This window comes from Ranitomeya variabilis, chromosome 1, assembly GCF_051348905.1.
Source record: "Ranitomeya variabilis isolate aRanVar5 chromosome 1, aRanVar5.hap1, whole genome shotgun sequence".
NCBI lineage: Eukaryota > Metazoa > Chordata > Amphibia > Anura > Dendrobatidae > Ranitomeya > Ranitomeya variabilis.
Window position 1 is genome coordinate 995,444,170 of NC_135232.1, and position 1,153,433 is coordinate 996,597,602.

At 44.2% G+C, this 1,153,433-nt stretch overlaps 3 protein-coding genes, 1 long non-coding RNA gene and 1 other non-coding gene across 12 annotated transcripts; 2 read left to right on the plus strand and 3 right to left on the minus strand.

Annotated features, from left to right (window-relative positions):
- Positions 1–41,750: 41,750 nt before the first annotated feature.
- On the plus strand, positions 41,751–590,959 carry PALLD (palladin, cytoskeletal associated protein). Of its 3 annotated transcripts, XM_077279477.1 has the most exons (23): positions 41,751–41,838; positions 42,966–43,270; positions 43,851–44,847; positions 379,151–379,329; positions 388,078–388,144; positions 391,436–391,541; positions 391,910–391,987; positions 396,823–396,964; positions 399,288–399,311; positions 411,233–411,352; positions 413,278–413,617; positions 549,274–549,960; positions 554,137–554,272; positions 555,069–555,170; positions 556,640–556,699; positions 558,876–559,097; positions 569,449–569,598; positions 572,263–572,357; positions 573,226–573,358; positions 581,606–581,813; positions 584,174–584,339; positions 587,883–588,016; positions 588,485–590,959. In XM_077279477.1, the coding sequence occupies exons 3-23, from the start codon at positions 43,865–43,867 to the stop codon at positions 588,646–588,648; spliced, it is 4,296 nt and encodes a 1,431-aa protein (XP_077135592.1). In that variant the 5' UTR covers positions 41,751–41,838; positions 42,966–43,270; positions 43,851–43,864; the 3' UTR covers positions 588,649–590,959. The 3 variants fall into 3 exon arrangements, with proteins under 3 accessions (XP_077135592.1, XP_077135590.1, XP_077135591.1); XM_077279475.1 differs by lacking the exons at positions 41,751–41,838; positions 42,966–43,270; positions 43,851–44,847; positions 556,640–556,699 and adding an exon at positions 305,158–305,332; XM_077279476.1 differs by lacking the exons at positions 41,751–41,838; positions 42,966–43,270; positions 43,851–44,847; ... (7 more) ...; positions 413,278–413,617; positions 556,640–556,699 and adding an exon at positions 504,972–505,465.
- Positions 590,960–601,109: 10,150 nt separating this feature from the next.
- CBR4 (carbonyl reductase 4) lies at positions 601,110–667,942 on the minus strand. Of its 3 annotated transcripts, XR_013220009.1 has the most exons (7): positions 667,788–667,942; positions 646,486–646,627; positions 614,914–615,031; positions 610,493–610,629; positions 609,924–610,058; positions 605,750–605,914; positions 602,526–602,624 (listed from the first exon to the last, which is right to left on the minus strand). XR_013220009.1 is itself a non-coding variant. In XM_077279478.1 (6 exons), exons 2-6 carry the CDS (start codon positions 646,625–646,627, stop codon positions 602,446–602,448), a joined length of 711 nt encoding a protein of 236 aa, XP_077135593.1. In that variant the 5' UTR covers positions 667,788–667,942; the 3' UTR covers positions 601,110–602,445. The 3 variants fall into 3 exon arrangements, 2 of the variants coding, with proteins under 2 accessions (XP_077135593.1, XP_077135594.1); XM_077279478.1 differs by lacking the exon at positions 605,750–605,914 and having other exon boundaries at positions 601,110–602,624; XM_077279479.1 differs by lacking the exons at positions 605,750–605,914; positions 667,788–667,942 and adding an exon at positions 667,610–667,726 and having other exon boundaries at positions 601,110–602,624.
- Positions 667,943–673,657: 5,715 nt separating this feature from the next.
- LOC143797442 (U6 spliceosomal RNA) lies at positions 673,658–673,760 on the plus strand. Its single transcript, XR_013220472.1, has one exon. It is a non-coding gene; the product is annotated as a U6 spliceosomal RNA (small nuclear RNA).
- A 183,870-nt stretch (positions 673,761–857,630) lies between these two features.
- Positions 857,631–1,068,696, minus strand: SH3RF1 (SH3 domain containing ring finger 1). Of its 4 annotated transcripts, XM_077279480.1 has the most exons (12): positions 1,068,388–1,068,651; positions 1,042,134–1,042,620; positions 954,892–955,167; positions 929,993–930,088; positions 901,008–901,304; positions 897,740–897,850; positions 888,189–888,343; positions 872,474–872,644; positions 869,653–869,921; positions 863,060–863,394; positions 859,872–860,203; positions 857,631–858,093 (listed from the first exon to the last, which is right to left on the minus strand). In XM_077279480.1, the coding sequence occupies exons 2-12, from the start codon at positions 1,042,548–1,042,550 to the stop codon at positions 857,925–857,927; spliced, it is 2,628 nt and encodes an 875-aa protein (XP_077135595.1). In that variant the 5' UTR covers positions 1,042,551–1,042,620; positions 1,068,388–1,068,651; the 3' UTR covers positions 857,631–857,924. The 4 variants fall into 4 exon arrangements, with proteins under 4 accessions (XP_077135595.1, XP_077135597.1, XP_077135596.1 ...); XM_077279482.1 differs by lacking the exon at positions 1,042,134–1,042,620 and having other exon boundaries at positions 1,068,388–1,068,696; XM_077279481.1 differs by lacking the exon at positions 897,740–897,850 and having other exon boundaries at positions 1,068,388–1,068,571.
- Positions 1,068,697–1,088,057: 19,361 nt separating this feature from the next.
- Positions 1,088,058–1,090,377, minus strand: LOC143792963 (uncharacterized). Its single transcript, XR_013220010.1, has 2 exons — positions 1,089,068–1,090,377; positions 1,088,058–1,088,729 (listed from the first exon to the last, which is right to left on the minus strand). It is a non-coding gene; the product is annotated as an uncharacterized LOC143792963 (long non-coding RNA).
- Positions 1,090,378–1,153,433: the final 63,056 nt, after the last annotated feature.

Consider the following 1,153,433-nt stretch of genomic DNA (forward strand, 5'->3'; position numbering starts at 1 on the left):
ATCCATACTGATAAGCTGGACAAATGAGCAAAACATAGAAAATGCCGAACAACAAAGTCCACAACAAGTGAACTGCAAAAAGACAAGCAAGGACTTAGCTTTGCTGAAATGGTCAGAGTGGCAGGGAAATCCTCAGAGAGCCATGACTCCAAGCTCAACAATTGACAACTGGCATTGAATTAGGGATAAGGCCAGACTAATATAGCCGAGCCAGAAAGACGATCAGTGAGAACAGCTGCTGATGCTAAATCCAGGAAGCAGCCATACCACTCAAAACCACAGGAGGGAGCCCAAGAGCAGAATTCACAAAAATGCTACTAATAACCACCGGAGGGAGCCCAAGAGCGGAATTCACAACAGAACCCCCCCATGAGGAGGGGTCACCGAACCCTCACCAGAGCCCCCAGGCCGATCAGGACGAGCCAAATGGAAAGCACGAACCAAATCGGCGGCATGGACATCGGAGGCAACCACCCAAGAATTATCCTCCTGGCCATAACCCTTCCACTTGACAAGATACTGAAGCCTCTGCTTCGAAAAACGAGAATCCAAAATTTTCTCAACCACATATTCCAACTCCCCCTCAACCAACATCGGGGCAGGAGGATCAACAGATGGAACAACGGGTACCACATATCTCCGCAACAAAGATCTATGGAAAACATTGTGGATGGCAAAAGAGGCTGGAAGGGCCAAACGAAAAGACACTGGATTGATAATCTCAGAAATCTTATAAGGACCAATAAACCGAGGCTTGAACTTAGGGGAAGAAACCTTCATAGGAACATGACGAGAGGATAACCAGACCAAATCCCCCACACGAAGCCGAGGACCAACACACCGATGGTGGTTAGCAAAACGCTGAGCCTTTTCCTGGGACAATGTCAAATTGTCTACCACATGAGTCCAAATCTGCTGCAACTTGTCCATCACAGAATCCACACCAGGACAATCAGAAGGATCAACCTGCCCTGAAGAAAAACGAGGATGGAAACCAAAATTACAAAAGAAAGGCGACACCAAAGTAGCCGAACTGGCCCGATTATTAAGGGCAAACTCGGCCAACGGCAAGAAAGCCACCCAATCATCCTGATCAGCAGACACAAAGCATCGCAAATAGGTTTCCAAGGTTTGATTAGTTCGCTCAGTTTGGCCATTTGTCTGAGGATGGAATGCCGAAGAAAAAGACAAATTAATGCCCATCTTAGCACAAAAGGCCCGCCAAAACCTGGAAACAAACTGAGAACCTCTGTCAGACACAATATTCTCTGGAATGCCATGCAAACGAACCACATGCTGAAAAAATAATGGAACCAAATCAGAGGAGGAAGGCAATTTAGGCAAAGGTACCAAATGGACCATTTTAGAGAACCGGTCACAAACCACCCAGATAACAGACATCCTCTGGGACACAGGAAGATCTGAAATAAAATCCGTGGAAATATGCGTCCAAGGCCTCTCCGGGACAGGCAAAGGCAAAAGCAACCCACTAGCGCGGGAACAGCAAGGCTTAGCCCGGGCACAAGTCCCACAGGACTGCACAAAGGAACGCACATCCCGCGACAAGGAAGGCCACCAAAGGGACATAGCAACCAAATCTCTGGTACCAAAAATCCCAGGATGACCGACCAACACAGAACAATGGACCTCAGAAATTACCTTACTTGTCCATCTATCAGGAACAAACAGCTTCCCCACAGGACAGCGGTCAGGTTTATCAGCCTGAGATTCCTGAAGCGCCTGCCGCAAATCAGGGGAGATGGCAGACAGAATCACCCCTTCCCTAAGAATGCCAACCGGCTCAAGGACTCCAGGAGAATCAGGCAAAAAACTCCTAGAGAGGGCATCCGCCTTAACATTCTTAGATCCTGGAAGATATGAGACCACAAAATCAAAACGGGAGAAAAACAGGGACCACCGAGCCTGTCTAGGGTTCAGCCGCTTGGCCGACTCGAGATAAATCAGATTCTTATGATCGGTCAAGACCACAATGCGGTGCTTGGCTCCCTCAAGCCAATGTTGCCATTCCTCAAATGCCCACTTCATAGCCAACAACTCTCGATTGCCGACATCATAATTGCGTTCCGCAGGCAAAAACTTTCGGGAAAAGAAGGCACATGGCTTCATAAAGGAACCATCAGAATTCCTCTGTGACAAAACGGCCCCTGCCCCAATCTCAGAAGCGTCAACCTCAACCTGAAAAGGAAGAGAAACATCCGGCTGACGCAAGACAGGGGCAGAAGTAAATCGGCGTTTAAGCTCCTGAAAGGCCTCAACAGCCTCAGAGGACCAATTAGTCACATCAGCGCCTTTCTTCGTCAAATCGGTCAGGGGTTTAACCACACTAGAGAAGTTGGCAATGAAACGGCGATAAAAATAAGCAAAGCCCAAAAATTCACAGATGTGGGTTGAATCCAGTCATGAATGGCTTGGACCTTAACAGGATCCATTTCTATAGACGAAGGAGAAAAAATAAACCCCAAAAAAGAGACCTTCTGAACTCCAAATAGGCACTTGGACCCCTTCACAAATAGAGCATTATCACAAAGGATCTGGAATACCATCCTGACCTGCTTCACATGAGACTCCCAATCATTGGAAAAAATCAAAATATCATCCAAATACACAATCAAGAATTTGTCAAGATAATTGCGGAAAATATCATGCACAAAGGACTGAAATACAGAAGGAGCATTAGAAAGCCCGAAAGGCATCACCAGGTATTCAAAATAGCCTTCGGGCGTATTAAATGCAGTTTTCCATTCGTCACCCTGTTTAATACGAACAAGATTATATGCCCCTCGAAGGTCAATCTTGGTAAACCAACTAGCCCCCTTAATCCGAGCAAACAAATCAGAGCGCAAAGGTAAAGGGTATTGGAATTTGACCGTGATCTTATTAAGAAGACGATAATCAATACAGGGTCTCAAGGAGCCATCCTTCTTGGCAACAAAAAAGAATCCCGCTCCCAATGGTGACGAAGACGGCCGAATATGCCCCTTCTCTAAAGACTCCTTTACATAGCTCCGCATGGCTGCATGCTCTGGCACAGACAGATTGAAAAGTCGGCCCTTAGGGAACTTACAGCCAGGAATCAAGTCAATAGCACAATCACAGTCCCTATGTGGAGGAAGGGAACTGGACTTGGGCTCATCAAATACATCCTGGAAATCTGGCAAAAATTCAGGAACATCAGAAGAGGGGGAAGAGGAAATTGACATTAAAGGAACGTCACTATGTACCCCTTGACAACCCCAACTAGTCACAGACATTGATTTCCAATCCAGCACTGGATTGTGTACTTGTAACCATGGAAAACCCAGTACAACAACATCATGTAAATTATGCAACACCATAAAACGACAATCTTCCTGATGTGCTGGAGCCATGCACATAGTCAGCTGAGTCCAATACTGAGGTTTATTCTTGGCCAACGGTGTAGCATCAATACCCCTTAAGGGTATGGGACTCTGCAAAGGCTGCAAAGAAAAACCACAGCGCCTAGCGAATTCTAAGTCCATTAAGTTCAGAGCAGCGCCCGAATCCACAAATGCCATGACAGAAAAAGATGACAATGAGCAAATCAGGGTCACAGACAAGAGAAACTTAGGCTGCACAGTACTAATGGTAACAGATCTAGCGACCCTCTTAATACGCTTAGGGCAATCAGAAATAGCATGAGCAGAATCCCCACAGTAAAAACACAGCACATTCTGACGTCTGTATCCCCTCTGTTCCACTCTAGTCAAAATCCTATCACATTGCATAGGCTCAAGACTCTGCTCAGAGGTCGCTGCCATATGGTGCACCACTTTGCGTTCGCGCAGGCGCCGATCAATCTGAATGGCCAGAGACATAGACTCGCTCAAACCAACAGGCGTGGGGAACCCCACCATAACATCCTTAAGGGCTTCAGAAAGACCCTTTCTGAAAATTGCTGCCAGAGCATCCTCATTCCATTTAGTGAGCACAGACCATTTTCTAAATTTCTGGCAGTATAATTCTGCCGCTTCCTGACCCTGACACAGGGCCAACAGTGTTTTCTCAGCATGCTCTACAGAGTTAGGTTCGTCATACAATAATCCGAGCGATTGAAAAAATGCATCTACATTAAGCAATGCCGGATCCCCTGACTCAAGGGAGAATGCCCAGTCCTGAGGGTCACCACGCAGCAGAGAAATAACTATTTTTACTTGCTGAATGAGGTCACCAGAGGAACGGGGTTTCAGAGCAAAAAACAATTTGCAGTTATTTTTAACGTTCAAAAACTTAGTTCTATCCCCGTAAAACAAATCCGGAGTAGGAATTCTAGGCTCTAAGGCCGGAGTCTGAACAACATAATCTTGAATACTCTGTACTCTTGCAGCAAGCTGATCCACATGAGAAAACAACCCCTGAACATCCATGCCCGCATCCAAATCCTGAATCACCCAGAGATTAAGAGGAAGGAAAAAGACAAAACAGACTAAAGAAAAAAAAAATGGCTCAGAACTTTTACTTTTTCTTCTTTTGAGATGCATTCAGCTCATTTTTGGACAGTTGTACTGTTATGGTCTGGTGATTAAGGAGCGACATGCGACTAGCTCTGAGCAGGTGGTAACTATACCGACCGCAGTTCCTAATCTTAACACAGACACTAGCAGTAGCCGTGGGATGTTCCTGTCACTCCCTGGACACCTCGTCACAGCCGGAGAACTAGCTACCCCTAAAGGTAGAAACAGGAAAGCTATCTTGCCTCAGAGAAAATCCCCAAAGGATAGGACAGCCCCCCACAAATAATGACTGTGAGAGGAGAAGGAAATGACATACGTAATATGAAACAAGATTTAGCAAAGGAGGCCACTACTAGCTAGACAGAATTAGTACAGAACAGAAAACTGTGCAGTCAGTAATAAAAACTAGAAAAAGTCCACCGCAGAGAAATGCAAAAATCTCCACACCTGACTAAAGGTGTGGAGGGCAAACTCTGCTGCCCAGAGCTTCCAGCTTAGCTAAATAGATCCATACTGATAAGCTGGACAAATGAGCAAAACATAGAAAATGCCAAACAACAAAGTCCACAACAAGTGAACTGCAAAAAGACAAGCAAGGACTTAGCTTTGCTGAAATGGTCAGAGTGGCAGGGAAATCCTCAGAGAGCCATGACTCCAAGCTCAACAATTGACAACTGGCATTGAATTAGGGATAAAGCCATACTAATATAGCCGAGCCAGAAAGACGATCAGTGAGAACAGCTGCTGATGCTAAATCCAAGAAGCAGCCATACCACTCAAAACCACAGGAGGGAGCCCAAGAGCAGAATTCACAAAAATGCTACTTAGAACCACCGGAGGGAGCCCAAGAGCGGAATTCACAACAGTAATCGACCTGTTAAAAACCTTGCCTTTGGAAGAGAGAAACTTATGGCCAGAGAAGTTGGCATATCTGGTAGATCTGTACAATCATATCCCGGTGAATTCCACCAACTGCACTCTAGCCTACTTAATGAGAGGAAGACATAGCAAATTACCTGTTGACCTTGATATCGGAGTTCAAACACCAGAAATAACCTCACCAGATGCAGATTGGGATACTGAGCGACAACAGAAATACCGTCAAGTACAAGAATGTGTGGAAACAAGCTTGTCCCAGGCAAGACAAAGACAAGATAGAAACTATAATCAACTTGCCCCTGCAATTCCCTTGTCACCAGGTGAACAAGTTCTAAAGCGGAAAAGGAGAATGCACAAACTTGATGACGAGTGGGAAGCAGAACCATATACCATCTTACCATCAAACTTTGATAACGCTAAAGTGTGTCTTATAAGCAAAGACGGAAGTGAAACCTCGACTGCGGTATCAAGGGATCACCTTAAAGTGTGTCCTGACCAACTGAGAAACAAGAAGAAAGACCCAGGTACTCCACAAAACATGGAGGAAAAAGAAAAGAGAATCCATACCATTCTTGGAGACTTTCCCCAGTCATGGACCCAAGTAAATCATGCCATAGTGGTGCCTGTTTTGACTTTTCTCCAGTTGGAAATACCAGAGAAAAATGTGACTCAAAATCATCCTGAACCAGAAGAGACTTCAACCCATCCCGCTCAAGCAATAGACGTCACACCAGCAGTGTAACCAGAGAATTCACCCCCTGCTATTGGTGAATCTGTCATGCCCACAGTGAGCAACAGTATTCCTGGAAGATCAGGAAAACCTGTGCTGCCTAGAATTCCCAGTAGTGTAGCCATAAGACAGCGCATAACACCAATGATAGCAAGCCTAGTGAATCTGGTCAGATCACCCTCAGTGCCTGTGCTGCGTAGATCTACCAGTAAGTACCAGAGGTCAGATCCCAGCCAATTACAGGGACTAGTAAACTGTCAATAATTGTTGTTATCTGTTTTAATGTTTGCTTATGCTTTTGGAAAAAAACTTTAGATGGACAATAGAGTAATGGACGGTGAATTACCCAAAAACTGTCACTGTAAATGGTTGGCACCTCCTAGGTGCACCTTTGGTTCTACCCACATTGCCAGCGTGGGTAGGGCCTTGTTTGTTCACAGACCTGAAGCAAAAACCATCTGGCGTGGCTGAACACCTTGATGTACGCATTGTAGCCTGCCCAGACCTCAGTTGGGGGTTTATGATGGGTCCTCCGCAGTGGTACTGTTGTTAAGGAACAAGGACACCCTGGCATAAGACCAGGTGTACTTATATAAATTCTGTTTTTGCAATGTTTAAGCCAAAAGTGCCTCCCGTAAGGGAAGAAAAGGTTTGTACCTGTTTAACCTCTTGGAATGTTTTTCAAAATGTTTACATCTTTCCTAACCTGTTTGTTTATGTTTACTTTTCCCAGTCCTGGAGTACTGGATTTAACGGGGGGGAATGTGGCACCCCAGGAGTTCGGGTACCACAGTGGTGCTGCCTTCCTCTCGAGGAGGGTAATGCCATGCCTGGAGACAGTAAGGATCCCTTTGACAGGTATTCAGCACATACAACACTGTTCTGACTCCAGGCCAGAAGGGGAAGCTCTAAACCCGACTTCAGGGGAACTGCTCTCTCTGGTCGGGACCTTAAATAATGCAAACAAAACAAGTTCATAATCATTTAGAAAGAATACTAATGCTTTAACTCAAGAAGAGTTCAGAAATCAATATTTTGTGGAATAACAATGATTTTTAATCACAGCTTTCATGCCTCTTGGCATGCTTTCCACCAGTCTTTCACACTGCTTCTTGCACAAAAATGTAAGCAGTTCTTTGTTTGATGGCTTGTGACTATCCATCATCCTCTTGATTAAGGGTACCGTCACACAGTGCCATTTTGATCGCTACGACGGTACGATTCGTGACGTTCTAGCGATATCGTTACGATATCGCAGTGTCTGACACGCAGCAGCGATCAGGGACCCTGCTGAGAATCGTACGTCGTAGCAGATCGTTTGGAACTTTCTTTCGTCGCTTGATCACCCGCTGACATCGCTGGATCGTTGTGTGTGACAGCGATCCAGCGATGTGTTCGCTTGTAACCAGGGTAAACATCGGGTAACTAAGCGCAGGGCCGCGCTTAGTAACCCGATGTTTACCGTGGTTACCAGCGTAAACGTAAAAAGAACAAACAGTACATACTCACATTCCGGTGTCTGTCCTCCGGCGTCTCAGCTTCTCTGCACTGTGAGCGCCGGCCAGCCAGAAAGCGAGCACAGCGGTGACGTCTGACGTCACCGCTCTGCTTTCCGGCCGCTGTGCTTACACAGTGCAGAGAAGCTGAGACGCCGGGGGACAGACACCGGAATGTAAGTATGTACTGTTTGGTTTTTTTACGTTTACGCTGGTAACCAGGGTAAACATCGGGTTACTAAGCGCGGCCCTGCGCTTAGTAACCCAATGTTTACCCTGGTTACCCGGGGACTTCGGCATCGCTCCAGCGCCGTGATTGCAACGTGTGACCGCAGTCTACGACGCTGGAGCGATAATCATACGATCGCTGCGACGTCACGGATCGTGCAGTCGTAGCGATCAAAATGGCACTGTGTGACAGTACCCTTAGTTCCAGAGGTCTTCATTGGGGTTCAGGTCTGGAGATTGGGCTGCCAATGACAGGGTTTTGATGTGGTGGTCTCTTAATTTTTGCAAGAGCTGCATATGGCATTGGGATAATAAGATATAATAATAAGAGGTGTTATATATCTATATATCAACCACATGGATTAAAAATAACATGGCTTGCGAAAGCCAGAAAGCCAAGGTGAAACGTACATCGGAGTCCTAGGGTTTCTCTCTCTTTTATCATGGTATGTTCGTAATCTTATATTTGCATAGTATTCTCACTATATGACAGAATGGCAGCAAAGCTACACAGGAACTCCAATCACCTTCTCTGTGACTGAGCCAGAACAATGGTGTAATCACACTAGTAAGTACGCGACAGCCACAAGAAGAAATTGAGTCATATGGAGAGGTACAGTAGTTTTAAAAACTTTTTTAAAATGAAATGGTGGTGCGAGAGAGGCAATTATAATGAATTGAAGATGGGGTGGTAAGAGTCATGTCACGCTTGGAAGCAAGGAAGGATCTTCTTTTTATCAGGTAAACACAAGTATGCAACATGTTCACACTCCAGGCAGAAGGGGGAGCTCTTATCCAGCTTGTGGGTGGTTCCCCTATAAATATTCTGGTCTGGAGGGAAAGTGAGAGCAGACAGTCTGTCAGAGGGACAGAGAAGAGAGCATTCATTGCCCAAAAGGGCTATCGGGAAATGATATAGCCAAAATGGCTCAATTAGTTGTCATGCTACTGGAGCGGCCCCCAGACGCAGGACGGCGGGGTACTCGGTACCGGGTCTATCGGTTCTGAGGATGTCACGGTGGCCCGACCCGGTCCGTGGTCCTGCTAAGGGGCGCCCAATAAAAGGTGTAGGTGGTGGTGTAGGTTGCAGTAAATAACGATGACACAGGGTGGCAGTCTCTTTACCTCTTTACTGAAGGCTTCAGCGTCCGCAATCCAGAGCACTGCTAACAGGGCTGGCTGAGACCGGCCGGTCCGAAGGCACATCCAGAGTTCCCTTTGCAGGTGGAAATCAGTGCCTACCTACTAGCGCCTGGGTGTTGTAGTACTTCCCTGCTGAGCACCACGGGATAGTCCTCACAACTGTCGTGTATGTTTCTGTTCTTTCTCTCCGTCCCCCAGATGATATAGATAGGACGCACCCATATGACGGGGTAGGCCTGGAGTTATTTTATAGGGACCCTAGAGACGCCCCTCTCCCACAATTTGCCTCCGTTGTCTTCATTAGGTGATTAAGGTGAGGCAGCCCACCTAAAGTTGACTGCCCTGCCATCGGTTTGAAGTAATGTGTTGAGCCCAATACTTCCTCGGCGTTCCGGCCACCTTCTACGCGCCTCAGAAGAATGTTGCCGATCTCGGGGCACGACTCCTTCTGGTTATATCGCCTTTGTGCTGTGATCTCGTTTCTCACTTCTCCACAATAAACCTCGCTTCGTATCCTTTCTTAGGATGCCGCCGCAATGAAGTGCAGGCACGGCTCCATAACGATCTGTCCTGTTCGCTAGGCCTCTGTCAGGATCCCACCCCTGACAGGGACCCCCCTGAATCTTCCCAAGCAACCTCTTCTCTCACTAGGTGTTGCCTGGGCAAAACTCAGTCAGCTTCTCTCTAACTTCCTATCCAGCCCCCAGTTTTACCAAAGCGTGAGGAGTGGCCTAATACATAGAACCCTTTGCTCCCCCTGGTGGCCAGAGTGTGAAGTGTAATGTGTGACTGTGATACCTGGTCAGGTGAACTCCTTAAGTGCCATCAGACGTACCATCACTCCCCTTAGTGGCGAAGCAACAGTACTGCAACGACCAGGACTCTGGGGCGCTGCACTCCCCCCCGGTTAAATCCAGTACTCCCGGACTGGGAAAGAAGAACAACAATACATGTTAGCAAAAGACATGCAAAATTTTGAAATGCAATAAACAAGTAAATTTAACATTCATTCCCTTTATGGGAGGTGAGGACACTTGAACATTACAAACAGAAACATATTTACATAGTGCTTAAGATTCTAAATAACATTTATTTAAATAACTGACTATAAATAACTATCAGTACCCAGCCGGGCATTCTATCTACTAAGTGCAAATTTTGAACGATAATTTAACTTTTCCTTTAAGGGCGTATAAGCTGAACCCACTAAAGGCTTACTATAAAACTCTATAATATAAATTAACTTTGTCTTTATCTCTCTTTTCTAAATGCAACACTTTTCTTTATTCTCTGATTTTAAACATGCAGGACCGCCTGGCTACTCGTCCGGGCCTACTGCCTCTTTTCTTCTATAAGCTCAATTTTTATTCACAGTATAAGATCAATCAACCATTGGTTTCCAGGAGGACTCACTAACCCCTACGGGTTCACTTCACTGAAACTCGGCTTTCAACTCTTTCCTGTCCTCAATCTCTAGCAACATTATAATTTCCTATTTCCTATTTCCTATTATTTCTTAAATAACTACACACTACTCACTACTATTCAACATTCTTAAAGTAACATTATACTTAAGTGCAACACATGAACATTCCCTTTAAGAGGGGACCAAGTCTCTTTGAGGTAGTGCAGACTCTCTATCTGCAAGTCCGTTTAAGGCAAGAACTTCTGCGCTGTATCCAGGAACAGTCTCTTCAAAAAGTTCCTTCTTTTGTAAAACCAGTAGGGGGCAGCTTTAAGAAGGTGCAAACTATTTACAACACAGTTTGTGAACCATTCATCGTCCATGATTCGGCAGTCCTTGTAAACAATGATGAGCAAAAGCAAGAAAAACAAAAAGCAAAGACAATAGGGATCCCGGTGTAACAGGCCAAAGTAACCCCGTCCCAGATTAACCCCGGGTATAATTTGGCCTAGGCCAGAGTATACCCCGGGGTATAAACTGGCCTAGGCCAAACTATACCCAGGCATAAAATGGCCTAGGCCAAACTATACCCCGGGGTGTAAAATAGCCTAGGCCAAACTATACCCCTCCAGGCCACATTATACCCCCCAGGGTTAAAGTGGCCTAGGCTACATTTAACCCTGGGTATATTTTGGCCTAGGCCAAACTATACCTAAGGATGTAAAACAGCCTAGGCCAAACTATAACAGGCCACACTATACCCTCAGGCCAGACTATAGCCTTTTACTGGTTGCTATGGGATTTTACATGGCCACTTTATCCTAGCAACGCCCTGGATACGGTTGGAAAAGGGGTTTATCTACCTTGGGGGCACCCTCACAGCACTGCGGGGAAGCCGGGGAACCCTTTTACTGGTTGCTATGGGATTTTACATGACCAATTTATCCTAGCAACGCCTTGTATACGCTTGGAAAAGGGGTTAATCTACCTTGGGGGCACCCTCACAGCACTGCGGGGTGGGTGGGGATCCCTTTTACTGGTTGCTATGGGATTTTACATGGCCACTTTATCCTAGCAACGCCCTGGATACGGTTGGAAAAGGGGTTTATCTACCTTGGGGGCACCCTCACAGCACTGCGGGGAAGCCGGGGAACCCTTTTACAGGATAAAGTGGTCATGTAAAATCCCATAGCAACCACCTAAGGGGTTAACCACCTATCCTTAAGTGCTGCGAGAGTGCCCCCAAGGTAGATAAACCCCTTTTTCAAGCGTATTCAAGGCGTTGCTAGGATAGAGTGATCATGTAAAATCCCATAGCAACCAGTAAAAGGTTTCCCCACCCACCCGCAGTGCTGCAATGGTGCCCCCAAGATAGATAAACCCCTTTTCCAAGCGTATCCAAGGTGTTGCTAGGATAGAGTGATCATGCTATATCCCATAGCAACCAGTAAAGGGGTTCCCCACCCACCCCTCAGTGCTCGTCAGTGCCCCCTAGGTATACAAAGCCCTTTTCCAAGCATATCCAAGGCGCCAAGACAACGAGCTGGCACGAGCAGGGCTGAAGATTTCATGTCACATATGACTATAGGGAGGGGGTGGGGCTTAGAAAGGGAGATCCCTGGCGTCACCAGAGGTGGAGGAGCTTGAAAAGGAGCAGTGCCCGATGGGAGGGGGAGCTGTGACCTAGAAGAATGAGCAGCTTTCCCTCAGCTTACCCTGGGGGGTATAATCTGGCCTGGAGGGGTATACTTTGGCCTAGGCTATTTTATACCCCGGGGTATAGTTTGGCCTAGGCCAAAGTATACCCGGGGTATAATCTAGCCTAGGCCACTTTAACCCCGGGTATAGTCTGGCCTGGGGGTATAATCTGGCCTGTTACACCGGGTCAACTAAAGGCTGAGTCACACGTAACGATATCGTTAACGATATCGTTGCAACGTCACGCTTTTGGTGACGTAGCAACGATCCCGCTAACGATCTCGTTATATGTGACAGCGACCAACGTTCAGGCCCCTGCTGGGAGATCGTTGGTCGTTGGGGAATGATCAGGACCATTTTTTGGTCGCTGATCACCTGCTGTCATCGCTGGATCGGCGTGTGTGACGCCGATCCAGCGATGTGTTCACTGTGTCAAGCGCCGGCCGTAAAGCAGAGCACAGCGGTGACATCACCGCTGTTACTGCCGGCGCTGACACATTCAGTGCAGGGAAGCACTCGGCAGCAGCGCGTAACCCTGTGGACGCCAAAGGATGTGACAGACATCAGAATGTGATTATGTACTGTTTTTTTTTTTACTTTTACAATTGTAACCAGGGTAAATATCGGGTTACTAAGCGCGGCCCTGCACTTAGTAACCCGATGTTTACCCTGGTTACCCGGGTGCTGGAGGGGGACTTCGGCATTGTTGAAGACAGTTTCAACGATGCCGAAGTCGTTCCCCTGATCGTTGGTCGCTGGAGAGAGCTGTCTGTGTGACAGCTCCCCAGCGACCACACAACGACTTACCAACTATCACGGCCAGGTCGTATCGCTGGTCGTGATTTTTGGTAAGTCGTTTAGTGTAACTCCAGCTTAAGGGATCCCTTTAAGGACAACCCTGGTCGGGTATCAGCAGCAACACAGCAGGAAGACAAACAAATAACTATTTACAGTTCCACGACTTTGAGGCTTACTCTGGGTCTGACGACAGCGGCTTCACCTCACCTCACCGACCACCCTTCTCAGCCGAGAAGGGGTGGGACCCAAAGTCACACGATGGGCCTGGGTAGCCTGGGGGTCCGTAGCGGAGGCTTCCATCATCTTTCCCGCAACGGGTACGGTCCCCTGAGTCTCAGTAGCGGCCTGAAGAGTTGTGGCCATCCAACTGGTCCCTCTTTGCCACCGGGTGTAGGTCACGGCATCCCCGGGTTCCAGGTCGCGATCCGCATCGATCTCTCCATAGCAAGGCTCCACCTCGCTCCGGGTGACGTGGACATTTAGTGGCTCCCCAATCTCCTGGATGACTCCCCTTCCTTCCTGGGAGTTAAAGATTACCACTACACCCCACTTCGATGGTGGGACCTCCACATCCTCCGTTAGGTCGATCGGGGCCACAGGTCGGGGTTGTTTCCTCCACGCCGCCACCAGGCGTCGTCGGTGTTCCGTCTCTGGCAGGGTCCTCAGGTCCGGCTCCCGCGGCTCACGTTCCACCGGCAGGGTTCATGGGTCTGCCGCGGTTGGAGCGGGTAGAGTGGGGGACACGGGGGACAGGCGGATCTCCGTAGGATGGCCCAACCGGGAACTCATACGAGCGTGGGCCTCTCGGCAGCGCGCCAGCTGCCGGGCCTCAGCTGCGGCTACCCAGTCATCAGGCGTCTGTCTGCTGGGCCTCCCCATCGGCAGCTCCGCGATGGCCAGTCCCTGCATCAGCGGTGAATCCGGGACTGCTGCGGGTGATGCAGCTCTGCGCCGGGCCGGGTTGTCCCCATGCGGTGTCCTGGAAGTCGCCATCTTTGTCCCCTCTTCTGGGTCTTCTTCCCGTGCTCTCTCCCGAGGGCAGCCCCGCCTCCATGGTCTCCACCCTCTAAAGAGGATGAGGAGGCGGACCTCGGCTGCTGACGGACACGTCCTCAGGATACAGAAATACTTAGACTGGGCGGCCATTGTTCTTCGCGCTCTTCAATTTGTTTACGCCAACTTCCACGCCCTTCTTCTTCTCCTGTGCTGTAATGGCGGCGGTTTTAGCGGGAATTCTTGGTGGTTAATAGCAATACACAGTCCTTGCAATAAATCACGGTTCAGCACAATTCAGTCACAGTTCCAAGGCACACATGACCTGATTCTTCAGGCTTAAGCAGATCCTGTTCGTGACGCCAAGTTGGAGCGGCCCCCAGACGCTGGACGGCGGGGTACTCGGTACCTGGTCTATCTGTTCTGAGGATGTCACGGTGGCCTGACCCGGTCCGTGGTCCTGCTAAGGGGCACCCAATAAAAGGTGTAGGTGGTGGTGTAGGTTGCAGTAAATAACGAGGACACAGGGTGGCAGTCTCTTTACCTCTTTACTGAAGGCTTCAGCATCCGCAATCCAGAGCACTGCTAACAGGGCTGGCTGAGACCGGCCGGTCCGAAGGCACATCCAGAGTTCCCTTTGCAGGTGGAAATCAGTGCCTACCTACTAGCGCCTGGGTGTTGTAGTACTTCCCTGCTGAGCATCACAGGATAGTCCTCACAACTGTCGTGTATGTTTCTGTTCTTTCTCTCCGTCCCCCAGATGATATGGATAGGATGCACCCGTATGACGGGGTAGGCCTGGAGTTATTTTATAGGGACCCTAGAGACGCCCCTCTCCCACAATTTGCCTCTGTTGTCTTCATTAGGTGATTAAGGTGAGGCAGCCCACCTAAAGTTGACTGCCCTGCCGTTGGTTTGAAGTAATGTGTAGAGCCCAATACTTCCTCGGCGTTCCGGCCACCGGCTACGCGCCTCAGAAGAATGTTGCCGATCTCGGGGCACGACTCCTTCTGGTTATATCGCCTTTGTACTGTGATCTCGTTTCTCACTTCTCCACAGTAAACCTTGCTTCATATCCTTTCTTAGGATGCCGCCGCAATGAAGTGCAGGCGTGGCTCCGTAACGATCTGTCCTGTTCGCTAGGCCTCTGTCAGGATCCCACCCCTGACAGGGACCCCGCTGAATCTTCCCAAGCAACCTCTTCTCTCACTAGGTGTTGCCTGGGCAAAACCCAGTCAGCTTCTCTCTAACTTCCTATCCAGCCCCCAGTTTTACCAAAGCGTGAGGAGTGGCCTAATACATAGAACCCTTTGCTCCCCCTGGTGGCCGGAGTGTGAAGTGTAATGTGTGACTGTGATACCTGGTCAGGTGAACTCCTTAAGTGCCATCAGACGTACCATCACTCCCCTTAGTGGCGGAGCGACAGTACTGCAATGACCAGGACTCTGGGGCGCTGCACTACATATAGAGAAATACATCAATTACCTGGGGCCATATTTGTAACAGGGTAACAGTCCGTGGCTACACCTCAACGCGCGTTTCACCGCCTCGGCAGTTTTGTCAGGAGGTAAGTAGCATTGTGTCTGGTGTCTATTTATATCATACCTTAATTTGATATGTCTGCAGCTGTAGAGGCGCATACCCGGAATGTTACCGCTCCGTGACGAGAGCGGTGCTCAGAGCTCGCCTCTTCCGGTCACATGATCCGGTCAGCTGACCAGGCCCTTCACCATGACAACGCGACGCCCATGTAGAGCGCCGACTCTTACACTGAGAGGCAGCGAATGCACGGCTCGCGCTCAAGCCTGCATATGTGGAACTAGCCCTTTAAGGTACAGATATCCTAAAAATGTTAATGGATATAGGTTCAATTACAATGCAAAAAAACAGCCTATATTGGTACATCAACAGACTTCCTATTTAAATCTCCATGTAAACATAACCATGATTTCTCATTTGTGCTATCCCTGCTATTAAGTGTATGTATCAACACATAACTATTTAAGTGATTCATTACAGTATAAATATTATATAATCAAATAAAAATAAGTGCTAGATCTTATTAAAGACTATACATATATTAATATTGTATGCATAACTGTTATTTATATAAACACTAGCTGTACTACCCGGCTTCGCCCGGGTTAATGACTGCTGTTAGCAAAATAGAATGTGTTAACAAAAATTTATTCTGCACACAAAAACCACAAAACAAATAGATAGAAATGTAATTATTAAAAGGCAAAAACTAAGCAAATAGAAGCATTTCACAACATATATTAGCTTTCTTATACTGAGAATGTCTTTGTTGCCTATATTAACCAATCAGAGCTCAGGTTAATTAACTGTAGCAAAATAGAAGCTGAGCTGTGATTGGTTGCTATTGGCAGCCTGATAAATCCCCAGCCAACAGGAAGCCCTCCCCCCTGGCAGTATATATTAGCTCACACATACACATAATAGACAGGTCATGTGACTGACAGCTGCCGTATTTCCTATATGGTACATTTGTTGCTCTTGTAGTTTGCTTATTAATCAGATTTTTATTTTTGAAGGACAATACCAGACTTGTGTGTGTTTTAGGGCGAGTTTTATGTGTCAAGTTGTGTGTGTTGAGTTGCGTGTGGCGACATGCATGTAGCGACTTTTGTGAGATGAGTTTTGTGTGGCGACATGCGTGTAGCAACATTTTGTGTGTTGAGTTGCATGTGACAGGTTAGTGTAGCAAGTTGTGTGCAGCAAGATTTGTGCATGGCGAGTTTTGCGCGTGGCGAGTTTTATGTGTGGTGCATTTTGAGTATGTGCAAGTTTTGTGTGAGGCAACTTTTGCATGTGGTGCAACTTTTGTACATGTGGCAATTTTTCTGTGTGTGCAAGTTTTGCATGAGGTGAGTTTTCCATGAGGTGAGTTTTGCACGTGTGGCGAGTTTTGCGTGAGCCTAGTTTTGCATATGGCGAGTTTTGCATGTAGCGAGTTTTGAGTGGTGACTTTTGTGTTTCGACTTTTATGTGGCGAGGTTGGTGTGTGTGTGTGGTGAAATGTGTGCTGAGGGTGGTATATGTGTTCAAGCACGTGGTAGTGTGTGGCGCATTTTGTGTTTGTGTTCATATCCCCGTGTGTGGTGAGTATCCCATGTCGGGGCCCCACCTTAGCAACTGTACGGTATATACTCTTTGTCGCCATCGCTCTCATTCTTTAAGTCCTCATTGTTCACATCTGGCAGCTGTCAATTTTCCTCCAACACTTTTCCCTTCACTTTTTCCCCATTATGTAGATAGGAGCAAAATTGTTTGGTGAATTGGAACGCGCGGGGTTAAAATTTCACCTCACAACATAGCCTATGACGCTCTCGGGGTCCAGACGTGTGACTGTGCAAAATTTTGTGGCTGTAGCTGCGACGGTACAGATGCCAATCCCGGACATACACACATACATACATACACACATTCAGCTTTATATATTAGATATACCTGTATGTAATCTCCTGTATATAGTATATACCTGTGTGTCATCTCACCTATATATAGTATATATCTGTGTGTCATCTCCTGTATATAGTATATACCTGTATGTCATCTCCTCCTATACATAGCATATACCTGTGTCATCTCCTCCTGTATATACTATATACCTGTAGGTAATCTGCTCCTGTATATAGTATATACCTGTGTGTCATCTCCTCCTGTATATAGTATATACCTGTATGTCATCTCCTCCTGTATGTAGTATGTACCTGTATGTCATCTCCTCCTCTATATAGTATATACCTGTGTGTCATCTCTCCTGTATATAGTATATATCTGTGTGTCATCTCCTCCTGTATATAGTATATACCTGTGTGTCATCTCCCCTGTAAATAGTATATACCTGTGTGTCATCTCCTGTATATAGTATATAGCTGTATGCCATCTCCTCCTGTATTAGCCCTCGTTCACACGTTATTTGGTCAGTATTTTTACCTCAGTATTTGTAAGCTAAAATGGCAGCCTGATAAATCCCCAGCCAACAGTAAGCCCACCCCCTGGCAGTATATATTAGCTCACACATACACATAATAGACTGGTCATGTGACTGACAGCTGCCGGATTCCTATATGGTACATTTGTTGCTCTTGTAGTTTGTCTGCTTATTAATCAGATTTTTATTTTTGAAGGATACCAGACTTGTGTGTGTTTTAGGGCGAGTTTCGTGTGTCAAGTTGTGTGTGTTGAGTTGCGTGTGGCGACATGCATGTAGGGACTTTTGTGAGATGAGTTTTGTGTGGCGACATGCGTGTAGCAACTTTTTGTGTGTCGAGTTGCATGTGACAGGTTAGTGTAGCAAGTTGTGTGCAGCAAGTTTTGCGCATGGCGAGTTTTGCGCGTGGCGAGTTTTATGTGTGGTGCCTTTTGAGTATGTGCAAGTTTTGTGTGAGGCAACTTTTGCATGTGTTGCAACTTTTGTGCATGTGGCAATTTTTCTGCGTGTGGCAATTTTTCTGCGTGTGCAAGTTTTGCGTGTGGCGAGTTTTGCACGTGTGGCGAGTTTTGCATGTGGAGAGTTTTGCGCGTGGCGAGTTTTGAGCGGCGACTTTTGTGTTTCTACTTTTATGTGGCGAGGTTGGTGTATGTGTGGTGAAATGTGCACTGAGGGTGGTATATGTGTTCGAGCACGTGGTAGTGTGTGGCGCATTTTGTGTGTGTGTTCATATCCCCGTGGTGGTGTGATTATCCCATGTTGGGGCCCCACCTTAGCAACTGTACAGTATATACTCTTTGGTGCCATCGCTGTCATTCTTTAAGTCCCCCTTGTTCACATCTGGCAGCTGTTAATTTGCCTCCAACACTTTTCCTTTCATTTTTTCCCCATTATGTAGATAGGGGCAAAATTGTTTGGTGACTTGGAAAGCGCGGGGTTAAAATTTCACCTCACAATATAGCTTTGACGCTCTCAGGGTCCAGACGTGTGACTGTGCAAAATTTTGTGCCTGTAGCTGCGACGCCTCCAACACTTTTCCTTTCACTTTTTCCCCATTATGTAGATAGGGGCAAAATTGTTTGGTGAATTGGAAAGCGCGGGGTTAAAATTTCACCTCACAACATAGCCTATGACGCTCTCGGGGTCCAGACGTGTGACTGTGCAAAATTTTGTGGCTGTAGCTGCTACGGTTCAGATGCCAATCCCGGACATACATACATACATACATACATACACACACACACACATTCAGCTTTATATATTAGATTAACAAAGCTACATATAGCAGAATTTTATAATCAATAGTGATATATAGTGTACCCGCTTAGTGAAAAAATATCTTGCACAATAATAAAAAACACAAATAAAAAAGTACTAATTATACTAAAAATAATATATCAATAAACATTATCAGATAAAGTGCATACATGTGAATAAATAACAAGGTGCAGTAATAAAAACATCTTATGCCTGTCACTTGCGAATCATAATAAATAACATCTTGTTATTATATCCTTGTTGTAGACATTCAATTCGGACATTAGAGCGATACTATTCATCAATTTCTTATCTGTAGATGACCCACGTACAGTATATCAGGCCATTACATCATAATCTGTGACCTACTCCATCAACCATTTAGCAGCTCTAAAAGATAAGACTAGAATAAATATACAGTAGATACTATAAATAATATTCAGACAAAACATAACATAAATTATTAAATAAAACAATACACAAGACGAAATACACACAATACTAAAATCAGTGCACTAATTAAATAAAGGATTTGAAGCTCAATAAAGACACAATCCATTTTGTCTCTGTTTTCAAAAGTTCTCTTTTGTAATTCCCCCCTCTAATTCCTAACTGCACTCTATCAATTCCCCTGACCTTGAGTCCTTTGGGGTTGCTGTTGTGGTGAATCTTGAAGTAGTCATCCCTATAAAGATATGATTACAGGGACAAGACGCAAAATAGATAACCATATCAGTTTTACTCGTAATATTGTGAGTAATTGTGTATGTACGAGAATGGTCACTATTATCAAATGTAAATGCTCGCTCTATATAACTACAGGCCGAGCAATCACCACATTTGAAACAGCCCCACTTTGGACCGACCCTATCTGAAAAAAATGATTTCTGTGGAGCCACATAGTGGTTACGAGTTAATAGGCCTTTGAGGTTTTTAGAGCGTCTCCAGGTAAGAGAAGTAGTTTCCGGCAAATACTTTACTAAGTCATTATCAACTCTGAGAACCGGCCAATGTTTTTTCAAGATTCCCAGTATATCTGTCCATTTAGAGTTGAAATCAGTTATCAATCTCACTGGTTGTTCCTGTTGTTGTGGGACTTTTCTCGTTTTTATCACTAACTGATTTCTGGGAGTAAATCTAGCTTTCCCATAGCCTGTACGGATATCTCTATGATTATGTCCTCAATGTTGCAAATTAGGCCTCAAAATTTGTGCCTGGTTCTCAAATTTGTTATCATCACAGCAGATACACCTCATTCGTAAAAATAGTCCCGCCGGGACAGCTCTAATCGTCTGGGGGTGGTGTGATGAACCTGCGTGAAGAAGTGCATTGGTAGCCATGTTTTTCCGATATACATCAGCTGTCAAGAAATTATCCTTGTCAACTTCAGTGAGGACATCTTGAAACTCTACCTGCTTCTTACTGTACTTCCAGGTAAGATTAATGTTTACCGTATTGTCGTTTAATCTGTTTAGAAAGGACACCAGACGTTCTTCAGAGCCTTGCCAAATAAACAGAATATCGCCAATATATCTGGACCATGAGATCACATCAGCAAAGTCCTCCAAATTATAGACCATTTCCCTTTCCCATAGCTCCAGGAACAAATTGGCATACGAGGGCGCACATGTCACCCCCATAGCCATGTCCTGGAGCTGTAGGAAGAAGCTGTCCTTAAAAGTAAAAAAATTATGTCAAAGAAAATTGCAGAAGATGAATAACAAAATTAATCAAATCACAATCAAGATTAATCATATTCAAGAAGGACCTCGATGCCGTGATCCCATGGTCATGACGCATAGAGGTGTACAGTGATTTACAGTGAATTAATTGCACCTTTGAATGCACTACCTCAGAGAGAGAGAGAATGTTAAAATTAATGCACTTTATTAAAGCGATAATGTTTAATATTCATAGTGAAGCTAGCCATCCTATAGTGTAGATGTGAGATAGTTAAGTATGCAGATAATATTGAATATTACAGTGAGAGTTTTATATATTAGAAGTAAAGCTAATGTTTTTGTACTTCAGAGTAGGGAGTATTGCTAAAAATAGTATACCCGTAAAGGGTAATCACCATTTTATAATTAGCACTTGATATTTAATGTTATAAGAAAGTTCTATTTTTTAAACCTTTTTATACCCTGTAATAAAGTTTGGTAACGTTTAAAGTATTAATTACCTCCCATAAAGGGAAGCCAAAGTTTATATGTGTTTAACCTGTTTACACGCATATCAAAATTGTGTATGTCTTTTCCTAACCTGTTATTGTTGTTTTCTTTACCCAGTTCGGGAGTACTGGATTTAACGGGGGGGAGTGTGACACCCCAGGTTCCTGGTTGTCACAGTGGCATTGCTTTCCTCACAGGGAGAGTGATGTCACTCTTGGAAGTGAAGAAGGATCTTCTTTATCAGGTAAACACAAGCATGCAATATGTTCACACTCCAAGCCAGAAGGGGGAGCTCTGATCCAGCTTGTGGGTGGCTCCCCTATATATATTCTGGTCTGGAGGGAAAGTGAGAGCAGACAGTCTGTCAGAGGGACAGAGAAGAGAGCAATTAGACAGTGAAAGTCAGGAAGACTGAAATGGCCGTGCAGCCACGAGAAGTGCTCCAGCTCCTGGCAAGAGATAGAGGAGAAAGAATAACAGATTGTAGTGAGCATGTAGGGGAAGTGGAGCACAGGAGAGTGAAGAACTGGGGAGTTAGCTGCGACCGGGCTGCCTCCCTACTGAGCGCAGACACCAGTAGCCGGACGACCAAGGTTGTGAGGGACTCCACGTCTCACAACAGAAACTGGCAGGACAGCTGGAATACAAGTCACCTGTCTGCCCTTACACATGAGGATACAGTAGTGCATAGACCCCGGGTCATGATGGAGACCCTGTAAAAAGGCTCGAGCTACCTGTCGTACGGGTAGTGTCCTACCAACGTGGAGGACAGAGAGAACACCTGAGGACCTTGTGAGAGGCTTAAGGCAGCAAGGGACTTCACCACAGTGCTAGAAGGAAGGCTTCTAACCCCACCTGGTAAGGGCGACTCCCAACTCGCTTCCAAATGAGCCGGACCATTGACACCTTTGATCCGGTACCCTGGACTGTGGCTGCCTGAATTCATCAGTAAACCAGGTAAAGAGACTGCAAACCTGTGTCCTCCATGTCTTGCTATACCACCTCCCATCTTCATCTATGCACCGGAAGCCCTGGGGACCCAGCTTCACCTGTGGGAAGCCATACCATCTTAGCTGCCATAACATCACCCCAGTGGACCCCTTTAAGCAGCGTCGGTAATCCCTGACCAAGAACCACAGGTGGCGTCATGAACAAACTTTATTCACAAAACCCCTTTAAGGACATTCCCTTTTACTTGGGCACCCAGGGCCATGGACCGGGTCACCGCAATGTGACATCCCCTTTAAGTACTGTACTGAGTACTCCACGGCCCTGGCGGGTGTTCCAATGTGTTTTCACTTACCTGTAAATCAGCACTGAAGAAAAAGTACAGTACTGGGTTGATAGCATATGTTTATCCCACCACCTTACAGTATTTGTCATAGAAACAATGTTCACAATAGCATACTGTATGCTTCACTCTTCTTTAACCTCGGGATCTCCAGCTATTATGAAACTACTACTCTATTACTCTACTATTATATCCTAAACTATCTGTTAGCTTCTGATGATGAGCAAATGCTGATGAACAGGAGTAGGTAGATTACATATTGTATTCCTCTAAGTTGATGCATAATAGACTACTGTAAACTGAATGTAAACAAATCCTTAAAACTTGCTTTTGGTGCATATCATATTGCTTTTGGTGCATATAATATATACAGAGGCTTGTAAAAGTTTGGGCACCTCTGTTCAAAATTACTGTTATTGTGAACAGTTAAGCAAGTGGAAGATGAAATGATCTCTAAAAAGGCTAAAGTTAAAGATGACAAATTTCCATTGTATTTTAGGCAAAAAAATATACAACTAGTTTTGTTTTGTTTTTTAATTTAAAAATTACAAAAAGGAAAATGGGCAGATGCAAAAGTTAGGGCACCCTTGGAGATTTGTGTGCTCAGATAACCAAGGTTTCAGACCTTAATTAGCCTGTTAGGGTTATGACTTGTTCGCTATCATCGTTAGGCAAGGCCAGGTGATGCAAATTTCCCAGCTTCATAAACCCAGTCTCAAAATCCTCTAACCTTGTGCCAAAAAACAGCAGCCATGGATTATTCTAAGCAGCTGCCTAACACTCTGAAAATGAAAATGGTGGAGCACCTCAAAGCAAGAGAAGACTATAAGAAGATAGCAAAGCGTTTTCAAGTTTTTCATTTTGAAATGTAATTAAGAAATGACAGTTAACAGGAACAGTGGAGGCCAAGATAAGATCTGGAAGACCAAGCAAAGTTTCAGTGAGATCAGCTCGTAGAATTGCTGGAGAGGCAAATCGGAACCCCCGCTTGACTGCAGAAGACTTTAAAAAAGATTTAACAGACTCTGAAGTTGTGGTACATATTTCTACTGTTCAGAGACACCTACAAAAATATGGCCTTCATGGAGGAGTTATCAGAAGAAAACCACTCCTGTGTCCTCACCATAAAATTCATCTAATTAAGCCTGATACATTTTGGAAACAAGTCCTGTGGAGACTGTGGACCAATGAGGTTAAAATAGAACTCTTTGGCCACAATGATCAAAGGCATGTGTGAAGAAAAAGGGGCACAGAATTTCAGGAAAAGAATATCTCACCAACCATTAAGCATGGAGGTGGATAAATAATTCTTTGGGCTTGTGTTGCAGCCAATGGCTGTTAGAAAGCTGAAGTTGAAAAGAGAATTAATTCTACAGATGGATAATGATCATAAACACATGTCAAAATTCACAATAGACTACCTCAAAAGGTGCAAGCTGAAGGTTTTATAATGGCCCTCACAGTCCGCTGATCAGAAAATCATTGAAAATTTATGGATAGACGTCAAAATAGCAGTGCATTCAAGATGACCCAGGAATCTCACAGAACTGAATGAATTTTCCAAGGAAGAATGGAGGAAAATCCCTCACCCAAGAATTGAAAGAATCTTAGCTACCTACATAAAGCATTTAAAAGCTGTGATACAGGGGTGCAAGAGGCTCCTCACACTGCTGTTCAGCCTGTCTATCTGATCTAATACTGGAGATACCTGAGATGCTGAGGTAAGACTATGACTTGCCAAAAATGTTAATCTGATCTAATACTGAAGATACCTGGAGTGCATATATAGGAGGTGGCTGCTCACACTGCTTTCCACCCTATCTGCAATAAATCTGGAGATATCAAGGGTGCTGACTGCTGAGGTTAGAAGATGGCTCCTCACGCTGCTGCCCATAATTTTTTTCTGACCTAATTCAGGTGCTGGGGTAAGAAGGAGCTGCTCACATTGCTGTCCAGCCAGTGTTTCCGATCTATCAAATATTGTAGATATCAGGTGTGCTGAGGTAAGAGGATGCTGTCCATCATATCTTTCTAAATGCTGTACAGCTGTTGTAAGCTGGGGATATCTTACTACACATAGCTTATCTCCATGTCACAGCAGGTGAGCATCCTACTGTACATGTAAAAAAATACCTGTCCAATTAACATTTAATGTTAGGCTTCTGCCAAGCGTAAAGGTACCGTCACATTTAGCGACGCTGCAGCGATCTAGACAACGATGCCGATCGCTGCAGCGTCGCTGTTTCGTCGTTGTGTGGTCGCTGGAGAGCTGTCACACAGACAGCTCTCCAGCGACCAACGATGCCGGTCCCCGGGTAACCAGGGTAAACATCAGGTTACTAAGCGCAGGGCCGCGCTTAGTAACCCGATGTTTACCCTGGTTACCAGTGCTAATGTAAAAAAAAAAAAACACTACATACTTACATTCCGGTGTCTGTCCCCCGGCGCTGTGATTTCCTGCACTGACTGTGAGCGCCGGCCGGAAAGCAGAGCGGTGACGTCACCGCTGTAATCTGCTTTACGGCTGGCCGGCGCTGACAGTGCAGGAAAGCACAGCGCCGGGGGTGCGCTTAGTAACCCGATGTTTACCCTGGTTACCAGTGAAGACATCGCTGAATCGGCGTCACACACACCGATTCAGCGATGTCTGCGGGAGTCCAGCGACTAAATAAAGTTCTGGACTTTCTGCTCCGACCAACGATGGCACAGCAGGATCCTGATCGCTGCTGCGTGTCAAACTCAACGATATCGCTAGCCAAGACGCTGCAACGTCACAGATCGCTAGCGATATCGTTCAGTGTGAAGGTACCTTAAGGCTACAGTAACACATCCGTATCAGTGTTGCCATCCAAGATTAAAAAAACCTTGTTGCATCAGTTTTGTTTTCATGCCTTTCTTTGCACTGAGGCACATATACTATCTTTCCGTTTTTTATCTATTGACTGTTAACAATGTATCAGTTAAAAACAGATTAAACTAGTTTGGAACTCTGAAGTACAAAGTATGTATTCCTAATTTCATACATGTCTCACAAATCCTCATTGACTTTATTGGCCAAGCCTGATCGCCAAATCTGATGAGAGTAGGACATGTTCTGAGTCTCCTGGACCTGGACTTATATAAACTGCTATGTGTAAAGTTCAATATAGCACTACGGGTCAGTGTGCTGTCCAAGTAAAAACAAACAGAACTAGGACGTGTCAAATGGATGCAGTGAATGTAGATGGTGGCCATTTTAATTGTATAGTGATTGTTTCCCTAGAAAAAATGAATGTATTTGTTAAGTAAACGTATTCATGAATTTATTTATAATTACATTTCCTTTAGTTATTTTCTATTCCGATTCCACATGAGGACAACTTAGAGAGGAGTGTTTATATTTTATTTTTATTCTTTATGACATCTGTCCTACGTCACTCTCCTCTGAATTGGGAGGTGAGATGAGCTGATTATGTCGCATCTTCACAAACCCGCTGGAACATGAGCATGATCACCAGGTATGTTTCATTCTTTAGAAAAGAAAAATATATGCTTTGATTAGGCCGTAAATGTTTTGTATGTAAATGAGCGTAATAGCAGAGTAGTACACTAATCTAGGAAGTATCAAGAAGAAAGTTTTAACTATTTCCCACGGCATACACATGCTGAACAATAAAATACTCACTAATGAAAAACTCAAGGTGTCAGGATGAAAGGGCTCCAAATTCATTTACATAGACTGAATTGGACTGGAATTGACTGGAAGGTAACAGAACACCAAACCACTACAATGTTTCGGTTTCTTTTCTCATTCACCCCCATACTACTTTCCTTCTTACAATCTCCTGCAATCCCTCCACCTTGTAAGGAACTAGTTATTTCTTCCTCCATCCTCCCCAGCCATCTCACCTTATCCTCAGAACTGTTCCTCCACATACAATCCTTTTTCTCCAGACACACACGGCCACATCATGTCCTATCCAGCTCCCACCTTCTAACACTCTGTCTGCTACTCCTCATTGCCGGTGATGTATCCCCAAATCTCGGCCCACCTCAACACATCCCCACGCTCATTTCTAACCCCCTACCTCGATCCTCCACACTTTTTCCCAACCATGACAACCTCATACCCATTCATCCAGCCCCCACTCCCCCGGTCCCCTTACCTGGAGCACTATGGAACGCACGCTCCGTCTGCAACAAACTGCCATTTATCCATGACCTCTTCATCACCAACAAACTCTCCTTCCTTGGCATCACGGAAACCTGGCTCACCCCCTCTGACTCAGCCTCTCCAGCTGCGCTTTCCTACGGCGGTCTCCACCTCTCTCACACCTCTCGCTCCACCAACAAACGTGGTGGAGGGGTTGGCTTGCTCCTGTCTGACACCTGCTCCTTCACTCCAATCCCGCTACCACCCTCCGCTACTCTTCCCTCATTTGAGGTGCACTCCATCCGCATCTATTCCCCCTCCAACCTCCAGCTGGCTGTCATCTACCGCCCCCCAGAACTAGCCATCTCCACCTTTCTTGACCACTTCACCACATGGCTACTTCATTTCCTCTCTGTTGACATCCCCACTATCATCATGGGTGATTTCAACATCCCGATTGACACTTCCACCTCAGCTGCCTCTAAACTTCTATCACTGACTGCCTCCTTTGGCCTCACTCAATGGTCCTCTGAGGCCACTCACAAAGATGGCCACACGCTGGACCTCATCTTCACCCGCCTCTGCTCCCTTACTAATCTCACTAACTCACCCCTCCCCCTGTCTGACCACAACCTACTGACATTCTCTTCCCTCTCCTCTCCTAGTGTGCAACCCCCACTCCACGAACTCCCTCGCAGAAATCTCAAACATCTCAACTTACAATCACTCTCTGAGTCCCTTCTCCCTCTTACCGACATAGCCTCCCTTCATGACACAAATGCTGCTGCTGCTTTTTATAACGCCACAATAACAGCAACACTCAATTCGGCCGCCCCGCTCATGCATAGCAAAACTCGTACAGTCAACAGGCAGCCCTGGCTGACCAGCCTGACTAAAGAACTGAGACGGGCTTCCAGGATCGCTGAGCGAAGATGGAAGCGATCCCGCTCTGCTGACCACTTCACCGCATACAAGCAGTCCCTCGCCAGCTTCAAGTCCGCGCTCACTGCCGCAAAACAAACTTACTTCTCATCTCTCATATCCTCCCTGTCTCACAACCCTAAACAGCTTTTCAACACTTTCAATTCTCTACTCCGTCCCCCTGCACCCCCTCTCTCCCCTCTCATTTCTGCTGAAGACTTTGCCTCTTTCTTTAAACAGAAGATCGATACGATCAGAGAAAGCTTTGGCCCACAGCACCCACTGCCCCTCTTAGCTGCTCACCCCTGCTCCTCCAAAACCAGCTTCTCCACCATGACAGAAGATCAGCTCTCCACCCTCCTGTCGAGATCACACCTCACCACCTGCACGCTCGACCCGCTCCCATCTCACCTCATCCCTAACCTTTCCACGGTCTTCATCCCAACCCTAACGCACCTCTTCAACCTCTCACTCACAACAGGTGTCTTCCCCTCATCCTTCAAACATGCCAAGATCACACCCATCCTCAAAAAGCCCTCCCTCGACCCATCCTCTGTGTCTAGCTATCGCCTGATATCTCTTCTTCCTTATGCCTCCAAATTGCTGGAGCAACACATCCATCTTGAACTGTCCTCTCACCTCTCCTCCTGCTCCCTCTTTGACCGATTACAATCTGGCTTCCGTTCCCATCACTCAACTGAAACTGCCCTAACTAAAGTCACCAATGACCTACTAACTGCCAGGAACAAGCGACACTACTCTGTCCTCCTTCTCCTCGACCTGTCTTCTGCCTTTGACACTGTGGACCACTCCCTTCTGCTACAAATCCTCTCATCTCTTGGCATCACAGACTTGGCCCTTTCCTGGATCTCATCATATCTGACAGATCGGACATTCAGTGTCTCCCTCCGCCACACCACCTCCTCACCTCGCCCCTTGTCAGTCGGTGTTCCTCAAGGCTCTGTTCTAGGACCCCTACTCTTCTCCATCTACACCTTCGGTCTGGGACAGCTCATAGAATCCCACGGTATGCAGTACCATCTCTATGCTGATGACACGCAGATCTACCTATCCGGACCTGACCTCACCTCCTTACTTACCAAAATCCCGCACTGTCTGTCTGCTATTTCAGCCTTCTTTTCTGCTCGCTTTCTACAACTGAACATGGACAAAACAGAATTCATCATCTTTCCCCCATCTCACTCTACTCCTCCACCAGACCTATCCATCAATGTCAATGGCTGCTCACTTTCCCCAGTCCCACACGCCCGGTGCCTCGGGGTGATCCTCGACTCTGCCCTCTCTTTCAAGCCACATATCCAAGCCCTTGCCTCCTCCTGCCGCCTCAAACTCAAAAACATTTCCCGGATCCGCGCATTCCTTGACCGTGACACCACAAAAACACTAGTGCATGCCCTTATCATCTCCCGCCTCGACTACTGCAACCTCCTACTCTCTGGACTCCCCTCTAGCACTCTGGCACCACTCCAATCCATCCTACACTCTGCTGCTCGACTAATCTACCTGTCTCTCCGCTATTCCCCAGCCTCTCCCCTATGCCAAGCCCTTCACTGGCTTCCTATTGCCCAGAGACTCCAGTTCAAAACCCTCACAATGACCTACAAAGCCATCCACAACCTATCTCCTCCATACATCTGTGACATGATCTCCCGGTACCTACCAACACGCAACCTCCGATCCTCTCAAGACCTCCTTCTCTACTCCCCTCTCATCTCTTCTTCCCACAACCGCATCCAAGACTTCTCCCGTGCTTCCCCCATACTCTGGAACTCTCTACCCCAGCACATCAGACTCTCGCCTACCATAGAAACTTTCAAAAAGAACCTGAAGACTCACCTCTTCCGACAAGCCTACAGCCTGCAGTGATCCTGAACCTACTGAACCGCCGCACAACCAGCTCTGCCCTCTCCTAGTGTATCATCACCCATCCCCTGCAGATTGTGAGCCCTCGCGGGCAGGGTCCTCCCTCCTTATGTACCAGTGTGCCTTGTTTTTTGCTCATGTTTAATGTATTTGTCTATATTTGACCCGTATTTCACATGTAAAGCGCCATGGAATAAATGGCGCTATAAAAATGAATAATAATAATAATAATAATAATAATAATAGACGTTTGCTTATTTTATATTGCTTACATACACTCCTCAACATTAAAATTGTAGGAAACGTCAAAGAATTATAGAAATCTCAACAGACATGTTTGATTTGCAAAAGATTACATGTTCAAAATATTTCTGTTTATTCAGTATCAATATGGTTGTCATGCAAAGAAGTACACGCTTTTACACAACTTGGCATGTAATGAATAAAGTTATTAAAGGTTGTGTAAAGAATGATCTATCACGCTGAATACACTTGGGCACACAATTCATCAAGATCCACTTATCATAGAATTGTAGAATGATAGAATGTTAGAGTTGGAAGGCACCTCAAGGGTCATCATGTCCAACCCCCTGCTCAATGCAGGAGTCACTAAACCATCTCAGGCAGATGTCTGTTCACCTCTCGTGGCAGCCTGTACCACTCATTTATCACCCTCATTGTGAAAAAGTTTTTTCTAATATCTATTCTGTATCTTCTCCCTTTCAGTTTCATTCCAATCCGTTTCATGTTTCCATGTGCAAACTCTACACTGTGACGTCCCTTCAGATATTTGTAAACAGCAATTAAGTCTCATCTTAGCCTTCTTTTTTGCAAGCTAAACATTCCCAGATCCTTTAACCGTTCCTCGTAGGACATACTTTACAGTCGGTTTACCATCCTGGTAGCTCTTCTCTGAACTTGCTCTAGTTTTTTAATGTCTTTTTAAAAATGTGGTGCCCAGAACTGGACAAAGTAATCCAGATGAAACCTGACCAAGGAGGAATAGAAGGGGATAATTACTTAACTTGCTCTAGACTCTATTCTTTTCTTAATACATTCTAGAAATGTGTTTGCCTTTTTTGCTGCTGCATCACACTGTTGACTCATGTGCAGTCTGTGATCTATTAGTATACCAAAGTCTTTTTCACACATGCTGTTGCTTAGTTCTTCTCCTCCCATTCTATAGATGTAATTTTCATTTTCCTTGCCCAGATGTAGAATCTTGCATTTGTCCCTGTTAAATACCATTCTATTAGTCATTGCTCTTTGTTCAAGCTTATATAGATCCTTCTGAATCCTTTCTCTGTCTTCTCTAGTGTTAGTTACCTTTTCTAAATTTACATCATCTGGAAATTTGATTATTTTACCTTCAGTTCCCTTACCTACATCATTTATAAAAATGTTTAACAACATTGAGGCTAGGACAGAACCTTGTGGTACCCCACTTGAAACACTTTTCCAATTGGATATGCAACCATTTATTACTACTCTTTGAGTACGGTCACTGAGCAAGTTATGAATCCACCTAACCGTAGCCTTGTTAATTCCATACTTGCTATTTTTTTCAATAAGGATAGTATGAGATACTTTATCAAACACTTTGCTGAAGTCGAGATATACTATATCAACTGCATTTCTCTGATCCACCCAGTTAGTGATTCCATCATAGAAGGAAATTGCCGACCTGAGTATAAGCCGACTCCCCTAATTTTGCCACAAAAAACTGGGAAAACTTATTGACTCGAGTATAAGCCTAGGGTGGAAAATGCAGCAGCTACCGGTGAATTTCAAAAATAAAAATAGATGCTCCATACCGTTCATTATGGCCCGATAGATGCTCCACATAAAGCTGTGCCACATTTAATGCTCTGCACCGTTCATTATGGCCCGATAGATGCTCCACATAAAGCTGTGCCATATATAATGCTCTGCACCGTTCATTATGGCCCGATAGATGCTCCACATAAAGCTGTGCCACATATAATGCTCTGCACCATTCATTATGGCCCGATAGATGCTCCATATAAAGCTGTGCCATATACAATGCTCTGCACCATTCATTATGGCCCGATAGATGCTCCATATAAAGCTGTGCCATATATCATGCTCTGCACCGTTCATTATGGTCCCATAGATGCTCCACATAAAGCTGTGCCATATATAATGCTCTGCACCATTCATTATGGCCCGATAGATGCTCCACATAAAGCTGTGCCATATATAATGCTCTGCACCGTTCAGTATGGCCCAATAGATGCTCCATATAAAGCTGTGCCATATATAATGCTCTGCACCGTTCAGTATGGCCCCATAGATGCTCCATAGAAAGCTGTGCCATATATAATGCTCTGCACCGTTCTGTATGGCCCCATAGATGCTCCATAGAAAGCTGTGCCATATATAATGCTCTGCACCATTCATTATGGCCCCATAGATGCTCCATATAAAGCTGTGCCATATATAATGCTCTGCACCGTTCATTATGGTCCCATAGATGCTCCATAGAAAGCTGTGCCATATATAATGCTCTGCACCGTTCATTATGGCCCCATAGATGCTCCATATAAAGCTGTACCATATATAATGCTCTGCACCGTTCATTATGGTCCCATAGATGCTCCACATAAAGCTGTGCCATATATAATGCTCTGCACCATTCATTATTGCCCCATAGATGCTCCATAGAAAGCTGTGCCATATATAATGCTCTGCACCGGTCAGTATGGCCCCATAGATGATCCATATATAGCTGTGCCATATATAATACTCTGCACCGTTCAGTATGGCCCCATAAATGCTCCACATAAAGCTGTGCCATATAGAATGCTCTGCACCGTTCCTTATTGCCCCATAGATGCTCCTTATAAAGCTGTGCAATATATAATGCTCTGCACCGGTCATTATGGCCCGATAGATGCTCCACATAAAGCTGTGCCATATATAATGCTCTGCATCGTTCATTTTGGCCCGATAGATGCTCCACATAAAGCTGTGCCACATATAATGCTCTGCACCATTCATTATGGCCCGATAGATGCTCCATATAAAGCTGTGCCATATACAATGCTCTGCACCGTTCATTATGGCCCGATAGATGCTCCATATAAAGCTGTGCCATATATCATGCTCTGCACCGTTCATTATGGTCCCATAGATGCTCCACATAAAGCTGTGCCATATATAATGCTCTGCACCATTCATTATGGCCCGATAGATGCTCCACATAAAGCTGTGCCATATATAATGCTCTGCACCGTTCAGTATGGCCCAATAGATGCTCCATAGAAAGCTGTGCCATATATAATGCTCTGCACCGTTCAGTATGGCCCCATAGATGCTCCATAGAAAGCTGTGCCATATATAATGATATAATGCTCTGCACCGTTCTGTATGGCCCCATAGATGCTCCATAGAAAGCTGTGCCATATATAATGCTCTGCACCATTCATTATGGCCCCATAGATGCTCCATATAAAGCTGTGCCATATATAATGCTCTGCACCGTTCATTATGGTCCCATAGATGCTCCATATAAAGCTGTGCCATATATAATGCTCTGCACCGTTCATTATGGCCCCATAGATGCTCCATATAAAGCTGTACCATATATAATGCTCTGCACCGTTCAGTATGGCCCCATAGATGCTCCATAGAAAGCTGTGCCATATATAATGCTCTGCACCGTTCAGTATGGCCCAATAGATGCTCCATAGAAAGCTGTGCCATATATAATGCTCTGCACCGTTCAGTATGGCCCCATAGATGCTCCATAGAAAGCTGTGCCATATATAATGCTCTGCACCGTTCTGTATGGCCCCATAGATGCTCCATAGAAAGCTGTGCCATATAAAATGCTCTGCACCATTCATTATGGCCCCATAGATGCTCCATATAAAGCTGTGCCATATATAATGCTCTGCAGCGTTCATTATGGTCCCATAGATGCTCCATAGAAAGCTGTGCCATATATAATGCTCTGCACCGTTCATTATGGCCCCATAGATGCTCCATATAAAGCTGTACCATATATAATGCTCTGCACCGTTCATTATGGTCCCATAGATGCTCCACATAAAGCTGTGCCATATATAATGCTCTGAACCATTCATTATTGCCCCATAGATGCTCCATAGAAAGCTGTGCCATATATAATGCTCTTCACCGGTCAGTATGGCCCCATAGATGATCCATATATAGCTGTGCCATATATAATACTCTGCACCGTTCAGTATGGCCCCATAGATGCTCCACATAAAGCTGTGCCACATAGAATGCTCTGCACCGTTCCTTATTGCCCCATAGATGCTCCACATAAAGCTGTGCAATATATAATGCTCTGCACCGGTCATTATGGCCCGATAGATGCTCCACATAAAGCTGTGCCATATATAATGCTCTGCATCGTTCATTTTGGCCCGATAGATGCTCCACATAAAGCTGTGCCACATATAATGCTCTGCACCATTCATTATGGCCCGATAGATGCTCCATATAAAGCTGTGCCATATACAATGCTCTGCACCGTTCATTATGGCCCGATAGATGCTCCATATAAAGCTGTGCCATATATCATGCTCTGCACCGTTCATTATGGTCCCATAGATGCTCCACATAAAGCTGTGCCATATATAATGCTCTGCACCATTCATTATGGCCCGATAGATGCTCCACATAAAGCTGTGCCATATATAATGCTCTGCACCGTTCAGTATGGCCCAATAGATGCTCCATAGAAAGCTGTGCCATATATAATGCTCTGCACCGTTCAGTATGGCCCCATAGATGCTCCATAGAAATCTGTGCCATATATAATGCTCTGCACCGTTCTGTATGGCCCCATAGATGCTCCATAGAAAGCTGTGCCATATATAATGCTCTGCACCATTCATTATGGCCCCATAGATGCTCCATATAAAGCTGTGCCATATATAATGCTCTGCACCGTTCATTATGGTCCCATAGATGCTCCATAGAAAGCTGTGCCATATATAATGCTCTGCACCGTTCATTATGGTCCCATAGATGCTCCACATAAAGCTGTGCCATATATAATGCTCTGCACCATTCATTATTGCCCCATAGATGCTCCATAGAAAGCTGTGCCATATATAATGCTCTGCACCGGTCAGTATGGCCCCATAGATGATCCATATATAGCTGTGCCATATATAATGCTCTGCACCGTTCAGTATGGCCCCTGTCATGATCTCCATGGCCAGAGAACTAGCATAAGCCTCTATAGGAACAAGCTCTTGGAAGATGTAACTATACTGACCATGAACTAAACCTACCGCATCATCTAGAAGTAGCCAGGTAGCATGTCCTACTTTTTATCCCTATATGCCCAGCGCCGGCCGGAGAACTAAATAATGCTAGCAGAGGGAAATATAAGACCTGACTCACCTCTAGAGAAATGCCCAAAAAAAAGGAGACAGAAGCCCCCCACATATATTGGCGGTGATATGAGATGAAACAACAAACGCAGCAGGAAAATAGTTTTAGCAAATTTGAGGTCCGCTTTCTAGATAGCAGAAGACAGAAAGCATACTTTCATGGTCAGTAGAAAACCCTAACAAAACACATCCAGAAATTACTTTAGGACTCTGGCATTAACTCATAATACCAGAGTGGCAATTCCTGATCAACAAGAGCTTTCCAGACACAGTAACGAAACTGCAGCTGTGAACTGGAACCAAAATACAAAAACAAAACATGGACGAATGTCCAACTTATCTAGTAGATGTCTGGGAGCAGGAACAAGCACAGAGAGGCTTCTGATAACATTGTTGACCGGCAAGCATCTAACAGAGAAGCCAGGTTATATAGCGACACCCAGATCTAATCAGAACAGGTGAACAGGGAAGATGATGTCACAAGTTCAATTCCACCAGTAGCCACCGGGGGAGCCCAGAATCCAAATTCACAACAGTACCCCCCCCTCAAGGAGGGGGCACCGAACCCTCACCAGAACCACCAGGGCGATCAGGATGGGCCCTATGAAAGGCACGAACCAGATCAGAGGCATGAACATCAGATGCAGTGACCCAAGAATTATCCTCCTGGCCATATCCCTTCCACTTGACCAGATACTGGAGTCTCCGTCTGGAAACACGGGAGTCTAGGATTTTTTCCACAACGTACTCCAACTCACCCTCAACCAACACCGGAGCAGGAGGCTCAACGGAAGGCACAACCGGTGCCTCATACCTGCGCAATAACGACCGATGAAAAACGTTATGAATAGAAAAGGATGCAGGGAGGTCCAAACGGAAGGAAACAGGGTTAAGAATCTCCAATATTTTATACGGACCGATGAACCGAGGCTTAAACTTAGGAGATGAGACCCTCATAGGGACAAAACGAGAAGACAACCACACCAAATCTCCAACACAAAGCCGAGGACCAACACGACGGTGACGGTTGGCAAAAAGCTGAGTCTTCTCCTGGGACAACTTCAAATTGTCCATCACCTGCCCCCAGATATGATGCAATCTCTCCACCACCGCATCCACTCCAGGACAATCCGAGGATTCCATCTGACCGGAGGAAAATCGAGGATGGAACCCCGAATTACAGAAAAACGGGGAAACCAAGGTGGCAGAGCTGGCCCGATTATTGAGGGCGAACTCCGCCAATGGCAAAAAAGCAACCCAATCATCCTGGTCAGCAGACACAAAACACCTCAGATATGTCTCCAGGGTCTGATTAGTCCGCTCGGTCTGGCCATTAGTCTGAGGGTGAAAAGCAGACGAAAAAGACAAATCTATGCCCATCCTAGCACAAAATGCCCGCCAAAATCTAGACACAAATTGGGTTCCTCTGTCAGAAACGATATTCTCAGGAATACCATGCAAACGAACAACATTTTGAAAAAACAGGGGCACCAACTCGGAAGAAGAAGGCAATTTGGGCAGGGGAACCAAATGAACCATCTTAGAAAAACGGTCACACACCACCCAGATGACAGACATCTTCTGAGAAACAGGCAGATCTGAAATAAAATCCATCGAGATGTGTGTCCAAGGCCTCTTAGGAATAGGCAAGGGCAACAACAATCCACTAGCCCGAGAACAACAAGGCTTGGCCCGAGCACAAACGTCACAAGACTGCACAAAGCCTCGCACATCTCGTGACAGGGAAGGCCACCAGAAGGATCTTGCCACCAAATCCCTGGTACCAAAAATTCCAGGATGACCTGCCAACGCAGAAGAATGCACCTCAGAGATGACTTTACTGGTCCAATCATCAGGAACAAACAGCCTATCAGGCGGACAACGATCCGGTCTATCCGCCTGAAACTCCTGCAAGGCCCGCCGCAGGTCTGGAGAAACGGCTGACAAGATAACTCCCTCCTTAAGAATACCTGTGGGGTCAGAGTTGCCAGGTGAATCAGGCTCAAAACTCCTAGAAAGGGCATCCGCCTTAACATTCTTAGAACCTGGAAGGTACGATACCACAAAATTAAACCGAGAAAAAAATAATGACCAGCGCGCCTGTCTAGGATTCAGGCGCCTGGCGGTCTCAAGATAAATCAAATTTTTGTGGTCAGTCAATACCACCACCTGATGTCTGGCCCCCTCGAGCCAATGGCGCCACTCCTCAAACGCCCACTTCATGGCCAAAAGCTCCCGATTCCCAACATCATAATTCCGCTCAGCGGGCGAAAATTTACGGGAAAAGAAGGCACAAGGCCTCATCACGGCGCAGTCAGAACTTTTCTGCGACAACACTGCCCCAGCTCCGATCTCAGAAGCGTCGACCTCAACCTGAAAAGGAAGAGTCACATCAGGCTGACGCAACACAGGGGCAGAAGAAAAACAGCGCTTAAGCTCCTGAAAGGCCTCCACAGCATCAGGGGACCAATTAGCAACATCAGCACCCTGTCTAGTCAAATCGGTCAATGGCTTAACGACATCCGAAAAACCAGAAATAAATCGACGATAAAAGTTGGCAAAGCCCAAAAATTTCTGAAGACTTTTAAGAGAAGAGGGCTGCGTCCAATCACAAATAGCTTGAACCTTGACAGGATCCATCTCAATGGAAGAGGGAGAAAAAATATATCCCAAAAAGGAAATTCTCTGAACCCCAAAAACGCACTTAGAACCCTTGACACACAGAGAATTAGACCGCAAAACCTGAAAAACCCTCTTAACTTGCCGGACATGAGAGTCCCAGTCATCCGAAAAAATCAGAATATCATCCAGATACACTATCATAAATTTATCCAAAAAATCGCGGAAAATATCATGCATAAAGGACTGGAAGACTGAAGGGGCATTAGAAAGACCAAAAGGCATCACCAAATACTCAAAGTGGCCCTCGGGCGTATTAAATGCGGTTTTCCACTCATCCCCCTGCCTGATCCGCACCAAATTATACGCCCCACGGAGATCAATCTTAGAGAACCACTTGGCCCCCTTTATGCGAGCAAACAAATCAGTCAGCAACGGCAATGGGTATTGATATTTAACCGTGATTTTATTCAAAAGCCGATAATCAATACATGGTCTCAAAGAGCCGTCTTTTTTTGACACAAAGAAAAAACCGGCTCCTAAGGGAGATGACGATGGACGAATATGTCCCTTTTCCAAGGACTCCTTTATATATTCTCGCATAGCAGTATGTTCAGGCACAGACAGATTAAATAAACGACCCTTTGGGTATTTACTACCCGGAATTATATCTATAGCACAATCGCACTCACGGTGCGGAGGTAGTGAACCAAGCTTGGGTTCTTCAAAGACGTCACGATAGTCAGACAGGAACTCAGGGATTTCAGAGGGGATAGATGATGAAATGGACACCAAAGGTACGTCCCCATGAGTCCCCTTACATCCCCAGCTCAACACAGACATAGCTCTCCAGTCAAGGACTGGGTTGTGAGACTGCAGCCATGGCAATCCCAGCACCAAATCCTCATGTAGATTATACAGCACTAGAAAACGAATAGTCTCCTGGTGATCCGGATTAATACACATAGTCACTTGTGTCCAGTATTGTGGTTTATTATTAGCCAATGGGGTGGAGTCAATCCCCTTCAGAGGAATAAGAGTTTCCAAAGGCTCTAAATCATACCCACAACGATTGGCAAAGGACCAATCCATAAGACTCAAAGCGGCGCCAGAGTCGATATAGGCGTCAGTAGTAATAGATGACAAAGAGCAAATCAGGGTCACAGACAAAATAAATTTAGACTGTAAAGTGCCAATGGAAACAGATTTATCAAGCTTTTTAGTACGTTTAGAGCATGCTGATATAACATGAGTAGAATCCCCACAATAGAAACACAACCCATTTTTCCGTCTAAAATTCTGCCGCTCGCTTCTGGACAGAATTCTATCACACTGCATGCTTTCTGGCGTCTTCTCAGTGGACACCGCCAGATGGTGCACTGGTTTGCGCTCCCGCAGACGCCTATCGATCTGAATGGCCATTGTCATGGACTCATTCAGACCCGCAGGCACAGGGAACCCCACCATAACATCCTTAATGGCATCAGAGAGACCCTCTCTGAAAGTAGCCGCCAAGGCACACTCATTCCACTGAGTAAGCACAGACCATTTACGGAATCTTTGGCAGTAAATTTCAGCTTCATCTTGCCCCTGCGATAGGGACATCAAAGTTTTTTCTGCCTGAAGTTCCAAATGAGGTTCCTCATACAGCAAGCCCAAGGCCAAAAAAAACGCATCCACATTGCGCAACGCAGGATCCCCTGGTGCCAATGCAAAAGCCCAGTCTTGAGGGTCGCCGCGGAGCAAGGAAATCACAATCCCAACCTGCTGTGCAGGGTCTCCAGCAGAACGAGATTTCAGGGACAAAAATAGCTTACAATTATTTCTAAAATTCTGAAAGCTAGATCTATTCCCTGAGAAGAATTCCGGCAAAGGAATTCTCGGCTCAGATACCGGAGCATGAATAATAAAATCTTGCAAATTTTGTACTTTCGTGGTGAGATTATTCAAACCTGCAGTTACACTCTGAAGATCCATTATTAACAGGTGAACACAAAGCCATTCAAAGATTATAAGGAGAGAGAAAAAAAAGAAAGACTGCAGCATAGACAGACTGGCAAGTGATCCAATTAAGAGCACAGAAAGAAAAAAAAAAAAAAAAAAAACTCTCAGCAGACTTCTTATTTCTCTCCTTTCTCAGCCAAGGATTTTAACCCTTTAGTGGGCCGGTCAAACTGTCATGATCTCCATGGCCAGAGAACTAGCATAAGCCTCTATAGGAACAAGCTCTTGGAAGATGTAACTATACTGACCATGAACTAAACCTACCGCATCATCTAGAAGTAGCCAGGTAGCATGTCCTACTTTTTATCCCTATATGCCCAGCGCCGGCCGGAGAACTAAATAATGCTAGCAGAGGGAAATATAAGACCTGACTCACCTCTAGAGAAATGCCCAAAAAAAAGGAGACAGAAGCCCCCCACATATATTGGCGGTGATATGAGATGAAACAACAAACGCAGCAGGAAAATAGTTTTAGCAAATTTGAGGTCCGCTTTCTAGATAGCAGAAGACAGAAAGCATACTTTCATGGTCAGTAGAAAACCCTAACAAAACACATCCAGAAATTACTTTAGGACTCTGGCATTAACTCATAATACCAGAGTGGCAATTCCTGATCAACAAGAGCTTTCCAGACACAGTAACGAAACTGCAGCTGTGAACTGGAACCAAAATACAAAAACAAAACATGGACGAATGTCCAACTTATCTAGTAGATGTCTGGGAGCAGGAACAAGCACAGAGAGGCTTCTGATAACATTGTTGACCGGCAAGCATCTAACAGAGAAGCCAGGTTATATAGCGACACCCAGATCTAATCAGAACAGGTGAACAGGGAAGATGATGTCACAAGTTCAATTCCACCAGTAGCCACCGGGGGAGCCCAGAATCCAAATTCACAACAGGTCCCATAGATGCTCCACATAAAGCTGTGCCATATAGAATGCTCTGCACCGTTCATTATTGCCACATAGATGCTCCTTATAAAGCTGTGCAATATATAATGCTCTGCACCGGTCATTATTTCCCCATAGATGCTCCATAGAAAGCTGTGCCATATATAATGCTCTGCACCGTTCAGTATGGCCCCATAGATGCTCCACAGAAAGCTGTGCCATAAAAAATGCTCTGCACCGTTCAGTATGGCCCCATAGATGATCCATATATAGCTGTGCCACATATAATGCTCTGCACCATTCAGTATAGCCCCATAGATGCTCCATATAAATCTGTGCAATATATAATGCTGCTGCTGCTGCAATAAAAAAAAATTACATACTCACCTCTCTTGCTGCCCGCAGCTCCTCAGCGTCCCGTCTCGGCGTCTCTCCGCACTGACTGTTCAGGCAGAGGGCGGCGCGCACACTAGTACATCATCGCGCCCTCTGACCTGAACAGTCACTGCAAGAGGATGGGAAGACGGAGCGGCGTGTGGAACGTGGACAGGTAACTATGACATACTTACCTGCTCCCGGCATCCCTGGCTCCTTATCTCGGACAGCTGGTCTCCGGGTGCCGCAGCCTCTTCCTCTGTCAGCGGTCACCGTTACCGTCATTAGAGGAATGAATATGCGGCTCCACCCCTATGGGAGTGGAGTCCATATTCATAACTTTAATGAGCGGTCCCATGTGACCGCTGAACAGGGGACGAGCTGCGGCACTGAAGACCGTGGGATGGGCAGGGGGAGCGCCAGGAGCGCCGGGACTAGGTGAGTATGTGACAGTCCTCTCTCCCCCTCACCCGCCGACCCCACCGCCGATCATGACTCGAGTATAAGCCGAGAGGGGCACTTTCAGCCCAAAAATTTGGGCTGAAAATCTTGGCTTATACTCGAGTATATACGGTAGATTTGTCGGGCATGACTTGTTTACTTCAAACCCATGCTGGCTCTGGTTAATTACTGTATTCTTATACAAGAACTTACATACATGCTGTTTAATAATATGTTCAAACAACTTTCCTGGAATAGAAGTAAGGCTCACTCAATGTCCGCAGCATTTCTGCAACTCCCTGCTGTGGGTAAAACGCATGCGGCATTCGCATGCATTTTCCTGCAAAACACAGAATGCTTACGCTTTACAAGCGATTTGAAGCATCGCTTGGAAAAGTGATTGACAGGTTGGTCACACTTGTCATGCATAGTGCTTGATAAGTGTGACCAACTTTTTACTATTGATGCTGCCTATGCACGTTCCGTTCCCAGGAATGCTTTGCGCAAAGGACCTTTGTGACATCACGGTCACGTGACGGCGACATCATCTAAGGTGATTCACACACTGCATCCCTGGGAACAGGAGCTGCTGTGTGCACTGCTGAGAGGCCGGAGGACTCCGAGGGCCATCAGAAGGTAAGTATATCCTTATTTTTTATTTGAATTCTTTTTTTTACAGGAATATTGTACCCAGGGCCTGAAGGAGAGTCTCCTCTCCTCCAGACTCTGGATACCATCCGCACATGAAGCGCTCACTTTACGCATGGTGTTCATGGCCACATACTGTAAAGTGAGCGTTTCAATGCAATCCTATGGCGGTGGAATCGCCGCGATTCCACAAAAATAATGAACATGCTGCGGATTTTACCACTATGCGATCCCTTAGGATTGCATGGAAATGCATTTTTAAGGATTTTTTAAGCATTTCCACTGTGGCAAAAAACGCGGCGGAAACGCAACGTGGGCACACAGCCTAAGTTGTTTTGTATTTTTTCCTTTCCTCCCCTTTCTTTTTTCCATGATTGTGCTGCTATAAATTGATTTAAAGGGGGTTGTCTAGGAGGCATACATATCGCTGCTGTTCATACATTATTGGCCGGATGCTTTTGTATTTATGCATCATTTTTTTCTTGCCACTACTGGCTTATTCGCATGGGAGTTGTATTTATTGAATCAAGGATTTAATATTAATATATTTTTGTTAGCCCATTTATTTATACTCTATTGGGAGTTTGTGCATGTATATATATGCTTTTTATGTATGTTTTTAAATATTTTATGTTTTTGTACTTTGTGTTCTCAATAAAGCCTTTTTTCACTTGCTATGTGGGGTATGTGCACTTTTATTTGCGCTGTCTTTCTCTTTTTTGTCCATTACATGTTTTCATGAGCAATACTTTCACCCCTTTTTATTATTTTGTAACTATTATGAGCGGTGCCTGCTAATTTCTCTTTTTCAACCTTTTTGATAGTATGATAAAGCATGTAAGTGCAGGTATTTCTGCATATGTTGCTCATACTTAATAAATCGACGTTTTATAAATTTTGTCATAATTTGCATATCATTACCATGTCTATCCATCCTTTGCTTTCCTTAACACCATTGCAATCTCAGTGTTGAGGAGTGTAGAGCCGACATATTCCACAGTGCTGTACACATACTTGTAGAATTTATACCATAGATTATGTGATGGTGATTAAAATTTTGTGAAAAATCTCATAAGAACTTAATGTGACTGTTAATGTTGAAAATCTTTGTCTAGATAATACCACGAAACCCACAGTCCTCTGATATCTGAGAGGGAAGTGTCAGTGAGGAGTGAAGGTATTTCGGCAGGGCCCAACAGCCTCTCTCTTGGAATTTCAGATAGCAGTTCACTGAAACATGAGATCAGTTACCAAATATAGTTGACTAGAGAAAGAATGACATGGTCCTGTGGGAACAGATGCAAGGTTCAGGCCATATTCACCTCATGAGTGCTGTGGGGACAAAGCAATACTTAATGTATAGCAAAACATCTCTTTTCCATAACTAAGCTCTTCTAGAGACCTCTTCCAGGACTTTACGGTAAGTCTTACTATCTTATATCCATCAGTTATGTTCAAAAATTAGAAAATTACTGCAAGGGAAGATGTATCACATTGATTATATCTTGTGATGTGCTGCAACAACATTACTGATATAAAGCTGGACATCAGATTTCATCTTCCCAAATGTATTACTGCAATAATTTACATAAATAATATTTTTTACTTTTTTTCCTACTAATAATGACAATGTTATACATCTTCCTTAGTACCACATCATCTATAAAATGTTCTGCTTCTAAGTACATTTATTCGAGATTTAGGTTAGATCATGTAAGCACTAAATTGTCAGATAATGCCTGCAATGACTATGATAATACCTTGTAATTTGCAAGCAGTGAGGTTCCATTCATAATTATTTCATATGTTTATGCCAAATGCTTCATGAATGGTCATCACGAACATGAAGCTGGACAGATAACTGCATTTTACATTTGTTAATTTGCTTATTCCACATTTGTATTATTGTCATTCTGGTAATAGGAAGAGCAATCTCTAGAAGAGTCATCATGCAGTTATGTTGGACGTGTACTCTGACACCATTTTCTTGTTTATGCTAGAATCATTCTTCAGGATGGCACAAAAGGTCCTGGATCAAGCCCTGCCGGTTTTAATTACAGATGTCTATCCTAAAGCAGAATGCTTGTCTGAGAGCATGTCCGAAGCTTCTTCCCATGACTCTTTCTATGATTCTTTATCCGACTTGCAAGGAGAAACCATTGATGGAAACTTCCCAGAGCTTTCTGCCTTCCTTAGTCAAGAGGAAATGAACAAGAGTCTTGACATTGCACGTGAGGCCTTTTCAAGCCCTCCTGCTATGGATTCACCCCAAAGACATGTTTTGTCTCCTCACATTAAGCAACCTGATAGGTCTTTTAAGGAACTAAAATTAAGTAATTCAGAAGGCATCAGAAGACGGGACAATGCACTTAATAAATCGGGAAGAGCCAGCAAACCAGAGCACTCAAATGTTCGTGGAATGATATCACCATTTCTAACCACTAGTCCAAGCATAATTCGAGCTTTGCAAGCCCAAAAATCATCAAAACATCACATTAAAGGAGGTTTTAACACACTCCCAATTCCAAAAGCAAGAGCAAAAACATTTACCGGTAACAAAGATGTTAATCCTCAAAGTGACATGTGTCAAAAAGCTGCTAATTTTATTGAAGAACTCTCTGCGATATTTAGAGAGACAAACAAAGCAAGAGATAAACGACCAAATGGAGATTCTTCTTCCCCTGATAGTGGCTACCTCTCACCAAAAAAGGATAACTCAATTACCATTAACCCCAAAGTTAATGAAAGTTTAAGAGAAAAGCAAGAAGAAAAATCAATAGATGTGACCACTGCAAGATATACTCAGGATAAAACAGAGAAAGTAGAGGAGGATCCTAAGCAGATTAAAGAAGAGAGCAGGCATGGTCCGGCTGATAAATCTTACTCTACTTCTTCAGCTGCTCGATTTGTTCAGAAACTGAAAAGTCAAGAAGTGGCAGAGGGGAGCAAAGTAAGGCTAGAATGTAAAGTGATTGGAAACCCCAGCCCAGAAGTCAGGTAAGCACCCAATCAATACTTTTCTTGTCCTTGGCATTCAGCATTACATATAAAAGAAAAGTTCTGATCCGAGTGCTCGCTGAGGCTAGGTTCACACTTGTGTACCAGGGTTTTGCTTGCATGGATACCTATGTACAACAAAACATGTCATTTAGTTTTAATGTACATAGCGCAAATAGTTGTTGTAAGCATTGCTTCTTATTAAAGTTGATCTACTAAATTGATTAGCTGCTTTGCGTCTTTAAAGTATGTTTACAAACTTCATATTTACTGTGAAATGTTGGTGCAAATCTTACCAAAAGTCTGAATACTCATATTGTACAATGTAAGTTCATGGGGTTTTTTGTGGATTCTAGCCATATGGTGTGTATTTGTAGACTTGCTGCATTCCTGAGTCAAAATTATTTCTATGTAACACATGTAGATTTTGGGTAATGATTATATTTAGCTTAAAAGGTCCATCATTTTGGGTCCAAATGTTACTGTTCTGTACTAATTTCCTGCATTATTGATTCATGCTGACGAGCAATGATGGGGACAGACTCATTGCTAAAAAGATCATTCTGTCTGCATATACAGTACATGTTATCAGACGTTACGCATAATGAACGTTTTGCTCATTCATTGGGTGACCTTCTGCATATTTGCAATGACCGAAACAACCATTCCTACCAGGGGCGGACACAGACTGCAGAGGGCCCCTGTGCAAGAAATCTTCCTGGGCCCCCCCCCATACCGCAACAAAGTTATCCAAACATATAGGTTGTAATATTTATTATCAGTTTAGAACACAACTATCAACTCTAAATAATGAATTTAAGTTCCATATTTAACAACTGAATATAACACAAAGCAGTCATGCAATTGATGTCATATCTGGCAAATCTGGATGAACCCAGCAATGGAGGAGATGGAGAAATTAGTTTCTCTGCCTCCTCCGCAGTTGTGCTGCTTATGGTCTAAGTGAAAGATATCGCAGCTGGACAAAGACCAGGCTGGTGCATGTCACTAGCAGGCCACTGTGCACAGAATTTGAGGATATGTCACTCTCAATTTCCTTAGGTCACAGGGCATTAGTGATGAGCTAACATGCTCATATAAGGCATTATCTGAGCATGCTTGTGTGCTGAGTGTCTTCGGCGAACTCGAATAATAATTTCGTCTCCCCACCGCTTCATGTCTCGCGACTGTTTGACAGCTGCAACACATGCAGTGGATGCCTAATAAACAGGCTATCCCCACGTGTTGTGGCTGTCAAATTGCCATGAATCATGGAGCACCAGGGACTCAAACATATTATTGGAGAACGCTGAAGATGCTCTATTAGCACTTGAGCATGCTTAGATAATGCCTTATCCAAACATGCTCGCTCATGACCAGTATTGTAACCACTACTCCCAACATGGTGGTTCTTATATAAATTGTTGTTTCTTTATTTTTCAAAACAATACTGTATTGTATGCTTACAAAATGTCCACAAGGCAGCAAAGATCCTGTCAGGCTGGTCCACACTCGTCCTCTGCAGCAGCTTCCCGCTCCAAGCTGCGACTCCAGTGCACAGAAGACACTTGCAGATCATCCTGTCAGCCAATCACTGATATGTTTGTAAGGCAAAGTCTGTGATTGGCTGAGAGGTAACCATGCACAAATGTCACTGTGCACTCCATATTACCTTACATGTATGTACCAGGGGGCGCTCTGTAGATTTATATCCCAGGGCGGCATCCCTCTATATAGTACATGCTCAATCATTTTAATACATTTATTCCAGGTGGTCCAGCCCTTCCCCTACCTAGACCAGTGATTCATTTCATTCATACCTCCCCTCACCCCCCCCCCTATTTTCATGTGTAATGTAAGGACCCAGTCCCGCGGATCACTGAGGCTCTAGGAAGAGTGCGCATGCGCACAGCAAAGCAGTGAGTCACAAGCAGAGCCTGCTTCAGCGACTCACTGAGAGGCCCTCCCCCTCCCTCACTCCGTCCTCTATTTCTGTTTCAGCATCTGCCACCCGTCACCCAGAGGTGTATCTAGCCTTTCCTGCACCCGGGGCAAAGGATCAGCTTGGCGCCCCCCCCCCCCCCCCCAAACCTCGCCCATTTGAACCTTAACTCTATTGAAACTGTATGACCGAGCCAAGGTACATTCCTTATTCCCCATAATGTTAAAATAGATACCAATAAAAGTAAAATTAATTGAGACATCAGTAGGTTAAGTGTTTTCGAATATCCATATTGAATCAGGAGCCCCATATAATCCTGCATAAAGGTTAATAATGGCCCCATAAGATGCTCCATAGAGACATTTGCCCAATATAGTGCTGCAGAAACATTGATTATGGCCCCATAAGATGCTACATAAAGATATTTGCCCCATATAGTGCTGCACAAATGTTAATTATGGCCCCATAAGATACTCCATACAGTCACTTGCCCCATATAGTGCTGCACAAACGTTGATTATGGCCCCATACAGACACTTGCCCCATATAGTGCTGCACAAACGTTATGGCCCCATAAGATGCTCCATACAGACATTTGCCCCATATAATGCTGCACAAATGTTATGGCCCCATAAGATGCTCCATACAGACACTTGCCCCATTATGGTGCTGCACAAACGTTATGGCCCCATAAGATGCTCCATACAGACACTTGCCCCATATAGTGCTGCACAAACGTTATGGCCCCATACAGACACTTTCCCCATATAGTGCTGCACAAACGTTATGGCCCCATAAGATGCCCCATACAGACACTTCCCCCATATAGTGCTGCACAAACGTTAATTATGGCCCCATAATAATAATTAATAATTATTATTTATATAGCGCCAACATATTCCGCAGCGCTTTACAGTTTAACAGTTTCAAACAACAATCATAGGTAACAATGTTAACAATACAATAATAAAGCAAAATAAGACGACCCTGCTCGTGAGAGCTTACAATCTACAATGAGGTGGGGGAGATACAAAGTTCAGGTGTGTATTTACAATGGCCCCATAAGATGCTCTATACAGACATTTGCCCCATATAGTGCTGCACAAACGTTATGGCCCCATAAGATGCTCCATACATACACTTGCCCCATTTGCTGTTGCTGCGATAAAAAAAAAATCACATACTCACCTCTCCATCGCTCAGGCCCCCGGCACTTTCAATATTCACCTGCTCCTCGTTCCAGCCACCGCTCCATCTTCAGCACTGACGTTCAGGCAGAGGGTGCACACTAACTCTGTCACCGCGCCCTCTGACCTCAGCGTCACTGCTGAAGATGAAGCGGCGCCGGAACGAGGATCAGGTGAATATCGCGCTGCGCTCCCCTCCCCGTTATACTCACCTGCTCCTGGCGAGGTGCAGTCCTTGCTTCCCCAGCGCTGGCAGCTTCTTCCTGTACTGAGCGGTCACTGTTACAGCTCATTACAGTAATGAATATGCGGCTCCACCCCTATCGGAGGTGGAGCTGCATATTCATTACTGTAATGAGCGGTACCATGTGACCTTTCAGTACAGGACGAGGAGCCTCCTTGGACCGCCGCATCATCAGGCGGCCCGCTGGCGCCCCCCTGTTGGCTGCGCCTGGGGCACATGCCCCGGCTGCCCCCCTGGATACGCCACTGACCTCACCGCAGACCGCACAAGTGACAGCCAGCCGGACAGCAGCATAATGAATGCTAACAGGTGAGGAAGGGGGGCCCGTTTGACTGTCATATCACATGCATGCAGCAGAGCGGCCCCCCTGCTTCTCCTGTTAGCAGTAATACTGCCGCCGGCTGTCATTTACAACAATGCCTTGTATGTCTGTTGGGGGCCCCCTCCCGCTCTGGGCCCCGATGCGGTTGCACCGGTTGAACCGGCGGTATGTCCGCCCATGGTGCCTAAAAATACACACTCGACGATTATTGGCTCATGTAAAAGGACCTTAAGTGGGTATACTCAAGTGTAGAAATGATTCCCTTTTCCTTAGATTGCCATGGGTCCAAAAGCTCTTCAAAGTCCCATGTGAATAAAACGGTAGTCATTCGTCATGTGCACTGCCGCTCTTCAGAGCCTCAATTCTTGGGATCAGTGTGGGTCCCAGTGGTTGGACCCTAGTGACCAGGATTCCAGACTTGAGAATATCTATTTAAGACTTTTTTCACAGTTGGGTGTTTTAATCAGTGTTTTGCATCAATGCAATCAAAGCCAGAAATGGGTTCAAAACAAGGAGGAGGCGCCCATCTTTCTATTATCCTTGACCTCATTCAGACAGCTGTAAATGCAGGCATATTTTAGCATTTAAATTACAGCTGGAAGACATGGCCTTATTGCAAAGCTACGGACTTGAACTATCAACAGTGATGACTATGATGTCGATAGTTCAGATCTTCAAACCTGAATTAAAGTCTTAAGTCTAACAGGAACTAAGAATGGTTGCCAACCATCCAGAAATTCCAGGACAGTCCGTAAAAATTTTGCCCCATCCGTCAAAAAAAACTTAAGGCATGTGTGATTTTTTTTTTTAAGATTAAGAAATTTATACTGATTGTTTGACTGTAATTATCATCATTTGACAGTTCACAGTGAATGCAGCTAATGTCTTGATATCAGAATTTGGGGCGGTAGACACAGATCACATTGATCATAATTATAGTCCTTCAATCTGGTTTTCCAATGTATCCATAAAAATATTGTCTGTTCCTGATTTTTTTGATAAGCTGTCCAGAAAAAAAATAAGAAATCAAGTTGGATTAGTAAAAAGATGTTACTTAAATATTCTCATTAAACTCATAAGCTTAGATGAGGTAGAGAGAGAAAAATAACACGGCATATACGCAATAAACTGGCTCTGTGATCATAGGACAAACAAGATATACGGTAGGTTCAGATCACTTCTAAGTAAGATTATAGAATTAGGCTGTGTTCACACCTACAATTGTGGTACAGCATGACATAACCAAAAAGTAAAAGCTAAAGACAAAAACCTGGAAGCAACATATCTGTCCATGTCGTTTTCCAGTCAACACATGTACAAAACACATTTCAGCAAAAAGCAGCTTTTCGAATTGTTCCTTAGGGTAAGTTCACACTGGGCGTTTTTGCTGCATTTTTATGCTAATTTTCAGCAGCATTTTACAGTACCAGCAAAGCATATGAGATTTCAGAAATCTCATGCACACACATTGGGTTTTTTGTCATCAGGATTTTGTGCTTTGCTGTTTTTTTTTGGACATAGAGCATGTCACTTCTTTCAGCGTTTTTGCAGCATTTCTCACCTATTGGCTTGAATGGGTGTTGAAAAAATGCAGCAAAAAGCAGCTATCTTTATTTGCAGCCTTTTCTCTGCAGAAAAGTCATGGACATTGTAAGGAGATAAAACACAAGAGTCTGGGGGCAGTTACCTTCTCGGCTCTGTGCCTGGAACCATTGAGCTGTGCTGCAGGTTCCCCAAGGGGCAGACTTAGAGACTGGGACAGGAAGGAAGCGGGCAGAGAGCGGGAAAGGCACGCGCACAAGGGACAGAGCAGCGTGAGCAGCGGTCAGAGCAGGGTGCAGCTGCGCTCCGGAAGAGAGAGAGCTCCCGGTCTGAGGACAAATAGAGGGAGACTGCCCAGAAAGACTGCATCTTGTGAGTACATGAAAGCAGACTCTGCTGTGACTGGAGAGGGGCGCTTTGAGACCCATGTAGAGACATTAGCCCGTGCAGAGACTTCGACCCCCTGGTCCCCGCGGTATGAGTACAGAGACTGTGGTTCCTGGTACAGTGACTTAACAGTGCAGAGCCCCTGATTCTTGGTACAGAGACTTAACAGTGCAGAGCCCCTGATTCCTGGCTGTGCTGTAAAAGCTAAAGACTCAGAGCCTGTGCATACCAGATTAACTCCCGAAACCCCAGGCAGCAGGCTCCTAAAGACTACTCAGCCCACGGACAACAGAGGGACGACAAGTGCCGCTGTTTCTCGGCACCTACGTTGGAGAAGACGACCCTTCAAGCAAGTCCTCATCAGACTGATAAGTGTTATTTTCTCAAGAAATCCTGCTTAATTCTGTTATATTGTTTGACTCCCATATTTTTGCACTGTTTTATTGCTAGTTATTTTCCATTGCTTCCTCCCTGCGAGGAGAACCTGATTCCTGTTATTAAACCCCTCAACTGTTGGTCTGTCTGTTCCATGGTGACATACTGAGTACCTGCATACTATTACAACATTAGCATGGACAAAGAGACACAGGTTAGCCCAAAAAATGCACCAAAACTGCAACAAAAGCACACCAAAAAACGCACCAAAAACGCACCTAAACCTGAACATACCCTAAAACTTTTTAAAGAAAAACTGCATCTTTGTTTTTTACATTTGATATGAATATGAAAAAAATCACAACAAAGAGGGTATATGGTTTGGTTTGGTTTATTTTACAGCAAGTCATAAAAATCTACTCATTTTTGTAAATCTCTTTGGTATTAGATATCTCACATTGTAAACAGTATAAAATCTGGATGCCGCAGTATTTAGGCTGAGTAGAAAATGCAAGTTCTGAATCCAGACCAGTATAATATGGTCTACAGGTCAGACCATGTTTAGCTCTTGTGTCGGTGTCAGATCACTTTTGGTAACACTTTTATTATATAAAATGGGTGTATTACAGACATAGGTTTCACTTAACGTATTAAAAATCGGTCCGATTCTCTGGTCTGAGAGTCGCACGTGTGTTCTCCGTATGGTCATCCGTGTGTAATCCATTTGCAATGCGATGATTCGATTTCCTCGCATCTATGTATCCGTATGACATCCGTATGCAATATGTATGCAATGCAATTTTAACATGAGCTTTCACATACAGCAGTTCGCTGTCATTTAAACATCATTTTAAAATGAAATATTCTTCAAAACACACGCGCACATATATACAGTATATAAACTGCTCAAAAAAAATAAAGGGAACACTAAAATCCCACATCCTAGATATCACTGAATGAAAGATTTCAGTTGCAAATCTTTATTCATTACATAGTGGAATGTGTTGAGAACAATAAAACATAAAAATGATCAATGTAAATCAAAATGAATATGCCATGGAGGTCTGGATTTTGAATGATACTCAAAATCAAAGTGGAAAATAAAATTACAGGCTGGTCCAACTTCAGTGAAAATGCCTCAAGACAAGGAAATGATGCTCAGTAGTGTGTGTGGCCTCCATGTGCCTGTATGACCTCCCTACAATGCCTGGGCATGCTCCTGATGAGGAGGCGGATGGTCTCCTGAGGGATCTCCTCCCAGATCTGGACTAAAGCATCCACCAACTCCTGGACAGTCTGTGGTGCAACATGACATTGGTGGATGGTGCGAGACATGATGTCCCAGATGTGTTCAATCGGATTCAGGTCTGGGGAATGGACGGGCCAGTCCATAGCTTCAATGCTTTCATCTTGCAGGAACTGCTGACACACTCCAGCCACATGAGGTCTGGCATTGTCCTGCATTAGGAGGAACCCACAGCCAATCACACAAGCATATGGTCTCACAAGGGGTCTGAGGATCTCATCTCGGTACCCAATGGTGGTTAGGCTACCTCTGGTAAGCACATGGAGGGCTGTGCAGTCCTCCAAATAAATGCCACCCCACAGCATTACTGACTCACTGCCAAACCAGTCATGCTGAAGGATGCTGCAGGCAGCAGATCGCTCTCCACGGCGTCTCCAGACTCTGTCACGTCTGTCACATGTGCTCAGTGTGAACGTGCTTTCACCTATGAACAGCACACGGTGACAGTGGCGAATTTGCCAATTCTGGTGTTCTGTGGCAAATGCCAAGCGTCCTGCAAGGTGTTGGGCTGTGAGCACAACCCCCATCAGTGGACGTCGGACACTCAGACCATTCTCATGGAGTCAGTTTCTAAGCGTTTGTGCAGACACATGCACATTTGTGGCCTGCTGGAGGTCATTTTGCAGGGCTCTGGTAGTGTTCCTCCTGTTCCTCCTTGCACACAGGCTGAGGTAGCGGTCCTGCTGCTGGGTTGCTGCCCTCCTACAGCCCCCTCCACATCTCCTGGTGTACTGGCCTGTCTCCTGGTAGCGCCTCCAGCCTCTGGAAACTATGCTGACAGACACAGCAAACCTTCTTGCCACAGCTCGCATTGATGTGCCATCCTGGATGAGCTGCACTACCTGAGACACTTGTGTGGGTTGTAGAGTCCGTCTCATGCTATCACGAGTGTGAAAGCACAACCAACATTCAAAAGTGACCAAAACATCAGCCAGAAAGCATTGGTGTTGAGATGTGATCTGCGGTCTCCACCTGCAGAAGCACCCCTTGAGTGGGTCTTGATAATTGCCAATAATTTCCATCTGTTGTCTATTGCATTTGAACAAAAGCATGTGAAATTGATTATCAAACAGTGTTGCATCCTAAGTGGACAGTTTGATTTCACAGAAGTTTGATTTGCTGGGAGTTATATTCTGTTGTTTAAGTGTTCCTTTTATTTTTTTGAGCAGTGTATATATATATATATATATATATATATATATATATATATATACACACAGTACAGACCAAAAGTTTGGGCACACCTTCTCATTTAAAGATTTTTCAGTATTTTCATGACTATGAAAACTGTACATTCACACTGAAGGCATCGAAACTATGAATTAACACATGCGGAATTATATACTTAACAAAAAAGTGTGAAGCAACTGAAATTATGTCTTATATTCTAGGTTCACCATTTGCTTTGATGACTGCTTTGCACACTCTTGGCATTCTCTTGATGAGCTTCAATAGGTAGTCACCGGGAATGGTCTTCCAACAATCTTGAAGGAGTTCCCAGAGATGCTTAGCACGTGTTGGCCCTTTTGCCTTCACTCTGCGGTCCAGCTTACCCCAAATCATCTCGATTGGGTTCAGGTCTGGTGACTGTGGATGTCAATTCATCTACGTAGCACCCCATTACTCTCCTTCTTGATTTTACTGTACGCCACACATGAATTATCGGCTTTCCAACGGACACCAGTGCGTAAAAAATGAACAGCACTCGCCTGCTGGGAGTGCTGTGCAGTTTTTTCTCTCACCCATAGACTTGCATTGGCGAGACTCGGCCGATATAAGCGTAAAATCGCAGCATGCTGCGATTTCACTCGCACGTAGAATACACCCGAGAAAAAAAACGATGATGTGAGCTTCCCCATAGTTTAAAATAGTTTAACATTGGTCCGAGTGCTATGCAATGTTTTCTCACATTGCACTCGTCCTTATTCAACACTGGTGTGACTCCAGCCATAGAGGGATTTTTTCACTTCTGCAGCAGGAAGTAAGTGTGATCGGTGATATCACGTCTACAAACAGGTTGAATAGAATAGCACAGTTGCTTGATACCTGTACTCACTGGCGACCTGTCAGATATCTGTAGATGAAATACGCCTTTAATGGAGATGTCCCATGTCAAATATATATACTGTCCTCACATAATAGGTGACAAGAATGTAATCACTGCGGTTCCTGATACTGGGACCCCACTGATCAGGAAAATTGAGATCTTAAAGTCCTCAATGAGAATGGAGTAATTGCAATAAGCTCTATTTACTGTCTCAGGAGTGTTGGTTGCACATTCTACCAATCCATTCACATAGGGACTTTGGGACCCTTATTACAGTGATCTGTGGGGGATCTCAGCAACTGGACATATAACAAACTTAAAATGATCACCTACAGTTAGGTCCATATATATTTGGACAGAGACAACATTTTTCTAGTTTTGGTTATAGACAATACCACAATGAATTTTAAACAAAACAATTCAGATGCAGTTGAAGTTCAGACTTTCAGCTTTCATTTGAGGGTATCCACATTAAAATCGGATGAAGGGTTTAAGAGTTTCAGCTCCTTAACATGTGCCACCCTGTTTTTAAAAGGACCAAAAGTAATTGGACAGATTCAATAATTTTAAATAAAATGTTCATTTTTAGTACTTGGTTGAAAACCCTTGGCTGGCAATGACTGCCTGAAGTCTTGAACTCATGGACATCACCAGACGCTGTGTTTCCTCCTTTTTGATGCTCTGTCAGGCCTTCACTGCGGTGGTTTTCAGTTGCTGTTTGTTTGTGGGCCTTTCTGTCTGAAGTTTAGTCTTTAACAAGTGAAATGCATGCTCAATTTGGTTGAGATCAGGTGACTGACTTGGCCATTCAAGAATATTCCACTTCTTTGATTTAATTAACTCCTGGGTTGCTTTGGCTTCATGTTTTGGGTCATTGTCTATCTGTAGGATGAAACGACGACCAATCAGTTTGGCTGCATTTGGCTGGATCTGAGCACACAGTGTGGCTATGAATACCTCAGAATTCATTCGGCTGCTTCTGTCCTGTGTCACATCATCAATAAACACTAGTGACCCAGTGCCACTGGCAGCCATGCATGCCCAAGCCATCACACTGCCTCCGCCGTGTTTTACAGATGATGTGGTATGCTTTGGATCATGAGCTGTACCACGCCTTCGCCATACATTTCTCTTTCCATCATTCTGGTAGAGGTTGATCATGGTTTCATCTGTCCAAAGAATGTTCTTCCAGAACTGTGCTGGCTTTTTTAGATGTTTTATAGCAAAGTCCAGTCTAGCCTTTTTATTCTTGATTCTTATGAGTGGCTTGCACCGTGCAGTGAACCCTCTGTATTTACTTTCATGCAGTCTTCTCTTTATGGTAGATTTGGATATTGATACGCCTACCTCCTGGAGAGTGTTGTTCACTTGGTTGGCTGTTGTGAAGGGGTTTCTCTTCACCATGGAGATTATTCTTCTATCCTCCACCACTGTTGTCCTCCGTGGACGCCCAGGTCTTTTTGCATTGATGAGTTCACCAGTGCTTTCTTTCTTTCTCAGGATGTACCAAACTGTAGATTTTGCCACTCCTAATATTGTAGCAATTTCTCGGCTTGTTTTTTTCTGTTTTCGCAGCTTAAGGATGGCTTGTTTCACCTGCATGGAGAGCTCCTTTGACCGCATGTTTACTTCACAGCAAAACCTTCCAAATGCAAGCACCACACCTCAAATCAACTCCAGGCCTTTTATCTGCTTAATTCAGAATGACATAATGAAGGGATTGCCCACACCTGTCCATGAAATAGCCTTGGAGTCAATTGTCCAATTACTTTTGGTCATTTTAAAAACAGGGTCGCACATGTTAAGGAGCTGAAACTCCTAAACCCTTCATCCAATTTTATTGTGGATACCCTCAAATGAAAGCTGAAAGTCTGAACTTCAACTGCATCTGAATTGTTTTGTTTAAAATTCATTGTGGTAATGTCTATAACCAAAATTAGAAAAATGTTGTCTCTGTCCAAATATATATGGACCTAACTGTATGTAGTTGATAACTGATAAAGGTTGTTTATGGAACAATGCATCTACAACTATACCATGCATGCTACTGATGCATACTTTATGGTGACCTAAGTTAAGTACCGTATTTTGCGGCATATAAGACGCACCGGACCATAAGACGCACCTAAGTTTTAAAGGTTGAAAATAGGAAAAAAAATATTTTGAAGCAAATAACGGGGTAAAATATTTAATAACATAAATAACATAATATTTCACTAATGCAAATGTAAACAGTACTCAGCAGCAACATTAACAACCATTACTGATTTAAGTACAGAAACTCCTCAGTCATCAGGGAACCCCAAGAACTCCTCATCACTACTGTCCGAATTTAAGAAGCTCGGTTCCTCAGAATCACTAGTATCACTGTCTTCACTCTGTTCATAAAGGATGTCATCTTCAGAGCCATCTAAGGCATTGCTGATGCCACATTTTTTGAAGGACTTCACAATGGTTTCATCCTTAACGGACTGCCATGAGGTTTTCACCCACTCACAAACTTGGGTGATTGTGGGCCTTTTCATTCATCCAGTTGGTGTCAAATCATGGTTTCCAGCAGCCATCCATTTATTCCACTCTTCTCTCATGAAGACTTTAAATGGCTTGTTGATGGAAACATCCAAAGGTTGCAACTGACTGGTAAGCCCCCCAGGAATTACGGCAATATGGGTTTTCTCTTCTTTAAATCTCCTTTTTGTGGCTTCAGTGATATGTGCCCTAAACTGGTCCAGCACTAATAGAGCAGTTTTTTTCAGAAGCCCTCCAGGACGTTTGGACCACACTTTTTCTATCCATATCTTCATGCTATTTTCATCCATCCATCCCTTGTCGTGAACATGGACAATGACTCCTTTTGGGATTGCCTCTTTTGGCATGGTTTTTCTCTTGAAAATCAGCAGTGGAGGCAATTTGGTGCCATCTGCACAGCAGGACAACACAGCTGTATAATGGGTTTTCTCATGCCCTGACGTCTTCACGGCTATAGTTTTGGCACCTTTCACATCAACCGTTTTGTTTGGCGGAACATCGAAGGTCAACGGGACTTCATCCATGTTGCCAATCTGAGTCATTTCATATCCATTTTTCTTTCTTGCTTCCAGTACAAATTTGTGAAAAGACACAATCTTGGTTTCGTACTCTTTAGGCATTTTTTGTGCAATCCTAGTTTTTGTGCGCATAGCAAGACCACATCGCTTCATAAATCTATAACACCAAGATGGTGTTCCTGTGAAGTCCTGAATGCCTTTCTCTGCAGCAAGACGTTTAGCTTCATAAATGATCATTTTTGTCGATACAGAATATCCATTGTTCCTGTGACGTATGATCCACTCTTTCACATCCACTTCTAAATGTGGCCACTTTGGAGCTTGCCAATGTAAACATTTTTTATCTTTGTCCGTTTTCTGCAGCTGATCCTCCTGTTTCCTCCATTCCCGTATCATTTTTTCAGTTGGAGGTGTCCCGAAGTGTCTCTCCGCTGCCCTGTTCCCATGTTCTTTGGCGTACTTCACTACCTCCAGTTTAAAAGGGATTTTATATGAAATCCTTCTCTGCTTTGACATCTTTCCAGGAGAGTACGGTAACGTACGGTATCTTTCTGCAAGAAAATACAAAATTATGGTATCAGTACGGTACTTTGTCCTGCTGCTGACACTGTTATGGTGGGGGATCTGCTGCTGGAGGGCCACAGGTAGTGCTACACTCTTTTACCGAACAACACTCTTTTACCGAACAACACCCCACCAAGGAGAACATCTGCAAGGAGTTTGTATGTTGTCCCCAGGTTTGTGTGGGTTTCCTCCGCATTCTCAGCTTTCCTCCCACACTTCCAACATACGGTATACAGATAGAGATATTGTGAGCCCCAATGGGGACAGTGATGATAATGTCTGTAAAGCGCTGTGGAATAGGATAGTCCAATATACGGTACTGTACTGTAGGCAATGCATAATAAAAAATACGGTAATACCGATACCGTAATTGACCACCACCGTAACTCTGTGGTACGGTAATTTTTCAGTTCACCGTATGTGTGGTTTTTTTTAGAAAGCTGGAGTTTATATTGGTACCAATTTTTGGTATGGTACCGTACTTACGGTATGATTTTCAATCACTTTTTTATGCGGCGGGATGAAAAAAAAAGTGTGTGTACAGATTGGTGACATTTTTTGATGGATTAAAAGGGTTTTTCAGGCACCGTTTGCTTCTGGATTGGGAAGTGAGTAGTGCTAACATCCTACCATCAAAGTGAACCAAGGCACCGGCATGACACTGTAGTTACGGTACCAATCATGCATCTGTCCACATGTGAATGCAGCTCACCTCCCAATGCGGAAGAACCGTAAACACTACGGTATAAAGGGAACCTGACAGCTGATACATGCTACCGTAATCCACGGACAGCATGTATCAGACACTGGCAGTATGATCTACCGTACCGAAAGCCAGGTATGGTATGCTTCACTTTGAAATGCTACAGCGTTTCAGAGAAAAACACACTGTACCGTACCTTTGGCTTTTCCCCTCCTGCTGCCAATCACTGACAGGTCTCTTCCTGTATGCGCACGCAGTAAAAAAATTGTCACTCATTGGGAGCGGATGGGGAGAAGCGGCTGGGGACCTGTCAGACTAGTCTTTCGGTGGCTTTTAAAGTACGGGCTGTTCAATGCATAGCCAGCATGTACGGTATTAGCGTAACAGTGGACTGTATGACTTTAGCCACTTTTTTTCCTCTGAAATGCTGTGGCATTTCAGAGAAAAAAGTGGCTACGGTCATACAGCTTGTTGCTACACTAATGCATGCTGCCTACGCATTGGACAGCCTATATTTAGAAAACATCACCTTTAATACTGTATGTCATAGGTGCCATTTATTGTACCATATGTTTCCACGTTCATTCAGGAAACGCAGTGCTTTGGACGCAGCGGATGCCCCGCTCCACCCAAAGCATCACCCCCTGTTGTAAGCGTGGTGATTCCGAATGTGTTCATTGAGCACATGCGGAAGCACCGCATCGTCTCCGCAAGATAGACATGTTGCAGTCTATAAAGACGAGCCGCATGTCCGGATACACAGGGCCGCCGTATGCGGCCCTGCACGCATAGTGGAGATGGGATTTCATAAAATCCCCTCCATTATGCTGTAACATCTGGACGCTGCGGATTGGACGCTATGGATGTACCCAGCTTCCAATCCGCAGCAAATCCGGATGTATTATGCCTCATGGAAACAGGCCCTAACTCCCAACATGCAGCTCCTGTAACATGCTGGGAGTAAGGCTAGGTTCACATTGCGTTAATGGGTTAACGCTAACGGACTGCGTTGCACGGCAAAATTAATGCCATGCAATGGGTCCGTTAGCGCACCCATTGACAGCAATGTGATTTTTCTCTGTAGCTCATCGCTAGCGCATGCCATTTTCGGCACGCGCTAGCGATGTGCCGTTCTTTTGTGACGGACCTCGGACGCTGCGCTAGCGGGGACACTGAACGCGGACTCTAAACAAACATTGCGTTAGCGCAATCCGCTAGCGCTATGCGCTTAACGGATTGCCCTAACGCAATGTGAACCTAGCCTTACAGTTCAGGAGTGTGAGTGTTTTAGTGTACGGTAACTTTTTTTTTTTAACTTTTAACGCAAATTACCGTGAAGGGAAGACGTTCTCCTATCCAGATCACGAGCCGCAGTGATAACAGTAGCTGGTGAGACAGGGCCAGTATGTCACTGCAGCACGTGACCGAACGTGAGAGACTTCCTACTTCCTGATTAGCGTCGCCGCGCAGTACAGCGGCTGCTCTAGACACCTCCAGGAGCTGCTCCACCAACAGACCCACCGGCGGCTCCCACAATGCCGCTCCACCGCCGGCGGCTCCGCCAGGGCCGCTGCACTGCTGGCGGCGCCCGCAGTGGCCGCTGCACCGCTGACAGACAGCGACTCCGCCGGAGGCTCCCCCACTGCCGGCGGCTCCGGCTGGGCCGCTGCATTGCAGGCGGCAGTAGTGGCCACTCCAGCAGGCCCCCATACTACCGCTTCACTGACGGCGGCTCCGGCTGGGCCACTGCACTGCAGGCGGCTCCCGTAGTGGCCGCTCCGGGACAGGCATCCGCTGTCGGCGGCTCAGGCAGTTGCTGTAACACCGCCGGCGGCTCCCGCAGTGGCCGCTTCACCGCCGGCGGCTTTGGCAGCGCATACAGACCTCCGTCCCAGCTCCTGCGAACCCCATCTAAAGGTACATTTTATCTATAAGACGCACCCTCATTTCCCCCCAGAATTTGAGGGGGGAAAAGTGCGTCTTATATGCCGCAAAATACGGTATTACTGAGAGGATCAAGGTCAGATATTTGTAACGTAGCAGAAACTGACTTTAAAATATATATATATAGTGCAGGCATTGATCAAAATAATGAAATTGATTTACATTTGTCTTTGGGTAGATTAAAATTTAAAAAAGTATAAAAACAAAAAAAACGTTTATTTACATATGAGAACATATAATATGTGCAAAAATCTGAAGAACATATGTGCCCCTTGCTAACAATTCACAGTAGAGACTGCGCTTGTTTAGTGAAGACTTATGTATGTCGTTCATCAGTCAGAGGGAGCTTAAGGTCCATAAACTTTTACCAATCAGTGGTCCAGTGTCATGTCGGACGCTATTCACACTAGGGCGTCCGACAGACAGCGGTAATTCCACATTCGTCCACTATACGCTCAGTGGCGCCGGCTAGACTTTATCCAGGCTGTCCGGGGTTAATCTAGCTGGTAATCGGATTGGAGGCTGGGTCACGCCCGTGGCCTTTAAATAGTCATTCTGGACTTTGGGCGTCGCCGATTATAGCTTGTGTCTTGTGCCTGGTGATCTCGGTCTGGAGTGGTGGTCTAGGAGAAGAAATATCGTATCTGGTGGTGTATTATCCTTTGTCATATTTCTCCTTCCTATATTTGTATTTGTTTTGCCCTGTGCACATTATAGTATTTTCCTGTGTGTCTGCGGCGTGGTGCGTTTTTAGTTTTCCCTGTCTGTGCTTTCTGTAGGGGTTGGTGTGTGGTCTAATCACTGGGTGGCGGGTGGAGGTTTCAGCATAGGACTGAAACAGGAGTCAGGGTCAGGCCTGGCGGCCCAGACAAGCACACCATCAGTGTAAATTCTGGGAGAGGGACAGACAGGGTTTTCCCTAGTCTGAGGGATATCGCAGGGGCCCGGGTAATCAGCTGTAGTCTACCCAGTACCCGCATGACATCCAGTTAATGCTGTTTACACAAGCAGAGCAACATAATAGATGTGCACCATGTGATCTGCAATAGTTCTGTTTACACAGGACAATGCACTGACGAAAATGATGGCTTGAATAACTGAAATCCCTAGCCTCACTTTCTCCTCCCAGAGCTTTCAATCCCATGGCTGATTTTAAATATCGTGACTTTGGGCATGCACAGTAAATACCTACATGCCAGAGACTTGAGGTCATACTGCACATTTCCAAAGATGCTGTGTTTACAAACAGCTGCACTATTCAAAGTTCCAAAAGGAGAATGTAAGGACGTCTCAGAGATCTCAGTCAAGCCTCAGCGGGTATGCTGTCAGTACACGGGGAAGGACTTGGCAGTGTGTAGTGCACGCTTTTCCAACTTATCTGGTCACTTGAATATGTGACAAAAGAAGTGTAATAAGGTAAGTGTCAGTACATGCTATAAACATGTCCAATATAATGGGGTTGTCTGTAATCAATGTTAAAGACAAATGCAGCAATGAAATTCATTCATAGATGTTGATCATGATGTCAGTGCATGTAGAAAAGCCGTGGAGACACCATCACGTGTTTCTCAACGCAAGCAATGAAGAGCCAGGTCTTTCACCGGGAAGGAACAACCACAGGAAGGGCAGCATCCAATAAAGGAAAACCACCTATGCCAAAACATGGTATCCATCCACAGACAGCTTTTTCGGGGTATTTGCCCCTCATCAGTGTGGAGTAGAAAACTGGCTATTAGGAGCAGTGCCTGGTGAAAAGACTGTAAACATAAGGTTGAATGACCTCGGCTAGATCAAAACATCCAACACCGCGGAGACACCATCACGTGTTTCTCAATGCAGTGATCCAGAACACTGCCCCCATCCCTAAAGGGAAATATGCAAATGCTTGTAGAAAAGCCGCGGAGACACCATCACGTGTTTCTCAACACAAGCAATGAATAGCCAGGTCTTTCACCGGGAAGGAACAACCACGGGAAGGGCAGCATCCAATAAAGGAAAACCACCTATGCCAAAACATGGTATCCATCCACAGACAGCTGTTTTGGGGTATTTGCCCCTCATCAGTGTGGACTAGGAAACTGGCTATTAGGAGCAGTGCCTGGTGAAAAGACTATAAACATAAGGGTGAATGACCTCGGGGAGATCAAAACATCCAACACCGCGGAGACACCATCACGTGTTTCTCAATGCAGTGATCCAGAACACTGCCCCCATCCCTAAAGGGAAATATGCAAATGTATGTAGAAAAGCCGCGGAGACAACATCACGTGTTTCTCAACACAAGCAATGAATAGCCAGGTCTTTCACCGGGAAGGAACAACCACGGGAAGGGCAGCATCCAATAAAGGAAAACCACCTATGCCAAAACATGGTATCCATCCACAGACAGCTGTTTTGGGGTATTTGCCCCTCATCAGTGTGGAGTAGGAAACTGGCTATTAGGAGCAGTGCCTGGTGAAAAGACTATAAACATAAGGGTGAATGACCTCGGGGAGATCAAAACATCCAACACCGCGGAGACACCATCACGTGTTTCTCAATGCAGTGATCCAGAACACTGCCCCCATCCCTAAAGGGAAATATGCAAATGTATGTAGAAAAGCCGCGGAGACAACATCACGTGTTTCTCAACACAAGCAATGAATAGCCAGGTCTTTCACCGGGAAGGAACAACCACGGGAAGGGCAGCATCCAATAAAGGAAAACCACCTATGCCAAAACATGGTATCCATCCACAGACAGCTGTTTCGAGAAACACGTGATGGTGTCTCCGCGGTGTTGGATGTTTTGGTCTCCCCGAGGTCATTCACCCTTATGTTTATAGTCTTTTCACCAGGCACTGCTCCTAATAGCCAGTTTCCTACTCCACACTGATGAGGGGCAAATACCCCGAAACAGCTGTCTGTGGATGGATACCATGTTTTGGCATAGGTGGTTTTCCTTTATTGGATGCTGCCCTTCCCGTGGTTGTTCCTTCCCAGTGAAAGACCTGGCTATTCATTGCTTGCGTTGAGAAACACGTGATGGTGTCTCCGTGGCTTTTCTACATGCACTTGCATATTTCCCTTTAGGGATGGGGGCAGTGTTCTGGATCACTGCATTGAGAAACACATGATGGTGTCTCCGCAGTGTTGGATGTTCTGATCTCCCCGAGGTCATTCACCCTTATGATCATGATGTCAGATTCACTTTAAACAAAATCGCCAAGCCACAAATTTGAAAGCAAATTTCACGGAAAATCCAAACGAGAGCAGAGGGAAGACCAATCTTATACTGAACATCATCTTACATTGGAGAGTCCTTCTGCCTTATCCTGGATTTTATATGACATTTGACATGGTTAAAGAAATTTTAGGGACAAGCCGCATTTATTTGGGGGTACTAGGGACATGCACCATTTACAGTGATGAGCAAAATGTAACAATGTTTTCAACTTTTGACTTTCAGGCTCTTTAACTCTCTATCCAGTAGCAGTAGAGCTTCGAACGTTTGGCTACCATCATTTTATAGACTATCATCTTGGCTATTTCATACATAAATTTGCCTTGCTTGCAACTATTTAGAATATGATTAGTTATGCAGATTTTTGTCATGTCACTGCATTGTTACTGCTTTGCTCCTAAAAATCTAAATTAAAATTTTTATTTTTTTGTTAGTATTTTGTAAATCTGCTTTTGGCTTTCAGCACTGCCTGAATCCTTCTGAGCATGCTATCGATGAGATTCAAGCATGTGTCCACCGAAATCTGATCCCAGATCTCTTCTACACGTTGCCAAAGTTGGTACATACTGGTCAACTCACATGGGTATATATACAGATTTTTCTTCCACTCTACCCATAAGTGTTCGATTGGGTTGAGGTCTGGAGACTGTGGGTGTCAATCCAGCACCTCTACTTCATTGTTGTTAAACCATTTCTTCGTCAATCTTGACAAATGCTTGGAGTCATTGTCCTGCTGGAACACTAAGTCGTCCTTTTCATAGCCATGGTACACAAGTAACTGTAGGATACTCACATATAGCTCAGCATTGAGACCACCACCATCGATCCTGGTCAAGTATCCAACGCTATTGGCTGTGAATCAACTCTATATCATCAGGCTTCCTAAACTGAACTTGACAGTTCCTTCAATTTCTCGATCCGTTAGCCCCTTTTTCCCTTCTTTCTTTAAGAACATTTGCACCCATCAGAGCCTGGTCTATTGACTTTTGTCTCATTGCTCAAAATTACCCGTTTCCAATCTTCTACTGTCCACTTTTTGTACTTTTTTGAAAACTCAAGCTGACTTTTCTCATGACGATATTGAAGTCGAGGCTTCACCTTTTTTGAGCCACCATTCCAGACTTCTGTAATATGTATCACACAGTGCTTGCATGAACTTCTGTGATCTCACTATTACAAAGCATACAAGCCAACTCCCCTGCCATGTTTTTCACGTCAGAAAGTCCTTGTGATGATTTAGAGATGATCTGCAAAGAGGAGTGGACCAAAATTCCTCCTGGCATGTGCACAGACCTCATCATTGGCTGCAAAAAAAAAGTCTGACTGCTGTGCTTGCCAACAAGGGTTTTGCTACCACGTATTAAGTCTTGTTTGCCAGAGGGATCAAATACTTATTTCTCACTGCAAAATGCAAATACCGTATATATTCGAGTATAAGTCGACCCGAGTATAAGCTGAAGCACATAATTTTGCCACGAAAAACTGGGAAAACGTATTGACTCAAGTATTATTATTATTATTTATTTATGTAGCGCCATTAATTCCATGGTGCTGTACATGAGGAAAGGGGTTACGTACAGAGTTATAGATATCGTTTACAGTAAACAAATTTACAATGACAGACTGGTACAGAGGGGAGAGGACCCTGTCCTTGCGGACTTACATTCTATGGTGTATGTAGTGTAGCCCCATCCCTATCCTGGTATTCATGGCTCCCCATCTCTGTCCTTGTGTGTATGGCTCCCCATCCCTGTCCTTGTATGCATGGCTCCCCATCCTTGTATGCATGGCTCCACATCCCTGTATGCATGGCTTCTTATCCCCATTCTTGCATGCATGGCTCCTTATCCCCTATCCTTGAAATGCATGGATCCTATAAAAAAAAGACATCCTTCTTACCTTCCCGGTGCGCCCTCGCTGCATCTTGTTCTGACGCCAGCAGCTCTTCCAGCTGAGCGATCACGTGTCCCCGCTCAGTAAAGTATGAATATACACTCCACGCCTATGGGAGTGGAGAGGGGTAAATATACATTACCTTAATGAGTGGGGGACTCATGATCGCTAGGCCAGAAGAGCTGCTGGCGCCAGAACGAGATGCAGCGAGAGCACGCAGGGAAGGTAAGTAGGATGTGTGTTGGAAGCTGGCTGCTGCAGCTGTAACTGTGCACGCTATAAGAGAAATTAATGAATCATATGTGATGTACTGTATATAGTCCCAGTGTATCCTATATGATATACTGTATATAAAGCAGTCTTAGTGTATCCTATGTGATGTATGCAGAAGTCTCAGTGTTTCCTATGTAAAGTATTCAGCAGTTTCAGTGTATTCTATGAGATGTACAGTATATACAGTATTGTCAGTGTATCTTATGTGATGAAAATACAGCAGGATCAGTGTATTCTATCTGATGTATATACAGCAGTGTTTTAGCATATCCTTTTGTGATGTACACAGCAGAGTCATAGAGTATTATGTGTGATGTATATACAGCTGTCTCAGTATTTGATATGTGATATATATAGCAGTCTCAGAGTATTATATTTGATGTATACTGCCATGTCTCAGTGTATTATATCTGATGTATATAAAGCAGTTTCATTGTATCCTATGTGATGTGTATAGCAGTCTCAGTGTCTCCTATGTGATGTAAATACGGCAGTCACAGTGTCTTTTATGTCATGTACACTGTATGCCAATTATTAGGAAATTTGTATTTTTGATCATTTTATTATTGAAAATGACAGTGTTGTCGGTCAATCCAAAGGTTAATAAACCTGAATATTTAAAAAAGTAAAAGTGAGGTTTTGTTTTTTTAGAAGAATATTTATGTGTGTATCTATTGGGCAACTATTAGTGTGCGTATTTATTAGGCAACTAAATTAAAAAAATGAATTTCCCATCTCAATTGTTTACTTTTATCTGTTAAAGTGAACATAATAACCAAGACGCTCAAAATGTACAAAAATACATTTCAGACATTTCATTTAGTGTTGAGCGATACCGTCCGATACTTGAAAGTATCGGTATCGGAAAGTATCGGCCGATACCGGCAAAGTATCGGATCTAATCCGATACCGATACCCGATACCAATACAAGTCAATGGGACTCAAGTATCAGACGGTATCCCTGATGGTTCCCAGGGTCTGAAGGAGAGGAAACTCTCCTTCAGGCCCTGGGATCCATATTATTGTGTAAAAGAAAGAATTAAAATAAAAAAAATTGCTATACTCACCTCTCCGACGCAGCCTGGACCTGACCGAGGGAACCGGCAGCGTTCTTTGCTTAAAATGCGCGCGTTTACTTCCTTCCGTGACGTCACGGCTTGTGATTGGTCGCGTGCCGCCCATGTGGCCGCGACGCGACCAATCACAGCAAGCCGTGACGTAATTTTCAGGTCCTCAATGCCTAATTCTAGGCATTCAGGATTTTAAAATTACGATCCGGCTTGTGATTGGTCGCGTCGCGGTCACATGGGCGACGCGACCAATCACAAGCCGTGACGTCACGGGAGGCAGGAAACGCGCGCATTTTAAAATTATGTCACGGCTTGTAATTGGTTGCGTGCCGCCCATGTGACCGCGATGCGACCAATCACAGCCAGCCGTGACGTAATTTCAGGTCCTGTATGCCTAATTCTGCATTCAGGACCTGAAATTACGTCACGGCTTGCTGTGATTGGTCGCGTCGCGGTCACATGGGCGGCACGCAACCAATCACAAGCCGTGACGTAATTTTAAAATGCGCGCGTTTCCTGCCTCCCGTGACGTCACGGCTTGTGATTGGTCGCGTCGCCCATGTGACCGTGACGCGACCAATCACAAGCCGGATCGTAATTTTAAAATCCTGAATGCCTAGAATTAGGCATTGAGGACCTGAAAATTACGTCACGGCTTGCTGTGATTGGTCGCGTCGCGGCCACATGGGCGGCACGCGACCAATCACAAGCCGTGACGTCACGGAATGAAGTAAACGTGCGCATTTTAAGCAAAGAACGCTGCCGGTTCCCTCGGTGAGGTCCAGGCTGCGTCGGAGAGGTGAGTATAGCAATTTTTTTTATTTTAATTCTTTATTTTACACATTAATGTTGTTTCGATACCGATACCCGATACCACAAAAGTATCGGATCTCGGTATCGGAATTCCGATACCCGCAAGTATCGGCCGATACCCGATACTTGCGGTATCGGAATGCTCAACACTATTAGTGACCAAAACAACCCCCCTTCCTTTCAGTAACAGCCATAAGCCTTCAATCCATGGAGCTTGTTAATTTCTTAATCTGTTGACTATGAACTTTTTGGGCAGCTCCAACAACAGCCTGGCACAAAATTGTTCAGAGAGGTGAGTGTTTTCCTTCATTGCAAATCTATCTTTTAAGAAGGTCACACAAGTTCTCAATAAAGTTTAGGTCAGCTGAGGAAGGGGCCATGTCATTATTCTGGCATCTTTAAGGCCTTTATCAGCTGGCCAAGCAGTGGAGACTTTGATGCTGTGGTGGAGCATTGTCCTGCATAAAATCATGTTTTTTTCAAATATGCAGACTATATCCTGTACAACTGTTGAAAGTGTCTTCTAAAATATGAAAATTGCCTCTTCAGAGAGGAAGAGGAGTCGAACTCTATAGCACCACCTGTTGGAAGCAGCAATTCTACAAGTCACTATCAACCTTTTAACGGGTCTTGAAATATGACTTAGGATAAAAGCCAAATCAGAATCACAAGGTATTGCCCCTCGTCAGTGCAAAGTATGAGAACTGATTTGGCTAGGTAAGAGGCTCTGGACTGAGGTCTAAGGGGTAACTTTTCCCCTTGCGGAGAGTGACATACTGTCTCTGGCATGCAAAGGTAAGGAGGCTTATTCGCCTTGCAATGTTCCTCTGGGAAATATAATATGCAAATTGCTTCTTCACAGAGGAAGAGGACTTAAACTCTATAGCGCCGCCAGTTGAAAGCAGCAATCCTACAAGTCACTATCAACACTTTAGCGGGCCTTGAAATGTGACAGGATAAAAGCCAAATCAGAATCTCAATTTGCAGACACGGTGTTTCAGGGTATTGCCCCTCTTCAGTGCAAAGTATGAGAACTGATTTGGCTAAGTGACTATGGACTAAGGTCTAAGGGGTAACATTTCTCCTTGCAGAGGGTGACATAGCAGCTCTGGCATGCCAAGTTAAGGTGGCTTCAGAATTTCAATTTGCAGGTATTCTAAGATCTGGGCAGCATGGAGACACTGGCTGTATGAACTCAGCCAGATATGGTGGACTCTGAAAAGCTGGAGTCTTTCAGAGAAAAACATACTTTAAAAGCTGTCTCCTGTTTGGCTTGGTCCCCGGGAGTTTCTCCCAGCTTGCTGCCACAGCATGACAAGTCTTAGCTTGCATGCACGTATAGGCAGAGGCCTGTCAATCCAGGGCACCAGGTGAGAAAAAGCAAAAAGTATGATTTCTCTGAAACACCGCAGTGTTTCAGAGCTATTCATAACTGGCAGAGTTCATACAGCCAGTGCCTCATACATGCTTTCCATAGATTGGTGTGACCATGGTATGGGCAGTATGTATCAGCTGTCAGGTTCTCTTTAAGGATCCACAGCAGGTTTTGGCCAGTAGCTCAGAATCTGTTCAACATGAATCTGACAAGTACATGTACAAGATGGAGGGATCATGCAGGCCCATATTATGGATCTGTACAACCTTCAAATTGTATGAAACCATAATATGGCACTTACAGCAATTTATAGCTATACTGCACCACTGTAGGTGTCCAGTTTTATACAGAGACACACATAGATTTCATGCTATATTCCATATGTATACAACAAAAAAATTAGAGTCGTATTCCTTCGGATGCCAAATAATTGAGCAATTCTTCATGTTCACCATTATTTGGCGTAGAGTAAAGGCATCAAACACTGCTATCCACACTATTCACATCCCATTATTCTTACCTTGGTCTTTGTTTACCTGCTGCAGCGATGACTTTCGTAAGGTTACAGTCTTGATCTATTCTCCCTCCAGGACCTAAAGGATGTTGCATAGTTTGGTTGCAGAAGAAACTTGCGAGAGTAGATTATATGAGGTAATTCAACTTTTATCTACACAGCACATGAGGTACATGCATCAGCTTCTTAATACAGCCTTTGTGAAAATTTCTGCTGTCATATCTTCAGTTGGGCAGTATTCTAAATTTAGGATTCCTTTTTCCTGGTGATCTCTCAAGAAGTGAAACTTTACATCAGGATATGTAGTTCTTGGATTAACTCTTTCCATCTGAGCAAGAACTAGACATCCTTGATTGTCCCTCTACATCTTTGTTGGTCCTAATTGTTGTTGTCCTAAGTCTGTTAGCAGTTGTCTTAACATAGAACGTCTTGACTGGCATGAGCTACGGCAACATATTCTGCTTCTGTCGATGACAGTGTTACTATAGGTTGTTTCTTACTAGTCCAACTAATTGGTCTGCCTGAGAGCAAGAAAAGATAACGTATCCAGTTAAAATGCATTTCTCGCTTGCAGGTAGTTTCAGTTTAACACTGCTAGTCTCTTTCAAATAATGGGTTACTCTCTTCACTTCATTCCAATCCATTTTGTTTGGCTTTGACACCTTCCTGCTCAAAATTCCTACTGCTGCTGCAATGTCTGACCTTGTAACAGTCGCAAGATATAATCATTTTCCCATTGCCTTTCTGTATTGTTCATTATTCGGAAACAGATTCTGTTCCCTATTTATTTCCTTCAGATAGCTGGTTTCCATTGGAGACTTTACTGGTTTTGAATCTTTCAATCCAAATGTTTCAATTATGTCTTGAATCATGTGATTTTGATTAAGAAGAAAACTCTCATCTTCTTCTATTTCTATCTGTATTTCAAGTACTGTTTCACATTTCCCAGATCTTTGATCTCGAAGTGTTGATACAAAGTTTTCATTATCTCCACCTCATCCCTTTCTTTTTCAAAACAAACTAAACTATCATCCACATATATCAGCACATAGATCCATCTGTCTGTCTATTTGTATATAGACAAGGATCCGCTTTGCTTCTTTGAAAATGTTCATTTATGAGTACTTTTGTGATTTTATCATTCCATGCTTTAGCATACCTTTCTGTAGCTTACAAACCATGTTTGGTTTCTTTTTATCCTTGAATCCTGGGGGTTGTTCCATGTAAATGTCTTCTGTTAAGTCTCATTCAGAAATGCTGCTTTTACATCCAGATGTTTCAACTGCATTTGTTTCGTTGCTGCAGCTGCAAACAAAGTTCTGATTGTGGTGTGTTTGATAACTGGAGCAAATGTCTCATCATAGACTTCTCCATATTTCTGAGAATAGTCTTTAGCTACGAGTCTTGCTCAGTATCGATTAGCTGTGCCATCTGCTTGGTATTTTACTTTAAAAGCCATTAAGATCCTATAGCCTTTTTTTTATTTTGGTAGTTCTGTCAGTGTCCACATCTTTGAATCATGCATGGATTTTATTTCTGTTTCTGCAGCCTTTATCCATTTGTAAGCCTCTTCTTCTGAAAGTTGAGATATGTCCTCCCAAGATGTAGGTTCATAAATTTTATTTGTACTTGTCTTGTATGAAAGACGTTGAGGTGGTCTTCCCTTATTTTCTCTTGAGTGTCTTGGTTCTGTGTCTGTATGGAGCTCTTGACTTTCATATTTTTATTTTCATTGATTTCCACTTCTTTCTCATCAGATGTTCCTGCAGTTATATCACTGTTGTTTCTCTCATTTTTCGTCTCCAGTGATGTCATTATGTCATCATTTAGATCTTCAATGAATGTTACACTGTTGCTCACTGTGATTCTGTCTGTCTAGGGATCTAGGATTCTGTGTCCTTTGCAATTGTCACTATATCCGACAAATATTCCTTCAATGGCTCTGTTTTAAAGTTTGGAGCGTTTTTTTTCTGGAATAAACACAAAAACTTTGCAACCAAAAACTCTTAAATGATTCACACTTGGATTCTTACATTGCCACAGTTCATATGAGGGTTTTTTTCAGTTTTCTTGAAAAAAATCTGATTTGCAAATAAGTAGATGTCATTGCTGCTTCACCCAGTATTTCTCTGGTAGTTGGGAATCTGTAAGCATACACCTCATCTTTTCAGTCAGAGTTCTGTTTTTCCTTTCTGCTATCCCGTTCTGTTCAGGTGTGTATGGAACAGTCTTTTGATGCTCTATTCCATTCTGTCTTAAGTAGTTTTCTATTGTCCTGTAAATTCGCCTCCATTATCACTTCTGATGATGATTGGCTTCCTCTGAAACTTGATATTTGACTTTGTCACATAGTCTTCTATTTTTTCAAAAACGCCACTTTTGTTCTTTATCAAGTACCTGGCTGTGTATCTTGAGTAGTCATCTATGAAGGTCACCATATATCTATTACCTCCTGATGTGGTCACTTTCATGGGTCCACATACATCAGTGTGTACCAAGTCAAGTGGTCTTGTGCTTTTTGTCTCACTCTCTTTAGGTATAGATACTCTTGTAGCTTTAGATTTTATACAACATTCACATTTTACGGTAATTGATCAATCAGATATCAATAGGTCTTTTGTCAAATTCTTCTTTTGTAATGCCATTATACGTCACATGTGAATACAATTCTTGTGATCATGTGTACATAACTTCATCTGTTCCTTTAATGTGTCTAGATTATATAGTTGTTCACCTGCTTTGACATTATTACCTTATTTCCTGCTAGGATTGTACAATTATCATCTTTGAATTTTACAGTAAGTCCTTTGGTTGTCAGTCGCTTTACGGATAGCAATCCTCCTTCTAGTCCTGGAACATATAACACATCCTTTACTAGTAATTTTGAATTATGCCCAAATCAATCGGGACAGATTAGCATTCCTTGTCCAATACCTTCTTTGGTTATTTTACTCCCATCTGCAAGATAAATTGCTTCCTTCTTATTTTCATCAAGTTCAGTAAAGAAGCTTTTATCACTAGTCATGTGACTTATTGCTCCTGAGTCAATAAACCAGCCTGAAGATGACTCTTTATCAGTTACTTTAAATGTACCATTCCAGTGATCTGCATGTGGGTTAGAAATTGTGCTTTTTACTTTCTGTTTATTCTCCTTTTGGTGTAATTTATGTTGTTCTGCTTTCCATATAGTACAGTCTTTCTTTAAATGTCCCTTTTTTGTACATCTGAAACATTCTCTTGTCTCTATATTATGGGACTTCTTGTCTGTCACTTTAAGAGCATTTTTACAATCCCTTTCAGTTGAATCGTTTATTTGCTCTTCCCTTCTATGATATTTATCTATAAGTCTGGTCTTTACAAACTCTAGTGTAATGTCTGCTTCGGGTCTTGTCTCTAGTGCATTTATCAGAGCAGTGTATGAATCTGGTAAACTGCACAATAATATTGCTGCTATATGGCTTTCATTAATGTCTTCACTGACTGATCTCAGCTGTGTTACCACCTCCATCATGGAGTTTATATGCTCCTGCATGTCTTTCCTTGCATTTAATCTTATCTTGTAAAGTTTTCTTAGCAGGAATAGTTTGTGATTTAAGCTGGATCATTCATGTAGATTTCTCAATGCTTCCCAAATTCCCTTTACTGTATTCTCATTCCTTATGTGGATTAACTGATCATCCTTCACTAATGAGCTGATAGTGGCTCTTGCTTGTCTGTTTTTCTTATCCCATGTCTGATTATTATCATTGGGTCTGTCTGCAGTGATTACCTCCCATAAATCATATTTAGACAATAACATCTCCACTTTGTACTTCCATAACTAATAGTTCTCATAGTTCAGCTTAGCTACTGTGAGTCTCAGTTCTGAACTGCTGCTCATCTTTAACTTATTTATCTTACTTGTTTGGAGAGAATTGCTCTGAAGTATTCTATTACATTCACCAAGTCCTTTTGGTCTTCTATGCTGGGCCTATAACCTGTTTTGGTCGCAAAAGAAACTTGTGAGAGTAGATTATATGGGGTTATTCAACTTTTATCTACAGTACACAGAACATGAGGTACATGCATCAGCTTCTTAATACAGAATACCAGAAAGTCTAAATGAGCTTTTAGCAGAGAGAAAGTGAAACCAAAGTACAACAACTATATGCATTACATTCAACTAAGCATATGACAGTAACAAAATCGTCATCTACTGTCAGAAAAGTGTAAACTCCTCCTGTACACAAAGTCTGTATCTGTTGCATATCTGCCAACAAAGGGGTGGTCCAAAGTCAAACTAAATTTCATTCTAAATTCCTATTATTTCCATAATCTAAGCTATTTTCTAATATACATGTATTAAAAATTCCCTACCATTCCCTAACTATACTATGTAAGTGCTATTCTATTTTTATTTCACTTCCTGTGTACTGACTTTCATTTGAGTATCCGTGTGAATGTCGGGATATTCCAGGATGCTCATACCAAGTGTCATCAGAGCAAGGTGGCTGAGGTTGCAGTCACTGCCACAGACCCTGCCCCCTCCCCAAAAGGAAGTGTCATCAGTGACACTTGTTTCAGGGGCTTTGTCCCTGCTGTGTCCCTCCCTGCAAGCTGCGCAGTGAAAGTGTCCATTCTGTTGTCAGCACAGATCAGTAATAATCAGACCGCCCAACCATCCCGGATCCAGCGGGGCAGTCACGATTTTGAGAGTCTGCCCCGTGGTCACGGCTGGGATCTTACTTTTTCCGCACTGCACTGACTGTGATCCATTATTCATTCATTGACTAGTTGCTAAGAGACGTCGGGAAACTTCCTCTGCAGCTTTTTTTTGTACAACAGATGCGGATGGCTGTTCTGTGCACACAGGACCTGTGATGAGGTCACAGGAGGGGAGGAGTCAGAGGTCTCATGATCAGGGGCTCCATGTATGCAGGACTCTACTGTGCTGTCATGATGCTGGATAAGGGTAAATTTATGTGTGGAGTCAGGAGGGGTTTGCAGTGTGGATGTGGCAGAGCCGTGTGTGTACGAGTTGTATGGAGAGGAGACATGTGTGTACAAGGTGTACGGAGCAGAGCAGAGTGTGTACGAGGTGTATGGATAAGAGCCGTGTGTGTACAAGGTGTATGGATTGGAGCCACGTGTTTATAAGGTGTATGGAGCAGAGCCACCTGTATACGAGGTGTACGGAGCGGAGCCGTGTGTGTACGACGGGTACGGAGCAGAACCACGTGTGTACGAGGTGTACCGAGCGGAGCTGCATGTGTACGAGGTGTTGTAATAATTATAGGGGATAACTCAGGAGACTCTTTGCGTGGAACAAGACTACAGGACACAGTTTTATAAGTGGTAAAGTCTATATTATCACACGGTGATTCAAACAGGTGCAGAGAGAAACTCAAGTCCACAACACTTGGTGTAAATAATAAACGCAGCTTAACAGTCTATAGGGAACTTCAGAGGAAAATGCAATCACGCAGAAAGTCTATGAAGCACATTTATTCTTGAGGATACTTGACACGAATAAGTCCTTGTCTAGTCCAAACAAAGATAGATATGCTTATAAGGCAGTTCAAGCAATGTCTTATCTCAACCAGGAAGGCCTGGGTGATAATCTCATGTTTAAGCATAGCAGCAACAGCTTACATGTCCAGCAAATGCAGATGGAAGTAAACATGAGCAGCAGATGAAGGAGGATTACTGAAAATTGGTGTATGCAGCAGGAACTCAGAGCAGAATAGCAGGATAACCACACAGGTTCACAGGAGCAGGTATATAGCCAGGGAGCCACCAGGGTCAGGAGCTGGATGCAAGGCAGAATACTCTAGCACAGACTGAAGGCTGGGGTGGAGTTTTATAGCAGGAAGACACAGTGCACATCAGACCAAAGATGCCATCTTGGAAAAGGGCAGTAATGCACAAAAGATAATAAAGTCCTGACAGGTGTATGGAGTAGAGCTGTGTGTGTACGAGGTGTACGGAGCAGAGTCGCATGTGCATAACTCCCAACCATCCCAGATCCAGTGGGACAGTCCCAATTTTGAGACTCTGTCCCGCTGATCCTCCTTTTCATGCATGGCCTCAGACTAAATGTACCACCACTTTAAACTGCTTGTGCGAGCGCTGTGAGAGGTTGTGTGTGTGTGTGTGTGTGTGTGTGTGTAGGTGTGTGTGGTGATGGAGAAAGCAATGATGGGGGTTGGGGAGAAGGCAATGATGGGGGTGTGAGGAAATGATGCGGGTGGGGTAACTGTGTTGCCATTATACTGTACACAGTATCATCTGGGGCCATTATAGTGTATCCAGCATCATGTGGAGCCATTATACAGTATGGAGCATCATGTGGGGCCATTATACTGTATAGAGCATCATGTGTGGCCATTATACACTTTTGAGCATCATGTGTGGCCATTATACAGTATGGTGCATCATGTGGGGCATTATACAGTATGGAGCACTATGTGGCCATTATACAGTATGGAGCATCATGTGTGGACATTATACAGTATGAAGCCTCATATGTGGCCATTATACAGTATGGAGCATCATGTGGGGCCATTATACAGTATGGAGCATCATGTGTGGCCATTATACAGTATGGAGCATTATGTGGGGCCATTATACATTTTGGAGCATCATGTGTGGCTATTATACACTATTTAGCATCAAGTGTGGCCACTATACAGTATGGAGCACTGTGTGGCCATTATACAGTATTGAGCATTATGTGTAGCAATTATACAGTTTGTGGAGCACTGTGTGGCCATTATACAGTATGGAGCATCATGTGGGGCCATTATACAGTATTGAGCACTGTGTGGCCATTGTACAGTATGGCGCACTGTGTGGCCATTATACAGTATGGAGCACTGTGTGGCCATTATACAGTATGGAGCATCATGTGTGGCCATTATACAGTATGGAGCATCATGTGTGGACATTATACAGTATGAAGCCTCATATGTGGCCATTATACAGTATGGAGCATCATGTGGGGCCATTATACAGTATGGAGCATCATGTGTGGCCATTATACAGTATGGAGCATTATGTGGGGCCATTATACATTATGGAGCATCATGTGTGGCCATTATACACTATTTAGCATCAAGTGTGGCCACTATACAGTATGGAGCACTGTGTGGCCATTATAAAGTATTGAGCATCATGTGTAGCAATTATACAGTTTGTGGAGCACTGTGTGGCCATTATACAGTATGGAGCATCATGTGGGGCCATTATACAGTATTGAGTACTGTGTGGCCATTGTACAGTATGGCGCACTGTGTGGCCATTATACAGTATGGAGCACTGTGTGGCCATTATACAGTATGGAGCATCATGTGTGGCCATTATACAGTATGGAGCATCATGTGTGGCCATTATACAGTATGGAGCAATGTGGGGCCATTATACAGTATGAAGCACTGTGGGGCCATTATACAGTATGGAGCACTGTGTGGCCATATTTTTTTTAATAATTATTGTTTGTGAAACAGTGTGATCAGCAGTGCTAAATGGGTGTGGTTGGGGCATGGATATGGGTGTGACTAGTTGTGAAATGGGTGTGGTCAGAGGCGTGGCCTAAATTTGCCTTTGTCCCTCTTTGCCTTCTTCAAAAGTTGGGAGGTATGGTAATAATCAGCTGGCAACAGAGCGGTATCAGAACACCCGGTATACAGGAGACTAGCGCCGCCCCCGCTTGTGACATCACTCATCTCCTGTATGTTGGGTATTCTGATACCGCTCTGTTGCCAGCTGATTATTACTGATCTGCGCTGACAACAGAGCGGACACACTAAGGCTACTTTCACACTAGCGTCGTACTCGGCCCGTTGCAGTGCGTCGGGCCGACGTACCGACGCTAGCAGTGAATGCGCCGCACAACGGGGGCAGCGGAAGCTGTTTTTCCACGCATCCGCTGCCCCATTGTGAGGTGCGGGGAGGTGCGGGGAGGTGGGGGCGGAGTTCCGGCCACACATGCGCGGTCGGAAATGGCGGTCTGTTGGCAGCAAAAACGTTACATGTAACGTTTTTTGCAGCCGACGGTCCGCCACAACACGGCGCAACCGTCGCACAGTTTTCTACATTGATGTACATTAAGCTTGTGTTTTTAGAGGAAGCTCTGCTAACATGTTACTCCTTCCCAAAAAAGAATCTAATTCTATGCACTCTGCTGCCACCTGCTACATAACTAGATAATGGCTGAAGGCTGCCAAGTTTTCCCACTGTGATCCAGGAATACATGCTGCCTCTAGTTTTATTCACAGAAAGCATGTAAGAGAACAGCTGCCACAGAAATATCACAAAGTCCGGCAGGGACATTAATAAATGTGCATTCCCAGAATACATAGACTATTAATGAATATAAAGGGGTTGTCTGGTTTCAGAGTAAAATGTCAAGCAGGCTGGATCTGCTTTAACCCCTTAATTCCGGGCCATTTTCCATTTTTGTGTGTTTTCATTTTTTGCTCCCCTTCGTCCCAGAGCCATTTTTTTTTCTGTCAATATGGCCATGTGAGGGCTTATTTTTTGTGGGACTAGTTGTACTTTTGACCGACACCATTGGTTTAGCATATGGTGTACTGGAAAAATGGGCAAAATATTCCAAGTGTGGTGATATTGCAAAAAAAGTGCCGTTCCGCATTTTTTTCTTTAACCATGTTCACTAAATGCTAAAACTGACCTGCCATTATGATTCACCAGATCATTAAGAGTTCACACTCACCAAAGATGTATAGGTTCTTTTTTACATAAAGGGAGCTTGTCACCCCCCAGGGTGTTTTTAAGTAAAAGAGCCACCTCCAGCAGCACTAAGGCTGCATTCTGTGAAGGTGGCTCTTATGTTTCTGATCCCTAGTAACACTGAAATATTGACTTTTATAAATTGCGCCCCATACCTGTATTGAGTCCCAGAGGTATGGTGTCTCCCCCTGTTTTAGCCCCCTCCCAGCCGTCCATCATCCAGCTCTTGCATTTGTGCGCCCCCTCCTGTGTTGCTGTTAGGTGCCCTGCGCCTGCCCCCATCTCCCTCTTCCTCTTTCCTCCCTCGGCAGCGTCTGATGAGATGACCTGCCAGGCTACAGAGCGACTGTGTTCACCCCCTATGTTGGGCTATGCGCTGGCGATGCTGAGGACAATGACACTGAACCAAAACATAGAAGAAAAAACTTTCAAATCAATCTCTATATTCAATGCCTTGTAAAAAATATCACCAACAAAAAAAAACACACCACTATGATATAAATATATATGTATGAATTAAAGCTGAACCCTATTGAGATACTAATGCACCTCTAACCTTTAAACTGCCTGACAGCGAAGGATGGCACCCTATATAGATACGAGAAATGGTGCCCCCGCTCCACGGTGGCTGTCCCTAATCAGCCCTAAATAACCCTACACTTCACCTATCGATAACAAAAAAGCACAGTCATTCAATATAAGTGTTTGTAAAATGTAACTAAGCTGTAGGAAAGAAAAAGGTGGGTGAAAGTATATGCACAAAGCTAGGTCCTGATGAAGATCAGAGCGAAAACCATTTTTGACATAATATAATCTGGTTTCAGACAAGAAAAAAGGGGAAAATGAAAGTGACCAGAATTTATCTGATATAGGTCCTGATCTGAGATAGTAAAGATATCATCATACCATAGGCAAAATATATCAGTCTTTGTATAGCTTCTATGATCTCACAATAAATGCAAGTGGAAAATAAGCTGTCCTCCAAACTCCAATACAGACAGCATATCCAAGCATATAAATCACATAAATAATGTTTAGCTGCAGTACCTATACACAACTATGTAAAGTGCTAGTGCTTTGTGCAAACAGATTCATAAATATCACAACAGTTGGCACTTCAGACCCAAACTGCCTGTTCAAATACACACATCACTTTTGAAACAGGTAAATCACAAACCAGGGACCCAGCATTAGTGTATTAATAATCTAAAAAAAAAATATTGATGGGTTTACTTATCCACTAACAGCACACTTCGCCGTGTTTCCCCAAACGTGGTTCGTCAGGAGGCCAGATACATCCTTTCATGGGGTCATAATTCTGATCCACGATGCTGTGTCATGTGTTCTGTTCTTCTGGTTTAAATAACCCACCAATTTGAATCCACATTTATTGTGTTGTGTGATTTATTATATACTATGTTAATTTAATAGCATTTCACATGGGTTTTGTGTTGCCATGGAAGCCCCCCAGAAGCCAGAATAGAATAGGAGTCTCATGATAACACTGACCCTGTATATATTTTGAATAAAGATGGTGTACATCGGTGGTAATAATGGTGTTCTCATAGTCACTGTAAATATACTTACCAGGTCAAAAGGCTATTCAGTCAGCAGTGAGTTTTCATGAGCAGGTGCAAAATGTTAAACATTTTTTCCTGTATAATGACTTGTATATGAGGTAAAATTTAAAGAGGATTTTTTTAAAAATATAATTTAAGAAAACCCCAATTTTTTTTTTTATTAAAGTAAGGTAGGGAGGCGAGTTCACCGGGAGATTTCACTGCGGTGAAATTCAACTACGGTGAACTCGCCTCTGCACCATGGAACTTTCTCACGGTGCTAGCAGAGATCTCACTGAGGTCACCGCAGTTCAGCCCGGCTGAGAATGCAGTCTCAGTGATGTCACAGCTAGTCACTGGGGCTGCGCTCACAGCAGCTCATTCACCAGTGGTTGTCAGCCTGGACGGTCGCATCTTGGCACAGTCCAGGTTGAAAACTAATTATCCCGCAGACATGGATTACAGTGTGGGACAGAACGATGGAGAGGTGAGGGATATGGTTGTTTTTTTATTTTTGGTTTATTACAGGAGAAGGAGGGCTTCAGTGGAATTAGGCGAGGTCGTAAGTGTGGTTTAATTAAGATTTTTAAAGGGGTCTGTGTCATTCTTTCAATTAAAGGACTTTATTCTTGGTGTGTGTTTTTATACAATGTGACTATATGGTTAGTAATGGGGGTGTCTTATTGATGCCTCTCCATTACTAACCATGGGGCCTGATGTCACCTGACAATACAGAGGTGACATCAACCCCTCCAACTATCACCCCGCTTGTCACCACTACAGGGCAAGTGGGAACAGCGAGGCTAAGCACCAGAATTGGCATATCTTATAGATGCGCCTTTTCTGGGGTGGCTTAGAGCTGATGTTTTAAGCCTGGGGGGCCAGTATTCATGGCCCCTTCCTAGGCTATTAATATCAGCCTACAGCTGTCTTCATAGCCTTTGCTGGTTATTAATTACGGGGACCCTACATCATTGTTTTTTAGGATCACCCATTTTAATAGCCAGTAAAGGCTTAGTATACAGCTGTGAGCTGATATTAATAGCCTGGGAAGCTCCAGGCTATAAACATCTGCCCCCAGCCATCAGCTTTCCCTCTGCTGGTTAAGAAAATTATGTGGGAGCCCACACCATTTTTTTAGAGAAATAATCTTTTATTAATTAAATACATGTACAGTAAGCTGCACACACTATATTAATTGCATTTTTCACAGACATCTGTATATCTACCTATTCTATGTGTATTTACTGTATGTAATCCATTTCTTCTATCCTTTTGGTTCCTGCAGTGATTTTACAGTATACAGCACATGAATTGCTGGCTTTGCTTCTATCTATGTAATATAAATACATAAACATATATATATATTTACATATATATATATATATATGTCACTGACATCTCTATATCTATGTTTTCTATGTGTATATATCTATTTTATCTATTCTATTCTAACCTGGCACATGAATTGCCTTTGGCTTTTCAAGGGTCTAGACTGGTATGGTTCTACAAGAAGTATTTTTTTTCTCTGGGGGCACTCAACTTTATTAGGCTAGGTTCACATTGCATTAATGGCAATGCACTGACGGCATCTGTTACATAGCGGCACTAACGCTATGTAACGGATGCGTTAGCACACCCATTAACTGCCATTATGTGGCGCATCGCTAACGCATGTGTTAGCAATGTGCTGTCATTCTGTGACGGACCCTCGGACGCGGTCTGTAGCGTTTTCGGGTCCGTCACCGCTAGCACAGATGGAGCATCTGCGCTAGCACGATCGCATAACGCGATCTTTAAAAGGCACTTGCGTTGCGCAGTCCGTTCAACGCATGCACTTAACGCAATGTGAACCCAGCCTTATTAGCATACACAAAGAGACAGAAGTTATCCCAAAAGCGCATGAACAAAACGCACCAAAACCGCAAACAAAAACGCAACAAAAATGCACAAAAACATGCGTTTTTGCCGCAGATTCTTTCCTGCCAAGAAATCAGGTTTTGCTGTAGAAAAGAAATGCAGCAAAAATGCCCAGTGTGAACTTACCCATAACATTACATTTCAGGTTTCTCATTCACTTTGCTGGCATCAGGTCTTGCTTCAGGTTTTGCCACAAATCTGCGCAGAAAAATCGCCACAAATAGGCACCAAATCTCCAACGTGTACACACAGCCTAAAATTTTTAACCCATTTTTATCAGGCCTATATACCAACGAAATCTAGAAGAATATGTAAAACACTATGATGAGCAATATAATGCCATTATATTTTTTAGCAAGCTTACTCCAGGCCACGGAATAGTCTATGGGTGAGCAATACACCGTATATACTCGAGTATAAGCCGAGATTTTCAGCCCATTTTTTGGGCTGAAAGTCCCCCTCTCTCTGCTTATACTCGAGTCATACCCAGGGGTCGGCAGGGGAGGGGGAGTGGGGGGCTGTCTAATTATACTCATCTGCTCCTGGCGCGGTCCCTGCAGGTCCCTGCTTCCCCGGCGCCCCAGCTTCTTCCTGTACTGAGCGGTCACAGGGTACCGCTCATTACAGTAATGAATATGCTGTTCCACCTCCCATAGGGGTGGAGCCACATATTCATTACTGCAATGAGCGGTAACGGTGACCGCTCAGTACAGGAAGAAGCTGCGGCGCCGGGGAAGAAGGGACTGCACAGCGCCAGGAGCAGGTGAGTATAATGGGGAGGGGAGCGCTGTGCGATATTCACTTGCTCCCCGTTCCGGTGCCGCTCCATCTTCAGCGTCTTCTGCAGTGACGCTGAGGTCAGGGGGCGCGATGACGTGGTTAGTGCGCGCCCTCTGCCTGAACATCAGTGCAGAAGATGCTGAAGATGGAGCGGCGCCGGAACGAAGTCATGTGAATATTGAAAGTGCCGGGGGCCTGAGCGACAGAGAGGTGAGTATGTGATTTTTTTATTTTTTTATCGCAGCGACAGCAAATGGGGCAAGTGTCTGTATGGAGCATCTTATGGGGCCGTAACGTTTGTGCAGCACTATATGGGGCAAGTGTCTGTATGGGGCCATAATCAATGTTTGTGCAGCACTGTATGGGGCAAGTGTCTGTATGGAGCATCTTATGGGGCCATAATCAACGTTTGTGCAGCACTATATGGCTAACAATGAAAATATATAAATAGAGGGATACCAAACAAGTTTACCAATAGAAAACCCCCATAAAACTACAATACTTTATTGAATAACCCAGACACAAAAATAAATAGATAACGCCCTACCTCATAGGTCAGCTAGAGTACAAGGGAAGGGGTAAAAATCCCCAAATAGACCTTTACAAATATAAGATATATAACAAGGTTTGAGGATGTCTTCACACATGTGATGCACACACATAAACTATAAGGGTGTACAGATATAAATGAAGTATCCCTATAGGCTAAGAGTTGGCCCTAGAGATACAACTACCTAGATGCGGGGGTTGGCACCCTTAAAGAAATCGAGAATGGCGCCCCCGCTCGTGCGATGACTTACCCTAGTCTCCTGGCTCATCCCTACAAGGGATAGAGTGAGAAACAGAACGCCAGATGGCTGTAAATAACTTGTAAATATATATACATATGTGTGGTGCCTCTTACATAACGTCTCAGGCCCTCCCCTCCAGTGTGCTGTAAGACCCAAGGATAGAGATCATTGTACATATATATAACACATTTGATGGGGGGGTATATATAAACGGAGAACCTTGTATAGTAGAGGGCACCAAAAAAGTACAAAGCTGAAGACGCCAATCTAAAAAACAAACCTACTCAAGCTGACCAATACCAATGTATATACCACATAGATCATAAAATGACACCACATATAACTGGAACAAATTATTTGCAGAAACTCATAGGATAAAGTCAAATAGATGCATTAATTCAAGATGATGTTATACTCATCTGTTGAAGACTGCAAATCGTCCAGATATCCTGGCTCACATTGATGACTTAGAAGCAAGAAATACCTCACCACTACTCTCGACGCGTTTCCCCCACATGGTTGGGTTCATCAGGAGAGACTAGATGAAAATATGGCAGTATAGATGATTGAAAACCCTATTTGTTTTCAATCATCTATACTGCCATATTTACATCTAGTCTCTCCTGATGAACCCAATTGGTATTGGTCAGCTTGAGTAGGTTTGTTTTTTAGATTGGCGTCTTCAGCTTTGTACTTTTTTGGTGCCCTCTACTATACAAGGTTCTCCGTTTATATATACCCCCCCATCAAATGTGTTATATATATGTACAATGATCTCTATCCTTGGGTCTTACAGCACACTGGAGGGGAGGGCCTGAGACGTTATGTAAGAGGCACCACACATATGTATATATATTTACAAGTTATTTACAGCCATCTGGCGTTCTGTTTCTCACTCTATCCCTTGTAGGGATGAGCCAGGAGACTAGGGTAAGTCATCGCACGAGCGGGGGCGCCATTCTCGATTTCTTTAAGGGTGCCAACCCCCGCATCTAGGTAGTTGTATCTCTAGGGCCAACTCTTAGCCTATAGGGATACTTCATTTATATCTGTACACCCTTATAGTTTATGTGTGTGCATCACATGTGTGAAGACATCCTCAAACCTTGTTATATATCTTATATTTGTAAAGGTCTATTTGGGGATTTTTACCCCTTCCCTTGTACTCTAGCTGACCTATGAGGTAGGGCGTTATCTATTTATTTTTGTGTCTGGGTTATTCAATAAAGTATTGTAGTTTTATGGGGGTTTTCTATTGGTAAACTTGCAGCACTATATGGGGCAAGTGTCTGTATGGAGCATCTTATGGGGCCATAATTAACGTTTGTGGAGCATTATATGGGGCAAGTGTCTGTATGGATCATCTTATGGGGCCATAATCAAGGTTTGTGCAGCACTATATGGGACAAATATCTTTATGGAGCATCTTATGGGGCCATAATCAACATTTGTGCAGCGTTATATTTTGCAAATGTGTCTATGGAGCATCTTATGGGGCCATTATTAACCTTTATGCAGGATTATATGGGGCATATTTTAATATGGAGTATCTTATGGGGCCATCATAAACTTTATGGAGCATTATATGGGGCTCCTGATTAAATATGGATATTCAAAAACACTTAACCTACTGATGTCTCAATTGATTTTACTTTTATTGGTATCTATTTTTACTTTTGACATTTACCGGTAGCTGCTGCATTTCCCACCCTAGGCTTATGCTCGAGTCATTAAGTTTTCGCAGTTTTTTTGTGGCAAAATTAGGGGGGGTCGGCTTATACTCGGGTCGGCTTATACTTGAGTATATATGGTATGTCCACATTTTAAGTAGCATTTGTACAAAATTTCTGCAAGTCTTTCAAAGGAAAAGCACAGGTGCAAATACATGCATTTTTGATGCGTTTTTGTCACCTTTTTCTTTGATTTCAGTGTAGTCAATCGTGGAAAACGCAGGGCACAAACAGAGAATTAACATGCTGCAGATTATTTTCTGCACCAAATCTGCGAGTGAAAAATACTTACCATGTGCATGACACTTTGGGTTTCTTATTCACTTTGCTGGCAGCAGGTCTTATGACAAATTCTGCATCAAAAAAAGTGACAAAAATGCACCAAGTCTGCAATGTGTGCACACAGCCTAAAATTTTGAACAAGTTTAATATAGCAGCAAAATCTACCCAAGAATATGTAAAAGTCTTTGGATGAGCAATTTAATAAAATTACATTTTTAAATGGTTTTGTTGAGGGTTTTATACCAACGAAATGTACTCCAGACCATGAAGTAGTCTACAGGTGAGCAATATAATACAGATAAATTTTTTAGCAGTTTTTGAGGCTTTTATAGCAATGAAATGTACCCAAGAAGATGTAATACCTTATGGGTGAGCAATATAATAACGCTAAAATTATGAACAAGTGTTTTGAGGGTTGTATACCAACAAAATCTACCCAAGAACATGTAATACTGTGTGGCTCAGAAATGTAACCCAGCAAAATAATTAAACACATTTTTTTTAGGGTTATATATATCACAAAAATGCACCTCAGAACGTGGAATAATGTATGGGAAAGGAATGTAGACAAACATGCAAAATTTTCACTCTTTTTTTATACTGTTATATACCACCAAAATGTGACAGAAAGCATGTAATACTCTATGAATGAGTAATCTAATCCTGAAATATTTTTGTACGCTTTTTGTAAGTTTTACATACTAACTTAATTCAACAATAACCATGTTAATTCCAATTATTCAGGGAAGTCTATGGCTGCAAATCAATGTATTCCTGATTATCAAATAGGCCGGCTTTTAGATTATAAATAAGTCATTGAATCCATAAAAAAAAATTTTAACTAAAATATTTTAAAAGTCTAGCTGAAGTACTTACACAGTCATAAAAGCTTTTCGGAAAGTGCATAGCTAGACAGAAATTATGAGGAGGGTCATCCAAACACCCCTGAAAGTCAACTGGCCTGTCTCGTTAAAATATTTTATATTACAAACACTTTATGTGGTGCTGTCATCTGGTGGTGTGGAAAAGTGTGGGCTTATCCAGGCTTTGTTCATTTTTATGAGAGTGAGCCTGTCTGCATTCTCTGTTGACAAGCGAAAGCGCCTCTCTATTATGACCCCCCATGGGCACTAAAAACCCGCTTAGACAAGATGCTAGCAGCATGGCAGCACAACACCTCCAAGGCATAGAGGGACAGCTCATGCTAGGTGTCCAGATTTGAGGCCCAATAGTTGAAAGTCGAAGAGTAATTAGGGAATACACTGCTTTGGGCAGCCAGGTATTGCTTCATCATATTCATATTTTTTGGCCAAGACGAATGTAAGGCGAGGATCACAGGAAAAGCAGCGATACATAAAGTCAGTCTTATGTGCCAAGCTCCATACAGTCAACACCTCCATGTCTCCACCATGACGATGGCTCTCCATCTCCTCATTCCCACCCTCAGCCCATCCATGTAGCAGAGATGGGACGAAGGTTGTTTTGAACAGCTGACATGTGCCTCTAACAGCCGCGGGTGGAATCATGATCCACCCGCGCCTGTTAAACTGTTCAATGCCGCTGTCAATCTCTGATAGCATCATTTAACTTGTGCTTCCGGTAGGCGCACCAGAAATCCTGCTCATTGGTGACCCCAATAGCACAAAAAGAGGATTCAGAGATCCTCCAAAAATACAGAAGAAACAGCAAAAAGGCAGAGATGTTTACCTGCCTAGACCTCCAAACAAATGCACTATCAGGATGCAGTGGACCCATGTTAAGATGGTGGCAACACAGGTGCAGAATTACCGATGAGGCAATCACTCAGAACCTACCAAGCTACTGGAGGGGGTGGCTGCTTGGCATATTACTGCACATAAAAGACTTGTATGTGGTGCTGTTCACAGAATGGAGATGCACAGCATCCAGGTTAACAGCCTAGTAGTGACACCCTTCTATTAGATCAGGCGGGCTGCCCAGCGCTTTCCAAATGCACTCCATTCTACATTCTAGAGGTCATTATGATTTCAATGAAACTAAATTTATATAGATTTTTTATAACTATATTTTAATAAAAACAATGTAGACATTTGTAAAAAAATAAAAAAATTGGGGTTCACAATATTCTGAGACCCGATACTCAATGCCTAATATATATTTTTATTTCTTTATTTTTAAAAGCGAAATTATTCAAATTTTGATTTTTACTATATATATAATATATTTTATTTTTGTTTATTATTTTTACTATTATTATTTACTCCTTAAATGTGGTATGTGCTCTAATACCATAGTATTGTACTGTATAGTGAAAATCATAGTCTCCTATGAAGCTTAGTCTAAGGCTGAGCTTAAAAGAAGTACCTAGATGGCAGTGACAGGGGCCTTTAGTAGGCCATGGATGGTAAACCCCAAACATTGTTGTCAGAAATTCACAAAGACATTTAAATATGAAATTCTATTACCTATCTGACGCCAACGTCACATAAGCGAAGTGAGTTCATTGGCAGTGAATTCGCAGGACCTGTCAGATGGCACGATGAGCAGGAGAACTTTTTCACGCTCGCTGTGCCATCAGATAGGCAATAACAGTTCACAGAAAGACACTGCGCATACGGTGCTCAGTGTGTCTACTGGATGACAGGCTGCATGGTCATATCATGCAACCATGCAGCCTGCCGTCTAGATGTAGCAGAACTGAACTCGTCATGGGACAAATGGATTAGCAGCATCTCTGTGGAAAGGTGGGGAATATTGTTGTTTGTTTATTTTAACCCTTTTGCAGATGACGAGGGCATCGGGGGAATGGGCGAGGTCATAAGTATGGTTTAATTAAGATTATTAAAGGATTCTGTGTCATTCTTTTAATTAAATGACTTTTTCAGGTTGTTTCCTTACAATGTGACTATGGCGTTAATAATGGGGGCCTCTTATTGACGCCTCTCCATTATGAACCTCGGGTTTGATGTCACCTGACAATACAAAGGTGACATTAACCCCCCAACTATCACCCCACTTGCCACCACTGCAGGGCAAGTGGGAAGAGCGAGGCTAAGTGCCAGAATTGGTGCATCTTAGAGATGCACCTTTTCTGGGGCAGCAGAGAGCTGATATTTTTAGCCTGGTGGGGCCAGAATCCATGGCCCCTTCCTAGGCTATTAATGTCAGCCCGCAGCTGTCTGCATAGCCTTTGCTGATTATAAATTATTATTATGAAAGGAGACCCAACATCCCCCATTTTAATAGCCTGTAAAGGCTAAGTATACAGTTGTGAGCTGCTATTAATAGTGTCATGATCCAGACCGGGTTTTGAGTTCTATCTACCCCTTTCCCAGTCTGGTTATGTCAGGGATTAACTTTGCTCTGCCTCATTCTGAGTTCAGGTTTGCTATTTAGCTCTGCTGCATCCTGCAGGTGGAGTCAGTTATATTTTCTGCCTACGGCATGAGTATCTGACTCTGGTGTTACCCTGATTTATCCTGCTGCCTTAGCTGACTTTGCTCGTATCTGTTCCTTCCTCTCATCCCATCCCAACTTAGTGTTTCCTTTTGTATTTGTATTTCCAGTTGTTTAACTCAGCTTTGGTTCTGACCTGATTTCGTCTCTGGTACTGCGGCTTCTGACTGGTACTGACCCTCTGGCACCCCGCTGACTCTGTATTTGGTGTTTTCCCTTTGTACTGCGCTACTCTCTAGGTTTTGACCTGGCTTGTTTGACTACTCTGCTGCCACCTGGTGTTAGCCTCGCTGCAATGTGCCAGGTCTGCTTAGGCAGACTTGCTGTCCTCCCTCCACTCAATTGCCATTTAGTGAAGCTTGTATCATCCTGCATAGCTGCAGCATGACAAATAGCCTGGGAAGCTCCATGGGTATTACTCCCTTCCCAGGCTATAAACATCTGCCCCTAGCCGTCGGCTTTCTCTCTGCTGGTTATGAAAATTGTGCAGGAGCCCACGCCACTTTTTTCTGAAAATGTATCTTTCATTAATGAAATACATGTACAGTAATTTGCACACACACTGCAATAATTGTATTTGTCACTGACATCTATATATCTATCTATTCTATATATATTCTATATATATTTACTGTATGTAATCCATCTCTTCTATCCTGCTGTGATTTTACAGTACACAGCTGATGAATTCCCGGCTTATATTCTATCTATCTACAGTAGAAACCAAAAGTTTGGACACACCTTCTCATTTAAAGATTTTTCTGTATTTTCATGACTATGAAAATTGTACATTCACACTGAAGGCATCAAAACTATGAATTAACACATGTGGAATTATATACTTAACAAAAAAGTGTGAAACAACTGAAAATATGTCTTATATTCTAAGTTCTTCAAAGTAGCTTCCTTTTGCTTTGATGACTGCTTTGCACACTCTTGGCATTTTCTTGATGAGCTTCAAGAGGTAGTCACCGAGAATGGTCTTCCAACAATCTTGAAGGAGTTCCCAGAGATGCTTAGCACTTGTTGGCCCTTTTGCCTTCACTCTGTGGTCCAGCTAACCCCAAACATCTCGATGGGGTTCAGGTCTGGTGACTGTGAAGGCCAGGTCATCTGGTGTAGCACCCCATCACTCTCCTTCATTTTCAAATAGCCCTTACACAGCCAGGAGGTGTGTTTGGGGTCATTGTCCTGTTGAAACATAAATGATGGTCCAACTAAACGCAAACCGGATGGAATAGCATGCTGCTGCAAGATGCTGTGGTAGCCATGCTGGTTCAGTATGCCTTCAATTTTGAATAAATCCCCAACAGTGTCACCAGAGATGTGTCTACTGCTAGAACTCTGTATGGCATTGACCTGGTCTCTAATCTGAGCTGCTGTTAACCTGCGATTTCAGAGGCTGGTGACTCGGATAAACTTATCCTCAGAAGCAGAGGTGATTCTTGGTCTTCCTTTCCTGGGGCGGTCCCAGGGCCGGACTGGCCATTTGGCAATTCTGGCAAATGCCAGAAGGGCCTGTCTGGTCATGGGCTGCCTTGTCTGCTGCATTGTTAACAGAATCGGTGTTCTCAAGACACCCATACTGTTAAGAGTTGTGACTGAGTACAAAGTTGCTGACTCTGTCACTTACCCCAGCAGGCCACAGATATCATTAGAAATGTTGGTCTTGTAGAAAATCTTCCTTTCCTCCATCCAGGGTAATATTAGTAATATATCCCATCTGGTTCATGGGGATGGGGACAACATGGGCCTGTGTGATTTTAAATGCCAGGGCTGAATTTCAGCCCCAGTCCGTACCTGGGCGGTCCTCATGTGAGCCAGTTTCTTTGTAGCGCTTGATGGTTTGTGCCACTGCACTTGGGGACACTTTCAAAGTTTTCCCAATTTTTCGGACTGACTGACCTTCATTTCTTAAAGTAATGATGGCCACTTGTTTTCTTTACTTAGCTGCTTTTTTCTTGCCATAATACAAATTAACAGTCTATTCAGTAGGACTATCAGCTGTGTATCCACCAGACTTCTGCACAACACAACTGATGGTCCCAACCCCATTTATAAGGCAAGAAATCCCACTTATTAAACCTGAGGTGACTACCTCTTGAAGCTCATCAAGAGAATGCCAAGAGTGTGCACAGCAGTCATCAAAGCAAAAGGTGGCTACTTTGAAGAACCTAGAATATAAGATATAATTTCAGTTGTTTCACACTTTTTTGTTAAGTATATAATTCCACATGTGTTAATTCATAGTTTTGATGCCTTCAGTGTGAATGTACAATTTTCATAGTCATGAAAATACAGAAAAATCTTTAAATGAGAAGGTGTGTCCAAACTTTTGGTTTGTACTGTACATACTGTATATGTGTGTGTCACTAACATCTACATATACAGTTGTGCTCAAAGGTTTACATATCTGGCAGAGTATCTACTTTCTTGACCTTTTTTCAGAGAATATGAATGATAACACTAAAACTTTTTGCCCACTCATGGTTAGTGGTTGGGTGAAGCCATTTATTTTTAAAGTACTGTGTTTTCTCTTTCTAATTTCATAATGAAACCCCAAAACATCCAAATGTCCCTGATCAAAAGTTCACATACTCTGGCGATTTTGGCCTGATAACATGCACAGATGATGACACAAATGGGATTGAATGGCTTCTAAAGGTAACATTCTCACCTGTGACCTGTTTGCTTGTAATCAGTTTGTGTGCATAAAAGCTGAGTGAGTTTCTGGAATCCAGACAGTCTCTTGCATCTTTCATCCAGCCACTGACCTTTCTGGTTTGTGAGTCATGGGGAAAGCAAAAAAATTGTCAATGGATCTACAGGAAAAGGTAGTTGAACTGTATAAAACAGGAAAGGGATACAAAATGATATCCAAGGAATTGATAATGCCAGTCAGCAGCATTTAAACTGTGATTAAAAATGGAAAATCAGGGGCTCTGTAAAAACAGAACCATGGTCAGGCAGACCAACAAATATGTCGTTCACAACTGCCAGGAAAATTGTTCGGGATGCAAAGAAAAACCCACAAATAACATCAGCTGAAATAGCAGTGTGGCTGTTTCAAGATGCACAATAAGGAGGCACTTGCAGAAAAATGGGCTGCATGTCGAGTCATCAGAAGAAAGCCATTACTGCACAAATGCCACAAAGTATCTCACCTACAATACGCAAAACAGCACAGAGACAAGCCTCCAAACTTCTGGAGCAAGATCATTTGGAGTGATGAGACCAAAATTGAAATTTTTGGCCACAACCATAAACGTTACATTTGGAGAGAGGTCAACAAGGCCTATGATTAAAGGAACACCATTCCTACTGTAAAGCACAGAGGTGGATCACTGATGTTTTGGGGATGTGTGAGCTACAAAGGCACAGGAAACTTGGGCAAAGTTGAAGGAAAGATGAATGCAGCATGTTATTAGCAAATACTGGAGGGAAATTTGCACTCATCAGCCCGGAAGCTGCGCATGGGACATACTTGGATGTTCCAACATGGCAACGATCCAAAACACAAGGCCAAGTCAACCTGTCATTGGCTACAGCAGAACAAAGTGAAGGTTCTGGAGTGACCATCTTAGTCTCCTGACCTCAATATCAGTGAGCCACTCTGGGGAAATCTCAAGCGCGCATTTCATGCTAGACAGCCCAGGAATTTACAGGAACTGAAGACTTTTTGCCAAGAAGAGTGGGCAGCTTTACCATCTCAGAAAATAAAGAACCTCATCCACAACTACCACAAAAGACTTCAAGCTGTCATTGATGTTAGAGGGGGCAATACTAATATATTAAGAAATGGGGTATGTGAACTTTTGATCAGGGTCATTTGGATGTTTTGGGTTGCCATTATTATTTAAAAAAGAGAAAACACAGTAGTTTGACAATAAATGGCTTCACCCAACCACTAACCATGAGTGGAGAAAAAGTTTTGGTGTTATTCATATTCTCTGAAAAAAGGCCAGGAAAGCAGAAATTCTGCCGGGGTATGCAAACTTTTGAGCACAACTGTATATGTATACTGTTCTATGTGTATATATCTATTCTATCTATTCTATTCTAACCTGTCACACTGTGAATATACTGTATTTGGCACATGAATTGCTAGCTTTTTTTCTACCTATATATATACAGTATATATATATGTATATATATATATACATATCTATGTGTTTTGACGAATATTTCCTTTGAATATGATGTGTAAATGACATAGAGAATTTCTCTATGTAAAAGCTCATGCTAAAATCACATTGCAATTGGATAGCCATCGCACTGTATTCGGATGTAAATCGGATGCTAGTTGTGAAAAATCGGATTGTACTAGCATGACACTCGCATTACACTCGTGCGATCTTGGCAGGGAGACTCGGACCGATTTTTCATAAGTTTTGTGTGACTCCGGCCTAATAGAAACATGTCACCGCTTCTGTATTTATCATCCTGGTTTTGGCTTGCAAATACTGAGGTAAAATACTGAACAAATACTGAACTCTACTGTTCAGAACAGATACAAAGACAGACAGGATAAGAGCGCTCAGCCCGGGGATTGGTGGCATCAGTGATGTACAGTTGTTAAGATATCATTGCTGCAGTCTATAAATAAAGACTAGGGGCAGTGTTCAGGCAGCAATGGGTATGACTGATTTTCTTATTTTTTAACCCCTTCCCAACAAAGTAGACTGGAGGCTGTGCATGGGCGATCGCCGCTGAGTGATCAGCTGATATGAAAGCTGACACTGCCAGGAGCATACGGGTCACCAGAGCTAGCAAACTTGTTACACCATGCTCAGAGCATGGTGCATCAACCTTGTGTGTTAGTGCAGCACTGACAATTTCTAAAGTGTATAAAGCCTTGCAAATATCGGAATAGAAAGCGATCAAAAAATATCATGTGACCAAAAATGGTACCAATAAAACTGCCTCGTCTTGCAAAAAAAAACCTTCAAATTACTCTGTAAGACAAAATATGGAAACTTCATAGCTATCTAATTATGGTGATGCAAAAACTTATTTTTGCAATAAAAAGCATCTTTTAGTGTGTGACAGCAGCCAAACAGAAAACCGATATAAATCTGGTATCTTTGTAATAGCACCGCCCCAAAGAACAAAGCAGTCTAATCACGTACCGCACAAGGAACAGCGTAAAAAATAAATGAAACCAAATCATCACCTACTACTGATTTTTTTCATTCTGTTTCCCAAAGATCTCAGTAAGGCGCTCACACCCATCAACGCGAATAAAATCGGTATGATGTTGCTCCTGAAAAGTTGGACGAGTGTCATGCAAGTGGCATGTGATTTTCATGCAAGTACAATGCGATTTTTCTCACCTAGCATCTGTCTGACATCCGAACTACATACGTATGCAATCCATATGGAATACGATTTTAACGTTTTTTCATAGAGTAATTATCTGTCATTTAAAGATAGATTTAAAAAAAAATATTTTCCAATAGATAGATAGATAGAAATATGTGAGTGACATGCAGTATATAATTAGTACAGTGCATTTGTAGCTTGCTGTACATATATTTAACTAATAAATCAATAAATTACAGAAAAAGATGGCATAAGAACCCATGAAATGTTTTTAACCAGCTGAGGAAAAGCAGATAACTGGGGGCTGAAGTTTCTAGCCTGTAAAGGGGGTAATACACATGAAGTTTCCCAGGCTATTTATATCAGCTCACAGCTGTACACTTAGCTTTTACTCCTTATTAAATTTGGCGACCCCCCAAAAAAAAATTATGTGGGTCCTTCGTTTAATTAATAATCACCAAAGGATAGGCAGAAAGCTGTGGGATGATATTAATTGCCTAAGAATGAGCCATGGATATAAAACGCCCCCATTACTAACCGTCTATATTGTAAATAAAAAACACCCAGAATAAAGTCCTTTAGGGTATATGCACACGTTGTGGATTTGCTGCGGATCCACAGCGTATTTTGAGGTGCAGAAACGCTGCAGATCCGCAATTGATTTACAGTACAATGTAAATCAATGAAAAAAAAAATGCTGTGCACACTTTGGGGAAAATCCGCTGCAGAAACGCTGCGGTTTTTAAGAAATAGCATGTCAATTCTTTTTTGTGAATCCGCAGCGTTTTTGTACCCACTCCATTATAGAAAACTGCAGGGGTAAAAACCGCAGCAAATCCGCAAGAAAACCGCAGCAAAAACGCACAAAAAACGCTGCGGAACCGCACAAAAACCGCAGGTGTGTTTTCTGCCAGGAGAGACAGAATCCGCACCAGAAATTCCTAAGCCTAATCCGCAACGTGTGCACATACTCTTAATTGAAATAAAGACACTGACACCTTAATTTGAAATAAAAGTAAAAAACAGAGTTAGGCTGAGTTCACACGTAGCAGAATTGCCGCGGAAATATCCGCGGCAATTCTGCGCCTCCTGCCGCGGGTATATCGCATGCAGAATTTGCATGCATATACCCGCAGAAAACTAGCGTTTTGCAAGCATAATTAGCCTGCAGAATGCTAGCGTTTTCCAAGCGATCTGTAGCATCGCTTGGAAAACTGACTGACAGGTTGGTCACACTTGTCAAACATACTGTTTGACAAGTGTGACCAACTTTTTACTATAGATGCAGCCTATGCAGCATCAATAGTAAAAGATAGAATGTTAAAAATAATTAAAAAAATAAAAAAAAAGGTTATACTCACCTCAGCGGCGTCCGTTCCTAATGCTGTGTGTTCAGGACCTTCCATTGACGTAGCGGTCACGTGACCGCGGGTCATGTGACCGCGACGTCATCGCAGGTCCTTCACACACACCTCGGAAGCCGCTGAGAAGGTCGGGCCGCCAGAAGGTGAGTATATCGCTATTTTTTATTTTAATTCTTTTTTTTTTTACCACTTATATGGTGCCCAGTCCGTGGAGGAGAGTCTCCTCTCCTCCACCCTGGGTACCAACCGCACATAATCTGCTTACTTCCCGCATGGTGTGCACAGCCCCGTGCGGGAAGTAAGCAGATCAATGCACTCCTATGGGTGCAGAATCGCCGCGATTCCGCAATTTTAATGAACATGCTGCGTCTTTTTCTGGATTGCGATTCCGCTCAGGAAAAAAATGCAGCATGTGCCCAAAAAATGCGGATTGCATTCTGTTACATAGGATGCTTAATGTTAGCGTTTTTTTCGCGGTTTTATAGCGTTTTTATAGCGAAAAACCGCAAAAAAAACGCCAAAAATCTGCTACGTGTGCACACAGCCTAATACTCACATTTACACCTAATCCACTGAAGCCCATGTCCCCAGTAAAAGAAAAAATAACAACCATATTCCTTACCTGTCTGACGAGATGATAATCCAACTGTCCCGCGATGAGTCTAGCTCTGCTACATCTAGATGGTGGATTATCATCTCGTCTAACAAGGGAGGAATATGGCAGTTTATTATTTTTCTTCTTTTACAGGGTGTAGAGATGTAGTTTGCATAATTGGGTCACATATGAGGGGTTCTGCTGTTCTGGCACCTCAGGGACTCTGCCAATGTGATATGGCACCAAACCAGTCCAGCAATATTTTAACTCCAGTTTGGAGCTCCTTCCCTTCTGTGCTTTGCACTGTGTCTCAAAAGCAGTTTTCAACAACATATGGGGTATCGGTGTAATCAAGAGAAATTGCACAACAAATTTTGGGGTCCATTTTCTCCTGCTTTCTATGTTAAAATGAAAAATTGTGGTATCAAAACAACATTTTTGTGGGAAAAATATTTTTTTATCATTCTTACAGATCAACACTGTAAATGTCTGTGAAGCCAGTGGCGTAAGAAGGGGGGTGCGGGGGGGGGGGCGGGCCGCCCCGGGCGGCACAATGCGGGGGGGCGGCACAATGCGGGGGTGAGTCAGTGGCGTATCTAGGGGGGAGCAGCCGGCAGGGGGGCGCAGTCGGGCCGCCTAAAGCGGCGGTCCGCAGTGTCTCTCCCGGCGGCTGCATTCTGTCACCCCCCGCACTGGGAGTCAGCTGTTCTCTGTGCCGACTGTCAAGCTGACAGCCGGCACAGAGAAGCTGCGGTGCGCCGGCTCCCAGTGTTCAATTGTACTCGTATCTGTGATGCGAGTACAATTGAAGCTCTGACTGCCGGGTCAGAGCGATGCCAGCAGCGTGATCAGGTCATGTGATCACGCTGCTGACGTCACTCACCTGCGCGGCAGAGCAGGAGATGCAGAGCGGTGGTAAGTGCTCCAGTGGAGCTGAAGACACCGAAGGTGCAGGGGGGGATTTACTGTGAGTGGGGATGTGGGGCATATATTGTGGGGGGGATTTACTGTGAGCGGAGCTGAAGACACCGAAGGTGCAGGGGGGGATTTACGGTGAGTGGGGATGTGGGGCATATATTGTGGGGGGGATTTACTGTGCGTGGAGCTAAGACACCGAAGGTGCAGGGGGGGATTTACTGTGAGTGGGGATGGGGGGCATATATTGTGGGGGGGATTTACTGTGAGTGGGGATGGGGGCATATATTGTGGGGGGGATTTACTGTGAGTGGGGATGGGGGCATATATTGTGGGGGGGATTTAATGTGAATGGGGATGGGGGGCATATATTGTGGGGGGGATTTACTGTGAGTGGGGATGGGGGGATATATTGTGGGGGGGATTTAATGTGAGTGGGGAGATTTAATGTGAGTGGGGATAGTGGGATATATTATTGGATTGGGGATATTTAATATGAGTGGAGATGGGGGGATTTATTGTGGGGGGAGATTTAATGTGAGTGGAGATGGGGTATTTATTGTGTGTGGAGATGGGGGATTGAATGTGTGTGGGGGGAGATTTGTCATGGGGATGGGGGGATTTAATGTGTGGGGGAGATCTGAGGACACAAAATGAAGAACAAAGGGGGAGATGGGGGGGCATATATGAGGAAACAGTATGGGGGATGGGTGCAGACAGCTTGGGGTCAAACGGGGGAATCTATGCGAACACAGTATGAGTAGCGATGTGAAAAACGTATGTGGACAGAGTACGGGGAGTGAGGGTGTTGGGATGTGTGCATGCGTAGCATGGGGGACAGTGTAAGGGCACAGCCAGGAGGGGATAGTATACAAAGGAGGGGGAGTGTGATGAGAGTACAGTATAAATACTGGGCCCTATAGGGGGGACACAGAGTGAGAGGTCAGTGTGAAGAGGGGTCCGGTATAGAAAGGGGAGGTCAGTGTGAAGAGCAAGTACCATAAGACAGACAGTGTGGGGGTCATATTTTATGCAGACAATATAGTGAGGGGAAATTTTTTATTCAGGAGCATTATAATGACACTTGTATCTTTAAGGGCATCATGTGGAGATTTTCTGCAAAAGAATGGAGAAGATGGAAGTCTGCAGAGACGGCTGTGGATGAGAAAACTCATCATGGGGTCTGGACAAGATGAAGAAATGAAGGAGAACAACTCCAGAGGCGACATCATCTATAAGGTACCTGGATGTAAATGTTATTTGTGATACTGACTAACTCTCATGTTTTTATTTATGTTAGGAGCATTAAAGGGGATGTCCAGGTTTGTAATGAGTCTGCAGTCATTCTTTGTGACTGCAGACTTCTGACTTCTCACAGTGCGCCCTGCACACTGTCAGGATTCTCTGGTGCTGGCGATTTACATACATGCGGTCACGTGCTGACTAGACATGTGTGGCCTCACTCTATGAAAATGAACTGAGCGAGGCCAGGCACGTCTAGTCGGAATGTGGTCAGCAGTATACAAATCGCATGCTTGTGCTGACATGACTGTCCACCGGCCAGGGAGAATCCTAAAAGTGTGCAGTGCATTAGTTGTGAGAATTCAGAAGCTGCGATGTCAGGATTCAGCTCTGCAGGTTCCAGTCGTCGACACATGGACACGTCACTCATATGCGATTTTCATAATCATGGTCCTGTAACAACGAGCTTCTCTTCTGCTTCTCTCAGTTTTTCACTGAACATTGGGAGCTTAAGGGAGCGGAGCTCGTCGGTACATGACTAAGTGTGAAAATCGCATACGTTCTGGGGGGGGGGGGGCGCCAAACTCGGGAACAGCCCCGGGCGGCAAAAGCTCTAGCTACGCCCCTGTGTGAAGCACCTATGGGTTCAAGCTGTTCACCATGCATCTAGATAAATTACGTGGTGTCTAGTTTCCAAAATGGGGTTTCCATTGTTTAGGTACATCAGGAGCTCTCCAGACATGAGATAACACTTGCAGACCATTCCATCAAAGTCTGCATTCCAAAGCGTCACTCCTTCAGTTCAGAACCCTGTCATGAGCCCAAACAGTAGTTTTCCTCTACATATTGGATATGTGCATACTCAGGAGAAGTTACACAACAGAGTTTTGTTGGAAAAAGGTGATTTTATTTATTTTTACTGCTTTACGTTACAAGCACCTGGGGAATTTTTGTGAAGCACCTGGGGGTTCAAGGTGCTCACTGCACTTCTAGATACATTCCTTGAGGGCTCTAATTTCCAAAATGGGGTCACTTGTGGGGGGTTTCAACTGTTTAGGCACATCAGGGGCTCTCCAAAGGCGACATGGTGTCTACTAATTATTCCAGCAAATTTTGCATTCAAAAAGTCAAATGGCGCTCCTTCCCTTCAGAGCCCTGCCATGTGCCCAATCAGTAGTTTTCCCTCACATATGGGGTATTGATGTACTCTGGAGAAATGGCACAACAAATTGTATGGTGCAATTTCTCCTGTTACCCTTGTTAAAATACAACATATGGGGCTAAATTAACATTTTTGTGGGAAAAATTTGATGTTTTATTTTCACCACTCAATGTTATAAACTTCTGCGAAGTACCTGGGGGCTAAAGGTGCTCATCACATATCTAGATAAGTTCTGTGAGGGCTCTAGTTTGTAAAATGGGGTTACTTGTGAGGGGTTTCCACTCTTTCGGCACATTAAGGGCTCTCCAAATGCGTGCAACATGGCATCCGCTAATTATTCCAGCAAATTTGCATTAAAAAAGTCAAACAGTGCTCCTTCTCTTCCGAGCCCTGTCGTGCCCTAGAAGAGAGAGTATTTTTACCCCACATGTGGTGTATTGGTGTGCTAAGAAACTGCACAACAAACTTTCCATTTTCTTCTATTACCCTTGTGAAAATAAAAAAAATTGGGGTTGAAAGTAAAATTTTTCTTAAAAAAAAATTAAATGTAGATTTTTTTCCTTTTTTTTTCATTTTTCCTGCTTTAGTTCCTTTGAAACACCTGAAGGGTGAATAAACTGGCACCTGAGCACCTTATGGGTGTAGTTTTTAGAATAGTGTGACTTTTGGATATTTTCTGTCATATAGACCCCTGAAAGTCACTTCAAATGTGATGTGCGCTTCTAATTTCCTAACAAAAAAATAACGTTTAAAAAATTGTGCTGCCGTAAAGTTACTTATTAACTATTTTGTGTGACATAACTGTCAGATTTAAGGGCATAAAAAATCACAAAAGTCCTATTGAACAAATTTTACCATTAACATGAAGTACAATAAGTCACGAAACATCAGTCTCAGGAAGACTTGGATCCGTTGAAGCGTTCCAGAGTTATTAGCTCATAAAGTGACAACGGTCAGAATTGTAAAATTTGGCCTGGTCATGAAGGTGAAAACAGGTGCGAGGTACAGGGGTTAACAGAGCAAGCCTGCTTCCTAAAAACAATTGAAAGTTGACATATGATATACTAGTATGCCCCTGCCTTATAGAAGGGACCCAACATAAGGTGCATATATGGTGCATGTTTTTCACCATATACTGCAATACTGTGGTATCACAGTATAAACAAGAAGATCACAGGTTCAAGTCCGCTAATGGTACTAATAATGTACGTGCAGTTAAGAACTTCAGACTCCAGGTGGCGCACTAAGAATAGGAATAAGCATTAGGCACCTGTAACATTGCAGTTTAATGCATACTGCACATGCTATGCTAACACCGTGCACAACATACTGTAGCTTGCCCATAGCCAACTTTTGTTTAAAGTGATCCTTTTGGCTTTCCCAGGCCCCACAAACCACCTCCATGTCTTCCTAACAAGTCCCTTTCTAAATCTTGTTGTACCACTTGTCACAGAAAATCACTTTCTAATGATAACATATGTACACACACATATACTGTATATAGGTATATATACTGTATGTATATAATGTTTTTGTTTTTCCGCCAGCTTTATAGCTGTATGAGGTATAGTGAGCTGGTGTAGTTATTGATACCATTTTCAGATATGTGCAACTTTTTGATCACTTTTCATTTACCATAAGTTTTCTTGTGAGGCAGAATGAACAAACACGACAATTCTGTCTTTTTTGTATTTTTCTTTGCGCCATTCATCATTACTGACACTGTGATACCAAATGTGCAATATTTATTCTTTCACAGATTAAAGCATTTTTTTAATGGAAAAACTAGGATTTTGGGAAGTGTTTTAACATTTTTTAAAACACTTAAAAACTCTTTTTTTTAACCTTTTTTTCAATATTTATTGGTTCCTTATGGGGACTTGACATGTGATCTTATGATCAGGCTCAAGCTCTGGTGGTATCTGATTGGCGACTTTCACAGAATAGAGAGAGGGGCAAACCATGCGTTTTTGGTGCAGTTTTTTTTACATACCCTTTTTTTAGGTTCCACATAGAAATCCTAGAGAAAAAAAACATCAAAACAGCACAGTTCAGCAGCTTTAGACCACAGGGGGGAGCAGTTTTTCATGAAATCACATCCAGTTTGCTTGGACACTTCAACACAGCAGCAGAAAACATGCAGCATTTACACTACATATGATCACCATGTAAATGTCCAAGAAACAGGGATGTGGTTTCATGAAAACTCCACCCTTGGTGCACTTAAAGGCGCTGTTGTATTGTGCAATTTTGGTGCTTTTTTTCTCTATAGTTTTCTTTGTGGCAAAAAAAAACACATGTAAAAAAAATGCTGTTGCAGAATCAAAGCTTTTCTGTACTGTCAAAACCGCATCAAATAACAGGGAAAAGGCATAAAAAACACAGCAAAAATGCAATAATCAGAGAAGATTGTCATTGTGTTGTGTGGTTCAGAAACCTGCAGAAAACATGCACAAAAAGAGCAGCATTTACGCTATGTGTGAACACGGCCTCAGCGCTAATAATAATAATTTTATTTATATAGCGCCAACATATTCCTCAGCGCTTTACAAATTATAGAGGGGCTTTGTACAGACAATAGACATTACAGCATAACAATAAACACAGATCAAAACAGATAAAGAGGAGTGAGGGCCCTGCTCACAAGCTTACAATCTATAGGAAATTACATTCTTATTACATTTATTATGGGTTTAATAGAGAAAAAAATCAATCACGCCATTTTTTATGTCATTTACTGAACATCATAAATCGATGTGTGATGCATGTCGTCACGATTATAGGGACATAATCTTTAAAGAGTCCAAAGTAACAGGGTCTGTACCACAGGACTGGCGTATAGCAAATGTGTTGCCAATATTCAAAAAGGGGACAAAAACTGAACTCGGAACTTATAGGCCAGTAAGCTTAACCTCTACTGTGGGTAAAATCCTGGAGGGTTTTCTAAGGGATGCTATACTGGAGTATCTGAAGAGGAATAACCTCATGACCCAGTATCAGCACGGGTTTACTAGGGACCGTTCATGTCAGACTAATCTCATCAATTTCTATGAAGAGGTAAGTTCCGGACTGGACCAAGGGAACCCAGTGGACGTAGTGTATATGGACTTTTCAAAAGCTTTTGATACGGTGCCACACAAAAGGTTGATACATAAAATGAGAATAATGGGGATAGGGGAAAATATGTGTAAGTGGGTTGAGAGCTGGCTCAGGGATAGGAAACAAAGGGTGGTTATTAATGGAGCACACTCGGACTGGGTCGCGGTTAGCAGTGGGGTACCACAGGGGTCAGTATTGGGCCCTCTTCTTTTTAACATATTTATTAATGACCTTGTAGGGGGCATTCAGAGTAGAATTTCAATATTTGCAGATGACACTAAACTCTGCAGGGTAATCAATATAGGGGAGGACAATTTTATATTACAGGATGATTTATATAAACTAGAAGCTTGGGCTGATAAATGGCAAAAGAGCTTTAATGGGGATAAATGTAAGGTCATGCACTTGGGTAGAAGTAATAAGATGTATAACTACAGGTCCTTCTCAAAAAATTAGCATATAGTGTTAAATTTCATTATTTACCATAATGTAATGATTACAATTAAACTTTCATATATTATAGATTCATTATCCACCAACTGAAATTTGTCAGGTCTTTTATTGTTTTAATACTGATGATTTTGGCATACAACTCCTGATAACCCAAAAAACCTGTCTCAATAAATTAGCATATTTCACCCGGCCAATCAAATAAAAGTGTTTTTTAATAACAAACAAAAAAACCATCAAATAATAATGTTCAGTTATGCACTCAATACTTGGTCGGGAATCCTTTGGCAGAAATGACTGCTTCAATGCGGCGTGGCATGGAGGCAATCAGCCTGTGACACTGCTGAGATGTTATGGAGGCCCAGGATGCTTCAATAGCGGCCTTAAGCTCATCCAGAGTGTTGGGTCTTGCGTCTCTCAACTTTCTCTTCACAATATCTCACAGATTCTCTATGAAGTTCAGGTCAGGAGAGTTGGCAGGCCAATTGAGCACAGTAATACCATGGTCAGTAAACCATTTACCAGTGGTTTTGGCACTGTGAGCAGGTGCCAGGTCGTGCTGAAAAATGAAATCTTCATCTCCATAAAGCATTTCAGCCGATGGAAGCATGAAGTGCTCCAAAATCTCCTGATAGCTAGCTGCATTGACCCTGCCCTTGATGAAACACAGTGGACCAACACCAGCAGCTGACATGGCACCCCACACCATCACTGATTGTGGGTACTTGACACTGGACTTCAGGCATTTTGGCATTTCCTTCTCCCCAGTCTTCCTCCAGACTCTGGCACCTTGATTTCCGAATGACTTGGGACCACTTAGCAACAGTGCAGTGCTGCTTCTCTGTAGCCCAGGTCAGGCGCTTCTGCCGCTGTTTATGGTTCAAAAGTGGCTTTACCTGGGGAATGCGGCACCTGTAGCCCATTTCCTGCACACGCCTGCGCACGGTGGCTCTGGATGTTTCCACACCAGACTCAGTCCACTGCTTCCTCAGGTTCCCCAAGGTCTGGAATCGGTCCTTCTCCACAATCTTCCTCAGGGTCCGGTCACCTCTTCTCGTTGTACAGCGTTTTCTGCCACATTGTTTCCTTCCAACAGACTTACCATTGAGGTGCCTTGATACAGCACTCTGGGAACAGCCTATTTGTTGAGAAATTTCTTTCTGGGTCTTACCCTCTTGCTTGAGGGTGTGAATGATGGCCTTCTTGACATCTGTCAGGTCGCTAGTCTTACCCATGATGGGGGTTTTGAGTAATGAACCAGGCAGGGAGTTTTTAAAAGCCTCAGGTATCTTTTGCATGTGTTTAGAGTTAATTAGTTGATTCATAAGATTAGGGTAATAGGTCGTTTAGAGAACCTTTTCTTGATATGCTAATTTATTGAGACAGGTTTTTTGGGTTATCAGGAGTTGTATGCCAAAATCATCAGTATTAAAACAATAAAAGACCTGACAAATTTCAGTTGGTGGATAATGAATCTATAATATATGAAAGTTTAATTGTAATCATTACATTATGGTAAATAATGAAATTTAACACTATATGCTAATTTTTTGAGAAGGACCTGTATGTGCTTAATTCTAAAACTCTGCGCAAAACCATCAATGAAAAAGACCTGGGTGTATGGGTGGATGACAAATTCATATTCAGTGGCCAGTGTCAGGCAGCTGCTACAAAGGCAAATAAAATAATGGGATGCATTAAAAGAGGCATAGATGTTCATGAGGAGAACATAATTTTACCTCTATACAAGTCACTAGTTCGACCACACTTAGAATACTGTGCACAGATCTGGTCTCCGGTGTATAAGAAAGACATAGCTGAACTAGAGCGGGTGCAGAGAAGAGCGACCAAGGTTATTAGAGGACTGGGGGGTCTGCAATACCAAGATAGGTTATTACACTTGGGGCTGTTTAGTTTGGAAAAACGAAGACTAAGGGGTGATCTTATTTTAATGTATAAATATATGAGGGAACAGTACAAAGACCTTTCTGATGATCTTTTTAATCATAGACCTGAGACAGGGACAAGGGGGCATCCTCTACGTCTGGAAGAAAGAAGGTTTAAGCATAATAACAGACGCAGATTCTTTACTGTAAGAGCAGTGAGACTATGGAACTCTCTGCAGTATGATGTTGTAATGAGTGATTCATTACTTAAATAAAGAGGGGACTGGATACCTTTCTGGAAAAGTATAATGTTACAGGGTATATACACTAGATTCCTTGATAGGGCGTTGATCCAGGGAACTAGTCTGACTGCCGTATGTGGAGTTGGGAAGGAATTTTTTTCCCCAATGTGGAGCTTACTCTTTGCCACATGGTTTTTTTTGCCTTCCTCTGGATCAACATGTTTGGGCATGTTAGGTTAGGCTATGGGTTGAACTAGATGGACTTAAAGTCTTCCTTCAACCTTAATAACTATGTAACTAAATAAATGTCTGTTATTTGATTTATGTTTTGGGGGGTTTTTAAAGCGCATTAACAATGACATTTTAATTTTTCATTATTTTTTAATAATTTTATAGGAAGAGAAATATCTGACTTTTTATTTACCCCTAAAATACAGGTACATAGATGTTGTGAACTCTATTTTTGGACTCCCTCTAGTGGTCACAAGCGGTACTGTGTAGTGTTGTCTTTCTGCAGGTTGCAGCATCAGCTGGTTCGTTATCCTTGGTTGGTTTCCTATTTAGCTCACCTGGATACTCAGTTCCTTGCCTGCTATCAATGTATTCAGTGCTCTTCAGATTCCTTGTGGCTACCTTGCTCCCAGTCTCTCCAAGACAAGCTAAGTTTTTGTTTGATCATTTTTTGATTATCAGCGTTCATTATGTTTTTAGTCCAGCTCGCTAAAATGTGATTTCCTCGCTTGCTGGTTGCTCTAGGGGACTGAGTTTCTCCCCCCACACCGTTAGTTGGTGTGGGGGTTCTTGAAATCTCAGAGTGGATATTTTGTAAGGGTTTTTTTACTGACCGCATAGATTCCCTTTTCTATTTTCTGCTATCTAGTATTAGTGGGCCTCATTTGCTGAATCTGCTTTCACCCCTGTGTATGTGCCTTCCTCTTACCTCACCGTTATTATTTGTTGGGGGCTTCTATATCTTTGGGGATTATTTCTCTGGAGGCAAGAGAGGTCTTTCTTTCTCTCTAGGGGTAGTTAGTTCCTCAGGCTGGCTCGAGACGTCTAGGATTTTTAGGCACGTTCACCGGCTATTTCTAGTGTGTTTGGATAGGTTCAGATTTGCGGTCAGTCCAGTTTGCCACCTCCCTAGAGCTTGTCCTATGTTTGTTACTTAGCTGGAGTAATTTGTGATCCTCAACCACTAAGGATCATAACACATAGAATTACACTGCGCGGTGTAAGCATTATCAATACTGTCCCCATTGGGGCTCACATTGTAAATCCCCTATCAGTATGTTTTTGCAGTGTGGGAGGAAGCCGGAGCACCTTGAGGAACCTACACAAACAAACAAACAATCTCCATGCAGAAGTTGCATTTGGTGGGAGTTGAACCCGAGACCCCAGTTCTGAGCTGCCATGCTAATAGAGTTATGCATTGGATAGGGGACAGCTTACTGATCATTGGAAATCTGACTACTGGGACCACCAGCAATCCCAAAATTGGGGCTTTAGAACCCAAAGGACAAGGCTCTGCAGCCCCCTTTTGAATAGGGAGGAGGTACACATGCTCAGCCTCCGCTCCATTCATTCACCATTGACTAGTGATTACTTGATTTTGGGGCAAATAGCGTCTGCAACGCCAGTATGAATGGGTTAACAGCAATGCGTTTTTCATAATGAAAGTTTCACCTTACATTACCAGCACCAAGCATCTATCCGACATTATGTGACAAGGAAGGAAAACTAAAAGACAATACTTTCCTTCTCGTTCAGGTTGGATTTCTAAACCCAAAGCCTCATGCAAGTCCAAGTCATAGCATGTCAGCACGCAGCAAACAAGCACAAAAGTGCGGGGACGTCATTGCCACGCTGTTCTCACAACCCTGAAGTTCCCTTATTATCTTGCTTCAAAAACCAGCGTTCCATTCATACAAAAATCATGTTATGACAGAGACAATTACACCCAAATGATAAGGGGAGAAAGCTGCAGAAGAAGCTTTTATAGGGCAAATCCTTTAATGAAATACCTTATCTATGTGTGGGTGTGAACACACCTCTCGTCATCAAGACTATTGACACATCCGCCATACAGTATATTTGTTTGTCAGGAACCCTAACAATAAAATCTTTCATGGATTCTCTTATTTATTCACCCAGGGCTATATTAAGTGATACATGATCTGACAGCCTGTATATTGGCAGAAAAATGAAAGCAATTTCAACAGAATGTTAACCCCTCAGTGCAAGGTAAACCTGCAGTGATTCAAAGCAATTCCTCAATTGTTTTTGAGTTTTGCTGTAACAGTATTTTTTGTAAGGAAAAAATTACTTTCTCACGATGATTACAGCAATACTTTCATAGATTTTAACTTTATGAAAACAAATTTGAGTTTGTATCGCCATTTTTTGGGACTCATAACAGCATAGACATCTTGGTTGCAAATGAATTATAACTGCCGCACTGTCCTTTCTTATGAACTACAATTGCCACACCATTCCTCCTTATGAACTGCAATTGCCACACTGTCCTTCTTTATGAACCATGACCATCACATTGTCCTCCTTATGAATTATCACCACACTGTCCGCATTTATTATTATTATTTATTATAGCGCCATTTATTCCATGGCTCTTTACATGTGAGGAGGGGTATACATAATAAAAACAAGTACAATATTCATCAACAATACAAGTCATAACTGTTACAGGAGGAGAGAGGACCCTGCCCGCAAGGGCTCACAATCTACAAGAATTTAGAACTATCACTGCCACACTCTCCACAATTATGAGCTATAGTGGGTACGGAAAGTATTCAGACCCCTTAACATTTTTCACTCTTTATTTCATTGCTGCCATTTGGTAAATTCAAAAAAGTTCTTTTTTTTTTCTTTCAAATTAATGTACCCCATCTTGACTGAAAAAAAGCAGAAATGTAGTAATTTTTGCAAATTTATTAAAAAAGAAAAACTGAAACTCCTTTCTAATGATCACATTATATCACAATGGCAGTGCAATCTATATAAAAACTATACAGCATGTACCATATTTTTCCAGACTATAAGACGCACTGGACCATAAGATGCACCCCAAGTGGAAAATAGCAAAAAAAAGATTTTTATAACATGGGGGTCCATCTTATCTTCCAAATTTAAGGTATCTTACCTGAGGGTCGGCGGTTGTAGAGCGGGGTCACTGGAGGCATGGTACTTTCCTCAGGAAGTCAGCGGTGGCAGAAGTGGGGCAATGCTGCTGTCCCGGGGTATCCCAGTGGTGTGATGCTGCGGGTCCAGTGTTGGCAGTGAGGCAGAGAAGAGTGCGTTGCATGCAGCAGGGTCCCTTACTCAGGATGACAGTGGCAGAAATGTGTCGATGCTGCGGCCCGGCATCCACGGTGAGCAGAGCCAAGTGCATCATTGGTTTCTCGGTGGGCATTTTGCTGAAGCCGGAGGCCGCACATGCGCAAATTGAGATCTCGGCGGCCCTCGGCTTTGTTCATTGTGGACACCGGGCTGCAGCATCAGGCAAATGGCAACCAAGATCTCAATCTGCACAGCACGGCCTTCGGCGGCCAATTTCCTGAAGCCCACATCCTCAGAAAAATGGAGCGTGAGATGGCCAGCCAAGATCTCAATTGGCTCACGCGCCACCTCCGGCGGCCTATGGCTTCAGGTAGATGGCCGCAAGGAAACTGATGATGCACTCTGCACTGCTCACCGCCGACACCGAACTTCAGCATCGCCACACTTCTGCCGCTGCCGGTTCCCTGAGGAGGGGATGCTGCTACACCACTGCCACAACCCACCGGTAAGATTGCGTTCGGACTATGAAGCGCAGCCCCATTTTCCTCCCAATTTGGGGGGGAAAGTGTGCGTCTTTTAGTCCAAAAAATATGGTATCTACTTTAACACCTCCACAATGGGTGGTCATCTGGATTGTCACATGATGTGCTGCCTACGATGGGCATGAATGGAACCCATAGCTAGAAAACCGCTTATACCCCGTTATTGAGCTCACTCAGTGGTTGCCCATATGAGCCAGATTGGAAGGACTGTTTGGAACAGTGGCTTTAGTTATGACAGCCTGATCCGTCCAGGTATTTTATGGGCACTCATTTATCTAGAAAGCCAGCATGCAGGAAAAATGGTTGCCTGGTAAAATATAAAAATCATCTTGAAACACAAAGAGGTTGTCGTTAATGAGACGACCCCTTTAAATTGCCTTTTCTTTTACCATATGAATGGAATTTTAACGTTATGTTAGTTGTTTTTTTTCAGCTATTTTTGCCATTCTACATCACAAAATATTTGGAAATATTCCCCATCACGGTCATGATATGTATTCCATGGTACAAACACAGACTAGATTGTACACAGGAAACATCTAACCATGAAATATGGTTTATCAGTAGATAAAAAAGCAGATGTTTATTAAAGGGATATAAACTAGGAAACCAGAACTTCATTAACACCACATGTGCTGAGCATATCTCTCAATGACTGAATCATATTATATGTTATTGTACGTCAAACAGTACAGTCCAAAGCTCAAGAGCACCACAGAAAAGCTCTACCAAGACTTCTCAGAAGCTTTATCTTATGGACTTCAAAATGCTTTCTAACCGGACAGCAACATCATATTATACTGGAGGGGTTTGGAGGGGATTTCATATTAATTCTTGTTCTACAATTATGTGAACATTTATCATTAAAGCGTCTTCCCACTAAGTTATTATTATATTCAAAGATATATTGATTAAAATGTTGATTAAAATCAACATTTTAATCAATATATCTTTGAATATAATAATTTCTACAATTGGATGTGTTTAACCCCTTTACCCCCAAGGGTGGTTTGCACATTAATGAACAGGCCAATTTTTACAATTCTGACCACTGTCCCTTTATGAGGTTATAACTCTGGAACGCTTCAATGGATCCTGATGATTCTCACATTGTTTTCTCGAGACATATTGTACTTCATGATAGTGGTAAAATTTCTTTGATATTACCTGCATTTACTTGTGAAAAAAATGGAAATTTGGCGAAAATTTTGAAAATTTCGCAATTTTCCAAATTTGAATTTTTCTGCCCTTAAATCACAGAGATATGTCACACAAAATACTTAATAAGTAACATTTCCCACATGTCTACTTTACATCAGCACAATTTTGGAAACAACATTTTTTTTTGTTAGGGAGTTATAAGGGTTAAAAGTTGACCAGCGATTTCTCATTTTTACAACACCATTTTTTTTTAGGGACCACATCACATTTGAAGTCACTTTGAGGGGTCTGTTATGATCCGGTGGTAGGATCTCAAAACTGACCTGACACATATGACCAGAATATAGGACAAGTTCTGGGGATGTGGAAGCTATACTGACCGCAATCCTGATCCTATCCACAAACACTAAAGGCAGCTGTGGAGCGTTCCTAAAATCCTAGACGCCTCGTTCACAGCCTGAGAAACTGACTACCCCTAGAGAGAAAGCAAAGACCTCACTTGCCTCAGCGAAATAACCCCAAAGTTATAGTCAGCCCCCCACAAATAATAACGGTGAGTTAAGGGGAAAAGACAAACGTAGAAATGAAACAGGTTCAGCAAATGAGGCCCGCTAATACTAGATAGACTGAAAATAGATAGGAGTCTGTGCGGTCAGTACAAAAACTATCAAACATAAACCACGCAGAGAATACAAGAACCCCCACACCGACTCACGATGTGAGGGGCGCACTCTGCACCCCAGAACTAACCAGCAAGCGAAAAATCACATATAAGCAAGCTGGACTGAACTCATCATATACAGAGAAACGTTTTCAAGGAAATAATGAGCAAAATGAACAAACAAACTTAACTTCTCCAGCAGGAGACTGGTCACAAGGAATATTCAGGAGCTCTCAGAAACAGGACTGAATACACCGACAGCAGGCAACAAATGAAGGTCCAGGTGAGTTAAATAGGCCCAGCATAGAAGGAAATGAAGCAGCTGAGCCCAGCCATATCGCTAAAGGCCACCAGAGGGAGCCCAAGAACAAACTCACACAGTACCACTCATGACCACAGGAGGGAGCCCGAGAACGGAATTCACAACAGTACCCCCCCCTTGAGGAGGGGTCACCGAACCCTCACCAGAGCTCCCAGGCCGATCAGGACGAGCCAAATGAAAGGCACGAACCAAATCGGCCGCATGGACATCTGTTGTGATCCGCTTTTTGGGCTCCCCTGGTGGTGGCTGGTGGTACTGGAGGCTTGTGTGTGCTTTTCTCCCTCAGCTCACCTGTTTCCATCAGTTTTGGGAGTTCCCTATTTAGCCTTGCTCTCCAGTCACTTCCTTGCCGGTCATCATTGTAACCTGAGTCATTCAGTTGCATGTTCCTGCTACTAGTCTGCTGATCAGCTAAGTGGACTCTTGTCCTTTTTGTTTTGTATTTTTTGTCCAGTTTACAGTTTTGTCATTCCCTGTTACTGGAAGCTCTTGTGGACTGAAATTGCCACTCCTGTGTCATGAGTTGACACAGGAGTCTTAAAGTAATCTCAGGATGGGTTTTTGAAAGGGTTTTTCAGGTGACCGTGAAGTCCTCTTTTGTATCCTTCCTCTATCTAGTAAGTGGACCTCGCTTTGCTAAATCTACCTTCATACTGTGTATGTCTTTTCCTCTGAACTCACCATTAATATATGTGGGGGCTACTATCATCTTTGGGGAATTTCACTAGAGGTAAGCCAGGTCTGTTCCTTCCTCTTCCAGGCGTAGTTAGTTCTCCGGCTGGCGCGTGGCATTTAGGCAGCCGTAGGAATGCTCCCTGGCTACTGTTAGTTGTGTGGTAGATTTAGGTCACGGTCAGCTTGAGTTTCCATCCCCCGAGAGCTAGTCTGTTATTTTGTGCTTCTGATGTTCCCATGCCATTGGGGAATCATGACAGACATCGGAGGCAACAACCCAGGAATTATCCTCCTGACCATAGCCCTTCCATTTAACCAAGTACTGAAGCTTCCGTCTCGAAATACGAGAATCCAAGATCTTCTCCACCACATACTCCAACTCCCCCTCGACCAAGACAGGAGCAGGAGGATCAACAGAAGGGACCACAGGCACCACATATCTCCGCAACAATGACCTATGGAACACATTATGAATGGCAAACGATGTTGGGAGGTCCAAACGAAATGACACAGGGTTGAGGATTTCCAAAATCTTATAAGGACCGATGAAACGAGGCTTGAACTTAGGAGAGGAAACCTTCATCGGGACATAACGAGAAGACAACCACACCAAATCCCCCACACGAAGTCGGGGACCCACACAGCGACGGCGGTTGGCAAAGCGCTGAGCCTTCTCTTGGGACAACGTCAAATTGTCCACCACATGGTTCCAAATCTGCTGCAACCTATCCACCACAGAATCCACCCCAGGACAGTCAGAGGGTTCAACCTGACCCGAGGAAAAACGAGGATGAAAACCAGAATTGCAAAAGAAAGGTGAAACCAAAGTAGCAGAACTAGCCCGATTATTGAGGGCGAACTCAGCCAATGGCAAAAAAGTCACCCAATCATCCTGATCAGCAGAAACAAAACATCTCAAATAAGTTTCCAAGGTCTGATTAGTTCGTTCGGTTTGGCCATTCGTCTGAGGATGGAAGGCCGACGAAAAAGACAATTCAATGCCCATCTTAGCACAAAAGGACCGCCAAAATCTGGACACAAACTGGGATCCTCTGTCAGACACAATGTTCTCCGAAATACCATGTAAACGAACCACATTCTGAAAAAACAGTGGCACCAAATCGGAGGAGGAAGGCAGCTTAGGCAAAGGTACCAAATGGACCATTTTAGAAAAACGATCACAAACCACCCAGATGACAGACATCCTCTGAGAGACAGGAAGATCCGAAATAAAATCCATGGAAATATGTGTCCAAGGCCTCTTCGGGACAGGCAAAGGCAAAAGCAATCCACTGGCACGAGAACAGCAAGGCTTGGCCCGAGCACAAATCCCACAGGACTGCACAAAGGAACGCACATCCCGCGACAAGGAAGGCCACCAAAATGACCTCGCCACCAAATCCCTGGTACCAAAAATCCCAGGATGACCTGCCAACACCGAAGAATGAACCTCGGAAATAACTCTACTGGTCCATCTGTCCGGGACAAACAGTCTCTCCGGTGGACAACGGTCAGGTCTATTGGCCTGAAACTCCTGCAACACCCGTCGCAGATCAGGAGAGATGGCAGACAAAATCACCCCCTCTTTGAGGACACCAGTCGGTTCACAAACTTCCGGGGAGTCAGGTACAAAACTCCTAGAAAGGGCATCAGCCTTCACGTTTTTCGAACCCGGAAGATATGAAACCACGAAATTGAAACGAGAGAAAAACAGCGACCATCGAGCCTGTCTCAGATTCAACCGTTTGGCAGACTCGAGATAAGTCAAATTCTTGTGATCCGTCAAGACCACCACACGATGCTTGGCTCCCTCAAGCCAATGTCGCCACTCCTCAAATGCCCACTTCATTGCCAACAACTCACGATTACCAACATCATAATTCCGCTCGGCAGGCGAAAACTTTCTTGAAAAGAAAGCACATGGTCTCATCACAGAGCCATCAGAGCTTCTCTGCGACAAGACAGCCCCTGCTCCAATCTCAGAAGCATCAACCTCGACCTGAAAGGGAAGAGAGACATCGGGCTGGCGCAAGACAGGAGCCGAAGAAAATCGACGTTTCAGCTCCTGAAAGGCCTCCACGGCCGCAGGAGACCAATTCGTCACATCAGAACCATTCTTGGTCAAATCCGTCAAAGGCTTAACCACACTAGAAAAATTAGTGATGAAGCGACGGTAAAAATTAGCAAAACCCAAGAACTTCTGAAGACTCTTCACAGATGTAGGTTGAGTCCAGTCATAAATAGCCTGGACCTTGACTGGATCCATCTCAATAGTAGAAGGAGAAAAAATAAAGCCCAAAAAGGAAACCTTCTGGACTCCGAAGAGACATTTAGAGCCCTTCACAAACAAGGCATTGGCACGCAGGACCTGAAATACCATCCTGACCTGCTTCACATGAGACTCCCAATCATCAGAAAAGACCAAAATATCATCCAGGTACACAATCATAAATCTATCCAGATACTCTCGGAAGATGTCATGCATGAAGGACTGAAACACAGAGGGGGCATTAGAAAGCCCAAAAGGCATCACCAAGTACTCAAAATGGCCTTCGGGCATATTAAATGCCGTTCTCCATTCATCGCCCTGCTTTATGCGCACAAGATTATACGCTCCTCGAAGATCTATCTTGGTGAACCAACTGGCCCCCCTAATCCGGGCAAACAGATCGGACAACAGTGGCAAGGGGTACTGAAATTTGACCGTGATGTTATTTAGAAGGCGATAATCTATACAGGGTCTCAGAGAACCATGCTTCTTGGCCACAAAAAAGAACCCCGCACCTAAAGGGGATGAGGACGAGCGAATATGCCCCTTCTCCAAGGACTCCTTTATATAACTCCGCATAGCGGCATGTTCTGGTACAGATAAATTAAAAAGTCGTCCCTTAGGGAACTTACTACCAGGAATCAGATTTATAGCACAATCACAATCCCTATGAGGAGGTAGAGCACTAGATTTGGGCTCATCAAATACATCCTGGTGGTCCGACAAAAATTCAGGGACTTCAGAAGGAGTAGAAGAAGCAATTGACACCAAAGGAGCATCGCCATGAATTCCCTGGCAACCCCAACTTGACACAGACATAGCTTTCCAATCCAGGACTGGATTATGAGCCTGCAGCCATGGCAGACCCAACACGACAACATCATGCAAATTATGTAGCACAAGAAAGCGAATCACCTCCTGATGTGCAGGAGCCATGCACATGGTCACTTGGGTCCAGTACTGAGGTTTATTCTTGGCCAATGGCGTAGCATCAATTCCCTTTAGTGGGATAGGGAACTGTAAAGGCTCCAAGATAAAACCACAGCGCCTGGCAAATGACAAATCCATCAAATTCAGGGCGGCACCTGAATCCACAAAAGCCATAACTGAGTAGGATGACAGAGAGCAAATCAAAGTAACAGACAAAATGAATTTAGGTTGTACAGTACCAATGGTGACAGACTTGGCGAACCTTTTTGTGCGCTTAGAACACTCTGAGATAACATGAGTAAAATCACCAAAGTAAAAGCACAACTGACGCCTGTGGTTTTGCCGTTCAACTCTGGTCAGAATCCTGTCGCATTGCCTAGGCTCAGGTTTCTGCTCAGAAAATACCGCCAGATGGTGCACAGGTTTGCGCTCCCGCAGACGCCGATCTATCTGAATGGCCAAAGACATGGACTCATTCAGACCCACAGGCGTGGGGAACCCCACCATAACATCTTTAAGGGCTTCCGAAAGACCCTTTCTGAAAATCGCCGCCAGGGCGCACTCATTCCATTGAGTGAGCACAGACCACTTCCTAAACTTCTGACAGTAAACCTCTGCTTCATCTTGACCCTGAGAGAGAGCCAGCAAAACCTTCTCTGCTTGGTCTACCAGATTAGGTTCCTCATAAAGCACTCCAAGCGCCAGAAAAAACGCATCCACATTTAGCAATGCAGGATCTCCTGGCGCCAGAGAGAATGCCCAATCTTGAGGGTCACCACGTAACAAAGAAATAACAATTTTAACTTGCTGAACAGAATCACCAGAGGAGCGATGTCTCAGAGAAAGGAATAACTTACAATTATTCTTAAAGTTCAAAAACCTAGATCTATCTCCGGAAAACAGCTCAGGAATTGGTATTTTAGGCTCTGACATAGGACTGCGGACTACATAATCCTGAATGCCCTGTACCCTTGCAGTGAGATGATCCACACTAGAAGACAGACTCTGAAAGTCCATATCTGCAGCTGAGTTCAGAACCACCCAGAGATTAAGGGGAGGAGAGAAACTAAACACAGTGCAGAGGAAAAAAAAAATGACTTCAGGTTTTCTCTTCTCCCTCTTCTGCTGCATTAACACTTTATGGCCTGCTGTACTGTTATGATCCGGTGGTAGTATCTCAAAACTGACCTGACACATATGACCAGAATATAGGACAAGTTCTGGGGATGTGGAAGCTATACTGACCGCAATCCTGATCCTATCCACAAACACTAAAGGCAGCTGTGGAGCGTTCCTAAAATCCTAGACGCCTCGTTCACAGCCTGAGAAACTGACTACCCCTAGAGAGAAAGCAAAGACCTCACTTGCCTCAGAGAAATAACCCCAAAGTTATAGTCAGCCCCCCACAAATAATAACGGTGAGTTAAGGGGAAAAGACAAACGTAGAAATGAAACAGGTTCAGCAAATGAGGCCCGCTAATACTAGATAGACTGAAAATAGATAGGAGTCTGTGCGGTCAGTACAAAAACTATCAAACATAAACCACGCAGAGAATACAAGAACCCCCACACCGACTCACGATGTGAGGGGCGCACTCTGCACCCCAGAACTAACCAGCAAGCGAAAAATCACATATAAGCAAGCTGGACTGAACTCATCATATACAGAGAAACGTTTTCAAGGAAATAATGAGCAAAATGAACAAACAAACTTAACTTCTCCAGCAGGAGACTGGTCACAAGGAATATTCAGGAGCTCTCAGAAACAGGACTGAATACACCGACAGCAGGCAACAAATGAAGGTCCAGGTGAGTTAAATAGGCCCAGCATAGAAGGAAATGAAGCAGCTGAGCCCAGCCATATCGCTAAAGGCCACCAGAGGGAGCCCAAGAACAAACTCACACAGTACCACTCATGACCACAGGAGGGAGCCAGAGAACGGAATTCACAACAGGGGTCTATATGATAGAAAATACCCAAGTGTGACATCATTCTAAAAACTGCACATCTCAAGGTACTCAAAACCACATTCAAGAAGGTTATTAACCCTTCAGGTGTTTCACAAGAATTTTTGGAATGTTTAAAAAAAATTAACATTTCACTTTTTTTCACAAAAAAATTTACTTCAGCTCCAATTTGTTTTATTTCATCAAGGGTAACAGGAGAAAATGGACCCCAAAAGTTGTTGCCCAATTTGTCCTGAGTACCCCAATACCCCATATGTGGGGGGGGGGACCACCGTGTGGGCGCATGGCAGAGCTCAGAAGGGAATGCGCGCCGTTTGGAATGCAGACTTAGATGGATTAGTCTGCAGGCGTCACGTTGCATTTGCAAAGCCCCTGATGTAACTAAACAGTAGAAACCCCCCACAAGTGTCAAAATTTTATTTTGGAAAGTAGACCCCTAAGGAACATGTGGACTCGATATCACTCTTATGTGGTTGTGGTAACTTATTTTGGCACAACGCTTACTTAAACTCCTGTAGACCATCTTTTTTGCGTTCATAGATCGTGGCACAACGTTTATTTGTACCATGTCCTCTATATCACAGGCGCATTAATATTGTTCTGGCATACAGGTACACATTATATATAATTTTGTGCTTTTGGTGTATTCTGTGATTATCCAGTTACCCATATGGTTTTGTGTCCACTCTTGGCATAAACATTTATTGCTCATCTCTCCAACCCTGGGGGGGTTGATTGGCAACTCAAGCATTAATTCACGAGGTCACTTGTTATATTGTTATTTTGTATTATATTCTGTTTATTTTGTTAAATATTTATGAAAGATATGCACTTTCTTTGACCTCTATTATTCTGGCAGGATCACCATGGGGATCATGGGATTTTTTTAGAGATTTTTAGAGATTTTTTTTTAGATGTTTTTATATTTGTTGCCTCAATAAAAGTTTGCCTTTTTTATATATTTATACTGAATAGTGCTGTGCAGTACTTTGGAGTGGTTCTTTTTTCTCTTTAGTTGGATTGGTCTACATGCGTCACGTTGCATTTGCAGAGCCCCTGATGTACCTAAACAGTAGAAACCCCCCACAAGTGACCCCATAATGGATACTAGACCCCCCAAGGAACTTATCTAGATGTGTTGTGAGAACTATGCACCCCCAAGTGTTTCACTGCAGTTTATAATGCAGAGGCGTGAAAATAAAAATTCTTTTTTTTTCCACAAAAATTCTTTTTTAGCCCCCAGTTTTGTATTTTCCCAAGGGTAACAGGAGAAATTGGACCCCAAAAGTTATTGTTCAATTTGTCCTGAGTACGCTGATACCCCATATGTGGGGGGAAACCACCGTTTGGGTGCATGGCGGTGCTCGGAAGGGAAGGTGTGCCGTTTGGAATGTGGACTTAGATGGATTGGTCTGCAGGCGTCACGTTGCATTTGCAGAGCCCCTGATGTACCTAAACAGTAGAAACCCCCACAAGTGACCCCATATTGGAAACTAGACACCCCAAGGAACTTATCTAGATGTGTTGTGAGAACTTTGAACCGCCCAAGTGTTTCACTACAGTTTATAACAGAGCCGTGAAAATAAAAAATCCTTTTTTTCCACAAAAATAATTTTTTAGCCCCCGGTGTTGTATTTTCCCAAGGGTAACAGGAGAAATTGGACCCCAAAAGTTGTTGTCCAATTTGTCCTGAGTACGCGGATACCCCATATGTTAGGGTAAAGCCCTGTTTGGGCGCACGGGAGAGCTCGGAAGGGAAGGAGCACTCTTTTACTTTTTCAACGCAGAATTGGCTGGAATTGAGATTGGACGCCATGTCGCGTTTGGAGAGCCCCTGATGTGCCTAAACAGTGGAAACCCCCCAATTCTAACTGAAACCCTAATCCAAACATACCCCTAACCCTAATCCCAACCATAACCCTAACCACACCCCTAACCCTAATCCCAACCCTAATCCCAACCGTAAATGTAATCCAAACCCTAACTTTAGCCCCAACCCTAACCGTACCTTTAGCCCTAACCCTAACTTTAGCCCCAACCCTAACCCTAACTTTAGCCCCAACCCTAACCCTGGGAAAATGGAAATAAATACATTTTTTAAAATTGCATTATTTTTTCCTAACTAAGGGGGTGATTAAGGGGGGTTTGATTTATTTTAAGCTTTTTTTTGGTGGATTTTTATGATTGGCAGCCGTCACACACTAAAAAAGGCTTTTTATTGCAAAAAATAGTTTTTACATCTCCACATTTTGAGAGCTATTATTTTTCCATATTTTGGTTCACAGAGTTATGTGAGGTTTTGTTTTTTGAGGGACGAGTTGACATTTTTATTGGTACCATTTTTGGGCACGTGACATTTTTTTATCACTTTTTATTCCGAATTTGTGAAGTAGAATGAACAAAAAACAGCTATTCATGAATTTCTTTTGGGGGAGGCGCTTATACCGTTTCACGTTTGGTAAAATTGATAAACCAGTTTTATTCTTCGGGTCAGTACGATTACAGCGATACCTCATTTATTTTTTTTAATGTTTTGGTGCTTTTATACGATAAAACCTATTTTATATATAAAATAATTATTTTTGCAGCGCTTTATTCTGAGGACTATAACTTTTTTATTTTTTCGTTGATGACGCTGCATGGCAGCTCATTTTTTGTGGGACAAGATGACGTTTTCAGTGGTACCATGGTTATTTATATCCGTCTTTTTGATTGCGTGTTATTCCACTTTTTGTTTGGCGGTATGATAATAAAGCGTAGTTTTTTGCCTCGTTTTTTTTTACGGTGATCACTGAAGGGGTTAACTAGGGGGACAGTTTTATAGGTCGGGTCATTACGGACGCGGCGATACTAAATATTTGTACTTTTATTGTTTTTTTTTAATTTAGATAAAGAAATGTATTTATTGGAACAATATATATATTTTTCTTTATTTAGGTGTTTGTTTGTTTTCTACACATGTAAATATTTTTTATTTACTTTTTTACTTTGTCCCAGGGGGTGCATGACTATATAGGGTCAGATCGCTGATCTGACACTTTGCTGTGCACTGTCAGATCAGCGATCTGACAGGCACAGCAGGGAGGCTTCCCGGTGCCTGCTCTGAGCAGGCGCTTGGAAGCCACCTCCCTGCAGGACCCGGAAGGGCCCCCGTGGCCATTTTGGATCTGGGCCTGCAGGGAGGAGGAGGTAAGAGACCCTCGGAGCAACACAATCACATCGTGTTGCTCCGAGGGTCTCAGGGAAGCACGCAGGGAGCCCCCTCCCTGCGTGATGCTTCCCTAGGCTGCCGGAACACTGCGATCATGTTTGATCGCAGTGTGCCGGGGGTTAGTGTGCCAGGAGTGGTCCGTGCTGAGATAATCTTATAAATGTGCCCCTGCTGTGTACTGTGTAATGGCTGTGTCTGTGCAGGAACATGGTTTGATCATACCACAGCTCCTGGGCAGGGAGGAAGGAAAACAGTATACAGACATTACAGCTGGGGATCGCACCTGACTCCTTTGAGACAAAACATTGCATATTATTAGGCAGGGAATGGTGTGGTCCTCTGAGACTCTGTGACATTACATGTGGCACCCCATCATACAGTGCTGGTGTGGTTCTCTGAGACTCTGTGACATTACATGTGGCACCCCATCATACAGTGCTGGTGTGGTCCTCTGGGGCTCTGTGACATTACATGAGGCATCCCATCATACAGTGCTGGTGTGGTCCTCTGAGGTTCTGTGACATCACATGAGGCATCCCATCATACAGTGCTGTGGTGGTCCTCTGAGGTTCTGTGACATCACATGAGGCATCCCATCATACATTGCTGGTGTGGTCCTCTGAGACTCTGTGACATCACATGTGGCATCCCATTGTACAGTGCTGGTGTGGCCCTCTGAGGCTCTGTGACACCACATGTGGCATCCCATCGTACAGTGCTGGTGTGGCCCTCTGAGGTTCTATGACATCACATGTGGCATCCCATCGTACAGTGCTGGTGTGGTCCTCTGAGGTTCTATGACATCACATGTGGCATCCCATCGTTCAGTGCTGGTGTGGTCCTCTGAGGTTCTGTGACATCACATGTGGCATCCCATCGTACAGTGCTGGTGTGGTCCTCTGAGGCTCTGTGACATCACATGTGGCATCCCATCGTACAGTGCTGGTGTGGTCTTATGAGGCTCTGTGACATCACATGTGGCATCCCATCATACATTGCTGGTGTGGTCCTCTGAGGCTCTGTGACATCACATGTGGCATCCCATCGTACAGTGCTGGTGTGGTCCTCTGAGGCTCTGTGACATCACATGTGGCATCCCATCGTACAGTGCTGGTGTGGTCCTCTGAGGCTCTGTGACATCACATGTGGCATCCCATCGTACAGTGCTGGTGTGGTCCTCTGAGGCTCTGTGACATCACATGTGGCATCCCATCATACAGTGCTGGTGTGGTCCTCTGAGACTCTGTGACATCACATGTGGCATCCCATCATACATTGCTGGTGTGGTCTTATGAGGCTCTGTGACATCACATGTGGCATCCCATCGTACAGTGCTGGTGTGGTCCTCTGAGGCTCTGTGACATCACATGTGGCATCCCATCATACATTGCTGGTGTGGTCTTATGAGGCTCTGTGACATTACATGTGGCATCCCATCGTACAGTGCTGGTGTGGTCTTCTGAGGCTCTGTGACATTACATGTGGCATCCCATCATACACTGCTGGTGTGGTCCTCTGAGGCTCTGTGACACCACATGTGGCATCCCATCGTACAGTGCTGGTGTGGTCCTCTGAGGCTCTGTGACATTACATGTGGCATCCCATCATACACTGCTGGTGTGGTCCTCTGAGGCTCTGTGACACCACATGTGGCATCCCATCGTACAGTGCTGGTGTGGTCCTCTGAGGCTCTGTGACATTACATGTGGCATCCCATCATACACTGCTGGTGTGGTCCTCTGAGGCTCTGTGACACCACATGTGGCATCCCATCGTACAGTGCTGGTGTGGTCCTCTGAGGCTCTGTGACATTACATGTGGCATCCCATCGTACAGTGCTGGTGTGGTCCTCTGAGGCTCTGTGACATCACATGTGGCATCCCATCGTACAGTGCTGGTGTGGTCCTCTGAGGCTCTGTGACATCACATGTGGCATCCCATCGTACAGTGCTGGTGTGGTCCTCTGAGGCTCTGTGACATCACATGTGGCATCCCATCGTACAGTGCTGGTGTGGTCCTCTGAGGCTCTGTGACATCACATGTGGCATCCCATCGTACAGTGCTGGTGTGGTCCTCTGAGGCTCTGTGACATCACATGTGGCATCCCATCGTACAGTGCTGGTGTGGTCCTCTGAGGCTCTGTGACATCACATGTGGCATCCCATCGTACAGCGCAAACAAAATGAGTAATCTTGCAATTTTCACACTGGGTGTTGGGTTTTTTCTAGGCTCTAACCTCTTGTTTTTCAGGAAATTCACATGTACATTAGCCACAATGAACAGACTTTCATCCTATATTTGCATTGAAGCATCTAATGAGTGTGTGCAAAGGTCACTGTGAAGTGAAGGGAGCTGTGACATATAGTAGCCAATTGTGATTGGTGGATCCAGTGTTATCCGCTAAGCATAGCAATATTACCTGTCATTGTAGTCCTGCCTCTGATGATAAGGAGCCTTGCTGAAAACTTTCCCTGAAAAGACAAGAAGTAGGAATCTAACAACAAGCCCCAGTGGCCACTGTGAAAATTACAAGATTGCTATTTTTTCTTATTTTTTTAATAAGAATCATGATATGTAAAACATTGTAAAAAATGTGTAAAAATATATCTAACAAAAAACCTGATTTAAAGACAATTTGTCACCATGTTTTTGCTACCCCATATGAGAGTAGACTAAAGTAGGGGCCTGATTCTAGTGATGTCACTTTCTGGGCTGATTGCTGTAATTTTGAAACACCTCCTATTTTATCTACTGTAGATCTACAACTTCCCTGAATGATGAGATTTGTATTACCCCGCCCACACCACTGACTGGCAGCTTTCTGCCCATTTACAGTGTACACAGAAAGCTGCCTAACAGTAGTGGGAGGCGTGGTATACACAGGTCATGAATATGCTTGACTACCTGGCAGCAGGTTTACTAGTCCTGTTGCGATAATCTCCTGCTGATAAAACCATGATTTTATCAAAACTACACTAGGCAGTCCAGTAAGAGACATATCCCTGGAATCAGTGTCTCAGCCCCTACATAATGCTGCTCTCAGATTATATGACAGAAACCTGGTGATCGATTCCCTTTAAATAGTCCATGAGCCAAGAACCAAATTTGACGATATCGGTACCAAGCGGAGTGACTAATTCTCTTTGGTATTTTTAGGTAGATGCATGTCTGTAGTTTATTTTTTGATATGATAGCCCTTACATATACGTAGCTTATTAACCCCTTCAGCCCTAGGCCTATTTGTACCCAAGTGCCTAAGCCAATCTGACCTGTGCCACTTCATGGGCTAATAACTTTGGAACGCTTTCACCTATCCAAGCCATTCTGAGATTGTTTTCTCGTGACATATTGTACTTCACGTCAGTGCTAAATGGGAGTCAATATATTTTACCTTTCTATATAAAAAAATGCTAAATATTCGGAAATTTTGGAAAAATCGGCAATTTTTTAACTTTGAAATTCTCTGCTTTTTACAAAAATACTGATACCCCCCATAATAGTTATTAATTTACACTCCCCACATGTTTACTTCATATTGGCATCATTTTGAAAATGAAACCTTATTGTTTTACGACGTAATAGGGCTTATAGTTTTATGCGCAATTTTTCACATTTACAGCAAAACCCACTTTTCAAAGGACCAAGTCACTTCTGAAGTCACTTTAAGGGGCTTACATAACAGAAACCACCCATAAATTACCCCATTTTGCAAACTACACCCCTCAAGCTGTTCAAAACTCATTTTTAAAAACTGTTAACCCTTTAGGTGTTCCACAGGAATTTTAGCATGAGCCAAGAACCAAATATGACGATATCGGTACCACCCGGAGTGACTAGATGTAGTATTTGTAACAAAATTTAATCCAAGTTATGTAAATACACACTGAACATGTCATGTGCATATATATATATATATATATATATATATATATATATAATATATATAATATATGTTACTCCATAATATCTTCAACATCGGACTCTGAATCTGACTGTTGTTCTACTGGCTCGTCTTCAGTACCCTTGTTCTGGCATGTCTGTAATCTGCACATGTCTGTGCACTTCAGGCCATTGCTGAGGCAAGTACACTGAGGAAGTTCACATGACCGCACACACTTGCAGGACAGTAGCTGTATAATAGCTTCTGGTGCTGGTGCCCCTTGCATCCACTTGACAACAAGCTTTCCGTCGTTATCTATCATCCAACCGCAGTCTGTTGGGTTTGCAACCCATGGCTGGCTCTGCAGACTTCTCCTCCAGATCGCAGCCTGGTAGTTTGCACGCAGTGCATGCATGAAAAGGCAGTCCTGGCAAGGAGGGAGTTGACTTGACTCTACCACTCCACGTCTGGCACAGAACAGCTGATAACGGAGCCTGTTTACCTCAGTTGTTTGGGTAGTTGGCAGGTACATGTGGCAGGTGATTTCCTGTAACTTCTCAAAAAGTTCGGTAGACACTTCCCATGAACGACCAACTTCCTGAAAGGCATCCTGGTATGTCTTGTTCATCTTCAACTGCTTGAGTGTCGTCATCTTCCCACGGCCAGCGAATGCACTGACGGTGTCACAGCCTGTAAATGCATGCATACCAATCAATGAATCACATACGCTGCCTCCCAATGTTCGGCTCAGAGTGGTGATATCCAGGAATCTTGTCCGGTTCTGTGTACCGCATTTCTGGAACAGGTGGGATGGGATTTTGTGGCACATGCCCAGACACAGGACCATGACATCAGTATCCTCCGAAGTGATGATGACCGACTTGTAACCAGATTCTGCTGCATGAAGAGCATGGAGAAGGAGGCGTGTGTCTGCTTCTTCTTGATTTGACTTAAGGTCAGCAGCCTCTTCCCACTGTTCTTTGGTGATCTTAAAGCAGAGCTGCTCACATGTGACATACAGCTCCTTCTCCTCAAGCTTCTCCCTGTGGTGTTTCGCCTTCCATTCTTCTACCAGAAACTTTATGAGACTTGCCTTGTTGGAGGAACTACTTAGAAGCTTTTTCCACTGCTGGATGTTGTGCCCATGTTGAATGTTCTTGAAATGGATCCCTGTGCCTTCATATCTGTTGACTCTTTCTGTATCTTTGATGGATGTCTCCTTGTAGACGTCAAAGACAATATCAATGCGCTTGCTCTTAGCACCCTCATGGATAGCGCGACTCATTGCTGTGCCTGCTAGCTGGCCAAATGTTGCATTGTTTCCCTTCAGTTTCTGAACCAGGCTCATCCCATCAATGATGGTTGCAGAGGGCTCGGGGATCACTTCTGCAGGACGAGCATTCCTCTCCAACTCCCTTGCGAGGGCAGCCTTGTTGGTCTTGCGGATAGACCCATCACCATTGGCAAGTGCCCATGGCAATGGACCCAGGGGATGAGTCAAGACATCACTCATTTGTAGCTTTCTGTTCTCAGCTACAAGTATCATCTGGCCAAATAGGTTTCTGTCAGCCTTCAAAATTACCTCCTTGCCAAGACCTTGTCTGCGTGTCTTCATTTGGATGTTAGAGAACGTTTTAAGTTTGTTCTTCGTCATCTTGTCATGAAACAATGTAGTTGGCTTATCGGTACCCAAACGCTCATCCTTGAATGTTTGATATGCATCCTCTCCTATACTGTATGCCCCTTGAAGGTCTTTGGCTACATCTGGTGGTGCTACAGTCGCTGTTGACAAACTGATAAGTTCACCATTATGCTCTTTGTTGAAGGGGTTCACCCAACCTGTCTCCAGCAGTTGAACGAAAGATTGGACATCGGCTTCATCTCTTCTAATCCTAGACACCTGTAGGTCTGAATGGCTGAAGTCAGTATATTGTTGGCCTACCAGGGCCCTCAGCTGCCTCAAGTACATACTGCGGTACTCTGATGTCAGGTAGAACCTGGAAACAGCTCCAACTTTGAGGCTGAAGCCTTTTGTGCCCCCTGGTGTCTGGGTGTCTTTGTTGATTGTCTCTTCAATGGTCTGGTCCACAGGAATTCGTCCAAAAGGATTCTTGCTACCGATCTGGACCGAAAAGCCACCTTGCATGAAGTATTCATGGACCTCTGGGTGTTCTATGGGCAGCCGAGACATTGTGGCATAGTAATAGGTTAGGTATCGGGCATAGTTGACCTTGTCATAGGCAAAACACCATGGTATCATCTGTCGGATTGCTCCTAGGTGAAGCATCCAGTTGCCTTCTCTTGAAGCTCGAACCAGGGCCAGCATGGTCTCGACCATGTCCAAGTATGACATCCAGAATGCTGAGAGTTGTTCATTTCTGAGGGTCTCAAGATAAACTTGAAAGAGCTTCAGGGTAAGTGTGCAAGATTCATTATCCAAGAGCTTTTCGAAGGATCCCTGCGACACACTGATGCGAAAGTTTGTGATGTTCTTCAGTGTTTCATCCAGATGGTGAAGGTCCCTTGCATGGTTTTCTTCTAGCCATGGAAGGAAGTTTTTCCATGCAAGCCTCATAAGTGCTTCATAGACCAGCTTGTGTAGTCTCACTGCTCTGTTGTACCTCCGGCCGTCCATCACTCCAGACACTGATCCTTCAGCGATTACACCGGATTCAACACACAGATCTCTAAGGCCTGCATCCTGAAATCTGTTCCCTATGATAGAGAGGAGATTACAGATTGTGTGGAAGACACCCATTCTAATTATAATGTTCTTGAACTTCTCCTGTTTCCAGATAACCTCGGCAGCTTTGGCATAGAGTGCTTGATCAAACACACACACAATTCTGTTAAGCTTCAGGGTCTGCATGATGGCATGTGTTTGCTCCAAGACTTCATTCACAGTGGACATGGCTGTTGCAGGAGCATTGATAGTGGGCAGGTAGCTTACAGTGTCCTGGGCCACTACAATGTCGCTGCGGATTTTTATGTTGAACCCAGTCCAACTGCAGAGAAGACCGGAGAGTCCTGTTCAGCACAGAACGTGTATGTGTCAGTGTGTGTGCGTGTGTTGGGGCACCTCAGGGTGTCTTCAAATGTGACATAGCCCCCTAGATTTCTTCCAGTAAAATTTGCACTCCAAAAGTCATTTGGCGCTCCTTCCCTTCCGAGGCCTGCCGTTCCCCAATACTGCAGTGTACGACAACATATCGGGTGTTGTTGTGTTCGGGAGAGATTGGTGAACAAATAGTGGGGTGCATTTTTTGCTGGTACACCTCTTAAAAATAAAAAAATGAGCCTAAAATGACACCTTCATGTAAAAAATGCACTTTTTCCATTTTCTCAACCAAGTGTTTCCAACTACTGTGAAACACTGGTTGGGTCAAAGTGGTCACTATACCCCCTAAAAGATTCCTTGGGGGTGTAGTTTCCAAAATAGGGTCACTTTTTGGGGTTTCCACTGTGGGGGTACCTCAGGCAGCCTTCAAATGTGACATGGCCCCCTAGATTTCTTCCAGTGAATCCGCCACCCAAAAACCACATAGCGCTCCTTCCGTGTTGAGCTGTGCTGTGTGCCCATACTTTAGTTTACGAGTACATGTGGGGTGTTTCTATAAACTGCAGAATTAGGGTAACCAAGTTTGGGTTTGCCGTTAACCCTTGCTAGGTTGCAGGTAAAATTGGATTACAATGTAATATCTGGAAAAAAAATGAAATTTTGAAATTTCGCCTTCATTCTGCTAAAATTCCTGTGGAACACCTGAAGGGTTAACAGTTTTTAAAAATGAGTTTTGAACAGCTTGAGGGGTGTAGTTTGCAAAATGGGGTAATTTATGGGTGGTTTCTGTTATGTAAGCCCCTTAAAGTGACTTCAGAAGTGACTTGGTCCTTTGAAAAGTGGGTTTTGCTGTAAATGTGAAAAATTGCGCATAAAACTATAAGCCCTATTACGTCGTAAAACAATAAGGTTTCATTTTCAAAATGATGCCAATATGAAGTAAACATGTGGGGAGTGTAAATTAATAACTATTATGGGGGGTATCAGTATTTTTGTAAAAAGCAGAGAATTTCAAAGTTAAAAAATTGCCGATTTTTCCAAAATTTCCGAATATTTAGCATTTTTTTATATAGAAAGGTAAAATATATTGACTCCCATTTAGCACTGACGTGAAGTACAATATGTCACGAGAAAACAATCTCAGAATGGCTTGGATAGGTGAAAGCGTTCCAAAGTTATTAGCCCATGAAGTGGCACAGGTCAGATTGGCTTAGGCACTTGGGTACAAATAGGCCTAGGGCTGAAGGGGTTAATAAGCTACGTATATGTAAGGGCTATCATATCAAAAAATAAACTACAGACATGCATCTACCTAAAAATACCAAAGAAAATTAGTCACTCCGGGTGGTACCGATATCTGGCCCGGCTCATGGACTAAAACAATAGGTAATTTTTTTAACATCTAGACTAACTGCATCAGACTGACCATTATCAATATCACAATTTGCTACTCTTGTAGAAGGAGTTTGTTATACAATGATGTTTATGTATTGTATGCTAGATTTACAACATAACCAGAAAAACTAAAGGTGCATTTACACAGCACGAGTATAGGAAACGATAACAATGTTCCTTGACGATAATCGTGCAGGGTAAACAGGCTGTCAATCAACGTAAAATTAGCAAAAAACAAATTCATCAATAGTAATGATTATTCAGTTTGCTTAAAAAAAACATAATTTCAGCAGCACTTCATCCTGTGTAAACAGGACCTTAGACAGAGGCTGGTTATCATTCCCTTGTTACTGTGGCATGGTCCTAAGTGCCAATAAAAGAGGACATCAGTAATCAGGACAAGTAGTCATGACTTCCCGGCAATGAGAATAACAAACTTAAAGGAGATTTATTAGAAATACTTAGGGAAGGCATATCACCCCACGCAGGCGTTCCACTTAAAGCAGTAAAATAAAAGGCCTCCAGAGGGAGAATGAGCTATTTCTATGTTTAACATTTGTTTGTGGTTATTTAATAAATGTATTATGATGAGTATGTCTTTCATAAACTATCATTGCATTCCCAGTGCCTATGGTATGTGGCCAAGGAGTCAAGGGCTGTCAGGGTTGTTATGCCGGGATCTTGGTAATGAAATTTGGATTCACTATAATTGCACATTTTTCTGTTGAACATTTCTTCATGGGAGTATATCAATTATTTTGGACCACTTGTTAACCCTGTCAGTAAGTGAAATAGAAAAATAAGCCTCAAAGCCACTTTTAATGTTCTGGCCATTATGTTTATTCTTATCAACGATGGTCTCCAGGCTCCACAGTGTCTGCGCTCCTACACACTTTTCCTTCACATAAGTTTATTTATATTTTAATTATGCTTCCAACTGTTCTAGAAACTTTGCAAAAAAACACAATTAGAATAATTCAAGTGTACACATAATGTATACCTCTCGGAGTCTGAGTGTTTATAAGAGGTCAGCCATTATAGAACGTAACTGCAGCCAATAAAAAAGACATAGCTGTGCTATAGACTAAATACATGCTATAATTAGCTAGGCTGCAGCTTTCCATCTAATGTTCCAAGGATTCATAAAACATTGTCTAACGAAGCACTTACACGTTTATGACCTGTCTACAGCTTGTTTGGAAGTTTGGCTAGAATGACCAATTCAGAATTAACCCCTTTAAAAAATAGGTCTTCATTTATCCATAAAGTTTATTGCAGAGCGAGTCACAGATTTATACTAGTGATATAGAAATAGAAAATGTGAATGGTTAGAAATACGTAAAATATTATTTATACTAGAGCTGAAAAAGAGTGAATGAAATATAAATTAGCCTGATAGCAAAGGAAAGATGTTATATAAACATGAAAATGAAATAATTATATATGCGCTGAAGACATACTGTAGGTGTAAAGGGAAAATTAAATTAAAGCTGTCACCATGTTTTACTAATATAAAGTACGGCCACCAGCATTAATACCTCTTTTACAGTATTCTAGTAAACTGCACAAAGGACCCCAATCCCATCTTAATAGCACAAAAAATACTTTTTATAATCCCCCCATATGGCATGGTCTAGTTCGCTAGGAGGGGCGTTGCTGTTATTTCTCCTCTCTGGCCACAATCGCGTTCCTCCTACACACTGTCCCCCGATTGCACTCATACACTGGCCTACACTGCTGAAGGCAGAACAAAACACTGTAATGCGCATACGCCAGGTTTACTTTTGGGTTATCGGTGCTTTTTGTCCTCTCCCTTTGCATACGCATTACAGTACCTTGCTGTGCCCTCAGTATCTGAACAGGTCTGAGCCTTGATCTGGGATTTCCATCCAGCCCCACATATATGTTGGTAAAGCCTATATATTTCTACTGGTCACACATAAAAACCTATACCAAATTATTTTCTAGCCTTTAAAGCACCATTCCATGTTGCTTTTAATTTCAATCCCCGAGTGATATTACTTATGTATGTTTCCTGGCTGTAGTAGAATACTTACCGGTCACCATCTTCTGCTATTCTCTGCCCCCTCCAGTACTGTCCTGCTAATTGAGGCAAACAGAATCACTCCAGTGTTTGCTGGGGGGAACAGAAGTCACTTCTCAATGTAAGGGTACCGTCACACAGTGCAATTTTGATCGCTACAACGGCACGATTCGTGACGTTCCAGCGATGCATTTACGATATCGCTGTGTCTGACACGCTACTGCGATCCGGATCCCCGCTGAGAATCGTACGTCGTAGCAGATCGTTTGAAACTTTCTTTCGTCGTCTAGTGTCCCGCTGTGGCGGCATGATTGCATTGTGTGACACAGGTTGTATACGATGTGCGCACAGTAACCAACGGCTTCTACATCGCAAATACGTCATGAAATTATCGCTCCAGCGCCGTGTATTGCAACGTGTGACCGCAGTATACGACGCTGGAGCGATACTTATACGACGCTGCAACGTCACGAATCGTGCCGTCGTAGCGATGAAAATGGCACTGTGTGACGGTACCCTTAGTCTATGAAAGCCAAAACATGGAGAGCTAGTGAGCGTTAGATGTCAGGAGCTTTGGTCACAAGATGACGGAGTGGCACTGAGAAGAGCAAAGAACAGACATTAGTGATACCACTCAGTGGGAGAAATACGGTGATGGGGAAAAGGGTAACAATGTTTTGAACTTTTGAGTTTCAGGCTCCATATCTCACCATCCACTACTGCTTCTAATGTGAGACTGCCATAATTTGTAGATAATCATCTTGGCTATCTCATACATAAATTTGAGTTCCAACTATTTAGCATATGTTTAGTTATGCAGATTCTTGCCATGTCACTGCATTGTTAGGGTATGTGTCCACGTTCAGGATTGCTTCAGGCTTTGGTCAGGATTTTATGCAGGTAAAATCCTGACCAAAACTGCACCTGAGGTCACTGGCAGGTCACCTGCGGTGTACCTGCGTGTTTTGCTCATTGTAGCAACATGCTGCGTTTTGAAAAAACGCACCGCATGTGCGTTTTCGCGGCAAAAACGCATGCGTTTTTTAACGCATAGTGGAGTCGGGATTTCATGAAATCCCCTCCACTATGCTGTAACATCTGGACGCTGCGTTTTTGACGCTGCGGAAAAACGCAGCGTCAAAAACGCAGCGTTTCCTGAACGTGGAAACATACCCTTACTGTTTTGCTCCTGGTGGTGGAAAAATATTTTTCTTCCTGTACACTACAAATTACAACCTGTTCTCACATCCCCTAATAGCTCATTGTGATATTAGGTTGTTTCCCAAGCGAAAGGTCACTGATTTGAATCAAAGACCAGCCATGAAGAAGATTTACAATGAAAAGAGAAACAGCATCATCCAGCTCAGACCTGGGCAAACTGTGGCCCGTGGGCCACATCCGGCCCTCTAGATGTTCCAGGTCACCCGTGGACTGAGATGGCAAAAGGGCTGCAACATTAGCCCATGCCATGCCCTCTTTCGCCCACCGTCCATCCGCTGCTATCTTTATTCTCAGGGTGCAGACTTCATTGAATACATTGGTAGAGGAGGGAGCTGACGGCTCCGTATTCCACCAATCAGCGTGTGAGCCAGCAGATGCCATTACATAATTTCATAATTCTGCTGTTGAGACTCAGTGCACAGGAGACTGGAGCAGAGCACAAGGGGAACAGGAGCGAGGTGAGCTCATGCTGTATATAGGGGTTTGGTGTGGGCTCCTACATATTGTGCGATGTCAGCATATTTAATTCTCAATATTAAGTGCTACAATTAATATTAATATAATTAATATTAATATTGAACAGACTTAATTTCAGCCTATTGATTCAGCCCTCCAACAATCACAGTCTCTCATGTGGCCCCTCGGGAAAATAAATTGTCCAGCCTTCCAGCTCATCGATAGCAGTCTCTCAGCCAAAAAAATTGCCAATCTGCATCATGTGATTACCATGACAGAAAAATATGAAGTGAAGTCCATCCATCCATTCAAAAAAGCCAACGGATGGACATCCAGGCAAAGTATCGGGAGCTAACAAGTCAGCTCATCACAAGGTCTAACAGTTCTGGCGAAACAAACATCGGCATGGAGGTGGCTTGTATGCTTCATAAAGAGCAAAGACATTCATGTAATCACCATGCAATGCTTGTTACACAAGTTTGGAATGGTGGCCAGAAAAAGGTGAAGAAGCTTCAACTTTAACATGGTCATGAAAAGCGTCAGCTCGAGTTTACAAAAAAGTACGAAAAGTGGATAGAAGAAGATTGGAAAAGCGCGATTTGGAGCCATAAGATGAAAGTCAATAGACTAGGCTCTGATGGGTGCAAATGGGTCTGGAAGAAACAGGGGAAAAAGGGGCTAACAGATCGAAAAATGTAAGGAACTGTCAAGTTCAGTGGAGGAAGCCTGATGATATGGGATTGTTTCATCCCTAAAAACGTTGGATACTTAACCAGGATCGATGGTGGTCTCAATGCTGAGCTATGTGCAAGTATCCTACAAGGCAAGTTACTCTGTACACTCAAGTACTATGGGTATGAAAAGGACGACATAGTGTTCCAGTAGGACAGCGACCCGAAGCATTCTGCACTTTCTCATTTTCTCTTACTTACTTGTTCTATCTTTGTATAGACTACCAACATATCAGAGGAAGGAATCTTCGTCTGGAAAGTATGAGAATATTATGTTTTTAATATAAATAATACACTTGATCTCATTTCATTAGATGATTGTTAACAGTAAGTCTGCTCTTTTTTCATTGGGTTCTGGCTCCAGAAACATAGCATTGAATCTTTTGGGCTTTGTTAAAGAACAACATAGAATATTTGGCAATAGCATGCAAAACAATCTCACTGCATGCTTATTAGGTTCTGCGCCTTATATTCTCAAAACTTCACCTTTGTTGGAGCTGACTTTTTTCCGAAATATTCAGGATCAGTGCCAATAAAGTGCTTAACAGTAATGCTGCCAACTGGTCTTGAAATGTGCCAGTAAACATTTGCATTGTAGCATTCTCTCTGCTCTCTTCTTAAGTTATTGAATGGTTTCATATTTAGGAAACATTATGTAAGATTAGTTAGCTGTAACTTTCTATTTGTTTCTTCATATCCTCCTTAAGTTTACAAATACCGTATATACTCGTGTATAAGATGAGATTTTCAGCACTTTTTTTTGTGCTGAAAACGCCCCCCCTCGGCTTATACATGAGTGATTGTCCAGAAAGCCAGAAGGGGAGGGGGAGCGGTGGAGCAGCGGCAGGAGCTGGTGGCTGTGACATCATACTCACCCTTCTCGCACGGTCACTGCACATCCTTGCATCTCTGTTGTCCCGATGCGGCAGCTTTTCCTGTGCTCAGTGGTCACGCGGTACTGCTCATTAAGGTAATGAATATGCACGTGTCTCAACTCTCATAGGTGTGGATCGCATATTCATTACCTTAATGAGTGGTACCACGTGACCGCTGAGCACAGGAAAGAGCTGCCGTGCCAGGACAATGGAGATGCAGGGACGTGCAGCGACCGCACGAGGAGGGTGAGTATGAGGGGGGGGAGCCAAGCCATGCATACAAGGGGGAGGACGGGGGGAGGACGCCGAGCGATGCATTCAACAGGGGGAACCACACATAGCAGGACAGGACGGGGGGAGCCACACATAGCAGAACAGGGATGAGGGGACAGTGCATACCCGGCTTATACTCGAGTCAATAAGCTTGCCCAGTTTTCCGTGGCCAAATTAGATGCCCCGGCTTATACCCGGGTCGGCTTATACTCAAGTATATACGGTAGCTAGAATTTATTATTTTACCCAACCTGTAATGATCCTGAGGCACATTCTCTTACTTATGTTGTAGTGATCTTGAAGAGCAGCCTCTTTTATAGTCCGGAGCTGTAATCAGAACTCTGCAGGTTTCAGAGTTCAAAGCTCATGGCCAATGGCCCATTTAGACAGCAAATACTTGGCGAATGATTGATCGCAGGAAGAATCACCATACAAATAAGCAAAAAATTCCTTAATAAGGTGAAAGTTGTTATCAGCAGCACATTGCATGGTGTGTAGACAGAGGATGTGCTGCCGATAACATAAGACTGTATAGGGATAAAACTATCGCCAATACGATCGTTCTGTACCCATTACTGTTTCATTGTGATGTGTATATAGCATGTCGGTGGCAGTGTAAGAGCCTGGACTAGTCTGTCTACATGGGACCCCGGTCTAAACAAGTAGACCAGAGGTCTCAAACACGCGGCCCGAGGGCCGCATCCGGCCCCTGAAACTCAGTTGTGTGGCCCAAGGGCACCTGAGACAATCGCGTCAGGGGTGTCAGTCTTATTATGCATTCATAAAAGTGAGTTGGCCGCAGTTTTGTGCATTTCTTAAAAGAAGGATGCTGCTGAACTGAGGCCAGATGAAGTCCAGAGTAACTCTGCTGCCTCATTATAGTGAATGGATCCCTTGGGGGTTTCACCTGAATCTCATCATTCCAGAGATTTAGATGGAAATCCCAATGTAAAAACTTCTACTCAATCCAAAAAAAGCAACTCCCCACTCAGTTCCATCATTTCTCAATGGAAATATAGGGGGTTTCCATGTTACTGGTAGGGCAAAAATTCTGGAAAAGCGCTATGGCTCTTCACCCCTAAAAGAAATCCAGAAAATTTTGTGCTCCCAAATCCAAATGTCCCATTACCTTCTGAGCTCCAGTGTTCTTAAACCACATTTAGCGTCCACATGCTTGGCATTTCTGAAGTGATGAGGGACTGCTTGATTTACCAGGTGCATGTCTCCAGAAGCACAAGTTGGCACAATGTATGGGCACTACAATGGATGATGTGCAATTTTCACTCAGCAACATCCACTGCTGCCTGTTTAGGGAACAAACCCATAAAGTCAAAATCGTCACTACATCTGTAGATAAATAACCAGAGAGGTGTAATTTCCAAAATGGGGTCACTTGAGGGGGCATTCTGCCACTCTGGCACTTAGGGGCTCTACAAACTATTGTACAATAATTTGTTCTCCGAGAGTCAAATAGTGCTCCTTCCCACCTGAGTCTCACCGTATGGCTAAAGCTGTACTGTACAGCCACATATGAAGTATTGCCAAGTTCAGCAGAAATGGTGTGACGATTTTTTGTGAAATTTGTACCCATTTCCCTGCATGAAACCATAAAATCTGGGGCTAAAATAGTTTTTTTGTGGTAAAAATGTCATAAGCCTTTCTTCATGTCCCAAAAGGTATAAAATTCTGTGACACACCTGTCTTGTCAATATGTTCACTGCTGGTGGAGCCAGGTTTGAGCTGCAGATAGCTGCCAGGTACCACTCCTAGGCAGTGAAAACCAGGTAGCCGCTTAGCTATGCCCCTCCTAAGCAAGCCTGGCCCTGTGGCACAATGGTTCCACAAAAAACATGCGCCTCCTGTGAACCTGACTGTCACGAGTTTACCGTAACAGGGAGGGACCAAAAGACCACAGAGTCTGATTTCACGTACTCCTGCACTGATTAGATGCACTTCCCTTTCATATTAAATGTGAAAAAGGTTCTCCAGCCTCCTGTGCGCCTGACTGTCATGAGTCTACCGTGACAGGGAAGGACCAAAAAGACCAGAGTGTCTGATTTCACGTACTACTGCACTGATTAGAAGCACTTCCCTTTCACATTAAATGTGAAAAAGGTTCTCCAGCATGGTTAGGAATAAAACTTCACATTTATTGTAGCAACATTAACATGTCCTATTAATGTTTCTACAATAAACGTGAAGTTTTATTCCTGACCACGCTGGAGAACTTCTTTCACATTGTTTGCGTCTGCGCACGACAAGAGCCGGGGTGACTCCCTGCGTGGACTTCATCTGAAGAAGTAATATATGGTGAGCTGACTCTCCTATTCAATGTCCCTTCATATTAAATGGTGCAGATTTTTGTTAGCAGTGCAGGGGTTAAATTGTTCAGCTTAGAGTCTCAGAAGCCTGCTTGGATGATCTCAGCTGTTCAGTATTGGCCACTCCCCTCTCCTATATATACTTGCCTCTGGCAATCAGAATTGCCAGTGTTAGTCTTGTACTGCCTTGTGGGGAGTGGAGGTGTCAGTTGTTGGTAGAGTAATTTGAAGTGTTGATCTGCGATTGTTGCTTGGTGTCTCTGCTGTGTGCAATTCCTCATCCTCTCCAATTTGGTTTACCTCTCTTTTCTCCCAGGTGTTCCTCTCGTTTGTCTATAAGTGCATATTTGTATGTTTGGTATTTTCATTAATGCCTGTATGTCCTCCCTTGTTAGTCTGATTTGTGTATATACTGTACATACAGTACACTATTACTCCCCACGTCCCTGTGTGGCGGTGGGGGACAAATGCAACACCCCAGGTAACCGGTTGTTGCAGTGATGTTGCCTTCCTTTCGGGGAGGGTGATGTCATGCTTGGAGGCAAGGGAGATTTTCAGGTAAGGCACTCACATTCAACACATCTGAATCTAGGCCAGGTGGGGGAGTTCAGGACCCGAATTCAGGGGAGCTTCCTTACACTTGATGTATCCTGGTCTGGAGGAGGAGCTAGTGAGTCTGAGAGAGGAGAGGAGAGCAGATGGACGCCTGGAGCAGACGTAGGGGCCGAGCAGCCACGAGGGAGCTGCTACCCCTGGAAAGAAGGAGAATCTGAAGGAGAGTTGAATAATAATAATAATAATAATAATCTTTATTTTTATATAGCGCTAACATATTCCGCAGCGCTTTACAGGTTGCACACATTATTATCGCTGTCCCCGTTGGGGCTCACAGTCTAAATTGTGAATAGTGGAGGAGCTTAGAGAGAAGAAGCGCAGAGGAGGAAGAGGCTTAGGAGGGGAACAGCGGAAGGGCACCCTAGGAGCCAGAGTGCAGAAGCCGGGTACCGGGAGCCCGAGGTTGTGTTGTTCTCCAGGATGCACGGCTGAACCGGAGGGCATAGGATTGTATATCAATTGGTTGCATCAAGTCTGAGGTGAAGCAGTAACCTTAGAGTTCGGGTCATGATAGAGACCCTATAAACAGGCTCGAACTGCCTATCGTACAGACATCTGTCTTAGGACAGGAGAGAGGGGACTTGCAATAAGCTTCAAGCGGCAGGGACCTAGTCAACTAAATAGCGCAAGTAGGAAAGGCTTACGGACCTCACCTGGGATAGGGATCTCCTATTGCCTCCAAGCCGGCCGGACCACAGCTACCCTGCACTTGGTACCCTGGACTGAGGACTACTACTACTACCATCAGTACACCAGGTAAAGACTGTGTTCTCATTCTTTGCTATCCATCCACCACATCATCGGTGCCCTACACTTGGGAAGCCCTGGGGACCCCGCTTCACCTGTGGGAAGCGTCACCATCTTGCTGCATACCATCACCCCAGAAGACTCCTTTAACCTCTTTCTGACCTCGGACGGGATAGTACGTCCAAGGTCAGATACCGCGTTTTAATGCAGGGCTCCGGGGGTGAGCCCGCATCAAAGCCGGGACTTGTCAGCTGTTTTGAACAGCTCACATGTGCCCGCAAAAGCGGCGGGTGAAATCACGATTCACCCGCCGCTATTAATTAGTTAAATGCCGCTGTCAAACGCTGACAGCAGCATTTAACCGGCGCTTCTGGCCGGGCGGCCGGAAATTAGCGCATCGCTGACCCCATCACATGATCGGGGGTCAGCGATGCGTCAGAATGGTAACCATAGAGGTCCTTGAGACCTCTATGGTTACTGATGCAGGCCTGCTGTGAGCGCCCCCCCTGTGGTCGGCGCTCATAGCACACCTGCATTTCTGCTGCATAGCAGCGAACTGATGATCGCTGCTATGTAGCGGAGCAGATCGAGTGGTGCCAGCTTCTAGCCTCCCATGGAGGCTATTGAAGCATGGCAAAAGAAAAAAAAAAGTTAAAAAAATGTGAAAAAAATAAAAAAATATAAAAGTTTAAATCACCCCCCTTTCGCCCCATTCAAAATAAATCAATTAAAAAAAATCAAACCTACACATATTTGGTATAGCCGCATTCAGAATCGCCCGATCTCTCAATAAAAAAAAGGATTAACCTGATCGCTAAACGGCATAGCGAGAAAAAAATTTTAAACGCCAGAATTACGTTTTTTTGGTCACAGCGACATTGAATTAAAATGCAATAACTGGCGATCAAAAGAACGTATCTGCACCAAAATGCTATAATTAAAAATGCCAGCTCAGCATGCAAAAAATAGGCCCTCACCCGACCCCAGATCATGAAAAATGGAGACGCTACGGGTATCGGAAAATGGCGCAATTTTTATTTTTTTATTTTTTTTTTTTAAGCAAAGTTTGGAATTTTTTTTCACCACTTAGATAAAAGAGAACCTAGGCATGTTTGGTGTCTATGAACTCGTAATGACCTGGAGAATCATAATGGCAGGTCAGTTTTAGCATTTAGTGAACGTAGTAAAAAAGCCAATCAAAAAACAAGTGTGGGATTACACTTTTTTTGCAATTTCACCGCACTTGGAATTTTTTTCCCATTTTCTAGTACACGACATGCTAAAACCAATGATGTCATTCAAAAGTACAACTTGTTTCACAAAAAATAAGCCCTCACATGGCCATATTGACGGAAAAATAAAAAAGTTATGGGTCTGAGAAGGAGGGCAGTGAAAAATGAACACGGAAAAAAGGAAAATCCCAAGCTCATGAAGGGGTTAAGCAGCGTCGGTCCCCACTGACTGAACACCATAGGTGGCATCACAAACAATAGACTTTATTCACAATACCCCTTAAAAGACATTCCCCTTTAATTGGGCACCTAGGGCCACGGACCGGGTCGCAGCCACCGTGACATCCCCTTTAAGCACCGGACCCGGTACCGAGTACCTCACGGCCCAGGTGGGCGACTCACAAATATAGGGCTTATTCAGAAGGTCAGCAAGGTACCTGGCTTCGGCATCTTCACCATCAGAAGTAATCCAGGGAGTAGGGATAGCTTGGGCGCCCCTAGAGTTGGGGACAGGGAAGGAGCCCCTGGCCCCGGTTATTCGGACAACAAAGTTGTAACAGGGCCAATGTGTTTCCAGCAAAATCCTGCTTTTATTGCCACTGCATGTTATGTAAAAGCTATGTCTGCGCATGGATTACCCACACTGAGGATTTGTCTGCAAATTGGAAGCTTGTTCAAGCCCGGACTGTAGCCTGGATGATTTGTTCATGTTAGTGAATACATTATTATTTCTAAATATTTGTAAATATCCTGGATGAAATATTATTGGATAAACTATAAAGGAAAACTGCCTATTGTGCCGTTTTTTTGTAACACGAACTATAGTCAGTTTGTATGAGCAACTGTTATGCGGTTACTACAGGTGTTGGACATTAGTATTAATAAGCTTTTTTTTTTTCAATTCTTGATTATTATATACTAGATGGTGGCCCGATTCTAACGCATCGGGTATTCTAGAATATGTATGGGTAGTGTATAGCACAGCCCACATAGTATATTGCGCAGCCCACGCAGTACATTGCGCAGCCCACGCAGTACATTGCGCAGCCCACGCAGTACATTGCGCAGCCCACGCAGTACATTGCGCAGCCCACGCAGTACATTGCGCAGCCAATGCAGTACATTGGGCAGCCCACGTAGTACATTGCGCAGCCCAAGTAGTACATTGCGCAGCCCACGTAGTACATTGCGCAGCCCACGTAGTACATTGCGCAGCCCACGTTGTATATTGCACAGCCCACGTTGTATATTGCGCAGCCCACGTTGTATATTGTGCAGCCCACGTAATACATTGCGCAGCTCACGTAGTACATTGCGCGGCCCACGTAGTACATTGCGCAGCCCACGTTGTACATTGCGCAGCCCACGTTGTACATTGCGCAGCCCATGTAGTACATTGCGCAGCCCACGTAGTACATTGCGCAGCCCTCGTAGTACATTGCGCAGCCCACGTTGTACATTGCGCAGCCCACGTTGTACATTGCGCAGCCCACGTAGTACATTGCGCAGCCCACATAGTATATTGCGCAGCCCACGTAGTATATTGCGCAGCCCACGTAGTATATTGCGTAGCCCACGTTGTATATTGCGCAGCCCACGTAGTATATTGCGCAACCGTAGTATATTGTGCAGCCCACGTTGTATATTGCGCAGCCCACGTTGTATATTGCGCAGCCCACGTAGTATATTGCACAGCCCACGTTCTATAGTCACGTAGTATATAGCACAGCCCGTGTAGTATATTGCCCAGCCCATGTAGTATATAGCACAGCCCATGTAGTATATTGCCCAGCCGCGTAGTATATAGCACAGCCCATGTAGTATATTGCCCAGCCACGTAGTATATTGCCCAGCCCATGTAGTATATTGCCCAGCCCACGTAGTATATAGCAATGTGGGCATCATATCCCTGTTAAAAAAAGAAATAAAATAAAAAATAGTTATATACTCACCTTCCGGAGCCCCCGGATCCAAGCGAAGCGGTTAACGACGCTGCTCGTGCGCTCCGGTCTCAAGAGTGCATTGTGGTCTCGCGAGATGATGACGTAGCGGTCTCGCAAGACCGCTACATCATCATCTCGCGAGACCGCTACGTCATCATCTCGCGAGATCGCAGCATGGACCGGTTACCGGAGCGTCGCGAGCGGGAAAGGCCTGTTGTCGATCCGGGGGCCAACGGACGGTGAATATATAACGATTTTTTATTATTTTTAACATTAGATTGTTTTACTATTCATGCTGCATAGGCAGCATGAATAGTAAAAAGTTGGTCACACAGGGTTAATAGCAGCGGTAACGGAGTGCATTACACCGTGGCATAACGCGGTCCGTTACCGCTGCCATTAACCCTGTGTGAGTGCAGACTGGAGGGGAGTACGGAGCGGGCACTGACTGCGGGGAGGAAGGAGCAGCCATTTTTCCGCTGGACTGTGCCCGTCGCTGATTGGTCGTGGCTGTTTTGCCACGACCTATCAGCGACTTGGATTCCATGACAGACAGAGGCCGCGACCAATGAATATCCGTAACAGACAGACAGAAGGACAGACAGACAGACAGACAGACAGAAGTGACCCTTAGACAATTATATAGTAGAAAAGCAGCAGGAATAAATAATAAACCTTTAAACACAATAGACACGTCTTAGGGAAATCATTTCTATTGTTACAGATGATATCATTTCCAAGGACATGACCAAGGGCAATCCTTATGTTATAAATATATTTTTTACATTTAGACCTATTATTACAGTTGTAAACATTTGAATGTCACTTCAATGTTTGCATGTCAAAAATGGTTCATTGTATAGCCTGCATTGTTCAACAGTCAATGTAAAACCAGACATCCAAGGAAGGGAAAGCAGAAAATACATGGAGGATGACTCATTCAGGGGATCTGCTTAAAGTTACTTTCAAAATAGTAGGAGCCATGTTGATTTAACTGTGACTACAAGCTTAGGCAACTAATATTTCCCTGATTGGTTACTTGTTGTTTGGGATAGCAAAGCAAGCATGACATCCAAGCACATTTTTGGCAGGTTTATTGACTTAGGTTAATCTCATAGCATTAGAATACTCTTGTATCCTGTACAATACACTGGACAATTGTTTAGCAGTGTTTGGGTTTAGGAGAGTTTTTTTTTCTGATCTGCTGAGTTTACACATTTGTGTGACTTGACAGATAGCTGTTTCCTAAGGAATCTTTACTTTTTGCTTCTTCCAGACCACAGTCTCTCCAAATTTGTCTCTACTGTGGAATTTTACAGATTGTTTGCAATGTTGAAATCCTAACCGTGTGCGCTTCCCGTTACTCAGATACTGTACACCCAAACACACCAGAGCGAATTTTCAATATGATTACTAATAATGTATAATATGTTTACAGCCAAATGTTTACCGTACTAACAGTATTGTCTCTGCTGATTCTCCTGGATCTCTCCGCAGCATTTGACACTGTGGATCACCAGCTCCTCCTCACTGTGCTCTGCTCTATCGGCCTCAGGGACAGTGTTCTTTCATGGTTCTCCTCCTACCTCTCTGACTGTAATCTTTTACTGGCCCCTCCTATTCTGTTCCCTTTACTGTAGGGGTTCCTCAAGGATCAATCCTAGTCACGTAGAAGAACAAAGAGGCACCAACTTTTATATCTGCAACTATTCGTATGTGTAACGATCCATATGCAACTTCTTGTGGGATATAACCAGGTGGTGCAAAGTTCCAAGCATAGCATATACTCAATAAGAAGGAATAGAAATGCAGCACTCACCTGTATCCTTTGAATAGATCCGTAGAAGTGTCAGTTAAGACATGTAACGACCGCAGTCTGTTGTTTCCCTTTTCCCTGCTACAACCTCTGTTTTTACCTGCTCACCACAAAGAGTGATGTCCATGTGTATGAAATAAAGGACATTTATTGAAAGGATATGGGTGAGTGTTGCATTTCTACTCCTTCTTATTTAATCAGTAGATTTGGTTTTCAGTACCATCTCTTTGCTGAGGAAAGCCGATCATACACATCGTCTCCTGACATCATCCCTGCATTATTAAAAAACACCAGTGATTTTCTTACCGCTGTCCATAACATCATGTCCTCCCTCCATCTGAAGCTGAACCTGTCAAAAACTGAACTCCTTGTGTTTCCTCCCTCCACTAACCTACCTATGCTTGACATTCAAAAACTTGTGAAGATCCAGCTCAGTGATTCCATAAAAAATAGGTTCACTTTATTGAGAAAAATTCTTTAAAAACATTGTATACAGCATAATTATCACAACTTCCAAAGTAGGGAATGTTATATGGGCAGACACATTTCGAACCTTACAGTTCCTAATCCAAGGATCCTTGGTAAGGATTAAGAACCGTAAGGTTCAAAACGCGTCTGCCCATATAACATTCCCTATTTTGCAAGTTGTGATAATTATGCTGTATACAATGTTTTTATAGATTTTTTTCTCAAAGTGGACCAATTTTTTAATGGAATCTTTGAGCTGTATTTTCACAAGTTTTCGATTGCTTTTCCTGCTACATTGCAGTTCTCCATGCTCTGAGTCCTGGATGTGGATGGGTGAGCTGACGTACCTTTGCTTCTGTGTATGCTCGACATTACCTTTTCCATGTGTGGTTCTACCATTAGTCCCTAGCTATATGCCTGCTGTCTTGGGGTCATACTTGATTCAGATCTTTCATTCACTCCCTATATTCAATCACTCGCTCGCTCTTGTCATTTACACCTCAAAAACATTTCTAGAATTCGATCTTTTCTTACTTTTGACTCTGCAAAAACTCTTATTGTAGCTCTTATTCATTCTCGTCTGGACTTTTGTAACTGTCTACTAATCGGTATCCCTCTTACTAAACTCTTCCATCTCCAATCTGAATGCAGCAGCCAGGATCATAATCATCACCAACCGTTGCATCGATGCCTCTACCTTGTGCCAGTCATTGCACTGGTTAACTACCCACTCCAGAGTTCAATGTAAACTTAGCACTCTCACCCACAAAGAGTTCCTTGGTTCAGCACCACCCTACATCTCCTCCCTTGTCTCAGTCTACCACACTTCCTGTGCCCTCCATTCTGCTAATAACCTAAGATTAACGTCTTCAGTAATTCAAACCTCCCACTCTTGTCTCCAAAACGTCTCATGTGCTGCATCAATTCTTTGGAATGCACTACCCAGGACAATTTGATTAATCCCCAATACCCACAGTTTTAAGTGTGCCATAAAAACACATTTCTTCAGATTGGCCTACCGCTTCAACATATTTATCCAACTATCCCTGTTTTGCCCATGTAAAATTTTCTTCAAAACCAGGACCCTTGTATCATCTGTTCTCACACCCTTTATGCACTTAATAGCCCTCAGTGTCTGTACTTTTACACATATTGGTTGGATACTGGTTCATGCAGCATTACCGCACAATGCAAGCAATTGTTACCATTCACCTTTCGTGTATCCCCAATTTCCTCATAGATTGTAAGCTTACGAGTAGGGCCTTCATTCCACTTTGTACCTGTTGATTTATGTGATTATTGTTGTGAAGACAAGGGGGTCAGCGGGTGCTCTAGTCCGCCAGTCGAAACCGCATGGACTAGGGCACATCCCACCGAATGTTCACTCTCCTTTTACCATGGGTGCAATACTAATCCTGCAACAAAGGGTGATGGTAAAACAGTGTGGCAATGCCTGTTTTGTGGTTCAATAAGGTAAGTCCCAGCACTATACCCGAGATAGTGCAAAATTACAAAGTCTCACCTTTCCGCTGACTCAGCGAGAAAAGAGCAGCTGTGCCTTCAGAGCTTCCAGGGCCGACTACCTCCACCTGTGGCATGCACAGAGAGGCGATAACGGCAAGATTATGAAACTGGCAGTCCATTGAGGTATAAGGCCGGCTGATCGGAAAGTCACAACCTGGCTTATCCGAACATCTCCATGAAGCCAGGTGACTGGTGGATCACAATCCTGTCTTTCCCAAAAGTATCCATGGGGCTCAGGTGCTCGGTGGGTCCACATCCGGCCCTCCCCAATTGTATCTATTGTTTCAGTGTTGTTCAATGGAGTACATTTGTATTCTTTCAGTCGAGGCTGTGGTCCCCTAAGCTGGCATCCTGTAGAATATCAAATGTGTGTCCCTCGTGATGGATCCGTGGTCTGGCCGTTATCCTGTAGATTATACCAGGCTGTGATTTTGTAAAGAGTCTCTGGTTCTTTGGCTCTCTGGATCTCTTGGCTGATCTGTTGCAGAGTCATATCCCACTTATATAGCTCACAACTGTTATCTTTTAACCCAGCATCCAAAGGTCAAGATGTGATGAGATTAACTGGAAATGTTTGAATATTTAATCAATTTGCATAGCTTTTACTCCTTTGTTTTGCAAGTCAACAAGCCACAGGACCCACACAATGGTCATGCAACATATTAAGCAAACATCCATTGTTCAATGACCCTGCATCACTGTCTTGCAAAAATAGCAGACAATAAGTTGTAGGAGCTGATATAAGAGGCAAACATTAGCCATTCAAAAATATCAAAAATCAACATTTAAGACTCACATGACAACAGTGTATGGTTCTTCACCAACTGAAGAGCAAACACATAAATTAAAAAGTCAACATAAGTCTATTCCTCCTGGCTTACTGAAAATAGACATCTGGATAATTAAGATAAAATGCTGTGTCGTCACAATACTTATTCTGTAATGTTGGCTTCTCCATGGTTGTATGTCTTGCGACTGTAAGACAGCCTGTTTGTCAGGCAATCCCTGCTTGTGTTGTGTCTGTCTAACAGCCATGAGACATGCAGCCGTGGGGACTAAAACATATTTTTCAAGCGCTCCGAAGACACTCGGTTAGCACACAAGCATCCTCTGATAACACCTTATCAGAGCAAATTCGCTCATCACTACTGGCCACCAATGCAATACTTTTATCCCCAATCAAGCTAGAAAGAGTGATAGCACATTTGCTCATCACTTGTGTCCAGTTGTTGGTTGGTGATATGCTTGAGGTCAAAAGAGAAGAGGTCTGCTGTTGTTAAACAGGTCAGAGTTAGTGGTGTAGTTACAAGAAAAAAACTACTACACCCATGGAGAGGAGTAGCAGTTAGAAAAAGAGAAGAAAGCACAGTTGAACTTAATCGTTCTCATCCTAATATGTCATGGCTTGTAAGTGTGTGCGAATAGCTGTGCGGAGTGCATTATCTAAGAAGAGTGGTTCCAAGTAACCGAAGACATGCATGAGTATTTTGTGTTGCTGGCCCCTGAGCTTCTGCCTGTGGTCTGGTGAACTCCCTGCTTCAGCTGCTCACTACTCGGTGGTCTGCCTCGCCCCTTTCAGCTGCATCTCACCTCTGGAACTGCTGTGACGAGCAGCACACCAGTGGAAGGATTTCCCTTGTTTGCTAAGCTTTTCCCAGTGTTGTGCCTCTTTGCACAACCACACCTGGTGAGCAAGATTCTAGTGTTGCTTTTCTCACCAAGAGAGTTTTTACTCATCTACTACGCTTAGATAGCGCTCTCCCTCTTTTTCCCTTCATCCTCTTTCTCAGGACTTCATGTTCTACGCATCACTTGCGTATTATTGAACTTCCACAAACAAGTGCTGTGTGCACGTGTGATCAAGTTTTGCTGGACTTCCTCGTTTAAGTACTGTGGGCAGGGCCGGACTGGCCATCTGGCAATTCTGGCAAATGCCAGAAGGGCCTGTCTACTCATAGGCTGCCTTGTCTGCTACATTGTTAACAGAATCGGTGTTCTCTAGACACCCATAGTGTTAAGAGTTGTGATTGAGCACAAAGTTGCTGACTCCATCACTTACCCCAGCAGGCCATGAGTATCATTAGAAATATTGGTCTTGTAGTAAATCTTGCTTTCCTCCATCCAGGTTAATATTAGTAATATATCCCATCTGGTTCATGGGGACGGGGACAACATGGGCCTGTGTGATTTCAAATGCCAGGACTGAATTTCAGCCCCAGTCCGTACCTGACTGTGTGCATTCCCACTACACTTCTGCTGGATTCCCAAGTTTAAGTACTGTGTGCATTTACAATAATATAGTCTATATGTATATTTGCGCTGCGGGTATCATACAAATCCCCCCTAAAGTTCCAAATAATAACAATAATTCAGGATAGCACAAAGATTTGTACCAAGAGGTACCGTATAATATTCCTCACACACACCTTTACCTTTCTTAGTGTGGTAATTGCAGTTTTCATAGAGCGTTGTCGAAGGTCCTTGTAGCTTTCAAGTGACTGTATTAAAATGTCCAAACTGTAACTCTTAGACCGATCCACAGAACTTCCAGAACATGGGGAATGGGGTGTTATCCTGTCCCGGCCGGTGACAGACACCCCTGTTCTCTTATGGATAATTCACTCGCTCACTTAACAGTGACACACGCTTACAATAGCAACTTGCCGGCGAGGTGCAGTGAAGCTGCAGGACCTCGCGTGACGTCACAAACACGTGAAACCTCACGTGATCGGCTTCAAAGTTAGTACAGGACGCACCATAGACCAAAATTCATCCGAAGCATTTCGGAGTCAGCAGACACCTTCCTCAAATTGCAAATAGAAGTGTTGTGTTCACTGATTAAACGCAAAGAGTTCAACTTCACTGTTCAGGCCATTCGGAATGAGCGTGTTCATCTCGAATATCCATCTGCTTTCCTCTCTTGACATTTGATGTATAAAGTTTCCTTTTCGCCAACTTTTCTTTACTACTTTAATACCCGTAACAATAGTGTCTTTTATTGATCCCCCATGATATTTCAAAAAGTGTTGTGAAAGGGGATGACCTTCAAATTTATTATTAATGTTCCGCAAATGCTCTCCGATGTGCACACTCATTGATCTTATAGTCTGCCCTATATACCATTTCCCACACGGGCACTTAATGCCATATATTACTCCCTGAGTCGAACAACTTATGAAGTCCTTAATTATTATTGTTCCTCCATCTTGATTGATAATATTCAGTTGTTTTTTTATATGCAATTTTCTGCACGGTAAACATTTCCCGCATGGAAAAAAACCAGACAAAGTATTTAGTTTGTACGACAATCTTGGAGAAGAAGGTTTGCGGATTGTGGGAGCTATAATATTCCCCAAGAAAAAATCTAACTTCCACCCTATCCAGGAATATTCTGAGGCTTTTAATGCATTTCAAAAGAATGTTGTCAGTGACATTAGGAAAATTTCCAATAAAAATTGCTCCAAATTTAAGTATAATTTGTCAAATGAAGAAAGGAGGGCAATTAGACAACTTCAAGAGAACAAAGAAATAACAATAAGACCTGCCGATAAAGGGGGTGGAACAGTGATCCTGAATACAAAAGATTATAATGCAGAGTCCTTACGGTTACTAGGAGATACATGCACATATAAAACATTAAAGATGGATCCAACAGAAAGCTATACTGCTAAAATGCAGAAATTGATAAAAGGGGGACTTTTAAAGGGTTTCCTTAGTAAAAATGAATATGATTTTATTAATATAAAATTCCCGAGAGTCCCACATTTTTACTACCTACCTAAGGTGCATAAAGATTTAATACACCCACCAGGGAGACCTATAATTTCAGCGGTAGGAGGCCTTACAACCAATTTGTCGAGATATGTGGACTGCCACTTACAAAAATTATTATTATTATTTAAAGGACAGCTCACATGTTTTACGTAAATTGCAAACTATCCAGTGGCAGGAGCACTATATAATGGGTACCCTTGACATCACTTCCCTGTATACCGTGATTCAACATCAGAAAGGATGTGAAGCAGCAAAACATTTTTTATTCAAAGACGGAATGATACCAGGTGATCAAATCTCTTTTATTACAGATTGTATATATTTTATACTTACCCACAACTATTTTCGTTTTGGCAGGGACTACTACTCCCAGCAGTGGGGCACTGCCATGGGTACCAGGTTCTGCCAACCTTTATGTTGGTAAGTGGGAGGAGGACCATATCTATAAGGATGGACTCCTACGGGCGGGCCTGGTCCTATGGCAGCATTTTATCGATGATATTGTTTTTATATGGTCTGATTTTATTGAGGAATGAAATAAAAATATTTATTTTTTAAAATTCACGGCCAATACAAGTAATAAAGAAGTAAACTTTTTAGATTTAAGAATTTTTATTGAAAATAATAGTATTCAAACGAGCCTATACCATAAACCCACAGATTCCAACAACTATATTGCACTGAATAGTTGTCATTTACATAGCTGGCTTCTAAACGTCCCCAAAAGTCAGTTTATAAGAACTCATAGAAACTGTTCCAAACCAGAGGATTATGATAAAGAAACGGATATCCTAATAGAAAAATTCAGCCAAAAAGGATATGATAAAGAAGTTCTGGCATATACCAAAGAGCAGGTTGGAAAGAAACCAAGGATAAAATTACTCAAACAGAAAAAGAAAAAAGATAAAAGCATGGCAATAGAGGATATTCCTATCATAACCCCATACAATTCCAATAGTCACATTTTGAAAAAAATTGTGAAGAAATATTGGAATATATTGAGGGAGGACAAAATAATTGGAGAATCATTAGTGGAATATCCCAGATTTGTTTACAAAAGAGCAAATAACCTGGGGAATATTATAGCTCCCACAATCCGCAAACCTTCTTCTCCAAGATTGTCGTACAAACTAAATACTTTGTCTGTTTTTTTTCCATGCGGGAAATGTTTACCGTGCAGAAAATTGCATATAAAAAACAACTGAATATTATCAATCAAGATGGAGGAACAATAATAATTAAGGACTTCATAAGTTGTTCGACTCAGGGAGTAATATATGGCATTAAGTGCCCGTGTGGGAAATGGTATATAGGGCGGACTATAAGATCAATGAGTGTGCGCATCGGAGAGCATTTGCGGAACATTAATAATAAATTTGAAGGTCATCCCCTTTCACAACACTTTTTGAAATATCATGGGGGATCAATAAAAGACACTATTGTTACGGGTATTAAAGTAGTAAAGAAAAGTTGGCGGAAAGGAAACTTTATACATCAAATGTCAAGAGAGGAAAGCAGATGGATATTCGAGATGAACACGCTCATTCCGAATGGTCTGAACAGTGAAATTGAACTCTTTGCGTTTAATCAGTGAACACAACACTTCTATTTGCAATACTATATAAACCCTTTCTGCTACGCACCATACCATCCCTGCGGAAGGAGTCTGCTGACTCCGAAACGCGCCGGATGAATTTTGGTCTATGGTGCGTCCTGTACTAACTTTGAAGCCGATCACGTGAGGTTTCACGTGTTTGTGACGTCACGCGAGGTCCTGCAGCTTCACTGCACCTCGCCGGCAAGTTGCTATTGTAAGCGTGTGTCACTGTTAAGTGAGCGAGTGAATTATCCATAAGAGAACAGGGGTGTCTGTCACCGGCCGGGACAGGATAACACCCCATTCCCCATGTTCTGGAAGTTCTGTGGATCGGTCTAAGAGTTACAGTTTGGACATTTTAATACAGTCACTTGAAAGCTACAAGGACCTTCGACAACGCTCTATGAAAACTGCAATTACCACACTAAGAAAGGTAAAGGTGTGTGTGAGGAATATTATACGGTACCTCTTGGTACAAATCTTTGTGCTATCCTGAATTATTGTTATTATTTGGAACTTTAGGGGGGATTTGTATGATACCCGCAGCGCAAATATACATATAGACTATATTCTTCGGCTTTTTTGCCTGTTACTGGACTATTTGGTAGTTGGGTCCTGATATTTGCTGCAGCAGGTTTAGTCAGTATATTGGTTATGCAGCGCCTTTAATTTTTGTTTACTTCTTAGTTTGCATATTTTATATAAAATAGAAATAACTACCTCTATTAAGTGGCTGCAGCATTATCGGATTGGTATTAAATAATGAGTGAACTCTGGCACGATAGAAAAGAGAGGATCCATAAGATTCAGAGATTTTTTCAAAGTGATACACAAGAATCATGTATAGATCCAAATAAAGAAGATCTTAATAAAGCTATCGAATCTCTGAGAACATTAGAACAGCATCTAATTAAAGAAATGAGAGACCTATGGGAGATAGCCACGATAGAGAGGTATCTGGCGTCTAACCACATCCCTAAAGGCCTGGTGGTTCATAAACCCTTATCAGGGGACATCGGTGATCCGAACACCATGGCTGAATGGGATGCTATGTTCCATGATTTTTCCAGGAGTGTGGTGTTATTCATCATTAACAAAAGAAAGAGTGAATTGATTAGGATTAGGAACGAAATCTCCAATCTGTTTGAGGAGATTAAACCATTTGAATCAGTCCATGAAATAATACATCTCTCAAATAGTATAAGGAGAAGGATTAAAATAAAGGAGAAAGAAATTATAGAGAAAAAACAAAGGAAGTTTTATAGGGACTCTATAACTGACAATGTAGATGTCTCTCAAAGAAATATATTAAATCGTACAAATCAAGTGGAGAATTACCCAGAAATCAGGTGGACTGTTTGTAACCACGAGAAGAACCATACTATGGGAGGAAATAGTCAATTAGTTACATTGGATGAAATACAAGAAAATGGAGACCTCTCATTATCCTTGAGTGAGAGATTTTCCATTCATCTCACCTCGGAGGTAGACAGTCCTTTGAGAAATTATTCCAATAATGAAATTATCTGTGGTGATTCTAACATGGAAATAGGGACTGACGTGAACATCCATAATAATATACCAGAAATTTCTACTCCTATACCTTCTATTGTGACCCACAACAGGTTTGTTTCACTCGAAAATATAACGGACTCTCCTGAAATTACTCAAGGGGAGTGTAGTCCTCAACCATCAACAAGTAGTATGGCATTGACCAGGGCTCAAGAACAGAGAAAACAACAGAAAACTAAACAGAGCCACCTTCCTTTTTTTCGGGTGGTTCGAAAAAATCACGGAAAAGGGGATGTAGGGCCGGGAAATTTACCAAAAAAAAGAGTAAACATCAGCGACAACAACAAAAACAACAAAAAAATACAGAAGGTACGCTAGAACAAAAGATTTTTAATCTCAGTGACCATATCTTGAGCACCAATGAGATGACCCTATTAGATAAAGGTTTGAAATATGCCCCAAGTACAAAATTTAATAAATTTGAAGCTAAGCAAAATGCAAAAAAAAGGGGGGGATACACTGGCGCTCGGAGAGTGGACGGTGAGGAGGAGGAGCGGGGAATAAGAGATAGCTGCTAGTGATAAAAACAGGGTCTGTGCGTACCCTGTGAGCTAGGGAAAAAAAGGAAAAACAATAGTATATCACCTGCGCTTTGTGTATAGAAGCTAGATAGTCCCCTTGGAGTAGTGCTAAAGCATGTAGTGGACAAATAAATGGCTTTCAATAGTTGTACATTTGTACTTACTAGGTGCCAATGAGGTGGTGTAGCTGCGGATCTTTCATGTACTGGGAGTCTGTTTCACCGCTGCAAGGTGGTGAGGTCACTGAGAGTCCGGTTCACCGCTGCACGGTAGTAAGATCAGGGGAGCTAGACTCCGGCCGGGGCACGCCAGAAGCTAGCGGCTTCCACCTGACTCCCGCGTCCTCCTACCAGACCGGACTCACGCGGGGTGAGTCTAGCTCCCCTGATCTTACTACCATGCAGCGGTGAACCGGACTCTCAGTGACCTCACCACCTTGCAGCGGTGAAACAGACTCCCAGTACATGAAAGATCCGCAGCTACACCACCTCATTGGCACCTAGTAAGTACAAATGTACAACTATTGAAAGCCATTTATTTGTCCACTACATGCTTTAGCACTACTCCAAGGGGACTATCTAGCTTCTATACACAAAGCGCAGGTGATATACTATTGTTTTTCCTAAATTTGAAGCTTTTGTGGGAATTAAATTATTTATGAGGAAGCTGGCCATTAAAAAATACTATGTAAAGAGGAAAGTGACTAGAAATGATAATGATGGCTCAGTAGTTGTGGTCGATCCATATCAGCACACTTTTTTAAAGAAAAAATCTAACTTCCACCCTATCCAGGAATATTCTGAGGCTTTTAATGCATTTCAAAAGAATGTTGTCAGTGACATTAGGAAAATTTCCAATAAAAATTGCTCCAAATTTAAGTATAATTTGTCAAATGAAGAAAGGAGGGCAATTAGACAACTTCAAGAGAACAAAGAAATAACAATAAGACCTGCCGATAAAGGGGGTGGAATAGTGATCCTGATTGAATACAAAAGATTATAATGCAGAGTCCTTACGGTTACTAGGAGATACATGCACATATAAAACATTAAAGATGGATCCAACAGAAAGCTATACTGCTAAAATGCAGAAATTGATAAAAGGGGGACTTTTAAAGGGTTTCCTTAGTAAAAATGAATATGATTTTATTAATATAAAATTCCCGAGAGTCCCACATTTTTACTACCTACCTAAGGTGCATAAAGATTTAATACACCCAACAGGGAGACCTATAATTTCAGCGGTAGGAGGCCTTACAACCAATTTGTCGAGATATGTGGACTGCCACTTACAAAAATTATGTCCCAAACTCCCGTCTTATTTAAAGGACAGCTCACATGTTTTATGTAAATTGCAAACTATCCAGTGGCAGGAGCACTATATAATGGGTACCCTTGACATCACTTCCCTGTATACCATGATTCAACATCAGAAAGGATGTGAAGCAGCAAAACATTTTTTATTCAAAGACGGAATGATACCAGGTGATCAAATCTCTTTTATTACAGATTGTATATATTTTATACTTACCCACAACTATTTTCGTTTTGGCAGGGACTACTGTTATGACCCCAATGGCGAGGGTCTCAGAGATATCAGCAAGTCTGCGAAGTACAAAAATCCAGCTCATAGGGCAGTGGTAACTGGGTTGACCATATATCTACTCCTAACGCCAACACTAGAAGTAGCCGGGGAACATGCCTACGTTGGTCGCTAGATGTCTCGCGCCAGCCGGAGGACTAACTACCCCTAGAAGAGGAAAACAAAGACCTCTCTTGCCTCCAGAGAATAGACCCCAAAAGTTGGATACAAGCCCCCCACAAATAATAACGGTGAGGTAAGAGGAAATGACAAACACAGAGATGAACTAGGTTTAGCAAAGAGAGGCCCACTCACTAATAGCAGAATGTAGTAAGATAACTTATATGGTCAACAAAAACCCTACAAAAATCCACACTGGAGATTCAAGAACCCCCGAACCGTCTAACGGCCCGGGGGGAGAACTCCAGCCTCCCTAGAGCTTCCAGCAAGGATAGGATACAGATTATGTACAAGCTGGACAAAAATGCAAACAAAAACAATAGCAAAAAGCAAGAAAGCAGACTTAGCTTAATCAAGCAGGAACCAGGATCAGTAGACAAGAGCACTACAGATTAGCTCTGATATCAACGTTGCCAGGCATTGAACTGAAGGTCCAGGGAGCTAATATAGCAACACCCCTGACCTAACAACCCAGGTGAGCATACAAGGGATGATAGACATACCCAGAGTAAAAACACTAGTAGCCACTAGAGGGAGCCAAAAGGTAAATTCACAACAGTACCCCCCCTTAGTGAGGGGTCACCGAACCCTCACCAAGACCACCAGGGTGATCAGGATGAGCGGCGTGAAAGGCGCGAACTAAATCGGCCGCATGCACATCAGAGGCGACCACCCAGGAATTATCGTCCTGACCATAGCCCTTCCACTTGACCAGGTACTGAAGCCTCCGCCTGGAGAGACGAGAATCTAAGATCTTCTCCACCACGTACTCCAACTCGCCCTCAACCAACACCGGAGCAGGAGGCTCAGCAGAAGGAACCACAGGCACAACGTACCGCCGCAACAAGGACCTATGAAATACGTTGTGAATGGCAAACGACACCGGAAGATCCAGGCGAAAGGATACAGGATTAAGGATCTCCAATATCTTGTAAGGACCAATGAATCGAGGCTTAAATTTGGGAGAGGAGACCTTCATAGGAACAAATCGAGAAGACAGCCATACCAAATCCCCAACACGAAGTCGGGGACCCACACCGCGGCGGCGATTGGCAAAACGCTGAGCCTTCTCCTGTGACAACTTCAAGTTGTTCACCACATGATTCCAGATCCGCTGCAACCTATCCACCACAGAATCCACTCCAGGACAGTCAGAAGGCTCCACATGTCCCGAGGAAAAACGAGGATGGAAACCGGAGTTGCAGAAAAATGGCGAAACCAAGGTGGCAGAACTAGCCCGATTATTAAGGGCAAATTCAGCCAACGGCAAGAAGGTCACCCAATCATCCTGATCAGAAGAGACAAAACACCTCAAATACGCCTCCAGAGTCTGATTAGTTCGTTCCGTTTGTCCGTTAGTCTGTGGATGAAAAGCGGACGAAAACGACAAATCAATGCCCATCCTACCACAAAAGGATCGCCAGAACCTGTAAACAAACTGGGATCCTCTGTCCGACACAATATTCTCAGGAATGCCGTGCAAACGAACCACGTTCTGGAAGAACACAGGAACCAGATCAGCAGAGGAAGGCAGCTTAGGCAAAGGAACCAGATGGACCATCTTGGAGAAACGATCACATATCACCCAGATGACAGACATGCCTTTAGACACCGGGAGATCCGAAATGAAATCCATAGAGATGTGTGTCCAAGGTCTCTTCGGGACAGGCAAGGGCAAGAGCAACCCGCTGGCACGAGAACAGCAAGGCTTAGCTCGAGCACAAGTACCGCAGGACTGCACAAATGACCGCACATCCCTTGACAAGGAAGGCCACCAAAAGGACCTAGCCACCAGATCTCTGGTGCCAAAAATTCCCGGGTGCCCTGCCAACACTGAGGAATGAACCTCGGAAATGACTCTGCTGGTCCATTTAGCAGGCACAAACAATCTGTCAGGTGGACAAGAGTCAGGCCTACCAGCCTGAAATCTCTGCAACACACGTCGCAGATCTGGAGAAATCGCTGACAAGATAACTCCTTCCTTAAGAATACCCTCAGGTTCAGCGACTCCAGGAGCATCAGGCACAAAGCTCCTAGACAGAGCATCGGCCTTCACATTCTTAGAACCTGGTAAATACGAGACCACAAAGTCAAAACGGGAGAAAAACAATGACCAGCGGGCCTGTCTAGGATTCAGGCGTTTAGCAGACTCGAGATACATCAAATTTTTGTGATCAGTCAAGACCACCACCCGATGCTTAGCACCCTCGAGCCAATGACGCCACTCCTCAAATGCCCACTTCATGGCCAATAACTCCCGATTGCCCACATCATAATTTCGCTCTGCCGGCGAAAACTTCCTAGAGAAAAAGGCACAAGGTCTCATAGTAGAGCAACCAGGGCCTCTCTGCGACAAAACGGCCCCTGCCCCAATCTCCGAAGCATCCACCTCAACCTGAAAGGGAAGTGAGACATCAGGCTGGCACAAAACAGGCGCCGAAGTAAACCGGCGTTTCAACTCCTGGAAAGCCTCCACGGCAGCAGGAGCCCAGTTAGCTACATCAGAGCCTTTCTTGGTCATATCCGTCAGCGGTTTAACAACGCTAGAGAAATTTGCGATAAAACGACGGTAGAAGTTAGCAAAACCCAAGAACTTCTGAAGACTCTTAACTGACGAGGGTTGAGTCCAATCATGAATAGCTCGGACCTTGACTGGATCCATCTCCACAGCAGAAGGGGAAAAAATGAACCCCAAAAAGGGAACCTTCTGTACACCAAAGAGACACTTTGAGCCTTTTACAAACAAAGAATTTTCACGCAAAATCTCAAAAACCATCCTGACCTGCTCCACATGCGAGTCCCAATCATCAGAAAAAACCAGAATATCATCCAGATAAACAATCAAAAATTTATCCAGATACTTCCGGAAAATGTCATGCATGAAGGACTGAAAAACTGAAGGTGCATTAGAGAGCCCAAATGGCATCACCAAGTACTCAAAATGACCTTCGGGCGTATTGAATGCGGTTTTCCATTCATCGCCCTGCCTAATGCGCACAAGGTTGTACGCACCACGAAGGTCTATCTTGGTGAACCACTTGGCACCTTTAATCCGGGCAAACAAATCTGACAACAACGGCAAAGGATACTGAAATTTGACAGTGATCTTATTTAAAAGCCGATAGTCAATACAAGGCCTCAAAGATCCGTCCTTTTTGGCCACAAAAAAGAATCCCGCACCAAGAGGGGAAGAAGAAGGACGGATATGCCTTGATATATGAACGCATCGCGGTATGTTCAGGTACCGACAGATTAAACAGTCTCCCCTTAGGAAACTTACTGCCAGGGATCAAATCTATTGCATAGTCACATTCCCTATGAGGAGGCAGTGCACTGGACTTAGACTCGCTGAAGACATCCTGATAATCAGACAAATACGCCGGAACTTCCGAAGGCGTAGAAGAAGCAATAGACAAGGGCAGGGAATCTCCATGAATTCCATGGCAGCCCCAACTTGACACTGACATAGCCTTCCAGTCCAAGACTGGATTATGGGTCTGTAACCATGGCAAACCCAAAACAACCAAATCATGCATTTTATGCAGAACAAGAAAACGTATTACCTCCCGATGTTCGGGAGTCATGCACATGGTAACCTGTGTCCAAAACTGCGGTTTATTTTTTGCCAATGGCGTAGAATCAATACCCCTAAGAGGGATAGGATTTTCCAATGGCTCAAGAACAAATCCGCAGCGTTTGGCAAATGACAGATCCATAAGGCTCAGGGCCGCACCTGAGTCCACAAACGCCATGACAGGATACGATGACAGTGAGCAAATCAAAGTTACAGATAGAATAAATTTAGGTTGCAAATTACCAATGACGACCGGACTAACAACCTTAGTAAGACGTTTAGAGCATGCTGAGATAACATGTGTAGAATCACCACAGTAGTAACACAAGCCATTCTGGCGTCTATGAATTTTCCGCTCATTTCTAGTCAGGATTCTATCACATTGCATTAATTCAGGTGCCTGTTCAGACAACACCATGAGGGAATTTGCGGTTTTGCGCTCCCGCAACCGCCTATCGATTTGAATAGCCAGGGCCATAGAATCATTCAGACCTGTGGGAATGGGAAAACCCACCATCACATTCTTAATGGCTTCAGAAAGACCATTTCTAAAATTTGCAGCCAATGCACACTCGTTCCACTGGGTCAGCACGGACCATTTCCGAAATTTTTGGCAATACACTTCAGCCTCGTCCTGGCCCTGAGACATAGCCAGCAAGGCTTTTTCTGCCTGAATCTCAAGATTGGGTTCCTCATAAAGCAAACCGAGCGCCAGAAAAAATGCATCAATATCAGCCAATGCCGGATCTCCTGGCGCCAGCGAGAAAGCCCAATCCTGAGGGTCGCCCCGTAAAAAAGAAATAACAATTTTCACTTGCTGAGCGGAGTCTCCAGAGGAACAGGGTCTCAGGGACAAAAACAATTTACAATTATTCCTGAAATTTCTAAACTTAAATCGGTCTCCGGAAAACAGTTCAGGAATCGGTATCTTAGGTTCTGACATAGGATTTCTGGTAACATAATCTTGTATGCCCTGCACACGAGCAGCAAGCTGGTCCACACTTGTAATCAAGGTCTGGACATTCATGTCTGCAGCAATCACAAGCCACTCAGAGGTAAAGGGGAAAAGAAAAAAAAATGAGAGAGAAAAAAAAACTCAGAACTTTCTTTCTTATAATCCCGCTTCTGCAATGCATTTAACATTTAATACTGGCCTGGCAAACTGTTATGACCCCAATGGCGAGGGTCTCAGAGATATCAGCAAGTCTGCGAAGTACAAAAATCCAGCTCATAGGGCAGTGGTAACTGGGTTGACCATATATCTACTCCTAACGCCAACACTAGAAGTAGCCGGGGAACATGCCTACGTTGGTCGCTAGATGTCTCGCGCCAGCCGGAGGACTAACTACCCCTAGAAGAGGAAAACAAAGACCTCTCTTGCCTCCAGAGAATAGACCCCAAAAGTTGGATACAAGCCCCCCACAAATAATAACGGTGAGGTATGAGGAAATGACAAACACAGAGATGAACTAGGTTTAGCAAAGAGAGGCCCACTCACTAATAGCAGAATGTAGTAAGATAACTTATATGGTCAACAAAAACCCTACAAAAATCCACACTGGAGATTCAAGAACCCCCGAACCGTCTAACGGCCCGGGGGGAGAACTCCAGCCTCCCTAGAGCTTCCAGCAAGGATAGGATACAGATTATGTACAAGCTGGACAAAAATGCAAACAAAAACAATAGCAAAAAGCAAGAAAGCAGACTTAGCTTAATCAAGCAGGAACCAGGATCAGTAGACAAGAGCACTACAGATTAGCTCTGATATCAACGTTGCCAGGCATTGAACTGAAGGTCCAGGGAGCTAATATAGCAACACCCCTGACCTAACGACCCAGGTGAGCATACAAGGGATGATAGACATACCCAGAGTAAAAACACTAGTAGCCACTAGAGGGAGCCAAAAGGTAAATTCACAACAGACTACTACTCCCAGCAGTGGGGCACTGCCATAGGTACCAGGTTCGCCCCCAGTTATGCCAACCTTTATATTGGTAAGTGGGAGGAGGACCATATCTATAAGGATGGACTCCTACGGGCGGGCCTGGTCCTATGGCAGCGTTTTATCGATGATATTGTTTTTATATGGTCTGGGGGCCCTATTTTATTAATTGATTTTATTGAGGAATTAAATAAAAATATTTATTTTTTAAAATTCACGGCCAACACAAGTAATAAAGAAGTAAACTTTTTAGATTTAAGAATTTTTATTGAAAATAATAGTATTCAAACGAGCCTATACCATAAACCCACAGATTCCAACAACTATATTGCACTGAATAGTTGTCATTTATCTAGCTGGCTTCTAAACGTCCCCAAAAGTCAGTTTATAAGAACTCATAGAAACTGTTCCAAACCAGAGGATTATGATAAAGAAACGGATATCCTAATAGAAAAATTCAGCCAAAAAGGATATGATAAAGAAGTTCTGGCATATACCAAAGAGCAGGTTGGAAAGAAACCAAGGATAAAATTACTCAAACAGAAAAAGAAAAAAGATAAAAGCATGGCAATAGAGGATATTCCTATCATAACCCCATACAATTCCAATAGTCACATTTTGAAAAAAATTGTGAAGAAATATTGGAATATATTGAGGGAGGACAAAATAATTGGAGAATCATTAGCGGAATATCCCAGATTTGTTTACAAAAGAGCAAATAACCTGGGGAATATTATAGCTCCCACAATCCGCAAACCTTCTTCTCCAAGATTGTCGTACAAACTAAATACTTTTTCCATGCGGGAAATGTTTACCGTGCAGAAAATTGCATATAAAAAAACAACTGAATATTATCAATCAAGATGGAGGAACAATAATAATTAAGGACTTCATAAGTTGTTCGACTCAGGGAGTAATATATGGCATTAAGTGCCCGTGTGGGAAATGGTATATAGGGCGGACTATAAGATCAATGAGTGTGCGCATCGGAGAGCATTTGCGGAACATTAATAATAAATTTGAAGGTCATCCCCTTTCACAACACTTTTTGAAATATCATGGGGGATCAATAAAAGACACTATTGTTACGGGTATTAAAGTAGTAAAGAAAAGTTGGCAGAAAGGAAACTTTATACATCAAATGTCAAGAGAGGAAAGCAGATGGATATTCGAGATGAACACGCTCATTCCGAATGGTCTGAACAGTGAAGTTGAACTCTTTGCGTTTAATCAGTGAACACAACACTTCTATTTGCAATACTATATAAACCCTTTCTGCTACGCACCATACCATCCCTGAGGAAGGAGTCTGCTGACTCCGAAACGCGTCGGATGAATTTTGGTCTATGGTGCGTCCTGTACTAACTTTGAAGCCGATCACGTGAGGTTTCACGTGTTTGTGACGTCACGCGAGGTCCTGCAGCTTCACTGCACCTCGCCGGCAAGTTGCTATTGTAAGCGTGTGTCACTGTTAAGTGAGCGAGTGAATTATCCATAAGAGAACAGGGGTGTCTGTCACCGGCCGGGACAGGATAACACCCCATTCCCCATGTTCTGGAAGTTCTGTGGATCGGTCTAAGAGTTACAGTTTGGACATTTTAATACAGTCACTTGAAAGCTACAAGGACCTTCGACAACGCTCTATGAAAACTGCAATTACCACACTAAGAAAGTTAAAGGTGTGTGTGAGGAATATTATACGGTACCTCTTGGTACAAATCTTTGGCCTATCCTGAATTATTGAAGCAAAAAAAGAGAGAAGCCAGCACTGCTGAAGGCCAAAACGCAATATCTAAAGTGCACATGCACATAATAAATTCTGACTGTATTTCAAATATGAGATATTTAGCAAATAATTGATCAATTCTTTGAGCTACCCCGCCACTTCACGGCAATCTCAAAATGGGGCAGTCCTAACTCTACGTTTTATATTTACATTGTGCCATTACGGCCTCCTAAATGTATGGAGAGTGAGAAAAAAAAAAAAAAAGGACAAACCACATTACATAACATTACATGACAAACTGCTCCTGGAGCATTGACAGAATCACTCCCTTAGTGCCAGGAAGGCGAGCGCGGATAGAGGCCGATCAGGTCCTGTGCGGACATATCAGATCTGGCCTCCACACTGCCAAACCAACACCAAAGTTAAAGGATGAAACTGGCTGAGGCACAGCTGCCTAATTAACTAGAGCCTGAGGCAGGGCAGGGCTGCTGTGTGTGTGTGCACAGCAGCCTATCAATCATAGTGAACCCAGACAGAATGGCGCATATGACCCAGCGTGCGCGGCAACAGTGGTGGTCAGCCACATACCAATACAGAAGCAAAAAAAGAGAGAAGCCAGCACTGCTGAAGGCCAAAACGCAATATCTAAAGTGCACATGCACATAATAAATTCTGACTGTATTTCAAATATGAGATATTTAGCAAATAATTGATCAATTCTTTGAGCTACCCCGCCACTTCACGGCAATCTCAAAATGGGGCAGTCCTAACTCTACGTTTTATATTTACATTGTGCCATTACGGCCTCCTAAATGTATGGAGAGTGAGAAAAAAAAAAAAAAGGACAAACCACATTACATAACATTACATGACAAACTGCTCCTGGAGCATTGACAGAATCACTCCCTTAGTGCCAGGAAGGCGAGCACGGATAGAGGCCGATCAGGTCCTGTGCGGACATATCAGATCTGGCCTCCACACTGCCAAACCAACACCAAAGTTAAAGGATGAAACTGGCTGAGGCACAGCTGCCTAATTAACTAGAGCCTGAGGCAGGGCAGGGCTGCTGTGTGTGTGTGCACAGCAGCCTATCAATCATAGTGAACCCAGACAGAATGGCGCATATGACCCAGCGTGCGCGGCAACAGTGGTGGTCAGCCACATACCAATACAGAAGCAAAAAAAGAGAGAAGCCAGCACTGCTGAAGGCCAAAACGCAATATCTAAAGTGCACATGCACATAATAAATTCTGACTGTATTTCAAATATGAGATATTTAGCAAATAATTGATCAATTCTTTGAGCTACCCCGCCACTTCACGGCAATCTCAAAATGGGGCAGTCCTAACTCTACGTTTTATATTTACATTGTGCCATTACGGCCTCCTAAATGTATGGAGAGTGAGAAAAAAAAAAAAAAAGGACAAACCACATTACATAACATTACATGACAAACTGCTCCTGGAGCATTGACAGAATCACTCCCTTAGTGCCAGGAAGGCGAGCGCGGATAGAGGCCGATCAGGTCCTGTGTGGACATATCAGATCTGGCCTCCACACTGCCAAACCAACACCAAAGTTAAAGGATGAAACTGGCTGAGGCACAGCTGCCTAATTGACTAGAAAAATTGATCAATTATTTGCTAAATGTCTCCTATTTGAACTACAGTTAGAATTCAGTAGGTGCATGTGCACCATTTGTATTGCGTTCTGACCATTAGCAGTGCTGGCTTCTCCTTTTTTTTTTCTTTTACATTGGTAAGTGGCTGACCACCACTGTTGCCGCGCACGCTGGGTTACGTACGCCATTCTTTCTGTGTTCTCTGTGATTGATAGGCTGCTGTTCACACACACAGCAGCCCTGCCCTGCCTCAGGCTCTAGTTAATTTTGCAGCTGTGTCTGAACCTGTCTCACTCTTTAACCTTGGTGCTGGCTTGGAGGCGTGGAGGCCAGATCTGACATGTCCGCACTGGACCTGATCGGCCTTCACCTACGCTTGTCCTTCCTGGCACCAAGGGGGTGATTCTGAAAATGTCTCCAGGTACAGCTTGCATGTCATAGTATAGTAATAGTGTCTTTCTTTTTATGCTCTTTTTATACATCTAGGAGGCCGTAATGGCACAACGTTAATAAAAAACGTAGCGTACGACTGCCCCATTATGAGATTGCCGTGAAGTGGCGGGGTAGCTCATAAAATTGATCAATTATTTGCTAAATGTCTCATATTTGAACTACAGTTAGAATTCAGTAGGTGCATGTGCACCATTTGTATTGCGTTCTGACCATTAGCAGTGCTGGCTTCTCCTTTTTTTTTTTTTCTTTTATCCTGAATTATTGTTATTATTTGGAACTTTAGGGGGGATTTGTATGATACCCGCAGCGCAAATATACATATAGACTATATATACTTCGGCTTTTTTGCCTGTTACTGGACTATTTGGTAGTTGGGTCCTGATATTTGCTGCAGCAGGTTTAGTCAGTATATTGGTTATGCAGCGCCCTTAATTTCTGTTTACTTCTTAGTTTGCATTTACAATAATAACCTACTGGACTTGCTTGTCAAGTGTCTTGTTTGCTCCCTCATCATATTCTTGCTGGACTGGTTCATATTAGCGGTCGCATCCCGCTATTCACTGTGCAGTGATTTACTATATTGTGCTGAGCATCTCATTACAATTTCAGGAATATCTTTGTAGTTCTGTTTGCTTTTCTGTTTACCATATTGTGCTGAGCACCTCGTTACAATTGCAGGAATATCTTTGTTAGTTCTGTTAGCATTTCTGTTTTGTTTAAATACATCTTTTACAGCAGCTTTGCTCTCAGACTAGTTTTATCCCCCTCTATCAGATTCCTTAGTACCTACATAAATGTTACAACCTGTCACCAGATAAGGCCTATATGAGATGCGGCCACCACCTTTTAGGGCTTATATACAGCATTCTATATTGCTGTATATAAGCACCAAACCCGGCCTGTAAGAGAAGAAAGATAACTATTTGTCATGGTCTGCCTGGAATTTCTGTTACGGTCCTTCTAGGGTTAATCCTGCGTGGCCTCTCTTTGGTTTGGGGAGGGCTATAAGTAACCGCACTGATGCTATGCTTGTTGTCAGTGATACGTCCCTTCCTGGCTGAGTAGCTGACCCTTGTTTACCTGTGCATATTGCCTGCTTCTGTACGATTGCTCTGTATATGACCCGGTCTATTTCCCGTTTGATATTTGTCTGCTGATTCTGTACTTTCTGTTGTACTCTTGGTTCTACCCTGGCTATGTCCCTGACTTCCTGTTTTCCTGTTCCCCTGGTACTGCATTGCTCTCTCTGGCTTCTGACTCCCGGCTTGCTTATTACCACTCTTTTTGTGTTAAACGCTTGTTACTGTGCTGCCCTCTGGTCTTACCTCGGCTTTTCTGATCTTTCTCCCGGCTCTCCTGGATCCCACTATCCCTGCTAGGAGTTTGGGACCTAGCTCCACCCCCAGTCACTCCCCCACTGGTCAGATGTTTCAGGTCCTGTTTCTCCTGCAGCACACTTTCAGCTGTGTTCACATTGCACCGCAGGAGTCCTCAGGTTTCCCCAGCACGTCTTTGGACATGCGTACAGTCTCTGTTGGTGACTCTGATACGGTGTCCATCACATTTGGGTGTTGCTCTTCTGGGTCCGGCGCCTCCCATCTTCTTACGATTGCTGTCCTCCTTCTTGCTTCGTGTGGATGACGCGTCCCTGCATCATCCACACAGTCTGCTCGGCATCACAATTCTGCGCAAGTGTACTTATCTGCTCTGTCAAGGGCAGAGCAAAATCCTGCAGAGTGCAGGCGCTGAGCCTCTCTGACCTTTCCCGGCGCCTGCGCACTGCAGTACTTTGCTCTGCCCTTAACAGGGCAGATAAGTACGCCTGTGCATTAGCGTGATGCTGAGCAGACTGTGTGGATGATGCAGGGACGCGTCATCCACATGAAGCAAGAAGGAGGACGGCAATCATAAGAAGATGGGAGGCACCGGACCAAGAAGAGCGACACCCCTCAGACCGGACCGCCCCCGCAGGTGAGTATAATAAAAGTTATTTTTCTTCTCTTACAGGTTGGGTTGGCGACAGATATTCAGCATTATAGAATGCAGTATATTAGCACTGAAAGGCAGTGGCCATAACTCGTATTGGCCTATCCTGGAGACAGGTTCCCTTTAATTCTGTTGGATAGTTGAGCAAATAGATCTACGGCACTCTTGTCCTGTGACCTTGTCAGTAGTCCAATGATAAGTAGACCAGTGCGCCATCTTTGTAGCGGCATGATATATGGATGTTGCCACGTTCCAGGACTATTAACCCCTTAACGAATGATGACATATATTTATGTCATCAGCCATGGTCTTACTTTTGATGTGGGCTCCGCATATCTTTCTCCGCACTTGATGGCTGATTTAGTCAGCCATCAAGTGCCTCTAACAGCCTGCGGTGGATCCGAGAACTACCTGCGGCCGGTAACCATTTAAATACCTCTGTCAATCACTGACAGCGGCATTTAACAAGCGCCATCCGGAAGCATGACACAAGTCCCGCCCAAAAGCACCTTTGTCACGTGATCGTGGGGCCCCTGTTATGATCCGGTGGCCTTGGAGCCGCATGAGACCTTCTCTGGAGAAGGTGGTACCTGTACAGACCGCAACCCTAAACTGACACCGCAACTAGAAGTAGCCGTGGGGTGTACCTAACACGTCCTAGACACCTCAACACAGCCGGAGGACTAAATAACCCTATAGATGGAAATGGGAATTCTATCTTGCCTCAGAGCAGAAACCCCAAAGGATAGGCAGCCCCCCACAAATATTGACGGTAAATATAAGAGTAAAGACACACACAGGCTGAAAACAGGATTTAGCAAAAGAGGCACTTCTAGCTAAATAGTAAAGGATAGGACAGAGTACTAAGCGGTCAGTATTAAAACTCTGAAAATATCCACAGCAGAAAATAAAAAAATTCCACATCTAACTAAAGACATAGAATGTATATCTGCATCTCCAGAGAATCCAGCATGACTGAAAAAATCCAAACAAGTCTAAGCTGGACAAGACAAAACAATGAATTGTTCTGAACTGAAAAGCACACTGCATGTGTGCTGCAGGAAAATAAACCAGACACTTATCTTGGCTCAATTGGCAGCAGAGCAGAAGGAACCAGACAGGGATGTAAACCCTCCAAGAACAATGGACAACTGGCACTGACTAATGAATCCAGCACACCTAAATACCTAATAGAGCTGCAATCAGAAGAAACACCTGCCCTGGATTACAACCCATAGACAACTGCACTATCACCAACAACCACTGGAGGGAGCCCAAGAGCAGAATTCACAACAGTACCCCCCCTTGAAGAGGGGTCACCGAACCCTCACCAGAGCCCCCAGGCCGATCAGGACGAGCCAGATGAAAGGCACGGACCAAATCAGCAGCATGGACATCAGAGGCAAAAACCCAAGAATTATCCTCCTGGCCATAACCCTTCCAATTGACAAGATACTGAAGCTTCCGCCTCGAAAAACGAGAATCCAAAATCTTCTCAACCACATACTCCAACTCCCCATCAACCAACACAGGGGCAGGAGGATCAACAGAGGGAACAACGGGCACCACATATTTCCGCAACAAAGATCTATGGAAAACATTATGGATGGCAAAAGAGGCCGGAAGGGCCAAACGAAAAGACACCAGATTGATAATCTCAGAAATCCTATAAGGACCAATAAACCGAGGCTTAAACTTAGGGGAAGAAACCTGACGGGAAGACAACCAGACCAAATCCCCAACCCGAAGCCGGGAACCAACACGCCGACGACGGTTAGCAAAACGCTGAGCCTCCTCCTGAGACAACACCAAATTGTCCACCACATGAGCCCATATCTGCTGCAACCTGTCAACCACAGAATCCACACCAGGACAATCAGAAGGCTCAACCTGCCCTGAAGAAAAACGAGGATGAAAACCAAAATTACAAAAAAAGGGCGAAACCAAGGTAGCCGAACTAGCCCGATTATTAAGGGCAAACTCGGCCAATGGCAAGAAAGCCACCCAATCATCCTGATCAGCAGACACAAAGCATCTCAAATAAGTTTCCAAAGTCTGATTAGTTCGCTCGGTCTGGCCATTTGTCTGAGGATGAAATGCGGAGGAAAAAGACAAATCAATGCCCAGCCTAGCACAAAAGGCTCGCCAAAATCTAGAAACAAACTGTGAGCCTCTGTCGGACACAATATTCTCCGGAATACCATGCAAACGAACCACATGCTGAAAAAACAACAGAACCAAATCAGAAGAGGAAGGCAATTTAGGCAAAGGCACCAAATGGACCATCTTAGAGAACTGGTCATAAACCACCCAGATAACCGACATCCTCTGGGAAACCGGAAGATCTGAAATAAAATCCATAGAAATATGCGTCCAGGGCCTCTCAGGGACCGGCAAAGGCAAAAGCAACCCACTAGCACGGGAACAACAAGGCTTAGCCCGCGCACAAGTCCCACAGGACTGCACAAAAGAACGCACATCCCGCGACAAAGAAGGCCACCAAAAGGACCTACCAACCAAATCTCTGGTACCAAAAATACCAGGTTGGCCAGCCAACACAGAACAATGAACCTCAGAAATCACTCTACTAGTCCATCTGTCAGGAACAAACAGTTTCCCCACTGGACAGCGGTCAGGTTTGTCAGCCTGAAATTCCTGAAGAACCCGTCGTAAATCAGGGGAAATGGCAGAAAGGACCACCCCTTCTTTCAGAATGCCGACCGGTTCAAGGACCTCAGGAGAATCAGGCAAAAAACTCCTAGAGAGGGCATCAGCCTTAATATTCTTGGAACCCGGAAGATACGAGACCACGAAATCAAAGCGGGAAAAGAAAAGGGACCATCGAGCCTATCTAGGATTCAGCCGCTTGGCAGACTCGAGGTAAATCAGATTTTTATGATCGGTCAAGACCACAATACGGTGCTTAGCTCCCTCAAGCCAATGTCGCCACTCCTCAAACGCCCACTTCATAGCCAACAACTCCCGATTGCCGACATCATAATTGCGTTCAGCAGGCGAAAACTTACGGGAAAAGAAGGCACACGGTTTCATCAAGGAACCATCAGAATTCCTTTGAGACAAAACGGCCCCTGCCCCAATCTCAGAAGCGTCAACCTCAACCTGAAACGGAAGAGAAATATCCGGTTGACGCAACATCGGGGCAGAAGTAAATCGGCGTTTAAGCTCCTGAAAGGCAGAGACAGCCGCAGAGGACCAATTCGTCACATCAGCGCCCTTCTTCGTCAAATCGGTCAAGGGTTTAACCACACTGGAGAAGTTAGCAATGAAACAGCGATAAAAATTAGCAAAGCCCAAAAATTTCTGAAGGCTCTTCACGGAGGTGGGCTGAATCCAATCATGAATGGCCTGAACCTTAACCGGATCCATCTCAATAGATGAGGGAGAAAAAATGAAGCCCAAAAAAGAAACCTTCTGCACTCCAAAGAGACACTTAGACCCCTTCACAAACAAAGCATTATCACGAAGGATCTGAAATACCATCCTGACCTGCTCCACATGAGACTTCCAATCATCGGAAAAAATCAAAATGTCATCCAAATATACAATCATGAATATATCAAGATAAGTCCGGAAGATGTCGTGCATGAAGGACTGAAAAACAGATGGAGCATTAGAGAGCCCGAATGGCATCACAAGGTATTCAAAATGGCCTTCGGGCGTATTAAACGCAGTTTTTCCATTCATCCCCCTGCTTAATACGAACAAGATTATATGCCCCCCGAAGGTCAATCTTAGTAAACCAACTAGCCCCCTTAATCCTAGCAAACAAATCAGAAAGCAAAGGTAAAGGGTATTGAAACTTGACCGTGATCTTATTCAAGAGGCGATAATCAATACAGGGTCTTAAGGAGCCATCCTTCTTAGCAACAAAAAAGAATCCCGCTCCCAACGGTGAAGAAGATGGCCGAATATGCCCTTTCTCCAAAGACTCCTTAACATAACTCCGCATGGCGGTATGTTCAGGCACAGACAGGTTGAAAAGTCGGCCCTTAGGAAACTTACAGCCTGGAATCAAGTCAATAGCACAATCACAGTCCCTATGCGGTGGAAGGGAACTGGACTTGGGCTCATCGAATACATCCTGAAAATCAGACAAAAACTCAGGAATTTCAGAAGAGGAGGAAGAGGAGATTGACATCAAAGGAACGTCATTATGAACCCTGTTGTGAAATTGGATTCTGGGCTCCCCCGGTGGCCACTTGTGGAATTGAACTTGTGTGCATCATCCCCTCTGTTCACCTGCTCCTATCAGGATGTGGGAGTCGCTATATAACCTTGCTCCTCTGTCAGTTTCTTGCCGGTCAACAATGTAATCAGAAGCCTTCTGTGCTTGTTCCTGCTACTAGACAACTCCCAGCTAAGTTGGACTTTTGTCCTTGTGTGTTTTTGCATTTTGTTCCTGTTCACAGCTGCTGTTTCGTTACTGTGTCTGGAAAGCTCTTGTGATCGGAAATTGCCACTCTGGTGTTATGAGTTAATGCTAGAGTCTTAAAGGAATTTCTGGATGGTGTTTTGATAGGGTTTTCTGCTGACCATGAAAGTGTCCTTTCTGTCTTCCTGCTATCTAGAAAGCGGACCTCGATTTTGCTAAACCTATTTTCATACTACGTTTGTCATTTCATCTAAAATCACCGCCAATATATGTGGGGGCCTCTGTCTGCCTTTTGGGAAAATTTCTCTAGAGGTGAGCCAGGACTGTCTTTTCCTCTGCTAGGATTAGGTAGTTCTCCGGCTGGCGCTGGGCATCTAGGGTTAAAAACGTAGGCATGCTACCCGGCCACTTCTAGTTGTGCGGCAGGTTTAGTTCATGGTCAGTATAGTTTCCATCTTCCAAGAGCTAGTTCTCATATATGCTGGGCTATGTTCTCTCGCCATTGAGAATCATGACAGTTTGACCGGCCCAAAAAAGGGTTAAATTACTGGCTGAGAAAGGAGAGAAAAAAGAAGTCTGCTACAATTTATTTTTTTTTTTTTCCTCTAGTTCTGAGTGTGCTCTTAATTGAATCACTTGCTAGTCTGCCTATACTGCAGCCTTCCTCTCTTTCTCTCCTTCTAATCCTTGAATGGCTCTGTGTTCACCTGTTTCAAATGGATCTTCAGAGTGTAGCTACAGGTTTGAATAATCTCGCCACAAAGGTACAAAATTTGCAAGATTTTGTTGTTCATGCACCTATGTCTGAGCCTAGAATTCCTTTGCCTGAATTCTTCTCGGGGAATAGATCTCACTTTCAAAATTTTAAAAATAATTGCAAATTGTTTTTGTCCCTGAAGTCTCGCTCTGCCGGAGACCCTGCACAGCAGGTCAGGATTGTAATTTCCTTGCTCCGGGGCGACCCTCAAGACTGGGCTTTTGCATTGGCACCAGGGGATCCTGCGTTGCTCAATGTGGATGCGTTTTTTCTGGCCTTGGGGTTGCTTTATGAGGAACCTCATTTAGAGCTTCAGGCGGAAAAGGCCTTGATGTCCTTGTCTCAGGGGCAAGATGAAGCTGAAATATACTGCCAAAAATTCCGCAAATGGTCTGTGCTTACTCAGTGGAATGAGTGCGCCCTGGCGGCGATTTTCAGAGAAGGTCTCTCCGATGCCATTAAGGATGTTATGGTGGGGTTCCCTGTGCCTGCGAGTCTGAATGAGTCCATGACGATGGCTATTCAGATCGATAGGCGTCTGCGGGAGCGCAAACCTGTGCACCATTTGGCGGTGTCTACTGAGAAAACGCCAGAAAATATGCAATGTGATAGAATTCTGTCCAGAAGCGAGCGGCAGAATTTTAGACGAAAAAATGGGTTGTGCTTCTATTGTGGTGATTCAACTCATGTTATATCAGCATGCTTTAAGCGTACTAAGAAGCCTGACAAGTCTGTTTCAATTAGCACTTTACAGTCTAAGTTTATTCTATCTGTGACCCTGATTTGTTCTTTGTCATCTATTACCGCGGACGCCTATGTCGACTCTGGCGCTGCTTTGAGTCTTATGGATTGGTCCTTTGCCAAACGCTGTGGGTATGATTTGGAGCCACTGGAGGCTCCGATACCTCTGAAAGGGATTGACTCCACCCCATTGGCTAGTAATAAACCACAATACTGGACACAAGTGACTATGCGTGTTAATCCGGATCACCAGGAGGTTATTCGCTTTCTGGTGCTGTATAATCTACATGATGTTTTGGTGCTGGGATTGCCATGGCTGCAATCTCATAACCCAGTCCTCGACTGGAGAGCTATGTCTGTGTTAAGCTGGGGATGTAAAGGAACTCATGGGGACGTACCTTTGGTTTCCATTTCATCATCTATTCCCTCTGAGATTCCTGAATTCTTGTCTGACTTTCGTGACGTTTTTGAAGAACCCAAGGTTGGTTCACTACCTCCGCACCGGGAGTGCGATTGTGCCATAGACTTGATTCCGGGTAGTAAATACCCTAAGGGTCGTTTATTTAATCTGTCTGTGCCTGAACACGCTGCTATGCGAGAATATATAAAGGAGTCCTTGGAAAAGGGACATATTCGTCCTTCGTCATCTCCCTTAGGAGCCGGTTTTTTCTTTGTGTCTAAGAAAGACGGCTCTTTGAGGCCGTGTATTGATTATCGACTTTTGAATAAAATCACGGTTAAATATCAATATCCGTTACCACTGCTTACTGATTTGTTTGCTCGTATAAAGGGGGCCAAGTGGTTCTCTAAGATTGATCTCCGTGGGGCGTATAATTTGGTGCGAATCAAGCAGGGGGATGAGTGGAAAACCGCATTTAATACGCCCGAGGGCCATTTTGAGTATTTGGTGATGCCTTTTGGTCTTTCAAATGCCCCTTCAGTCTTCCAGTCCTTTATGCATGACATTTTCCGCGATTATTTGGATAAATTTATGATTGTGTATCTGGATGATATTCTGATTTTTTCGGATGACTGGGACTCTCATGTCCAGCAGGTCAGGAGGGTTTTTCAGGTTTTGCGGTCTAATTCCTTGTGTGTGAAGGGTTCTAAGTGTGTTTTTGGGGTTCAAAAGATTTCTTTCTTGGGATACATTTTTTCCCCCTCTTCCATCGAGATGGATCCTGTCAAGGTTCAGGCTATTGGTGATTGGACGCAACCCTCTTCTCTTAAGAGTCTTCAGAAATTTTTGGGCTTTGCTAACTTTTATCGTCGATTTATTGCTGGTTTTTCTGATGTTGTGAAACCATTGACTGATTTGACTAAGAAGGGTGCTGATGTTGCTGATTGGTCCCCTGATGCTGTGGAGGCCTTTCGGGAGCTCAAGCGCCGCTTTTCTTCCGCCCCAGTGTTGCGTCAGCCTGATGTTGCTCTTCCTTTTCAGGTTGAGGTCGACGCTTCTGAAATCGGAGCTGGGGCGGTGTTGTCGCAGAGAAGTTCCGACTGCTCCGTGATGAGACCTTGTGCTTTTTTTTCCCGTAAATTTTCGCCCGCCAAGCGGAATTATGATATTGGGAATCGGGAGCTTTTGGCCATGAAGTGGGCTTTTGAGGAGTGGCGTCACTGGCTTGAGGGGGCCAGACATCAGGTGGTGGTATTGACTGACCACAAAAATTTAATTTACCTTGAGTCTGCCAGGCGCCTGAATCCTAGAAGGCGCGCTGGTCGTTGTTTTTCTCTCGGTTTAATTTTGTGGTGTCGTACCTACCGGGTTCTAAGAATGTTAAGGCGGATGCCCTTTCTAGGAGTTTTGAGCCTGACTCCCCTGGTAATTCTGAGCCCACAGGTATCCTTAAAGATGGAGTGATATTGTCTGCCGTTTCTCCAGACCTGCGGCGGGCCTTGCAGGAGTTTCAGGCGGATAGACCTGATCGTTGCCCACCTGGTAGACTGTTTGTTCCTGATGATTGGACCAGTAGAGTCATCTCTGAGGTTCATTCTTCTGCGTTGGCAGGTCATCCTGGAATCTTTGGTACCAGGGATTTGGTGGCAAGGTCCTTCTGGTGGCCTTCCCTGTCACGAGATGTGCGAGGCTTTGTGCAGTCTTGTGACGTTTGTGCTCGGGCCAAGCCTTGTTGTTCTCGGGCTAGTGGATTGTTGTTGCCCTTGCCTATCCCGAAGAGGCCTTGGATGCGCATCTCGATGGATTTTATTTCGGATCTGCCTGTTTCTCAGAAGATGTCTGTCATCTGGGTGGTGTGTGACCGTTTCTCTAAGATGGTCCATCTGGTTCCCTTGCCTAAGTTGCCTTCTTCTTCCGAGTTGGTTCCTCTGTTTTTTCAAAATGTTGTTCGTTTGCATGGTATTCCTGAGAATATCGTTTCTGACAGAGGGACCCAATTCGTGTCTAGATTTTGGCGGGCATTCTGTGCTAGGATGGGCATAGATTTGTCTTTTTCGTCTGCTTTCCATCCTCAGACTAATGGCCAGACCGAGCGGACTAATCAGACCTTGGAGACATATTTGAGGTGTTTTGTGTCTGCGGATCAGGATGATTGGGTTGCTTTTTTGCCTTTGGCGGAGTTCGCCCTCAATAATCGGGCCAGCTCTGCCACCTTGGTGTCCCCGTTTTTCTGTAATTTGGGGTTTCATCCTCGATTTTCCTCCGGTCAAGTGGAATCTTCGGATTGTCCTGGAGTGGATGCTGTGGTGGAGAGGTTGCATCAGATTTGGGGGCAGGTGGTGGACAGTTTGAAGTTGTCCCAGGAGAAGACTCAGCTTTTTGCCAACCGCCGTTGTCGTGTTGGTCCTCGGCTTTGTGTTGGGGACTTGGTGTGGTTGTCTTCTCGTTTTGTCCCTATGAGGGTTTCTTCTCCTAAGTTTAAGCCTCGGTTCATCGGCCCGTACAAGATATTGGAGATTCTTAACCCTGTGTCCTTCCGTTTGGACCTCCCTGCATCCTTTTCGATTCATAATGTTTTTCATCGGTCATTGTTGCGCAGGTATGAGGTACCGGTTGTGCCTTCCGTTGAGCCTCCTGCTCCGGTGTTGGTTGAGGGTGAGTTGGAGTACGTTGTGGAAAAGATCTTAGACTCTCGTGTTTCCAGACGGAGACTCCAGTATCTGGTCAAATGGAAGGGATACGGTCAGGAGGATAATTCTTGGGTCACTGCCTCTGATGTTCATGCCTCCGATCTTGTCCGTGCCTTTCATAGGGCTCATCCTGATCGCCCTGGTGGTTCTGGTGAGGGTTCGGTGCCCCCTCCTTGAGGGGGGGGTACTGTTGTGAAATTGGATTCTGGGCTCCCCCGGTGGCCACTTGTGGAATTGAACTTGTGTGCATCATCCCCTCTGTTCACCTGCTCCTATCAGGATGTGGGAGTCGCTATATAACCTTGCTCCTCTGTCAGTTTCTTGCCGGTCAACAATGTAATCAGAAGCCTTCTGTGCTTGTTCCTGCTACTAGACAACTCCCAGCTAAGTTGGACTTTTGTCCTTGTGTGTTTTTGCATTTTGTTCCTGTTCACAGCTGCTGTTTCGTTACTGTGTCTGGAAAGCTCTTGTGATCGGAAATTGCCACTATGGTGTTATGAGTTAATGCTAGAGTCTTAAAGGAATTTCTGGATGGTGTTTTGATAGGGTTTTCTGCTGACCATGAAAGTGTCCTTTCTGTCTTCCTGCTATCTAGAAAGCGGACCTCGATTTTGCTAAACCTATTTTCATACTACGTTTGTCATTTCATCTAAAATCACCGCCAATATATGTGGGGGCCTCTGTCTGCCTTTTGGGAAAATTTCTCTAGAGGTGAGCCAGGACTGTCTTTTCCTCTGCTAGGATTAGGTAGTTCTCCGGCTGGCGCTGGGCATCTAGGGTTAAAAAACGTAGGCATGCTACCCGGCCACTTCTAGTTGTGCGGCAGGTTTAGTTCATGGTCAGTATAGTTTCCATCTTCCAAGAGCTAGTTCTCATATATGCTGGGCTATGTTCTCTCGCCATTGAGAATCATGACAGAACCCCCTGACAACCCCAACTAGTCACAGACATAGACTTCCAATCCAACACAGGATTATGTACCTGCAACCATGGAAAACCCAGCACAATAGCATCATGCAAATTATGCAACACCAGAAAACGACAATCTTCCTGATGGGCTGGCGCCATACACATGGTCACCTGTGTCCAAAACTGGGGTTTATTTTTAGCCAAAGGTGTAGCATCAATGCCCCTTAAAGGAATAGGATTCTGCAAAGACTGCAAGGGGAAACCACAACGCCTGGCAAATTCTAAGTCCATTAAGTTCAAAGCAGCGCCTGAATCCACAAACGCCATGACAGAAAATGATGACAATGAGCAGATCAGGGACACAGATAACAGAAATTTAGGTTGTACAGTACTGATGGTAACTGAACTGGCGATTCTCTTTGTACGCTTAGGACAGACTGAAATAACATGAGAAGCATCGCCACAATAAAAACACAACCTATTCTGACGTCTGAATCCTTGTTTTTCTGTTCTAGACAGAATGCTATCACACTGCATAGGCTCAGGCATCTGCTCTGAGGACAACGCCACAGCGCGCACAGCTCTGCGCTCACACAAGCGCCGATCAATCTGAATGGCCAGAGACATAGAATCACTTAGACCGACAGGTGTGGGAAACCCCACCATAACATCTTTAATGGATTCAGAAAGACCCTTTCTGAAAATTGCCGCCAAAGCATCATCATTCCATTTAGTCAGCACAGACCATTTTCTAAATTTCTGACAATACAATTCTGCCGCTTCTTGACCCTGAGACAGGGCCAACAAGGTCTTCTCCGCTTGATCCACAGAATTTGGTTCATCATATAATAATCCTAGAGCCTGAAAAAAGGCCTCTACATTAAGCAAGGCCGGATTCCCAGATTCCAGGGAAAATGCCCAATCCTGAGGATCGCCATGCAGCAGGGAGATGACAATTTTAACCGGCTGAATGGGATCACCAGAGGAACGAGGTTTCAGAGCAAAAAACAGTTTACAGTTGTTTTTAAAACTCAAAAATTTGGACCTGTCCCCAAAAAACAAATCAGGAGTAGGAATCCTAGGCTCTAAAACCGGAGTCTGAACAATATAATCTGCAATACCCTGTATTCTAGCAGCCAGCTGGTCTACACGAGAAGCTAATCCCTGAACATCCATACTAGCACAAGACTCCACAGCCACCCAAAGGAAAAGAGGGAAGGAGAGACAAAGCAGACTACAGAAAAAAAAATGGCTCAACACCCTTCTTCCCTTCTTCTGAGATGCATTTAACTCATTGTTGGCCAGTTGTACTGTTATGATCCGGTGGCCTTGGAGCCGCATGAGACCTTCTCTGGAGAAGGTGGTACCTGTACAGACCGCAACCCTAAACTGACACCGCAACTAGAAGTAGCCGTGGGGTGTACCTAACACGTCCTAGACACCTCAACACAGCGGAGGACTAAATAAACCTATAGATGGAAATGGGAATTCTATCTTGCCTCAGAGCAGAAACCCCAAAGGATAGGCAGCCCCCCACAAATATTGATGGTGAATATAAGAGTAAAGACACACACAGGCTGAAAACAGGATTTAGCAAAAGAGGCACTTCTAGCTAAATAGTAAAGGATAGGACAGAGTACTAAGCGGTCAGTATTAAAACTCTGAAAATATCCACAGCAGAAAATACAAAAATTCCACATCTAACTAAAGACATAGAATGTATATCTGCATCTCCAGAGAATCCAGCATGACTGAAAAAATCCAAACAAGTCTAAGCTGGACAAGACAAAACAATGAATTGTTCTGAACTGAAAAGCACACTGCATGTGTGTTGCAGGAAAATAAACCAGACACTTATCTTGGCTGAATTGGCAGCAGAGCAGAAGGAACCAGACAGGGATGTAAACCCTCCAAGAACAATGGACAACTGGCACTGACTAATGAATCCAGCACACCTAAATACCTAATAGAGCTGCAATCAGAAGAAACACCTGCCCTGGATTACAACCCATAGACAACTGCACTATCACCAACAACCACCAGAGGGAGCCCAAGAGCAGAATTCACAACAGGCCCCGATGAGTTGTCATGACAGCCTGCCTGTCATCATGATATTCCTATGCACACCAGCCCATGGCCATCATTTATAGGAGATTGTGATTTTTGCTATACATAGCAGTGCTGGAACTCTGGTATGTATCGCACAGGCGATCGGACGATCACAGCTTCAAGTCTCCTAAAGAGACTATTGAACACAGTAAAAAGTTAACCAAAAAAAGATTTAAAAAAGTTCAAATCACCCCTCTTTTGCTCCATTAAAAATAAAACAATTGAAAAAAAACATATATTTGGTATCACTGCGTTCAGAAATATCTGATTTATGAAAATATAAAGTAAATTCATTGGATCAATAAACGCCGTAACAAGAAAAAAAAATCAAAATGCCAGAATCATGGCTTTTTTGTCGTTGCAACATTGAAATAAAATACAGTAAGAGGAAATCAAAACATTGTATATACCCGAAAATGGTATGAGTAAAAACATAAGATCAAGCCGCAAAAAATATGCCCTCACCCAGCCGCAGAACTAAAAAAATGGAAACGCTATGGGTCTCAGAAAATGGCGACAAACTCAAACACATTTTTTCATAGAAATTTCAGATTTTATTTCACGGTTTAAACAAAAAAGAACCTATACATGTTTGGTATCAGCATGCTCGTACTGACCTGGGGAATCATATTGTCAGTTTCAGTTTTACCATATAGTGAAAACCCAAAAAACAATTATGAAATTGCACTTTTTTTTACAATTTCACCATAGTTGGAATTTTTTTCCCAATTTTCAGTACACTATGTGGTAAAATCAATTATCTCATTCAAAAGTACAACTCATCCAGCAAATAACAAGCCTTCATATGGCTATAAAAATAGAGGTGGAATGGCACTAGGTGTCTTCTCAATACACCGAATAAAAATATATAAAATATGCCAAAGTCTCAGATTTCCAAGTTGTTGGAATATGGATGCATATGATTCAATTTAGAACCTCTATGGCAAGCAAAAGGTAGTAGCGTTGGGGTGGTGCACAACATTAATAGCAATAAACATCCAAGACGTGAGAAAACAGAAGTGGCACTCACCCGAAATGCTGTACAAAAAATGTCCTTTATTCAGAGCATGTACTCGCAGACATAAAATGGAGAGGCGGCTGGTGAGGAGAGGAGTGCGAGGGGAGGCAAGAGGACGACGGCCGTTTCACGCCTGCGCGCTTCCACGGGTCCAGGTGCGTGAGTTAAGAACGTCATGTCCTATATAGGGAACTTAAACGTCTTGTATAAACAGGTGAAGTCATTAAAAACACATTTGGACGTACACACCAAATTATGCCGACAAGCAAAAAAATATATAAACATAATGGTAACATACATGTATATTTACGTATAAGAAATGCAAAATCTGCGACTTTTAGAGAAAAACAGACATGTCCAATTTGTCATTTAATCCGATAGCGCCCTGTGCATTCGATTCAATTATCCACCTCGCTTCACATTGCAATAATATTTTTCCGCGATCACCTCCATTTTGTGGATTTTTTACAATTTCCAAACCCGCAAATCGTAGTACATTTGGATTTGCGTTATGTGCATCACGCATGTGATTTATGAAGCGAGGGCAGCCCTTACCAGAAGAGACCGAATTGTAATGTTCTCTGAATCTATGAAACAATGGGCGGATAGTTTTGCCTATATAAAAGAAATGACATGGGCATGAAATTAAATAAACCACATATCGTGATTTACAAGTTATCAATTGACGGACTGTGTGACAAATGGGACCAATACGAATGGGATTATCAAGAAGTCTATATTGACAATAACTACAACTTCCACATTTGTGGTTTCCTTTAGGTTGTAGCTTATTCAGCCAGTTAGAATTTTCATTAACTAGCAGGCGATTTTTTACAAGAAGATCTCCTAGATTTTTTGTGCGCTTATAGGCAAGTATTGGATGCTTCATTGTTAAAGATGAAAGTTCCCTATCAGATTGTAGAACGTGCCAGTGCTTATGTATAGCCGCATAAACTGCTTTATTCATCGGGCTATGCGTAAATGTGAATACGAACTTATTCTGGGCACTATCATTAGGGAAATGTCTTGTCTTTTTACGACTTTTAAGCAAATCTTCCTGTGCCAGTTTTCTAACCCTATTTTCGGCTGTCGACAATATATTAGGGGGATAATTTCTCTTCAGAAAATTGGTTTTTAGTTCAATCATTTGTCTATCAAACATCTCTTCATTATTGATAATTTTCCTATACCTAACCATCTGGCTATAGGGTATGCTGTTTTTTGTGTGGTAAGGATGAGCACTATTAAAATGCAATAGGCTGTTTGTCGCTGTGGGTTTTTTAAAAACACATGTATTGATTTTACCTTCCGATATTTCAATTTTAACATCTAGAAATTCTAATGACGACCCTCCAAAAGAGGCAGTAAATTGCATATTATCCTCATTGTTATTATTAAGATAAGAAACAAAATTCCTGAAATCCTGTTCAGAACTATCCCACACAATAAAGACATCGTCCACAAATCTGTAATACGCGCGTATGAACCCGCAAAAAAGGATTAGTAATTGAAATTATGTATTTTTCTTCAAATACCGCTAGGAACAGGTTTGCAAATACATCGCGTCGCGTGTGTATTTGCAAACCTGTTCCTAGCGGTATTTGAAGAAAAATACATAATTTCAATTACTAATCCTTTTTTGTTTTTTATGCAATTTACTGCCTCTTTTGGAGGGTCGTCATTAGAATTTCTAGATGTTAAAATTGAAATATCGGAAGGTAAAATCAATACATGTGTTTTTAAAAAACCCACAGCGACAAACAGCCTATTGCATTTTAATAGTGCTCATCCTTACCACACAAAAAACAGCATACCCTATAGCCAGATGGTTAGGTATAGGAAAATTATCAATAATGAAGAGATGTTTGATAGACAAATGATTGAATTAAAAACCAATTTTCTGAAGAGAAATTATCCCCCTAATATATTGTCGACAGCCGAAAATAGGGTTAGAAAACTGGCACAGGAAGATTTGCTTAAAAGTCGTAAAAAGACAAGACATTTCCCTAATGATAGTGCCCAGAATAAGTTCGTATTCACATTTACGCATAGCCCGATGAATAAAGCAGTTTATGCGGCTATACATAAGCACTGGCACGTTCTACAATCTGATAGGGAACTTTCATCTTTAACAATGAAGCATCCAATACTTGCCTATAAGCGCACAAAAAATCTAGGAGATCTTCTTGTAAAAAATCGCCTGCTAGTTAATGAAAATTCTAACTGGCTGAATAAGCTACAACCTAAAGGAAACCACAAATGTGGAAGTTGTAGTTATTGTCAATATAGACTTCTTGATAATCCCATTCGTATTGGTCCCATTTGTCACACAGTCCGTCAATTGATAACTTGTAAATCACGATATGTGGTTTATTTAATTTCATGCCCATGTCATTTCTTTTATATAGGCAAAACTATCCGCCCATTGTTTCATAGATTCAGAGAACATTACAATTCGGTCTCTTCTGGTAAGGGCTGCCCTCGCTTCATAAAACACATGCGTGATGCACATAACGCAAATCCAAATGTACTACGATTTGCGGGTTTGGAAATTGTAAAAAATCCACTAAATGGAGGTGATCGCGGAAAAATATTATTGCAATGTGAAGCGAGGTGGATAATTGAATCGAATGCACAGGGCGCTATCGGATTAAATGACAAATTGGACATGTCTGTTTTTCTCTAAAAGTCGCAGATTTTGCATTTCTTATACGTAAATATACATGTATGTTTCCATTATGTTTATATATTTTTTTGCTTGTCGGCATAATTTGGTGTGTACGTCCAAATGTGTTTTTAATGACTTCACCTGTTTATACAAGACGTTTAAGTTCCCTATATAGGACATGACGTTCTTAACTCACGCACCTGGACCCGTGGAAGCGCGCAGGCGCGAAACGGCCGTCGTCCTCTTGCCTCCCCTCGCACTCCTCTCCTCACCAGCCGCCTCTCCATTTTATGTCTGCGAGTACATGCTCTGAATAAAGGACATTTTTTGTACAGCATTTCGGGTGAGTGCCACTTCTGTTTTCTCACGTCTTCATATGGCTATATTGACGGGAAAATAAAAAAGCAAAGGCTATTTGGAGAAGGGGAGGAAAAAACTAAAACGAAAAATAGAGTCACCCACGGGTGAAGGAGTTAATTATGAGAGGCTCTGATGATGCAAGCAGGTAGGAGAAAATTAGCAGGATATGGTCCACTGACAACGGATTACACATGGCCACCAGACTAAGGTCCTGAGTATTTTTTTTGCTCAACTCTATATAGGGATTGATTTACTTGTCCCACTGTGAGATAGCTTACCCCTTCTGTGATGAATTCTGTTACGTTAATTCATAATTATTAGCATTGTCATTGAAAGTTATATGCACTACCTGTTCTCCGTTATTTTCAATATGTGACTGTGTTGCTGTCAAATATTGAGCGGAGCACTGGGAATAACACTGGGGGAAAAAAGCTCAGATACTGGATTGTCTGGACGAAAGGGATCGAATCACTAACCAGTAAAACTATTCAGTAAAGAAGACACCATAGATGAGATGATTATACTTTATATTTATGTACAGTGGGTTTCTACTTGGTTCTAGAATCAGCACTTTGCTATGTGGGAATCCCTCATAGTATTGCAGCTGTCCCTCTCAGAGATACTTTAAAAATTCCATGAACCCCATCCTCTCACATGACACGGCCATGAAAACGAACACTATAAGAGTCCTTAAAGAAACCTGAATGTAGATGAAGGTACTAAATAATCGCAATGCGAATACAGTGGCCCGCGCTCAGGGGTGTGTGTATAATAGTAAAAGATAGTAGGCGGCTAACACAAGTATACAATGAATGATACTTGGATCGCTACAATGGTATACAATATATGGTGCTTAAATCACTAATTAAATGCTTAGACCTGCTGTAGAAAGCATATGAGTCAATATGTCATAAATGTATTTATGCCCGTATCGGCTATGTAGAAGTTGCTTACTGTGATTGCTGCGCTGTTCCAGTGTCCTGAGTAGACCCCGGCCTGGAGTCCGCTGTGAGATAAGATGCGGCGTCTGTGCAGGGCGGGGGGGGGGGGGTTTGGTGGAGAAGGAATCGGCAGCTGTAGCGGTACCTGGGAGCCCCGGCCGAGGCGTCCCTGGTAACCGCGAGGAGAAAAAATGGCCGCTAGCGCCGGCTCGCTGGTGCCTGCAGAGTGACGTCACTATGGTACGGAGCGGCGCTGGAGCCAAAAAGGTGGCTGGTACATTCTCGCTGAATGTAGATGAATTAAACCATAGCTACAATGCATTACTTTCAAAGCCACCCATTGTTCTTTTTTTTAGCAAGCAGGCTTCTTGTATCATTCGTTAAAGACCTAAAAGAAGGATCTAATAGAGGATTCAATGGTAAGGTTCTGTATGAAAGACTGGGCCTTTCTTTTTCAATGATTGCTAAGTGAAGGTTATGCTGGAAGATAAGTATTCAGCTCCATGGTGTGTTTGCTTTGCCAGTGTCAATTTACTCTTCAACAGCTTAAGGTACCTTCACACTGAGCGACTTTACAACGAGAACGACAGCGATCCGTGACGTTGCAGCGTCCTGGATAGCGATCTCGTTGTGTTTGACACGCAGCAGCGATCTGGATCCTGCTGTGATATCCTTGGTCAGAGCTAGAAGTCCAGAACTTTATTTGGTCATCAGATGGGTGTGTATCGTTGTGTTTGACAGCAAAAGCAACGATGCCAGCAATGTTTTACAATGGTAACCAGGGTAAACATCGGGTTACTAAGCGCAGGGCCGCTTAGTAACCCGATATTTACCCTGGTTACCATTGTAAAAGTAAAAAAAAACAGTACATACTCACCTTCTGATGTCTGTCACGTCCCCCGGTGTCCACAGGGTTAAACTGCTTTCGGCGGGAGCGCTGCTAAATGCACGTGCTGCTGCCGAGAGCTTCCCTGCACTGACTGTCAGTGCCGGCCGTAAAGCAGAGCACAGCGGTGACGTCACCGCTGTTACTGCCGGGTGCCAGCGCTGACACATTCAGTGCAGGGAAGCCGCCGGCGGGGGACGTGACAGACATCAGAAGGTGAGTATGTAGTGTTTTTTTTTTACTTTTACAATGGTAACCAGGGTAAATATCGGGTTACTAAGTGCGGCGCTGCGCTTAGTAACCCGATGTTTACCCTGGTTACCCGTGTGCTGCAGGGGGACTTCGGCATCGTTGAAGACAGTTGGTCGCTGGAGAGAGCTGTCTGTGTGACAGCTCCCCAGCGACCTAAACAGCGACGCTGCAGCGATCGGCTCGTTGTCTATATCGCTGCAGCGTCGCTGAGTGTGACGGTACCTTTACAGTACCTCTTTAAGAGCCAGTGTTTGACATCTCATGTAGGAAATGCTGTGCTATGTGTACATGGTCTGTGGTATATACAGATTATGTACTGTTGCACATGAATGAAGACTTCTTGATTGAGGTATCCGTAGTATATCAATACACTTCCTATCCCCCACACCACCCCACTCTGGAGGTAGAAAATGGAAAGAGTATATGGTCAAAGAGGAAAATTAAAATCCATAATACATTTGTCACACTGTGACAGTACGTGATTAGGGAAAGGAGCCATGTCCTGTGCATATCTGTAATAATTATAGAGGATTACTCAGGAGACTCTTTGCATGGAACAAGACAACTACAGGACACAGTTTTATAAGTGGTAAAGTCTATATTATCACACGGTGATTCAAACAGGTGCAGAGAGAAACTCAAGTCCAGAACACTTGGTGTAAATAATAAACGCAGCTAAACAGTCTATAGGGAACTTCAGAGGAAAATGCAATCACACATAAAGTCTATGAAGCACAATTATTCTTGAGGATACTTGACACGAATAAGTCCTTGTTTTAGTCCAAACACAGATAGATATGCTTATAAGGCAGTTCAAGCAATGTCTTATCTCAACCAGGAAGGCCTGGGTAATAGTCTCAGGTTTAAGCAGAGCAGCAACAGCTTACATGTCCAGCAAATGCAGATGGAAGTAAACACGAGCAGCAGATGAAGGAGGATTACTGGAAACTGGTGTATGCAGCAGGAACTCAGAGCAGAGTAGCAGGATCTCCACACAGGTTCACAGGGGCAGGTATATAGCCAGGGAGTCACCAGAGTCAGGAGCTGGATGCAAGGCAGAATACTCTAGCACAGACTGAAGGCTGGGGTGTAGTTTTATAGCAGAAAGACACAGTGCACATGAGACCAAAGACGCCAAAAGGGCAGTAATGCACAAAAGGTAATAAAAATGTTCAGAGTCCTGACATTACTCCCTCCTTAGAAGCGGCCTCAGGACGATCCTGGACCTGATTTCTCAGGGAATCTCTGATGAAAATGATAAATCTTCTGTTGGGCATTGATGTTTTCCACAGGTTCCCAAGAGTCTTCCTCAGGGGGATATCCCTGCCATCTTATCAGATATTGGAGCCGATTCCTGCGAATCCTGGAATCAATAATTTCCTCCACCACAAATTGTTCTTGCCCATCAATCACCACAGGCTGCGGAGGTGGCACAACACGTCCCTGGAAGGTATTAGGAGATACAGGCTTTAGTAAAGATACATGAAAAACTGGGTGTACTTTCATAGTCCTAGGCAGCTTCAGCCGGCAGGCCACAGAGCTCACAATACCGTTGATCTTGAAAGGGCCAATGAATTTCTGTCCAAGTTTTTGTGAAGGAACGTTTAACTTCAGATTCTTAGTTGCTAACCACACGGAATCTCCTACCTTGAACATGGGTGCAGGTTTACGGAATCTATCAGCCGATCTCTTATAACGTTCTTGAGCTATGGTCAGGGATTCCTTCAGAACCTAAAGATTTTGCCTCATCGCAGTCAGCCTTTCATCCACTGCCGGAACCGGAGAATTAATTGGAGACCTAGGTAAGATACATGGATGATAACCCAGATTGGCAAAGAAAGGTGTAAATTTAGTGGAGGCGCTCTGAGAATTGTTATATGAAAATTCAGCAAATGGCAGCAACTCCAACCAATCATCCTGGAGATGGCTGACATAGCATCTTAGATATTGTTCCAGCGTCTGGTTGGTACGCTCAGTCTGACCATTTGTCTGGGGATGGTAAGCGGAAGAGAGACAGACATTAATATTGAGTGCAGAGCAAAACCCCTTCCAGAATCTTGAAGTGAACTGTACTCCACGGTCAGAGATGATCTCATCCGGAACCCCATGCAACCGAAAGACATTCTGTATAACCAAGTTCACTGTATCTTTAGCTGAGGGGAGGCCGGTGCACGGAACAAAATTAGCAGCTTTAGTCAAGCGATCAACTACCACCATGATTGTATTCATGCCCCCCGCTGTAGGCAGCTCCACAATAAAGTCCATTGATATAGACCCCCAAGGGCGGGACAGAACAGGTAATGGTTGTAGAAGACCCGTAGGTGCCACATGAGGAGTCTTGTAACGAGCACATACCTTGCAAGAGAGAAAATAGTCCTTGGTATCCTTCAGGCAAGTTGGCCACCAGAAGAATCGGCTCAGGAACTCTTGTGTCTTCTGTACCCCCCTGTGACCAGCCAACTTGGAGTCATGTACCAACTTGAGAACCTGGACGGTATGAGATAACAAAGTTAAATTGATTTAAAAACAAGTTCCAATGAGCCTGACGAGGAGAAAGACATCTAGAGGATCTAAGGAACTCTAAATTGCGATGGTCAGTTAGCATTATGATCTGTTGTGCAGCTCCTTGCAGATGATGCCTTCATTCTTTGAAAGCCGCAATAATAGCCAGCAATTCCTTGTCTCCCACGTCGTAATTCTTGTCTGCTGAGGTTAGTCTACGGGAAAAGAAAGCACAAGGATGTAGCAGACCCTTTTCTCCAGTTCTTTGGGAGAGAATAGCCCCCAAAGCATTATCAGAAGCGTCCACCTCCACAATGAAAGAAAGTGTTGGATCTGGGTGTATCAACAGCGGTGCTGAGGTGAAACAGATCTTAAGCCGATCAAAAGCTTCTTGAGCCTGTGATGACCACTTAAAGGGCTTTTCCTTCTTTGTCAAGGAAGTAATGGGATGGACAATATCAGAAAAATTTCGAATGAAGCGTCTGTAGAAATTTGCAAAACCAATAAAACGTTGGACCTCCTTAATGTTCTTGGGTACCGGCAAGTCAAGGATAGCCTGAATCCTACCAGATTCCATGTTCAGCCCCTGGGGAGAGATGATATAACCTAAGAACTGTATCTCAGAACGATGGAACTCGCATTTCTCCGGCTTAATATACAGACGGTTCTCTTTCAGACGTCTTAAAACAGTTTTCTTTCCAATAATTTTTATTGGTTTTGTAAATTTTCATGGGAAAAGGGAAAAGGGGGAAGGAAAGTGTGTAAGGGGGTAAGGGTAAGTAATTCCCTGTGGAACAGGAAATAGGAAAAGAAGACAGGCGTAACAATGCATACATAAGCATTTCAGAATACACCGCAATTTGTAGCTAATCAAGGCTTCGAAACAAACCTAGATAAAACTAAAGCATATTTTAGAGTAGTAGATTAGTATAAAGAATAAACAGAGCTCAACGTTGCTTGAAAATGTAAAATGTCTACAAACATATTAAAGCTTCCAAAATTATGTAGCAAATTGTTGTTAAATAAGTCTTTGTTGCTAATCCAGGCTTTAGATTAAGCTTGATAACCTGTAAGGAAAAAAATGCAAAACAAATACAGTACAATAAAATACATTGTAATCTTCTATGCATGTAGGCCCATCCTGTCTGGAAACGCCTCAAAGACACCCCTAGACTCAGTGGGGGAAAGTTCGGTTTTATAAGGTAATTATAAAAGTGGAGGACTCCTTAAAGTTATGAAGTTCTTTTTTCCCCGGTTAGGCCAGCGTCACACTAGCGAGTTTTACGGACGTAAGAGTGCAGAAAATACGTCCGTAAAACTCGCCAAACAAACGGCACAATTATTCTCAATGGGGCTGCTCCTATCAGCCGTATATTACGGTTCAGTATTATACGGCTTTCAACGGCCGTACAAAATCGCAGCATGCTGCGTTTGTCAGCGTATTGCGCAAATAATACGCCAATGAAAGTCTATGGGGGCGAGAAAAATACGGATTCCACTAGGACCAGCAGTGTGACTTGCGAGAAATACGCAGCGGTGTTAGTGAAAAGTCGGTAATTCAATTGCCGGCTTTTCATTTCTCCTGCCTAAACCCGACATGATATGAGACATGGTTTACATACAGTAAACCATCTCATATCCCCCTTTTTTTTGCATATTCCACACTAATAATGTTAGTGTGTATGTGCAAAATGTGGGCGCTATAGCTGCGCAAATAAAGGGTTAAATGGCGGAAAAAATTGGCGTAGGCTCCCGCGCAATTTTTTCCGCCAGAATGGTAAAGCCAGTGACTGAGGGCAGATATTAATAGCCAGGAGAGGGTCCATAGTTATTGGCCCCCCCCGTGGCTAAAAACATCTGCCCCCAGCCACCCCAGAAAAGGCACATCTGGAAGATGCGCCTATTCTGGCACTTGGCCACTCTCTTCCCACTCCCTGTAGCGGTGGGATATGGGGTAATGAAGGGTTAATGCCACCTTGCTATTGTAAGGTGACATTAAGCCAGATTAATAATGGAGAGGCGTCAATGATGACACCTATCCATTATTAATCCAATTGTCTGAAAGGGTTAAAAAACACACACACACATTATTAAAAATTATTTTAATGAAATAAACACACAGGTTGTTTTAGTATTTTATTGCTCTCTCAATCCATCAGAACACCCTCGCTTGGCAAAATAATAAACGCACAAGATACATACCCTCAGATGAACCGTCACGTCCCACTAAGTAATCCATCTGAAGGGGTTAATTATTTGACAGGCAGGAGCTGTGCTAATTGCACTCGCTCGTGTCTGTAATCCCCGGGGAATGAAGGAAATCTGAGTGATCTGTACTTACATTGAGTTGCGGTGAGGCGCCCTCTGGTGGATGAACTCATATGAACTCGAGCGTGGGAACTTTTCCAAGGCTGCAGTTCATGAGAACATCCACCAGAGGGCGCCTCACCGCAACTCAATGTAAGTACAGATCACTCAGATTTCCTTCATTCCCCGGGGATTACAGACACGAGCGAGTGCATTAGCACAGCTCCTGCCTGTCAAATAATTAACCCCTTCAGATGGATTACTTCGTGGGACGTGACGGTTCATCTGAGGGTATGTATCTTGTGCGTTTATTATTTTGCCAAGCGAGGGTGTTCTGATGGATTGAGAGAGCAATAAAATACTAAAACAACCTGTGTGTTTATTTCATTAAAATAATTTTTAATAATGTGTATGTGTGTTTTTTAACCCTTTCAGACAATTGGATTAATAATGGATAGCTGTCATCATTGACGCCTCTCCATTATTAATCTGGCTTGATATCACCTTACAATAGCAAGGTGGCATTAACCCTTCATTACCCCATATCCCACCGCTACAGGGAGTGGGAAGAGAGTGGCCAAGTGCCAGAATAGGCGCATCTTCCAGATGTGCCTTTTCTGGGGTGGCTGGGGGCAGATGTTTTTAGCCACGGGGGGGCCAATAACCATGGACCCTCTCCTGGCTATTAATATCTGCCCTCAGTCACTGGCTTTACCATTCTGGCGGAGAAAATTGCGCGGGAGCCCACGCCAATTTTTTCCGCCATTTAACCCTTTATTTGCGCAGCTACAGCGCCCACATTTTGCACATACACACTACTAACATTAGTAGTGTGGAACATGCAAAAAAAAAGGGGATATGAGATGGTTTACTGTATGTAAACCATGTCTCATATCCTGTCGGGTTTGGGAAGGAGAAATGAAAAGCCGGCAATTGAATTACCAGCTTTTCACAGATATCGCGCTGAATTAAATATAAATACAGAATATATATATATGTGTCTCAATGACATATATATATATATATATATATATATATATATATACTGTATATATGTTTTACCGAACATTTGAGCACATAAATCCATTAGATGTCGGTTTTGCAAGCCTGCGAGAAAATATCGCAGTACGGATGCCATACGGATTACATACGGAGGATGCCATGCGCAAAATACGCTGACACACCCTGCCTACGTATCACTATTTTGGGAACATTTCTCCGTATTACGGCCGTATTACGGCCGTAAAAAACGGACCGTATTGTCTTACGCTGAGTGTGACGCCGGCCTTAGACAGAGTCCAGCTTCAGCGGAGACCTACTGCATCTAGGAAGGTGTCACCCTCATCCGGAGAAGAAATGTGTATTAATCTTGACGCGTATTTCACCTGGAGCGACGATGATCGAGACCAAACATAGGGAATTCCCTTACGTCGAAGTACACTAGCAACGTGGGAGAAAATTTTTCTCTTTTGCAATGTGGCTCTTGATAAGTCTCTATAGAATAATAAGTGGCTGTATGGTGATGAAACGAATTTTTGTTCCCCCGACATTCCAAGAAGTGTATTTCTTACCCAATTGGGGTAGAACGAAACAATGACGTCCCTTGACAGGTGCTGTGGAAGAGAGAGTGGCCTACGAATTCTAAAAACTTTTTCAATCAAAAATTCTTCATTAATATTTGGAATCAGGTAAGAGATCATTGAGGAAACGTAGCTTTTCAGTTGTGATGATTGAATCGACTCCGGTATTCCTCTGATCTTAACGTTGTTTCTTCTTTTGGAGTCCTCATAGTTAGCCAAATTGGTTTTGAGAAGAGTGATGTCTTTTTGGATCTCGTCTATTAATTTTGAGGGCAGATTTAAGGATTGGGGTATGGTTTCAACCTTTTTATTAGAAGAGTCGGTAGCGACTAAGACTTGAGAAGGGTCACCATGATTGTTGTACTGTGTTGACGCTGAGTCTTTGGCCACTAATATTAGCGTATCTTGAAAGAGTCTCTTAATGAAGTTTTCTGATGCTTTAGTAACATTTACTGTCTCAGAGACAATCAGTAGGTCCTTGCGAACTTGTGATAAGCCACTAGCAGTCTTTACATTAAGCGTTTTTTCCCCAAGATTCAATGCAAATAAAAAGGTTTTAAGCAAATTGGTCATAAAGCCCTCTGTTGGACAGTCCTCAGATGCAGAAATCTCTTCCATCAGTAGTATATGTGAGGATGAGCTTTTAGAGTTAAAATCCTCAGCGGAACAAGAACTCTTATATGAAACTCGACTTGATGAACTGTTGTCAGAGAAATCATCCATACTGTCAGTGGAAGTGTCTAAATTCTCAACAAAGTCCTCTGAGTGTATGCTCATTATGCTATCCAATGATTCAGGAGAGCTGTTTGAACGATCAGTCTGGATTTCAGTGTTGTTTCCCACTCCGAGAGCCTCCAATGAAGCTTCAAATTTTTTAAGAGAAATGGATAGATCTTTATAAAACCCTGAATCCAGTGTAAGGCTGTCAGTCAACTTGTAGGGATACCCTGAGGTGTCAAATGAGAGTGTCCCTTTATATCTCCCAATTGAGTTGTCTGGTCTGTCATATATGGGAAAACAAATATCAGCAGAGTCATATTCATTAGAGTATTCATTAACGCTAGATTTCTCCAGGTTAACCCCGTGTTGGCGTGGCTGCAATAGTGAAACCATCTGCTCCTGCGCTATTTCACAAGATAACCGGGGTCTAACTGGCGCTTGTGATCTTAGATCAGGGACTGGCGCTTTATACCCCAGATTTGCTCTCTGTCCCTGTTTAAATAGAGAGCTCCGATCAGGGGTCCCTTGCGGCAGTAGCGCTGGGATGTTACTGGTTTTCTGCCGCTCATCTGCACTCACACACACCGCGGCATTCAGTACCTTCTCCCCGTTGCTTAGTTCCACCGACTGGGGATCTCCCTTGCTCTCCAGGTTATTCCTCCGGGTCTCTGGTCTTGTTCCACAGCTGGCTCCCGCTTTACTGCTGGCGTGTAGCTGATCTCGCAGTTTCGGCTTGGTGTTCTGCTCTTCCGCCGCTGTGGTGTCCTGCTGCGATGATCTCGCCGTCTCCTGTGTCCCCGGCACGAACTCCGGGGCGTCGATCCTCAGCTGTTGTGGAGCAGGCGCCATCTTACTTCCGCTCCCGGCTGGCTTAGTATCCGTTTTGTCCCTCTGTGTTTTCTGCAGCCCCAGCTTGTGCTGGGTGCGAGGGGATCCGGGCTCAGTCCTCTGCCGCTGTATGGCATCTTTCTCCCTCGTCACTGCTGCTCGCGGCCGCGGCACGTCAGCTGACCGCAGCCCCTGCTTAGGTCCCGGCTCGCTGATCCTCTGACTCAGCGGCGCGGGCGCCATCTTGGATTTCGGAGCGCTCCCGTCCCGCCGCTTCTCCGCTCCTTGACGAGTGCTTTCAGCGGCGCTGCAGGGCAGACGCAGAGCTATATTACCGGCGGATGTCAAACCATTCAGGGGCTTTATTTGCTGCGGTGAACGCTGCGGTGAGCGCTGTGTCTTCAGCTTGCGCCGGATGAGGGGAGGGGACTTCCTTGTCACTACATACCCGGCCTGAGTCGGATCTCCGTCCCTCTTAGCCCTACTCTGGCTCCAAATTGTGGCAGTCTTGCTGGGAATCAATCCCTTCTTTGTTTGGTTAGTTCCTGGCATATTATAAATCTTTCAGGAGTCCAAAATTCCACTTTAGTATGCAGATAGTAGGCTTATTAAGGGGAATTAACAGGAGCTTGTGTGAGACACGACTGCTCCCTTCCCCTGGCAAACCATGCCCCCGTCTTAAAACAGTTTTGACATGTTCTTCATGTTCCTGTAGAGAGTCAGAATAGATTAGTATATCGTCCAAATAGATCACCACAAACTGGTCCAACAAATCTCTGAAAATGTAATTAGCAAGGTGTTGAAACGTTGCAGGGGCGTTACAAAGCCCGAAGGGCATCACAAGATATTCAAAGTGTCCATACCGGCATCTGAATGCTGTCTTCCACTCATCCCCTGGACGAATACGCACCAAATTATAAGCCCACGAAGATCCAGTTTAGAGAACACCTTAGCATGGCGGACTCTTTCCAGTAATTCGGGAATCAGAGGCAAAGGGTAACGGTTTCGTATGGTTACCTTATTAAGTTCCCAATAGTCAACACAGGGTCTCAGGGTCCCATCCTTCTTTTTTACAAAAAATATAGGTGCCCCTGCTGGTGAGGAAGAAGGACGTATGAAGCCTTTGGCCAGATTTTCATCAATATACTCCTTTAAGGCTTGAAGCTTAGGTGCCGCCAAAGGGTATACGTTACCAAAAGGAATGAGCTCAATGGGACAGTCATAATGCCTGTGTGGAGGAAGCTGATCTGCATTCTTCTTGTCACAGATGTCAGAGAACTCTTTATATGCTGAAGGTAAAGTAAATACCTGTACATGTGGTTCCGTAGCCGTGGACTCAGGGACAGCTTCTGTTAACGCGGAGTTGCTTCTTGTTGGAAAGATAATCTCCTTGGTCTCTCAGTTGATAATTGGGTTCTGAGAACGCAACCAAGGAATGCCTAAAATCACAGGAAAATGAGGAGAAGAAATTAGCAAGAAAGAAAGTTGCTCCTGATGATTAGGCTCCAACAAAATTTCAAGGGGTACGGTCTTCTGATCCACAGGCCCAGAGATTAAAGGTGACCCATCCCCTGTTTCCATGGTAATTGAAGAGGCTCTTTGCTGAATTTCAATACCATGTTCCTTGGCAAATGCGATATCCATGAAATTGCCACCTGCACTTGAGTCAATCATAGCTGCACTGGAAATCCACTGTCCTGAACACAGGATCTTAATAGGGAGAGAACAGTGAGAGTTCTTCTCCTTCAGCTCCTTGGGGGGTGAAGTCATAGAAAGTGAATGGAATACAGCGTTTAAAGGCAGGCTACATTCAGAGATGTCAGATTCATCATCACAGTTGTCATATTCTTCTACCGTTGCTTGCACCTTGTTAGGCCGCTTGGGACACTTGGGACAGTTGATTAAAAAGTGGTCAGACTGACCGCAGTAGAAACATAGATTTTCACGAAGGTGATGCTTCCGGCGCTCATTAATCTCGCGCCTCTGAACGGAATCAATTTGCATGGGCACCTCCTCCACCTCCCGAGAGGTTTTACCTGCAGGCTCTTTGGAAGGGAAAAGTTAGAAATACGGTTATATGCAGCAAACTTCTCCTGCCTATGCTCAGTAAGGCGAATGTCTATGTGCACACAATGTGTATAAATGTCTCTAGCTCTTGTGGTGACTCAGAGCGAGCTAGTTCATCGTTTACAATACTAGACAGACCCCTTTTAAAAATAGGCAATTGTGCATAACTGTCCCAATTGGTATCTACTGCTAATCTCCTGAATTCAGTGGCATACTCAATAACAGAACGTTTAGCCTGGCGTAAAGACAATAAAGCAGATTCAGCGGTTGCACGGCGATTAGGATCATCAAACATTAATGCCATAGCGGCCAAGAAATCATCCAAGTTATTTAACCGTGGGTCACGAGACTCAATCATCGGATTCACCCAGGCGAGCGCTCGTGAAGTCAGCAGCATTATTACACACAATACTTTGGATCTATCAGTAGGAAAACGGTCAGCATGCACATCAAAATATAGCATACATTGATTCACAAAGCCACGAAATTTGTTGCGATCACCATTAAATCTGAATGGGGGCAACTTAGGCGGGCTAGCTGGTGGCGGTTGCCCAGAGGGTAAAGTCGCTTGGGCAGCTATTTGCGTGCTTATGTCCTGAAAAGTCCATCCATACTGGGACTCTACGCCAGCAAGTTTGTTTTCCTGGGCTGCCATGAGGGTGCTTAAGTCCTGCAAAGTTTGTCCAAACACTTGTTGATTGTGTTCAATGCTTCCAAACTTCTTTTGCAGACCTTCCACATCTTTCTGCAGTGATCTAATTATGGAAAACACCTGCTCTAATCTGCTTTCTGCAGTCATTGTACCAGCAGTCTCCTCTTTTGAGGCTAGAGTATCCTGTAATAATTATAGGGGATAACTCAGGAGACTCTTTGCGTGGAACAAGACAACTACAGGACACAGTTTTATAAGTGGTAAAGTCTATATTATCACACAGTGATTCAAACAGGTGCAGAGAGAAACTCAAGTCCAGAGCTCCCGGCCTCTGCTTCTCGTGCGCACGCGCATACCAGGTTCAGTGCTGCGCGTGTGCACTTCTGATCTTCTGTCGGCGTCTCCTCTATGGTCCTGGAGGACTAGTACCCAGAAGTCGGTCCTCCTTATTGTCCTCTCTATGGTTCTGGAGGTCTGTTACCTGGAAGTGCTACCCTGCCTTTAGGTATTTAAACTGCTTCCTGCCGTCCCTCTGTGCCTGGTTATCATTTGTTCCTTCAGGTGTTCCTGGCCGCTCTTAGTCTCTGTGAAGTTCGTTTTCCCTCTGACTTTGGGTTTATCCTGTCTTTCCTGTATCCTGCTAGCCTCTGCGTTCCCTCAGTTCCTCCGCCAGTCCCTGCTGCAGTTTACCCACCAGTCCTGTGTCTCTGCAGTACTCACCTATCCTGTGGTCCTACTACCTCCGCCTCTTCTTTGTCTTCTCCCGTCCTGGTCCTCCAGCTTCCGTGGCGATAGTCCCTCACGGAGCTGCCCCTAACTCTCTCTGTATAGGGGCGGTCTATCTGGTCAGCTCGTCCGTGAGGGGTTCCTCGTCGTGGTCTAGAGGGTCCACTTTCCGTTTTCCCTCTTTCAATCGTCACACTCACATTAGGACTGCACTCATTACATCTGAGTGCAGCCTGATTCTTACAGCATAACAGTATAACCAGGCCATGGACCCCGCTGGTGTTTCTGCCACTCAAAAGGAGTTACTTTTTTTGCGGGAGAACCAGACTAGAATCATGTCCTTTCTCAAGAACATGGAGTCTCGTCTCGCGACGTTACAGTCTACCGACCCTGGTAACGCTACTCAGTTGGCGGCTCTTCAGCAAGAGTTAAGTCAACAACGGGACACTCAGTCCCATATTTTGAATTTTATGGCCTCTGTCGATAATCGTCTTCTCTCTCTTCAGACTGTCGCTTCTGCTCCTGTACAGGCGTCCGCTCCACAGCCCTCGCCCCGTCTTGCCAGGCCACCTCGGTATGGTGGGGATCCTAAATTATGTCACGGGTTCCTCAACCAGTGTCAACTACATTTTGAATTATCCCCGCTACTGTACCCAACTGACCGAGCTAAGGTGGCTTTTGTGATGTCCCATTTGGAGGGCGAGGCTTTGGCTTGGGTGAACCCTCTTTGGGAGCGAGATGATCCAGTGGTTTCTCAACTTGCTCTCTTTTTAGACACCTTCCGCAAGGTGTTTGATGAACCTGGTCGTCTGGTATCGACTACTGAGTCCCTTTTCAACCTTAGTCAGGGGACCCTTTCTGTAGCTCAATATGCCATCCGTTTCCGGACGCTGTCCTCTGATTTAGGTTGGAATAATGAGGCTTTGGTGGGAGCATTTTGGCGAGGTTTGTCTTCTCGTATTAAGGATGAGCTGGCAGAGCGGGATACTCCTTCTGCTTTAGATGACCTTATCTCTTTGGCGACTTGCATTGATTTGCGGTTCCAGGAGCGCTCTCGTGAGGTTGTCAGAGAGAGGAGATCTCCTCGTTTATCCTCCATTACACGTGGTACTTCTCTTTCCCAAACCACTGCAGCTTCTTCCTCTTCTTCCCTTGAGCCTATGCAGGTTGATCGCCTCAAGCCTGCTGAACAACACCGAAAGGAGAGGCTCGCACAGGGCTTATGCTTTTATTGTGGCAGCGCTTCTCATCTTCTGCGTTCTTGTCCCCAGAAGCCGGAAAACGCCTCCGCCTAGGTCAGGTAAGAGAGGCCTCCCTAGGTAGCCATGATTCCTCTCCACCTTTGATTTTGCCTGTTATTTTACACATGGGTTCCAGTCGCTTCTCTTTTGAGGCTTATGTAGATTCTGGTGCGGCTGGGAATTTTGTTCAACTTGAGCTGGTCGCGAGGCTTGGGATTCCTGTCAGATCCTTGGAGGTTCCTAGGCAAATAGCTTCTGTCGATGGTCAGCCTTTGCGGGAGGTCGTTTCTTCTGTCACAGAGGAGATTGAGATTCAAATTGGAGCTTTACATCGAGAAAAGTTGGCATTTTATGTTTTACCGTCTTTATCCCATGCATTTCTTTTAGGACTCCCCTGGCTAAGAAACCATGAACCTACTCTGAATTGGCGTACTGGGGACGTCCTATCCTGGGGACAGTTTTGTCAAAACAGATGCCTGCTTCCCGTCAAGCCTGCTAGTTTCTCTCCCTCGGCTCCGGGACTATCGAATCTACCCGCAGCTTATCACTCTTTTTCGGACGTTTTCAACAAAAAGGAAGCAGAGGTCTTACCTCCGCATCGCGCATACGGCTGTCCGATAGATCTTGTATCCGGCTCTACTCCTCCTAGAGGTCGTATTTATCCTCTGTCACCCTCCGAGACTCAAGCCATGTCTGAATACGTTCAAGAGAATCTGGCCAGAGGCTTTATACAGAAGTCCTTCACACATGCAGGCGCTGTTTTTTTCTTCGTCAAGAAGGACGGTTCCCTTCGTCCCTGCATTGATTACCGTGGCCTCAATAACATCACCATTAAAAACAAGTATCCACTTCCTCTCATCCCAGAACTTTTTGATCGTCTGCGTGGAGCACGAATTTTCACTAAACTGGATCTCAGAGGAGCTTACAACTTGATCCGAATTCGTTCGGGAGATGAATGGAAGACTGCGTTTAACACCAGAGACGGTCATTATGAGTATTTGGTGATGCCTTTCGGCTTATGTAATGCTCCTGCAGTTTTTCAAGAGTTGGTGAATGATGTTTTTCGGGACCTACTTTACACCTGTGTAGTGGTGTACTTGGACGACATCCTTGTGTTTTCACCGGATCTGCTTTCTCATAGGAGACATGTGCGGCAAGTTCTTCTCCATCTGAGGGAGAATCGTCTGTATGCTAAACTTGAGAAGTGTGCCTTCGAACAGTCGTCCCTGCCGTTCCTGGGCTTCATCATCTCTGATTCTGGTCTGTGTATAGATCCGGCTAAAGTTTCTGCCGTACTCAACTGGCCACGTCCGCTTGGGGTTAAGACGATTCAGCGTTTTCTAGGATTTGTGAATTACTATCGGCAATTTATTCCTCATTTTTCCTCCTTGTCGGCTTCCATCTCTTCTTTGATAAAGAAGGGTGCCGATCCTCGTCTTTGGCCAGCAGAGGCTGAAAAGGCTTTTCATTCTCTCAAAGAAGCATTCACCTCCGCTCCTTTACTCCATCGCTCTGAAGCTAATAAACCCTTCTTCCTAGAGGTTGACACGTCTGCTGTCGGTGCCGGAGCTGTGCTGTCTCAGAAGTCTTCTACTGGTCATCTTGTGCCCTGTGGTTTCTTCTCCAAGAGTTTCTCTTCTTTTGAAAGAAATTATTCCATTGGCGACAGAGAACTTTTGGCCATTAAGTTGGCCTTAGAGGAGTGGAGATATCTGTTGGAAGGAGCCTTACATCCCTTTGTCATCTTTACGGATCATAAGAATTTGGCATACATCCGTTCAGCGCACCGACTGAATCCACGACAGGCCAGGTGGGCCTTGTTCTTTGCCCGATTTGACTTTGAACTTCGCTTCCTGCCTGGAGAAAAGAACTTCAAAGCTGACGCTCTATCCAGGTCCTTCTTGTCGGTGGACACTGAGGAGGAGTCCTCGCACATCATTGACCCCGCTAGAATCGTCACACTTGCTCCAGTATCTATGACCTCTTTACCTCCAGGTAAGACTTTCTTTCTGAGAGGAACAGGAGATGTGTGTTACTCTGGGGACATGCTTCCAAGCTAGCGGGACATGTCGGTTTCAAGAAAACTCATGATCTAATATCTCGTTACTACTAGTGGCCGACTCTTTTGAAGGATGTCCAAACTTTTGTGGTCTCTTGTCCTTCCTGTGCCAAGAACAAAGTACCCAGGCGGCTTCCTTCCGAGCTTCTTCTTCCTCTTCCAGTGCCTACCGCTCCGTGGCAACATATCGCAATGGATTTCTTAACTGATCTGCCTCGTTCCTGTGGTTGTACCGTCATCCTCGTGGTTGTGGACCGTTTTTCTAAAATGGCACATTTCATTGCTCTTCCTGGTCTACCTTCGGCTCCTGAACTGACGAAGATTTTTGCTCAACATATTTTTCGCATTCATGGTCTTCCACAGCACATTGTTTCTGACCGGGGAGTTCAGTTCACCGCTCGTTTCTGGAGATCTCTCTGTAAGTCATTGAACATTTCGCTTGATTTTCCTTCGGCCTATCATCCACAGTCCAACGGCCAAGTGGAGCGTACCAATCAGATCCTGGTTACTTATCTCTGGCATTTCTCCAACGCTCATCAAAATGATTGGTCTGACTTACTACCATGGTCCGAGTTTTCTTATAATAACCACACCAGCAAAGCTTCTACCAAATCTCCATTTTTTGTCGTCTACGGACAACACCCTGGTCTTCCTCTACCAGTTCCTCCTGTCTCTACTGTGCCGGCGGCAGATCTTCTGTCTAGAGAATTCTCCAGGGTTGGGCAGGAGACCAAGTCTGCTCTCGAACTAGCTCAGCATAGGATGAAGAGGCATGCAGATAAACGGCGTCTCGATTCTCCTGTGTTCCATCCGGGGGATAAGGTCTGGCTTTCTTCTAGATTTATTCGCCTTAAAATCCCTTCACATAAACTGGGTCCCCGTTATATTGGTCCTTTCGAGGTTTTGGCACGTATTAACAACGTTTCTTACAAACTTAAGTTACCTGCCTCTCTTCGTATCCCTAATTTCTTTCATGTATCTCTCCTTAAGCCTGTAGTTTTTAATCGGTTTCATACCTCGACTCTTTCTTCACCTTTGCCTGTTTCCGCAGACAATGTTTTTGAGGTTAAGGACATTTTGGCCATGAAAAAAATTAGAGGTAGAACTTTGTTTTTGGTCGACTGGAAGGGTTTCGGTCCTGAGGAGAGATCCTGGGAGCCTCAGAAGAATATTCAGGCTCCTCGAATTTTAGCTAAGTTTCTTTCTGGCCTAAAGAGGAGGGAGGGATGTAAAGACGGGGGTACTATCATACCGCTGCTGCCGCCTCCTCGCTCGCTCCCGGCCTCTGCTTCTCGTGTGGGCGCGCATACCAGGTTCAGTGCTGCGCGTGTGCACTTCTGATCTTCTGTCGGCGTCTCCTCTATGGTCCTGGAGGACTAGTACCCGGAAGTCGGTCCTCCTTATTGTCCTCTCTATGGTTCTGGAGGTCTGTTAGCCGGAAGTGCTACCCTGCCTTTAGGTATTTAAACTGCTTCCTGCCGTCCCTCTGTGCCTAGTTATCATTTGTTCCTTCAGGTGTTCCTGGGCGCTCTTAGTCTCTGTGAAGTTCGTTTTCCCTCTGACTTTGGGTTTATTCTGTCTTTCCTGTATCGTGCTAGCCTCTGCGTTCCCTCAGTTCCTCCGCCAGTCCCTGCACTGCTGCAGTTTACCCACCAGTCCTGTGTCTCTGCAGTACTCACCTATCCTGTGGTCCTACTACCTCCGCCTCTTCTTTGTCTTCTCCCGTCCTGGTCCTCCAGCTTCCATGGCGATAGTCCCTCACGGGCCTGCCCTTAACTCTCCCTGTATAGGGGGCGGTCTATCTGGTCAGCTCGTCCGTGAGGGGTTCGTCGTCGCGGTCTAGAGGTTCACTTTCTGTTTTCCCTCTTTGAATCGTCACATTAGGACTGCACTCGGATGACATCTGAGTGCAGCCTGATTCTTACAGCATAACATGGTGTAAATAATAAACACAGCTTAACAGTCTATAGGGAACTTAAGAGGAAAATGCAATCACGCAGAAAGTCTATGAAGCACAATTATTCTTGAGGATACTTGACACGAATAAGTCCTTGTTTTAGTCCAAACACAGATAGATATGCTTATAAGGCAGTTCAAGCAATGTCTTATCTCAACCAGGAAGGCCTGGGTAATAGTCTCAGGTTTAAGCAGAGCAGCAACAGCTTACATGTCCAGAAAATGCAGATGGAAGTAAACACGAGCAGCAGATGAAGGAGGATTACTGGAAACTGGTGTATGCAGCAGGAACTCAGAGCAGAGTAGCAGGATCTCCACACAGTTTCACAGGAGCAGGTATATAGCCAGGGAGTCACCAGAGTCAGGAGCTGGATGCAAGGCAGAATACTCTAGCACAGACTGAAGGCTGGGGTGGAGTTTTATAGCAGAAAGACACAGTGCACATGAGACCAAAGACGCCATCTTGGAAAAGGGCAGTAATGCACAAAAGGTAATAAAAATGGTCAGAGTCCTGACAATATCTATCCCTGCTCCCAAAGGTACCTATGAAGGTGAGGAGGTTTGGGACACCAGCCTTACTGTTCTCCAGTTATTCACTAACACTAAGCTGTCCCCAGAAGGCAATAAACACACAAAACACTCACCAAAGGTAGAGAGGTATATAGGGAAGGGTAGGAATGTACAAACCAAATGGGAATAGGACTATGAGAAAAGCATACACTCAAAAACAGTATGTAACAATCTCCAGCAGCAACAACAATCTCCAACTCAGCACAGTGACTCCAAAGAACCAGGAAGTAAACTTTTAGGCTATGTGCACACATTCAGGATTTTTAGCATTTTTTTAGCGTTTTTTAGGCCGTTTTCTGCCCAAAAAAAGCTAAAAAAATGCTTACATAAGCATCCCATCATTTTTAATACATTCCGCATTTTTGTGCACATGCTGCTTTTTTTTCTGCAGCGGAATCGCATTCCGGAAAAAACGCAGCATGTTCATTCTTTGTGTGGAATCGCGGCTATTCCGCACACATAGTAATGCATTGATCCGCTTACTTCCCACATGGGGCTATACCCACCATGCGGGAAGTACGCGGATCATGTGCGGTTGGTACCCAGGGTGGAGGGGAGGAGACTCTCCTTCAGGCTCTGGGAACCATATAATTGTTAAAAAAAAAAAGAATTAAATAAAAAATCGTCATATTCTCACCTTCCGGCGGCCCCGGCAGCCTTCCTGCTCCTCGCGATGCTCCCATTCCTAGTAATGCCTTGCAAAAATGACCTTTGATGATGTAGCGGTCTCGCGAGACCGCTACGTCATCTGGATTAATTGCCGTGAGGCATTACTGGGAACGGGAGCATTGCGAGGAGCAGGAAGACTGTGGGGGACGCCGGAAGGTGAGAATATCACGATTTTTATTATTATTATTATTATTATTATTATTATTTTTAACATTATATCTTTTACTATTGATGCTGCATAGGCAGCATCAATAGTAAAATGTTGGTCACACTTGTCAAACACTATGTTTGACAAGTGTGACCAACCTGCCAATCAGTTTTCCAAGCAATGCTACAGATCGCTTGGAAAACACCATCATTCTGCAAGCTAATTACGCTTGCAAAACGCTAGTGTTTAACGGGAATACGCATGCCAATTCTGCATGCGATATACCCGCTGCAAGGATGCAGAATTGCCGTGGAAATTTCTGTGGCAATTCTCCAACATGTGCACTTTAAATGCCAATTAGACACACAATACACAGGGTAAACCTAGTTACACCCTATGCCCATCGGGAGATATATAACTTATCGGTCCCGTACAATTTACATAATTATGACCTACAAAAGATTGCACAAAAACCTCATCGTACCAAAAACGTATAAATTTTATCTGAAACAATATTCCAACATTATAAAAACAACATTGATGGGGATGGTACCAATATATAGACACCACAGGCCAGAGGTACACTTATCACCCCATGGGGTCGTGGCACCATTAGACCAGAGGTATAGTTAAGGTTTATATTTTGTATAATCATCTGTTTATCGCGCCGCAATGTTGTGATGAATTTTGGGTTAATATATTGTAATATGCCGTGTGGCAAGAGAGATTTCTTGACCCTAATAACTATTACATATACATAGGCGGCGTGATCTAATGTTGTGATAAGTGTACCTCTGGCCTGTGGTGTCTATATATTGGTACCATCCCCATCAATGTTGTTTTTATAATGTTGGAATATTGTTTCAAATAAAATTTATACGTTTTTGGTACGATGAGGTTTTTGTGCAATCTTTTGTAGGTCATAAACATGTGCACTTTATAGAGAGAGGAAATGACCATACCAGGAGCAGCTGTGAGATGAAGCTGCATGTCTTTGGCCAGCATAGAAAGGATTGTTAACCTCTCCAGCACCAAAGAAAACAAAATCCATGGGACACAAACACACAGGCTAAATGGTAGATGTGCGATTCACAATATGTAGTGATTTTCTAACCCCAGATCTCACAGGAGGATGTGACGCACTCGTGACAACATCTCCAGAACAGGGACATGCTGCTCCCACATTGAACATATGGAGACGAAGGAAAACTTCCTATAACTGTAGAAGAGATGACACTCCAATCTTCTTTTGAAGTAAGATTATAGACTCCGTGAAGGCGGGAGCCAACAATCTCTACCCTCTGCACCTTGCTCCTAGATGACCGTGGGCAAAGTCTGAAATAGAGCTTAAAGGCCCCCAGAATGCAACAAATTTATCCTGACACCCAGAAAATAAGGAGAGAGAGAAAGTAATTAAATAAACCTGTGAAGCAGAGACCTTCTGCATTGGTCAGGTAATTAAACAGAAAAGATCTTCTCTGGGATACAGAAACCAAAATGAAATTTGTTTATGTAGAGGTGGAGAAGTGCAGGGGCTCCTTTGTTCCAAGGAAGGAGCATCTTGGCTTGAAATGATTTTGCTGAGAGTGCTTCAGCCTTTTTGTCTCCATTGTGTCATGTCGGACGCTGTTCAGACCAGGTCGTTCGACAGACAGCGGTAATTCCGCTTTTGACCACTATTTGCTCATTGGCGTCGGCTAGATTTTATCTAGCTGTTCCGAGGTTCATTTACCTGATCCTCGGATTGGAAGCTGGGCCATGCCCATTGCCTTTAAATAGTTCTCCTGATCATTGGGCATCGCCGATTATAGCTTCTGTCTTGTGCGTTGTTATCTCGGTCCGGAGTGGAGAGCTGGTTGTTGGAGATTCGTTGCTGGTGGTGTATTTTCCTTTGTCTTATTTACTCCTTCCTATATTTGTATTTATTTTGCCCTGCACATTTATAGTGTATTCCTGAGTGACTGCGGCGTGGTGTATATTTTCCTTTACCCTTGTCTGTGCTAACTGTGGGTACTGGTGTATTACCTCTTCACTGGGTGGTGGGCGATTGGTTTCAGCCTAGGGTTGAAACAGGAGACAGGGCGAGGGTCGAGGCCTGGACATGCACACCATCAGTGTAAACTCCAGGTAGAGGGTCAGTCAGGATTTCCCTAGTCTGAGGGAAATTGCAGGGGCCCGGGTTATTAGCTCTCGCTCATCTAGTCTCCCCGTAACATTATAATCGGCCCAACAAAAAAAAAAAAGGGTTTCTTTTTTTTTTTCTCTTGTCATGGATCCCATGACTTCCATAACCCGCCAGTTGGAGGCGCTGTCCTTACAGGTCACTGAGTTGAGGGGGGCAGTTCAGCAACAGGGACTAGCAGTATCTAATGTGCAAGCTGAAGCGACAGGAAGAGTTGCTGAGCCTAAATTCCCTTTGCCTGAAAAATTTGCTGGGGAACGCAGTAAATTTGTTTCTTTTCGTGAAGCTTGCAAACTATATTTCCGTATGCGCCCGATCTCCTCGGGTAATGAGGCTCAGCGTGTGGGCCTGGTGTTGTCATTGTTAAGCGGGGATCCCCAAGCATGGGCGTTTTCTTTGCCATCTGATTCTGCTGCATTTGACTCTGTGGAGAGTTTTTTTTCTTCTCTTGGGAAAATCTACGATGAACCTGACAGAATGGCTCTAGCAGAATCTAAGATACGCACTATTCGCCAGGGGGAGTGAGTTGCAGAGGATTACTGTTCTGAATTTCGTCGCTGGGCGATCGATACACAATGGAATGATCCAGCATTGCAGAGTCAGTTTATTCATGGGGTATCTGGAAGGGTTAAGAAAGCCCTTCTGATGTACGAGACTCCTGCTTCTCTAGATTCCGCTATGAGTCTGGTTGTCCGCATTGATCGCCGTTTGCGTCAGGGGGAGCATGAGACACCGCCTATGGGAGAGGGTTTAGGTTCACGTGAGGTTGCTGCAGGTGAGCCCACAGAACCTATGCAAATCGCAGGGGTATCACATGTTAAGAATCGAGCCCCTGAGCTCAGGAAGCAGGGAGCCTGTTTTTACTGTGGTAAAACTGGTCATTTTATTAACATCTGTCCTCTGCTGTCTAAGAAAAACGCAACGGCGGAAAACTTCTAAGCTCAGAGGGTGTGGAGGAGACTAATCTGAGCTTATGTATATCCTCCATGGTGGTTTCTCAATGCATGCTCCCTGCTAAGGTTTTTATCGCTGGCAGTGAGCTGCCAATTACTGTTTTTGTGGATAGTGGTTCAGCCACAAATCTCATTGATGAGGAGTTTGCGCGCACAGCAGGTTTTAGGATTGAAAAACTGTCTCATCCTATCCGTGTGGTCACCATCAATGCTGCTCCTCTCTCTCAGGGGGAGATTACTGAATTAGTGGCTGAGGTGAAACTCCACATTGGGGTTCTACATTCCGAGCGGGTTACATGTAAGGTGCTCAGGAATCTTCCTGCTCAGGTGGTTTTGGGTTTTCCTTGGTTGTCCATGCACAACCCGGTAATTGACTGGAAAACTCAGGACATAATTCAGTGGAGCGAGTTCTGCCAGGAGAATTGCCTGGCCACATGTGTGGCTGCAGTGACTTCAAGCGTTCCGGAGTCACTTCTGGATTTTGTGGATGTGTTCTCTGAAAAGGGGTGTTCAGAGTTGCCGCCACATCGTCCCTATGACTGTTCTATCAGGTTTAAACCAGGGGCCAAGTTGCCTAAAGCAAGGATGTTTAACATCTCCGTTCCGGAGAGACAAGCGTTAAAAGATTATATTGCTGAAAACTTGAGCAAAGGGCACATCAGGCCGTCATCTTCGCCGGTGGCAGCAGGGTTCTTCTTCGTGAAGAAGAAAGATGGCGGATTACGCCCGTGTTTGGATTTCCGGGAGTTGAACCAGATTACGGTTCGTGATCCATACCCGATGCCACTGATACCAGATTTGTTCAACCAGGTGGCGGGTGCTAAGTGGTTTACCAAGCTTGACCTCAGGGGGGCGTACAACCTCATAAGAGTCTGTCAAGGTGATGAGGGGAAGACGGCTTTTAAAACCCCTGAGGGTCATTTTGAAAATTTGGTGATGCCTTTTGGGTTGACTAACGCACCTGCAGTGTTCCAACATTTCATCAATGATGTGTTCTCGCATGTTTTGGGGAAATTCGTTATCGTGTATCTAGATGACATCCTCATATATTCTTGCGACCGTGATGCTCATTTTAATCATGTCAGGCAGGTGTTACAGCTTCTCAGAGAGAATAAGCTGTATGCTAAACTTGAGAAATATGTATTTTCTGTTCAAGAGTTGCCTTTCTTGGGTTATATTGTGTCTGCTTCTGGTTTTAAAATGGACGCTGCTAAGGTGCAAGCGGTGCTGCATTGGGAACGTCCTGATAACCTGAAAGCACTTCAGCGGTTCCTTGGGTTTTCTAACTACTATAGGAAATTTATCAAGGATTTTTCCATCATTGCTAAACCGCTAACTGACATGACTAAAAAGGGTACCAGTTTCTCCGTTTGGCCTGAGGCTGCTGTGCGCGCATTTGAATTTCTTAAGAACAGTTTTGTTTCAGCCCCCATTCTTGTGCAGCCAGAAGTATCAAAACCCTTTGTTGTGGAAGTCGATGCGTCTGAGGTTGGTGTGGGGGCAGTGCTATCTCAAGGATCATCTTTGAGTGGTTTGAGTCCGTGCGCCTATTTCTCCAAGAAACTGTCGTCCGCCGAACGTAACTACGATATCGGCAACAGGGAGTTGTTGGCAATCAAGTTGGCCTTTGAGGAATGGCGACACTTCTTGGAGGGGTCGGTACATCAGGTTACTGTTATTACCGATCATAAGAATCTGCTGTATTTGGAGTCAGCCAAGCGTCTGTCCCCCAGGCAGGCTCGCTGGGCAGTGTTTTTCACGCGGTTCAATTTTGTTGTCACTTACAGACCGGGGTCTAAAAACACTAAGGCGGATGCTCTATCCAGGTGTTTTCCGGGGGGTGAACCTCGGGAAGATCCAGTACCCATCCTCCAAAAGGGTGTTGTGGTTTCGGCTCTCACTACCGAGGTTGAGGCTGAGATTGCCGAGGCTCAGGAGGAGGTACCATCTGAGCTTCCCATCAACAAATCTTTTGTACCGCTTCATCTCCGCTTAAAGGTTTTGGCGGAGCATCATGATGCTGTCCTGGCTGGCCACCCAGGGGTTAGAGGTACCTTGGAGTTGGTGTCACGTTGGTTTTGGTGGCCCAAGATCCGACAGGACGTGGTCTCATACGTGTCAGCTTGTACCACGTGCGCTAGGGCTAAGACGCCCCGCTCCCGTCCTGTTGGCACACTACTTCCTCTTGAAGTACCTAGTAAGCCATGGACGGAAATCTCCATGGATTTCATCACTGCTTTGCCCTTATCAGCTGGGAACACGGTCATCTTGGTGATTGTTGATCGGTTTTCTAAAATGTCGCACTTTGTGTCTTTGCCTTCGTTGCCTAACGCTAAGACTCTGTCTCAGGTATTTGTGCAGGAGGTGGTCAGACTTCATGGGGTTCCATCTGACATCGTGTCTGATAGGGGGTCTCAGTTTATGGCAAAATTTTGGAAAGCATTTTGCTCACGGCTGGGGATCAAGTTGTCTCATTCTTCGGCGTTCCATCCTCAGTCAAATGGTCAGACTGAGCGTATGAACCAAAATTTGGAACAATACTTACGCTGCTTTGTCTCTGATAACCAGGAGGAGTGGTCTACCTTTCTTCCTCTGGCTGAGTTTGCCATCAATAATCACCGCCAGGAGTCCTCTGGGGAGTCTCCGTTTTTTTGTGTTTACGGGCTACATCCTCAATTTTGTACCTTGAGTCAGAGGGGCTCTTCCGGCGTTCCGGAGGAGGATCAGTTAGGAGCACAATTGTCATCAGTCTGGAGGAGAGTTAAACAGCGCCTGTTGAGTGTGGGTGCTAGGTACAAACGTGTGGCTGACAGTAGGCGTGTGCCAGGTCCGGACCTGAGTGTGGATGACTGGGTGTGGTTATCCACAAAAACATAAGACTCAAAATACCATCCCTTAAATTGGGTCCACGGTTTATTGGTCCATTTAGGGTCACCGCCGTCATTAACCCAGTAGCGTACCGATTGGAGCTCCCTACGGTGTATAAGATACACAACCTGTTCCACAGGTCTCTTTTAAAGAAGGTGGTGGGTTCTGTGGACGCGGCGCCTATGCCACCTCCAGTCTTGGTGGATGGTAATTTGGAGTTTGAAGTCTCCAAGGTGGTTGACTCTCGTGTAGTGCGTCGCACTTTACAGTACTTGGTACACTGGTGTGGTTATGGGCCTGAGGAGAGGTCCTGGGTACCAGCCTCGGATATTCATGCGGATCGGCTGGTCAGGTTTTTTCATCGTCGCCATCCAGACAAGCCGGGTCCTATAAGCCGTGAGGGCCCTGGGGTCCCTCGTAGAAGGCGGGGTACTGTCATGTCAGATGCTGTTCAGACCAGGTCGTTCGACAGACAGCGGTAATTCCACTTCTGACCACTATTTGCTCATTGGCGTCGGCTAGATTTTATCTAGCTGTTCCGAGGTTAATTTACCTGATCCTTGGATTGGAAGCTGGGCCATGCCCATTGCCTTTAAATAGTTCTCCTGATCATTGGGCATCGCCGATTATAGCTTCTGTCTTGTGCGTTGTTATCTCGGTCCGGAGTGGAGAGCTGGTTGTTGGAGATTCGTTGCTGGTGGTGTATTTTCCTTTGTCTTATTTACTCCTTCCTATATTTGTATTTATTTTGCCCTGCACATTTATAGTGTATTCCTGAGTGACTGCGGCGTGGTGTATATTTTCCTTTACCCTTGTCTGTGCTAACTGTGGGTATTGGTGTATTACCTCTTCACTGGGTGGTGGGCGGTTGGTTTCAGCCTAGGGTTGAAACAGGAGACAGGGCGAGGGTCGAGGCCTGGACATGCACACCATCAGTGTAAACTCCAGGTAGAGGGTCAGTCAGGATTTCCCTAGTCTGAGGGAAATTGCAGGGGCCCGGGTTATTAGCTCTCGCTCATCTAGTCTCCCCGTGACACATTGTCCACATATCAGTGTTGGGGTTTTGTATCAATCCGATATTTATGGGATATAGATTTTTGGTATCATAGTGAAGAGATGGATTTGACGAATTCACTCACATCGCCGTGGGGCCACTAGAACCCCTCCAACTTAATAATGGTCCAATAGATGATACGAACCAGGTCTTGTTTGATCTCAACAGTAAAATCATGATAAGAAATATGATGTCAATATCTACTGCCTGGAACCTACAGAGGTGAAGATATCCTGTAAGTTGGGGATCTCATAAAATTATAACAGACCCAGCGCATCCCACAATCCGCCCCCACATGAGCTCATCAAGGGGAGGTATGTGAGCGTAATTTTGAGCTAATAAAAAGCAGCAGTTGGGTCTGTCATTTGTCAGTTCTTAGAAGATGCAGCTTCCTGAAGGTCCTGTCCGTTTTCCTGGATTACCTCTCTCCAATAAGCTCTGAGCCGTTTTCGTGACATCAGGTTTAGTTATTCTCTTTCGTTATTAATTTTTATTTTATATAATTGTATATATCGTATTATTTGTTCCCCTTTTGTATCTTCTTCTAAATTTTCTTGTAAACACTGCCTATCTTTTTGTATTAACCCCTTAGTGATCGAGCTAATTTTGACCTTAATGACCAGGCCACATTTTTTAACTCTAACCAGTATCACTTTATGTAGTAATAACTCTGGAACACTTCAATGTATCCCAGTGATTCTGAGACTGTTTTTTTGTGACATATTGTACTTCACAATAGTGATAACATTTGTTCGATATGACTTGCGTTTATTTGTGAAAATATTACAATTTTGGTGCAGTTTTTTTTTTTTTTTTTTTAAATCACAATTTTCAAACTTTCAATCTTTATATCTTTAAACCAGTTAGTCATCCTGTACAAAATAATTAATAATTAATTAATAACATTTCCCATATGTCTTCTTTACAACTGCATCATTTTTCAAATGTCATTTTATTTTGTTAGGATGTTAGAGGGGTTAAAAGTTTAGTAGCATTTTCTCATTTTTTCAACAAATTTACAAAACCTGTTTCTTTAGAGACCTATTCAGATTTCAATGGACATTGAGGGGCCTATATAGTGTAAACTCCCAAAAAATGATAACATTTTGAAAGCCACCACACCGTCAAATACTTCAAAACTGTTGTCAGGAAATGATTTAACCCTTCATGTGCTACACAGAAATTAATGCAAAGTGGGGTGAAAAAAAATTTACCTCTAAAATGTTGATTTAGCCCCAATATTTTCACTTTTCCAAGAGGTAAAGCTAAAAAGTGGACCTCACAATTTGTTACCATCTTTCTAGCAAGCACAGCGATATCCCACATGTAATCAAAAAGTTCTGTTTGGAAAAACCACAGGGCTTGGAATGGAAGGAGCACCATTTGAAATTTAGAACACAAATTGGCTGAAAGAGATTGCGGGCACCATGTCACATTTGCAGGGCCCCTAAGGTGCCTAAACAGCAGAAACCCCAAAAAACTGACTCAACTTTGGAAACGACACCCCTCAAGGGTTTTATCCAAGATTTATAGTGAGGATTTTGAACCCAAATGTCCTACACAGAATTTGATAATATTAGGTCATCATATTGAATATCAAGTGCTTGGGCATGCACCGAGTATCGCGGGTGCTCGAATGACATGCTCGAGTCCCTGCTCAATTCATGTATGACAGGCAATCCCCACATGTTTTTGTCATATTTCCATAATTTTTTTTTCTTTTGAAGAAACCATAAGCCCAGTCCTAACCCTAACAGCAAAGAAGGAAAGAAAAATAATAAAATTAAAAAAAAATATCTATTATCTGACTAAGGCAGGGGTGGGGAACCTCAGGCCCCAGGGCCATTTACAGCCCTCGATGACCTTTTATCAGGCCCCCGAGCAGACAGATTCTCAGGGACCAGAATTCTTGGGCAGGGAGGTGTATTTTGATTACAACCAGCTCATTAATTTCTTCTTGCTCCTTTAGCACACACATGCAGTGTTCACTACTGAACACTGAAGGGCATGCAATGAAAGATTATGTCCTGAAACCAGTGCCAGAGTCAGGATGCACTTTGTACGACCCCCGAAGGATGGTATAAATATCTATATGGCCCTTGGCAGAAAAAAGATTCCTCACCCGTGGATTAAGGGAATGACACAGGGGAGGACTATTTACTAATTATTGGCTTTTGATCACTGTGATAGCGTCTATCTCAGTGATGTTGGAATAGGAAAATTCCCTGTTGTTTCTGGGTGCTGGCAGGCAAATCTCGGCTGGTGAATTACACACGCATCTGCCATTTTTTTCAGAAAGAGGAAGCAGTGGGCCAAGGAACGGAGCATTAAAATCCGGGGGATGGCGGAGGTACATTATTTATCTCTCCTCTGACATGTATATGATGTCAAAACAGAGAGAAATTATTTTACTAGTGGGCACACTTTTTTTTAAGTGATCGCCATTAATCATTGAATAATGACCATCATGTGATCAGGCACTGGAAAAAACATCCCTGATCATGTTCTCCAGGGTGTCAGCTACTCCCAGTAGCTGAGACACCAGAGATTTTTGTCTTCTGGGGGGCGCTATTCTCTTATTCCTGATCGCCGTTTTAAAACAGCGATGAGGGAATAAGGCCTATTAGCAGCCATCATTTTAATGAATATCAGCAGTTTTTAAGGTATATCACACATAAAATATAACAGCTCTGTTCCTCTTGCTCTGTAAACCGCACCCCTAAAGGCATATACTACCTGTAAGGGGTGTCGGCCTTCTTTTGTTATTACAGAGCTGGCTCTGACCGTACCGGGGTATAAATATACTATGCATTAGAATCAGAGGTGTATATACCATATGGTCACTGTTAGTTCCCCAATAATTAACCTAGTATTGAAAGGAATGTGGTGGCGTCCATAACTTGTCAGCCAATTGCGTAAATGTCCTGACAATTGGAGGCAGCTGATTTGCATTCCCTAGATGACCAGTGGTGGCAGTGATGGCATCTGTGTGATCTCTCAGGTGTCAACTGTGACAAAATGGTAACAGTTGTGGGATCTGCGTGACCCCCCCTAACTGTGTATCCTTGACATATATAATTTAAAAAATGATACCTCATCCCAAATTCTGCCACTAAACATCTTTTTGTAATAAAGTAATATATGTACCATATATACTCGAGTATAAGCCGACCCGAGTATAAGCCGAGACCCCTAATTTTGCTACAAAAAACTGGGAAACTTAATGACTTGAGTATAAGCCTAGGGTGGAAAATGCAGCAGCTACCGGTAAATGTCAAAAATAAAAATAGATACCAATAAAAGTAAAATTAATTGAGACATCAGTAGGTTAAGTGTTTTTGAATATCCATATTGAATCAGGAGCCCCATATAATGCTCCATACAGTTTATGATGGGCCCCATAAGATGCTCCATATTAAAATATGCCCCATATAATGCTGCACAAATACTGATTATGGCCCCCATAAGATGCTCCATAGTCATAGTTGCCTCATATAATGCTCCACAAATGCTGATTATGGTCCCCATAAGATGCTCCATAGACACATTTGCCCCATATAATGCTGCACAAATGCTGATTATGGCCCCATAAGATGCTCCATAGAGATATTTGCCCCATATAATGCTGCACAAATGCTGATTATGGCCCCATAAGATGCTCCATAGAGATATTTGCCCCATATAACGCTGCACATGGCCCCATAAGAAGCTCCATAGACTATTATGCCCCATATGCTGTTGCTGCGATTAAAAAAAAAAAAAATCACATACTCACCTCTCGTCGCTCAGGCCCCCGGCACTTGCTATAGTCACATGTCTGCGTTCCACCGTCGGCGCCGCTGTGTCTTCCGCGTCCTCTGCACTGACTGCTCAGGCAGAGGGTGGCGCACACACTAATCACGTAATCGCGCCCTCTGACCTGAGCGTCACTGCAGAGGACGCAGAAGACGGAGCAGCGCCAACGGTGGATCAGGGGACAGGTGAATATCGCGCAATGCCCCGTTATACTCACCTGCTCCTGGCGCAGTCCCTGCACATCCCGGGTTCTCCGGGTGCTGACAGCTTCTTCCTGCATTGAGCGGTCACATGGTACCGCTCATTACAGTAATGAATATGCGGCTCCACCCCTATGGAAGAAGCTGTCAGCGCCCGGAGAACCAGGGACAGCTGGGACCGCGCCAGGAGCAGGTGAGTATGATTAGACAGCTGCCGCTCCCTCTCCCCTGCCGGCCCCTGGGAATGACTCGAGTATAAGCCGAGAGGGGCAATTTCAGCCTAAAAAAGGGGCTGAAATTCTCAGCTTATACTCGAGTATATACGGTATTAATAACCTGTCATACCTAAACTGGTTTACCATTTTCTGGGAACGATAGCATTATTGCTACTAGCACCATACCCTTGCATACTTAGTTGTTGTCCTACTCAAGTTTCTTAGAACTTCTTTACTCCCTGTAGAGAAAACAGCATATAATTCTGAACCATCCAAAGAAGACGGTTTTTCAGCTTTGATTTTATACTGTTCATTTGGAATGTGTTTTGCAGTCTATCAATTGCATTCTATGAAAAGCTGAATACACCGCATTATGAACATGACTTAGTTTATTTTCCTTTAAGAAGTGAAGAATGACAGCTTATATCCAAATAGAGTTATATAGTTCAAAAGAGATATCTGCATGTGTTCTTCTTTCCTAAATGTTATTTATGCAGAGGTCAGAACACATAAGGTGACCCTAAAGGATAACATTTTCTTCATGGTGTTTCCAAATACATAGCCAAATCCTACTATATAATTGTCTAAGGGTCACTTCCATCTGTCTGTCTGTCTCGGATATTCATTGGTCGCGGCCTCTGTCTGTCATGGAATCCAAGTCGCTGATTGGTCGTGGCAAAACGCCCACGACCATTGCCATGACCAATCAGCGACGGCCACAGTCCGGCGGCAATATGGCCGCTCTTTCCTCCCCGCAGTCAGTGCCCGCTCCATACTCCCCTCCAGTCATCCAGTCAGCCCTCACACAGGGTTAATGCCAGCGTTACCGGAGTGCGGTGTAACGCACTCCGGTTACGCAGCTATTAACCCTGTGTGACCAAGTTTTTACTATTGATGCTGTGTATGCTGCATCAATAGTAAAACGATCTAATGTTACAAATAATAATAATAAAATTTTAAAAAAACTTATTCTCACCCTCCGATGTCGCGTCCTGTCCGCCGGCAGGTTCCGGTGCTAAGGGAGAAGGACCTGCCATGACGTCACGGTCATGTGACCGCAACGTCATCACATGTCCTGCGCGCCTGCGCGAGAAGGACCTGCCATGACGTCACGGTCATGTGACCGCGACGTCTGTTATGACCTGGTGGTTAAGAGGCCACACTGATATGACCTGGTGGCTAAAACGCAACATGGGACGAGCTCTGAGGAGGTGGTATCTCTACTGACCGCAGTTCCTAATCCTAACAACAACACTAGTAATAGCCGTGGGATGCTCCTGACTCTCCCTAGACACCTCGTCACAGCCTAAGAGCTAACTACCCCTAAGGCCATGTGCACACGTTCAGGATTTTTCACATTTTTTTCGCGTTTTTTCGCTATAAAAACATGATAAAAACGCAGAAAAAACGCTTACATATACCTCCTATTATTTACAGGGTATTCCGCATTTTTTGTGCAAATGTTGCGATTTTTTCCGTGAAAAAATCGCATCGCGGAAAAAAAAGCAACATGTTCATTAAAAATGCGGAATTGCGGGGATTCCGCACACCTTGGAGTGCATTGATCTGCTTACTTCCCGCACGGGGCTGTGCACACCATGCGGGAAGTAAGCAGATTATGTGCGGTTGGTACCCAGGGTGGAGGAGAGGAGACTCTTCTCCACGGACTGGGCACCATATAATTGGTCAAAAAAAAAGAATTAAAATAAAAAATAGTCCTATACTCACCCTTTGATGGACCCCGAAGTGTTCCCGCCTCTCCGGTGCATGCTCTCTCTTCGGTTCCTATAGATGGTGTGGTTCAGGACCTGTGATGACGTCACTGTCTTGTGATTGGTCGCGTGACCGCTCATGTGACTCACGCGACCAATCACAAGCCGCGACGTCATCACAGGTCCTGAACCACACCGGCATCTATAGGAACGGACGCCGCTGAGATCGTCTGGGTGAGTATAACCATTTTTTATTTTTTTTATTATTTTTAAACATTCTATCTTTTACTATAGATGCTGCATAAGCAGCATCTATAGTAACAAGTTGGTCACACTTGTCAAACAGTATGTTTGACAAGTGTGACCAACTTGTCAGTCAGTTTTCCAAGCGATGCTACAGATCGCTTGGAAAACTTTAGCATTCTGCAAGCTAATTACGCTTGCAGAATGCTAAAAAAACGGGAAAAAAACGCAAAAAAAAAAATGCGGATTTCTTGCAGAAAATTTCCGGTTTTCTTCAGGAAATTTCTGCAAGAAATCCAGACGTGTGCACATACCCTAAAGTAGGAAATAGAAAGCTATATTGCCTCAGAGAAAACCCCCAAAGGAAAGACAGCCCCCCACAAATATTGATGGTGAGTGGAGAGGGAAATGACGTACACAGAAATGAAATCAGATTTCAGCAAAGGAGGCCAATACTAAACTTGATAGAGAGAAAAGGATACTGTGCGGTCAGTATTAAAAACTACAAAATCCACGCAGAGTATACAAAAATGAACTCCACACCGACTCACGGTGTGGAGGGGCAAATCTGCTTCCCCAGAGCTTCCAGCTAGCCTGAATATGACATAGTGACAAGCTGGACAAAAAGAGACATATTTGCAAAGCAATAGAGTCCAAACAAATGGACAAACAAAAACTAGCAAAAACTTATCTTTTGCTGACAAGGACAGGCCATATGAGAACTCCAAGGAGAGAACCAAATCAAACCAAGAACATTGACAGCTGGCATGAACTAAAGCCCAGAGCAGGTTTAAATAACAAACCCAGGCAAGGCGATCAGTGGAGGCAGCTGCTACAGCTACCTAAAGGAGCAGCAGTTCCACTCGAAACCACCAGAGGGAGCCTGTTATGACCCCAATGGCAGAGGGTCTCAGGAATCAATACCAAGTCTGCAAACACAAAAAACCAGCTCATAGGGCAGTGGTAACTGGGCTGACCATATATCTAATCCTAGCACCACAAATAGAAGTAGCCGGGGAACGTGCCTACATTGGTTTCGCCATTTTTCTGCAACTCTGGTTTCATCCCACCAGGGCGATCAGGAATGAAATCCATGGAAATGTGATTTCTGACCTTGCTGGAAGCTCTAGGGGGCTGGTGTTCTCCCCCCGGCCGTTAGACGGTTCGGGGGTTCTCGTCTCTCCAGGCGGAGGCTTCAGTATCTGGTCAAGTGGAAGGGCTATGGTCAGGAGGATAATTCCTTCCAGGAGTTGAAGCGCCGGTTTACTTCGGCGCCTGTTTTGTGCCAGCCTGATGTCTCACTTCCCTTTCAGGTTGAAGTCATACTGTTATGACCCCAATGGCAGAGGGTCTCAGGAATCAATCTCGAGTCTGCTTAACTTCCTGGATCCTTAATCAGATGTAATCAGATCCTTCTGTTGCTCCTGTCTGCTGGTCCTGGCTCTTGCAAAATTAAGCTAAGTCTTGCTTCTTTGTTTTTTGAATTACTTGCTTTGCTACTATTTTTGTCCAGCTTGTACTAAATGTGATTTCTGACCTTGCTGGAAGCTCTAGGGGGCTGGTGTTCTCCCCCCGGCCGTTAGACGGTTCGGGGGTTCTTGAATATCCAGCGTGGATATTTTAATAGGGTTTTTGCTGACCATATAAGTCATCTTACTATATTCTGCTATTAGCTAGTGGGCCTCTCTTTGCTAAATACCTAGCTCATTCTTATGTTTGTCTTTTCCTCTTACCTCACCGTTATTATTTGTTGGGGGCTTGTATCCAACTTTTGGGGTCTTTTCTCTGGAGGCAAGAAAGGTCTTTCTTTTCTCTTCTAGGGTTAGTTAGTTCTCCGGCTGGCGCGAGACGTCTAGAACCAACGTAGGCACGTTCCCCGGCTACTTCTATTTGTGGTGCTAGGATTAGATATATGGTCTGCCCAGTTACCACTGCCCTATGAGCTGGTTTTTTGTGTTTGCAGACTTGGTATTGATTCCTGAGACCCTCTGCCATTGGGGTCATAACAGGAGCCCAAGGGCAGAACTCACAAAAATACCATTAGCAACCACAGGAGGGAGCTCCAGAACGGAATTCACAACAGTACCCCCCCCCTTGAGGAGGGGTCACCGAACCCTCACCAGAGCTCCCAGGCCAATCAGGACGAGCCAAATGGAAAGCACAAACCAAATCGGCAGCATGAACATCGGAGGCAACAACCCAAGAATTATCCTCCTGGCCATAACCCTTCCACTTGACCAGATATTGGAGCTTCCGCCTCGAAAAACGAGAATCCAAAATCTTCTCCACCACATACTCCAATTCCCCCTCAACCAACACCGGAGCAGGAGGATCAACGGAGGGAACCATAGGTACCACATATCTCCGCAACAAGGATCTATGGAACACATTATGAATGGAAAAAGAAGCTGGAAGGGCCAAACGAAAAGACACCGGATTGATAATTTCAGAAATCTTATAAGGCCCAATAAAGCGAGGCTTGAACTTAGGGGAAGAAACCTTCATAGGAACATGACGAGAAGACAACCAGACCAAATCCCCAACACGAAGCCGGGGACCAACACACTGACGACGGTTAGCAAAACGTTGAGCCTTTTCCGGAGACAACGTCAAATTGTCCACCACATGAGTCTAAATTTGCTGCAACCTGTCCACCACAGAATCCACACCAGGACAGTCAGAAGGCTCAAGCTGCCCCGCAGAAAAACGAGGATGAAAACCAAAGTTACAAAAAAAAGGCGAAACCAAGGTAGCTGAACTAGCCCGATTATTAAGGGCAAACTCGGCCAACGGCAAAAAGGTCACCCATCATCCTGATCAGCAGACACGAAGCATCTCAAATAGGTTTCCAAGGTCTGATTGGTTCACTCCGTTTGGCCATTTGTCTGAGGATGGAATGCTGAAGAAAAAGACAAATCAATGCCCATTCTAGCACAAAAGGACCGCCAAAACCTAGAAACGAACTGGGAACCTCTGTCAGACACAATATTCTCCGGAATACCATGTAAACGAACCACATGCTGAAAAAATAATGGAACCAAATCAGAGGAGGAAGGCAACTTAGGCAACGGTACCAAATGGACCATCTTAGAAAAACGGTCACAAACCACCCAGATGACAGACATCTTCTGAGAAACAGGAAGATCAGAAATAAAATCCATGGAAATATGCGTCCAGGGCCTCTCAGGAATAGGCAAAGGCAAAAGCAACCCACTGGCACGGGAACAGCAAGGCTTAGCCCGAGCACAGGTCCCACAGGACTGCACAAACGAACGCACATCCCGCAACAAGGAAGGCCACCAAAAGGACCTAGCCACCAAATCTCTGGTACCGAAAATCCCAGGGTGACCAGCCAACACTGAACAATGAACCTCAGAAATTACCCTGCTAGTCCATCTATCAGGAACAAACAGTCTCCCCACTGGACAGCGGTCAGGTTTATCAGCCTGAAACTCCTGAAGTACCCGCCGCAAATCAGGGGAGATGGCAGAAAGAATCACCCCCTCCTTGAGGATCCCAGCCGGCTCAAGAATTCCTGGAGAGTCAGGCAAAAAACTCCTAGAAAGGGCATCAGCCTTCACATTCTTAGATCCTGGAATATATATGAGACCACAAAATCAAAACGGGAGAAAAACAGAGACCACCGAGCTTGTCTAGGATTCAACCGCTTAGCAGACTTGAGGTAAATCAGATTCTTATGATCCGTCAAGACCACCACGCGATGCTTGGCTCCCTCAAGCCAATGACGCCACTCCTCAAATGCCCACTTCATAGCCAACAACTCCCGATTGCCGACATCATAATTACGCTCAGCAGGCGAAAACTTTCTGGAGAAGAAAGCACATGGTTTCATCAAAGAGCCATCAGAATTTCTCTGAGACAAAACGGCCCCTGCCCCAATCTCAGAAGCATCAACCTCAACCTGAAAAGGGAGCGAAACATCTGGCTTGCGCAACACAGGGGCAGAAGTAAAACGACGTTTAAGCTCCTGAAAGGCCTCAACGGACCAATTCATCACATCAGCGCCTTTCTTCGTCAAATCAGTCAGAGGCTTCACCACACTAGAAAAATTAGCAATAAAGCGGCGATAAAAATTAGCAAAGCCCAAAAATTTCTGAAGGCTCTTTACAGATGTGGGTTGAGACCAATCATGAATGGCCTGGACTTTAACAGGGTCCATTTCAATAGCCGAGGGAGAAAAAATGAAACCCAAAAAAGAAACCTTCTGAACTCCAAAGAGGCACTTAGACCCCTTCACAAACAACGCGTTAGCACGAAGGACCTGAAACACCATCCTAACCTGCTTCACATGAGACTCCCAATCATCGGAAAAAACCAAAATATCATCCAAATACACAATCATGAATTTATCCAGATAGTTCCGGAAGATATCATGCATAAAGGACTGAAATACCGATGGAGCATTAGAGAGCCCGAATGGCATCACAAGATATTCAAAATGGCCTTCAGGCGTATTAAATGCTGTTTTCCATTCATCACCTTGTTTAATACGCACGAGATTATACGCCCCTCGAAAGTCGATTTTAGTAAACCAACTGGCACCCTTAATCCGAGCAAACAAATCAGAAAGTAAAGGCAAAGGGTACTGGAATTTGACCGTGATCTTATTGAGAAGGCGATAATCTATACAGGGTCTCAAGGAGCCATCCTTCTTGGCAACAAAGAAGAATCCAGCCCCCAACGGTGACGAAGACGGGCGAATATGCCCCTTCTCCAAGGACTCCTTTACATAACTCCGCATAGCGGCATGTTCTGGCACAGACAGATTGAAAAGTCGGCCCTTAGGGAACTTACAGCCAGGAATCAAATTAATGGCACAATCGCAGTCCCTATGAGGAGGCAGGGAACTGGACTTGGGCTCATCAAATATATCCTGGAAATCCGACAAAAACTCAGGAACTTCAGAAGAAGGGGGCGAGGAAATTGACATCAAAGGAATATCACTATGTATCCCCTGACAACCCCAACCAGTTACAGACATAGATCTCCAATCCAGCACTGGATTATGTACCTGTAACCATGGAAAACCCAGCACAACAACATCATGCAAATTATGCAACACCAAAAAGCGAATATTTTCCTGATGTGCTGGAGCCATGTACATGGTTAACTGTGTCCAGTACTGAGGTTTATTCTTGGCCAATGGCATAGCATCAATCCCCCTTAAGGGAATAGGGCTCTGCAAAGGCTCCAAGGAAAAACCACAGCGCTTGGCAAATTCTAAGTCCATTAAGTTCAGGGCAGCGCCAGAATCCACAAATGCCATAACAGAAAAGGACGACAATGAGCAAATCAGGGTAACAGACAAGAGAAATTTAGGCTGTACAGTACTAATGGTAACAGACCTAGGGACCCTCTTAGTACGCTTAGAGCAATCAGAAATAGCATGAGCAGAATCACCACAGTAAAAACACAGGCCATTCTGACGTCTGAATTTCTGCCTTTCTGCTCTAGTCAAAATCCTATCACATTGCATAGGCTCAGGACTCTGCTCAGAGGACACCGCCATATGGTGCACCACCTTGCGCTCGCGCAGACGCCGATCGATCTGAATGGCCAAAGACATTGACTCATTCAGACCAGCAGGCGTGGGAAACCCCACCATAACATCTATAAGGGCTTCAGAAAGACCCTTTCTGAAAATCGCTGCCAGAGCATACTCATTCCATTTTGTGAGCACAGACCAATTTCTAAATTTCTGGCAGTATACTTCTGCTGTTTCCTGACCCTGACACAGAGCCAGCAAAGTCTTTTCTGCCTGATCCACAGAATTAGGCTCGTCATACAGCAATCCGAGCACTTGAAAAAATGCGTCAATATTGAGCAATGCAGGATTTCCTGGTTCAAGGGAGAATGCCCAGTCCTGCGGGTCGCCACGCAGCAAAGAAATAACAATCTTCACCTGCTGAATGGGGTCACCAGAGGAACGGGGTCTCAGAGCAAAAAACAATCTGCAATTATTTTTGAAGTTCAAAAATTTAGATCTATCCCCAGAAAAATCAGGAATAGGAATTCTACGCTCTAATACTGGAGTCTGAACAACATAATCTTGGATACTCTGTAACCTTGCAGCGGTTGGCAAAACGCTGAACCTTTGACTGTTATGACCCCAATGGCAGAGGGTCTCAGGAATCAATACCAAGTCTGCAAACACAAAAAACCAGCTCATAGGGCAGTGGTAACTGGGCTGACCATATATCTAATCCTAGCACCACAAATAGAAGTAGCCGGGGAACGTGCCTACATTGGTTTCGCCATTTTTCTGCAACTCTGGTTTCATCCCACCAGGGCGATCAGGAATGAAATCCATGGAAATGTGATTTCTGACCTTGCTGGAAGCTCTAGGGGGCTGGTGTTCTCCCCCCGGCCGTTAGACGGTTCGGGGGTTCTCGTCTCTCCAGGCGGAGGCTTCAGTATCTGGTCAAGTGGAAGGGCTATGGTCAGGAGGATAATTCCTTCCAGGAGTTGAAGCGCCGGTTTACTTCGGCGCCTGTTTTGTGCCAGCCTGATGTCTCACTTCCCTTTCAGGTTGAAGTCATACTGTTATGACCCCAATGGCAGAGGGTCTCAGGAATCAATCTCGAGTCTGCTTAACTTCCTGGATCCTTAGTCCAGTGCCTGGCATCGTTGTAATCAGATCCTTCTGTTGCTCCTGTCTGCTGGTCCTGGCTCTTGCAAAATTAAGCTAAGTCTTGCTTCTTTGTTTTTTGAATTACTTGCTTTGCTACTATTTTTGTCCAGCTTGTACTAAATGTGATTTCTGACCTTGCTGGAAGCTCTAGGGGGCTGGTGTTCTCCCCCCGGCCGTTAGACGGTTCGGGGGTTCTTGAATATCCAGCGTGGATATTTTAATAGGGTTTTTGCTGACCATATAAGTCATCTTACTATATTCTGCTATTAGCTAGTGGGCCTCTCTTTGCTAAATACCTAGCTCATTCTTATGTTTGTCTTTTCCTCTTACCTCACCGTTATTATTTGTTGGGGGCTTGTATCCAACTTTTGGGGTCTTTTCTCTGGAGGCAAGAAAGGTCTTTCTTTTCTCTTCTAGGGTTAGTTAGTTCTCCGGCTGGCGCGAGACGTCTAGAACCAACGTAGGCACGTTCCCCGGCTACTTCTATTTGTGGTGCTAGGATTAGATATATGGTCTGCCCAGTTACCACTGCCCTATGAGCTGGTTTTTTGTGTTTGCAGACTTGGTATTGATTCCTGAGACCCACTGCCATTGGGGTCATAACAGGAGCCCAAGGGCAGAACTCACAAAAATACCATTAGCAACCACAGGAGGGAGCTCCAGAACGGAATTCACAACAGTACCCCCCCCCCCTTGAGGAGGGGTCACCGAACCCTCACCAGAGCTCCCAGGCCAATCAGGACGAGCCAAATGGAAAGCACAAACCAAATCGGCAGCATGAACATCGGAGGCAACAACCCAAGAATTATCTTCCTGGCCATAACCCTTCCACTTGACCAGATATTGGAGCTTCCGCCTCGAAAAACGAGAATCCAAAATCTTCTCCACCACATACTCCAATTCCCCCTCAACCAACACCGGAGCAGGAGGATCAACGGAGGGAACCATAGGTACCACATATCTCCGCAACAAGGATCTATGGAACACATTATGAATGGAAAAAGAAGCTGGAAGGGCCAAACGAAAAGACACCGGATTGATAATTTCAGAAATCTTATAAGGCCCAATAAAGCGAGGCTTGAACTTAGGGGAAGAAACCTTCATAGGAACATGACGAGAAGACAACCAGACCAAATCCCCAACACGAAGCCGGGGACCAACACACTGACGACGGTTAGCAAAACGTTGAGCCTTTTCCGGAGACAACGTCAAATTGTCCACCACATGAGTCTAAATTTGCTGCAACCTGTCCACCACAGAATCCACACCAGGACAGTCAGAAGGCTCAAGCTGCCCCGCAGAAAAACGAGGATGAAAACCAAAGTTACAAAAAAAAGGCGAAACCAAGGTAGCCGAACTAGCCCGATTATTAAGGGCAAACTCGGCCAACGGCAAAAAGGTCACCCATCATCCTGATCAGCAGACACGAAGCATCTCAAATAGGTTTCCAAGGTCTGATTGGTTCACTCCGTTTGGCCATTTGTCTGAGGATGGAATACTGAAGAAAAAGACAAATCAATGCCCATTCTAGCACAAAAGGACCGCCAAAACCTAGAAACGAACTGGGAACCTCTGTCAGACACAATATTCTCCGGAATACCATGTAAACGAACCACATGCTGAAAAAATAATGGAACCAAATCAGAGGAGGAAGGCAACTTAGGCAACGGTACCAAATGGACCATCTTAGAAAAACGGTCACAAACCACCCAGATGACAGACATCTTCTGAGAAACAGGAAGATCAGAAATAAAATCCATGGAAATATGCGTCCAGGGCCTCTCAGGAATAGGCAAAGGCAAAAGCAACCCACTGGCACGGGAACAGCAAGGCTTAGCCCGAGCACAGGTCCCACAGGACTGCACAAACGAACGCACATCCCGCAACAAGGAAGGCCACCAAAAGGACCTAGCCACCAAATCTCTGGTACCGAAAATCCCAGGGTGACCAGCCAACACCGAACAATGAACCTCAGAAATTACCCTGCTAGTCCATCTATCAGGAACAAACAGTCTCCCCACTGGACAGCGGTCAGGTTTATCAGCCTGAAACTCCTGAAGTACCCGCCGCAAATCAGGGGAGATGGCAGAAAGAATCACCCCCTCCTTGAGGATCCCAGCCGGCTCAAGAATTCCTGGAGAGTCAGGCAAAAAACTCCTAGAAAGGGCATCAGCCTTCACATTCTTAGATCCTGGAATATATATGAGACCACAAAATCAAAACGGGAGAAAAACAGAGACCACCGAGCTTGTCTAGGATTCAACCGCTTAGCAGACTTGAGGTAAATCAGATTCTTATGATCCGTCAAGACCACCACGCGATGCTTGGCTCCCTCAAGCCAATGACGCCACTCCTCAAATGCCCACTTCATAGCCAACAACTCCCGATTGCCGACATCATAATTACGCTCAGCAGGCGAAAACTTTCTGGAGAAGAAAGCACATGGTTTCATCAAAGAGCCATCAGAATTTCTCTGAGACAAAACGGCCCCTGCCCCAATCTCAGAAGCATCAACCTCAACCTGAAAAGGGAGCGAAACATCTGGCTTGCGCAACACAGGGGCAGAAGTAAAACGACGTTTAAGCTCCTGAAAGGCCTCAACGGACCAATTCATCACATCAGCGCCTTTCTTCGTCAAATCAGTCAGAGGCTTCACCACACTAGAAAAATTAGCAATAAAGCGGCGATAAAAATTAGCAAAGCCCAAAAATTTCTGAAGGCTCTTTACAGATGTGGGTTGAGTCCAATCATGAATGGCCTGGACTTTAACAGGGTCCATTTCAATAGCCGAGGGAGAAAAAATGAAACCCAAAAAAGAAACCTTCTGAACTCCAAAGAGGCACTTAGACCCCTTCACAAACAACGCGTTAGCACGAAGGACCTGAAACACCATCCTAACCTGCTTCACATGAGACTCCCAATCATCGGAAAAAAACAAAATATCATCCAAATACACAATCATGAATTTATCCAGATAGTTCCGGAAGATATCATGCATAAAGGACTGAAATACCGATGGAGCATTAGAGAGCCCGAGTGGCATCACAAGATATTCAAAATGGCCTTCAGGCGTATTAAATGCTGTTTTCCATTCATCACCTTGTTTAATACGCACGAGATTATACGCCCCTCGAAAGTCGATTTTAGTAAACCAACTGGCACCCTTAATCCGAGCAAACAAATCAGAAAGTAAAGGCAAAGGGTACTGGAATTTGACCGTGATCTTATTGAGAAGGCGATAATCTATACAGGGTCTCAAGGAGCCATCCTTCTTGGCAACAAAGAAGAATCCAGCCCCCAACGGTGACGAAGACGGGCGAATATGCCCCTTCTCCAAGGACTCCTTTACATAACTCCGCATAGCGGCATGTTCTGGCACAGACAGATTGAAAAGTCGGCCCTTAGGGAACTTACAGCCAGGAATCAAATTAATGGCACAATCGCAGTCCCTATGAGGAGGCAGGGAACTGGACTTGGGCTCATCAAATATATCCTGGAAATCCGACAAAAACTCAGGAACTTCAGAAGAAGGGGGCGAGGAAATTGACATCAAAGGAATATCACTATGTATCCCCTGACAACCCCAACCAGTTACAGACATAGATCTCCAATCCAGCACTGGATTATGTACCTGTAACCATGGAAAACCCAGCACAACAACATCATGCAAATTATGCAACACCAAAAAGCGAATATTTTCCTGATGTGCTGGAGCCATGTACATGGTTAACTGTGTCCAGTACTGAGGTTTATTCTTGGCCAATGGCATAGCATCAATCCCCCTTAAGGGAATAGGGCTCTGCAAAGGCTCCAAGGAAAAACCACAGCGCTTGGCAAGTTCTAAGTCCATTAAGTTCAGGGCAGCGCCAGAATCCACAAATGCCATAACAGAAAAGGACGACAATGAGCAAATCAGGGTAACAGACAAGAGAAATTTAGGCTGTACAGTACTAATGGTAACAGACCTAGGGACCCTCTTAGTACGCTTAGAGCAATCAGAAATAGCATGAGCAGAATCACCACAGTAAAAACACAGGCCATTCTGACGTCTGAATTTCTGCCTTTCTGCTCTAGTCAAAATCCTATCACATTGCATAGGCTCAGGACTCTGCTCAGAGGACACCGCCATATGGTGCACCACCTTGCGCTCGCGCAGACGCCGATCGATCTGAATGGCCAAAGACATTGACTCATTCAGACCAGCAGGCGTGGGAAACCCCACCATAACATCTATAAGGGCTTCAGAAAGACCCTTTCTGAAAATCGCTGCCAGAGCATACTCATTCCATTTTGTGAGCACAGACCAATTTCTAAATTTCTGGCAGTATACTTCTGCTGTTTCCTGACCCTGACACAGAGCCAGCAAAGTCTTTTCTGCCTGATCCACAGAATTAGGCTCGTCATACAGCAATCCGAGCACTTGAAAAAATGCGTCAATATTGAGCAATGCAGGATTTCCTGGTTCAAGGGAGAATGCCCAGTCCTGCGGGTCGCCACGCAGCAAAGAAATAACAATCTTCACCTGCTGAATGGGGTCACCAGAGGAACGGGGTCTCAGAGCAAAAAACAATCTGCAATTATTTTTGAAGTTCAAAAATTTAGATCTATCCCCAGAAAAATCAGGAATAGGAATTCTACGCTCTAATACTGGAGTCTGGACAACATAATCTTGGATACTCTGTACCCTTGCAGCGAGTTGATCCACACGCAAGGACAGACCCTGAACCTCCATATCAGCACCAAAATCCTGAACCACCCAGAGATTAAGGGGAAAAAAAAGACAAAATAAGCTACAAAGGAAAAAAAATGACTCAGAACTTTCTTTTCCCTCTTTTGAGATGCATTTAACACATTGTGGGCCAGCTGTACTGTTATGACCTGGTGGTTAAGAGGCCACACTGATATGACCTGGTGGCTAAAACGCAACATGGGACGAGCTCTGAGGAGGTGGTATCTCTACTGACCGCAGTTCCTAATCCTAACAACAACACTAGTAATAGCCGTGGGATGTTCCTGACTCTCCCTAGACACCTCGTCACAGCCTAAGAGCTAACTACCCCTAAAGTAGGAAATAGAAAGCTATCTTGCCTCAGAGAAAACCCCCAAAGGAAAGACAGCCCCCCACAAATATTGACGGTGAGTGGAGAGGGAAATGACGTACACAGAAATGAAATCAGATTTCAGCAAAGGAGGCCAATACTAAACTTGATAGACAGAGAGAAAAGGATACTGTGCGGTCAGTATTAAAAACTACAAAATCCACGCAGAGTATACAAAAATGAACTCCACACCGACTCACGGTGTGGAGGGGCAAATCTGCTTCCCCAGAGCTTCCAGCTAGCCTGAATATGACATAGTGACAAGCTGGACAAAAAGAGACATATTTGCAAAGCAATAGAGTCCAAACAAATGGACAAACAAGAACTAGCAAAAACTTATCTTTTGCTGACAAGGACAGGCCATATGAGAAATCCAAGGAGAGAACCAAATCAAACCAAGAACATTGACAGCTGGCATGAACTAAAGCCCAGAGCAGGTTTAAATAACAAACCCAGGCAAGGCGATCGGTGGAGGCAGCTGCTACAGCTACCTAAAGGAGCAGCAGTTCCACTCGAAACCACCAGAGGGAGCCCAAGGGCAGAACTCGCAAAAATACCATTAGCAACCACAGGAGGGAGCTCCAGAACGGAATTCACAACAGACGTCATCACAGGTCCCGCGCTCATAGTCATACCAACCCTGGGACCGGAAGCTGCCGCGTGCACCGTACACAGGAGCCAGGACTAAGGTGAGTATATGTTTATTTTTTATTTTATGTCACTGGCCAATATACTACATTACTGGGCAATATATTACGTGGCTGACCAATATACTACATACTACGTGGCTGTGCAATATACTACGTGGCTGGGCAATATAGTACGTTGCTGAGCAATATACTACGTGGCTGGGCAATATACTACGTAGCTGGGCAATATACTACATGGCTGGCCAATATACTACGTAACTGGGCAATATACTACATAACTGGGCAATATACTACGTGGCTGACCAATATACTACATACTACGTGACTGTGCAATATACTACATGGCTGGGCAATATACTACGTTGCTGGGCAATATACTACGTGGCTGGGCAATATACTACGTTACTGGGCAATATACTACGTAACTGGGCAATATACTATGTGTTTGACTAATATACCACATACTACATGGCTGTGCAATATACTACGTGGCTGGGCAATATACTACGTTGCTGAGCAATATACTACGTGGCTGGGCAATATACTACGTAGCTGGGCAATATACTACGTAGCTGGCCAATATACTACGTAACTGGGCAATATACTACGTGGCTGACCAATATACTACGTAACTGGGCAATATACTACGTGGCTGACCAATATACTACATACTACGTGGCTGTGCAATATACTACGTGGCTGGGCAATATACTATGTTGCTGGCCAATATACTACGTGGCTGGGCAATATACTACGTAACTGGGCAATATACTACGTAACTGGGCAATATACTATGTGGCTGACCAATATACTACATACTACGTGGCTGTGCAATATACTTCGTGGCTGGGCAATATACTACGTTGCTGGGCAATATACTACGTGGCTGGGCAATATACTACGTAACTGGGCAATATACTACGTAACTGGGCAATATACTATGTGGCTGGGCAATATACTACATACTACGTGGCTGGGCAATATACTACGTTGATGGGCAATATACTACGTCACTGGGCAATATACTACGTCGCTGGGCAATATACTACGTGGCTGGGCAATATACTACGTAACTGGGCAATATACTACGTGGCTGGGCAATATACTATGTTACTGGGCAATATACTACGTGGCTGGGCAATATACTACGTGGGCTGTGCAATATACTAAGTGAACATGCATATTCTAGAGTACCCGATGCGTTAGAATCGGGCCACCATCTAGTAGATACATAAATAACAAGGTAGATTGCATAATATTGAAAAAAAAAATTTTCATGTCACATGCATATGGCAGGGATGTCTGCATGGATGTGAGGGCGCACAATTAGTCCATAAGGCTCAGGATATGGAGCTCTAATCACTCATTGTGCCACTGTGTTCTATTGCACATGGTGGCATTTTACAAATTTATTTAAAGGATATTCTCAAGTTGTCTCTTGAGCAACTCACAGTTCTGCAGTTTATTTCCTGGGGTCTGGGAGAGTAGGCACTCCACTTTGCTGTAGGATTCGTAGTGCTTGAGCTGATCTTTATCATTCTACTGTAAGGGTACCGTCTCACAGTGGCACTTTGGTCGCTACGACGGTACGATCTGTGACGTTCCAGCGATATCCATACGATATCGCTGTGTCTGACACGCAGCAGCGATCAGGGACCCCGCTGAGAATCGTATGTCGTAGCAGATCGTTTGGAACTTTATTTCGTCGCTGGATCTCCCGCTGACATCGCTGGATCGGTGTGTGTGACACCGATCCAGCCATGCGTTCGCTTGTAACCAGGGTAAACATTGGGTTACTAAGCGCAGGGCCACGCTTAGTAACCCGATGTTTACCCTGGTTACCATCGTAAATGTTAAAAAAAAACAAACAGTACATACTCACATTCCGGTGTCCGTCAGGTCCCTCGCCGTCTGCTTCCCGCACTGACTGTGAGTGCCGGCCGGAAAGCAGGGCACAGATTGTACAGATTTTTAGCAGCACTATGTCTGGATATTTCTCTTGAATAAGGTCTCATGTATGAAGCCTATATCTATTTAGCAGACATGAACTGAGGTGATGGATTAAGATAGTATGCATATAATAGTTGATTATTAGTGAAGCAGATTTATAATTTATAAGCCTTCACCATTTTAAAGCAATTCACATTATGCTACTAAAGGGGTGCTCCTATCTGGGAAATTGATGGCGTATTAATAGATTCAGGACCCAGCAGTGGCACAGTTTATCTGTAGAATGGGACTCTAGTGCATGCTATCAGAATTAGGAAGGTAGCCATGCAGAGACGGCTCTCTGCATTCAGCACTTGACATGCAATTTTCGGAATTCCCATAGAAATTCATTGAGAGAGCTGTGTATGCTCAGCCACCTCTTTCCAACAGTGCCAGATATATGTCGCTCCCACTGGAGGATAAGGACATTTATGGCAGAACCTATCACTATTTCACAGACGTCCCAGTTGGGAGAACCCCTTTAATGGTCATATTGTGTAAAGGCTCACCTAGAAAATGTTATATATACATAAACAGCGGATACATTTAAGAATCTGTACTTAATCAGGTTTATAACGTTCTTTAGTTCAGACAGCTCCTGCACTAAATATGTAAACTTCGCACAGCCGGGGCAATGTGTTTCTATTCAGTGCAACTAAACGTTAACAAGTGTTGACTTTAGCAATGTGGGAAGTGTTGTGGTGCCGAATTTACACATTATATCAGATTTCTTTCGAATAGCATTTCAATGGTTTATTTTTCTCTGTATTTATATAGATCAGATGACCCATCAAATTCATTTTTCTGAAGCACTTTACATTCATCTTGAAGAAATTAATTATACAGTCACTTTTATATGATGTACTGTAGAGACTTCGTACTTGTGGAAAGGTTAACACTTTGTCAGCGGTGAACACTGGTGAAGGTCACGGCCTGAACACTAAAAAGTTCTAAATCTGGAATGCATATAAACACACCGAGGAATGTTGGAAGTCACCAATGGGCAGTCAGAGTCATTGCCCTGTCTGCTGAGATGTCTCTCATTACTCAGTTTGATGAAAATGTTCTTTCCCCATGAAGTCTAGGCCAATATGCTCAGCCTTCTAAAGCTAATTATATATCATCCCATGTGGGCCAGACATTTTACTATCAGCAAAGTAGTAAAAAGCTTTAAAAATGGGAAGTGGTGATGAAAAACGGCAGAATGATAGTGGTGACCACACCATGAACTTAGACGCTTCTTAGTTTCTATTGACCCCCTGGGGCTTTTACCGTTAAATGTTCCTCTGTCTATCTGCATTGTATATAGGACATGAATGCAGTAGTGTTAGCGATACTTTTGTACCTTACTATGAGACGTATCTTATGATGGAAAAGCATGAAAATAAGTAGTGAAGGGATGAGAATGAAGCTTTTTGGCTGCTGTGTGGGTCATCTCTCTGTGTGTCATGAACTGGTCTTTATTTAAACATAGGCCATAAATAAAAAGAAGGCATATGAGGTTACAACACCCAGTAAGCATAATTAGAAAAAGTAGCATAAGCCATATTTCTAATCTATAGTACCAGGTCACATTTCTGAATTTTGCACAATTCAAAATTTTTACACATTTACACAATAACAAACTTTTGTAATAACTTCACACAGAGCAGTTTCACCTACACAATATGCATCATGAATCGAAATGGTCATCATGAAAATGCAGTCCAATCTGCAGGCACACACTGATCCAAAACACTGATGACACTGGTACCATTTTTTCATGTACGTGTTTATAAAGGGATGTGTGAATGAGGCCTTATAGCTTTCTTTCCTTATCTCTATGGCTGAGCTTTGCATTGTGATGTCTTTTCCTTAATTCAGATTCATAGCAAAATGGCAGCTGCATTTCCTGCATCTGCTTTTGTACAGCTTATGATAATTCCTTCTGGTTGACTCTGCTATACTAAGTGATCTAAAAGTTGTAAGTCATTACAGGGAAGCTTGCCTATCGGTCACTGATACCTATCTCTGTATGTACTGTTATACAAAGAAAACTATCAGTCACTGATAGGACTGCCCACTGGCCCCATAATCCCAGAAAGAGCAGAGGATTAAATGACTAAAAAACAGGTTACACTGAATTTTTTCTCACAAAACGATATATCATTCTATTCAGGTCCCCTGCTATATAACATGATGTCTGCAGATTGAACTATATGTTCACAGTGACAGAGTCTCTTTATATGAGGAGGCTTGTAACCAAAGAAGCACCCAAAGAGCAATATCAGCTACATATGATTAAATCTTTGAATATTATTAGAGCTGAGCAAATTGATTGAAATCAAATTCATGCCAAATTTTTTGTAACCAGCGAATTCAAAGTAATCCAGCTAATTAAATTTGAAATTTACTTTATGCCAATTGCCTATCGTGGCTGCTGCCATCTTATACATTGCAAAAGATTGCATCAGCTAGAGATAGCTCACATTACCTCAGGCAAGCTTCTCTGTAATGACTTACAACTTTCAGATTATGTAGTATAGCAAAGTCAGTCAGGTGGATCTATCATAAACTATACAAAAGCAGAAGCAGGGAATGCAGCAGCCATTTTGTGGTGAATCTGAGTAATGAGAAGACATCATAATTCACAGCTTAGCCATAGAGATAAAGAAAGAGAGCTATAAGGCCTCATTCATACATCCCAGTTTAAACACGTACATAAAAAAAATGGTACCAGTCTCATCAGTGTTTTGGATCAGTGTGTGCCTGCAGATTGGACTGTATTTTGATGATGACTGTTTCCCTTTAAGTTCATACATGATGCATATAGGGTAGGTGAAACTGTTTCAACAATTTTAAATGTGTACATTTAGAATTTTGCAAAAATACACAGAATTCAGAAATGTGACTCATTCCCTCATTCACACATCCCTATTAAGCATGTACATGAAACAATGGTACCAGTATCACCAGCATTTTGGATCAGTGTGTCAACTGTGTGTTTCACATATCTACTATATAATTGTCTAAGGGTCACTTCCGTCTTTCTGTCTGTCCTTCTGTCTGTCTGTCTTTCTTTCTGTCACGGATATTCATTGGTCGCGGCCTCTGTCTGTCATGGAATCCAAGTCGCTGATTGGTCTCGATAGCTGCCTGTCATGGCTGCCGCGACCAATCAGCGACGGCCACAGTCCGATTAGTCCCTCCCTACTCCCCTGCAGTCAGTGCCCGGCGCCCGCTCCATACTCCCTGCAGTCACGGCTCACACAGGGTTAATGCCAGCAGTAATGGACCGCGTTATGCCGCGGGTAACTCACTCTGTTAACCCTGTGTGACCAAGTTTTTATTATTGATGCTGCCTATGCAGCGTCAATAGTAAAAACATCTACTGTTAAAAATAATTAAAAAAATTAAAAATCATTATATACTCGCCTTTCCCGCTCCTCGCGACGCTCCAGTGACCGCTCCATGCAAGCGGCAGGTTCCGGTGCTAAGGATGGTATGCGACAAGGACCTGCCATGACGTCACGGTCATGTGACCGCGACCTCATCACACCCTGGGACCGGAAGCTGCCGCCTGCACCGCACACAGGCGACAGAACTACAAGTGTACCCTCGGAAGGTGAGTATATGTTTATTTTTTATTTTTTAACCTGTGACATAAGTGGCTGAGCAATATACTACGTAGCTGGGCAATATACTACGTGACTGGCCAATATACTACGTGGTGGGCAATATACTACGTGGCTGGGCAATATACTACGTAGCTGAGCAATATACTACGTGACTGGCCAATATACTACGTGGCTGGGCAATATACTACGTAGCTGGGCAATATACTACGTGACTGGCCAATATACTACGTGGCTGGGCAATATACTACGTAGCTGGGCAATATACTACGTGACTGGCCAATATACTACGTGGCTGGGCAATATACTACGTGGCTGGGCAATATACTACGTGGCTCTGTGCTGTATACTACGTCGCTGTGCAATATACTACGTGGTTCTGTGCTGTATACTACGTAACTGGGCAATATACTACGTCACTGGGCAATATACTACGTAACTGGGCAATATACTATGTCACTGGGCAATATACTACATCACTGGGCAATATACTACGTCACTGGGCAATATACTACGTCGCTGGGCAATACACTACGTGGCTGGGCAATATACTACGTGGCTGGGCAATATACTATGTCACTGGGCAATATACTACGTCACTGGGCAATATACTACGTCACTGGGCAATACACTACGTGACTGGGCAATACACTACGTGGCTGGGCAATATACTATGTAACTGGGCAATATACTACGTAACTGGGCCATATACTACGTCACTGGGCAATATACTACGTCACTGGGCAATATACTACGTAACTGAGCAATATACTACGTGGCTGGGCAATATACTACGTGGCTGGGCAATATACTACGTAACTGAGCAATATACTACGTGGCTGGGCAATATACTACGTGGCTGGGCAATATACTACGTCACTGGGCAATATACTACATAACTGAGCAATATACTACGTGGCTGGGCAATATACTACGTGGCTGGGCAATATACTACTTGGACATGCATATTCTAGAATACCCGATGCGTTAGAATTGGGCCACCATCTAGTGGATAAATAAATAACAAAGCTTCTCTTATACTTTGCAATGTTAATTATGTAAAGAACATGGATGACGCACAGATGCCATCTGTGTGCTGCACATGTTTTTCACAGACTCATAGACTTGTATTGGTCCTGTTTATCCTTGTCTCTTTTCATCTGTGATATCCATGAAAAAAACAGAAGTTATAATATCGACATGCAACATGGACATGTGAATGAGCCCTAAAACAGTGAAAAAGGTTAATTCTGGTGCGATCAAATATATACTTTAGGGAATGTCCATAGATGGGGTGATGTAAATAAACAAAAAAGCTTTAGCTATCCTCGTATTCTCATGCTCGTCTCTCCAGTAGCCAGGCAGACCATATCCTCAAGTAGTATGTGGTCAGTGTCATCATCATCTAATGATTATCATACTCTGACAACTACTTCTCCTCTTTTTCCATTGCACGGTCAGATATCCATACCTGAGTGTGTGACTAGGAAACAACAATAGTCATTCACTTAGGCCACAACTCAAATTACTGGTGTTGCAGTCACTGCCATACCATTAAGAGAATTCCACTGCCTTTCAGGTAATAATGACCTGCACTTAGCCCTGTGGTATGCAGGTGACAGATTGCTGCTCCCTGAACTTGAAATTCAGCTAAAAGGTGCAATGCACTGTTGACACATGGAGCATCAGTTATAGAGAAAGACAGTTCACATATGTTGTATTTCATAGTCTACTGGGTCAATGTTTTCAATGGCAGTGTGAGCAGGTAGCGGGATGCAGTAACGGACAGGAGGCAGAGCTAGAGTTAAAGTTAACTTTACTGATACAGGGGTTTACTCCACGCAGGGAGGGGAATGTAGAGGCAGAGGTATGGCAGGTGATAGAGGCACAATAGGTGTGCTGAGGGAGGGTATGAGGGCAAAAATATAACAGCTGTTCATAAAGAGTAAAGTTATCAGTCTGATGGCTTCCTGACTGCAGAGTCTTAGGTTCTAACGGTGGTGCCAACGCGGTCGGCACGTGATGAATCAAGTGTCGTCCTGCAGGTATTGATGATCCGGTTCCTGGCAATGGCGATGGGTCCTTGACGTCTTGCGCGGGGTCCTGGGTCCAGGATGTGGGTTGAGGGTGGAGAGCGGTCTTCAACACTGCCGGGGCTTATCGCAGCTCAGTAGAAATAGGTGGGTGAGTAACAGTACAGTTCTCGGTAAGTCACCCGTGGTTTCTTAGGTGGCACGCGCGCATTCTCTACTGGCCCGTAGTGACGGATACCTGGTGTGCTGGGAGCTGTTGGGCAGAATACATTTCTCTGGTCACAGTCTCTGTAAGTCGCAGCAGGGATAATAAAGCATGGGCCTGCACTGCCATGGTGCTCAGAGGATGGAGCACCAAACTTCCCCTGCTGCGCGTTGCATGTTCCCGCCAAAGCTCTCCTCCTTTTCGCATGCTCTCTCCCTTTTATACTAACTATGCCACCTGCTGTCCAGTGCAAAGGTCAGTCCAGGTCTCTCAGACTTCCCCCAGACAACAAAGGTGACCGTCCCGACAGTTCCGGACCCGGCGCAAGAAAAGTAAGAAAAGTACCCCCGGTCCGGTGCCTCTTCTTACAGCAGCAATGCATCACAGCAACCAGTATAGTTGATTAAACCTCTGCGGTTGGGTAATAGGTCTGGTTCCAACACCAAGTAGTATTTATCACTTCCTCCTACACATCCCCCACAACCTACTCAATGGACATTGGCATACCTCCTACAGCAACAAGGCAGAATGTTGCATCTACTCCCTTCCTGAAGTCTTTTAGTTCTTGTAAGCTTAATCACTACACAACCGTTTTATAGCTTGGGAGCAATGATGACAAAAGTCATACAGCAGATGAGTTACTCCTCTACGTTAAGCAGGAAATTTAATGCTAAATATGACTCACCATCAACTACAAATTATAGTAAGTGACAATGCCACATTTGGACAAAATATCACAAGCTCCCTGCATAGAGCAGGTCCCAATTTTAATTGTGCAACATATTAAACAAATACAATCTCTTCAAGAAAGTGGTAGACATGGCTGGATAGTGTCTGGGCATTTCAAGTGTTCGAACATGGCGAAGCATGCCGCACAGGCTATGCAGAAACAGAAGTGTGTGCCTGAGCACCATCTGATTTGTGACATTACAATGCGATGAAGTTCAATACTGTATATGACAAAACTTCTGAAAATACAGCATAAAGTGGTGACTGATATACAATGCAGCAGGCAAAATAGATCTTGGATTACTTTAAAATCCACAATTGGCAGCTGATGAGTGGTGCTTGTTGCCTACTGAGGCCCTTTGAAGAGGCTACTATAATTGTCAGTAAGGATAGGTGCGGCAACATCAATGACATCCCCATCATATTTATATTATTAAAAAAACACTCACAGGGATGCAATATGGGATGGAATTAGAACAGCAACATCAACATGCTCATCACCGCAATAGGGCTCTTCGGGACCCTCAAGGACAATGTCACATGCACAAAGATGTGGAGGCGGAGAAGGGACAGGAAGAGAAAAGAAGGAGAGCATTTGGATGAGGAGGGGGATGATGAGACAATGAGTCATCCCAGACTCAGTATTGTACAAGGCAGATATGAAAGTGATGAAGATGACTTGGATGCTGGTTATGATAACCAACTGTCTCAGCAGGGGGCAGAAAGGGAACCAAAAAGGACCTCAGTCATGTTCGTGATCGAGCTACAGTATATGCTCAATAGCTGGTGGATAGCAGGCATATTTAGCATCAAGCAAAAGGATGACTATTGAATAGCCATGCTTTACGATCCTCCCTATTTATGAAAATGGGTGATTTTTTCCGGCTTCTGAAAGTCAAAATTGGCATACTACCTGGATAAGCTAATAGTTTTCACAGAGCAGACACCTTGCAAGTTCATATCTGAACAGGAGTCCGTTCTCCACTCCCTGCAGAGTCAATGAATCCCTCATGTGTCAGCACTACCACTACAACAAATAGTTGAAGCAGCAACGATTACAGTAAATACAATATATCATGATGGACCAGTTGTTTGTTCAGCTGTTGCGCCAACCTAAGTCACATCAGCAAACAGAGACTCACCGCCTGAAAAACCAGGTATAGTCGTACCTAGACTGTGTCATTTCTCAGGTAGCAAGAACTGACCCAGTTTGCTATGAGCAAACTAACATGTACAGTCCTCAGTGTATTATCAAAGAGGGTATTCAGCGTGGCAGGTTCTTTATCAAACCCAAGTGGACCACATTGTCCCACGCATACAGTACAGACCAAAAGTTTGGACACACCTTCTCATTTAAAGATTTTTCTGTATTTTCATGACTATGAAAATTGTACATTCACACTGAAGGCATCAAAACTATGAATTAACTCATGTGGCATTATATACTTAACCCCTTTACCCCCAAGGGTGGTTTGCACGTTAGTGACCGGGCCAATTTTTACAATTCTGACCACTGTCCCTTTATGAGGTTACAACTCTGGAACGCTTCAACGGATCTTGGTGATTCTGACATTGTTTTCTCGTGACATATTGTACTTCGTGTTAGTGGTAAAATGTATTCGATATAACTTGCGTTTATTTGTGAAAAAAAAGGAAATTTGGTGAAAATTTCGCAATTTTCCAACTTTGAATTTTTATGCCCTTAAATCACAGAGATATGTCACGCAAAATACTTAATAAGTAACATTTCCCACATGTCTACTTTACATCAGCACAATTTTGGAACCAAAATTTTTTTTTGTTAGGGAGTTATAAGGGTTAAAAGTTGACCAGAAATTTCTCATTTTTACAACACCATTTTTTTTTAGGGACCACATCTCATTTGAAGTCATTTTGAGGGGTCTATATGATAGAAAATAACCAAGTGTGACACCATTCTAAAAACTGCACCCCTCAAGGTGCTCAAAACCACATTCAAAAAGTTTATTAACCCTTCAGGTGTTTCACAGGAATTTTTGGAATGTTTAAATAAAGATGAACATTTAACTTTTTTTCACACAAAATTTATTTCAGCTCCAATTTGTTTTATTTTACCAAGGGTAACAGGAGAAAATGGACCCCAAATGTACAATTTGTCCTGAATACGCTGATACCCCATATGTGGGGGTAAACCACTGTTTATTGACTGGAATTGAGATGGGACGCCATGTTTCGTTTGGAGAGCCCCTGATGTGTGGAAAGTAGACCCCCTAAGGAATTTATCTAGATGTGTGGTGAGCACTTTGACCAACCAAGTGCTCATAAAAATGATCTTTTCGCCCCCAATTTTTTATTTTCCCAAGGGTAAGAGAAGAAATTGGACCCTAAAAGTTGTTGTGCAATTTGTTCTGAATACGCTGATTCTCCATATGTGGGGGTAAACGACTGTTTGGGTGCATGACAGAGCTCGGAAGGGAAGGAGCGCCGTTTGACTTTTCAATGCAAAATTGACTGGAATTGAGATGGGACGCCATGTCGAGCCCCTGATGTGCCTAAACATTAAAACCCCCCACAAGTGACACCATTTTGGAAAGTAGACCCCCTAAGGAACTTATCTAGATGTGTTTTGAGAGCTTTGAACCCCCAAGTGTTTCACTACAGTTTATAACGCAGAGACGTGAAAGTAAAAATTCTTTTTTTTTTCAGAAAAATGATTTTTTAGCCCCCAGTTTTGTATTTTCCCAAGGGTAACAGGAGAAATTGGACCCCAAAAGTTGTTGTCCAGTTTGTCCTGAGTACGCTGATACCCCATATGTGAGGGGGAACCACTGTTTGGGCGCATGGCAGAGCTCGGAAGGGAAGGAGCGCCATTTGGAATGCAGACTTAGATGGATTGGTCTGCAGGCATCACATTGCATTTGCAGAGCCCCTGATGTACCCAAACAGTACAACCCCCCCACAATTGACCCCATATTGAAAACTAGACCTCCCAAGGAACTTATCTAGATGTGTTGTGAGAACTTTGAACCCCCAAGTGTTTCACTACAGTTTATAACGCAGAGCCGTGAAAATAAAAAATCCTTTTTTTCCCACAAAAATGATTTTTAGTCCCCCAAATTTTTATTTTCCCAAGGATAACAAGAGAACTTCGACCCCAAAAGTTGTTGTCCAATTTGTCCCAAGTACGCTGATACCCCATATGTTGGGGTAAACCCCTGTTTGGGCGCACGGGAGAGCGCAGAAGGGAAGGAGCCCCTGATGTGCCTAAACAGTGGAAACTCCCCAATTCTACCTGAAACCCTAATCCAAACACACCCCTAACCCTAATCCCAACGGTAACCCTAACCACACCCATAACCCTGACACACCCCTAACTCTAATCCCAACCCTAATCCCAACCGTAAATGTAATCCAAACCCTAACCCTTACTTTAGCCCCAACCCTAACCCTAACTTTAGCCCCAACCCTAACCCTAACTTTAGCCCCAACCCTAACTTTAGCTCCAACCCTAGCCCCAACAATAGCCCTAACCCTAACCCTAACCTTAGCCCTAACACTAGCCCTAAACCTAACCCTAGCCCTAACCCTAGCCCTAACCCTAGCCCTAACCCTAGCCCTAACCCTAGCCCTAACCCTAGCGCTAACCCTAGCCCTAACCCTAACCCTAGCCCTAATGGGAAAATGGAAATAAATACATTTTTTTTATTTTTTTATTTTTCGCTAACTAAGAGGGTGATGAAGGGGGGTTTGATTTACTTTCATAGCGGGTTTTTTAGCGGATTTTTATGATTGGCAGCCGTCACACACTGAAAGACGCTTTTTATTGCAAAAAATATTTTTTGCGTTACCACATTTTGAGAGCTATCATTTTTCTATATTTTGGTCCACAGAGTCATGTGAGGTCTTGTTTTTTGCGGGACAAGTTGACGTTTTTATTGGTATCATTTTCGGACACGTGACAGTTTTTGATCACTTTTTATTCCGATTTTTGTGAGGCAGAATGACCAAAAACCAGCTATTCATGAATTTCTTTTGGGGGAGGCGTTTATACCATTCCACGTTTGGTAAAATTGATAAAGCTGTTTTATTCTTCGGGTCAGTACGATTACAGCGATACCTCATTTATATCTTTTTTTATGTTTTGGCGCTTTTATACGATAAAAGCTATTTTATAGAAAAAATAATTATTTTGGCATCGCTTTATTCTGAGGACTATAACTTTTTTATTTTTTTGCTTATGATGCTGTATGGTGGCTCGTTTTTGCGGGACAAGATGACGTTTTCAGTGGTACCATGGTTATTTATATCTGTCTTTTTGATCGCGTGTTATTCCACTTTTTGTTTGGTGGTATGATAATAAAGCATTGTTTTTTGGCTCGTTTTTTTTTTTTTTCTTACGGTGTTCACTGAAGGGGTTAACTAGTGGGACAGTTTTATAGGTTGGGTCATTACGGACGCGGCGATACTAAATATGTGTACTTTTATTGTTTTTTTTGTTTTTTTTTATAAAGAAATGTATTTATGGGAATAATATATATTTTTTCTTTATTTAGGACCTTTTTTTTTTTTACACGTGGAAATGTTTTTTTTAACTTTCTTACTTTGTCCCCAGGGGGGGACATCACAGATCGCCGATCTGACAGTTTGCACAGCACTCTGTCAGATCGGCGATCTTACTTTCATCGGAGCAGGCTGCTCTGCAGCCTGCTCCGGACCCGGAAGTACTCCCTGCAGGACCCGGATGCAGCCCCGCGGCCATTTTGGATCCGGGGACTGCAGGGAGGAGATGCTCGGTACAAGGTGAGTACATCGCCTTGTACCGATCGTCTCAGGGAAGCACGAGGGAGCCCCCTCCCTGCGCGATGCTTCCCTGTACCGCCGGTACACTGCGATCATGTTTGATCGCGGTGTGCCGGGGGTTAATGTGCCGGGGGCGGCCCGTGACCGCTCCTGGCACATAGTGCCGGATGTCAGCTGCGATAGTCAGCTGACACCCGGCCGCGATCGGCCGCGCTCCCCCCGTGAGCGCAGCCGATCTCATATGACGTACTATCCCGTCGGTGGTCATACAGGCCCACCCCACCTCGACGGGATAGTACGTCAGATGTCAGAAAGGGGTTAACAAAAAAGCGCGAAACAACTGAAATTATGTCTTATATTCTAGGTTCTTCAAAGTAGCCACCTTTTGCTTTGATGACTGCTTTGCACGCTCTTGGCATTCTCTTCATGAGCTTCAAGAAGTAGTCAACGGGAATGGTTTTCACTTCACAGGTGTGCCCTATCAGGTTTAATAAGTGGGATTTCTTGCCTTATAAATGGGGTTGGGACTATCTGTTGTGTTAAGCAGAAGTCTGGTGGATACACAGCCGATAGTCCTACTGAATAGACTGTTAGAACTTGCATTATGGCAAGAAAAAAGCAGCTAAGTAAAGAAAAACAAGTGGCCATCATTACTTTAAGAAATGAAGGTCAGTCAGTCCGAAAAATTGGAAAAACTTTGAAAGTGTCCCCAGGTGCAGTTGCAAAGACCATCAAGCGCTACAAAGAAACTGGTTCACATGAGGACTACCCAAGGAAAGGAAGACCAAGAGTCACCTCTGCTTCTGAGGATAAGTTTATCTGAGTCACCAGCCTCAGAAATCGCATGTTAACAGCAGCTCAGATTAGAGACCAGGTCAATGCCACACAGAGTTCTAGCAGCAGACACATCACTACAACTGTTAAGAGGAGACTTTGTGCAGCAGGCCTTCATGGTAAAATAGCTGCTAGGAAACCACTGCTAAAGACAGGCAACAAGCAGAAGAGACTTGTTTGGGCTAAAGAACACAAGGAATGGACATTAGACCAGTGGAAATCTCTGCTTTGGTCTGATGAGTCCAAATTTGAGATCTTTAGTTCCATCCACCGTGTCTTTGTGTGACGCAGAAAAGATGAACGGATGGACTCTACATGCCTGGTTCCCACCGTGAAGCATTGAGGAGGAGGTGTGATGGTGTGGGGGTGCTTTGCTGGTGACACTATTGGGGATTTATTAAAAATTGAAGGCATACTGAACCAGCATGGCTACCACAACATCTTGCAGCGACATGCTATTCCATCCGGTTTGCGTTTAGTTGGACCATCATTTATTTTTCAACAGGACAATGACCCCAAACACACCTCCAGGCTGTGTAAGGGCTATTTCACCAAGAAGGAGAGTGATGGGGTGTTACGCCAGATGACCTGGCCTCCACAGTCACCAGACCTGAACCCAATCGGGATGGTTTGGGGTGAGCTGGACCACAGAGTAAAGGCAAAAGGGCCAACAAGTGCTAAGCATCTCTGTGAACTCCTTCAAGATTGATGGAAGACCATTCCCGGTGACTACCTTCTGAAGCTCATCAAGAGAATCCCAAGAGCGTGCAAAACAGTCATCAAAGCAAAAGGGGGCTACTTTGAAGAACCTAGAATATAAGACATAATTTCAGTTGTTTCACACTTTTTTGTTAAGTATATAATTCCACATGTGTTAATTCATAGTTTTGATGCCTTCAGTGTGAATGTACAATTTTCATAGTCATGAAAATACAGAAAAATCTTTCAATGAGAAGGTGTGTCCAAACTTTTGGTCTGTACTGTATGTGGAAAACCTAACATTGGTCAAGATGAATCAGGCAGGGATTAGTGTGGACTTTCATTCACCTATAGTTGATACCAATGAGTAAATGTAGCATCTATTATTATTATTATTTATATAGCACCATTGATTCCATTGTGCTGTACATGAGAAGGGGTTACATACAAAATACAGATATACAGTGAAGAGCTAAAGGGTAACGATGTTTTTGAATTTTTGACTTTCAGGCTCCATATCTCATTATCCACTTCTGCTTTGAACTTGAAACTGCCATCATTTTATAGACAATCATCTTGGATATCTCATACTTAAATTTGACTTACAACTATTTAGCATATGATTAGTCATGCAAATTCTTGTCATGTCACTGCATTGTTACTGTTTTGCTCCTAAAGATCTAAATTTTAATTTTTATTAATTTGTTAGTAGTTTGTAAATCCATTGTTGGCTTTCAACACTGCCTGAATCCTTTTTGGGCATGCTCTTGATCAAATTCAAACATGTGTCTACTGAAATTTGATCTCAGGTCTCTTCTATGATTTCCCAAAGTTGGTGCATACTGGTCGACTCACTTGGGTATGTATACATTTGTTTCTTCAATTCTATCCACAAGTGTTTGATTGGATTGAGGTCTAGGGACTGTGGTGGCAATTCCCTCACCTCTACTTCATTGTCCTTGAACCATTTATTTGCCAATCTCGACATATTCATGTTGTTGTCCTCTTGGAACAATATGTCGTCCTTTTCATACCCATTGTACTCGAGTGTATGAAGTAACATCTCTTGTAGGATACTCACATATAGCTCAACATTGAGACTACCATCGATCCTGGTCAAGTAACCAATGCCTTTGACTGTGAAACAATCCCATATCTTCAGGCTTCCTCCACCAAACTTGATATTTCCTACAATTCATCAATCCATTAGCTCCTTTTATCCTTGTTTCTTTCAGACCCATTTGCACCTATCAGAGACTATTGACTTTCATGTAATCACCCCAAATCACCCGTTTTAAATCTTTAAATGTCCACTTTTTTAACTTGTTTGCAAACTCAAAACAGATGCTTCTTATGACAAAATTGAAGTTGAGGTTTCTTCACCTTTTTTCAGGCCACCATTCCATACTTGGGTAATGTGCATCGCAAGGTGCTTGCATCGTCGTCTGTGATCTCAGTATAATGGAGCATACGAACCACCTCCACTGCCGTGTATATCACACCTGAACTGATAGACCTTGGGATGAGTGGACTTGTTGACTCCGATATTTTGCCTGGATGTCTACCTTTTGGCTTCTGATGGACTGACTTAATTTCATATTCTTCCAACTGTCATCGCACTCACATGATATAGGTTAGCAATTTTCTTGGCCAAGATACCACTATCGATGAGCTGGATGATGCTGTTTCTTTTTAGTTGTGAAATCGTCTTCATGGCTGCTCCTCGATTTAAACCAATGACCTTTCACTTGGGAATCTAACCTAATAATACACTGATCTAATAGGGAACGTGAAAACAGCTTGTATTTTGCAGTATTCATTTTTTCCACCACCAGGAGCAAAACAGTAACAATGCAGTGACATGACAAGAATCTAAATAACTTATCAAATGCTAAATAGTTGCAAGTCAAATTTATGTATGAGATAGCCAAGATGATTGTCTATAAAATGATTGTAGTCTCACGATCAAAGCAGTAGTGGATGGTGAGATATGGATCCTGAAAGTTCAAAACATTGTTACCCTTTTGATATTCACTGTAATTGCCAGTAAACAAACTAACAATAATAGACTAGTACAGAGGGAAGAGGACCGTGCCCTTGCAGGCTTACATTCTACAGGATTATGAGGAAAGAGACAGTAAGTTTGGGGGTTGCAGTAGCTCCGGTGGTGTTAAGGTGGCAGAGTGGTCATTGGAGGCTGTAAGCTTCCTTGAAGAGATGGGTTTTCAGGCTCTGGAGGATCTGGATGTGATGGATAATTGGACATATTTGGGCACAGAATTGCAGAAGATGGGGATATTGAGGAAAAGTTTTGCTGCGATTGACTGAGGAATTAATAAGTATGGAGGAGAGAGGTCTTGGGAGGACCAGAGATTACATGCGGGAAGTTATTGGAGGATTAGTTTGGAGATGTACAGAGGAGACAGGTTTTGGATGACTTTGTAGGTCAGTGTTAGTACTTTGAACTGGATATGCTGGTCAATTGGGAGCCAGTGCAGGGATAGCAAAGGGGAGGTGCAGAGGAGTAGTGAGGTGAGAGATTAACTATTCGGGCAGCAGAGTTAAGGATGGACTGGAGAGGTGCGAGAGTGTTAGCAGGTAGGCCACAGATCAGGATGTTGTACTAGTCGAGACAGGAGATGGTGAGAATATGCACAAGCATTTTAGTGGATTGAAGGTTGAAGAAAGGATGGATTCTGGAAATGTTTTTGAGCTAGAGGCGAGAGAAGGTGGTGAGAGCTTGGATGTGCGGTTTGAAGGACAGTGCAGAGTCAAGGGTTACTCCAAGGAAGCAGATTTACGCTACAGGGGAAATCAAGATGTAATTAATTGTGATAGATACATCAAGTAGGGAAAATATGTGAGATGGAGGAATGATAATGAGTTTAGATTTGTCCACAATGATCTTGAGGAAGCGAGACGAGAAGAAGGATATTGATGAGTTGTCCCAGACCAAGGATATGAGTGTAGAAGAGTAGTGGTCCTTTTACAGAGCCTTGAGGGACTCCAGCAGAGAGAGGGTGGGATGAGGAGGTGGTTTGGGAGTGGAGACGCTAAATGTGCAGTTAGAAAGATATGAGGAGAAGCAAGGATAGGGCAAGGTCTTTGACTCCAAAGGAAGAGAGGATCTGTAGTTGAAGGCAGTGGTCAACTGTGTCGATGGCAGAGGATAGGTCTAGAAGGGGGAGTATAGAGAATTGTCTCCTAGCTTTGGCTGTAAGTCGTATGTTCAGTATGAACTGAACTGTATGAACTGAAGTAGTTTGGAAGTGAATTGGAGCAGCGATATGGGGCAATAGCTGAACATAGCTGTCAGGTCGAGGGATGGCTTTTTGAAGATAGATGTGACTGTAGTAGGTTTGAAAGCAGAAGGGAAGGTACCAGAAGTTAGTGATAGTGATTATATGATGTTTTGCCCCCAGCAGTTCGACCCCAGCAGTTCGTCCCCAGCAGTTCGCCCCCAGCAGTTCGCACCCAGGTACAACACCCTGTTCGTGACGCCAAGTGGGGTACTCGGTACCGGGTCCGGCACTTGAAGTTGATGTCACGGTGGCTGCGACCCAGTCCATGGCCCTGGGCGCCCAAGTAAAGGGAAAGGTTTTTAAAGGGAGTTTAAGAATAAAGTATGTTCGTGACGCCACCTGTTGTACTCAATCAGTAGGGACCGACGCTGCTTAAAGGGGTCCTCTGGGGTGATGGTATGGCAGCTGGATGGTATAACTTCCCACAGGTTAAGTAAATGTACCCGGGGCGAACTGCTGGGGGCGAATTGCTGGGGGCGAAACATCCAAATCCCGTGATAGCTTGGGTTGAGGATGGGATAAGTGTGGTGGTGAGGTTGGGGAGATGGTGGAATGGGATGGGGTCAAGTACACAAGTGGTGAGTTGAGATCTGGGGGAGATGAGTATGCTCTCCTTCAGTGATGTTGGAGAGGGAGGTTATGGGGAAGGGCATTGGTCTGGTATACAAAAGGGTTCTGGTGGTCCAACAATAAAAACGTGCCTTGTTTGGTCGATCTTGTTTTTGAAGTGTGTGTCAAAGTTCTCAGCAGAGATTATGAGTATCCTGAAGCTACTCCTTTGTTATTTTAGCTGTTTGCTTAGGGTCATTGTTGGAAGGTGAACCTTCAGCCAAGTCTGAGGTCCAGAGCACTCTGGAAGAGGTTTTCATCAAGGATATCTCTGCATTTGGCCGCATTCATGTTTCCTTCAATGACAACCAGTCATCCTGTCCATGCAGCTGAAAAACACCCCATAGCATGATGCTGCCACCACCATGTTTCACTGTTGGGATTGTATTGGGCAGGTGATGAGCAGTGCCTGGTTTTCTCCACACATAACACTTATAATTATCACCAAAAAGGTCTATCTTTGTCACATCAGACCAGAGAATTTTATTTCTCATAGTCTGGGAGTCCTTCATGTGTTTTTTAGCAAACTCTATGCGGGCTTTCATATGTCTTGCACTGAGGAGAGGCTTCCGTCGGGCCACTCTGAAATAAAGGCCCAACTGGTGGAGGGCTAAAGTGATAGTTGACTTTGTGGAAGTCTCTCCCATCTCCCTACTGCATCTCTGGAGCTCAACAACATTGATCTTGGGGTTCTTCTTTACCTCTCTCACCAAGGCTCTTCTCCCACGATTGATCAGTTTGGCTGGATGCCCAGGTCTACGAAGACTTTAGGTGGTTCCAAACTTCTTCTATTTAAGTATTATGGATGCCACTGTGCTCTTAGGAACCTTGAGTACTGCAGAAATACTGTTGTAACCTTGGCCACATCTGTGCCTTACCACAATTTTCTATGAGCTCCTTGGCCAGTTCCTTTGACCTCATGATTCTCATTTGGTCTGACATGCACTGTGAGCTGTGAGGACTTATATAGACAGATGTGTGCCTTTCCAAATCAAGTCTTATCAGTTTAATTAAACACAACTAGACTCCAATGAAGGAGTAGAACCATCTCAAGGAGGATCACAAGGAAATGGACAGCATGTGACTTAAATATGAGTGTCTGAGCAAAGGGTCTGAATATTTATGACCATGTGATATTTCAGTTTTTCTTTTTTATTAAATTTGCAAAAATTTCTACATTTCTGTTTTTTCAGTCGAAATGGCGTACAGAGTGTACACTAATGTGAAAAAAATGAACTTTTTTTGAATTTGCCAAATGGCTGCAATGAAACAAAGAGTAAAAAGTTTAAAGGGGTATGAATACTTTCAATACCCACTGTACACAAACTGCACATACGATACATACCAGCATATCTCCTCTTCAGTTCCTCTAGACTCCTGTAGTTAAAGGAACTTTGACTTCATGCTCACGTGACCGTAATGTCGTCAAAGGTCCTTAAACACTCTGAACCTCATTTCAGATGTTGGGGCCTGTAAGAGAGTGTGGGCCCTGAGATATTGCCGTTCAAACCATGTACTGAGGCTTGCTTTGATGCCAGAGTAGTCTCCAAGGGACTGTGGCCATCAAGATGACCTGATTTAACGCCGCTTGATTTTTTTCCTTTGGGGCCATTTGAAAGGTCGGGTGTACAATAACAAGGCACGAACATGACAGGCACTCCTAGAGAACATACAGCAAGAAATTCAGGCTATGACCCCAGACGTCCTGTGGAATATATTCAACAATATGGAATGGCAGAGACAGGCGTGCTTGGATGTAAATGGTGGATATTTTCAACACCTGCTTTGCAACATCAGCTTCTCATGAAACAAAGGTATATATAGTCCAAATCAGCACACTAGAGTACCTCTTTTAGAAGTTACAGCAATTTTTTCCGTGTAAAGTAGCGAGTGCATCACCCTGTAGTATTCCTGGGCAAAGAGAAATTTTCAATAAAGAAAAGAAACAATGTTTATTTCCTATATTTTCTATACTGCATATTGAGCCATAGTAAATGCCTTCTGACAAGCTAAACTATGGTCTACCATGATCCACACAAGCACCAGCTTTAATAAGTCTACAACTCAAGTGTAAGTGATAGCAGTTTTACCTTTTCAGTTTATTGCTTACTTGTCTTGCCACATAACTGATGTATCCGGCTGAGGACTCCCACAGGACCTGTTTATTGATCTTAAAGACAAGCTGATTTGTAAAAGTTGCAAAGAAAAACATGAGGGATGACTTATCTGATTAATGTAGCCTTGATGAATGCTCTCTGAGGATTTATGCATGAAGACCATAAATCCTTTTTATGTTAACGATGCAATTAATTTCACTGGACAACTGCTGTTTGAAATACTCAAGAACAAGAGCTCTTTAAGTGTACTGTTGGTGACTACTAAATAGTATGAAGACAGAATAAATTTTTTCTCCATTTTAAATGGTTTTTAGAATTTAATGACTCTACTTATGGAGATGTAGTTAATATGATGTCTTTAAGGCAATGCCCTGTGAGAAAAGTATGCAAAATAGCTTTCCTCAAAAAAGAAGAGAAATGTCTCATTGGTGTGTCAAACTCAAGCCCACCACGCCATTTTATGAGGCCTACAAGATCAAGATGCAGAAGGACCAGCTCTCCATTTTCCATGTAAAGAGAGCCAGCCCTTGTGTACTGTGAGTTACTTTAAAAAAAAAAGAGCAGTGTGGAGGTGTGTGCCAGAGCACAAGATCCAAGATAGTACCCACCTGTGCTGGCGCCACCTACGAAGTACTGGCCTCATTCTATGTTGACACAACCAGCGAGTAACAGAGCCAGCATAGAGAGCTGGTGATATATTGGAATATGAGCAGTCGCAGCGCCAGAACAAGTTGTTTGTGCCATCTTTGAAACCGAGTGGATGCAGTCAGCCAGCACTTAACAAAGGGGATGGCAACAAACAGGCAATCCCCACATGTATTCAAGCTGTCTAGCAGCCGCAAATCATGCAGCTGCATCGACATAAACTAAATCTCCAAACACGCTAAAATACTCGGAGACCACCTGAGCATGCTCGGAGAAACTTGAGTAACGAGCATACTCGCTCATCACTAGCGCCATGTTATCCAGTTGAAAAAGATTGATTGTTCTTAGTAAGAGAAATAAAATAATCTTGCAGCAATGATAACTTTTAATGACTAACAAATATAAAATAAGTGATGCTACAAAGCAAGCTTTGTAGACTACTTAGGTCTCTTCACCACATATAGTATGTGGTGAAGAGAGTGGGTTGGGGAACACTCGCTTGGCACGGGATTTAAGCACTCAGGCACGATTTCTCCACTTAAACAGTCTATTCCGGTTTATTGAACATCATAAACCACATGACATACAGTCTATTTCATTACATCCATGAACTTATCACGACCGCCAGTCTGTTCATGCAGCAGATAAACTTCTCTGCCATATACTATAATCCCCTTGTCCGGGGTTACGTTTTAGGAGCTCCGGCTTCACACACTGACTCCTGCCAGTGCTAGTTCACAGGGGAAAGCTGCCTCACTGGGATCACCGTCCTTGTGACCAGGGCACCTCGGATAGTCCAGACCCACAGTAGGAACTGTAGCTTCCCCAACACAGAAACCGTCTCAGGCTCTGTAGATGCAGCCTCTCCATGCGCTTCCAGGAAGTCCAATCACAGGCACTTCCAACACACAGTACATCAGTCCATGGTCTCACCAGGTGCTTGCAGGACTCCAGTCTATCCCAGGACAATCCAACACTGACCATTCCAGGACTAACACTCTCACCAGGTGCTTGCAGGACTCCAGTCCATCCCAGGACAATCCAACACCCTGAGCGTTCAGGACTCACACTCTCACCAGGTGCTTGCAGGACTCCAGTCCATCCCAGGACAATCCAACACCATGAGCATTCAGGTCCACAGTCTCTCTAGGTGCTTCCAGGAAGACTCCACTAACAGGAGCTTCCAACACTGACCACCAGGTCCTTGAACATGGACCAAACAGATCCATACACTCTGACCATGTGACCAGACCTCAGTCACATTATATGGTTGTAACCACTCCCCTAGATGGGAGTGTGTGTGGTTAGCCAGTCCCACCCAGCTCACCAGCTAACCCTATAAGCCTGCCCTTATAAGTAAACACAACAAACTCTTGTGGAACTATAAGTCCCAGCATAACCATATCATTTTGGGCTTACAGCGCAGAGCACCTCTGCGACACATACCGGCCATTTACAATCCTGCCGGACTTTGTCTCATCATCACCATAATTATGCCTCCAAGCACATCCTGAAGCACACACACAGCGCCCCCTGGCTGTAACATGGGTTACCGCACCACAATATATATATATATATATATATATATATACACATACATACAGTATATATGCTCTTTTTGATTTGTGTTTCATCAGATACCATCCATGATGAAGAAACCTAAGTGGTCTCCAAAGCTTGCTTTATAACATCACTTATTTTATTTTTGTTAGTCATTAAAAGAAGTTGGATCGCCCCCACGTTAAGGGCAATGGGGTACTCGGCACCGGGTCCTTCAGTGTTCTGCGGGGATGTCACGGTGGCCTGACCCGGTACCGTGGCCCTTAGAGGGGCGTCCAATGAAAGGGAGAGTTTGTATAAAGTTCATGACGCCACCTGTGGTATTCGGTCAGGGTGACCGACGCTGCTTAGGGGTCCGCTGGGGTGATGTGATGGCAGCCAGATGGTATACCTTCCCACAGGTGAAGTGGATCCCCAGGGCTTCCCAGAAGTGTAGGCGGTGATGGTGGATGTTGTAAGGTGCAGTGAATAACGAGGACACAAGGTTGCAGTCTCTTTACCTTTTACTGGAGGCTTCAGCATTCACAGTCCAGGGTACAGACCACAGGGTAGGTAGAGTCTGGCTGGTCTGAAGGCAAATCCAGAGTCCCCTTATCCAGGTGGAAATCAGTAGCCTTCCTACTAGTGCCTGTGTGTTGTAGTACCTCCCTGCTGAGCTTCCCGGTAAGGTCCTCACAACTCTTGTAGATTTTCTAGATGTTATTTCTTCCTCTCTGTCCCCCAGATGGTATGGATAGGACAAACCCGTATGACTGATGGCCTGAGACTTGTTTATAGGGACCCTAGAGACGCCCCGACCCCATGTTGCCACTGTGTCTTCTTAGGTATTAAGGTCGGGCAGCCAACTTGGAATTGACTGTCCTGCCGGTCTCTGAAGTAAAGCATAGAGACAATTACTCCCTCGGTGTTCCGGCCACCGGCTACGCGCCTCAGAAGGAGGCAGCCTATCTCAGGGCAGAACTCCTCACGGTGATTTCTCCTTGTGCTGTGATTTTGTTTCTCACCCTCTACAATACAATTCTCTTCGTGTCCTTTCTTAGGATGCTACCGCACGTGGGGCAGGTGCAGCTCCGTAGCTTTCTATCTTGCTAGGCCTCTGTCAGGATCCCACCCCTGACAGGGACCTTCTGTCTGCAGCTCAGATGTTCCTCCTTTCCCCCTGGCTGCCTGACAGGTCTTGCCTTGGCAAAGCCCAGCCAGCTTCTCTCTAACTTTCTATCCAGCCCACCAGTTTTACCCTTCTGTGAGGAGTGCCCTAGTAGATAGGAGCAAGGCTCCCCCTGGTGGTCTAGAGTGTGAAATGTGGTGTATGGTTTGTGATACCTGGTAGGAAGATCTCCTTTATTGCCATCAGACGTAATATCACTCCCCCTGGTGGAAGAATGACATCACTGCAACGACCAGGACTCTGGGGCGCTGCACTCCCCCCCCCCCCTCCCGTTAAATCCTTTACTCCCGGACTGGGAAAAGAAAACAACAATTACAGGTTAATAAAAGACATGCAAAATTTTTGGAATGCTATTAAACAAATTAATATAACAATGCTTCCCTTTATGGGAAGTGAGAACACTTGAACGTTGCAAAACAAAAACATATTTACATTGTCAGTTTACTTCTGTAGATTGATGCGCTGACTAACTATGAAATACTATTACCCATACAGGTATACTATCTATTAATTACTAAGTGCAATTTCAAAACAATAAATTAACATTTTCTTTATTCAAGCATAAAACAGTTATTTTTCTCTAAGTGCAAAGTCTTTTAACTAGCTTCCTGAGGCTCACTAGAGGACTCACTAACCCCTACAGGTTCACTCTATTGAAATGCAGAACAGGTTCCACCCCCCTACGGGCTCACTGTATCTCTCTTTCAATTTAGTTAGCCTCAATTTTATTTAAAGTACATCATCTAACATCCTATTCTTAACTACATACTATCAGCTATGTATATACATTATCACTGTCTAACTATCTAAAACAACATTATCACTCTTGAGCAAAGTGCAACAAATAAACATTCCCTTTAAGAGGAAACCAACCCAATCAAGTCTTTTCGAGGTAGTGCAAAATAATCACATCATTAGTATTCAAGTTTACTTAAAGGCAACATGACGTGATAAGAAATGAGGGACCCGTTACGAACCCCCAAACGTTGGTCTTGGGTGGGCTACAAGACGTGTAATCCTGACGCGGAATTCTGCCGCACCAACAGGTTTTTCTTCAGGTCTGTAAGGCAAAGCAGTTATTTTTACAGCATAATTAACAGCAGTTTCTGTTAAGAGGCAGTCTCTGTAAAAGCCTCCTATGTAAAACCAGTAGAGAGCACCCTTAAGAAGGTGCAAACTATATACAAGCAGTTTGTAAACCATTCACCGTCCATGATTCAAATGTTCTTTAAAAGCAATGATGAACTTGTGCAAAAACATAGGATCCCTTTAAACAGGGGATCCCTTTAAAAGTTAACCCTGGACGGGTTCAAGCAGCAAAAGATAAACAGTTTAACTATTTACATTCTTTTCAATATTCTTTCACAGCAGGTTGCAAGGCATCAGTTGATAGCGAACGCTTCCTGGCCTGGGAAGATTTGCGTCCGAGTTCTCATCTGATGCGATATCAATGTGGTTGGTTTGTCTTTCAGGTGCGGTCAAGTCATTAGGAATCTGGGTTCGAATGTCAGTTTTGGTGGCAGGTTCAGTAGTAGAAATGATGCACACAGTGGTGGTAGTGTTGTGACTTGTCAGTTCAGAGTTAGTCTTAGTCAGGGCAGCAGGTGGCGCTGCTGTAGGCTCACATCGCTCAACATTCTTAGCGTACCAACCTTGCTCACTCCAGTGGCGAGTGTAGATCACATGATCCCCTCTGCTCAAGTTTCGGTTATGGTGTCTGTCGCGGAACTGGGCTTCCACGTTATAGCTGGTAATGAAGATTTCGGTTTGCAATCCTGGCTCCTGTATAAAGCCCCAACCCCTTTTCGGGTGAAAGGCTAATACTGTTCCTTGCTTCACCGGGGTCTTATTACCGCGTTTGGTCTTATGCTTCTGCTCTTTACGTTGAGCATTCGGTTGTTTCTTTTCAGTTTTTCCAGTGTGAAATTAGACATTGTTTGTATTGTTCCCAGGTGAGCACTGCAATGTAGGAACCCTCCTGTTTGGACCCGTCCAATTTGGTCTTTGGGGCGTCCCATTTGAAGATCACCCCCTCAGAGCTCACATCTAGCAGTTCGCCCAGGGATGTCGTTAACGGGGGCAGTACCCCTTCCATCGTGTCGAGGGCTGCCACTACGAGCTCGGCAGCTAGTGGTTGGTCACAGTTGGGATGGGGAGCAGTTGCTGGAGCAGGATCGGTCGGTGGGGCAGGGGCGTTTCCCGTACCTGCGTCTGATGTTCCACCGATGTCGAACCGCTCTGCTGATGAGGACGCTGGAGTCTGCTGCTGCTGCTCGGACCACGGTTCTTTCAATGCTATCTTCCTGCACAGTTCTGACTTCCATTTCTTCACTGCTGTCGGCTCCGCGTCTGGGAGTGGGGGATTCGGCTCCTCCACCGGCGGATCCAAGGAGTCCAGATCCTCCAGCTACGGCAGGTTCGGGTCCGCCTCCGGTCGGCTGAGACAGTCCCGGGTGACTCCGTCGTCATTCACGTACCCTCTGGTCGCCATCTCTGCTCCGAGGTCTGCGGCCACACATGCACGCTGCTCCTCCATTCTCTGGCTTCTGGGCAAGTTGTCATCTCGCAGCAGTAGTCGGAGGGGGTGGTCGTCACTTCTGGCGCTGCTGTGGTGGCACGCCCTTCTTCGTCTGCGCTCCTCGTGGTGCTGTAATGGCGGCGGTTTCGGCGTGAATTTTAGCGGCAAATGGCAATACACAGTCTTTAAGCAAATCACAGTTCAAATACAGTTCTGGCACAGTTCTTTGGCGCACATGACCCGATTTTCAGGCTTAAGTAGATCCTGTTCGTGACGCCAAAGTTGGATCGCCCCCACATTAAGGGCAATGGAGTTCTCGGCACCGGGTCCTTCAGTGTTCTGCAGGGATGTCACGGTGGCCTGACCCGGTACCGTGGCCCTTAAAGGGGCGTCCAATGAAAGGGAGAGTTTGTATAAAGTTCGTGACGCCACCTGTGGTATTCGGTCAGGGTGACCGATGCTGCTAAGGGGTCCGCTGGGGTGATGTGATGGCAGCCAGATGGTATACCTTCCCACAGGTGAAGTGGATCCCCAGGGCTTCCCAGAAGTGTAGGTGGTGATGGTGGATGTTGTAAGGCGCAGTGAATAACGAGGACACAAGGTTGCAGTCTCTTTACCTTTTACTGGAGGCTTCAGCATCCACAGTCCAGGGTACAGACCACAGGGTAGGTAGAGTCCGGCCGGTCCGAAGGCAAATCCAGAGTCCCCTTATCCAGGTGGAAATCAGTAGCCTTCCTACTAGTGCCTGTGTGTTGTAGTACCTCCCTGCTGAGCTTCCCGGTAAGGTCCTCACAACTCTTGTATATGTTCTAGATGTTATTTCTTCCTCTCTGTCCCCCAGATGGTATGGATGGGACAAACCCGTATGACTGATGGCCTGAGGCTTGTTTATAGGGACCCTAGAGACGCCCTGACCCCCACAAGTTGCCACTGTGTCTTCTTAGGCAGAGGTGTCAAACTGCATTCCTCGAGGGCCGCCAACAGGTCATGTTTTCAGGATTTCCTTAGCATTCCACAAGGTGCTGGAATCATTCTGTGCAGGTGATTAAATTATCACCTGTGCAATACAAGGAAATCCTGAAAACATGACCTGATGGCGGCCCTCGAGGAATGAAGTTTGACACCTCTGTTCTTAGGTATTAAGGTCGGGCAACCAACTTGGAATTGACTGTCCTGCCAGTCTCTGAAGTAAAGCGTAGAGACAATTACTCCCTCGGTGTTCCGGCCACCGGCTACGCGCCTCAGAAGGAGGCAGCCTATTTCAGGGCAGAACTCCTCTCGGTGATTTCTCCTTGTGCTGTGATTATGTTTCTCACCCTCTACAATACAATTCTCTTCGTGTCCTTTCTTAGGATGCTGCCGCACGTGGGGCAGGCGCAGCTCCGTAGCTTTCTATCTTGCTAGGCCTCTGTCAGGATCCCACCCCTGACAGGGACCCTCTGCCTGCAGCTCAGATGTTCCTCCTTTCCCCCTGGCTGCCTGACAGGTCTTGCCTGGGCAAAGCCCAGCCAGCTTATCTCTAACTTTCTATCCAGCCCACCAGTTTTACCCTTCTGTGAGGAGTGCCCTAGAAGATAGAGGCAAGGCTCCCCCTGGTGGTCTGGAGTGTGAAGTGTAGTGTATGGTTTGTGATACCTGGTAGGAAGATCTCCTTTATTGCCATCAGATGTAATATCACTCTCCCTGGTGGAAGAATGACATCACTGCAACGACCAGGACTCTGGGGTGCTGCACTATTATAACTACAAGATAATTTTTTTGCTTCTCTTACAGAAAGCAATCAAATTGTAACAGAGGTACACTGCTGTGCTTATAGGATTGGTCATTTTTATTATTCCCATTGTCATGTACCCGCTTCTCAGCACGTGACTTGGGGTTGCGCCTGCAAGGGTTAATCTATCTCCCCTCTCTCAGTCCAGCATTCATTCTCTGTCCTATGCTGTAATGGGAGCATAAATCACACACCGACCCAGGCCATGCACCCGCTCATACATGCTGCCACCTCTCACCGAACACACGGGCGATGAGTCCCGGAAATATTACTACTACTGTCTGCCAATCATAAGGCTCACATACTTTAAGGCTATGGATTCTTTAGAACATGCAAGGTTCAACTTGTTAAAGTTTTATGCTTTAATACAAAAAGGTACAGTGCTTACAATAAAAAGGGTATAACAATATGGTAATAAAAAGACATAAAAATATGCAAAACAGTTACAAAAATAAACAGGAGAAAACTTACAGAAATATCTAACTTTGTTGTCTGCTTTCTGCTCCCTGAGGGGGGGGGGATGAATATGGACTGGAACACATCAGCTTGGCTGCCCCTCAATCTGTGAACACGATTCTATGTATACAGGCCTAATTTATAGAGTCACCCTGGAGGTCAGATTTCTAGACCAGCCTCTCAGGTTGATATTATAATTGCCCGTTTGTGATTGGACCGTGGCCACTCCACCAATGAATATATTATTTTCTCTGAAATTCTCTGTGTAAGTTCTCACAGATAGATAGTGTCAGGCTGTAATTGACATCTCTCTTCAAAAGAGCTAGAAGGTGTGAAACGTTTCCCCTTCCTTGTTCTTAGCAGGACCACCTGGCTAGATTGGAAACAGTAGACTGCTTTCTCAGGATAACATATGCTGTGACCCCCTGTGAGACCTGCAGTCTCAGGGCAGATGTTAAATTACTGCTAGTCAAACATATATATACCTATACATATTATACATGTTTCGCTATACCCATCCTTTGGGTGTTTGTCAAAATATTCAGTTTAAAGTGATCAATTGGGCAGCATAAGTCACAGTCTCGCAGCATGCTTGCAGCAATGTATAATCTGCATATCAGAGAAAATATAATGAGAAGTTCCACCCTGGGTTCATAGCTGGAGACAAGACTGGTCCAGCATAGCCCCCAGCTTCTCCCACACCACCAATGGTGATCGATTGCTCTCTCCCCTGTGTGCGCCCAGACTGGTTGGCGTGGGCGTGCCGGCCCCACTGGACCACAGACCAGACTACCCTGGAAGGGGCGTAACTAAGTAGCTTCCTTTGTCTTCGCTGGAGCCTCTGATGGTGAGGTCAGACTTGTGCAGCAGGAAGCTACCAGGTACCACTCCAGGGTGGTGTCTGGCTGTGGCCGCTGATCCCTCCGGGGAACGGAACATAGACAGGCAAGCGGGCACGGCTGGCACTCTGGTAAACAGGCGGGCACGGCTGGGACACAGGCAGGCGGACGGGTACAACAGAGACACTGGCAGGCGGGCACGGCTGGCTCTCTAACAGGCAGGTACGGGTACTTCAGAGACACTGGCAAGCAGGCACGGCTGCCTCTCTAGTTGGCAGACAGGTACGGGTGGCTCTCTAGAAGGACAGGCGGACTAGGTTGGTACACTGGAAGAACCGGTAGGGACCGGTCTGCAGGCAGGTATGTAAAACAGGTAAGAACCTGTTCAGACAGGACGACTTAAGAATAGGTAGAGAAAGACCGCAAGAGCGGATGCAGAGCGAAAGCACAGGAGCTAGAGCCAAGAACAGAGACGCAGGAGGCGGAGCCAGGAGGAGGAGCCAAGTGCAGAAACGCAGGAGGTGGAGCCAAGAACAGGAGGCGGAGCCAAGTGCAGAAACGCAGGAGGCGGAGCCAAGTGCAGAAACGCAGGAGGCAGAGCCAAAAGCAAGAGACGTAGAACCGCAAGGAGCGAAGCCAGGTAGAACTGCAAGGAGCGGAGCCGCAGAGCGAGAGCTGAGCGGAGCCGCAGAGCAAAGCCACAGAGTGCAGAGCAAGGTCAGAGTGCAGAGCAAAGCTACAGAGAGCAGAGCTGAGAGCAAAGCCACAGAGTACAGAGCAGAGAGCAGAACAAAGTCAGAGTGCAGAGCTGAATGCAGATCAAGATGCAGAGTGCAGAGCTGAGAGCAAAGTCACAGAGTGCAGAGCTGAGAGCAGAGCAAAGTCAGAGTGCAGAGCAAGACACAGAGTGCAGAGCCCAGAGCAAAACCACAGAGAGTAGAGCAAGGTCACAAAATGCAGAGCAAGGAGCAAAGCAAGGTCGCAGAGAACAGAGCTACAAGCAGAGCAAAGCAAGACACAGAGTACGCACAGCAGGGAAAGGAAACCAAGGCAGGGATATAAACAGACACAGGAACAGAACTAGGCTAAGACAAAGTCAGGAACAGGACAAGGCACAGAGACATGGACACAAGCCAGGGTACGACGCCCCTCTGGGTGGCGGACATAGGCCAGGGTACGAAACCACACTGGATGGCAAACACAGGACACAGACCAGGGTACAACGCCCCCCTGGGTGGCGGGCATAAGAGTAACAGAGACAGGGCCTGGCACCTCAGCAGCTAAGAACTGAGCGAGGGAGTAAGATGCACAGGCCCCCACCAATGGGTGGGGAAGTCTTAAATACAGAAAGCCTTATGGCTATTGGCCGGGGACACCTTAGCAAGGTGCACACAGACTCAATAAGACACAGGAGTTGCTGGCGCCGCCCCCCTATGCACACAGACAGAGCATGCACAGAGCAAGCAGCAGACATGAGGCACACAGCATGGAGCTAGCAGCAGAGAGAAGTCACAACAAGGCCCAGAGAAGTGAGTTTGAGTGTAATGCAGGTGGGGGATGGGAGGCCATGCAGTGATGCCAGCAGGGTTGTTACAGGAGGGATCTGTCAATCAACTGCATTAGCACTGGGAGAAGCCAGCCAGGGACTATAGGTAGAGACTAGGCCCATCTGATCCTGCCCCCCCCCAGTGCTGATGCAGTTGATAGGTCTCTCTCTAAGTATCCACATGAGAGAAACCTGTCAATCACCAGTGGCAGTGTGGGGAGAAGCTGGCCAAATTAGTCCGATCCCTTCCTATGGTCCCCATCTGAATCTTCAAACCTCAAACAAAATGTTCTCAGGTACTGAATGTAGTTTTGGGCTGCATGATGAGACTTGATGGGTTCCCTTTAATTATGTAAATTTTGCTTATGTACGGATATTAGAGTCTGTTATTTGCATGACAACTAATGGGGGAGGTCTACTAAGCTAAATCTTCCAAAATGTAACATTTTATTCACCTCGCTCGAAAAGGGGACGTGGTTGAACAGAAAAGGCTTTTGAGAGCCTTAAAACAGCTTTTTGTCACACAAGGTAATCTACCTAATAGGGAGTGTAAAATAGACTAGAAGGCCTAAAGATGCACCGAAATTAGCAAACACTGTGCACTGTCTAAAAATTAGAGAACTTAAGTAAATCTGCCCCAGTGTGTCAGCTACATGCCGCCTTGTATTCTACACACTACTAAGGATAGCTAATGCAGAAATAATAGTCGAACCCAGCCCTAGATTCCAGGAAAAAACAGTATTATCAACGATAAATGGCCTCCTGTTACAAATTTTGGGTTAAATTGCAGGGACACAAAGTGTGCGGGTTACATGTTTCTACAAAAGAGCTAACTTGGCAATGGCATAAAGACATTTGACAATTAGGTCTTTCCAAGGGGACACAAATTAATGTGTAATATAAAGAGCCTAAGAAGAAATAAAATAAGGATTTTGTACATCTTGACCCTATAGTTTTGAAAGTCCTTTCATCACTGACATCCTATTGGTTTCTGACTGGGGGTACATCAGTGTAAAAGTAAGTGATAACTGGAATTTTTCTCTAAATTTAATTTAAAATAGGAAAACTATGTGACCAGTGTTCCAAGAACATTTCTTCCCAGTGTGTTTAATAATTTATGTTTTTCTGTTTAAGATATTGCAGCAAAATTAGATCCAGCACTTTCACACAATGAGAGTATAAGGTTAGAAACCATACATTCATACATACATCATTAGAAACCATACAAAGAATATGACGAGCTTTAGTTTATTGTTGGAACGACCATACGTTTATTCTTTATATTGTATGTACTATATCAGACAGTAAGGGTAGTACAGATGTGTCCTTTATTAACTTTCGTCTTGGCCCAACATATCCTGAAAGCAGTAGGTGAGATGATCAGCTTTTAAAAAACCATGATTTTGTGAGACTCTGTCACGAGATGTTTATGCTACAGTATATGCCCCCCTAATTCAGTGGCCCTTAGGCAGGCTGCAAAATGTCATGGGTTTTGCTATCATGCCACGAAAGTGTCTTGAATTTGTATCATGAGAGGCAAGGCTGTATTTAGAGTTCCTGCTGCCCTAGGCATTTTAAGTGCTGCCTCCCCCATTGGTGAGTATGACACAATCGGCAGTGACTTTGGCAATAATCGCTGATGTGAAAGTAGCTTTTTGCAGCAGATCCAGCAGTTTTACCACATCTGCCGTGTAACGGATCACTTACGGCAACAGTGCGTTCGGCCTCATTCATTCCCTATGGGATTTGTGGACATGTGCGGCACTTGTGCGGTTTTGCAGCGATCTGGTAAATGCGGTACTTGCAGCAATGGAAAAAAACCCTGCTAGCAGTGTTTTTTTGTCTCACTGCAAGTGCAAAACCGCAAGTGCCGCACATGTCCGCAAGCAGCCATCACTACCTGTCCCTGCACTTTGCTAGCTCATCCCTAACCATCCCTCTCTGACCTAAAACTACACTATAAAGCTTTAGAAAAACAATTTATTAACTGACATATTCCTATGATAATGAGGGCTCCAGGCTATGGTGTAGACTGGGACGGGCAGTCTCCGGGTCTCCATTCTCTCTCTGTGTACACCCTCAGTCCCTGCCTCACTGCCTGTGCTGCACTGTGCACAGACATCCCTCCACCGGACTCGGTAATCATCGCTCGCAGTAGCATACCGGCAGAGGTGTATCTAGGTTTTCTGGCAACCGGGGCAAGAATTCATTTTGCCACCCCCCCCCCCAACAAGGACATACTTTGCACACTTAGTCATGTACCCACGAGCTCCTCTCCCTAATGCTCTCAATGTTCAGTGAAAAACTGAGAAAAGCAGGGAGAGAAGCTCGTTGTCACAGGACCACAAGTATGAAAATCGCATATGAGTGAAGTGTCCATGTGATGACTACTGGAACCTTACTGGAACCTGCAGAGCTGAATCCTGGCAGGCTTCTGAAATCTCACAACGAATGCACTGCACACTTTTAGGATTCTCCCTTGCCGGTGGACAGTCATGTCAGCACAAGCATGTGATTTGTATACTTCTGACCACATTCCTACTAGACGTGCCCGGCCTCGCTCAGTTCATTTTCATTGAGTGCGGCCACACATGTCTAGTCAGGGCATGACTGCATGTATGTAAATCGCCAGCACTGACATCGTGCAGTGCGCACTGTGAGAATTCAGAAGTCTGCAGTCACAAAGAATGACTGCAGACTTATTACAAACCTGGACATTCCCTTTAATGCTCCTAACATAAATAAAAACATGAGAATTAGTCAGTATCACAAATAACATTTGCATCCAGGCACCTTATAAATTACATAATCTCTGGAGCCGTTCTCCTTCTTTTCTTCATCTTGTCCAGACCCCATGATGAGTTAAGTTTTCTCATCCACAGCTCGTCTCTGCAGACTTCCATTTTCTCCGTTCTTTTGCAGAAAATCTCCACATGATGCCCTTAAAGATAGAAGTGTCATTATAATTCTCCTGAATAAAAAATTGCCCCTTACTATATTGTCTGTACAAAATATGACCCCCACACTGTCCCTCTTATGCTACATGCTCTTTACACTGACCTCTACTTTCCATACCGGCCCCCTCTTCACACTGTCCTCTTACACTGTGTCCCCCCTATAGGGCTCAGTATTTACACTGTACTCTCTCATCACACTCCCCCTCCTTGGTATACTGTCCACATACATTCCCCCATTCGCTCCCCATACTGTCTGCACCCTTCCCCTTACTGTTCCATCATACATGCCCCCATTCCCCAGTACTGTTTCCTTATATATGCCCTCATTCCCACATACTGTTTCCTTGTACATGCCCCCCATTCTCCTGTACTGTTTCCTCATACATGCCCCCCATTTCCCTGTACTGTTTCCTTATATATGCCCCTAATCTCCCCATTTGTTCTTCGTTTTGTGTCCTCAAATCTCCCCCACACATTAAATCTCCCCATCCCCACTACAAATCTCCCCACACACAAATAACCCCATCTCTACTTCAAATCTCACCCCACACATTAAAAACCCCCATCCCCACTCCAATTCTCCCCACACATAATAAATCCCCCATCCCCACTCAAATCGTCCCCCCCCCCCATGCACTTAATCTTCGGTGCCTTCAGCTCTGGAAGTGTTCATATCTGGACGTTTGAGACTGGCATTAGGCCGGTCTCACACGTCAGTGGCTCCGGTACGTGTAGTGACAGTTTCCTCACGTACCGGAGACACTGACACACGTAGACACATTAAAATGAATGTGTCTCTGCAGATGTCAGCGTGTTTTCACGGACTGTGTGTCCATGTGCAAAACACAGAGACATGTCAGTGTTCGTGGGAGCGCACGGATCACACGGACCCATACAAGTCAATGTGTGCGTATAAACACTGTCTGTGCACTGTCCGTGTGCTTTTTTAAAGTCATAGGGTTAAAATTGAAACAAATTGTTTCAAAACACAGACACGGACACGTGGACAGCACACAGGAGCACACGGATGAGAAACACGGACAGCATACGGACAGCACACGGACGAAAAACACAGACACATGGATGACACACGGATGGTCTACGTGCACACCCGGACACGGATAGCTCTGGGACCGTTTCTTCACGTACTGGAAAAATCTGGACGTGTGAGACTGGCCTTAGGGTTATGGCTTGTTCATTATGGTTAGGAAAGGCCAGGTGGTGCAAATTTCCCAGCTTTATACCCTAGGGTGCCAATCTCAGCGGCTCAGGTAAGGATCGATACTAGGGTAAAATCCTACCTATAGACTTAACAAAGTGTCATCCTTACCATCACTCTTATTGTATCCCCAGATTGGAGAAATCATGTTTTTTGTGTTTTAAAACTCTTTTTTGTTTTGTGTGCATAAGGGAATTTTTTAAGATATATTCATTAAACAATGTTGCAGTGACCCAAAAAAAAGGAATTCAGACATTTTGATTTTTTTCTTATTATGACGTTTACTAAGGCTACTTTCACATTAGCGTTTCCCTGATGTGTGGCAGGCTGCGGACTTCCTCCGTGAAGCCCCGGCCGCACCTCCGCTGCTAGCTCTGCCTACTTCTGCATGCCGCCCGCATGCGACCTCCGTACCTATCTTTAACATTAGGTACGCAGGTCATGCGGCTGTATGCAGATGCTGCCGCATGCGTCGTTTTGACGATGCGGAGAAAAAAAAAATGCTACAGGCTGCGTCCTACGCTGGTCGCCGCATCGTCAAAACGACGCATGCGGCAGCATCTGCATACAGCCGCACGACCTGCGTACCTAATGTTAAAGATAGGTACGCAGGTCGCATGCGGGCTGCATGCAGAAGTAGGCGGAGCTAGCGGCGGAGGTGTGGCCGGGGGCGGGGCTTCACGGAGGAAGTCCGCAGCCTGCCGCAGATCAGGGAAACGCTGATGTGAAAGTAGCCTACGGCTACTTTCACACTAGAGTCGTGCACTGCACGTCGCTATGCGCCGTTTTGTAGAAAAAACGCATCCTGTAAAAGTGCTTGCAGGATGCGTTTTTTCTCCATTGACTTGCATTAGCGACGCAGTGCGACGCATTGCCACACGTCGCAACCGTCGTGCGATGGTTGCGTCATGTTGCGTCGGACCGTCGCCACCAAAAAACGTTGCTTGTAACGTTTTTTGGTGCGTCATGCCCCCGCCTCCCCGCACCTCACAATGGGGCAGCGGATGCGTTGAAAAACAGCATCCGCTGCCCCCGTTGTGCGGCGCATTCACTGCTAGCGTCGGTACGTCGCAACAACGAAATTCGTCGTGCGTCGTCCGACGCTAGTGTGAAAGTAGCCTAATCAGATTAATTGTTTTTTTATTTTGATAGATCGGGCGTTTCTGAATGCAGTGATACCAAATATGTATATTTTTGGTTTGTTTGTTTTATTTTGAATGGGGCAAACGATGGATGATTGGAACTTTTATGCATTTAGAAAAAAAAATTAAACATTTTTTAAAACAGAGACTTGAAGCTGCAGTCATACGATAGGATGCACTGCACATAGCAGGGCTTCAGCCGACCCCCGGCTGTCTTATCAGGGTCATGTGACAGGGGCGCCGATGGATGGGGTTTGTGACGTGCATCCAGCATGTGCAAGTTAAATGCTGCAGCCAGAGATTGACAGCAGCATTTAACATGTTAACAGCCTCAGGTGGATCACGATTCCACCCACAGCTGTTAGGGGCATATGATGATAGCTGATCAAATCAGCTGCCATGTGCTGGAACAGTTGTGAGCTCATCGCTGAAGCCCACATCAAAAGGAGAGATACGAGCTATGGCGTACCTATATGTATATAAGAAAAGTCAAAACCATGTAATCATTATCTTTATTTAATTAAAGGGCGGATTTCTACTTAAAGGGATATCCTCATCATATAATGATATTTCATAATATTATGGCCACGGGATCTGACCTCTTGGACTCTACCAATTCTCTGAATGAATTGGCTGCAGGCTAACCTAACACATGTTCATCTTTGCACATTATTGCATCATTGGGAACTCTTCAGCACATGTAAAAATCCTTAAAAATAACCGCTTCATAAAGTGTTTAGAGTGGCGGCTCAGCCAGTCGCTGTCCACAGCTTTGACCTGCCTTAGCCAGTGATTAGCTGAGTGAGTATTTTTACTCATTTTCAGTATGTCAAAAGCCAGGATGTATTGTACATATGGGACCTGGTAAGCCCAGATCGGGAGCGGTAGAAAATCTGAGAGGCTGAGTATCGCTTTCAGTTATTTTTACTTAATCTGAGCCCATTTATTTTAACAAATGAATGGACCCCGACGCGCGTTTCGCGTTAGCTATATCCAGTGGAAGTCTCCCCTGGGATAAAGCTAACGCAAAATGTGCGTCAGGGTCCATCTGTGCCGCCTATAGCCTGCTCAACAGGTCAGTTCGCCACATCAGCACTTGCTGCATTATCTTTACAACACAGTCAGGTACAAACCTTAGCTGCTGTACTTGCTGGCAGGTATTTGTACATTTGCACCTTATATAAAAAATATTTTATGGCTGCTACATACACTTATGCACTTTGGTAAAGTATTTTATCTACCATTATTTTTTCTCAGTAATTTTATGCACTCTTGCACTTTTATACCTTGATATATATTCTTTGTACTATATTGACCGGTAACTTTTTAACCCTGTTATGCACATCATAGATTTATTTGTTTTACACTGGTAAACTGGGTAAGGCATATTGCCTATTGTAATTTATGCAAATATTTCTACTACAGTATTTTTTCAAGGGAACATATTTGGTCAACCATTGAGTCAGCACTTAAATTTCATTTGAATGTGGTGGACCACTCATAACGTTGGCCATTATTTGAGCATTGAGTTGTAGGCAGTTTTTTTGCAACTATGTCCCTACCTATTTTAATGTATTTTTCTTGATTTGTTTCAATAAATATTTCTTTATTTTATGGTATATGCTTCCTGCTCTTTGATAGGATATATGAAAGTATGAAGTTGCGGCAGTAAACTAAACATTTGCCTTAGGTGAAAGAAAGCATAGCTACAGCTGTGGATCTGCAGTGAACATTCAACCGCACGTTAATCTGGACTGGAAGCCATTTTGTTATGTGCCCTAGTATTACTAGCAAATAACCGTAGACCAGAGCAAAATAATTATACCCATAGTTACTAGCAGGAGGATGGGAAGGCAATTTAGTGGTTTCTACTACCATAATCGCTAGAATCTTTTTCACTACTTAAGTCCGATACACAATTTACAGCTCTACATCGATAGCTTATCAGACAATGTGTTTGTGAGTGACAAACGGGTGAAGATCTTTCCCTATGGAAACACAGATGTCTTCTTTTCAAAATAATCTATTAACTACAGCTTTAAAAAAACAAAGCCCAGGTAGCAAGTTCATAGTGATTCAGCATCAAATGTCAAATCCTTAACGAGTCTGAATCTGCAGACACAGAAGGTAAAGCAATCAGGTCATTGAGCGACTTTCTCCAATTCAACAGGAGTATAACCGCCTCATCAAAGAAACAGAGCTTCAGAAACGTTAATCAACTCTCTTTTCATCAAATTACACAGTATGCAAAGTTTATCACATTTTGGGGTTATCAAAAGGAAGATCTCTGCTCTATTTTACACACTAGTTCATCAGGCTAAGGCTGTGTTCACATGTCCAGTAGTGTTCCGTTAGAGTGGATCCAGCAGCAATCCATTAGCAAAAAAGTTGTGCAGACACAACTTTTAAATCCATTTTTAAAAAGATCCATTATATAAACATCCGACTGTCTACAATTTGAAACAAATCAGTTTTTTGCTTACTGGATCAGTTTCAAATGGATCATTACTTGGCACCTCAGAAGTCATCTGTTTGAAGCTCATCCAGTAAGCAAAAACTGGAACATCTTCAAATGGATGGCTAATTAATTGATCCATTTTCTATAGACTTCAGTATTTAAAAAATTCATCCAGTTTAAATAATTTTTTTAGCTGCACAAAAATCTTGTGTCTGCACAACTTTTTTGTCAATGGATTGCTGCTGGATCTGTTGTAATAGAGGACTACTGGCATGAGAACATAGGCTTACTGAGATGTGTCCTCAAACTGGACCAAAGTTTGATTCAGACCAATTTCTAGATCCTAGGTTCTTATCTTGAATTATGTGTATCCCAATGGGTAAATGCTGCGTTTATAGTAGTAGAGTTCATACTGTGCTTTTTTCAGGAGGTATCATATATTATCCTATTCTTTTGATACTTTCATTAGTTGGAGGTCATTGGCAGACCAATGGCGAGGAAAACTCATCAAAATCATCTAGCATTGTGAACATGGAATTTATTTTGGATGCCAAAGAACTGTTCCTCTTCAAACTACTACTCTGTTGCTTTCATCATTTCAGATCTTTCTTAAAGAAATAACATAGTTTCACCAGGATTTTAGAGAGTTCAGGTTTTGGTCCTACTTGAATATTGACTTTCTGGCATTGCCACCAATAGAACTCTATCTAAGGTGAAAGATCATCATCTGGAACCTAGGGGATATCATACTTCTTCGCATCTTGGCAGTCACTTGCAATTGTTGTCATCACTGACCAAACAAGATTGTAAGGAATATGTTACAATGCTTTGTGACATTAAACATATGGCAGCTAGGCCATCCATCACCTGCATTCTGACAATCTGTAGTAACACATTTGTAATTACAGTAATGTAAAAATCCTGTGAGAAGCGGATCGTGATCCTGATTCCAATAAATCTTTAGTTACAATATGTATTCCAAGGATTGTGCAACCCAGTAATACATTTGGAGCTAAAAATGTCATGATAATACATAACATGTCCGATAAAATGTTCCTCTGGCATTGTCTAATGGTCGCTGTGTACAATGTATCTCGGAAAAACTACTTTAGCTCAACGCAATTTTGTTTCTGTTTACAATTATAGAAATTAGAATCTGTTCTGAATATGGAGAATCTAATGCTAATCAAAAATAGCTTATCAGATGGTTTCCTATTTATGACCGCCATTTACTGAACCCTGAAAGAACATTAAAAGTAATAGCTCAGAATATTTACATTAAAAGTACTTCTATAAAAGGCACACAGCTGATATCTTGCAGTCCCAGCCAAGAATTAATTTAAAAAATGTTTTCTGACTTTGAAGCTGCTCTAACCGATCTTTGCCCTTGTTGCAGGAAATTAGAATATAGTACGGCAGAAAAAGAGACGTCCCAACGGTAACATATGGATCATATCCTATTACTGCATTCCTGCTCTACCCCATATAGACTGGAATTTTTTTAGATTAGAGTTCTGCTCACTTAAGGGCACATCCCAATATGGCCATTCAAGTCATTCTTCTCCTTTTCCTCAACATTACCCAAATCTAATTTTGAATACATGAAAAAGCGTTTTATACATGATTATTCAGTTATGCCTTATTTTACTGAAAACTTCAAGTGTAACTGCATTGAACTTCCATATCTCATCCTTTTTTATATATATTGTACTCATAGGGCTTGTTCACAAGTTCTGGAATTGATGAGGATTTTGGTGCAAATTCTACTCCAAAACCCTCATCAAATCATGTAACAATTCACCTCCATTGCATGTGAATTGAGATTTTGTAACCCATGCTTGGGATAAAATCCAGGCGCATTTTTGTCCCATGCTGCAGAAAAAGTGTGGTAATCTGCAGAATAAAAGTATGTGCATCCTTCTAGCATGGAAAAGTCTTAGATTAGCCCTAGATACTTTTTAGTTTTTGCACTGTAGTTGAGTGAAGGCTTTGGTTATTTGCCTCTGAGTTGTCCTTCTCTTTTGTGTGTAATATTTTAGTAATTTCTGAATTATTTATGTCTCTTAGATGCAGAATGACAACCATTATTGGCTACTACTAAAGTGCCTACAAAAACTGTTAATTTCAGCTGACCCTGAATGACATGTAAATAGAGATTGCTATGCAGAAATATATGCCTTCCTGCTACAGGGTTTGGCTTTAAGTAACAGCAGATAAATTATATAATTCCTTCTGACGTGGATAATATAATTAAGTGACATTGGTTTTGTAACTGCAGTGCATTATTATGGCATCATAAGTAGAAACATTGCCTCTTAAATATATCCCGATTGCCATCCCCATGTGTAGCAGTGTAGAGTTAACAATACCTACGTTAACACTCTACATTAACATAAACATGCATACATAAATTATCATCAATGTATATATTATAAATGCTGCCCATTCAGCTTCAACAAGAAGAGGACCCCAGTCCTGTTTTGATCTCATTTTGTTCCCAAGTCGCCGGTGGGAACCTAAGCAAAACTCCCTCTCTAAGGGTACCCTGAAACATTAGTGATCAATAAAGAAATGCCGAGACAATCTTGTTGTCTTGGAGTTCCCAGCTAGTCAGTAACCCATGAAGTCTCTCTTGGTAGTCCTTTGAGAATCAGGGTCTATTCTGATTCTTGTTTTCGAGTCTCCTGCTAGTCCCCGGTTGACCAGCGGGAGCCTATTGATTTTTCATGGTCCATTGGGATTAATCCAATTCTAGATTTTTCCTGGTGAGTCTGTGTTGGACCATTTATGATAAACACGGAGGGATGTTCCATTCCTGTAAAATGTTACCGTTATCGCTCTACGAAGTATGAATGTAGAAGCATTTAAGATGGTCCAAAGTTTCATTCCATTTTATGCTCAGATAAGGAGCAGAATCATCCAATGTACCTTCAGCAATGAGTTCTCTGCTGTGCTTCACCAACCCTACGGCATCTAGGCTGCATTATCTGTGAGGTGTGGCTCATACGCAACAAGATACTGAAATGGCTGCTACCCTGGTGAGTTTAGCATCCCAAGGACAATTTCCCTTTACATATAGGCATGATGTAACTTTCAATGGTTGAGAACAATCAGAAAATGTAATTACACAAATGACTACAGTGAGTGACAATAAGACAATGAAACCCATACTTAAAACCTGTTGTGAAATTGCTTTGGGCCTATAACAAATGCTTCATCATAACCTCCTTATAAATACTTAAAGGATGAACATTATACTTTCAATCCCAATCTGACATGATGTGTGCAAACATAATTGCTAAATTGTGGGAACGTACAGTTCAAGCAAATTTGTAGTAGATTTGCCACATAACTGGTCTTTGAACATGTTTCCAAGAATACTCTTCTTTCTTTGTACAAACTGTCTTATTTATTTCAGACTAAAATTCCTATAAATGAAGTAGTAACTTGCAGAACATTATTTATCGATGTTTGGATTGATCGCAGTGGGGTAAATATGATTTTGTCTGTAATTATCAGGTACGAACCAAAAGAAAGATGCAATTCACTACTACAAGTAATGCCCTTATAAGTTATACTGAATAGGCTTGTCCTCTTTTAGAAAACTCTACGTTAGTACTGCTTACCCTCCCGGGCCCAGTGCTGGCTCTCCTCCACTGCTTCAGTCTCTGCTGTTCGGCTGCAGTAGTCACATCACTGCGGCAAATCCCTGAGCTTAGTTGCTCATACCATCTACATAGTTTGAGCCGCTGAGCACAGTGATTATCTGCAGTGCTGTCGACATGATGTGACTGCTAGAGCCAAACAAGAGATTGGGGCAGTGGCAGAGCGGCAGTGCGGGACCAAGCCAAGGGTAAGCTATACTCAGTTTGTTTCTTTTTTACAACTATTTCAAACTATAGCATAACATTTTCTAAACAAGGACAACTCCTAAAGGTTATATCCATCTTAGCACAGATTTTTCATATTATTCATTTGCTTCCTAAATGAAAAGTGAAGCAACTTTCTTAATTGTTTTTATTAAAATAGTCTATAATTTTGATGCTACAAAGTCTCTTTATGAAGTTTATCTAGCTGAGTGCCTTTGCAAAAATCTTACAAATCCATCAGGGCTCCTTTTCTTGGTTCTACCCTCTTCCCTTCTCTTAATGTTTGTGGCACCAGAACCGAGAAAGGGGGGTGTTCACAGATTTATGGTGGAGAGAGGAGAAAGCATATCTGAGGGCAGGGCCGGAATCACCACCCGGGCAAGTACCGGGGACCTGAGCAAGCGGGAGGGCCCACTAGCCATCGGGAACACACTGGGACGCTATGAGGCCCTTGGGTTGGTCGGGGGGCCGGGGCCAGCGAGGGCGCTGTCATCATGCCCCCCCCCTACGCCCTATAAACTGTTTGAAATACTTACCTCTGCTTGTTCTGGCTACAGCTCCAATCTCTTTTTCTCGTTTTCTGACTCGCTGATGCCTCTGGGCAGAGGGCTTGATGATGTCTCTACAGCGCACCCTATGCACTGAACAGGCTCTATGACACATTATATGGGGCCCATTCTGCATGGAACATTATATGGGGCCCATTGTGTATGGAGCATTATATGGGGCCCATTCTGTATAGAGCATTATATGGGGCCCATTATTCTGTATAAAGCATTATATGGGGCCAATTATTCTGTATGGAGCAATATATGGGGTCCTTTATTCTGTATGAAGCAATATATGGGGTCCGTTATTCTGTATGAATCGTAATATGGTGGCCACTGTTCTGTAATTCTGTGTGGAGCATTACATGTGGTCCATTATTCTTTATGGAGCATAATATGGGGGCCACTGTTCTGTATGGAGCATTTTATAGGGACCATTCTGTAAGGAGCATAATATGGGGCCCATTATTCTGTATGGAGCATTATATGGGGTCCATTATTCTGTATGGAGCATTTTATGGGGTCAATTATTCTATATGGAGCATTATATGGGGTCCTTTATTCTGTATGGAGCATAATATGGGGTCACTATTCTGTGTGGAGTATTATATGGGGTTCATTTTTCTTTGTGGAACAATAAGAGGTCAATTATTCTGTATGGAGCAATATATGGGGCCCATTATACTGTATGGAGCATTATATGGGTCCCATTGTTTTGTATGGAGCATTATATGAGGCCCACTATTCTGTACAGAGCATTATATGGGGCCAATTATTCTGTATGGAGCATTATATGGGGTCCATTATTATGTAAGGAGCACTATATTTGGGGCCTATTCTCTGTGATGCCTTATATGGGGCCCATTCTGTATGAAGCATTATATGGGGCCCATTCTGCTTGGAGCATTATTTGGGGACAATTTTGTATGGACCATTATATGGGGCTCATTATTCTGTATGGATCATTATATGAGGTCCATTATTCTATATGGAGCATTATATGGGGCCCATTATTCTGTATGGAGCATATTATGGGGGCCACTATTCTGCATTATATGGGGAACATTCTGTATGGAGCATTATATGGGTCCCATTGTTTTGTATGGAGCATTCGCTGGTTTCCGAGCTATTGTTGAATTTACAATAGATATCACTCATGTAATGTAAGAAGTAAGTGAAATCTTTGGCATTGTACTCTATCTATATTTCTGTGCTGTATCAGTGCATCGTGAATTGTGGTATGGGGGTCTACTGAGACTCTTTTGCCCGCGGCCCATGAAAACCTCACAGATCTCATGGACATAACTGTTTATCACTCATGGTAATTCTGCTTCATGTCACCTATCTTATCCATGTTTTTTTCTTTTTTTTTTTTCTGTGCTATGTTGTGCATAAATATGTGATTCTTCAGAATTTCTTTTAGTCTTTGCCTGATGAAGAGACCTGAGTAGTCTCGAAAGCTTGCAATTTGTTACCATCTTTTCAGTTAGCCATTAAAAGGTATCAACCACTGAGGACTCTCAATTCTAAATATTTTTCAGATCTCATATCCAGCATGTATTACATGGAGGGACACTCCCACAAGAGAAAAATCTGAAACCTACATTAGATCAGGCTTCATATCATGGGATATAAACATGAATGAAGTAATGAAGATTGCAGACTGAAACCATGCAAACCACTAGTATATGTAAAATTGTATATGATTGTCCGCAAAAAACAGCAGGATAGGGACAACATTAAGGGTTGCACTCTGTCTAAGATACATTTACAGCTGCCTACGAAGGGGTTGGTTTTTTGCATTGCTATAATAGGGATTCTTTAAATGTCACTCCTCAAAGTCAAGACTTCGTCAGCATATTACTGCACAAAATGAGGTGTCTTATGTTAGTTGCTTTCCCATAAGGCTTGTGTTGAAAGATTAGATAGCTGATGTGGTTATTGGTGCAAGTGTGTAGGAGGGGAAATTTCTGGTCTGGTCTGCTTAAAGCAAATTTACTTACTCTCCTGGGATGCAACTCTGTTCCTGGAAGGACACAACTGGTGCAATGGTCTCCTTAATTTCTCTGACACTCAGTTGTAAATACTTGCTTCTTGTTTTGGTCCACTTTTCTACAGGGCAAATGTCTTCACAAAATGGGTCTATACATTGCATACTGTGGCATGTAAAAGTTTGGACACTCTTGATCAAAATTACTGTTATTGTGAAAAGTTAAGCGATTTAAAGATGAAATGATCTCTAAAAGGCATAAAGTTAAAGATGACACACTTCCTTTGTATTTTAGGCTTGTTTGTGGGATTTTCATCCATTATTCCTTGGAAAATGTTTCCAGTCATGTGAGATTCCTGGGTCGTCTTGCATACAGTGCTATTTTGAGGTCTAGACACAGATTTTCAGTGATGTTCAGATCAGGGGACTGTGAAGGCCATTGTAAAACCTTCAGCTTGCACCTTTTGAGGTAGTCTATTGTGGATTTTGATGTGTGCTTAGAATCATTATCCATTTGTAGAGGTCATCTTCTTTTCAACTTTAGTTGTTTTACAGATGGTGTTATGTTTGCATCAAGAATTAATTGAAATTTAATTAAATCCATTCTCGCCTCTACCTGTGAAATGTTCCGCTTACCATTGGCTGTAACACAACCCCAAAGCATGATTGATCCACACCCCCATGCTTAATGGTTGGCAAGATGTTCTTTTACTGAAATTCAGTGCCCTTTTTTATCCACACATACCTTTGATCATTCCGTCCAAAGAGTTCTATTTTAACCTCATTGTTCCACATGACTTATTTCCAAAATACATCAGGCAAATTTAGATGTTGTTTAGCATAGGTCCGAAGCTGAATTTTATGGAGAGGTTTTGTTCTGATGACTCCATGAAAGCCATATTTGTGCAGGTGTCTTGGAACAGTAGAACAATGTACTACAACTCCAGGGTCTACTAAATCTCTCTGAACGTCCTTTGCAGTCAAGCAAAGGTTGATTTTCCTCTTTAGCAATCCGATGAGCAGCTCTCACTGAAATTTTGCTTGGTCTTCCAGACTCTATCTTGACCTCCACTGTTCCTGTTAACTGCCATTTCTTAATTAGATTTCAAGCTAAGGAAAGGACAGCTTGAAAACTGTGCTATCTTTGGCAGGCCCTCTACTGCTTTGTGGGCCTCCAACATTTTCATTGTTGGAGTGCCAGGCAGCTGCTTAGAAGAAACCATGGCTGCTGTATTATGGCACAAGGTTAGAGGAGGCTGGGTTTTAATAAAGCTGGGAAATTTGAATCACCTGGCCTTTCCTAAGGATGATAGTGAACAAGCCATAACCCTAGCAGGCTAATTAAGGTCTGAAACATTGGTCAGAGTTATCTGAGCACACAATTCTCCAAGGATGCCCAAACTTTTGCATCGGCCCATTTTCCTTTTTGTAATTTGTAACATGCAAATAATGACAATGTGTTTTTTTGCCTAAAATACAAAGGAAATGTGTCATCTTTAACTTTAGGCCTTTCAGATATCATTTCATCTTCACCTTGCTTAACTGTTCACAATAACAGTAATTTTGATCAGGGATGCACAAACTTTTACATGCCACTGTATGCAATGTTACAGATCTACAATTATATTTGGAACTAGGTGTCTAATTTGTAACTGCTTTTGGCAACCTTTACCCACACAGTCCTTCGGAAAGGCTTAGTACTCATAGCCTAAGGCTAGACTTTTTAAGTCTGATGTTATTATCTTAGTTTAACAGAAATTTACTAACAACATCTATAGGCAATAACATTAGAACCTACTTTATTACTTGCTTAATGATGTGTAAGACACCCTCTAAAGCACCAAAACAACTTTGATTCTTTGAAAAGACCCTGTGGTATCTGCCACTGAGATATAAGTATCAGATCCACCACAGGGGGGTTTCCAGGCTAGGGCATATTTTTGGCAATATTCTGAATCCTAACAGTGTGTAATGTACTCACTGGTAGGATTTGTCTCTGTTTGCCAAGTTGAGAGATTGCCACTAGTGATGAGCAAGTATACTCGGTACTCGAGATTTCCCGAGCACGCTCGGGTATCCTCCGAGTTTTTGTAAGTACTCGGAGATTTAGTTTTCTGCACCGCAGCTGAATGATTTACATCTGTTAGCCAGCATAAGTACATGTGGGGATTCCCTAGCAACCAGGCAACCAGTTCAGAGGGCGCGATGACGCGCTTAATGCGCGCCGCCCTCTGACTGAACAGTCACAGGCAGAGGACACGGAAGACGGAGCGGCATGCAGCAGTGGATCAGGGCCAGGTGACTATAGCAAGTGCCGGGGGCCTGAGCCAGCGGCGACTCCGGCACCTGACCCCATAGCGCGCCGGTGTCCCCGCCTGCTCAGGCCCCCAGCACTCACGATAGGTGAGTATGTTATTTTTTTTTTATTGCAGCAGCATACAGGGCATATAATCCTATGGAGCATCTTATGGGGGCCATCAACTGTTATGATCCCAGTGGTAGAGGATCTCAGATATTCCGGCAAAAAAGCAAAAACATAAATACTGCTCTAGGGAGGTGGAAACTGGGCTAACCGCATACCTGATCCTAACACACACAACTAGAAGCAGCCGGTGAACGTGCCTACGTTGGTTCTAGACGTCTCGAGCCAGCCGGAGAACTGACTACCCCTAGAGAGAAAAAATAAGACCTCACTTGCCTCTAGAGAAATTGAACCCCAAAGATAAAGAAAGCCCCCAACAAATAATAACGGTGAGGCAAGAGGAAAACACAAACGTAGAGATGAACTAGATTCAGCAAAGTGAGGCCCACTAGTCTAGATAGGCAGAAAATAGATAGTGGACTATGCGGTCAGCAGAAAACCCTACAAAAACATCCACGCTGAACATTCAAGAACCCCCACACCGACTGACGGTGCGGAGGGAGAATATCAGCCCCCTAGAGCTTCCAGCGAGCCAGAAAATCAAATACAAAGCAAGCTGGACAAAAACACTGAAAAATGCAAACGATCCAAATTGTTCAAAACGGACTTAGCTTTTCTTGCATGAGACAGACTGAAGGAATCCAGAGGAGACCATATAGGTCTGGATACAACGATGCCAGGCAAGAGACTGAGTCCAGAGGAGACTTAAATAGGGAACACCCGCTGCTTAACGACACAGCTGGAGCTCAGGCCTGCAACAAGACATGCCTAACACAATACCGCTAGTGACCACCAGAGGGAGCCCAGAAAGACAGTTCACAACAGTACCCCCCCCTTGAGGAGGGGTCACCGAACCCTCACCAAGACCCCCAGGGCGATCGGGATGAGCAGCGTGAAAGGCATGAACCAAATCAGCCGCATGAACATCAGAGGCGACAACCCAGGAATTATCCTCCTGACCATAGCCTTTCCACTTAACTAAATACTGGAGTTTCCGTCTAGAGATACGAGAATCCAGAATCTTCTCCACCACATACTCCAACTCGCCCTCAACCAAAACCAGGGCAGGAGGCTCAACAGCAGGAACCATAGGCACCACGTACCGCCGCAACAAGGACCTATGGAACACATTATGAATAGCAAATAACGCTGGAAGGTCCAAACGAAAAGACACCGGGTTAAGGATTTCCAAAATCTTATAAGGCCTGATAAAGCGAGGCTTGAACTTAGGAGAGGAGACTTTCAAAGGAACATGCCGAGAAGACAACCAAACCAAATCCCCAACACGAAGTCGGGGACCCACACCGCGGCGGCTGTTGGCAAAACGCTGGGCCTTTTCTTGTGACAATTTCAAATTGTCCACCACATGGTTCCAAATCCGCTGCAACCTATCCACCATGGAATCAACCCCAGGACAGTCAGAAGGTTCAACCTGGCCCGAGGAGAAACGAGGATGAAAACCAGAGTTGCAGAAAAAGGGTGAAACCAAAGTGGCAGAACTAGCCCGATAATTAAGGGCAAACTCGGCCAGTGGCAAAAAGGTAACCCAGTCGTCCTGATCAGCAGAAACAAAACATCTCAAATAAGTCTCCAACGTCTGATTAGTTCGCTCGGTCTGGCCATTAGTCTGAGGATGAAAAGCCGACGAAAAAGACAAATCAATACCCATCCTAGCACAAAAGGATCGCCAGAATCTGGACACAAACTGGGATCCTCTGTCAGACACAATATTCCCAGGGATGCCGTGCAAACGAACCACATTCTGAAAGAACAAAGGGACCAAATCAGAGGAGGAAGGCAACTTAGGCAAGGGCACCAAATGGACCATTTTAGAAAAACGATCGCACACCACCCAGATGACAGACATCTTCCGAGACACCGGAAGATCCGAAATGAAATCCATGGAAATGTGCGTCCAAGGCCTCTTCGGGATAGGCAAGGGCAAAAGCAACCCGCTGGCATGAGAACAGCAAGGCTTAGCCCGAGCACAAATCCCACAGGACTGCACAAAAGAACGCACATCCCGCAACAAGGAAGGCCACCAAAAGGACCTAGCCACCAAATCTCTGGTACCGAAAATCCCAGGATGTCCCGCCAACACCGAAGAATGAACCTCAGAAATAACTCTGCTGGTTCATCTATCAGGGACAAACAGTCTCTCTGGTGGGCAACGATCAGGCCTATCAGCCTGAAATTTCTGCAGCATTCGTCGCAAATCTGGGGAAATGGCAGACAAAATCACTCCCTCTCTGAGAATACCAGTCGGCTCCGAGACTCCCGGAGAGTCAGGCACAAAACTCCTAGAAAGTGCATCAGCCTTCACGTTCTTCGAACCAGGCAGGTATGAGACCACAAAGTCAAAACTGGGAAAAAACAACGACCAACGAGCCTGTCTAGGATTCAGGCACTTGGCAGACTCGAGGTAAATCAGATTTTTATGATCAGTCAAGACCACCACACGATGTCTAGCTCCCTCGAGCCAATGTCGCCACTCCTCAAATGCCCACTTCATAGCCAACAACTCCCGATTACCAACATCGTAGTTCCGCTCAGCAGGCGAAAATTTTCTTGAAAAGAAGGCGCATGGCTTCATCACGGAGCCATCAAAACTTTTTTGCGACAAAACAGCCCCTGCACCAATCTCAGAAGCATCAACTTCAACCTGGAAGGGAAGAGAGACATCCGGCTGGCACAAGACTGGCGCTGAAGTAAACCGATGCTTCAGCTCCCGAAAGGCCTCCACGGCCGCAGGAGACCAATTAGCAACATCAGAACCCTTCTTGGTCATATCCGTCAAAGGTTTAACCACGCCGGAAAAATTAGCGATAAAACGACGGTAAAAATTAGCAAAGCCCAAGAACTTCTGCAGGCTCTTAACAGACGTGGGCTGAGTCCAGTCATGAATGGCACGGACCTTGACTGGGTCCATCTCCAAAGATACATTTTGAGCCCTTCACAAATAGAGCATTCTCCCGCAGAACCTGAAACACCATCCTGACCTGGTTCACATGGGACTCCCAATCATCAGAAAAAACCAAAATATCATCCAGATAAATAATCATAAATTTATCCAGATATTTCCGGAAGATGTCATGCATGAAGGACTGAAACACAGAAGGGGCATTAGATAATCCGAAAGGCATCACCAGGTACTCAAAATGACCCTCGGGCGTATTAAATGCCGTTTTCCATTCATCTCCCTGCTTTATGCGCACAAGGTTATACGCACCACGAAGATCTATCTTGGTGAACCAATTGGATCCCTTAATCCGAGCAAACAAAGCAGACAACAATGGCAAAGGATACTGAAATTTAACCGTGATCTTATTCAGAAGACGATAATCTATACAAGGTCTCAAAGACCCGTCTTTCTTGCCCACAAAAAAGAATCCTGCACCAAGAGGGGAAGAGGATGGGCGAATATGTCCCTTCTCCAAAGACTCCTTTATATAACTCCGCATCGCGGCATGCTCTGGCACAGATAAATTAAAGAGTCGTCCCTTAGGAAACTTACTACCAGGAATCAAATCTATAGCACAATCACAGTCCCTATGAGGAGGAAGGGCACTGGACCTGGCCTCATTAAATACATCCTGAAAGTCTGACAAAAGCTCAGGGATCTCAGAAGGAGTAGAAGAAGCAATAGACACCAATGGAGAATCGCCATGAATTCCCTGACACCCCCAACTAGACACAGTCATAGCTTTCCAATCTAAAACTGGATTATGGGCCTGTAACCATGGCAGACCCAAAACGACAACATCATGCATTTTATGCAGTACCAGAAAACGAATCACCTCCTGATGTACAGGAGTCATGCACATGGTCACTTGCGTCCAATACTGAGGTTTATTCTCTGCCAATGGCGTAGAATCAATTCCTCTAAGAGGAATAGGATTTTCCAAAGGCTCCAGGACAAAACCGCAGCGCTTGGCAAACGACAAATCCATCAGACTTAAAGCAGCACGAGAATCCACAAAAGCCATAACTGAGTAAGAAGATAATGAACAAATTAAAGTCACAGACAAAATAAACTTAGGCTGAAAAGTACCAATGGCGACAGGATTAACTTTTTTCTTTAAACGTTTAGAGCATGCTGAGATAACATGTGTTGAATCACCACAGTAGAAACACAACCCATTTTGACGTCTATGATTTTGTCGCTCGGCTCTGGTCAGAATTCTGTCACATTGCATAGAATCAGGTGACCGTTCAGACAGCACCGCCAAATATTAACAGATTTGCGCTCCCGCAAACGTCGATCAATTTGAATGGCCAGAGCCATTGAATCATTCAGACCTGTAGGGATAGGAAACCCCACCATCACATCTTTAATGGCTTCAGAAAGACCATTTCTGAAATTTGCGGCCAGTGCACACTCATTCCATTGAGTAAGCACGGACCATTTCCGAAATTTTTGACAATATACCTCAGCTTCGTCCTGACCCTGAGAGATAGCCAGCAGCATCTTTTCAGCCTGATTTTCAAGATTAGGCTCCTCATAAAGCAAACCAAGTGCCAGGAAAAACGCATCAACATTCACCAATGCAGGATCTCCTGGCGCCAGAGAGAAGGCCCAATCTTGAGGTTCGCCGCGCAAGAAGGAAATAACAATCTTAACTTGCTGAGCGGAATCACCAGAGGAACGAGGTTTAAGAGACAGAAACAATTTGCAATTATTCCTAAAATTCAGGAACTTAGATCTATCTCCAAAAAACGGCTCAGGAATAGGTATTTTTGGTTCAGACATAGGGCTATGGATAACAAAATCCTGAATGCTTTGCACCCTAGCAGCAAGCTGATTCACACTAGAAGTCAGAGTCTGGACATTCATATCTGCAGCAGAGTTCCAGCCACTCAGAGAAAAAGGGGATGGAAGAAGCTAGGCAAACTGCAGCAACACAAAAAAAACAAAAAAACTCAGAACTTCTTTTTAATCCCGCTTCTGCGATGCAATACACATTTTCTTTTGGCCTGGCATTCTGTTATGATCCCAGTGGTAGAGGATCTCAGATATTCCGGCAAAAAAGCAAAAACATAAATACTGCTCTAGGGAGGTGGAAACTGGGCTAACCGCATACCTGATCCTAACACACACAACTAGAAGCAGCCGGTGAACGTGCCTACGTTGGTTCTAGACGTCTCGAGCCAGCCGGAGAACTGACTACCCCTAGAGAGAAAAAATAAGACCTCACTTGCCTCTAGAGAAATTGAACCCCAAAGATAAAGAAAGCCCCCAACAAATAATAACGGTGAGGCAAGAGGAAAACACAAACGTAGAGATGAACTAGATTCAGCAAAGTGAGGCCCACTAGTCTAGATAGGCAGAAAATAGATAGTGGACTATGCGGTCAGCAGAAAACCCTACAAAAACATCCACGCTGAACATTCAAGAACCCCCACACCGACTGACGGTGCGGAGGGAGAATATCAGCCCCCTAGAGCTTCCAGCGAGCCAGAAAATCAAATACAAAGCAAGCTGGACAAAAACACTGAAAAATGCAAACGATCCAAATTGTTCAAAACGGACTTAGCTTTTCTTGCATGAGACAGACTGAAGGAATCCAGAGGAGACCATATAGGTCTGTATACAACGATGCCAGGCAAGAGACTGAGTCCAGAGGAGACTTAAATAGGGAACACACGCTGCTTAACGACACAGCTGGAGCTCAGGCCTGCAACAAGACATGCCTAACACAATACCGTTAGTGACCACCAGAGAGAGCCCAGAAACACAGTTCACAACAATCAACCATAATGGAGCAGCATACAGGGCACATAATACTATGGAGCATCTTATGGGGGCCATCAACCATAATGGAGCAGCATATGAGGCATATAATACTATGGAGCATCTTATGGGGGCCATCAACCATAATGGATCAGCATACAGGGAATATAATACTATGGAGCATCTTATGGGGACCATCAACCATAATGGAGCAGCATATGAGGCATATACTATGGAGCATCTTATGGGGGCCATCAACCATAATGGAGCAGCATATGAGGCATATACTATGGAGCATCTTATGGAGGCCATCAACCATAATGGAGCAGCATATGAGGCATATACTATGGAGCATCTTATGGGGGCCAACAACCTTTATGGAGCACCGTATGGGGCATATGGATGGGAGCAGCAAAGTACAGAATGGTGGCGCAGGATGGGAGCAGTACATTACAGAACTGTGGCGCAGGATGGGAGCAGCACATGACAGAATAGAGCAGCACATGACAGAATAGGGCAGCACATGACAGAATGGGGGTGCAGGATGGAAGCAGCACATGACAGAATGGGGGTGCAGGATGGAAGCAGCACATGACAGAACGGGGTGCAGGATGGAAGCAGCACATGACAGAACGGGGGCGCAGGATGGGAGCAGCACATGACAGGATGGGGGCGCAGGATGGGAACAGCAAATGACAGAATGGAGGCGCAGGATGGGTGCAGCACATATCAGAATGGGGGTGCAGGATGGGAGCAGCACATGACAGAATGGGGCCGCAGGATGGTAGCAGCACATGACAGAACTGGGGCGTAGGATGGGAGCAGTACATGACAGAATGGGGGCTCAACATGGGAGCAGTGCATGACAGCATGGGGGCACAGGATGGGAGCAGCACATGACAGAACGGGGGGTAGGATGGGAGCAGCACGTGACAGAATGGGGGCGCAGGATGGCAGCAGCACATGACAGAATCGGGGCTCAGGATGGGATCAGCACATGACAGAACGGGGGAGCAGGATGGCAGCAGCACATGACAGGATGGGAGCAGCACATGACAGGATGGGGGCACAAGATAGGAGCAGCACATGGCAGGATAAGGGCGCAGGATGGGAGCAGCATGTGACAGGATGGGGGCGCAGGATGAGAGCAGCACATGAAAGGATGGGGCGCAGGATGGGAGCAGCACATAACCAAAATGGAGGCGCAGGATGGGAGCAGCACATGACAGCATGTGGGTGCAGGATGCAAGCACTACATGACAGGATGAGGGCGCAGGATGGGAGCAGCACATGACAGCATGGGGGTGCAGGATGGGAGCACCACATGACAGCATGGGGGCGCAGGAAGATAGTAGCACATAACAGGATGGGGGTGCATGATGGTAGCAGCACATGACAGGATTGGGGTGGAGTATGGGAGCACCACATGAAAGGATTGGGGTACAGGATGGGACCACCACATGACAGGATTGGGGTACAGGATGGGAGCATGTGACAGGATGAGTGCTCAGGAAGACAGTAGCACATCACAAGATGGAGGCACACAAAACAGGATGGGGGCTGCACATGACAGGATGGGGGCGCAAGATGGTAGCAGCATATGACAAGATTAGGGCGCAGGAGGGAAGCAACACATACCAGGATGGAGACCATATACCAATATAAATGCTCGCCACCCAGGCGTAGAACGGGTTCAATAGCTAGTACTTTATAACACCAGCTGGAAAAATGATTTTGAAATCCAAAATGTTGGCCTACTGAAATACATAGTAACATAGTTATTAAGGTTGAAGGAAGACTTTAAGTCCATCTAGTTTAACCCATAGCCTAACCTAACATGCTCTAACATGTTGATCCAGAGGAAGGCAAAAAAAAACCATGTGGCAAAGAGTAAGCTCCACACTGGGGAAAAAAATTCCTTCCCGATCCACATACGGCAATCAGACTAGTCCCCTGGATCAACACCCTAACAAGGAATCTGGTATACAGTGGGGCAAAAAAGTATTTAGTCAGTCAGCAATAGTGCAAGTTCCACCACTTAAAAAGATGAGAGGCGTCTGTAATTTACATCATAGGTAGACCTCAACTATGGGAGACAAACTGAGAAAAAAAAATCCAGAAAATCACATTTCCTGTTTTTTTATCATTTTATTTGCATATTATGGTGGAAAATAAGTATTTGGTCAGAAAAAAACAATCAAGATTTCTGGCTCTCACAGACCTGTAACTTCTTCTTTAAGAGTCTCCTCTTTCCTCCACTCATTACCTGTAGTAATGGCACCTGTTTAAACTTGTTATCAGTATAAAAAGACACCTGTGCACACCCTCAAACAGTCTGACTCCAAACTCCACTATGGTGAAGACCAAAGAGCTGTCAAAGGACACCAGAAACAAAATTGTAGCCCTGCACCAGGCTGGGAAGACTGAATCTGCAATAGCCAACCAGCTTGGAGTGAAGAAATCAACAGTGGGAGCAATAATTAGAAAATGGAAGACATTCAAGGCCACTGATAATCTCCCTCGATCTGGGGCTCCACACAAAATCCCACCCCGTGGGGTCAGAATGATCACAAGAACGGTGAGCAAAAATCCCAGAACCACGCAGGGGGACCTAGTGAATGAACTGCAGAGAGCTGGGACCAATGTAACAAGGCCTACCATAAGTAACACACTACGCCACCATGGACCCAGATCCTGCAGTGCCAGACGTGTCCCACTGCTTAAGCCAGTACATGTCCGGGCCCGTCTGAAGTTTGCTAGCGAGCATTTGGATGATCCAGAGGAGTTTTGGGAGAATGTCCTATGGTCTGATGAAACCAAACTGGAACTGTTTGGTAGAAACACAACTTGTCATGTTTGGAGGAAAAAGAATACTGAGTTGCATCCATCCAACACCATACCTACTGTAAAGTATGGTGGTGGAAACATCATGCTTTGGGGCTGTTTCTCTGCAAAGGGGCCAGGACGACTGATCCGGGTACATGAAAGAATGAATGGGGCCATGTATCGTGAGATTTTGAGTGCAAACCTCCTTCCATCAGCAAGGGCATTGAAGATGAAACGTGGCTGGGTCTTTCAACATGACAATGATCCAAAGCACACCGCCAGGGCAACGAAGGAGTGGCTTCGTAAGAAGCATTTCAAGGTCCTGGAGTGGCCTAGCCAGTCTCCAGATCTCAACCCTATAGAAAACCTTTGGAGGGAGTTAAAAGTCCGTGTTGCCAAGCGAAAAGCCAAAAACATCACTGCTCTAGAGGAGATCTGCATGGAGGAATGGGCCAACATACCAACAACAGTGTGTGGCAACCTTGTGAAGACTTACAGAAAACGTTTGACCTCTGTCATTACCAACAAAGGATATATTACAAAGTATTGAGATGAAATTTTGTTTCTGACCAAATACTTATTTTCCACCATAATATGCAAATAAAATGATAAAAAAACAGAAAATGTGATTTTCTGGATTTTTTTTTCTCAGTTTGTCTCCCATAGTTGAGGTCTACCTATGATGTAAATTACAGACGCCTCTCATCTTTTTAAGTGGTGGAACTTGCACTATTGCTGACTGACTAAATACTTTTTTGCCCCACTGTATATACCCTGTAACATTATACTTTTCAAGAAAGGCATCCAGTCCCTTCTTAAATTTTAGTAATGAATCACTCATTACAACATCATACGGCAGAGAGTTCCATAGTCTCACTGCTCATACAGTAAAGAATCCGCGTCTGTTATTATGCTTAAACCTTCTTTCCTCCAGATGTAGAGGATGCCCCCTTGTCCCTGTCTCAGGTCTATGATTAAAAAGATCATCAGAAAGGTCTTTGTACTGTCCCCTCATATAATTATACATTAACATAAGATCACCCCTTAGTCTTCGTTTTTCCAAACTAAATAGCCCCAAGTGTAATAACCTATCTTGGTATTGCAGACCCCCCAGTCCTCTAATAACCTTGGTCGCTCTTCTCTGCACCCGCTCCAGTTCAGCTATGTCTTTCTTATACACCGGAGACCAGAACTGTGCACAGTATTCTAAGTGTGGTCGAACTAGTGACTTGTATAGAGGTAAAATTATGTTCTCCTCATGAGCATCTATGCTTCTTTTAATGCATCCCATTCTTTTATTTGCCTTTGTAGCAGCTGCCTGACACTGGCCACTGAATATGAGTTTGTCATCCACCCATACACCCAGGTCTTTTTCATTGACGGTTTTGCCCAGAGTTTTAGAATTAAGCACATAGTTATACATCTTATTACTTCTACCCAAGTGCATGACCTTACATTTATCCCCATTAAAGCTCATTTGCCATTTATCAGCCCAAGCTTCTAGTTTACATAAATCATCCTGTAATATAAAATTGTCCTCCCCTGTATTGATTACCCTGCAGAGTTTAGTGTCATCTGCAAATATTGAAATTCCACTCTGTATGCCCCCTACAAGATCATTAATAAATGTGTTAATAATGACCCCTGTGGTACCCCACTGCTAACCACAACCCAGTCCGAGTGTGCTCCATTAATAACCACCCTTTGTTTCCTATCCCTGAGCCAGCTCTTAACCCACTTACACATATTTTCCCCTATCCCCATTATTCTCATTTTATGTATCAACCTTTTGTGTGGCACCGTATCAAAAGCTTTTGAAAAGTCCATATACACTACATCTACTGGGTTCCCTTGGTCCAGTCCGGAACTTACCTCTTCATAGAAATTGATGAGATTAGTCTGACAGGAATGGTCCCTAGTAAACCCGTGCTGATACTGGGTTATGAGGTTATTCCTCTTCAGATACTCCAGTATAGCATCCCTTAGAATGCCCTCCAGGATTTTACCCACAGTAGAGGTTAAGCTTACTGGCCTATAATTACCGAGTTCAGTTCTTGTCCCCTTTTTGAATATTGGCACCACATTTGCTATACGCCAGTCCTGTGGTACAGACCCTGTTATTATGGACTCTTTAAAGATTAAAAATAATGGCCTATCAATGACTGTACTTAATTCCTGCAGTACTCGGGGGTGTATCCCATCCGGGCCCGGAGATTTGTCAATTTTAGTGATTTTTAGACGCCGCCGTACTTCCTGCTGGGTTAAGCAGGTGACACTTAATGGGGAATTCTTGTTATCACTGATCATATTGTCTGCCATGGGATTTTCTTGTGTAAACACTGATGAAAAAAAGTCATTTAGCATATTGGCTTTTTCCTCATCCTCATCCACCATTTCACCCAGACTATTTTTAAGGGGGCCAACACTATCATTTTTTAGTTTCTTACTATTTACGTAGTTAAAGAATATTTTGGGATTATTTTTACTCTCTCTGTCTCAATCTTAGCTGCCTTGATTTGCTTTTTACAGAATTTATTTAATTTTCTGTATTTATTTAATGCCTCATCACTATCTACTTCCTTTAATTCTCTAAATGCTTTCTTTTTGTCACTTATTGCGCCTAGGGTTGAGCGAAATGGATCAGACATTTTCAAAAATCACCGACTTTTAGCAAAGTCGGGTTTCATGAAACCTGACCCGATCCCACTGTGGGGTCGGCCATGCGGTCGGCGATCTTCGCGCCAAAGTCGCGTTTCATATGACGCTTTCCCCGCCATTTTTTTCAGCCAATGAAGGAGTGTGGGCAGCGTGATGACATAGGTTCCGGCTTGGGGGAGGGGGAGGAGAAGGATGATTCCCCATTGACTTGCATTGGGTTTCGTGTTTCGGTCGATCCCCGACTTTGGGCGATAACACTGGTCAACAGCATTTTTGGTGCCAAAGATATTTCATCGAATTTAGGGTATTTTTGGGGTGCTGATTCTGAATATGTCATCAGTTTTGCCAGATTGGCTCAAGTTTTTGAGATTTTTGGTATCTTATTTATAGCACTTGTTGGTAAATGCGACGCATCATCTCATTAATTTCTTTGGATTAGTACTTGAACTGAGCAGTTCTCAATATAGTTTTGTGTTAATTAGTGTTCTAAAAGTTTGTTCATAGCTTGATTTTTGCACTAACTTTATGTTGTTGTCTGTTTTCCAGTGAAAAGCATGAACTCATCAAGAAGAAGTTGTCTTAACGATCCAGACTCATTCTGTTACATTTGTGGTGAATACACACTGCCAAAACATAGAAGAAACATAACAGACTTCGTAAAAAAAGTGTATTTTGCCTATTTTGGGGTTATGCTTGGGGACCAAGACAAGTTTTGGGCACCACACATAGTGTGCAAAGCATGTATCGAATTATTACGAAAATGGAGCAAAGGACAAAGAAAAAGCTTCAAATTTGGTGTTCCAATGGTGTGGAGAGAGCCAAAAAATCATCATGATGACTGTTATTTATGGTAAACACAGGTACAGGCACATCTTCACAATGAGGGACAGGCCTTCTTGCAGATTCCATGTTACTCCCATTTTCGTTTCTTATGCTTATTGAATCCTTGCACTTGCACTGCACAGAAATAACAGTCATCATGATGATTTTTTGGCTCTCTCCACACCATTGGAACACCAAATTTGAAGCTTTTTCTTTGTCCTTTGCTCCATTTTCGTAATAATTCGATACATGCTTTGCACACTATGTGTGGTGCCCAAAACTTGTCTTGGTCCCCAAGCATAACCCCAAAATAGGCAAAATACACTTTTTTTACGAAGTCTGTTATGTTTCTTCTATGTTTTGGCAGTGTGTATTCACCACAAATGTAACAGAATGAGTCTGGATCGTTAAGACAACTTCTTCTTGATGAGTTCATGCTTTTCACTGGAAAACAGACAACAACATAAAGTTAGTGCAAAAATCAAGCTATGAACAAACTTTTAGAACACTAATTAACACAAAACTATATTGAGAACTGCTCAGTTCAAGTACTAATCCAAAGAAATTAATGAGATGATGCGTCGCATTTACCAACAAGTGCTATAAATAAGATACCAATAATGTCAAAAACTTGAGCCAATCTGGCAAAACTGATAGCATATTCAGAATCAGCACCCCAAAAATACCCCAAATTCATTAAAATATTTTGGACACCAGAAAAAAAAAAATTTTTTGTTGACCTGTGTAATCGGCCGATTTCACTCGACTCGACTTATGACAAAGTCGGGTTTCGTGAAACCCGACTCGATCCTAAAAAAGTAAAAGTCGCTCAACCCTAATTGCGCCCCTTACAGCTCTATTTAGCCATATTGGTTTCCTCCTATTTCTAGTATGTTTATTCCCATACGGTATATACTGTGCACAGGTCCTATCCAGGATGCTAATAAACGTCTCCCATTTTCTTTGTGTATTTTTATGTCTCAGGATATCGTCCCAGTTAATTGCACCAAGATCCTCTCTCATCCGTTGGAAATTTGCCCTCCTGAAGTTTAGTGTCCTTGTAACCCCTCTACTACACATCTTATTAAAGGATACATGAAAACTTATTATTTTGTGATCACTATTCCCCAAGTGACCCCCAACCCTTATATTTGCTATGCGGTTTGGCCTGTTGGTTAATATTAGGTCTAGCAGTGCCCCCCTTCTTGTTGGGTCCTGAACCAATTGTGAAAGGTAATTGTCTCTCATAGTTGTCAAAAACCGATTACCTTTGCTGGAACTGCAAATTTCCGTTCCCCAATCTATTTCAGGGTAGTTGAAGTCCTCCATAATAATGACTTCTCCTTGAGTCGCAGCTCAAATGTATAATGTATAAATGTATAAATCCTCCAAAGAAAAGCAGATACCACTCACAGGTCTTTTGTAGAAATTCTGTTCTTTATTTGTAGTAAAAAAGCATGTTGGCTGGGGGAGTGAGGACACGAGTGGGCAGAAGCTTGACGACGGCCGTTTCCCGCCTGCTAGCGCTTCCATGGGTCAATTGCTATCTGCTTTTCTTTGGAGGATTTATGACACTGTGTTTTCCTGGACTAGCACCCGGGGTCATAAGGCTTAGCCTGAAGTATGGTATTACATTGACAGCACAGGAATCAGCAGCACTGGGGTGCCGTCCGTCTTTTTGCCTTATAGCTCAGTGGCTACTGAAATGTATGTTCAGTAACTGCACTCAATACTTGGTTGGGCTTCTTTTTGCATCATTTAAGAACTTAATGGATGGTCATAGGGAAATGGTTTTTGCACCATCAGATCCGGCCAGGCTCGTGCTACGCATTGAGCCCAAACACAGCTTTGCTACGTGGCTCATACTAGCCATTTTATGTAACACCCCACCCTGGCTAGAACGGATCGAGACCCAGGAAGGTATTCAACCCGTTTCAGAGATCTTGAAAATGTAACCAGTGTGTGGATAGGATGTTCAATAAATCCACGTTCTCCTTATGAAATTCTAGCTGTTTGAACAAAGCACTTACGCTACATGGACTCCATATCGCAAGCAAGACTTTTATCCTGAACTTAGTTGGCTGAAGCTGTGTGATCTGTCACTCACAGCCTTTTGAGGCTTGACCACCTACTGAGCTAGGTGTCCTGTTACAGCTGCACAAAGGAAGGGGTTTCATAATCCCATGTCAAATAGGATACAAATGATTGACATGAAATGATACCTCCAATATTCTTCACAAGAAGTAGTTGGCATATGTCTACAAGCCTCATATGTGCAGGCATATGATGACCTCTTGAACTGGCAAACAGAAAGGAATCCTAACAGTGTGCATTCCTTGCGATGTTAGGACTTGGCATGCTACAGTGCCTGCCGAAAATTTGTCCTAGTCAGTAAAACCCCTTTAAGTCCTGTAAGTTGTGTGGTGTGACCTCAATTGGTCACACTTGTTTTTCCAGCACATCCCATAGATGTTCATTCGGATTATGATTTGGGGAATTTTGAGACCAAGTCAACATCTTGACCTTGTTGTCATTGTTGCGCACCTGTCAAATGACTCCTTCTGCTATCATGAGCAATGTGTTACCATGGTAACTTGGCACACAATTCTAATATAATTCCCCTAAGCCTTTCTAGATTTGTGCAACATCCACACTGGCAACAATGATCCTGTATGCTTGTGTGCAAATTGACAAACAAGCTCTGCTTCATTACTGGGTTCTGTGTTATATCCTCAAAATTGTGTCTCAATTGTGTATTTGTATACATAGTTAAGCTCTGCAGCAGAGCATGAAAACATTTTCTCCTTGCACTACCGCTCTCCATTCTGTAGACCACAGGCTGCTTTAAGCCTGAACAAGGCAGAGACAATGTGGGCAAGGTCGTCACTGTGCCAGGACTCTGACGTCATGTGCAATGACATCAACTCGTTGGTCTGCCTGCACTTTGCCGGTGGACATGTTAGGATCCTGAATTAGGTGAGTATGTATGCTTTTTTTTATTTTTTATTCATGCCTACTGTATGGTGTGACTGTGGGGGCATCATAATGCCATAAAGTATGGGGGTCCTTCATACAGTTTGGGCGTTACTGTGGTTGGCCCTGATACAGTGTGGGGGCTACTATGGGGGACCCTCATACAGTGTGGAGCTAAGTCTGGGTGATCCTCATACAGTGTGGGCTATTATGAGGACCCTCATACAGTGTGGCATCATCTGTGGGGACCCTCATACAATTTCGGGGCCATCATACAGTGTAGGGGCTACTGTGGGGGCCCTCATACTGTGTGAGAGTAATTGTAAGTGCGGAAAAAAATATGAGTTGCTCTGACATGATCCATGGGCGGCTCCAGAAGCTCCTTACAAACACTCCACCCTAAGGGTGAGCTGACTCCTCTCTTTTTTCCCCATTTATCGCAGTTAATTTTTTCTGTCTTGCTGACTGTTTTTAATTATTTGGGCATTATTTCTCCAGGACATTATGGAGTCACACATTAATAGCTTTAGTGACATCAAGGATTGTTCTGCCAGATTAAAGGAACCTGTCTACAGGATTTTCCTGAGTAACCTACAGACAGTGTCAGGTTGGCACCGTTATACTGATGAAAATGATACCTTGGGTCATGAAATCCATCTTGTGGTTGTTGTTTAATCTTACTTTTCAGGTTTGAGTTAATGATATGCTCGTGCTGTGGGGCGGCCTGTGGGGGTCTTCATGTAGTGCTCTGATTAGGTATTCATGTGTATGGCTTCTGAAAGGTCACTGATCCCGCAGTGACATGCACCCTAGTTTATATAATGAATATTATATAAATTTAAAAAAAATCACCTTCTGCAGGCAGGCAGCAGCGGCGCCTGTGCTGCAGGATGATTGCATCTATAATGTGTATTTGATTTTTTTTATGGTATGCATTAATTCATTTAAAAAAAATCAAGCTGAAAATGGCGGCAGCCGCGCCTCCGCCTCCGCAGTAGCAGTTATTGGCAATCCTATAGCTGCTACTGTGCAGGCGGCGCTATCTTGCTAGAGAAAAAAAAGTTGCCTCTTCCAAGCTGGTGCCACCTGTGCCTGTGCGGCCGGCAACATCTTAGTGGAGATACTTTTTTTTCTCTAGCAAGATGGTGCCACCAGCACCTGTACAGTAGCAGCTATCAGTGATCCGAAAGCTGCTACTGCGCAGGCGTCATTTTCAGACTGATTTTTTTTATATGTAAATTGCCTCTTCAGAGAGAAAGAGGATTTGAACTCTATAGCGCCACCTGTTAGAAGTAGCGATAATACAAGTCACAATCAACCATTTAACGAGTCTTGTAATATGACTTATAGGTGGAGCTAAGTGCTATTTGCAACCATTGGTCCAAGATATTCCTAGCTACATTAAAGACAACAAATATATAACCACTGTATTCAATAACTTTACATGGCAGACTAACTATAAATGGTTATCTTGTGACATGATAGCATTGCATCCATCTATTCCAATCCTCATAATATAGCATTACAAAGTTGGACATAACAGCTTGATACTTTCAGTACATACTGTATAATATAGAAATTAAAGAATTCTTATTATCTTCCGTAAATTTTCTCCTAACCAATAACTTAACTATTTGAGTTGTTATTGTCTCTTCTTTTCGCAGAACAGAGGAGTAAGCCTGGGTGCCAAATTCTCCCCGTCTTTGGCAATATTGTAATGGCCAGACGGGAGGAACTTTTCTTATACAATGCGAATAGTATGTACAGTGATAAAATCATATTATCTGGAAGATTTATAGATGACCTCCTAATTGTATGAGGAAGAAGCCAAAGGGTTTGTGGAATACATCAACAATAATCATTTGAACCTGAAATTTTCCAATTTATTCCATAATAACACCATTGATTTTTTGGACCTACAACTATCAGCAGAAAAAAAAAACCTACATGTTAGTTTAGCTCCTTACAGGAAACCCACCGCCACCAGTAATTCCATTCTGACACCAGATTCCTGTCATCCTCCCCATATTAAAAAGAATATTCTCTTTGGAAAACTTATCAGATTGAAGCGCAATTGTTTTAAAGAAAACACCATATAGAATCCCATAAAGTCTGAGGCAGATTGTGTAAGAGAGGATATCCTATGTGGTGATTGACCAAGGCACAAAATGTGTTTCCCAACAGAGATCGTAAGAAATTATTATATACTAGACGGTGGCCCGATTCTAACGTATCGGGTATTCTAGAATATGTAGGTAGTATATAGCACAGGCCATGTACTATATTGCACAGTTACGTAGTATATAACACAACCAACGTAGTATATAACATAGCTACGTAGTATATAACACAGTGCACGTAGTATATAGCACAGCCACGTAGTATATAACACAGCCACGTAGTATATAACACAGCCACGTAGTGTATTGCACAGCCCACGTAGTATATTGCAGTCACGTTGTATATTGCACAGCCACGTAGTATATTGCACAGCCACGTAGTATATAACACAGAGCACGTAGTATATTGCACAGCCCACATAGTATATTGCACAGTCACGTTGTATATTGCAGTCACGTAGTATATTGCACAGCCACGTAGTATATTGCACAGCTACGTAGTATATTGCACAGCCACGTAGTATATTGCACAGCCCACATAGTATATTGCACAGTCACATTGTATATTGCATAGTCACGTAGTATATTGCACAGCTACGTAGTACTGTATATTGCACAGCCACGTAGTATATAACACAGAGACGTAGTATATAACACCGCGCATGGAGTATATAACACAGGTTACGTAGTATAAAGCACAGCGATTTAGTATATTGCCCAGCTACATAGTGTATAGCACAGAGATGTAGTAAATAACAGAGTCCACGCAGTATGTAACACAGCCCACGTAGTATATAGCAATGTGGGCACTATATGCGTGGTTAAAAAAGACTTAAAATTAAAAATAAACATATACTCACCTTCCGAAGGCCCCTTGAAGTCCTGGCGCCTGTGTGCGGTGCACGCTGCAGCTTCCGGTCCCAGGGTTGGTATGAGCGCAGGACCTGTGATGACGTCGCGGTCACATGACCGTGACGTCATGGCAGGTCCTTCTCGCATAGCATCCTTGGCACCGGAACCTGCCGCTTGCACTGCCGAGGACTGCGCGCGACGGAAGGTGAGAATAACCTTTTTTTATTATTATTATTATTTGTAACATTAGATCTTTTTACTATTGATGCTGCATACGCAGCATCAATAGTAAAAAGTTGGTCACACAGGGTTAATAGCAGCGATAACAGAGTGTGTTACACCGCGGTCTGTAACGCTGGCATTAACCCTGTATGAGGGCTGACTGGAGGGGATTATGGAGCGGGCACTGACTGCGGGGAGGAAGGAGCGGCCATTTTGCCGCCGGACTGTGGTCGTCGCTGATTGGTCGTGGCTGTTTTGCCACGACCAATCAGCGACTTGGATCTCCATGACAGACAGAGGCCGCGACCAATGAATATCCGTGACAGACAGAAAGAAAGACAGAAGGACAGATGGAAGTGACCCTTAGACAATTATATAGTAGATCACCAAAAATAATTCTAAAAAAGACTCATTCTAAAGTGACCTTTTCTGCAACATACAGCCCTCAACATAATAAAATAATCTCTATCATTAGGAAATACCTGCCTATTCTCAATCAAGACACTCTTTTAACCCCTTCCTGACATCTGACGTACTATCCCGTCGAGGTGGGTTGGGCCCGTATGACCACCGACGGGATAGTATGTCATACGCGATCGGCCGCGCTCACGGGGGGAGCGCGGCCGATCGCGGCCGGGTGTCAGCTGCATATCGCAGCTGACATCCGGCACTATGTGCCAGGAGCGGTCACGGACCGCCCCCGGCACATTAACCCCCAGCACACCGCGATCAATCATGATCGCGGTGTACCGGCGGTATAGGGAAGCATCGCGCAGGGAGGGGGCTCCCTGCGGGCTTCCCTGAGACCCCCGGAGCAACGCGATGTGATCGCGTTGCTCCGAGGGTCTCCTACCTCCCTCCTCGCCGCAGGTCCCGGATCCAAGATGGCCGCGGCATCCGGGTCCTGCAGGGAGGGAGGTGGCTTACCGAGTGTCTGCTCAGAGCAGACACTTGGTAAGCCTGCAGCCCTGCACAGCAGATCGCAGATCTGGCAGAGTGCTGTGCACACTGCCAGATCAATGATCTGTGATGTCCCCCCCTGGGACAAAGTAAAAAAGTAAAAAAAAAAATCCCCACATGTGTAAAAAAATAAATAAAAAAAATATCCTAAATAAAGAAAAAAAAAAAAAATATTATTCCCATAAATACATTTCTTTTGCTAAATAAAATAAAAAAACCAATAAAAGTACACATATTTAGTATCGCCGCGTCCGTAACGACCCAACCTATAAAACTGCTCCACTAGTTAACCCCTTCAGTAAACACCGTAAGAAAAAAAAAAAAAAAACGAGGCAAAAAACAACGCTTTATTATCATACCGCCGAACAAAAAGTGGAATAACACGCGATCAAAAAGACTGATATAAATAACCATGGTACCGCTGAAAACGTCATCTTGTCCCGCAAAAAACGAGCCGCCATACAGCATCATCAGCAAAAAAATAAAAAAGTTATAGTCCTGAGAATAAAGCGATACCAAAATAATTATTTTTTCTATAAAATAGTTTTTATCGTATAAAAGCGCCAAAACTTTAAAAAAATGATATAAATGAGATATCGCTGTAACCGTACTGACCCGACGAATAAAACTGCTTTATCAATTTTACCAAACGCGGAACGGTATAAACGCCTCCCCCAAAAGAAATTCATGAATAGCTGGTTTTTGATCACTCTGCCTCACAAAAATCGGAATAAAAAGCGATCAAAAAATGTCACGTGTCCGAAAATGTTACCAATAAAAACGTCAACTCGTCCCACAAAAAACAAGATCTCACATGACTCTGTGGACTCAAATATGGAAAAATTACAGCTCTCAAAATGTGGTAACGCAAAAAATATTTTTTACAATGAAAAGCGTCTTTCAGTGTGTGACGGCTGCCAATCATAAAAATCCGCTAAAAAAACCGCTATAAAAGTAAATCAAACCCCCCTTCATCACCCCCTTAGTTAGGGAAAAAAAAAATTAAAAAATGTATTTATTTCCATTTTCCAATTAGGGTTAGGGTTAGGGCTAGAGTTAGGACTAGAGTTAGGACTAGAGTTAGGGCTAGGGTTAGAGCTAGGGCTAGGGTTAGGGTTAGGGCAAGGGTTAGGGCTAGGGTTAGGGCTAGGGTTGGGGCTAGGGTTAGGGTTAGGGCTAGGGTTGGGCTAGGGTTAGGGCTAGGGTTAGGGCTAGGGTTAGGGCTAGGGTTGGGGCTAGGGTTAGGGCTAGTGTTACGGCTAGTGTTAGGGCTAGTGATAGGGATAGGGTTATTGCTCGGGTTAGGGCTAGGGTTAGGGCTAGGGTTGGGGCTAGGGTTGGGGCTACAGTTAGGGTTGGGGCTAAAGATAGGGTTAGGGTTTGGATTACATTTACGGTTGGGAATAGGGTTGGGTGTGTCTGGGTTAGAGGAGTGGTTAGGGTTACTGTTGGGATTAGGGTAAGGGGTGTGTTTGGATTAGGGTTTCAGTTATAATTGGGGGGTTTCCACTGTTTAGGCACATCAGGGGCTCTCCAAACGGGACATGGCATCCGATCTGAATTCCAGCCAATTCTGCGTTGAAAAAGGAAAACAGTGCTCCTTCCCTTCAGAGCTCTCCCGTGTGCCCAAACAGGGGTTTACCCCAACATATGGGGTATCAGCGTACTCAGGACAAATTGGACATCATCTTTTGGGGTCCAAGTTCTCCTGCTACCCTTGGGAAAATACAAAACTGGGGGCCAAAAAATAAGTTTTGTGGGAAAAAAAGATTTTTTATTTTCACGGCTCTGCGTTGTAAACTGTAGTGAAACACTTGGGGGTTCAAAGTTCTCACAACACATCTAGATAAGTTCCTTGGGGGGTCTAGTTTCCGATATGGGGTCACTTGTGGGGGGTTTGTACTGTTTGGGTACATCAGGGGCTCTGCAAATGCAACGTGACGCCTGCAGACCAATCCATTTAAGTCTGCATTCCAAATGGCGCTCCTTCCCTTCCGAGCTCTGTCATGCGCCCAAACAGTGGTTCCCCCCCACATATGGGGTATCAGCGTACTCAGGACAAACTGGACAACAACTTTTGGGGTCCAATTTATCCTGATACCCTTGTGAAAATACAAAACTGGGGGCTAAAAATCATTTTTGTGAAAAAAAAAAGAATTTTTATTTTCACGGCTCTGCGTTATAAACTGTAGTGAAACACTTGGGGGTTCAAAGCTCTCAAAACACATCTAGATAAGTTCCTTAGGGGGTCTACTTTCCAAAATGGTGTCACTTGTGGGGGTTTTTAATGTTTAGGCACATCAGGGGCTCTCCAAACGCAACATGGCATCCCATCTTAATTCCAGTCAATTTTGCATTGAAAAGTAAAATAGCTCTCCTTCCCTTCCGAGCTCTGCTATGCGCCCAAACAGTGGTTTACCCCCACATATGGGGTATCGTCGTACTCAGGACAAATTGCACAACAACTTTTGTGGTCTAATTTCTTCTCTTACCCTTGGGGAAATAAAAAAATGGGGGCGAAAAGATCATTTTTGTGAAAAAATATGATTTTTTATTTTTACGGCTCTGCATTATAAACTTCTGTGAAGCACTTGTTGGGTCAAAGTGCTCAACACACATCTAGATAAGATCCTTAGGGGGTCTACTTTCCAAAATGGTGTCACTTGTGGGGGGTTTCAATGTTTAGGCACATCAGGGGCTCTCCAAATGCAACATGGCGTCCCATCTCAATTCCAGTCAATTTTGCATTGAAAAGTCAAATGGCGCTCCTTTCCTTCCGAGCTATGCGCCCAAACAGTGGTTTACCCCCACATATGGGGTATCAGCGTACTCAGGACAAATTGTACAACAAATTTTGGGGTCTATTTTCTCCTGTTACCCTTGGTAAAATAAAACAAATTGGAGCTGAAATAAATTTTGTGTGAAAAAAAGTTAAATGTTTATTTTTATTTAAACATTCCAAAAATTCCTGTGAAACACCTGAAGGGTTAATAAACTTTTTGAAAGTGGTTTTGAGTACCTTGAGGAGTGCAGTTTTTAGAATGGTGTCACACTTGGGTATTTTCTATCATATAGACCCCTCAAAATGACTTCAAATGAGATGTGGTCCCTAAAAAAAAATGGTGTTGTAAAAATGAGAAATTGCTGGTCAACTTTTAACCCTTATAACTCCGTCACAAAAAAAAATTTTGGTTCCAAAATTGTGCTGATGTAAAGTAGACATGTGTGAAATGTTACTTATTAAGTATTTTGCGTGACATATGTTTGTGATTTAAGGGCATAAAAATTCAAAGTTGGAAAATTGCGAAATTTTCAAAATTTTCGCCAAATATTTGTTTTTTTCACAAATAAACACAAGTTATATCGAAGAAATTTTACCACTATCATGAAGTACAATATGTCACGAGAAAACAATGTCTGAATCGCTAAGATCCGTTGAAGCGTTCCAGAGTTATAACCTCATAAAGGGACAGTGGTCAGAATTGTAAAAATTGGCCCGGTCATTAACGTGCAAACCACCCTTGGGGGTGAAGGGGTTAAAAAACATACTTACTAATGATGTGCATTTTGTTGCGAAAAAAGCACCGACGTTGGCTACTATATTATCTCCTAGTCTTTTCATCAGCGATTCTAGCAGTGAACACAAACAAAACGCATGGTTAGATTTTAAAGGTTTTTGCAAATGTGGAGCAAATGACTGTAAGACATGTGATTATGGTATGAAAACAGACAAATTTACATTGGTTTCCAATCACGGGGAATATAGAATTCATGATTTCATTTATTTCATTTATAGAATGCAGCGTATGCAACAAACAGTATATTGGTTGTACTATGGGTCCACTAAAAGTGCCTATAAGACGTCACCTTTCTGACACCATTAACCCATTAGCAGCATCAGCAGTATGAAAACATTTTTTTTAAAAACACAATAGTAACTTGAGAGGCTTCAGATTGTTGGGACTAGAGTATACAGGACAATACAAGGTGGAGATCACAAATGTAAATTATTAAATAGTCTTTTTGGATTTTTATGATGGAGACCCGATCACCACATGGTCTGAATCTGAGACAGGATCTCATTTTACAGTATTAATGTTTTAGTTTTCTTCTTTCCTTTGTTTTTTTTTATTTTTGGTTTTAAGTTGTCTTTTGATTTAGTATTGTCTATATATGTCCTACTATTACAAGTTTTCTATTCAATACCAATGACATTTCTTGGCAGCATGCGCTAATTGCTTGGAGGAGACGGCTCTTGAGTATTCATATATATAAGAACTAATACTCTGCCGCTATCCAGACCATGGATAAGGCTAAAGTCGAAACGCATAGGTCCTGCCATACAATATTGACCTGCACTGTTGCCCTTTCATATGGAGTTTTCTATTTTAATAAGCTGAGTAAAAGCTATGTTTTATACTTTTGTGGTGACAAACCTCCACTTCGCTGGATCGCTATTTATTTATTTTTTGCTACCTGCCTTCATTAGTTGCTCCGACTTGATCTGTGCATGGCTCCAGAAGCTCCTGCAAACAGTCCACCCTAAAGGTGAGATGAATCCTTTCTTTTTTAATTGTAAGGGACCCTCGTACAGTATGGGGGCTACTAAGGGGAACCTTCATACACTGTTGAGGCTACTGTGAATGACACTCATAAAATGTGAGGGCTACTGTGGGAAACCCTCATACAGTGTGGGGGGCTACTGTGGGAGCCATCATACAGTGTTGAGGTAACTGTAAGTGGTCCTCATAAAGCATGAAGGCTACTGTGGGGAAACCCTCATACACTGTGGGTGCAACTATGGGAGTACCCTCATATAGTGTGAAGGCTACTGTTAGGGGCCTTCATACAGTATTGACGCTACTGTAGGGGCAATCATACAGTATGGAAGCTACTGTGGGGTGCCCACAAAGTGTAAGGGGCCATTATACAGTGTAGAAGCTAATGTGGGGGCTATTATACAGTTTGGTGGCTACAGTGGGAACCATCATACAGTATGGAGACTATTCTGGGGGCCCTCATACAGTATGGGGCTCTCATAAAGTATTGCAACTAAAGTATTGCAACTACTGTGGAGGCCATTAAAGCTTGTGGTGGCTATTATACAGTGTGGGGGATACTGCAGGGCCATTATACATTGTCAGGGTTCATGTGGGAGCCAATGTACAGTGTGGGAGCCATCATACAGTGTGATGACTATTGTGGAGGCATCATACTGTGTAGAGGAGAGCTGTGGCCCATCACATAATGTACAGGGGATCTGTGTGCCTATCATACTATGTACAGGAATGTTATGCTGACATCATATTGTGTATATGGGAACTGTGGTGACATCATACTGTGTAGAGGGGAGATGTGTCCCACCACACTGTGTATAGAGGAGCTGAGGGCCTATCATTCTGTGCATAAGGCCGGAGCCACACTACCATAGAATACGGCAGAGTGCTATGCGAGAAAACATCGTATAGCACTCGGCCCAGTGTTAATCTATGGGGCAGCTCACATCAGTGTTTACTTTCTCTGCCATATTCAGCGTGCGTGTAAAATTGCAGCATGCTGCAATTATCACAGAAACTCGGCTGAGACTCGCCAATGCAAGCCTATGAGTGCGAGAAAAATATCGCACAGCACTCGGAACATATGAGTGCTGTCCGGTTTTTATGCACCGGAGTCCTTTGAAAAAATGACAATTCATGTGCCGCATACAGTAAAATCACAGCGGGACTTTTTTCTGGGCATCTGTGTTTTCATACAATATGACTATGGGGTTAGTAATGGGGCGTCTTATTGACATCTCTCCATTACTAACCTCGGGGCTTGATGTCACTTGACAATACTGTACAAAGGTGACATCAACCCACCCAAATATCACCCCATGGTGCTCAGTGTCTGCTGCTTGACAGGCTGCATGGTCGCATCATGCATCCATGCAGCCTGCCATCTAGATGTAGCAAAGCTGAACCCGTCGTGGGAAAAATGGATTAGCAGCATCACTGCGGAAAGGTAAGGAAAATTGTGGTTTGTTTTTTTATCTCTTTTGCAGATGACAAGGGCATCAGGTGAATGGGTGAGGTTGTAAGTATGGTTTAATTAAGATTATTAAAGGAGTCTGTGTCATTCTTTGAATTAAAGGACTTTATTCTGAGTGCCTGTGTTTTCATACAATGAAACTATGGGATTAGTAATAGGGCATCTTATTGATGCCTCTCCATTACTAATCTTGGGGCTTGATGTCACCTGATAATAGAAAGGTGACATCAACCCCCCAACTATCACCCCACTTGCCATCGTTACAGGACGCCTTTTCTGGGGCGGCTGAGAGCTGATGTTTTTAGCCTTGGGGGGACAGTATCCATGGCCTCTTCCTAGGTTATTAATATCAGCCCGCAACTGTCTGCAAAGCCTTTGCTGGTTATTAATTATAGGGGGACCCTACATCATTTTTTGGGGGGTCCCACCTCTTAAAAGCAAGTAAAGGCTATGTATACAGTTGTGAGCTCATATTAATAGCCTGGGAAGCTCCATGGGTATTACCCCCTTCCCAGACTATAAACATCTGCCCCCAGCCGTCTGCTTTTCCTCTGCTAGTTCCGAAAATTATGCTGGAGCCCGCGCCATTTTTTTCCGAAAAATAATCTTTTATTAATTAAATACATGTACAGTAATTTGCACACACACTGTACTAATTGTATTTGTCACTGACATCTATATATCTACCTATTCCATTTGTCTTTACTGTATGTAATCCATCTCTTCTATCCTGTTGGCTGCTACTGTGATTATACAGTACACGGCAGATGAATTGCCGGCTTTTCTTCTATCTATCTATGTAATATAAATTCATACAGCTCTGGCAAAAATTAAGAGACCACCACATCAAAACCCTGTCATGGGCAGCCCAATCTCCAGACCTGAACCCCATTGAAAACCTCTGGAATGTAATTAAGAGGATGATGGAGAGTCACAAGCCATCAAACAAATAACTGCTTAAATTTTTGCACCAGAAGCAGTGTGAAAGACTGGTGGAAAGCATGCCAAGACGCATGACAGCTGTGATTAAAAATCATGGGTATTCCACAAAATATTGATTTCTGAACTCTTCCTGAGTTAAAACATTAGCATTGTTGTTTCTAAATGATTATGCACTTGTTTTATTTGCATTATTTGAGGTCTAAAAGCATTGTTTTTTTGTTTTTTTTAATTTTGACCATTTCTCCTTTTGGGAAAAAAAAATACAAAATGTATTGCTTGGGAATTCGGAGACATGGAGACATGTTGTCAGAAGTTTATAGAATAAAGGAACAATTTACATTTTACTAAAAAATATACCAATAAAGAGAAAAATCAGACAAACTGAACATTTTGCAGTGGTCTCTTAATTTTTGCCAGAGCTGTATATATATATATATATATATATATATATGTATATATATATATATATATATATATATATATATATATATATATATGTGTGTGTGTGTCACTGACATCTATATATCTATGTATTCTATGTGTATATATCTATTCTATTCTAACCTGCATTCGCATGTAAATCAGATGCTAGGTGTGAAAAATCGGATTGTACTCGCATGGCACTCGCATCTCGGCAGGGAGACTCGAATGGATTTTTCATACATTTAGTGTGACTCCGGTCTAATGGATCTGTACATGGGATGACTCATAGGACATGATTAAATGTTAAGTGGGCACTTAAGATATCTTATTGTTATACGGGCACTCAATTTATTGTGACCATCAAAGGTCCACATGGGACATTGTTACTTTTTAGTGGGCAAAATGTGGACACTGTTTTCTAGGGTACTTACACAGAGCACTAATATATGTTAGAGGCCAATTTTACTATATAGATGGTACATAAGGGGTTTTTACTTTGTAAGAGGCACAGTGGTGGGCTTATGTGGGGAAGTAAGAGGAACATAGTTTTTGTGCCACAAAGCAGATGCAGTTATAGGGTCACATATGACAGCAGCGGCTCATCATTGGGTTAACAGTAGGATCAGGAGTTTGCACAGGTTGGCAATAGTTGGGGACGATGCTGAAAATGTGAGAAGTCAAATGTGACTTTGTTGTAAACTCTGCACACGACTCCTAGTTGAAAGAAGTTGCCATGTTGGGCAAGATGGAAAAGACGGGAATAGTGAATGACTCTATCAGAAAGAACTTCAACAGTAAGTCACAATCTGTAACTGTATTATAATCTCTAATATGTTCTGAAAGTGTACGTGCCCACGATCAAGAAGTAGCAGTGTATGTTCCCTGTGTCCAAAGCTCTGCATTCTAATCACGCAGGTACAGTGCCTTGCGAAAGTATTCGGCCCCCTTTAACTTTTCAACCTTTCTCACATATCATGCTTCAAACATAAAGATATCAAATGTAAATTTTGGTGAAGAATCAACAACAAGTGGAACACAATTGTGAAATTGAACAAAATGTATTGGTTATTTTAAATTTGTATGGAAATTCAAAAACTGAAAAGTGGGGCGTGCAATATTACTCAGCCCCTTTACTTTCAGTGCAGCAAACTCACTCCAGAAGTTCATTGTGGATCTCTGAATGATCCAATGTTGTCCTAAATGCCTAATGATGATAAATATAATCCACCAGTGTGTAACCAAGTCTCCGTATAAATGCACCTGCTCTTTGATAGTCTCAGGGTTCTGTTTGAAGCACAGAGAGCATCATGAAGACCAAAGAACATAACAGGCAGGTCAGTGATACTGTTGTGGAGAAGTTTAAAGCCGGATTTGGATACAAACTGATTTCCAAAACTTTAAACATCCCAAGGAGTACTGTACAAGCGATCATATTGAAATGGAAGGAGTATCATACCACTGCAAATCTACCAAGAGCCGGCCGTCCCTCTAAACTTTCATCTCAAACAAGGAGAAGACTGATCAGAGATGGAGCCAAGAGGCCCATGATCACTCTGGATGAACTGCAGAGATCTACAACTGAGGTGGGGCAGTCTGTCCATAGGACAACAATCAGTCGTACACTACACAAATCTGGCCTTTATGGAAGAGTGGCAAGAAGAAAGCCATTTCTCAAAGTTATCCATAAAAAGTGTTGTTTAACTTTTGCAACAATCGACCTGGGAGACACAGCAAACATGTGGAAGAAGGTGCTCTGGTCAGATAAAACCAAAATCAAACTTTTTGGCAACAATGCCAAACGATATGTTTGGCATAAAGGCAACACAGCTCATCACCCTGAACACACCATCCCCACTGTCAAACATGGTGGTGGCAGCATCATGGTTTGGGCCTGCTTTTCTTCAGCAGGGACAGGGAAGATGGTTAAAATTGATGGGAAGATGGATGGAGCCAAATACAGGACCATTCTTGAAAAAAAACCTGTTGGAGTCTCCAAAAGACCTGAGACTGGGACGGAGATTTGCCTTCCAACAAGACAATGATCCCAAACATAAAGCAAAACCAACAATGGAATGGTTCACAAATAAAAGTATCCAGGTGTTAGAATGGCCAAGTCAAAGTCCAGACCTCAATCCAATCCAGAATCTGTGGAAAGAGCTGAAAACTGCTGTTCACAAACGATCTCCATCAAACCTCACTGAGCTCGGGCTGTTTGCCAAGGAAGAATGGGCAAGAATTTCAGTCTCTTGATGTACAAAACTGATAGAGACATACCCCAAGCGACTTGCAGCTGTAATCACAGCAAAAGGTGGCGCAACAAAGTATTAAGTTAAAGGGGCCGAATAATATTGCATGCCCCACTTTTCAGTTTTTGAATTTCCACAAAAATGTAAAATAACCAATAAATTTCATTCAACTTCACAGTTTTGTTCCACCTGTTGTTGATTCTTCTCCAAAAATTTACATTTGGTATCTTTATGTTTGAAGCATGATATGTGGGAAAAGGTTGAAAAGTTCCAGGGGGCCGAATACTTTTCAAAGGCACTGTAAATCCACATGTGTTCACTGATTTAGCGCATCCAATACATTCTTTTGTGGGAATTTATGTTGTGGAGGTTAGCGTCTCCGCAGCAGAAATTGACATGCTGTGGCCCATAAACCTGCACCATGAATGAGTTTCCACAGCATGAAGTAGAAGCCCAGTGGGCATGGGAGTTCTATAAATCCAAACCACCATGCCTGTATAGTAGAACGCAGCATTTGGACGCAGCACAGCTGTGTCCAAAACGCTGCTATTCCGGATTGTGGACACATACCGTAAGACTTGTATCTACCACTATGTTGTCACCGTATGGCAGTAATATCAGTGTTGTTCTTTGTATAGAGATTTTTTTTCAGTAACAGACCGGTCATCTGCTAAGGTTTACTTATACTTACGATTAGGGGGCGCCACTGTAATTGTAAACATCTCACATGCCCCCTGAGTTGATCCCCTAGCAACACTTCTGGTACTAATATACAATTAGTTTAATTTTTATGAGGTAACATTTTTGGCATGATCTGAACAATGTAATCACTTGTAACGACAGCCGCCTAACATAAATGGACACAATGATCATACAAATATTTATGGCGGACAAAATTTATCACTAACATGTACTGTACGTGGAAATTCATTGCGCTACCAGAATTATATGTCCTGACAAACAATACTAGCCTAGTTATTGCATTTTCTGGCAATAGCTTTATAGAAGTGGACTTTAGACCACCAAGCTCTGAGACTAGTAACAGGAAGAAGTTTAGATTAAACCAGCTGGCAGAAGATTGGCTTTACCTCACCAGCCTGGCATGGCCTCATTCCATGCCCATTGAAATCCCTAGACAATGGTAAATTCACACAGCAGACACCAGGGAGGAGGAACTGAGAGAAGATGACAGTCAGTGTTATTTTTGGATGTTAGCATTCCTCCCCAAAATACACACCCTGGTTCCAGCACTGCCTGCCTCACATGTAGCCAGGAGGACTAGCACACGACTTCCTCCTCCTTCCCAGGCAGGAGTCTTTGTTGTGTGGGATCTGGAGGAGTTGGGAGAAGGTCTGTGTCCATGTGACTGCCTGGAATGTGACTGCTGGGATTTCTCCTCTGCTCCACACATTGTGAGGCGGCCAGCTCCTTCACACTGTCCACTGCTCCAGCTCTGGTGAGTGACAACCTATGCTACATTTCCCCCCAAGGCTCCTACTTAGTGCATGGAGCTGTAGAAGAGATGACTTTCTTGGGGTGACCTACTGAATCTGCTCTGAGAGCCTGTGCAATGAATGGGACTTGTATGTGTTGTGATCGTCTTGTTTATCCGGTCAGTAATCATTGAATGTATGTGATGTCCCGCGGCTATTTCTGGCTGTAGTTTTGTTTTCTCGGTGTAGGTGACGTTTGTGCTGTCACACGGAGTAGTCGCACAGCGGGGACGTGGCTGTCAATCATTAACACCAGGATTTCATGTGCTGCCAGTGCCCAGCACTTAACACTAGTGATTGTCAGGGAAGCAGGGGCATTCGGTGACAGAGAAGAAGGCAACACCTGGATATACACCTTGTAACAATCAACATTGCCTTCATGGCACCATAAAGTTTGGAAAACCATTGATTTATAGGCGACCTGTAATTTGGGATCATCAGGTCACATAGTTAACGGTTTATATCATTCGGATTAAGGTTAGGGTCACACAACCTTTTTTCTCATCCGAGAGAATTGGTCCGATTATGCTAATCACATTCTGATCAGTTTATTCAGAGTGTGATTCGATTTTCTCTGATGGGGAAAAAAATTCTCCATCTTCTCCATTCTGTCAGTCCATGAACATCAGACCGCACTTGGATGTCATCCGAGTGCAGTCTGATTTTTCTCCACGGACCCACAGACATGAATTGCAAAGTGCGATTCAATAATCGATTGTAACTCAAGAACGCTGCAATTTTTTGTGTACAACCCCATAGAATGGGGACAAGTGCTATCCGTCAAGACAACAGATAGCATTTGTCTGATTTTTACGGTCATGTGCACGAGCCCTTAATATGGTAATTTTTATATTATCCTAAATTATTTTTAGATTATTTTTTGACCCCTGTCTGACAAACCAATATCATTCACTATTGATATTGGTATGTATGACTTTTTGGGGGGGATTTGATGTCATTTTTTGCTAATTGTTTGCCCCTGCATGATTCCAATATTCCTATACAGTCATATTTTCTACCAGAATTGAGTATTTCACTGTGGAACTTTTAAAACTGTAAATTGTGTGACTCATTAGATCTAGTTACATGTGCAGCAATGTATATACTGATATGGCTCGTCTCCTTTCAACAACCCCTTGTTATATGTCTTAATAACCCCCCGTATAGAAAAGTAGCTCTCGATGAGGAAGCCCCTTTATAACTGAGGCTGACAGCCCAGCTAGTGCTCCTCTCAGCTAAAGAGGACTATTAGGCTATGTGCACACGTTGCGGATTAGGCTTAGGAATTTCTGGTGCGGATTCTGTCTCTCCTGGCAGAAAACGCACCTGTGGTTTTTTGTGCGGTTCCGCAGCGTTTTTTTGTGCGTTTTTGCTGCAGTTTTCTTGCGGATTTGCTGCGGTTTTTACCCCTGCGGTTTTCTATAATGGAGTGGGTGCAAAAACGCTGCAGATTCACAAAAAAGAATTGACATGCTATTTCTTTTAAACCGCAGCGTTTCCGCAGCAGATTTTCCGCAAAGTGTGCACAGCATTTTTTTTTTCATTGATTTACATTGTACTGTAAATCAATTGCGGATCTGCAGCGTTTCTGCACCTCAAAAAACGCTGCGGATCCGCAGCAAACCTGCAACGTGCGCACATACCCTAACCATCATGCCCTTCATTTGAGTGTGTTCCCCCTACTGCTTTCAGGGGTGCCAACTTTTTGAACAGCTTATCAAAAAATCATGGACAGCCAACATTTTTTGGCTGAACTGAAAGAGGCTGTCAATTACAGATAGAACAATTTAAGAAATAAGTCTCCATTGTCAATAAAACATTGATCGATCCATTTTTTTTACGGAAAAAAAAGTGTTGGTTCCAGGAATTTCTAGACGGTTGGCATCTCTGTGTGCTTTGCCATCAGCATTGGCATTGACAGTGCCCATCCTCATGAGTCATCATGCTGTGTCTGCAATGGGCAGGCAGGGAACAACAGGTTCACATCTTCAGGAAGCGCCATCATGAGTTTCATCAGAAGAAAAAGCGCAACATGCTCTGTACCTATAATGGAACAGAAAAAAACAGAATTCCCAAGTCCGATGTCAACTAAACTTTAGATGGCATTGTCCAAATAGTCTAATAACATGAAATAACATGTCACAGCCAAGATTAGGACAGTCAATAAGGACCTTTATTCATCATGCTTGGATAGATCCTCGTACTTACCTGAAATTGGCATAATGGACTGTGTGAATAACTGAACTGATCTATATATATATAATTGTCTAACGGGTACTTCCGTCTGTCTGTCCCGGATATTCATTGGTCAAGGTCTCTGTCTGTCATGGAATCCAAGTCGCTGATTGGTCGCGCCAGCTGCCTGTCATGGCTGCCGCGACCAATCAGCGATGGCCACAGTCTGATTAGTCCCTCCCTACTGCCCTGCAGTCACTGCCCGCCGCCCGCATACTCCCCTCCGGTCTCCCCCCGCAGACCCCGGCAGTGCCAGCCTCCTGCCCGCAAACAGCTCAGGTGGTGGGCTCCACACTTCCACCAGCCTGGCACACCGCCTTCAGCCTCCCAGGACCGTCCCCTGCTTACCGTCACCCCGTACTTGAGAGCGATGCCCTGCACGGTGTCCCTGGGGCAGACCGGGTGCTCTATGTACCTCTCGCGGCCCAGGGCACCGTCACGCTGGCCGCGGCTGTAGCACCCGCCACAGTCCCGCCATCTTCTGCGGAGGAATACACGCTCCGGTAACGGTAAGAGCACTACATGTGCTGAACTGGAGCCTCCACTGCCAGCAGCCGCTGGCAGGGGGCGCTCCTCTCATCCAGCATGGGGAAGCGCGGCCGTGTTATCCCGGGACCCCCGGTGTGGAGCACGTGTCCGGGAACGCTCCGCCCCTGGCGGCATCTCCAGGGTGCACGGTGTGCACGGCAGACATGCTGCGACCTCAGGACACAGTAGCATTCATCTTATTTACTCTATCAGTGCTGTTAATATTTTATGGGCAGTATACTACGTGTGTGTGCTGTATACTACGTCACTGGGCAATATACTATGTGGCTGGGCAGTATACTACGTGGCTGGGCAATATACTACGTCACTGGGCAATATACTATGTGGCTGGGCAGTATACTACGTGGCTGGGCAATATACTACGTCACTGGGCAATATACTATGTGACTGGGCAATATACTACGTAGCTGGGCAATATACTACGTTAGTGGGCAATATACAATGTTGCTGGGCAATATACTACGTAGCTGGGCAATATACTACGTGGCTGGGCAATATACTACATCACTGGCCAATATACTACGTAGCTGGGCAATATACTACGTAGCTGGGCAATATACTACGTCACTGGGCAATATACTATGTGACTGGCCAATATACTACGTAGCTGGGCAATATACTACGTAGCTGGGCAATATACTACATCACTGGCCAATATACTATGTGACTGGGCAATATACTACGTAGCTGGGCAATATACTACGTCACTGGGCAATATACTACGTGGCTGGGCAATATAGTACGTTGCTGGCCGCCAATATAGTACGTTGCTGGCCAATATAGTACGTGGCTGCCCAATATACTATGTGGACATGCATATTCTAGAATTCCCGATGCGTTAGAATCGGGCCACCATCTAGTATTAGAATAAATGTATATGCTACGTATGGTGCAGAAGATGGTGCCAAGCCTGACTGGCAGCCGATCGTGGCAGCCACTTGATGACACCACTAACACTATCAGCTGGGCATGTGGTGAATGCTTCCACCTGTCAGAAGTTACAGTGCTAGCCTTGTCACGGGCTAATCGGAGAACAACAGGCAGCGCTACATGTCCGTCTGCTGCTAAGCAGGTGTATGTACGACACCGGAGTTTACGGGCTGGTCTGGACTGGTTTATTTGGTACAAGCCTGCATCTGTTACTGGTGTCGTATTTATTAGGCATGTACACAGCATTTGTCAGGATAACTAGACCGGACGTCCAAATAGCTTTGATCTCCCGAAAGACTGTTGGTATTTGATTGTGACTTTAGAGGAGATGAGCTAAAACTGAGTAGACAAGAGACATTCTCTACTCGTCAGTGATTATCAAACATCTATGGCAGCTAAATGATCTATTCTGCCCAATAGAAGTCTATTTCATCAACTGTTGGAAATTGGAACAAGTCATTAAAGAGGTCCAGTCATTTGCCATAAATTTCATGTGTGACGTTTCTCCTAAATTTGGCAGATTTTTTAATTTTTTCCTTCCCACATCTTTCCATTCTTGAGGTATGGCCTCCTTTTCTCTGTCTAAAAATGTAGTCTTTTTAGCCATCTGGGTATGACCTTTATGAAGACGCCCACAATGAAGAGCTGAGGATCACGCGAACTTGGCTAAAAAGACCAGATTTAAATACATGGACGAGAAGGCCGTATCTCAGGAATGGAGAGGAGCAGGAACAAAAGAAAAGCAGCACCAGATTCAGGAGAGTGGTGACATTCACAGCTGGTAAAAAAATTACATATTTAGAGACATAGCCATTCTTAAACTAACACTCTAAAAAGATATCAAGGCCCAAGCCATTGAAATTGAATTGTTGAGTGTGGAATTAACTCTCTTCTGTGAATGATATCTTTGCTATTTTAAGGGTAGAGGCAGACGGGCAGCGATTCTCACAAATAATCAGGCCAATTACGCAAATGACACTCTGATCACACTCTGATCAGAGTGTCAGCATAGTGTGATCTGATTTTCTCAGATGAGAAGATGGAGAATAAAAGTCTCATGTTTTCCACGCACTCATTGACTTGCATGGTTGAGTGTTATCCGAATATCGGATCCAACTGGGCCATACAGAATTTTTTTTCCTTGTAAAATCTATGTCAGAAGAAAAAAAATCAGGTATTTGCACGACCCCATAACATTGGTCCGAGTGTGACCCAATCTTTTGTCCGACCGCACTCAGACCAAAAATACTTTCATCTGCACCCACCCTAAGAATGGCTGTCTGTTTGGCAAGTCACTGATCCTCTCCAAGGAGCTTCAGTAATATGAATCAGACCCCACCAATGCAGTTATTAGATTGTAGAGACTGTAGGGTCAGTAAGTGCTATTATTGTATACCAAAAAAATCAATTGCCCATGGTGATTTTATGACTTTGGGGAAGACCAATGGTGATTACTATACCAGGATTTCCCCCTGATTTAACCTGGTAATACTATTTTCTATTGAATATTACATATGGATATGGCTCTGTCTTTAGATTCTCTTCCACATTGACGTCAATAGTCAAAACAATCTGAGCCAAAACATAGTTTACAGAATAAACATTCACTATTATTGGTCATCCTGCCGAAGAATACTATCACTGTCACATGTTAGCGTCACCCTAAGACCACAAACTGTAACAATGCGTTTTAGCAGGACTACTCTTTGGGGTTAAAATGAACTGAGCACCTCATATTTTTACATCGCATCCTCTCTCTTTATGGTATTTCTTTTTTTCTCCCCTTCAAAGAATACTGTCCCGAAACAGGCAATCCTTTAAATCTCCTTTAAATGATGTGTTTTATGATGGTTGTGCGGTAGAATGGTAGAAGATCCACCTTATCCTGCGTGCTGGTGGAATGCTGCGATCAATGGATGACCCTTCCCCCTTTTGTATGGTAAAGAAAACACTCACTATGTGAACTCTTATTAGAAACCATTACAGCGCATTTTGTGTTGTTAACTAAAATAGTTTGAAGATTAACATCCCGGAACTAAAGTAAAGGGTAAAATGTGAAATAGCGTGCGGTGTCATCTTATTCTTGTAGGTTTATTCCAGGCTACTTTGTTCCTTCCTTATTTTAGAGTGTTAATATTAGGTCAGGATCAGGGTCCCTAGATAGAATAAGAGCCCCTCCTACAGAGCCCCTTCCTTTCTCATGTGGCGGGCCTGTCAGGTTTCACTGCATATATATCTGGCCAAGGGGCAGCTGCAGTTCCTGCACAAATAATGCTGCCAAACCCCAAATCATGACTTCACTTTAACCATTCTTTAAATAAAAAAATAATAATTGCTATGCATTGTCTATAAGTTTCAAATGTGTTTTTAGTCTCTCTAGTCTAATTCATTGACCTCCTGTGCTAGATTAGTCTTTGATTTTTGCAAAATCTCACTATTATTTTTAGCATTTATTTTCAGCTATTTTATATTTTAGTGGGGTTCATACTCTGAATCAGAAATCAAAGGAAAAATGACAAATTTTAAAACAAAACATTTTAAATTTTATTTTAAATATTTATTTATTTTTTACGGATTAAAAATGCCTCCTCATGCTGTATTTGGGGGGATATAACAAAGAACAAAAGAAAACACAATAAAAGGATATTTAAAAAAAAAGATACAAAAACCACTGAGGCACATTTATTAATATTGTCTAATTTTTTGTGTAAAGTTAAACAAAACAGTCTTTAAATTCAGCTGCTTTATTTGACTTCATTTAACATTTTTTTCCAGAATTTTGGTGCAAGTTTTGCTCATCATGTAGCAGATTCGGCCATATCCCTTTTAGCAAAGTCACACCCCCTCTAAGGAAAGCAAGTGAGCAGTCAAGTCATATTGTTGGCACATTCAGCTTGCACTTGTACTGATTGTAAAGCATTTCATATTTTACTATTGACTCCAAACTCAAATCAGGCTGCAGCATATTTCCCCAAAACGTTAACATTAAAGAGGATTCTTCAGATCGGAAAAAAAGCTAAATATCACCACTGTTGTTAATGGGCTAAGTCTTAGGGTACCGTCACACAGTGCCATTTTCATCGCTACGACGGCACGATTTGTGACGTCGCAGCGTCGTATGATTATCGCTCTAGCATCGTAGACTGCGGTCACACTTTGCAATCACGGCGCTGGCGCGATGCCGAAGTCCCCGGGTAACCAGGGTAAACATCGGGTTACTAAGCGCAGGGCCGCGCTTAGTAACCCGATGTTTACCCTGGTTACCATCGTAAATGTAAAAAAAACAAACACTACATACTTACATTCCGGTGTCTGTCCCCCGGCGTTCTGCTTCTCTGCACTGTGTAAGCACCAGAGCCGGAAAGCAGAGCGGTGACGTCACCGCTGTGCTCGCTTTCCGGCCGGCCGGCGCTCACAGTGCAGAGAAGCTGAGACGCCAGAGGACTGACACCGGAATGTGAGTATGTACTGTTTGTTTTTTTTACATTTACGCTGGTAACCAGGGTAAACATCGGGTTACTAAGCGCGGCCCTGCGCTTAGTTACCCGATGTTTACCCTGATTACAAGCGAACACATCGCTGGATCGGTGTCACACACAACGATCCAGCGATGTCAGCGGGTGATCAAGCGACGAAAGAAAGTTCCAAACGATCTGCTACGACGTACGATTCTCAGCGTGATGTCTGATCGCAGTAGCGTGTCAGACACAACGATATCGTAACGATATCGCTAGAATGTCACGAATCGTGCCGTCGTAGCGATGAAAATGGCACTGTGTGACGGTACCCTTAGTGTCGTATAACAGCAATCTAATGCTAACCAGGGGGCTTAGAGGGGCCTGGCCACATTCCGACTAGACTGTTTATGGCTTTGCACACTACACTTGCATTGAGCGATGCTGGACCCCTCTAGTCGGAATGTGGCCGGGAGTATGCATATCGCATGCTGGCAGTCACATGATTGCCTGATCCCGGCTCCGAAGAATCCTCACAGCATGCATAATGTGAGGATTTACAAGTCTGCAGTCACACCGAGTGAGTAATTTACGTCCAGACAACCCCTTAATGTAAACCGAATAGAGGTGGAGGAAAGGGTGTGAATAATACTGATATCATTACTACTATTAAAACTATGATCCTATTTTAGGCTTTGAACATCCCATCTTGCATTTTTATGGTATGTGTACAGAGTCAAAGGTGGAATAGTTAAAGAGTTTTTCCCCAAATCATAATGGGGTCTTAGTTTTCTGTACTTTCAGAATTAATCATACAGGTGCTTCAAAAAGTTAATTTATTTCCGTTCTTCAATACAAAAAGTGAAACTCATATATAGAGTCATTACAAACAGAGTGATCTATTTCATGTGTTTATTTCTGTTAATGTTGATGATTATGGCTTACAGCCAATGAAAACCCAAAACTCATTATCTCAGTAAATTAGAATATTTTATAACACCAGCTTGAAAAATGATTTTAAAATCCCAAATTGTGGCCTACTGAAATGTATGTTCAGTAAATGCACTCAATACTTGGTCGAGGCTCCTTTTGCATCAATTATTGCATCAATGCGGCGTGGCATGGAGGCGATCAGCCTGTGGCACTGCTAAGGTGTTATGGAAGCCCAGGTTGCTTTGATAGCAGCCTTCTGCTCATCTTATTGTTGTGTCTGATGTCACTCATATTCCTCTTGACAATACCCCATAGATTCTCTATAGGGTCAAGGTCAGGCGAGATTGCTGGCCAATCAAGCGCAGTGATACTGTTGTTTTTAAACCAGGTATTGGTACTTTTGGCAGTGTGGACAGGTGCCAAGTCCTGCTGGAGAATGAAATTTCCATCTCCAAAAAAGCTTGTCGGCAGAGGGAAGCATGAAGTGCTCTAAAATTTCCTGGTAGACGGCTGCGCTGACTTTGGCCTTGATAAAACACAGTGGACCGACACCAGCAGATGACATGGCTCCCCAAACCATCACTGATAGTAGAAACTTCACACTAGACCTCAAGCAGCTTGGATTGTGTGCCTCACCACTATTCCTCCAGAGTCTGGGACCTTGGGTGTGTCAATGACTGCCTTCTGGGCATCTGTCAAGTTAGCAGTCTTCCCCATGATTGTGGAGCCTACTGAAACAGACTAAGGGACTTTTTTAAACGCTTAGAAAACCTTCGCAGGTGTTTTATGTTAATTATTCTAATTTACTGAGATAATGACTTTTGAGTTTTCACTGGCTGTAAACCATAATCATCAACATTAACAGAAATAAACACTTGAAATAGATCACGCTGTTTGTAATGACTCTATATAATATATGAGTTTCACTTTTTGTATTGAAGAACTGAAACAAATTAACTTTTTGATGATATTCTAATTTTCTGAGAAACATCTGTATGTGCTAATTCAACCTATTTTTTATTCTGATTTTTAGCCATCACTCCCCCTAATGATGACATCTCTCCAGGGCTCTCTTTACCCTCCGCTGCCAGTGATTCGCCCTCCGGTAGTTCTAATGCTGTCAATCGAGCATGCTGACATTTACCTGATGACCCTGCCTAATAAAATCTGACACATGGATTGTAACACTGTTCAGTTATGCTTTGCCAAAGATCCCACTAATACCAGCTGTATTTGCACCTAATGACCCTGTCTAGTTCATGAAAATCAGGTGGTGAAAAAAATACAGATCCTCTTATGCCATCTTTATAGATAGCAATGCTATATCTCAATTCATCTATCCTATGCTCAGCTCTGTCATATAAATAAAAATTGTCCATGTTGAACTCTATCTGTCTCTATCAGGAAGCAGACAGAAGAGCAGAGGGAAAAGCCTGTAGCACTAAGGAGAAGCAGTGTGCGGGCAAAAAATGTAGCATTAGTGGACCAGAATCAACTTTGTGAACCTGCATGGAAAGAAGAGCATAAGGAGATAAAAAAAAGACACAAAGGTGCAAGAAAGAAAATTTGTGTTGGGCTTGTACTGTATATTAAGAATAGCCATGCATTTACTGTGCTTTGTAAAAAAAATATACCGGTATATATATTGCCATTGTGGGAATAACTCTGAACAATTTACTTTCACTATATGCATTTCCTAGAAGAATAGAATAGTTCCTCTCTTTGTTTGATTTAGTCATAATTACTACTTAGGGCTGTTCATTAAAAATGTTTCCAGAACTTGTATAACTGGCAACATTTGGACAAAACATTAGTTTTTTTTTAATTATTTGACTCTCATATTGTTATCACGTGAGCAAGTCCTCTTTTATTCTATTTTTGTAAAAATACTCTTTTACATACAGTATGTGTAGTGTTAAAAGCTGGTTTTAGAATATTCTATTTTTTTTTGTTATTCGGTAAGCGTATCCACAAAGGGTCAACCCATTAGGTATCCTGGAGGCCATAGACAATCCTCTGAAGCATTCGGAAGTCCTCTTTATTTGAGCAAAGTGCCACTTTAGAAGAATATATACTCCACAACATTGAAATTGCAACACCAAAAAGGAAATGTTGGTGAATTGTGGAAATTACAGGATTGATAGATATTTTAATGAGGAAAAAAATGTACACAAGATTTTCAAAACATCTTGATTTATTCAGTATCAACAATGAGCAGCAGACACAAAACTTCCTGCTCCTACAACCTTGTCATGCTATCACTGAAGCCACTTATGGTTGTCTGAGGAATGTTCTGCCACATTGAATGCACTTGGGCTCGCAAGTCATCATGATCTACGGTTGACAGCTTCCTTTGCAATTGCTACCTGTGACATTCCAGATGTGCTCTATGGGAGATAAGTCTATAGATGCTGAATCTAATCTCTATAGAGGCCTCCAGGCTATCCTGAACAGGTGATCTGATGGAGAGGAGCGTTTTCAGGAGACAAGCTATTACCAAGTTATATCTGACAATGCCTTCAGGACCATTTACACTGCAAGATTATCGCGAATGAGTGCTCATAGGAAGGCTCATTTCACGATCATCTTGCAGTGTAAACAGGCTTCCGATCACCCAATAAATGTGCAAAACTCTTGTTCGTTGGGTGAAATAATCTTTTGTTTTGCACACTATCATCATTCTTGACAGCCTATGTACAGTGAACAATATATTAATGATCATTGAATGTGCATCGGAAGCTGGGTTGACCAGTATAAATAAGCCAGAATGCAATAGCCGTTCGGCTAACAAAAAGCTGCCTCGCTTAGTGCCCTAGGTCAGCGTGTGTGAATGAACTCTTAATCCGACCCATTAAATGTGTATGTGTGTGCACATGTAAGGTGCCCAAGGTGGTAGCCATAGGCGAGCTGCTGCTTCTCCACACCCTGGCACCTCAGAGTGTCCCAGTCCATTAGTGTTATGCTGTGTACATTGCAATGTACTCACTTGCAAGTTGGAGGCCTCTGCTGCATCCACGTCCTTAGGTCTGGGATCAGCCGCACACACATCAGGGGACATCCAATTCGTTATAACTAGTTAAACTTTACTGGACAATTTACATCAGTCACATCAGTCTTTAACATGCAGTATCGTGGGCACAGTACCCTCCAGAATTAAGTACATTTTGAGCCTCACGTTCAGCTTGGACTATCCCTACTCTTGATCCTCCTGTCAGCCCCAGGGATTTCCTGTGTGGCACCACAGCGATACTCTACATTTCCATCACACGTTTCCCCTTCCGGCTTACTCTGTATGAAAGGGATTAAGGCACACTTCCCAGTTCTTAGTTCGGGCCATAGGCCCCGGATGTTACAGGAATGTCCTCAGGAAATTTCGTACTACCTCATGCTACCAGAACGATCATTACTCCATGTGCCTCCAGACCACTGCAACTTGAACTTTACACAAACCTTAACATTATCTCTAACTCAGACTGACTAAACCAGGAAATGATTCCCCTTTTTTCTTGATCTACCCCTTCCATGTTGGGCTGGTCCCAAACATTTAACTGCATGCTATTGTACACTAATAAGGCCCACCACCTCCTATCTTCCCTAATGTTCCTATCTATAACTAAGCACTAAACTATGTTCTATACTTTCCCTACCCCTGAGTTTACAAGGTTACCTTAGGCATTACCAATACAGTAGCCACACAGCAGCATCAGAACATGCTTTTCCTATTTTCCTCTCCAAAATCTGTGGTGTGTCTTTTAAACCGGTGCATCTTATAATCCGCAAAGTACGATAAGTTGAACTATCTATATTGTACAATTTAAAGGTTCCAAGTCCTGTCCATCTACCCTGGTACATCATATGAATGGTATTGAGGTCTCCAATCAGGTCCCCTACATAAGCAAGTATAGAAAGTTGCTCTGTACAAGTGGCTTTTGTACTGGCAGCCTTCAGCAGACTATGGCTGACTGTTGGTTTCCCGTGAATGGCAACTGTTTGTCAGGAGAGCAGCTGCTGTCTGAAAAGTGGTGGCTTTGATGAGACAACTCTGTAAACTTTGCCCTCTGTTTTAGAACGCAGGGTTATATAGTGTGTGAAATGCTATTAATCATGGACCATACTTTCTGAAAGGTTTACGGCATTTTGTGGCATTTAATACTTGAATCAATTTGATCGATTTCTTGTAGTTTTCAAAAGTATAAACTAGGAACAGTTATGGAAAAATTAGCATATCGGTATGTAGACATCACTGAAAAGTCCTGTCCAAAAAAATAACATGACTCTTACCCCGAGAGATTATTCTTTTTCTTCTTAGTCTGATTGAAAACAGTTCTTTTGAGGTTTTGATGAATATTAAAAACTCAAAAATGCTAATTTACAAATACTGTGCGAAAAAGCTTCTGTAAAAGCAATCACCGTGTCGAGCCAGCCGCATGTGGTATGTGTGTATGTTTTAATAATAATAAAAGGAAAACCTATATGAAGCACTGCATGAAACGTGGTTTGTGGTGCCGAGCTTTGATTTAGAGAACAGGACTTTGGGATTCCAGGAATGACAATAATAATTTATTTTTTTCTGAAAGTAAATTTGTGTTTTTGTCGGTATTGAGATCATGTGTGTGGTCTCTTTTTAGAACTTTATTTCTAGCTCTGTTGATCATGGTAGATGTTATTCCTACTACAGACAAGTCATGGTGCAGTTAATGGATCTATTTTAGCATCCGTGTCATCCAATCTCTAATTTCCCTAAGTGCCACCTTCACCCCAGGTTATTTTTTTTGTTTAGAGTAAAGCTGTATTCACATAGACCAAGCACTTTACATTGATGTGCTTGGAAAGATGATCTTCAGTAGATATTGTCCTAAAAAATTAAACACTTGCAAAAAATTGTATCTACATTGGCTATTGAATTCTAATTCTTAATCTGATTTTGGATATATGCAAATTCCCTTGTGCAATTGTTGTCATCCTCCAGAACTTTAATGTGGACTTTAGTTGGTTTGACAGGAGAAATATCTTGGAAAAATATCAAACCTTATGTTACATAGTTACATAGTTACATAGTTATTAAGGTTGAAGGAAGACTGTAAGTCCATCTAGTTCAACCCATAGCCTAACCTAACATGCCCTAACATGTTGATCCAGAGGAAGGCAAAAAAAAACCATGTGGCAAAGAGTAAGCTCCACATTGGGGAAAAAAATTCCTTCCCGACTCCACATACGGCAATCAGACTAGTTCCCTGGATCAACGCCTTATCAAGGAATCTAATATATATACCCTGTAACATTATACTTTTCCAGAAAGGTATCCAGTCCCCTCTTAAATTTAATTAATGAATCACTCATTACAACATCATACGGCAGAGAGTTCCATAGTCTCACTGCTCTTACAGTAAAGAATCCGCGTCTGTTATTATGCTTAAACCTTCTTTCCTCCAGACGTAGAGGATGCCCCCTTGTCCCTGTCACCGGTCTATGGTGAAAAAGATCATCAGAAAGGTCTTTGTACTGTCCCCTCATATATTTATACATTAAAATAAGATCACCCCTTAGTCTTCGTTTTTCCAAACTAAATAACCCCAAGTGTAATAATCTATCTTGGTATTGCAGACCCCCCAGTCCTCTAATAACCTTGGTCGCTCTTCTCTGCACCCGCTCCAGTTCAGCTATGTCTTATATACCGGAGACCAGAACTGTGCACAGTATTCTAAGTGTGGTCGAACTAGTGACTTGTAAAGAGGTAAAATTATGTTCTCCTTATGAGCATCTATGCCTCTTTTAATACATCCCATTATTTTATTTGCCTTTGTAGCAGCTGCCTGACACTGGCCACTGAATATGAGTTTGTCATCCACCCATATACCCAGGTCTTTTTCATTGACGGTTTTGCCCAGAGTTTTAGAATTAAGCACATAGTTATACATCTTATTACTTCTACCCAAGTGCATGACCTTACATTTATCCCCATTAAAGCTCTTTTGCCATTTATCAGCCCAAGCTTCTAGTTTACATAAATCATCCTGTAATATAAAATTGTCCTCCCCTGTATTGATTACCCTGCAGAGTTTAGTGTCATCTGCAAATATTGAAATTCTACTCTGAATGCCCCCTACAAGGTCATTAATAAATATGTTAAAAAGTATGTATTATATTTGTTCTCCCACTGCACCAGTCCTTCTTTCCCTGAGTAGTACGCATTTTAATGACATTTTCATGTCATCTTGGTCATTTCATCAAAATAAACATGCCTGGAGTATATAACTGTAGTTTGCTTGTGTTGCTGTAAAACGTGTATTCTGTTGTACTCTTCTTCCGGGGACGATGAAGCGAAACGCACGTCGGGGTGAGGGTACGATCTAGTTGGCCATATTTGATTCCTGGGTTATCACCATCATCTCTGCACACAGGCACTCTCTTTTTCTTAAGGGATTTTGATATGAGCATTGACATGGGATGTTCTATACATGGTGGAATCTTGTATCTCTCCGTGCACCCACATGTCCCCATGATTGATTTTAACCCTTAAACTGTTGGTTCTACACTAACCTCAAGCACATGCTGTTACCTTGATGTTCTTTTTACTTGAATATTATGTGTGAATCATAGGACTTCTTTTTGATGTGAGATAGTTGTGGGTTATATATTCCTCCTTTGATGCTAAGCTATACTGCTCATGTACCTATTTGATTCTACTTATCAAGCACTTCGCTCTTGATACAGAATATCCCAGGTTCATAATATAGTTTTTTTTCACAGATGGAGGGTCACATTATTTGAATTATTTTAGTACCACTTCTATATATTTATATATCCTGTATTTTCTGCATTGTAGATACCACCTTTGATTGGCCACACTAGCGTCCTCTGTAGGACATTCTGCTTTTTTTTATTGTTTTTTGTTTCAATAAAAATAATTTGAACACTATAGATCTCTTCGGTACTCAGCCTTTTGTATGCCTAGGCTGAATTGGTGGTTTGAATTCTATTATTAGGAAGTGCCATTTATTATCACTTGTGGATATTTGAGTAATTTTTATGGTGCATAAGTTGTAACATATTAAAGGAGTTTTCTACTTATAGCAAAGAGTTTCCCAAACATATGATGTGATGTAAAGTAACAAAACCAGACAATATACAACCTTCGCAGGTCCAGTGGTGGCTCTCCTCTGCTGCTCTGGTCTTTGTGTTTTGGCTGAAGTGGTAACATCACGCTGACAGATCACATCGCCGCTGCAGCCAATCACTAAACTCATAGCACATCTGTTGTAGACCTCGAACTGAGAGATACTGAGCTCAGTGATTGCCTGCATAGGTATTGTGAATTGTCGAAGTGACATCACCTGCAAAAAAAAAAAAAAACACCCTTAACTATGTCAAATAGCCAAGAAATATAATGTGGCTTTGGAGTGCTGGGATGAAAAAAAAACCCCTTTACATCCTGAAACCGTAAAAATGAACAGGGAATAATTGTATTTTAATGCAGGGTGAACCACGAAATACAGTAAAAGAATGGAGGAGTTCCTGTACACATTTTCAGTAAGGACACCAATAAATGATCAGCAGGTGCACTTTATTTAGGACATCGGAAAGGATACCAGGTCCTGAATTCCATCTGATATGAAATGCATCTGCTTGACATATCATAAAGTCATCTTGCTAAAATATCCCTTTAAGTTGTGGCTGTTTAAGTTGCAGTCACTGCATCTACAAGTTGATGATACATTTAGACGACATTAGCCATTTAATAGTGTACTGTTACCAATTATATTAAGATTGTGGGTGACTTCTTGATTTAATTATTGTCTTGAATGATTTGATGATCATTGGTAGTATTTTATCATAAAGACGTGTGAGGACTATGTGGTGCCCATAATACTGTATGGAGGACTATGTGGTGCCCATAATACTGTATGGAGGGCTGTGTGATGCCCATAGTACTGTATGGAGAGCTATATGGTGCCCATAATACTGTATGGAGGGCTATGTGAGGCCCATAATAGTGTATGGGGGACTATGTGGTGCCCTTAATACTGTATGGAGAGCTATATAGTGCCCATAATACTGTATGGTGGGGCTATGTGAGGCCCATAATACTGTATGGAGGGATAAGTGGGGTCCATAATACTGTATGGAGGGTTATGTGGGGCCTACAATACTGTATGGAGGGCTATGTGGGGCTCATTATACTGTATTTAAGCAATTATGCAGTGTGAAGATTTTTGTGGGGTCCATAATACTGTGTAGAGGGCTGTGTGGGGGGTCAGTATGCTGTTTGGAGGGCTGGGTGGAGGCCATTATACTATTTTGAGGACCAGTGGGGGCCATTATACATTGTGGATGATTGTATTAGGGTCATCATACTGAGTGGAGGGGTGTGTGGACCATTATACTGTATAGAGGCGCATTATACTGTATAGAGGGCTGTGTGGTGATCACAGGTGGGGCATCATACTGTGTTGGAGTTGCCATACTTTGTCGGGGTACTGGGGTTCTGTAGGGTCATCATTCAGTGTGCAATTCGGGGTACTGAAGAAGAATTCTCTGTGTGGGGTATCATATTGTGTTTCGGGGGACACCATAGTTGGCATCATACTTTATGGGGATAATAAAAGGGCAATCTAGGGATTTCAATTGGAGGAAATGACTTTGTAAAAGCTAAAGAGTAAGCCAAAAAGTTGTGAGCTATGCTCTTCCCTGCCATATATTAAGGTTTTCTTCTACAAGGTCCCATGATTTCTATGTACGCCCCTGTGTGTGAGGCCAAATTAAAATCAAGAGGGAATCTTGGAACTTAAATTATAAACTGGTTTTATCAAAGCACTTTATTTGGTTCTTCTTTTGTTTTACCAAAATCTGTTGTGAAATAAAGGAATCCACCTAAAATGAAACAATAATCCTTCACTACAACGAAAAAACAATAAATATGTGACCTATTGATCTACTTAAGTAGTGTAACAAGTATGATGACAAGCATAACAGACTTACTATTATGGAGAACAGTATTACATAGCTATGGCATACAAATACATCTGTAGTTTACACTGCTTTAAGAAAAAAATGTCAAAACAGATTATCTTGGTCTGCTTACAGCATGCCAGGGGCTAGGAACCCATCATTAAAAGTCAGGTCAGGTTCTATGTAAACAGAATGTTTCAACTGTTTGGAGTGGGAAAGTCCACGGAGAGCACTGTGGGATCATAATTGCAGATAACTGGAGTCAAATAACTCAACAGGCTTGACAATCCAAAAGGGAGTCATTGGCTTTTTCCATTCATTGGCTGACCCAGAATGCTTTGTGTGTTGGTCATATGTCATTGTGGCTACATTATAAAATGCCTGAGTATTCATTCTAGTAACAAAAAGATATCTTGGACAAAAGGCGATCCTTAATTTCGCAGAAAGAATGAGTTCTCTTTAATTTATTAGAGCCAATGTGGTGGTGGAGATGAGCAAAAAATAGTGCAAAAGACACAGAAGAATGTAAAAACTGCTAGATTAAGTCTACCTCATATCAGAAAACTAAAACATTCTAGACAAATAATAATTCTGCAGAGGGAAAGAAAGGAAAATCCCAAATCCCAATGGTAAGTCTTTACACTAGTGCCCTAAATATTCTCAGTACAGAAGAAGTAGAATGGTCAAAAGTAAAATATTAGTTCATAATTATTAAAATAGGAAAAAAAATATCCACGCCCTGGTACTTCTTATCAGCTGTTGGAGCAATCCTCACTCATTCCTTGCTTATTGAGCACACAGCTATCTTTATTGTGTTGCAGTTATGGCTTGTTACGCTGAGCCGTGGCGCATGGGAATTTGTGGACCCACTGTGCTACAGGACAGGACCTATCAGGGGCTGGTGTAGGTCCACTGGCTGGTGTAGGTCCACTGGGTTTTATCAAGACCAAAGTCAGCGCGGCCGACCACCAGGAAATTTTAGTGCACTTCATGCTTCCTTCTGCCGACAACCTTTATGGAAATGGAAATTTCATTCTCCAGCAGGACTTGGCACCTGTCCACAGTGCCAAATGTACCAATACCTGGTTTAAAAGCAACAGGGCCACTGTGCTTGTTTGGCCAGCAAATTCGCCTGACCTTAACCCCATAGAGAATCTATGGAGTATTGTCAAGAGGAAGATGAGACACCAGACCCAACAATGCAGATGAGCTGAAGGCTGCTCTTGAAGCAACCTGGGCTTCCATAACACCTCAGCAGTGCCACAGGCTGATCACCTGCACGCCTCATTGATGCAGTAATTGATGCAAAAAGAGCCCCGACCAAGTATTGAGTGCATTTACTGAACATACATTTCTGTAGGCAAACATTTTGGATGTTAAAATAATTTTCCAAGCTGGTGTTATAAAGTATTCTAATTTACTGAGATAACGACTTTTGGGTTTTCATTGGCTGTAAGACATAATCATAAACATTAACAGAAATAAACACTTGAAATAGATCACTCTGTTTGTAATGGCTATGTATAATATAGGAGTTTCACTTTTTATATTGAAGAACTGAAATAAATTAACTTTATAATGATATTCTAATTTTGGGAGATGCACCTGTATGTATAATGTATTATCTGTATGTGTAAATTATTGTAACGTGGTTATCCTTTTTCCCTCAGTGTTACTTAATTGTTAATATGGTGTAGCTTGTATAAAAAATACAGTTTGTTAGCAGCAGCACAACTTGAGAGCTGTGAGCTCAGGAGTCCACTTTATTCATGAGCTGTAGCTCCCACTGCCCTCCCCTTGCTCAATGACAGCTTTTTTCCTATTAAAGTGACCCATACCTGGCTGAGGTCATACAGTCAGTGGCCGATACATGCTGCCCCTCTATCGGGTAGCATGTATCAGCTGTCGGGTTCTTTTCAATTACTGTGGATAGGGAGAAAACTGCCAATCGTAAAGGTGGGTAAAGCTGCAACTTATGGTAACCCAAACCGAGGGCTCCTCAGGTCATGCACATTATTGAGCTGACTGCTAAGCTCATGAGCAATTGGCCCACTTTGCAACCAATCAATTTGCTGTAGAATTCCACTTGAACCTCTACATTTTAATGCATGCTGATTTTGGCCTCATAGAGACGTCAATTTTTTACGTAGGTGTTCTACCCTTTTTTTTTCATGGATAGAACACGCACCCATTATATGTGCGTCTATGTAAAAATCACATGATATGTCCATTCATTTCAGGCAGCATGGATGTAAAGTGACAGCACCAGTCTATAGGTCACAGGCAGCACACAGACTGCATCAGTGTATTGCAAAGTATAGGAGAAATTTTGTAATATATTTATTTATCCATACGCGGAAAAAAAACCCACTGATGACATGCAGATTCAAAACAATTATGACATTGATAACATTTTTTTGAGTAAATGAAAAACTGTGACACCTGAATGAGGCCTTGTTCTGTATTATCATAGGTTCCCATCCTTCAAAATGCAATCTTGTTATAATATATTGCCCTTCCGAGATCTACTTAAGTGACATCTCATGGCGTACTGCTTAGTTTTTATTGATTTGGTTTTTGAAGACTTGGGGCAGGGCGTACATTGTTTTGCAGGTTTGTTTTTCCTTGTGGCCCGGTAGCATTCTGTAGATTGTTATGCTCGGTATACCTAACATATCTAACATAACAGATACAGTTTTATTAGGAAAGCAAACACTGCAGTTTATAGTTGTCGTTATGATACCTTTGGGTGGCTTGGAAAGCAGGCGTGGGGAAGCTGGAGGCCTTAGATTGCTGGAGCTATGAACATGGTCTACTTCGAGATTTAATAAGACGAGCGACTTTATAGACATTGGTCTGCCAAAGTCATCACTGTTTTAATGATCGGCACAACGGACATACAGTACGTTCAGCACTTGTTCTCATCTTAGCAGCTTTTCATTGTTCAGTCCTCCTTATTAGAGATGAGTCGCTTGGAGAATTCCTTTAAATAAAAGAAATATAAATTGGAGTGAGCAACCATTTGGGTCTCATAGTCAGCATAGCCCAACTAGATTTTCTGGAACCATCCAATTCATACATTTATAACTAGGTAGTAATAATTTTGGCAATGATGCTATTTTATAGCTAACTAGATGGTGGTCCGATTCTAATGCATCGGGTATTGTAGAATATGCATGTCCACGTAGTATATTGCCCAGCCACATAGTATATTGGCCAGTCACGTAGTATATTGCCCAGCCACGTAGTATATTGCCCAGTCACGTAGTATATTGCCCAGCCACGTAGTATATTGCCCAGTCACGTAGTATATTGCCCAGCCACGTAGTATATTGCCCAGCGACGGAGTATACAGCACAGAGCCACGTAGTATACAGACTTAAAATAAAAAATAAACATATTCTCACCTTCCGAAGGCCCGTTGAAGTCCTGGCCCTGTGTGCGGTGCACGTGGCAGCTTCCGGTCCCAGGGTTGGTATGAGCGCAGGACCTGTGATGACGTTGCTGTCACATGACCGTGACGTCATGGCAGGTCATTCTCGCAGGACCTGTGATGACGTCGCGGTCATATGACCGTGACATCATAGCAGGTCCGTCTCACATACCATCCTTGGCACCGGAACCTGCCGCTTGCATGGAGCAGTCACCGGAGCGTCGCGAGGAGCGGGAAAGGCGGCGGAAGGTGAGTATATAATGATTTTTTATTTTTTTTATTTTTTTTAACATTAGATCTTTTTACTATTGATGCTGCTGTGGTCACACAGGGTTAATAGCAGCGTTAATGGAGTTCGTTACACCGCAGCATAACGCGGTCCGTTAGCGCTGCCATTAACCCTGTGTGAGCGCTGACTGGAGGGAATTATGGAGCGGGCACTGACTGCGGAGAGGAAGGAGTGGCCATTTTGGCGCCGGACTGTGCCCGTCGCTGATTGGTCGTGGCTGTTTTGCCGCGACCAATCAGCGAGTTGGATTTCCGTGACAGACAGAGGCCGTGACCAATGAATATCCATGACAGACAAACAGACAGAAGGACAGAGGGAAGTGACCCTTAGACAATTATATAGTAGATAATTCAGTTTTACCTAAAATAATTGTATCGACAGTGAAAGAATTGTTATAGGATAACAGTTCACTAATAGAGTGGCAATGAAAGTGTTACTACCGGTTAAATACCACATACTTTATACTACTCACAGAGTCTGCAATAATCTCCATACTAAAATGGTTAACTAATGTTATATTGAGTGGGCTTAAGATAACACCTATGTTTTATAATGATCCCCCACAGAGTCAGAGAGTATTAGGTTATGCATCAAATAAAATAGGTAAAAAGTATATAGGGTCCTACTCAACATTTATGCTTTGTTGAAGTCACTGTTAGGAAGCGTGCCCACGATCAGTAATACTAGTGTCCTGGATGCAGCATATTTTCGCTGCAACACTACATTGTACAGTACAAGCACAGTGGGTGGGATTAGTAGAAATCCCATGCCCACTGTGCTTCTTTTTTATGCTGCGTATAATCACCTGCAGTGCAGGTTTCCGAGCCGCACTATGTCAATTTCTCTTGCAGTAACGCTTAGTCTTCTGTGCAGAATTTCCCCATAGACTTGCATTGGATGCGGTAAATCCACAGTTAAAAAAAAAAGACATACATTGTAAGTGCATTTATGCAGGTATTTTTACCCTGGTTTAACCTAATAAATACATTTAAAAAAAAATGATGTTGGGTCCCCACTATTTTTGATAACCAGCCTAGGTAAAGCAGACAACTGCTGGCTTATATTATCAAGCTGCGAAGGTCCATGGATATTGCACCCCAGCTTAAAAATAGCAGCAAACAGCCACCTCAGAATTGGGGCATCATATGAGATGTGCCAATTTTGGCGTTTTGACCAGCTCTTCCCAATTGACCTGGTGCCCTGGCAATCGGGGTAATGGTAGTTAGCTTTTGGTGACAGCTGTGACTTGTCAAAAATCACAGCTGTCATCAACCCTTGGGGTTAGTAATGGAGAGGTGTCTATTAGACACCCCCATTACTAACCCGGTAATCATAAATAAAAACACATACAAAAAAAACCACTTTATTTGAAAAAAGACTCCCCCACACATCCCTCGTTCACCAATTTATTGACAAGAAAAAAATCCCATGCCGATTCAACGTAATCCAATGTAGTCCAGAAAAGGATCCCTGAAAGACATAAAAATACAGAAATAAAAACAACAGACATGTCCTAATTCACCAATTACTCAAAATGTTCCCATGAAGCTCCGCCGTCGTCCACGTTCCCCAATGTCTCCGGCAACTGTGAATACCATATCTATCTATATTGTTGCACATCTAACCTAACATACATAAGAGAGACAGAAACAAATTTCTGAATTCCTACTTCAAATTTGTATGTGTATGTATGTATAAGAAATGCTAGCACAGGCTTCCAGTATCCGTTGTTTCAGATGCTGCACATCTTGTATTATCACATGCTTCACATCTTCTATGCTGTGAAGATACGAGATATCCAGCATCAGAAACAACTGATACTGGAAGCCTGTGCTAGCATTTATTCTATCAGTGTGTCAAGAGTGGAAGAAGAGGGTTGCATTGACAATCCAACACAATGGGCAGCACTTTGAACACATTTTATAAGTGGTCATAAACTTGTAAATAACTCATGAAAGAATAAAGTTACAGAATCATAGAATGTTATAGTTGGAAGGGACCTCCTGGGTCATCTGCTCCAACCCCCTGCTCAATGCAGGATTCACTAAATCATCCTAGACAGATGTCTGTCCAGGCTCTGTTTGAAGACTTCCATTAAAGGAGAACTCGCCACCTCTCGTGGCAGCTTGTTCCACTCATTGATCACCCTAACTGTAAAAACGTTTTTTCTAATATCTAATCTGTATCTTCTCCCATTCAGTTTCATCCCATTGCTTCTAGTCTTTCCTTGTGCAAATGAGAATAAAGATGATCCTTCTACAATGTGACAGCTGTTGAGATATTTGTAGACAGCTATTAAGTCTCCTCTCAGTCTTCTTTTTTGCAAGCTAAACATTCCCAAATCCTGTAAACGTTCCTCATAGGACATGGTTTGCAGACCAGTCACCGTTCTCGTCGCTCTTCTCTGAACTTGCTCCAGTTTGTTGATGTTTACGTTAAAACCAAGCACACCATTGTTTTTCTTGTGAATTTCTCAATAAGTTTGATGTATCACATTACCATCTTTCCACTGGAAAAAATAAAATTGGATCCAAAATGGCCGAGTTCAAAATGGCCGCCATGGTCACCACCAATCTTGAAAAGTTTTCCCCCTCCCATATACTAATTTGCCACAAACAGGAAGTTGATATCACTAACCATTCCCATTTTATTTAGGTGTATCCATATAAATGGCCCACCCTGTACATACACACACACACACACACACACACACACACACACACACACACATACATGCACTCAAAAGTAAGGGAAGTGTCCTAGCAATTATGTTAATTATATGATGCATGCATAATGATGAGACATACTTTTTTACATGTATTTTTTCATATACATATTTTTTCACCTATTTTCTGAAAATGAGTGAGTGTCCATGTGATGGCATGTATGCAGCAATTTGCCTACTAGAGTTGACTCTCATCCACTTTTCTCAATAGAAGATAGAGAGACGCAGCAGACTCTAGTCGGCACGACTCCATTTATGAAAATCACATACATGCGATGTGACCTCACTACCAGTGACCGTGTACGCACCGCGTAGTATCAAGATTCGGTAGGCTGCAGTCAAATGAAGTCACTTCAGGCTTCAAACCCCTCAAACAGTGACTACAGGAGAGCTGGGCTATTTTCTGCACTGCATATATCATCAGCAGGCAGGTTGCATACTGTAATTTCATGTCTGAATCCAGTGTCCTAGCGTTTAGAGTAGATGTCTCCTAACTGGGGGTCTCCAACTTCTAGGCACAGACAAGGAGTCACAGATTGGAGACCTCTAATTTAGAAGATGTTGTGTGGTCGTGGAAGCATAAAGAGTGAGACACCAAATTATATGTGTAGGCTGCTATGAGGGCTTTAGCACTAATATAGACAAAGTATACCTCAACCCATTCACTTCTATTGTAAAAATATCAAATGTCTGTCCAATGGACCCAAGACGGACCCTCTGTAGATACATTATTTACATCCTGATGACACATTTTTAGCTGAACTCTCCGGTTCCCTCTGCTGCTCCCCGTGATAAAATGACATGTGGGAGATAAAACCATAAAGTAACACTTGCTGCCGAGAGAAGAAACTAGCACCCAAGTGTTAAATCAAGCCATTCATACAAGTGAGCCTGTCTCCTACATTGTAAATAATAATCTTAAAGTCCTCAACATCTTTCTTAGCTTCCGACTAAGTGAGTTAGTGGAGGGGGTGGGGAAGGAGTAAAGGGCATACAAGGTTACTGAGCATAAATGGGATTATTAGTGGGAAAGGAAAATCAGGAGGCAGCCTGCGAAATAAAAGGGACTGAGGCCTCGGGAGGGATGTCTGAAGCTGTGAACACAATGGCTATTGAGGCTTGCATGGTAGCTAAGGATGTAACCGTATATGGCAGATTGTATTGGGTTTGGAATAGATCTTGATATAATTAATAAAAGAAAAGTTCCATTCTCTCATAGTTGAGATTATTGGGACTAGTGATAAATGTATCATCCAATCCAGATCAAAGGGGTTTTCTGAGACTTAACACCTATCCTGTCAATTCTTAAGTAGGATCACCCAATGGTCATTGACTTAGACTGATCACAAATTGTAATCAGTAATTTCAAGTAATCAGGACTTGCAGACATGGAGAATAATCAGGTGAGCGTTGGTTTTGTTACATTGATGGGCTCCATTGCTGCAGTCATTTTTCATCCCATAATGTAAAGGTTTTGTAGTTTCTTTGTAAAATAATATACTAGATTCTTCTTTTTTTCTCATTGCTAAATCGTTCTATTGAAAGAAATTTTACACTGTTTTACAGTCCAAAAATAACAAATTATTGTTGCCATAATGTAAATATTTTCAGGAAATACCTTTCATCCAGTTCTTCAATCCCTTGCAGGTTTTTGTCATTGTTCCAGCAGGGAAACGCTGGTAATTGATTTTGATTGCTTTTACTTATGCACAGAAACAAAAGGCAACATTTTCAGAAGTACAGTACTTGTGATTGAAAAAGAAGAGATACTGCAGGCTGGAATGCTTCTGGGATGACTACAGGATAGCCATGATTTTAGACTCTTGGATTAAAAGCAAATTGGAGGAACATTTTCCAGATTTAGAAAGGTACCGTAGGTCTTACCAGGATACATTGTGTTACCTTCACTAAGGTGACCAAGTGACCATTCTGTGCTTCTCACAGATCCAACCCTCCCCAACCTATGCCAAGGCTAGGGCCACAAGAAGTAGCAACTACATTATTTTTCACATGATAATCCAGATAATTTATCTGCGGCTGCGCTAACGTGATGCTCTTTAGCAAACAGTGACACATCAGCAAATATCTTGAGCCCCATTCTCATGAACTTCTTGCTCATTAGAATGGTCCGGTGTCAAGAACTTTGCTTCAGTGTACTGTCAGAGAGGGTATTCACAAGCATGGAAAACCTTCATTTGTCAAAATGAATTAGGCATGGATTAGTGTCAAATTTCATTTATCTTCTGCTGATTCCAATGATTCGATCGGCCATATCATCTGCCCTTCTGCCTGTCTACGGTCTATTTTCTAGACTGTTCCCACCAGTGTTGATGATCCACGCTCAGCCGGTCATCTACTTGCCCATTATGTCATCTACTACTAGGGGGCAAGCACAGTTGCTCAGTGGTTTGCACTGCAGCCTTGCAGCGCTGGAATCCTGGGTGGAAATCCCACCAAGGACAACATCTGCAAGGAGTTTGTATGTTCTCCCCATGTTTGCATGGGGTTTCCTGCGGGTTCTCCGGTTTCCTCCCACATTCCAAAAACATACTGACAGGGAATTTAGATTGTAAGCCCCATAGGGGACAGTGATGATAATGTGTGCAAACTGTAAAGCGCTGCGGAATATGTTAGCGCTATATAAAAATAAAGATTATTATTATTATTACTACTACTGCTTTATAATACTCTACTGTACTGCTGATGCCGGGGCTGAAGTTGCTGAATAGCTATGCCAGCAACACATCTCCTGACTGCACACTGTGTTTTATAGTGCTATACTGTATTGCTACTGCTGGGTCTGAAGTTGCTGGTCCTACACTGCTAAACATGTCCCTTTCTGACCAATCATATTTTTATACCATGCGGCTTCTGTCGCTTGCCACTGCTCAGCCAAACCAGCCTCACATCTTTTGGCTGCACACTGCTGCTGCCAGGACTGACACTGCTGTCCCTACACTGCCAAATATCTCTTTCCTTGACCCATCATATTTTTGCACTGTGCGGCTTCTGCCAATGTACACCCATACTAGCCATACATCTTGTAGCATGTGCTGGCTTTACTCTGCCTGACATCCCTCTCACACATCTCCTTGGTCAGTGTGTCGTATAGCTGCACTGTACTGCTACTTTATGGTACACAAACATAAGAAAGCTCTCATAATAGGGATAATTTTTGTGGCAGCTTGTTTACGAACCATTGCTTCTTCACTTTGAAAACAGTTAACCTGTTCCTGCTTCCTAAAAAATGCATACTTTTTGGACAGCTTGTCTATTCCAGCTCCCTTTGTAATTGTTTATTCATTTTGAGAATAGGAAATCTGTTGCCAATGACAATAAAGGGTAACATTTTTCACCCCTACTTGATAAGCCATTACTTCTTCACTTTTAAAGCAGCTAACCTTTTAATGCTGTAAAAGTAAAGGGATAATTTTTGGATGGCCTGTGAAAAAACGATTGCTTTTTCATTTAGTAAAAAATAAAAGTTCTTGATACTCCCGAAAGTAATTTTTGCACCAACTGATGTGAAAAAGCCACGGCTTCTCCCATTTGCCCTTCTTATGTATAAGCACAAACAAGGTAGGCATCTGCCCCCATAAAGGGATACTTTTTGGACTGTTCTTACAATTTAAGTAGCCTAAACATCTGTGGTGTAGTGTGCTGTTACATAGGCTATTGATTACCACCAGTTACTATACATTTTCCTCTAGTCAGTTAAGTTCAGGTCACTATGACATTTCTAACTTTGTGTTTCTACTAAATAGCTAGAAAGGGGTTCAAAATACAATCAAAGGAGACCTCAGGGTTACAATTTTTTTCTGGGCAATTATAGGCTTAGCAGCACTTGAGATTCACGTAAATTGATTTGTCGCCAATCAAATTTTTGGAAAATTCACATTTCAAAAGATTCAGTCATCTTTAGTTTTAACCTTCGACTAGACAACCTGCATCAAATGACATTTTTTTTTTTAAATATATCCTAATATATAAACTAAAGAGTCATGTCAGGAGCCAAAGTGTTTATAAGCATATCTCACTGAGAACTCTAGGCTGGCTAAGGAATGCCTCGATGACTTACTCAATGTGACATAGAAATACAAATAGAAGCGGTTATAGTCACACTTGGTTACTGCTGCCGTAGGAGAAAGGTGCTCAACCTTTAATCCCAAGCCTGCAAGTGGGTGTCAGTACTGTTCTGTATAGTCCTTAAAGGGGTTGTCCACTACTGTTGCACCAACAGTTGTCTCCTTCTCACCCAGCATCTTACTTATGGTTTTGTAGCCCATTCCAGTTTTGTGCAGGTCTATGATCTTGGCCCTGACATCCTTATAAAGCTATTTGGTCTTGCCCGTGTTGTAGAGGTTAGAGTCTGACTGATTAATTGAGTCTGTGAACAGGAGTATTCTATAAAGGTGACTACATAAGACAGCTGTCTTTAATGCAGGTATCGAGTTGATCAGGAGCATCTAACTGGTCTGTAGGAGTCAGAACTCTTAATGGTTGGTAGGGGATCAAATACTTATTTCTCACTGCAAAATGCAAATAAATTTATATAATTTATACAATGTGATTTTTGTGGATTTTATTTTTGATATTCTATCTCTCAATGTTAAATTTAACCTACCCTTAAAATTATAGACTGTTCATGTCTTTGTCAGTGGGCAAACTTACTAAATCAGCAAGGGATCAAATACTTGTTTCCTTCACTGTACAGATGACAGTATTCGTTTATGTGGTAACTAGTTTATGCAGCATACCGATTCACCCTGAATATATATAGAAGGAGGATATAATTTACCAAGTGTTATAAAGTGAGAAGGAATATGGATAGCAGCAAGGGTATTACCTGGTGGTGGATATATACAGTATATACCGTATTTTTCGCTTTGTAAGACGCTCCGGATTATAAGACGCACCCCAAATTTTGAGGAGAAAAATAGGAAAAAACTTTTTTTAATAAATTGGTGGGGCGTCTTATAATCCATGCGTCTTATTACTTACCAGGGGTTGTTGCTGCGGTGGATCAGGGTCCCAGGGTCATTGCTGGAGGCAGGAGTGTATCATTGCTGCAGGCTGGGATGAGGAGGTCTGCAGGGGGGCTCCTATGCAGCAGGCTGGGATGAGGGGGTCTGCAGGGGGGCTCCTGTGCAGCAGGCTGGGATGAGGGGGTCTGCAGGGGGGCTCCTGTGCTACAGGCTGAGATGAGGCAGTCTGCAGGGGGGCTCCTGTGCTGCAGGCTGGGATGAGGCGGTCTGCGGGGGGCTCCTGTGCTGCAGGGGGGCTTGGGGGCTTCGGGGCTTCAGGGCTGTTTCCAGTGCTGCGGGGGCTCTGCCGACATATTGTGAAAGGCCAGAGCCCCCTGGCAGTTCGTCCATGTATTCCTGTATGACTGACTCCGGGAAAATGGCCGCCGGAATCTCGAGAGATGAGATCTCAGCCCTGAAATCTCATCTCCCGAGATTTCGGCGGCCATTTTCCCGGAGTCAGTCATACAGGAAGGAACGCATGGACGAACTGCCTGGGGGCTCTGGTCTTTCACGAAATGTCGCCAGAGCCCCCGCAGCACCGGAGTAGCAGCGGACAACCGCGGTGGCGGGCGACAGCGGTGGCGGGCGGCAGCAGCAGCGGGGGCGGCAGCAGCGGGCTGCAGCGGACACCCCCTCATCCCAGCCTGTAACGGTAAGCGGTATATCTGCTTTGTAAGACGCACCCCCATTTCCCCCCCAAATTTGGGGGAAATAAAGTGCGTCTTACAAAGCGGAAAATACGGTATATATATATATATATATATATATATATATATATATATACAGTGGGGCAAAAAAGTATTTAGTCAGTCAGCAATAGTGCAAGTTCCACCACTTAAAAAGATGAGAGGCGTCTGTAATTTACATCATAGGTAGACCTCAACTATGGGAGACAAACTGAGAAAAAAAATACCAGACAATCACATTGTCTGTTTTTTTATCATTTTATTTGCATATTATGGTGGAAAATAAGTATTTGGTCAGAAACAAAATTTCATCTCAATACTTTGTAATATATCCTTTGTTGGCAATGACAGAGGTCAAACGTTTTCTGTAAGTCTTCACAAGGTTGCCACACACTGTTGTTGGTATGTTGGCCCATTCCTCCATGCAGATCTCCTCTAGAGCAGTGATGTTTTTGGCTTTTCGCTTGGCAACACGGACTTTCAACTCCCTCCAAAGGTTTTCTATAGGGTTGAGATCTGGAGACTGGCTAGGCCACTCCAGGACCTTGAAATGCTTCTTACGAAGCCACTCCTTCATTGCCCTGGCGGTGTGCTTTGGATCATTGTCATGTTGAAAGACCCAGCCACGTTTCATCTTCAATGCCCTTGCTGATGGAAGGAGGTTTGCACTCAAAATCTCACGATACATGGCCCCATTAATTCTTTCATGTACCCGGATCAGTCGTCCTGGCCCCTTTGCAGAGAAACAGCCCCAAAGCATGATGTTTCCACCACCATGCTTTACAGTAGGTATGGTGTTTGATGGATGCAACTCAGTATTCTTTTTCCTCCAAACACGACAAGTTGTGTTTCTACCAAACAGTTCCAGTTTGGTTTTATCAGACCATAGGACATTCTCCCAAAACTCCTCTGGATCATCCAAATGCTCTCTAGCAAACTTCAGACGGGCCCGGACATGTACTGGCTTAAGCAGTGGGACACGTCTGGCACTGCAGGATCTGAGTCCATGGTGGCGTAGTGTGTTACTTATGGTAGGCCTTGTTACATTGGTCCCAGCTCTCTGCAGTTCATTCACTAGGTCCCCCCGCGTGGTTCTGGGATTTTTGCTCACCGTTCTTGTGATCATTCTGACCCCACGGGGTGGGATTTTGCGTGGAGCCCCAGATCGAGGGAGTTTATCAGTGGTCTTGAATGTCTTCCATTTTCTAATTATTGCTCCCACTGTTGATTTCTTCACTCCAAGCTGGTTGGCTATTGCAGATTCAGTCTTCCCAGCCTGGTGCAGGGCTACAATTTTATTTCTGGTGTCCTTTGACAGCTCTTTGGTCTTCACCATAGTGGAGTTTGGAGTCAGACTGTTTGAGGGTGTGCACAGGTGTCTTTTTATACTGATAACAAGTTTAAACAGGTGCCATTACTACAGGTAATGAGTGGAGGAAAGAGGAGACTCTTAAAGAAGAAGTTACAGGTCTGTGAGAGCCAGAAATCTTGATTGTTTGTTTCTGACCAAATACTTATTTTCCACCATAATATGCAAATAAAATGATAAAAAAACAGACAATGTGATTTTCTGGGTTTTTTTTTCTCAGTTTGTCTCCCATAGTTGAGGTCTACCTATGATGTAAATTACAGACGCCTCTCATCTTTTTAAGTGGTGGAACTTGCACTATTGCTGACTGACTAAATACTTTTTTGCCCCACTGTATATATATATATATATATATATATATATATATATATATATATATATATATATACTGTATATATCCATGCAGTTTATCCTTTCTTACGTGCATTTTTTAAATTATTTTCCCATTCATTAGTATGGGTGAAATCTGTAGCAAAAAAACGAAGAAAATATTGACCCGTTAAATCAACTGCAAATCTGCAAGGAAAAATAAGTAACACGGTGAGACTTCAGGAATCTTTCACATTGCTGGTAGTAGGAAATCCTTAAGATTTTCTGACAAAACAGCACAGAAAAAAAGGCAACAAAAATGCAAAGTGTGCTTAGACCCTAAAAGTATTTATGCCTCAGTCTCTTTTCTCCAACTTCTTCCCCATTCTTCATAGAATTTTATGAGCAGCAACTCTTATTTTATTCACCAAAGACAGAATTTGTCAGGTAATTTTTATTCTTATTGGTGCATAATATTACAATATTGGCTAACATTGGGACCAAATTTAGCAATTTGCTGCACATCGCTGATCCAAAACTCTACCCGTGTGTGAGGGCCATTGGCCACAGAGTGTGGGCAGAGTATTGGCCGCTTGCAACCCGATGTCCATGTGGTCTCACCCAATGTCCAATGCTAATTTTCCAAAACACCATTACACCAGGCAACTTATTACATTTATTTACAACCAGCTTTTTTTGCCGCTTTGTTTCAATCAAATTGGCTTGCATTGCTATTTGGTCTTTATAACTTATGCTTTCATTTCATCACTGTATTAGGCCGGGGTCACTCTTAACATAGGGAAATACGGTCCTTTTTTACAGGCGTAATATGCAGAAATGATCCCAAAACAGTGATCCGTATGTCATCCGTAGGGCTGAATGCCAAGAGTGTGCAAAGCAGTCATCAAAGCAAAAGGTGGCTACTTTGAAGAACCTAGAATATAAGACATAATTTCAGTTGTTTCACACTTTTTTGTTAAGTATATAATTCCACATGTGTTAATTTATAGTTTTGATGCCTTCAGTGTGAATGTACAATTTTCATAGTCATGAAAATACAGAAAAATCTTTAAATGAGAAGGTGTGTCCAAACTTTTGGTCTGTACTGTATATATTTATATTTAATGCAGCGCTAGATAGCTTAAAAGCCGGTAATTCAATTGCCGGCTTTTGCTATCTCCTTATCAAACCCGACAGGATATGAGACATGGTTTACATACAGTAAACCATTTCATATCCCATATTTTTTACATATTCCTCACTAATGATGTTAGTAGAGTGTGTGTGCCAATGTTGGGGCTTTAGCTGTTGAAATAAAGGGTTAAATCACGGAAAATACTGGCGTGGGCTCCCGCGCAATTTTCTCCGCCAGAGTGGGAAAGCCAGTGACTGAGGGCAGATATTAATAGCCTAGAGAAGGACCATGGTTATTGGCCCCCCTGGCTAAAAACATCTGCCCCCAGCTACCCCAGAAAAGGCCCATCTGGAAGATGCGCCTATTCTGGCACTTGGCCACTCTCGTCCCACTCCCGAGTAGCGGTGGGATATGCGGTAATAAAGGGTAAATGTCACCTTGCTAATGTAAGGTGGCATTAAGCCTGGTTAATAATGGAGAGGCGTCAATTATGACACCTATCCATTATTAATCCAATAGTAGTAAAGGGTTAATAATACACACACACGAAGAATAATGAAATAAATACACACATGGGGTTGTAAAATCTTTATTGAACGCTTAATCCACCTGAAGACCCTCGTTCTGTAAAAGGTAAAAAGCAACAATATCCCATACCTCTTCGGCGCTCAGTCATGTCCCATGCTGTAAATCCATCTGAAGGGGTTAAATAATTTTACAACCAGGAGCCTGCCAATGCAGCTGTTGCTCCTGCTTGTAAAAACTGGGGAGTGAATGGAAAGCAGGGGAACGTAGCATCGTAGACTTGCGGTGCTGCGCCCCCTGGTGGCATAAACTCATATGAACTCTAGCGTGGGAATTTTTATGATTATTTTCTCACGCTCGAGTTCATATGAGTTTATGCCAGCAGGGGGCGCAGCACTGCAAGTCTCCCACCGCTACAGGGGAGTGGTAAGAGAGAGGCTAAGTGCCAGAATAGGCTCATTTTACAGATGTGCCTTTTCTGGGGTGGCTGGGGGCAGATGTTTTTAGCCAGGGGGGCAATAACCATGTTTCCTCTCTAGGCTATTAATATCTGCCCTCAGTCACTGGCTTTACCACTCTGGCGGAGAAAATTGCACTGGAGCTCACGCCATTTTTTTCCGTGATTTAACCCTTTATTTTAACAGCTAGAGCCCCCAAATTTTGCACACACACACTACTAACATTAGTAGTGAGGAATATGTAAATAAGGGATATGAAATGGTTTACTGTATGTAACCATGTCTCATATCATGTCGGGTTTGATAAGGAGATAGCAAAAGCCGGCAATTGAATTACCGGCTTTTATGCTATCTAGCTCTGTATTAAATATAAATATATATATATATGTGTCTCAATGACATATACTGTATATACCTATACTATGTGTAGACATTTATTCTATCTACTCTATTCCAACCTGTCAGTGTGATTTTACTGTACACTGCACTGAATTGCCGGCTTTTCTATAGAACACCGGTGCGTATTTCTCGCAAGTCACACTGATGGTCCGTGTGTAATCCGTATTTTTCTCGCCCCCATAGACTTTCATTGGCTGATTTTTTGCGCAATACACTGACAAACGCAGCATGCTGCGATTTTGTACGCCCGTAAAATACGGCTGCGAAATATACGGCAGATAGGAGCTGCCCCATAGAGAATCATGGGTCTGTGTGAAATGCGTAGTTTTTGCGCCTCTCATACGTCCGTAATACTCTCTAGTGTGACGCCGGCCTTAGGGTTTCTGAGAACTGTGTTTTGCAGATAACTAAATAAGCAGAAATGATACTGCCACAAAAACAGCTCCATGGCTATGAGTGAACCTGTCTTATCGTGACTTTGTTTAATTGAGCATGATGAGATCTGTTTCCCACCCTCCATGATAACATGGATAAATGCTAATCCTGACTGTCTGTACAACCTCTGCCTGGGAAGCCAGGATATACAATTAGAGAGGCACTCCCTGATATTATAGGGCTATATTGTCAGACAAAATAGAACTTTGGCACAGCTTCAAAATCAACAGTGCAGAAAAGTGTGTTTTCTTAATCTCACTAAGTCACTGATGACAGCAACATATCTAGAATCTGCAGGGGTGAGTGATAACAACATAATGATTTTAGCTTGATGATTTCTACCTAAAAGTGGATGACTTTTTACCATTTCAAAATATAACATCTGTAGCACGCTGTATAAAAGAAAAAGAGAGCAGAAGTTGCAATTTCATCTAACGTATACTTTATATTACATATTACATACATTGTCTGTATGCAAGTATCAGAGCTGCTATTGTTTGTATAGGGCTCACATGACACCGAACGGGTAGGAACTCATGTCTTTCCTCATATTCTCTATCCTGCACCTCTTTTAATGCACATTTTATAATTTTACAGTATGAAGCCCAAGGTCAGTAAAGGGTGGAAAATCATCCACTTCCAGAACACTTCCTCCATATTGCCATCCACGCACCATCTGTGTGCCCACATTTTATGTCCTTGTGCCATCTGTATCTATACATCAACATTTTAATATTTAATATAGCACATGATCAAATGCAGTTTCCTAGATTAAGAATATGGAAGATGTGATTGATTTTTTTAATTCAACAGTAGACTTGGATGGGCGAACCTAATCTGAAATACTGAAAGAGAATAGTGCACGCTTTGATTTTTTCACATGGAATCTTAGTACACGTGAAAAAATTGTCATCTGATCAGATCCACTGAATCACATTGATTAATGTGCTGTCCAATTACTTCTTGGACAGCACAAGCCTGTATAATACGTTTGTCTGAACGAACCTCAAAGATTGTTATTCCCTGTTCACACACACACAGTAGTCCACAGATATGAAGTTGTCTCCATTTTTGACTCAGTTGCATAAGCTCTTGGCAGAAGTATCACCTGTGCTGAGATCGAAAGGAAGCCTCCTTAGAAGATTGTGTCATATTTGAAGCTAAGCCTTCTTACCATAAGAATTACCATAACCAACCACTATAGACTGCATAATAGTTCATTGATGTCCATTGGGCTCCATTGGTGGTGTCATATAAAGGATCAGGAACTCGGTCATTTTCATTTTCTCCTCTTATGACTGAGCAGAAATTGAGAAATGACAACGCATATGTACTCAACTTTATATTAGGTTATAGTTGTCAGGACCGGATTTGTAATCTGCCTTGCTGGTGGCCTGTGCTGATGATGCCTTCCCTGCATTATGAGTTCAGTCTCTAGGACTAGACCATTTGAAGCAGGTACGGACTGGGGCTGAAATTCAGTCCTGGCATTTGAAATCACACAGGCCCATGTTGTCCCCATCCCCAAGCACTAGATGGGATATATTACTAATATTACCCTGGATAGAGGAAAGCAAGATTTACTACAAGACCAATATTTATAATGATCCCCGTGGCCTGCTGGTGTAAGTGAGTCAGCGACTTTGTGCTTCATCACAACTCTTAACAGTATGGGTGTCTTGAGAACATTGATTCTGTTAACAATGTTGTAGACAAGGCAGCCCATGACCAGACAGGCCCTTCTAGCATTTGCCAGATGGCCAATCCGACCCTGATTTGAAGGAACAGTGGTGACATAATGGTCCCATGGCCAGAGCTCCTGAACCCAGCTGGAGCAGCTCAGAGGCAGCGGGTACTATGAACACTACCAGTGAACTATAGGACAGGTGAGAGGAGCCAGAAGAGAATGTACAGTTTCCAACTACAGCAAGACTTGCGCTGCTGCCAGAGGGTATTTGTGTCTGTACCACATCTATATTCCAGGAACACAAGAATGGGACATTTTGTATATTTACCTGTATAACCCTGTGCTTTACCCCAAAAAGCAACATCGGAACTTTCTACCACCTGTTTATCCCCCTCCCCACCATAGAAATAACATATATTCTATTGAGGCCAATAGTAATAGAGAATTGACAAAGATTGTCATGGGAAATATTTCTTTGTACATATTTTGTCTATGATTAGCTTTGCGGCTCAAGAACATGATGAAAAAGGTTAGTAGCCGATAGTCCCAATCAGCACGAATGACCGGGAAGAATCATGTTCATCCTGTTCACTCTCTCAAAGCAGGGAATCTGGGGGCTTTATCAGTTCATTTGTCTTTGACAGGTTATGACTAAAGATGAGCAGATCTTTTTAAATTCAAATTCTCTGGCTGCGCAAAATTTTCCAAAATGTTTTGAATAAATTCATTCAAATGTCAATACGGTAAAGCTTGTAATACACATACAGAAGGGAAGAGGAGAAAGAGAGAGAAGAACTCACTGATCGTAAGAGCTTACACTCTATGGTGTGGGGGAGGGGACCCTGCGGACTATAAGAGCTTACACTCTATGGTGTGGGGGAGGGGACCCTGCTGACTATAAGAGCTTACACTCTATGGTGTGGGGGAGGGGACCCTGTGGACTATAAGAGCTTACCACTCTATGGTGTGGGGGAGGGGACCCTGCTGACTATAAGAGCTTACACTCTATGGTGTGGGGGAGGGGACCCTGCTGACTATAAGAGCTTACGCTCTATGGTGAGGGGGAGGGGACCCTGTGGACTATATGAGCTTACACTCAATGGTGGGGGGAGGGGACCCTGCTGACTATGAGCTTACAGTCTATGGTGTTGGGGAGGGGACCCTGCTGACTATAAGAGCTTATTATTATTTATTTTATTATTATTTATTTATATAGCACCATTGATACCATGGTGCTGTACATGAGAAGGGGTTACATACAAATTACAGATATCACTTACAGTAAGCAAACTAACAATTACAGACTGATACAGAGGGGTGACGACCCTGCCCTTGCGGGCTTACATTCTACAGGATGGTAGGGATGGAGACAATAGGTTGAGGGTTGAGGAGCTCCGGTGTTGGTGAGGCTGTAGCTTCAGTAGTGGTGAGGAGGCAGCGGAGTCAGTGCAGGCTGTAGGCTTTCCTGAAGAGGTGGGTTTTCAGGTTCCGTCTGAAGGATCCGAATGTGGTTGATAGTCGGATGTGTTGGGACAAAGAATTCCAGAGGATGGGAGATATTCTGGAGAAGTCTTGGAGGCGGTTGGGTGAGGAGCGGATAAGTTTGGAGGAGAAAAGGAGGTCTTGGGAGGACCGGAGATTATGTGAGGGAAGATATCGGGAGGTTAGTTCAGAGATATATGGAGGAGACAGGTTATGGATGGCTTTGTAGGTTAGTATTAGTAATTTGAACTGGATACGCTGAGGGAATGGGAGCCAGTGAAGAGATTTGCACAGGGGGGAAGCGGAGGAGTAGTGAGGAGAGAGATTAATTAGTGGGGCAGCAGAGTTAAGGATGGACTGGAGAGGTGCAAGGGTGTTAGCAGGGAGGCCACAGAAAAGGATGTTACAGTAGTCAAGGTGGGAGATGGTGAGGGCATGCACAAGCGTTTTAGTAGATTGACGATTGAGGAAAGGATGGATTCTGGAGATATTTTTGAGCTGGAGGTGACAGGAGGTGGAAAGAGCTTGGATGTGTGGTTTGAAAGACAGGGCAGAGTCGAGGGTTACTTTGAGGCAGTGGACTTCCGGTACGGGGAAAGCGTGATGTCGTTAATTGCGATAGGTCAGGTATGGAAGATCTATGAGTGGGAGGAAAGATGATGAGTTCAGATTTGTCCACATTGAGTTTGAGGAAGTGAGAGGAGAAGAAGGAGGATATGGCTGATAGACACTCTGGGATTCTGGACAGCAGAGAGGTGACGTCTGGGCCAGAAAGGTAGATCTGAGTGTCATCAGCATAAAGGTGGTACTGGAATCCATGGGACTTAATGAGTTGTCCCAGGCCAAGTGTGTAGATTGAGAAGAGTAGGGGTCCTAGAACAGAGCCTTGGGGGACTCCAACAGAGAGAGGGTGGGATGAGGAGGTAGTGTGGGAGTGGGAGACGCTGAATGTGCGGTTGGAAAGGTATGAAAAGATCCAGGAGGAGAGGATCTGTAGTAGGAGGCAGAGGTCAACTGTGTCAAAAGCAGAGGACAGGTCTAGAAGGAGGAGTACAGAGTATTGTCTTGTTAGCTTTGGCTGTAAGTAGGTCATTAGTGATTTTGGTCAGAGCTGTCTCAGTTGAGTGATGGGGGCGGAAACCCGATTGTAGATTGTCAAAGAGCAAGTTAGATGAGAGGTGGGAGGAAAGTTCAGTGTGGACGTGCTGCTCCAGAAGTTTGGAAGCGAATGGAAGCAGCGATATTGGGCGATAGCTGACATAGCTGTTGGGTCGAGGGTTGGCTTTTTAAGGATAAGCGTGATTGTGGCATGTTTGAAAGTGGAAGGGAAGGTGCCAGAAGTTAGTGATAGGTTGAAGAGGTGGGTTAGGGATGGGATAAGTGTGGTGGTGAGGTTGGGGAGGAGGTGGGATGGGATGGGGTCAAGCGCACAGGTGGTGAGGTGCGATTTGGAGAGGAGACAATTAAGCCCCCCTTCAGTGATCTTGGAGAGGGAGGTTATGGGTTTTGGGCATTGGTCTGGTATACAAAGGGGTTGTGGTTGTTGAATAATGAAGACTTGCCTTGTTTGGTTGATCTTATTTTTAAAGTGTGTGGCAAAGTCCTCAGCAGAGATGAGGGAGGTTGGAGGGGGCAGTGGGGGGCGGAGGAGGGAGTTAAAGGTTTTGAATAACTGTTTGGGGTTGCAGGATAGGGAGGACACGAGGGTTGTGAAGTAGGCCTGTTTTGCAGAGGTGAGAGCAGATTTAAAAGCGAGTGTTGCCTGTTTGAATGCAGTGAAGTCATCTCGCGAATGTGTTTTCTTCCAATGCCGCTCTGCAACCCTGGAAAGTTGCCGGAGCTTTTTAGTGGTGGTTATTGTGCCAGAGTTGTCTATCGAAACGCTGCACTCTGCCATAAACGAGAGGGGCGACCGTGTCAATAGCTGATGCAAGAGTGGCATTGTAGAAAGCAGCGGCAGTGTCTGTGTCATGGAGTGAGGATATGGATGCCAGTGGTGTGCAAGGTTTCTGCGGGAGTGCACATGTTGCTGGACATGGATGACCGGTGAGGAGGACAGGGATGAGAAAGTGAGCAGATGGTGGTCGGATAGAGGGAGAGGGGAGGTGGTGAAGTTAGATAGAGAGCAGAGACGGGTGAAGACCAGGTCTAGGGTATGTCCACAATATTGGGGATGGAGGGGACCCTGCTGACTATAAGAGCTTGCACTCTATGGTGGGAGGAGGGGACCCTGCTGATTATAAGAGCTTACATGATATTGGGAATGGAGGGGACCCTGCTGACTATAAGAGTTTACACGATATTGGGGATGGAGGGGACCCTGCTGACTATAAGAGCTCACACTGTATGGTGTGGGGGAGGGGACCCTGCTGACTATAAGAGCTTACACTCTTTGGTGTTGGGGAGGGTACCCTGCTGACTATAAGAGCTTATACTCTATTGGGGGGAGGGGACCCTGCTGACTGTAAGAGCTTACACGATATTGGGGATGGAGGGGACCCTGCTGACTATAAGAGGTTACACTCTGTGGTGGGGGAACCCTGCTGACTATAAGAGCTTACACTCTATGGTGTGGGGGAGGGGACCCTGCTGAAAATAAGAGCTTATACTCTATTGGGGGAGGGGACCCTGCTGACTATAAGAGCTTACACTATATTGGGGATGGAGGAGACCCTGCTGACTATAAGAGGTTACACTCTGTGGTGGGGGGACCCTGCAGACTATAAGAGCTTACACTCTATGGGGAAGAGAGAGGGTACTCTGCTGACTATAAGAGCTTATACTCTATTGGGGAGGGAGGAAACCCTTCGGACTATAAGAACTTACACTCTATGGTGGGGGGAGATGGGACCCTGCTGACTATGAGCTTACACTCTATGGTGAGGGGGAGAGGGGACCCTGCCGACTATAAGAGCTTACACTCTATGGTGTGGGGGGAGGGGACCCTGTTTACTATAAGAGCTTACACACTACATAGAGATACTTACCAGTAACTGTAGAACTGGAAAACAACTCCATAGAAACTGCTCCATTGGGAACAGCTGATCTGTGACGATGCAGGTACTGACCACCACTGTACAAAGTATCTGTGAGACGTCATAACGGCTGGGCATTATGGGGAGGCCTGCACAATCTGCGTGACTGTGCAGGCCTCCCCATAATGCCCAGCCGTTATGATAAGACATTTTGGCTGCTTTCACACTAGCGTCGGTACGGGCCTGTCACAGTGCGTCGGGCCGACGTACCGACGCATGCTGTGAAAGAAATGCCCGACGGGGGCAGCGGAAGCAGTCTTACGACGCTTCCGCTGCCCCATTGCAAGGTCCGGGGAAGAGGGGGCGGAGTTTCAGCCGCGCATGCGTGATCAAAAATGGTGGACTCGACGCACAAAACATGTAACTTTTTTTGTGCCAGCGGTCCGCCAAAACACAACGCAACCGTCGCACGATGGTTGCGACGTGTGGCAATACGTCGCAATGCGTTGGTAATGTAAGTCTATGGGGAAAAAACGCATCCTGCGGACAACTTTGCAGGATGCGTTTTTTCTCCTGAACGACGCATTGCAACGTATTGCAAACGACGCTAGTGTGAAAGTAGCCTAACTCACTCTCACTGATGCTTCAGCACTCTAGCAGTATGCAAGAAGATGCTGGGCAAGTTTTTTTTTTTTTTGCAAACGATGAATCCAATGTAAAAAGTGTTTGAATTTGTGTGGAGCCGCGAACTTCAGCCCTCCACATATTAATGCGCACATCGCTAGTTATGGAACAACAAAAACCCACACACCATTGTCATGGACACTGAGATATCAATGAAAAATTGTCATAATACTTGGATCAATAGACCCAAATATTTAAGGTTAAAGGACTTCTCTGCGAAAACATTTATGTAAATTACATGACAACCATTTTGGCTTCAACGTGTAAAAATGCCTATAAATCAGCTTAATCCCAAGCTTAGCAATAAAATGAGCAGAGACTTAAGATAGTGAGAGTGTTGGCAGACAGTAAACTAACACGTTGTCATTGTCGGCTAAACCCATGCTGCTGTGTGTTGTTTGAGTAGATCTGCTTCAGATGACAAAATGTATATCGAGCAATTATTTATTTAAAGGAGAATTTACTTTAAGCTCACAAATTACTTTTTGAGCATTATACATTCATTGCACAATAAACAGGGTCTGAGGGAGACTCCTTACACTATATGTGCTTCTCTTCATGAAACTGCAACTTGGCTTTTCTTTACAGTGAACATGAATTCCCAAAAGCATAATTGCCCTTGTCCATCACATTGCACCTAGGCTAAATGAAAACAGCAAAAACAGTAGGGAGCAAATACAGTTTGGTGCGCTCTCTTTTGGGCACCAATCTAAAAAGTAGATCCACTCAAAAGACATGCATGTGAAACACCAATACCGATGACATCAATGTTTTCCATCAGTGTGTCATCAGTGTATGGTCCGTGTGTCCATTTTTATCATCAGTGTATGGTCCGTGTGTCCGTTTTTACCATCAGTGTATAGTCCGTGTGTCTGTTTTTACCATCAGTGTATGGTCCGTGAATCAGCTTTTACCATCAGTGCTTGGTCCATGTGTCTGTTTTTACCATCAGTGTATGATCCGTGTGTCCGTTTTTACCATCAGTGTATGGTCCGTGTGTTCGTTTTTACCATCAGTGTATGGTGAGTGAATCCGTTTTTACCATCGGTGTACGGTCTGTGTGTCCATTTTTACCATCAGTGTATGGTCCGTGTGTCCATTTTTACCATCAGTGTATGGTCTGTGTGTCCGTTTTTACCATCAGTGTATGGTCCTTGTGTCCATTTTTACTATCAGTGTATGGTTGTTTGTGTCCCTGATTTTACCATCAATGCAATCATGAGAAAAGCTACTTAAAGTGGCCACTTGCAAGTTGTTCTCCCGTTTGAATCTCCTCTGAAGAGTGGCATCATGGGCTCCTCAAAACAACTGTCAGATGATCTGAAAACAAAGATTATTCAACATAGTTGTTCAGGGGAAGGATACAAAAAGCTGTCTAAGAGATTTAACCTGTCAATTTCCACTGTGAGGAACATAGTAAGGAAATGAAAGAACACAGGTACAGTTCTTGTTAAGGCCAGAAGTGGCAGGCCAAGAAAAACATCAGAAAGGCAGAGAAGAATGGTGAGATCAGTCAAGGACAATCCTCAGACCACCTCCAGAGAGCTGCAGCATCAACTTGCTGCAGATGGTGTCACTGTGCATCGGTCAACTATACAACGCACTTTGCACAAGGAGAAGCTGTATGGGAGAGTGATGTGAAAGAAGCCGTTTCTGCAAGCACGCCACAAACAGAGTCGGCTGAGGTATGCAAAAGCACATTTGGAGAAGCCAATTTATTTTTGGAAGAAGGTCCTGTGGACTGATGAAACCAAGATTGAGTTGTTTGGTCATACAAAAAGGCGTTATGCATGGCGGCAAAAAAACACAGCATTCCAAGAAAAACACTTGCTACCCACAGTAAAATTTGGTGGAGGTTCCATCATGCTTTGGGGCTGTGTGGCCAATGCCGGCACCGGGAATCTTGTTAAAGTCGAGGGACGTATGGATTCCTCTCAGTATCAGCAGATTCTTGACAATAATGTTCATGAATCAGTGACAAAGTTGAAGTTACGCAGGGTATGGATCTTTTAGCAAGACAATGATCCAAAACACCGCTCCAAATCTACTCAGGCATTCATGCAGAGGAACAATTACACTGTTCTGGAATGGCCATCCCAGTCCCCAGACCAGAATATCATTGAACATCTGTGGGATCATTTGAAGAGGGCTGTCCATGCTCGGCGACCATCAAACTTAACTGAACTGGAATTGTTTTGTAAAGAGGAATGGTCAAAAATACCTTCATCCAGGATCCAGGAACTCATTAAAAGCTACAGGAAGCGACTAGAGGCTGTTATTTTTGCAAAAGGAGGATCTACTAAATATTAATGTCACTTTTCTGGTGAGGTGCCCATACTTATGCACCTGTCAAATTTTGTTTGAATGCAGATTGCACATTTTCTGTTAGTACAATAAACCTCATTTCAAGGCAGAAACATTACTGTGTCCAACAGTTATTAGATATATGAAACTGAAATAGCTGTTGCAAAAAAAAACAATTTTTATAAAACATTAAGCTTAAGATTAATAGGGGTGCCCAAACTTTTTCATATAACTATATATATATATATTGTGAAGCAGTGACCCCTGTTACAGGTGGGGGCGCTGCATGGTCTCCCCAGAATACGCATGGAGGCGTATTGAGGCCATAGGGATGCATGGCACTTGCAGGCATAACTATGGTGATTAGACAAAGTCTGGCATTATTGTGAATGGCCAGTATGTGTGTCTCAGAGGAAGATACTCTGTGCTGTCAGCCTGAAGTAAGGTTGTTCTGGGACCTGTAGTCCCACAAGTAATTGTATTGTTTTAAAGGGAGGCTGGCAGGGCTAGTTCTGAGAGCTGGGTGGGTTGAACTAGCCACACACACACACTCCCACCTAGGGGAGTGGTTACAAGTATGTAATGTGACCAGGGTGTGGGTCACATGTCTCTTTGTAAGGTCCTGGAAGCCTATGTGTGGGGAGTGCTAACTTCCTGAATAGCACGTGGTGGGGCTTTGGGACCTTGTGGTCTGTGTGTGGGATGGTCCCACGTGGAGACAGACGTCCTGAACAGCACACTGTAGAGGCCTTTGTGTTGGGAGGTCCAGAGTGTGGACTGGAACCCTGAAGAGCACCTGGTAAGGCCGAGGTCCTGGTAGGCCTCTGTGTTTGGAGGTCCTGGGAGTAGGATTGGATCCCTGAAGCGCACACGATAGAGGCCTTGGACCTGGTGGCCTGTGTATTGGACGGTTCCAAGCGGGGACGGACGACCTGAACAGCACACTGTAGAGGTCTTGGTGTTGGGAGGTCCAGAGTGAGGACCGGAATCCCTAAAGAGCCCCTGGTGAGGCCAAGAACCTGCAGAGCCGGTGACTGCTGCTGTGTGGAGAAGCTACAGTCCTTCGGTGGGTCTGGACTGACTGATGTGTGCCTGCCAGGCAAGTTGGTGAACCCCGTAAGGCAGTTTCCTCAGGAGAGAGGACTGACATGGAGTCAGCAGGTGGAGCAGGAGCTCCCGTAAGGTACCTATACAGACTGTTGGTACTTGTTATGAACTAATGAACTGTGTGGTAACCCACGGCAACTGGTCAGAAGAGGACCAGTGTGTTTAGTTGCCGCAAACTAATGATGTGCAATGTAATGTGATGTCCTGACACAGTGTGTAATGGACTGTTCGTGATACGGTTTATGAGTCTTTAATAAACCGCATAGACTGTTTAAATGAAAAACTGTGCCTGTCTGAGTGTATCCCATTGCCAAGCGAGTGTCCCCCAACACATGCGGTGAGCGCTATCTTACAATATATATATATACACTCACTGGCCATTTATTAGGTACACCTGTCCAACTTCTTGTTAACACTTAATTTCTAATCAGCCAATCACATGGCGGCAACTCAGTGCATTTAGGCATGTAGACATGGTCAAGACAATCTCCTGCAGTTCAAACCGAGCATCAGTATGGGGAAGAAAGGTGATTTGAGTGCCTTTGAACGTGGCATGGTTGTTGGTGCCAGAAGGGCTGGTCTGAGTATTTCAGAAACTGCTGATCTACTGGGATTTTCACGCACAACCATCTCTAGGGTTTACAGAGAATGGTCCGAAAAAGAAAAAAAATCCAGTGAGCGGCAGTTCTGTGGGCGGAAATGCCTTGTTGATGCCAGAGGTCAGAGGAGAATGGGCAGACTGGTTCGAGCTGATAGAAAGGCAACAGTGACTCAAATCGCCACCCGTTACAACCAAGGTAGGCCTAAGAGCATCTCTGAACGCACAGTGCGTCGAACTTTGAGGCAGATGGGCTACAGCAGCAGAAGACCACACCGGGTACCACTCCTTTCAGCTAAGAACAGGAAACGGAGGCTACAATTTGTACAAGCTCATCGAAATTGGACAGTAGAAGATTGGAAAAACGTTGCTTGGTCTGATGAGTCTCGATTTCTGCTGCGACATTCGGATGGTAGGGTCAGAATTTGGCGTAAACAACATGAAAGCATGGATCCATCCTGCCTTGTATGGAGCATCTTTGGGATGTGCAGCCGACAAATCTGCGGCAACTGTGTGATGCCATCATGTCAATATGGACCAAAATCTCTGAGGAATGCTTCCAGCACCTTGTTGAATCTATGCCACGAAGAATTGAGGCAGTTCTGAAGGCAAAAGGGGTCCAACCCGTTACTAGCATGGTGTACCTAATAAAGTGGCCGGTGAGTGTATATATATATATATATATATATATATATATATATATATATACTGTATATATATATATATATATACAGATATATATATATATATATATATATATATATATATATATATATATATATATATATATATATATATAATATCCACGACATCACCCATACCTCCTGGTGCAATATTTTTGTCACTTGCTTAGGAAACCTGACTGATGGTTCATGCTGCCCAAATATATATATTAGAATTATGGGAGCAACAGGGAAGTGATTATACTTATTTTTTAAGAAAAAAAAAATTCAATTTATTACAGCTTTTCAATTGTAGATTTCCCTATGACTTCTCTGGATTTTTAGAAGTTTCTGCAACATAGATCTTAATCTATTAAAACAATACGAAAACAGGAGCTTTTGTGACAAAAATCATAATACTTTTATTAAAGAAACAAAGATGTAAGAAAACATATAAGTGAATAAAAAACATGGACAAAGATGATTAAAAAAAGGTACGAAACAGGTATACAAACAAATGTCCTGGTAGGATGCAGTAGGTGGATAAAGAAGTTCTATTTTAATCTACCCAAGGCAGATACAGAATGTCATTAAGCCATCAGACTAATACATATAGCCATCCTGAGCTAAATTGCCCAAATGGCTGCCATGCAAAAGAATCATCAATATACTCCAGACATGCGTCTCAAACATGAGCTAAATTGCCTAAATGGCTGCCATGCAAAAAAAAGTCCACCAATCTACTTCAGAACGAACACTGCCCTGGCCCAGCCTCCGTAAGGAGGTGGACAAGAGAGAAGATAAGTACAGTTGATGCCTAACTGAGTAACTGTAAGCGAACACCACCATTTGCTTGTCAAAGGCAAAAGTGAAAGTAAAGAAGGAATTATAGAAGTGCAAGAGTGGAAGTGCATATTCCCTGAGAAGAAATTGAAGCCAACGCCGGGTCAGGTGACACATGTGTTGCAGCGAGTAATGATAAAAGGGCGAGCTGAGAAGGGAGGAGTTGGCACCTGAACCTGTACCAGGCAGGTCTTGTGGCTGCGATGTGGGCTTACAGCCACCATAACCACAGGAAGGTCCGAGAGCGGTCAGATGCCAGGGAAGACCTGAGGTGTCAGGAAGAACAGTGACCTTCACCAGTAGGAGACTGTAAACAGTGCCAGTAGAAGACTGTGACCAGATCCGAACTAGGATCGAGCAATGATCTGGCTGTAGCAGAGGACTGTTCCTGTGGGCCATTACTTCCAGCGTAGACGTACTGTATAGGGTGTGGTCTGAGGCCGTACTTAATGGAACAGAGATGGCAAGTGCGACAAGCACTGTATTGACCTTGCTACTGTTACCCATAGTATAGTGTGTGTATATATATGTATATATATATATATACTGTATGTGTGTGTGTATATATATATATATATATATATATATGTCATGGGGTTACCGTAACAGAGAGGAGCTAGAAGACCGCAGCGTCTGATTGCTCCTACTTCTGCGGTGAATAGAAGCACTTCACCTTCTTTTTAAATAGTGTTACTTTCCTTAGGCAGAACAGGGGTTAATCAGCTTTGTTGGGAGCTCTGGGAGTCTGAGCTCTCAGCCACTTCCATCCCCTTTATAATCTGGGTCCTGATTGAAATCCATGTCTGAGCTAGCTTATTCTGCATGGCTTGGAGGAGAGATGTTTTGATGCTTATTATGAGAAGGCGTTTGGAGGCGTTATCTATAACTGTTGCGTGGGTTTGTAAGTGTGATATTCCCTTCCCTCCTCTTGTTTTGGATCTTTCCCCAACCTCCACTCCCCGGTGCATTTGTCTGTTATATGTGAGTGAATATTTTGTATGCCTGGTATTTTCAGTTATCCTTGTTCCTGTTGCCTTGTTTGTCGGGTTGGTGTATTACGATGCACAGTAGCGCCCCTCTTCCCTGGGTGGGGGAAGAGAACAGACGAAGGGCTAACTCAGGAGATAAGGCAAGAGTGGGTGCCCCGGCTTCTTCACCTTCAGAAGTATCCAGGGAATAGGGCGAGCTAGGGCGCCCCTTATTATTAGGGACAGGACGGTCAAGCGTCACCCGACAGCTGTGTCATGACATATATATATACACATACACACTGAAAGATTTTCTTTCTCTGTTAGTCCAATATATTGTGTTAGCTACCACTTTCTCCTCATTGCACTGTTGCATCCAAGTAACCTGTTCACACCTCAGTGGAATGAGCTGGACGATGGACCAGGCTAATTTAAATTGTTTCACTCATCTATAGTATTTAGCAACTAATAGACAATCCTTATGTTATTTGTTGTGAATTTGCTTTTTGCTCCCTCTAGTGGTTACTAGTTTTTTGACTCTGGTTTTTCTGTCATTCCTTTTATCCGCACCTGGGTCGTTAGTTAGGGGTGTTGCTATATAAGCTCCCTAGACCTTCAGTTCAATGCCTGGCAACGTAGTTATCAGAGCTAGTCTGCTGTGCTCTTGTCTACTGATCCTGGTTCCAGTTATATCAGCTAAGTCTGCCTTTTGCTTTTTGCTATTTGTTTTGGTTTTGTATTTTTGTCCAGCTTGTTCCAAATCTATATCCTGACCTTTGCTGGAAGCTCTAGGGGGCTGGTGTTCTCCCCCCGGACCGTTAGACGGTTCGGGGGTTCTTGAATTTCCAGTGTGGATTTTGATAGGGTTTTTGTTGACCATATAAGTTACCTTTCTTTATTCTGCTATCAGTAAGCGGGCCTCTCTGTGCTAAACCTGGTTCATTTCTGTGTTTGTCATTTCCTCTTACCTCACTGTTATTATTTGTGGGGGGCTTCTATCCAGCTTTGGGGTCCCCTTCTCTGGAGGCAAGAAAGGTCTTTTGTTTTCCTCTACTAGGGGTAGCTAGATTCTCCGGCTGGAGCGTGTCATCTAGAATCAACGTAGGAATGATCCCCGGCTACTTCTAGTGTTGGCGTTAGGAGTAGATATATGGTCAACCCAGTTACCACTGCCCTATGAGCTGGATTTTTGTATTCTGCAGACTTCCACGTACCTCTGAGACCCTCGCCATTGGGGTCATAACAGTTTGCCAGGCCAGTATTAAATGTTTAATGCGTTGCAGAAGAGGGATTATAAGAAAGAAGATTCTGAGTTTTTTTTTTTTTTTCTTTCTTCTTCCCCTTTACCTCAGAGTGGCTATGCTTGCTGCAGACATGAATGTCCAGACCTTGATTACAAGTGTGGACCAGCTGGCTACTCGTGTGCAGGGCATACAAGACTATGTTATCAGAAATCCTAGGTCAGAACCTAAAATACCGATTCCTGAACTGTTTTCCGGAGACAGGTTTAAGTTTAGGAATTTTGTGAATAATTGTAAATTGTTTTTGTCCCTGAGACCCTGTTCATCTGGAGACTCTGCTCAGCAAGTAAAAATAGTTATTTCGTTCTTACGGGGCGACCCTCAGGATTGGGCTTTTTCGCTGGCGCCAGGAGATCCGGCATTGGCTGATATTGATGCGTTTTTTCTGGCGCTCGGTTTACTTTATGAGGAACCCAATCTTGAGATTCAGGCAGAAAAGGCCTTGCTGGCTATGTCTCAGGGGCAGGACGAGGCTGAAGTGTATTGCCAAAAATTTCGGAAATGGTCCGTGCTGACACATTGGAACGAGTGTGCACTGGCCGCTAATTTTAGAAATGGCCTATCTGAAGCCATTAAGAATGTTATGGTGGGTTTTCCCATTCCCACAGGTCTCAATGATACTATGGCACTGGCTATTCAAATTGACCGGCGGTTGCGGGAGCGCAAAACCGCAAATTCCCTCATGGTGTTGTCTGAACAGACACCTAATTCGGTGCAATGTGATAGAAAAACCGCAAATTCCCTCATGGTGTTGTCTGAACAGACACCTGATTTAATGCAATGTGATAGAATCCTGACTAGAAATGAGCGGAAAATTCATAGACGCCGGAATGGCTTGTGCTACTACTGTGGTGATTCTACACATGTTATCTCAGCATGCTCTAAACGTATAGCTAAGGTTGTTAGTCCTGTCACCGTTGGTAATTTGCAACCTAAATTTATTCTGTCTGTAACTTTGATTTGCTCACTGTCGTCTTATCCTGTCATGGCGTTTGTAGATTCAGGTGCTGCCCTGAGTCTTATGGATCTGTCATTTGCTAAGCACTGTGGTTTTACTCTTGAACCATTAGAAAATCCTATTCCTCTTAGGGGTATTGATGCTACGCCATTGGCAGCAAATAAACCGCAGTATTGGACACAGGTTATCATGTGCATGACTCCTGAACACCGCGAGGTGATACGTTTCCTGGTTTTACATAAAATGCATGATTTGGTTGTTTTAGGGCTGCCATGGTTACAGACCCATAATCCAGTCCTGGACTGGAAGGCTATGTCAGTCTCAAGTTGGGGCTGTAGTGGTATTCATGGGGATTCCCTGCCTGTGTCTATTGCTTCTTCTACGCCTTCGGAAGTTCCGGAGTATTTGTCTGATTATCAGGATGTCTTCAGTGAGTCTGAGTCCAGTGCACTGCCTCCTCATAGGGACTGTTACTGTGCTATAGATTTGATCCCAGGCAGTAAGTTTCCTAAGGGAAGACTGTTTAATCTGTCGGTACCTGAACATACCGCTATGCGTTCATATATCAAGGAGTCTCTGGAGAAAGGACATATTCGTCCGTCTTCTTCCCCCCTTGGTGCGGGATTCTTTTTTGTGGCAAAAAAGGACGGATCTTTGAGACCTTGTATTGATTATCGGCTTTTAAATAAGATCACTGTCAAATTTCAGTATCCTTTACCGCTGTTGTCTGACTTGTTTGCCCGGATTAAAGGTGCCAAGTGGTTCACCAAGATAGACCTTCGTGGTGCGTACAACCTTGTGCGCATTAAGCAAGGTGATGAATGGAAAACCGCATTCAATACGCCCGAAGGTCATTTTGAGTACTTGGTGATGCCTTTTGGGCTCTCCAATGCGCCTTCAGTTTTTCAGTCCTTTATGCATGACATTTTCCGGAAGTATCTGGATAAATTTTTGATTGTTTATCTGGATGATATTTTGTTTTTTTCTGATGATTGGGATTCGCATGTGGAGCAGGTCAGGTTGGTCTTTAAAATTTTGCGTGAAAATTCTTTGTTTGTCAAGGGCTCAAAGTGTCTCTTTGGTGTACAGAAGGTTCCCTTTTTGGGGTTCATTTTTTCCCCTTCTGCTGTGGAGATGGACCCAGTCAAGGTCCGAGCTATTCTTGATTGGACTCAGCCCTCGTCGGTTAAGAGTCTTCAGAAGTTCTTGGGTTTCGCTAACTTCTACCGTCGTTTTATCGCTAATTTTTCTAGCATTGTGAAACCGTTGACGGATATGACCAAGAAGGGCTCCGATGTAGCTAACTGGGCTCCTGCTGCCGTGGAGGCTTTCCAGGAGTTGAAGCGCCGGTTTACTTCGGCGCCTGTTTTGTGTCAGCCCGATGTCTCACTTCCCTTTCAGGTTGAGGTGGATGCTTCAGAGATTGGAGCAGGGGCCGTTTTGTCGCAGAGAGGCCCTGGTTGCTCTGTTATGAAACCTTGTGCCTTTTTCTCCAGGAAGTTTTCGCCTGCCGAGCGAAATTATGATGTGGGCAATCGGGAGTTGTTGGCCATGAAATGGGCATTTGAGGAGTGGCGTCATTGGCTCGAGGGTGCTAAGCATCGTGTGGTGGTCTTGACTGATCACAAAAATCTGATGTATCTCGAGTCTGCTAAACGCCTTAATCCGAGACAGGCCCGCTGGTCATTGTTTTTCTCCCGCTTTGATTTTGTTGTCTCGTATTTACCAGGTTCAAAGAATGTGAAGACCGATGCTCTTTCTAGGAGCTTTGTGCCTGATGCTCCTGGAGTCGCTGATCCTGTTGGTATTCTTAAAGATGGAGTTATCTTGTCAGCTATTTCTCCGGATCTGCGACGTGTGTTGCAGAGATTTCAGGCTGATAGGCCTGAGTCTTGTCCACCTGACAGACTGTTTGTCCCGGATAAATGGACCAGCAGAGTCATTTCCGAGGTTCATTCCTCGGTGTTGGCAGGTCACCCGGGAATTTTTGGCACCAGAGATCTGGTGGCCAGGTCCTTTTGGTGGCCTTCCTTGTCAAGGGATGTGCGGTCATTTGTGCAGTCCTGTGGGACTTGTGCTCGAGCTAAGCCTTGCTGTTCTCGTGCCAGCGGTTTGCTCTTGCCCTTGCCTGTCCCGAAGAGACCTTGGACACATATCTCCATGGATTTCATTTCTGATCTTCCGCTATCTCAGGGCATGTCCGTTATCTGGGTGATATGTGATCGCTTCTCCAAGATGGTCCATTTGGTTCCTTTGCCTAAGCTGCCTTCCTCTTCCGATCTGGTTCCTGTGTTTTTCCAGAACGTGGTTCGTTTGCACGGCATCCCTGAGAATATTGTGTCAGACAGAGGATCCCAGTTCGTTTCTAGGTTCTGGCGATCCTTTTGTAGTAGGATGGGCATTGATTTGTCGTTTTCGTCTGCTTTCCATCCTCAGACTAATGGACAGACGGAGCGAACCAATCAGACTTTGGAGGCTTATTTGAGGTGTTTTGTCTCTGCTGATCAGGACGATTGGGTGACATTCTTGCCGTTGGCTGAGTTTGCCCTTAATAATCGGGCTAGTTCCGCCACCTTGGTTTCGCCTTTTTTCTGCAACTCTGGTTTCCATCCTCGCTTTTCTTCGGGTCATGTGGAGCCTTCTGACTGTCCTGGGGTGGATTCTGTGGTAGATAGGTTGCAGCGGATCTGGAATCATGTGGTGGACAACTTGAAGTTGTCACAGGAGAGGGCTCAGCGCTTTGCCAACCGCCGCCGCGGTGTGGGTCCCCGACTACGCGTTGGGGATTTGGTATGGCTTTCTTCCCGCTTTGTTCCTATGAAGGTCTCCTCTCCCAAATTTAAACCTCGTTTTATTGGGCCTTACAAGATATTGGAAATCCTTAATCCTGTATCTTTTCGTCTGGATCTTCCTGTGTCGTTTGCTATTCACAATGTATTTCATAGGTCCTTGTTGCGGCGGTACATTGTGCCTGTAGTTCCTTCTGCTGAGCCTCCTGCTCCGGTGTTGGTTGAGGGCGAGTTGGAGTACGTGGTGGAGAAGATCTTGGATTCTCGCCTCTCCAGGCGGAGGTTTCAGTACCTGGTCAAGTGGAAGGGCTATGGTCAGGAGGATAATTCCTGGGTGGTCGCCTCTGATGTTCATGCGGCCGATTTAGTTCGTGCCTTTCATGCCGCTCATCCTGATCGCCCTGGTGGTCGTGGTGAGGGTTCGGTGACCCCTCACTAAGGGGGGGGTACTGTTGTGAATTTGCTTTTTGCTCCCTCTAGTGGTTACTAGTTTTTTGACTCTGGTTTTTCTGTCATTCCTTTTATCCGCACCTGGGTCGTTAGTTAGGGGTGTTGCTATATAAGCTCCCTAGACCTTCAGTTCAATGCCTGGCAACGTAGTTATCAGAGCTAGTCTGCTGTGCTCTTGTCTACTGATCCTGGTTCCAGTTATATCAGCTAAGTCTGCCTTTTGCTTTTTGCTATTTGTTTTGGTTTTGTATTTTTGTCCAGCTTGTTCCAAATCTATATCCTGACCTTTGCTGGAAGCTCTAGGGGGCTGGTGTTCTCCCCCCGGACCGTTAGACGGTTCGGGGGTTCTTGAATTTCCAGTGTGGATTTTGATAGGGTTTTTGTTGACCATATAAGTTACCTTTCTTTATTCTGCTATCAGTAAGCGGGCCTCTCTGTGCTAAACCTGGTTCATTTCTGTGTTTGTCATTTCCTCTTACCTCACCGTTATTATTTGTGGGGGGCTTCTATCCAGCTTTGGGGTCCCCTTCTCTGGAGGCAAGAAAGGTCTTTTGTTTTCCTCTACTAGGGGTAGCTAGATTCTCCGGCTGGAGCGTGTCATCTAGAATCAACGTAGGAATGATCCCCGGCTACTTCTAGTGTTGGCGTTAGGAGTAGATATATGGTCAACCCAGTTACCACTGCCCTATGAGCTGGATTTTTGTATTCTGCAGACTTCCACGTACCTCTGAGACCCTCGCCATTGGGGTCATAACAGTTATTATTTGGTTGTGTTTCTGTAATGTATGCTGGCTACATTATGCACTTATACTGTATATCCTTATTTATTACATACAAGTGCTAAATTTGATGGAGTGAGAGCCAGTCGCAAGTCAGCATAAATAATGAATCATTCTCAGCTTATGTCTATTACTGCTTGCGCAGGACAATCCCATCCCAGTGAATCATGATTTTAATAAGAGTCTCCTTTGATCTTTTGTTCTTCAAAGACTTGCCAGTGATTGACAACTTCTTATACAATCTGAGCAGGTCAAACAAAATACAGTCGGGATCTCTTTTATGTTTGGACTGTGACTGTGGTTTGCTGAGAGTATAAAAGCTATTAGTTCACTAATGACACCCATGTAGTAAATGAAGAGAAAATGATTGGAAATGACTACTTAGCACTCATTAGAAGTAGTATAGTCAAAAGTTGTAATAGCATTACAGCAAATAAGATCCTTAGGACATATCTAACGTGAAATACCATCTCAGAGCTGATTATGTGAAGGAAACTTTTAAACAAATACTATTAAATATATCAATATTTTCTACATATTTATCTGTCTATAGAGTACTAACAACTATCAACACTTCTATTTTTTAAACCACCACTCCAACGTTTTTTTATTTAATTGCTGAAGCAGTGCCACTAATGTAAGGTCAAGACCCTGCACTTAATATCATACTCACCTCTCGCTGTCTTCAGCTCTTTCCGGCACCGCTTCGGTCACATGCTGCCATCTTGTGACTGCAACGTCTGACTGACCGGAAGACAGAAATAACAGTCACTGGTCTTGGAGAGCTTCGTTATGGTTCTCATAGACTTACACTGAGTTGTGTGGAGTGGTCCTACTAATGTAAGTTCCCTGCCCCTGCTCTCATACTTATCAGCCGCCATCTTCATCTTTTATCGGCACCGCTTCGGGCGATCTCCAGCAGGTTGTGACCTACAAGAACACTACAGTGTTTCATAGACCGGGACGGAGGTCACTTTTCAATGCAAGCCTAGGAGAGCTTTATTCTGGCTCCCACACACTTGCATTGAGAACTTGTGACTGTGCGGGACCGGAGCAGCATCGAGAGGAGCTGAAGATGGCGAGTGGTGAGCATAATATTCGGTGCATGGTCTTGCATTAGTAGAACCACTAAAACTAAAATAAAAACAAAATGAGCAAATACCCTGCAGTAAATAAATCGCAGTAGTGCATGAAAATAACATGGGGTACTTAGTTAACATAATTTTGATTAAAAAAAAAGGTAAATCCAACCAGGAGTGGGTGAAAAATACAAAAGTGGTGACATGTTTGTATTATACTTTTCACCTGATTGTCCCACTCCTCATTCTGGCTTCCAAATACTGATTTAAAATACTGACCAAATAATAGAAGTGTGAACGAGGCCTTACCCTTCCACAAATGGTGCTAAGGACACTCAATATGTTATTGCAACATACTACCACATGGACACATTTAAAAATATTTCTTATTGTGATTTTTTTAACCCCTTACTGACATCGGACGGGATAGTACATCCGATGTCAGCTCCCCTGCTTTGATGCAGGGCTCCGGCGGTGAGCCCGCATCAAAGCCGGGACATGTCAGCTGTTTTGAACAGCTGACATGTGCCAGCAATAGCGGCGGGTGAAATCGCGATTCACCCGCCGCTATTAACTAGTTAAATGCCGCTGTCAAACGCAGACAGCGGCATTTAACCACCGCATCCGGCCGGGCGGCCGGAAATGACGGCATCGCCGACCCCCGTCACATGATCGGAGGTCGGCGATGCTTCTCCATTGTAACCATAGAGGTCCTTGAGACCGCTATGGTTACTGATCGCCGGTAGCTGTGAGCGCCACCCTGTGGTTGGCGCTCACAGCACACCTGATTTTCTACTACATAGCAGCGAACAGCAGATCGCTGTTATGTAGCAGAGGCGATCGTGCTGTGCCTGCTTCTAGCCTCCCATGGAGGCTATTGAAGCATGGCAAAAGTTTAAAAAAAAAGTTTAAAAAAATGTGAAAAAAATAAAAAAAATATAAAAGTTTAAATCACCCCCTTTCCCCTTTTGTTTTGGGTTCATTACATGATTTTTTGCAATTTAAAAACCCTTTAATCCATTATAAAAGATTCCCCTTTCACCCCAATCAAAATAAATCAATAAAAAAAAATCAAATCTACACATATTTGGTATCGCCACGTTCAGAATCGCCCGATCTATCAATAAAAAAAGCATTAACCTGATCGCTAAACGGCGTAACGAGAAAAAAAATCGAAACGCCAGAATTACGTTTTTTTGGTCGCCACGACATTGCATTAAAATGCAATAACGGGCGATCAAAAGAACGTATCTGCACCGAATTGGAATCATTAAAAACGCCAGCTCGGCACGCAAAAAATAAGCCTTCAACCGACCCCAGATCATGAAAAATGGAGACGCTACGAGTATCGGAAAATGGCGCAATTTTTTATTTTTTTTTAGCAAAGTTTGGAATTTTTTTTCACCAGTTAGGTAAAAAATAACCTAGTCATGTTAGGTGTCTATGAATTCGTAATGACCTGGAAAATCATAATGGCAGGTCAGTTTTAGCATTTAGTGAACCTAGCAAAAAAGCCAAGCAAAAAACAAGTGTGGGATTGCACTTTTTTTGCAATTTCACCGCACTTGGAGTTTTTTTCCCGATTTCTAGTACACGACATGGTAAAACCAATGATGTCGTTCAAAAGTACAACTCGTCCCGCAAAAAATAAGCCCTCACATGGCCAAATTGACGGAAAAATAAAAAAGTTATGGCTCTGGGAAGAAGGGGAGTGAAAAACGAACACGGAAAAACAAAAAATCCCACGGTCATGAAGGGGTTAAGATAGCTCAACTTATCCCAATGGTAATAGATGACTAAGGAAATATGCACACGACATGTTTTTCAGATGAGGGACCTCACCGAATTTTCCAAGAGTAAGCTGCATTGGGACACATCTGTGTTTTTTACCCTGGAGCATCGTTCTGTGTCTTTTGCATAATTTCCAGATCATTTGAGTAGTCATATGTGACAGACAACATTTTTTTAGCGTTTTTCTATCTTTTCCTCTGTTCGTCTTTTATACTGCTATTTTCCAATCTTTTTATCTCCCATTCAACAACAAAGAGACCGCTAGCAGTTTCTGCAGCAAATACACCAGCAAAAAACCCTAAAAAAAGACACCCGGAAGTGTATTGAGCCTTTCCATTGACTTCTATTGTGGAGTATTGAGCATCTTCCAAGTGGAATTGTCAGGTCACAACTTTTAGCTGCTTGGTCTTTTTGAAACCTGTAGTGGTTAAAAAACCGCTGAAAAGACTGAACATCTGAGCAGCAAGTCGTTTTTCATAGAACTGTTCATTCTTTTGAGCCTGGCTTGTGTGCTTTTCAGGTGTATTTCTGTCTGAAAAACATGTCATGCGCCCGATTTTAACCATGAGTCGAAAGGTCCATAAGGTCACATTTGTCAGCCAATCTACCCAAAGACATTAGTGGGCAAACATACCAAGAAGACATACCTTGGTCCTATATTTGACTGGTAAACTGCAGTCTCAACAATATTGAAAGTGAAAGAACTAATCTGATTGGTTGCCATGGTTTAACCTCTCCATTTCTCATTTGCACCAGTTTTGTAAATTAGAGTGTATTAACAGAGAAAGCTCCCTCTTTCATCGGTGTTTGATACTACACAGTAACCTATAAAAAAGTCTGGAAGTAGCAGGTGTGCTTTAAATATGAAGAGAAACAAGCAGGTCAGATTGCTTCCCCCACCAGTAGAGTCACCAGAAAGGTTCTGGGGTGTACAGGCTGGCTTGCCATCCTCCTCTGCTCCGTAGGTGTCAAATTGAAGAATTCGTTATGTGATACGGTAGAGGATCATTCCATATGTTCTGTAGACAAATTCCAAGTTATTTTAAAAAGTCATCATGGCAGACATAAAATCTGCCCGGTATAACGAGCAAGCTTAGGCTTGTACGCCGTCACTAGAAAATATTCTTTTATCCTGTATAGTATCTTTTTACATTAAAAAAGAAGGTTTTTTTTTCTGGTGTAGAAACACGAGACAAACATTACATTTAATGAGCTTTACAGAAGATACGTACAGTGGCTGTTAGCTTTCTACATGTTATTTCTAATGCTGTATAAGGAGTATCCAGCAGGCCACTACCTGTCTTACACTGGCATGTCAAATTGCAAACCCCGTCAGTGATAATCATTACAGTGTGCAGTATAAATCCTTCAACAGTTTCCTTGTCAGCTGCCCTAAAATATACAGTTTCACGAGGACCTATTGACTTCACACCTTATTGTTGCCAAAGAATTATTATGACTGTCCATATCGTGTTGGGACACACCTAGATAGAGTTACCAGAGGTGACACTTAAAAATCCTAGACCCATTGTAAGATCTGTGAGGCTATGTTCACGCAGTTTTTTTCATGCAGAATTTTCCTCAAAAACCACTACTAAATGCTTATTTCTATTCAGCTGTGGATTTGCTGCGGTTTTTGTTCGGATTTGCCGCGGAATTGATGCGGATTTTGTGCGGATTTTCTGCAGTTTTTCCCACTGCGGATTTCTATAATGGAAGGGTGCAGAGACGCTGCAGATCCGCACAAAAGAAGTGACATGCACTTCTTTTAAATCTGCAGCATTTCCGCACTGATTTTTCCGCACCATCTGCACAGTTTTTTTTTTTACAATGATTTACATTGTACTGTAAATCACAGTGCGGATCTGCAGCGTTTCTGAGCGGAAAAATCCGCTGCGGATCCGCACTAAATCCGCATTGTGTGCACACAGCCTAAAAAGTTTTTTGAGGCAAAGAATGTTTTTCAAACAGGAAATCTCACAGAATGGGAAGTTTTGAAGACCATTTTTCTTTCCCAAAAGGAGTCTTGTAAAATTTTTAAATACATTTTTTTCATTAGGGAAATAAAGTTGAATGTATTATCTTACGCGTACAGACCAAAAATTTCACACTTTTGAATGGATCTCAGGTTTTCTTGCATACAACATGTTAAAATTAGACCTAAAGACTAGATACATTTTTTATATCCAGATTAAGAAATAATAGGTATACTATTAGATACTCTGTTCAGGATCTTCAGTTTTTGACTAGAACAGTTACAGCATGTCGAGGTGAACAACTACAACGTACATCTCTTGCTCTGGGGGACCGATCCTGTCCTAGTCCTACATTACACATCCACAGATTGAATTAAATAGGCACAATGCAATGCCTAACCTGACTTCTTTCTGGTCGTTATGCCAGGAGACTGAAGACTTACCATATATACTCGAGTATAAGCCAACCCAAATATAAGCCGAGGCACCTAATTTTGCCACTGAAAACTGGGTAGGCTTATTAACTCGAGTATAAGCCGGGTATGCATTGTCCCCTCATCCCTGTCCTGGTATCTATGGCTCCTCGTAGCTGTCCTGGTATGCGTGGCTCCCCCTTTCCTGTCCTGGTATGCGTGGCTCCCCCCATAGCTGTCCTGGTATGCGTGGCTCCCCCGTAGCTGTCCTGGTATGCATGGCTCCCCCATCCTGTCCTATTATGTGTGGCTTCCACCATCCTGTCCTGGTATGCGTGGCTCCCCCGTCCTGTCCCGGGATGCGTGGCTCCCTCCGTCCTGTCCTGGTATGCATGGCTCCCCCCGTAGCTGTCCTGGTATGCATGGCCCCCCTAGCTGTCCTGGTAGGTGTGCCCTCCCCCGTCCTTGTATGAATATAATAATAATAATAGTTTTATTTGTATAGTGCCGACATTTTCCTCAGCGCTTTACATTTTAGAGGGGACTTGTATTTACCATAGACATTACAGCATAACAATAAGCACATAGATAAAAACAGATACCAAGAGGAATGAGGGCCCTGCTCACAAGCTTACAATCTATGAGGAAAAGGGGAGACACAAAAGGTGGATGGTAACAATTGCTTTAGTTGTTCGGACCAGCCATAGTGTAAAAATAGGGTGTTCATGTAATGCTGCATGAACCAGTTATCAGCCTAAGTATGTAACAATACAGACACAGAGGGCTATTAAATGCATAATCCATGTGAGAACACGATGCGAGGAACCTGGTTATAGTAAAAAAAATTTGAATAGGCAACACAGGGATAATTAGGTTAAAGCATTGAGATGGTAGGCCAGTCTGAACAAATGCATTTTAGGCCACGCTTTAAACTGTGTGGATTGGGGATTAATCGTATTAACCTGGGTAGTGCATTCCAAAGAATTGTCTCAGCACGTGAAAAGTCTTGGAGACAGGAGTGGGAGGTTCTGATTATAGAGGATGCTAACCTCAGGTCAGTAGCAGAACGGAGGGCACGGGTAGGGTGGTAGATTGAGATGAGGGAGGAGATGTAGGGTGGTGCTGAGCCATGGAGTGCTTTGTGGGTGAGGGTAATAAGTTTGTACTGGATTCTGGAGTGGATGGGTAACCAGTGTAATGACTGGCACAAGGTAGAGGCATTGGTGTAACGGTTGGTGAGGAATATGATCCTGGCTGCAGCATTCAAGACAGATTGAAGAGGGGAGAGTTTGGTAAGAGGGAGACCAATTAGTAGAGAGTTACAGTAGTCCAGACGAGAACAAATAAGAGAAACAGTGAGAGTTTTTGCAGAGTCGAAAGTAAGAAAGGGTTGAATTCTAGAAATGTTTTTGAGGTGCAGATAACAAGCAAGCCAGTGATCGGATTTGGGGGTGAATGAAAGCTCTGAATCAAGTATGACCCCAAGATAGCGGGCTTGTTGCTGGGGAGTAATGGAGGAACCACACACGGAACTGGCAATGTCGGGCATAGGCACATTAGTAGAGGGAGGAAACACAAGGGGTTCAATTTTTGACAGGTTCAGTTTCCGATAGAGGGAGGACATGATGTTAGAGACAGCAGTAAGACAATCACTAGTATTTTCTAAAAAGGCAGTCGTGATATCAGGAGTAGAGGTGTATAATTGGAAGTCATCAGCATAGAGATCGCACTGGAAACCAAATCTACTAATTGACCAATAGGGGCAGTATACAAAGAGAAGAGGAGGGGGCCTAGAACCGATCCTTGAGGAACTCCAACAGTAAGGGAAAGATGAGAGGAGGGGAAGCCAGCAAAAGATACAGTGAAGAAGCGGTCAGACAGATAGGAGAACCAGGAGAGAATGGTGTCCTTGAGGCTGATGGAGCGGAGCTTAGTGATGAGGAGCCGATGATCTACAGTGTCGAATGCTGCAGAGGGATCCAAGAGAATTAATAGGGAGCAGTGACCTTTAGCTGTTAGTAGATCATTAAAGACTTTAGTAAGGGCAGTTTCAGTAGAGTGTAAAAGCGGAAACCAGATGGTAAAGGGTCGAGAAAAGAGTTATCTTAGAGATAGCGGGTAAGACGGGAGTGGACCAGGTGTTCCAGGAGTTTAGAGATGAAGGGAAAATTAAAGACAGGTCTATAGTTAGCGGCACAGTTTTGGCCGAGGGATGGTTTTTTAAGTAATGGATGTATGATAGCATGCTTAAATGAGGAGGGAAAGATACCAGAAGAGAGAGAGAGGTTTAATATTTTTGTTAGGTGGGTGGTGACAGCATGGGAAATGGACTGGAGGACATGTGATGGAATGGGGTCACTGGTGCAAGTGGTCGGGCGAGAAGATGCAAGGAGCCTGATTACTTCTTCTGTGACTGGTTCAAAGTCAGAGAGTGAGCTAGATGCAGTGGGGGAGGGAGGAGAGTGCATGGTATGAGGGGATTTGGAGATAATTTCCTGTGAGATATGGTCAATTTTTTTCTTTGAAATAATTGGCCAGATGATCAGCGTGGAGATCCGTGGTTACGGCCTGCACTCTTGGGTTGAGTAGGGAATGAAATGTGTCAAAGTGACGTTTCGGGTTATTGTATAGTGAGGTGATGAGGGTGTTGAAAATAGATTTGTTTGGAGAGGTGAAGGGCAGTGTTGTATGTTTTAAGCATAAACTTATCATGGATGAAATCTTCGGGTAGATTGGATTCTCTCCACAGAAAATCTTACTCACCCTCCAGCGTACCCTCGCAATACCTTATTACGGCGCTAGCAGCTCTTCCTGCCAAGCGATCATGTGGTCCCGCTCATTAAGGTAATGAATATTCCCTCCACGCCTATGGGAGTGGAGACACGTGCATATTCATTACCTTAATGAGCGGTGGCAAGTGATCGCTCAGCACCGGAAGAGCTGCAGGAAGCCGGAACCAACGAGATGCTGCGAGGGCGCCGGGAGCAACGAGATGCTGCGAGGATACACTGGAGGGTGAGTAGGATGTCTTCTGGAAGCCAGCGGCTGTGGCTGCGGGTGTCACTGTGCACGCTATAAGAGAAATGAATATTAATTTCTCTTTAGCAGCGGCACAGGTGTTAGCCACAGCCACCGGCTCCTGCCTCTATGACCGCTGCTTCACCGCTTCCCCTCACCCACTGGCTTTCTGGGACAATTAACTCGTGTATAAGCTGAGGGGGGCGTTTTCAGCACAAAAAAATGTGCTGAAAAACTCGGCTTATACACGACTATATATGGTACATCAGTAAGTATCCATTTACACAGACATAATAACGGCACTAAACGATCTTCGATCAGAAACAATTTACTGAACGGAGGTTGGTTCATAGTTTGTTTACACAGGCAGGCCATGGTAAGCGATACCTACTGATTGCTCTGCAATAGATAAGTGTGCATAGACTTAGTGAAAGATCATTTCACCCCATTATCCAGCATTTTGCTTGTACGTAAGCTGATCGGCAGCCCATTTACAGTCAGTGTAAATGGCGTTATAGTTACCACAAAGATTATACCTGTTGGTGATTTGTACCAGCTGGGGGACACTTAGAAATGAACTTATTGTCAAATGACCCTTCTAACAGGTAGGGATTATCCAAAGTGGTCGACTCTTTTCATAAAGTCTTAACCTGCAAAAATGTGGAAATACAGATCAGAAAACTCCTTGCTCAGTCCCTAACGTAATCTTATAGACAGTAGTCCAACTTTTGTTAACACTTAATTTCTAATCAGCCAATCACATGGCGGCAACTCAGTGCATTTAGGCATGTAGACATGGTCAAGACAATCTCCTGCAGTTCAAACCGAGCATCAGTATGGGGAAGAAAGGTGATTTGAGTGCCTTTGAACATGGCATGGTTGTTGGTGCCAGAAGGGCTGGTCTGAGTATTTCAGAAACTGCTGATCTACTGGGATTTTCACGCACAACCATCTCTAGGGTTTACAGAGAATGGTCCGAAAAAGAAAAAAAATCCAGTGAGCGGCAGTTCTGTGGGCGGAAATGCCTTGTTGATGCCAGAGGTCAGAGGAGAATGGGCAGACTGGTTCGAGCTGATAGAAAGGTAACAGTGACTCAAATCGCCACCCGTTACAACCAAGGTAGGCCTAAGAGCATCTCTGAACGCACAGTGCGTCGAACTTTGAGGCAGATGGGCTACAGCAGCAGAAGACCACACCGGGTACCACTCCTTTCAGCTAAGAACAGGAAACTGAGGCTACAATTTGTACAAGCTCATCGAAATTGGACAGTAGAAGATTGGAAAAACGTTGCTTGGTCTGATGAGTCTCGATTTCTGCTGCGACATTCGGATGGTAGGGTCAGAATTTGGCGTAAACAACATGAAAGCATGGATCCATCCTGCCTTGTATGGAGCATCTTTGGGATGTGCAGCCGACAAATCTGCGGCAACTGTGTGATGCCATCATGTCAATATGGACCAAAATCTCTGAGGAATGCTTCCAGCACCTTGTTGAATCTATGCCACGAAGAATTGAGGCAGTTCTGAAGGCAAAAGGGGGTCCAACCCGTTACTAGCATGGTGTACCTAATAAAGTGGCCGGTGAGTGTATATATACAGTGTATACACACACCACAGTCCTACTGTTGTGGGGGTAATACTTCTGCATGAAACCAGCCAAGAAGCTTCCATTCCAAATGTCCAAATGTAAAAAAAAAATAGATTTGAAGTAGCGCTCCAATGGAAATAGGTGATAAAAGTGGGCTTTATTCACACAGATACATGTGACGTTTTGGCCTCTCACTTGAACCCTTTCTCATGCAGGACACGTTTCATGTATCTGTGTGAATAAAGCCCACCAGAATCTTAGCCAAATGAAGCCCTTCTGGCGCACACAGTAGTAAAGTTAGGCATTGTCCAGGTATATTCTAAATCTCCGGGAGAGCTCTGAACATACTGTGGTCTTTATAATTTATCATTAAGCCAGTATGAAATCCATATCTGTACAATCCGGTAATATAACATTGTCCAAAACCAGTAAATTGTATATCCGCAGGCCGAGAGCTTCCAAGGTCTCACCTGGGACACCATGAACTTCCAGTAGCTGAAAAGCCTTTCTCTACAAGCACTGACTTCACTGTCTGTTTTTCTTGGTCGGTTCTACAGTCTTGCTACTAAGTTCAGATCCCTTGGACATTTCGAAGAAGCCCACAACTAGCACTGTTTTTTCAATTATCCTAAAATAGCTTTATATTGCATTTACTGAACAATTTAGTGGTTAATGATAAATAACATTATTCTCCAGTCACCAGGAGTATAGCTTAGAATTTAGTGTTAGTCGCACCATTTAACTCTTATAATGCAAATGGAATCCATTTTAATTATTAGTATTAACTCACTAAAAGCCATCAGTCCATATATAATAACTGAAAATCATGTTTCCTTTTTAATTCTCTAGAACTTTTAGAATGTATGGTGTATGTAATCAATGTGTGAGCCAATATCTTTCCCAGACTGTGTAAGCAGCAGCTCTCTAATACCCCCTCAATGCATGAAATCCCAGCAAAGGCCCAAACAGTGCTCAGCAGCAGACATTTCAGCTACATACACCAAACATTATCTTTCTGCAGTTCTGAACTTTGAGCAACAACATTCTTAGAAATCTGAAGAGGCATGCGTCATCAGAAAATCACCTATTGTTTAGATCAGGTTTTTTGTTTTTTTTTTTTGTTAAGTGTATTTTTAAAATAAATATTGGCAATTTTTTTTCCATATCAGTCTGAAATAAAAATAAAAATGAGAAATAAAGCAATTTTTACATTGGCCACTGTAGATATATTAGACCAACTTCCTGTTGTTTTGGGGAAATTTACATGTACGTTAGCAGCAATGAAAAGACTTAGACCTTATCTTTTGTATTCGATCATTTAAAGGGAATCTGTCACCCCAAGAACGGCCTATAAACTAAGGCTAGATGCATCGGACCCGAACAGAACCAGGACCGCCCCTGGGTGAGTATAACATAACCTGTTTTTCTTATCTTTCAGGATACATCGGTGGCTTATCTACAGCATTACAGAATGCTGTAGATAAGCCCCTGATGCTGGTGACTGCAGTTTTTAGGCCATTTTGGGGTGACAGATTCCCGTGTAGAAAGGTAATTGAAGTGATGGCATTAAGGTCAGGTGTGACATTGCCAATTGTGATTGATGGATCCTGTTGTGAGCTGTGCACAGAGGTGTTACCTGTCATTGTAATCCTGCCTCCAATAATAATGAGCCAGCTGAAAACTCTTTCTAAAAGGACAAGAAGGATGGACCCAATTAATCAAAACCGATGTTGTTCTTGTCAGTCTTGATGAGGACGTATGCTGGAGTCAGACGCTTCTGATTCAGCCTGCCCATGTTGATGAATCTGGAGCGTCTGATGAGTGGGATGCACCTCCATGTGCCATGCTAAAAACCTTATGCCAGTCAGGTACTGGAGTGAGATTTCTGGTGTAGAGAATACCACAGCTCGTCATGAATTAAACAAGCTGTGGCATCTCGCTGTACCCCCACCCCATCTCTGCCCATTTTCACAGAGCTGGGATTAATGGCTTGAAAATGGCAAAAGTCACACATTTTGGTGCAATTCTGACTTGCGCCAAAATTTTGCTACTTTACTTGGTAGCTCAGTGGTTAGCACTGCAGCCTTGCAGTGCTGGAGTCCTGGGTCCCACCAAGTCCCACCAAGGACAACATCTGCAAGGAGTTTGTATGTTCTCTCCGTGTTTGCGTGGGTTTCCTCCGGGTACTCTTGTTTCCTCTCACACTCCAAAGACATACTGATAGGGAATTTAGATTTTGAGCCTCATCAAGGACAGGAATGATAATGTGTGTAAACTGTAAAGCGCTGCGGAATATGATGTGCTATATAAAAATAAAGATTATTACTTTACAAAGCTTTTATGCCAGAATTCTGGCATAAAAGCTTTGATGAATCGGACCCCACAAGTCTAAAAAAATTCTTCAGTGGCCAGTGAAAAATTTTAAAATGACTACATTTTAGTTATAAAACAGAGCATGACATAAAAAAATGCCAAAACTCATCCTGTGTAAACTGGCCATGTGCTACTGAGAACAATATTATTTTAGGTGCACAAAGCAATCTATTAATGATTGTTTGGTGCACATGGGAAGTGCAGTCAGTCTGTCTAAACAAGCCATTAAACGACCATCCATCAGCATCCATATAGAGGATCAGCAGTCATTTAACGCTAAAAGTCAAAAATGTAAACACTTCCTTACATTTGATTTTAAGATATTTTTCAGATGCTGTAATAATCATTGTGATTGGCAGATGTTTTTTTTCTGTACACATGGTAAGCCCATACTTATTGAAAAAACATCGGCTGAACCTGCTTAAGGATCCAGCATGTCAGATATTTTGATCTTACTATCTTTTTGTTTTCCCTGAGATAAGCCGTTGACAAAGACTGAAAACACAGAAATGCTCCTGTATATGTGAGGCATGGCCGAAATAGCTGCCAGCAGAAATATCAGCTGAATCATTTGGCCAACATCCCTTTAAGGTGTATGGGGGGGGGGGGCTATTGATCGGTTTCTTGCATTACATGTGCCTATTGATATCCATTGATCCAGACAGAAGTTTCTCAAATATATTTATATATATACAGTGGTGTGAAAAAATGTTTGCTCCCTTCCTTATTACCTATTCTTTACATGTTTGTCACACTTAAATGTTTCAGATCACCAAACAAATTTGAATATTAGACAAAGATAATATAACTAAGCACAAAATGAAGTTTTTAAATGAAGGTCTTTTATTATTAGATGGAAAAAGAAATCCAAACCTACAAGGCCCTGTGTGAAAAAGTGATTGCCCCCCCACCTTAAAACATAAATTACCTGTGGTTTATCACATCTTTGGGAAAAAGAGTTCAAATTCCCTAGCCACACCCAGGCCCGATTACTACCACACCTGTTCTCAAATCAAGAAATCATTTAAATAGGATCCGCCTGACAAAGTGAAGTAGGCCAAAAGACCTCAAAAGCTAGACATCATGCCACAATCAAAAGAAATTCTGCAAAAAATTAGAAACAAGGTAATTGAGATCTATAAGTCTAAAATAGGTTATAATACAGTTTCTAAAGCTTTGGGACTCCAGCGAACCACTGCGAGAGCTATTATCCACAAATGGTAAAAACATGGAACAGTAGTGAACTTTCCAGGAACAACGTTGATGATTCATCCAAGAGGTTACAAAAGGCCCCACAACAACATCCAAGGAACTGCAGACCTCACTTGCCTCAGTTAAGGTCAGTGTTCATGACTCCACCCTAAGAAAGAGACTGGGCAAAAATGTCCTGGATGGCAGAGTTCCAGGACGAAAATCACTACTGAGCAATAAAAACATGAAGGCTCGTCTTAGTTTTGCCAGAGAACAACTTTATTATCCCCCAGACTTTTGAGAGAATAATATGTGGACTGAGGAGACAAAAGTTGAACTTTTTGAAAGGTGTATGTCCCATTCCATCTGGCTTAGAAGTAACACATCATTTCAGAAAGGGAATACCATAACAACAGTAAAATATGGTGGTAGTAGTGTGATGGTCTGGGGTTGTTTGCTGCTTCAGGACCTAGAAGACTTCTTGTGGTAAATTGAACCATGAATTCTTCTGTCTACCAAAAAATCCTGAAGGAGAATGTCCAGCCATCTGTTCGTGACCTCAAACAGAAGCGCACTTAGGTTAAATTAAGACTTTGGAGTGGCCTAGTCAAAGTCCTGAATTTAATCCGATTGAAATGCTGTGGCATGACCTTAAAAAGCGCGGATCATGCTCGTAAACCCTCCAATGTAGGTGAATTACAACAATTCTGCAAAGACGAGTGGGCCAAAATACCTCCAGAGCGTTGTAAGAGACTCACTGCCAGATATCGCAAACGCTTGCTTGCACTTGTTGCTGCTAAGGATGGCCCAACTGGTTATTAGGTTTAAGGGGCAATCGCTCTTTCACACAGGACCCTGTAGGTTTGGATTTCTTTTGTCCCTTAATAATAAGACCTTAATTTAAAAACTTAAATTTGTGTTTACTTGTGTTATCTTTGTCAAATATTTAAATTTGTTTGGTGATCTGAAATATTTAAGTTTGACAAACATGCAAAAGAATAGGAAATCAGGAAGGGGGCAAACACTTTCACACAACTGTACTTAATAGCAACCTTATCTTCAATTTCCCTTGCTGTCAGTGAATACAAACTTTTTTTGTACAGACCTTAATACTTTGTACATGTGATAGTTTGCTGAAGTTGTAGACAATCCTCTGTGAGTGCAATACAATATCAATCTTGCGTCATTCAGTTGCAACACACTGTGAGACGTAGGCATCACAGATTTAAGTTGTAAGTGCGTATGGCATTTCTACCATATTTGTATTCCTATACTATATGATGCTGTTATTCTTATGAGGCGGATAATGATTTTTGGGGATTAAAGGATTTAGGAAGCTGTGTTTTGTATTCAAACCCAAGATGCCTCGCTTGTGTGAAAGTCTTATGGTGAGTTTCATGTTATCTTCCACTTAGACTGCTGCAATGTGAACCTTTCTTAATAGGATGCTATTAATGATTTAGTAATGACTCCTGGTGGTAGGAATCCTGGCTCTCCAACTTCTTATGCAGTTCATAGTGCTTGTATCTATCTATAAAGCAGAGGAACCATTGGGTCCCCGCAGACATAGTGATGGCACTGCACAGGAATAATCTCATAAAAGTCACAATACAGGCCTAGTGATCAGAAATGTCTCTGCACATGACTAATAAAGTTGGTTATGTCACAGTACACAAATAATGACAAAAGCAAAGTCAATTGTGTTGGTTGTAGGACACTCCTGGTTTTTCACGGGTGCCTGAGTAGGATTCCACTCTGTGTATAGATTAAGGATGAAGAACTCGTCACGTCGGTATGCTGAAGCTATTGTTCTTAATACAATCCAATATTAGACATATGGGCAACGTTCGGTCCACAGTCTGGACCTTCATCTGACCAAATGGAGAGAATAGAAGATAAATAGTATATTTCCTGTAAGTTGCACTGCGCTAGGAGCAATGCTCTTCAGAGGTACCATCGCTTCTTCTTGCATATGGGCCACAGTGATGCCACGCTGTGTTTCTTATCCCTTTGCTGTGATAAAACACACATTCACAGTATCAATCTTCGGTAGGAACCCTGTTCTCAGGTTCGGTGATGTTGCCTGTGGTCAGACCCCCAGTGATTATATTATTACCTATCCTGTGAATAGGTGATACATGTATTTAGTTGGGAGTTATAAACTCATGATGAAGCAGAAAGAAAATTGACACAGAAGAGAAACCCCCTCAGTAACCCCCTATAGCTTTATCCTGACATTACATAAGAATCAGACATTATCAGCCACATTTGTCATTTAAGAATCGTAATACTTATTTGGGCAAGCATATACGATGGCATAAATAACGTATCACAACTGTACAATGCAAAATACGTGTTAGTGAATTCTGAAATTCAGTGGAACGTTAATCAGCCCCTGCCACTGAACTGCCCCTGAAGGAAATGATACCAAAGAGCCCTCTGTTCACACTAGGGCAAGTTCATGATCCTCTCTGCTCTCGCTCGACCAGTCATTTCGGTCTGAGATGTTCTGGCATGGAGCCTGTGTTTCTTGGAGGTGTCCCAACCAGTGATTGATTAGTGAGAATGATCTATTTGTATTTGCTGTGACTCAAGGATCTTATTAACAAAATCTTCAAAGGAAAATGACAGAGATAAAATGATGACTATACCGCCATGCCAAGCAGAGAAAATATCAAACAATATATGTTACGTTATGAATGCTGAAACCACGTGTATCTGGTCACCTATTAATAGAATATTTGTGTATATTTTGGTCCAGGTGAGTATCCACAGCCTAATAATAGTGAGCATTGAAATTGCAAAACCAAGACGGACGAGCTGTAAGCTGCACATTGAGAACATAGCAGGTAACCCCAAGTTCTGCTAATGCAATCCCCCAAAAAGGACATGAAATTAAAAAAAATCACAGATGAAAGGCAGCTTCACTCACCAACAGCGGGTCACAATACCAAAGCGCTACAGGATAAAGATGGGGGCAGCACAGGAGTAGGACACTGATGAGAAACCGCTCACACACCGACCAAGGGAGTAGTCGCCTAGTATTATTAATGCACACGAGTAATTCTGTGTCTGGCTTACAGCCGATTAGTGCCGCTAATACTATTAGATCAGGCACTACATAAGTGCACCCCACAGGGACAGGCACCCCCTCTCACCCAGCCAACACTAAAGGGCCTGGTTACACCCTGCAGAAAAACGTGAATCATTAGCAAAAAAATGTATAAAATATGCAAAGTATTGGTCAATATTTTGGCCAAAATCCGCAAACTCACAACCCACGTCAGTCACTCCCTCCATGACTGGTAGGTGTGTGAGTGGTTGTCCATCAGTATTCTGCCCCCGCCTTAATTATAGGGGCCTGTAGTGCACTGTATTGTTACCTGGTGCTGGTAAGTAAGGCTGCCTTTTTTACTGTGATGGTTTTTGAATTTTGTGTCCTTTTTCAGTCAATTGTTTTTGATCTTCATGTAGGTCCTCGTAAGACAATGAAGGACCCGTGTTTGTGCATTATGGCCTTAAATACATCTGTTGTCAATACTAGGGACTAGCACATGACTTATTACTTACAAGGACCTTACAATGGACCAGTGATCATTCATTACAAGTGGAGAAAAGGTGATTCCGGCAGCTAAATTGGAAAGGGTTCTTTACAGTTAGAGCAGTCAGACTGTGGAACCACAAGAGGTAGTAATAGCAGGTATTAAGCATTAATGTTTTTTTTTTTTTTATCAACTTGTTTTTTTATTGGTATAATATATACATGAATAATAATAATTAAAAAAAAAGGTTTTAGACTGCAAATATTGTGTTGATCTGCAGGTTAATGGTGTTCTGAAGCTGCCCAGCCCACCTCTATGACTGAAAACTGGAGTCTGCCGGGAGGCATAAAGTTAATTTCCTCTTGGCAGCAGGGCTCTCCGTGCGGGCAACCGGCAGCTTCAGAACACTATTAACCTGTGATTAACTCCACATTTGCAGGTTGTGTTTTTTGTTTTATTTTTTACATGACCGGTTCCCATTTAAAAAGTTTGCATATTTTCAGCCTTTAAACACTAGGGTGAGCAGCAGCTGAAATTTGCCATGAGAACCTAGTATACTAATAGTTTGCATTATGACTGCAGCAAATGAGGGTGGGATCTGCTCGCCTGTGTGTGATGTCACTTCCCATCTGCCCTGCTGGGCGTTTTCAAAATGTCAAACAAATATGGAAATTAGGAGCACAGTGCAGAGATAGTTGGCAGCGCCAATTCTGCTAGTTGGTGCTACTTGCCATGTGCTGGAATAGATCGGCGGTTCTGCGGGCTGTATCACACATGATGGGCTTAGATACACAGCTCTGCTATGTCTGAATGAGAACTACGCTGATGTAGCAGTGCTCAGTGTTCAGAACACAGCAGTGTGATGATTTATCTGCTGTGCTCTGAACTCTGCAGTTTAACAGCGGAGGTGAGCACAGATCGGCAGTCTGGTATAGTACTACTAATCCCAGGTTAACAAACTGTGTTCTCCCCACTGGAAAAAGTCTCCACCATACACAGTGTTCTCACCGCTCAGAGCAGCCCTGCGGCAGTGGCTTCTTCCAGTGGTGAGAACGGCTCAGTAGCCTGAGAGCAGTACAATGTCAGGCTGCTGACCACAACTCGCACTGTGAGCGGTGACTACTCTGGACTGCAACAAAATGGCACCTTACTCCTCCCACAGCTGTGAACTCAACAGCCCTTCCTCAAAGGTTATCAATGAAGGATGTAATGGAGGTCTAGTCTCTTGAGCGATGAGTCCCGCTTTTGTATTGAATGCAGTGATAGTTGGAGATTGGTCTGGAGACCACGTGGACAACATCTTAAAGAGACCTTCACGAGGGAACATCGGACCATCCGACTCCTGGCATTATCATATGGGGTTGCATAATGTACGTTAGCCGGCCCCTTTTAGCCTTATTTGCAGCTATATTAATACTTTACCTTGGCATTACATGGCCGTAGCGCCAGTGGTACTGCTGGAAAGTATCCAAGTAGCCATTATTTATCACAACAAAGCCAGGCTGCATGTTGCTCGTGCTACTGTGAGCAGCTTATATGGGAAAACTGATGCCACTCTTCTCAGAGTCATCAGAATTATCAGAATAACTGGTCCCTTTATCGGATAGAGAGAAAACAGTCGGGTGCACCTAACATTAGGGCGGGTGCAGGCGACTGTATTTTCAATGCGAGTGCAATCCAACAAAACATCAGGTTGCGCTCGGACCAATGGTAAGCTATGGGGTCATTCACTGCAATGTACACTATTTAGGCTGCTTCTTTCATGAATGTAGACAAGCGCTACCCTCCCCCATACACTTTCAGACTGATCTGCATATGGACTCTTTGCTACATCTCTTGGAAGTGTACAAAAAAGGTATTTTTATTTAGAAAGATGCACCTATACCGCCATACTACGACTTCCATACTTGAAGACACATGCTGACAGGTTCCAATAAAGCTAACCATACACATAGGGTCTAGCATTTGAACAATATCCACCTCTATATGGGTAGGTTCACATAACACTATAAAAAAAAAACATTCAGTTCCATCCAAAAAGATTTGTTTTTCTGACTTGTCATTTGTGTGCAGTCCGTATACAATCTGTTTTTTTTTACAGCAGCAGCTATTAGTCATTTACAGAACTGCAATGTATCCGTAAAGAATGGATGCCATACTGTGGCTCTGTATGACATCTGATTTCTTTTTGCGCACCCATAGACATGAATAGGTGAGTCTCCTCCGATTCACAGAAGAAACTAGTTCGTTCCTTAAATTTGTTTATTTTTATTGTTTTCACAAGCACATTTGGTCATTGAATCTGAATGTAAACTGCTCCATTGAATAAATTGATTCCTGTGCTGCCCGTTTTTTTCACACAAAATGCGGTCGTGTGAACGAGCCCTAACCCTAATAAGGTGTTTTTGAATCTTATTACATTGGTAAGGTCCCTAAACACTACTTATTCATGGCACTCTACTATTACCCTTCCTATTTTAAAGAATCTTTGTATAGGAATAGATTAAGCATTTTTATTTTTTTCTCAGTTCTATAAACCAGGTGATTTTTTTTGGACTGTGGGATGGTACTAAGTACTGTAGCAGCTCTTCACTTGTGTTTTAAGAAGCCGAGGCCAGGACCAAGGAACACTACACTTGTACAATGTACGTTCAAAATGCATTTCAGTGGAGCAGGAGAAGATGGCTGCATTATATCCATGTTTGATTCACAACAATATCCTTGTGCCTGATTTCTAATGATATAATATTGTAATCAGAGATTCACTAACACAAATTGTGACCAGGCTTCTGGCAGTTTGTAGTGTTTCCGTACTGAGATTTTAAGATGATTGAGGATGGACTCAATTCCGTCATTACGTTGCCATTATCGTGATATTGGGAGGTCATCCATTCCTGTGGAGACAATTGAAGATTAGGGCATTGCATGTTATTATATTATCAGAGAGCAGTCATGTATATTGAGAGTCTCCAGCTGTTTCATAACTACAAGTCTCAGCATGTGTTTTTAGTATTTCGGCCAAGGCTGCCTATCATCTACAAGGTCATGTAGAAAACGCGGCTGTGTATCTGGAGTCTAGACATGTAAATCATCTCAGAAGATAGTATGTCCTACAGCTCATTAATCTGCCTTTGCTCACTCACTTAGATTTATAAACACTTATCTTGTCTATAAAGATTATTTCTCACTGGCTTCCCAAGTATTACGCATCGAGCTGCTCTATATTCCCATACTTATTGATCAATCTCTTCAGTGACTCATTGGCGATCTGTCATGCACTGCCTATGTCTGATATGACTCTGACTACTGTTTGCCTCTACCCATCCCGTTCCCTCCTCCCATCCCGGCCACTTTAAATATCTGGGATGCTTTTGTGTCTCCAGGTGGTTCTGTGAAGGAAGAGAGCTGCATAACTCGCCTGACATTATCATCTCCTCTGAGGGTGACGGCCTTCACGTGCTTGTCATTGCTGAAGCCTTTGAGGAGGACACGGGGCGCTATTCCTGTGTGGCGTCGAATTCCCTTGGATCTGATACGTCTTCGGCAGAAGTTTTTGTTGAAGGTAAAGTGAAATTTTGTCAAAATTCCTTTTTTTTTTTGTTTCAATTCAATTTATTTTCCCTCTATCACCTCAGTCTCTGATTATGGCCATTTACATCTACCCCAGTTTAAGTTTGCAATCTTGAGAAAGAATACACCATAAGTAATTTATTAGGAAGGCATTGTTATGCTTGCTTATATACAGCCAACATATTCTGCACACATAATCCCCATTGAGGCTCAGTATCTAAATTCCCTATCAGTATGTGCTTGGCGTGTGCAGGTAAGCCGGAGGACCAAGAGGAGACCCACGCCAACATGGGGAGACTGTGCCAACTCCTTGTAGATGTTATCACTGACATAGCTGTGGCGCCACTCCATGACTAGGAGCCAAACGTGGCTGAAGAATAAAGTTAATTTCCTCCCTGCAGAGGGGCTCTCGGTGCCGGTGCTGTGCAGAATCAGAACACTATTAACCTGCAGATTAACCCATATCTGCAGATTAATAACGTTATTTTATATGCCCACTTACAGCTATGTTCAGACTAAGCGTTTTTTCAGCATTTTTTTTACGCAAATTTTCAGCTGCGTTTTACAGTACCAGCAAAATCTTTGAGATTTCAGAAATCTCATGCAGACAGCTTGTTTTTTTTTTGTCATCAGGATTTTGTGCTTTGCATGTTTCTTGCACAAAGGAGCATGTCACTTCCTTCAGCGTTTTTCACCCATTGAAAGCGGTGAAAAAACGCTGAAAATTCGCACCAGAAAACGCAGGTAACAGGTTTTGCAGCGTTTTTTTGTGCCAAAACCTGATTAAACAGAATTACATTTTTCTTTTTTTCACTAAACTTTTATCAGCATGCACAAGAGACGAATCTAGCATGACAAAAATGCACACAAACCACAGCAAAAAGTGCACCAAAAACGTAGCAAAACCTTTGATTTTTCCCGCAGCTTCTTTCCTGCCAAGAGATCAGGTTTTGCTGCAGAAAAAAAACGCCACAAAAATGCCCAGTGTGAACATAGCCTAAAGATGCTTTCGCATAACCTTTTTTCTCATGCATGTGCTGTATGGTTTAAAACTCAGGATTTTTTTATGTTTGTTTTATGGATCCATGTGTTTGTTCCATTTATGTTCTTCCCCCATCTCCAAAACCGGCCATTCAAGTCTATGGGCATCCGTCAAAAAATGGATGAAAAAAACAAGAAATTTGTTCTCCATTAGTTTTTGATCTGTTTTTCAGATGTACGGTTTTAGCTGACCTATTGTTAAGCGTCAATGGAAAAAAAAATATGAGAGCAAAGAGGCCTGTATTTTGATAGACGCAAAAATGGAAAAGGATCTGATAAAGCAGCTTTAGCCCCATATTTAAATGAGAAAAAGAGTCTGCTCACGCTCCATTAAATAGCCGCGTCAGAGCCGTTCCTTTGTCATTACTCCAAGACATTTATGAATACGTTGACAACAAGGCGTTACCAATTTGGGAAGTCCCTGCACAATCTGGACCTGTGCAGTCAGGGCCAGACTGTATATCAAAAATAATCTTTAACAATGGGAAATAGCACCCAGGACGAACAGAACAATGAAGACTTAACGAATGTTTTCACAAGACAAGTATTTACTAAAACTTGTATATTAGGAGAGCTGAGAATTCCAACACTTATGTTTTCCTTGCAATATTGAGAACTCCATCCATTACCACATTGGTTGCCACTTTTGCAGTAGAACGATCTGAATTGATTTAAGAAACCTGCGACTCTCCATTGTCTGCTGCGATTATTCCAACAATGGGAATAAACTAAAGAAAGAGGTGAACTAACTGAACCTGTGGGCTCTTTATAACTTTAGTAATTACCTATGTAAAATACCTACAAATTCCTGGAATTCGGCTTGTTAACAATATGTTTCTCATGGCTGAGTCATCAGAAGGGATCATCATTAGAGGTCTGACAAGTCGCTGATTTGGCGACGTTCGCACAATACAGTGTTATGTCTCTTAAGGTACCGTCACACTAAGCGACGCTGCAGCGATACTGACAACGATGCCGATCGCTGCAGCGTCGCTGTTTGGTCGCTGGAGAGCTGTCACACAGACCGCTCTCCAGTGACCAACGATGCCGAGGTCCCTGAGTAACCAGGGTAAACATGGGGTTGCTAAGCGCAGGGCCGCGCTTAGTAACCCGATGTTTACCCTGGTGTTGTGAATTCTGTTTGTGGGCTCCCTCTGGTGGCTACTGGTGGTACTGGTTGACTTCTGTCTTCTATCTCCAGTGCACCTGTTCCCATCAGGAAATGGGAGTTTCCTATATAGTCTGGCTTCTCACTCATTTACTTGCCGGCTATCAATGTTACCAGAGCTCCTCTGTTACTTGCTACCTGCTCCAAGTCTGCTGAGTCAGATAAGTTTGATCATTTGTATCTTTTGTCCAGCGTGCATTTATATGAATCTTGCTGCTGGAAGCTCTAGTGAACTGAAATGACCACTCCGGTGTCATGAGTTGATACCGGAGTTTAAAGTCATTTCAGGATGGTATTTTGTAGGGTTTTGAGGTGACCGCGAAGTCCACTTTTGTATTTTCTGCTATCTAGTTAGTGGGCCTCTCTTTGCTGAACCTGTATTCATACTGCGTATGTGTTTTCTTCTTAACTAACCGTCATTATATGTTGGGGGCTACTATTACTTTGGGGTTTTCTCTGGAGGCAAGCCAGGTCTGTGTTTCCTATAGTAGGGGTAGCTAGATCTCCGGCTGGTGCGAGACATCTAGGGATAAAACGCAGGTACGTTCCCCGGCCACTGGTAGTTGTGCGTTAGGTTCAGCATCGCGGTCAGCTTAGATTCCATCTTCCTAGAGCTAGTCCTGTTTTTGCCTATGTCCCTGCCATTGGGAATCATGACACCCTGGTTACCAGTGTAAAATGTAAAAAAAACAAACACTACATACTTACATTCGCGTCCCCCGGCGTCCGCTTCCTGCACTGACTGAGCGCCGGCCCTAACAGCAGAGCGGTGACATCACTGCTGTGCTGTGCTTTCACTTACGGCCAGCGCTCAGTCAGTGCAGGAAGCGGACGGCGAGGGACATGTGACAGACATCAGAAGGTGAGTATGTACTGTTTGTTTTTTTACATTTTACACTGGTAACCAGGGTAAACATCAGGTTACTAAGCGCGGCCCTGCGCTTAGTAACCCGATATTTACCCTGGTTACCATTGTAAAACATTGCTGGTATCGTTGCTTTTGCTGTCAAACACAACGATACACGGTGATCTGACGACCAAATAAAGTTCTGAACTTTAATCAACGACCAGCGATATCACAGCGGGATCCTGATCGCTGCTGCGTGTCAAACACAACGAGATCGCTATCCAGGACGCTGCAACGTCACGGATTGCTAGCGATATCGTTTAGTGTGACGGTACCTTTACCCACACTGCATAGTTCACACTACGAGATCTGGAAATAGAAAATGATCAAACTACTTAAAAGCTTTTTCAACTATTTTATGTTGTCCGTTCACCTACATATCTTTTTGTAGTGTTGGTTGCCATTGGAAACAGACAGTGGTTTAGTAGTACTCTCGGGGGCAGACGCACAGGAACCCAAGAGGTGAAGGGCCCACTTCTACCCCCAAAGCAGGTGGCATTGAACATTATGATAAGCTGTACAAAGGGTCCAGATATTGCTCTTGCTCTTCTGTCTGTGTCCTCTCCTGTCCACTCTTCTGTCAATTATGTGTCCTACAAGTTCAGTTGATTGTAGAAATGTCATCTGCGCTCCCACCATGCACTGCTCTGTTGTGTAGGAAGGGCCAGGGGATGCTAGAGTGTTAGCCAGGGCCGACAGCAATCCTTGTATGACTCCCTGGTCCCTTTCCCATAAAAGTTCACAATTCTTCGCTGCGTTACCTCTGCGCTGGCTTTCTGCATCATCTGGACTTGCTCGGTACGGGGATGGTTTCCTCAAAGACGGCTCTGGAATAAAAGAGACACACTCCGGGTTAACTTCAACGATAACTTCTTTACTTAGCACAGCTTGATCACTTACAGGCACTTTGGGTAACTCATAAAGCACAACCATCTCTGTCCCTGCTCTGTCCTTTCCTTTTCTATATTCAGCCCAGGGTCTTGCCTCACATGGGGGAGTCCTATACCGTTTCACACTGGTTCTAAGTACTGCCGCACAGGCAAAGATCTGCCACATCTCATGTGTATTGACCGTGCTGACCTGTCTTCTTGCTCTATAGGGACAGACTTGCTTCAGCTGCATCCGCAGCGCTTCCTTTCTTTTTTTGGGACACTGCGGCTTACGCTGCTGTCCCCTGACTGCTGCGCCTTCCCCCTGTGTTAGAAACAGATCTCCCATCCAGTGAGACCAAAATGGAATATGGGGTTAACTCCCCGTGGAGGGGGCGGAGCTTATCTCCTGCTCTTGGCGCTGGGAAGTGCTGAAGCACATCCGATCCCTGGACCCGGACCTGTTTCCCACCCTCCCTCCCTCTTGTATGGTTTGTTTCAGTCGCAGCTGCGGAAGGGTGGAGTTTTGTTGGTGGTGAAGATACCTGCCCGGGAGTCCGGAAGGCAGTTAATCTCCCTACACCCCAATTTGTTGGCAGATATTGCCTGTTTTTCTAAGCTGCGACCAAAATATTTTACCCAAAGTTAAAAGATGGAAATTTTATGTGTAGATTTCCCAATAAAAGTTTTCAATTTTTATATTTGTTTGTGTCACTTAATGGGAGAAAACGGTAATGGGTCGTAGCAGTCTTCCTCTTGGAGGAATCCTCCCTTGTAGCTGTTCTATGCTGGGCCCCCCCTTCTTCAACGTTACGGGGCACAGCGACTCCTGACTAGGCAGCCCAGTGAACTGCATGGGGCTCAGGCCCTGACTCCAACTAACTAAAAGCAGGAAGCTGCACTATATTTATGCACTGTGCCCCTCCTATTCTAACTATATACTACTAGATGGTGGTTGCCCGATTCTAATGCATTGGGTATTCTAGAATATGTGTACGTAATATATAGCACAGCCCACGTAGTATATTGCACAGCCACGCAGTACATTGTGCAGCCCACGCAGTACATTGCGCAGCCCACGCAGTACATTGCCCAGCCAACGCAGTACATTGCGCAGCCCATGTAGTACATTTCGCAGCCCGCGTAGTACATTGTGCAGCCTACGTAGTATATTGCGCAGCCCACGTTGTATATTGCGCAGCCCACGTAGTACATTGCGCAGCCCACGTTGTACATTGCACAGCCCACATTGTACATTGTGCAGCCCACGTGGTATATTGCGCAGCCCACGTTGTACATTGCGCAGCCCACGTTGTACATTGTGCAGCCCACGTGGTATATTGCGCAGCCCACATGGTATATTGCGCAGCCCACCTAGTATATTGTGCAGCCCACGTTGTATATTGCACAGCCCACGTTGTATATTGCGCAGCCCATGTTGTATATTGCGCAGCCCACGTTGTATATTGCGCAGCCCACGTAGTATATTGCACAGCCCACGTTGTATAATGTGCAGCCCACGTAGTCTATTGCGCAGTCCACGTAGTATATAGCACAGCCCACATTGTATATTGCGCAGCCCACGGTATATATTGCGCAGCCCACGTTGTATATTGCGCAGCCCACGTTGTATATTGCGCAGTCCACGTTGTATATTGGGCAGCCCACGTTGTATATTGCGCAGCCCACGTTGTATATTGCGCAGCCCACGCAGTATATTGCGCAGCCCACGCAGTATATTGCGCAGCCCACGCAGTATATTGGGCAGCCCACGTTGTATATTGCGCAGCCCACGTTGTATATTGCGCAGCCCACGTTGTATATTGCGCAGCCCACGTTGTATATTGCGCAGCCCACGTTGTATATTGCGCAGCCCACGTATATAGCAATGTGGGCATGATATCCCAGTTAAAAAAAAAAAAGAATTAAAATAAAAAATAGTTATATACTCACCTTCCGTTGGCGCCTGGATCCAGGAAGCGGTTACCAACGCTTGGGATCCACCGAAGCTCCGCCGAGCCACTCGCGCCGGCCACCATCTTCTGTTCCCAGGATGCATTGCGAAATTACCTAGACGACTTAGCGGTCTCTCGAGACCGCTAAGTCTTCTGGGTAATTTCGCAATGCATCGCCGGGAACAGAAGATGGCGGCCGGCGAGAGCGGCTCGGCGGACTACGGAGTGTGAGTATAGCAGGTTTTTTGTTTTTTTTATTATTTTTAATATTACATTTTTTTACTATTGATGCCGCATAGGCTGCATCAATAGTAAAAAATTGGGGACACACAGGGTTAATAGCAGCGGTTACGGAGTGCGTTACCCGCGGCATAACGCGGTCCGTTACCGCCGGCATTAACCCTGTGTGAGCGGTGACCGGAGGGGAATATGCAGGCGTCGGGCAGTGAGTGCGGGGAGTAAGGAGCGGCCATTTTCTTCCGGACTGTGCGCGTCGCTGATTGGTCATGGCAATGGTCGTGGGCGTTTTGCCACCCACGACCAATCAGTGACTTGGATTCCATGACAGACAGAGGCCGCGACCAATGAATATCCGTGACAGAAAGACAGACAGACAGAAAGACGGAAGTACCCCTTAGACAATTATATAGTAGATAGTGCCTCCCTCTTGTGGCTAATTATGGACACTACACCCTTAACACTAAAATGGGCCCTGGGACTTACTTTCCCTAACCGACCTGTGTGTGCAATACATGTGAACATTATATAAATATACAGAGTAGTATGTATAAGGTGTAGCAATACTCTTGTACATGGTGACAATACACTTTATGTGTAGCAGTGCCACTGTGTATGTACACATTAATAATAAACACTGTACACATTTAAAGGGGGTTGAGGGGAAGAAAAAGCAACATATATTTGCATCTCCTACACTTGTATCAGGAGGCTAAAAGATTTCTGAATTTAAAGTATGTTCACTTGTTAAACTGGAAGGAAATAGGACCACGTAGGTTACCATAACTATAGACACGTATGATATCTTTGTGATATTACATAATGAGTCTCTGGGGTACAAATAAGGCATGCTCTTTCCATGTTATCTATTAAAGGGAAACTATCACAAGGTGTTTGCTACCCCTTCTGAGAGAGACATGATGTAGGGGCAGAGACCCTGATTCCAGCCATGTATCATTTCCTTTGCTGCTTGCTACAGTTTTTATAAAATCTTTTTTTTATCTGCTGCAGATCTAGCAGTTCTCTGAATGCTGAGCTCTGTATAATCCCGCCCACACCGTTCATTGATAGCTTTCTGTCTATGCACAGTGTACACAGAAAACTGCCAATCAGTGGTAGGTGCGGGGTTATATAAAGCTCATAAACATGGCTGCAGGTTTACTAGTCCTCCTGTGCTAATCTTCTACTGATAAAACAGTGAGGTCTGCAGAGCCCTGACTGAATGGAGTGAAGGTCGGGCATGTGTTCCCCTCTCCATTCCTTGGACATAGGACTACCGATAAAGGACAAGCACTGTCTCCAGCAGTCCTATAGAAAGTGAATGCAGTGGACTGCACACATGCCTGACCTCTGCCTCATCCAGACAGGGCTTTGCTGTACCCCATTTTCAGGATCACTATGTAGCCCATAGTAAGGTTGGACACCCCGCAATCAGGATATCTTAGTATTTTGGGAAACTCCTTTAACCACTGCTAAGAAGATCGTAAAAAAGGCATACACACATTTTGTGGTAAATATGCCTTGTGTATGATCCATGTGTCCGTTTTTCCCATCATTGTGTCACCAGGGCTTTTCACGGATGAACAAAGAAATAACAAAGCTTCTCCTGTCCTTTGCAATGTCAATACAACCAGCACTCGGATTATACACTGATGCCATCCGTGCTCTGTACTTGTTTTTCATGGACCCAGACTTGCATTGGCCCTTATCAGTGAAAACGGAAAAAAACGGACTTGTCTCTGTGAGACACGATCCGTGAAAACATGGAGATATGAATAGTGTCATAGATTATAATGGGTGTATGTTCTATCTGTGAAAAAAATTGATAGAGCACATAAATTCAACATGGACGTGTGAATGAGGCCATAGTGGGTTGGGGGATGGAGGGTTGCCATACTGTATCCATACCACAGCAAAGTGTTCTCTCTGAATTTGCCTTAAAGAGTAAGTAAACCTTTGAAAATGTTTTTAAGCTCATTAATTCCCCATGATCGTTGAGGATTCTGAGACCCTTATCAATCACTTAAATGACTCCTCGGAAGCGCACCGAGCTCCTGCCTGAGTGTGCACGCAAAGAGGAGTACGGATTCGATAGTGGCAATGAGATCTAATACAAAGTCATAGGAGCCGATTCATCAAGACTTGTGACGCGCATGCTCGCACTATGCCAGTCTTGTGGGAGTAGAAGGCACCAAATTCATTGAGAGGCACACGCCACTGACTGAACTGAGTGACCTGTGCCTCTGTGCGCTGCGAGTAACGGCAGTGACTGGAGTAGCATTTCAGGCAAACAAATCCGGCACTCTTGATGAATTTGGCAGGTGGTCGTGGTCACTCCCCAATCCAACCATTTCAGTGGAACTGATTTAAACTGGCCACAGTCAGTGAAGAGCTCATGACCCAGACCCAACTGATCCGCAGGGAATTAAAGCTCCTTACTGTAAATGTAAAACAAATGAATTTCAGTTACGTACATTTTAAACTTCTAATTCTCATATACCATACTTCCATTTGATGTGTTCTACATTTGAATTACTGATAAAGGTTTCTACTCTCATTTTAGGGGCCAGTTCTTCAGACTCAGAAAGTGAAAGTTTTTCTTTCAAGTCAAAACAAGCAACAATGCCGCAGTGAGTACACTATTTGTCTCCAATGAAAAAAAATCAATTTGATAATTTTTGCAGTTTTTGCCAGAATGCCATACAAAACGTTACTGTTTACTACTGAAAGAATACACTGGTAATGAGTCTGGTTTATTTATGATGGGAACGCTCCCCAAGCCCCATGCACAGTGATTGGCAAGCTACCGGGGCGTAACTACAACAGGTGCAGGGGTTGCAGTCGTGCCCGAGCCCTGGAGCCTAGGAGGCCCTAAAGGTCCCTTTGACCTATAGAAAAAGACTATTGCTATTAAAGATTTAAAATATTTTGGGGCCCCGTTAGAGCTTTTGCATCGGGGTCCATGAGTTTCAAGTTACGCCACTGCAGGCTACTATATATTCATGCACACACAGTGGCTTGTAGATCTTTGCTGTGAGCAATGTAGGGGTGAGGGAAAATTGCACCCCTAATACATACACCGAACTATGTGTCCTCTCCTAGTATCCAAACAGCATGAAATATGTTATAGCTGTGATATGCTGCTTTTACTTAGGGCAGGATAGCAAGCTGACAGATCCATTATTTTTAAAATTGGGAGTTGATGGCACAAGTATACAAGCATACATTTGCCATTAATTGGTTTTCTCAAGTCTGGAAAATTGCTCTTATTGGTAGAATAGAAGACAACTTTCCAAAAGTTGGGGTTCCAACTGCTGGAATCCTACCATTCCCAAGAATAGGAGATCCAAAGAACCTTGTGCAAATGGCGCTGAGGTCAATCATGTACAGTGCAGCTCCATTCATTCTTATGGAAGTGCCAAAGACCAACTGAGAGCAGCGATTGGCTTATACTTCGGGGTCCCATTTGGAAGGAATGGACGAGCACTGCACAAGATCGACCATTCACACCATTCACACTGGGCTCTATAGCACCCAGTGCTTGGGACTGGTGGGGGTCCTAACAGTTGGACCCACAGAGATGGGGAGAAGTTATTCTCTGTCCTAAGGAGAGGGGATAAGCTCCAGACCTGAGGATACCCATTTAAGGGCAAAGTTTATCAAACTAATAAACTATAGTTGTTTTTATATGGCCCACCCTAAATCTTTGTCACCTACAGTAGGTCTCTGGCATTAAAATAGTTAAACACCCTGCCACGAGCATATTCTGAATAGACCAGCTTTCAGACTCAGGTGTGACCAGCTTTCTTCCAGCCCGGGGCGGTCTGTCTCTGAATGGAGAGTCTTATGACCTAGTAAATATCAGACGCAGAGCAGTGATGATTCAGGTGTCTACAGTCAGACCTATTCGGAAACTTCAATAGTGGATGCTGAGCAAGAGCGGCCGTGTTCCTGTCAGGAGATTAATCACCAGCCTGTCATTTACGGAGGTCTCTTCTCAGTGTGAGAATGTGGATAGAGAATCCTTTATCAGGAATGTCCATGTGCGGCCCTCGGTGAATGAGGAGGTGATAAAATACATACGGGCTGCACACATTTCACACATTTATTACTTGTGTTGTAATGTGAAGTCACACTAAGGTAGTGAAGCTCCTTCAGGACAGGGTTCACTATTATAAATGCATTTGTGTTGTTGGAAATGACATGTTTCTGCTGACATTGTGGCCCGATTCATCATGACTGGTGCTTTGTACTCCATTCTTGATGAAGGGAGCGCTAGGGTGAGATTCACTAAGCATCTTAATGATAATCTTAATGATTTTGGGGCATCTTTCAGATGCTGTGCCTCCTCAAGAAATGTCTCCAGTCAGACATGTGGCGAAAATTATGATAAACTTGCCGGCTGTGCTCACTTCTCAGTTTCACTTGCTATCTTAGCGATGTCAAGTAATTGTGCAGATGAAGAAGGCCTCCCTGGCCCCCGCCGATATTCCCATGGCGCTTTGGATTACTTAATTTGCGTTTGAACAAGCAGAATATTTTTTTCTACATTATCTAGAGGATATTTTGAGCTCTTAGAGCAAGGTTCCCCTATATGGCCCTGACCTTACTTTCATAGAGATTTCGAAGCTGACACACCACATTGCAGTTGGGTCAATGACTTGGTTGTTCAAGATTCAGGTTTCCCTCATAATTATACATTTCTTTGACTATCATGTTGCTGGACTCCACCCATTCATCTGCAAAACAATACTGCATCATTAAAGAAGTACCCCCTCCAAACTTTTTATTTACTAAACATCCCTCCAATAAAAAGTTAGGAGGGAGTGGGTCTTTTTAAAGGGAATCTGTCAGTATTATTTATCCTCCTAAACCGTCTATATGGACATGTAGGTCATAGGAAACTGAATGAAATGATACCTTGATATCTGTTATCTGATGTTTTATTTCAAAGAAATCCATGTTTTTTAATATGCAAATAAGCTGTTAAGATATTGGGCCGGACACTGATCTGCATGAGAATCTGCCTCCAGAGATTATTTAAATGAGGGGGCAGTGCCCATGAGCAAGATAGCAACGATCACGGTAACAAAGGGTGCAACTGCCTCTGGGCCCGTGCAGGAGGAGGGTCCACTGATGCCACTGCCTACTTCAGCTGGATGTGCGTCCGAGGTCACATTCAGCAGAAATGCATGAGCAGCACATGGAGCGATGTCATGCGCTGCCAACTGTTTGTACGCTGAAGTCAGCTGCTGGCTACAGAAAAAGACACAGTGTTGTGTGGGAACAGCGGAAGATGAACAGCAGCAGAACAGGGGACATGTGTACCAGGATGGAGCCACGGATTTGGGGACATATGTACCAGGATGGGGGACATTACTGCACAATAGGGGAAGGGAGGCAACACATGTCCTTACTGAATTTAGACCGCTACTAGGACCCATATATTTGACCATCATTCAGGGTTGGGGGGTCCCAGGTACAAATTTTGCACTAGGACCCATAGGACTCTAGTTATGCACCTGCCAATGAGAGTTATGTAACTAATACAGAACAGTAGACCTGAACTTTGTCTCCTTACAAACACATTTGCTGCAGCTCTCACAGCTCTGCTGTATTACAGCCCTGTCTGCCTGTGAGATGGAAGCTGAAGCTGAGAGGAGCCTGCAGATGTTTTAGGGTATAATCACACACAGCTCTGCAGTGAGATCAGGAAAACAGAGAGCGGCTATTACACATCAGACTGGTAAAGCCACTTTTCATTTAAAAGAAAGCTCTTGATCCTACTGAAAGATTCCCTCTGCTAGGCTGCTTTAATCTGTATTGTTTTTGTGATATGCGGCTCTTGTAGCTCCTGCCCACGTGATACCAATATATTATAATTCCAGTTTTGCAAACATAAGTCAGCTTCGTTCTTCCAGGGCTCAAAAGAAGACCACCTCTGTTTCACTGACCATAGGACCATCATCACCAAAATGTGGGATAACCACAGCAATTATGCAACCGATATCTATTCCTGTTCAACAGGTAAGTAGCTTACACATAATAATACATAGGGATTGCTTTGGTTCGTTATTAGTGATGAGCAAGCATGCTCGCACAAGGTGTTATCCATGCACACTTGTGTGCTAATAGAGTGTCTACGGTGTGCTCTAATACTATGTTCGAGTCAAACAGGCAATCCCTGCATGTGTTGCTGCTGTCGAACAGTCACGAGACATGCAGCCACGGCATCTCGAACATAGTATTTGAGCACTCCACAGTCACTCGGTTAGCACACGAGCCTACTCTGATAACACCTTATCCAAGCACGCTCGCTCATCACTATTTATAATACATTGTTATGGACTGTCCAATCTATACAGAGCTACTAATCGTGTCACATCCACTCCCAGGTCCAGAGCCCTACTTCTTATCTGTATCGACAGGACGGGTCCGGTTACCAGACATTCTCTCCTCCGTCCTTTACGAAGGTATGGATTTGTACTTTACTATTGGTCTTCTATATTTATTTGCTTTGCCTTTTTGTCGCTTTGCTTTTTGTTGGATGATACATTTGTCGATATGACAATTGCAATTGCACAATTGGCTCCTGGGGTCTGCTGGCTTCTGTAACATTTCCCAATAGTCTCAGTCTATATTTAGTAAACTGGTGAATGTAAGGTTATCTACATAAAATTGTTTGCAGCCTATCCACGCTTCTGTATCATTGGCTGATTATTGTCCATGTGACATATTTATGAAGCGCCATCGAACAACATAGTAAATAAACCAGTGAGACGTCTTCCCATTTGTAGAATGATAACATAAGGCAACTGCTGTACCAGTACTCAAACATCATGTAATGATTTACATCCCGCTTATACAGTGAAATCTTGGTGCAGTGTGTGAGTAACGCCAAATAATGAGCCAGAGACGAGGCCCCGCGTACATCATTGGGTATGGTTAGATTTTCCAACCCCAGTAACACAAGAGCGTTTTTTTTTATAGTTCCTTTTTAATTATATAGCTAAATCTTAATAACTTTCTACAAGAACAAACCTGATATCTTGATGTGAATTAATGTAGAATAACTGGGGCTCAGAGAATATGAGTTCAACCATGACATTATTTCATATAGATAAACTAGAAGGTGGAATTTATCATAAGTGGAAAATGTCAGATTTGCTGGTGGTTACACTGCTGATATTTTTGTCAAATTGACCAAAGTGTCACCAATGTTTCATAAATTTGGCACATCTTTAGCGAAAATTCCTCTGTCTAGAGCTGTTTCTCCAATGTTTACATCACCCCTACCCTCCCCATACCCATTGCCCCCATTGAATTGAGAGTTGCAATTGATGTTTCTGGCTTGGACCTATTTGTCTATCTAGCAATGTCTACTTTTAAACCGAAATTTCAAGTCACAAGAGCAATGCAAAATCACAAAAATTCACAATTTTTTTGTGAAAAATTAAATGCAGCAACGTTTGCCACCATAGTAGAAAATCTTCTGCATCTGGAAGGATCATCATATAGTCTTCCCTATCAGACTCTATCCGTAAACCTTGCCAGAAAAGCTTGCCTCATAGTTTTTGAAACAATGCTATAGATCGTAATAGAGAAAAGGGAAGTGGGGTAGATTGCAAAAAGTAATGCAAAAGAAACACAGGACAAAAACAATCCGGAGCTTTTGATGTGCTGATTTTACTCGCAGCTGCAGCCAGTGTTGGTTGAGAGAAGCATAGTCAAGTTTTGCTATGTAACTTTCCATCCAGTAAAAAACGTTCCATAAAATACATGTTCTTACTGTATTATACTTGCAAGAATATAAGGACAAAACTGTATACAGGAATTGCTGGTTACCCTGCAAATCAACAGGAAAAGCTGTAAAATATAATACAAATGTAATTTAAGACTGTAAATGCCAGTTGATTGCATAGCCTCAAGCCCATCCCTTCTTTCCCACCAATTATAAACTTTATATGACATAGAATCCAAATAGTAAAATGCTTTATGGTAATTGAAATAATCTTGACACCAGTTTTTGAGCAAATTAAGGTCAGGACTCTCAAGGACAAGTATTGTCTTTGTTTTGTGCTGTACATCAGCATTACTCTCGCAGCATGCTTTGACTCATTTGCTTGATGAAAGAAAATTTCCTGTCCTGATTGAGGATTTTGGCAGCGTTTGGCAGGTTCTCGTCCAATTCTCGTCTGTAACGTTCATCATCAGGCCTAAGATGGTCAGATCTAAAACCTAATGCTAGCACCACTTGCCTGGACGACATGCACAGTGTTAGCTGGAGGCCGTCCAGTGCCTCGTTTGTGCAAGACACGCTGCTTGGCATTCAGGTCTTATTAGAACATGAAACTTTTTGCTGGATCATTACAATAACTATTTTTGTTATTGCCGTAAAGGTGATTTATTTGGGGAGGAAGTCTTGTAAATTTTGAACCATCACATCTGTAACTCCTTTATTGGCAGCCGCAACTGAACTCATGCAGCTTTTGTCATAATTCTTACTAGGAGATAAGGTTAAAGGGAACCTGCCAGCATCATTTCTCTCACCAAACGTCTGATATACAGTGGGGCAAAAAAGTATTTAGTCAGTCAGCAATAGTGCAAGTTCCACCACTTAAAAAGATGAGAGGCGTCTGTAATTTACATCATAGGTAGACCACAACTATGGGAGACAAACTGAGAAAAAAAAATCCAGAAAATCACATTGTCTGTTTTTTTATCATTTTATTTGCATATTATGGTGGAAAATAAGTATTTGGTCAGAAACAAAATTTCATCTCAATACTTTGTAATATATCCTTTGTTGGCAATGACAGAGGTCAAACGTTTTCTGTAAGTCTTCACAAGGTTGCCACACACTGTTGTTGGTATGTTGGCCCATTCCTCCATGCAGATCTCCTCTAGAGCAGTGATGTTTTTGGCTTTTCGCTTGGCAACACGGACTTTCAACTCCCTCCAAAGGTTTTCTATAGGGTTGAGATCTGGAGACTGGCTAGGCCACTCCAGGACCTTGAAATGCTTCTTACGAAGCCACTCCTTCGTTGCCCTGGCGGTGTGCTTTGGATCATTGTCATGTTGAAAGACCCAGCCACGTTTCATCTTCAATGCCCTTGCTGATGGATGGAGGTTTGCACTCAAAATCTCACGATACATGGCCCCATTCATTCTTTCATGTACCCGGATCAGTCGTCCTGGCCCCTTTGCAGAGAAACAGCCCCAAAGCATGATGTTTCCACCACCATGCTTTACAGTAGGTATGGTGTTTGATGGATGCAACTCAGTATTCTTTTTCCTCCAAACACGACAAGTTGTGTTTCTACCAAACAGTTCCAGTTTGGTTTCATCAGACCATAGGACATTCTCCCAAAACTCCTCTGGATCATCCAAAAGCTCTCTAGCAAACTTCAGACGGGCCCGGACATGTACTGGCTTAAGCAGTGGGACACGTCTGGCACTGCAGGATCTGAGTCCATGGTGGCGTAGTGTGTTACTTATGGTAGGCCTTGTTACATTGGTCCCAGCTCTCTGCAGTTCATTCACTAGGTCCCCCCGCGTGGTTCTGGGATTTTTGCTCACCGTTCTTGTGATCATTCTGACCCCACGGGGTGGGATTTTGCGTGGAGCCCCAGATTGAGGGAGATTATCAGTGGTCTTGAATGTCTTCCATTTTCTAATTATTGCTCCCACTGTTGATTTCTTCACTCCAAGCTGGTTGGCTATTGCAGATTCAGTCTTCCCAGCCTGGTGCAGGGCTACAATTTTGTTTCTGGTGTCCTTTGACAGCTCTTTGGTCTTCACCATAGTGGAGTTTGGAGTCAGACTGTTTGAGGGTGTGCACAGGTGTCTTTTTATACTGATAACAAGTTTAAACAGGTGCCATTACTACAGGTAATGAGTGGAGGAAAGAGGAGACTCTTAAAGAAGAAGTTACAGGTCTGTGAGAGCCAGAAATCTTGATTGTTTGTTTCTGACCAAATACTTATTTTCCACCATAATATGCAAATAAAATGATAAAAAAACAGACAATGTGATTTTCTGGATTTTTTTTTCTCAGTTTGTCTCCCATAGTTGAGGTCTACCTATGATGTAAATTACAGACGCCTCTCATCTTTTTAAGTGGTGGAACTTGCACTATTGCTGACTGACTAAATACTTTTTTGCCCCACTGTACATATGCATCTCTTTCAAAGGTGACTAGCAATACCTTTACATGGCCAGTCTGTTCCTCCCTTACCGAGAAATCAGTGTTTCAATTAATATGCAAATTAAGCTAAAGAGGTACTGCAGATCTGAAGCCTGTGTCACTCCAGGTCTATTCCCCACCCAGATCCGCCTCTTCCTTCCTGATTGACCGCCTGTATGCTGAATGTTGAAGCAAGCAGGAAGAGGCGGTGTTGAATAAGGAATAGAGCTGAAGTGACAGAGGCTTCAGATCTACCATAGTGCTTTATCCTTATTTGCTTATCAATTCAAACACTGATTTCTCAGTAACAGAGGAACCGACTGACCATGTGAAGGTATTCCTGGACTTGTCTTTGAAAGAGCTACATGCTCCCATAGTTTAGAGACGGGGGTGGGAATAAATCCTGCTCACCGGTTCCCTTTAAGTGTAGTGTAACTTTAAGTTAATGTACTATAAATGGAAAAATATTTAGAATTGAGAGTCCTCAGTGGTTGATTAATCGCTAACTGAAGATGGTATCAAATTGGAAGCTTTTGGGACTACTCCGGTCTCTTCATCAGGCATAGACTAATACAAATTCTGAAGAATCACATATTCAAAAGCTTGCAATTTATTTCCATCTTTTCCGTTTGCTATTAAAAGGTATCAAGCACTGAGACCTCTCACATCTAAATATTATTCTATCTACTGGCTAACACGGTACCAAGATATAGATCTTTCCTATACTGGAGATGAGAACATGTGCTCTTAATTTTCCGGAAAGTTCTTTCACCCTTTCCAGTGGGAAGCGAGTTGCCTCATTAATTGTCTGGCTGTTTGAGATGGCATCCTTGACATGTATAATAACATGTAGATCACGTAACTTTCATACCTTGCTCACTATTTGTTAAACAATATAGTGTTACATAGTCCTTGATTTATTGACACGCTTGAGTTTAGAACCTTCATGTGGTTTTTCTTCCTCTCCCGATCCATACACAAAGACTACAGAGAACAATATACATAATACTGCATTATTGTGAGAAGTTTGACCTCTGACTCCACGGACGGAGCAGACCATGAAGCTGTTCAGGAAAGTGAGGGCACCACATTGCCTTGTTTGACCTATAATCTTTCTCCCAGGAGCTCCAGAGTCTGACAGCATCTGAAGGTCAAGTTGTGGTCCTGGAGTGCAGGGTAAAGGGCTCACCTCCTGCTAATGTCAAATGGTTTAGACAAGGGGCAGAAATCCAGGACTCTCCTGACTTCAGGATACTACAGAAAAGTAAGACTAATGCAATTGTATATAACTAAAGTAATAAAACAACACAAATGTACATAAGATACATATTACCAAAATGTGGAGTACATGCATGATTACCTTTGGTTCCATGGGATTCCGCAGAGTCTATGAACTGATTGGCAGTACACAATTATATACTTTGTGCATTTGGCCCATTTCCCTGATAACTTAACTTGCTGTCCTAGTAATATTGCTATGAAAAGAAATGTCATGCTAGCCAATACTGCGAAACATTGAAAACAACTCAACAGGAGTATCAGATAGTGAGTGTAACTGGAATCTTCACTGTGTGAACATTAATTATGAGCATTCCTACAGGAAGATGTATACCTGTCCGTTCACACAAAACCAGAATAAATGCGCAGTCTTTCTGCTCTCATCCGCTACAAATAAAAATACCAGTCTAACATTTCCTGGGACTGCCCTAACTCTGTAACTTGCTATTGACCTCTTTTTAGTGGGTAGCTGCTATTTATTAACACTCTGACAGCATCATATGTACTGGAACTCCCATCCCCTCCATTTCTAACAAGCATTGCACCTGCCATTGCCCAGTCACTTGCCTGTCCTGAACGGGAAACATGTTTTCTGTTCTGCCTGTATGTAGTTTAACAGATAGTACAGCAGGAGATGAGAATCGGAACTGCTCTCTCTTCTTGGCATTCACTAAGTACATGTAGTTACTGTCACCTTCATTTGTGATTCGTCAGGGGTAAAACAAAATAATTGTTAGAGTGATGTGCAGCTTGCCCATTATTATATAATAAAATTAACTGGTCTGAAAGTAGAGAGACTAACAACAAAGAGCACACGACAGTCACCATAATGCCCATTATTTTGATGGAGAATGATGGCTACTGTGTGCTCCTCGCTGAATGGAGAGCTGGTACCTAAATATGTGCTAATAATTGGATGGATAGTGGTCCCAGGAGCTGAGTCCTGCCCAATCGATATCACATGGAATGTACTTTAGAAAAAAACATTAATGAAACCAGTACATGGTTATCACTGTATCTGTCTTTCATGGCCAAGATGGGAATAAGTGCTTCCAGGAGCCGACTACCAGAGGTAGGGCTACAAAAACGGCCAAGTGCAGTTGCGCCGCACTCTCTAACACCCATAGAAATGAATCGAGGCTATGTTGTTTCTGCAACTTGGGAGTTCAGCCAACAGTTGGCTATGGTTTTTTCATAATTTCCATTAATTTCTATGGGACTTACTCTCACAGCACAGCTCAGCTGTTCTCTTAAGCCAGCCTCAGGTGACCAGGACGTAGAAGCGGTTATTCCCATCTTGGTCTTGAAAAGCAGAGACTGGACTAACCCGTTAGGTAGCTTGTAGTCTTTTCCTTTCACATTTTATTTCTAGATGATTATTTGCTTGTAGACTATGAAGTTTGCCTGTAACCTTTTTAGAATTGTATGTTTGCTGCTGAAACAGGAAAGTGCTCAGCTCTCGTTGTCCCCAGGGACTTCATATATGATTTCCATTCACACATTATTATCCTGTATAAGTATTCTGGAAGAACAAACTCATCAAGTCCTCATTGTTCTCCTCTCTAATCTTTTGGCTCCTGGAGAGGTTGGGAGGTTACACATTGTATTACAGGTCTCTTACAAGCAGACAGGAAAGTAGTTAACCGTTTGTTATTATAGGCACGCTTTATGAGTATATTCTCTGTGTGTGTTAGATATGCCACTGGATGTGTCCTCTTCTACATATGGCCTCCACCTGCTAACTGCAAAGCTTCTCCCCAATAACTATTGGTAGGGAATAATAAAAATGGCACAGATGTATCGTTTCTTACTGTGGCGCACGTTCCACGATGCTGCAAGTTATCCTGATACAGAAAAGTGTACCTTGACATCTAACTTGGCATGTTCATTAAAGAAGCACACCTCCCATCAAACTTTTTATCCTCTTTAATATATTGCAATCATCATATTATAGAGCACTATGTACTTACAATTGCTCATTTTGCCTTTCTACCCAGCTAATTCTTCTCTTTTCCATTAGGTCTATGACAGGACGTGATTAAAGTCCCTGGAAGTCCAACTCAACCTCTTCTTAACTCCTGCAGGGAAAATTAGTCTCCTGTTTCTATGTAGAGCTTAGAAGGAGTCAGCTAGTCAGATTATAATCATGTAATGTCATAGACCCAATGGAAAACAGAACAATTAACTGGGTAGAAAGGCAAAATAAGCAATTGTATCGTAGCAAAGTCACATCATTTCATCACTGTTTAGAATCACAGGTACTTCTGTAACTAATAAAGCATCATTTATTTTTTATTTCCATCCAACAGAACCACGCTGCGCATCTGAACCAGGTATGTGAATATTAGGATCATATCACAATATTTTACATCATTTACTAATCCTGTTAATTACACAGGTCCAACTTAATCGTCTTTGCTGTATTCCAAAGACATACTGATAGGGAATTTAGATTGTGAGCCCCATCAGGGACAGTGATGATAATGTGTGCAAACTGTAAAGCGCTGCAGAATATGTTAGCGCTATATAAAAATATAGCTGGAGCACCTAGCCTAAGCCCCTATAAACAGAGAACTTCCAAACTGCTTAAAGATGAATTCCCACCTCGTACATTTATAGTTTTATATTATTTTATACATAACTGTATCCTACTTTATTAGAACATTTAATTGTCTGCATGCTTATAGTATAAGGGGAATATAACCTAGACATTAGAAGTCTAATCAATTTGTAGTTAATTTTGTTATTATAATCCTACTTATGGCTTCTTTATACTGGCTGGTCAAGGCCTTAGTGGAGTTGTCCGGTCTTCTGCTGAAAGTCTGCAGTCAGTCTATGTGATTGCAGACTTGTGAATCCTTACATAGTGTATATGGTCAGAATTCTCCGGTATCACTGGAGAGAGCAGGCAGTCACGTGAATACAAATGGCATTCTGGTGATCACATGACTGCCTTTCTTGCCGGCAACACCGGAGAATCCTGACATGTAATAATGACTGCAGACTTTCATCAGAAGACCAGACAACTTCTTTAAATGACCACCTACACAAAGCTATCTACAGTCGTTTACTGGCCTGTTTAGGCAGGCTGACAAAAATGTGCTCGTCTGCACAAGAGCGTCTTGCTATTTACATGCACTAGTGTGGTCTATAAATCAGACCAATCATGCCATTTTTTCCAAGTAGACCATTGGTCCTTGTGGAAAATGGGTCATGTCATGTGCAATGACACATTAACTATAATGGGTGACTGTGCTCTCTGTGTGGAGTCCACGGCGCACGTCTGTATAATACACCCGTCTGAACAATCATAGTTTCCTAAAATTATTGAGCCAGACTGATTCAAGCTCTCTTTAAACCAAACGTGATGAAGTGACCACTCAAATGTTTGCTATTTGCTGTCACCTTTTTAGTTAGTCTTTACAAGGAATCAACCATTTTTTTCTATCTACTGGCGAACCCGGTGCAGAGATATTTTGACTGTCCGTAGAAACCCTCACTGTTTATTCTGCCCAGTATACTGTACAATGAGTAGGCTACACATGGGCTGATTCCCAAGTCATTATTTCAATCAGCAGCATGGCTGTTTTTCTAGGATTTTCATGTGGGTGGTGATATTGAAATGACCTGGCATTTTGACCTCTCGGGCCAAGCACCCATATCATATGCTGCTCCACTGAATCCCGGTAATGCAATTGCATGATGTATCGATGATTTACAAGCCATTATGAGAACCTTTAGGTGTTGACAGCAATGTCTGTTTGCTACTGATCCTGAATAACCTACTAGTCAATGAGCCATTGTGTCTATATTAATCAGAGCGGTTTGTGGACACATAAGTTAGTGGTTATTATACATTTCTATTATGTGCTCTTTTTAATAATGGCATAGTCAATGACCAAGACTATTCTTAATTTACTTTCCACACTAAAAGTTTTTTCGCAAGATTTTCTTTGGCCTGTCATTTCACTCTCACATGCGATACTTCAGTCTTTGCTAGAAAGTATCAGTGAAAGCAATCTGTGTAACAATAACATAGCTGATTTAAATCCATGAAAATGTCCAAAATGGCTTCCACTACATATTTCAGGATGCAATCGATCCTAGGCACACATTATGACTTATTTCAGCCTGAAGTAACACTGCTCAATCAAGATGTTCCTGAGTGAGGTAAGAGTAAGTTCCTGTCAGGCTGAGGAGCAGCATCATGAATGACCATGACTGATTTTCTCACTCAGCTGGACAAGTTTGCAACTGGGCAAGGAGCAGGGCTGAAGCATGTAGTCCTGCTCCATGTCCAAGTGTAAACCTGTCAGGCTGAGTGAGCAAATCAGTTACATCAGAACATAATGCTGCTCCTCAGCCTGACATGAACTTCCTCCATCATCGCTTAGAGACATCTGTCTTGAGCAGTGTTTTTTTGGGCTGCAATTTGTCCTAATCATCGAATGTTAGCGATGGAATGGACATCCAGAGTCATCATGTCCAACCCCCTGCTCAATGCAGAATTCACTAAACCATCTCACACAGATGTCTGTCCAGCCTCTGTTCAAAGAATTCATTGAAGAAGAACTCACCGCCTCTCGTGGCAACCTGTTCCACTCATTGATCACTCTCACTGTCAAAAATTTTTTTCTAATATGTCATCTTTATCTTCTACCCTTTCAGTTTCATTCCATTGCTTCTCGTGTTTCCATGTGCAAATGAGAATTAGGATGATCTCTCTACACTGTGACATCCCTACAGATATTTGTATACAGCTATTAAGTCTCCTCTTAGCCTTCTTTTTTGCAAGCTAAACATTTCGAGATCCTTTAACCATTCCTCATAGGACATAGTTTAAGGTCTGCTCACCATCCTGATAGCTCTTCTCTGAACTTGCTCCAGTTTCTCAATGTCTTTTTTAAAATGTGGTGTGCAGCACTGGAAACCGTATTCCTGATGAGGCCTGTCAGGAAGCGTAGTGAGGGACAATTACTTCACTTCGTGATCTAGACTCTGTGTTTTTGCCTTTTTTGCTACTGTATCGCACTGTTGACTCATGTGCAGTCTGTGATCTATTAGTATACCCAAGTCTTTTTCACACGTGCTGCTGCTTAGTTCTATTCCTCCTATTCTGTAGATGTCATTTTCTTTTTTTTGCCCAGATGTAGAATCTTGCCCATTGTTCAAGCATATCTAGATCCTTCTGAATCCTTTCTCTGTCTTCTCTAGTATTAGCTATCCTTCCTAGCTTTGCATCGTCTTCAAATTTGATTAGTTTCCCTTCAGTTCTCTTGTTTAGATAATTTAGAAAAATGTTGAACACCACTGGGGCCAGGACAAAGCCTTGTTGTAGCCCAGTTGAAACACTTTTCCAATTGGATGTGCAACCAATTATTACCACTCTTTGAGTATGATCACTGAGCCTGTTATGAATCCACCTAAGGCTAGTTTCACATTTGCATTTAAAAACGCAGCGTTTAAAACGCAAACGCAGGTGGTGAAAAAAACGCATGTAAACGCTGCGTTTTTTAGATGCATGCGTTTTTCATGCGGTAAAAAAAATGCGGCGTTTTGACGTGTTTACATGCGTTTTTCCTGCGTTTGCATTTTTGAAACGCATGCTGAGAAGTGTGTGACAGCTGCCAATCATCAAAATCATCTAGAAAACCCACTATAAATAGAAATAGCTAGGGTTAGGGTTAGGGGTAGGGTTAGGGTTTGGATCCCTTTATCACCTTGATGGTGGGGGGTGGCTTATCAGGGTTAGGGTTAGGGTTTGGATCCCTTTATCACCTTGATGGTGGGGGGTGGCTTATCAGGGTTAGGGTTAGGGTTAGGATCCCTTTATCACCTTGATGGTGGGGGGTGGCTTATCAGGGTTAGGGTTAGGGTTTGGATCCCTTTATCACCTTGATGGTGGGGGGTGGCTTATCAGGGTTAGGGTTAGGATCCCTTTATCACCTTGATGGTGGGGGGTGGCTTATCAGGGTTAGGGAGAGGGTTAGGGTTTGGATCCTTTTATCACCTTGATGGTGGGGGGTGGCTTATCAGGGTTAGGGTTAGGGTTAGGATCCCTTTATCACCTTGATGGTGGGGGGTGGCTTATCAGGGTTAGGGTAGGGTTAGGGTTAGGGTTTGGATCCCTTTATCACCTTGATGGTGGGGGGTGGCCTATCAGGGTTAGGGTTAGGATCCCTTTATCACCTTGATGGTGGGGAGTGGCTTATCAGGGTTAGGGGTAGGGTTAGGGTTTGGATCCCTTTATCACCTTGATGGTGGGGGGTGGCTTATCAGGGTTAGGGTTAGGGTTTGGATCCTTTTATCACCTTGATGGTTGGGGGTGGCTTATCAGTGTGTATTCTTGTTTTTTTCTATTGAAACGCATGCGTTTAAAACGCAACCAAACGCATGTGCTTAAAAACGCATTTACATAGACAGCAATACGTTTTTTTGCGGCAAAAAAACGCCTCTAGAAATACTACATGTTGCATTTCTGCAACCAAACGCAAGCATAGAAAAGACGCATGCGTCGTCAAACGCGGCAAAACGCATACAAAAAAGCATGCGTTTTTAATGTTAAATATAGGAAAAAAACCGCATGCGTTTTTTTGCGCTAAAACGCAGCGGCAAAAAACGCAAATGTGAAACCAGCCTAACTGTAGCCTTGTCAATCAAACACTTGGACATTTTTTCAATAAGGGTAGTATGAGATGCTTTACCAAATGCCTTGCTGAAATCAAGATATACTATATCTACCACATTTCCCTGATCTACCCAGTCAATGAAAACTGAAAACATTTTCGTGGGGAAAATGTGATTTTTATTTATTTTATTTTATTTTTTTCACAGGTCAACGTTATAAACTTCTGTGAAACACCTGAGGGTTCAATGTGCTAACCACACATCTAAATCAGTTCCCCGAGGCGTCTAGTTTCCAAAATAGTGTCACTTGTGTGGGATTTTCACTGTTTAGGCACATCAGGGGCTCTGAAAACACGGCATGGCGTCCGCTTATTGTTCCAGCAAATTTTGCATTCAAAAAGTCAAATGTTGCTCCTTTCCTTCCGAGATCATTCGTGCACACAAACAGTAATTTTGTCCCACATATGGGGTATCTGCATGCTCAGGAGAAATTGTGCAACAAATATTGGGGCCCATTTTTTCCTGTTAGTCTTGTGAAAATAAAGAAATTGGGGTCTAAAGTAAATTTTGTTGTGACAAAAAAGTTAAATGTTCATTTTTTTTTCCACATTCCAAAAATTCCTGTGAAGCTCCTGAAGGGTTAATACACTTCTTGAATGTGGTTTTGAGCATCTTGAAGGGTGCAGTTTTTAGAATGGTGTCACTTTTGGCTATTTTCTGTCATATAGACCCCTCAAAGTCACTTCAAATGTGAGGTGGTCTCTAAAAAAATGGTTTTGAAAATTTTTGGAAAAAAGAGTAATCACTGGTCAACTTTTAGCCCTTATAACTTCCTAACAAAAAAATGTTGTTTCAAAAATTGTGCTGATGTAAAGTAGACATGTGGGAAATGTTATTTATTAACAATTTTGTGTGACATTACTCTCTGACTAAAGGGCATAAGAATTCAAAGTTTGAAAATTGCCACATTTTCAAAATTTTCGATAAATTTCTGTTTTTTTAAAATAAATGAAACTTATATGGAAGAATTGTTACCACTATCATGAAGTACAATATGTCATGAAAAAAAAAACCTCAGAATCAGCGGGATCCGTTGAAGCATTCCAGAGTTTTTACCTCATAAATTGACAGTGGTTGGAGTTATAAAAATTGGCCTGGTCATTAACGTGCAAAATATCTTTGGGGTAAAGGGGTTAAAGATATAACATTACACGTTAAATAAACTAGATTACTGAACATGAATGTTTGACTGAGGGATAAATTATGATTAATATATATAATTAATATATATAATTTTTATGATATTATGTTATCCTGAAGAAATATGAGGCGATTAGCAACTACTATATGAAGTTTTGTTTTGCTTTCCCCTGGATTAATACTGTGGAATAGGACACTATCATGAGAAAATGACCTATTATTTAAATCAATTTTGTGTAAAATATTTTTTTGTCCCCTCCCCAATCGACATGTGGGGATACTGTTGTTTCAGGAAACAATACATGTACATAGCCACAACAAACAGACTCTGACCCTACCTTTTGTATTACTGCACCTAATGAATGTGTGCTAAGGTCAAAGTGAATGGAAGAGGAACAGCAGTGACATCACCTATTGTGATTGTCAGATCCTGTTATCAGCTGTGTATAGAGATATTACCTGACATTGAAATCCTACCTCTGCTGATAAGGAGCCTTGCTGAAAACTCTTCCTGAAAGGACAAGAAGAAGGAGTCTAAAGGACCCCAATGGCCACTATAAAAATTGCAAGAATACTGATTTTTTTTAATGTTTTTTTTCTTACTATATCTTCCCTTTAAATTTGATAAACTAATATATTTTTGTCAACCTGAGTCATGTTATATGTAATTCATCTGAGTACATCCGAGCATCCTACAATGGAAAGGATATCTACAATGTTTTGGACTATAGACCTGTGCCCCAGAAAAGCGTGACAATTTTTTTTTCTTTTCGTCCGTGTGCATTTATTAATTTACAAGGCCATTTACAGTTTCCTGTTACAGAAATGCAGTGTGTCCGTAAAAATCGGATGCTTAAGGCCCCTTTCACACATCAGGTTTTTGCCGTCAGGCACAATCCGGCGAATGTTAAAAAAAAAAAACCGTCACAGATTGTGAAAAACTGATGCGATGGACCTGTTTTTTCGACGGATCCGACTAGCTTATCCTGCTACTTGGATCCTAAAAACATCTGAGCATGGGCAGTTAAAAAAAAAAACAGAATCCGGCGCCGGAATCCATCATTTGGTGGATCCGGTGCCCATAGGCTTCCATTCTAGCAAATAAACGGCGCTGTGCGGTTTTTCGCCACAGACAAAAAACCTAACTTTGTACGTTTTTTCCAAATGCCGGACAAACACTTTTCATACGAAACGTGAGGCCATCTGGCGCAATCCAGCGATAATACAAGTCTATGAGAAAAAAAAGGATTTTGCGGGATCCGGTTTTTACAAAATGTGCCGGATTGAGCCTGACGGCAAAAACCTGTTGTGTGGAAGGGGCCTTGCTGTGGCACCCGTGGGTTTTTTTCTCACTCTCATAGACTTGAATGGGTCTCACCCGATTTCCAGAATAAAATAAGGCATGCTGGTATTTTTTTTCCCCGCAGTGATTAGGTCTCAGAAAAAATGCATTCATCTGCACTGCCTCATTGAATAACATTGATCCGAGGGCAATCCCCTTTTTATCGGATTGCTCTTGTCCAATTTATAAGGTCAAGTGCACTAACAGTGATTTTATTAAAAAAGCTGGTAATTTATTACTATGGAGGCCACATACGGTATATTCATCTTTTGATTTCTTTAACAGGATTGTCCACTTGAACAGTACTAGTGAATTGGTGATCATTCATAGCAAACTTGTCACAAATTAACAAACAATCAAATCATTGTCCTTATTATCTTCCAGTTATATTATCGAAAAGATCATTTTTCTTTCTATACTCTACCAAATCCACAAATAATTAGTATTCTGAAGTATAGAAGTATAAAGTATGGAAAAGTATAGTATAAAAGCAAGTTAAATAATATAATAAAACAATATTATTAAAGTCTATAACAGAAGATACATATACAGGTATTAATATTTCAGGATGATACCCATATAGATTCCTGACATAAATGGATGTACTTGGAGAAGAATGATTTATACTTAAGATCATACAGTACATTTTTTTTTGCACTACTCATCAAGGACACGTACGTGTCACATGGCAAATGTTTGTAGCTCATTCATAAAGTCTTGTTATTGTTGCCTTAGGGAGCGATTTCCTCATAGACGGTAACTCATCGTTTACTACGCTCTCCCTGGAAGCGTCCCTACACGCCCGCACATACATAGGGCCCGGGGATCCCATGTAACAGCAGCATTTTCTCCTCTGGCTAATGTATTCTCCACTCGTTCTGTCTAGACGGAAATCGCACAGTATCGCTGACTGTTTTGTGACTTAATAAACAGTCCAGTTGTTTAAGGCTGACATCCCGCTTTGTCATATTACCTGATCTGTTCCCCTTTATGCTTCTTTTGACAGAATGCTGATTGAAGTCTTCAAAGCAGAGTTTGTAGGGGAAAAATAAATGAATCATTGGCCGGCAGTGGCTGCTTTTCCCCATTACTCAGCTGTCTAGAAACAGGACCTATCAGGTTTCTGCAGAGTATTGTCTTCGTAGTCACATGCATGAAGAATAGCGGTTTTACTAGATAATCGGGGAAGAACTTTATTATAATGATTAAACCATATCCACTACTGTTAGACAGTTGCAATTGCTTTCCCCTAGTAATACAAAAGTTCAGATTCTAAATTAAAGGCTGCGCTATATTTAATGGCCTCCTTGTATGGCCCCAGGACTCTAGAAATGTGCTTGTCAGGCTTGTTAGACAACTGATATCATCTAAAGTAGATAATTGCACTGTTAGGAGAAGCCTCTTTCGTGGGCACTCTAATCTTCTGTTTATTGGTCAATTACTAACGTGTAATGTATGGCCAGCTACTGTGCATAATTTTGGATTGCAAGAGCTTTTTTTTAATTAAATGATTATTCCCAAGGTAGTTATGTCCTATCTATAACATAGGGGGTAAGTTACTGAACAATGGGGGTCAGACTGCTGGGACCCCTGGTAATCGCGAGAACGGGTCTCTGGAACCCAGAATTGGACTCTGTAGAGCTTGAATGGAACGGCGATGGTCATACTTAGCCTCAACTCCAGTTATTCTCTATAGGACTGTTGGAAATGGCTGTCAAACATATATTGTTCAGTAAGTTATCCTCTATACTATGGGTACAAAAATTGTATTGTGATATAAATAACAAGAAGATGCTTCTTTACATGAGGGAATGTGCTGCCAAAAAATGATACGGTAATTTTTAGATATTTATAAACGATGCAATCAATGAAATAAAAAAAACAAAACAGGATTCCTGATGTTTCGCTCTTTGTACATTTTTACTACAGTTCGGGACTTTGATCAATCTGTAGATCCTTAAAGGTTGAAACAGCCATTTGAGGTGTAGGCAGGGCTCAGCTACAGACACTTAGGCTAGGATTAGAGATATCATATCAACTCTGTTGTAATATGCTACCAAAAGTACTCTGTAGCACTAGGCCTTATGGTCATTATGAGGTCAAAGGGAGGTTATGTAGCAACCCTTTTTAGATTCTGCACCATTAGGTCAAATTCAGATGTCCATGTATCACAGTTTTCTAACCCAAACTTGACAGTCTCATATACTCATATAGTGGCATGTAAACGTTTGGGCTCCCCTGGTTAAAGATACTATTATTGTGAACAGTTAAGCAAGTCTCTCTCTCCTTCTCTTTCTCTTTCCCTCTCTCACTTTCCCTCTCTTTCTCTCGCTTTCTCTTTATCTCTCTTTCTTTCTCTTTCTCTCTCATAAATTCCATATTTAGTGGCATGTAAACATTTGGCCTCCCCTGGATAAAGTTACTATTATTGTGAACAGTTAAGCAAGTCTCTCTCTCTTTCTCTTTCCCTCTCTCTCTTTCTCTCTCTTTCTTTCTTTCTCTTTCACTCTGTCTCTTTCTTTCTCTTTCTCTCTCTTTCTTTCTCTTTCTCTTTCTCTCTCTTGCTCTTTTTCTCTCTTTCTATATAATTTTTTTTATCTTTTACATTTTAAAAATTACAAAAAAAGGGCCAATGCAAAAGTTTCAGTACCCTACATGATTAGTACTGGTACCCTCTTTTGAAAGTATCACAGCTTGTGAACGCTTTTTATAGCCAGCCAAGAGTCTTTCAATTTTTGGTTGAGAGATTTTCATCCATTCTTCTTTGGAAAACTTTTCCAGTTCTGTGAGGTTCCTGGGTCGTCTTGCATGCACTGCTATTTTGAGATCTAGCCACAGATTTTTAATGATGTTCAGATCAGTGGACTGTGAGGGCCATTGTAAAACCTTCAGCTTGCGTCTTTTGAGGTAGTGTATTGTGGATTTTGACATGTGTTTAGGATCATTATCCATTTGTAGAAGCCGTCCTCTTTTCAACTCCAGCTTTTTTACAGATGGTGTTATGTTTGCATCAAGAATTTGTTGAAATTTCATTGAATCGATTGTTCTCTCTACCTGTGAAATGTTCTCTGTGTCTTTGGCTGCAACACAACCCCAAAGCTTGATTGGTCCACCCCCATGCTTACTGGTTGGTGAGATGTTCTTTTCCTTAAATTCTGTACCCTTATTTCTCCACACATACCTTTGATCATTGTGGCCAAAGAGTTCTATTTTAACCTCATCAGTCATCAGGATTTGTTTCGAAACTGCATCAGGCTTGTTTGGATTTTCTTTTGCATACTTCTGACCCTGAATTTTATGGTGAGGATGCAGGGGAGGTTTTCTTCTTATCACTCTTCCATGAAGGCCATATTTGTGCAGATGTCTCTGAACAGTGGAACAATGTTCTACAACTCCAGAGTCTGCTAAATCTTTCTGAAGGGCATTAGCAGTCAAGAAGGGTTTCTAATTTGCCTCTCTAGCAATCCTATGAGCAGCTCTCACTGAAAATTTGCTTGGTCTTCCTTACTTTATCATGACCTCCACTGTTAACTGTCATTTCTTATTTTCATTTTGAACTGGGAAAAGGGCAACTTGAAAATGCTTTGCTATCTTCTTTTAGCCTTCTCCTGCTTTGTGGGCCTCCACCGTTTTCATTTTCAGAGTGCTAGGCAGCTGCTTAGGTTTTTATAAAGCTGGGAAATTTGCATCACCTGGCCTTTCCTAATGATAATAGTGAACAAGCCATAACCCTAACAGGCTAATTAAGGCCTGGAACCTTAGTCAAAGTTATCTGAACACACAAATCTCCAAGGGTGCCCAAACGTTTTTGTCATTTTTAAATTAAAAAAAACCCACTTTTTTGTTTAAAATACAATAAAATACAAAGGAAGCATGTCATCTTCAACTTTAGGACTTTTAGAAATCATTTCATCTTCAACTTGCTTAGCTGTTCACAATAAGAGTAATTTTAACCAGGGGTGCCCAAACTGTTATATGCCACTGTATATTGTAGTGAGATCCTGAATAGTCACTACTGCTCTTCTACTTACCTTGGATTGTGCTCTGCATAGGCCATCACATTGTTTGGATAAGTGACTGGCATGAATCAGTCAGCAGTAAGTGATACCACATCTTGCCCTTAACACTTCTGCAACAGTTTAATGACATATAATTCCGCTATGTGAACGGGAGATGTTATCTGACTTAACTGTAGTTGTGTAGAGAAAATTTGCTATTGGATGTATGGATAGAAACACATGGGCTGGAGACAAATAGATTACATACTACGCATAGACTTCAAGAACTGCAAATGTCTTGTACCTATGTTGTTATTATAGGGCAGAGACATTATTAAATTCTGCCGAGCCAAATACTGCTGGGCATAAAATGGCAATGTATTTAGGCTACGTTCACATTTGCGGTCGGCGCCGCAGCGTCGGGCGCCGCAGCGTCGCCGCATGCGTCATGCGCCCCTATATTTAACATGGGGGCGCATGGACATGCGTCGCACTTGCGTTTTGCGCCGCATGCGTCCCTGCGGCGCATTTTTGCTGCGTCCAAAATCAATGAAAAAAAGGACGCATGCGGCGCAAAACGCAGCGTTGTGCATGCGTTTTGCTGCGTTTTTGTTTGCGTTGTGCGTTGCGGCGCCGACGCTGCTGCGCACAACGCAAATGTGAACGTAGCCTAATAATGTCCTCGGAATTCGATGGTTACAAGGCTGACTCATTCCTAATAACGAACAGTGGAAAAAGAAGATACTGTATATAATGGAGGAAATGAGTATATAATGGAAGTGTAATTATTTATAGGACTGATTAGAATCTGTTTGCCAGAAAAGTAATTCAAAGAAAAAATAAAGCACATTTGTCAGCAAAATCTTTAAAAGAGGGGTGTTATTTATTAATCGGAATCGCAGCTGGCTAACCCTGACATGTATGAATGATTGTGGAAATGGTACAATGTATTTTCCACCTAGTCTGACTGACACGTATTAGAGTGCAAGCTTTGGGTAAAGTGATCGGAGTCCTCACAGCAATCATAAGGTAGTAACTGGTGCAAGAGAATGGATGTACAGTAACATGTGCTTTTTTAATTTTCCAGAGGAGATCTGTACACTGGTGATTGCAGAGACGTTCCCAGAAGACGCTGGTGTGTTCACGTGCACAGCAAGCAATGACTATGGCTCGGTGACCTGCAGCGCACAGCTGACAGTGCTTTCTGGTATGTTGTTATAACAGTCTACACTGATCCACAGGCAGAAACGCAGAATTATGGCCACATTGAAGACTTTGGCGACATTATTCTGATTTGACTATATATTGCATTGTGTGATATCATGTGAATTTTCTAAAATTAGATTTTTTTCTAATGTGCTACTTTTTAAAAGTCATGACACAAAAGAAAACTAAACTTTTTTCCTACCAGTGGCAAAATACTTAGGAAGGTATCTAAAGCCAAAGAAAATACTTGACAGATTTGGTAACGTTAATGTAAATTCTGGGGGAGTCAGAAACATTCTGGGTTTGTTTTACTATCAGTATTACATTCTTTAGCATCCATGGTGATCCATCTTCTGCCCGTCCAAGCCATCTTCTCAAGGCTGACCTATTCCCTAAGATTGATTATTTATTATCTAGTCATTCTAAACTATTTTGCGAAGATTGGAACTGGGAAAAAAAATGTGGAGTGACATTATGAAAAAAATCAATACTGCTATGGGTTATTTGGGTTTTGTTTGTTATGATTACATCAATACCAAATGTACGTACTTTTTTTTCTTTAAGTCTTAAAAAAAATAATTCCGTAATTTGTAGAATAAAATGTTGAATTGTGTCACCATTTTCCGAGAACCATAACGTTTTAATTTTTCCATTGACAGATTTTTTTTTTCTGCGTGATGAGCTGATTATTTTATTGATACCAATCTGAATACACAATATATACCACCTATGATGTACGAAACTGATAGAGACATACCCCAAGCTACTTGCAGCTGTAATCGCAACAAAAGGTGGCGCAACAAAGTATTAAGTTAAAGGGGCCGAATAATATTGCACGCCCCACTTTTCAGTTATGGAATTTCCACAAAAATTTAAAATAACCAATAAATTTCGTTCAACTTCACAATTGCTTTCCACTTGTTGTTGATTCTTCACCAAAAAATTACATTTGGTATCTTTATGTTTGAAGCATGATATGTGGGAAAAGGTTGAAAAGTTTCCGGGGGCCGAATACATTTGCAAGGCACTGTATATTGCCAGATATATATCGGTGCGTCATTTTACGACAAATATGTTTGCTATTTTTGCTAAAGTCAATGTGTGGAATTTTCAAGTGTTTTCCCACAAATTTCTGAAGTAAACACTTTGATGAATCCGGACCTAAATATCATATGAAATTTAGAATAAGGAAGAAATCCAAATTAACAGCACCATTTTTTTAGCTTGGGACAGATCATTGTAGCAAATACAATAGTCCAGAAATTGTTCAATTGGTCCTATTTTTGGGATCTAACCTTTATGATCACTTTTTTACAACAATCATTGCTACAATGGGACATGAATGATTGATAGATACTAAGTATTCGTGAAGTCCACTCTGCAATGTGAGTTCTGTAATCTATTCCAATGTGCCTGTACAGGATGTCCATCTTTTGTGTTGTGTAGGGCTTAATTCATGTAACATTAATTTAGGAAGTTGATGAGTAAATACTGGCTGAATTAGACTTCAGATCAAGTTGTAGTTTGCTATTAGCTTTGGAAAGGCCCTTTAGAGTATTTTATTCTGTGGCTGAGAGAAGACTTGGCTACCACCAAAGAAGATGGGCTACCACGGGAACCATTAGTGTTGGTAATCTTGCTAGTTCCAAATGACAGTGTGATCAATGCCGTAATACCACAAAGTTGCATCTGGAACTATATGATTATATCTTAAAGAATGAAAGGCCTAAAATAACCAGCCTGAAGATTTACCAGCCTTTCCAATGATAAATGGACAGCTTACACCAGAGATTTCCTTTTTCTGAATATACATTTGATATTGTTTTATTACTGGAACACTAGCAGTCGTTCTGGAGTACTTCCATGTTATTTCAAGGTGAATCATTTTTTTTTTTACTTTATAAACTTTTTTTCTCTTGTTCATAGCAAATAATGAGCGGACCAGAAGTGATGTGTCAAGTGGAGAGATTAGTGGTTATGATTTCCAGAAACATCCATTCTCTTCTCCAACAACAGCTAAAAGTAGTGGCCTTGAAATGTCATCAAAGAAAACATTGGAGTGTTTTCAGCCCAGTCATCCAGACTCCAAGCCTAATGTGGAAAGAAGTCATCTGCAACTTAATACCCTGGAGCGGAAAAGTAACGGCGTTCACAGTAATAATGGTGTAAATGGGAATCAAGAGAGCAAGTACTATACAGCCATATCGCCTACTGCATTGACTTCCCCGACCAAAGAACCACCACCTGTGCCTTCCAAGCCTAAACTGTGAGTACTACCATGTATTTCCCGTCATTGATGAACCATGATGCATTAGATTTGTTATCGTGTTGTAGTAGTTAGCAGATTTTTTTTGTATTGCTTAATTAATGGATTCAAGATCTTCCCATTTTTCCTTTTTCAAGAACAGGCAGATTTTCAAGTTTTTCGTACACACACAGGATTTTAAGCGCTCCAAAATGTTTCTTCCATTGGATATTCAAATAATTTCTGCCTCTTTTCTTTGTGAAACATGGGGCCTAATTTTTTGTTATGATATTCTTTTTTTAATGCTGATATTTGGAACTATTTAATGAAAAGAAAGATATACATGCCTGTCTTTCCCATTTTTTGTATTGTATTGTATTCTTTTTTTTATAGCTGAGAGGACCACAAAAATATTTTTTAATAGGATTTCCCTTTCCCTAACAATTATTTTATATATTGGACACATGAGGTGCTTTTTTTTACAGCGACAGTGTTAGAAGCAGTGATTCAAACTTGCTATGGCTTTCTATTTTTTCCTGTTTTTTTTTTATTTCTTCATTTATTTCACACATTATGCTTTCATAATGTCAGAAAATATCTTTTTCGTGTCCATTACAACACTAAAATGACATCTATTTTATACCTTATTTCCTCTGTAACTGGGCCTGTCTCCAGTTACAGGGGAAACTCTGCTTCCTGCCTGAATGATAGAACTGATCCAGGTCTGTTAGGATCCAGCAGCTCGTGTTACATTCCAGCACCCAACAAACATGATTGCTGGTATAGAGGAGGAAGTGCTTCCTGATCTGTAGACAGTGCTTATTTAGCATACAGCAATCGGTAAGGCAGAGATGGCAATCAACCATCTCTGCCTTCTATATGGGGAGTCAAGATTGTGCAGCTTCCTACTATGCAGCAACGTTTTACAACATCATATTAATATGCAGACCACCTTTACTTTTAAACTATATGGGTGTTTGAAAATAGTTATTACAAGCTTTGGTAAGTGGATTTTAATACAGCTCCAGTATGTAATCTTCACATTACCTGAAATATGCTATGGATAAGAAGAAACACCAATCATAAACATGCGTCATTGGGAGTAGACGCTGCTTATGTCCTAAGCTGTTAAAACTGGAGGAACCACCATTGTACTACTATTGGGTGAGGTGGTCACTGTGAGAGACACCAATAATGACTTAGTGTGTAACCAGGTACAATGTTATACTAGTAATGTATTGCTATCGACATTAGCAGAGTTGGATTAGACATGATAGTTTCCAAGTTTATGAACCTTGAGCCCAAATTAGCATTAACAAACCCAACAAATGAATTCTCACAGGAAACAACAAATAATTCCAGCGGATCTGTCCTACTTGGCAATTAAAATCCATTTTATTATTTCATCTTAAAAATAATTCATTTTGCAGAAATCCTTGATGTACACAGAGGGATCAAAGAAAGGGCACACTGCTGCTTTATGCGTGCAGACAACTCGTTTCGACCTTCTTAGATCTTTTAGGTCTCTTCTAGGAGACCTAGAAGAAGACCTAAGGCTACGTTCACATTTGCGTTGTGCGCCGCAGCGTCGGCGCCGCAGCGCACAACGCAAACAAAAACGCAGCAAAACGCATGCACAACGCTGCGTTTTGCGCCGCATGCGTCCTTTTTATAATTGATTTTGGACGCAGCAAAAATGCAACTTGCTGCGTCCTCTGCGCCCGGACGCGGGCGCCGCAGCGACGCATGCGGCGCAAAACGCAAGTGCGACGCATGTCCATGCGCCCCCATGTTAAATATAGGGGCGCACGACGCATGCGGCGCCGCTGCGGCGCCCGCCGCTGCGGCGCCCGCCGCTAATGTGAACGTAGCCTAAGAAGGTCAAAACGCGTTTTCTGCACGCATAAAGCAGCAGTGTGCCCTTTCTTTGATCCCTCTGTGTACATCAAGGATTTCTGCAAAATGAATTATTTTTAAGATGAAATAATAAAATGGATTTAAAATGGCCAAGAAGGACAGATCCGCTGGAATTATTTGTTGTTTCCTGTGGCTATTGCTTCCTGGGTGTGCCTCTCCCATTTCAACTCCGTACGGCTTCCAGGCAGTGAGCGGATCTCCTTAAGACGAAAGACTGGGTAAGCTAGCTACAGTTTTTAATTTTTTGAACAAACAAATTCTAGTTCTCATCAAAATAGAACCCGTAAATTGAATATTAATGACAGAAATTTGAAAAATGTTGGTTAATCCAAATGAATGATTTTATTATTGTAAGCGGCTTTATTTTATAATTGTATATTATTGTGCCTACATGTATTGTATTGAGCCATCAAATCCTAGTTAGTAAAAGGAATCTATCATGGGAATTTGCTCTATTTAACAAATGCCATGATGATATTAGGTGTAAAAAAACGTTTTCAAGCTATTAATTGTGTAAATCGATGTTTTAAGTAGCTCTAAAGTCATCTGAGTGGAGCAGCAGTACTGAGCAGTCATGGCTGTAATCAGCGCCAGTCTGCTGTTTAACGGTCCAGCTCACCTCATTCACACACAGAGGGAGATGTCAATCAAGGAACAGGGAGTGTGATTTCAACTGTGACTGTTCAGCATGGATATAACGTCACTTTCTCTCTGCACCATAAGGTACCCTTACACATCAGCTGAACATCATCCAGCACCTCTGCTATCCGCAGGATTGGCTGACGTCTATTATGTATGATAATATCCTGACAGATTGGATTTCCGATAGACAATCCTTTTGTTCTCCATAGTGGTAGTGGTGTACTCATAGAAAACACGAGAGGTCCGGCTGAGCTGACACATTCCTGTGTATGAAGGGCTTGAGTGAGATAGATGTTGGTCAAACAGTAATTCGGACAACAGCTATCTCCCGTGTATGGAGCGCTTCACCCTTCTCATTTACACAAGGGTAACAGGTTCCCTTAAAACAACTGTGTATAAAGTTGTAGAATAATCACAAAAAATAAATCGGCTATAGACGAATATTGCATCTGATGGTCCATATGGGGTAAATGACAGAATTCTTTTAATCAGGACTGGGGACAAGTATAAATCAAGTGATGTGCCTGAAAAACCTACAAGAACATTTGCGATCTTCAACATTTTTGGGATATAAAAATGTCCAATATTACTAAATGCTAATTTATCTGGCATTATGCTGGTCCCTTTTGTGGATAATTTACCCAAAACCATATACAGCCAACATTTTTTTTTCTGTACACTCTAGAAAACAATAATAAATTCTAAAGATTATCAGTAATACACTTCTACAGCTCTGAGTACTGATATGATGCTCTAAGTAGCATTTGCTATAAAATAATAATAATTTCAGTCACAATAAAATGCACAAGCTTCTTCAGTTTCCTAAAAAATCACAGAAACATCAATTATTGATTTACTCCGAGTGGAAACAGGGGCCCTAATATTCATTGTCCAGGAATGTCCAGACTGTTGACTGCCCTGAAGTTGCCACCTTGTACCTGTAGACAACTTGTACTGCTAGCCTTTCCTGCAGTTACACAATATTGTGTTCTTCAGCGTCCATCTATAGTACAGTTCACTTGCCTTTTATACATTGTTTTTATATGTTTATTACACTTCTCGGGGTGAATATTTGTATTATGTGGAACAATCTTTGTGGTTGCGTTGTTCTGTTTGAAACACAGACATTACTCAGGCTGTGATATAAATCACATTGTACATGAGGAGACCATAGAAGGATCAGTCCAGGTCTTATTTCTAACCACATTGCTAAACCTCAAGCCAAAATAGCTGCCAATAAAACGGACAAACTTGACGGCTCAGGATACATCATCCCAGACTTGGCTAATTATACAAGAATACAAATTCTGATGTTTTTAAAGAAGAATGTGCTTACTCTTAAGGAACTGTTGTCCATGCTCCTCATACCACTGAAGTATTACCTGACCTGATGGGTGTTTATGGATCCGCTGCTGGGCCAGTGCTACTTATTCACTTACTATAAAAAGATTGAGGGCAGAGGTCTTTGTAGGAATACTAACGGAATATGGCATCAGGATTTTAGGTTTGTTTTTTTAGTAAATGCTCACACTTGACATTAGACTCAGTTCCTAGTCCTTTCAGCAGCCACATGGACATACGCACTCAGACCCTATTGACTTACATAGAAGGATTTACTGATTAGTGCAAATGTCAGTGTGAGTGGATGGGGAGAATGGAAGCAGTGATCATCACCTATTGTGCTGGTGCTGCCTGTCATTTTACTCTTGTAAAAGATAAAAAGTAACCTGAAGTAATATCTGAAGGAAGAGAGAAGAGCGCAATAGGGTCTTATCCAGTTAAATTATTATTTTTTTTAAATTAAAGGTTATGCTAACCTTATTGTGTTGTGAATACACAACATTGAGAGTCAGACTGTAACTGCTGTCGTTAAACACAATTCAGACATTTTATTTATTTTACTCATTTATACAGCAGCATTAATCCCATGGTGCTTTACACTAACATCACTGTCCCCATTGGGGCTCACAATCTAAATTCCCTATCAGTACGTCTTTGGAGTGTGGGAGCTAACCGGAGCACACGGAGTATGTGTGTAACATGTTGTATGTTCTCCCCACACAAACACGAGGAGAACATACAAACTCCTTGCAGATTTTGTCCTTGGTGGGATTTGAACCCTGGACTCCAGCACTGCATCTGCCTAGAACAATCTGTACCTTCAGATCAGGGTTTGTTCTTAGTTCGTTTAGCGTAAAAGTAATTTTTAGAGCACAAAGCCAGAGCACAACGGTTTCAAACAACCTTCATTACTAATCAAAAGACTGACTCGTAGCTCATTAAAGGGAATCTGTCAGTAAGATCAATCCTTCTAAATTGTCTATATGAGCATGCAGGTCATAGGAAGCAGAATAAAATGATACCTTGTCTTATTCCAGAGAAATCCACGTTTTTCTTATATGCAGTTGAGCTGTTAAGACCTATGGGTCCGACACTGATCTGCATGAGAATCTGCCTCCAGAGATTATTGTAAATTAAAGAGGCCGTTACCAGTGTGAGATTTGTAATGACTAACGGTCTCCTCTCCGGATCTATATGTCTCACACAGGTAACACCGTTTTTCGTTTATCATAACCCATGGAGGCAAATTCTCCCTCCATCAGGGCTCATGTCTGAGTTCTGGTCGGTAAACAGTTTTTTGGAGATTCCAACACACACTTTATGTAGTGCTTGGCACAGAGCACTATACAAGAAATGATCCTAACCTAAAAGTGTTGGCCAGTAAGATAAATTGTAGATAAGTGGTTGGAAAATTGTACGTTACATTGTTTACCAGTATTCTTCATGTCTGGAGTATGCTGCGTTCATGATCTTCAGCTACAAGGTTCGATCCAGAGTCCCACCAGGTCCTATTCCAGGCTGTTTAAAACACAGGGCAACATTTTTTTATGTCCACCAGCCTGTGTAGAAGGCTTTCTGACCTCTCATTTTAATAGGTAAGCCAGCCCTCTTCTCTGTCTCAGCTGATGTTTAGCCAGAGAAGAAAGATGGCTTTAATGAAGCATCAACGTGCTCAGACGTTGCTTCTCTAATGCAACTGATGCAACAGTTGCTCCTCTGTTACTCTTAAAGGAGCTCCCTTTCAGAAAACTCTCCTTCATAGCTTGCGGTACGTATAAAAAATAACACACTGCACCAGTTCTTCATCGCTGGTATCTGCTGTTTGTTTACAGAACTGAAGTTATGTCGACAGTGCTACAACCAATCAATGAGCTCAGTGTCTTGTGCCATCTACACAGGCTGAGCCACTAATTGGCTGCAGTGCTGTAGATATGATGCCATCGCTACAGACAAGCAATTACAACCAGACAGTGGTGGTGAACTGGACCCATTGCTGGACCCTCAAGGGTTTTTTTATAGCTACTGTAGACTACAAAGGAAAGTTTTCTGATATAACAGTGAGTGGGAGAAAACTGTTGTTCTACTGTATGTAGCAATTCATTTTATACTCCAATAGAAATGAATGGGGAAAAGTTGCACAATTTCCATGAGTATTGTTTTTCCTTAACTCTATTCTATTCCAAAGATTGTAAAGTGACAAATCTTGTGCAGCAGTTTCCTCATCTAATTTTAGTTGTCGCCTGACTGTAGTTTGTGTGTATTGGTGTTAGGCCGCCCGAGCCTAATGTGCGATGATTGACTGGAAGGGTCCTGCTATGGCCACGGTGTACGTGCGTACATGATTTCCTCTAGTTTATATGATTGACATAACTACCAAATAAACAGAAAATAACATTCCGCTTGCTGCAATCTGCAGCTTGTAACAGTTATCATTTGTGTTTCCATGAATTACATTTCTGTTTCTGGAAGAAACTCTGCAGAATGAAGTAATTTGAATCGGAGAAGACTTGTGATAGTAATAATGGACCTGTGTATATTGCAGATTGGAATGAAGTTGTAAAATGAGAAGAATGTGTTTTGTCCTCACTTATATAAATCAATTGACTATAAATATTTAGTTTGTAGATTGATGAGGTTGAAAACATGAAGTTAAAGATTTCTACTGAATATATGGCACCATGGTCATACACCATGCAAATCACAAACTCCGCGGCACCACACATGGCATCCGATACTTGACAAGTTTACACGATGTAGCGATCACTTATTATTTGCAGGAGGCTAGAGATGTATGCTGCCTGTATATGGTCGAACCATTTGTTATTTCAGCCTCCAAACAGGCTTTTTAATCTTCAATACGCTCAACATACATGGTCACAATTCACAAAAATAACCTTTTTTTGAGGCGCAGAAAGAACATTCTCATGTCAATCTCCAACTGGCATGAAGCCGCCAACAGATGTAAAACAGTGCAAGGGTTTGTAGAGGTTCTGCAGCAGTTGGGACAATGTATTGTATGAAATAAACCAAAGCTTATAAAGATCTTTTAACCTTTTATTGACCGCCAATACATCTTTTTACTGACCTAGGATATAAGGCCTCTTTCACACTTCCGTCTTTTGTCTCACGTCGAAATCCGTTAAGTTTTGAAAAAACAGGATCCTGCAAATTTTTCTGCAGGATCCTGTTTTTTCCCATAGACTTGTATTAGCGACGGATTGTGACGGATTGTCATCCGTTTCATCCGTCGCGCACTGGATCCGTCGGAAAATAGCGGTCCGTCATGGCGAGAAAACGTTCAGAGGAACGTTTCTTCTGCACGTCGGAAAATCGGTCAGCGACGAGTCCTGCGCTGTCCGTCACTGGCTACAATGGAAGCCTATGGACGCAGGATCCGTCGCTGACGTCACACACAGGAATCCAGCGACATAACACGTTTTTTCCCTCTGAGCATGCCAGGAAGGATTTTCAAGGCAGGGAAAATATTTTCTCTCTCTCTCTCTCTGTCTCATCCCCGGAATACCAAGTCCCATATCTACACCGGAAAACCTCAGCCGACGCATCCGTCATAACACTGGATGCGTTGCCTCCGTTGTATCACTATTTTATCGTCATCCGTCGGCACGTCGGCACGTCTTCCTGACGCATTAGGACGGGACACTGCCGATGGAAGTCTGAAAGAAGCCTAAGAGACTGGCATCCCTATACAGGTGACAATCCAGCAGCTGTCGGCTGTGCATTATAGCTGACAACTTGCTGCATTAGTCTCGATCAGTGTTTGCACCATCCATATCTGTTTAACCCCTTAGGGTGTAGTCACTATTGAGGCTGTGTGCACACGTAGCAGATTTTTTCGTGTTTGTTCACTATAAAAACGCTATAAAACCGCGAAAAAAATGCTCACATTAAGCATCCTATTTAATAGAATGCAATCCACTTTTTTTGTGCACATGCTGCGTTGTTTTCCTGAGCGGAATCGCATTCCAGAAAAAAACGCATCATGTTCATTAAATTTGCAGAATCGCGGGGATTCTGCACACATAGGAATGCATTGATCTGCTTACTTCCCGCATGGAGCTATACCCACCATGCGGGAAGTAAGCAGATCATGTGTGGTTGGCACCCAGGGTGGAGGACAGGAGACTCTCCTCCACGGACTGGGCACCATATAATTGTTAAAAAAAAGAATTAAAATAAAAAATAGTGATATACTCGCCTTCTGATGGCCCCGGAGTCTTCCAGCCTCTCAGCGGTGCACGTGGCCACTTCCGTTCCCATGCACATAAAGCATCTATAGGAACGGAAGCCGCTGAGGAGATCGGCTGCCTTCGGAAGGTGGGAATAACCATTTTTTTATTTTTTTTTAATTATTTTTAACATTCTATATTTTACTATTGATGCTGCATAAGCAGCATCAATAGTAAAAAGTTGGTCACACTTGTCAAACACTATGTTTGACAAGTGTGACCAACCTGTCAATCAGTTTTTCAAGCGATGCTACAGATCGCTTGGAAAACGCTAGCATTCTGCAAGCTAATTACGCTTGCAAAACACGAGTGTTTAGCAGGAATATGCATGCCAGTTCCGCATGCGAATTACCCGTGGCAGGAGTTGCAGAATTGCCGCGGAAATTTCCACGGCAATTCTGCGACGTGTGCACTTAGCCTGACAGCAGCATCTGAGATCGTGATCGTGTGGTCCTGATGTTTGCCTTGGTAATTCACGATCAAATAGCGGCCTAAGAGTCTGCCGGCTGTAGTAACCTGTTCAGAAGTTAGTGACATTTTGGTGGTAAAAATAAAATTTTTCATTCCTGTCATGTCACTTTGCATTATTTCATGAAAATCACCTGAATGGTTAATAAACTACCTGATAGCAGTTTTCAATATATCAGGGGGTGCGGTTTTTTAAATGGTATCACCTTTGGGGGTTTATCAGTATATAGGACCCCCAAAAGTCACTTCAAACCTGGACAGGTCCCTAAAAAAATAAATGTTGTAAATTTCTGTGAAAAAAAATGCGAACAAAATAACATTTTACAAATGGTGCTGATGTAAAGCAAACAGGAGGGAAATGTTATTTATTAATGCTTTTCTGTGGTATGACTATCTGGATTAAAGGGATAATCATTCAAAGTTTGAAAATTGCAAATTTTTTTTACATTTTTGTCAAATTTTTTATATTTTTTTATAAACACAAAACATATTGACCTAAATTTGCCATTATCATAAAGTATAATGTGAAAAAAACAGTCTCAAAATCAGTGGGATTTGTTGAAGCGTTCCAGAGTTATTACCACATAAAGTGACACTGGTCAGATTTAAAAAATTTGGCTCCGTCACTAAGGGGTTAAAGGATATTCCAACAAATTACATTTATGGCACATCCATATAATATGCCCTAAATGTTTAATATTTGAGTTACCACATATGTATTAAACACCTATTTAGGCCTTTTTCAGACCTCCATCATAGGTAATTAGGTCCGTGATAGTTGGGTTCTGCAGCAGTTGAGGTGCGTATGGCGTGCCATGCCCAGCAGTCATCCCGTGGATGTACGCCGAGATACAAGTGGCATGGATTGCTCAGCTCTATTGTAGCAATGACAACTTTTGGGGGAATGGAGAGGGACACCTTAGCAGGGAAGGTTTGGCCTCCCAACCTTCATTAGGCTTTGTATGCAGCTAAAACAGATAATTGTGCAAAACTTTATGGATAAAAGCTTGTCACAAAATCCTGTACATGTCACAAAGCTCTGCCACATCACAGAGGCAATAAAAAGTGGTACAGATAGATGGTGAATAAATGAGATCTGCTTCCATTTAGCGCTAAACCCCCCATCTGAAACCAATCTTCATTTAGTGGCTTGCTTACTGTAATCTCATTCATGTGTTAATAATCTGTAATGAATTTCAATTTGCACAATGAGCTAAACAAACACAAGCAAATGAATTTCTTACTCTATTTAGTCATTTCTGATGATTTCTATATAATGTATAATTATCTATCTATACTTAAAAAATGGAATCAGCACATCTAAATTAGAAAAATATGCAAAATGTAATGGCCCATAGTGACGGCATCGTTTCGGTCAGGTTGAGGACCTTTTCTCATCTGGACCAAAATTTTCCCGTCACTATAGGCCATTACATTTTGCATATTTTTCTCATTTGAATGTGCTACCTTCATCTTCTACAGTATGTATATTGGAGGATTGGAGTATGGCTGGGAGGCTTTTGCATCCCTACTTGTTTGCTGGTTGTGGCTTGATTTTTTCTAACTAAAAATAATGAAAAACGTAGCACCGTACAGCAGGAGTACAAAGTGCCAACACTCTAAAAAGATTCTGTAAAGTAGAATAATATATTTTTTACACCTGTGTGTAAATATATGTTTTCAGTGCCACTACTCTGTGTCTATCATAAGAAAAAGGAGCTGGCACTTCACAAACTGTTAAAATATGGACTTTCTATTAGCCCATGTGACAACATTTTGCTTCCATTACACAACCTGCCCCAAGAAAGTTTCTGTAATAAAAGCGTAATGTTGGATTGCTATCTCCTTTTCATTACTAAACTGTGCTGGACAGTTTGAGTATATGTCCAAGAGACTTTGCACCCCCATTTGACATTTTATATATATTTTCTGTCTATCATTTCAAATATATAGTAGCACCAATTCAATAAATTGCAATTTCAGTCTTTAATTACTGGACAAGTTTACAATAATATACATCAAATTAAAAGAGACAGTACTTCTATCTATACATTGGCGCAGTGAGAAGGATGTTTAAATTGGACCGAAATCGGGACACAGTGCACGGTCTTTCCATCTGGTCTCCCAACCTGAATATGACAGCTGCATAGAAGTACATAAAAGTGTCACTCTTGGGTTGAGAAAGCCACTGGTCAATCTGTGAACTTCGTTCCAATCTTGATCCGATTTATACAGCCATCTGACTCTACCCTATTTCTTATCAATATGGTGCTCTCAAATCTAGCAAAACTAGATAACCCTTGTAACAGCAGCCATATGGCAGACACATGCCATATAGAGCATTTACAGCAATTTTCCTAAGTTATTTCCCAATATTCTCAACCCAAGGCAGAAAGTGCTCCATTCTGCCATTTAGATATTGTAGTGCAGCGGTATGCACACTGTGTAGTGATGAGGTGTCAAGGGAGGATCTAAAGTGATCCTTCATGGTTAACTCAGTGATTTCCAAATTAATCTACAGGGCGTTGCCGGCAACTGAAAATGACCTCACAGAGACGTGTGTCTCTGTTTGGGGGGGATCAAGCAGATCTCTGGGCCCCCGTTTATTGTGTATGACTCTTCATAGTCATAGAAATTATACTTCAACCAATCAGCATAAGTACACGCTCACAGTTCTTAACCTATAAGAATGCAGGAACAGTCTGTGCGTCAAAGTCTCGTAGAACAATACACCCTCAGTCTCATGTCCTGTCTAAATTGCAACAATCAAGGTCTCATAACAGCTGTAAACTTTAGCCTACTAACAAAATTTATCTTAAAACAGCAAAATGGAGTCGAAAAGCATAAAATGGAGTAAAAAAGCACAAAATGGAGAATCTTTCTTAATTTGTCCCTTCACAGAGGCAGTGACCCATCAAAGTTCAAAGCAAAATGTCTCTTTAATGTTCAACTCACAGCACTACACGATATCCTCCGGATCGCAGCCGGGAACCATATCCTCCAGATTGCAGCCAATAAACACGCCAGTCCACCTCCGAGACTATTTACCGTGGGCGACTGCACCGCCGTGTACACTGTTGGTGCCAGGCCTCTCAGCTCCCTTGGCTATTTGGCTCCACTTGCCTGTGTTGCACCACATAGGTAGAGCTCTGCAGAGCCTTCTGCTCTACACTCTAGCAAACACCAACCTGACACTGACACTGAACCTGACACACCCAAACCCTTTACTGCAGGATTTTTAACTGGAATCTGTGGCCATGGGCCACATGGACAACCCGGGCCAGGAAGGAAACGGACTGCACCAATACCGTCCTGTAGTCTGTTTCAAAAATAAAAGCCCAGCAGGTTTTCTTAAATCTGCCCTGGACAAATATGTTGTCCAAGGCTAACACTTACTTTTATTCTGCATTGCAATCATAGCTACACCTGTGACTGACTACATTGCATTCCTATGGCCTCAATATGCCTCCGTGCGCATCCTGAGGGGAACATACAGTGACCCTCACATTTGACATCGGTCACTGCGTCACAAATATGTTGAAAAATATGTGCAGGTTTAAAAACTTCTGTATGTGCAATTCTCATGTATATTCACGTTGAGCATCACAAGTCCTTAAATGCTGCAGTAGAATATACAGCGGGTGAAGTGTTGAACACGTCACCAGTTTTGAATTGAAGTATTGAACACATTTAATGAAATTTATTTAAAACTTTGTACAAAAGCCTTTTTTTGGCGATGACTGCTTCAAGATACCTCCTGTATGGAGAAACTAGTCACATGCATTGCTCAGATGTGATTTTAGCCCATTCTTCTACTCAAACATTCCTCAAATCCTGAATGTCCTGTGGGCTCCTTCTATGGACTCTGAACTTTAGGTCCTTCCATAAATTTTCTATTGTAATCAGGTCAGGAGATTGGCTGGGACATTCTATAAGCTTTATTTCTTTCTGTGAAACCAATTGAGGGTTTCCTTGGCCTTGTGTTTGGGATAATGGTCTTGCTATAGGCCTTTCTGTAGCTCTCCACAGGTGGTCTTTGGCTCTTGGACAACTTTTCTCATAATTCTTTTCACTCTTCTGTCTGGAATCTTTGTGAGGAGCACCTGGTTTATGGTAAAGCGATGTTCTTTCCACTTCCAGATTAATGCCCTAACAGTGCTCACTGGAAACTTCAGTAGTTTAGAAATTCTTCTGTAACCAATGCCATCAGTATATTTTGCAATAAGGTTGTGAAAGTCTTCAGACACCTCATTGGTTTTGTCCAACATGAGATGGGCACCTTGGTAATCAGCCAACTTTGCTTTCTAATTACTGATTTCATCTGGTGTCATAACTTTCCAGGGCATTTTTCACCTCTTTCTTCATGTGTTCAATACGTTTTCCCTGTGTCATTTCACCTTAATAACTTAACTTAATTTGTGGACATCTATGGTTTGATTTCTTTGCATCTATGGTTTGATTTCTTTTCCTGTGTGGATTGGATGGGTTGTTACCAACATCTGGTGAGAATTTCATGTCAATAGCATCCTTAGAAATATATTTACTTAGAAAATTGGTGTCTTGTTCAAAACTTGTATCTGGATTGATGTATATAATAAGACAGTATTCGACAAATAATGGGGGAGACATAGCTCTACAGTACCTGCCACTCCAATCTGGTTACCATTTTGCACAGCATGTGTTTTCCATCTTGCTTTGTTGTTTAATTAGCATCAATCCTTCAGAATCAATCAAATCTTCTCAGAGTAAAATAATATCTTGAAGCAAATGTCCTTTGTGATACACATGCCAATAGCAGCAACGTGGGTTTGATTATGTATAGTCTCTGCCTGATTTCACGTCAGTTTAGTCTTATAGTTCAGCAGACAATACACAAATTAAAGTAACTCAAATTAAACTCCAGATGTTAAGAGTTTGACATTTTAATTTTATCCAAGACCAGAGCTGGATGAAAACTCTAAAAAATCTAACTGACCAAATTTTCAGATCAACTATGAGGACATACAGTACTTAACATATTTAAAGAAGATATCTGGTCGCCATCATACTAAATACTTCTCTGAACAGGCCCCTTTTTTACATCATCGTATAAGGGCTTGTTAACACTTGGTGTTTTTGCTGCATTTTATGTGTTTTTTTTGCATAGAAATAATTCAGTGTAGAAATCACATTCACACTGTTTTCTTTTTATTGCATTTTTTTGAGCTGAGGTGCATATTTTTTATTTATTTATTTTTAAACTGAAGCATGTTACTTTTTTAACCCCTTAGTGACAGAGCCCATTTTGTACTTAACGACCAGGCCAGCTTTTACAATTCTGACGACGGTCACTTTATCTGGTTATAACTCTGGAATGCTTCAATGGATCCCACTGATTCTGAGATTGATTTTTCATGATTTATTGTACTTCATGTTAGTGATAAAAATTTATTCGATATGACTTGCGTTTATTTATGAAAAAACTGAAATATGGCGAAAATTTAGCAATTTTCAAACTTTGAATTTTTATGCCCTTAAATCAGAGAGGGGTGTCACACAAAATACTTACTAAATAACATATCCCACATGTCTACTTTACATCAGCCCAATTTTGGAAACAACATTTTTTTTAGGAAGTTATAAGGGTTTAAATTTGACCAGCGATTTCTCATTTTTCTAACAAAATTTACAAAACAATTTTTTTAGGGACCACCTCACGTTTGAAGTGAGTTTGGTTGATCAATATAACAGAAAATTCACAAAAGTGACACAATTCTAAAAACTGCACCCTCAAGCTGCGCAAAACCACATTCAATTAGTTTATTAACCCTTCAGGTGCTTCACGAGAACCAAAGCAATGTGGAAGGAAAAAATGAACATTTTACTTTTTTCACAAAAAAATTACTTTGGAACCATTTTTTCTATTTTCACAAGGGCATCTGAAGAAAATGGACCACAAAATTTGTTGTGCAATTTCTCCTGAGTACGCCGATACCCCATATGTGGGGAAAAGCCACTGTTTGGGTGCATGGCAGGGCTCAGAAGGGAGGGAGCACTGTTTGACTTTTTTAACACAAAATTGGCTGGAATCAATGGTGGCGCCATGTCACGTTTGGAGACCTCCTGATGTACCTAAACAGTGGAAACCCCCCAATTCTAACTCCAACCCTAACCCCAAAACACCCGTAACCATGACCCTAACTACAAACCTAACCCCAACACATCCCTAACCATAATCCCAACCCTAACTATATCCCTAACCACAAACCTAACCCTAGCACACCCCTAACCCTAACGCTAGTCATAACCCTAACTTTAGTCCAACTCACTTTAGCCCAACTCACTTTCGTACAACTCTAACCCTAATGGAAAAATAGAAATAAACTTATTTTTTTATTTCATTATTTTTCCCTAACTAAGGGGGTGATAAAATGGGGTTTTATTTACTATTTTTTTATTTTGATCACTGTGATAGGGTCTATCACAGCGATCAAAATGAACCAATAAGAAAAATTTCCTATTGTTGCCGGGTGCAGGCCGCCGATCTCGGCGGGCGCACTGCGCCCTCCATTTTCTCCCAGAAGAAGAAGCCGGCCACCCAGGGGACTTCACGGGTGGGGGATGCTGAAGGATCCAGGGACAACTGAGGTATCAGGGGGTGATCGGGGGACCCTGTTTCTCTCTCCTCTGATGTGCAATCACATCAGAGAAGAGAGAAATGAAATGGAAAAATCTGACTTTTTTTTGGCGGCCACCGTTATAACATTAATAACGGCGATCGCAACACTGAGGTCGGTAGAAACCGACCCAAATATAATACCTATAATCGCTATCGGTTGCAATGGGAAAAAGGCTAATTAAAGGGAATCTGTTAGCAGAATTTCACATCCCAGACTACTTTATATATGCATGTATCGCTTTCACAGACGAGTTCAGCAAGACATTTACTTGGCCAGTCCATTCCTCCGTTGCTGAGAAATAATCATTCAAATTGATAAGCAAATGGCGATGGTAGATCTGAAGCCTCTGTCACTCCAGCTCTGTTCACGCCCAGTGATGCCTCCTCTTGCTTAACTGGAAGCCACTATGCTATAACTTCAAGCAAAGTTCTTCAGCCTCATTTGCATATCAATTCAAATGCTGATTTTTCAGTAAAGATATTTCACCCATGTAATGGCATTGATGGACTTGTCTTTGAATGAACTAAATGTATATATAAATAGTTTGGAGCTTGAAATCATGGTGATAGATTCCCTTTACGTATACCAGGAACATGTGCTAATCAAGTCCATCAAGTTTCTACATGGAGATGTAATAGAGTTGGTATGGCATGGAAATCTTGGTCAGAAGGGTAGTCACGGAAGCAAGGGTCCAGCAATGGTTTGGCGTAAGAGCAGTGAACCAGAAGGATTGTCTGGGACAGATACTAGCCACAAGAATAAAGTTCACGAACAAGGTATAGAAAATCAGAAACCAAATTAACGTTATAACCTGCACTGAGGCAAATTTAAAAAGTCCGTCTAGCATGTTGTTGCTCTACACCAGCATTACCCAAATCTATGCTAGTCCCCTCCCAAGAAACTAACTGCATTGGTGGATGCCACTGAAGAACCACAACAAGGTAAATATACCACCACTGGTGTAAGATGGCCTTTAGGCTCAAGGATACTTTTCAATGTTGGGAGATCATTTATATCATGGTGCTAAGAGTTGACACACCATTGGTACAGTCTGTGCAGCCGCATAGCGGCCCATGCAGTTAGGGGGCCATCTTCTACCTCTAAATCGGCAAGCAACTTCCATCAAAAACATAAAGGAAGTGCAGTATGATGCGTTATTGGGCTGAGACCAAATACTGTTCTTGCTCTTAGGGCCCTGTTCTGTCTGTGTATGCCACAGTGCTGCATTATCCTAAGGACCCCTTTGAAGCTTTATCTGCTATAAGTCACCTATACTGAATGCAAGGACAGAATTCACGTGGCCCCATGTCAGTATGAGTAGGAAATGGTGCTAGGGACTAATTAAAATAATACAGTAGTCTTCAGAGGAAGTAACCCTGAGATCTGTAACCCATCTACCGTTACTTGACACTAGCGCCACAGCAGGTCGGGTCCATCTGGGTACTGGAATTTTTGATAGCAAGAAAAAGTGTTGCAGAAAAATCTAAAAAAGCAGAGTGTCATGGGTTTATAATTTAGGATACCTATGGAGGAGGCACAATATTGGCACAGTGCACGAATCAATTTTAAAAATTAATATTGGTAATTACATTTGTTTTAATAACCCTGTGAGGCCGTGGGGAAATGTCAACGGCTTCCCGAGTGGTTGGAAAATACTACATTACTTGTAGCAACTTGTATTTAATGCCAACACAGGCTGGCACAGCACAGTACCAGCTTGTCTCTGATAGAGGTGTACACCACATATCTGTGCTGCTGCCTGAAGGTGGCAGGACAGACATAGAATTCAGATCAGCAGATCTATGTATTGCGACATTTCTCATTGTACGTTTCCTCATTTACTGTCAGGGCGGTGGTACAGGGATGAAATGATGAAGCCTCACCTTTTATGTTTTTTATTTAGCTCTCCACAACCATAATGGAATATTCATAAGGGAAACCGTCTTGTGTTTTTTTTGCATTAGTACAGTATATAATTCTCTCATTGTGAAGCCTTGAGCACCAGAAATGTATAAGGTACTAACTTAGTGTCTCTACTGTTAGATGGAAATGTTCTGTTACTACAGTAGGTAATCTGCAGAGAACATTATTGTCCTCTATTCTGCTAACATGTGTCTGCTTCATAATCCACACAGGGTTAGTTTATGGCGTGTCTGTCTCATTGCTTCCGATAGTATAAGGTATCATAACTCCTAACAGAAAAATAATATATTTTTTTTACAATTGCATTGCTATCTAATTATGTGTTGTTTTATCCTCCAATACTGAGTTACTAAAGATCTGTGGGAGATCAGATATTAGATGTACAGAGAGTAAGGGTGCATTTATACTGGCCGAAGGCAGCCATGAAACAACCGCCAATAAGCTACATAGAAGCCAATCGGTCGGCGTTCAAAAAACTGTGTCGACAAACTGCACACTCCCTGCACACAGAATGATTATAATTTCATCACTGTAAAAGGAGTCATCGTTCTATGGACAGCATCGCTGGCCCTGGAGAACTCATGTTGATGATCTACAGTAGTTGGATTACATAAAAAAAAACAGTTCTGATTCTAACAAAACAGTATAAGTTGTGCATGAAGACTAACTAAGGTCCCCATAGATGTAGATGGGCTGATAAATAACTGTTCATTGGTTGATCGTACTTTGATGACCTTCAAAAACATCACAAATTACATTGCTCAATATTAGATTTTTCCTGCTGATGATGCATCTATAAAAATCCAACATGTCAGACCAGTGTCCTGAAAAATTCTGAACATTATTTTTTGGTCATCAGTCGAAACGATCGATAGTTGGTTTTATTTGAAGCAGCCAATGAGGGACTTAGGTTCGTGACGGCAGCGGGGGGAAGGACCCGTTTAGTGCATTAGGGGAGTGCAGGGACAGGCTCAGGTTGGAGCTCAGGTGGTGACCACCCCCCATTTCCCTATCCGTAGGGCCTTCCTCTCCCCAATATCATCCCATTGTGTGTATTGCACTGTCCGCTGACCGACTACCCGTTGGGTCGCAATACGTATTGTGATAATAATGTTATGCCATGTTACTCGATCGTGAGCCCCTACTTGCATTTTTTCTTCCAAAGGTAAATTTTATAATGATTCATCTCCCATGTGATGGTTCTGTAGAAGTGGCTCTGAGGATGCTGAGTTCCTGGATGCCTTTGTTGAAAAATATAATATTACAGGTTATGGGTTGTAGATTCTGTAAAGGGACATTGATTCAGTGAACTGGTCTGATTGTCGTATGTGGAGTAAGGGGATTTTCCTCCTAATATAGAGCAATTAGCATCTGCCTCTTGAGTTTTTATCTTCCTCTAGATCAACATGTTATGTTACAGGTTGAACCTGATTAATTGTTTCTTCTTTCAATCTTAAAACTATGAAATTATTTGCTGTTGATTTCCCCCACATATCACATGTCAATATGTTTCTTCATAGGGCCATCCATTATCGGAGTATGAAAATTTTTTAAAGTACACTCTGTGTACAATTCGGCCATTTGTATTATTGATGATTAATTTTATTATTGAACAACATCAGTGTTCTCGATCATTCCAAAAAGTTATTAAACCCGTAACTTGAATATTTAAGAAAGTTAAAAGTGAGGTTTTGTCTTTCTTAAGAGAATATCTATGTGCAGAATTATTATGCAACTAAATGAAAAACATAGATTTTCTCATCTCGAATCATATATTTTTATGGGTTAAAGTGAGAATAATAAACAAGTCAAAATATACAACAATAAAAAATATACACTGCTCAAAAAGATAAAGGGAACACTAAAATCCCACATTCTTGATATCACTGAATGAAATATTCCCGTTGTAAATCTTTATTCATTACATAGTGGAATGTGTTGAGAACAATAAAACCTAAAAATGATCAACGTAAATCACAACTAATATCCCACGGAGGTCTGGAGTTGGAATGATGCTCAAAATCAAAGTGGAAAATGAAGTTACAGGCTGATCCAACTTCAGTGGAAATGCCTCAAGACAGGGAAATTATGCTCAGTAGTGTGTGTGGCCTCCACGTGCCTGTATGACCTACCTACAATGAATGGGCATGCTCCTGATGAGGCAGCAGATGTCTCTTGAGGGATCTCCTCCAAGATCTGGACTAAAGCATCCACCAACTCCTGGACAGTCTGTGATGCAACGTGACGTTGGTGGATGGTGCGAGACATGATGTCCCAGATGTGTTCAATCGGATTAAGGTCAGGGGAACGGGCAGGCCAGTCCATAGCTTCAATGCCTTCATCTTGCAGAAACTGCTGACACACTCCAGCCACATGAGGTCTGACATTGTCCTGCATTTGGAGGAACCCATTGCCAACCACACCAGCATATGGTCTCACAAGGGGTCTGAGGATCTCATCTCAGTACCTAATGGCAGTCAGGCTACCTCTGGTGAGCACACGGCATCTCCAGACTCTCACATCTGTCACATGTGCTCAGTGTGAACCTGCTTTCATCTGTGAAGAGCACAGGGCACCAGTGGTGAATTTGCCAATCCTGGTGTTCTGTGGCAAATGCCAAGCGTCCTGCATGGGCACATTTGTGGCCTGCTGGAGGTCATTTTGCAGGGCTGTGGCGGTGCTCCTCCTGTTCTTCCTTACACAAAGGCTGAGGTAGTGGTCCTGCTGCTGGGTTGTTGCCCTCCATATGGCCCCCTCCACGTCTCCTGGTGTACTGGCCTGTCTCCTAGTAGCGTCTCCAGCCTCTGGACACTACGCTGACAGACACAGCAAATTTTCTTGCCACAGTTTGCATTGATGTGCCATCCTGGATGAGCTGCATTACCTGAGCCACTTGTGTGGGTTGTAGAGTCCGTCTCATGCTATCACGAGTTTGAAAGCACTACCAACATTCAAAGTGACCACAACATCAGCCAGAAAGCATTGGTACTGAGATGTGGTCTGTGGTCCCCACCTGCAGAACCACTCCTTTATTGAGTGTGTCTTGATAATTTCCAATAATTTCCATCTGTTGTCTATTCCAACATGGGTTGGATAATGGGTTAATGGCTGCTTCAAGTTTTATTCCTCTCATATTTTCGGCAGTTAATGTGTCTTTTGTTACTCAGGATCCAAGGGGTAACGTTTCTCCTTGCGGAGCGTGACATGTCAAGCCTGACATGCCAAGGTGAGGAGACTTTTAAGCTGCAATGCTCCTCTGGGAATTATGCAAGTTGTCTCTTCAGAGAAGAAGAGGACTAGAACTCTAGTGCCACCTATAGGAAATAGCAATCCTAAAAGTCAACACTTCTTTTTTTTTTTTTTTTACTTGGGTAAAAGCCAAAACCAAAATCTGCATTTGCGACACTTTGTTTCGGAGTACCGCCCTTTGTCAGTGCAAAGTGTGAGATCTTGTTTGGCTGGGTGAGAGGCATTTGACTAGGATCCAAGGGGTAACGTTTCTCCTTCCGGAAAGTGACTTATCAAGCCTGAAACGTTCAAGTCCTCTTACCCTCTGAACAGACAATTTGCATATTTCACAAAGGAGCATTGTGACTTAAAAGTCTCCTCACATTGGCATGTCAAGCTTAACATGTCACTCTTGGCAAGGAAAAATGTTACCTCTTGGATCGCGTTCAGATGCGTTTCTCACCCAGCCAGACGCGTTTCTCACCCAGCCAAACCAGATCTCACACCAATGAGGGTCAGTACTCCGAAACACAGGCTTTTATACTAAGCCATGTGACAAGACTCGTTAGAGAGTCGATATTGACTTTTAGGATTGCTACTTTCTATAGGTGGCACTGGAGTTCTAGTCCTCCTTCCTCTCTGATGGGACAACTTTCTTTTTTACTCAACACATTTTTGTGACCTTGTTGACTATTTACCAAAAACATTATGATGGTTCTGGGATCATGTCTCAATATCTTAGCAATTTCAAGTGTGCTGTATGCCTCTGTAAGACTTGTAATTTTTTACTGTTCATTGTCGGTTATCATTTTGGCCCTTTTTGCCTCAAGCAAACAAGCTGCCTAATAATACAGCACACCATGATAAAGGGTATTGAAATCCTTAGGCCTCACCCTCCCTCATTACACAAATACACATCAGCTGATCTGCTTCATCCAATAAGGATTCAAGGTTATACAGCTTGGCGTTGGAAAGTCTGCATTAAAAATACTCAGTTGCCTAATAATTCTGCACACAGTGTATCTGACTCGGCTGCTATGTTCCTTCTTTCCCACTTACATCTGAAAAACATAATCTCTAATGTGAATAATAACTAATTTAATCACCTAAAGAAAAAGGCCCTATTGTTTTATTGTGTTAAAACTACACTCAAATCCAAAATAAGTCTGAAATTGCCATAACCAATGCAATAAAGACTAAAAAACACAATTTTCAATGATTCTAATATTATAATGTTTATTAATAATTAAACCATATATTAATTCATAATTTTAACAGTAATAGCCTCCAATGTGAAGAGGAGCGGATACATACACATAACATCACTTTTTTTAACCCCTATGTAAGCAAAATTCCAATATATATATATATAAAACCCACTGCCTTTAACAGAGAAACATAAGTCTCCTCATGGATGGCAGCCTATCATTAGTATGCCCATGAATACTATTAGCTTTTATACGCAAAAAGTGCCTTTGTAACCATAAACCAGAGCTTGTGCTTGTATTACTGCCATCTAGCATGTATCTCCAACAATGCTCTTTATTTCATTAATATGTTACAAATGCAAACTGCAATTAAAGCAAGCGGGCAAAAGGGAGGTTTTTTCACTTACATGGGGTATGATGTCCGGTACAGGAACGGAGACACGGACATCATACCCCATGTAAGTGAAAAAACCTCCCTTTTGCCCGCTTGCTTTAATTGCAGTTTGCATTTGTAACATATTAATGAAATAAAGAGCATTGTTGGAGATACATGCTAGATGGCAGTAATACAAGCACAAGCTCTGGTTTATGGTTACAAAGGCACTTTTTGCGTATAAAAGCTAATAGTATTCATGGGCATACTAATGATAGGCTGCCATCCATGAGGAGACTTATGTTTCTCTGTTAAAGGCAGTGGGTTTTATATATATATATTGGAATTTTGCTTACATAGGGGTTAAAAAAAGTGATGTTATGTGTATGTATCCGCTCCTCTTCACATTGGAGGCTATTACTGTTAAAATTATGAATTAATATATGGTTTAATTATTAATAAACATTATAATATTAGAATCATTGAAAATTGTGTTTTTTAGTCTTTATTGCATTGGTTATGGCAATTTCAGACTTATTTTGGATTTGAGTGTGAATAATAACTAGTCTAAACCTCAAACATACAAAGCCCTAGCTGATAGAAAAAAAAAGACTACTTCTGACATTTGCATGCTGAAAACTAATCTGTGACCTTTAGCTGTGATGTTCAAAAAGTTCCAGTCTTAGTGATCTTTCGACTGACATGTGGCCTATATCTCCCTGTATGTCAGTAAATCCTCATCTAAATACTCACTGAAATGTCATATAAGACTTCGGACACTTGAAAACGTAGTTTGTCGTCAGGGACAGGCACAGTACTTGTCTCAGTACTTACAGGTCTTTAATGGATGTAATATTCTTCAATACTCCCCTTTTATAGGCTTGTACAGGAACAATTTGGCAAGTGCTGTGTTTAGTTGCCTTGGTAATTCTTTGCTTATAGCACATGTTCAGCAGACAAGGACAGGGAAAGGACTGCTCGATATTCTCTTCTCTCAGAAAGTCTGTGTGGCTTTCAGATTCTCTATGATCTATTGTTTGACTGATTTTCCTGATTAAAACTGTTTTTGATAGCATGCTGCCCCTCAAATATTCCAGGGTGTTCCCTCACTATCCTCCTAATGTTGCCTAGCCCACATAGAGATCATTCTTAGACAATGAATGTGCTAGAATTAACCTCCTCACCTGTCACTTGGCTCCAGAAGATATTTAATGTAACCAGTGGAAGTGATTTCCTTTAGAAACAGTAATTAGGAGAACATTCCCGGCAGGAATTCCGCTTAGGGCTGGCCCATTAGCCCGAGTGACGAATCATCCCAGGTCAGAGATTGCACTTGTCGCATGGTGTTTTGAAAGAGTATAAGCCATGTCATTATGGGAAGCTCTCACTGTTCAGTGGTCTTACTACAAAAAGGGGTAGTCACAGCTAGAAGATCCCCCTTTTTTAAAATGGTGACAAATTTGTCCATGGGTTGTACTTGGTTGTAAGGTCCAGACCAATTTGTTCAGAGTGTATACCCCAATACGAACTGTATACATTATTATAATCTGATGAGGCTGATGTATTTACTTTGCAAACCCATTGCTGAATAGCTTTATATTCCTTTTTTTACAGTATAATCCCACTCTCCATCCATCTAGCCTGATTGACCTCTCCTCAGTGTCCCTGCACCCTGCTGAGATGTAACACTGCTCTGTATAGGCTGCAGCTGTTAGTCAGGCTGTGTGGACAGAGACTGAATACACTTGGACTAATGAGCTCTCTCTTCTATCTAGTTAGACTCATAAAATGCTACTTTTAAAATCAATACTATCAATATTATACAACCATTCTGACATTGACCTACGTACTCCAGGTCTAAAAGCTCTATTTAATAATGTATACAGTTTGTACTGTCAAATCTGGAGAGAGATTCTCTTTAAATAGGGCATAGTTTCAATGTGAGGAACAACTTATAAACAAGTGTTTCTAGGAAAAAAGCAGACTTTTTTTTCTTAATCTCAACTATCCCTTTAAAGGGAATCTGTCACAAAATCTCTCCCATCAAAATTATCCTCTTAATATATTGAAGTTATCATATTATGTAGTACTGTGTACTTACAAATTGCACATTTTGCTTTTCTACCCAGCTAATTCTTCTCTTTTCCATTAGGTCTATGACATCACATAATTAAAAACTGACTAGCTGAATCTTCTAAGCTCTATGTAGAAACAGGAGGTCATTTTAGTTTGCACAAGTCATGAGTCACTGCAAAAGTCTATGGCAAGAGGAAGGAGTGCAGCAGCTGGGTCGAAAGTTGAAGAGGGGAATGATAAATGCAGGGACAAGAGACTTCCTGTTTCTACATACAAAGAAAAGAGAATAACTGGGTAGAAAAGCAAAATGAGCAATTGTAAGTACACGGTGCTGTATAATATGATGACTGTAATATATTAAGAGCATAAAAACTTTGATTGGAGGAGGAGTGCTTCTTTTAAAAATGAAAATCAAACTGGCAAAGTAGCTTGTTATAAAGCAACTGAACAGATTGATATATAATTTTGGTGAAAAGAGTCAGAAGAACTTGGAATTTTCTTTTCGCGTTTTTATTTCCTGCTTATTCAGGAAAGTTTCTTGTCTTTTTATTCAAAAAAAGTTGTCAATCACCAAAAGAACCACCCACTGGACTCCGATCCCCATAATGAACAGGCATTAGGCCACATTCACACGTTCAGTATTTGGTTAGTTTTTACATCAGTATTAGTAAGCCAAAATCAGGAGTGGAGCAATCAGAGGAAAAGTATAATAGAAACAAGTCACCACTTCTGCCCACTACGTGGCCTTATAAATAAAAAACAAAAACAAGTTAAACTGAATCTTTACAAAACACATCTATATAGCCACATATTTATCATGCTGCCCAAATGTTAAAATGTAATTTCCTTTCGGCAGACATTTGAACAATAAGAATTTGTTAGTGTCCCAAAATGGTCACCTATAGCACCACAGCTCTCCATTAAGGTCTCACTGGACATATAGGCCCTTAATTGCCAATCAAAAGCTGCATTTATATAAATCCAGTCTAGAAGTTGCCATGACCATTAGACAAATGTAGACTGCATCTACGTACATTTGTGAGACCGGACAACTATCAAATGTGGATGAGGTTTTCTTGACTTTCACACCAACAATAGATGTTTGGAGAAAGAAGGATTAGGTTGCTGGATTTCAACAAATCCAATCCTTTTGTTCTGAGGGGAGATTAGTCAACCCTTGAAGTCTCAGTCAGTGGCATACTCATCTCTATCCGTATGCAGGGGCGTAACTACCACGGTCGCAGCCGTCGCCACTGTGACCGGGCCCGGCGGATCAGAGGCCCGATGGGTCAGATGCACGCCGACACCAGAAAAAGTTAAAATCTGTTGCCATGCAGGAGATTCCTTCCGCCAGGCAACAGACAGACCTGCCCTCCAAGCAGTAGCGTAGCTACCGGGGGCCAGGGGGGCGGTGGCCCAGGGCCCCATGCTCTGAAGGGGCCCACCCGGAGCTACACTACAGTAACTGTATTGGCGTGCACAGCGCGCCGATACAATTACATTCTGTGGCAGAGCAGAGAGACAGCAGTGGGCCCCCCGCCCTTCATCGCAGGGACAGCTTGATAAGAGAGGGAATGTTACGCTCCTTCTCCCATCATCCCCCTGTCAGCGTCTGACGTCACCGACACCAACACTGACAGGAGTTAGCGATGATGTCAGTACCCGGCGCCCGCTGTCAGGAGATGAGAGGGCGCTCAGACCACCGCGGGAACAAGGAGGAAGAAAGGTGAGTATTATTTTTGTTTTTTTATCGGGTGCATTATACTATACAGGCTGCCTAATGGGGGTACATTATACTATACAGACTGCCTAATGGGGCTGCATTATACTTTACAGGCTGCCTAATGGGGGTGCATTATACTATACTTGCTGCCTAATGGGGGTGCATTATACTGTACTGGCTGCCTATGGGGGTGCATTATGCTGTACTGGATGCCTATGGGGAGTGCATTATACTGTACAGGCCTATGGGGAGTGCATTATACTATACAGGCCTATGGGGAATGTATTATACCATACAGGACTATGGGGGTGCATTATACTGTACTGGCTGCCTATGGGGAGTGCATTATACTGTACAGGCCTATGGGGAGTGCATTATACTATACAGGCCTATGGGGGTGCATTATACTGTACTGGCCTATGGGGAGTGCATTATACTATACAGGCCTATGGGGAGTGCATTGTACTATACAGGCCTATGGGGAGTGCATTATACTATACAGGCCTATGGGGAATGTACTACACTATACAGGCCTATGGGGAGTGCATTATACTGTACTGGCCTATGGAGAGTGCATTATACTTCTTATATGGATCCCCATGACTTCTATGTAAGCCCCTGATGAGTATAATGGTTTATTTTATACATTACAGAACAACGGCAGTACGGGAGACAAATATATACCAGGATGGGGTACCGGATAGTTACGCCACTGAGGTCAGAGTATACAACATTGCAACAAAGCTATAGTATGCAAAATTAATAGGGAAAATGTGAATTTGGGTGGAAAATATTTTGGCATAGGGGGGCCCCATTTGAAAGTTCGCATCGGGGCCCATAACTTTGTAGTTACACCATTGTCCATATGTATAAGTTAGTCGGAAGGAATAGAGCAAGGGTTATCTAAAGTGTATGGAGAGATGAATGATTCTTATCTGGTTAATTTGCAATGAAGATGAGTGAGGCCCTTACATTGGATTTTCTTATCTTTATGCATGGTTTTAAAATGGTCAATGATGAAATTCTTTTCTTGATTAAAATTGACGCTACTCGGTAAAAAATATATGTATATTCATTGACCCTGCAGAGCTAAGAGTACACAACATTAATGACCAGCTTTATGTCCACGTTGAGGGCACAAGGTTGGCTAAGGTATGGTGAGAACCACACAAGACAGCTCAAATCTAAGTCTTCTGGACACCCATGAGTGTGAAGATAGAGGAGGTGGTGGAATATTGGATATTGTTACTGCAATTCGCAGTAGATGATCAGGTCTTGAGAAACTGAGTAATTATTCTGTTAACTAACATAACTGTTACTATGTGGCTGATGTAAGGAATAGAGCTATATGTCTCTAAAAGGCTTCACTGACGAGAACAGATATGTCTCCTCAAAGTTGAGTGTTTGTCTGCAAAGTGTGACTTGGCCTTAGCGTGTGCATTGTATGAATACTTTTTATGTTTTGGAACCCATGAAAAAATTGTAAAAATTGTAAGTAGGCATTACTTTGATATAGCTTTTTATTACCTAATTAAGTTCCTTGAGCTTTATGGGCTTATAAGATGAAAATACCTAAAGCCGTAAATATGAATTGTTCCAAGGTGAGGTATCTGGCAGAATGCCTAAGCGTTCAAGGATCCTGCAGTCAATGTGCAAATCAGATTATTTTCCGTTTTAGATGTGGTAAAATAATTATTTGGCTTGTATTGTGTCTAGTTGTCAAAACAATTTGCAGCTTATTTCCTCAATCAGCAGAGAACAAATTTTATTATTCAGAAATATGCAGACTTGGGGTGTTACTTTTCACACATTTCCTGATGTTAAAACCCTTTTAAAAAACTGGATAATATGTTATCCAAGCAATTTGCTTGCCTATATCCTTATTTTCATTGTTTCATCCTTTTAATATCAAGAGTTGTGCCCTGCCCTCATCCTTAAATTGCATACACGTATACCACCCATTCCACATTCTTACATAGCCCCACCTGTAAGGATGAAGCAGGCACGTACAGTGTCTTGGAAATTAGTATTATTATATTGAAAGAGATTAAACTGATTAACTTCTGCCTTTAAAAACATTTCTGATAGAACATGATACCACGTGTTTTATCTTCTGGGTCCATATAATAAAAAAAAGACATTTAGAATAAATTAAACATATATTTTAGACTACAATCTGCCTAGGTCACAGATATGGGCAAGAGCAGCTGACCATCTATTGTGCATGTGGGCCTCTTAACGCTTCCCCAACAGATGATATCAGTTGATTTTCAGCGGCTACCCGTTTTGTTTGACGCTGTCAAAGGAGTCTGGCAGTAGTTCTCTCAAAGAAAAAATGGGAGCATTGAGCTGAGTGTTGCTGTGCATGGAGGAGTAAGAAGACCTAGCTATTGGAAGTTCTGGCTTTCTTTGCTCTGGTGCTGCAAGGGTTAAACTGCTTAGATGGACTCCTGGAGTTCTCGGTCTTGAGTTCTATCAGCTTTTCTAAGTTTGTTGCTCCCAGTGGGAATAATAATCCTCCTCCATGCTTTTGACCTTGCCAGTGATAGCTTACAACTACCTGGTTTGGATTTGGAGGAGAGAGCTGTGTTTGGAGTTGTATCAGGAGAAATCTGTGTAAAGTTGGTTTGGGTGGTTGTCTCCTTATCCTTATTCCAATTTAGTTTTCCTCTCTTTCCTTCGTCCCTATATTCCACTAGTTTGTGAGTATTTCTGTATGATTGCGGTTTTCTTTAATCCCTGTCTGTTTCGCCTCTTTGTCTTTACATTCGAGCAGGACTAGTGATCCTGCTATCCCACTCACCAACCAGACTGATACTCGGGGTAAGGCAGGGATAAGAACGTGATCGCCGAACGTGGTGAAAGAATCGGTCTAGGGACGCCAGGGGACCTAAGGGTGGCACAGGACAAGAATCAGGGGTGTCCCTGGTTTCCTTCCCTAGTGTCAGAGCTGCCTTTCCCATATGTCTTGCCGTGCGCCGTCTTGCTTCCATCAGAAGCGTGACATTGGCTATCAGCTATCTAATATGGGGGGCCTAGAGAAGACATGTCACCAGGTCAAAAGTGGCCAGTTTTTCTCTTATTCTATTCTTGCTCCATTGTGTATGCCTTATATTTTTTTCTTTGTAAGTTCTTCATACGGTTCCAGAGATATGGGACTATTTATTTAGTGCTACACTTTATGGTTTTTAACAAGGGGCCATGGCTTGCAGCATTCTATGTTACATCCCACTGATACAGCGTATTTTTCTGGATATACACCATTCTACAATGTACAGTACTGTCTACAATCATATTAACAGACTGGCATTAAAATCAATGACCACCCACAGATTCAAAACGATGGCTGATGTCCTCTAGAGAGGGGAACTATGTTTAATAACTTCACATGACCTAGTAGTGTTGGTCTCTCATTACAATTTCCTCTGTGGATCATTTTTTCTAAGTCTCATTGGGCTAAATTCTTCATTCTTTCTCAATTCTATGGCGCTTTGTTAACCGCTAGTCTACATTTCCCACTTGAAAAACTAGTACTCTAACCACAAACATAGTTATTCCATAAAACAAATAAAAAGCTTTTAATTGAAGGAGCTTTTGAGGTCTGTAAGTGAATATTTCTTGATAGTAAAAAATCCAGAAACCTACTTTCTGTACTGGACGTACTGTATATCATAAACTCTGTGAATTATGATGTTGCTGGCATTATGCCTATCTATTGTTAGGATGTACATTTATGGACCTGATGTTTATGATCCCTGTGGAGGATATATTCTCTCTTCTGTGGCTCAGATCCAGGGGATTATTGTTCTCCTGTTAAAGTGAGCCAAAGGAAAAAACATTTGTTTTAATGGAAAATAGCTAAGAGGGCACCCTGTAAATTTCCATTATGATTTCCTGTCCACCGTAATAACTAATTGTGTCATGCACCAAGACCTTCATAGAGCACAGTCCTGGATGACCTAAAATGAATGGCAGTGTTATTATTAGCAAGACTTTAATAGCATATTGTGTTATTAAGGTTCGTATGATCCCAGTAATATTACATTCATATTTTAAGAAATCTGGTTTGGAAACAGTATAACTGTATTAAAGAGCAAAATTATAAGAAATCCTCTATAATAATCACTGGAATCACCAGGCCTCATTTATTCTTATACAGGGGTTTTCCCATAAACAAAGTATATTTTAATCAATAGATCTTGGAATAATAATAAGTTCCACAATTGAATGTGTTAAAAAAATATTCCTGTGCTGAGCTAATCTTATAAATGTGTCCCTGCTGTGTACTGTGTAATGGCTGTGTCTGACTGTGCAGGAAGATGGTCTGATAATACCACAGCTCCTGACCAGTGGAGGACACACAATGGAGTATACAGACAAAACAGCATGGAATCTCAGCTGATTCTTTCTGTGAGGTAAAATATTTCACTGGAAATATTTTACCTCAGTGAAAGCAGCAGCTGTGATCACATGCTGTCCTGTCTATTTACTACTAGATGGTGGGCCGATTCTAACGCATCCGGTATTCTAGAATATGCATGTCCACGTAGTATATTGCCCAGCCACGTAGTATATTGTCCAGTGACGTAGTATATTGCCCAGCCCACGTAGTATATTGCCCAGTGACGTAGTGTATTGCCCAGCCACGTAGTATATTGGCCAGACACGTAGTATATTGCCCAGCGACGTAGTATATTGCCCAGCCACGTAGTATATAGCCCAGCCACGTAGTATATAGCCCAGCCACGTAGTATATAGCCCAGCGACGTAGTATATTGCCCAGTGACATAGTATATTGCCCAGTGACGTAGTATACAGCACAGAGCCACGTACTATATTGCCCAGCCACGTAGTATATTGCCCAGCCACGTAGTATATTGCCCAGCCACGTAGTATATTGCCCAGTGACGTAGTATATTGCCCAGTGACGTAGTATACAGCACAGAGCCACGTAGTATATTGCACAGCGACGTAGTATATTGCCCAGCCACGTAGTATATTGCCCAGTGACGTAGTATATTGCACAGCGACGTAGTATACAGCACAGAGCCACATAGTATATTGCCCAGTGATGTAGTATATTGCCCAGTGACGTAGTATACAGCACAGAGCCACGTAGTATATTGAACAGCGACGTAGTATATTGCCCAGCCACGTAGTATATTGCCCAGTGACGTAGTATATTGCACAGCGATGTAGTATACAGCACAGAGCCACGTAGTATATTGCCCAGCCACGTAGTATTATGCCCAGCTACGTAGTATATTGCCAGCCACGTATGTCACAGGTTAAAAAATAAAAAATAAACATACTCACCTTCCGATCCGAGGGCCCCTTGTAGTTCTAACATACTCACCATACTTGTAGTTCTGTCGCCTGTGCGGGGTACAGGCGGCAGCTTCCGGTCCCAGGGTGTGATGACTTCACGGTCACATGACCGTGACGTCATGGCAGGTCCTTCTCCCATACGATCCTTGCTACCGGAACCTGCCGCTTGCACGGAGCGGTTACCGGAGGGTCGCGAGGAGCGGGAAAGGCGGCGGAAGGTGAGTATATAATGATTTTTTATTATTTTTAACATTAGATCCTTTTACTATTGACGCTGCATAGGCAGCATCAATAGTAAAAACGTGGTCACACAGGGTTAATAGCGGCGGTAACAGAGTGAGTTACCCGCGGCATAACGCGGTCCATTACCGCTGGCATTAACCCTGTGTGAGCAGTGACTGCGGGGAGTATGGAGCGGGCACTGACTGCAGGGGAGTTTGGAGGGACTAATCGGACTGTGGCTGTCGCTGATTGGTCGCGGCAGCCATGACAGGCAGCTGGCGAGACCAATCAGCGAATGAATATCTGTGACAGACAGAAGGACAGACAGAAGGACAGACAGAAAGACGGAAGTGACCCTTAGATAATTATATAGTAGATATTTTGCATCCTCCCCATGCCCAGGAGATGTGGTATGATTAGACCATGGCTGGATTGGCTTCCCGAGTTAAATCACTGCTACCTATGGCTGGCTGTGACTGGGGACTATAGAAAATATCGAGGCTCTTGAAGGCCAGACCCCTTGTCAAACATTGATGGCCTAGTCCCACAAGTCACCTTAAGCACTGTTTTTGACTGTACCTTAACCCTTTCATGACCTTTGACATATCCATACGGTTTGGTCAGAAAGGGGTCCCCGACATTTGACGTATAGGTACGCCATGTTGATCGTGCGGGGCACAGCAGCTGTGCCTGCACGGTCACTGCCGAGAGCTCAGCTTAAATGATAGGCGAGCCCTAGCTGTCACAGCCCATACAAAGCTGTCTTATTAACCCCTTAACGACCGCCGATACGCCTTTTAACGGCGGCCGCTAAGGGTACTTAAACCACAGCGCCGTTAATTAACGGCGCTGTGGAAAAAGTGAATAGCGCCCCCCAGAGTCGGATTTTCTCTGGGGTCTCGGTTGCCGAGACCCCAGAGAACATGATTTGGGGTTTTTTTACCGACCCCCGAGTTGCGATCGCCGGTAATTAACCGTTTACCGGCGGTCGCAACAAAAAAAACACGATTTGCCATTTAATTTCTCTGTCCTCCGATGTGATCGCACATCGGAGGACAGAGAAATAGTGTCCCCGATGGCCCCCAATAGCCCCCCAATACTCACCTATCTCCCCCGGTGCTCCTCGTGGCTCCCGATGGGCGCCGCCATCTTTTTTCCAGGAAAAAATGGCGGGCGCATGCGCAGTGCGCCCGCCGCCCGGCACCCGGAAGATCTTTGGGGTCTCGGCTGCCGGGGGTAGCCGAGACCCCAAAGAACATGATCGGGGTCGGTTTTTACCGACCCCTGTTTTGCGATCGCCGGTAATTAACTGTTTACCGGCGACTGCAAAAAAAAAAAAAGCGATCTGTAATTCTCTGTCCTCTGATGTGATCCCACATCAGAGGACAGAGAAATAGGGGGATTCGGGGACCCTATCATACTCACCCGGTGTCCCCGGGTCCTCCTGTGTCTCCTCTTGTTGGCCGGCTTCTTCCTCTGCAAAGAAAATGGCGGGCGCATGCGCAGTGCGCCCGCCATCTGCTGCCATCTGCCGGCCGGCAGGAGAGACGAGTTGGGGCTAAAATTAGGGTTAGGGCTAGGGTTAGGGTTAGGGTTAGGGTTAGGGCTAGGGTTGGGGCTAAATTTAGGGTTAGGGCTAGGGTTAGGGTTAGGCTACTTTCACACTAGCGTTTTTTGGCTTCCGTCGCAATGCGTCGTTGGAGAAAAAACGCATCCTGCAAAAGTGCTTGCAGGATGCAATTTTTTCTCCATTGACTTGCATTAGCGACACATTGCGACGGATTGCCACACGTCGCATCCGTCGTGCGACGGATGCGTCGTGCTTTGGCGGACCGTCGGCACAAAAAACGCTACATGTAACTTTTTTGTGCGACGTGTCCGCCATTTCCTACAGCGCATGCGCGGCCGGAACTCCGCCCCCGCCTCCCTGCACCTTACAATGGGGCAGCGGATGCGTTGAAAAAACAGCATCCTCTGCAACCGGTTGTGCGGCGCTTACAATGCTAGCGTCGGTACGTCGGCCCCACACACTGCAATGGGCCGAGTACGACGCTAGTGTGAAAGTAGCCTTAGGCTTCTTTCACACTTGCGTCGGTACGGGGCGGTCGCTGTTATGACCCCAATGGCAGAGGGTCTCAAAAGTACATACCAAGTCTGCAAACACAAAAAACCAGCTCACAGGGGAGTGGTAACTGGGCTGACCATATATCTAATCCTAGCACCACAAATAGCAGCAGCCGGGGAACGTGCCTACGTTGGTTCTAGACATCTCGCGCCAGCCGGAGAACTAACTAACCCTAGAAGGGAAAAGATAGACCTTTCTTGCCTCCAGAGAAAAGACCCCAAAAGTTGGATACAAGCCCCCAACAAATAATAACGGTGAGGTAAGGAGAAAAGACAAACGTAAGAATGAACTAGATATTTAGCAAAGAGAGGCCCACTGACTAATAGCAGAATATAGTAAGATGACTTATATGGTCAGCAAAAACCCTATCAAAATTTCCACGCTGGATATTCAAGAACCCCCGAACCGTCTAACGGCCCGGGGGAAGAACACCAGCCCCCTAGAGCTTCCAGCAAAATCAGGAATCACATTTAGTACAAGCTGGACAAAAAATAAGAGCAAAGCAGATAACCAAAAAACAAGGAAGCAGGACTTAGCTTAATTTTGCAAGATCCAAGACCAGCAGACAGGAGCAAACAGAAAGGAACTGATTACAACGATGCCAGGCACTGGACTGAGAAACCAGGAAGTTTATATAGCAACACCCCTGGACTAACGACCCAGGTGGGTGCCAAACTGAGGAAAGACAATCCCAGAGTCATATCACTAGTGACCACAAGAGGGAGCCAAAAAAGTCTAATTCACAACAGGTCGCAATGCGTCAGCCCGACGTACCGACGCACATTGTGAAAATTGTGCACAACGTGGGCAGTGGATGCAGTTTTTCAACGCATCCGCTGCCCAATCTATGTCTTGGGGAGGAGGGGGCAGAGTTACGGCCACGCATGCGCGGAAATGGCGGACGCGACGTACAAAAAAAAGGTTACATTGAACTTTTTTTTGTGACGACGGTCCGCCAAAACACAACGGATCCAGTGCACGATGGACGCGACTTGTGGCCATCCGTCGGTAATACAAGTCTATGGGCAAAAAAGGCATCCTGTGGGCACATTTGCAGGATCCGTTTTTTGTCCAAAACGACGGATTGTGACGGATGCCACACGACGCAAGTGTGAAAGTAGCCTTAGGGTTAGGGTTGGGGCTAAAGTTAGGGCTAGGGTTAGGGTTAAATTTAGGGTTAGGATTGGGGCTAAAGTTAGGGATAGAGTTGGGATTAGGGTTAGGGTTTGGATTAGGGTTGGTATTAGGGTTACGGTTGGGATTAGGGTTACGTTTGGTATTAGGGTTGGGATTAGGGTTAGGGTTGGGATTAGGGTTAAGGTTAGGGTTGGGATTAGGGTTAGGGGTGTATTGGGATTAGGGTTAGGTTTGAGGTTAGGGTTGAGATTAGGGTTAGGGGTGTGTTGGATTTAGGGTTTTGATTAGGGTTGTGGTTAGAGTTGAGATTAGGGCTGTTTTGGGGTTAGGGTTGTGATTATCGTTAGGGTTGTGATTAGGATTATGGATCGGGTTGAGATTAGGGTTAGGGGTGTGTTGGAGTTAGGGTTGGAGTTAGAATTGGGGGGTTTCCACTGTTTAGGTACATCAGGGGGTCTCCAAACACGACAGACAATTTTGCGCTAAAAAAGTCAAATGGTGCTCCCTCCCTTCTGAGCTCTGCCGTGCGCCCAAACAGTGGTTTACCCCCACATATGGGGCATCAGCGTACTCGGGATAAATTGGACAACAACTTTTGGGGTCCAATTTCTCCTGTTACCCTTGTGAAAATAAAAACTTGGGGGCTAAATATCTTTTTTGTGGGAAAAAAAATATTGTTTTATTTTCACTACTCTGCATTATAAACTTCTGTGAAGCACTTGAGCATTCAAAGTTCTCACCACATATCTAGATAAGTTCCTTAGGGGGTCTAGTTTCCAAAATTTGGTCACTTGTGGGGGGTTTCTACTGTTTAGGTACATCAGGGGCTCTACAAACGCAACATAACACCCACAGACAATTCTATCAAAGTCTGAATTCCAAAATGGCGCTCCTTCTCTTCCGAGCTCTGCCGTGTGTCCAAACAGTGGTTTACCCCCACATATGGGGTACCAGCATACTCAGGACAAATTGGAGAACAAATATTGGTGTCCAATTTCTCTTGTTACCCTTGTGAAAATAAAAACTTGGGGGCTAAAAAATCTTTTTTGTGGGATAAAAATATATTTTTTATTTTCACTACTCTGCATTATAAACTTCTGTGAAGCACTTGGGCATTCAAAGTTCTCACCACATATCTAGATAAGTTCCTTGGGGGGTCTATTTTCCAAAATCTGGTCACTTGTTGGGGGTTTCTACTGTTCAGGTACATTAGGGGTCTGCAAACGCAACATAACGCCAGCAGACAATTCTATCAAAGTCTGCATTCCAAAATGGCGCTCCTTCCCTTCCGAGCTCAGCCATGCGCCCAAACAGTGGTTTACCCCCACATATGGGGTACCAGCATACTCAGGACAAATTGGACAACAACTTTTGGGGTCCAATTTCTCTTGTTACCCTTGTGAAAATAAAAACTTGGGGGCTAAAAAATCTTTTTTGTTAAAAAAATATTTTTTATTTTCACGACTCTGCATTATAAACTTCTGTGATGCACTTGGGCATTCAAAGTTCTCACTACACATCTAGATAAGTTCCATGGGGGGTCTAGTTTCCAAAATGGGGTCACTTTTGGGGGGTTTCTACTGTTTAGGCACATCAGGGGCTCTCCAAACGCGACATGGCGTCCGATCTCAATTCCAGTCAATTTTGCATTGAAAAGTCAAATGGCGCTCCTTTGCTTCCGAGCTCAGCCATGCGCCCAAACAGTGGTTTACCCCCACATATGGGGTGTCGGCGTACTCAGGACAAATTGTACAACAACTTCTTGGGTCCATTTTCTCCTGTTACCCTTGGTAAAATAAAAATTTGGAGGCAAAAAGATCATTTTTGTAGAAAAAATGCGATTTTTTTATTTTCACGGCTCTACGTTATAAACTTCTGTGAAGCACCTGGGGGTTTAAAGTGCTCACCACACATCTAGATAAGTTCCTTAAGGGGTCTAGTTTCCAAAATGGTGTCATTTGTGGGGAATTTCCACTGTTTAGGCACATCAGGGGCTCTCCAAACGTGACATGGCGTCCGATCTCAATTCCAGCCAATTCTACATTGAAAAAGTAAAACGACACTCCTTCTCTTCCAAGCTCTGCGGTGCGCCCAAACAGTGGTTTACCCCCACATATGGGGTATCAACGTACTCAGGAGTAATTGCACAACAACTTTTGTGGTCTAATTTCTCCTGTTACCCTTGTGAAAATAAAAATTTGGAGGCAAAAAGATCATTTTTGTAGAAAAAATTCGATTTTTTATTTTCACGGCTCTACGTTATAAACTTCTGTGAAGCACTTGGGGGTTCAAAGTGCTCACCACACATCTAGATAAGTTCCTTAAGGGGTCTAGTTTCCAAAATGGTATCACTTGTGGGGGGTTTCCACTGTTTAGGCACATCAGGGGCTCTCCAAACGCGACATGGCATCCGATCTCAATTCCAGCCAATTCTGCATTGAAAAAGTCAAACGGTGCTCCTTCACTTCCAAGCTCTGCGGTGCGCCCAAACAGTGGTTTACCCCCACATATGGGGTATCGACGTACTCAGGAGAAATTGCACAACAACTTTTGTGGTCTAATTTCTTCTGTTACCCTTGTGAAAATAAGAATTTGTGGTCGAAAAAATCATTTTTGTGAAAACAAATGCGATTTTTTATTTTCACGGCTCTACGTTATAAACTTCTGTGATGCACTTGGGGGTTCAAAGTGCTCACCACACATCTATATAAGTTCCTTAAGGGGTCTAGTTTCCAAAATGGTGTCACTTGTGGGGGGTTTCCACTGTTTAGGTACATTAGGGGCTCTCCAAACGCGACATGGCGTCCGATCTCAATTCCAGCCAATTCTGCATTGAAACAGTCAAACGGCGCTCCTTCACTTCCAAGCTCTACGGTGCGCCCAAACAGTGGTTTACCTCCACATATGGGGTATCGGCGTACTCAGGAGAAATTGCACAACAAAATATGTGGTTAAATTTCTGTTTTTACACTTGTGAAAATTAAAAAAAATGGTTCTGAAGTAAAATGTTTGCAAAAAAAAGTTAAATGTTCATTTTTTTCTTCCACATTGTTTCAGTTCCTGTGAAGCACGTAAAGGGTTAATAAACTTCTTGAATGTGGTTTTGAGCACCTTGAGGGGTGCAGTTTTTAGAATGGTGTCACACTTGGTTATTTTCTATCATATAGACCCCTCAAAATGACTTCAAATGTGATGTGGTCCCTAAAAAAAAAAATGGTGTTGTAAAAATGAGAAATTGCTGGTCAACTTTTAACCCTTATAACTCCCTAACAAAAAAAAATTTTGTTTCCAAAATTATGCTGATGTAAAGTAGACATGTGGGAAATGTTATTTATTAACTATTTTTCGTGACATATCTCTGTGATTTAAGGGCATAAAAATAAAAATTTTGAAAATTGCAAAATTTTAAAAATTTTCGCCATATTTCCGTTTTTTTCATAAATAATCGCAAGTAATATCGAAGAAATGTTACCACTAACATGAAGTACAATATGTCATGAAAAACAGCTCAGAATCAGCGGGATCCGTTAAAGCGTTCCAGAGTTATAACCTCATAAAGTGACAGTGGTCAGAATTGTAAAAATTGGCTCTGTCACTAAGGGTGTTGTGAAATTGGATTTTGGGCTCCCCCGGTGGCCACTGGTGGAATTGAACTGGTGTGCATCATCCCCTCTGTTCACCTGTTTCCATCAGGATGTGGGAGTCGCTATTTAACCTTGCTCCTCTGTCACTTCCATGCCGGTCAACATTGTAATCAGAAGCCTTTCTGTGCATGTTCCTGCTGCTAGACAACTCCCAGCTAAGTTGGACTTTAGTCCTCGTTTGTTTTTGCATTTTGTTCCAGTTCACAGCTGTAGTTTCGTTTCTGTGTCTGGAAAGCTCTTGTGATCTGAAATTGCCACTCTGATGTTATGAGTTAATACTAGAGTCTTAAAGTAATTTCAGGATGGTATTTTGATAGGGTTTTCAGCTGACCATGAAAGTGCCCTTTCTGTCTTCCTGCTATCTAGTAAGCGGACCTCAATTTTGCTAAACCTATTTTCATACTACGTTTGTCATTTCATCTAAAATCACCGCCAATATATGTGGGGGCCTCTGTCTGCCTATCGGGGAAATTTCTCTAGAGGTGAGCCAGGACTATATTTTCCTCTACCAGGATTAGTTAGTCCTCCGGCCGGCGCTGGGCGTCTAGGGATAAAAAACGTAGGCAACGCTACCCGGCTACTGTTAGTTGTGCGGCAGGTTTAGTTCATGGTCAGTGTAGTTTCCATCCTTCCAAGAGCTAGTACTTATGTTTGCTGGGCTATGTTCTCTTGCCATTGAGAACCATAACAGTTTGACCGGCCCAAAAGGGTTAAATTAATTGACAGAGAAAGGAGAGAAAAGAGAAGTCTGCTGAAGATTTTTTTTTTTTTTTTTTTTCCCCTTCCCTTCAGTTCTGAGTGTGCTTGTAATTGAATCTCTTGCAAGTCTGCCTATATTGCAGCCTTTCTCTCTCTCTCTCTCCTTCTAATCCTGGAATGGCTCTGTGTTCACCTGTTTAAAATGGATATTCAGAGTTTAGCTGCAGGTTTGAATAATCTCACCACGAAAGTTCAAAATTTACAAGATTTTGTTGTTCATGTTCCTATATCTGAACCAAGAATTCCTTTGCCTGAATTTTTCTCGGGGAATAGATCTTGCTTTCAAAATTTTAAAAATAATTGCAAGTTGTTTTTGTCCCTGAAATCTCGCTCTGCTGGAGATCCTGCTCAGCAGGTCAGGATTGTGATTTCCTTGCTCCGGGGCGACCCTCAGGATTGGGCTTTTGCATTGGCTCCAGGGGATCCTGCGTTGCTCAATGTGGATGCGTTTTTTCTGGCCTTGGGGTTGCTTTATGAGGAACCTCAGTTAGAGCTTCAGGCGGAAAAGGCCTTGATGTCCCTATCTCAGGGGCAAGACGAAGCTGAAATATACTGCCAGAAATTCCGTAAATGGGCTGTGCTTACTCAGTGGAATGAGTGCGCCCTGGCGGCGAATTTCAGAGAGGGTCTCTCTGATGCCATTAAGGATGTTATGGTGGGGTTCCCTGTGCCTGCGGGTCTGAATGAGTCCATGACAATGGCTATCCAGATCGATAGGCGTCTGCGGGAGCGCAAACCTGTGCACCATTTGGCGGTGTCTACTGAGAAGACGCCAGAGAATATGCAATGTGATAGAATTCTGTCCAGAAGTGAACGGCAGAATTTAAGACGAAAAAATGGGTTGTGCTTCTATTGCGGTGATTCAACTCATGTTATATCAGCATGCTCTAAGCGTACTAAGAAGCTTGATAAGTCTGTTTCAATTGGCACTTTACAGTCTAAGTTTATTCTATCTGTGACCCTGATTTGTTCTTTATCATCTATTACCGCGGATGCCTATGTCGACTCTGGCGCCGCTTTGAGTCTTATGGATTGGTCCTTTGCCAAACGCTGTGGGTATGATTTGGAGCCTCTGGAAACTCCTATACCCCTGAAGGGGATTGACTCCACCCCATTGGCTAGTAATAAACCACAATACTGGACACAAGTAACTATGCGGATTAATCCGGATCATCAGGAGATTATTCGCTTTCTTGTGCTGTATAACCTACATGATGTGTTGGTGCTTGGATTGCCATGGCTGCAATCTCATAACCCAGTCCTTGACTGGAAAGCTATGTCTGTGTTAAGCTGGGGATGTAAGGGGACGCATGGGGACGTACCTGTGGTTTCCATTTCATCATCTATTCCCTCTGAGATTCCTGAATTCTTGACTGAATTTCGTGACGTTTTTGAAGAACCTAAGCTTGGTTCATTACCTCCGCACCGGGAGTGCGATTGTGCCATAGATTTGATTCCGGGTAGTAAATACCCTAAGGGTCGTTTATTTAATCTGCCTGTGCCTGAACATGCTGCTATGCGAGAATATATAAAGGAGTCCTTGGAAAAGGGACATATTCGTCCTTCGTCATCTCCCTTAGGAGCCGGTTTTTTCTTTGTGGCTAAGAAAGATGGCTCTTTGAGACCGTGTATTGATTATCGGCTTTTGAATAAAATCACGGTTAAATATCAATATCCGTTGCCACTGCTGACTGATTTGTTTGCTCGCATAAAGGGGGCCAAGTGGTTCTCTAAGATAGATCTCCGTGGGGCGTATAATTTGGTGCGAATTAAGCAGGGGGATGAGTGGAAGACCGCATTTAATACGCCCGAGGGCCACTTTGAGTATTTGGTGATGCCTTTTGGTCTTTCAAATGCCCCTTCAGTCTTTCAGTCCTTTATGCATGACATTTTCCGTGATTATTTGGATAAATTTATGATTGTGTATCTGGATGATATTTTGATTTTTTCGGATGACTGGGACTCTCATGTCCAGCAGGTCAGGAGGGTTTTTCAGGTTTTGCGGTCTAATTCCTTGTGTGTGAAGGGTTCTAAGTGCGTTTTTGGGGTTCAAAAGATTTCCTTTTTGGGATATATTTTTTCCCCCTCTTCCATCGAGATGGATCCTGTCAAGGTTCAGGCTATTTATGATTGGACGCAACCCTCTTCTCTTAAGAGTCTTCAGAAATTTTTGGGCTTTGCTAACTTTTATCGTCGATTTATTGCTGGTTTTTCTGATGTTGTTAAACCATTGACTGATTTGACTAAGAAGGGTGCTGATGTTGCTGATTGGTCCCCTGCTGCTGTGGAGGCCTTTCGGGAGCTTAAGCGCCGCTTTTCTTCCGCCCCTGTGTTGCGTCAGCCTGATGTTGCTCTTCCTTTTCAGGTTGAGGTCGACGCTTCTGAAATCGGAGCTGGGGCAGTTTTGTCGCAGAGAAGTTCCGATTGTTCCGTGATGAGACCTTGTGCCTTTTTCTCGCGTAAATTTTCGCCCGCCGAGCGGAATTATGATGTTGGGAATCGGGAGCTTTTGGCCATGAAGTGGGCTTTTGAGGAGTGGCGTCATTGGCTTGAGGGGGCTAGACATCAGGTGGTGGTATTGACTGACCACAAAAATCTAATTTATCTTGAGTCCGCCAGACGCCTGAATCCTAGACAGGCGCGCTGGTCGTTGTTTTTCTCTCGGTTTAATTTTGTGGTGTCCTACCTGCCGGGTTCTAAGAATGTTAAGGCGGATGCCCTTTCTAGGAGTTTTGAGCCTGACTCCCCTGGTAACTCTGAACCTACAGGTATCCTTAAGGATGGAGTGATATTGTCTGCCGTTTCTCCAGACCTGCGGCGGGCCTTGCAGGAGTTTCAGGCGGATAGACCTGATCGTTGCCCACCTGGTAGACTGTTTGTTCCTGATGATTGGACCAGTAAAGTCATTTCTGAGGTTCATTCTTCTGCGTTGACAGGTCATCCTGGAATCTTTGGTACCAGGGATTTGGTGGCAAGGTCCTTCTGGTGGCCTTCCCTGTCTCGAGATGTGCGAGGCTTTGTGCAGTCTTGTGACGTTTGTGCTCGGGCCAAGCCTTGTTGTTCTCGGGCTAGTGGATTGTTGTTGCCCTTGCCTATCCCGAAGAGGCCCTGGACGCACATCTCGATGGATTTTATTTCGGATCTTCCTGTTTCTCAGAAGATGTCTGTCATCTGGGTGGTGTGTGACCGTTTCTCTAAGATGGTCCATTTGGTTCCCCTGCCTAAGTTGCCTTCTTCTTCCGAGTTGGTTCCTCTGTTTTTTCAAAATGTGGTCCGTTTGCATGGTATTCCGGAGAATATCGTTTCTGACAGAGGAACCCAGTTCGTGTCTAGATTTTGGCGAGCATTCTGTGCTAGGATGGGCATAGATTTGTCTTTCTCGTCTGCTTTCCATCCTCAGACTAATGGCCAGACCGAGCGGACGAATCAGACCTTGGAGACATATTTGAGGTGTTTTGTGTCTGCAGATCAGGATGATTGGGTTGCTTTTTTGCCTTTAGCGGAGTTTGCCCTCAATAATCGGGCCAGCTCTGCCACCTTGGTGTCTCCTTTTTTCTGTAATTTGGGGTTTCATCCTCGATTTTCTTCTGGTCAGGTGGAATCTTCGGATTGTCCTGGAGTGGATGCTGTGGTGGAGAGGTTGCATCAGATTTGGGGGCAGGTAGTGGACAATTTGAAGTTGTCCCAGGAGAAGACTCAGCTTTTTGCCAACCGCCGGCGTCGGGTTGGTCCTCGGCTTTGTGTTGGGGACTTGGTGTGGTTGTCTTCTCGTTTTGTCCCTATGAGGGTTTCTTCTCCTAAGTTTAAGCCTCGGTTCATCGGCCCGTACAAGATATTGGAGATTCTTAACCCTGTGTCCTTCCGTTTGGACCTCCCTGCATCTTTTTCTATTCATAATGTTTTTCATCGGTCATTGTTGCGCAGGTATGAGGTACCGGTTGTGCCTTCCGTTGAGCCTCCTGCTCCGGTGTTGGTTGAGGGCGAGTTGGAGTACGTTGTGGAAAAAATCTTGGACTCCCGTGTTTCCAGACGGAAACTCCAGTATCTGGTCAAATGGAAGGGATACGGTCAGGAGGATAATTCTTGGGTGACTGCCTCTGATGTTCATGCCTCCGATCTGGTCCGTGCCTTTCATAGGGCTCATCCTGATCGCCCTGGTGGTTCTGGTGAGGGTTCGGTGCCCCCTCCTTGAGGGGGGGGTACTGTTGTGAAATTGGATTTTGGGCTCCCCCGGTGGCCACTGGTGGAATTGAACTGGTGTGCATCATCCCCTCTGTTCACCTGTTTCCATCAGGATGTGGGAGTCGCTATTTAACCTTGCTCCTCTGTCACTTCCATGCCGGTCAACATTGTAATCAGAAGCCTTTCTGTGCATGTTCCTGCTGCTAGACAACTCCCAGCTAAGTTGGACTTTAGTCCTCGTTTGTTTTTGCATTTTGTTCCAGTTCACAGCTGTAGTTTCGTTTCTGTGTCTGGAAAGCTCTTGTGATCTGAAATTGCCACTCTGATGTTATGAGTTAATACTAGAGTCTTAAAGTAATTTCAGGATGGTATTTTGATAGGGTTTTCAGCTGACCATGAAAGTGCCCTTTCTGTCTTCCTGCTATCTAGTAAGCAGACCTCAATTTTGCTAAACCTATTTTCATACTACGTTTGTCATTTCATCTAAAATCACCGCCAATATATGTGGGGGCCTCTGTCTGCCTATCGGGGAAATTTCTCTAGAGGTGAGCCAGGACTATATTTTCCTCTGCCAGGATTAGTTAGTCCTCCGGCCGGCGCTGGGCGTCTAGGGATAAAAAACGTAGGCAACGCTACCCGGCTACTGTTAGTTGTGCGGCAGGTTTAGTTCATGGTCAGTTTAGTTTCCATCCTTCCAAGAGCTAGTACTTATGTTTGCTGGGCTATGTTCTCTTGCCATTGAGAACCATAACATAAGGGGTTAACCCACATTAAACAAGCCCCCACTTGGGTACATCACCTGTTAATAGAAATAAAAGGAGTGTCCAAATTACTCTTACAACTGCTCTGGAAAAGCGATATGGCTCCCTCCCAAATAAAGCTAGCAAAATCTGAGCCGCTAAATCTCTTCTGAGCCCCACAATGTGCTCAATCCACAGTTATCCTACACATTTGCCATTTACATAGTGAGGTGAGCCCACTTAATTTACGAGTGCATGGCTCCAGAAGCACAAGCTGGGCACAATATTTTGGGCACTACAATGTACTGGGCAGTATAATGTATTGGGCATTACCTTGGCATATTTGCAATTTTCACTCTTCAACTTCCATTGCGTGTTTGTTTTTGGAAGACTCCCTTGGCATAAAAATCATCACTACATCCATAGCTAAATTCCCAGAGGGGTGTAAATTCCAATAAGGATTCACTTGAGGGGGTTTCCACTGTTTAGGCACATCAGGAGTTCTGCAAATGGAGTCCGCAAACTATTGTAGAAAAATCTGCGCAGCAAAAGTCAAATAGCACTCCTTCCCTCCCGAGCCCTGCCATGTGACCAAACAGTACTATACAGCTTTGTGTAGGGTTCTGCCATGTTCAGGAGAAATTGTGTAACAAATTATGGGCCCTTCTTTTACCCATTGTCCCTAGTGAAAATAAATCTGGTTCTAAAAATTATTTTAGTAATAAAAATGTAATTATTAGTTCTTCATCACAGAAGGGTATAACATTGTGCCACACCTGTAGTGTTAATACCCTCACTGCATCATTAGATGTATTCACTGAGGGGTGCAGTTAGTAAAATGGGACCACTTATAGAGGGTTCTGCTGTTCTAGCTCCTCAAGGGCTCTGCCAATGTGACATGTCACCCACCAACCATTCCAGCAAAATATGCATTGCAATATGTCGCTCCTTCTCTTTTGATGTTTGCTCTATGCCTTAAAAGTAGTGTCTGACTGTCATGATCCAGGTCAGGGTTTGCTTCTTGCTTTTCTTTCCCCAGCCTGGATATGGAGGGGTTAACCTTTCCTGGCTCTCTTTGGTTTGTGGGTGGCTATTTATTGGTGCCATTCCTGATAGCATTTGTCAGTGATATTTCTAGTCTTTGGCTTGAGCATCTGACCCGTATACCCTAATGATCCTTCTGCCTCTGATGACCCATATTTGTGCCTGACCTGTTCCCTATCCCTGACTTAGTTGTGTGTTTGGTGGTTTCCTTACAGTGTATGACTCGGCTTGAATTCTGAACCCTTCCTCCTGCTTTCTGTCTCTGTTACGTTTCCCATCTGGCTTTGACTGTCTGGCTCGTACCCCGACTACGTCTTCTGTCTCATGTTTTGGATCCCGTGCTCTTATCTGGTTCTGATTTCGGGCTTGTCTCTGACCACATGTATTGCTGTGACCTCTGGTACTTCATCTTTCTGTTTATTGCTGACCGGCCTGTCTGACTACTCTGCCGCCACCCTGTGGCGCTCCGTGCTTTCCACTGTGGTGCTACACAGAGAATGCTACCTTTCTCCCCTTACCTGCGCCCCCTGTGGAGGTTGCATGCAACTGCCTTGCAGTTGCATTACACTGACCACTAAAAGGATATTGGCGAACTCAGCAGAAATTGCGTAACAAATCATGTGGTCCATTTCTCCCTAATAGCCCTTTTTAAAAATTAAACTTGGGGATAAAACATTTTAGTGGAAAAAAAATAATTTTTCATTTCCGTTGCCTAATGTTACACATTTCTGTGAATCATCTGTGGGTTTAAAATGCTCATTACACCCCTTGACAAATTCCTCAAGAGGTGTACTTTCCAAAATGAGGTCACATGTGGGTGGTTTCTGATGTTTTGACACCATAGCAGCTCTTCAAATGCGATATGGCGCCTAGAGTCTATTACTGCCAAATCTGCATTCAAAAAGCCAAATGGCGCTCCTTCCCTTCAGAGCCCTGCTTTGTGTCCAAATATTTGTTTTCCCCCATATGTGGGGCATCAGCTTACTCCAGAGAAATTGCACAACTATATGATTTTTTTTCACTGATTTTAATTTAGTAAACCCACAGGTGCTTCACGGAATTTTAAGGTGCTCACCACACTTCTAGAAAAATACCTTGAGGAGGTGTAGTTTCCAAAATGGTGTCACTTGTGTAGTTTCCACTGTTTGGGCTCAAAAGGGACTCTGCAAACATGACATGGCATCCTCTATCTATTTCAGACAATTTTATGCTTCAAAAGTTCAATGGTGTTCCTTCCTATATTTTCACACAAGAAATTGTACAACAAATTTTATGGTCCATTTTTTCTGTTATCCTTGTGAAAATGCAAAATTTGTGCTAAAGCAACATTTTTGTTGGGAAAAAAGTAAACAAAAATGTTTTCCCTCCACCTGAATGGTTAATAAGCTACTTGAATGTGTCTTTGAGAACTTTGCAGGGTTTCAGTTTTTAAAATGATTTCACTTTTGGGTATTTTCTTTCATATAAGCCACTCAAAGTCACATCAAATGTGATGTGGTCCCTAAAAGAATGGATTTGTAAATTGTGTTGGAAAAATGAGAAATTGCTGATAAATGTTTAACCCTTCTAACTTCCAACACAAAAAAAAATTGTTTAAAAAAAATTACACTAATGGAAAGTAGACATGTTTCAAAAATGATGCAACTGTAAAGCAGACATGTGGCAAATGTTATTTATTAACTATTTTGTGTGACATAACCCTCTGGTTTAAGGAAAGAGAAAAATTAAAATTGTAAAAATTAGGACATTTTTGACATTTTTGCCAAAATTCCAATATTTTCACAAATAAATGCAAAAAATATTAACATACATTTACCATTAACATAAAGTACAATGTGTCATGAAAAAACAGGCAGTGATTGTGTGACAAGATGTCACGCGATCCCCGGGAGAGCCATTGCCAGAACTGCTGGAACAGTACCGGCACCAGACATGAGAATAGGTGTTATTTTCATAAGGGGGAAATATACAGATTCAGAAGGATTGTTGAAGTAGTGGACAACCTCTTTAAAAACTAAAGTGTATTAGTTAAAAATGGATGAAACTTGTAAGACACGCTAAAGTACAAAGTGTGTCTTCCTGGTTTAATCCGAGGAGTCAGATCCCCAATTCAATTAAACTCTATAGATCGGTGTGCTATCTGAGGAAAAAAACAGCACTAGGACATGTCACAAGGATGCAATGAATGTAGCCTGTGATGAATCCTAAGATTTATCAATTAAGGAGTGTGATAACATTTCTTTAATTCTATGATTTGAAAAATCTATTAATACTGATCAAAGATGATCTGATCGAAGCCACACGGGCACAAGTTTAATATAATTGCTTAGAATAGTAGCTCCTGCTTATGATTTGTGCACTTGGACTAATAAACAGATAAATTCTCTGCCCACAAGACATTGTTTTATGTAACTCGCCACAACAGATGCAACAATGGTGCAGATTCTGCCGTGATGCATATGGAAACATGTCTGTGGTCTGGGCCAGCCTAATACTTTTCCAGATGGAGATTCAGGGAGAAATGTAATACTACTTGACATATGGAAATGTTCTCTCTCCTAGTGGTTTATCTGTAGATGTAGATGCAATCTCAGTGATACAGTCTCACACAGAATGTGTGTCCGGATTTATCTTGTATGTATAAATTGCAGTTGAAAAGTCTTTAACCCCAGTTTGTGCTGGATGTCATGCTTGTTCCTTGCTGTTCCCAAGCTGTATTGAAAGGATTTATGAACGTGTACAAGCGATATAGCATTTTTCTATATTTGTAGGTCCACATCTGAACATTTTGCTGCTGAGGTTTCTGAATAGATTACAATTAATCCAGGCAAAGGGAAATCGTGTGAATTTTTTGATAGATGATCCCGCCTAATCAAAAAGGATTATTAAAACCAGACAAACCCTTTAAACACCAAGACATTAATGGGAATCTGGCAACCCCAAAACTCAATTTAAAGAAGCACTATCGTCAACATTTTTAACCCAATTAAACTATCACAATCATCAAATTATATAGCACTTTGTACTTACAATTGCTCATTTTGCCTTTCCACCCAGTCAATTCTTCTGTTAAGGCTATGACATCATGTGATTAGAAACTGACTGGCTGAGTCCTTCTAAGCTCTGTGTAGGAACTGCAGACTTGTGAATCCTCACAACACGCGCACTGTGAGGATTCTCCTGTGCTGGTGCAATACTTGTGGCCACGCTTCCAGCGCCCTCACTGGACAATCCTCACAGTGCACAGTTTGCACACTGTGAGGAGTCTCAAGTCTGCAGTCACAAAGAGTGACTGTAGACTTGAACCCTAAGCCTGGACAACCCCTTTTAACAGCTAATTTGCATGGATTTCTTTGGAATAAAACATCAGAATGCAGATATCCAGGTTTCATTTCATTCAAACTTGATATCTGCCAATATAGACGGCTCGGGAGGGTTGATCCTACTGACAGATTCCCTTTTAAGAAACATGTCGTATACCCATACAAATCTTCAGTTTGGCTGAACCAAATGTAGTTTTTTTTTTTAGATCTAACTTAAGGTACCTTCACATTAAGCGACGCTGCAGCGATAGCGACAACGATGCCGATCGCTGCAGCGTCGCTGTTTGATCGCTGGAGAGCTGTCACACAGACAGCTCTCCAGCGACCAACTATGCCGAAGTCCCCGGGTAACCAGGGTAAACATCGGGTTACTAAGCGCAGGGCCGCGCTTAGTAACCCGATGTTTACCCTGGTTACCAGCGTAAAATGTAAAAAAAAAAAACAGTACATACTCACATTCGCGTCCCCCGGCGTCCGCTTCCTGCACTGACTCAGCGCCGGCCCTAACAGCAGAGCGGTGACGTCACCGCTGTGCTGTACTTTCACTTTCACTTTACGGCGCTCAGTCAGTGTGGGAAGCGGACGCCGGGGGACGCGAATGTGAGTATGTAGTTTGTTTTTTTTACATTTTACACTGGTAACCAGGGTAAACATCGGGTTACTAAGCGCGGCCCTGCGCTTAGTAACCCGATATTTACCCTGGTTACCAGTGTAAAACATCGCTGGTATCGTTGCTTTTGGTGTCAAACACGACGATACACGCCGATCTGACAACCAAATAAAGTTCTGAACTTTGTTCAACGACCAGCGATATCACAGAGGATCCTGATCGCTGCTGCGTGTCAAACTAAACGATATCGCTAGCCAGGACGCTGCAACGTCACGGATCGCTAGCGATATCGTTTAGTGTGAAGGTACCTTTACAGTGTAGTAACAGCTATAGATCATCACTGTGGAGTGAGTGATGTTTGTAGTAACTCTACGAAATTACTCATGTGTATGACTCCCAACTGTGCGAAAGCCAAACGTTAGAACCAGGTGTCCTTATTCTTTGTATTTGTTCCTATCTTCTTATCTAGCGTGCAAGAGTTTACAAATCTAGGACATCTGTAAAAATTACTGGAATTTCACTCATACACTCAAATCTGCATACTGCCGCTGTGAAATCATCTTTCACGGGTTAAAATCTGAAATATCCCACACACAATGTGCTCCTGCTTTGGAGTTTTTGGTGCTCCATTCTCACTGTAGCACATGACATATTTCTCATTGTCTGTGGTTTTAATGTTTAGCCAATAAGGACTTATTACCTCAGTGGAATCTTATAACTTTTGAAGCTTGACTTAAAAAGAAAATTGTTTACCAGATCTAAACAGTGATTTAAAGGGGGTTACAGGGTCAAGTCGAAATATCTGAGGTTAGGCCACCCATTCAGCCTAATGCTGCATTGAGTTTCTCTCCATTGTGACTTGTGAGCACCAGCAAGTAAAGTATACAAAATGAAGAATTGCCATCTAAGTTTTTTTTTTAACAACTTTATCAAGCATTAAATCTTTTTTTACTCAATTTTTAATGTGCACTGAGCTGCCCATAATTACTACTCATAGGTTATCTATCGCTGATTTTATAATTATTTTAGTGCATAGGCAATTTTACAAATTTTACAAAATTCACTATATGTTCTGTTTCTCTGAAATATTGTTTGGAATTAAAGTGGTCATCTGCCAGCAAAAAAAAATATTTTCCATAGTGTCTAATATGGAATTTGTTTTTAAGTACTAATATACTTTTTTAGTATTAAATGTGGCCAAATGTCCCACTGTCTGCCCTTGTTCTGGGATCCAGTGCCTCCACTTTCAGCCAGGCTTTGACATGGAAAAGAGCTTCCACTCCCTTCTATGAGTCTATACCATGCTTGAATGGGACTGACTACTCATTTTAGAAGTAAGCCCCCTACTTTATCATAGCTGATGCATAGTCAGAGGTACAAGTGACAGAATCGGGGATGACGTCGGAATATCGAGCACATTAAATCAGACAAGTATATTGAAAACTAGCTGTACTACCCAGCTTCGCCCGGGTTAATGACTGCTGTTAGCAAAATAGAATGTGTTAACAAAAATTTATTCTGCACACAAAAACCACAAAACAAGTAGATAGAAATGTAATTATTAAAAGGCAAAAACTAAGCTAATAGAAGCATTTCTTAACATATATTAGCTTTGTTATACTGAGAATGTCTTTGTTGCCTATATTAACCAATCAGAGCTCAGATTAATTAACTGTAGCAAAATAGAAGCTGAGCTGTGATTGGTTGCTATTGGCAGCCTGATAAATCCCCAGCCAACAGGAAGCCCACCCCCTGGCAGTATATATTAGCTCACACATACACATAATAGACAGGTCATGTGACTGACAGCTGCCGTATTTCCTATATGGTACATTTGTTGCTCTTGTAGTTTGTCAGCTTATTAAATCAGATTTTTATTTTTGAAGGATAATACCAGACTTCTGTGTGTTTTAGGGCGAGTTTCATGTGTCAAGTTGTGTGTGTTGAGTTGCGTGTGGCGACATGCTTGTAGCGACTTTTGTGAGATGAGTTTTGTGTGGCGACATGAGTGTAGCAACATTTTGTGTGTCGAGTTGCATGTGACAGGTTAGTGTAGCAAGTTGTGTGCAGCAAGATTTGTGCATGGCGAGTTTTGCGCGTGGCGAGTTTTATGTGTGGTGCGTTTTGAGTATGTGCAAGTTTTGTGTGAGGCAACTTTAGCATGTGTTGCAACTTTTGTACATGTGGCAATTTTTCTGTGTGTGCAAGTTTTGCATGAGGTGAGTTTTCCATGAGGTGAGTTTTGCACGTGTGGCGAGTTTTGCGTGAGCCTAGTTTTGGATATGGCGAGTTTTGCATGTAGCGAGTTTTGCGCGTGGCGAGTTTTGAGTGGTGACTTTTGTGTTTCGACTTTTATGTGGCGAGGTTGGTGTGTGTGTGGTGAAATGTGTGCTGAGGGTCGTATATGTGTTCAAGCACGTGGTAGTGTGTGGCGCATTTTGTGTGTGTGTTCATAGCCCCGTGTGTGGTGAGTATCCCATGTCGGGGCCCCACCTTAGCAACTGTACGGTATATACTCTTTGGCGCCATCGCTCTCATTCTTTAAGTCCCCATTGTTCACATCTGGCAGCTGTCAATTTTCCTCCAACACTTTTCCCTTCACTTTTTCCCCATTATGTAGATAGGGGCAAAATTGTTTGGTGAATTGGAACGCGCGCGGTTAAAATTTCACCTCACAACATAGCCTATGACGCTCTCGGGGTCCAGACGTGTGACTGTGCAAAATTTTGTGGCTGTAGCTGCGACGGTGCAGATGCCAATCCCGGACATACACAAACACATACATACATACACACATTCAGCTTTATATATTAGATATACCTGTATGTAATCTCCTGTATATAGTATATACCTGTGTGTCATCTCACCTATATATAGTATATATCTGTGTGTCATCTCCTCCTGTATATAGTATATACCTGTATGTCATCTCCTCCTATACATAGCATATACCTGTATGTCATCTCCTCCTGTATATACTATATACCTGTAGGTAATCTGCTCCTGTATATAGTATATACCTGTGTGTCATCTCCTCCTGTATATAGTATATACCTGTATGTCATCTCCTCCTGTATGTAGTATGTACCTGTATGTCATCTCCTCCTCTATATAGTATATACCTGTGTGTCATCTCTCCTGTATATAGTATATATCTGTGTGTCATCTCCTCCTGTATATAGTATATACCTGTGTGTCATCTCCCCTGTAAATAGTATATACCTGTGTGTCATCTCCTCCTGTATATAGTATATATCTGTATGTCATCTCCTCCTGTATTAGCCCTCGTTCACACGTTATTTGGTCAGTATTTTTACCACAGTATTTGTAAGCTAAATTGGCAGCCTGATAAATCCCCAGCCAACAGTAAGCCCACCCCCTGGCAGTATATATTAGCTCACACATACACATAATAGACTGGTCATGTGACTGACAGCTGCCGGATTCCTATATGGTACATTTGTTGTTCTTGTAGTTTGTCTGCTTATTAATCAGATTTTTATTTTTGAAGGATAATACCAGACTTGTGTGTGTTTTAGGGCGAGTTTCGTGTGTCAAGTTGTGTGTGTTGAGTTGCGTGTGGCGACATGCATGTAGCGACTTTTGTGAGATGAGTTTTGTGTGGCGACATGCGTGTAGCAACTTTTTGTGTGTCGAGTTGCATGTGACAGGTTAGTGTAGCAAGTTGTGTGCAGCAAGTTTTGCGCATGGCGAGTTTTGCGCGTGGTAAGTTTTATGTGTGGTGCCTTTTGAGTATGTGCAAGTTTTGTGTGAGGCAACTTTTGCATGTGTTGCAACTTTTGTGCATGTGGCAATTTTTCTGCGTGTGCAAGTTTTGCGTGTGGCGAGTTTTCCATGAGGTGAGTTTTGCACGTGTGGCGAGTTTTGCATGTGGAGAGTTTTGCGCGTGGCGAGTTTTGAGCGGCGACTTTTGTGTTTCGACTTTTATGTGGCGAGGTTGGTGTATGTGTGGTGAAATGTGTGCTGAGGGTGATATATGTGTTCGAGCACGTGGTAGTGTGTGGCGCATTTTGTGTGTGTGTTCATATCCCCGTGGTGGTGTGGTGATTATCCCATGTCGGGGCCCCACCTTAGCAACTGTACAGTATATACTCTTTGGCGCCATCGCTCTCATTCTTTAAGTCCCCCTTGTTCACATCTGGCAGCTGTTAATTTGCCTCCAACACTTTTCCTTTCATTTTTTCCCCATTATGTAGATAGGGGCAAAATTGTTTGGTGAATTGGAACGCGCGGGGTTAAAATTTCGCCTCACAACATAGCCTATGACGCTCTCGGGGTCCAGACATGTGACTGTGCAAAATTTTGTGGCTGTAGCTGCGACGGTTCAGATGCCAATCCTGGACATACACACACACATACATACATACATACACACATACACACATTCAGCTTTATATATTAGATCTCAAAGATACTGCATTTCATACACAGTGGAAAATAAATTTTTATTCTGCAACCTCTTTAAAGGGAAGGTACCGCGTTTGTAGATCATTAATAAATCAATGTAATGTAGCATAACATGGTGTTATAACCAAGATTTAATTGCATTTGAAACATATTTTGTGTGTTATATGAGTTTAAAGAAGGCACTGGGGGCTGACATCTTGTTTTCACAGCAGCAGCACGACACTATCAGTGTCATAATACAGCACCCCATGGTTATAGGAGATAACAGACCGGCGCTGACCCTATCTTTTGTAATGTAGCAGTCACTGCTGTGAACTGGGCACACCTCTATGGGCTGCACAATTCACAGTAGTGGAAGTGTTCTGCTGCCATATTCATGGAGCCCTTGGATCTGCTAACTAAACACACAGAACAGATCCTAGATTGAGGGCTGACAGTATTAAAATGCAGGAGAAAAGCCCAGTGCAATAGCAGAGACATCAAGGAGGAACAGTGTACCATTAGGCTACTTTCACACTAGCGTCGTACGACGCACGACGAATTGCGTCGTTGCGACGTACCGACGCAAGCAGTGAAAGCGCCGCACAACGGGGGCAGCGGATGCTGTTTTTCAACGCATCCGCTGCCCCATTGTGATGTGCGGGGAGGCGGGGGCGGAGTTCCGGCCGCGCATGCGCGGTCGGAAAAGACGGTCTCGACGCACCAAAAAACGTTACATGCAACGTTCTTTGGTGGCAACGGACCGACGCAACACGATGCAACCGTCGCACGACGGTTGCAACGTGTGGCAATGCGTCGTACTGCGTCGCTAATGCAAGTCTATGGAGGAAAAACGCATCCTGCAAGCACTTTTGCAGGATGCGTTTTTTTCTACAAAACGACACATAGCGACGTGCAGTGCAGTGTGAAAGTAGCCTTATAGGAGCAGGAGCTGTCAGCTGCTGGGCAGGAGCTGTGATTAATCCCTTCCTAAGATAAGATAAGGAGCTGCAGTGAATGGCCAGGCATTGTGAAGGGAGGTGAGAGAATCATGTCATCTGGGTGAGAGAGACTGATGGGAGAGAGAAAAACAGTAACTGCTTGTGACAGCAGATCACAGGGCAGTCTCCTGCAAAATGGCTCTGTCCTGTGATGCTACTCTTCATTCTGCCCCAGGGATGCTAGACCACCCAAAAGGGGAGGGAAATGGTGATGTCAGCAGTTACTGACCCAATTTTCCAGCTAACAGTAAAGCTGGTAAGTATTACTATAGCTGCTTGAGGTCTAAAACTGAAAATGCTCCCCCTAGTGGTAAATATATATATATATATATATATATATATATATATATATATATATATATATATACTAGCTGTACTACCCGGCTTCGCCCGGGTTAATGACTGCTGTTAGCAAAATAGAATGTGTTAACAAAAATTTATTCTGCACACAAAAACCACAAAACAAATAGATAGAAATGTAATTATTAAAAGGCAAAAACTAAGCAAATAGAAGCATTTCACAACATATATTAGCTTTGTTATACTGAGAATGTCTTTGTTGCCTATATTAACCAATCAGAGCTCAGGTTAATTAACTGTAGCAAAATAGAAGCTGAGCTGTGATTGGTTGCTATTGGCAGCCTGATAAATCCCCAGCCAACAGGAAGCCCTCCCCCCTGGCAGTATATATTAGCTCACACATACACATAATAGACAGGTCATGTGACTGACAGCTGCCGTATTTCCTATATGGTACATTTGTTGCTCTTGTAGTTTGCTTATTAATCAGATTTTTATTTTTGAAGGACAATACCAGACTTGTGTGTGTTTTAGGGCGAGTTTTATGTGTCAAGTTGTGTGTGTTGAGTTGCGTGTGGCGACATGCATGTAGCGACTTTTGTGAGATGAGTTTTGTGTGGCGACATGCGTGTAGCAACATTTTGTGTGTTGAGTTGCATGTGACAGGTTAGTGTAGCAAGTTGTGTGCAGCAAGATTTGTGCATGGCGAGTTTTGCGCGTGGCGAGTTTTATGTGTGGTGCATTTTGAGTATGTGCAAGTTTTGTGTGAGGCAACTTTTGCATGTGGTGCAACTTTTGTACATGTGGCAATTTTTCTGTGTGTGCAAGTTTTGCATGAGGTGAGTTTTCCATGAGGTGAGTTTTGCACGTGTGGCGAGTTTTGCGTGAGCCTAGTTTTGCATATGGCGAGTTTTGCATGTAGCGAGTTTTGAGTGGTGACTTTTGTGTTTCGACTTTTATGTGGCGAGGTTGGTGTATGTGTGGTGAAATGTGCGCTGAGGGTCGTATATGTGTTCAAGCACGTGGTAGTGTGTGGCGCATTTTGTGTTTGTGTTCATATCCCCGTGTGTGGTGAGTATCCCATGTCGGGGCCCCACCTTAGCAACTGTACGGTATATACTCTTTGTCGCCATCGCTCTCATTCTTTAAGTCCTCATTGTTCACATCTGGCAGCTGTCAATTTTCCTCCAACACTTTTCCCTTCACTTTTTCCCCATTATGTAGATAGGAGCAAAATTGTTTGGTGAATTGGAACGCGCGGGGTTAAAATTTCACCTCACAACATAGCCTATGACGCTCTCGGGGTCCAGACGTGTGACTGTGCAAAATTTTGTGGCTGTAGCTGCGACGGTACAGATGCCAATCCCGGACATACACACATACATACATACACACATTCAGCTTTATATATTAGATATACCTGTATGTAATCTCCTGTATATAGTATATACCTGTGTGTCATCTCACCTATATATAGTATATATCTGTGTGTCATCTCCTGTATATAGTATATACCTGTATGTCATCTCCTCCTATACATAGCATATACCTGTGTCATCTCCTCCTGTATATACTATATACCTGTAGGTAATCTGCTCCTGTATATAGTATATACCTGTGTGTCATCTCCTCCTGTATATAGTATATACCTGTATGTCATCTCCTCCTGTATGTAGTATGTACCTGTATGTCATCTCCTCCTCTATATAGTATATACCTGTGTGTCATCTCTCCTGTATATAGTATATATCTGTGTGTCATCTCCTCCTGTATATAGTATATACCTGTGTGTCATCTCCCCTGTAAATAGTATATACCTGTGTGTCATCTCCTGTATATAGTATATAGCTGTATGCCATCTCCTCCTGTATTAGCCCTCGTTCACACGTTATTTGGTCAGTATTTTTACCTCAGTATTTGTAAGCTAAAATGGCAGCCTGATAAATCCCCAGCCAACAGTAAGCCCACCCCCTGGCAGTATATATTAGCTCACACATACACATAATAGACTGGTCATGTGACTGACAGCTGCCGGATTCCTATATGGTACATTTGTTGCTCTTGTAGTTTGTCTGCTTATTAATCAGATTTTTATTTTTGAAGGATACCAGACTTGTGTGTGTTTTAGGGCGAGTTTCGTGTGTCAAGTTGTGTGTGTTGAGTTGCGTGTGGCGACATGCATGTAGGGACTTTTGTGAGATGAGTTTTGTGTGGCGACATGCGTGTAGCAACTTTTTGTGTGTCGAGTTGCATGTGACAGGTTAGTGTAGCAAGTTGTGTGCAGCAAGTTTTGCGCATGGCGAGTTTTGCGCGTGGCGAGTTTTATGTGTGGTGCCTTTTGAGTATGTGCAAGTTTTGTGTGAGGCAACTTTTGCATGTGTTGCAACTTTTGTGCATGTGGCAATTTTTCTGCGTGTGGCAATTTTTCTGCGTGTGCAAGTTTTGCGTGTGGCGAGTTTTGCACGTGTGGCGAGTTTTGCATGTGGAGAGTTTTGCGCGTGGCGAGTTTTGAGCGGCGACTTTTGTGTTTCTACTTTTATGTGGCGAGGTTGGTGTATGTGTGGTGAAATGTGCACTGAGGGTGGTATATGTGTTCGAGCACGTGGTAGTGTGTGGCGCATTTTGTGTGTGTGTTCATATCCCCGTGGTGGTGTGATTATCCCATGTTGGGGCCCCACCTTAGCAACTGTACAGTATATACTCTTTGGTGCCATCGCTGTCATTCTTTAAGTCCCCCTTGTTCACATCTGGCAGCTGTTAATTTGCCTCCAACACTTTTCCTTTCATTTTTTCCCCATTATGTAGATAGGGGCAAAATTGTTTGGTGACTTGGAAAGCGCGGGGTTAAAATTTCACCTCACAATATAGCTTTGACGCTCTCAGGGTCCAGACGTGTGACTGTGCAAAATTTTGTGCCTGTAGCTGCGACGCCTCCAACACTTTTCCTTTCACTTTTTCCCCATTATGTAGATAGGGGCAAAATTGTTTGGTGAATTGGAAAGCGCGGGGTTAAAATTTCACCTCACAACATAGCCTATGACGCTCTCGGGGTCCAGACGTGTGACTGTGCAAAATTTTGTGGCTGTAGCTGCTACGGTTCAGATGCCAATCCCGGACATACATACATACATACATACATACACACACACACACATTCAGCTTTATATATTAGATATATATATATATATATATATATATATTTGTAAGAAAATATATACCGGTAATTTTTTTCATATAGAAATGTTTGCAAACAGTGCAAACATTGCATTAATACATTTTAATTACTATTTTAAGCTTAATTTCACAAAAAACTACGAGAAAACTGATGGCACCTTCCTTTTAATGAGGATCACAAGGTGTATCAGTGTTTGTGTGTGTATGTGTATATATACATATATATATATATATATATATATATATATATATATATATATATATATATATATATATATATATATATATATAATGTATTGAATAGAGTTAAGTTTTCTAAATTACTCTATATTACCATATGAGCAAAAATAAGGAATCTATATTATTAAGGGTTTTTTTTCGGAATAGAAAAGAAATATATAAATGATGTATCATTATAAATTCTTAAATTCTTTTAATTAGCAAATCACAACTGATTTGTCTAGGGAGGCAATCACTACAGATCAGATAGAAACCCATCCTACAATCTTAATAGGACAGGTGTAGTATAGGCTCTGCCACCTTCATGTGTAAGAAGATATATATGGATGTAATTCTTTAAACCTGACAGTGCTGTCCACCTAAAACTGGAGGCCCTAGGGGTGATGAGATAAGAAGAGGCTGGCCACTCTGTCTATCTGATATAATACTAGAGATACCAGGGTGCTGAGATAAGAAGAGGCTGCTCACACTGCTGTACATCCTGGGTATCTAATATAATACTGGAGATTCCAGGGTGCTGAGATAAGTAGAGGCTGTTTACACTGCTGTCCACCCTGTGTATCTGATATAGAACTGGAGATACCAGGGTATTGAGATAAGGAGAGGCTGCTCACACTGCTGTACACTCTGTGTATCTGATATAATACTAGAGATACCAGGTTGCTGAGATAAGAAGAGGCTGCTCACACTGCTGTGCACCCTGGGTATCTAATATAATACTGGAGATACCAGGGTGCTGAGATAAGAAGAGGCTGTTCACACTGCTGTCCACCCTGTGTATCTGATATAGAACTGGAGATACCGGGAGTGGTGAAATAAGAAGAGACTGCTCATTCTGCTGTACACCCTGTGTATCTGATATAATGTAGATACCAGGGTGCTGCAAATAAGTAGAGGCTGCTCACACTGCTGTCCACCCTGTGTATCTAATATAATACTGGATATACCAGGACTGCTGAGATAAGAAGAGGCTGTTCACACTGCTGTCCACCCTGTGTATCTGATATAGAACTGGAGATACCGGGAGTGGTGAAATAAGAAGAGACTGCTCATTCTGCTATACACCCTGTGTATCTGATATAATACTGTAGATACCAGGGTGCTGCAAATAAGTAGAGGCTGCTCACACTGCTGTCCACCCTGTGTATCTGATATAGAACTGGAGATACCGGGAGTGGTGAAATAAGAAGAGACTGCTCATTCTGCTATACACCCTGTGTATCTGATATAATACTGTAGATACCAGGGTGCTGCAAATAAGTAGAGGCTGCTCACACTGCTGTCCACCCTGTGTATCTGATATAGAACTGGAGATACCGGGAGTGGTGAAATAAGAAGAGACTGCTCATTCTGCTGTACACCCTGTGTATCTGATATAATACTGTAGATACCAGGGTGCTGCAAATAAGTAGAAGCTGCTCACACTGCTGTCCACCCTGTGTATCTAATATAATAATGGAGATACCAGGGTGCTGAGATAAGAAGAGGCTGTTCACACTGCTGTCCACCCTGTGTATCTGATATAGAACTGGAGATACCGGGAGTGGTGAAATAAGAAGAGACTGCTCATTCTGCTGTACACCCTGTGTATCTGATATAATACTAGAGATACCAGGGTGCTGAGATAAGAAGAGGCTGCTCACACTGCTGTGCACCCTGGGTATCTAATATAATACTGGAGATACCAGGGTGCTGAGATAAGAAGAGGCTGTTCACACTGCTGTCCACCCTGTGTATCTGATATAGAACTGGAGATACCGGGAGTGGTGAAATAAGAAGAGACTGCTCATTCTGCTATACACCCTGTGTATCTGATATAATACTGTAGATACCAGGGTGCTGCAAATAAGTAGAGGCTGCTCACACTGCTGTCCACCCTGTGTATCTGATATAGAATTGGAAATACCAGGGAGCTGAGATAAGTAGAGGCTGTTTACACTGCTGTCCACACTGTGTATCTGATACAGAACTGGAGATACCAGGGTGCTGAGATAAGAAGAGGCTGCTCACACTGCTGTGCATCCTGGGTATCTAATATAATACTGGAGATACCAGGGTGCTGAGATAAGAAGAGGCTGTTCACACTGCTGTCCACCCTGTGTATCTGATATAGAACTGGAGATACCAGAGTACTGAGATAAGGAGAGGCTGCTCACACTACTGTCCACCCTGTGTATCTGATATAATATTGAAGATATTCGTCTGCTCACACTTCTGTCCACCATGTCTATCTGATCTAATGCTGAATAAACCAAGATGCTGGTGTACGAAGAGGCTGCTCACATTGCTGTCTATCCTGACTTTATGAATGACAGGATATTGGTATAGGTAGCTCCAGATCACAGCAGTGGAGTTTCCTACTGTGCATGCTCACAGACTTTTGGTGGCCATTATTTTAATTCTATAGTCATTACCCCCAACCCTGGACAAAACATTGTTTATCAATTAAAAGTATTTAGGATGTGTATATAATGACATATCCTTTAGTTACGGTACTTATTCTTTTCCTATTACTGGATAACCTCTGGAACTTGGGTTAAAACAACCAACGTTGCAAAGTTTTTGTGCCAATATAGCAGAATTCTGGGGAAAACCGTTTGACAAATCAGACCAGTGTGTGCACGTCATTGATGGGATACAGCACTGGAATGGAAAAAACATGGCTGCTTTAATTTAAAAACAGTCACATCCGTCCAGGAATTGTGTGTGGTATTGCAGCTCAGCTTCGTTGAAGTAAATGGAGCTGACCTGTAATACTGCACACAAAATGGGTGGACTTGTTATTGGAAGAAAATATCAATAATTTCCGAATTACAGATATCTATTAATGAGTATACAAACTACAATACCACTTACCATAGGACTGTATTCTCCTCTGTCAGGTCTGCAGACTGAGCACAAACATTTTGATAATTTTTGCAGCCAGGAAAGTTGTTGCATAAAAATTCCAGTAGCTAAATGCCGAGAAAATAATTTCTTATATTAGGCAAATGCTATTACTTGCAGTTCCCTCAGAATGAGGTGTAAGGGCAGTAATGGAATTCATACAGAGCGGCGTGCCCGTAGAGCTGACAACAAGCCTTTATCACGTCTGTCAGATCATAGTGATAGATCTCCACATTCTGAGGACGGATGAATATTACCAGATTACATATCACGTGACACCTTCTTCTATACTGAAAGCCCCAGTCATGATCATTGTGTTAGAACATTGATCCTATTGTTGGTCATGCACTGAATAGATTTCTGTAGAAACCATAAAGAAAAGTGCTCGGCATTCAACAAGTGGGGGAGATGTGGAGGCTTAACTTACAGAAATAGGTGTAATGAAATTTGAGGTTCGTGATCACAGACACACGTGACGTTCTTCCTCTCTCGCAGGCATGTGAGACATGCTTGTGTGCTTTGGTAAGCTTTGTCTCATTGGACCCTAGCCTTTAGCCCGGCAACTTAGTAGGTGTGTGCAATGTAGGATTACAATGGAGACTGTCCACACAGTTCCTGGAGAAGCTTCTAGTTTAGGTAAAATGTGGGAAGAAAATTGCCAATTAATCCAAATATAGCAAAATGAACCCTGTTTAGGGTTTTGATGAGGATTATTTGAGGAGTTTCTGCTCGAAACGCTCCACAGTGACAGTGAGTGATATTACTGTAAGTCAAGGTGAAGCGCACATGTAGGAGTGAGGGAGAGACCACATGTCACTATAATGACCAGTCTATGAGATCCCCAAGGGCAGACAAGTGGCTATGCCTGCACAATAATCACATTCAAATGATCAGTACTAGGATCCGACAGCGCAGCTGACACTTGTGGCCAAAACATCACCCACTTGTAGTGGTCAATGAGCACGAGTCAGTGAAGTCTATGGCGACATGTTTTAGCAGCACCAAAACACCCTTCCCTGAGAGGAAATTAGGCACTGCTCATGGCCACACAAGGCCCATTCATACAAAATAAATAAAGACTCCAGACAATGTTTGGAAGTAAATGGCCGTGTCATTTATTTTTGAGTTACTTGAAAAACCAAACTCCAAAAAGTTTAACTTTAAACTTAACTCTTTAAGTTAACCACCAGATTTTAACCACCGTAAAATGACCAATCCACCCAGCAAGGGCGATTTCCCCACAAAATAAATGAGCACGACAGGAATACATAAATTAAGGGAGGGAGGGTGGGATCTTCGGTTTCTTCAGGTAACTGGTGAATGAGGTAAATCCACTCAGACAGGGCTATTTATAGCCCAGAAACAGCCCGGCAACCACAGCCCACCAATAAGAAATGTTAAATAAGGGCGCAAAAACAGCTGGAAAAACCGGTTCAAACTGCTCATGGCCCTTTTGCCATAGCTAACCTCAATTTATTAATTTACCTCATAAACCCTGTCATGAGATAAAAACCACCACTATTCAGTTCCTGTGTGTCCATGAGACCCCCCCTATAATTCTTTATTATGGATGGGGGAGGACTAACATTCACCTGTACAGGTGCAACTACCTGTCTGCACTCGGAGCAGCTTGTTCTTGGCATTGGTGTGGAGGCCAGAAGTCACAAACCCACTGATCATTCTTTTTGTCATCAGTCTTATTATGTATTATGACAATGGTACAAGTCGTGCACATGGGCCTAGCTGGGGTTCTGGTGCCTAAGGGTTTAGCAGTGCTCTGTATTGAAGCCACTTATGAGAAATAAATTCAGTTTACATTTGATTTATTTTCTGGTCCCCATATTCACTTGTCCTGCATTAATGTGGGGCTGACAATGCGCACATGAACGCTGCAGCTAATCAGTAACTCCAGCGATGATGTTGGCATGTACCACATACTGCAAGGGTCCGTATTTTCGTCTGGACTGCCATCCGACAAAACATTGGAACACACTTGGACCAAAGTTATTCTGTGGTGCTGTGCACATGTCCCATTTTTTCCTCTAATAAAATCTGTCTGAGGAAAAAAAATTGCATCGTTTGCATCCGCTATTGCCATATGCAATTCAATGAGTCCATGGAAAACATCAAACCTCACTCGTATATCACAGACTGATGGAATGGAGAAAACGGAGACATTTTTGTTCCATCTTCTCCACATCTGAGAAAATTGGATCACACTGTGATCAAACTCTAATCAGCATAATCGATGATCTAGGACGAGAGAAAATAAGGTGGTTTGACCGCAGCCTAAGTGCAGGTGCACATGACCGTGTATTCTCACATCTGAGAGAAGCTGGTCAATTATGCAAATCACACGGATCAAACTCTGATCAGAATTTGATCTGATTCTCTCAGACGAGGAGAAGATGGAGAAAAATAAATTCTCCATCTTCTCCATTCTGTCAGTCCGTGGAAATCAGACGGCATCAGATGTCATCCAAGTGCAGGCCGATGGTTTCATGGTTGAGTGTGATCTGAATATCAGATCAAACTCTGACATGCAGCAATTTTTTTTTTTCCTCGGACCAACTCTGTTGAATGAAAAAATCTGACGTGTGCACGGTGCAATAGAATAACATTGGTCCAAGAACAATCCAATGCTTTATCGAATTTCACTTGGACTGAAAATACGGCCATGTGCACAAGTCCTAAGGCACATTCATTAAGGTATCCCACCTCTGCCCTTCTCTTATCCTGCAGTCATGCTTTCTGTGCTTTTTTAGATTAGTATGGTCCCCAAATTCCGCTCACACAGTATGGAGCTCGTGCGTTATCCTTAAAGCCGTGCCCCTACATGCAGTGATGGGACCTTGTTATATAAACCATAATTATAGATGCTGAAAGAATACAATAAAAGCCAGAAAGCGAAAGCGGGGCAGTAGGCAGAAGTTGCATAAAAGAAGCCATAGTGACGTGACTGACTGTACTGTGCACTACGCTTGAAAAAGTGTTCCAGCTTGAAAAAAAAGCAAATCCAGAAGGCGTGCAGAAATGTGAATTTCCGCAGACTGGGAAGAAGGCTGCTTGATTCCCATTTGCAGGGCACGGATACTTTCCAAACACGCAGAGATCCCTGTAGGCTGAGGGATTTATGAAAGGAAAGGTGCTCCTTACATGGGCATACGCGCTGGTGTGATGCTGTGGGGAGTCAGGGTGACCCACTGCTTGTGTCTATGAGAGATGGGGGATAGCAGCTGAGAGGGGAGGATCGGCCTACCCACAACCTTCCAGGCACACAAAGAACAGCACCAGCAACCAAATAAGGAATTGTGCGTGCAGGATTTTCAGAATACAAGTTATTTTGGGGGATTTCAAGAAAGCTAGTGCAGGCAGTGCTTGTGTAACTCAGGGATTTCTTTCCAGCCTAGAGAGTAAACAGAAAAAGAAAAACACCCGTCTTCTGATCTCTGCTTGTTTTATCCTCTCCGTCTGCGCAAAACATGTTTGTTCTTTAACCTTAAGCCCTTAAGTCTGATGCCTTGTCTTGTAAAGCTGAGTATTGTGTAATATGGCGAGCCAGGCTGCTGCGGCTATACTGCAGAGGAGGGGGAATGGTCCCATCAGGGCCCTCTGACCTGCAGGCGAGGACCACCTGGTTACCCCCACAGCTTTCCGAGCCCTGCATACATGTAACATGCACGGATATTGATATTCTGTGTCATTCATATGGCTGTATTACAGGCTACATTACTCATTCACCCCTATGGGCCCATAATGTGCGTCTGCCTCTAATATATTACTTTCTATAGAAAATGGGAGCGAGATTATAAAATCAACATACAATGTACCAACACAACGTCTTGTCTGTGTATCACTGGCAGCATACAAAATGGCTAACATGCACAGACACTTATTATTTTCCAAGCACCAATAATCTACCCATTTACATGAAGGGCTAATATTGAAAAAAAAAAATTAAAAACAGGACAAAAGATAATAAAATTTAAAACAGGAAAACCCCTTTAACTCCATGGGCTCAGATGTATAAAATAAAAAACATATGCCTCTCCTCTACTGCTTCGGACTTTGACTGGCTGCTGCAGGGGACATCACATCTACATCACTTGTAACCACTGCAACTAATCACTGGGCTCAGCGGGTTTTCTGATGTAGACTGTATGAGCCTGTAAAGGTGGAGAAGTCGTCCAAACACCCTCTCGGAAGACTTCTTTAATGTTATTGTATGGATATGTGACATAGTGATGCTATCTTACAGTATAAACAGCTCATTAGCCTAGGATAGGGTTAATGTTTAATGGCCGCCCGGGTGGCGAGGAGTGATATGGGCATTTTGCACAGAAGTTAGTTCATGTTGGCTAGTTATATTAGGGTTGAACAATTAATATAATGTTCAATTCTCTAGTTGCCTACTCCTGGCCTAATGGATATTGATCATGTGCACTAAAGAAATACACCAGACACAGTCAGCTGTAACTCTCCTTGATCAATGTGTGGCTCAGCTCCAAGAAGGGATTTTATTAGTCAAACACAATGTTATATATCTCCTGTAAGGGGGCTCGGTTAGCTCTAAGATGGGAGTGATCGGATGTATTCCATTGGTTAGTGGGTTGGGCATGAGCAATTCCATGGGCGGATCCATGAGGTCATCAGGGTGGGTTGGTCCGTGAGGTCATCAGGGTGGGCGTCACTGTGGGTGGATCCATGAGGTCATCAGGGTGGGCGTCATCTTGGATACCAGACCACACGGCATGCAGATACAGGAAATGGTGGCCATCTTCAGTGTCTTCATTGTTCATCTTGGATACCAGAGCACACGGCTCTGGTAGAGGAGATGGCAGCCATCTTAAGTGTCTTACTTTGTCTGAGGAAAACTTATGTAAGGTTAAACAATACATGTTATGGGTTGCTTCCCTCAATTACCTTATGTGTTGAGGTTAATTAAGTATTTGATCTTATGGCTCTCCTCAACAGTCCCCCCTAAATACTTTATTAACCTTTTCTTTTATCTTGATCCCACCGTGGTTCCCTAACCCATCGATGTTAAGTGTTATTATGACATCAGAAGCTTCATGACAATATGGATGCTATAGACACCAGAGAATGTGTGACCAATTACGGGTATACCGGAGCGTGTTACCCATGTCTTCAGGACTTCCCTACCTGCTGGATCTATTACTCTCCAATCTCCCATCTCCATGGTTACTTACAGTAAAATACACATGTGACTAACCCTGATGTACACATCCTAGATCTGACCGTTTTGCCCGGGAGGGGGAATTGGAGTTTTCACCAGTTTGAGACAAGTTTTCCCTTGTGGAAAACCTCCCTTTGTAGCTGGACTTTGACAAGCAGGTCAGATCCTACTCTGTCCCTAACTGTCTAACAAATTTATAATGTGAGAGATGGATCCAGGAGGCGCTCAGCAACCCTGACTGAAGTAGGAGTAGTCAGGAGCACTTGGTAGGGACCCTCAAATCTCGACTCCAGGAATGTCTTTCTGATGAACGTCTTTACCAGCATGTAGTCACCAGGTTAGAAAGTATGGGTACCGTCACTGGAATCTGGACCTGGAATGGATAATAAAACTTGTACATGTGTTATTGACAGTTCTTTAGTAACAACAATTGCATAATTTACAAGAGTATCACTTCCTAAGGCTAGCTGTTGTGGAAAATATTGACCCAATCTTGGAGGCCCCCCAAAAAGAATCTCGAATGGTGTGAGTTTAGTGGAACCCCTTGGAGTGTTTCTGACTGAGTATAAGGCAACGGGCAAAATGTCTGTCCAAGTCTGACCTCCTAACTGGCTTTCAGTATTTTATTTTTGAAGGTGCCATTCAGTCTTCCTACTTTCCCACTGCTCTGGGGTTGATATGGAGTATGTAAACCCAAATAACCAATGTTAATAGTTCCTTAGACAGTGCTGCAATGAATGCGGGTACTTGGTCACTCTCAATTACCTCTGGGACCCCATATCTGCATACCACTTCAGTCACCAGTCTCTTAACAGTCATTCTGGCTGTCATGTTGGTTACTGGATAGGCTTCGGGCCATCCTGAAAACATGTCAGTCACTACCAGTACATACTCGCACTTCCCTACTTTTGGCATTCGAATGTGATCGATCTGAATTCTCTGAAAGGGATAGAGTGGTTTAGCCAAATGTTTCTGAATAACTTTCTGAGGCGGTGCTGGATTGCATGTTGCACACACAAGGCAGGACTTGCAATATTTTTGGGTAACAGTAGAGATTCCAGGTGCCATATAAGTCTTCCAAATTAGGTCATTCATCTGATTCTTGCCTCTGTGGGTGATACCGTGTGCCCATTCTGTCACTGAAGGGTACAGATTACGGGGTAGACAGACCTTTTTGTTCATCCTCCAGACTCCATCTTCATCCTTTTTAGCTCCTCCTTCTTGCCATGACTTCTTTTCATCATCTGATGTCTTGTCTTGATGTAGATGGATGATTCTCATAAGAGAGCCTTTAGTTCCTTCTTCAGTGTCTTGTGACACGTACACCGCTGCTTTTTCTTTCCCAAATGGATGCACAGCATAGGTTTTTGCTGTTTTGTCAGCAAAGAAATTCCCCCTTGCTTCTGGAGAATCCAATCTCCCGTGAGCTTTGATCTTGATTACTGCAACCTCCAAAGGTAGATCTAGAGCGGCCACAAGTTCTTGTATGATAGCAGCATGTTTTACAGGAGTTCCACTGGACGTTAGGTATCCTCTGGCTGCCCAGATACTGCCGAAGTCATGAGCCACTCCAAAAGCGTATCTTGAATCCGTGTAGATGTTGACCACCTTCTCCGTCGCTTCCTGACAAGCCAACGTCAAAGCTTTAAGTTCCGCTTCTTGTGCAGACATGTGCGGTGGTAGCAATCCAGCTGAGATGACCTGGTCATGTGTAACCACGGCATATCCCGTATGGAATCTTCCTGTTTCATCTGCAAATCTGGAACCATCAGTGAAGAACGTCAGGTCAGCATGTGGGAATGGGTCTTCAGACACGTTTTTCTGGGAGGCTACTTCTTCCTGCATTTGTTCAAGACAGTCATGATCCTCTGAGTGTGTAGAGGCATCTTCTCCGAGAGCATCAGTATCATCCACATCCCCCCTGGAAAGAGGAAGCAGCGTGGACAGTTTGAAGATGCTGCAGCGGACAAGAGTGACATTGTCCGGAACCAAGAGGAAACATTGGAGTCTCATATGATGCTGCACCAACAGATGTTTAGGTTCCAACAATAGCAATTATGTCATGTGGAGCCATTAAGAGAACTGGATGTCCTCAGATGATATCAGGATTTGGGATTCAAAGAGCTGGTGCAGACTGTATGGCCTGTTTAAGAGCGTAGAAAGCTTCCACGGATTTAGTACATAGTGGAAACGCTGACGTCTTGAGGTCATCGTACAATGGCTGCATCAACTTGGAGGCATCTGGAATAGATTGGCGACAGTAAGTAATAGGTCAGCCAGCTCATCCGAGGCCCATGTCTTAGGTTCTTGGCAGAACTCAACACCTGAGTCCCATGTCTCGTCATGCTCCTGTAGAAAGGCATCGGCTGTTTTTCTGGATCTAGAACTTGGTTCAACAGAGTAGCAGCTTGCTGGGATGTAAACTTGACATAGATGGTGGGCTCCTCAGACATGAGCATCGGCACTGTTGGTGGTGGCACCTGAGGCGGGAGTAGAGATGGCACCGCGAGTACAGATGTAATCCCTTGTTTATGAGGAGCAGGAGGAGGTAACAGTCCTGGAATGAGGGGCTCTATTTGGGCAGCTCCAGTATCATGGTGTGGGGTCCAGGTGACGCAGGCAGTCTTAAAAGCTTTAACAGTCCTGTCCTCATTACTAATTAACCTGATTTCAGAAAGGCAGCAAATGCTTGGGGGGCTACACTTGTTTATTATAATTTCAACGATTTCCCTTGTACATGCATGAACAGGGAAACCGAAAATGCCAACACCAATGGCGGGAATTGTCAAGGTCTCAATGTGCTCACTAATATTTGCATACTCTAAAATGCGAGTTATTGCTGCACGAAGTTGTTGAGCACTAACGTCTGGATGAATAGGGTCATAAGTAGGGGTCACAGCATGTATGATCATTCTACATGGAAGATTGCCAGCTTTAGTCACCGCTATGTCCCCAACAGCTATCTGACCACGTGACTCAACAATGATTCGACTGTCAGCTTGAATAGTCGCCCCTCCCGCTTCCACTATAGCTCTAGCTACACCTCCATTGTGCTCTAACCGAGAATTGGCAGCATTAACAATAGCGTCTGTCTCCATTGTTGTTATGTCACCCTTTCCCACCACTAACAAGGGTCCCTCAGGAAGTTCTTTTTCAAAAATAGGTTGCCAACATTCCCTCCCCTTTGTGCTTCCTGTGCTATTGGTATCCCCCTCCCACATTGAGCCCCCCCTTGATACAGTCGCCACCGTCCCATACAGGTGTGCGCTTGGCTGCGAGACAGCCTGTGAGGTACTGGGCATAGGGTTATGTAGGCTGCGTGAGAGTGCTGTTGTGGAAGCATTGGGAGGAGAGGCCGTTGCTTGGAGCATCTCATGTGGGTGTGCGGCTAAATTGGCAGTGGAAGTGACAGTAGAAAGGGTAGGTGCTGGGGACGATCCAGGTGGGAGGACTACTGGATTCACAACAGGAGTGATAGAGGAAAGGGTTGGTGCCCCATTGGAAACAACTGAGATAGGAAACATGGGTAAAGCTTGTTCACTTCCCGAAGGAATATAGTATTGGCCGTTAGTGGTCATTACTGGGTAACAAGGATTTGGTGATGTGGCGTGTAAGCCTTAATCTGAGATGTTCACCACCAGGAGCAGCACATTCGCCATCCACAACATGGCTGCCGTCAGAATTATTTTTACCACCAACAAAATGGCCGCCGTCAGAATTATTTTTACCACCAACAAAATGGCCGCCGTCAGAATTATTTTTACCACCAACAAAATGGCCACCGTCAGAATTATTTTTACCACCAACAAAATGGCCGCCGTCAGAATTATTTTTACCACCAACAAAATGGCCGCCGTCAGAATTATTTTTACCACCAACAAAATGGCCGCCATTACATTTAGGACCTGGCTCTGGGCCACCATTTTGGCTGCTATTACATTTAACACATTCGCCATCAACAAAATGGTCACCATTACATTTAGCACCTGGCTCTGGGCCACCATTTTGGCTGCTATTACATTTAACACATTCGCCATCAACAAAATGGCCACCATTACATTTAGCACATGGCTCTGGGCCACCATTATACGGTGGTGGCCGCTCACAGGATATATTTTTGTAATACACATAGGTCAAAACTCTACCTCTTTTTTTCCTTTCCTCCTCTATCCAATTTTCTCTATACAGACTTTCAGAGACTCTTTCCCATGCCCTAGCAGTAGACAACAATCCATTATCTTCTAGGATACCTTTTCTTTCTTTCAAGACAAGCTTCCAGTCCAGGGGCTGCAACCTTCCCCCTTCTGGCATTCCACACAACTTCATAAGCTTTTTACATTGCTTAATATGACTCTTCCCTTCACGAGTCGCTACTAATGTGCACAGGTCTAACTTGCCATCTGAATTTGGCTTAGTGCCTATACGGCAGAACTGCATTAATTTCTCCATCTTTCTATAGATACACAGTATATATCTCTATCTATCAAGATAACAAACACCAAACAAACAATAAGACGGGGGAGATTACTCAAACCTGAGATTCTTTTTGGGAACTGAGTCTGCAGTACTCAGTTCCTATTGCTTCTTGTCACGTGGTCCCTGTCTGACTTCCGTGCTCCGTACTTTACAAACCAATTATTCCCTACTTTGTCAAATTGCTCCCCAACTTACCGGTCCCCGTGCAGAGTCACTCACTCGATGTCACGGGGCAAAAAAAAGGAAAACTATAAATGTAATTGGCTCAAACTGAGTCAATCACTCCAAGCTTTGATGAGCCGCTACACAATTTATTATGCCCGAACTGAGCCAATTCGCTCCAAGATTTACCGGGCCCCCCTAGGCCGAGTCAATCACTCCAGGTCCTAGTCTCTCTTGTACAGAACTGAAAATCTTATCACAGGCGACAACCGTATACCACAGACAAAAATTATTATTATTTTTTTTTTCTACTTGCTTGCTTTCCTTCTCTAAAAACAAACTTGTTTTTCCTGTCCTACCACATGCTTTTCCTTCTGTAAACACTTGCTTATTCTTTCCTAGAAATCTGTCCTGTTCCAAACACAATGCTTTTCCTAACTACCAGTCATCTCCTTCTGTAAAAACCTGTTTTTCCTGTTTTATCACTTGCCTATCCCTCTGTAAGTGAAAAAAAAAAAAAAAAACCTTGCTTCTTTTTAACTACTAGTCATCTCCCCTCTTCACAACATGTAACAGGCAGCAGGCAACTAAAATATGTGACGGTTCTTGCAATTAAATGACCAGCAGTGGAGAGACCCTTCTGCCGTCTTACAGATACCAAGGAAACCGGACACGGTCAGGCAATCTGCACAGGATACCCCGAAGGACACAGGTAAAGACTACAGATTATAAAAATCAGCAGACTTACCGTGTTCTGTTAAGGAGTTGATCAGTCTCCAGGTTCGGGGTACTCAATGCGTCCAGCCGTTCCACTCGCCGGTTTTCAGGGTTCAGGGCTCTCCTCTGCTGGCCCCAGGTTGGGCGGCCAAATATTAGGGTTGAACAATTAATATAATGTTCAATTCTCTAGTTGCCTACTCCTGGCCTAATGGATATTGATCATGTGCACTAAAGAAATACACCAGACACAGTCAGCTGTAACTCTCCTTGATCAATGTGTGGCTCAGCTCCAAGAAGGGACTTTATTAGTCAAACACAATGTTATATATCTCCTGTAAGGGGGCTCGGTTAGCTCTAAGATGGGAGTGATCGGATGTATTCCATTGGTTAGTGGGTTGGGCATGAGCAAGTCCATGGGCGGATCCATGAGGTCATCAGGGTGGGTTGGTCCGTGAGGTCATCAGGGTGGGCGTCACTGTGGGTGGATCCATGAGGTCATCAGGGTGGGCGTCATCTTGGATACCAGACCACACGGCATGCAGATACAGGAAATGGCGGCCATCTTCAGTGTCTTCATTGTTCATCTTGGATACCAGAGCACACGGCTCTGGTAGAGGAGATGGCAGCCATCTTAAGTGTCTTACTTTGTCTGAGGAAAACTTATGTAAGGTTAAACAATACATGTTATGGGTTGCTTCCCTCAATTACCTTATGTGTTGAGGTTAATTAAGTATTTGATCTTATGGCTCTCCTCAACAGTTATGTTCTGAGCTAGTTAAGTAGTAAGAAGTGTTATGTAGCTACAGGCCACAAGTGGAAAGTGTGCAGCGACTGAAAGTCCAGATCAGCATTCACAACAGCGCTAAAGAAAACGACTAACATCTATGTGGCTGGGGTAGAGACACAGCAAAGGGAGTCCCAGCGACACACTGATCCACGTGACTTACTGTACATAGAGGGCATTCATCAGTGACTGAGTACTTGAAGTTATATACCTCTGTTATTTTGCCAACCACATGATGAATACTTTACGTTACCGAGAAAAAAATAAACAAAAAATTAGCCCACCAAGCTGGACATTGAACGTACTGTAATCCTCGCACGGATCAAGTCAGAGCGGGCGCATTGCCATGGAGAAACTAGAAGGGGGTGATCCAGCATGGATGACAGTGTTCTCAGTACGCAAAATGCAACATTTCATTAATATTAAAAGCTCCAGATATGAAATTGTCAAAGGTGCAAGAGGGGTACTTAGTAGCAGGGCCTACGAGTTTCAGCTGAACGCCTTAGACCATGAGTAAGGCATTCAGCCGAAACGCGTAGGTCCTACTATTAGTAACCCTCTTTAACAATTTCATATCTGGTGCTTTTAATTAGGGCTGTGTAAGCCAAACCACCGACTCGGACTCCTCAATTTCCCTGTGTAACATCCCTGCCGGCATCACTGCATGGCTTCTCATCTTCCCTCTTACCACTCCAAGCCATGCTGTGAGTTCTGTCCTCTGCCGGCTCCATGCTCTGGGCCTCATGTCCTTCCTTGCTGCATACTTCCTGGCTGTATGTTTATGGCGGCGGCCCCGGCACTTCCTGCTTCTTATAGTGACTGTGTGCACCTTCCTCAGGTGTCCCCTGCCAATTGCCAAGAGGCATCAGGTACTTAAGGCATTCCCACCCCTAGGGGGAAGCCTGAGCAACTTACTTCCTCAGTGTCTTGCTGCTTAGGTGCCTTGTCCTGTCTTGCTTTTTCTCTGGTGTCAGCCACCCAGAGGGGTTTCATACCCTGGCCTGTACCTGTGTCTTTTGTTTCAGCCACCCAGGGGGTTTTGTACCCTGGTCTGAGTCCTTGTTCCTGTGCCTTGTTCTGTTCATGACCCTGTCTGAACCTAGTCCTAGTGTCTGTTTGTATCCCTGTCTGTAGCCTTTCCTTATCCGCTGTGTGGTTCCTTGTGTTCACTCCTTCTCCTCTTTGCTCCGCCTCCTGCGGTTTTGCTCTTTGCTCCGCCTCCTGCAGTTCTGCTTTTTTCTCCGCCTCCTGCGGTTCTGCTCTTCGCTCCGCCTCCTGCGGTTCTGCTCTTCCTCTGCCTCCTGCGCTTCTGCTTTTGCTCCGCCTCCTACGGTTCTACTCTGCTCCACCTCCTGCAGTTTTGCTTCACTCCCGTCTCACCTCCTGCGGCTTTGTCCTGCTCCCCGCATCGTGCGGCTTTGCTCTGCTCCTGTTCTGCGCCCTGTGTGTCCTTGTCTCTCCTGTCTATTTCTTCCCTGTTCTTTTATGCCTCTAGTCTGAACTGGTCCCTACCTGTTCCCTTATCCGACACGTACCTGCCCATGTGCCCGTCCTACCCGAACCAGTTCCAGTCCTGCTAGCCATGCCTGCCTGCCTGCCTAGAGTGCCCGCCTGCCTTCCAGAGTGCCAGCCGTGCCTGCCTGCGAGAGTGCCAGCCGTGCCCGCCTTCCTGCGAGAGTGCCAGCCATGCCCGCCTTCCTGCCAGAGTGCTAGCCGTGCCCGCCTGAGTACCAGTCATGCTCGTCCATACCTGCTCCCACCTGTTAGTAGTGTTCAGTCCCTCAGTTGGATCAGCTGCCACAGCTATACACCGCCCTGTGCTGGTACCTGGCAGCTATCTGCCGCACAAGTCTGACCTCACCATCAGAGGCTCCAGCAGACACCGACACCAAGGTAGCTACTTAGGCCAGTTTCACATTTGCGGTTGTGTCCGCAGTGTTTCTGTCGCATACATCCGCATGCGTCGTGTTTTCATATCTTTTACATTGTGGACGCAGGTACATGCGTTCGCCTGCATTTGCTTACACATGCGTTGTTTTGCGGTGTGCAGCTGGGTGTGGCGAACGCAACATGTTAAATTTTTGGAAGAGTCAAAAGCGTTGATGCGCTTGCGTACTTTGGACTGCACGTGTCAAGGAACCGATTGAGACACGCCCATTGAGACACGCCCTTCTGGAAATATTGAACGCATGCACATAAAAAAACGCAAACGTCTGCAAAAAACGCATACAAAGGCTTGCACACACTGCTTTTTTTGCCGTTATGCGTAAGCTGATGCGGATAAAAAATGCTGCTTTAGCATGCGTTTTTGCATGCGTTTGCAGTTGCGGATGATGTGCTGCGCACATAGACACAAATGTGAAACTAGCCTTAGTCACGCCCCTTCCAGGGTAGTCTGGTTTGTGGCACAGTGGGGCCACAATCCCCTAGCTCACGCCACCCAGTCAGGGCGTATGCGTATCACCCTGACTTCCAACTCCATGACTCTGACCCCACAGCACTGCCTCACTACTAAGCATGAACATAAAGTGCAGCACAGATTCCTCTCAACTATAACTCCCTCACTACTGAGCATGTACTTAAAGTGCAGCACAGAGTCATATCAACTATAACTCCACAGCACTGGTCACTACTGAGCATGTACATATAGTTCAGCACAGATTCATCTCAGCTCTGACCCCACAGCACTGGTCACTACTAAGCATGTACATGAAGTGCAGCACAGATTCATCTCAACTAAAAGCTCAGGTCCTTAGATCAGAAACAGACATTTATAGGACCTTTCATAACTTTCCCAAATTATTCAGCACAAACTGTATTGTATTACTGTACCCAATTTATTGTATACTTTAGGAGTCGGAGTCAGTCCATTTCATAATGACTCCACCAAAATGGACACTGACTCCATGACTCTGACTCCACAGCCCTGCTTTTAATATTAAGTGTTGAGTTTTACTTTACATCACTGATGGGGGATGAAGCGGACCTTTACACTGTTGTTAAGGTTGTTGCTTTATAATGACGGTCACTCAGGTGACATATGCTAAAGCATGGATGTCAAACTCATGCCTGTGGGTCAAATTTGGCCCATAGTATAATTTTATTTGGGCCATGAGAAAATACCAAATGTCTACTAGAGCTAGTCCGCCAGTAGATAGGGCATGCACCACTACAAATCCCAAGTTTCCGGTCCGGCATGCTCCCTGGATAGAACATGGCTGTTTACTACATACATTACAATAATTTTTTTATAGTGGTCAATTAGGAAACATTTACTTTTATTTCTATAGCATTTATATTTCCAAGTGGCAGCATCATTTATCTTTTAATTATTAACATGGAGTGTAGCTTTTGTTGACTGCACAATTTTTAGCATCTCGCAATATAGCACACACCTATGGGTATGATCAGTCGTAGCTTTTTTGCAGCTTTTTTTTTACATGAAAAATCCAGGCTATGGCCAGAAAACTGAAGTGGAAGTTATGTGCGCTTTCGAGGTCTTTTTTCACCCGTTTTTACTGTGCTAAGCCATTTTGAACGTAAACACCCATACACAAGTATAAAAAAAATCACTCTCTGCCATTACTGTAAAACGCTGCGTGTTTCTCTGCGCACACACACACATACAAAAAAAAATCATCAAAAACCCTACATACAAAAAAACTATATGGGGGAAAACTGTTGTTTCATAATGACTAAAACCTGACACTTGATGACTACAACTTTTCTTATAAAATCTCCTCTTGAAATCTAAACATTCCGACTATAGACATATATACACACTGTACACACAGCGCACATACAGAAGTGCAGGGTAAATAACAATGGGTGTTGGCAATGTTGAAAGAAGGAGGAATATCTGGCAACAAGATAAAGAAATCTTATTTGACATCAGCATAGTTTACAGGCACAAGGGTGGTACCGGTACAGTTAATCTGGGGTATCCCTGTTAACAAAAGCTTACAGTTTAAAGTAATTTATTGAAGATATAGTGCATACTTAGAGGGCAAATAATGAAGGGTTGTCTATTAAGGACTATCATCACCCCCTTATGTCCCATCAGGGCATATGTACAGTATGTCACACAGGGGATCCCCACTCAGGACTGTAAGGTCATATCCACCGCGGAGTGGAAGAGCGTTGCTCCTACTTTGAGGTCACAGCAAAACCATATAATACATAGCTGGCAATGGTTTTAACAAGATAGAACATTGCAATGGAAATGTGTCCTAACCATGAAGATGCAGTGATAGTCCTCACACCCAGTGCCCTTCTGCCGAGAAACCAGTAGTATTAATTGCACTTGGGAGATGGGGCCCTTCTGCACATTTTGCATTAGGGCCAGGAGTTTCAAATTACACTTCTGTGTTCAAGAGGTGCATATACCGTACTTATCAAGCGCTGCATTCATAAGTAAGCTCAGAGCTGTCAATCAAACACTGTTATTGTAAACATTACAAGTAAGCCATCCCTGATCAATGCAAAAGTATGTTTTTTTGTCTGTGTGGGGGGAGGGGGTAAATTAAATTAAGAAGTTGTTCTTTTATTATATCACGCCATAATATAAAGATCTTCTAAAATCTTTTGTAGCTGGTTTGTGATAAAATTAGCTTAAAGTTTAGGAAGAAAATCCATAAAGACTAGTGTTTCAGACAGTCTGTCGGAGTAAGGTGAACTTGCTACATCTTTCGGGGCTGCTGTCTACCACAGTCTGAATTCTGCTATCATTTACACCAGTGTTTCCCAAACTCCAGTCCTCACGGACCCCACGGGTCATGTTCTCAGGATTTCCTTAGTATTGCACAGGTGGTGGAAGTTTCATCAAGCCCTCAGGAATTCTCTCACCTGTGCAACACTATGGAAATCCTGAAAACATGACCTGTGGGGTCCGTGAGGACTGGAGTTTGGGAAACACTGCTTTACACCATTTTCTGCACCACTTTCCAGCACAAATTCTAGCGATTCTGTTCGGCAGCGTGTGTCATGCCTGATCTGCACTGTCAACTTTTTAAGTGTCAGCTATATTTCAGAAATCTGGCATAAAGTACACAATGAATCCTCCCTCCCCTAAATGTTTTCCTGGTAGATAAGGAAACATTTAGCTTAGAATCTACGCAGAGGTGATTTAATATCCCAATTATAAAAGATCCCTGAAAGCTGCCACTCTTGGCCCAAATAACTGAATAGTCACCATTTTTAGTCTGACCTGTGATCACTTGATGTCATGGAAATAAGATCTCCTACCCTTTCCTGTGAGTGACTGTATGGAGCTATAAAAAGCAGGCTCTTTGGCTCCGGATCATCTGTGACTACACCACAGTGAGACCCCTCGCATGTTGGGTCATTGCTGAGTAATGGCCTAAAAGAGGATGATGAACTCTGCACAAAGCATGACATATCAGGTTATCGAAAGCGTGAATCTCCTAACACCTCCCTTCTAACCCTGTACTTTGTAGTACATCTAGGATTTGTATGCAATCTCTTCTGGAGTCAAGTGTCATTTCAGCTGGTTGATCCATACTTTTTGCCACTAGCAGAAGTAAAATGGAGCAGTATATGGACCCATTCACATGTACAATTTTCTGACCTCAATGATCCTAGAATAGTTTTTTTTACTTTGTACAAACAGGGGCATCCCCGCCACCTTTTTATCTATAGCTTCCCATGGACAGGTGTCTGAACTAGTGGAGGAGCACTTGTCCTGCTCTGCCCTTATTCACATTGTGGTTGGTTGACACACGGTAAGGTTTTAATACTAGAGACAGTAGCATCCTGGTTAGTTACACCTTGTCGCGGTGGGATGGCGAAGTTATTTACATGTACTCTTACTATTTACTTACTACAAGGTATATGCTCTTTTTTTTTTTTTCTTCTTTGGTTTTCCTCTTCTGGAGACAAGTAGTTCTGTCATTTCAGTTGGTTGATCCATACTTTTTTGCCACTTGTAGAAGTACAAATGAAGCAGCCTCTGGACCCATTCACATGTACAATTTGTAGACCTTATTGATTCTAGAATCGTGAAATTTGTCTAATCATCAGTGTTTGTTGTTCGTGTGCTTTTAACGTTTTACCGACCACAACATTTTATGATGATATACCCTCTTTTAAGAGTTTGATAATCCTCTCCTTTGTTTCAATTGACATCTCTCGTGTTGGAGCCATGATTCATGTCAGTCCACTTGGTGCAACAGTTCTCCAAGGTGTGATCACTCCTTTTTAGATGCCGACTAACGAGCAGATCTAATTTGATGCAGGTGTTATTTTGGGGTATGAAAATTTACAGGGTGATTCCATAATTTATTTTTGTTCCATGTCTGTGATCTGCTTTTTTTCTACAAAATTAAACAACTGAATAAACATCCTCCAAGACCGGTGATTCCATAATTTTTGCCAGGGGTTGTATAATCATGTGTCCGCTCTGTGCTCTGCATAAAAAATGAGACATGTTCTACTGTGGTCCATTTTGGAGACACGTCTCACCCATTCAATTGAATAGGTCAGTGAAAAAAAAACTGCAAAGAATAGTTACTAGAAGACGCTTGGGAAACATCCAACAAGAAAAATGGATGACATACACATGGTACAAATAGACCAAAAACAGATAAAAATGCACCAGCAAACAAATGGAAAATTGTCTAATTTATATCAATGGCAAAACTGCAGGGAACTTGCATGTCAATTTTCTTCAACTCTTCTCATCAGATAACACTCCTGTTTGGGTATAACAAGAATCTGTCAGTAGGATCAACCCTCCTGAACACTCTATATGGTCATGCAGGTCACAGGAAGCTGAATAAAATGATACCTTGATATCTGCGATCCAATGTCTTATTCCAGAGAAAACCATACATTTCTTTTTGCAGATAAGCTGTTAAGATCTTTGGGCTGGATACTGATCTGCATGAGATCAGAACTACCACAATAAAGCAATGTAGCAGATGTGTACTTTGTCTCATTACAAACACATTTGCAATTGCAGTCCTCTCATAGGGCTGTCAGCTCTGCTGCAGAGCTGTGTTTGATTATAACTAACACAGTACAGTAGAGTTGAACCTTGTCTCATTGCAGACACATTTGCAGTGCTGTCAGCTCTGCTGTTCTACCCCTCCCTCACACTGGCTGCCTGTGAGATGGAAGCTGAACCACTATGAGAGGACACCTGCAGTGCAAACGTGTTTGTAATGAGAATACGTTCTCTTCTGCTGTACAGTGTTAGTTCTGCTGTTCTGTATTAGTTCTGATCTCACTTCAGAGCTGTGTGTGATTATGAGAGCAGACTGTCAGTCGTTACATGTCTCACACTGGTACCTGCCTTTTTCATTTAAAATAATCTCTGGAGACAGATTCTCATGCAGATCAGTGTCCGGCCCATAGATCTTAACAGCTCAATTACATATAAGAAAAACATGGATTGGATCACAGATATCAAGGGATCATTTAATTAAACTTTCTATATATAGACGGCTTAGGAGGATGGATCCTACTGACAGATTCCCTTTAAGATTTGTACTAATTTAAGAACTGTAAGTAAAAGACGGATACCTTTTTTTTCACACATAAAAGGAGAACACTACTATGCCTAAATTACTATTTCAGTAGTTTGAAGTGGCATTTCCATAATGCAAATCAGAGAATTATCACCCAAATTGTAAAACTGGCCATATACAAGTAAATAAGAAAATATTAGCCAAAGTTTGGAAATCTTGCTCTTCTTACTAAGAAGCGAATTGCAAGGAGACAAAAAATATGTCTGTACTTACTGTTTTTGCTTATGCAAAAATGACCATCTTAAAACGAAGCAGAAAATATCAATATCCTTATCAGAAAGCAGCAGTCATTAGTAGAGGCACACCGCAGCCAATCTTGTGGATTTGGTGCCAGGTTGTCTGAAGCTTTGTTTCTGTAGATAAAATATAAAATGGACTATACTCACCTTCCCATGGCTGCCTTGCCTGGTCCTCTGCCAGTCTCTGTGATTGCTGCACCAGTCACACGGGACAAGACTTCATCTCCGGAGGTTAGCGTTTACAAATACGTCTGAAGGAAGCAACATGAAACAACATGAAGTGAATAGAGCCTTGGGCTACTTTCACACTTGCATCGTGCACTGCACGTTGCTATGCGACATTGCGGCGCACCGACGCAAGCAGTGAAAGCGCCGCACAACGGTGGCAGCGGATGCTGTTTTTCCACGCATCCGCTGCCCCATTGTGAGGTGCGGGGAGGCGGGGGCGGAGTACCGGCTGCGCATGCGCGGTCGGAAAAGACGGGAACGCACCAAAAAACGTTACATGCAACGTTTTTTGGTGGCGACGCACCGACGCAACATGACGCAACCGTCGCACGACGGTTGCGACGTGTGGCAATGTGTCGCTAATGCAAGTCAATGGAGAAAAAACGCATCCTGCAAGCACTTTTGCAGGATGCGTTTTTTCTACAAAACGACGCATAGCGACGTGCAGTGCACGACGCTAGTGTGAAAGTAGCCTAACCTTGCAGCTAGTAAATATTGCAAATGGAAAATATTACAATTTTTGATAGCAGCAAAATATACTGATCTGTAACTAAATATATGACACTCGAGACCCGGAGTTTTCCATCTTAGATTTCTGTGCATTTCTAAAGCAAGAAGAGAACAGAATGTTCTCAATTTAACAATTGCTCCCGTATAAAGTGTCCTGTTACCTTCCTTTTTAAAGGGCCTTGTAGGGGTTCAGTATGATTCATGGAAAATAATATTTATTTCCAAAACATATCAAATCATGTATTACAGACTTTTATGATGTGAGTATTTAGCCATTATCTTCATTGTGTTTTATCTCACAGTATTATTATACACTGCTGGCCATACAAATAGAATTGTGGTCAGCGGAGTGATCATTCGGCTGACGGCCATGTTTTTATGAATGTGCGCATTTGGCTGAGCTAGCAGTGCATGTCATTCAGTACGAGGAGAAGGAAAAGCAACTACCACAACTCTACCTTGTAGCCCAAAGTATGACCAATCCTAGCCTTCCTGTATTAGAAGTCTGGACGTTTGGAGATCAGTCGTCTCCACAGACTAAGTATGGCCGTAGTTACCTGATTAATTCAACCCTGTCCATATGCCCTATTACAGGGAAGACCACTGCTTGTAACACTGGGAAGACCACTGCTTGTAACACTGGGAAAACCACTGCTTGTAACACTGGGAAGACCACTGCTTGTAACACTGGGAAGACCACTACTTGTAACACTGGGAAAACCACTGCTTGTAACACTGGGAAGACCACTGCTTGTAACACTGGGAAGACCACTGCTTGTAACACTGGGAAGACCACTGCTTGTAACACTGGGAAAACCACTGCTTGTAACACTGGGAAGACCACTGCTTGTAACACTGGGAAGACCACTACTTGTAAGACTGGGAAAACCACTGCTTGTAACACTGGGAAAACCACTGCTTGTAACACTGGGAAGACCACTGCTTGTAACACTGGGAAGACCAGTACTTGTAACACTGGGAAAACCACTGCTTGTAACACTGGGAAAACCACTGCTTGTAACACTGGGAAGACCACTGCTTGTAACACTGGGAAGACCACTACTTGTAACACTGTTGCAAAAATCACTCGATGCTCAATGCAGCCATGTATTACATAGCCACGAGTCCTCAATTAGCGACCACAATGTTGAGGTCGATTTATAGCATCACAAACAAGTGCACACTCCTTTACCATGTTCTACCCAGTTTTGAAGGTATCTAAAGACTTAGGAGTGAGGGCATAACTAAAGTGGTTGCAGTTTCACCTGACCCTGATACTTAGGAGGCCCAAAAGGTCCATTTAACCATTATAAGAAGACCAATTTCTAGTTAGGGGGGCCTATTGCAGCTTCCGCCACTGCTTAGGAGTATGCACATGTATGGGAAGGTTGGCCGAACAAGATCGCGCTATTGTATAAGTATGGGCAGCTCCGCTTAGATGGGACTATACAGCAAGGCTAAGCTTAACGGCACCAGACAATAATAATTATAATAATAATTTTTATTTATATAGCGCCAACATATTCCGCAGCACTTTACAATTAAGCGGGGACATATACAGACAAATTCAATACAAGTTAAGACAATTTAAACAGTGACATTAGGAGTGAGGTCCCTGCTCGCGAGCTTACAATCTACAAGGAAATGGGGGGGACACAATAGGTGAAAAGTGCTTGTTATTTCAGGTCTGGCAAATATAATACATAGGGATTTTCATACAAAGCTGCATGATCCGGTCATCAGCCCGTGTGGTTAAGTGCAATAGTCAAGTATCAAGTACAGTTATCATGTGCATGGAGCGTGTGGAGACAGATGAATAGTAGGGTGCAGATTTAGAATAATATTTGGAAGGAGGGAACAGGGCAAAGTTAGTTTACTGAGTAGTTGATGTGGTAGGCTTGTTTGAAGAGATGGGTTTTTAGAGCGCGCTTGAATAGGTTGGGGCTAGGTATCAGTCTGGGGAAGTGCATTCCAGAGAGCTGGCGCAGCACGAGATAAGTCTTGGAGACGGAGGTGTGAGGTTCGGATTACGGGGGATGTTAGCCTTAGGTCATTTGTAGAACGGAGGGCACGTGTAGGGGGATGGACAGAGATGAGAGAGGAGATATAAGGCGGTGCAGAACTGTGGAGAGCTTTGTGGGTGAGAGAGATGAGTTTATACTGGACCCTGTAGCGAATGGGTAGCCAGTGTAATGACTGGCACAAGATGGAGGCATCGGTGAAGTGGCTGGACAGAAATATGACCCTGGCTGCCGCATTCAAGATGGATTGGAGAGGAGAAAGTTTGTTAAGAGGGAGACCGATCAGAAGAGAGTTGCAGTAGTCCAGACGAGAATGAATAAGAGCGACAGTAAGAGTCTTAGCAGTTTCAAAGGTGAGAAAAGGTCGGATTCTGGAGATGTTTTTAAGATGCAGGTGACAAGAGCGAGTGAGTGATCGGATATAGGGAGTAAAGGAAAGTTCGGTGTCGAATATGACCCCAAGACAGTGGGCATGCTGCTTGGGAGTTATGGTTGAACCCTCCAGGGTAATTTCGATGTTGGGTAGAGAGAGGTTAGTAGAAGGGAGAAACACAAGAAGTTCCGTTTTGGAGAGATTTAGTTTCAGATAGAGGGAGGACATGATGTTAGAGACAGCAGACAGACAATCCTTGGTATTTTGAATTAGGGTAGGGGTGATGACAGGGGAAGAAGTGTATAATTGGGTGTCATCAGCATAGAGATGATACTGGAACCCAAATCTGCTGATTGTTTGTCCAATAGGGGCCGTGCATAGAGAGAAGAGGAGGGGGCCTAGGACTGAGCCCTGCGGAACCCCGATAGTAAGGGGACGAGGAGAGGAAGTGGAGCCGGCAAAAGATACAGTGAAGGAGCGGTCAGAGAGGTAGGAGGAGAACCAGGAGAGGGCTGTGTCCTTGAAGCCTATGGAGCGGAGCATAGTGAGAAGGAGCTGGTGATCCACAGTGTCAAATGCGGCAGAGAGATCCAGGAGAATCAGCAGAGAGCAATGACCTTTGGATTTAGCTGTTAGTAGGTCATTAGAGACTTTAGTGAGGGCAGTTTCAGTGGAGTGTAAAGAACGGAAACCAGATTGTAAGGGGTCGAGAAGAGAGTTATCCGAGAGATAACGGATTAGACGGGAGTGGACCAAGCGTTCCAGGAGTTTAGAGATGAAGGAAAGGTTAGATACAGGTCTGTAGTTAGCAGTGCAGTTCTGGTCCAGTGATGGCTTTTTAAGTAAAGGGGTTATGATGGCATGTTTAAATGAGGAGGGAAAGATACCTGAAGAAAGAGAGAGGGTTAAATATTTTAGTCAGGTGAGTGGTGACCACTGGTGAGAGAGACTGCAGGAGAGGTGAAGGAATGGGGTCACTGTTGCAGGTTGTAGGCCGAGCAGAAGCAAGGAGCTTGGAAACTTCTTCTTCTGAGACAGGCTCAAAGATGTCTAGTGAGCTTGAGGTGCGGCATGGAAGGGGATCCAGGCACTGAGGAGATTGCGCTGAGATATCCTGATGGATGTGGTTGATTTTTTCTAGGAAGTAAGTGGCCAGATCCTCACCACTGAGATTGGTGATGGGGGCCTGTACTTTAGGTTTCAGACAATCATGCATTACATTTCTGTCCCTCTACTGCTAGCTTGGTCAGTAAAAAAGGTAGGAATAGCGGTAAACAGAAATAATGTCTGTACTAAGGCAAAGCTAAGCGGCACTCACCGTTTCCTATAAGTAAAGTCCTTTGTTCTATTTTACGGGACATTTGCGCAGTGTGCGGGAGAGGACGACGTCCATTTCGCGTTTCCACAATGCTTCTACAGGTCCTGCGTGAATGTCCCGTAAAATGGAATAAAGGACTTTGCCTTTGGGAAACGGTGAGTGCCCTATTTCTTTGCCTGTGTACAGTCAGTTTAGTTGGGATTTTCCAGCATATGAGAATATAAGAAAAAAATAAAGTCTGTATGGGAAACCTATTTACCAACTGAACAAATAATTCCCTGCTTTCATCTGTTAGATTATAAAAATCGAACTTTCATTACTTCCATTTATAATTCCTACTATTCTACACAATCCACAGCTCGTCCTACCTCGCCGGATTTATAGTAATCACCTCTAGAGCTGCCTTATTAATGGTGCAATGATTGTAATCGGCCACCGGCTCTTCCTACGGCAGCGTTTCTGGTTGTTTTTGGTGAATACGGACAAATTGACCAATAGGACATGTGGAATCCATCTCGGGGTTATATTTGTGAGAGATTCTGTGAATAAAAGTTTCATTAAAGCCCCCTCGACACATGCTCTGGCGTTATCGGGGGGCTATGGGTCACAGTCCTGCCCAAGCGCCAGGTCTCTTGTAGTGCATACATAGGCACCATAGGGCAACCTCATGATTGGCTGTGCCTGGTACTGAAGCTTACCCCCTAAACTCACAGCAGTGTGGACCCTTCAGTGAGCTCATGAGACCCTGACAGCTCATCAGAAGGTTGTATTTGTAATGTGCGCTATGACTCTGATACAAATAATACCCACGTGTATGACGCTGACACCCACTCATGTCATTCAGTACTGTGGACCGAACGCCTGAGGCCACCCCCTTAATTCCACCCCCTACCAGAGTGCCGTGCGTTTCTGCAGAAATCACTGGTAACTGAAGCCATGTAAATGTTGTAATGGGACACGGCGTACATTTCTATTTTTATCTATCAGTAGGAGGGTGATTTTACTACTATAGGGAAATGACAGATTCGCTTCTAATAATAATAAATAGCCTTTTACTATAGTTTCCCATGAACCTTTGTGTCATGGGAGCCGGACAATTACTTACTGACCAACATTCTGGGAGTTCTCATAAAGACCGATCCTGAGCCATCCTCTGTCTCACTCCTATGTAACCTGTACAGGAAATTCGGAGCTTTATCGAAAGCGCTGATATAGACCGATCCCCCAACATCAGGAAGTATGGGGTGAGGAAGAGCCCCCAAATATCAGCCTGAAAGGTTGCCTTAAAGTAGTTTTCCTAAAATCAGAGTTTCTATCCTGCACAATTAGCTGAGTGCTGGAGTTTTCCCCATTATATACAAGTGCTCCTGGCTAGATATTGGCGAACTCAAACTTTAATTTTCAGGGTTTGTACTGGACAGTTGGTTTCCGGTGTTGAACACCAAACACTGACTTTGCCCAGAAGTCCATTTTAATGTTCGGAGTTCCGGGGAAGTCCGATAATTTTCCAGCTCCAAAGTTCTTTTCTCCATACATTTCAATGTGGTTCATGTTCGGGTACCAGAACCCGATCTTCCACGGGTCCACTCATCCTTACTCCTGACTCCTTGATATGTATTAGATGTGGTTCCCCCTACTGACAGGCACTTTTCTCCCTATGGGGGGGGGGGGCCTCATGAATACTTGAAGTTATAGAAAATGATTTCAGGACCTGCAGTAATAAGACACTGCTGATCTGGGGGTCTCTGTCGCTGCTGTATGCTGTTCTCAGATAGGACGTTATTAACCTGAACACAGGTTCCCTTTATGGTGACCCGTCCTGACACCGGACATAAGGCCAGACACATGTTAAAAAAATCAACAACGAATATGTTGCAGACATTAAGATCGCCTACAGAACTGCCCCAAATCTGAGTAGGGTCTGGGGGGCAGACCTGTAGATTTTGGTTTTGGGTGGTAGATGAAGTTTGGGGATTGTCCTATCCGGTTCTCGCACCTTTCACTACAGTAATTCTGGAAGAGCATCAAATATCAAACCAATTCCAGCTCTTGAGTCCTTTTAAAACCCAAATCTGTATTTCTTCATTTCTGCACACTGACTGACCATGGCGGCCACCTTTACCACCTGAACTCATCATATTTCCTCCATCTCATAGATCTCGACTAATTCATCTCTCTCCTCGCTACACTTATTCGCTCCTCACCCAACCGCTTCCAAGACTTCTCCTAAATATCCCCCATCCTCTGGAATTCTTTGCCCCAACACGTCCGACTATCAAACACATTCGGATCCTTCAGATGGAACCTGAAAACCCACCTCTTCAGGAAAGCCTACAGCCTGCACTGACCCCGCTGCCTCCTCACCACTACTGGAGCTACCGCCTCACCAACACCGGAGCTCCTGCAACCCTCAACCTATTGTGTCCATCCCCACCATCCTGTAGAATGTAAGCCCGCAAGGGCAGGTTCCTCGCCCCTCTGTATCAGTCTGTAATTGTTAGTTTGCTTACTGTAAACGATATCTGTAATTTGTATGTAACCCCTTCTCATGTACAGCACCATGGAATCAATGGTGCTATATAAACAAATAATAATAATATGTAGTACGGCTCTGTGTCCTATACTCGCTCAGCAGCTCTCTAATGTCACGTTCTCATTAGTGGCGCTTCCTTTAGCTGTGGGTGTCGGATAGTGACAGGCACAGATAGATCACTGTCTGTATCCTGCAGGACCAATGCTTGGAAATTCCCCGGCTTCCCTGCTGTGGGATGATTCAGGTCGTCCTGTTAGTAACAATATAGTAAATAGTTGTATACAGGATACTTCACGCTCCCTCCAGACTGTTATTTATTACTACTGCATCTTCTCCTAAACTCCCCAAACATAGGGCAGGGATGTCCCCATCTGTGGCTGCATACTGGCCGCGAGGTCTTGGGGCGACATCTGTGGCTGCATACTGGCCGTGAGGTCTTGGGGTGACATCTGTGGCTACATACTGGCCGCGAGGTCTTGGGGCGACATCTGTGGCTGCATACTGGCCATGAGGTCTTGGGGCGACATCTGTGGCTGCATACTGGCTGCGAGGTCTTGGGGCGACATCAGTTGCTGCATACTGGCCGCGAGGTCTTGGGGCGACATCTGTGGCTGCATACTGGCCGCGAGGTCTTGGGGCGACATCTGTGGCTGCATACTGGCCGCGAGGTCTTGGGGCGACATCTGTGTCTGTATACTGACAGCGAGGTCCTGGGGCGACATCTGTGGCTGCATACTGGCCGCGAGGTCTTGGGGCGACATCTGTGGCTGCATACTGGCCGCGAGGTCTTGGGGCGACATCTGTGGCTTCATACTGACTGTGAGGTCTTCGGGCAACATCTGTGGCTGCATACTGGCCGTGAGGTCCTGGGGCGACATCTGTGGCTGCATACTGGCCACGAGATCTTGGGGCAACATCTGTGGCTGCATACTGGCCGCGAGGTCTTGGGGCGACATCTGTGGCTGCATACTGGCCGCGAGGTCTTGGGGCGACATCTGTGGCTACATACTGGCTGCGAGGTCTTGGGGCGACATCTGTGGCTGTATACTGACCGCGAGGTCCTGGGGCGACATCTGTGGCTGCATACTGGCCGTGAGGTCTTGGGGCGACATCTGTGGCTGCATACTGGCCGCGAGGTCCTGGGGCGACATCTGTGGCTGCATACTGGCTGCGAGGTCTTGGGGCGACATCTGTGGCTGCATACTAGCCGCGAGGTCTTGGGGCGCGTTTACACTGGTCAATGGCCGCGGCTAAACCGCTGATCCGCTACATAGAAACTGTTCAGCGCTTTTTTAATAGTCTATTAGGGGTGCGATGAGTGGGTGAAAAATCTTATGAGCTTTATGCAGAAAAATGAAACAATTCTTTTCTAATTTTCATTCATGCGTCGTCTGTGTGACATCCGTGTGCGATCCATTTTCATACAACATTAAACCATGCACATGACATACGGTTTTCTAGTTTTCTAGTAGAAATCTATCTGTAAGTATCAGATACCACTTGGATGGTTTGTGCGGAATCCGATTTTTTTTTTTCTTCCTTTTTCTCATACCCAAAGACTTGAATGTGTGAGCCTCATCCGAGACTCTAATGAACGGAGCGCATGCTGCGATTTTTTTTTTCCCTCACGGATACTTATACCGAGAAATAAAAATCAATAATCTGAGCAGCTCTATTGAATTGCAGGGGTCAGTGCACTGTCCGACTACACATCAGATAGCACATGTCTGATTTATACACTGGTCTGCATGAGCCCTAAAGAGGGGCTTACCACTTACCTTGTGCACTGAACACACAGTAATAAATTGTGCTGCACGCATAGACTGTCATCGTGCTCACCACCACATTTTCCGTTTACACAGACCTATGTGCTGTCAGGAATGATGGCCTTTAAGCAATCTTAAATATAATTTTACCTGAGAAAAGTGGAATGAGTGTGTGGCTGCTGCCAGATAAGGTATATATGTATTCTGTATGTTACATGTGGATCCATCCGCACATCCTGTGCTTTCCCAGACTGCTGAGCGGTGACTGTGACTGGTTCTGTAGCTGTGTAGCCTTGCTACATAACTGGCAGAATTTCATTTCCCGTGTTCTGGTCTCCGGTCATAATGTCACATCGCTCAGCCCGATCCGTAGTGTGATAGGTTCACAGATCATACACATAAATTCACTATTTATTGGTACACATTAAAAGTATGCAAAAGTACACAAAAAAAACCTGAAAAAATGTGATCATATCCAAAGTGATGATAAAAAATCAGGTAGTTCGAAAAGAAAGGACCATCACCCTATACTATCCGCTAACATCGTCCCTACCTGTCAGCGAAGGTTGGCACCCTTGCCTGGCGGCTGAAGAAAAATGATGAATGAAAATCTCCACACGCCCACAGCTAGTGCTGCATTATTACTCAGGGATGCTAAATAGCCAAACACCGGCTGTATACAGAGATTCTGTGGCGCGATGGCCGCTGTGCCGAACGGAAGTCTGTTTGGATCATTGTCCAGAATAAGGCTGGTTTCACACTTGCGTTGGGCCGAGCTGCGGAGGGCTGCGTAGTTCCTTCGTTAAGCCCCGCCCACTGCCATACCTCTTCCTTCAGCTCCGCCTACGTCGGCATGCGGCATGCATGTGAATGTATGTGGACACCTCCGCATGCGTCGTTTTGGCTCTGTGCCGATCATATGTTGCATTTTGTTGCAGTCGGCGCAGCGTCAAAACGATGCATGCGGAGGCATCCGCCTGGCCTGCGTACCCAATGTTAAAGATAGGTACACAGGACGCATGCCGACGTAGGCGGAGCTGAAGGAAGAGATGCGGCAGTGGGTGGGGCTTAACGGAGGAATTACGCAGCGCTCCGCAGCTCGGCCCAACGCAAGTGTGAAACCAGCCTAAGGGAGAATGATCCAAACAGACTTCAATTTGGCACAGCGGTCATCGCGCCACAGAGAATCTCTGTATACAGCCGGTGGCAGGAAAGTGTTGGAGCACAGAGGGTATCCAGGGTTGTGTGGTGAACCCCAAAATGTCATATATCTGCTGTGCAGTATCCAATAATATCACAAACTATCCTGAGGTGACCATACTACACGTGGTATACCAAACTACTCTTGCTGCAAAAACTGAAAAATGCTAAATAACACTTCTAGAACTCTATAGCATGCGATGGGCACCGCAGGGTGACACTTCATGCTAACCCTCACCCACTAATGCCCCAGGGGGTACAGAACCCACAAGAAATGTACAAGGTGTGCTATACCCCCCGTATGTCATCTATATAGGGTCTCATAGGGGCCTCCAGGGAGAGCCGCCAGGGAGCGGGGGCGACATTTGCTATAACAAGGGTGCCAACCTCCGCGGACAGGTTAGCGGACAGTATAGGGTGATGGCCCTTTATTTTGAACTACTTGATTTTTTATCATCACATTGGATAAGGTCACAGTTTTGGTATACTATTAGGGTATGTGCACACGTTGCGGATTCTGCTGCGGATTTTTCCACAGCGGATTTTGAAAATCCGCAGTGCAAAACCACTGCGGTTTTCACTGCGGATTTTATCGCGGTTTCTTCTGCGGATTCCACTGCGGTTTTACAACTTCAGTTTCCTATTGGTGCAGGTGTAAAACCGCTGCGGAATCCGCACAAAGAATTGACATGCTGCGGAAAATAATCCACTGCGTTTCCGCTCGGATTTTTCCACAGCATGTGCACAGCGTTTTTTTTTTCCTATAGGTTTACATGGTACTGTAAACTTTGGGAAAACTGCTGCGGATCCGCAGCAAAATCCGCAGCGTGTGCACATACCCTTAGGCTATGTTCACACGATGCGGTTTTCGCTGCGGATCTGCAGCGGATTTGCAGCTGCGGATCCGCAGACGTTTTCCATGCAGGGTACAGTACAATGTTACCCTATGGAAAACAAAATCCGCTGTGCCCACTATCCTTTTTTCGGCTTGAAAATCAGCGCGGATTTTCAGCGGAAAAAAAGAAGTAGCATGTCAATTCTTTCTGCGGATTCCGCAGCGGGTTTCCACCAGCACCAATAGGAAAATGCATCTGGAAACCTGCAGTGGAATCCGCAGTAGAAAAAGGACTGAAAACCGCAGTGAAAACCACCGCAGGTTTTGCACTGCGGGTTTCACAAATCAGGACCTGAAAAATCCGCAGCGAAAAAAGGATCGTGTGAACAAGCCCTTAATGAATACCAATACTGTTGTTATGTGTGTGATCTGTGAACCTATTAGCCATTTATGCACCTGTTATACTAATTGCTGCTCCGATCCGTAGTGGGACCAACCTCGCCTGATGGCTTCTAATGGGATCCACTAGGTCCTGACGTGGCGGCCATCACTGGAAAGGTGCTGATCAACGTGTACCTGGGTGATGATGTCAAAGCATTTCCGAAGTAATGACAACTAATGTCCCCAGCTCTCCCACAGCCCGGAGCACGGCAGGAGGGGAAGCATCAAAAGGAACAGTGGGTATTAGGGCGGGCTGAGGGGACCCTGCGCTGTTCCCTAGGCTGGCACCCACCAGGTACCAGCAGTGCTGACCGCACCCACCAGGTACCAGCAGTGCTGACCGCACCCACCAGGTACCAGCAGTGCTGACCGCACACTCTGCTGCTGCCTGGGAACTGCGCTGCTGGGAGCGGGAGCCGGCGTGCAGTGCAGCTACGCCTCCGTTACAGGCAGGGGGAGGACTCTTATTGTGAAAGTGCAGCTGGACACGGCTTCTTTCTGGGAACCTCCGAGTCATGAAGCTGCTTCTCCTGCTCCTCTGAGCTCAGAGCTGGACGGACCGTACCTGCTGCCGGCAGCCGCTCACGGGGAGGTAAGAGGAACCGCAGGCAGGACCGGCCACTGCCACTGTCCTCACACTCCTCAACCGGCACCGGCCACTGTCCTCACACTCCGCAGCCGGCACCGGCCACTGTCCTCACACTCCGCAGCCGGCACCGGCCACTGTCCTCACACTCCGCAGCCGGCACCGGCCACTGTCCTCACACTCCGCAGCCGGCACCGGCCACTGTCCTCGCACTCCGCAGCCGGCACCGGCCACTGTCCTCGCACTCCGCAGCCGGCTCCGGCCACTGTCCTGGCACTCCGCAGCCGGCACCGGTCACTGTCCTGGCACTCCGCAGCCGGCACCGGTCACTGTCCTGGCACTCCGCAGCCGGCACCGGTCACTGTCCTGGCACTCCGCAGCCGGCACCGGTCACTGTCCTGGCACTCCGCAGCCGGCACCGGTCACTGTCCTGGCACTCCGCAGCCGGCACCGGTCACTGTCATGGCACTCCGCAGCCGGCACCGGTCACTGTCCTGGCACTCCGCAGCCGGCACCGGTCACTGTCCTCACACTCCGCAGCCGGCATCGGCCACTGTCCTCACACTCCGCAGCCGGCTCCGGCCACTGTCCTCACACTCCGCAGCCGGCACCGGTCACTGTCCTCACACTCTATCTGCGCTAGCGATGTGACAAGTTGGCACTTGCGTTAACAGCAGCCCATTACTTTATGTGTTGAACGGGCTGCTGTTAACGCAGTGTGAACCCAGCCTTACTCTTTACATGTCTGTCCGAGCTCCTCTCAGCTGATTTGTGACCATATCAAAGTTGAATGTTCAGGGAAACAAAGAGCCAGAAAACACAAAACTGTGCAAAATTTGTAATGATACTCAATTGCAAAAATGTTCACATGCACTTAAGTTTGAACTCCTCAAAGTATTGCAGGCTGTAAATTCATGCATTGTCTTAGTTATCCCCCGGAGGCGATGTAGCTCCTTGATACTGCACCATAGGTGATAGCTGGGTTCCCTGCACCATAGCCAGCCTGAGTACTTGTGGGGATTGTCTGGTTGCCAGGCAACCCCCACATGTACTTATGCTGGCTAACAGATGTAAATCATTCAGCTGCGGCAAGGAAAGCTAAATCTCCGAGCACTAAAAAATACTCGGAGGTCACCCGAGCATGCTCGGGAAATCTCGAGTAACGAGTATATTTGCTCATCACTAGTTCTAAATAGATACTTTGTAACTGCTGGACAATGTAGGGCACCTGCTCTTGGTCTGTAATTGTGGGATACACACAGACATGTAGAAAGAAACCTGTAATGGTGATACGCTGGCACTGTGCCGTGTGCCTGGCTCTGCCCCTGCGCTGGGCCATAACTGGTTAGAGGCACGCAGACTGCAGATTGGCCTGGGGCAGCGCAGGTTCACGCTGTGGGTAGGAACATTTGTTTAAAATTGGGTTTTGCAGACAAAAATACTGAAAGTTTCCTGGCAGAAGGAATGTATTCTTAAGGAACGCTGGGAAGGAGAATGAAGGAGACGGCCTTCTAATGATGTGTTTACAGAAACTTGGAGAGAAGACTTGAAGGGGTGGATTTTAGGAGACCAGCATATGCTTAGACAGCATGCTACGTCCTAATCTGGGGGCTTATGCCTGAACCGTGACTTTAGGGGGTACAGTATTTAATTGGGCGTGGGGTGTGCTGTCAATGAAGGGCTCTCTGCCTGTATGTTCCTGGCTATGGGGAGATCAGTGCGTCACGTCTGGCAGCTTACTGCTACACTGAAGCATTGGGGAATGGATGTAATACTGGCCAAGTCAGAGCCGCTCACACGTTGGTGAGAAGGGAACTCCGCCAGGTAAGGAGATTCTCAGACCTCCCGATATTACTGACCCGACCGATGGACGCGGAGCCCTACAAATCGTTTCTCCAAACTCTAGTCTTAGGTCAGAACAATGTCTACTCTCATTATCCATGACCTTTAGGGTCACATCACATGACAGGCCGATTTATATTGATCAGAGTTTGATCTAATTCTCTCATTTGTGGAGAAGATGGGGAAAAAATGTCTCCATTCTGAGGAAATCAGGCCACACTCAGATGTCAGACAGGGAAGAATCGGAGACGTGCTCAGCCCCATAGAATAACATTGGTCTGAGTGCGATCCAATGTTTTTGTTGGATCATACTCACATAAAAAAATATGGTCGTCTGCATGAGCCCTAAAACCAGCCCCCTGATTAGACCCCAATTGTGCTGTTGAACAGTTTCCCACCAAGTCATGGACTCTACCAGACATTTTTGGTGTCAGTGGTATTTGGCATTAGCAGATAACTTCAGTCCTTTAATTTAATGATTGGTGTTGATGCACAAGTGCATTACTAAAGGCCCCGTCACACATAGCGATTTACCAACGATCACGACCAGCGATATGACCTGGCCGTGATCGTTGGTAAGTCGCTGTGTGGTCGCTGGGGAGCTGTCACACAGACAGCTCTCTCCAGCGACCAACGATCAGGGGAAAGACTTCGGCATCGTTGAAACTGTCTTCAACGATGCCGAAGTCCCCCTGCAGCACCCGGGTAACCAGGGTAAACATCGGGTTACTAAGCGCAGGGCCGCGCTTAGTAACCCGATGTTTACCCTGGTTACCAAAAAAAAAAAACAGTACATACTCACCATCTGATGTCCGTCAGGTCCCTTGCCGTCTGCTTCCTGCTCTGACTGAGTGCCGCCGTACAGTGAGAGCAGAGCGCAGCGGTGACGTCACCGCTGCGCTCTGCTCTCACTGTACGGCGGCACTCAGTCAGAGCAGGAAGTAGACGGCAAGGGACCTGACAGACATCAGATGGTGAGTATGTACTGTTTGTTTTTTTTACATTTACGCTGGTAACCAGGGTAAACATCGGGTTACTAAGCGCGGCCCTGCGCTTAGTAACCCGATGTTTACCCTGGTTACCAGTGAAGACATCGCTGGATCGGTGTAACACACACCGATCCAGCGATGTCAGCGGGACATCAACGACCAAAAAAAGGTCCAGGCCATTCCGACACGACCAGCGATCTCGCAGCAGGGGCCGGGTCGCTGGTACGTGTCACACATAGCGAGATCGCTACTGAGGTCGCTGTTGCGTCACAAAACTTGTGACTCAGCAGCGATCTCGCTAGCGATCTCGCTATGTGTGACGGGGGCTTTAGCCTGAGTACCCATGACCCTGTCTGTTGTGAAAATTGCTTAGATTCGTACTTTCGTCCATGTATCCTGCTTCCAACCTGTAGAACTGACTATTGATTGCTGCCTATTATATCCCACCCCAGGTACCATTGTAGTGAGATAACCAATGTTATTCACTTACATGGCATTGGCTTTGTACTATGTGCTTCTCTGACATTATATTTTACAACATTATCTGCCTACATTATGCAGTATATTTCTTAGACCTGATGAGGTTGGTGTACTAACTTTGAAAATCTATGTCAGGATGGTTGTTCAAATGAACATTTCTCATTAAGCACTAGTGATGAGTGAGTATACTCGTTGCTCGGGTGATCTCCGAGTATTTGTTAGTGTTCGGAGACTTCGTTTTTGTTGCCTCAGCTGCATGATTTACTGCTAATAGACAGCGTGATTACATGTGGGGATTTCCTAACAACCAGGCAACCCCCACATGTACTCAAGCTGGCTAGCAGCCATAAATCATTCAGCTGCAGTCAGCAAAAACTAAATCTTCGAGCAGTTACAAATACTCGGAGACCCCCCAAGCAACGAGTATACTCGCTCATCACTATTAAGCACTCATTTTGTTTTTATATTAGTCGGGAAAACTTTCACAAAGGAGTATGCAACCATTCAGACATGAATTGTAAAGCATATACCCCAGCCCCATCTGGTGTAAAAGAACTATTTATAATGTGTAAGGTTTGTATTGTAAAATCTGATTACAGATCCTGTGTAATCCCTTCTTGATAGCAGGCAATGAATGCAGAGAGCTGGCGTTCTGGGGGACTCCGATGGCTGCAGTTGGCTTTCCTCTTGTTTTTTAATGCCTTGGACATGAATAAGCGTGTTATTGCGGGAAAATTGTTCTGGCATTCCTAACCCAATGCTTTACTATAGACGCTCGCAATACATTTGTGCAGATTAGTCCAACGGGTCTCAGACTATTCAGCTTTGTGTTGTGGCTCTACATTGTTCCACTTCTTCAGATGTTGTATTCTGGAGGTAGTCACCGCCTGTGACTCACATAGTGTGCAAGCAATGCAGACACAAAACTGATGACATAATGAATGTGTATGCCCTGTGATGACTCACGCACTCTGTCCAGACTATCACATTCTACAGATTAGCCAGGTCACTGCTTGGTTCCTATGCCATCACGACGTGTCACCACGTACCAGACTCCTGTTACAAATAACTTGACTTTTTTCCCCTACAAAGCGGATCAATGCTGTTAGACAAGAAAATAACCTGCTGATATCATGCGCTGTAGTTTATCACTATTCTGGATCGGAGTTGGATGAAGCTATAATGCGACACCTATGGCATTCACTATGGGAACAATATAGAAGTGTTTTCTATTGGATTTATATCGCCCTCCACGCCGCTCTGCCTTGTGCATGAGACTACGTACTGAAAAAGCCCTACGGTATCTAATACTTTAGTGTTTCCCATTGCGCCAATGCCAAGAACCCTCTCATGAAATAGTTTCCTCCAGATTAGGGCTATGCTCATACATTTCTACATTTGCATAAGGACAGAGCGAATACACTAAATTTGCCCATTCCGCATTGGCCAATTTCTCCCAAGTGTTCAGTCGCTCTCTATAAGAACAGAGTGAGCAGCTGCCACTGTCTCATGCAATATGTGAACAAAAGGTTGGAGTTTTTCTAAGGCTAGTTTCACATTTGCGTTTAAATCCGCAGCGTTTAAAACGCATCCGCAAGTGGTGGAAAAAATGCATATAAATGCGGCGTTTTTTAGACGCATGCGGTGTTGCATGCGGGTAAAAAAACGCCGCGTTTGTACGCATTTATATGCGTTTTTTCCTGCGTTTGCGTTTTTGGTACGCATGAAGAGAAATTTCACAAGAGAAAAATCAAGATAACCAGACACCGCCAATGGGACTACAGAGGGAGTGTATTATGACGAAACGCGGAACGGTATAAACGCCTCCCCCAAAAGAAATTCATGAATAGCTGGTTTTTGTTCATTCTGCTTCACAAAAATCGGAATAAAAAGCGATCAAAAATGTCACGTGCCCGAAAATGTTACTAATAAAAATGTCAACTCGTCCCGCAAAAAAACAGACCTCACATGACTCTGTGGACCAAAATATGGAAAAATTGTAGCTCTCAAAATGTGGTAACGTAAAAAATATTTTTTGCAATAAAAAGTGTCTTTAGTGTGTGACAGCTGCCAATCATAAAAATCTACTAGAAAACCCCCTATAAATAGAAATCAAACCCCCTTCATCAACTCCTTAGTTAGGGAAAAATTAAAAAAATGTATTTATTTCCATTTTCCCATTAGGGTTAGGGCTAGGGTTTGGATCCCTTTATCACCTTGATGGTGGGGGGTGGCTTATCAGTGTCTAAACTTGTTTTTCTCTATTGAAACGCATGCGTTCAAAAACGCAACCAAACGCATGTGCTTAAAAACGCATGCGTTTACATAGACAGCAATGCGTTTTTTTGTCGCAATCTTTGCGCAATCGACCACATGCGTTTCCTGGCGGCAAATAGAAATTACTACATGTTGCATTTCCGCGCCAAGCCGTAAACGACGGAAAAACGCATGCGTCGTCAAACGCGGCAAAACACGAGAAAAAAAAGCATGCGTTTTTAATGTTAAATATAGGAAAACAAAACGCATGCGTTTATATGCGGTACAAACGCTGCGGCAACAACTGCAAATGTGAAACCAGCCTAATTTTCTGAGTGTCCCCTCCCCCGGCACTACCTGTCTAGGACAGTGAGGAGACCTCCACATTAGATGGTCGGCCGACACCATTTACTATTATTCTGACAACTTTAATCTAATCTATGAGACCCTGAGAAGAACAAATTGCAAACATGTAACAGATGGAGAACCTTGAAATATAGAGCAAAATGCCAGTTTTTTTCTTATATTTCTTCAGCTAAGCTTGTATGTGCCTTATTACCCGGGACATACATTTCCCAATACTTATCTAGTCACTTTTGTAAATAACATGAGAAAATGTACAACTTGCTGCAACTAAATCGGGATACTACTTATCTATGTTTACTTTGAGCTTGCTGTTCCTTCACGTTATAACTTGTGTATGTCCTGCAGAAATCTGATCTTTTATGGTTGGAAGCTATATTATACAGAATTGTTGAAGGTCGGAATAATTACTTAAAGGGGTTGTGGGACAAACAAAAGGACGTGTTAATCAATTGTTACTTGGAATAATAATAATTTCCACAATGGCATTTGTTTAATTATAATCTTCCTGTGCTGAGATAATCTTATAAACGTGTCTCCATGTACTGTGTAATGGTTGTGTCTGACCGTACAGGTACCGTACTGCTCCTGGGCAGCGGGGGAAGCAAAAGAGTAAGGAATATTTAGTTTTCGAGAACATAAAAGCAAAATAATCTAGGAATTTCCTTCTGACAGAAATGCGGTAAGTCCCTTGTGACTTACAGTAATCACCAGTCAGCATAATGAGAAACGTCCTCACTCTTTTAATTCATCACTTTATTCCGTAGACACAACATAGCCGAGATGTTTACTGCACGTACATGAAGATGCAGGAAAGTGGCCGTGTCCTATTGTCTGGGGTCACTGCTCAGATATGTGTGACATTCCAAGACAATGACTAGACTACTCCTTCTCCTCATCTTAAATTCCTTTTACTTGTGGCAATTATCATGTTCAACATCATTATAATTAGGCTCCAAGTCCTTGTCCAGGTTAGACATGAGCAGGAATAGCTTATTTGGACTTCCCACTTTATATCTTTCTATCACCTCATATACCCACCCATAGTAGAGACAAGAACAGGAAAGACCACTCATGCGAAAGGGACTATGGAGAAACCTAAGCTTATTGTATCATGTAAACTCACGGCTTGAACTTTAAAACTTGCTTTATCGATCAGCGACATCTGTAAAAGGAGGCTTAGCTGGAGCTTCTTGTAGTTACTATTGTACCTATGTAGCATACTTCAGTGTTCTCTGCTTCATATTAGGGGATACGATATAAAAAAGCAGGAGGAGCGGAGATGCAAAGATAACTAACATGATGGAGAATAGTAGTTGGAAGGGTAGGTGCACGCGATGAGTATTAGGCAGCGCTTTGGACGCAGCACATGTCCATTTGCGTCCAAAGTGCTGCTGGCTTTTGAACGCAGGTGATTCCGCATGTGTTCACTGAACCGTACGGATTCACTGCGTCCAATACATTGTACAGATGACATTTATCTTGCGGAGGCTCCGCAAGATGAGTAGACATGAAGAGGTCTGGAGAGACGTTCCGCATGTCCGTCCGTGTGGGTGATCCGCGGGCATCTCTGGACGCATAGTGGGCATTGTATGTCTTAAAATCCCATCCACTATGCTGTAACATCTGGACACTGCGGGTTACGTTTACTGATCGTGTGCACCTACCCTTACAGGTAGGGAAGAGTAATGTAACAGTGTAGTGTATAGTTAGGATGGGGGAGATCAGTAATACAGTTGGGAAAGGTGCTTATTTTTAGGAGTGGTGAAATGTTAGAAAGGTAAGGGCAAGTCTAACACAAATTAGGGCAGCTTGGGAGTGATCTAAATGCCTGGTGTGGAAAGATAATAAAGGAAGATGATAGTAAACAGCCAAAGATATATAGATAAGCTTTGTGGATAAGCTCAGAAAACGTTTGAAGATTTAGGCAGGACACGGCATCTCAAGAATTACTGTACCTGCATTCACACATCGGTGGGCAGTGTTGGTGCCGATTTACCACCCATTGCATGTGTTCTATTCTGATCCTCAGTTTCTGACATGCTTTGAGTTTTACGGATCTCATTCTGTGATTTTAACAGATGTCTGAAGAGGTCCATTCGGCTTAATGTGTCTATGTGCTGTCTGAAAATAATTTGGGCATCACACACTTCCCACACAGATGTGTGAATTCAGCCTTACTGTCACAATAAACAGCATTTCCTCTTGATACTCTGCTCTGGTAGACGCAGGGCCTCTGACACGCTTGTATTTGTCATTTTTAAAGCTTTGTTAAAAAAACATAATTTCTTTGCGTTTTCATGACTTATTTTTCCAAGCATGTTTGGTGACATTTTGAGTATGTAACATTTTAAACATTTATTAGTTGTGGAGTTTTGTATGTCCTACAGAGAAGTCAGTTTGAAAAAAAAGCCATTACTAGCACATGCTGCATGCCACCGAACCAAGAAACTCTGCAAAATGGCAAAAAACGTAAGCACTGTGCATGTTGGCCTTATGATATGGTGATATTTTAGGTTAAAGGGGGATAAAATGAGGAAGGAACTGCACACCAAATGGCACAGAAGAATGCTTCAATCACAAATTTATATTAGTCTCTCATGTCCATGATACACATGCGGGATATACTGGAGTGGTTCCTGGTTTTGCCTTCTGAGGAAGCCCATCCCAGACCCTGGATATCCTAATGTAGGTCCACTGACCAAATTTCATGCACATGACGAAGACTGTCATACATAAAACCCCACTATATATTCCTGTAACCATTGTGGTGTGAGTAATGAACATGAGAAACTAATGATAAAATGTGTTTTTTTTCCTTCCCTTAGCTGTTACATTCTGATGGGGCGAAATGGTCAGCGCCATAGGAAGTAGCACTCACCATAACCTACACAATAATCTATTAATCTATGGGAGGGCAGCCTACTCTGCCCTTTCTCTTCTTAGGATAAGTTACCAGTACAAAATAGGTAGTGTCGGACTGGGGTGCCAAAGGCCTACCAGTAACATTGACTTTGGAGGGGCCACTTTTCACCTACATACAAATGTTACAATGACCCTTGTACAAAAATGTACCTATATCTCTATATATTAATAAATAAACTGGGTAGTTTGGTTAATGAATGAGATGTTGCTTTTTTTTCTGTACAGAGTGAATCAAGTTACGGTAATTATGACAAGTACTGCCCATATAGTGGGATTGAGGACCCAGATCTGCATAGGGGCCCTCCGGGGGATTCCCCTGTTACCCTATGGGCCAGTCTGAGCCTGGTGTCAGACTCCCAGCATGGAACTGCTGATTTCAGCTCTGGAGGTGACCAGATGTGAACAGTGATAGGAGCCTGCACAGGTTTGTTTAATGCGTAGTGGCTGCTACCGAAAACTGCAGCTCAACTCTCATTCAAGTGAAGTGTAAACAGTATTGGACCCACATAGATCTGATATAGATGACCCAGTCTAAAGGCCCCTAAAAGGCCCATTGATGCTTCGGCTAATTGTTTGGCTTGTAGCCGTCTTGACCGAGCACTCCTGTGTTGTCTATGAGAAAGCTCCTGGCTGACATGTCGGCTGACGACATATCTCTTGGAGAACAATGCGATCGACAGTCCTAACTCAAACATTACTGAACGACATCTTCCCAACAGTCACCCCCACCCATACATATGAGATTGTCAGCCAAACCCATTGTTATCTGCGGGTTCAGCTGATATGTTTACCTTGTTTGGGAGCCTTAAGAATCAGCATCATAAGGCTGGAGAACCCCTTTACAAAAGCATCTGAACCCTGCATGTTTGATCTAAAAAAAAAAAAAAAAAAAAAGTCAGCAAAATATCTGGAAAGGCCGCCCCGCCAAGATGTATAGTGGCTGAGTTCCCTTTATAACTACAGTCTGGGGATGAAGGCTTCGGCCTAATGAGGAGCTGCATCTTGGATGGTGGTTGCTGCACAGCAGAATATGGCATTGCCTGTGGTTGGCCACCTTCGTGTAGTGTTTCTATAGATCTTCCTGGAGGGGATGTGTGTGATGGAGACTTTACATATAAACCTATTGCTAGTTCGGCTTCCTGGCCCTTTAACCCTCTCTTATTTTGACAGTTTATAACTGGGATGTTGCTCCATGGACACCAGTGACATTTCTGCGGCACGCACAGCTACCTTTTATGGCTCTCGCATAAAAGATTTGTTCAGCATTGTGCCCTTTTAAAGCTAGTCTGCTTGATGTACTGGATTTCTTGTTTTTATTCAGGGTCAATCATGTTCCAGCACGAGACACTTGACAGTCGCTGGTGTCAATTCCGTCTTTCCAAGTCCGGGGTTTATAGCGCTCTTCCCCCGTACTGCTCTACATAGTGCTGTGAATCAGTAAGAATCTAATATTGTCTGTGGCTGTCAGTCTTTCCGCGGGGTGATCATCCCTGTGAGAGCCGTATCGTCCTCGCTTTTCTAGAATTAGGACTAATAACTGGTTATGTAGAATTATTTTTACAATTTTAACAGGAAGGGGCAATTTAGTATCTTGAGAATGGAGTCCTGTCTCCTATTCCAAAAAAATGAACGGAGAAGAATCTACATTCAGTGGAATAGATGCAGGTCCCACATCTCAGCCCCGTTCCTAAGGGTCGGTGCACACAACAGTTTTCTCTCCATCTGAGAAAATCTGCCCAATTATTCTGATCAGGTTAATCAGAGTGGCATCAGTTTTTGGGGATCATGTTCGCACTTCGAACAACTTAGTTACTTCACCTAAAAAAACCATGGCATGAACAGGTTTTTTTAGAGTGAGAATGTACAAAGATTTGCTGGGGGCTTATACCACATCATCCATATAAATACAGAGTCAAGAACCAGACCATGGTCGTCACTCAGCCTGCCTTTGTGTTCAGGGTAAGAACATTATATGCCCTTTAATTACAGGCATATGTAAGTATAAACCAATACTTTGTCATTATACGCTGCCACATACTTGTGGTTGTTACTTAAAGGGAACCTGTCACCACGTTTTTGGAAGATGGGATAAAAATAGCGTTAAATAGGGGCAGAGGTGGGCGTTACATTAGTGTGTGTGTTATGCGTTTATTACCCACCTAAGTTGCCGAAATAACTTTGCAAAGTCTCCGTTTTCGCCTGTCAATCAGGCTGGTCAGGTCACATGGGCGTGGTGTCTTCACCCAGATTTTGCGTAGTTTTCCGTTGGTGGCGTAGTGGTGTGCGCATGCCCAAGGTCCCGAATCCTCTGCCAGGGGATTTAAAATAGCGCGGTGTTCGTTATTGCATTGGTGATCGGTGGGCGCGGCCATCTTCCTTTGGCCGCGCGTGCGCAGAAGCGGCGCTCTGCTGGCCGCGGCTTCAGGAAAATGGCCGCCGCGATATCCATCTGCGCACGCGCGGCATCCCGCGGCCATTTTCCTGAAGCCGCGGCCAGCAGAGCGCCGCTTCTGCGCACGCGCGGCCAAAGGAAGATGGCCGCGCCCACCGATCACCAATGCAATAACGAACACCGCGCTATTTTAAATCCCCTGGAAGAGGATTCCGGACTTTGGGCATGCGCACACCACTACGCCACCAACGGAAAACTACGCCAAATCTGGGGGAAGACAACGCCCATGCGACCTGACCAGCCTGATTGACAGGCGAAAACGGAGACTTTGCAAAGTTATTTCGGCAACTTAGGTGGGTAATAAACGCATAACACACACACTAATGTAACGCCCACCTCTGCCCCTATTTAACGCTATTTTTATCCCATCTTCCAAAAACGTGGTGACAGGTTCCCTTTAAGCCGTTTTAAAGAGAAAGAAACACTTATTGAAAAGGAATGATCCCTTAATCCTGCCACAACAGTACATCCTGGCTGTTACCTCAGGTGGCCTTGTTCGCTCTGTGCACAGCCTCCTGGTCGCTCTCGGGGCTTCTCAAGGTATTTTGGGCCATTATTACCTTGTCATAAAAGATCAGCGGCCATTTGTTATGTTGACATAAGACAATGCGGCCTGTTGTTCTGTGAAGAAGGTCTGCTACTCGTCCACTAGACTACAAGGCGTCCTACTGCAGATATTACTGGACAGTTGTGGTTATAAAAGGTGTAATGTGGGGAGACTCGATCCCATTGTAACCAGTAACGCTCCCTATTGTCCATATCCATGTCACTGTATAGTGAAGGCTTTTCTCCCCAGAGACTAGATGGACATGGAAAGTACCAACCACTTAGACCGAACAAATAAGGACTGTTCACATGACGTTTTTATCTGTGTACGCTGAGACTGCTCCTGATGTACAAGCAAAACCTGTCCAGAGGCTGAGGCTAAAACAGAGTTAAGTAATAGTACAGGAGACCACGCTATTCCATCCCACTGTATCTAGTAAAATAATATGCATTTTATTGTAATGGGAGGCCATGAATTACAGACCTGTATTGAATGTAAAGCTTGGGAAGCTAATGTGACATCACTGAGCGTGTAGAGAGGATTTGCTCCCTGTGGTACAGAAAGATGCTAAACCGGACCTTCTCAGCACATCACCCGATGAGGACCAGCAGGACAACTGTCTAATTAGCAGGATCACATGCACCCCACCTTCATGCACTTTGCTCTCTATTTTCCTTGAGGCTCTCTGTGAGACCCCTCTCCGACAATTAGTCACTGAACTTTTGTGCTCTTGGGAGAAGCCCACATCACCACAACCTTCCCTCTGATCTGCCCCATTGTCATTCCTTCCCCTGCATCACATATCTTTTCTTCGCTGTTATTGTCATTCATTGCAATGTCTATTATCATTATTGATTGGCTAAAGACGCTCAAAACTTTCATAATTTCCTGTGATTAGCCTTCATGTTGGCAGCCCTGATTTTATGGCTCTCACTTGATTCCCTGGCTAGCAAATCTTAGCGACCCATCTGCCTTCACCCTCCCGATGGTGTTTAGTGGCGAGTTTCAATGCCAGGCACACTGACATCGTGCCGTGATGACACCACCAGTCAATACCAAGGGGGAGATGATGGGGGAGGGTTTAGTGTTCAGAACACTAGCTTGGCTTGGGACCACCCAACTGACAATTGCAACCAAATTTGCTTAGCAATGAAAAGTCGATCAATGCTCATAAAGTTTTTTTTCACACACATTTAAGTCTACTTTACAACATTGTTATTAACTAAATATAATCAAAGTTTGTTTGTTACTGGAAGGGTTGTGACTTGTGAGAATTACTGGTTGACAGATAACAACTAAAATTATTAACGATCTACTTTCTTTGCTTGGAACAAATTAGAAAAACAAGGGTGAGGTAATGATATAATTAAAATTAGCATCGGGGCCAATTGTGTCATCTAACACCTTGAGCGAGTGAGTATTTCTTCATCCCCACACCCTTTGTATTTTTGAATGAGGGAACTCTAACTCAGATGCACTACAGTATAATTGTTAGTTTTGGGAATGTTGATGTCAGATTTTTTAATAGATTTGTTTCAGAAAAATAACGCAGATAGGCTTTTACTTGTCTGACATGCTTGTATTATCACATATTAGAACATATTAGTGTAGCAAGAGAAAAAAAAATTACCAGTTAATCTATTTATTTCTATTTTGACTATGTGCATTATAATTCACCGAATACAAAGGCACGTATTATATTCTGATAGCAGCCTCTGTACTTGGTGCCGGCAGAATGGAAAAGTAGAGAAGTTCATTTTAACAAATGTTGGACATTAGTTGTATGTTGGCAAATAAGAAAAAGGGTGACCAGCCCATGTCTCCTAAAATGGGTGATATAGAAGGGAGAAGAGGCAATTTCCACTGCATAGTAATAAGGAACAAGCCTGTATAAACAAGCCACCAATCACCTTACAAATGGGTGGCTTGTTCGTCTGGTGAAATGATATTTAAGAATGCTTAAAATCATCCTTTTCAGCAGCGTATGATATTCTATGGGTACAGAACAATTGTAATAACCATTGTTCTGTGCTCGTGGAAGGGTTGTCGGGATGTCTAAAGCGAGCTACTAAATGGCTGCCGATCAGATTACATGATGCTTGTTTGTCAGGGAATTGCTGAGTAGACAGGCTGAAAATCTAGAAACAAACGTTGTTAGGAACTCTTGTTCCCAATTATTAACCATTGTAAACGGGCCCTAAAGCCCCCCATACATATTAGGGTACCGTCACACAGTGGCATTTTTATCGCTACGACGGCACGATTCGTGACGTTCTAGCGATATCGTTACGATCTCGCAGTGTCTGACACGCTACTGCGATCAGACACCCTGCTGAGAATCGTACGTCGTAGCACATCGTTTGAAACTTTCTTTCGTCGCTGGATCTCCCGCTGTCATCGCTGGATCGTTGTGTGTGACAGCGATCCAGCGATGCGATCGCTTGTAACCAGGGTAAACATCGGGTTACTAAGCGCAGGGCCGCGCTTAGTAATCCGATGTTTACCATGGTTACCAGCATAAAAGTAAAAAAAAAAAAAAATCGTACATACTCACATTCCGGTGTCCTTCAGGTCCCTTGCCGTCTGCCGGCCGGAAAGTGAGAGCAGATCACAGCGGTGACGTCACTGCTGCGCTCTGCTCTCACTGTACGGCTGCACTCAGTCAGAGCAGGAAGCAGACGGCAAGGGACCTGACGGACATCAGATGGTCAGTATGTACTGTTTGTTTTTTTTTACTTTTACGCTGGTAACCACGGTAAACATCGGGTTACTAAGCGCGGCCCTGCGCTTAGTAACCCGATGTTTACCCTGGTTACCAGCGAACCTCGGCATCGCTCCAGCGCCGTGATTGCAAAGTGTGACCGCAGTCTACGACGCTGGAGCGATACTCATACGACGCTGCGACGTCACGGATCGTGCCGTCGTAGCGACGAAAATTGTACCGTGTGACGGTACCCTAAGGGTTAATGTTTTTTAAATATATCTTCCCTAGAAGATATCTCAAGATAAGAATGGGATAAGGAATTAACTCACTCAGCATTTCTAAGTCATGTAGTAGACAATGCTTCCGATGAATAAGTTAGATCTCTGAAATTGGCCATTACTTTACATTAAAAAGCTATCAAAGTGTCTAATATTTAATCGAGAATGAAACTTGCAGTTGACAAAGAACTTTTCATGAGATGTAACATGATTCTGGCACATGTCTCCAGCTTTTCTTGCAACACATGTTACTTGTAGAGTTCATCCCTTAAAAGGGAATAAAGGAGAGTAAAAATAAACACAGTTTTGCAAAGAAGATATTTAAGTAATGACCCATGATTATCTGTCATTAAAGCTGCATCTTAATACTTCCTGCTCTTCAGCTGTGTGGTTTTACTTGGCCTTTGGTCCAGAGATGATGTTAGAAAAGCCTTGAAGAGTGAAAGGAGGCCATCATCTTCACCCGGAGAGAGGCGTTTGGAGAAAATGTGTGCACTAGGAGATCACTAGTCTTCTGCAGTGCACCCTGATTTTGGGGAAGAGCTGCTAACTAAAACTTTGACATTCCCATCTGTTGATGTCAGGCTTCTCTTGGGCTATCGTCATTTTCCCCCAGAAATGTCTAATTATGGATGCTTTATAAACTGCTTATCTGAGAGAAGTGCTGGGTGAAATATGAAATGGAGCAGATCCTGAAAAGAACTGAATTGGATTAGTGGAGCTGACAGCTTGTAGGTCATATCATCCCTGTTACCTTTAGCATGAGATAAAATATGCATCCAATAAACTTTACAGATAGATGATTTTCTCTGTGGTATGTAGGACAGTGGTTCCCACTAAACATCTGGTGCATCTAAACTCTGTTTCTTTTAAGAGGACCTGTCATTTCTCTGGATATATCTATTTTAGTAAATGCGTGCGTTCCTCATGTAAAAGTAATTCTGGAGTTCTTCTTGTTGTCTGATTTGTGCCATTCATTCGTTATTCCTCCTGAATGTTGATGAATACATTCACAACTAAGTTTTTGCGTTCCTTCCTGTCAAAGGGTGTGTCCCTACATAGTCTGGCCCTGATGGGACGGTATGGCAAAAGCCTAGACGAAAAAAGAAAACCAGCTCACCCAAGCTCTAGCTATGTGGAAGCACGGAATCCAATGGACCAATTGTAGAGCAAATGTAGAAAAAAATCCAGTTTCTTAAAATTGCAAGGTTTTTTTTGAAAAAAAACAGATTAAAATTCAGTGCATGATATTCACACAAACAGCCACGTGTTTCGAACGCACACGGCGTTCTTTGTCAGAGCTGAACACAAAATGAGCGCATGTCAAATAGTCACATGATCACTAGTGATGAGCGAATATACTCGTTACTCGAGATTTCCCTAGCACGCTCGGGGGTCCTCAGAGTATTTTTTAGTGCTCGGAGATTTAGCTTTCATCGCCTCAGCTGAGTGATTTACAGCTTTTAGCCAGCCTGAGTACATGTGGGGGTTGCCTGGTTGCTAGGGAATCCCCACATGTAATCAAGCTGGCTAGTAGCTGTAAATCATCCAGCTGCGGTGAAAAAAACTAAATCTCCGAGCACTAAAAAAATACTCGGAGGACACCCGAGAGTGCTAGGGAAATCTCGAGTAACGAGTATATTCGCTCATCACTAATGATCACCAAAAAAAGTGAAGAAAAAAACACCGATTTTTATTTTATTTTATTTAGTGTCGTGTTACTTAAATGTCTTGCAGTCATTTTGTGTAATGAATTTTTATCTTTTTTTCAATAAACCTTGCAATTTTATTTAACATGATAAAAGCCTGTCAATTTTGGGGAACCTGTCGCATCCAGAAACTCTATTTACCTGCTAATATAGGGTTAATCTGCAGGTAATTGGCGTTTAAATATATAATTTCCATGTCGCTATTCTTTCTCAGTCATCAGGGCGGTGCAGAGAGCTTTTAGTCACTGTACTGTGAGTGCAGAGCAGGCAGTCAGTCTGAGTGGTGGGGAGGGATCACAGCCGCAGCTCGCTGTATAGTAAGTGATGACTAGCACAGCTGCTTGCACCGCCCCAATGACTGGAAGCGAGCGGCTATAGGGAGAATGCAACTTCATTTTTTTTTCCTGTAACTTCAGCTCCAGTAAGTTGGCTAAACAGGAGATACAGGCTATTTACCAGCAGATTTCCCCTATACCTGCATGTAAATAGCGTTTTTGGATGCAACAGGTTCCCTTTAAGTATACAATTCAAGAAAGAACAGAGGATCTGGGGTTTGATTAAAAAAATTAAAAAACCTCCAGTAATATTTCATGAAGAATATGTCATGGAGCAATGTCAGGAGAGTTGGATCATACCAATGTTCAGGGCTAGTTTAAAGTTTTGTGCACCCACATTCTCATTTTTTTTTCTGCCCCCTTTATACTAACTCTGCTTTGTTCAATGCTTATATATAAAGTGTGTATAAGCACATAATAACAAAAGAAACACTCAATGTACAGTACAGACCAAAAGTTTGGACACACCTGCTCATTTAAAGATTTTTCTGCATTTTCATGACTATGAAAATTGTACATTCACACTGAAGGCATCCAGAACTATGAATTACCACATGTGGAATTATATACTTAACAAAAAAGTGTGAAACTGAAAATATGTCTTATATTCTAGGTTCTTCAAAGTAGCCACCTTTTACTTTGATGACTGTTTTGCACACTCTTGGTATTCTCTTGATGAGCTTCAAGAGGCAGTCACCGGGAATGGTCTTCCAACAATCTTGAAGGCGTTCCCAGAGATGTTTAGCACTCTTTGGCCCTTTTGCCTTCACTCTGCGGTTCAGCTCACCCCAAACCATCTCGATTGGGTTCAGGTCTGGTGACTGTGAAGGCCAGGTCATCTGGCGTAGCACCCCATCACTCTCCTTCTTGGTCAAATAGCCCTTACACAGCCTGGAGGTGTGTTTGGGGTCATTGTCCTGTTGAAAAATAAATGATGGTCCAACTAAACGCAAACCGGATGGAATAGCATGCCGCTGCAAGATGCTGTGGTAGCCATGCTGCTTCAGTATGCCTTCAATTTTGAATAAATCCCCAACAGTGTCACCAGCAAAGCACCCCCACACCATCACACCGCCTCCTCCATGCTTCACGGTGGGAACCAGGCATGTAGAGTCCATCCGTTCACCTTTTCTGCGTCGCACAAAGACACGGTGGTTGGAACCAAAGATCTCAAATTTGGACTCATCAGACCAAAGCACAGATTTCCACTGGTCTAATGTCCATTCCTTGTGTTCTTTAGCCCAAACAAGTCTCTTCTGCTTGTTGCCTGTCCTTAGCAGTGGTTTCCTAGCAGCTATTTTACCATGAAGGCCTGCTGCACAAAGTCTCCTCTTAACAGTTGTTGTAGAGATGTGTCTGCTGCTAGAACTCTGTGTGGCATTGACCTGGTCTCTAATCTGAGCTGCTGTTAACCTGCGATTTCTGAGGCTGGTGACTAGGTTAAATTAATCCTCAGAAGCAGAGGTGACTCTTGGTCTTCCTTTCCTGGGGCGGTCCTCATGTGAGCCAGTTTCTTTGTAGCGCTTGATGGTTTTTGCCACTGCACTTGGGGACACTTTCAAAGTTTTCCCAATTTTTTCGGACTGACTGACCTTCATTTCTTAAAGTAATGATGGCCACTCTTTTTTTCTTTACTTAGCTGCTTTTTTCTTGCCGTAATACAAATTCTAACAGTCTATTCAGTAGGGCTATCAGCTATGTATCCACCAGACTTCTGCACAACACAACTGATGGTCCCAACCCCATTTATAAGGCAAGAAATCCCACTTATTAAACCTGACAGGGCACACCTGTGAATTGAAAACCATTCCCGTTGACTACCTCTTGAAGTTCATTAAGAGAATGCCAAGAATGTACAAAGCAGTCATCAAAGCAAAAGGTGGCTACTTTGAAGAACCTAGAATATAAGACATAATTTCAGTTGTTTCACACTTTTTTGTTAAGTATATAATTCCACATGTGTTAATTCATAGTTTTGATGCCTTCAGTGTGAATGTACAATTTTCATAGTCATGAAAATACAGAAAAATCTTTTAATGAGAAGGTGTGTCCAAACTTTTGGTCTGTACTGTACATTTAAAAAAATGATGTGAAATTCAGGAACATAAGATAATACAAAGGCAGTTTCTATAACGGGACCTGCAAAGACAAAAAGGAGTACAGATAACTTTAAGTTGGACCTCCCATTGCAGCGTGAATGTGTTGGACTTTCTTTTTCATAGGCACCACAAAGGAAAAAATGAAGGAAGAACCAGTCTTGTATTTCTCACTGACCAGGAAAATAAGGTTTAAACACGAGCCTTAAAATATATGCATATATAAAGTAAACTTTGGCACTCAAGTTGAGTTTACTTTATATAGCTTCTGGTTTGGGAACCTTCTTTGTGCACCTCTACAGCTGTGCCACGTTACACCATATTAAAATATATGCAAACCCCCTCAACCCACAGACCCCAAAACACATTTACAGAACTGCCCAGTACTTCCCCTCATAACTTGCTTCTAGTTTATTACCAATGCAAGGTCCGCCCTAGTCTCCAAATCCCACCTTATCATTTGTCCACTTGACTGTACTCAATCCCACTCATCCCAAACATTGCTACAGTGACATCTTCCCTTCTTTCTTTTAGTATGCAAACATCACACCCTTGATTAAGAAGCTTTCTGGTCCTCCTTGTTCACATCTTGTTCCTCCCTTTTTCCTGTAAATACATAGACTATGCACACCTTAACCCCTTCATGACCGTGGGATTTTTCGTTTTTCCATGTTCGTTTTTCGCTCCCCTCCTTCCCAGAGCCATAACTTTTTTATTTTTCTGTCAATTTGGCCATGTGAGGGCTTATTTTTTGCGAAACAAGTTATACTTTTGAACAACATCATTGGTTTTACCATGTCGTGTACTAGAAAACGGGAAAAAAATTCCAAGTGCTGTGAAATTGCAAACAAAGTGCAATCCCACACTTGTTTTTTGCTTGGCTTTTTTGCTAGGTTCACTAAATGCTAAAACTGACCTGCCATTATGATTCTCCAGGTCATTACGCGTTCATAGACACCTAATATGACTAGGTTATTTTTTACCTAAGTGGTGAAAAAAACCTCCAAACTTTGCTAAAAAAAAAATTGCGCCATTTTCTGATACTCGTAGCGTCTCCATTTTTCATGATCTGGGGTCGGTTGAGGGCTTATTTTTTGCGTGCCGAGCTGGCGTTTTTAATTATTCCAATTCGGTGCAGATACGTTCTTTTGATCGCCCGTTATTGCATTTTAATGCAATGTCGCGGCGACCAAAAAAACGTAATTCTGGCGTTTCGATTTTTTTTCTCATTACGCCGTTTAGCGATCAGGTTAATGCTTTTTTTTTTTTTATTGATCGGGCGATTCTGAACGTGGCGATACCAAATATGTGTAGATTTGATTTTTTTTTAATTGATTTATTTTGATTGGGGCGAAAGGGGGGTGATTTAAACTTTTAGATTTTTTTTATTTTTTTCACATTTTTTTTAACTTTTTTTTTAAACTTTTGCCATGCTTCAATAGCCTCCATGGGAGGCTAGAAGCAGGCACAGCACGATCGCCTCTGCTATATAGCAGCGATCTGCTGTTCGCTGCTATGTAGTAGAAAATCAGGTGTGCTGTGAGCGCCGACCACAGGGTGGCACTCACAGCTACCGGCGATCAGTAACCATAGAGGTCTCAAGGACCTTTATGGTTACAATGGAGAAGCATCGCCGACCTCCGATCATGTGACGGGGGTCGGCGATGCCTTCATTTCCGGCCGCCCGCCGGATGCGGTAGTTAAATGCTGCTGTCTGCGTTTGACAGCGGCATTTAACTAGTTAATAGCGGCGGGTGAATCGCGATTTCACCCGCCGCTATTGCGGGCACATGTCAGCTGTTCAAAACAGCTGACATGTCCCGGCTTTGATGCGGGCTCACCGCCGGAGCCCTGCATCAAAGCAGGGGAGCTGACATCGGACGTACTATCCCGTCCGATGTCAGTAAGGGGTTAAGTTGTCTTCTCATCTCTCAGTTGTCAGGCTACAATCTTACTTCTGGTCTATACACTCTTCTCAAACCACTAATGATTTACTATCTGGTAAAATCTCAAAGTGTTCTCCAAAAATGTAATATAATGGTCCCCATCATGTAATTCTAATGGCAGCCTTTCATAGTGATATGTCAGGCTACTGTCTGAAGAGACATAACTCCAAAGACCTGTGTCTCAAATGCTAGAGGAGCTGTATCGTAACCAGACATACTGGAGCTGCCGGAGATGTGCATGTGACAGGAGAAGAAAAAATATACTCGGCTAACTGCCCAAGGAGGACTGAAGCTCTAGAAAATAATTTGTTTAGTTAGTCTAGGAGAATGTTTCTTTTTTTTCTCCTTTCACAGCCCTTCTCTGGTAGCTCCCGCATGTATGCTTAGGCTACAGCTCCTCCGTCACTTGAGACACGTCTCAGGAGTTGTTTTATTCAGATTGCAGCCTGTCCTGAGGCATGACTTGTATGCGCTTTGATTTGAATTACATGATGGGTGATATTTTATAAAATTTTTGGAGAACTCTTTAAGGAAAATATGTTTGCTTAATACATTTGGTGCGTCCTACTTCAGGATTTTGACGCTTAAAATGTATGATATGGCAGTCTTAATAAATTCCTCCCATAATCTAATATATAAAGCTGAATGTGTGTGTGTGTGTATGTATGTATGTATGTATGTATGTCCGGGATTGGCATCTGAACCGTAGCAGCTACAGCCACAAAATTTTGCACAGTCACACGTCTGGACCCCGAGAGCGTCATAGGCTATGTTGTGAGGTGAAATTTTAACCCCGCGCTTTCCAATTCACCAAACAATTTTGCCCCTATCTACATAATGGGGAAAAAGTGAAAGGAAAAGTGTTGGAGGCGTCGCAGCTACAGGCACAAAATTTTGCACAGTCACACGTCTGGACCCTGAGAGCGTCAAAGCTATATTGTGAGGTGAAATTTTAACCCCGCGCTTTCCAAGTCACCAAACAATTTTGCCCCTATCTACATAATGGGGAAAAAATGAAAGGAAAAGTGTTGGAGGCAAATTAACAGCTGCCAGATGTGAACAAGGGGGACTTAAAGAATGACAGCGATGGCACCAAAGAGTATATACTGTACAGTTGCTAAGGTGGGGCCCCAACATGGGATAATCACACCACCACGGGGATATGAACACACACACAAAATGCGCCACACACTACCACGTGCTCGAACACATATACCACCCTCAGTGCACATTTCACCACACATACACCAACCTCGCCACATAAAAGTAGAAACACAAAAGTCGCCGCTCAAAACTCGCCATGCGCAAAACTCTCCACATGCAAAACTCGCCACACGTGCAAAACTCGCCACACGCAAAACTTGCACACGCAGAAAAATTGCCACACGCAGAAAAATTGCCACATGCACAAAAGTTGCAACACATGCAAAAGTTGCCTCACACAAAACTTGCACATACTCAAAAGGCACCACACATAAAACTCGCCACGCGCAAAACTCGCCATGCGCAAAACTTGCTGCACACAACTTGCTACACTAACCTGTCACATGCAACTCGACACACAAAAAGTTGCTACACGCATGTCGCCACACAAAACTCATCTCACAAAAGTCCATACATGCATGTCGCCACACGCAACTCAACACACACAACTTGACACACGAAACTCGCCCTAAAACACACACAAGTCTGGTATCCTTCAAAAATAAAAATCTGATTAATAAGCAGACAAACTACAAGAGCAACAAATGTACCATATAGGAATCCGGCAGCTGTCAGTCACATGACCAGTCTATTATGTGTATGTGTGAGCTAATATATACTGCCAGGGGGTGGGCTTACTGTTGGCTGGGGATTTATCAGGCTGCCATTTTAGCTTACAAATACTGAGGTAAAAATACTGACCAAATAACGTGTGAACGAGGGCTAATACAGGAGGAGATGGCATACAGCTATATACTATATACAGGAGATGACACACAGGTATATACTATTTACAGGGGAGATGACACACAGGTATATACTATATACAGGAGGAGATGACACACAGATATATACTATATACAGGAGAGATGACACACAGGTATATACTATATAGAGGAGGAGATGACATACAGGTACATACTACATACAGGAGGAGATGACATACAGGTATATACTATATACAGGAGGAGATGACACACAGGTATATACTATATACAGGAGCAGATTACCTACAGGTATATAGTATATACAGGAGGAGATGACACAGGTATATGCTATGTATAGGAGGAGATGACATACAGGTATATACTATATACAGGAGATGACACACAGATATATACTATATATAGGTGAGATGACACACAGGTATATACTATATACAGGAGATTACATACAGGTATATCTAATATATAAAGCTGAATGTGTGTATGTATGTATGTGTGTATGTCCGGGATTGGCATCTGTACCGTCGCAGCTACAGCCACAAAATTTTGCACAGTCACACGTCTGGACCCCGAGAGCGTCATAGGCTATGTTGTGAGGTGAAATTTTAACCCCGCGCGTTCCAATTCACCAAACAATTTTGCTCCTATCTACATAATGGGGAAAAAGTGAAGGGAAAAGTGTTGGAGGAAAATTGACAGCTGCCAGATGTGAACAATGAGGACTTAAAGAATGAGAGCGATGGCGACAAAGAGTATATACCGTACAGTTGCTAAGGTGGGGCCCCGACATGGGATACTCACCACACACGGGGATATGAACACAAACACAAAATGCGCCACACACTACCACGTGCTTGAACACATATACGACCCTCAGCGCACATTTCACCACACATACACCAACCTCGCCACATAAAAGTCGAAACACAAAAGTCACCACTCAAAACTCGCTACATGCAAAACTCGCCATATGCAAAACTAGGCTCACGCAAAACTCGCCACACGTGCAAAACTCACCTCATGGAAAACTCACCTCATGCAAAACTTGCACACACAGAAAAATTGCCACATGTACAAAAGTTGCACCACATGCAAAAGTTGCCTCACACAAAACTTGCACATACTCAAAATGCACCACACATAAAACTCGCCACGCGCAAAACTCGCCATGCACAAATCTTGCTGCACACAACTTGCTACACTAACCTGTCACATGCAACTCAACACACAAAATGTTGCTACACGCATGTCGCCACACAAAACTCATCTCACAAAAGTCGCTACATGCATGTCGCCACACGCAACTCAACACACACAACTTGACACATAAAACTCGCCCTAAAACACACACAAGTCTGGTATTGTCCTTCAAAAATAAAAATCTGATTAATAAGCAAACTACAAGAGCAACAAATGTACCATATAGGAAATACGGCAGCTGTCAGTCACATGACCTGTCTATTATGTGTATGTGTGAGCTAATATATACTGCCAGGGGGGAGGGCTTCCTGTTGGCTGGGGATTTATCAGGCTGCCAATAGCAACCAATCACAGCTCAGCTTCTATTTTGCTACAGTTAATTAACCTGAGCTCTGATTGGTTAATATAGGCAACAAAGACATTCTCAGTATAACAAAGCTAATATATGTTGTGAAATGCTTCTATTTGCTTAGTTTTTGCCTTTTAATAATTACATTTCTATCTATTTGTTTTGTGGTTTTTGTGTGCAGAATAAATTTTTGTTAACACATTCTATTTTGCTAACAGCAGTCATTAACCCGGGCGAAGCCGGGTAGTACAGCTAGTATGTAATAAATCACATGATACCACTGTCTGATCTGAGTACACAAATTGTAAGAATTGACCATGTATGAACATCCATGTTTTTCCCCATTTATTACGTTGGTTAGGCCTGTCGTGCTCAGTATCTGACAATAATAAAATATTTAATGAACAATTATGTCGTCAAACCTCATCGGACATTATTCCCATGGGGGACACCACCAAAAGATAATAGATAATTGGGAAAAGGTAAAAGGAGGGAAAGAATGTGAATAAAAATTAACTTATTATTAAATAATGTGTTTTATTTTAAACAAATTCACATACATCCTGGTAATATTTATTGTCAATGATATGAAAAGTATAACCTATTTTTCAGGCTTGGTAAGGAAATGTAAGCACCCATCAAACGGCTCATTCAGCATTTCATGCAACAACTGACAGCATGGAAGAGGTGACATACTGAATAGTTTCCATTGTAGCTAATATCAACAGTTGCATTTCCTCCGCTTATAATGACATGATGATGTTGTTATGCCGGAAAGCTCAACACAATGTGTGTGTGGTCCTATATATAAATATTCGGTAGATATGTGAGGACAATGTACGGTATTTTAAATACATAAATAGTTAAAGAAAATGAAACTTTTTATCTTCAGACATCCTATTAATATTATAATTAAAACGGGCCAAATCCCAATAGAAAATGAACTTGCTTCTGTCTTTTGGAATGCTGTATCTATCCCCTAAGATGTAGTCATTTCTCTGTCCTAGGATTGCTAAATGAAATAGGTGAATTTATTAAAGTACAAAGCCGGCTTGCTCTTAAAGGGGTTGTGTTCTAAAGGCAAGCTCTCAACATCAGCTGGTGTGCCAGTGGATACCCATGTTCAACCATGTAATGCTTGGACAGATAACATCCACCATACTGTAAGCCACAATAAATGAGCTGCATTTATGAGGACAGTGTACCCCGAGCAGGATATATATATATTTAGATGGTTTTATCTCCTATTGGTTTTAGAAATGGATCATAGTAAATATTGTCCTGCGTGCTGATCCTCATAGTGCAGCAGTAGCTACATGTACCAAGTAGGCAACTTACTGACATGCTGAAAACTTGTGTGAAAATGATCACTGTGTAGGAAGACATGTACTGGTTGATCATTTTAGTGCTTGCAAAAAAAAACATTTGAGGAACAGTTAAAATAGAATATATAACATTTTTTTACTGTGATAAGTAGATACCTGGAATGGAGAGAACAGAATTTGCACTGTTATTGGGTACTTATAACATAACATGTGGCATATGTTCAAGGGTCTTGGCGCCAGTGACATTTTCTGAACAGATGTGACTTATTTTGCTGGTTTGATTGGAAGGTCATCATTCCTGGAATTCTCCTTCTAATTGTTTGCTTGTGTTTCCAGAGATCTGACCCCTGTCTTGACTCTTGTCATGTGAAATATCTGATAGATGTTTGACTTTTGATGCAAATCTCTAAACTGTGTCACTTGTTATAATGCTAAAAAATAAATGTACTTTGTTATAAATGTCCTTAGATATCCAGTACAGAGGACACACCAGACGATCTCATCTCAGATATACAATAGAGGCAATTATAGAGAAAGCCAATTGACCTAGTTGATGATTTTGGATGGTGGTAGAAAACAAATGCAAGCACAGGGAGAGTATACAGGTACATACACCCCTGACCCTGACCAGGTTTAGACCTATACAGAATAAGCATTGGAAGTGGTGGACAATATAAAAATGGCCACATCTGATGTACTTGAACCTGACGTTTTATAAATATTTCCAGGGTCGAGAATAAGTATAGGAAGCGGACAATTCTATAAACATGATTGGGAATAAGGTACTTGAACTTGACATTTTATACTGGTTACTTGCCTTGCACGAGCTTAGTGAGTGGTATAAAAAGCATTTTATGTTTCTGGAAGTGTAGAACACCGGAACTCCTTTATTGTATAACATCCGCCTTTTGGGTCCAAAAAGCTTTATTGTGGTTACTTGGCAATCAATATGATTTCCAAATACCGTACATCTTAAGTTGTTCATTACTACTTAATAGTGTAAAAATGGGCACATAGTGATCTGTACATTAAAAAAAGCACACTTACCTACTAGATCCCTAATGATATGCCTTATGTAAACTTTGGGGGGGTGTATTATAGAGATACTCTGGATCATAGGGTGCCGTTTCTTCTTTCTACCGGGTTCTCCGGTACATCATTTGTCTGTAATCTGGAATACATTGTATTCCAGGCCTACATTTGACACATCATTCCTGACATTTACTTTTGTTGGAAACAATCAGCGTGAACTGTACTAAATGAATTAAATTGGCACCAAAAGAACAATTCTGTTCCTTCATAAGCACACTATTGTTGAGCTGTCTCGCAGGCAATATAGCTAAGAGAATGGAACTGCGTTTTTGTGGTTCTTCATTTCAGGGCTGAATGGTCAGTTTCAAAAATATGCAATATAAGGGGTTAATACATTTTACAGACATGTCCATGATCATTGTCATTAGCCTGGTTAGAGGTGCTTAAGTGATTGTTACCGGTTTCCTTTTTAATAATGTAATCCTTAACCTTGATTGTTTAGGAGAAGTTGTCAGATTTCAGCAAGTTTCCCTAATAAGGGAGAGTGATGTAAGAGCGGTGGCCGCCTGCCAGAACCTCCGCGCTCCTAGTGTTTATGTAGCCACATACCAGTGGAAAAAGCCTCGCAACAGTTCACTGCTGGATATATATAGGAAGGCGAGCTCAGGTTTATATGGAATGGAAATAATGATTGTTTCATTAGTTTTGTGTCCTTCAAGTAATGGAGGATTTACACCCAATAATGTAGGTTTCAGTTTGTCCAACTGACTAACTTGATCAATATAACCAATCAACCAACTTGACCAATTTGTGTGATTTATTGCATATTAAAAGTTTAAAAAAAAAAACAACAACAACAAACATTTTGTTAACATTCTAGACACTAACCATCATTTCCAATCAGTCATTACATTAAAAACCATAATATTGTCTAATAATCAACTGGATTGAGACCTAGAGTATTTGAAGACCAAGTCAACACCTTGATCTCCTGCTTATGCCCTCATTCTGGGAACACCACACAAGAACTGACGTTTTGGAGATCTTTTGGCACAGTCTTCTAACCATCAAAATCTTACCCTTGTTGAAGTCCCTCAGATACTTACACTTCTCCAATTTTTCTGCTTTCAAAGCATTAACTTCAAGAACGAACTAATCACTTTTTTCTTACTTAATCGATACCATTATCGTGAGCTGTTGTATTCACTTTACATTAGCAGTGGTTTATGTTATGGCTGATTAGTGTAGGTATCTATGATTTCTCACACATTAATGCAACCATTGTAGGGTAGATAACAGTGCTATTTCTCAGCACCACCCTTCACAGGGAGATTCTTAATTGTACACTTTCTAGCTAGCATTCAGAAGCCATTCATGACTCCTGGAGATCACAGCACTGCTTATAAGGTTGTCGCTGCGTGTTTCCCTTTAAATAGATCTTCCCAGAACAAAATGAAACTGCGTTTACACAGAAAGATTATCATGAGCGAGCATTCTTAAGGACGTTCGTCTCGCATAGTGTTCAGCGTAAACAGGCTGGTGGTCACCCAATTATCAAGTAGAATGCTCACTCATCGGTTTTGTAGCGCAAAAGATCATAGTTCTTGGTGCATCGTACTGTATAAACAGGGCTCCCACTGATGAGAGCCATGGCAGCCTATGCGCACCGAACGATCCTTTACAGATCTGCCCGTGTAAACATTCAATTTAACAACCACTGGTCGGTAAATGCTTACCTATCAATGGTCATTTAGTGTAGTCGGTCTGTTCGTGTAAACCAGGGATGTCAAACTCAAATACACAGGAGGGCTAAAATTAAAAACATGGAAAAAAAAGTCTCTGGACTACCTTGATATTTATTTAAAAAAAAAAAAAAAAAAGTCAACAATTGAGGACGTTTTTCTTTATCAAATAGGAAGATGAAAATTTTAATATGGAAACAAAGTTAAAGGGGATGTCCCACAAATAAAGTACATGTTAATTAATACATCTTAGAATAAAACAAACACATAATGACAAATGGAATGGGACTGTAATAATGTTATCTAAGAGCATTAAAAGTCACATAGCCCAATGGATTAATGTAAATATGTAATAACAAAAGGATGAATGATGCACACAAAAGTGACCACCAAGCTCAGTATATTCCTCCACACGAATGGTATGATGGCCCTACTGGACCCCTGGCAAAGTATGGTGACCCCAACACAGTATGATTCCCCAATTGTGATCCCAGCATAGCCCTCCACACAGTATAATGGGCTCCACATAGTCCTCCACACAGTATAAAGGGCCCCACATAGCCCTCCTCACAGTATAATGGGCCCCACATAGCCCTCCACACAGTATAATGGGCCCCACATAGCCCTCCACACAGTATAATGGGCCCCACATAGCCCTCCACACAGTATAATGGGCCCCACATAGCCCTCCACACAGTATAATGGGCCCCACATAGCCCTCCACACAGTATAATGGGCCCCACATAGCCCTCCACACAGTATAATGGGCCCCACATAGCCCTCAACACAGTATAATGGGCCCCACATAGCCCTCCACACAGTATAATGGGCTGCCCTGCTGCTTCGGTCTTGGCAGCAAGTGCTCTGAAGCCCTGCACTGCTCAGCACAACAGACATCCAAGATGCCGATACATTTGACAGTGCAATGCCAGGAGAATTCGGTGCCACAAACCAAATCTAATCACCTTGTGGGCCAGATTTGGCCCATGCACCAGAGTTTGACATATGTGGTGTAAACTGAGCCTTGGTTAAACTGAAGACTAAAGGTACCTTCACACGAAACGACTTTACAACGAGAACGACAACGATCCGTGACGTTGCAGCGTCCTGGATAGCGATATCGTTGTGTTTGACACGCAGCAGCGATCTGGATCCTGCTGTGATATCGCTGGTCGTTGAATAAAGTTCAGAACTTTATTTGGTTGTCAGACCGGCGTGTATCGTCAGGTTTGACACCAAAAGCAACGATACCAGCGATGTTTTACGCTGGTAACCAGGGTAAATATCGGGTTACTAAGCGCAGGGCCGCGCTTAGTAACCCGATGTTTACCCTGGTTACCAGCGTAAAAGTAAAAAAAACAAACAGTACATGCTCACCTGCGCGTCCCCTGCCGTCCGCTTCCTGCTCTGACTGAGCGCCGGCCCTAAAGTGAAAGTGAAAGCACAGCGGTGACGTCACCGCTCTGCTGTTAGGGCCGGCGCTCACACAGTACAGGAAGCGGATGCCGGGGGACGCGCAGGTGAGCATGTACTGTTTGTTATTTTTACTTTTACGCTGGTAACCAGGGTAAACATCGGGTTACTAAGCGCGGCCCTGCGCTTAGCAACCCGATGTTTACCCTGGTTACCCGGGGACCTCGGCATCGTTGGTCGCTGGAGAGCGGTCTGTGTGACAGCTCTCCAGCGACCAAACAGCGACGCTGCAGCGATCGGCATCGTTGTCGCTATCGCTGCAGCGTCGCTTCGTGTGAAGGTACCTTTAACTCTTCTTTTCTTCTTTTGAGTGTTAACACAGTATTCTCAGTTCACACTTTTAGACTCAGAACTTGATGGTTGCAATACACAGTAGGGAGCACAATTGTGCTAGTTTGTTGATTTTACTCCTGATGAGCCAGAATACGCAAATATAATAGAATATAGAATACCATTAAGTTATGTTTTTCCTGACTTAAGGTAACATTTATCTTTGTACCGTGTTAGCCAGGGCATAGTAAAATATTAAAAATTGAGAGTCCTCAGTGGTTGATACCTTGTGTCAGGCATTGTTGACTTCACATAGGCCTCGGTGCAGTGTTGTCTTCATAGCTCTCCGACACTATACAATAATAACACCGCATAACTCACTGGACTCAACTTGAGGCAGTTAACCTGGATGGAGTCACATTTACACCTAATAGTCCTTCCTTAATGAGCCCCTTTATCACTTCCAGTCCTCAACAGGACTAAACGGTCTCGGTCACTTCACAGCCCTCAGGCAAGCAATCTCCCACTGCACACTGGTGACCAGTAGACCTGTATTATTGCACTATGTTCTTCTTTAATACTGATGGTTTGTAATCTATCTTGCCACTAACTGAATAAAGAAGTCAAACAGAGAGCTGCTTTTTATCTTTAAAATGGATGAATAAAATTTTGACATGTCTAAAGTAGTGAAATGTCTTAACGCTGGTACCTCTGAGCCAGAGCAATTGAGGGTATTGAGACTAAACGAAAAATACAGTCAAAGGCCTCTCATACAGCCAAATCCGATGTCATGCTTTGCACCGAGGAGGGGCAACACCCTGAAACATTTGCGCATTGAGATATTGGTTTGGCTTTTATCCGAAGTCATGTGGCAAGGCTCGTTATAGGGTCGATTTTGACTTTTAGGATTGCTACTTCCAGTAACTGGCACAAGAGTTCAAGTCCTCTTACTCAGAAAAGGCAATTTGCATTGAAAAATGTAAAATTCATGCACAAATTTGTACAAAAATGTAAAATGCTATTTAATTCTCAGAATCTTTCTTGAAGGGCAGCAAACTAAAAACATTCCTGTGCTAAAAGCTAAAATAGTCAATGATAAATGATTGTATATATGAAAAGTGGAAAGACAGAGTGGGACATGTGGGGTTATCTCTAGTATTAGGCACATTTCTGCTAGGGGTTAATGTACCCTGGTGCATAGTTAGATCATGTATTAACCTGTGATATAATTATAACCTCTCTAGCATTCTTCCATGATTACCTCTGCAGTAGTCTGTTGAAAGGAGCAGAATCGTCCTCCCACTTGAAGCTTTGAGCATTCACATATTTGGTCTCTTCAGACTTTTTAATTACATTGCGAGGATAATACTTTTCGGTTGGGCGTGCAGTGAGGAACATTGACATTCAGGTATTCTACATTCTAAGAATGTGAGCGTAGCCTTTCATCTCAGTCTTCAGGTTCCCATGAAACTATCCGATTAGATTTCAGACCAGTGACATTTGCTTCTGTGAGCTGTAATTGTGCGGCCCCAGTGTGACAGATGTTCAGCATGTGAAGATTTGTGGGTGGCTCGCTCGGGTAGGATGTAATCACTTGGGCGCAGTGTTTCGTGTGTGTATGTGTTGTTAGGAAGACTAAATGTCATTGTCAAGCTCTGCCCTATTTCTGCTCTCCTTGGATCCATATGGTGAATTGTGGTCACTTTTTGTCCAGTTTTTAGATTTCCTGCATGTTGACTGACAAGTCATGTATACGACGCAGAACTAATGCTATAATTATGAAAGATATTCATAATTTTACTTTTTTTATCAATAGATATGAATTATATATATATTTTTTTAAATAGTTGATATGGCAAGATGAGTATATATTTGGCCCCTGAGGCTGGTGTATAGCTTTACTGTGGTAACTGTACTGATTATAAAGTGCCAACATATGTCATGGTGTCCATCAATCTCTTGAACAGTCATTGACCATTACGGGTTCTCATGTTGTAAATTCTGCATCTCAGACACACATGGGGCTAATTTCATAGGACGCCAGTTATCCTATTGGAGTAAATCCAGTAGAGAAGCTCAGTAGCAGTGTTATCATTATAAAACCACTCCTCACCAGGAAAAACAGCCCATGATTCATTTGTAGACCAGCATTCATGTCAGGTGTAAATGCTACCAGTATTTGGATGTTACAAAGTGGCTTCACTTGTTTAGATCCAAGGCCCTAAATTACAGAGTAGATTAAGTGCTGATCCAACGTTCTAGTGGTTTCTGAGACTCGGGGCATACTTGGGTACGGCGCTGAACTATACAGATAAGCTGCATGGAAATGGACATGTATCACGTTCAGATCTTTGTCTCTTGACCATACATGTAAAGTATCTGTTGGTCAAAGAGCTGCCTTCCCTGATTCTCCCAGAAACATGAACACTCAGCCGATTGCCCGTGTGTTTTCAATGGGGAGAGAGGAGAAATTCACTGGCAGAAACCCCTGTTGTTCACTGGCAGAAACCCCTGTTGGCGGCTTATCTACAGAGAGTACAAACACTGTAGCGCCTTTCGTAGTTGCTTTCTAACTATTCATACATTTCTTCAATCTTTCCGGAATAGCTGTTTGTACAAACTGAAAACAGATGTTTTAATCTGAAGAAAAATATTTATTCCCAGAAAACACAGTAGAGTTGTCCGTGTAGCCATTGAGACTGGGAAAAGCACAACGTTATTTATGTCCATCAGGGAACGATGTTACAATCCTACAATCCTTAAATGATAAATCTGTGGGATGATATATGGACACTCAGAGTCTACCCCATGACACTGACCAGCGTTGGCCCCTTCGGTGAGCCATACATGGTGTATTCAGTTTACTATAGCCGCCATAAAGCACAATGTCATCGGCTAGGAATACCTGCATGTTCCAGGTTATAATAATCTGGGATTAAAGGGTAATTCCCATAGAGGTGAATACATTCACCGCTCTATTCATTCTCTATGGGACCGACGGAAACAGGAGAGCGGTGAACTCTATCTCCTGCATTCCCATTCACAGGAATAGAGCAGTGGCAGACTTGGCATTATGGATCCCCATTATATGGATTGGTCATGGTTCTAGTAGTTGGACTCCAACCAATCCAAAAGTTATCATCTGTGTTTTGGATAATTGATCACTTCTATTAATGTAAATAACCATTTATTGTTTTCCCGTAAGCACTTCATACTATTTTAAGTAGGAAGCTATACTTTATATAATTTAACAGCATTATAAATGCATCAATATGCTGAATAATTCCAGTATCAACCAATAGAATTGTGATTGTAGCTGCAGACTGTAATACGCCCCACACCCCCTGAAGAAGCTGACGCGAAACACTAGTTGGGATTTGTCACCTCCCAGACTCCTGTTACTATTTGAGTCCTCTATATGCACTCAAAGTGGATATCATTACAGGGTGAATATATTATGGACTCTGGGGCTTTTTGACCTTGACACTTTCTGGGAACTTTCGCAGTATGATTAAAATGGTATATTATATGTTCTTTTTCCTCTGTGACTACCAGTATATTTGAGTCCCCCTGGGGTTTTATCCTTGTTCCCATGCACATGGCACTTTCTCTGTGAGTGCTGTTTACCAATAGTTGTACTTTTGATATTCTTGTTATTACTATTATTTCTGTCGTTATATTACCATTTACCCTGGTGCTGTGTGTACTCCTGATACTTCTCCTTGCTTTTAGTGTTTGTTTTTTGTGTATATTTTCTTAATATAGTATATTTATTCTTCATGCCTTCACGCCTTTGTTGCTTCCCTCTTACAGTGCCTTGCGAAAGTATTCAACTCCCTGGAACTTTTCAACCTTTTCCCACATATCATGCTTCAAACATAAAGATACCAAATGTAAATTTTTGGTGAAGAATCAACAATAAGTGGAACACAATTGTGAAGTTGAACGAAATTTATTGGTTATTTTAAATTTTTGTGGAAATTCAAAAACTGAAAAGTGGGGCGTGCAATATTATTCGGCCTCTTTAACTTAATACTTTGTTGCGCCACCTTTTGCTGTGATTACAGCTGCAAGTCGCTTGGGGTATGTCTCTATCAGTGTTGTACATCGAGAGAGTGAAATTCTCGCCCATTCTTCCTTGGCAAACCGCTCGAGCTCAGTGAGGTTTGATGGAGATCGTTTGTGAACAGCAGTTTTCAGCTCTTTCCACAGATTCTCGATTGGATTGAGGTCTGGACTTTGAATTGGCCGTTCTAACACCTGGATACGTTAATTTGTGAACCATTCCATTGTGATTTTGCTTTACGTTTATGATCATTGTCTTGTTGGAAGACAAATCTCCGTCCCAGTCTCAGGTCTTTTGCAGACTCCAACAGGTTTCCTTCAAGAATGGTCTGGTATTTGGCTCCATCCATCTTCCCATCAATTTTAACCATCTTCCCTGTCCCTGCTGAATAAAAGCAGGCCCAAACCATGATGCTGCCACCACCATGTTTGACAGTGGGGATGGTGTGTTCAGGGTGATGAGCTGTGTTGCCTTTACGCCAAACATATAGTTTGGCATTGTTGCCAAAAAGTTCGATTTTTGGTTTCATCTGACCAGAGCATCTTTCTTCCACATGTTTGGTGTGTCTCCTAGGTGGCTTGTTGCAAGCTTTAAATAACACTTTTTATGGATATTTTTGAGAAATGGCTTTCTTCTTGCCACTCTTCCATAAAGGCCAGATTTGTGCAGTGTACGACTGATTGTTGTCCTATGGACAGACTGTCCCACCTCAGCTGTAGATCTCTGCAGTTCATCCAGAGTGATCATGGGCCTCTTGGCTGCATCTCTGATCAGTCTTCTCCTCGTTTGAGATGAATGATTAGAGGGTCGGCCGTGTCTTGGTAGATTTGCAATGGTATGATACTCCTTCCATTTCAATATGATCGCTTGCACAGTGCTCCTTGGGATGTGTAAAGTTTTAGAAATCATTTTGTATCCAACTCCGACTTTAAACTTCTCCACAACAGTATCACGGACCGGCATGTTGTGTTCCTTGGTCTTCATGATGCTCTCTGTGCGTCAAACAGAACCCTGAGACAATCACAGAGCAGGTGCATTTATAAAGAGACTTGATTACACACAGGTGGATTATATTGATCATCATTAGGCATTTAGGACAACATTGGATCATTCAGAGAAACACAATGAACTTCTAGAGTGAGTTTGCTGCACTGAAAGTAAAGGGGCCGAATAATATTGCACTCCCCACTTTTCAGTTTTTGAATTTCCCAAAAAATTTAAAATAACCAATAAATTTCGTTCAATTTCACAATTGTGTTCCACTTGTTGATTCTTCACCAAAAATTTACAGTTGGTATCTTTGTTTGAAGCATGATATGTGGGAAAAGGTTGAAAAGTTCCAGGGGGCCGAATACTTTCGTAAGGCACTGTATATAGAATATTATAATACCGGTTAACTCACAACCAGTAGGAAATAAGTAAATCAATACTATTCTATACAGATTGTAAAATGGTGAACATATGTTTCATTATGGACCTTATTTTAAAATGTTTTGCCTTAGCGCATTGTTCCCTGGCTAGCCACATCATTGTTCCCAGAACGGTACTATGTGATTTTCTATATGGCCTCTGTAGTATTTATTTCATTTTTATTTTTTGCCATTCTGGTTAATGCTGAAGCATAAAAATATATCATACAGAAGCATTTTCCTCATATACAAAACCACAAAAGTATTCAGTCCAACAGCCGGCTGTATACCCATGAGCCTTGTTAGTGAAAACTGGAAGAATGAAAAGTAAGGGGGACCTCACAGTTATAAATCAGCCACAAGCCCCTCTACATCTGGAAAGCTATATCACAAAGATGCTGATACAAATAACACGACCATTTCTGAGTATTGGAATTCATTGTAGTGGTTTCTCACATTCCCGGCAGGTCCCTTCTACCTCTGAGGCCTCATTCTTGTGAGTCCATAGGAAATTTGTAACTTAGTCGCCATATCTCATGCTAACCCTAACTATACCATATACTGATTTATAGGGCGTTTTAGGCCACGTGCACACATTCAGTATTTGGTGAGTTTACCTCAGTATTTGTAAGCTAAGGCCAGGAGTGGGTGATAAATGCAGAAGTGGTGACGTGTTTCTAGTATACTTTCCTCTGATTGTTCCTCTCCAGGTTTTGGCTTACAAATATGGAGATAAAAAACTGACCAAATACTGAACGTGTGAACGTGGGCTTAGAGGTTTTCTATAGCTCTTAAAGTCTAAGTATAATAGTCATTTAATTGTGTGTCTAAATTATAGTATCAGAACTAGGGGGTGAAAATGCATAGAATTATTGGACTATTGAGATGTTATTCAAGAAGCCAAAATCGCCCAGCTTTCCAGAAAAAAGAAGGGTTCGTTTTACGGGTCGTGAAGTGTGTAATTTGACTAGTCACAGTGATGTCCTAATAATGTGACTACTCGGTGATGTCCTAATCTTAACCCTCACATTTGTTTGGTTATTGGGTTACTATCAAACAGGAAACGTAATTGTTAACTACTCATTGCCTAGGTCACTGGCCGCTGCTTCAGTCTGTCCGAGCTGACCGGTGTCCTCGGCAAGGAGCAAGCCGCTTACAGTGGAGCTTACACGGATCACTGGGTCTCTCCAGCTCCGGTGCCTCTGCTCCGCTCCAGTAATGTAGAAGCAAAGCTGTCTCTACTTACAGTTTCGGATAGTTTACAGGGCAGGGGGGCACCATCCTCGGAGAGCAGGAAGCAATGAGACCTCGAAGTGGTGCACTACAGAAGATCAGTGTTGAGAATAACCCTATAACCTTATCAGTTAAAATAGATTGCCTTATGTTTCCTTTGTGAATTACAGAATTGCTTACATCATCCTAACATTTATGGTAGGTTGCTAATTTGGAAATTCAGCTGATTACAATGGAAGCTGCTGACAGTCCTATATGTATGGGGACTATCTTTCTCGCAACATTTGTCATCCAGTGAAAAAAAGTGTCAAGATGGATTTTTATCTCTGCAAATCTTTTTTCCAGTGAACCTATGCATCACCAGAGACGTCTGACTGCCTCTGATTCTTTTCTTTTTTTGTGAAATACGATGTAGGATTAGCTGATCATTGTGTGCTTGTCTATGGGGTAGCTGGAGACCATAGCTCATGGCCAAATGATCCTTCAGCCAACAGCTGTATTTTGTGTTAGTACAACTTCGATATTTGTGCTTCAGACTAAATCTATTTCTGTGCTGATAAAGCATTTGTTATAATCCACTGCAGAGACATAAAGGAAATTATGTCGCCAGCTTGTAAACCTTGTGTCATCATGTCATTCCAGCTTCTAATTGTCGGAGTGCTGCCAGTAATCCAGATTATAGATGACATTATGGTCCTCCACATGGACGCATTGTCGCTATCAGCTGCAGAGTAGCGCTGAATCATTTCTGTCATCCCACAAGTGAACAGCTGATTCCACAGACATTACCCTAATTTCCTGTGGACAGATAAAGTAACTGAAGAGGAAAATGGCATTAGTTCAGTGGCTTGTTCATCTACTGATAAAGCCTTGAACGCCCAAAGCAAACGAGACCAAAAACTGCCATTTTAGGCTGTGCCTGCAACTACTAGATCCTATATTACTAAATAATAATAATAATAATAATAATAAGCAAGCTGCTCTCAAGTTCAGAAGTGAGGGGCCGACTGAGAAAAATATCAACAAGTATGATGTATGTACAAAGCCCATAGCTCCTTGGCACACTGTAAATCACCGGCCATGGCAGGAATGGAAGATGATTTGTAGGCTGTGTAGCAGAACGCATGTCACCCATATTTAACAGCTCCGGAAGGTATGGTTTAAATTATGGTATTGCTTATATGCCTCCACATCCAGCACAGAAGACCTCTTGTCAAAAATTCTTAAGGCCGATTGCATAACTCAAACACTATGATGATAGGATTACTCCGAATTACTGGGAAGTATAGGCAGGATTAGTGCGGATGGATGCAGTCACTCAATGTCCTCCTGCCAGAGGTGTAAGGATCAGAATGGAAGTGGTCGTGTTTGCAGGATTAATCTTGTACAGTATATGGTAAATTCAATCCCAGTATTGCCCACGTACCTCATATTTAGATGTGTTTCCTCACGATACAGCAGTCATCTGTGTACCAATGATTTGTGTGCCCTGTCTGGCTCTATATAACTATAGAAGGTATAGTTTGGCCACCAGTATAATTTTCCCCTGTAGGCTACCAGCTTGGGACAAGAAAACTTGTAGAATCATAGAATGTTAGAGTTGGCAGGGACCTCCTGGGTCATCGTGTCCAACCCCTGCTCAATGCAGGATTCACTAAACCATCCCAGACACCAAAAATGGTGTCTCCCCATCAGGTCCTAATATTTTAGAACTGTTTTCTATCCAAAAATTTACATGTATATAGCAAGGTGGGCATCTGTGGCAGATCTGCTAGAGCACACATGTCAAACTCTCTGGCCCGTGGCCAAATATTTGGCCTGCAACTACGGCACCTCCCGGCATCGCACTTTCAAATGAATCGGCAATTGGATCCAGATACAGTTGCATGCAATGATGAAAGAGAAAGTGGTTCACTCCTTCCTCCATCATTCTCCCTATGCGTCTGATAACTCTGCACAGTTGGCGCAATCACATCACTATTTTGCCCCCACTGTGCTGAGCAATGCAGAGCTTCAGAGCACTCGCTGCCGAGACTAGAGCAGTCTGGGAACGAGAATAGGTGGCTTTTTTTTTTAATGCGGGGTCCATTATCTTTTAAGGAGTACTGTGTAAGGCCATTATACTGTAAGGCAATGCGGCGCCCACTATACTGTATAGAGAACTTTGGCTCATTATACTGAATAGAGGAATATGTGGAGCTCATTATCTTGCATGGAAGACTATGTGGGGACCATTATTCTGTATGGAGAACTACATGGGGCACATTATACTTTGTGGAAGGTTATTTGGGGATCACAGTTGCATCATCATATGTTGAGGTTACCGTGCTTTTCCGGGAAGGTTGAGGGGGGGGGGGTACAGTAGGGCCATCATACCATACATGTGGATGGTACTGTGAAGGAATACACTGTGTCTGGAGTTACTTTTGTTGGCATCATTGTTTATTACCTGTATTATTTATTAATTCAAGATATTTTTTTTTAAATCCTTTTGTTATTGCATATTTAAATTAAGCCATTGCGCCATATGCTTTTTACTGCTCTGGGATGACCTATTATACTAATCCAGTATTCCCCATTTGTAACTGTCTTCATTTTATTCTCAGATTTATTAATTAAATGTACTTTGTTCATGGAATAACCTCTTTGCTTCTATACTAAAGGTTCATTGTTATATTAGATAAAGAGAAACTTCCTCAATTGTAGACATTTTTTTTAATAAATATCTAGGCTGGCCCATGACTTTGTCCAAGTTTTTAATTTTGTGAAAAAAGGAGATGATCCAGCTTCCAAGCTTGCAAAAATTTATTGGATTAAAAAATATGAATCGATTCCATCAAGAGTGTAGACACAGCTATGTGTTTTGAACATCCATTATATCCTATTGAACTGCCAATTTTACTTTGGCTAAGGGTGCAAACCCTTATTGAAAGAAAGTAAGTTTTCTTATAGTAAGCAAAGAACAGTTGGAAAAGCTTTCCGTTGGGGTAACCTTAACAAGTAATGTAAAATTGGGGGAAAAACTGAGATGGTAACTACTTATCATTGCTTTGCTCTCACACACTAGCTATAATGTTTATTCAGTGTTTTAAGGCTTTCTCTCATATCGCTATTGTTATGCTGCGAGCTGTGCCGTTCCTTCACTATTCAGTGTCACTATAACATGGCTGCTCCATTCCCTGCTTCTGCTTTGTGCAAAATGGCCGTGGACATATCTTTTGGAAATTCACGTGACTTGAATAGAAAACTTCTTGACTCCTGAATTGTTGTAGTACAGCAGATTTGCTAAGATTTGACATGAGTTCTACTAGCATCAGAACGATTCACTCCTCTTTAGGTGAGGCTCATCAAGTAGATGTTTCTCCTTGGGCTATACTGAATGCATGCTGTTTCACCATGGTTCCTTATATAATTTATTAACATTCCTCCTCTCATATATAGAGTAGTTTCCTTTAGGAGAGCAGGGGTATGATTAAGACTAACAAATACGCGCTTAGCAATGTTACCGCCCAGTCTGGAGCTGGTTTATATAGTAAGAAACGCACATGTTTATTATCAGGCCTCACAACTTCTGTGAAAGTTTCTCCTTGGGCTTTGCTGAATGCATGCTGCTCCTCCCTGGCTCCTCGGGTATTATTTATTAATGATCATTCCCTCACATCTAGAGAAGTTTTCTTGGAGGGAGCCGATGTTCTGATTGATACCTCTAGATATGAACTCGCCAATGTTCTCACCCGGTCTGGAGCTGGTTTATACTGTACGAAGCGCATGTGTTTGTTATCAGACCTTACGACCACTGTGAGGAATGGTAATGGAAAGTGGACTTTTTTTTTTTCAGCTTGCACAATATTTAGTCAGATGGTGTTTCCAATATGAGATCTTAATGCCATTCATAATGTGACTTTCTGTGCATAGGATGAAGGACTGAACAATAGGCAGAAAAATATTTCTTGTTCATTATTTCAGATTGCTCATAGTACATGCTTAGCAATTAGACTTAGATGGCGCTGGCCCTAACATTACTTTGAGAGTAGACCATTACCATCATTACCACTGACCACCTGAAAGCAAGCAGATGACTATTTCCCATGAGAATGCTCTCAAATGATCACCAGCCATGCTCATCTACAATAAGGGTAACTTCACACTGGGCATTTTTGCTGCATTTTATATTCTTATTTTCAGCTGCTTTTTACATTACCGGCAAAGCCTATGAGATTCCAGAAATCGCATGCACACACATTGGGTTTTTGTGTGATCAGTATTTTGTGCTATGCAGCGTTTTTTTGACATAGGGCATGTCACTTCTTTCAGCGTTTTTTCAGTGTTTTCCACCCATTGACTTGAATGGATGCTGAAAAAACGCTGCAAATACGCAAGGTAGACTTTTCTTGCAGCGCATTTGCAGCAGAAAAGTCAAGGAGAGCCGAATGTGATGTCACACTCAGCTCTGCTACATCTAGATGGCAGGCTGCATGATGCGTTCATACAGCCTGTCATCCAGCAGAGCGGACCCAAAGCCCATTCACTTGAATGGGGGGTCTGACATTACAGTGTTTGACACGCTGTTATATGCATAACACCGCGGCAAACACCACTTCTGATCAGCAGGGAAATCCTCCCCGCCGGTCAGAGAGCCGCGCTACCCACGCTGTCAGAAGACATCGGGGAGCGCTCAGATGTGATCGGAGGTGTAAACTTCACCTCCGATCACTGGTGTCAGCTATTAGGACTACTGCTCCCATCATCTGACACCTACAGCCGCTAATTACAGTGAGAACAGGAACGGCGGATGGGAGTTTTCATCTGCCGCTCCTGCGCTGTAAATAAATAATTAAAAAACAAAAAAAACTGTGGGTACCCCCCTAATTTTGATAAGCTAGACAAAACTCACAGCTGGGGGCTGCAACCCTCAGCTGTCATCTTCAGCAAGGCTAGTTATCAAGAATAGAGGGGTCCGCACTCTTTTTTATTTTTTTTAATTTTTTTAAATTATTTAAATAAATAATGGCGTGGGGTCCCCCCCATTTTTGACAACCAGCCTTGCTAAAGCTGACAGCTGGGGGCTGGTAGTCTCAGGCTGGTAAGGGGCCATATATCGCCACCCCCCCCCCCCCACCCAGCCTAAAAATAGCAGCCCGCAGCTGCCCAGAAAAGGCACATCTATTAGATACCCCAATTCTGGCACCTTGCCCGACTCTTCCCACTTGCCCTGAAGAGGTGGCAAGCAGGTTAATGAGGGGTTAATGTCACCTTGCTATTGTAAGGTGGCATTAAGCCAGCTTAGTAATGGAGAGGTGTCAATAAGACTCCTATCCAGTACTAATCCGATTGCAGTTAAAGGGTTAAATAACCCATTCAGAAAAAAATAACACATTCAGAAAAAAGTATTTTAATGAAATAAAACACCACACAGTTTTGCAATCTTTTTATTATTCTGCCATTCCAAGCGAAGCCCTCGATCTTCTGTAGTAAAAATTAAAATATAAAGGCAAAAGTGTACTCCCTGATCCGTCGTAGTCCGATATAACGAGTGTCCCACGCAGTATCTGGGGGAAATAAAGCTTACAATGGGGAGCGCTGCTAATGAGACCGCTCCTGGCTGTAAGCGACTGGGGAATGAATGAGACGGAGCGGGCGCAGGCTCAGTAACGAGCGGTGACGTCACCGAGCCTGCGCTCCCTCACAGCCTGACCGGAGGTAACCTCTGCACCGTGGGAAAATGCCAGGGAAGAGGATACTGCAGGTGATGTATCTATTCTATTCTATCTATCTATTCTATTCGATTTTTTCTCTGTGTGCACTCAACTTTATTGGCATGCACAAAGAGAAAAAAAAAAAGCATGAAAAAAACGCACCAAAAACGTGGCAAAAACGCACCTAAACCTGCGTTTTTGGCACAGCTTCTTTCCTGCCATGATGATCAGGTTTTGCTGCAGAAAAAAACGCAGCAAAAACACCCTGTGTGAACTTACCCTCATATTTCCTAAAATAAAAAAACAAATTCTCAAAGCTTTGCTGTGAGCCCTATCTTGCTATATCCAAACATCTGTAAGAGATTTTAAGGTCAACATTACGGGAGTTAAAATTCCCCAATTGCCCATCTCCACTTCTCTTAATAACACGTATTGGTTAACTGGTGAGTATGAAATCATCATGTCGTTTGTCCAAAGCTTTCTTTCCATTCAGATCCTTCTTTCAGTAGTAAAGTATGGTGAATACTCTGGACTTCTTCTTGTATTGTTTGGCCTATAAACCTATAATTTGTAATAATAGCATGGCCATTTTATAGTATCATTGGAAAAGCTATTAATCCCCATAATTACTGTTTAGTGGGTTTAAATTTCTGGACTATATACTTCCATAATAATTTGGAGATTTAACATAAAATGGTCTTTGTGAGCCTCCTATTTTTATTTTTTAGCCTTATTGTACCCATATGTTCTTCCCATAATGGTCCATAATAAAGCTAAGCCTCGGTGATGTTACAAAGTACAACAGTGTGATGTGGACAGCTCGGTCAAAGGCGATAATGAAATAATGTTCTCACTTTCAGACATGGCTCTGAATGTCTAGGTGCCTGCACTCACTGCTTGGCTTCTGGGAGGTGTCCATTCTTGGTTCAGGAGAGATGACTCATGTTCACCACATCTATGCCTTATCTGTCCTACCATCACTGGCTTCAGCTCTGAATCTAGCAGGAATTTCTAAATACCTTTTCGTTTCATGCAGGGGAAATTTATGATCAAGGTTAAGTTGAATATGAATAGCGCAGCATTCCTTTTGTTCCTTCAGTTCTACACTGCTCGAATGCCATACATACCATTTCCCTGCTCATATTTTTTTTTTCTTCTCATTTACCCAGGGATTCTCAGACATTACTGCAACTACAGAATCAAATACTTAAAGAAAAAGAATCTGCTGCTGTGAAACAACAATCAAGTCTTCAGCAGAGTACACCACCTTCACCTTCTTTCCCTCCTCCACCTTCCATCCAGGAGCTCGAGGCCAGTCAGTTTATCACTTCACCGACACAAATGAGCGTTCTGAATTCTCACAGTTCTCCAGCGATGCAACCAGCGAGCTCCTTTAACTACGCTCGTCCTAAACAGTTTATTGCTGCTCAGAACATGAGTTCCACCCCAGGCTTTGTGACACCATCTTCTGGGTCTTCTACCTCCAGCCTTCCTTCTCCAACATCAGCACCTCAAAAACCGTTTGGTAGAGCTCCAGTGCCACCATTCTCTCAACCATTTTATCCAGAACCGGAAGCATTTTGGTCTCCAACATCATCATCACCGCCACCTCCTCCACCTCCTGTGATGAGTCCTACTGCAAACTATAGTAGTCAAGATCCATTTCCTCTTCCTCCTCCACCTCCTCCACTTCCAGGTTCTGCCCATTCACCATCCTACAGTCCATCTCTTTCTCCTACTACAAGAGGATCCAACTCTGGCTACAACCCTGCAGCCTTCCTTAGTTCCATGCTGCCATCCCAGCCATCACCTGTTTCATTCAATGAGCTTGGTCTTCCAAAAGGTGTAATGCCACCGTAAGTTTATACTGTACCGTAACTCTTCTTGTCATTTTTGTAGATCGTTTTAAAATGTTATAAGTATTGCATATACTATAGCAGAAATCATTATTATAACACATTTACTTAAATTACATGATAAAAACTGTTAGGTATCCAGATATCCAAATAATTGTACCATGAATGTGCTTTATCTTCATAAAATCTCTGTTGTCTGGGGTTCTACTTCTAAAGAGGTCTATTTTTCTAGGACTATCGCGATAGTCTATTTTTCGAGGACTATCGCGATCACTTTATTTTGCTGAATGATTTGTTAAAGGATTTGCAAACTTCTGGGACATTTTTCCTTTATTGCATTTTTTTAACTAATCATCACTTTTGTAAAAAAGTTTCATTTAAAATTTTTGAACATTTTGCTACAGCCTCTAATTATCACAGTACATAGTAGGTTGAGAAATCATGAAATTCATCATTAAAGTTTGTTTTGACAGTAAGGATTGTTACCTTCATGCCTCTTCTTCTGGATTATACCCTAAACTGATTTATAAATAAACTTTTTACCTTTATTGGTTTCAAATAAGCTTTAGACGATGGTTCAGGAGAAGAGAGATTAGAAACTCTGCTGTCAGAGGAACTCCCGATCTTTATTAGTCTACTATGTACTATGATACACAGAGGCTGTAGAAGAATAAAGGTCTAAAATTTTTGATGAAACCGCATGTCAAAGTAATATTTGGCCAAAAAATACAGGGCTAGAAGTAAAAAATAATGTCCAAAGGTATACATGTTGCGCTTCAAAGCTAGAGTGAGATTTGTGTAAAAGGCACATCACATAAAAGAAAAGCTCTGCAGAATATACTATTGCTACGGAAGTTATTATAGCTTAAATAATTTTAGTAAGAATGCTGCAATGCAAAAAGCCAAGTGCATGTGTTACATTGTATGTAAAACGCTAATTTTGGTGAGAGGCTTGGATGCAAGACCATTTTATCTAGGAGGTAGCTTGCTTCACCATTAACCAGGTAGATTAAAAGTCATTTTCTTAAATCCAGCGATCAAATAGTCTGTTGCGGACTTCTAAAAGATGTGTAACAGCACTCGCCTATCTTCATTAGTACAATATTCCAGAAAAGTGCAGCATATTTGCCCAATCCCACTTTTTGGCTGTTCCTATCCTGCCTGCGAACTGGTACAGCCAAAAAGGTGGGTGCAGTGGCGTGCTATACCGCAAAGCCGCCACTTCCACCTGGCATCTATGGGATACAGACACCGTTAAATACAAAAGTGGAGCCGTCGGTTCTCTCTTCCACCATTCAGCCTGCACATCTGAGTTTCAGTGCAGCAGCCATGATAATGGTACTAGTTCACACTAGAGCCTCAGTTCACACAGTATACAGAGCCGAGCATCATGGCAATGGGGCTAGGTGAGCATTTTTATTTTGTCGGTCAGTATTTGGGAGTAAGGCTGCAGGGCCATCATTCTGTGTGTAAGGAGCTGCTGGGGTATCCTGCTGTGGGGGCATCATACTGTGTGTGTGTGTGTGTGGGGCTGTGGGGGCATCATACTGTGTGGGGCTGTGGGGGCATCATACTGTGTGTGTGTGTGGGGCTGTGGGGGCATCATACTGTGTGTGGGGCTGTGGGGGCATCATACTGTGTGTGCGTGGGGCTGTGGGGGCATCATACTGTGTGTGTGGCTGTGGGGGCATCATACTGTGTGTGGCTGTGGGGGCATCATACTGTGTGTGTGTGTGGCTGTGGGGGCATCATACTGTGTGTGTGTGTGTGTGGCTGTGGGGGCATCATACTGTGTGTGTGGGGCTGTGGGGGCATCATACTGTGTGTGTGTGGGGCTGTGGGGGCATCATACTGTGTGTGTGTGGGGCTGTGGGGGCATCATACTGTGTGTGCTTGGAGCTGTGGGGGCATCATACTGTGTGTGTGTGGCTGTGGGGGCATCATACTGTGTGTGTGTGTGGCTGTGGGGGCACCATACTGTGTGTGGGGCTGTGGGGGCATCATACTGTGTGTGCGTGGGGCTGTGGGGGCATCATACTGTGTGTGTGGGGCTGTGGGGGCATCATACTGTGTGTGTGTGGCTGTGGGGGCATCATACTGTGTGTGTGGGGCTGTGGGGGCATCATACTGTGTGCGTGGGGCTGTGGGGGCATCATGCTTTGGGGGCATCATACTGTGTGTGTGTGTGGGGGGGGGCTGTGGGGGTATCATACTGTGTGTGTGTGGGGCATTATATTTGTGGGGGAATTGGACTGTTAGAGAGACTATGGGGTCATAACACTGTGGGTGCATCATACTGTGTGGGGGCATCATACTGTGTGTGTGTGTGGGGCTGTGGGGGCATCATACTGTGTGTTCGTGGGGCTGTGGGGGCATCATACTGTGTGTGTGTGTGTGTGGCATCATATTTATGGGGGAATTGCACTGTTAGAGAGACTATGGGGGCATCACACTGTGTGGGGGGCATCATACTGTGGGTTAAGCAGTTGATCAAGGTACATCCTAGTTTATACTTAAGGGTAAATAACAGGAGGGTTATGATTTGCAGCTTTGGTACAGTTTTGTATGGTGCGATTAGTTGCTACTGATAAGAATACATGTCCCAGTAAGGCATATTACTAAGTATTAGTAGTAGGAGTGAGGCCGCATTCTTAACTCTGTTAAATATTAAGTGATAGAATAATAATGAGCACAATTAAGCTTGACTTGTCAATTCGACCCCTCACAACAGTAACGGTCTCTCACGTGGTCCCTTGGAAGAATGATTTGCCCACCCCAGGCAGTGAATGGAGATGGGGACCCTATTACAGCATAATCATTTAACATTATGATCGTGTTGACTGACTGAGCACTTATTTACTGATACAAATCCATAAAAGTTCGAAAAAAGTTGAACAGTTTTAGAAAAAAGATTAAACTAAAAGTGGAAAAATCATTATTAGTATGCAACCAGCAAGGAATGTGACGTGTGTATTGAGAGCAATCTGGATGTGGTTATGGTCAGGATCACATGTAATGTCCTATTTCCCAGAAAGCAAGGTGCTGCAGTCCTGCCTGCAATGTGACGGCTGGATATACGGTAATCATTTAATACGCTGTGCTTGGCGCCTACCCGTAATGTTTATCAGTATCTGATATCTCGGAGGCACAATCTATCCGAGCTTGGACATGACTCAATTTTCCATTATTTCCCTTAGGGAAGCTGGATTTGTATCCTCTCCAGTCAGAGCCATGAATATTAGTAATGGAAAAGTATTGCAAATGTTTATTTTTAGAATTTACTATTGTGAAGGTGGCAATTATAGTATCAGTATGGATACATTACTGTGACCAGTACAGGGTTCAGGGACTAGAAATGTCATTTCAACATGTTTAATTCCTTCTTTAAAGGGTCTGTCACCCCCTCCCCCAACTCAATTTACTTAGTACACAGTCATATAGGGGATGTAGCCCCCATAAAAATCCTAGCTTTAGTGTTCTAATTAATTCTTGACTTTAGGCTGCAGAAACCACTTGTTAATATGCAACTTATGGTGCTGGGTGCCTCAAGAAAGACGTGCTAACTTTGGGGGCAGAATGGGGCACTGATTATTGGGCCATGCCAGGGGTACACCAAGCCAGTTGCATATTGATTAAACAGTGTTTTTGGTACTAAAGGCAAAGACTAGTATGCTAAAGGTATGCTTTATGTAGGGGCTAAATCCCCTATATGACGGTGTACTTAGTTTCTTTTGGCTTGGGGGTGTCAGACTCCCCTTAAATTTGTACTAGGTGTTACAAGTTGAGGTTGTTTCCTACAGACTGACGCTGACCAGTCAGTGCTGGCATGTGTCCGACTGTATAGAGACACACCATTTCGAAAGGGGTAATGGCAGCACCCAGCTCTCTATATGTTCCTACATTTTCAGGAGTAAGAACAATGGAACGGCACAATACAGAATTATATAAATGCACAGACCCCGTATTGTCACATTATGTATCTGCTATCCAGAGAGCTCTGCTGCTCTTTATATGGTTCAGCTGACTGCCACCAATTTTTCCCAGACTCTTGTCTAATTTTTATGAAGAATTTGCATCCATATCTCTGCATAAGACTACTAGTAGTGTTCTGTATGTGAAGACTGTGCTGGATGAATAGTGCAAGTGACTACTGTCATGTTCTGTTTCCTCTGTTAGTGGCTTTCCAAAGAAAGCTGGCCGGACTGCCCGTATAGCATCTGACGAGGAGATTCAGGGGACAAAAGATGCCGTCATTCAAGATCTGGAGAGAAAACTCCGCTTCAAAGAGGAACTTCTAAACAACGGACAACCGGTACTATTATGGGTGATGTCCTCCTACTGCCTGACTTTCCAATGAAGTTTTAGGACACTTAAAGGGGTTCTTCTTGCATTTGATATTGATGACCTGTCCTTATGATAGGTCATCAATGTTACAATGGTGGGAATTTGAAACCATCACCGATCAGGTGCTAGCCGTTTTGGTGGTGGCCGGATGAAAACATTGAACAGTTCTGCACTGCATTTCTCCATTCAGTGTGTAACGTCTGCTGCCAAGCACTGCAGAACATCTCCTATTCCAGAGAGAAGGCGCTGATCTGCTGTACCTGACAATGGACACTACACATTGCATAGAGCTGCTTAGTTTGAGTCTTTTCAGTGTTTTTATACAACTTCTGCTGGAGCTTTTAACACCTAATCAGTGTGAGTGCTGGGTGGTGGACCCCCATTGATCTGATAGTGAGGAGCTATGTCAAGGACGAGTCATCAGTATCATGTGCTAGAGAACCCCCCCAAAAGTAGACTGACATCTTGGTGCCTGTAAACCATTGCGATTGATAATTGGCAGTGACCTTGCAGCATGTAATTCAGTGCTGCCCGTTTTGGTTAGAAAATGTCCATCACGACTGTCTCATAAATGGACATGAATGAAGACCACAACACGTCTGTCGAATGCCTTATTAGGGAAAGCGAACATTATAGCGGAAAGTGCCCTACGTGGGACCATTCTATGGGCCACAACAGTTGATTTTTCTGTTTCCCATTAACACTTATCTGAATAGAATTTGTTAGTTTGTTAATCTACTTTTTTTTTTTTTACCTCTCCTAAGAAATTAACATATGAGGAGAAAATGGCGCGACGACTGCTGGGTGCTGACAATGCAGCAACAGTTTTCAACCTCCAGGAGCCAGAAGATGATTATAATTCACAGGTAGAAATTAATCTGTTTCTCCTAAACTGATCAATGACTGCACCTATAGGAGGAACACACGTTTTACTGAAGGGCTACTGGGCATACATGAAGGCAGCCTCCCTGTGTGCCGAGTGCAAACAGGAAATCAATAAATGTCCCAGAAATAACCGTCTCCGAATAAGCAGCCACTTGGCACCTTCACTGCTTCTTAGTTCATAAAGTAACAGAGGTAAAGATGTATTTCGAATTTTCGGAAGCAAGTTATGGCTCCATCATTGAGTACAGAGGTGCTACATGTCAGCGGTTCATCCATAATGTGTGTTTGATAGTTTAGCCTTTACCCTTGTGCATGTGCACGGTCTAATTCTTACAGAAGAAAGCCCCCCTAATTGTACAGGAGTCTCATTGCCTTTAGGTTTTATATAGTGTGCATTTTGTATACCTAAAGGGAACATACACTGGCATTAAAGAGGTTGTTCAGGACTAAGTATTATTTTATACTATTTATCTCAGTGGAATGTATTTTTGTAATATACGATATATCTTCTCATGGATCAGCTCTTCTAGGTACCGGCCACGTGACAGGACATTGCCAGATTATGTACCATCATGAAAATTATTTTCCCTGCTGGGGCTTTGCGCCACAAATTACTTGTCATCCTAAGTAACACTTAGAGCGTCATGTACATTAGCGTGATTTATTTATTTATTTTTTTAGACCTGAACAATCCCTTTTTAAGTGTTTTTTATTTTTTATTTTAACATAGCCTGCATTTAACACAGCTTGAATGCTAGCTCAAATAGATATGTATAATATAAGTGAGTACATATTCAGCTTTAAAGATGCAGTCCACTGCATTTCTATTGCTGGCTTATCCTTGGGGTAGGCGCCTATCTGCTGTTTCTACAGTGGCCAGATGTGATCAGTTGCAGAGCTGCACAGCTCGCTCGCGTGTGCAGAGCTGAATCTGCAATACCTCGCTGCGGCCATTGTACAGGTGACGGAGCTGTGCTGTTCCTCTCAGCAGCTGATCACATCCGGCTAATGCTGGCACCAGGAAGAGCTGATCGGCAGGATTGCCAGGTGTCGCACCCCCACCAGTCTGATATTGATGATTAATCTATCAAAGGATAAGCCATCAATCTAAAAGTAAGGGACAACCTCTTCAAGTGTAATCTTCTGCACCACTATCATTGATTACATGGCAAGAAGAATACAGATCCTGCTGCTTTTCTAGAGGGTCGCTCAACAATCCAATGAGTTTGTGCCAGTTGACCCTGACAGATGATAGGGTTCAGGGAAAAGGGCATAAAACTCCGAACTCATGCCAGATTGGTAGTCTGCATCTAAAACTTTTAAATTTATTGTTTTTTAAGAAAACTCCCACACCACAGTGCAGAAATCTCTGCTCTCAGTAGAAGGGCGTGTGGCGATACAGTAACCATTTCCATTCTGTAAGCTCTCACCTTCTTTTCTACCTTTGCAGGAAGTTTCCTCTGTTTCCTCTCTTGATGCTTCTGTAGAGAGCCCTCTTGACCTGCAGAAGGTTACTATCCCCCTGGCTTTCATCTCTGCACTTACACGGACCCTTATTCTCACTAAACACTCTACATTGTGTTGATTTTGGCTGTTTTAACATATGATGTCATGAGGTGCCAATGACTTTATTATTTTGTGTAACCTTCTGCATTTTGGTAAGAAAATGGTTAATTATGTCACCGGAATTAAAACCCTGTGTGTGAAGACGGCATCAGTCCTCACGATGTGCCCGTCACGCATGCCATAAAACGTTTTATTTGCATGACGCCACTGTTTTGTTTAGTTTCACTAAACGCCTTTGAGTGCGGCACCAGCTAAAATCCACCTGTATTGACTCAACCTTTACTGGTGTCCATACATGAACTGGTTTTGTGTGTCTGCGCTGCGTCATCCCCAGATAACCATGTGGAGTGTGATCATTTTCCCCAAGAAAAGTAATAGAAAGTCTAGGGGAACGCCATATGATAGAAATACTACTGGCAACAATAGCCCAGTAAATACCTGAAATTCCTCACCTAAAAATAGTCATCCCATGTTACCTCCTTATTGTACGGTTATGTACATAGTCTTACCTGCATTTATGCCTTCTGTGCTCCATAAGCAAAATGCCAAAATGTAGATGGACAGTGCTGTTCTTGTCTGGTAAAATGCAGGAAGCTAGTGACTTGTCGTGCTCTGGGTAGAAGAAATGAGGGAATGGATTTGTAGGACCTAGGTCCAGCAACCCCATCAGTATTCCTTGGCTGCCGGATGGGAGCTGTCCTACCGGGGCCTCCCCTGATTAGCGGGCCCAGGACAACATCATAACAGCACACCGATGACATACAAATCATAAGAAGTGCCGGGGATTTCAGGGCGGTCTGCAGGACTCCCGTCTTTTGGGCATGGAACCGACGTGGCCGCTGGATCAGGGTTCTGTGAAATTATTCCCTTTCCTCTATTAGCGTGCCCAGTTCCAAGCATGGAAATTCTGCAGTATGCAGTCTGTCAATTAATATCATAGTTCGGATGATGGACAGGGACTCAAATAGTTTGACGGTAAAGACAAATACATTACAGTTGTTTTCTTACCTTTTCTCTTTGCTCAACACACCCGAAATGAGTGGCATAAAATGATCATCTTTAAAAACAACATAATTCACCATCCTGTGTCACAAGGTGGCTATGCTCCACGCTCCTTGTGTCTATATGTGGCCAACCCCGTGGTTGTGATGTACTCTGCTGCCCGTGGGGGTGTTGGTAGCATAGAGCTCCATAAGTGGTAAGGATGGACACACCTGTAGGTCTGGTCCTTGTGCTAATGTTTAGGACATACAGACCAAGAGATGGTGGTTTTTTTTTTGTTTGTTTGTTTTTTTCCATCATCCTCATGACTTTGTAGAATATTTTTTCAAAGTATCCCCCTAAATAACTACTGTACATTTATCAGCAGGGCATTATAGAAAACTTTGCAGATGGAATGAATCCTCTCCCATTTCTAATTCAGTGGCTAAAAAAAATGAAGTGGCACATATTCTGCTGCAGGAAGGTAGAGCAATATTATTCATGATCCCCCCGCGCCACCTCCTACCCTTCTAGTCATTACGTGACCCTCAGTGTTGGTCCGTTGTACATTCCTTTACTGTGCTGCAAGGAGAACTGACACCAAAAAGAGCCTAAATGTAAAACCCCCATAACCTAGGGGCCTAGAGAGCAGCCATCAGATCCAGGTATCTCTATGACACATTACGGGACGGCGTCTGTCTCCCAGGCTGACATAACACTACCACATTGTTTTTCCCCGGTGACATTTACGGGCCAATAAATACATAGACTGTACTTACAGACTAAGATTTCCCTTCATCCATCCCCCCTGAGATGACACATCATCCATAAGGTGTGAGTGTCAGAAATGTATCTTTGTTGCTTCCTGTGGGCAGACTATAATCTACCACTCTTTATTAGAAGGCGGCAGGACATTTCCCGTATGGATTGCAGTGCTGGATGTAATAAAAAGCCCTGGTGTTCTGCTCTCCGAATGAGGGGCTACCTTGTGGTGAAGCTAGGAGTCCACCAGTGTGATTTGAAGCTCAGTTTTTAGTTTAAACATTCTTTTACTTTAGGCCTTTACCAGGACTATGAAGCAGAGACAACATCTAATACTTGCAGGCTTAATAAGTAATCATTTTCTTCCAATCTGGCAGGAATACAAAGTGTCCAGCTTCGAGCAGAGACTTATCAGCGAGATTGAATATCGTCTCGAGAGGTCCGCTGCTGAGGAATCGGATGATGACGTGGAACATGGAGAAGACGTTGCCGAGGACAGTGTTCCTCCTCAGTTTGAGACTAAACTGAAGCATTACAAAATATTTGAAGGGATGTCCGCTACCTTCACCTGCAAGGTCACCGGCAATCCAAAGCCAAAGGTGAGGAAGTTGGACTCGAATCTCTGGAAGAGGTGGTGGGACTCTGTTTACTTCACTGTTCTTTTCCCGATGTAATGGTTCATGTAGTTACCTCCACTCATATCTAAATATCCTGAAACCTTGTGCTGGTTGCCCTTAGAGAAAGACACAGGGTACATAAATTGTATGGAAATTAAAAAAATAATTTTGGGGGGCAAAAGGATAAGGAAAAAAACAACTTCTGCATTTTAATGTAATATGTCTGTCAGTGTAATGCAGACAGGCATCTTAGTGGGTGTTGTCAAATCCCCACCGGCTGCCAACAAAGCCAACCAGCGCCCTGATGTCATATCGCTAGGGGGGTCAGCTGATGGAGTGACCGCAACCCAGAATCATGTTAATTGGGGTTGTTTGGCTTTGGTGACTAGTCAGACCACTTAGGTGCCGCAGCATTAACTGCAGCATCTAAGGGGTTATACTGATAGCATCAGAGCCATTAGATGGGTTGGTAGCTATTACTAATCAGATGGGACATATGTGTGCTATCCCAATAACATACTTCTACACCAATCTGCGGAAAGTGCTGGAGTGGGTGGCTGCATCAGTAGGTAAGTACTTCTTCTCCTATTTTAAAGTATATCAAGTCTGTGGGTCATTTTTATGAAAGCGAACAATCCGTTTATTCAAATTTTATTGGTTTATATTCCCTGGTTTTTTGTATATGACAAATTTGTTCTGTTCTGGGTTTTTTGTGTGTGTTCAGTTTTCTTTATCTGGAACTTTTTTTTTAGTGATGGGCATTAGAGTGCTTTTTAAGCTTACCTGGCAATAATAATGCATTTATTACCAAGAGGAATGTGTACCAGTCATCTGAACTGCATCGGGGTCCTACCCTGTGGTAACTGGAAACCAGCAGAATTTGGAATTTGGCTTTAGATATGGATAGGTAATATTGGTAAAAAGAGACGATGCCCACAGCAACTGAACAAGCCATTTGGAGAACTATAGCAGTAATGTGATCACTGAGGTGTTATTAGACATCTGTGAATCATGTACATGTTCTATTCGTGCTTTTCATGGATAGAATATGTACTCGCCAATGTCATGTGTCTATAGGGTTAATCTCCAAGTGAATAGCATTTAACCCTGTGTAGCCTGCTAACCGGAGCAGTAGCTACAGGGAGAAAATGAAGTTCTATTCTCCTTTGCAGCCTCTTGCTTTCAGCCATCGGGATAGTGTCGTTTGGTGTGACAGTCGCCCCTCATTATACAGCGAGCGCACTGTAATCACTCCCCGGCACTTAGATTGATGGCCTTCTCTGCAGCGTGCGTGTGCAGCGAGTGTTTGTATAGCTGTCAGTCACGTGCCAGGGAGTGATCACAGCACCCTTAATGTGTAGTTAGCGGTGACTGTAACTTCGCGCTACCTGCACCATTAAGATGACTGAAAGCGAGTGGCTGCTGGGCTAATACAGCTTCATTTTCTCCCTTTAGCCACTTCTCTAGTATACCGGCTATACAGGATTTAGACGCTATTTACCTGCAGATTAACCCTACATCTGTAGGTAGATACCTTTTCTGGAGGGGACAAGTTCCCTTTAACATTGCACATTAGGGTACCGTCACACAGTGCAATTTTGATCGCTACGACGGCACGATTCGTGACGTTCCAGCGATGCATTTACGATATCGCTGTGTCTGACACGCTACTGCGATCCGGATCCCCGCTGAGAATCGTACGTCGTAGCAGATCGTTTGAAACTTTCTTTCGTCGTCTAGTGTCCCGCTGTGGCGGCATGATTGCATTGTGTGACACAGGTTGTATACGATGTGCGCACAGTAACCAACGGCTTCTACATCGCAAATACGTCATGAAATTATCGCTCCAGCGCCGTGTATTGCAACGTGTGACCGTATACGACGCTGGAGCGATACTTATACGACGCTGCAACGTCACGAATCGTGCCGTCGTAGCGATGAAAATGGCACTGTGTGACGGTACCCTAACTTAGAGGTTTCTGTGGTTACTGACAACCGCCTCTCCCCACAGTATATACTGATCATTATAATCAGTTTCATCTGCTTATTACTGTTTATCTCTTGGCTTGTGGTCCTTTGTGTTCTCTTAAATAGCTTTGTCTTTAAGAGTCATGTTTTTCCCCTGATAAGCCTCCCCATCACAGGAGTGTAAACCGCATAGAAGACCTAGTCAGCCACATCTGTGTTCTATCAAGCGGCCGCCGCTCATATATGTTATATATCTATCTACATATATGCTTTTGATTTAAAGGGTGTTAAACCTGAGGAGGTTTAGGGAAGGTGTAGGAAGTTATTTTATAGTGTGTGCTTTTTTATTGCTATGTTATCTGTGTACCAGATGCAGTATGACATTCCATTTTTTTCTTTAAGCGACCGTGCATACAGGTTTGGGCATCAAGTGGTACACCCCCAGTGACCAGAACATGATTTCTAACAATGTGTTTAAATGGCTTGTCCAGTTTTATAGAAAATTGGCCTCCAGGCTGCGATGCTTTAAAATAACAAACCAAGCAGCACTTGCCTACAGAAGCGCCGCCTGTACTCTGCTCCCGGAGTGTTTTGTTGATCGGACTAAAGCGATAACGTCCCAACATATGACCGCTGCATCCAATCACTGGGCTCAGTGGTTATCCAGGTTTGTGATTGGCTACCATGGCCCTTACCGCAAATAACTCTAGGGAGCACTTGTGGTGGTGTCCTCTGTAGGGAAGTGCTGCAAATTAATTCTCGATCTTAAAAATTAAAATTATATCACCTAATTTTGAGCAGAATTAAGCTTGCTGACATCCCTTATATACAGTATGAGCCCTCACATGGCCCCCTCTATACCGTATGAGCCCACACGTACCCTCCCTTTATTACATGCCCCCTCATATACAGTTTGAGCCCACACATATCCTCCCTTTATTCAGTAGGAGCCCTCACATAGCCCCTTATATACAGGCACACATCCCATATATACAGGCACACATCCCACATATACAGGCACACATCCCTTATATACAGGCACACATCCCATATACCGTATACAGGCACACATCCCATATATACAGGCACACATCCCATATATGCAGGCACACATCCCTTACATGCAGGCACACATCCCACATATACAGGCACACATCCCACATATACACTGTGTTCCAAAATTATTATGCAAATAATATTTCCTCATATTTTCTCTAAATTACTGATCTGAATTGCAGTCATTGCTATTTTCCAGTCATCTACTATTCTAGTATAATTGCAATGTTTTGGAACAAACTGCCTATGAAAACAGTATCTTTAAAAAAAATAAAATAAACACTCAAAATGCATGTTCCAAATTATTATGCACAGCAGAGTTTTCAATCTTTTTTTTTTTTTTTTTTTTTTATTTTGAACAAAAAAATGGTCAATTGTGAAGTTATAAGCATTATCCGCTTATTACAAAATAAAATCAAATAGTTTTCAAGTGAAAACTTTATTCTAGGTGATGCTACATTTGCACATAGGACCCCTTGTTCGAAAGAAGCTTCTGAACTCTCTCGTCCATTGAATTTGTCAGTTTTTGGATGGTTTCTGCTTCAATTGTTTTGCATGTGGACAGAATCCCCTCCCAGAGCTGTTGCTTAGATGTGAATTGCCTCCCGCCATCATAGACACTCCTTTTGATGATGCTCCAGAGGTTCTCAATGGGGTTGAGGTCAGGGGAAGATGGTGGCCACACCATAAGTTTGTCCTCTTTTATGCCCATAGCAGCCAGAGATGCAGATGTGTTTTTTGCAGCATGAGACGGTGCATTATCATGCATGAAAATGATCTTGTTGCGGAAAGCACGGTTCTTCCTCTTGAACCATGGCAGGTAGTGTTGTTTTAGAAACTCCACATAGATTATGGAGTTCATCTTTACCCCTTCAGGGATCATAAAGGGGTCGACAATCGCTCTCCCCATGATTCCAGCCCAAAACATTACTCCACCTCCTCCTTGTTGGCGCCTTAGACGTGTTTTCATGGGGTGTCCATCAACCAGCCATCCTCCACTCCATCCATCTGGACCATCGAGCATTGCACGGCACTCATCGGTGAACAAAACAGTTTGGAAGTCAGTCTTCATGTATCGTTTGGCCCACTGGAGCCGTTTCTGTTATGTTCCAGTGACTTTGGAGCCGCATGAACTTTCTCTGGAGTAGGTGGAAACTGTACTGACCGCAAAACCTGAACTAACACCGCAACTAGAAGTAGCCGTGGGGTGTGCCTAACAAACCCTAGACACCTCGACACAGCCGGAGGACTAAATACCCCTATAGATAGAAATAGGAATACTACCTTGCCTCAGAGCAGAACCCCAAAGGATAGGCAGCCCCCCACGAATATTGACTGTGAGTAGGAGAGGAAAGACACACGCAGGCAGAAAACAGGATTCAGCAAAAGAGGCCACTCTAGCTAAATAGGGAAAGATAGGACAGAATACTAAGCGGCCAGTATTAAAACCCTTCCAAAAATATCCACAGCAGATAATACAAAAAGTTCCACAATCTAACTAAAGACATGGAATGTATATCTGCCACTCCAGAGAATCCAACAAGACTGAGAAAATACTGACACAATCTAAGCTGGACAAAAAACACTGAATAGCACAGAATTATTAAGCACACAGCATGTGTGCCACAGAAACAAAACCAGACACTTATCTTTGCTGATTTGGCAGAAGGCAGAAGGAACCAAACCAGGACCAAAACTGTTGTGAATTCTGCTCTTGGGCTCCCTCCGGTGGTTGTAAGTGGTAGTGCTGCTGTCTCTGAATCGCAGCATTTATCAGGTGTGTTCACTTTCTGCAAATCTGACTGGGCTATTTAGTCTTGCTTCACCCTTTAGTCAGTGCCAGTTGTCCATTGTTCCTGGAGGATTCACATCTCTGCCTGGTCTCTCTTGCTTTGCAGTTCCTTTCAACAAAGATAAGTTCTGGCCTTGATTTTTTGCTGTCCACATGCTGTGGCCTTATTGTTCAGTTCTTTTCCATGTTTTTTGTCTTGTCCAGCTTGGTCTGTATAAGGATTTGTTTAGCCAAGCTGGTATCTCTGGAGATGCAGATATACCCTCCATATCTTTAGTTAGCTGTGGAGTTTTTGTATTTTCTGTGGTGGATATTTTCTAGTGTTTTAATACTGACCGCATAGTACTCTGTCCTATCCTTTCTATTTAGCTAGAAGTGGCCTCCTTTGCTAAATTCTGATTTCAGTCTGTGTATGTTTTTTCCCTCTCCTCTCACAGTCAATATTTGTGGGGGGCTGTCTGTCCTTTGGGAATTTTCTCTGAGGCAAGATAGTTTTCCCTTTTCTATCTCTAGGGGTAATTAGTCCTCCGGCTGTGTCAAGATGTCCAGGGAGTGCTAGGTACATTCCACGGCTACTTCTAGTTGCGGTGTTAAGTTCAGGGTCTGCGGTCAGTACAGGTACCACCTTCTCCAGAGTACGTCTCATGCTGCTCTTAGGCCACCAGATCATAACACAAAACCTCCCAACAACCATGGACAACTGGCAAGGACTAATGAATCCTGCAAGCCTAAATACCCCAGTCAGAACTGCAATCAGCAGATACACCTGACCAGGACTGCAACTCAGGGGCAACTACATTACCACCTACAACCACCGGAGGGAGCCCAAAAGCAGAATTCACAACACGTTTCTGCTTGTGTGCAGTGGATAGAGATGGTCGACAGGATGGCTTACGCACAGCTGCAAACCTCTGAAGGACCCTGCATCTTGTTGTTCTGGGGACGTTGGAGGCACCAGCAGCTTCAAAAACTTGTCTGCTGCTATGACAAGGCATTTTTGCAGCTGCTCTTTTAACCTTACGCTATTGCCTGTTGGAAAGAGTCCTCAATTTTTCCTTACCAGCACGCACACGTGTGTGCTGGGAATCGGCTACATACTTCTTGATTGTGCGATGATCACGATGAAGTGTCTTGGCAATGTTGATTGTAGTCATGCCTTGACCTAAATACTCCCACAATTTGTTGCTTCTCAGCAGCCGACACATCCTTTTACTTTCCCATTTTGGCAAAAAATGTAGGCTGCTTAATAATGTGGAACAGCCTTCTTAAGTAGTCTTGCCTTTATTTGGACACACCTGCCAAACTAATTTGCACAGGTATCTGCAATTGCTTTCAGTGATATAAAGAGCCCTGACACACATCACCATCAATGAGTTTAAATGACAAACAAAAAAATTCTAACCTTATCACTCCTAAACTCTATGTGCATAATAATTTCGAACACCGTGTACAGGCACACATCCCACGTGTACAGGCGCACATCCCACGTGTACAGGCGCACATCCCACGTGTACAGGCGCACATCCCACGTGTACAGGCGCACATCCCACGTGTACAGGCGCACATCCCACGTGTACAGGCGCACATCCCACGTGTACAGGCGCACATCCCACGTGTACAGGCACACATCCCATACACACAACACCACATACCTGCCTCGCACCCATTCCCTCTATGCTCTGCTCTGGTCTCTTGTGCACCGGCTCTGTAAAGCCAATGTAGTGATGTCATCGCGTCTGTTGTCTGTCGCACACCCTGATTGGTGGAAGAAGGTGCCGGCGGCTCCATCCTAGACCAATGTATTCACTATCTGCACATCAGGATGGGGAGAGCATGGCGCAGTTTTCAGCACAGTGGCTGTCTCGGTCTGCGGGGCGGACTGCAACAGTTGGAGGGCCAGATGTTGTCCGCTGGCTCCACTTTGCCCAGGTCTGCCATAGTCCATTTTTTTTTTTATAAAACTGTTTAAACACTTTGATATTAGTTGATTATTGGCGTTATGTCTGTGACTATTTTATTCTGTAGCGATATTTTATTAGTGTAGTCCGTTTTCTTTATCTGGAGCTGTCCTTTATAGAGAGGACCTCAGAGCGCATTGCAAGCTTGCTTGGCAATATGAATATATTAATGACGGAGAAGAATGCATATCTAATATGCCCAGGACTTTCCCCAGACAATAAATGCAGTGTACGTTCACATACCACAGGTGAATACCTCAGTGCCTGGAAGTATGTACCACAACAAAAGCGAACCTGTCACATCCACCCAGGAACCAATTCTAAGTATTGCATTATTGGCGAACAGACAGAACTTTATAGAAATGAAGGATTCAATTTGTTTTCCACCTGGAAAAATGTGCACATTTTAATTAGATTTTTGGTAGGATTAGTTTTGGTAATTTGCAGTCCATGTTGTATTTGGAAGACATATTGGCCATACTCCTTAATAAATGTTTAATGTTCCATCCTAGACTAGCAGTAAAGTCCGCCCATTACTGAGTCCTCGCAGACTTTTTTTTATTTGCAGTGAATGGGACCTTTCTTCTCCTCTCTCCACGTTACTCTTCAGAAACTTGAGATCAATGAAAGTCATAAAGGGATATTTCTTATCCTTGGGAAAATTATTCGGGTTGGCGGATTGCAGCGTTCGTACACTTTACAGACACAGCAACAGTATCGTAGCAACCTGTTTATTAGACAATACGCTGCACATTCCAGGAGTAAACTATTAGCATCCACGCAGGGTTCGGACATGTCTGATGTGGTTTAAAGAAGCCTAATGAAAGTTTTTTTAGGCGTATAAAAAGCCAGTATATAATTTGTGATTACATACATCCCCACTTTTACATCAGCTCATGATAAATCTGAGAAACTATGTAAATACCTTGTGCAAACAGCCGTAATTCCTTGGCATCGCCAGTTGTAGCCCATGTGATTCCCCTCCTTAGACTGTGTTCACACAATATGGCCGTAAGGATTTATTTTACAGATTCGTATTGTGGCAAATTCCTTGGCGCGGTTCTATCGCAATTGTGCCTGCAGTATGTGGATAAACCCTTTAAGTTGCCTTCATTAGCTGCAATCTCATCAATTGGCGTTCTGTAACGTTCCAGCTAATCCCCAATAAAGTGATTAGTGACTTGCAGCCACTTCCAGAATCCACTTTTTTTAGGGGAAGCCAATGCCAGCCAGACACTTAAAGAACAAAAAGACTGAGTAGAAACATCCCACAAGTCATAATAGTAGTTAGAAAAAATATTTTATTATATTATTATCACAGATAACACCAAGTTATATAATAAAATGCTATTGTGGCACATACAGAGAGGAAATATGGAGGAGACATGTAGGTGAGCTGGGTTATGCATGGGAAACAAGATACATCCAGAGCAAGCCACGTGGGAAGTAATAGTAATAATAGCCAACTACCTGAAAAAGTCCCATGGTCCAAATAGAACCAGGAAAATACATAGGTGCCAGGCACAATATTTAGGGGGCTGCTGGATGAGCCGGGGGAGCCATCCGTCTGTATATGGGTAAGCACTTGGGACTCACTGCCTGATTAGGATTATGTATGGAGTATTGTGCCTTTGCGCCGATGTATTTTCCTGGTTCTATTTGGACCATGGGACTTTTTCAGGTAGTTGGCTATTATTACTATTACTTCCCACGTGGCTTGCTCTGGATGTATCTTGTTTCCCCTGCATAACCCAGCTCACCTACATGTCTCCTCCATATTTCCTCTCTGTATGTGCCACAATAGCATTTTATTATATAACTTGGTGTTATCAGTGATAATATAATAAAATATTTTTTTGAACTACTATTATGACTTGTGGGATGTTTCTACTCCGTCTTTTTGTTCTTTTTGCATTTTGGAGTTGTCCTGTTGGTCCAGTGCCTCTGGACATTAATGTTTGGGGAGTGACATTGATCCACTCTCGGCCACATTTCTACTGTATGTTTGTTGATTTTTGTTTTGAGACACTTACAGAGTAGTAGAGTTCACATTTCTCTGGCCTGGCATCCAGTTCTCTCCTTGTCCGACTAGGAAATATTAGAGGTGTCCAAGATCTCGGATGCAGAAGTGAAGGCTGCCAAGTTTGGCTGCTTCAGATGACTGGACTGGACACTGGGCCAGGATGGCACATAGTGTCAGACTGAGGTGCCAAAGGCCCACCAGGAACATCAACTCCAGGGCCCCACTTTGCAACTTCATACAAATGTTTTTATCCTCATTCACAAAATTTGTATAGCAATAAATTGGGTAGATTGTTAAATGAATAAGATGCTGCCATTGTGTGTACATAGCGAATCAAGAATATTGTGCAATATTCTGCTCATATAAGAGGGTGGTGGCCCAATCGGGGGATTCTCCTGTTCTCCGGTGGGTGAGTCCAAGCATGATGGGACACATCATTTTCCTCACTGACCACTCTTGGTGGAGTGTAGTATGCTGTGAATAGGCAGAAAGCTGCCAATCGGTGCTGGGGTGGGATTATACTGAAGCTCATGAATATGAAGGACTGCCTCACAGCAGGTTTACTAGTCCTTTAGTGATAATCTGCTGATTAAAACGGTGATTTTACCAAAACTACAGCAAGCAGCCCAGTAAGTGACACATCACTGGAATTGGGGTATCTGTCTCCACATTATACTGCTCTCAGATTAGGTAGCAAAAACCTGGTGCCAGATTCCCTTTAGCAACAAAGGAAGAGAGCTTTATGTTGCCTACAGATTATTACCATTTACCAATGTCCTGATGTTGTAAAACTTGGAACGTCCTGTACAGCAGACACAATGAGTGAGCGCTGTGCTCATACAGCCAAGGGCTTGGAAGGTACAGCTAAGTACGGACGATGCAGGATTTATTGTGCTTTCATCTGTGTCCAATTACATGATTCATCGTCTTTATAAAGCAGCAGTAGTAGGACATGACCGACAGGATGGAAACTTCTGGTACTCCATACCAAAGCTGCTGTCATACCTACTTTTATATAACTTGGAGAATATCTTTGTCGTTATCTACAGACATGACTGGGATCTGCCACCTCACTATGGTGACTCCTTGTAGGCCAGGTTCTGTCACCTCCAATGTCAGGCAATCAAGGATTCCCAATGATCTAGTGTCTCTGTGGTCACGGCTGAATCCCGGGTGACACCGCTTACCCAGGCTGGGTTTATTATGATGCAGCCATGATGGAGCCGTCCTACTGTGTGCAGGGATCCCCTCTATGAAGCAGTACAGATCCCCCACTCTGTCATGTTATTGGGGTAGAATCATGATGAGGTCTTGTAACCTTCAGAGATTTTCATTCTTGGCAGTGCTTAAATCCATTTTTCTTTATGTTTAAAATAGCTTTTGGATCCCTGCGTCATTTGTTTGATATGTTGGACTATAAAGGAGTAAATGGGCAGCTGCCTAGGCCTACAGCTGCCATGTCTGTGTATGTTGGCACTGATACCCGCCTTTTGCCCTCCAGTGACAAGTTCCTGCTTATATTCTCTGTATCCACAGATCTATTGGTTCAAAGATGGTAAACAAATCTCAAAAAGAAGCGAACACTACAGGATCCAGAGAGAACCTGATGGGACCTGCTCCCTTCATACGCCCGCCTCCTCCCTGGATGATGACGGCAACTATACCATCATGGCTGCCAACCCACAGGTATGGTTACCAGAGCCACATCTCACATTCAGACATGAACTCATCGTCCTCAGTTGCCAATGTAACCGCAGCCAGTCATATCTTCCACCTAAGGGTGTGGCTGATAATGTTTATTTCATACACTTTGTGTAACGCCATTCTGGCAGGTGATTGCCCTATACCCAGAATACTAAAGGGCTTGATGATTTGCATTCTTTCACTGGGGATAAACTTTAGCATGAATTAATTAGCTACGCTTTTTTTTTTTTTTTTATCACAAATGAAATTAATGTGGATGTCTAAACAGATTCCATTTCCAGGTCAAAACTAGCCAGATTTTGCTCCTATTTTATTCCCTCTGCTCCCCTGAATATTCCACTTTTTTCAAATCCGCCATATGGCTCTAAAGATATGGATGATTGTATTTACACCTTTGATGTTTTTTTTTAATCCGTGAAACGAGCATTAACGTGGTTATCCGAGACGAGACTTTTATTATTTTTGTCTATTGGGACAAGAATTTACAAGCAGGTACTTGCTAACTACCTGCCTGGCCCTGATCTCTGCCTCCTTAGAGTGGACATGGAAAGCTCCTGCCAGTGATTTTGCGGCTTCCGCTGACGTCATGTCAGCAGAGCAGCTGCTTCTCTTCTGCACTGCTCTTTTGATGGGTGTCATGTTGGTTGACAGCAGATTTCCCACTGCCTAACTGTAGGGAACCGCCTGTCAGTCAGCATGATGTCTGCAGTGACGCCCCTACAACAGAGCTGACTGAAAGACAAGATGCTGCTCTTGAAAGGGGAGTTAGAGCGGGGGTCTCGCGGGGTGAGCTGGCATAAATGGTCCTCATGCAGAACAGGCAGGTAGATTTTAGCCCCCTACATAAAAATAATAAAAGTCTCCTGGCTAACCCCTGTAAAGTTTGAGTATAGAACTACTTCAGGCTTATGCTGGAGAGACTGTGTTCAGCAGACAGCCGATGGTGACCCTTCATGGTGTGATCATGAATATAAAGTTGCCCGAGTGAAACTGTTCATTCTCCTACAATCTCTGAATGCTGAAATCTGCAGCACATTGTTCCTGCCATACCTCAGACTTACGCATGCTCAGTTCACCTGAATGTGCAGGGGTTTTCAATAGAAAGAGCAGAGTCGGCCACTGTCAGACACATCTGGAGGAAGCTTCTCTCCAGAGAGAGCAAAGGAAAGTGTGGTGTTATCCAACATGACCAGATATGAACCATCAGGTGAGAGCCATGACACTCCCGTACATGTTAGATGTTTGGCCAGTCCTGGTGAAAAGTGGTGAAAATTAATGTGTATCAGCCCCATAACAGAAAAAATAATATCCTAATATCCACATAATACCAGAAATGATACTGTCACTTGGTATGTGCCTTTATACAATAAAGGAGTGATTCCCCCAATGCTGGACCCCTGTATTAGTCTCATATGTATCTAATGGGCCTGGCTGCTCTGAATGTCAAGCGCAGGCTGATTATGCTCTTACACGCTCTTCTTCATCTTCCGGGAAAACACTTGAATGTGAATCCCAAATCTTGGACTCACATTTACTTGAGCTCTTAGACACTGACTTCCTTAAGAAAAATCTAACAGAAATAATTCCTGCGTGACATGAGACTGCAGAGAACAGAGATGGGAATATATCCTTACTGATCCGCTGAAATCTGTGCCTGCTTAGTGCGTACGAGACAAGTGCCAAGATAAAAACACAAACAGGATTATACGTGAAGCGAATAAACTCCTGTCACTGCCGCAGAAAAGGCTCCAAACATGAGATCTGTGTTGTGTTTCCCATGCTGCTAGGTTACAGTCCTGGCGGGTCGGGAGGTCTGCTGCTTTTTTGTTCCAGTTTTATTTCAAGGATTTAAGCGAGGTCAACTTGCGTTGACCTATTTCGGGTTCTCCTGCACTAGGGACCGTCTCTGTCTCCCAATAAATGATGTTATTACAGTGCAGAAATATCTATTATATAACCTGCCATGTGTATACAACATTGGTGTATGAGATCCGAGCTCCTTACCTTTCCTACCAATAAATGCCCATTCCTACAGCATGATACTCTATATAGGCATCCATATTCCTTTCTGGAGCGATGCTTCTAGAGATGAAAGACCTGAAGACCTAAAAGACCTAGAGCAGCCTGACAAGGAGACTCTCCAGCTTGTAGGAATAGTCAAGAATGGTGTTCAATACTTGGCGCATTGTCCATGCAGTCCAATCTGTGGACAGCAGGCTATGGCGAAGGTGATGCCGAGCAGAATGATATGTAGGTTTGTGGGAGAAGATTCAGTAAAGCCTAGTGGCAGTCTGACTAGTAATTGGCATTTATCTCACCGCGCACAGTCACAGTCAGTCACAGAATAGGACCGCCCACTGGACTCGTATACATAGGACTCCAATGAATAAAATTCACGTTTTACTGAAAATTTTCACACAAAAATGTATTTCAATCTGATCAGCTCCTCCGGCTCTAGAACATCCCCCACAGATCAGATATCATTTTCATCATGACCGGTTCCCTTTTATCCGTTTTCCAGATTTCTCTACTTGAAGAGATATTGTGTTATCTAGGCCTGCATTCATGTTTTACTTTGTCTTTTTTTTTTTCCCCATAAAATATTATTTTTCCAGCTGATTCTAAATTAGTTTCTCCAATCTACAGGGCAGAGTAAGTTGCACGGGGAGGCTGATGGTGCAGGCTGTGAACCAGAGAGGAAGGAGTGCCCGCACACCCACAGCGCAGCCCCACGTTAGAAGGTATATTTTATGTGAAACCTGTTGCCACAAACCTAAAGATGGACAATACATATAAATATGCTATTTTTTTTCACCGTGTACATTGCACATCCATGCCAGTGATAAAGCCTTAAGCCCCCCCCCCCCATATACATTAGATTAAAGTCAGCAGAAGCCGCCGATATTGGCTGATAATCGAATGTTGGGGGCCTCACGACTCTGCCAACAGATGATTTTGGGGGAAAGAAGGTGCTGGCCTGTTGAATTTCGGTGGCTGATCCATCTGATCTCCCAGACACAGCAGGAACGCTCGGTCAAGTATTCATGTGAATGCCGGAGTCTGGAGAGATCGTGGTCGGCCAAGCGATCATTCGCCAGACTGTGATCTACTGTGAATGGGTGAGAGCTGTGAGCGGCTCCCAAACGTATTGTGCCACTATCAGAAATTATCTATACACACCCGGTAATAGATATGAAACATCAGTTTTCCCTTGCTGCCCTGCATTTCCAAAACCTTTATCTTAACTTGACAGAATTTGTTACAAGATGTAAAATTAATGATATTGGCAGCTTTATTTGCCTTGAGTATTAGAACTTTCTCTTAGTATTTACGACCAGATTTTTCCGCGATGTGAACCAGCATGAGACATTACTCAGGCATGGTGTGTAGACGCTGCACGTGGTATAGATCACCAATTATTTATATGGTGTCTTACCACAAGACTTTGAAACAATATCCTGAAATATTTTTATCCATACTCGGAGACTTTTGGCCACCCGGCATTTCTGGCTGATTGCATCATTGTCTAGTTACTTGCATTGTAAATGCACATTTCTGTGGAAGGAAACAGTTTAAACAATTTTTTTTTTGTTCATTTTTTCATTTTAGACCCCGGTCTCGGTCAAGAGATAGCGGTGATGAAAACGAACCAATCCAAGAGAGATTTTTCCGTCCTCATTTCTTGCAGGCTCCTGGAGATCTCATTGTCCAGGAAGGAAAGCTTTGTAGGATGGATTGTAAGGTATGGAGTCACTCGCATTACCCTAGTACTGCTGAGCATTAGGGTATGTGCACACTATGCAGATTTAGTGCAGAATTGGTGCAGATCTGCAGCAGATTTTTCTGCTGCAGAAACGCTGCAGAACTGCACTGTGATTTACAGTACAATGTAAATCAATGTGAAAAAAAAAAAAAGCTGTGCACATGGTGCAGAAAAATCTGCACAGAAACGCTGCAGATTTCAAAGAAGTGCATGTCACTTCTTTTGTGCGTTTCTGCAGCGTTTCTGCACCCCTCCAGTAATAGAAATCCGCAGTGGTAAAAACTGCACAAAAAACGCATAAAAACCGCACCTGTGCATTCTGCCAGGAGATGCAGATTTAGTGCAGAAAATTCTGCACCACATTTCCTACGTGTGCACATAGCCTTACTATTTCAGTTTTTACTAATATTGTTTCTTATTAATTACATGAGCAGCACAGGTTAAAATGCCAGTCAATAGCTTGGACACACCTGCTCATGCAATGTACACATTCTCGATTCAAAGCAGCAAAACCAGGAAGGGACATCTATGGAAAGAAAGAGTAAAGAAACGTGGAAAACAAACCAGAATATATGTTAAACTTTAGATTTGTCAAATTAGCCTCTGAGAGTTGTATGCTCATTCGGTATTCTCTCTAGCAGCTCCAGTAGGTAGTGACCTGGAATGGTTTTCTATCAGTCTTGAATGAGTCCCCAGAGGTGCTGAGCACTTTTTGGCTGCTTGGCCTTCACTTTATGGTCCAACTCATCCAAACCATCTCAATTGGGTGGAGGTTGGGTGACTGTGCAGGTCATGTCATTTGACACAGCACTCCATCCCTCCTCCTATTTGGACACACCTAGGATAGAGGTGGGTTTTGGTTATAGTCCTTTTGCAACACAAGTGATGGTCCCAAAAAGTGCAAACTAGATGGGTGGCATGTTCTTGCAGAATGCTGTGGTAGCTGTGCTGGGTAAAAGTGCCTTAAATTTGGATCAAATCACCCACAGTCTCTTCAAGGCCTGCCTCTCGCAGTCTCCTCTTATTTGATGTTTAGATGTGTCTGCTACTTGATGTCTGTGCATCATTTATGAGTGGTGTTATCTGAGGTGCTGTCTTTTTTTTTTTTTTTGAGGCTGCCAACTCTAATTCCCTGCAAAAGTGGTAATTCTTGGTCAGGCAATTTTCTGAAATGACTGACTTTCATGTCTTAAAGTAATGATCAGGGGCGTAACTACCGCCGTCGCAGCTGCGACTACTTAGGGGCCCCATGGACAGGAGTGAAGGAGAATGAAATGACCCATGATTGATGATGATCCACCATTTGTGAGTGACCCGCAGCAGAGAGCCGTCACCGCTCTCTAATTATACTTACCTACTCCCGACACGGTCCCTTGACATCCCTGCTTCTTCCAGCGCTGCAGATTCTTCCTGCACTGAGCGGTCACATGGTCCCGCTCATTACAGAAATGAATATGCGACTCCACCTCCCATAGGGGTGGAGCTGCATATTCATTTCTGTATTGAACGGTAACTGTGACCGCTCAATACAGGAACAATCTGCAGCGCTGGAAGAAGCAGGGACGTCCAGGGACCGTGCCGGGAGTAGGTGAGTATACAGCGCTGCGCAGCGCTGCGCGATATTTACCGCTCCTCGTTCCGGTGCGGCTCTGTCATCAGCGTCCTCTGGCAGTGACGCTCAGGTCAGAGGGCGCGGTAACGTAGTCAGTGCGCGCCCTCTGCTGAACGTCAGTGCCGAAGACGGAGCCGCACGAGGAGCAGCCAGGTAAATATTGAAAGTGCCGGGGGTCCTGAGCGAAGAGAGAGAGGTGAGGTGAGTATGTGATTTATTTTTTTTATGGCAGCAAAAGCATAAGGGGCAAGTGACTGTACGGAGCATTTTATGGGGCCATAACGCTTGTGCAGCGCCAGCACTATAAGGGGCAGTGACTGTGCGGAGCATCTTATGGGGCCATAACAATTGTGCAGCATTATAAGGGGCAGTGGCTATACGGAGCATTTTATGGGGCCATAACACTTGTGCAGCGCCAGCACTATAAGGGGCAGTGGCTGTGCGGAGCATCTTATGGGGCCATAACAATTGTGCAGCACTATATGGGGCAAGTGGCTGTGCGGAGCATCTTATGGGGCCATAACACTTGTGCAGCACTATATGGGGCAAGTGGCTGTGCGGAGCATCTTATGGGGCCATAACAATTGTGCAGCACTATATGGGGCAGTGACTGTGCGGAGCATCTTATGGGGCCATAACACTTGTGCAGCACTATAAGGGGCAGTGGCTGTGCGGAGCATCTTATGGGGCCATAACACTTGTGCAGCACTATAAGGGGCAAGTGGCTGTGCGGAGCATCTTATGGGGCTATAATGAACGGTGCAGAGCATTATATATGGCACAGCTTTATATGGAGTATCTATGGGGCCATAATGACCGGTGCAGAGCATAATACATGGCACAGCTTTCTATGGAGCATCTATGGGGCAATAATGAACGGTGCAGAGCATTATATATGGCACAGCTTTCTATGGAGCATCTATGGGGCCATAATGAACGGTGCAGAGCATTATATATGGTACAGCTTTCTATGGAGCATCTATGGGGCCATAATGAACGGTGCAGAGCATTATATATGGGGCAGCTTTATATGGAGCATCTATGGGGCAATAATCAACGGTATGGAGCACTATGAGGGGGGCTGCGTTGTATTCTATGGGGATTACCTTGAGTTGTATGGCAGGGCTGCGGGGGGGGCCCCATTTGGAAGTTCGCACCGGGGCCCATAATTTTGTAGTTACGCCACTGGTAATGATGCACTGTTTTCTTTTAGTTGAGTGGTTTTTGCCATATTCCAGCTTAGGACATTTGTGGAATAAAGCTCATCACTGTCTCTTACTTTTAAAAAGAAAAAAAAAAAAAAAAAACAAAGCCGGAAACATAATGATTAATTTAATATTAATAGGTTTTTATTATTAGAGTTAGGACTAATCCAATTAGGGTCACTGGGAAGTGGCGGGATGGCTTCTGCATTTTTTATCAAAAAAACATGTACGGTAACTAACTGCACTATATTATTGTCATGCACAATGCTATTTATTTACTGCAGGGTGTTCAATCATTGTCTTTGTTTTCTTCTGTTCATTGGCCAGTGTGAATGTGCGCTTACATGTTGCATGCACACCAGTTTATATCCCAGTTCATACATTTGGGTTTTTTACTGTCTCCAACTTTGTATCATCTTTACTTCTGCAAAACACACCTGAAGATCGCAAACATTTTCTGAAGACTGGCGATTCCATAAATGAACTTTTCATGAGAAATGCTTGTTTAGTAGAAGCCATTTCAGGTGACTACTTAATGGAACTGCTTGAAAAATACCAAGGGAGTGTAAAACTGTCATCAGAGTTAAGGGGGACACTTTGAGGAATCTAAGGTTTTATATCACGTGTTCTGGTTTGTTTTAGAAGCGTTTCTTTACTCCTTGGTTGCATATGTGTTCCTTCATGGTGCACATTCCAATAAGAATAAGAAAACCCATTGTCTGAATAGGTGTGTCCAAACTTTTGAATGGTACTGTATATGACCACTGTAACATCTCCAGGACCCTCAAGTATTAATGCACACTTACTGCATTATAGGAGTCGCATAGGTTGTCTTCACGAAAAAAAACCCTATTTATGCTCTGCGTACAGACATCCTAAAGGGGTGTCATACACTCTGGGCCTAGACTATGAGCCCGGAGGACTGGCTCCTATTCTGGTGGTCTCTTTGTAAGGACAGCCATTAATCTAAATGACTGCCCTATAATACTTCATGGCTGTCGGCAACTTTCTTCAACACAACCACCTTTTACCAACCCTATGAACGATGAAGCATCTAGTCCTCATGTGGTGATGTATTCCAGAGTCAGCCATTATTATACCTGTACACCCTTCAGCTTATTATGTACACACTTTCCGTTCTATCTGAGCTGAAGCACTGTGACTTCATGTGTTTCCCAGCTGCAGTGTCCACAGTGACCATTGCTTCCCGGCAAACTAAACCAGTGCCCACTGCACATGTCGCCAGATGGTTCAAAGCAGATCTTACCATGTAGGAGGACGTTAGAAAGCGAAGCTGGGGGAATGCAATTTAGAGATTATTGGCACATGTGTAGTGGAGTAATGCTTCAAAGAAACAATTGTTCACATTTCTTCCTGCCTCTCAGAACCTTCCCATGGGAAAGGAAACTTGAGAAAAGTCTGTGATACTCCTAGCCACCGATCAAGTAATAGATCTGGACTGTGCGGAGGACAAATTAGCCGGCAGTGTCCTTTGTCACTTAAAGCCGCCTAAATCTATCCACTTATTTCTGGGCTATATTTCACCCTCCGCAGGCGGCATGGGATTGTAATAGCTTCTATAGAGAAAGTACAGAAGGGCTGTGCATGGTCGGTGCGGCTCCAGCTCACAGATAATGCGCACTAATCCCATAGAAGCCTTGGGGAGCCGTGAGGATGTCACCGGGACATATGGAATCATGGAAAAGTCTCTTGGTCATTTGTGGGAGTTCACTACAGATTTGGCATTTAAAAAAAATGTCCAATGACCAAAAACAGATAACACAACATAAATCTTATAGAACGGACTACATTGTAATGAGAATCGTTAATTAACATAGTAACATAGTTAGTAAGGCCGTTATATGATTTCAGTGCCTCTCTGTGAGGTCAGACGGTCTTCAGCAGATGAGGACTTTCTGTGAATTAGTCATTATTATCTATTTTTATATTTTTGTATAAACCAATTATGGCTCGCCCCATCCCATTCTCTGACATAGGGCATGCCCACAAACCACTCAGTGCAGTGATGGTGCAGGCACAGAAGCAATGCCATCACTTGCAGGTGCTAGCTGTGTTATACAGCCACCACCCTGCCTTCCTAATTGGAGATGATTGTAATTCTGGCTGTGTAACACCTTCAAATGGAATCTGTCACCAGGTTTTGCAATGTAATCTCAGAGCACCATGATGTAGAGGGCAGAGACCCTGATTCCAGCCATGTGTCACTTACTAGGCTGCGTTTTGTTGTTTCAATACATTCTGTATTTTATCACTACTACAGTACTTGCTGCCTCGTGCGTCCTAATCAACTGCTTTCTGTAACCCCGCTGATTGGCAGCTTTCTATCAATGTACAATGTACACAGAAAGCTGCCAATCCGTGGTGGGGTGAAGTTATACAGGCTTCAACATTCTGAGCTCTGCTAGATCTGCGGCTGAGAAAACTATGATTCTAGAACAACTACTGCACCCAGTAAACTAAGTGACACATCGCTGGAATCAAGCTCTCTGTCCCTACATCATGCTGCCGTAAGATTACATAGCAAAAACCTACTGACAGACTCTCTTTAATTCCAAAGTCAATAACATCTGGAAAACCTTAGTAGTTTTATAGAGGAAGCAGCCTCCCTGTGCGCGGTCAATGCCCTCCTCCTGTTTTATCAGTACCCCATGAAGCAATTGCCTTGTGCAGATGGTTTGCTGTAAGAGTTGGAGGCCTATCCAAGGCCTCAGTACATGATGTGCTGGCAGCAATGTTACACAGACAGGCATCAATGGCAGATTTCCTGTTTTTGGTTCATCTTGCCCCACAGATGAGAATTAAGAATGCTGAAGAAGTTGCCCCACAATGCTGCCAATAAACACTGCCAGGCCTTACGCAGTGAGTAAGCCATCATAAATCTTCAGCAATAAATTACAAAATATTTTTAGAAAAGTATTTTATTGTGAATAGCAAATAAACCTAGCACAAGTGTATAAATGTTATCCCATAATCCTAACAGCCGGCAGAATAAAGCTAACATGTCATTATTACTGCGCCGTCAATGTCATAACATCTTTAAAAACACTGGCAGAATTGCAAGGTTTTTCCAATATGCCTCCCAAAAATAAGTGTTATTGAGGATATGCACCCCAAAATAGTGCCAATAACAACTAAAGCTGAGCTTGCCAAAAATGCCAATCCCCACACATACATCCATGGAAAATACCTTATGGCTATTGGAATGAAGGCCTAAAAAAAAAAATACTGCTTCATCTTTTATGTCTTAACCTTCTTCCTAAATACAAGAAGCCAAGGGTCTGTCCTCTGTATTGGGATATAAGGAGTAGCGAGTCCAATAATAATCCCTCCGTAGGACACAGTCAGAAATGACTCCATTCACATCACATCACTCTGGGGCAGACGCGCGTTGGGGCACTTGATGGACATCTGGTAATCTGACAGCTTGATGAATGACAGATCTGTGGCTAGTTCTCTAACACATGGCAACAATCAGATTTTAACCTCCTGTGCTTCACTGACATCTCATGCCGTATGGGATGTTTATGATACCTGTCTGTCCAAAGAGCTTGAGGGTAACTATAAAAATAAACCATATTTCTGTATATTTATAGTGCATGTACATGAGGCTTCATACACAATGTGGCAGCTGCAGCAATGTAGCCTGGATATCCAGAGCTAATATCACTGTCTGAGCTACTATTATAAATGTAGCGTACGCTCCCGACCTTCATATACGTGAACACTGGGCCAACCCATTCGCCTGTGAGGTAGGGGGGAACAAATACAAGAAGATAAGGACAGAAGGTGTGTACTACTGCTGGCCTAAAGGTGACCAGGCACGCTCAACGGGCTATGCCTCCCAACCTCTCCATACACATGCAAGGACAAGAGTCCATCAATTCTCAGCAATGAAAAAGGAATACAGACCCTCAAACACGTGACATGGCGGTCAGCCAAACGGTGGTTCAGCCAAACAGCTATACCATAAACAGTTGGGCACTCCTATGCTCTGAGAGATCCACTTCCAGACATCTGTCAGCGGTTTATCTCTTAGAAAACAAATAGACTGACAGTCCAAAATAGGACTTACCGGATCATTCTCTCCCCTGAAGTCATATGTCAGAGGCGAGTCGGAGGCCCAAATACACATTGGACTGTTGATCAAACCCATCGGTGGATGGTTTAAGCCACTGGCTGACACCTCTGGTGGTGACTTCCCCCTTGGGAACAAAGGTTTGAGCATTTTCAGTTCCCTTACGCCGACTTTCCTCACAGGTGTGCACATAAGCTGGATGGCTGCTACCCGTGAAGTCGTCGGAGTCGGCTAATGCTCGAGATCCAGTACTATAAAGCCACTTTCTGGACAGCACATCGTGTTTTGTTATTCTTCCTGTTAGGGAGCAGTAGAAACCTGAAAAGTGCTGACACTCGTGAGCAGCAGAAACTGGACTACAAAAGGCTGCTCCGGATGAGTTACCTCAGTTTTCAGCCTTTTCGCATGGCCAGACTGTGATATTTGGCTATTCCCGTTTTTGGGGACAGAGGACACATGGTTAGAGAGAACCTGGCAGTTGATTCATTCTGCCCAAACCACAAACAGCATGAATTGGAGCCTGGTTGCATCATTGCTGTCAGATATTTTTTTTCTCAAAATTCTCAGACATTTCATACAAAATATAGTTTGAATATCTGGCCAGCGACCATAGGGAAAGATGAGACTAGTCCTGCGCTGTCCCCTGCCAGCTTTTTCCAGCACCTCTCCATGTGATTGATGGCTGGAAGAAGCTGGACTAGTCTCCTCTCAAGCTATGGTCTCATGCTTGATCTTCTAACTATATTTTCAGAGAAAAATATTCCTGGCTGCAATGGTGCATCCAGGCTCTGATTCATGTTGCCTGTGGTGTATAAATCAAGCGACAGGTTCCCTTTAATAAAAATAAATAATGGCGGTCAATGCACGGAGGAATCTTCTTGCTAAGCAGCAGAACAGTTTGCAGTTTTCTGGCTGGGAGGGCAGTTGGGAACGACAGACCCAAATTAGTGGCCATGACTTCCTTTTCCTTGTGTCATACTCTAATAAAAGAGAGTGGTAAAGTCAAATGACTTCAGTCGGCGTGTGATCTCTGTTTTGGCTGTGAAGCGATGGGTGCCTATGGGTGAAACAATTTGTGTTCTGGCGTCCAAATTAATATTTCAATAAACCACATTCTTTAAAAAAAAAAAAGTCATTTTTTTTTGTTACCCAATGCTCTCCTCTCACCTTGTGAAGAGCTTTGCCTTTTTGAGTACATACATTGCTTTGATGAGACGATACATTACATATTCTAGCGATACTACTATTCTGATAACTTATTTCCATAAACCATTCCCTGATCTGTAGCATTATGTATGTTCTGTATAAAACAGGTGAGTGGACTACCTACTCCAGACCTGAGTTGGCAATTGAATGGAAGGCCTGTCCGCCCAGACAACTCTCACAAGATGTTGGTGCGTGAGAATGGAGTGCACTCCCTGATCATTGAGCCGGTGACCACAAGGGATGCAGGGATATATACCTGTGTGGCCTCTAATCGTGCCGGCCAGAATTCCTTCAGCTTGGAGCTCATAGTTGCTGGTAAGTACAGAATCTCCAAAAGCTTTAGCCTTTGTCAGTAATTCTGTAGTACAAGGAGTTGTCCTTGATGGCATTATTTTCTAGTAAGGGCACGGTCACACAACAGTTTTCTCCACATCCTAGTAAAACGATCCAATTATTCTAGTCAGCGTTTGATCAGAGTGGCATAAGTTTTTCTTGGACATGGAGAGAAAAATAAAAAAGTTCTCCACCTTCTCCATTTTGTCATTTGGGTACGGTCCAATTTTTTTTTTTTCAAGCATCCATAGACTTCCATTGCCAGTTTTAAGGCGACACTCCGATCAAAATCAGACTTGTTTCCATTTTTTCCGCTGACCACTCGATTTGAAGAAAGAATTGGACATGTGCACAGCCCCAGAGATTATCACAGGTGCGAGTACTATGTGTGAAAACCATGGATCGCACTCATTTGAGAATATCTGTCGTCTGCCCGCGCTCTGTCAGTAAATCTGCTGAAGCTTTGGGGTTACGTTTGGCATCAGATAATTAATTTTTCTAAAGCTGGCATCAGATATAAAACATGCACTTCAGATTTTATAGTTTTCACCAAAGATATTGTCCAGATTTCTGTGTAATTATGTGCCACCAATTAATGGTGTACTGTACCTTTCTTACTATGTCATGGCTAAAAGAGCCCAAAGGTTATTTGCTTCAGGAATAGAAATGTCCTCATTACCCGGGGCCATGCCAGCAATAAATCCAGAGTCATTGTGTGGAGGGCGGGTGTCCATGCCAGTCAGTGTCCGTGTTCACACGGTTGCCATAGTGAGCGTGGCCTGGAGCAGGCCTGGTTTCTATCTTCTAGGCCGAAGTAGAGATTGGGGAGTCCCCGTTAGCTTTTTTGGCATTCTCTATACAATTCACAGCTATTTTAGTGCTTTTGGTGTAAGACTCAGTTACATGAAAAATGCAGCCGGATGTAGGAGGCCGGGCCTCGGCCGGGCGCTCCTCGTGCAGGCCTGCACCTCAGGACCTTGTTTGGCTTCGTAAACTCTATATACAATCTGGAAAGTATTGCACTCCGTCTCGCTGTCATGTGCTTGTAGTAGTCCTTGGCACAGCATCCGGCTGTTTAGAATATTTCTTTGTAAGGTTTAGTATTTTCAATGTGTTGAATCCGCACAAAGAATTAACTGATTTGTCCCTGGATAATTTTGCAGAAGCGTAACCCACCTACGGCTCTGTTCACATTACATCAGTGGCCTTCAATTGGCTTGTAATTCTTAAATTAGGAAATAGGAACGTGTATTTGTTCGTCTAATTTTTTTTACATTTTTGATAAAAACAGATGCCACACGGATGACATACATTTGGCAATACAAATGACAAGCTTTCTCAATTGTCTGTTTTTTTGAATGAGAAACAGACCATGTCATTTATGCCAATGAGTCTATGAAAAATTATCAGATGCTCTGCGGACAGAATACAAGCTTCTGCAATACATAATAATGACCGTTATCCATACCTCTACCCTTATAAAATACCCAATAATTACGCAAACACACGTTTACTTGATGGAATAAAACTTTTTGGCCACGGCCTTTATTACTCTATGTAATAAAGTAATTATAACCAACCGCAGCTTTGCCAAAGCTGAAGCCCATCTACCTTTTCTATTACCTACTGTCTGTTCAGTTCCCTGAGGCAAGGTGGGCAGCACTATCTCCATGATCCTTGGCGCTGCCAGCCCCTTTTATCCCCCCACCTCTTTATCTACAAATACACGTGCCCTATCAGCAAGTGTCGGGGGGGGGAATGCGACACACCGCCGAATGGCTGAATACTCTCGCCAATCCTAGAACCTCCTTCCTATGGAGGAAAAGTTTGGGAAACTTAACCCTTAACTTAACCCTTTAGGAAAGGAGCACATGCTCGATGTAACTGCAGACTACTGAATCACATTGCACACTGTGAGAATTCTCCGCTGCCTGCGCTGGAAATGGCAAGCACATGGCTGCAAGTATACGATATGCATAGTTCCATCCAGACTCTGACTACACCGTTTCTGGCATCACGCATTCCAGCCAATGCATCAAAATGTACTCCACTTTACTGGTGTAAATTCTGTCATAGATGTGCTCCAGTCCCTGACTGATGCACCAAATTCATTTAGAGGGCATTAGAGACATCTTACTCCAGCACTGCCTTCATTAAGATTGGTGTACAAAAACGTCAGTCTTAATGAGCCGGACCTATTCTATAGCAAGAGAACAGTTTTTGCACCTGAAAAAATTGCAACTTGGATCTTCTTTATTTTATCAGATGAACCTGTTTGTGACGCACCTATCAATACAGGTAGATATTTGGATTTATAATTGTGTATCTTTTGTCTCCAACAGCACGTGATGCCCACAAGCCACCGGTGTTCATTGAAAAGCTCCAAAACACAGGTGTGGCTGAAGGATACCCAGTGAGACTAGAGTGCCGAGTGTCTGGAATGCCCCCACCACAAATATTCTGGAAGAAAGAAAATGATTCCCTGACATACAACACAGATAGAGTCAGGTTGTTATAGCTATAATAAATTGCTCTCAAAACTAAAATGTCAAAGGGCTTCCTACTCAGACTGGTCAAGAGTAGTGATGAGCGAGTGTACTCGTTGCTCGGGTGGTCTCCGAGTATTTGTTATTGCTCGGAGATATAGTTTTCATCGCCTCAGTTGCATGATTTACGGCTTCCAGGTACGCTGAATACATGTGAGGAATGCCTGTTTGTATACTTGCTCATCACTAGTCAAGATCCATGATAAGGTCTTGGAACACCTGAAATACAAACAAAATCAGGACAGGGGAACAGTTCATCAGCGGAGCTGCTGTATATTGCACCCACTGATCAGGTATTGATGACCAATCCTGAGGATAGGCCATGAGTGTAAAGTCCCAAACAACCCCTATAAGGACCCTGTGGGTAACTAGAGCTCACAGGCAATATTTATGGTTACAATCACAAGTCGCAAAGTTGTTGCAGAAATGTTTGTGACAGCCCCAGTCACCTAAACTTATTGTGTAGAAATCCATGCACATGCTACAGAAACAATCATACTTGTATGTATGGAATAGATTGTTCATTGTCAGTCATTTTGTGTGTACCTACTATAATCATTACAGGGTAAAGTAATGGAAACCATATTAGTAAAGCATGCTCTGTTACTAAGAGGAGAATCTAATAGTATGTGAATTCTCACAGATGTAATGTCGGCAATTCTGCAACTCATACCGCATGTTCAATGAAGTGTCTGGTGATCAGTTGTCAGAGCCGTATCTAACACTTATGCAATGTATTTTATATTAGCAAAACCTGCTTTGTTGTAAAGAGTCTACCTCATTGTAACATCAGAGAGCTATGAAATTATCCTGGTGGTCCAGTCTTAATGATTCTCCTTAATACTTGTTATATTATCTGTGTATTTAAAGGGAATCTGTCAGTAGGGTCAACCCTCCTAAGTCGTCTACAGTACAGACCAAAAGTTTGGACACACCTTCTCATTTAAAGATTTTTCTGTATTTTCATGACTATGAAAATTGTACATTCACACTGAAGGCATCAAAACTGTGAATTAACACATGTGGAATTATATACTTAACAAAAAAGTGTGAAACAACTGAAATTATGTCTTATATTCTAGGTTCTTCAAAGTAGCCTCCTTTTGCTTTGATGACTGCTTTGCACACTCTTGGCATTCTCTTGACGAGCTTCAAGAGGTAGTCACCGGGAATGGTTTTCAATTCACAGGTGTGCCCTGTCAGGTTTAATAAGTGGGATTTCTTGCCTTATAAATGGGGTTGTGACCATCAGTTGTGTTGAGCAGAAGTCTGGTGGATACACCGTTGATAGTCCTACTGAATAGACTGTTAGCTGCTTTTTTTCTTGCCATAATACAAATTCTAAGTAAAGAAAAACGAGTGGCCATCATTACTTTAAGAAATGAAGGTCAGTCAGTCTGAAAAATTGGGCAAACTTTGAAAGTGTCCCCAAGTGCAGTGGCAAAACCCATCAAGCACTACAAAGAAACTGGCTCACATGAGGACCGCCCCAGGAAAGGAAGACCAAGAGTCACCTCTGCTTCTGAGGATAAGTTTATCCAAGTCACCAGCCTCAGAAATCGCAGGTTAACAGCAGCTCAGATTAGATACCAGGTCAATGCCACACAGAGTTCTAGCAGCAGACACATCTCTACAACAACTGTTAAGAGGAGACTTTGTGCAGCAGGCCTTCATGGTAAAATAGCTGTTAGGAAACCACTGCTAAGGACAGGCAACAAGCAGAAGACTTGTTTGGGCTAAAGAACACAAGGAATGGACATTAGACCAGTGGAAATCTGTGCTTTGGTCTGATGAGTCCAAATTTGAGATCTTTGGTTTCAACCACCATGTCTTTGTGCGACGCAGAAAAGGTGAACGGATGGACTCTATGAATGCCTGGCTTCCACCGTGAAGCATGGAGCAGGAGGTGTGATGGTGTGGGGGTGCTTTGCTGGTGACACTGTTGGGGATTTATTCAAAATTGAAGGCACACTGAACCAGCATGCCTACCACAGCATCTTGCAGCAGCATGCTATTCCATCCGGTTTTCGTTTAGTTGGACCATCATTTATTTTTCAAAAGGACAATGACCCCAAACACACCTCCAGGCTGTGTAAGGGCTATTTGACCAAGAAGGAGAGTGATGGGGTGCTACGCCAGATGACCTGGTCTCCACATTCACCAGACCTGAACCCAATCGAGATGGTTTGGGGTGAGCCGAACCGCAGAGTGAAGGCAAAAGGGCCAACAAGTGCTAAGCATCTCTGGGAACTCCTTCAAGATTGTTGGAAGACCATTTCCGGTGACTACCTCTTGAAGTTCATCAGGAGAATGCCAAGTGTGTGCAAAGCAGTCATCAAAGCAAAAGGTGGCTACTTTGAAGAACCTAGACTATAAGACATAATTTCAGTTGTTTTACACTTTAAGTATATAATTCCACATGTGTTAATTCATAGTTTTGATGCCTTCAGTGTGAATGTACAATTTTCATAGTCATGAAAATACAGAAAAATCTTTAAATGAGAAGGTGAGTCCAAACTTTTGGTCTGTACTGTATATGGAAATGTAGGTCATAAGAAGCTGAATAAAATACATTGATATCTGCAATCCAATGTCATATTCCAGAGACACTTCCTGTAAATGAGCTGTTCAGGACTGTGGGCCGGACGCTGGTCTGCATGAGAATCTGCCTCCAGAGATTATTTTTAATAAAAGGGGAGTTACCAGTGTAATATGTAATGGCCGCTCTGTGCCCTCCTGGCCTCACTGTAGAGCTGTGTGTAGGTATGACACCTCTGCAGGTATCTTGCAATATTGTTGTAATACAGCAGAGCTGTGAGAGCTGCAGCAAATGTGTTTGTGAGGAGACAACGTTCAGTTCCCAGTTCTGCGTTGGTGACATGTTTCACACTGGTAACTCCCCACTTTTATTAAAAATAATCTGAGGCAGATTCTCATGCAGATCAGTATCCGGCCCATAGCCTGGAGCAGCTCAATTACATATTCTAGAAAAATCCACTTTTTTCTTATAAGACATCAGATTACAGATATCAAGGTATCATTTATTCATCGTCCTATGAGCTACATGCCCATATACACAACATAAGAGGGTGGATCCTACTGGCTGATTCCCTTTAAAGGGCTGTAACAGGCAAACTTCACATGTTCAAGATTTCACACCGAAAATCCACAGCAATTTACACTGCAGCAGAAGTGGAGTTTTCAAAAATCGCATGCACACATTGAGAAAAAAATGAAAACATTGTCCGGATTTCATATCTGCATCATACTCATTCTTGTGTGGATTTTCGTTGCAAATTAGGTAAAACTGCTATTCAATGCTTTGTAATGGAGGAGGTAGAATTTGCAGTCTCAGATTTGTCATCAAAGCCACATAGACATTTTCCATGTGTGAGACTGGAAAGAAGTAACCCATTACTGTCATGTACCTGGGTTCCTAAATGCAGGCCGGATCATAGTGACACCATTACTGACGTCAGTAAATAAATGTTTTTTCTTTTCCCAGCATGCATCAGGATAACTACGGGTACCTCTGCCTACTAATTCAAGGAACCACCAAAGAGGATGCTGGATGGTACACTGTGTCAGCGAAGAACGAGGCTGGCATTGTATCTTGTACTGCGAGGCTTGATGTGCACAGTAAGTATCACGTCATACCTTCTGAGCTAATGACGTCTGACATTTTCCAGAATGTAATGCTCTTTAATTGTTTTCTCTACAAATAGTAATCTGAACAGTGCAGCGTCACTAGAATAATGAATTCAGATAGAGGGACCGATATATAGCCTATAAAAGTGCTAAAAATGGTTCAAACAAATTATAAACAATTCACTTGTTTTTTTTAAATTAATTTTAATTGGGCTGCCCATAATAGAGGTATGTTCACATGGGTTGGATATGCGGAGGATTTTCCGTCTGCATTTGTGGGCAGAAAATCAGCAGCATATTAGAGCAGTAATGAAGAGATTGTAACAAATCCCATCACCATGGGAAAAATGCAGAAGAAATTGAACACAGTAAATTGGGCAGGTGGCTGCGCTATCATCATCAGTACTGTACACCTGCGGTCTGTGCCACTTAACTCACCTGCTCCATGTGTCTCCACAGCTCAGTGGCAACAATCACACACTCCCAAAACGAGGAAAGTACGTCCATCCGCTAGTCGATACGCAGCACTTTCTGACCAAGGGCTGGACATCAAAGCTGCTTTCATGCCAGAAGCAAACCCAGTGCACCTGCAGCCAGCATTGGTGGAGAGCGAAGACCTGTAGGTGGGACATGTGGGAACTTTCTGCAGCAGCCATAAGAGGAAGCCATTGGGAGCTACGGCTGTCACGTGGCAGCAGTCTCGCATCATGTAACAAGTCAGACACGCCTGCCTTCAGCTAACCTGATAAAGACGTGTTAAACTGCATATTAACCATATATGTAAGCAGTCTTGAGCATAGGATAGCAGGGATGATAAACCTTATGTATTTATGCACATAAGCATCACTCACTCTTCTGCTCTATGAAAGGATCTCTTGTTATTCTGCTTGTTTGTGCCTTATGTCTGAGAAGACAGTGGTGTAGGACGATAGTGTGCCATGTTTTACGTTGGAGTGCCACGGACACCCACAGTATCTTTGTCAAGGTAATGCTATACTGCTTCAAGAGTGTCAAAATGCTTCTATGTGTACCATTGTAGCTATTACTATTATTAACATTGGACATCGGGAGGTCGTCACGTCCAGAGGATTCACGAAAGCGAGACAAGCGGGGAGGACTGCAGACGTAGCTGGCTATGGACTTGGAGCAGAACATAAAACGTATCACACCCTTTCTGTGCTTCTCTGCTTGCACACCCACAGTGCAATCCACCAATTATAAGCCCCCATTGTAATGTACTTCTTCGTGGCCATTATCATAGTGTTCAGATACATGTTCACACACAAGACATGCGGTAAATGATCTGTGAGACAATGCCCTCTAGAAGAATAACGTTCATGAGTGGTGGGTTGTTCCGGAGAGAGGTGGCCTTCGGATTACGAGGGCAGCAGCGTGGTCAGTGACTTGTACTCCAGTTAGAGAGCACTTTACACTCGGTGTAAGCAAGCAGAGCATTTGAAAGGTATGTAGTCGATAATTAATGAAGGTGAAAATGACAAGTTGGGGAGTTTTATTATCCAGGGAATGCTGGTTAACAAGCACAAGTCTGGTGTGTCCCTCAGGGCAAACCAGCTGCCGATATCTGAAGCATAAAAACCAGGATAGACTGCCATCGTATGGAAAATGAGTCAGTGTGTAGATGGAGGGCTACATTTGAGCCAATGAAGTGGCCCCAACAGGAAAATTAAAATTGTACAGCTATATAAATTCGGCACAGTTCAGAAAGGGGCCATTTCACCGCCAGACCTCTAGATAAAACCCAAGGCATAATATGGCAGCAGGAGTGAGCGGGGAGAAGTCGTTCTGCAAGTTCACAGTGAGTGAGCAGAGATTACAGCCATCTGCTGGTTAGCTACCTCTCAGTATTCGTACCGCACTGCCGTTTATACGATGAACGCCTGCCCTTTACTCTCCGGCATATTGTGCCAAGTTAAGGCCATGCTCCTTGTATCTATCCTGCTGAGATTCAGGCATATTTCCGTAATATCCGACTAATGGGAGATTTCATGGCAGCGTGCCCTCTGCAGTATGTCAGTGACTGCATCGATGGTAATGAAAGGACGGAGCAATCCACGGCCACCAAGGACTATGTTACTATGAAGAAAAGACACCAGTGAGCATGTTCTGACCTGAGTGAAAATGAGGAAATCCATCAGATCCCTGAGAACAGCCGTGACCAGTATTGGGGGAATAAATGTTGTTTGTTTAGCAATATATATTGTAATATCACCTTCATTTCACCAGAAAACAAACTGCCTGTTAATATTAATGGTACGAGAGGGAGAAGGCAAGAACACCGCGTAAGAAGCACATATATCATTATGTATCTCCGCTATACTCCACATGTATCTTTCTCCACACATATGTAACTCACTATTATTACTGTAGGGGCGTTAGTGGCTTTTTATACAGATCTTTAGGGGATTTCTTGTTTCCTTTCTCTCGTGTAGTGTGACGGCACTGTACGGTTTTGGTGCTGTTTTAATAGGCTTTATTTAATATACACCATACATATGCCCATGTCTTCCAAGGCGAGCACTTGCAGAGCCAATGACGCCAATACTGTTATCTCTCAGTTGAGGAAGACCAGGACAAAATGAACCGCCCTCATGCGTGCCACACACTGGTTACGTCAGCACATGCCAATGGCACGGGTTACATTGCTTTCATAAAAAGACTACATTTTGTACCACTTGCCAGACACCTCTGTTAATGTGACTTGTTCTTTAGGAATCACTTGTGTTATTACGCCGCCACCATGTATCTGTATTTATAGAGAATGCCTCCATCGGTGTGTATGGGCCATGTTATGAGCCGAGACAATTTGAAGTTTAGCAACGTCTGTTTAATAACCAGATCAAATGTACTTTTGTGGGGTAAGGTTTTTATGATAATTGCTATGCAAGGATTTCAATAAAGATTGTTTCTTCAGAACATCCTGCCGAGGTTATTTTTGCACCGCGTTCCATGTGATTGAGAATGTCAGGTGCAGATGGCAGCCGCCGGCAGCTCTTCTTACTATTATTACCTTCTCCGAATCTGGTACTGTAGGTGCCAACATCAGCAGCTATTCTTGCAGGGCAGTGAAGTAGTTTTCCATTTACAATAGCTGCTCCCGGAGACTTGGTCGCAGACTGCTGTCCATGGATTGAGATCACACAGGTAATCCAAGTGTAAACGCATTTCTCCCGGATAGAAGACATTGCCTCCAAACTGACTTTTTAACTTTGCTAGCTCTCATCACAAGCACCATACCAATTCCCTCATAAGGCTCCAGTTACACTTATTACCTATAGGCACAGAAATCCAACCACAGAAGCTCTGGACACAAATAGGCCGATTGCATTGCCTATCTTTTACTTGTGTTTTTTTTTTTTTTAAAGTATTTTACATGTCTTTGCATATGGGTTTTCGTTTTCCAAATATTTTCAGCTGATTAAATCATTTGTGACGTTTTAAAAATTTGTTACATATTTGCCCAAATGTATTCCAGTTTCCCTGTGGATTGATTTTCTGTATGCTTGGAATTATTACAATGTACAAATATGAGAAGACAGTACAGAGATCTTTCTAATGATTGTTTTACATCTAGGCCTGCAACTGTAAGAAAGGGACATCCTCTACATCTAGAGGAAAGGTATAATCATACATGGAGATTCTTTACTGTAACAGCACTGAGATGATGGAAACGCGCCTCATGGGGCGATTTCCTTTCTTTCGATAAACAAGTAAGCTTGTAGGTTGAACTTGCTGGACATATGACTACCTTCAACCTTAAAAACCATGACAATTTAGTGGGACAAAGTCCTTCTTGGTCTATGAAAAAGCAAAAAAAGACTGACAGCACTCACTGTTCAATAGAGCGCTCGTTCCACATCCAGGGAACCATCCTGGATTCCAGCAGACCAAGAAATATATAATGAACAGCGCTCAATCCAGGTGTAAAATCTTCAAGATGAACTTTATTTAAGCCATGGTTCAATGCGACGTTTCGACCACAACATGGTCTTTATCAAGCATACAATAAATCACAAAGGGCTGTCTTAAGTAGTGTGGATGCCACACTGTGCACCAATCACCACTCAGTACCGCCCATCTAATACAATTAACAAATATCGTAAAAACAACAAACAACAGTGGTATATACATACACATAATAGCAAAAATTACCAATACAGTGTATAAAACATCATGCCTCATCAAGATCGTAGGTTGATCTTCACTGATCTTCACTAATCCAGACTGGTTTGGTATTGACGTTGATTTGCAGGCTTTTTTTAGGAGATTGAGACTTTCATCATTTTTTTCCGATAAAGAGACTGGAAGCAGTGTGGAGACGGAGGAGTCTACTGGTGGTTTTTCATTACAGAAGGTAGGGCTGTATAATAAAAGTAAATTTCAGCCACCCAATAGGAACCACTTTGTGGAGTCCTACATTGAGCTTGTCCAGAGGGACATTGACAAAATAAGGACTACCTTCAGACCTAGGCCTAGGTATAATATGTCTGTGTTGGAGAAATCAACCATGAACACATTGGCTAAGAACACTGCTTTAACTATCAAACCGGCGGACAAGGGTGGGGCGGTGGTTGTGATGGACACCCTCAAATACAAAGCTGAGATACAACGACAGCTAGGAGATCATTTGGTGTATGAGAAACTGTCTTGTAACCCCACCAGTCGGTTCCAGAGGGAACTACAACTTATGGTCAGTGACTCCCTTTCCCTGGGACTCATTGACCTTAAGTTGTCTGAATATCTAATAGTGGAGTCTCCAGTGATACCTGTGATATATACAATACCGAAGATTCATAAAGACTTATTTAACCCGCCGGGCAGGCCTATTGTGTCCGGTAGAGGTTCATTATTTAATAGGACGGCGATTTTCTTGGACAAGGTGCTTCGCCCATTCGCTGTTAATGCGAGGTCATATATTAAGGACACAAATGACTTTCTTGAGAAAATCAGCGGGTTGGTGGTCTCTAAGTCTACTATTTTAGCCTCATTTGATGTGGTATCACTTTATACCTCAATTGAACACGAGAAGGGACTGGATGCGGTATCCTCTATGCTATCGGGCTCTGACATGGCCCCAGAGTGTGCACAGCTTGTCCTCTCGCTGTTGGAATTCATCCTCAGGAGGAATTATTTCCTCTTTGGGGATGAGTATTTCCTGCAGTTGAGGGGTACCGCCATGGGGTCCAATGTGGCCCCCACATACGCTAACATCTATATGGCGGTACTCGAGGACAGGTTTGTGTACGTTTCCAACCTCTGGCGCCATGTCAGAGCCTGGTGGCGTTATATAGATGATATCTTTGTTATATGGGATGGTGACTTAAAGGGATTGGAGAAGTTCTGGGGTGAAATCAATGGGATATACCCGGAATTGAAGTTTACCCTTACCCATTCAACCTCCCAGGTACAATTCTTAGATACATTGGTATATAAGGATGGGTCTGAGTTGAGGACGGACATTTTCGTCAAAGAGACGGACAGAAATAGTCTTTTGCTATTCAATAGTGATCATCCCAGGAGGATGGTCAGTTCCCTGCCGTGGAGTCAATTATTGCGGGTTAGGCGCATTGTATCAGATGAGGAAAGGGTAGATTTGCGGTTGGAGGAGATGTGCTCCAAGTTTTTGAGGAGGGGGTATCCAAGAGTGGAGGTTGATAGGTATAAAGCTAGGGCTCGTGATTTGTCACGTAGGAGTATTCGGAATATGTCATCTAATAGGCGATCTTGTGAGCGTATTCCTTTTGTGTCCACCTACAATTCTGCTAGTAAACAGATTGGTCAAGTCCTGAGGAAGCACTGGACATTTTTACAACGGGGGCTTCCCACGGTTGTGGGTTTTGGGGCTTTTCCAATGATGTCATTCAGGAGGGGTCGTAATTTGAAAGATAGACTAGTGAGATCTGATGTCGGCCCTGAGAGGACCACTATTCAAACTTTGTTGAGCGCGGCCAGACATGGGAATTTCCCTTGTTTGGGCTGCTCCTGCTGTAATAATATGTTGAAGGGTGAGTTTTTCTATCACCCCCACACGGGTAAAAAAATATTCTTGAAACAGAGGTACACCTGTTTGTCAAGCTATGTGGTGTATATGCTTGTGTGCCCATGTGGCTTGACCTACGTAGGTGAGACCACGATGGAGGTGAAGAACCGTATCAGTAAGCACAAGAGCACCATAAGGACTGGCTTGACAGATTTACCGGTTCCTAGGCACTTTCTGGAGAAGAGACACTCTGTGAACCAGTTGCGATTCAGGGTCATCGATAGTGTCCCTGTGCTAAGGAGAGGTGGTGATAGGACACTAATGTTGAAAACAAAAGAGATGAGGTGGATTTATATGTTGGGGTCCCTGCAACCTAAGGGTTTAAACCTAGATTTTAACCTACACTCTTGTACCTGATGTGCTTTTGATTATGTGGTGCAGTTGTGTTTTATCAGTGTATGTTGCTTTTATACATGTGGGTTTATGTACATTGTATTTATGGTTTTAATTATTTTTATTTTTCAGGTTACTCTGTGACAGTCGGTGGCTGGATGGATGGGGTTAAGTTTGGAGTACTTATATTCCATGGTGACAATAAATGGATTTTTATATTTGATCTTTTTTCTCTCACGCCGGCCGACTGTCTCACGGTACTGTGGAAATATGTGTTTTTCCTAAGATGTTGGGTAGTTATTTCATGCCTGATAGTATGTTTTCTGTATTTTAGCCCCCGGTTTGCCACATTAGATTAGGATAGTTACTCTGGATAGATGGATATAACCCCCATCCTGTGCTGTGTTGTGCCTGCGTGATTTGGCTCCCTTGATTGGCCCGGTTATTCTGGTCTGTCTTGGAGGCTTGGTGCGCGTGCGCTCCAGAGCAGTAGTTCCCTCTGCACCTTTGATGATGGTCTAGGCGCCTGCGCGGGTGGTGGGAGCGGGCCGGCATTGCGGTCATGTGGTGCGGCTCGGGCCGTGCGCTGTGCGCGTGCGCTCTCCTCCGGCGCCCTATTGGTGGGTGTCCGATGGTTCGCGCTTGCGCTCGGTGACATGGTAACGGGCGGCCGCTCCGGTCATGTGATGTGGGCCCGCTGCTTCCTCCTGCGCCGACGCGGCCTGATGATGTGGGTGGTGAGTCCCGGGTGACCCGGTGGTGGAACACAGGGATGGGGGCTCTCAATTGTGTTAGAATCCCTCTGATTGGTGTCTCTGTTTGGGGTGTGTTATATTGGACACATGTATTGGTTGCTGATTGTTTTGGCGCAATGAACCAGGATTGGACGATGTGATACACCATGAGACTATTGAGGGTTGGTCTGTCCCCATGGCAATGGTGTAAATAAATAATGACAGCTGACCGATCGGGTGTAAATACGTGAAGATCAACCTACGATCTTGATGAGGCATGATAAGTTTTATACACTGTATTGGTAATTTTTGCTATTATGTGTATGTATATACCACTGTTGTTTGTTGTTTTTACGATATTTGTTAATTGTATTAGATGGGCGGTACTGAGTGGTGATTGGTGCACAGTGTGGCATCCACACTACTTAAGACAGCCCTTTGTGATTTATTGTATGCTTGATAAAGACCATGTTGTGGTCGAAACGTCGCATTGAACCATGGCTTAAATAAAGTTCATCTTGAAGATTTTACTTCTTGGTCTATGGTCACAAGAAAAGGATAAAGACTTAACATTTTTGTATAAAATTTGTGAAAAATGTGCACTATTTTGTAGAATTTTTAGCACAAACTGTAAACCGTGCAAAACGAAAGTGACAAAAAATCTGCACAAATAATCAGGCCCGATGACTGGAGAGCTGATAACTTTTTAGTGGCTCAATTAATGCCTTCATGGTCACTGTAATATCTGTCACACTACACGACACTAAGGTATCACTAAGAAGACACCGTGTAGCACATTTATTCAATAGGGGATACAGTTTCTCTCCAAGTGGCTACTATGTGATCTTCATGCAGCTGCAGTATTCCTGATTCAAGGCAGTGGGATAACATCACAAGTAAATGGCAAAAAAAAATGTACATGATGGCAAGTTAGTTCTAACCAATGGAATTGAGCAGAAGTTTGTTCTTTGTGTCTTTGAAAGTATTAACCCCTTAATAACCGACGATAAGCCTTTTAACGGCAGTAGTTAAGGGTACTTTAAAAAAAAAAAAAAAGTGTATAGTGCCCCCCAGAGTAGGATTTTCTCCAGGAACATGATTTGAGTCAGTTTTTATCGACCCCCGGTAATTAACCGTTTACCGGCAACCGCAAAAAAAAAAAGCACGATTTGCCATTTAATTTCTTTGTCCTCCGATGTGATCGCACATCAGAGGACAGAGAAATAGGGTCCCAGATCCCCACCAGCCCTCGTGCATCCCCCTCCCCCCATGGGCGATATCATCTTCCGGGAAGAAAATGGTGGGCGCATGGTCAGTGTGCCAGATCAGCCAGCACTCGGCAGATCTTGGCTGCCGGGGGTAGCCGAGACCCCAAAGAACATGATTGGGGTCTTTTTTTCCAGACCGGTTTTGCGATCGCCGTTACGTAAAGTGTAACGGCAGCCACAAAAAAAAAAGTCATATGTGCCATTTAATTTCTCTCTCCTTTGATGTGATCGCACATCAGAGGAGAGAGAGATAGAGTCCCCGATCCCCACCCCCCGTTACCTCCGTTGTCTCTCCATGGCCCCTCTGAAGTCCCCTGTGCCTCCGGCTCCTTCCGGGAGAAAATGGCGGGTGCAGGCACAGTGCGCCCGCCGAGATCTGCCAGTCAGCACCCGGCAACAATAGGAAGATTTTTCCTATTGGTTCATTTTGGTTACCGTGATAGAGTCTATCACAGTGATCAAAGTAAACAAAATAGTAAATAACCCCCCCCTTTTATCACCCCCTTAGTTAGGAAAAAAGAAAAAAAAGAAAATGTATTTATTCCCATTTTCCAATTAGGGTTACAGTTTGGCTAAAGTGAGTTGGGATAAAGTTAGGGTTATGATTAGGGATAGCATTGGGGTTAGGGGTATATTGGAATTAGGGCTGGGATTAGGTTTTTGGTTAGGGTTGGGATTAGGGTTATGGTTAGTGTTGGGATTAGGGGTGTGTTGGGGTTATGGTTAGGGTTGTGATTAGGATTATGGATAGGGGTGTGTTAGGGTTGGAGTTAGAATTGGGGGGTTTCCACTGTTTAGGTACATCAGGGGGTCTCCAAACGCGACATGGCGCCATCATTGATTCCAGCCACTTTTGCGTTCAAAAAGTCAAATGGTGCTCCCTCCATTCTGAGCTCTGCTGTGTGCCCAAACAGTGATTTACCCCCACATATGGGGCATCATCGTACTCAGAACAAATTCATCAACAACTTTTGGGGTCCAATTTCTCCTGTTACCCTTGGGAAAAAAAAATTGGGGGCTAAATATCATTTTTATGGAAAAAAAAATGATTTTTTTATTTTCACGGCTCTGCAGTATAAACTTCTGTGAAGCACTTGGGCGTTCAAAGTGCTCACCACACATCTAGATAAGCTCCCTAGGGGTGTCTAGTTTCCAAAATGCGGTCACTTGTGAGGGGTTCCCTACTGTTTAGGCACATCAGGGGCTCTGCAAACACAACATGATGCCTGCAGACCATTCTATCAAAGTCTGCATTCCAAAACGGCGCTCCTTCCCTTCCGAGCTCTACTCTGCGCCCAAACAGTGCCCCCCCCCCCCCCCCCCACATATGGGGCATCAGCGTACTCAGGACAAATTGCACAATAACCTTTGGGGTCCAATTTCTCCTGTTACCCTTGTGAAAGTAAAAATTTGGGGGTGAACAGATCATTTTTGTGGAAAAAATATGATTTTTTATTTTCACGGCTCTGCGTTATAAACTTCTGTGAAGCACTTCGGGGTTCATAGTGCTCACCACACATCTAGATAAGCTCCTTGGGGGGTCTAGTTTCCAAAATGGGGTCACTTGTGGGGGGTTTCTACTGTTTAGGTACATCAAGGGCTCTGAAAATGACGCCCGCAGACCATTCCATCAAAGTCTGCATTTTAAAACATCACTACTTCCCCCTTCCGAGCCCCGATGTGTGCCCAAATAATGGTGCCCCCCCACAGATGGGGTATCGGCATACTCAGGACAAACTGGACAACAACGTTTGCAGACCAATTTCTCCTGTTACCCGTGTGAAAATAAAATTTGGGGGCGAAAAGATAAAAATTTTTATTTTCACTGCTCTACCTTATAAACTTCTGTGAAGCACTTGGGGGTTCAAAGTGCTCACCACAAATCTACATAAGTTCCTTAAGGGGTCTAGTTTCCAAAATGGGGTCACTTGTGGGGGTTTTCTGCTGTTTAGGCACCTCAGGGGCTCTCCAAACGCAACATGGCGTCCAATCTCAATTCCAGCCAATTCTGCGTTGAAAAAGTCAAACAGCGCTCCTTCCCTTCCAAGCTCTGCCGTGCGCCCAAACTGTGGTTTACCCTCACATATGGGGTATCGTCGTATTCAGGAGAAATTGCACAACAAATTTTTTGGTTCATTTTCTCTTTTTACACTTGTGAAAATAAAAGAAATTGGTTCTGAAGTAAAATGTTAAATGTTAATTTTTTCCTTCCACATTACTTCAGTTCCTGTGAAGCACGTAAAGGGTTAATAAACTTCTTGAATGTGGTTTTGAGCACCTTGAGTTGTGCAGTTTTTAGAATGGTGTCACTTTTGGGTATTTTCTATCATATAGGCCCCTCAATGTGACGATAAATGTGAGGTGGTCCCTAAAAAAAAAATGGTTTTGTACATTTTGTTGTAAAAATGAGATCGCTGGTCAACTTTTAACCCTTATAACTTCCTAACAAAAAAAATGTGTTTCCAAAATCATGCTGATGTAAAGTAGACATGTGGGAAATGTTATTTATTAACTATTTTGTGTGAAATAGCTCTCTGATTTAAGGGCATAAAAATTGAAAGTTTGAAAATTGCTAAATTTTAAAAATTTTCGCCATATTTCCGTTTTTTTCAAAAACGCAAGTAATATCGAAGAAATGTTACCACTAACATGAAGTACAATATGTCACGAAAAAAACAATCTCAGAATCAGCGGGATCCGTTGAAGTGTTCCAGAGTAATAACCTCATAAATTGACAGTGGTCAGAATTGTAAAAATTGGCTTGGTCATTAAGTACCAAATTGGCTCCAACACTAAAGGGGTTAAACTTCAAAATATGTACACAGGCCTTTTTCAGATGTTAGTGTTTGCCATCAAGTTTGTGCTTTCAGGTTTTTTTTTTTTTACATTGGCAAATTATATTTTATGGAATTCCGTAGACTTCTTCTGTGGATCCTCTTGCAAATATGTACACATCAGATGTCAGTCAACTCCTGAACGTGTGAACTTACCCAGAAGGTGCACTCATCTTCCACCTTTTGTAGCTTCAGTGGGAGCAAAATCAAAGAACCTAGGAATAAACATAAACCAAAAACAGAGAACATCCTTCAAATACGTCTTGCAACAACTGCAGAGACATTGACGCTAAAATGTGAATCCCACTCATCATAGTCTCGTCTACGTTTCATAGCTTACATGGTTGATCCAAACCCATCTTGTCCTACATGCTGTACTATTCCTCGTATGGACAAAGTCACAAGGTAGCACAAGTTACAGACCCCCGTGCAGCCTCACATCTCCAATCCCTGGTCTGTTCCTTCATCCAGGTGATAGAACTGCCAGTATTGACTCATTAGTATAAGCCGAGATTTTAAGCCCACTTTTTGGGGCTGAAAGTAACCCTCTCGGCTTATACTCGAGTCATACCCAGGGGTCGGAAGGGAGGGGGAGCGGAGCTGTGTAATAATACTCACCTGCTCCTGGCGCAGTCCCTGCACGTCTGTTCCCCGGCAGCTTCTTCCTGTAGTGAGCGGTCACATGGTACTGCTCATTACAGTAATGAATATGGACCCGACTCCACTCCCATAGGGGTGGAGCCGCATATTCATTACTGTAATGAGCGGTACCATGTGACCGCTCACTACAGGAAGAAGCTGCCGGGGAACATATGTGCAGGGACTGCGCCAGGAGCAGGTGAGTATAACTCAGTGCGCTACATTCACCTGCTCCCCGTTCCACCGTCGGCGCCGCTGCATCTTCCGCGTCCTCTGCAGTGACGCTCAGGTCAGAGGGCGCGATGACGCGATTAGTGCATGCTGCCCTCTGCCTGAAAGTCAGTGCAGAGGACGGGAAGACACAGCGGCGGTGGAATGGGGAGCAGGTGAAAATAGCAAGTGCCGGGGACCTGAGAGGTGAGTATGTGATTTTTTTTAATCGCAGCAACAGCATATGGGGCAAATATCTGTATGGAGCATCTTACGGGGCCATATGCAGCATTATATGGGGCAATTTTCTGTATGGAGCATCTTATGGGGCCATGTGCAGCATTATATGGGGCAAATATCTGTATGGGGCCATGTGCAGCATTATATGGGGCAGTTATCTGTATGGAGCATCTTATGGGGCCATGTGCACCATTATATGGGGCAAATAGCTGTATGGAGCATCTTATGGGGCCATGTGCAGCATTATATGGGACAAATATCTGTATGGGGCCATGTGCAGCATTATATGGGGCAAATATCTCTATGGAGCATCTTATGGGGCCAAAATCAGCATTTGTGCAGCATTAGACGGGGCAAATGTCTGTATGGAGCATCTTATGGGGTCATAATCAACATTTGTGCAGCATTATATGGGGCATATTTTAATATGGAGCATCTTATGGAGACCATCAAACTGTATGGAGCATTATATGGGGCGTATTTTGTATGGAGCATCTTATGGGGCCATCATGAACTGTATGGAACATTATATGGGGCATCTTATGGGGCCATCATGAACTGTATGGAGCATTTTATGGGGCTCCTGATTCAATATGGATATTCAAAAACACTTAAACTACTGATGTCTCAATTAATTTTACTTTTATTGGTATCTATTTTTATTTTTGAAATTTACCAGTAGCTGCTGCATTTTCCACCCTAGGCTTATACTCAAGTCATTAAGTTTTCCCAGTTTTTTGTGGCAAAATTGGGGGGGTCGGCTTATACTCGAGTATATACAGTATGTAACTTTGTACTGCGTGCCCTGAAGTTAAAAGAGGACTGCTTTCTGCATCTGTAACAAAACAGCAGCTGCGCTAGAGAGATAATCCGATGAAGTGACCTTATACCATCGCTCCCAGGATCATGTCACTTGTGTTCTTTTATCCAACAATCATTATATAGGACTGTGACACTATACAGAGGCAATAGTGTCTCATACATGATGCTAAACAAATGACTGTGGCTTTAATCGTAACAAGTGAGATACAACCTCCCCTGGCTACAGTGTAATAATCTGGAATAATTACTAATGGATTATATGCAAACAAGGAATGAGAACAAACATGGGCCGTGCCATCATCACTATAACATGTACTGCACAGCAATCCATCCCAGAATATCGGAGGAACGCACGGCCTTACATTATCTGGTGACGTCTTACAGTCCACCTTCACAGTAGGCTTTTCCCACAATGAAGGTAAAGTGAACAGGAGCAGACGGGTAACACGTATAGGAAAAGCATACAGGGCACTCCTGTAGGTGAGGTGCCCAATCCGTGAATAATAATAATAATAATAATCTTTATTTTTATATAGCGCTAACATATTACGCAGCGCTTTACAGTTTGTACACATTATCATCGCTGTCCCTGATGGGGCTCACAATCTAAATTCCCTATCAGTATGTCTTTGGAATGTGGGAGGAAACCGGAGTGCCCGGAGGAAACCCACGCAAACACGGAGAGAACATACAAACTCTTTGCAGATGTTGTCCAAGGTGGGATTAGAACCCAGGACTCCAGCGCTGCAAGGCTACTGGTATAACTCTGCACTCAGAAGGATGCGTGGCAATAAATGTGAATTTATTTACAATTAGGTCAGTCCGGAGAGGCAGCTAATGACGTTTCGGTCCTACACCGACCATCAGATAATTGCTGTAATGTAATAGGATGGGACTATGTAGTACTCGCACTGCTGAGGTGCCACGGACTGTGTCAGCTGGACGGCTCCAGGATAACAGTGCTGCGGTATTCTGGCTAAGTCACTATTGGGAAGGCGCTGATAGGTCACACATACAGGGCATAGCCTTACTATCACACACAGCAAAGCCTAAAGTCTGTACAAATAGGTGCTACATAGGGCAAAGTCCAGTTCAGCATAGCACCAGAGGCCTCTTCGGTTTAGTCCTAAAACAACGGGATGGGATGATAGGTACAGAAGTCTTATCTAATAATGTCCCAAGGGGCACACACACAAGTCTGATAAGAAATGTACTTTATAAGTAACCATATTTTCTAAATATCTTCTGCCAGAACCGATTCTGGCAAAAATGATCCGACAGCTTAAATCTGTAGTTGTAACCCTCCATCCACCACTAATACGTGACCAGTAATGTATGGAGATCGGAGCAAGAAAGCGACAGCCTGTGCGACATCGTCCGCCTCTCCAAATCTGCCCAGCGGAATATTCTGATCCACAGAGGTGTCTTCTACACTTGACGTCATGTCCGTGTGGATAAATCCTACAGGGAATTGAAGGCACAAGTAATTAAATTCCCACTCCACAATTACAGGATGCACAGTAATTATGTGGTGCTGTTACTCTGTCATCTGCAGTGCTGCCTGAAAGAAGAAAATGAAGAAAAAGGAAGAGCACTCACCGTCCATACAAAAGGTCCTTTCTTTATTGATTATGGCATAACACTAAAATAGCAGAGGATGGCAGGGAAAAACAGTGGAGTAAGGACGACGGCCGTTTCGCACTCCTGTGCTTCTACGGGTCCGATGTGTTTCCCTGCCATGCTCTGCTATTTTAGTGTTATGCCATAATCAATAAAGAACGGACCTTTTGCACAGACGGTGAGTGCTCTTCCTTTTCTTCATTTTTTTCCATGTGCAACTGTTTTTCTTCTGAATGAGCACCCGTAGTCCGATGTGGCTAGAATATGCTTCTTTGCTTGTGGGAGGTGAAACAGAAGTAACAGGCTGAACGTGCGCTCGTCTATTTTTTGCACTGCCTGAAAGAAGCATCGCTCTATGAAACTGCTTCATAGGCCACGGACCCATCTCCTGGCACATGTGAGCTGGAGTTACCTGCAGGCAACTCATTTTATGTTTACAGGCTACAGTGGTCTTGGCTACAAACCTTTTTAGGTATAACTTAATGCTGAAAGCAGATTTAGGTACAAAAGCTGTTAAAGAATAAACTTCTTTATTTAGTTATTGATCAGCCTTTCTAAAATTATGATCCTTTGTGATATATTCCATTACATTATTTTGCTTGCTTCTCTCAAACAAAATGCTGATAGTGCTGTATTAACTGTTTAGTTCATGCTCATTTAGAAGCTGCTTTGAACTGCTGCTCTAGCAAACATCCTGTCACGAGTTTACCACAACAAAGAAGAGCCAGAAGACCGCAGTGTCTGATTTCTCCTACTCCTGCACTGATCAGAAGCACTTCATCTTCTTATTAAATGGTGTAAATTTATTTTAGCAGTGCAGGGGTTAATCTGCTCTGTTGAGTGCTCCTGGAGTGTTAAGGCTTCTCAGCTGTGCAATATTAGCCACTCCTATCTCCTATATAATCTGCGCTCTGGCTAGCAGTCATTGTCAGAGGCTATTTTATGCTACATGGCTGGGGGTTGTTGGTGGTTGTTGTTGGAGAAGGCGATTAGTGGATTTATCTGTGACTGTTGCTAGGTTTTGAGTGTGTGATCATTCCCTTCCTTCTCCTACTTTGGTTTAACCCCATCATCCACTCCCCAATGCATTCCCTCCGTTGTTTGTGTGAGTATATTTGTATGATTGGTATTTTTCGTTATCCCTGTTCATATCACTTTGTTAGTCTGGTTGGTGTATTACAGTACAATACTACTCTCCTCTTCCCTGAGTAAGGGAAGGGTACAGAGGGTGGATTCAGGACCTGAGGCAAGGTATGTGGCCCTGGCATCTTCACCATCATCAGTAATCCGGGAAGCAGGGTGAGCTTGGCCCCCCTAGCATTGGGGACAGGGAAGGAGCCCCTGTACCTGGCAACAGAGTTATGCACATCCCTACTCAATTACTAGTCACAAACAAGCACACCGTTTTAGCATGGGGCAGGGGAGCCAAGAAGCTCACACAGGGACTGTATATGTAATAGTAAAACAACAAAAGGAGAAAAAAGTATTTTATCAATTCACCGCTCCAGTTGCATCATGTAGTTGCTTCAAAAGATTACTAGTTAGTCAAGCACACGGACAGATGGGATTCCTGGATGGTTCCAGGTGAGATAATTACAGGACATAGTTTGCAGTATTCCAGCACAGCATAAAAACATGGTTAAAATAGATATGATTAGGAGCTCTAAGAAGGCTTGAATCATGTAAGAGATGCTATGATATAGGTGCACACTATAATGTCTAATGGATTGGGACAATTTTTTGCATTTTTAGCCTATTTTTCTATGCTGTCAGAAGGTTACAACCTATATGCTTTTTTAAAATAGTTTTTGAGTAGGGATTCTTGCTAGAGCAGCAGTTCAAAGCAGCTTCTAAAAGAACATCTCTTTCTGCATGATGTTTGAGAGAAGATAGAAAAATAAGGTAATGAACTATATAACTGAGATTCACCATTTTGCTAATAAAAAAAATAAAAATTATTTACTTTTTAAATGTTCATCCGGGTGACAGTTGTCTCCCCCTACCTCCTCATAATGATGCAGACTTCTAAGACAAATAGGAACAAGACAATACTAATAGTCAATTATCACCAAGGAACAGACGTGCAATGTAATAATCCTCATTTTCCATATCATTTACTGACAGAGGACAGAAGAGACCATGCTTTACATTATCAGCAAGTCCTACCAGCATTTACCTAGTGAGTACATGCAGCTTTAGATGATAAAGGCATGCATGGTGCCAGCATAGTACCAAAAAGAGAAACCACTCGCTAGGCATGAGATCTCATAGTAATACTGACCCCAAACTGTATTTCTGATTTTCTATGTATCTTTATTTTTAACAAAGCTGATCAATCAGCAGATTTTACATTACAAATGTTGTTATACACTGTACATCTATTAGACCTGATGACACTAGTGTGCTTACATTGAAAATCAATTAAAAGTTTTCTAGCCTGATATTAAAATTAGCTCTAGGCAGTCAAAAATACTCATTTTATTATCAGCCAGGAAAATGTTCATCGGAAAAGAAAAGTTATCCCTTTAAAAATGACAATAAACACCCAAAGCTATACATAAGAGGGGGAACAAGAGGATCCCCTCAAATAACAGTATGGTAGGAAGGAAAAAGGGCACCTACAGTAACCCTGTAAGACCCTAATATTTAGTTGCCCCTACCTAAGCTACACAGGTTGGCACCTCACGGGGGAAACATTGTATTGTAAAGATTTACTCCTTTATGGAAGTATATTCTATCTATGATCATTCACACTATACGCTGTGCTGTTTGTTATTCCCATAGTATCAAGCTGCTGGTATACAGTGGTTTTGGTGACAGCGATCTCTGAACAGTTTTATATTAAGTTTATGCTGCTGATTAAGAACATAACCTTGGGTTTGCCAGATTGGCTAGTTTTTTAGATATTTAATAATTAATTACATTAATTGAAAAAAAACAAACAATTATATGAGATATTTCATTACCTAAGACACTGTTAAAGGGACTCTGTCACCTGAATTTGGCGGGACCGGTTTTGGGTCAGATGGGCGGGGTTTTTGGGTGTTTGATTCACCCTTTCCTTACCCGCTGGCTGCATGCTGGCTGCAATATTGGATTGAAGTTCATTCTCTGTCCTCCATAGTACACGCCTGCGTAAGGCAAGGGAATCTGTCAGCAGGTTTTTGCTACCTCAACTGAAAGCAGCCTGATGTAGACAAAGAGAAGCTGAATCCAACAATGTCTCACTGAGATTACTGGGTGCAGCTGTTCACACACAGAGTGTTTAGACTTAGCATGAGGCAGAGCTCAAAAGCTGCACCCGCCCACACCAGGCTCTCTATATACACTGTCCATAGACAGTGAGCTGCCTATCACAGGAGGGGCGTGTTGGACCAAGGCTCACAATCCAGCTAGTCACAGCAATGATAAGCTACTGGTGCTATAACAATCATTGTAAGCAAACAAAAGCACTGAGCTTGGTAAGAGATGTGTGTTACCCCTACAGCATGCCGTCTTCAGATTACATAGCAAAAAATCTGCTGACAGATTTCCTTTAAGATTTTTTTGTTTTAGTAGTTAAAATAATTTAGAAAAAAAACAATTGGTGTGTGTTTCCATTATCTGTAACATTATTCTTGCATCTATTGAGCTATGAGGGTTTGTTTAATATGTTAAGATGACTTTTGTATTATACCATTTTGAAGTAGATATCACATTTTGAATGCTCTTTACTGCTTTTTTGTTTGGGGAGATGGAGGGCAAAGACGGAAAAAAGCACTTCTCGCATTTCATTTATTTTATTTTGTTTCACTGTTCAATCTTAAAGGGAATCTGTCAGCAGATTTTGCCTTTCAGGACTTATCTACAGCATTATAGAATGCCCCCGGTCCGACCTGCAAGTGAAGAAAAATAAGTTATATTACACTATGTTCCAAATTATTATGCAAATGACAATTTTCTCGGATTTTCCTAAATGGTCGGTGCAAATGACAGTCAGTCTAATAAAAGTCATCACCCCTTAGAGTATACATCGAATTTTATTGAAGAAACCTCCCAATGATAACAGTATAATCTCCAAAATGAATAAAAACTTAAAATGCACTGTTCCAAATTATTATGCACAGTAGAATTTCTAAACATTTGATATGTTTTAAAGAACTGAAAATGCTCATTTGTGGAATTTGAAGCATTAGGAGGTCACATTCACTGAACAAAAAAGCTATTTAACTCCAAAACATCCTAACAGGCCAAGTTACATGTTACCATAGGAACCCTTCATTGATATCACCTTCACAATTCTTGCATCCATTGAACTTGTGAGTTTTTGGAGAGTTTCTGCTTGTATTTCTTTGCATGAAGTCAGAATAGCCTCCCAGAGCTGCTGTTCTGATGTGAACTGCCTCCCACCCTCATAGATCTTTTGCTTGATGATACTCCAAAGGTTCTCTATAGGGTTGAGGTCAGGGGAAGATGGTCGCCACACCATGAGTTTATCTCCTTTTATGCCCATAGCAGCCAATTACTCAGAGGTATTCATTGTCATGCATGAAGATGATTTTGCTCCTGAAGGAACGTTTCTGCTTTTTAGACCATGGAAGAAAGTTGTCAGTCAGAAACTATTTACTTTGCTGAGGTTATTTTCACACCTTCAGGAACCTTAAAGGGCCCTACCAGCTGGTTCCCCATGATTCCAGTCCAAAACATGACTCCTCCACCTCCTTGCTGACGTACCAGCCTTGTTGGGACATGGTGGCCATCCACCAACCATCCACTACTCCATCCATCTGGACCGTCCAGAGTTGCTCGACACTCATCAGTAAACAAGACTGTTTGAAAATTAGCCTTCATGTATGTCTGGGTCCACTGCAACTGTTTCTGCTTGTGAACACTGTTTAGGAGTGGCCGAATAGTAGGTTTATGCACCACAGCAAGCCTTTGAAGGATCCTACACCTTGAGGTTCGAGGGACTCCAGACGCACCAGCAGCTTCAAATAACTGTTTGCTGCTTTGTAATGGTATTTTGGCAGCTGCTCTCTTAATCCAATGAATTTGTCTGGCATAAACCTTCCTCATTATGCCTTTATTTGCATGAACTCTGTCTGTGCTCTGTTTCAGTCACAAATCTCATCAGAGTATGATGATCACTCTTAAGTTTTCGTGAAATATCTAATTTTTTCATACCTTGTCCAAGGCATTGCACTATTTAACGCTTTTCAGCAGCAGAGAGATCTTTTTTATTTCCCATATTGCTTGAAACCTGTGACCTGCATAATAATGTGGAACATCATTTTTGAGTAGTTTTCCTTTAATTAGAATCACCTGGAAAACTAATTATCACATGTCTTTAAGATTGATTTCAGTGATTCATTGAGCCGAGACACAATACCATCCACGAGTTTATTTGAAAAACAATACAATTAAAGCTTTAAGACACTTAAATCCAATTTGCATAATAATTTGGAACACAGTGTATACTCACCTGGGGGAGGAGGTCCTGTGCGGTCCGGTCCGATGGGTGTTGCAGGTCCAGGTCCGGCGCCTCCCATCTTCTTGTGACGCCGCCCTCCTGCTTCTTCCTCGCTCCCCGGCATCGCGCTCCTGCGCAGACAGACTTCTCTCTCCTGTTGAGGGCAGAGTAAAGTACTGCAGTGCGCAGGCACTGGGCCTCTCTGACCTTTCCCGGAGCCTGCGCACTGCAGTACTTTACTCTGCCCTCAACAGGAGAGAGAAGTCTGTCTGCGCAGGAGCGCGATGCCGGGGAGCGAGGAAGAAGCAGGAGGGTGGAGTCGCAAGAAGATGGGAGGTGCCGGACCTGGACCTGCGACACCTATCAGACTGGACCGCCCCCTCGGATGAGTATAATATAACTTATTTTTCTTCACTTGCAGGTCGGACAGGGAGCTTATCTATAACATTACAGAATGCTGTAGATAAGCCCTGAAAGGCAGTGGCCGCATCTTATAGCGGCAAAATCTGCTGACTGGTTCCCTTTAAGCCAATGACACACATGCTTTATGGAAATGTTACCATGCCAGACACGGGGAGCCTTCAGCAGGGCCTCGGCTGGCATGGCAAGCCACTGACACCCTGCAGTCACATCCCATGAGAGGCTGATGTCAATGACAATTGATAACCGACAGGATGAAGCCTTCTAAACGCAGCAGCCGTGAGATGGTGTCCATCACATCAGTTACACTTCGGTGCCGGCTACAGAATACAGCAGGCACCTGCGCTGTATGGAGCAGGCTCAGCCTCTAAGTAGGCTCCATACCGCGCAGTGTGCACATGTGCCGTACATGTACAGAGGATGTTCCTAAATGGTTGTAACGGCTTATACAGCCACCCTGACATGCATATTTATAGCAAATACACCGGTCTAAAGAATATGACTCCAATCGTATTCAACTGGGCGGAGTCTCCACCGCTGATACCATATCAGTGAGCTCAGCAGCTCTGAGCTCCAACAATATTAAAGGGAATCGTATATACGCTTCGGCCACCGCCATTAGGGGCTTATATACAGCATTCTGTAATGCTTTAAATAAGCCCCCAATGTATCCTGAAAAATAAGAAAAACAAGTTAGATTATACTCGCCCAGGGGCGGTCCGGGTCCGATGGGTGTCGCGGTCCGGGGCCTCCCATCTTCATCCTCCTTCCTTCTGTCACGGCTCCTGCGCAGGCATACTGATGTGCCCTGTTGAGGGCAGAGCAAAGTACTGTAGTGCGCAGGCGCTGGGTCTCTGTGACCTTTCCTGGTGCCTGCGCACTGTAGTACTTTGCTATGCCCTTAACAGGGCACATCAGTACGCCTGCGCAGGATCCGCGACAGAAGCAAGGAGGATGACGACATCGTATGAAGATGAGAGGGGCCAGACCCGGACTGCGACACCCACCGCACCGGACCGCCCCTGGGTGAGTGTAATATAACTTGGTTTTCTCATCTTTCAGGTTACATCGGGGGCTTATTTAAAGCATTACAGAATGCTGTAGACAAGCTCCAAATGGCTGTGGCCGCAGCTTATATGCGAAAAATGAGGTGACAGATTCCCTTTAGGATCCAAATATGTCCCTTTCTATACATGGGTGAAGCAAGATCGCTAGGTAAACTACAGCAGCGCCGCAGATATCATTATTGAAAGGTTTTCCCAAAATCTTACCTGGGGCGACCATGTTCACGCGAACGTTCTTCCTTCCAATTTCTTTAGCGAGTGACTTGGAAAACCCCACCAAGCCCTCCTTACTGGCGCTGTAAACGCTCTGGCCAGCATTCCCTTTATGGCCCACGATACTTCCTGCAGTCATAGAGAAGAAGGGTCACATTTACCGTCAGTGCCCAGACACAGCGACGCACGGATATGTCCACACAACCACGTGATGGGATCATGGAGACATCCGTCAGTGAAGATACCCACGAGATGTCCCAGTTTCCTGAATGTCAGGCATACACAGTAATATAAGCTTTTAGGGACATGTCTGACTTCCACAGGGAAATGCTGATTGCATCAAAACTAACAAAATGAGTATTAGCGAGGCCGGACAGATTTATTTGTAGGTGATTGTGGATCTAATATTGGCTGAAGAATGGAGGTAATGAGGAATGCGTATAGTTAGGGTAGACACATCAGCTAAATACTTACATAACTAATTCACAAATGCCCTGAAAAGCTGGATTATCAGCCTTAATACATGCCAGTAAGCAGGGACACACTTGTATCACAGTCATTACCGATGTTGACAATGGCCCCACCGTGCTGCTGCACCATTCCCCTCAGGGCCGCCTTACATGTGTACATCGATCCGATCAGGTTAATGGATATTTGAGATAGGATGTCTTCTGTCTTGGTCCTTAATAATAATGCATCTCTGTAATGGGAAGGACACAGGATACAGCAGAATAAATGTCCATTCCTCAATAATCTACAGTATGTATGGCCAAAATGCAAAAGCCCCCCAAACCCCCCCCACCAGATTAGCATTGGGTCATCAGATGGCAACACAGGCTCACATGCCCAGTTTTTGGTGCCATTTTCCAGAAACGAATCCAAAAGAGATCATTATACCTTTTCTTCAGAAACAACGGCACAAAAGCCGTGAGTCCAACCCAAAAGTCCTTGTTCTGGTACTGGCCAACCCAAGCCATAAAAGAACATAAAAAATATCAGCTTAGATAAAGGCATCACAGCCATGTAAAGAGCGACCCTAGCTCTTCATAGTAGCATGCATTGCAGACACGTGGCCCCTAATGTCAATGCCTTGGGTTCTGGCTCCCCTAAGTGGTGAGGTAGTAGAACTGCAACTTCAATTTCACAGTCACAACTGAAGATTTATGGTAGATGAATACAAATATGGCCTTAGATTGCAGGACTGGATTTGTCATCACTTATTGTGATGTTAGTTATCTAAATAATTGACAGTTAAAAATGAACTTCAAAATCCAAAATGAAAGGGAACTTGTCACCTGATTCATGCTCCAGCATTTCAGAGAATATACTTCAAGGACCCTGCTTTACAAAATAGGGGTAGACCAGACTAGTCCGCCTCTGTGCCCGGCCAGCTTCTCCTCGTGCCGCTACAGGTAATGGACAGGTCTCGCCCTATGTACACGCACACACACACAGGAGTGGACTAGTCCCATCTCCAGCTATAGTCCCAGGGCAGATTTTTAAAACATGTTTTCTTTGAAGCATTGGAGTGTTTCAGGTAATAATATACCTGGCTACAGTCATGCGTCCAGGCTGAGATTCATGCTGCCCGCGGTCAGAGCAGCATCAATCAGCAGACAGGTTGCCTTTAAGGAAGGAAACTATAGACTGCAGGTAACTGACATGCAAGTAGCATGGGATTTCTATCATCCCCTATGAAGGATGATATGCCATGCAATGTGTATGTGGCCTGGCTACAAGTTCACACTGGGCGTTTTTGCTGCATTTTTTATGCTAATTTTCAGCTGCTTTTTACAGTACCAGCAAAGCCTATGAGATTTCAGAAATCTCATGCACACTCATTGGGTTTTTGTGTGATCAGTATTTTGTGCTTTGCAGCGTTTTTTTGACATAGGGCATGTCACTTCTTTCAGCGTTTTTCCACCCTTTGACTTGAATGGATAGTGAAAAAACGCTGCAAATACTCAAGGTTGACTTTTCTTGCAGCAGAGAGCCGGATGTGATGTCACACTTGGCTCTGCTACATCTAGATGGCAGGCTGCATGATGCGTTCATACAGCCTGTCATCCAGCAGAGCGGACCCAAAGCCCATTCACTTGAATGGGGGGCCTGACATTACAGTGTTTGACACGCTGTCATATGCATAACACTGCGGCAAACACCGTTTCTGAACTCACCTCCGATCACTGGTGTCAGCTGATGGGACTACTGCTCCCATCATCTGACACCTACAGCCACTAATTACAGAGAGAGTGGGAGCGGCGGATGGGAGTTTTCATCTGCCGCTCCTGCGCTATAAATAAAAAAAAGAACGGTGTGGGTTCCCCACTAATTTTGATAAGCAGCCAGACAAAACTCACAGCTGGGGGCTGCAACCCCCTGCTGTCAGCTTCAGCAAAGCTAGTTATCAAGGATAGAGGGGTCTTAACGCTTTTTTTAAAATTATTTAAATAATTTTAAAAAACGGCTTGCGGCCGCCCCTCATTTTTGACAACCAGCGTTGCTAAAGCAGACAGCTAGGGGCTGGTATTCTCAGGCTGGTAAGGGGCCATTTATATAGGCCCCCCAGCCTAAAAATAGCAGCCCGCAGCTGCCCAGAAAAGGCACATCTATTAGATGCCCCAATTCTGGCGCTTTGCCTGGCTCTTCCCACTTGCCCTGTAGCGGTGGCAAGCAGGGTAATGAGGGGTTAATGTCACCTTGCTATTGTAAGGTGACATTAAGCCGGCTTAGTAATGGAGAGGCGTCAATAAGACTCCTATCCAGTACTAATCCGATAGTAATTAAAGGGTTAAACACACACAGTAAGAAAAGTCTTTTAATGAAATAAAACACCACACAGTTTTGCCATGTTTTTATTGTTCTGCCATTCCATAGCGAAGCCCTCGATCTTCTGTAATACAAATAAAATAAAAAAGCAAAAGTGTACTCCCTGATCCGTCGTAGTCCGATATAACGTGTGTCCCACGCAGTATCTGGGGGAGATAAAGCTGCTAATGAGACCGCTCCTGGCTGTAAGTACTCGGGAATGAATGAGACAGAGCGGGCGCAGGCTCAGTAACTAGCGGTGACGTCACCGAGCCTGCGCTCCCTCACAGCCTGACCGGAGGTAACCTCTGCACCGTGGGAAAATGCCGGGGAAGAGGATACTGCAGGTGATGTATCTATTCTATTCTATCAGTCTATCTATTATCTACCTATTCTATCTATCTACAGGAAGTTATGTTTTTTTTCTCTGTGTGCACTTAACTTTATTGGCATGCACAAAGAGAAAAAAACGCATGAAAAATCGCACCAAAAACGCAGCAAAAAACACACTAAACCTGCGTTTTTGGTGCAGCTTCTTTCCTGCCAAGATGATCAGGTTTTGCTGCAGAAAAAAAAAGCAGCAAAAACGCCCTGTGTGTACTGTACTTACCCTTAGGCGGGACTGTGGCACATGAGGTCCTGCATCCTGCCCATGTCCTGTGCTATGGCCACAAAGATACTTTACAATCTGTCTATAGTGGGCAAGAAAACAATTAGGCTTCAAATCCTCAGAGGTTAAAATTACAGAACATCTGTAGGAAGGAGATCGAAGCATTTGTCCCCATGATCTCTTCAGGGCTCATGTGGTGCCACAGTCTGAGTCATCACTGGCCCTTTAAATTAATATTCCTTCCACTTATAATCTAGGCTTTATTCTGCTAGCAGGAGTATAAAAGATATGAGTGAAATCCAAAGTCTCCATGATAACGGCACGGCCAGAGCCAACCCAGGAGCCGCTGTCATGTGCGCGTCTGGTGATCTCAAGAGGAAACGTGGAACCTCCCACATACAAAAATAAAGTCATTTTAAACATTTTTAACTTTTTTTTTAATACAAAAAGTTTTATTGTCCAATAATCTAAGGTGCATACAGCTGTGTATAACAGGAACTCACATTACGGCAGGACAGAGAATCACAACTTCTTAATATACCATGATTACCGTCCGGATATAAGGCCATGTCCCCACACGCTTTAACCCTACCTTTCCCCCATGGCTGTTGTCTGCACCAATGCACAATAGTAATCTGCAGTGATTATTGCTATTCTGATTTGTTAGGCTAGGTTCACATTGCGTAGGGCAATCCGTTTAGCGCTAGCGGATTGCGCTAATGCAATGTTTATTTAGGGGCCGCATTAGGGGTCGCGTTAACGTCCCGCTCTCGCAGATCCCCGATCTGCGAGAGCGGGGAACGGACCTCAGGCGCGCCGCGGACGCAGCAAGCAGCGTCCGAGGCGCGCCACAGAAGAACGGCACATCGCTAGCGCGAGCCGAAAAAGGCACGCGCTAGCGATGCGCTGCAGGCAAAATTTACATTGCTGTCAATGGGTGCGCTAACAGACCCGTTGCACGGCGAAAATGTAGAAATTAACGCCGTGCAACGGGTCCGTTAGCGCACCCATTGACAGCAATGTAAATTTTCTGTCCGTTAGCGTGCACACATTAACGCAATGTGAACCTAGCCTTAGCCATTTGCCTTTTCCCCCTTTTTATGCATTTTTAAGCTTTTTTTTTATCAATGTGTTTTTGTAAAGCAGAAACGCTGCGATTCTGCACTTAATGATGCAGCTATGCTTTGTTCATGCCTTTTTTAATCTCTACATAGATGTTTTTAAAGAAAAAATGCACTAAAAACCACTCCATATTATTTACACTATGTGGGAACACGGCATTATATAGTACTTAAAGGAGCTGGCAGGACATAACCTATGCCTAGGATAGCGCACTAATATCAGATGGGTCGGGGAAAGACCCCTGTCCCCCACCGATCCGCAGACATTGGGACTGGATGTGAACAATGAACAGAGCTGAACAGCACATGGGTGCTGGCTGTCGGACCCCATCTGACCTGATACTGATTACCTAAGGATGTGTCATTAAAGCGCCTGGACAACCCCTTCAATCTTTTTGAGCCATTGTTTGGGAGTCATATGCTGCATATGTAAAAGATCACTTACCTATTTATTCCGGCTGCGTTGACCAGGTAGTGAACATTGCCAACATTTTTTAGAATCTCTTGAAATGTGCGCTGAACGTCTTGTTCCTTGGCGACATCACAGCCTAGAGCCAGCTGACCTATGTGACAAATGATACACGCCTGTCCCAGTACCAGATGATGGGGTAGACCCCACATACAGTTACATACAGCCTGCACTGCCACTATACCGCCCGCAGCCATGGGCCCGGCCCTACACAATCTACAACCCCTGGCAAAAATTATGGAATCACCTGCCTTGGAGGATGTTCATTCAGTTGTTTACTTTTGTAGAAAAAAAACAAATCACAGACATGGCACAAAACTAAAGTAATTTCAAATGGCAACATTCTGGCTTTAAGAAACACTAAAAGAAATTAAGAACAAAAAATGTGGTAGTCAGTAATGGTTACTTTTTTTAACCAAGCATAGAGAAAAATTATGGAGTCACTCAATTCTGAGGAAAAAATTATGGAATCACCCTACAAATTTTCATACCCAAAAATAACACCTGCATCAAATTAGATCTGCTCGTTAGTCTACATCTAAAAAAGAGTGATCACACCTTGGAGAACTGTTGCACCAAGTGGACTGACGTGAATCATGGCTCCAACACGAGAGATGTCAACTGAAACAAAGGAGAAAATTATCAAACTCTTAAAAGAGGGTAAATCATCACACAATGTTGCAAAAGATGTTGGTTGTTCAGTCAGCAATGTCTAAAATCTGGACCAAATACAAACAACATGGGAAGGTTGTTAAAGGCAAACATACTGGTAGACCAAGGAAGACATCAAAGCGTTAAGACCGGAAACTTAAAGCAATATGTCTCCAAAACAAGAAATGCACAACAAAACAAATGAGGAACGAATGGGTGGAAACTGGAGTCAACGTCTGTGACCGAACTGTAAGAAACCGCCTAAAGGAAATGGGATTTACATACAGAAAAGCTAAACGAAAGCCATCATTAACACCTAAACAGAAAAAAAACAAGTTTACAATGGGCTAAGGAAAAGCAATCGTGGACTGTGGATGACTGGATGAAAGTCATATTCAATGATGAATCGCGTATCTGCATTGGGCAAGGTGATGATGCTGGAACTTTTGTTTGGTGCCGTTCCTGTTGTGAATCCGCTTTTTGGGCTCCCCTGGTGGTTGCTGGTGGTACTGGTGACTTGTGTGTGCTTTGCTGTCTCAGTTCACCTGCTCCCATCAGTGTTTGGGAGTTTCCTATTTAGCCTTGCTCTCCAGTCATTTCCTTGCCGGTCATCATTGTAACCAGAGCCTTCGGTTGCATGTTCCTGCTACTAGTCTGCTGATCAGCTAAGTGGACTTTGTCCTTTTGTTTTGTATCTTTTGTCCAGTTTGCAGTTTTTGTTATTCTCTGTAGCTGGAAGCTCTTGCGGGCTGAAATTGCCACTCCTGTGTCATGAGTTGACACAGGAGTCTTAAAGTAATTTCAGGATGGTTTTTTGAAAGGGTTTTCAGTTGACCGTGAAGTCCTCTTTTGTATCCTTCTGCTGTCTAGTAAGTGGACCTCTCTTTGCTAAATCTACTTTCATACTGTGTATGTCTTTTCCTCTTAACTCACCGTTATTACATGTGGGGGGCTGCTATCATCTTTTGGGGTATTTCCCTAGAGGTAAGCCAGGTCTGTTCCTTCCTCTACCAGGCGTAGTTAGTCCTCCGGCTGGCGCGTGGCATTTAGGAAGTCGTAGGTATGCTCCCTGGCTACTATTAGTTGTGTGGTAGATTTAGCTCACGGTCAGCTCGAGATTCCATCACCCAGAGCTCGTCCGTTATTTTTGTGTTCTGATGTTTCCCTGCCATTGGGAATCATGACAGTATGACCGGCCAATGTTAAAGTTATTGGCAGAAGAAAGGAGAAAAAAAAGAAGTCTGTAGAATTTTTTTTTTTTTCCCCCCTATGCTTGCTCCATAGTTGGATCAGTTGCATTTCAGCTCTAATTACAGCCTTTGCCTTTCTCTCCTTCTAATCCTTGAATGGCTCCGATCTCACCTGTTTAAAGATGGACCCTCAGAGTTTGGCTGTAGGTTTAAATAATCTTGCTACCAAGGTTCAAAATTTACAAGATTTTGTTATACATACTCCGATGTCTGAACCTAAAATTCCTACACCAGAGGTGTTTTCCGGAGATAGATCTCGGTTCCTGAATTTCAAATATAATTGTAAATTGTTCCTTTCTCTCAGACCTCACTCCTCTGGAGATCCTGTCCAGCAGGTTAAGATTGTAATCTCTTTGCTGCGAGGTGACCCTCAAAATTGGGCATTTTCATTGACACCAGGGGATCCTGCGTTGCTCAATGTGGATGAGTTTTTTCTGGCTTTAGGGTTGCTTAATGAGGAACCTAATTTGGAGATTCAAGCTGAAAAAGCTTTAATAGCCCTATCTCAAGGGCAAGATGAAGCTGAGATATACTGCCAAAAATTTCGTAGATGGTCTGTGCTTACTCAGTGGAATGAGTGCGCCCTAGCGGCAAATTTCAGAGAGGGCCTTTCTGATGCCGTTAAAGATGTTATGGTCGGGTTCCCTGCGCCCACAGGTCTGAATGAGTCCATGACAATGGCTATTCAGATTGATCGGCGTTTGCGGGAGCGCAAACCCGTGCACCATTTGGCGGTATCTTTTGAAGAGACGCCAGAGAAAATGCAATGTGACAGAATTCTGTCCAGAAGCGAGCGGCAGAATTATAGGCGTAAAAATGGGTTATGCTTCTATTGTGGTGATTCTGCTCATGTTATATCAGCATGCTCTAAACGTACTAGGAAGGTTGACAAGTCTATTTCAATTGGCACTTTACAGTCTAAATTTATTCTGTCTGTAACCTTGATTTGTTCATTATCAGTTATTACTGTGGATGCCTATGTGGACTCTGGCGCCGCTCTGAGTCTTATGGATTGGTCCTTTGCCAGGCGCTGTGGTTTTGATTTAGAGCCTCTGGAAGTCCCTATACCTCTGAAGGGTATTGATTCTACGCCTTTGGCTTGTAATAAACCACAATTCTGGACGCAAGTGACTATGCGTATGACTCCAGACCATCAGGAGGTGATTCGCTTCCTTGTGTTGTACAATTTGCATGATGTTTTGGTGCTTGGATTACCATGGTTACAATCTCATAACCCAGTCCTTGACTGGAAAACAATGTCTGTGTTAAGCTGGGGATGTCGGGGGGCTCATGGGGACATACCTTTGGTTTCCATTTCGTCATCTATCCCCTCTGAGATCCTGGCATTTTTGTCTGATTATCGTGATATTTTTGAGGAGCCAAAAATTGGTTCACTCCCTCCCCACAGAGATTGTGATTGCGCCATAGATCTGATTCCTGGCAGTAAATTTCCAAAGGGTCGTTTGTTTAACTTATCTGTACCTGAACATGCTGCTATGCGAGAGTATATTAAGGAGTCCCTGGAAAAGGGACATATTCGTCCTTCTTCATCTCCTTTAGGAGCTGGTTTTTTCTTTGTATCTAAAAAGGATGGCTCTCTGAGGCCTTGTATTGATTATCGACTCCTGAATAAAATTACAGTCAAATATCAGTATCCGTTGCCTTTGCTGACTGATTTGTTTGCTCGCATAAGGGGGGCTAAGTGGTTCTCTAAGATTGATCTTCGTGGGGCGTATAATTTGGTGCGAATTAAGCAGGGGGATGAGTGGAAAACCGCATTTAATACGCCTGAGGGCCATTTTGAGTATTTAGTAATGCCTTTCGGCCTTTCTAATGCACCTTCAGTCTTTCAGTCCTTAATGCATGATATTTTCCGTGAATATTTGGATAAATTTATGATTGTGTATTTGGATGATATTTTGATTTTTTCTGATGACTGGGAGTCTCATGTTCAACAGGTCAGGAGGGTTTTTCAGGTTTTGCGGGAGAATTCTTTGTGTGTAAAGGGTTCAAAGTGTGTTTTTGGGGTTCAAAAGATTTCCTTTTTGGGGTACATTTTTTCCCCTTCTTCTATTGAGATGGACCCTGTCAAGGTTCGGGCTATTTGTGACTGGACGCAGCCTACTTCTCTTAAGAGTCTTCAGAAATTCTTGGGCTTTGCTAATTTTTATCGTCGATTTATAACTGGTTTTTCTGGCGTTGCTAAACCTTTGACGGATTTGACCAAAAAGGGTGCTGATGTTGCCAATTGGTCCCCTGCTGCTGTGGAGGCCTTTCGGGAGCTTAAGCGCCGCTTTTTGTCTGCCCCTGTGTTGCGCCAGCCTGATGTTTCTCTTCCCTTTCAGGTTGAGGTCGATGCTTCCGATATCGGAGCGGGGGCGGTTTTGTCGCAGAAAAGTTCCGACTGCTCAGTGATGAGACCTTGTGCGTTCTTTTCTCGAAAATTTTCGGCCGCCGAGCGAAACTATGATGTTGGTAATCGGGAGCTTTTGGCCATGAAGTGGGCATTTGAGGAGTGGCGTCATTGGCTTGAGGGTGCCAGACATCAGGTGGTAGTTTTGACTGATCACAAGAATCTGATTTATCTAGAGTCTGCCAGGCGCCTGAATCCTAGACAGGCACGATGGTCGTTGTTTTTTTCTCGGTTTAATTTTGTGGTTTCATACTTACCGGGTTCTAAAAATGTTAAGGCAGATGCTCTTTCTAGGAGTTTTGAGCCTGACTCTCCTGGGGATTCGGAACCTGCTGGTGTCCTTAAGGATGGGGTTGTTTTGTCTGCTGTCTCCCCAGATCTGCGACGTGCTTTGCAAGAATTTCAGGCGGATAGACCTGATCGTTGTCCGCCTGGTAGACTGTTTGTTCCTGATGATTGGACCAGTAGAGTCATCTCGGAAGTTCATTCTTCTTCGCTGGCAGGTCATCCTGGAATTTTTGGTACCAGAGATTTGGTGGCTAGATCCTTCTGGTGGCCTTCCCTGTCTCGGGATGTGCGTGTTTTTGTGCAGTCTTGTGATGTGTGTGCTCGGGCCAAGCCTTGTTGTTCTAGGGCTAGTGGGTTATTGTTGCCCTTGCCTGTTCCGAAGAGGCCTTGGACGCACATCTCTATGGACTTTATTTCTGATCTCCCTGTTTCTCAGAAGATGTCTGTCATCTGGGTGGTGTGTGACCGTTTTTCTAAAATGGTTCATTTGGTACCATTGCCTAAGTTGCCTTCCTCATCTGAGTTGGTTCCTCTATTTTTTCAAAATGTGGTTCGCTTGCATGGTGTTCCGGAAAACATCGTTTCTGACAGGGGAACCCAGTTCGTGTCTAGATTTTGGCGGGCATTCTGTGCCAGGTTGGGCATTGATTTGTCTTTTTCGTCTGCATTCCATCCTCAGACTAATGGCCAGACGGAGCGAACTAATCAAACTTTGGAGACTTATTTGAGGTGTTTTGTGTCTGCGGATCAGGATGACTGGGTTGCCTTTTTGCCATTGGCAGAATTTGCTCTTAATAATCGGGCTAGTTCTGCCACTTTGGTTTCTCCTTTCTTTTGCAATTCAGGGTTTCATCCTCGTTTTTCATCTGGTCAGGTGGAATCTTCGGATTGTCCTGGAGTGGATGCGGTGGTGGATCGGTTGCATCAGATTTGGGGACAAGTGGTGGACAATTTGAAGTTGTCCCAGGAGAGGACTCAGCAGTTTGCTAACTGCCGTCGTCGTGTTGGTCCTCGCCTTCGTGTTGGGGACTTGGTGTGGTTGTCTTCCCGTTTTGTCCCTATGAGGGTTTCTTCTCCTAAGTTTAAGCCTCGGTTCATCGGTCCTTATAGGATTTTGGAGATACTTAACCCTGTGGTCCTTTCGTTTGGACCTCCCGGCATCTTTCGCTATCCATAATGTATTCCATCGGTCGTTGTTGCGGAGATATGAGGTACCGGTGGTTCCTTCTACTGAACCTCCTGCTCCTGTGCTGGTGGAGGGTGAATTGGAGTACGTTGTAGAGAAGATCTTGGATTCCCGTATTTCCAGACGGAGACTTCAATATCTGGTTAAATGGAAGGGCTATGGTCAGGAAGATAATTCTTGGGTAACTGCCTCTGATGTTCATGCCTCGGATTTGGTTCATGCCTTTCATAGGGCTCATCCAGATCGCCCTGGCGGTTCTCGTGAGGGTTCGGTGCCCCCTCCTTAAGGGGGGGGTACTGTTGTGAATCCGCTTTTTGGGCTCCCCTGGTGGTTGCTGGTGGTACTGGTGACTTGTGTGTGCTTTGCTGTCTCAGTTCACCTGCTCCCATCAGTGTTTGGGAGTTTCCTATTTAGCCTTGCTCTCCAGTCATTTCCTTGCCGGTCATCATTGTAACCAGAGCCTTCGGTTGCATGTTCCTGCTACTAGTCTGCTGATCAGCTAAGTGGACTTTGTCCTTTTGTTTTGTATCTTTTGTCCAGTTTGCAGTTTTTGTTATTCTCTGTAGCTGGAAGCTCTTGCGGGCTGAAATTGCCACTCCTGTGTCATGAGTTGACACAGGAGTCTTAAAGTAATTTCAGGATGGTTTTTTGAAAGGGTTTTCAGTTGACCGTGAAGTCCTCTTTTGTATCCTTCTGCTATCTAGTAAGTGGACCTCTCTTTGCTAAATCTACTTTCATACTGTGTATGTCTTTTCCTCTTAACTCACCGTTATTACATGTGGGGGGCTGCTATCATCTTTTGGGGTATTTCCCTAGAGGTAAGCCAGGTCTGTTCCTTCCTCTACCAGGCGTAGTTAGTCCTCCGGCTGGCGCGTGGCATTTAGGAAGTCGTAGGTATGCTCCCTGGCTACTATTAGTTGTGTGGTAGATTTAGCTCACGGTCAGCTCGAGATTCCATCACCCAGAGCTCGTCCGTTATTTTTGTGTTCTGATGTTTCCCTGCCATTGGGAATCATGACACGTTCCAATGAGATTTATAAAGATGACTGCCTGAAGAGAACATGCAAATTTCCACAGTCATTGATGATATGGGGCTGCATGTCAGGTAAAGGCACTGGGGAGATGGCTGTCATTAAATCTTCAATAAATGCACAAGTTTATGTTGATATTTTGGACACTTTTCTTATCCGATCAATTGAAAGGATGTTTGGGGAAGAGTAAATCATTTTTCAAGATGATAATGCATCCTGCCATAGAGCAAAATCTGTGACTGTGAAAACATTCCTTGAAAAAAGACACATAAGGTCAATGTCATGGCCTGCAAATAGTCCGGATCTCAATCCAATTGAAAATCTTTGGTGGAATTGAAGAAAATGGTCCATGACAGGGCTCCAACCTGCAAAGCTGACCTGGCAACAGCAATCAGAGAAAGATGGAGCCAGATTGATGAAGAGTACTGTTTGACACTCATTAAGTCCATGCCTCAGACACTGCAAGCTGTTAAAAAAGCCAGAGGTGGTGCAACAAATTACTAGTGATGTGTTGGAGTGTTTTTTTGTTTGTTTGTTTTTCATGATTCCATAATTTTTTCCTCAGAATTGAGTGATTCCATCATTTTTTCTCTTTGCTTGGCTAAAAAAGTAACCATTACTGACTACTAGAGTTGAGCGACTTTTACTTTTTTCGGATTGAGTCGGGTTTCACGAAACCCGACTTTGTCAAAAGTCGGGTCAGGTGAAATCGGCCAATTATTGCGAAAAGTCGGGGGCCGACTGAAACACGAAACCCAATGCAAGTCAATGGGGAATCAAAGTCGGCAGTGAGTGGAGGACAGGAAAACACCTACAGTGCCCATTTTAATGCCAAAAACACCAATTCTTATAACTGAAGCTTGTCAATCTTAATTTACTTTATAATAATAGTTAGGCATTGAAAACTGGGGGTCATTTGGCTAAAGTTGTGGGAGGGTTGGGCTGGCTCAAGATTTTCGTGGGCCCAGGAAACGCGGAATACGTCACGGCGGTGGAGCAGGGAGAGGTAAGTATTTCAACTTTGCAAGTGCTGTGATCCTGAGCAAGCAGGGGGGCCCACTCGTTGGCATTGGCACTTGCACAGGGCCCCTCATAGTATGGCGGTGTGTTTGACGGCGGGTGGCGCCTCCCACCAGCAGAGACACTTTTGCGTACTATGAGGGGCCCTGTGCAAGTGACGTCGCCAACGAGTATGCCCCCCCCACCTGATGAACCTGCACTTTCAGCTGCTCCTTCCTCTTTGTCCCCGTGTAAGGTGGTATAGTATGCGGGAAGGGGAACCTGACTTTCAGCAGGGTCAGATTCTGGCTGTGTAGAGTGCAAGGGGAATGTAGTGGTCTGGGTCAATGTACCAGCAGCCTCATCTAGCAGTGGCTAAGCAATGGGCAGGATGAGGAGGAAACACAGATATAGGCCCAAATAATAAAGTAGGCTAAATGCAGTTGAAAATTGGTAACAGGACTAAACTGGCGGCATTGCTTTGTTCAGCGGAGGACAACTGTAATGAGGGGCAGACACAGTTAGTAGGCCCAAATAATTAAGTAGACTAAATGCAGTTCAAAATTGGTAACAGGACTAACCAGGCGGCATTGCTTTGTTCAGCGGAGGACAACTGTAAGGAGTGGCTGACACAGTGAGTAGGCCCAAATAAGTAAGTAGGCTAAATGCAGTTCAAAATTGGTAACAGGACTAAACTGGCGGCATTACTTTGTTCAGCGGAGGACATCTGTAAGGAGAGGATGACACAGTGAGTAGGCCCAAATAAGTAAGTTGGCTAAATGCAGTTCAAAATTGGTAACAGGACTAAACTGGCGGCATTGCTTTGTTCAGCGGAGGACAACTGTAAGGAGTGGCTGACACAGTGAGTAGGCCCAAATAAGTAAGTAGGCTAAATGCAGTTCAAAATTGGTAACAGGACTAAACTGGCAGCATTGCTTTGTTCAGCGGAGGACAACTGTAAGGAGTGGCCGACACAGTGAGTAGGCCCAAATAAGTAGTCTAAATGCAGTTCAAAATTGGTAACAGGACTAACCAGGCGGCATTGCTTTGTTCAGCGGAGGACAACTTTAAGGAGTGGCTGACACAGTGAGTAGGCCCAAATAAGTAAGTAGGCTAAATGCAGTTCAAAATTGGTAACAGGACTAAACTGGCAGCATTGCTTTGTTCAGCGGAGGACAACTGTAAGGAGTGGCTGACACAGTGAGTAGGCCCAAATAAGTAAGTAGGATAAATGAAGTTCAAAATTGGTAACAGGACTAACCAGGCGGCATTGCTTTGTTCAGCGGAGGACAACTGTAAGGAGTGGCTGACACAGTGAGTAGGCCCAAATAAGAAAGTAGGCTAAATGCAGTTCAAAATTGGTAACAGGACTAACCAGGCGGCATTGCTTTGTTCAGCGGAGGACAACTGTAAGGAGTGGCTGACAGTGAGTAGGCCCAAATAAGTAAGTAGGCTAAATGCAGTTCAAAATTGGTAACAGGACTAACCAGGCGGCATTGCTTTGTTCAGCGGAGGGCAACTGTAAGGAGTGGCTGACACAGTGAGTAGGCCAAAATAAGTAAGTAGATAAAAAGACTCAAGGCAAGGAATACATAAATATTAAATTCACTTAGTAGGATATTTAATAAAGATATATTATATGATGCGCAATCAAAAATTATTATATTTGTATATATATATATATATGTATGTATCCCGTAATGGACATAGTAATGGACAAATCGGAAGAATTTATATAAAGAGAGAGAACACAAAAAGACCGAACTGATGCCCAAACAATGAATTCAAATAATTTTATTTATAAAAAAGTACACCAAATGGTAAGGGGGAAAGAAACCAAAAGAGGGCACAATACCAAGGAGACAAAGTAGTAAGCAGTCCTGCGATAATGCAGTGGTGGTGTAATACAAATAAATAAATATATATGACCCAACACAGGACTGAAAAAATGTATATACACACACACTAAAATAATGAATATACAAGGGGAAGAAAAATTATTATTATATAATAATGCCTAGAATGCTTTGTAGGCTAAGGTGCATGTGATACCTGCAAGTGCAATAGAAAGTGTGTGTATATATTAACATACCAGCGTAAAGTGCAAGAATGTGCGGTCAGAGTATCAAAATAAAGTGCAAATGTGCGGCCAAATATATGCTGGAAAAAAGGTGTACACACGGGTATCTGCTAGATGGAACTAGGCCAGAGTATCAAAATAAGGTGCAAGAGTGCGGCCAAATATACGCTGGTAATAGGAATATACATACGGGTACCTGCTAAATAGATCTAGGCACTATGACCAGTGTCACAGATAATACATCATAAATTTGAAACATAGTATCTTTCAATAGATTGCCTGGAGCAGGTGTTACCTGTAGTACTGCCATCTCCTGGATGTGACACTGGTCACACCTTTTTTCCAGCATATATTTGGCCGCACATTTGCACTTTATTTTGATACTCTGGCCGCACATTCTAGCACTTGTTGCACTTTACGCTGGTATGTTAATATATACACACACTTTCTATTGCACTTGCAGGTATCACATGCACCTTAGCCTACAAAGCATTCTAGGCATTATTATATAATAATAATTTTTCTTCCCCTTGTATATTAATTATTTTAGTGTGTGTGTATATACATTTTTTCAGTCCTGTGTTGGATCATATATATTTATTTATTTGTATTACACCACCACTGCATTATCGCAGGACTGCTTACTACTTTGTCTCCTTGGTATTGTGCCCTCTTTTGGTTTCTTTCCCCCTTACCAAATAAGTAAGTAGGCTAAATGCAGTTCAAAATTGGTAACAGGACTAAACTGGCGACATTGCTTTGTTCAGCGGGGGACAACTATAATGAGAGGCTGACACAGTTAGTAGGCCCAAATAATTAAGTAGGCTAAATGTCTGCCAAAAAATTGTTCATAAATAAACAGGTGGCATAGCTAGGTACAGAGGTGGGCTCCTCTGCTGAGTAGCAGACAGTGGTAGTAGGAGCAAAGTATTAACTGGTCTAAATGGAGGCCAGGGCCCCTGTATATTTTAACTATCATCCACCATTTCAACAAATTTGTATTGGCAGTGCCATTGAAGAATTTAACAGCACAGACTACACAGTGGTGGAGCAGGGAGGGGTAAGTATTGCAAGTGGTAGAGCACTGTTTGAGCTGGGGGGGGAACACTCTCTCGTGGGCGGCGGTACTGGCACAGGGCCCCTCATATTACGACGGTGTGTCTGACGTTGGTTGTGCACCACCACAGTCAGAGACACTTCATTGTACTATGAGGGACCCTGTGCCAGTGCCGTCGCCCAAGAGTGGGCACACCCACCTGTCCAGGCAAAGGGCACTCGCACGGGTGCTTGCGCCAGGTGGTGACCACGGCCCTGTGGGGGGAGTCAGCCCAATTAGGGAGGTATAAAAATGGCCTATGGTGGACATTCAGCAGCTGCAAATGGAGGAATTGGAGCAGTCAGTAAGAGGAGGCCAAAAGCAAGACATTTTTCAGGCAAGCTACGTGTCAGCAGGTGAAGGTGGGGCCAAATAATTTGAAATCCATGATTGGTTCATTTTAATGAAGGTTAGATCATCGACATTTCGGGTAGCCAGACGTGTCCTTTTTTCGGTCAGTATTGAACCAGCAGCACTGAAGACTCTTTCGGATAGCACACTAGCAGCAGGGCAAACAAGCTCCTGTAATGCATATTCTGCCAATTCAGGCCAGGTGTCTATTTTAGATGCCCACTAATGAAAGGGGAATGACCTGTGAGGGAGAACATCGATGAGGGAGGAAAAGTAGTTCGTAACCATACTGGAAAAATGCTGTCTTCTGTCACTTTGAATTGATGCAGCAGTACCTGCCGTGTCTGTGGTCATTGCGAAATCACTCCACAACCTGGTCATAAAACCCCTCTGTCCAATGCCACTTCGGATTTGTGCACCTCTAACACCTCTGCCATGTTGCCCCCTACGGCTCGTTTGAGAACTATCACCGCCGCTGTGTGCTGGGAATGCCTGAACCAAACGGTCTACAAGAGTTGCGTGTTTGGTAGCCAATATTTGCTCAAGGTTCTCATGTGGCATGATATTTTGTAATTTTCCTTTATATCGTGGATCCAGGAGGCAGGCCAACCAGTAATCGTCATCGGTCATCATTTTGATAATGCAGGGGTCCCTTTTTAGGATACGCAAGGCATACTCAGCCATGTGGGCCAATGTTCCAGGTGTCAATTGACAGCTTGTGCTGGGTTGAGGAGCACTTTCTTGCAAGTCAACATCACTTGTGTCCCGCAAAAACCCTGTACCTGACCTTGCAACGCCACGTTTCTATTGCCCCCTGAGAAGCGCCCTCCTCCCATAAATATTCATCCCCATCATCCTCCTCCTCTCCGTCCGCCACCTCATCCAGGAGAGTTCCCTGAGCAGACAATGGCTGACTGTCATCAAGGCTTCCCTCCTCCTCGGCTGCGGACGCCTGCTCCTTAATGTGCATCAAACTTTGCATCAGCAGACGCATTAGTGGGATGCTCATGCTTATGATGGCGTCGTCTGCACTTACCAGCCGTGTGCATTCCTCAAAACACTGAAGGACTTGACAGAGGTCTTGTAGCTTCGACCACTGCACACCAGACAACTCCATGTCTCCCATTCAAGTGTCTGCCCATGTATTTTGTATCCTCCCACAAATAGATTACAGCACGCCTCTGTTCGCACAGCCTCTGAAGCATGTGCAGTGTGGAGTTCCACCTTGTTGCAACATCGATTATTAGGCGGTGCTGGGGAAGATTCAGGGATCGCTGATGGTTCAGCATACGGCTGGAGTGTACGGGCGACCGGCGGATGTGCGAGCAAAGTCTTTGCACCTTCAGGAGCAGGGCTGGTATCCCCGGATAATTTTTCAGGAAGCACTGCACCACCAGGTTCAAGGTGTGAGCCAGGCAAGGTATGTGTTTCAGTTCTGAAAGGGCTATGGCAGCCATAAAATCCCTTCCGCTATCACTGACTACCTTGCCTGCCTCAAGATGTACACTGCCCAGCCATGACTGAGTTTCTTGCTGCAAGTACTCGGCCAGTACTTCCGCGGTGAGTCTGTTGTCGCCCAAACACTTCATTTGTAACAAAGCCTGCTGACGCTTACCACTAGCTGTTCGATAATGGGACACCTCGTGTGCAACACTGGCAGCTGCGGATGGAGTGGTCGTGCGACTGCGCTCTGTGGACGAGCTTTCGCTTCTGGAGGAGGAGGAGGAGGGGTGGTGAACACCTACAGCCAACTGTTTCCTAGACCGTGGGCTAGGCAGAACTGTCCCACTATGGCTGTCCCCTATGGACCCTGCATCCACCACATTAACCCAGTGCGCCGTGATGGACATGTAACGTCCCTGGCCATGCCTACTGGTCCATGCATCTGTTGTGAGGTGCACCTTTCCACTGACTTATTGCCTCAGTGCATGGACAATGCGGTCTTTGACATGCTGGTGGCGGGCTGGGATGGCTTTTCTCGCAAAGAAGTGCCGACTGGGTAGGTCATAGCGTGGTACTGCGTAGGCCATCAGGTCTTTGAAAGCTTCGCTTTCAACCAACCGGTAGGGCATCATCTCTAACGAGATTAGTATAGCAATGTGGGCGTTCAAACCCTGTGTACGCGATGAGAAGATGAGTACTTTCTTTTCCTATCGAGAGTCTCTTGTAGGGTGAGCTGGACTGGAGAGCTGCATATGGTGGAACTAGCGGTGGTGGTAGACATGGCGGATTGAGAGAGGGTTAGTGATGGTATTCTTGACGTTGGCCTACATACAGTGTTTCCTACCAAAAACCTTGTGATTCCCTGACTGCTTTGGCCTTGCGACGATACCTCCACATTTGCTGCTGGTGGTGTCCTAACCGGTGGGCTTACAGTGAGGGAAGCAATGTAGCGTTGCTGACTACCTTCATTCTGAGCAGGTGCACCAACGGTACGGGACGTTTGGTAGTTAGTCCAGGCTTGCAAGTGCATGCTGGTTAAATGTCTATGCATGCACGTTGTATTTAAATTTCCCTCTGCTAAAGGTCTTTGAGCATTTCTTACAGATAACTTTTGACTGATCATTCGGATCTTGGTTAAAAAATTGCCACACTGCACTCTTCCTACTATCGAATACCTTTTCAGGCATTGCACGCTGTGCTACTTTCACCGGATGGCCACGCTGTCCTAAAACTGTTTTTGTTTTTGACACACGTTTTTGGCCTGATACTGGCCTGCCAGATGACAGCTGTTGCGATGTAGATGGCTGCCGCGGATCATCCTCCTCCGCTTCTGAGCTACTGGCAGCAGCACCCTCTTCCCCCAATGGCTGCCAATCTGGGTCAACTATCACCTCCTCTTCAATGTCATGTTCACCTTCCTCTGTGTCACCGGGTAAGGTGCTATAGCGTTCGGGACGGGCACCATAGTCTCATCAGGGTCAGATTCTGGCTCAGTACACTGCGAGGGCAATTTAGTGATCTGAGTCAATGGAACAGCATAATAATCTAGCTGTGGCTGTGCATCAGTGCACTCCATGTCTGATTATCTTGTAATGGACAGTTAACAATTTCCCTTTCTAACCCAGGCACGTTATGTGTAAAGAGCTCCATGGAGTAACCTGTAGTGTCGCCTGACGCATCCTTCACTTTTGGTTTGGGTGAAGGACACAAGGAAACGTCTTGTTCCTGACTGGGAGCATCCACTGACGACTCGCTGCTTTTATATTTGGAACTTTCTGAAGAGGAGGCGAAAGAGCTAGAGGCTGAGTCAGCAAGGAAAGCCAAAACTCTTTCCTGCTGCTCCGGCTTTAAAAGCGGTTTTCCTACTCCAAGATAAGGGAGCCTTCGAGGCCTTGTGTAGCTAGACGATGATGCTGGCTCAACACCTCCAGCCTTAGGTGCTATTTTGCTTTTCCCACTACCACCAGATGCTCCACCACCACCATCAGTACCAGCTGGCAACGACCGCCCACGGCCTCTTCCACCAGACTTCCTCATTTTTGGGAAAATGTTACCAAAATAACAACCGTTATATGGTACTGTAAAACAAGGTAGAAGGTGTATCTAAACTTGTTGAGAATTTCAATCTCCCTTTTTATTTTGGGGAGACTGCACCGCAACTCAGGCCCAGTGTATAACACAACACAATGTAAGTGGCAGAACGTGGCTGGCTGATATACGACAAACTAACAGAACTGATGTATATCCACTTTGTGACAATTTGAAACACCCTTTTTTTGGGGGGGAGACTGCACCACAACTCAGGCCCAGTGTATAACACAACACAATGTAAGTGTCAGAACGTGGCTGGCTGATATACAACAAACTAACAGAACTGACGTATATCCACTTTGTGACAATTTGAATCTCCCTTTTTTTGGGGGGAGACTGCACCACAACTCAGGCCCAGTGTATAACACAACACAATGTAAGTGTCAGAACGTGGCTGGCTGATATACAACAAACTAACAGAACTGACGTATATCCACTTTGTGACAATTTGAATCTCCCTTTTTTGGGGGGAGACAGCACCACAACTCAGGCCCAGTGTGTAACACAACACAATGTAAGTGGCAGAAAGTGGCTGGAAGATATCTGAAAAAATACAAGGACTGTAGTACAATTTCAATCTCCCTACAATGATCTCAGGACAAGTATGGCAGCAACAAAAAGGACTGCTGCACACAAAAGTGTGGACAAATAAACAAGATAACTGCAGAAAGGAGCAACAGGATTTGTGCTTTTAAAAAAGCAGTTGGTTTGCACAGCAGCGTGCAAACAGCAATGCAGCTATCAGGGAGCCTTATAAGGCAGCCTAATAAGCTACAGAGCTGATGCACAAAAATATACCCTCCACTGTCCCTGCAAAAAAGGTGGTGTTGGACAGTGGAAATTGCTACAGCACAAGCGGTTTGGGGGCTAATCTTCCCTCCCTAACTATATCCCTTATTCTGATGAAGCTGCAGAAACCTCTCCCTATGCTCAGATCGGCAGAAGTAGGATGGCGGTCGGCGTGCACGCCCCTTTATACCCCCTGTGATGCCGCAGAAAGCAAGCCAATCACTGTAATGCCCTTCTCTAAGCTGGTGGGGACCGAGACCTATGTCATCATGCTGCCCACACTCTGCGTCCTCCTTCATTGGCTGAGAAATGGCGCTGAACGCGTCATACGAAACGCGATTTTGGCGCGAAGATCGCCGACCGCATGGCCAATCCCACACTAGGATCGGGTCGGGTTTCATGAAACCCGACTTTGCCGAAAGTCGGTGATTTTTGAATTTGTCCGATCCGTTTCGCTCAACCTTACTGACTACCACGTTTTTTGTTCTTGATTTCTTTTAGTGTTTCTTAACCCCTTCACCCCCAAGGGTGGTTTGCACGTTAATGACCAGGCCAATTTTTACAATTCTGACCACTGTCCCTTTATGAGGCTATAACTCTGGAACGCTTCAACGGATCTTGGCGATTCTGACATTGTTTTCTCGTGACATATTGTACTTCATGATAGTGGTAAAATTTCTTCGATATAACTTGCGTTTATTTGTTAAAAAAAACGGATATTTGGCGAAAATTTTGAAAATTTCGCAATTTTCCAACTTTGAATTTTTATGCCCTTAAATCACAGACATATGTCACGCAAAATACTTAATAAGTAACATTTCCCACATGTCTACTTTACATCAGCACAATTTTGGAACCAAATTTTTTTTGTGTTATTGAGTTATAAGGGTTAAAAATTGACCAGCAATTTCTCATTTTTACAACACCATTTTTTTTCAGGGACCACATCTCATTTGAAGTCATTTTGAGGGGTCTATATGACAGAAAATACCCAAGTGTGACACCATTCTAAAAACTGCACCCCTCAAGGTGCTCAAAACCACATTCAAGAAATTTATTAACCCTTCGGGTGTTTCACAGGAATTTTTGGAATGTTTGAAAAAAAGTTAAATGTTCATTTTTATTTACACAAAATTTATTTCAGCTCCAATTTGTTTTATTTTACCAAGGGTAACAGGAGAAAATGGACCCCAAAAGTTGTTGTACAATTTGTCCTGAGTATGCTAATACCCCATATGTGGGGGTAAACCACTGTTTGGGCGCATGGCAGAGCTCGGAAGGAAAGGAGCGCCATTTGACTTTTCAATGCAAAATTGACTGGAATTAAGATGGGACGCCATGTAGCGTTTGGAGAGCCCCTGATGTGCCTAAACATTAAAACCCCCCACAAGTGACACCATTTTGGAAAGTAGACCCCCTAAGGAACTTATCTAGATGTGTTTTGAGAGCTTTGAACCCCCAAGTGTTTCACTACAGTTTATAACGCAGAGCCGTGAAAATAAAAATTCCTCTTTTTTTCACAGAAATGATTTTTTAGCCCCCAGCTTTGTATTTTTACAAGGGTAACATAATAAATTGGACCCCAAAAGTTGTTGTCCAATTTGTTCTTAGTACGCTGATACCCCATATGTGGGGGGGAACCACTGTTTGGGCGCATGACAGAGCTCGGAAGGGAAGGAGCGCCATTTGGAATGCAGACTTAAATGGATTGGTCTGCAGGCGTCACGTTGCATTTGCAGAGCCCCTAATGTATCCAAACAGTAGAAACCCCCCACAAGTGACCCCAAATTGGAACCTAGACCTCCCAAGGAACTTATCTAGATGTGTTGTGAGAACTTTGAACCCCCAAGTGTTTCACTACAGTTTATAACGCAGAGCCGTGAAAATAAAAATTATTATTTTTTTCACAAAAATGATTTTTTAGCCCCCAGTTTTGTATTTTCACAAGGTTAACAGGATAAGTTGGACCCCAAAAGTTGTTGTCCAATTTGTCCTGTGTACGCTGATACCCCATATGTGGGGGTAAACCACTGTTTGGGCGCATGACAGAGCTCGGAAGGGAAGGAGCGCCGTTTGGAATGCAGACTTAGATGGATTGGTCTGCAGGCGTCACGTTGCATTTGCAGAGCCCCTGATGTACCTAAACAGTAGAAACCCCCCACAAGTGACCCCATATTGGAAATTAGACCCCCCCAAGGAACTTATCTAGATGTGTTGTGAAAACTTTGAACCCCCAAGTGTTTCACTACAGTTTACAACGCAGAGCCGTGAAAATAAAAAATCTTTTTTTTTCCACAAAACTTATTTTTTAGCCCCCAGTTTTGTATTTTCCCAAGGGTAACAGGAGAAATTGGACCCCAAAAGATGTTGTCCAATTTGTCCTGAGTACGCCGATACCCCATATGTTGGGGTAAACCCCTGTTTGGGTACACGGGAGAGCTCTGAAGGGAAGGAGCACTGTTTTACTTTTTCAACGCAGAATTGTCTGGAATTGAGATCGGATGCCATGTCCCGTTTGGAGAGCCCCTGATGTGCCTAAACAGTGGAAACCCCCCAATTATAACTGAAACCCTAATCCAAACACACCCCTTACCCTAATCCAAACGGTAACCCTAACCACACCCCTAACCCTGACACACCCCTAACCCTAATCCCAACCCTATTCCCAACCGTAAATGTAATCCAAACCCTAACCCTAACTTTAGCCCCAACCCTAACTGTAGCCTTAACCCTAGCCCTAACCCTAGCCCTAACCCTAGCAATAACCCTAGCCCTAACCCTAACCCTAGCAATAACCCTAGCAATAACCCTAGCCCTAACCCTAGCCCTAACCCTAACCGGAAAATGGAAATAAATACATTTTTTTAATTTTTTTATTTTTCCCTAACTAAGGGGGTTATTTAGCGGATTTTTATGATTGGCAGCCGTCTGTTGTGAATCTGCTTTTGGGCTCCTTCTGGTGGTGGCTAGTGGTACTGGTGACTCGGGTCTGTTTTCTTCCTCAGTTCACCTGTTTTCATCAGTAGTGGGGAGTTCCTATTTAATCCTGCTCTTCAGTCATTGCCTTGCCGGCCATCAATGTAACCAGAGCCTTTCTGTTACATGTTCCTGCTCCTAGACTACTGATCAGCTAAGTTGGACTCTTAGTCCTAAGTTTGTTTGCATTTTTTGTTCCAGTTTACAGTTATATCATTCTCTGTAGCTGGAAGCTCTTGTGGGCTGAAATTGCCACTCCGGTGTCATGAGTTGACACATGAGTCTTAAAGTAATTTCAGGATGGTATTTTAAAAGGGTTTTCAGCTGACCGTGCAGTTCCCTTTTGTATCTTTCTGCTATCTAGTAAGCGGACCTCGCTTTGCTGAACCTACCTTCATACTGCGTATGTTTTTTCCTCTGAACTCACCGTCAATATATGTGGGGGGCTTCTGTCTCCTTTTTGGGGGAATTTCCCTAGAGGTAAGCCAGGTCTGTTTTTTCCTCTACTAGGGTTAGTTAGTTCTCCGGCTGGCGAGAGACGTCTAGGGATAAAACTTAGGCACGCCCCCCGGCCACTATTAGTTGTGTGGTAGGTTTAGCTCACGGTCAGCTCGAGATTCCATCACCCAAGAGCTCGTCCGTTATTTATGTGTCCTGACGTTCCCCTGCCATTGGGAACCATGACAGTATGGCCGGCCAAGTGTTAAAACTGTTGGCAGAAGAAAGGAGAGAAAAAGAAGTCTGCAAATTTTTTTTATTTTTTTTTCCCTTGGTGCTTGCTCTATAGTTGAATCAGTTGCATTTCAGCTCTAATTGCAGTCTTTGTCTCCCTCTCCTTCTAACCCTTGAATGGCTCTGATCTCACCTGCTTAAAATGAATCCTCAGAGTTTGGCTACAGGTTTGAATAATCTTGCCACAAAAGTTCAAAATTTACAGGATTTTGTTATACATGCTCCTATATCTGAACCTAGAATTCCTATACCAGAGTTTTTCTCCGGAGATAGATCTCGTTTTCTGAATTTCAAATATAATTGTAAATTATTTCTTTCTCTGAGACCTCTGTCATGATTCTCAATGGCGAGAGAACATAGCCCAGCATATATGAGAACTAGCTCTTGGAAGATGGAAACTATACTGACCATGAACTAAACCTGCCGCACAACTAGAAGTAGCCGGGTAGCATGCCTACGTTTTTTAACCCTAGATGCCCAGCGCCAGCCGGAGAACTACCTAATCCTAGCAGAGGAAAAGACAGTCCTGGCTCACCTCTAGAGAAATTTTCCCAAAAGGCAGACAGAGGCCCCCACATATATTGGCGGTGATTTTAGATGAAATGACAAACGTAGTATGAAAATAGGTTTAGCAAAATCGAGGTCCGCTTTCTAGATAGCAGGAAGACAGAAAGGACACTTTCATGGTCAGCAGAAAACTCTATCAAAACACCATCCAGAAATTCCTTTAAGACTCTAGCATTAACTCATAACACCAGAGTGGCAATTTCCGATCACTAGAGCTTTCCAGACACAGTAACGAAACAGCAGCTGTGAACAGGAACAAAATGCAAAAACACACAAGGACAAAAGTCCAACTTAGCTGGGAGTTGTCTAGTAGCAGGAACAAGCACAGAAGGCTTCTGATTACATTGTTGACCGGCAAGAAACTGACAGAGGAGCAAGGTTATATAGCGACTCCCACATCCTGATAGGAGCAGGTGAACAGAGGGGATGATGCACACAAGTTCAATTCCACAAGTGGCCACCGGGGGAGCCCAGAATCCAATTTCACAACAGACCTCGCTCCGCTGGAGATCCCGCACAGCAGGTTAAGATTGTAATTTCCTTGCTGCGAGGTGACCCTCAAGATTGGGCATTTGCATTGGCACCAGGGGATCCTGCGTTGCTCAATGTGGATGCATTTTTTCTGGCTTTGGGGTTGCTTTATGAGGAACCTTATTTAGAGATTCAGGCTGAAAAGGCCTTGATGGCCCTATCTCAAGGGCAAGATGAAGCTGAAATATACTGCCAAAAATTTCGTAAATGGTCTGTGCTTACTCAGTGGAATGAGTGTGCTTTGGCGGCGAATTTCAGAGAGGGTCTCTCTGATGCCATTAAGGATGTTATGGTGGGGTTCCCTGCGCCTACAGGTCTGAATGAGTCCATGACAATGGCTATTCAGATTGATCGGCGTTTGCGGGAGCGTAAACCTGTGCACCATTTGGCGGTGTCTTCTGAGAAGGCGCCAGAGAATATGCAATGTGATAGAATTCTGTCCAGAAGCGAACGGCAGAATTTTAGGCGAAAAAATGGGTTGTGCTTCTATTGTGGTGATTCAACTCATGTTATATCAGCATGCTCTAGACGCACAAAGAAGGTTGATAAGTCTGTTTCAATTGGCACCTTACAGTCTAAGTTTATTCTATCTGTGACCTTGATTTGTTCATTATCGTCAATTACCGCGGACGCCTATGTCGACTCTGGCGCCGCTTTGAGTCTTATGGATTGGTCCTTTGCCAGGCGCTGTGGGTTTAATCTAGAGCCTCTGGAAGTCCCTATACCTCTGAAGGGTATTGATTCTACGCCATTGGCTAGTAATAAACCACAATACTGGACACAAGTGACGATGCGTATGACTCCAGACCATCAGGAGGTGATTTGCTTCCTTGTGTTGTACAATCTACATGATGTTTTGGTGCTCGGATTGCCATGGTTACAATCTCATAACCCAGTCCTTGACTGGAAAGCAATGTCTGTGTTAAGCTGGGGATGTCAGGGGGCTCATGGGGACGTACCTTTGGTTTCCATTTCATCATCTATTCCCTCTGAGATTCCGGCATTTTTGTCTGATTATCGTGATGTTTTTGAGGAGCCTAAGCTTGGTTCACTCCCTCCTCACAGAGATTGCGATTGTACCATAGATCTGATTCCAGGCAGTAAATTTCCAAAGGGTCGTTTGTTTAATTTATCCGTACCTGAACATGTTGCTATGCGAGAGTATATTAAGGAGTCTCTGGAAAAGGGACATATTCGTCCTTCTTCATCTCCCTTAGGAGCCGGTTTTTTCTTTGTATCTAAAAAAGATGGCTCTTTGAGGCCGTGTATTGATTATCGACTCTTGAATAAAATTACAGTCAAATATCAGTATCCTTTGCCACTGCTGACTGATTTGTTTGCTCGAATAAAGGGGGCTAAGTGGTTCTCTAAGATTGATCTTCGTGGGGCGTATAATTTGGTGCGAATTAAGCAGGGGGATGAGTGGAAAACCGCATTTAATACGCCCGAAGGCCATTTTGAGTATTTAGTAATGCCTTTTGGTCTTTCAAATGCCCCTTCAGTCTTTCAGTCCTTTATGCATAACATTTTCCGTGAATATTTGGATAAATTTATGATTGTGTATCTGGATGATATTTTGATTTTTTCGGATGACTGGGACTCTCATGTCCAACAAGTCAGGAGGGTTTTTCAGGTTTTGCGGGCTAATTCCTTGTGTGTGAAGGGTTCTAAGTGTATTTTTGGGGTTCAAAAGATTTCTTTTTTGGGGTACATTTTTTCCCCTTCTTCCATTGAGATGGATCCTGTCAAGGTTCGGGCTATTTGTGATTGGACGCAACCTACTTCTCTTAAGAGCCTACAGAAATTCTTGGGCTTTGCTAAATTTTTATCGTCGATTTATAACTGGTTTTTCGGATGTTGCTAAACCTTTGACTGATTTGACTAAAGAGGGTGCTGATGTTGCTGATTGGTCCCCTGGTCCCCTGCTGCTGTGGAGGCCTTTCGGGAGCTTAAGCGCCGCTTTTCTTCTGCCCCTGTGTTGCGTCAGCCTGATGTTGCTCTTCCTTTTCAGGTTGAGGTCGACGCTTCCGAGATCGGAGCTGGGGCGGTTTTGTCGCAGAAAAGTTCCGACTGCTCCGTGATGAGACCTTGTGCGTTCTTTTCTCGAAAATTTTCGCCCGCCGAGCGAAACTATGATATTGGTAATCGGGAGCTTTTGGCTATGAAGTGGGCTTTTGAGGAGTGGCGTCATTGGCTTGAGGGGGCTAGACATCAGGTGGTGGTATTGACCGATCACAAGAATCTGATTTATCTTGAGTCTGCCAAGCGCCTGAATCCTAGACAGGCGCGCTGGTCGTTGTTTTTCTCTCGGTTTAATTTTGTGGTCTCATACCTACCAGGTTCTAAAAATGTGAAGGCAGATGCCCTTTCTAGGAGTTTTGAGCCTGATTCCCCTGGTGATTCTGAACCTACAGGTATCCTTAAGGATGGGGTGATATTATCTGCTGTTTCCCCAGACCTGCGACGGGCTTTGCAGGAGTTTCAGGCGGATAGACCTGATCGTTGCCCGCCTGGTAGACTGTTTGTTCCTGATGATTGGACCAGCAGAGTCATCTCGGAGGTTCATTCTTCTGCATTGGCAGGTCATCCTGGAATCTTTGGTACTAGGGATTTGGTGGCTAGGTCCTTCTGGTGGCCTTCCCTGTCTCGAGACGTACGAGTTTTTGTGCAGTCTTGTGATGTTTGTGCTCGGGCCAAGCCTTGTTGTTCTCGGGCTAGCGGATTGTTGTTATCCTTGCCTATTCCGAAGAGGCCTTGGACTCACATCTCTATGGATTTTATTTCTGATCTCCCTGCTTCTCAGAAGATGTCTGTCATCTGGGTGGTGTGTGACCGTTTTTCAAAGATGGTTCATTTGGTACCCTTGCCTAAGTTGCCTTCCTCATCCGAATTGGTTCCTCTGTTTTTTCAAAATGTGGTTCGCTTGCATGGTATTCCGGAAAATATCGTTTCTGACAGGGGGACCCAGTTCGTGTCTAGATTTTGGCGGGCATTCTGTGCTAGGATGGGCATTGATTTGTCTTTTTCGTCTGCGTTCCATCCTCAGACTAATGGCCAGACTGAGCGAACTAATCAGACCTTGGAGACTTATTTGAGGTGTTTTGTGTCTGCTGATCAGGATGACTGGGTTGCCTTTTTGCCGTTGGCAGAGTTTGCCCTCAATAATCGGGCTAGTTCTGCCACTTTGGTTTCTCCTTTCTTTTGCAATTCGGGGTTTCACCCTCGTTTTTCTTCCGGTCAGGTGGAGTCTTCGGATTGTCCGGGGGTGGATACTATGGTGGATAGGTTGCATCGGATTTGGGGACAGGTGGTGGACAATTTGAAGTTGTCCCAGGAGAAGACTCAGCATTTTGCTAACCGCCGTCGTCGTGTTGGTCCTCGTCTTCGTGTTGGGGACTTGGTGTGGTTGTCTTCCCGTTTTGTCCCTATGAGGGTTTCTTCTCCTAAGTTTAAGCCTCGGTTCATCGGTCCTTATAGGATTTTGGAGATTCTTAACCCTGTATCCTTTCGTTTAGACCTTCCGGCATCTTTCGCTATCCATAATGTCTTCCATCGGTCATTGTTGCGGAGGTATGAGGTGCCGGTTGTTCCTTCTACCGAGCCTCCTGCTCCTGTGCTGGTTGAGGGTGAATTGGAGTATGTTGTAGAGAAAATCTTGGACTCCCGTATTTCCAGACGGAGACTACAATATCTGGTTAAGTGGAAGGGCTATGGTCAAGAAGATAATTCTTGGGTAACTGCTTCTGATGTTCACGCCTCTGATTTGGTTCGTGCCTTTCATAGGGCTCATCCGGATCGCCCTGGTGGTTCTTGTGAGGGTTCGGTGCCCCCTCCTTGAGGGGGGGGTACTGTTGTGAATCTGCTTTTGGGCTCCTTCTGGTGGTGGCTAGTGGTACTGGTGACTCGGGTCTGTTTTCTTCCTCAGTTCACCTGTTTTCATCAGTAGTGGGGAGTTCCTATTTAATCCTGCTCTTCAGTCATTGCCTTGCCGGCCATCAATGTAACCAGAGCCTTTCTGTTACATGTTCCTGCTCCTAGACTACTGATCAGCTAAGTTGGACTCTTAGTCCTAAGTTTGTTTGCATTTTTTGTTCCAGTTTACAGTTATATCATTCTCTGTAGCTGGAAGCTCTTGTGGGCTGAAATTGCCACTCCGGTGTCATGAGTTGACACATGAGTCTTAAAGTAATTTCAGGATGGTATTTTAAAAGGGTTTTCAGCTGACCGTGCAGTTCCCTTTTGTATCTTTCTGCTATCTAGTAAGCGGACCTCGCTTTGCTGAACCTACCTTCATACTGCGTATGTTTTTTCCTCTGAACTCACCGTCAATATATGTGGGGGGCTTCTGTCTCCTTTTTGGGGGAATTTCCCTAGAGGTAAGCCAGGTCTGTTTTTTCCTCTACTAGGGTTAGTTAGTTCTCCGGCTGGCGAGAGACGTCTAGGGATAAAACTTAGGCACGCCCCCCGGCCACTATTAGTTGTGTGGTAGGTTTAGCTCACGGTCAGCTCGAGATTCCATCACCCAAGAGCTCGTCCGTTATTTATGTGTCCTGACGTTCCCCTGCCATTGGGAACCATGACAGCCGTCACACTGAAAGACGCTTTTTATTGCAAAAAATATTTTTTGCGTTACCACATTTTGAAAGCTATAATTTTTCCATATTTGAGTCCACAGAGTCATGTGAGGTCTTGTTTTTTGCGGGACGAGTTGACGTTTTTATTGGTAACATTTTCGGGCACATGACATTTTTTGATCGCTTTTTATTCCGATTTTTGTGAGGCAGAATGATCAAAAACCAGCTATTCATGAATTTCTTTTGGGGGAGGTGTTTATACCGTTCCGCGTTTGGTAAAATTGATAAAGCAGTTTTATTCTTCGGGTCAGTACGATTACAGCGATATCTCATTTATATAATTTTTTTATGTTTTGGCGCTTTTATACGATAAAAGCTATTTTATAGAAAAAATATTTATTTTGGTATCGCTTTATTCTCAGGACTATAACTTTTTTATTTTTTTGCTGATGATGCTGTATGGCGGCTCGTTTTTTGCGGGACAAGATGACGTTTTCAGCGGTACCATGGTTATTTATATCTGTCTTTTTGATCGCGTGTTATTCCACTTTTTGTTCGGCGGTATGGTAATAAAGCGTTGTTCTTTGCCTCGTTTTTTTTTTTTTTCTCACGGTGTTTACTGAAGGGGTTAACTAGTGGGACAGTTTTATAGGTTGGGTCGTTACGGACGCGGCGATACTAAATATGTGTACTTTTATTGTTTTGTTTTTTTTATTTAGATAAAGAAATGTATTTATGGGAATAATATATATTTTTTTTCTTTATTTAGGAATTTATTTTTTATTTATTTTTTTACACATGTGGAAAAAATTTTTTTTTTACTTTTTTACTTTGTCCCAGGGGGGGACATTACAGATCGGTGATCTGACAGTGTGCACAGCACTCTGTCAGATCGGCGATCTGCTGTGCAGGGCTGCAGGCTTACCAGCGCCTGCTCTGAGCAGGCACTCGGTAAGCCACCTCCCTCCCTGCAGGACCCGGATGCCGCGGCCATCTTGGATCCGGGACCTGCGGCGAGGAGGGAGGTAGGAGACCCTCGGAGCAACGCAATCACATCGTGTTGCTGCGGGGGTCTCAGGGAAGCCCGCAGGGAGCCCCCTCCCTGCGCGATGCTTCCCTATACCGCCGGTACACCGCGATCATGTTTGATCGCGGTGTGCCGGGGGTTAATGTGCCGGGGGCGGTCCGTGACCGCTCCTGGCACATAGTGCCGGATGTCAGCTGCGATATGCAGCTGACACCCGGCCGCGATCGGCTGCGCTCCCCCCGTGAGCGCGGCCGATCGCGTATGACGTACTATCCCGTCGGTGGTCATACGGGCCCACCCCACCTCGACGGGATAGTACGTCAGATGTCAGAAAGGGGTTAAGGCCAGAAAGTTGCCATTTGAAATGACTTTAGTTTTGTGCCATAGTTACATAGTTACATAGTTATTAAGGTTGAAGGAAGACTGTAAGTCCATCTAGTTCAACCCATAGCCTAACCTAACATGCCCTAACATGTTGATCCAGGGGAAGGCAAAAAAACCCCATGTGGCAAAGAGTAACTCCACCATGGGGAAAAAAATTCCTTCCCGACTCCACATACGGCAATCAGACTAGTTCCCTGGATCAACGCCTTATCAAGGAATCTAGTGTATATACCCTGTAACATTATACTTTTCCAGAAAGGTATCCAGTCCCCTCTTAAATTTAATTAATGAATCACTCATTACAACATCATACGGCAGAGAGTTCCATAGTCTCACTGCTCTTACAGTAAAGAATCCGCGTCTGTTATTATGCTTAAACCTTCTTTCCTCCAGACGTAGAGGATGCCCCCTTGTCCCTGTCTCAGGTCTATGATTAAAAAGATCATCAGAAAGGTCTTTGTACTGTCCCCTCATATATTTATACATTAACATAAGATCACCCCTTAGTCTTCGTTTTTCCAAACTAAATAGCCCCAAGTGTAATAACCTATCTTGGTATTGCAGACCCCTCAGTCCTCTAATAACCTTGGTCGCTCTTCTCTGCACCCGCTCCAGTTCAGCTATGTCTTTCTTATACACCGGAGACCAGAACTGTGCACAGTATTCTAAGTGTGGTCGAACTAGTGACTTGTATAGAGGTAAAATTATGTTCTCCTCATGAGCATCTATGCCTCTTTTAATACATCCCATTATTTTATTTGCCTTTGTAGCAGCTGCCTGACACTGGCCACTGAATATGAGTTTGTCATCCACCCATACACCCAGGTCTTTTTCATTGACGGTTTTGCCCAGAGTTTTAGAATTAAGCACATAGTTATACATCTTATTACTTCTACCCAAGTGCATGACCTTACATTTATCCCCATTAAAGCTCATTTGCCATTTATCAGCCCAAGCTTCTAGTTTATATAAATCATCCTGTAATATAAAATTGTCCTCCCCTGTATTGATTACCCTGCAGAGTTTAGTGTCATCTGCAAATATTGAAATTTTACTCTGAATGCCCCCTACAAGGTCATTAATAAATATGTTAAAAAGAAGAGGGCCCAATACTGACCCCTGTGGTACCCCACTGCTAACCGTGACCCAGTCCGAGTGTGCTCCATTAATAACCACCCTTTGTTTCCTATCCCTGAGCCAGCTCTCAACCCACTTACACATATTTTCCCCTATCCCCATTACTCTCATTTTATGTAACAACCTTTTGTGTGGCACCGTATCAAAAGCTTTGGAAAAGTCCATATATACTACGTCCACTGGGTTCCCTTGGTCCAGTCCGGAACTTACCTCTTCATAGAAGCTGATCAAATTAGTCTGACATGAACGGTCCCTAGTAAACCCGTGCTGATACTGGGTCATGAGGTTATTCCTCTTCAGATACTCCAGCATAGCATCCCTTAGAATGCCCTCCAGGATTTTACCCACAGTAGAGGTTAAACTTACTGGCCTATAATTACCGAGTTCAGTTTTTGCCCCTTTTTTGAATATTGGCACCACATTTGCTATACGCCAGTCCTGTGGTACAGACCCTGTTATTATGGAGTCTTTAAAGATTAAAAATAATGGTCTATCAATGACTGTACTTAGTTCCTGCAGTACTCGGGGGTGTATCCCATCCGGGCCCCTAGATTTGTCAATTTTAGTTATTTTTAGACGCCGCTGTACTTCCTGCTGGGTTAAGCAGGTGACATTTAATGGGGAATTTTTATCACTAGTCATTTTGTCTGCCATGGGATTTTCTTTTGTAAATACTGATGAAAAAAAGTCATTTAGCATATTGGCTTTTTCCTCATCCTCATCCACCATTTCACCCAGACTATTTTTAAGGGGGCCAACACTGTCATTTTTTAGTTTCTTACTATTTATATAGTTAAAGAATATTTTGGGATTATTTTTACTCTCTCTGGCAATGAGTCTCTCTGTCTCAATCTTTGCTGCCTTGATTTGCTTTTTACAGAATGTATTTAATTTTCTGTATTTATTTAATGCCTCCTCACTACCTACTTCCTTTAATTCTCTAAATGCTTTCTTTTTGTCCCTTATTGCGCCCCTTACAGCTCTATTTAGCCATATTGGTTTCCTCCTATTTCTAGTATGTTTATTCCCATACGGTATATACTGTGCACAGGTCCTATCCAGGATGCTAATAAATGTCTCCCATTTTCTTTGTGTATTTTTGTGTCTCAGGATATCGTCCCAGTTAATTGCACCAAGATCCTCTCTCATCCGTTGGAAATTTGCCCTCCTGAAGTTTAGTGTCCTTGTCACCCCCCTACTACCCATCTTATTAAAGGTTACATGAAAACTTATTATTTTGTGATCACTATTCCCCAATTGACCCCCAACCCTTATATTTGATATTCGGTCTGGCCTGTTGGTTAATATTAGGTCTAGCAGTGCCCCCCTCCTTGTTGGGTCCTGAACCAGTTGTGAAAGGTAATTGTCTCTCATAGTTGTCAAAAACCGATTACCTTTACTGGAACTGCAGGTTTCTGTTCCCCAATCTATTTCAGGGTAGTTGAAGTCCCCCATAATAATGACTTCTCCTTGAGTCGCAGCTTCATCTATTTGCTTTACGAGGATATTCTCCATTGCTTCCATTAGTTTTGGAGATTTATAACAAACCCCTATCAGTAATTTATTATTTTTTCCCCCTCCCCTTATCTCCACCCACAGAGACTCTACATTTTCATTAGATTCACCTATATTATCACGCAGGATGGGTTTTAAGGTCGATTTTACATATAGACACACCCCTCCCCCTCGCCTATCCATTCGGTCATTTCTGAACAGGCTATAGCCCTGCAAGTTAACAGCCCAGTCATGGCTCTCATCCAGCCATGTTTCAGATATCCCCACCATGTCATAATTATGCTCCAACAACATTAGTTCTAATTCATCCATTTTGTTGGCGAGGCTTCTGGCATTAGTATACATGCACTTGATGTTACTCTCTGTACCTCTATTCTTTCTTAAATTACTAACTGTTCTAACCCCACCCCCCATGCCACCGCCACCCCCAACTTCCTTATTTGTGCCCAGGTCTCTATCTGCACTATCTTCCCCTCCTATAAAATGAATACCCTCCCCCCCAATCCCTAGTTTAAACACTCCTCCAACCTTCTAACCATTTTCTCCCCCAGCACAGCTGCACCTTCCCCATTGAGGTGCAGCCCGTCCCTAGCGTAGAGCCTGTAGCCAACTGAGAAGTCGGCCCAGTTCTGCAGGAACCCAAACCCCTCCTTCCTACACCAATTCTTGAGCCACTTATTAACCTCCCTAATCTCCCGTTGCCTCTCTGGCGTGGCACGTGGTACAGGCAGTATTTCGGAAAATACCACGTTGGAGGTCCTTGCTTTCAGCTTGCAGCCTAATTCCCTGAAATCATCTTTAAGGACCTTCCACCTACCTCTAACTTTGTCATTTGTGCCAATGTGCACCATGACCGCTGGGTCCTCACCAGCCCCTCCCAGTAATCTGTCCACCCGATCAGCGATGTGTCGGACTCGAGCGCCAGGTAGGCAGCACACCGTCCGACGATCCCTGTCTTTGTGACAGATTGCCCTATCTGTTCCCCTAATACTTGAGTCCCCCACTACCAGCACCTGTCTGGCCTGTCCTGCTCTCCTTTTTCCCTCCTTACTGGAGCAGTCACTCCTCCGGCTTTCAGAGGACATGCCTGGCTGCAGCAGTGCTACCCCTGTACTGGCACCCCCCTCATCTGCCAACTTAGCAAACTTATTGGGGTGTGCCAGATCAGGACTAGCCTCCCTGGCACTCTTCCCTCTACCCCGCCTTCTATCTGTCACCCAGCTAACTGCCACACTGTCCTGCAGCTCCATCCTACCATCCCCCTCCTCATCTATCCCATTGAGCGTCTGCTCTGTGAGCAGAAGACTCCTCTCCATATTGTCTATGGATCTCAGTGTTGCCAGCTGCACATTTAGATCCAGTATCTGGGTTTCCAAATGCACAACGTGCTCACATCTCGCACAGCAGTATGCACCCTCGACCGGCTGATCAAGGACTGCATACATGTGGCAAGATGTGCACTGGATGGCATTAACAATTGTGGAGCACATTTCCTAATGTCTGTGATCTGCTTTTTTTCTACAAAATTAAACAACTGAAAGAACATCCTCCAAGGCCGGTGATTCCATAATTTCTGCCAGGGGTTGTATATGAGACAACAACTGCATTATTAGCAGGCTAGTCTGTGCAGAAATAGCTATGCTGCCTGATAGATTTCTACTTCTTTATTTTGTGCAGTGATCAGCCAGATACCAGCACCATCAGCCTCTGGAGGGGCTTTTTATTATGATATGGGGGCGGTATAAAGTGATATGATGGACAGCAGATGCATCACTACATTAAAGGGAAGCAGTCATCTTGGAATAAAGACTATTTAACTGCAATAAATAGAGGTTACAGAGTTGACTGGCCACCTAACTGAAAGTTCGGCTACTGAGCAAAAATGCCTTTATTTCCTCCCTGGAGCTGCTAGCTTTCAGTCATGGAGGAGATGCAGGGAGTGGTTACAGTCATCTCACAGCTCCATTATCTACCCAGTGAACAGCAGCTCTCGCACATCCCGGCACTGTGATTGACAGCTGGCTCTACAGTGCATCTGTGTAGAGCAAGCTGTCAATCAGCAGCTCCAGGGAGGAAAGAAATTCATTTTCTCCTGCTATCCGCATGTTCAATAAGGCGGCCAAGCAGCATAGGAACACTTTATCTGCAGAATAACAGTATATATGAAAGTAAGTAGTATTTTCCAAGGTGGCAGGTTCCCTTTAAGCTCTATATTTCCTACTCTTTAGCTATTTCTTATAATATACTGAATATCAGAATTACATCTAAGGTGCTGCATGTGATCACCCCCACTCTGATAATCAACATCATTTATTTCAGTTTGTTTAGCTTAAAAAAAAAATATGGGAGAAATATCCATGGACAAATGAATATAGACAACAATTCCAGGCCGTAACACTGGCCCTGCCATGGATGGACATTATCTACAGATACTGACCTCCAATCTCCTCGGTGGTGGCTTTGGCTACATCCAGATTCCTCGATATAACCACGACCTTATAATCTCTCTGCACCAACAACTTGGCCACGGCTTTTCCAATCCCTCGGGATCCCCCGAATACGGCACAGACGTTACTCATCTACAAATACAAAGAAGGAGAATGACTGTGATGGCAGCACGTACAACGCTGAGTGCACGGCACCGACGTCTGCGCGGATCATTGTGCACCGGTAATGTGTCACAGATGCTTTACTAATATTTCTAATATTTCCATCTACTCCAGGCCATGCACCAATTTACATAAAATAACAAAAAGGATAAAAGAAGCTTTAGCCTCCCACTCCCACAATACAGAGACCACCAGTCTGTCAATGGCGCCAGGGACAGCAGCCATAGGGAATCCAATTCTGTCCGTTCTGTCCCCTATAAGCCAAACCTCATTCATCTGCAAACAACAAAAGCAGTCAGGAATATATATTAGCAGATCGCTAAACTCCATGTGTAAGGAGTTAAAGGGGACATGTCCTTAGATTTGGGGGCACTAAACTAGCAGCCGGCAAATCACAGATAGGGTGTAGCTTTGTAAACATGGCACTTTGGGCTTTATGTAGCAAAAGAAGAAGTGAATTAGTGGAGATGAGCCCAGGGACTCAGTCCGGAGCAGTAAAGCGTGCTGCAATGTCCTCGGCCACATCTGTGCAGGTCACACACCGACATGTCTTTACAATCCTGGACTCAGCTCAGGGAATCAATTCCAAAATGGCTGGTTTTGAGCTAAACCTCAGTTACATAAGTGCATTATAGTTGTTTAGGGGCCTTGAACCAAGTGTGAGGATCCCTTTAAGAAGAACCAACAATAATCCCAATATTATGTTCACAATTCCAAGCTCCTCCATGGGTCTCCGGACCTGAAATAACAGCCTTTTAGGCTGGGTTCACATTGCGTTACTGCAGTCCGTTCAATGCATGCGTTAAACGGACTGCGTTAACGCAAATGCCAAAAAAGATCGCGTTACGCGATAGCGCTAGCGCAGATGCTCTATCTGCGCTAGCGGTGATGGACCCGGAAACGCTGCAGTCCGTGTCCGAGGGTCCGTCACAGAATGACGGCACATCGCTAGCGCATGCCCATTATGGCATGCGTTGGCGATGCGCCCGATAATAGGGGTTAATGGCAGCGTTAACGGACTACGTTACACCGCGTTATGCCGCGGTGTAACGCAGTCCGTCTAACAGACTGCCATAACGCAATGTGAACCTAGTCTTAGTGAAAAAACTCCCGACGTTTGTTTAGGCTTCCCATTGTAAAGTATGGAGCGGCTTCATAGCGGAAAACCTACACAATGGTACTAGCTGCTTTTTACGGTTTGAATGTACAATATGCTTGGATGTGAACGGCAATGTTGTTCTTCAATATAGACAAAAAGGAAGAGCCTTTGAAGCGTTTTGTCAGCACATTTTCAGGCTTTTTTTTAAAACTACCGTATATACTTGAGTATAAGCTGACCCCCCCTAATTTTGCCACAAAAAACTGGGAAAACTTATTGACTCGAGTATAAGCCTAGGGTGGGAAATGCAGCAGCTACCGGTTAATGTCAAAAATAAAAATAGATACCAATAAAAGTAAAATTAATTGAGACATCAGTAAGTTAAGTGTTTTTGAATATCCATATTGAATCAGGAGCCCCATATAATGCTCCATACAGTTCATGATGGGCCCCATAAGATGCTCCATATTAAAATATGCCCCATATAATGCTGCACAAAGGTTAATAATGGCCCCATAAGATGCTCCATAGACACATTTGCCCCATACAATGCTGCATAAAGGTTGATGGCCCCATAAGATGCTCCACACATTATGGCCCCATGAGATGCTCCACACATTGTGGCCCCATGAGATGCTCCACACATTAGGGGCCCCATGAGATGCTCCACACATTATGGCCCCATGAGATGCTCCACACATTATGGGCCCCATAAGATGCTCCACACATTAGGGGCCCCATGAGATGCTCCACACATTAGGGGCCCCATGAGATGCTCCACACATTAGGGGCCCCATGAGATGCTCCACACATTAGGGGCCCCATGAGATGCTCCACACATTAGGGGCCCCATAAGATGCTCCACACATTAGGGGCCCCATAAGATGCTCCACACATTATGGCCCCGTGAGATGCTCCACACATTATGGCCCCATGAGATGCTCCACACATTAGGGGCCCCTTTAGATGCTCCACACATTATGGCCCCATGAGATGCTCCACACATTATGGGCCCCATAAGATGCTCCACACATTAGGGGCCCCATGAGATGCTCCACACATTAGGGGCCCCATGAGATGCTCCACACATTAGGGGCCCCATGAGATGCTCCACACATTAGGGGCCCCATGAGATGCTCCACACATTAGGGGCCCCATAAGATGCTCCACACATTAGGGGCCCCATAAGATGCTCCACACATTATGGCCCCGTGAGATGCTCCACACATTATGGCCCCATGAGATGCTCCACACATTAGGGGCCCCTTTAGATGCTCCACACATTATGGCCCCATTAGATGCTCCACACATTGAGGCCCCATTAGATGCTCCACATATTTGCCCCATTTGCTGTTGCTGCGATTAAAATAAAAAAAAATCACATACTCACCTCTCTTCGCTCAGGCCCCCGGCACCAGCGATAGTCACCTTCCTTGTTCCACGCGAAGCTCTGTCTTCCATCCTCTGCACTGACTGTTCAGGCAGAGGGCGGCGCGCACACTAATCGCGTCATCGCACCCTCTGACCTGAACAGTCACAGCCAGAGGACGGAAGACAGAGCAGCGCGCAGTGGTGGAACGAGGAAGGTGACTATCGTGCAATGCTCCCCCTCCCCTGATATACTCACCTGCTCCCGGCGCGGTCCCTGGCAGCGTCTCACTGTCAGATGGTCTCCGGGAGCCGGCGGCATCTTCCTGTGTTCAGCGGTCACGTGGTACAGCTCATTAAAGTAATGAATATGCGTGCATATTCATTACTTTAATGAGCGGTACCACGTGACCGCTGAACACAGGAAGAGCTGCCGGAGACCATCGGACATGCAGGGACCGCGCCAGGAACAGGTGAGTATATCACAGCCGCCGCTCCCCCTCACCCGCCGACCCCACGCCGACACTGACTCGAGTATAAGCTGAGAGGGTCACTTTCAGCCCAAAAAAGTGGGCTGAAAATCTCGGCGTATACTCGAGTATATACGGTAATCAGCTCAAAATGCCCAAAAGAACAGCTACAGGGAGAAAATTAAAATTTGAAGTTATATTCTCCCTGCAGCCGCTCGCTTCCAGTCCAGTTTTGTGCAGCAGCTCACTACACAGCGACAGTGATGTTACTACACTACACAGCGACTCTGATGTTACTACACTGTGTTCCAAATTATTATGCACAAAGAGTTTAGGAGTGATAAGGTTAGAATTTTTGTCGTTTGTCATTTAAACTCATTGATGGTGATGTGTGTCAGGGCTCTTTATATCACTGAAAGCAATTGCAGATACCTGTGCAAATTAGTTTGGCAGGTGTGTCCAAATAAAGGCAAGACTACTTAAGAAGGCTGTTCCACATTATTAAGCAGCCTCCATTTTTTGCCAAAATAGGAAAGAAAAAGGATGTGTCGGCTGCTGAGAAGCAACAAATTGTGGAGTATTTAGGTCAAGGCATGACTACAATCAACATTGCCAAGACACTTCATCGTGATCATCGCACAATCAAGAAGTATGTAGCTGATTCCCAGCACACACGTGTGCGTGCTGATAAAGAAAAATTGAGGACTCTTTCCAACAGGCAATTGCATAAGGTTAAAAGAGCAGCTTCAAAAATGCCTTGTCATAGCAGCAGACAGGTTTTTGAAGCTGCTGGTGCCTCCAACGTCCCCAGAACAACAAGATGCAGGGTCCTTCAGACGTTTGCAGCTGTGCGTAAGCCATCCTGTCGACCACCTCTATCCACTGCAACAAGTAGAAATGGCTCCAGTGGGCCAAAGGATACATGAAGACTGACTTCCAAACTGTTTTGTTCACCGATGAGTGCCGTGCAACGCTCGATGGTCCAGATGGATGGAGTGGAGGATGGCTGGTTGATGGACACCCCATGAAAACACGGCTAAGGCGCCAACAAGGAGGAGGTGGAGTAATGTTTTGGGCTGGAATCATGGGGAGAGAGATTGTTGTCCCCTTTATGATCCCTGAAGGGGTAAAGATGAACTCCATAATCTATGTGGAGTTTCTAAAACAACACTTCCTGCCATGGTTCAAGAGGAAGAACCGTGCTTTCCGCAGCAAGATCATTTTCATGCATGATAATGCACCGTCTCATGCTGCAAAAAACACATCTGCATCTCTGGCTGCTATGGGCATAAAAGAGGACAAACTTATGGTGTGGCCACCATCTTCCACTGACCTCAACCCCATTGAGAACCTCTGGAGCATCATCAAAAGCAGTGTCTATGATGGCGGGAGGCAGTTCACATCTAAGCAACAGCTCTGGGATGGTATTCTGTCCACATGCAAAACAATTGAAGCAGAAACCATCCAAAAACTGACAAATTCAATGGACGAGAGAGTTCAGAAGCTTCTTTCGAACAAGGGGTCCTATGTGCAAATGTAACATCACCTAGAATAAAGTTTTCACTTGAAAACTGTTTGATTTCATTTTGTAATAAGCTGATAGTGCTTAGAACTTCACAATTGACTATTTTTTTGTTCAAAATAAAAAAAAAGGTTGAAAACTCTGCTGTGCATAACAATTTGGAACATGCATTTTGAGTGTTTATTTTTTTTAAAAAGATACTGTTTTCATAGGCAGTTTGTTCCAAAACATTGCAATTATACTAGAATAGTAGATGACTGGAAAATAACAATGACTGTAATTGAGATAGGTAATTTAGAGAAAATATGAGGAAATATTATTTGCATAATAATTTGGAACACAGTGTACACTACACAGTGACAGTGATGTTACTACACTACACAGCGACAGTGATGTTACTACACTACACAGCGACAGTGATGTTACTACACTACACGGCGACAGTGATGTTACTACACTACACGGCGACAGTGATGTTACTACACTACACGGCGACAGTGATGTTACTACACTACACAGCGACAGTGATGTTACTACACTACACGGCGACAGTGATGTTACTACACTACACAGCGACTCTGATGTTACTACACTACACGGCGACAGTGATGTTACTACACTACACAGAGACAGTGATGTTACTACACTACACAGAGACAGTGATGTTACTACACTACACAGCGACAGTGATGTTACTACACTACACAGCGACAGTGATGTTACTACACTACACGGCGACAGTGATGTTACTACACTACACGGCGACAGTGATGTTACTACACTACACGGCGACAGTGATGTTACTACACTACACAGCGACAGTGATGTTACTACACTACACGGCGACAGTGATGTTACTACACTACACAGCGACTCTGTTACTACACTACACAGCGACAGTGATGTTACTACACTACACAGCGACTGATGTTACTACACTACACAGCGACAGTGATGTTACTACACTACACAGCGACTCTGTTACTACACTACACAGCGACAGTGATGTTACTACACTACACAGCGACTCTGTTACTACACTACACGGCGACAGTGATGTTACTACACTACACGGCGACAGTGATGTTACTACACTACACGGCGACAGTGATGTTACTACACAGCGACAGTGATGTTACTACACTACACAGCGACAGTGATGTTACTACACAGTGACAGTGATGTTACTACACTACACAGCGACAGTGATGTCACTACACTACACAGCGACAGTGATGTTACTACACTACACGGCGACAGTGATGTTACTACACTACACGGCGACAGTGATGTTACTACACTACACAGCGACTGATGTTACTACACTACACAGCGACTGATGTTACTACACTACACAGAGACAGTGATGTTACTACACTACACGGCGACAGTGATGTTACTACACTACACGGCGACAGTGATGTTACTACACAGCGACAGTGATGTTACTACACTACACAGCGACAGTGATGTTACTACACAGTGACAGTGATGTTACTACACTACACAGCGACAGTGATGTCACTACACTACACAGCGACAGTGATGTTACTACACTACACGGCGACAGTGATGTTACTACACTACACGGCGACAGTGATGTTACTACACTACACAGCGACTGATGTTACTACACTACACAGCGACAGTGATGTTACTACACTACACAGCGACTGATGTTACTACACTACACAGCGACAGTGATGTTACTACACTACACAGCGACAGTGATGTTACTACATTACACAGCGACAGTGATGTTACTACACTACACAGCGACTGATGTTACTACACTACACAGCGACAGTGATGTTACTACACTACACAGCGACAGTGATGTTACTACACTACACAGCGACAGTGATGTTACTACACTACACGGCGACAGTGATGTTACTACACTACACGGCGACAGTGATGTTACTACACTACACGGCGACAGTGATGTTACTACACTACACGGCGACAGTGATGTTACTACACTACACAGAGACAGTGATGTTACTACACTACACAGTGACAGTGATGTTACTACACTACACGGCGACAGTGATGTTACTACACTACACGGCGACAGTGATGTTACTACACTACACGGCGACAGTGATGTTACTACACTACACGGCGACAGTGATGTTACTACACTACACAGAGACAGTGATGTTACTACACTACACAGTGACAGTGATGTTACTACACTACACGGCGACAGTGATGTTACTACACTACACGGCGACAGTGATGTTACTACACTACACGGCGACAGTGATGTTACTACACTACACGGCGACAGTGATGTTACTACACTACACGGCGACAGTGATGTTACTACACTACACAGAGACAGTGATGTTACTACACTACACGGCGACAGTGATGTTACTACACTACACGGCGACAGTGATGTTACTACACTACACAGAGACAGTGATGTTACTACACTACACGGCGACAGTGATGTTACTACACTACACAGCGACAGTGATGTTACTACACTACACAGCGACTGATGTTACTACACTACACAGCGACAGTGATGTTACTACACTACACGGCGACAGTGATGTTACTACACTACACAGAGACAGTGATGTTACTACACTACACGGCGACAGTGATGTTACTACACTACACAGCGACAGTGATGTTACTACACTACACAGCGACTGATGTTACTACACTACACAGCGACAGTGATGTTACTACACTACACGGCGACAGTGATGTTACTACACTACACAGAGACAGTGATGTTACTACATTACACGGCGACAGTGATGTTACTACACTACACGGCGACAGTGATGTTACTACACTACACGGCGACAGTGATGTTACTACACTACACAGAGACAGTGATGTTACTACACTACACAGTGACAGTGATGTTACTACACTACACAGCGACAGTGATGTTACTACACTACACAGCGACAGTGATGTTACTACACTACACGGCGACAGTGATGTTACTACACTACACAGCGACAGTGATGTTACTACACTACACGGCGACTGATGTTACTACACTACACGGCGACTCTGATGTTACTACACTACACAGTGACAGTGATGTTACTACACTACACAGTGACAGTGATGTTACTACACTACACAGCGACAGTGATGTTACTACACTACACGGCGACTGATGTTACTACACTACACGGCGACTCTGATGTTACTACACTACACAGCGACAGTGATGTTACTACACTACACGGCGACAGTGATGTTACTACACTACACAGTGACAGTGATGTTACTACACTACACGGCGACAGTGATGTTACTACACTACACGGCGACAGTGATGTTACTACACTACACAGAGACAGTGATGTTACTACATTACACGGCGACAGTGATGTTACTACACTACACGGCGACAGTGATGTTACTACACTACACGGCGACAGTGATGTTACTACACTACACGGCGACAGTGATGTTACTACACTACACAGAGACAGTGATGTTACTACATTACACGGCGACAGTGATGTTACTACACTACACGGCGACAGTGATGTTACTACACTACACAGAGACAGTGATGTTACTACACTACACAGAGACAGTGATGTTACTACACTACACAGTGACAGTGATGTTACTACACTACACAGCGACAGTGATGTTACTACACTACACAGCGACAGTGATGTTACTACACTACACGGCGACAGTGATGTTACTACACTACACAGCGACAGTGATGTTACTACACTACACGGCGACTGATGTTACTACACTACACGGCGACTCTGATGTTACTACACTACACAGTGACAGTGATGTTACTACACTACACAGCGACAGTGATGTTACTACACTACACAGCGACAGTGATGTTACTACACTACACAGCGACTGATGTTACTACACTACACGGCGACTCTGATGTTACTACACTACACAGTGACAGTGATGTTACTACACTACACAGAGACAGTGATGTTACTACATTACACAGCGACAGTGATGTTACTACACTACACGGCGACTCTGATGTTACTACACTACACGGCGACAGTGATGTTACTACACTACACGGCGACAGTGATGTTACTACACTACACGGCGACAGTGATGTTACTACATTACACAGCGACAGTGATGTTACTACACTACACAGCGACAGTGATGTTACTACACTACACAGCGACAGTGATGTTACTACACTACACAGTGACAGTGATGTTACTACACTACACAGCGAGTGATGTTACTACACAGCGACGTTACTACACTACACAGCGACAGTGATGTTACTACACAGCGACAGTGATGTTACTAAACTACACAGCGACAGTGATGTTATCACTCCCCTGCCCTGCACCTTGACCGACAGCCTGCTGCACAGCGTGTGTGCAGTGTGTGTGTGCAGCCTGTGTGTGAGCAGCATGTGTGTGTGTGCAGCGTGTGTGCATGTGCAGAGCTGCAGTAAACCGGCCATATATGATATACACGCCAGTTACCTGCAGATTACACTGGTCAACGCAATTTTTCTGGCAAAAGGTTTTAAAACATATTTTAAGTCAATTTTGGCTGCTGATTATGAATATGAACTCTGTTTTTGGCTATCACATCAGGATTTCGAGATATTTTCAATTTTTGATGAAAATTACTCCTAATGTTTTATGATAAAAACACATGATTTTCGGTACTACATTTTGTATATTTTTAATCAAGGAATAACAAAGATTACAAAGTCTATGTACAGCAAATCAAATATACTTACAGAATTAAACTACAAAATATAAAAACACATACATATGGCACACAGATGAATGACAAATGGCAGTTATTGGAACTTTCTTTTCTTGGCTGATCTGTGATGTACAGCTTCTGGGTTGTCTCTCATCAAGCTCCAGCAATAGTCCGTCATCATATGTGAGTCCAACCGGCCTTGATACCGCTCTTCCATTGTTTTAATGTCCTGATGAAAACGCTCCCCTTGTTCCTCGCTCACATCCCCAAGGTTCTCTGGAAAAAAGTCCAAATGGCTGTGTAAATAGTGAATCTTGATACTCATTCTACATCCAAGATTTCACAGACTCATTAGTAGCTCTTCCACAATCTCTTTGTTACCACTTCCGCCGCTCTGCGTCGTCCCTCTTCTGCTGCGGGGTCCGGGCGCGTCCTCTCTCTTCCCTCTGCTGCAGCACCTGACGCAGGCGCTGCGCGCCCCAGCCGCTCTGTCTCTGGGTCTGGGCGCGCCCGCCCTTCTCTCCCTGCTGCTGCGCGCTCCCGGCTGTCCACTTCCGGGTCCGGAGATCTCAAGCTCTCCCCTTCACTTCCGGTGCCTGGCTCTCTGGGGAGTGTGCAGGGTCTGCGCAGGCGCTCCGGTTTCTCCAAAGGGCGCAGGCGCATCTTCTCCGTTTCTCCTTCCTGAGGTCATCCAGGTCAGTACCTCAGCAGCCAATCCCGTTCCTGTCCCTGCTATAAAAGGCAGGTTCTCCTGTTCCCCTGCGCCTGATTGTCATTAGCCTTTGCTTTTGCGTCTGGTCCCTTCCGCCTCAGTACTGCGTACTTTCTCCGCTAGGTTCTTCGCCAGTGCCTCTTCGTTTGTTCCCTTCTCCCTTCCAGTACCCGCTTCATCTCTTCTCTCGTGTCTAAACTGTTCTTTTGTTTTTTCCATCAGCCTCTCTCCGCTCCGGCTTCCAGTCTTCCAGATCCTCGTCTGCCTTCGTGAGTCCCCCGCCAGTACTTCCTTTCCAGCTTCGGCAGTCTTCCTTCTAGGAGCCGTCCCTCTTGGTACTCCACCGTGGGTAAGTTACCTCTGGGCTTGCTCCTAAACGGTCCCTGTATAGGGGTCGGTTCCACTCTAGGTTCGCTCGCCCAGGGGTAGGTCCCCCATGGTCCAGAGGGTCCACTCTAGTTTTCTGTCCTGCCCGTTACAGTACAATCAGGCCATGGACCCCGCAAGTACCCCTTTTTCGGCCCAGAAGGAATTGGCCCATTTACGGGATAACCAGCAGCGTATAATGGCCTTCATGAAAACTATGGTCGCGCTTAACCTCTCTTCAAGCTGCGGATCCTGTAAATGCCACTCAGCTGGCAAGCCTCCAACAGGAGCTCACCCAGCAGCGAGATACTCAGTCCCGCATGCTGAGTTACATGGCGTCGATTGATGACCGCCTGTTTAATTTACAGTCCACTCCCGCTGCTTCTGTACTAGCATCCCCTCTTAACTCCGCTCCTTCAACCACTCCTCATCCTCCTCCTCGTCTGGGTAAACCTCCTAGGTACGGTGGTGATCCTAAGCTCTGCAGAGGGTTCTTGAACCAATGCCGTCTCCATTTTGAGCTTCTACCTCAGCAGTACCCCTCTGATCGAGCCAGAGTGGCGTTTATTGTGTCTCATTTGGAAGGAGAGGCTCTAGCTTGGATTAATCCTTTGTGGGAGCGTGATGATCCAGTAGTCTCCCACTTAGAGGATTTTCTTGAGACCTTTCGTAAGGTCTTTGATGAGCCCGGACGTTTGGTCTCAACTACTGAGTCCCTCTTCAATCTACGTCAGGGATCCTTATCCGTCGGACAATATGCCATTTGTTTTCGTACTTTGGCATCAGAGCTTGGGTGGAACAATGAGGCACTCGTGGGTGCCTTCTGGCGGGGTTTGTCCAGCCGGATTAAAGACGAGCTTGCAGGACGTGACACTCCAACTACTCTGGAGGATCTTATCTCTCTCGCTACTCGGATTGACCTCCGCTTCCAAGAGCGGTCTCGTGAGTCCGCGAGAGAGAGGAAACCTAATTCTTCTGCTTCCACCTTTCGCCAGCCTAGTAGTCCTCGTGTTCCCGTCACTACTTCTTCTACCTCTCCTGTTTCTGAACCCATGCAAGTGGATCGATTAAGGATGGCAGAGCAGCGCCGTAAGGAGAGACGTACCCAGGGTCTCTGTTTTTATTGTGGTAGTGCCGCCCACTTGCTTCGCAGTTGTCCTGATAGACCGGAAAACTCCTCCGCCTAGGACAGGTAAGAGAGGCCTCCCTAGGTGATCCTGTTTCCTCTCAACCTTTGACTCTTTCAGTTTTACTTGTTTCCAACCAGGATCGTTCCTCCGAGGTCGCGTATGCGGATTCGGGCGAGGCAGGCAATTTTATCAGTCTTGAGGCGGTTCGGAGGCTTCGCATCCCAGTTGTCTCGTTGGACTCTCCTCGTCTGGTTGCATCGGTGGACGGAAGACCTCTGCAGGAAGCTATTTCTTTAGTCACAGAAGAAGTAGAACTACAAATCGGTGCTCTTCATCATGAAAAAATTGCCTTTTATGTTCTCCCGAGTCTTTCCCATGCCTTTTTGCTTGGTCTTCCGTGGCTCAGACTTCATGAGCCCACTCTTAATTGGCGATCCGGAGATGTACTGCGATGGGGCCCTACCTGCCATGATCGATGTCTACGGACTGTGCGTCCTGTGTTCCCTCCTCGATCCACTTGCGTTCCTGTTGGTTTACCTTCTCCCTATTGGTCGTATGTCGATGTCTTCAACAAGAAAGAAGCTGAAAATCTTCCTCCACATCGCTCCTACGATTGTCCTATTGATCTCCTCCCCGGCTGTTCTCCTCCTAGAGGAAGAATTTACCCCCTCTCTGCTGCAGAAACCAAGTCTATGTCAGAGTATATTCAAGAGAATCTGGCTAAAAGATTTATCCGAAAATCTTCCTCCCCTGCAGGAGCAGGGTTTTTCTTTGTAAAGAAACTAAACAACATTACAGTCAAGAATAGGTATCCTCTGCCTCTAATACCCGAGCTCTTCGACCGTCTTCGTGGAGCTCGTATCTTTACTAAGCTTGACTTGCGAGGAGCTTACAATTTAGTCCGAATTTGTTCCGGAGATGAGTGGAAGACCGCCTTTAACACCCGGGATGGACATTACGAATATTTGGTCATGCCCTTCAGCCTCTGCAATGCTCCCGCGGTTTTCCAAGAATTCGTCAACGACATTTTCCGAGATCTTCTCTACATATGTGTAGTGGTTTATTTGGATGACATTCTTATATTTTCTCCAGATCTTCCATCTCATCGAAGGAGTGTTCGCAAAGTTCTGCAACGTCTGCGAGATAACCACCTGTATGCTAAGTACGAGAAATGCGTCTTCGAGCAAACCTCCTTGCCATTTCTTGGATACATCATTTCGGACGCTGGTCTCAAAATGGATCCCGAGAAGGTGAATGCCATTCTCAATTGGCCACAACCCTGCGGAGTAAAAGCCATCCAACGGTTCATAGGTTTCGCCAATTACTACAGGCAATTCATTCCACATTTTTCTTCGGTAATCCATCCTATTTCTGCTCTCACTCGAAAAAGTTCCGGCTCCAAGATGTGGACTTCGGAGGCTGAGAAGTCCTTTCTTTTGCTTAAAGAATCTTTTTCCTCCGCTCCAGTCTTGCATCACCCAGAGGTAAACAAGCCCTTCATTCTGGAAGTAGACGCCTCTTCCTCGGGTGCCGGAGCTGTGCTCTCTCAAAAGTCTTCCGAAGGTCGAATGGTTCCCTGCGGTTTCTACTCTAAAGCCTTCTCGTCTTCAGAACGGAACTATACCATTGGGGATCGAGAGTTGATAGCCATCAAATTGGCTTTGGAGGAATGGAGGTATCTCCTTGAAGGATCTGTGCATCCGTTTGTAATCTATTCTGATCATAAGAATCTTGCGTATCTGCAGACTGCGCAAAGATTAAATCCCCGACAAGCCAGATGGTCCCTGTTCTTTGCCCGTTTCGAGTTTGAGCTGCGCTTTCGGCCTGGCTTTAAGAACATTAAAGCAGATGCTCTGTCAAGGTCTTTTCAGCCATCTGATACTGAGGAAGAGCCTACATACATCATTGATCCTTCTAAAGTCATGACTGTAGCTCCTTTACAGTTGATTCACCCTCCACCGGGTAAGACCCTTGTCACGGATGGCGACACAAGAAGAGTGTTATCTTGGGGTCATTCTTCTAGATTGGCGGGGCATGCTGGTTCCAAAAAGACTTTCCTTCTCATCTCTCGGTACTATTGGTGGCCTACCCTACGTCAAGACGTCAAAGAATTTGTCTCTTCTTGTCCCTCTTGTGCCAGGAACAAGGTACCAAGACAACTACCATTTGGAGGTCTGCTCCCTCTTCCTGTTCCATCTGCACCTTGGTTACATATTGCCATGGATTTCATTACCGACTTACCCAGCTCTTCCGGATGTACAGTCATTCTTGTCGTGGTGGACAGGTTCTCAAAGATGTCTCACTTTATTCCACTGCCCGGTTTACCCTCTGCTCCTGAGTTGGCGGACATTTTCATCCTGAATATCTTCAAACTGCATGGATTACCACAACACATTGTGTCTGACAGAGGCGTACAATTTACTTCTCGCTTTTGGAGGGCTCTGTGCAAACTCCTAGGGGTGTCTCTGGACTTTTCTTCCGCATATCACCCTCAGACCAACGGTCAAGCTGAACGGACCAACCAGTCTCTAGCTGCCTATCTGCGGCACTTCACTAATGCTCATCACAATGACTGGGTTAATCTTCTTCCTTGGGCAAAGTTTGCCTACAATAACCATTCCAGTGAAGCTTCTGCGAGAACTCCTTTCTTCATTGTATTCGGACAACATCCTGGTGTGCCTCTACCAGTCTCCCCTACCTCCGGTGTTCCGGCAGCCGATTCTCTAGTCTGCGAGTTTTCCACAATCTGGAGTGAAGTCAAGAAAACGCTCGACAAGGCATCTTTAAGAATGAAAAGGCAAGCAGACAAGAGGCGTTTAGATCCACCTTCTTTCTTGCCTGGTGACAAGGTCTGGCTTTCCTCGAGATTCATCAGACTCAAGATTCCATCCTACAAACTTGGACCACGATTTATAGGTCCTTTCGAGATTCTGCGTCGAGTCAACGATGTCGCTTACAAGCTGAAATTGACTGCCTCGCTCCGTATTCCCAATACCTTTCATGTCTCTCTTCTCAAACCTACAGTCTTTAACCGCTTTCATCCTTCCTCTTGCACCTCTCCTCAACCAGTTAGCACTGACAACGTCTTTGAGGTTAAGGATATTTTGGCTGTTAAGAAAGTTCGTGGTAAAGATTTCTTTTTGGTTGACTGGAAGGGTTTTGGCCCTGAGGAGAGATCTTGGGAGCCTCGGGAGAATATTAATGCCCCTCGTATTCTATGTAAATTTTTTGCCAGTCTACGTAAAGGAGGTTGTAAGGAGGGGGGTACTGTTACCACTTCCGCCGCTCTGCGTCGTCCCTCTTCTGCTGCGGGGTTCGGGCGCGTCCTCTCTCTTCCCTCTGCTGCAGCACCTGACGCAGGCGCTGCGCGCCCCAGCCGCTCTGTCTCTAGGTCTGGGCGTGCCGGCCCTTCTCTCCCTGCTGCTGCGCGCTCCCGGCTGTCCACTTCCGGGTCCGGAGATCTCAAGCTCTCCCCTTCACTTCCGGTGCCTGGCTCTCTGGGGAGTCTGCGCAGGCGCTCCGGTTTCTCCAAAGGGCGCAGGCGCATCTTCTCCGTTTCTCCTTCCTGAGGTCATCCAGGTCAGTACCTCAGCAGCCAATCCCGTTCCTGTCCCTGCTATACAAAGGCAGGTTCTCCTGTTCCCCTGCGCCTGATTGTCATTAGCCTTTGCTTTTGCGTCTGGTCCCTTCCGCCTCAGTACTGCGTACTTTCTCCGCTAGGTTCTTCGCCAGTGCCTCTTCGTTTGTTCCCTTCTCCCTTCCAGTACCCGCTTCATCTCTTCTCTCGTGTCTAAACTGTTCTTTTGTTTTTTCCATCAGCCTCTCTCCGCTCCGGCTTCCAGTCTTCCAGATCCTCGTCTGCCTTCGTGAGTCCCCCGCCAGTACTTCCTCTCCAGCTTCGGCAGTCTTCCTTCTAGGAGCCGTCCCTCTTGGTACTCCACCGTGGGTAAGTGACCTCTGGGCTTGCTCCAAAACGGTCCCTGTATAGGGGTCGGTTCCACTCTAGGTTCGCTCGCCCAGGGGTAGGTCCCCCACGGTCCAGAGGGTCCACTCTAGTTTTCTGTCCTGCCCGTTACACTCTTCATAGTTGTCTGCTTTCTTATTCCCTAGAAAATTCTGCACCACATTACAAAATGCATTCCAAGCTCTTTCTTCTGTCTCATTCATTGATGTGATGAGTCTCTCATAAGTGTTCTTATTTGAGGTCCATCAAATATTCCAGCCTTTTTCTTCTCTTCACTAAGACCAGGAAAACATATATAGTTAAAGCATTCTCCACTGTGATTGAGAGCTTTGACGAACTGCTTCATCAATCCAAGTTTTATGTGTAAGGGAGGAAAGACAATGTCCTTCCTATCCACTAGAGGATCATGGATGACATTCTTATCGCCAGATGCCAAACTCTGTTGCTGAGGCCATTCAGTTTTCACCCAATGCTCTGATGTAGCTCTACTGTCCCAGTAGCACAGAAAACAAGGGTGTTATCATAACAAATGGGAATTATGCATGTTCAAAGAAAACAAAGATATTCTCACATTTATTGGGAGACTAAATGAAAACTAAATTTACCTTAGTGAACCGTATAAACTGGCACTTTTCATACACTACTTATATTTATCATGGAATTCATGAAAATTGGCTATTTACCTATAGTGCAAAAACGTGATGTGATAGAGAAATTATAAGATCAGATTTGAATTCAGCACCTCAAATTAGTCTAAAACTTTTCTTAAAGTCCATGCCAGAATTTTTTTTTTTTTTTTTTGTAGACCAGTGTTATCATTGTACCTACAGGTAAATAGCATTTTTGAAGGAGACAAGTTCCAATTAAAAAGGGTTGTATTATTTTTTTTAAACTTTTTGTAAACACAACCCTTAGGCTATGTGCACACGTTCAGGATTTCTTGCAGAAATTTCCTGAGCAAAACCAGACATTTTCTGCAAGAAATGCGCATGGTTTTTTTTTCGTGTTTTTTGCGCGTTTGACGCGTTTTTTCCCGGAGCTTCCCAATGCATTAAATAGTGGCAAAAACGCGAAAAATCCACAAAATTAATGAACATGCTGCGGTTTTTACCACAACGCGTTTTTTTCGCGGAAAAAAACGCATCATGTGCACAAAAATTGCGGAATGCATTTTAAATGATGGGATGCATAATGTATGCATTTTTTATGCTTTTTTATAGCGAAAAAACCGCAACGTGTGCGCACAGCCTTAAGCTGCATTCACATTGCGTTCCGGCAGCCATTCGGTGGCCCGTCGGGTTTAAATCCGGGCCCCCACAAAACAGGATTTGGATGTATACGCCCCGTGGCCATAGACTATAATGGTAATGACAGAGCCAACGTGCGCTCCGTAGTCATTGTCCTAGTAGAGGCGGACACCCAGACACAGTCTACTACATCCATTTTGAGTAATCACTTTTGCAATCTTTATGCTCAAGAGCCACAAGAGCAGATATTTTGGTCCTGGTCCCTACACCAACAGCTGCCTGGACGCTCTCCCTCTTCTCCCACCCTCCAGTCACTCTCCTCCTCCGAGGAGCCTGCCTCAGGTCTCACGCCGTCCTTCCCCGGGGCGGTGCACGTGGGATCAATAGTCAAATATGCCATCACATCAGTACTGTGCTGCCCCAGCGAATGACAATGTGTGAGCGAACCCTCCGAGGGTGAGGCAGGGTCCTCGGACAAGAGCAACCTGTCAGTGACTGGAGGAAGAAGGGAGAGGGGCCAGAGAGCTGGAAGTGCAGACCAAGCCCCCTATAGTCGCAGCTCATTCACATAAAAATTGGAAAAGCGATTACTCAGGACTGGAATAAACAATTGAAAAAATAAAAGTACATTATTCATCTGAACTACAGCGACCTAACACAGATGAGATCAGGTGGGGGGGGGGGGGGGCTACCAAAATCTGCTGACAGGTTCCCTTTAAGAGTTTCCCTCCCAGAGCATAATAGTAGGTCCTAGGCCGAGGTCACACTTGTGTGTGTGCAATGCGAGACTCGCGCATCAATTCCCAGCACTGGAACCGGAGCATGCGGCTGCATAGGAATACATGCAGCCGAACGCTCCGGTCCCGAGTATTGATGTGCAAGTGTGACCCCAGCCATAGACCGGGTGTGTTAATTGTTTGGGGCCAGGGTATACAAGGGCAGGGTGTATGGAGTGCAAGGCGTAGGGGGACAGGGTGTACGGTGAAGGTGGGCAGGTCATATGGGGCCTGGATATATAGGGCTAAGGTCTACAGGGGGCCAGTGTGTACAGGGGCCAAGGTGCATAGGACTAGGGTCTACAAGGGAGGCCAGTGAGTATAAAGGCAGTGTGTATGAAGGCCAGATGTACAGAAGCAGAGAATACGGGGGCAGGGTCTACAGGGTGGGCATTGTGTATGGGGGCAGGGTTTACAGAGGCTAGGGTGTACAGGGGGCAAGTATATGGGGGCTAGGGTGTACAGGGGGCCAGTATATGGGGGCAGGGTGTACAGTGGGCCAGTATATGGGGGCAGGGTGTACAGTGGGCCAGTAATATGGGGCAGGGTGTACAGGGGGCCAGTATATGATTGCAGGGTGTACAGGGGGCCAGTACATGGGGGCAGGGTGTACAGGGGGCCAGTATATGGGGGCTAGGGTGTACAGTGGGCCAGTATACGGGGGCTAGGGTGTACAGGGGGCGGGCCAGTATACGGGGGCAGGGTGTACAGGGGGCCAATATATGGGGGCAGGGTGTACAGGGGGCCAGTATATGGGGGCTAGGATGTACAGGGGGCCAGTATATGGGGGCAGGGTGTACAGGCGGCCAGTATCTGGGGGCTAGGATGTACATGGGGACTAGGGTGTACAGGGGGCTAGGGTGTACAGGGGGCCAGTATATGGGGGCAGGGTGTACAGGGGGCCAGTATACGGGGGCAGGGTGTAACAGGGGGCCAGTTTATGGGGGCAGGGTGTACAGGGGGCCAGTATACGGGGACTAGGGTGGACAGGGGGCCAGTATACGGGGGCTAGGGTGTACAGGGGGCCAGTATACGGGGGCAGGGTGTACAGGGGGCCAGTATACGGGAGCTAGGGTGGACAGGGGGCCAGTATATGGGGCAGGGTGTACAGGGGGCAAGTATACGGGGGCTAGGGTGGACAGGGGGCCAGTATATGGGGCAGGGTGTACAGGGGGCCAGTATACAGGGGCTAGGGTGTACAGGGGCTAGGGTGTACAGGGGGCCAGTATATGGGGGCAGGGTGTACAGGGGGCCAGTATATGGGGGCCGGGTGTACAGGGGGCAGGGTGTACAGAGGGCCAGTATATGGGGGCAGGGTGTACAGGGGGCCAAGTATATTAGGGCAGGGTGTACAGGGGGCCAGTATATGGGGGCAGGGTGTACATGGGGCCAGTATATGGGGGCAGGGTGTACAGCGGGCCAGTATATGGGGGCTAGGGTGTACATGGGGCCAGTATACGGGGGCTAGGGTGGACAGGGGGCCAGTATACGGAGGATAGTATATGGGGCAGGGTGTACAGGGGGCCAGTATACGGGGGCTAGGGTGTACAGGGGGCCAGTATATGGGGGCAGGGTGTACAGGGGACCAGTATCTGGGGGCTAGGATGTACATGGGGACTAGAGTGTACAGGGGGCCATTATATGGGGGCAGGGTGTACAGGGGGGCAGTTTACAGGGGCTAGGGTGTACAGGGGGCCAGTATACGGGGGCTAGGGTGTACAGGGGGCCAGTATACGGGGGCTAGGGTGTACAGGGGGCCAGTATACGGGGGCTAGGGTGTACAGGGGGGCAGTATACAGGGGCTAGGGTGTACAGGGGGGGCAGTATATGGGGGCAGGGTGTACAGGGGGCCAGTATATGGGGCAGGGTGTACAGGGGGCCAGTATACAGGGGCTAGGGTGTACAGGGGGCCAGTATATGGGGGCAGGGTGTACAGGGGGCCAGTATATGGGGGCCGGGTGTACAGGGGGCAGGGTGTACAGAGGGCCAGTATATGGGGGCAGGGTGTACAGGGGGCCAAGTATATTAGGGCAGGGTGTACAGGGGGCCAGTATATGGGGGCAGGGTGTACATGGGGCCAGTATATGGGGGCAGGGTGTACAGGGGGCCAGTATATGGGGGCAGGGTGTACAGCAGGCCAGTATATGGGGGCTAGAGTGTACATGGGGCCAGTATACGAGGGCTAGGGTGGACATGGGGCCAGTATACGGGGGCTAGGGTGGACAGGGGGCCAGTATACGGGGGCTAGGGTGGACAGGGGGCCAGTATACGGAGGATAGTGTATGGGGCAGGGTGTACAGGGGGCCAGTATACGGGGGCTAGGGTGTACAGGGGGCCAGTATATGGGGGCAGGGTGTACAGGGGACCAGTATCTGGGGGCTAGGATGTACATGGGGACTAGAGTGTACAGGGGGCCATTATATGGGGGCAGGGTGTACAGGGGGGCAGTTTACAGGGGCTAGGGTGTACAGGGGGCCAGTATACGGGGGCTAGGGTGTACAGGGGGCCAGTATACGGGGGCTAGGGTGTACAGGGGGCCAGTATACGGGGGCTAGGGTGTACAGGGGGGCCAGTATACGGGGGCAGGGTGTCCCCATATACTGGCCCCCTGCCAGTATATGGGGGCAGGGTGTACAGGGGGCCAGTATATGGGGGCAAGGTGTACAGGGGGCCAGTATCTGGGGGCTAGGATGTACATGGGGACTAGGGTGTACAGGGGGCCAGTATATGGGGGCAGGGTGTACATGGGGCCAGTATATGGGGGCAGGGTGTACAGGGGGCCAGTATATGGGGGCAGAGTGTACAGGGGGCCAGTATATGGGGGCTAGGGTGTACATGGGGCCAGTATACGGGGGCTAGTGTGGACATGGGGCCAGTATACGGGGGCTAGGGTGTACAGGGGGCCAGTATACGGGGGCTAGGGTGTACAGGGGGCTAGTATATGGAGGCAGGGTGTACAGGGGGCCAGTATATGGGGGCTAGGGTGTACAGGGGGCTAGTATATGGAGGCAGGGTGTACAGGGGGCCAGTATATGGGGGCTAGGGTGTACAGTGGGCTAGTATATGGGGGCAGGGTGTACAGGGGGCCAGTATACGGGGGCTAGGGTGTACAGGGGGCTAGTATATGGAGGCAGGGTGTACAGGGGGCCAGTATATGGGGGCTAGGGTGTACAGGGGGCTAGTATATGGAGGCAGGGTGTACAGGGGGCCAGTATATGGGGGCTAGGGTGTACAGGGGGCTAGTATATGGAGGCAGGGTGTACAGGGGGCCAGTATATGGGGGCTAGGGTGTACAGTGGGCTAGTATATGGGGGCAGGGTGTACAGGGGGCCAGTATACGGGGGCTAGGGTGTACAGGGGGCCAGTATATGGGGGCAGGGTGTACAGGGGGCCAGTATCTGGGGGCAGGGTGTACAGGGGGCCAGTATCTGGGGGCTAGGGTGTACCAGGGATAGGCACAAGCTGTGTGCACAGACAGCGCCGCTGACCACCCAGGGTCTCCGGCACCTGCCGGTGGAGGGTCCACTCTTTCGACCACCTATATAAGGTTGGTGACCCCGCAGTGAACAGGACTCCTCCACATACACTTCTATGGAGTCTGATCCATAGCGCACTAGTCACACACTATGTGGCTAGTGTCACTTCCTCTACAGGCAGAAACCACATCCAGGGCTGCTGGGAGCCATGTGCACACTCAGAAGCAGGAGGCTGCGGTGCGGTTCTCTCCGGCCCTGGCTCGCTATACACACACTGCGGCACGTACCGTTCTCCCCGCGGGCACTCAGCGCACGCACAGTGTGGGAGGGTCCAGGTACAGCGTGGAGCTCCGCCTACAGGTGCGATGACGTAACAGTCATGTGATCTAGACTCGTCACGTGACCGCTCGCTTTTCTGTTCAGCTTGTGATCCCGTACAGTTTGTTCATTCCGCGTCTCTGTGGTTGGCGGGCACCGCGGGGGGGCACGGGGGCAGCGGGCAGCGCTGGTGGGCGACGGGCTGCGGAGAATTGCCGGTGTGAGGGGGTCAAAGGAGAATCGTCGCTGTGGGGGATGTAACTTCCTCAGATGCTGGAGGAGTGACGACTCTTCCCTGGGGGCACCTGCAGGGACATACATGGAATGTTCAACTAAATAGGGGGGCAGCTATCAGGGTTAAAGTCCTACCATAGCGTCCAATGCTGTTACATAAGGGAAAGACAGGACCAGACCCTGCCGGATTCCTGTAGAGTTGGGTGATGATTGCTCAGACAGGCTGCAGTCTCTGTATTAATAGCTCATATTGGGGGTCTGCAGTGTTCTCTCACAGGCCGCAGTCTCTGTATTAATAGCTCATATTGGGGGTCTGCAGTGTTCTCTCACAGGCCACAGTCTCTGGGTTTCCCTCATAGCTCATATTGGGGGTCTGCAGTGTTCTCTCACAGGCCGCAGTCTCTGGGTTTCCCTCATAGCTCATATTGGGGGTCTGCAGTGTTCTCTCACAGGCCGCAGTCTCTGGGTTTCCCTCATAGCTCAGATTGGGGGTCTGCAGCGTTCTCTCACAGGCCGCAGTCTCTGGGTTTCCCTCATAGCTCATATTGGGGGTCTGCAGTGTTCTCTCACAGGCCGCAGTCTCTGGGTTTCCCTCATAGCTCATATTGGGGGTCTGCAGTGTTCTCTCACAGGCCGCAGTCTCTGGGTTTCCCTCATAGCTCAGATTGGGGGTCTGCAGTGTTCTCTCACAGGCCGCAGTTTCTGGGTTTCCCTCATAGCTCATATTGGGGGTCTGCAGCGTTCTCTCACAGGCCGCAGTCTCTGGGTTTCCCTCAGCTCAGATTGGGGGTCTGCAGCGTTCTCTCACAGGCCGCAGTCTCTGGGTTTCCCTCAGCTCAGATTGGGGGTCTGCAGCGTTCTCTCACAGGCCGCAGTCTCTGGGTTTCCCTCATAGCTCATATTGGGGGTCTGCAGCATTCTCTCACAGGCCGCAGTCTCTGGGTTTCCCTCATAGCTCATATTGGGGGTCTGCAGTGTTCTCTCACAGGCCGCAGTCTCTGGGTTTCCCTCAGCTCAGATTGGGGGTCTGCAGCGTTCTCTCACAGGCCGCAGTCTCTGGGTTTCCCTCATAGCTCATATTGGGGGTCTGCAGCATTCTCTCACAGGCCGCAGTCTCTGGGTTTCCCTCATAGCTCAGATTGGGGGTCTGCAGCGTTCTCTCACAGGCCGCAGTCTCTGGGTTTCCCTCATAGCTCATATTGGGGGTCTGCAGTGTTCTCTCACAGGCCGCAGTCTCTGGGTTTCCCTCATAGCTCATATTGGGGGTCTGCAGCATTCTCTCACAGGCCGCAGTCTTGGGTTTCCCTCATAGCTCAGATTGGGGGTCTGCAGCGTTCTCTCACAGGCCGCAGTCTCTGGGTATCCCTCATAGCTCATATTGGGGGTCTGCAGCGTTCTCTCACAGGCCGCAGTCTCTGGGTTTCCCTCATAGCTCATATTGGGGGTCTGCAGCATTCTCTCACAGGCCGCAGTCTCTGGGTTTCCCTCATAGCTCAGATTGGGAGTCTGCAGCGTTCTCTCACAGGCCGCAGTCTCTGGGTTTCCCTCATAGCTCAGATTGGGGGTCTGCAGCATTCTCTCACAGGCCGCAGTCTCTGGGTTTCCCTCATAGCTCATATTGGGGGTCTGCAGCATTCTCTCACAGGCCGCAGTCTCTGGGTTTCCCTCATAGCTCAGATTGGGGGTCTGCAGTGTTCTCTCACAGGCCGCAGTCTCTGTATTAATAGCTCATATTGGGGGTCTGCAGCATTCTCTCACAGGCCGCAGTCTCTGGGTTTCCCTCATAGCTCATATTGGGGGTCTGCAGTGTTCTCACAGGCCGCAGTCTCTGGGTTTCCCTCATAGCTCATATTGGGGGTCTGCAGCATTCTCTCACAGGCCGCAGTCTCTGGGTTTCCCTCATAGCTCAGATTGGGGGTCTGCAGCGTTCTCTCACAGGCCGCAGTCTCTGGGTTTTCCTCATAGCTCATATTGGGGGTCTGCAGCGTTCTCTCACAGGCCGCAGTCTCTGGGTTTCTCTCATAGCTCATATTGGGGGTCTGCAGTGTTCTCTCACAGGCCGCAGTCTCTGGGTTTCCCTCATAGCTCATATTGGGGGTCTGCAGTGTTCTCTCACAGGCCGCAGTCTCTGGGTTTCCCTCATAGCTCAGATTGGGGGTCTGCAGTGTTCTCTCACAGGCCGCAGTCTCTGGGTTTCCCTCATAGCTCATATTGGGGGTCTGCAGCGTTCTCTCACAGGCCGCAGTCTCTGGGTTTCCCTCATAGCTCATATTGGGGGTCTGCAGCGTTCTCTCACAGGCCGCAGTCTCTGGGTTTCCCTCATAGCTCATATTGGGGGTCTGCAGTGTTCTCACAGGCCACAGTCTCTGGGTTTCCCTCATAGCTCATATTGGGGGTCTGCAGCATTCTCTCACAGGCCGCAGTCTCTGGGTTTCCCTCATAGCTCATATTGGGGGTCTGCAGCGTTCTCTCACAGGCCGCAGTCTCTGGGTTTCCCTCATAGCTCATATTGGGGGTCTGCAGCGTTCTCTCACAGGCCGCAGTCTCTGGGTTTCCCTCATAGCTCATATTGGGGGTCTGCAGTGTTCTCACAGGCCGCAGTCTCTGGGTTTCCCTCATAGCTCATATTGGGGGTCTGCAGCATTCTCTCACAGGCCGCAGTCTCTGGGTTTCCCTCATAGCTCAGATTGGGGGTCTGCAGCGTTCTCTCACAGGCCGCAGTCTCTGGGTTTTCCTCATAGCTCATATTGGGGGTCTGCAGCGTTCTCTCACAGGCCGCAGTCTCTGGGTTTCTCTCATAGCTCATATTGGGGGTCTGCAGTGTTCTCTCACAGGCCGCAGTCTCTGGGTTTCCCTCATAGCTCATATTGGGGGTCTGCAGTGTTCTCTCACAGGCCGCAGTCTCTGGGTTTCCCTCATAGCTCAGATTGGGGGTCTGCAGTGTTCTCTCACAGGCCGCAGTCTCTGGGTTTCCCTCATAGCTCATATTGGGGGTCTGCAGCGTTCTCTCACAGGCCGCAGTCTCTGGGTTTCCCTCATAGCTCATATTGGGGGTCTGCAGCGTTCTCTCACAGGCCGCAGTCTCTGGGTTTCCCTCATAGCTCATATTGGGGGTCTGCAGCGTTCTCTCACAGGCCGCAGTCTCTGGGTTTCCCTCATAGCTCATATTGGGGGTCTGCAGCGTTCTCTCACAGGCCGCAGTCTCTGGGTTTCCCTCATAGCTCATATTGGGGGTCTGCAGTGTTCTCTCACAGGCCGCAGTCTCTGGGTTTCCCTCATAGCTCATATTGGGGGTCTGCAGTGTTCTTATACAGGCCACAGTCTCTGGGTTTCCCTCATAGCTCAGATTGGGGGTCTGCAGTGTTCTCTCACAGGCCGCAGTCTCTGGGTTTCCCCTCATAGCTCATATTGGGGGTCTGCAGCGTTCTCTCAAGGCCGCAGTCTCTGGGTTTTCCTCATAGCTCATATTGGGGGTCTGCAGCGTTCTCTCACAGGCCGCAGTCTCTGGGTTTCTCTCATAGCTCATATTGGGGGTCTGCAGTGTTCTCTCACAGGCTGCAGTCTCTGGGTTTCCCTCATAGCTCATATTGGGGGTCTGCAGTGTTCTCTCACAGGCCGCAGTCTCTGGGTTTCCCTCATAGCTCAGATTGGGGGTCTGCAGTGTTCTCTCACAGGCCGCAGTCTCTGGGTTTCCCTCATAGCTCATATTGGGGGTCTGCAGCGTTCTCTCACAGGCCGCAGTCTCTGGGTTTCCCTCATAGCTCATATTGGGGGTCTGCAGTGTTCTCTCACAGGCCGCAGTCTCTGGGTTTCCCTCATAGCTCATATTGGGGGTCTGCAGCGTTCTCTCACAGGCCGCAGTCTCTGGGTTTCCCTCATAGCTCAGATTGGGGGTCTGCAGCGTTCTCTCACAGGCCGCAGTCTCTGGGTTTCCCTCATAGCTCATATTGGGGGTCTGCAGCGTTCTCTCACAGGCCGCAGTCTCTGGGTTTCCCTCATAGCTCATATTGGGGGTCTGCAGCGTTCTCTCACAGGCCGCAGTCTCTGGGTTTCCCTCATAGCTCAGATTGGGGGTCTGCAGTGTTCTCATACAGGCCACAGTCTCTGGGTTTCCCTCATAGCTCAGATTGGGGGTCTGCAGTGTTCTCTCACAGGCCGCAGTCTCTGGGTTTCCCCTCATAGCTCATATTGGGGGTCTGCAGCGTTCTCTCACAGGCCGCAGTCTCTGGGTTTCCCTCATAGCTCATATTGGGGGTCTGCAGTGTTCTCTCACAGGCCGCAGTCTCTGGGTTTCCCTCATAGCTCAGATTGGGGGTCTGCAGTGTTCTCATACAGGCCACAGTCTCTGGGTTTCCCTCATAGCTCAGATTGGGGGTCTGCAGTGTTCTCTCACAGGCCGCAGTCTCTGGGTTTCACCTCATAGCTCATATTGGGGGTCTGCAGCATTCTCTCACAGGCCGCAGTCTCTGGGTTTCCCCTCATAAATCAGCTTGAGGGTCTGCAGTGTTCTCATACAGGTCACAGTCTCTGGGTTTCCCTCATAGTTCAGATTGGGGGTCCTTTTTTTTTCCTTCTTATATCCATTGACCCTTACCAATTGATCAGTTAAAAACGTGTGAAACCTGGATGGAAAACTGAAGGTTACAGTCTGTCTTCCTAGTTTCATCTGTTTTACACGGATCCCATAGTCTTTGATGACCCGAGTGCTGACTGGTGAGAACACGACCTGCTCTGAGTCTCACGGACCAAAGAAACAGATTTGATTTTAAAACTGATGTGTTTGAATAAATGAAGCAGAATCCGTGTCACATGGATGTAGTGAGCGTAGCTGAAAACATACAGCGCCAAGAATGCAGCCGGGGTCTGGTTCATGCTCCCGAGGATCCCTTTAATGCCTGTACTAAGTGTACTGGAGCTCTTATGGTTGGCTGCTGGGGCTGGGAGGGATATGGTGCAGTTGAAGTTTGATGGAATCAACTGTGTGATTTCCACAGGGAGAGCCAAGATGTTGGCCTCGATTACACCCGAGTATTTTAGTCATTACTTTATGTCCGTATTTAAAAAAAATCTGTCGAGGGGCGCGGCCTGCAAGCAGATGTCAGCAGTCACATTACTCCAGGGCTCCTGAGATTGTGGACCTGACACCAGCACACAGCAGCTTCCAGCCAGACTCCTTACCTCCATAACACAGGCTGTAGGTGTCTGTAGGCTCTGGGCGCATGATGACCAGGGGAAGAACCCAGAAACCTGGATGACCCCACCAAGATTGGAGGACTTCTTTTCCAGAGGGAAGCCTGCTGGGAGTTCAGGTAAACTGGTGCCTGCATCTCCCCCTCTGGATCCTCTCACATGGCATGGGGGGGATGTGCAGTGGACTCAGGGGAGCCGGAGCATAATGTACCTCACAAAAGGAGATATGGAGAGTCTCCTCTCTTCCTTAACCCCTTTACCCCCAAGGGTGGTTTGCACGTTAATGACCGGGCCAATTTTTACAATTCTGACCACTGTCCCTTTATGAGGTTATAACTCTGGAACGCTTCAACGGATCCCGGTGATTCTGACATTGTCTTCTCGTGACATATTGTACTTCATGATAGTGATAAAATTGCTTCGGCAGCACATATACTAAAATTGGAACGATACAGAGAAGATTAGCATGGCCCCTGCGCAAGGATGACATGCAAATTCGTGAAGCGTTCCATATTTAAAAAAAAAAAAAAATTCTTTGATATTACCTGCGTTTATTTGTGAAAAAAACGGAAATTTGGCGAAAATTTTGCAATTTTCCAACTTTGAATTTTTATGCAATAAAATCACAGAGATATGTCACACAAAATACTTAACAAGTAAGGCTACGTTCACATTTGCGGTCAGCGCCGCAGCGTCGGGCGCCGCAGCGGCGCCGCATGCGTCATGCGCCCTATATTTAACATGGGGGCGCATGGACATGCGTTGTGCTGCGTTTTGCGCCGCATGGCCGCAAGCGTTGGACGCAAGAAACGCATCAAGTTGCATTTTTTTTGCGTCCAACTTTCGGCCAAAAACGACGCATGCGGCGCAAAACGCAGCGTTTTAGCGTGCGTTTTGCCGCGTTTTTGTTTGCGTTGTGCGCTGCGGCGCCGACGCTGCGGCGCACAACGCAAATGTGAACGTAGCCTAACATTTCCCACATGTCTACTTTACATCAGCACAATTTTGGAACCAAAATTTTTTTTTGTTAGGGAGTTATAAGGGTTAAAAGTTGACCAGCAATTTCTCATTTTTACAACACCATTTTTTTTTAGGGACCACATCTCATTTGAAGTCATTTTGAGGGGTCTATATGATAGAAAATACCCAAGTGTGACACCATTCTAAAAACTGCACCCCTCAAGGTGCTCAAAACCACATTCAAGAAGTTTATTAACCCTTCAGGTGTTTCACAGGAATTTTTGGAATCTTTAAATAAAAACGAACATTTAACTTTTTTTCTCAAAAAATTTACTTCAGCTCCAATTTGTTTTATTTTACCAAGGATAACAGGAGAAAATGGACCCCAAAAGTTGTTGTACAATTTGTCCTGAGTATGCCGATACCCTATATGTGGGGGTAAACCACTGTTTGGGCGCATGGTAGAGCTCGGAAGCGAAGGCGCGCCATTTGACTTTTCAATGCAAAATTGACTGGAATTGAGATGGGACGCCATGTTGCGTTTGGAGAGCCCCTGATGTGCCTAAACATTGAAACCCCCCACAAGTGACACCATTTTGGAAAGTAGACCCCCTAAGGAACTTATCTAGATGTGTGGTGAGCACTTTGACCCATTAAGTGATTCACAGAAGTTTATAATGCAGAGACGTAAAAATAAAAAATCATATTTTTTCACAAAATCTTTTCGCCCCCAATTTTTTATTTTCCCAAGGGTAAGAGAAGAAATTGGACCCCAAAAGTTGTTGTACAATTTGTCCTGAGTATGCTGATACCCCATATGTGGGGGGGAACCACCGTTTGAGTGCATGGCAGAGCTCGGAAGGGAAGGAGCGTCATTTGGAATGCAGACTTAGATGGATTGGTCTGCAGGCGTCACATTGCGTTTGCAGAGCCCCTAATGTACCTAAACAGTAGAAACCCCCCACAAGTGACCCCATATTGGAAACTAGACCCCCAAGGAACTTATCTAGATGTGTTGTGAGAACTTTGAACCCCCAAGTGTTTCACTACAGTTTATAACGCAGAGCCGTGAAAATAAAAAATCCTTTTTTTTTCCACAAAAGTTATATTTTAGCCCCCAGTTTTGTATTTTCACAAGGGGAACAGGAGAAATTGGACCCCAAAAGTTGTTGTCCAATGTGTCCTGAGTACACTGATACCCCATATGTTGGGGTAAACCCCTGTTTGGGCGCACGGGAGAGCTCGGAAGGGAAGGAGCACTGTTTTACTTTTTCAACGCAGAATTGGCTGGAATTGAGATCGGACGCCATGTCGCGTTTGGAGAGCCCCTGATGTGCCTGAACAGTGGAAACCCCCCCAATTATAACTTAAACCCTAATCCAAACACATCCCTAATCCCAAAGGTAACCCTAACCACACCCCTAACCCTGACACAACCCTATTCCCAACCACAAATGTAATTCAAACTCTAACTTTAGCCCCGACCCTAACCCTAACTTTAGCCCCAACCCTAACTGTAGCCTTAACCCTAACCCTAGCCCTAACCCTAATGGGAAAATGGAAATAAATACATTTTTTTTTATTTTTCGCTAACTAAGGGGGTGATGAAGGGGGGTTTGATTTACTTTTATAGCGGGTTTGTTTTTTAGCGGATTTTTATGATTGGCAGCCGTCACACACTGAAAGACGCTTTTTATTGCAAAAAATATTTTTTGCGTTACCACATTTTGAGATCTATAATTTTTCCATATTTTGGTCCACAGAGTCATGTGAGGTCTTGTTTTTTGCGGGACGAGTTGACGTTTTTATTTGTAACATTTTCGGGCACGTGACATTTTTTTGATCGCTTTTTATTCCGATTTTTGTGAGGGAGAATGACCAAAAACCAGCTATTCATGAATTTCTTTTGGGGGAGGCGTTTATACCGTTCCGCGTTTGGTAAAATGGATAAAGCAGCTTTATTCTTCGGGTCAGTACGATTACAGCGATACCTCATTTATATCTTTTTTTTATGTTTTGGTGCTTTTATACGATAAAAACAGTTTTATAGAAAAAATAATTATTTTTGCATCGCTTTATTCTGAGGACTATAACTTTTTTCTTTTTTCTTTGATGACGCTGTATGGCGGCTCGTTTTTTGCGGGACAAGATGAAGTTTTCAGCGGTACCATGGTTATTTATATCCGTCTTTTTGATCGCGTGTTATTCCACTTTTTTTTCGCGGTATGATAATAAAGCGTTGTTTTTTGCCTAGTTTTTTTTATTTTTTACGGTGTTCACTGAAGGGGTTAACTAGTGGGACAGTTTTATAGGTCGGGTCGCTATGGATGCGTCGATACTAAATATGTGTACTTTTATTGTTTTTTTTTATTTAGATAAAGAAATGTATTTATAGGAACAATATTTTTTTTTTTTGCATTTTTTTTGGATTTTTTTTTTTTTTTTTTTTAAACATGTGAAATTTTTTTTTTTTACACTATAACATTGCCCCAGGGAGGGGGCATGATGTTCTAGTGTAAGATCGCCGATCTGACACTTTGCTGTGCACTGTGTCAGATCGGCGATCTGACGTGCACAGATCCAGGCTTTCCTGCGCCTGCTCTGAGCAGGCGCTGTGAAGCCACCTCCCTGCAGGACCCGGATGCCGTGGCAATCTTGGATCCGGGCCTGCTGCAGGGAGGAGGAGATAAGAGACCCTCGGAGCAACGCGATCACATCGCGTTGCTCCGGGGGTCTCAGGGAAGCCCGCAGGGAGCCCCCTCCCTGCGCGATGCTTTCCTATACCGCCGGAACACTGCAATCATGTTTGATCGCAGTGTGCCGGGGGCGGTCCGTGACCGCTCCTGGCACATAGTGCCGGATGTCAGCTGCGATAGTCAGCTGACACCCGGCCGCGCTCCCCCCGTGAACGCGGCCGATCGCGCTGGACGTACTATCCCGTCGGTGGTCATACGGGCCCACCCCACCTCGACGGGATAGTACGTCCGATGTCAGAAAGGGGTTAGGAGAGAACTTGAAATCCATGGGGAGATGAAGAGAGATCTCCAGCCTGGAAGAACGCACTTCACATGTTAAAATAAGATGGCAGAATACACTACATCATATAATGCCCTGATTGATGACAATGAGGCTCCGAGGGAAGAATTAGCCCAGCTTAGTGACAGAGTATACAGGGTCGGACTGCGGTCCACCCTACAGCTATATGCAAATAGCTGTCATTCGTTATCCCCATTATACCGGAACATCGACTGTAAAACATAGTTGGCTCATGCACATCTACTGTGCGCCCCCATAACTGGGATGTATAATTACGGTATTTGACATTAAAGGTACTTTGGTTAAAACAAGTTATCACCGATCCATGGGCTCCACAGGATAGGTGATCGCTTAGGTCCGACCATTAGAAACTGCACCAGTCGGAAGAATGGAGAAGTTTTATCAATGACAGGACACTTATCCCCATTTTAAAATGCAGCAGCAGTTCAGATGTCTGACTGCAGCTCCATTCATTTTCTTTGGGGCTTCCAGAAAAAAACGAGCAGCGCTCGCAGCCACAGAGTGGATGAATGGATCAGTGGTCAAGTCAGACATACCGCTCCAGTCTAATGGGGATAAACGTTCCACATTCTGCCGACTGGGTCACAGCAGTCCGACCCCCCACCACCACCACCATTACCACCAATCAATGCGTTATCACTAATCTTGTGGAGAAGGGATTACTTTTTTCACAGGAGAACCCCTGTAAGTGCATCTCTGATTCTGTGGTCCAAGTAGCTAATCTCTAATGGAAATAAAGAATCTTCTAATTAATATCTGAGAGAACAAATGACCACCATACACAACACAATCCACTATACCAAGACCAATAATACCCTATTCAGGGAAGAAATACCACCACACCATAAACAGATCACATGGTGACGGAATAATACTATATAATAGCAGCATATAGGCACCAAATAATACCACATACAAGGAGAAATACCGCCACACCATAACTAGACTACATATTCCACCACATAGTGACCCAATAATACCACATACGGGGGATAAATACCGCCATACCATGACCAGACCACAAATTACCACCACATAGTGACCAAATAATACCACAAATAGGGGATAAATACCACCACACTGTGATCAGACCATATTACCATCACATAGTGACTGAATACTACAATACTGATCATGAATACAAACCACAATACTAACAACACTGTTATTACCACTAGTGACATTATACACAAGAGCTCTGTATAAATTGTCAGTGTACATGTAATACAGGGATCACCAGTGACATACACAGGAGCTCTGTATATAGTGTCAGTGTACAGGTAAGGCTGGTTTCACATTTGCGGTTGTGTCTGCAGCGTTTGTACCACATATATCCGCATGCGTTTTGTATTCCTATATTTAACATTAGGGAAGCATGCGTTTTACCGCGTTTGACGACGCGTGCGTCGTTTCGTTGTTTGCGGCTTGGCGCGGAAATGCAACATGTAGTAATTTTTAGAGGCGTCAATTTGCCGCCTGGAAACGGATGCGGTCGATTGTGCAAGGATTGCGACAAAAAAACGCATTGCTATCTATATGAACGCATGCGTTTACAAGCACATGTGTTTGTTTGCGTTCATGAACGCATGCGGTCCACAAGAGAAAAACATGTCTAGACACTGATAAGCCACCCCCCACATACAATGTGATAAAGGGAGGGAGTGGACAGTTGCAGGTCACTTCTCAGCAGACAGCCAAGCAGAGCAGACAGACCACAGCACCTTGGAGCAAACAAGCCTCTGAACAATGTGAGTATATCATAGCCAATGCCTTTATTTTCTATTTTCTTTCTCTACATGTCCTAATTTCTGCCATTTCTTTCTTTCTACAATCTACATGCATCAGAATGTCTTCTTCGGATTCTTCCCATGAGGAGTTTCTTCCTGGGTCGTCTGAAGTTCGAGCATGTCAGTGAGGTGAGTACTTGCCTCGTCAGATTGGTAAGTATTCACTGTCACATCTACACATGTGACAATTTGAATTTTTCTTTTTTTAGAGCTCTTCTACTGCGGCAGAGACAGGGCAGGAGCAGTGGAGTCAAGGTCCGGTGGAAAGACGGCAGCGGGTACGTATACAAGGCTGACTGTTATCTTGAATCTTCCTTTCTTTCCATTCGTATTTCTTAACTTTTTTCTTCTGGAATCCTTTTGTATGTTGACTTTCCTATTCATGCCATTTCTCAGCATGTTTTTTCTTTCTTTTCCTTATGTTAATTGAGCAAACTTTAATGACTTTATTTAATTTTTAGGTTTCACAACGGGAGGATGATCTTATTGAGAATGACCTCCTCATCTCGCTGGTCCAGGAGCGAGTCCCGTTGTGGGACACCCGGAATCCACTGCACTCAAACAACGTCACGATCCGGCGCTTATGGAATGAGGTGGCCAAAGAGATATGGGATGGCTGGGACAACGCCCCGACACGGGGCCGAAATGCATTTGGTAAGTATTGCACTGCAGTGTGAAGCAGCAGAGACCTTGGCCGTGCTCACTCGACTGTGTGTGATGAAAGAAACTCTCAGGAGTTTCTGTCATCACACACAGTTGTGTGAGCACGGCCAAAAGTCCTTTTTCTGACCACAATTTTTTTTTAACAGTGGCCAAAGTCAAAACACGTTGGCGTTCGATGAAGGACCGCTTCAACAAGGACCTGCATCAAGAGAGCCGTGTTCCCAGTGGTTCAGGAGCAAGGATCAGAAGATACAAATACCATCGAGTTCTGACATTTTTAAGACCGGTCCTTGCCCAGAGAGCATAAGTATCACGTGCATTAGGTTGTATTGTATTGCCATAATCTGTATTTTTATATTCCACAGGATTTTGCGTCTGGTTAATATTTGGTATTAATTTTCTTTTTCCTTTTTTCACAGCACATACAGCACTACTGTTGGCCCAGGTTCTGGAGCGGTCCTTCATCCGACAGCCACGGACCCTTCCCAGCCATCCAGCAGCGCAGCAGCAAGTGGGCCTTCCACACTAACTGGAGACCAGGGAGCTGGTCCATCAGGTCTTCCCCTTTCGCAGTCCTCTTCCACTGCCCCTTTTTTTTTTAGGCTCCTCCCGGCAGCGGCAGAGGGCTTCGGACAGGTCACTCATGCCCTAGTTTTTGCACTTGAGCTCGGTTTTACACGAAGCAATCAAGGCTTTGGGTGACCGAATGGATGTTTCACATAGCCTCTTGAATGCACGTATCCAGGAGGTCAGTAAAAGCCTTGACCAAGTGAAAGCCGACCTCCAGAGGCCAGCACATCATTTTTGTAACAAAATTGAGCAGGGCATGTCGGAACACCTTACTCCTGATCTCCAGCTGAGTGTCATGCAGGCCTGCAATGCTGCTTACCTGCAGGCTATGCAGCAGAGTTGGTATTTCCAGCAGACAGTGTCGGCATATCCACCTGTGCCTTCACTGTCACGATTGTCCTCAATGCCGACCTCTGCTGCATACCACTGCACGGCCACCTCAATTCCTTAAACAGCCGGACACCACTACAGCACCACCATCATGCCTAGTGCAGTTGGACATCCCACCGCCACCACCATAACAACCGCTGCTCCTGCTTGGACCTCCTCCTCTGACACCACAATGCAGCAGGACCCTGGCATGGCCTTCCGTACCGCCACCACCACGATGCAGCAGGACCCTGGCATGGCCTTCTGTACCGCCACCACCACGATGCAGCAGGACCCTGGCATGGCCTTCCGTACCGCCAGCACCACGATGCAGCAGGACCCTGGCATAGCCTTCCGTACCGCCACCACCACAATGCAGCAGGACCCTGGCATGGCCTTCCGCTCTAGAAGCGCTATGGACTTTGGCATGGCCTTTCGCTCTACGAGCACTATGGACTCTGGCATGGCTGCACGCTCTACGAGCGCTATGGACTCTGGCATGGCTGCACGCTCTACGAGCACTATGGACTCTGGCATGGCTGCACGCTCTACGAGGGCTATGGACTCTGGCATGGCTGCACACTCTACGAGCAATATGGACTCTGGCATGGCTGCACACTCTACGAGCAGTATGGACTCTGGCATGGCTGCACACTCTACGAGCACTATGGACTCTGGCATGGCTGCACGATCTACGAGCACAATGGACTCTGACACAGTGCAGCCGGACCCTGACAGGTCACCCACCACCACGCCATATGAGCCCACCAAGACCTCCCACAACCAGGCAAACCAAAAAAAAACCACAAAAAAAAAACAGGACTCTTAGCATTCCTCCCCCTTCACCTCCCAATGTATCTGTGACGTTAGGTTTGTCTCACCCTTCCAGTGCGTCTCAAGCCTCTCGTGTCAAGCCCCATCCCCGAACTTCCAGACCCTTCTAGTTTCATTGCCCCTTCTCCTGCCACCTCTGCGTCGTCCACGGTTAGCCAGGCCTCAGTGCTTCACACTCCATGTTTACATCACTCTACCCCTAGCCGGCGCAGTTAAATAAAGATTTTTGGTTGTAAAAAAATAAATACAATTTGATTTGCCCAAATTAGGTTTGGTTTATTGTGTCTATCGCCGCCGGCAACACACACCGTGCGCCAACTAAGAAACTTCGCCACACACTTACTTTTTGGGCCAAATCATATCTCCAGTAGTTATTAAAAAAAAAAGGCTGCAGCTTTGTGTGTCTTTAGTATACAGATATGAGGTGGGCCCAAAAATATTAGATGTATTATCTCCATAATCGCTTCTTTCTGCTTAGTCTGTGACTAGTGTGGCAGTCTGAAGAGAAAATGGTGGAAATACAGTGCAGACCTGTACTGAACAGGTCAGGTGTCAAAAAACTCATTAGTTGGGACACCTGACCTGGTGAGTATATAACTGCCTTGTATAACCAGCATTTTCTTCTTTGTACATAATCTATTACACACAAATTGAAGGGACGATGGTGGTCACACACTGCGTATCTATGCTCACCTGCACAGGTGTCAGAAGTAGTGAATTCATGAAGCTTATATGAGCATCATGAATTCATTATTTCTGACACCTGACTTGATGAGTATAGATAGTGTGACAGTCATTGTCTCTTCAGTCCAATGGATAAAGCAGAACAGAATCGGGACGCAATGACGTCAACAAGCTTACCAATAAAGCAACATGGCTGCCACACTAGCAGTATGTGGCCAGTGTTTTATATCAGTATTTGTAAGCCAAAACAAGGAATGGAACAATTAGACGTAAATTCTGATATTAATATAATAACTATCACCTCTGCCTCTATCACCCACTCCTGGTTTTGGATTACAAATACTGATATTAAATACAGACCAAATACTGCTAGTTTTAGGACAGCCTTGGTTTGTAGAGGAAAAACAGGAGACACGGTCAACACAACCAAAAATAAAGTTTATTAATGAGAAATATTATTATCATTGCAGAAAATTTCTGGTAGAGATCGAATTACAACAGGACATTTACACAACATTGTCCTGCCATGACACACGTCCAATATCTGAATCAAGAAAGGCAGCAAATTGGTCCCGCATGTGACCAACTGCTGCAGTTGACCGCAGCGGGTGATGCTAGAAATCGGGCAGTGGGTGTGCAACTGGTTCATCCAGTTCAATGTTGGGTTGCTCCTTAGCCATTATATAATTGTGTAGAACCACACAGGCTTTGACCACCTCGTCGACTGTTTCCACGTTTAGATTTATGGCTGATGCAAGAATGTGCCATTTAGAGACCAGAATGCAAAAGGTACACTCTACTGTTCTTCGGGCACTGGTCAGTCTGTAGTTAAAGATCCTTCTAGTGTGGTTCAAGTCCCGACTGGAATAGGGCTTCAGTAGGTTTTCACATATCTGAAAGGCCTCATCCCCAACCATAAGAAATGGCATCGGTGGACCTTGAGTGTTGGGGAGAGGTTGTGGCGGTGGAAAATTTAAATTTTTGCCATACACACGGCAGCCCATATCCGAGTTCTTGAAAGTCTTGGAATCGTTGCCACGGCCAAAAGCTCCAATGTCCACGGCGATGAAGCGACAGTTCGCATCGGCTATTGCCATGAGCACAACAGAAAAATATTTTTTGTAGTTGAAATACTCCGATCCTGTTCTGGCAGGTTTGATAATGCGGATGTGCTTTCCATCCACAGCTCCTAAACAGTTGGGGAAATCACACACACTCCAGAATTTTTCCGCAATTTCAAGCCACATGTCCAAGGTGGGTAGGGGTATAAACTCATCCCGGAGTACATTCCACAAAGCCCGGCAGGTGTCCGCAACTATTCCGGACAGAGTGGATATTCCAAGCCGGTATTGGAAGTGGAGGGATGATAAACTCCCTCCGGTTGCCAGAAATCTGTAAGAAAAACAAACCCCCCAAAAATTACAATCTATTCTATTTATGGTGTGATTACGCTAAAGAAATAAAGGAAAATACAAAAAACATACGTCAGAAAACACAAAATTTGGACTGTCATTGGTTTTGATTTGGAACGTACCTTAATGTAACCAGCAGACGTTCCTCCGGTGGAATCGCTCTACGGAGCTTGGTGTCTTGTCTCCGTATGGCTCCTTGGACACGAGCAAGCAAATCCCGGAAAGAGTCTTGCGACGTCCTTGTATATTCATGGAATTTCTCCGGGTTGGCATTAAGCTCGCCATACAGCGTGTGATAGGCTCCACGGCTCTCATGTAGTTCGATAATGGGGTGTCTCCAAAAACGCCTACATTGTCTCCTCCATCTTTCGCGATTTCTGTCTTGCTCCCAAGCAAACGCACAGGCAAGAAACAGCTTGATGCTTAAATCCAGGTTGAAATAAAAGCTCTCCATGCGAAGATCCATTATGACACAGCATACAGGAGCAAAATCTGAACATTTCAGCTGTTCAAGGGTCTATATATAAAGATTCCATAATACACGCCCTCTCCAGTCACCTTGGCGATAACGCATGCGTCTAAAAAACGCCACGTTTGTACGCGTTTATATGCGTTTTTTCCACCACTTGCGGATGCGTTTTAAACGCTGCGGATGTAAACGCAAATGTGAAACTAGCCTAATACAGTGAACACAGGTGACATTATACACAGGAGCTCTGTATATAGTGTACAGGTAATACAGCGATCACCAGTGACATACACATGAGCTCTGTATATAGTGCCAGTGTACAGGTAATACAGGGATTACCAGTGACATACAATATAGTGTCAGTGTACAGGTAATACAGTGATCACAGGTGACATTATACACCGGAGCTCTGTGTACAACAGTGATCACCAGTGACATTATACACAGGAGCTCTGTATATAGTTTCAGTGTACAGGTAATACAGAGATCACCAGTGACATTATACACAGGTGTTCTGTATATAGTGTCAGTGTACCGGTAATACAGTGATCACAAGTGACATACACAGGAGCTCTGTATATACACTGCGTGCAGAATTATTAGGCAAGTTGTATTTTAGAGGATTATTTTTATTATTGATCAACAACTATGTTCTCAATCAACCCAAAAGACTCATAAATATCAAAGCTTAATATATTGAGGCTATGTGCACACGTTCAGGTTTTTTCACGATAAAAACGCTATAAAAACTCATTAAAAACGCATACATTATGCATCCTATCATTTAGAATGCATTCTGCATGTTTTGTGCACATGGTGCGTTTTTTTCCATGAAAAAAACACATTGCGGTAAAAAAGCAGCATGTTCATTAATTTTGCGTATTTTCCGCGTTTTTCCCGCAAATCTATGCATTTGGAAAAAAAGCGTCAAAAACGCATGAAAAAACGCAAAAAAAACGCATGCGGTTTTCTGGCAGAAATGTCCGGTTTTTGTCAGGAAAATTTCTGCATGAAATCCTGACGTGTGCACATACCCTTGGAAGTTGGAGTGGGTTTTTTTTTAGATTTGGCTATCTTAGGAGGATATCTGTTTGTGCAGGTAACTATTACTGTGCAGAATTATAAGGCAACTTAATAAAAACCAAATATACTCCCCTCTCACTTGTTTATTTTCACCAGGTAAACCAATATAACTGCACAAAGTATAGAAATAAACATTTTTTGCATTTGACATGCAAAAAGAAAATCCAGAAAAATTAGTGCCCACCTTTCTTTACGATGACACTCAGCAGCCTTCCATCCATAGAATGGAAAAGTATAGAAAAGTAGAAAAGTTTTATATTTTGAAAAGTTAGTTATACCATATATATATGTTTCTGCAATGTTTAAGAATCAATTACCTCCCATAAAGGGAAGCTGATGTTTATACCTGTTTACAAGCATTTAAAAATTTTTGTATGTCTTTATTAACCTGTAACTGTTGTTTTTCTTTTCCCAGTTTGGGAGTACTAGATTTAAGGGGGACGGAGTGTAAAACCCAGGGTCCTGGTTGTTACAGTGGCATTGCTTTCTTCACGGGGAGAGTGATGTCACGCTTGGAAGCGATGAAGGATTCTTCTTATCAGGTAATCACAAGCATACATGTTCACACCAGGCCAGAAGGGGGAGCTCTGATCCAGCTTATGGGTGGCTTCCCTATATATACACTGTGTGCAGAATTATTAGGCAAGTTGTATTTTCGAGGATTATTTTTATTATTGATCAACAACTATGTTCTCAATCAACCCAAAAGACTCATAAACATCAAAGCTTAATATTTTTGGAAGTTGGAGTGTTTTTTTTTTTAGATTTGGCTACCTTAGGAGGATATCTGTTTGTGCAGATAACTATTACTGTGCAGAATTATTAGGCAACTTAATAAAAACCAAATATATTCCCAACTCACTTGTTTATTTTCACCAGGTAAACCAATATAACTGCACAAAATCTATATATATAATTGTATAAGGCAGAGGTGTCAAACTGCATTCCTCGAGGGCCGCAAACAGGTCATGTTTTCAGGATTTCCTTGTATTGCACAGGTGATAATTTAATCACCTGCACAGAATGATTCCAGCACCTTGTGGAATGCTAAGGAAATCCTGAAAACATGACCTGTTTGCGGCCCTCGAGGAATGCAGTTTGACACCTCTGGTCTAAGGGGTACTTCCGTCTTTCTGTCGGCAACTTCCGTCACGGATATTCATTCGCTGTTTGCTCTCGCCAGCTGCCTGTCATGGCTGCCGCGACCAATCAGCGACGGACACAGTCCGATTAGTCCCTCCCTACTCCCCTGCAGTCACTGCCCGCTCCATACTCCCCGCAGTCATGGCTCACACAGGGTTAATGCCAGCGGTAAAGGACTGCGTTATGCTGCGGGTAACTCACTCCATTATCGCCGCTATTATCCCTGTGTGACCAATTTTTTACTATTGAGGCTGTTTATGCAGCCTCAGTAGTAAAAACATCTAATGTTAAAAATAATAATAAAAAAAAAACCAAATCATTATATACTCACCTTCCGACGCCTTTCCGACACTCCGGTGACCGGTCCATGCAAGCGGCAGGTTCCGGTGCTAAGGTTGGTGTGCGACAAGGACCTGCCATGACGTCACGGTCATGTGACCGCGACGTCATCACAGGCCCTGCGCGCCTGCGCGAGAAGGACCTGCCATGACGTCACAGTCATGTGACCGCAACATCATCGCAGGCCCTGCGCGCCTGCGCAAGAAGGACCTGCCGTGACGTCACAGTCATGTGACCGCGACGTCATCGCAGGCCCTGCGCGAGAAGGACCTGCCGTGACGTCACGGTCATGTGTCCGCGACGTCATCACACCCTCGGACCGGAAGCTGCCGCCTGAACCGAACACAGGCGACAGAACTACAAGGGGCCCCTCGGAAGGTGAGTATATGTTTATTTTTTAACTTGTGACATACGTGGCTGGGCAATATACTACGTGGCTGGGCAATATACTACGTGGCTCTGTGCTGTATACTACGTCACTGGGCAATATACTACGTGGCTCTGCTGTATACTACGTCACTGGGCAATATACTACGTGGCTCTGTGCTGTATACTACGTCGCTGTGCAATATACTACGTGTCTCTGTGCTGTATACTACGTAACTGGCCAATATACTACGTGGCTCTGCTGTATACTACGTAACTGGGCAATATACTACGTGGCTGTGCAATATACTACGTAACTGGGCAATATACTACGTCACTGGGCACTATGCTACGTAACTGGGCAATATACTACGTCACTGGACAAGATACTACGTCACTGGGCAATATACTATGTCACTGGGCAATATACTACGTGGACATGCATATTCTAGAATACCCGATGCGTTATAATCGGGCCACCATCTAGTGTAGAAATAAACATGTCTGACATGCAAAAACAAAACCGCAAAAAATTAGTGACCAATATAGCCACCTTTCTTTATGATGACACTCAACAGCCTTCCATCCATAGATTCTGTCAGTTGCTTGATCTGTGTACAATCAACATTGCGTGCAGCAGCCACCACAGCCTCCCAGACACTGTTCCGAGGGGTGTACTGTTTTCCCTCCCTGTGGATCTCACATTTTATGAGGGACCACAGGTTCTCTATGGGGTTCAAATCAGGTGAACAAGGAGGTCATTTCATTATTTTTTCTTCTATGAGAACTTTACTGGCCAGCCACGCTGTGGCGTAGTTGGAGGAATGTGATGGAGCATTGTCCTGCATAAAAATCATGTTTTTCTTGAATGATACTGACTTTTTCCTGTACCACTGCTTTAAGAAGTTGTTTTCCAGAAACTGGCAGTAGGTCTGGGAGTTGAGCTTCACTCCTTCCTCAACCCGAAACTGTCCCACAAGTTCATCTTTCATGATACCAGCCCATACCAGTACCCCACCTCCACCTTGCTGGCGTCTGAGTTGGAGTGGAGCTCTCTGCCCTTTACTGATCCAGCCTCTGGCCCATCCATCTGGCCCATCAAGAGTCACTCTCATTTCATCAGTCCATAAAACCTTTGAAAAGTCAGTCTTATGATAGTTATTGGCACAGACTTGACGTTTTATCTTATGTTTCTTGTTCAAAGGTGGTCATTTTTCAGCCTTCCTTACCTTGGCCATGTCCCTGAGTATCGCACACCTTGTGCTTTTTGATACTCAAGTAACGTTGCAGCTTCATGCTTGATTTTCCTCAATTCATGGGCAGTTATTTTGCGCCTTCTTTGCCCAACACACTTCTTGCGACCCTGTTGGCTATTTGCCATGAAATGCTTGATTGTTCGGTGATCACGCTTCAAAAGTTTGGCAATTTCAAGACTGCTGCATCCCTCTGCAAGACATCTCACAATTTTGGACTTTTCAGAGCCCGTCAAATCTCTCTTCTGACCCATTTTGCCAAAGGAAAGGAAGTTGTCTAATAAATGAGCACACCTTATATAGGGCTCTGATGTCATTACACAACACCCCTCCTCATTACAGAGATGCATATCATCTGATTTACTTAATTGGTAGTTGGCTTTCAAGCCTGAAGAGCTTGGAGTAGGACAACATGTATGAAAAGTATCATGTGAGCAAAATACAACTTGCCTAATAATTCTGCACGCAGTGTAGTGTACAGGTAATACAGCGATCACCAGTGACATAATACACATGAGCTCTGTATATAGTGTCAGTGTACAGGTAATACAGGGATTACCAGTCACATTATACAATATAGTGTCAGTGTACAGGTAATACAGTGATCACAGGTGACATTATACACAGGAGCTCTGTATATAGTGCCAGTGTACAGGTAATACAGTGATCACCAGTGACATTATACAAAGGAGCTCTGTGTATAGTGTCAGTGTACAGGTAATACAGTGACCACCAGTGACATTATACACAGGAGCTTGTATATAGTGTCAGTGTACAGGTAATAGAGTGATCACCAGTGACATACACAGGAACTCTGCATATAGTGTAAATGTACAGGTAATACAGTGATCACCAGTGACATACACAGGAGCTCTGTATATAGTGTTATATCCATCCTGGTCCTTTTTTCCTGCCCCCCCATATATCCATCCTGCCGGTCCCCTTATATCCATCCTGGTCCTTTTTTCCTGCCCTAATATATCCATTCTGAAGCCCTCCTTATATCCATCCTGATCCTTTTTTTCCTGCCCCCATATATCCATCCTGCAGCCCCCCTCATATCCATCCTGGTCCTTTTTTCCTGCCCCCCATATATCCGTTCTGCTGTCCCCCTTATATCCATCCTGTTTTTTTTCCTGCCCCCCCATATATGCACCCTGCCACCCCCTTATATCCATCCTGGTCCTTATTTCATGCCCCCCATTTATCCATCTTGCCCCCCCCCCCTTATATCCAGAATAAGGGGGGGGGGGCAAGATGGATAAATGGGGGGCATGAAATAAGGACCAGGACCCTATATGCACCCTGCCACCCCCTTATATCCATCCTGGTCCATTTTTCCTGCCCCCCCCATATATCCATCCTGACGCCCCCCTTATATTCATCCTGGTCCTTATTTACTGCCCCCCCATATATCCATCCTGCTGCTCCCCTTATATCCATTCTGGTCCTTTTCTCGTGCTCCCCCCCCCCCCCCCCCACTCATTTATCCATCCTGGCCCCTTATTTTGGCCTCATGGAGAGACAAAGAGACACAGAGAAACACAGAGAGACAGAAGTTTTCTCTAACTTTCCTGCGTTCCCGGTGGTGGCGTTCTCCTCCTCCTCTCTGCAGTTCGGCGTGCACTTAGTAAAATGGCCGCTGACCTAGCAGAGGCCGGCAGCTGATGTGCGCCTGTCGCATGCGGCACATGACACTGACGTCATACGCCGGTGACGACGGGTGAACAATTGACAGCTACTATCGGGACGCGTGCTGCAGCGGTTCAGGTAATGAACACTGCGTGCGCACTCCCCTGCACTTTGTCTGCGCTGTGCCCCTAAAAACCGCAGACTTTTTTTCTTGTTTCTTCTTCTTTTCCTCCTCTTGCCCCCAGAGACAAGGGCCCACCCGGGATTTCCCCGATACCCCGCCAGGCTAGTCCGACCCTGAAAGTATATGATCTAGAGGACAGACCTAGAAGGAATAATGTTCACATAAGAGGCATCCCAGAGGGGATTGCTAATAACAGCCTACAAACTTTTCTGCAAGCAGTTCTCCCTGATTTAACCCCAAGAGTTCTGATGGTGGATAGAGTTGATAGAACCCCTAAACCACGGCATATAAATCCTGACCTTCGTAGAGACACATTAGCCAGACTGCATTTTTTCACCCCTACAGAAACGTTTCTGCAGAGATTAAGGAAGAACCCAAGCCTGCCAGAAGATTTGCAGAACCTCCAAGTTTTTCCAGACCTTTCTGCAGCAGCGTTGGCTAAGAGGAGGGAATATGCCCACGTTTGTAAGTCTCTGAGACAACAATATCTGATACAGATGGGGTTATTCGCCAGTGAAGTTATTGATCTTGTATGAAAGTTGACTGGTGGTATGTCACTCTCCCAACAAGCGGAAGACTGAGTGGAAGATTCCTTTATCTCCTATGAAAATCAATCAGGGGAAGAAATTAACCCAGGAGTGGTCTAACCCATGATCTGGAGGTTTGGAGCAGGTCCATGTCTCTGAGGCCCATTGTTGGGCTAGTGGAAACAGTGCCCTTGTAGTACCTTTATCTGCTGATCCTTGACTTAACAGATTGCGTTCTGTTTTTTTGCAACCTGTTTTTTTTTCTAGCTCTATCTACTTTTGAATTTTTTCAGTTGTTTTCTCCTTTTTGCTTGTTCTGGTACTGTGCGATTTTGAAGCCCTGACTTGATTACATTTATTGATGCGTCTATGCTCTCAAAGCTGCTACTGGGGGACTGCGAAGGCCATCAGCTTTCTGTCAAGAAAAAGAAAAAGGTAGCATGCAAAGCACGGAGATCACCAGATAAATAATACAAAAATCTTTATTAAAGTGACAACACTGCAAAGGTAAAAACATTTAAACATCATGTGATAACACTATAGCCCATAATAGGGCTGTGCCCTTTCCATACCCCCAAGTCCACAGTAGTGGTTCATATAAACCAAGAAATTGGAAAACAGATGGTCCCACTAGAGCATCGTTTGCCTTTGCCACAAAGGTGGCCAGATAGAATCTGCTCCAAACGAAGCGCGGCGTAACTGAATACACTCCCAGAGTCAGAGGCAAGTAAGCATACAAATAGCAATGGCCACAGGTGGATCATACATCAATATGCTACCTGGACATAGGCCAGATGCAACCCACATAGGAAGCTTCCTTCAAGCAAAGAATGTTATGCTACAAGTGAGAGAAGCGGAGGAGGCAAGGGCACAGGATGTGCCCAACGCATGTCGCCAGATAGACTGGCTTCTTCAGGGGCAGGCCATCAGCTTTCTGAAACCGTTTATATCCACCAGGCGCAAAGGCAGCCTTTCCGTGGCCAACAGATTTTTAGATGGTGGAGTTCAAGCTCTAAGCTTTGCCATGTGTAGGAGGAAACATTCTTTTATGTGACCACAACTGCGGGACCGAGGACTGGTTGCAGTGCTGAGAGAGGGCAGAGTTCGGAGAACAGGGCAAACTGCTGGACCATGAGGGAGGTGCAGGTGGAGATGTTATGATGGATTGAGTAAGATGTGTTGTGCTAGGTGACACAAAGCAGCAGTCATGTCCACTTCGGTAACAGCTGACAGGTTCTCACTTACCCCGACTGTAGTGGGTAAACAGTTGTAGTTTCTGCGGCTGTAGACCTGTGTGTAATAAGGCTTCTTTCACACTTCCATCGGTACGGGGCCGTCACGAAGCGTCGACGTACCGACGGAAGTGTTTGCTTTCACATTTCCGTCAGACTGCAGGGTGAGGAAAGATTGTGAGAGCGATATTTCCTGCTGGGCATGCGCAGTCTGAAACACTGGATGCGACATACAGAAAAACGTTCCCTTGAAAGTTTTTCTGTGATGACGGGTTGCCAATACCCGACGCATCCAGTGCACGACGGACGCAACGTGTGGCCATACGTAGCGATCCGTCGGCAATACAAGTCTATGGGAAAAAATTTTTGCAGGATCCTCTAATTTAAAAAATCGACGGATTGCGACGTAAGCAGAAAGACGGAAGTGTGAAGGAGGCCTAAACACTTAGAATGGTGACAGAGGAGGAAGAAGCAGATGTGGTTGATGGGATGGCCGGTGGATGGCGAGGCTCGCTAGTCTGCATTTTAGCACAGTTAATTTCCCAGAGTAACGCATGTTGATAGCGCATGTGCCGGTTCATGCATGTAGTTGTCACATTATTACAATTTTTGCCTCTACTGAGTTTTTTTCTTTGCAAATTTGACAGATAATGTGTGTTGGGTCATCCTCTACGGTCTCAAAAACACCAAGGCTAGGTAACCACTTGCCACCCCTGCAAACTGCACACTCGCGACCGGTGCAAGAACAAAAATCAAAAAATAAGAATTATGTATTTTTGGTCACCGCAATAAAATGCAATAACTGGCAATCAAAACATCTGATCTACAACAAAATTATATCAATAAAAACGTCAGCTTGGAGAGCAAAAAAAGTCCTCATTTAAATAAAAAATAACCTAGACATGTTTGGTGTCTGTGAACTCGTAATGACCTGGAGAATCATAATGACAGCTCAGTCTTAGCATTTTGTGAACAAGGTAAAAAAATCTCCAAAAAACAATTGTGGAATTGCACTTTTAATTTTTTTTCCATTTCCCAGTACACTATATGGTAAAACTAATGGTGTCATTCAAAAGTACAACTCGTCTCATAAAAAATAAGCCCCCACATGGCCATATTGATGGAAAAATAAAAAGGTTATGGCTCTGGGAAGAAGGGGAGCGAAAAACGGAAACTCAAAAATTGAAAACCCCAAGTTGATGAAGGGGTTAACATACCATAATTGATCCAATTGTCCTGTATAAGGGAATCTACACTCGTGTGAGCCCTTAGACTAATAATGGAAATCCTTTTTTATTACAGTAATTTACTCCATATTCTCAAATACTCCACTTACCTCAACAACATTTCCAACTTTTTATTGTTGCATTTTAGATAATACAAACATGAAACCAAAATGAAGCCCCCTCATGCCCCTCTGCCCTTCCCCCACCTTGTAGTCGAGACATTGCTTCAGTAATAATAGACATAAGAAGTATATAGTCCATCAGAAAGTATCTGTTTCTAATGCTGGTGATGCTCTTCATCAGGATGAGATGCTTATGGGAACCAGTCCTGCGCTCTGCTGTTTTATACAGATCTGCTTATTATGCCTCCAGTTTATAGAGTGTATTATACTGTGCAGATTAGGATTATCATCTGGTAATGTGGACTCCCTGAACGTCAGTGCAGCTCTTTATAGCTGCATGTGTCTGTCCTGCTTGTCACATAAACCACCACTAGATGTCACTATCAGATTTTGTAAAAATCTAGCAGTGAATCGGTGAGACTTTTCAGATTTGTATAAGGTGATGAAAGCGTCTTCATGAGTCCGGCGGAATCGTCTTGGTTGCAGTAGGATATGTACACTAAATGGCCAAAGTGAAGTAGTCATCTGATCATCACACTTCTATGAGATAGTTGTACACCCCATTACAAAATCATAAGTATGTATAATGGGGTTGGATTTCCACTAGCCGATGTGGTTTTTTTTTTGCAAATATTCACTTTTCTGTGAAGTCTTTAAACAAGATTTTGGAGTAGAATGAAATCTCTTATGAGATGACCACTCATCGTGATCTCCCAAAGAAGATGGCTACTAGGACTAATATGTGGTGGAGTTGAACATCTGTCTACCCAAGTTGATATCCAAGTGCCCAATTGTGTCCGCCAGGCATCTGTCATCGAGAGCGCCCTGAGATCTCATTGAAATTAGTATCTTAGATCGATATACTTCTAATGTAAAAAAAACCTAAGGTCAGCCTGTGTGGCTGTGCCCAATGCAGCCGAAGGAGCGTCTGTAAGATCTGCCACTGATGTCGGCAGGGAAGATCTGTCTCACAATCAGCGCTCTCATTCATCCCCAAAGTGTCCTTTTGCTCTGGGGTATTTGTGCAGTCAGTAAAGGTCCTCCACACTAATCTCAGCACTCGTGTTATTTAGGTGACTCTTGGCTGGGGCAGGAAAGGGTCTTACCCAAGTTGTTGCCACAGCGTCGGAAACTTCCAAATATCTACAATTTTGTTGTATGCTGTAGAATTATGTTCATTAGAAATACGAGGTTTACTTCCACACCGTTATCCCTCCGATACTAATTCTCAGCCAAATCAGTTCTCATGCTTCGCACTGACGAGGGCCGGCAGCCCGAAACACCGTGTCTGCGAATTGAGATACTGATTTGGCTTTTATCCTAAGTCATATTGCACGACTCGTTAAAGGGTTCATTGTGACTTGTAGGATCGCTACTTCCAACAGGTGGCGCTATAGAGTTAAGTCCTCTTTTTCTCAGAAGAGGCAATTTGCATATTTAATTCTCAGTAGGCATCCGCCAAACAAGATTCATCTATCAGATTGCCAGATATGGAAATGTGATTTTTCTCTCCTGACAAGATGTTTTCCCGAGTGCCGTAGTGGCGTGCTCTCATCACTCCAGCTGTTGATTGGCTTCGTGCCTGGTGATCTCAGGCTTGTATGCAGTTATTTGACCATGGAAACCCATTTCATGAAGCTCCTGATATGCACAGCTCTTAATATCACTTCCAGATGCAGTGTAGGACTCTGTAGGGAGTGATCCAACAGAAGATAGGCCATCTTTACATGTCAGCACTCGGCCGATTGGCTCTGTGAGATGATTTCATCTACTGCTTTGAGCATAATAACGTTGACATGGTATATTAACTATGACACAGAAGAATGCAATTGTGACCAAGTGCAAAACTTTGCAGAATTGCATAGTAGTGTATGTTGTGCAAGGTGTCTGCTATTCTGCAGCCTTGTTCAAGTGGGAATAAATACTCATAGTTCATATTATGATGGAATATTCTATTGCTATTTTCATGATTTAAAGGGGTTGTCCAGTGACGATAATTTATCACCCATCAGCCAGATGGATGATAATGTACAGATGAGTGTGGATCCAACCTCAGGAATCTGTACCAGTTGTCAAGACAAGATGCTGTATCCCCTTAAAAATGTGGCAGCAATGTGCATGCCCCTCTGTCGCTCCATTTATTCTGTAAGAAAATAAAGCGCTTGGCAGCCCCATAGGGAATGCGTGGAGAGGCGGTCGGGCAAGCACATTGCTGCTCCATTGTTATCAAGGCTAAAAGTGCCCTGTTCTGCTGATCAGTGCGAGTCCCAGCAATTGGCTACACACCAATATATAAGGTATCACCTATCTCATGGATAGGTGATAACTTCACTGGGTAACCCCTTTAAGGAGAAAGGATTTGAAAATGCTTTTTCTGCTTTATTTGAGAAAATCTTGAACAGAAACTTTCCATTAATCTATAATTATTATTTATTATTATTATTATTATTTATTTATATTGCACCATTAATTCCATGGTGCTGTACATGAGAATGTACAGAGTTATAGATATCTTTACAGTAAACAAATTTACAATGACAGACTGGTACAGAGGGGAGAGGACCCTGTCCTTGCGGACTTACATTCTATGGGATGTACCATCTATAATGACTAAGGCTAGCCGTAAATCGAGACTTTTACAACTTCACAGATTGCGCAGTCAAATATTGCTGAGTGCTGCTGCTACATTGCAGCACAATGCTGGTGAAGTGAGTCTATTTTTAATTATTATAGCACCATTTATTCCATGGCGCTATACATGTGAAAAGGGGTGTACATAACAAAAAACAAGCACAATAATCATGAAAAAAATGAGTTACTGACTGGTACAGGAGGAGATAGGACCCTGCCCGCGAGGGCTCACAATCTACAAGGGATAGGTGAGGATACAGTAGGTGAGGATAGAGCTGGCTGTGCAGCGGTTTGGTGGAACAAGGGTTGGTGCAGGTTGTAGGCTTGTCGGAAGAGGTAGGTCTTCAGGTTCCATTTGAAGGTTTCCATGGTAGGCAAGAGTCTGATATGTTGGGGTATAGAGTTCCAGAGTAGGGGGGAAACATGGGAAAAATCTTGAACACGATTGTGGGGTGAGGAGATAAGAGGGGAGTAGAGAAGGAGATCTTGTGAGGATCGGAGGTTGCGTGGAGGAAAGTACCGGGAGACTAGGTCACTTATGTATGGAGGAGACAGGTTGTGGATGGCTTTGTATACCAAGGTTAGAGATTTGAACTGGAGTCTCTTGGCCATTGGGAGCCAGTGAAGGGATTGACTGAGAGGAGAAGCCGGGGAATAGTGGGGCTATAGGTGGAGTTTAGGATAGATTGGGGGGTGTGAAAGTGTTAGCGGGGAGACCACAAAGCAGGAGGTTGCATTAGTTGTAGCGGGAAATAATGAGGGCATGCACCAGTGCCTTTGCAAATTCTTGGTTGAGTAATGTGCAGATCTGGGAGATATTTTTGAGTTGGAGTCGGCAGGAAGTGAAAAGGGCTTGGATATGTGATTTGAAGGAGGGATCAGAGTCCAGGGTTACCCCTAGACAGCGAGCTTGTGGGACTGGGGAGAGTGGACTGCCATTGACTTTGATGGATAGGTCTGTTGAGGGGGTTGAGTGAGACGGTGGAAAGATGATGAAGAATTCTGTTTTACTCATGTTAAGTTATAGAAATCTAGCAGAGAAGAAAGATGAATTAGCAGACCGACACTGTCAGATTCTTGTTAGTAAGGAGTTAATATCGGGTCCAGAAAAGTAGATCTGTGTGTCATCAGCATAGAGGTGATACTGAAAGCCGTAGGACTCTATGAGCTGTCCAGGCCGAAGGTGTAGATGGCGAACAGCAGGGGTCCTAGAACTGAACCTTGGGGGACACTGACAGATAAGGGGCGAGGTGAGGAGGTGGTATGTGAGTGAGAGATGCTGAATGTCTGGTCTGTTAGGTATGAGGAGATTCAAGATAGGGCCAAATCTGGGATGCCAAGAGATGAGCAAATTTGTAGTAAGAGGGAATGTTCAACTGTGTCAAAAGCCGGTGACTGGTCCAGTAGGCAGACAGAGTAGTGTCGCTTGGATTTGGCAGTTAGTAGGTCGTTGGTGACTTTAGTCAGGCAGTTTCCGTGAAATGGTGTGGTCGGAAGCCAGATTGTAAGTGGTCAAAAAGCAAGCAGGAAGAGAGTTGGGAGGACAGTTCAAAATGGATGTGTTGTTCCAGTAGTTTTGAGAAGCATAGTATAGAAGTAATATGAGCAATAGCCACTCATCACATAGAATGACTGAAGACCTATACCCTAAGGCCAGACAACTACTTTAAGCTAACTTTAAAAGAGTCTATCACCCCCAAAATGCCAATTAAACTGCATAAACAATATAGAGGATATAACCCCTATAAAAATCATACCAGACATATACAGTCTAACTTAAAGAATAACTATGGCTTTCATTTTTATTTAATAAATAGTTCACATAAAAATAATCAAATTTGTTATATATCTTATGAGATAAATTTGCTTCTTTCTCCTCCTGACCGATCATTTATTTTAAAAATTTTGAATTCCTGGGTAAAGTCTGTATTCAATGAAGACAGATTGTTTCATTAGTGAGATAGGAGAGTTGTTTTTTGTAAGATTCTGTTACAAAATCAAGCTCCTTGGTTCTCCTCCCTTTAATATACACTCTTATCAGTAGCAAATGGAAAGTGATTTCTTCACTGAGAAACAACAACTAATTCTTGATCAAAGAGGCTGACAATGGGTAAAGTTGTTCTCTGGCTGGCTACCGTGTATTTGGAAGAGGCACATGGGCAGCTTCATGACAGGCAATTTGATCAAAAGTTTCCCTCTGACCCTACCTTTGTCTTCTCCAACAAACTTTGAAGGCTACTGGACTTCACTTCCGGACACGGTATCATTATATCTAAAGAGAAAAACTATTTGTTACCCAGCCTGTCATTGCAACATTCCATATGCTGCCCAAGGTCCTTAAGAATATTTCCAAACCGCCTGGTCGCCCTATTATTTCCAGCATGGAGACTTTGTGAAAAGGCAAGTACCTATGTAGATTTCTTTTTACAGCCATTGGTCTCTAATTTGCCTTCCTTTGCTAAGGATACCATGTATCTTATCCAATGTGTCCAGGATTTAGATCTTGCCCCTCTTTTAGTTACATATGATGTAGAATCGTTTTGCTCTAACGTTGCACACGCTGAGGGAACGCTGACTGCCACTCATTTTATGAATCTTCTAACATTCAGTGTCATGTCGGACGCTGTTCAGACCAGGTCGTTCGACAGACAGCGGTAATTCCGCTTTTGACCACTATGTGCTCATTGGCGTCGGCTTTATTTTATCTAGCTGGTCCGGGGTTAATTTACCTGATGCTCGGATTGGAAGCTGGGCCATGCCCATTGCCTTTAAATAGTTCTCCTGAACATTGGGCGTCGCCGATTATAGCTTCTGTCTTGTGCATTGTTATCTCGGTCTGGAGTGGAGAGCTAGAAGTTGGAGTATCGTTGCTGGTGGTGTATTTCCCTTTGTCTTATTTACTCCTTCCTATATTTCGGGGGGGTAACATCTCTCAACGGTTGGCACAACTTGAGTCTCGATGGATCTGGACTTTGGGTACAGTCCATCCACGGGGCCTTAACGAGCATCTCAGTTTCTCACCCTTTTTGTGATCTCCGCCTGTCTTGTATATTTCTGTGGGACATCGCTGTGATTTTTTATTTTTTATGTTTTATCTATTCACTGTTTCTATGTATGATATTAATTTATATATATTTACGTTGTAGGTTAAGTGCAGTTGTTTGTTTTTCCTTTCTGTCGTCTTTGAAGTTGTGTGGACTTGTGGATACGCTCTGGCTTTTACATCACCATCAAATACCTGGTTGCCGATGGCCGTTGCTATGGAGAATTACTGGACGCAACCCATAAACATCTCTGCAGCTTCTATCTTATTTGGAGGACATATGTAGCGAAATGCTTTAAGTCATGAAATCCTGGGAGTTTTCAGCAGGAAATATATTTATTAACTGATATTGGACTCTGCAACATGATTTTTTACGCTCTGAGGAGTGATTTGAACGAACCATCTTTCCCCCTTTTTGTGCCCTCCTCTTACCCCTCTCTTTATTAGCTGACATAAGTATGGTTGTGGTGAGTGTCCCAATGTGTGGCTTTGGATGGCTGAATCAGTATCTACCTGTCTATATATGTTATTGTCTATAGTCGTGTTGTGTTTATACGTATTTGTCAGGATGTCTGCGTATATATTAAATTTTTTGGGCCTGCGCGAACTGTGCTTCCCTCTTCTAAGATGGCAGCATCAATACCCTGATGTATACTGCGCGTGCGCGCAGTCCGCTCTGTTATACCTGCCGGCACCTGCGCTGTCACGTGTCCGCCGCTGGGCTTCACAGGGCCCTGTGACTGTTCAGCGGTCGGCGTTGTGCGGTGCACTTGCTGCGTAGCATTAGGGTAGTCTGCCGCTATGTCTATTTAGGTAGATATAGAAGGGATGGATATGGATCGCTATGGCAACGACCCAGACGAGTCACTTCCGGGTTATACCGGGGCACTTCCGGTTTGGAAGGATATAAAACAACGCTCTTTGCTTCTTCTAACATGCTCCCTGAGGAAGGTGTGACAACCGAAACGTGCGTCGGGGAGGGCGCACGGAGCCTGGGGTCACTTCACCCGTCTCTTCATCTAGAGGTAACTACTATTTATATCGGACCTGTATGGTCTAAGGTCCTAGCAAGGTGGCTTTATATATTTAATTATACATGACAATGGGTGTCTTTTTGTGATCGATATATACCCTTGTGGATTACGATTTGTATTAACCCCTTGCTAGTTACGTCGTATACGGGTGTATGTGTTCTTGGCTCCAGGCGCCCTTAATTTGTTTTTATGTCTATGCGGTGTCCATGTACACCATGTGGTACCGCACCTCACCTGTTCGTGATAAAACGAAGTATATTTGTATAGGTTTTATAATGTCTATGTATTAATAAAGATTACTGTTTTATACATTGTTCTAAATCGGACGTGGTGGTCGTTTTTTCTGGGCCCTTATGACCCATAATCCTCTTGCTGTATCCTGTAGCGACTTGTCCGGATATGTGTTCCTGGTCCTCTTCTTTTCAGTATAAATAGTTAAATTGTTTAATAAGGATTTACTCTAACTATGCTGATGTTTGTTGTGGTTTTTGTTGCTCATTATATGTTTGCTGTGTTCTGCACAGGTGCTTTGCACGACAATATGGACTGTTATGATCTGGTGACCTTGGAGCCGCATGAAACTTTCTCTGGAGTCGGTGGAACCTGTACTGACCACAATCCTGAACTAACACCGCAACTAGAAGTAGCCGTGGGGTGTGCCTAACACTCCCTAGATACCTCGACACAGCCGGAGGACTAAGTACCCCTATAGATGGAAATGGGAATGCTATCTTGCCTCAGAGCAGACCCCCAAAGGATAGGCAGCCCCCCACGAATAATGACTGTGAGTAGGAGAAGAATAGACACACGCAGGTAGAAAACAGGATTTAGCAAAAGAGGCCACTCTAGCTAAATAGGAAAGGATAGGACAGATAACTAGGCGGTCAGTATTAAAACCCTTCCAAAAATATCCACAGCAGATAATACAAAAAGTTCCACAATCTAACTAAAGACATGGAATGTATATCTGCCACTCCAGAGAATCCAGCAAGACTGAGAAAATACTGACACAATCTAAGATGGACAAGAAAACACAAAGAATAGCACTGAACAGGAGGAACCAGGCAGAGGTCCTACACCTCCCAACAACAATTGACAACTGGCAAGGACTAATGAATCCTGCAAGCCTAAATACCCCAGTCAGATCTGCAATCAGCAGATACACCTTACCAAGACTGCAACTCGGGCAACTGCATTACCACCTACAACCACCGGAGGGAGCCCAAAAGCAGAATTCACAACAATGGACTACAAAGCCAGAGAACGTGTTTGGCTCGGACAATTGGAACAGGTGTTTGGGAAAGGTGCCGCTGGTGCTCAGCGGGCGGATGATCACTTGTGGGATGAGAAATGTGCTTCCGTTCTGACTCTATTGGTGATACGTACTAAACTTTGGTGGAATCGGGCATTCCTGGAAAAATACGTGTCACGCTCTATGATCCCTAGGGGTCTGAGAGTGAGAGTAACCCCTGCATATCCAGTTGATGACAGGGCATTTATTAGTGAGTGGGAGGAGGCATGTAGTGGCTGTTCTAAAACCTTGATGCAACTCCTTATCAGGTTGAACACAAAATCAATAGAGGACCTTGATAAGCAGATTGATATGGCACAAGCGGATCTTCGTGAGAATAGTACAGAGGATAAAATTAAGACTTTTGAATTCAATTTGGAGAAAACATTAGATCAAACGCTGAAGAAGATCCAAGAGAATCAAAATCATAAATTTAATAGGGATACTAAGGACTACCAGCTTAAAACAGTCTATCGGTGGGCTAAAACTACCTCTCAACCTTATCTAAGGAATCGTGTCAGCTCGTTTTCATCGGCCTCTTCAGCAGGAGATGTTTCAGATGCTTCTGCATCTTCTATGATGACCCGTTCCGGCATAGGATATAAGAGACCTCGCAAACATAATTACCATCCCTATAGACGTCAGGGCGGTCGATCGCCAGATAATGGACAGAGTGGGAGTAAGGTAATTAATTTGAGTGAGCATAAATTAACTCCATCTGATCTATCCTTACTTAATAGAGGCCTTACGTTTTCACCTTCAGCTGGCCTAGATACATTCACTATTGTGAAGGACTTGCATCTTTTTGCTCGTTCTTTATTGTTTAAAAGACACTTTTTTGATGACAACTTGCATGTCCTTTTCCCTACAGACGAAGAGCAAACAGCCCTGAGAATATTGGAGGAGTTGTCGGATGAGCATAAATCTACGGAGGGAGGTAGGATACCCCCATCTATTAGATCACGCTCCAGGAAGTTCACCCCCCCTCTCCAATTGCAGTGCAATCGATCTTTTTGTGCAGGTAGTCACAAACGATTTTTTGAAAATTCCTCAGCACATCCAGGGGGACAATTTAACTAGGCAGGAGAGAAAGCGTCTTCGCCATCTGCAGCAGCTTCCGGGTGTGGTGCTCAAGCCGTCGGACAAGGGGGGTAACATCGTTATTTGGCCCACTTCAATGTATGAACGTGAGGCCTTTCACCAGCTAAGAAATCCAGTATGCTATAAGAAGCTTACTTTTAACCCCTTGTCCGCTTACTGTGCGCAATTATCCACCATTCTCTCAGCTGCTGTTGATGGCGAAATTATTACGAAAGAACTGGCTGCAGCCTTGGTAGTCAAAGAACCTACTGTTCCAACGTTTTATCTCCTCCCTAAAATACATAAAAACATCAAAGTCCCCCCTGGGCGTCCAATTGTTTCAGGGCGGGGGAACTTTCTGGAGAACATCAATAAATGGATTGATTCCATTTTACAACCATTGGTGGTGGGTCTTCCCTCCTTTCTGAAGGACACGACACAGCTGCTCAGGATGGTTGACGGTCTTACTCTAGACCCGGACACCCTCCTGGCTGCAGCTGATGTCGAGTCCTTATACACTAGCATCCGTCATTGTGACGGATTACGGGCTGTTAGATTCTTTTTGGATACATCAGACTACGCTCCGAATTTCAGGGCATTGGTTCTAGAAATTTTGGAATTCACTCTTACTCATAATTTTTTTACTTTTAAGGGGTCCCTCTACCTGCAGCTCCAGGGCACTGCTATGGGGGCGGCCTTTGCCCCCTCGTATGCAAATTTGTTCCTGGGGCTGTGGGAGAGGGACCTCTTCCTGTCAGATGGGCGGCCGTCGTCGGTGGACTGCGTCCTATCATGGACGCGGTACATCGACGACGTCTTCCTCATCTGGCAGGGTACTTCTTTGGCCTTGGACGTATTCTTTAAGGCAGTGAATAATAACGATCAAAATATACGTCTTACCGTCAAACACCATCCAGACGAAATTGAATTCTTGGATGTGATCCTCCGTAGAGACTGCGGGGGGAGTATTAGCACCAATATATATCGCAAACCCACATCCACTAACATGCTGCTACATGCCTCCTCCTCACACCCGAGTCATATGATTCGCGCGGTGCCTGTGGGGCAATTCCTACGGCTTCGGCGCATCTGTTCGACACAATCGTTGTTTGAGGTGGAAGCCGAAAAACTCAGGCAGCGGTTTGTTGAGAGGGGGTATAGTCATAGGGCAATAAAAAGGGCATACCATAGGGCCAAATGGTTGGAAAGAAACTCATTGCTCTATCATACGAATACTGACACAAATGACCCTAGGGTGGTGAGATTTATCACAAACTTTAACACTCAATCTGAATCAGTGCGTGCCGCCCTTACGAGAGCATGGCCTATTTTAATGACTAATGCTACTATCGCCAAGATTCTTCCAAATAAACCTGCTATCAGGTTCCGACGTGCAAGGAATTTGCGTGATCATCTGATACGCAGTCATTATAATAGTGCTTCCCCCAGAACATTCCTGAGAGATATCCCAGCCAGGAGTGGCTGCAGGCCTTGTGGTCTCTGTGTTGCCTGCATTAATGTTGACCATAGTGACTCATTTATTGACTCCTCTGGTCGGAAGAACTTTAAAATTGTGAAGTCAATTACCTGTATGTCTAGAAATGTTATTTATTATGCCACTTGTCCGTGCTCCCTGATCTACGTGGGTCTCACCACGCGCCAGCTCAAGGTGCGGGTCAGGGAGCACGTACGTGGCATCCAGGCGGCCAGCGAGCAGAAGGATGTAACCCTTCTGAAGACAATACCTAGGCATTTCAAGACACACCATATGTGTAATAGTAAGGGACTACGCGTTAAAGGTATTGACATCATTGATTTAGGAATTCGGGGGGGTAACATCTCTCAACGTTTGGCACAACTTGAGTCTCGATGGATCTGGACTTTGGGTACAGTCCATCCACGGGGCCTTAACGAGCATCTCAGTTTCTCACCCTTTTTGTGATCTCCGCCTGTCTTGTATATTTCTGTGGGACATCGCTGTGATTTTTTATTTTTTATGTTTTATCTATTCACTGTTTCTATGTATGATATTAATTTATATATATTTACGTTGTAGGTTAAGTGCAGTTGTTTGTTTTTCCTTTCTGTCGTCTTTGAAGTTGTGTGGACTTGTGGATACGCTCTGGCTTTTACATCACCATCAAATACCTGGTTGCCGATGGCCGTTGCTATGGAGAATTACTGGGCGCAACCCATAAACATCTCTGCAGCTTCTATCTTATTTGGAGGACATATGTAGCGAAATGCTTTAAATCATGAAATCCTGGGAGTTTTCAGCAGGAAATATATTTATCAACTGATATTGGACTCTGCAACATGATTTTTTACGCTCTGAGGAGTGATTTGAACGAACCATCTTTCCCCCTTTTTGTGCCCTCCTCTTACCCCTCTCTTTATTAGCTGACATAAGTATGGTTGTGGTGAGTGTCCCAATGTGTGGCTTTGGATGGCTGAATCAGTATCTACCTGTCTATATATGTTATTGTCTATAGTCGTGTTGTGTTTATACGTATTTGTCAGGATGTCTGCGTATATATTAAATTTTTTGAGCCTGCGCGAACTGTGCTTCCCTCTTCTAAGATGGCAGCATCAATACCCTGATGTATACTGCGCGTGCGCGCAGTCCGCTCTGTTATACCTGCCGGCACCTGCGCTGTCACGTGTCCGCCGCTGGGCTTCACAGGGCCCTGTGACTGTTCAGCGGTCGGCGTTGTGCGGTGCACTTGCTGCGTAGCATTAGGGTAGTCTGCCGCTATGTCTATTTAGGTAGATATAGAAGGGATGGATATGGATCGCTATGGCAACAACCCAGACGAGTCACTTCCGGGTTATACCGGGGCACTTCCGGTTTGGAAGGATATAAAACAACGCTCTTTGCTTCTTCTAACATGCCCCCTGAGGAAGGTGTGACAACCGAAACGTGCGTCGGGGAGGGCGCACGGAGCCTGGGGTCACTTCACCCGTCTCTTCATCTAGAGGTAATTACTATTTATATCGGACCTGTATGGTCTAAGGTCCTAGCAAGGTGGCTTTATATATTTAATTATACATGACAATGGGTGTCTTTTTGTGATCGATATATACCCTTGTGGATTACGATTTGTATTAACCCCTTGCTAGTTACGTCGTATACGGCTGTATGTGTTCTTGGCTCCAGGCGCCCTTAATTTGTTTTTATGTCTATGCGGTGTCCATGTACACCATGTGGTACCGCACCTCACCTGTTCTTGATAAAACGATGTATATTTGTATAGGTTTTATAATGTCTATGTATTAATAAAGATTACTGTTTTATACATTGTTCTAAATCAGACGTGGTGGTCGTTTTTTCTGGGCCCTTGTGACCCATAATCCTCTTGCTGTATCCTGTAGCGACTTGTCCGGATATGTGTTCCTGGTCCTCTTCTTTTCAGTATAAATAGTTAAATTGTTTAATAAGGATTTACTCTAACTATGCTGATGTTTGTTGTGGTTTTTGTTGCTCCTTCCTATATTTGTATTTATTTTGCCCTGCGCATTTATAGTGTATTCCTGAGTGACTGCAGCGTGGTGTATATTTTCCGTTATCCTTGTCTGTTCTAACTGTGGGTATTGGTGTATGATCTTTTCACTAGGTGGAGGGCGCTGGTTTCAGCCTAGGGTTGAAACAGGAGACAGGGCGAGGGTCAAGGCCTAGACATGCACACCATCAGTGTAAACTCTAGGTAGAGGGTCAGTCAGGATTTCCCTAGTCTGAGGGAAATTGCAGGGGCCCGGGTTATTAGCTCTTGCCCACCTAGTCTCCCCGTGACATTATAATCGGCCTTTAAAACAAAAAAAAAAAGGGGGTTTCCTTTTTTTTTGTTTTGTCATGGATCCCATGACTTCCATAACCCGCCAGTTGGAGGCGCTGTCCCTACAGGTCACTGAGTTGAGGGGGGCAGTGCAGCAACAAGGACTAGCAGTATCTAATGTGCAAGCAGGAGCGACAGGTAGAGTTGCTCTGCCTAAGTTTCCTTTGCCTGAAAAATTTGCTGGGGAACGCAGTAAATTTGTTTCTTTTCGTGAAGCTTGCAAACTATATTTCCGTATGCGCCTGATTTCGTCAGGTAATGAGGCTCAGCGTGTGGGCCTGGTGTTGTCATTGTTAAGCGGGGATCCTCAAGCATGGGCGTTTTCTTTGCCATCTGATTCTGCTGCATTTGACTCTGTGGAAAGTTTTTTTTCCTTTCTTCGAAATATTTACGATGAGCCAGACAGAATGGCTCTAGCAGAATCTAAGATACGCACTATTCGCCAGGGGGAGCGAGTAGCGGAGGATTACTGTTCTGAATTTTGTCGCTGGGCGATCGATACACAGTGGAATGATCCAGCGCAGCGGAGTCAGCTTATTCATGGGGTTTCTGGAAGGGTTAAAAAAGCCCTTCTGATGTACGAGACTCCTACTTCTCTAGATTCCGCTATGAGTCTGGTTGTCCGCATTGATCGCCGTTTGCGTCAGGGGGAGCATGAGACACCGCCTGTGGGAGAGGGTTTAGGTTCACGTGTGGTTGCTGCAGGTGAGCCCACGGAGCCTATGCAAATCGCAGGGGTGTCACATGTGAAGCGTCGAGCTCCTGAGCTCAGGAAGCAGGGAGCCTGTTTTTACTGCGGTAAGACTGGTCATTTTATTAACATCTGTCCTCTACTGTCTAAGAAAAACGCAACGGCGGAAAACTTCTAAGCTCAGAGGGTGTGGAGGAGACCAATCTGAGCTTATGTATATCCTCCATGGTGGTTTCTCAATGCATGTTCCTGCTAAGGTTATAATCGCTGGCAGTGAGCTGCCAATTACTGTGTTTGTGGATAGTGGTTCAGCCACAAATCTCATTGATGAGGAGTTTGCGCGCACAGCGGGTTTTAGGATTGAAAAACTGCCTCATCCTATCCGCGTGGTCACCATCAATGCTGCTTCTCTCTCACAGGGGGAGATTACTGAATTTGTGGCTGAGGTGAAACTCCACATTGGGGTTCTACATTCCGAGCAGGTTACATGTAAGGTGCTCAGGAATCTTCCTGCTCAGGTGGTTTTGGGTTTTCCATGGTTGTCTATGCACAACCCGGTAATTGACTGGAAAACTCAGCAGAACATAATTCAGTGGAGCGAATTCTGCAAGGAGAATTGCCTGGCCACATGTGTGTCTGCTGTGACTTCAAGCGTTCCGGAGTCACTTCTGGATTTTGTGGATGTGTTCTCTGAGAAGGGTTGTTCAGAGTTGCCGCCACATCGCCCCTATGACTGTACTATCAGATTTAAACCAGGGGCCAAATTGCCTAAAGCAAGGATGTTTAACATCTCCGGTCCGGAAAGACAAGCATTAAAGGATTACATTGCTGATAGTTTGAGCAAAGGGCACATCAGGCCTTCATGCTCGCCTGTGGCAGCGGGGTTCTTCTTCGTGAAGAAGAAAGATGGCGGATTACGCCCGTGTTTGGATTTCAGGGAATTGAACCAGATTACGGTTCGTGATCCATACCCTATGCCACTAATACCAGATTTGTTCAACCAGGTGGCAGGTGCTAAGTGGTTTACCAAGCTTGACCTCAGGGGGGCGTACAACCTCATAAGAGTCCGTCAAGGTGATGAGTGGAAGATGGCTTTTAATACCCCTGAGGGTCATTTTGAAAATTTGGTGATGCCATTTGGGTTGACTAACGCACCTGCAGTGTTCCAACATTTCATTAATGATGTGTTTTCGCATGTTTTGGGGAAATTCGTTATCGTGTACCTAGATGACATTCTCATATATTCTTGCGACCGTGATACTCATTTAGATCATGTCAGGCAGGTGTTACAGCTTCTCAGAGAGAATAAGCTGTATGCTAACCTTGAGAAATGTGTATTTTCTGTTCAAGAGTTGCCTTTCTTGGGTTATATTGTGTCTGCTTCTGGTTTTAAAAATGGACGCTGCTAAGGTGCAAGCGGTGCTGCATTGGGAACGGCCTGATAACCTGAAAGCACTTCAGCGGTTCCTTGGGTTTTCTAACTACTATAGGAAATTTATCAAGGATTTTTCCATCATTGCTAAACCGCTTACTGACATGACTAAAAAGGGTACCAATTTCTCCGTTTGGCCTGAGGCTGCTGTGCGCGCATTTGAATTTCTTAAGAACAGTTTTGTTTCAGCCCCCATTCTTGTGCAGCCAGACGTATCAAAACCTTTTGTTGTGGAAGTCGATGCATCTGAGGTTGGTGTGGGGGCGGTACTATCTCAAGGCTTATCTTTGAGTGATTTGCGTCCATGCGCCTATTTCTCCAAGAAACTGTCGTCCGCCGAATGTAACTACGATATCGGCAACAGGGAGTTGTTGGCAATCAAGTTGGCCTTTGAGGAATGGCGACTAGTGTTGAGCGATACCGTCCGATACTTGAATGTATCAGTATCGGATAGTATCGGCCGATACCCGAAAAGTATCGGATATCGCCGATACCGATACCCGATACCAATACAAGTCAATGGGACACCAAGTATCGGAAGGTATCCTGTATGGTTCCCAGGGTCTGAAGGAGAGGAAACTCCCCTTCAGGCCCTGGGATCCATATTAATGTGTAAAATAAAGAATAAAAATAAAAAATATTGATATACTCACCCTCTGACGCGCCCTGGTTGTAACCGCCAGCCTCCGTTCATAAGAATGAGTGCTTGAAAGACCTTAGATGACGTCACGGCTTGTGATTGGTCGCATTGCGGTCACGTGACCGCTCCGCGACCAATCACAGGCCGCGACGTCATCTAAGGACTTTCAAGCGCTCATTCTTATGAACAGAGGCTGGCAGTTACAACCAGGGCGCGTCAGAGGGTGAGTATATCAATATTTTTTATTTTTATTATTTATTTTACACATTAATATCGATACCGATTCCCGATACCACATAAGTATCGGATCTCGGTATCGGAATTCCGATACAGCAAATATCGGCCTATACCCGATACTTACGGTATCGGAATGCTCAACACTAATGGCGACACTTCTTGGAGGGGTCGGTTCATCAGGTTACTGTTATTACCGATCATAAGAATTTGCTTTATTTGGAGTCTGCCAAGCGTCTGTCCCCCAGGCAGGCTCGCTGGGCATTGTTTTTCACGCGGTTCAATTTTGTTGTCACTTACTGACCGGGGTCTAAAAACACTAAGGCAGATGCTCTGTTGTGGATTCTGTTTGTGGGCTCCCTCTGGTGGTTACTGCTGGTACTGGGTGACTTTGGTGGGTTGCGGCCTTTGGTTTCCACCTGTCCATCAGAGGCTGGGTGGTTCCTATTTTACCTGGCCTTTCTGTCATTCCCTTGCCGGCTATCAATGTATTCAGATGTGCTCTGTTTGGTTCCTGCCTACCTGCTCCCAGATCTTTCAGGATAAGCTAAGTGCTGATTTTCAGTTGTTGGTTTTTTGTCCAGCTTGCTTATTATGTCTCTATGCTAGCTGGTAGCTCTAGTGGACTGAGGTTCTCCCCATGTGCCATGAGTTGGCACATGGGTTCTTGTAATCTCAGGATGGTTTTTTTGATTAGGGTTTTTTGCTGACCGCTCAGACCCCTTTTGTATCGTTCTGCTTTCTAGTTTACAGCGGGCCTCAATTTGCTGAACCTATATATATCATCTCTATGTGTGTGCCTTCCTCTCATTTCACCGTCAATACATGTGGGGGGCAACTATACCTTTTGGGGTTCATTCCTCTGGAGGCAAGTGAGGTCTTTATTTTCTCTGCAGTACTAGTTAGCTCTTAGGCTGGTGCGTGGCGTCTAGAACCAACGTAGGCACGCTCCCTGGCTATCTCTAGTTGCGTTTGTCAGGCGTAGGGCAGCGGTCAGCCCAGGTTCCATCACCCTAGAGCTCGTCCGATATTTTGTATTACTTTGCTTGTCCCTTGCTATCCCTAGCCATTGGGATTCATGACAGTATAGCCGGCCCACAAAGTGTTAATTGTTTGGGCTGAAGCAGGAGAAAAAGAAGTGTTTAAGGGAAATTTTTTATTTTTTTTTTCCTTCAGAGTTTTGCTGCCTAGCCCTTAATTGCTGTCTAGCTGCTTCTTACCTCCTCTTAACCCTTGAATGGCTCTGATATTAGCTGTTTAACATGGATGTCCAGAGTTTGGCTTCCAGCCTGAGTAATCTCGCGGCAAAAGTTCAAAACATACAGGATTTTGTTGTTCACACTCCCATGTCTGAACCTAGAATTCCTATTCCAGAGTTCTTTTCTGGAGATAGATCTACCTTCCTGAATTTCAGGAACAATTGTAAATTGTTTCTTTCTTAAAAATCTCTCCTCTGGAGACCCTGCTCAACAGGTCAAGATTGTAATATCTTTCCTGCGGGGCGACCCTCAGAATTGGGCATTTGCATTGGCACCAGGGGATCCTGCATTGCTCAATGTGGATGCCTTTTTTCTGGCATTGGGATTGCTCTATGAGGAACCCAACCTGGAGATTCAGGCTGAAAAGGCTTTATTAGCCCTCTCTCAGGGGCATGATGAAGCGGAAATATATTGTCAAAAATTTCGGAAATGGTCGGTGCTTACTCAGTGGAATGAGTGCGCCCTGGCTGCAAACTTCAGAAATGGTCTTTCCGAGGCCATTAAGGATATTATGGTGGGGTTCCCTACGCCTACAGGTCTGAATGAGTCGATGGCTATGGCCATTCAGATTGATCGGCGTTTACGGGAGCGCAAACCCGTGCACCACTTGGCGGTGTCTTCTGAACAGGCACCTGAGACTATGCAATGTGATAGAATTCAGTCCAGAAGTGAACGGCAAAATTATAGGCGGAAAAATGGATTGTGTTTTTATTGTGGTGATTCAGCTCATGTTATATCAGCATGCTCTAAACGCACAAAAAGGGTTGATAAATCTTTTGCCATTGGTACTCTGCAGCCTAAGTTCATTTTGTCTGTGACTCTGATTTTTTCACTGTCTTCCATTTCCGTCGATGCCTATGTGGATTCAGGCGCTGCCCTGAGTCTTATGGATTGGTCATTTGCTAAACGCTGCGGTTTTAGTCTGGAGCCTCTGGAAGTTCCTATCCCTCTGAAGGGAATTGACTCTACACCATTGGCTATGAATAAGCCGCAGTATTGGACACAAGTGACCATGCGCATGACTCCCGTTCATCAGGAGGTGATTCGCTTCCTTGTACTGTATAATTTACATGATGTACTAGTGCTTGGTCTGCCATGGTTACAAACTCATAATCCTGTCCTGGACTGGAAAACAATGTCTGTGTTAAGCTGGGGATGTCGGGGGGTTCATGATGATGCACCTCCGATTTCAATCGCTTCATCTACTCCTTCTGAGATCCCTGCGTTTTTGTCTGACTAAAGGGATGTTTTTGAGGAGCCTAAGCTCAATTCGCTCCCTCCTCATAGAGATTGTGACTGTGCTATAGAATTGATTCCTGGCAGTAAGTTCCCTAAGGGTCGTTTATTTAATCTGTCACTGCCAGAGCATACTGCTATTCGGAATTATATTAAGGAGTCATTGGAAAAGGGACATATTCGTCCATTTTCGTCCCCTCTGGGAGCAGGTTTTTTTTTTTGTGGCAAAAAAAGATGGTTCCCTGAGGCCTTGTATAGATTATCGCCTTCTGAATAAGATTACAGTCAAATATCAGTATCCACTGCCATTATTGACTGATTTGTTTACTCGCATTAAGGGGGCTAGGTGGTTCACTAAGATAGATCTTCGCGGTGCGTATAATCTGGTGCGGATAAAACAGGGTGACGAGTGGAAAACCGCATTTAATACGCCTGAGGGCCATTTTGAGTATTTGGTAATGCCTTTTGGACTCTCCAATGCTCCGTCAGTCTTTCAGTCCTTTATGCACAATATTTTCCGTGAATATCTGGATAAGTTTATGATTGTGTATTTGGATGATATTTTGGTGTTTTCTGATGACTGGGAGTCTCATGTTTTACAGGTCAGGAAGGTGTTTCAGGTTCTGCGGGCCAATTCTCTGTTTGCGAAGGGCTCAAAGTGTCTCTTCGGAGTCCAGAAGATTTCTTTTTTGGGGTACATTTTTTCTCCTTCTACTATTGAGATGGATCCCGTCAAGGTTCAGGCGATTTGTGACTGGACACAACCTACATCTGTTAAGAGCCTTCAGAAGTTCTTGGGGTTTGCTAATTTTTATCGTCGGTTCATTGCTAATTTTTCCAGTATTGTTAAACCTTTGACTGATTTGACTAAAAAGGGTGCTGATGTTGCTGATTGGTCTCCTGCGGCCGTGGAGGCCTTTCGGGAACTTAAGCGCCGGTTTTCTTCTGCTCCTGTGTTGTGTCAACCAGATGTTTCACTTCCTTTTCAGGTTGAGGTTGATGCTTCCGAGATTGGAGCGGGGGCGGTTTTGTCACAGAGAAGTTCTAATGGCTCGGTGATGAAGCCATGTGCATTCTTCTCTAGAAAATTCTCGCCCGCCGAGCGCAATTATGATGTGGGTAATCGGGAGCTTTTGGCCATGAAGTGGGCATTTGAGGAGTGGCGTCATTGGCTTGAGGGTGCTAAACATCGTGTGGTGGTCTTGACTGATCACAATAATCTCATTTACCTTGAGTCTGCCAGGCGTTTGAATCCTAGACAGGCTCGTTGGTCGTTGTTTTTTTCTCGTTTCAATTTCGTGGTTTCATACCTGCCAGGTTCAAAGAATGTGAAGGCAGATGCTCTTTCCAGGAGTTTTGTGCCTGACTCTCCTGGAGACTCTGGGCCTACTGGTATCCTTAGGGATGGGGTAATATTGTCCGCCGTATCCCCAGACTTGCGACGTGCATTGCAGGAGTTTCAGGTGGATAAACCGGATCGTTGTCCGCCAGAAAGACTGTTTGTTCCGGATGATTGGACCAGCAGAGTCATCTCCGAGGTCCATTCTTCTGTGTTGGCTGGTCATCCTGGAATATTTGGTACTAGAGACTTGGTGGCCAGGTCTTTTTGGTGGCCTTCCTTGTCTAGGGATGTGCGTACCTTTGTGCAGTCTTGTGAAGTGTGTGCTCGAGCTAAGCCTTGCTGTTCTCGGGCCAGTGGGTTGTTGTTATCCTTGCCCATCCCGAAGAGGCCTTGGACGCACATTTCCATGGATTTTATTTCTGATCTCCCGGTTTCACAGAAAATGTCCGTTATCTGGGTTGTGTGTGACCGCTTTTCTAAGATGGTTCATTCGGTGCCCTTGCCTAAGTTGCCTTCCTCCTCTGAGTTGGTCCCTTTATTTTTTCAGAACGTGGTTCGTTTGCATGGGATTCCGGAGAATATCGTTTCTGACAGGGGATCCCAGTTTGTGTCTAGATTTTGGCGGACGTTTTGTGCCAAGATGGGCATTGATTTGTCTTTCTCGTCTGCATTCCATCCTCAGACGAATGGCCAGACGGAGCGAACTAATCAGACCTTGGAAACTTATTTGAGGTGTTTTGTTTCTGCTGATCAAGATGACTGGGTTGCTTTTTTGCCACTGGCCGAATTTGCTCTTAATAATCGGGCTAGTTCTGCCACGTTGGTCTCTCCTTTTTTTTGTAATTCGGGGTTTCATCCTCGTTTTTCCTCTGGTCAGGTGGAGTCTTCGGATTGTCCTGGAGTGGACGTGGTGGTGGACAGGCTACATCAGATTTGGAATCAGGTGGTGGACAATTTGAAGTTATCTCAGGAGAAGACTCAGCAGTTTGCTAATCGCCGTCGCCGCGTGGGTCCCCGACTTCTTGTTGGGGATTTGGTGTGGTTGTCTTCTCGTTTTGTCCCTATGAAGGTCTCTTCTCCTAAGTTCAAGCCTCGGTTCATCGGTCCTTATAGGATCTCGGAGATTCTTAACCCTGTATCTTTTCGTTTGGATCTCCCAGCATCGTTTGCTATTCATAATGTGTTCCATCGGTCGTTGTTGCGGAGGTATGAGGTGCCCGTTGTTCCTTCGGTTGAGCCTCCTGCTCCGGTGCTGGTGGAGGGAGAATTGGAGTATGTTGTTGAGAAGATCTTGGATTCTCGTGTTTCCAGACGCAAACTCCAGTATTTGGTTAAGTGGAAGGGTTATGGTCAGGAGGATAATTCCTGGGTGGTCGCCTCCGATGTTCATGCGACTGATTTGGTCCGCGCCTTCCATAGAGCTCACCCTGATCGCCCTGGGGGTTCTCGTGAGAGTTCGGTGACCCCTCCTCAAGGGGGGGGTACTGTTGTGGATTCTGTTTGTGGGCTCCCTCTGGTGGTTACTGCTGGTACTGGGTGACTTTGGTGGGTTGCGGCCTTTGGTTTCCACCTGTCCATCAGAGGCTGGGTGGTTCCTATTTTACCTGGCCTTTCTGTCATTCCCTTGCCGGCTATCAATGTATTCAGATGTGCTCTGTTTGGTTCCTGCCTACCTGCTCCCAGATCTTTCAGGATAAGCTAAGTGCTGATTTTCAGTTGTTGGTTTTTTGTCCAGCTTGCTTATTATGTCTCTATGCTAGCTGGTAGCTCTAGTGGACTGAGGTTCTCCCCATGTGCCATGAGTTGGCACATGGGTTCTTGTAATCTCAGGATGGTTTTTTTGATTAGGGTTTTTTGCTGACCGCTCAGACCCCTTTTGTATCGTTCTGCTTTCTAGTTTACAGCGGGCCTCAATTTGCTGAACCTATATATATCATCTCTATGTGTGTGCCTTCCTCTCATTTCACCGTCAATACATGTGGGGGGCAACTATACCTTTTGGGGTTCATTCCTCTGGAGGCAAGTGAGGTCTTTATTTTCTCTGCAGTACTAGTTAGCTCTTAGGCTGGTGCGTGGCATCTAGAACCAACGTAGGCACGCTCCCTGGCTATCTCTAGTTGCGTTTGTCAGGCGTAGGGCAGCGGTCAGCCCAGGTTCCATCACCCTAGAGCTCGTCCGATATTTTGTATTACTTTGCTTGTCCCTTGCTATCCCTAGCCATTGGGATTCATGACAATGCTCTGTCCAGGTGTTTTCCGGGGGGAGAACCTCGGGAGGATCCAGTACCCATCCTCCAAAAGGGTGTTGTGGTTTCGGCTTTCACTACTGAGGTTGAGGCTGAGATTGCCGAGGCTCAGGAGGAGGTACCATCTGAGCTTCCCATCAACAAATCTTTTGTACCGCTTCATCTCCGCTTAAAGGTTTTGGCGGAGCATCATGATGCTGTCCTGGCTGGCCACCCAGGGGTTAGAGGTACCTTGGAGTTGGTGTCACATCGGTTTTGGTGGCCCAAGATCCGACAGGACGTGGTCTCATACGTGTCAGCTTGTACCACGTGCGCTAGGGCTAAGACGCCCCGCTCCCGTCCTGTTGGCACACTACTTCCTCTTGAGGTGCCTAGTAAGCCATGGACGGAAATCTCCATGGATTTCATCACTGATTTGCCCTCCTCAGCTGGGACCACGGTCATCTTGGTGATTGTTGATCGGTTTTCAAAAATGTCGCACTTTGTGTCTTTGCCTTCGTTGCCTAACGCTAAGACTCTGGCTCAGGTATTTATGCAGGAGGTGGTCAGACTTCATGGGGTTCCATCTGACATCGTGTCTGATAGGGGTTCTCAGTTTGTGGCAAAATTTTGGAAAGCATTTTGCTCACGGCTGGGGATCAAGTTGTCTGATTCTTCGGCGTTTCATCCTCAGTCAAATGGTCAGACTGAGCGTATGAATCAAAATTTGGAACAGTACTTACGCTGCTTTGTCTCAGATAACCAGGAGGAGTGGTCTACCTTTCTTTGGCTGAGTTTGCCATCAATAATCACCGCCAGGAGTCGTCTGGGGAGTCTCCGTTTTTTTGTGTTTACAGGCTACATCCTCAATTTTGTACTTTGAGTCAGAGGGGCTCTTCCGGCGTTCCGGAGGAGGACCAGTTAGGAGCACAATATTCATCAGTCTGGAGGAGAGTTAAACAGCGCCTGTTGAGTGTGGGTGCTAGGTACAAACGTGTGGCTGACAGTAGGCGTGTGCCAGGTCCGGACCTGAGTGTGGATGACTGGGTGTGGTTATCCCCAAAAAAATTAGACTCAAAATACCATCCCTTAAATTGGGTCCACGGTTTATTGGTCCATTTAGGGTCACCGCCGTCATTATCCCAGTAGCGTACCGATTGGAGCGTCCTACGGTGTATAAGATACACAACGTGTTCCACAGGTCTCTTTTAAAGAAGGTGGTGGGTTCTGTGGACGCGGCGCCTATGCCACCTCCAGTCTTGGTGGATGGTAATTTGGAATTTGAAGTCTCCAAAGTGGTTGACTCTCGTGTAGTGTGCCGCACTTTACAGTACTTGGTACACTGGCGTGGCTATGGGCCTGAGGAGAGGTCCTGGGTACCAGCCTCGGACATTCATGCGGATCGGCTGGTCAGGTTTTTTCACCGTCGCCATCCGGACAAGCCGGGTCCTATAAGCCGTGAGGGCCCTGGGGTCCCTCGTAGAAGGCGGGGTACTGTCATGTCAGACGCTGTTCAGACCAGGTCGTTCGACAGACAGCGGTAATTCCGCTTTTGACCACTATGTGCTCATTGGCGTCGGCTTGATTTTATCTAGCTGGTCCGGGGTTAATTTACCTGATGCTCGGATTGGAAGCTGGGCCATGCCCATTGCTTTAAATAGTTCTCCTGAACATTGGGCGTCGCCGATTATAGCTTCTGTCTTGTGCGTTGTTATCTCGGTCTGGAGTGGTGAGCTAGTAGGTGGAGTATCGTTGCTGGTGGTGTATTTCCCTTTGTCTTATTTACTCCTTCCTATATTTGTATTTATTTTGCCCTGCGCATTTATAGTGTATTCCTGAGTGACTGCGGCGTGGTGTATATTTTCCGTTATCCTTGTCTGTTCTAACTGTGGGTATTGGTGTATGATCTTTTCACTGGGTGGAGGGCGATGGTTTCAGCCTAGGGTTGAAACAGGAGACAGGGCGAGGGTCGAGGCCTAGACATGCACACCATCAGTGTAAATTCTAGGTAGAGGGTCAGTCAGGATTTCCCTAGTCTGAGGGAAATTGCAGGGGCCCGGGTTATTAGCTCTTGCCCACCTAGTCTCCCCGTGACATTCAGATAGGATGCATGGTTCATTTTTGATCAATTTGCTTGATTTTGTGTTACGACACAACTTTGAATCAGCAGGTTTCTTGTTGTGCTCTTCGTTTTTGTGAATCTTTTTTGAGGATGGTAGGAGCTGAAACTCCTACACCCTTCATCCAATTTTAATGTGGATACCCTCAAATGAAAGCTGAAAGTCTGAACTTCAACTGCATCTGAATTTTTTTGTTTAAAATTCATTGTGGTAATGTCTATAACCAAAATTAGAAAACTTTTGTCTCTGTCCAAATATATATGGACCTAACTATTTGATATCGCCGCGTCCGAAACAACCTAAACCATAAAAACTGTAAAAACTAATTAACCCCTTCAGTGAAGACCGTAAAAATTTTTTAAAAAACTTGGCAAAAAACTATGCTTTTTCATCATATTGCTGAACAAAGAATGGAATAAAATGCAATCAAAAAGTCAACTGTAAATAAAATGGTATAGCTTGTCCTGCAATATAAGCTACCACACAGCTCCATCAGCGCAAAAATGAAAAAAGTTATAGCTCTTAGAATAAAGCGATGCAAAAACCCTTATTTTTTTCTATAAAACTTTTTTTTTGTAAAAGTGCCAAAACATAAAAAAAATATAAATATGGTATTGCTGTAATCGTACTGACCTGAAGAATAAAGTTATCTTATCACTTTTACCACTCAGTGAACAGCAAAAAAAATTCCTAAATTGCTGGTCTTTGTTCATTCTCCCTCCCAAAAGTGATCAAAAAGTGTTATGTGGCTGAAAATAGTACCAATAAAAATACCGACTTGTCCAGCAAAAAAACATGCCTTCACTTTGTCTTCAGAAATATAGAAAAATTACAGCTCTCAAAATATGTTGCTGCAAAAACTTGTTTTACAAAAAAAGCATCTTTTACTGTGTGACAGGAGCCATACATAAAAAAATATAAATGTAGTAACATCCGAGTTGAAGAATAAAGTCGTCTAATCACTTAAACTGCACCAGGAACAGCGCAAAAAGTCAAATTAATTCTTCGCCTACTGTTGATTTGTTCATTCTGCCTCCCAAAGATCGCAGTAAGGCTCGGCTCACATTTATCCTGCGCTCTACGATGAGTGCTTACACTGGGATTTCTGTCTAAATCTCTGAAATACTTGATTCAGATGGAACCTCTGGAGCAAGATTCCCTGATGGAGACACTGTGGATGCCGTCTGACCTGTGATCCAGCGGTGTTTGTCTTTTAAGTGTGCATAAAAGCACGGTCGACCACAGTTTTGTGCACCTCTGAAAAGAAGGACACCATTGAACAGAGGCCAGACAGAGCCCAGAGCTGCCTCTTAGTAATGAATGGATCCCTCCAGGGTTTCATCTGTATCGCGTCATTCGGAGATTTAGATGGAAACCCCGATGTAAGTCCTCAGTGTAGAGCGCCCAATAAATGTGATCCCAAATGTTATGTAAAATGTTCCATATAAAAGCTTCAACGTTACTGGTAGCACAAACCTTCTGGAAATTCCAAACGCTCCCCTCCCTTCTGAGCCCCGCAGTGTGCCTACACTGCAGTTAGCAGACACATTTGCATTTCTGTAGAGATGAGAGCCCACCTAATTTACAGTTGCAGGTCTCCAGAAGCACAAGATGGGCACAATGTATGGGCACTACAATGATTTGCAATTTTCACTCAGCAATATTCACTGCTGCCTGTTTCTGGCAAAACACCCACTGAGTCAAAATCGTCACTACACCTGTAGATAAATTCTGAGAAGGGTATAATTTCCAAAATGGGGTCACTTGAGGGGGGATTCTGCTCTTCTAGCACTTAGGGGCTCTGTATATGGTGTCTGCAAACTATTCTACAAAAATTTGTTCTCCAAGAGTCAAATAGCGCTCCGTCCCTCCCAAGTCTCGCCGTGTGGGTAAGCAATATTGTACAGCCATATATGGGGTATTTCTACATTCAGCAGAAATTGTGCTACAAATTTTTGTGCCATTTTTACCCATTTCCCCGTGTGACAATGTAAAATCTGGTGCTAAAACAACATTTGGTGGTAAAAATGTAATTATTTTTTCTTCACCTCCCAATGGTGTAAGGTACTGTGACCCACTTGTGCTCTCAATATGATCACTGCAATGATAATTTAATTAATTGAGAGGTGTAGTTTCTAAAATGAAGTCAGTTATGGGGGTTCCGGCATCTCAGGGCTCTACCAAGGTGAAATGCACCCAAAAATCATTCCAGCAAAATGTGCACTACAATATTGCACTCCTTCCCTTCTGAGCTTTGCCTTAAAAATAGATTACATATGGGGTATTGGCACACTCAGGAGAAAATGGACCACAAAATATGTTGCACAATTCCTCCTATTATCCCTTTTTGAAGATTGTATGCTTGAGGCAAAAGTAACATTTTAGTGTAAAAAACATGGAATTTTTTTAGGGCTTAGTTTAGTGGTGAGTACTGCAGCTTTGCAACGCTGGCATCCTGGGTTTAAATCCAACCAAGGACAACATCTTTAAGGAGTTTATGTGTTCTCTCCGTGTTTGCATGGGTTTCCTCCTGGTAATCTGGTTTCCTCCCACTCTCCAAAGACATACTGATAGGGAAATTAGATTGTGAGCCCCAGTGGGTACAGCGATAATAATGTCTGTGAAGTGCTGTGGAATTAATGGCACTAAATAAGTGAGTAAAATAAATTATTATTATTATTATTATTATGTGTTATAAATAAAATAATTTTCAAGTGACTCTACCCTACACTCACTGACAGAAGTTATGTCACTTATCCATGTTATGGAAATAAAAGCTTATAACCTGACGATAAATTCATCCATTGGTTGTATAAATTATTCTCTTAAAAACTGAAGCTCTCCGAAATGTGGTTTAGGTTTAGAAAATAAATTGGGATCAATGCAGAAATATTGATCAGTTAATGGACACAGAATGGTCAGATTTTGGCAAGACAAAAGTTTTGTCGCCCACAGAAAGTAATGTGATATTCAAACAAATAATTAACTTAAAATACAAATATATGTTGCATAACTGGTAAATGTAGTTTTGGTGCTATTAGAGTCATATTTAATATTTTGTGTGACTTCCATGAGCTTGAAGGACTGCATCCATACGGTTCAACAATGATTCAAACAATTTATTAATGAAGTCATCAGGAATAGCAAAGAATGCAGTCTTACATGCCTCCCAGAGTTCATCTAGATTCTTTGGCTTTGTCTTCCAAGCTTCCTCTTTCATCCTACCCCAAACATGCTCAATGATGTTCATGTCTGGTGACTGGGCTGGCCAGTCCTTGAGCACCTTGATCTTTTTTGCCTGGAGGAACTTTGTTGAAGAGATGGATGTAGGAGATGGAGAACCATCCTGCTGCAGAATTTGACCCCTTTTATGATTTGGAATGTAAGAGGTGGCTAATACTTCTTGATATTTTGAGCTATTGATATTGCCTTCCACCTTGCAAATGTTTTGCACACCCCCATACTGAATGTAACCCCAGACCATGATCTTTCCACCACCAAATTTAACTGTTTTCTGGGTGTATTTTGGATCCATACGGGCTCCAGTATAGGTCTCCTGCAGTATTTGCGGCGGCTGTGGTGTAATTCTACTCAAGATTCATCAGAGAAATCCACCTTCTGCCACTTGTCCAGTGTCCATCTGTTTAGCAGGCTGTGGGACTTTGCAAATGCCACACGGTTTTTTATTTGCCTTTTGTTTAGTGCTGGCTTCTGGCACTGATTCGACCATGGAGGCCATTTCGAGATAGAATCCTACAAACTGTTCTAGTTGACACAGGGACTTGAGGTGACCAGGCCTATTGGAGCTCTGCTGCAGTGGAAGAGGGGCTTGCTTTGGATTTTCTAACCAACAAATGTTCCTCCTGAGCAGTTGTCTTGCGGGGTCTGCCGGACCTGGGCTTGTCAAACACATCTCCAGTCTCTTCAAATCTTTTTTTAATTCTTTGTACTTGACACTGAGACACATTAAAGGTGTCAGCCACCTCTGCAGTGGATCTGGTCTTCAGCCTCTTGATAATCCAGGCTTTGGTCGCAGGGTGGATTTTTGGCATGTTGTCAGAGCTCAAGTTGCAGTTCAAGTGAATATCTGGGTGCTGGATTTCTTTTTATACACACACACTAATTAACTGATCATTTACTGAGCACAGGTGAGGATGTAAACTAGGATTGGGTGCATTATATGACCAGGCGACAAAAGTTTTGTCTTGCCAAAATCTGGCCATTCTGTGTCCATTAACTGATCAATATTTCTACATTGATGCCAATTTATTTTCTTAACCTCAACCACATTTTGGAGGGTTTCAGCTTTCAAAAGAATAATTTATACAACCAATGGATGAATTTAACGTCAGGTTATAAGCTTTTATTTACATAACATGGATAAGCGACATAACTTCTGTCAGGGAGTGTATGTTATACAATTCTGTGAATCGCTTGAGGGTTAAAAATTCTCACTGCACCACAAGATGAATTCCTCAAGAAGTGTAGTTTCCAAAATGGGGCCACTAGTGGAGGTTTCTGCTGTTTAGGCACAAAAGGGGCTGTATCAACACAGCCCTAAATATAGAATAGTTTAGAGAAAAAAAGGATCCATTGCAAGAAAATATATATATTTTTTAAAACACCAAATTTTTATTCAAATTATTAAGATAGTATAAAAATTCAAGCAGGTTTAAAAAGCGTGACACGTGCAAATTATTTGATTATAGTCAGAATCAATATTATGGGCATCACAAATTGTCTAATATAGTGGTCAAACTAGTCCCAACCTAGCACTCTTCACTCTCAGAAACCAATATATGCAAATCAATAGCTTTGCTTTATAAATTACATGTGCATTATGTCAGAAAGCTTTGAAAAAACTATTTACTGAAGTTATAGTAATGTCTTTTAACCCCTTAGTAACAGAGCCAATTTGGTACTTAATGACCTAGCCAATTTTTACAATTCTGACCACTGTTACTTTATGTGGTTATAACTCTGGAATGCTTCAACGGATCCCGCTGATACTGAGATTGTTTTTTCGTGACATATTGTACTTCATGTTAGTGGTAAAATTTCTTCAATGTGACTTTATTATGTTATTGTTATTTATGAAAAAATGGAAATATGACGAACATTTTGAAAATTTTGCAATTTTCAAACTTTGAAATTTTATGCCCTTAAATCAGAGAGTGGTGTCATACAAAATACTTAATAAACAAATAATCGTTCCCTTCCAAGCCCTACTGTGATCCCAAACAGTAGTTTTCTCCCACATATGGGCTATCGACGTACTCAGGAGAAATTGCACAGCAAATTTTGAGGTCCGTTTTACCCTTATAAAATAAATAATTTGAGGCTAAAGTAAAATTTAAAAAAAAAGGAAAATTTCATTTTTTTCTTCTTGAATGTGGTTTTGAGGGGGGGTGCAGATTTTAAAATCGTGTAAATTTGGGGTATTTTCTGTCATATAGTGACTCAAAGTCACTTTAGTTTTGATGTGATGTCCCTAAAAAATGGTTTTGTAAATTTGGTCGAAAAAATTAGAAATTGTTGATTAACTTTTAACCCCTCTAGTTTCCTTGCAAAAAAAGTTTTAAAAATAGTGCTGATGTAAAATAGACATGTGGACATTTTATTTATTGACTATTTTGTGTGACATAAGGGCACAAAAATGAAAAGTTTGAAAATTGTGAAATTTTCAAACTTTTACCAAATTTTCAATATTTTCACAAATAAACGCAAGTCATATCTAACAAATGTTACCACTGTCATGAAGTACAATATGTCACAAGAAAACAATCACAAAATCACTAGGATTCTTTAAAGCTTTTCCAGAGTTATTACCACATAAAGTGACAATTGTCAGAATTGGTTAGTCATGAAGGTGAAAACAGGGTTTGAGGTGAAGGGATTAATTTCAGAACAGAGTACTTGATTTATTCGAATTATTTGTCCCTGTAGAAAAATCTACTTGGGCCAAACTACACAGGAACTAAGAAAGCAGATTCAGAAGAATCTCTCTACGATCAATCTGGGTGCAATTGACCATTATAAAGGTAAGCAACTTACCTCTGTTCTTCTCAGTTTCTTACACACCATCAGGATAAGCCCACTGGTTTTCAAGTAGTGGGTCCCGAGAAGCTTTCTCCTAGTATTAGGGGTAGAGATTTTAGGGAAAAAGCTCTTTTGTCTTGAATCCAGATGGATCTTTAATCTGGATACTATTTCTCCACAGGGTTTGAATGAGGATTTGCTTTTTACGGGATTTTTTTGAATAAGTATTTTCACGACAGTTCTTTCTCTATTGGGATCTTCCGGAGTTTGGTCCTTTTGGACACACTCTCTTCTTAACACTTTATCTTAGTGTGCTACATTATTCATGTTTTTCTCTTACTGAGATTTTCATGGTTTGTTCTTTGGACATACTCTATTCCAGCCACTTTTTTTCTTTGTGTGATTTCTTTTCATTTCTAGGGAATATTTTCTCATAGTTGGATCTGTTTTAATATGATCTTTATATTTTCATGATTCTATTGATTCTACCCTCTAAATATGGTTCCTGCTTACGCTTTCAATACCTGCCAGGGCACTAATTGGATGACATTTATCCCATGTTACCTTGTCATTCATTCATGTTGGACATCTTTCTGAGAGTCGTCACATATGATCATTCTTAGATTCAAAGACAGTACATTATTATTATTATTATTATTATTATTATTATTTATTGTTATAGCGCCATTTATTCCATGGCGCTTTACAAGTGAGGAGGGGTATACATAATAAAAACAAGTACAATAATCTTAAACAATACAAGTCATAACTGGTACAGGAGGAGTGAGGACCCTGCCCGCGGAGGCTCACAATCTACAAGGCATGGGTGAGGATACAGTAGGTGAGGATAGAGCTGATCGTGCAGCGGTTGGTTGATCGGTGGTTACTGCAGGTTGTAGGCTTGTCGGAAGAGGTGGGTCTTCAGATTCTTTTTGAAGATTCTGATGGTAGGCGAGAGTCTGATGTGTTGTGGTAGAAGGTTCCAGAGTAGGGGTGATACGCGAGAGAAATCTTGTATACGATTGTGGGAAGAGGAGATAAGAGGGGAGTAGAGAAGGAGATCTTGTGAGGATCGGAGGTTGCGTGTAGGTAAGTACCGGGAGACGAGGTCACAGATGTATGGAGGAGACAGGTTGTGGATGGCTTTGTATGTCATCGTTAGGGTTTTGTACTGGAGTCTCTGGGCAATGGGGAGCCAGTGAAGGGATTGACAGAGGGGAGAGGCCGGAGAATAGCGGGGGGACAGGTGGATTAGTCGGGCAGCAGAGTTTAGAATAGATTGGAGGGGTGCGAGAGTGTTCGAGGGGAGGCCACAGAGCAGGAGGTTGCAGTAGTCGAGGCAGGAGATGATGAGGGCATGGACTAGGGTTTTTGCAGATTCTTGGTTGAGGAATGAACGGATTCGTGAAATATTTTTGAGTTGAAGTCGGCAGGAAGTGGAAAGGGCTTGGATATGTGGTTTGAAGGAGAGATCAGCGTCAAGGATTACCCCGAGGCAGCGAGCTTGTGGGACTGGGGAGAGTGGGCAGCCATTTACTGTAATGGATAGGTTCGTTGGGGGGGTCGCGTGAGATGGGGGAAAGATGATGAATTCTGTTTTGTCCATGTTAAGTTTCATTAATTACATTAATTAATGGAGTTTTCCCATGAGCAAAGCACAGTTTAATGAATAGATCTTGGAATAATAATAAGTTTCACAATTTGATGTGGTAAAAAATGTTCCTGTGCTGAGATAATCTTATAAATGTGCCCCTGCTATGTACTGTGTAATGGCTGTGTCTGACCGTGCAGGAATATGGTCTGATCATACCACAACTGGGCGGGGGAGGGGAAAAATATACAGACATTACAGCAGGGGATTGCAGACGATTCTTTTCACTGCCTGTTTTTAAGCAAAGTTTTTTTTAGCTTGAAGAAAGAATCTGCTGCGATCCTGTATGCTTTCTTTTGTTCCTCTCCCACCCAGGAGCTGTGGTATAATCAGACCATGTTCCTGTACGGTCAGACACAACCATTACACAGCACCCAGCAGGGGCGCATTTATAGCATTATCTCAGCACTGAAACATTATTTTTAAATACATCCAAATGTGGAAATTAATATTATTCTAAAATCTATTGGTTAACATGTTGAATTAAAGTTAAAACATATGCACCACTAGATTGGTGATTATCAATCTGCTGACATAGCGTGTCCCCAATTGGCATGAATATTAAAATAAGTGCAAACCAGCTAACAATTTATTTACAAAAAATCATAAATTCACATCTTGTTTTATGTGGTGGCTTACATTGCTTATAACCTTGGTATATGATTACTACACATATTGGGTTGGATTCAGGCAAGGTTATTAATAACTTATACTTTTATACATCCAGGTTAATGTTGCATTTTACACGATTTTAAAATGCTTATTTTTGTCCATTTTGACTTATATTACATAAGAACAAAACCTAAGACACAAAATTAACATATACCCTACTGAATGTAAATAAGTAAAAGCAATATTGCATATAAATAGCATAGGGTACTTAGTAAACACCATTTTTATATAAAAAAAAAGTGTAAAAACCATCCCACCAGCATCAAGGTGTACCCAAATCGGGATGGTCCTAACCTCTAATAGTAAAACCTTACCATGTTTCAAAGTGATGCGAATGTGAATAAGGGCCAAACATGACCGGCAGTGCTGTGGAGTCAGTGTTCATTGTGGTGGAGTCTGAGTCCGTATATAATGGACCGACTCTGACTCTTAAAATATATAATAAATTGGGTACAGTAGTACAATCAGGGGTGGGATTCAGCCGGTACGACCCGGTACGGGGCAGCCGTTTACTAAAATTTCTATCTGCCAGCGTTCCGGTAATTGAAAATGCCATTTTCAATTACCGGAACGCTGGCAGATAGAAATTTTCAAAATGGTTACCACTGGCAGTGGCGTAGGAAGGGGGGGGCGGGCCGCCCCGGGCGGCACAATGCGGGGGGCGGCACAATACGGGGGGCGGGTCGCCGGCGGCGCAGAATTTACCTGTTCGCATCTCGGCTTCAGAAAAATGGCCGCCGCGATCTCCATCTGCGCATGCGCGGCATCCCGCGGCCATTTTCCTGAAGCCCCGGTCAGCAGAGCACTCCACCTGCGCACGCGCGGCCTCAGGAAGATGGCCGCCCCCACCGATAACCAGAGAGAGCAGGATCGCGGTCAGGTAAGCAGAACTTTTTTTTTTTTTTTTATTGAGAGCGGCGATCGGGGGGGCCCAGGGCAGAAAGCTGGACACAGGGGGGCAGAAAGCTGGAAACAGGGGGTCAGAAAGCCGGACACAGGGGGGCAGAAAGCTGGAAACAGGGGGTCAGAAAGCTGGACACAGGGGGTCAGAAAGCTGGACGCTGGGGCAGAACGATGGACGCTGGGGCAGAACGCTGGACGCTGGGGCTGAAAGCTGGACGCTGGGGCAGAAAGCTGGACACGGGGGCAGAAAGCTGGACACTGGGGCAGAAAGCTGGACACAGGGGGGCAGAAAGCTGGACACAGGGGCAGAAAGCTGGACACTGGGGTCAGAAAGCTGGACGCTGGGGCAGAACGATGGACGCTGGGGCAGAACGCTGGACGCTGGGGCAGAACGCTGGACGCTGGGGCTGAAAGCTGGACGCTGGGGCAGAAAGCTGGACACGGGGGCAGAAAGCTGGACACTGGGGCAGAAAGCTGGACACAGGGGGGCAGAAAGCTGGAAACAGGGGGTCAGAAAGCTGGACACAGGGGGTCAGAACGCTGGACGCTGGGGCAGAACGCTGGGGCTGAAAGCTGGACGCTGGGGCAGAAAGCTGGACACGGGGGCAGAAAGCTGGACACTGGGGCAGAAAGCTGGACACAGGGGGGCAGAAAGCTGGACACAGGGGCAGAAAGCTGGACACTGGGGTCAGAAAGCTGGACGCTGGGGCAAAACTATGGACGCTGGGGCAGAACGCTGGACGCTGGGGCAGAACGCTGGACGCTGGGGCTGAAAGCTGGACGCTGGGGCAGAAAGCTGGACACGGGGGCAGAAAGCTGGACACTGGGGCAGAAAGCTGGACACGGGGGCAGAAAGCTGGAAACAGGGGGTCAGAAAGCTGGACACAGGGGGTCAGAAAGCTGGACGCTGGGGCAGAACGATGGACGCTGAGGCAGAACGCTGGACGCTGGGGCTGAAAGCTGGACGCTGGGGCAGAAAGCTGGACACGGGGGCAGAAAGCTGGACACTGGGGCAGAAAGCTGGACACGGGGCAGAAAGCTGGACACAGGGGGCAGAAAGCTGGACACAGGGGGGCAGAAAGCTGGACACAGGGGCAGAAAGCTGGACACTGGGGTCAGAAAGCTGGACGCTGGGGCAAAACTATGGACGCTGGGGCAGAACGCTGGACGCTGGGGCAGAACGCTGGACGCTGGGGCTGAAAGCTGGACGCTGGGGCAGAAAGCTGGACACGGGGGCAGAAAGCTGGACACTGGGGCAGAAAGCTGGACACGGGGGCAGAAAGCTGGAAACAGGGGGTCAGAAAGCTGGACACAGGGGGTCAGAAAGCTGGACGCTGGGGCAGAACGATGGACGCTGGGGCAGAACGCTGGACGCTGGGGCTGAAAGCTGGACGCTGGGGCAGAAAGCTGGACACGGGGGCAGAAAGCTGGACACTGGGGCAGAAAGCTGGACACGGGGGCAGAAAGCTGGACACAGGGGGGCAGAAAGCTGGACACAGGGGGGCAGAAAGCTGGACACTGGGGCAGAAAGCTGGACACTGGGGGGCAGAAAGCTGGACACTGGGGGGCAGAAAGCTGGACACTGGGGGGCAGAAAGCTGGACACTGGGGGGCAGAAAGCTGGACACTGGGGGGCAGAAAGCTGGACACTGGGGGGCAGAAAGCTGGACACTGGGGGGCAGAAAGCTGGACACTGGGGGGCAGAAAGCTGGACACTGGGGGGCAGAAAGCTGGACACAGGGGGGCAGAAAGCTGGACACAGGGGGGCAGAAAGCTGGACACGGGGGTAGAAAGCTGGACACAGGGGCAGATTGCTGGACACAGGGGCAGAATGGAGAAACGGGGCATGATTGGAGACACAGGGGGCAGGATGACAGACATGGCGGCATGACTGGAGACACTGGAGGCAGGATTGGAGACAGATGGGGCAGGATCATGGGGCAGGATGGATACGATGGAGACAGATGGGGCAGGATGGGAAGATCATATGGGGCAGGATGGATACTCATTAGGGCAGGATGGGAGAACATATGGCTGACGCCAGGAATGAGACACACAGGGGCTAGGATGGCGAATATTATTACCATAGGGGGCTAATTAAGGGATATTATTACTGCAGTGATGTATTTATTTTATTTTTTGAGTACACTGTTTTAAATGGAGGGGCGGTCCTATTACTGTGTACAGTGACACTATGTCGCCTTCTTCGTGTGGTGTAATGTAAAAGTTGGGAAAATTAAGTAATGTGTTCTGCAAGTGGAACTCGAGATAACTGTGTTATTTCCTGCAGAGACGAGTCCTGGCTGGATGAAGTGATGGCGGTCTGTGCGGGATGAAAGATGAAGGACTTCACCTAGAGACGTCACTGGTGAGTCAGTGTGTTACCTATACACTGACACTATACACTGTATACTATATACAGAGGTCCTGTGTATAATGTCACTGGTGATCACTGTATTACCCATACACTATATACAGAGCTCCTGTGTATAATGTCACTGGTGATCACTGGATTATCTGTACACAGACACTGCATACTAAGTACAGATCTCCTGTGTATAATGGCACTTATGGTGATAGTATTGTGGGGTTTTTTTTATTATTGATCAGTACTATAGTATTCAGTCACTATGTGGTGGTAATATGTGGTCTGGTCATGATGTTTTGGTATTTGTTCCTTGTATTTGATATTATTCGATCACTGTGGTGGTAATATGTCATCTGGTCATGGTGTGGCGGTATTTGTGCCTTGTAGATAGTATTATAGAGGGGGGGGCGCCCTGTAGCCTCCCCCTGGGCCCTGCAGCCCCAAGTCCCCACCAGCCTCCCCCTGGGCCCTGCAGCCCTCTAGCCTCCCCCTGGGCCCTGCAGCCCCAAGTCCCCACTAGCCTCCCCCTGGGCCCTGCAGCCCTGTAGCCTCCCCCTGGGCCCTGCAGCCCCAAGTCCCCACCAGCCTCCCCCTGGGCCCTGCAGCCCTCTAGCCTCCCCCTGGGCCCTGCAGCCCCAAGTCCCCACTAGCCTCCCCCTGGGCCCTGCAGCCCTGTAGCCTCCCCCTGGGCCCTGCAGCCCCAAATCCCCACCAGCCTCCCCCTGGGCCCTGCAGCCCTCTAGCCTCCCCCTGGGCCCTGCAGCCCCAAGTCCCCACTAGCCTCCCCCTGGGCCCTGCAGCCCCCAGTCCCACTAGCCTCCCGCTGGACTTTGTAGCCTCCCCCCTGGGCCCTGCAGCCCCCAGTCCCACTAGCCTCCCGCTGGACTCTGTAGCCTCCCTCCTGGGCCCTGCAGCACCCAGTCCCCACTAGCCTCCTCCTTTGCCCTGCAGCCCTCTAGCCTTCCCTGGGCCCTGTTGGATGTGGCAGCCAGTCATGGACTATATAGGAGGGAGAAGCTGATGTGTATATGACACGATCGTGTTCATATAGACATCACAGTGCCCCTAACACTTTCTCTCTTATTTTTAGCTACCAGCTGAAGCTGCTGGCTAGAAACACAGTGGATGCCACGTTGACATCATGGAAGACTCCTCAAGGTTTGTTTGATCCTTGAATAATGTATAGAGAAATGCAGAGCTGTAGTACACAACCCGTATAACACCCCTCTCCCATATACAGTATCAGCGCCCTGTTCTTTGGTGCTAGCATTCTTAGAATTATAAAATTGTAGAGTTGGAAGGGACCTCAAGGGCCATCGGGTCCAACCCCCTGCGAATGCAGGTTTACCTAAGGGCAGGCGCACACGGACGATTTTGCTGCGATTATACGGTGCGTATAATCGCAGCAAAGCGGCTGTCAAACCTGCCCTGCGAGCGGGTCTGAGAGTGCTGGAGGGAGCGCATACCTGCGCTCCTGTTCAAAGCCCGGAGTCGACCGCAAGTGTCCTGAACGGGACTCAAAGAGGCAGCATCGCGCTGCCTCTCTGAGTCCCGTTTAGGACACCTGCGGTCGGGGCGGGCTCTGTAACAGGAGCGCAGGTATGCGCTCCAGCACTCTCAGACCTGCTCGCATGCTTCCAAAAATATGAATCGTGCCACTGGGCGTGGCTTATTAGTATGGGCGGGGTTATTGAAAATGGGCGTGGCCAAAATTCCGGCCACCGAGACTTAGAGGACCTGTTGTTAAAAATTTGAATCCCACCCCTGAGTACAATGCAGTATATTCTGAATATTTATTCATAATAATTTGGGAAAGTTATGAAATATCCTATAAATGTCTATCCTCTTCCTGATCTAAGGATCTGGGCTTTTAGTTGAGATGAATCTGTGCTGCACTTTATGTACATGCTCAGCAGTGATCAGTTCTATGGAGTCAGAGCTGAGATGAATCTGTGCTGAACTATATGTACATGCTCAGTAGTGATCAGTGCTGTGGAGTTGGAGCTGAGATGAATCTGTGCTGCACTTTATGTACATGCTCAGTAGTGAGGTAGTGCTGTGGAGTCATAGTTGAGATGAATCTGTGCTGCACTTTATGTACAACGTCAATAGTGACCAGTGCTGTGGAGTCATAGTTGAGATGAATCTGTGCTGCACTTCATGTACATGCTCAGTAGTGAGGCAGTGCTGTGGAGTCTGAGCTGAGATGAATCTGTGCTGCACTTTATGTACTTGCTCTGTACTGACCAGTGCTGTGGAGTCATAGTTTAAATGAATCTGTGCTGCACTTCATGTACATGCTCAGTAGTGACCAGTACTGTGGAGTCGGAGCTGAGATGAATCTGTGCTGCACTTCATGTACATGCTCAGTAGTGAGGCAGTGCTGTGGAGTCGGAGCTGAGATGAATCTGTGCTGCACTTCATGTACATGCTTAGTAGTTACCAGTGTTGTGGAGTCTGAGCTGAGATGAATCTGTGCTGCACTTTATGTACTTGCTCTGTACTGACCGGAGTCATAGTTGAGATGAATCTGTGCTGCACTTTATGTACATGCTCAGTAGTGAGGCAGCGCTGTGGAGTCGGAGCTGAGATGAATCTGTGCTGCACTTTATGTACATGCTCAGTAGTGAGGCAGTGCTGTGGAGTCGGAGCTGAGATGAATCTGTGCTGCACTTATGTACATGCTCAGTAATGAAGCTCCTCCTCCAGGCTGAGGAGTCTTGGTGGGAGGTTTGGCTTACTGAGTCGACAGCACTGATTACTGGATCCCGAATATGAATAGCAAGCAAATGGGAAGTTATATAAACATTATGTCTAGCTCAAAGAAAGGAGGGCCACACTCTTACCTGCAGTAAGTGCAGAAACCTGAAACTTGGCAGACAAAAAAATGAACTGTAGTATAAGTTGGTATGCATGCAAACTGGCCATTAAACAGACAAAAACCTAAGACAAAAACAAAATGAACATATATCCTACTGTAAGTAGAAGCAAAGTGCCTATAAGGGCTCATACTCACTTGCGTGAAATACGGCCGAGTCTCGCATGGTAACACCCGGCTCTGCCACCGGCACTTGGGAGCGGAGCGGAGCGTGCAGCTCCATGCATTGCTGTGCGGCTGCACGCTCCGCTCTGGAGTGCCAGCGGCAGAGCCGGGTTTTAACATGCGAGATTCGGCCGTATTTCACTTAAGTGAGTATGAGCCCTAACTTATACTGCAGTTCCTTTTTTTTTGCACAATTTATGCCAACCTGATGCACTCCTGCAGCTTCCAGGGCTTGTTTGGGAGTGTAGTTTGCCAGCAGCTGTAATGCTGGAGGCTGCTGCTCCTTGTACCACACTGTGCTTATAGGCCTCTGTAGAGACGTTATAGAGCAGAATTACCTACTGGTTTGAAGATCACAAAGTTTTATGTAATAAAAACCTCATGTAAAACTTGCTGGCATGATCTAAATTTCACGTCTTTGCAATATTTAAAACAAAGCTTTATAATAAAAGGCAAATAAGTTCAGCTTGTTTACTTGCATGTCTAACTTACAGTCATGTAATATACGCTTTTATGAAAGTTACAAAACACTGTCTCAAGGAGAAGCAGGCACCGCTGCCAACAATGTGCTGTTTGTGAGTTTTTTCATATTTATGGATAATTGCTTTACGTTATATGGTTCATTTATGGAAAAACTGAACAAAAGAGACAAGACATGGGAGATGGTTCCCGGGCCGTTTACCATTTGTTCTGTTGCTTTCCTTTGTATCCTAATTAAGGGAACAAGATGATATATCTGACAATTTCTTTAATTATGTAATTATGTTTCCCATTCTGTGTTCAGTTAATTTCCGTCCCTGAGGGCAGATGTGATTAATGGTGCAGAATTAATTACATCTGTGCTATAATATTCCGTTTTCCTTGGTTGAACTAGCTTTAGTTACCTCATAAACATAATTTTGCACAAAATGTTTCAAATCAAGTACTTAAAACCGTAGATCTGTTCCTTTTTATATGTTTGAAGTAAACCTTTACAATTTTCCGGTGCTCCCTAAATGGTTGAAGCAGTTCAAAGATTGTGGAGTGCAATCCAAAGAGAATAAAGAATATTTCCCAAAAAATGCACTCCTCAACATTGAAATTGCAAGGCCAAGAAGGGGATAAGTCATAGAATTATGCAAATTACAGGATGGATAGCCATGTTAATAATATAAAAATGATGAAAAAATGGAAACAACATTTTTGAAACATATCAATTCATTCAGTATCGAGTATGCGCTTCATGTGCAGAAAAAAAATCACTTGCACGCCTTGTCATGTTGTTACTGAGGTTATTAATGGTTGTCTGAGGATTGTTCTGCCACACTAAATGCACTTGGGCAAACCATCAAGATCCACTGCTGGCAGCTCTATCTATAATTGCTAATCGATAATGTCCCAGATGTGCTCGATGGCTGCAGGCCATGGCAGCACGTTAAGTCCATGCATAATGCTCACAGTAGAATTAGCAGCATGTGGTCTGTCATTGTCGTGTTGAAAGACGACAAGCTGTTAGTGTACCTAGAATGAAGTCTAGTGGGCTCTGCTACCATACATTATGTCACACCACACCATAATTCCAAAAGTAGGACTGATATGATGTACCATTAACCCCGTGTTCTCCAGATGGAGACCAGAGGCTGGAATTGAGGTCTACCCTTCAGTGATGAGTCCCGCTTTTCTCTTGAATGCAATGATAACCGGAGATTGGTCTGGAGACCATGTGGCCATTAGGAGGCCTTGACTAGTGAACATCACAGTGGTCCTATTTCTAGGATTATAGCGTGAGATAGCATATTGCATGGTATCCAGACTCTCTACTTTTCATTCCAGGTAATTGTCTCTCATCGAGCACATCTGGGATATCATTATTCAGCAAGTGCAAAAGAGAGCTGGCAGCAGCAGATCTGGATTATTTGTATGCCCAAGTGCATTCAGCATGGCAGAACATTCCTCAGACAGCCAACAGTTGACAGATCAACTACCTCATTGATAACACTCCAAGACATATAAGAGCCGGGATTTTTGTGTCTTGTACTCATTGTCGATACTGAATAAACTAAGATGTTTTGAAAATGTAGCTTTCTTTTTTTTTAACTTTTATCTAACTTTAACACGTCTGTCCATCCTGTGTATATACATATTCATACAAACATATATCCAAGTGTGGAAGAGATATTCCCAGCTTGTACAATTATGACATACTAGATGGCAGCCCGATTCTAAAGAATCGGGAGTCTAGAATCCATATATACTTTATTTATTCAAATGTAAGAATAATACAATTAATAAATAATAGTAAGAAAGAACAAAAAATGGCTGCACTCACCAGCTCTTGACAATTCTTGTTATTTAAGGTACAGTTACACAGGATCCATGAACATGCTTATGAGGGGAGTGATGAAAGACATCAGACAACAACTTTGCGTGTTGTGGCAAATGCCACAACAACGGTTCTTTGCTTAAGAACAATAATGTAAATAATAAATAATATGTATCAATAACTATGTATATTGGTATGTTCTATGACATTTTAAAATATTTCATTATTATGTGGAAAAGCTCTTAGTACCCATACTGGCGCATACTTGTGTGCCCATCAGGTATTTTCACAGTAATTTTACATCTGATGGGTTGGTATGAAACGTTTTTAATCATCTCTTGGGCTTAGCTAAGCCTTCATTTTAAATAATTCTAATAAGTACAACAGAAATAAAAGCCTTTTTGTGTATCCAAATTTTTTGTGTTTATTTTTACAGAAGTGTAAAATTTAAGAAATCAACGTTCATAGTACACCGATGGGCTAATATAAGCATGCCCATCAACCACGTCACGGTAGCCTTTGAACTGATGGGTCCTAACTAACTGATTCCTATTTCTTAATACTCAAACCTCTTTCACATCTGCATGTTTCTGATATTTGCAGAAGTAATGTTAAAAACAATACAACTTCCACACTTGGCACCAAAGAACTGACCTACAACACACTTTCAGCAAGTGCCATCACACAGGGGGTCTGAAACACCGCACAGTGGTCCAAAATATCGCTGTGCTCTGCCTGGGGCCCCATATGCTGCCTGGGGCCCCTGTGCTCTGCCTGGGGCCCCATATGCTGCCTGGGGCCCCTGTGCTCTGCCTGGGGCCCCTGTGCTCTGCCTGGGGCCCCATGTTCTGCCTGGGGCCCCTGTGCTCTGCCTGGGGCCACTGTGCTCTGCCTGGGGCCCCATATGCTGCCTGGGGCCCCTGTGCTCTGCCTGTGGCCCCATATGCTGCCTGGGGCCCCTGTGCTCTGCCTGGGGCCCCTGTGCTCTGCCTGGGGCCCCATGTTCTGCCTGGGGCCCCTGTGCTCTGCCTGGGGCCCCATATGCTGCCTGGGGCCCCTGTGCTCTGCCTGGGGCCCCATATGCTGCCTGGGGCCCCTGTGCTCTGCCTGGGGCCCCTGTGCTCTGCCTGGGGCCCCATGTTCTGCCTGGGACCACTGTGCTCTGCCTGGGGCCCCATATGCTGCCTGGGGCCCCTGTGCTCTGCCTGGGGCCCCTGTGCTCTGCCTGGGGCCCCATATGCTGCCTGGGGTCCCTGTGCTCTGCCTGGGGCCTCTGTGCTCTGCCTGGGGCTCCATGTTCTGCCTGGGGCCACTGTGCTCTGCCTGGGGCCCCATATGCTGCCTGGGGCCCCTGTGCTCTGCCTGGGGCCACTGTGCTCTGCCTGGGGCCCCATATGCTGCCTGGGGCCCCTGTGCTCTGCCTGGGGCCCCATATGCTGCCTGGGGCCCCTGTGCTCTGCCTGGGGCCCCATAGGCTGCCTGGGGCCCCTGTGCTCTACCTGGGGCCCCATAGGCTGCCTGGGGCCCCTGTGCTCTACCTGGGACCACTGTGCTCTGCCTGGGGCCCCATATGCTGCCTGGGGCCCCTGTGCTCTGCCTGGGGCCACTGTGCTCTGCCTGGGGCCCCATATGCTGCCTGCGGCCCCTGTGCTCTGCCTGGGTGTATGACACTGGTGACGTCACTTATCTCCGGACATTAGCTCCGGACATTAGCTCCGGACATTAGCTCCGGACATTAGCTCCGGACATTATCTCCGGACATTAGCTCCGGACAAAGCCACGGAAGTTGGCACAAATTGCAGGAAGTAGTATTCTAGGCAATTAATCTCTGGACATTAGCTCCGGACATTAGCTCCGGACATTAGCTCCGAACATTATCTCCGGACATTAGCTCCGGACAAAGCCACGGAAGTTGGCACAAATTGCCGGAAGTAGTATTCTAGGCAATTATATATTAGACTAGATGGCAGCCCGATTCTAAAGAATCGGGAGTCTAGAATCCATATATACTTTATTTATTCAAATGTAAGAATAATACAATTAATAAATAATAGTAAGAAAGAACAAAAAATGGCTGCACTCACCAGCTCTTGACAATTCTTGTTATTTAAGGTACAGTTACACAGGATCCATGAACATGCTTATGAGGGGAGTGATGAAAGACATCAGACAACAACTTTGCGTGTTGTGGCAAATGCCACAACAACGGTTCTTTGCTTAAGAACAATAATGTAAATAATAAATAATATGTATCAATAACTATGTATATTGGTATGTTCTATGACATTTTAAAATATTTCATTATTATGTGGAAAAGCTCTTAGTACCCATACTGGCGCATACTTGTGTGCCCTTCAGGTATTTTCACAGTAATTTTACATCTGATGGGTTGGTATGAAACGTTTTTAATCATCTCTTGGGCTTAGCTAAGCCTTCATTTTAAATAATTCTAATAAGTACAACAGAAATAAAAGCCTTTTTGTGTATCCAAATTTTTTGTGTTTATTTTTACAGAAGTGTAAAATTTAAGAAATCAACGTTCATAGTACACCGATGGGCTAATATAAGCATGCCCATCAACCACGTCACGGTAGCCTTTGAACTGATGGGTCCTAACTAACTGATTCCTATTTCTTAATACTCAAACCTCTTTCACATCTGCATGTTTCTGATATTTGCAGAAGTAATGTTAAAAACAATACAACTTCCACACTTGGCACCAAAGAACTGACCTACAACACACTTTCAGCAAGTGCCATGCAATGTAGATGAAGCTTGGAGTTAACTTGCAGTAAATGCGGCAAACGCGGCTTCGGCAATTGCATTAAATGCAGCCATAACAAAAACACTGGTAAGTGGAGATTTTGTGGCGAAAACTGCAGAAACCACATGTGCCGCACCTGCCGCAAGTGAAGTACAAATTCCGTATACATTGCATGCAACTTACAGCAAGAGTGGCGTGGGTCAGCCCTTAGGCAGGAAGTGCAGAAATAGCCTTTTTTCCACCATAAATTCTCCAAATAGCAGAAAAATGTTGATGTGAAAGCAAAATCTCTATTCTTTCCCTATCTATCTAAATATGTACCTATCTATATATCTATTTCTATGTACAGAACACACCTGGAGATAGAGATGTGTGTGAACAGCCATCCCACCCGTCTCTTACCTGTTCACAAAAACCTCACCCTTTTTAAAAACAAAATGAAATCTCTCAGCAGCTATACTGCTGGAGCTTCAAATACAGGTTCCTATCACCAAATACAGGCATTTGGATGATACACATCTTACATCTTGTACTTAATGTGTGTTCTACTTACCTATAAAAATATGTATTGATATATCATATTTCTAAATTTATGTAGATATGATATAGAGTTATTAACCCTATATGCTAATGAGTACGTATGTTATATACGTATTTCCTACATAAGTACTTAAAATCTATATGTCTATGGCTACACTAATTTTTTTTTGTTTTTGTTTTTTTTCCTTATCTCTATACATAGAATTTGCCTATTGCTGTCTATGTTATTAGAAAAACTGAATAATGAAAAAAAAGAAAAGTAACTTTAAACTAAAATATTTTTGTAGATAATATTACGTGTGAAGACTTTAGTACTATCAGCCAATAATTGTCCTTGAAGTGGTGTATTAACCACTTTAACCCTCACATTGCAACATTGCTTCACCCTGGAAAAAGCAACATACAATTGACCATGGGCAAAAGCAGGTTCTGGTAGATAAATGCCAACTCGATGGAGGGTCTGGCCTTGAGATTTATTTATGGTCATTGCAAATGCGGGCTTGATGGGAAATTGTCTCCGTCTTAATTTAAAAGGTAATCCAGTCTCTGATGGACACAAATCAATTCGTGGAATGAATACCACATTTCCTGCTGCTGACCCACTAATTACTTTAGCCAGTATGATATTGGCATGTAAGGCAGTGACAATGAGCCGCGTACCATTGCGGAGACCTTTGTTCGTGTTCAGATTACGTAATAACATGACAATGGTGCCAATTTTAAGTTTCAGCCGATGTGAAGGCATTCCAGTTGGTGTTAGTGAATTCAAAAACTCAAGTGGGTATTGATCGAGGTCATCAGCTTCATCAGGATCGATGGAATCATCACTGATATATTTAGTATAGTCACCTATCAATAAATCCATGACTTGGGAATTGACTTTCTCAACGTCCTCAATTTTTGGACATAAAATTGCATGAGATGCAGCTGTATTTATGCTTTCGGTGTCATTCACATCAATACAAAGATTATCTCCAAAAATTTCAATTATTAAAGAGCCAGTGCATACCATGTCTGGAGGAATTTCAATTACATCATCTCCAAGGTTATGTTCATTAGATAATTCACCATTTCCCAGTTGAAGCAACCAACTGCTGTAGTGAGGATCAATGGAGCGCATGTTGTTAATAAGTGGCAGGCGAGTAAAATGTTGCCAGTGTTGTGAATATTTTATACAGCTCTCTACAACATCAGTTCTTGTCCCATGAGGGATGACAGGAAGACATTGTCTAAAGTCGCCTCCAAAAACAATCACTTTACCTCCAAACGGTGTTTTTTCTTTGTGAGCTACATTTGTTGTCATGACATCACGTAAAACTCTATCAATGACATGCAATGCATATTTGGATAGCATTGTGCACTCATCAATAATAAAAAGTTTAGTGCTGTGCAAATCTTTTGCTGCATCGGTATTATTCTTAATCCTGGAAACAGATGTTTAATTCACAGGAATTGGAATCCCATAAAGAGAATGAATGGTTCGTCCACCTTGTAGCAAGTTGGCGGCAATTCCAGTAGTGGCAGCAGGTGACACAATGTCTCCTTGTCCTCTTAGCTGATGTAGGAGTAGATGATATAGGTACGTTTTTCCGCTGCCACCAGGACCATCAAGGAAAAAACACTTTGCTGTAGAATTAGTGTCTTCTAAAGCTTGAGTGATAGCATCAAAAGCAAAAAGTTGGTCCTCATTTAGAGTAGCTTTCATTTCAGCAGCTGCTGATAACTCATAATCTTTATCATACTGTGGGAGGAGGTGTTGTTTCTTGACTGGACGTGGCAAATTAAAATCAGTATAAGTTTTGCCATGAGCTTTAAGAACATGTTGGACATCTGTCATAGCATAGCCTTCACAATTGACACACTCCAGAGTGTCGGAGTGGTATGCATAGCAGTAGTCTTCTACAAAGTGTTCCTTAAATTCATCCCATAAGTCCCGAGGTTTAGCTGGAGGACCAAAAATACAAATGTAGGCAAACATGTCACGTAGCTGTGCTGGCATGTTGAGAATACTGGCATCAAGTAATGTATTTCTCCACAGACTATCATCAAATAGTAAGCCAAGAGCTAATGCCGCATCTTTGAAGGTTTCATGTGTGACTCCGTGTACAGTTTTTATGCTGTCAAAACTGGTTGCACCTTTGACATGTAACAATAACAATCTTAAATAGTAGCGTTCTTGGTCTTTCACACTGACAGTATACATTCGTCCAATCACAGAACCACCTGCTCGCTTTCTAACTTCCCAAGAACCTTCTTTCCAAACATAGTTTTCGGGAATTTCACGGTATAAATAAATATGAGCATGATGGTCGTTCTGATTAAGCTTGAAGTAGGCCATAAGTGTAGAATTTTGATGGAGCTTTTGTTTGATGTTTCCAATAGAGTCATCCTCATGAAAATAGAGTGGCTGAGAATGCGGTAGATGTACAGCAAGGCGAATGATGCTATGAGATTGTTTATGCATTGGATATGAGAATATTCGCCAAGCTGCCTCTGGTGTACTGACATATCTTGAATCCATGAACTGGTGTGTTTCATCATGTTGGATGTTAGTCTGGCAGATTTCAAGATTGGCTTTATCATGTCCTTTGTAGACGTATTTAAATAAATATTTCACAGCCTGAATGGAACCACAAACTTCGACATTTATATGGCACTTGTATTTTAATAGCAGGAACGAATTATATGGAACCACCCACGAATTGTCAATCATGTTAGAATGGTGTTGAAAAGATGGGCCAAAGTGTCTGCGATAAGTAGGATAGGCGTCCTTAGCTATGATGGTTCTTGGTTGCAAATCTTTAGGGAAACCTTTTGTACACTTCCCCAGATCCATACAGGGAGAATTTGGGTTGTGTTCTCCACACGGACCATGAATCATATGTTGGAGAACAATTTTATGGAGCTGAGGGTAGTGGGTAGGATTGGGAATTTCAGCCCACACTGTATTGTCTATGTCCTCCTCAGTCCTTAATTTGGAGTTGCTGTCCAGAATAATCAAAATGTGAGCGTGTGGAAGGCCACGTTTTTGAAATTCAATTACATGAACCATAGCGCAAACTTTCCCAAATAATCCGTTGTTAATGTCTTTTAAGAGTGCTTCCAGTTTTATTTTGAAAACACGTGCCACCAAATCAGGTCTATGTTCCACACGCTGCCAAGGTTCCAAATTCTCAGTAATCTCATTCCATTTCGGATTACAGGTCATGGTGATGAATAGATCAGGACAACCATATTTAGTCACAATAGCCATGGCATCCTGGTACCGCTGCTGCATATTCCTGGGACTGCCTTCAAACGAAGATGGTAAAATGACCGTTTTTCCAATGGGGATGCCCTTCTCAATGGATTTTTTCTGGAGATGTTCCTGGAGTACACAATAATCCTCTACTTTCAAATCCTTTTGGTGTTGACGGATATAATTTAGGCGATTTGCCTCGATTTTCACATAAGCATCCACTAAGTACTGCTGAGTGAGTTTGCCACCATTCAGGAGTGGATTAAACTGATTACGGACAGACAGCACATAGCAGTAATATTGCAGTTGTGTAACTCTGCGTGGACTTTGCCCTTGTTGCTTGAGGCCATCATGCCAGCCCTGGTCTCCATAAGGGAAAAATAAAGGATAGAGTAAAGCATCTAAATTACTGTGTAGAATGCTGACCTGTTGTGTTCTTGGCGCCAAAGGATTTTTGGGGTCCGGTTGTAAATGTATTAAAATATCACGATTAAATGGTGGCTCTCCATTGTCATTTTCAAATACGACAGCAACTTCATTGACAGTTGGATTATTATATCGGCGAGGGTCTTGATTCCGATCTTGTTTAAGGGCCATGATGATATTTGGCATGAGAGTGCCATTAGCTTCAGCTTTAAGATGTTCTTCATGTTCCACATCTCGTAACATTTTGTAAGCAGCAACAAAGGGATTCACATTGTCTAACTGAAGAGCAATTATACTCATCAAAGTGGGATGACATTTTTGATTTTGTTCACAGTTTAAACTTTGTTCATTCGCGGTAGCGGTATCCAAAATATACAGTTGGGCATAAGCTGGAACTTGATCATCACTGGGATGTAGGGTTCCAGTACGATGATATATTTGTCCATGTATACGGAAACAGTAAGGGCCATGTCCAGGTGGAGGGGATATATTGGCACCCATGGAGGCGAAAGCAAATGAGCTGTTAATACTACGAATATTTTCCATGAGATTCTTACTGAACTCACTCTCCCCTGTCAGCAATCGTTTAAAGACCTCGGGATATTGGGGTATAGGTATATGCACTTTACTCTTGTGACAACACAGAGTAAAATTTTTATCTGCTGGTATCTCAGCATTAAAATGTAATGCTTGACAATGTTCACATAAATAGTTCATAGGACCACAGGAGTGTTCTACTATGGTACTGTCATCATTAGTAAAACCTGTAGGATGTTGAGGTACAGGTTGTGGTAACGGAGCATTGGAATGTTTCTTTAAGCCAACATATATAAAGCGTGGACCTGGTAGAGGATCTTCACTGTCCACAGATTCAATCACTGAGGAGTTGGAAGGTGTATCGTGGTCAGGGTTTATTAATATGGAGGTGCAAGCGGGTTTTTTTGCGCCTTTCACGGCGTGCACCAGCTGCATTTGGTAATGGTTTGTTTGTTGCCTTAGAAGAGTCAGGTGTGAAGCATGTCTTATAAGCAGACTTAGCGGTGTACAGGCGACGGCGTTTATCATTTGGAGTGTAAGTAGGACAGTGTTTGCGCTTACGTGCAGATTTACCAACGGTTAAAGGAGCTTCAGGCTGCACACATTCTATGAATGGAGACAAAGAAGCTGTATTGTGGGCAGAATCTATGACTGAGGACGTGGAAATATTATGTTTGCAACGTTGAGAGCGTGCAGCAGCAGCTTTATTACTTAATCGATTAGTTTTGTCCTCAAAAGACTCATTAGTAATGTGTTTATTGCAAGCAGCATTAACAGTGTCCAGGCGCTTCTGTCTGTCCTCTGTAGTCTCATTAGCACGCTGTTTGCGCTTACGTGCGGCATCGGCGGCTTTTCGCTCTGCGTCATTGGTATACTTATTATCAGACCTGATGTTACGTGCGCCATCAGCAGCTTTGGGCTCTGTGTCATTAGTATACTTAACAGTGTCCAGGCGCTTGCATCTATCCTCTGTACTCTTGTTAGCACGCTGTTTACGCTTACGTGCAGCATCGGCGGCTTTTCGCTCTGCGTCATTGGTATACTTATTATCAGACCTGATGTTACGTGCGCCATCAGCAGCTTTGGGCTCTGTGTCATTAGTATACTTAACAGTGTCCAGGCGCTTGCATCTCTCCTCTGTACTCTTGTTAGCACGCTGTTTGCGCTTACGTGCAGCATCGGCGGCTTTTCGCTCTGCATCATTACCATACTTTATATCACACCTGATCTTACGTGCGCCATCAGCAGCTTTGGACTCTGTGTCATTAGTATACTTAACAGTATCCAGGCGCTTGCATCTATCCTCTGTACTCTTGTTAACACGCTGTTTGCGCTTACGTGTGGCATCGGCGGCTTTTCGCTCTGCATCATTACCATACTTTATATCAGACCTGATCTTACGTGCGCCATCAGCAGCTTTACACTCTGTGTCATTAGTATACTTAACAGTATCCAGGCGCTTGCATCTATCCTCTGTACTCTTGTTAACACGCTGTTTGCGCTTACGTGCGGCATCGGCGGCTTTTCGCTCTGCATCATTACCATACTTTATATCACACCTGATCTTACGTGCGCCATCAGCAGCTTTGGGCTCTGTGTCATTAGTATACTTAACAGTATCCAGGCACTTGCATCTATCCTCTGTACTCTTGTTAACATGCTGTTTACGCTTACGTGCGGCATCGGCGGCTTTTCGCTCTGCATCATTACCATACTTTATATCAGACCTGATCTTACGTGCGCCATCAGCAGCTTTGGACTCTGTGTCATTACTATACTTAACAGTGTCCAGGCGCTTGCATCTATCCTCTGTACTCTTGTTAGCACGCTGTTTACGCTTACGTGCGGCATCGGCGTCTTTTTGCTCTGCATTATTAGTATACTTTATATCAGACCTAATCTTACGTGCGCCATCAGCAGCTTTGGGCTCTGTGTCATTAGTATCCTTACTATTAGAGCTCATGTTGGCTAAGCTAAACAGCTTTAAGCGTGGTGGTGGCAAACAACAGGTTAATAAGAGGCAGTGTCAGGTAGTAGGAAAATAGCCAGTTAATAATAGGCAATAGTTCTTTGCAGGAATACAGATATTAATAAATAGGCAGTTTATATTGCAGAGAAATTGCTGGGCAATAATGGACAATGTCCTTATGTGGCAAATAATAGAGCAATATACCCAGTGTGGCAAAGAAGAGGTTAATAAACGGCAGTCTCTCAGTATAACAGTCAGTGAATAATAGGCAGTATATGGAGAAAACACCAAACAAAAGTTCAAAATTGGTGTGAAAATGTCACTGAACCACTTCACAACTAAATATATATAGTTTTGGTAAATGGTATTATCATTTTTTTGGCGAAATTCGGCAGGAGCTTGAAGAGTGACGTCACTGGGACCGCCTCCACGCAGTAGAAACTTGCTGTGAGGTAAAAATTCAAAAATCACACCAAAATGGCGGGCGGAGTGTGTCACAGTACGGCACATTTCTGATTGGTCGCTCGCGGCAGGCGGCAACCAATCAAAAAAGTGCCGCGCACCACGAAGGCATATATCTTTGTCCACCCTGAGCGGGTGTAGGACGCTGGTGACGTCACTTATCTCCGGACAAAGCCACGGAAGTTGGCACAAATTGCCGGAAGTAGTATTCTAGGCAATTATATATTAGATTTTAATGTTATCAGTGTTTACCTTTGAACGTTTATATTGTATTGTCCTGTCACCAGCCATGTGTACGATTATCGGCCGAAAGCCTCTCTGGAACCAATAATCACCCCATGTAAAGGTATCTTTATAAGTTAAAGATTCAGAATACTATGACTTTTATCATATCCTGAACAGTCAAGTTTTTTATGAACCGTTAAGGTTTTCTGGTTGAAGTAAAAAAAACTCTGAGTGTTTACAGTTTGAAACCATAAAATGTTGAAAAATTATGTCATTCTTGAGTATATCACTCAATGGTGCTCATAAACGTGTCAAATTTGATCTATGATATACTTTAATATACGTTACTTTAATCTTTAATATACTTAAGAACAGGGCCCCAGACATCACACAGGGGGTCTGAAACACCGCACAGTGGTCCAAAATATCGCTGTGCTCTGCCTGGGGCCCCATATGCTGCCTGGGGCCCCTGTGCTCTGCCTGGGGCCCCATATGCTGCCTGGGGCCCCATATGCTGCCTGGGGCCCCTGTGCTCTGCCTGGGGCCCCATGTTCTGCCTGGGGCCACTGTGCTCTGCCTGGGGCCACTGTGCTCTGCCTGGGGCCCCATATGCTGCCTGGGGCCCCTGTGCTCTGCCTGGGGCCCCATATGCTGCCTGGGGTCCCTGTGCTCTGCCTGGGGCCCCATAGGCTGCCTGGGGCCCCTGTGCTCTACCTGGGACCACTGTGCTCTGCCTGGGGCCCCATATGCTGCCTGGGGCCCCTGTGCTCTGCCTGGGGCCCCTGTGCTCTGCCTGGGGCCCCATGTTCTGCCTGGGGCCACTGTGCTCTGCCTGGGGCCCCATAGGCTGCCTGGGGCCCCTGTGCTCTGCCTGGGACCACTGTGCTCTGCCTGGGGCCCCATATGCTGCCTGGGGCCCCTGTGCTCTGCCTGGGGCCACTGTGCTCTGCCTGGGGCCCCATATGCTGCCAGGGGCCCCTGTGCTCTGCCTGGGACCACTGTGCTCTGCCTGGGGCCCCTGTGCTCTGCCTGGGGCCACTGTGCTCTGCCTGGGGCCCCTGTGCTCTGCCTGGGGCCCCATATGCTGCCTGGGGCCCCTGTGCTCTGCCTGGGACCACTGTGCTCTGCCTGGGGCCCCATATGCTGCCTGGGGCCCCTGTGCTCTGCCTGGGGCCACTGTGCTCTGCCTTGGGCCCCATATGCTGCCTGGGGCCCCTGTGCTCTGCCTGGGGCCCCTGTGCTCTGCCTGGGGCCCCATGTTCTGCCTGGGGCCCCTGTGCTCTGCCTGGGGCCACTGTGCTCTGCCTGGGGCCCCATATGCTGCCTGGGGCCCCTGTGCTCTGCCTGGGGCCCCATATGCTGCCTGGGGCCCCTGTGCTCTGCCTGGGGCCCCTGTGCTCTGCCTGGGGCCCCATGTTCTGCCTGGGGCCACTGTGCTCTGCCTGGGGCCCCATAGGCTGCCTGGGGCCCCTGTGCTCTGCCTGGGACCACTGTGCTCTGCCTGGGGCCCCATATGCTGCCTGGGGCCCCTGTGCTCTGCCTGGGGCCCCTGTGCTCTGCCTGGGGCCCCTGTGCTCTGCCTGGGGCCCCATATGCTGCCTGGGGCCCCTGTGCTCTGCCTGGGGCCCCTGTGCTCTGCCTGGGGCCCCATGTTCTGCCTGGGGCCACTGTGCTCTGCCTGGGGCCCCATATGCTGCCTGGGGCCCCTGTGCTCTGCCTGGGGCCACTGTGCTCTGCCTGGGGCCCCATATGCTGCCTGGGGCCCCTGTGCTCTGCCTGGGGCCCCATATGCTGCCTGGGGCCCCTGTGCTCTGCCTGGGGCCCCATAGGCTGCCTGGGGCCCCTGTGCTCTACCTGGAGCCCCATAGGCTGCCTGGGGCCCCTGTGCTCTACCTGGGACCACTGTGCTCTGCCTGGGGCCCCATATGCTGCCTGGGGCCCCTGTGCTCTGCCTGGGGCCCCATATGCTGCCTGCGGCCCCTGTGCTCTGCCTGGGTGTAGGACACTGGTGACGTCACTTATCTCCGGACATTAGCTCCGGACATTAGCTCCGGACATTAGCTCCGGACAAAGCCACGGAAGTTGGCACAAATTGCAGGAAGTAGTATTCTAGGCAATTAATCTCCGGACATTAGCTCCGGACATTAGCTCCGGACATTAGCTCCGAACATTATCTCCAGACATTAGCTCCGGACAAAGCCACGGAAGTTGGCACAAATTGCAGGAAGTAGTATTCTAGGCAATTATATATTAGATCCGGAGAAAGCGAGATGCAAGTCCGAACAATGGAATCTGCATCTATCTCAAAAACAATCCTGGCCAGTGATGCTATTAGTGGAAGAGCAACAATACAAATTAATCCTAATTCTGACAACCTTTACCCTGGCAGCAGCATATTCCAGAGCCCTGTTCCTCAGATAGATGCAGTCCATGGATGGACCAACATATACCCACATATACTCTACATTAATGGAATATCCTGAGGATATGCTATAAATGTTTAAAGGGAATCTGTCACCTAATTTTGGACCTATAAGCTTCGGCCACCACCATCAGGGGCTTATATACAGCATTCTGTAATGCTGTAGATAAGCCCCCGATGTAACCTGAAAGATAAGAAAAACAAGTAAGATTATATTCACCTGGGGGGTGGTCCGGTGCGGTCCGGTCCGATGGGCGTCGCAGGTCCGGGTCTGGCGCCTCCCATCTTCATACGATGTCGTCATCCTCCTTGCTTCTGTTGCGGCTCCTATGCAGGCGTACTCATTTACCCTGCTGAGGGCATCGCAAAGTACTTAAGTGCGCAGGCGCTAGGCCTCTCTGACCTTTCCCGGCACCTGCGCACTGCAGTACTTTGCTCTGCCCTCAACAGGGCAGAGAATTACGCCTGCGCAGGAGCCGCAGCATCACCAAGGAAGAGGACGACATCGTATGAAGATGGGAGGCCCCGGATCCGGACCTGCGACGCCCATCGGACCGGACCGCTCCGGGACCGCCCCTGGGTGAGTATAATCTAACTTGTTTTTCTTATCTTTCAGGTTACATCAGGGGCTTATCTACAGCATTACAGAATGCTGTAGATAAGCCCCTGATGACGGTGGCCGAAGTTTATAGGGCCAAAATTAGGTGACAAATTCCCTGTAAGTTGGAAATATTCCTTTAACATTTTATGACTACTACTTTCAATGTAGTGAAAAGCATATCACAAGCCTATGACTACCTGTCAGTTTACATTGAGGGCCCCTTATTATTGTAGTAGGGGTATCTTTGCCATTGAAGAATCTGTTCTGACTCAGGCCTCATTCAGACATCAGTTTTTCTCTGTACGAGAAAAACAAACTGATTATTTTGATCAAAGTGTGGTCCGAGTGTCATCAGATTTTCTCATACATGGAGAACGAAAAAAACAAGTTTCTTCACCTTCTCCTTTCTGACAGTCTGTCAGTGGCATCACTACACCAAAGAACATGCCCCAGACTTTTGCTCTCTATGGTGCAATATTTGGGACTTAATTTGAGGTCGATTATTACCATCTGTTTGGCTATATGGCACCATTGATTTCAGGCACACTGTCTATGTAGCTCTCTTTTGGGGGGAAATTAAAATAATGACACAATTTTTGAAGTATTGGGATCACTGTGCAACGCAACAAGTGCAGTCATGGTCAAATTGGGAAGCAGCAGGCACAGAATAAGAGGAAGCAGCAGGATTGGGAGTTTGTGTATGTTGTGAAGAAGGCCGGAATCACACTAGCGATGGCTACGGATGAGTGCTATGCGATAAAACATTGCATAGCACTCGGACTAGTATTCATCTATGGGGAAGATCACATCACCGTTTTTTTGCTCGGCTCACTCTCACCCATATAGGCCTATGGGTGCAAGTGATGTGCGATATACGCTAACCCCGGCAATGGAGAAGATGGAGAAATTCATTTCTCCGCCTCCTCCGCAGCTGTGCTCCGATCCTCTCTGTGTGTGAGGCTCGGAGCACAGACGCATGACACTCGGCTCACACTCGCTGCAGAGCAGGAGCCGAGGGTCATTAGCATATCGCATCAGATGCCTTACGCTAGTCTGGCCCCGGCCTATGTGAAATGATGCTGGAAATATTGTGGCTGAAAAAAGTTATCAAGGTGGTCTCGGCCAGATGGAAAAGATGGGAAAAGTAAATGTGTGCATCTTTAAGGGTAAGGTCACACTAAGTATGTTTTCAGCGTTTTTTTTTCTGCAGCAAAACCTGATCTCGTGGCAGGAAAGAATATGCAGAAAAAAACAGGTTTTGCTTGGATTTTTTTGCATTTTTGCTGTGTTTTTGGCATGCTAGATTTGTCTCTTGGGCATGATGATAAAGTTTAGTGAAAAAAAAAAGTCCTATTCTACAGAATAAGGATTTTTGCACAAAAAAAACACAGCAAAACCTGATACCTGCATTTTTGTTGCTGATTTTCAAAGCACGAAATACTGATGACAATAAAACCTGTGTGCGCATGATATTTCTAAAATCTCATAGACATAGCTGGTACTGTAAAACGCAACTGAAAATTTGCATAAAAAATAGTGCTGAAAAAATGCCTAGTGTGAACTTACCCTAAGAACGACACGTGTTTCTTTGCATATCATTCTATATAGCGATATTTAACTGTATCTTCTCAGAATCTGTATCTACCATTATATATTCACTGTATGCTAGGTGTATTGTTTCTTTTATGTTTTGTTTATTTAGTAATACTGTAACAATAGGTATATTATTAGGTTTATAGTGGTGTCATTCGAAGGATTTGTCTTTGTAAAGTGTGTTTTTTACTGTAGAAGAATGGTAATATTATTTATTCACTGTAGGACAGGGCCGGACTGGCCATCTGGCAATTCTGGCAAATGCCAGAAGGGCCTGTCTGGTCATGGGCTGCCTTGTCTGCTACGATGTTAACAGAAACGGTGTTCTCAAGACACCCATACTGTTAAGAGTTGTGACGAAGGATAAAGTTGCTGACTCCGTCACTTACCCCAGCAGGCCACGGGTATCATTAGAAAAATTGGTCTTGTAGAAAATTTTCCTTTCCTCCATCCAGGGTAATATTAGTAATATATCCCAGCTGGTTCATGGGGACGGGGACAACATGGGCCTGTGTTATTTCAAATGCCAGGAGTCAGACTAAATTTCAGCCCCAGTCCGTACCTGCTTTAGCAGCAATCGGACTGTCGTGGTGAGGTGGTATTATACTGGCCTTGTATACTGATGTTATTGGTAATAATGTTCTCTGTCTAGTCTGTTTTGTTTAGAAAAGTATGTAGTTTATATTTAGTCCTAGATCAACTGACTGAACAATATATATATATGTATATAAATAATATGTAACCAAAAAAATTCAAATACAAAAATAGATCAATGGTTACATTAGTATGTGCTAAAAACTAAGGAAAATGTGAAATATGTGAAATAGGAAATAGCATACTGGCTTATGAACTTTATGAACAAACACATGAGGATCTAAGGATCTCGGCTTTTAGTCAAGATGAATTTGTGCTGCACTTTATAAACATGCACAGATCAGAGCAAAAAGGTACCGATAAGGAATGCCTGCAGCCCTCATCTCAAGAACTGATTGCGTGAACAGGAAAACAGGATTAAGGCAAGTACTTCTTAAAGCATATCTAAATAAACTGTGCATAAATCAATAGTCCAGTATATGTTTTCTCTGTATGCCTCATGTTTTACTTTGCTTTTCCCCTAAGCTCATGATTTGAGAGATTAGTTGATCGGATGCTCTTCATGTTATTAGCTCTGCTAGCAGTTTCAGTTTCTTTCTGGGGTATGATTCAGCACAAACTTGCTCCCTCCTCCCTTCTTCATAGACTGTGAAGCAGCATGATGTGACACATTTACTGATCTGTACCCTGAGAAACGCCTGAGATTAAAATTTCAAATTAAAGCTATCTAATTACATATATTACAAACTTTTCATTTGTCATCATCTGTACTATTGATTTTTGCAAAGTTCGTTTTATTTATATCCAAAATTATACATGATTCCCTATTCTTGCAGGAATTACAATATAACTTAATTTTGTCCTATGTAAAAAAAATATATTTTAAGAGCAAATTTATATGATTACAAAATGCCTAAGAAGCTTCCTATAAAGTCAGCTGTATTTGAACATTTCACAATAACACAAGATAAAAATATTGTGTGTGTCAGTGTATGACAGATGAAAACAAATGCTGTGAGATGAAAATCAGTGCATACTCAGGCGGTGATAAAAATGCTCCTACGAGAGCTTCCAATCTATAAAGGCATTTATAACACTTAGGCTGCCGTCACACTAGCAGTATTTGGTCAGTATTTTACATCAATATTTGCAAGCCAAAACCAGGAGTGGGTGATAAATGCAGAAGTGGTGCATATGTTTCTATTATACTTTTCCTCTAATTGTTCTTAGTCACAACTTTGAAACTTCTTGGTGTAAGGCTGCCGTCACACTAGCAGTATTTGGTCAGTATTTTACATCAGTATGTGTAAGCCAAAACCAGGAGTGGGTGATAAATGCAGAAGTGGTGCAAATGTTTCTATTAGGCCGGCGTCACACTCAGCGTAGGGAAATACGGTCCGTATTTTACGGCCGTAATACACATCAAAAAAACAGAAATGGTGATCCGTATGCAATCCATTGGCAAGATGTGGTCGCGTATTTTGCGCATGTAATGTCGCGTATGTAATCCGTATGACATCCGCAATGCATTTTTTTCCACGCAACCTGACAAAATGGACATTTAACGGTTTTGGAGGCTGAAATTAATTTAAATCACCATCAGCAACCCTATTTAAGGCCTGTACAACAGGTGGCACCCACCCATATGGCCATTTTGTGGTTGTGCATCTGTTGGTGTATTGTGGTAACATTTGCACCATGTCTGACCTACTGCACTTCACCCATACTCAGCGGGTTTTGTTTACCTGGGTCTTGTCGCGTCGGTTTGGGCAGCCATACCCTGTACATACTGTATGTTGATGATGTTTTGTTTTTGTTTTTTCAGGGTTGTTTGCTATCAGATATTTTAAAATATATGTGTTACTTAGGAGAAAATCACAAGATAAAGATATATTTTTAATGTTCTACGTATGTACACTAGGTAAATATCTATAAATTGCATTGATATTCCATTGTTTTTTCCTAAACAACATACTTGCGCTTTATCATGTTTTCTCAACACTATTGTTACATAACTAATCTTTTTTTGGTCCTTTCAGCTTCCTGTCAACTGGCTTGTCTTATGCGGGACTACACCTGGAGTTTCTCATTGGGCGGTCCACGATTTATGGCATTGTGCGCTCAACATGTATTGAAATATGGGAGAAACTACATGAACTTGTCATGCCTGAGCCCAAAATGGCAGATTGGCTAAAAATAGCCCATGGGTTCAAGGACACTTGTGACTTCCCACACTGCATTGGAGCCCTGGATGGAAAACATATCAGGGTGCGTAAGCCGACGAACTCTGGGTCCCAATTCTTCAATTATAAGCAGTTTTTCTCTGTAGTTCTGTTAGCTCTGTTAGCTCTAGTTGACAGTAACTACAGGTTTATAATTGTAGACATTGGGGCCTATGGGCGAGCAGGAGACTCAAGGGTCTTCAATTTATCCATTATGGGTCGGCGGCAACGTGAAAACCAGTTAGACCTCCCACCACCACAACAACTCCCAGGCTCCAATGCTCAACCAGTGCCATATGTTCTTGTCGGAGATGAGGCCTTCCAATTGACAAGGAATGTCATGAGGCCTTATCCCAGGCGAAACCTGGATCATCTGCGCCGTGTTTTTAATTTGAGGCTTCCAGGGCGCGTAGGCTGGAGTGTGCCTTTGGGATTCTGTGTGCCAAATGGCGTCTCCTCCAGTCTGTTATTCAGCTGAGTGATGCTACTATTAATGAAGTTATAAAAGCGTGTGTTGTTTTGCACAATTTTACAAGACTTCATGATTGTCCGTCATCTGTTGTTGGTGAAGAAATGTTGCCCAATGTGAGTAGCCCTACACCACATGGCCCTCCTCCGCGCCGTCCCCTTTCTGGAATCAAAGTGAGAGATATTTTCACAAATTATTTTGTTTCTTCTCAGGGTGCTACTCCCTCGCAAGATTATGCTGTTTCTCAGTTGTGATTTCCTTATTTTCAAAACATACTAGCACCATATAAATTTGGTTTCATACAGAAACTGTACTCTGTGTGTTGTATTTACTTAATTACCAGATGCTTATGAACAGAGCATATGTGTGTGATGTAAGAATGATTGTCCCACAAATGTCAATTGGCTTTTGACAACATTCTTTACTTAGAGCAAAAGCCTTTTGTTGTAAACTTTCAACCATATTAGTTTCATATGTTTTTTGTTTGTTTTTTTAAAAACCACAACAGAACAAACTGCAATTACAGCACAAAGGTAACCAAAACATGGTTACACGTAACAAATAGAAACAAAAATAACTTTTGGTTACATATATATTTCTGTAAGTTGGTGGAGGTGATGGCGGCAGCTCAGGGTCCTGCTCAGGTGGCCTTTGTTGGGCCAATTGTCCTTTAGCCTGTGTGGATGCTGTGTGTGGCGGATCAAAATACAGGCCTTGATCATATTGGCCAGTTGAGTATTGGCCATAAAGGATTTGTCTCTGTCCCTCATGCTGATGAACATATTGGCTGGACTCATACCCACCCCCAAAATGGCCATTTCGTCCAAACCCAGGTTGGGACCAGCCTACAGCACTGGGTCTGGATAAGTGGCCATATTGGGAAGGTTGGTTGTAGGCTGCCATATGGTACGGTGCTGGCCTTGGTTGATTTTGGGTTGGGAGGGGTTGAGGTGTAGGCACACGTGGAGGAGGTGCTTCAAATCCTGATTGACCATTCACCTGTTGATTTCGTGGAAGGCGCAAGAGGTTATGTGGTGAAAGCTGCCTTCTCTCAATAAATTCAAAAACCTCATAGGGGTCATTTGGGGCGGTGCTTAAATCAATCAGGATTTGAATACACCCTCTCACACGTAGCCTCACCTCACGGGGAATGGGACGAAGGTACTGGGCCAGGCTGCGAGCAAAGGCCTCCTCACCATCATCCGTGGCTGCCCTGGCCAAATAATTGAGGACCCCAGCGTCCACTTCCCTCCTACTGGCTTGCAGCTCTCTCCTTCTGCGGCATCTGCGTAAAGGCCCAGATGCCTGTGGGGAGGACACCAGTGGTACAGTAGGGCTGCTGCTGTGTCCATACTCTTCTTCCTGGCTTACAGGATCAGGTGCTGGTGATGTTGTTGGTGCTGCATCCTGGATACTTGTTCCGTTGTCTTGTGATGCAGAAGCCGATGGCCCAGGAAGGATGGAGGTAGAAGAGGCCAAAGATGGGCCTGCCACATCTTCATCAATAGCAACCGGATCTATTACAACCTCCGAGTCCGACCCGGTCTCCCTCTCAGTGAGGTTGGACTGTGTTCTGGTATGAAAACAAAAAAATTATAGTTGAGTCATTTTCTAACATAAGTTTATTAGACATCTGTGACCTCATCTCCCGGTAATTACCTACGCGCAAACTACGATCCTCACAAGATCTCCTTCTCTACTACCCTGTTATCTCCTCATCACACAATTGTATACAAGATTTATCTTGTGCATCATCCCTACTCTGGAAGCCTCTACCACAACACATCAGACTCTCGCCTACCATTGAAAGCTTCAAAAAGAGCCAGAAGACCCACCTCTTCCGACAAGCATATAACCTGCATTCACCAACAATCGAACAAACCACTGCATGACCAGCTCTACCCTTGCCTACTGTATTCTGACCCATCCCTTGTAGATTGTGTGGCTTTGCAGGCAGGGTCCTCTCTCCTCCTGTACCAGTTCTGACTTGGATTGGTTAAGATTCTTTACCTTTTTTGGATTCTGTATACCCCTCCTTACATGTAAAGCGCCATGGAAGAAATGGCGCTATAACAATATAATAATAATAATAGTAATAATAAGAATAATAATTGTGTTGTGAGGTTTTTACTTACTGTCTTAGATTCATACTGGGATTTAAAAATGAAAGTCGATCGTAGTATATGTACTTTTTTTTTGGTTGTTGCTGCTGAGCCACTTCTTGCCCGTTGCTGCCTTTCCCACCGATATTGGTCCCTGATGCTGCGCCATCGTGTCATAACATCATCCACTGCAATGACATGGTAACAAATATTCTATAAGGTCATTCTGCACATTGCTTAAAACAGTTGGTATTGATTGATCATATTTTAACAATGCTAAGAAAATGCCTTCTTAAATGATTTCCCTAAAGTTAAAATTGCTTACAACAACAAATACATTATACACAATAAAACTAAACAACACAAGGACAGGGTTCACTCCCCTCTGTACCAGTCTGGCATTAACCAAAATAGGACTCAACACAACATCTTAATTATCTACTAGCTGAAGAGCCCGGCGTTGCCTGGGCATAGTAAATATCTGTGGTTACTTATAGCACCTCACTTCTCTTATTTTCCCATCACGCCTCTCATTTCCCCCCCTCACATCTCTCATTTTCTCCCTTATACCTCTCATTTTCCCCCTCCTCTTATTTTCCCCTTCTCTCATTCCCCCCTAACACTTTTCATTTCGACCTCACATCTGTCATTTTCCGATCACTCCACTATTTTCTCTCACTCCTCTCATTTTGCACTCACACCTTTTCATTTTCACCTCACACCCCTCATTTTCACCTCACACCTCTCATTTTCCCCTCAGTATATACATGTTTGTCATCTCCCTTATATATAGTATACACCTGTATGTCATCTCCTGTATATAATATATACCTGTATGTCATCTCCCCTGTAAATAGTATATACCTGCTGTATGTCATCTCCTCCTGTATATTGTATATACCTGTATGTCATCTCTTCTGTATATACTATATACCTATATGTCATCTCCTATATATAGTATATAGCTGTATGTCATCTCCTGTATATAGTATATACCTGTATGTCATCTCCCCTGTATATAGTATATACCTGCTGTAAGTCATCTCTATATACCTATGTGTCATCTCCTCTTTTATGTAGTATATACCTGTATGTCATCTCCTCCTGTATATAGTATATACATGTGTCATCTCCTCCTGTATATAGTATATACCTGTAAGTCATCTCCTCCTGTATATAGTATATACCTGTGTGTCATCTGCTCCTGTATATAGTATATACCTGTGTGTCATCTCCTCCTGTATATAGTATGTACCTGTATGTCATCTCCTGTACATAGTATATACCTGTGTGTCATCTCCTCCTGTATATAGTATATACCTGTGTAATCTGCTCCTGTATATAGTATATACCTGTGTGTCATCTCCTCCTGTATATAGTATATACCTGTGTCATCTCCTGTATATAGTATATACGTGTGTCATCTGCTCCTGCATATAGTATATATCTGTGTGTCATCTCGTCCTGTATATAGTATATACGTGTGTCATCTCCCCTGTATATAGTATATACCTGTGTGACATCTCCTCCTGTATATAGTATATACCTGTGTGTCATCTCCTCCTGTATATAGTATATATCTGTGTGTCATCTCCCCTGTATATAATATGTACCTGAATGTCATCTCCTCCTGTATATAGTATATACCTGTGTGTCATCTCCTCCTGTATATATTATATACCTGTGTGTCATCTCCCCTGTATATAGTATGTACCTGTATGTCATCTCCCCTGTATATAGTATATACCAGTGTGTCATCTCCTATATAGAGTAAATACCTGTGTGTCATCCCCCCTGTATATAGTATATATGTGTGTGTCATCTCCTCCTGTATATAATATATACCTGTATGTCATCTCCTCCTGTATATAGTATATATATGTGTGTCATCTCCCCTGTATATAGTATATACCTGTGTGTCATCTCCTCCTGTATATAGTATTTATCGTTATGTCATTTCCTCCCGTATTAGACCTCGTTCACTCGTTATTTGCTCAGTATTTTTACCTCAGTATTTGTAAGCTAAACTGGCAGCCTGATAAATCCCCAGCCAACAGGAAGCCCTCCCCCCTGACAGCATATATTAGCTCACACATACACATAATAGACAGGTCATGTGACTGACAGCTGTCGTATTTCCTATATGGTACATTTGTTGCTCTTGTAGTTTGTCTGCTTATTAATCAGATTTTTATTTTTGAAGGATAATACCAGACTTGTGTGTGTTTTAGGGCGAGTTTCATGTGTCACGTTGTGTGTGTTGAGTTGCATGTGGCCACATGCATGTAGCGACTTTTGTGAGATGAGTTTTGTGTGGCGACATGCGTGTAGCAACTTTTTGTGTGTCGAGTTGCATGTGAGAGGTTAGTGTAGCAAGTTGTGTGCAGCAAGTTTTGCCGATGGCGAGTTTTGCGCGTGGCGAGTTTTATGTGTGGTGCGTTTTGAGTATGTGCAAGTTTTGTATGAGGCAACTTTTGCATGTGTTGCAACTTTTGTCCATGTGGCAATTTTTCCGTGTGTGCAAGTTTTGCGTGTGGCGAGTTTTCCATGAGGTGAGTTTTGCACGTGTGGCAAGTTTTGCGTGAGCCTAGTTTTGCATGTGGCGAGTTTTGCGTGTGGCGAGTTTTGAGCGGCGACTTTTGTGTTTCGACTTATGTGGCGAGGTTGGTGTATGTGTGGTTAAATGTGTGCTGAGGGTGAAGCACGTGGTAGTGTGTGGCGCATTTTGTGTGTGTGTTCATATCCCCATGTGTGGTGAGTATCCCATGTCGGGGCCCCACCTTAGCAACTGTACTGTATATACTCTTTAGCGCCATCGCTCTCACTCTTTAAGTCCCCCTTGTTCACATCTGGCAGCTGTCAATTTGCCTCCAACACTTTTCCTTTCACTTTTTCCCCATTATGTAGATAGGGGCAAAATTGTTTGGTGAATTGGAACGCGCTGGGTTAAAATTTCTCCTCACAACATAGCCTATGACGCTCTCAGGGTCCAGACGTGTGACTGTGCAAAATTTTGTGGCTGTAGCTGCGACGGTGCAGATGCCAATCCCGGACATACACACATACACATTCAGCTTTATATATTAGATGTACGTAAAACCTTTCTCATGTTCATGATCTTTGTTTAATAAAAAAATCCAAAAACTAAATCCACATTATGAAAAAATAAAAAATCCCAGAAATCATGTAGGTAAAGCATTTTTCAAGGTTAATTAATGTCGCAACATGAGTGTACTTACAAAGTTGTGTCTGCTCCGCACGTGGCCGTTGGGTATAATCTGGGAATAGGATCCCACAGATGGTCCTCCAAGCTGCCTCTTTCCTGGCCCGGCTGGAATAATTAGGATCCCGCTGGTCCCAGATTTCAGGCCTTTCTTGGACCAGGATGAGGAGCATATCGACGTTGATGATACTTGCCATGCTGTTTGCAACTCCATGGAGGCGAGCGCCACACTTCCGGGATGTCTGTGTGGCTTTTTGAGCTAATTACCATGTCTGAGCTTCCTGATTGAGGGCTTGGCACATTTCCTGGCACCTGGAGATGTCTGGCGTATTTCTCACAAGTCACACTGCTGGTCTGTGTGTAATCCGTATTTTTCTCGCCCCCATAGACTTTCATTGGTGTATTTTTTGCACAATACGCTGACAAACGCAGCATGCTGCGATTTTCTACGGCCGTACAAGACTGTATAATACGGATGCATAAAATACGGCAGATAGTAGCTGGCCCATAGAGAATCATTGTTCCGTGTGCAATCCGTATTTTCTGCGCCTCTCATACGTCCGTAAAACACGCTAGTGTGACGCCGGCCTTATACTTTTCCTCTATTTGCTCCACTCCTGGTTTTGGCTTACAAATACTGATGTAAAATACTGACCAAATAGAAACCAGTTCCTAGCATTTTTCGCCATGCAAAGGAGGAGGAAAGAGCATCTCAAACATCAGTTACAAGATATTTTGTAAGTGACAAAGTTACTGTAACAATGACTGCAGATATGTTTAAAAGACAGCTCATAGAGCTTGTTGTGAAAGACGGTGTACATTATCATTATTTGCATGACCAGCTTTTACAGCTCTTAATGGAGATTTGGCCCACACACTTGATGTTTCTTTAGAAAGAGATAGTATTAGAAAATGAGTGATTGAAGAAGCCCTTAACTAACAGGAGGATCTTAAAAAGACTCTCAAGAGATGCTTTATATTTCTTAAAATGGATGCCTGCACATGTCACAGAGTTAACTATTTTGCTATCAACTGCTATGCAGGTAGATGCACGCTCCACTAGATGGCAGTAGATTGGAGGGATGACTGCAACACTTGCCAGAGCAGACCGTCAGCGCTGCAGCGAGGCCACACACCAGGTGGCAACAGGGTAGTCAAGTAAGCCACGTCAAAGCCAGAAGAGTAAGGTAGTACCAAGGGGAAAATCAACTCAGAGTAAGAGATGCGCCACAGGGTCAATACCAGATGGAAGCAGAAGTACCAGGAGCAAAAGACAGTAAGGCCAGTGTCAATGCTGAGTCAAGTACCAGAGAGGGGGGGAGGGGAATGAACAGACATTGGAACAGTAAGGAGTCACAGCAGGACAAATCAGGATATAATCAGAGTCAGCTACTCATGCCGTAGGCAGAAGCTATAACTGACACCACCTGCAGGATGCAGCTTAGATAAATAGCAAACCTGAGACCAGAGTGAGGCTGAGAAAAGTTAACCCCTGACATGATCAGACCAGGAAAAGGGAAGACAGCACTCAAAACCCGGTCTGGATCATGACAGTACTCTTCTCTCAAGGGGGGCCACAGACCCCCAGGTCTCCCAGGATAACGTGCATGAAATGCCCAAACCAATCGATCAGCATGGACACATCGCGCCGGGAACCATGATTGATCCTCAGGACCCTAACCCCTCCAATGGACCAAATACTGAAGTGAACTGTGGACCACGCGAGAATCCACAATCCGTTCCACTTCATACTCAGTCTGACCATCCATAGAGACAGGAGGCGGTGGGGATGGAGGCCCAGCAGAGGAAGGTACAAATGACTTAAGAAGGGACTTATGAAACACATTGGGGATCCAAAGCGACAGAGGTAGGCGTAAGCGGAAGGCAACTGGATTGACAACCTCAATGATCTTGTAAGGACCAATAAACCTGGGACCTAGCTTAGCAAAGGAACTTTCAGACGTATGTTCTTGGTAGACAACCACACTTTATCTCCTACCAGGAATATACTGTAGGTCCTACAGACCATTGCTTATCAGAAAAATGTTTATGTTTGCCCTGAGCCTACCCAATGTTCTTCTGGACCTCCCTCCACACCTGTTGAACTGCTGAATCAGCCCCTGGACATCCAGAATCCAGCCTGAAAAATTTGCCAAAATGGGGGTGAAAACAACAGTTACAGAAGAACAGAGAGGTGCCAGTGGACTGATTAATCCGATTACTAAAAGCAATGAAGAACACCAATCATCCTGCTGAGAAGTAGCAAGACACCGCACAATCTGTTCAATTGACTGATTGGTCCTCTCCATCTGTCCGTTGGTTTTGGGATGGTAGGCCGAGGAGAAGGTCAAGCAAATACCAAATCTTTTACAAAATGGAAATTTGATTCCAGCTCACCCAGCTGCTCTATGCTCATCCACCTGGGGCTTAAACACCAGCCTCGCCCTGGCCTCACATGAAGGAAAATAGAAAAAATTGGAGTCCGGCTCAACAGGATTGGATTTTCCTTTTCTTTTTATTCTTCAAAAGAAAATATAGTGCATACAAAAGAAAAATTTACATTGTCGACATGACCAAGTTGACGCGTTTTGACTGCACTAGGCAGTCTTTCTCATGACTTTTCCTTTTACAAAATGCCCTCCAAAATTTGGACACAGATTGTACCCCTCTATCATAAACAACACTCAAAGGCACGCTATGCAACCGCACAACGTGCTCAACAAACAACTTTGATATTGTTTCTGCATTATGCAGTCCTGAAAAGTTACAAAATGCGACTACTGTTTACTTAATCTGTCAACCATTACACAGGTATCACAAACAGACACAAACACAGCAACATCAGAGGTCATGGAGGACCACCAAAACAGCCTAGCAATGGCTTTCCGGGTGGGCGAGATCCCCAGGTGTCCACTGAGAGCAGAATCGTGGAACTCCCGGAGAACCCTCAACCGGTACTGAATCGGGACAAAGAGCTAATTGTCAGGTAAAGATGGAGGAGCAAGAGACTGAGCCTCCCAAATTTCAAGCTCCAATTCAGGGGATACCCTAACAACAACCACCCCATGCTGAAGAATGGAGGAAGGAGGTCCAGGGGGTGATATCGGATCAAAACTGCGTGATAAGGCATCCGCCTTTACATTCTTGGAGCCAGGCTGAAAGGTGATAGAAAAATTAAAACGGGAAAAAAAAGTGACCACCTCGCCTGTCTAGGAGTTAAACGCTTGGCAGACTCAATGTAGGACAGGTTCTTGTGGTCCGTAATCACCGTGATCCGATGAACCGCCGCTTCCAAAAAGTGCCTCCATTCTTCAAATGCCAATTTTATGGCCAATAACTCCCGGTTACCAACATCATAATTCCTCTCCGCAGAAGAAAACTTCCTGGAGAAAAATCACATGGTCTTAAACTGGTCAAAGTAGCGGGTCCCTGAGACAACACCGCCCCCACTCCCACCTCCCAATGCATCCACCTCTACAATGAATGGTTCTGACAGATCGAGCTGAATAAATACAGGAGCAGACGTAAACTACTTCTTTAATGTAGTAAATACTTCAACCACCAGGGGTGACCAGACTTTGAGATCAGCCCCCTTGCAAGTGAGATCGGTGAGTGGCTTGACCACCTGAGAAAACCCCTTGATGAATTTTTAATAATAATTGGCGAAACCCAGAAAATGCTGTAGACCCTTGAGGCCTCTGGGTTGCACCCAGTCAACCATGGCCTGTACCTTTCCGGGATCCATCCAAAATCCATTGGCAGAAAGGATGAACCCCAGAAAGGAAAGCTCCTGGACACAAAATGAAAATTTCTCGGGTTTAGAGAACAGAGAATTTCCCTGTAACCTATAAAGATCAGCACGTAAATGACCAATGTGGGATTCTTTGTCAGGAGAGAAAACAAGGATAGCGTCCAGGTATTCAACCATAAAGCGCCCAATAAAATCAGAAAGAACATCATTTATGAAGTTCTGAAACACCGAGGGGCGCATTCGTGAGACCGAAGGGCATGACCAAATTTTCAAACAGACCCTCGGAGGTGAGAAAGGCCGTTTTCCACTCATCCCCTTCCAGAGTGCGGATAAGGTTATATGCTCCCCTGAGATCAAGTTTGGAAAACCACTTAGCCCCAGACAATTGGTTATAAAGATCTGGAATGAGTGGGAGAGGGTAGATATTTCTCACCGTAATTTTATTTAGTTCCCGGAAATTGAGGCATGGGCATAAACCACCATCTTTTTTCTTAACAAAATAGAATCCGGCAGCCACAGGAGAGACAGAGGGATGGATATGACCTTTGCGTAGACTATCAGAGATATTCATAGCGATACATTCCGGGCCAGAAAGATTGTACAAACGGGCCTTGGGCCATTTAGTTACATAGTTACATAGTTATTAAGGTTGAAGGAAGACTTTAAGTCCATCTAGTTCAACCCATATCCTAACATAACATGCCCTAACATGTTGATCCAGAGGAAGGCAAAAAAACCCATGTGGCAAAGAGTAAGCTCCACATTGGGGAAAAAAATTCCTTCCCGACTCCACATACGGCAATCAGACTAGTTCCCTGGATCAACGCCCTATCAAGGAATCTAGTGTATATACCCTGTAACATTTTACTTTTCAAGAAAGGCATCCAGTCTCCTCTTAAATTTTAGCAGTGAATCACTCATTACAACATCATACGGCAGAGAGTTCCATAGTCTCACTGCTCTTACAGTAAAGAATCCGCGTCTGTTATTATGCTTAAACCTTCTTTCCTCCAGACGTAGAGGATGCCCCCTTGTCCCTGTCTCAGGTCTATGATTAAAAAGATCATCAGAAAGGTCTTTGTACTGTCCCCTCATATATTTATACATTAAAATAAGATCACCCCTTAGTCTTCGTTTTTCCAAACTAAATAGCTCCAAGTGTAATAACCTATCTTGGTATTGCAGACCCCCCAGTCCTCTAATAACCTTGGTCGCTCTTCTCTGCACCCGCTCTAGTTCAGCTATGTCTTTCTTATACACCGGAGACCAGAACTGTGCACAGTATTCTAAGTGTGGTCGAACTAGTGACTTGTATAGAGGTAAAATTATGTTCTCCTCATGAGCATCTATGCCTCTTTTAATACATCCCATTATTTTATTTGCCTTTGTAGCAGCTGCCTGACACTGGCCACTGAATATGAGTTTGTCATCCACCCATACACCCAGGTCTTTTTCATTGACGGTTTTGCCCAGAGTTTTAGAATTAAGCACATAGTTATACATCTTATTACTTCTACCCAAGTGAATAACCTTACATTTATCCCCATTAAAGCTCATTTGCCATTTATCAGCCCAAGCTGCTAGTTTACAGAAATCATCCTGTAATATAAAATTGTCCTCCCCTGTATTGATTACCCTGCAGAGTTTAGTGTCATCTGCAAATATTGAAATTCTACTCTGAATGCCCCCTACAAGGTCATTAATAAATATGTTAAAAAGAAGAGGGCCCAATACTGACCCCTGTGGTACCCCACTGCTAACCGCGACCCAGTCCGAGTGTGCTCCATTAATAACCACCCTTTGTTTCCTATCCCTGAGCCAGCTCTCAACCCACTTACACATATTTTCCCCTATCCCCATTATTCTCATTTTATGTATCAACCTTTTGTGTGGCACCGTATCAAAAGCTTTTGAAAAGTCCATATACACTACATCTACTGGGTTCCCTTGGTCCAGTCCGGAACTTACCTCTTCATAGAAGCTGATCAAATTAGTCTGACATGAACGGTCCCTAGTAAACCCGTGTTGATACTGGGTCATGAGGTTATTCCTCTTCAGATACTCCAGTATAGCATCCCTTAGAATGCCCTCCAGGATTTTACCCACAGTAGAGGTTAAGCTTACTGGCCTATAATTTCCGAGTTCAGTTTTTGTCCCCTTTTTGAATATTGGCACCACATTTGCTATACGCCAGTCCTGTGGTACAGACCCTGTTATTATGGACTCTTTAAAGATTAAAAATAATGGTCTATCAATGACTGTACTTAATTCCTGCAGTACTCGGGGGTGTATCCCATCCAGGCCCAGAGATTTGTCAATTTTAGTGATTTTTAGACGCCGCCGTACTTCCTGCTGGGTTAAGCAGGTGACACTTAATGGGGAATTTTTGTTATCACTGATCATATTGTCTGCCATGGGATTTTCTTGTGTAAATACTGATGAAAAAAAGTCATTTAGCATATTAGCTTTTTCCTCATCCTTATCCACCATTTCACCCAGACTATTTTTAAGGGGGCCAACACTTTAATTTTTTAGTTTCTTACTATTTATGTAGTTAAAGAATATTTTGGGATTATTTTTACTCTCTCTGGCAATGAGTCTCTCTGTCTCAATTTTTGCTGCCTTGATTTGCTTTTTACAGAATTTATTTAATTTTCTGTATTTATTTAGTGCCTCATCACTACCTACTTCCTTTAATTCTCTAAATGCTTTCTTTTTGTCACTTATTGCACCCCTTACAGCTCTATTTAGCCATATTGGTTTCCTCCTATTTCTAGTACGTTTATTCCCATACGGTATATACTGTGCACAGGTCCTATCCAGGATGCTAATAAACGTCTCCCATTTTCTTTGTATATTTTTATATCTCAGGATATCGTCCCAGTTAATTGCACCAAGATCATCTCTCATCCGTTGGAAATTTGCCCTCCTGAAGTTTAGTGTCCTTGTCACCCCTCTACTTCACATCTTATTAAAGGATACATGAAAACTTATTATTTTGTGATCACTATTCCCCAAGTGACCCCCGACCCTTTAGAACCTGGAATAAGATTAATAGTACAATCATAAGGTGGTGGCAAGACCTCAGCCTCTTTTTCGGAGAACACGTCCCCAAATCCTTGAGGTACTCCGGAATACCCTCCAGATTAATGGCAGACACAAAAACAGCAGAACGACAACCACTGTAACAAGTAGGACCCCATTTAACAATATCACGAGATCCCCAGTCTATAACAGGATTCTGCCTCTGTAACCAGGGGAACCCCAACACCAGTCCCGCAGGATGATTATTAATAACATAACATTAAATTTGTTCCTGCTGCAAGGAACTCCTCAGAGACAAACTTAATAACATTTTGAGCCAACGATGTCTTATCAATGGCAAGGATATGAATGGTTGTCTCTAGCCTAACTGTCCCTAACTTTAAATTGGACACCAGACTAGAGTCAATTAAGTTCATGGAAGATTCAAAGTCCACAAAAGCTGAAGTTGATGCGTAACCACCTCCATAAAACAGTTCCACCTCTAACAAAACTTTTTGAAATGAAGAAAATGGTACCTGAGCTTGTGGGTGGCCTCCACAACAATCACCCAGACTCGGAAGCTTGTTAATCGATGAACAAGAGGGGCAGTCCTTCTTCCAATGTCCCAAATCTCCACAACAAAAACATAATTTCCCATCACGTCGTCGCTTCCTCCCCTTCTCCTTGAAGTTGGTGGCACCAACCTCCATAGTCTCCGCAAATGGCATCACCTCAGACTTAGCAGGCAATACAGGAATCTCGCGCTGGATAATTCCTCTTTCCCGTAATCTCCGGTCCTTACGAATGGCCTGGGTCATGGCCTCCTCCAAGGAACTGGGTGGCTTATGGAGGGCCAGAGCATCCGTGAGATGATCCGAAAATCCTCTCCTCAACTTGCATCTCAAAGCAGAGTCATCCCAGGTTAGAGTACCCTCCCGGAGCAACGAAATAATTATCCCCACCCGTTGACTCTCATCTCCTGAGGATCTGGGTCTAAGGGAAAAAAGTAGCTTACAACTCTCCCTGAATGTAAGAAATCTCTCCTCTCCAGAGAAAGTATCAGGAAGCCTGACTGTAGGTTCAGGAGGTTAAGAAAATATCAATTGCTTAACAGCTAATTTTGTCATGGAACCCTGAAAAGTTTCAGTAAGCTCCCGCTGGAGTTGGTTGTGAGAGGAAGCAAGAGCCCTATGTTCCACTGACAAATTCTGCATCATTTGGGTCAGATTTGACATCAGACCCGCAAGAGTGTGCAGCGAATCCATAAGGAGCAAAGAAAAAAACTGTCAGTGGTCAGTTATAATGTCATGCTGCAGCCATGCACACTCCACTAGATGGCAGTAGAGTGGAGGGAAGACTGCAACACTTGCCAGAGCAGACCTGCAGCGCTGCAGCGAGGCCACCACCAGGTGGCAACGGGGTAGTCAAGCAAGCCACATCAAAACCAGGAGAGTAATGTAGTACCAAGGGGAAAATCGAGTCAGAGACGCGCCAGAGGGCCAATACCAGATGGAATCATAAGTACCAGGAGCAAAAGACAGAGTCAGGTCACAGTCAAAGCCAAGTCAAGTACCAGAGAGCCCAAATTCGAAGGGAAAACACTGAGTCGGAATGGGGGGAGGGGAATGAACAGACACGGTAACAGTCAGAAATCACAGCAGGACAAATCAGGATATAACCAGAGTCAGCTACTCACGCCGTAGGCAGAAGCTATAACTGACACCGCCTGCAGGATGCAGCGGAGATAAAAAGCAAACCTGAGACCAGACTGAGGCTGACAAAAGTTAACCCCTGACATGATCAGACCTTGAAAAGGGAAGACAAGACTCAAAACCCGGTCTGGATCATGGCAGCAACGTTCTAATTGTTTGTGACAACAACAAAATTGTTACCAAGACACTGACACTAAAAGATATTAAAGATCATCAGACCAGCTAGTTTCTTTAGGCCTTAGTGGAAAAAGTTCTGCAAGATTATGAACTAAAAAAGAACAGGTTCTTGCTATTGTAATTGACAATGCTTCAAACATAAGTACAATTAAACTGATAAATGAGAATATGAAGGTGAACAGCATCTAGAAAAAAAACTTCAGATTCAGTTTGTTTGAGATGGAAGGCCACAGTCCTGTAACTGAGGAACAAACAGATATTACTATAAAAGAACAATGAAATTATACTTTACAATTAGATGATCTTGTTGAAGCTGCTTCAAAGCTTTCTCTTATTCATCATATGCACTGTGTTGTGTACATGCTACAGCTGGCAGTAAGAGATAGTCTGCAAGATGGACATGCTGTAACTCTGATTTGCAAAGTCAGTAAATTGGTTATTGCTGACAGAACGCCTAAAATTGATTCCATCTTGTAGAGACGTGCTGGAAAAGGAGCAATTGTGGATCAAGCCACTTGGTGGGCGATTGCTTGAGCTGAACCCATTTGTTGTAGACATTGCCAACCCTCAGGTAACACTAAATGAAGGTCAATGGACACAGGTGGCTGAATTGAAGGAATTGCTTCGTCACCCATTTGCAGTGACTAAAATATTAGAAGCTGAGGATTTAATTCCTGGCATTTTCATTGAAAGAACTTGCTGTTTTGTTTGTCTTAAAGAGGAGGATTAATCTCAGATGGCATTGCTGTTTCCCTGAAACGGAGAGACACTGCTATTAGAAAATAAAATAAAATTCTGAAGATTACCAAAGGATTTTGGGTTGCAATGTAGTGCCCGATGTCAGAAAACTGGGTTTGCGTCCCAGGTCATGGGTCTTCCGGCAGGACAATGACCTCAAACATACTTCAAAAAGCACCCAGAAATGGATGGAAACAAAGCCCTGGAGGGTTATGAGGTGGCCAGCAATGGGTCCTGATCTAAGCCCCATTAAACAACTGTGGAGAGATCTTAAAATTGCTGATCGGAGAGGGCGCCCTTCAAATGTGAGAGACCTGGAGGAGATTGCAAAAGAAGAGTGCTCAAAAATTCCACTTGCGAGGTGTAAGAAGCTTGTTGATGGTTATAGGAAGCGATTGATTGATTGCAGTTATTTATTCCAAAGGGTGTGCAACCAAATATTAAGTTGAGGGTGCCAACAATTTTTTCCAGCCCATGTCCAATTTGCCTATTTTTCTCTGTTTTTAGTAGTGTTCCAAGACACATAAAGGAAATATGAATGTGTGTAACAAAACCTGTGTAATTGCATTAATTTTCTGGGAGAAATATTTTATTTTCTGGAACAATTTCAAGGGTACCAGCATTTTCGGCCATGACTGTATCTATAAAATGATATTATAAGTAGTGGGGGAGAATATTGTGACTTGTACCCCTGATCTTTTACGACCTTCGCAACACCACTTGTGTCAAGTAATTATTTGACTGTAAAGTAATTCTCAAATTTTCAAAAATACTCCAAACCTGTGTATGTACAGTTGTTTGGGCTAAAGAACTCAAGGAATGAACATTAGACCAGTGGAAATCTGTGCTTTGGTCTGATGAATCCAAATTTGAGATCTTTGCTTCCAACCACTGTGTGAAAAAATTAAAGGATGGACTCTACATGCCTGGTTCCCACCGTGAAGCATGGAGGAGGTGTGATGGTGTGGGAGTGCTTTGCTGGTGACACTGTTGGGGATTTATTCAAAATTAAAGGCATACTGAACCAGCATGGCTACCACAGCATCTTGCAGCAGCATGCTATTCCATCCGGTTTGCGTTTAGTTGGACCATCATTTATTTTTCAACAGGACAATGACCCCAAACACACCTCCAGGCTGTGTAAGGGCTATTTGACCAAGAAGGAGAGAGATGGGGTGCTACGCCAGATGACCTGGCCTCCACTGTCACCAGTCCTGAACCCAATCGAGATGGTTTGGGGTGAGCTGGACCGCAGAGTGAAGGCAAAAGGGCCAACAAGTGCTAAGCATCTCTGGGAATTCCTTCAAGATTGTTGGAAGACCATTCCCGGTGACTACCTCTTGAAGCTCATCAAGAGAATGCCAAGAGTGTGCAAAGCAGTCATCAAAGCAAAAGGTGGCTACTTTGAAGAACCTAGAATATAAGACATATTTTCAGTTGTTTCACACTGTTTTGTTAAGTATATAATTCCACGTGTGTTAATTCATAGTTTTGATGCCTTCAGTGTGAATGTACGATTTTCATAGTCATGAAAATACAGAAAAATCTTTAAATGAGATGTGTCCAAACTTTTGGTCTGTACTGTATATAGTTTATCTGCGGGGGTAAATGACATGTGACAACACCAATCCTTTTTTTTTGTTATGTTTCTAAGTGATAGCAGTGGCGTAATACCTGCACCCTACCAGCCCGCTTGGATGGATCTATTCAGAAGTGTTTTCTCAGCCGCATTAGTATTTCATTAGCTCAACCAAGTCATTTTTCTGAGGTTTTTATATAGAGTTTATAAAAGTGAAGCTAAATAAGCTTACATTGCAATAAGAAATATAGCAGCCAATTTATGTTTAATCTGGTTTTTATTGAAAAGAACTTCAAAACAAACAAAGAACAAAGGATTCAACAACATAAAAAGTATTGAGTACGAAAAGAAATCTCATATACAACTGTATATCAAGACCTGTAACCAACAAGTCCCGAAATAGTATAACTTTCAGGTCAAAATCATTTTCAATCAAGTCCAACAAGATCTGAAAAGAAAAAAAAAAATCCATGGCGGATGTAGGTATCCCCTATCCAGGGAGACTGTAGGACCTTTGGTGATACATATGAGGTATCCTCTGAAAGAGAGCGACCCAAACAAGAGGAGCTACAGTAGGTCACTCCAAGTAATAATGGTATAAACACGAACGGAAAGAATGAGACTAAGAAGAGGAATATGGGGGAGGAGAGAGGATGAAAAAATAAGGGGGGAGGGGGAGGAACCATGGAGTCTGATATAGAAGGGGGCAACTTGCACCCCTATAATGACATCTATCTAACCCGTATTGTTCAATCTATCTTCCTTATGGCTTTATAGCAGCCAATTTACACTATATAGTTTTCTTCTGGAAATTAGGGTGGAGTATTTTACATAATTGCACCTGAATGGCCCATGGCTATGATTTTATTATTTTAGAACTCTAGTTTTTGGCCATGTGATCAGATTTTCACCATTTCAGGCACAATTTGCGCTATACAAATGCATTTTTCTCATTTTCTATGCTATGCCTTCCCATCAAATCAAAAGTGTAAGCGATTGTATTAGTAGATGTACCGGCCATTACTCGTTCATCTCCAGCATACGGAACAGATCATGTTAATTTATAAAATGTGTCACATTTGAATTACAAACATGGCACTTCAAAGACACATTTGAAACCATGCTTATCGTATTTGCATACATGTTTGTTTTATAAGCACAGCCAGCTTCAATTCTATCCAGCAGGCGTCATAAAGACTGCCAACATCTGCAATGCACACGTTCACGGCATCAAACAATGACCGAGTATTATGGTCAGTGGCAGGAGTGGAAACACCATTGGTGCAACCTGTGCAGCCACACAAGGGCTTAAGAGGTAAGGGGGCTGGTGTAATTGTGCATTATGATCACCTACTACAGTAGACAGGATAGTTAGGGCCCATATATTGTTCTTGCACAGGGAGAGCGGTATGCTATTAGTATCTCCCTCCCCTCCCCTATAAACACTCCATCATGTCGGCCAAGTGTAAATGTTTATTTCAATCAGGAGAGAGATATATAATCCCCTGACAGATTAATCCACAATTCACATCCTGTATTGTGTATGTGACTGAATGAAATTTCCATTCCATAATATATATGTACATGCTTATTTTTGTCACTTTCCGAAAACATTAAAGGTAATCTGTCACCCCATTTGAGCATTTTTAGCTAATATGGCCTCCTTGATGATGCATTGTTCATTAAAAATCTTTTTTTTGTTTGTTTTGACCTTCCAGACTATAGGGCGCATACTGCCCAGAAGATGAGACTGCCTCCTCTCTCATTATACTGGATTTCTCCTCCCCCCTCTTCACTGCTTGCCTTTGACATCACTTCTGGCCCCAGTGTTCTCTGAAAAATTCCACACTCAACTTGCAACTTTTCAGGGTGACTGGGAACACTGGAGCAGAAATGACAGTTACTTGCGCACAAGAAAACTGAACTTACTGCCCTGAGAAGGGCAAAACAGTGCACAGGAGAGACTTCAGGCAAGAATGTGCAGGCGTGGGATTTCTGGTCGCGCACCTGACACCAAAGGCAAGCAGGGAATAGGAGGGAGGAGAAATTCAGTATAATGAAAGAGGAGGCAGTCTTATCTTCCGGGCAGCATATGCCCCATAGCCTGTAAGATCAAAGTGACAAAAGAGGATTTTTAATGAACAAGGCATCATCAAAGAGGCCACATTATTAGCTAAAAATGCTCAAGTGGGGTGACAGATTCCCTTTCAACTGTATTCTCTTCAGTGGGATTATAACCTTAGATAAACACTAGCATTGATTTTTTTTAGTAGGCCTATTAACTTATTGTAAAATTCAAGATACTTAGAGTACACTTAAAGAGGAAACAAAAAAACATAATGTCTAATTTTATAAAGAAAGCTCTGACTCTTTAGGAGAGATTGAAGTGAGGGCTCTCCACAGTCTCATTATTTTTAAATCTGTTTGAGACTTCCTGCCACAGAACTGAGCGATGCCACTGTGTGTTGGAGAGACTGTGAGTATGCAACAGAGAAAGACAAGAGATCTGTGCTATTACCTTACTTTATGCTGGATGTAGTTATGGAAGAAGAGATGTAAGATGTATTCCTGTTTATTACAGAGCAGGAGGAGGTTAGAAATAACAGCTGAGCTAAATCCTATACAGAATGCTTTGAGATATTTACGTTACCCTTTTACGGGCAGCTGATTCCTTCTTTTGCAGAAACACCCTTTACAAGCGGCTATGTCATCCACTTTAGAAGCAGGTGTATCCCCTTCATTCATCTTACTTGCAAAATACACAGGAGCTTCTTATTATATGACTAATAAACAGCTTAAATAGCTTACAAGTAATTAGTAGAATAAGTATTGGAGGGTGAAAATCATCAAATAGTATCTAGAGCAAACTAACCCACTTAAATAAAAATGTTCCCTTCACCCATGACAGCATACCTGAGAGAGGGATCCATCCATCTAGGACAAGAAACCTACTGAAATAAAAGGGCGGTATCTCTCCCCCGCTTCAGTTGGGTTTCCTGTCCTGATGGGAACCCTCGTGCTGAAGGCCCGAGCGGGTTGAAGGATTTGTTATCATTTGTCAGACTTACCCACTCCCAAACCGGCACTGGAAGAACAGGCATGATGCCTGTTTGCCTGCCTTCATGTACTGGAGGTGCCGTCCGGGGAGCCTCGACGAACGTGTGGGCATGGGGCGGCACAGTCACGGGCCAGACAGCTCTTCTCCGGCCACGGCATCGCTCTACCTCCTCTGCCTTCTAACCGCCGCTTCATAGTGGGCTCGGCTTCTGGAGATGCCCGCTGCTGACATCGTGCACGAGGCATGCTGAGAATGCGCATGCCCGCATGACGTCGTTGGGTGTGTGTCAGGGCCAAGATGGTGGCTCCCAAGGCAAAATAGCCTGCTGGGATGCGTGAATGCTTAGCGCATCCTGGCGAGGCAGGGGCATCGATTGGGCACCAGAGGAGGCGGGAAGCACAGTGGATCCCTCTTATAAGGAGGGATAACCACAGAAAAGCTCTTGTGTCCGAATCTCCCCATTATGGGGGATCACAATGAGCAGCAGCCTTTACAGCGGCATGAGCAATTACCAGTATCTGTGTCTGGTCACCAGCTTTGGCGCACTAAGAGGAGCAGCCGCAGGAGTGGCAGCCGTCCCGACTAGAGATCATGGGTCTCCTCGGTATCCAAGAGGGATGTTGATCAGCCTTTGAATCTGGTACCCTTAATTTGACAGCGGGTAGTGAGTGATCTACGAGAATGTCACCTTTGTTGTTAATAATTGTTTGTTGTTAATTTTCGGCTTAAATCACTAGGGGCCTAGGAAGGCTAGCACCAAGAGAAAAAATAAAGAGTTTGCCCTTTGTAAAAGATATCTGCGCTGACTGCATATAAAAAATGATACGAGAAGAGACCCGTGACTTCGCCATGAGCCTTAGGGTCATAATCAGAGTGGAGGTGCAAGGTTCCCTAAAGACAGCATTAAAAATGGGAAGCAAGAGAGCTCAGGGGCTTGTCATGGATTTAGAGGCCTCGCAATCTGGTGGGGAACATCATATGGAATCCCCGTCCCCCTCCTCCTCCCACTCTTCCTCCTCCTCCTCCTCGGACAGTGATGTAGGCGGCCAACCCTGCTTTCGGGCCGAGGACACATATAGACTGGTCAGCGCAGTCAGGTCAGCAGTGGGCCTAAAGGAGGAAAGGGCACCTAAATGCCTAGAGGACCTTATGTTTGAGGGCTTGGAGTAAAAAAGGAAGTGCACCTTTCCAGTTAATTCCAGGATAAAGGCGCTCATATATAAGGAATGGAAGAAGCCAGAGAGGTTTGGTAGCCTGCCCTCATCTTCTAAAAGGAGATACCCCTTTGAGGAGAAAGACTCGGAGAGTTGGGATAAAATCCATAAGATCGATGGCGATGTAGCAAAGTCCTCTAAAAAGTCATCCCTGCCCTTGGAGGATTCTGGCACGCTTAGAGACCCGTTAGATAGGAAAGCTGCTGTGTTCCTGAGGTACACCTAGGAGGCAGCCGCAGGGGGTCTGAAGCCCTCGATAGCTGGGACATGTACTACCCGATTCTCTGCTGGTATGGCTGCAACAGATGGACGAACAACTCAAGAGTAAGGTTCCAAGAGAGGAAATGTTAGCCAATATGACTCTGTTGCAGGGAGCAGCGGCATTTCTAGCAGACTCCTCAGCAGACTCAGGTTAGCGGCTAGGTCGGCAAGCCTATCCAATGCGGCTAGACGGGCCTTATGGCTGAAGGGGTGTCCGGGGGACCTGCCTTAGAAAAATAGACTCTGCTCCATCCCATGTGACAGCCAGTTTCTCTTCGGGCAGAAGCTAGAGGACATCTTGGAGAGGGCAGGTGACAAGAAGAAGGGGTGTCCCTGTTTTCCGGTGGAAGCTAGGAAGCCTTCTTTTTGGAGGAGGAAGTTTAATAGGGGACATCCTCTGGGAAAAAGACAGAGCTGGGACTTCAAGTATGGGAAGGGGTCTGGATATATGTTCAGAGGGCCCTCTACATCTTCGAAAAGCCCCCTCAATGACGTCAGGTCAGAGGTAGGAGGGAGGCTCTCTCTCTTTCTCCCTGCCTGGGTGAACATCTACCCCAGTCACTGGATCTTGAGTGTCATTGAGGACCGTCTGAAGATAGACTTCATACATCCACCCGCCAGACATTTATATTAATACCCTGCAGGAAATCACCAAAAGAACAGCTGGCTCTGGAGGCGGAGATTTTGGGACTGTTACAACAACAAGGTCTGCATGAAGTCCCGGTGGAAGAGATAGGAAGGGGATTTTATTCCCCCTTCTTTTTGTTACAGAAGCCGGATGGTTCTCTAAGGACTATCGTCAACTTCAGGAAGCTCAACTGATGGATTGTGAATTATTCCTTCAAAATAGAGTCAGTGAACACAGCTATAAAGCTATTGTTCCAGGATTGCTTCATTGCGGTCATAGATTTAAAAGATGCCTATTACCACATCTCAATCCATCGGAACCATCAAAAATTCCTGAGGGTGGCGCTGTATATCCAAGGACAGGTCAGGCATTTCCAGTATACAGCTCTTCCATTCAGTCTGTCAGTGACTCCGAGAGTATTTACCAAAGTAATATCAGAGGTGATGGCCTACCTTTGTTCTTAGGACATCGTTAGCATCCCATACCTGGACAACATCCTTATAGACGGAGAATCACTGTGCAGAACAGGCGAGGGAGGTTACAGTGGTCCTAAAAGAGCTAGGCTGGATGGTAAATACCCTCAAATCAAGGCTAAGACCGGAAAAAATACAATCCTTCCTGTGGTTGGTTCTGGACTCCAAGCTCCAGGTCTGTCTCCTACCAGACAACAAGATAGCCAAAATAATGGCTCTGGCACTGTCAGCAATACATCAGCCAAGAATGACATTGGGAAAGGCGATGTCCTTGCTAGGATCCCTAACGTTTTGTATACTGGCAGTAAGGTGGGCCCAATTTCATCTGAGGCAACTACAGTGAGAGGTCCTGTCGGCACAGAAGTCATTAAAAAGGCATTTAGAGGGAAAGTTACATATTTCCTCAGCAGTAAGAGACTCCCTGTTCTGTGGACAGTAAGAGAGCATTTGGCGTCAGAGGTCCAGTGGTTGAGGCCAGGGGAGGACATTATCATGACGGATACAAGCAGTACCGGATGGGGGGCACATCTGAGATCCTACTCAGTGAAGGGAACCTGGTCTCCTCTGGAAAGAGATCAGGGTTCAAATTTAAAAGAGCTGTGGGCTGTGGAAAGAGCCTTAAACACTTTCTCACCTTCCTTCGGGGTCGCCATGCCCGAGTCATGTCGGTCAATTGCGCAGTTATGGCTTATATCATCCACCAGGGGATAACAAGGTCTCATACCTTTATGGAGGCAGCAAACATCCTACTCCAGCTAGCAGAGCAACCCCCACTGTCCCTTACGGCATTTCACATAAGGGGAATAGAAAACACGAAAGCAGACTTCCTGAGTCGCAAAAGGTTGAGGCAGGGAGAACGGTCTCTAAATCCTCAAATTTTCCAGAAAATAGTGCGGGCATGGGGGAGGCCGTAGATAGATCTGTTTGCCAGTTTACACAAAAGGAAAGTGAGGAACTTCTGTTCGTTAAACCCAAGGCAGTAGATGCCCTTCAGATACCTTGGAAGTTCAGTATGGCATATGTATTTCCCCCGATAGCGATGATTCCAGCAGTCGTGAGGAAGATCAGGTGAGAGTGATTTTCATTACTCCATTTTGGCCAAGGAGACCGTGGTTCTTCCTTCTAAGGTTGATGTCCATTACCGATCCATGGATTCTACCAGAGATCCCATACCTTCTTACCCAGGGACCAGTGTTTCACTCTCAGGTGAAGGGCTTCCATCTGGCAGCATGGAATTTGAGAGGGCATTAATGAGTCGGCAGGGATTCTCGCCAGGGCTAGTCTCCATCCTGTTGCATCAAGGATCTATGGTAGAACATGGAAGAAGTTCCTGGAATTTTTAGGACAACCCTTGGGGGATAAAGCTCCGGTAGGGGCAATTTTAGAATTTCTGCAGTCGGGATTGCAACTAGGGTTAGCAACTAGTTCTCTCACGGTACAGATATCGGCCTTGGGTGCCTTGTATAATTGCAACCTAGCATCTGATATATGGGTGTCCTGATTTATAAAATCCTGCAATAGATCTAGACCGGTTATAGTTCCCAAAATTCCTCCATGGGACCTAAACCTAGTTTTAGAGGGGCTGACTGGGGAACCATTTGAGCACTTACAGCAGTTTTCTGCGAAATTCCTCACGCTTAAGACTGTGTTGCTAGTGGCCTTAACATCAGCCCGTAGGGTAAGTGACATACAAGCCCTGTCTATATGTCCCCCTACACACAAGTGTATGAGGACAGGATTGTTCTAAGACCGGACTGAGCATATCTCCCCAAGGTAGTTCTTAAATTCCATAGGAGCCAGAAGATTACGTTACCCTCCTTTTGTAATAAAACTAAAAATCCAGGGGAGGAAAAATTCCATAGCTTGGACGTGAGAAGGTCCATGTTAAAATATATATCAATGACCAGTCAGTGGAGAAAGGACCAGTACCTATTCATAGCCTTCCAGTGTAGCAGAAAGGGTCACGGAGTATCTAAAAGTACCATTGCCAGATGGATCAGAGAGGCCATTAGTTTATCTTTCTCCGTAAGTGGCGCTCCGATTCCTGAAGGCATCAAGGCGCACTCCACCAGAGCCGTGGCTACCTCCTGAGCAGAAAAGGCGGAGATATCGATTGATCTGATCTGTAAGGCCGCTACTTGGTCTTCACCATCTACCTTCTTTAAGCACTACAGACTGAATCTGTCCTTGCTGACTTAACCTTTGGTAGAAGGGTGCTGCAAGCAGTGGTCCCTCCCTAAGGTGTTTCATTTCTCTACAAATCTCTCAGGTGTGCTGTCTTTGATGAAGGGAAAACACCAAGGTTACTTACCGGTAGCTGTTTTTTCCGGAACCCATGACAGCACCTGTATATTCCATCCCTTCTCACCTTTTGGGTGGGCATATAGTTTGAGTGTCTTTTCTTTATATAATGTGGTGTTGGCTTTCCGTGTAAATTAACCGGAGGTCCTCTCATGCTTTGTAACCCAACTGAAGCTGGAGAGAGGTGCCGTCCTTTTATTTCAGTAGGTTTCCTGTCCTGGCTGGGCGGATCCCTCTCTCAGGTGTGCGCAAAAAAATAAAGGGAACACTAAAATACCACATCCTAGATATCTCTGAATGAAATATTCCAGTTGCAAATTTTTATTAATTGCATAGTGGAATGTGTTCAAAACAATAAAACATGACAATTATCAATGTAAATCAAAATGAATATCCCATGGAGGTCTGGATTTGGAATGATACTCAAAATCAAATTGGAAAATCAAATTACAGTCTGTTCCAACTTCAGTGGAAATGCCCCATGACAAGGAAAAGATGCTTAGTATTGTGCGTGGCATCCACATGCCTGTATGAACTCCCTACTGTACAAAGCCTGGGCATGCTCCTGATGAGGCGACGGATGGTCTCCTGAGGGATCTCCTCCCAGACCTGGACTAAAGCATTCACCAACTCCTGGACAGTCTGTGGTCATGTCCCAGATGTACTCAATCGGATTCAGATGTGGGGAAAGGGCAGGCCAGTCCATAGCTTTAATGCCTTCATCTTGCAGGAACTATTAACACAATCCAGCCACATGAGGTCTGGCATTGTCCTGCATTAGGAAGAACCCAGGGCCAACCGCACCAGCATATGGTCTCACAAAGGGTCTGATGATCTCATCTAGGTACCTAATGGCAGTCAGGCTACCTCTGGCGAGCACATGGAGGGCTGTGCGGCCCTCCAAAGAAATGCCACCCCACACCATTACTGACCCACTGCCAAACTGGTCATGATGAAGGATGTTGCCAGCAGCAGATCACTCTCCAAGGCATCTCCAGACTGTCACGTCTGTCACATGTGCTCCGTGTGAACCTGCTTTCATCTGTGAAGCGTACAGGGCGCCAGTGGCGAATATGCCAATCCTGGTGTTCTGTGGCAAATGCCAAGCGTCCTGCACGGTATTGGGCTGTGAGCACAACCCCCATCTGTGGATGTTGGGCCCTCAGACCATCTTCATGGAGTCGGTTTCTAACCGTTTGTGCAGACACATACACATTTGTGGCCTGCTGGAGGTCATTTTTCAGGGCTCTGGCAGTGCTCCTCCTGTTCCTCCTTGCACAAAGGCGGAGGTAGCGCTCCTGCTGCTGGGTGGTTGCCCTCCTACGGCCCCCTCCACGTCTCCTGGTGTACTGGCCTGTCTCCTGGTAGCACCTCCAGCCTCTGGACACTACGCTGACAGACACAGTAAACCTTCTTGCCACAGCTAAACAATGAATTATGGTAACTCACCCTTAATGTGATGGCTGGACCTGCTACTTTTTGGTGCAGCTGGGATGTTAGGTGATACTGATCATGTTGCTTCTCACAGCTGCTTTTCCAGGTTTGTGTCAGCCAGGAGGGCAGTCAACTTTATACCATAATAAGTTTTGTAAATCATATACATCACCATAGGAGACGCTGGGACTACTGTGTATACATCAGATAGGAGACGCTGAGACAGCTGTATATACACCACATAGGAGATGATGTGACTGCTGTATATACATCACATAGGAGATGCAGGGACTGCTGTATATACATCACATAGGAGACGCTGGGACTACAGTATATACATCACATAGGAGACTCTGAGACAGCTGTATATACACATAGGAGACGATGGGACTGCTGTATATATATCACATAGGAGATGCTGGGACTACTGTATATACATCACAGGAGATGCTGGGACTGCTGCACATACATAACATAGGAAACATTGAGACTGCTGTATATACATCACATAGGAGAAGCTGGGGACTGCTGTATATACAGCACTGGGGGCTATATACATCACAGGTGGGGGGATATACAGCACTGGGGGCTATATACATCACAGGTGGGGCTATACAGCATTTTGGGGGTAAATGCAGCACTGGGGAATATCACTTGGAGGCACATACAGCCCTGGGGGGTATACAGCACTGGGGGGCGATATACAGCACTGGGAGTGAAAGGCATCACCAAGGAGGCACAGAGATCACTAGGGGGTGGCACAAAGATCACACGGGGGACACAAAGATCACAGGGGGCTCATAGCTGGGGTGCACAGATCACGGAGAGGCACATAGCTGGAGGGAACAGAGATCACAGGAGGTCACATAGATCCCAAGGGGGCACAAAGCTGGGATCTACAGAGATCACAGGGGTGCACATATCTGGGGGCACAGAGATCATGGGGGGGGGGCACATAGCTAGATGGCACAGAGATCACAAAGGACACATAGCTGGGGGCACAGATCACAGGGGGGCATAGAGATCACATGGGGAAACATACATGGGCACAGAGATCACAGGGGGGCACAAAGCTGGAGGGCACCTAGATGACAGGGGGGCATATAGCTGGAAGGCACAGAGATTACAGGGGGCAAATAGCTGGAGAGCACAGAAATCACAGGGGGCATATAACTGGGGGGGGCAGAGGTGACGGGGGGCACATAGCTGGGGGCACAGAGATCACAGAGGGACATCTAGCTATGGGCACAGAGATCACAGGGGGCACATAGCTGGGGCCACAGAGATCACATGGGGGCACAGAGATCACAGGGGGGCACATACCAGGGAGGCACAGAGATCACAAAGAGGTACATACCTGGGAGGCACAGAGATCACAGGGGGGCATAGATCACCAGCAGACCGGCACAGAGCTTCTGGAACAGAGATCCCGACACCCCGACACAGAGATCCCTGGAAAGGCACAGAGCTGCCAGCAGAGAGATCACGCTGGACTCTCTGGCAGCAACTCCTCTTCCAGGAGGACGAGAGCGCATTGGGCGCTAACCCCACTCACCATGGCGCTAACCCCGATGGTGTCATCATTGATGTGCAAGCAGTGTTCTGTAATGAACGCTGCATGCCGTGCACTTGAGGGTTAAAGGGCCGGATGGATATGGCTGCCGCCCAAGGATTGTGGACTCCAGGGACCTTCCTGCGGGCCGGAGGTTCCCCACCCCTGGTTTATGCGGTACTAATAAACCAAGTGCTTCCTTAAAGGCACAGTGCTCCATTGACTACCTCCAAGTGCAGCCGAGCTAGCCGATCTACCACAGGTGATGTTAGAAGTGGGGGCAGGACTTGATCTTGAAAATGTACTGGTTAATGTGACTGTGATAAAAGGGGTTGCCCAAGAGCCGGGGGCCGACACCAGGTTTCCGTACCTTGCGGTCAATGGTTAGTTGCTATATTGGGTCACTAAACAGAGAGGGGAAATATTAGAGCAGCTGTTAGTCCTGGCACCCTACAGACATAGGGTACAAGATCTGGCCTATGTCTTTGGGGGAAACTTAGGTGTAGATAAGACACAAGAACGAGTTCTTCAGAGGTTTTACTGACCTGGGTGTCACAGGGACATTGTTAATTTCTGCCGATCATGCCCTACTTGTCAGCTAACTGCCCCTGTATCCCATTTCTGCAGTCCCCTAGTTCCATTACCCATATTTGAGGTCCTGTTTGACCGGATTGCCATGAACCTGGTTGAGCCCTCAGTTAAGTCCGCCAGGGTTCATCAATACATCCTGGTGGTAATGGACTACGCTACGCGGTACCCGGAAGCGGTACCACTGAGAAACTCCTCCGCCCGAAGTATAAGACGATATCTAGTCCATATTTTCTCCCGAACTGGCCTGCCTAAGGAGATCCTGATGGACCAGGGGAGCTAGCAGGGATGTCTCTGCAGTTCCGCCTGGCTGGGAACGGAGCCTCAGTGACCGTAGGTAACCTCAATGATGTCACCTCCAGTCACTGAGGCTGGACTCACAGCAGTTCAGTCACCAATGGTTCTCAGCCTGGACGGTCTAATTTTCGCACCCTCTAGGTTGAACTGTTTTTCCCCCAGACATGGATTACGGCGTGGGACAGAACGACTGACAGGTGAGGGATAGTTGTTTTTCATTTTTGGTTTATTATAGGAGAGCGAGTGCTTCGGATGAATTAGGCGAGGTCGTAAGTATGGTTTAAATGAGATTATTAAAGGAGTCTGTCATTTTTTCAATTAAAGGACTTTATTCTTGGTGTCTACGTTTTCACACAGTGTTACTATGGGGTTAGTAATGGGGGTGACTTATTGATGCCTATCTATTACTAACCTTGGGGCTTGATGTCACCGGACAATACAAAGGCTGGGGGGTCAATATCCAGCCTGAGAATACCAGCCCTCAGCTGTCGGCTTTAGCAAGGATGGTTGTCAAAAATGATGGGGACCCCACGTCATTTTTTAAAATTATCAATTAAAATTATTAGAAAATACGGCGTGGGGATAACTAGCCTTGCTGAAGCTGACAGCGGAGGGCTGCAGCCCCCATCTGTGATTTTTTCTGGCTGGTTAACAAAAATACAGGGGAACCCACGGCAAGTTTTTTTTTTTATTATTTATTTACAACGCAGGAGCGGCTGATGAATACTCCCATCTGCCGCTCCTGCTTTCACTGTTATTAGGAGCAGCAGATATCAGCTGATTGGAGCTGTAGTCCCATCAGCTGACACCAGTGACCGGAGGTAAACTTTATACCTTCGATCACAGTTGAGCGCTCACGCTGTCTTTTGACAGCATCGGAACTGCGGCTCTCTGGCGGGGATGATTTCACCGCTGATCAGAAGCGTTGTTTACCATGCTATCATGCACATGACAGCATGACAAACACCGGGTGTTTGGGCAGCCGAACCCGAACAGTAACACGGTCTTCCTGATGATGTCCGTGTTTGGTGCCCGAACAGTAGGTGTTCAGTACAGACGCCAAACTTTACTGTTTGGGTTCACCCATCTCTAATCTGCTGATTTCTGAAACGTGTAGGATTAGGATAAGTTTGGTCCTTCTGGCGCCTCATACCTGCGGCAGTTACATGGGCTACACATGACCACTGACGTCATGCAGGTCCTGCAATCTCCGGTCAGCATCCTACCACAGGACTCGACTGCAGCACCTGAGCATCCATGCCTGCCCGGTAGAGCCGCATGGAGTGTCTGTCACTGGCCAGGACAGCGCTCTGCTCCTCTCCTTGCCTCATCTACTCCACAGCAATACCTACAAATGGCATCTCCTCTCCGCTTCCGCACTGGTATGCAGCCTCAAATCCGGTGAAAGATGTATTACATATATACATGTTGTATGGCTCTCACAGAATTACATTTTAAAATATGTGGCGTCCATGGCTTTCTCAGCCAAAAAGGTTCCCGACCCCAGCTGAAGAAGGTCATGGAGAAGGATGACCGAGATTGGGATTGCTTCCTACCATACCTACTGTTCTCCATCAGGGAAGTCCAACAGGCTTCTACAGGGTTCTCACCATTTGTGCTGTTATATGGATGGCACCCCCAGGGTCTTCTAGATGTTGCGAAGGAGACTTGGGAAGCAGAAGTTACACCCCACAGAAGCATCATCGAGTATGCGGCCCAAATGCAGCACCAAATTGCAAGGGATATGCCGATTTTGAAGGAGAGCCTCCTTCAAGCACAAGAAGCGCAGGCGAGGGTTTACAACCGGGCCACGAGGATGAGACATTTTAACCCTGGGGACCGGGTGCTCGTGTTGATCCTCACCGTGGAAAGCAAATTTATGTCCGAGTGGCAAAGGCCTATGAGGTGGTCAAGAACATGTACAAATCATAGAACAAACGCAGCAGCACTCACCGATCCTGAAGTCAGAAGTTCCTTTATTTAAACATGTAGAAAAGACATCTTCATGGCTCGGGGGAACAAGGCAGTGAAAGGAGTGTGTAGGGAGAGACAAAGAAGTTGAGTGATGTTAACTATAAGGTCTAACAACCAGGGAGAAGGAAGCTGTAGCAAGTGTACTACATTAACCTGCTGAAACCGTGGCGAGACAAGGATCCGGTAGAAGCACTGTGCCTAGGCGCCCATCCTGAAGCCAAGGTCAAGGATGTCACAGTGGCAGAGACACCATCGCTGGCCCAAAAACAACAGTGCCGTGAGCTGCTTCAGTGAAACCTAGACCTGTTTTCGGAGTTACCAGGATGTACGTAGGTGATGGAGCATGAGATCCTGACTGAACCACATGTGAGGGTGAACCAAAGGCCGTATCAGATTCCTGAAGCTTGCCGCGAGGTGATCTCCCAGGAGGTGAAGAGCATGTTGCGCCTGGGTGTCATCGAGGAGTCAGAGCGGCTGGTCCAGCCCTATTGTCCTGGTGTCGAAGCCAAATGGAGAGTGGCACTTCTGTAACGATTATAGGAATAGGAAGGTCAATGAGGTGTCCAAGTTCGACGTGTATCCAATTTCCTGGGTCGATGAGCCTATTGAGAGGCTAGGGTCAGCCAAGTACATCACCAACCTGGACTTAACAAAGGGATACTGGCAAATTCTCCTGTCTCAAGGTGCCAAGGAGAAGACGGCCTTCTCTACACCTGATGGGTGCTTTCTATATACCCGGATGCCGGTCGGACTACAAGGATCCCTAGCCACCTTTCATAGGGCTATGGACCAGATTCTAGTCCCTCACAAGATGTACGCCGCTGCTTATTTGGACAACATTGTGATTTTCAGCCCGGATTGGGAAAGTCACCTGCAGAAGGTCCAGGCGGTACTCGATTAACTAAGGAAAGTGGGGTTTACCATAAACCCAAAGCAGTGCACCCTCAGGAAAGAGAAGGCAAAGTACTTGGGCTATATCATTGGAAGCGAGATAAAGCCGCAAGTAGACAAAGCAGAGGCAATCCAGAAACGGCCACAGCCAGTCTCCAAAAAGCAGGACAGGGCTTTCCTCGGGATTGTGGGATATTATCGGCAATTTATCCTGAACTTTGCCATGATAGCTGCCCCCCTGACTGATCTTCTTAAGGGCACAAAGTCGGCAATGGTCAAATGGTCCTCTGAAGCGGATATGGCATTCCAGGAGTTGAAGCTTGTCCTGTGCCACCAGCCAGTCTTGGTTGCACCAGACTTCACGAAGGAGTTTGTGCACCAGACGGATGCCTCAGAAGTCGGGTTAGGAGCTGTGCTGTCCCAGGTAATAGATGGCAATGAACACCTAGTGCTATGCCTGAGTAGGAAAGTCTCCTCCTGTGAGAACCATGCCATCGTGGACAACCTGGGATATTACCAGTTAAGCAGAAAGTTCAGGCTAATATCAGATCATGCACCCCTGAGATGGATAAGGGAAAAGGGTGGTTTCTGGCACTCCAGGACTTCTCTTTCCATGTGGTGCACAGGCCAGGAAGGTTGCATGGGAACGCAGATGCTCTGTCCAGAGTCCCCTGTTTAGTGAGTGAAGGTACCAAAACCCCCGGCTTTGGGCAGTGGGGGAGGGGATATGTGACAGAGTCACTAGTGAAGTGATGGAGGGGAGTTACGAGTCACTGTGCATGATGGCGTCAGTGATGTAAAACCAGAATAGTTTCCTCCAGCACACTATGTGTTGGGTTGGTTTATTGAAAGTTATATTATGGGCTGGTTTTAGTGGGCATTCATATAGTGGGAGGGAGAATGTCCACGTACCTCCACATGCAGAGTCCTGTCAAGACTGGTGTGATGTCAGCATCATGTGATCGGTCACATGATGGAAAGTCACATTGTCTGGCTTTAAATAGCTGAACTCCAAGGTTAGGCTGGGCTATTGAGGGCCTGGAGAGGAAGACTCCAGGAGAGTGTTGTTGCACATAGTGCTTGTGCAAAGACATTGTTAAGCCTGAGTGGTCTGACCCCCACTAGTGCAAGGACTGCACGAAGTGCTACCGTTTTGTTTTGTTGTTTTGCCCAGAGGGCTGTATTTTCTTTACCTCACCTTGGTTTATGTGGTATTAATAAACCAAGTCCATTCTTAAAGACGCAATGTTCCATTGACAACCTCCGTGTGCAGCCAAGTGAGCCAGTCTACCACAACACATATACACTGCTCAAAAAAATAAAGGGAACACTTAAACAACAGAATATAACTCCAAGTAAATCAATCTTCTGTAAAATCTAACTGTCCACTTAGGAAGCACCACTGTTTGACAATCAATTTCACATGCTGTTGTGCAAATGGAATAGACAACAGATGTAAATTATTGGCAATTATCAATACACCCTCAATAAAGGAGTGGTTCTGCAGGTGGGGACCACAGACCACATCTCAGTACCAATGCTTTCTGGCTGATGTTTTGGTCACTTTTGAATGTTGGTTGTGCTTTCACACTCGTGGTAGCATGAGATGGACTCTACAACCCACACAAGTGGCTCAGGTAGTGCAGGTCATCCAGGATGGCACATCAATGCGAGCTGTGGCAAGAAGGTTTGCTGTGTCTGTCAGCGTAGTGTCCAGAGGCTGGAGGTGCTACTAGGAGACAGGCCAGTACACCAGGAGATGTGGAGGAGGCCATAGGAGGGCAACAACCCAGCAGCAGGACCGCTACCTCAGCCTTTGTGCAAGGAGAAACAGGAGGAGCACTGCCAGAACCCTGAAAAATGACCTCCAGCAGACCACAAATCTGCATTTGTCTGAATAAACAGTTACAAACCGACTCCATGAGGATGGTTTGAGTGCCCGACATCCACAAATGGAGGTCGTGCTCACAGCCCAACACCACGCAGGATGCTTGGCATTTGCCACAGAACACCAGGATTAGCAAATTCACCACTGGCGCCCTGTGCTCTTGTCAGATGAAAGCAGGTTCACACTGAGCACATGTGACAGGCGTGACAGAGTCTGGAGATGCCGTGGAGATCAATCTGCTGCCTGCAACATCCTTCATCATGACCGGTTTGGCAGTGGGTCAGTACTGGTGTGGGGTGGCATTTCTTTGGAGGGCCGCACAGCCCTCCATGTGCTCGCCAGAGGTAGCCTTACTGCCATTAGGTACCGAGATGAGATCCTCAGACCCCTTGTGAGACCATATGCTGGTGCGGTTGGCCCTGCGTTCCTCCTAACGCAGGACAATGCCAGACCTCATGTGGCTGGAGTGTGTCAGCAGTTCCTGCAAGATGAAGGCATTGAAGCTATGGACTGGCCCACCTGTTCCTCAGACCTGAATCCGATTGAACACATCTGGGACATCATGTCTCGCACCATCCCCCAGCTGTGCTGTCCCGTACAGTGTGCCCTCCTCCCCCAACTTCTCTGCGAGATGCAGTAGCCTGCTAGAATGGAACAGTGCAGGGAGCAGAAGACACCCTGTAAGTCATTCTCTTCCTCCACTGTTGTCCCCTGTGTGCTGTGTGACCTGGGCCCCGTGACTACAGGTGAGTACTCACCACTATTGTGACACGTCATGCAGGAGGACAGAGATGACAGCCAGTGAGCGCTCTCATCAGTCTGGTGAGGAAAGAGTTCATTGGCCATCGTCTCTCCCTGCATGACACACACCTTTTTTGAACTCCTGCACTCTGGGCGCCGCTCTCTCCTCGGCTCTGGGTATCCACTTGATTACGGGAGGGATTGAGAAGGGCCCGATGCTGCATGACACTGGGCCCCTCTCACTCCCGCCCGTAATCTTGACTGAGTGGCCCCATAGTAGCTGCATACTCTGCCGCTCTGGGCATTATTCTCCTGCCTGCAGGGGCCCCCTTCCACATCCGGGAACCGGTGCAGTTGCATCAGCTGCATCAGTGGTATGTCCGCCCCTGCTCATCTTCACTGCCTCATTGAATAACATTGGTCCGAGTGCAGCCATTTTTTTTTCACGGACATAACTCCACCCGAATATACAGTTATGTGGACAAGCCCTAATACAGATGGAAATCATCTGACATGACATTGATTTGAAATAGCAGTAATACTGTCTAAATTTCATACATTCAATAATTGCATACATTTTGGTGCTTACAGAGTGCTGCTGTATGCTTTGGATTGTATATGATGCAGTCATACTTGCACCTGTTATTCTGTTCTGAGGTGCTGATTAGTTTTAGATCATTGTATTTTACTATTGGAGGTGGTGACTGCCTCCATATATGACTGATCACTGCTTCCATCAGCCTAGGGCTATTTTTAATTAGTGCTGGATGTTGCCTATGGTTGGGTGAATTGGGATATCTGTCCTTGTGGGGTGCACTTATATAGTACATCGCAGCCTACCTGATTTAATAGTATGGGCATCATTAATTGGCTGTAATCCAGACAATGTGCACTACATCTGTGTGAGTGACGCCTTATACAAGCCTCATCTGAGTACATTTTTAATACCAACCACATCCTCTATGAATTGGAAGGTTTGTGAACAGTTGCTTCATCAGTATTATGCACCTGTACTGCCCCCGATGAGAGACAGCAGATACCCCTTTTCTTGAGTGATTTCAGTATATGTTATCCTTTCTGTAGTCTTTTTAGGGAAACAGGTGCTGCTTTATATACCGTACATACTCGAGTATAAGCCGAGATTTTCAGCCCATTTTTTTAGGCTAAAAGTGCCCCTCTTGGTTTATGCTCAAGTCATTGTCCCAGGGGTAGGCGGGGGTGAGCGGCGGCTATCACATCATACTCACCTGCTCCTGGCGCAGTCCCTGCTTCTCCGATGTGATGGTGTCTGACGCCGGCAGGTTGTTCCTGTGTTCAGCGGTCACATGGTGCCGCCTATTAAAGTAATGAATATGGATGCGACTCCACTCCCACAGGGGTGGAGCGCATATTCATTACTTTAATCAGTGGTACCATGTGACCGCTGAACACAGGAACAAGCTGCAAGCGCCAGAGACCATCGCATCAGAGAAGCAGGGACCGTGCCGGGAGCAGGTGAGTATGACGGGGGAAGGTGAGCCATGCGATAGTCACCTGTCCCCGTTCCACCACCACGCTCCGTCTTCCGCTTCCTCTGGCTGTGACGTTCAGGTCAGAGGGCGCGATAACGTGGTTAGTGTGCGCCCTCTGCCTAAACAGTCACTGCAGAGACCCGGAAGACAAAGCGGCGCGCGGTGGTGGAATGGGGACAAGTGAATATCGCAAGTGTCGGGGGCCTGAGCGACGAGAGATGAGTATGTCATTTTTTTTTTTTAATCGCAGCAGCAGCATATGGGGCATAATATGCTATGGAGCATCTTATGGGGCCATCAACCTTTGTGCTGCATTATATGGGGCATAATATGCTATGGAGCATCTTATGGGGCCATCAACCTTTGTGCAGCATTATATGGGGCATAATATTCTATGGAGCATCTTATGGGGCCATCATTAACCTTTTATCCAGCATTATATGGGGCATACTTTAATATGGAGCATCTTATGGGGCCCATCATGAACTTTATGGAGCATTATATGGGGCGTATTTTGTATGGAGCATCTTATGGGGCCCATCATGATCTGTATGGAGCATTTTATGGGGCTCCTGATTCAATATGGATATTCAAAAACACTTAACTTACTGATGTCTCAATTAATTTTACTTTTATTGGTATCTATTTTTATTTTTAAATTTACCAGTAGCTGCTGCATTTTCCACCCAAGGCTTATACTCGAATCATTAAGTTTTGCCTTTTTTTTGTGGCAAAATTAGGGGGGTTGGCTTATACTCGAGTATATACGGTATGTAACTTTGTACTCCGTGCCCTGAAGTTAAAAGAGGACCGCTGTAACTGGGTCTACCGTGCTGGAGTACCTCTTTCAGTACCACCCCGTGTTTCAGGAGGTCCACTCTGCTTTGGCTGGAGTCTGAATGAAGGACGCTGGCTGGAATTGCTTGGTTACATGGGCGCATATAACAGATCACTGCTTCTCCACGTATTTCCAGTGTGACAACACTTTACTCACAGGACACAGGATGTATCACACAGATACAGAGGGCGGGCCAATTGAAAAGCGGCAGGCCAGACATACATTACAATAGCCGCAGGTGGCCGGAGCCTGCCGATATTTACTGTGGGAATTACAAAGGTGGAGGAGGTGAGAAGGGGGATATCTTGTCCCCTCTGCCCAGGGGCGCAGCCTGTGGGCTGATGCATTAGGGACATGTGCAGCGCCCCAGAGTCCTGGTCGTTGCAGTATTGTCGCTCTTCCACTAGGGGGAGTGATGGTACGTCTGATGGTACTAAAGGAGTTCACCTGACCAGGTATCACAGTCACACACTACACTTCACACTCCGGCCACCAGGGGGAGCAAAAGGTTCTATCTATTAGGCCACTCCTCACACTCGGGTAAAACTGGGGGTTGGATAGGAAGTTAGGGGAGAAGCTACCTGGGTTCGACCCAGAGAAGACCTGTCAGGCAGACAGGGGGAGAAGGAGGAACATCTGAGCTGTAGACAGAGGTCCCTGTCAGTGGTGGGATCCTGACAGAGACTTAGCAAGAGATAGAACATTACGGAGCTGCGCCTGCACCTCATTGCGGCAGCATCCTAAGGAAGGACAAGAAGCAAAGTATATTGTGGAGAAGTGAGAAACGAGATCACAGCACAAGGAGATAATACCAGGAGGAGTCCTGCCTTAAGATCGGCAACATCCTTCTGAGGCGCGTAGCCGGTGGCCGGAACATCGAGGGAGTAATAGGCTCTACGCATTACTTCAAACAATGGCAGGACAGTTAATTCCAAGTTGGCTGCCCAACCTTTAACCTAATGAAGACAACGGAGGCAAATTGTGGGAGAGGGGCGTCACTAGGGTCCCTATAAAATAGCTCCAGGCCTACCCCGTCATACGGGTCGTCCTATCCATACCATCTGGGGGATGGAGAGAAAGAACATCAGAAACATACACGGCAGTTGTGAAGACTATCCCATGGTACTCAGCAGGGAGGTACTACAACACACAGGCGCTAGTAGGAAGGCTACTGATTTCCACCTGCAAAGGGAACTCTGGATGTGCCTTCAGACCGGCCGGACTCAGCCAGCCCTGTGAACAGTACTCTGGACTGTGGACGCTGAAGTCTTCAGTAAAAGGTAAAGAGACTGCAACCTTTGTGTCCTTGTTATTCATCGCACCTTACAACATCCACCATTACCACCTACTCATCAAGGGAAGCCCTGGGGACATACTTCACCTGTGGGAAGGTATACCATCTAGCTGCCATTCCATCACCCCAGCGGACCCCTAGCAGCATCGGTCACCCTGACGGAACACCACAGGTGGCGTCACGAACACCAGACAAACTACACCTTTAATTGGGCGCCCCTTAGCAGGGCCACGGATCGGGTCGGGCCACCGTGACATCCCCAGAACCGAGACAGAGGGACCCGGTACCGAGTACCCCACTACCCTGCGCCTGGGGGCGATCCACATGCATCTCACATGGAACCTATTATACATACATATAACTGCACAACATATTCTGGGTGCTGGGGGGTTCCATAACAACTTTCTGCATCTGTAACAAAACAGCAGCTGCGCTAGAGAGATAATCCGATGAAGTGATCCCATTTTTTGGTGGCAAAATTAGGGGTTTCAGCTTATACTCGAGTATATACAGTACTTTCCCCCTGCTGGTATTTCCTGCTGGAGACTGTCTCATTTGGATATCCAGCCATACTGCTGTAGTTTTAAGCCAGTCAGGGAAAGACCAGCTAGGGTTTATCTGTTTGCTGTTTATGATCTTTTCCCTCCACCTATCTTTTTGCTTTTAGGAAGTAGGCGGCATATTTTCTAACAGTACATGCTTAATCCTTTATTTTCTACTTCGTGGTTTGTTTTGCTCACTCTGGAATCTTTTTCAATTTCAGCACACTTTCCCTTCTGTAGGTAATTTACACTCTGCTCTGCCCTCCATTTCTTTAGGAGGAACGTGAAGCGCTCAACTTCTTTCAAGCAGCATAGGTCCAAGTTGTAATAGTTTAGTTTGTGGTTAGAGCTATATCAGCTCATGCACGAATCACTAGGGACTGCAGGGTCAGGATCTCTAGTATGTTCAGGAATCGGGTCAGTTGCAGTTTTTAGTGTGTTACTCATTTTTGCGAGTGAGTTGCTACAGTATCATTCATAACAGCCAATTAGTATGCGAAGTATCATTATTTCATGAGTATATTCTGTGTAGCAGTAATCTAGCCTACATTTCTATATATAGGATGTTTGCATACATCTTTACGTATACAATGTGCTGCTGTATTCTCTTGATTACATTGAGAAAAGTCACTTTTATGTTTTTCTCATACCTGATAGGTCCTCTTTAAAGGGACCACATTAAATCTCCTTGCAGATGTTTCCTTGGTTGAAATCCAGCCCTACTACACTACAGCCTGTCAGTATTGGCATAATATAGCAGAACTGTATGCAGAAAGCAATAGTAACAAAAACAGGAGACTTGCTGGTCAGACAGCATACAACATCATTTACTCCACTCATTGAAGAACTAGTCCAATGCTTTGCTTTTCTCAGGATGTTGCCTTGTCAAGTTATTTTCCTTCAGTCCTGACAGTTTATAGACATTTGTGTTTAATAACACGTTTTACCTATCTGTGTTCAAGGTTCTTCAGTGTCAAATCCCATACAGAATCCACCATGGTACGTGGATGAACCCCTCTAGAATGTAAGCCCGCAAGGGCAGGGTCCTCGCCCCTCTGTATCAGTCTGTAATTGTTAGTTTGCTTACTGTGAGCGATATCTGTAATTTGTATGTAACCCCTTCTCATGCACAGCACCATGGAATCAATGGTGCTATATAAATAAATAATAATAATAATTATGAGTCTATGAGGTTTCTTACACATTTTAGCTTCCTTTATTGAAATCACAACAATGTGAAGGTTTTCCACCATACTGGAATATCGATTTGACCAATTCACTAAGTAATTTGGATTATAGAAAGGTTGCAATTATGTTATAATAAAAATATAATTTGCTACAAAAAGAGTTAAATACCTTGTAAAAATCCTTGAACTCCCATGATTCTACTGCTCTTTTCTGTTTTATGCTGAGTCGCTCCATTGCAGAGATATATACATTTGTTGCTTTTGGAGCGCACTATGTGAAATCTCTACTTATAGACTAACTGGGCATTTCTTCAGAATCTTCTCTGCTTACATTTTCACCCCTCCCTCCAGATAGTGTCAATCATAGCTCGACAGCATTTTAGACTGCATGAACAACTTCACAGCTGTGATTGGCAGTATCTGGGAGGGAGGGGAGAAAGCCCCTAGAGAAGACTCTGAAGAAATGCCCAGTTGATCTGCAGTTCACATATTGCACTGCAAAAACAATAATTGTGAATATCTCTGCCAACAGAGTAAAGGTACCTTCACACGAAACGATATCGCTAGCGATCCGTGACGTTGCAGCGTCCTCGCTAGCGATATCGTTTAGTTTGACACGCAGCAGCGATCAGGATCCTGCTGTGATGTCGCTGGTCGCTGAATAAAGTCCAGAACTTTATTTGGTCGTCCGATCGCCGTGTATCGTTGCGTTTGAAAGCAAAAGCAACGATACCAGCGATATTTTACACTGGTAACCAGGGTAAATATCGGGTTGCTAAGTGCAGGGCCGCGCTTAGTAACCCGATGTTTACCCTGGTTACCAGCGTAAAAGTAAAAAAAACAAACAGTACATACTCACCTGCGCGTCCCCCAGCGTCTGCTTCCTGACACTTACTGAGCACCGGCCCTAAAGTGAAAGTGAAAGCAGAGTGGTGACGTCACCGCTCTGCTGTTAGGGCCGGAGCTCAGTCAGTGTCAGGAAGCAGACGCTGGGGGACGCGCAGGTGAGCATGTACTGTTTGTTTTTTTTACTTTTACGCTGGTAACCAGGGTAAACATCGGGTTACTAAGCGCGGCCCTGCGCTTAGCAACCCGATGTTTTCCCTGGTTACCCGGGGACCTCGGCATCGTTGGTCGCTGGAGAGCGGTCTGTGTGACAGCTCCCCAGCGATCAAACAGCGACGCTGCAGCGATCGGCATCGTTGTCGCTATCGCTGCAGCGTCGCTTCGTGTGAAGGTACCTTAACCCAATGCAAAAACGGAAAAGAGAGACAGATTCAGGGGAACAAAGGATTGTTTACAAGCTATTTAACTTCATTTTTTTACTGGTCCTCTTTAGTAATTGTACCCTCTTCAGTATTTATAGCTGAGGTACCACTAAAACAACAAACTATAGAGTGTTCTGCATACAAGGAAAGTGAAATAAGTCTCTTCACTCCCATTATACCTACCACATAATATACAGATTCTCAGCAGGAATAAGCCTCACTGGTATTAATGCTGTAAATCTGAGGAGGGTGAATACACAACACTTTGGGATATATAACTCCCTAATATCTAAGCTCAGATCAGGTCACTTGTGCATAATAAAATGACTTGTAAACTCTATAGCCAAGAGCAGAACTACCGTGGGTATAACAGGTGCACGGCACAGACGCTAAGCGGCTGCATACAGTACAGAAACAATGCAGCTCCATGCTGCTTCTATTATAGAGACATCAAAGTGACACTTCCCAGGTGTCTGGGCTCCGCTACCAGCAGAAATGCTCTGTGCTAATACACTGCCATCAACTACAGCCCTGCTCATGTTACAGGCCCATTCTGTGGCATATTAATCAAGAAGTTCATTTAGAAATTAATTTAAGGAAGCTCAGAAGTTTTTTTAACTGTCTATTTATTTTCTATAGCCAAATGCACTGCTCAAAAAAATAAAGGGAACACTTAAACAACAGAATATAACTCCAAGTTATAAACCAAACTAACTTCTGTGAAATCAAACTGTCCACTTAGGAAGCAACACTGTTTGACAATCAATTTCACATGCTGTTGTGCAAATGGAATAGACAACAGATGGAAATTATTGCAATTATCAAGACACACTCAGTAAAGGAGTGGTTCTGCAGGTGGGGACCACAGACCACATCTCAGTACCAAGGCTTTCTGGCGGATGTTTTGGTCACTTTTGAATGTTGGTTGTGCTTTCACACTCGTGGTAGCATGAGACGGACTCTACAACCCACACAAGTGACTCAGGTAGTGCAGCTCATCCAGGATGACACATCAATGTGAACTGTGGCAAGAAGGTTTGCTGTGTCTGTCAGCTTAGTGTCCAGAGGTTGGAGGCGCTACCAGGAGACAGGCCAGTACACCAGGAGACGTGGAGGGGGCCGTAGGAGGGCAACAACCCAGCAGCAGGACCGCTACCTCAGCCTTTGTGCAAGGAGGAACAGGAGGAGCACTGCCAGAGCCCTGCAAAATGACCTCCAGCAGGCCACAAATGTCCATGTGTCTGCACAAACGGTTAGAAACCGACTCTATGAAGATGGTCTGAGTGTCCGACGTCCACAGATGGGGGTCGTGCTCACAGCCCAACACGATGCAGGATGCTTGGCATTTGCCACAGAACACCAGGATTGGCAAATTCGCCACTGACGCCCTGTGCTCTTCACAGATGAAAGCAGGTTCACACTGAGCACATGTGACAGACGTGACAGAGTCTGGAGACACCGTGGAGAGCGATCTGCTGCCTGCACCATCCTTCAACATGACCAGTTTGGCAGTGGGTCAGTAATGGTGTTGGGTGGAATTTCTTTGGAGGGCCGCACAGCCCTCCATGTACTCGCCAGAGGTAGCCTGACTGCCATTAGGTACCGAGATGAGATCCTCAGACCGCTTGAGAGACCATATGCTGGAGCGTTTGGCCCTGGGCTCCTCCTAATGCAGGACAATTCCAGACCTCATGTTGCTGGAGTGTGTCAGCAGTTCCTGCAAGATGAAGGCATTGAAGCTATGGACTGGCCCGCCCGTTCCCCAGACCTGAATCCGATTGAACACATCTGGGACATCATGTCTCGCACCATCCCCCAGCTGTGCTGTCCCGTACAGTGTGCCCTCCTCCCCCAACTTCTCTGCGAGATGCTGTAGCCTGCTAGAATGGAACAGTGCAGGGAGCAGAAGAGGCCTTTTAGAGATCATTTCATCTTCAATCTGCTAAACTGTTCATAATAACAGTAGTTTTGCAGGGGGTGCACAAATCTTTACATGCCGCTGTAGATATTTACTGTTGAACAGCTGGACAGTACAGAGATTATGGGCCCAGAAGCCAAGAAAACCAAAAACACAGAGAACAGCCCTGAGGAGAGAGAACAACAGTGTACTGAGAGGAAGAATAAGCAAAGATGGCTTCCAGCAGCAACTCTGTAAAGTTCACAGTGACAAATCTGACTAACCAGAACTACCAGTCTTGGAATTCAAGCTAAAGATGCTGCTGATAAGATACGGTACATGGAAATACACACATGGGTCTAGACCTGACCCACTCCCAGAAGACTGGGTAGGGAGAGATCAAAAAGCACTATCTCCCTCAGTATAGATGATCAGATTGTGCATGTATGTAAATCTGAAACTGCAAAAGAAATGTGGCAACAGCAGCAGAAAGTGCATGAAAAGATAAATCTCAGCAATAAGATCTATGTAACAAGAAAGCATTATCGGTCTAAGCTAAATAAGGGCCAAAATATGCAGTATTACATAAGAAATACTCTAGAAATTGTGGAGCACCTGCAGGGCATTGGGAGAAGATCTAAAGGATTTCCATGTTGCTTCACTACTAATAAACTGTCTACCAGAAAGCTGTGACACACTTGTAAGTGCACTAGATGTGCGCCCAGATTATGAGCTTACATTAGAGTATGTCAGAGGAAAGCTTGTAGATTAGTATAAGCGATAGACAGAAATTCTAAGCAGCAGTGGGGTATCCAAAGCAGAATCCGCTTTAAAAACCCAAGATTACCCAAAAATAAAAGAAGGCAACAGGAGTGTTTTGTCTCCAAGAAATCAGGGCACCTAAAATCTGACTGCAGGGTCTGGAAAGCTAGAATGAATCAGCTGAAAAAGCAAAGCAATCATCAAAGGTTTAAAAGAAACATTAATTAAGAATATGACACTTAAGTACTGAAGCTGTGTTTACTGTTATTGCAAGTGTATGGTGTATAGACTCTGGGGCAATTAGTCATATGACTAATGACAGAAGCTTCTTCACTAGCCTTGACCAAAGTAATCAGAGAAAATGATTTTGGCTAATGATCAGTGTATGAATTCAAAAGGAATAGTAGCTGGTTGCATTAATTGTCAAGTCTTCCCAACACAAAGCAGAAAGATCCCAGAAATTACATGTTCTATTTCCCTAGTCTTGAAAGCAGTCTGTTATCTTTAAAGAAACTCACAAGAGAAGGAAATTAAGTTACATTTAAAAATGATAGCTCTATCATCTCAAAAGAAGGTCACACACTAGCAGAAGGAATAATCAAAGATGAGTTGTACCAGCTAAAATACAAGGAAATTGAATACACTGCTGAATATGAACAAGAATTGTATCCATGTATGGCACATGTGTCTTGCACATAGAGACCCAGAAGCAATAAGAAAATTGGTTGAAAAACAGCTTGATGGTATTACAGTAAATCTGTGTGATCAGACAGTGCAATGTACTAGCTGTCTTAAAGAGAAAATTTCAAGAAAGTTCTTTACTAAGAATAGTACAATAAAATCAGACTTAATACACACAGATGTTTGTGATCCAATGAGTTCTCAAACTCCTGCAAAGAAGAGACATTTTCTCACATTTATCAATGAGTATTCAAGATATACAGTTGTCTATTTGCTTCACAGCAAAGATGAAGTTCCAGAGAAACTTGACCTATACCTCGCTGAAGTTTATAGCAAATTTGAGAAAATGCTATAAATTCTGCATGCAGATAATGGAACTGAATATACAAGTAATGAGACACAAAAAGCATTTTAAGGAAAAATTTAATCATGTTTTAGACCACTGTATCATACAACTTTGAAAAAGAATGGTGTAACGGAAAGAAAGAACCAGACACTTTGTGAAAGTGGAAGAAGTATGCTATTGGACGAGAGGAGAAATGGGGATTTCCAGCACATCCATCCAGTATAAGTAAAATAACCAAAATTTATTAGGACATTTTAAAAAACAATATTAAAAAAAGAGAGAAGAACTCTCTTTGCCTGACGCGTTTCTGGCGCACCACGGCGCCCTTAGTCATAGGAACTAATATGACATGAATACACAGGTTTATATATGACAGGGAACCAATCACAAACATAGCAATTAATTTCATTGGAAAAGGCTGCAGCTAAATTCACATAACAAAACTTTACCTTATTTTTCAAATGTCTTAGAAATACACAAATATCTGTTTTAAATTACCACAAAATCCATTTGTTGATTCAATATATATAAAAAAGATCGTTTTTGTAATTCATACCATGTGGATATTTGGTGTCTAAAGTTAGAATCCAAAAGGCTTCCCGCAGAGCTAATTGCTTCCTCCAATCTCCACCTCTGGGTGACTGACTAACCCTTTCAATGCCGAAAAAGGAAAAATCTGACAGATCACCCTGGTGCACAGAAATAAAATGTTTTGTGGCCCCAGAATAACCTGGATTACTATTCTTTATATTGGCTATATGTTCAGAAATTCTTTTTTTGATTTTCCTTGTGGTATAACCTATATAACAAATATTGCAGGCTTTGCATTTTATGCAGTATATAACATGATCAGAATCACAGTTGATAAATGATTTTATATTATAAGTAACATTGTGATTTGAAGAAAAAGAAGTTCTCTTATTGTCTGCAAATTGGCAGACATTACATCTATTGCCAGAACATTTAAAGAATCCCTTCACTGATAACCATGATGTGGGAGTTTTTCTCGGGCGCACCATGCTGGGAGATAAAATATTTCCCAGTGTGCAACCTCTTTTCGCCACTACCCTGCAACCATTTTGGAGAATTGTGCACAGAGAACTATCTTGATTGACTACAGGGAGATATTTGAGAATAATCTGTCTGATTTTGTTGTATTGACTGCTATAAGCAGTAGAAAATGTGATATGCGTTTCAGAAGCAGCATTTACTTTTTTATTTTCAGAATGCAACAAATTGGTACGTGGAATTTTGGAAACCTGTCTGAATGCATGCTTTATATTAGAATGTTTGTACCCTCTATCCAGCAGTCTATCGGAAATAATGCGACTCTCTTTATGAAAATTTTCATTGCTAGAGCAAATTCTTTTCGCTCTGGTAAGCTCACCCCTAGGAATGGCGTGAATGGTATGACGAGGGTGTGAGCTTGAGGACATCAGGATCGTATTACCAGAATTGTCTTTTCTATAGAGTGAGGTGTTAACCCTCTGTGTTGTATTAATGCCTGTAAGGAGAACATCCAAAAATGAGACTTCATCTGAAGGAATGCCGCTGGTGAAACGCAGATTACACTGATTGTCATTTAGATAGGACATAAAATCAAGAAATTTTGTCACATCCCCCTGCCAAATTAACAAAATATCATCCACAAATCTCCCATACCAATTAAGGCATGGGAGAAATGGATTATCATCTGTAAATATATAAATTTCTTCCCACCATGCCATAAATAAAATTGCTAAAGATGGAGAGAACTTAGACCCCATAGGAGCACCCATGGTTTGAATATAGTAGTCATTTTGGAACATAAAAAAATTGTGTTTTAGTAGATAATGTAAGGACGCAAGAATAAACCATTTCAATGAGTCTGAGTAACTGCTATACTTATTTAGATGATATTCAATTGCTGTCATAGCCAAAGAGTGGGGAATACACGAATATAAGTTTGTGACATCACAAGTCACAAAAGAATAATCGTGACACCACTGGAAGGTATCAAAAACCTTCAAAACTGATGAGGTGTCTTTAAGATACCCTGGAATTCTTGGGATCAAAGGCTGAAGATATTCATCGATCAAATGACTGAGATTCTCATTTAGGGAACCCATCCCAGAGATTATAGGTCGTAAAGGTGGAGGGAAAACATTTTTATGCTATTTATGCTATTGGACACAGATTTGCCAACAGCATATCGGGGTGAAACAATTTTGACAGCTTGCTATCTTCAAAACAGAGTACCAGATAAAGCTACTGATAAAACTATTGGAGCAATGGAACAGCAGGAAGCTTGAACTACAACACATAAGAATATTCAGAAATAAAGTATTTGTACATACTCTGAAAGAAAAGTGTACCAAGTGGGAATCTCGTGCAAAATATGGTATCCTGGTGGGCTACAGTAAAACCCAGAAAGTATATGGAATCATGTACCCAGAGACGAACAAGGTCTCAATAAGCAGAGATGTAATGAATGATGAGAACTTCATCTCCCTGTGTCATGACATCATTCCAGTCCTGCTGAAGCAACAACAATCTTAGTCACAATTTCAAAATAACAAGGGAGAAAAAGGCCAATGCATAAAGACCTGTGCACACCTACAATGTATCATACAAACTTTATTATAACAAAGACACAAAAGGGTTAAAAACAGACTAAAAACAGACTAAACAGACATACACTGGTCTGTTTAGTGGACTTAAACAGCAGAAATCTCAGAAAACGGCAGGTCTGTCAAAGAGGTCCCATTTCACCGTATCGCCGCAATTACAGGACCAAACTCCAGTGAACTTATCTTATGCTTCTTCTTCTGAAGAAACATCTTTACAGGTACAGTCATTCATTTTACAAGTGATAAATTTATCGGACCATGCTTTATCACCAGCTGAAACCTCTGTTCTACAGAGGGGATTGACATTTTCCTCCACCCAGACCATGGATAAATTTGATCTTATCAAGGATTTGTATTTATTCTGTAGAAAATTGGTCTTGCAGGTGATCCATAGACAACCAGAGAGCATCCAAACAACTTCTGCTGATGAACAACAGGCGCTTCACGACCTCCTAGATCTTTTGGAAGAGAACACCACACCATCAGGTAGGAGAATTTTTCCACACAAAAATAGATCCTCCACTGCACCCTCCTTTTCTTTTGTCCCAGCCATCAAATTCTTTTTTGAGTCAGTCAAAAGGGACATCCTACATTTACCACCTAACACCGGTGGCTCACACAATCTTTCTATTGATGAAAAAAAGGCTATTAGATCTCTGAGAAATAATGGTTCCTTCATCAACACGGAAGCTGATAAGGGTGGGAACGTGGTGTTGTGGCCTGCCCAAATGTATCTGGAAGGAGCTAACAAACAATTGGGCAATCCCAGATTTTATGTTAGACCGCCTTCAGATCCGACGGGTGTTTCTGGAGAGGTTACATAAATTAATTAACCAGAAAACATCCATGGGAATAATATCTACAAGTGAAAAGAAATACATGTGGGTTGACAACCCAGTTACCCCTACCTTCTACCTTTTGCCAAAGGTTCACAAGAATGCCCACACACCACCGAGCTGGCCAATTGTGTCCAGTATTGGAAGCATGTGTGAGCGGGTATGTACCTATATCGATTTCTTTATACCACCAATAGCATCAGCTCTGCCTTCATTTATCAGGGACTCATCTGATTTTATTCGTATCTGCCGTAGTATTATCTTGACTGGTCAAGAGTTATTGGTTACTTGTGATGTTGAATCACTTTACTTCAATATTAATCATTCTCACGGCATCAAGGCATTGGCTTTCTTTCTCAATCGACTCATTGGTACTGACCGCCTCCATGACTCTCTCATTCTTGATCTCCTCAGCTTTGTCCTGCATCATAATTATTTCATCTTTGCCAGGACTTACTACAAGCAAGTATCGGGCGTGGCCATGGGGGCGCGCTGAGCACTGGCATATGCAAACTTTTTTTGGGATGGTGGGAAGAGACTGTCGTATTCCGCTCCCAGGGATTTCAAGATCACATCAAACACTGGTACCAGTTCATAGACGACGTATTTTTTATATGGGTAGGTACTGAAGCTGAGTGTGTACAGTTCCTCAGGGAGCTGAATGATAACACTCTCAACATCTTTCTAACACATTCTTTTTCCCTGGATTCAACGATCTTTATGGACCTTTGGATCTCCAAAGATGAAGTTAGATTGGTTACGGATCTCTACCGTAAACTGACAGCTACTAATAGCTTGCTCCAGTACCAGAGTTTCCATCCTCTACATACCCAAACTGGGTTTCCTGTGAACCAATTCCTCCGGACCCGCCACCGTAACTGCACAACGGATGAGTGCTTTAGGAAGCAAGCCAAAGCTTTAATTATGAGATTTCGCCAGAGGGGTGTTACGGCTAGCGGAACGCACCGAATAAATAGAGATGTTTTTACTGATATTGGTGCGTTCGCAGCCCGGGGTCCACCGTGCAGGAGTACCTGCTGCTAGCAACGGCGGCACGATATGGCGGTATGGACTAACTCAGTTACTTCACCGAGTAGTCGTGAAAGAAAAGCACTGTGCCCTGTTAGGCTTCACAGAGGCACAGGCTAACTGCCCACACAGAGAGCAGTCAGTGGTCACGCATGCACACAAAACTCCTCGCCGGAGGTGTCAGCATTCTAGGGGCTTATTTCAGCCGGGTCCCTGAACACATACTCTCGTGACCACACTGGCGCAAAGCACTTAACAAAGAACAATACTAGCGCATGGCCGTGCGGTCATGCGAACCTTAAATAGCTGCAGCACGTACAGGACCTTCCTAGAAGGACCAATGAGAAGCTACACCAGAGCGTGAGCACTTACAGGACCTTCCTGAAGGAGCCAATGACCTTAGCTACAGTATCAGATCATGTGACCCTCGATCTCCACTGAGAGATCTTACTCTGGGCATGCTCAGAACGAGCAAAGCAGGACTTAGACCCAGAAGCGTCTGCTCGCCGCTGCCCAGCACCGACTTCAATGGCAGAAGCAGGAAAGGCAGCAGTAACTCTTAGCACAGAGTCAGACTGAGCGAGACGCTGGGACGCTCCACTGCGGCAGGAGAAGAATGGGAGACTGCAGCGGAGATGGACCGAGATTCCCCCTGTGCAGAGGAGGGAACTCGACCCCTAACAAGGGGTCATCCCAGGAAGACCATCTCTAAAGCTTTTCAGCGGGCCAGAGTTCTCAATCAAGATGCTCTCCTAAAATCAAGTCCTCGCCCACAGGACTCCACAGTCAGGTTCACCACTGAATACAGTACAAGTTGGAATCAGGTGAGGAATATCCTGACTGATCATTGGGACATCCTTACAATAGACCCCCAAACCTCGATCTGTGTGAGTTCAAGACCCCTTATGACTGCAAAAAGGGCACCTAACCTTTGTGACATCCTTACTATGAGTCACATTTCTCGACCGGTAGCTAGGCATAATCGAGGCTTTTGCCTCAGGGGTTCCTTCCTCTGCGGTGATTGCAGTGTATGCCCTTATATGCCACCCACCAGAGACTGTTTTATCAACCCTCTTGACAACTCGGACCATATACTTCATCAATATATCAATTGCAAGCAAGTCATGTGATCTATGCAATTATTTGTCCTTGTCGAAAGGTCTACGTGGGACAAACCTCGCAAGAACTGAGAAGATGGGCACAAAAGCATCTCTCGACTATCAATCTAGTGCACTCGGATCACAAGAAGGGTAAGGTTTTAACGCCCATAGCAATGCATAGACTGCTAATACCCACTTTTTTGGTTTACATAAAATGATGGCTAATGAAAGGGGAGGTGATCGACATAGACTACTGTTACAACATGAAGCACGTTGCATTTTCCGCTTAAACTCAGTATCACCCTCAGGTTTGAATGAGGAGCTTCATTTTACAGGATTCCTGGGCCAGAACTAGATAGTTTCTTCTTTTGGTGACATACATGTTTCAGGTGATGCCACCCTGGAATACTTGGAATTTTCTCTATTGGATTGTCTATGGTTCATCTGCAGCAATACATGGATTCGGTACTACATTCGATGGATCTTTTCATATTCCATAGCATCTTCTTCTGATTCATTGATGAGGACATTTTTTTGGGACTATATACATTCTATTCATAAGGATTACGGAGGAGCAAAGGCAATAACATCACAAGGATATAATTTCATCAGTATTTCCAACAAACTACTGAGGGACAGATTTTGAGATAGGTATCCTGAAGTCCATTCTTTGCAGGAATGACGCTTTTTAATCAATGGCTGATACCACGGATCCCTATAGTAATATGGCTGTGATGGCGGCTCATAGAGCTTATTTATGGAGTATCAAAAGTTAGTATAAATGTTTGATTGTTTGCTTCTCTTTAAAATAAAATATAATGACTGTTCTTGGTGTAATTTGATACATGTATATGTGTATACATATCTCTACATTTATAACCCATGTCACATTCTACCATGATGTCGATCTTGTAATACTGATCAATTACAACTTGATCTTTACATTTAGATCAGAGATATATTTATTTACATGTTTTAGATATATTACCTTGAGTCATTTTTGATGTGTAGTACTTTATGCTATAATGCCTTTTCTGATACTTCCCATAATGCTCCCCTGTTATAATCTATTACCTAGGAATAATCCTGAAACCACACTTTTATATATAGTTTTTCCTTTGGGAGATTTCATAACTGAGCTTCTTTATCTTTGGCTCTCATAGCTCATGGGGCACATTTTGCATTATCCATTTTCTTATATGGGAACAAATACATGGTATTATGTATTACTTTTAACCATATTCCCATATTGGATCCACCCCACTGCAACAACCTCCATCTTTTTCTGCCTATATTGCATATATCCGTTCTTTTACATAGCAGGGATTTAGTTACTGTATATACTCGAGTATAAGCTGACCCGAGTATAAGCCGACCCCCCTAATTTTGCCACAAAAAACTGGGAAAACTTATTGACTCGAGTATAAGCCTAGGGTGGAAAATGCAGCAGCTACCGGTGAATTTCAAAAATAAAAATAGATGCTCCATACCGTTCATTATGGCCCCATAGCTGTACCATAGAAAGCTGTGCCATATAGTGCTCTGCACCGTTCATTATTGCCCCATAGCTGTGCCATATAGTGCTCTGCACCGTTCATTATTGCCCCATACAGGGCCGGACTGGCCATTGGGCAGTTCTGGCAAATGCCAGAAGGGCCGGTGGCAGTCGTGGGCCGCTCGTCAGTGCCAACTCTCCCCCCCCCACTCACCCCCCCGCAGCCGACGACGACTCCCCCCCCGCCGCATTCAACTACTGTATACCAGTTGAATGCAATGATGGAGGAGAGAGCGTCTGCTGACGTTCCCTCTCGAATCATTCCCCGCTCTGCCTGGCGCTGACTGTTATGATCCTAGTGGCAAGGATCGCAGGTAGGACTAGCTAAGTAACTGAACAGACTACTAGCTCTGGGGAAGTGGTAACTAGATTGACCGCAACTAGTGTTGAGCGATACCGTCCGATACTTGAAAGTATCAGTATCGGAAAGTATCGGCCGATACCGGCAAAGTATCGGATCTAATCCGATACCGATACCCGATACCAATACAAGTCAATGGGACTCAAGTATCGGACGGTATCCCTGATGGTTCCCAGGGTCTGAAGGAGAGGAAACTCTCCTTCAGGCCCTGGGATCCATATTAATGTGTAAAAGAAAGAATTAAAATAAAAAATATTGCTATACTCACCTCTCCGACGCAGCCTGGACCTTACCGAGGGAACCGGCAGCGTTCTTTGCTTAAAATGCGCGCGTTTACTGCCTTCCGTGACGTCACGGCTTGTGATTGGTCGCGTGCCGCCCATGTGGCCGCGACGCGACCAATCACAGCAAGCCGTGACGTAATTTTCAGGTCCTGAATGCAGAATTAGGCATTCAGGACCTGAAATTACGTCACGGCTTGCTGTGATTGGTCGCGTCGCGGTCACATGGGCGGCACGCAACCAATCACAAGCCGTGACATAATTTTAAAATGCGCGCGTTTCCTGCCTCCCGTGACGTCACGGCTTGTGATTGGTCGCGTCGCCCATGTGACCGCGACGCGACCAATCACAGCAAGCCGTGACGTAATTTTCAGGTCCTGAATGCCTAATTCTAGGCATTCAGGATTTGAAAATTACGTTACGGCTTGTGATTGGTCGCGTCGCGGTCACATGAGGAACCAACTCGGAGGAGGAAGGCAACTTAGGCAAGGGCACCAAATGGACCATTTTAGAAAAATGATCACACACCACCCAAATGACCGACATTCTCTGAGAGACAGGGAGATCTGAAATAAAATCCATGGAACTGTGCGTCCAAGGCCTCTTCGGGACAGGCAAAGGCAACAACAAGCCACTGGCACAAGAACAGCAAGGCTTAGCCCGAGCACAAATTCCACAAGACTGCACAAAGGAACGCACATCCCGCGACAAGGAAGGCCACCAGAAGGACCTAGCCACCAAATCTCTGGTACCAAAAATCCCAGGATGGCCTGCCAACACCGAAGAATGAACCTCGGAAATAACTCTGCTGGTCCATCTATCCGGGACAAACAGTCTCTCCGGTGGACAACGGTCAGGTCTATCCGCCTGAAACTCCTGCAGCACTCGTCGCAAATCTGGGGAGATGGCAGACAAAATCACCCCTTCTCTGAGGATACCAGCTGGCTCTGAATCACCAGGAGAGTCAAGCACAAAACTCCTCTAAAGAGCATCAGCCCTCACATTCTTCGAACCAGGCAGGTATGAGACCACGAAATCAAAACGAGAGAAAAACAACAACCAACGAGCCTGTCTAGGATTCAGCTGCTTGGCCGACTCGAGATAAATCAAATTCTTGTGATCAGTCAAGACCACCACACGATGCTTAGCTCCCTCGAGCCAATGTCGCCACTCCTCAAATGCCCACTTCATAGCCAACAACTCCCGATTACCAACATCATAATTCCGCTCGGCAGGCGAAAACTTTCTTGAAAAGAAAGCACATGGCTTCAAAACAGAGCCATCAGAGCTTCTCTGCGACAAAACAACCCCCGCTCCAATCTCAGAAGCATCAACCTCGACCTGGAAAGGAAGGGAGACGTCTGGCTGACATTAGACCGGAGCCGAAGAAAACCGGCACTTCAGCTCCCGAAAGGCCTCCACAGCCGCAGGAGACCAATTAGTAACATCAGAACCCTTCTTGGTCAAATCCGTCAATGGCTTAACAACACCAGAAAAATTAGCGATGAAGCGACGGTAAAAATTAGCAAAACCCAAGAACTTCTGAAGACTCTTAACAGATGTAGGCTGAGTCCAGTCATGAATAGCCTGAACCTTGACTGGGTCCATCTCAATAGCAGAAGGAGAAAAAATGAAACCCAAAAAAGAGACCTTCTGGACTCCAAAAAGACATTTTGAGCCCTTCACAAATAAAGCATTGGCACGCAGGACCTGAAACACCATCCTGACCTGCTTAACATGGGACTCCCAATCATCCGAAAAAAACAGAATATCATCCAGATACACAATCATAAATTTATCCAGATATTCGCGGAAGATGTCGTGCATAAAAGACTGAAAGACAGAAGGAGCGTTAGAAAGTCCAAAAGGCATCACCAAGTACTCAAAATGGCCTTCGGGCGTATTTAATGCAGTTTTCCATTCATCACCCTGCTTAATACGCACAAGGTTATACGCACCACGAAGATCTATCTTGGTGAACCAACTAGACCCCCTAATGCGAGCAAACAGATCAGATAACAATGGCAAAGGATACTGAAATTTGACCGTGATTTTGTTTAGAAGGCGACAATCAATACAAGGTCCCAAGGAACCATCCTTCTTAGCCACAAAAAAGAACCCCGCACCAAGAGGGGAGGAGGAGGGGCGAATAAGTCCTTTCTCCAAAGACTCCTTTATATAACTCCGCATAGCAGCATGCTCCGGCACTGACAAATTGAAAAGTCGTCCCTTAGGAAACTTACTACCAGGAATCAAATTTATAGCACAATCACAATCCCTATGAGGAGGTAGAGAACTGAGTTTGGGCTCATCAAATACATCCTGGTAATCTGACAAAAACGCAGGGACCTCAGAAGGAGTGGATGAAGCAATTGACACCACAGGAGCGTCGCCATGAATTCCCTGACAACCCCAACCTGACACAGACATTGCTTTCCAATCCAGGACTGGATTATGAGTCTGCAACCATGGCAGGCCCAACACGACAACATCATGCAAATTATGCAATACAAGAAAGCGAATCACCTCCTGATGAACAGGAGTCATGCACATGGTCACTTGTGTCCAGTACTGAGGTTTATTCGTAGCCAATGGTGTAGCATCAATTCCCCTTAGTGGAATAGGGAATTTTAAAGGCTCCAAATCCATCAGACTCAGGGCAGCACCTGAATCCACAAAAGCCATAACCGGGTAAGATGACAGGGAACAAATCAGGGTAACAGACAAAATAAACTTAGGCTGTAAAGTACCGATGGTGACAGATTTATCAATCTTTTTTGTGCGCTTAGAGCATGCTGAGATAACATGAGCTGAGTCACCACAGTAAAAGCACAACCCATTTTGCCGTCTATAATTTTGCCGTTCACTTCTGGTCAGAATTCTATCACATTGCATAGACTCAGGTGTCTGTTCAAAAGACACCGCCAAATGGTGCGCAGGTTTGCGCTCCCGCAAACGCCGATCAATCTGAATGGCCAGAGTCATTGACTCATTCAGACCTGCAGGCGTAGGGAACCCCACCATGACATTCTTAATGGCTTCAGAAAGACCTTTTCTGAAATTTGCAGCCAGGGCACACTCATTCCATTGAGTAAGCACCGACCATTTCCGAAATTTCTGGCAGTACACCTCTGCATCATCTTGCCCCTGAGAGAGGGCCAACAACGCTTTTTCAGCCTGGTTCTCAAGATTAGGTTCCTCATAGAGCAATCCAAGGGCCAGAAAAAAACGCATCCACACTGAGCAATGCAGGATCCCCTGGAGCCAATGCGAAAGCCCAATCTTGAGGATCGCCACGCAAGAAAGAAATAATAATCTTAACTTGCTGAACAGAATCCCCAGAGGAACGAGGTTTCAAAGAAAGAAACAACTTGCAATTGTTCTTAAAATTCAGGAACCTAGATCTATCTCCAGAAAACAACTCCGGAATAGGTATTCTAGGCTCTGACATAGGACTGTGCACAACAAAATCCTGAATACTTTGTACCCTTGCAGCAAGATGATCTACACTGGAGGCTAAACTCTGGATATCCATATCAGCAGCTGAACTCAGAGCCACACCAAGATTAAGAGGAGGAGAGAAGCCAGACACACAGCAGCTAGACACACGGCAGCAAAAAAAAAAAAAATATCTCCAAGCTTCTTTTCTCCTGCTTCTGCCATGCAATTAACACTTTATAGGCCGGCTGTACTGTTATGATCCTAGTGGCAAGGATCGCAGGTAGGACTAGCTAAGTAACTGAACAGACTACTAGCTCTGGGGAAGTGGTAACTAGATTGACCGCAACCTGATCCTATCCGCAAACAACTATAGGCAGCCGTGGAACGTTACCTAAAAAATCCTAGACATCTCGTCACGGCCTGAGAAACTGACTATTCCTGGAGGGAAAGTAAGTCCTCACTTGCCTCAGTGGAAGACCCCAAAGATATAGAATAGCCCCCCATAAATATTAACGGTGAGTTAAGGGGAAAGCACAAACGCAGAGATGAAATCAGATTTAGCAAATGAGGCCCGCTAATACTAGATAGCAGAAAATAGGAAGGAAACTGTGCGGTCAATAAAAAACCCTATTCAAAATATCCACGCAGAGATTGCTCGAGCCCCCGCACCAACTAACGGTGCGGGGGAAGCAACTCCGTACCCCAGAGCTTACCAGCAAAAAGAAATCACATGTTAGCAAGCTGGACTAGACTCATCATACACAGAAATCATATTGCAGGCAGATGAGCAAAAAATATTCAAACAGAACTTAGCTTATCCTGAAGAGGCAGAAAACGAAATAATCAGGAGTAATCAGAATAGCACTGAATACATTGACAGCCGGCAACAAGTGAAAGTGAAGCAGAGCTAAATAGGAGCCTGTTGTGAGTTTGGTTTTTGGGCTCCCCCGGTGGTCACTGGTGGTACTGGACTTGTGTGCTTCACTTTCTCTGTTCACCTGTTTCCATCAGGATATGGGTGTATCCTATTTAGCCTTGCTGCTCAGTTATTCTAGTGCCGGCCATCAATGTAACCAGAGCCTTTCTGTTGCATGTTCCTGCTTCTAGACTACTATCAGCTAAGTTGGACTCTTAGTCCTAAGTTTGTTTTGCATTTTTGTTCCAGTTCACAGTTATGTTATTTTTCTGTAGCTGGAAGCTCTTGTGGGCCGAAATTGCCACTCCGGTGTCATGAGTTGACACATGAGTCTTAAAGTAATTTCGGGATGGTACTTTAATAGGGTTTTCAGCTGACCGTGAAGTTCCCTATTGTATCTTCTTGCTATCTAGTAAGCGGACCTCGCTTTGCTGAACCTACCTTCATACTGCGTATGTCTTTTCCTCTGAACTCACCGTCAATATATGTGGGGGGCTTCTGTCTCCTTTTTGGGGGAATTTCCCTAGAGGTAAGCCAGGTCTGTCTTTTCCTCTATTAGGGTTAGTTAGTCCTCCGGCTGGCGCTAGGCGTCTAGGGATAAAACGTAGGTACGCCACCCGGCCACTGTTAGTTGTGTGGTAGGTTTAGCTCACGGTCAGCTCGAGATTCCATCACCCAAGAGCTGTTCTGTTATTTATGTTCTCTGACGTTCCCTTGCCATTGGGAACCATGACAGTATGGCTTCCGTACGTTGAGGTGTGAGGTGTCTGATGCCCTGTGATATGCAGTGACCTAAGAACACGACTGTTTGTTGACAAGCCTGGAGTTTCTGTCTATTTACTTTACAGCCTTCTTGCGCTAGGAAAATTAAGAAATTAACAGTTGAGGTAACTGCCGTCTGTTCATCAGGGCAACAAATAAGTAAGTCATCTACATACTGTAGAATGACTACTCCTGGTTCTGGGGTGAAATTTTTCAGCACGGTCTGCATTGCTTCAGAGTACAAAGTTGGTGAGTGTACCATACCTTGTGGCAATCTTGTCCATGCTAATTGTTTACCCTTGAATGTAAAGGCAAACAAATGCCAACAGTTCTTATGTAGTGGCACAGAAAAAAATGCGTTTGATAAGTCAATTACCGTAAAATATGCAGCAGTGCTGGGAATTTGAGACAGTAAGGTATGAGGATTCGGTACCACAGGGGTGACCGGTGCCAAAACCTTATTGATTTCCCGTAGGTCGTGCACCATGCGATATTTCACCATAGTTTCTTTGGAGGAAACTTTCTTTTTAACAGGATATAAGGGTGTATTGGCGGGTGACCTGATTTCTACCAAAACACCTTGTAACACATAATCCTGAATTTGTTGAGAAATCGCCAGTTCTTGCTGGGCGCTGATGGGGTATTGCCTAAGCTGAGGTAAAATGGTTCCCGGGGCAGTTTCTAACAGTATAGGAGCTACTGATAAGAATCCTACATCAGTGTCTCCTTTTGCCCATAGGCTGTCAGGAACCCGAGACAAGTCAATTTTTGCTTGTTGAGTGTAAATTTCGGGAAAATCCTCTGCAGCGCCCCAGAGTCCTGGTCGTTGCAGTACTGTGGCTCCGCCACTATGGGGAGCCATGGTGCGTTCGATGGCACTGAAGGAGTTCGTCTGATCAGGTATCACAGACACCAATACATTTCACCGCAGGGCCTCCGGGGGGAGCTAAGGGTTCTATTCATTAGGCCACTCCCCACCATAGTGGGTAAACTGGGGGTCAGGCAGGAAGTTAGGAGAGTAAGCTGACTGGATTGAACGAAGCAACACCTAGTGGCAGAGGGTGTCGTGGAGTAAGAGACAGTAGGGTCTCTGGCAGGGGTGGGATCCTGACAGAGGCTTGGCAACGAGAAAGAACGAAAAGGGACCGCGCCTGCTCCGGGTAGCGGCGGTGCCCAAGAAAGGACTAGAAGCGAGATAGATTGTGCTGAGTGAGAAACGAGATCAAGCGATAGGAGAATACCAGTAGGGGTCGTGCTGTAAGACCGGAGCAACATCCTACTGAGGCGCATTACCGGTGGCCGGAACGCCGAGGGAGTGGAATAGCATACAGCTTCAAGCCATACTCCAAACAGCGGCAGGACAGTCAGTCTCAGGCGGGCTGTCTAACACATATCACCTATGAAGTCTTGGGAGGCAATTGCGGGAGAGGGGCGTCTCTAGGGTCCCGGAAGAACTCCAGGCCTATCCGACAAACGGGTGCCGTCCTAACTGTAACATCAGGAAGGGACGGAAGATTAGAAGAACATCACTTAATCGAGTTGTGAGGGAACTTAAGAAACAGACACAACGGTTGTGGGGTACTTTCCGTAAGCATAGCAGGGAAGGACTACAACACATAGCGCTAAGAAGGAAGGCACCGATTTCCACCTGTGAAGTGAACTCTGGAGGTGCCATTGGACCGGCCGGGCTTGCGCAGCCTGGTGAACCGTATTCTGGACTGAGGACTCAGAGATCTCCAGTAAAGAGGTAAAGAGACTGCAACCTGGTGTCCTCGTTATTTACCGCGACCTGCACCCCACAACTGCACCGTTACAACACCATTATTTGCACCGGACGTCCCCCACTGACAGACAGGGCCACGGACCGGGTCTAGCCACTGTGACAACCCCAAGACTGAGACTCAGAGGCCCGGCTCCGGGTACCCCTCGGCCCTGTGGCGGTGTGGGGGCGCTCCAACTTGGCGTCACGAACAGGATCTACTTAAGCCTGAGGAATCAGGTCATGTGTGCCTTGGAACTGTGATTTATTGTGCTTGGACTGTACTTTATTGCAAAGACTGTGCTGTGTCACTTGCCGCCAAAAGTTCGCGCCAAAACCGCCGCCATTACAGCGCTAAGGAGAGCGCAGGAGAAGAAGAAGGGCGTGGAAGTGGGCGTGAACAAGCTGAAGAGCGCGAAAGACAATGGCCACCCAGTCTAAATATCTCGGCCCCTTGAGGACATGTCCGTCAGCAGCCGAGATCCGCCTCCTGATCCTCAATGGTGGGCAGAGACAGAGAAAACGAAACCGCCCACGAAGGAGAGAGCGGGAAAAGGACCAGGAAGAAGAAGTGAGCGACATGGAGGACGCCATGGCGAGCCGCCCGGAGCCGGAGCGTGGGGTCGGAACAGAGGACTCCCCCAGCCACCCGGAGGGGCACCGCAACCAGGCCTCCACCGCTGATGCTGAAATCCTGCAGGCCGGAGTGGACGAGCTCAGCGACCGACCCCGGCGGACGCAGCTGAGCCCTGAGGCCGGGTGGAAGAAGGCCATCATCAGGAGCCTCACCAGACATCCGTCGGCAGCCTCATCTGGTCCGGAGCAGGGAAGAAGTTCCAGCGCTTTGAAGCCGGAAAGCGGGACACTGCAAGCAGAGATGACAACGCCGCAGCGCGAGGCCCTGCAGCCAGCGTTCCAGACCCCAGCGGAGGCAGAGCAGACCAGCACCGGAGGAACCGCATCTGAAGCAGGTATGAAGGACGACCCTGCCCTGACAACTGACACCCCTCCCGCGACTGCTAGTGCCACAGCCGCTGACCCCGTTCCAGTGACTGATCTTGCAGCAGCCTCTACCTCTGCTGCAACAAATGCCCCTACTCAAGCTGCGCAGACCTCCATCGCTGCGCATGATTTAACCATACATGAAAGACGGATTAACGGCGTTTGTCCAGCACTGGGTGTAACCCTGGACCTCACTTTTCCAAGGCCGAGAAGGGTTAAGTGCCAGGTGCAGCCCTGGAAGCCGTCTAACTAAGCCTCGGAAACCTGAAACTGTAAATAGTTAACTGTTTATTTCCTTGCTGTTTTGCTGCTAAAACCCGTCCTGGGTTAACTCTTAAAGGGATCCCTTTGTTTACCCGGGATCCCTATTGCTTTTTATTTTTGCTTTCACTTTCATTTTTGCTTTTTGTTCCACAATGTTATAAAAACTGCTGAATCATGAACAGTGCATGATACAAACTGCTTGTAAATAGTTTGCACCTTATTAAAGGCGCTTCCTACTGTTTTACTCAAAGAGACTCTTTGCGAAGATACCGTACCGGAGCCTTTGCTGAGTATGGACTGGTAGCTAGAAAAGATGCGCTACCTCACAGAGACCTGGCCCCTCTTAAAGGGGATGTTTATTTGTTGATAATGCTTTAAGGCCAATAGCTATAATGCTGATAAAGAAAAGTGATGATAACATTCACATGTAAAAGTTATGTGTATGCAATTAGTTAAATGTAAAGAAATGCTGATGATGATGTTTTCGGAAAGAAGAAAGTGGAAGGTAATAGAAGGATGCAGTGGACCCGTAGAGGTAGACGTGGTGTCCAGCATGCATAGTAGAGAGCAAGTTTAACGTTATGAAAAGAAGATAGTTAATAATGTTGGTAAGAAAAAGAAGGGGGGGATAGAAGGTAGACCCTGCGTTCCCCATTGAAAGTTAATAATGTGTTACTAAGGACAGAAAGTGAACCCGTAGGGGTTAGTGAATGAGTCCTTCTAGGAGCCAAGTAGAGCCGGCTCAGTGTTCTCAAACTGAAAGAAAAAGTTATGTTCTATACTGTGTATAGTAGTTGAAAAGGCAGTAGGCCCTGGCTGAACGGGGCGGTCCTGTAGCAGAAAGGAGAGGCAGTAGGTCTGGTGCCGATAGGACAGGCGGTCCTGCAGATCCAAAGTAGGAGAATGAAAAAGTTAAAGTGCCTTATAATGTGATTATAGGAAGGTCTTTAGTGGATTTAGAGTGTGAGTCCTTAAGGGCAATGTTAAATTATTGTTCAACAATTTTGCACTTAGTAGAATACCCGGTTGGGTAACAGGAGTTATTTATAGCCTGTAATTTATAATGTTAACCATGTTTGTAACGTTTAAGTGTCCTCACCTCCCATAAAGGGAAGCCTGTTCAAGTATACTTATTGTTTTGCACTCAACAAAATTGTATGTCTTTTTGCTAACTTGTATTGTTGTTTTCTTCCCAGTCCCGGAGTACTGTGTTTAACCAGGGGGGAGTGCAGCGCCCCAGAGTCCTGGTCATTGCAGTACTGTGGCTCCGCCACTATGGGGAGCCATGGTGCGTTCGATGGCACTGAAGGAGTTCGTCTGATCAGGTATCACAGACACCAATACATTTCACCACAGGGCCTCCGGGGGGAGCTAAGGGTTCTATTCATTAGGCCACTCCCCACCATAGTGGGTAAACTGGGGGTCAGGCAGGAAGTTAGGAGAGTAAGCTGACTGGATTGAACGAAGCAACACCTAGTGGCAGAGGGTGTCGTGGAGTAAGAGACAGTAGGGTCTCTGGCAGGGGTGGGATCCTGACAGAGGCTTGGCAACGAGAAAGAACGAAAAGGGACCGCGCCTGCTCCGGGTAGCGGCGGTGCCCAAGAAAGGACTAGAAGCGAGATAGATTGTGCTGAGTGAGAAACGAGATCAAGCGATAGGAGAATACCAGTAGGGGTCGTGCTGTAAGACCGGAGCAACATCCTACTGAGGCGCATTACCGGTGGCCGGAACGCCGAGGGAGTGGAATAGCATACAGCTTCAAGCCATACTCCAAACAGCGGCAGGACAGTCAGTCTCAGGCGGGCTGTCTAACACATATCACCTATGAAGTCTTGGGAGGCAATTGCGGGAGAGGGGCGTCTCTAGGGTCCCGGAAGAACTCCAGGCCTATCCGACAAACGGGTGCCGTCCTAACTGTAACATCAGGAAGGGACGGAAGATTAGAAGAACATCACTTAATCGAGTTGTGAGGGAACTTAAGAAACAGACACAACGGTTGTGGGGTACTTTCCGTAAGCATAGCAGGGAAGGACTACAACACATAGCGCTAAGAAGGAAGGCACCGATTTCCACCTGTGAAGTGAACTCTGGAGGTGCCATTGGACCGGCCGGGCTTGCGCAGCCTGGTGAACCGTATTCTGGACTGAGGACTCAGAGATCTCCAGTAAAGAGGTAAAGAGACTGCAACCTGGTGTCCTCGTTATTTACCGCGACCTGCACCCCACAACTGCACCGTTACAACACCATTATTTGCACCGGACGTCCCCCACTGACAGACAGGGCCACGGACCGGGTCTAGCCACTGTGACAACCCCAAGACTGAGACTCAGAGGCCCGGCTCCGGGTACCCCTCGGCCCTGTGGCGGTGTGGGGGCTCTCCACCTCCATTGCCTGTATTCTAACATATTGTTCCAGAGTTTCTGCATCTTCAGGGATGGTCAGCATAACTGTGCCATTTTCTCTAAAATGGATGTTTGCGTGCATTTTACTTAAGACATCAGTACCCAGCAAGCAGGTAGGTGCACCTTTAGCAAATAAAAATTTGGATACAAAGGTTTTAGGGCCAAAGCTCACATTTAAAGGTTTTGTAAAGGGCAACGCCTGAATTTTACCATCATACCCTTCTGCATATGTTACCTTTGAGGATATATTGTCAGGATATGGTAAAAAGTCTTGATTTAAAATGGAGGATGTTGCTCCCGTATCTATCAGAAAAGGTACATTTTTACCCTCAACCTCAACTTGTATTATTGGTCTTCTAGAAGGAAGAGAGACCTGCATAACCTTCAGTCATTCTGAGCTGTCTGTTTGATCAGGCGCTGGGTTATTTATCCTATTTTTGGGTACAAAGGTTCCTGAATCTATATCTGCTTTTCTCTTCCTACATTCCCTTTGGAAATGTCCTGGCTTCTTACAGTAATGACAAGTAAACTTTTGATTAGCAGAGCCAGTATTAGCCTGTGCAATTCTTACTGGCTTAGAATTTTCTCTTAAGTCCATTTCTATCCCTACAGCTTTCTGTCTAGCCAGGTGTGGGTCTTCCAAGGTTCTCCAATCAGGGGTTGCGGCCTTAAGCTTTTCCTTCACTTTTGGAGACAATCCATCTATAAAGGTTTTTGTAACTAACCTCATCATTCCTGAAGCGGTTAGATCCATGCCTTCATCTCTGAAATTATTTTCTACACTTAGATAATATTCGTCTACTGATTGTCCAGATTTCTGAGCCACCACTCCCGTTGTTCCTCTCTGCCTCTGTTTTTCCCTCATAAAAACCATTAAGTGATCTACAAATTGCATACCTGATTCTATCGTTTGTAAGGCACCATCTCCTGCCTGGGGCCTATGTACCTGTAGATTTGCTAATAGCTCCTGGAAGAGTCCAGGAGTCATTTTCATTCTACATAATTCTTGTCCATCTGCCCAAACTCCAGCGTGAGTCTGCATAATTTGCTGTATATATTGTGCAAATCTAACTGGACACTGGGTGGGATCTGGTGTGTTATGCAAGAGAGACATGCCTTCAGCGGGGGACCAAGGGAAATATTGTCGAGTTTGGTGATATCTAGTTCCCATTACTCCGTCAGCACCAGGTTCCCTAAAGGGTCTTGGTACTACCCTAACAGGGGCAAGTACAGCGCCATGTCTAGGTGTACCACAGGCTAGGCAATCATTTCTCCAGTCTGGATTTTGTTGTCCACAGTGCGGACATACCCATCCTCCTGGTCCGGCTAAACTTTGAGGTGGTGTTTGGAGAAAAGATGGGGCATGTGGGTTAAGGTATGGGGGTGGGGTGTTCTTATATTCCACATTTTGTTTTTCTCCATAGCCTGCGGGTCTAATACACCACTTTTTATTCTGTTGATTATATGTCCATCCCTCTTTTTCTGCTACCCTAGAGACATCAATCAACGCTTGGATCTGATCTATCCATTTCTTGTCTCTGATTATGCTTTTTTTTTTTTTTTTCCTGAATTCCTTCCCATTTTTTTCTACTAAAGGCTTCTGCCTTAGTAACTCCAAACTTACTAAAAATCTTTCTCAGCCCCTTAGTGGCATCTTCACCACTTCTCTCTTTTATGATAGTATAGATATCTAATTCTTCTGGTTCCGACTTTGTTTGCTTATTCCCCATTTTCTTATCCTGAGCTTTTTTCTTTTCTTGCCCTAGGTGGCGTTTGGGTATGAGAATACCTCGTTACCTTCTTCCTAAGGAGCTAGGATGTTTAACGGCTTCTGCGTACCGTGTTGATGTAAGAAAATCCTGATTCCTACACCTATAGCAAACAACACAAATGCAACCAGACAGAGGATCAAAATACAACGTATCTTGTCCCAGGCTAATTTATCTGTCCTGGGCTCATACTATCATACACTTATCCGTCACCAGGTTTTCGTCAAAGACAGGATCAGAGATTGAACATAGGCGCGGAGGTCTCCCCGAAAGGACGCAACCACGTTGCCCAGTGGGACAGTCACTTCTTCTGTTTCAACACCCTGGGCGGCTTATAGGGCTATTCCCAACTTCCACACACCTTCTATTCACATTCACTCTCATTCAATGCCGTACTCCGTGAGGTGGTCAATTCCTAAGTAGTTCAAGAACCCGAGCTATAGGTATCCTCCTCTACTAGAACTACCCGCTAAAGGACACGACACAGAAAATCTTACGGACAGTGCAGGGCAGATATAAGAGATCTAACAGTGTCTCTTACCTGGCCAGGTTTTTATTCATCTGCCGTCCATTATCCCAGATTCTCTTTTCGTTCGTATTCTGCCGGTGTTCTTGAAGGAGTACACAGACCTCGGGTCCCTGTTCAGGCGCCAGGAAATGTCGGGACCACACTCAGTCGGAGCAGCCTTTGGAAGTGGGGAATCACCAGAAATAATACACAAGACACGTCTTGTATAGTATATCACTGGGATAAGCCTCTGAAGCACGCCTGCCTTCAAGGTGCTATCCCCTCTTTATATCGTTGCACAGGTAGTTTCAGTGGTTATACAAGTTTTGCTTGTTTAAACAAAGAGAGAAAAGAGAAGACAAAAAAAACAGTTTTGGCTATGTGATAGTTTCACAACAAACAAAACAGTACAGTTTCGCCTAAGTGGCAGTTTCACAAACAAAAAATAGGATTTCACACTATAGCTAAAATGTCCTTGAATGGACAGGTCAATATTGATCACAAATTCCTTTTTGGTTCATTGAGGTAACCATTTTTGTTCCGCTCTTCACAGTGCTCTGCACCGTTCATTGCCCCATAGCAGTGCCATATAGTGCTCTGCACCGTTCATTATGGCCCCATAGCTGTGCCATATAGTGCTCTGCACCGTTCATTATTGCCCCATAGCTGTGCCATATAGTGCTCTGCACCGTTCATTATTGCCCCATAGCTGTGCCATATAGTGCTCTGCACCGTTCATTATTGCCCCATAGATGTACCATAGAAAGCTGTGCCATTGCTGCTGCTGCTGCAATAAAAAAAAAAAAACGACATACTCACCTCTCTTGCTTGCAGCTCCTCAGCGTCCCGTCCTGGCGTCTCTCTGCACTGACTGATCAGGCAGAGGGCGGCGCGCACACTATATGCGTCATCGCGCCCTCTGACCTGCACAGTCAGTGCGGAGAGACGCCGGGAAGATGGAGCAGCGCCCGGCGGTTGGAACGCGGACAGGTGAATATGTAATACTTACCTGCTCCCGGCGTCCCGCTCCTTCCCCCAGACAGCTGGTCTTCGGTGCCGCAGCCTCTTCCTCTATCAGCGGTCACCGTTACCGCTCATTAGAGAAATGAATATGCGGCTCCACCCCTATGGGAGTGGAGTCCATATTCATTTCTCTAATGAGCGGTCCCACGTTACCGCTGAACAGGGGAAGAGGTGCGGCACCCAGAGACCGTGGGACTGTAGGGACAGCGCCAGGAGCCCCGGAAGCTGGTAAGTATGCCTCAGCGCCCTCTGCCCCTCACCCGCCGACCCTGCCGCCGACCGTGACTCGAGTATAAGCCAAGAGGGGCACTTTCAGCCCAAAAATTTGGGCTGAAAATCTCGGCTTATACTCGAGTATATACGGTAGGTGCCCAGCCTTCCCACTCTATATTGCACTACATGCTCTTCTCTTTATTAGACACTTTAAAGGCATTTTGGGGGATGCCCATCATTGTCTATGACCCTTGTCATAAGAGATTGATTGTCTGTAGATTGCTCTATATCCACAAACTTTTAGTTGATTAATTGCAGAAGGATATTCTCACAAATATGGTGAAAATTATGATGCCACATTTTCTCCAGTTGCTAAGCAGATCACATTCAGGACTCTTGATAGCTACAGCTGCTGTACAAAAGATGTCCGTCAGACATTTGGGCATCAAAATTGCCTTTTTAAATGGCATTGAAGATGACTTGTATATGACTCAACCTGAACGATATATCTAAAAAGAATCTCGTTTGCAAACTATAAAAATCTCTGTATGGTCTTAAGCAATCGGCAAGAGCATGGAACACCAAAATGAACAAAGTCTTATTGCAAGAAGGATTTAAAAGAGCTCAAGCAGATCAGTGTTTATACACAACATTTACAGATGGAAAGTGGCTTAAATTCTCTTATATGTGGACGATGGGATTATGGTTCATCAAGAGGAAACAAATTGCAAAGATGACTGAATTTCTGAATCAGCATTATGAAGCTAAAGACCTTGGAAATGTGACATCTAATAATACAGGTCCAAAGAGAAGAAGATGGAAGCTTTTTTCTAAAGTATAAAAATCAACCCAATTTTGAATCAGTTTGGAATGTTAGAAGCCAAAGGTATATCAACCCCAATGGAACCATCCTAAAGTTGAAATGAGAAGATGATCTGTGTTGTGAACTCTATTTTTTGGCTCCCTCTAGTGGTCACAAGCGGTACTGTGTAGTGTTGTCTTTCTGCAGGTTGGCTGCATCAGCTGGTTCGTTATCCTTGGTTGGTTTCCTATTTAGCTCACCTGGATACTCAGTTCCTTGCCTGCTATCAATGTATTCAGTGCTCTTCAGATTCCTTGTGATTACCTTGCTCCCAGCCTCTCCAAGACAAGCTAAGTTTTTGTCCGTTCATTTTTTGATTATCAGCATTCATCATGTTTCTGTCCAGCTTGCTAAGATGTGATCTCCTCGCTTGCTGGTTGCTCTAGGGGACTGAGTTTCTCCCCACACACCGTTAGTTGGTGCGGGGGTTCTTGAAATCTCTGTGTGGATATTTTGTAAGGGTTTTTTACTGACCGCACAGACCCCTTTACTATTTTCTGCTATCTAGTATTAGTGGGCCTCATTTGCTGAATCTGTTTTCACCCCTGTGTATGTGCCTTCCTCTTACCTCACCGTTATTATTTGTTGGGGGCTTCTATATCTTTGGGGATTATTTCTCTGGAGGCAAGAGAGGTCTTTCTTTCTCTCTAGGGGTAGTTAGTTCCTCAGGCTGGCTCGAGACGTCTAGGATTTTTAGGCACGTTCACCGGCTACTTCTAGTGTGTTTGGATAGGTTCAGATTTGCGGTCAGTCCAGTTTGCCACCTCCCTAGAGCTTGTCCTATGTTTGTTACTTAGCTGGAGTAATTCGTGATCCTCAACCACTAAGGATCATAACAGATCTGTTACCTAACAATGAGAAATACAGTCAGGCAGTGGGGGCACTTCTATACATAGAAACTATAACTCGAATGGATATCGCAACAACAATTGGAATTCTCTGCAGATATGTGGAAAAACTGCGCCAAGAAGACTTGAATGTCGTTAAGAGAGTTCTTCAATATTTGAAAGAGACTTAAGATATAAATTTAAGGATATCTGCAACAGGAGATCTAAAACTCACAGTAAGTCGACAATTGGCTATTTGTTCAAGCTTGGAGAAAGTTCAGTTTCTTGGTCTAGCAGAAAACAGCTGTGTATAACCTTGTAATCTACAGAAGCAGAGTATGTGTCTGCAAGTCAAGACGTCAATTGGTTAAACCAATTGTTAGGCAATCTTGGTAAGCCATCAATTCAACCAACGGTATGAAGAAAACCAAGGATACATTAAACTTGCATGCAGTGATAAGATAAAAGTGAGAACAGAACACATTGATGTTAAACATCATTGCTTGTGTGATTTGATAGAATGTGGCATAATTGAGTTTGTTCTTTGTGAAACTGACCAGATGATAGCTGATATAACGATAGAACCACTTCCAAGAGCCAAATTTTAAAAGTTCAGAATCACTATGTGACTAACAGAATAAATAGTTGTTGAGTGGGGGTGTTAGAATAATGCTTATTATTGTACATTGGGTACGGAAAGTATTCAGACCCCTTTACATTTTCCACTCTGGTTCATTGCAGCCATTTGGTAAATTCAAAAAAGTTAATTTTCTTCTTATTAATGTACACTCTGCACCCCATCTTGACTGAAAAAAAGCAGACATGTAGAAAATGTTGCAAATGTATTAAAAAAGAAAAACTGAAATATCACACGGTCATAAGAATTCAGACCCTTTGCTCAGACACTCATATTTAAGTCACATGCTGTCCATTTCCTTGTGATTCTCCTTGAGATGTTTCTAGTCCTTCATTGGAGTTCAGCTGTGTTTAATTAAACTGATAGGACTTGATTTGGAAAGGCACACACCTGTCTATATAAGACCTCACAGCTCACAGTGCATGTCAGACCAAATGAGAATCAAGAGGTCAAATGAACTGGCCAAGGTGCTGAGAAACAGAATTGTGGCAAGGCACAGATCTGGCCAAGGTTACAAAACAATTTCTGAAGTAGTCAAGGTTCCTAAGAGCACAGTGGCCTCCATAATCCTTAAATGGAAGATGTTTGGGACCACCAGAAGTCTTCCTAGACCTGGCTGTCCAGCCAAACTGAGCAATCGTGGGAGAAGAGATTTGGTGAGAGCGGTAAAGAAGAACCCCAAGATCACTGTGGCTGAGCTCCAGAGATGCAGTAGGGAGATGGGAGAAAGTTCCACAAAGTCAACTATCACTGCAGCCCTCCACCAGTCGGGCCTTTATGGCAGAGTAGCCCGACGGAAGCCTCTCCTCAGTGCAAGACATATGAAAGCCCTCATAGAGTTTGCTAAAAAACACATGAAGGACTCCCAGACTATGAGAAATAAGATTCTCTGGTCTGATGAGATGAACATAGACCTTTTTGGTGATAATTCTGAGCGGTATGTGTGGAGAAAACCAGGCACTGCTCATCACCTGCCCAATACAATCCCAACAGTTAAACGTGGCGGTGGCAGCATCACGCTATGGGATGTTTTTCAGCTGCAGGGATAGGATGAATATTTGCCATTGTAGGAAACATGAATGCGGCCAAGTGCAGAGATATCCTGGATGAAAACCTCTTCCAGAGTGCTCTGGACCTCAGACTTGGCCGAAGGTTCACCTTCCAACTAGACAATGACCCTAAGCACACAGCTAAAATAACAAAGGAGTGGCTTCAGAACAACTCTGCGACCATTCTTGACTAGCCAAGCCAGAGCCCTGACCTGATTGAGCATCTCTGGTGAGACCAGAAAATGGCTGTCCACCAATGTTCACCATCTAACCTGATGGAACTGGAGATGATCTGCAAGGAAGAATGGCAGAGGATCCCCAAATCCAGGTGTGAAAAACTTGTTGCATCATTAACAAGAAGACTCATGGCTGTACTAGCTCAAAAGGGTGCTTCTACTCAATACTGAGCAAAGGGTCTGAATACTTATGACCATGTGATATTTCAGTTTTTATTTTTCAAATAAATTTGCAAAAATTTGTACATTTCTGTTTTTTTTTTCAGTCACGATGGGGTGCAGAGTGTACATTAATTGTCATTAACATGTCTACAATGAAACAAAGGGTGAAAAATTTAAAGAGGTATGAATACTTTCCGTACCCAATGTATATATTGCATCAACTAATAGTTACTATAGTTACTACTTTTAATTGTGCATGAGTTTCTGTCTCCAGCAATAGTGATATATTGCCAATAATACTTTGTTAAAAAAAAGAACAAAACATTCAATAAGTTCCTTGTCACGGGTTTACTGCAACACAGAGATGCCAGAAGACCACAGTGTCTGATATCCTGCACTCCTGCACTGATTAGAAACTCCTCAACATTATATTAAATGATGCAGGTTTTCTGCTAGCAGTGCAGGGGTTAAACTGTTCAGTTGAGAGCTTCTAGAGCTTTCCAGTGTTGATGGTCTTAGCTGTTCAGTGTTGGCCACTCTTCCCGCCTATATATACTCGCTTCTGGCTATCAGTGATGTCAGTGTTAGTTTCTTGCTGCCTGGCTCTGGAGCTGGACTAGCTGATTGTTTGAGGAGGCAGTTGGAGTGTTTATCTAAAGCCTATTGCTCGGTTATTTGGTTGTTTGCATTCCCTCATCCTCTCCTACTTGTTTTTTCCATCCTTCACTCTCCTGTGTTCAATTCTGTTGTTTGTGAGTGTATATTAGTGTGATTGATATTTTCCTTTATCCCAGTATGTATTCCCTTGTGAGTCTGGTTTGTGTATTTTCATACGCTACTACTACACACTTCTCTGGGTCTGGGAGAGAACAGATTGGGGCCGATTCAGGACCTCAGCAAGGAACGTGGCCCCGGCATCTTGACCATTACAAGTAATCTGTGGAGCAGGTATAGCTAGGGCACCCAGAGTTGTGAGTGACTACAACTGTCACTAAAATCTCACTGGTGTGTGTTGTCAGACACTTAACGTAAGGCACTTGGAGTCTTCCTCTAGTTACACAGCCAAATAAGAGAATATGGAGATAGCTTCTTATACACACACCGCAGTCTACTTTTTGGACTTAAGTCTTTATAAAATGCCAATTACTAATTTTAGACCTTGAAGACCTAACGCAAACAGCGACTGTTTATATATGCTTCATTTCTTGGGAAGTGAGAAATAATACTTGATGCTTAGTATCACAAAAAGGTTAATTCTACCAGATGAGGCTTACGGTTAGACACCAAATAGACTTTGAAATAAAGGAGGCTATTTGGCCGGGGGCCTCCCAGGACAGGCCAGATGGATGGCAAATTTATTAGTGCTGGGAATGAACGAGGTTACATAGAATGAAATGAAACAATGAAATAACCCATCTGTGCATTTGCTCTTAATGAAAGCAGAAATTGCGGAATAATTGGCCATGACCCATATGCTGTCCCATAACATGTAATGGGTGTCATTATTTTGGCTCCAGATTTACTATTAAATGAGAGAAAACGCCTGTTAAAGAACAGTCTGACAGCATGGGGTGCTTCAGAGAATTCACTTTATTACGTTATTGCCTTTGTAGGGAGGAGGAAACACTGCATTTACATTATTGAGATACACAGTTTATAGAATTAAAACTGCAATCAAGATGTCATGTGAAAAATGTACTGAAATATTAATGGCAAGAGACAGGTATCAATTGTGAGAATAACATTTTTAAATAGACTCCATCATGTAAAGTTTTCCACCAGGTACACTTATGCATTGTTTTGGGTGTTTTATTAATTTCAATACATTTTATCCTAAAAAATATTGGATTTCCTAATACCAATATCAATCATCCATTCGCAAAGGTCGCTTGGGTTTTTCTTTATTTATGTGTATCCAGAACAACATAGGCAGTTTTTTCACATTTTTATGTTACAGCTCTATCGCTATGGTTCACATAGCTGTATGACAGCTTTTCTTTTTGTGAGACTAGTTGTAGAATGACGCCATTCATTTTACCATTCAGTGTACTGAAAAAAAGTGTGGTGAAATTAGGAGAAAAAAATGCAATTCAGTCATGGGTTGTTTTTTTGTTTTGGGGTTTTTTATATTCTGTGTTAAGAGTAAGGCCAGGGTCAAACATGCGAGTGCAATGCGAGAAACTCGCGCGAGTCTCTCCCATCAATACCCGGCACTGCCGTAAGCATTCGGGATCGGAGTGTGAGGCTGCATGTATTTATATGCAGCCGCACGCTCCGGTCCCGAGTGCCGGGTATTGATGCGAGAGTTTTTCGCATTGCACTCGCAAGTGTGACCCCGGCCTTACTGTGAATCCTGATTCTCCAGTTCAGTACAATTCTGGTGACATCAAACCTGTGTAGATTTCATTATTGTTTTTAAAGGGGTTTTCCCATGAATAAAGGACACTTTAATCAATAGATCTTGGAATAAAAATAAGTTTCACAATTGGATGTGTTAAAAAAAGTGACCTGTGTAACGGCTGTGTCTGACCATGCAGGAACATGGTCTGATCATACCTGAGCTCCTGGGCAGGGTAGGAAGCAAAATAGTATACAGACAGGTAGTGGCGTAACTACAAAGCTATGGGCCCCGATGCGAACTTTGAAATGGGGCCCCCCGTGCCAAAATATTTTCCACCCAAATTCACATTTTCCCTATTCATTTTGCACACTATAGCTTTGTTGCAATGTTGTATAGTCTGACCTCAGTGGCGTAACTATCTGGTGCTCCATCCTGGTATATATTTGTCTCCCGTACTGCCGTTGTTCTGTAATGTATAAAACAAAATAAATCATTATACTCATCAGGGGCTTACATAGAAGTCATGGGGATCCATATAAGTATAATGTACCCCCATAGTCCTCCATATAATATTATCAGTGTTGTGGGCCGATGCAGCCCACCGCCAGACCACCAATCTGGCATTTGCTAGTATTTCCAGATGACCAGTCTGATGTTGATTGGAATGGAGCAGTGGTCATTGAATGGAGCGGTGGTCTCTTGTGTGCTACCGCTATACCAATGCCTATGGGACTGAAGGAGGCAACCAATCACTCTTCTCCATGGGCTGCCCAGTGTATGAGGACCCCTAGTCTAGAGATCAGTGGGAACCTTGCGATCCCATATATGTCACTGTGTGGAGGGGAGATACAGGTTACCATGAGCCCACCTTATTGAAACATCCAAAAGAGAATGAGTTACAATAAGGGTATGTTTCCATGTTCAGGAAACCCAGCGCTTTGGACGCAGCGGATACCCCGCTCCACCCAAAGCGCCACCCGTTGTATGCGCGGTGATTCCGCATGTGTTCATTGAACACATGCGGAATCACCGCATCATATTCAAATACTGTGTTATTTATCCTGCGGAGACGGAGCATCTCCACAAGATAAATAGACATGCTGTGGTCTGGAAAGACGAGCCACATGTCCGGTTACGCAGGGCCACCGGATGCGGCCCTGCACGCAAGAGGCGTAGCTAGGGTTTTGATTAAGGGTGGCAAAGCTTCTGATTGGGCCTCTAACCAGGTAACCTTGATTACAACTGAGCGACGCACCCAAATAGTGGTGGAGAACCTCAGCAGATGACCGCGCTGTTGCTGAAAATAATCTCTATACAAAAAGCAACATTGATATTACCGCCATATGGTCAGTGGTAGATACCAGCCCTGCAGAACATATAAGAGATCACAGCACAGTTACAGATGGTGAATTACCGCTGACATTCTTTCTGATGGAGTTTTCCACTTTTCCAGTCTATTCCATCTGGCCCAGACTGACACAACTTCTTCCACCCAGGACTCGTCTGCAGAGAATACAACAAATACACATTTCACTTCTCATATTTTCATCATCCTACTAGTAACCCAATGCTGCTGCCATATGTGTCCCTATTACTGCACCTGCTATGTGATTCTCTGTGCCCTCTAAATTCTAAAGCACCCCTCTAGAATATAGTAATGCCGGGCGCAAGTGCCATAGAAAACAGTGCCCACATTTTGCTCCATAGAAAGTAATATTGCCCTGTGTGCCCCTTTAATAGTCACAGTAACCTGAGTTCCCCTATAACAAAAAGTGCCCACTTAACATTGAATAATGTCCCAAGTCTCCCCCCCTGTACAGCTCCCCTATACACAGCATGATGCTCTCTTATACATAACATGATGCCTCCTCACTGTAATGTTTCTCCACACAGTATACTGACCCCTTAGTAGCCCCCAAACTACTTGTTGGCCCCAACACTGTGATGGCCCCTTCACTGTAATCCCCATACTGTATGATGGTCCCCCAGATAGCCTCCATATAGTATAATGTGCCAAATAGTCCTCAATATAGTATAATACATTCCCCATAGGCCTGTATAGTATAATGCATTCCCCATAGGCCTGCATAGTATAATGCACTCCCCATAGGCAGCCAGTACAGTATAATACACCCCCATAGGCAGCCAGTACAGTATAATGCTCCCCCATTAGGCAGCCAGTACTTTATAATGCACCCCCATTAGGCAGTCTGTATAGTATAATGCACCCCCATTAGGCAGCCAGTACTGTATAATGCTCCCCCATTAGGCAGTCTGTATGGTATAATGCACCCCCATTAGGCAGTCTGTATAGTATATTGCACCCCCCATTAGGCAGCCAGTACAATATAATGCACCCCCATTAGGCAGTCTGTATAGTATAATGCATCCCCATTAGGCAGCCTGTATAGTATAATGCATCCCCATTAGGCAGCCTGTATAGTATAATGCACCCCCATTAGGCAGTCTGTATAGTGTAATGCACCCCCATTAGGCAGTCTGTATAGTATATTGCACCCCCATTAGGAAGCCTGTATAGTATAATGCACCCCCATTAGGCAGCCTGTATAGTATAATGCACCCCCATTAGGCAGCTTGTATAGCATAATGCACCCCCATTAGGCAGTCTGTATAGTGTATTGCACCCCCATTAGGCAGTCCATATAGTATAATGCACCCCTATTAGGCAGACTGTATAGTATAATGCACCCCCATTAGACAGCCTGTATAGTATAATGCACCCCCATTAGGCAGCCAGTACAATATAATGCACCCCCATTAGGCAGCCAGTACAATATAATGCACCCCCATTAGGCAGCCTGTTTAGTATAATGCACCCGATAAAAAAAAGAACAATATTCACCTTTCTTCCTCCTTGTTCCCGCAGTGCTCTGAGCGCTCGCTCATCTCCTGACAGCGGGCACCAGGTACTGATGTCATCGCTACCCCCTGCCAGTGTCGGCGTCGGTGACATCAGATGCTGACAGGGGGATGATGGGAGAAGGAGCGTAATGCTCCCTCTCTCATCAAGCTGACCCTGCGATGACAGGCGAGGGGCCCACTGCTGGCACAGGGACCCTCACCGTCTCCTCGGGAACACGATCTCCCTGCTCTGCCGCAGAATGTAACTGCATCAGCACGCTGTGCACGGCAATACAGTAGCGTAGCTCTGGGTGGGCCACCTCAGAGCGTGGAGCCCTGGGCCACCGCCCCCTCTGCCCCCCCGATAGCTACGCTACTGCTTGGAGGGTAGGTCTGTCTGTTGCTATGCGGGAGGAATCTCCTGCACGGCAACAGATTTTAACTTTTGCTGGTGTCGGTGTGCATCTGACCCACCGGGCCCGGTCGCAGTGGCGACCACTGCGACCGTGGTAGTTACGCCCCTGCAGACAGGACAGCATGGGATCACAGCTGATTCTTTCTGTGAAGCAAAACATTTCTCTGCCTGTTTAAAAACTTGTTTTAGGGGGCGTGTCCTGGCCATGATGGAGGAAGGCTGCTAATCCCTGAGCTCCTGCTTCCCCAGCCGAATAAAGCCCTGCAACAGCCCAGAAACTGACTTTACCGGAGTCTATGCCTGCTAAATGGAAGCCTGCACGCCCCAACACCCCTTCTGGACCCCCTGTGGAGTTCTCTGCGAGTATATCTCCCTTTTTAAGAAGCTCTGGGAAGGGGCCTTGGAGCTGCACTGATCCTAAGATGGCTGATCCCTCCCCCAAGCCCTGCAGCACTACACATGAGGCAAAAAACAAACAGAGAGAGAAGGAGACACTGCAGGCCCGCACGGAGGTTTCCAGAGCGTCTGTCACCAGTCTGTTTACTCAGGAGAGGCCCCTGGAGGCCCCCCTGCAGGGGGTCTCAGATGAAGGTACCGGAGGGGAGATGGAGGATGGTGGGGGCTCGGATCATGAGACTGGACAAACAGAGGGAGAAGCGGTGAGGTCCTGGACACAGAGAGCTGAGCTCTACCCCTCCCAAACTGAGTGGCCTGTGCTGCAGGAGACTCGGCTGCCTCCTAGCCTGTCACCTCGGCCACTTACACCTGCAGAGGGGGTCCTTCAACAACTCTCTATTCAGAAACCGGGCTGTGGAGCAGGTTATCTCCCCCCTCTACTAAACCACCCCACAGAAGCCACAGGGGGTGAGCGACGAGTGGAGCCGACCATCAGTGGAGGCCCCAGTGGTTCCCCTATTTTACCAAATATGCGGCCACAAGATAGCCCTGACCCAGACATGTGGGAAGCTTTTAAGGCCCGTATTAGCAACGTTCCAACTAAAGAGGAACTTGAGGGCTTTATCTCCAGGGTGGAGAACTCCTTTAAAGCTGAAACGATGGCCCTGAGAGGGGACGTCTCAGCTCTGGCGGGCAGAGTCACACTTACTGACACTACTGTGGAAAATCTCTCCAACAAGATCCTAGCCCTTGAGGATAAACTGTCAGCCCAGATGTCCACCTTTGAGAGCTTTCTAGATCATATGGAGGACTTGGAGAATCGGGAGAGAAGGCAAAATCTGAGAGTGAGGGGTCTACCGGAATCAGTCCAAACCAGTGACCTAACTGCGACTCTTCAAACTTTGTTCAACTCCATTAGGAACACTGCCCCAGAGTTGGGTATTGAATTTGACAGAGCTCATAGGTCGCTGGGTCCTCCCCCTGAGGATGGAGGTCTGCCTAGAGACGTGATTTGTCGTTTACATAGGTACCAAGTTAAGGAAGAAATCCTCAACTGTTCCAGAAAGACCCAGGAGATCCGATTCCAAGATTACCAATTACAGTTCCTCTCGGATCTGTCACGGAGAACCCTCCAAAAGAGGAGAGCTCTGCGACCTCTACTTAACCTCCTTCGCCAGAGTCAGATCCCCTATTCTTGGGGATATCCGTTCCGCCTTCAGGTTCGGCGGGGAACCCAGATGGTGTCCTTATCTCACCCCAGGGAGCATCGTTCATTTCTCTCCCTCTTGAACCTCGAGGATCCGGGCTTACAATTCCCTGACTGGCCTTATTCCGTTGGTCAGGATATGGGCCCTATGCCACAGCGCCGAAAGAGGGCGCGTCGCAACCGTGGAAGAGGCCGCACTAGTTCTCGTGGTAGAGGACAGAACTGTAATGATGTATCTGAAGACGGCTGATTTGCAAGTGTCCAGTATTTTTGGTTCAGTCGGTTGTAGACCCTTAGGGTACTGTCACACCGTGCAATTTTCGTCGCTACGACGGCACGATACGTGACATCGCAGCGTCGTATGAGTATCGCTCCAGCGTCGTAGACTGCGGTCACACTTTGCAATCACGGCGCTGGAGCGATGCCGAGGTTCGCTGGTAACCAGGGTAAACATCGGGTTACTAAGCGCAGGGCCGCGCTTAGTAACCCGATGTTTACCGTGGTTACCAGCGTAAAAGTAAAAAAAAAAAAACCGTACATGCTCACCATCTGATGTCCGTCAGGTCCCTTGCCGTCCGCTTCCCGCTCTGACTGAGCCGCCGTACAGTGAGAGCAGAGCGCAGCGGTGACGTCACCGCTGTGATCTGCTCTCACTTTCCGGCCGGCGCTCACAGTCAGAGCGGGAAGCGGACGGCAAGGGACCTGAAGGACATCAGATGGTGAGCATGTAGGGTTTTTTTTTTTTACTTTTACGCTGGTAACCACGGTAAACATCGGGTTACTAAGCGCGGCCCTGCGCTTAGTAACCCGATGTTTACCCTGGTTACCAGCGAACGCATTGCTGGATCGCTGTCACACACAACGATCCAGCGATGTCAGCGGGTGATCAAGCGACGAAAGAAAGTTCCAAACGATCTGCTACGACGTACGATTCTCAGCAGGATCCCTGATCGCTGCTGCGTGTCAGACACTGCGATATCGTAACGATATCGCTAGAACGTCACGAATCGTACCGTCGTAGCGATCAAAATTGCACTATGTGACAGTACCCTTAGGTCTTTGGTCTAGCTTTAGGCAGTAATGGCCGTGTTGATGATATATGCTTTGCTCTTTTCCCTTGGTCATTTTCCCTTCCCTCTCCACTATTCCATTCTCTTCCTTCCCCCTTCTTATTCTTCCCCCTCCCTCTCCTCTCCTTTGATTACCCCTCCCCCCCCTTTTTCTTCTCCCTTTCCCTCCCCCTCTGGTGGTTCGGTTGTACTGGGTAATTTTGTGTATTTTTTTTTGTCTCAGGGATGTTCGCCGGGGAACATGGTGTGTTATACAGCTATATTGTTTATTGAATCCGTTGGTATACGATTTATTTTGTTATATATTGTTTTGACTTTCTTCCTTTCTTCAGTGGAAAGGACACGACCCGTTAAGGGATTATACGGTTGGTCCAAACCGTGATATTCGTGAAATGACTATACCCCATATCTTAAGTAAGAGTTTTTAATTTTCAGCTCCCCCGGGGGTACAATTTTCTGCTACATTCCTTTTTTCTTCTATATTTGCCTACTCTTTTTCTCTTCTTTTTCTTCTAATTTGCTGCGTCTTGTTTTCTGTTCTCATCTCTCAGGTGGCAGGATAACCCCCTTTTTGGGGCCTAACGGTTGGGTACTCGACGTTCTATTGAAAAATGGGTTCCTTAAAATTTGGTTCCCTAAATGTACGGGGATTCAATACTCCCCAAAAGTGAAGCCACGAACTTTCAGATATGCACAAGCTAGGGGTTCAGATACTTTTTCTTCAAGAAACTCATTTTAGAGCTGACCGGATACCAGTTGTCAGGGGTAAACTTTATGATAGATGGTCCCATAGTTCCAATCCCAAATCGAGGACAAAAGGTGTCTCAATAGCCTTTTGTAAGAATTTAAATATCATATTGATAGACAAAGTCATAGATGAAGGGGGACGCTATATTTTTATGAAAGTTAAAGTTGCTGAACGGATCCTGACCCTAGTTAACTGGTATCTCCCGAACCGGGAACAGCCTAAGGTCTGTAAGTCTCTATTGTTAAAATTGTCTTCATTTGCGGAGGGCCAGGTTGTGATAGGTGGTGATTTTAACTTTGTCTTTGATCCCAAACTAGATACCTCCTCTGGTCGGGGGGCGGTCCCATCGAGAAAGGTGAGAGCCCTACAAAAATTCTTACTTAAACTTCATCTGATAGATGTTTGGAGAATCCTCAATCCTAGAGGTAAGGATTATACTTTCTATTCTACTCCACATAACTCCTACAGCAGAATTGACCTTTTTCTGGTCAGCAGGGGGGTTTTATCTTGGAGGCCTGATGCCAAGATTGGTAATATGGTTCAGTCGGATCATTGCCCTATTTTTCTGTCCTTGGAGATACCCGGGCTGGCTATGAAAAAATTCTCATGGAAATTGAATGGCAACCTTTTACGAGACACCACCTGTTTGAGTGATTTGAAATCTGACATTGCAGCATTTGCCCATATTCATGCGTCAGATCCCACACCTCAGGCAATTAAATGGGAAGCACTGAAGTGGGTCATGAGAGGCACCTTAATCAAACATGGGGCTAGAATCAAAAAACTTCAGACTGAGGAAATAGACGCTTTGTTGTCACAAATTCAGACCCTGGAAAGCAGGCATAAGAATTTGAGGTCCTCTGTGACTTTGGTCGAGCTCACTACAAAAAGGCTTGAACTTAAAGGCCTGCTGGATAGACGGTTTATGGGTGACAAGGAAAGAACTAAAGGGTTTTTCTACAAAAGAGCTAATGTTTGTGGGCGCCCTCTAGCACGACTGCTTCATCCCAGATCGGGTCCCACCCTTATCTCATCACTCAAAAATGATAAGGACCAACTGGTCCATAGTAATGAGGAGATCCTAGAGGTCTTTCAAAAGTTCTATAAATCCCTATACAACATTAGGGGCAGGTTCGCTGATTTGGATCCCACCACGTTGAAAAATAAAATTAAATCTTATATGAATAGGATCAAGGTCCCGTCCCTCCTTGAGGCAGATTTGGCGGTCCTGGAAAAGGACGTAACCCCTGAGGAGCTGGCAGAAGCTGTTAAATCTACATTCACCTCTAAATGTCCTGGGCCGGATGGGTTCACTCCCTTTTTCTATAAATCCCTTCTATCTGACTTGCTTCCCCAAATGGTCCTCACCTTTAATGCGATTTCTGAGGAGAATAGTTTCACCCCCCAGTCCCTAGAGGCTCATATTTCTGTTCTGCCAAAGCCTAATAAGGATCCCCTGCTGGCCGGGAGTTATAGGCCAATCTCCCTGATCAACGTCGATGTAAAATTATTTGCTAAGGTATTGGCTGACAGATTGTCGGGACTTCTCCCATCTATTATCGACCTTGATCAGGTGGGCTTTGTCAAGGGCCGGGAGGCGCGGGACAGCATTATCAGGTCTCTTCTCCTTATTGAGAGGACCAAGATGCAAAAGTCCCCTCTTTGTCTTCTGTCGATTGACGCGGAAAAGGCCTTTGATAGAGTCCATTGGGACTTTCTACGGGAGACCCTGACCCATATTGGCTTACAATCCAATTTCCTGGGGAAAATTATGTCATTATATTCAAAACCCTCAGCTCGTGTTAGAGTCAATGGATCCTTGTCCGATCGTTTTTATATCCAGAACGGTACTAGACAAGGCTGCCCGTTGTCGCCCCTATTATACGTTTTAGTTATTGAGCATTTGGCTAAGGCTATCCGAGTAAATGACAGTATCTCAGGGATTCAGGTTGGAAACTCTAACCATAAAACGGCCCTATTTGCCGGCAACATCCTCCTCTTCGTCTCTGACCCAGTCGTCTCTTTTCCAGTGCTTATGAAGGAGTTCGAATCCTTCAGGGATTTAAGCAACTTCAAGATTAATTACTCCAAAACTGAGGTCCTAAACATTTCTCTATCTTCTTCCGTGGTGGCTTCCTTGAAGCAGACCTTCCCCTTTAGATGGCAACAGGATCAGATTTCATATCTCGGGGTGAACCTCACCTCGGATCCTCTTCAATTATTTTCTTTGAATCATCAGGTCATTTTGAACAGGGTGGGATCCCTTCTGGAGTCTTACGGCCCATTGAGGCTGTCGTGGCTCGGTAGGATTCAGGTGGTTAAGATGGATATCCTGCCGAGATTTCTTTATATCTTTCAGGCGATTCCCATTTGGCCACATAAATCGTTTTTTATTAACATACAGTCCTTGATTTCCCGTTTTATCTGGAAGGGGAAAACACCGAGGGTGAGTTAGGCTACGTTCACATTTGCGTTGTGCGCCGCAGCGTCGGCGCCGCAACGCACAACGCAAACAAAAACGCAGTTGCGTTTTGAACAAAAAACGCTGCGTTTTGCGCCGCATGCGCCCCCCAAAATCTATACAATGTTTTGCATATTTATTGGAAAACGCATGCGTCGTACAACGCACCACGACGCAAGTACTTGCGTCGTCTGCGTTGTCAATACAAATCAATGGTAAAAAAGGCGCATCGACGACGCAAAAGCGACGCAAACACGACGCATGCGTTTTTTTAAAAGTCAGCGCCGCAAAAAAAATGCAACATGTTGCGTTTGCCGCGCCCTGACAGGTGCGCCCTAACGCCGCATGCGGCGTACGACGCACCAAAACGCATGACAACGCATGTACATGCGGCGCCATGCGGCCCCAATGTTAAAGATAGGGCCGCACGACGCATGCGTTTTGTTGCGGCGACGACGCTGCGGCGCACAACGCAAATGTGAACGTAGCCTTACAAGGTTTTATCTAGGCCACGCCAGTTTGGTGGGGTGGGTCTACCCAACCTCCGAAACTATTGCAGGGCGGCCATATTAGTTTGCCTCTTGGACTGGAAATATAAAATTAAATTTAAAAAATGGGTAGAGTTGGAACAAGAATGGTCCGATTTGCCTCTTCATTATCTACAGTGGATCCCAAAGCAATATGCTCTTCAACGGGGGAGATTTTCCTTCCTAACCTCAGAGGCTATGAGGGCATGGCACTGCAGTGGTGTGAAGGGGTCCGCTCCTCCTGGGGCCAGCCTTCTTGCACCTATGATGACATACGGGTTGGTGACATCTTACAGCGTGGCGAGATTCCCACCCTCTGTTCCCTCCAAACCCAATCTCCCTCCACTAAACTTCTTTGGTGGGAGTATTTGCAGGTCCGGTCCTTCCTGGCCTCTTTGAATTTGCCAAGGGGTTCGAACTGTGAACTCTCTCCCTTGGAACTGTTGTTTGCCGGTGGAGACGCCCCGAGCAGGGGAATCTCTTCCCTCTACTCAATTTTTTCAACACCTATCTCTGACGCAAGGCTCTATTTCCAGTCTGCTTGGGAGAGGGATTTGGGGCAGACTTTGTCGGATGAGGAATGGGAGCCTTGCTTCCTGATGAACCATAAACTCCCGAGTTCCAGTGAGGCCTCGGAGAAGGGGTATAAACTGCAATATAGGTGGTACCTCACACCTGACAGGTTACACAAATTTTCTCCCTCAATTTCAAGCTGCTGCTGGAGGTGTGGAAATGGCATTGGCTCCCTTTTGCATATCTGGTGGGGCTGCCCCTTGATTAGAACATTCTGGGACCAAGTGTTCCGAAATTATGGTTTGATCACAGGCAAGCACATCACCGGTACTCCGGAGTTGGCATTGCTATCCATGATTCCCGGTTCGGTGGGATCCCAAAAAAAGGACATCCTTAAATTCTGCCTAGCGGCTGCTAGGACGGTGATCCCCCGCCGATGGCGAGACCCGGTTCCCCCGGATATTGTGGAGTGGTTTTCAGAATTTGAAACCATCTTTAGGATGGAGGAAATTAATGCAGACCTTTCACAGACAAGGGTCTCCTTTTTAAGTATCTGGACTGAATGGATTCTATTTAAAGATTCTGGTCGTTTCCCTGACCTGTTTACCTGAATACACCTGTCTATTTTACAGTCGATTACTAAGCTACTCTTCTTTTTGATTTTAGGTTTGCTTTCTTTTATTCACGGTAATGAAAGTCCTCGCCTGTTGCGGGGGCAAGGAGTTATTGCTTATATGTTTAAGTTACCGTGGTCATTCTAGAGGGTTTACTCCCTCTAATTTTTTTTTTTTTTCTTTCTTTTCTTTCTCTCTTTTATGTAAGATTTATGCAAGGTTTGTGAACGAGTGTTTTTTGTGTTACTCTTCTTCTTCGAATTGTATATTATAAGGAAAAGTACTTTGATCATTGTCGTAGTTTTCAACTACTGTTTTTCTTGTAAAATTCTCTTCTCTTTAATAAAAATTATATTTACCTAAAAACTTGTTTTACCTCACAGAAAAAATCATCCCCTGCTGTTCTGTCTGTATACTCTCTTTTGCTTCCTCCCCTGCCCGGGAGCTGTGGTATGATCAGACCATGTCCCTGTACAGTCAGGCACAGCCATTACACGGTACATTGAGGCGCATTAATAAGATTATTTATAAGAGTGTTTTTTTTAACACATCCAGTTGTGGAACTTACTGTTATTATAAGATCTATTAATTAAAATGTATTTAGTTTGTAGAATAACCTCCTTAAGTGGAGAAAAAAAATCATGGGGATGGGGCAAGATTTGTGCTGCTATTTACAGAGACCCAGAACTTTTTTTTTTTTTACAATGCTCAAAAAAATAAAGGAAACACTAAAATACCACATCCTAGATATCACTGAATGAAATATTGTAGTTGAAAATCTGTATTCATTACATACTGGAATGTGTTGAGAACAATAAAACATAAAAATGATCAATGTAAATCAAAATGAATATCCCACGGAGGTCTGGAGTTGGAATGATGCTCAAAATCAAAGCGGAAAATCAAATTACAGGCTGATCCAACTTCAGTGGAAATGCCTCAATACGATGAAGTGATGCTCATTAGTGTGTGTGGCCTCCTCATGCCTGTAAGATCTCCCTGCAACACCTTGGCATGCTCCTGATGAGGCGGCAGATGTTCTTCTGAGGGATCTCCTTCCAGACCTGGATTAAAGCATCAGTCAACTCCTGAACAGTCTGTGGTGCAACGTGGCATTGGTGAATGGAACAAGACATGATGTCCCACTTGTGCTCGATTGGATTTAGGTCTGGGGAATGGGCAGTCCTTTCCATAGCATCAATGCCTTCATCATGCAGGAACTGCTAACACACTTCAGCCACATGAGGCCTAGCATTGTCATACATCAGAAGGAACCCAGGGCACAGTGAACCTGCATATGGTCTCACAATGGGTCTGAGGATGATTCCGGTACCTAATGGCAGTCAGGCTACCTTTGGCTAACACATGGAGGGCTGTGCCCTCCAATGAAATACCTCCCCACACCATGACACACTGCCAAACCGGTCATGCTGGAGGATGTTGCAGGCAGAACGTTCTCCAGACTCAGTGTGAACCTGCTCTGATCCATGAAGAGCATAGGGCACCAATGTCAAATCTGCCAATCTTGGTGTTCTCTGGCAAATGCCAATCACCCTGCACCCATTTGTGGAGGTCGCGCCCTCATACCACCCTCATGAAGTCCGTTTCTGACAGTTTGAGTAGACACATGGATGCATTCCCTGAAGATCTGATCTTAGTTCTCCAAGATGTTTGGATCTACACCCCTGCTGAGTTCCTTCAAAATTTGTGTGCAAGTGTACTTAGAAGAACTGATGCTGGTTTGAAGGCAAAGGGTGGTTATTCCAAATATTGATTATATTTAGATTTCTCTCAGAATTTTTTACATACCTACTTAAAACTTTTGCACAGTACTGTATGCATTGCAAAAAAGTAAAGGCAGCACTTAAGGTTAGAAGGTGAAAATGTTTTGAATCTTTATTAATCTAGAATACAACTTTTCAGCTTACAAAATTAGGCTTCACCTTTACACCATTCTTAACATCTGTCCTTGAAGTGCTGCCTGTATTCTTTTGCACTATATATTTAGAGGATTTTGCCTGGCTAATATCCTTGAAGGATTTAATTTTGAACTCACTTCTGTGGACCACGCTGCTGTCTCTTCTTTTATATATATACAGTGCCTACAAGTAGTATTCAACCCCCTGCAGATTTAGCAGGTTTACACATTTGGAATTAACTTGGCATTGTGACATTTGGACTGTAGATCAGCCTGGAAGTGTGAAATGCACTGCAGCAAAAAAGAATGTTATTTCTTTGTTTATTTTTTTGTAAAATTGTGAAAAGTCTTTTCAGAGGGTCATTTATTATTCAACACCTCAACCCACCAGAATTCTGTTTGGTTCCCCTAAAGTATTAAGAAGTAGTTCAGCCACAAAGAACAATGAGCTTCACATGTTTGGATTAATTATCTCTTTTTCCAGCCTTTTCTGACTATTTAAGACCCTCCCCAAACTTGTGAACAGCACTCAAACATGGTCAACATGGGAAAGACAAAGGAGCATTCCAAGGCCATCAGAGACAAGATCGTGGAGGGTCATAAGGCTGGCAAGGGGTACAAAACCCTTTCCAAGGAGTTGGGCCTACCTGTCTCCACTGTTGGGAGCATCATCCGGAAGTGGAAGGCTTATGGAACTACTGTTAGCCTTCCACGGCCTGGACAGCCTTTGAAAATTTCCTCCCGTGCCGAGGCCAGGCTTGTCCGAAGAGTCAAGGCTAACCCAAGGACAACAAGGAAGGAGCTCCGGGAAGATCTCATGGCAGTGGGGACATTGGTTTCAGTCAATACCAAAAGTAACGTACTCCACCGCAATGGTCTCCATTCCAGAGGAGCCCGTAAGGTACCTTTACTTTCAAAGCGTCATGTCAAGGCTCGTCTACAGTTTGCCCATGATCACTTGGAGGACTCTGAGACTGACTGGTTCAAGGTTCTCTGGTCTGATGAGACCAAGATCGAGATCTTTGGTGCCAACCTCACACGTGACGTTTGGAGACTGGATGGCACTGCATACGACCCCAAGAATACCATCCCTACAGTCAAGCATGGTGGTGGCAGCATCATGCTGTGGGGCTGTTTCTCAGCCAAGGGGCCTGGCCATCTGGTCCGCATCCATGGGAAGATGGATAGCACGGCCTACCTGGAGATTTTGGCCAAGAACCTCCGCTCCTCCATCAAGGATCTTAAGATGGGTCGTCATTTCATCTTCCAACAAGACAACGACCCAAAGCACACAGCCAAGAAAACCAAGGCCTGGTTCAAGAGGCAAAAAATCAAGGTGTTGCAGTGGCCTAGTCAGTCTCCTGACCTTAACACAATTGAAAACTTGTGGAAGGAGCTCAAGATTAAAGTCCACATGAGACACCCAAAGAACCTAGATAACTTGGAGAAGATCTGCATGGAGGAGTGGGCCAAGATAACTCCAGAGACCTGTGCCGGCCTGATCAGGTCTTATAAAAGACGATTATTAGCTGTAATTGCAAACAAAGGTTATTCCACAAAATATTAAACCTAGGGGTTGAATAATAATTGACCCACACTTTTATGTTTAAAATTTATAAAAATTTAACTGAGCAACAAAACTTTTTGGTTTGTAAGATTTATGCATCTGTTAATAAATCCTGCTCTTGTTTGAAGTTTGAAGGCTCTAACTTATTTGCATCTTATTAAACCTGCTAAATCTGCTGGGGGTTGAATACTACTTGTAGGCACTGTATATATATATATATATATATATATATATATATATATATATACACACACACTAGATGGTGGCCCGATTCTAACGCATCGGGTATTCTAGAATATGTATGTATATAGCAGCAACATAGTATATAGCACAGGCCATGTAGTATATAGGAACCATGTAGTATATAGCAATCAAATCCTACGTGGCCTTTGCTATATACTATGTGGCTGCTATATACATACATACATATATATTGTAGTATACCCGCTGTGTTAATACAGGCCACGCAGTATTTAACAGTGGCCACGCAGTATATAACACAGCCCAAACAGTATATAATACAGCCCACGCAGTATATAGCAGCCATGCAGTATATAACACAGGCGACGTAGTGTATAACACTGGCCACGTAATATATAGCACAGCCCACGCAGTATATAGCAGCCACGCAGTATATAGCACAGCCCCCACAGTATATAACACTGGCCACGTAATATATAGCACAGCCCATGCAGTACATAGCAGCCACGCAGTATATAACAGAAAGACAGACAGACAGAAGGACAGACGGAAGTGACCCTTAGACAATTATATAGTAGATTATATATATATATACACACCAGGGGTTGGACCAAATAGTGGAAACACCTGGAAACATCAACAAAAGTTAATTTAATATGGTGTAGGTCCACCTTTTGCGGCGATTACAGCCTCAATTCTCTGAGGTATGGATTCATACAAGGTGTGAATTGTTTCCAAAGGAATTTTAGCCCATTCTGCAGTTAAAACACCCTCCAGTTCTTTGAGCGGCGATGGCGGTGGAAATCGACGTCTAACTTGAATCTCTAAAATCGACCATAAACGCTCAATAATGTTGAAGTCTGGGGATTGTGGGGGCCAGATGAGATGCACAACTTCATTAGAATGTTCCTCATGCCGTGCTTTAACAATTCTAGCTGTATGAATTGGTGCATTATCATCCTGAAAGATGGCGTTCCCCTCCGGGAACAGTGCTTGAACCATTGGATGCACTTGGTCGCCCAAAATGCCTAAATAATCTCGGCTGCTAATTCTCCCATGAACGGATATCATTGGCCCAGCGGATCTCCACGAAATAGCCCCCCAAATTATCACAGAACCTCTGCCATGTTTTACGGTTGGGAGAAGGCAGTCTGGATGGAATGCTTATTTCGGCTGTCTCCAAACGTACACTCGGCTGGAGGTCGGAAACAGGGTAGATTGTTATGAATCCTTAGTGGCTGAGGATCACAGAATGAACTAGCTAAGTTACTGAACATAGAACGAGCTCTAGGGAGGTGGTAACTGGACTGACCGCAAAACCTGATCCTAACCAAACACACTGAAGGTAGCCGGTGAACGTGCCTAAATTCCTGGACGTCTCGACGCAGCCTGAGAAACTTGCTACCCCTATAGAGAAAGTAAGACCTCACTTGCCTCAGAGAAATGACCCCAAAGATATAGTAAGCCCCCAACAAATATTAACGGTGAGGTAAGGGGAAAATACAAAACGTAGAAATAAAAACAGATTCAGCAAATGAGGCCCACTAATACTAGATAGCAGAAGACAGGCAGGGAACTGTGCGGTCAGTAAAAAACCCTATACAAAATATCCACGCTGAGAATACAAGAACCCCCACACCAACTAACGGTGTGAGGGGAGAAACTCAGCCCCCTAGAGCTACCAGCAAGCAAGGAAATCACATATTAGCAAGCTGGACAAGGACAAGTAAATAACCCAAAAACATATTGAACACTGATGAGCAAAAAATAACCAAACAGAAAACTTAGCTTCTCTTGAAGAGACTGATAGCGAAGGAATTCAGGAGAGATCAAGATAGCACTGAATACATCGACAGCAGGCAAACACTGAAAGTCCAGGTGAGCTAAATAGGGAACCAGCTAACAGATAACGAGACAGCTGATCCGCCTCAGACCTGCAGAAAGACACAAAGAGCCACCAGAGGGAGCCCAAAGACAGCACTCACACAGTACCACTTGTGACCACAAGAGGGAGCCCAAAAACAGAGTTCACAACAGTACCCCCCCCCTTGAGGAGGGGTCACCGAACCCTCATCAAAACCCCCAGGGCGATCAGGATGAGCCACATGGAAGGCATGAACCAAATCGGCCGCATGAACATCAGAGGCGACAACCCAGGAATTATCCTCCTGACCATAGCCCTTCCACTTAACCAAATACTGAAGCCTCCGTCTAGAAATACGAGAATCCAAGATCTTCTCCACCACGTACTCCAATTCGCCCTCAACCAGCACCGGGGCAGGGGGCTCAACAGAAGGAACCACAGGCTCCACATACCTCCGCAACAAAGACCTATGGAACACGTTATGAATGGCAAACGACGCTGGGAGGTCCAAACGAAATGACACCGGGTTAAGGATTTCCAAAATCTTATAAGGACCGATGAAGCGAGGCTTGAACTTAGGAGAGGAGACCTTCATAGGAACATACCGAGAAGACAGCCATACCAAATCCCCAACACGAAGTCGGGGACCCACACCGTGACGGCGGTTGGCAAAGCGCTGAGCCTTCTCCTGTGACAACTTCAACTTGTCCACCACATGGTTCCAAATCTGCTGCAACCTATCCACCACAGAATCCACCCCAGGACAGTCAGAAGGCTCAACCTGACCCGAGGAAAAACGAGGATGGAAACCAGAATTGCAGAAAAAAGGCGAAACCAAAGTAGCAGAACTAGCCCGATTATTAAGGGCAAACTCGGCCAATGGCAAAAAAGTCACCCAATCATCCTGATCAGCAGAAACAAAACATCTTAAATAAGTTTCCAAGGTCTGATTAGTTCGCTCGGTTTGGCCATTCGTCTGAGGATGGAAGGCCGACGAAAAAGACAAATCAATGCCCATCTTAGCACAAAAGATCCGCCAAAATCTGGACACAAACTGGGATCCTCTGTCAGACACAATATTTTCAGGGATGCCGTGCAAGCGAACCACATTCTGAAAAAATAGAGGAACCAAATCGGAGGAGGAAGGCAACTTAGGCAAGGGCACCAAATGGACCATTTTGGAAAAACGATCACACACCACCCAGATGACAGACATTCTCTGAGAGACTGGAAGATCCGAAATAAAATCCATGGAAATGTGCGTCCAAGGCCTCTTCGGGACAGGCAAAGGCAAAAGCAAACCCCTGGCACGAGAACAGCAAGGCTTAGCCCGAGCACAAATCCCACAGGACTGCACAAAGGAACGCACATCCCGCGACAAGGAAGGCCACCAGAAGGACCTAGCCACCAAATCTCTGGTACCAAAAATCCCAGGATGGCCTGCCAACACCGAAGAATGAACCTCGGAAATAACTCTGCTGGTCCATCTATCTGGGACAAACAGTCTCTCTGGTGGGCAACGGTCAGGTCTATCCGCCTGAAATTTCTGCAGCACTCGTCGCAAATCTGGGGAAATGGCAGACAAAATCACTCCCTCTCTGAGGATACCAGCCGGCTCTGAAACTCCCGGAGAGTCAGGCACAAAACTCCTAGAAAGAGCATCAGCCTTCACGTTCTTCGAACCAGGCAGGTACGAGACCACGAAATCGAAACGGGAGAAAAACAACGACCAACGAGCCTGTCTAGGATTCAGCCGCTTGGCAGACTCGAGATAAATCAGATTTTTGTGATCAGTCAAGACCACCACACGATGCTTAGCTCCCTCGAGCCAATGTCGCCACTCCTCAAATGCCCACTTCATAGCCAACAACTCCCGATTACCAACATCATAATTCCGCTCGGCAGGCGAAAACTTTCTTGAAAAGAAAGCACAAGGTTTCATCACAGAGCAATCAGAGCTTCTCTGCGACAAAACAGCCCCTGCTCCAATCTCAGAAGCATCAACCTCGACCTGAAAAGGAAGAGAGACATCAGGCTGACACAAAACTGGAGCCGAAGAAAACCGGCGCTTCAGCTCCCGAAAGGCTTCCACGGCCGCAGGAGACCAATTAGTCACATCAGAACCCTTCTTGGTCAAATCCGTCAAGGGTTTAACCACGCCAGAAAAATTAGCAATGAAGCGACGGTAAAAATTAGCAAAACCCATTAGTTCTGAAGACTCTTAACAGATGTAGGCTGAGTCCAGTCATGAATAGCCTGGACCTTGACTGGGTCCATCTCAATGGTAGAAGGAGAAAAAATAAAACCCAAAAAGGAAACCTTCTGTACTCCGAAGAGACATTTTGAGCCCTTCACAAATAAGGCATTAGCACGCAGGACCTGAAATACCATCCTGACCTGCTTCACATGGGACTCCCAGTCCTCAGAAAAGACCAAAATGTCATCCAGATACACAATCATAAATTTATCCAGATATTCTCGGAAGATGTCATGCATGAAGGACTGGAACACAGAAGGAGCATTAGAGAGTCCAAAAGGCATCACCAAGTACTCAAAATGGCCTTCGGGCGTATTAAATGCTGTTTTCCATTCATCCCCCTGCTTAATACGCACAAGGTTATACGCACCACGAAGATCTATCTTGGTGAACCAACTGGACCCCTTAATCCGAGCAAACAGATCAGATAATAATGGCAAAGGATACTGAAATTTGACCGTGATTTTATTTAGAAGACGATAATCTATACAAGGTCTCAGAGAACCATCCTTTTTGGCCACAAAAAAGAATCCTGCACCAAGAGGGGAGGAGGACGGGCGAATATGTCCCTTCTCTAAAGACTCCTTTATATAACTCCGCATCGCGGCATGTTCTGGTACAGACAAATTAAAAAGTCGTCCCTTAGGGAACTTACTACCAGGAATCAAATTTATAGCACAATCACAATCCCTGTGAGGAGGCAGGGCACCGGATCTGGGCTCATCAAATACATCCTGGTAGTCCGACAAAAACTCAGGGACCTCAGAAGGAGTGGAAGAAGCAATTGACACCAAAGGAGCATCGCCATGAATCCCCTGGCAACCCCAACTTGAAACAGACATAGCTTTCCAATCCAGAACTGGATTATGGGCCTGCAGCCATGGTAGACCCAAAACGACAACATCATGCAAATTATGCAGCACAAGAAAGCGAATCACCTCCTGATGTACAGGAGTCATGCACATGGTCATTTGAGTCCAATACTGAGGCTTATTCTCAGCCAATGGTGTAGCATCAATTCCCCTCAGTGGAATAGGGAATTCTAAAGGCTCCAGAACAAAACCACAGCGCCTGGCAAACGACAAATCCATCAGGTTCAGGGCAGCACCTGAATCCACAAAAGCCATAACCGAGTAGGATGACAAAGAACAAATTAAAGTAACAGACAAAATGAATTTAGGCTGTATAGTACCAACGGTGACAGATTTAGCGATTTTTTTTACGCGCTTAGAGCATGCTGAGATAACATGAGTTGAATCACCACAGTAAAAGCACAACCCATTTTGACGTCTATGATTTTGCTGCTCAATTCTGGTCAGAATTCGGTCACATTGCATAGACTCAGGTCTCTGTTCAGAAAACACCGCCAGATGGTGCACAGATTTGCGCTCCCGCAAACGCCGATCAATCTGAATGGCCAAAGCCATTGAGTCGTTCAGACTTGCAGGCGTGGGGAGCGCCAGAAAAAACGCATCCACATTCAGCAATGCAGGATCTCCCGGCGCCAGGGACAAAGCCCAATCTTGAGGGTCGCCACGTAACAGGGAGATAACAATTCTAACTTGCTGAGCGGAATCACCAGAGGAACGAGGTCTCAAAGAAAGAAATAATTTACAATTATTCTTAAAATTCCGAAACCTAGATCTATCTCCAGAAAACAACTCAGGAATAGGTACTTTTGGCTCAGACATAGGACTGTGAACAACAAAATCCTGAATGCTTTGCACCCTTGCAGCAAGATGATCCACACTAGAAGTCAGACTCTGAATATCCATGTCTGCAGCTGAACTCAAAGCCACCCAGAGATTAAGGGGATGAGAGAAGCTGGAAAGACTGCAGCAAAGGGAGAGGAAAAAAAAAAAAAATTGTACTCAGGACTTCTCTTATCCCACTTCTGCGATGCATTAAACACTTTATGGCCTGCTGTACTGTTATGAATCCTTAGTGGCTGAGGATCACAGAATGAACTAGCTAAGTTACTGAACATAGAACGAGCTCTAGGGAGGTGGTAACTGGACTGACCGCAAAACCTGATCCTAACCAAACACACTGAAGGTAGCCGGTGAACGTGCCTAAATTCCTGGACGTCTCGACGCAGCCTGAGAAACTTGCTACCCCTATAGAGAAAGTAAGACCTCACTTGCCTCAGAGAAATGACCCCAAAGATATAGTAAGCCCCCAACAAATATTAACGGTGAGGTAAGGGGAAAATACAAAACGTAGAAATGAAAACAGATTCAGCAAATGAGGCCCACTAATACTATATAGCAGAAGACAGGCAGGGAACTGTGCGGTCAGTAAAAAACCCTATACAAAATATCCACGCTGAGAATACAAGAACCCCCACACCAACTAACGGTGTGAGGGGAGAAACTCAGCCCCCTAGAGCTACCAGCAAGCAAGGAAATCACATATTAGCAAGCTGGACAAGGACAAGTAAATAACCCAAAAAAATATTGAACACTGATGAGCAAAAAATAACCAAACAGAAAACTTAGCTTCTCTTGAAGAGACTGATAGCGAAGGAATTCAGGAGAGATCAAGATAGCACTGAATACATCGACAGCAGGCAAACACTGAAAGTCCAGGTGAGCTAAATAGGGAACCAGCTAACAGATAACGAGACAGCTGATCCGCCTCAGACCTGCAGAAAGACACAAAGAGCCACCAGAGGGAGCCCAAAGACAGCACTCACACAGTACCACTTGTGACCACAAGAGGGAGCCCAAAAACAGAGTTCACAACAGTAGATGATGATTTGTCTGAGAATATCACATGTTTCCACTGTTCGAGGGACCAATTCGGGAGGTTTCTACACCACTCTAAACGCTTGGAAACATTTGTAATTGAGAGCAGTGGTTTTCTAACTGCAGCTCTTCCGTGGAATCCAGATTTGTGCAACTCTCTAAGAACAGTTTTCGTGGAAACTGGGTTCTGTGGGTGTTTATTGAGCTCAGCAGTGATTTTCGGAGCCGTGGTCTTGCGATCCTCTCTCACAATTCGCTTTAGAGTCCGATGGTGTCTCTCAGTCAACTTTGACTTTCAGCCGGACCTGTGCTTTGCTGCGGACGTTTTTCCTTCTCTTTCAAATGCAGTCATTACTTTGGAGACAGTACCTCTTGACACGCCAAGCATTCGGGCACTTTCTGTTACACTAGCGCCTGCCATACGAGCACCAACAATTTGGCCTCTTTGAAAATCCGAGAGGTCTGCCATTGGTATCAGGTTCTCATCAATGTTCTTACAATTCTGCAAAACAACAGTTAATTTACATACACATATCACATAACACAAATAATCAACTACAAAACATTACCATATGTCACGGTTTGCATGTTTATAACATGTTCGAAGATTATGATGCCAAAACGTTAGGTGTTTCCATTATTTGGTCGAACCCTCTCTCTATATATATAGATATATGTATACACTAAGCGATGGTCCATGGAAAAAAGGTATACAAATTGTCTTTTTTCCTGATGAAATAAGTTTCTATATAGTGCCACGTATAGGAGGTGGCTACTCTATAGGTTAAATTCATCTAAGCTTTCATGTCAGAATTCTGGAGTAAAAGCCTTGAAAGGACGTAAAATTTAGGCGCAACTCAGAGTTGTGCAAAAACATTTAAAATTTTGGCGTTTTCTCCCAGCTCCAACGAAATGGGTGGAACTGGGGCAGGACAGGGTATGGTGGGGGCTTGACATTACAACTCGTCTAATTCATGAGCGTTCCATACACGAGAAATATTACTCCAGTCCTTGAGAGAAGTGAGATTTCTGGCATTTCGCACGTCACCCCAGATTCATTACGAGTCGGGCACCTATTCATGGGTCTGACTCCAGCATGCCCCCTTATCAATACCGGCGTGAACAATGCCGGTCTGGATGAATCATGCCCCAAGTGTTACTAATCACCCCTTGAGGAAAAACTTTGTGAATTTTATTCCGCTTCCTATGATGTACATGCCCATATAGATGGATACGTAGGGCTGATCCTACTGACAGATTCCCTTTAAGCCGTACAGCATGTGACTCTGGGAATAAATGCTGACAAGATTCCCAGTATTTAGCCTGTACCCTTCCATTGTAGCTGCGCCCATGGCAGTAGGGTTGCTGTCATCAGCTGTATTGTCGCACACTTGTTCTATTGTACATTGGATCACTGTGTTTAATGCGCTCCAAGATAAGACATACGTTTTTACTCTTTTATCTACCAGGAATGACTGCTTTTATGGTATTGCATTTCTTAATTTTTGTGAATTTTGAACACAGGTTATGTAGGATAATCTTCCTTGGTTCAGCACATCCTCCAGCTGTTATCCACCCACGTAGACATGAAGCAGCTGTATAGAAATATCCTCAAGCTTGAAACGAATGGTAACCGTAATTATAGCTTGAAAACTTAATGTCAGCTGTTTGCTGCCGCTCAGTAGTCTGATCTTCAGGGGTCAGAGGTGCAAATCGCTGAGGCTGCTCTGTGTTGAATATAGTGGGCCCCAGTAATAAGTACTTGTCACCTCGAGGCTGTTTGGCGGTATTATTAGATTTTATTTATAATGTCTCAGAATACTCCCTGGAGCTGAAAAGACTAGAAAAGGAGCACAAAGGCTGGGATCGGTGATCACAGAATGACAAAGATATATTTATGTACTTAGAAAAATGGAGTGTCAGTAGTGTAAGTATCATACACCACTAGGAATGGGCTCAAATTATTAACTAGACCAGTTTTGGCCCATAGATGACTGTAGATGAGCTGAATACTTATAACTTCATACAATGTATGCAAAAAAAAAAAAGTTCCACTAAAATTTGTCTAGAGAAATGTGAGCAATATATACGGATTTAGGTGCTTTATATTATCTTTTTGCTTATTTACAGCCTTACAAGAGATTTTTCACTCTAAGGTCCCTTTCTTGTCTATGTTGGTACAATGTTTTTGTTGTACCTTTGCTATCCATTAATTATTTAAAGAACTAGTCCAGTGATTTTTTTCTCCTGTGTTCTAGGTATCATGTATGTAAGTGTAATTAGTGTAGCAAATCACTGGGGAGAATCTAGCCCAAATAAAGAAATCTTGTCCTCCATCTTCTCCACACCTGTGCTAAGGTTCTCTCATCTAAGCGAATCTGATCACCCCGATCAAACTCTGATCCAAGTGTCATTAACATAATTGATCCAATTTTCTCAGAGGGGAGAATATACACTCGGGTGACCCTGGCTGGCCTTATAGATATTTGGGGAGATGTTTCCTGGATTTATGGATTTTTTTTTATGGATTCATTTAACAGTATTGTACTTTGTTTTGGGCTTTTCCCCCAATATCTGACAGATTTCTAGACAATATCACTATATTACCCTCTTCGCTAATGCATTCTAACATTTCCAATGTGTACTGAAGTAGTTAAATGAATGTGTATTGGAATATTATGTCCTGTTCTTGTAGAAACAGCCAGAAACAAACATCTGGATTTCCCAAGAAGTCTGCAGTCTTTACTGTTTACTTTAATGGGATGAAGTTTGTAAAATGTGACAAGTTACTTCCTTTCCACTTGAAGAATGTAATGAAGAGATGATATATTCTGTATGTGTGCGTATATATAAGAAACATAAGTGCGCAGTAATGCTGTGCCAGATCTGTCCTACTGACCCATATTGGGGTGTTGGGGTATCGCAAGGTTCCTTCCTTGGCTTTCTGATGGAATACTGAGGACACCAGTACACCGGCACCTGCAGTTATAATGTATGAGAAGTCCTGCTGTGCATTGTGGCGTCCATTAGGAACAGACTCCATGACACACATAAGAACAGAGGGACATAGAAGACGTTCCTCCTGCAAGAGAGAATCATTAAATTATTCTGGTATCAGCTTGTTTTATGCGGGGTACAATACTGCAGGATGTTACACTAATCTGACCTTCAGGGAAGTACTGAAGCCTGCCGGAGATAAAGATGAAACTATTATTCTCCAGTTTGGGTAAAATTGCAAATTGTTTATAAAAACAAGCAACTTTGCAATTTAACTCTTATTAGAAATCCTCTATTCTCAAGAACTGAGGAATTTGTGCTATTTTTTTTACTGATGGTTGTCTAAACTACCGGCCACCCCTGCAGTCTATCAGCGGTGACCAGTCTCCTAGGCAAGCAGAGTAACGCTTACAAACTCTTCTATAGAGCTTGGAAGCACTTCCCTGAAGCTGGACAGATCCGACCAGCTTCCATCTCCCCCTGCGCTCCTCTGATGCTAGAGGGGCAAAGGGGGCAACATCGGAGAGTGCACAGTTCAGGTCAGCAACACAATGCTGCTAGTCCAAAATGTCAATTAAGATCATAACGCCCACCAACCGGCAAGCTGGAAGCCATGAGGCAGGTACACCACTAAAATGCCAACATGAGACAACTCATGTAACACAAATGTGCACAGAACCTAATATAGGTGTACTAATCCATGCCTGTTCTATATCTGGTACGTAGTGTATTATACAACCTGTATACACACAGAACACACACACAGGCACAGTAGTGGCAAGCAATACATGGCCTCACCAGGACCAATGATTATGTGTAGAGATCAATCCAAACGCCACGTTCGCCTCACAGAAGCTTTATCGCAATAAAAAGCAGAACACAGAAAAGTTTTCAACTAACTTTATTCTCGATGAAAAAATTGAATTCAATCTTTTAGGATTGTAGCTGTGCAACAAATCCTCGTAACAAAACATTAATCATCAAAAGGAGCATTTTGTAGCATGAAATGAGGAACACATCTTGACACAGTCAGAAATCCATGTGTGTCCCTGTCAGTAAGACCCCAAAGTCATTGTCAAATAATGGCGTCACTAATAAAAGTCTAGTTGTCCTACAAAGATCTACATACAGGGATCCTAAGGAAAGCTGAAGCCAGCTTCATCTTCACAAGACATAGGTATTTACACCGAAATTCAAGTATCCAATTAAAACGTAGAGATGGCAAAAACCAAAGTTACTAACGGTACAGAACAGCAAATATGTCATCGAAAGAAATCCCCACAGAAATCCCCAACATTCAGCCGTCCACTATCCGCCTCCCGCTGTCTCCTACACCGTCTACAATGGCGCAGAGCGACACACAGTGATCAGGAAGCAATTATATCAAATCATTGCAGGCACATATAATTCGCACACGTGGTGGAGCTGAACTTGTAGTTTGGCACAACTCTCTGGGATATTATTCTATTATTCTATGGCTTCACATCAGGTGAGTTTTCTTAAAGGGATCCTGCACTTATATATTATATTATGCCAGGAGCACATCTGTGCCCGCGGCTGTAATAAGGGGCTTTTCTAGCGTCTCTCAGCAGCAAAGTGCACGGTCTAACCCAAGTTAATATTTTCTCTTCTTGGCTACCAAAGCACATATTCTGAAAGGATAATACAGCAAACATTACTCTGCTACCCCATTATAGATTATAGCGGAAATAGAAGCATTTTTATGTTACATCCCAAATATTTTGGCTAAATGCATGTCAGTATTTTGTTAGATGGTTTACTACCACTGAATAAGTTAAAAAAAATTAAGACTAGATAAAATAATGTGAAAAACAGAGACTATGTTAAAGGGGCTGTCCAATGTCAGACTGATTAATGGTGACAGCTTGGGAGAACACACTGTCACAATTCCCCAATATCCCCGTGCAGGTGGGCGGTCATGTGGCTGTATGTATGTGATTTGCTACATGTTGTCACATGATGACTCTCGGCTTCTCTTCATAGAACAAAATTGAAACAAGCCGGACACATCTAGTCTACCCATGACTGTGCAAGGAATACAGGGGAATCGTGACAGTGTTCATAGTGACAGCGGAAAGTGTACATATAGTGACTGATGAAAGTGTGCATAGAATGACTGCACAGAGAATACAGGGGAATCGTGACAGTGTTCATAGTGACAGCGGAAAGTGTACATATAGTGACTGACGAAAGTGTGCATAGAATGACTGCACAGAGAATACAGGGGAATCGTGACAGTGTGCACAGAGTGACTGCGAAAAGTGTACATATAGTGACTGCCGAAAGTGTGCATAGAGTGACTGGGAAAGTGTGCATAGAGTGACTGCATAGGGAACAGGGGAATCGTGACAGTGTGCATAGTGACTGCGGAAAGTGTGCACAGAGTGACTGCAGAAAGTGTACATAGAGTGACTGCACAGGGAATACAGGGGAATCATGACAGTGTGCACAGAGTGACTGAGAAAAGTGTACATATAGTGACTGCCGAAAGTGAGCATAGAGTGACTGCATAGGGAATACAGGGGAATCGTGACAGTGTGCAATGACTGCGGAAAGTGTACATAGAGTGAGTGCGGAAAGTGTACATAGAGTGAGTGCGGAAAGTGTACATAGAGTGAGTGCGGAAAGTGTACATAGAGTGATTGCACAGGGAATACAGGGGAATCGTGACAGTGTGCACAGAGTGACTGTGAAAAGTGTACATATAGTGACTGCGGAAAGTATACATAGAGTGACTGCGCAGGGAATACAGGGGAATTGTGACAGTGTGCATAGCAAATGCAGAAAGTATACACAGAGTGACTGCACAGGTAATACAGAGGAATCGGGAATTGTGACAGTGTGCATGGTGACTGTGGAAAGTGTGCACGCAGTGGATGCGGAAAGTGTGCACATAGTGACTGCAAAGACCCGATAACCCTTTTTAAACAAGCTGTATATTTCCAAAAATATACTCATAATATGACTTTTACATACTGTACTTTATTGAGTTCAGCTATCAGCCCCCAGTTCTGCATATCCTGCTCGGGCCTGTGGTGGAACTTCATCAGTGCAGTGTGTAGGAGTTTGGCTGACCACTCATTTCAGTTGTTGTTGAAGCCTGCTGATATCTCTGGCTATGAATTCACCAAGGCAGAGACAAGGGCTGGATAAACTACTGAAGTGCCGAGTCAGACACTCATTTCACAGAAATCTCTGATGACATGACAATATGGGAATCTGGAGCTGTGGAAGGGTCAATGGGAATTTGCTACCTCATCTAAGAGCAGCACGATGTAGGGACCCTGATTCCAGCGATGTGTCATTCTCTCTACTGGTTACTGCGGTTTCGATTAAAAACTGCTTCACCTACTGCAGATCTAGCAGTTCCTTCAGTGTATAACCCCTCCCACACCACCGATTGGCAGCTTGTTTACCTCTGCATGGTTATCACAGAAAGTGGCCAATCAGTGGTGGGGACGGGGTTGGACTACCTGGCAGCAGGTTTACTACTGTTCTAATAATAATCTCTTGCTGATCTTGCAATGATTTTATAAAAACTACAGCAAGCAACCCAGTAAGTGACACATTGCTGGAATCAGGGTTGTTGTCTCTACATCATGCTGTTCTCAGATTAGATAGCAAAAATCTGGTGATAGATTCCCTTTAAGATATCTAAAACTGTTTTTTTAGGGCAGAGATGTTGTTAAAAGGCACATAGAGCGGCCTGATGTGAATAAATATAATGCAGAGCAATCCCCACCCAAAGTAATTGTGTACTGATGTATGAACCATACTTATTAGCTTTTAGGTTACTCTGTGGAAGGGGCAGTCATGAGTTTTAAATGAATATTTTTTTTCTACTACACTTCTAATTTTCCTTTTCCAAATGTCATTTACGATGCTCCAGTAATTTGTGCTTCTTCTGGAAACATCCTACTCTGGCAGGAGATCACCCAACCGAGACACTGGCCACTTACAAGTAATTTACTGTTGGCGAAGAGGGCATGTCTACTGTTGTGTCTGGCACTATTATGGGTCTACTGTTGTGTCTGGCACTGTTATGGGTCCACTGTTGTGTCTGGCACTGTTATGGGTCTACTGTTGTGTCTGGCACTGTTATGGGTCCACTGTTGTGTCTGGCACTGTTATGGGTCCACTGTTGTCTGGCACGGTTATGGGTCCACTGTTGTGTCTGGCACTGTTATGGGTCCACTGTTGTCTGGCACTGTTATGGGTCCACAGTTGTGTCTGGCATGGTTATGGGTCAACTGTTGTGTCTGGCACTGTTATGGGTCCACTGTTGTGTCTAGCACTGTTATGGGTCTACTGTTGTGTCTGGCATGGTTATGGGTCAACTGTTGTGTCTGGCACTGTTATGGGTCCACTGTTGTGTCTGGAACTGTTATGGGTCCACTGTTGTGTCTGGCACGGTTTTGGGTCTACTGTTGTGTCTGGCACGGTTATGGGTCCACTGTTGTGTCTGGCACGGTTATGGGTCCACTGTTGTGTCTGGCACTATAATGGGTCCACTGTTGTGTCTGGCACTATAATGGGTCCACTGTTGTGTCTGGCACTGTTATGGGTCCACTGTTGTGTCTAGCACTGTTATGGGTTCACTGTTGTGTCTGGCACTGTTATGGGTCCACAGTTGTGTCTGGCACGGTTATGGGTCTACTGTTGTGTCTGGCACGGTTATGGGTCCACTGTTGTGTCTGGCACGGTTATGGGTCCACTGTTGTGTCTGGCACTATAATGGGTCCACTGTTGTGTCTGGCACTGTTATGGGTCCACTGTTGTGTCTAGCACTGTTATGGGTTCACTGTTGTGTCTGGCACTGTTATGGGTCCACAGTTGTGTCTGGCACTGTTATGGGTCCACTGTTGTGTCTGGCACGGTTATGGGTCCACTGTTGTGTCTGTCACTGTTATGGGTTCACCGTTGTGTCTGGCATGGTTATGGGTCAACTGTTGTGTCTGGCACTGTTACGGGTCCACTGTTGTGTCTGGCACTGTTATGGGTCCACTGTTGTGTCTGGCACTGTTATGGGTCCACTGTTGTGTCTGGCACGGTTATGGGTCCACTGTTGTGTCTGGCACTGTTATGGGTCCACTGTTGTCTGGCACTGTTATGGGTACACTGTTGTGTCTGGCACTGTTATGGGTCCACTGTTGTGTCTGGCACGGTTATGGGTCCACTGTTGTGTCTGGCACTGTTATGGGTCCACAGTTGTGTCTGGCACGGTTATGGGTCCACTGTTGTGTCTGGCACTGTTATGGGTCCACTGTTGTGTCTAGCACTGTTATGGGTCTACTGTTGTGTCTGGCACTGTTATGGGTCTACTGTTGTGTCGGTTATGGGTCCACTGTTGTGTCTGGCACGGTTATGGGTCCACTGTTGTGTCTGGCACGGTTATGGGTCCACTGTTGTGTCTGGCACGGTTATGGGTCCACTGTTGTGTCTGGCACGGTTATGGGTCCACTGTTGTGTCTGGCACTGTTATGGGTCCACAGTTGTGTCTGGCACGGTTATGGGTCCACTGTTGTGTCTGGCACTGTTATGCGTCCACAGTTGTGTCTGGCACTGTTATGGGTCCACAGTTGTGTCTGGCACTGTTATGGGTCCACTGTTGTGTCTGGCACTGTTATGGGTCCACAGTTGTGTCTGGCACAGTTATGGGTCCACTGTTGTGTCTGGCACTGTTATGGGTCCACAGTTGTGTCTGGCACGGTTATGGGTCCACTGTTGTGTCTGGCACTGTTATGGGTCCACAGTTGTGTCTGGCACGGTTATGGGTCCACAGTTGTGTCTGGCACTGTTATGGGTCCACTGTTGTGTCTGGCACTGTTATGGGTCCACAGTTGTGTCTGGCACGGTTATGGGTCCACAGTTGTGTCTGGCACGGTTATGGGTCCACTGTTGTGTCTGGCACTGTTGTTTGGGCACTAATGCATTTGAAAAGTTTATTGGGGTGCTTGCTTCCTTCTACTTCAGGGTATAATTTTACAGAAATTAATTTTTACCCTAGTTACATTTTCTATTGCAGTGCTCTGCCCATAAACACTGTTATTAGATATAAGATGATGTCGCATGGAACGATTTATTCTAATGCCCTTCAGTACATAGAATTTCCATAAATAACTGTCCATCCCAGGGGGAGAGAACGACTGCTGTACATTTAATACATAAGTTGAATACAGTGTAATAACTTATACTGATAACCCAGTTCCCCATGAGAACATTACATTTCCACAAGTTTATTTGATTTGTGCGAAGTTTTACATTAAGCACATGAAGAGAACTTGTCATCTTTCCTGACTGATTTAGTAAAGAAAAAAATTGTATTTCCCATAAAATAACAATTTTAGACCACTTTTCTAAAAGCTTCCACTGTTATGTTCCTCTATTATTGCTCCTGAAAATGTATGAATAAATTGTTAACTGCTTGTTATCATTCACTTTTACATACTGACTCAGTCAGCACTGATTGGACAGTGTAGTTGTGTTTAGGGACATAACCCCAACTGCTAAATCTAACTTGTCCATTTAATCCCAAGTCTTAAAGGGGTTGTCCAGGCTTTGGACGAAAGTCTGCAGTCACGCTATGTGATTGCAGACTTCTGAATCTTTAAAGTGTGCTCACCGCATGCTATCAGGATTCTTCGGTTTTGCCAGCATTACTGGGTGGTCATGCGATTGCAAGTATGCCATGTGCAAACTTCCAACTACAGCCTGACTAGTTCTCAATTCACTTGAATTAGCACGTCTAGTCTGCATATGACCACAAGTATACAAATCACATACTTGCTGTCACATGTCCATTCGCAGTCACCGGAGAACCCTGAGAACTTGCAGTGTGCTACTGTAAGGATTCAAGAGTCTGCAGTCAAATGATTAACAGTATTATATAGTGTACTGGGAAAACCTCTGAAACTGATACTTTGGGGTGGAATACAATTAGTTACTGGAACAGACAAGTCAGGAGAGCTGACATATCTTCTTTAAAGGGTATATCCAGAATCAGAAAAACAAATATGGGCAGATTCATCAAAACTTTTATGCCAGAAAATTGGAGTAAAAGCGTCGAAAATTTGCAACATTTTTGTGCAACTTCCGAGTGTACATAATTTGTAAGTTGCAGAAACTTTATTAAATAATCAGTGCAAATATAAAATCAATATTGTGCACACATTGTGCGCACAGCCGTGAGCAATGAAGTAGTAATATAACAGCATAGAATAGTTAATGCGATATTCCAAGATAAATGAGATACGGTACACCTTGTCAACATGTAAGGGTCAAAATACAAATGTGGTTTACATAAATAGATCCAAGTTTGGACATAAGGTATATATATAGGGTGCTGCAACAGGGTAGTAAGTTGTGTCCTATTAGGCACGCTGCAGTGAGAAAAAGTATAGCAGTCAGTTTGCAGTAAGTAATTGCCTACCACCTGCAGCTGCCGACCAGGTAATACTGGTCAAGGAACTCCAAACAACCCATATCAGCCACACCATCAGCCCTCAAATGCCAACGAGGAGATGTGATACAAAGTGTATACAGCCTAACACAAATATTTACCCATTTTGTACCATGGACCGGCGTGACCGGCGCCCCCTGAAGAAGGTGATCTCGCACCGAAACGTGCGTTGGGGTGAGAGCACGGTCACGCCGGTCCATGGTACAAAATGGGTAAATATTTGTGTTAGGCTGTATACACTTTGTATCACATCTCCTCGTTGGCATTTGAGGGCTGATGGTGTGGCTGATATGGGTTGTTTGGAGTTCCTTGACCAGTATTACCTGGTCGGCAGCTGCAGGTGGTAGGCAATTACTTACTGCAAACTGACTGCTATACTTTTTCTCACTGCAGCGTGCCTAATAGGACACAACTTACTACCCTGTTGCAGCACCCTATATATATACCTTATGTCCAAACTTGGATCTATTTATGTAAACCACATTTGTATTTTGACCCTTACATGTTGACAAGGTGTACCGTATCTCATTTATCTTGGAATATCGCATTAACTATTCTATGCTGTTATATTACTACTTCATTGCTCACGGCTGTGCGCACAATGTGTGCACAATATTGATTTTATATTTGCACTGATTATTTAATAAAGTTTCTATCACTTTTTGTAAATTTTGGCATCTTTGACTCTATTTTCCTCCGTTCTGCCTCTCATTGTTTGAGTCGCCTTTTGCCTTATAATGCAATTTAGCATTAATATGCAACTATATGCATGAAAATAATTGGATTATAATTATGTTTTCGGGACTATTTGTACAAATAATTTGTAAGTTAGTGGAATAAAAAATAAGAAATGGTTTTATAATTGTTTTTCCTATTTGGTCAGGACTGTGGACAGTAACTGAATAAAGTGCTAGAGATTCCAGTCCTACAAGCATGGTCTGGTACAGCAAGTCTACGAGATTTTTTTTGCCATCCCTTACCTGCAGCTACCACTTTATAGATAGGTACAGACATACTGTATATTAAGGAATGTGTTGCCGATCAGGCATTGTCTTCTCTAACAGAACCTATTTCGGTAGTTGGAAGATGACCACCTATAGCCACATGTGTTGAGAACGGAAAAACTGCCAGCCTACATTGTCATCTCTATAACAATATTTGCAATCAAGCCATAGAAAACATGAAAAAATGCTGCTTCCTCTTGCTGCGTCACTCTTAGGAATGGTGCAGATATAAATTCACCAGAGCCATGACCATTAATAGTGCATTACAAAGACAATTTTTATTACTGAAAAAATCCTTAAGATCACAAACACTCTGCAAATTGTAAACAGACAATTACAGCTTTTACTCTGCTTCCCTCATGTCCGTCGTTACGAGTGTGACACTGCTATGCTACAAAATACACACACCCTACTCCACCATCAAAACTATCATTATTAAAACACAGGCTATCGTCAGTACCTAGGTCAGTCGGAGAGAAAAGAATCCAGCTTCTCTTTTCTGTGCCATTTCATAAATTAATAAATTGTTATATTTATCATTCAAAAGACTTTATCTATTAAAAAGAAAAAAAGGGATTTAAAATGTACAAAAACTGAAAAGAAGCAAATAAATTATTAGCTAACACCTTGTAAACATGGGTTTATTTGCTGTTAAGGTAAAAACAAAAAAAAAGTATAAACTTAACAGTACAAGGCACAAATGACATGGGCAAAAGAAAGTCTGGGGAAGTAAGAAACCAGTGGACACTTTCCAGGCCCTTCCAATGCACTTGCTCTTCAGCGCTCCACAGCGGTGCCACGAGTGCCACGTCCAGCGGCATTAGCGATTTCTACTTCGATAGGTTGAAGGTAAGTAGATCGTCTGCTCTGATGCTGCTTGGATATGTTTGTGCTCATTAACGGATACAGGTGAAGAATTAAATGTTCTCTACAAAGCTGCCGGGGAACAAACCAGTTTTGCCGTTCCGCTGTAGTGTGCCTTTAAACCAACCATCTTCACGTTTCTTGTGCACAAATACAATGTCCCCTTCCTTGAGTTCAAGCTCAGCCTCACTCTGCGGAGGATATGACACTACCACCCTGTATCTGTAAAAGAAAGAGGCTGTGATCTCACATAACAGAAGTTATAAATCAGAACCATCAGCTACATGATGAGCAGGAAGTTGTAGACGGAAAGAATTACATCTGGCGGGAGCTCCGAGGACTCTTATGGCTGCACATGTGGGCAAACGCATCACTCATGGAAGCTGCGGCTAAGGTCAGTGCAACATCTCGAGGAAAGGCGATTTCACCATGGATGATGGGGTAAGCTCATGGTGATGGCTTTACCATCTAAGGGGGGTTTTGGGAAACATCATTAGATATGTGCAAGACAGTGCTGTGATATAGGTAAACTGATCTACGAAAAAAATGCTAAGTATCATTCAAAATGACAGTAAAAAATTATCTTCTGGAGAACAGACTTCTCAAAAAAGGGCCAGTATATAAAAAAGCTAAGGGAATTGAAAACCGAGCACAGAAAAATGTGATCTAAATGAGGGTGGTCTTCACAAAGAGGTGGCGTTTTGAAGACATTTAAAGAGTAACCGTCGGTTAAATTTTTTCTTCACAAATCAATTAGACACATGAAAATAAGCAACTTTGTAATACATCTTCTAAGGGTACCGTCACACAGTGGCATTTTTATCGCTACGACGGCACGATTCGTGACGTTCTAGCGATATCGTTACGATCTCGCAGTGTCTGACACGCTACTGCGATCAGGCACCCAGCTGAGAATCGTACGTCGTAGCACATCGTTTGAAACTTTATTTCGTCGCTGGATCTCCCGCTGTCATCGCTGGATCGTTGTGTGTGACAGCGATCCAGCGATGCGTTCGCTGGTAACCAGGGTAAACATCGCGCTTAGTAACCCGATGTTTACCGTGGTTACCAGCGTAAAAGTAAAAAAAAAAACAAACCGTACATACTCACCATCTGCTTTCCGCTCTGACTGTCTGCCGGCCGGAAAGTGAGAGCAGATCACAGCGGTGACGTCGCCGCTGCGCTCTGCTCTCACTGTACGGCCGGATCTCAGTCAGAGCAGGAAGCAGACGGCAAGGGACCTGACGGACATCAGATGGTGAGTATGTACGTTTTTTTTTTTTTACTTTTACGCTGGTAACCACGGTAAACATCGGGTTACTAAGCGCGGCCCTGCGCTTAGTAACCCGATGTTTACCCTGGTTACCCGGGGACTTCGGCATCGCTCCAGCGCCGTGATTGCAACGTGTGACCGCAGTCTACGACGCTGGAGCGATAATCATACGACGCTGCGACGTCACGAATCGTGCCGTCGTAGCGATGTAAATGGTACTGTGTGACGGTACCCTAAGAGAGATTTGCTCCTTTCTCTGCCAGAATTGATGAGACATTATCACAATTCGCAATTCTGAGGTAAAATCTGTAGTCAGTGCAGACGGACTCTCCCATTACTGAGATAGGAGATGGCAGGCGCTACTGATAAGATTCTATGTAGGTGGGAACAGGAGGGACTAGAGACAGAGCTCCTCCTCCCGCCTACATGGAATCTGATCAGTATCAGCTGTAATCTCCTATCTCAGTGATGAGAACCTCTGCTTCACTAAATGGGAACCTCTCAATTCTGACGTTCTTCAGACCTTACCTCAGAATTGAGAAGTGTGATAATGACTGACCAATTCTGACAGAAAAAGAAGCAGATTCTTCTGATACGATATAATGCAAAGTTGCTTATTTTCATGTGTAGTATTCATTTCTGAAATACAAGTTACACCGATGGTTCCTCTTTACACTTACACATTAACTGAGTTTATTTCACTGTATTTTATTGCTGAGATGATTACCTTTCACAGACTACAGGTCGGGAATCGTTAAGTACAGGGCCCAGTGAGGAGCAAGGCTGTCTTGGTGGAGGTGCTATGGGAATGTTGGGATCCACCATACTTGTCTTGCGGTTCTCTTGTGTCATGGTGGAGGCTGATACAGTCTCACCCTCCACATTGCAGGCAGCTGCTCGACTGCTGGTACCGGTGACGTCAGGACCTACTGCTCCTTCCAGAGCAGCTTCTGAGACGGCTTGTTCCAGTTCTTGAGTTGGTGAATGAGGTGGAGATGCCCGGGTCTTTCTCTTAGTGGATGCACCAGACAATAACTTAAGTAACCCTTTTTTTTCCTTCTGCAACAAATCAGAACACACACACGTTACCGACCATTCAGCTCTTTTATCGTGGGTACTTTACTATTGGCAGCAAACAGGAACTGCTTCTATAATGGGTTTGTCCTATTAGAAACTACCGCTTTTAGATTGCAGCCACTTTCGAAAAAAAACAGTAGCTGTTTGTTCAACTCCCAGCAAACAAGTGACTTTGCTGGGCAAGGCTGAAGCTAGCCAGAGATTTGTAGAGATATTACATGGCGGCCATTCAGATAAATGGCCATACATTGTAATGCAATCCTCCTCTAGATTATTATAGGACATAGCAACTGGAGTGGTCTTTGTGAGATAACCCTTTTGCTAACAAAGCCTTAAAAAGGTTGGGGACTTTTTTTTACTTAAATACATGCAATTGGGGCTAAAAAAGAATTTTTGCTATTAAGTTTCATTAAAAATAAGGCACTGTTTGCTTTCTACAGCCTCTGGTTGCACTGTCCATTGGTGACTGCAGAATGGGTTATTTGGATAATCCATCAGTCGGCCTTTTCTGATAGTTTTTTTTTTCGGTTAAGTCCCTAACTGTAGGAAAGGTTGGTATGCATGCAAACTGGGAGCATGTTCACACTGGCCATTAAACAAGCAATGGTGTGACCGACCTTCCTTTGAGAAGGGCATAATGTTTATATAGCCTCAACGGTCCCTAATGAATGCCCATTTACTGGCTATCCATTCAGGACCTGGTCCTGCTCTGCCCTTATTCACATTGATGTCGCTTTGACACATGGTAAGGTTTTAATACTAGATATGGCCACCCCAATTGGGTACACCTTGGTGTTGGTGTGATGGCTTTTACATCTTTTTTATCAAAAATTGATTATTTTTTTTATGATAGGGAGTGTGTAACTCTGGCATCACTCTTGTTTCCTTCTCTCGGCTGATTTATGGCCACAGACCACATTAAAGTTGAAAGTGGAGGAAACAAAGGAGGCTGCAAAAGGCAAACGGTGCAGAAAAGTTTTATGAAATCCAGTTGCAAAAATTATTTTTAGCCACTAATACCCGAATGTAAGTGTCAACAAAATATCCCCCAAGGTTACCAACAAAACACAGCTCACATTCAATAAATTTCCAGACACAATTACTTTATGAGTCGAAACTTCCCTTTTGGAAGTGACTGTTCGTGCACAATTACCACTTTTGTTAAAAAAAAAAATCTATTTCTGCTAACAGGAAAAAGGTCATTTAAATTGTCAGAAAAGCTTTTCACAGCAGATACAAATCAGCAAGTTGTTTCTACACATGCTAACACGGGGCAAACATACAAATCAGCAACCTGCGTAGCTAAACACTAGGAAAGAGGGTCAGGACCAGTGTAACCTGACAGGTAAAATACGAGCCCATCCGGCGATGGTACACTCATTATAGTAACATTGAAGACAAGGCCCACCGCTGGACCGCCACTGGGCCCCTCTCTCACCTGTTTCCTTCCCTAACCTCAACTTACTTTATAGAAGTCATTTTATAGGTTTCCTAAATCTACAGAAAAACAAGGCTCATTATAGGTATCATAAAAGAGAAACCAATAAACTCAGCGATATATAAAATTATACATTAACAACAAAGACAAAAAAACAGAAAGATGACAGGATGATGGATGGATTAGACAGACACATTGATCGTAACACAGATGTCACATCTGGGGGAAGAAGACAGAAAATCCTACTTTCTATTGGTGTTTAAAAAGAAAAAAAGCATAATGAGACTGACTTTGGAGATTGAACCAGCAATTAATCCTCTTTACCATATTTGAGGTTGGAAATGTTCTTTCTCTAAGATGAGGAAAATTTCATATTGCAGATCAACTCCTGTTTACTTCAAGGAGTTGTCCACTACCGGCCCCAGAGTGCTGCATGAAGTAAGAAAAATATGTACGGTAGTTACCTCCCGGGCTGGCACCATTTCTTCTTTATGAGCCCAGCTTCCCCCACTGACATAAACATTGTTATGTGATCGGCTGCAGCCTTCATAACTGTTGTGAAAGGAAATCCGTCATATGGAATAGTGAAGGATGCAGCTGATCAGAGGCCGCTGATTGGCTAGATTGGTCACATGGACTGTTTTTGTTACGAGACCGGCGGGGAACACAGGGCTCAGAGTGGAGGAGCTGGTACAGGAGATAAGAATACATTTTTTTCTATTTTATGCAGGCCATTCATATGGGCTTGTCCAGTAGAGAATAACCCCTTTTAATATAAGCTGAGCTGTAGTGATCGGGCTCTGAACACCACACATCCCGCTGCCACTGGACCTGTAAGCAAATGACCATACTGGACAACCCCTATAAGATGACAGGGATGGCTAAAAATTCTTACTTGCTACAATTATATACCATTTGTGATATAGTTGTAATATTAGGAACTTACAAGACAATGATTTTCTATTGATTCTTGCATACTACAACAATACCAATTTCTTACTACTAGTTGTAGGTGTCTGATTTGAGAATGTATTGTTTGCCGAAGACTTGTCATCTAGCATCACACATAATTATATCTTACAGAGCTGAGACATCACTTCACCTCCTGTGTAATAGAGAGATTTTGTTAAACCTGGAACAGATAAATAATCTATGTATCTAATGCTAAAGACAATATGACCGCTCCTCCTGCACTGAGAGAATAAGTGGGTTCCTGTATAAAAAAAACAGCACAGACAAAAATGGAGCTTTTACCCACAGCGACTACCAAGCAGATCATATCTCATGAACTAATCTACACTAAAAAATAGACTCTGACTGGTTGCTAAATGTAACATCTCCATTTCACATCTGCAAAATTGTTCATACCCGATGACCATATTTTACTGTGCCGCACTCACCTTGTTGTCCTTTTCCTGCTTGTTGGTGGCGGAACTTGAAGGTGCATTATCGGGAGATGAAGAACATCCAGTGACCGCGGAGTTCGTTTTCCAGTTGCTATCTACCTCTAAGGAGGGGACACTGGTAATGGAAGGGGTAGCAGCCATTGGCACATTTGGTCTATTGAGATTCATCGCGGCATTGATGTAAGCAGCTGGACTGGAAAGCGGTGGCTGCATTGGCTGAGAGCTGCCTTGGTGGTTATTGATAGAAGATGCTGGGATAAGGCAAGATGGGTTCTGCGCTTGCATGGGGGTAACTGCAGCAGTCGGACGCTCCTGACCATGAGCAGCGGCTGGAAGGAACCAGTGAAAGAAATAAGTCACAAAGAGGTGTCATCGAGAAGCTCTGGAGAGGAACATGAGCTCACACAAAATAGGGCAATACCGTCTGGTAAAAGATAGGTATAAGCAATGGTAGCACTCACCTAAAGGTGTTGTGTGCAGGCACAACACCTATAAAAGAGTGGAAAGCCGCTATTGCTTTCCCGTCGCTATAGGAAAAGTTTCTTCCAGATGTATAATGCCAAAAATGGAAGTTGGCGCGTTTAAGTGGGCTGCACTGTGTGAATGGAAAGCCTTGGGATACCAATGCGTTTCTTCACCGGACCAGAGCCATTCTCAAGGTAAAAAACCAAGTGATGTGAGAAAGGCGCCGGTCTGGTGCAGAAACGTGTTAGTATTAATAAAAACTGTTGGGAATCCCAAGGCTTTTTATTCCCGTGGCGCAGCCCATTTAAATGTGCCAACTTCCATTTTTGGCACAAAGATGTGTCATGGCAGATAATGGACTAGGGAACGGTTTTCACTTCACAGGTGTGCCCTGTCAGGTTTAATAAGTGGGATTTCTTGCCTTATAAATGGGGTTGGGACCATCAGTTGTGTTGAGCAGAAGTCTGGTGGATACACAGCTGATAGTCCTACTGAATAGACTGTTAGAACTTGTATTATGGCAAGAAAAAAGCAGCTAAGTAAAGAAAAACAAGTGGCCATCATTACTTTAAGAAATAAAGGTCAGTCAGTCCGAAAAATTTAGAAAATTTTGAAAGTGTCCCCAAGTGCAGTGGCAAAAACCATCAAGCGCTACAAAGAAACTGGCTCACATGAGGACCGCCCCAGGAAAGGAAGACCAAGAGTCACCTCTGCTTCTGAGGATAAGTTTATGCGAGTCACCAGCCTCAGAAATCACAGGTTAACAGCAGCTCAGATTAGAGACCAGGTCAATGCCACACAGAGTTCTAGCAGCAGACACATTTCTACAACAACTGTTAGGGCTCCTTTCCACTTGCGAGATAAACGTCCGTGTCTCGCATGTGAAAACCAAGCTCTGGCGCTGGCACTTGGGAGCGGAGCGTGCGGCTACATGTGTTGCTATGCAGCCGCACCCTCCGCTCCCAAGTGCTGGCGCCAGAGCTTGGTTTTCACATGCGAGACACGGATGTTTATCTCGCAAGTGGAAAGGAGCCCTTAAGGAGTTTTGTGCAGCAGGCCTTCATGGTAAAATAGCTGCTAGGAAACCACTGCTAAGGACAGGCAACAAGCAGAAGAGACTTGTTTGGGCTAAACAACACAAGGAATGGACATTAGACCAGTTGAAATCTATGCTTTGGTCTGATGAGTCCAAATTTGAGATCTTTGGTTCCAACCACCGTGTCTTTGTGCGATGCAGAAAAGGTGAACGGATGGACTCTACTTGCCTGGTTCCCACCGTGAAGCATGGAAGAGGAGGTGTGATGGTGTGGGGGTGCTTTGCTGGTGACACTGTTGGGGATTTATTCAAAATTGAAGGTATACTGATCCAGCATGGCTACCACAGCATCTTGCAGCGGCATGCTATTCCATCCGGTTTGAGTTTAGTTGGACCATCATTTATTTTTCAACAGGACAATGACCCCAAACACACCTCCAGGCTGTGTAAGGGCTATTTGACCAAGAAGGAGAGTGATGGGGTGCTACGCCAGATGACCTGGCCTCCACAGTCACAAGACATGAACCCAATCGAGATGGTTTGGGGTGAGCTGGACCGCAGAGTGAAGGCAAAAGGGCCAACAAGTGCTAAGCATCTCTGGGAACTCCTTCAAAATTGTTGGAAGACCATTCCCAGTGACTACCTCTCGAAGCTCATCAAGAGAATTCCAAGAGTTTGCAAAGCAGTCATCAAAGCAAAAGGTGGTTACTTTGAAGAACCTAGAATATAAGACATAATTTCAGTTGTTTCACACTTTTTTGTATATAATTCCACATGTGTTAATTCATAGTTTTGATGCCTTCAGTGTGAATGTACAATTTTCATTGTCATGAAAATACAGAAAAATCTTTAAATGAGAAGGTGTGTCCAAACGTTTGGTCTGTAGTATACTACTTATACAAGAGTCACTCCTTGTAAAAGCAATACAGGTGAATTAAGGGGAAAGAAATCTACCAACCACCTACAGAAAGAGCAGATAGCTAGCCTGAAGGGACTAAGTAAGAGGCAGAAATGAATTTTAAAGTGGTTGACCTCTTTATGGATTGCTAGTAGAAATAAGCATCAGACAAGTGCCAGGCATGCAGGCAACATGCTGCCATAGGTGAAAGTAGCCATCGCCTTACACCAAGCCATTGTCTGCACTAGCGCAGGTTCTGGGCATTCAGAGAAGCGGCACATGGCCTGAGTGTTTCCATAGACGTATGCGGCTTATTTATAAATTACTGTGGAGTAAAAAGGGAAAAAGATTGGTAAGTAAGGTATAATTAATATCACCCACCACCTAGAGGGGTCATTTATTGCTGCTTTCCATGAAGGTAGCGTGCGATTACCAATGGATAAGTCACATGCCCCTCTATCAGCAGCCATGTTCAGGATGGGAGAGGTGAAGTTTCAGTAAGGTAATAAGGAAACAGCAGGGAACTTCCATAAAGGCTGTAAGTAAATGTTCCTTATATGCCTTTTTACCCATATTATTGAAAATTATCCATAAATCTATACAGTAAAAGACACAGACTGGAAGTTGTCGAAATGTTTTCGGCATGGCTTCCATTGCTCTGTTAAAAGGGTAATCTGTCTCTATTCATTTCCGCGTCGAGACATGCATGGGGCAAGGGACGGTGCATCTACAGATATCGGCTGGTTCACGTGTGAGAGCGGTCGGCATCACAAATGTGTCCTATTCTCATTACAATAGCACAAGTGTGTTATATGTGCCACTCGCACGATGAGACCGATATCTGTAGGTGTGATCTCACCGATCCTGCTCTCCTCTTGAGGGAGAAGTGAGCAGAGACAGATTACACCATGCAGACCAGAAGCAATCGCATGGTCTGTCCTCTTTTTTTGGACAGGCGGTTATAATCAGCAGGAGCTTGCAAGAGCGGTTCCTCCTATTTGTGCTCTCGGCTCATAGACTTATATGTGGAAGGTCAGTTTTTTTAGGTCCTTTGACTTGGTGTTGGTGCTGTGTGACAGCCATTGTTGCTGTGCCTGTGTGGTGGGGTGGCCTGGTGTCATGGGTGCTCAGCCTCGCATCATGGGTGCTGTTGGGCACCAGGTCGCTCGCCCTGCTGGTGCCCTTTCCCTTTAGTGGTGGTTGCTGCACCTTTTAGGTCAGGGACTCACTAAGAGGTTCACCGTGACGTGGTAGTGTGCTTCATCCAGTCTGATCAGGATATTAAACGAAGAACCTCGTGTCCAGTTTTGTACATTTGTGCCTTGCTGCAGTAGATCAAGGTGTGGTTTTTAGATGTGTGATCCATGAGTTTTTCTGCGGCTGTGACAGAAGCAATGATGCTAGTTTGGTTTGCGTCCTCCAGATCAGCTGGGAATGTGGTTAGCAGAGCTGCTTATCGGCATTTAGGTCCAGAGAATGAATCCAGAAAGTTAGAGAATGAATCCAGAAAGTTAGATTCTGAGCTCTAGCTGGGGCAGGAATACAAGTGAATGTGACAATCTCCGTGCAGAGCTGTGGAATATGTTGGTGCTATACAAGCAATGGGAATGTATTATTGTAGAGGGCTCACTGAAGGTACACCTACACTCTCCCCCTCTCAGCGTTCCACACTGCAGAAGGCTTATTATGTTGTGTATGTGACGTGATCTGCTCTGCTGGTTACTACCTAATGCGCGCCGTTAGTGGGATCCATGCGGCTCCACTGCACCGCACCATCAGCAGCCGCCTAATCTAATTACACTTGTTTTTACAGGGCAGCGCCAGGAATGCCAGCACTTGTTTTCTTTTTTATTATTAGAGCCTAAGCTTCAGGTCAACCTGGGCAGAAGGAGTCGGTCTTATAAATTTAAATGACCATATGAGAAAATAACAATGTTTTCTTAGCTTTGTTTTATTGCACCTCGCTGCTGCCTTTATTCTCGCCCTTAGCTGAATAACCGTCCATATACTCAATATTCAGCGGAACAGTAAAACCTGATACTTTATTCACCCTTTGACTGAACTCACAAAGATTTTACAGAGCGAAAATATGTATATTTCCCATTTCATCAATTTGTCCTATGGAGCTTAATAAAGAGATCTGTAAATGACGTGCCCAGGAACAGATGTGCAGCGCAGCATTCTCCTACGTCTAACGCTCCCTTTCCCGTTGTAAAACAGATTTGACAATTTCACTTTGGGTAATGTGTTTTCTCGATGGCGCAGACATTTCTACCAATGACCATAAAGAGACTTCTCGGTTTTCAGAGGAAAATTAAAGAGGAGAAAAAAGGAAAGCAAAATCCAATCAATAACCCCATAACAGTGTTTAGAGGCAATATTAAAGCATGTGGATCCAGCACTTCGGGCTCTCATTGCCTCTTAAGCAAATAACTTTAATTCTTTTACTCATACTCAAAGTTAGGATAACAGCAGGCAGTAAGGAGGCAGCGCAGCCAGCCAATGTACAGCCGCACAAGTGAAATAATAGAGCCGGTATTACAGTTCTGTGCAGCCAGACTTGTATTTAGGTCCACACTGTATTAGTGCTCTCCATCACTACATTATGCGACAGCTGCAGTTTCTCCTATGCACATACATATCCATGTCAAAATATGGCGGCATACTTCATAAAAATGTAGCAGACGGGCAGACACAAAATGGCAACTTGTTCACTAAATCCTCAAGCAGTAATGTAGTGTAAAATTCATACATCCACTCTGTATTCCGCCTGCGCCTGTTTCCATTTGACTCATTTTCTTAGGAGGTGATGGTCAGATTTATTTTTTTCTAGTATACATTTGGGGGTAGTGACTGTCCCCATATTTGACTGAGTCCTCCCCCCATCTTTCTAGGGCTAAGGTCACACGTCCGGTTTTCTCTCATCAGTCAGATTATACTAATCTATAATTAGTGTGTCCTCAGAGTTTGATTAGAGTGTGATCCCATTTTTTGTGAAGAATTGAAAAAAATCTCGATCTTCTCCATCCAGTCTGTCAGTGAAAATGTCATCTGGTGCAGTCTGATTTCTCCACAGACCCATTGACATGAATGGGCGAGTGCCATCGGATTAGAGGAGGCAATTCATGCATGCTGTGATTTTTTTTCCTTGGACCAACTCGATCAAAGGAAAATATCAGACATGTGCACAGCTCCATAGTCTAACATGGGGACGAGTGCTACTCATCAAAATGACAGATAGCAAGCGTCCAATTATTATGGTCGTGAGCAAGAGCTCTAAGGGTAAGTACTCAACCAGGTCCGCCCTGAAAACCCACCAGAAATAGTGCTCAGAAAATGTTAAGAAGAATAAACATAAGAATTTCTATGTCAAAAAGACTTGTGAATATTTTCAGGCTTTTGAACGTCTTTTAACAGCTTCAGGCTTCACAATACTGTGCATGTCGTGTCCCTTTGATGTGAGCTCCGGCACTGAGCCCACATCTTTGCCGGCACATGTCAGCTGTTTTGACTGTATTTTAACTGTATTTTGGGGTCTGACAAAATATAGATCTGTCTTCGGTTACCATTTTAGGCCCCCTTCACACATCCGTTTTTTGTGTTTGTATGCGGACCATTTTTAAAGACCACAAATACGGACATACGCAGACCCATTGTATTCAATGGTGGTGTACACGTCAGGTTTTTCACTCACCACTCACGAAATGGGTTCAGCACACATGCACACTAATGACACACAGATAACGTCCGTGTGCCATCAGTATAACACGTACCTGCGCCTGGGAAAAAGCAATACAGTTATTGCTGTTATCAGGCCCCGGGTTGCCTGATCTGCCTGCGATCAGCGAGACCAGGCGATGCTGATAAAGTGTATATGTGTGTGTATATCATGTATTAAATAAATCAATATTTTAAAAAAACATTGTGGGGTCCTCCTTTATTTCCTAACCAGCTGAGGGAAAGCAGACAGCTGGGGACTGATGTTAACTTTCTGGAAAGCGACCAAACTGCAGAAAATCTCAAGCACGTATTACACATATAACACAGACATAAAATGCAGTGAGTGAATGTAAGTAAGCATTCAAGTTTCACTTCCAATTTATTTCAATAAGGAAAAAGTAGGTATATTCTACATATTCATTGTATGATGAAGTTATGCAACTTTCATATTATGTCTTTAGGTCCTACCTGTGCGGGCAGCATTGCGGGCCTGGTTCACAGTCATTTGGCCACTCATGTGAATGAGGACCTTGGACTGTGGGCTGGTTTGGATATGTCCTCCTGGAACAGTTGGGGAGACGCCATTTGCATTCACTGTTTTGCTAAAGTCCACACCATTTCCCTGTAGCTTCTGGCAGGGTACTCCGCTAGAGCACGGTGCCACCATGTTGACCATCTGGGTGCCCGCTCCTGACGTTGCCATGGCCACTTTAGCCTGTGAGCCAGTGGTTAATGCCCTAAACAAGTAACATTTGGGAGTTAATAAATCTATCTTCTACGGTCTGTGTTGTAATCCCTGAATATTAATATGTGTACTTTGAAGTCACCATACAAAATAGAAAAGATTTTCATTATTATATACTGTATAAATGTTGTTTATAAAGAGCATAACCAAAAAAAAATCTAAATCAATAAAGTGTCCTGACAACATAATAAACCTATACAGTTAGATAACAAATGTATTCTGTCATTGCTATAAACATTGTTTTCCTCCATCACAATGATTTAGGTTAGCAGTTCATGGTTTGGGTGCATTTCCTACAGCAAAATGAATAATTCAATCAAATATGTTACACGGAGAAACACAACGGCACTAAAACATTAATAGAATTGCAAATGAATGAAAAGAAGAGTAAAATTTGGGGAATCAATCTATTGATATTCAAGATGTGCACAGCACATACGTAGATGTAGAATACAGATCACCGAGTCTTACAGTACTGGATCCTAACCACATGGCTGTAGAATACAGATCACCGAGCCTTACAATACTGGATCCTAACCATATGGCTGTAGAATACAGATCACCGAGCCTTACAATACTGGATCCTAACCATATGGCTGTAGAATACAGATCACCGAGCCTTACAATACTGGATCCTAACCATATGGCTGTAGAATACAGATCACCGAGCCTTACAATACTGGATCCTAACCACATGGCTGTAGAATACAGATCACCGAGCCTTACAATACTGGATCCTAACCATATGGCTGTAGAATACAGATCACCGAGCCTTACAATACTGGATCCTAACCATATGGCTGTAGAATACAGATCACCAAGCCTTACAGTACTGGATCCTAACCACATGGCTGTAGAATACAGATCACCAAGCCTTACAGTACTGGATCCTAACCACATGGCTGTAGCAGATCACCAAGCTTTACAGTACTGGATCCCAACCACATGGCTGTAGAATACAGATTAACGAGCCTTACAGTACTGGATCCTAACCACATGGCTGTAGAATACAGATCACCGAGCCTTACAATACTGGATCCTAACCATATGGCTGTAGAATACAGATACCCAAGCCTTACAGTACTGGATCCTAACCGCATGGCTGTAGCAGATCACCAAGCCTTACAGTACTGGATCCTAACCACATGGCTGTAGAATACAGATTACCTAGCCTTACAGTACTGGATCCTAACCACATGGCTGTAGAATACAGATTACAGAGCCTTACAGTACTGGATCCTAACCACATGGCTGTAGAATACAGATCACCGAGCCTTACAATACTAGATCCTAACCATATGGCTGTAGAATACAGATCATTGAGCCTTACAATACTGGATCGTAACCACATGGCTGTAGAATACAGATCACCGAGCCTTACAATACTGGATCCTAACCATATGGCTGTAGAATACAGATCACCAAGCCTTACAATACTGGATCCTAACCATATGGCTGTAGAATACAGATCACCAAGCCTAACAGTACTTGATCCTAACCACATGGCTGTAGAATACAGATCACCAAGCCTTACAGTACTGGATCCTAACCACATGGCTGTAGCAGATCACCAAGCCTTACGGTACTGGATCCTAACCACATGGCTGTAGAATACAGATTACCGAGCCTTACAGTACTGGATCCTAACCACATGGCTGTAGAATACAGATCACCGAGCCTTACAATACTGGATCCTAACCATATGGCTGTAGAATACAGATACCCAAGCCTTACAGTACTGGATCCTAACCACATGGCTGTAGCAGATCACCAAGCCTTACAGTACTGGATCCTAACCACATGACTGTAGAATACAGATTACCTAGCCTTACAGTACTGGATCCTAACCACATGGCTGTAGAATACAGATTACAGAGCCTTACAGTACTGGATCCTAACCACATTGCTGTAGAATACAGATCACCGAGCCTTACAATACTAGATCCTAACCATATGACTGTAGAATACAGATCACCGAGCCTTACAGTGTACTGGATCCTAACCACATGGCTGTAGCAGATCACAAAGCCTTACAGTACTGGATCCTAACCACATGGCTGTAGAATACAGATCACCGAGTCTTACAGTACTGGATCCTAACAAATGGTTATAGAATACAGATCATTGAGCCTTACAGTACAGGATCCTAACCACATGGCTAAAGCCTGTATATCCTCCTGGCTAATTAGCACTACACTGCATACATCTACAGAAAGCAGATTAGATGCTTCACCCACTGTTCACAGGAAAAATTGGTACTCAACCTACATTTTTCACATCTGTTACAATATTGCATGACGTTTTTCTTTTCTTTCTATTATGCGGTCATGCTAGTTCATTAAATTATTTTCTTGATACACATAAAAATTGTAATGTTTGTTCATAGATTGTGAGCCCTCGCGGGCAGGGTCCTCTCTCCTCCTGTACCAGTTATGACTTGTATTGTTTAAGATTATTGTACTTGTTTTTATCATGTATACCCCTCCTCACATGTAAAGCGCCATGGAATAAATGGTGCTATAATAAATAATAATAATAATTTACCGTGTAACAGGTGCTACATAGTTCCCAGGGAATACTCCAATTTTACTTGTGTGCATGGATGTTCCCTTAAACCAGCCGTCCTGACAGCGCTCAAACACTAAAAACATTTCACCCTTTCGCAGCTCCAGCTCATCCTCCTTGCGCGGGAGATAGGGATAGATAGCGACATACCTGAGAAAAGACATTTTAGCATATAGTTAGTGGAAGTGGAAAAAAGATGTGATGGAATGGAATCAGTATGAGTAAACACTTTATACATTTGCTATCCCCCTACTGGTCTTGAAGTCCCCCAGTGAAGTTTTCTTTTCACTAAACCTGTCTATAGGTGTGTGACATATTTTTTCACTAACTCAGGAGACATAGACTATTGTTCATATGAGTCTGAACGTTGGCTCTTGAATTAATGTGTTTTTCTTTTGTGTGTCTTTTGTGTGTCATGAGACATAGGCCATTGGTCAAATGAGCCTAAATGTTGACTGTTTAATTGATTATTGTGCTACTATCCTTGGAGGACAGGAATGTGGGGTCATTGAATAATTGAGATATGCTAGCATGCTAATTACCCATTGTATAAGTCCATGCAGCTTGCTGACCTGTAAACAGGGAAGAACAAACTATGCAGATTGATTAAATACTCAAACAATGAGAGTCTATCTCATCCCACCTTCCCCCTGACCTGTGGATGATGGCGTAAAGGACAGTTGTGACCTATAAAAGGGGATCTGCCTCTGTTCTAAGAGACAATCTACAGCACCAGCTTAACCCCTTTCCAACATCGGGAGTAACAGTACGCCGATGTCGGACTCCCTCCCTTTGATGTGGGCTCAGACGGTGAGCCCACATCTTTCCCAGCACATGTCAGCTGTTTTGAACAGCTGACATGTGCCCTGAACAGCCTCGGTTGGAATCGTGATCCACCAGAGGCTATTAACCCGTTAAATGGGGCTGTTAAACTCTGATATTTAGCATGCACTTCTGGTAATCGCACTGGAAATCTGCTCATCGGTGACAGCATGTCACCGATGGGCTGGTATGACAACCAGCGGTCTCCTGCAGACCTCTATGGTGGTCACTGCCGGATTGCTATGAGCAGATCGGATCGGATTATGGCAGCTTCTAGTCTACCATGGAGACTATTAAAGCATGCCAAAAGTAAAATAAAAATGTTTTTAAAAATATTAAAAAAAATAAAAAAATAAAAGTTCAAATCACACCCTTTTCGCCCCATTCAAAATAAAACCATAAAAAAAAAAATCAAACATACACATATTTGGTATCGCCGCTTTCAGAATCGCTTGATCTAAAAAACAACTGTAGTATTGCACTTTTTTGGCAATTTCACCACAATTTGATTTTTTTTCCAGTTTTCCAGCACACATTATGTGAAAACCAATGGTGTCGTTCAAAAGTACAACTCGTCCCGCAAAAAACAAGCCCTCACATGGCCATTTTGATTAAAAAATAAAAAAAATTATGGCTCTGGGAAGAAGGGGAGCAAATAACGAAAATGCAAAAAACGAAAATACCTCAGTGGGTTAGGGGGCCAAGGGGGTTAAGGGACCACGGACCTAGCTGGAGGAATACAGATTTGCTCCACTGACCATCACTGAACCCTCAAACACATTTGGGGAATCCAGGTTGGGACAATCAAGTCACCTGACCACATACTTCACTGTACACGGACAGCTTCCTAAGCTTGTCCTTACCTCTTCTTTGTGGGTGCCCACTATTAGTGGGTGCCACTTCTGGGGGTACTCAGCCCTGGAATCCCTGAAATTGTAGATGCTCTAATCCGTGCGAGCCAGTGGAAGGATGGGACTCTGTAATTTGCACCATCTTTGGTATTTGCTGGGACTGTTCTTGTCTGTTAGTGGTTCAATAAATTATTGCCACACTGTTTTACCCTCACCCTGTGTTCTCACCGCGGGAAAGGAGTGAGGGCGTTCAGTGGGATGAGCCCTGGTCCATGCTGTCTTTGTTAAGACAGCCAAGCAAGCGGATGAGAGCACCCACTGACCCTCGTGTCTCCACAAGTTGTATCTATTGTAGTATGTGTATATTAATATACTCACCTACTGAAGCCTTCTCCAGGATCCAGAGCTGTTCTGCTCCTCTTCTCAGTGCTGTCACAGATCTGCAGACTCTAAGGGTCACACAGAGCGCAGTGAAATGGCTTTTCCATTGTAAGTCTACGGAGCATCAGAACAAGGCTCCATAGGCTTACATTGCAAAATAGACTTCTGGCTCATACATGGGCACAATGTGACCTGGAGAGTCTGAAAAGCAGCAAGATCACTCAGAAGAGGAGCAGAGCAGTGCACATTGCATTATATAAGCAATTACACAGATTTAGTATAAAAAAAATTCAAAGGAGGGCATCTTTATGAAGTAAAAAAAAACACAGGTCCTGATTCATTAAAGTGCTTTTCTAAGAAATCTGTCATACAACACTTTTTTTAATAATTTGCAAAATTTTTGTGCAAAAGGTTCAAGGTTGTGCAAAAATTTGACAACTTTTGATGTCCTTACACCAGTTTCGCCCAGCTCAGCCAAAATGGGCAGAGCTGGGGAGTGACCACACAATTTATGCCTTTATGCAGTGTGCCTCCCATCAGTAATCTTACAAAGACTCGAGTAGGATTTGTGGAGGAGCACGCCACTTTTACGCACGTCGGATTCATATATGCATATACAATATTTCTACTATATATATATATATACACCTGTAGTATGGTATAGCACTAAAGCACTGCCATGCTGAATTCAGTTACACAAGCTTCAGATGTTTTTTCCAAACTTATACTGATTGAGAGGTTTCTTGCACAGAGCGTCTTGCTTCAGCAGCCTTGTAGGAAAGAAGGTGATCACTCGGGAGTATCTTTACTTGGCTAACAAAACAATGACACTGTACATTTAAGAAGGCAAAAGCAAAGCTTCTTGGGCCATTGCCACAATTTTCTTAATCAGGGAAAGAAAATAACTGGCTGCTACCCTGCTCCTGCCATGCACATAATAAATGGTTTATTTTGATCATTCTTCAAAGAGCCCATCAGATCTCTCTTTCCTGAGTGTAACGTGGGGGGAGTATGTTATTGGGGTTACTATAGTCATTCCATCGCTATTACATGTATATGACATTGAATATGTATCCTCTTGCTTTATATAGCCTAACAGGAGAGTAATCCTATGCCAAAATGAGCGGCACTGAGGATGTTATAGCGTGATTATCACAGCATGGTACAAAGTCACCCGAACCTAGATCCTTGAGCACTATTAAATATAAAAAAGCTAAAAAAGGCCAATGCGCCATGTGTATACTGTGAAATCAGATCTTTATTAGTTCGTGATATTTCAGTTCTAAAGAGCAACATGCAGTGAAACCTCCCCAAAGACCACCCCTTTGAGAAGAGTTCCCACTCAAACAGACAGATTCCCAGTTTTACCAAATATTATGCGAACATCCTACCTCCCCCCAACAAAGACCACTTGTCAATGTTGGGAGATCGCTTACAGGATTCATTTTTTCAGACAGCTGGGTCTTTAAGCCGTGGTTAGCACTGCAGCCTTGCAGCGCTGGGGTCCTGGGTTCTAATCCCACCCAGGACAACATCTGCAAAGAGTTTGTATGTTCTCTTCGTGTTTGCGTGGGTTTCCTCCGGGTTCTCCGGTTTCCTCCCACATTCCAAAGACATACTGATAGGGAATCTAGATTGTGAGCCCCATCGGGGACAGCGATGATGATCTGTGCAAACTATAAAGCGCTGCGGAATATGTTAGCGCTATATAAAAATAAAGATTATTAATTATTTAAGCCAAAGTTTTTCCACAGAAATCACACCAAGGCAGTATACCAAGATCCAGAGGTTCCAATATTCTCACATCACTCCACTACACTGTTGCATCCAGCCTCAAGCACCTCCTCTGACAGGTAGCATCATTCGGTCTCCAGCTTACGATTGTGAATTTATCTCCAAACCCCCTAGGACAGAATATGCACATTCAGATCTGCTCTTTTGTGCGTGGCTACTCACACAATTCACCATCTGGAGACCTGCTCTTCATATTTGTTTGCTAGACCTGGTGCAAATGCACCAAGCTCGCAGGCAGCCGTGAGCCACACATCATGGGACCGCGAGCCACCAGTTGGGGATCCTTGTCCTATACTACTGTGTTTTGCTAGTTTGCACATGAATGTATTTCACTTTCCTTCCTAATTACTGTGAAGTTAAAAAATCCCTCCCCACAAAATGTTATAGCACTGTGTACTTACAATTGCTCATTTTGCCTTTCTGCTGTATGTAGAAACAGGAAGTTTCTTGTCCCAGCATTTCTCATTCCCCCATCTTCAACTCCTGTCCCACCTGCTCCCTTCTCCCCCTGCCATACACTTTTAAAGTGATTATGACTCATACAGGGAAAATTAATCTCCTGCTTCTACATAGAGCTTAGAAGGATTCAGCTAGTCAGTTTTTAATCATGTGATGTCATAGACCTAATGGAAAAGAGAAGAGTTAGATGGGTAGAAAGGCAAAACGAGCAATTGTAAGAACGCAGTGCCATATAATATGATGATTGCAATATATTTAAAGGATACAAATTTTGATGGAAATGCTACTTTAATAATGTTAATTAAAAATAAATATATAGATAATATATAAATATTCTACACTCAATAAAAAAAATAAAACAAAACAGGATGTCCAGGTAACTAACTGTAGTCTAACGTGATGATCCATGGGAAAAAAATCACTCCATGAGGCAGATACTAATTGTCCCATATTAGGTGAAAAATTTCTCCTGGACTCAACATACGACAATCAGACTATTTCCCTGGATCAACGTCCCATCACAGAATCTGGTGCCCATAACCTGTAATTTACTTTTCAAGAAAGATGTCCCGGCCCTCATTGTACTATTGTAATTAATCAACCATTACAACATCATGAGGCAGAGAGTTCTTTACAGTAAAGTACAGTCTCTGCGTCTGTGGGGAAGATTTAACCTTCTTTCCTCTGGCCGGAACAGATACCCCCTAACTTGCAATTTTAGGTATATTCAGGAGCAATTCTTTGAATGGGACATCCCCTTAAATAACAGTTAGACCTTGGCTTCAAGCAGCAAACTTATTTAATGAATATGTATCTAATTTCCAGACTCAAGTCGGCATTATTTGCATCCTTCTGTAGGCAGGGCCGGCGTTAGGGGCAGGCAGACCAGGCAGCTGCCTAGGGCCCCGCTCCTCGGAGCCCCCAGTCAGTGGCATGCCGCTTATAGCAGCCGCTATGGGGTCCGGTGTTGCCCCCTCCCCCGCATTCAACTTATCGGTATCACACATGCTGATATAGTTGAAAGCAGTGATGGAGGAGAGAGCATCTGATGACGCTCCCTCTCCCATCACTCCCACTCTGCCTCTGACTCAGCATGTGCCAGCAGGGGAGCGGAGACTCACTGTAGAAGCCAGAGCAGGGGGGAATGAGGCGGAGAGGTAAGCATTGTGTGTGTGTATATGCATTGTAGTGTGTGTGTGCCTGCTGCACTATACTTTGTGTGGGGGACTGCACTATATTGTGTATGTGGGGGGCTACACTATAGTGTGGGTGGGGACTGCACTATACTGTGTGTGTGGGGGACTTAACTATACTGTGCGTGTGGGGGCTGCATTATACTGTGAGTGGAGAGGACTGCATTATACTGTGTGTGGGGGGCTGCATTATACTGTGTATGTTTGTGGGGGGCTGCATTATAATATGTGTGTGGGGGCTGCATTATAAGGTTTGGTGTGGGGGGCTGCACTATCATGTGTATGTGGGGGCTGCACTTTACTGTGTGTGGGGGCTGCACTACACTGTGTTTGGGGGGACTGCACTATACTGTGTGTGGGGACTGCATTATACTGTGAGTGGAAGGGGCTGCATTATACTGTGTGTGAGTGGAGGGCTGCATTATACTGTGTGTGAGTGGAGGGCTGTATTATACTGTGTGTGCAGGGGGCTGCACTATAATGTCTTTCTGGGGGGGCTGCATTATACTGTGTGTGTGGGGCTGCATTATACTCTGAATGGGCTGCAATACACTCTGAAGGGGCTGCATTATACTATGTGTGTGTCTGGGTGGCTGCATTATACTGAGGGGGCTGCAGTATACTCTGAGGGGCTATATTAAACTCTAAGGGGGCTGCTTCATACTCTGAGGGAGCTGCATTATACAGTGTGTGTGGGGCTGCAGTATACTCTGAGGGGGCTGCATTATACTGTGTTTGTAGGGGGGCTGCATTGTACTGTGTGTGTGGGGGCGCATTATACTCTCAGGGAGCTGCATTATACTATGTGTGTGGGGCTGCATTATACTCTGAGGGGGCTGCATTATACTCTGAGGGGTCTACATTATACTCTGAAGGGGCTGCATTATACTGTATATGTGGGGGCTGCATTATACTCTGAGGGGACTACATTATACTCTAAAAGGGGATTACATTATACTGTGAGGGGGCTGCATTATACTCTGTGAGGGGGGACTGCATTATACTCTGTGAGGGGGCTGCATTATACTCTATGAGGGGTGCTGAATTATGCTCTGAGGGGGCTGCATTATACTCTGTGAGGGGGCTGCAGTATACTCTGTGGGGGCTGCATTATACTCTATGAGGGGTGCTGCATTATACTCTATGAGGGGAGTACATTATACTATATGGGACCTGCATTATACTGTATCGAGGACTATCTGTACCCATCAATCTTCCTCAACCGGTGTAAAGAGGCCGGGAAACAAGTGTTGAAGGACTTCAATATTGTCTATCGCGCTTGTTTAGCGGCCTGAACTCAGCAAAGGTAAATACAACAGAAATGTTTCTGTGTAATGGTGCAATATGTGACCATTTGGGGTCCCACTTTAAACTTTTGCCCAGGGCCCCATTTTGTCTAAAACCAGCCCTGTCTGTAGGACATTTGGACACCATGCCAAACGCCTGGAAGTCTTAGCTGTGAAAAATACAGCAGAGTCTCTGCACCGTCTCTTTCATCACTAAACATATAGTCTAGCACTAAAATTCTAGACACAATAAGTCTCACTTTTTAACTGAAAACATTTTCGTTTGTAGTCATTTGTACTGTAAGCCCAAGTGTTTTCCATTGAAATACAAACTTTGAAGTCTGCCCACCACACGTAATGATAACCACATGCAACAGGAACACTCTTATCCAATCAGGATAATCCACTTTCCTAACATATCTTATGGAGGCTCAACATCAGACCACATTTCATAATGATATTTATTTGGCCAGTCAATCAATAGCACTACATGTAATTGGGAAATCTTTAATTTTTGCTCCACATCTGGATTGAAGAAATCATTGAGCCAGAAGTTAGAAGAGGACATGCTGCCAGAGATATGCCGGAAACTCATGTAGCTGCTCAAAGGAGATCTCTCTTTAACGTAAAGATCATTTTAAATATGAAGAGAAAAATTAAAAACTTGGTACAAAATAGAAAATTGGGTACCTACCCATATATAGCTAATGATATTTATTGTACTACCTACCAGTGTAGCATGAGATAGGATGGAAGAATTGATATGTCACCATATGTTAAAATAAGAACGATATATGTAGAAACAATGAAAACACTAACTGCATATTCCAGGATTAAGGGGTATTCCTGTGTTTTAAAAGTGGTAATTCTAAGCACCACAGCAGAATGGACCTTCAGTGTGGTCCGATGGGTGTCCCAATTGCCGTCCTCCCACTAGCTTCATGTGGATGATGTGTCCTTTGTCATCCACACAGTGTCCCCCAATCATGCTCCTGTGCAGGCGTACTTCCTTCTGTCCTGCTGAGGGCAGAGCAAAGTACTGTAATGTGCATGCGCCAGGAGAGGCCACAGAGCGGGGATGACCCAGAAGTAAGGCTGATGCATGTGCATTACAATATTTTGCACTCATCTCAACATGGCAGAGAGAAGTACACCTGTGCATGAGTGCGATTGGGGACACTGTGTGGATGATTTAGGATGCGTTATCCACAAGAAGCAAGGCAGTAGGACAGTGCTTGCAACAAGCGAGGAGGTGCCAAAGCAAGACCAGTAAAGCCCACTGGGCTGGAATTCACAGTATGGGGGTATAATAAAAGTTATTTTTTGTGCTACGTAGAAGGGTTTGGGGACTTACATACTGCTTAGTACAATATTATAAAAAGAGGCCTTAAAGGTGGTGGTCGTACTTTATATTATATATTTATATAATAAAAAATAATAATAATAATAATATTGAGAAAACCTGGTGACAGGTTCTCTTTAAATAATTAGATAACCCTTTTCATTTACTTTGGACATTCTTACTTTGTTACAATGATTTAATAAAGATAGACTTATCCCAGGGTGGTGGGGAGAAACTGGCAGTGCCACTCCAGAGTAAATGAAGCATTACACAGAGCCAATGGAACTCAATGGGCTGTTTGTGTAATGCACCGATGTGCCAAATGCTCCAGAGCGACAGACGTCCTTTGTAGCCATTTTCCACTAAGAGAGGAAGGTTTTAAATATTACTTAACATGGTATTTGAAATGGAGTATTAAAAACAAAATTAATGACCTAGGATATCTTAGGATAGGTGAATGCTTAATCTGCCCCATATTATACACCTTGGATCAGAAGAGGCCAGACTGTCCCCTCAAAGGGTTTAACATTTTATTTAATAATGATAGCCTCCATATGGCCCAGCTTTGGAAGAGAAACCATGAGCCAGGGCACAAAAGACAATAGTCTTCCGAAGCAGACCAATCTTGAACAGGTACGTTTCTACTCAAAATGTAATATATTCGGTTTACAGTGATTTACTTTGCACAGAACTTTCAATCTATTCCATGTGTGGGCCTTTCTGGGTCAAGTACTTGAAAGGAAATCCCCCTCCTTTCATGATAAAAAAAAATAACTACGGTAACCTAGATAGAATGGACAACAAGATTCTGGAGTGGTGGAGAAAACAAGCTTGGAAACTGGAGGGAGCAGATGTGGAAACGATTCGATAAGGCTATAGCGCAGCATGGTATAGAGTCAGAAATGCTGGGCTCAGATATATAGTTTTCTAGCATTTGATTCAACATGTTCAAGTCATGATCAGTCTAAATTCTTCCAGGACTCATACCCAAAGGGCCCCATTCATTATTTACATTTTTAAGTCACTTTTTTTGTCTTGAGGTATTCACCCCCCTGGGGGATACAGGGGTGAGGTGCCAGTCCACGCCGTGATTTTTCTTTATACTGACTGGTATGTATATTATTTTCTATGCAGTGTGAATGTGCTCTCTATACAATCTTATGGACCTATGTGCCTAATGTAGGTGTTTGCACTTTATTTACTTGCACAGTCACCTTGATTTTTTTGTGATACCTGTTTCAGTTATAATGTCGATATATTTACACTATAGGCACCTATCACCTGGTTATCTAGGTGCGTGCTGAGTGCAGCACGGGGTATTTCCCTCTGTCGTTTTTAAGCCTGGAATTATTACTAATAAAGTTTGTGATATACATTTATCTGGACTATATGCTGCTTTCTTTCTACTGGTTTTTGTCGATTTAAATGCAGTGGTCCAATATGTCCCTCTTTTTGGTCCCATTTTTTCTGGACTAAATATACCCTACTTGGGTTCTACTATGATGTTGGTGACCTCATACTGTTCCACCCTAGTGTTTTATCCATACACATACAGCAGGAAAGAATATTTAGGATAGGTGTACATCTCAGATTGACCTATATGAGATCCAACATGTATTTCTCAAAAAACCTGAAACAGAATTAGAGGCTGACATTGATATACTAGCGTACAAGTACGAGGCATAGCCCTATTTTCACTCCGTGTGCAATTGGAGCCAATAGTAAGCATGAGCACATTTTACTATCCACAGAATGGACATTACTCCGAAATGCTCTGGGTATGTGCACACGATGCAGATTTAGTGCAGAATTGGCGCAGAACTGCAGCAGATTTTTCTGCTGCAGAAACGCTGCAGAACTGCACTGTGATATACAGCACAATGTAAATCAATGTGAAAAAAAAAAGCTATGCAGAAAAATCTGCGCAGAAATGCTGCAGATTTCAAAGAAGTGCACGTCGCTTCTTTTGTGCAGTTCTGCAGCGTTTCTGCGCAGATTTTTCTGCACCATGTGCACAGCTTTTTTTTTTTCACATTGATTTACATTGTACTGCACAGAAACTGCACAGAAACTGCACAGAAACTGCACAGAAACTGCACAGAAACTGCATCAAATCTGCAGATGCAGATTTAGTGCAGAAAATTCTGCACCACATTTCCTACGTGTGCACATAGCCTAAATCTTCATCAGATCATGAACAGCCATGGAGTCCTGCTGACTTAGACAGCTCCCCCCAAACACAAGCCCCATACATGAAAAGCTGTCAATCACTGTGTCTCCCACTATCCTGTGGTGCCCTCACATTGCGTAGCACTGGAGACCTGACGGGTCCACTTTATTTGCTAAGAACATGTCTTCCATTATCTGTCATACATTTTAGCTCTGAAATAAAGTCATTAAAGATGTGCAGGAATTTAACTGTAATAGGAAGTGGGAATATAGATCTCCCATGTAAGTAACTGTAGGCAAGCGCACTTAAAATGCCAGCAACAAATTAACCACAAACCACTAAATAAGAAAAGGTATGTAGGAGAGCTCTAGTCACAAATACACTTGTGTTTTCAGGGAGTACCACAAGCAGGGGGTAGTAGTTTTAGGTGGTCTTTTCACATAATAGATCACTAATCAGGGCCGGCGTCAACACCCAGCGTACCCGGGCGTGTGTCGGGGCCGTGGACAAAGGCGGAGGCCGACTCGTCGTCAGCGCCAGCACCGCCCTCCCGCATCGTACTTTCAGCTGTCCGGCATCCTGGATGCCAATCCAGTCGAAAACAATGATGGGAGAGGGAGCCGTCAGCTACGCTCCCTCTCTCATCATTCCCCCTCTTCATCTGAGCTCTGTGACGTCTCAGAGGAGAAGGCGCGATGACATCACTGCAGCACACCTTCTCTGCCGAGCAGTGCAGATGGTCAGAAGATGCTAAGGAGACCACAGAAGGGGGAACAGGGAGAGGGGAGTACTTGATTATTTATTTTTTATGTATGGAGCATTACCGTATATACTCGAGTATAAGCCGAGATTTTCAGCCCCAAAAAATGGGCTGAAAGTGCCCCTCTCAGCTTATACTCGAGTCATGGAAGGCGGGGGGTCGGCGGGTGAGGGAGAGCGACGCCTGTCAAATACTCACCTGCTCCCAGCGCTTCTGGCGCAGTCCCTGCATGTCCCACGGCATTGGGGCGCGGCAGCTTCTTCCCCTGTTCAGCTATCACTGGTACCGCTCATTAAAGTAATGAATATGGACTCCACTCCCATAGGGGTGGAGCCACATATTCATTACTGTAATGAGCGGTACCATGTGACCGCTCACTACAGGAAGAAGCTGTCGCTCCCAGAGACGTGGGACATGCAGGGACCACATCAGGAGCGCTGGGAGCAGGTGAGTATGTCATATTCACCTTTCCGCGTTCACGGCCGCCCTGTCTTCCGCATCCTCTACAGTGACTGTTCAGGTCAGAGGGCGCGATGACGTACTAGTGTGTGCGCTGCCCTCTGCCTGAACAGTCAGTGCGGAGAGACGGGACGCTGAGGAGTAGCGGGAAGCGACGAGAGGTGAGTATGTCATTTTTATTTTTAGTGCAGCAGCAGCATTACATGTGGCACAATGCTATATGGAGCGTCTATGGGGCCATAAAGAACTGCATGGAGCATTATATGGGGCATTATATGGGGCATCTATGGGGCCATAAAGAACTGCATGGAGCATTATATGGGGCATCTATGGGGCCATAAAGAACTGCATGGAGCATTCTATGGAGCGTCTATGGGGACATAACTGCATGGAGCATTATGTGGGGCATCTATGGGGCCATAAAGAACTGCATGGAGCATTATATGGAGCATCTATGGGGCCATAAAGAACTGCATGAAGCATTATATGGGGCATCTATGGGGCCATAATGAACGGTATGGAGAATTATATGGGGCATCTATGGGGCCATAAAGAACTGCATGAAGCATTATATGGGGCATCTATGGGGCCATAAAGAACTGCATGGAGCATTATATGGGGCATCTATGGGGCCATAATGAACTGCATGGAGCATTATATGGAGCATCTATGGGGCCATAAAGAACTGCATGCAGCATTATATGGGGCATTTATGGGGCCATAAAGAACTGCATGGAGCATTATATGGGGCATCTATGGGGCCATAAAGAACTGCATGGAGAATTATATGGAGCATCTATGTGGCCATAAAGAACTGCATGGAGCATTATATGGAGCATCTATGGGGCCATAAAGAACTGCATGGAGCATTATATGGGGCATCTATGGGGCCATAATGAACTGCATGGAGCATTATACGGGGCCTATTTTGTATGGAGCATCTTATGGGGCCATAATGAATAGTATGGAGCATTATATGGGACTCCTGATTCAATATGGATATTCAAAAACACTTAACCTACTGATGTCTCAATTAATTTTACTTTTATTGGTATCTATTTTTATTTTTGACATTTACCGGTAGCTGCTGCATTTCCCACCATAGGCTTATACTCGAGTCAATAAGTTTTCCCAGTTTTTTGTGGCAAAATTAGGGGGGTCGGCTTATACTCAGGTCGGCTTATACTCGAGTATATACGGTGTATTGTATGGAGCAATATATGGGGCCCATTATACTGTATGGAGCAATATATGGGGCCCACTACCGGTTGCATGTAAAAGTTTGGGCACCCCTGGTCAAAATTACTGCCATTGTGAACTGTTAAGCAAGTTGAAGATTGATTGAATGATTTCTAAAAGGCCTAAAGTTAAAGATTACACATTTCCTTTGTCTTTTAGACAAAAAGAAAATATTGTCTTTTTTTATATTGAAAAAATTATAAAAAGTAAAATAGGTTGATGCAAAACTTTGGGCACCTCTGGGAGATTTATGTGTTCAGATAACTTTGCCCAAGGTTTCAGACCTTAATTAGCTTGTTAGGGTTATGGCTTGTTCACTATCATCGTTAAAGGTACCGTCACACTAAGCGACGCTGCAGCGATACAGACAACGATGCCGATCGCTGCAGCGTCGCTGTTTGGTCGCTGGAGAGCTGTCACACAGACCTCTCTCCAGCGACCAACGATGCCGAGGTCCCTGGGTAACCAGGGTAAACATCGGGTTGCTAAGTGCAGGGCCGCGCTTAGTAACCCGATGTTTACCCTGGTTACCAGTGTAAAATGTAAAAAAACAAACAGTACATACTCACCTTCGCGTCCCCCGGCGTCCGCTTCCTGCACTGACTGAGTGCCGGCCCTAACAGCAGAGCGGTGACGTCACCGCTGTGCTGTGCTTTCACTTTACGGCCAGCGCTCAGTCAGTGCAGGAAGCGGACGCCGGGGGACGCGAAAGTGAGTATGTAGTGTTTGTTTTTTTACATTTTACACTGGTAACCAGGGTAAACATCGGGTTACTAAGCGCGGCCCTGCGCTTAGTAACCCGATATTTACCCTGGTTACCATTGTAAAACATCGCTGGTATCGTTGCTTTTGCTGTCAAACACAACGATACACGGCGATCTGACGACCAAATAAAGTTCTGAACTTTAATCAATGACCAGCGATATCACAGCAGGATCCTGATCGCTGCTGCGTGTCAAACACAACGATATCGCTAGCAACGTCACGGATCGCTAGCGATATCGTTTAGTGTGACGGTACCTTAAGAAAGGCCAGGTAATGCAAATTTCCCAGCTTTATAAAAACCCAGCCTCCTCTAATCTTGTGCCAAAAAACAGCAACCATGGTTTCTTCTAAGCAGTTGCTTAGCACTCTGAAAATGGTGGAGGCCCACAAAGCAGGAGAAGGGTATAAGAAGATTGCAAAGCGTTTTCAAGTTGCCCTTTCTTCAGTTTGAAATGTAATGGCAGTTAACAGGAACAGTGGAGGTCAAGATAAGGTCTGGAAGACCAAGCAAAATTTGAAAAAGCTGAAATTGAAAAGAGGACGGCTTCTACAAAACGATAATGATCCTCAACACACGTCAAAGTCCACAATAGACTACCTCAAAAGGCGCAAGCTGAAGGTTTTACAATGGCCATCACAGTCCCCTCATCTGAACATCACTGAAATCCTTGGCTAGACCTTAAAATAGCAGTGTATGCAAGACGACCCAGGAATCTCACAGAACTGAAAGAATTTTCCAAGGAAAAAAGGATGAAAACCCCTCAAACAAAATTGAAAGACTCTTGGTTAGCTACAAAAAAACATTTAAAAGCTGTGATATTTTCAAAAGTTAGTGCTACTAGGTACTAACCATGCAGGGTACCCAAACTTTTGCATCAGCCTATTTTCCTTTTTGCAATTTTTAAAATGTAAACTATGACAATATATATATTTTTGCCTAGAATACAAAGGAAATGTGTCATCTTTACCTTTAGACCTTTTAGAGATCATTTCATCTTCAACTTGCTTAACAGTTCACAATAACAGGAATTTTGACCATGGGTCCTCAAACTTTTACATGACACTCTATGCTATATGGAGCCATTATACTGAACGGAGAAATATATGAAGCCAATTATACTGTATGGAGGACTATATGGACCCATTATACTGTATGGAGCAATATATGAGGCCCATTATACTGAATGGAGGACTATATTGGGCATTATACTGTATGAAGCAATATACATGGCCCATTATACTATATGGAGCAACATACGGGGCCGATTATACTGTATGAAACAATATAATGAGCCCATTATACTGTATGGAGTACTATGTGGTGCCTATAATACTGTATGGAGGACTATGTGGTGCCCATTATACTGAATAGAGCAATATATGGGGCCCATTATAACTAGAACTACCAATGGAGTCATTTTGACTCCTCGCAATTTTTATTTCTCTTCTGTGACTAAATTTTTCTGAATTTCGGCCTGAGACTCGGTGACTTTTACTCATTTAGGATGTGAAAAAAGATTTTGTGACAATAAATAATTTTGGAAAAAAATGTACATTTTTTTTCAAAATGTACCTTTAATTACAAAAGGGAGGCATTTTGACTCCCTACTATATCTTGCTACTCTTTGTCGATAAATGTTATTATTTCTTTTAGTTTTCATTTTCTTGTATGTTTAGAAAAAATGATGGCTTAGACTTAGAATAATTAGCATTTTTGCAAATATACTTGACATACATTGGACATATACAGGACATCCGTCAGTGAACCAATGAACTCTCGAGTGGACTACAACATTTCTGTAGAATACGGCCTGCAGTTTTGCTAATATGGCTAGAAGAAGTGCACTAAAGCCTGACGATAATCTTGCTATTTTGCATTCTATACATTCTATAAATTAAAGTTACAACAATACCAGGAGCAAGAAACTAAAAAAAACAAAAAACAAACCAGGAGTCAATATGACTCCATTCAGTAGTTCTAGGGGGTGACCAGTCCGGTAGTCCTAGTGTTATACTGTATGGAGAACTATGTGGTGCCAATAATACAAAAGGGGCCCACTGAGACTATTTAGCCCACGAAAAACTTAAGCCAGCCCTGTCACAACTGTAGAATCATCACATCGATAAGACATACCTTGCCTTTTCTGTTAGTACCCGGCCTTTGAATACTTACACACTTGGTCGAGAGGACGGCCTGAGGTGTGTGACTTGTTCAGCAGGACCACCAGTTAATCTCTGTCCAGCAGTAGAAGATGTCACCCCAGAAGTTGTGGAGACGATAACAGCAGCAGTCAGGGGCGGAGGAGGGAGGAGAGGAGGATTCATGTCCTAAATAGAAAAGTGAATAGCAGTTCAAAATATAGAGTGTATCATGATTTACTATAGGCAGTTCTACAAAAGGTATGTGAAGGCAAGAACCGTAAGAGTATGTGCACATGGCTTCTGTTAGACATCTTCTTTAACGTCCTGAGTATTGCTTTGGTGTCGGCTTGGTCTCTGGCTTTTTAGTTTTAAATTCAGACAGAAGCCACCAGAAGGATGGACAGGTCACTTCTTTTAGATGTTTCACAACTTCCAACGCCTAAAGTTACGTTACAAAAGACGGAACATGTGCACAGCAAGTCATTTTAATAGACGTTCATTCTTTTTGGCTTTTCTTAGCCCTTTTTGAGGTGGATTCCAGACAGAATTTGCCTGAAAAAGACACTGTGTTCACATACCCTACGAGGGTTAGTATCTTATATCCTGAGAAGATCATGGTAGACATGAAGTGTAGCATTTCATTCCAAGGATCCATGTATACATTTTACCCTTTATCTCTCACAAAATCTCACAAGTAACAAGCTTTTCCGGATAACACAGACAACATCCACTCAGTATTTCTGGATTTTTATTAAACAAGAAATACAGGAAAGACTCATATCAAGTTTTATAAGAAGTCAACTGAGGTAATTCATTTTAGGCAGACTCAACAAACTAAGAAATCAAAACTGAATTGTCTCCTGTAACATAGTTGTCATTCATTGTAGTTCTCCTACTGTTGACTGATTAGATGATATTATACAGAACATACTAACTATACATTCTCAGAGGAACGGATAGAACTAAAGGAGATGCTAAATCTGTGGAAGCACCCAACCCTGGAGCCAAAGGAGACACAAGAGCCTCTCTGCTGGCTGGATGACCGCATCAGTGGCAGGTCTTTTGGGTGTTCCTGGTATTCTGTGGTCTATAGAAGGACAACGTATTGACAGTTGTCAGAGGCATGAGTGACTGGTCTGGGATCACGGATGTGCATTGGAAGTGAAGGCTAGAAGTTTGGTCAATGTTACAGAAGAGCTACTTTAGCACAGACCGTTAAGAATGGTAATGCTGGCTATGTTAGAAAGGCGTCAAACTACACAGTGCATAACGGTACAGTGTGCTACATAATATTAGACATGGTGTTTAAATGTTATGACTGATCAGTGTACTTGACAGTTAATTAAAAGCCTGAGAACCATCCAGCTAATCCTCTGATTACGAGCTTGTCTTGCTCTTGGATTAAAATCAGCAATTAACTGCAACCCTCAAATTAAACAACATTACTAGCAGCAGCTACTGAAAAAAGTTGTGCTGAAAACAGGACTGTGCAAAACGTCTAGGCAAGATGTCCGTTTCATCTGCTGCAATGTGTCCTCGGCCAACATTGTGTCTACAGTCCTCAACATAGCTCATTTCTTGGTGCTTCTTCAAAAGAGCAACACAACTGGAAACCCCAGTTTGATTAGAACATTTTGTCTGGAAAAGGACTTACTGATACAGAAACATTTTTGTATCTTATTGCCGTGCTCAGTCATGGAGTATATGACCTGTGACATGAATCTGTCTTCCAAAACCTCACCTTTGTAGCAAAGGTTGGCTGTTCCTCACCCAGTTTTAAACTTCCTATGCGGCTGCTTTTGCTTCACTTAATGACTATGTTTCATCCTATATATGAAAATGATAATTTCCACTTCAAGAATCGGTTACGGGTACACCAAACTAAAGTCCTACCAAATACCTGACCTTGTGTACAGTTGTGTGAGTGTACCTAGAAGAACAGATACTGTACTAAATGCAGAGAATGGTCACACCAATCACTGATTTCATTTAGATTTCTCTTTTGTTTATTCACTTTGCGTTTTTGTTAAATGATAAAAATAAACACTTATTTTTTAAAAACATTATTAAAAAGCAATTTTTTTCCACAATTGCCTAAAACTTTCACACAGTACTGTATGTGAAATATGGAGATTAATGATACCCGTACGCTGTACAAATTAATGTCACATCTTTTTAAAACTAGTCTCCAAAGCATGGCACGTTAACTGCGCCATACCTGAAACCATGGCATCAAGGAACAGACAAGCATTCCCCTTTGATCTACAGGCGGCTATTGTTCATACAATCACTGTTGTGTTCTTGTAATTGCTTATTCATATTTCCATTCTTTGATATGTATAAGAACAGAGGATAGAAACAACGTAAAAGGCACATAAGACTCTCTTTGATAACCGGTAATACAGTTGTGAGATGTTAATCCATAAAGCATCAGGCAGCCTTATAAGAGTCTCGGTACCAAGACTCAAGAGGCAATGTCAAAACAAAGGACACAAAGCTTAATTCCACGCTACATCTTCACCAACAAGAGCTGGAATAAAAAAGAAGAGACTAAATCTGATTAAGGAAATCGGAATTATACATCAAGTAAAATAATAATCTGGATAAAATATTCTAATCCACGTGGCAGCTCAACACCTCAGGGCTTTATTAATAAGCGACATTTGTCTTCTTCTTGAGAAGATAATTGTATTTGGCCGTGTGATTCTAAATAACATCGCCAGCTTTCTTCCAGCAGAAGTTCCTTGCATGTTCTGGATGTAACATAAAAAAGTAATGAACAGTATAGAAGAGAACACAGGCGGCTCAAAGCACTGATATGTCTATTACCGTAACTAAAGCCATTTATGTTCATGGGAGGTTTACGCGTTTCTGGGGTTAATGTCGAACCCAGTCATTATCTTTCCTGTTTAGATTTGTTTGGGAACATTCACAGTGATCCATACGCCAACATTCAAGATATCCTGGAAAAAGTTCAAGTATTTTGGATACCGGCAGACAAATGTAGCTTTCATTTTAGTAAATAGGTGACTGGCTCTATTCCGTCTCTGACGATGGATCTGGCACACAAATCAAAGCCGCTCTGTTTCAAGAATTCCTGCGCTCCCTTATTTTCTTACATGTGATAACGCCTTTCAGGTGACCTGTGTAATACTAATCTATGATGCCTAAATGTCAGGCATTCTTTTAGTGTCTACCCACCAGGAAACTATACAATAAAAGTAACCCCTGATGTATGCTTCCAATAAGCCTATTAATCCAGGGTTATACATTACAGTATCATATACACTGGAAACAAATGGAGAATCCTAAGAATTTAGGATGTTGATGTTCTATTTGTGACGTCAACAAGTATTACACTAAAAGTCCTCATATACTTTAGATAAAAGTCATCTTGTACGTAGGACTACCGACTGTCCCCCCAATAGATTATACAAGAGGACATAAGGAGAGGGTGTTTGGTATTCAATCGGACAATCCTTTTGTTCCTCATGTTCAAAGAGAACACAGCCGAGGGTTCCGGTGTATGGGGGAGTTGGGAGAGCTAGCTGTTGGCTGAAGGGTCATTTGACTAACAGCCATCTAATGTGTATAAGACAAGAAAGCAGAACTACATACTCCATACAAGATTTCTCCCGCACATCCTTCCTACTGTGGAACTCTCTACCCCAACATATCAGACTCAAGAGTAGGGAGTGATAGTCGTTGGCCAAACGGGTATTCATCTGATAGCCAGCTCTACTGATGCAGGCCTTAAACTGGTATATGGATATTCTGTCTCATCCATCTTTTTCCCTTGCGTTGGGACACACTCCTACACGTTGGGTTGTTGGCCAGTATCAGCCAACAGAACAGATAACTGTCAAAATGAACATTTTTTTATCTTACTATTTTTAATTCTGATTACCATCATGCACGGCTTGAAGAACTGCAACACAACAGATGGCAATTTAAGAAGGTTCTCAGCAACCATGACAATGCCATAGTGCTCCCATCCATCTTGATTTACAGGAAACTTGTGAGGTAATAAGCCTTAGGATTGATGGGGGTCTCAGAGGCCAAACCTTCCCAGGTCACAACAGTACACCATGTATTAGGATTTGACATAATATTGCAAAATGGGTATAAACATTTAAAGGGAACCTGTCACCACAAAATGGAAGTTGAGCTAAGCCCACCGGCATCAGGGGCTTATCTACAGCATTCTGGAATGCTGTAGATAAGCCCCGATGTAACCTGAAAGATGAGAAAAAGAGTTTGGTTTATACCCACCCAGGGGCGGTCCCGCTGCGGTGAGCGTCGCGGTCCGGTCTGGGGCCTCCCATCTTCTTACGATCACGTCCTCTTCTTGTCTTCACGCTGCAGCTCCGGGGCAGGCGTATTTTGTCTGCCCTGTTGAGGGCAAAGTACTGCAGTGCGCAGGCTCCGGGAAAGGTCAGAGAGGCCCGGCGCCTGCGCACTGCAGTACTTTGCTCTGCCCTCAACAGGGCAGACAAAGTACGCCTGCGCCGGAGCGTGAAGACAAGAAGAGGACGTCATCGTATGAAGATGGGAGGCCCCGGACCAGACCACAATGCCTATTGGACCGGACCACAGCGGGACCACCCACCCAGGTGAGTATAATATAACCTCTTTTTCTCATCTTTCAGGATACATCGGGGGCTTATCTACAGCATTCCACAATGCTGTAGATAAGCCTCTGATGCCAGTGGGCTTAGCTCATCTTCCATTTTGGGAGTGACAGGTTCACTTTAAGTACTGTGAGACAATGCTGGTGGCACTTCTCTCCTAAAGAAAAAATAGAGTGATCTAGAAAAATGGGTACTTTCCTGCACCCATACCCTGAATTGGCACAATAAAAAAACCATAACAGAAAAGGTTGTGTATCTTAAGTGACACTGTATAGTACACAAAGGCCAATGTAGTTCTCTAAACATCCCTTGATTTTTGCTTTGGGGTAATCAAATTGTTTTTGTGCTCTGGTGCTTTTATGCTTATTACACATTCTTGTGTCTATTATTCAATGAACTTCTGAATTATATATCTTCCAGCACATTGTATAGTTAGGGATTCTCCCTCTGGCCCTTTTTTTAAGTATAATAAATATAGAGGACAGCCGAAAAATAATTCTAGAGGTGATATCTTAACTGTCAAATCAAGTGTAAAATGCACAGAAACAGCATAGGATAAGCAAATATAGCAGAATGTCTCACACAGAGGTGAATAAGGAGCCCATATTCATCCATGGGGACTCTGTATTCCTCCGATTACACACTGACGGTTCTGATTATACATTCATCCAGAAGAAAGACAACTGTATGACTTTCCATGTTGCTTCTCCCCTAAAAACAATCTCTCTCTAATACAGAAGTTTGAGAAGAGAATTATTGTCAATTCAATCCTTTCCATGGCAGTACCCATCGCAGCTGACCCAAACTGGTGCAGTTTGGAGGCTTTCAACTTCATAAAACAATTGATGTTCCTTCAGTCAGGTTTCCATAGATTTTTGATGGACCTCAAATACATGGACAGGGATACTAAGTGATCAATAACGATATGTCATGCTCTGTTAATAGCTAATGTAAATATAGGGAATGTAACACCAATAGAAAGGTACAGGATCTATTGATTTTCCCATCTTTGATGAAGAATGGGAATACAGTTGGATATGAAATCAAGCTCTTCACAGCAGCAGAAGAGGGGATTCAAAATACAATAGGGCTAATTGGCTCACATATAGTTAAAAGATACCTGTACTAAAGATTGGTTGCACTTCCTACATTTTAACAATCTGAAACTTTATAGGAAAGCAACCATAAAAGCCTACTCAAAAGAAATAAAATCAAATGCAAACATTGCACCAGAACTTGTTTTTTACGCCATGACCGGCATGTTAACCAATAGGGCCAAGTACATTAATGTCTGGATCGGATGTATCAAGACAGTACTCCCACAGTTAAGTCAAATAGTATTTAATAATAAAAAATAAAAGTGCAACACACAAGTACGGACAATAATTCATAAATAATTCACTATCTAAAGAATATAAAATAAGTAAGCAGTGACACGGCAATAAAGTGGCATGTGCACAGTTACCTAGGTAAACTGTCCCACAGAACGTGTCAGGTAGGAATGAGAACCCCATGTGTTTCGCCATAGAAAATGGCTTTCTCAGGGGTGCAGATGTGATACGGTATACTAGAAGGTTGAATATCTTTCACATTTGAAATACAATTGTTTTTTATTTTTCTCCCATTGGCCCAGACAACCCATTTAATGTTGGATGCTCTATCCATCTGTAGCACACCTGGAATAGCCCTAGAATTGCTAAGTAGGCTTTTTTTTACATAGCTGCTTAATAGTCATGTGTACAACAGCAGAACTTGGAAGGAAGATTTCAGAAGCCAAAGACAACATTACACAAAGAATATGTATAATGGAACATAAAAAGCTCAGTCTGTATAACAAACCGTATTTTACAGATTTACTTAACATTTAATTTTGCAGATTCAAGTTCCTTTGTAGCTCAGCACTACTTAGCCCTGTGATCTTTTATGGCCTCCTTTGGCAGGCTTTAATGGCTAGAGTTCATGTAATACAATAATTGCATGCAGGCTCTCTGCTTATTAATTTAGTGTAGTCTCTCAGCTGCACTTACTTCCTCTAGCAAATTATCCGCTTATGAGTCATTGATGGCCCGTATTATTAAAGAAGCACTGCCATCAAAGTTTTTATCCTCGTAATATATCGCAATCATCATATCATGTAGCACTGTGCACTTACAATTGCTTATGTAGAAACAGGAAGTCTTTTGTCCCTGCAGAAATCATTCCCCCCTTCAACTCCTGACCCAGCTGCTCCCTCCTCCCCCTGCCAGAGACTTTTGCAGTGACTTTTGACTCACGCAGGGAAAATTGACCTCTTGTTTCTACATAGACCTTAGAAGGAGTCAGCTAGACTGTGATGTCAGAATTCCTTCTTGGCAGCCCGGGCAATCTTTTTTCATGGATCCAACCAGTCATCATTTTTAACTTTCTAAAATAATCCAATCCTGGTGAAGAAATGCTGCAGCCAAAAAGCAATTATTTTCTACCCAGCCAGTAAATCTCAGCATTGAAGGGGAAAATATTGATTGCCCAATAGAAAATCTTTGTCCCTCGGCACTGGCTTCTGCACAAGTGAATACTTCATGGATCAAGGTGGGAAAAGTTAAACAATATATTAACCTGACAGCGGCCAAATAACGTAAATTTACGGGTTTATAGAGAGTGAGCTCAGGAACTGAGCCTGCACCATAACCAACGGATGATCACTGTGTTACACAGCCAGCCTCTACTTCTAACAGCTGAAGCTCTGATAAATGCTGTTTAACCATTTATATGCCGTTGTCAATCACCAACAGTGGCATTAAAAAATCAGCATTGCCCGGGTGTGCCGACACTGCCTCTCATTATTCCCCTGAGACAGGGTTGCAAGCAATTGATTGGCTGACATGGCAGGTGGGGCCTGCCGAAGGCCTCTGAAACTGCCATTGTGAAGCTCAGCAATTGTAGTAGTGCAGCATATAGTATAGGATATTGCAAGTTCAAGTGCCCTAAGACTAAAAAAAAAAAAAATTAAACAAATATAAAAGTTTAAATCACCCTGCCTTTCCCATTTAAAGAATAAACATACTTCACATAATTGCATCCATGAAGGTTCAATCTATCAATATATAAAATTATTTTAACAATAAGATAAATGTCAAAAGAAAAATAAGTGTCCAAACACAAAAAGAGGTTTTTTTTTCAATTGCTGAACGGCCCATAAAAAAGCAAGAATAGGAGATAAAAACATAGTATGTAAGCCAAAATGGTGTCAATAGAAATTCTCATGTCAATGCACATCTCCATTGTTGGGAAAATAGGAAAAATTACAGGTCTCAAAAAATGGTGACACAAACCAACTTTTTCTTTTACAAAGTTATGAATTTTAACATTAACATTTAAAAAAAAAAAAAACAACCTTTCACATTTGTTAGTCATACTGACCTGAATAATATCATACTATCAGGTCATTTTTACTATATAACTATATAATGAATGCCGTAAGAGCAAAACTCCTAAAAACAATGGTGGAATTTTAATTTTTTTCTACACCAATTTAACACATTTGGATTTTTTTTCTCATTTTTCAGTAAAGTGATTGGTGTCATACAAAACTACAACAGGACGGACCATGGCAAGAATGTTCTTTGGTGGATCTCATGAGACACGGGGTTTCCAGTTGACCTCGCTCCAATTTACCTGTGCTGTTTTTTTTTTTATATCGCTAGTTTGAAGTCTAGCTGAATTTATGATGTAAAATTGTAATGGGGCCACATGTAGACATGTATTTGCTCGGCCATATCACATTACCTCTGATTGTTCTAATTCTACAAATTAAACTTATCTAAGTGTACTTTAAGTAGAAAGCTCTGAGTGCTTTGGACAGCTTGGGGTAATGGGTGATGTATCTGGTATTTCCAGACAAATGACTGTGGTTGTTAAAATTAAAGCTGGAGGTATTGTAGCTCATATATTAGGGAGCAGCCCCATTATGTGCACTACCCTCATATATTGTAATTAGATAGAGTGATCCCACCAAGGAGAGGGGAAGTTGCAGGGAATTCCAATTTATTTAGATCTTGTTTCAAAAAATATATATTAAGCCTACCGATTTCTAAAAAAGCAAGACTATATGAAAACCCTCTTAGGCTCTAAAGCCTACTGCTTCCTCCATCAGAAAAATGTAATCTTCAATTTCCTCTGAGTTGTAGAGTGGAGAGAATTAAAACTGGACGGTCTCCAATAAAAAAAAAAAAGATGTAAAAAATATTTCCACAAAAAAAACCCCAAAGCATTTTCAAGAATAGCTTATGCTTAAGTAAGATCGAAAAAGTTTAAGAAAAAAAAAAAAAAAGAGGTTCAGTTTAGGGGCAGAAGATAGTGAAGACAAAGGAATGATTCCCAACAGTGAGAATAAGCTTAAAGGACTTATCTAGGACTATTTCATTTATTATATCCGGCCTAGGAACTAACAGGCAAGTAGTTGCTAACTACCTGCCTGTTTTGCCAGGTACTGATCTCTGCCGGTATAGAGTGGTCACATACCACGCCTGTCGGAGATTCAGTGGAGGTTCACTGACATCACTTCAGAAGAGCAGTGGCTTGTCTCCCACTCTGCTATGTTGACGGGCCGTCTCTGTTGATGTCATACTGATTGACAGCAAGCTCCCCGCTGCCTAACTGCAGGGAGCCAGCTGTCAATCATCGTAACATTGGAAGTCAGGCCCCATTGACAAAACAGTCATGAACAATAAAGCTGCTCTGCTGATGTGGAGCAGCTGAATCACTGGCAGGTGTGGTCAGGGAGTGCTCTGAGCCGGCGACGGATAGAACAGGCAGTTAGTTGCCTCCATTATCAACTACCTGCCTGTTTGTTTGTTTTTTAATATGGACCTAATATCTAAGTCCTGGACAACTCCTTTAGTACTAGTTTACAGAGAAGAGTTGAGGTCCAGATTTGAACCCAGAGCAGAAACTCTTAAAGCCTACTACTTACTCCCAGAGCAGCTTGGTAGGTGATTTCCGGTGGAAATGTAAAAGCAGGGCCAGTAACCACAGGGCTGCTCGGGGGTGGGGTCACAATAAGCCCTGTAGTACTGATATGGACCTGACAGAAATAAAACACAAGGACACAAATGAATAAACCGATTATGTTTCAGCAGGTTGTTCATTAATATATGGAAAAAAATTGCTTAACCAGTAGTAAAAATAAAGGCTCTATGAAAAAAAAACAGATGAACCAGATATAAATATTGGTTATTACTAGTGATGAGCGAGTGTACTCGTTGCTGGGGTTCTCCCGAGCACGCTCAGGTGATCTCAGAGTATTTGTTAGTGTTCAGAGATTAAGTTTTCATTGCCTCAGCTGAATGATTTACAGCTAGTAGCCAGCCTGAGTACATGTGGGGGTTGCCTGGTTGCTAGGGAATCCCCACATGTAATCAAGCTGGCTAATAGCTGTAAATGATTCAGCTGCGGCGAAGAAAACTAAATCTCCAAGCACTAACAAATACTCGGAGACCACCCGAGCAACGAGTATACTCGCTCATCACTAGTTATTACTACTATTATTAATATCAGGGCAACATTTATATACGTATAATGATGTGTATGTGTAATAAAAGTAAAATTCCTATTTAAAGAGCTTTCCTTTAACATAGCTGACTATAGGCTAAGTACAATGCCCAAAAAAATACCCAATACCTGATGTATGGATTGAAATGTAGGAAATTATAGGCACGGATTGGATAAAGAATTTAAAGATTAATTCTAGATCAAATTTATTGTCTATTGGAAAACGTCCAAAAGTAAACGGGTCTGTGGTTTTTTTTATGAAAATCACGGCTATTTCTTTATATCTAGTTTTATACAACTGTATCAACATTATTCTAGTAATTTTCAAGGTTTAGTAAAAATGTAAGTAAACAGTAATTTTCTGTAAATGTGTCTTTATGGCTTACAATGTACTCCCCTGGCATTCACACCATGCCCCTATGGCTACCTGCTGCTTCTATAAAAATATATATACGCTGTTCCAAAGCTAAATATGCGAATATTGCAATTACACCAGATTGCTCTCAGGTATAAACCGCGAAACCAATTCCTTACGCTTGCCATTTATCACTGTGTGAGCCGCTGTTTCCCATGTCCTCATACGCTGGGCTCACTACAGGATAATAAATTCCCACCAAGACATAAGCTAGTCTAATGGACGAGCCATTGAAAAAACATGATTCATATACAGTAATCCCCTCACATAAAGGAATTGCATGTTTTGTCGTTAAACACAATTATCTTTTTTGGGATTTTTTTTTAGCTGTTTTACTTTTTTTCCCAAACATTAATAATAATATTCTAAACTTTTCTGTAACATCCTCAATATATTTCTGCCATGGAGCACAATAAATATTAGATACGAAAGATAAACTTATCCAAAGACTGATTTAAAACACATTTTAAAGTAATCTTCATTCGAGTTCAAGATCCTAATATATAAGACATAAGGAAAAGTGTCTGCATGGGGCACCTCTTACTTTTGAGGACCTGACATGGATAGCCTATTTATTCAAAGGACAGTTTAGCCCCGATTTCATCAAGAATGTTGATTTTTTTTGCCAGTCTTGATGAGAGGCCGTGGAGCAGTCAGACACTCCTGATTCATGAATAAGTCCTACACCTGTCCTTGACTGGTATAGCACAAGTAGCACCACAGATCCTCATGGATTACGGTAATGAGCCATGGTGTCACATCCACGTCAAGCCCCAGATCCGCCCGTAGATGGGAGAAACTGGCAAGAAAACAACAAAAGTTGCTCAATTTCTGCGATATTACAAGTTGGACCAACATTTTGCAACTTTTCAAAGCAATTTATGACAGAATTCTGGCTAAATTGCTTTGCTTTGATGAATTATGGTCTATGTAATGCTTAATTTTCCCTGTGGGGGTGCTGCTGCAGGAGGACTAAGTTCCTTCTACCAAGCTCCCTCACATATCGCAGGTGACTGCTGTGCTGACTGACCACATCACTACTAGGGAAATCTTGTAGCAAAGGAGATTTTCCAATACAGAAAACCCTTTAATCATCCAAATCAACATAACAGTATCAGAAAATTAAATATATAAAACAGATGCATAAAAAAGGTAAAAAAAATGTAAAAAGTATAAATGTATTAAAGCAGACACCACAGCCGATCACAAGGTACAAAGTACACCCCCATCTGTAAATGCTACACCTTATAAAGCCTTGCCTAAAGTAATTACGGAGTGCGGGACGCTCATATGCTTCATATCAGTCAATGTCTGCTAGTAATACCTTCTCCATAGCTGTCCTGCTTGAAGAAAGAATCTGAAAACTGAAGATAATAAAGTAGAAAAGGAAACAATTGGGGAGGCAGGTAGTAAAGTTGTGGCCTCCAATTAATTTCCAGAATAGGGCAGCCATTTTAATTATAGGGTGAAAAGGTTATTTCTACAGTATGATCATTGCGGGAAGTTAGCTGAGCAATATAACTATATGGGGAAGGTGGTGGATCTCAGGAAGATCTGAACATTGGCAAAATATATTTCCAAAGTATTATTTTTCTATATCACTGCTTCGATCAGGTGATAAAGTTGCATATGAAATATTGGCTTTATTTCCAGGTGTGGGCACTTGGCCATCGACCACTAATGTAATGTTTGTGTACATCCTTTATACCTATCTCGTGGTCAAGGCGCTCTCAGTAATGCCCCAATATACAGGACATCTCTAGCTAAATACATGGGGTCAGGGAATGGCCATGTCCCCTCTGTACTCGGTTATTACCACCCATCCAGGATGCAGCGGTAATAACAGATGTACATGAATTTATCAGTGCACTCAATTTTGCGAACTGTTGGTTTAGCAGAATACTGAAGGTTCAGGAGCCCCGCAGAATTCGCCTAGCTATGAGAAAAATGCAAAAGGGTATTTTTTTTTGTTATTCTTAAGTCATTACAGGAAAAACATTTGGAATTGTCTTTTTAACAACTGAACTTCATGGGCCACGAAGCTAAAATATACACAATAATAGGACACTCAAGAATACAAAGCAAAAACAACGCTATGTGGCACTGGTATAATGCCCAAAGATTGGACCCTTGATTAGTATCCACATATGGAGGACAAGGACTATCTACTGCACAACCATAGATAAGTGAGACAAAGAAGAAATGTTATTGAGAGGTATAAAGTGCATTATGTCGTCAGGAAGATGAGTCTATTACTAGGTGGCGCTTTCCTCACCTGAGAGGGAGCACTGCAGGACAGCCCGGAGAGCTCGCTTATCCTGGCAGCAGCTGTGGGGTTGCTGGAGCTGATGAGCACAGGAGGACTGATCTCCATGGAATGGCGGTTCTGAACAGACTGCGACGACTTGTTAGACATGGTGAGGGAGGTAAAGGAGTGACGCTTTTTGGTGTTCTTCTTCGTATCTGTGTGCTTTTGGGAAGAGCTGCTATGTGCTGTCCCAGAAGTTCCTTCCCCAGAGTCCACTCCCGAGGGCTTGTCTACCTCTATGAGTTGCTTAGCTGCTGAATTAAACTGAAAACAGATATGGTTTATAGTTAGTGGATCTATATATATTAGAAAATGAGCAGATAAAAACGTAAGCGAGCGCACTATCAGACCACCAAGTCACACATGTAGCCAACTGTACTCTGGTCAACATTACGTCAGTAGTGCCGGTTCTATCGGAAGTTCGGAATCGTGGGACGATGGCGTGGCCAGCATTCTCCATTTGAAAGGATTGAGCACGTTCTAATAATTTTTACAAATATGCAAAAAAAGTCCATACATTTAGTCCAATTGATCATATAATATATTTATTACAGTCACGCCAATCTCTTAATTACAAAAGCGCTGCCCCTTCACAGTGCGACACTCAATATGTGACACCGGCACCAGCACAATGCAGCTGTACTGATGGACAGGTCTGGTCACACGCCGCTTCAGTAACGGAGTGAGATGGGGTGCCGCATGGTCAGTAGGGGCCACTTCTGAAGTAAGGAGATCAGCAAGGCTGTAATGAATACATTAGAAGAGTCACTGGTATAAATAGATGTTCTCTGGATATTTTACAGCTATGTTCCCACCAGGAGCTTTTGGTGCCCTTTTGCCGCTGTGTACTTTAGTCTAAGGGTAAGTTCCCATGTTCAGGATTTGCTGCGGCTTTGACTCTGCGTATTTATGAAGTGTCAAAATCGCAACAGCCAGATGTTACACCATAGAGGATGGGATTTCTAGAAATCTCATGTCCACGATGCGTCTATGTGCACCTGCGGATCACCTGCGGAAACTGACATGCGGCATGTAAATTTCTCTTGCGGGTGCGCGTGCAGATTTTCCCCATAGATTTGGATTAATGAGGAAAATCCGCATGTGTAAAAACGTAAATGTGTGTCCACCAATTTGCATTATAAGTGCGGAAATGTTGTGGACATTCTGCAGCGTCAAAACTCCAGCAAATCCTGAACATGGGAACGTACCCTTACAGTTCCAGCAAAGTGAATGGGATTTACAGATATCTCATGCCCACTGTGCAATTGTTTTTACTTAGCGTAAACTGACCTGTGGTGCATGTTTCAAATCCAATGCATTTCTGTGGCGGAAATGCATCAAAAATGCATGTTAGCCCCTAAGTGTATCAATAAAGTTTTGTCAAAGCCACATACCAGGAAGAATCAAAAACAAAGCAGATTTATTTAAAGCATGACATTCCAAAATGAGACCAAAAATGCAATAAAAATGCATAAAAAAATACATACAAAATGCAATGGAAAAACACACAAGCAACCTAATTTAAATAATAGGTGCAGAAATGGTGGGTATGTAGCCTAAGGGCAAGTGCACACATTGATTATTTGGTGAGTTTTTCACATCAGTATTTGCAAAAGAAAACCAGGAGTGGGTGATAAATACAGCAGTGTTGACGTGTTTCTATTATACTCCTCCTCTGATTGTTCCACTCCTGACTTTGGCTTACAGATACTGAGGTAAAAAACTGACCAAATACTCAACTTGTGCACATGGCCTAAGGTTACGTTCCCACAATGAGCTTTTGGTGAGTTTCTGCACCCAATAAGCAAAATAGGTAACTTGCATTTTTCTAAAATACTTGCCAAAAACTCATTGTGGAAACATAGCCTAAAAGTTATGGAAAGTGTATGACCACCATAAGGACTTTCCTTAAATACTTGTATTCTCCACGAAATAGCAATTGTGGAGCATCTTTTCAAAGACCTCAGCATTGAGTTTTTCTTTTCTTATTCCTCTCAAAAACCTATCAATGAATTGACAAATGGAATCAACCATTCCCAATGGTGTATCCATATACAGTCCTGCATAATGGTAAGGCGATGTTCACACCTTCAGTATTTGGTCAGTTTTTGCCTCAGTATCTGTAAGCCAAAATCAGGAGAGGAACAGTCAGAGGAAAAGTATAAGGGCTTGTTTCCATTTGCGAGAATCACATCCGTATCTCGCATGTGGATACCAAGCTGTGGCGTCGGCACTTTGGAGCGGAGCGTGCAGCTCTATGTGTTCCTATGCGGCCGCACGCTTCGCTCTGGAGTGCCGGCGCCACAGCTTGGTTTCCACATGCGAGATACAGACGTTTATCTCGCAAGTGGAAAGGGGCCCTAATAGAAACACTTCACCACTTCAGTATTTTTCACCAACTCCTGGTTTTGCTTATTTCACATGACGAATGAATATTTTTAGGCCGCATCATTATCATGAAATACGAATTCTTAGGAACACTTGTTCACAATAATCTTGAAGTATAAATGGACTTTAGGCATATTTGTATGTCCAGAGGAATACTTGTTATTTACGGTATATGTTTGTTCTTTAAAGATGCATAGCCCATAGTGTTGGTGCGAATAATTTCGCAGCTCAGTAATCAGTGGCAACTGGATGGGAGATATCCTGATGGCATCCGGGGCAATTCTACCGATTAGCCGGCCTGGGGCTGCATGACACAGATATCACGCCAGGTTGGTTAATCAAATGAAGGGTCATCAGGTAACAGGTGATTTTTAGGACTTACAGCTAAGATCACCGACATGGTCTATGGACCGGGTCCTGCAAATGGATTTGCACTAAGTCTACTGGCCTCCTTTAGTACAAGGTGAGCATAAGGGTAAGTTCACACAGGACTTTTTTGCTGCGTTTTTTAATGCTAATTTAGGTGCGTTTTTTTGGTGCGTATTTGGTGCGTTTTTTGGGTAAGTTCACACAGGACTTTTTTGCTGCGTATTTTTGCTGCATTTTTTAATGCTAATTTAGGTGCGTTTTTTTGGTGCGTATTTGGTGCTTTTTTTGGGTAAGTTCACACAGGACTTTTTTGCTGGGTATTTTTGCTGCGTTTTTTATGCCAATTTTCAGCTGCTTATAGATGCGTTTTTTGTGTGGTTTTGGCGCGTTTTTTTTGTCTATTTGTGCATGATAATAAAGTTGAGTGACCCCAGTGGAGCTTAGCATCGCCTTCATCCCAGCGGGGGAACAATTTACGGCGAATTACATGCCATGCATCGGCCTTTTTTTGATGATCACTGTAGTTTGGGCAAGCTACATCCCAAATTACAGGCATTGCTTCCACCTTGGAAAAATAAATGAAAAAGTAATTACTTTTGAATGTTGAATGAATGTTGAAGCCAACATTCATGACAAGGAAGATACAAACATACACATGCAGAACACATGAACATGTACATAACAGCACATGAGCATCGCAAAGTGTACCATTGCAAACAATCGGATAGATAGATATATCACAAATTAAAAAAAATATTACCTCCATGATTAGTTGGGAAACATTAACCCTCCGTCAGGGGCAATATGTTTCATAACGAGTTTAGGGGCATTGCGCCTGTCCAGCACAGGCTAGAAAATTGGCTATATTTTCCTTTTTTAAAAATTTCAATGCTCTAAAAGTGATCAGTTACCTTAATAGGAATGTAATAAATGAGAATACATATAATCAGGTGTAAAAAAAAATGTTTAATAACCAGAAAAGTAATATGTTTCTATGTCTTGAGCATCCTCCTCACTCTCTCCATATTGATCTGTATCAGACACATCTGGACATTCTTCCACATCATCTTCTGAAGCAATGTCACTTTCTTCCCCTAAATCTTCTAGCTGTAAGGGGTCTGTCTCATCATCAATCAGTATATTTTGCACTTGCTCAACGTGAAGGGCATTGGACAAGTCAAATATTCTCCTCGCCATTTCAGAAGAAAAGCTGAAGCAAGACAGAGAATATGTGTTAGGGCTCATTTCCACTGGTGAGGAAAACGGACGAGTGAAATCCGATAAAAAATCGGATTGCACTCGGACCAATGTTATTCAATAGGTGTCTTTTCATTTGCGATTTTTTTTCTCAGCCGAAATCGGACTGAGAAAAAAATCGCAGCATGCTGCGATTTGCTGCGAGTCTCGGACGAGACTCGCCAATGCAAGTCAATGGGTGCGAGAAAAAAATCGCACAGCACTCGCACCATGCGAGTTCTGTCCGATTTTTACGCACCGGTGTCCTTTGAAAAGCCGGCAATTCAGCGCGGTGTACAGTAAAATCACACTGACAGGTTAGAATAGAGTAGATATATACACATAGAATAGGTATATATACATATATATATGTCAGTGAGACACCTATATATGTATATTTATATTTAATGCAGCGCAAGATAGCATAAAAGCCGCTAATTCAATTGCCGGCTTTTCATTTCTCCTTCACAAACCCGACATGATATGAGACATGATTACATACAGTAAACCATCTCATATCCCTTTTTTTTTGCATATTCCACACTACTAATGTTAGTAGTGTGTATGTGCAAAATTTGGCCGCTGTAGCTGCTAAAATAAAGGGTTAAATGGCGGAAAAAATTGGTGTGGGCTCCCGCGCAATTTTCTCCGCCAGAGTAGTAAAGCCAGTGACTGAGGGCAGATATTAATAGCCAGGAGAGGGTCCATGGTTATTGGCCCCCCCGTGGCTAAAAACATCTGCCCCCAGCCACCCCAGAAAAGGCACATCTGGAAGATGCGCCTATTCTGGCACTTGGCCACTCTCTTCCCACTCCCGTGTAGCTGTGGGATATGGGGTAATGAAGGGTTAATGTCACCTTGCTATTGTAAGGTGACATTAAGCCAGATTAAAAATGGACAGGCGTCAATGATGACACCTATCCATTATTAATCCAATTATATGAAAGGGTTAAAAAAACACACACACATTATTAAAAAGTATTTTAATGAAATAAACACACAGGTTGTTTTAATATTTTATTGCTCTCTCAATCCATGTGAAGACCCTCGCTTGGAAAAATAATAAACCAACAATATACATACCCTCTCTGATGACCTGTCACGTCCCACGAGGTAATCCACCTGAAGGGGTTAAAATATTTTACAAGCAGGAGCCCTGCTAATGCAGCTGTGCTCGTGCTTGTAAGCCCCGGGGAATTAAGGAAATGTAGGTCAATGACCTATAGTTACCTTCAGTCGCGGTGATGCGCCCCCTTGTGGATGTCCTCATATTACCTGGAGCGTGGGAAAAAGTTCCCAGGCTGCAGTTCATGAGGACATCCAGTAGAGGGCGCATCACCGCGACTGAAGGTAACTATAGGTCATTGACCTACATTTCCTTCATTCCCCGGGGCTTACAAGCACGAGCACAGCTGCATTATAGCAGGGCTCCTGCTTGTAAAATATTTTAACCCCTTCAGATGGATTACCTCGTGGGACGTGACAGGTCATCTGAAGGTATGTATATTGTTGGTTTATTATTTTTCCAAGCGAGGGTCATCACATGGATTGAGAGAGCAATAAAATATTAAAACAACCTGTGTGTTTATTTCATTAAAATACTTTTTAATCATGTGTGTGTGTTTTTTTAACCCTTTCATACAATTGGATTAATAATGGATAGCTGTCATAATTGACACCTGTCCATTATTAATCCGGCTTAATGTCACCTTACAATAGCAAGGTGGCATTAACCCTTCATTACCCCATATCCCACCGCTACATGGGAGTGGGAAGAGAGTGGCCAAGTGCCAAAATAGGCGCATCTTCCAGATGTGCCTTTTCTGGGGTGGCTGGGGGCAGATGTTTTTAGCCACGGGGGGGCCAATAACCATGGACCCTCTCCTGGCTATTAATATCTGCCCTCAGTCACTGGCTTTACTACTCTGGCGGAGAAAATTGTGCGGGAGCCCACGCCAATTTTTTCCGCGATTTAACCCTTAAATTTAATAGCTACAGCGCCGAAATTTTGCACATACACACTACTAACATTTGTAGTGTGGAATATGCAAAAAAAAAGGGGGATATGAGATGGTTTACTGTATGTAATCATGTCTCATATCCTGTCGGGTTTGGGAAGGAGAAATGAAAAGCCGGTAATTGAATTAGCGGCTTTAAAGCTATCTTGCGCTGCATTAAATATAAATATACATATATAGGTGTCTCACTGACATATATATATGTATATATACCTATTCTATGTGTATATACAGTGGGGCAAAAAAGTATTTAGTCAGTCAGCAATAGTGCAAGTTCCACCACTTAAAAAGATGAGAGGCGTCTGTAATTTACATCATAGGTAGACCTCAACTATGGGAGACAAACTGAGAAAAAAAAAAACAGAAAATCACATTGTCTGTTTTTTTATCATTTTATTTGCATATTATGGTGGAAAATAAGTATTTGGTCAGAAACAAAATTTCATCTCAATACTTTGTAATATATCCTTTGTTGGCAATGACAGAGGTCAAACGTTTTCTGTAAGTCTTCACAAGGTTGCCACACACTGTTGTTGGTATGTTGGCCCATTCCTCCATGCAGATCTCCTCTAGAGCAGTGATGTTTTTGGCTTTTCGCTTGGCAACACGGACTTTCAACTCCCTCCAAAGGTTTTCTATAGGGTTGAGATCTGGAGACTGGCTAGGCCACTCCAGGACCTTGAAATGCTTCTTACGAAGCCACTCCTTTGTTGCCCTGGCGGTGTGCTTTGGATCATTGTCATGTTGAAAGACCCAGCCACGTTTCATCTTCAATGCCCTTGCTGATGGAAGGAGGTTTGCACTCAAAATCTCACGATACATGGCCCCATTCATTCTTTCATGTACCCGGATCAGTCGTCCTGGCCCCTTTGCAGAGAAACAGCCCCAAAGCATGATGTTTCCACCACCATGCTTTACAGTAGGTATGGTGTTTGATGGATGCAACTCAGTATTCTTTTTCCTCCAAACACGACAAGTTGTGTTTCTACCAAACAGTTCCAGTTTGGTTTCATCAGACCATAGGACATTCTTCCAAAACTCCTCTGGATCATCCAAATGCTCTCTAGCAAACTTCAGACGGGCCCGGACATGTACTGGCTTAAGCAGTGGGACACGTCTGGCACTGCAGGATCTGAGTCCATGGTGACATAGTGTGTTACTTATGGTAGGCCTTGTTACATTGGTCCCAGCTCTCTGCAGTTCATTCACTAGGTCCCCCCGCGTGGTTCTGGGATTTTTGCTCACCGTTCTTGTGATCATTCTGACCCCACGGGGTGGGATTTTGCGTGGAGCCCCAGATCGAGGGAGATTATCAGTGGTCTTGAATGTCTTCCATTTTCTAATTATTGCTCCCACTGTTGATTTCTTCACTCCAAGCTGGTTGGCTATTGCAGATTCAGTCTTCCCAGCTTGGTGCAGGGCTACAATTTTGTTTCTGGTGTCCTTTGACAGCTCTTTGGTCTTCACCATAGTGGAGTTTGGAGTCAGACTGTTTGAGGGTGTGCACAGGTGTCTTTTTATACTGATAACAAGTTTAAACAGGTGCCATTACTACAGGTAATGAGTGGAGGAAAGAGGAGACTCTTAAAGAAGAAGTTACAGGTCTGTGAGAGCCAGAAATCTTGATTGTTTGTTTCTGACCAAATACTTATTTTCCACCATAATCACCATAATATGCAAATAAAATGATAAAAAAACAGACAATGTGATTTTCTGGTTTTTTTTTTCTCAGTTTGTCTCTCATAGTTGAGGTCTACCTATGATGTAAATTACAGACGCCTCTCATCTTTTTAAGTGGTGGAACTTGCACTATTGCTGAATGACTAAATACTTTTTTGCCCCACTGTATCTACTCTATTCTAACCTGTCAGTGTGATTTTACTGTACACAGCACTGATTTGCCGGCTTTTCAAAGGACACCGGTGCGTACAAATCGGACAGTAATACGGATGTCATACGGATGATGCGATTAAAAATCGCATTGCACTCGCATGACAATCGCATACGTTACATATGTTTTTTCGGTCCAGATTACGGACCGATTTGTCTCTCGCATGTGGAAATGAGCCCTTAGGGCGCAATGTGCCTGAGAAGCACAATCTTATTTCTAACAAAACCTTCTATGACAAATCCACAAATTTAGCACTAGCTATTCATAAAACAAGCTAAAAAAAACAATTGGGATGAATAAAAACAGCAAATTCTAATCGTCAAATGTGTGACGCGTTCAGGGGCAATGAGCCTGAGAAGCCAAAACACTGATATCTGATCTCCTGCAGCTCTGCAGCACAAGAGGCTTCTCAGGTTTCACACAGCCTTGAGGGTATGTGCACACGTCCGGATTTCTTGCAGAAATTTCCTGAAGAAAACCGGAAATTTTCTGCAAGAAATCCGCATTTTTTTTTTTTGCGTTTTTTTTCTGTTTTTTTTAGCTTTCTGCAAGCGTAATTAGCTTGCAGAATGCTAAAGTTTTCCAAGCGATCTGTAGCATCGCTTGGAAAACTGACTGACAGGTTGGTCACACTTGTCAAACATACTGTTTGACAAGTGTGACCAACTTTTTACTATAGATGCTGCTTATGCAGCATCTATAGTAAAAGATAGAATGTTTAAAAATAATTAAAAAAAATTGCTTATACTCACCCAGACGATCTCCTCAGCGGCGTCCGTTCCTCTTCCTATAGCTGGTGTGTGCGCGCAGGACCTTCCATGACGTCGCGGTCATGTGAGCGGTCACGTGAGCGGTCACATGACCGCTCACGACCAATCACAAGACAGTGACGTCATCGGCAGGTCCTTCACCGCACAGCAGCTATAGGAACCGAAGCGGCAGCATGCAGCGGTGAGGCGGGAAGACATCGAAGGTGAGTATAGGACTATTTTTTATTTTAATTCTTTTTTTTTACCAATTATATGGTGCCCAGTCCGTGGAGGAGAGTCTCCTCTCCTCCACCCTGGGTACCAACCGCACATAATCTGCTTACTTCCCGCATGGTGTGCACAGCCCCGTGCGGGAAGTAAGCAGATCAATGGACTCCTAGGTGTGCGGAATCCCCGCAATTCCGCATTTTTAATGAACATGTTGCTTTTTTTTCCGCGATGCGATTTTTTCGCGGAAAAAATCGCAACATTTGCACAAAAAATGCGGAATACACTGTAAATAATAGGAGGCATATGTTAGCGTTTTTTTTCGCGTTTTTATCACGTTTTTATAGCGAAAAAAACGCTAAAAATCCTGAACGTGTGCACATGGCCTTAAAGTTAGGAAGGTACTGGGAGGAGGGTGTTTCCCAGACAAACCACTGAAAATAGAGAAATGAAACTAAGTGAGCTGCGCCTGTCAGATCAGTTGCCCCTGACGGAGGGTTAATGCTCATCCTCCTATACCAAGACATGGCTAACACCTCACTACCAGGAACTCCCTCACAATAGATCACAATCAGGACACCTCACAATGGCTCACAATGGCTCTTCACACCTCACTACCACACCCCTAAGCTCTTGGCTGTGAGATCACTTCCTGCTGGCCATGATTTTTCTGCACAAAAAACGCAGCAAATAATGCTACATGCGTTTTTGCAGCATTTTTTCCATCACCCATTCAAGTCAATGGGTGAAAAAACCCTGCAAAAACGCTGCAAAAACGCTGAAAGAAGTGACATGCCCTATGTCCAAAAAACGCAGCAAAGCAGAAAATACTGATCACACAAAAACCCAATGTGTGTGCATGAGATTTCTGAAATCTCATAGGCTTTGCTGGTACTGTAAAAAGCAGCTGAAAATTAGCATAAAAAAAACGCAGCAAAAATACGCAGCAAAAAAGTCCTGTGTGAACGTACCCTAAAGCTGTAGACCACACGTTCATTCAGAAGACGCCCATAACTCCTGACCTCCCCATATACTTATGCTTTCATGGTTTAAGAGAAGGAAATCAAAAAGATTGGTGTTGAAATTCCAAATGTCTGATCATTGTCTCCTCTGGCATCAGATGGTCATACGGTCCTGCCAACATCAGTGGGTACAGACAGCGTTCATTTAATGTGCATGGGGGCTTTAGTACGTAGGTAAATGTAGACATTTCTACTCTACATTACCAATCAATTCTTCTCAGCTCACTCTTCTCAAAAAATATATTTCACACACCCCCAGGGGTGAGATAAGGGATTTTATCTTTGAATGCTGAGTCTCGCAGCATTACATCTCAGCTAACTGGACTGGGATCTTCTGGTGAACGCTAATCCCAGAATTGCTTGTCCCATTTGCATTTCCCATTTTCCACCATTTTTCTTCTGCCACAATTTTTCCAGAATTTGTATTGGAAACCCTTCGATAAATACACTGCATACACAGCATTTCTCAGTCATCGTCCAATAAAGAGTCATCTATATAGAGCACTGTTACCTCTAGGTGAGTGTGCTGGGAGCGGGCTGTAGGGTTTTTCTTTACCGGTTTTAAGACTTATTATATTTGAATAAATGGAAATAAAATATTTAAAATAGAATAAAAAATCCAAAATTAGAATATAAGGGAAATGTATTGTTTTTCTGATCAATTACGATATAAAATCTTAATCATTTGACAAGCCTTATAAAAAAAATGCTAGTAACACAACTCTCCGTAGCTCATTTAATAAATCAGTCTGATGAGGGAGATCAATTAGGGAAAGTGAGAACGGTTCCCCCTGAGTTTTGTCACTTTTCCTCTAGGCATGTTTTTCCATTTAATTAAGATATTTGTTTCTCTCATGAAAATATTAGACAAGAAGAGCTCTGCGTGCTGATTCCTGGGCAAAGACAAGTATTTGTGTGCTCCTGGGACTGCGTGATACAGGATCCAGGTCTGGGAGGCAGGCTGGAAGATGGCTACAAAACACGACCATATGTCCCCTTATCTAGGTAATTAGCCACGCATGCATGTTACACAATTAAGATGCCTAGGGTTATTCAGCGGCCAGAAATAAAAAAAACTCTACCATGAAGTATAATCTGGAGCGAGGTAATCCAGGAATTGATAAAACAATCATGGACACTGTGTGATGCTGGGAATTCATTAGGACAAGCAGGCAAATCTCATCCTGTTCCATTATGGACACACTGACTATAGAGAACAGATAATTCAGCGGAGAGAGGCCCGGACAAGTGTCTGCACCGGATATGGGCGCCACCGCAAAATGATTGTCTCCAGACGGGCACAATTATCTGAGGATGGTTATCGGGTGGCAAGATTATGACTATTTGCTCACATGACCCTATAAAAACTGTCTGATTTTCATCCAGAAAAAAAGGATGATTGTATTGTCATCCATATGGCATGAATTTTTATAAATCAGCAGCTGATCAAATTTACATGAGGTCAGTAATAATTTTTTGTTACAGCGACCACCGCACCCTCATTATTAGTTGGGGGGGGGGGGGGTGATACAGGGCTCAGCATTCAGAGACCTGGTAGATCTGCAGTAGAAAAAGCAGTGGTTTTATTAAAATTACAGCCAGTAGCCCAGTAAGTGACACATCGTTGTAATCAGGGTCTCTGCCCTTACATCATGCCACTTTCAGATGGTGAATCGAAAACTTGGTGCAGATTCCCTTTAATCACTTGTCACTAGGTGTATTGTCTGCACAGCTAATCTATTTATCTATTTGACCATATTGTCTGTTGTGAAAACAACCAAGTGTATGATGAAATTACAAGTATCCATGCCCATATTTTATATAGATAGATGGAGGGTGGGAATCTTTAATGCTGGTGATGAACCCCCGGCCTGACACTGCACAGTGATGGCCCGCCACCATTCCCACTGCTCTGCTTGTAGAAATGTCAGTTTTCACTTTGGTTCTGGGAGACAGTGATAAATAAATGTATTTTCTCTTCTTCTATACATAGCACTGTCTTCTGGAAGTCTCGCACCACCAATAATGTGAACATCTGCTCTCAGCAGGAGAATAAATGAAATAAAGCATCCCGAGATTACAACTGCTGAGCTAATCACCTCCCGGCCAAGGGACCGTCGCCGACAATGGACAGTAAGTACTTGCCAAGGTTTTGCAGGTTTCACGTTCAGCCCATTCCACATACTTTACCTCCTCCTTCTCTTGGAAAAAAAAAGTTTTATTGGGGCAATTACTTTCCTAATACAAGTAATAATGCTCTTCGTTTATTTTGGCTCCCCAAGCATTCCATAAGGTGGAAAAGCTCCGCTTAGAGGAATTACACCCACTCCATATGTGCAACCTGCTAGAGAGCAAGGTTTGGTCCTGTATGAATTTAATAAGCAAAATCCAGATGTCGAAAATGACTGTGATCATAGTGGCCATTTTATTGTATTAACTCATTGTCAGGTCCTGGGTCTGAGTGAGCCTTTGTCAGCCTTACTTGTGTACAAAAACTCAGCGAGTGCAATGAGAGAGAAAAAGAATCGCATTGCATTCACACCAATGTTATTCAATGAGTCAGTGCTCCCACGATGAACCTCAGCTCTGCTACATCCAGATGGTGACATTTCTCTCACAGTGAGCGCTGACGTTAGTAAGGTAACAGCAGTTGATAGCTGATGAACTCCGGTCACCTTACTGATGTCACCGCAGCTAGCGTGATGAGCGGTCGCATGTCACCACTCAACACACCATTCCAGATGTAGCAGAGCTGGGGTTCGTCATGGGACATCATCATTACGGATTATTTTCGGACAGGTGAGGATTACTTTGTTTTATTATTTATATCCATGGCCCCTTACCAGCCTATTAATAATCAGCCCACAGTAATCTGCTTAGCCTTTGCTGGTTATCAAAAATAGGGGGAATCCCGCATTTTTTTTTGTGAGGGGTTCCCCTTGTTAATAACCAGTAAAGGCTAAGTAGACAGCACTGAGCTGAAATTAATAGCCTAAGAAGTTCCATTTTTATTACACCCTTCCCGGACTATAAACAACAGCCCCCAGCTATCGGCTTTTCCTCAGCTGCTTAAGAAAAATAAGGGGGATCCCACGCCATGAACAGTGAGCTGCACACACACTGCACAAATTATGTATCTCAATGACATCTTTCTATCTGTATATCTATTCTATTCTGATGGGTCACGCTGTGAATTTACTGTACGCAACTGAAGAAATGTTGAGTTTTCTAAGAGATTTTTTTTTTTTGCACCCATTGACTTTCATTAAGTGTCGGCCATACGCATCATCCTGCAAATTATTCCTCACCCCAATTCCCGGTAAGGAAAAACTCGCAGATGAGCACTGCCTAATTGAATAACATGCAATGAAATGTTTTTCTCACATTGCACTCGCCGATTTCATTCGCCAATCCCTGTGCGGAATGAGATCCTGCCATCATGTTACAAAAAATGCTTTCAATAGTGAACATATCCTTTATCTTTACCTATCTTGTTCTTTTTTTTTTACTTTGAGTGCCCATTAATAGTAAACAAAATTAATGACAACTTTGCCAATGTCATTGTTTTTTATTTTAGAAATCAGCCTAGGGCATTCCTCTTATATAAGAACTAGATGGCAGCCCGATTCTAAAGAATCGGGAGTCTAGAATCCATATATACTTTATTTATTCAAATGTAAGAATAATACAATTAATAAATAATAGTAAGAAAGAACAAAAAATGGCTGCACTCACCAGCTCTTGACAATTCTTGACAGTACGGCACATTTCTGATTGGTCGCTCGCGGCAAGCGGCAACCAATCAGAAAAGTGCCGCGCACCACGAAGGCATATATCTTTGTCCACCCTGAGCGGGTGTAGGACGCTGGTGACGTCACTTATCTCCGGACATTATCTCCGGACAAAGCCACGGAAGTTGGCACAAATTGCCGGAAGTAGTATTCTAGGCAATTATATATTAGATTTTAATGTTATCAGTGTTTACCTTTGAACGTTTATATTGTATTGTCCTGTCACCAGCCATGTGTACGATTATCGGCCGAAAGCCTCTCTGGAACCAATAATCACCCCATGTAAAGGTATCTTTATAAGTTAAAGATTCAGAATACTATGACTTTTATCATATCCTGAACAGTCAAGTTTTTTATGAACCGTTAAGGTTTTCTGGTTGAAGTAAAAAAAACTCTGAGTGTTTACAGTTTGAAACCATAAAATGTTGAAAAATTATGTCATTCTTGAGTATATCACTCAATGGTGCTCATAAACGTGTCAAATTTGATCTATAATATACTTTAATATACGTTACTTTAATCTTTAATATACTTAAGAACAGGGCCCCAGACATCACACAGGGGGTCTGAAACACCGCACAGTGGTCCAAAATATCGCTGTGCTCTGCCTGGGGCCCCATATGCTGCCTGGGGCCCCTGTGCTCTGCCTGGGGCCCCATATGCTGCCTGGGGCCCCTGTGCTCTGCCTGGGGCCCCTGTGCTCTGCCTGGGGCCCCATGTTCTGCCTGGGGCCCCTGTGCTCTGCCTGGGGCCACTGTGCTCTGCCTGGGGCCCCATATGCTGCCTGGGGCCCCTGTGCTCTGCCTGGGGCCCCATATGCTGCCTGGGGCCCCTGTGCTCTGCCTGGGGCCCCTGTGCTCTGCCTGGGGCCCCATATGCTGCCTGGGGCCCCTGTGCTCTGCCTGGGGCCCCTGTGCTCTGCCTGGGGCCCCATGTTCTGCCTGGGGCCCCTGTGCTCTGCCTGGGGCCACTGTGCTCTGCCTGGGGCCCCATATGCTGCCTGGGGCCCCTGTGCTCTGCCTGGGGCCCCATATGCTGCCTGGGGCCACTGTGCTCTGCCTGGGGCCCCATAGGCTGCCTGGGGCCCCTGTGCTCTGCCTGGGGCCCCTGTGCTCTGCCTGGGGCCCCATGTTCTGCCTGGGGCCCCTGTGCTCTGCCTGGGGCCACTGTGCTCTGCCTGGGGCCCCATATGCTGCCTGGGGCCCCTGTGCTCTGCCTGGGGCCCCATATGCTGCCTGGGGCCCCTGTGCTCTGCCTGGGGCCCCTGTGCTCTGCCTGGGGCCCCATGTTCTGCCTGGGGCCCCTGTGCTCTGCCTGGGGCCACTGTGCTCTGCCTGGGGCCCCATATGCTGCCTGGGGCCCCTGTGCTCTGCCTGGGGCCCCATATGCTGCCTGGGGCCCCTGTGCTCTGCCTGGGGCCACTGTGCTCTGCCTGGGGCCCCATAGGCTGCCTGGGGCCCCTGTGCTCTGCCTGGGACCACTGTGCTCTGCCTGGGGCCCCATATGCTGCCTGGGGCCCCTGTGCTCTGCCTGGGGCCACTGTGCTCTGCCTGGGGCCCCATATGCTGCCTGGGGCCCCTGTGCTCTGCCTGGGTGTAGGACACTGGTGACGTCACTTATCTCCGGACATTAGCTCGGGACATTAGCTCCGGACATTAGCTCCGGACATTAGCTCCGGACAAAGCCACGGAAGTTGGCACAAATTGCAAGAAGTAGTATTCTAGGCAATTATATATTAGACTAGATGGCAGCCCGGTTCTAAAGAATCGGGAGTCTAGAATCCATATATACTTTATTTATTCAAATGTAAGAATAATACAATTAATAAATAATAGTAAAGGTACCGTCACATTAAGCGACGCTGCAGCGATAGCGACAACGATGCCGATCGCTGCAGCGTCGCTGTTTGATCGCTGGAGAGCTGTCACACAGACCGCTCTCCAGCGACCAACGATGCCGAGGTCCCCGGGTAACCAGGGTAAACATCGGGTTGCTAAGCGCAGGGCCGCGCTTAGTAACCCGATGTTTACCCTGGTTACCAGCGTAACAGTAAAAAAAACAAACAGTACATGCTCACCTGCGCGTCCCCCAGCGTCTGCTTCCTGACACTGACTGAGCTCCGGCCCTAACAGCACAGCGGTGACGTCACCGCTATGCTTTCACTTTCACTTTAGGGCCGGATCTCAGTCAGAGCAGGAAGCAGACGCTGGGGGACGCATGTAAGTATGTACTGTTTGTTTTTTTTACTTTTACGCTGGTAACCAGGGTAAACATCGGGTTACTAAGCGCGGCCCTGCGCTTAGTAACCCGATGTTTACCCTGGTTACCAGTGTAAAACATCGCTGGTATCGTTGCTTTTGGTGTCAAACACAACGATACACGGCGATCGGACGACCAAATAAAGTTCTGGACTTTATTCAGCGACCAGCGACATCACAGCAGGATCCTGATCGCTGCTGCGTGTCAAACTAAACGATATCGCTAGCGAGGACGCTGCAACGTCACGGATCGCTAGCGATATCGTTTAGTGTGACGGTACCTTAAGAAAGAACAAAAAATGGCTGCACTCACCAGCTCTTGACAATTCTTGACAGTACGGCACATTTCTGATTGGTCACTCGCGGCAGGCGGCAACCAATCAGAAAAGTGCCGCGCACCACGAAGGCATATATCTTTGTCCACCCTGAGCGGGTGTAGGACGCTGGTGACGTCACTTATTTCCGGACATTATCTCCGGACAAAGCCACGGAAGTTGGCACAAATTGCCGGAAGTAGTATTCTAGGCAATTATATATTAGATTTTAATGTTATCAGTGTTTACCTTTGAACGTTTATATTGTATTGTCCTGTCACCAGCCATGTGTACGATTATCGGCCGAAAGCCTCTCAGGAACCAATAATCACCCCATGTAAAGGTATCTTTATAAGTTAAAGATTCAGAATACTATGACTTTTATCATATCCTGAACAGTCAAGTTTTTTATGAACCGTTAAGGTTTTCTGGTTGAAGTAAAAAAAACTGAGTGTTTACAGTTTGAAACCATAAAATGTTGAAAAATTATGTCATTCTTGAGTATATCACTCAATGGTGCTCATAAACGTGTCAAATTTGATCTATAATATACTTTAATATACGTTACTTTAATCTTTAATATGCTTAAGAACAGGGCCCCAGACATCACACAGGGGGTCTGAAACACCGCACAGTGGTCCAAAAAAAATCGCTGTGCTCTGCCTGGGGCCCCATATGCTGCCTGGGGCCCCTGTGTTCTGCCTGGGGCCCCATATGCTGCCTGGGGCCCCTGTGCTCTGCCTGGGGCCACTGTGCTCTGCCTGGGGCCCCATATGCTGCCTGGGGCCCCTGTGCTCTGCCTGGGGCCCCATAGGCTGCCTGGGGCCCCTGTGCTCTACCTGGGACCACTGTGCTCTGCCTGGGGCCCCATATGCTGCCTGGGGCCCCTGTGCTCTGCCTGGGGCCCCTGTGCTCTGCCTGGGGCCCCATGTTCTGCCTGGGGCCACTGTGCTCTGCCTGGGGCCCCATAGGCTGCCTGGGGCCCCTGTGCTCTGCCTGGGACCACTGTGCTCTGCCTGGGGCCCCATATGCTGCCTGGGGCCCCTGTGCTCTGCCTGGGGCCACTGTGCTCTGCCTGGGGCCCCATATGCTGCCTGGGGCCCCTGTGCTCTGCCTGGGGCCCCATAGGCTGCCTGGGGCCCCTGTGCTCTACCTGGGACCACTGTGCTCTGCCTGGGGCCCCATAGGCTGCCTGGGGCCCCTGTGCTCTGCCTGGGGCCCCATGTTCTGCCTGGGGCCACTGTGCTCTGCCTGGGGCCCCATAGGCTGCCTGGGGCCCCTGTGCTCTGCCTGGGACCACTGTGCTCTACCTGGGGCCCCATATGCTGCCTGGGGCCCCTGTGCTCTGCCTGGGGCCACTGTGCTCTGCCTGGGGCCCCATATGCTGCCTGGGGCCTCTGTGCTCTGCCTGGGGCCCCATAGGCTGCCTGGGGCCCCTGTGCTCTACCTGGGACCACTGTGCTCTGCCTGGGGCCCCATATGCTGCCTGGGGCCCCTGTGCTCTGCCTGGGGCCCCTGTGCTCTGCCTGGGGCCCCATGTTCTGCCTGGGGCCACTGTGCTCTGCCTGGGGCCCCATAGGCTGCCTGGGGCCCCTGTGCTCTGCCTGGGACCACTGTGCTCTGCCTGGGGCCCCATATGCTGCCTGGGGCCCCTGTGCTCTGCCTGGGGCCACTGTGCTCTGCCTGGGGCCCCATATGCTGCCTGGGGCCCCTGTGCTCTGCCTGGGGCCCCATAGGCTGCCTGGGGCCCCTGTGCTCTACCTGGGACCACTGTGCTCTGCCTGGGGCCCCATATGCTGCCTGGGGCCCCTGTGTTCTGCCTGGGGCCCCTGTGCTCTGCCTAGGGCCCCATGTTCTGCCTGGGGCCACTGTGCTCTGCCTGGGGCCCCATAGGCTGCCTGGGGCCCCTGTGCTCTGCCTGGGACCACTGTGCTCTGCCTGGGGCCCCATATGCTGCCTGGGGCCCCTGTGCTCTGCCTGGGGCCACTGTGCTCTGCCTGGGGCCCCATATGCTGCCTGGGGCCCCTGTGCTTTCCCTGGGGCCCCATAGGCTGCCTGGGGCCCCTGTGCTCTACCTGGGACCACTGTGCTCTGCCTGGGGCCCCATAGGCTGCCTGGGGCCCCTGTGCTCTGCCTGGGACCACTGTGCTCTGCCTGGGGCCCCATATGCTGCCTGGGGCCCCTGTGCTCTGCCTGGGGCCACTGTGCTCTGCCTGGGGCCCCATATGCTGCCTGGGGCCCCTGTGCTCTGCCTGGGGCCCCTGTGCTCTGCCTGGGGCCCCATGTTCTGCCTGGGGCCACTGTGCTCTGCCTGGGGCCCCATATGCTGCCTGGGGCCCCTGTGCTCTGCCTGGGGCCACTGTGCTCTGCCTGGGGCCCCATATGCTGCCTGGGGCCCCTGTGCTCTGCCTTGGGCCACTGTGCTCTGCCTGGGGCCCCATATGTTGCCTGGGGCCACTGTGCTCTGCCTGGGGCCCCATATGCTGCCTGGGGCCCCTGTGCTCTGCCTGGGGCCACTGTGCTCTGCCTGGGGCCCCATATGCTGCCTGGGGCCCCTGTGCTCTGCCTGGGGCCCCTGTGCTCTGCCTGGGGCCCCATGTTCTGCCTGGGGCCACTGTGCTCTGCCTGGGGCCCCATATGCTGCCTGGGGCCCCTGTGCTCTGCCTGGGGCCCCATATGCTGCCTGGGGCCCCTGTGCTCTGCCTGGGGCCACTGTGCTCTGCCTGGGGCCCCATGTTCTGCCTGGGGCCACTGTGCTCTGCCTGGGGCCCCATAAGCTGCCTGGGGCCCCTGTGCTCTGCCTGGGACCACTGTGCTCTGCCTGGGGCCCCATATGCTGCCTGGGGCCCCTGTGCTCTGCCTTGGGCCACTGTGCTCTGCCTGGGGCCCCATATGTTGCCTGGGGCCACTGTGCTCTGCCTGGGGCCCCATATGCTGCCTGGGGCCCCTGTGCTCTGCCTGGGGCCCCATATGCTGCCTGGGGCCCCTGTGCTCTGCCTGGGGCCCCATATGCTGCCTGGGGCCCCTGTGCTCTGCCTGGGGCCCCTGTGCTCTGCCTGGGGCCCCATGTTCTGCCTGGGGCCCCTGTGCTCTGCCTGGGGCCACTGTGCTCTGCCTGGGGCCCCATATGCTGCCTGGGGCCCCTGTGCTCTGCCTGGGGCCCCATATGCTGCCTGGGGCCCCTGTGCTCTGCCTGGGGCCCCTGTGCTCTGCCTGGGGCCCCATATGCTGCCTGGGGCCCCTGTGCTCTGCCTGGGGCCACTGTGCTCTGCCTGGGGCCCCATAGGCTGCCTGGGGCCCCTGTGCTCTGCCTGGGACCACTGTGCTCTGCCTGGGGCCCCATATGCTGCCTGGGGCCCCTGTGCTCTGCCTGGGGCCACTGTGCTCTGCCTGGGGCCACTGTGCTCTGCCTGGGGCCCCATATGCTGCCTGGGGCCCCTGTGCTCTGCCTGGGTGTAGGACACTGGTGACGTCACTTATCTCCGGACATTAGCTCCGGACATTAGCTGCGGACATTATCTCCGGACATTAGCTCCGGACATTATCTCCGGACATTAGCTCCGGACAAAGCCACGGAAGTTGGCACAAATTGCAGGAAGTAGTATTCTAGGCAATTATATATTAGATGGGCATTTCCTGAAGGAAATACATGGTGCTTGAACAGCGCTACCAGCTTTACAGCAGCACTTTTCACACACGGGACTGGGGGGCGCGCTTACTTTTGCACCCGGGGCCGGGGGCGCGCTTACTTTTGCACCCGGGGGCGCACTTACTTTTGCACCCGGGGGCGCACTTACTTTTGCACCCGGGGGCGCACTTACTTTTGCACCCGGGGGCGCACTTACTTTTGCACCCGGGGGCGCACTTACTTTTGCACCCGGGGGCGCACTTACTTTTGGGGCCGCACTTACTTTTGGTGGGCGGGGACCCTCGGCCTCCGATTTGGTGGGCGGGGCCCCTTGGCCTCCGATTTGGTGGGCGGGGCCCCTCGGCCTCCGATGTGGTGGTCGGGGACCCTCGGCCTCCGCTTTGGTGGGTGGGGCCGGGCCCCTCGGCCTCCGCTTTGGTGGGCGGGGCTGCTCGGTCGTCGATTTGTTGGGCGGGGCTCCTCGGCCTCCGATTTGGTTGGCGGGGCCCCTCGCCCTCCGATTTGGTTGGCGGGGCCCCTTATCCTCCGATTTGGTGGGCGGGGACTCTCGGCCTCCGATTTGGTGGGCGGGGCCCCTCGGCCTCCGATTTGGTGGGCGGGGCCCCTCGGCCTTCGATTTGGTGGGCGGGGCTCCTCGGCCTCCGATTTGGTTGGCGAAGCCCCTCGGCCTCCGATTTGGTTGGCGGGGCCCCTCGGCCTCCGATTTGGTGGGCGGGGACTCTCGGCCTCCGATTTGGTGGGCGGGGCCCCTCGGCCTCCGATTTGGTGGGCGGGGCCCCTCGGCCTCCGATTTGGTGGGCGGGGCCCCTCGGCCTCCGATTTGGTGGGCGGGGCCCCTCGGCCTCCGATTTGGTGGGCGGGGACCCTCGGCCTCCGATTTGGTGGGCGGGGACCCTCGGCCTCCGATTTGGTGGGCGGGGACCCTCGGCCTCCGATTTGGTGGGCGGGGACCCTCGGCCTCCGATGTGGTGGTCGGGGCCCCTCGGCCTCCGCTTTGGTGGGCGGGGCCGGGCCCCTCGGCCTCCGCTTTGGTGGGCGGGGCCGCTCGGCCTTCGATTTGGTGGGCGGGGCTCCTCGGCCTCCGATTTGGTGGGCGGGGCCCCTCGGCCTCCGATTTGGTTGGCGGGGCCCCTCGGCCTCTGATTTGGTGTGTGCTCTGCCTGGGGCCACTGTGCTCTGCCTGGGGCCCCATATGCTGCCTGGGGCCCCTGTGCTCTGCCTGGGGCCCCATAGGCTGCCTGGGGCCCCTGTGCTCTGCCTGGGGCCCCTGTGCTCTGCCTGGGGCCCCATGTTCTGCCTGGGGCCCCATGTTCTGCCTGGGGCCCTTGTGCTCTGCCTGGGGCCACTGTGCTCTGCCTGGGGCCCCATGTTCTGCCTGGGGCCACTGTGCTCTGCCTGGGGCCCCATAAGCTGCCTGGGGCCCCTGTGCTCTGCCTGGGACCACTGTGCTCTGCCTGGGGACCCATATGCTGCCTGGGGCCCCTGTGCTCTGCCTGGGGCCACTGTGCTCTGCCTGGGGCCCCATATGCTGCCTGGGGCCACTGTGCTCTGCCTGGGGCCCCATATGCTGCCTGGGGCCCCTGTGCTCTGCCTGGGGCCCCATATGCTGCCTGGGGCCCCTGTGCTCTGCCTGGGGCCCCTGTGCTCTGCCTGGGGCCCCATGTTCTGCCTGGGGCCACTATGCTCTGCCTGGGGCCCCATATGCTGCCTGGGGCCCCTGTGCTCTGCCTGGGGCCCCATATGCTGCCTGGGGCCCCTGTGCTCTGCCTGGGGCCCCTGTGCTCTGCCTGGGGCCCCATGTTCTGCCTGGGGCCCCTGTGCTCTGCCTGGGGCCACTGTGCTCTGCCTGGGGCCCCATGTTCTGCCTGGGGCCACTGTGCTCTGCCTGGGGCCCCATAAGCTGCCTGGGGCCCATGTGCTCTGCCTGGGACCACTGTGCTCTGCCTGGGGACCCATATGCTGCCTGGGGCCCCTGTGCTCTGCCTGGGGCCACTGTGCTCTGCCTGGGGCCCCATATGCTGCCTGGGGCCACTGTGCTCTGCCTGGGGCCCCATATGCTGCCTGGGGCCCCTGTGCTCTGCCTGGGGCCCCATATGCTGCCTGGGGCCCCTGTGCTCTGCCTGGGGCCCCTGTGCTCTGCCTGGGGCCCCATGTTCTGCCTGGGGCCACTGTGCTCTGCCTGGGGCCCCATATGCTGCCTGGGGCCCCTGTGCTCTGCCTGGGGCCCCATATGCTGCCTGGGGCCCCTGTGCTCTGCCTGGGGCCCCATGTTCTGCCTGGGGCCCCTGTGCTCTGCCTGGGGCCCCATATGCTGCCTGGGGCCCCTGTGCTCTGCCTGGGGCCCCTGTGCTCTGCCTGGGGCCCCATGTTCTGCCTGGGGCCCCTGTGCTCTGCCTGGGGCCCCATATGCTGCCTGGGGCCCCTGTACTCTGCCTGGGGCCACTGTGCTCTGCCTGGGGCCCCATATGCTGCCTGGGGCCACTGTGCTCTGCCTGGGGCCCCATATGCTGCCTGGGGCCACTGTGCTCTGCCTGGGGCCCCATATGCTGCCTGGGGCCCCTGTGCTCTGCCTGGGGCCCCATATGCTGCCTGGGGCCCCTGTGCTCTGCCTGGGGCCCCTGTGCTCTGCCTGGGACCCCATGTTCTGCCTGGGGCCCCTGTGCTCTGCCTGGGGCCACTGTGCTCTGCCTGGGGCCCCATATGCTGCCTGGGGCCCCTGTGCTCTGCCTGGGGCCCCATATGCTGCCTGGGGCCCCAGTGCTCTGCCTGGGGCCCCTGTGCTCTGCCTGGGGCCCCATGTTCTGCCTGGGGCCCCTGTGCTCTGCCTGGGGCCACTGTGCTCTGCCTGGGGCCCCATATGCTGCCTGGGGCCCCTGTGCTCTGCCTGGGGCCCCATATGCTGCCTGGGTCCCCTGTGCTCTGCCTGGGGCCACTGTGCTCTGCCTGGGGCCCCATATGCTGCCTGGGGCCCCTGTGCTCTGCCTGGGGCCCCATATGCTGCCTGGGGCCCCTGTGCTCTGCCTGGGGCCCCATATGCTGCCTGGGGCCCCTGTGCTCTGCCTGGGGCCCCATATGCAGCCTGGGGCCCCTGTGCTCTGCCTGGGGCCCCATGTTCTGCCTGGGGCCCCTGTGCTCTGCCTGGGGCCACTGTGCTCTGCCTGGGGCCCCATATGCTGCCTTGGGCCCCTGTGCTCTGCCTGGGGCCCCATATGCTGCCTGGGGCCCCTGTGCTCTGCCTGGGGCCCCTGTGCTCTGCCTGGGGTCCCATATGCTGCCTGGGGCCCCTGTGCTCTGCCTGGGGCCCCATGTTCTGCCTGGGGCCCCTGTGCTCTGCCTGGGGCCACTGTGCTCTGCCTGGGGCCACTGTGCTCTGCCTGGGGCCCCATATGCTGCCTGGGGCCCCATATGCTGCCTGGGGCCCCTGTGCTCTGCCTGGGGCCACTGTGCTCTGCCTGGGGCCTCATAGGCTGCCTGGGGCCCCTGTGCTCTGCCTGGGACCACTGTGCTCTGCCTGGGGCCCCATATGCTGCCTGGGGCCCCTGTGCTCTGCCTGGGGCCACTGTGCTCTGCCTGGGGCCCCATATGCTGCCTGGGGCCCCTGTGCTCTGCCTGGGGCCCCATATGCTGCCTGGGGCCCCTGTGCTCTGCCTGGGGCCCCTGTGCTCTGCCTGGGGCCCCATATGCTGCCTGGGGCCCCTGTGCTCTGCCTGGGGCCCCATGTTCTGCCTGGGGCCCCTGTGCTCTGCCTGGGGCCACTGTGCTCTGCCTGGGGCCACTGTGCTCTGCCTGGGGCCCCATATGCTGCCTGGGGCCCCATATGCTGCCTGGGGCCCCTGTGCTCTGCCTGGGGCCACTGTGCTCTGCCTGGGGCCTCATAGGCTGCCTGGGGCCCCTGTGCTCTGCCTGGGACCACTGTGCTCTGCCTGGGGCCCCATATGCTGCCTGGGGCCCCTGTGCTCTGCCTGGGGCCACTGTGCTCTGCCTGGGGCCCCATATGCTGCCTGGGGCCCCTGTGCTCTGCCTGGGTGTAGGACACTGGTGACGTCACTTATCTCCGGACATTAGCTCCGGACATTAGCTCCGGACAAAGCCACGGAAGTTGGCACAAATTGCAGGAAGTAGTATTCTAGGCAATTATATATTAGAAGGGTAAGTGCAGGTGACAATGCAGAATTCTATTTCTGATTTGCAGTACCCTCCAGAGAAGAACCAATTACTGTACTACGGAGCTCTTCAGTAGCAATAAAATTCCCCATGTATAACAATAGTGGGCAGATAATAATAATAATAATAATAATAATAATAATTTTTATTTATATAGCGCCAACATATTCCGCAGCGCTTTACAACTTATAGAGGGGATTTGTACAGACAATAGACATTACAGCATAACAGAAATCACAGTTCAAAACAGATACCAGTAGGAATGGGGGCCCTGCTCACAAGCTTACAAACTATGAGGAAAAGGGGAGACACGAGAGGTGGATGGTAACAATTGGGCAGATGTACAGTGCCGGCCGTGGCCACTATGCTGTTGTCAGAGCTGTCTTGTGCAGCTCTACAACTGAGCAGTTACGGCCACCGCCAGCACCAGGAACAGCTGTTCGACAGGGGTGCCGTTGTTGCATCACCACTGATCAGACATTGATGACCTATCTTGAGAATAGACCATCAATGTTAAAGTTCTGGACAACCCCTTTAAGGTTTACATGTCTGTGCCCATAAGAGAATCCAAACTTTTTTATGAACAGATGTAGCAGAGTTTAAATAAAAATGTTCTTTTCTTTTATGTACTAGGTTACATCACCGAGATAACACAATGCAGCAGGTTTATGTACAGTGTCGGACTGGGGTGCCAAGGCCCCACTTTTCAACTACATGCAAATAACAAATGTATAACAATGAACTGGGTAGATTCTTACATGAATAAGATGCCGCCTGTGTGTGTACATAGTGATTCAAGCATATTGTGTCAAGTTCTGCTCATACCAGAGGGTGGTGGCTCTCTATTGCATAGGGACCCACCGGAGGATTCTCCTGTGGGCCTACTACATGGCACTGTATAAACTTTATCTTTTATTTTACCATGCCCCTCTGCAAAGTAAAGTGTAGTAATGTATGTTTTCCTATACAGTGAGATAAAAGATATCCATGTGCATACTGGCACAGCGAATGCCAGAAGCAGGGGTGTACATAGAATTCATAGGGCCCTACAGCAGAAGCGCTAATTAAACAAAAAAAGAAAAATTAAATAATTGCCTTAGTTACAGAAGAGCATATATCACAAGTTTCAAGTCTTTACATAGCAATTTTTCCATGGTCCTCCATAAAATATAATGCACCCCCATACAGTATAATGCACTCCCCATGGTTCTACATGTAATATAATGCACTCCCCATGGTCCTCCATACAGTATAATGCATTCCTCATGGTCCTACAAGTAATATAATGCACTCCCCATGGTCCTCCATACAGTATAATGCACTCCTCATGGTCCTCCATACAGTATAATGCACTCCCCATGGTCCTCCATACAGTATAATGCACTCCCCATGGTCTTACAAGTAATATAATGCACTCCTCATGGTCCTCCGTACAGTATAATGCACTCCCCATGGTCCTCCATACAGTATAATGCACTCCCCATGGTCTTCCATACACTATAATGCCCTGCCCATGGTCCTCCATACACTATAATGCCCTCCTCATTGTCCTCCATACAGTATAATGCACTCCCCATGGTCCTCCATACACTATAATGCACTCCCCATGGTCCTCCATACACTATAATGCACTCCCCATGGTCCTCCATACAATATAATGCACTGCCCATGGTCCTCCATACAATATAATGCCCTCCCCATGTTCCTCCAAACTCTATTATGGCCACCAGTCACTGATTTAAAAAATAAATATATACAACACTCCCCATTCCTCATTCCATCCGATGTTTCAGTCTCCTGAGCACATGATGTCACGTGGACTGCTGCCATTGGCGGTATGCCACTGGCCAGAAGGGCTCTCTTTTGGGCCCATGGGTATGTTTGAGATAACATTTGAGGATTATTTCTGACTTACAGAACTGTGTAAACGTTTTAGGCAGGAGTGAAACTAATGCTGCAAAGTAAGAATACTTTCAACAATAGAAGAGTTCATAGATTATTTTTTTTATCAATCAACAATATGCAAAATGAATTAAAAAAAACTAAATCTAAATCAATTAAATATTTTGTGTGACAGCCCTTTATCTTTATAAAACAACATTACTTCTAGATACTTGCAACACAGTTTTTGAAGGAATTCAGCAGGGAGGTTGTTGCAAACATCATGGAGAATTAACCACAGATCATGTAATCCCAGACAAACTTGATGATATTGACATCTTGTTCTTTACTCTGAAGATAGTTTTTAATGACATTGGCTGCATGTTTGAGGTCGATGTTCTGCTGCAGAATAAATTAGAGCCAATCAAACGCCTCCCTGATGGTATTACATGATGGATAAGTATCTGTCTACATTTTTCAGCATCAAGGACACCAAGAAAAGGTCAACATTGTGGGCAGCAGACAAAACGGTTGGCCAAGGAAACTTAGTGTAGCAGATGAAAGACATTAATGCTTACTTCCCTTCAAAATCATAACCTATCCTGCAGTGCCATCATCTCAGAACTGGAAGTAACCAGTGGGACCCAGCTGCAGCCATCTACTGTTCAGAGAAGTTTGGCCAGAATTGATAGTCATGAAAGAATTGAGGCAAAAAATCATACTTTTGGGAAAGAAAACAAGGTCAAGTGACCCAACTAGAATTGGTGCCATAGGGCAGAAATATGGCAGCAGTTGCTCTGGAGTGATGAGTCAAAATATGAAATATTTTTGGTGTAACAGAAGGCAGTATGTTTGCTGGAGGACAGGAGAGCAGTACAATAATGAGGGTCTGCAGGCAGCAGTTAAATATGGTGGGTTTCCAGATATTTATACATCATGAAATACCATCTGAGAAGCGTTTGATTGACTACAAATGTACTCTGCAGCAAGACAATGATTCCAAATATATAGCCATTGTCATGGAAAAACAGAGTACTGGAAGTGATGGCATGGCCTCATAGAGCCTTGATCTCAACATTAGTGAGTCTGTTTGGGATTACATAAAGAGACAGAAGGATTTACACATCCACAGAAGTTCTGTGGTCAGATCTCCAAGATGTCGTTAGTTATAGCTCTCACTCTACGGCTATTCAGCTGCCGGAGCCAGTTTCAGGGAACGTGGATTACATTGGAGCTTCGTGAGAGCATTTTTGGTAACAAATTGGTGAATGAGTGACTGTCTGTTTTTAGTTCTGTCATTTTTTTCTGTGTTTTTCAGGTATCCATTTCTGGACTACAAATCACAGTTGTCATCAACTCCAACTACCATTACCCAAGATTGCCATCGCACCAGGGCAATTGGGAAGAGTCAGACAAAGCGCCAGAATTGGTGCATCTAATGTGAAGCACCAATTCTGAGGTGGCTGCGGACTTTTATTTTTATGCTGGGAAAAGCTCAAAAACCAGGGACCTTCCAGTCTGATAATACAAGTCTGCAGCTGTCTGCTTTATCTTTGCTGGTTTTCAAAAATGAGGGGGGCTCTAAGTCGTTTTTTTTAAATTATTTATTTATTTAATAGGTTAAATAAGGCAAAACATCCTTTAGTGCCACATGAAAGGCACTAAAGGGTGTAAGTTTGTTTATGTAGGGGCTAGTGAAATTATATATCTACAGGATATCTATCTATTTGATCTATCTATTCCGAGGGTTCTGGCTCCAATATTTTTTCTTGCACCTGTAGACTTGCACTGGCGAGTCTCGTCCAATAAACGCAATGAGAGCATTCTGCAATTTTTTTCCTTAGTCTGATTAGAGCTGAGAAAAAAACTCACAGATCAGCAATGACTCATTGAATAATATTGGTCAGAGAGTAATGTGATGTTTGTGAGCGAGCCCTATGCCTGAGTTTCACAGGATGACTAAAATGGCAGCCAATGGGGACTTCAGAAAGCCTCCAGCTGCCACTGTACTCCATGGGCTTAAAGTGATCATCAGTGATTCACAATGGCATGTAAATGGTAAACAGCAGCGATCAGAACAAGCTCTGATTGCTGCTACAGACAGATGCTGGCTATGTAACAAAGCCAGCATATGCTGCATATGAAGAAGGCTCAGCTCCTGAGCCTGCTCGATACACCACCTGCAATGAAAATGTAGGACATGGGGTGTTAAACAGATAAAGAGGCCTGTCTGATAGAATACCTTAATTACCAAAAGGGTCTTTGTTGCCGATAACAACCAATTACAATACAGCTTTCATTTTACCAGAGCTGAACTTCTGTGGGCAACAAAGCCAGTTTAATAAATGATGCCCACTGTCTCTCAACGTCACACATGGATTTTTAGCTATTACTACTAAGGCAACACAAAACATAGAAATTAAGATAGAAAACATGTTAGAACATAAAATAAATATAGTGAGTCATGTGGCAGAGGTTTAGGGGGTTAATAATCTACAAGTTGTTCTTATTTCCTCCACCATGAGTAATTTAGGAAATATTCAAGCAAAGTATGGGATCTCTGGTGCAGACGTATCCATGGATGTAGCACAAATACCACAGAATCATCTGTGCTTCTCCTGAAACCTGCCAGTATGGTGACTTATGAAGAAAATATGTCTTTATGCATCAGCCACGGTAAAGTGAGCACTTCGCAGACTTGAAAAAACAAAGTGAGCCTGAGCTAACATACCTTCCTGATGACAATGTGGAGGAATTCATTCTCTACGATAATTGTGGTAACCGTGGACTAGTAATGACTTCAGCATATTCTATGAATGATGAAGACAAGACACCACATGTGCTTTATTAATGGAGTCAAAACTAATCGGCCTGGAAGATCTATGTACATAGAAAGTCATAAATGGTCCTGATCTGGGGTTATGTGAACACAGGGCTCACAGCTCATTCCTAGAAACCAGCTCATTTTTCTATTCTCCCGAGTGTATTACTTACTTCCACGTAGGAAATTGGGAATATTCCGATTTTGTCCCCCAGCATTCCTTCTGCCCAGTTCTCATCCACTCTGCGGATCACCGTGAGAATGTCGTCCTGTAGAGACAGAGAAAAATTATCTCAGCATTTGTCCCAACGCGATCCACATGAACCCCCCCGGGAGCCGTACAATGGTGGACGTGTGAGGTATCGGTAATCCGTACACCTATAATGAGGTTCACATGTGCTCCAGTTGTGGGTTTCTCTAGCTCCACTGGTCTTAGGTTTCTTACAAGTTGGGAATCCACCTTTTTTTAGGACATTGAAACTCGCCTTCGATCAAAAAGTGTAGAAAGCGCAAATCTGCTCACAAGTCTCTTTCTTAGGAAGGAAAATGTGTAGTCCCCAGGTCAAACCTAGAGAATGACTTAGTCTTCCTCTGATCATAAATTACCCATTCCCAACAGAAATGTGGCAAATGCCACATGCGCCTATCTGTACAGCCCGTCTGCAAAAATTGCTCAATAATGCCTTACACTGTGAAGTATGTATTGAGCAATAGTAATAAAATACGATAAAACATAAAAGCAAAAACACATGCAAATAAAGCACGATAACTTCACTGTAAAAAAAGCAAAATAGGCTGTTATATCTGCAAATAAATATAATGTAATACCCGCGCTAAAATATGCACCTATAGGGTACCAATATATACAATAATTATTCTAAAAGGTTTACCTTAATGGTGGTATGCAATGGACTGTCTGACGCCGTATGTTGGAAGGGGCAACCTCAAGGAAGTGTGTGCGGATACGACTAAGATAGAAAAACAATATGTTTAATATACACACTAAATTGGCAGAAAGTACGATGATTGTATCTTAATACAGAATGCCGTTTCAGGAACTTGTAGATTCACAGTAGGAAGAAGCCTTAATCGAGGGTTTACCTCCTGGGTTAAAGCTATAAGAGCGGCAGGACTTGTAATTAATAGAAAACAGAAGTACCTGTGAATAGCGGTACTCGTTGTTCCGAGAAAGAAATGTCCTTCTACTATAAAGTAATAGAGCAGTACTTATCTCCTTATTTCTTTAGTCCTAGGTGTACAGCTTGCGGGAGCTTTTCTGAGTGCACTGTCCCGGCCGGTGACAGGCACTCGTGGTGCTTTGCTGTGCTGCGCAGCAGCTTACAGGACCTGTATGACGTTCGGGTCACGTGACTTCCCTGGTCACGTGATACCCCTGTATACGGTACGGTGTGCAAGAGGAGCCAATAACCAACGCGTTTCGGAATTACAACGGATTCCTTCATCAGGGTTGGCTTCCTCTGCGTCCCAGGGCTTTAAATATCCTCAGCACATCATGATCGTAAGTGTAAATTGAAAGCAAACAGTTCGACTTCATTATTTAACCCCTTGGGTTTAAGAGTGTCCAGTTCGAAAATCAGTCTAGTCTCTTCTCTAGACATTTGTTTCAGATAGTCCCCGTTCCTCCAGTCCTTTTTAACCACCTTAATGCCAGTTACATTAACCCCTTGCAGGGATCCCCCATGGCACACTGCAAAGTGTTTAGATAAAGGATGTTCATCATATTTATTTTTTATATTCCGCAGATGCTCATTAATTCTTCTGCAAAGGGGACGTTTTGTGCGTCCTACGTATAATTTACTACAGGGGCATTTGATAACATATATTACCCCCTGAGTAGTACATGTAATAAAGTCTGTAATCTGTATATGGATATCATTCTGGGAGGACACAGATTTCTGTTTTGACAAACGTAAAGATTTACACATTTTGCACTTCTGGCAAGGAAAAAAGCCCTTTATGGTTTGTTTGAAGGGACCTATGCTTATATTTGGTTGGACGGGGTTCAGTGTTGTGGGGGCAATAAGTGTACTCAAATTACGTGCTTTCCTAAAGACGAAACTGGGGTGATCTAATAGTTTATCCCCAATCACCTTATCGTCCTTTAATAAAGACCAGTGTTTATTAACAATATTTTTAAGGATTTTTACATTGGAATTATATTGGGTGATAATTGGAATGGATATCAGATTTGTTTTATTGGCAGCATCCTCATTGTTTTTTGTTGAATCATGGAGAAGTTGTTCTCTAGGGATATTTCGAACACTATCCTGTGCTGCCAATAGGTGATGGTGATTATAGCCTTTGTTTAAAAATTTACCAATAAGGACATTGGTTTCACTATCATAATCTGCACTATTAGAGCAGTTTCGATTTGATCTCATAAATTGGCTACGCGGGACATTAAGCAGCCATCTTGGTAGATGGCAGCTGCCCATTGAGATGAAACTGTTTGAGTCTGTCGGTTTGATGAACGTGGATGTCTGGATTTTGTCCTCATCAATAAAAAGGTTAAGGTCTAAAAAGTGTATGTTGGTTTTACTAGTAGTGGCTAAGAATTGAAGATAAAAATCATTTTTATTAATATCAATTAAAAACTGGTTTAATGAATCCTCGTCATTTTCCCATATAAAAAATATATCATCAATAAAACGTAGCCACAGGGCCAGACCCGCGCGCAAGGAACCCTCCGGGTAGATGTAGAGGTCCTCCCACCTGCCTACATAGAGGTTTGCATAACTGGGCGCGAATCTGGTCCCCATGGCTGTGCCCCACTGCTGGGCATAGTAGTCCGCCTTATATTTAAAAAAATTATGTGTGAGAATAAAATGTGCACAGTCTTTTAAAAATTCAACTTTTCTGGGGGAAAGTTGTTGTGCTAAATTTAAAAAGTGACTCATTGCCTCTGTTCCTTTTTCGTGTTGTATTACTGTATATAAAGAAGACACATCAAGCGTGCCTAGTATATAGTTATTCTGCCATTTAAGATTGCCAAGAATTTGTAGGATATGTTTGCTATCTTTCAGATAGGCTGGCAATGTGGGAACCACTTTTTGAAGAAAACAGTCCACATAATGGGACAAATTGGAAGTTAGATTCCCGATGCCTGAAATATTACACAGCACAGCAAAGCACCAGAGTGCCTGTCACCGGCCGGGACAGTGCACTCAGAAAAGCTCCCGCAAGCTGTACACCTAGGACTAAAGAAATAAGGAGATAAGTACTGCTCTATTACTTTATAGTAGAAGGACATTTCTTTCTCGGAACAACGAGTACCGCTATTCACAGGTACTTCTGTTTTCTATTAATTACACGAAAAAGGAACAGAGGCAATGAGTCACTTTTTAAATTTAGCACAACAACTTTCCCCCAGAAAAGTTGAATTTTTAAAAGACTGTGCACATTTTATTCTCACACATAATTTTTTTAAATATAAGGCGGACTACTATGCCCAGCAGTGGGGCACAGCCATGGGGACCAGATTCGCGCCCAGTTATGCAAACCTCTATGTAGGCAGGTGGGAGGACCTCTACATCTACCCGGAGGGTTCCTTGCGCGCGGGTCTGGCCCTGTGGCTACGTTTTATTGATGATATATTTTTTATATGGGAAAATGACGAGGATTCATTAAACCAGTTTTTAATTGATATTAATAAAAATGATTTTTATCTTCAATTCTTAGCCACTACTAGTAAAACCAACATACACTTTTTAGACCTTAACCTTTTTATTGATGAGGACAAAATCCAGACATCCACGTTCATCAAACCGACAGACTCAAACAGTTTCATCTCAATGGGCAGCTGCCATCTACCAAGATGGCTGCTTAATGTCCCGCGTAGCCAATTTATGAGATCAAATCGAAACTGCTCTAATAGTGCAGATTATGATAGTGAAACCAATGTCCTTATTGGTAAATTTTTAAACAAAGGCTATAATCACCATCACCTATTGGCAGCACAGGATAGTGTTCGAAATATCCCTAGAGAACAACTTCTCCATGATTCAACAAAAAACAATGAGGATGCTGCCAATAAAACAAATCTGATATCCATTCCAATTATCACCCAATATAATTCCAATGTAAAAATCCTTAAAAATATTGTTAATAAACACTGGTCTTTATTAAAGGACGATAAGGTGATTGGGGATAAACTATTAGATCACCCCAGTTTCGTCTTTAGGAAAGCACGTAATTTGAGTACACTTATTGCCCCCACAACACTGAACCCCGTCCAACCAAATATAAGCATAGGTCCCTTCAAACAAACCATAAAGGGCTTTTTTCCTTGCCAGAAGTGCAAAATGTGTAAATCTTTACGTTTGTCAAAACAGAAATCTGTGTCCTCCCAGAATGATATCCATATACAGATTACAGACTTTATTACATGTACTACTCAGGGGGTAATATATGTTATCAAATGCCCCTGTAGTAAATTATACGTAGGACGCACAAAACGTCCCCTTTGCAGAAGAATTAATGAGCATCTGCGGAATATAAAAAATAAATATGATGAACATCCTTTATCTAAACACTTTGCAGTGTGCCATGGGGGATCCCTGCAAGGGGTTAATGTAACTGGCATTAAGGTGGTTAAAAAGGACTGGAGGAACGGGGACTATCTGAAACAAATGTCTAGAGAAGAGACTAGACTGATTTTCGAACTGGACACTCTTAAACCCAAGGGGTTAAATAATGAAGTCGAACTGTTTGCTTTCAATTTACACTTACGATCATGATGTGCTGAGGATATTTAAAGCCCTGGGACGCAGAGGAAGCCAACCCTGATGAAGGAATCCGTTGTAATTCCGAAACGCGTTGGTTATTGGCTCCTCTTGCACACCGTACCGTATACAGGGGTATCACGTGACCAGGGAAGTCACGTGACCCGAACGTCATACAGGTCCTGTAAGCTGCTGCGCAGCACAGCAAAGCACCACGAGTGCCTGTCACCGGCCGGGACAGTGCACTCAGAAAAGCTCCCGCAAGCTGTACACCTAGGACTAAAGAAATAAGGAGATAAGTACTGCTCTATTACTTTATAGTAGAAGGACATTTCTTTCTCGGAACAACGAGTACCGCTATTCACAGGTACTTCTGTTTTCTATTAATTACAAGTCCTGCCGCTCTTATAGCTTTAACCCAGGAGGTAAACCCTCGATTAAGGCTTCTTCCTACTGTGAATCTACAAGTTCCTGAAACGGCATTCTGTATTAAGATACAATCATCGTACTTTCTGCCAATTTAGTGTGTATATTAAACATATTGTTTTTCTATCTTAGTCGTATCCGCACACACTTCCTTGAGGTTGCCCCTTCCAACATACGGCGTCAGACAGTCCATTGCATACCACCATTAAGGTAAACCTTTTAGAATAATTATTGTATATATTGGTACCCTATAGGTGCATATTTTAGCGCGGGTATTACATTATATTTATTTCCTTGTAGCCCCATTTTCCCGATGTGGTTCGGGATTTTACTTGCAGCTGTTTTTATGCACATGCACTAGCGCCGCTACAATATACATAAGATTGTCCCTACTATATCTGCAAATATACTGAGGTCGCAGCCGCCAACATGAAGGCTGCCACATACATCCGCCTTCACTTTGGGCAAATCAAAATTTGCTTTTGTCATCTATAGCAAGCCACCAAAGCTCAACCTTCAAAGAAAGCAAAGCTGAACTCTGAACCGACAAACTGTTTCACATTTTTGATAAATGAGGCCCTTTAGGCTGAATATCTGTTATTTTCAGCACAATGCTCATCAGAGCATCATTGAAAGTTTGGAAACCCCTTTAATAAAGGATACGTTGACATGATACTGATTTAGAGTGGATTTTCTGCAGCAACATCCCTCTGTGTAAAATGCTGGGCTTGTTTCAAATTTGACACAGATTTCATCTATCCATTGCAAAAAGTAAAAATGCACACTATGTTCCTCAAAAAGAACAGAGAAGGGGCAGATTTTATCATCCGCATCTCGAGAAGAAATATTCACCAATGAATAGATCAGATTTGTTAGGAGTTCATTCACTTAGGCTGGTTTCACATTTGCGTTTTTTACCGCTGCGTTTTAGCGCAAAAAAAGCATGCAGTTTTTTTCCTATATTTAACATTAAAAACGTATGCTTTTTTTTGTATGCGTTTTGCTGCGTTTGACGACGCATGCGTCGTTTCTATGCTTGCGTTTGGTTGCAGAAATGCAACATGTAGTAATTTCTAGAGGCCTTTTTTTGCGGCAAAAAACGTATTGCTGTCTATGTAAACGCATGCGTTTTTAAGCACATGCGTTTGGTTGCGTTTTAAACGCATGCGTTTCAATAGAAAAAAACAAGAATACACACTGATAAGCCACCCCCCACCATCCAGGTGATAAAGGGATCCAAACCCTAACCCATAAGCCACCCCCCACCATCAAGGTGATAAAGGGATCCAAACCCTAACCCTACCCCTAACCCATAAGCCACCCCCCACCATCAAGGTGATAAAGGGATCCAAACCCTAACCCTACCCCTAACCCTAGGGATCCTAACCCTAACCCTAGGGATCCTAACCCTAACCCTAGGGATCCTGCCTGTAAGGCTCGAGGTCATATGAGGACATCCAGCAGAGGGCGCATCACCGCGAATAAAGGTAACTACAGGTCATTGACATACATTACCTTAATTCCCCGGGGTTTTACAGGCACGAGCACAGCTGCATTATAGCAGAGCTCCTGCCTGTAAAATATTTTAACCCCTTCAGATGGATTTACATCGTGGGACGTTACAGATCTACGGAAGGTATGTATATTGTTGGTTTATTATTTTTAATTTGTTACAGAACGAGGGTCTTCAGCTGGATTAAGAGAATAATAAAATATTACAACAACCTGTCTGTTTATTTCATTAAAATACTTTGCAATATTGTGTGTGTGTTTTTTTAACCATTTCATACAATTGGATTAATAATGGATAGGTGTCATAATTGACGTCTCTCCATTATTAATCTGGCTTAATGTCACCTTACAATAGCAAGGTGACATTAACCCTTCATTACCCCATATCCCACAGCTACACGGGAGTGGGAAGAGAGTGGCCAAGTGCCAGAATAGGCGCATCTTCCAGATGTGCCTTTTCTGGGGTGGCTGGGGCAGATGTTTTTAGCCAGGGGGGGCCAATAATCGTGGACCCTCTCCAGGCTATTTATATCTGCCCTCAGTCACTGGCTTTACCACTCTGGCGGAGAAAATTGCGCGGGAGCCCACGCAAATTTTTTCTGCGATTTAACCCTTAAAGGGCCACTGTCACCCCCTCCAGCCGTTATAAACTAAAAGAGCCACCTTGTGCAGCAGTAATGCTGCATTCTAACAAGGTGGCTCTTTTAGATTTAGGTTCAAGTATACCCCCAAAAAAGCGATTTGATACTTAGCCACCATTGCTGTCTCTAGCCAGGGAGGCGGCTACTCACTCCCCAGCTCGAAACGCTCCTCTGCCGTCACTCACATCTTCTTGGTCTTTCTGCACCGCCCCCTCAGCGCTGTTTACGTTTTCAAACCGGCGCCTGAGCTGTGTAGTACTGTTCTGCGCAGGCACAGTAAGCTCTGGCCATCTGCCGTCCAAGCCAGGCTTGCATACTGCGCCTGCGCAGCAGTGCGGCCACCCACCTTTGGAATCCCAGCCCCGCACTGTGTTATGCATTATGCACAGTGCGGGGCTGGGATTCCTGGGCATGCGCAGAACAGTACTACACAGCGCAGGCGCCGGTTTGAAAGCGTAAACAGCGCTGAGGGGGCGGCGCAGAAAGACCAAGAAGATGTGAGTGACGGCAGAGGAGCGTTTCGAGCTGGGGAGTGAGGACCCGCCTCCCTGGCTAGAGACAGCAATGGTGGCTAAGTATCAAATCACTTTTTTTGGGGTATACTTGAACCTAAAACTAAAAGAGCCACCTTGTTAGAATGCAGCATTACTGCTGCACAAGGTGGCTCTTTTAGTTTATAATGGCTGGAGGGTGGTGACAGTGGCCCTTTAAATATAATCGCTACAGCGCCAAAATTTTGCACATACACACTACTTACATTAGTAGTGTGGAATATGCAAAAAAAAGGGGGATATGACATGGTATTGTATGTAAACCATGTCTCATATCATGTCGGGTTTAGGCAGGAGAAATGAAAAGCCGACAATTGAATTACCGGCTTTTCTGCTATATCGCGCTGAAGTAAATACAAATATATATATATATATATATATATATATATATATATATATATATATATATATATATATATATATATGTGTCTCAATGACACATATATATATATATATATATATATATATATATATATATATATATATATATATATATAATGAAAAAAGAAAAAAAAAAGAAACCCGACTTTGGAGCGAAGATCGCCGAACGCCGACCCGATCCCACAGTGAGATCGGGTCGGGTTTCACGAAACCCGACTTTGCCAAAAATCGGCGACTTTTGAAAGTGGCCGATCTGTTTCGCTCAACCCTAATCCTAACCCTAACCCTAACCCTAGGGATCCTAACCCTAACCCTAGCTATTTCTATTTATAGTGGGTTTTCTAGATGATTTTGATGATTGGCATCTGTCACACACTTCTCAGCATGCGTTTCAAAAACGCAAACGCAGGAAAAAACGCATGTAAACGCGTCCAAACGCCGCATTTTTTTAACGCATGAGAAAACGCATGCGTCTAAAAAACGCATTTACATGCGTTTTTTTCACCACCTGCGTTTGCGTTTTAAACGCTGCGTTTTTAAACGCAAATGTGAAACTAGCCTAAGTTGGTTGTATACTACACTGTTATGCGCCAGATTTTCAGCACACACCTCAGCACTGAAAATTCATTCTAAATACGCAGCATGTGAATTTACCTTTTAAGGTCTAGATGTATCAGAAATGATGTCTCCTGTCAAGGGCGGACATATCAAAGGTGCAATCTGTGGCCAAAGAGTCAAAGGGGCTCACATCCACTTCCAAAGCAAGTGAAATTGTGCATTACGATTAATTATTGGATGGCAAAGGGCCCATATATTGTTCCTGCACAGGGGCCCTGTTCTGTCTGTGTCCGACACTGCCTACCGTACTAAAACTGAGCCCTTCTAACTGAAAGGGTTTAGGATGCTTTTAGATTTTTAGAAAGTTTAGCATATTATGATCATACTACTTAATAATATTCTTAGAATACAAAATGTGGAGCAATACAATAATATTTCTCAATAAACAAATGAGTCTATAAGGGGAAAATCTAAATCCATCTAACTCTCGTGTCACCATTTCCTCAATGACTGTTATATCTTTATTATAGTACTAGCTGTACTACCCGGCTTCGCCCGGGTTAATGACTGCTGTTAGCAAAATAGAATGTGTTAACAAAAATTTATTCTGCACACAAAAACCACAAAACAAATAGATAGAAATGTAATTATTAAAAGGCAAAAACTAAGCAAATAGAAGCATTTCACAACATATATTAGCTTTGTTATACTGAGAATGTCTTTGTTGCCTATATTAACCAATCAGAGCTCAGGTTAATTAACTGTAGCAAAATAGAAGCTGAGCTGTGATTGGTTGCTATTGGCAGCCTGATAAATCCCCAGCCAACAGGAAGCCCTCCCCCCTGGCAGTATATATTAGCTCACACATACACATAATAGACAGGTCATGTGACTGACAGCTGCCGTATTTCCTATATGGTACATTTGTTGCTCTTGTAGTTTGCTTATTAATCAGATTTTTATTTTTGAAGGACAATACCAGACTTGTGTGTGTTTTAGGGCGAGTTTTATGTGTCAAGTTGTGTGTGTTGAGTTGCGTGTGGCGACATGCATGTAGCGACTTTTGTGAGATGAGTTTTGTGTGGCGACATGCGTGTAGCAACATTTTGTGTGTTGAGTTGCATGTGACAGGTTAGTGTAGCAAGTTGTGTGCAGCAAGATTTGTGCATGGCGAGTTTTGCGCGTGGCGAGTTTTATGTGTGGTGCATTTTGAGTATGTGCAAGTTTTGTGTGAGGCAACTTTTGCATGTGGTGCAACTTTTGTACATGTGGCAATTTTTCTGTGTGTGCAAGTTTTGCATGAGGTGAGTTTTCCATGAGGTGAGTTTTGCACGTGTGGCGAGTTTTGCGTGAGCCTAGTTTTGCATATGGCGAGTTTTGCATGTAGCGAGTTTTGAGTGGTGACTTTTGTGTTTCGACTTTTATGTGGCGAGGTTGGTGTGTGTGTGTGGTGAAATGTGTGCTGAGGGTGGTATATGTGTTCAAGCACGTGGTAGTGTGTGGCGCATTTTGTGTTTGTGTTCATATCCCCGTGTGTGGTGAGTATCCCATGTCGGGGCCCCACCTTAGCAACTGTACGGTATATACTCTTTGTCGCCATCGCTCTCATTCTTTAAGTCCTCATTGTTCACATCTGGCAGCTGTCAATTTTCCTCCAACACTTTTCCCTTCACTTTTTCCCCATTATGTAGATAGGAGCAAAATTGTTTGGTGAATTGGAACGCGCGGGGTTAAAATTTCACCTCACAACATAGCCTATGACGCTCTCGGGGTCCAGACGTGTGACTGTGCAAAATTTTGTGGCTGTAGCTGCGACGGTACAGATGCCAATCCCGGACATACACACATACATACATACACACATTCAGCTTTATATATTAGATATACCTGTATGTAATCTCCTGTATATAGTATATACCTGTGTGTCATCTCACCTATATATAGTATATATCTGTGTGTCATCTCCTGTATATAGTATATACCTGTATGTCATCTCCTCCTATACATAGCATATACCTGTGTCATCTCCTCCTGTATATACTATATACCTGTAGGTAATCTGCTCCTGTATATAGTATATACCTGTGTGTCATCTCCTCCTGTATATAGTATATACCTGTATGTCATCTCCTCCTGTATGTAGTATGTACCTGTATGTCATCTCCTCCTCTATATAGTATATACCTGTGTGTCATCTCTCCTGTATATAGTATATATCTGTGTGTCATCTCCTCCTGTATATAGTATATACCTGTGTGTCATCTCCCCTGTAAATAGTATATACCTGTGTGTCATCTCCTGTATATAGTATATAGCTGTATGCCATCTCCTCCTGTATTAGCCCTCGTTCACACGTTATTTGGTCAGTATTTTTACCTCAGTATTTGTAAGCTAAAATGGCAGCCTGATAAATCCCCAGCCAACAGTAAGCCCACCCCCTGGCAGTATATATTAGCTCACACATACACATAATAGACTGGTCATGTGACAGACAGCTGCCGGATTCCTATATGGTACATTTGTTGCTCTTGTAGTTTGTCTGCTTATTAATCAGATTTTTATTTTTGAAGGATACCAGACTTGTGTGTGTTTTAGGGCGAGTTTCGTGTGTCAAGTTGTGTGTGTTGAGTTGCGTGTGGCGACATGCATGTAGGGACTTTTGTGAGATGAGTTTTGTGTGGCGACATGCGTGTAGCAACTTTTTGTGTGTCGAGTTGCATGTGACAGGTTAGTGTAGCAAGTTGTGTGCAGCAAGTTTTGCGCATGGCGAGTTTTGCGCGTGGCGAGTTTTATGTGTGGTGCCTTTTGAGTATGTGCAAGTTTTGTGTGAGGCAACTTTTGCATGTGTTGCAACTTTTGTGCATGTGGCAATTTTTCTGCGTGTGGCAATTTTTCTGCGTGTGCAAGTTTTGCGTGTGGCGAGTTTTGCACGTGTGGCGAGTTTTGCATGTGGAGAGTTTTGCGCGTGGCGAGTTTTGAGCGGCGACTTTTGTGTTTCTACTTTTATGTGGCGAGGTTGGTGTATGTGTGGTGAAATGTGCACTGAGGGTGGTATATGTGTTCGAGCACGTGGTAGTGTGTGGCGCATTTTGTGTGTGTGTTCATATCCCCGTGGTGGTGTGATTATCCCATGTTGGGGCCCCACCTTAGCAACTGTACAGTATATACTCTTTGGTGCCATCGCTGTCATTCTTTAAGTCCCCCTTGTTCACATCTGGCAGCTGTTAATTTGCCTCCAACACTTTTCCTTTCATTTTTTCCCCATTATGTAGATAGGGGCAAAATTGTTTGGTGACTTGGAAAGCGCGGGGTTAAAATTTCACCTCACAATATAGCTTTGACGCTCTCAGGGTCCAGACGTGTGACTGTGCAAAATTTTGTGCCTGTAGCTGCGACGCCTCCAACACTTTTCCTTTCACTTTTTCCCCATTATGTAGATAGGGGCAAAATTGTTTGGTGAATTGGAAAGCGCGGGGTTAAAATTTCACCTCACAACATAGCCTATGACGCTCTCGGGGTCCAGACGTGTGACTGTGCAAAATTTTGTGGCTGTAGCTGCTACGGTTCAGATGCCAATCCCGGACATACATACATACATACATACATACACACACACACACATTCAGCTTTATATATTAGATTTTCAGCACGTTGTTACTTAAAGTCCAGCTCCAGAACGTGGTTGGAAGAGTATAGCAGGCACTGCCCAAACATATAAACTTCTTACCAAGCTGCTACATTCTGATGCCGACAATGGGCACACAACATGATGTCACGGGTGAGTGGTGCCAACTGGGTCAACTAAAGAATATTCACCATGTGGAACAAACGCAATGGGAAAGGGATGATTTACAAAACCTCCCTAATAAGATCCAATGTAGTCCAACCGTCAGCTGGATTTCATCCAGTCATGTGTTGGTTGCCTGGGTTCATACATGAATAATTTAAGGCCCCCAGGGTGCAAAACAAATCAGCTAACATGATAATACTATCCATTCTGGATTCTTATTTTATACTTCTGAAACTATCAGTGACTTGGGGATTAATAATGAGAAAAGCAACAACTCATCACATTAGAGGGTTCTTCAGTTAAGGCCACGTTCAGTATTTGGTCAGTATTTTACCTCAGTATTTGTAAGCCAAAACCAGGAGAGGAACAATCAGAGGAAAAGTATGATAGAAACACGTCACCACTTCTGCATTTAGCACCCACTCCTGGTTTTGGCTTACAAATACTGAGGTAAAATACTGACCAAATACTGACATGTGAATGAGGCCTAAATCAGTTTTGAAAACCATTTTCTTGTAAATACGTTTTATAATATGAAGAGTTTTCCTAACATCAAAAATGGCCTTAAAGTGCTTCCCCAAAAAAGTGTTATTGACTAAGCTGGGATGTCATCCCACCAGGGTGATGACATGCCATTTCTCAGTCAGCGGCCTCAGGGCTCGGATGATCGCATGGACGTGAATCATCACTTCTAGTGGGATGAAGTCCTGACCAGCTAATCTGTGTTCAGCAACCAGGTAATTGTGTCTCCTGCCAGAGACCACCAGTGTTCCTGGGGTTTGCAGAGTTTAGTATGACCTCTACATTTTATAACAATCCCTTCCCACTTCGTATTATTCAAAAAAGGGGACTTCAATAAAGTCTCATATTAAAAATAAAACCGTTATTTATTTCAATGTAAAATAGTGTATCATTTGGTAGATAATTTATATGTTTTAGCCCCGTGAGTAAATGCAGAAAGTGCTTATCCAGGGTGTTGGCCTGTTCATGGTCTATTGACTCAAATGAAGACTAAATAAGCCTACAGACTTGGTCAGAAGCAAGAAGGCATTTAGCGTCACATAAAGGAGGAAAATAAATAAAAAACTGGGCTTCAGTTTATACCATTCCCCGAAGTTATTCCTTCAGTCAGGCTATAACCATTTTTATGACCCATTAGGACCATCATGCCATACATGAAACTAGGTAAGACCTACTCCTTAGGACTTTCCTGCCAACACTCTTGTTTTTTTGCTACAGTAAAATCTACTGCGAGTACTGAATGTGTGCACACCGGCTTAGGCAGCATTTTGGTAGATGTGTGCCCACGCTACACTCCAAATTCTAATTAATCGGCTCAAATGATGGTAGGTGATATAAAATAAGTGTGATCTGACATTACACTGCTACGTACAGACTGGCGCGCGGCCTCTAAGCATTGCCTTTCCTTACGTGAACTATGATGTGGATTTAATGAAAATAAGCAGCAGCCCAAATAAGCAGATTGCCTGCCAAACTCCAGTGAGAAGCATGATAATATTTGTTTTGTATCATTATGGTATTATCAGCACGCTTACAATAAGCTGTTTACACAAAAGCAAACATATGGAAAGCAAGCAAACAGTAGACAGAGCACTGGGGGCAGTCACTCATTCACTATTACAGAAGTGAAGAGAACATGGACTGATATACAGTTATGGCCAAAAGCGTTAGCACTCTTGAAATTGTTCCAGAAAATGAAGTATTGCTCCCAGAAAATTATGGCAATTACACATATTTCATTATACACAAGTTTAATTCCTTTGTGTGCATTGGAAGAGCAAAAAAAAAAAAAAACAGAAAAGAAGGTACGTGGAACAGGGTGCCAACACTTTCGGCCACGGCTGTAAGTGAAGACTATATACTGGATTGCAATCACGGATTTATCAACTTAAAGGGAAGCTGTCATCAGGATTTTGCTAAGTAAACTACTGGCATGGTCAGGTTGGCGCCGTTATTCTGATTAAAACGATATCTGGGGTGAAGAAATCCGCCTTGTGGTTATTGTTTAATCTTTGTCAGAAGTTTTCAGTTAGTGACATGCTCGTGCTCCGGGGCGGCCTGTGTGCGGGGCTTTTTTTTGGTACTTTGGCTCATTGTCATCCTTGTGGGCGTGGGCTTAAATGACAGGACCCTGAACCTTCAGTGGCCTGCCTCCTATTTTAAATACTGCGCTGGCGCAGTTAGTATTATGGCCTTTACCCACAAAAATTTAACTGCAGCACAATGGCGTCGGCAGCAGCTCCTGAGCAGTAACACCTATCGCTTGGTTGAGCAGCACTTGCGCAGATTGAGAGCATTGCTTGCAGATAAATGCTTCAGCCCAAGCACACTTGCAAGCGCCATTTTGTTGGAGCAAAAAATATTTGGCTTCAGCAAAATGGCGCTGGCGGCGGCGCAAGAGTAGAAGAATCTATCGCCAAGCAATAGATGCTACAGTGCAGGCACCACCACCATTTTGCATACAATATTAACTGCACAGTATTTAAAATACGAGACAGGTCACTGAAGGGTCAGTGACCTAAGGTCACAAGGATGACAATGAGCCAAATCACCAAAAAAGACCCGCGCCGAAACAAGAGCATATCATTAACTCAAAACTGAAAACAAAAAGAAACCACAAGACAGATTTCTTCAAGCCAGGTATCATTTTAATCAGTATAACGGTGCGAACCCGACCATGCCTGAAGTTTACTAGCAAAATCCTGATGCCAGGTTCCCTTTAATGAGTTTAAGATGTATGTCCCCTGTGCCGGACACAGCTTGAGCATGGAGTAAAAGCAGAGTGTTGTCTACAGACTGTAAAATTCTTTGACTTTGTTCAGCATCTGTCCTCATTTTTTGCTAGTTGTCATGGCTAGAATGTATTGCAATCATCTTTAGGAAAATATTTTGTGGTCCAACGTGTCCGACACATGATGATCAGCTCATTTTGATACTGTTCATGCTCCGTATGGGGGTTTCGAGAAAACAAAATGCACTGGGTTCTCTGTCACTTGACAATGAACAGCAAGTGAATACAAGGAAAGAGGCAGAAGGATTGGGCAAAGAAAAGAAAAAACTGGAAATAATCTCTCTCACAATTGTTTGGAACGACTGCTAGAAAAAATGAACAAAACATGCAAGGCCCCGCAATCAGACAATGTGGACATCCTTGCTGCCACAAATCTTCTTGAGTCTATGAAAAGCTATCCTCAGGAAACTGGAGACAAATTTAGTGAATATGAGTTCAATGCCAGGAGTATGTGTCCAGATACAGATTACAGTGATGGGAAAAAATGGGAACGAAAATCAAATGTGCATCTTAGTAGATATGATAATGATGGATCAGCAGAAGAAGAGGTATCTCAGTAAACCTGAAAAGGTCAAGATGGAAACTTCCCTCCTTATTCTCTAATCTTTGAACTGACAAAACAGGCAGAGGGTTATTCACAGATTGGAAATCTGTTTTCTATCTTCAGTGAATTGATAACCATCCTTTCTAATGCACTAAATAAAAAAGTGTGAACATCTGGCTAAAATTTAGAACTAAGACCTGAATTACCATGACCAGGGGCCCATAATGCTGAGAAGACAACCCTGACATAGGTCTATTACATTAGGTTCCTTTAAATGTATAATTGTCTAATGGCTCAGGTGCCGGTGACACCAAAGTGACCAAAGGTCTACTGTAAAGATCAGAGGGGCACTGCAATCATGAGACATGAGACGGACAGGGATGCCGCCTTTTTGCTTTGCATGCATATTGCTATGTTATGCTAGCCAGAGGCAAAGACAACCCTGGACAGTAGACCGTGTTTGTTCTTGCAGGATCCCGAGCAGCCGAGCACTATTGTCCTCTGTGAAACTACAAGTATGAGAGCTCCTAGGGCCGACTAAACCCAGCTTAGCACAAAGCCAGCTCCATATCTTGTGGAACGGGGTAGTGTGCCTTTTATGATGGCAGTGGAAATAGGGACCATCATGGTAACGGAGTCCTCACATTTACAGATCCACAAGGTGGAACTTCTGGAGAGGTTTTTACAGAGTGCATTGTCTCAGAGCCTGGGGAGACTATGGACAGGACAAAAGATACATGGTGACTGGTTGCAAGACATCAGCGTAGATAATCACACACAGACAGCTCTGCTTAGATACATAATGTGTTTGACCAGTGAAAAATGTATCGACAAATATAAAATCCATCCTACATTTCCAGATAAAATGACAAGATTTCTAAAGATATGACTACAGATGATGCATGCTCATTTTAGAGCCACAAGAGTGTATATGAATAATCCCATCTCCCATGAAGAAGAGGAATGGAGGGTCTAGTGCATGTGAGCAGACATAGCTTATGTAAACGGGAGAGAGGATTTGTGACATGTCTGTACAGCAATGTGGAGTATGTCAGCGCAATATAATAAATAAAGCCGAGATATTGATGAAATGTAATTGAGAAGAATTCCATGTGGAGATGAGTCGGTAAAAGAAAAGCTGTGGATTCAGTCTAGCTTGTGTGGCAGTCACAAAACGACTAATCCCCCGTCTTGTGTCACTCAGATGGTCTCCGTTCCCGCTCTCCAGTACTCAGGTTGTCACATAATAACAGGTTCCCCCGAGGAGACTATGTTGGCTAAGAAAGAAAGCCTTCCAAGTCGCGGCATATGAGGTATTCCTAAAGGCTTTATGGATTTACTGATGCGTATTTTCCAGAATGTGTTTTTACTTTGCCACAAGCCAACAAAAACCTGTTTGCTTTGGCATTCCAAGTTGGAAGAACATGAAAAGCTGCATCTTTTATGCCTACACTTACAAGCGTGCACCTAACTCAAATACGACTATATCCTAGCCAGACAAAATCCAATGATCACCTCATAAATCTGGATTTGTGTGTCCAGAGGGAATAATCTGCAGACGTCCACAGCTATTCCTCATCCTTCCTACCATGACAACACCTTATTTTACATGTATCTTTCTTAATGCAAGAATGTGACTTCATTTATTCCATATGTTACAGGCAATAGATTTTACTGCACTGCGAAAGTCTAGTCTCGTGTAGTCACCTACGTACGGAGCGATGGAAACTGGAAGGCTCTGTTCACATCAGGTGTATCCTCCAACATGCCCCATAGGCCACCGCGCACTTAGCCTGTCATACGGTCAGAGTGTCCCTATACAACACACTTGGCCAATATATGTATCGAAAAGCAACGCCTAAGCAAAGGGGCACAAATGTATACAATGGCCGTCGAATGCCATCACTTGGCATAATTCAAGAAATACTCCCAGCATACACATCTAACGTGGAATATGAGATACCAACTGAGGGGCCCGAAAAGGGTCCGCACAGGGGAACCAAAGGTAAGGAGGCTCTCTACCAGTTCCAGAGCAGGTGGAATTATGCATTATGATGAGCTCTTGGGCTGAAAAGGGCCCATGTAAAGTTCTTGCACAGGGGCCCTTTTTTATCAGTGTCCACCAATGATGAGATGTAACTATACCCTGCATCGGTTCGCTGCAAATAATGCATACATTAACTCCATAATTGCTACGTAAGCAAAAATCGTAGTTAATATTTTTTATCAAAAAGTGTAAAAGCCATCCAACCACTTTACGGTGTAACTCAATAACTCATACATACCCTCCAGTCTCGGGTCGAAAACCAAAGAATCCCCGCAGCGCATAGTGCTTGCTCTGGGGGATTCAGGAGTCGGGGGCCACACAGAGCGACTGTAGACTTGCGATTTACTCCGGACAATCTCTTTAAGCAAGTCCACCAATCTAATGCATGATAATAAGTAATAAGATTGATCTAAGAATAAATATCTTGTAGACATTTAGGTGGTCCTTCACGTTGGCCCATAACGTAGAGTGGTCAAAGCCTTTCCATGCGCTAACACATCTAAACTAACGAATAAATAGGTAGAACTTTCTATAGCGCCACAGTCAATAAATGAAGGATTTTTATGACCTGAAACATGTTCACTTATGGTGTCTGTTCCAGTTCGGATTCACGTTTCTGTGTCATGGTGAGACACAAAGAGTTACAGTTCAGTTACCATATGCAAAATGTCCTAAAGGAAGTTCACATGAATGCCGCGTGGGTGGCTTATGAACAATAATTTCACAGAAAATTAGGATATCCAGCCAAGAAGTAACTTGTACACGCTTGCATTGTGTTTGGAATAAATGGTGTATTAGCATCTATTTTTCATGTTACTGTAAACCGAAAAATAACACATGAAAGGTGCGTCAGCAGGTGTGCCACAGCATCAAAAAGGCTGAAATCGCTGTCCTAAGGGGTTCCTGTTCTCTCCTTTACTGTGTGTGCATGCACGTTATTTATAAGAATTTCTAAGAGCAGTCCTAAGAGACAATTGTTTCAACCTAATTGTTCGCTCTCATCCATCACTACAGTATTTCCCATTTCTGGTGGACTGAGGTGTACCAGAAATTCCTATTCCCTGCAGCATAGCTTGAGGTGATCCAGAATGTAACATTTCCTCTAGTCACTTCTCTAAGGCTACTTTCACACTAGCGTTAACTGCAATACGTCGCAAATGCGTCGTTTTTGCGAAACGCCGCATCCAGCAAAAGTTTTTGCTGGATACGTTTTTTCGTCATAGAGTAACATTAGCGACGCATTTGCGACGCATTTGCGACGCATTGCCAAACGGTGAATCCGTTTTGCGACGCTTGGGCGTATGGTAGCGGACCGTCGGGAGAAAAAAACGCTACATGTAACGTTTTTTGCTCCCGACGGTCCGCTTTTTCCGACCGCGCATGCGCGGCCGGAACTCCGCCCCCACCTCCCCGCACTTCCCCGCACCTCACAATGGGGCAGCGGATGCGTGGGAAAAATGCATCCGCTGCCCCCGTTGTGCGGCGGGGACAACGCTAGCGTCGGGGACCTCGGCCCGACGCACGGCGACGGGCCGAGCCCGACGCTAGTGTGAAAGTAGCCTAAGATCAAGTCTACCCAAGAGCTTAACCTCTTCAAGGAAACATAAAATTACAAAAAACAAACAAACTACTATTCTATTTCAAAGCACAACACAAAAATACAAAGAGGTAAAAAAGTAACAAAACAAGCACATCAATAATTAATATTTTATTTTAACTCCTCCTTCCTGAGCTTAGGCTATGTAAATAAAAGTTTTAGGACTTCAGGGGTTGCCTGGTCACTCCAACATGAAGTCAACAGGGATCCAATACTTTGCACCCCACCAAACAGTTGTCATTGTCTCGGCAAAAACGATGTTCTATTCAATTTGCAGAAAGGCTCCTATTCTATTCTGCGATACCCATCAGCGGCAACTACACATGGAATGGAGCGGCGCCTTACAGCTCTGCTGAAAGTGTTTACATCTGACCGCTACCAGAGCAAATGACAGCTGATTGGTAGGGGTCATAGACTTGGGCACCAACCTGATGTTAATGAACTACTCGGTGGATAGGTCATCAATATGCTGTAACTGGACAACCAATTTAATGGGGTATTTCTGCTAAAGTCAATCATATGATATCCACAATTTGCTCAACTGTTTCTATAATTCCCTTAAACTTAGAGAACTGAAAAACACTAATGGAGGCAACCAAGTACATTCCTCAACTGATTTTGTCAGCAGCAGACACAGAATGAAGTGGACCGGTTCATCCTTGACCGCTACTCTACTGTATTTAGATGCCATACTGTGCACTGCACTCATGTGGAATATTGGGCTTGGATCTACAATCTATGATCAAGTGATTGTGGGGGTCAGATGTTAATCACCTGCAGATAGATGTAAATATCCATTGTGGGACATTGACGGAACAAAACTACTATACAGCTGATGTACTGTGTTCAGTCCAGATTGTCTGATCACATTCAGCTCATTCATCACAAGTCACCGAGGTGGCATGAAAATAGTCACAGCAATCAGCATCAATGAAAGTCAACTTGATGTTGGTGCAGACTGAGAAAAGGAAGCCCTACCACAGCCAGAACTACAATACAAACCTCTATGTATAAGAGCAAGAGCAAACCATGAAAGAGCAGAATTATTTCTCCATCCAAAATTGCTAAGCCAGCCCCCTTCTCTGTCACAGCCGATGTATAGGCTGAGAGAGCGGTGAAGGAGGCTGGCTCAGCTGTCATGACTAGCCGCCTAACAACATAAGTTTTAGCTAGAGAACCTTTTTAATCATTAGAACAGCAAATAGTTTGTAATGTTATTCAATGCTTGACGAAGCATGAAAGGAGCAGACATTTATGGCATATCCACAGGGTACTCTATCTCCAGAATGGGGGTCCCAGTCTGACTGGTGCCTAACCTGCAATGACTGGAGAGTTAGCTAAGCATGTGGCACTCCCCGCTATGGGGAGGGATGAGTGCATTACTCCTTAAGAAACAGTGCTGCTATCCTACATGACCAGAGTGCTGCTTTCCTACATGACCAGAGTACTGCTATCCTGCATGACCAGAGTGTTGCTATCCTACATGACCAGAGTGTTGTTCTCCTACATGACCAGAGTGCTGCTAACCTACATGACCAGAGTGCTGCTATCCTACATGACCAGAGTGTTGCTATCCTACATGACCAAAGTGTTACTATCCTACATGACCAGAGTTGCTATCCTACATGACCAGAGTGCTGCTATCCTACATGACCAGAGTGCTGCTATCCTACATGACCAGAGTGCTGCTATCCTACATGACCAGAGGACTGCTATCCTACATGACCAAAGTGCTGCTATCCTACATGACCAGAGTGCTGCTATCCTACATGACCAGAGTGTTGCTTTCCTACATGACCAGAGTACTGCTATCCTGCATGACCAGAGTGCTGCTATCTTATGTGACCAGAGGGCTGCTATCCTACATGACCAGAGTACTGCTATCCTATGTGACCAGAGGGCTGCTATCCTACATGACCAGAGTACTGCTATCCTATGTGACCAGAGGGCTGCTATCCTACATGACCAGAGTGCTGCTATCCTACATGACCAGGGTGCTGCTATCCTACATGACCAGAGTGTTGTTCTCCTACATGACCAGAGTGCTGCTATCTTACATGACCAGAGTGCTGCTATCTTACATGACCAGAGTGTTGCTATCCTACATGGCCAGAGTGTTGTTCTCCTACATGACCAGAGTGCTGTTAACCTACATGACCAGAGTGCTGCTATCCTACATGACCAGAGTACTGCTATCCTACATGACCAGAGTGTTGCTTTCCTACATGACCAGAATGCTGCTATCCTACATGACCAGAGGGTTGCTATCCTACATGACCAGAGAGTTGCTATCCTACATGACCAGAGTGCTGCTATCCTACATGACCACTGGGCTGCTATCCTACATGACCAGAGAGTTGCTATCCTACATGACCAGAAGGCTGCTATCCTACATGACCAGAGTGCTGCTAAACTACATGACCAGAGTGCTGCTATACTACATGACCAGAGTGCTGCTATACTACATGACCAGAGTGCTGCTATCTTACATGACCAGAGTGTTGCTATCCTACATGACCAGAGTGTTGTTCTCCTACATGACCAGAGTGCTGCTATCCTACATGACCAGAGTGCTGCTATCCTACATGACCAGAGTTATGTTATCCTACATGACCAGAGGGGTCACTTTGTGGGGAAGCTCCAATGTTTAGGCACACAGGGGCTCTCCAAACGCGACGTGGTGTCCGCTAATGATTGGAGCTAATTTTTCATTCAAAAGTCAAATGGCGTTCCTTCCCTTCCGAGCTTTGCCGTGTGCCCAAACAGTGGTTTACCCCCACATGTGAGGTATCGGTGTACTCAGGAGAAATTGCGCAACAAATTTTAGGATCCATTTTATCCTGTTGCCCATGTGAAAATGAAAAAATTGAGGCTAAAAGAAATTTTTTGTGAAAAAAAAGTACTTTTTCATTTTTACGGATCAATTTGTGAAGCACCTGGGGGTTCACAGTGCTCACTATGCATCTAGATAAGTTCCTTGGGGGGTCTAGTTTCCAAAAAGGGGACACTTGTGGGGGAGCTCCAATGTTTAGGCACACAGGGGCTCTCCAAACGCGACATGGTGTCCGCTAACGACTGGAGCTAATTTTTAATTCAAAAGTCAAATGGCGCTCCTTCCCTTCCGAGCTTTGCTGTGTGCCCAAACAGTGGATTACCCCCACATGTGAGGTATCGGTGTACTCAGGAGAAATTGCCCAACAAATTTTAGGATCCATTTTATCCGGTTGCCCATGTGAAAACGAAAAAATTGAGGCTAAAATAAATTTTTTGTGAAAAAAAAGTACTTTTTCATTTTTACGGATCAATTTGCAAAGCATCTGGGGGTTCAAAGTGCTCTCTATGCATCTAGATAAGTTCCTTGGCGGGGGTCTAGTTTCCAAAATGGGGTCATATGTGGGGGAACTCCAATCTTTAGGCACACAGGGGCTCTCCAAACGCGACATGGTGTCCGCTAAAGATTGGAGCCAATTTTTCATTCAAAAAGTCAAATGGTGCTCCTTCTCTTCCGAGCCCTGTTGTGCGCCCAAATAGTGGTTCTCCCCCACATATGGGGTATCGGCGTACTCAGGACAAATAGTACAATAACTATCGGGGTCCAGTTTCTCCTTTTACCCTTGGGAAAATAAAAACATTGTTGCTAAAAGATCATTTTTGTGACTAAAAAGTTAAATGTTAATTTTTTCCTTCCATGTTGCTTCGTTCGTTGCCCCGTTTTTTCCGTATGAGATAAAAATACTGTTAAATAGGGCCTGAGCTGTGCATTACAATAGTGTATTTTGTGACCCCGATTCCCCACGGAAAAAACGGGGTGACAGGTTCCCTTTAATAAACTTCTTGGGGGTGCAGTTTTTAGAATGGTGTCACTTTTGGGTATTTTCAGCCATATAGACCCCTCAAACTGACTTCAAATGTAAGGTGGTCCCTAAAAAAAATGGTTTTGTTGTAAAAATGAGAAATCACTGGTCAAATTTTAACCCTTATAACTTCCTAGCAAAAAAAAATGTTGTTTCCAAAATTGTGCTGATGTAAAGTAGACATGTGTGAAATGTTATTTATTAACTATTTTGTGTCACATAACTCTCTGGTTTAACAGAATAAAAATTCAAAATTTGAAAATTGCAAAAAAATTTTTTTTTTTTGCCAAATTTCAATTTTTTTCACAAATAAACACAAAAATTATCGACCTAAATTTACCACTAACATGAAGCCCAATATGTCACAAAAAAACAGTACCTCAAAACCGCTAGGATCCGTTGAAGCGTTCCTGAGTTATTACCTCATGAAGGGACACTGGTCAGAATTGCAAAAAATGGGCAGGTCTTTAAGGTCAAAATAGGCTGGGTCATGAAGGGGTTAAATTTATAGCTTATTATTCTATAAAAAATGCATACTAAATAGCGAGATGGGTTCCCTATTTTGTTGTAGTCCTTTTGATAATCATCTGGCTATGACAATGGTTTAGATTGGTGTCGGCAGTGTTTTTTTTTCCATTTCATTAATTCATTTCTTTTGTTTTCCAATAATTACGGTATAAATATTTTTGTTATATAATATGTGCCATAAGGGGGCATGTGTAAAATCACTTCAAAATACCTATTTTTTTTTTATTTATTTATTTTTTTAATTGTTAATTGGGAATCCAGAGGAAAACAGCCCCACTGCTAAGACCCAGCAGCTCTGCCATGCCAAGATGTGGCCATTTTCTAATCTGGGGCATGTGATCCGACCCATCGGTCAGTAGCCTGAGTTGAATAACAGTGTACACAGCTCTGTGCATGCCCTTGTCATTCCTAAATCTGCGTCCTGTGTTACTCAAAGGAAGACGTTGATGAACGGCACTTGTCACATGCTACTTCATCAGAAGCCATGTTTTGAACGGGCACCACTGTGCTGTCAATTCTACTGGGGTAGCACTTTGCAAATGAGAACATTGGCATAGATCACGTAATAATCCTATATTACTAATTAGATTAACCCCTTAAAGACGCTATCGATTTTAATTTTTGCATTTTTATTTTTTCCTTTATCTTTTTCAAAGAGTTTTCATAACTTTTGCTATTCTTCCATCGGCGTAGCCATATAAGAGCTTGTTTTTTGTGGATAAGTTGAAATTTTGAATAAACACATTCATTTTACCAAATAGAGTAATGGGAAATGGCGAAAAAATCCACTTTAGGTGAAATAATGAAGAAAAATACGCAATTCTGCTATTGCTTTTGAGTTTCATTTTTACAGCATTAATCTTGCAGTAAAATTGACTTGTCAACAGGATTCTTCACATTTGTAAAAATAATTAGAAAGTGTCCAACCTCAAATAACTCAATGTAATGCCTACAGCATATTTTGCCTGTCAATATATGTTTTGTCTATCACTTCAAAATTCACATTACTTAAATCAGATCTGAATAACTTTACTAGAGCTTCGTGAACCATCACTATTCTCTAGAGATGGGCTATCCAACTTTTCTTACCTTTGAAAAGGGTAAGCAGTCCTTGTCAGCTTCCTTGTCTTTCACTTCAAAGTCGTAAAGTGCTTTACATTGAGGAGGAGGTTGAGGTAAAGGCTTTATAATCTGCACAAAGTTGGTTGGGAAGAAGCCATGGACTCCATTAATTTCTCCATGGTACCAATTTTCATCAACCTGTCGGCGAAGGACAATGATGTCACCTTTGTTGAATTTCAGATCCCCTGGTTCTTTGCCTTCGTAGTTGTACAACGCTTTGGCACATGGTAACTGAGGTACACCCTGAAAACAAAAATACATATCATCATTAACAGCATTTTTATAATTTGACATCAAAGAGAATGTATCATCCCCCCAAAAAGATAAAATAATCCTAAAATATTGCAGTTTTCACCGTAGCCAATCAGTCTTATAATAATCTGCCACTTTCAATTCTGTAGTGTTCACTTTTCAGCAATCTCATTATTAACACAGACATGATTACAATAACTGGTAACACCTATATACACGGGGGAAAATAAGTATTTGATACACTGCCGATTTTGCAAGTTTTCCCACCTACAAAGAATGGAGAGGTCAGTAATTTTTATCGTAGGTACACTTCAACTGTGAGAGACAGAATCTGAAAAAAAAATAAAAAAAAAAAATAGAAAATTACATGTTATGATTTTTACATAATTAATTTGCATGTTATTGCATGTAATAAGTATTTGATACAAAAGAAAAGCAGAACTTAATATTGGGTACAGAAACCTTTGTTTGCAATGACAGAGGTTTCCTATAGATCTAGACCAGGTTTACACACTGCAGCAGGGATTTTAGCCCACTCCTCCATACAGATCTTCTCCAGATCTTTCAAGTTTTGGGGCTGTCACTGAGCAACATTTAGTTTCACCTTCCTCCAAACATTTTCTATTGGGTTCATATCTGGAGACTGGCTAGGCCACTACAGGACCTTGAAATGCTTCTTACGGAGCCACTTCTTAGTTGCCCTGTGTGTTTCGGGTCATTATCATTCTGGAAGACCCAGCTGCAACCCATTTTCATTGATCTCAATGAGGAAAGGAGGCTGTTGGCCAAAATCTTGCGATACGTGACTCCATCTATCTTCTCTTCAATACGGTGCAGTCTTCCAGTCACCTTTGCAGAAAGCATCCCCAAAGTATGATGTTTCTCCCACCATGCTTCACGGTTGGGATGGTGTTCTTGGGGTTGTACTCATCCTTTGTCTTCCTTCAAACACGGGAACTGGAGTTGATACCAAAAAGTTCTATTTTGGTCTCATCTGAGCTCATGACCTTTTTCCAAGCCTCCTCTGGATCATCCAGATGGTCATTGGCAAACTTCAAATGGGCCTGTACATGTACTGGCTGGAGCAAGGGGACCCTGCATGCCCTACAGAATTTTAATCCATGACGGCATAGCGGGTTACTAATGGTAATGTTTGAGACTGTGGTTCCAGATCTCTTCAGGTCATTGAGCAGGTCCTCCCGTGTAGTTCTGGGCCAAATCCTGATCTTTCTCAGAATCATTCTTACCCCACGAGGCAAGATCTTCCATGGAGCCCCAGACCGAGGAAGATTTTTGAACTTTCCAATAACTGTGCTAACAGTTGTTGCCTTCTCAACAACATGCTTGCCTATTGTCCTGCAGCCCATCCCAGCCTTGTGCAGTTCTACAATTTTGTCCCCGGTGTTCTTAGACAGCTCTTTGGTCTTGGCCATGGTGGAGAAGTTGGAATTTGATTGATTATGTGGAACGGTGTCTTTTGTACAGGTAACGAGTTCAAACAGGTGCAATTAATACAGGTAATGATTGCAGAGTAGCGGGGCTTCTTAAAGAAAAACTAACAGTTCTGTGAGAGTGATAATTCTTGCTGGTTGATAGGTGATCAAATGCATATTTCATGCAATAAAATGCAATTTAATTGTTTAAAAATCATACAACATGATTTTCTGGCTGTAATTTTTAGATTCTATCACAGGTGAAGTATACCTACGTTAAAGATTACAGACCTCTCCATTCTTTTTAGGTGGGAAAATGTACATACCGGTAATCGGGAGTGTATCAAATACTACCACTATGTATACAATATAGGTTTATATATGAATAAAAAACATTTATATCATTATATATGGATTAGACGGACTTTAAATATGGTGCTCTAAGGCCAGAATAATAGAAGTGATTGTTAGATGAGCTAGATTTGTAACGTTAGAAATGGCCGGCATCTTCCACAGCTCAGCATTTCACATATTACTGTAGACTTTGTAAAGTCAGAATGTGCTCTCCATATGTTCCCGGCACATTCACTTCTATGATGTGAATCACTGGCCCTTTAGTGCTTGTGTTATTCCAAGAGCAAGGATCTAAGAGAGAGCTGTCCTCCCAGCTTTCAACACCACAAGCTCTTTCCTATGGAAGGAAATGGACAGCAGATCTCCTTTGCAGCAGCAAACTTAAAAGCAGATAATAATAGTATCGACTTCCCATAATCATTAATTTTATAGCATCTAACCACGCTTTCCAAATCTGGCAGATGTCTGATTGCACATATGGTGGTGGAAATAGAGTCCCCATATGTACTTGATGCTTGCCGGAGCACTCCGCATGCTTCCATCCATCATGTAGTCACTATTAGTCACACAGATTACATTGTAATACGTGTTATACGCGAGTTTACCTATACAGGAAGCACTGCCATGGACACACGGTACATTATGCGTATATTAACAGTAACAACATACAAATTACTAATATAACACATTGGGGAAGATCCCATAGTAAGGACATCTACTAATACATGTTTATAGGGAGGCTGACCAGCAGACCAGTTACCCACAATACCTACACATGACACAGCGGACAAATCTCAAAAGTGGAGTTACGGGATCAATCAGTGATCAGCCGACGGCACAGAATCTTTATCCCTGATAGAATGGAGTGACAGTGCGCTTCATTCATTCCCTATAGGGATGCTGAGCGCTGCGCGTGACTATTTTCCGCAGTCTTGTAGAGAATGAATGGAGAGGCTATCAGGCATCCAACCTGTCACTCTATTGTAGTGGGGATAAAAGTACCCTATTCTGCCATTTGGTGCGGGTCTCAGCAATTGGACCCCAACCAATCTATAAGTTATCACTAGTGATGAGCGAAGATATTCGGTAGTCGAGATTTCTCGAGCATGCTCGGGGGTCCTCCGAGTATTTTTTTAGTGCTCGGAGATTTAGTTTTTCTTGCCACAGCTGAATGATTTACATCTGTTAGCCAGCATAAGTACATGTGGGGATTCCCTCGCAACCAGGCAACCCCCACATGTACTTATGCTGGCTAACAGATGTAAATCATTCAGCTGCGGCAAGAAAAACTAAATCTCCGAGCACTAAAAAAATACTCGGAGGACCCCCGAGCGTGCTCTGGAAATCTCGACTACCGAATATATTCGCTCATCACTAGTTATCACCTAACCTGCAGATAGGCAATACCTTGTTTTCATTGGACAACCTCTATAAATTTATTTATTCATCTTAGGTGTTCTGGCGATTTGTTATCCAATTTTAATTTACTAAAAAAATCAATCTTTCTCCATAAGTCGTGATACATAGTGTAGCCCATCCCGTCTACATTAGACTGGGATAACATAAATTTTTCTTCATTTTTCGTTGCTGAAATTGCTTTAAGAAATAAATAGATAAAATAGAATTGAGTTATTATTTCATTCATTTGTTAAAAATTCTCGATATTGGGCAATCACTGATTTGGCAAATTATTCAATGACTGAATATTAAGTACCGGATCAGATAATTCACATATAGATGTTGTCCGGGTATCATCTGGACAACACCCTACTACTATCCTAAGGGTATGTTTCCACGTTCAGGAAATGCTACGTGTTTGACGCTGCGCAGAGCCGCAGCATCAAACACGCAGCGTCCAGATGTTACAGCATAGTGGAGGGGATTTTATGAAATCCCGTCTCCACTATGCGTGGTAACACGCACCCGGCAGCCCTGCGATTCCGGACATGCGGCGCGTCTTTTTAGAACGCAGCATGTCGCTGCGCCGCCGCAAGGTATATCACAGGGCCCTATGCGTGGGGTGCGATGATGCCGGATGTGTGCAATGAACACATCCGGAATCATCGCGTCACAGAAGGGGGCGGAGCGGGTTTGCCGCTCCGTCCAAACCGCCGGCCATCCTGAAGGTGGACACATAAGGGAACATTATATGGTTTTGGCTTTCACCTTTTAATTGTAAAAAAAAATACTCATTCTTAAAATTGCAGAGAGTTTCAGAATTTTTCCTCCAAGAAGTAATCACTATCACTAGAGCTATGAAACCAGGGACTATGACAACAAATCCATAGTTTCAACATACATTATTGGCTAGGGAAGTTTCTGGTGAGGCTACAGATGGACAATGTATTGGTGGCATCTCGCAGCATAAGATTTCTAATGAACACAGAAAATTCCTTCGTCAAAGTAAAAATGCCATTACAGGATCAGAAAACGGATTCTTCAGTGACAACTATGGTTTATTCTGATATATAACTCCAGCTTATGCTGCTGTTTAGGTATACGCGGCATGTTTTTCCATGGGTTTACATATTAAAAAAAAATGATAACACACAACTGAATTTTTTTTTACTGGATGCCGGATATGGAAGAGCAAAGCGCACTTCTATACAGATTTAAGAAACGTATACCAAAATCTACTGGCTCAACAAAGCCCAAAATAATATTGTCTATGTAGTGTGAATACAGTCATACTAAATACTAAAGTTACCAGTACTCCCTATAAATATGATATACATCATGTTAATATATTACATATTTGGTGGTGCACAATTTTTGACATTTGTAAATAGCAGCGCCAATGAACAGAATTCCGGCACAGAAAATGAAATGGTCGGTATGCAACCATACGTGGAACTATTTCTTCCAGTCTGCTCAGATCTTTCCAGATGAAATGTCCCCAGTGACTGGTAATTGGAATGATGTGCTGATGTTTGTTACTGACTGGTCACATACTCATTCACAATGAGACGGGCGCACAATCTCCGCATAGCTCAGTGGCAGCTCAATGGTACATGTCTAATAAAGACAGACATGGGAAGCCAGATTCGGGTGGTCGCTCACAGGTTGGCCTATTGAGAGCCGATTCGGCCTCTTTCTATGACCTTGTTTCAAATTTGCAGTTCTCTATGTAAGGAGGGGAGAAAAAGCCTTTCCTTGAATAGACGCATTGAGATGCATATTCCTTTTCCTCAAAGAGAAGAGCTGTTCTGAAAGAGGCTTTCACAAGCTTGGCTAAGATCTGGACCACAACCCAAGTTTGTGACAAATGAGACCAAGGCTATCTGTAGGCCGGACACATCTTCTGCCTATGTCCTGTAGGCCTCATCCTCTGATGAACCCTCTAGCTGACCATAGACGTGGGATCATTGCCAGTCAGAAGAAGTTTCAGATAGCAATTAACAGGGCAGATTGAGAGGCCAGCAGACGACGAGACCTCCGCCAACAATCCAGTATCTATTGCCAACTTACAGCTTGGAGAATGTCGGAGTTCAGATTTATTTATTTCCAGGACGGTCTGAAACAGAGCCAGGCTTTACCATATGACGGGCAATTTCACAGACTGCTCACACAAAGTCAGTAATGTGGTACTCAGCTGTCTCTATGCCACCTGCACAGGACACACACCCTAGCCGGGCACGGCGACTGGCATACACAGTGCTTGCATGGCTGATTATTTCATTGAATAAAATGTGACAATTCAACAAGCAAGGACGAGATTATATTTCCATTCTACTGTACATGTTTAAAAATGGTGCGAAGCATATTGAACAATAAGTCTTAGACGAGAATTGTGCACACATTCTTTACAATATTAATACGGCTGGAAGGAAAGATTCATCCGATGTGATGCCACACACTGACACTGCAGCCATGGACCTCTGCACAGTGGAGACATGGTGGCCGGAAGTAAAATTTGTAATAAGTCCCTTATTAGGAAAACGAAATTATTTTATAACAAAAAAAGCCTTTGGCTGAAAAGAAAAATGTTATTGTTTTGCTGCAAAAAGAATGGATATATGGGCCCCAAAATCTGCACCAAAGTATGCGATCTGCACTATGGCAACCAGAAACCATATTGCTGGACAATGGAAAACTAATACGTTGTCGATACTCCAGGTGAAGAGAAGGATTAACTTAATAATGCTATATGACAAAATTGAGGCTACTAAGTCTGACACTATTGATACTTTTCAGAGTATATGGGATCCTTGGATCCAAGCTCAGAATGACGACGACCTTTCCAGAACATTGTCTCTAGCTACATAACACACAAATATACTTATACGTCTTGATAACCTTAATTCTTGGTTCATTCAATCTGGTATCTCACGTCAACTTAACTCTCATCAATAACACTCAATGTTCTCTGTACCCTCTCCACCTTTATTTTTTGTTCCCTCTTCCTTCCCCCCCTCCATTAACCCGAATATAATTGAGTTAAAATTGTTGTACACTGGATTTATACAAATACTATAATATCTTCAAGGAAAATGTAACTTTCCTCATCTTATTTTATCATATTTCCCCCAGCAAGGGGATCCTTGAACATTATGATCTGTGTCTACTATGTTTAATGATGTTCTCAGAAATAAAAAAAAATGTTGAAACTAAAGTATGTGATCTGCTCTATTATGTTTTTGCTGCGATTCCCTTTTTATACATTTTGGTGCAGATTTGATGAATCATGGTAGCTCAGAGCAGAAGCACTGGGATTCTGCACTTAAAAAAATAATTACATTTTTTCACATACAATTTTTCACACTCCCCATAGAAGCTTATAGGAATAAATGCAGATCGGCAGAGTCTTTAATGCACGGAGGTCGTGAAGTTTTCATGAAGTCACATCCACTGCGCTGGATCACTGACATTATTGCCTGCACTCAGACCGTGCTTCATGGAAGTCTGGGAGATCCATTATTCCTGGCTAGGGAGGAGCGGACCTGGGAAGTTTGGGTTCTGGTACCCGACCTGAGCTTTATTCCAAAGATTCGTCCGGGTACCAGAACTGTTCCCGAGCTTGAATCAGAACTAGAATCCCACTGAAAACAACAGAGACCCAATCTCTCTCTCTTGAAAGTGTGAACCAAACACTAACTGTCCGATGCAAACGCCAAACTTTTAGCTTCAGATTTGTTTACCTCACATCCTGACACTTTTTCTCATCCAGAAAAACTGCAAAAAGTTATGGGAATATTATGAATTAAAATTAAAAATACATATATAAAAAACGAAAAAAATACATAAAAAGAAAGTTTTTGTAAATCAAGTTGGCACAGAATGTCTGTAGTGATGGTATCTATCTGATGATGAAAATGAAGCGGAGCCGTGGCCCCCCGCACGTTGCGCAGCCTCCACCGTAGCCCCCAGACGAGCCCTTGAAGATCGGCTGAGTTTACATTTCACTGCAGCCTTTCTCTTGGCTTTACATGAAAGGAGTAGAATAGTGAAAAACACACAACTCCCAGCAGTCTGCCCACAGCTGGCAGCTGCCATTCTTTCCTGCCAGCAACATGGAAAAATCTTAAACCTAAACTGAGGGTAAGAGAAGCACAATCACATCAAGATAGTACCAGACCTGAGAAATTACAAGATATTAGAGGAAACAAGTGTTACATTGTTCTTTCTTCATTGCAGCATTAAAATGCAAATGCTCTGAAATCTGAGGAATCGGGGGCCAGGCGACCTGGTATAGAATCCGCTGAGAAGAACTTTACAACCTGTCAATGAATGGATAAGATGACATGGCACCTTAAAGGGCTTTTTAGGAGCAGAAAATGAAGAAATAAAAGAAACGTTACTGTAAATAAATGCATAAATACGGTACTTATGATTCACAATTGTTTTGTCTAGGGAGGTAATGATTATAAAAGACATTGTTTTGTTTCACTCACTGAAAGCTTTTCTCGAATGTTAATAGGACGGGTGTATGTTGGTGTGAGCTGGAGTTAGCTGGACAGCACATGTTACAGGTCACCGCCAAGTCACAGAAGCCATTTAGAATTAAAGGGGTTTTCCAGTCAAAACCGATTAGTCTGCAGTCACTCTGTAACTACAGACTTATGAATCCCCCCAGAGCACACACTGTGTGCTATGGGGATTCGCCGGTTTCAGAGGATATGTATGTGTTATACATACCCTCGGCCAGTGAGTACGGTCTCGCTCCATACACTTGTATGGAGCGAGACCACGCCCTCTAGTCGGAGACGCCCATTGGCCGGGAGTACATATAACGCATACATACACTCCGGCCCTGGGATTGAAGCCGGCGAATCCATCAGCTCACAGTGTGAACACCAGTATTAGATCTGAAAGACAGGGTGAGCAGCAGCGTGAGCAGCATCTTCTCACCTCAGCACTCCCAATATCTACAATATTACATCAGAAAGACAGGGTGGACCCAGTGTGAGCAGCATCTTCTCACCTCAACACTCCCAATATCTACAATATTACATCAGAAAGACAGGGTGGACAGCAGTGTGAGCAGCATCTTCTCACCTCAGCACTCCCAATATCTACAATATTACATCAGAAAGACAGGGTGGACCCAGTGTGAGCAGCATCTTCTCACCTCAACACTCCCAATATCTACAATATTACATCAGAAAGACAGGGTGAGCAGCAGCGTGAGCAGCATCTTCTCACCTCAGCACTCCCAATATCTACAATATTACATCAGAAAGACAGGGTGGACAGCAGTGTGAGCAGCATCTTCTCACCTCAGCACTCCCAATATCTACAATATTACATCAGAAAGACAGGGTGGACAGCAGTGTGAGCAGCATCTTCTCACCTCAACACTCCCAATATCTACAATATTACATCAGAAAGACAGGGTGTGTACAGCAGTGTGAGCAGCATCTTCTCACCTCAGCACTCCCAATATCTACAATATTACATCAGAAAGACAGGGTGTGTACAGCAGTGTGAGCAGCATCTTCTCACCTCAGCACTCCCAATATCTACAATATTACATCAGAAAGACAGGGTGGACAGCAGTGTGAGCAGCATCTTCTCACCTCAGCACTCCCAATATCTACAATATTACATCAGAAAGACAGGGTGTGTACAGCAGTGTGAGCAGCATCTTCTCACCTCAGCACTCCCAATATCTACAATATTACATCAGAAAGACAGGGTGTACAGCAGTGTGAGCAGCATCTTCTCATCTCAGCACTCCCAATATCTACAATATTACATCAGAAAGACAGGGTGAGCAGCAGCGTGAGCAGCATCTTCTCACCTCAACACTCCCAATATCTACAATATTACATCAGAAAGACAGGGTGTACAGCAGTGTGAGCAGCATCTTCTCATCTCAGCACTCCCAATATCTACAATATTACATCAGAAAGACAGGGTGTACAGCAGTGTGAGCAGCATCTTCTCATCTCAGCACTCCCAATATCTACAATATTACATCAGAAAGACAGGGTGAGCAGCAGCGTGAGCAGCATCTTCTCACCTCAACACTCCCAATATCTACAATATTACATCAGAAAGACAGGGTGTACAGCAGTGTGAGCAGCATCTTCTCACCTCAACACTCCCAATATCTACAATATTACATTAGAAAGACAGGGTGTACAGCAGTGTGAGCAGCATCTTCTCATCTCAGCACTCCCAATATCTACAATATTACATCAGAAAGACAGGGTGAGCAGCAGCGTGAGCAGCATCTTCTCACCTCAGCACTCCCAATATCTACAATATTACATCACAAAGACAGGGTGTACAGCAGTGTGAGCAGCATCTTCTCACCTCAGCACTCCCAATATCTACAATATTACATCAGAAAGACAGGGTGGACCAAGTGTGAGCAGCATCTTCTCATCTCAACACTCCCAATATCTACAACATTACATCAGAAAGACAGGGTGGACCCAGTGTGAGCAGCATCTTCTCACCTCAGCACTCCCAATAGCTACAATATTACATCAGAAAGACAGGGTGGACCCAGTGTGAGCAGCATCTTCTCACCTCAGCACTCCCAATATCTACAATTTTACATCAGAAAGACAGGGTGGACCCAGTGTGAGCAGCATCTTCTCACCTCAGCACTCCCAATATCTACAATATTACATCAGAAAGACAGGGTGGACAGCAGTGTGAGCAGCATCTTCTCACCTCAGCACTCCCAATATCTACAATATTACATCAGAAAGACAGGGTGTACAGCAGTGTGAGCAGCATCTTCTCACCTCAACACTCCCAATATCTACAATATTACATCAGAAAGACAGGGTGTACAGCAGTGTGAGCAGCATCTTCTCACCTCAGCACTCCCAATATCTACAATATTACATCAGAAAGACAGGGTGTACAGCAGTGTGAGCAGCATCTTCTCACCTCAGCACTCCCAATATCTACAATATTACATCAGAAAGACAGGGTGTACAGCAGTGTGAGCAGCATCTTCTCACCTCAGCACTCCCAATATCTACAATATTACATCACAAAGACAGGGTGTACAGCAGTGTGAGCAGCATCTTCTCACCTCAGCACTCCCAATATCTACAATATTACATCAGAAAGACAGGGTGGACCAAGTGTGAGCAGCATCTTCTCATCTCAACACTCCCAATATCTACAACATTACATCAGAAAGACAGGGTGGACCCAGTGTGAGCAGCATCTTCTCACCTCAGCACTCCCAATAGCTACAATATTACATCAGAAAGACAGGGTGGACCCAGTGTGAGCAGCATCTTCTCACCTCAGCACTCCCAATATCTACAATTTTACATCAGAAAGACAGGGTGGACCCAGTGTGAGCAGCATCTTCTCACCTCAGCACTCCCAATATCTACAATATTACATCAGAAAGACAGGGTGGACAGCAATGTGAGCAGCATCTTCTCACCTCAGCACTCCCAATATCTACAATATTACATCAGAAAGACAGGGTGGACAGCAGTGTGAGCTGCATATTCTCACCTCAACACTCCCAATATCTACAATATTACATCAGAAAGACAGGGTGGACAGCAGTGTGAGTAGCATCTTCTCACCTCAGCACTCCCAATATCTACAATATTACATCAGAAAGACAGGGTGGACAGCAGTGTGAGCAGCATCTTCTCACCTCAGCACTCCCAATATCTACAATATTACATCAGAAAGACAGGGTGGACAGCAGTGTGAGCAGCATCTTCTCACCTCAGCACTCCCAATATCTACAATATTACATCAGAAAGACAGGGTGGACAGCAGTGTGAGCAGCATATTCTCACCTCAACACTCCCAATATCTACAATATTACATCAGAAAGACAGGGTGGACAGCAGTGTGAGCAGCATCTTCTCACCTCAGCACTCCCAATATCTACAATATTACATCAGAAAGACAGGGTGGACCCAGTGTGAGCAGCATCTTATCACCTCAGCACTCCCAATATCTACAATATTACATCAGAAAGACAGGGTGTACCCAGTGTGAGCAGCATCTTCTCACCTCAGCATTCCCAATATCTACAATATTACATCAGAAAGACAGGGTGAGCAGCAGCGTGAGCAGCATCTTCTCACCTCAGCACTCCCAATATCTACAATATTACATCAGAAAGACAGGGTGGACAGCAGTGTGAGCAGCATCTTCTCATCTCAATACTCCCAATATCTACAATATTACATCAGAAAGACAGGGTGGACCCAGTGTGAGCAGCATCTTCTCACCTCAGCACTCCCAATATCTACAATATTACATCAGAAAGACAGGGTGGACCCAGTGTGAGCAGCCTCTTCTCATCTCAACACTCCCGGTATCTCTAGTATTAGATTAGAAAGACAGGGTGTACAGCAGTGTGAGCAGCATCTTCTCACATCAGCACTCCCAGTATCTCCAGTATTAGATCAGAAAGACAGGGTGGACAGCAGTGTGAGCAGCCTCTTCTCACCTCTACACTCCCGGTATCTCCAGTATTAGATTAGAAAGACAGGGTGGACAGCAGTGTGAGCAGCCTCTTTTCACCTCAACACTCCCGGTATCTCCAGTATTAGATCAGAAAGACAGGGTGGACCCAGTGTGAACAGCCTCTTCTCACCTCAACACTCCCGGTATCTCCAGTATTAGATTAGAAAGACAGGGTGGACAGCAGTGTGAGCAGCCTCTTCTTACCTCAACACTCCCGGTATCTCCAGTATTAGATCAGAAAGACAGGGTGCACCCAGTGTGAGCAGCATCTTCTCACTTCAACACTCCTGGTATCTACAATATTACATCAGAAAGACAGGGTGGACAGCAGTGTGAACAGCCTCTTCTCACATCAGTACTCCTGGTATCTACAGTATTAGATCAGATAGACAGGGTGTACAGCAGTGTGAACAGCCTCTTCTCACCTCAACAATCCCAGTATTACCAGTATTACATCAGAAAGACAGGGTGGACCCAGTGTGAACAGCCTCTTCTCACCTCAGCACTCCCAGTATCTTCAGTAATAGATCAGAAACACAGAGGTGGACAGCAGTGTGAACAGTCTCTTCTCACCTCAACACTCCCGGTATCTCCAGTATTACATCAGAAAGACAAAGTGGACAGCAGTGTGAGTAGCATCTTCCCTCGGCACTCCTGGTATCTCCAGTATTAGATCAGAAAACCACGATGGGCAGCAGGGAGCTCAGTCTCTCACAGGCACCTGATATTAAGGCAGGTTTTTGTCAATTGAGGCCATTTTAGTGTTATATGTGTTATATTGCCTCAGTAGTGATTCGCTAATTAAAGTCAATTAGCAATTTATTTTTTAATGCCATTTCTTTTATTTTTTTCTATTCATCGAGAACCCAATACCAGGCTCTATCTACTGAATACGAGTCAAGCAGATACAGAGCATAAGTAAAGAATGGTTCCTTTAACGATTTTGTAAGCTCCTCAATGGAGTTTTTTTTCACCAGATGGAGTATTTTTTGGTGTCCATATGTCTGGTATGTGTCTGCAAACTGTTTATTTTACCACACAGAAACATCCAGCACACTGTGCTTTCCTGTGACATGCGATATAGATTTATTTTTTTACAATCGATTCCTATGGCTGACAGGTGCGACTTCATCCATCCAGACTGTGGCCACTGCTGATTGCTCACCTCATGATTGTATTTGGCCAACAGTAGCCTAAGGCTACTTTCACACTAGCGTCGCGCACTGCACGTTGCTATGCGTTGTTTTGCAGAAAAAACGCATCCTGCAAAAGTGCTTGCAGGATGCGTTTTTTCTCCATAGACTTTTATTAGCGACGCAGTGCGACGCATTGCCACACGTCGCAACCGTCGTGCGACGGTTGCGTCGTGTTGCGTCGGACCGTCGCCACCAAAATAGTTGCATATAACGTTTTTTGGTGCGTCGTCTGCAGCATTTCCGTCCGCGCATGCGCGGCCAGAACTCCGCCCCCGCCTCCCCGCACATCACAATGGGGCAGCGGATGCGTTGAAAAACAGCATCCGCTGCCCCCGTTGTGCAGCGCTTCCACATTATGCGTCGGTGTGCTGCAACGTCGCATTGCGACGTGCAGTGCACAACGCTAATGTGAAAGTAGCCTAAACCGTCTTGTAAGCATAGCTTTATTGTGGCTATATAATGCAGCATACTGACTGATCAGTATTACATAATGATAATATAACTGTACCATGGAGGAGAAATTGACAAAACTTTTTCTCAGTTTCGCAAGCAATTTTGGCAGTGAATAGATGCAATGTCCACTGACCAATATCGTACCGGCCCAGTAAGGTTATAGGGCCAGTTATGGCATAGTGTCACATAATAGCACCGCCATCTTTCAGCGGAGACCTGGCTAAGTTCTTCTGCTGATACAGTTAGATTGAGACGTCCAATTTATAACACGCAGCCCCAGCCCCACAGAACCAGCGCCACAGCACCAGCATCAGAACCACAGTGCCAGCACCATAGAACCAGCACTAGAACCACAGCACCAGCAGCCCCAGCACCAGAACCACAGTCAGCACCACAGCACCAGCGCCACAGCACCAACAGCCCCAGTACCAGAACCACAGAACCAGTGCCACAGCACTAGCACCAGAACTACAGAGCCAGCACCACAGAACCAGCGCCACAGCACCAGAACTACAGAGCCAGCACCACAGAACCAGCGCAACAGCACCAGAACCACAGCACCAGCAGCACCAAAACTACAAAGCCAGCACCACAGAACCAGCGCCACAGCACCAGCACCAGAACCACAGCACCAGCAGCCCCAGCACCAGAACTACAGAGCCAGCACCACAGAACCAGCGCCACAGCACCAGCAGCCCCAGCACCAGAACCACAGCATCAGCAGCCCCAGCACCAGAACTACAGAGCCAGCACCACAGAACCAGCGCCACAGCACCAGCAGCCCCAGCACCAAGACTACAGAGCCAGCACCACAGAACCAGCGCCACAGCACCAGCAGCCCCAGCACCAGAACCACAGCATCAGCAGCCCCAGCACCAGAACTACAGAGCCAGCACCACAGAACCAGCGCCACAGCACCAGCAGCCCCAGCACCAGAACTACAGAGCCAGCACCACAGAACCAGCGCCACAACACCAGCACCAGAACCACAGCACCAGCAGCCCCAGCACCAGAACTAGAGCCAGCACCAGCACCAGAACCACAGCACCAGCAGCACCAGCAGCCCCAGCACCAGAACTAGAGCCAGCACCAGAACCACAGCATCAGCAGCCCCAGCACCAGAACTACAGAGCCAGCACCACAGAACCAGCACCAAAACCACAGCACCAGCAGCCCCAGCACCAGCAGCCCCAGCACCAGAACCACAGAACCAGCACCATAGAACCAGCACCACATCTGCTTCCTTTGAAACCTAATCCTTTATGTGGAAATAAAAGGAGGGCTGCGGAGCGAGAGGAGAGGAGATGGAGGGCAGCGACGCAAAACAAAGATGCTTTTCAACACTAAAAACACAACAGCACTTACATATTCACTTCGCGGCAGCAAATGTAACAGTAATAACCTGAAGGTGACAATGTGCTCCAGAAATGGCTTCTATACTCTCCGGAGTCTCAAGAGGCGCCTGTTCGGAGCCAGCACATACTCCAGTACTAGTATCATTCCCAGAGATAGTCTATCCAGGGAGGACTCCGTCTACATCTGATGTTCTGCAGTCACTGACACCCTGCTCCATAACTGCTCTCACCGTCTGGAAGTATCTATAAATCATTACCAGCTGATATACTCAGCAGGACGTGAGATGACAGACCCCGACACAACGGTATATTTACAATGTTTCCACCTTGTTTGTGAGACCCAAAGAAATATGGTATACAAAACAGCTGGAAATACAACTGTGACAAATATATAGATATTGTCAAGACACGCAAATGCTACATAGGTAACAAAGAATTCTAGAAGTCATATGGATTTTTAGCTGGATGAAACACAGAAGATTGATATATTTGGATGGAAGTAACATTTTCTTGGACAATCTGGGCACTTGGGGAAAAGAAGTTTAGCAACTCCTCCGCCATCCCATTTTCGCAATGACATCTCTCTAAAAATGTTATCTAAGGCCTTTTACTCAGGCAGATATATTACTCTTAACAAGTCGCTACAGCAATGTAGCAGGGCCATCAGCCAACCCTCGTTTACTGGCATTTATTCTGGACAATTATCATCCCAAGTAACAGACCTGCTGTCACAAAATTTTTGCCACTTAGTCTGAGAAAAGCATAATATAGGGGCAGAGAGCCTGATTCCTGTTACTGGGCTGATTGCTGTAGTTTTAATAATCTACTGCTGATAAAAATTATCATTAGAGGCTTAGTAAACGTGCTGCCATGGAGTCTTCCACATTCATGAGCTCCATGTAACCCCGCCCACACCACTGATTGGCAGCTTTATGCCTATGCAGTGTACACAGAAAGCTGCCAATCAGTGGTGTGGGCGGGGTTATACAGAGCTCAGCATTAGAGAACTGCTAGATCTGCAGCAGATATATCAGTTATTTTATCAAATCTTTATTAAAAGCTGTGATTTTACCAAATCGCTGGAATCCCTGCTCTTACATCATGCTGCAATCTGGGTAGCAAAAATCTGGTGGGAAATTCTCTTTAAAGTGACACACCACCCTTAATTCTAAATGTGAATATTCATTTCTAAAGTATAGTCGCTATACCTAATGTTCTCTGGTCTGCTGACTCTGATCCCTTTTTCTGTCGGATTGGCAATTCTTTTTTTCTCATTTCCATGGCCATTGCAAAGAGATGGAGAGGAACATGGGAAGTCAGAATCACTCCTCTGTTGACTTTTAGAAATATATAGTCCCATTTAAAGGGCATCTGTCAGCAGTTTTTTCTCACAATAACCATAATGTAGGAGAAAAGAGCCTGATGATTATAGTGATGTGTCACTTACTGGCCTGTGTTTTGCTGTTTCAGTACAATCAGTGTTTTATCAGCAGGAGATTATCACTAGAGGACACCTGGCCTCGTGCCTCCTAGTCCAACCAAGCCCCAGCACTGATTAGCAGCTTGCTGTCAATACACCGGTTGGACGCCAGACTGCTGCTTTGTTCATTCTCTATGGGGCTGTGTGAAAAAGCCAAGTGCAGCAAGCGACAGCCCCCCAACGAATGAATGGAGTAGCGGTGGAGCATGCGCACTGGCGCACCATTCCAAAAGAGATAAATGTGCCGCATTCCGCTGATGAGCGCCGGTCACAGCAGTCAGTCCCCCACTGGTCAACAGCTTATAGGCGACACCTTGTTTTTACTGGACTATCCCTTTAAGTACAGTATTTACAACTTATTGTGTCAATATTTGTAAAAATACATAAGAATAAGTGAGTAAGAGCCCAGCACGGAGACACTGACACAACAAGAGAGCTGACAGACCCCATATAGGACTGCTCTATAGTATACCACCAATGGAGGATTTATACACCAGGAATTTTGTGAGAACCTCAAACTGTTTTTTCCCCCTGTATATTTATTATCTTTCCTTCTTTATAAGTTGTGATTGAAGGTTATATATTATTTTAACCACTGATTTCTTTATTGAAAGCCAGGAATGATTTTGTTATCTACTTCCATTTTAAATGGTCTTCTTGCTTATTGAAGTGTCAGTGAAGCAAAACAAAAGCAATTTCTATGCAAATGTGTTCCCGGGGCTGGAACCACTAATACCGTGCCCCCTGTTACATCAACTGAAGAGGGGACATGGATGATCATTTGCTTTTCTGGGGAGTTCTGCACCTGGGGGATCGTTCCTCAGACATTTCCAATCATTCCACACAATACATGATTTATTGTAGAGCACAAGTGGTTAAAAAAGCAACTCCCCCGACAAGAAATAATGCAATCACATTCTAATATTAGGGATACAAAGTATCTGCATTTCCATTTTGGGGGGCTTACTACCCCGATCATTAGGCTCCAGAGTTTACATGCAGAATGGGAAGAACGTTGCATCATTTCCCTTCAGAAGTTCAGCACAGCCATAACACACAATAGGAGCTCCATAAAACTAGTTCTGCACATTATTTCTAATATAAGGATTATAAATATTACCATCGCAAATATGTCATATAAAATCATGCATCAATGACAACCCTGTCAGTCCTCATAAAGGCTGTGAAGGGCTCGGACTGCTTACACCAGTAATGACTAATGGTTTCCAGTGACTAGCACCTGGAGAATACGGCTGTGTGAGGCCCATATACTGTAATGGAAACTGCACCAGACAATAAAGCCTAGTAATAAAGTGCAGATAATGGTGCCTAAATAGAGGAATGGAGGAGAAAGGCAGGTAAGGACAGAGCTCGGGCCCAGGACACTAGCATAAAACTAAATAAAGATCACCGGGTACAAATGTATTTTATAAAATATATGGGTAACACCAATAAAGTCATGTCAGAGATGTCTGTAGGGATGGGTGCACCTCCGAGACTATGAAACCACTACAACCATGCCACCAAAAAAGTCATGTCAGCGATGTCTGTAGGGATGGGTGCACCTCCGAGACTATGAAACCACTACAACCATGCCACCAAAAAAGTCATGTCAGCAATGTCTGTAGGGATGGGTGCACCTCCGAGACTATGAAACCACTACAACCATGCCACCAAAAAAGTCATGTCAAAGATGTCTGTAGGGATGGGTGCACCTCCGAGACTATGAAACCACTACAACCATGCCACCAAAAAAGTCATGTCAGCGATGTCTGTAGGGATGGGTGCACCTCCGAGACTATGAAACCACTACAACCATGCCACCAAAAAAGTCATGTCAGCAATGTCTGTAGAGATGGGTGCACCTCCGAGACTATGAAACCACTACAACCATGCCACCAAAAAAGTCATGTCAAAGATGTCTGTAGGGATGGGTGCACCTCCGAGACTATGAAACCACTACAACCATGCCACCAAAAAAGTCATGTCAGCGATGTCTGTAGGGATGGGTGCACCTCCGAGACTATGAAACCACTACAACCATGCCACCAAAAAAGTAATGTCAGCAATGTCTGTAGAGATGGGTGCACCTCCGAGACTATGAAACCACTACAACCATGCCACCAAAAAAGTCATGTCAGCGATGTCTGTAGGGATGGGTGCACCTCCGAGACTATGAAACCACTTCAACCATGCCACCAAAAAAGTCATGTCAAAGATGTCTGTAGGGATGGGTGCACATCCGAGGCTATGAAACCCCTACAACCATGCCACCGGGCAGGAAAGACTTAGGGTATGGCTCCACGGTCCGGAGGGGCGGCGGTATCGCCGCAGCGGCGAAGCCGCTCGGCGCTAAGCCCCGCCCCCTTCCTGGGACGCGATCATGCCGGATGTGTTAACTCTTCACATCCGGGATGATCGCTCTGTCCCATAGGGCCCTGTGATATGCCTTGCGGGGACGCTGCGTCCCCGCAAGGTGTACGGACATGCTGCGATCTGAAAAGACGCGCAGCATGTCCGGAGTCGTAGGGCCGCCGCGTGCGGGTTTCCACGCAGAGTGGAGACGGGATTTCATACAATCCCCTCCACTATGCTGGAACATCTGGACGCTGCTTTTTTGACGCTGCAGCTCTGCGCAGCGTCAAAAAAGCAGCGTTTCCTGACCGTGGAAACATACCCTTAGGGCTCATGCAGACTTCAATTTTTTTCCACATACAATAAAATGGTCCTAGTCTCATCAGGGATTTTGTTTGGAGTTTCAATAAATAAGTAATGGGATTTAATTTAATGGGATGACGCACGGCCGTACTCAGCTTCCTTCCCTTTAAATGCAGCCACAGTGTTGGCCCGTCAATCCTTGGGAACAGGTGCTAGCTTATTCACATGGAAAGGTGGTACGTGTTGCTGCTGTGAAAAGCCCCATCTGAGCCTTTTAATGGCTGAGGCTGCAATAATCCATCCATATCTGACCACTGGAGGTGGAGCTGCACAAACAGCAAAGAGCGGCAGTGCTACGTCGTCTATGCAAGTCGTATGGAAATACATGGGAGTTATGGAAACCGCTGTCTACTGTGTCTGCTCTTTACCGATAGTCGTCTGATGGATTATTCTTGTCTTGGCCATAAAAGACTGAGAAGGAAAAAACTCCTTAGTGACTGACCACCTGAAGCTGACTGTTTAACCACATAGATGGGGGCATCCAAGTAGTTTGGCAGAGGTAGGGGGGCCCTCTGTTACGCTGCAAAGTGACTGGGCGCTGCCAATGATTTTTATGGTATCTGGGGGCTTAATGGGGTCTAATGGGCTGCGGATCAGCATCATGCTGACAGGTATAATACACTACAATACAAATATGCAAAACTAGAAAAGTAATTACAAAAAGTTTAAAAAGTAAGGAAAAAAACTTTTCTCCTTGAAAATAACTTTATGATAGCAAAAAATACACCTTAATTGCACATAATAGTTATTGGAAGGTAAGCAATGATCTGAAATATAACAAGAGCACGTCACTAACATGAACCGCACAACACCGAAAAAAAACCCATAAAAACAACAATACCAGAACTGCTGTTTCATTTGTCCCAAAAACTGTAAGCAATTTCCTTTGCAGCAAACACATTGAGATAATGTTTCTAGTCTGCTCGTTTCCACTCTTACATGGATAATTACCGTTACTTTATTGTTAAAAAAAAGACGCCGAGATTCATTGGACCATGGAAAGCCATAGCAATGTCAAGGTGAAAGTCAGGGGGAGATGAAGGATGAAAGCGACCTCAGGAGAAATAAAAAAGTAGGGATTGCCTTATCCACGAGCAATGTGTTCTCTCTTATAGCAAAAAGGGAAAAAGTCACATCCTATGGTTAATGTGTTTATTACCACAGCGGGCTGGAACCAATTTGCAGTTTACTCATTGAAAACACAGAGATTTCTGGCATGTAGGACTTGCTGGCTGCCAAACCTACCATGTGACTGACAGGTAGGCCGCAGAAGTTTCTTACATAAGCTCAAACTAGAGAATGAAGGGCTGAAGTAGTGAAACCGAAAAATAACAACAACTCCACTTTGCAAGAACGTCAAAACACTCCGATGTGCGCCATGGGTGGACCTTACTCCGAGGCCCCAAACCTACCCCACACGACTATACAAAAAAACAACTTAAGGGGTGGAAGTGTGCTGCCGTTATAGTATTTAGGTGAACCTATTCTAAATAATAGCGAGTACTCTAACGCCGACCTCACACATCTGATAACTAGTCAGTCCGAATGTGGACCACGACGCCCAGACTGGCAGCAAGTCTGACCTGAACTCTACACTCACACCATAGGCATACATGGAGCTGTTGAGTTTGGGTAAGGAGACCCTCGGTCAGTCTGTACTTCGCGGTGAGTGCACTTACACATAGTTACATGGGTTGTAAAAAGACCCAGGTCCATCAAGATGAACCTTTCTCCACCAATTGTACATTTTGTCACTAAATTATCTATAACCCACAATGTTATGTGTACTGAGGAAATCATCCGGCCCTTATATAAAAGCTGTCATAGTGCCTGCCATTACTACCTCTTATGGAAGGACAGTCCACAGTCTGACTGCTCTATCTGTAAAGAACCCTTTCCTACTTAGCTGTCGCCTTTTTTCCACCCGTACTGAGTGCCCCCTGGTAGTTAGTATGGTCCTTGGAAGGAATAAGTCATGTAGACTGAGAATTTCAGAAGAATAAAACCCACATGTTGGGTTCAGAGCGCCATGCTGCTTCCATGTACTGCAGGGGTGAGGAATCTTTTTTCTGCCAAGGGTCATATACCGTAGATATTTATACCATCCTTTGGGGGCTGCACAAAGTACATCCTGACTCTGGCACTGGTATCAGGATGTAATCTTTCATTGCATGCCCTTCAGTGTTCAGTAGTGAACACTGTGTGTGTGCTAACAGAGCAAGAAGAAATTAATGAGCTGGTTGTAATCAAAATACAGCTCCTTGCCCAAGAATGCGGTCCCTGAGAATCTGCTCGGGGGCCTGGAAAAAGGTCATCGAGGGCCGTAAATGGCCCTGGGGCCTGAGGTTCCCACCCCTGATGTACAGGATAACTACTGAGTACTACAGATTCTTTGAACAATGCTACAATGTGGGCGAAACGTGTTAGACCAGGTGAATGCAGTATAATAATTGCTCAAACAAAAGCTGAATAATAATTACATTATAAATACAAAGTGTTAGTGCAAAACAATTACTGTACTGTAGATTAAAAAATGAAAAGCGTTATAGATATATCCTGATTAGCTCAGAACAGTTCAGTTAAAGTGTATAGCTCAGTGATTACTAAGGGGAATATCCCATTGTACTGCTGCAGAGTTAGTTGTACATGGTGTACTTAGGGTTGACAGAATACTGAAATGCTGAGTAAGCTAAAGCGGCGATACATGGAGTACCTAACAGATCCCATATATATATGGTGGAGAGTACACTTCCTGCAGTCACGTGCAGGTAGACATTACATTTTTGCTCCATAATATTAATTTAAAAGGAATCCATCAGAGGTGACGTCTAAAGCCGACCATAGATGTAACGATTACAGATAAGAGTCGGAAACTTATTACGTACAGATCTTTCTTGGCCACTACTGGTAAATGCTACTTGCTTAATTCAGTTTATTATTATGCCACCATCAGGATCACACCTCTCCACCCCCCAAAAAAAAACAGGTGATTGTGCATTGTTTTATGCCCAATATCTAAGGCCAGCTTAGATACACTCCATACTCGCACTGACGAGGGCCAACAGCCCGAAACACCGTGTCTGCGAATTGAGATACTGATTTGGCTTTTATCCTAAGTCATATTGCACGACTCGTTAAAGGGTTCATTGTGACTAGTAGGATCGCTACTTCCAACAGGTGGCGCTATGGAGTTCAAGTCCTCTTTTTCTCTGAAGAGGCAATTTGCATAAGACCAGACTGATGCAGGAACAATCACATGAAGGACCTGGCTGCGACCAGTAAATGCAGCGAGCAGCACTTGGCACATTACCAGAAGGTACAGCATGGCAATATGCCACACATGACTGGCATCTCCCCCACAACTTCTTCTTCCCTAATGAACTCATTCTGCTGTGTGAAAGCTGTTTGTTAGGAGTCAGGTCTAAGGTATGTGAGACCGAAAAATTCACTAAAACTGCAGAAGTAATGAGGGGTAAGTCATGTAGGAGAATGTCTGTAGCTGTACACTAACACAGGAATGGTAATTGGTGCTGGCAATAAAAAAGGGAAAAAGTTAGAAAAGCATCAATAGTAACGAAAAATCTGCAGTTTACCTTACCTAAATCTTACCCATCCATGACACATCATCCCCATGGTCTACATACCCCACTTACCATCTGCTGCCTCTCCAGAGAGCGAGATGGCAGCCATAACCTGACATACAGTAATGAAGCATTATATATTATCAATCTACAGGGAATCCAGAAATGGCGCCACACCTGGCCATGAGTGTGTCTTGCATCTTCCTAACATTTGTGCTCAGCATCATGCATGCATCCTCATGACGGAGACATGTACCCCCTATTTACAGTGTATAGCCTGCATCCACTTTCACATAGCGATTATGGAAGCTACAGACACATAGGGGCCTCAGCCATGCAGAAAATCTCGGGATATGATTCTACTGCACAACTGGGCTCAGAATTTAGTTGGTAAAACTTGCGAAAAATACCATTAACAAAAAATTGGAAAACCACACCAACTTCCAGAAAAACTGCACCAATTACCCCTGTGATGAAAATGTAATTTTCTACTCAGTAGATGATAAAAGTATCGTTTGTGGCAGATATTCATCAGTCGTGCTGGCGTAAGATTCCCTGAGATTAAAGGAAACCCGTCATGCGTCAACAGTCGCTATATGGAGTTAATCTGCAGGTTAATAGTGTTATAAAGCCATGCGGCCACTGCTCTGAAAGCCCGGCTACAGAGAAGAAATTAGTTTTATTCCTCCCTGCAGCCTCCGGCTTTCAGTCATAGAGGAGTGTCCCGGCACTGACTGACAGCCCCCAGCCGCAACATATACTGATCAGTGACTGAAGTCGTGCCTCCATGACTGAAAGCCGGAGGAAACCATGGGTAATACAGTTCTTTCCGTCTGGTAGCCGGGCTTCAGAGCAGAGACTGCACAGCTTAGGAACACTTTCAACCTACAGGTTAACCTCATATCTGCAGGTTTATAGCGCTTTGGGACATGACAGGTTCCTTTTAACAAATGGCATTTATAATAAACAATGTTAGAGGGAATGCTTTACATTTTTAAATATTTTAAGACAAACATTGTCGAGACTAGAAATGTACTTGATGCTCCTGTACCAGTGTGGTGTCCACATACATACAAATTAGCTCTCTCCCGGAAAGAAGAAATGGTCTTGTTAGTGCCACCCAGAAGGGGTAGCTAAGGTAGACCCTTTAACCAGCCTCGCAACATGACTGGACATATATAGACACGCTGTAAACTCTTTGGGGCTTATCTGCGGCTTGCCAATAAAACACCAAGCTCAGACGGTCTTAGAAGCCATCATTACAGAATGAACTATTGTTTAAATCAAGGCTTTGTGTTACATATATTAATATCATTATCTTTATTAAAAAAAAAACACATTAATCTTGCAGTCTTCACACTGGTCAATACTAATATACTTCCTGTAATTTCAGGGAGAGTTTTCAGCAGGCTCGTTATCATCAGAGGCAGGATTACATTGACAGGGGACACCTCTATCCACTGCTAATAACGCAGGATCGACCAATCACAGTAGGTGATATCACAGCTCCCCTCCTTCACAATACTCTTTGTACACATTCACCAAATACTTGAACACAAAAGATAGGTTCGGGATCTGACCATTGTGGCTATGCACATGTGTTGTTTCCTGAAATAACAGAAAGTTTCAGAGTCTAAAAAAGCCCCAGTGGCTAGTGTAAGAATTGCAAGATTTCTATTTTTTTTTATTTTCTATACAGATGAGGAAAGGGAAAAAAAATTGGAAAAAAATGTTTTAAAATACACATAACATTAAAAAATGAATTTAAACAATAGGTTACTCTCTGATAACAGCTTCCCATTAGGGTCAGCCAGTGCCCCCTCTCGCCAAAGTTGTATTAAGAGCATCTCATTCAGCTAGACAAACCCTGCTTTGTACAAATAGCCTGAAACAGCTGTCTGTGGGTCCCTAGTCATGTTTCCAGGCTTATTAAATGGTTGAATATTGATGTACAATGTAGCTACCTCCAAGATGAGCATGAGATAGCATGCTTTTCTTCCAGGATGGAGACAATTTGCATGTTTTGTCCCATGGACCATTTCCAAGAGATCTCTAAATTTCAGCGGTTCTCATTAAAGAAAGCCAGTCCTCTCCCCTCCCAACGTTGTGCCTACATACATAGAAATGATGTGTAAGTACATAGAGGTGTAGGAGTGCGGAGCAGCAAGGTGTCCCTAACACCCAAAATACTATCACCAGTGCCCTTATTGTTGGCAGTAAAGACTTTGACTGACAAAGTGCACAAACGCATGAATGATTGGGAATAAGGATACGCCAGCTTCCCCAATACAATTCCTGCGTCCGCCAGTGAATACCTAATGTGCCAATGTGAATACATTTGCATGTCATACCCATCTGTTAAATATGGAATGCAATCCAATAACACAGGCTTTGTGCGGAATGGTGAATATCAGTAGAGCCCACTCCTCTCAGCTCCAGGAAACGTTTTCTTAGATAGACATATCTGTGTTGTTTCTTTCTCCTGTAATGACAATTTTGTGTAGTAACTACAGAAAACGCTGTAGAAAAGTAAATAACAAAGCGCTTTTCTCTGCAGCCGTAAACCACTTTTCACGAGGATGCGAGTGATCTGAATATTAACGAAAGGGAGTACGCCATGTAGTTCTATAAACAGGCAACTGGCATGGCTTCACATGCATCTCAAGTAGCTGAAACAACTTTTGTGGCTGTAGAAGAAGGGTTCACATGCATCTCACGTAGCTGGTACAACTGGCATGGCTGTAGGAGGAGGCTTCACATGCATCTCAAGTAGCTGGTACAACTGGCATGGCTGTAGGAGAAGGCTTCGCATGCATCTCAAGTAGCTGGTACAACTGGCATGGCTGTAGGAGAAGGCTTCACATGCATCTCAAGTAGTTGGTACAACTGGCATGGCTGTAGGAGGAGGCTTCGCATGCATCTCAAGGAGCTGGTACAACTGGCATGGCTGTAGGAGAAGGCTTCACATGCATCTCAAGTAGTTGGTACAACTGGCATGGCTGTAGGAGGAGGCTTCGCATGCATCTCAAGGAGCTGGTACAACTGGCATGGCTGTAGGAGGAGGCTTCGCATGCATCTCAAGTAGCTGGTACAACTGGCATGGCTGTAGGAGAAGGCTTCACATGCATCTCAAGTAGTTGGTACAACTGGCATGGCTGTAGGAGGAGGCTTCGCATGCATCTCAAGTAGCTGGTATAACTGGCATGGCTGTAGGAGAAGGCTTCACATGCATCTCAAGTAGCTGGTACAACTGGCATGGCTGTAGGAGGAGGCTTCGCATGCATCTCAAGGAGCTGGTACAACTGGCATGGCTGTAGGAGAAGGCTTCACATGCATCTCAAGTAGCTGGTACAACTGGCATGGCTGTAGGAGAAGGCTTCACATGCATCTAAAGTAGCTGGTACAACTGGCATGGCTGTAGGAGTAGGCTTCCCATGCATTTTAAGTAGTCGGTACAACTGGCATGGCTGTAGAAGAAGGCTTCACATGCATCTCAAGTAGCTGGCACAACTTGTGTGGCTGTAGGAGAAGGCTTCACATGCATCTCAAGTAACCAGTACAACTGGAATGGCTGTAGGAGAAGGCTTCACATGCATCTCAAGTAGCCGGTACAAGTGGTATGACTGTAGGAGAAGGCTTCGCATGCATCTCAAGTAGCCGGTACAACTGGCATGGCTGTAGGAGAAGGCTCACATGCATCTCAAGTAGCTGGTACAACTTGTGTGGCTGTAGGAGAAGGCTTCACATGCATCTCAAGTAGCTGGTACAACTGGCATGGCTGTAGGAGAAGGCTTCACATGCATCTCAAGTAGCTGGTACAACTCTCATGGATGTAGGTGAAGGCTTTACATGCATCTCAAGTAGCCGGTACAACTGTCATGGCTGTAGGAGAAGGCTTCACATGCATCTCAAGTAGCTAGTACACCTGGCATTGCTGTAGGACAAGGCTTCACATGCATCTCAAGTAACCAGTACAACTGGCATGGCTGTAGGAGAAGGCTTCGCATGCATCTCAAGTAGCCGGTACAGCTAGCATGGCTGTAGAAGAAGGCTTCACATGCATCTCAAGTAGCCGGTACAAGTGGTATGGCTGTAGGAGAAGGCTTCGCATGCATCTCAAGTAACCGGTACAACTGGCATGGCTGTAGGAGAAGGCTCACATGCATCTCAAGTAGCTGGTACAACTTGTGTGGCTGTAGGAGAAGGCTTCACATGCATCTCAAGTAGCTGGTACAACTGGCATGGCTGTAGGAGAAGGCTTCACATGCAACTCAAGTAGCTAGTACACCTGGCATGGCTGTAGGACAAGGCTTCACATGCATCTCAAGTAACCGGTACAACTGGCATGGCTGTAGGAGAAGGCTTCACATGCATCTCAAGTAACTGGTACAACTGGCATGGCTGTAGAAGGCTTCACATGTATCTCAAGTAGCCGGTACAGGTGGCATGGCTGTAGGAGAAGGCTTCACATGCATCTCAAGAAGCCGGTACAAGTGGTATGGCTATAGGAGAAGGCTTCGCATGCATCTCAAGTAGCCGTACAACTGGCAAGGCCGCAGGAGAAGGCTCACATGCATCTCAAGTAGTCGGTACAGGTGACATGGCTGTAGGAGAAGGCTTCACATGCATCTCAAGTAGCCGGTACAAGTGGTATGGCTGTAGGAGAAAGCTTTGCATGCATCTCAAGTAGCCGGTACAACTGGCATGGCTGTAGGAGAAGGCTCACATGCATCTCAAGTAGCTGGTACAACTTGTGTGGCTGTAGGAGAAGGCTTCACATGCATCTCAAGTAGCTAGTACACCTGGCATGGCTGTAGGACAAGGCTTCACATGCATCTCAAGTAACCAGTACAACTGGCATGGCTGTAGGAGAAGGCTTCACATGCATCTCAAGAAGCCGGTACAAGTGGTATGGCTGTAGGAGAAGGCTTCGCATGCATCTCAAGTAGCCGTACAACTGGCATGGCTGTAGAAGGCTCACATGCATCTCAAGTAGCTGGTACAGGTGGCATGGCTGTAGGAGAAGGCTTCACATGCATCTCAAGTAGCCGGTACAAGTGGTATGGCTGTAGGAGAAGGCTTCGCATGCATCTCAAGTAGCCGGTACAACTGGCATGGCTGTAGAAGGCTCACATGCATCTCAAGTAGCTGGTACAACTTGTGTGGCTGTAGGAGAAGGCTTCACATGCATCTCAAGTAGCTGGTACAACTGGCATGGCTGTAAGAGAAGGCTTCACATGTATCTCAAGTAGCTAGTACACCTGGCATGGCTGTAGGACAAGGCTTCACATGCATCTCAAGTAGCCGGTACAGGTGGCATGGCTGCAGGAGAAGGCTTCACATGCATCTCAAGTAGCCGGTACAACTGGTATGGCTGTAGGAGAAAGCTCCGCATGCATCTCAAGTAGCTGGTACAACTGGCATGGCTGTAGGAGAAGGCTTCGCATGCATCTCAAGAAGCCGGTTCAAGTGGTATGGCTGTAGGAGAAGGCTTCACATGCATCTCAAGTAGCTGGTACAACTGGCATGGCTGTAGGAGAAGGCTTCGCATGCATCTCAAGAAGCCGGTACAAGTGGTATGGCTGTAGGAGAAGGCTTTGCATGCATCTAAAGTAGCTAGTACACCTGGCATGGCTGTAGGACAAGGCTTCACATGCACGGCTGGCAATTTAGGAACTCTTTGCCTAATAAAACAAAATTGGGCAGTTGGCAGATTAAAGCTGTAAGTTTTTTCTTATCACTGACCGTTGTGGCGCTGTCCTCTTTTTTACATTATGGATAAGGCTTCACATGCATCTCAAGTAACCAGTACAACTGGCATGGCTGTAGGAGAAGGCTTCACATGCATCTCAAGTAACCGGCACAACTGGCATGGCTGCAGAAGGCTTCACATGCATCTCAAGAAGCCGGTACAAGTGGTATGGCTGTAGGAGAAGGCTTCGCATGCATCTCAAGCAGCTGTACAACTGGCATGGCTGTAGAAGGCTCACATGCATCTCAAGTAGCCAGTACAGGTGGCATGGCTGTAGGAGACGGCTTCACATGCATCTCAAGTAGCCGGTACAAGTGGTATGGCTGTAAGAGAAAGCTTCGCATGCATCTCAAGTAGCCGGTACAACTGGCATGGCTGTAGGAGAAGGCTTCGCATGCATCTCAAGTAGCTGGTACAACTTGTGTGGCTGTAGGAGAAGGCGTCACATGCATCTCAAGTAGCTGCTACAACTGGCATGGCTGTAGGAGAAGGCTTCGCATGCATCTCAAGTAGCTGGTACACCTTGTGTGGCTGTAGGAGAAGGCTTTACATGCATCTCAAGTAGCTAGTACACCTGGCATGGCTGTAGGACAAGGGTTCACATTCATCTCAAGTAACCAGTACAACTGGCATGGCTGTTGGAGAAGCCGGTACAAGTGGCATCAGGGGATTGCTCTTTCCCTCCTGTACACACACTGGTAAATTAGCATACCATCCCCTAGTACAGTGATGGCGAACCTATGACACGCGTGTCAGTGCTGACACGCGTAGTCATTTTCAGTGACACGCCGGCCGCCGGCCGCGGCCCCATAGAAATTGCTTCTTTCCCAGGGTCTGAAGGAGAGGAAACTCTCCTTCAGGCCCTGGGAACCATATTAATATGTAAAATAAAGAATTAAAATAAAAAATATAGCTATACTCACCTGTCCGACGCAGCCTGGACGTCCGCGAGGGAACCGGCAGCGTTGTTTGCTTAAAAATCGCGGTTTTCCTTCCTTCCTTGAAGTCCCGGCTTGTGATTGGTTGCGTGCCACCCATGTGACCGAGACGCGACCAATCACAGCAAGCCGTGACGTAATTTTAGGTCCTTCAGGATTTTAAAATTACGTTCCGGCGTTGTGATTGGTTGCGTCGCCCATGTGACCGCACGCAACCAATCACAACGCCGGAACGTAATTTTAAAATCCTGAAGGACCTAAAATTACGTCACGGCTTGCTGTGATTGGTCGCGTCTCGGTCACATGGGCGGCACGCAACCAATCACAAGCCGGGACTTCAAGTAAGGAAGGAAAACCGCGATTTTTAAGCAAACAACGCTGCCGGTTCCCTCGCGGACGTCCAGGCTGCGTCGGACAGGTGAGTATAGCAATATTTTTTATTTTAATTCTTTATTTTACACACATTAATGTTGTTTCGATACCGATTCCCGATACCACAAAAGTATCGGATCTCGGTATCGGAATTCCGATACAGCAAATATCGGCCGATACCCGATACTTGCGGTATCGGAATACTAAACAATGGCATCCGATCCGATTTTTTATCGGATCGGATGCCATGCAGGAGGGTCTGTGGGTCCAAACAACAGAGCTCCGGTGCAGAGCGTCTAGGCCTGGGACTTCCGGTAGGCCAGGCGCAGCTCCCGGAAGTCCCAGGCCTCTGCGTCGGATCTGTGTTGTTTGGGCGACATTGCGCTGCTCCCTGCTGCGCCGACCAGAAGTCCCAGGCTGCACCGACCAGAAGTCCCAGGCTGCACTTCTGAGGCCTGAGGAGATTGCTGTCTGGACTCAGGCCCTGTGATAGCTGTCTGGACTCAGGCCCTGTGATTGCTGTCTGGAGGCCCTGTGATAGCTGTCTGGACTCAGGCCCTGTGATTGCTGTCTGGACTCAGGCCCTGTGATAGCTGTCTGGAGGCCCTGTGATAGCTGTCTGGACTCAGGCCCTGTGATTGCTGTCTGGACTCAGGCCCTGTGATTGCTGTCTGGACTCAGGCCCTGTGATAGCTGTCTGGACTCAGGCCCTGTGATAGCTGTCTGGACTCAGGCCCTGTGATTGCTATCTGGACTCAGGCCCTGTGATAGCTGTCTGGAGGCCCTGTGATAGCTGTCTGGACTCAGGCCCTGTGATTGCTGTCTGGACTCAGGCCCTGTGATTGCTGTCTGGACTCAGGCCCTGTGATAGCTGTCTGGACTCAGGCCCTGTGATAGCTGTCTGGACTCAGGCCCTGTGATTGCTGTCTGGACTCAGGCCCTGTGATTGCTGTCTGGACTCAGGCCCTGTGATAGCTGTCTGGACTCAGGCCCTGTGATAGCTGTCTGGACTCAGGCCCTGTGATAGCTGTCTGGACTCAGGCCCTGTGATAGCTGTCTGGACTCAGGCCCTGTGATAGCTGTCTGGACTCAGGCCCTGTGATAGCTGTCTGGACTCAGGCCCTGTGATAGCTGTCTGGACTCAGGCCCTGTGATAGCTGTCTGGACTCAGGCCCTGTGATAGCTGTCTGGACTCAGGCCCTGTGATAGCTGTCTGGACTCAGGCCCTGTGATTGCTGTCTGGACTCAGGCCCTGTGATTGCTGTCTGGACTCAGGCCCTGTGATTGCTGTCTGGACTCAGGCCCTGTGATTGCTGTCTGGACTCAGGCCCTGTGATTGCTGTCTGGACTCAGGCCCTGTGATAGCTGTCTGGACTCAGGCCCTGTGATTGCTGTCTGGACTCAGGCCCTGTGATAGCTGTCTGGACTCAGGCCCTGTGATTGCTGTCTGGACTCAGGCCCTGTGATAGCTGTCTGGACTCAGGCCCTGTGATAGCTGTCTGGACTCAGGCCCTGTGATTGCTGTCTGGACTCAGGCCCTGTGATTGCTGTCTGGACTCAGGCCCTGTGATAGCTGTCTGGACTCAGGCCCTGTGATTGCTGTCTGGACTCAGGCCCTGTGATAGCTGTCTGGAGGCCCTGTGATAGCTGTCTGGACTCAGGCCCTGTGATTGCTGTCTGGACTCAGGCCCTGTGATTGCTGTCTGGACTCAGGCCCTGTGATAGCTGTCTGGACTCAGGCCCTGTGATAGCTGTCTGGACTCAGGCCCTGTGATTGCTGTCTGGACTCAGGCCCTGTGATAGCTGTCTGGAGGCCCTGTGATAGCTGTCTGGACTCAGGTCCTGTGATTGCTGTCTGGACTCAGGCCCTGTGATTGCTGTCTGGACTCAGGCCCTGTGATAGCTGTCTGGACTCAGGCCCTGTGATAGCTGTCTGGACTCAGGCCCTGTGATTGCTGTCTGGACTCAGGCCCTGTGATTGCTGTCTGGACTCAGGCCCTGTGATTGCTGTCTGGACTCAGGCCCTGTGATTGCTGTCTGGACTCAGGCCCTGTGATTGCTGTCTGGACTCAGGCCCTGTGATTGCTGTCTGGACTCAGGCCCTGTGATAGCTGTCTGGACTCAGGCCCTGTGATAGCTGTCTGGACTCAGGCCCTGTGATAGCTGTCTGGACTCAGGCCCTGTGATTGCTGTCTGGACTCAGGCCCTGTGATAGCTGTCTGGACTCAGGCCCTGTGATTGCTGTCTGGACTCAGGCCCTGTGATAGCTGTCTGGACTCAGGCCCTGTGATAGCTGTCTGGACTCAGGCCCTGTGATAGCTGTCTGGACTCAGGCCCTGTGATTGCTGTCTGGACTCAGGCCCTGTGATTGCTGTCTGGACTCAGGCCCTGTGATTGCTGTCTGGACTCAGGCCCTGTGATTGCTGTCTGGACTCAGGCCCTGTGATTGCTGTCTGGACTCAGGCCCTGTGATTGCTGTCTGGAGGCCCTGTGATAGCTGTCTGGACTCAGGCCCTGTGATAGCTGTCTGGACTCAGGCCCTGTGATTGCTGTCTGGACTCAGGCCCTGTGATTGCTGTCTGGACTCAGGCCCTGTGATAGCTGTCTGGACTCAGGCCCTGTGATTGCTGTCTGGACTCAGGCCCTGTGATTGCTGTCTGGACTCAGGCCCTGTGATTGCTGTCTGGACTCAGGCCCTGTGATTGCTGTCTGGACTCAGGCCCTGTGATTGCTGTCTGGACTCAGGCCCTGTGATAGCTGTCTGGACTCAGGCCCTGTGATTGCTGTCTGGACTCAGGCCCTGTGATTGCTGTCTGGACTCAGGCCCTGTGATTGCTGTCTGGACTCAGGCCCTGTGATAGCTGTCTGGACTCAGGCCCTGTGATAGCTGTCTGGACTCAGGCCCTGTGATTGCTGTCTGGACTCAGGCCCTGTGATTGCTGTCTGGACTCAGGCCCTGTGATTGCTGTCTGGACTCAGGCCCTGTGATAGCTGTCTGGACTCAGGCCCTGTGATTGCTGTCTGGACTCAGGCCCTGTGATTGCTGTCTGGACTCAGGCCCTGTGATTGCTGTCTGGAGGCCCTGTGATAGCTGTCTGGACTCAGGCCCTGTGATAGCTGTCTGGACTGAGGCCCTGTGACTACTACAGCAACCATCATCCAGTGAACTGTGGGGTGTCATTGGCCATTACTGAGATAAGTGAGAGGGAGGCATCAGTGATGGCGAACCTGTGGCAGTCCAGCTGTTGCAAAACTACAATTCCCATCATGGCTGGCCATTCAAAGCAAAGGCTTTGGCTGTAAAGACATGATGGGAATTGTAGTTTTGCAACAGCTGGAGTGCCACAGGTTCGCCATCACTGGAAGAATTCCCCCTCCCCCTCACTTATCTTAGTTCACGGCACCCCACACAAGTTAAATAATAGCAAGACCAACAAAAGAAACCAACTGACAGATGAACAAAGAAGTCACTAAGCAGGTAAGTTAATTCTAATTATACATATTTGTTATTTAAACTATACATGTCGCAAAATTATGTTTTTTTATCAAGGTGACACACCACCCAAGTTATGCTCGGTTTTTTGGCGAATTTTGACACACCGAGCTCAAAAGGTTGCCCATCACTGCCCTAGTATATCCTTCTAATCACCCAATGGAGATCTGGCAGCGGTACGGGATACGGATCACATAGTAATTTGTTCTATTAATGGGCTGGCAAGCCTCTGAATCACAGTGTGGTAATTGGTTGGAGTAGTGCTAATACACAATGCAGGATGGCACAAAAATACAAAAAGGGCAGTACAAAGCAGAATAAAGAAAGCGGCAAATAGAGCAGAACAGTATGACAGAGAGTCAGCATCTTACCGCCGACTTCTTATATATTTTCTATTGCTTTACTAAATACACTGCATTATTTGGACATTCTATAACACTATTATTAAACGGCTTTATGGAGCTTTTATTTGTACACTGTGTGCTGGTTTTATTTGAGCATCGTATGGCAGCTTTTACCTGCAGGAATAGCATGGCACTGTGCTGTATATGACTTTTGCAGGGTATGGTAGTGGAAGGACTCTATAGGCAACTGTTCGGTGGAGTTATTTGGTCAATTTATTGCACATTTGTTGGGCACAATATTTGTTTAGTGTGGTTATTCGTATACACTATGTAATGAGATCATACAGGTGGGACACTGTTCTACTATGGTAATAAACCCTACTAAGTACTCTTCAAAGTTTAATTTTCCATATATGACCTTACAATAAGAAGTGTTGGGAACAGAAACCAAAGTAGAAGTGTTCTTATTTGATACAATGTAACCGCGTGACAGAAAGACTTCACTTCGCTTCCAGACAACTGAAAACCTTCTTCCTTTTTTATCAACCTGTCAAAGTGTCTTTTGTAGACTGGAAGTCTTATTGTGAGCAAACAGGATCAAACTCATGCTTCCAGGCAAGTTTGGGGCCCCGGCCTTTTTTTCAACACTTGGGAGGCATTTCTTTCCTTTTATCTTTGTTTCTCCTCCTAGTTAGGTACAGTTTCTTTATTTCCGGGCATCCCCCAGTACACTTTGATCACCCCAACTGACAACTCAGATCATGTAGGCCCTGGTTTTCTGGAATGACACAAATCCCCTTGTATCAGTTGCTATACTCTTCTGTAAACTCCTATCTATATACGGTACTTTACTTCCTGTCAGGTTTATTATTTTCATTGAAAAGGGGAAAATATCATTAGAAAATGATCCAGTATAAATTACGTTCTTCAATGTATTTGTTAATACATGGAAAATCTTGAAATCTTGCAGTTTGCACTTACTGTTCTGTAGAAATCACTTCACTTTCACATATAATAGCTCATAGTTACAGCTCACCTCCTCCCCCTCCCTGCAAAAAGGCTTCTGGTCATAGAGCATGCACAGAAAACTCAACCATATAAGTCAATGAATCAGACTTATACTACTGATCAAGTTAAAGGGAACCTGTCACCCGTAAAACCTGTCACCCCTAAAAGGGAAGGTGAGGTAAGCCCTCCGGCATCAGGGGCTTATCTACAGCATTCTGTAATGCTGTAGATAAGCCCCCGATGTAAGAAAAAGAGATTAGATTATACTCACCCAGGGGCGGTCCCGCTGCGGTGGGCGTCGTGGTCCGGTCCGGGCCTTACGATGACGTCCTCTTCTTGTCTTCACGCTCCGGCACAGGCATACTTTGCCCTGTTGAGGGCAGAGCAAAGTACTGCAGTGCGCAGGCACCGGGAAAGGTCAGAGAGGCCCAGGACCTGCGCACTGCAGTACTTTGTTCTGCCCTCAACAGTTCAGACAAAGTACGCCTGCGCAGGAGCCACAGCGTGAAGACAAGAAGAGGATGTCATCTGATGAACATAGGAGGCGCCGGACCGCGACGCACATCGGACCGGACCGCAGCGGGACCGCCCCTGGGTGAGTATAATCTAACCTCTTTTTCTCATCTTTCAGGTTACATCGGGGGCTTATCTACAGCATTACAGAATGCTGTAGATAAGCCCCTGATGCTGGTGGGCTTAGCTCATCTTCCATTTTGGGGGTGACAGGTTCCCTTTAATCCTGCCTGGACTTAAGCAGGGGCAAGAGGACAACATGAACCAGCCACTCCAGATATGGACTGGGTTATGCCAACTTTATCTCAGCTCTGACTCCAGAGTAACTTTCCTTACACACAGTCCTTTGTGGCACACAGCAAGCACATTAATATGCAATGTGTCTGAGACAACGCCAGCTACTGTCCAGAGTTTAAATGCCCTTTACCCTGCCACCTACTCTGCTTCCTGAAGGAATCTCATTCATCCCGTGTGACACATCGGCTCTTAAACAACTTTACATTTCCCTTTTCATTATTGCAGTTTATTCCATCTTATTTTTTGGTGATCAAAATAGTAAAGAAGAAAAAACTAAAGGTAAATATAAACTTCAAAGTCTGTGACTTATGGATTAAACTGACTGCCCTGAAATATCGGTATTAGTAGATAATAATATAGTGCAAGTGGTTGTTTTATCACAGACAGGGTCTTGTACGTAGGAGACACCGTGGCTAGTCAGTGTCTGTGGCTAGTCAGGGGATGCTAAAATGTAGTATCACACACAGCCGCTCCAATCTTTTGGATGAATGGATCTGATCAGCCAGGATAGAGGTTCTTCACTCACATGAAGTCCATATTTGACTCTTTGGTGCCCGATTCATCAAGCCCGATGTTATGACGGGGTGTGTTGGAGTCAGATGCTCTTGATTCACTAAGAGGCCTCTTAATGAAACCAGCACGACTAAAAAGCAGCGTGTGCTTTGCCACAAATGTTACTCCAGTCAGGGGCTGGAGTAAGATTTCTGGGATAAGGTGCGTAATAATTTATCATAACGAAACTGGCATGAAAATGCCAAAAAGTCTGTTGTAGACTGCAGCGTTTCGACTGCTGACAAATAAGATGGGAAATAGTGCGGAGACTGGATATTGCCATCAGTATATGGCCATCTCACCTGAGCTATTTTGGCCAGTAAATAAGCACATCGCTTTCTTGGAAAAGTAATATTCGGGTCCTATATTAGCGGTCTATGTGGGGCCAATTAGAACTTGTGCAGAAAAGCGAAACAAATAAAAAATCCTAGGAACACCATTTGCAGATTCTCCTTCACTTTCCCAGCCTCACATACAAAATCCCATCTCACACTTGGATGAAAGTTTTTTTTCTTCTTGGGCAGCCAACCGTAAACCTATTTGATACACTCAAATGGGGGGAGGAAGGCAAAAACACAAGCAAAACACAGCTTTTACTAAGCGAGGAAGGGTTTATTAATTCAGATTCTCTAGAGAGCAGAAGAAGAAAGTGAAATGTCTTTCTCCGGCCTTCGGGGAGGACGAGGCAGCTAAGAGCAACCATGTCTCACTATACAGACGGTAATGCTGCCAACAGGGTCAGTGTGCGGCTCTGGGGTCTGTCACAGAGGAGGGCTAAGTGACTGGGATGTGTCAATGGCAGGATGTGATCTGGATCTGGGGAAGAAAAATACTGTCTCCATTACAGGGTGGAAAGGTGTTGAGAGGACAGAGAAGAGCACATTAGTTTCATGGTTCTGCGGGTCCCCAGCGAGCCACTACTTTGCTCCCATCTCTAACCACAAGCAGATGCTCGCACTCATCCTAACCTCCCAATACAAGGCAATCTTGTAGGTAGGCAGCCCTTTACCAAAAGTCATTTCTCACCACCGACTGTGGCTATTTTAGATATTTTTGATAATTTCCTAATATTATCTTATCAGAATTATTATTTTTATTGTTTAGTTCATTCAACGTCCTAAAGAGGCGTATGGCATGTGTCGCAGGCCTGCACTAAATACATATGTAATCCATATATATGGAGCGCTATCATAGGAGCTCACCCCAGTGCAGATCACCTGAAATGTGTGGCTGCTCTTCTTCCTGCATCTTGGCACTGGGGCACCTTCCACTATCCCCCTGAGTGAGGAAAGGGGCTGTATGGTAAACTGTAGGTCTATCCATGGGAATACGTTGCAGTTTTCTGTCTTTCCAAAGTATGCCTAGGAGGAAAGGCTCATAACGATGTGAAAAGGGCCTAAGGTACAGTTCTTCAATTTTCTTAATAGGTATTTCCAACCACAGTTAGTGACATCATTAGGCTATGACACCACTGATTAGTGGTGGTCCCGAGGAGTGGAGCCTACACTGATTCCTAAAACAAAGGAGCTGCAAGCATAGCTGCCTATGGGCGTTTTTTTTTGCACACTGCTGCTTCTTTCCAGGTGCTGGGCAGAAAACGGAAATGCATCTCTACTTCGGTGCTATACCTGGAACTACAGCCCCTCAAAGAGAACCTGTTGGCACCATTTTCTAAAGTAAAGACATAGCTGTGATGCCGCTGTGGCTGTGTGCACACGATGCAGATTTAGTGCAGATTTAGGGTATGTGCACACGTTGCGGATTCTGTGCGGATCCGCAGCGTTTTTTGCAGTGCAGAAACGCTGCAGATCCGCAATTGATTTACAGTACAATGTAAATCAATGAGAAAAAAAAAATGCTGTGCACACTTTGCGGAAAATCCGCTGCGGAAACGCTGCGGTTTAAAAGAAGTAGCATGCCACTTCTTTTTTGTGAATCTGCAGCGTTTTTGTACCCATTCCATTATAGAAATCCGCAGGGGTAAAAAATGCAGCAAATCCGCGAGAAAACCGCAGCAAAAACGCACAAAAAAATGCTGCGGAACCGCACAAAAAAACCGCAGGTGCGTTTTCTGCCAGGAGAGACAGAAACCGCACCAGAAATTCCTAAGCCTAATCCGCAACGTGTGCACATAGCCTTAATGCAGATCTGCAGCGCTTTTTTCTGCTGCAGAAACGCTGCAGATCCGCAGTACAATGTAAATCAATGTGAAAAAAAAAAAAAGCTGTGCACATGGTGCAGAAAAATCCACGCAGAAACGCTGCAGATTTCAAAGAAGTGCATGTCACTTCTTTTGTGCAGTTCTGCAGCGTTTCTGCACCCCTCCATGATAAAAATCTGCAGTGGTAAAATCTGCACAAAAACTGCATCAAATCTGCACAAAAACTGCATCAAATCTGCACCTGCATTTTCTGCCAGGAGATGCAGATTTAGTGCAGAAAATTCTGCACCACATTTCCTACGTGTGCACATAGCCCCACTGTAATACGGACTACATTGTTATATTTGGTGAAAAAAATCTGCTTTGTGGTTCTTCTGTAATCACCATTTCAAGTTTCCTGCTAATTAGATTTCGGTGCACCAGGGCCAGACTGTACACTAGGTTTTCTTCTACCTGTCTGCAATTTCCCAGCCCCTCCGCCTGACTCCAGCCTGTGATTCCCCGGCTCCTCCGCCTGACTCCAGCCTGTGATTCCCCGGCTCCTCCGCCTGAATCCAGCCTGTGATTCCCCGGCTCCTCCGCCTGAATCCAGCCTGTGATTCCCCGGCTCCTCCGCCTGTCTCCAGGCTGTGATTTCCCAGTCCCTCCGCCCGACTCCAGCCTGTGATTCCCCAGCCTCTCTGAATGCCTCTAATCTGTGATTCCCCGGCTCCTCCTTCTGTCTCCAGTCTGATTCCCCGACCCCTCCACTTGCCTCCAGTCTGTGATTCCCAGGCCTCGCCACCTGCCTCCTGTCTGTGATTCCCAGGCCTCGCCACCTACCTCCAGTCTGTGATTCCCAGGCCCCTCAACCTGCCTCTAGTCTGTGATTCCCTGGCCTCACCACCTGCCTCCGGTCTGTGATTCCCAGGCCCCTCCACCTACCTCCAGTCTGTGATTCCCCGACCCCTCCACCTACCTCCAGTCTGTGATTCCCAGGCCCCTCCACCTACCTCCAGTCTGTGATTCCCCGACCCCTCCACCTGCCTCCAGTCTGTGATTCCCCGACCCCTCCACCTGCCTCCAGTCTGTGACTCCCCGACCCCACCACCTGCCTCCAGTCTCTGACTTCCCAGCCCCTCTACCTGCCTCCGGTCTGTGAATTCCCTGACCCACCACCTGCCTCCGGTCTGTGAATTCCCTGCCCCACTACCTGCCTCCGGTCTGTGAATTCCCTGCCCCAGGTCTGTGATTCCCCGACCCCACCACCTGCCTCCAGTCTCTGACTTCCCAGCCCCTCTACCTGCCTCCGGTCTGTGACTTCCCAGCCTCTCTACCTGCCTCCGGTCTGTGAATTCCCTGACCCACCACCTGCCTCCGGTCTGTGAATTCCCTGCCCCACTACCTGCCTCCGGTCTGTGAATTCCCTGCCCCAGGTCTGTGATTCCCCGACCCCACCACCTGCCTCCAGTCTCTGACTTCCCAGCCCCTCTACCTGCCTCCTGTCTGTGACTTCCCAGCCTCTCTACCTGCCTCTGCTCTGTGATTCCTTGGCCCTTCTGCCTGCTTCTGGTTTGCTAATAACAGGTCACCGCTGAGATTCAAACAGAGGAGGTAGGTCAATAAAAGACTAGAAGTAGGCAGGGAGGTCAGGGAATCACAGACAGGGAGGAGAAAACCCAGTGCACAGTCCGGCCCCTGTGCACAGAAATCTAATTAGCAGAAAACTACAAATGGTGATGAAAGAAGAGCCACAAAGTGGATTTTTTTTTAGTAAAGGTATCAATGTAATCCATATTGAAGCGCCATTACAGCCATATATTTACTGTACACTACAAAATTGTGATGTTTTTCAGCCTAGGAATAGGTGAATTGAGGGTCTCAGCAGTATGTAATTTAGTGAGATAATGGGGCAGATGAAGAAGAGTAACACTGCAGTATCGTACTATTCACAGAGTTTGTATTTTGTAGCAATGTAAGCACATGCTGTATGTCTACATAAGAGCTGCATATATAATACCACAGGGAGTTTATAATCACATTTTTATGTTATGGTACGTCAGCTATCAAATCAAAGAGGCACATGATCTACTTTAAAACACAATGGGGAATATCGGTACTTGATTTTTCATCCACTGATAGAAAGTATACTCCGTTTAGGGGGTGAGATGCTGGTGACAGGTTCCTTAAGTGAAAAATATATTTACTTACCTATATTTAGAAATGGCGTCATTCTGGTGAATAGAGCTGCATTATGTCGGGTCTGTGCGGGGATATTAATCCGTTTGTGATTTCAATCATGCATATTTGTAAAGCATACAGCTAATGTTTGCTGAATTCTAACCACAAAACCCAAACTTTGATGTTTCTCTCACTCAGACACATATATTTATCAAAACCCTTACTTCACACGGCTGTTCTGTCAAGAGAACATTCACTAAGTATGGTCACTGAGAATTACTGGTGCATGAAAACCGCCAACAGCAGAAGACGTCATTCATTTATTATCTCAAAATCAGGGAGAAATGTAAAAACAATAAATACAGCACAAAGTCAATGACCAGAAGGAGAACACTATAGAGAATATTATGCTTAATTATCGATATAACGATATAACGATTTTGAGTTTGTCAATAATTTGGTGCTATAACAATTGGTTCTGACAGATGAAAATCTGCTCTTGGGTTGGAACCCTTAGGGTATGTTCCCACGGTCAGTAAACGCTGCTGGTTGCACTGCCGTTTACTGACCGTGGGAACATACCCCAACAGTGGGGAAAATAAGTATTTGATACACTGATGATTTTGCAAGTTTTCCCACTTACAAAAGGTCTGTAATTTTTACTGTAGGTACACTTCAACTATGAGAGACAGAATCTAAAAAGAAAAAATAGAAAATCACATTTTATGATTTTTAAATAATTAAATTGGATTTTATCGCATGAAATAAGTATTTGATCGCCTACCAACCAGTAAGAATTCTGGCTCTCACAGGCCTGTTAGCTTTTCTTTAAGAAGCCCTCTTGCACTCATTACCTGTATTAATTGCACCTGTTTGAACTCATTACCTGTATAAAAGACATCTATGCACACACTCAATCAATGACACTTCAACCTCTCCACCATGGCCAAGACCAAAGAGCTGTCTAAGGACATCTGGGACAAAATTGTAAGATAAATAAGTCCAGCTTACTGTAATAGACATCCTTAGGTGTTCAGAGCACAGGAAACGCTGTGTCAAGGCGTGCAGCAATCACAAAGCAGAAGAAAATGAGGCTCAACAAACTTGTGAACAAACTTCGCTCTTTATTCACTGAAAGTGCTCAGCAGAGGGTAAAACAGCATTAGTGCTGTAGGCTACATGATATGCGACAGACGCGTTTCAGGTGGCTGTGCACCCTTATTCATCATGAATAAAGAATAAAGAAACAAGTCTGATTACAAGTTCGTTGAGCTGGATTTTCTTCTGATTTGTGACAAAATTGTAGACCTGCACAAGGCTGGGACGGGCTACAGCACAATAGGCAAGCAGCTTGGGGCTCCATGCAAGATCTTGACTCATGGGGTAAGGATGATTCTGAGAAAGGCCAGGAATCAACTCAGAACTACACAGGAGGACCTGGTCAATAACCTGAAGAGATCTGGGACCACAGTCTCAAACATTACCGTTAGTAACTACGCCATCATGGATTAAAATCCTGCAGGGTACGCAAGGTCCTCCTGCTCACATCAGCACATGTCCAGGCCCGTTTAACGTTCGCCAATGACCATCTGGAGGCTTGGGAGAAGGTTATGATTGCAAACGAGAACAAAATATGACTTTTTGGAATCCACGCCAATCGCGTGTTTGGAGGAAGAAGCATGGTGGGGGAAACTTCATAGAGCATTGAAGATGGGTTGTGGTTGGGTCTTCCAGCATGACAATGACCTGAAACATACAGCCAGGGTAACTAAGGAATGGCTCGATAAGAAGAAATCCAAGATCCTGGAGTGGCTTAGCCAGTCTCCAGACCTAAACCCAACCAGAACCTGTTCCCCAGTGACAGCCCCAAAACCTGAAAGATCTGGAGAAGATCTGTATGGAGGAATTGGCCAAAATTCCTGCTACAGTGCATAAACTTGGTCTAGAACTACAGGAAACGTCTAATCTCTGTAATAGCAAGCAATAACAATTATTGCATGAAATACTTATTTCATGCAATAAAATGCAAATTAATCATGGAAAAGTCATACAATGTGATTTTTTGGATTATTTTAAAGATTCTATCTCTCACAGTTAAAGTGTACCTACAATAAAAATTACAGACCTCTCCATTCTTTGTAGGTGGGAAAACTTGCAAAATCAGCTGTGTATCAAATACTTATTTTTCCCACTGAACCTAATTCTATGCAAATATGTAGCTAATTGAATTGTCAAGCTTGCAATATCAATATGTACCAGTAGACTGCATGTATTATGGAATAAGCCTGTTACTCAACTGTCCTGGCTCAGGTGCCGGGCTTGCTTCCTTCCCCCATAGACCGTTCCCTTTGCTTACTTATCCCCTGCTACTCCTAACTTCTATTCAACTACTAGTGTTTATTTCCAAGCTAAATCTAAATTACCCAAGTGTAGTCCACACATATCTCTGCAAATCAAAGGTTACCAGTTGTTCTCAGCACTGTTCATACCTCAGTCACTGAAATCAAGGCAACACATCACAGCAAGCCAGTTATCAACATCACCTCTGCAAGTAAAGAACCATTACCACGATTTCAGTTCTACCCTTGCTACAAGATGCTGTTTGCATACATTTGTGCTTGAAACCAACACTGCAAATATTTACCACATTGTCTATTCATCTAATTCTTGTGTCCGTTTACACTTCTGTAAAACCTGATGTCCTGATTATCATAGCGATGTGCCATCCAGCCAAACCAGCTACACTGCATCATTGCCACTAGTCCATGCTGCCCACCCTGACCTACAGCTTAGAGAATCCACCTCAACAAATAAGCCCCTAATAAAACCATATTAAAAGAAATCAGGAAATTACAGAGGATGTCTTGTTTAAAAAAAAAAAATCAACAAAAAACAAAATCAGTTCTCAAAAACTTTGGCATATTAGATTAATATGAAAGGAGATTAACAACGTCACCTATTAACCAAATTGAGGCAAGCGACAAAGAGCATCACTTAGGGGACCCGGCCTGCCTACGCATCATACTGATATGGTAAGTCTATTGATTTCAAAAAGAAGTGTATAATACTTAATTTCACCTGTGAAGGCACTGCAGAGAAATTGAACCCTTATTGCAGGGTTATTTTATATATTATTGCTAATTGCTGGGACACCCTATGATTGGCTAATCATCGAACCTGTTTTCTGAAAGCTAAGTGGTAGCCAAAAATATTTAGTGGCAGCTTACCAATACTCAAGTAGAAAGAGATAGCTGCGGGCTGAAAAAGCATTCAGCAGGTAGCTATCTATCGTGTATAGGAATCTTTAAGATAGGCCATTAAAGGGATTGTCAGGTGTGGGGTCCAACACCCGACAACCCACACAATACTTATCAACTCTGAAGATCAGAAGTAAACATTGAAAGGAGCTGAGCAGAACAGCCAAGTTCAATGTTCAGGGGCTGATACACATTCAACAGAGATGATCTGTTCAACTCCTTTTGCTAGAGCCAATAAGAGCTGATTGTAGAGGGGTTCTAAGTGTCTGGCCCCCAATGATCTAGTATTGATGACCTATAGTGGAGTTCCAAGTGTCTGGCCCCCAATGATCTGGTATTGACGACCTATAGTGGAGTTCCAAGTGTCTGGCCCCCAATGATCTGGTATTGATGACCTATAGTGGAGCTCCAAGTGTCTGGCCCCCAATGATCTGGTATTGATGACCTATAGTGGAGCTCCAAGTGTATGACCCCCAATGATCTGGTATTGTTGACCTATAGTGGAGGGGTTCCAAGTGTCTGGCCCCCAATGATCTGGTATTGATGACCTATATTGGAGTTCCAAGTGTATGGCCCCCAATGATCTGTTATTGATGACCTATAGTGGAGGGGTTCCAAGTGTCTAGCCCCAATGATCTGGTATTGATGACCTATAGTGGAGTTCCAAGTGTCTCGCCCCGCAATGATCTGGTTTGGATGACCTAGAGTGGAGTTCCAAGTGTCTGGCCCCACAATAATCTGGTATTGATGACCTATTGTGGAGGAGTTCTAAGTGTCTGGCCCCCAATGATCTTGTATTGATGACCTATAGTGGAGTTCCAAGTGTCTGGCCCCCAATGATCTGGTATTGATGATCTATAGTGGAGGGGTTCCAAGTGTCTCGCCCCACAATGATCTGGTATTGATGACCTATAGTGGAGTTCCAAGTGGCTGACACCGCAATGATCTGGTATTGATGACCTATTGTGAAGGAGTTCCAAGTGTCTGGCCCCCAATGATCTGGTATTAATAACCTATTGTGGAGGAGTTCCAAGTGTCTGGCCCCCAATGATCTGGTATTGATGACCTATAGTGGAGTTCCAAGTGTCTGGCCCCATAATGATCTGGTATTGATGACCTATAGTGGAGTTCCAAGTGTCTGGCCCCACAATGATCTGGTATTGATGATCTATAGTGGAGTTCCAAGTGCCTGGCCCCGCAATGATCTGGTATTGATGACCTATTGTGGAGGAGTTCCAAGTGTCTGGCCCCCAATGATCTGGTATTGACGACCTATAGTGGAGTTCCAAGTGTCTGGCCCCACAATGATCTGGCATTGATGACCCATAGTGGAGTTCCAGGTGTCTGGCCCCCAATGATCTGGTATTGATGATCTATAGTGGAGGGGTTCCTAGTGTCTCGCCCCACAATGATCTGGTATTGATGACCTATAGTGGAGTTCCAAGTGTCTGACACCGCAATGATCTGGTATTGATGACCTATTGTGAAGGAGTTCCAAGTGTCTGGCCCCCAATGATCTGGTATTAATGACCTATTGTGGAGGAGTTCCAAGTGTCTGGCCCCCAATGATCTGGTATTGATGACCTATAGTGGAGTTCCAAGTGTTTGGCCCCACAATGATCTGGTATTGATGACCTATAATGGAGTTCCAAGTGTCTGGCCCCACAATGATCTGGTATTGATGACCTATAGTGGAGTTCCAAGTGTCTGGCCCCGCAATGATCTGGTATTGATGACCTATTGTGGAGGAGTTCCAAGTGTCTGGCCCCAATGATCTGGTATTGATGACCTATAGTGGAGTTCCAAGTGTCTGGCCCCACAATGATCTGGTATTGATGACCTATAGTGGAGCTCCAAGTGTCTGGCCCCCAATGATCTGGTATTGATGACCTATAGTGGAGCTCCAAGTGTATGACCCCCAATGATCTGGTATTGTTGACCTATAGTGGAGGGGTTCCAAGTGTCTGGCCCCCAATGATCTGGTATTGATGACCTATATTGGAGTTCCAAGTGTATGGCCCCCAATGATCTGTTATTGATGACCTATAGTGGAGGGGTTCCAAGTGTCTAGCCCCAATGATCTGGTATTGATGACCTATAGTGGAGTTCCAAGTGTCTCGCCCCGCAATGATCTGGTTTGGATGACCTAGAGTGGAGTTCCAAGTGTCTGGCCCCACAATAATCTGGTATTGATGACCTATTGTGGAGGAGTTCTAAGTGTCTGGCCCCCAATGATCTTGTATTGATGACCTATAGTGGAGTTCCAAGTGTCTGGCCCCCAATGATCTGGTATTGATGATCTATAGTGGAGGGGTTCCAAGTGTCTCGCCCCACAATGATCTGGTATTGATGACCTATAGTGGAGTTCCAAGTGTCTGACACCGCAATGATCTGGTATTGATGACCTATTGTGAAGGAGTTCCAAGTGTCTGGCCCCCAATGATCTGGTATTAATGACCTATTGTGGAGGAGTTCCAAGTGTCTGGCCCCCAATGATCTGGTATTGATGACCTATAGTGGAGTTCCAAGTGTCTGGCCCCATAATGATCTGGTATTGATGACCTATAGTGGAGTTCCAAGTGTCTGGCCCCACAATGATCTGGTATTGATGATCTATAGTGGAGTTCCAAGTGCCTGGCCCCGCAATGATCTGGTATTGATGACCTATTGTGGAGGAGTTCCAAGTGTCTGGCCCCCAATGATCTGGTATTGACGACCTATAGTGGAGTTCCAAGTGTCTGGCCCCACAATGATCTGGCATTGATGACCCATAGTGGAGTTCCAAGTGTCTGGGCCCCAATGATCTGGTATTGATGATCTATAGTGGAGGGGTTCCTAGTGTCTCGCCCCACAATGATCTGGTATTGATGACCTATAGTGGAGTTCCAAGTGTCTGACACCGCAATGATCTGGTATTGATGACCTATTGTGAAGGAGTTCCAAGTGTCTGGCCCCCAATGATCTGGTATTAATGACCTATTGTGGAGGAGTTCCAAGTGTCTGGCCCCCAATGATCTGGTATTGATGACCTATAGTGGAGTTCCAAGTGTTTGGCCCCACAATGATCTGGTATTGATGACCTATAATGGAGTTCCAAGTGTCTGGCCCCACAATGATCTGGTATTGATGACCTATAGTGGAGGAGTTCCAAGTGTCTGGCCCCACAATGATCTGGTATTGATGACCTATAGTTATTGATGACCTATAGTGGAGTTCCAAGTGTCTGGCCCCACAATGATCTGGTATTGATGATCTATAGTGGAGTTCCAAGTGCCTGGCCCCGCAATGATCTGGTATTGATGACCTATTGTGGAGGAGTTCCAAGTGTCTGGCCCCCAATGATCTGGTATTGACGACCTATAGTGGAGTTCCAAGTGTCTGGCCCCACAATGATCTGGCATTGATGACCTATAGTGGAGTTCCAAGTGTCTGGCCCCACAATGATCTGGTATTGATGACCTATAGTGGAGTTCCAAGTGTCTGACACCGCAATGATCTGGTATTGATGACCTATTGTGGAGGAGTTCCAAGTGTCTGGCCCCCAATGATCTGGTATTGACGACCTATAGTGGAGTTCCAAGTGTCTGGCCCCACAATGATCTGGCATTGATGACCTATAGTGGAGTTCCAAGTGCCTGGCCCCGCAATGATCTGGTATTGATGACCTATTGTGGAGGAGTTCCAAGTGTCTGGCCCCCAATGATCTGGTATTGACGACCTATAGTGGAGTTCCAAGTGTCTGGCCCCACAATGATCTGGCATTGATGACCTATAGTGGAGTTCCAAGTGTCTGGCCCCACAATGATCTGGTATTGATGACCTATAGTGGAGTTCCAAGTGTCTGGCCCCGCAATGATCTGGTATTGATGACCTATAGTGGAGTTCCAAGTGTCTGGCCCCGCAATGATCTGGTATTGATGACCTATTGTGAAGGAGTTCCAAGTGTCTGGCCCCCAATGATCTGGTATTGATGACCTATTGTGAAGGAGTTCCAAGTGTCTGTCCCCCAATGATCTGGTATTGATGACCTATAATGGATGGGTTCCAAATGTATGGCCCCCAATGATCTGGTATTGATGACCTATAGTGGAGGAGTTCCAAGTGTAACCCCCAATGATCTCTTATTGATGACCTACCCAAAGAATATGTTATTAACATTATTTGTCTCAACAACCTCTTTAATTTTAAAGAGCTGGAAAACATATTTAGAGAAAAATACATTAAAAAAAACACAAAACAGGGTGGTGATCATGACGTTTTCTCTTTTATGGTTTCTTGCACATATACTTCAAATATAATTTATATATCAGTGTAGAGAAACTCAAACTTCAGCCACAAATGGATATTAAAAAATGAAGACTTCTTTGTTTTCTTCCTATACACTAAACTCTTTCCACTTCTGCTCCCAAGTTAAGCATTATGTGTGCTCAGTAAACACATTTTGTCATTAAGAGACAGTGAATATTTATCTAGTAATTGATTAACAGCTAAAGTTCCGCAGGTGAAATTCCTGCTAGAGTTTCATACATTATAAATCACATTTTCTCTACTTATTTGTACAAGGAACCCTGGAATTCCTCCTCTATATTGCTGTCTCCTCCAGCTGGAAGCAATTACGTCCAACTTCCACTCAAGACTCTGCAGGACACTGTCCATTTCTCAGTGCTTTAGATAGCACTGCAGATTACAGCAACAAGATATGTCACCAGGAGATCAGATGCCACTTTACATCTCAGATTCATCACTGACATGCTCTTACATGACAGCTTAAAATACAGGAAAAATCTGCGCTTAAGAAAAATATGAGCAGTTTTATGAAAATCATTAAGCCTTTGGGGTATTTCTCAAATATACTGGAGTAGACCTTCAATATAATGTAGTCAGCCATGGATAAAATTATATAAAGTGCTGTGAAAAACTACACACAATATATATATACTTACTGTCGGACACAGACAGAAGAGGGCCCCTGTACAAGAACAGTACATGGGCCCCTTGGAGCCCAACAGCTCATCATAATGCACAATTCCAGCTGGAAATGGCCCCTCTCACCTATTGGGCCCCTGTGCACCAATTACCGTATATGTCCGCCCCTGAGAATACTGCTTGCGTTTTTGCTGCAGAGGACAGTTTTGGTAAGGAAACACATAGCAAGAGTTTATCATCATCTCCTCCTATTTTGGTGCAAAAAAGTTGCAAGTTTTGTCCCAAATGTTGCTTTTTGCTATATAGTGGCCACATTACGGCCCTCTGGGGGGAGGGTAAAATAGACATATTATGTTGAGCCAAAATACCTTACATTAGGCTCTGTTTAGAGCTGGTGACCATTAAGTGGGACAAATATGGGATAATAGGGGACATTCACAAGTGCCAAGCCCCTTTTCTTTGCATTGTAAATTTTACGATGTTTAACAATAGGTTCTTCATTAGCTTTTTATCACACTTCAATCCAGAGTTAAAAATAGAAGCAAAATGCTCCTCAAAATAACAGAACATCTGCTGCCCTAAGGGGCTGAAGTCCCAATGACTACCAGCAAAGGAATGTTGGGGGTGGTCGAAAATGCAGAGCTTTTACAAAAGGCAAAGACTGGTCAAAGCATCCAAATCTGTGGTCAGTGTCTTGGCCCACAGTCTCGTCTCATTTTAAAGCATTTAGAACAGATTTTAAAAAATGCAGATCAGTGAAACCTAAAAATTCCAAGTACATAGGGTTCATCATTTGCGGCTTTTTTTTTATCTTTACTTCTCACCATTATTTGTGATAGATCCTTCAAAATAATAGAAGCTGGGTGATGAATTTTGCACAAAACCACAGATGTTTACTTTTTTGGGGACTTTTTAGAGCATGAACCTTTAAAATGTTGCATGTTCCTGCTGAAGTTTTGACCTTATTTATGTTATATTCATATGAACATTGCAATCATTTACCAATATCTTATCTCTGTAATTGTGGAAATTTTCAATAAATCCAGTTAATTAAAAAAAAGTCACATATTAATCTTTGACTGTGTAAAAATAACGGCAACAGATGGTGAGTATGTACTGTTTGTTTTTTTTTACATTTACGCTGGTAACCAGGGTAAACATCGGGTTACTAAGCGCGGCCCTGCGCTTAGTAACCCGATGTTTACCCTGGTTACCAGTGAAGACATCGCTGGATCGGTGTCACACACACCGATTCAGCGATGTCAGCGGGACCTCAATGACCAAAAAAAGGTCCAGGCCATTCCGACACGACCAGCGATCTCGCAGCAGGGGCCTGATCGCTGGTACGTGTCACACATAGCGAGATCGCTACTGAGGTCGCTGTTGCGTCACAAAACTAGTGACTCAGCAGCGATCTCGCTAGCGATCTCGCTATGTGAGACGGGGCCTTTACATTACTTGAGAAGATTACCATCTTGGACTCTAGAAGAGATACTTTTCTTGCTCCACTAGCCAGAAAAAAAAAACAAGAAGGAAAAGTGTACATTAACATTTTCCTTTAAGATAGCAAAAAAAATAAAATGTCTGTCGCATTATTACTATTTCAGCGCTCGGCTAATAAATCTGTAGAGAAATTCCACAAGCAGCAGATAAACCAATGAGGAAATTCTTGTCTCTTTAGCCGTAAAGAGGAGGTACAGCTGAGCTAATTCGGCAGACACCCCCCAGCAGTTCTTCACACTACAAGGGATGTTTGTCTTACTGTTTAAATATGTGGAACTTTAATTAGTCTCCTTCCTCACTCACAGCTTTTCAATTCTACCAAATTAACCCTTTAGTTAACCTACCTGGGATTAACATAATGATTTAGACAAACTAATTAGACATTTCAGAATTATCACTATGATCATATCAATTTGAAAGATGAATTTACCTACAGTAAGTCAGTAAACTTCATGTTTCGGGTATATTTAAATGTAATTGTGAGTTAGTCACCTAATCTATACAGCCATAAATCATACTGAATTGCTATTAATATGCTAGCCACATACGGCATAGATACATGCTCCGCATCCGGCGCACTGCCATTCTTGTGACCGATGCCAGGGGATAAAAGCTGGAGCTACACGCCACTCTGTATCAAAAGTGACAAAACCAAAGATCGGTCAGAGTTGGTGAGAATCGGGAGGCACATCATTCACATCAGTAATCTGTGGCCGCTACATGAGAGCCTGAGAACCGCCTCCTACCTCCTAGCATTCACGGTCTTTCCTTTGATTAACCAGCATAGCGCAACGTCGCATGTATGATGGCATCATGCCAGGCCGTCTGATCAAAACAAGAGCTGTGGACGTTGTGTGTTAGGACATGGTTCTTGTGGCCATAGTTTACACACATGGCTGTTGGACCAGGTCCTGCTAATCGATTCTCACCAACTCTAATCGTTGTATACTGCATCATTGCGGAATAGTGCAAATGAAAAGGTTTGCATTGCAACTTGCAAAGGTAACGAGACATGTAAGTCACAAAAAGTTGGAACCAGTTGACTTTTTTGTACCTTGTTATAGGGCTGTGGAGTTGGTGTCCATTTTGGTGGAGTCAGAGTTGGAGTCGGTATAAAAACTCTGACTCCAAAAATATATAATAAACTCAGTAATTCAGTGCAGGATGTGCAGTAAATGCTTTCATAAAAATTTGAGAAAGTTATGAAATGTCCTATAAATGTCTTTTCTGTTCCTGATCTAAGGATCTGGGCTTTTAGGTGAGATTAATCTGTGCTGCACTTTATGTACATGCTCAGTAGTGACCAGTGCTGTGGAGTCGGAGCTGAGATGAATCTGTGCTGCACTTCATGTACATGCTCAGTAGTGACCAGTGCTGTGGAGTCGGAGCTGAGATGAATCTGTGCTGCACTTCATGTACATGCTCAGTAGTGAGGCAGTGCTGTGGAGTTGGAGCTGAGATGAATCTGTGCTGCACTTCATGTACATGCTTAGTAGTGACCAGTGCTGTGGAGTCGGAGCGGAGATGAATCTGTGCTGCACTTCATGTACATGCTCAGTAGTGACCAGTGCTGTGGAGTCGGAGCTGAGATGAATCTGTGCTGCACTTCATGTACATGCTCAGTAGTGACCAGTGCTGTGGAGTCGGAGCTGAGATGAATCTGTGCCGCACTTTATGTACATGCTCAATAGTGACCAGTGCTGTGGAGTCGGAGCTGAGATGAATCTGTGCTGCCCTTCATGTACACGCTCAGTAGTGAGGGAGTTATAGTTGAGAGGAATCTGTGCTGCACTTTATGTACATGCTCAATAGTGACCAGTGTTGTGGAGTCGGAGGTCAGGGAAATTGAGGAGTCAGAGTTGGTGGTTTGGCTTACCGACTCTACAGCCCTGCTTTTAGTTGCAGTACCAACCTTAACTTGCACTATGCTGTGATGCGATATAGCAGCGGTAGAAAGCATTCTTTACTAACGCTACGCGACCTCTGTCATGGTCAAAGTTAACATATAGCCCTATAACCCCCAGTTTCACAGGTTCTTTGTCAAGAAGTAATCCTCAAAATGTTACAGCCACAATGTCCAAGTCTGAATTGAAACATTAGAATAGCCAATCATATCATCCAGGGCTTACTAGATGCAGCTATAAATGTGTGATCCAACATTGCAAAAAGAGGTTTCGCTTTTTATTATTATTATTATTATTATTATTATTACAAAAGACCATCTTCACTCTTGTCCATAAGCTTTGCCTAGTATTGTACCTCAGCCTGAATGACCTGAAGCTAGATGGGCTGCAATACCAGACAACACATGGAGAAGATAGACGTTTTTTTTCTTGGCAGGGTGGAGAGAGAACGATCTTTTTTTTTCCAGATGCACTTGCACAATAGAAATGCATAATATTCTTTGAAGTTAGATTTCTCTGTTTTAATAAAGCAAAATAAAAACATACAGATTTATCTGGTAACAGAAGCATCGGTGTTATTATCGGACGTCAGTATTTCAAATGGATGAGATGCAGGAACTTCAAATGGAATCCAAAATCTAGGAAAGGTGCATACACTATGTGCACTTAATCATCTCAACCAGAAGCAGAGATCCTTAGATCCGGAACAGAACAGACATTGATAGGACATTTCATAACTTTCCCAAATTATTAGCAAAACATTTACAGCACACATTGCATTGCATTACTGAACACATATTTTAAGAGTCGGTCGATTTTATACAGACTCCCGACTCCACAATTCCGACTCCACAGCCCTGTGAACTACTGTAGCCAATTTATTATTAGGAGTCAGACCATTTTATACTGACTCCAACTCTAACTCCGACTTCACCAAAATGGACTCGGATTCCACGACTCCGACTCCACAGCCCGGAGGACAGCTTCACATATATTACAGGGCACTTATAATCGAATAAAAGACACGTATGGACAAGACAGCACCAGCCGGATTTAGCACTGTGAAGCAACGCTTGATATTGTATACCATAGAGGAACACTGTCTAATGCTATGGAGCACTGGAGCTTTGCAGCGCTGGGGTTCTGGGTTCAAACCAAAGACAACATCTGCGAGGAGTTTGTTTTTTCTCCCAGTGTTTAGTGTGATTCTCTTGGAACTCCAGTTTCCTTAGCATTTTAAAGACCTACGGATAGGGAATTTAATTTATGAGCCCCAATGGGGACAGTGATGACAATGTATGTACATTTTTTTTTGTATTATAAAATGTGTCTAAAATTAAAAATGATTTGATCCTAAATGAAAAACATCCTGGTATTTGGGGTCTTCTGCACACATGCACAATAATACATCTGTATAGTAACAGACTACAAACAGACCCTGTACGATCTGTGCAGTCCTACCTTCCCAAATTAATCATATGTTTGCTATCAGTAGGACACCAAAAAGAAGGGTCAGAATATAAGCGGTTTGTCGGTTACAATAAAAACGCATAGGTCTACGTAGGAGCTGCAGCAACAAAATGATGGAAAAATTGGAATCAAGACCTGGCAAAGTTGCTTCATTTTTCATCTGAGATGCATTAGCTGTGAAGGTGAGCATAGCCTCATATCCTGATCTCCAGCGCATCGGTGACAATGGAGCTGGTATTTACCACCTATAAGGTTTGTGAAGACAATGGAGAAACCCCCTAAACCTTCCCCCGAGAGCTTACTAATCCATTATTAATCTTTTGGCACTCTCTCGGACATCATCGTTTTTTGGCTATGATGGAGTCACGCACTTGTGCCCGCCTTCCTCCTCTGACAATACTGTCTATGGCTACGTTCACATTTGCGTTGTGCGCCGCAGCGTCGTCGCCGCAACAAAACGCATGCGTCGTGCGGCCCTATCTTTAACATTGGGGCCGCATGGCGCCGCATGTACATGCGTTGTCATGCGTTTTGGTGCGTCGTACGCCGCATGCGGCGTTAGGGCGCACCTGTCAGGGCGCGGCAAACGCAACATGTTGCATTTTTTTTGCGGCGCTGACTTTTTAAAAAACGCATGCGTCGTGTTTGCGTCGCTTTTGCGTCGTCGATGCGCCTTTTTTACCATTGATTTGTATTGACAACGCAGACGACGCAAGTACTTGCGTCGTGGTGCGTTGTACGACGCATGCGTTTTCCAATAAATATGCAAAACATTGTATAGATTTTGGGGGGCGCATGCGGCGCAAAACGCAGCGTTTTTTGTTCAAAACGCAACTGCGTTTTTGTTTGCGTTGTGCGTTGCGGCGCCGACGCTGCGGCGCACAACGCAAATGTGAACGTAGCCTATATTATATATCTGCTCCTCTGTCTCTTCCTAAATAGAAGCCTGTTCAGTTCTTTCTGGATTCACTAATCTCGGCCATCATTTCAGTGCAATTAACACAGCAATACCCCCGCATTCCATGGAAACTAAATCTGAATGGTGTACAGTCTGTCCCGGCTCTTTCCCACGGATCTTTCAGCTCGGCCTTGTTATGAAGGCCTGTGTGAAGCCATGCTCCATGGCCACAATGTGGGGTGACTGTCCCATAAGGATTCACTGTACATTATTTGCCGCACAATCTATGTGCGGGAACTTCCTACACAGGTCGGCACTAGTCCCTCGGGAAATAACAGAACTTTTCACTGGAAGTAGAGAAAAAAGGGAATTCACAGCTAGAAGGGACGGCTGAATGTAATGATACGGCTGCCATGTGTTGTCATTTTTGCAGAGGCAGGATGGATAAATGCCATACACAGGGAATAAGAGCCAGAATCCTTTGTAGTAGCGCTAGTAATGTCAATGTGATTCTCCACAATAAAGGGAAGCCATCATCAGAAAATGGCGGGGTATTAATCAAGTTTTTATACTAAATGTACTTTTTTTTGTTTTTTTTTGGCTTGGGGCTCATGTGACATAACATCACACAAGCCCTGGAAGGCCCGGCACCAGAGGTGAGCACAGGCTGTCTGCTACTCTACATGGAGGTCATATAGCTAGGGTGCTCTCACATGGCGTGCTGTGTCCCCGTCAGGGCAGACGTCTGAAATCCCCTACAATACAGGATCTAGACGCATGTGCCGATGGGGGCCATAGACTGTACTGGTGACGTGCGCTGTGCCGTGCACTTTTTTCAGGAGTGTACTCCTACAGGAGGTAAGACACTTAGGGTACGTTCCATTTGCGTTGTTGGGCGTTGCGTCGTCGACGCAACGCACAACGCATGCAAAACGCATTGTTTTGTGACGCATGCGTCCATTTTTGGCTTGATTTTTGGAGCAAAAAAAATGCAACATGCAGCGTCCTCTGTGCCCTGACGCTCGCGCCAAAAATGACGCATGCGTCACAAAACGCAAGACAATGCATGTCTATGTGCCCCCATGTTAAATATAGGGGCGCATGACGCATGCGTCACTATGCATCGCCAAAACTGCGCCCGACGCAACGCAAATGTGAACGTAGCCATAGATGTGGCAGAATGAGTGCCCGCCTCCTGTACACGTACACTCCTGAAAATTGTGTACAGCACAGCGCACGTCACCATTAGGCCCTGCCGACGCATGCGTCCCAATCCCGTTTTACGGGGGATTTTAGACAGGGACACAGAACGCAATGTCTGACTAGTGCAGAAACACTTTTAAGCCTCAGTTTCTTTTGTGTTTTTTTTAGAAAAATCTGACCGATTTTCATCATTGTGCGAGATCAGATGTTCATCAGTTCTTGGTCAGTGCGTCCATTTTATCATTAATGTGGCGTTCATTTATCTTGTACACAGAAACTGTACCACCTATGAATCAGAAAAACAGACTGCACCCAGATGGCATCTGACTGCTAGACTGATCGCAAATCTGATCAAGAACAGACATGTCTATGCTTTTTTGCAATCAAGAATAAAAATGGGCTTAGGAGCGCGACTGTAACCGCCATGTGTTCTCTCCATAAAACACACATGATGTGAAGCACGGACGTGTGAATGAGGTCGGCCTGGTCCCAGTATAGACCCCCACACTGTGAGACCTCGGCTTAATGTGCATTATTAGCCCCTTATAACAGAACCTCCATTATCTGTGAAGGAATAATCCGCCTTCGGTAGTAGGCCCAGAACAGATACATCACACTGATAGCGATAAAACTTCCTGGCACCACGCGGAATAAAGAAGACAGCTTGTCTGCAGTGTATCTAGTCCATCCACATGGCCGATCCTCGCAGGGCTAGAATTGACTGTCAGCTTTCATCATTTAGGTCTTACAGAAAGTTGCTTTGTAAGTCTATGTGTTCTGAAGTATATACAGCGAACAGGTCATATGTACCCAAAAACTCAGGAAGTGTCACTGTGCAGGGGGCAGCCGGCAGTGAATACGGTGGGAGAAATAAGGATTTGATCCCTTGCTGATTTTGTAAATTTGCCCACTGACAAAGACATGGACAGTCTATAATTTTAAGGGTAGGTTAATTTTAACATTCAGAGACAGAATATCAAAAATAAAATCCAGAAAATCACATTGTATAAATTACCGTATTTTTCCGATTATAAGACGCACTTTTTTCCCCAAAAAATTTGAGGGGAAAATGGGGGTGCGTCTTATAATGTGGATATACCTTACTGGCTGCAGTGGAGCAGGGTCCCAGGGTTGCTGCTGGAAGAGGCAAGAGTGGAGCATTGCTGCAGGCCGCAGGCTGGGATGAGGGGGTTGTCCGGATACATGGTGTGGCTCGCCGCTGCGGGTGTTCGGTGCTGCGGGGGCTCTGCCGACATCTACATCCGACATCCAGAGCCCATGCAGTTACATGGTTTCCTATGCGGTGGGCTGGACTCTGGGAAAAAGGCTGCCGACCGGGGGCGGCGCATGCGCAGATGGAGATCTCGGCACCAAGATGAGATCTCGTATATAAATTTATTTGCATTTTGCAGTGAGAAATAAGTATTTGATCCCTCTGGCAAACAAGACTTAATTCTTGGTGGCAATACCCTTGTTGGCAAGCACAGCAGTCAGACGTTTTTTGTAGTGGATGATGAGGTTTGCGCACATGTCAGGAGGAATTTTGGTCCACCTCTTTGCAGATCATGTAAAAGCCACCAGCAGACGTGAATATTTGCTTTCCATTAAAATAAGTGGAACTTCCAGAAAGAGCGGAGAGCTACCGTTGCACTGCCATTTTTTTGTGGGAAAACCACCCAACAGCTTCCTATACGGAGCGATAGTGGCCAGACCTGTTGAGACCTCACATACAGTCATTATTACTGGTGGAATCCCAATACACAGGTCTACGAGCGCCACACCATGGACTTTTCCCACTACACTCTTTCCTTCTTGATAAAGCATACGACAGAAAAAGCTCCAAACATACATTTCTCTGAAGGCAATGGGATGCCATGCAGTAATTCGTCATTAATACACCTCCATGTTGGCCTCCATTTCGTGAGAATGGATGTGTGATTTTTATAATAAACAAAAAAAACACTGATAACCCAGGATTAATGGCGTTCTCCAGTTACAGCGTTCTGGCTTCTAAGGGAAGAGCAGGGTTAAACTAAGAACACGGCCGAGTGCTATCCAAAGTTTTAGCACTCAGACCAATGTTACATTACGGGGCAGTGGAGATTTTTTTTCTCATGCCGATTTGATTCCGGAATCTGTACAAGTCTATGGGTGTGTGAAACATCAGACTACACTCATATGTCATCCAAGTGCAATCCGACATACATGGACTCAGCCGGTGGCAGAGATGCAGACATGTAGTCCTGTCTTCTCCATACGTGATATGATGATGAGATCACACTAAGATGACGCTGACAGAGCTAGACCCGAGCGTCATTAGCATAATCATCCCGATTCTATCACATGAGAGAATCATAGCTCATGTCACCCCCGGCCCAACAATCTAATACTGTTTACATTGTGAGCCCCAATGGGGACAGTGATGATGATGGTCCTATATAAGTAAAATAAATAACTGTGATTTTTGTCAGACAAAAACCTGTTACTGACAGTGAAGCATTTTCTTTACTAATAATGGGCACTAGGGATACTTATACAAAAATCAATAAAGACAAGATTAAAACACAAGATTAAAAACAACAGACACATACAAAGTCAGACACATAAAATAACAATGACGTCAATCTCCAAGATGCATAAAGAAGCGTGATACATGTTAAAGTACATACGTACATAAAGTCTCACCTATAGGTAACGCACCTGGCAGCGCCTGTACAGAGGAACAATATCAGGAGGAGGGGTCTCCCGAAGTCCCCTGGCACGCCCAGAGCACTTCATGCCTCATATGCATATGAATTTAAATAGTAATATCTAAGGAACGCAGAAACAGATAGAAGCTATGAAGGTCAATGGATTTACATTTCACAGACCGGTTTTGGAGGGAGCGTTTGATCTCACTGACAGACTCTTTTGAGTGTTGTTTAGTTGTGTAGTAGCGAGCCTCCCATATGGGTGTAACCTGGCTGTGCTGGGACTGTCCGCAGGTAATGGCCAATCATACCCTCAGCCAGGATGTGAATATGGGCCTAGGGGCGACCGGTCATATCCGGGGTTATTTCTCCTAGAATTGTATGAATACATTACTAAACTGTTGGAGGCGTGTCCCTCTCACACCGTCCAATCAGAGCTGCCAGTATCAGACTGTGTAGGGACACACCTCTCTAAGAAGAGACATAGTAACACCCAGTTGTCAATTTCTGAACACATTTCTAAAAAGGAAGATTTTTTCTCTCTATTTGAGAAGAAAAAAAAAAAAGAGAGCTTACTACAGAAGTTGTCCCTCACCGACGGTCCCTGCCCATAGGCCAAAATAGGTCAGATAATATTCTTTATTCATATAACACCAACATATACTGTAGAGCTTTACAATTCAGATATGGGTGTGGAGATCTATACACTGTGTTCCAAATTATTATGCAAATTGGATTTAAGTGTCAAAGATTTAATTGTTTTGTTTTTCAAATAAACTCGTGGATGGTATTGTGTCTCAGGGCTCAATGGATCACTGAAATCAATCTTAAACACATGTGATAATTGGTTTTCCAGATGATTCTAATTAAAGGAAAACTACTTAAAAATGATGTTCCACATTATTAAGCAGGTCACAGTTTTCAAGTAACATGGGAAAGAAAAAGGATCTCTCTGCTGCTGAAAAGCATCAAATAGTGCAATGCCTTGGTGAAGGGATGAAAACATTAGAAATTTCCCAAAAATTTAAGCGTGATCATCGTAGTGTTAAGAGATTTGTGGCTGTATCTGAGCACAGATGTGTTTATGCTGATAAAGGCATAATGAGGAAGATTTCTGCCAGGCAAGTTCATCGAATTAAGAGAGCAGCTGCTAAAAAGCCATTATAAAGCAGCAAACAGATATTTGAAGCTGCTGGTGCCTCTGGAGTCCCTCGAACCTCAAGGTGTAGGATCCTTCAAAGGCTTGCTTTGGTTCATAAACCTACTATTCGGCCACCCCTAAACAGTGTTCACAAGCAGAAATGATTGCATTGGGCCCACACATACATGAAGACTAATTTCCAAACAGTCTAGTTTACTGATAAGCGTTGAGCAACCCTGGATGGTCCAGATGGATGGAGTAGTGGATGGTTGGTGGATGGCCACCATGTCCCAACAAGGCTGCAGCGTCAGCAAGGAGGTGGAGGAGTCATGTTTTGGGCCTGAATCATGGAGAAACAGCTGGTAGGGTCCTTTAAGGTTCCTGAAGGTGTGAAAATGACCTCTGCAAAGTATACTGTATAGAGTTTCTGACTGACAACTTTCCTCCATGGTGTAAAAAGCAGAAATGTGCCTTCAGGAGAAAAATCATCTTCATGCATGACAATGCACCATCTGATGCTGCAAAGAAAACCTCTGAGTCATTGGCTGCTATGGGCATAAAAGGAGATAAACTCATGGTGTGGCCACCATCTTCCCCTGACCTCAACCCTATAGAGAACCTCTGGAGTATCATCAAGCAAAAGATCTAGGAGTGTGGGAGGCAGTTCACATCAAACCAGCAGCTCAGGGAGGGAAGAAATACAAGCAGAAACTCTCCAAAAACTCACAAGTTCAATGGATGCAAGAATTGTGAAGGTGATATCAAAGAAGGGCTCCTATGTTAACATGTAACTTGGCCCGTTAGGATGTTTTGGAGTTAAATAGATTTTTTATTCAGTTAATGTGACCTCCTAATGCTGCAAATTCCACAAATGAGCATTTTCAGTTCTTTAAAACATATCAAATGTTTAGAAATTCTGCTGTGCATAATAATTTGGAACAGTGCATTTTAAGTTTTTATTCATTTTGGAGATTATACTGTTATTATTGGGAGGTTTCTCAATAAAATTCGATGTATACTCTAACGGGTGATTACTTTTATTAGACTGACTGTCATTTGCACCAACCATTTAGGAAAATCCGATAAAAATGTCAGTTGCATAATAATTTGGAACATAGTGTAGAAACAGATATCTTGTTCTCCACGCATTGATGCATAACCAGTCTTCTGGGGACGATAATAATGGGATTTCCTAGAGACCTTGGAATGATGACACAGAAATCAGCGTATGTAAGAGCTCTGCGATTTGGAGATTTTGTGTTGTCGGCGAAGCAAAGTAAAATCTTTTTCTGGCTTCTAAACGTTCTTCTTTTAGTGCACTTAACTAAACTCCTGTACACTTGCCGGCTTTGCCAGCCATGAATAGGCGCACTTTATCTGCTCGGCATTTTCCCTGCACTGAAGACGACTACTTCTCCTGCCAAGTCTCATTACCGTATGAGTTCATTCAACTCAGTGAAGACACAGAATAAGCAGGCATTTGTATTAATAGGGTAAATGTGTTCTGCCCTTCACCGCAGAGCCAGCCCCTCCAATTCACATTGTGCACCTGGTGGGAAGAACAGCGGCCGCAAGATTCAATCGCAATCCAATTCTGTTATGGCAAGGGGAATCCACTGCAAATTAAATCTGCAGAAGATAATAGATTCAATCCCTCCCTCCCCGACCGATGATCATCAGGGGAGTTAAGGATCACGCTGATTTCGGACTGCTCATCCATTTGTTTTCTATAGATAAGCCCTCAGAGATGTCTGGCAGCAGGTCTTTCATGCCGGTCAGAAGGTGCACTCCTGCTTATGGGACAGTTCAGCGAGATGGCTGCTGATAATGTCAATCGATAATGACAAAATTGTGTAGTTCATCTGAGCTGAAAGGGTTTGTATGAGAGTTAAAGATGTGGTCTGGCCTTAAGGTACCGTCACACTCAGCGACTCTGCGGCGATATAGACAACGAGCCGACCTAAACTAGATCGCTGCAGCGTCGCTGTTTAGGTCGCTTTAGAGACGTCAAACACAGCAGCTCCACAACGATGCAGGAGCGATCCAGTGACGTAACGGCGACTCACTTATCGTTCTCACAGGTTGTTAGCTCCATGTCAAACATTGCTGGCGTCGTTGCTTTTGATGTCAAACATGACGATACACACCGACCTGACGACGAAATAAAGTTCTGGACTTCTAGCTCCGACCAGCGATGGCACAGCGGGATCCAGATCGCTGCAGGTGTCAAACACAACGCTGCAACGTCACGGATTGTTGTCGTTCTCATTGCAAAGTTGCTGAGTGTGACGGTACCTTTAGGCTACCAGTCTGTAGTCACTCCATGTGCCTGCAGACTTGTGAATCCTGCGGGGATTCTTGGTTGTCAGAGCAGGAACAGGCAGTCATGTGACCACAAGTATGTGATTTGCATACTCCGGACACATTCCGACTAGACTGTATCCAGCCTCGCTCAATACACTTGTACTGAGCAAGGCCGCAGCTATCTAGTGGGCACATGACTGCATTTATGCAAATCACATACTTGCGGTCTCACACCCGCAGCTCCTGGTACCGGAGAATCCTCACAGCGTACTGCAGACTTGTAGCCTAAGGCCGAACAACCCCTTTAAAATAAAAGCACTAATATCTTCATTTCTCTGCCAATTCAGATACTCCTCCCGCCCCTCACTCCTATGTTTACCAGGGTGTCATTACTAGCTGATTTCTTGCCCACAGGTTAGGTGCTTTATTTGCTGGCACTAATACTGAGCATTGATACTACAACCCCTGGCAAAAATTATGGAATCACCGGCCTTGGAGGATGTTCATTCAGTTGTTTAATTTTGTAGAAAAAAAAGCAGATCACAGACATGGCACAAAGCTAAAGTAATTTCAAATGGCAACTTTCTGGCTTTAAGAAACACTAAAAGAAATCAAGAACAAAAAACGTGGTAGTCAGTAATGGTTACTTGTTTTTAACCAAGCATAGAGAAAAAATTATGGAATCACTCAATTCTGAGGAAAAAAATTATGGAATCATGAAAAACAACAAACAAAAAACACTCCAACACATCACTAGTAATTTGTTGCACCACCTCTGGCTTTTATAACAGCTTGCAGTCTCTGAGGCATGGACTTAATGAGTGTCAAACAGTACTCTTCATCAGTCTGGCTCCAACTTTCTCTGATTGCTGTTGCCAGATCAGCTTTGCAGGTTGGAGCCTTGTCATGGACCATTTTCTTCAACTTCCACCAAAGATTTTCCATTGGATTGAGATCCGGACTATTTGCAGGCCATGACATTGACCTTATGTGTCTTTTTTCAAGGAATGTTTTCACAGTTTTTGCTCTATGGCAGGATGCATTATCATCTTGAAAAATGATTTATCATTCCGAAACATCCATTCAATTGATGGGATACGAAAAGTGTCCAAAATATCAATATAAACTTGTGCATTTATTGAAGATGTAATGACAGCCATCTCCCCAGTGCATTTACCTGACATGCAGCCCCACATCATCAATGACTGTGGAAATTTGCATGTTCTCTTCAGGCAGTCATCTTTATAAATCTCATTGGAACGGCACCAAACAAAAGTAACAACATCATCACCTTGCCCAATGCAGATTCGCGATTCATCACTGAATATGAATTTCATCCAGTCATCCACAGTCCACGATTGCTTTTCCTTAGCTCATTGTAACCTTGTTTTTTTCTGTTTAGGTGTTAATGATGGCTTTCGTTTAGCTTTTCTGTATGTAAATCCCATTTCCTTTAGGCGGTTTCTTACAGTTCGGTCACAGACGTTGACTCCAGTTTCCACCCATTCGCTCCTCATTTGTTTTGTTGTGCATTTCCTGTTTTGGAGACCTATTGCTTTAAGTTTCTGGTCTTGATGCTTTGATGTCTTCCTTTGTCTACCAGTATGTTTGCCTTTAACAACCTTCCCATGTTCTTTGTATTTGGTCCAGATTTTAGACACAGCTGACTGAACAACCAACATCTTTTGCAACATTGTGTGATGATTTACCCTCTTTTAAGAATTTGATAATCCTCTCCTTTGTTTCAGTTGACATCTCTCGTGTTGGAGCCATGATTCATGTCAGTCCACTTGGTGCAACAGCTCTCCAAGGTGTGATCACTCTTTTTTAGATGTAGACTAACGAGCAGATCTAATTTTATGCAGGTGTTATTTATGGTTATGAAAATTTATAGGGTGATTCCATTATTTTTTCCTCAGAATTGAGTGATTCCATAATTTTTCCCCTATACTTGGTTAAATAAAAAGGTAACCATTACTGACTACCACATTTTTTGCTCTTGATTTCTTTTAGTGTTTCTTAAAGCCAGAAAGTTGCCAATTGCAATGACTTTAGTTTTGTGCCACGATCTGTTTTTTTTTTCTACAAAACTAAACAACTGAATGAACATCCTCCAGGGCCAGTGATTCAATAATTTTTTCCAGGGGTTGTAGAAAGCAGGGCACCTGACTGGGGGGGCCACTGGGGTATATGCTCGGGTTCAGCAGGTGATTGAGGAGGCAAGCCCTTCTTTTTTTTTTGTTTAGGGCATTTGCTGCTTCTATTTTTCTGAAATTCTCAGACCCTTTTAAAGGGAGTTTGTCAGCACAAAATGACTGTTCAAACCCAGCACCAGTGCTCAGTGACCCTGTGGCATAACTGAGTAGTTCAGTGCACTTTCTCACCTACTTGTTTTCTGCCCTTCTCTAGATCTTGTAAAGTTAGAAGTTTTAATCAAGGAGATGAAAGAGGTGGCTGAGATGAAAAACAAGTAAGTAAGAAGGAACAATGAACCGTTTGGCCAGATCAAGGGAACATATGGGTGTCTTTGCTTGGTTTGAACAGTCATTTTATGCTGCCAGACTTCCTTTACATTGGACTGTACGGACTGCTTTGGATTTCAGCATGCCTAATTTTTGTTCCATAATTATATCCAACAGAGATATGAAAAATACTGCCAAATGGAGATTATTGTCATAGGCAGCATAGCACCATATTGAGTAGCAAATAACTGAATTACTGCCGGCGGTGTTCTCCACAAGCCTTACGACTGGTGCTGTAAGCCCATACCATAGCAGGCAGCCATGACGTGTCAGCACAAGTTTACTATTTTTCCCGTCAGCAATGTGAAGTTGTTAAGATAAAAGCCTGTAGCTGAAAATTATACACTTAGCAAAAAGCCAGTGTTTTGCCACCTCTGAATGTCATCTATGTTATGTCATCTGGACTGATAGATGATACTCAACACCCACACAACGATACTGGATGGAGACCAGTCATGGCCTGAAACCTGTTATTATAGCAGCTATGTGTTTTCTTTGCTTTGATTAGACCACTTGACTTTCAGCATATGGCAGAGACATGCTAAGATCCGCCATGTGCTCATGTGTCAGGATTCACATTTCATGGACAAAAGCAACATAATTACAGCCCAACCAAAGCTGCACGCTGACAACCTGGGCTAGCTTAGCGCCATCAATGCTGATCAACAAATACTAAGTAACATGTCATTTCATTTTCATCACGCCACAATAAGATTCTTTGTAAGATTGGACGGATTTTCCATTTCCATTGCTTTTGAAATGGCTACAAAAGAGTATCTTGTATAAGACTAAAAAATATACTGCAAAGAGTAACTGTCATTTTTGCGATAAATCAATAGTATGCAGGAAAATAATAAGTTTTGCAATATATTTTATTAGAGAAATCTGCGTCTTTCTCCTCCTGAACTGATCATTCATTACCAAAATTTTCAATTCTCAGATATAATTAGATAATAATACAGACTTTACCATTGCTACGTTAGGAGATCGTTGCTTAGAAAGATCTATGGAGATCTCTAACTGTTGTCTCAGGAGAACTTGTAGCAGAATGTCAGTGTCGGCCTCTAGCTCCTCCCTAGAATGTCAGTGTCGGCCTCTAGCTGCTCCCTAGAATGTCAGTGTCGGCCTCTAGCTCCTCCCTAGAATGTCAGTGTCGGCCTCTAGCTCCTCCCTAGAATGTCAGTGTTGGCCTCTAGCTCCTCCCTAGAATGTCAGTGTCGGCCTCTAGCTCCTCCCTAGAATGTCAGTGTCGGCCTCTAGCTCCTCCCTAGAATGTCAGTGTCGGCCTCTAGCCCTTCACTCCTGCATAGAATGTCAGTGTCGGCCTCTAGCTCCTCCCTTTCCATAGATTGTCAGTGTCGGCCTCTAGCTCCTCCCTCTCCATAGAATGTCAGTGTCGGCCTCTAGCTCCTCCCTAGAATGTCAGTGTCGGCCTCTAGCTCCTCCCTCTCCATAGAATGTCAGTGTCGGCCTCTAGCTCCTCCCTAGAATGTCAGTGTCGGCCTCTAGCTCCTCCCTAGAATGTCAGTGTCGGCCTCTAGCTCCTCCCTAGAATGTCAGTGTTGGCCTCTAGCTCCTCCCTAGAATGTCAGTGTCGGCCTCTAGCTCCTCCCTAGAATGTCAGTGTCGGCCTCTAGCTCCTTCCTAGAATGTCAGTGTCGGCCTCTAGCTCCTCCCTCTCGATAGAATGTCAGTGTCGGCCTCTAGCTCCTCCCTAGAATGTCAGTGTCGGCCTCTAGCTCCTCCCTCTCCATAGAATGTCAGTGTCGGCCTCTAGCTCCTCCCTCTCCATAGAATGTCAGTGTCGGCCTCTAACTCCTCCCTAGAATGTCAGTGTCAGCCTCTAGCTCCTCCCTCTCCATAGAATGTCAGTGTCGGCCTCTAGCTCCTCCCTAGAATGTCAGTGTCGGCCTCTAGCTCCTCCCTAGAATGTCAGTGTCGGCCTTCCACCCAAAGCTGCTGCTTAACATGTTGCTACTTCCCCAATCAAAGCCTTCTGATTCTACTGTATATTGAGCATACACGTGCCAATGACTGACAGGACGAGCTTTCAGAGGCATACTCATTCTTCATCACGTCCATCATGGAAATCCCACAATGTTACAAAGTTATATAACTTTCTTATATAGTATCAAGTCTTTTTTTGCATAAAAGTAAATGGTTTTCTGGGATCAGAACATCAATGGTACACATTAGATTGATGGGGTAGAATTCTTGGCACCTCTGTTGTTGTGGTGCTTGAGCAGGGGTTGCAGTCTCTTCTCTGGTTACATAGCGCTCTGTACCTGTGCACCGTCTACTCGTTAGCGTCAATGAAGAGTATGGAAGTGTGATGCCGCAGCCGCTGTTGCTAAGTGTACAGCGTTAAGACAGAGGGCGAGATTTCAACACAGAAGAAACTGTAGTACCTTTTCTACCGCCAATGATTGATGGAGGATCTAAAAGTCCAACCATATAATATTCATTACCAATCCTAATAATAGGACATGTTGGACAAACAATCCCCTCTATAAGTTGTAAAGCGCTGCGAAATATGTTGGCGCTATATAAATAAAAATTATTATTATTATCAGCAGATTTGGGTTCCAGTATCATCTCTATGCTGACGACACCCAATTATACACTTCTTCCCCTGACATCACCCCTACCCTAATTCAAAATACCAAGGATTGTCTGTCTGCTGTCTCTAACATCATGTCCTCCCTCTATCTGAAACTAAATCTCTCCAAAACGGAACTTCTTGTGTTTCTCCCCTCTACTAATCTCACTCTACCTAACATCGAAATTACCCTGGAAGGTTCAACCATAACTCCCAAGCAGCATGCCCGCTGTCTTGGGGTCATATTCGACACCGAACCTTCCTTTACTCCCTATATCTGATCACTCACTCGCTTCTGTCACCTGCATCTTAAAAACACCTCCAGAATCCGACCTTTTCTCACCTTTGAAACTGCTAAGACTCTTACTGTCGCCCTTATTCATTCTCGTCTGGACTACTGCAACTGTCTTCTGATCGGTCTCCCTCTTACCAAACTTTCTCCTCTCCAATCCATTTTGAATGCGGCAGCCAGGGTCATTTCTGTCCAGCAGCTTCACCGATGCCTCCATCTTGTGCCAGTCATTACACTGGCTACCCATTCACTACAGGGTTCAGTATAAACTCATCTCTCTCACCCACAAAGCTCTCCACAGTTCTGCACCGCCTTATATCTCCTCTCTCATCTCTGTCTATCGCCTTACACTTGCCCTCCGTTCTACAAATGACCTAAGACTAAAGGTACCTTCACACGAGGCGACGCTGCAGCGATAGTGACAACGATGCCGATCGCTGCAGCGTCGCTGTTTGGTCGCTGGAGAGCTGTCACACAGACCGCTCTCCAGCGACCAACGATGCCGAGGTCCCCGGGTAACCAGGGTAAACATCGGGTTGCTAAGCGCAGGGCCGCGCTTAGTAACCCGATGTTTACCCTGGTTACCAGCGTAAAAGTAAAAAAAACAAACAGTACATGCTCACCTGCGCGTCCCCCAGCGTCTGCTTCCTGACACTGACTGAGCTCCGGCCCTAACAGCACAGCGGTGACGTCACCGCTGTGCTTTCACTTTCACTTTAGGGCCGGCGCTCAGTAAGTGTCAGGAAGCAGACGCTGGGGGTGAGCATGTACTGTTTGTTTTTTTTACTTTTACGCTGGTAACCAGGGTAAACATTGGGTTACTAAGCGCGGCCCTGCACTTGGTAACCCGATGTTTACCCTGGTTACCAGTGTAAAACATCGCTGGTATCGTTGCTTTTGCTTTCAAACACAACGATACACGGCGATCGGACGACCAAATAAAGTTCTGGACTTTATTCAGCGACCAGCGACATCACAGCAGGATCCTGATCGCTGCTGCGTGTCAAACGAAACGATATCGCTAGCGAGGACGCTGCAACGTCACGGATCGCTAGCGATATCGTTACAAAGTCGTTTCATGTGAAGGTACCTTAACATCCCCCGTAATCCGAACCTCGCACGTCCGTCTCCAAGACTTCTCTCGTGCTGCGCCAGCTCTCTGGAATGCACTTCCCCAGATGATAAGACCGATACCTAGCCCCGACCTATTCAAGTGCGCTTTGAAAACCCATCTCTTCAAACAAGCCTACCACATCAACTACTCAGTAAACTAACTTTGCCCTGTTCCCTCCTTCCAAATATTATTCTGAATCTGCACCCTACTATTCATCTGTCTCCACACCCTCCATGCACACGATAACTGTACTTGATGCTTGACTATTGTACTTAAACACACGGGCTGATGACTGGATCATGCAGCTTTATATGAATATCCCTATTTACTATAATTGCCAGACCTGAAATAACAAGCACTTTTCACCTATTGTGGCCCCCCCATTTCCTTGTAGATTGTAAGCTTGCGAGCAGGGACCTCACTTCTAATGTCACTGTTTAAATTGTCTTACCTTGTATTGAATTTATTGCTGCACATGTTCCCGCTAATTGTAAAGTGCTGAAGAATATGTTGGCGCTATATAAATAAAAATTATTATTATTATCAATACTATAAACCCAGAAAACCTATTTAAACTACCAAAACATATTAGATACCAGATGATAAATCCAGTAAATACTATAATCCTTAAGAGGGCAGCTGTACCATTGCTGTATTGGGAAGGAGATCAGTTGGGTTGGATTTTCGTGGTAGATCATTGTCAACCTGCTACCACACCAACAGCACCTGAGATTTCTCCTAAAATCTCAGAACTTTCCATAATGATCTTCACCATTTTGTTACGTTATTTGTAGCAAAATCTCAGACTGTTCATCTGAAATCAGAAAGTTCCCGCTGTCCAATTTATTTACGACAATTTTCGTCTTGCCTAGAAAAAGGTGATACAATAGTCCAGCCTTTGTCCACCTTAAGCATCTTTAAGCTACCGCCATAGAGAATAGGTTCTTTGTCCTTCAAAAACCAGTTCAGCCCCAGAAGAATCTTTTTCTTTTTATTGTGCGTTCATGGTTCACAAGGCACGTGTCTCGGGCAGGAGGCTCGTAAACGCTTTCATACATAGGGACATTATAAACAATTTCAAGAACTGAAATGAAAAGGGAGTGGTCTGTACAATGAAAAGAGCAACAAAAACCTGTGGAAAAAAGATATGCGTGTCCAAATGGCACGTACGTCACCTGTGAGGCGAGTCGGTGACACGGAACAAGAGGTGGTTTCCTTACAGACAGGGCAATCTGTTCATCAGGACGGTTCACTGCTCTTAAATAGGTTCTAGGATATCTGAAACATTATCTACAGTGACTGCGCCCAGTCTGATTTCACAATCCCATTAGGCAGATATAGGAAACTGTACGCCATAGACAAAGCAAAGTACAAAGGAAATCCATATTGTAGATATGAGGCATGCAATAAAAATACCAGAAACACCTCTCTACATTTAGTGGGAAGAACCCTGGCCAGACATACGAGAAGCAGCCATCTCTCCCAACAATGGTAGTAGGACGTCCAGCTATCAATGGTCTCCTTGGTCAGCACACCTGGCACATGTAGTGACAAGATGGCTCCTCAGTTCTTATCCTTTCTGTATGTAAAGAGGATCTATCACCAGGTAAAACATGGCCAGATTCTGATCTTATTTTAATCCCGCTGCTCCTTTGAGTACTGTTTTGTTTTTTCTTAGATCCACCATACCGTTCCAGAGATATGGGCTTTTTATTTAGGGCAACTTTGCATGATTTTTACCAAGGGAAGCTCCAGAACAAGAACTTAGGGATCAATGATAGGGACTATGCTTTATTTACAGAGGGTATCCAGATACAACATATTGTTAATGTGTAGCAACCGCTGCGGGGTACTGGAGAGCAACTCTTATTTTGCGATGACAGGAGCAAACAGGTAATCAGACGGGGTACTGGTTGTCGAATCCACACAGATCTCAGATTGATGAACTATCACATGGATGGGTCATCATGGATCACCTTAGCTCTTTTAAACTTTTCAGCCCTTTATTTTTGATGGTCTGGAAAACACCTAATACTAATAATTTTGATAAGAGCACAGCTTTTTGAATTGAGCTGTACAAAAGCTCCAAAATGATCAGACATATACCTCTTTTGTGACTGAAGAGCTCATAATGGCAGAATCCACCGCTGTGAACTTCTTCTGCCCTTTCACAAGTGATTCCAAATAAAATTGTCGTAAACTAAATTTGGCAATAATGACATTAAAAGCAGGAAAGCTGCCGGACCATAAAATAATGCAGCACAGTGAGATATTTAGGAGCCGGGACACCTGGGATTTCTCCAGGCCTGTAAATAACCGTGTAATAATACGTGTTATGTTTTAGCACAAAGGCCTCTAGTTCTCGTCCCTGACTGGGCTATTCAGAGACACGGCCGTACACACACCACAAAAGTTCATGATTAATTTCAGCTCTTGAAAGCGACGCCTTATTCCGCACACCACACAAAGACAAGTCAAATCTGGGATTTATTGGAAACCATTTGATTGACGCTCATATTTTCAGGCCTCTATAGCCGCAATCACCGCGTTTCTGCAGTTATTCGATTCCATTGAATGGAGGACTTGAATCACGTCAAAGGCTAAGTTCTCACTTGCTTTGCAATGTTGATTTTCCAAGATGTAATAGATCATAACTGATTCCTGGAACTTCGGCATTGTGGGGTTTTGTCTTCAGGAGTTACATCTTAATCCATTTCTAACAGTACTTTGTTATCAAGATCCATCATTTGTCAGCTCGTTACATTGTTATCTGTTACAATATGGAAAACCGTAACGTACGTTAATCAGCTTCTCCATATGTTCTTTTTTACCATAATATGCCATTAAAAAAGGCCCAAGGAGAGAGATTTAAAGCAAAAAAATCCTAAAATTTAACATAAGTGAATAAAGGTGCAATGGACATCGAGTTTTTCTATTTCTGCACCTGAAACATACTGAACCTCAGTGTTGGCATACTTTACATATGACATCCTCACCTCGCAAAAACCCCCACAAAGAAACAGGAGTAAGAGATAAAAAAAAAAATCTGATACCCGGAGCAGAAACAAGGCAATAAAACTGAGAGACCACTTTACCTGTACGTGACTTCCTTCCCGTGGCTACAGTTTCACCGAGAGTCTGGGTCGCGCAGTACAGGACACCGCAGATAACCTGTTATTAGGGGAACCAAATCTCTTCCTCTCTCCACTTGGAATCACACAATGAGCTGCCACAATACATTATTTCATGGACTGACAATGGACGCATTCAGACTGACTGGTTAAAAGCGAGAGGTCAATGACAGTACACCTTGCCAAAAAAAACACAACAGCGTCCCAGACTTAAAGCTGAATATTAAATATTAGTATAGAAAATCAATACATAAAGTATTTCCCTGGAAAGTCCTGTCTTAAGTAATTGATCTTTTGTCATGCACGGACTGGTATAGCTGGTGGTCACTAATCAGTCATTACAGTGTATGGGGTTGCCACCCGGATTTACACACACAAGCTCCATTTCTATTGTCCTACAGATACCTCCTGTTACTAAGCTATTGTCCTGCCCAGCTGTCCGTGTTTCAATGCGATAAATGCATGAAACAAGTAGTCGGGTCAATGCTTCCCTAAGTGTACATTTATGCGTTGGGCGATGCGCAGCGTTAAAGGATCGCCAATGTGTTTGCCACTTGGCGGTTATTTACTATCAAGACAGGCAGACGGCACAGAATGGTCTGTAATAGATGCTCACGGTGTATACTCCGCCATTGTTCTTCACAGTGTAGGTCCGGCTGACGCAGTATGATGTGCTGCCAAGGACAATGATCTTTTGCGCAAACCTTTTGATCATTTTGCTTGTCGGGTGATCAGCAACATTTTTACATTCCTAGGAACACTCATTCACGATAATCACATGTAAATGCCCTTAAAGGCTGTGTTCAGATGGTCCAATTAATTTATCGGACAAGTCATTTCCGCCATCTGCAAATGTGACTGGCTCTGTATGCAGCTGTGTGCCCACCTGCACAGCGGACGGGCTCAAGGGCTGCCTGCTTTTTACCTGCTTTACCCTGGTCCATAAATCGAGGTCTGTCCGTATGAAAAATAGTCAGTATAAACTAGCACGTAGGCAATCATTGTGTCCATGTGTTGTCTGATTTCCACAATGACAGTACATGGAAAAAAAAATACCTAAATCTAAGGCCATGTGCACACGTTCAGGATTGTTAGCGTTTTTTTCGCGTTTTTTCGCTATAAAAACGTGATAAAAACGCGAAAAAAAACGCTTACATAAGCCTCCTATTATTTACAGGGTATTCCGCATTTTTGGTACAAATGTTGCGATTTTTTCCGCGAAAAAAATCGCATAGCGGAAAAAAAAGCAACATGTTCATTAAAAATGCGGAATTGCAGGGATTCCGCACACCTAGGGGTCCATTGATCTGCTTACTTCCCGCACGGGGCTGTGCACACCATGCGGGAAGTAAGCAGATTATATGCGGTTGGTACCCAGGGTGGAGGAGAGGAGACTCTCCTCCACGCACTGGGCACCATATAAGTGGTCAAAAAATAAGAAATAAAATAATAAACAGTCCTATACTCACCCTCGATGTCTTGCCGCCTCCTCGCACGCTGCCGTTCGGTTTCTGTACCTGGTGTGCGCTGAAGGACCTCGCCGAATGACGTCACTGTCCTGTGATTGGTCGTGAGCGGTCATGTGACCGCTCACGTGACCGTGACGTCACGGGAGGTCCTGTGCGCACAGACCAGCTATACGGAACGGACGCCGGTGAGATGTCTGGGTGAGTATAAGCATTTTTTTATTTTTTTTATTATTTTTAAACATTCTATCTTTTACTATTGATGTTGCATAGGCAGCATCTATAGTAAAAAGTTGGTCACACTTGTCAAACGCTATGTTTGACAAGTGTGACCAACCTGTCAGTCAGTTTTCCAAGCGATGCTACAGATCGCAGGGAAAACTTTAGCATTCTGCAAGCTAATTACGCTTGCAGAATGCTAAAAAAACGCGAAAAAAACGGAAAAAAAACGCAAAAAAAAAAATGCGGATTTCTTGCAGAAAATTTCCGGTTTTCTTCAGGAATTTTCTGCAAGAAATCCGCAACGTGTGCACATATTAGGGTACGTTCAGATGTGGAGAATGTGACATTTTCACACAGACCTCACTACTTTGCAGACTTGACTGGTCCCTTAGCTGAAGCGGACTATGTGCACGTAGACTTTTCACGTATATGTTCTATCTATGTTTTTGACAAACAGACCATACACCCATTAAAGTCTATAGCCCGATTCATCAAGACCGGCGTTGCTCATGCCAGACTTGGAGAGGGTGTGTTAGGCCGGCATCACACTCAGCGTATGTAAATACGGTCCGTTTTTTACGGCCGTAATACGCAGAAATGTTCCCAAAATAGTGATCCGTATGTCATCCGTAGGCAGAGTGCGGCAGCGTATTTTGCGCATGTCATCCTCCGTATGTAATCCGTACTGCGAGATTTTCTCGCAGGCTTGCAAAACCGACATCATTGAGACACACACATATATATATATATATATATATATATATATATATATATATATATATATATATATATATATATATATATATATATATATATATATATATATATATATATATATATATATATATATATATATATATATATATATATTTAGATTTACTTCAGCGCGATATAGCAGAAAAGCCAGTAATTCAATTGCCGGCTTTTCATTTCTCCTTCACAAACCCGACATGATACGAGACATGGTTTACATACAGTAAACCATCTCATATCCCTTTTTTTTTTGCATATTCCACACTACTAATGCTAGATGCTAAAATAAAGGGTTAAATGGCGGAAAAAATTGGCGTGGGCTCCCGCGCAATTTTCTCCGCCAGAGTGGTAAAGCCAGTCACTGAGGGCAGATATTAATAGCCTGGAGAGGGTCCATGGTTATTGGCCCCCCCTTGGCTACAAACATCTGCCCCCAGCCACCCCAGAAAAGGCTGGAAGATGCGCCTATTCTGGCACTTGGCCTCTCTCTTCCCATTCCCGTGTAGTGGTGGGATATGGGGTAATGAAGGGTTAATGTCACCTTGCTATTGTAAGGTGACATTAAGCCAGATTAATAATGGAGAGGCGTCAATTATGACACCTATCCATTATAATCCAATAGTACAAAATGGTTAATAAAACACACACACATTATTACAAAGTATTTTAATGAAATAAAGACACATGTTGTTGTAATATTTTATTAGACTCTTAATCCACCTGAAGACCATCGTCCTGAAACAAAGTTAAAAAAACAAACAACAATATTCCATACCTTCCGTCGTTATGTCCGACGATGTAAATCCATCTGAAGGGGTTAAATCATTTTACAGCCAGGAGCTGTGCTAATGCACTCTGCTCCTGCCTGTAAAACCCCGGGTACTGAATGGAAAGCAGGGTGACCTGTAGTTACCTTGAGTCGCGGTGATGCGCCCTCTGCTGGATGTCCTCATATGAACTCGAGCGTGGGAACTTTTTCAAGGCTCCAGTTCATGAGGACATCCAGATTTGCCGGATCCGGCGAAAACCGGGCGAAACACAATGTCATCCGGTGCAATCCGGCACTAATACAAGTCTGTGGGGAAAAAACCTGATCCGGCAGCAACATTCGCCTGATCCGGTTTTTTTAAAATTCGCCGGATTTAGCCTGACACTGAAAACCTGATGTGTGAAAGTAGCCTTAGAACGATTTATAACTTTACATTATCCAGATTCATACAAAAATGGGAAAATCTCATAAGTTATCTTTACCCCAAAAATAACAGAGGCACAAATCCCACAGCCCAGGAAGGCAATGCACCAAGAAATCAGAGAAATTGGCTACTAAAGACTAAAGATTTGAAAAAACTCAAAACATCGCAAAAAAGGAAAAAGAGAAAAACTGCTCTAAATCGCATGACATTGCCAAATTCCTATTTCAACTATACCAAATGTCTCCTAATTAATATGTGAGGTTTCCTAGTGAAGCCCACCAATAAATTAGAATAATCAGTAGATGGGTACATGAGCACTTGAATGTCAGCCAGCATCCTCCTAACCGTGTGATAAATGCACGGCAACGACAGATTGCACCAGAAAATGTCATGCATTTTTATTTCCCTAAAGAATCCAAGACAAAGTTGCCGGCCATTTACTGTCAGGACAGCGCTGACAAAGATGCCGTGAGGGACCCACTTCTGTCTTCATCAAGATATGGAGATGGATTGCAATTATCATCACAATCTGGTCCATCTTCGCCCTTTGTTATTAAAGTGCAACGATTACAAAAGGCAGAATAAAATGCCATCTTGGTGATTGTTACTTTTCAGGCGATATCGCAGCATCTTGTGACAATGTGACTCTTCATTCTTATCAAATGCAGAAAAAAATCATGAAAAATTTAAAAATTAAACTGTGAAGTTACTGTGAATGTCCTGTATCGACATTTTCATTATCAGATCTGATGCGACACGAGAAGCTACTTAGACCAGTTTGTAGTAATTACTGTGGGAAAGGTTGGGTTCACGTGTCCAGTAAACCGCTGTTTGAAACGGATCCAGTGAGCAAAAAATACTGACAAACGGCCGGCTATTAATGGGTCTGTTTACCAGAGACTACAATGATAAAAAAAAAATCCATTTGCAATGTGTTTATGCCGGACAAAAAGGTTGTGTCTTTTACAAAATAAGTGCTGCTGGATCTGCTTCTAACAGATGATGCCAGGACATGTGAACCCAACCTTAGGCTCGTGTAACACCACCGGAATCTGGCCAATCACTCTTAGATCAGTGGTTCAGCAAAGCGTGATCTTAGTGGGATCTGATTTTTTGGATGAGGAGAAAATGGAAAAAACGAATTTCTCCGTCTTCTCCATTGTGTCAGTCCGTGAAAATCGGTCTGCACTCGGATGTCATCATAGTGCATTCTGATTAGTTCTATGGACTCATTGACTTGCATGACCCGAGTGGAATCTGATTATCGGATCCAACTCGAGCATGCTGCATTTTTTCCTCAGACCAACACGTGCACAGTCCCATAGAATAACATTGGCCCGAGTGCGATCCAATGTTTTGTCGGATCGCACTGGGACCAAAAATACGGTCATCTGCATGAGCCATTATAGTTGTCGGAAAACCGCATTCTCTCGCGAGTCCCCCTATATGCCTGCTTGACCGAGCTTTCATGGGTTTCCAATTGGGAAATTGAGGTAAGGCTGCCATTCACATCAGATGGTCAGCTGCTCCCGCTGAAAACAGTGTGGTCAGCCAACAATTCTTTAATGTGAATGAGAGACGGGACCACTATGCATGGAGACCAAACCTCATCAACTAATTGTCTGATGATTGCGCCCTTTCAATACAAGTATCTCTTCTGACCCTCCTGTGCTTCTCCACATCACAGTTTTTTTGCGTAATTTCCACTAAGTGACAATTTATGTTTATGTTTTATGAAATGATCTATGGACAGAGAGTCTAGCTACTAAACTCCATTTTTATATAGCATGATTGATTCATGTAGTTGTTATAAAAATGGAGTTTAGGAGGTGGATTCCCTGCACCCATGCCATACCTCCATGCTTACTTGGGGGAACTCTCCACCAAACCGCCAGAACATTCAGCGGATAACATACGTCTACTGTTTATAAAAATGGAGCTATTCCAAATATTAATCTAATACATAAAATGACTTGCCTACACCAAGGTGCAGAGCAAAGAACTAGACCATGGACTATTAAAAAACGTTATTTTCACAGTTTGTCGGGAAATAAAGCACATTTTGGTAAAGTTCTGCAGATGACGCTTTACACCAGTGTGCGACAACTGTAACCAGAAGTTACTAGACGTTTAGAAACGTCAGTAAAGGATTTCAAAGAAGAAGCTTTTACATGAGGAGATTATACGAGAGCCCATTATAAAACGCGCCTGGGTGTTATTTACGGGCCTTAAAATGGTAATGGTCCTGCAGCGTTGTGAGTACAGACAAAAAATAACTACATTGCTTTGTAAGATGGAACTCTGTATTTCAGCTTAAAGGGGAAATCCACTCTGGACAATTCCTTTTTGTTAGTAGAGGCCCGATAATAAGCTAAAAATGACATGACGGGTTCCCGTTAAAGTGGGTTGTCGACCATTTGGTTTTTAGGCCAAGTTTTGATTCCTTGCACATTGAACTGTGAAGTAGGTTGTAGTCATAAATCTGCTGAAATGAGATCAGAAAAAGATAGTTAAGAGAGTCAAAAACTCCCGGTTAGACAGTCATAGTGGACTGACTGATGGATTCTCAGTTAGTTCATCCTGCAGCAATACCTAAAGAGATGAACTGGAATATAAGTTGGTATGCATGCAACGTGTAGGGGCATGTTCACACTGGCCACTAAACAGACAAAACCTAAGATCAAAACAGAATGAACCTTACCATATGTCACATGACTTAAATGTGAATAAGGGCCAAGCAGGACCAAGACCCCGACTAATGGACATCCAGCCACGGGAAGTGATTTTTTTGCAATCAAAAATTCTACGTATTTAGTTAAACAAATGAAAAAAATAGTCCCAAAGGGTGGACAACCCCTTCGAAATCTCATCACATAGACAAGAGTAAAGTATGGGTCCGCAGATGATTTCAATGTGAGACATATCTGTTTCTGATATCCCTGAGAATCCTCTGATCTTTCTGTGAGGGAGCCACGTGGTGGCCATTGTGGATGTCACAAAGCACAACATGACTTACGGCCTACATTCTGTAAACCACTTTTCAGATGTTATCACATCTGGAAATGGGATATCTGGCCAATGCCATAAGCAGAAGAAATATCTAAGTGGACTGAGACAAAGACTCAGCTAATAAAATACAAGATGGTGGCAGTTTACTAGCCGGGAGATCAAATATAAAGCCTTGTTGAAAACATCAGCTAACTAATTACCAGTAAACCTTTCCCAGACAACGCATTTTGGGTGTACTTATGTACTGTCTGCGGCACGTTCAGCAAACCAGAGCCAGTCCCCGGAGAATGGCCGCATTGTCTAGCTAAGCTCTTCAAGATGTATGCTGTATGACAGACGCATGGTATAAATTACGCTAATAACTTATTTGCACCCAATAAATTGCCCATTATTCTGATGTTTGCCTGTACTTCAGGATTTAACCCTTCAAAAAATATCAAGAGTAATTGTACTGAAATGCGACAGATCAGGGACAGATAAAAGACTCTCGACTATGGGAACAAGATATACCGGTACTTGCAGGAGCAAACACCATATACCGTAATTATTTCGTAAGAACATTCATAGATATCAAATTAATTAAAACTGTCCAAGTAGAAAATCTCTGGGCACATTGGCTACCTGGCTAGAGGAACATTCCGTCCAGCTAAAGACTAGAAGTCACAAGATATTTTGGTCACAAGTTTTAGGAAATGAATCAGAGAGCAGAAATAAATGGCTGAATGATCATACCAGAAGATCCATCTTTTCTCACAGGGTAATAATGCAGATCAGCCCAAAGACACATTCCAAGAGAATTCTGTAAGTCGCACCCCTTGGTAAAGACCACATAAAGTAGCACTACATTAAAATTCCACATCTCTGGAACTGGTGGATTTATGGTGCATGACAGATCTAAATGTTGACTAATTGTTGAAAGTGGGCAACTTACAGGACAAGAAAAAGGACTATGTCTGGGGGATCTGTGGAAATTGTCAATTTTTGGTGATCTATGGCAACTCTCCTGGAATGTCCAGACAAACTCTGGGACAAAAGGAGACCTCCTTGACTCCTGCAAGAGTTGGCAAATCTCCAGGGTACAAGAGAAGTCTCCCGAAAGGCACGTGGATGCTTCGTCATCTGACTGAGCTCCAGGGTCCAGACACACATTTAGGGGGCAGTAAATAGAACAAAGACGTTTCTTGACCTGTAAAACAAGGGTTGGTTAAGCAAAAATCCTGTTCATGCCATGCTCTGGAACATGGCACAGCTCCATTTCATAAAGATGGCCTGACTTCAGATCAGATAAGTAGTCCGGCCTACAGCCCAGGTACGATGAACACAAGGAAACCAGCAAGGCAGGCACAAATGGGCGCTTATACACCGAATACTCAGTCTATACTTATCACAGCTTGAGTCACTGTAGAAATACATGTTATTGAACTTTATCATAAATGGCTGTCAGTAGACACCAACAATTTCCTGCATGCTTACCAGACCATGAACAATTCAGACAATGGCTACAGTCCAGCAAGTCTTTAAGACAGCGCTGTATACAGGCATCCTATTATTAGGTGTAGGGGTGATAGGCTGCACTCACTGCTTGACTGGCACTGTTCACTGATCCCAGCACCCACCGTAATGCCTCTGTGGAGCCCTCTATGCTACATTCAGTCATGACTATTTCTTAAGAAAATCACCCATATTTCCATCTACATTTACAAGTAAAAATGTTATTAAATTCTTTTGTATTTTTGCTTTATTTTGTAAATAAATAAATTTGCCTCTGAGAATCTGATGGCACTCACCCATTCAACTCTATGGATTAGTGGAAAAAAATAATGAACTGATATACTGGAGAAACTTTGCTTCCTCTTCAGAGTGTGATTAGCATAATCGGGTGTGTTGGGAAAGCGGTCGTGTGCACCTGCCCTTAGGATACGGTCATATGCATTGGATTTGGTGCCGATTACTTCTGCAGCAAATCTGCAAGAAAATGTGTGAGACAAATTTGCAATGACTCGAGTGGCTTTTGGTGTGGATTTTCCTGCAGATTTGACATGCATTGAGCAGATTTTAAGTTGCCTCCTTGGATACATCGATCTTCTGTACAACCATCAATGCATTTAAAAGAGGAGATATTAGATGATTAAGAGTTCACTGGTAAGTTTGCTCCCAATTATCCACCCCTATAAACATGGTGATCACACAAGGAGCAAGCATAACACTTGTTCTTCAGATGATCCATATGTTTACGCCGGTAAAAAAATAATTGTTATCAGCATCATATGCTCCGAGTAATGGTATGTCAGACATGCCATTTCAGCCCGTCAGTGCACCTTAATGAACACCGATTTATCATATGGCTGGTCATTTGGCGCTTGTTTTCTGGTCTCTTTACTCACGCTGATGAACAATGATGGTCACAATCGCTGATACATGGGCCGAATTGGGTAAGAGAGTTCATCCTGCAACAATTATTGTTCTTTCAACAGATGTAGTGCATTAGCGATGGCTATGTCTCCTTCATCGTTTGTTGGCCTTTGCAACGAACTGGTAATTGAGTGACTTGTGATATTATCGATCAGCGCTCATTACATTAATGTAAATCAGCACGTCTACATGCACCATATCTCGTGGCTACAGATCCTATGGTTCTGAACTGACACCCTCATGGTCCTGAATGTTTTGGCCGCAGACCATCCTCTCTACTGCATCCTTATCAGCAGTGCTGAGACTTCAAACGATCGCGGGGATCAGATTGCCGACTCATTTGATCCCTCCGGCTCGATTGATCTCTGCACTTTGGCAAAACCTAGTGCCTGCCAGCTACATGAAAATGGTGGCATGTCAATATACTATCTGTATTCCATAATCCGACCCAGTGTGTGACATTCTGGGCTCTAAAGTGACGTAATATAAGGTAAAAAAAATTCAACTATAGCAATACATTGTTTGTGGACTTTTCCCCCCCATTTCCTTCCCCCAATAAAGTCAATGTAGTAAATCCCCAACAATCTGCAAACGACATGGACGAATTAGAGAGCTCAAAATTGGCACTGCACGTCCTATTCACCATGGCCACACAAGCTGTCCAAGTCCCACCTGACTGATCTGATGAGAAATCAGAGCTCTGCCGGCAAACGCCATGTGCTGGATGACCAAATATTTCAGGATACCCAATCTACTGAGGCACACCAGCATTTTCCTTTAATGACAGGGTTAATGTTCAGACCCATGGTTAACCTTAGCCCTGACGGAAGAATCTTCATACTTTTCCATCCATTATGATGGATTGCAAATCTAAGATTGCTTGAACTGTTCATTAAATTGTCTCCCCTCATAATTAGACCAATACCTGGGGAGCTGGCGCTACATAGGACTAATAATGAGCGCCTGTACTTTTCTGATGTAGGGATCCCAGTCAATGTGACGTGAAGCAATTTCACCCACCATCGACCTTGTCTTGCTTCTCTTGCAGCGCACAGGAAGATGTCAGTTTATGTAAAGTTAAGTGTAACACTTCTATTTGTGAGGAAGATGCTCCGTACTGAAGGCCTCATCCAGTCTGCGATGTCAGCCCTCCCGGCTCACGACAGATTAGACTGCTCCCAGACCGTAGCTGGCAGCCACTGTAATCGACGCTATGTGAGGAACGTAGCGCAGGAGGCGAGCAGTCACCGAGTACACGTGTACTGTGAGAGCAAACATTTCTCAGAAGTAATTCTCAGAAGGTGCGATAATCATTTATAGATAGCGTCCGGACTTTGTAATCTGCTAGCCGCCAACATGTCAAACACGTAAGGAGGAAGAAGCAGAAAACAACGTTCCTTGCGGGAAGACTGAACACGTTGCCCTGTAATTACATTTACGAGACTGCTCTCGAGAATCAGAATACGTGCTTTCATACAAGCAGAACATCAGGAAACAACACATAGCACACTACTGCTGCCGCCCATACAGATGTTGGACGCATCACTCACCCAGCAAATCATTACATGCAGACTAATGGTGCATCTACTCCAGGAGACAATCTGCCAACGAGCATTTGTAGGAACATTCCTTCCAGATGGTCCGCAGGTATAAACATGTCTGCCATCAAACGATCAACAAGCAAAACACTCCTTTGTCGAGTGATCGGATCATTTATACCAATGAGAAATAAATCATTGTTATCGACAGCACATTGTCCCATGTAAACAGGCAACGTGCTGCCGACAACATGATTGTGTATGGAAACATAACCAGCATATTAGTAAGCATTTTGTCCCCATCGTTATTCGTTGGCATGTCTAAATAGGCCAGTAAACAAGCACCAAACAACGTATTATATAGTCGAGTGGTGCTTGTTAATGGTGCATCGAGATGCTAAAATCAGCACATATTAAATGAACCATTATGATACTATTGTGTGACAACTTACTGCAGAAATAAAAAAATGAAAGTGACAACTTCATGGAAACAAAAACCCATAAATACCTAATTGTAAAAATTGTCAAGAATTGACTATATATGGGCTATATCAGAATTCATATTGAGGGTAATCGCACAATCAATCATAAGCAAAACACAGAACATATACGATCAAAGAAAAAACCCAAAATACCATGTTTAGAAATATATAAATATTTTTAATTAATTTTAATTATGCATATACCAGGACATTTGGCAAAGGCCAGAACAGGAAATGGATACAAACCACAATGTGCACGTAGGAAACGCAGGGGTGCACAACTAAGGGTAAAGCTATCAAAGGCAATGCCTATATGGAAATATCACATGATTGTTTACAGCAATCTTATTAATGATGCAGATACAATATATACACCATACTCAGCCCTACTAACAGTAATTATCAAAGTCAATAATGTCAAAAATGCCAAAGAAGAGGGCAAAATAGGATATGAAATATAGGAAATATATTACCTGAGCAGGGCTGGAAAGTCAAATACCCGCAGAGTGCACCCACCCCGACGCGCATTTCGGCGTGATCGCCTTTCTCAAGGGGTAATAAAAACGAGGGAAGTGTGTGTATAAAAAGAATCCAACCACCAATCACATCTGACAATACATCCACATGGTTTAGTAACAGTCCTATGTCAGGCTGCCGCCTATTCACATTAACAACGTCAAAAATCAGCGACACGGTCATGTGACTGATCAGGTCACGTGACCACGTCGCAACAACTACGTCACTGGTGACGCATGAATCACCACGGCAACCCAATGTGCAAGACGGCCCGGCGTCAGATGCAAGGCGAGAGAGGGAGTCTCAATCACCATCGCAACAGAAGACGCCGGAGGCCGACCAGGAGACCGGGAGCCGCAGCGCGCATGCGTACTGACGGTAACTCATTACTTAGTTAGACACATATCAATAATTGATGATAACAACCAGCCATATATCGCAGCTGCCGAGGGCAGAAATGCTACAGCAAAATAGGACAAGCCCACATAAATACTATTAGGGGGTCAAGGCACACAAATGTTAGAAATTACATACCACGCAATATATAGAAAACGCAATATATAGATAAATACAAAAATCACAGATAATAACCGAATTTGACCATCAAGATCATGATGTTATAATATTATAAACACTAATATACAGTACATCAATATTAGAAATTAGTAAGCAGTGCACTACTTCAGCCAGTTGGATTGCTTCTGTAGCCATGCATTAGCGTTGGTCGTGGGCATAAGATATTTACCTGTAGATCATTGGTAGATACAGCCCCTATACACTCTTGTATGTGTATAACAAGCACTAATACCACAAAGTCAGCAGATCTGACAAAATATAGTGGGATCTTCCATTGGTCTACAGCAGCGGTGGGGAATCTTTTTTCTGCGAAGGGCCATATAGATATTTATACCATCCTTCAGGGGGCCGTACAACCTCTGCCCACAAAGTACATCCTGACTCTGGCACTGGTTTCAGGACGTAATCTTCATTGCATGCCCTTCATTGTTCAGTAGTGAACACTGCATGTGTGTGCTAACAGAGCAAGAAGAAATTAATGAGCTGGGTGTAATCAACATATACCTCCCTGCCCAAGAATGTGGTCCCTGAGTATCTGCCCAGGGGCCTGAAAAAAAAGTAATCGAGAGCCGTCAATGGCCCTGGGGCCTGAGGTTCCCCACCCCTGGTCTACTGAAACATGTCTAACAAGGGGACAAATGTAAAGCTTGCTAAAAACATATTGTTTGGCAGAAACGAATCTCTCCTATCTTCTCCATTCACAGGAGAGCTTGCCTTGACCAAGCATTCATGTCCTTTCAACAGGGTGAGAGGAGTAAGCCGCTGTGGCCGGATAGGAGCTTATCTGCGCTGAAAACAAAAATAATGGGAATCGCAAATCCAACTACCTGATCCTTCTCATGTGAGGGGAGAGTTGGGAGTTCCCTATAGACATCAGGTGGCCAGCTGGTCCTACCAACTTTCCCCAATGTGTATAGGGTCCTGTAACAGATGTAAATCATTCAGCTGCGGCAAGAAAAACTAAATCTCCGAGCACTAAAAAATACTCAGAGGACACCATAGCGTGCTCGGGAAATCTCGAGTAACGAGTATATTCGCTCATCACTAATCCATACACATTAGTTGGTCAACTGGTTCACGCAAATGACAAGTCTGCCCGATGATCATCTAAGGGAACCTTATCACGTGAAAAAACACTGTGAACCTGCAAATGTGGGGTTAAGCTGCAGGTTAATAGCATTCTGAACTTGCCCGATGCTGGAACTTAAGGTACCGTCACATTAAGCGACGCTGCAGCGATAGCGATGCCGATCGCTGCAGCGTCGCTGTTTGATCGCTGGGGAGCTGTCACACAGACCGCTCTCCAGCGACCAACGATGCCGAGGTCCCCGGGTAACCAGGGTAAGCATCGGGTTGCTAAGCGCAGAGCCGCGCTTAGTAACCCGATGTTTACCCTGGTTACCAGCGTAAAAGTTAAAAAAACAAACAGCACATACTCACCAGCGCGTCCCCCAGCCTCTGCTTCCTGACACTGACTGAGCTCCGGCCCTAACAGCACAGCGGTGACGTCACTGCTGTGCTTTCACTTTCAGTTTAGGGCCGGCGCTCAGTCAGTGTCAGGAAGCAGAGGCTGGGGGACGCGCTGGTGAGTACGTACTGTTTGTTTTTTTAACTTTTACGCTGGTAACCAGGGTAAACATCGGGTTACTAAGCGCGGCCCTGCGCTTAGTAACCCGATGTTTACCCTGGTTACCAGTGTAAAATATCGCTGGTATCCTTGCTTTTGCTGTCAAACACGGCGATACACGGCGACCTAGCGACCAAATAAAGTGCAGACCTTCTAGCAGCGACCAGCAATTTCACAGCGGGATCCAGATCGCTGCTGCGTGTCAAATACAGCGATATCGCTATCCAGGTCGCTGCAACGTCACGGATCGCTGGCGATATCGCCTAGTGTGACGGTACCTTTAGAGCCCTGCTGCCGGGAGGAAATGAACTTTATTCCTCGTGGTTGCATTTGGGTGTTGGACACAAGGGCGGCCCCAGCGGGGGTTCAGTCATTGCTCTTTCTATACAGCGCAGCAGATGTAACCGTGCCCCTGGCAATAACTGATATCTTGCCCCAATAATTTAGCAAGAAACTCCTAGGTGCATGGGCTGCACTGATTTGTTCAGTCCACTGTCCATCGCAGCTTTGGTCCTATTTTTGTTTATGGTCACATTAGAAAACGTCCTAGAATAGGTTGGTGCAAAGTGGCCTTAAGCCCCCGTCACACTAAGCGAGGTCGCTAGCGAGATCGCTGCTGAGTCACAAGTTTTGTGACGCAACAGCGACCTCAGTAGCGATCTCGCTATGTGTGACACGTAGCAGCGACCAGGCCCCTGCTGTGAGATCGCTGGTCGTGTCGGAATGGCCTGGGCCTTTTTTTGATCGTTGAGGTCCCGCTGGGTAGCACACATCGCTGTGTTTGACACCTTACCAACGACCTCGTTGACTACAACGTCACACAGGACGTCCCTCATCGAGGTCTGAATCGTCATAATAGCTGCCATGTGACAGGGTCACAACGACCAACGACATCGTTGTACAGGTCGCTACAGGTCGCCGCATCGCTGCTGCGTCGTTGGGAAGATCTCACTGTTTGACATCTCACCAGCGACCACATAGCGACGCAGCAACGATCCCTGACAGGTCGTATCATTGTCGGGATCGCTTTAGCGTCGCTAAGTGTGACGGGGCCTTTAGCGTTATAGGAGTTTGTCGTTTCAATAAGTCCTTATCAATACTGAAAGAAGTGTCTATTGTTTGCCTCCAATATACCCATCTACTATGATCCATCTTAACCAAGAACTGCTGATTGTAAGTTGTTTTCAATATAAAAAGACTAGACACTTATTAAACATTGCCCATAAATCAGGCACATGCACCATACAATCCTGTGGTTGTAAAAATATAAAGTACCTTAGAAACAAGACAGCAATAAAAGAGAACATTTTGAAGAACACAAGGCAAACACGCCCAGGCTTAACCAAGTCTTCCTAGACAGCTGCTCACAATAAGCAATATCCCCTTCATACAGTCTCGAGACAGATGTTTGGCATCACCCCTGCAAAAAGTTTCTCTATCTTGACAAACCATTGTAGCAGAAAATCCTTACATATTCAAACAAATCTGCTGTGAGATTAACAGTGTCAAAGGTGGGTGGTTTAACTAAGTCCTGGAGCAACAACCCAAAGGGACATGTGTCAGGAAAGCTGCATCATACTGGTACAAGAGGGAACAGAGCACAAGATCTGGCACCTCGCCTCATATGAACTGGGACAAGAATATCACAAAACATTCCCCTACAACCACCACTAGAGAATAAATGGGGTAGAGGCTACTCATTGTCTACAGAAATCCACAAATGTCCAAGCTGATGACAAACATAAGGGAGGAATCATCACCTCCAGGATTTGCTACAAGGGGTATTTGTGCAAATATTTTGCGCCTTTTTCCCATATACACCACTCTTTACTATTTAGGCACTATTTAGAAGAAGGGTTGGCCAGCCGCTATGTGACAATTTCACTATAATGTACACCAGAGATCTGAAGTCCAATGTTGTAGATGAAATATACTCTGACGGACCAAAGATGCACCATATTTTCTGGAAAAGCACCTCCTAATATATTTGGTGCACCTTACTCAAGCAGGATTTTGGTTCATCTGGCATAACACGTTGTCAGTCTTGATCAATTTCTCACATAAGAATTGATATAAATGATGAGAACACATGTAAAGTCGTCTCGTGAGCTTTGATGGAGGTTTCATGCAAGGTACTCACCCTCACAGGAGGGCTCCGCGCTTGTATCCTCTGAGGTCCTCCTTGGGTACTCTGTGCATCATTCGTGACACAATTAGTGGTAACGCTACCTTGTGCTCTTAATACGTTTGTGCCATTCGCAGTGCTTGGCCCTGCTTTCCGGGGCCTTTGTTTGATTCCATCCAAGAGTCTGACCAGTAGAATATTGCTAGGAAGTTCATCAACCCCACATTCCACCAGCGTCCTGCACTCCGGGCAGCGTAGCTCACTCCGGGAACTCACAATCCCCTGTAGGCATCGTTTGCAGAATGTGTGCTGACATGGCAAGACTTTAGCGGACGCATCAAGTCTCTCCAGACACACGGGGCACTCTAAAAGGTCCAACAAGGCTGATTCATCCATGCTTTTTTCAGCACTGTTCTGCAAGGAGACAAGCATTTGTAAAGATTCGCAGTCCGTTGTCGCAACTCAAGGCCGATTATGTGATATCCATGCCTCTAGTCGTCACCTTTAACGAGACGGGAAGAAAAAATAAACATAAACATGTGTTTGAGACAGATAGAAGGCTTACATAAATAATTGTCATGTCTTAAAGAAATGATTCCAAGCACCATTCTAGCTCAGTTTTTTGCTATTATCTTTGCTACATAGGATATGATGCCTGAAGGCAAAGAAACAAATGGCTAATTGTGACGTTAGAGCATAACAGTTGGATTTTCATCAGGACTTTTATATTTCTGTCAGGATAAAGATCAACGTGATTCAGCAAAATACATTGTAGATGGTTTTCCAAAAATGATTACTTTTATTGCTCTGAGCCTTCTAGTAATTCTATAGGACAGCATGCTATAACTTATTTTCATTGCTCTTGGATACCGCACAAGTCAACTCTCCACCTTGGCCTCAACCACGCTTAATGTTTTGTATGTTCAAACCATTATTTGAGGCCTTTTTCTGGAAAAAAAAATCAGCCTAAATTTCTTCTGTAAGACCATGTGAAGAAGGAAAATACACAGCATTTCAAATAGTCGGATTTCACCATGAACTAGGACGGTGTTCACACTAGGGACACAGCTTCATGCACATGCATACATACACCAAGGGAACCCATTAACTTTTGTAGGATAAAATAAGCATTGCAAATTGCTGAAAAATTATTAGCAATCCTGGTGGACTCCAGAAACCTTTTCCACCTTGTCTACAATGCCCCCTATACATGAACGTTTGACCTACTCTTGCATGTGTTCTCACTGGGGAGAAGGGAAGATGCTACTGCCAAGTCTAAAGCCCACCATGTACATTAGATGGCTGTCGGAAGAACTGTGATTCAGACAGTTCTCTCTTAAACAGGAGAACTTGGTCAGCTGAGCTACCATAGCCATACATGTCTCATCTCCAGGAGAACAAAAGGGTCCCAAATCGGACATACTGGATCCTTAACTCCCCAATCAATTGTCTGGAGCCAACATACACATTAGACCAGGGATGTCAAACTCAAACAAACAGAGGGCCAAATTAAGACACTTGGGCCAACCAGTATACAGTATAAAGGGCCCCACATAGTCTTTCATACAGTATAATGGGCCCCACATAGTCCTCCATACAGTATAATGGCCCAATATAGTGGTTGTAGTTCTGGTGTCACGGACCAAATATAACCACCCTGCAAGCCAGATTTGACCCACAAGTCAGTTTGACTTGTATGCATTAGACTGTCAGCTGAACCCATCGATATTGGAGGGCTTGGTCAATATTCATCTAATATGTATTGGGGGCTTAACACATTAGGCAACATATCTATTGTGAAAATAAAAAGATGGGTTATTTTGAAATCCAACGCACCGTACCCTTCTATTTCTGAACATCTGCAATCAGAGGAGATTTGGAATATACCCATACCCATCAGATAGTTGATCAGTCCTATTGAAATCAGCAGGTTTGGCCGATATTTATCTAATGTATTCGGTTACCAATAGTATAAACAGGGCTTAAAACATAACTGGAGAATGAGCAATAAACTCAAATATTAAAATTGTACTGCTGAATACAGCTTGGATACTCTACTAAGGGACCTTGATGAACACTCAGTCATTCCCTTATCAGATGTGATGTTCTTTCTCTTAAACTGTGACCCCCTACAATGAGGGGAGGCAAAGAGCCCGGTACTCGGAAATGCATTTTAATTATGTAAACTTCCCATTCCATTGGAGTCAGCTCACCAGCAAGAAAAAAGCATTCTACTTGGCTGTTTTATTTTGGCCCATTTTCTGTACACTGTGACAGTGGTCACGCATGGCTGGAACACTACCCTTGGGCTGCGCAACGCAAAATGTGACAAGTAGCTGTAAATGCTGATAAATGGTGGAGATCACTGAATGCTGTATTATTTTCTGCGTGGGCGCTGGGGAACATACAAACACTCAGCTGTATTATCCTTTACAGAACATGGTCCAGGTTTAGCAGAGAAGCACATTGTATGTTTAGGTGTTTTAATAAATCCACAAAGAAAAGTATAATGACAGTCATAAACATTTGATATAGATGATGAAGGTCAAGTGAACTTCTAATTCTGAAAGTGTTTTAAAGGGAGCCGGTCAGTCTAACCGGACAGTATAAGCTAAACACATAGCCATGTAGTGGATATAGCCCCTATAAATATCGCACCCATAGTGGCCTAATCACTGCCTCCGTTCTGCACACAATGACGGCTAATTAGAGTTCTCCGTGTAACCTTGGTGCGGCCAAGAGGTTCAGTGCCTGTTCTGATCATTAATTTTGCATGTCCATGCCTCCCTCAATGTTGACTGACAGCAATGGCTTGTGCAGACAGCGTTCACTCCACGCACACTCGGTGCAGACAGTGCTCACTCCAGGCACACTCGGTGCAGACAGTGCTCACTCCAGGCTCACTCAAGATACACTTGGTGCAGTGTTATGAACTGGTGGTTTAGGAGCAACATGGGACGAGCTCTGGAGGAGGTGGTACCTGTACTGACCGCAGTTCCTGAGCTTAACACAACACTAGAAGTAGCCGTGGGATGTTCCTGTCACTCCCTAGACACCTCGTCACAGCCGGAGGACTAACTAACCCTAAAGATAGAAACAGGAAAGCTATCTTGCCTCAGAGAAAATTCCCAAAGGACAGACAGCCCCCCCCAAATATTGACTGTGAGTGGAGAGGGAAATGACATACACAGAATGAAACTAGGATGTAGCAAAGGAGGCCAATCTAGCTAGATAGATAGAACAGGACAGAATGATGTGCGGTCAGTATTAAAAACTAGAAAAATCCACCACAGAGTTTACAAAAATCTCCACACCTGACTAAAGGTGCGGAGGGTAAATCTGCTTCCCAGAGCTTCCAGCTTAACTGAATAAATCCATACTGACAAGCTGGACTAGAAAAAAAACATAGAATGTGCTGAACGATTAAGTCCACAACAAGTGGAAAGCAAAAGAACAAAGCAAGGACTTATCTTTGCTGAACTGGTCAGAATATCAGGGAAATCCAAGAGAGATGTGAATCCAAGCAGGAACCATTGACAACTGGCACTAGCTGAAGGATAGAGCCAGGATAAATAGCCGAGCCAGAATAGACGACCAGTGGAAGCAGCTGCTGTCTGCTAAATCCAAGGAGCAGCAGTTCCACTTAAATCCACCGGAGGGAGCCCAAGAGCAGAACTCACAAAAGTGCCACTTACAACCACCGGAGGGAGCCCAAGAGCGGAATTCACAACAGTGCAGACAGTGCTCACTCCAGGCACACTCGGTGCAGACAGTGCTCACTCCAGGCACACTTGGTGCAAACAGTGCTCAATCCACGCACACTCGGTGCACAGAACTCACTCCAGGCACATTAGGAGCAGACAGCTCTCACTCCAGGCACTATCTGTAGAGACAGGACTCACTCCAGGCACACTCGGTGCAGACAGAACTCACTCCAGGCACACTCGGTGCAGACAGAACTCACTCCAGGCACACTCGGTGCAGACAGAACTCACTCCAGGCACACTCGGTGCAGACAGAACTCACTCCAGGCACACTCGGTGCAGACAGAACTCACTCCAGGCACACTCGGTGCAGACAGAACTCACTCCAGGCACACTCGGTGCAGACAGAACTCACTCCAGGCACACTCGGTGCAGACAGAACTCACTCCAGGCACAATCTGTGCAGACAGTGCTCACTCCAGGCACAATCTGTGCAGACAGTGCTCACTCCAGGCACACTCGATGCAGACAGTGCTCACTCCAGGCACACTCGGTGCAGACAGTGCTCACTCTAGGCACAATCGGTGCAGACAGTGCTCACTCTAGGCACACTCGGTGCAGACTGCTCACTCCTGGCACACTCGGTGCAGACAGCGCTCACTCCAGGCACACTTGGGTGAAGTTAAGAGAAAACGTATCTAAGATCTAAAACTGCAGTGCACAACTAGTAGTACTATAGTGCCTGGGCCACAAGGGGTGGAAAAAGAGGAAGAAGGAATTTCTGACCATCACAGAGACTGGTTATATATTAAAAACACCATTATATAACAATGCACAGGTGATTTATTACACTTCAGTCTAAACTTGGAAATATGTTTGACTTGCTAAAAATAATAAGTTAGGCTACTTTCACACTAGCGTTAACTGCATTACGTCGCAAATGCGTCGTTTTGCCGAAAAAACGCATCCTGCAAAAGTGCTTGCAGGATGCATTTTTTCTGCATTGACTGACATTAGCGACGCATTTGCAACGCAATGACACACGTCGCAACCGTCCTGCGACGGTTGCGCCGTGCTGTGGCGGACCGTCGGGAGCAAAAAACGTTACATGTAACGTTTTTTGCTCCCGACGGTCCGCTTTTTCCGACCGCGCATGCGCGGCCGGAACTCCGCCCCCACCTCCCCGCACCTCACAATGGGGCAGCGGATGCGCTGGAAAAATGCATCCGCTGCCCCCGTTGTGCAGCAGGGACAACGCTAGCGTCGGGGACCTCGGCCCGACGCACGGCGACGGGCCGAGCCCGACGCTAGTGTGAAAGTAGCCTTAATAGTACGTTTTCAAGCAAACTTCTGAATTATTTTCTTGCCTCTATGAAATCAAATGGTACAGTGCTAAATCTAATCTCCCCTTAAGTGGGGCCCAAATACTTGTTTGTTGAGTTAGGGACTAAAATAAATGGAATTAATGAACACAGGAGCCCTGGAACTGACAAACTGGTTTTCATCAGGAAGGATTAACATTTTGGCCCTTGCAGGGATCTCCGACAAAGAAATCCTGATCTCTGGTAAAGTAAATTGTTTGCCCATAGATAATTTGGACAATTCACTGAAGAACAATAACCCTTTAACTTTCAGAATTAGTTTATCAGTTTGTCAGCTAAATATACACCATAGCTAATGTGTTACCTTCATTATAAATAATGGATGAGTAATAACTAATTATGCTAAAACAAAGAACAGAAGTGTGACCCCAATTAAGACGGAGCTTGACATAGAGATATCAGAGGTTTCCATTGGTGAGGTCTCTGAGATAGGACATTCGCCAAATAGTAAAATGAAGGGGACCCTTACGGTTATGCTGGCCGGTCAACATTAGTTCAGAGGGTCTGTGATCACCACCTACCTAATGCAGAAGAGGCCTATTTATCCAGGGGGGCTCTTATTTTAGTATTGGGAAGGTATACTAGCTCATGACCCCACCATAAGACATCTGATATATCTCAATGTGTTTAGTGTCTTTAAATCCATTGAGAAAGTTGTAAACAAAAAAACTAAAAATGTTCATGTCTGATGATGTCTTCACCTACATGAACTGAGGAGCACAACACAATGGCCAGATTCACTGTGACTTACATTTTGTAGGCCAGTCTCGATGAAGGGAGCACTGGAGTAACATGTACCCATGTCATGAAGAGACATGCACCCAAGGAATTTTGCATATCTTTTAGTTGCCAGGGAGTGGAGTACATTTCTGTCACAATTTACGTCACTTTTGTGGAATAAATTGCACATTTTTTAGCCGCGCTCAACCATGCACCCGACAATCTTCTCTGGAACTGAATGGTGGATTTAACAAAGTTAAAAAAAAATACTCAAGGGAAGAGCAAAAAATAAGATAAAAATGTGGCCACTTCTGACCTGGTGACAGGTCTTCTAAGAATGGCTCCCATGTTTATTTTTTTCTATTAAATGTGTGTATATGTGCATGTAATGTGTGTGTATACACTCCCCTACCGTGGCTCTCTCCATTGTCCAGCGCCGTTCTGCTCTTCCCAGTGATGTCACGTCGATGGCTAGCTGGCTTAGTCTATAGGTGAGCCTGATGTCTCTTTCACAAAGAAGCCTATGGGGCCTGAAGCTCTGACGCTCCATAGGCTTACATTATAAGAACCACTTCTAGGTCACGCAGAGCGGCAGTGTCACCTGGAGAGTCTGAAGAGCGGTGACGTCACTGAGAAGAGGAGAAGACCGGAGCTGGACACCGGAGACAGCAGCGGCAGGTGATAATTTACACATTCACACTACATTACATGCACATATACACACATTTAGGGCTCGCTCACACTAGCGTATAACTCGGACGAGTGCTGATGTTTCATTGGATAGCGCTCAGCCCAATGTTATACTATGGGGCAGTGCAGATCTGCCATTTTTTTCACATGCCAATTCAGCATGAGAGAACAATCGCCGCATGCTGTGAGTGTATCTGATAATCGGATCATGCACCCTCACACAAATCTATGGGTGCGTGTAGAACATCAGACTGCACTCGTATGTCATCCGAGTGCAGTCTGATTTACACGGACACAGGCAATGGAGAAGATGGAGTATCATTAGCATAAGAGAATCTATGTAGTTGTGATCAAGCCCCTAATAAAAGAATAAATACATAGGAGTGCTTCTTTAAGGGACACTGGCTTATTAACAGTTTGGATCAAACAGTTATTTTTTAAGCAATAAAGCTTAGTTTTCTACAAAGCACACATCAATATTTTACAATTTTCAGCATCGGCAGGGAGGCAGATCTGCTCACTACCGGTCTTACCAGCCAAATTATCACCTGAAGAGCCCAGATCTACATAACAAGCCTCACCTAAAGTCTGGAAGACTATCAAATATAACGTGTCGGACAGATCATATACATTGCGTAACCCACAATGTCGACATGTAGGAATAGTCCTTCATGCTAAAAATATGTAGAAAATTAAAAACTATTCAATCTCACTATTCCCCCAAATCTGTCCCCTATCGCCATTTTTTCATGTTAAAGATAATAGTGAATTAAACAACAAAACAGCCAAAAATGACCAAAATGATGACGGCCTGGACATTATTTATGGCTCATGGAATTCATCTGAAAATATGAACGTGCGACACATGGCACCAACACGGAAATTCTTTTTCTAGTTCGGAGGTAAAATATAGTTTTCCACAGATGACGGGCATACTTGTCACTAGTGTGTACATTCTTACAAGACGTCAGCAGTCAGGAGAAGCGACTCCATACGTCCTAACCAGATAATGATAGCACTGGCTTATTTGTGGCCAGGAAAGTCCAACTCTGGGCACATACGGGCCATGCGCTGGCTCAGACATGGGTGCTAAAAGAAGGGATGGGGGCAGGGCACACAAAGGCTTCCACTCAATGACTAGATACTTGCATTTTGCTGTCTGTTGCTATGGTAACCAGTGGAAGAAACCCGGATTCCTAGCGCCAGCTACGTCTTCCTGTGTGGAAGAGAAGGACTCCGCTAACTCTTAATACAAAAATCTAGAAGAGAAGAGAGGCCGACAGCTGGATGCCCAGACCGCCCAGAGAAGGGGCCGACATTCACCAGTGGATCCCACAGCCAGCCTGGTAATAGCAGAATGGCAGCAGTGTACCTGTGGGAATAATGGGCGGCCATGTCACAGAAGGCATCTAGGAAGGACTGTATCATGACTGAACTCACAACCCGAGCAGCCACAAGTATTCTATGCCCTACAGACAGACATGAGGAAGTGTCCTGACAACAAGGACAATACCAACTACACACTGCCGCCACGGCTAGTAGGCCGTACTGTCTGTGTACTCTGTATGCTTCAGACTTGGGACCCGATTCATCATTTATGGGGCAATTTTACATCACTTTTGTCTTCTTGTTTTCGTCACTTTTTTTTGCGCTAAGTCCTTCAAAATGGAGGCCGCTATTTATGAAGTTTGTTTAAAGTAAAAATGGTCTTTATGAATCTTTAACCCCTTTGTGTGTCATTTTACCTTAAAAAGCCGCACTTTTAGAAAAATTACACCAAAATATCTGTCTTTCATAAAGTCACTGGAGGTGAGGTATTGGATCGGGGGTAAAAGAATGGATTACATTTGTGGCGGATTTTGTAACTTTTCAAAACGTCGCAATCAATGAAACAGTGTTGTTTTCTGCAAATAAGAAGTTGCCTTTTTCAATATAAGCAAAAAGTGTGAGATTTCAGGAATCTAACGTACGTTTTTATATCTTTTCAATCTTCATCCCCTTTTCCTCATAGATTGTAAGCTTGCGAGCAGGGCCCTCACTCTCTTGTATCTGTTTTGATCTGTGTTTATTGTTATGCTGTAATGTCTATTGTCTGTACAAATCCCCTCTATAATGTAAAGCGCTGCGGAATATGTTGGCGCTATGTAAATAAAAATTATTATTATTATTATTTAATCGTTTTAGATCTGCAGTATGTCACTTCTCTCAGTGTTTTTGCAGCGTTTCTTCACCCATAGAAAGCAAAGAGAAACTGCAAAAATGCCATCCGAGTGCAGTCCGATGTTTCGCATGCACCCATAGGCTTGTATGGGCGAGAGAGATCCCATTCTCGGACACAATCACAGCATGTTGCTATTGTCTTTTCTCGTGCTGAATCGGCATGTGAAAATAATCACAGATCTGAGCTGCCCCATAGTATAACACTGGTCAGAGTGCCATGACAAGACATGACATAGAACTCGGCCATGTTATACGCTCGTGTGAGCAAGTCCTTAGAACAGGAGTTTGGGCCCTCCGGCCGCATGCGGCCTGCTTATGACCTCTTCTGTGGGTCCCGGGCAGATTCCGCGTTTTTCCGGCTGCCGGGCCGTTAAACCCCCACTTGAACATGCGAACAAGGGCATGCAACGCCCACTACTGAACAATGCATGCGAAAGCATTGAAGGATTGTGTCCTCAAGCTGGCCAGTGCCAGTGTGAGAACGCACTTTGTGGGTGGAGTTAGCGTGCGATGCACTCCAGTACCACAGCTGAAGAAAGTAGTGGCAGCCCCACTGTCCCCCCCCCCCCAAGCCGTCCCCAGTGACATATATGCCTCCCAACCTTCCCCAGTGATGTCCATACCCCCAGCCCTCCCCAGTGATGACTATGTCTCCCAGCCCTCCCCGGTGATGACTATGTCTCCCAGCCCTCACCAGTGATGACGATGCCTCCCAGCCCTCCCGATCTGCAAGACAGACCCCCATTTAACGCAATACATTTTTTTCCCTATTTTTCTCCTGAAACTTTGGGGTGCATCTTATAGTTCGAAAAATACGGTATATGTTATATGTATGTAACCCTTCTCACATGTACAGCACCCTGGAATTAAAGGGGGTTTTCAGGACTTGTTAATTTTTTTTTACTATGTGCTTAAGAACTAACAGGAGGTACGGTAGTTGATAACTACCTGCCTTTCCTACTTGGCACCGACTCAGACCACTCCTGACAGCGATTCAGCAGCTTTATGTCAAAAGAGCAGCTCTTCCTCTTCCGGGCTGCTCTGTCAACAAGGCATGACTGCCAACGTCATACTGATTAACAGCTGGCTTTCCAGACTTAGGCAGCAAGTAGCTGGCTGACAATCCGCATGACATCAGTAGTCACGCCGCATCAACAGAGGGGAAGAGAAGCTGCTGTTCTGCCAACATAATGCCAGCGGAAGACACAGAATTGCCCGCAGAAGCGCTCTGAAGTGGCAGAGATTGGTGCCAGGCAGAACAGGCAGGTAGTTACTAACTACCTGCCTTTTGGTTCACAGGCCCATAGTAAAAAAAAAATAAAAAGTTTCAGATTACCCCCTTAGTGGTGCTTACAAAAGATATAATAATAACTAGAACCTAAGAATAGTTTGCAACCACCTCAAGAATTTGAGACAGCAGATCAAGCACCAAGTCATTGAAGTCACCTCATATAGTGATACCAATAATTAGCACTGAACAGAAAGCAAAATCACTGCCCAAAACTGGCACAGAGCAGCGGTCACTCTTACAGTTTGACCAAATACTGAACGTGTGAACTGTTTTTTACCTCAGTATTTGTAAGCCAAAACCAGGAGTGGGTGATAAATGCAGCAGTGGTGCATATGTTTCTATTATACTTTTCCTCTGATTGTTCCTCTCCAGGTTTTGGCTTACAAATACTGAGGTAAAAAATTGACCAAATACTGAACGTGTGAACGTCGCCTTTGGCCTCCTTCATACGTCTGTGTGGTATCCGTTTTTTTCATGGATACCACACGTTCCCATTATAGCCTATGTTAGCTTTTTTCCAGCAGCACAGATGACAAGGGCAAATACAGGTCAATGAGTCCATAAAAAACACGCACACGGATGGCATCAGTGTGTCGTGTTTAACATTGCAAAGTATGGGAGAAGCTTTGCAATGTCTTTCTTTCTTTATCCATACCAGAAAAAATTATGACTGATGGTAAAATTGGATAAACGGATGACACACTAAAGACACCTTTACCGGTTTTTCACATACGTGTTTTATACAGACATGTGAAGGAGGCCTTATCAAATATATGAGTGAGATAGGACACATGTATGCTATATACAATGCAGTATACTATGTGAAGTATATGATATAGTGCAGTGTTATACATGAGGAGCATTGCTATACTGCAGTATAGTATGTGAAGTGTATGAATGATATAGTGCAGTGTTATACATGAGGAGTATTGCTATACCCAGTGTAGTAAAATACATGCAGTGCATGGTATAGCACAGTGTTATACATGAGTATTGCTACACTGTCTAGTGTATGATATATCGTGCAGTGTTACACACGATGAATATTGTTACACTATATAGTATGTGTAGTGTATGAATGATATAGTGCAGTGTTGTACATGAATATTGCTATACACAGTACAGTATAATGCATGCAGTGCAGTGTCATACATGTGTAGTATAATATGTGCTGTGTCATACATGAGGAGTATTGCTATACACAGTGCAGTATACTATTGATGGTGTATGATATAATGCAGTGTTATACATAAATAATGGGGTACATAGTGCAGCATACTATATGTAGTTTATGTTACAGTGCAGTGTATATATGAATATTGCTATACACAGTAATGTATAATACATGCAGTGTATAATATAGTGCAGTGTCATTCATGAGGAGCATTACTATCCACGGTGCAGTATACAGCGGGTGAAATAAGTATTGCTATTGACACAAATATAAATTAAACTATAGATGTCAATAAATTAAGTTTTGTGTAATAATGAGAAATGGCATAGGGAAAAAGTATTGAACACATGAAAAAAGAAATGTGAAAAAGCCATGGAAAGCCACGACACCAGCTGAAATCTATCAGTAATTAGAAAGCAATCCTGCCACTAAAGGTAGCGTTACACTAAACGACTTACCAACGATCACGACCAGCGATGCGATCGTTGGTAAGTCGTTGTGTGGTCGCTGGGGAGCTGTCACACAGACAGCTCTCTCCAGCGACCAACGATCAGGGGAACGACTTCAGCATCGTTGAAACTGTCTTCAACGATGCCGAAGTCCCCCTGCAGCACCCGGGTAACCAGGGTAAACATCGGGTTACTAAGTGCAGGGCCGCGCTTAGTAACCCGATATTTACCCTGGTTACAAGTGAACACATCGCTGGATCGGTGTGTGTGACACCGATCCAGCGATGTGTTCACTTGTAACCAGGGTGATGACAGCGGGTGATCAGCGACGAAATAAAGTTCTGGACTTCTAGCTCCGACCAACGATATCACAGCGGGATCCAGATCGCTGCTGCGTGTCAAACACAACGAGATCGCTATCCAGGACGCTGCAACGTCATGGATCGTCGTCTTTCTCGCTGCAAAGTCGCTTAGTGTGAAGGTACCTTTAGTGAAAAAATATCAGCTGATGGCCTATAAAAAGGTGTCTCATTACCAAGGTGCCACACAAGAAACATCTCATGATGAGTAAACTAGTCAGCAGTGTCAAGACCATTTCAACCTTATTGTTGCAAAACACACTGATGGTATTGGTGACAGAAAAATTTCTAAACTACTGAAGGTCCCAGAGAGCATTCTAGGGGCTATAATCTGGAAGTGGAAAGAACATTATTCCATCATAAACTGGCCACGACCAGGTGCTTCCCGCAAGATTTCAGACAGAGGAGTGAAAATAATTATCGGAAGAGTTGTCCAAGAGCCAAGGACCACTGTGGTGAGCTACAAAAAAGACCTGGAATCAGCAACTACAACTTTTTCAAAGAAAACAATAAGTAATACACTCAACGTCCAAGCCTGTATTCACACTCCCCATGCAAGACTACATTGCTGAACAAAAAGCATGTTTAAGCACTTTTACAGTTTGCTCAAAAACATTCAGCCAAGCCTGGGAAATACTAGGAGAATATAGTCTGGTCAGATGAAATGGAAATGGAACTCTTTGGATGCCATAATACACAAAATGTAGACAAAAAAAAAAAAGACACTGTGTATCACCCCAAAAACACCATACCAACAGTGGAGGTGGGAACATCGTGGTGTGGGGCTGTTATTCAGCATACGGCAATGGCAAGCTTCATTTAATTGCAGAAAGGATGAATGGACAAATGTGCAAAGACATTCTTTATAAAAATCTGCTATCAGCTACCAGGATGATGAACATGAAACAAGGGTAGACATTCAGCAAGACAATGATCCCAGATGAGCAGACACCTTGATGTTCAGGTCGGCATGTTCGGTCAAACAGTTACAAAAAGTTGGGGTTCGGGTACCAGAACAGTACCTGGACCCAAACCCGGACCCTATTCACTTGGGGGCCCGAAAATCCAGTGTTTGCCACGCTGTCATGTGACTATCGGTGACATCATCGAAGTTCCTTCCGGACACTGAGGCTGCGTTCCCAGCTGACAAATGAACTGCAGTGTCCTCAGCATAGCGAGTAAAATCTCACGGTGTAGAGGCGAGTTCACCGCAATTCACAGAGAGAATTTCACTGTGGCAATAACCTCGATGATGTCACCGCTTGTCACTGACGCTGCACTTGCCGCAGCTCATTCACATGGACAGTCGCAACTTGGTACAGTCCAGGTTGAAAACGGTTTATCCCCCAGACATGGATTATGGCATGGGACGGTATGACGGACAGGTGAGGGATATTGTTTTTTGGTTTATTACAGGAGAACGAGGGCTTCAGTGGAATAGGCATTAGGTGAGTATAACTGTGTTTGTTGATTTTAAATAAAAATGGAAAACTGTGTTTTGTTTTATTTCAAATAAAAGACTTTATCCTTGCTGTGTGTTTATTTACAATATAACTATAGGATTAGTAATGGACAGGTGTCTTATAGATGCCTCGCCATTATTAAGCTGTGGGCTTGATGTCACCTGACAATACAAAGGTGACATCAACCCCACAAATATGAACCCCACTTGCCACTGCTACAGGGCAAGTGGGAACAGCCGGGCAAAGCGCCAGAATTATTATTATTATTTATTATTATAGCGCCATTTATTCCATGGCACTTTACATGTGAGGAGGGGTATACATAATAAAAACAAGTACAATAATCTTAAGCAATACAGGTCACAACTGGCACAGGAGGAGAGAGGACCCAGCTTGCGAGGGCTCTCAATCGGCAAGGGATGGGTGAGGATACAGTAGGCGAGGGTAGAGCTGGTCGTGCAGCGGTTTGGTCGATCGGTGGTTATTGCAGGTTGTAGGCTTGTCGGAAGAGGTGGGTCTTCAGGTTCTTTTTGAAAGTTTCGATGGTAGGCGAGAGTCTGATATGTTGTGGTAGAGAGTTCCAGAGTAGGGGTGATGCGCTAGAGAAATCTTGTATGCGATTGTGGGAAGAGGAGATAAGAGGGGAGTAGAGAAGGAAATCTTGTGAGGATCGGAGGTTGCGTGCAGGAAAGTACCGGGAGACGAGGTCACAGATGTATGGAGGAGACAGGTTGTGAATGGCTTTGTATGTCATGGTAAGGGTTTTGTACTGGAGTTTGAGTAATGGGGAGCCAGTGAAGGGATTGACAGAGGGAAGAGGTCGGGGAATAGCGGGGGGACAGGTGGATTAGTCGGGCTGCAGAATTTAGAATAGATTGGAGGGGTGCGAGAGTGTTAGAGGGGAGGCCAAAGAGCAGGAGGTTACAGTAGTCGAGGCAGGAGATGATGAGGGCATGGACTAGAGTTTTTGCAGATTCTTGGTTTAGGAATGTACGGATCCGTGAAATATTTTTGAGTTGAAGGCGGCAGGAAGTGGAAAGGGCTTGGATATGTGGTTTGAAGGAGAGATCAGTGTAAAGGATTACCCCGAGACAGCGAGCTTGTGGGACTGGGGAGAGTGGGCAGCCGTTTACTGTAATGGATAGGTTTGTTGGGTGGTCGCGTGAGATGGGGGAAAGACGATGAATTCTGTTTTGGCCATGTTAAGTTTTAGAAATCTAGTGGAGAAGAAGGATGAAATAGCGGACAGACATTGAGGGATTCTGGTTAGTAGGGTCGTGATATCTGGTCCAGAGATGTAGATCTGCGTGTCGTCAGCATAGAGATGATACTGAAAACCGTGAGATTCTATGAGCTGTCCCAGGCCAAAGGTGTAAATGGAGAAGAGAAGGGGCCCTAGAACTGAATCTTGCGGGACTCTGACAGATAGGGGGCGAGGTGAGGAGGTGGTGTGTGAGTGGGAGATGCTGAATGTCTGGTCTGTTAGGTATGACGAGATCCAGGATAGGGCCAAGTGTGTGATGCCAAGGGATGAGAGGATCTGTAGTAATAGGGAATGGTCCACTTTGTCAAAGGCAGAGGACAGGTCCAGGAGGAGGAGGACAGAGTAGTGTCGCTTGCTCTTGGCGGTTAATAGGTCATTGGTGACCTTAGTTAGTACAGTTTTAGTGGAGTGGTGTGACCGGAAGCCAGATTGTAAGCGGTTGAAGAGGGAGCAGGAAGAGAGATGGGAGGACAGTTCAAGATGGACGTGTTGTTCCACTAGTTTTGAGGCATAGGGGAGAAGTGATATAGGGCATAAGCAGATACAGAGGATGGGTCAAGAGAGGGCTTTTTGAGGATAGGTGTGATTGAGGCACGTTTAAAGCTTGAGAGGAAAACACCAGTTGTTACTGATAGGTTAGAATTGGTGCATCTCATAGATGTGCCTTTTCTGGGCAGCTGCGGCCTGCTATTTTTAGGCTGGGGGAGTCAATATTCGTGGCTCCTTACCAGTCCTCAGCTGTCTGCTTTAGTTTGGCTGGTTAAAAAAATGGCGTGGGGTCCCCTAAAAAAATGGCGTGGGGTCCCCTTCATTTTTGACAAATTATTTATTTAAATAATTAAAAAATACGGCATCGGGACCCCCCTAACCTTGATAACCAGCCTTGCTGAGGCTGACAGCTGAGGGTTGCAGCCCCCAGCTGAAAGTTTTGCCTCGCTGGTTATCAAAAATACAAGGGAACCAGCGCCAGGTTTTTTTTTTTATTATTTATTTACGTCACGGGAGTTGGCTGATGAATACTCCCTTTCCTGCTCTCATTTTTTAGCGGCAGCAGATGGGAGCAGGAGTCCCATCAGCCGACACCAATGACCGGAGGTAAACTTTATACCTCTGATCTAAGCTGCGGGCTCATGCTGTCATTTGACAGCGTGGGAACCATAGCTATGTGACCGGCGGTGATGATTTTACCACTGATCAGAAGCAGTGTTTGTCGCGCAGCCATGCACATCAGTTATGGGATCAGTTCAACACCACTGCAGAGCTTGCTTAGGAATGGCAGCAGGCAGTTGTCAGTGCATCTGAACGCACAGTAAGGCAAAATCTTTTGCAGGCTAGTGTGGTGTTAAGTAGGGCAGCAAAGAAGCTATCTCTCCCCAAGAAAAACATCAAGGGCAGCACGGTGGCTGTAGATATTAGCACTATTGCTTTTCAGCGCTGGGGTCCTGGGTTCAAATCTAATCAAGGACAAAATCTGCAAGGTGTTTGTATGTTCTCCCTGTGTTTGAGAGAGTTTCTTTTCACTATCCAAAGACATACTGATAGGGAATTTAGATTTGTGCGTCCCAATGGGGACAGTGATGATGACTGTAAAGTGCGGGTAAATTACTGTGGTTATATAAGTGAGCAAAATATATTACTAAGAACAGACTGACATTTTGCAGGAATAGGGTTGGGGTAAAGTTATTTTCTCTGATTAAGCCTCTTTCATACTGTTAGGGATAATGTAAGAGTGATTGTTTGGAGAATAAGAATGGTGAGCCGAACTTTGAGTCCTATGTCATGACTACACAAGACCATTCATGAGGGGCATCTTTTAATTAATGGAGGAGGCTCACTCACAATTTTGCCCAAAAACCCTGCAGTGAATAAAGAATGGAATAAAAATATCCTCCAAGAGTACCGTAACTTCTGCGAATGATCCAGGAGCAATGTGCTGATGAACAATGCTTTTTGCAGCATGACGGAGATCATGTTACAAGGCAAAAGTGACTCGGTGAACAAAATATTGACAATGAAGCTGCTATCCATCATGCCCATAGCAAAAAAATAAGGGTCAACCCTGTAAATATTGAACCTTTTGTGGTATGGCGAGTGGCCATGTGGTTAATGGGCGGTATGTATCACAGAGGTGAGTGGCCCTGTGATGGAAGCCTGGGAGTGGTTACTATAAATTGGGAAGGCTTCCAGGTGACTTAGAGAGAGGGGTGGGCCCAGTCACCTACATACTCCACCCAAGGGGATGTGTCTGAACATCCAAGATTGAGTCTATGCAGTGCTGGATAGGCTGAGCCAGAGAGAAGAGGCATGTGGTATACCTCCGGAGAGGACGCCTCTGAGGACAAGAGGTATCCGGGAACCTGTGGAGTCATCACGGACAGTTACCGTGTCAGGCAAGCCAAGGCTCAGCGAGGACCGTGGGTACTGTAGAGCCAAAACAGTTGCCAGACGGTGCACGGGGTGCTGCACGATACCAAGTACCTGAGATTCGGTTTATGCTGTGTATTATTAAACCGAATAGACTTTTGCTTTAACCCCGAGTGTCCCAGCGTATGCCTAGTGGAAAATCGTCACAGTTGGTGCTAGACTGCGGGCATCGGTCCAGGAGGTACCTGGGAGGACTATAGCAGGTATTTGCTGTGGATCGGCGGGTCCACGAACTCCGGCCGCCTTGCTGTGGATCGGCGAGTCCATGAACTCCGGGCAGCTTGTTGTGGATCGGCGAGTCCACGAAATCCGCAGAGCAGAGCCTTGCAGAGAGGGGCAGAGCCTTGCGGAGCCGTGCAGAGCCTGGCAGAGCGGTGCGGAGCCTCGCTGTGCAGAGCCTTGCAGAGCGGTGTGGAGCCTCTCTGAGGAACTGTTGGGGCGGATACACTGCCGTGCACAGGCGGTGAGTTGCCTGAGAGGGCATGGGGAGTCCACGTCATGCACCCTAAGGAGGGATGGTTGTCTGAAAGGGGGTGGAGTCCCAAAAGAGGGCAGTGACCCAAACAGGGATGGTTGCCCAGAAAGGGGTAGCCGAAAAAGGGGCGGCGGTGAATGAGCCGAAGGACTGCTCCCGGGAACAAAGTTCAAACAGCGTAAGTCTGGGATTATGCATTGACTATCCATCTGACAAGAAGTCACAGAGGTGCACTGTGGAAGTCAATGGAGAGAGTGTGATTGGTCTTCTAGACTCTGGGAGCCCGGTGACCCTGGTGAGCGCCACACTCCCTGTCTATCTGATTCCCAGAAGGAAGATTGGAGTCCACTGCATCCATGGGGTCCCTAGATTTTAACCATTGTCCAGGGTAATCATTGAGACATCCACGATTATTACCAGCCATGAAGTCCCTGTAGTCCTGAACTTGCCATTCCCAATTGTAATAGGCCGGGACTTTAAATGGTTTTGGGACTTGGGGGAGGAGGAGGTAGCGCCCCTAAGGTCGATGTCCCAGATTTAGGGGTGACCGGGGGAAAGTGTGGGTCTGACCAACTCTGGGACTTAGCAGAGGTGACCAACAGTGTGACTGTTAAAAATGGGGTAGCTCTAGGAAAGGGGTCCGACACCAGTTTAAGTGGGGACGTGTTGTTCCAGGGTGTCAAGGTGAGTAGTGGTGACTCCAATTCGTACTGTGACGCTAACGCAATAAAAACAGAGTGCGGTAAGGTGGACCCGAGAAAAAATGACAAGGGTTCCCCTTTTCGCCGGGGACATGCCGGCAGCAGAAAGGCAAGCCAGGCTGAACCCTCTGAAGACGAGACGGGGTCAGGTGCAAACAAACTTAATGTCCTGGATAAGGAGGTCACATTGCCGCTGACAAACCCCAGCACAGAGGTAGCCGCTGATGTGATGAAAATAAAACTGACACATTGTGACGGTGGAGATCCATCAGCAAAGATCCCAGAGAGGTGGAGTGAAAACCCACAAAGGTCATGGAGAGCGGACTGGTGGTTCATTTGCCTCTGAGATGGCTGAAAATGACAACTGCGCCAAAACTCTGGAAGGGGAAGGGAACTGTATTGAGGCTTGTGACACTAGGACAGTAGGGGGTGAGAACTTCAGAGAACCCGAAGCTGGAGAGATGGATTCTGGGAGCGAGAACATTGACTCTTCAGAGAGCCCAGCAGAGAACCTAGAGGCGGTTAAAAGGTAAAGGAGGGAAGACCGAAGAGAAAATTGAACCTGCTGATGAAGGAATAGATAGAACTCTGAAGCGGCAGAGACTGGGTGGGCAAGTTGCCCCATCTGAAAATTTATGGGGCGACAAATGCTAGCCAGAAGGGAACAGGATCACGAAGTGGAGATGCTTAAAGAGACAGTAAGAGACCATGTCGAGCGAGAAAAGGTCCTGAGACAAGCGGCTGAGTACAGAGTGGATGAGCTGGAGAAGGAAGTCTCTGAGCTCAGAAGTCACCTGTCAATGTGTCAATCTGTGAACAAGGCCATATTGGAAAATATGGAGGTGCTCAGAGAAGCATTAAGAGGACTTCTACAGAAGAAGGAGATGGTGGTCGCAGGCTTACAATGGCAGTGCCAGAGTAGTAAAGAGGCAGAGCTGCAAATGCTCATCTTGGCGAGGGGACTTGAAGAGTGTGAAGCTCAGGGAGAGCTTGCACTAAAAGCTGAACAAGACAATGACCCCCAACCCCGGTCGTGGCAGATGACTTGATGGAAATGTCAAAGGCAAAGTAGGAGCCGTCCGTCCGTGAAGAGGATGAGACTTCACTCTTCAAGTACATAGTAGAGGTACCCGAGGACGTGCAAGAAGCTTGTGCCAGTGAGGCGGTGCATGAAGATTTTAGAAAGGCAGTGGAAGCGTGTAGGGTGAACTGGGCGCCAGAGCCTAAACATTTGGTTATACTGTCAACTAGGGAAGTCACAGGGAAGCGAGTGGCTATCCTGAGTGACATGCACCTACACTGTCTTCGCACAAAACAGATGATCCTGTTGAGGAATGAAGAAGCTGCTCGACGTCTGGAGAATGCAATGAAAGTCGGTTGGAATTGGTGGCAGACATCGTTCAAGTGCCCAGAAATCTGGTGAGAAAAGTTATTGGGAGACTGGGAAGAGTGATGCAGGAAATCATAGATAAGTCCTGTGTGGCGAGAGTGAGGATTCCTGCCGATGACGAAACCAAGGTAGCTGGTGAAGCTGGGATGGTTTCATTCTTCTTTGTTGGATCAATCGAGAGCATTGAGAATATCCGAATGCTCCTGGAATATCGCATGGCATACCTAAAGGAGGTAGAGCAGCTGAGACTTGAGAGACTGCAAATTAATAAACAGCTGTAGGAAAGGCAAAGAAAATGGTGGCCACTTTCAACCCGAAGTATGGAGAGACTAAGGGGTTCTCTAAAGGGTGGTAGTACTCAACCGGAAGATAGCTGGAACGACTGCTCTATGGGTAATAAGGACAATAGGAGAAATTGTCAACAGAGAGGCAACCGAAGGTGGCCTGATGGAAGAGGACAAGGAAGAGAAGTAGTGACTCTTCTGTGAGCTCAGTGCTGAGTGACCTAGGCAGAAGACCCGTAGTGGACATGGTGACAAAGGGTTAGACCAGACAGAAGGTATGGGTGCCAGAGAATCACCACACCGTTCTGACTGCCGGGGATGGGGGTGATCCGACAAAGGGGCACCTCTATCAAAGGAGGTGATGAGTCGGATTACGGATGGTTCCAAAAGGGTTCAGTGACAGGGCCCAATTGTGACAAATGGTGTGACTTTCAGAGGCGACCGAGAAGGGTCTCTGGTCGGGTAATAGAAAGTGCCAAGCCATGCGACTTTAGACAGAGAGGGAAGGTATGTGGTATGGTGAGTGGCCATGTGGTTAATGGGCGGTATGTATCACAGAGGTGGGTGGCCCTGTGATGGAAGCCTGGGCTTGTTTGGCTCAGCAGATCTACTGCTGAGGGTTACTATACATTGGGAAGGCTTCCAGGTGACTTTGAGAGATGGGTGGGTCCAGTCACCTACATACCCCACCCAAGGGGATGTGTCTGAACACCCAAGATGGAATCTGTGTGTTTGTGCACGGGCAGTGCTGGCTAGGCTGAGCTGGAGAGAGAAGGCCAGTGGTATACCTCCGGAGAGGACCCCTCTGAGGATAAGAGGTAACCGGGAACCTGTGGGGTCGACACGGACAGTTAACGGACACTAATCCGTGTTAGGCACACCAAGGCTCAGCGAGGACCATGGGTACTGTAGAGCCGAACGGTTGCCAGACGGTGCACGGGGTGCTGCATGTTACCAAGTACCTGAGATTCGGTTTATGCTGTGTATTAATAAACCGAATGGACTTTTGCTTTATCCCCGAGTGTCCCAGCGAAAGCCTCAATGACCGGCTAAGTGAGTACTCCCCGTCCACAGATAGTGGAGAATTGTCACACGTTCCACAAACTTGATGTATTTGTCAAAAAAAAAGTATGAAATCTTATGAAATGCTGATAATTGTACTTCAGTAACCACAGAAACATCTGACTAAAAGATCTAAAAACACCGAGGCAGCAAACTCTGTAAAAGCCAAAGTGTGTCAGTCATAAACTGTTGGCCACAACTAATATGAGGGCGAGTGTGGTCTGCTTTGTTACATAGTGCAAAATATATAGTGGAAGGCCAGATATTATAGCATTTATTATGTGCAGTGTAATGTAATACATGGTGTATATTATATACAGTGCAATATAATACATGGTGTATAATATATACATTGCTGTAATACATGGTGTATATTATATACAGTGCAGTGTAATACATGGCATATATATATATATATATATATATATATATATATATATATATATATATTATATAGAGTGCAGTGTAATACATGGCATATAATATATATAATGCTTTAATACATGGTGTATATTATATACAGTGGAGTGTAATACATGGTGTATTTTATAGACATTGCTGTAATACATACTGTATATTATATACAGTGAAGTGTAATACATGGTATACATATATTATACACAGTGAACTAATACGTGTTATATACAGTATATTATATATGGTGTAGTGTAACACACAGTGTATTCTATATACAGTGCAGTATAATGTAATACATGGTATATATTATATACAGTGCAGCGTAATACATGGTCATTATTATATACAGTGCAGTGTAATACATGGTGGGGTATATTATATACAGTGCAGTGTAATGTAATACATGGTGTATAATATATACAGTGCTGTAATATATGGTGTATATTACATACAGTGTAGTGTAATACATGGTGTATATATACAGTGCAGTGTAATGTAATACATGATGTATAATATATGCAGTTCTGTAATACATGGTGTATACTATATACAGTGCAGTGTAATACATGGAGTATATTATATAAAGTGCAGTGTAATACATGGAATATATTTTATACAGTGCAGCGTAATACATGGTGTATACTATATACAGTGCAGTGTAATACATGGTGTATACTATATACAGTGCAGTGTAATACATGGTATATATTACATACAGTGCAGTGCAATACATGGTATATATATTATATACAGTGCAGTGTTATGCAATACATGGCATATTACATACAGTGCAGTGTAATACATGGTATATATTATATAGAGTGCAGTGTAATACATGATGTATACTATATGCAGTGCAGTGTAATACATGGTATATATATTATATACAGTGCAGTGTTATGCAATACATGGCATATATTATATACAGTACAGTGTAATACATGGTGTATATTATATACGTGCAGTGTAATGTAATACATGGTATATATTATATACAGTGCAGTGTAATACATGGTATATACTATATACAGTGCAGTGTTATGCAACAAATGGTATACTTGGTAACAGCGTGTGTATACCATCCATGTGTAGTAACAGCCTGTGCATATCATCCATGTGTGGTAACAGCCTGTGTATACCACCCCTGTGTAGTAACAGCCTGTGTATACCACCCGTGTGTAGTAACAGCCTGTGTATACCACCCGTGTGTAGTAACAGCCAGTGTATAGCACCCGTGTGTAGTAACAGCCTGTGTATACCACCCCTGTGTAGTAACAGCCTGTGTATAGCAGCCGTGTGTAGTAACAGCCTGTGTATAGCACCCCTGTGTAGTAACAGCCTGTGTATAGCAGCCGTGTGTAGTAACAGCCTGTGTATAGCAGCCGTGTGTAGTAACAGCCTGTGTATAGCACCCCTGTGTAGTAACAGCCTGTGTATAGCACCCGTGTGTAGTAACAGCCTGTGTATATCACCCGTGTGTAGTAACAGCCTGTGTATACCACCCGTGTGTAGTAACAGCCTGTGTATACCACCCGTGTGTAGTAACAGCCAGTGTATAGCACCCGTGTGTAGTAACAGCCTGTGTATACCACCCGTGTTTAGTAACAGCCTGTGTATACCACCCCTGTGTAGTAACAGCCTGTGTATACCACCCCTGTGTAGTAACAGCCTGTGTATACCACCCCTGTGTAGTAACAGCCTGTGTATACCACCCCTGTGTGGTAACAGCCTGTGTATAGCACCCGTGTGTAGTAACAGCCGCTGTATAGCACCCGTGTGTAGTAACAGCCTGTGTATAGCACCCGTGTGTGGTAACAGCCTGTGTATAGCAGCCGTGTGTAGTAACAGCCTGTGTATACCACCCCTGTGTAGTAACAGCCTGTGTATAGCACCCGTGTGTAGTAACAGCCTGTGTATACCACCCCTGTGTAGTAACAACCTGTGTGTACCACCCGTGTGTGGTAACAGCCTGTGTATAGCAGCCGTGTGTAGTAACAGCCTGTGTATACCACCCCTGTGTAGTAACAGCCCGTGTATACCACCCCTGTGTAGTAACAGCCTGTGTATAGCACCCGTGTGTAGTAACAGCCTGTGTATAGCTCCCGTGTGTAGTAACAGCCTGTGTATAGCTCCCGTGTGTAGTAACAGCCTGTGTATACCACCCCTGTGTAGTAACAACCTGTGTGTACCACCCGTGTGTGGTAACAGCCTGTGTATAGCAGCCGTGTGTAGTAACAGCCTGTGTATACCACCCCTGTGTAGTAACAGCCTGTGTATAGCACCCGTGTGTAGTAACAGCCTGTGTATAGCTCCCGTGTGTAGTAACAGCCTGTGTATAGCACCCGTGTGTGGTAACAGCCTGTGTATACCACCCCTGTGTAGTAACAGCCTGTGTATAGCACCCATGTGTAGTAACAGCCTGTGTATAGCACCCGTGTGTGGTAACAACCTGTGTATACCACCCGTGTGTGGTAACAGCCTGTGTATAGCAGCCGTGTGTAGTAACAGCCTGTGTATACCACCCCTGTGTAGTAACAGCCTGTGTATAGCACCCGTGTGTAGTAACAGCCTGTGTATACCACCCCTGTGTAGTAACAACCTGTGTGTACCACCCGTGTGTGGTAACAGCCTGTGTATAGCAGCCGTGTGTAGTAACAGCCTGTGTATACCACCCCTGTGTAGTAACAGCCCGTGTATACCACCCCTGTGTAGTAACAGCCTGTGTATAGCACCCGTGTGTAGTAACAGCCTGTGTATAGCTCCCGTGTGTAGTAACAGCCTGTGTATAGCACCCGTGTGTAGTAACAGCCTGTGTATAGCACCCGTGTGTAGTAACAACCTGTGTGTACCACCCGTGTGTGGTAACAGCCTGTGTATAGCAGCCGTGTGTAGTAACAGCCTGTGTATACCACCCCTGTGTAGTAACAGCCCGTGTATACCACCCCTGTGTAGTAACAGCCTGTGTATAGCACCCGTGTGTAGTAACAGCCTGTGTATAGCTCCCGTGTGTAGTAACAGCCTGTGTATAGCACCCGTGTGTGGTAACAGCCTGTGTATACCACCCCTGTGTAGTAACAGCCTGTGTATAGCACCCATGTGTAGTAACAGCCTGTGTATAGCACCCGTGTGTGGTAACAACCTGTGTATACCACCCGTGTGTGGTAACAGCCTGTGTATAGCAGCCGTGTGTAGTAACAGCCTGTGTATACCACCCCTGTGTAGTAACAGCCTGTGTATAGCACCCGTGTGTGGTAACAGCCTGTGTATACCACCCCTGTGTAGTAACAGCCTGTGTATAGCACCCGTGTGTGGTAACAGCCTGTGTATAGCACCCCTGTGTAGTAACAGCCCGTGTATAGCACCCGTGTGTGGTAACAGCCTGTGTATACCACCCGTGTGTAGTAACAGCCTGTGTATACCACCCGTGTGTGGTAACAGCCTGTGTATAGCACCCCTGTGTAGTAACAGCCTGTGTATAGCACCCGTGTGTAGTAACAGCCCGTGTATAGCACCCGTGTGTAGTAACAGCCCGTGTATAGCACCCGTGTGTAGTAACAGCCTGTGTATAGCAGCCGTGTGTAGTAACAGCCCGTGTATAGCAGCCGTGTGTAGTAACAGCCTGTGTATAGCACCCGTGTGTAGTAACAGCCTGTGTATACCACCCCTGTGTAGTAACAACCTGTGTATACCACCCGTGTGTGGTAACAGCCTGTGTATAGCAGCCGTGTGTAGTAACAGCCTGTGTATACCACCCCTGTGTAGTAACAGCCCGTGTATACCACCCCTGTGTAGTAACAGCCTGTGTATAGCACCCGTGTGTAGTAACAGCCTGTGTATAGCTCCCGTGTGTAGTAACAGCCTGTGTATAGCACCCGTGTGTGGTAACAGCCTGTGTATAGCAGCCGTGTGTAGTAACAGCCTGTGTATAGCACCCATGTGTAGTAACAGCCTGTGTATAGCACCCGTGTGTGGTAACAACCTGTGTATACCACCCGTGTGTGGTAACAGCCTGTGTATAGCAGCCGTGTGTAGTAACAGCCTGTGTATACCACCCCTGTGTAGTAACAGCCTGTGTATAGCACCCGTGTGTGGTAACAGCCTGTGTATACCACCCCTGTGTAGTAACAGCCCGTGTATAGCACCCGTGTGTGGTAACAGCCTGTGTATACCACCCCTGTGTAGTAACAGCCCGTGTATAGCACCCGTGTGTGGTAACAGCCTGTGTATAGCACCCCTGTGTAGTAACAGCCTGTGTATAGCACCCGTGTGTAGTAACAGCCTGTGTATAGCACCCGTGTGTAGTAACAGCCTGTGTATAGCACCCGTGTCTAGTAACAGCCCGTGTATAGCACCCGTGTGTAGTAACAGCCCGTGTATAGCACCCGTGTGTAGTAACAGCCCGTGTATAGCACCCGTGTGTGGTAACAGCCTGTGTATAGCACCCCTGTGTAGTAACAGCCTGTGTATAGCACCCCTGTGTAGTAACAGCCTGTGTATAGCACCCGTGTGTAGTAACAGCCTGTGTATAGCACCCGTGTGTAGTAACAGCCTGTGTATACCACCCATGTGTAGTAACAGCCTGTGTATAGCACCCGTGTGTAATAACAGCCTGTGTATAGCACCCGTGTGTAGTAACAGCCTGTGTATAGCACCCGTGTGTGGTAACAGCCTGTGTATACCACCCCTGTGTGGTAACAGCCTGTGTATAGCACCCGTGTGTAATAACAGCCTGTGTATAGCACCCGTGTGTGGTAACAATCCCACAACTCCTGTTCTGCTGGCGCAGGAGACAGCACTGACCTGTACAGGAGGAGCCACCAGTCCAGGACATGGGCACAGCCCGCAGCTTGCAGGGAGCTCCCGGGCTGCAGACGGGCACTGCCGGACGGAGCGGGGCTGCTGTCTCCGGTGCCTTTGTCCCTGCGGCAGTGTACCAGGCTCCGGCTCTGTGCTCGGGTCTTCTCTCCCGGAGACTGTGCACCTCCTCCTGCCACCCGCCAGCAGGCACGTCACTGCCCGGGGAGGGGACACGCGGGGCGGGGGAGTGATCGGCAGCGCAGACATGAATGCGAGGAAGGGGACCGTTCATTCATAGACAGCGGCGGCGACCGGTGCGCCGGGCAGAGCGGGGCTGTGTACTCGGGCGACCGCCGCTGCAATGTGGCTCCTTCACTTCATTATTATAGATTTTTTTTCATTTATCAGAAATCAGAATTCTTTCAAATAGATTATGTCATAATGAAGGAACGATTACTGCAATGTGCAGATGAGGGCTGTGTGATCGATCCATGGGGCTGCATAGGTGAGGGGCACTGCCAGTGTGGGACTGGGGTGCCAAGGGACCACCAGTAACAATGACTTTGGGGGGTGGCACGTTTCACCTGCATACAAATATTACAGGACCCTCCATCACAGATTTACCTGTATGTCTCTATAATCATACACTGGGGAGTTTGGTTACTGATGAGATGCTGCTTTTTTCCTGTGCAGAGTGAAGTGAATTATGCCAAGCACTGCCCATACAGTGGGGTTGGGGGCCCAGATCTGCACAGGGGCCCTCCGGGGGATTCCTCTGTTACCCTGTGGGCCAGTCCGAGCCTGGGCACCGCCATCTCCTAAGCAGGTGGCATTCTGCTTTGTGATTAGTTTTTGGTCTGCAGTGGGCTCATGGATTGTTTTGGACCAGATCCTGAGACAGACGGACGGATTTATGGAGACAAGGATAGTCAGATGATAATCTGAAGGCTGCACCCACAACATATATGCGACCACTGCTTCATTCTTACTGTTTGTAGGTAGTTATAGACCACAGGTGATAGGCGACAGATAAATGAGCTACACTGACAGAAAATAGCTCAAACGGAGCCCAATTGTTCATATTTTGGACTTCATTTTCCTGGGTGAAGACAATGGCTCCGTTTTGGCATGTCTGCACCGCTGCTTCTTCTCAACTGTGCGCTCTGGAAATGAAAGCGTTAAAGGGAATTTGTCTGTAACATCTACCCTGCCAAACCACATGCAGCTCTTTGAAATGTAAATCCACCACCTTTATAACTTCTATCTGTTGCTGCATTCTCCAGTAATTAGTGTTATCATTCATATGTAAATGAGACGTTAAGTGCTCTGGGCATGTCAGAGCACTTCCTGAGGTGTTTCCCCACCCAGTCTCTTGATTTATAGGTCATTGTCTGTGGGACATCAAGCACTAAGCAGGGAAATCAGACACTGAGTGACCAATCAAGAGCTAAAGAGGCTGGTGCTGGGCGGGGAAATAACCTGCGGAGGCTCGGGAAGTGCTCTGTCATGCCCAGAGCTCTTAATGCCTCATTTACATATGTATGAAACCACTAATTTCTTAGAAATATAGCAACAAATAAAAAATATAATGATGTCGCTGGATTTTAAAGACCCGCAGGCAATCCATAAACTATGCAAGTTTATGGATGCAGTAAAAACGGACGGCACATGGCCCCTGCGTATGCCATCCAATTTTTACACAGATATGTCAAATAATCCAGGAAATTTCAACAGACAAATACAGGACGTTCACATCCAGAACCCTCCTAGCAACCAAGAAAAAACTGAAAAATCTTAAATATATAGGTAGATGATAGAAACATATTAAATAGATAACAGATAGCTAGTTATTAGGTAGATACAGACAGTCGCTTGTAAAAGTTTGAGCACCCATGGTCAAAATTACTGTTATTGTGAAGAGTTGAAGATGAAATGATCTCCAAAAGGCCTAAAGTTAAAGAATGACATATTTCCCTTGTATTTTAGGCAATTAAAGAAAAATGTATTGTAACTTTTCACATTTTAAAAATTGCAAAAAGAGGAAAAAAAATGAGCCAATGCAAAAGTTTGGGCACCCTAGGAGATTGGTGTGGTCCGACAACTTTGTCCAAGGTTTCAGACCTTAATTAGCCTGTTAGGGTTATGGCTTGTTCTCAATCATCATTGGGAAAGTTATATATTTCACAGATTTTTTGCTCAAAATAATGCTACTAAAGCCCTTTTATATAGAGGGCACTGTACCACCAATAACTCTATATCTCACGCTAAGGGTGATCAAAAAATTAATGATCTCCACTATGGTACTTTCTAAAATCAATATTTTATTGATATAAATCAGTAAAATTCTAAAGGATAAAACATAACAAGAAGGGTACAAAATCCAACACGAGGGACTGCACTGCCATAGGATTTAACAACAAACAAGGCTGAACAGTTAAACATGAATGACCCAATTCCCACTTATAAAGTGCCCTTATGCATGATGAATTACATATTGTACCTGCCTAAGGGCATGCATGTAAACCAGACATAAATGTCTCACTATAGCAATTAGTGGTAAGTCAACGCTTATCCCCATGGTGGTTTAACACATACCGCACAGTAAACAATGGCATTTATAAGATTAATGGACAATAATGGGTTGTATACCTTTCAGTCAGCCACGTGAAAAATTCCTCGGCATCCCGCTGCTCCGACGCGCGTTTCGCTAATGCTTCTTCGGGCCTGAAGAAACATTAGCGAAACGCGCGTCGGAGCAGCGGGATGCCGAGGAATTTTTCACGTGGCTGACTGAAAGGTATACAACCCATTATTGTCCATTAATCTTATAAATGCCATTGTTTACTGTGCGGTATGTGTTAAACCACCATGGGGATAAGCGTTGACTTACCACTAATTGCTATAGTGAGACATTTATGTCTGGTTTACATGCATGCACTTAGGCAGGTACAATATGTAATTCATCATGCATAAGGGCACTTTATAAGTGGGAATTGGGTCATTCATGTTTAACTGTTCAGCCTTGTTTGTTGTTAAATCCTATGGCAGTGCAGTCCCTCGTGTTGGATTTTGTACCCTTCTTGTTATGTTTTATCCTTTAGAATTTTACTGATTTATATCAATAAAATATTGATTTTAGAAAGTACCATAGTGGAGATCATTAATTTTTTGATCACCCTTAGCGTGAGATACCGTACATCATTGGGAAAGGCCAGGTGATGTAAATTTCCCAGCCTTATAAAAACCCAGCCTCCTCTAACCTTGTGTCAAAAAACAGCAGCCATGAGTTCTTCTAAGTAGCTGCCTAGCACTCTGAAAATGAAAATGGTGGAGGCTAACAAAGCAGGAGAAGGCTATAAGAAGAAAGCAAAGTGTTTTCAGGTTACCCTTTCCTTAGTTCAGAATGTAAATAAGAAATGGCAGTTAAAGGGAACCTGTCACCCCATTTTTTGAAGATGAGCTAAAAATAGCGTTAAATAGGGGCAGAGCTGGGCGTTACATTAGTGTCTTTTGTGTGCCTTTATTACCCACCTATGCAGCTGAAATACCTTTGTAAAGTCGCCGTTTTCTGCTGTCACTCACGCTGGTCTGGTCCTATGGGCGTGGTGACAGCGCTTTTTCTCCCCCAGATCAGGCTCATCATTCCGTTGGTGGCATAGTGGTGTGCGCATGTCCAACAGAGAATATCCACTGCCCAGGAGATGAAAAAGAGCGCGATCTGCGCTATTCAGCCGTTTACCAGTGGGCGCAGCCATCTTTCTGTGGCCGCGCGTGCGCAGATGGAGCGCTCTGCTGCCCGGGGCTTCAGGAAAATGGCCGCCGCGATCTCCATCTGCGCACGCGCGGAATCCCGCAGCCATTTTCCTGAAGCCCCGGGCAGCAGAGCGCTCCATCTGCGCACGCGCGGCCACAGGAAAGATGGCCACGCCCACCGGTAAACGGCTGAATAGCGCAGATCGCGCTCTTTTTCATCTCCTGGGCAGTGGATATTCTCTGTTGGACATGCGCACACCACTACGCCACCAACGGAATGATGAGCCTGATCTGGGGGAGAAACAGCGCTGTCACCACACCCATAGGACCAGACCAGCGTGAGTGACAGCAGAAAACGGCGACTTTACAAAGGTATTTCAGCAGCATAGGTGGGTAATAAAGGCACACAAAAGACACTAATGTAACGCCCAGCTCTGCCCCTATTTAACGCTTTTTTTAGCTCATCTTCAAAAAACGGGGTGACAGGTTCCCTTTAACAGAAACAGATGTGGTCAAGATAAGGTCTGGAAGACACAGCAAAATTCTAGTACGAGCTGCTGGTACGATTGTTACAGAGGCAATTTAGAACCCCCGCTTGACTGCAAAAGACCTTCAGAAAGATTTAACAGACTCTGGAGTTGTGGTGCATTGTTCTACTGTTTAGAGACAACTGCACAAATATGGCTTTCATGGAAGAGTCATCCAAAGAAAACCTCTCCTGCGTCCTCACCATAAAATTCAGCGTCAGAAGTATGCAAAAGAACATTTAAACAAGCCTGATGCATTTTGGAAACAAGTCCCGTGGACCTACAGTATGAGGTTAAAATAGAACTCTTAGAACACAATGATCAAAGGTATGTGTGGAGAAAAAAGGGCACAGAATTTCAGGAAAAGAACATCTCACCAACCTTTAAACATGGGGATGGATCAATCATTTTTTGCGGTTGTGTTGCAGCCAATGGCACTGGGAACATTTCATGGGCAGAGGGAAGAATGGATTCAATGACATTTCAACAAATTCTTGATGCAAACATAACACCATCTGTAAAAAAGCTGAAATTGAAGAGGATGGCTTCTAGAAAAGGATAATGATACTAAACACACGTCAAAATCTACAATGGACTACCACAAAAGGTGAAAGCTGAAGGTTTTACAATGGCCCTCACAGTCCCTTGATCTGAATATCATTTAAAGGGAACCTGTCACCCCAAAAATCGAAGGTGAGCTAAGCCCACCAGCATCAGGGGCTTATCTACAGCATTCTGGAATGCTGTAGATAAGCCCCCTATGTATCTTGAAAGATGAGAAAAATAGGTTAGATTATACTCACCTGGGTGGGCGGTCCGGTCCGATGGGCGTCTTGGTCCGCTCCGGGGCCTCCCATCTTCATAGGATGACGTCCTGTTCTTGTCTTCACGCTGTGGCTCCGACGCAGCGTGTACTTTATCTGCCCTGTTGAGGGCAGACAAAGTACGCCTGCGCCAGAGCCGCAGCGTGAATACAAGAAGAGGACGTCATCGTAAGAAGATGGGAGACCCCAGACCGGACCGCGACACCCATTGGACCCGGACCGCAGCAGGACTGCCCCTGGGTGAGTATAATCTAACCTCTTTTTCTCATCTTTCAGGTTACATTGGGGGCTTATCTACAGCATTACAGAATGCTGGAGATAAGCCCCTGATGCCGGTGGGCTTAGCTCATCTTCGATTATGGGGGTGACAGGTTCCCTTTAAAGGGAATCTGTCACCCCATTTTAGGCCTATAAGCTAAGGCCACCGCCATCAGGGGCTTATCTACAGCATTCTATAATGCTGTAGATAAGCCCCCCCCCCCCCCCGATGTAACCTGAAAGAGAAGACAAGTTAGATTATACTCACCCAGGAGCGGTCCCGGTGCGATCCGGTCCAATGGGAATCGAAGGTCCGAGTCTGGCACCTCCCATTTTCATGTGATGACGTCCTCTTCTTTGCGTCCTGTTGTGGCTTTTGCGTAGGCGTACTTTGTCTGCCCTGTTGAGGGCAGAGCAAAGTACTGCAGTGCGCAGGCGCCGGGTCTTTCTGACCTTTCCCGGCGCTTGCGCACTGCAGTACTTTGCTCTGCCCTCAACAGGGCAGACAAAGTATGCCTGCGCCGGAGCCCCCGGAAGAAGAATAGGTGAAACGCGCGTCGGGGTGAGATGCTGCAGTATCGGCACACCACACAGGTAATATGATGTGATCCCATGCACCTTATTTGAGATTAAACAAAGTAGCACTATGCACATAGACACTTTATTATATCATGTTCGTGGATGGTGACTAGTATTAATTGATTATTTAAAAGGAACCTGTCACCTGAATTTAGCGGGACAGGTTTGCGGTCATATGGGCGGGGTTTTCGGGTGTTTGATTCACCCTTTCCTTACCCACTGGCTGCATGCTGGCCGCAATATTGGATTGAAGTTCATGCTGTGTCCTCCGTAGTACACGCCTGCGCAAGGCAATCTTGCCTTGTGCACGCGCAGTATGCTTTGCCCAACTGCGGGCAAAGCCGAAAAGCATTAGTGCGCATGCGCCGGCGCACTATGTCCCGCAACACAGTGAAATACTTCCGGGACATAGTGCGCCGGCGCATGCACACTAATGCTTTTCGGCTTTGCCCGCAGTTGGGCATGGTCATGATTAAGGGAGCTTAGTCTCCAGAAACGCGTTGAGATTCTTACCCATATGGCTTGTGCTGAAGTCTGTATCCTCTATGCTTAAAAGTATGTGAATAAAGAAAACTCTTTTTTACGGATTCGGTGAAGCTGGACATTCTTTTCTTTTTTGAAAAGGAAAACTGTTGTGTGGTTGGATGAACCAGCATTTCATATTCTTTATTGAAACCATGGATGCTGGGTCTGTCAGACTGCTGACACATAGTGAGGTGAACTACAAGAGTTAGGAACCGTCCTGATTGGCTACACCTAGTCGCCAGTGTCGGACTGGGGTACCAAGGGCCCACCAGTAACCAACTCTAGGGCACCACTTTTATGTTACATGCAAATGTGACATCATCCTCAATCACAAATTTATGTAACAATGAACTGGGTAGATTGTTATACGAATAAGATGCTGCCTTTCTCTGTACTTAGTGACTTACAGTAAGTATATAGTGGCAAGTACTGCTCATATAAGAGGGAGGTGGACTTTTCTTGCACAGGGGCCTACCGGAGGATTCTTCTGTTCTCCTGTGGGCCAGTCCAAGCCTGCTTGTCGCGGTGGTATAGCGTTTACACTTTTGTGATCAAAATAGCGTTAACTAAGTACCCTATGTTATTTCCATGCATTACTATTCACTTACTTATTACAGGGTATTTTTTCTTTTTGTTTCAGGTCCTGTCTGTTACATGGCCACAGTGTGAATGCACACCTATGCATTGTACTCATACCTGTTTGTTAGGCAATCCCTGCATGTGTTGCAGCGAGACATGCAGCTGCGGGGACTCGAACATATTTTCCGAGCATGCTAAATTCACTCAGCACACGAGCATGCTCGAATAACACCAATCCAAGTACATTCACCCATCACAACTGAGCAGCTAGAATCTTACATCAGACAAGAATGGGACAACGCTCCTCTCCTAATACTTTACAGACTGTTGTAACAAGAAAGGGGATGTGATACAATGGTAGACATGACCCTGCCCCAACTTTTTTGAGATGTGTTGCTGCCATCAATGTCTAAATGAGTTACTTCAAATGAAGATTGCTATCTTTCCTCTTCTTGTGTTGTGAATTAAATATGGCTATAAGAGATTTCCACATTATTGCATTCGTGTTTCTTTAGATTTGATATGTCGTCCCAACATCCTTGGAATTGGGGATGTATATGCACTTGAACAAATACAACAGGACAAGTCAGAGGATGAGCATTTACTGCTCAATAAATTATCACAACTGATTTTCACCAGACAAACAATATTTTTAGCATTTTCACCGGACAGCGAGTGCAGAGAATCGATCAGATCATACCCACAATGGCTTCGCGTAAACCAGTCTTTAGAGATGACTGATCACCGCAGCTTTGTGTGCAAACTTTGATGAATAATAGTGGTTTCTGCAAGATGAAAGGTTCAGGCAGAACCTGGAGGGTAATGAATTGGAAGGTAATTTGATGGTGAGATAAGGAAGTGTAATGACAGAGAATACAGCAGAACAGGAAATTGGAAACTGGGCGATGTGCTATTAACATTTTATTAGAAGGGGATCTGCCTCTCGCGGCTGGTTTTTGCCATATTGCCAGCCATTGTGTGCTGACCGGCAGCAAGTGCAGACACATGATAAATTTGTATGAGGCATCAGAAGCAGCAATCTGTCTCCCCAGAAGCGCCTCTGGCAGAAATGAGTTGCATCACTATTAGCCAGTGACCTTCCATGCTGCCCCCAGGGGAAAGACACTAAATAAGGGCCCCTGCACCATCCCCCTCTCCCCCTTACCCAGAAAGATTGTATCTGAGATAACACTTGTGTCTGCATGTACAAAGGTAGAATCCTGCCCGTATTTACTGATGAATTCTCCATGATTAGAGAATCGCGGCATGTCATCACCCATATGTTTACTTGGTATTATGGTCACCGCCTTCATGGCGGCTGTGACCAGAATAGCAATAATGAGTGTACATGTATAATACAGACATCTACATGTAGCGTCCTGAGGCTGCTCATACACAGTGAAGATTTGTCGGCAGTTCTAGTTCATTTTCATGGGATCTTCCGTACAATGTAATACACAGCACTGTCGGCGTGACCTTAGCACTGCAGACAATAAAGGACACCACAAGCAGCGGCGGAGGGTGAGCGTAGGCCCCAGAAGCCTGAGAAGAGAACAAAAAAACAAACTGCAGCCCAGGGACAGGGTTTTTCCAAACCAGTAAAGACCTTTAGATTTCATTCTGATGTCCATGATTTTTTCACAAAAAAACAATCTGATGTGTCATCAGTGGGTTGGATCCGATTTTCATGAGGGTTTGGTCAGTGTCTGTTTTTATCATCAGTAATTTTCACATATCAATTAAATAAATAAACTGCAAAGCTTTTCTGATCCAATGCAGTGTTAATGGATCCTATCTGTGTGCTGTCACTGACCCTATAAATTTGTATGGGTCAGTGCCTCTGATGAAAAACAAACATGTCTCTGAAGTGGTTCATCTACAGGGAGGGCAAAAGGTGGGCCCCTAACCAGGTCACCCTGATTACAACTACGGTGCTGCACCCTAATCGTGGGTATAGGTGAACCTCCCCAGATGACCGTGACGTAACTGCAAAAATTCTCTACACAATGGCCAACACTGATAATATCGCCATACGGTCGGTGACCAAATAGTGCTAGATACCAGGCCTACACAACATATAAGAGATTACAGCACAGTTACAGATGGTGACTTACAACTGACGTTCTTTCTGATGAAGTCGTTCATTTTTGCCATCATTTCCATCGTGCTCAGACCAACATGACAACTGCTTCCAGCCACAACTCATCTGCAGAGATTACAACAAAGACACATTTGACATCTCACATTTTTGAGCACCGTCCCCATCTATTCCGAACCTACACAAACTCCTCATCCTGCTGATAACCCAATGCTGAGATACTGCCATGTGTCCCTATTACTGCACCTGCTGTGTGGCACAAAAACAATGGTCCTCTTACTGCATAATAATGCCACCATTGTGCCCCTTATATAGTAAAATGTCTCCTTTGTGCCCAAACAGTAGTCTCCACACTCTTTAATGGTCCTCACAGTAGCCCCCACATTGTATAATGGTCCCCATACTTTATGAGGGCCCACAGAGTAGCCTCTAAACTGTTTAATGGCCCTCACATTAGCTCCCACATTGTATAATAGCCCACAAAGTAGTCTCCACAGTTTATGAAGGCACTTTACAGTAGCTCCCACAGTGTATAAAGACCGTCACAGTGTATGATGGCCCTCACAGTAGTTCCTACACTGTATATAGGCACCTTCAAACTGTGTAATGGTCCCCACATTAGATTCCGGGCAGTATAATGGCCCCCACATTAGCTTCCATGCTGAATAATGGCCCCTGCATTACCTTCAACGCTGTACAATGGCCCCAGCATTAACTGTCATGCTGTATAATTACACCTGCATTAGCGTCCTTGGTGTATAATTGCCCCCGCATTAATTGCCATGCTATATAATGGCCCTCGCATTAGCTCCCACGCTGTATAATAGCTGCTGCAATAACTGCCACGCTATATAATGGTCCCTGCATTAGCTACCAAACTGTATAATGGTCCCCGCATTAACTGCCACGCTATATAATGGTCCCCGGATTAGTTCCCATGTTGTATAATGGCCTCGCAATTTGCTTCCACACTGTATAATGGCCCCCACATTAGCTCCCATCTGTTTAATGGCTCCTATATTAGCTTCCACGCTGTATAATGGCCCCAAATTAATTCTCATGCTGGATAATGGCCCCCATATTAACTCCCATGCTGTATAATGAGCATATGGTAGCTCCCATACTATATAATGGTCCCACGAGTTCCCATGCTGTATAATGACCCCATATTAGCTCTCATGCTGTATAATTGCCCCCGCATTAGCTTCCATGCTGTATAAGTGCACCCCACAGTAGTCCCTACAATGTATGAGGCGGCCCCCCACAGTAGGCCACACATTGTATGAGGGAGTCCCACATTGTTTGAGGATCCCCCCATACTTTATGATGCCCCCACAGTACCACCACATGTTTTACATCAAATAAAAAACATCCTATACTCACCTAATCCAGGATCCTGAAGAGTGCACCTCACAAAGTGTGGGCAGATTAATGCACTGTCATCGCATGCACAGGACAGCGGAGTCCCGGTTTAAAGCGACCTGTGGTCTACAGAACAGAGAGCGGTAGTACAAGGGCGATTGTGTCTCCCTTCTCTACCGCAGGGAATAACTATATTGGCGACTGCAACAGTTGCAGCAGCAGTGGCATTACCGGTAGCTATGCTATTATGTCTCTGTGATGTTTTTTGCAATCCACAAAAAAATAGCTATAGCAAAAAAAGGGAATTATAAAGAAAAACTCATAAAATGTAACTTTTACTGTAATTTCCACAAGTTTAAAATAAAGACACACAAACAGGCAGATGATCCAACAAGGATCATATAGCTGAAGAACACCTTCAAAGCTGAAAGGGAGACTATATATAGGACTCACTCCCTATGAACAGCAATTAATAGGCACAAAAAACATTAGGTGAGTAAAAATTTTCAACATAGAGTAAGGTCTTACGCTGTAATACACTACCCCTTGTGGCCCTGTCTTATGCTGAAACGACATCACCAGATGCAGACTGGGATACAGAGCGGCAGCAGCAATACCAAAAAGTGCAAGAGTGCGTGGAACGAAGTTTGTCTCAAGCCAGTCAAAGAAAGGAAAAGAGCTACAACCAACAAGCTCCGGCTACTCCTTTAGTACCTGGAGAACAAGTCCTCAAAAGGAAAAGGAGGATGCACAAACTAGATGATCAGTGGGAGGCTGAACCATACACCGTCCTGCCTTTAAACTTCGATAATACCAAGGTATGCCTCATTAGTAAAGATGGAGGAGAAACCTCAGCAGCAGTGTCGAGAGATTATTTGAAGATATGCCCTGATCAATTAAGAAACAAAGAGGAAGACCAAGATGCCAATCAACCTGTAGAAGAGGAGGAAGATAAAATCCATACCGTTCTTGGAGACTTTCCCCAGTCATGGACGCAGGTAAATCAAGCCATCGTATTACCCGTCCTGACCTTTCCCCAACTAGTAGTGCCAGAAAGAGATGTGACCCAAGACCAACCTGAAGACCAGCGGGCTCAAGCAACAGATGCCACAACAGCAGCGGAGCAAGAGAATCCACCTCCTGCCAGCGGTGAATCTGTCATGCCCACAGTGAGCAGGAGTAGTCGTAGAAAATCAGGTATACCTGTGCTACTATAGTAATCATAATACCTGTTCTGTCCTCACTAAATGAGGCAGGCTCATGTAGCTATCCAGTCAGCTAAACCGCTATACCGGGTCCAATAAGGAGACTGTGGTTGAGTCTGTGCTTTATTAAACGTATTGGTATATTGATGCGGTGAAACTGTGAACAATGATATACATGGAATCAGTACATGGTATAGAACGATACATACTAAACATGATAAACATTATGCATTACATTTAGAAGGCTAGTAACTGAACTAGGAGTGCAACTGGTTAAGCTAGGCTAATATAGAGCAGAAATATCTAGAGAAAAAACATAAAGACATACCGGCAATGCAATCGCAAGGGGAATGAAGTGTAAGCGTCTTCCCTGGAAGGCAAACTAGAGGAAGTGAATGAAAACTGGAGGGAAATGTGGGCTGAGCTACCATAATGCATTGCAAAGGAGGATCAGACATAAAAAATACATAGCAGAAAAATAGAACAGTCAACATATCTCTGACCGCTAGAGGGAGCCAAAGCACTACAGATAAAGGTATGAATATATCAAGTCCTGTATACTGGCTGAGAAACTGCAAATTATACAAACAGATAATGGAGGTAACAATTTAGATGGCGGAGACAGAACACTCCCCGTCTGACATCAACGGATGTCACTACTCCTTTCTTCCGAAGGCAACAATAGGACCAGTTCAGATACCGGTCTGGAAAATGTCTTAGGTTCATTCCCTTTGGTCATCCTTAGTTCAACTTTGCGGACATTGCCATCCTTGCTGGGGAACGTTGCGGTAACTAGACCAAGTGGCCACTGGTTCCGGTGAATTTGACAGTCCTTCACAAGAACAAGGTCACCTACGTTCAGATTAGGTTTAGTAGATTGCCACTTCGTACGTGGCTGCAGGGTAGACAAATATTGTTTGCGCCACCTGTCCCGGAAAGTATTTGCAAGACTTTGTACCTGTCTCCATTGGCGCTTGACCAGATTGTGGTAATGTTGTACGATTAGGTAGGCAACATGACATTTTCCGGGAAGTATAAGAGGGAATTTCTCCACAAACCCCATCTCAGCTTCTTTGAGTCGGCCTCCTACTCTCAGTAGGCCACTGTTGTCGATGAATGGGTCGAGTTTTCTCAATACGCTGCTCACTGGTATTGGAGCTTTGTTGATAAGACATTGGATTTCTGCAAAGTAGGATTCTCTTTGAACAGTGAGGATGATGTGATTTCTAGAGAACTCTAAGTCGGAGGTAACATAGGTATTTTTACAAAGATGCCAACCTTTACATTTTTCTGTGCCACAAGTTCTGGTGGTCTTGAATGAGCGAGCTATATGAGTCAGGCAGGTAATAGCTCGAGTAAGTGACTTCCAACTTGAGAATCTGTCGAACCTGCAAGATCCAAGCTGGATGACAGAGGTCATTGTATGAAGTGTAGACACCTGAGGGCGGATTTCAACATCTGAGTCCTCTCCTACTAGTTCAAAGGTGTCTGGAAAACATTCCTCAATGTGCAATAATTTTGGTCCTGACAGCCACGTTGTGCTTCCTAGTCGACTTGCGTCAACTGCTCTAGTTGCATGATCTGCAGGATTCTGGTCTGTGGGTATGTAATGCCACTGCTTTGGATGAACTGATCTCCTGATTCGTAGCACTCTGTTATTTACATAAACGTAGAATCGCCTGGTTTCGTTGTGGATATATCCCAGGACTACTTTGCTGTCCGAGTAGAACTTGGCCTGTGTCAGGTCGATATCCATTTCGGATGTGATGAACTCTGCTAACTCAATGGCTAGGACTGCGGCACAAAGCTCTAACCTGGGTATAGTGTGCTCTGGTTGTGGTGCGAGTTTGGCCTTTCCCATAATGAAACCAATGTGGCACTGACATTTGGAATCTACAGTTCTCAGGTAGGCAACAGCGGCAATCGCTTTGACAGAAGCATCTGCAAATACGTACAGTCTTTGGCTTTGTATTTCAGTAGATGGCACAGGGGCGTATGGTCTTGGCACATTCAGGTTGGAGAGTGCCGCTAACGAGTTCTTCCACTCTTCCCACTGGATCCTCTTATCAGGTGGCAGAGGTGCATCCCAGTCAGATGTTTCCCTAGTTAAGTCTCTTAGTAGGGCCTTGCCTTGTATAGTAACAGGAGCTGCGAAACCCAAGGGATCGTACAGACTGTTGATGGTAGACAGGACGCCTCTACGTGTAAAAGGCCTTTCTTCCTGGTTGACCTGAAAGGTGAAAGTGTCTGACTGTAGATTCCAGAGAAGCCCGAGGCTGCGTTGCATTGGTGCGGGGTCTGACCCCAGGTCCAGGTCTCTGAGACCATTACATAGGTCCTGAGAAGGGAATGCTTCCATGAGTTCTTGGCTGTTTGAGGCTATTTTATGAAGCCTAAGGTTCGAGCAGGCAAGCATGTCCTGGGCTCTCCTGAGAAGACTGATGGCAGTCTCATTTGAAGGCATGGCTTTTAGACAGTCGTCGACATAAAAGTCCTTTTCTATGAATCTTCTGACATCTTCTCCGTATTCTGCTTCTCCTTCCTGAGCTGACCTTTTGAGTCCGTAAATGGCGATGGCAGGGGAAGGACTGTTGCCGAAGATGTGCACTCTCATGCGGTACTCTGTGACTTCTTTAGTAGGATCATTGTCTCTGTACCAGAAGAATCTTAGGAAGTTCCTGTCTCTCTCTCTCACAAGGAAACAATGGAACATTTGCTGGATGTCAGCGATGAAGGCAATGGAATCCTTACAGAAGCGCATAAGTACTCCCAGCAGTTTGTTATTGAGGTCTGGTCCTGTTAGTAGAACGTCATTTAGGGAGACATCATTAAATTTGGCACTGGAATCGAACACGACTCTAATCTGGCCTGGTTTCTTAGGGTGGTATACTCCGAACATGGGTAGGAACCAGCATTCTTCAGAGTCTTTGAGAGTGGGAGCTAGTTCTGCGTGACAGTTTTCAAAAATCTTTGACATGAAGGAGAAAAAGTGATCTTTCATCTCTGGTTTCTTTTGCAGATTACGTTTGAGAGAGGAGAAACGTTGTAATTCCTGATTTTTGTTGTTCGGTAGACGTGGTCTGTGGGTTTTGAAGGGAAGAGGTGCGACCCAGCTGTTGGTCTCATCTTTAACGAGTCCCTTGTCCATTACCTCTAAGAACAACTTGTCCTCTACCGACATTGCCACTTGGTTGTCCTGTTTAGTTCTCTGGAAGACTGTGCACCCTAACTGATCCTCATAGCTTCCCGACACTATACTGCTGTCGTGAGTAAAGTCTATTAAATGATTGGGCAGTTGGATGCTGTGTGGCAGTTCCCTGACATGGAACTCATTGTTACAAGGTTGAAACAGAGATGGTCGTCCTTTCTCCAATGTATTTGTCAGCATGCTTGTCACAGAAGATGGGGCGTGCATGTGTCCCAAGCATACGTTGCCAATTATGACCCATCCTAGGTCTAGCCTTTGGGCATAGGGAGCATTGTGGAGTCCATTGATATGACGTCTCACTTTATGAACCTGCAGGATATCTCTCCCCAACAGCAGAATTATCTGGGCCTGATGGTCGAGTTGCGGTATAAGGTGTGCTATTTGCTTTAAGTGAGCGTGATGGATTGCTACATCTGGCGTAGGGATTTCAGATCTGTTGTCTGGGATCTGGTTACATTCGATGATCGTAGGTAGTGGTAGGCAGAATTGTCCGTCTAATGACTCGATTTGGTAGTCTGTAGCTTTCCTGCCTGCTGTTGTCACAGTACCTGCACATGTCTTTAATGAGTAGGGAGTGCTTGGCCCTTTGATGTTGAATAGGTCAAAGAAAGTTGATCTAGCCAAGGATCGATTACTTTGATCATCCAAGATAGCATACAGTCTTACAGCCTGGTCTCTATGGCCTTTTGGGTATACTCTGACGAGGCATATTTTTGAACAGGACCTACTGTCTATTGTCCCTTTGCAGACCTCGGTACATTGTGAAGTGATCTCTGGCATAGCTGTATCAGTGTTCCTTTCCTCCCCGCCATGCTCACTGTCAGCTGGCGTGTTTTGTGCACTCCATGGAGCTGGGCCAGGGTGTAGAGCAGTGTTATGGTCTGTGGTGCCACATTCTGTGCATTTTACACTGACCTTGCAGTCCTTGGCGAGATGAGTTGTGGACGAGCAGCACTTGTAGCAGATACCGTTCTCTTTCAGGAAGCTTCTGCGGTCTGGCATAGATTTTCCTCTGAAGGCTCTGCATTTCAGGAGAGGATGAGGCTTCTGATGTAGTGGGCACTGCTTGTCAGGGTCCTGCACCTTTGTCTCTGATTGGGAGCAGCCAGCAGACCTGTAATTAGAACCTGGAGAAGAAACATAAGTCTTGTGTACTGCCACAGATGTTCTGCGTGGATTTGCAGGTGGTGACGGTGTGGCATATGGCATTGCAAAGTCAAAGCTGGGATCGTTTCTAATTCTCGCTTGTTGGTGTATAAAGTCTACAAAAACGGAGAAGGGGGGAAATGGAACACTGTGTTTGTATTTGTACGTGGAACCATGTGTGAGCCACCTCTCCTGTAGATTGTAGGGCAACTTCTGGACTATAGGGTTAACACCTCTGGCTGTGTTGAGAAATGCAAGTCCCTGTAGGTCGTCCTCGTATTTGGCAACTTGAACTTCCTTTAGTAGGTCGCTTAGCTCTCTAAGTTTCTGGAGACCTTTGTTAGAAATTTTAGGAAAGTCATCGATTCTTTTGAACAAGGCTCTGTTGCAGCTGCGACCACAAAACGTGGCCGAGCCGACACCTCCACGTCGCCAGACCATGACGACGTGGGCGAGCGTCCCAAAAAGGAACGCAATGTGGACCCACTGGACCACAGAGTAACCTGGACCTACCCAGACTAGGGAACGGTAGCGAGCAGGGACTGTGGCAGCTGAGCATGTGAACAAGATGTAGATATGCAGAACTAGACTACACCGCACAACTTCAGGTATGAAGAAACAAAGTTTACTTAAATGATAGCACAGTACATAACAAGAACATAATGATGTCAGGATCCCGATTCCACATGTCTAGGAAGGGTACACGACTCAGACGTCAGACAATGGCGGGAGTCATCACGGGTTGATGCAGTCCAGGGTCATCTGGCACGGGCATACTAGGACAGCCAATCTTTCAGGCATAGGACGTAGCACAGGCTCAGCAGGAGAACATCAGACACCGATCCCAGAAGGACGTCATCTCGGGGTGGACCTCAGGACATCAGGAACACAGGCAGAACATCAGGAACACAGGCAGGACATCAGGAACACAGGCAGGACATCAGGAACACAGGCAGGACATCAGGAACACAGGCAGGACATCAGGAACACAGGCAGGACATCAGGAACACAGGCAGGACATCAGGAACACAGGCAGGACATCAGGAACACAGGCAGGACATCAGGAACACAGGCAGGACATCAGGAACACAGGCAGGACATCAGGAACACAGGCAGGACATCAGGAACACAGGCAGGACATCAGGAACACAGGCAGGACATCAGGAACACAGGCAGGACATCAGGAACACAGGCAGGACATCAGGAACACAGGCAGGACATCAGGAACACAGGCAGGACATCAGGAACACAGGCTTAGATGGACGTCTGACGATGGCAGGAGTCATCACGGGTTGATGCAGTCCAGGGTCATCTGGCACGGGCATACTAGGACAGCCAATCTTTCAGGCATAGGACGTAGCACAGGCTCAGCAGGAGAACATCAGACACCGATCCCAGAAGGACGTCATCTCGGGGTGGACCTCAGGAACACAGGCAGGACATCAGGAACACAGGCAGGACATCAGGAACACAGGCTTAGATGGACGTCTGACAATGGCAGGAGTCATCACGGGTTGATGCAGTCCCGGGTCATCTGGCACGGGCATACTAGGACGGCCTCTCTCTCAGGCCTCAGGCGTAGCACAGGCTCAGCTGGAGAACATCAGACACCAGGCAGGTGTCATCACGGGGTGATGCAGTCCAGGGTCATCTGGCACGGGCTTACTAGGACGGCCTCTCTCTCAGGCCTCAGGCGTAGCACAGGCTCAGCAGGAGAACATCAGACACCGATCCAGAAGGACGTCATCTCAGGGTGGACCTCAGGACACAGGCAGGACATCTGGACACAGGCAGGACACATCTGGACACAGACAGAAGATCTGGACGTAGGCAGGACAGCTGGACACAGACAGGACATCTGGGACACTGGCGTGGCAGCCCAGGTCATCGGCTGGGACACTGGCGTGGCAGCCCAGGAATCAGGACATCGGACACCGAAAGGACATCGGGAATACCGGAAAGACATCTGGGACACTGGCGTGGCAGCCCAGGTCATCGGCTGGGACACTGGCGTGGCAGCCCAGGAATCAGGACATCAGACACCGGAGGGACATCAGACACAGGCTGGACACTGGCGTGGCAGCCCAGGTCATCGGCTGGGACACGGAGGGCACAGGACCAGGTAGCGGAGGTAATCAGGTTCATAACTTCGGCCGTCAGGCTCCGGACATCAGACCTAGGAAGGAACTCAAGCGTGATGGTGCTAACTCCGCTGGACTGGAACTGGGCCAGACAGGGTTAGCACCGCATGGAAGACTGAGCACAGAATAGTAAGCGCTCAGCAAGAACACCGAACTCCATCTTTGAAAGATGAGCCCGGAAAGTTCAGTCACAGGGTGCAGGGTGCCAGACACAATAGGACTTAAGAAACATAACAGAGAAAGGTTCAGACAAGATCAGGTACTGGATATTCAGCCTCCAGGATAGGCGGATCTGGGTACTCTGCCCCCAGAACAGGCGGGTAAACAAGACACAAACGGATCTGGATATATGGCCTCCAGGATAGGCGGATCTGGGTACTCGGCCCCCAGAACAGGCGAGAGACAGGCATCAGCTCTCCCAGAACATACTGCAGACAGAACGGGAGCTGGATACCTCACAAGGCAAGACACAGAAACACAATACAATGCTCTGGCCCCGCCCAGTAGCAAAGAGGAAGTTTATATAGGAGCTGCTCCTCAGCAATAGGCTGAGGAAGCAACACAGGTGCACACTCAAACCCTGATAAAAGCAGGGTAGGTGAGGCCGCGCGCACCCTAAGCACAAACAGAAACCATTATAGCACTGACAGCACAGGAACTGTGGCTAAGGGCACCTGGCAGCGGCTGCTAGCCTGGACACACGTGAGAAGCCATGCACCAGCTGCAGAGGACCTCGTAAGCCAAGGCTAGCTTCCAAGCGGCAGCCAGGGACCGCACATGCGAGTGGCCATGCAGCAGAGCAAAGTCATCACAGCACATGTACAGCTACGCAGCGGTGGCAGGGAACTGAGCAGCATCCATACAGGTAACAGACAACAGTATCCCTGCACATTAGGGGGAGAGGAGAAAGGGTTAAAGCAGAGAAATGCAAAAGTAACGCCGAAGAAACGAGGTATAAACCCAGCGGCGTTACAGTATCCCCTCCTCAGGCCCCCTCTGCTGAAGACCCAAAAAAAAAAAGTTTCAAAGAAAATTCTTTTTGGGTAAGGCGGTAAGTCCCACAGTTCACAATATGGCAGCAGAGTTCATAGCTCAAACAATCCAACCGCTGACCAAGCGCTGGATTTGGCAATATAGTCCACTACCAAGTGGGTTCCGAGCAGTCTCATCCGCTGACCAAACGGGGCTCGGGAAAGTTCTGCAGTTCACACATGCTTAGCGGAGTCCATGGCCAGAGCATTCTGTTGCAGCTGCGACCACAAAACGTGGCCGAGCCGACACCTCCACGTCGCCAGACCATGACGACGTGGGCGAGCGTCCCAAAAAGGAACGCAATGTGGACCCACTGGACCACAGAGTAACCTGGACCTACCCAGACTAGGGAACGGTAGCGAGCAGGGACTGTGGCAGCTGAGCATGTGAACAAGATGTAGATATGCAGAACTAGACTACACCGCACAACTTCAGGTATGAAGAAACAAAGTTTACTTAAATGATAGCACAGTACATAACAAGAACATAATGATGTCAGGATCCCGATTCCACATGTCTAGGAAGGGTACACGACTCAGACGTCAGACAATGGCGGGAGTCATCACGGGTTGATGCAGTCCAGGGTCATCTGGCACGGGCATACTAGGACAGCCAATCTTTCAGGCATAGGACGTAGCACAGGCTCAGCAGGAGAACATCAGACACCGATCCCAGAAGGACGTCATCTCGGGGTGGACCTCAGGACATCAGGAACACAGGCAGAACATCAGGATCACAGGCTGGACATCAGGAACACAGGCAGGACATCAGGAACACAGGCAGGACATCAGGAACACAGGCAGGACATCAGGAACACAGGCAGGACATCAGGAACACAGGCAGGACATCAGGAACACAGGCAGGACATCAGGAACACAGGCAGGACATCAGGAACACAGGCAGGACATCAGGAACACAGGCAGGACATCAGGAACACAGGCTTAGATGGACGTCTGACGATGGCAGGAGTCATCACGGGTTGATGCAGTCCAGGGTCATCTGGCACGGGCATACTAGGACAGCCAATCTTTCAGGCATAGGACGTAGCACAGGCTCAGCAGGAGAACATCAGACACCGATCCCAGAAGGACGTCATCTCGGGGTGGACCTCAGGAACACAGGCAGGACATCAGGAACACAGGCAGGACATCAGGAACACAGGCTTAGATGGACGTCTGACAATGGCAGGAGTCATCACGGGTTGATGCAGTCCCGGGTCATCTGGCACGGGCATACTAGGACGGCCTCTCTCTCAGGCCTCAGGCGTAGCACAGGCTCAGCTGGAGAACATCAGACACCAGGCAGGTGTCATCACGGGGTGATGCAGTCCAGGGTCATCTGGCACGGGCTTACTAGGACGGCCTCTCTCTCAGGCCTCAGGCGTAGCACAGGCTCAGCAGGAGAACATCAGACACCGATCCAGAAGGCCGTCATCTCAGGGTGGACCTCAGGACACAGGCAGGACATCTGGACACAGGCAGGACACATCTGGACACAGACAGAAGATCTGGACGTAGGCAGGACAGCTGGACACAGACAGGACATCTGGACATAGACAGAAGATCTGGACACAGGCAGGACATCTGGGACACTGGCGTGGCAGCCCAGGTCATCGGCTGGGACACTGGCGTGGCAGCCCAGGAATCAGGACATCGGACACCGAAAGGACATCGGGAATACCGGAAAGACATCTGGGACACTGGCGTGGCAGCCCAGGTCATCGGCTGGGACACTGGCGTGGCAGCCCAGGAATCAGGACATCAGACACCGGAGGGACATCAGACACAGGCTGGACACTGGCGTGGCAGCCCAGGTCATCGGCTGGGACACGGAGGGCACAGGACCAGGTAGCGGAGGTAATCAGGTTCATAACTTCGGCCGTCAGGCTCCGGACATCAGACCTAGGAAGGAACTCAAGCGTGATGGTGCTAACTCCGCTGGACTGGAACTGGGCCAGACAGGGTTAGCACCGCATGGAAGACTGAGCACAGAATAGTAAGCGCTCAGCAAGAACACCGAACTCCATCTTTGAAAGATGAGCCCGGAAAGTTCAGTCACAGGGTGCAGGGTGCCAGACACAATAGGACTTAAGAAACATAACAGAGAAAGGTTCAGACAAGATCAGGTACTGGATATTCAGCCTCCAGGATAGGCGGATCTGGGTACTCGGCCCCCAGAACAGGCGAGAGACAGGCATCAGCTCTCCCAGAACATACTGCAGACAGAACGGGAGCTGGATACCTCACAAGGCAAGACACAGAAACACAATACAATGCTCTGGCCCCGCCCAGTAGCAAAGAGGAAGTTTATATAGGAGCTGCTCCTCAGCAATAGGCTGAGGAAGCAACACAGGTGCACACTCAAACCCTGATAAAAGCAGGGTAGGTGTGGCCGCGCGCACCCTAAGCACAAACAGAAACCATTATAGCACTGACAGCACAGGAACTGTGGCTAAGGGCACCTGGCAGCGGCTGCTAGCCTGGACACACGTGAGAAGCCATGCACCAGCTGCAGAGGACCTCGCAAGCCAAGGCTAGCTTCCAAGCGGCAGCCAGGGACCGCACATGCGAGTGGCCATGCAGCAGAGCAAAGTCATCACAGCACATGTACAGCTACGCAGCGGTGGCAGGGAACTGAGCAGCATCCATACAGGTAACAGACAACAGTATCCCTGCACATTAGGGGGAGAGGAGAAAGGGTTAAAGCAGAGAAATGCAAAAGTAACGCCGAAGAAACGAGGTATAAACCCAGCGGCGTTACAGGCTCTTTCTATTACTTCTGCTGAGCCGTAACACTCATCCAGCCTCTTCCAGATCTCTTTGAGGCCGGTCTCAGGGCGGTTTATATTAATGTCTCTGATCCTTACTGCGTGTTTGACTGACTCTCCTCCCAGGTATTTGACTAACAGGTCTATCTCTTCCCTGTGTTGTAGCCCCAAGTCTCTAATGACATTTTGGAAGGAAGCTTTCCAAGCTCTGTAACCTTCAGCTTGGTCAGTGAATTTCATGAGTCCCTTGGCAACCAGTTCACGTCGTGTGAAGAACTTGGCAAATTCTGTTGTGAACCGGTTGTCGGTGGAGTACACTGGTGATGGATCGCCCTGATAGTGATGTGAGGTGCGTTCATACCTGTTAGTGTCCTCAGGGTGGCGCCAGCCGGTGTCGTATTGCTTCGGTCTGACGTACGGTGTGTCAGCAGGGTGATCCACGTTGGTTACCTGGTGAGGGGCAAGGTAGTCATTAGCAGAGTCGTTTTGTCTCACGTTTTCGAGTTTGTTTCTGTCCTGGAGCGGAGCCTCGTGGTGACTCTCGCTCACTTCGCTGGAGACGTCGTATTCTCGTTCTGGTGCTGGTTCAGGGTTATAGTTTGGATCAGGAAGTTCATTAACATACTGAGATGTGCGTTGTGGTGTGTCTTGTAGTGGAAACTCCAGACTTGACGTACTGCTTTGGCTATGCAGCTTGGGGCTTTGCGCGGCTTCTAGCGATTCCGCTTCAGCGAGGGCTGCGGCAGCTTCCCTTTTTGCTGCTAGGCTTTCTAAGGCGGCATCCACACGTGCCTTTTCTAACTGCATCCTTCTCTCTTGATCGGCTCTCTCATGATCTATGCGTGCTCTCTCTAAGCGTGACCTTCTCTCTTCATCATCTAGGCGTGCTTTTTCTAATTTAAGTTGCATCTCTTGGTCAGCAAAGCTCGCTCGTATTTTGGCGGCTTCAGCATTTGCGCGGGCAATGGCAACCGCGCTGATGATGGATGTTGTCTTTGAGGAAACGGAAGTAACAGATCTTGTTCTATGCGATTTGTGAGACATGGTGTCTTGGGAAAGTGCTTGGCTGTGCAGAGATTGCTGTAGCTGTATTTAGTCTCTGAGTAGCCGGTGACTTGAATCCCACTAGTTGGATGGCTGCCGTTTCACTGTTCTGTCCTCACTAAATGAGGCAGGCTCATGTAGCTATCCAGTCAGCTAAACCGCTATACCGGGTCCAATAAGGAGACTGTGGTTGAGTCTGTGCTTTATTAAACGTATTGGTATATTGATGCGGTGAAACTGTGAACAATGATATACATGGAATCAGTACATGGTATAGAACGATACATACTACACATGATAAACATTATGCATTACATTTAGAAGGCTAGTAACTGAACTAGGAGTGCAACTGGTTAAGCTAGGCTAATATAGAGCAGAAATATCTAGAGAAAAAACATAAAGACATACCGGCAATGCAATCGCAAGGGGAATGAAGTGTAAGCGTCTTCCCTGGAAGGCAAACTAGAGGAAGTGAATGAAAACTGGAGGGAAATGTGGGCTGAGCTACCATAATGCATTGCAAAGGAGGATCAGACATAAAAAATACATAGCAGAAAAATAGAACAGTCAACATATCTCTGACCGCTAGAGGGAGCCAAAGCACTACAGATAAAGGTATGAATATATCAAGTCCTGTATACTGGCTGAGAAACTGCAAATTATACAAACAGATAATGGAGGTAACAATTTAGATGGCGGAGACAGAACAATACCCTTGACCCTAGACCCCAGAGGGGAATGGGTCGCACTCCATTAAACTAGTATAGTTTGTTGCATACTCTAATAAAGAAATTGTTTTATTATATTTAAATTGTTTCTATGGCACTTCTTGATCCTGCAAAAGGATTGGTATGTTATACCTGTGCTACGTAGAATAACCCGCAGCGTAGCCAATAGAGAGTGCACTACACCAGTGGTAGCAAGCATAGTGAATCCGGTCAGGACGCTATCAATACCTGTACTGCGTAGATCCACCCGTAGTACCAGAGGTCAGGTCCCAGCCAGGTATAGGGACTAAAATGTCACTGTATTAATAATATAAATAATTAAAAAATGTATATGATTGCAACCACCAAGCGTATGAGCCTGCAGAGACTCTGTAAGAACTTTTAAATATATTCATTATAACCTGTTGAAGGACAATTGGGCCACAGGACTGTATGTGGTCAGGACCTTCATTGTATATAGTTCCCCGACCTGACGTAAATATAAACCATCGGAGTGGCCGAACAGCCAAATTAAGTCAGGTCTAGACGCCCAAGAACGAAGCAAAGGTGGGTTGGAAACACAAAAGTCCAGAGGGTAATGCAAATGGACCAGTGTTGCCCTCAGGAACTTAATTGGCAATTTCTTATTGTTCTTTTAGGTTTTTGTAATTTTTATATTTTTAAAATTCTGTAAACTTTTACAATTGTTCCCCTGTTTATCCTGTTTATGTTTCCCCAGTCCAGGAGTACTGGATTTCACTAGGGGATAATGTGGCACCCCAGGAGTCCGATTACCACAGTGGCATTGCCTCCCTCACACGGGGTGATGCCATGCCTGGAAGCAAGAAGGGATTCCCTTAGCAGGTGCGCTGGCATACAACACCTTTCCTGACTCCAGACCAGAAGGGGGAGCTCTAAACCCGGTTTTAGGGTAGCTTCCCTGTAAGTTCTGGCCTGGAGGTGGGGTTAGTGAGTTCAGTGTGAGACAGTGAAGGAGAAGGAAGCATGTAAGGAGAGTCTGGGAGTGGAGCTGCGACTGAACTCACCCCAGGATTGAGCGCAACAGAGCAGACACTGGAGTCCGTGGTTGTGTGGGAACTACAGGCCCCACGAGGGAGTGACACCTGGAAAAGGGTCAAGCTGCCTGCCATGCGGGGAGCGTTTAACTAAGTGGGCAGACTGAGAGAGGGACTTGAGGATAACTACAAGCATCAGGAACCCAGAGATCAGCGCAGTAGGGACGCTTCCAACCCCACCTGGCTAGGGGAATTCTGAACTGCTTCCAAAGACTGCCAAAGACCCCCGCTCCACCTGTGGGGGTCAAATCATCTCAGCTGCAACACCACCGGCCCCAGTGGTCCCCTTAAGCAGCGTCGGCCAACTGTAGCCGAACACCACAGGTGACGTCACGAATAATCCTCTGCAAACATTTGCCTCATCCCTTTTATTGCGTGCCCAGGGCCACGGACCTGGTCACTGCTGCTGTGACTACCCCTTTAAGAGCCATCCGACCCGGTTCCGAGTACCCCACGGCCCTAGCGGCTGTTGCATAAACATGTTAAATGCCGCTGACAATCGTTGGCCTTTAGCTCATGCTTACAGGACGTGCGCAACAAACCCCGCCCATCGGCACCCCTGTCACATGATTGCAGGGCACCAATGGGTTGGCATAACAACTGGGAGTCTGCAGAAGACCCCCGTGCTTGTCATTGCAGATCTCCTATGAACGCCGGCCAGTGGCTACACATGTCAGGGCTGAAGCGTGAATAAAAAATACACACTTTTGCTATTGCTGCGTTCAGAATCACCCGATCTATCAAAATATAAAGTAAATTAATCCGATCGATAAAACACCAGAAATACGTTTTTTTGGTAGCCACAACATTGCAATAAAATGCAATAACAGGCGACCAAAACGTCTTATCTGCCCAAAAATGGTATCAATAATAATGTCAGCTCGGCACGCAAACAATAAGCCCTCACCAGCGCCATTTTTATGTATTATTTTTTTTTTATACAATCTTTGGATTTTTTTTACCACTTAAGTAAAAACAGAACCTATACATGTTTAGCATCCGCGAACTCATAATGACCTGAACAAACATAATGGCAGCTCAGTTTTAGCATGTAGTGAGCATGTTAAAAAAAAAAAAAACAATTGAAGAATTGCACTTTTTTTTGCAATTTTACTGCACTTAGAATTTTTTTCCCATTTTCCAGTATACTATATAGTTACATAGTTATTAAGGTTGAAGGAAGACTGTAAGTCCATCTAGTTCAACCCGTAGCCTAACCTAACATGCCCTAACATGTTGATCCAGAGGAAGGCAAAAAAAAAACATGTGGGAAAGAGTAAGCTCCACATTGGGGAAAAAAATTCCTTCCCGACCCCACATATGGCAATCAGACTAGTTCCCTGGATCAACGCCCTATCAAGGAATCTAGTGTATATACCCTGTAATATTATACTTTTCCAGAAACATATCCAGTCCCCTCTTAAATTTTAGTAATGAATCACTCATTACAACATCATATGGCAGAGAGTTCCATAGTCTCACTGCTCTTACAGTAAAGAATCCGCGTCTGTTATTATGATTAAACCTTCTTTCCTCCAGACGTAGAGGATGCCCCCTTGTCCCTGTCTCAGGTCTATGAGGAAAAAGATCATCAGAAAGGTCTTTGTACTGTCCCCTCATATATTTATACATTAAAATAAGATCACCCCTTAGTCTTCGTTTTTCCAAACTAAATAGCCCCAAGTGTAATAACCTATCTTGGTATTGCCTATCTTGGTAAAATCAATGGTGACTTTCAAAAGTATAACTCATCCCATAAAACACAAGCCCTCACATGGCCATATTGATTGAAAAATAAAACAAAGTTATGGCTCTGGGAGAAAGGGGAGCAAAAAATTAAAATACAAAAATGGAAAATGTAAAGGTCGTGAAGGGGTTAATGGGTACGTGTTATACCCGTGCAAATCATGGATAGAAAATGTATGTGACTTACAGGTATCTGAACAAGACCAGTTGTCTATTAGCGGGTAGACTGGGACAAGGAGTAGCTTCTCAGATCTTTATTGCAGTAGGATAGAGTGTGAGCTAGCAATCACATATGTGCCCCTGGGGAAGAGTGAAGCCCCCAATCCCAGTTGTAGGATGCTCATAAAGCCACCAGCCACCCGTAGTGCTCTCTAGGAGGATTTCATCACAAATTTCTACCAAAACCTTCTTCCCATTCTTGTGAAGGGGCCTTCTGCAACCATTTCACATCCAACGGAAAATTTCTGAATAGATTTTTTAATTGAACTCCAGAAAAAAATACACCTGTGAATTACGTTGTAAGCTCCATGCTCTTCATTCCATGTGGAAGAGTCAGGGATTGCAATGAAAATAAGACCCGCCCTGGCATAGATGTACCGCAAACCCGCTGCACTCCCACAGAGGAAAACCGAGTGCCCACATCACACGTCCGCCACAGAAATGTGAAATTGTGAACAGAACCTAATATTAACCTATTCGTGTCCTTGCTTAGAAGAACCAGCAGATTAAGGAGACACAAAGACAGTGACTAATGACTACCATCAACACAAAATGAGACTGTAGTCCATCTTTTCAGTTATACATGTACATGGAATATACTGTAAATATATGGAAAAATTCAATCCCAGATCAGAAGAAGACACCTTGGTCCCACATTTATCAACTGTAATAAAACAAATTGCAATTTGCAAAATCTATACTTCTGTATTAATAAACTGGCCTCAGGATAATCATATTATGGGTCTGTCAGACTTGTCAAGCTCTTATCTTAATGAATGTTAATTTCATTTTATCAAGTGATTTGTAAAATGAAGCCTAAAACATTTGATTTTTTTGTTTCCAAAGTTATACAGTTGTGCGTCTTTTTAGCACATATTAGGAAAATATGTAACATACAGCGAGCAAAGAATTTTCATGGCATCTTACCACGGTCCGAGGGGTGGTGTTTGTTTTTCATATAGTTTTCTATATCCGGAAATAAAAAAAATCTCTATTATGCTCCCATCAGGCGTCACATACATTTTGTAGCTGTAAATCATTCAGCTGCCACGATGAAAACTAAATCTCCGAGCAGTCATATGCAAATTGCCTCTGCTGAAAAAAAGAGGACTTAACTCTATAGCGCCACCTATTGGAAGTAGCGATCCTACAAGTCACAATGAACCCTTTAACGAGTCGTGCAATATGACTTAGGATAAAAGCCAAATCAGTATCTCAATTCGCAGACACGGTGTTTCGGGCTGTTGGCCCTCGTCAGTGCGAAGCATGAGAACTGATTTGGCTAGGTGAGAGGCTCTGGACTGGGGTCTAAGGGGTAACGTTTCTCCTTATGGAGAGTGACATACCAGTCATAAATACTCGGAGGTCACCCGAGCGTGCTTGGGAAAACCCCAGCAACGAGTACACTCGCTCATCACTAAAAGTGATCAGTCAGGAGAAGGGTATAACAAAGTCCAAAGCATTAGCTTATCCCAGGGAACACTGAAGTGGCTGCAATTTGATACAATAGTGACATTACCTAGAACAGGATGTCTCTCAAAGCTGTATTAGGGTATGTGCACACGTTGCAGATTTGCCTGCGGATTTTTCTGCACTAAATCCGCACCTCTTGGTAGAAAACACGTTTTTTGATGCGGTTTTGTATGCGTTTTTGAAAGCTAAATAAAGATGTATTATTGAACAACAACAAAAAAGATTTGTGATATCATGTATTGTCCAACCTCCTCTATTACATTTGCCCAACCCACACTCCATTACACACAGATAGACAGATAGATAGATACAGTAGATAGATAGAATGAGATAGATAGATGTAGATAGATATATGGATAGTTAGGCTACTTTCACACATCAGGGTTTTGCCGTCAGGCACAATCCGGCGAGTTTTGAATAAAACGGATCCGTTTTTTTCGCCGGATCCGTTTTTTTTCATAGAGTTGTATTAGCGCTGGATTGCACCTGATGGCCACACGTTTCATCCGTTTTTTGTCGGATCCATAAAAAAAAACTGTTTCCAGCGGACGGATAAAACGTACAGAGGAAAGTTTTTTCTGTCCGGTGAAAAAACGCACAGCGACGGATCTGGCAAAACATGTATGAAACTGAGATGTGAAATGATGAATCCGGCCTCCGAATCCGGTTGACGTGGGGTCCTCGTATATTTTATAGCCAGAAAGGCTACACAGACAGCTGTGGGCTGATATTCATAGCCTAGAGAGGGACCATGGATATTGGCCCCCCCGGCTACAAATACCAGCCCCCAGCTGCCCCAGAAATGGCGCATATGTGAGATGCGCCAATTCCGGCACTTAGCCCCTCTCTTCCCACTCCCGTGTAGCAGTGGGATATGAGGGAATAAGGGGTTAATGTCACCTTGCTATTGTAAGGGGACATTAAACCGGGTTAATAATGGAGAGGCGTCAATAAGACACCTCTCCATTATTAATCCTAGACTAGTGAAAGAGTTAAAAAAAAATAAAGACACAGCCAGAAAAAAGTATTTTAATATGCTTAATTTAACCATAGTTACCATACTCAATCGCCTGTAAAAAATGAAAAATAATAAACCTTATACTCCCTGTCCGACGCAGTCCAATTAATAACGAGTGTCCCACGATGATCTCCCCTATAGAACAGTGACATCGGATGATGTCACTGCTCTATAGACCTGCAGTGACACACTGACAGGAGACAATGGCTCCTGCAGTGCATCACTGAGGTTACCTGAGTTCAGGGTCTCACTTTATGGCATTGCTGCGTGGGAACTTTCTCACACAGCAGTGCCACAAGTGAGACTAGGGACTATTTTTTACAGTGGCGGAGGAATACAGTGCGGAAGGATACCTTCTGTCATTGTATTCCTGGACCCCTGGAGAGCGGTCTCATCAGCTGATGCTGCTGCTCTCTGCGGGAGGTCGTCGTGGGACACTCGTTTTAATTGGATATCTGCGGATCAGGGAGTATATTGTTTGTTTATTATTTTAATATTTTTTACAGGTGACACTGGCTTCAGGGATCAAAGTGACAAGGTGATGGTAAGTATGTATTCTATGTTGTATGTACTGTATGTCTGTATGTATGTATTGTATGTAATGTATGAATGTACTGTATGTATGTATTGTATGTTATATGTTGTATGTTCTGTTATACGTTGTATGTTGTATGTTATATGTTGTATGTTATATGTTGTATGTTCTGTTGTATGTTGTGTGTTATATGTTGTATGTCCTGTTGTATGTTGTATGTTATATGTTGTATGTTCTGTTGTATGTTCTGTTATATGTCTGTTACATGTTGTATGTTGTATGTTCTGTTATATGTTGTATGTTCTGTTATATGTTGTATGTTATATGTTGTATGTTCTGTTATATGTTGTATGTTATATGTTGTATGTTCTGTTGTATGTTATATGTTGTATGTTCTGTTGTATGTTATATGTTGTGTGTTCTGTTATATGTTGTATGTTATATGTTGTGTGTTCTGTTATATGTTGTATGTTATATGTTGTATGTTATATGTTGTATGTTCTGTTATATGTTGTATGTTATATGTTGTATGTTCTGTTGTATTTTTTATGTTGTATGTTCTGTTATATGTTGTATGTTATATGTTGTATGTTCTGTTGTATGTTATATGTTGTATGTTCTGTTATATGTTGTATGTTATATGTTGTATGTTCTGTTATATGTTGTATGTTGTGTTGTATGTTGTATGTTATATGTTGTATGTTCTGTTATATGTCTGTTGTATGTTGTATGTTATATGTTGTATGTTCTGTTATATGTTGTATGTTCTGTTATATGTTGTATGTTATATGTTGTATGTTCTGTTATATGTTGTATGTTATATGTTGTATGTTCTGTTGTATTTTATATGTTGTATGTTCTGTTATATGTTGTATGTTATATGTTGTATGTTCTGCTATATGTTGTATGTTATGTTATATGTTGTATGTTCTGTTATATGTTGTATGTTCTGTTATATGTTGTATGTTATGTTCTGTTATATGTTGTATGTTGTATGTTCTGTTGTATCTCCTTCACATTAAGTGTGATCTATCAAATAAATTGATCTCCACTATGGTACTAATATGAAACAAACAATTTTATTGAACATAGTAATATAAAACATATAAAAATATGAGTTACTACATGCAAAGAAGGTGCAAAATCCTCAAAAGGGACTATACTGCCTTAGGTAATTGTGAAAAGCCTGGCTCGACACTTGCAAACATATTCATGTCTCTACCTAAATAAGAGAAGCCTGCATATGTGGAAGTAAAATTAGTATAAGTAACATTTTGGCCTAAAAGTCCATATGCTGTAACAACTAATGATACTAATATCCCTTGTTAGGAAAGGACAATTAGTCATATAATTCCATAAACAAAACTCCCCATATACATGGCACACATAGAATGTTATTCAAATTAATGTTTTTATACACTTTAGACAAGAGACTTTGTCTTGAACGCATGCGCCATACAACACCGCCTCGCTCCTACACGGCTGATTGCGGTTTAAACATCAAAACTGTCCAATGAACGGTAGGGTTAAGTATACTTAAACCGGCTAACCCCCTGCCCTGACACGCCTCCAGAAGAAGCAAACGCGAAACGCGCATCGGGGCAGAGGGACGCCGAGGTACTTGCACTAGGCTGACAGCAAGGTAATATACTTCATTAATTTGAATAGCATTCTATGTGTGCCATGTATATGGGTACTTTTGTTTGTGGAATTATATGACTAATTGTCCTTTCCTAACAAGGGATATTAGTATCATTAGTTGTTACAGCATATGGACTTTTAGGCCAAAATGTTACTTATACTAATTTTACTTCCACATATGCAGGCTTCTCTTATCTAGGTAGAGACATGAATATGTTTGCAAGTGTCGAGCCAGGCTTTTCGCAATTACCTAAGGCAGTATAGTCCGTTTTGAGGATTTTGCACCTTCTTTGCATGTAGTAACTCATATTTTTATATGCTTTATATTACTATGTTCAATAAAATTGTTTGTTTCATATTAGTACCAAAGTGGAGATCAATTTATTTGATAGATCACACTTAATGTGAAGGATATTCAGCTGGGTGGTACATATACCCTTCGTTTTGGAGGGATTTCTGTTGTAGCACATTGAGCAATTGTCTGTGAATATATGTTCTGTTGTATGTTGTATGTTTTGTTACATGTTGTATGTTCTGTTATATGTTGTATGTTCATGTTCTTTTTGGGTTTTTTTTACACTCAACACATTAGCCGGATGATGGGACTACTACTGTCCCATCATTGGCTAATGTGTCAATCGCTGTTATTGTAGCAGGCATAGCCCGATGGGACTTGTAGTCCCATCGGATGATGCCTGCACACACACAAAGACCCCTGAGAGCCCCACACAGACCCCCGGCAGGCCCGCATAGACACCCAAGAGGCCCGCACAGACCCCCGACAGTCCCGCACAGGCCTCCAACAGCCCGCACAGACCCCCGGCATGCCCGCACAGACCCACCCGCACACACAGACACGCACAGTCTCCACCCACACTCGCCCACACACTCCCTCCTCTCGATCTGCAGCGTTTTCACCCGCAGCTAAACCGCAGATCTTTTTTACATCTGCAGTTTTGCTGCGGATGTGCCCGACTCAATACAGGTCAATGGGTGCAGAAACGCTGCAGATCTACACAAAGAATTGACATGCTGCGGAAAAAACAACGCTGCATTTCCGCGCGGTTTGTTCCGAAGCATGTGCACTGCGGATTTGGTTTTCCATAGGTTTACATGGTACTGTAAACCGCATGGGAAACTGCTGCAGATCCGCAGCATCAAAAGCGCCGCGGATCCACGGTAAAAACCGCAACGTGTGAACATGGCCTAAAAGACACGAAGGAAATTAGTAAGGCTAGCTGCCAAGAGGCCTACAATGAACAGGCGATATGTCCGCCCATGTCAGGGGCTCTCCAAACGTGACCTGGCATCCGATCTCAATTCCAGCCAATTTTGCATTGAAAAGTAAAACGTTGCTCCTTTCCTTCCGAGCTCTGCCATGTGCACAAACAGTGGGTTACCCCAAATATGGGGTTTCAGCATCCTCAGGACAAATTGTACAACAACTTTTGTGGTCCAACTTCTCCTGTTACCCTTGGTAAAATAAAACAAATTGGATCTGAAGTAAATTTTTTGTGAAAAAAAGTTAAAGGGAACCTGTCACCCCCCCCCCCCAAGCTTTTGAAACTAAAAGAGCCACCTTGTGCAGCAGTAATGCTGCATTCTGACAAGGTGGCTCTTTTAGTTTTGGGTTCTGTAACTGCAGAAATAATCCGTTTTGTAATTTGTCAGAAAATACCTTTCTTCAGTCAAGGAGGCAGGCCTTTCCCCCCTGCTGCAGACGCCACACAGCCGTCACTCATGTCTTCTTGGCGCTGGGTGCCGCCTCCTCAGCGCTGTTTTGAAATGAGCCGGCGCCTGCACTCTTTTCTCCTGCCTTGGGCAGGCGCAGTGAGCGCATTTTTCTAAACATTCCAAAAATTCTTGTGAAGGACCTGAAGGGTTAATAAACTTCTTGAATGTGGTTTTGAGCACCTTGAGGGGTGCAGTTTTTAGAGTGGTGTAACTTTTGGGTATTTTCTATCATATAGACCCTCCAAAGTGACTTCAAATGTGATGTGGTCCCTAAAAAAATGGTGTTGTAAAAATTAGAAATCGCTGGTCAACTTTTAACCCTTATAACTTCCTAACAAAAAAAAATTGGGGTTCCAAAATTGTGCTGATGTAAAGTAGACATGTGGGAAATGTTACTTATTAAGTATTTTGTGTGACATATCTCTGTGATTTAAGGGCATGAAAATTCAAAGTTGGAAAATTTCAAAAGTTTCAAAATTTCCGCCAAATTTCAGTTTTTTTCACAAATAAACGCAAGTCATATCAAAGAATTTTTACCACTATCATGAAGTACAATATGTCACGAGAAATATTGTCAGAATCACCGGAATCCATGGAAGCGTTCCAGATATATTACCTCATAAGGGGACAGTGGTCAGAATTGTAAAAATTGGCCTGGTCATTAACATGCAAACCACCCTTGGGGGTAAAGGGGTTAAAGGAGCTGCAGAAATTTCTGGCAAATACTAGATGTGTGCTTCATGATATAACAATTACCGGTATTCTTCATATGTCTGGCCTGTGGGGTAAGGGGACAAGAGGAGCACATTTTCTTACAAAGGAAAACATCCAAGTCCAGCTATGTTTTTCTAAAACCTACATCAAGTCTGCCAAAAGCATGTGGGAAAACGTGTTATGTTCTTATGAGACCAAGGTTATTATCAGCCCTCAATAAAATATAAAGGCCCCTATATAGCCCTCAAATGTTATAATAACATAATAACCCTCACATAGCCTGCCATATAGTATAATGAGCACCCCACAGTCCTACATTTACTATAATGCACTCCCCATAGTCCTCCATATAGTATAATGCATCCCATAGTACTCCATATGGTGTAATGCACTCCATAGTTCTCCATATAGTATAATGCATCCCCCATAGTCCTCCATATGGTATAATACACTCCCACAGTCCTACATATAGTATAATGCACCCACATAGTCCTCCACAATATAGCCTTCCATGTAGTATAATGGGCCTCACATTGCCTTCCATACAGTATAATAGGCCCCATGCTGCCTTCCATATAGTATAATGGGCCCCACATAGTCCCCCAAATAGTATAATGCACTCCCCATAGTCATTTATATAGTATAATGCACCCCAGTGGCGTAGCTAGGAGTTCAGCTCAGGGGGTAAAACATCTAAATGGGCCCCTAACAGGCGGACATATCATTGGTGCAACCTGTGCGGCCACACATTGGTGCAACAGTAAGGGGGGCCATTTCTACCTCCAAAGAAGGTGCAATTTTGCATTTTTAGAAACTCTTGGGCTGCAAAGGGTCCATATCTTGTTATTGCACAGGGGCCTTTTCTGTCTGTGTCCGCCTGTGGCCCCTAACCAGGTAATAATGATTATAAGTACGTTGGTATAGGGAATCCTTAGGAGATGACCGCACTGTTATTGAAAATAAATCTCTATACAAAGACCAGCACTGATATTACTGCCATATGGTGACAAATAGTGGTAGATACCAGTCCTGCATGACATATAGAGATTACAGTACAGTTACAGATAGTGACTTACAGCTGATGATCTTTCTGTTGGAGTCTTTCACTTTTCCAGTCTTTTCCATCTGGCCCAGACCGACATGACAACTTCTCCAGCCAACAGAGCAGAGATTACAACAAAGACACATCTGACTTCACACATTTCCAGCACCGTTCACATGTAGAATCATAGATTGTTACAGTTGCAAGGTTGCAAGGTACCTCAAGGGTCATCGTGTCCAACCCCGTGCTCAATGCAGGAGTCACTAAACCATCTCAGACAGATGTCTGTCCAGCCTCTGGTTGAAGACTTCCATTGAAGGAGAATTCACCGCCTCTCATGGCAGCCTGTTCCACTCATTGATCACCCTTACTGTAAAAAAATTTTTTTTTCTAATATCTAATCTGTATCTTCTCCCTTTCAGTTTCATTCCAATGCTTCTTGTGTTTCCATGTGCAAATGTATTCCCAACCTGCACAAACTCCTCATGCTGCTGATACGTCAATACTGAACTGTTATTGCCGTACGTGTCCCTATTACTGCACCTACTGTGTGGTACAAAAACAGAGCTCCTCTTAGTGCCCCAAATAGTAATACCACCACTGTGTCCCTTACATAGTAATAATGCCTCCTTTGTGCTCTCTAGATAGTAAAATTGCACGCTAGAAAATTATTTCCTGTGCATGTGCCCTCCACATTTTGTCTCTAGAAAGTAATAATATTCCATGTCCAACTTTGATGGCGACAATACTGAGGTCCCCTATAACAATAATGTTTAAGTGTCCACTTAACATTTAACAATGTCCCCTGAGTTCCTCATGTACAACTCCTCTATACCCAGTATGGTGGGCGCAAAGATACCCTATACCTGCTATACACAGTATCATGAGTCCACAACTCCCCTGCATATAGTATGATGTCCCCCAGAGTTCCTCTATTCACAGAATGGTGTCTCCACTGCTCACCCAAAACACAGTATATTAACTCCCACAGTAGTTCTCACCCTTTATGATGGCCCCCATACTGTATATTAACCCCCACAATGTTTATTGGTCCTCACAGTAGCCCCCATACTGTATAATGTCCCTCACACTTCATAATAGCTGCCACTGGCCATGCACAGTAGTTCATACACTGTTTAATGGCCCCCTCCAATTAGCTCCCTCAATGTATAATGGCCCCAACGTAGTCCTCACACTATATGATGGCCCCCACAGTAGTTCCCACACTGTATATGGGCTCCCACATTGTATGATGGCCCCCAAACTGTATAGTGACCCTCTCGTTAGCTCCCACTCTGACATTCTGTGCATGCTCTGGCGACTTAGCCAGTGCATCACCCTGCCGTTCTGTAGATCACAGGATTAAAGCGACCGGTGGTCTACAAAAAGGAGAGCAGTAGTGCATGGAGATCGTTTATCCCTGCTCTACTGCAGAGCTTTAAGGGATCCTGTCATGTAAAGTAATGCTATTATCCTGTAGATGTGAGGTTAATCTGCAGGTTAATAGCGTTCTGACATCATGCTGCACCCGCGCTGAGAGCCCCACTGCTGGAGCGTTTTCAGTCACCGCTCTGTGTATAGAGAGTAGCGGCTGTAACAGCACCCTTGCACTGACTGGCAGCCGGTTCAGCACCGTCTGCCACTCAGTAGCTACCCTACTGGTGTCCCTATAAATAATAATGCTTAAAGGAAACCTGTCACCCCCCCAGGCATTTGTAACTAAAAGAGCCAACTTGTGCAGCCCTAATGCTGCATTTGGACAAGGTGGCTGTCACGCCGTTTACGGCGATAAAGGGGCAGGACGGCGTACTGGGACCCGCACCTGTCCCTGCCACTATAAGGGGCCCTGGCTTTCCCTTATCTCAGGGGTACCTATGATGGTTAGGAGGCCTGAGCCGCCAGCGTATCCCTGTCTCCTGTGCAGGCCCTATCAGTGACCCCCTCTCCACCCAAGGGAGGTGGACTGCACCAGAGAATAAATAACAATTAACAGGGTAAACAGACAAGGTAAAGGAAAACCACACTTAGCTTAATGCTGCAAGGCACAGTTCAAGCAGGAAGAAATACCAGATACAACGGACACAGCTGTAGAACAACAGTTCCCAGCTAGCTCCTACTCCCGGCTTGGTCGCTGCAGAATGAACTAACACCGACAGTCAGCTGATGAACCAGGTGACCTCTTAAAGGATGGAGGGAGTGGTCACCACAAACATCAGCTGACCCAGCAGCAATGCAATAACATCAGCGGCCACCGGGGGGGAAACTGCATTAACCCCTGGTGACCAGAAAGGAAAAAAGGTCTTAAACTGAGGCAAACCAGATCTGCCACAAATCCAAAATTGGATCGTGACAGTGGCTCTTTTAGTTATGCTCCTTGCAAACGCTGAAATAAACACTTATAAAATATGCCCCCTCATACCGTGAAATCGCCAGGGAGGCGGGACTTTTCTTCCTAATCAGACGCAGCACAGCCGTCTTTCATACCCCTTGGCGCCGTGCGCCGCCTCCTCAGCGTTGTTTGAATCTGTCCCGGAGCCTGTGCTGTTATGTTATCCCTTGGGCATGCGCAGTTAGCACTGCCCGTCTTCTGACATTTGATGTCAGGCTGACTGCGCCTGTGCGGCAGTGCTTCCCGAGATCCCGCCCCGCAGTGTCTTCTGACTTATTCACACTGCGGGGCTGGGATTCATGGGCATGCGCAGTGCATATCTTCGCCTCTCACTCATCTCTCTCTGCCTTCTTCAGACTGTGCGGCGTCAGCTGATCCCTAATCGCCGTGGCATGCGAAGACACTGCGGGGCGGGATCTCGGGCAGCGTGGCCGAACAGGCACAGTCAGCCTGACATCAAATGATGTCAGAAGACGGGCAGCACTAACTGTGCATGCCCAAGGGATAACATAACAGCGCAGGCTCCGGGACAGATTCAAATAATGCTGAGTAGGCGGCGCCCGGCGCCAAGGGGGTAAGAATGACAGCTTTGCTGCGTCTGATTAGGAAGGAAAGTCCCGCCTCCCTGGCGATTTCACGGTATGAGGGGGCACATTTTATAAGTGTACAGTATCATGATTTGGCAGTCTGTAGTCTCAGAGTGACTGCAGACATTTATCCCAAGCCTTTAATAACTTACAATAATAAATAGCTTATTATGATTGATTATGATTTCATAATTCATTTTTTCATTAGGTTTAGGGTTGGGGCTAAGGTTGGGGTTAGAGCTAGGTTTAGGGTTGGGCTAGGGTTAGGGTTGAGCTAGAGATAGGGTTGGGGCCCCCCACATAAGGGGTATCGGCGTACTCAGGAGAAATAGCACAACAACTTTTGTGGTCCATTTTCCTCTGATACCCTTGTGAAAATAAAAAAGTTTAGTTTCAAAGTAAATTTTTTGTGAAAAAAGTAAAATGTTTATCTTTTCCTTCCACATTTCCCTAAGTTCTCGTGAACCACCTGAAGAGTTAATAAACGTGAAGAGTTAATAAACGTCTTGAGTGTGGTTTTGAGCACCTTGAGGGGTGGAGTTTTTAGAATGGTGGAACTTTTGGGTATTTTCTGTCATATTAACCCTCAAACTCACTTCAAATGTAAGGTGATCCCTAAAAAAATGGTTTTGTAAATTTTGTTGGAAAAATGACAAATCGGAGATCAACTTTTAACCCTTATAACTTCCTAACAAAAAAATATGTTTCCAAAATTGTGCTTATGTAAAGTAGATATGTGGGAAATGTTATTTATTAACTATTTTGTGCGTTATGACTCTCTGATTTAAGGCCACAAAAATAAAAATTTGAAAATTGCAAAATTTTCACCAAATTTTTTTTTTTCATAAATAAATGCAAGTCATATCGAAGAAATTTTACCACTAACATGAAGCTTTCCAGAGCTATAACCTCATAAAGTGACAGTGGTCAGAATTGTAAAAATTGTCTTGGACAAGTACAAAATTGGCTCTGTCACTAAGGGGTTATGGTAAAACTGGTCTCCGAAAAAACACACTGGCGCACCTGGAAAGTGGCTGGAGAGTAGGGATACACTGGTGTACAGTCAGAGTTAGGGCTTTGCGGCTGCAGATGAAAAAAACAGGTTCTGTGCAAAACCTGTTTAATATAGTGGTTGCAAAGTAAAGGGTAAAAATTACCAAGCTGCAATGCAGATATCTGAGCCTGCGAAATATCTGGGGTTGAACTAAAGAGAACCCAAGCAGTCATAGATCCAAAAACATCAATACCTTTATTAAATATTTATAAAAAATTGTATACAGACACAGCGGATATATGGGGCTAAAAGATGGCAAAAGATGTAGCCAGCATCAAAGATTGCCCAAGGTGGGGTATCCTCCTGGATACAAGGTGTACATATGTTTAAATACACAGTAGCAGATATGTATTGCCATGAGGCAAAAGTAAAAAGAAGTCATTCATGTGTCATAATCAGAATCACACAATATCTTGTGATGGAGGAGTCTCCAGGAGTCACCCGCCCACCCCGACGCGCGTTTTGGTAATAGTACCTTCCTCAAGGGGCGTGTGGCTAGGACTGGGCAAATACCTTAAATAGTTGTGGTCCAGAAGTTGCATGTAGCGTCATGCTGCCACGGACCGCGCTGCATACACCAGACCGCATACCGCCGGGAGGCCGACACCCAGAAACACGTGAGGCCCCACGTGATCCAGAAGTTGGCGCACCGCCGGACCAGACATAGGCGGACTGCACGGGACCATTGCGCATGGGCACTGCAATAGGAAATACAAGGGAGCCATATTTACTAGTGGCTAATTCATTGGCAAGACATATCACAGCAATGCTTACCGAGCATAGCCATTATGGCCATCTTTGCACATAGAATATCTGAAATCTTATGCATTGCTGCGATATGGCCCCCGTAGAAACAGTAAAAGGATGGAGATACACCTTTAGATGCATATATCTACAAGAATATGGCATAAAAATAAACAGAAAATAATTCATAATAATCACATATTATTCTTACAACATCTAGTAAGAAAAATTCAAATAGACATGCAGTCACAAGATGCAATATATGTGAATATAGAACAAATATCCATACAGCCATTTTCAATGTATATGGGACATGTCACAGATAATAAATCACAATGCAATCACATATCATTATCTCATAATATTATTTGGCGGCCCAAGTGCATGTAATAATAGTAGATATAATAATGTCACCAACTATAAAATCACAATGGAATCACATATCACTATTGCATAGTGTTTTTTGGGGTGTATGTGTGGTACCAAAGGACTTACTTGGCTGGGCTCCAAGGACTGCTGATGTGCTGCACCGATGGATGGATGGTGGGTGCGTAGAGAAGCCAAGGTGTATGGAGCGTCCTCTCGTGGTGGTGATTGTCGCAAGCCTGGGACCCAGAGGATGAAGGTAAAATCAGCGTACTCAAGTACACATATACCAAATATGTATGCCTTTATTTAAGTGGTGAAAACAAAATCGGAAATTTGTAAGGAAATTTTTTTTGCTTAAGTAGCCATTTTCCGAGACCCGTAGCGTTTAAAATTTTTGGGATCTGGGGCCGGGTGAGGGCTTAATTTTTCATCCTCAGCTGATGATTTTATTGATACCGTTTTGAGGTAGATATGATGTTTTGATCGTCTTTGTTGCATTTTATTGCAATGTTGCAGAAAAAAAAAAATGTAATTCTGATGTTTTTTTATTTTTTTCTCATTATGCCATTTACCGATTTGATTAATTTACTTCATATTTTGATAGATCTGACATTTCTGAACATGGTGATATCAAATATGTGGAATTTTCACTTTCTTATTGTTTTATTTTTAATGGTGGAAAAGGTGGGCGACCTTTACGTTAAACCGTTACCGCCCCTCTACTGTGAAGAATTATATTTAATGGTCTCCCTCAGTGGCATGCATGCAACAGTATTCCAGAAGCTTCATCGCTCCCCGGCATTGCGCTCCTGCACAGGCGTACTTTATCTGCCCTTTGAGGGCAGACCAAAGTACTGCAGTGCGCAGGTGTCGGGAAAGGTCAGAGAGGCCCGGCGCCTGCGCACTGCAGTACTTTACTCTGCCCTCAACAGGGCAGATCAGTATGCCTGGGCAGGAGCGCGATGCCGGGGAGCGATGAAGCAACAGGAGGGCGGCATCGCAAGAAGATGGGAGGCGCCGGACCTGTGACACACATCGGACCTGACCGCCCCTGGGTGAGTATAAAAAAACGTATTTTTCTTCACTTGCAGGTCGGATTGGGGGCTTATCTATAACATTATAGAATGCTGTAGATAAGCCCTGAAAGGCACTGGCCGCATCTTATATCGGCCAAAACTGCTGACAGGTTCCCTTTAAAGCCCCTGAGAAGATAACCCATTTTGGAAATAAAATACTTGAAAGAATTAGGGTCTAGTGAGAATTTGAACACTGCACGTGTTTTGTAGAATTTACTGTTGTTCAGTGGATGGTTCAACATAAAAAATACACTCCACAAATACCACTCCACTCCACATATTGTTATGCCATTTCTCCCTTGTATCGCAACACCCTGCTTGTGCCTGTAATCTACTGCCTAGGCACATGGCAGGGCTCAGAAAGGAAAAGGCGCCATTCATTCCTAAAGCATGGATTCTGCTGCTGTGTTTTTAGAGTGCTATGTTGTATTTGCAGAGTCGCTTAGTTACTAATTAATTAATCTTTATTTTTATATAGCGCTAACATATTACGCAGCGCTTTACAGTTTGTACACATTATCATCGCTGTCCCCGATGGGGCTCACAATCTAAATTCCCTATCAGTATGTCTTTGGAATGTGGGAGGAAACCGGAGTACCCAGAGGAAACCCACGCAAACACGGAGAGAACATACAAACTCTTTGCAGATGTTGTCCAAGGTGGGATTAGAACCCAGGACTCCAGCGCTGCAAGGTTGCTGTGCTAACCACTGCGCCACCGTGCTGCCCAGTTACTAGCACAGTGGAAACCTCAGAAAAGTGACACCATTTTGGAAACTACGTCCTTCAAGGAATTCATCTCGGGAATACAGTGAGCCCTTTGAGCTAACAGGTGTCTTCAAGAATTTAATGCCGAGTGGGTAGTGCAGTGTGAAAATTGCAATTGTAAATACATGCTTCGTCTTTGCTGAGTATGGTGTGTTGAGGTGCTTCCCGATTGTTAGGCTGGGGTCACACGGCCATCAATTCTCTTATGCGAGTGAATCAGGTCAATTATGCTAATGTTTCTAGGATCAAACTCAGTCAGAGTCATCTTAGTGTGATTCGATTACCTCGCATGTGAGAATCGTATCACAGGTACGGAGACTACAGAGAACTTAATGTCTCCATCTTCTCCATTCTCTATGCATGCAGATGCCAGACAGCACTTGTATTTCACACACACCCATTACCCTGTATTTTGCATTTCTGTGCAGGCACTGCACACCTCAAATCGCCTCACGTGGACACATCCGCATACAACGCATGTCTCTGCGTACCCAATGTTAAAGATAGGTACGCTGGACGCCGGCGGCAGTAGGCAGATTCTGGGCGGAGCTTCACGGAGGAAGCAAGGAGGAAGTACGCTGCCATCAGCAGCGCACAGGAACGCAAGTCTGAAACCAGCCTTAGTGTGTGACAGCAGCCAAACATAAAAACCCAATACAAATGGTAAATGTTATTTATTAACTATTTTGTGTGACATAACTCTCTGGATTAAAGGCATAAAAATTAAAAGTTTGAAAATTGTGAAATTTTAAAAATTTTCGCCAAATTTCTGATATTTTTAGAAATAAACGCAAGTCATATCGAACAACTTTTACCAGTATCATGTACAACATGTCATGAAAAAGCAATCTCTGAATCATTGGGATCCGTTGAAGGTTTCCAGAGTTATGACCTCATAAAGTGACGCTGGTCAGGATTGAAAAAATTAGCCTGGTCACGAAGGCAAAAACAGGCTTTGGCGCGAAAGGGTTAAGGTGCCCATTTGTTAAAAGAACCTCAGAGGCATTTTTATGATGTGCCTGATGTCTACTTTTAGAAACTATATGGGGGGTAGGTTTAGTATAATATTTTTTTTATAATTTAGGTTTCATTGCACATTTCAAAAGTGTAAAAATTGTCTTGGATACCAGAGGTGCAAAATGTCCGAAACCCCCTGGCAGCAAAAGGGTTAGCACTTGGAAATGTGTGGATAATAATTCCATGAAAATGATCAGTGACTGGATTTACACTTTTTTTAACATCTGCATTTGACTATGTTTTTACCTATTAATTATTTCAATGAAGTCATCTGTTCCCTTGACAACCTAATTTTCCATGAATTTGCGTGAAAGAAAACGGCCAATTGAATTTTCCACTTCCAGCAACTATTATCTATAGTTCACCTCCTGAATTTAAATAGTATAGTTATTTAGTAATTAAACTGTATATGTATAATAACACACGACTTTCTGAAATTACTTAAATATACTGTACATTATATTGAACTGTAAAAAAAAACTCATTAAAGAATGATTTTCTTAGAAATTGTAAACAATCCCACATTGTTTGTGCTTGCCTTTCTCTTCTCTTTACCATCCAAAACAATATCAAAGTCAACTTAATTCTGTGGGGAGTTACAATTTCTATGAGTCCAAATATGTACTTTTTTTACATAATGGTGAACTGTTTTTTTTTTTTTAAAAATGGGTGGTGGTGGTGGCGCTTTTATGTTCTTTTTCACACTTGATAATACATATTCTAATTTCAAAGGGGTTATCCAACTCATAAATATATTTTTAGGCATGGATGCTATTAAAATTAAAAATGGCATATTTACCTACCAGCAGTCCCATGGATCTAGTGCTAGCTTCTCCAGAGGTCTGCACTGGCTCCAGAAGCAACGCCTGCTCTGTTCAGAAGGCACAAGATCGCTGAAGCTTGTGATTGACTGTCTGCAGTGGTCAGGTGACTTAAAATAATCCATCGTCAAAGAAACTTCCAAAGATGTGTTTCAACGATGAGCTTTTGGTGAGTTGCGTCATCTTACTGTTCCAGTAAGGTGGATGGGATATAGAAATTTCATGCCCACTGTGCTTTTTTAGCGCAGCATAAACTCACCTGCGGTGCGCATTTCAAATCCACAGCATGCCAATTTCTCTTGCGGGTACGCTGAGTTTTCTGTGCAGAATTTCCCCATAGACTTGTATTAGATGTGACCTGCCAGTGCAGAAACACATTAAAAATGCATTTTATCTGCACCTAAGTATGTCAATAAAGTTTTGTCAAAGCTAAATACCAGGAAGTATCAAAAACAAAGTAGTTGTATTTAAAGCATGACAAAGCAACAAGAAAGAGAAAAAAATTAAATAATAGGTGCAAGAATTCTGCAACATCAAAAACTCAAACAAACTGAAATTAAAACGAATAGTAAAAATAATTTTATTAAATGTATATTAAAAAACATGTATATATTGTGAGGCAGCGACAGGTGTTATATGCGAGGGTCGCTATGTGTTCCCCAGGATGCGCACAGAAGCGCATTGAGGCCACTGAAGTGCATTGCAGTCACAGGCATAGCTGTGATTGCAGTGAAAAATAAAAGTAAGTTTGGTCTTAGGCAAGCTATTTGCCCAAGGCAGATTTAGGAAAACCTGGCATGGGCTTTTCTTTTTGGAGCGGACTACAGGATGATAGTTGGGCGGACTGCTCCCTCCAGGCCAAGTCTTACAAGGGACCCATGGTCACAGATTTCATTTAAAAACCCTGCAGCAAAGGGTTGGGTGTGCCAGTCTTGGTTTGCAAATTTGCAGAGCAAGTTGCTCTGCAAAATTCAGCCTGTGTGAGGCCACATGGAGTCAAGCAGAGGCAAAAGGCCTGGCACCCCTCAGTGTAGCACAGTGGTTCAGTTGCCAATGGCAACTGGTCTCGGATACAGACTGTCTTGATTCCCAACTGCGATCTGGAGGATTCCGCGTGCTGTTTCTTTTGTGAGTTTTTTGGACATTAAAAGACATTTGTTTTGAACTTTCCTGTGGTCCTGCCTATGTGTCACACTGCACCAACCCCGCTGCACTACAGTATCCAATGTAACAAACACAAACATATATTGGTGGGTGAGGCACTAATCACTAAGCAAAAACAGTGTAAGCTGAAATGTATATGCTTCAAGTGTATTCAGGTGGTTAATATGATGGTGCAATATCAAGCATACGTAGTGCACAAACTGATCCAGATGTGAGTGTCAGAAGATAGTTCCCTGAATAATAAATCACATAAAGTGCAAATATTGCAAAAAAGGATAATAAGCTCTTAGTAAGACTCACCCACCAAACACCTGAAGCGAGTTTCACAAAGATCTGTCCTTGGATTTCTTACTGTGGCTTTCTAGGCTGCCTTTGGTTGCAATCTTTGTCCAATCATATGCAGGCCGCAACTATCAACAGAAAAAAGAGCAAGCCCTCATCATAGCTTATAGCAGGTTTCTCAGTGTTTGGGATGCATGTCAGATAGTCCTGATCTCCTTGTCTAAGTCCTGCATGATTAGAAAGTGCTAGTGTAAGAAGATGGAAGTTGTGCGCACGTTCCCCCTTGTTGGTATGTAAGCAGATGGACAAGCTACCATGTTCCCCCTGATGACATCAATGCTACTGTGGTGTAGAATGTGAATAATGCTTTGTTCCTGATATGTTTCCCTGTTATAACAATTGTAATCCCGTGTGCTGCAGTAATAACTAACGGTCACAAGATGTCACTGTATAGAATGTAGTTGAAGTTTAACCAGTAACACAGCAGGGCAGGCATAGAGTTAGCTGAGGGTTAACAGCCAGCCCAGTTTGGGAGGGGGAACTGAGTGTTAGTGGAAACTCCAGGAAGAGACAGTCAGAGTGTGGAGAGCAGTGTGTGAAGTAGCAGGCCTAAGTCAAGAGGCTGCAGGGGACAGTGTGGGCCTAATACTCGTGGCAGTGGATTGCCGAAAATACCCTTCCGTGTGATTCCATCTAATGACCTAGGGCAACCTTGAGATGGGCTTCGGAGGCCTGGGGTGCACTCAGCCTGGGAAGCTACAAGGAAAGATGGACTCAGACTACATGCGGAGGAAGTTATTGCAATCTGAAAATACTGCTAGTGGTGGAGAAGATTCCCTAAGGCTACAGAAGCCAGTGAAAGGGACATTCTACCAATACCGAAAATCAGGGTTGAAGTTGTATCCGGTACCTGTGGGAAAGATGACAACCCTTTGGGCCTTATCCTCTACATCTGCCTGTAAATTCTGTAAATACTGCCATTCACCAAGTAAAAGTTTGGCTGTTTTTATGGACCTAGTGCCTCCTGGATTAATTACTACCCTAGTTCCAGAAGAGAGATTCCTGAAGGCAGAAGAAGAGGCCTGCAGCCCAAAAGTAAGTATGATGCACCTTACACACAGCAGAACACTGGGACTGGGACAAGAGATGTCTGTAGGATGCCAAAGCGAGTGGGAACAGACGCTCACCCAGAACTACCTCGCTTGGGCATCTTACATTTGGTGTAGTCGGCAGGATGCGAGTGCATCGCACGAAGAAAGCGAGGAAGATATGACATATGACTTATAGTGCAGATGGAAGAGCGCCGGAATACATGCGGCCTAAGATGGCAGCTCAAAGCAGGGATTCCAAGATGGCCAGAGGTCAGCCCAGAATGGGAGGTACGTTTCGAAGGAGGGCACAGTGGTGTGAGGCGTGGCCCACTGTGTGGAAGGTTGCGATGGAAGGGGGTTCGGCTGAAGGCAGAGCAACCGATTGTGAAGTGTGACTCGACTGTTGCATCAGGAGTTGGACCCAAAAGGAGGCGGAGTCGAGTTTGCTGTAAGAGTGTAGTCAGAGAGCGATTGGCACCATTTTTGTCCCAGCACATGAGACGTAAGGAGCTGGGAAAGATATCAGTTGTGATGACACAGTGATTGAGAGGCAAGAGCACAGTCTGCTTGGCAAATGAGCGTCGGCGGTGACGACGAGGAGATGGAGGACATAAGCGGTGAGCACCAATATGGAGGCCCGAATGCAGTGGGCGAGTACTGGCAGGAATTTGGAGTCGTTTGCCCTGGGAATCCGATTACCGCAATGAAGTTGTTCCAGAGATACTACCATCCCCAGTTATTGTGGTTCAGCCTGAATGGAGACGCACAATGTACACCGCTCAGGCGACCGGAGAGTCCATGACCACTCCAGAGTACTAAGAAGAGACGGAGCCCATTGCAAGCCTCAGCTCTGTCCCGTTCAGTAAAGCCAGACGCAGGACAGCAACTATTGCATTGTGCTCAGCTGTCAACCCCAAGAAGATTCAGTAAATTCTTCAGAAGCGTTGACCAGTGGTATGCCGAGGGGAGGAAGATGGTAGTGGAGATCCAGGAAGGACTTTGGGACTTTACTTCACTCTGGGAGCCTGATGCAAATGCGCAGGTAGTTCCAGTGATGACTTCATGGAAGTAGCTTGGTTCTGTCTGAGAGGAGTCTGGAAGAGGACGGAAAAATTCCAGGAGACACCTGAGCAGTGACCAAAGTGCCTTCTGGGCAGTTAAATGTTTGGTCCAGCGGGCTATTTTGAGGGGTTGTGTTCCGATGAACCCTATTTAAATGCTAGAGACCAGTCAAGTCTCAGGAAGCAAAGTTATTTTTGGAAGGACTGTTGATACCTTCGTAGCCAGAAGGCTGTGTGTTTTTCCTAAATGGAATCGGAGGGACTGTTCAAGATACCCTCGAGGTCAGGTGGGCCTGTAGTAGCCCTGGTCAGCTGTGGAAGTTGATGGCCCTTGTGAGATAGGGTCTGAAGGACGACTTCATGGAGGAAGTGATCGCTTCCCCGTCCTGTGGGAAACTGGTGCCGAGTGAGAAGGCTTCATCCCGATGTGTACCAGTTGCTGTCATAAGCCCTGCCTGGGTCAGGAGAGTTACAGACCTGCAGCCTGATGCTAAAGTGTAGCTGTGTGATCTAGCAGTGAAGGTCATTAGGTGCCCTAGAGATGAGCCAGAGGACTGGTGAGGAATACTGAGTCTGATATTGAAATACATGTGCTCGTTGCACATTTTTCTGAAGCAGCTTGGAACACCAGGAGGACAAATTTTTCGGCGGGTCTAGGACCAATTTGTCCCTGGAACCAAGTGTCGATGTCCATATTTGACAGCGACCCACAGACCAACACAGCAGCACCCCTTCCTGTCCAAGAGCAGTCTTCAAGGTTCCTTACCTGCCTGGAAAATCAGGTTTCAGGTTGTCTGTTCCCCCACTCCCTCGAAAGTTGTTCCTTCCGTCCAGGACACAGTCAGTGGACGATACAGTCCATTGTTACCCTCCAGCTCATTGAATGGAGACACAATCCATAATGAAAAAAGTCCATAAGGGCATTGGGTAAAACGCTCCCAACTGGTGGGGCAAGGTACCCAGTCAGGGGTGATGGGTGTAGAACCCTCTTGCAGCACAAAGTCCCTCAACCAATAGGGGGAAGATAAGCAAGGGGGAAACCAAACCTTTGGCTGTCCGCAGCTAACAATAAGGAGCCTGGGACACGAGATATCTGTAGGATGCCAAAGCGAGTGGGAATAGAGGCTCGCCCACGACTACCTCTCTTGGGCATCTTACAGGTATGTGATGTGATGCATTATAATTTTTTACATTGTTATGTGATGGAGTAGTGTTCTGCCCAGCAATATGTAGTGAGTTGATATGGAGAAAGTTAAGATTTGGGACTAGTCCAGAGAGAGAGGAGCTATGTAGCAATATCAAAGAAGACTTCCTCGTTAGGAGTCAGGCAGGACCTAGCTTACAGCTAGAGCACACCTTTGGTCTGATTACTCAACAGAGCCGCATGAGTTGGGTGTCCCCAAAGTGAGTGGAGACTGACGCAGTGAATAGCGTGATCCTCAGCAGAGAAAGGAAAAGTGATAGAAAGACAGAATGTGGACAGATATTTTTTATGCAGAGGAAATTATAGCATTCTTATTTTTAAGGGCACTGTCTCGGGATGTGCTGCAGAAGACTGGAGAAGACAGAAGTCTGCAGCAACCAGCTACTGCTGTGAAAAGCCATTATGGTGTCTGGACCAAATAAAGATGAAGGGGATGAAAGGGACACCAATCAGAGAAAGTGTCATCTATAAGATACCTGGAAGTAATTGTTTATTTGTGATACTGGCTATGTCTCATCAGTATCAGTACTGTGGTTTCTGTATGGTCCACCTTCTGATGATGTCTGTTAACAACAACTCCCAGTATCTCCTTGGCATTATTAGAACATACTGTGAATTGTAGGTTCATGTGATACAAATGTATATGTGGCTGACCTGACATTACAGTTGATCACTATACTAAACTTTGTTTTTATGCTGTATTCATGTACTGATAACAGAGCAGATGATGTATTCATGTACTGATGGTGGTGGTGGTAGCTGAGACCCCGGAGAAATTCCGACTCTGGGGGGCGCTATACCCTTAAACCTCAGCGCTGTTAATTAACGGTCTGTGGTTTAAGTACCCTTAACTACCGCCGTTAAAAGGCATATCAATGGTCGTTAAGGAGTTAAACCCCTTTCAACATCTGGACGTATGAACACTGGGAGCAGGAGTAACTTCTTGCATAGTGCCGTCCACATACATCCTGATTTTCGTGCTGACAGCTAGGATTGCAAGCTGCACTCCTACAGTGATCTCTGCTACATCCTTCAGACACAACCATCAATAATGATCACACTCACATTATAAGAGGACAACCTTTGTATAGCCAAGATTGTGCCAACTATAAAGTTTGACTATTAATATAAATTAATATAATATAAATAATCACTAATCTATATGTATTCTATGTGGTGACTAAAAGAGAAGCGTAGGACGCTGTATAAATACTGTAATTCCACCCGCAGCTGTTAGGTGATCAGATCAGCTGTCATGTGCCGGAAAAGGTGCAGGCTCATAGTCGGAGACCGCACCAAACAGGGGGAGGTGTCCAATATCCGTCAATGGATGCTAAGGGGTTAACAGAAATAAACACTTTAAATAGATCACTCTGTTTGTAATGACTCTATATAATATATGATTCTCACTTTTTGTATTGAATAACTGAAATAAATAAACTTTTTGATGATACTCTAATTTAGTGAGAAGCACTTGTAGTGTCCCCCTCCCTAAATATCACTTTAAGGGAAAGTTTGGAAATAAGCTATGAAAAAAGTATTCTCTGTTCTGTAAGAAGCCTTTGTGATGTCAGTATGTAACTATCTGATAGAACTGACACCCATTTTAAACCCTCCTGTAAAAGCTGAAAAATACAAACAGATGTCTGCAGTCTCTCGTGAGCTGCTGGACTGTAATTGAAATGGAAAAGACGATAAGAAGAAGTAAACTGCCACATCAGCAAAAAAACTGCTATTTTCATATTCCCAGAGTATTGTGCCATTAAATCATTTTTACGGACTCTTCTTTCTGCGCCGCTGCCTTCAATTGTTAAATGTTGATTATCTGGCTCTGACAATGCATGAAAAGCATTTTACATTCGTGCATAAATTCATTTTTATATGACTGTGTGCTTATCACAGAGGGGTCAGATTCCACTACCGCGTGTTGTCTGAAATCACAGGCTATGGATTCTATCTTTCAGGCTTCGCACGCATCATCCATAAGGTTTTATAGACACGAGACTGACTGCTGTCCAGTCCCTACAGTACCACTAGCCACACTGCGGGGACTGGCCTCTGCTGGAAGCAAATGTGGTAAATGACGTTTTTAGGAACCTAGCAAGAGAAAAATACACAAAGTATTGGGACACACGTTTTAATCACTGAATACGTTTTTTTTGTTCACTTCCTTTGCCACAAATGTATCAAATCCAGCCACTATTGTATAGTCTGCCTTTACAGAGATTTACGAAATGAAAGACATAAGCCAGAATATACGGTATAATAATAATAATAATCTTTATTTATATAGCACCAACATATTCCGCAGCGCTTTACAGTTTAACGGTATGTTGGTATAAGTGCAATGTGTAGGTGCACAATCACACTGGGGACATCTAACAGACAGAACCTAAGACAAAAACATAATGAGCACATGCACTGTAGTAAGTAAATGAACAAATATTAATAGTAAATGTAAAGAGCATTGGATACTTAGTTAACACTATTGTGATCAAAAAAGCATAAAGGCCATCGCACCGCGACAAGGTGTACCCAATCGGGACAGACCCTAACTCTTGTAGTTCACCTCACTATGTGTCAGCAGATGTCAAAATAGATGGATGCAGAGCAGGACCCCAACCCGGCTGTTCAAAGCTACACAAACAAAACACTCAGCCCAAAAAGAGGAGCCATGCCCCTGTTTGTACAAAGCACAAAAAGCTAAAGCAAAACCAAAGAAATGAGCCGGACTATATGTTGGTGTAGGTGCACAATAACACTGTGGCCATCTAACAGAACAAACTTTTTTTAATCAAAATAGTGTTAACTAAGTACCCTGTGGTATTTACATGCACTATTACTACTTACTACAGGGTATCTGCTCATTTTGTTTTTATCTTAGGTTCTTTACAGATATTTATAAAAGAATGCCTCATACTAACGAGCTCATGAAATTTGAGTGTGGTAGTATAATAGGATATCACCAGTGCAAATAGTCAGTTTTTCCCTCCTATATACTTCATTACTAACTGTGAGTGATAATATTGAAAAGATGAAATGCTTAGGAATTATTGCCACTCAGCCACATAGTGTCAGACCACATAAAGTTACAACATTGATGAGCAATCTTGCCTTGCGCAGGCGTGTACTCCGGAGGACAGAGAACGAACTTCAATCCAATATTGCGGCCAGCATGCAGCCAGCGGGTAAGGAAAGGGTGAATCAAACACCCGAAAACCCCGCCCATATGACCCAAAACTGGTCCCGCCAAATTCAGGTGACAGGTTCCCTTTAAGTGACTGGAAATCTTAATGACTCAGCACACTAAGACATTTTGGACAATTGTATGCTTCCACCTTTGTGGGAACACTTTGGGTAAAGCCCTTTTCCATTCCCCATGACGGTTCCCAGTGAACAAAGCCAGGTCCATAAAGGCAAAGTTGGGTGAGTTTTGTGTGGAAGAACGTGATTGGCCGTACAGAGCCCTGGCCCCAACTCCATCCAACTCCTTTGGGATGAATTTAAACAGAGACTGTGAGCCAGGCCCTCTTGTTCAACATTAGCGTCTGACCGCTCAAATGTTCTCCTCCATGAATGGCCAAAAATTCCCGTACACACTCCGCACACCAAAATCTTCTCTATAATAATGCCTAAGGAATTTTACCAAGATGTCACTAGAGCTCCTGTAAGTGGATTGGGAAGCTGTCCTAGCACTTGCCCATATAGTGCATGTTTGCCCCCACGTGTGATGTAGATGGAGCTTTGATGATGTACCAGTAGATGAATGGAGAGTGGGGAACAATACTGAGGAATGGTGGGGACGAGTCATGGAACCTATATCACAATGTCATCACAATGTACATGGTAGATGCAGTGTATAACAATTTTATGTTTGTAATCTTCATCATTAGCTACAGTAATTAGTGTGTAAGTAATTGTAAAGCTTCCTTCTGGTATAACTTGATCAGGAATTACAGCAGACACAAGGAACATTTCTCATGCGCATTACTACAAACGTCAAGGAAAAGATTCATAAAATCAGAAAGTTCTGCTTGCAGTCCTGGGTGCTCTCTCAAAGGGAAGCTTTCCTCAGAACAAGACCTATTGTATAAATCAGGTTTTTGTGTTAAATCTACTTTTTCAACATTTTTTCTTAGATATCACAATTTGTATTACGAATATAAAGTAGATATCTTGCAATTTTCACACTTACTTGGGGCTTTTTTAGACTCTATGGCTCAATGTCATTATTTGTGGATCTTTAAGTTACTTTTTGTGTGTGTGTGTTTTGGTATTTGTTGACGTTTAGTGCACAAAATTCAATTTTGTCCTCTGATGATAAGGAGCCTGCTGAAAACTCTTGAAAGGAGAGGAACTGTGAACCTAAACAATCCCCCAGTGGCTAAAGTGAACATTGCAAGATTACTCGGTTTGTTTTGTTTAATGAAGTTCATCATATGAAGAAAAAAAATGTAACACAAAAGCCTGATCGTTTCTTTTCTGATAATAGCTTCCCTTTAAGCCTTTTTTTATCCTTAAATGTGTATTTAATTTTTTTTTATTTTAATTTTGGCTGGGAAGGGCTATCTAGAAATCAGAAGTTAGTATAATGGAACCAAATAATTAGTGCATGTCCTCATCATAACCTGATTTGCTTCTTCTTTACGCAGGGCAGGTTTTCCTCAGGAACGTCAGTTCTATGAATGTTGATGGCGTTGTATTTGTGACAAGCAGATGGATTACTCCAAGTCCTGATGATTTATCTTCATTTCTTAATCAGCAAAATGTGTAAAGGTGAAACGATTCCCTCGTCTCCGTTCCTAGCCCTCACATTTACCAGAAGGCCTATTTCATTATTAATACACAGACATGATCCATAGATAACAGGTTTCCAGCGCCGCACTTACATATTACCGCTCAGTATGATTAATATCCTTTGTGCAAATATCTCCTCTCGATTTCACGGGAATAAACTATTTTTGGTTTCCAAGTGGCAGCGATGCGTATCTGATATGCGGAAGTAGAATTACCAGCAGTGCGCCTACTTCTCCAGCACGGGGTTGGCCCGAAGACCGAGGAACAAACACCAAACCTCCCAGACTGTTAGCACAACAATGTAATATTACGTCCTAATGTTTGGTGAGAATTGTGACCTAATCCTGCAGAATCCATCTGCATACAGGAAAAAGTGCTGTAAAGGAAATCAATGAGAATTGTCATTTTGGTAATGAGCCATAAAGAATCCCAAATACAAACAGCCGCGTTGATCCTTTCTCCGAGATATGAGGCAACCTATTCCTACACTATTTGCTCTGCTGTGACCTGTTTTTCATCCGTGACTGAGCGCTGAATTTATGCTTGGGCTGCCACTGTAACAAGCACATCTTGTTCAGATCAAATCAGGATCACAAGAGCAAAATGAGGAGCAGAACGGAGGAAAGGCAGCGGGCAGGGGACGTGGAGGGCATTAAACTCCACTCAATAAGACAGGATCATGGGCATTTTTCTCTGCTGGCAAAAAAAAATAAAGGTTCACCCATCACCTTCACCTGACAAAGCAGGGGGGTGCACGATTCTATATTCTATGCCTGGGTTATTGAGGTAATGGGCCCCAGATAATATCATCATCTGCAGCGTATCAAGCAGCCAACGATGCCACATCTGACTCCCATCAGCCACGGTTCTCGTCAGACTTTTATAAACTATAGAAGCTCAAGTTGCATTAAAGACAGTTTCCTGCTCACCGCCGTTTTGTTAGGTCGGGTACTGTATGTGGTCACTATGGATTGTTTGGATGCATACATTGAAAACCATGTTCTCGTCCTCACAACACATACAGTACAGACCAAAAGTTTGGACACACCTTCTCATTTAAAGATTTTTCTGTATTTTCATGACTATGAAAATTGTACATTCACACTGAAGGCATCAAAACGATGAATTAACACATGTGGAATTATATACTTAACAAAAAAGTGTGAAACATCTGAAATTATGTCTTATATTCTAGGTTCTTCAAAGTAGCCACCTTTTGCTTTGATGACTGCTTTGCACACTCTTGGCATTCTCTTGATGAGCTTCAAGAGGTAGTCACCGGGAATGGTCTTCCAACAATCTTGCAGGAGTTCCCAGAGATGCTTAGCACTTGTTGGCCCTTTTGCCTTCACTCTGCGGTCCAGCTCACCCCAAACCATCTCGATTGGGTTCAGGTCTGGTGACTGTGGAGGCCAGGTCATCTGGCATAGCACCCCATCACTCTCCTTCTTGGTCAAATAGCCCTTACACAGCCCAGAGGTGTGTTTGGGGTCATTGTCCTGTTGAAAAATAAATGATGGTCCAACTAAACGCAAACCGGATGGAATAGCATGCCGCTGCAAGATGCTGTGGTAGCCATGCTGGTTCAGTGTGCCTTCAATTTTGAATAAATCCCCAACAGTGTCACCAGCAAAGCACCCCCACACATCACACCTCCTCCTCCATGCTTCACGGTGGGAACCAGGCATGTAGAGTCCATCCGTTCACCTTTTCTGTGTCGCACAAAGACACGGTGGTTGGAACCAAAGATCTCAAATTTGCACTCATCAGACCAAAGCACAGATTTCCACTGCTCTAATGTCCATTCCTTGTGTTCTTTAGCCCAAACAAGTCTCTTCTGCTTGTTGCCTGTCCTTAGCAGTGGTTTCCTAGCAGCTATTTTACCATGAAGGCCTGCTGCACAAAGTCTCCTCTTAACAGTTGTTGTAGAGATGAGTCTGCTGCTAGAACTCTGTGTGGTATTGACCTGGTCTCTAATCTGAGCTGCTGTTAACCTGCGATTTCTGAAGCTGGTGACTCGGATAAACTTATCCTCAGAAGCAGAGGTGACTCTTGGTCTTCCTTTCCTGGGACGGTCCTCATGTGAGCCAGTTTCTTTGTAGCCCTTGATGGTTTTAGTATTCCCAATTTTTCGGACTGACTGACCTTCATTTCTTAAAGTAATGATGGCCACTCGTTTTTCTTAGCTGCTTTTTTCTTGCCATAATACAAATTCTAACAGTCTATTCAGTAGGACTATCAGCTGTGTATCCACCAGACTTCTGCACAACACAACTGATGGTCCCAACCCTATTTATAAGGCCAGAAATCCCACTTATTAAACCTGACAGGGCACACCTGTGAAGTGAAAACCATTCCCGGTGACTACCTCTTGAAGCTCATCAAGAGAATGCCAAGAGTGTGCAAATCAGTCATCAAAGCAAAAGGTGGCTACTTTGAAGAACCTAGAATATAAGACATAATTTCAGTAGTTTCACACTTTTTTGTTAAGTATATAATTCCACATGTGTTAATTCATAGTTTTGATGCCTTCAGTGTGAATTTACAATTTTCATAGTCATGAAAATACAGAAAAATCTTTAAATGAGGAGGTGTGTCCACACTTTTGGTCTGTACTGTATAATATGCACTTTACTACTAATATGCTCTCATTCTAAAGTAATGGTATCCTAACCCAAGGTCTATGTCCACTTATATAACTCATTTTTTAAAAAGTTTTGATCAATCTTAAAACAAAGCAAATTTCCAATTACTTCTAAGTGGTTACTTTTCAACAAACTTTACATAAATCAATAATACAAGTGAAGATAAGAAACTTTGTAATATATCTTAGAAAAATATTCTTCTTTCTCCACTTATGAGCCACTTCCCAACCCCTCCTACTAAACTCAATGCTGCCTAGGACAAGATGAACTGCCAGCTCACTAAGGTGTCAGGTGTTCTAATGAAGTGTATAGAGAATAGATGAGGGAGGAGCACAGAGAGAGAACAGGCAACAAATGCTGCTGCTTTTTAGGCTATGTGCACACGTTCAGAAAAGTCTGCAGATTTTTCCTGAACAAAACCGGACTTTTTCTGCAGGAAATCCGTTCGCGTTTATTTCGCGATTTTTGTAGATTTTTCGCGTTTTTTTCCTAGAGATTCCCAAATAATATAGCAGCAAAAACACAAAAAATCTGCAAAATTAATGAACACGCAGCATGTGCACAAAAATTGCGGAATACATTGAAAATGATGGGATGCTTATGTAAGCTTTTTTTAGCTTTTTTTCCGCAGAAAACGGCCGAAAAACGCGAAAAAAATGTGAAAAAACCTAATCATGTGCACATAGCCTTAATAGGTGTTTATCTCTCTCAGTGCTGGATTCAGAGCTACACTGTTCAGTACTGCAGTATAATGTCTTATATGTTGCTGCTGCTTCTGAATATATGATATATAGACGAAGCAAAGCAAGAATCCTTGTCTTCGTCATGTGTCTTGTCAATGGGTGACATCTTAGCAGCTACTCTCCTTCCACCAGCTCAGGGACAACTGAAAATAAGACATTGAATTTACAGGAAAAAAAACTCTTCAAAATGCCGGTTGCAAGTCATATAATGGCAAAAAATAATGTTTTTCCTCATTTACATACACAGCAGTTTGTTTTGAAAACTTAGTTGAAATCACAGATACACTTTAACACTTTAATTAAAAATCTCTCCTTTTGTACTAACAATTCTTATGCAGGTCTATGTTTACCAAGGAAACAGATTTCAAACAAACCCTGTGTAGCAGACCCTTGAGCCATATGGCTGTCATATAAGAAAAATTGTTAAAGGGACTTCGTCAGCAGGTTTTTGCTACCACTGGTTGTCAGCCTTATGCCCATGCACAGTGTACACAGAAATGTGCCAATCAGTGGTGGGGCGGAGTTATACAAACCTCATGGATATGCTTGACTACCTGGCAGCAGGTTTACTAGTCCTCTAATGATAATCTCATGCTAATAAAACAAAGCTTTTATCAATAGCACAGCAATCAGCTCAGGAAGTGACACATCATTGGTTTCCAAGTTTCTGTCTATACAACATGCTGATCTCAAATTAAGTGGCAAAAACATGGTGACAGTGTATTTACCGCCTTCAAACATTGTTTTTGGGTGTTGGTAAACTTTTGCTATCCTGCTATAATTATTTTTTATACTATTATTCTTGCTACTATTTTTATTATTCTTTAAAATGTAATATTGCAATTTTGTTACTTAAAAAATAATGTTCTGTCATTTATCAACAGAAGAAATTGCAGAACCACTAGCCTGAAGCTTTGAAAAATCCTGGAGAGCAGGAGAAGTCCCAGAAGATTGGAGAAGGGCAAATGTTGTCCCTATCTTCAAAAATTGAAAGATGATGGAGCCAGGAAATTACAGACTAGTGAGCCTTACTTCTATACCAGGAAATATATTTTAACAAATTATTAAACAGCATGTATGTAAGTACTTGGAAAAGAATACAGTAATTAACCAGAGCCAGCATAAGTTTGTAGCAAAAAAGTCATGCCAGACTAATCTAATTTCCTGGAATCACTGACTGAGTGGATCAGGGAAAGGTGGTAGATACAATATATCTTAACTGCACCAAATCATTTGATAAAGTATCTCATACTATTGTGACAGGGTCACTGGTACCGTATGTGAGGGGAGATATGTGTCACGAAAATTGCTTTCTTCTGTGATATGAAACCCATAAGTTTCTCTCCAGCATGTTAAGAGCTGAAGGGGTTAACCAGCCATGATAAGGGACTGAGTTTTAGGTGAGTAGGTCAGAGATTGGCGGGACGCCTACTCACAACATCTCCAACAAGGCTCTGTCCTAAACCAGCCAGTCTTAAAATGCACCAAATTTATCATGGCAGTCAGGAGCCCATAGAGTCAGGGGCCCACCAACGGCAGTGCCGTACTCAGCTGAATATGTATTCTCAGATGCACATTCCACCGGCTCCCTGCACATGCTAACGTCAGTGTGCCCATTGCAAGTGGCGTCTAATGTCATTGGTATAAGCTGCCCACCCCCTGGGCCAACTATCCAGGATGAAGAGGATGCTGCTCACCGTGGGAGCAAAGACAGGTGATAGAAGTTGTTAATTTAAAAGAAAAAATGTGTTGGAGAAGAGGCTGGAGGACATTATTATAGGATGGGGGACATTGTTACAGGATGGAAGACATTATTATAGGATGAAGGACATTATTATAGGATAGGTACCAGAACCGAGGACATTATTACAGGATGGCGGACATTATTATAGGATGGGTACCAGAACAGAGGACATTATTACAGGATGGTGGACATTGTTACAGGATGGAAGACATTATTATAGGATGAAGGACATTATTATAGGATAGGTACCAGAACTGAGGACATTATTACAGGATGGCGGACATTATTACAGGATAAAGGACATTATTATAGGATGAGTACCAGAACAGAGGACATTATTACAGGATGGCGGACATTATTATAGGATGAGTACCAGAACAGAGGACATTATTACAGGATGGCGGACATTATTATAGGATGGGTACCAGAACAGAGGACATTATTACAGGATGGTGGACATTATTATAGGATGAGTACCAGAACAGAGGACATTATTACAGGATGGCGGACATTATTATAGGATGAGTACCAGAACAGAGGACATTATTACAGGATGGTGGACATTATTATAGGATGAGTACCAGAACAGAGGACATTATTACAGGATGGCGGACATTATTATAGGATGGGTACCAGAACAGAGGACATTATTACAGGATGGTGGACATTATTATAGGATGAGTACCAGAACAGAGGACATTATTACAGGATGGCGGACATTATTATAGGATGGGTACCAGAACAGAGGACATTATTACAGGATGGCAGACATTATTATAGGATGGGTACCAGAACAGAGGACATTATTACAGGATGGCGGACATTATTATAGGATGGGTACCAGAACAGAGGACATTATTACAGGATGGCGGACATTAATATAGGATGGGTACCAGAACAGAGGACATTATTACAGGATGGTGGACATTATTATAGGATGAGTACCAGAACAGAGGACATTATTACAGGATGGCGGACATTATTATAGGATGGGTACCAGAACAGAGGACATTATTACAGGATGGCAGACATTATTATAGGATGAGTACCAGAACAGAGGACATTATTACAAAAAGGGGCCAGAATTAGGGACATTATTACAGGATGAGGGACATTATTAGAAGATGGAGGGCAGGACAGAGAACATAATTACAGGGGCTTAATGGTGTAGCAGCCTTGGACCTTCCAGAAAAGGTGTGTACAGGGGTGGACTGGGCCAGGTGGCAAGAGTGCATATGCCCCCCGGGCCGGTGCCTGAGCAGCTGCACAGGGCCGCTGGAGGACCGGCAGCGATTTTAATACATAGCGCGCCGCATCCCTCCAGCCGGCCCTTTAAAACTAAGCCAGGTCCTGTGTGCGCGCGTTGCCCGCGCTGATAAGTGCCGCGGCGGCCCACGCTAGTGCGCGAGCACGGCCGCGGTCCTAGTTCCTGCGCGTGCTCGTCTGCTGCCCGTGTCAGCGCGGGCAGGCAGGAGACCACGTGCGCACATTTGAAAAGGCCGGCACGCATAGGACGCCTCCACCTGACTGTGTCTGACGTTGGCCGGCCTGCACCAGCGTCAGAGAAGACTGCTCACCAATGCCTGGGATCCTCTTCACTGCCGACGCTGGAGAGGACCCGACACACCTCAGCCCTTCATCCTCCCGACCTCCCCCCCCCAATCTCAGGGACCTGGGTGAGTCCCAAGATGATTTTTTAATGTATATACAGCAGTTGCACCTATATAATGTGTATAGACTGCTATATATACGTTATATAGGTGATACTGCTGTATATAATCACTATACCACTAAAATGTATGTATAGCAGCCTATATCTTATATAGGTGACACTGCTACTGATGCGTATATACCTTATATAGGTGACACTGCAGTGTGTGTGTATACATACTGTATATACAGTATACTGTACACACACATGTATGTATACACATATATGTACATGTATACACAGCAGTACCACCTATATAAAGTATATACACATAAGTAGCAGTGTTACCTATATAAGATGTAGACTGCTATACATACATTATATACAGTAGGTAGTATAGTGATTATATACATCAGTATCACCTATATAATGTATATTTAGTAGTCTATACACATTATATAGGCAATACCGCTACTGATGTGTATATAGGTGATACTGCTGTGTATATATGTCGTTATATAGGCGATACTGGTGTGTGTGTGTGTGTGTACACACACACACACACACACGTACATATATACACAACAGTATCACTTATATATAACATATATACACATCAGTAGCAGTATTGCCTATATAATGTATATAGACTGCTGTATACATGATCTATAGGTGATACTATCATTATATACAGCAGTAGCAGTATCGCCTATATATCGTGTATCCAACATTTGCAGTATCACCTGTATAATGTATAGACTACTGCATATACGGTGTATAGGTGATACTGCTGTGTATAGCAGCACTATCTATCTGTGTCTAATATATATATATATATATATATATATATATATATATATATATACTGTATATATATATATAATTTTATTTTATCAGTTTCATCTATATAATGTGTGTACACCAGTCACAGTATCACATACAATATATAGGTGATACTACAACTATACACATCAGTCGCAGTGTCAACTATATATTGTATATACAGTAGCTTCAATGTGATATATTCAGCAGTCGCGGTGTCTCCTATGTACATCAGCCTCTGTGTCTCCTACGTGATGTATGCATCATAACATAGTATAATTCTGGCCTAATTACCGTATATTGTAGAGATGTGTGTGTGTATATATTTTTTGAATATATATATATATATATATATATATATATATATATATATTACATAGAGAGAGAGTGTAGAGATGTTTGTATAGTATGGCGCTATGTATATATATATACAATATATAGTTGACACTGCGACTGATGTGTATAGTTGTAGTATCACCTATATATTGTATGTGATACTGTGACTGGTGTACACACACTATATATACACTGCTGCCACATCTCTACACTATCTACTATATAATTGTCTAAGGGTCACTTCCGTCTGTCTGTCACGGATATTCATTGGTTGCGGCCTCTGTCTGTCATGGAATCCAAGTCGCTGATTGGTCTCGCCAGCTGCCTGTCATGGCTGCCGCGACCAATCAGCGACGGGCACAGTCCGATTAGTCCCTCCCTACTCCCCTGCAGTCAATGCCCGGCGCCCGCTCCATATTCCCCGCAGTCACCGCACACAGGGTTAATGCCAGCGGTAACGGACCACGTTATGCCGCGGGTAACTCACTCCGCTACCGCCGCTATTAACCCTGTGTGACCAAGTTTTTACTATTGATGCTGCCTATGCAGCGTCAATAGTAGAAAGATCTAATGTTAAAAATAATTTAAAAAAAATAAAAAATCATTATATACTCACCTTCCGCCGCCTTTCACACTCCTCGCGACGCTCCGGTGACCGGTCCATGCAAGCGGCAGGTTCCGTTGGCAAGGATGGTCTGCGAGAAGGACCTGCCGTGATGTCACGGTCATGTGACCACGACGTCATCACGGGTCCTGAGCGCCTGCGCGAGAAGGACCTGCGATGATGTCACGGTCAAGTGACTGCGACGTCATCACACCCTGGGACCGGAAGCTGCCGCCTGCACGGCACACAGGTGACAGAACTACAGAAGGGACCCCTCGGAAGGTGAGTATATGTTTATTTTTTATTTTTTAACCTGTGACATACATGGCTGGGCAATATACTACGTAGCTGGGCAATATACTACATGGCTCTGTGGTGTATACTACGTCGCTGTGCAATATACTACGTGGCTCTGTGCTGAATACTACGTCACTGGGCAATATACTACGTCACTGGGCAATATACTACGTGGCTGGGCAATATACTACGTGGCTGGGCAATATGCTACGTGGCTGGGCAATATACTACGTGGCTGGGCAATATACTACGTGGCTCTGTGCTGTATACTACGTAACTGGGCAATATACTACGTGGCTGGGCAATATACTACGTGGCTCTGTGCTGTACACTACATCGCTGTGCAATATACTATGTGGCTCTGTGTTGTATACTACATCGCTGTGCAATTCGCCTGTCATACCTGTAGTTTGTCAGGGGGGCATGTCTTTTCCCCCCTGACACAAACGCCTCCCTCAGTACTCTGTGTGCCAGGCGCCACCTCCTCTTCCTTCATTAGCGTCTCCAGCGCCTGCGCTGTAAGTTTTTTTTCGGGCATGCGCAGCTTGCGCTGCCCTTCCAACTTACAACGCAGGCGCCGGGGGCACTAATGAAGGAGAGGAGGAGGCGCCTGGCTCCGGAGCAGATACTGCTGGGCGGCAGGAGGAGCGCTGGTCCCCTGTGAGGGAGATGGCACCTCTGCTGTGAGTCCTCTGCAGAGCGGTCACTGGGCGCTGTGCTCCTCAGTCCTCTGCCATCCTCTGGGCTCTCCTCATCCCCAGCGGTGTAAAGAGCACCATGTAAATGGACCTGTGTTCGATCATGTGCACTGCGGCGCCATTCACATGTGGCTCTTCAAATAACGCCTTTAAGAGAAGTGTTGAAGGGCAGGACAAAGTATAGCAAAATTCACTGATCGGGATGGGGAGTGTTATAGTATGTGGGCTGGTGGGGTTTGTGTGGCAGGGCTGTTTTTTTTTGTCCCAGTCCGGCCCTGTGTGTGTGATTATACAGTGTGTGCGTGAGATTATACAGTGAGGCTGTGTGTGAGATTATACAGTGGGGCTGTGCGTGTCACTATACAGTGGGGCTGTGCGTGTCATTATATAGTGGGGCTGTGCCTGTCATTATACAGTGGGGCTGTGCGTGCGTGTGTGTCACTATACAGTGGGGCTGTGTGTGTGTCATTAATTATACAGTAGGGTTGTGCGTGTGTGTCATTATACAGTGAGGCTGTGCTTGTCATTATACAGTGGGGCTGTGCCTGTCATTATACAGTGGGGCTGTGCCTGTCATTATACAGTGGGGTTGTGTGTGTGACTGTCACTGTATACAGTAGGACTGTGTGTTATATATATATATATATATATATATATATATATAATATATATTCATTCGCATGCTTGCAGTCACAAGACCACCTGTTCCCGGCGCCGGCACCAGAGAATCCTCACAGTGTGCACGATATGGGGATTCACACACAGTGACTTTAGACATGTAGCTTAAGATCCGACAACCCCTTTAAGGATGGGCCGCGACTCATGGGCCACTGCTGTGTGGTTGCCCCCCAGGCTAAAATTTGCCAGCCAGCCCCTGGGTGTGTATATACTGACAGACCATGTGACACTTAGATTGCACACAGGGGGACTTCCTTTCACCAGTCATGTGACTTATAAAGGTAATTGCTTGCACCAGAAATTTTTAGGAGCTTCATAGCAAAAGGGAGAAATACATATGCACATGTCAATTTTTAGTTATTTAATCCCATAATTGTAATTCATGCCTATATTTTTCTCACTTCACCAACTTAGACTTGTGCTGATGCATCACATACAAATCGGATTACAAAAATATTTAAACACCGGATATAATGTAACATTATAGGTAAAAATCCAAGGGGGTGAGGGAGGTGAATACTTTCACAAGTCACTGTATAAATTATGGACTGGGCACAGTTAAGCAAGTGGCCTAATGTAAAATAGAAACTGCCACAGTGCGCTATGCGCTCCCCAGTATGTGTCCTTCTTTGTTAACTTTCAGGCTGTGTGCACACGTTCAGGTTTTTTCGCAGTTTTTTCGCTATAAAAACGTGATAAAATGCATAAAAAATGCATACATATGCATACCATCAATTATAATGCATTCTGCAATTTTTGTGCACATGATGTGCTTTTTTCAGCATTCGATCTCTTTTTGGTTTTGCCACTGTCGAATTAAGCATTGTTTATACTGTTCCCAGGTGAGCGCAGCAATGCTGAGGCCCTCCTGCCTGGCCCCATCTGGCCCGATCCGTGGGGTGTCCCACTGGAAGGTCACCCCCTCCGAGCTCACATCTAGCGACTTCCCCATCGTTGTTGGCAGCGGGGGCACCAGCTTTTCCATCGTGCCTGGGGTCAGTATCACTAGCTCGGCAGTGAAAACTCGGTTATTGTCGGGCTGGGGAGCAGTCACGGGAGCAGGGTCGGTCGGGGGAGCAGGGACGCTTTCCATACCTGCTGTGATTCCACCGATGTCGATCCGTTCCGTTGACGAGGACACTGGAATCGGCTGCAGCCCGGACCGCGGTTCCTCCAAGGCGGCCTCCGGGCATGGCTCCGCTCCCCATTGTTTCGCATCGGCTGGCTCCATGGTCGGGATAGGTGGACTCAGCTCCTCCACCAGCGGCTCCAAGGAGTTCGGGTCCTGTAGCTGCTGTGGGTTCGGGCCCGCCTCCAGCCGGTGGGGACAATCCTGGATCGCTACATCGCCACTCAGGTACTCGCTGGTCACCTTCGCTGTCTTGGGATCGGCAGCCGTGCATGCACCTGACTCCGCCATTTCTTCGAGGCCGAGCCCACTCTGGTGTCGGTTCTTGCCGTTGCAAGCCAGGGGGCGATTCCTCTCTGTTTCTGGGCAGGTCGTCATCTCGCAGCAGTAGTCGGAGGGGGCGGTCGCCGCTTTTGGCGCCGCTTTGGTAGTCTCCTCCCATGGCACGCCCTTCTTCTTCCTCTGCGCTCCCTGTGGCGCAGCAATGGCGGCGGTTTTGGCTGGAACTTTTTTTTTTTGGCGGCAAGTGGCAGTACACAGTCTTTGCAATAAGTCACAGTCCAAGCACAGTAAATCACAGTTCCAAGGCACACATGACCTGATTCTTCAGGCTTAAGTAGATCCTGTTCGTGACGCCAAGTTTGGAGCGCCCCCAGACGCAGGGCCGCTGGACACTCGATACCGGGCCTCTCGGTCTCAGTTCTGGGGTTGTCACGGTGGCTAGACCTGGTCCTTGACCCTGCTAAGGGGCGTCCAATGAAAGGTGTAGGTGGTGGTGCGTGGTGCAGGTCGCGATGAATAACAAGGACACAGGGTTGCAGTCTCTTTAACTCTTTACTTAAGGCTTCAAGGTCCTCAATCCAGAGTACGGTTAACAGGGCTGCAAGAGACCGGCCGGTCCAATGGCACCTCCAGAGTTCCCTTTGCAGGTGGAAATCTGTGCCTACCTTCTAGCGCCTGTGTGTTGTAGTACCTCCCTGCTGAGCACCACGGGATAGTCCTCACAACTGTTGTGTCTGTTTCTGATGTTATTTCCCACAACTCTTGTCTGTTCTGACGTTCTTCTCCGTCCCCCAGATGATTTGGATAGGACGCACTCTTATGATGGGAAGGCCTGGAGTTCTTCCGGGACCCTAGTGTCGCCCCTCTCCCACAGTTGCCCCCTATGTCTTCTTAGGTGTTTTTGGTGAGACAGCCAACCTAAAATCAACTGTCCTGCCTCTGTTTGAAGTATTGCTTGGAGTCTAATACTTCCTCGGCGTTCTGGCCACCGGCTACGCGCCTCAATAGGATGTTGCCTCGGTCTTACAGCACAACTCCTATTGGTATTATCTCCTTATTGCTGCGATCTCGTTTCTCACTGCTTCACAATAAACCTCGCTTCTTGTCCTTTCTTGAGATACCGCCGCGATGTAGTGCAGGCACGGTTCCTTAACGTTCTTTCTGTTCACTAGGCCTCTGTCAGGATCCCACCCCTGACAGGGACCCCCCTGAATCTTCCCCTGCAACACCCTCTGCCACAGGATGTTGCTTGGTTCCAACCCAGTCAGCTTTCTCTCTAACTTTCTGCCTAACCCCCAGTTTTACCAGATTGTGAGGAGTGGCCTAATACATAGCGCCCTTAGCTCCCCCTGGAGGCCAGACTGTGAAGTGTATTGGTGCCTGTGATACCTGGTCAGGTGAACTCCTTCAGTGCCATCAGACGTACCATCACTCCCCTTAGCGGCGGAGCATCAGTACTGCAACGACCAGAACTCTGGGGCGCTGCAGATTTCCTGCAGAAAAAGTCCGATTTGTTCAGGAAAATTCTGCAGAAAATCCTGACATGTGCACATAGCCTCAAGGTTGAAAGACATGGATATAGAACAATCTTATTTATGAACTGTACTTTGTAGAAAAGTTTGCATATCATGTGACAGAGGTGCACATGCCTCACCATGCAGGCGATATGTATTAATTCCATTACATACTCAACATGCTTTAAGTTTAAGCGGCACTTAAGGGCCTATGAAAGCTTATATAACTGTATTCTGATTAAACATTCAGCACTTCTATCTCCAGTATATGTCAGTGGAGCTGAACTAATATTGACCTTACTATTCAAATGCACTTAATTTTAACAGCAGTGAATCATGAGGAATTTCTGAGTAACTGAAAGCAAAATGGTCAGTGCCAGAGCTGATAAGAGTTGATGAGATTGAACAAGGCTGTACTGTATATTGCAGTAATGCAGTCCAAATGTCATATCGTTAATTCTTGCATACATCCTAGCGATTACAGAGGCTGCTGTTTTCTTTTGTTTGTATATAATGCAGTCATAGCAGTTTGCACCTGTTCACACTTTCTTTATTCTATTCGGAGATGCTGGTCAGTTTTTTTTTTGTAGAATACTATTGGAGATTTTTCTTGCCTCCATACTTGGCTGAGCGCCTCCCATCAGCCCATCGGTTTTTAATTATTGCACTATCCTACCGACCCTCTAAATCTGCGTGCCATCAATCCAGGAGAGACATGTTTGACAAATATTAAGCTTAGGGTCCCATCAAAGAAAAGTACGCCTTGTTACCATGGCTGGTGGGATCTGATTAATTGGTAGATATTATCCATTAAACAGATTAAGGCATTATTCACACATCATTTTACATGCACAAAAAAATGGTACCAGTGTCCTCAGTAGTTTGAACCTGTGAGTCATCAGTGTTATGTATCCGTGTGTCATCAGTGTGTCCGTTTTTACCATCAGTGTGTTATCAGTGTTTTTCCCGTATGGATAATACTGTTGATACCCAAACTACTATGTACCCAATAAAACTTAAACTTCCACAAGGTGATATATATTTTACTTTGATGGATGGAGTCGGCCACAGCTTTATTTAAGGTCTATTTTAATCATACAACCTTTGAATATACAAAACCAGGACTCAAAATGGTATGCTACAGCAAACTCCTGGTGGGCAAGTCAGTCTTCAGGTCTTCAGTTTCCTTAAGTCTCCAACCAGATAATTTTAACCGCCATTGACAGGCTCGTGTAATCCTACACTGAGCAAAAATAAGGGCTGCTCGTCTCCATCCTGGAAACCAGAAAGAAATATGTCCAAACCTATTTCGTTTAGGTGAACACCATCTTGGACCATCAGGCAGTTGTCGCCTTCAAGCTGTCTATGATGAATTACCACCCCCAACTTGGACCTGACAAAACGAGAAACTCAGCAAATTATGGTGGTTCTACAGGTCATTTCTACATCTAAAGCATTCCTGGCTCCATGCCAGGTGACCCATGGAATAATTTCAGACCACACTAAGATTATTTTTGGAAAGAATCCTGCGATAGGTTCTGAATCCGTGTCACAGACGTGGTTTGTGGAACCACTGTGCCTCGGACCGCGGAGAGCCTGGAGGGACATGACTAAACAAGCACCAGACTGTTCACTAGAGAGGCTCTGATGGTGAGGTTAGACTTGGCTCCCGATGAAAGCCAGGTGCCACTCCAGGACAGACTAATGGACGCTAAGCAGCTGGACCCAGAAGGATAGACTGGATGGTGCAGCAGTCCAGAAAAAAAGAAATTGGCTGACAGCACTCGCTTCTTGGGGCGCCCGTGTTCAGTCCGGGGAACCTTCCAGGACAAGCAGATACTTGAAAGGAAAAACACAGCGCTCCATCCGGGTGTAATGGTAGAAAAATAAGTAGCTTTATTACGCCATAAAACCGCAAAAAAGCGGTTTTATGGCGTAATAAAGCTACTTATTTTTCTACCATTACACCCGGATGGAGCGCTGTGTTTTTCCTTTCATGGATGGTGCAGCAGACAGAGTTTGAATCAGAGTGCAGCAGGCAGAGTGCATGTCAGAGTTCAGCAGGCAGAGTGCATGTCAGAGTGCAGCAGACAGGATCTGCTCCAGAGTACAGTAGACAGGATCTGCACCAGAGTGCAGCAGGCAGGATCTGCACAAAAGTGCAGCAAAGTGCGTGTCAGAATGCAACAGGCATGATCTGCACCAGAGTGCAGCAAGGACTGGTACGCAACCTTACACAACTTAGACTGCAGAACAGGAAGGTTACTCAGGCACCTCCCCAGTGGGGAGGATGCAACATATACAAAATGCTCCACAGCCATTGGCTGGGGAGGAATTAGCAAGTGCACGAGCTGACCCTTTAAGAGGGCGGGAGCGCACACATACATGCTCTAAGGACATGGCTGGAAGCTCTGCTGGAAGCATGCAGAGCATGGAGAAGGGATGCACCGACCGCAGCGCGGGTGAGTGAAGTGACACGCCGGTGATCCTGTCTGTCAGAGCAGGGATTCGGCATGGTGCTAAAACTCTGCATGCATCAAAGGCATAAGTTTGTCCATTTTTAGAAACAGAGGCCTTCAGCATGTATGGTTAGGGCAACTGGGGAACCCGATGTCTTGCTGATCTCAAAAGCCTCAGTCAAAGCCTGGGACCATGTTAGACTCTGGATTCATCTCCACATGTTGTTCTAAAATCCCAGATTCTTGCCACCAGGTCCTTCTGCGCCTCCCAAAAGGCATAGGAATGAACCAAAAAGCATACCAACAGCCTCCAACAGCCATAACTGTTTCAGGTAGCAGCTGCCACTGAAGACCTGATTAAAGACATCATCCACTAATTCATATGTAGCGCCCCCACCGCCGCAGGGCCGAGGGGTACCCGGTACCGGGCCTCTGCTCTGGGGTTGTCACGGCGGCTAGGCCCTGGTCCGTGACCCTGCCGTGGGGCGCACAGTGAATAAAGGAATATGGATGATGGTAGTGGTGATGGTGATGCTGTGGTGCGGTGCAGTAAATAACGAGGACACCAGGTTGCAGTCTCTTTACCTCTTTACTGAAGATCTCTGGGTCCTCAGTCCGGAATACGGTTCACCAGGCTGCGCAAGTCCGGCCGGTCCAATGGCACCTCCAGAGTTCTCTTCACAGGTGGAAATCGGTGCCTTCCTTCTAGCGCTATGTGTTGCGGTCCTTCCCTGCTGTGCTTACGGGAAGTCCCCACAACCGTTGTGTCTGTTTCTTAAGTTCCCTCACAACTCGATTAAATGATGTTCTTCTAATCCTCCGTCCCTCCCTGATATTCTGGTTGGAACGGCACCCGTTTGACGGGTAGGCTCGGAGCTCTTCCGGGACCCTAGAGTCGCCCCTCTCCACAGGTTGCCCCCCAAGACTTCATAGGTGATATGTGTTAGACAGCCCGCCTTAAACTGACTGTCCTGCCGCTGTTTAGAGTATTGCTTGAAGCTGATTGTTATAATACTCCCTCGGCGTTCCGGCCACCGGTAATGCGCCTCAGTAGGGTGTTGCTCCGGTCTTACAGCATGACCCCTACTGGTATTCTCCTATTGCTTGATCTCGTTTCTCACTCAGCACAATCTATCTCGCTTCTAGTCCTCTCTTGGGTCCCGCCGCTTCCCGGAGCTGGCGCGGACCCGTTACGTTCTTTTCAATGCCAAGCCTCTGTCAGGATCCCACCCCTGACAGAGACCCTACTGTATCTTCCCCTACAACACCCTCTGCCACAAGGTGTTGCCTGGTTCCAACCCAGTCAGCTTTCTGATCTAACTTCCTGCCTGACCCCCAGTTTACCCACTATGGTGGGGAGTGGCCTAATGAATAGCACCCTTAGCTCCCCCCGGAGGCCCAGCTGTGAAATGCATTGGTGTCTGTGATACCTGATCAGATGAACTCCTTTAGTGCCATCGGACGCACCGTACCTCCCCATAGTGGCGGAGCCACAGTACTGCAACGACCAGGACTCTGGGGCGCTGCACTCCCCCCTGGTTAAACACAGTACTCCGGGACTGGGAAGAAAACAACAATACAAGTTAGCAAAAAGACATACAATTTTGTTGAGTGCAATAACAATAAGCATATTTGAACAGAGCTTCCCTTTATGGGAGGTGAGGACACTTGAACGTTACAAACATGGTAAAATATCATAGCAACATGCTATAATTAACTTTTCTTACCCAACCGGGTATTCTACTAAGTGCAAAAATTGTTGAACAATAATTTAACTTTGCCTTTAAGGACATACACTCTTAATCCACTAAAGACCTTCCTATAATCACATTATAAGGTATTTTAACTTTTTCGTTCTCCTTCTTTAAATCTGCAGGACCGCCTGTCCTATCGGCACCAGACCTACTGCCTCTCCTTTCTGTTACAGGACCGCCCCGTTCAGCCAGGGCCTACTGCCTTTTCAACTACTATACACAGTATAGAACATAACATTACTTTCAGTTTAAGAGCACTAAGCCATCTCTGCATGACTCCTATGAGGACTCAGGGTTTACCTTCTATCCTAACTATCTATCAGCATTATCAAAAACATTTTCTATCGAACATTAAACCTTCTCATTATCTTTCTTCCTATCATGCATGCTGGACACCACGTCTATCCCTACGGGTCCACTGCATCCTTCTTCTATCTTTCACCTTTTACTTCTCAGAGCACATCATCAGTATTTATTCACATTTAACTAATTAAACACATATAACTTTTCTCATATAAACATTATCATCATTTCCTTTGATCAAGACATTATTGCTTCCTGTCTTAAAGCAATATCACAGTTTAAGCGTAACAAATGAACATCCCCTTTAAGAGGGGACCAAGTCTCTATGAGGTAGCGTATCTTCTCAAGCCACCAGTCCATACTCAGCAAAGGTTCCAGTGTGGTATCTTCACAAAGAGTCCTTCTTTAAGTAAAAACCAGTAAGAAGCCCCTTTAAGAAGGTGCAAACTATTTACAAGCAGTTTGTATCATGCACTGTTCATGATTCAGCAGTTCTTTTCAACAATGAGGAAACAGGAAACAAAAGCAAAAGCAGAGGAAGGGATCCCGGGTAAACAAAGGGATCCCTTTAAGAGTTAACCCAGGTCGGGTTTAAAGCAGCAAAAAGCAGGGAAACAAACAGTTAACTATGTACAGTTTCAGGTTTCCGAGGTTTAGTTGGACGGCTTCCAGCGCTGCACCTGGCACTTAACCCTTCTTGGCCTGGGAAGAGTGAGGTCCAGGGTTACACCCAGTGCTGGACAAACGCCGTTAATCCATCTTTCATGTACGGTTAGGTCATGCACAGTGATGGAGGTCTGCGCAGCTTGAGTATGGGCATTTGCTGTAGCAGAGGTAGCGGCTGCTGCAAGATCAGTCACTGGAACGGAGTCAGTAGCTGTGGCACTAGCAGTCGCGGGAGTGGGGTCAGTCGTCAGGGCAGGGTCGTCCTTCATACCTGCTTCAGATGCGGTCCCTCCGGTGCCGGTCTGCTCTGCCTCCGCTGGGGTCTGGAACGCTGGTTGCGGGGCCTTGCGCTGCGGCGTCGTCATCTCCGCTCGCAGCATCTCGCTTTCCGGCAGGGCCTTGCTTTCCAGCTTCGGAGCGCTGGGACTTCTTTCCTGCTCCGGACCAGATGAGGCTGCCGACAGATGTCTGGTGAGGCTCCTGATGATGGCCTTCTTCCACCCGGCCTCAGTGCTCAGCTGCGTCCGCCGGGGTCGGTCGCTGAGCTCGTCCACTCCGGCCTGCAGGAATTCAGCATCAGCGGTGGAGACCTGGTTGCGGAGCCCCTCCGGGTGGCTGGGGGAGTCCTCTGCTCCGACCCCACGCTCCGGCTCCGGGCGGCTCACCATGGCGTCCTCCATGTCGCTCACTTCTTCTTCCTGGTCCTTTTCCCGCTCTCTCCTTCGTGGGCGGTTTCGTTTTCTCTGTCTCTGCCCACCATTGAGGATCAGGAGGCGGATCTTGGCTGCTGACGGACACGTCCTCAAGGGGCCGAGATATTTAGACTGGGCGGCCATTGTCTTTCGCGCTCTTCAGCTTGTTCACGCCCACTTCCACGCCCTTCTTCTTCTCCTGCACTCTCCTTAGCGCTGTAATGGCGGCGGTTTTGGCGCGAACTTTTGGCGGCAAGTGACAATCCACAGTCTTTGCAATAAAGTACAGTCCAAGCACAACAAATCACAGTTCCAAGGCACACATGACCTGATTCTTCAGGCTTAAGTAGATCCTATTCGTGACGCCATGTTGTAGCGCCCCCACCGCCGCAGGGCCGAGGGGTACCCGGTACCGGGCCTCTGCTCTGGGGTTGTCACGGCGGCTAGGCCCTGGTCCGTGACCCTGCCGTGGGGCGCACAGTGAATAAAGGGATATGGATGATGGTAGTGGTGATGGTGATGCTGTGGTGCGGTGCAGTAAATAACGAGGACACCAGGTTGCAGTCTCTTTACCTCTTTACTGAAGATCTCTGGGTCCTCAGTCCGGAATACGGTTCACCAGGCTGCGCAAGTCCGGCCGGTCCAATGGCACCTCCAGAGTTCTCTTCACAGGTGGAAATCGGTGCCTTCCTTCTAGCGCTATGTGTTGCGGTCCTTCCCTGCTGTGCTTACGGGAAGTCCCCACAACCGTTGTGTCTGTTTCTTAAGTTCCCTCACAACTCGATTAAATGATGTTCTTCTAATCCTCCGTCCCTCCCTGATATTCTGGTTGGAACGGCACCCGTTTGACGGGTAGGCTCGGAGCTCTTCCGGGACCCTAGAGTCGCCCCTCTCCACAGGTTGCCCCCCAAGACTTCATAGGTGATATGTGTTAGACAGCCCGCCTTAAACTGACTGTCCTGCCGCTGTTTAGAGTATTGCTTGAAGCTGATTGTTATAATACTCCCTCGGCGTTCCGGCCACCGGTAATGCGCCTCAGTAGGGTGTTGCTCCGGTCTTACAGCATGACCCCTACTGGTATTCTCCTATTGCTTGATCTCGTTTCTCACTCAGCACAATCTATCTCGCTTCTAGTCCTCTCTTGGGTCCCGCCGCTTCCCGGAGCTGGCGCGGACCCGTTACGTTCTTTTCAATGCCAAGCCTCTGTCAGGATCCCACCCCTGACAGAGACCCTACTGTATCTTCCCCTACAACACCCTCTGCCACAAGGTGTTGCCTGGTTCCAACCCAGTCAGCTTTCTGATCTAACTTCCTGCCTGACCCCCAGTTTACCCACTATGGTGGGGAGTGGCCTAATGAATAGCACCCTTAGCTCCCCCCGGAGGCCCAGCTGTGAAATGTATTGGTGTCTGTGATACCTGATCAGATGAACTCCTTTAGTGCCATCGGACGCACCGTAGCTCCCCATAGTGGCGGAGCCACAGTACTGCAACGACCAGGACTCTGGGGCGCTGCACATATATCACATAGCAGAGGAGTGCATGGACTGCCTTCCTTGGAAGCTTCCAGCATGGGTTTCCAGAATTCCTACCAATGAAAACTAGATAGAGCATCAGCACCAACATTTTTAACCCTGGAATATGACGAGGCCTGAACCAGATATTACATTGAAGGCAACGAAGAACCAAATGCCTAAGCAAAGTCAGTATCGGTAATGATGAAGATGTGAGGTTGTTTATGCAGCTTCCGACACCGGAGTTGTCTGTACAGAAACAGAACTTCCTGTTTGAAAACTTTATTCCAAAAGTCCCATGGAGACCACAATGGGAAATAATTCCTGGAAAGTAATGTTGCTGCAGAGACCCAAGCGGTACCATGACTCCGGACATCTGCACACCATTTGCTACCGAAAATATCCCCAAAACCAGAGAACCCAGCTGTATCTGTAAAGAACTCTACCACATTGTTGGACACTAAGGGCAGAGACAGACTGCCGTATTTCTTGTGCAAGAATTGCATCGTAAACCTCATACTGGCTGTCGGCTCTCCTGACCTGAGCTTGACAGCTGCATAGAAATACATCATACTGTCTTGCTCAGGTCAGGAGAGGTGCCAGTCCATGCAGTGCGATGCGATTCTCACACGAAAAATACGGCAGTCTGTCTCTGCTCTTACATCTATTGACAACAGGTACGACCATTGTAGCTTTGAAAAAAAATCTGCAAAACATTCGGATCATCTTTCATAGGTCTGTTTACCCATTTGCGATATTCAGGTCTAGAAATACCCCTTGGAGGAAAGTGACAAACCCTACCTATGGGCATAACCCAGCAAGCAAAAACCATGGGAACAAGTAGGAATTGCATCTGGTTCAGCATCACTTTGCTAACAGCAAAAAAACCTAGAATCATATTCCGGGCTTTTCTAATTTTTCTTCTGGTAATATAAAAACCATTTTCATGGAGTCTAGTTCGATACTGAGAAAAGATAATTTACTAGTGGGACCAACATTTTTTTCTGATGAAAAGGGACCCCAAAAAGCTGCATCAGATGACAAAAGGAATCAAGAAGAAAACGACAGCGGTCATCATCACATTGAGAGATGAATAAATAAATTGTCTAAGTAGTGTATAATGTCCCTAGAGCCAGTCATGTATCATAGTAAAATAAACCATCTAAAACTAAACTAAAAGATGATGACAATCCGGGTGCACATGGAGCAGGAGAAATGCTGATGCAATGTCATATTTTGCCATAAGGGGGGCTTTGGCCTGCGTTTCTCTTCAATCAACATATCAAAGGAGACTTAAGAAACCGATGTATCCTCTTCTGAAATGCCATCATTCACTGATGCACCTCTGGGATAGGACAGGCGATGAATTAAACAAATTTTGTTGTGTTCTTTTTTAGGGACAATACTTAATGGAGAAACTCTTAAATAAGAAAATATTAGTACCATTTTTGACGTCAATGCGAGCGCCATGGGAAAATTTCAGCAGTTCACAGGCAGTTCACAGGCAGACACTGCGCACACAATGCTCAGTGTCTACTGGATGACAGGCTGCATGGTCGCATCATGCAACCATGCAGCCTGTCATCTAGATGTAGCAGGACTAGACCCATTGTGGGACAAATTGATTAAAAGCATCTCTGCGGAAAGGTGAGGAATATTGTTGGTTTTTTTTACCTCTTTTGCAGATGACGAGGGCATCGGGGGAATGGGCGATGTCATAAGTATGGTTTAATTAACATTATTAAAGGAGTCTGTGTCATTCTCTCAATTAAAGGACTTTTATCTGGGTGTCTGTGTTTTCATACAATGTGACTATGAGGTTAGTAAGTTGGGCGTCTTATTGACACCTCTCCAGTACTAACCTTGGGGGTTTATGTCACCTGACAATACATAGGTATCATCAACCCCCAACAACTATTACCCCACTTGACACAGCTACAGGGCAAGTGGAAAGAGTGAGGCTACGTGCCAGAATTGGAGCATCTTAGAGATGCGCCTTTTCTGGGGCAGCTGAGAGCTGCTGCTTTTAGCCTGAGGGGGGCAGTATCTATGGCCACTTCCTAGGCTATTAATATCAGCCCGCAGCTCTCTTCATAGACTTTGCTGGTTATTAATTATAGGGGGACCCTACGTCATTTTTTTAGAGTCCCCATTTTAATAGACAGTAAAGGCTAAGTATACAGTTGTGAGCTGATATTAATAGCCTGAGAAGCTCCATGGGTATTACCCCCTTCCCAGGCTATAAACATCGGCCTCCAGCCATTGGCTTTCCCTCTTCTAGTTACGAAAATTGTGCGGGAGCCCACAGCATTTTTTCCCGAAAAATAATCTTTTGTTGATTAAACATGTACAGTAAGCTGCACACACACTATACTAATTGTATTTGTCACAGACATCTGTATATCTACCTACTCTATTTGTATTTACTGTATGTAATCCATCTCTTCTATCCTGTGGGCTCTTGTAGTGATTTTACAGTACACGGCAGATGAATTGCCGGCTTTTCCTCTATCTATCTATGTAATAGATGTGTGTCCCTGACATCTATATCTATGTATTCTATGTGTATACATTGTAAGGAGGTTAATGACCGCGTGATCAATGGAAGGTATGTGTCACAGGGATGGCTGCTCCCTGTGATGTAACCCGGAGTATTTTTCTTTAGTGCATGTAAGCACTAGGATGCAGGCCTGAGGGTGCAGAACCCGACTAAGGACATTTTGTGTTGTTTTGCCGGCTCTTAAGGCCATTTACCTTTTGTTGTTGCTTAAGGGTTTATGGAGCAAATAAACCGACACAGACTTTTTTTTAAAGAAAAGCGCCTTCTGTCTTCCTCCTGCTGCACCTGAGTACGATCTCTACAATATCTTTTCTATCAATTCTATTCTAACCTGTCAGTGTGAATTTACTGTGTGCGGCACATGAATTGGACAAACGACATCGGTGCGTAAAAATCAGACAGCACTCGAATGGTCCGAGTGCTGTGCGATTTTTTTTTTCTCGCATCCATAGGCTTGCATTGGCGAGTCTTGGCCGAGTCTCGGTGTCAATCACAGCATGCTGCAATTTTACATGCAAGCCCAATAAACGCTGATGTGAGCTGCCCCATAGATTAACACTAGGCCGAGTGCTATGCGATGTTTTTTCGCATAGCACTCGCCAGTATTCTACGGTAGTGTGACGCCTGCCTTCATCAGCCACTCCTGCGCTGTAAATTAATAATTAAAAAAAAACCTGCATGGGTTCCCCTGATTTTTGATAACCAGCCAGGCAAAACTCACAGCTGGGGGCTGCGACCCTCATGTCACACCGGTCTGTATCTGGTTTTCGGCGTGACAATGCATGTCTTTGCTTTAACCCTTTGCTCCTTTCCCCCAAATTGAGTTGGGATACTGTTGGCTGTTACCTGTATGGAGCCTTCTCAGTTCCCGACTCTGCTGCGTAGCCATACATGGGTGGTTAGGTCTTTGCTCTGCTGCTTGACCATCCACATGTGCAGTCCCTGGTTGCCACTGTGGAAGCTGTCCGCTGGTTGCGAGGTCATTTGCAGCTGGTGCATGACTTTCCACGTGTGTCAGTGCGTGCAGTTTCTGTCAGGTGCCCTGAGCCTCAGTTCCTGCACTGATTGTGCTGTAATGGTTTCTGTTTGTGCTAAGGACATGCGCGGTCACACCTCCTCTGCTTTTATCAGGGTTAGTGTGTGTACTTGAAATGCTGTCCCCAGCCAATTGCTGAGGGGAAGCTCCTATATAAAGTTCCCCTGCCCTATGGGCGGGGCCTGAGCTACTCACAAAGCTCTTGAACTTTGCTATGTGTGTTTGTGTTCCTGCACCTCTCCTGTCTATGTTTTGGTACCAAAGTCCTTGCCTTGATTCCTGTTTTGTCCTGTTCTGGCACCTGTCCTGGAGGCGGTATATCCAGGCCCGAATCCTTGATCCTGTACCTGTCCTGTACCTAAACCTGTCTAAACTGTGTTTGCTGTGATTATGTTCTTGGAATCCCTCTGCATCTGGAGCCTCACACTCTGTGACTTTGAGTCTCTTTTAACCGGTGTTTCTGCTGAGCATCTATTACTCTGTGCTCTGACTACCATGTGGTGTTAACCCCATCTGGCCCACGTCCAGTACGGCGGTGCTTGCACCATCACTCCTTGAGTTTCTTCCAAGGTCCGTTGCCCGGAGCCTGACGACCGCTGCCTGGAGCTTGGAGCCTGATGACTGGTGGTGCTTGTAGAAACAAAAAAAGCTGTTAAACCGCACCCTTAAATGTCCAAGTCTTTAACCCCTTTCTGTCATTGGACGTACTATTCCGTCCATGTGGGGTGGGCCCTACTTCCCAAGGACGGAATAGTACGTCCAGCAGGATCGGCCGCGCTCACGGGGGGAGCGCGGCCGATCGCGGCCGGGTGTCAGCTGACTATCGCAGCTGACATCCGGCACTATGTGCCAGGAGCGGTCACAGACCGCCCCCGGCACATTAACCCCCGGCACACCGCGATCAAACATGTACCGGCGGTATAGGGAAGCATCGCGCAGGGAGGGGGCTCCCTGCGTGCTTCCCTGAGACCCCCGGAGCAACGTGATGTGATCGCGTTGCTCCGAGGGTCTCCTACCTCCTTCCTCGCTGCAGGTCCCGGATCCAAGATGGCCGCGGCATCCGGGTCCTGCAGGGAGGGAGGTGGCTTACCGAGTGCCTGCTCAGTGCAGACGCTGGTAAGCCTGCAGCCCTGTCAGTGAGATCGGTGATATGACAGAGTGCTGTGCACACTGTCAAATCACCGATCTGTGATGTCCCCCCCGGGACAAAGTAAAAAAGTAAAAAAAAAATGTCCACATGTGTAAAAAATAAAATAAAAAAAAATTTCCTAAATAAATAAATAAATAAAAAAAAATTATTCCCATAAATACATTTCTTTATCTAAATAAAAAAAAAATCAAGCAATAAAAGTACACATATTTAGTATCGCCGCGTCCGTAACGACCCCACCTATAAAACTACATAACTAGTTAACCCCTTCAGTGAACACCGTAAAAAAAAAAAAAACCGAGGCAAGAAACAATGCTTTATTCTCATACCGCCAATCAAAAAGTGGAATAACACGCGATCAAAAAGACGGATATAAATAAACATGGTACCGCTGAAAACGTCATCTTGTCCCGCAAAAAACGAGGTGCCATACACCATCATCAGCGAAAAAATAAAAAAGTTATAGTCCTCAGAATAAAGCGATGCCAAAATAATTATTTTTTCTATAAAATAGCTTTTATCGTATAAAAGCGCCAAAACATAAAAAAAGATGTAAATGAGATATCGCTGTAATCGTACTGACCCAAAGAATAAAGCTGCTTTATCAATTTTACCAAACGCGGAACGGTATAAACGCCTCCCCCAAAAGAAATTAATGAATAGCTGGTTTTTGGTCATTCTGCCTCACAAAAATCGGAATAAAAAGCGATCAAAAAATCTCCTGTGCTCGAACATGTTACCAATAAAAATGTCAACTCGTCCCGCAAAAAGCAAGACCTCACATGACTCTGTGGACTCAAATATGGAAAAATTATAGCTCTCAAAATGTGGTAACGCAAAAAATATTTTTTGCAATAAAAAGCGTCTTTCAGTGTGTGACGGCTGCCAATCATAAAAATCCGCTAAATAACCCGCTATAAAAGTAAATCAAACCCCCCTTCATCACCCGCTTAGGCTACGTTCACATTTGCGTTGTGCTCCGCAGCGTCGGCGACCAGCGTCATGCGTCCTTTTTTTGCTTGATTTTGTACGCACAAAAAATGCAACTTGCTGCGTCCTCTGCGCCATGACGCGTGCGCCGCAGTGATGCATGCGTCGCAAAACGCAAGTGCAACGCATGTCCATGTGCCCCCATGTTAAATATAGGGGTGCATGACGCATGCGGCGACGCTGCGGCGCAGAACGCTAATGTGAACGTAGCCTTAGTTAGGGAAAAATTAAAAAAATTTTAAAAATGTATTTATTTCCATTTTCCCATTAGGGTTAGGGCTAGGGTTAGGGTTAGGGTTAGGGCTAGGGTTAGGGCTAGGGTTAGGGCTACGGCTAGGGTTAGGGCTAGATTTAGGGTTGGGGCTAAAGTTAGGGTTAGGGTTGGGGCTAAAGTTAGGGTTAGGGTTTGGATTACATTTACGGTTGGGAATAGGGTTGGGATTAGGGTTAGGGGTGTGTCTGGGTTAGAGGTGTGGTTAGGGTTACCGTTGGGATTAGGGTTAGGGGTGTGTGTGGATTAGGGTTTCAGTTATAATTGGGGGGTTCCACTGTTTAGGCACATCAGGGGCTCTCCAAACGTGACATGGCGTTCCATTTCAATTCCAGCCAATTCTGCGTTGAAAAAGTAAAACAGTGCTCCTTCCCTTCCAAGCTCTCCCGTGCGCCCAAACAGGGGTTTACCCCAACATATGGGGTATCAGCGTACTCGGAACACATTGGAGAACAACTTTGGGGTCCAATTTCTCCTGTTACCCTTGGGAAAATACAAAACTGGGGCTAAAAAATAATTTTTGTGGAAAAAAAAATTTTTTTTTATTTGCATGGCTCTGCGTTATAAACTGTAGTGAAACACTGTGGGGGGTTTCTACTGTTTAGGTACATTAGGGGCTCTGCAAACGCAATGTGACGCCTGCAGACCATTCCATCTAAGTCTGCATTCCAAATGGCACTCCTTCCCTTCCGAGCCCTCCCATGCGCCCAAACGGTGGTTCCCCCCACATATGGGGTATCAGCGTACTCAGGACAAATTGGACAACAGCTTTTGGGGTCCAATTTCTCCTGTTACCCTCGGGAAAATACAAAACTGGGGGCTAAAATATAATTTTTGTGGGAAAAAATTTTTGTTTTATTTTTATGGCTCTGCATTATAAACTTCTGTGAAGCACTTGGTGGGTCAAAGTGCTCACCACACCTCTAGATAAGTTCCTTAGGGGGTCTACTTTCCAAAATGGTGTCACTTGTGGGGGGGTTTCAATGTTTAGGCACATCAGTGGCTCTCGAAACGCAACATGGCGTCCCATCTCAATTCCTGTCAATTTTGCAGTGAAAAGTCAAACGGCGCTCCTTCCCTTCCGAGCTCTCCCATGCGCCCAAACAGTGGTTTACCCCCACATATGGGGTATCAGCGTACTCAGGACAAATTGCACAACAACTTTTGTGGTCCAATTTCTTCTCTTACCCTTGGGAAAATAAAAAATTGGGGGCAAAAAGATCATTTTTGTGAAAAAATATGATTTTTTATTTTTACGGTCCTGCATTAAAATTTACCCTTGGTAGAATAAAACAAATTGGAGCTGAATTAAATTTTGTGTGAAAAAAAGTTAAATATTCATTTTTATTTAAACATTCCAAAAATTCCTGTGAAACACCTGAAGGGTTAATAAACTTTTTGAATGTGGTTTTGAGCACCTTGAGGGGTGCAGTTTTTAGAATGGTGTCACACTTGGGTATTTTCTATCATATAGACCCCTCAAAATGACTTCAAATGAGATGTGGTCCCTAAAAAAAAATGGTGTTGTAAAAATGAGAAATTGCTGGTCAATTTTAACCCTTATAACTCCCTAACAAAAAAAAATTTTGGTTCCAAAATGATGCTGATGTAAAGTAGACATGTGGGAAATGTTACTTATTAAGTATTTTGTGTGACATATCACTGTGATTTAATTGCATAAAAATTCAAATTTGGAAAATTGCGAAATTTTAAAAATTTTCACCAAATTTCAATTTTTTTCACAAATAAACGCAGGTAATATCAAAGAAATTTTACCGCTATCATGAAGTGCAATATGTCACGAGAAAACAATGTCAGAATCACCAGGATCCGTTGAAGCGTTCCAGAGTTATAACCTCATAAAGGGACAGTGGTCAGAATTGTAAAAATTGGCCCGGTCCATAACGTGCAAACCACCCTTGGGGGTGAAGGGGTTAAAGACCAAGAGGCGCACGTTAAAACCAGGGAGTCCATCCCAGAGCGTGTTCCATATCCAGATAAATAAAAAAAAACAGCGCCTCAAAATGTAGTGAAGATTAAATCTTACATTTTATTCTGCCTCCTGTGACGACGTTTCGGTCCAGAGACCATGCTTGAAAAAGGTCTCGGGACTGAAACGTCGCCACAGGAGGCAGAATAAAATGTAAGATTTAATCTTCACTACATTTTGAGGTGCTTTTTTTTTGTTTTTTTGAGAGTCAGCAAAAACATGCTGACAGATTCTCTTTAAAGTAAACCTGTCAGCTCATTTTTCACATATGAGCAGAGGACACCGCCATTAGGGGCTTATCTACAGCATTCTGTAATGCTTTAGATAAGCTCCCAATGTAACCTGAAAGATAAGAAAAACAAGTTAGATTATACTCACCCAGGGGGCGGTCCAGTCCGATGGGTGCCTCCGATCTTCATGCGATGACGTCCTCTTCCTTGCTTCTGTCGCAGCTCCTGTGCAGGCATACTTATTTGCCCCGTTGAGGGCAATGTTGGATATGTGAGAAATAGCTCACAGGTCCTTACCATTTTAATGACTGGGCCCAAATATTTCCAATTACACCTATTCTGCAGAAATACTGTGGAGTGCATACAGTGAGTACAAAAAGTATTCAGACCCCTTTAAATTTTTCACTCTTTGTTTCATTGCAGCAATTTGGTAAATTCAAAAAAGTTCATTTTTTTCTCATTAATGTACACTCTGCACCCCATCTAGACTGAAAACCCCCCCAGAAATGTAGTAATTTTTGTAAATTTATTAAAAATGAAAAAATGAAATATCACATGGGCATAAGTATTCTGATCTTTTGCTCAGTATTGAGTAGAAGCACCCTTTTGAGCTAGTACAGTCTTGAGTCTTATTGGGAATGATGCAACAAGTTTTTCACACCTGGATTTGGGGATCCTCTGGATTTCTTCCTTGCAGATCCTCTCCAGTTCTGTCAGGTTGGATGGTGAACATTGGTGGACAGCCATTTTCAGGTCTCTCCAGAGATACTAAATTGGGTTTAGGTCAGGGCTCTGGCTGGGCCAGTGAAGAATGGTCACATATTTGTTCTGAAGCCACTCCTTTGTTATTTTAGCTGTGTGCTTAGGGTCATTGTCTTGCTGGAAGGTGAACGTTCGGCCAAGTCTGAGGTCCAGAGCACTCTGGGAGAGGTTTTCATCCAGGATATCTCTGTACTTGGCTGCATTCATGTTTCCTTCAATGACAACCAGTCGTCCTGTCCCTGCAGCTGAAAAACACCCCCATAGCATGATGCCGCCACCATGTTTCACTGTTGGGATTGTATTTGGCAGGTGATGAGCAGTGCCTGGTTTTCTCCACACATACTGCTTTGAATTATCACCAAAAAGGTCTATCTTCGTCTCATCAGACCAGAGAATCTTATTTCTCATAGTCTGGGAGTCCCTCATGTGTTTTTTAGCAAACTCTATGCAGGCTTTCATATGTCTTGCACTGAGGAGAGGCTTCCGTCGGGCCATTCTGCCATAAAGGCCCGACTGGTGGATGGCTGCAGTGATAGTTGACTTTGTGGAACTTTCTTCCATCTCCCTACTGCATCTCTAGAGCTCAGCCACAGTGATCTTGGGGTTCTTCTTTACCTCTCTCACCAAGGCTCTTCTCCCACGACTGCTCAGTTTGGCTGGACAGCCAGGTCTAGGAACACTTCTGGTGGTCCCAAACTTCTCCCATTTAAGGATTATGGAGGCCACTGTGCTCTTAGGAACCTTGAGTACTGCAGAAAATCTGTTGTAAACTTTGCCAGATCTGTGTCTTGACAACAATTCTGTCTCTGAGCTCCTTGGCCAGTTCCTTTGACCTCATGATTCTCATTTGGTCTGACAAGCACTGTGAGCTGTGAGATCTTATATAGACAGGTGTGTGCCTTTCCAAATCAAGTCCTATCAGTTTAATTAAACACAACTGGACTCCAATGAAGGAGTAGAACCATCTCAAGGAGGATCACAAGGAAATGGACAGCATGTTGACTTAAATATGAGTGTCTGAGCAAAGGGTCTGAATACTTATGACCATGTGATATTTCAGTTTTTCTTTTTTAATAAATTTGCACAAATTTCTACATTTCTGTTTTTTTCAGTCAAGATGGGGTGCAGAGAGTACATTAATGTGAAAAAAATGAACTTTTTTGAATTTACCAAATGGCTGCAATGAAACAAAGAGTGAAAAATTTAAAGGGGTCTGAATACTTTCCGTACCCACTGTAAATGACCCCCAATCAGCACTGTCTGAGAGAAATGGGCACTTGCCGAGTCGCTTATTATCATAAATTCAACATGTTTTTCTCAGCAGCCAGGAAGGGAATAAACTAGAATTTTTCTTTCAGGTAAATTTCAATGTCATCCACAAACCTATAAATAAGATATATTAAATATAAGTATTCAATCTTCCAAGGCCCTTATACGCTTTATATGTACAATAAAGGGTAAGAGACATACACATTGCTATAAGAAGGAATAATAAGGATCTGATTGAAATGAAATAGTGCTGACTAGCAAAGATTTTTTTTTTTCTACAATGTTGCTCTCGAATATGGGTGAAAATACTGCAATAACAGGTAGTCAACCATAGGAACAATATCCAACATAGCTCATCAAATATAGAAGGATGGTTTTGTTGTACTAATACTTAATAACTTTTTTTTGCATATAGTTAATAGATAAACACTGAAGAAAAATAAAATGATTAGCCATGAATGCTTATTCTGGCCATGAAAGAGATCTGCCCAGCAACACTGGCCAAGACTAACTGTGTATGCACAGAATGATAGTGGTTGTCAGATATTAGAGAACTCCAGTCTATTCAATTCAGGACCCCGTAAAAAATAAAAACAATCTATACTCCTCTCCCGAACAGTGACTTGTTTCGTGTGCTGGCGGCAGACAATGAGCGGCCTCTATTTGGCCACATCCCAATACACGTAACATGGTGAGTTATAGTTAATTTAGTGACAAAATTGATAATAATAATAATCTTTATAATTGATGGAGAAAGGTTCAACTTGATGGGTCTAGGTCTTTTTTTAACCTATGTAGCTAATAAATGAGTGCTTTTCTCATTTGACGGTTGATTGGTGGAATGTTTACATGGAATGATAATTGAGAATTAGCATTTATTTATTT

Coding starts and splice junctions, on each gene's coding strand:
- PALLD (XM_077279477.1), top strand. CDS start 43,865: ATGGCACAAAAGGTCCTGGATCAAGCCCTGCCGGTTTTAATTACAGAT. Junction 411,353..413,277: donor ACAGCTGACAGTGCTTTCTG/GTATGTTGTTAT, acceptor TCTTGTTCATAG/CAAATAATGAGCGGACCAGA. Junction 573,359..581,605: donor TTTGTAGGATGGATTGTAAG/GTATGGAGTCAC, acceptor TGTATAAAACAG/GTGAGTGGACTACCTACTCC.
- CBR4 (XM_077279478.1), bottom strand. CDS start 646,627: ATGAGTAACGTCTGTGCCGTATTCGGGGGATCCCGAGGGATTGGAAAA. Junction 610,059..610,492: donor TGGGGCCATTGTCAACATCG/GTAATGACTGTG, acceptor CTATGACTGCAG/GAAGTATCGTGGGCCATAAA. Junction 602,625..609,923: donor CGTGAACATGGTCGCCCCAG/GTAAGATTTTGG, acceptor AATTCCCTGTAG/GATTTATCCACACGGACATG.
- SH3RF1 (XM_077279480.1), bottom strand. CDS start 1,042,550: ATGCTTGTCTCCTTGCAGAACAGTGCTGAAAAAAGCATGGATGAATCA. Junction 863,395..869,652: donor CCGCAATGCTGCCCGCACAG/GTAGGACCTAAA, acceptor GGTTCCTTCCAG/CCGCTGCTCATGGTCAGGAG. Junction 860,204..863,059: donor AGCAGGAAAAGGACAACAAG/GTGAGTGCGGCA, acceptor GATTTGTTGCAG/AAGGAAAAAAAAGGGTTACT.